The sequence below is a fragment of the Balaenoptera ricei genome, chromosome 3 (assembly GCF_028023285.1).
Source record: "Balaenoptera ricei isolate mBalRic1 chromosome 3, mBalRic1.hap2, whole genome shotgun sequence".
NCBI lineage: Eukaryota > Metazoa > Chordata > Mammalia > Artiodactyla > Balaenopteridae > Balaenoptera > Balaenoptera ricei.
Genome location: NC_082641.1, coordinates 5,282,497 through 6,357,735, shown reverse-complemented (window position 1 = coordinate 6,357,735; position 1,075,239 = coordinate 5,282,497). Strand labels below are relative to the sequence as shown.

Sequence of the window (1,075,239 nt, the reverse complement as noted above, 5' to 3'; positions counted from 1 at the left end):
CATGTTCATTGCAGCTCTCTTTACAATAACCAGGACATGGAAGCAACCTAAGTGTCCATTGTCAGATGAATGGATAAAGAAGATGCGGCACATATATACGATAGAATATTAGCCATCAAAGGAAACGAACTTGATTTATTTGTAATGAAGTGGATGGACCTAGAGTCTGTCATACAGAGTGAAGTAAATTAGAAAGAGAAAAACAAATACCGTATGCTAACAGATATATATGGAATCTAAAAAAAAAAAAAAAATGGTTCTGAAGAACCTAGGGGCAGGATAGGAATAAAGACGCAGATGTAGAGAATGGACTTGAGGATATGGGGAGTGGGAAGGGTAAGCTGGGACGAAGTGAAAGAGTGGCATGGACATACATATACTACCAAATGTAAAATAGATAGCTAGTGAGAAGCAGCCGCATAACACAGGGAGATCAGCTCGGTGCTTTGTGACCACCTAGAGGGGTGGGATAGGGAGAGTGGGAGGGAGACACAAGAGGGAGGAGATATGGGAATATATGTATATGTATAGCTGATTCTCTTTGTTATAAAGCAGAAACTAACACACCATTGTAAAGCAATTATACTCCAATAAAGATGTTTAAAAAAAAAACCCAACTAAAAAATGGGCAGAAGACCTGCATAGACATTTCTCCAAAGAGGAAATGCAGATGGCCAACAGGCACATGAAAAGATGCTCGGTGTCGCTAATCATCAGGGAAATGCAAATCCACAGTGAGATATCACTTCACATCCGTCAGAATGGCTACCATCAAAAAGAATACAAATAACAATGTTGGCCAGGATGTGAAGAAAAGGGAACACTCTTACACTCTTTGTGGGAATGTAAACTGTTGCAGTCACTGTGGAAAACAGTATGGAGATTTCTCAAAAATCTAAAAATAGAACCACCATATGATCCAGCAATTTCACTCCTGAGTATATACCTGAAAAAATAAAAACACTCATTCAAAAAGATAAATGCACCCCAATGATCATAACGACTTCATTCACAATTAGTGAGATATGGAAGCAACCTAAGTGTCCATCAATAGATGAGTGGATAAAGAAGATGTGGCATTGTATATATATGTAAAATGAAATACTGCTCAACCATAAAAAAGAACAAAATTTTGCCATTTGCAACAACATGGATGGACTTGGAGGGCATTATGCTATGTGAAATAAGTCAGACAGAGAAAGACAAATACTATATGATATCACTTATATGTGGAATCTAAAAATACAACAAACTAGTGAATATAACAAAAAAGAAGCAGACTCATAGGTACAGAGAACAAACTAGTGGTCACCAGTGGGGAGAGGGAAGGGGGGGCAGCATAAGGGTAGGGGATTAAGAGGTACAAACTATTAGGTATAAAATAAGCTACAAGAATATATTGGACAACATGGGGAATATAGTCAATATTTTATAATAAGTATAAATGGAGTATATCCTTTAAAAATTGTGAATCACCTGTACCCTATATAATATTGTACGTCGACTACACTTCAATTTAAACACATCATTTTCTGACTTCTCCTAATGTCTTCATGGCTATGTTTATAAATAGTGGATCATCTTTTCAAATTATTGAGTAAATTGTGTTTTTTCTTTCTCCCATGCCATCACACTGTCCCCTTCAGTCTGGGCAGGAATAAGGAGCAGGGTCACAGCAGAGCCATTCAGGAGCCATGCCCCCCCCCCCCACTACCCGCAGGCAACCTGCATGAAGTTTCCCACGTGCAGGGCTAATTGACATCTTCCTAAGGAGCCAGTCTATCCTCAGGCTCGGTCTGGGAGAAGGAAGCTGTGCTTTTTCTTGTAACAGGCGGAAGGGAGCCAGTGCAGGTTTCTCATCAGAGAAGCAGCGTTACTGATTGGTGTCAAATAGAACAGTCCCACAGCAATGTGCATTACAGGTTGTTGGGAGGGAGGTTGAATTAATTAATTTATTTATTTATTTATTTTTGGCTGCGTTGGGTCTTCGTTGCTGCGCGCGGGCTTTCTCTAATTGCGGCAAGCGGGGACTACTCTTCATTGCGGTGCGCGGGCTTCTCATTGCGGTGGCTTCTCTTGTTGCGGAGCACGAGCTCTAGGTGCGCGGGCTCAGTAGTTGTGGCTCGCGGGCTCAGGAGTTGTGGCGCACAGGCTCAGGAGTTGTGGCGCACGGGCTTAGTTGTTCCGTGGCATGTGGGATCTTCCCGGACCAGGGCTCGATCCCGTGTCCCCTGCATTGGCAGGCGTATTCTTAACCACTGCGCCACCAGGGAAGTCCAAAGAGGGAGGTTTAGAAGGAAGAGATTTAGGAGACGTTAACAGTGGAACAGAATGAGGACGAGAACTCGGGGGAAGGCTTGCCAGAGTGACAGGTGTCAGGTTGGGGTGAGGGGTTACAAGGCCTCCCCAGCTCGCTCTCAGGCACAGGAACCACTCACCCGCATATGGAGATTCACCTCTGCATAGACATGGGCTGCGGACCCCAGCTCACCTGCAGCTTCACCGGCAGACTTGGATCCCACTCCTGTTTTCTGCTCCTGCCACGGACCCCTATTCCAGTGACTTCATCAATTCCTGGAATTTCTAGAGACAGCTGCTCCTCTAGTTGAGCTCCCTCTCGATCTATGTGAAAACAGATGCCAACATGCCTGCTCTGGCTGGACCTGGGCTCCCACTCACCTGTTAAGGTAATGATGTGGCCGGGTGGTAATTGAGGTCAGCAAGCCTGGCTTCTTCTGTCCTGCCTAGACAGCGGCTCTGCCCTGCATTTTTACAAATGTTTGCTTAGAAGAAGGGGACACAACTGTAGCATTTGATCAGTTTGAAAAATCTTGAAATTCTCCAATTTCATTTTTGAACATCTGTTTCAAATGTGGGAGCCAAAGACACACTCAGGGCCTTCTGTGAGAGGAGCCCCTCTGTGTGATTGATTGTAATTTTTATTTTTATTTTTTTTTGCAAAAGTCTAAATAACATTCTAGGAAAAAGTCTTTACAGAAGCACAGCTTTCTTGTTAGTCAGTTGAGGAAGATAGCATTTTATTTGGGGCAGAAATGCATATGAGCAAGAGACACTAATCTGAACTGCCCTTGAAGTCACAGAGCTTGTGGCTTGGTTACCATGGGAATAGCCCTCCCTCTTTCCTGGTGAACCTGTGACAATGAAAATGAACTGTTGCATTTTTACTTTGATCCCTATGCAGATACCACAGAGAACCTGTGTTCATGAACTTAAACAGAAAATCCATAGTGGCATAAAGTATTCCAATGCCTGGGTTTCACCCCTGGAGATTTCAATTTCCTTGTTTGGCCCCGGGCACTGGAATATTTTTTAAAGCTTCTCAGGTTAACACAAAACCCAGCCAAGATTATGAATCCCTGATTTAACGTGAGATAATTAGTGAATGGCAAGCAATTGTTCCAAAAGTTTTTCTTTTCCTTTTAAATTAGTCCCAAAAGTGATTATAAAAATAAGGCAGGGTAATTTCACTTCTGAGAGGATGGAGTAAGCGTACAAGTACTCATAATGTCTTCTTCTTCCCAACACATGAAAAGGCTGGACTTCTCTCCTCTTTTAAAAGTAAAGGTAGTGACTTGCTTTGGTCATTGATAAGTGAATGGAAGTGAAATAGATTACTGCAGGTTAGAAGCTTTGAGGATCAATGAGTGAGTGATTTGCCACGTTTCCTTCTATCTATGTGGTAACTGCAAAGCATACACTGAGGTGAAGCTTTTGTCCGTTTGAACCTTGAATAACTACGAAGGGCACAGCATCCCTGTCAATCCACATTGGACAAGCGGTGCAAAATAAAACTTAGCCATCTTTAGCTACTGAGATTTGGGGATTACCTGTTACTGCAGCAAAACATAGTTTATTCTGACTTATACTCTATAACCCAACATCTGAAAACTTAAAATATTTTGTGCCCCACTGAGAGTGATTCAGGACAATACGTGATGATGATAATTCTGATAGAATCAATGTGTTTTACTTATGAAAAAAATATATGTTCTTTTTTAACGTGTGACAACTATAAAACACCTTTATGACTTCGCTTGGCAATTTCTGGGACGTGGACAATGTGACTTATAGATTTCAATTTGTTCCCAAGTCTTCTGATTCTGAGGCTGAGAGCTGGCAATACTGGGTTCTTTGGGGAAAAAATGGCTTTAAAGTGACAGCAGACAAATGTGCAGTGAGAGCTAATTTTACAATTTAGTGATCAGTGAGTTAGACTTCAAGGAGAGAATTTATAGAAATATAATAGAGTCAATTTTCCCCTTTGGGATTAAATTTTATTAGGTTTAACATTATAGGTTTGAGAAGTGTTATTATTTAATGCTTATGGCAATGAACTAGGTGAATGGCATTCAACTGAGCTCATATGCATAACCTTACATGAAAAATTAAAATAGCAAGGTTAAGGGTAGGCTGGGACAAAGTGAGCGAGTGGCATGGACATATATACACTACCAAATGTAAAATTGATAGCTAGTGGGAAGCAGCCGCATAGCACAGGGAGATCAGCTCGGTGCTTTGTGACCACCTAGAGGGGTGGGATATGGAGGGTGGGAGGGAGACTCAAGAGGGAGGAGATATGGGGATATATATGTATATGTATAGCTGATTCACTTTGTTATAAAGCAGAAACTAACACACCATTGTAAAGCAATTATACTCCAATAAAGATGTTAAAAAAATAAAAAATAAAATAAAATAGCAAGGTTGTTTAGCACAGCTGCTTGCTAATGAAGATACATTTCTAATAAAGATGATTATCTTATCAGGGAGAGTCACTTAAGGTTCTAAAGTCCAGAGGTGTAATATAGCCACCAAAGAAATAGGTAAACAAAGACAGCAAAACTGAGGAATTATTCTCAATCAGTTCCTGAACTGGTACAAATCTAAGTTGTTGACATCAGGAACTGGAAGAAACTTCCACCCTCTAGGAAATGGGAAAAGAAAGTTCTCCTGAAAGTGTCTTCTGGCTGCCGTTATCCTGCACTGATTTGAATTGGCAATTGTCGTGCCCTCTATCTAGACAAACCTTTCAAACAAAGCTCTGTCTGGTACCCCTTCCTTTCCTGATACAATTTGTCATATATTTGCCATCTAGTTCATGTATTATAAAATAAGGCTTTGAAATACCAGTCATTCCTCAGCTGAACTTTAGAGTAACAGCAGTGACAGCAGCAAACACATCCTGTTTGTGTGCTTTTCTCGCTCTGAAGATACTAACATATTCTTTCCTGCCAGAGTCAAAGCAGGGCCTATATCTTGTCTGATAGCTGGAATGATAATCTTTTGATAGATTAGCAGAGGGATGGCTCAGAAGAAAAGGCTGACGCCAGCCACTGCTCACCTTTCCCAATAAGACCACTTGTCAAACCAGGGAGATCCATCGGCGGCAGTCACACAGGTGTTCCCTGCTCCCTGACCCCATAAATAGGCACAGCATCAGAGGAGCAGGGACGCTGCACGCTGGCAGGTTGGCTGTGGAGTGTGGAGACTGAGGTGTGGAATAGTGAGAGCTCAGGGTTTGCTATAGACTGAGTGTTTGTGTCTCCAAAATTCATACGTAGAAATGCTACCCCTATTTTGATAGTGTTTGGAGTTGGAGCCTCTGGGAGGTGGGGGGTTGTTAGGTCCTGAGGGTAGAGCCCTCACGAATGAGATTAGTGTCTGATAAAAGAGACCCCAGAGAGGCCCCTTGCCCCTTCTTGCCATGTGCGGAAACATCAAGAAGTCTGAGGTCTATGAACCAGGGAGTGGGCTCTCACCAGACATCGAATCTGCCAGTGCCTTGATCTTGGACTTCCTAGGCTCCAGAATTGTGAGAAATCAATGTCTGTTGTTTATAAGCCGCCCAGTCTATGGTATTTTTGCTACAGCGGCCCAACAGACTAAGAAAGGTATTTGTGTGTTCTGCTATTTTTTGGCTCCTAAGTGCCCCTCCTCCTCTTCCTCTCTGCACCATGCGCTGGTGGTGTCTGAAAGCAGCCCCTTTGCACAGCTCAGGAGGAGCACAGACAAGTCAACAACACCCCAGGTTAAACTGATGTAAAGTTCTGTAATAGCCTGAATGGGAAAAGAAGTTGAAAAAGAATAGATACTTATATATGTATAACTGAATCACCTTGCTGTACACCTGAAACTAACACAACATTGTTAATCAACTATACTCCAATATAAAATAATATTTTTTTTTAAAAGTGACCTTGTGTTGCCCCCTGGAGAAAAGAGCAATAATTCCATCTGAGTGTATGGGATGGTTTCAAGGAGGATGAGGTCAGTAAGTTGGGCCCTGGAAACAGAGTAGGATTTGAGTAAAGGCAGGGAGCAAGCCTTGGGGCTCAGGCAGGGAGCTGGGAAGGAGCAGGGGCTTGGGTGGTGAGAAGCCCTGCAGGTCTCCTGTTTATAAACTCTCAGCAGGTCCCATCTGCCCAGACAGCAAAGGGCACAGAGAGTGAAACCTACATCAGTTTATGCTGCATCCCCCCTAAGAAAACTATGTCAGGAGAACAGTTATCAACTCATGGAACATAGGGCAGAAAGGGAATGGAAATCCATGGAAATATTTTTTTCTCTTCACAGTATTTTTCCACCTCTCCTTCAAGGCACTGCTTCTTCTGAAGGAGAGAGTCTTGAGCAGAGCACACATTCTGGGAAACATGCCTTTATTTTTATTTATTTTTTAATTTTTTTTTAACATCTTTTTGGGGTAGAATTGCTTTACAATGGTGTGTTAGTTTCTGCTGTATAACAAAGTGAATCAGCTATACGTATACATATATCCCCATATCTCCTCCCTCTTGTGTCTCCCTCCCACCCTCCCTATCCCACCCCTCTAGGTCATACCTTTATTTTTAAGTGAAACATTTTCTAAGCATATGTCACAATTTTGTTTGATGTCTGATGGCATTGGAGGGGTCTCATGTGTTCTCTTCAAATAATTGGATTTGTGTTTTTTCTTCAGCAAGTTCTGGGCTTTGCATCTGTTGCTGAGATAGGTCTAAGGTTGTCAGTTTCAAAGGTGAAAAGACTCCCCTTTAAAATTTCCATAAAACTCCTGTGTTGGAACACCAGGTAGAATATATCATCACTCTATGACATTCTATAAAGAATTGTAATTTTCTAGTAAGGCTTATTGATGTCACTGTCAGCAACATAAAAACCAGGGGAAAAATTGTAAAAGGTCACCCAATTGCTTCTTTATATCTTGTCTCCAAAATGTACAATACCATTAGCATAAGTTAGGATTTAAAATTTAACTAAAAATTCCATTAGTCAGGTGTTGACAGCTTAGGCTTCCTGAGAACAAAGGCTTTAGAGGTTTGAGGTCAGGGCAAAAATATAAACTTTATAGGAGAACTCAACTTGAAATATTCAGTTTTTGCAGATGGAGCATGAATTGGTAAAAAGGGCAGATTTATCACATTAAATTAAAGATGGATATAATGCTCTTTCTCATTCCTCATGCCAACTGTTTTATCTTCTCAATTTGCTGCTGACTTTGACCTTCTCAATATCTATTCCCAGAAAGTTGGGGTAACTAGTCTTTCTGAATAAAGAATGGGGAGGCATTACCATGTTCACCACGAATTTCTGTAAAAGAACAATTGTCAACTTAGAATTCTATACACAGCTTTTTTTTTTAACATGAAAATGAAATAAAGACATTCTTAGGCAAACACAAGCAAAGTCAATCCACTGCAGCAAACTGAATGAAAAAAGTTAAATAAATCTCTTCAGGCTGAAGGAAAATGACAGTTCATAGAACCTGTATCTTCATGAAGGAAGGTAAAGCAGCAGAAATAATAGTCATGTAATTAAACATGACAGACATTTAAAAACTTACTTTAAGGTTTAAAGAATCAATTCTCAAACTTTCTGGTCTGAAGACCCCTTTACATTTTTAAAAAATTGAGGATACCAAAGAGGTTTTATTTTTGTAAATTATAGCCATTAATAAATTTAACATATTAGAAACAAAAACTGAGAAATTATATATTATATTACATATATAATATACTTGAAAACAACAAGAATCCTATACCTGTTAACAAAACAAGATCCTTTTAAAGATATATAACTATATTTTAAAACAAAAACATTAAAAAGAAGAATGGAACTGTTTTATGTTTTTGCAAGTTTCTTTAATGTCTGAATTAAGAGAAGACAGCTAGATTCTCATATCTGTTTTGTATTCAGTCTGTTACAGTAACATATGCTATGTAGCCTCTGAAAATGCAAATATACTCTCATGAGAGAATGAAAGTAAAATGGCAAATAAGGTTTTAGAATTATTCTGAAAGTAGTTTCAATCTCAAGAACAACCCAAAAGAATTTTAGGGACTTAAAGAGTTCCTGGGTCAAAATTTGAGAAAATTTGATTTTGGAAAAAAGTAATAACAATGTACTATAGAGTTGATAATATATATAAAAGGATAAAATAGCACATAGGTTGGAAAGGAGGAGATAGAAGCACACTGTTGCAAGGTATTTGCACTCTACCAAAGCATTGTAATGCAATTTAAAGATAAACAATGAAAAGTCAAAATTATATATTAAAACCCAAGAACAGCCACTGGGGGAAAAAAGGAGAGAAAGCAAAAATAAGAGAATTAAAGCTTATAAGGCAAAAGTGGAGATAAAGTAGAACATCAAAAGTTACTCACTTGATGTGGCACATATATACAATGGAATATTACCCAGCCATAAAAAGAAATGAAAATGAGTTATTTGCAGTGAGGTGGATGGACCTAGAGTCTGTCATACAGAGTGAAGTAAGTCAGAAAGAGAAAAACAAATATCATATGCTAACACGTATATATGGAATCTAAAAAAATAATGGTTCTGATGAACATAGGGGCAGGACAGGAATAAAGATGCAGACAGAGAATGGACTTCAGAACATGGGCAAGGGCAAGTGTAAGATGGGACGAAGTGAGAGAGTTGCACAGACATATATACACTACCAAATGTAAAAGAGATAGCTAGTGGGAAGCAGCTGCATAGCACAGGGAGATCAGCTCGGTGCTTCGTGTCCACCTAGAGGGGTGGGATAAGGAGGGTGGGAGGGAGACTCAAGAGGGAGGGGATATATGTATACGTATAGCTGATTCTCTTTGTTATAAAGCAGAAACTAACACAACATTGTAAAGCAATTATACTCCAATAAAGATGTTTAAAAAAAAGTTAATCACTTTATCCCCAGAAAGACAAAAAAAGAAGGAAAAAGGAACAATAAACAAGTGGGGTAAATAGTAAATAAATGGCAAGAGGGATGATTAAACCCCAAAATAGCAGAAATTAAATTAAATTAAAATTAAACAGTCTATGTTAAAGTTTTTTAAAGTATTTAAATAGTCTAATTCAAAACAGATAAGTCAGGATTTTTTTTTAAAGCAGGACAATAAAACTATATACATTAAATATAAAAACAGTGAAAGTATGGATAAAAGAGATACCATTTTGAATTATAATCATAACTATAGTTATAGCTAATTATAACCAGCTTCAAAAGATACATTAAGATTAGATAAGGTAGTTTTCAAGACAAAGGAAAAACAGGAGCATTAAACAATGATGAGTGAATAAATCAAGAAGACTTAAAATTTCTATATGTGAATATATCTATTATAGAGTTTTCACATCCATAAATGAAAACTACATAAATACAGGTATTAAAAAAACAAATCTACAGTCATAGTGGGAGATTTTACCAGTCACATCTCAACTGCCATGGTGCATTAGACCATTAAAAAAAAAAAGAGAGAGGAAAAAAATCACTAAGGAGAGAAAACATTTGAATAATAGAATACCACTATCAAACAACTTGGCCTAATTTACACTTATAAAACACTTCACACCAAAAGAGCAGAGTATACATTCTTTTCAAGTGAACAATTAACATTCATCAGGATAAAAATACATATATGTGACCATAATACACCTTTCAAGAAATTTAAAGGATTGAAATTATGTAGTGTATGATTTCTGACCACAACAAAATTAAATTAGAAATCAATAAAACTATTTGAAAATCCCCCCCAAATATTTGGAAATTAAACAACACAATTCCAAATAATGCATGGATCAAAGAAGAAACCACAAGAAACATTAAATGACACATTTTAAAGTACATATTAAATGTATGAGATGCAGCTAAAGCAGCATTTATAATAAAAATGTAACTTTACATGCTTATATTATGAAAGATGCAAGGTTCAAGTCAATGACCAAAGCTTCTACTTTAAGAATCTAGTAAAATAAGAACAGTTTAAATGCAAAGTAAGTAGAAGGAAGGAAACAATAAATATGAAAGCAGAAACAACAAAAAGAGAAAGCAAATAGTAAAGAGAAGTCCAGTCTAGCATACCAGAAGCTTGGAAGTCAGCACACCACACTAACAAGTAAAAAGCTCAACAAACTGAAAAATCAACAACTCTCCTTAGATCCATCAGAGAAGTGAGGTCACAGGACAAACCACTGCCCCCAAAACTGGAGACCCACAGGGAGAGTCACAGATATCCACAAGCAGAAACCTGGGACACACATTCAAGAGTTTTACCTGTGGGAGCTCAAGCAGATTTTCACAGTGAAGATGAGAGAAAACTCTCCTGTGCTTCCGGTGGAGGGAGGGGAAAAGGAACCATTTTTAAATTAGACCAGAGCATTCTGTTCTACTCAACAAGGCCTGCTCACAAGAGAAACTATTTTTGCAAAGTCTAAGCTCTTGGAATTTTAACAGAACCTAATCAACCTGGGTTAAAGGAAAGGCACAACTCCTACCCGATCTAGCTGTTGTGTACCACCTACAGGCATGAAAAAAAGGAAAAACAAAACTGAGAGGCACTTGTAAAGTTCAGAGTGCTAGGCACAGCCTCACTAAACAACTGAGGACTAATAATAGGACTGTAGATTGTTTCTCCTTCCCCATAACTTAACACTATGCTACTAAAGCCCTGTTTACGCCTAGCACATGCCTGCCCTGATGCAAAAAATTGCAAAGCATACTAAAAGGCATAGAATACAGTCTGAAGAGAGAGAGCAAGTATCCAAACCAGACCAGGATAAGGCAAGGATGTTGGGATTATCAACAAGGAATTTTAAACTATGATTAAAACCCTGAGGGTTTTTATTATATTTGTATATGTTAGCACCTAACAAGTGGAAAATGAAATTAAAGCAGGACCATTTACAATGGCAGAAAAAAAGTCATGACATACTTAAGAATAAAATTAACAAAAATCGTCAAGGTCTGTACATAAAAGCTAAAAAATACTGAGAGAGGTTTAAAAAGACCAGTGAAAATACATAGGTATATTACGTTAATGGGTTGGAAGATTGCATATCGTAAGGTTGTCATTTCTCCTTGAATCAATCTATACATTCAGTGCAATTCCAGTCAAAATGCCAGCAGGTAGACAATCTAGATCTGAAATTTACATTGAAACACAACTTACAAGGAAACAAACCACCCAAGACACAATTTACATGGAAAAGACTTAGATTTGCCAAAGCAACTTAGGAAAAGAGTAACAAATTAGAAGATTTAAATTACCTGTTTTCAAAACTTGTGGTAAAGCTCAATAGTCATGACTGTGTAATACTGGCATTAAGATAGCTATATGGATTAATAGAGCAAGTTACAGAGTCCAGAAATACTATAACATACACATCTTCAAGAGGTTTCAACTTTGGTAGCAAGGTATTTTATTGGGGAAAGGACAGTCTTCTCAACAAATGGCCCTGGAACCATAAGTTATCCATATGGAGAAAATAAACTTTGACTGTTATCTCACAACATTACCAGAAATCAACTCAAAGTGAAACTGTTACATAAAAGTAAAATAATCTTCTAATGTGGTTAAGCAATTATGCATTTCGGGAACTCTCTGCTGGAGCTGTTTAGAAAGCCAGAGATAAATGGCTCCAGAGACCATACCTTTAACTCAGACTACACTGTCTTCTAATATAGTGTGTTTTATTGGTTTTTCTTTTCTTTAAATTTTTATTGGAGTATAGTTGATTTACAATGCTGTGTTAGTTTCTGCTGTACAGCAAAGAGAATCAGTTACACATATACATATATCCACTTTTTTTTAGATTCTTTTCCCATATAGGTCATTACAGAGTATTGAGTAGAGTTCCCTGTGCTCTACAGTAGGTCCTTATTGGTTATCTTTTTTATATGTAGTAGTGTGTATATGCCAATCCAAATCTCCCAGTTTATTCCCCCCTTTCCCTCCAGTCACCATAAGTTTGTTTTCTACATCTGTGACTCTATTTCTGTTTTGTAAATAAGTTCATTTGCACCCTTTTTTAGATTCCACATATAAGTGATATCATATGATATTTGTCTTCCTCTGTCTGACTTACTTCACTCAGTATGACAATCTCTAGGTCCATCCATGTTGCTGCAAATGGCATTATTTCGTTCTTTTTTATGGCTGAGTAGTATTCCATTATATATATATGTACCACATCTTCTTTATCCACTCCTCTGTTGATGGACATTTAGGTTGCTTCCATGTCCTGGTTATTATAAACAGTGCTGCAATGAACACTGGGATTCATGTGTCTTTTCGAATTATGGTTTTGTCCAGATATATGCCCAGGAGTGGGATTGCTGGATCATATGGCAGCTTTATTTTTAGTTTTTTAAGGAACCTCCATACTGTTCTCCATATTGGTTGTGCAAATTTACATTCCTACCAACAGTATAGAAGGGCTCTCTTTTCTCCACACCCTCTCCAGCATTTATTATTTGTAGATTTTTTGATGATGACCATTCTGACTGGTGTGAGGTGATACCTCATTGTAGTTTTGATTTGCCTTTCTCTAATAATTAATGATGTTGAGCATCTTTTCATGTGCTTTTTGGCCATCTGTATGTCATAGTGTGTTAATTCTAACAGATCAGAGAAAGTTAAATACATAATGAAGTGACTTGCGTATTAGTAATTGATTAAATTATACATATCTGTCTGCCTTGAACAAAGCAATGTAGTCACAAACAGTCTGCACATCAAACAAGAGAAGAGACTTCATTATGATAAAATGTCATGAAATAGCAGGGATGGGTTAGATAGAGTTTTATTCCAGCCACAGGACTGTGCAAATCAACCTTTTCACTCATGAGTCCAGAATGCAGGATTTGATTCAAAAATAGATTAATAATTCTAAAGCATTGCTACTATTTCTCCAGAGCTATCTTATGCCTAGAATGTGATAAATTATTTACGCATATTTAAATGAATAGATGGTGAGAGTTCTAAACCAAAAGTGTTGTCCAAAATGAATATTCTAGGCTCTTCACTAGTTGATAGACAGGTTATAAAAATAAATTATCCCTTCTCTATGTTTGAGAAAACTGTGAGTCAGGGGGTTATCAGGAAATTACAGAAAACTTTAACACAAAATAGAACATAAGTGTCCAAGAGGGTTAAAACTCCAAATGCTCCAGACTGCTCAGAGAGACTGAAGTATCAGATGAGGCTTCTTGGAGCGGTAGGCATTTGAGATATATTTAAACATAGATGTGAGGCAGAGTCAAGATGGCAGCATGGAAAGACGTGAAAGACACGTTAGTGTCTCCCCGCAACTAGGGCGCCTGCCGGCTGCTGGTGGGGGACTCTGACGCCCAAGGAGAGGGGAGGAACCCCAGAGTGAACTGGTAGGACGTAGGGGGACTGAGGGGGGAGAAGAAGTGGAGGCCAGACAGGATTGGTGCCCCTGAGGCAGGGGAGATCAGGAGAGGCAGACGGGAGGGACTCTCCAGGAAGAGCAGGAGAAGAGCAGAGGGCAATCGCCTGGCCCACTCGAGTCAGGGAGCCTGCTGAGCTCTCAGGCCAGTTCCCCACGCCCAAAACCCCATCCAGGTGGAGTGGGTCCTGGGGGCAGAGGAGGGAGGCCGGGGAGATCAGGAGAGGCAGGCAGGAGGAGCCATCCAGGAGGAGTGGGAGAGGAGTGGAGGGTGATTGCCCCACCCACTAGGGCCCAGGGAGCCTGCTGAGCACCCAGGCCCGTCCCCTGCCCTCCAAAGCACCCTCCAGGCCGTGTGCGTCCTTGGGGGCATAGGAGGGAGGCTGAGGAGAGAACAGGAGAGGCAGGCGGGAGGGGCCCTCTCAGACCAGAAAGCAGGAGAGGAGAGGAGGGCGTTTACCCTGCCCACTCAAGCCCAGGAAGCCTGCTGGGCTCCCAGGTGAGGTCCCCTGCCCTCTGAGACCAGGGATGGGGTGCTCTCCAGGGCCCCTTCTGTTCCTTGACCCTGAGCCCCTCCCCCCACAGCCTCCAGAGCCTTTTCCAGCCCTGTGGGTCCTGAGCATTGGCCCCACCCACCGCCCAAAACTCACCCTTGCTTAAGCCATGCCCTCCACAGCCAAGGCCTTCCCCACCCCCGTTTTTTTGTTTTTGTTTTGCCTCCCCAGACAGCTTGCAGGATCTTTGCTCACGAGACCAGGGTCTGGCTGAAGCTCCTGCAGTGGGAGCTCCAAGTCTGAACCACTGGACTAACAGAGAACCTCAGACCACAGGGAATATTCATCAGAGAGAGGTCTCATGGAGCTCTTCATCTCAGCACCAAGAAGACCCAGCTCTACACAAGAGCCTACAAATGCCAATGTAGGAAGCCTCAGGCCAAACAACCAGTAAGACAGGAAAACAATCCCACTCATTAAAAAAAAAAAAAATGAGATGGCAAAAAATATATCACAGATGAAGGAGCAAGGTAAAAACCTATAAGACCAAATAAATGAAGAGAAAATAGGAAATCTACCTGAAAAACAAGTCAAAGTAATGATAGTAAAGATGATCCAGAATCTCAGAAATAGAATGGAGGCACAGATTGAGCAAATACAAGACAGGTTTAAGAAAGATGTAGAAGAACTAAAGAACAAACAAACAGAGATGAACAACAAAATAACTGAAATGAAAAATACACTAGAAGGAATCAATAACAAAATAACTGGGGCAGAAGAATGAATAAGTGAGCTGGAAGATGAAATGGTGGAAATAACTTCCGAGGATCAGAATAAAGAAAAAAAATGAAAAGAATTGAAGACAATCTCTGAGAACTTTGGGACAACACTAAATGCACCAACATTCGAATTATAGGGGTCCCAGAAGAAGAAGAGAAAAAGAAAGGGCCTGAGAAAATATTTGAAGAGATTATAGATGAAAACTTCCCTAACATGGGAAAGGAAATAGTCACCCAAGTCCAGGAAGCACAGAGAGTCCCATACAGGATAAACCTTAAGAAACACACACCAAGACACATATTAATTAAAATAACAAAAATCAAATTCAAAGGAAAATATTAAAAGCAGCAAGGGAAAAACAAAAAATAATATACAAAGGAATCCCCATAAGGTTATCAGCTGATTTTTCAGTGGAAACTCTGCAGGCCAGAAGGAAGTGGCAAAATATACTTGAAGTGATGAAAGAGAAAAACCTATAACCAAGATTAATTTACCCAGCAAGGATCTCATTCAGATTTGACAGAGAAATCAAAAGCTTTACACACAAGCTTTACAAAAGTAAAGAGAATTCAGTACCACCAAACCAGTCTTATAACAAATGTTAAGAAACTTCTCTATGCTGGAAACACAAAAGAAGGAAAAGACTCACAAAAACAAACTCAAAACAATTAAGAAAATGGTCATAGGAACATACATATTGATAATAACCTTGAATGTAAATGGATTAAATGTCCCAATCAAAAGACATAGACTGGCTGAATGGATGCAAAAACAAGACCCAGATATATGCGGTCTACAAGAGACCAATTTCAGACCTAGGGACACATACAGACTGAAAGTGAAGGGATGGAAAAAGATATTCCATGCAAATGGAAATCAAAAGAAAACTGGAGTAGCAATACTCATATCAGATAAAATAGACTTTAAAATAAAGACTGTTACAAGAGATAAGGTGGGACACTACATAATGACCAAAGGATTAAACCAAGAAGAAGATATAACAATTATAAATGTTTATGCACCCAACATAGGAGCAACTCAATACATAAGGCAAATGCTAACAACCATGAAAGGAGAAATTGACAGTAACACAATAATAGTAGGGGACTTTAACACCCCACTTACACCAATGGACAGATCATCCAAAATGAAAATAAATAAGGAAACACAAGCTTTAAATTACAAATTAAACAAGATGGACTTAATTGATATTTATAGGACATTCCATCCAAAAACAACAGAATACACTTTCTTCTCAAGTGCTCAAGGAACATTCTCCAGAATAGATCATATCTTGAGTCACAAATAAAGCCTCAGTAAATTTAAGAAAACTGAAATCGTATCAAATATCTTTTCCAACCACAATGCTATGAGACTAGATATCAATTACAGGGAAAAAGCTGTAAAAAATACAAACATATGGAGGCCAAACATTATGCTACTAAATATCCAAGAGATCACTGAGGAGATCAAAGAGCAAATCAAATAATACCTAGAAACAAATGACAATGAAAATATGATGACCCAAAACCAATGGGATGCAGCAAAAGCAGTTCTAAGAGGGAAGTTCATAGCAATACAATCCTACCTCAAGAAACAAGAAACACCTCAAATAAACAACCTAACCTTACACCTAAAGCAATTAGAGAAAGAAGAACAAAAAACCCAAAATTTAGCAGAAGGAAAGAAATCATAAATATCAGATCAGCAATAAATGAAAAAGAAATGAAGGAAACAATAGCAAAGATCAATAAAACTAAAAGCTGGTTCTTTGAGAAGATAAACAAAATTGATAAACCATTCGCCAGACTTATCAAGAAAAAAAGGGAGAAAACTCAAATCAATAGAATTAGAAATGAAAAAGGAGAAGTAACAACTGACACTGCAGAAATACAAAGGATCATGAGAGATTACTACAAGCAACTATATGCCAATAAAATGGACAACCGGGAAGAAATGGACAAGTTCTTAGAAAAGCACAACATTCTGAGACTGAACCAGGAAGAAAGAGAAAATATAAACAGACCAATCAAAAGCACTGAAATTGAGACCGTGATAAAAAATCTTCCAACAAACAAAAGCCCAGGACCAGATAGCTTCCCAGGTGAATTCTATCAAATATTTAGAAAAGAGCTAACACCTATCCTTCTCAAACTCTTCCAAAATATAGTAGAGGGAGGAACACTCCCAAACTCATTCTACGAGGCCACCATCACCCTGATACCAAAACCAGACAAAGATGTCACAAAGAAAGAAAACTACAGGCTAATATCACTGATGAACATAGATGCAAAAATCCTCAACAAAATACTAGCAAACAGAATCCAACAGCACATTAAAAGGATCATACACCATGATCAAGTGGGGTTTATCCCAGGAATGCAAGAATTCTTCAATATATGCAAATCAATCAATGTGATACACCATATTAACAAACTGAAGGGGAAAAACCATATGATAATCTCAATAGATGCAGAAAAAGCTTTCAACAAAATTCAACACCCATTTATGATAAAAACCCTCCAGAAAGTAGGCATAGAGGGAACTTACCTCAACATAATAAAGGCCATATATGACAAACCCACATCCAATATCGTTCTCAATGGTGAAAAACTGAAACCATTTCCACTAAGATCAGGAACAAGACAAGGTTACCCACTCTCACCACTATTATTCAACATAGTTTTGAAAGTTTTAGCCACAGCAATCAGAGAAGAAAAAGGAATAGAAATTGGAAAAGAAGAAGTAAAGCTGTCACTGTTTGCAGATGACATGATACTATACATAGAGAATCCTAAAGATGCTACCAGAAAACTACTAGAGCTAATCAATGACTTCGGTAAAGTAGCAGGATACAAAATTAATGCACAGAAATTGCTTGCATTCCTATACACTAATGATGAAAAATCTGAAAGAGAAATTAAGGAAACACTCCCATATACCATTGCAACAAAAAGAATAAAATACTTAAGAATAAACCTGCCTAAGGAGACAAAAGACCTGTATGCAGAAAACTATAAGACACTGATGAAAGAAATTAAAGATGATCCAAACAGATGGAGAGATATGCCATGTTCTTGGATTGGAAGAATCAACATTGTGAAAATGACTCTACTACCCAAAGCAATCTACAGATTCAATGCAATCCCTATCAAACTACCAACAGCATTCTTCACAGAATTAGAACAAAAAATTTTGCAATTCGTAAGGAAACACAAAAGACCCCAAACAGCCAAAGCAATCTTGAGAAAGAAAAACAGAGTTGGAGGAATCAGGCTCCTGGACTCCAGACTATACTACAAAGCTACAGTAAAGACAGTATGGTACTGGCACAAAAACAGAAATATAGATCAATGGAACAGGATAGAAAGCCCAGAGATAAATCCATGCACATATGGTCACCTAATTTACAACAAAGGAGGCAAGAACATACAATGGAGAAAAGACAGCCTCTTCAATAAGTGGTGCTGGGAAAACTGGACAGCTACATGTAAAAGAATGAAATTAGAACACTCCCTAACACCATACACAAAAATAAACTCCAAATGGATTAAAGATCTAAATGTAAAGCCAGACACTATAAAACTCTTAAAGGAAAACATAGGCAGAACACTCTATGACATAAATCATAGCAAGATCCTTTCAGACCCACCTCCTACAGTAACAGAAATAAAAACAAAAATAAACAAATGGGACATAATTAAACGTCAAAGCTTTTGCACAGCAAAGGAAACCATAAACAAGACGAAAAGAGAACCCTCAGAATGGGAGAAAATATTTGCAAATGAAACAACAGACAAAGGATTAATCTCCAAAATATACAAGCAGCTCATGCAGCTCAATATCAAAAAAAACAAACAATCCAGTTAAAAAATGGATGGAAGAGCTAAATAGACATTTCACCAAGGAAGACATACAGATGGTCAAGAGGCACATGAAAAGCTGCTCAACATCACTAATTATTAGAGAAATGCAAATCAAAACTACAATGAGGTATTACCTCACGTCAGTCAGAATGACCACTATCAAAAAATCTAGAAACAATAAATGCTGGAAAGAGTGTGGTGAAAAGGGAACCCACTTGCACTGTTGTTGGGAATGTAAATTGATACAACCACTATGGAAAACAGTATGGAGGTTCCTTAAAAAACTAAAACTAGAACTACCATATGACCCAGCAATCCCACCACTGGGCATATACCCTGAGAAAACCATAATTCAAAAAGAGACATGTACCACAATTTTCATTGCAGCACTATTTACAATAGCCAGGACATGGAACCAACTTAAATGTCCATTGACAGATGAATGGATAAAGAAGATGTGCCACATATATACAATGGAATGTTATCTATAAAAAGAAACGAAATTGAGTTATTTGTAGTGAGGTGGATGGGCCTGGCGTCTGTCATACAGAGTGAAGTAAGTCAGAAAGAGAAAAACAAATACCATATGCTAACACATATGTATGGAATAAAAAAAAATGGTACCTAGTTTCAGGGCAGAAATAAAGAGATAGACATAGAAAATGGACTTGAGGACATAGGGTGGGAGGGTGAAGCTGGGGCAAAGTGAGAATAGCATCGACAAACATACACTACCGAATGTAAAATAGTTGGCTAGTGAGAAGCAGTAGCATAGCACAGCGAGGTAGGCTCGGTGCTTTGTGATGACCTAGAGGGGTGGGATAGGGAGAATGGGAGGGAGGCTCAAGAAGGAGGGGGTATGGGGACATGTGTATGCATATGGCTGATTTGCTTTTTTGTGCAACAGAAACTAACACAGTATTGTGAAGTAATTATACTCCTATAAAGATCTATTAAAAAAAGTTAAATATAAAATTACCATATGATTCAGCAATTCCACTGTTAGGTATATATCTAAAGGAATTGAAAGCAAGCGTTCAAACAGATACTTGTTTGCTGATGTGGATAGCAGCATTATTCATAATAGCCAAAAAGTGGAAACAACCCAAATATTCGTCCATGGACAAATAAAATGCGGTACATACATTGGAATATTATCCAACCACAAAAAGGAATGAGGTACTGATACATGTTACAACATGGATGAACATTATGCTAAGTGAAATAAACTGGATACAAACAGACAAATGTTGTATGATTCCATTTCATGAGTTACCTAGAGCAGGCAAATTCATCGAGATAGAAAGTAGATCAGAGCTTACAAGGGACTGAGGAGAGAGGCATGGGGAGTTATTGCCTATGTTGTGATCTTCTATTTGGGATGATGGAAAAGTTTTGGAAATAGATAGTAGTAATGGTTACACAATATTGTGAGTGTGACTAATGCCACTGAATTAAACACTTAAAAATGTTTAAAATGGCAAGTGTATGTTATATATATTTTACTACAATTTTTAAAAGATTAATAATATAATATACCAAAAGCAATTGAATTCTACACTTTAAATGGGTAAATTGTATAATATGTGAATTATATCACAATAATAACTGGACTCCACATGCAAAGGAATGAAGGAGGACCCCAATTTCACACCATATACAAAAGTTAACTCAAAATGGTTCAAAGACCTAAATTTCAGAACTAAAATTATAAAACTCTTAGAAGAAAACATAGGCATAAATCTTCATGATCTTGGATTAGATAATAATTTCTTAAATATGACACCAAAAGCACAATGAAAGAAAAAATAAACTGGACATCATTGAAATTTTAAACTTTTGTGTTTCAAAGGACACTGTAAAAAAAAGCAAAAAGACAACCCATAGGTTAAAAAATATTGGCAAATTATATATCTGATAAGGTATATATCTGATATGGTGATAAGGGATATAACTAGAATATATAGATATAGATATATCTAGAATATATAAAGATCACTTACAACTCAATAATAAAAACACATGTCCAGGGCTTCCCTGGTGGCGCAGTGGTTGAGAATCTGCCTGCCAATGCAGGGGACAGGGGTTTGAGCCCTGGTCTGGGAAGATCCCACATGCCACGGAGCGACTGGGCCTGTGAGTCACAATTACTGAGCCTGCGCGTCTGGAGCCTGTGCTCCGCAACAAGAAAGGCCGCGATAGTGAGAGGTCCGCGCACCGCGATGAAGAGTGGTCCCCACTAGCCGCAACTGGAGAAAGCCCTCGCGCAGAAACGAAGACCCAACACAGCCATAAATAAATAAATAAAATATTTTAAAAAAAGAATTCTTGATCTTTAAAAAAAAAAAAAAGACATGCCCAATTTTTTAAGTGGACAAAGGATTTGAATTGACATTTATCCAAATAAGATATAGAAGTGGCTGATAAGCATATGAAAAGTCGTTCAATATTACTACCCTTCAGGGAAATGCAAATCAAAACCACAATGAGATACTTCATACCCACTAGGATAGTTATAATTAAAAAGACAGACAATAAGTGGGAGATACAAACTGTTGGGTATAAGGCTACAGGGATGTATTGTACAACATGGGGAACATAGCCAATAGTTTGTAATAACTGTAAATGGAGTGTAACGGTTAAAATTGTATAAAAATAAAAGATAAAAATAATTTTTTAAAAAAATTCAAAAGGATTCCTAGCCCTTTGTTAAAAAAAAAAAAAAAGACAAACAATAACAAGCATCATATACTGCCGGTGGGAATATAAAATAGTTCAGCCACTTTGGAAAATGTTCTAAAATTGATTGTGGTTGATGATGTTTGCATAATTCTATGTATATTTTAAAAGCATTAAATTGTACACTTTGAGTGACTTTTATGATATGTAAGTTTTATCTCAATAAAGCTGTTTAAACAAACAAACAAACAAAAAAACATAGATGCAAAAACTTACTGAATGTCATTCTTCCTGGGAAGAACATGCCCTTTATTTGCATTGCCGTTATTTTTCAGGGCCTGCCTTTTCCATGGAGTTTGTACATTTAAAGCTCTAACTGTTGTGAACTCTTAGTTAATGGATTCTGAATGAGGCTTTAGTACTTAAAGCACTTTCCACACAACAAGATGATGGACAGGCTAATAGCACATGTATTTGAAGTGAGGACTCCAGACAAGTGAACTGCTTTAAATAGTAACTTAACCTACAGAAAAACAATGACACTGGTAATTGCGATCTTAAATAGAGCTGTGCGTACTTTTTAGCTATAGACACGAGCTTGACCCAAGATTGGGAAAATATGTGATAAATACAATGGTAGTAAAGATTAAACATAAGTGGGGAAAAAGAACAAAAAACTGGCCAGTTAAATCAAATCATAAGAAAACCAGCTGGATATTCTTACAGAGACTGAGAGAAATCTTGAGATCATGAAATGAATTTCAGTAAAAATCAGAAGCTTAATGCATGCTAGACCACCCAAAAAAAACCCCATAAAAGCAGGAACCCTGAATCTCAGGAGCATTTAGAACCAGCCTTCCTACTACCCCCTGTGAGAGACATGAAGAGAAAGACTTCTCTGGATACACAATGAAACCAGAAGCTCTAACTAATCCTTGTAAAGGGTTCCTTACAGTACTTTAACTTTCCTTATCTGTTTCTTTAACATTTAACTCTGTTTTGTATCCACATAAAACTGGAATTCTGCGTGGGATAGGCGCACACTTCACAAACCAGAGATGTCAAATATATCCCATCTCTAGGTAGTCTGTGTTAGAAAAGACAGTTGTTGATTTCATCATCTTATATCTCCAGTAAAATTATAATCCCAAGAGAAAAAGAAAAATTCTCCTTGAGAGCATATCTCTATTTCTCCTTTCTTTCCTCGATACCTATTATTCCCATTTAAACTGGAATACCATTTGCTTCCTAATCCTGAGCTGAGGTTTCCATTCTCCAGTTTGATTTTTTTCCTGTTCACTTACTACCTTAGGGGAGCATCCAGGATGATTGGAAGGAGAAGATGGTTTCTTCTCCTTTTGGTACCCCAGTGTTGAAGGGTCATATTACCCTGGAAATCAGGAAAAAGATTAGTGTGATATCTTCAATTGCTCTACAAACAGCCCTTTGATCCCTCCACCATGTCTAGGACAGAATTATCTCCACCCAGGTGTACCCAGGCTCCTTACCTATGAAGCTTTCGCAACCACTGGGCTCAATACCAGCAGAACACCAGAGAAGGAAAAATCTGTTTTACACATTAGAGAAGGTGTATTTTTTTTTTCTTCCCTTGGAGTTCTTTCTCAATTTCATTATTTGGTGAACTACAGTTTTCTATGGTTGCACAAGAATTTACCGTGAATATAATGACTTAAACCACACCTATATATTATCTCATTTCCACAGGTCAGAAGTCCAGTTGGCTCAACATGGTCACCAGAGTCACCAGGCAAAAATCCAGGTGCAAGCCAGCTGGGTTCTTACCTGGCGCTCTGGGAGAGAATCCATTTCCATGCTCATAAGGTTGTTTGCCACATTCAGTTCTGTGTGGTTGTAGGACTGAGGTTCCCATTTCCTCACTGCTGTTGTCTGAGGGGTTGTTATTTTTGCTTCTAGGGATCGTCCACTCTCCCTGGACCCATCCATGTTCCAAGCCTGTGACAGCTGTCAAATTCTCCCAGTGCTTGGAATATCTGACTTCCCCTTCTGCCTTTCTCTTTTAAGGACATGTGTCATGACCTTCTAACTCACCCAGCTAGTTCAGGGTAATTTCTCTATATTAAGGTCAACTGATTAGAAATGTTAATTATGCCTTCAAAATCCCTTTGCCAGGTAACATATTTATGAGCACCATATCTCTGGTGATTAGCACCTGGAATCTTACAAGGGGGGAAGGTTGGATATTCTGCATGTAAGATGAGGCTATTAGTCAGATATATATTGTTTCATTTTTAATTCATTTTGCCATTAGATTTTTAATTTTAAATACTGGGCTTATTTTACATATTAATTTTCAAAGAGAAGAACTTGTTTTGTGTGGATGCCTTTAACTCTTATTGTTTAAGGAATCTAGAAATTTTGCTTTGTTTCCTTTCTCTTTTTAAATCTAATGATTATTGTATATCATTTTTATTAATAATTTATGATGATTGCTGTTACAAATTTTCAGAACAATCTTGTTCTCAAATTTTAACACTAACTACAAATGTCCTTTTTATTCCTATCTTAATTTTTTAATTTAATTTAAAAATTTTATAGGTTTGATCATGTTATTCTCCATTTAAAATCTTTCAAAATCTCCTCCTGACATGAGATAAATCCCAAATGCCATCCAATAAGACACACGATCATTTATTATACAGCCCCACTCTACAAATATCATTTCATTTTTGGTCTGTTGTTGACCTATCCTTGCTATGCAGGTCGCAGAATTCTATAAACAAGTTGCAATAACTTTAAAAGTGATGAATTGTACAGAGAATGTTATATAACAAAAACAAAACTAAATAGAAATAAGAACAATGTCTGAAAAAATCCCAAATATTTGGAAATTCAACAACACACCTTGAAATAATGCACGGATCAAAGAGAAATCACAAAATAAATTAGAATCTTTTGAACTGAATGAAAATGAAAATATAGCATACCAATATTTGTGGGATATAGCTAAAGCAGTGGTTGCAGGAATTTTTACAGCATTAAAAGCTTAAATTAGAAATGGAAAAAGAAGTAAAATTAATTATCTATCATAAGAATCTAGGGAAAAAAAGAGCAAATTAACTGCAAAGAATTTAGAAGCTAGGAAAAAATTAAAAGAAGCTTTTAAACAAATGAAATATAAAATGGACAAATAAGAGAAAATTAAGGAAGCCAGAGCTGGTTATTTAAAAAGGCCAATAAAATTGATATATCTCTATAATGATCAACAAAATAAAAGGAAAAGACACAAATTTTCAATATCTAGGATAAGAGAGTGACCATCACTACATATTCTACAAATATTAAAAGAATAATAAGGAAATAATGTGAAAAATTTTATGTCAATAAATTTGGCAGTTTAGGTAAAATGAACAAATTCCCTGATACAAAGCTGACACGAGAGAAGATAGAAAATCTGAATAACACTTATCTATTAAAGGATGCGCGTCCCAGCCTTCCCAGATCCATCGCCACCCTCCACCCCACTCTCTGCACTCTAGTTCTGCTGCCTGAACTCACTAACATCCGTTTGGAACAATGCATAATTGTGTTCCTTAATGAGCCTGAAGCAAAACACTGCCACCTCTTCCTCACCCTCCTGAAAGGCAGTACAAATATTTCAGACTTTTAGAAATAGAAAGAAGGCCTTTAGTTCTCATATAGGAGTTGGGGGTGGTGATGCTCTATTCTTTCCTTGTAAAGCTCCCACACCGCCAAAAAATAGCTAAATAAAGAGTACTTGATATTATTTTTTTAATTAACACAATCTATCATACACAGAGAGAGATAGAAATAAATATTTAGGTAGATATATACATTTGCCTATCTTCATTCTTATCTACCAGTGTCTCTTTATTTTTCCTCCTTGACATATCTTAATTGTATTAGGCATAATCCTCCTTAGGAAGCTTAGGTGATTTATAAGAAGCTGACTTCCTTCCTTCCTTCCTTCCTTCCTCCTCTCTTTCTCTCTTTCCTTCCTTCCCCCTTCCTTCCTTCCTCTACTAATTTAGTATATTCCAGATAGCAGTATTCTTTTAAATATTATTTTAAATATTAACTCAATAACATCCCTAATTGCAAGTGTTACTCCTAGCTGTCTAAGCAAATCAGATTCAGACCATTTCTTTTCTCTTCTTCTATTGAAGTTATTTCTGTTTCCTGTGATTGGTTCCAGAACAGAGATGGCACAGTTCTGGCCAGTGGGGTATAAGGAGAGGTTTGCCACTGGCTCCAGAGGAAACTCCCAGGAGAGTGTACAGGGCTGTCCTCCCCGTTCCCAAGTGTGAATGAAGAACCCTGGAGTCCCAGGTCCTAAGAGCGTCCTTGCTCAGGGAACCAGACCTGGGAAGATTTGGGCTGTAGGTCACAAAGCATGGAAGAGGGACAGAAAACCTGGGTCCCACATGACTTGACTGAGCAGTGGGTCCCATCAACACTGAAACGATGGTGCCTTGGATCTCCAGCGCATGAGTCCTGGACTCTTTCTTACTGTTCAAGGCAGATACGAGTAGTTTCATGTGATTGAAAACATCCCAAATGATTCACAGAAGAAAGACTCTGGTTGTTTCTAATTAAGTGGACAATGTACATTGATAAAGAAAGCACCCAGTAGACTAAATCTGGGATGTTTATCTAAATAGAAGACCTGGTCCCAGAGACCAGCTTGCCTTTAATGATAGAAAAATTTGTTATTTCCCTTTTCTGGGCTGTGTTTTCTGTGCTCCCTCTTTCTTAACACTCATGCAGATTAGAAAAATTATTCCGTGGGACTCAGTAAATGTGTAAATGAATGGCAACACCCACACAAAGTTAATTATAATTAAATTTATTTTGTTTCCAACTTGGTCTGATTTATTATAAGGAAGCAAGTTTTTAGTTAATCCAGGCACCAATACAATACTTCAGAATATTATTTTAAATATTAACTCAGACTCACTCTTAATTGCACGTGTGCTCCTTGAATAATTTAAGTCAATCAAATTCAGCCAACCTCCATTGCCGCTGTTTGGATATGGAGTGGAGATATGGCACCATCTGAAGCAATGAAATATAAGAAGTTGGCGGCTAGCTTTAGAGGAATTTCTTGTTGCTCTCCCGGGGTAATGCCCAGAAGCAGCCCTGTGCATCTCAAGTATGAAATAGGAACACTGGACCCTTAGGTCCTGGCCACTCCGCCTTCAGAGATCCAGCCCTGGCAGGAGCTGGACTGTGGACCAGGGACTGCAGAGACAGAAAGCCTGGGTCCCCTGTAATTTTACTGAGCAATGGAACCCATCAGTACCAAGGCCAGTGGCTCCTTGGCCCTCCAGGGAATTTGTCAGGGCTTCCCCGATTCCTTACTAAGCAGTGAGAGGAGGGTTTGTCCTTCCAACTGCTGGAAACACCCTCACATGTTCACAGACCCTCAAAGCTAAGAGAATCAGGTTGTTTCTAATTACTTGGCCATTGATAAAGAGAAGGGCCCAGTGGACTTGCCTGGGAAATTTACTCTGAATAGGAGACCTGGTCCCGAGACAAGGTTGCCTTAATTATAGGCAAATTTGTTATTTCCCCTGTCTGTGTTTTGACCCTTCCTCAGTTTTAATGCTCAAGCAGGTAAGAAAAATTACTCCATAAGACTCAGTGAATGTGTAAATGAATGGCAACACTCACACAAATTCAACTATAATTAAATTTAGCGTGCTTCCATCCTGATCTGATTCATTATGAGGAAGTAAGTTTCTGGGCAGCTTTGAATTAATAGTAGAATAGTGTATCAGTCTGCAGTAACTTCCTGAAGTCACTGTTAACAGTCAGCCAGTGGCTGTGATTTAAAACGTGTTCCATTTGGAAGCCAGCCACAGGACCTCCACTACAGAAGTAAGAGGAAATGACGTATGTGCATGGCCCTCTTTCAAACTACACAGCAGCAAAAATTCTGGATGAATATACTTATCATCAGACTTCACGATATGAAGATTCTGGTCTGATCGTGACTCCAAGGGACTTATCCTACTAGTACACATCTTCCCGAAGTCACTGGTGAAATCTCTGCCTCTATAGAAGGAGCACCATGTTATAGAAGTGTTTTTATGCACCTGTTGGAAGAAATTGACTCAGGTACAGCCATTCAAGTGTCCTCTCCCTGGGCTTTATATCCTGAGCAAGTGACTTCAAGCGGTGGGCCAGTTGGCAATCATATTGCTCCAGGAGGCAGGGTTGATGCTGTGTGGACAAAACTCTTCCCATGGCATGACCTCTGGTACCCAATTCACCTCGATGCCTGTCTAGTTCTCAAGCCCTGTCAAGCTTTTCCTCTGAGCTCCTAGAGGGTTCCCGTAAATTCCATCTTTGATTAACATGGTCAGAATGGATCTCCCCTGCTAGTAACCAGAACTGTGATTTCAACAGACACTCAGGACTCCCACCTTTCTCCTACTCTGAGAGACTCATTATCATATTAATGGGATTCCAGTACATTTCCCCATACTGTAAAGGGAGTGAAGAGAGAGAAAACGAAGTTTTCTTGCTGTGTCCAAGGAGAATCACGGCACGGTGAGGCTGATCTCGGTACATCCAACCGAGTAAGGTGATTGCTTTGATCCCCACCACTTCCGCTGTGTATCTGCTCTTGTGACATCTCGCCTGCATATGTCAATAGTGCCCTACAATGCAGTGAAGAGAATTGAATGCAATGACTTTGGAGCCACTCAGATCCAAGTTCAAATTTTCAGCTTCGCCTTGATTATCATTCATGGCAAGTTTCTTGACCTCTTTGACGCTTATTTCTTTAAAATGAATATAATGTTACTACTGAAAGGATGAGAGATGCTAGAGATAGTAGCTGGCACACCTGTGTGCACCACAGATGGTAGTTATTATTGTTACTATTATTATTATTATTAATAATATCATCATTGTTCCAATCTCTCTCACTCAAACCTGCCTGCACTTTAATGCCAGAGGGATTGAAATCAGACCACTTTTTCACTGAACAGTACAATGGCAGAAGCTCACATTTTGGAGTTGGATGGGTCTTGAAATTTGGACCTGCCAACTTCCAGTAGTGTGAGAACTCAAGCGTACGTGGAATTCAAAAAGTGGGCTACTACCAATGAGCAAGCACTTCATCATATTTGAGTATCTGAGCCTCAGTTTCTTTCTCTGTGAAAGGGAGATAAAGTTACCCCTCCTAAGACTTGTGGGAGTTAAATTAGATGGTATTTTTAACACCCAGAACTGTAGTGGCTGATAGTTAAGTATACGATTTCCTTTAGTTTCCTACTGTTTTCTCCACCTTTTCTTCTTCCTTTTTTGCTCCTCACAACACTTAAAAAACTACTGTCCGCTCAGTCTAATACTCAAGCTCCTGCTCGCCTTGGCTTCTGTTCAGTCTTTAGGTCTCATCTTCAGATTCTCTCCTAATCAGCCCTCCACCCTCTCCAGACCCCCCTCGGTAGTGCCTCCCAATTGCTGCGTGCTACGGTCCCCATCTGTGCCTCTGTCCTCACCACTCTTCCTCCCTCACAGGTTTTGCCTGCATCTTGGCTTCCCCACTGCTGCAGCCACTTGGGGTTTCCTCACAGCTGAGCATCTGTGTGTGTGCCGCTCTCCCTCCTGGCTGTCCTGGTCCACACCTGCACCCATGGTGTCACTTAAACACAGGTGTCTGTCTTCTCATTAACTAGGTGTCCTGAGGACAGCCAGGCATAATTCAACACTCTCTCTCTCAGTGGCCACAGAAACTTAGGGCCTCTCTCTCGACTCCTTGATATTTTCACCCCTCATCTATCCCCCAGTAAAGGATTGGACTAATTAATTCATTTTCTCTCTTTACTTTGACAGTTGAACAGGACAATATTGATTAGACATTACAGAATTGAAGAAGACATACCTTTTTGAATTTAGAAGTGTCTATTTATGAACCACAAAATAAAATTCTCCAATCAAAATTATTAATCCTCATCCCTTGTGTTATTTTTGTTAAAACATACATTATTTTATAAATGAACCAGAGGAGCTGGCTTTCGGGCTTCTTCTTGTGTTTTTATGCATCATTCATCACTTCATTGTGATGAGAGACACTGTTGGCATCGTGGCGGAGAGCGTGGCCAATCCCAGCCCTGCCACTTGCCCGCCATGTGGTCCTGGCAGAGGAGGACCACCCTCCTGCTACTAGGCAGGCACCTGGTTAGCCCTCTGTGGGCTATAAGATGAACCAAGTACTCTGAGGGTACTTACCCTCCCAATCACAAAGAAGGCCAAGACTCTTCTTCCTTTTTTAAGTGAGGGAGACTGGGTAAGGGGGTTTCTCTGAGGTCCTGTTAGGGACTCTATAGTTCTTCTCTTAAGCCACTTCCAGCCACTAGATGCCTCTGAACCAGCTGGGTGACGTCCAGCACCTGCAGCCCATGCCAACTTGACAAGTGGCCCATTGGAGGGGAAGGTTTCGATGAAATGGCCTCTCAGGACAAGTCCTCTTGTAAGGTAAGACAAGGTAGGACATTACCCTACCTTGACAGTTTGGCAGGGTGGAGGAGAATTCCCACCAAAATGAAGACACACTAATAAGTCAGCCCACCATGTTCTGTGGATGCTGATGGAAGACAACAAATCCCAAGGTCAGAGGCAAAGAACTTTACTACTCACAGCAAAAACAGCAGCAGGGTTATGCCCATAGCCCTGCTGCTTCCTTGAGGCCCAAATCCCACTGAGTGACGCCAAAGTCCAGGGGAAGACTGCGTGTCCAATGGCACATAACCGAGAAGAAGAACCCTGAGTCTAGGGAATCTGTCACTTCTAGTGTCAGTAGGAAGCAAGCTAGTCCTCTGGCACCATCAAATCAGAGAGAGATCGGGTGCAGCAAGGACCACCAGGTGGTATGTCCTTTGCTGTGTTATCTCATTTTTCAGAATTGCAAGCTGAATAAACACAGCAATCCTAAGAAGTGGCCAGGTGAAGGAACAGTCAGGGCATCAAGAGGTTGACCCACTCAGCAAGACGAGTAGGAGTGAAAGAGGTCCATGGTGGGCTCCCTCCGACTCCATCCCCCTGGTAAAATGCTGCCATAACATATCCTTTGTCAAAAGTTATTGGCTAGCACACGTGTGTGTCTTTATTGCAGAGATTCATTTTTATTGTTGGAAAGGAACAAAAGAAACAGTCATTTAATGAATTTAAAACCTTAGGAAATGGGAAGCAAAATGGCCCAATTTGAAGATATTTACTTCAACATTTATCACAGAGCAACTAAATTTATTCCGAATGATGCAAGAGAAGATAATTATGGGAAAATTCATTGTTTAGTTAAAATTACCATTCATATAGCATGCATTTGTTGGCAAGACGTATATAAAACCAAGAATACAATGATCTGTAAGAACCAAATTGGAAAGTCCTGGTTTAGCAAAATGCAATCAAAGTTTGGATTGTGGTGAGCTACTATGCCTTAAAAAGGTTTACAAATCAAATTGACAAGCAACTGTTTCATCCATATATTGTTATTATCAAACATTTATAATTGCATTCTTGATTTAAATGCATTTCAATTCAGACATCAAAGAACACTTCTCATCCCTGAAGAAAAGTAAAAACTACACAATTAGATATAATGGCATAAAAGTTTTAATAGGTTTTTGGAATACTGTGGTTTTGTAGAGGTGGTATTTATAGCTTAATATAAATTCTGAATGCAGTACAGTCAGACGTGTGACATTGAGATTACATACTTAATTGTTAATCTAAGTTGTGTGGTACCAGGTTACAGGAAGAGCAGATAGAAGTATGTCACAGAAAATGTGAAATCCCTTCCCTGGCAGGCTTGCAGAAATCTTGCCGGCTCTGTTGGAGAGAAGAGAATAGGAACCTTTGCATTTTAACAAAAAGTAGGAAGTTAACAGCATATGACACGTGGGTATTGTGCACATGGCAGGATTTTCTAAGGATTTTATATGTATGGTAGGTAGAATGATGTCCCCTACAAGATGTCTACATCCTATTTCCTAAAACCTGTCAATAGGTCAACTTCCTTGGCAAAAAAGGACTTTGCAGATGTGATTAAGATAAGGATCTTGATGTGGACAGATTATCCTGGATTATCTGCATGGTCCCAATGTAATCAGAAGGGAGGCAGGAGAGTCGGAATCAGAGAAGGAGATCTGATCACAAAAGCAGAGATTGGAGTGATGCACTTTGAAGATGGAGCAAGGGGCCACAAGCCAAGGAATGCAGGCAGCCCTAGTGAAACTGATTTTGGACTTTTGGCCTCCAGAACTGTAAGATAAATTGTGTTGTTTGAAGCCACTAAGCTTGTGGTAATTTGTTACGGCAGCAATAGGAAACTAATACAGCTTGTGTTATCTCGTCATCTTCAGGACACCCACATGAGGCTCATACCAATCCCTCTACTGTCTTCTCCATCTCATTTGAACATCATTCTTTACTCCTTTTCTCTCACACCTCCCACTTCCAGTTCACCAGCGCCCACTGCATCCACTGAAGGCTCGTGGTCCAAGCTCTACTGCGCTACCGTGTCTAGGATGGAATCAAACAGTGACCACCTCCTGGCTGGCCTCCCTGCTCTCTCTCAGACCCCCTGCAGTCTTTTATCTACAGAATGGAGGGGCTACTTTGAACCCCAAGTCAGACCCTGTCACTACTCCAGCCACTGTTCTCCCACTAAAAGAGTAACCAGGGTCCTCCATCCCACCCCATTCCCAACTGATTTGACCTGCCTTTGCCTATCCACCCCTGTCTCCTCTAAGCTCTCCATCCTTTCCTCTGTCCCAGGGCACTGGTCCCATTTGGTTCTAGAACCCACCAGGCACTTTCCAGCCTTAGTGCCTATTTGGGGCTGAATTCTGTGACCCCCTACCCCCTCAGAATTCATATGCTGAAGGCTTAACCCCCAGTTTCTCAGAATGTGACTCTGTTTGGAGACAGGTCTTTAAAAAGATAAAAAGTAAAAATGAAGTCCACAGGGTGGGCTCCAATGCAAACTGCGGTCCCGACAAGAAGACGAGATGAGGACACAGACATGCACAGAGGGAAGGCCCTGTGCAGACACAGGGAGAAGATGGCCATCCACAGGCTGAGGAGAGAGGCCTCAGAAGAAATCAGCCCTGCCGACACCTTGATCTTGGACTTCCAGCCTCCAGGGCAGCTCACCCACAGTGGTGCAGCTAGTAAGACGCAGAGCCAGGTCTCACACCTGCTCTTTGCAGACTTCAGCTGTCCAGCTCTGACCGCACAACAGCAACATTACACAGCCCTCTATCTCAGAGCCACAGCAGGCAGGGCTGTGCAGAGCACACAAATACACCCCAGCCAGGCCGCTTCCTGCCGCTGTGAGGGTCGATTGTGTGGCAAGTCCCCAAAATGTTCATGATATCTCAGAAACAGGATAACTCAGAGCAACTGAAGTGATTTTGAGAGGGCAGAAATAACCTAACTGCTGCATTTTTGTCATTTACTTTAATCGATAAAATTGTTCAAATGAGGGGCCTTTGTATTGAACCCCAGGGTGATCTTTGTGTTATTCCATGCACTAGTATCTCAAACCAACAGGACCTGCAAACACAGGACTAAACTGGGATGGAACCATAATCACTTCTGAACTTCTGAAATGTATCTATATACACACTCACACACACACACACACACATATATAAATACATATACATACACACACACATAGTAAAAATCACGTAGTACTTAGTAAAAATCGCAGTTCCAGGCACATGCTTTTGCTCATGTGCAGTGTCTCTCCCCACAGTGATAGAGGACCCAGGATCTTTCCAGCTTGTAGCACTTCATCCCTAAATGCATCGTCTGCATCTGCACCCAGCCAGCAGAAGAGGAAAGAGGGGAGAGGAAGCACGCGCAGTCCTCAAAAGCCTTGGTGTTGTTACCTCTTGCACGCAATGTTGAGACGTCCTCACCAGAGCAGCAAACATCCAACAGCAAAGGAGGCTGGGAAATGTAGTTCAGTCTGGCACCTGGCTACTGTCCCGTTTTCACAGAAGGAGAGGATGAATTTCGGTGGACATCTGGCAGGTTTTACTACAGATTAAGGCAGAAGAAAAGTATTCAAGTAAAGGCCAAACGGGATGGCCAATTAATCCCCGCAATCATGGGTGATGATAAACTGGGCAGGTCTCTGGACTCCGAGCCACCTGCCCAGGTAAGATACCATGAAGGAGCGGAGGAGACCTGCACTGCCTACAGGTAAGCTCACTCCCAGGAGAAGAACAGGGAGGAGTTTAGCCAGCAGGACATTGGTTCCCAATTACCATTTCAGTAATGCAGTAAATCCTAGGGCGGAGAGAGGAAAGGGAAACAGAGGTCAGGGTGCTACAGGAACCGGGCTCTCCCCACGTAGAAGGAAACATCAGGAGTGGGAAAGAACTGTCCCGCTCTAACATGATCCTCCAAGGGCAAACCCATTGCTCCTCCTTCCAAAAGGAAATTGACACTCCAGGCAGAGTCAGTCTTTCTTCCCTCTGACTTTCCTGTAGTATAGACTCTCTGATGGAACTTGCCCTCTTTTCCTCATACCATAGACATCTGTGTATATATCCAATATCCTTGAATAGACTGTAGGCTCCTGAGGAAAGAGTTCTTATCTCCTATCATTCTGTACTATTCTCACTACCTAACATTTGCGTTCAAATACAGCAAAATTTTAATGATGAATAAATGATTGAAATTTGTAATATATATTAAGCAAAACAGATTGACGAGTATTTATGACAAAAGGGTGGGTTTCCTTTTCTTTGTGACACAGGCACTTTATTCTCAGCATATTGAGGCCTGCTAGAGCAGACATGCTGGTTTAAATCCTATTCACGGAATGATATGAAACCAGTTCAGAATCTAACAAGGCATGCTAGTTGCTGGGAGGGAATACACAGTCTTAGCATTTCAGTTTAGCTCCCAGATTTCTAAAACAGTGAACTAATTACTCAATAGTTAGCAAACCAAATAGCATACCATGAATTGGTCACAATTTTTTTAAGTGAATTTGAATATTTTCTGTGTTTGAATATCTCATTTTATCCAGTGTTTAAAACAATGAATTATTAATATGACTGAAAATTTTCCATTGAAAGACAAAGCTTTCTAAAGGATTTCAGTAACAGGACATGTGTTGTTACTAAAAGGATGTGTCTCATGGTTATATATGACCATGCCTTTTCCTTCAGGCTCAATTGTAGGCTACTTAAGGACAGGGGTCATATATCCTTGGCAGTACCAGCATGTTAAGTGACATTCTACAACTATTTCTTGGATTGAGACAATTTCCTCAATGAGGTGGTATATAGACTGATAATATAGAAACAAGAATGATCTTCCTAACCTCAGTGTCCTCTGTATTTAAAAGCATCACGTCAGAAATAATTTAGTTATCACCACAAACTATGTCTTTTTTAATTGCTGTGGGGAAAAATATTTGAATAATCATCTTGCTGTTCGAGTGCAAGTTCAAAATAATGCCAGAAGGCATCAGTGACAAATTAGTTTGAAGTAATAAATTGTTATTAAAAGGACAATGCCCAAATTTCAGGAATCTAATTTAAACATTTTAAATAAATTTAATTTTAATTATTGGTTACTGATGTTGAATATTAAAAATTTTCTCAAAAATCCTAGAGTGTTTCCAAAATGAAATCAACTCTTGAAGATGCCATTTAGTCAAATTTACAAATGAGAATGTGATGAAACAAATATTGAAGAACCCCAATGCTAACCTCTCCCCAAAATAATGACATAGAAAGAATTTTCAGGGTTTAAATGTGAATACGATAAGCATGGTCCACTTAAACTCTCCAAAGCTAGGTTACTTTTATGTAACATTTCAGGAAGCATCTCTTTAACGTCTGTTATCATGAAAACAGGTCCTAGTAATGCAGGCAATCAGTTCAGAAGGCAATTGTTATACCCATAGAAAGTCCCAAACAAGAAAAATACAAGCAAATTGGGCATATGTTATGAACTGACCTGTGTTCCTACAAAATGTATATGTTGAATTCTAACCCCCAATTTTAGATAGGGCCTTTAAGGAGGTAATTAGGTTAAATGAGGTCATAAGGGTGGGACCCTAATGCAATGTGGTAGGTGTCCTTATAAGAAAAGGAAGAGACAACAGAGATATCTCTCTTTCCCTCTGTCTCTCTCCCACTACACACATACACACACACACACACATGCACACACACACACACACACACACAGAGAAAAGACTATGTGAGAACACAGAGACAAGGTGCCATCTGCAAGCCAAAGAGAGAGGCTTCACCAGAAACCAACCCTACAGGTACCTTGACCTTGGACTTCTGACCTCCAGAACTGCTAAAAAATTAATTTCTGTTGTTTAAACCACCTAATCTGTGGTGGGTTTTTGTTTTTTTGTTTTTTTATTTATTTATTTTATTATTATTATTTATTTTTATTTTATTTTTTGGTCTTCATTTCTGTGCAAGGGCTTTCTCTAGTTGCGGCAAGCGGGGGCCACTCTTCATTGCGGTGTGTGGGTCTCTCACTATCGCGGCCTCTTTTTGTTACGGAGCACAGGCTCCAGACGCGCAGACTCAGTAGTTGTGGCTCACGGGCCTAGTTGCTCTGTGGCATGTGGGATCTTCCCAGACCAGGGCTTGAACCCGTGTCCCCTGCATTGGCAGGCGGATTCTCAACCACTGCGCCACCAGGGAAGTCCCATCTGTGGTGTTTTGATATGGCAACCTGAGCAGACTAATGTAACCTGTCTGTTTGCCCTAATTCAAGTTCATTTCACATGTCATCAAAATTAATGATCATCTTACTGGGGAAAAAATATGAATTATCAGCACCTAAATGCATAAAAATTAGTAAGTATTGCTGAGGAATCTAGGGGGCAATGTGCATATAAATATTTATGTGAAATAAAAATTCTTTGTTAAGTTGTCGATGTAGTTTGTTTCCTTGGAGGGATGTGGGGACACAAAGGGTTACTCTCTGAGGTTTAATATTATGCTGTTCAGTGGGGAAAGCGTGGCTTTGGAGTAAGTTACAGATACATGAATTCAAATCCCAGCACTTATATTTATTAGTTGTGTGACCAGAGGCAACTTCTGTAATTTCTCTAGCATCAGTTTTTCCCATTTCTGCAAGGAGAGAATTCTACCTCTCTCTTCATTGCTGAAAGAAACGTGATATTGTATTCAAAGCGTCTGGCAGAGAATTATTACTATACTTTGGTTTCCTTTAGCATTTTGTAGGCTTCCAGGACACCAGAATTTGTAGGAGCTGCTTAGGAAGTAAACATTACTGTGGGGACTCTGACTTATCCATGTATCAAGGTGCTCACAGTGTTGCTTTGACGGTAGGGCCAGAAGAGGAATTAAACTGTGATCAGCATTTACTGAACAACAGGTCATTTCTGTGAAGAATATTACTGGACTTGAACACAACAGAACTGGGCTCAAGTCCAGAGTCTGCCACTTTCTAGGTAACTTAAGTTTTATTATCTCTGACCTCAAGTTCCTCATCTGTAAAATGGGAATAACTATCCTTTTAACCTCACAGACATTTGTGGGATTCTAAAGCAACAAGCAAAAGCATTTTACAATATGTCTGAAGAGAATTAGATTTTAACATAAAAGAATCATTGGATTCTCATGGGTAATTCGGGCTAAAGTGACTGAGGATTCTGGGTCATGTATTCATTCAACCAATAGTTACAGAAATGGTGCTGGGCCCTATGCTAGGCACAAAGTACACCTTTATGGACCAAAGGGATTTGGTTCCTGCCTTCAAAGAGCTCACCAACAAGCAGGGAGACAGGTATTAAACACAAAGAAAACTAATAAATGTATTATTTTAAACTGTGGTAAATCCTATAAATAAAAAGAATAGGCAGCTGTGAAAAAGAGTATCTCAGGGGTTGGAGGGGACTGATTTAGACTGAGGGTCAAGGGCAAGGGCAGGTGATGAGATGGGCAGGGTGGGTGGAAGTGAGGCAGGTGAGGCTGGGGTGGTCTGGGGAAGGGGAGGGGTAAGTTCTCCCAACATCCTCAGCTAAGACAATGGGCCACCGTGGCTGGACTTTAGAGAGCCAGGGGGGGTGTCGGGAGTTGAGGTGGAGAGAGGGCATATGAGAGATTGTTTAATTTAACCCACGTGCAATGGGAATCCATGGGGAGCTGTCACAGGGGAATGGCGGGACCCAGTCAAGGACTGCAAAGGTCACTCCAGCTGATCTGCACAGAGTACACAGGAGGGGAGCAGGTGGGTGAAGGTGGGTCAGCGAGGACAGCATCCCTGCCACCAGGTGTGTGGGGGGAGGAGGGCATCTCACTACTGGGAAGGGAGGGGGAGGAGGGTCTCTCATTACTGGGAAGGGGTGGGGGAAGGGCCTCTCGCTCCTGGGAGGGGAGGGGGGAGGAGAGCATCTCATTACTGGGAAGGGGTGGGGGAAGGGCCTCTCACTACTGGGAGGGGAGGGGGAAGGAAAACGTCCTGGGCATTGGAAGGGGAGGAGGGAAGACTGGACCCAGAGGGAGGGAAGGAGGCAGCTGGAGTCGGGATATATTTTGCAGGTAGAATGGCCAGGTAGTTTTGCTTACCTATTTTATTATAACAGCCAGGCTGCATTGTCACCTTCCTGCATGAAGAAGGAAATAGTATGATGAGGAGTGTGAAATAACGTGAATCCCTTTAAATAAAAACTTTTGCTAAGCTGATATATTTTTTTTAACACCTTTATTGGAGTATAACTGCTTTACAATGGTGTGTTAGTTTCTGCTGTATAACAAAGTGAGTCAGCTATACATGTACATATATCCCCATATCCCCTCCCTCTTGCTTCTCCCTCCCACCCTCCCTATCCCACCCCTCTAGGTGGTCACAAAGCCAGAAGCTGATCTCCCTGTGCTATGCAGCTGCTTCCCACTAGCTATCTACTTTACATTTGGTAGTGTATATATGTCCATGCCACTCTCTCACTTCATCCCAGCTTACCCTTCCCCCTCCCCGTGTCCTCAAGTCCATTCTCTATGTCTATGCCTTTATTCCTGTCCTGCCCCTAGGTTCATCAGAACCATATTTTTTTTAGATTCCATGTATATGCGTTATAAGCTGATAATTTTTGAAAATCATTAGCAAGTCGATTTGAAGTGTTTTGATAATTCTTTCTTTTTCTCACAGGAAGAGTAATGTAATTCTACCAATTTCACAGCAAGAAATGAAGGCAACCCATTTCTTAGGGATAGAAGAGAAAAATGGTTACTATTTTACTCAATAGTAAACAATTTCCCTAACCACTGTATTTCTCACATATTAATTGAATCTAATAACATTTTGTGATTACACTTCAACCTCAATATCATAAGTTGTTATTTGTCTCTGGAACTTTTCTAAAGTTTCCCTACTTTCTATGTGCCTTTCATAGAAATATTTATATTTTCTTCCTTTAAGTTACCATAATTATTTTAATTATATCTCTACTTCGATTTTATATTCTATTTTCTTTTTTCTTTTTCTTTCATTTGCCTTAATGAGAAGTGTGTTATTAGTTTATAAGAAATGGCAGGTTTTCACAACTTTAACTTCAACACGATAAAAATAGCACTTTGACCATTTTTCCAAGGACAGCAGTTATGAAAGAAACTTTACACTGTAGAAACATCAGTAAATCCAGATAGAGTTTTCCGATAAAATGCCAACCAACAGACTTTGGAATTACAATACTTTCAGGTTTCAATCACCACCACATTTCAACTTGTCATCTCTTCTTTATTATTAATACCCCTTAAAGTATCTCTCTTTCAGTTTTTATCTGCTCTCATAATACTCTGTTCTCAAGAGTTGACAGCAAGGGAGGATGCCCGTTCTCTCACAAGGACCATATAAGCCTTCTGTAATTCCTCACCTTCTTAAGTGATTTTTTCACAGCAAATGTTTCCATAAATTCCTTTCTTTTCAACTTGTGAAGTGATGGATTCATTTTGTAATACATCTTTCATTCACCCATGTGCATATAAAAATAAATTATAGTTTACACCATTACATCCAACCAGTAGTACTGCTATATTTTGCTAATGTTAAAGATCCTATTTATACCAAACCTATTTGAAATAGACTGATAGTGACAACACTGATAATGTTATGTATTTGCATTATGTCTCTTCTCTGGAACTTGAAATGTGGCTAACCTGATAAATAATTAAGAATCAACTCGTTCCAAGGAGATGAGTGATTTTCTACCATCCAGTAATCTGCTGAATCCTCCCAAGGTCCAGATGGTGGTGGTTCAGACTTGCCAAGAGCTTCAGCACTGACTTTGTTGGGACACCACGCCCTCCTGAAGTGCCCTCTCTCAGGAAAGGGAAGACAGACCTGGAATGTAGATAATCTTAGCTTCTCTCACATTTTCTGACTGGTCAGAGCCAACTGTAACTTAAGCCACCCAACTTAGGGTCAATTATGTCAAAATAGTTTATATTCTCTCTGGACCCCTACAATTCATGTACATTTGAGGAATGGGGGGGAAAATGGGCATTTTAAGTAGCTTTAGTTCTATAAATAATATAAAATTATTCAAATAATAAATTTAGTTTTGTTTACTCATATAGATATGTCTGTTTTCTATGCTGAATAACAAAATTATAAGGAGAAAAATCATAGTTATAAATTCCCTTTTTCTTCAAAGTTTATATAAAGCTCATATCAGTCCCTCATTTTGATTTTGATGAGCACATCAATATCACGGAAAAGGAAGAGTAGTTATTGGCTCTATTTCATAGGTGAGGGGGAAAAGATGGTGATTCCACCACGGTTCCAAAGCTCACGCTTGGCAACTTCTAGCCAGACTTTCTGATTCCCAGTCCTGGTCTCTTCTGCTGTAGCATGAGCCCCCAACTGCTCCTTACTCACTGTGGACCTGCCGTCCTTCCGCTCCAGGAGCTAGTGTAAGCTCTGTGGACAAAGGGATAAAGGATGCATTAAAGTAGTGCGCGTATTAAATGATCCTGGTACCTCTCTATTATTTGACTTCATATTGACCTGGCTGTATTTTTTAAAACCTATCAGTGTGTTTTCTTATTTTTGGTAATTGTGCATTTGCTTGCTGCAGACAATTCCCCCATTAAGAACAACTAGAAAGGCTGAGGAAAAACAAAAATAACTATCTGTATGTGTGTGTGTGCATGCATGTGTGTGTGTTCAAATCAAAGACGTCTTTTGTGATTTTTCTGTATAGTTTTTGTCAATTTTACCATGCTAACCCTTGGTTGTTTCTCTTCATTCAAAGTTTGTGTAGGAGTTATTGTATATTTTAATCTATAGCTTGATATCTCTCATCAGTTTTTTAAAGTTTTAGGTCTTAATTACTGAAATATTGCTTATCCTCATTTCTCCTCTTCTCCTGTGTTGGAGCTCTAATTCAATATATGTTAAATCTTTTCACTACGCCCCATATATCCCTTACACTCATTCCTGTATTTTCTAGGAGAAGACTTCTCAACAGAGACAGGTTAGGCCAGGAGATCTGAGAATGCAATATTCCAAGTGTTGAAAGAAAATAAATGTCACTTTAGATATATACCCATTAAAAATATCATTTGTAAATAAAGGCAAAATAAAGACATTTTCAGACAAATAAAATCTGGTAGAGTTTGTATTAAGATACCCCCTTTAAAAAATGATCCCAGAAGGAAGAATAAAGGCAACAGAAGTAGTGAAAAACAAGAAAAATCATAAATATGTGGGTAAATCTAAAAGAATATGGACTTTGTACAATAATAATAATATTCTATTGGCTTTGAAACAGCTAGGGAATGAAAATACAGGGCAACAAAATCACAAAATATGAAAGAAGATTTACCCACAGTGGGGGAAAGAACAGTCTTTTGAATAATTCATGATGGGTCAAATGGACATTCTCATGGAAAAAAATATGTTGGCTTCAACTTTACACCATAGACGAAAGTCAGTTCCAAGTAGATTCTAGTTATAAGTGATAAAAGAACAATAAAGCTTCTACAGAGTAATATGTGAGGATATTTTTTGACCTTGGGTATAGGCTAAACGTCCCTAAATAGAACACAATAAGTGTTAACTATGAAGGAAGATATTGCTACATTAGATTACGTTAAAATTATGAACTTTTGTTGAATACTAGAAGGTGAAAAGCCACAGTGGAAAACATGCTCTGAATATATATACCCAACGAAAATTTTGTGTCCAGAATTCCTTTAAAGTCTGACAATGTAGTAAGTGAAGAACAGATGCCCACAGCCAAAGACTTGATTACATGAGTTTATGTAAGTCTCCTTGGTACATGAACCAAATAATCATAAATCAACAATTATAAAAAGTAGGGACCACATGGAAGTTAGAATACTACTGACTGGAATGTAAGCAGTCATATTTTTATAAAGTTGTTCAGCAATGCAGCTTATTCTTACTATTTTGAACTGTCTTACTACTCATTGCTTTTTTTCTTATACATTGAATTATGCAGATCAAACATGACTTTTCCTGTCATTTTTATTCCCAGGCAAAAGTAGGGGGATTGAAATGTATTATTATTAGTTTTTCCATGTGTTCAATTTTTGTGTCTGTCATATATGTGTTTATAAAACCTCTGGGCTATCCATCTAACTTTACCAGGTTCTTAAAGAAACAGTAAATAGGAAAAGCAATAATCAGTAGAGAGATAAGCCACATCATATTCAGAGGGGAGTTTCCTAATGTTTTCATTCACAATCATTACAAAACTTTGTGAATAAACAAGATGGTATGTTTTTATGGTGAACATAGAAATCTGCAGGAGAAAATTCTCTCTAGAGTAAAACAAACCAGAATGGAAAGGAGACTTCATTCCCTTATAATTCATTGACATCTCTAAGCTCTAACCAACTCATTTTCCCATTCTCTGTGATAATTCTTTCAAATATTTCCCCTTCTCCTAAAAGTTCCATGTACTTCTCAGTAGAAGCTCTTGTTTCTAAACTCTCTGTGATATTAGCCATTGATCTATCTCAGATTTCTAGCATCAGTTCTACAAACTCACCTACATTTCCATTCAGTTTCTTTTTTCTTTTTTCCTTGCCCCTTGTTAACCAGGAACAAATAACCCTGTCTTGTTACCTTCAACCTCTCCCCCAGTGCTCAGGGGCTCATCCACACCACCTCTCACTTCCTAGGCACCCTGATCTATCAATTATCTTCTTTCTGTTGTATATTCAACCTCACCTTCTCTGTCTATTCATCAGCATTAAAAATTACTCAACAATCTTCTCTCCAAAAAATAAAGCCCTTGACACTATATAGCCCTCTCATTACTCATATGGATCTTTTTCCCCACCATAACCTTCCTTAAAATTCTACTGAAACCAAACAGACTGTGGAAACTTCTCAGGGGCAAACCCCAACCCCGTGTCCCCCTCCCCTTGTTTGTAGAAAAGCTTTAGCCTCCTAGGCCTTCCCCAAGTTCCAAAGAGCAAATTTAATCAGAGAAGTGAGAAAATGCAGAAACAAAGGAAAACAGTCAAGCAAAACAAAATAATTTAGCCATAAAACAAAGTCAAGGACCCTTAGTTCCTCCTCAAGGGCTATAGATGATATTCTGAGCCATATCCTTGAGCTGTTTTGTAGACACTGAAGTCCCCACTAGGTGGAAGAAGTTAACTGTATACTTACCATTTACATGTAGACATTTTTCAATACAGTACTACAAATCTGTCATTGGTTGAATGCATGAATGTGGAACCTCAGATATGGAGGGCCAATTGTGGAACTTGAGCATGCTCAGAGTTTGTTATCTGAGGTGGGTCCTGGAACCAATCCCTCTAGTTGTTCAAGGATCGAACTGTACAATTCTTTTGCCTCTTGGTTAAGTTTATCGCTAACTATTGTATTCTTTTTGATGCTGTGATATTGTGATTTATAAAAAGAAATATGTATTTGGTCTTCTTTTTTCTGTGCCATTTCTAGCCCAGAGCTTCTAAAACTCTTGAAATTTCCTAAGTGAAGAGAGCCTTGAAAGGTGTCTGTTGTTATGCTAATGAGGTGGCTTTAGGACCTCACCTAAGGATGGGGGCTAGCTGCCAGGGGAAGAAACCATGTGATTAGAGGGTTGGAGCTTTCAGCCCCACCCCCTGACCTCCAGGGAAGGGAGAGGGGCTGGAGGTTGAATCAGTTGCCGATGGCCAATGATCTAATCAATCATAACTAAGTAATGACGGCTCCATAAAAAACAAAAAGGACAGGGTTTGGAGAGCTTCTGGGTTGGTGAACACATGGAGACTGAGGGAAAGTAGCTCCCATGGTAGAGACAGGGAATTTCTGTGCCTTTTCCCCATACTTTGCCCTATGCATCTCTTCCAACTGGCTGCTTGTGAATTATACCCTTTTACAATAAACCAGTGATCTAGTAAATAAAATGTTTCTCTGAGTTCTGTGAGCCACTCTAGCAAATTAATCAAACCCAAGGAGATGGTCGTGGGAACCTCCAATCTATAGCCGGTTGGTCAGGAACACAGGTAACAACCTGGACTAAGTGACTGGTGCCTGAGTTGGGGGAAGGGCAGTCTTGTAGAACTGAGTCCTTAACCTGTGGGGTCTGATGCTATGTCCAAGTAAATAGTGTCGGAATTGAGTTGAATTGCAGGACACCCAGCTAGTGTCAAAGAATTAAACACACATTGGAGTTGTTGGGTACAGGAAATTTTAGATGTTATTATGAATGAAATTGTTTTCTTAATTTCTTTTATGGATTGTTTATGTTAGTGTATAGAAATGTAACTGATTTTCATGTGTTGATTTTGTATCCTGCAACTTTGCTGAATTTGTTTATTATTTCTAACAGTTTTTGTGCCATGTGTGTGTGCGTGTGTGTGTGTGTGTGTGTGTGTGTGTAATCTTTAGGGCACACTTTCTTTTAAACTGTTGGTTAATATAAGGCATGGGAAATTCACACTGTTGAATTTTAACATTGAATCTTTCATTTCAGTAAGCACAGAGATGCACCACCGAGGTTCCTCTTCAAGGAAGGACTTGCGAATGAAGACGCAGACGTAGAGAATGGACTTGAGGTTCGGAGAGGGGGAAGGGTAAGCTGGGATGAAGTGAGAGAGTGGCATGGACATATATACACTACCAAATGTAAAATAGATAGCTAGTGGGAAGCAGCCACATAGCACAGGGAGATCAGCTCGGTGCTTTGTGACCACTTAGAGGGGTGGGATAGGGAGGGTGGGAGGGAGACACAAAAGGGAGGGGATATGGGGATATATGTTTATGTATAGCTGATCCACTTTCTTATACAGCAGAAACGAACATACCATTGTAAAGCATTTATACTCCAATAAAGATGTTTAAAAAAATTTTTTTTAATTAAAAAAAAAAGGAAGGACTTGCCACCCAGAGGTGGGTAGTGTGTTGGCACACAGATAACTGTTACAGACCTCAGTCCAGAGGGTCTGCTTCTACTGCAAGGAGCTGCCTCGTCCACAGCCATGCCCTTCTCTGGGCTCCCACATCTAGAGACTGAGCAGGAGGCAGATAAACACCTGACCCATTCAGCCAGCAATTCCTCTCCTGAGCTCCTACCAGGGTGGGAGGCTTGTTCAGGTGGCATCACCCTACCACCTCCCCTCTGCCCAATCCTGCCTCTCCCCTTTTCTTTCACAGGTGGTCACGCAAATGAACATCTTGCATCCTAAAATCTTAGTGTCTGCTTCTGGGAGACTCAACCTGAGACATTATTATCGAAGATAATCATTATTTTAAAAGATGATTCCTGTTGTGTTATTTGTAACTTAAAATTTTGCAGATAATTTGACAAAAGTCCATTTAAACAATGGCAATAATTCAGAAGCCTAGAATCCGTTTTTTAGAAACCTTGTGCCAGAAACAATTCCAAAGTAGTAACTGTATTTTTGTTTTAATTCCTTCATCCTTGTTTTCAGATGAATGAATAAAGGTGACCTTAGGATCCCGTTTACTTTTCCTTCTGAGTTGACATCAGGCAGATGAAGTTGTTTAAATATCAGCTCCTTGTAGCTTTACTGAAAGGCTTAAGGTCTCTGAAGGGTTATGTTGTATGTTGAACTGCTATTTTAAATAAATCTATGATTAAGAGTCAAATCAAAAGTCATCCTTATTGAAAGTTTCCTCTTACATCTCTTCTGTGGTTTAAATTTTTTTTGTTTGTTTATTAACACTCTGCCTAGCTTTAATCCTTCAGCTTTTTATTTTGCAGATCTTTCTTTTCCATGAATAGTGATTGGGCCTGTGACACTAAGGAAAAAGGAGAGACACAGAATCCCTCATGTAGATGTTGTGTGTTCTGCCTCGACAACTCTCATAAAACATTCCTGGAGAAGAGGCAGTGAGCGTGAATGAAAAAGAAAAAGCAAAATCTCATTCATGTAGATTCCACGTTGTTTCCAGTCTGATCAAAATTCATCTATTCTGGTAGTGAAATGAATCCATGAGTCTTATGTGATTGTGTCACAATCTGCCATGATCAGTATATTTTGTTGATGACTTAACAAGATTAAACATATATAAAGCACTATATTCGTGTAGAGCAACTCATTTATTTCTCATGAAATCTGATAGTCTGGTTCCAACTTTAGAGGAAGCCTGGCAGTTATGCAATTATTGCTTCCAATGGCAATTGCCCAAATTTATAAAATTGGCCTCCATTTCATGCTTCAATTGTCAATGTTCACTGATCTTTGCAATATTACAATAACAGAGCAAAATAGAAAGTCACTTGGTCCAGCCATAAGACAATAAAGAAACCCACCAGGGTGCTAGTTCTTTCTAATTTGAGCATTGATACAAAATTTCTAGGGAAACTTTAATACCATCCTTCCTCTGTTTTTACTGAAAAGTGGAATAAAGAGAAAAATGTACTATTTTAACATTTTTGAAGTATTTTCCAATGTGAAGTCTTAGTGCCCAGTGATTGAATATCAAAAGAAAACAAGAAAAACACTTGCTTCTGTCTGTGTGTGTGCACATGCATGTGTGTGTGTATAGGTTACCTTCTCTGTTTTGTCTCTCAAAAGTGCCTATGGCCCAATTTTGTTGGTATCTTTCATGGTGTTTACTAAGGTTCCTGGCATTCAATTTTCCCTTGGAATATTTTGAAAATTCAGTAACGGTTAGGGTTTCCTTCAGCTGCAAATAACAAACTTAAAGAAGTTAATGATCTGAATCTCTTTCCTCTCAGATATGTGAAGACTAGAGGCATGCAGTCCTGAATGGGAAGAGTATCTACAAACTGTCCCCAGGGAACCAGGTTTCTACTTTCCTGCTCTGCCATGTGACTTTCATCCTCATGCTTACAAGATGGCTGCTGTACCTCTAGGCACCACATCTTACATTCCGGGCAGCAAAAATGAGAGTGAAAGGGCCAAACACTATGCCAGCTAAGTCTTTCCCTTTTTCTCAGAGAAAAGTCTCACCCAAGAAGATTCTGATTATATCTTACTAGACAGAACTGTCACATGGTCACTGCTAGCTGGAAGGAAGCCTAGGAAATTGAGATTCTTAGCTGAACTCCAAACAAAATCAGGGTTTCCTTAGAAATGGCAGAGTGGTGATAAATATTGGGTAGACCAATTTCAGAGTCTTCTACAATTCTTTCAATTAGTGGTTAGGATATAGTTACATATTCTTTTTTTGGCTTTTTTTTATTGAAGTATAATTGATTTACAGTGTTTCAGGTGTGCAACAAAGTGATTCAGTTAGATAGGTAGATAGATATTCTTTTCCATTATAGGCTATTACAAGATATTGAATATTGTAGGTCCTTGCTGTTTATCTATTTTAACAGATTCATTTTTATTTAATAATTGACACTGGATATGGGTCAAAGATACATAAAATTGTAATGTTTATGATGCCAAGAGGGGGGAGCAATCTGGAGGGAAGTCCTCAAACACTGTCTGACTAGTGTGTGGCAGTGCTCACGGGATTGTCAGATGAGCCCCTGGAGAACGGCTCTAGTACAGCTGCCGGTGCTGTAAGTGCGTGTTCCCTGGGTGTCCTGGTAGGAGAGTGGGTGGGAGAATGGCAGAGGGTGAACCAGGAGAGAAGGGGTTCCAGAGCTGCAGTGTGGAGGGGGAATGACTTACAGAAACCATGATGAAGGCTCACGCACAGAGCTTCAGATACCGCATCACTATTTCCCTTGATACTGTGTTCATCACAGGAAATCAGAACAGTGTCTAATTTCTCTACAGGATATTGATGACCCCAGGGAGGCCAGTGATGATTATTATAAACACAAAAATACCTCCACCATGTGCTGGTACTAAGATTCTTTATTGATCCTGCATCAGATCCCATCCAGTGTTGGGTTCTTTATGTTTCATTTGAATGAGTATGTAACTATTCAAAAAATGAATATGTAACTATATCCTCTCACCACTGCCTTTCATGGTAGCCTGAAATATGTCATTTCTCTCACCCCTGATCAGGATTTCCTCTGCTTAAACTTAGCATCTGTCAAGGCTGAAATTAACAGTAAAATTACAGGCTGTATTGTTTCCACTTCTAACTAGCTCTGTGCCAGACCACCCATTGTTAAGCACAACAATTTAACTAAATTGCTGTAAATTATCCTCATTTTATCCCCATTTAATTGACACTACTGAAACCCCATTCAGTGATTTGTTTTGTTTTTTCTTTCTTTCCTGTGTGTTTAGGGACTGAAGAAGTTTGTGTAACAGATTACATGATAACGAAATTGTTTTATGATCTTGTTCATAGGAGGTTGTGCATTACAGTTGGTCAGAGGTCTAGGCCTACAGATTCTGGATGTTTCTAAGCTGGGAGGTCACAGAATAGAAAGGGTCAGACATGGGGTGTCTTCTGCAACGTGTGTATCTGTGATTCATCTCCATAGTGTCACCGAGAACATTTATAGCTAAGATAACCATGGGGCCACTAAGAATTGTGACCACGGAAGTTAACTACTGGGTTTTCAGCAGTTATTGCAAAAGCAGATAGGATCCAAGAGATTGATAAATGGTAGAAAAGTGATGCATTTTCTTCACCTAAGAGGAAAAAAATCTCTAAAAGGAAAAGCTTCAGAAATCTAGACATGACTAGCTCAAATTCAATACCCATTAGAAATACTGGAATGAATCGTGAAAGAATCAATTTGTACACAACTCTACAACTACAAGGGACTAAGCCAAGAAATCCACAGGGCTTTGTGAAGAATATATTCAACAGCCCAAACCAATTTCCTCCTGAGCATTGTGACAAGCCTAAAAGATCAGGAGAAGCAACGGATAGGACCCGGTCTGCTGTGAAAGCCACTGTCTCCTCCTGCATGTGGTCCAATCTCAGACAGTGAGTCAGGGCGCTGGGATCTTAGAAGAGAAAGGCAGATTCACTGTAAAGTTACCCAGCAGAGCAAGCCAATAACAGGACATGTAAACCGGACAAAATTCCCATCAGTAATTTACCTAGAAAATCAAGATTAAGCAAAGTGAAATGAATTTAAGATAATAATTCTAGTAAAATCAAGAAAAATAGGAACATAAAATGAGCTAAGGTAATATAAGTCTGAGTCGTCTGGAGATGTACTCATTGATTTCCTACTTAATTCAACAATCATTTTATTGTTATTCATAATATTTACTGAATAATACTACGGAAATACACGAAGATGATTCACATGAGAAAGACACAAGCTATTTATACAGAGCTTGCCATAGCAAGGGAGTCATTCACCATCACTTGCGTTTTGGCAGAGACTCAAAAGCAGGCAGAGGAGTGGGAAATGTTTACAGGAAAAAAAAAAAGGGACGGCGCAGGTGTGCCCTGACTGGAGGCTGTTGGCCTGGGGGGGACGGAGATACGCTAAGTAGAAGCAGGGCATCCTGTATGATTGGTTAGGGGTGCACATTTTGCTTTCTCTCACTCATCCTAAATTGGAAGCAGGACAAAAGTTTGGGCAGCTGCTTATTTAGGGCAGATGGTTCCAGGAGTTATCGTTTGGTTTCCGGGATCAGTCACTAGAGACAGTGGTCTGACTTCCTACAAGAAGGCCTCCTGGGCTGATTGTGACAGATGGTGGGGTCAGAGTTCTATCTTTACATGTGGTCTGGCCCTTACCCAGTTATTAATATATATTGTCTCTCATTACTCCATGGCAGGCACAGGCATGTAACATTCATTACATTATTTAATCTAATTTAATCCCAATATGTTGCTGTGAAAATTTCTATTTTACAGAGTAAGAAACCGAGGCTTCACCAGTTCAGATAATGTGTCTGACCCACAGGGTAAGTGATGGAGTCAGTGATAAGATTCAGGTCATCTGACCCCAAAGCCTGAGCTCTGGAGGTTGGTGGTAATTGCACGATTTGGAAACTGAGAAGTAACTGAGACCAGCCTGTCTGTCTGGTTTTTGTTTCCCGTTCTATTGGAGATTTTACTCCAATCCTCTCTCATTGTGTCTTTCTCTTCAGAATATTAAATCAACTTCTACAGCAGAGGATTAACCAAAAGGTCTACAGCCAAGCAAATAACTTGAATGCATGAGTCTCCTGAATATAAGGCCATGGTAAGGAAGGGCCCATACCTGCCCAGAAAAAGAGTGTCTCATGCCCCCCTGAGGCTTCCTCATTCATTTTATCAACAGTGCACTGAACGAACAATACCTTCCAGGCAGGAGCTCACAACTCGAGTACTAAAATCTGCAGTAAAATCAAGTGGGAAAAGAGCTCAATTAAAAGTTTAATTTGAAGACCTTTTAATGCCCCTTCTGAATAAATAGATTTTAAACTGATATCCTTTAAATATTCAAAAGTAAAATAATTTGAATGAAATAGCATAATTGGGAAATTATACAGAACAGAAGTGGAATAAAAGTTGGCTGGTACGAATATTCTAATTAGATGCCTCTTTGAATTTTGTTGCTATCATAAGACTCTACGTTTTCAAAGGTTAAAGTGCTTGGTTCTCTTCTGCTGTGGTAGGTCTGCAGCCACACAGAATGAAAGTTAGGGACGCCAAGGAATTATGAACATATGCAAACTACTTAAACACTGGATTGCAGTTTGCAACCTGTTAACAGAAAAAAATTTTCAAATAACTTCCTTTGTTTAAATTGTAAAATATTCGAGGCTGAGTCAAAGACGACTAGGGATTATATTTACCAGAACTGGAGAATATTAGGGTGCAATGTAAATGGAGATCCACAATTTGGAAATGCAATAGTGGTTCCTAAGCTGCTCACACAGCAACCATCCTTGGGAATCATCAGGGATAAGAGAGTCAATTTCACTTCTGTTATCTGTGCCTTAGATTCATGTTTTTTCACATTATGGTAAAGACACGCATGTGCACCAATTGTCCCCAGTAAGTGGTTAGCGGAGAAATTTTGAAAAGGTAGGATTGCATTTAACTCAAGCTTCCAGCTTCCTTGGTCCAGGAAATGAGTAAGAGCGTCATTGCTGGGGAAAATTCTTGTCAGCCCGTAGAGAGAAAATCATAGGAAGAGAGACAAGAGGTCTGTACGGACCCCAGGTCCGCAGAAGGCTATGACGTGGCAAAGGTAAGAAATGAAGCCGTCAGCATCTGCACAGAGGTGGGGTCAACCAACTAGGGCTGTTTCAGAGAAGAGCTACACATTCTGAGTTAAGGGCCCCTGCTGCTTCGGTGGAGGGTTGGAGACGAGAAATAGAGATGAACCTAGGAGTGGATGATCACATGTCACACAGTCCAAGCCATTCCCAGTTTATAACCAATCATCCTGGAGTAATTACTATTAGTGCCAAAAGTGTCCTAGTTTAATGACTAGGGTCTCACTCTACCCTTCGTGTCTGACCAGCCTGAATTCATCTGTGGTCCCCAGTGTCCCAAGTCCAGACACCTGATTTCCTCCATTCTCAGCACAGCCTGTGAAGGTCTGACTTTTCAAATGACCCTTGTTCATGAGTGCACCGGAGAGATATAAAGGGAACACCAGGTGCACTCAAGAGACAATTCATCTACCTTTTTCGTTTGGGTATATTTACACCACTTCCATTATCTGATTCATAAACATTACAGATCTGGATGGAACTCCCTTTGAATTTCTGCTCCAGAGACCTGGGAAACCTGGTCCTCCCAGCGGTTTCTTCTTCTTTGTCTTACTTTCTGTTTATAACAAAACAAAAGCCCCAAAACTGGAGGTTCAATCTGAAACAGTACTAATATACAAAATGTAGGCACATCTCCGGAGGGGGAGAAAAACTTTCCTCTCTACCCCTTTCAAATCCATTACTTTATTTAGACTCTGACATAATTAACCTTGATATGCCTCAGCAGTTCCCCTTCTGGTTATGGCCAAATACCTCACACTGACCAACCCTCTTGAATATTTCTACATAAAACCTGAACAAAATACACAAAACAACACCTTAGAGGAACTGGAGGGTGACCCAAAGGAAGCAAATAGTATAGTGTGAAGTTCAAGTTTCTTTTTTCTTTCCTTTTTTTTTTTAAAGCTTTTTACCTGAGAGCAGGCTTTAGTCACCTGCCTATAAGGTGTCTAAAACTCACATAGAAACCTGCTGTATTACAGTCTTGAGGAATCAGAGGACAGAGTTCGGGGAAACTACAGCAGCTAGAAAGTGATGGGAGAAAATCCCTGAAAGGAGAGACTCAGATGGGGAGCTGCAGATTTGGGATATCAAGTCTACACAAAGCTCTTACTGGTCCCAAACCCCTCCTGTGCACACAGATCACAAGCAGCACAGGTAATGTTGTAAGAACTGAACAGAGATTTTGGCTGCTACCCACCAGGAGGAAGACAGTGTTTGGAGTTGGGGTCCAATCAAGTTAACTGCCTGTGAAAACAAAAAAATCAAGACCTGCCAGAGGAACATAACAGAAGAGTTTCTATGCCATATTATTCACAATGACCAAGACACAATCCAAAATTACCAGAGTTACAAAGAAACAGGAAAATGTGACCCCTATTCAAGGGAAAATGTGACCAATGGGGACTTCATGCCCTGCAGAGTTAGGAAGAAGAAGTAGCTAGAACCATGGGATTCTCTGACACAGAAAGCTGAACAGAACCCTCCACTCAGATATCCACATCACACTTCTAATTTTTAAAAGTCCACTATTGAAGGGTACTCAATTCAAGCCCTCATTGATTAATACATTACTCTTTACTATCAGCAGCAGAGGGCAAGGAAAGTGGGACCACACCTGGATGGAAAAAGGGAGAGAAGATTTTATGTTTCCTTAGTTATGTAAGCTTGCTTTGAACTTGCCTGTGCCTGGTGACATGTGGCATTTAAAAGAGCTGCTGGAGGAGAACTCCTGAAGTATGATGATTGTGCTGCTCATTTACTTAACTTCTCTGAGGAAGACTTTGGAGGTGATCTAATTCAACCTCATCATCTAAAAATTAGTCTTAGAAAAGGTCAAGGTGGAACATGGCCATACAGCTAGTTAGTTTCAGTGATAGGACTAGAAGAGCACACTTGGATCCCTAGCACTTTGTGCCTCAGCAACTTTCCATTATTATTTCATTCATTTCATTGCATTTTTTATTGCATGCCTTCAATGTAACAACTATTCTGAGATCTGGGTGTTAAAATGAACAAGGAAGATGAGTTCCCTGCATTAAATCTACTCTTGACATTCTTCCTCCAAAGCTGCCCTTTCCTGGTTTAGACTGTTAGACCCTTAACTCTTAAGATTCTTTCAGTACAATTTTCACTTCTCATGAAAGCTTTCTATTTGTTAATTTCCCTTACATGGTATTACCTCCCCCAGATTAATCCATAAGAATCTAAATAAAGCTAGACATCTCATTAGGCAAAAGAGCTGCCACTTGGTCTTTTCCTATGACTTAGTGGCTAGGTATCATTCCCTTCCTTTTATGATGCTTCAGCAATTGCTGGTCTGTTTCACTGAAGGCAATTTGAATAAATATTATCAGATACAGCAGTTTAAAAGTTCTTTATGTCAAAGTCATAAAAATATGCAACATTTCTTACCTACTATCTTCTTGTTGCTTTGGGGGCAGCATAAGAAACTAAGTTGTTGTACAGAATGTAATCTCTTTTTAAAATTCCTTTTAATGTTAAAATCCATTGTGGTTTAATGGAAATTTGCTTTCCAAAATTAAAAACATATGATTGTAAATGCTTTCATGATAATTTCTCTTCTCTGTTGGAAACTGACCATTTACTGTAAAGGACATATGTCATTTTTGCAGTCCACCATCCATCACCACTTCTTTTAGTAACAGCTTTTTCAGGAACTCTCCCTTTATTGGATGCATGTGGACCAAACCAGATCCATCACCCCACTTACCCGGTAATGATACCCTGAGGACACTCAGAGGGACACTCAGGACCAGAGCATCCCAGAGAGGTCTCTGGAGATGCTGAACCTGCTGATTCACTTTCCTCTTTCATCTTATTATTTAAATCATAGCCTTATAAAAACTTCCTGTATCCTTGATTTAACCAGAGTTTACTTCTATTTCTTAAAACTGAAAAATTCTTAGTCATCCATAAACTCCTGTTTCTTCACTTAAATATTATCACTTAAAGCCAATGTTAATATCACCTATAAATGTGTAAATCTGAATTAAACTGAGTGCATAAATTTGATATAGGTTATTTTCTTACCTTTGCAACTTAGTGAGTATAAAGGGAGAAAGTCTTCTTTGCAATTCTACTGTATAAAAATGATCGCTTCTCTCTTGGCAAAACACAACACAAATGTTGAATATTTTATAAATCGCCTCACTAATTCTCTAGTTAAAATAAAACTTAGGAAGAGTTAAGCAGCAAACTTTAAAACAGTGAAATTGCTGAAAATATCTCTGCAGTCACTACAATTACTACTGCTGCCGAAGCTACTGCTAACTAGATAAGACAATTCATTGGTCATCTACTATGTGCTTAGTATTACTGTAAATACTCCCACAGTACAAAATCGTAGGCTTAGCTCATAAGCTCAAGGAACTTTCACTGACTAAAGGGGAAAAATAGCATAAAAGCAGGGGCATATTAATCTGGGTTTTCAAGTTGAAAGGGACATTTTGATAAGTAAAAATTAAATTGTTTTTTCAATGTTGAATACAATAGGAGAGATGGAGAAGAAAGTATTGGGTTGGACAAAATTTCGTTGAAGTTTTCCGTTACATCTTGCAGAAAAACCCGAACGAACTTTTTGGCCAAACCAATATTTGGAAAAGCAGTGTCTATGAATGAAGAAATTGAGGTTAGACGACTCCCACCGCATAATATCAGGATGTATAATTTGCACAAACATATGCATACAGACTGACTAGTTCCCTGTGGCTTAAATAAGAGACTATTAGTTTCATTGGCATAAAAACATTTAAATAACAAAGGATTAGTTGTGTCATTTCAGATCACACAGCTAGGTAAAAATAGAAAAAAAAAAAGATCACCTAGGCTTCCTGGTTGAAAGCTGTACTCTTTCAGGTTATGCCATGCTTCTCAAACTTGAAAACTGTTTGATCTTTTTTTAACAAAAAAAAAATTTCCAAAACCAACAAAAAGAATCCTTATTAATGTATTCATATTAATTTATGGTACAATATGCTACAACAAAGCTGTACAGTGATTTGCGTTCTTGTGCCTCCATTTTCATAGAGGAGATGACATTGTCTCCTTCCTTCCAAAATGTGAAACTGGATGGCCACCATTCAAGGCTCTACTTTCTTCACCATCCAATTTAGCTGGAGAAGAGTCTTGCTGAAACTCCGTTGCTGACTCTTCAAGTCTTTTCATTTCTGCATGTATTCATAAAATAAAAAGATCAAGACATCTCTTTCCCAACTTAATGAACCATAGAAAAACATTCTCCAAGTTCTCTCCAAAAAGCCAGACATCCCACAGGCTAATCGTCATTTCTGATAAGATCAAACTTCTGGTCAAAGGCCCTGCCCTTCACTCCATATACATAGAAAGATGGAGATATTGATACATGTCTACATATAGAGAGGGTCAAGATTTAAAATACCCAGTAGAAACAGGAATTGAACACAATCCAGTCGTGGCGGGATAACAGAGCCCACTTCCCTATATAGGGTGCGGACCTCACTCTGTGTTCTTTTTTTGAGTAGAAGCTGAAAATGGTCTCCTCCATACTTGGGGTTTCCGCTAGAAACAAGCTGCTCATCTATCCTGGAAAAGGCAAAGACCCCTGCATGACAGGAACTGGGTAACCCCAAGTGTTGGCTCGAAATTAGAGCTGAGAGAGCCTGTCTCTGGGGGGCAGAACAAGAATTTTAACACATGACTCACCCTTGCCCTGTCTTTCATTTTCACTGGAGAACTATGCAAGTAAACTTACATTATGCCTGATTTTCTCTGAGTTTTTTCCTTTAGAACCTCTGTGAATGTGTTTTTGCTATTCAATACTATATCAATAAAGTGTAAATAGTTCCCATACTTGGAGTTTTCAACATAATTTTCCATCAACTTTTGCTCTATTTTTTAGAGTTGCAGAAGTGGGAAAAGTGTTTTCTCCTATACACATTCACACATTCCCCCAAGCCTAAGGCTTGATTAGCCTTCACTTCTGTACGTTTTCTGTCGAAGCCCAGCTGTGGTACATTCACTGCAGCGGCCTCCACATCCACACAAAGTCTTTCCTTCAGAAGTGAGTAAATATGTGTCCTCCAGACACAATCCTCAGTCATTTCAGGGTTGACCAGATATTAGAAGTTATGTTTAAAAGTTAACTCTAGTCTGCTCCTTCTTATTTAATTTATTTGAAAGTAATTTATTTGTTCTATATACATTCTACAATTGTATGAATTGTATGAAAACATATTTATATTAGTGTCCTATTGCTGTCATAACAAATTCTACAGCCTTAGTGGCTTAAAACAGTGCCCACTTATTATCTTAAAGTTGTGGAGATCAGAAGTCCAAATTGGGTCTCACTGTACTAAAATCGAGGTGTCAACAGAACTGCCTTCCTTCTAGGAAAGAAACTGTTACGTGCCTTTTCCAGCTTCCAGAGGCTGCCCATTCCTTGGTTCATGGCCCCTTCTTTCATCTTTAAAACCAGCAGAGTAGCATCTTCAAATCTCTCCGACCCTGACATCTTCTGTCCTCCTCTTCCACATTTAAGGACCTTGTGATTGGACCCATCCAAATCATCCAGGATAATCTCCTTATTTTAAGGGCATCTACTTAACCACTTTAATTCTATCTGCAACTTTAATTCCCCTTTGTCATGTAACATACATATTCCTGGGTTCCAGGGACTACGATGTGGACCCTTTGGGACAGGGGGACGTTGCTTTGCCCAACACAAACTTACTGGCTGTCCTTTGGTCCATCTTATTTCTGTGCACAAATTAATGTTATTGGAGTCACTGCACAATTTTGTCTTTATGCTCTTTTGCTGCAACCAAGGTTACCAAATAAATGTTTCTATTTGATGCAGTTATCACAAGTTGCTATGACCATTGTTATTTGTAAACTGCTTTTAATGACTACTTATTTTTATTGTTTCCATTAGACTTAGATTTCTCTCTAATCCCCTAGCTTCGCGTAGCATGTAGATTTGAGGTCCTCACTTGCACTCTCACCGTATCCATTTTCATAGACAAAAACATGAGACACAGACTCTTTCAGAATTCAGTGCTGTGCTGAAATTATGGTTCTTATGGGTTCTGCTGAAGACAATTTAATTTGACTGTATCTTAATTTACTAGAAACAGTGATACAAAATAAGATCTGGTTGAACACCTGGGGTGTCGAATCAGGGTGATGAAGATGGAGTGAGAGTCAAAATGTCCTTGGTGTTAGCCAAGCCTGGACATTTAATTTCCCAAAATGTGTGATGATGAGTTTTCTCTAACACATAACGGTGTCCTTCCTATTGTGAGTAATTGTGTTACTTTCGTGTGAGAGGAACATGCTTACTTCCTGAGCAATCCCATCCGTGTTACCTACTTCATTGTTATCTAGTTCTTACCTCCATGACACCTGAGTTCACAGGTTTTCCAGCCCCTCAATTTTCACATCTGCTTTCTGCTACTCATTCTCTTTTCCTTCAGTTAAACAAAAATCACTAGATTTAGAGTATCATGATGATACCCTACCTTATCTACAAAAGGCTGGACACTGCCCACTACCTGTGCCATCACGGTGAATTCCACCCCGTGTGTCTGCAGTGTGCTGAGTTAGAGTGGTCGTCACAAAACATCAGCCTACATTTTGTTCACATTCAAGTGATGTGGGGATAGGCATTCCTAGGATATGATTTCAACACATGGAATGGTTCATTATTAAAAGTAGAAAGGATGAACATTCTCCCGTTTGTTCATTCATTCATTTACTTTTTTTAATATATATTTTGATTCTCATTATATCTTGTGGACCATTTTTAAAATCTTTATTGAATTTGTTACAATATTGCTTCTGTTTTATGTTTTGGTTTTTTTGGCTGCGAAGCATGTGAGATCTTAGCTCCTCAACCAGGGATCGAAACCGCACCCCCTGCATTGGAAGGCAAAGTCTTAACCACTGGACCGCCAGGGAAGTCCCTGTTCATTCACTTGCTTGTTTTGAGTCCTAAACACTGGACCGCCAGGAAATTCCCTTACTCATTTTGAATCTAGTTGTCAGGAAAGACCTGCTGTGCATGCCACAGACCATGTTAGATATAATGGATGTAAGAATAAGTGAGATAAAATCTTTTCTTTCATAAAGAACAGAGTCTAAAAGAGGGAAAATAGATATTCAATAGAGAGAAAAATAGTCTACAAGCTAAAGCTGTCTTGTGTCATTTCCTTTCTTCATTTGGCTCTCTCATTATTCTCAGTTCTGCAGTAATGTTGGTCCTTGGATCTAACACAATGGACATTCCCAATGGAAATGCGATAAAAATCATCATAAGAGCTTAAGAAATGTTAACTTATGGTTGAGGGTAAGGAGGACAAGATCTAAGGTGTTTTCTTAAAATCCAACTTCAGATAACATCACTGTTATCAACTTTCATAAAGTTTAAAAGTCTCTTAAATCAATTAAGGCATGATGGACTCCCTAATTTTAAGAATTAATTTTTATTTACCACAAAATATTTTAATGTACGGGCTCACACATGACCTTCCATATAAGAAGAGTCTGTATTTAAGTGAAGCGATGGCTTTCTAGAACTGGAATGAGCATCCATGTTTGAAATTAGAATGCAGGTAAAACTTTCTTCCCTACTTGAGTCTCAGGAAAGCACATGGTGTGAAGTTAGCCCCTTCTAATAAGCTACTTATGCCACTTTCCTGAAGTCAAAGGACGAGAAGAAATGATCTTCCTTCCTTCCTTCTTCAGGACCCAGTGGGAAGCTGGCTGGCCCTCCTCTGAATTAAGCCATCACTTTTTACCACTCTTCTGGAACTTATCAATGTCTCCCTGGTGTTCTTACGTAAACACATAATAAAGTATGAGCTTCTGCAGGACAGAGTCTGTGATCATCTCAGATCCCAAACAGCCCCCGTGACAGGGGTTGACTCTCTGAGGTTCACTCTCCACAGTGGCTTCTTGAATGTGAAAGGCCTAGTTCCAGGATTCTCACGGATGCTTTAATCCCATCCCATCAACAGGGCAACAGCTGTCAGTGAACAGATCCTTTTTATTTAAGAGATAAAATTCTTCCAGAACTTTAAAAAAAAGCTGATATTTTTACTTGTCGCAAGGCACACTTGTGCTCCACAGATCTGCTCTCTGCTTTTTTGATAAAATACACTTGGCTCAGTCTACAGGCATCTCTTTACTTCAACACTCCTGTTTCCCTAAAATCCTCCAAACCCACATCAAGTGCAACAGAGCTTCACAGACTTGTGCACAACCCAAAGGACAAGTGTATCAATACATCTCTTTAATCCAGATGGAAGATCAGTCTTGTCTGTAGGCAACTAGGATAAGTATGATGACAGCCCCAAGCATGGGGCTTGGGTGTCTGTGGCTTCATGCAACCCATAGCACTTCATGCCCTTTGCCTGGTTGAATCGAGAGGGGGGACCTTAGGCACCTGAGTGACACTGATAGGAGGGAGACAGCCGGCATAGACCCTCCCACACAGGCTGCTACAGTGTGTGTTAGGCCAGATGCACACTCAGGAGACCCCATCCCAGGACACTGAATTTAAGAAGAGTGGGTCCCAGCCCTAACTTTGCCCGAGCGAGACCTGGGACCTGGAAGGTCACTTTGCCACTCCTGCCTCAGTTTCCTCAGGGGTGGAATGATGGGGCTGTAACCAGATTTGCTCCAAAGGCAATTCAAGCTGTGGTACTTTGTTCTTTAAAAACATTAGGGACCAACACAGGTCAAGTTGAGATTCATAACACCGTAAACATGGCTTCCAAGAGTTTCATAATATTGTAAAGGTTGTGCCTCGGTCTGGAAAGACAATTAAAATGAGATGTTTGCAGCTGCAGTCAGAAGTTTGTTATGATTGAGGAGCTCATAGATGATCATAAATGACTGTATGACTGAGGAAGCACAAAGCACATGCCATCCCAAGATTTCTATTCTTCTCCAGAGCATAGAAGCCAAGACCCATAGATTTTATTCCTGACAGTCACAAAGGGGAGGGGTGTTCCCCAGTGCAGTACAATCTGAGATTCCAAGTAGCTATTGGAATTAAGTTGTGAATATAATTTTTGTCTGTTTTTTATTTTAGGAAGATACATATTTTTTAGTTCATATCAATTGTATTATCTCGAATCCAGGAGAAAATCATAAGATGACAGAAATCAAAGTAGCAGTACCAAAACATATTTCGAAGCGGTCACTGTAAAGCATAGGGATATTTTACATCGATTTTGCCAAAGATATCATTTTCCTAAAGATTATAAAACTTTTGTAAACCTTTCATTGGAATTAAGTTTTCTTTAATGTACAAATTTCTAAAATCTAGAGTGTATAAGTGCAGTTAGATACAGCTGTCTTTCAACCATATTCTTCTATGATTTGTTTTTTGAAGGAGTAGAGTATATTAAAGCCCATTTGTGTTCAAGACACTGATCTATGGGGTACTTTAAGGATGTGGCCACCTTGATCTTTCCTTGGAAAAGTTACAATCGGTGAGAGATGATGCACAAATAAGCACCAAACCACGCAGTGACAGAGAAGCACTGCTGAAACTTCTCAGTCTACACAGTCTGTTCTTAAACATAAACTCTTGCTGATTTTCTCAACAAGTCTGCAGAACAGAAGAAGATGGGTAATATTGCTCCAAATTAACCAACAAAGGCACAAACTCAAGTCACCAAGACCATGGTCAGCAATTGAGAAATGCAGGTTTTGACTTCCTCCTAATACATCAAGCTGTTCTTACAGCCGATGGGAGATACACGTTATTTCCCAAGGTCAAGATCAGAAACCAAAGAAGCCTTATTGAAAGTTAGGCTTTTGATCTGAGTCAGGAAGAAGAGGTGTAAGTTCTCTGAATGGAGTTGAGGATGTTTCAGAGAAGGAAGAGGATGGGCAGAAGGATGGACGCAGTGCAGTGTAAGGGATGCTCAAGTGACCTACGAACAAAGTGCTCTGATCAAAGGACCAGGATCCTGCAGAGCAACAGGGGCTACGAGCGCGGAGAGCACGGCAGCAGGTCAGGGTCTGCAATGTCCAAGGTGGGGCTCGGACTGAGCAGTTCATTCTGCAAAAAGCTGGAGACATTGGAAATACTTAAGTAAAAGACAGTCATAGATGAAACGGATAGTTTAGAAAGAGTAATCTAGAAGAGTCATACACCTGATCTATAGACTTACACGTAATCTTACAGACTTATCTTATTGGTGGGGGATGGAGGGAAATGAGAATTAATGGGGGTCTGAGAATAAGAACCTCAGCTCTCACTTCTAAACACAAAGCAAGGTCTATCCCTACCACACAAAGTCCAGAGGTTGTGTTCATTTCTGAGTCCAAATACTAAAGCCACGTCACCAGAAATCTGTGAGAGATTTTGCCCCGCATCTCTTGGTTCTGCTTTCCTTTGTGTTGGTTTTTCTCTCGGGCACATTTTCTGCACGTGGCAGGCAAGGAGGCGCTGTCATTCTAAGCTTACGTGATATTTACCACCTAGGAGCTCAGAAGGGAAGATATATTCTCTCTCCAGTATCACTTCCCATCCATCTCAGGTTGGTCCCTTTAGGGTGCCAGGTCTTACTGAGCCCTGGAGGAGAAGGGTAATTGATTAGTCAGCCTGGGCCATAGACGCACCCCTGTGGTGGACAGGTGAGGACACGTGACGGACAGCCTGTTGTAAGTGGATGGGGCTGGGATATGCAGACCTAACAAACCATCCCCTAATGATGGTGACTTAAAACAGTAAAGGTTTGTTCATTGCCCAGGCTACACCCGCCGTTCATGGAGGGGCTCTGCCCTGGACCCAGGCCTATGCAGCAGACATCCTCGGGATTGTTACCAGACACTGGGGCAGAGGAAGAGAGAAGCATGGCAAATGACACACTGGGTCTTAAGACTTCCACCAGGAAGTAACTTTGGTTACTTCCTCTCACATTCCATTGGTCAAAGCCAATTATGACACTCACGGTCAAAGAGGCAGAAATTGCCATCTTATCATGTTTCCAGAAGGAGCCAGGAAATGGTCTGTGAAAAGCAATAGTGACCCCACACAGCCCCCCAGAATCACAGGATGTTCAGAGCACACTTCGGAAAGGAAAGAATAGGGCAGTATTAAGTCAAGCACTGCACCGGAAACATCACTGAATTACAGTTAGGAGAAAAGAAATAATCCTGCCATAGGGTGAAACAGAGAAAGGTCTGAAGTGGGGTGAGGAAGTGGAAGGGGCAAAGTGAGAATCACTTCAGAGGAATAATATTAGGACTTAGTGAGAAACGGGGTAGAAAAAGAAAGCATGCTTAACACTGAGGGTCTGGGATTTTGCTGTTGTTGTTTGCTTTTTATTTATTCATTTTTGTACTGGTGGCTGGATAGACCAAACTAGTATAAATAGAAACAGAAAAATCAGGATAAGGAGAGAGTCAGTAAAGGAAGATTATCAAACTCGAAATATCCAGAAGGCAGATGGAAATGTGACCCCAGAGTATCCTACGAGGTCACTGTCATAAGACTTTGTACAATGGAGACACTTATGAGCTGAATTGTGTCCCCTCCCATCAAAATTCATACACTGAGGGACGTGCCTGGTGGTCCAGTGGTTAAGACACTGTGCTTCCAATGCAAGGGGCGTGGGTTCGATCTCACATGCCTCACGGCGTGGCCAAGAAAATATTTAAAAAATAAAATAAAAATTAAAAAATAAACAGCTTTTTTAAAAAAAATTCATACACCGAAATCCTCGCCCCAGGACCTCAGAATGTGACTGTATTTGGAGATGGAGTCATTTAAGAGGTGATTAAGGTAAAATGAAGTCACCAAGGTGAGCCCTGATTCAATACGACTGGTGTCCTTATAAGAAGAGGAAGTTAGGACACAGACACACACAGAGGGAAGATCACGTGAAGACACCAGAAGACGATCATCTCTGTGCCACGGAAAGAAGCCCTCAGAAGAAACCAACCCTGTGACACCTTGATCTCAGATGTCTAGCTTCCAGAAGAGTGAGAAAATACATTTCTGTTCTGTCAGCCGCCAGGTCTGTGGTTTCTTGCTATGGCAGCCGGAGTAGACTTATATGGCAACTTCAGAAAGAATTTCCCAGGGATCACGTTGGACTTTGAAATAAGAAGCTTGTGATTTTACATTTGTACGATTTGCACATTCCCGCAGAAGCTGCGTGAGAGATTCTGAAACTGTGTTCACGTTAAAGCGTTATTCATGCTTCGCTGGAACTCATTGTGCTGTCATTATTTGCCCTCAATTACCCCATAAGTGACTCAAATTCTAGAACCTATATTTAGAGGAAAATTGCTGATCAGAGGAGCGGGAAAGAGTCCCCTGAAATGGGGCGGCTCGGGGGCAACCCGCAGGTAATAGCGATGACTCGTCAGTGTTGTAGATGCTATTTTCCAGTTGAGGCTGCAGTCATGTTTCTGGTCCCACGTGTATTTTTCCAGGACTTTGCCGCACCCCACACATAGCTGGAGCACAGTTCTCCTTCCGTTGGACTCGGGCTGTTGTAGTAACCATCTCTATGTATAGGATGTGGTGGAAGTGGTACTTCTGGGCCTGGCTCTCTCTCTGTCAGGATGCTCACCCTTAGAACCCGGCCGCTACATTGCAAAGAAGCTCAGGTCACATGCAAAGGTCACATGTAGATGTTTAAGGCGACAGCCCAGGTCCCATGTGACAGTCACTCATGTGCGTGAATCAAGCTTCCAGCCCCAACATCCCTGCCTCTCCACCTTGAGCTGCACAGGCTCATGCGGAGAATTTTCCTTGAAAATTCTATGCTTTAAGGCCACCTCTGAGTGAGGGGTAAGGCGCCTTCTCTCTTGGCCTCTGCCCAGCGCCAGCCTGCAGCCTGGAGGTCCGGCAGCTCTGAGACCTCCCAGGGGTCTACAGCATCCTTGTGAGTCTGGGGCAGCAGGAGGGTCCTACAGGGGCTTTGCAGGTAGAGCTCGTGGGCCAGTGGTGATTGGCCCACCAGGAGGTAGGCTTATTTGTGGGAACACACAGAGCACCCCAGAAGTCACTGGGGTGTCCTCGGGGGGAAAGGACTGATTCTCCATCACTAACACAGTGGGAACTTGCACCGGGGAGGGACCCACTACTTGCTCTTGCACAATCATGCCACTGCCCCCAGCGGCTCCTATGATCCCTCGGTTGAGAGGTTTACACCGTCCATCTACATGGGCCTCACCTTGTGCAAACTGTATACACTTATCTTCTCAGAGTCATTCAGAATTCTACGTGGTTTTCACCAGTGAAACTGGCAAACGTTAAAAACATAATCCCCATAAAGCTGATAGTACGCTTGGAAGTAAGCAATTTGACACACTGCAGCTGGAGAGAACTTTGTCAAAGAACAATTTAGCAATGACACCAAAAGCATGACATAGATGCATAAATTTGACCCCATAACTTCATTTACAGGACTGAATCCTAAGAACCAAGTCATGGATGTACACAAAAATACGTCTACAAAGACATTCACCGAACTTTTGTTTTCAAAAGTGACTGTTGAAGAACCTAGGGGCAGGACAGGAATAAAGACACAGATGTAGAGAATAGACTTGAGGACACGGGGAGTGGGAAGGGTAAGCTGGGGCAAAGTGAGAGAGTGGCATGGACATATATACACTACCAAATATAAAATAGATAGCTAGTGGGAAGCAGCTGCATAGCACAGGGAGATCAGCTCGGTGCTTTGTGACCACCTAGAGGGGTGGGATAGGGAGGGTGGAAGGGAGATGCAAGAGGGAGGTGATATGGGGATACATGTATATGTATAGCTGATTCACTTTGTTATAAAGCAGAAACTAACACACCATTGTAAAGCAATTATACCCCAATAAAGATGTTTAAAAAAAACAACAAAAAAAACCCAATATGGCAACCTAAAAAAAAAAAAAAAAGTGACTATTGGAAACCACCCAAATTTCCAAAACGGGGATTGAGTATTCGTGTAATGGAAATTAATATAGACACTGAAGGTGATTCGAAGAATATCTATGGGCACTTAAATGGGAAAATATGCCTGCTCTAACGTCAGGAAGGAAAGTACCTGTCAGGCAGCACTTTGAACCCATATGGATAGCCGGAACAGAACAGGACCCTATGGTCCTTCCCCCCATGTCCTCAGCCTGACTTTTGCCTGTATAAAAACTTTAGCCAAAGAACAAGTTTAATCAGAGAAGTGAGAAAATACAGAAACAAAGGAAAACAGTCAAACAAGACCAAATAATAATAATTTAGTCATTAAGCAAAGCCAGGGACCTTTAGTTCCTCCTCAAGGGTTATAGATAACATTCTGAGCCGTATCCTGTGAACTGTCTTCTAGATACTGAAACCCCACCAGGTGGAAGAAGTTAACTACATGACGACCAGGCTATAGCCATGACATAAGCTGCCACAGTTCCGAGAACCGGCCTCAAAGAAATGGGAATAAACTGACCCTGGAACTGAAGAGTCACTGTACTTAAAACAATCAAGATGACACTGATCAGATCACCGCAGGACCAATTTCAAGATGCCCGTCAGAGCTGACTGTGCCGTTTCTGCATGAAGCCCCCTCCCTCCACCTATAAACCCCTGAAACTCCCCTTTCAAAGCTCTTGCCCACTGATTGGCAGTGGGGGGAGTCAGCCTTCGGATAAAAGTCTGCCCTTCCCCCTCTCCCCTCTGTCGAGGTGGCCAGCCTCTGAAATAAAGCAAACTTTCCTTTCCACCAACCTTGCCTCTTGAGTATTGGTTTTAAAGCTGTGAGACCCCATTTTCAGTAACATGGCCTCCCTACCCTAAGAAATCCAATCAGAAGGCTGACCACCATCCCCCTCCAGGGGTAAGCACAGCTTGGCAAGCTTGGCTCTCGGTCTTCACATTCTCCTTCCCCACATTCTTCCTCACTAACAGTGCGTTTGGGTCACAGCGTGCAGCTGTACAAAGCTGCATTTCCCAAACCTCCCTGATGCTAGTCAATTAGATGAAGCAGAAGCCTGTCGCAGATTTTTGAGAAAGTCCTGCTTTGGTGAAGGGCCCCCTTTTCTCCTTGATTTCTTTTCATTCCCATCCCTCATTCTCTTCCTTTCTAAAATGCCAATATAATACTTGGAGTCGGAGCAGCTGTCTTTTGTCTGCAGGAGAGAAAAACCTCCAGGGGCAGGAGGCTAAAGGAGCCCTGGTTCTTGAAGGCATGGCTGAGCTACTGCACCAGCCCTGGACTAATTATATGAGAACTAAAACCCCGCAGGACATTAAGCCACCGTTTCTTAGGTTTCTGTTACTGACTCACACTTTGAGCTCATAAAAATTGATAAAATGTTAAATACAGAGTCAGTTTAAAAGGTTTTTAATAAAATGTATGCATTGAAATGTATTTAAATGGTATAAAATTACAGAAGCAATAAGAGAATATTTCGTATATATAGAGAGAATATATATGGAAAGGCCTTCCAAATAGTTTACTGAAAATATTTTTATAAAAGCGTTAAAATATATTATTTTCCTAAATATACTTCTCACCAAATTTCACTGATGTGTAAGCACCTCATATTAACAGCGTGTGATGTTTGGAAATAAAAACAGGCTTTTCTGTTAGCACATGAATGGTGATATTTGCCGTTTCCAGGCATGTTAGCTGTCAAGTAGTTGGAAAACAACGGCAACCCTCTCTGTACAGCTTAATTACTTGTCCTGGGAAGATAGAGCTATTTTAGCACAAGGCTTTGGAGCTGCCGAAATGTACAAGCGCCACATCAACAATGCTACAAAATTCCCTCTAAAAAGCTAGAAAACACTTTGTCTGGGTTCAAAACAAACAATATGTATCTATGCCTTTAGCACATACACTTTTAAGTGTTGGTTTCTTCAGCATTTATTCTATCTACGGAGCCGCAAACCACGCAATTAGGACAAAGCCCCACGGGACTGCCTTCAGGCTGAAAGCAGCTCATTTCTCTTTGATGTCAGCAACATCTCCAAACTTCTGGGCTCCTTAGATCCAAAACCGGAAGAGCGTTTAAGAACTGAAAGTACTGCTGCCCTCACAGCGATGTCTCCCAGCCCCTCCACCGTACCTTTCACTTTCCCTCATCTATCTCCCTTTGTCCCCTTAACAATCATCAGCCAATTCCCTCTGTCCGGGAAGAAGGAGGAATGGGTAAATATTTATTAGTATCAAGTATGCAAAGTAGATCTATTAACTCAGATTTCCGGATATTTTGTTGGTAGCTGCTACTCCCAGAATCTGTGTTTTTAAAATACTAAATGACATTCTGTTTATTCAGTCACCTGGTGGCCATCTTTATTGTACTAATTAACTTTTTTTTTTTTTTTTTTTGGCCATGCCACCCAGCAAGTGAGATATTAGTTCCCTGACTAGGGATTGAACCCTCGCCCCCTGCATTGGAAACACGGAGTCTTAACTACTGGACCGCCAGGGAAGTCCCTGTACTAACTAACTTTTGATGAGCATTTTGAAAGTCTACTATAAAATGGTGAGTCATCTCTGTCCCTTTCTGGCTTAACTCTGAAAGCACAGGGAAAAGACCTTACGGCCTAAGCAGGAGCTGGGAGAGTTCTTCTCTTAAAGAGTTGGGCTCTTGCATGATTATCCTGTGGTGAAGCCCACCACTCAATAAGCCCTGTCCCTACCCACAGAACTTCCCAGTAGCTATTTATGACTCGCTAGTGACTATGAGTAGACAATCAATAAAGACCCAAGATTTGAAGAAAACCTCTACCATGAAAGGTGGTATGGAAAGCAACAAATAGAAAAGAAGAACTACAGAGACAATTCAGGGAGCAAAATGGAATTATATAAAAAATAAATAACTGCATCAGAGAAATAAAGAAAGATAGTGCACCATAAAACAAAAAGAGAAGGAATATTTTGAAAGAAAAATACAAAGAACTTGCAAAAATTAAAAACTGACACTAAGGTATTTGTCCAGGATCTCACAATGGTTGGTCTAGGGATAGAGCTGGATCTGCTCATTTCTGGTCCAAAGATCTTTATTCAAAATTGCTTTCCCAACTTTACCTACCATTATTTCCACTTTTAAAAATTTGATGTTTTAATATAACTTTACTAAATGAATGTCAGAATGAGTCTAACATTTGGTATGATTTTAATTAATTTCCACATGTGGGTACCAGTGCTTCCCCCCTGAAGCTGTGACTTAACTTCAGTTCTGTTTTATCTAAGCTAAATGCTGTGAAGTCACCAGAGCCACTGGTGAGTGCAAACCTGGTGCGATATATTTGCCTCTGAAAGGTTTACTAATTGGTATTTCTAAATCTTCAAATCATGGCTTAAATATTCAAAAGATTTTTTCCTTAGTGGTATTTAAGAAATGTCATTCTCAGAGAATTCTGCAGACTTACATATTTCATTTCTCATCAATGTATAATTTCTATGAACCCATCAATTCATAATTCCTATGAAGCCAAGAGTGATTTTCACAAGAGCTTGACATTAAAAGTACTGTAATTCTTGATAGGCTCTGTGACCTTGAAGAGCTTGAATCAATGACATAGAATGTCTCTCTATAAAAAAATAATATGCATTTTTTTGTAAAGGACTTTGATTCTTATTGGCAAGCATTTAGAAATATATATGTTCAGTAAGGCCAAACTCCTCTTATAAAAGTCAGCTATTTTTAACATTATGTGTCACTATAGATATAAAAAGGACACTTACTGAATAAACAATAGTATTGAAAAACACTAGTTTTCTTTTAAAAGAAATCAGTATCCAAATTCTTAGTATGCATGTTGTGTAGAACTACAGAAAATTTTTAAATGTTTCAGTGAGAGTTAAGGTAAACTAACTGCTTTAAGAAATGGTTCCAATATATGGTTTTCAAATATTTTCTCCTGTTCTGTACGTTGCCTTTTCATGTTGTTGATCATTTCCTTTGCTGTGCAGAAGATTTTTAGTTCGATGTAGTCCCACTTGTCTATTTTTGCTTCTGTTGCCTGTACTTTTGGTGTCATATCCCTGAAATCATTATTTAGATGAATGTCAAGAACATTTCCCCCTATGTTTTCTTCTAGGTGTTTTACAGTTTCAGGTCTTATGTTTAAGTTTCTATTCCATTTTGTATGGTGTAAGGTAGGAGTCCAGTTTCATTTTTTTGCATGTGGATATCCAGTTTCTCCAACACCATTTGTTGAAGAGAGTATCCCTTCCCCATTGCGTATTCTTAGCATCCTTGTCAAAGATCAGTTGACCATACATGCATAGGTTTATGACAAGGGACAAACTACTATGACTCAACAGCAAAAAATCATAGTAATAATAACCCAGTTAAAAATAAACAAAGGACGCAGACTTTTCTCCAAAGAAAGCACACAAATGGCCAATAGGTATACGAAAAGATGCTCAACCTCATTGTCAGGAAAATGTAAATTAAAACTACAATGAGATACGACTTCATTCCTGTTAGGCTGGTTACAAGGTAAAAAAAAAAAAGAGAGAAAAGGGTAACAAGAGTTGTCAAGGATGTGGAGAAATTGGAATCATTGTGGGTTCCAATACCCCAACTGTTTGTGAGTATTTAAAATGGTGTAGCAGCTATAGAAAATAGTATGGAGGTTCTTCAAGCAATTAAAAATAGAACTACTATATGCTCCAGCAACCCCACTTCTAGGTGTATATATCCAAGAAAATTGAAATAGTGATCTCAAAGAGGTATCTGCACTTCTGTGTCCATCACAGTACTATTCACATTAGCCCAGATACAGAGACAACTAAAGCGTCCATAGACAGATGAATGGATAAACTGTGGTATATTCATACAATGGAATATTATTCAGCCTCAAAAAATAAGCCTCAAGATATAGAAATCCTGCCATTTGCAACAGCATGGATAAACCTGGAGGACATTACACTAAGTGAAATAAGGCAATCACGAAGGAAAAAATACTGCATGATTCCACTTCTATGAAATATCAATAATAGTCAGTCTTACAAAGCAGAGAATACAATAGTTATTGCCAGGGGCTGGGTGGTGGGGGGAATGGGAAGATGTTTAATTGTTATAAAGTTTCTGTTTAGCTAAATGAATAAGTTTTAGAGATCTGCTGTACACCACAGGGCCTACAGATAACAGTACACTACTGTGCACTGCAAAATTTAAGGGGCTAAATCTCATGTTAAGCATTATTACATACATAAATAAATAAATAAATAAATAATTTTTTTAAAAAAATGAGACACAAGGAAACTCTGGAAGGTGTTGGTTATGTCTATTACCATGGCTATGATGATGGTGTCTCAGGTATTTGTATATGTCAAAACTCATCAAATAGTACACATTAAATATGTACAGGCGTTTTTATATCAATTACATGTCCATAAAGCTGCTTATATCTATCTGTATAAATCCATGGTTCAAGCACCGCTGAAGTTATATTTTCTTATTTATGTTTGTTTCTGGTTTTTTGTATTTTTGCTCAGATAAATCCTTCCAGGTCAGGAGGGGAGTACAGGGAGTTCTCTGCTCTGCAGTCATTTGAAAACCCAGATTGCAGGGTTTCTGCCCTCGTCCACACTCCAGCTCTGCCCATTTTCAATTAGAGACACTTTTGCTCCCTGTGGTGGAGGCTTCACTGTGAGATATTTGCCTCTGCCTTGACACCTAATATTAATTCTAGACTAGATATTTTAATCAATTTTTTGAGCTATAAATTACATAAAATAAAATTCAACAGTTTTAAGCGTACAATTCAATAAGTTTATTTGTATTTATGTAGCTACCATCACAAGATATAGAACATTTACATCATCCAAAAAATTTTCCTTGAGCTTCTTACCATCAATATCTTCTTCACCACCCCCTCTACCCTCCAGCAAACACTATTCTGCTTTCTGTCACCATAGTTTTGCCCTTTCTAGAACTTTGTAAAAATGGAATTGTACATCGTGTAATTTGTGTGTGTGTGGTTTCTTTCATGTCGTGTAATGCTTTTGAAATTCACTCATGTTGTTGTGTGTACATGTAGTTTATTCCTTTTTCATACTGAGTAGTGTTCAATTGTATGAATGTGCAACAATTTGTAAATCCATCCACTAGTGGACTGACATTTGGGTTATTTCCAGTTTGGGGCGATTATTAATAAATCTGCTATCAACATTCATGTAAAGTCTTTGGTTGGACATATGTTTTCATTTCTGTTTAACTAGGAGGGATCACTGGGTTGCATGATGAGTGTATGTTTAGATGTATAAAAAACTGTCCATTTTTTCTTGAAGTGATTATATACCATTTTGTTTTATCACCAACAATTTTGTGTCATGTGTGAGCACATATGTGTGGTCCTATTTCTAGACCTACAACAGTAACTTGAATTTCCTACCTTCACTTCCTATGTGCCAGTCATCCCTCTTTATTCTACCCATGTTAAAACCCTTCAGTATGTTATGACTTAAACACTCATTTTCTTTTGATGAGTTTAAAAAATGAGAATATCTTTTATTTTTTACCCACATACTATTTCCAGCATGCCTCCTCATTTTATGTAGATCCTTATTTCCATCTAGTGTTATTTTTGTTTTTCCTGAAGAACTTCAACATTTCTTTTAATGCAAGTCTACTGGTAATTAATTCTCTCAGCTTTTGTCTGAAAAAAAAATCCCTTATATATAGTAGTGTGTGTATGTTAATCCCAAGCTCCTAATTTATCCCTCCTCCCCACCTCCATGTTTCCCCTTTGGTAACCATAAGTTTGTTTTTGAAATCTGTGAGTCTGTTTCTATTTTGTAAATAAGTTCATTTATATCATTTTTTAAAATTAGATTCCGACATATGAGTGATATCATACATACACTACTATATATAAAACAAATAACCAACAAGGACCTACTGTGTAGCACAGGGAACTCTACTCAATACAGTATTCTGTAATAACCTATACAGGAAAAGAATCTGAAAAAGAATGAATATATGTATATGTATAACTGAATCACTTTGCTGTGCACCTGAAACTAACACAACATTGCAAATCAAAAATACTCCAATAAAATTTTTTTAATCCTTTATTTTATTTATAAAAGATATCTTTGCTAAAGTTAGAATTCTATCTTGATAGCTTTTTTCCTCCAGTATTTTAAAAATGGTGTTACATATTCTTCTGCTTTACATAGTTTCTGGAAAGAATTCTGCTCCTATCTTACCTTTGTTTCTCTGTATGTAACGTGTTTGTTTCTCTAGCTGCTTTAAGATAGTCTCTTAAAAATTTGATTATGATGTCCCTTGGTGTGATTTTCTTCATTTTTCTTCTGCTTGGGTTCTGTTGACCTTCTTGAATCTGTAGGTTTATCATTTATACTAAATTTGGAAACATTTTGGCCACTTATTTCTTCAAATACTTTTTTCTCCCCTTCCTTTCCTTTCCTCTCTGAGACTGCAATTATAAACAACCACTTCGTACCAGCCACCAGAGTTCTGTTACTTCTTTTACAGCCTCTTCTCTCTTTGTTTCATTTGGGATAATTTTTATTAGTATGTTTTTTCTTCTGCAGCGGGTAACTGGCTTATAAATTTTGAATTTCAGGTATTGCATTTTTCTTTTTTTTCTTTTTTAATTTATTCATTTTATTTACTTATTCTTGGTTGTGTTGGGTCTTCGTTGCGGTGCGTGGGCTTCTCTTGTTGTGGAGCACGGGCTCTAGGCATGTGGGTTTCAGTAGTTGCAGCACGTGGGCTCAGTAGCTGTGGCTCACAGGCTCTAGAGCACAGGCTCAGTAGTTGTGGCGCGTATGGGCTTAGTTGCTCCACGGCATGTGAGATCTTCCCGGCCCAGGGCTCAAACCCGTGTCTCCTGCATTGGCAGGCGGATTCTCAACCACTGCGCCACCAGGGAAGTCCCCACAGGTATTGCATTTTTCAAATCTGAAAATTCCATGTAGGTCTTTTTAAATTTTTCACATTTCTTTCTTCATTGTATTCATGTCCTCCTTTATGTTCTAGAGCCTATGAAGAATATTTATAATAGGTCTTTAACATTGTCTGGTAATTAATTCCAGCATCTCTCTCATTTCTAATTATTGCTCTTTTTCCTGGTTTGAGGTCATATTTTCCTGCTTATTTGCATGTTTAGTAGTTTTGAATGAATCTTAGAAATTATGAGTTTTATTTTATTTTGTTATTTTATGATGTTGATTCGGTTTTTTATCTTTTAATATTCCTTTATAGAGTGTTGGACTTCAGTTCTGGCATTCAGTTCAGTTACTTTAGATCAATCTGATTTTTCTGAGACTTGCTTTTAAGCCATGTTTTGGTAGGTCCATGGCAGACTTTATATAGACTAGTTTTTAACAATAATTTCTGTACTAATCTCTTCGATTACATGTAGTATGAATTAAGAACCCCAAACCAATGCATATTACAGGCTGGATTTTCTGTTTTCTCATGGGTTTCTATTTTCTAAACATAGCTTACAACTAGAGCTCCACATGGGCACTGGATCCCTAAAGAGTGAGCAGAGGTTTTTCTAGTCCTTATATTCTGGCCTTTTATAAAAAGTTTATTTCCTGTTCCACCCAGATCAAGAGACTATTGTCCCTGCAGGGACATTGAACACCTGGTATTAAGACAATATCTGTTTCTGATATCCCATGTACAATATACTCAATGCCAACTCAGGCTCTGCATTTAAATCCCCCCTCATTTTTAGGCACCTGTGGTGGCTTTTTTCCCTTGAAATCTCAACTCTGCATTTTAATTTTACATTGACTATATTTATTCAGCATGGGCCAGTTTTTTTTTTTTTTTTTTTAAGAAACATCTTGCCTGAGTTAGAATTCAAGCTTCTTTTTTTTTTTTAAGTTTAATTTTTATTTATTTATTTATTTATTTATGGCTGTGTTGGGTCTTCATTTCTGTGCGAGTGCTTTCTCTAGTCGTGGCAAGTGGGGGCCACTCTTCATCGCGGTGCGCGGGCCTCTCACTATCGCGGCCTCTCTTGTTGCGGAGCACAGGCTCCAGACGCGCAGGCTCAGTGGCTCATGGGCCCAGTTGCTCCGCGGCACGTGGGATCTTCTCAGACCAGGGCTCGAACCCGTGTCCCCTGCATTGGCAGGCAGATTCTCAACCACTGCGCCACCTGGTTCTCAAGCCCCTGGGCCAGGTTTTGACATGTGCTCATTGGTGGAAGGTTGAAGAGAAATATATTCCAAGTCAGCACAGTCTCCCTTGGACTAGAATTCTCACGGTGCTGTCTGTCTAAGGGAGACGGTCCCAGAGACTCACGGCTGCCATGGGTGCTGGAAGATCTATTGACAACAGGATTTGGGTCTACATGAGCCTTCATGTGAATCTATTGAAAAATGTCTTGGTTTTTCAGAGTGTCCAAAATAAATGGAACAACTCTTTACAGCAAAAGTTGGTATCTGCTGTGTTACAGAAAGAGAATACATAGGAAATTCCAAAGTTTCATATACCTAAATGTGAATTAGTAATCTACCTGAGGTCACTCTCCTAAGACTTTGCTAACTCTTCATTTCAACTGTGTGAGTCAATGAAACAGCCATAATTTAAACATGGAAAGCAAGAAGCTTTCATCAATAGAAGCTCAGTACTGTCTACCTTCATGCTAATTAGCAAAATCTTCCATTTTAATACAACTTAGTTGAAGGGGTGTTAGGCAATTTTTCATAAACATTTTTGGTGTAAAGTGTTAGGTAGCCAAACTTTTTCTGAATTTCTTTTTATTTTTATTTTCTTAAAGCTATTCTTTGAGTCTTAGTAGAGTGAGCTGCGGGGAAATGGCAGGCTTAGGTCTAGGACACACTGGTCACAATACTTTGGAGGTGATACAAAGCAATGTAGGCAGCTTTCCCACAGCAGATAGTTTCTCTCCTCAAAACCCTTCCTATCACAAAGGAGAAAATCCAATGTCATTTAGCAGACACAATAAACTTCTCAAAAGAGACAAAAATCGCAACCTTCTTTCCAATGTACGCATTTGAGACAGACACATTGACTTGGTTTGCTGCTTCAGGCTGTCAAAGTTTTGTAAACATCAATGTCCAATTCTGGAAGGATGAATGTAGGATTGAGAGGGGCTCTGGATTTTTGCCCTTAATCCCTTCCTCTCCTTTGTTTCCCAACATCTAATCTTTTTTTATATATATATTAGTGGGATTAAACTTGGGCCAAGTGGGTAAAACTCTGTGTCCTCCTCGGTTGGATAACAACTCATTGTTGGCTCCAAATGATGGTGGCCTTCCCTCACAAAGGACCACTTCCACAAGCTGCAGCATCTCATGCAGTCCCACCTGCTCTTACCCAGGTCCCATTTTCATTTTATTACACTCTTGAAAATTGTTTTCTGAAAAGCTTCCAGAAAATAACCTGACCACACTGTAAAGTTCACAGTGATGGGTTTTAAGATAAACAGGACGGCTGGCTGTTTTCTAAGCACTGAGAGCTCACCCTGGTGAGCGTCCTGGTCTCCAGGCCCGGCAACCTGACATTTGCTGACTGCCAAGGACCGAGGGCCCAACACAAGCCCAGCCCCTGCCCAAGGGGCCTTCCGTGTTCTCAGCACACCCATCTTCCCTCCTTCTTTCTCTCCCTCCCCATCACAAAGCCGTTTTCCCCTAGCTGTGCCGCGTTTGCTGCCTCCGGGTCTATGAAAGGACCATCCCTTCCCGGTGATGTCTTCCGGGCGCCGATTCTTCCCAGGGCAGCCGTGTGGTTGGGGGTTTGGACGGTACCTGCGGCCCTGGCCATGGGAGAGAGCTCGGAAGAAGCAGGTCTCTCTATGCCTCGCCGTACCAGCTCCACTCTTAACTGTTCTAATTGTGCTTCACATAAATTTTATTTTAAAAAGAAAGGAGCTGCACGATTTAAAACAAACCAAAAAATAAGGCCACTCATTTTGCGTTGTTTGTGGTTTTGACAAAGGCTCCCAGAGCCGTCCGGGGCGGGCCCCTCCGATCTTTCTAACTTCTCTCTCCTCTCACCTTGCTCCGCAGAGACGCTCCGTCCCGTCAAACTCCTTCCTTCCTCCCGGCCTCACTGCAAAGTGCCCCAGGCGTCCTCTCCTCCTTTCACCAGCTAATACTCGCTGCTTTGCGCAGACGTACCCCTGCCGATTGTCACACCTGCCCTTCCTCTGCTCAGTCCCCGCCTGCTGGGAAGGCGGCCGCGGGGCCCCATCTCTCAGGAGTCCCCCCCCTCCCTGGTCCCGGCAACTCCACAGCGGAGCCCGACGCCTCTCCTCCTTCAAGGCGCCCGGGGCTGTGAGCATCGCTCTGACCGCCCCTCGCCGCTCCTGTGCCCGCAGCAGCCGCAGAGTGGCCTGCTCGCCGGGGCCAGCAGTCACCCCAGCTCCACGAATTCCAGTGCTGCATAACTTTAGACAAAGATGTGCATTTTCAGGAAGGCATCTTCCGATGGGATTGCTCCTAGGAAGGAGTCGGTTTGTGTTTAAATTCGGCTGCTGTAAACGGGATGCTTTTACTGAGTTACGTCTATCCGAGCAGGTGCCGGTCCCTCCCCAGGGACGAGGCGCTTGGACGCCGTCGGTCGACCTGATCTGGCGCGCGGTCCCCCTGTTGTGAGGACAGGGACCTAGGGATGAACGGGAGGAGGAAGAAGAAAGGAGAAGAGCGCCGAATCTGGGCATCTCCCGATGAACGCCGATCGCACCTCGGTGCGCGCAGTCGTGAAACTTGCTGAGGTGCCCGACGCCGCCGTCCTGCCGGCCGTCCTCAACCCAGGCGTTTCCCACGTGGTGCCGGCGTCTCTGAAGGGGTTTCCAGACCCTCCCACTGCACGCGCCGTGGCCGTGCTGTCGTGATCACGCACGAACCGGCCCGCACTCCTTCCGCCACCTGCGCCCGGCGATGCGCGGCTGTCCTCCCGTGCGTCCGGGGCGCGCTCGCGCCCGTTTCTATTCACGTCTGGTTTCCCGGGGAACGTTCTCTGGCCCGGGTACCTTCGCGAGCGGGACGGGCAGCAGGTGGGCTGGAGCAGATGCGCTCCCGTAGCTGAGGGACACCTGCGCGCTCAGCGCTTCGCCCTCGCCTGCCCTCAGGTGCTCCGCAGGTGCTCGGCCCGCGGCCACCTGCACCCCAGGGCCTCGGGAGCCCCGGGCCGGGTCCAAGGGCAGGACGCCCACCCGTGGCCACACCGCAGGAAGGGGCCCCGTTCTCCTCACCTGGGCCCACTGCCCTCCCTGAGATCGGCACCTCCTGCTGCCTCTGCTTGCACTTGCTACCACTCGACACCCCCCCACCCCGGGAGAAAGCCAGTGGTCCCGCCCAGGGCACTGCTCTGGTCCCCAAGGCCCAGGGCTCAGGGGACGGAGAGCTCTGGGCCCGCACAGAGCAGGGGAGACGGTATTCTCCCCACCACTCTTCACTGTGATAGCTAAACTGGTTTTAATTTCCCCAAAGAGTCACAGGTCTCTCATGGGAGAGAGTTCATTCCAGAGCCGGCCCCAAAGCATCACATCAGCTGGGCTCTCACTTCCAGGGTTGAGCAGGAAATAGACCAATCACTGCGTCAGCCCTCCTTGCCAGTATTCCCATCCTCAGCACCCGAGGGCTGCCCAGATTCCCCCACAGTACCTGCCTTTCTCCTCAAAACCAGAAAAAGCATATAAACGTGTAAAATAGATCTATATAAAGGTCATTTTTTACCCCACAGCTGCTAAACTCTCAACTTCCTTCATTGTCTCTTTTGTCAAAAAAAAAAAAAAGAAGAAGAAGAAAAGCCAAACTAAACTAAAATCAAATCAAATCTACCTGGCCTTAAGCACTCATGTCTTTCTGATGATCTCAAGGGCAGAGTCTAAGATAATTAGCAATCTTGACTCATTGAGCCCAGCTATCTTCTCCATAATTTCTCAGTGAATTAAAGTATCTCACACTGTTCTTTTGAGGCATACCCACTAATTAAGGACAGTTTTATCTTAGTTGTAGAGAAAGCCTTCCTTCCTAAGAGCTATATGAATGTTATGTGTTTGAACAAGTCCTTCCATCACTGGAGGCCAGGAAATGGCTTTGCTCTGACAGGTTACTCTGTATTTCACAGAACAATGAAGAATCTAAATGGCTTCCTTGATATTGACAACTCTGCGATAGAGAATTGTAACTTGTTTATGATTTTGTAGAGCCCTTAAAGACTCCCAAGGTTATATCATTGCCCAAATTTTATTGACACGTGTTTGTTCCTGCTTTTCTAGTATCCTTCCACTCTTCAAAGCTGCGTATTTTTTTTTCTTTTTAATTGTACAAGCTCCCAGCTGCCACAAGGACATTTTGCTAACATATTACTCCTTGAAATATTATTTACATTTACGCTCAATCTAATGATAGTAATAGTAACTTACTTTTGTTGAAATTACATTCCTATCTGGCCAGGAATTTTTCTAAGTGCTTTATATATATATATATATATCAACTCAATGAATCATTAGCATGTCCCTATAGGTGTTATAATTATCCCCATTTTGCAGAGGGAAAACTAAGGCACGGAGAGGTCAATTAACATCCTAAGGTCCCAGTAAGTGGCAGAGAGAGAGGTTGAGCCCAGGCAGTCCCCTTTGTGCCCGCCCACTCAGCTGAACAATCTTCATTCCCACGAGTGGACAATCATAGTTCCCTTTCACAACTTGCCAGATTATTTTGAGGGTATGATTTTTTAAGGGGCCAAAGTACACTTTGGAAGATTTAAAAGCCAGTATACATATGCAGTATAGTACTCTGATATTTTGTGCAATTGAGGGCTTTGACATTTTTTTCTTCTCTAATGTTTGTATGGTAAATGATAAGTTAAATAATTTTGAAAAAATACTGAATATAATGTAACAAAAGTTTGGAAAAATGTTTCAGACTATGTGATCATAATCTCTCAAACTATGAAAATGTGAAATATCCCCTAGACCTGAATTCACCCCAAAGACCAAATAGTGTAGGAAATTACACTGAAGCTCCCAATTACCCACCCCCGACTCCCTAGGCTTCCCTTGCGCGGCTCACGCTAACAGGGCATAACTCTGACCACGGAGGGATAGTTCATTCCTAGGGTCTATTTTTCCTAGCTGCTCTGTGATCCTCTTGAGAGCAGGGAATTGAATCCTTTACTTCTTTGTATCAGTGCTGTGTCTCCAGAATTAATAAAAGTTTGTGGATTTGAACTGACTCCGTCTCCTCTCCTTGGCACTTCCCAAGCCAGGAGCACAGAGCTTTCCCACGTCTATTAACGTAGTGAGGTTGGCAGATTCAGGCACAAAGTGTATTTTCACTTCAAGCCGAGACTTGCAGGGGTGTCTTCATTTCTACTGCTCCAGGCACTTTGCTGGTACAAGTTGGTTTTCAGATTCCCTCAAATTTATTCAGGTCAAAATCCACTCAGAAGCAAAGCCAGACATGGACCTCATAACTGATGGAGGCTGGTCTTGCTCTGAGCATTTGGCTTTTTTTCTAGATTCTTCTTTTCTTAATAGAACCGCAGTCCTCTTGCTCTTTCTAACCACGGACACACTTTTCCCAGGTGGTGCCAAATGCTGACCTCACTGAGGCCAGGAGCTTCTCCTGGGAGGTTGAACTGATGGATATGCCCCAGCCTGGACCACAGCTTAGAGGAAGCCTTCCCACATGCATGCTTGGTTATTTTGAAACCACCTATGCGTTCCCTTACGATGTACTGGGATCTAGGTATCCTCTCTCTTCTTCCCCGTGGTCTCTTCTCTCTGAAACACCGCTCTGCTCCTGGCAGGCTTGGCCACCCTGAAGCCTGTCCCCTCCCCCAGGTCGTTAGAAAGTGCATTGACACCCTCCATCATGACAACCCCAGTGACTTCTCACTCCTCAGCTTCATACTCTAGCAACTGGCTGTTCAATCAGACTCTTCTTCCCCCTCGCAGACAGCTGCTCCTGCTTAGCTCTCTATGAACTGCATCTTCCTTAGTCTCTTGTGAGCGAGTTAGCAAAAGGCCTTCATATCGAGGAAATGTTGCGCGTCTAAATAAATTATGTCCCCTGAGCATCTTTTACCCATGACTATGTCAACCTCAAAAGTTCTATGATATATTAATTTTGCAAAAATTGGCATTCTCTACTTTTCCTGTTTTTATTAAATCTCTATTGGCTAAGGATTTACTTTGTTTTCTTTGTTCCTTTTCTCTTGTTTCTCCTGACATTAGAGGCCAATTCTAACCATATCCACTGGACTCATGCTCACTTCAGATTCTTTTTCTCTTTTCTTTTAAGGATTTCATTCCTCATTGAATTTGCATCTCATACAAAACCAGTCAGTGACATCTTTGGATGCCTTTTGTCAGTGTCTGTAGAGTAATTATCAGGACGTCTATGTTGGTCTTTAGAGTTTATTCATAAAAGAGCGTATGTACTCTAGATGGACATCTGGTCACCCCAGCATAAGATCTGACGTTCACACCTGTGCCCTTAAGCCTGATTACATCTGCAGTGATGAGGATTCATCCTGGGGTGAAATTAAAGCCCCATTCAATTTCTTATCCGAAGACATGAAGTTCACATTTCACTCTAGAAACTTAAGTACTGGGAGCTATTCAGTTAGGAAATATCTATCAACAAATGTTCAGATTACTTCTCTCATGGCCTATGTGTCATGCAGACGTGTCCAACAAGCAGCGAGTCCCTTGTGGAGCTGCTCTGAGGACAGATGTGGGATGCAGATCAAGGAAGACCATCGGACCATGACAGGGTTAGTGTAATGGATTCTACATTGTGCTATCACAGCTGGAGAAGACCTAGGAAAGGAAGGGGCATATACGCATACCGGATTTGCTCTAGAAAGAGCCAGCATCCATGACTGAAGCTTCGAGAGGAGGCGGCTCAGGTTGATGTTCTAATCAGAGTGGATTTTTATTGTCCCGTAAGCGGCGGCTTCCCACACCCTGATGGCACACAGGTCTCACGAGTCCTGAGCGGCAGAGGCAAATCCTCTATCAGGCACACTTCTCCCCTCCTCCTGGGTCAGATCTCTGGTGCATCAGCATTATGAGGGCCCATAGTGCTGGTCTCAGCTTAGGGATGACCAGGAGAGCAAATCAAGAAAAGACAGAAGGAAGCTGTTCTGCCTGAGAGGTTTCTGGGAGGGGCACCCAGAGAGGACCAGGTCTAACTTAGACTGTATCTCATGACTCCAAAAGATCAGGAGAGCCTTCCAAAGTGGGTGATGCAACCTCACTTTTTATCCCATATCTGATGACCATGAGACAGCTCTTAGACTGAATTGACCTACTGCAAATTCATTGGTTCACTTAAACACAGAATGCAAGTGTCAAGAGGCAGAGCAAAGAGAAGAGGAAAGAGAGAGAAGGCAAGGATGCTGGGGGAGGGGGTGAGTAGCATGGGAAAGACCATGAACTGTGAGGTTTAAGGAATAGACAATCCTTAAATGCCAGGTGGGGAGCACTGTAGAGCCAACGTACTTGGTGTCTAGGGCCCCTGGGTTCTGGGAGTTCTTTGGGTGCCTCTATTTTATCCCCATCAGCTCCCACCTGTTTTTATCTCAGAGTCCCTGACCATCCCTCCCACTAGCTACCAGGATCAGCACCACCTTGCCTTACTGTCCTTCCCTTTCATCTGGTCAAAGCCCCAGAGGTGGATAATTTAACATCAAGCACTCTTAAATTCCATAAAAGACAATCTGCAAGTTAGAAAGAAAAGAAAGAAAGAAAAAAAGAAAGAGAAAATCTATTGATATAAACACATTAGAATTACTGTTTATATAACAAGAAAATGCCAACATCTGTTTTGGCATATGTCTAGAACTGGCAGACTAATTTGCTTAGCAGTTTTCTACCAGGGGTTGGTGATATTTCGAATGTTAAATGAAAACAATGAGACTTTGTTTTCCATAGCTTGACTCAATCACTAAAATGGAAAAAGGTAAGATATTTAAATTCTAATGTATGGGCTTGGTTGTTTTGATTTATTGAATCGATAGTGCCAAGTACACAGTATCTTATAATTTCTGAAATGAGATTTTTAATTATATAAACCATTAGGTTTTATAACATTTATGATAAAGTCTTAAAGACCAACCACTTCACTTAAAGGCAAAAGTAACGATAATCTCTTACAAATGTCTCATAATGTCAACCTAGACCTGCATACCATTTTACCTTGAGTTAAATATGGAAACGTTTCCCACTCTTTATGTGTTTTGCTGTGTAAAACAGCCCTAAATCTCTCAACTTATTTTTTAGCACTTTGATAGATCAATTTAATACTTTTAACTCTTTAGAAGAAAAATTATACAGAAAGCCCGAATCTTTCTTTGGAAACACAGGTACAATCTCCAGTGCTCAGGAGGACATTTCCATGTGCTGTCTTATATCTGGGGAAGATTTTGGACCATCACTGTAAATTAGAAAAACAGAACAATTTATTAGTTTCTTGAAAGGAGTTCAGAAGTAGATACTACATTTTTTCAGAAAGAAAAACAGAACTAACAATCTGTATGCGGTTAATGAGATAAAATAATGATCTGGGGGTTGGTTTCAATCCTTCGTGCTTGTTTCCCACTCGTCTCCCTCAGGATCAGGCACAAAGGATGCCCACCTCAGTTGGGATCCTGACAGCCACCTTTTCCAGTCCTCTCCCCTATCCAGGTCACCTGTTTCTGAGACCCCACCATCTCCTTAAGCCCAGCACTCTATTTTACGGAAATCTCCTGAAACCCCTTACCCTCTCTAAACTGCTCCCTCAGCCATCACACTTTTACAGAAACCCCAAGGTTTGCTGGAGGCTGCTTCCACACCTGACTTCTTCCCCCACCTTGGAGGAAGGAGGGAAAGTTTCTTCCTCCTGGCTACCAGCGAACAGTGTCAGCATATTGCGTCATCGTCTTTCCCACTTCTCTCTTGAGAATCCCATGTCACGTGACAATACCCTCTTTATTCTCCAGCGGTGCCATGGCTTACTCCTCAATTCACTACTCCTCTATTGTTTGGGGATGCCACCCTGGTTCAACGTTCTTGCCTCCACCTCATCCCTTGCCAGCACCAGACTTACTAGGGCCTCCACATTCATGCCTCATTAATGACATGATATCAGCTCCAGTGATAACTACCCCCTGATGTCTATTGTCTTCAAATGGCATGGCCACACTGCAGATGATGCCATTACCCAGGATGGCTCCACCTTGAAAGAAACAGATCTGAAATTCTCTGCCATGATAACAACCCCCTTTCTTTGCCCTTGCCCCATGTACCCACTCTTAACCTGCTGAAATTGATTCCTTACATCCTCTAGGCCTTCATCCTCTCTGGGCTGTACTTCTCCCATTAACCACCTGCCTCTCACCTCACCTTTTCAACTTCATTCTCATGAAGGCTCTATAATCCACCTCCCTGTAGAATCTCCCTCCCTGCCTTGCACTTCCCCCACTGAGGTACCCATTCCTGGGATGCTGAGTCATGCTGGAGAGAAGTGAAGAGCTGCTGTCAGAGCCATTCCGGACTCTGGTTCTCCCATCATCTGCACCTTCAGGGCAGCTGTGTGGTCCTCTCACTCATCCCTGGTTAGTGCATTTTTTAATTCCTCATGATGTTATACTTTTCTCCAAGGATTTATACCTCCACTAACACCTTTTCACTGTAGATGTTCTTCCTGAGCACCTCATTGAAAATAAGACGTCATTAGCTATGAACTGCTTTAGTGTTGATAGGCTTTTCATCAAATTCTGACTTTATTTTCCTTTTTCCTTATCTTTTCTAAGTTAGAGGAAGGACTCTTGTTTTCAGGGCTTACCCCATTACAATCAGGAAAACTTGTGAATACCATGCAGCATAAATACAAAAACAGCCACACTTAGGCACATCCTAATTAAACTGCTAAAAGGCAAAGACAAAGCATTCCATATGGTTTCAGAATCATGAAAGTTTTAAGGTGAAAAATAGTGCAAAAAGTTTTGCTCATTTCTTTGCAATTTCGTCTTCTGCAGAATTGTGTGAGGTGAAGTCCTGCGTTTTGTTTGTTTTTGGTTTGGTTTGGTTTGGTTTTGGTTGTCCTTAACTCCAAACGTGTTTCTCTAAGTCCTATGAAACTGATAAAAGCTTTGAGCTGCTGCTTTTTGCTCAGCCTCTAGATCCCTTACAGCTTCTGAATCAGTAATTTCCATAAAGAAAAAGAAGCACAAAGAATGGACTTTCTTCAATGTTTCCTTCAGTTATCTAATATGTTTGTTTATAAGTGATCTGGATCCTAGAAAATTTGGTCAAAAACTATTTATGGAAATTAAATTTCTTTCAAATATATGTTGGCTATCAAAACAATTTGATAGAAAGGTTAAACTATATATTCGTTGGCTTTCATACACATAGGAAACCATATTGGGGTTTTGTCACCTTTTCCTGAACTTAAAGTGGTAACACTTTTATGTAAGTTTTCACCTTTACTTTTCAAATCAATTTTAGTCAGTTATTCCTGTTCTATATTGTGTTAGAGCAAATGTAAGGGTATATATACCTATGTAGGAAAAAGATGCAATAAAAGGAATACCTAGCAATTGCCAGATTTAACTAATAAATCAAATTAGGTTTCCAAACTTTTATAAGATTTCTTAGAAAGAAACAAATTATATTTCTATGTATATATGTGTGGGTATGTATGTGTGCATAGTGTGGGTGAATATATAGACAGTGGCTAAAAATCATGGGCTCCAATAACCAACAGTTGTGCTTCTATCCCAGTTCAGCATTGCCTGAGTGGCACCAATGAGCAAGTTTCCATTTTGCTCCTTTTTATAATTTCTGTCTCTTTATTTATATTTTCTATGTGGTGAGACACCCTTCTCATACTTTCCTTTAATTGTTTAGATGGCTTTTTTTTTTTTTTAGTTTTTTGAACATATTTGCAACAGCTGATTTAAAGTCTTTGTCTAGTAAATCCAATACCTGGGCTTGCTCAAAGACAATTTCTGTCAATTTTTTTTTTCGTATATATGAGCATTAAAGTTATGCTTTCATGTTTCCTTGAATGTATCAGAATTTTTCTGTTGAAAACTAGACATTTTTAATTATATAATGTGGCAACTCTGGAAATCAGATACACACTCCCCCAAGGATTATTGTAGTCGCTGTTTGTTGTTGTGATGCTGGTTTTATTGTTGATGTAAGGGGATAATAACAACCCTTACTTCATAAGATTATAAGTATTTGAAAAATATAAAAGCATGCAGACTATTCCAGGAACATATAAGCATTCACTCAATATAAGCTGTTACAGTTATGAACAGAATCAAATGTGGAGGGACATACATAACAGTGTTAACAGTAATTGTCCTTGGGTAGATAGAATTATGGATATATATTTTTAGCTCTATATATTTTGGGTATTCTATGATGATGCATTTGTAACAAAAAAAAGGGAAATATAAAAGTATAACAGAGATAAAATCTGTCATTTTTTTAAAGTTTGTATTTTTCTCTCTAACTTATTAAATAAAATATTTAAAGTCAATGATGACCCCTCTGCCTATATAGTAATATTTTTATGTTTGATTGGAAAGTACAAGGAATAAAAGACATAGATCACCTCCAGTAATTTAAAAGTCTTCAACAATCACATTTCCTTCCCTTGTACTTATTAAATGACATTCAGGTAGGGATCAGGGATGTGTGCCTGGATTCCCATGAGCAGCAGAGAGCTGTACATCATTTTGTGTTGGTATCCTGGGGAGGGAGCCAGCTTCAAGTTGTGGTTGTGTATGCACCTTGGGAGAAGTGACCCACTTCATTGGACCCTAGTCTCGCTAGAGACCCCCCCCCCCACTCTCTAGTCACAGTATGTGACGTTGAGTGCACCATGTAGCCTATGGGTGTCTTGGTTTTAATCAGCATTATTAGGTGCCGAAGCACGAGTGGTATCCTCCGTCCTCCAATTTTCTGGTTCTATGGACTTTTCTTCTTTGGATCATGGAAGCTTTGCACCAGTTGGAGGAGAGAGATTGGGTGGGGAAGGTCCCCAGATTAACTGAGGTTGAAGATTAGTTAACTGATTCAAATATATAAAAGTGAGCTATTTCTTGTACATCTTGTACATCAGACTCAGTTGTGAATGTTGTGGAGTCTTACATTATCATACCTCTCATTGTACATTTAAGTTAATTTCATGAAAAATTATTAAAGATGCATATAATTTTTGAAGATTATTTTCTGTTGCAATTATAATTATTAGTACTAAGACAAAGAATAAACTATGACTGGGAGAATTTATTTCTGGCCCTATCGTTGCTTTGACCAAATTGCCACATAGAGCGACTTGCTGCTAACCAATCTGATTTAAATTGAAACATATTTAACTAGCTGATGTGCCACCTGTTTCTTCTTATGCACCCATTTACCAGTTTGTTCCCACCTTCCCCCTGCCATCTTGAGGTATCTACTCTCCACTCATCTCTCTGTAAAGTCTTAGATGAAGAGTCACCACATCAGGGCTGTCTTTTCCTGCTCCTGCAATGCTGGTATGCCTGAATTATCATAAAAGGAAAGAACACATGTCTGCCTATAAATAACTTTGTGACATGGTCAGAATCATTTGTCCCATCACAAATTACTGATGAATATGATCAAGCCCACACCCATTAAGATTTTTAAAATCATATTACAGAAAAGTTTTCTCTCTGTTCTCTAGCAAGACTTATTTTCATAATACCAGCAGCAGTTTTTCAAAATATAAATTAGGATTTATCAATAGCAGCTCTACTGATATTTGGGGCTAGATAATTCTATATTGTGGGCTGGGCACTCTCCTGTGAACTGGAAGATGTTTTGCCTAGTAGATCCCAGTAACAACCCACCCTCCAGTTGTGACAACCAAAAATGCCTGGAGACATTGCAAAATGTACTCTGGGAGACAAAATCAACCCTAGCTAAAAATCGTAATAGAGGTGAGCACTTACTGTTCCTGATATTGTACATAGAACAGTTTTACAAAGGATTATCTTTGAATTTTATTTCCTCTGTGATTCTTTCAGTAACTACAATCTTCAGAGCTTTGAATTCCCAAAACAATGTTTATCGCGTTCTTGTTCTCACTGTGATTTGCAAAGGTGAGGTGAGAACTTCAAATCTATCCACAAGGAAATTTATGCAAAACAGATTGAGAGAAAAGCAATTTCAGATTTTATTTTCATATCTACTATGAAAAAATAAATCAAGTATATCCTCCTTAAACGAAACTGGTTCAGATATTATTTTAAGAACAATTTCTGCTTGTATTAAAAATTTATGGAGATGCAGTGGGTGCAAGCAATCATTTCTGCTATTCTTCACACACTCTGGGCTCAAGGAAACACTTTAAGTGGAAAATTACACCATATATTTCAAATAGGTCCAGACAGAAATTTTAAGTTACATTTCAAATTTTATTTTACTTAGAACAAATGAAGCAGATCCTAAGTAGAGGATTTAGATACACGAGCATCATGTGAGACCATGCAGGTTCCAGAATATAGACCTCTATAACTGCAAAGGAAGTTTCAGAAAAACAAGAAGCAAGAAAGCAAATTTCTTCATCCCGCTCACCTTCTGAACTGAGAAAAAGAGGTAAACAATTACTGGAATTCTTCAAAAGTTCAACATTTCATTACTTGGAGTTTTGGGTGTTTTGGGGGGCCTTTATATTGAGACTTATTTTGTCTTTTTGATCAACTGAAGATTTCCACACAAGGTTTGTTTCAATGGATGTATTTATTACCTTCATTGTGGTGATGATTTCACCGTGTGTACATATGTCCAAACTCATCAAACTGTATACATTAAATATGTACAGTTTTTTGGTATATACATTATACCTCAATTAAAGCTGTTAAAAAAACAAAGAGACAAACCTTTTTTATGCAAGGAAGAACAAAATACGGTATGCTGGGCAGAGGGTCAGTATAATAGGACTTAATAAATCAATCATCAACATGACCAGGTACCAACCCCTTGTAAATTAAAAACCTGGTTGATTTTCCTTACCTCACATCTCCTCTGGAAATATTTGTGAAAGTTGTTTGCGACATCACAGAATCATCACAAAGCTTGTTGGCCCAATCCAGGCCTCACCCAAGAGTCCTTAGGATCTGTTCACACAGGAGCGTGTTATGGGGTTTACCCACGAGGTCCTCTGTAGCTTAACTCTGATGAATGTGCTTCTTAAAGGTTTACAAGGATCTTTAAGTAGCAAGCACATCTGGGGAGACAGAGGCCATTGAGGCTACACAAAGAAAAATGCCGCTAAATTGTTTCCTAAATGGTAGGATTTATTTCAACGCTCGCTTACAATGGAATGAGACAAACCATTTACATAAAGCTTAAGTACAAAAAATATAATACAATTTTTACTGTACATAATCAGGATTCTCTTATTTTGTCCCCAAAATGTTGGCAGATAGAGATGAAGGGGGGGGCTGGTATGGAAGGAAGCTTGGGGGACGGTTGGCAATACTCGGGATCATCCTTCATGAATTTATGGTTTATAAACGATGCAGAGGTTTGGGTTATAGAACCTGGCAATTCGCCAAGAGCAGTGAGTGAGCGGGACACTTTCATTTCTGGGATACCAGCTCATTTTACCTTATACATACGTTTCTTTTCCTCTGAGTTGAGGCTGGGAGCTGGTGACAGTTGGTTTCTGCAGACTGGTTGGGAGACACCCGCCCGCCCCTTCCCTGAACTTCCGGCATTGATCCAGGGCAGCGGGCAATGGGCTCCCTCCCTGCACTGCCTCAGCTGGTGTCTTAAACTGATTTTGAAAACAACGTATCTGTCTGGTGTCATTAGACAACTTTCCTAGATATAGACCTGGACAGCTCTCAAGTGAGCATTTAAGACTAGTAAGTCGATGAGCAGAAAAGATGAAAGTGAAGACCACTGGAAATCTGTATTACACATTTCTAACAACCAAGTTTCCAATGACTGTAATAATTAAGATCGTAAGAACTGAGAAGCTGAATGGTGTGTTCAATGACCCAGTGAGGAAATACCCGGCAAAACAGGAGCATTCCAACAGGACAACCAAAATTCCATTCTCTCCTTCAGATGAAGGGAAAGGCAATGCTATTTCATTCTACAAAAGCTCCACTGTAATTAATATAGGCTGCTTTTTTTTAAATGTAATTTTTGAGAAGAGGGAGGTTAGTAACTTCCTGCACTTTTCACCAAGGCCTGAAGTTGGCTTTAGAAAATGTCCAATGACAAAGTAAAACAATTCCAAATAGGTTTATTGTGTATCACAAAACAGGCAACAGTATTTAACACAGAATGAGGCATTTAACAATTCACATCTTCAGAAGTCACATCAAATGGTAAAACGTGCAGTTATCGTCACTTGCTTTATAAGAATTCTGCATTGGACCAAATTTATGCATTTTCTCTGAGGAGGATGTAGAATTTCAGTAGTGAATCTAGATGCTCCAACTGAAGGTTTATACTGCATTTTTCTTCAAAGTGCAGAAGTTCAAGGCTAATGTTGGTCAACAATCATGGTATAGGGGAAAAGCAATCAATTTAGCAAAAAACCAAAACATGAACTTTTTTAGCCAAAGCTAAGGATGACACCTTTTGCAAACTTGTGAAGCAATTTGAAATCGACTTCAAAGAAATAAAAAGTCAGGCAATGTTCTAGGTGGTTCTCGTTTGTCCAATCATCATATCTGTAGCAGCTTTCACCAGCCTGTCTCTGACTTTCCTCTATCTATGGATTTGCCTGAAGAGGAATAGTCAGAAAACTTCTAATTTCTATATGCGTCACACTGACATCCCTACTACAGAACAGACACTACAGTGGTGTGAGGGGTTTGTTTGTGTTTGTTTGTTTGTTTTGGAAGATATAAAAGTTAGAGGGATGTCAGATTCTGGAAGACTGAGTCTGGGTTACCCTAAATTCTGAACATGCCTTTTCTGGCACCACATCCCTCGTGGGGATGGGTTGTGTTCATTGTTTTCTGTTCCTGAGTTCAAAGAGAGTTATAAGAACAAATTTACTTAAAGTATATCCAATCAGTCCTTTGTTTCTAACTGGAACCAGTAATATCCAAGTGAAATGATTAACCATCATCTTAAACTAGGCACTGCCAACTTTTTATAAGAAATTAAACTATTTAGGGAATTCCTTGGACGTCCAGTGGTTAGGACTCTGCCCTTTCACTGCCGAGGGCCCGGGTTCAATCCCTGGTCCGGGAACTAAGATCCCAAAAACTGAGCCAACAAGATGCACGGCTTGGCCAAAAGAAAAAGGTATTTATTATTTACACTTAAGAGAGGGAAGCAACTAGGTAGAAGGATAGTTTGGATTTTTCAGAATCCAGATGTCCCTCCGAGCTTGTGAGTCTTTAACATTGAGCCGTTAAAATTTTTCATGTAAGTGAGGATCAAATTGCCTCTGATTGCTGATTAAGTTAGGAGAAGTGGCATACAGCAGCGGTCCCCAACCTTTTTGGCACCAGGGACCAGTTTCGTGGAAGACAATTTTTCCACGGACCAGGGGCGGGGTAGGGGGGATGGTTCAGGTGGTAATGTGAGTGATGGGGGGCCATGGGGGGCCATGGGGGGCCATGGGGAGCAATAGGGAGCAATGGGGAGTGGCAGATGAAGCTTCACTTGCTCGCCCAGCGCTCACCTCCTACTGCGTGGCCCGTTCCTAACAGGCCGCAGACTGGTACCGGTCCTCGGCCCGGGGGTTGGGGACCCCTGGCATACAGCCTCTTACCTGACTTACACTTCAGTTTAAGAAATACTATAGACTGATTTTCTACCACCAGGACTGTGCAGTAAATTTTACACTACTTTTCTCCTTTCTGGTCTGAGAGTGTTCTTGACTGGCTAGCTTTATCTTGTCTGCACAGTAAAATAGGCTTATCTGAATTAGATCCGATATCAACTTTTTTCATGGGTAATAAGCTTGATTTTTTTTCAATGGCAGAGCTAATATGATCTTTAGAAAAGGCTGTATATGAGGTGATTTTTGCTAGGAACTGTACAATTGGTGTCAGCCTCTGAATTAGGTTTAATGGGGCTCTAAGTCACTTTGCTATGGGAACTATTTTCAAGAAGAGAACAGGTCTCTATTCCTGTTGATTCTGATACCAAATTTTTGATAATAAACTATATTAAAGTTGAATCAAACCTTGTTCCATCTGCTAAAAAAATGTATAATTCACCTTTAATGTAAGTCCATTTGAAAAAGAGCATGGAGGGAATTCCCTGGTGGTCCAGTGATTAGGACTCTGCACTTTCACTGCCGAGGGTCTGGGTTCAATCCCTGGTTAGGGAACTAATAAAAAAAATGTAAAAGAGCATGGAATACAGTCATTTAAAAAAATCACTGCCGACACTTCAGCATTGCAGAGAGGCAATCAGGCAGGGATAATATATCTCATTCATTGTTTTTCAATATCCAAAAGAGAAAAGAAGAAAGATTAGAGCAATATATTTTCTTTGGATTTGTAATTTCAAAACAAATAATGAATGCCTTGGTTCTGTCTTTATTGAGTTACAAAACATCCTTAAGTCAATTATCAATCAATTATTATTAGTGATCTCAATAGGGGAGAACAGCAGAAATAAATTCCAAACTAGTGCCCAGGTTGCAAATATTTTATCCTACATGGTAATGCACTGTGCAATATTTGGTATTCCCTTTTGTGCATTTCTCAGGTCAAAATAAATATTACTGTATGTTCTCTCATTTCACAAGCACTGATCAGAGAAGCAAGGGAGTCAGAATGGCTTTCTGGCATCTGCTATAGATAATTCACAGGTGGGTAATAAAATATTAATCAATATTAGCTACGCTGTGTCAACAGAATCTCCAAATACACCATGGATGAATGAATGCCCTGGACATGATTGATGCAATCGCCTTAAAAAGAATAGTAAGAATTTGCATATGAGTTGATTTAAGAGCGTCATTTGAATACTCTATTTATGTGGAAATTTACTACTGGGGCAGTGGTACTTGAGCAGGAGCCCCCCACGTTCAGAATGGTTATTTCTGAGGCCAACATAGTTGAGTTCATTGTATCTGCTCATGGTAGCTGTTGTCTGCTGTTATGCACCCCACAGCCATCTTTTGATAGACAAAGGCTGAATTCGGATATAAGCAATGGAGGTACTTCAAATACCACACACATGAGAAAAAAAAAAAAAACAACGAAGTCACCCTGGGCCTAAAGAAAGTTGATGCCCACGGAGCAAAGTCAATGTTGAAGGTGGTTTGACAGTGTTGGGGTAATGGACATGATTGATTCTAAAAGTGAGGGAAATCTCATAAAGGGGCACTGGGATATTTGTAAATTCAGACACTAAGGAGGCTGCACCTCCAATGTGCATTAAGGACGTGTTTACACAAAATGACTAGCTGAACGCAGACCTGATATGTTTTTTAATAAAATCTCCTTTGATCTGTGGTTACACAAACAGCATCCCTTCAGGTAGCCCCTGGGATTCCCCTGCTGAGACTTTGTCCATAACTTGAAAGGCATCTGACTCACGAACTCTACCGAAGTCTCCAGTGGGAACTCTCACCACACAGGCTTTGATTCCCATTAATTTCACCCTTTTGCAAATAAATAAGGAAATAGAGGCACCTTCGCCTGCACTCTGGGTAGTTGATCCCGGAAGATCCAGGGATCAGCCCACAGGACTGTGCAAGCGGATCGTGGGTCCCCACCTGGGACTGTCCAGGACACTCGGCTGGGAGGAACCAGGTCCCCTTCTTTTCAAGGTCACCTTCTCCCACATTCGCTTCCTTTCTCTTTGGCATCACCGGTGAGTCAATGGGGCCAGACCCCTGGCTCACGCCGTTCCCATGGGCTGACCCTTCCTGGGGACAGAGCCTTCTCCACGGCAGGGAGCCCTCACGTCCACTCACCCTTTACTCCTCTCAGCTCCTTTAAAATCTCTGCCCACCCTTGACACACACAGGGAACCCTCTTTTTTCCCAGTATTAATGCCGATTCTAGTCAGAATCTATAGGCTTAGTGAAATGCCTCTGAAGGAGCAGGGAAGTTCAGAACCTCCCATAAGTTTCCAGGGGCAGCAGCACAGAAACGTGCCTAAAGCAAGTCAGACAACTGGGTAAGGAAACACCCAAGTCTGGGGACGCTGGGTCTTTACGCAACAGAGGCTGATCCTGCGCCCCCATAGCACCTCAGAATTCATGGAGTCCATGTCATTCGGGGTGACAAAGCCCTCAGTGTCATCAAAGCCATCATCTACAGAGCTATTTGGGGAAGGCCACCCGCTATGCAGCGAGCAGGGACCCTGTGGCACTGCAGGGTTGATTTTGGATATTAGAGAAAGCACTGAACACTGAGAATCACTTCCGAAGAATTCCAGTGTGAGACTAAAGCCTGTTTCCTAATGAAAACAAGCCAAACTTCAACTGTATCCAGAAATAACCCTAGAAATTAAACTGTGATTAATGTTTCCGTCTAGTTCCTTTAGCACGATTAAGTTGCTTGGTGCAGCTGAAAGTATTCAGCTCTAATTGTGCTTCTTATGGTAGAAAAAAGAGTGAAAAAGTCACACAGAGATTGAAGATGTGACCAGTGTTGGCAGGAGTGCCAACCATCGCAGCCTAAGGCAGAGGTCCCGTGTGGAGGCGGTTGCAGCAGAAGCGGGAGACACCACGTGGGGGCTTCATGGGGGGGCGTGGAGGGGAGGCGTAGACACGTGAGCCTCAGCCGTGCAGTGATGGGAAAGCAGAGAGAGCCCACGGGAGGCGAAAATGCTTGGACTACAGCGAACACTATTCTAAACCAATTGTTCTTCTGTTAAGTGATCATTCAAAACGATAACAACCACATACCGCCACGCCCCCACTGGGACGGCTAAAGTCCAAAAACTCGGCAACACCAATTACTAGCGAGAATGTGGAGCAAGAGGAACTCTCGTTCATTGCCAGCGGGAATGCAGCCGTCCAGCCGCTTCAGAAGACAGTTTAGCAGATTTTACAGACCTACCGGATCCTGGTTTAATCAGCGAGGACCAACGGGGAAAGAATCAAACTGGTTGGAAGGAACTTTTATTACAAAGGGAAATGACATGGGTAGAATGGGGGAGGGAGAGAGCAAATCATTTCCTAAGACATTATTGTCTCCTATGTATAGATGGAGAAATGGAGGCTCAGAGGGTATGAGCGACTTTCTCAAGGTTACATGGGTCCCTTGGGTCCAGGGTTAATGTCCCTTGCCCCCTTATTCCTGGGGACTAGAAGGAGACTAGCCTACTACACAAAATGTCTGGTTTAAAAACTAGTGGCTTAATAGTCCACTGCAGAAGAAAAAATAACAAAATGCACCACCTCAATTGCCTTACAGGGTGCAAAGGACCTTTGCTGCACTTGAAAAAGATTTGAAGGCAGAGTTGTAAACAGTGCAAACGTTGTCTCAGGGCGCCATCTAGGGGACAATTCGTGAAGTGACACTCTTTTCCTCATGAAGACGGCAGGTCTTCAGTTCTTGCTTTTCCCGTGTTCCTTTGGAATCTGTGTACCCAAGGCGACGTGTCATGGTTTCACAAGCAAAGTTAACAAGGCAGTTCACCATCAGGGGGCTCCTTTTCCTTGCCCCCCACCCTGTCACCTGCGTCACCACCGCGGAGCTTTGCCGACAGCCCCCAGGGTCCACCTGCCGTCTTCGCTCACCTGGCTGCAGCGGAGGTGCTCATCTCTTACCTGGATGGCCTCCACCGAGTCACACTTGTCCAGCTTGCTGACGTGGTTAGTTTTGTGGCGCTGAGAAGGGCGGTTGCGACGGGCTGGCCTGGGAGTTGGGGCGCCGCTGGTTTCTCTGGCAGTAGGCGTAGCCCGAGGATGGGCGCCCATCACGTGGACCGCAGCTTCAAAGCAACGTCAGTTCCTCTTCCTTCTCCTCTTCCTCTTCCCGACGTTTTCCTTTTCCCCTGCGCCCTCCCTTCCTTTCTTGAACAATTCAGTCCTCAGTGCAAAGCCAGGTAGGCGCGTGAGATGGCATCAAGGCGCGGTGGGACCCAGCAGGTGGCCGGCATCCCGGCCTGAGCAGGGGGATGCCATCCACAGGGGTAGCGGCCCCGCTCGGGAGGTGGGCCCTGCTGCGCTCACCGTGGACCCGGGGTGGGGTCGCCGGGCGCAGAGCGAGGCCCCCGGGGAGAGCCTGTAGGTCTGTCCCCTGCGCTCGGGTCCCGTGGTGCTTGCACCCTCCTCACCTGGGCTCCTCCCGCACTCTCTGAGCCACCTTCGCCTCACCTGCTATCTGCAGCACAGGTGAAGTATTTCTCATCTGGCCCTAAACCCGGGGCTTCTCCCTCTAAGCTGAGCCCCTTTGATGCTGCTGGAACCCGAGGTCCTGCCTGAGAGGTGGATTTGCTCCCCGAGGTGGACGGACACCCCTTGGTTCTCTACAGCTGTAACCTGCACGGAGATTCCAAACAGACAGGCTGGATAATCCAGGAGGACGTTACTAGAACATTCCACCAATATCGCCCACTTCCTGATATCCACCTCAACTTTTCACTTCTCTATTATTTGAAAGTGAAAGGAATCCATGAATCTTTGGCCTTTCCTGATTTTGTCTGAAGCTTCCAGGGCTGGACAGCTCCTAACCTGGGACGGTTGGATGAAGTATCCAGGGGTCATTCCACCAGCAACCGCTAGAAGCTTCTACTCTAACCCTGAAGCTGCCCTCAAGTTAAGCAAGATCCATTTCACACCTGTTGTCATTTCTCGATACTTTAGCCGTTTGGACTCCCCAGGGTTAATGCCATGTACAGATAAAAGTACTTCTGCTGCACTGATAACATATTATAACACGTGGAAGATGTATGACTCTCTCCATATGCAGATATTTCGTCATTAGTCAAATGAATCATTCCTGCAGGTGCCTGGGGAAGTCTGGGGCCAGCTGACATCTTTATGATGATTATATAATCTTTGTGTCTCATGCAACTAAAAATAGCTAAGTTGGAACATTTCAATAGGCCTACATTTTTTCTGCATAAGTGAAAAATGTGCCTATTAAGTCTCTCGAATCTGCTTAGTGTGGCTCTTTGCTTTAAATATGCTTTATGCTGTTATTGGTCAGTAAGCTGGCCTGGAAACCCCACAGTTAGGTGGCTGATTTTCTGTGCAAAGCCTAACTGATTTCTCAACAAACAAAAGAAAGAAGTCTATATTGTCTCCCTAAGCATCCTATAGCATTTCTGTTGGATAATTGCTTGTGTTTACCTGCCAGTCCTAAAATGAGATCCATCCAAACTCTTACCTGTCTCCTTGCTGATGTGTTAACACGAGCAGCCTAAAGAGTTAAAACATCATTTCTGAGGATTATAGAGTAATTAAAGTTTCTGTATGTTCAATCAATATCCCCATGAGGCATGCTTCTGGGCTCTATCACCAGTTGGTAAGTTTGGCTAAGACACAAGGAAGCAGCATTTCAGTACAGGCATGAGCTTTGCCCCATGTTGTCCTGGGTGCTCAATGCCCTTAAAGGACTCCTGTATCCTAACCCAAGAGGGCCAGCTGGGGAAATATCTGCTGCCCTCCTATCCAGGTGTGTTTGTGACATAGACAAGTACTTTAGTGGCTTATGGATGGCACAGACAGAAAAGTTCAAATTTGTAGTTGATGTGAACCTGAGAATGTGTTTTTTTATCATCCAGTATTGTAGAAAGTTTAAAGGAGGCAAGTGAAACCTCATACCTCATTATAATTGAGTCACCCCAAAGGCTGGAGGCTTCTATTGATTGCCATGGATCTGCAAAGCAAATGTACATAAATGCTTCAACCCCATTTTACTCTTGGGAAATCTAAATCTAGGTGCTATCTAGGTATCAATTATTTAATACTGGAATATGTATAATTAATGTTCAAGGTGTTGGGCGGTCCATGCAGTGTCTTCAGTCTGTTAATCTCGACCACCGGAAGAAGAAATAGTTTATAAAAAGAGGGGAGGAGAAATGATCAGAGAATATCAGAAAGTAAGTAGACAGTTGAAGAAAAAACTGACCTACCTTTTCTACATACTGGATCTTGCTACAGATACCTCTGGAAGAACAAAGTTTATAGAACAATGATGATTTTAAAGCTTCTCTGTAAACAGACCTATTTTTATTTTTACATGACTGGCGGTTCTAGAAGCTTGTTTTATGATAATATTGCAATCTGTAGGTGCTGATGTTTTCTACAAAGGGTTTTATATTTGTTTGTCTACACAGTTGTTTTTGGAGGAGGGGGAGGAAGTTGCCTAGTGCTGCACCTTGTGCTGAAGCCATGGCACCAGCCTCAGCCAAACCCCCAAGTCTTGTACTCAATTTCTGGTAAAATGCATACTTCCAGCTATGAAACCCTGGACAGGGCTTGCCTGTGGTCCATAGTGTTCCTGCCTCAGCTCTTTTGTTTCATCAAAGCCAGTGCTGTCCCATTTCCTGGAGAGGGGTATCAATCCATGAGCTTGTCCACATGCATCTGGAAATCAGCAGACCACCACTAGTCATTAGACAAATGCAAATTAAAAGCACAATGAGAAAATGAATCTAGAGACAGACCTTACACCCTTCACAAAAATTAACTCAAAATGGATCATAGACTTAAATGTAAAACACAAAACTATAAAACTCCTAGAAGAAAACATAGGAGAAACCTAGATGACCTTGGGTATGGCAATGACTTTTTAGATGCAACACCAAAGACATGATCCATGAAAGAAATCATTGATAACTGGGACTTCATGGAAATTGAAAACTTCTGCTCTGCAAAAGACAGTATCAAGTGAATTAAAAGACAAGCCACAGGCTAGGAGAAAATATTTGCAAAAGATATATCTGATAAAGAACTGTTATCCAAAATATACAAAGAACTTTTAAAACTCAACAATAAAAAAAAAAGTTGATTAAAAAATGGTCCAAAGACCTTAACAGACAGCCCACCAGAGAAGATGCAGATGGCAAATAAGTACATGAAATTATTCTCCACATCACATACCATCAGAGAAATGCAAATTAAAACAACAATGAGATACCACTACACACCCATTAGAGTGGCCAAAATCCAGAACACTGACAACACCAAATGCTGACAAGGATGTGGAGCAACAGGAAATCTCATTTATGGCTGGTGGGAATGCAGAGTGGTGCAGCCACTTTGGAAGACTGTCTGGCAGTGTCTTACAAAACTAAACATACTCTGACCATATGATCCAGAAATCCTGCTTGTTGGTATTTACCCAAAGGATTTTAAAACTTATATCCACACAAAAACTTGCACATGGATGTTTATAACAGCTTTCTTCACAGTTGCCAAAACTTGGAAGCAACCAAGATGTCTTTCAGTGGGTGAATAGATAAATAAACTGTGGTACATCTGGACAATGGAATATTATTCAGCGTTAAAAAGAAATGAGGTTGAACCTTCAAGATGGCAGAAGAGTAAGACATGGAGATCACCTTCTTCCCCACAAATACATCAGAAATACATCTATATGTGGAACAACTCCTACAGAACACCTACTGAACGCTGACAGAAGACCTCAGACTTCTCAAAAGGCAAGACACTCCCCACCTACCTGGGTAGGGCAAAAGAAAAAGGAAAAAACAGAGAAAAAAGAATAGGGACGGGACCTGCACCAGTGGGAGGGAGCTGTGAAGGAGGAAAGGTTTCCACACACTAGGAAGACCCTTCAGTGGTGGAGACGGGGGATGGCAGAGGGGGGAGCTTCGGAGCCACAGAGGAGAACGCAGCAACAGGGATTCAGAGGGCAAAGTGGAGAAATTCCCGCACAGAGGATCAGTGCCGACCAGCACTCACCAGCCTGAGAGGCTTGTCTGCTCACCCACCAGGGCAGGCGGGGGCTGGGAGCTGAGGCTCGGGCTTCGGAGGTCGGATCCTAGGGAGAGGACTGGGGTTGGCTGTGTGAACACAGCCTGAAGGGGGCCAGTGTACCACAGCTAGCCGGGAGGGAGTCTGGGAAAAAGTCTGGACCGGCCTAAGAGGCAAGAGACCATTGTTTCGGGGTGTGCGAGGAGAGGGGATTCAGAGCACTGCCTAAACGAGCTCCAGAGATGGGCGCGAGCCACAGCTATCAGTGCAGACCCCAGAGACGGGCATGAGACGCTAAGGCTGCTGCCACCACCAAGAAGCCTGGGTGCAAGCCCAGGTCACTCTCCACACCTCTCCTCCCTGGAGACTGTGCAGCCCGCCACTGCCAGGGTCCCGTGATACAGGGACAACTTCCCCGGGAGAACGCACGGCGCACCTCAGGCTGGTGCAACGTCACGCCGGCCTCTGCCACCGCAGGCTCGCCCCGCATCCGTACCCCTCCCTCCCCCCGGCCTGAGTGAGCCAGAGCCCCCGAATCAGCTGCTCCTTTAACCCGTCCTGAGCGAGGAACAGATGCCCTCAGGCGACTTACACGCAGAGGTGCGTCCAAATCTAAAGCTGAACCCCGGGAGCTGTGGGAACAAAGAAGAGAAAGGGAAATTTCTCCCAGCAGCCTCAGGAGCAGCGGATTAAATCTCCACAGTCAACTTGATGTACCCTGCATCTGTGGAATACCTGAGTAGACAACGAACCATCCCAAATTGAGGAGGTGGACTTTGGGAGCAATGATATATATATATATATATATATATATATATATATATATATATATATATATATATATATATTCCTTTTTCTCTTTTTGTAAGTGTGTATGTGTATGCTTCTTTGTGTGATTTTGTCTGTATAGCTTTGCTTTTACCATTTGTCCTAGGGCTCTGTTTGTCCGTTTTTGTTGTTTGCTTTTTTTGGGTTGTTTTTTTTTCTTTGTATAGTTTTTACCTCTTGTTATCATTGGTAGATTTGTTTTTTGGTTTGGTGGCTCTCTTCTTTTTTTTTTTTTCTTTTTTTAATTACTTTTTAACTTTTTTATTTTTAATAATTATTTTTATTTTAATAACTTTATTTTACCTTATTTTCTGTCTTCCTTCCTTCCTCCCTCCCTCCCTCCTCCTTCTCTCTTTCTTTCTTTCTTCCTTTCTTTCTTTCTTCCTTCCTTCCTTCCTTCCTTCCTTTCCTTTCTTTCTTTCTTCCTTCCATCCTTTCTTTCTTTCTTTCTTTCTTTCTTTCTTTCTTTCTTTCTCTCTTTCTTTTCTTTCTTCTCCCTTTTCTTCTGAGCTGTGTAGATGACAGGGTCTTGGTGCTCCAGCCGGGTGTCAGGCCTAAGCCTCTGAGGTGGGAGAGCCAAGTTCAGGACATTAGTCCAACAGAGACCTCCCAGCTCCATGTAATATCAAACGGCAAAAGCTCTCCCAGAGATCTCCATGTCAATGCTAAGACCCAGCTCCACTCAACGACCGGCAAGCTACAATGCTGGACACCCTCTGCCAAACAACTAGCAAGACAGGAACACAACCACACCCATTAGCAGAGAGGCTGCCTAAAATCATAATAAGGTCAGAGACATCTCAAAACACACCACTGGACACAGTCCTGCCCACCAGAAAGACAAGATCCAGCCTCATCCACCAGAACACAGGCAATAGTCCCCTCAACCAGGAAGCCTACACAACCCATTGAACCAACCTTACCCACAGGGGTACACACAGAAAACAAGGAGAACTACGAACCTGACTCCTGTGAAAAGGAGACCCCAAACACAGTAAGTTAAGCAAAATAAGAAGACAGAGAAACACCCAGCAGATGAAGGAGCAAGGTAAAAACCACCAGACCAAACAAATGAAGAGGAAATAGGCAGTCTACCTGAAAAAGAATTCAGAGTAATGATAGTAAAGATGATCCAAAATCTTGGAAATAGAATGGAGAAAATACAAGAAACGTTTAACAAGGACCTAGAAGAACTAAAGAGCAAACAAACAATGATGAACAACACAATAAATGAAATTTAAGATTCTCTAGAAGGAAAGAATAGCAGAATAACTGAGGCAGAAGAACGGATAAGTGACCTGGAAGATAAAATAGTGGAAATAACTACTGCAGAGCAGAATGAAGAAAAAAGAATAAAAAGAATTGAGGACAGTCTCAGAGACCTCTGGGACAACATTAAACGCACCAATATTCAAATTATAGAAGTCCCAGAAGAAGAAGAGAAAAAGAAAGTGACTGAGAAAATATTTGAAGAGATTATAGTTGAAAACTTCCCTAATATGAGAAAGGAAATAGTTAATCAAGTCCAGGAAGTGCAGAGAGTCCCATATAGGATAAATCCAAGGAGAAACACACCAAGACACATATTAATCAAACTATCAAAAATTAAATACAAAGAACAAATATTAAAAGCAGCAAGGGAAAAACAACAAATAACATACAAGGGAATCCACATGAGGTTAACAGTTGATCTTTCAGCAGGAACTCTGCAAGCCAAAAGGGAGGGGCAGGACATATTTAAAGTGATGAAAGGGAAAAACCTACAGCCAAGATTACTCTACCCAGCAAGGATCTCATTCAGATTCAATGGAGAAATTAAAACCTTTACAGACAAGCAGAAGCTAAGAGAATTCAACACCACCAAACCAGCTTTACAACAAATGCTAAAGGAACTTCTCTAGGCAGGAAACACAAGAAAAGGAAAAGACCTACAGTAACAAACCCAAAACAATTAAGGAAATGGTAATAGGAACATACATATTGATAATAACCTTAAATGTAAATGGATTAAATGCTCCAACCAAAAGACACAGACTGCCTGAATGGATACAAAAATAAGACCCATATATATGCTGTCTACAAGAGACCCACCTCAGACCTAGGGACACATACAGACTGAAAGTGAGGGGATGGAAAAAGATATTCCATGCAAATGGAAATCAAAAGAAAGCTGGAGTAGTAATTCTCATATCAGACAAAATAGACTTTCAAATAAAGACTACTACAAGAGACAAAGAAGGACACTACATAGTGATCAAGGGATCAATCCAAGCAGAAGATATAACAACTGTAAATATTTATGCACCCAACATAGGAGCACCTCAATACATAAGGCAAATACTAACAGCCATAAAAGGGGAAATCTACAGTAGCACAATCATAGTAGGGGACTTTAACAAGCCACTTCCACCAATGGAGAGATCATCCAAAATGAAAATAAATAAGGAAACACAAGCTTTAAATGATACATTAAACAAGATGGACTTAATTGATATTTATAGGACATTCCACCCAAAAACAACAGAATACGCTTTCTTCTCAAGTGCTCATGGAATGTTCTCCAGGATAGATTATATCGTGGGTCACAAATCAAGCCCTGGTAAATTTAAGAAAATTGAAATCGTATCAAGTATCCTTTCCAACCAGAGCGCTATGAGACTAGATATCAATTACAGGAAAAAAATCTGTAAAAAATACAAACACATGGAAGCTAAACAATACACTAATTAATAACCAAGAGATCACTGAAGAAATCAAAGAGGAAATCAAAAAATACCTAGAAACAAATGACAATGAAAACATGACGACCCAAAACCTGTGGGATGTAGCAAAAGCAGTTCTAACAGGGAAGTTTATAGCAATACAATCCTACCTCAAGAAACAAGAAACATCTCAAATAGACAACCTAACCTTACACCTAAAGCAATCAGAGAAAGAAGAACAAAAAACCCCAAAGTTGGCAGAAAGAAAGAAATCATAAAGATCAGATCAGAAATAAATGAAAAAGAAATGAAGGAAACAATAGCAAAGATCAATAAAACTAAAAGCTGGTTCTTTGAGAAGATAAACAAAAGTGACAAACCATTAGCCAGACTCATCAAGAGAAAAAGGGAGAAGACTCATATCAATAGAATTAGAAATGAAAAAAGAGAAGTAACAACTGACACTGCAGAAATACAAAGGATCATGAGAGATTACTACAAGCAAGTATATGCCAATAAAATGGACAACCTGGAAGAAATGGACACATTCTTAGAAAAGCACAACCTTGCAAGACTGAACCAGGAAGAAATAGAATATATAAACAGACAAATCACAAGCATTGATATTGAGACTGTGATTAAAAATCTTCCAACAAACAAAAGCCCAGGACCAGATGGCTTCACAGGCAAATTCTAGCAAACATTTAAAGAAGAGCTAACACCTATCCTTCTCAAACTCTTCCAAAATATAGCAGAGGGAAGAACACACCCAAACTCATTCTATGAGACCACCATCACCCTGATACCAAAGCCAGACAAAGATGTCAAAAACAAAGAAAACTACAGGCCAATATCACTGATGAACATTGATGCAAAAATCCTCAACAAAATACTAGCAAACAGAATCCAACAGCACATTAAAAGGATCATACACTATGATCAAGTGGGGTTTATCCCAGGAATGCAAAGATTCTTCAATATACACAAATCAATCAATGTGATATGCCATATTAACAAATTGAAGGAGAAAAACCATATGATCATCTCAATAGATATAGAAAAAGCTTTCGACAAAATTCAACACCATTTATGATAAAAACCCTCCAGAAAGTAGGCATAGAGGGAACTTACCTCAACATAATAAAGGTCATATATGACAAACCCACAGCCAACATCACTCTTAATAGTGAAAAACTGAAACCATTTCCACTAAGATCAGGAACAAGACAATGTTGCCCACTGTCACCACTAATATTCAACATAGTTTTGGAAGTTTTAGCCACAGCAATCAGAGAAGAAAAAGAAATATACAGAATCCAAATCAGAAAAGAAGAAGTAAAGCTGTCACTGTTTGCAAATGACATGATACTATACATAGAGAATCCTAAAGACTCTACCAGAAAACTACTAGAGCTAATCAATAAATTTGGTAAAGTAGCAGGATACAAAGTTAATGCACAGAAATCTCTTGCATTCCTATACACTAATGAGGAAAAATCTGAAAGAGGAATTAAGGAAACACTCCCATTTACAATTGTAAACAAAGAATAAAATACCTAAGGAGACAAAAGACCTGTATGCAAGAAAGTATAAGATTCTGATGAAAGAAATTAAAGATGATACAAACAGATGGAGAGATATACCATGCTCTTGGATTGGAACAATCAACATTGTGAAAATGACTATACTACCCAAAGCAATCTACAGATTCAATGAAATTCCTATCAAACTACCAATGGCATTTTTCACAGAACTAGAACAAAAAATTTCACAATTTGTATGGAGACACAAAAGACCCTGAATTGCCAAAGCAATCCTGAGAAAGAAAAACAGAGCTGGAGGAATCAGGCTCCCTGACTTCAGACTACACTACAAAGCTACAGTAATCAAGACAGTATGGTACTGGCACAAAAACAGAAATATCGATCAATAGAACAGGATAGAAAGCCCAGAGATAAACCCACGCATATATGGTCACCTTAGTTTTGATAAAGGAGGCAAGGATATACAATGGAGAAAAGACAGCCTCTTCAATAAGTGGTGCTGGGAAAACTGGACAGCTACATGTAAAAGAATGAAATTAGAACACTCCTTAACACCATACACAAAAATAAACTCAAAATGGATTAAAGACCTAAATGTAAGGCCAGACACTATAAAAGTCTTAGAGGAAAACATAGGCAGAACACTCTATGACATAAATCACAGCAAGATCCTTTTTGACTCCTCTCCTAGAGAAATGGAAAGAAAAACAAAAATAAACAAATGGGACCTAATGAAACTTAAAACCTTTTGCACAGCAAAGGAAACCATAAACAAGACGAAAAGACAACCCTCAGAATGGGAGAAAATATTTGCAAACGAAGCAACTGACAAAGAATTAATCTCCAAAATATACAAGCAGCTCAATATCAAAAAAGCAATCCAAAAATGGGCAGAACACCTAAATAGACATTTCTCCAAAGAAGATATACAGATTGCCAACAAACACATGAAAGAATGCTCAACATCACTAATCATTAGAGAAATGCAAATCAAAACTACAATGAGATATCACCTCACACTGGTCAGAATGGCCATCATCAAAAAATCTACAAACAACAAATGCTGGAGAGAGTGTGGAGAAAAAGGAATCCTCTTGCACTGTTGGTGGGAATGTAAATCAATATAACCACTATGGAGAACAGTATGGAGGTTCCTTAAAAAACTAAAAATAGAACTACCATATGACCCAGCAATCCCACTACTGGGCATATACCCTGAGAAAACCTTAATTCAAAAAGAGTCATGTACCACAATGTTCACTGCAGCTCTATTTACAATAGCCAGGACATGGAAGCAACGTAATTGTCCATAAACAGATGAATGGATAAAGAAGATGTGGCACATATATACAATGGAATATTACTCAGCCATAAAAAGAAACAAAATTGAGTTATTTGTAGTGAGGTGGATGGACCTAGAGTCTGTCATACAGAGTGAAGTAAGTCAGAAAGAGAAAAACAAATACCATATGCTAACACACATATATGGAATCTAAAAAAAAAAAAAGGTTCTGAAGAACCTGGTGACAGGACAGGAATAAAGATGCAGATGTAGAGAATGGATTTGAGAACATGGGGAGGGGGAAAGGTAAAGTGGGATGAAGTGAGAGAGTAGCATGGACATATATACACTACCAAATGTAAAATAAATAGCTAGTGGGAAGCAGCTGCATAGCACAGGGAGATCAGCTCGGTGCTTTGTGACCACCTAGAGGGGTGGGATAGGGAGGGTGGGAGGGAGAGGCAAGAGGGAGGAGAAATGGGAATATATGTTTATGTATAGCTGATTCACTTTGTTCTAAAGCAGAAACTAACACACTATCGTAAAGCAATTATACTCCAATAAAGATGTTAAAAAAAAACCCAGAGGAATGGATAAAAAAAGGTGGTACATATATACAATGGAATATTACTCAGCCATACAAAGACGAAACTGGGTCATTTGTAGAGACATGGATGGACCTAGAGACTGTCATACAGAGTGAAGTAATTCAGAAAGAGAAAAACAAATATCGTATATTAATGCATATATATGGAATCTGAAAAAATTGGTATAGATGATCTTCTTTACAAAGTAGAAATAGAGGTACAGACATAGAGAACAAACGTATGGATACCAAGGGGGAGGGGAAGGTGGGGTGAATTGGGAGATTGGGATTGACATATATACACTATTGATACTATGTATAAAACAGATAACTAATGAGAACCTACTGTATAGCACTGGGAACTCTACTCAGTGCTCTGTGGTGACCTAAGTGAGAAGGAAATGCAAAAAAGAGGGGATATATGTATACATATAGCTGATTTATTTTGCTGTACAGTATAAACTAACACAGTATTGTAAAACAACTATACTCCAATACAAATTTTAAAATTTTTTAAAGTTAAATAACAGTTAAAAAAAAAAGCAGGGCTGTAGCAGTTGATCAATGAGCATTTGTTGGATGGATGAGTGGAGTGAGTGGATGGATAATGGATGGATAGGTGAATGGATGGTGGAGGGATGGATAGGTGGATGGATGAGTGGATGATGGAGGGATGGATAGGTGGATGGATGATGGATGGATGGAGGAGTGGATGATGGAGGGATGGATAGGTGGATGGGTGGATGGATGATGGATGGATGAGTGGATGGCTAACGGATGGATAGGTGAATGGATGGTGGATGGACGGAGGAGTGGATGGGTGGATGGGTAATGGATAGATAAGTGGACGATGGATGGATGGATGGAGGAGTGGATGATGGAGGGATGGATAGGTGGATGGATGATGGATGGATGGAGGAGTGGATGGGCAGATGGGTAGTGGATAGATAAGTGGATGATGGATGGATGGATGGATGAATAAACATGTACATTAACTGAAAATACAGTTCCCAGCTTTGTAGCTGGGTCACTCAGTAACGTCCCTGCTCCTCCAGCTGCTCCACTCCTCCTCGGCTGTCTCTGTTTCTCCAGCCTCAGGAGACTCTCCGTCTGACCACCCAGCTTTCCCAGCCAAGTGATGCTGAGGGGCTGAAAAGGTCACAGAGCCCATTCTTTCCCACAGCCCCAGCATGGAGAGTGGGAGGATTCCTCCCCTGCAGCTGGGAGGGAGCCTGTGAAGTGACATCACTCGATTAGGGTCCATGCTGTAAACTTGTCAGAATCTCACCCTCACCTCCTCAGGCTCCAGACACGATTCCTCGTTGTCATCAGCAGACGCTTGGGTGCTGCCAGGGACAGCACTCATCTCAGAGACACCCTGTTAACATGATCTGCTGGCTGTTTTTACTGTTTTAGCCTTAATATCTGGGTCCCACAGCTCTTCCTTCCCACCCCCTCTTGCTAAACCTGAATAGCTAAGCCTCAAAGGCTGATAAACTCCAGAAAAATTCCTTTCTTCTGAGAACCATCTTTGACAAGCTATTCCAGAAACTAACTAAACATAGGCTGACGCACTTGCTTCATCATAGAAGGAAAACTGAGAGACACGGAGTTCTAATACCTGTCGACTTGGGGACTCGGCTCAGGTCAGCTTCGGCACGTTGGAAGGAGGAATTGAGCCCCACTTAGGCATGTTTGAGTCCCTCTAAGAAAACCAGGGCATTTACTGCTCGATGGGGAACTATTTTGAATTTTGGCTACTATTACTTCATTTATCCAGCAAGAGGAACAGCAGATCTGATATTCTAGGGAGAAGGTGGGCAAGAAGTATCTCCCTTCACTTTTCTCTTGACCTTTAGATTTCACAGTCAACGATGTCGTCTCCCAGAATTGCGACACGTGCTGGGCACTGGGTCTGAAATGATTAAAGCGCATCAGTGCATTCCTAAGTGCATCCCCACACGGCTGCCTCGCTAGCAGTGTGGTCCCAAATCTTATTGGAGCAAATCACACTCATCCTCTGGGTTTTTCTAGTCCAGCTCCAAACGAAACCCTCCCCAGTTTATCCCTTTTGACTAATAATTAAGCAAAAATGCAGGTGAGCGATAACCTGCTACAACCCTAGCTTATTCATCCGTAATTGCCATTAAATAGTGTTCAGATGGGAAAATAATCTGTGCAGGTGGCTAAGTCTCCTCGCTGCAGTAGGTCTCGTGACAGTAGTTCACATATCTTCCTGAGAAACTTCTTACAAAGAAAATACAGCTTTCTCACTTCCCCTTGAAAATACTGAAGAAAAAAAAATCTTAATAACCTACAGATACGTTCTGAAATAAAGGCAGAATTTAACTGCTCTTACACACAACGGAGTCAAGCTCTTTTGTTAAAGTCATCCATCTGGAAAAACAGAAACATGATTTAGACCTTTTCCAAACCTGTTCCTTTACCCGTTAACCTTTGGACCATGAATTAAAGCTGGTGAGAGGTGCTGAGTTAACTGCTATTGAATCAAGGGCCAGGGAGACAGATGTGTGCTCTGGAACCACGCAATGGGGTGGGCGCTTGCCAGGGAAATGAGAAACGTATCAAAGTGACCTTGCCATACATCAGACAGACTTCTGGAATTCCGAGCACGCCCAGCCACAGAGGGGTATTGCAGGAATAAATGTAGAAGTTCTAGGGGCAGAAGCAATCGTAGCGACAGGACTAGTATCAGCGATTGTAAACCCTTATTTTGTATCTGGCATAGCTCTAAGGACTTGAAATCTGTTAACTCATCTCATGGACCATCATCAAGATTCCTGTTCACTTAGGTTAAACTTTCTACCCAGTTACCAATATTGATAAAGATTTAATAATTTTCGCAGAAGATAGATAGTGTGACACAGGCTTCATACCAAGTCTGCCGGGCAGAATTCTAGGTCACGTGAAGGCAAACAGACCGAGAGTTGTATGTGCCATTAAGCTGCACCCCGCTGCCCTTTACCCAGAGCTGCCAGCTGCCAGGGATTCTTTGCAGAGAAAAAGATGTGAGGTATCACTCCATGTACATCACTGACTTTATGATTAACCACTAAAGAAATACTATGCAATTAAGTCTTATCCTGCACAGAGTAAAAGAGTGTCCTGATGCCTTTTCAGAAAACCTGTATCAAAAGTGTGGATGGAAAAAAAAAAAAAGTGTGGATGGAGTTGTGAGGAGAACTTGAAGCCATAAAGACCCGCTAAGTTTCCAGGCCATTTTAAGCCACATTTGTCTTACACCATTAGAGGAAATGAAAGGTGTCTTTTATAATGAATATTGCACTTGTCCTTGGCTTAGAGTCTAATACTTATAAAAAAAATCAGCTTTTCTTGTATGTATTTGAACACTGAAGTTAAAAAAAGGTGAATGTTCAGAAACTAGAATGTAATTAATACATACAGAAACACCGTCATACATTTTCCCAATTTGATGCAATTAAAAAAACAAAAAGATCCAGGCAGACTGCTTTGCAATCTTTGGCTAAAGGGCTGGGGTGGTGATCACTGGTCACCGTGGAGGTGAGTGTCTTACCGTTGCCAAAGCCCGTCCAAGCTCACACCGGCCACAGAGGCCTTCAAGAGGATGCGTGTGTGACTGGGACCGTCCATTTCCCCCTCGACCTTCACGGCTGTCATGTTGCTCCATCAGAGCCTGTGCGACCCTTACGGCCAAATTACAAGCCCAAGGGAGCAAAACAATCCTGTCCAAGTTCCGCTTCATGTTCTGCTAATATAATTACAGCAGACATGAAATTCCACTTCAGCAACCTCACACCCACCAGTGGTCATTCAGAGGCCGTGTAAGATGCTAAACGATGAAGAAAGTGTATTTTTTTTAAATGACAGAAATAATGAAAGCAAAGGAATGATGGTCATGTGCTAGACGTTCTATATTCCAATTTCTTTATCTTAACATAGTAAAAACATTTATCGTATGTTAAGAAAATGGTAAAAATTTTAAATCTTTTTCTTTTTCTTTCATTAGTTTTTTTTTTTTCTTTTTTTTAATGAAAGACTTATTCCTTCCCAACAGAAAGCACCTCCCCCAGGAAGCTGTGTTCTTTATTATTATGACCCCACAATGCTCCTTTTTTCTGAAGCCAAACTTCAGGTCAGCAGTGGCCTAATTAACATATCAGACACCTGGTAGGTCATGGTTTACCATCACCTCCTTTATGTGACAATTATTTTCAGTAGTAATTATGTAGTGAAACACATAATAATAATGGCAAGAAAGAAACACAGTAAAAATTTCCTCTATTGAACTTGATATACGTATAATCATTTTTAATTATAAAAATTAAAATGAAATACAATAAAAAGATAAATAGCACTAATTTCTCTTTAATTGCACTAATGCACTTTTTGAAAAAAGGTGGAAATTTATACCTACCTATGAGCCTAATGCCTAAATAAGTTACAGTACAGCATCTGCTTCAATCTGTAACTTCTGCATATTTGTCAAAATTAACATTCTTTGCATATTCATGTTCAATGGACATATAGCAAGATTTGTCATGTCCCTTTCCCCATAGTTAATCGAAAAACACTTCTTAAATGTTAAGTTTGGAAAGTTTTTTTCACGTAAAGAAACAGATATATGAATTGTTAGGAAAAGTCTTAAATATAAGTTTGTCAGAGATCCATAAAAAAAAAAAATCACATTTCACAATAAATTCCAGAAATTGAAATACTGTTATTGTCTTCGTTCCTTCAGGACTGATTCTAATGGCTTTCAAATGTCTCTGCAGTGGAAGAATTTCCTCTAACATACCTTCACCATAAATTTCTATTAAGTGAAAATGTCCAAAAGAGTCTGAGAAAAGAGCTGGATGTTAAGAAACATTGAGAATATTTAACCCATTGCTTCAGAAGAACTGTCCAGTTCTTGGTGAAATTAACAAAGTACTCAAATGTGCCCTGCAGTTCCTTCTGGCAACACAAGGCCAGCCCCTTTTATCCTTTCTCCTGACGTTCTGCCTTAAATTGGATTTTTTTTCTGTATAAATGTCCATTTACTTATGTTTTATTGCTGCATGGTTAATGGTTTTCTTCACAGTTTCTGTGTGCTGATCTTCAAGGAACAGTTTTAAAGCGTGGGTTTCACTATATCATTTTTAGGGTTGATTCTGGCTGTTTATAAATATTTTTATATCTGATTTACTTGATTTAAAAGTTTACGCCAGAAAAGAAGATGGCTCAGGGAAAAAAAAAAAAAAATCACATACAGTAGAGAACAAAATCTGAGAAGCACCTGTCATGTCCACGTTAATTTTCAGACGGCAACGCACTTCAGAGGTTGAGGTGGATGTCCCAGCGTTGGTCTGTAGTCCACGCAGAGCTTCTTAATGAGCACATCATATGATCACGGCTACACCTATATTTCAAAGCATTTTTCACCTATAAAGTAAGACTGAAGCAAGTAAGCAGTTGTTTTCCAATGTTAAAAAAAGTCACCATGAAGAAAAACTTCAAGTGGTCATACAGAATAACAAAATTCAAGTAACTCAAGTTCTGTCTCTTTGTTTCTATCATCTCCATGCCATCGTTTGAAATTTTGACTCTCCTGTTTGAATGCGGTAACACATGACACCACGGAGACCACAGACGGGACAGTCCTGAAGCTCTAACAAGGCTGAGCTCCTACTAATTTACTCTCAAAATAAGTGCACGAGCTCTCAGTCATCACTGGTGGGAATGCAAAACAAGACAGCTGCTTTGGAAGACAGTTTGGCAATTTCTTAGAAATTCTATTTTTTAAAAGGAAAATAAAAGAAAAGCTTAGCATCTGACCCAGAAATCCCACTCCCACATACTTATCCAAGTGAATTGAAAACTTACGTTTGTGCAGAAGATTTCTTTCAATCGGTGAATGCATAAGCTTTTGTATATCCATACAACGAAATATTACTTAGCAATAAAAAGGAACTAGATAACAATTCACACAATCACATAGATGAATCTTAGAGACATTTTGCTAAATGAAGGAAGACCCATCCCAAAAGCAGCCTGTTGTATAATTCTAATCAAGTCACAGTCTGGAAAAGGCAAAATTAGAGAGATAGAAAAGAGATCAGTGGTCGTCAGGGCTTCTCTAATAGAAGGAATCAGGGCTCTTTGGGAAAATGTTTGATTGTAACACTGGGGCAGGGAGAATATAAGATGATCCTGGAACATCTCAGAGTGCCAGAAAATAAGGAAGTACTTAGAAAATAAAACAAAGGGGCGTATTGCAGGGACACAAGAGTCGACCTGAAAGACCTTGCAGTAGCCAAAGATGAACAATTTGAGCAAAAAAACCATAATATTATAACCCATAGTATTTAAATAAATACCCATGAGTCGATCTGATAGAAACAGATGATAAAATAAAATACATAACTTGGGAGAAGGGACAAATTTCCTTACAAAGCATAAAAATAATATATATAGACACTCCTCCAGGAGGTCAAGCTTAATTTTGCTCCCTTTTAATATGGGCTGGACTTAGTGACTCATTTCCAAATAGACTGAAAAGGAAAAATAAGAACTTCCCAGTGGAGAAAGCTAGCAGGTTCCACCTTAACCAAGTGACAGGGTTAACCTCACCAGTGATTAATCATGTTATGCCAAGTGCTCCCAGAAATAAGGTGACATCTCACCTCTGGTGTATTCTCTAAAAACCATGATCCCAGTGTAACCATGAGTAACTATCAGGCAAACCCAAAACAAGAGACCTCCTACAAAATACCTGACAAGTGCTTTTCAAAACTTCAGTGTCATGAAAGACTGAAAAACTGTCACAGGCTGGAGGAGACTGAGGAGATAAGAACACTAAATGTAATGTGGTGTCCTGGGTGGGGCTCTGGAACAGAAAGATGTTAGTGAGAAAAGTGGCAAAATCAGAATAAAACCTGGAGTTTAATTTTTCTAAGCCGATCAGAATTAATTCTACAATAATATTATTATTGTGTAACTTTTCTAAGCCGATCAGAATTAATTCTACAATAATATTATTATTGTGTGGTTTAGTAAAGCTATTTAATATTATTTGATAAATCTACTAAATTCCTATGATTAATATTACCTATATCCTATTTTCAAACTAGCTTTTTTCAAATTCTAGAAAGTCATTTAAAGTTTTTAAAAAGTAATTTAAGAATCACAGAATATCCAGTGTTCCTAAGAATAAAATGAACAAAAGATGTGTAAATGCTGTGTGAAAAAAATTACAAAAGTTTACTGAAGGACATTACAGAAGATTTAATGGAGAGCAGACACAGAAACGAAGACCCAACACAGCCAAAAATAAAAATAATAAATAAATAATAAATTAAAAAAAAAAAATGGAGAGCAGAACCATTTTCATGATAGCAAGCAACAATATGGCAGAGATTTCAGTCCTTCCAAAATGTATTCAAGGCAATTCCAATTTAAAAATCTCATCAGGATGTTTTGATGAACTTGAAAAGCTGATTCTAAAACTTACAAAGAATAACAAAGACCTGAGAATAACCAAGACGTTCATTTAGAAGAAAAATAAGGTTGTGTGAGTTTATGGAGCAGTTAAATCTTCTTAGACAAACCTCCTCATTTGCAGACTAAGAATAATAACACGTATCTCACAGAATCTCAGTGATGATTCCATGAGGCCCACAGGGTTGACACACAGGGGTGGATAAACTCTGTTAACCCTGGTATGAGACACATGGCAGAAGTGGGCAGACCAAGGAACCCTAGGTTCAGAACTGGGTTGCTTCTCACATCATGCCACCCACTGCTTACAATGGTGGGTTATGCACACATGTACACTGAACATAATAAATGCTGAAGAGAGACTGATCAGACAATAAAATGCATTCAACATACTTCAGCCAACTCTAGTTTAATATTCTTGCCCTAAAAGAATACTTCTAAAAATAAAAGTTGTCCTAACCTAAAAAAACACAGCTGAACCTCAGGTCATGAAAATTTAATGGATGTCAAAAGCGATATTTGGATCTCCATGAAATGTCAATCAACCCCATTTAAAAAGAAAAATGTTAGCATTAAACAAAACATAGATGAAAGCCTGGAAGAATTGATTTAACAACACTGTGAGTAACACTGCTTTTAATTGTGTTTAACTTGAGGATATGGAGAGGGGGAAGGTTAGGCTGTGACAAAGTGAGAGAGTGGCATGGACATATATACACTAGCAAACGTAAAATAGGTAGCTAGTGGGAAGCAGCCACATAGCACAGGGAGATCAGCTCGGTGCTCTGTGACCACCTAGAGGGGTGGGATAGGGAGGGTGGGAGGGAGGGAGACGCAAGAGGGAAGAGATGTGGGGACATATGTATATGTATAGCTGATTCACTTTGTTATAAAGCAGAAACTAACACATCATTGTAAAGCAATTATACTCCAATAAAGATGTTAAAAAAAAAAAACAACTTAATGTTCCTCTCTGAGTGGGAAAACTTATCATATCCATTCAAATATTGCAAAAATATTTAAATTATCTCAGTTTTCAACTTTGATGAAAATAAGCCACCTTGACGTGTATGTCCACACACGTTAGGTAAACTGCATCACCTGTGTGACTAGAAGGACTAATCTTTGTGGCTCACAGAGCAGGAGGGAAACCAGAACTGACCAGACCTCGTCACATGGGACATTCTACACGGCAGTCAGCATGTGATGCAGGGCATTCATTCATCTCACCAAAAATTGTAATTCAGGCACTTCTGGGTCTGTGTAGAGCTATTTGAAATTGTCCATATTCGTGAGTGCTTACTTTCATGTTTGAACCTTTAAATATTTATCATTAATACCTCAGAAGCAAAATAAATTGAGAATCTTACAGGACCAGAAATGATCGTAGTTTATACCTCGGCATTTTATAGAAAAAAATGGAAATATACATCACAGAGAAAACAAAAACTGTATCTGAAGTTGTTATCATTAATAGCAGTTCCACTTATAAAGGACTCACTGAATGCCAGGAGCTATTCTAAGTTCTTTATATAAATTAACTCATAATCCTCATTTAACAGACTGAGGCAAAGAGAGGTTAAATAATCTGTTCAAAGACATCAACCACGCATGAGAGCTGAGTTTCAAACATGTGTCTGTTTCAAACATGTATTTATGCTAGTAACTACTGTGCTCTCTGTCTCTCCAAGGAGCTGCAGCTCTTAAGTTTCTGATTCCAAACTATGAACTTTCCCCCCAACCCCACCACAATGCCCCTCAAGCACATACTGAAGCTGAATGAAACTTTCCATCACCAAACATGAAAAAAGAAAATCATGGAAATCTCTGTGTAAACCAGAATAAGCTAAGCACTTCAATTAAAAGAAAATAAATAAATGGATAAAAATTTAAGTCCCCAATCATAGCAAAATACAAATCCAGTTGAGATAACTTTAAAGTATAATCAGTGCTGTGATTAAAGAACTTAAAGCTTAAATTTATTAATGTGCATATTCTTTCCAGTATTTTATTAATCTGACTGATTAAAGATGAAATTGAAGTACAATCCACTCGGTGATAACATTTTAGGAAAATTCAAATAAAGCCAAGTCATGTCCAGTGAAAAAAATCCACGGAGTGAAGAAACAGTCTTGAATAGGCAAGAAAGCAACACACCTTAGAAGCCCCAGCTTATAATAAGGAAATCGTCTTATTGCCATAGGGATTTTAAAGCCAAGGTATAATAGTTTAGGTACTTGGGAGCAGTGGGAGGTCAGAAGGACACACTTAAGTTTGATCAGAAAGTCCAGGTTTAAGACTTACTTAAACTTACTTAAGGTAACTTTATTTTTCATGTAGCAAGTTTTAAATTTATAGTAACAATCTGGATGTACAGAAATACAATATCCTTTATTTTTTCCTAAGTGATCATAGCTTGCTCATAAATCTCTTAATTCAGACTTGGTCACCAAACTGTTTTCACTCACAATACTTCTGACATCAAACGTGCAGGTTTTTTCTTATTATGTTGAGGTACGTTCCTTCTGTACCCAATTTGTTGAGAGTTTTTATCATAAAAAGACGTTGAATTTTGCAAAACTATAAGACATAGATGAAAGAAATTGAGGAAGACACAAATAAATGGAAAGATAGTCCATGTTCATGGATTGGAAAAAAATAACACTATTAAATATCCTACTATCTATAGTGATCTATAGATTCAGTGAAATCGCTACCAAAATTCCATTGGCACTTTTCACAGAAATTGAAAAAACAATCCTAAAATTTGTATGAAACCACAAGATATCCCAAATATCCAAAGCAATCTTGAGAAAGAGGAACAAAACTGGAGACATCACACACCCTGATTTCAAGCTATATCACAAAGCTGCAGTAATCGAAATAGTATGTTACTGGCATAAAAACAGACACACAGATCAATGGAACAGAATCTAGATCCCAGAAATAAACCCACACATACCCAGTCAACTAATCTTTGACAAAGGCACAAAGAACACACAATGGCAAAAGGACAGTCTCTTCAATAAATGGTGTTGGGAAAACTGGATATTTACATGCAAAAGAAAGAAACTGGTTCCCTATCTTATACCACTCACAAAAATTAACTCAAAATGAATTAAAAACTTAAATGTAAGACCTGAAATCATAAAACTCCTAGAAGAAAACATAGGATAAAAGATCCTTGACATTGGTTGGCAATGATTTTTTGTTATGAAACCAAAAGCACAGGCAATGTAAGCAAAAATAAATAAATGGGACTACATCAAACTAAAAAGCTTCTGCACAGCAAAGGGAACCATCAACAAAATGAAAAAGCAGCCTATGGAATGGGAGAAAATATTCATAAATAATATATCTGATAAGGGCTTAATAATATCATATATATATATATATATATAAAACATACAACTCAGTAGTAAAAAAAAAAAAAAAATTGCAAAAGACAACAGACATTTTCCCAAAGAAGACACAAATAGTCAACAGGTACATGGAAAGGTGTTCAATATCACTAACCATCGGGAAATGCAAATCAAAACCGCAATGAGCTATCATCTCACACCTGCTAGGATGGCTTTTATCAAAAAGACAAGAGATAATAAGTACTGGTGAGAATGTGGAGAAAAGGGGACACTTGTGCCCTTTTGGTGGGAATGTAAATTGGCATGGCCACTATGGAGGTTCCTCAAAAACTTAAAATAGAACTACCATATGATTCAGTAATTCCACTTCTCGATATACATCCAAAGGAAATGAAATCAGGATCTCGAAGAGATATCTGCACTCCCATATTTGTTACAGCTTTATTCACAATAGCCAAGGTATGGAAACAACCTCAGTGTCTGTCAACAGATGAATGCATAAAGACGATGTGGTAGGGCTTCCCTGGTGGCGCAGTGGTTGAGAATCTACCTGCCAATGCAGGGGACACGGGTTCGAGCCCTGGTCTGGGAAGATCCCACATGCCGCGGAGCGACTAGGCCCGTGAGCCACAACTACTGAGCCTGCGCGTCTGGAGCCTGTGCTCCGCAACAAGAGAGGCCGCGATAGTGAGAGGCCCGCGCACCGCGATGAAGAGTGGCCCCCGCTCGCCGCAACTGGAGAAAGCCCTCGCACAGAAACGAAGACCCAACACAGCCAAAAATAAATAAATAATTAATTAATTAATTAAAAATGAATATCTGCTTATAAAAAAAAAAGACGATGTGGTGTATATCGTTACATTAACTAACCAAGGAGGTCGGTAGGCTGAGGTGGCTTTAATGCCTTGGCAGCCTACGTAAGCCACCAAAACCTAAGCCTGTAGTGCCTCAAGGTTAAGAAATCAAAACCTAAGGACAATCACAAACAGCCAAATAGGATTTCCCAAACAACGTACCTGCTTAAGCCATAGCCAAGCAAACAATTCCCTTGCTTTGCTTCCTCATCTTCCTCATTAGTCTTTTCCCTAGTTTCCATAGGTGGAGCACTCCTGAAAACTTCCTGTTTGGTGCTGCCTGGTTTGAACTGAGTTTTGCTCAAATAAAATCTTAAAATGTTTAATATGCCTCAGTTTATCTGTAACAATACACACAATGGAATATTACTCAGCCGAGAAAGCAATCCTGCCATTTGCAACATGAATGAACACAGAGGACATTATGCTAAGTGAAATAAGCCAGAGAACGGCAAATATTGTATGGTCTCACTTATATGTGGAATCTAAAAAGAACAAAGTCAAAGTCATAGAAATAGTAGAATGGTGGTTACCCCGGGCTGGGGGCTGGGGAAACAGGGAGATGCCAGTCAAAGGGTACAAGCCTTTGGTTATAAGATGAATAAGACCTGGGAATCTAATGTACAGCATGGTGACCATAGTTAATAATACAGTATTGTATACTTGAAATGTGCCGAGAGAGTAGATCTTAAGCATTCTCGTCACACACACTCAAATACGATAACTATGTGAGGCAAAGAATGTAATAATTAACCTGATGTGGTCATCATTTCACAAAGTATGCATAGATCAAATCATCACGTTGTACATTTTAATTCTGTACAATTTTATTTGTTAATTATACCTCAGTAAAGATGGAAAAAATCTTAAACAATTAACTTTTGCTTTGCTGGTTTTCTCTATTATATGTTGTTTTTTCTATTTCATTGAAATCTTCTTTTATCTTTACTACATCCTTTCATATTCTTGGTAGTTAACTGATCCTTTTCTAACTTCCTAGTGTTAAAGCGTAGACCATTGACTTCTGAGCTTTTTTAATTTTATAAGAATTTAGACCCACAAACTTCCCCCAGAGCACTGATTTAGCTGCATACCACAAATTTTTTCATCTTCGTCAAAATATTTTCTAATTTCCTTGTGATTTTTCTTGACTCATAGGTTACTTTGTGTTGCTTATTTTTCAAATATTTGGAGGTTATTCTAGTTTCATTTAGTTATTGACTTTTAGTTTAATTCTCAGAAAACCTATTGTACAGTTTCTATCTCTTTAAAAGTTGGTCTATTCTGGTAAATATTCAATGTAAACTAGAAGACAAGTTCTATTCTGAAGTTGTTGGTGTTAGTGTTTTATATATGTCAATTAGATCCTATTGTTAAAAATCTTCTAAATGCCTACTATCGTTTGCTTGTTCTATGGTATAACTTCCCAAATGTGATTTTGGATTTGGCTTTTCCTCCTCTTAGTTCACAATTTTTGCTTTATATATTTTGCAGCTTTTTTACTGAGTGCATGCATATTTAGGATTTTCATGTTTTTCTCATCAATTGACTCTAATCACCATGATAATATCTCTTGTAATATTTCTTGCTTTAAGCCTCCTTTTTATATGAATTTAACTATACTTGCTTTTCTTTTGTTTGCATGGTATATTCTTTTCCAAACTTTCCAACTTAAAGTCTATCTTTTCTAAATAACATATGGGTTGGTTTGCTTAATAATCTTGCTTTTATTTGGATTGTTAGTACAATTACAGTTAATATAATTACTGAATACTTTTGGTGGGATGTCCTTGGTTTGTCTACAGTGCTCACCCAGATAAACCTAGGACGCATAGATTTATAGGGCATGGCGTTCCAGAAAGTGCTGCATTAGCTGCATAATTTTTGGGCATATAAAAGAGATATTCCATGACCTAAATAGTCCCTTTTGTATAAGTGATGCCCTATTTGCAATGTATGCGTTTTATGATAATCTCGGTCTGCAAGGGCCTAATGCAGCAGGAAGATCCTAGGGAGTGGTAGAGGCAGTCCTAGGTTTCTCCCTTCTCCACGTGTCCTGCATTTCCTGCATCCTTGACATTAGTAAAGCTGGAGAAGGTTAAGATTTCTGACTCTCGTGAGTCTGATTTGATGATCTGACCCTTTGTATTATGCCAACTCTCTAAGAGATTTCAATGGTTCAATCCTTGGCGCTTTCAGTTCAGTCTCAACCACAACAGCCAGAGTTAAGTCCTGCAGAATGTAAACTATCAATAGATCATGTGATTCCTCTGATCCAATGGCTTTCTAGTCACTCGGAGTAAAAACCAAAATCTACAATGACCTCAAGGCAACGCATCATATTTCCCCATTTCTTTTCTCTCCCTCCGACTTACCAGACACCGTCGTACCTCAGGACCTTTGCACAGACTGCCTCCTGGCCTGATATCCACAGCAGCTGGCTGCCTGCTCTCTTCCAGATCTTTCCCTTCTCAGTGAGCCCTTCCCTGACTGCTCTGTCTGGTTGCACGGCCCTTCCAACACTGCATACTAAACCCACTTTAGCCTGGTTTGTCCTTCTCCATGACGCTTGTCACCTTCTCAGACATCGTAATTGGTATTTATTCATTCATTTATGGCTCTCCTCAAATAGAAATGTAAGCTCTGAGAACAGAGGCGTTTTACCTACTTTGTTCACTACTGTATCAACAGTACTTCAGTACCTGGCAAAGTAGGCCCTTAAAATATCTGTGAAATGGATGAATGAAATTTCCCTCCGGGTGTTGCTTTGGCTGCAACCGTGTGTCCAGTTAGCACTTTAGAAGAAACCAGTCCTAAATCTTCTGTCATCTAGTTTTATTTCTTATGCCATGAATCATTTGCATGTGTTTAAAAATTCTTCAATGTGGCCTTTGTGGGCTGCTTTTTATAGTTTTTAATTCTGTTAGGATCAGCAAACAATGTCTTATTTCATGCAATTTTGAGTTTTCCTTTATGGCCTAGTTCGTGGTCAATTTTTAAAATGTTTCAAGTATATCTGAAACGAATATGGGTGCCCAGTTTGCTGGATACATGCTGCAAATTCTCCAAGTTTTTTATCTGATAGTTTATGACTAAATAGATTAGTGTCCCAGTGTTACGGTGTCTGGAATTCAGTCTAGAATACTTCAGATACATAGGTGTGTTACAGAGTAAGGAATCCTCGGGGTGCAGTTAGCATTATAATGAAGAAAACCTTAATGCAGACAGCTACCCCAAGCTCTTCTATTAATTTCATCACTGATCAACATTATGTTACTGAAAATAATGTGTCCAATAGCAGATTCTTAGAAAAACTGAGGTTAGAAAGGGGCTCTTACTGAATACCTAGCGCTATTAAGGTATGATGGAGTTTGAACAGATTAACTCAGAGGTACTCTCCACCGCAGCATAAACAAGGTCAAAGACTTTTTCTAGCAAGATCCTTGGGGTAGCGCCTGAGGCATAAAATAGCACTGTGTCCAGCCAATGGGTTGGAGGGTAGCTCACAATGCTGCTAGGAGAAACAAAACCCTGCTCCTGGAGTACTCACGACCATCTTGAATAAACTGACACAAGACATGAAACTTTTTATGCAAGATGTAGCTGGCCCAGCTAGAGAGACAGGGCTGGAACTTCGTTAAGCTTACAGGACAGGCTATAAGATGTTTTATACCTGACTGCTAGTAAACTATTAAATATCTGCATGTGCTGCAGAATCTGGCCTGGGATCTAGTTTCACCATCACCTGCTGGCACACTGTGAGGGAACAGCTGATCAATACTCACCTGAACTTGGTATCTAACAACCTAACAGAAATAACCCGGATGTTGTGCATAAATCAGATGGCTTGGGTCAGGTTCTGGGGCCACTAGAGACACTCCTCAGTCTGTCTTTAGGGACCTATCAGTTTTGGGGTCACACATGGACAGACAACAAAATGGACAAAACTTTTTTTTATTGGAGTATAGATGCTTTACAATGTTGTGTTAGTTTCTGCTGTACAAGGAAGTGAATCAGCTGTATGTATACATATATCCCCTCCCTCTTGGACCTCCCTCCCATCCTGCCCACCTAGGTAATCATAGAGCACCAAGCTGAGCTCTCTGTGCCATACCGCAGGTTCCCACTAGCTATCTGTTTTACACATGGTAGTGTATTTATGTCAAACCTAATCTCCCAATTCATCCCACCCTCCCCTTTCCCCGGTGTCCACACTTCCATTTACATCTGCATCCCTATTCCTGCCCTGGAAATAGGTTCATCTGTACTATCTTTCTAGATTCCACATGCATGTGCTAATATACAATATTTGTTTTTTCTCTTTCTGACTTGCTTCACTTTGTATGACAGACTCTAGGTCCATCCATATCTCTACAAATGACCCAATTTCATTCCTTTTTATAGCTGAGTAATATTCCATCGTATATATGTACCACATCTTCTTTATCCATTCATCTGTCAATGGACATCTGGGTTGCTTCCATGACCTGGCTATTGTAAACAGTGCTGCAATGAACACTGGCGGGGGGATCTTTTATTGACACACCTCCTAGAGTAATGAAAATATAAACAAAACTAAACAAATGGGACCTAATCAAACTTCAAAGCTTTTGCATAGCAAAGGAAACCATAAACAAGACGAGAAAACAACCTTCAGAATGGGAGAAAATATTTGCAAATGAAGCAACTGACAAAGAATTAATCTCCAAAATATACAAACAGCTCATGCAGCTCAAAATCAAAAAAACAAACAACCCAATACGAAAATGGGTGGAAGACCTAAATAGACGTTCCTCCAAAGAAGACATACAGATGGCCAAGAGGCACATGAAATGATGCTCAACATCACTAATTATTAGAGAAATGCAAATCAAAACTACAATGATGTATCACCTCACCCTAGTCAGAACGGCTATCATCAAAAAATCTACAAACAATAAATGCTGGAGAGGGTGTGGAGAAAAGGGAACCCTTTTACACTGTTGGTGGGAATGTAAATTGATACAGCCACTATGGAGAAGGGTATGGAGGTTCCTTAAAAAACTAAAAACAGAACTACCATACGACCCAGTAATCCCACTACTGGGCATATACCCTGAGAAAACCATAATTCAAAAAGATGGACACAAGTTCTTAATTGTCATATATTCTTGTTAGAGTTATCAATAAGGAATATTGTTCTTTGTCCCTTTTCATGTTTTCACCTTGAGTCTATTTTGGCTGATATATATAACATATGCATATAATTTTGCTTGCTATGTTTTCTTATGCCTTTTGTTTTTTTGGAAATATTTCTATTGTAAAATATATGAGATTAGAGATTATAATAAACAGCCATGAAGCCTTAACAAATCTTAAGATTATATTTCCTTCAGATCTTCATTTTTCAAAATGACCAGAAACCTGTGACAGGTGAAGATTTGCTTTTTAAATGCCAATCTCTTTCATAAAAAAACAATATATACCTGAGAGTAGGAGAAAAGTTTTCATACCCCTTTTACATTTTGATTTCCGTTTTGACAAAATCTTAAAAGAGAACGTGTCACCAGGAATTGTCTTAGTCCATTCGAGCTGCTGCAACAAAATACCAGTGGGTGGCTAACAGACAATAGAATTTCTCACAGTTCTGGAAGCTGGAAAAGACCAGGTGCCAGTGTTGTCGGGTTCTGGTGAAGGCCTCAGGGTTGCAGACAGCCGACTTCCACGATGTCCTCGCAGGGTGGAAGGAGTGGGGAGCTCTGAGGGGTCTCTTGTAACAAGGGCGCTGACCCCATTCCTGAGGGCTCCAGCATCATGACCTAACCATTCTGCAAAGGCCCCAGCTCCTACCACCATCACACTGGAGTCAGGATTTGAATATATGAATTTGGAAGACATAAAATAGTCAGACAATAGTAGCAATTTTAAAAATACAAGGATATTAAGTAGGTATTTTAAGCCCAGGTTACAACTTGTGTGATATCATGGAGGTAAAATAAATTATGTGGAAAAACTAAAAAATATGCCGAAAGGAGCAGAAATGAAAAGGTGGGGAATGGGGGTGGGCTGGGGGCTGGACAGAGGAGGAGAAAAGGGTGGTAGCTTTACTGAAATATGCACTTGCTCGCATCTGTAAAGTGAATGCAAATTCCCTAAATTCTGACACTGTGATATTAAAAAAAAGGAACTGTGGTAGATAAATCACATGCCAGTGGAATTTCAAAATATATTTCAGATTTCTAGCATAAAAAAATCCCTATAAGCATTACCTTAAAATATTTTTTATCAGAAATATAGTTTTGGTAATAAACCATTTGATAAAATTATATAAACATGTAATCAGATACGCTAAACATATGTAATTTTAATGCACTAATATGAATATTTTTATGGTATATTTTACATAAGAATATAAATTATGTTTAGATTATTTTAAAAAAACCGGTGACCAGCTCACGAGATTTAACTATCTACCCAGGTGACGCCCGTGCCCGTATCCCGTACTGAGAAGTCTTCACACGTGTACTGCTGGAGATGCCCTGTGATCTGGTCGCGGTCCCTGCAGAAGCTCTCCAGGAGGGAGAGGCGCCCCGGGAGATGCTGGTGGAGGAGTGCGGGCTGCCTTTTTCAGCTCAGGGCGGTTTGGGGAGGGTTGGGGGGGCAGATATGGGAACCTGAATTGAAATCTTCCTGCACTGTTAAACGGTCCACTCCCCATGCCACCCCCCGACCTCCTCCAAGAAATGTTAAAAAAAAAAATTTTAATTTTAAAAATCGGAAGTCTCAAGCTTCAGTAAAGTTGTCTTTTAGTACTTTCAGCCAAAAAGCTTAATTCTCTTCCTTTATTTTCCAATTTTATCACCAAATATCCTGAAGATACCGTTTTTCTTCTTTTAAAGTAGCCAATGTTTTCATTGCTTCTAGTTTTTCAACTCCAACCTCTTTGCTTATTATCTCCACAAGGACATCATTTACATCCTTGGCCATATTCTTAGCATCTCTAAAAAAAAAAGAATAATGGCATTACTGTTTAAGAAACAGTGATTTTTACCAAATCCTCCTTAATTCACAAATCTCACTGCCGAGACTCTGTCACTACACCTTAGTCCTCCCTCCATCTCTCTGGAAATTGTCCCTCAGGTCTCCAGGCACCTACTGCTCCCCCAGGGACAAGCCTTCGCCCAGGACCACTGTCACATGCAGTGCTGACCGCCCCATTCACAGCTTTAAACCCTTCAAAGGCGTCCGTGCTCTGGGAGCAGCCGAAATCTTTAAATGTCTGAGGACCTCACAATCGGGCCCCTCCTCACCTGTCTTCCCTCTATTCTCAAGGCATTCCTGAGGGCAACAAGCCCCCCGGACACGTCTAAGCCTTCATATGCACGCGTGCACACGCTGAGTTATTAACAGACACGTTTACTGAGACCTTGCCAAGGGCTGGCCCTCTATTAAGTGTTTCCACGTCCCAGCTCTTTCGTTTGCAGGTCGGGCAAGGGGCCCCTCCTGTGCACTCCTGTGGCCCCTGCACAGCACCCGCTATACCGTGAGCACCTGCTGACCCGGCTTTCCCACAGGGAGCAGGCGGCCTGGGATAGGGCTGCATCTCATTTACCATTATCCCTCAACGTCTGCACAGTGCCAAATACTTAGTAGGCACTCGAATGCTTGTTGAATGCAAGTGTCTGACAGGACTCTAACGTCTCAGGAATTGAACTTGCCCTGCCCCTCACAGTAAGATTTCCTGAGAAAGTTTTAACGGCTGCCATGCTCTCCCCTCAAGCACTCTGAGATCACTTCTACCCCCACGGCCCTTCCCCATGTCCCGCGGCTGCAGCTGCCAAACCTACTGGCCCCTCTGTCTTCCCCCGACTTGACTATCGGCAGCAAAGGCTCCCCTTTGAGTCAGCGTCCCCTGGGCTTAGGGACAAGTCCGCTCCTTCCTCAGTGGCTGTTCTTCTCAGTCTCCTGTGTTTGGTCCATGTTAGAGTGCCGTGGGGTGTCACTTTGAGCCCTCACCTCTGACCAGCCATGAACGCTATCAGCTTCACTTCACAGACATGAAAAATGAAGCACCAGTGACGGTGCAGAGTTATTTCTGGGTTAATGTTTTAAGAGTTTTTTTAAGATGTTTAAGAACCCCTCCAAGTTCTCAATTACCAGTTACTCATATATTTGTACATGTGTTTGCACAACGGACTTCACCTCCACTATTCACAGCTGCATCTAAGCCTTCAGCCTGTATCTGACACTGACAGCACTGTCCTCTGCAAACAAAGAAAGATCAAATGCTTCACTAGAAGTAAATGAAAACGTAAACCAACACAGCGTCCAGAAGCTCTGCCCTTTCTGACCTAGAGCAGCGTTTTCTAGCTGAGGAGTCGTTAATGGGTCATGACATCAACTTCGTAGCCAAAGTCAGCTTTTTGTAAAATGATAGAACAAATGAAATAAAAGTTATCAGAATGTGTCATAAAAAGTTAAGTCGAAAAAGGAAGCTTTGTTTTATGAACCTTTTCAATTATATTTATATGCATTCTAGGGTCACTATGCCAGTATTTCTTTTTCTGTACCATAGTTTAAAAAAAAAACAAACAAAAAAACCTGACCTGATGACTTACGGAATGTTTTAAATGCCAGGGATGTGTTAGGATAAAAAAAGAGTAATTTCTTATTTCAAAACTCCTTTTTAACTGGCAAACATTTTTGAGTTCCATTAAAACAAGTAGCTAAGTTCCTAAAATTTTTATTTTCTAAGGCAATCTTGGGTTTCTATAATGGATCTTATGTCAAAAAGTAGATGAAACATAAGAATGACTCCTGGCTTATGTCAACTTTGACATCATAAATTATGCCTTAAAGAAAAAGGATCCTAGGCCCACCTTCTCAGAGTCAAAACCAAAGCTGTTTTCCTTGGCTAGGTCGACTGCACAAATCACATATTCACTATTTACTGATACAACAAAATCAATTCTGAGACAGAATGTAACGTTCAGAGGCTAAAAACATGTATTTAAAACTGCACAAAGCATTCCCCAATGCATGAGTTAATTTTTTTTTTTTTTGGGGGGGGGCCACGCTGGCCAACTTCTTGGCTATTAAGTGTATGTTAAAAATCATTTTAGAGCTTGTATTTCTATTCCTGTATTTAAGAATCAAATCTCTCATCCGTACATGTGCACATCACTAACCAATCGGTCCCTGGTCTGTTTAATAAACATTACCGACTGCCCTCCCCGCCCCGGCACTTGGGCACGATGGCCACTCACCCACACACGTAAACATGACCGTCCTCCTGAAGAAGGACCCTTGCCACCTGCTCGCTGTGACGCTGGATGCTGTCTTGCACGTACTTTGCTGGGGCTTCTTCCTCCCCCACAGGAGCATCTCTTGAGAAGGAAACTTTCAAGTGAGTGAGAATTCCACACTTAAGGAAATGTCTGAGCTCCTCTCTGAAATACAATATTTAATAGGTCCCTGGAAGGTTTGTAATTTAAAGTTGAAGAAGTCTGAAATTAGAATTGCACGGCATGGCTGAGTCTTACAATGCTAGAATTGTGACGTACCTGAATAAATAATCCCTATCCTTATGTCTGCAGCCAAAAAACAACCACATTGCTCCAAAGTGTCCATCTGGGTGATGTTCCCGGAGTTTCTCTCTAAGTGAAAAAGAAAGTTGAGATGTTTGATATAAAGAATAGGTAAAAGCAATCTTTCTTTTTCCTTTTACCTCTCCAGATAGGTCTGTAAAATCCACCTTCGCAGTCACTCAAAGTCCATTTACTGAATTAACATTTTACTATCTGCAGGGTACCTGGGCCACTCCAGCAGACACTACAAAAAGTAAGCTTACCTATGAGCTGCAGACATCTATGAGCTTTATATGACATCTCTGTAGTGAGGATAATTCAAATTATCACATTGTGAAACCCAGACTAATTTCTACATTAAATATTCATAACAATTTTATGAATAAAAATTAACTCTCAATTAACATAATAGAAAAGCGGCACCGGGTTTTTTTTTTTTTTTTTTTAAATAAATTCATTCATTTTCTTTATTTTTGGCTGCGTTGAGTCTTCACCGCTGTGCGCGGGCCCTCTCTAGTTGCAGAGAGCGGGGGCCACTCTTCGCCACGGTGCATGGGCCTCTCATTGCGGCGGCCTCTCCTGTTGCAGAGCATGCATGGGCTCTAGGTGCACGGGCCTCAGCAGTTGTGGCGCACGGGCCTCAGCAGTTGTGGCGCACGGGCCTCAGCAGTTGTGGCGCACGGGCCTCAGCAGTTGTGGCGCACGGGCCTCAGCAGTTGTGGCGCACGGGCCTCAGCAGTTGTGGCGCACAGGCCTCAGCAGTTGTGGCGCACGGGCCTCAGCAGTTGTGGCGCACGGGCCTCAGCAGTTGTGGTGCACGGGCCTCAGCAGTTGTGGCGCACGGGCCTCAGCAGTTGTGGCTCACGGGCCTCAGCAGTTGTGGTGCACGGGCCTCAGCAGTTGTGGCGCATGGGCCTCAGCAGTTGTGGCTCAAGGGCTCTAGAGCACAGGCTCAGCAGCTGTGGTGCACAGGCCCAGTTGCTCCACAGCATGTGGGATCCTCCCAGACCAGGGATCGAACCCGTGTCCCCTGCATTGGCAGGTGGACCCTCAACCACTGCGCCACCAGGGAAGTCCCGGCACCAGGCTTTAAAAGGTAGAATGGTCTGCTGTGAAATGTTTCAGAAATGATGGACTCGCCCTACTTTTTTGATTTCTTAAGGAAAAAAAAAGAAAACAACAAAAAGACTTTGTCCAAAGGATATTACTCCACTATCTGGGGAACGCTACGTAAGAATTGTTATTTCACAAACAGGGAGAGAAGCACAATTTTATTTATTTTATAAAAAATAGTTGTGTTCTGATACAAAGATACATGTATTAATATCATTCTGCTGAAAATTACTGACGTTAAGGGTTTAACTTTGAAACTGTTGGTGTAATTGGATCTTTGTGACTACCAATTTTATCTAGCTAAGGAATAGATGGGACAGCTGCACATCACCACAGCATAAAGGTGTGCTTGAAATCTGTCCCCAGATACATGCACTACAAACTATGGTTCAGCAGGAGAAAAAGAAAAAGAATGTACTAGAGTAAAAATGGAAGTTCCAGTACAAAGCAAAATTTCTAGAAGATATATTTACTTTTCCCATGGTGACAAATTATGCTATGCTATCACACATTTGATAATAATTTTTTTAAATAAAAATTTTACAACCAAAGTCCAATACCCTAAAAACCACTGAAGAAACAAAAAAGCTCTCTATTACATACTTCCACCCAGGACCACAAGGGACACATTTTCTCACCAGCCAAAGAAAACACATACCTATGTTGTAGGAAGCCAATGAAAGGTGCTATGCCGGTTCCTGGACCCACCATTATGATGGGAACTGAGGGGTCATTTGGTAAATGGAAAAAATTTGTTGCCCGAGGAGATATGGATATCTGAAATATTAAACCAATGCTCATAAGTTCGGAAGAAAACCAGACAAAAGCATATAACCAAGGTGATGCCTGCTAAAGAAATCAGAAAGTGCAACTTCCCCTCAAAGGAGAGTCATAAAATTAAATAGCAGCATTAAATCTTACTGAAAACACAAACACATTTGTCAGTGCAGAGAAATAAACAAGTCTGTCTTGTAAATTTTTCTTTTCTATCCAAATCAAAAGTATTTTAAAAATGACAGGCACGATATTTCTGAGGTAGAACACTGAATAAATAATAATTGAGTTTTCTAGGCCCAAGAAAAAGATCTGCTTCCTAGTAGGCAACCCATTATAGGTATCATGAAGAAATGCACAAAAAAATGAAGACATTATTCTTCATGTTAGGACATAAAGGGGCAATGAAGATTAACATCAAGATGGGGTGAAGGTTTTAAGTGAAAATTAGGCAAGCGAAAGAGAAATTAAGGGGCTGCCCCAAAGATACTAGAGCACTGCACTACATTTGCTACTCTAGGTCCCATGTTACCTGTGTTTGTTGCAAAACTAGAATAAGTGATATATAGATAAACAAAATCTTTTTGCTATAATTTCAAAAGGGTTTTCTTCTAAATCATGTGCCAGGGATACTTAAAGGAATCAATTTCTAAATGTATTCATCTTTCAGTTTCACTTTGCCATATGCTTTAGTTACACAGAGTGATACTAACAGTTAAGAATGACAGGAATCTTCCCTCCATTCCCTGCTGGTATAATTGTATATATTTTAACCTTTAATTGTCTGAAGTTCATCAACAGGATGAACACAGTACTTTTTAAAAGAAGAACTGGCAGAGCTGTATCTAATGATTGTTCTCATTTTGGAGTGAAACTGTAATTAATATTATATTAGTCTTATTCACTTGATTCATCCTCTTCACAATTTTATTGAAGGTACTCAATATGACAAACACTAGGACAGAGAAATGAGCAAAACCACATCTGTCTTCATGGGACTTATATTCTAGTGGGTGGAAAAGACAATAAACAAACATATATTTATAGAATGACAGGTAATGATAAGTCCCAGGAAGCAAAATAAAACAGGATAGGATGGGTATGGCAGGAAACTGCTAAAGAGACCACACTTCCTATGTTCCAGGGACAGCAAAGAGACCAGAACACTAGTCAGCTCCTGCTGTCAATCTCCGACGGCTTACAACACCAAACGCCTACTTCTGGCTCTGCTCAATGGCTGCAGCTCTGCACCATCATCTCCTCCACTTGGATCCAAACCCAAGAAGCATCCCTGACCTGAATCACTCCATCCGATGTCAGAGGGAAAGAGCAAGAGAGGCAAGCCACAGCATCCTATCAGGTTCAGAGCGCCTGCTGAGACGTGGCATAATCCCGTCTGCTCACCTTTCACTGGCCAAGGCTGGTCACATGGCCAGGCTACACATGAATGGGAGGGCAAGTCTACTCTTCCTCCGGGGGCGGGGGCATCTGTGAACAACAGTACTATCTACCATTCAGGGGAGGGCATGCGGTGGATGGATCCTGGATAAAATACGGTACTACACGGCACAACGAAATCTAAGTAGCTTTAAATTATATCCTTTCTATCTGTACCTCTAGTGCCTCAACACTGGGTAGTCAACAAAAATCTGTTAAAATGTGGAAAGAAGAAGAAAAGGGCAGGAGGGAGGAAAGAAAGAATATGTGAAAGGCACCCATGCTTGGTGTTTGTAATACAGCATCAATATACATATTTTTTTTAGCTTTCTGGAGATCATCTACTGTTTTTATGAGATCATGAAGTGACACAATACTTTCATGTCAGTACTACAATATTTCTTTACAAAAAAGAAGTTTCTCATGTTCTCAATATTTTGTTGATATGAGGGACACACGGTAAAGCACCTGTTCCAGGCAGCAGATTGGGAAAATACCAAGTTAAAGGGCAATTTTAAGCCCTAGTCTTCCCTTAAGCTCACTCAAGTATATATCAGAAGTCTTAATTCCTCCTAAGTGCTGTCAACTTTTTAACTTCAGTAACTTATAGCAATCAAACCAGTAATAAGATAACATTACAACTGCCATGTTCATTCTTCAATACCATGGAGAAGACTTCATGATAAAGACTGAAATTTTTTAAAAATTTCAACCATCCTTGTGGGTGAGGAGGGAGAACGTAATTGCTCCCTATGCATACGGTCTCGAATGAGATTTTGCCAAGTGTGGATCAAAATATAAAAGAACACCACGGCTCCAACAAAAGGGGAAGAAACAGGGGCAGGGGAAAATCCTACTACCCAAAACTGAAGGACATAAAATTAATCTCTGGTTGTCAACTGCCATTTTAAGACGACTTCTTTGGAGCACAGGACACCGACTGAGCATAAATGAGGCTGTCCCTCATCACCAGCCTTCACTGTGGACTCGACTCCTGTGCCAACCTACCAAGAACATCAGCGCAAAGGTCTTCTCCTTCGTGAATGTGACAAGCAAGAAGCAGAGTGTATGTATTATATAAAATTCATGCTTTACACATTTAGGAAACACACGGACTACACTGAGTGAAGTAATGTTCTCCTGACTTTCCAAAAGATATATTAAAATTCAAGTAGGGCATACATTTTCCTTTGAATAATTTGATGGGAATGGACCGTGCAGGGGACCCTACACTGTTTTTTCTCATCGGGCAAAGAGCACACTTTTAATGATGCCAAAACTGCCCACTCCTAGTACCTCGGGCGCCAGGGCCTTCTCGCCGTCTGCCAGGGAGGCATGTGTGTTCGGCTGAAGAACCGATTCAACCAGCGCGGCCAGCCAGCCCGTGCACACGCCCTTCCGCAGAGCCACCGCCGTGGTGTCAGACCAAAACTCCACGATGTTAAAAATGAAATGAAGCTTCCCTGGGTGAAAGAGGCTCGAGCTGCAGAGACACAGAGGTAAGTTTGTAAACTCCGCCTCAGGACTAACAAATACAGGCCAAGCTAGGCCTTTTTTTACTGCATGAGGGTATTTCCTAATGGGCTCTAAACCTACCTTCTTCCTCTTCAGAAAACAGTTCTGTTGCTTACTTCAAAGCGCCCCCCCCCCCCCCACCGGCCTAGTTTTGTGATGTCATTCAGGAGAGTTTCTGGTTACCTGTTGCCGCCAAGACTGAATGAGATTTATACCAGCTTTCCTCCCTCTTCCCTACGTCCACCCGGGGAAGGCGGCTGGGCACACTAGTAAAGGCCGCAGGTGGAGGACCTGCAGACTCGCTAAGTGGGGACGTGGCTCTGGACCACAGGGGCCACTGAAGAGCCACACCCTATGAACTCCGGGAGGACACAGTCCAAGCCTGGTCTTCTTCACTCCTCATCATGCCTGCTACTGTCTTGCACAAATCTGCTAAGTTTTCAGTAAATGGATTTGTAGCTACTAAGCATTTGGAAGTCAGAGTTTCATTATATTTTAGGAGAAAGAGGCTAAGTATTATGTTAATAAACGTCAGTACCTTGCACATGAATATGGTCTGGGTTGGAGCTTAGGAAGATGTTCTGGAAAAAAATTAAAATAAGCAATTATTAATTCATTCCTACTGAAAATAAATTATATGCATATATGTAAATTATATGTAAAGATCTGAATTTGATTCCTATTTTCTTATTTAGAATTTCAAAATAACTTGTTTTAATTTTAAATCATATTTTAGAGCACACATAAATTCACTGTGTCTAAGTAAAATATCACTAAATACTTTTTTCCAATTCTTAAAGACCAGACATATCACATTTCCTCAATCTGAACTCAGTATTTCTACTTAAAAGCTGTTTTTTTTTTTTTTTAAACATCAAAGGGTAGTAAGAGTAGGGTCCATGAATGGGCCTCAGAGTCAAGGAACCAATTACATTGTTTTCTGGGGTGTGTCCAGAGTTTCCAGATTTGAAAAAAGATCATGACCCAAAAAAGATTAAGGACTATGGAAAATACTTAGGCTTGAAATATTTTTCCTTCATAATATTTATATGATAATAACAAAAAAATAGGAGTGTAATGGTGGACATTTTTCAATCAAGTTATCCAGAAACCTAGTGGTTTTAAGATACATAGGTACTCTTTTAAAAGGAGATTAAGAAGTCAGTATTTGAATATCTAATTGTCCACTATTAAACCCTGTTAATTTTTTGTGTTCAGTATGTTATATTTTTGATAGTTATTTAGCAAAAATTTAGAAAGACCTTTCTAAAATGTCTTACAGTTGTAGTATCAGGATCAAGTTTAATAGAGGGCTCACCTTAATACTTTAGTTATATTAAGTTTTCTTACAGAAATTAGAAAATAATTAAAACTTTTATGTCTCAATGCCTTTAATTTTTTTACATAACTATATAATAAATGATACATATAAGCTTAAAAAGGTAACAGAAAACCTATAAAAAGAATTGGAACAATTCTTCCGTGATTAACAGCTTTACAAGACTTCTTGTAACTTCCCTAACGGGTGTTCCGGTTGTTATCAAAAGCCTCGGCTGAGGACGGTAAGAGTGTTCATTCGCGCAGGAAAGCAGGGAGAGCAGCCTCGCCCCCCTGAGGAGGAGGAAAGAGAACACTAAGAAATAAAAGGGGGAAGAGGGCAGGGCCTGACTTGTAAAGCAGGGCGTCCTTAACCGTACTCGGCATCAAAGGGGACCTTGGGTAAAAAGTACACGTTTTCCCGTCACCAAACACAAATGCAAATTTTGAACATTTTACTATTTATCACCAAGGAAAACCGAGAGGAGACGACAAAGTTACAAGCGTAGGAAAGTAACAAAGGTTTTAAAGTCCTGTAAGGTTCTGACAGTCACTGCCCCTAGCAAGCGCCTCCAGTCCCTGCGGCCAGCTCCTCAGGGAAGATCTTCAACTCTCTTCTGCTGGAGTATGAGGACCAGAAGACACAATCTGGGCAAAAACCCAGCATGTGATCTTTTCACATCTGGATGTTCTGTCTCCCCCAAGGCTAACGCCCCGGGGCACCGTGAGTGAGGCCACTTGTTTGTACTGGTGGACTTGCCCAGGTGGGAACATTTCTGTACCCTGCACACAGAGTGCACGCTTCATCAAACTCCATCAATTAGCACTATCTTTGAAAAAGGTCCTTTTCTTGGAAACCTCATTTTTAGATAAAATTTGGCTACAAGCTTTCTGAAAAACACAGTAGAGGCCGAAGGCTGAGGAAAAAAAAGAGAATTAAGGCTGGCTATATTAAGAGAGCAATGACAGTGGCAATGGTAGGAAAGAAAAATTAAAAAATAAAAATTTAAGCTTGGAAGAGAGATTCTTTGACTTCCAGAAGGCAGTTCAGCGGTCCAGGCAGCGGGAAGAGCAGCCGTAAGACGCTTACTTACTGATCACGGTGATCGAGACGCACTCCCACGGGCCTGCAGAGAACTCAAAGGCGCTGCTACCACGGAGAGGCTGCCCCTCGGGGCTGGGGCGACTGTGACAGCGACCACTCACCAAGCAGGAGGCCGAGCGGAGGCTGGCAGGACGGAAAGGCCAGCAGGAGGTCTAGGAGGCAGGCCCGGGAGTCTCTGACGAAGCGGTTGTAGTCGGCCGCCCCCTGCCTGCTGCACAGCTCCTGCAGCCGTCGCTTCTCCGCGCCGTCGCCAGTGTGGTCCACGAGGGCTCGCAAGAACGCCTGTGGCCGAGGAAGCCGACTTAAATCACCACGCGCTCTGTGGTCACAGCCGTGAGAACGCGGGGTGAGTCCCCACCTGGGGGTGTGCCCAGTTATCCAAGAGAAAGTGAGTGTGGTCACTAGGGGCGTGGGCACTAGGAGCGTGGTCACTAGGAGCGTGGGCAGGACAAGAGCATTGCATTTGTTATTCGTTTTAATGGCAGCCTGTTAGGCAAACCCCACTTTTATGTTCCATTTTTGGTCACCTTCCCTATATCTGAAACCAACCCAATCTCAAATTACATGGCAGGTATATGTGAGTAATCAGAAAGTCTCACAACTTAACGTTTTTATCTCGGGACACAGTACCTGTTCTTGCCTTAGCTGATGATTACAACCCAGATTTCTACATTTATTTGACCTCTGTTATGACAGACACCGGGCAGGTAAAGCACTGGGCAAAGAGGACACCTAACTTGCCCAAAAGGCTTCACAGGCGAGTGAGAGCAACAGAGGTCAAGAAGTAGCCAGTGTGCGGCAGGCCGCCTATCCACCAGGGCACACGGACGTTCAGGGCTCCCCAGAAGGCAGGCTTGAGCCGAAAGCCGGCTGCACGGAAGAAAGGAGGTGACGGGCAGCCAGAGATGGCAGAGCCACAGGGGGGCACGGGAGGCAGGCGAAAGCACGGCTCTTGGGGAGCACGTGCGCTTCAACACAAATGCCAGGAAATGCGGACACGGGCAGAGGCTGACAAACAGTGAGGGCCCGAATCTCCAGACCCCTGCACGGGGACTCTGAGTCACCTCGGACCCATCGTGGAAAGGGGAGGAGAACATAAATAAAGCCAAACAAGGAAGTCCCGGATCCCTAGTCTCAAAGACGGAACCAAGTCCAAACTCTTGGGCAAAAGACCAAACTTGCTAATGACAACTTTTGGTTCTAATGCAATTCCAAGCACATCCATCATGGGACATATAAAGCTCTCATTACTCACGGGAAGCAAAGAGCTTCGGCAAGTCATCTGCATCAACGCTACCTGAAACACGAGTGGGCACCACTACTTTTTACTCCATGGCTCCCACATCCCGGAGGGCTGGAAGCCCTTAACAGGGAAAATGAGATCCATGTTCCTGTGAGGGTCACGGGTTTCCACTGGCCCAGCCAAGAATCCCTGCTTAAACTATCCAGATACCAACAAATTACATGGCTTCTTCAAAGTGCCGGACACAGAACAAGCACCTGGGAAACGTCGTGGCATAAAGCCCCAGGTCTCTGCATGGATCTCTGGTAAGACAGGAGTTTACCAAGAACACTTCACACCACGCTTTCTCAAGTCAATAAAATTCCCTAAATTACAGGCTATAACAGTAGCAATTGTAAATCCTTCACTTTACAATTACAGAAACTTCAAGGTACTAAAATAGGAAATACAGCACTGTGCAGAGAACTGACAAACGTTACTAAAACTTAAATTATAAATATTTTTAACATAGTAATTCTACTCCAAGGAATTTATTTTTTAAAAAAACTTCAGGGGGCTTCCCTGGTGGTCCAGTGGGTAAGACTCCACCCTCCCATTGCAGGGGGCCCAGAGTTTGAACCCTGGTCGGGGAACTAAGAAGTCCTCATGCATGCCGCAACTAAGAATTCACATGCTGCAACTAAGACCCGGCGGAGCCTAAATAAATAAATAAAAATAAATCTAAAAAAAAAAGTTTTTAAAAAATTTTTTTAATAAAAATAAAAAAGACTTCAGGTACTTCCCTGGCAGTCCAGTGGTTAAGACTCCACGCCTACAATGCAGGGGGCATGGGTTCGATCCCTGGTCGGGGAACTAAGATCCCACACGCCACCCAGCGCAACCAAAAAATAAATAAATAAATAAAAATAAAAACATAAAAAAGACTTCAAACAAGTGTGCAAAGACGAATTAGAATGTTCACCTATGTAGGTTTTTTAAATAGTGGAAAACTGGAAACAACCAACTGTCCGTAATCAAATCAACAATTGTTTTTTTCTTAAAAAAAATTTTTTTAAATTTATTTATTTTTGGCTGCACTGGGTCTTCGTTGCTGTGTGCAGGCTTTCTCTAGTTGCAGCGAGCAGGGGCTACTCTTCGTTGTGGTGCGCGGGCTTCTCATTGCAGTGGCTTCTCTTGTTGCAGAGCATGGGCTATAGGTGCGAGGGCTTCAGCGGTTGTGGCACGTGGGGTCAGTAGTTGTGGCACTCGGGCTCTAGAGCACAGGCTCAGTAGTTGTGGCGCACGGGCTTAGTTGCTCTGTGGCATGTGGGATTTTCCTGGACCAGGGATCGAACCCGTGTCCCCTGCATTGGCAGGCGGATTCTTAACCACTGCGCCACCAGGGAAGTCCTCAAATCAACAACTGTGTTGCACCCATAGCATCTTTTAAAAGTATCTTCAGTACCTTTCCACGCTGGCATATCCAAACTCATTTCCTTTTAAGTAAAAAAAGGCATGTTGCAGAACAGCACATATACTACATGACCTCATTTTTCTTTAGCAAAACAAAATCCAAGTGTTAATTGCAGGGGTTTGATTATGAAGGACTTTTGCTTCCTGAGTTACTTACTTTTGTGTCCAGACTTTTTATAAGCATATTACTTTTGCAGTAAGGAAAGATATATTTTTAAATATGTACTTCATGAAATTTTCAGAAACTACGGTAGAGTTAAACTAAAATTGTGAAACTATTTAATCAAGAAGTTCTCATCACAGTGAATTGTAGATTTACTCAAATTATATCTAGGACTAAGCCTCTCCATAAAGTAGTTCACTTCCCCAAGACTACAAGTGCAGTAAACACAATAACAAAATAGAGAATAGACACTGCACTGCGGACAGGGTAGCCGAATAATAGTACTATTTATGCTCACTGGAAATACAAGTTTGGTAAAGCACAGCTTGGAAAGTGTACCCATGAATATCCACTTGAGTAACATGGTTGTAACAAAATCAGTAGTTCCCGGCATAACACTGACATCCAGTGGATCTTTCTGTCTCCAAATTCATCTAAACATCAATATAACCTACCAAAACCCTTCCATGTTCCCTGAAGAATTCTGACATAATAAATAAGTACAGGTTTTTACACAAAAGGGGTCTTCACAACATTAAACAGGTGGCAAGCAGTGGAAAGGCCCTAAACCCCAAGCTTCCTGCCACCAATTAGAGAGAAAAAGTGTCCACGTACAGCTGGAAAACACATGCTACCTAGGGCCACTTTCATCACTAGTTACCGTGCTACATCAAGTTAATGTCCAGAAAAATAAGATTAAGAAAAAGCCCTACCTTAAAAATCTCATTTCAGTAGAAAACAAAAAATTTCAGTATAAGCACAACATAAAAATATTTGCCCATGACAATTACAAAGACACTGCACACCTTGGGAACTATTTTGAACACATGCTGTGAAGACCATATTTCTCAGCCTTCAAAGGGCAAATACCAGATTTAATAAACCGTACAAAGAGGTGAGCATATTTTTAAATAGTCACCCAAAGAAGAAAGAAAAATACCTTCTTAGGAAGCGCTCGTATTTCAAGGCACCAGGTAAGAAGGAACTGGAGAGAACACTTCTCGGGTATATGCTGGGGCAAGGTTGCTCCTTTTCAGGCAGACAGGAAAGAGTCAATAACACAGAAAATAGAGAAGACAATGTTTTCCATCCATAAAAACACTAACAGCTGTAATATTTTACATTATAGTGCTGTCAAAGTACTTGTGGCAATATGGCTTGTGGCAATGTTTATTCAGTCAAAAAATTTCCTCAAAAGGAATACAAAAGAAAAAACCTACTTTACAAAAACAATGGTTATAAATTTAACAGCATTATTGTACCAGCCATACCTACCAAATCTAGGTACACTGAACAAAAGAAAGGGAAATTATCCAAAACCACTGAACAAAAGAAAGGAACAAAAAGCCAAAAGATGGCAGTGGTCCAATAACACTGCCTATCATCCTCAAAAAGAATTTCAGAACTGACTGAATTCCAGTTCAAGATTCTAAGCAAATAACTAAAAAATAACTTCCTTTAATTATGGAGCAAGCAATTATTTTCATATATTAAATAAGCAAAAACAAATATGCTAAGAGAAACAAACAGTAAAAAAAAAAAAATTTTTTTTTTTTTTTTTTTGGCCGCGCCATGTGGCTTGCAGGATGTTCCCCCGACCAGATATTAAACTTGGGCCCCGGGAATGAAAGCCTGGAGTCCTAACCACTAGGCCACCAGGGAACTCCCAACAAAAAACTTTTAAAAAAGATTCATATAATACAGTTTTTTTTGCCTGACAATTTTAATATGCTAACCTAGAAACAAAATAATGCTGATTGCAAAAAAACAGCCTAACAAGTCAGCCCAACTAACCAACCTGCTTCTCCAAAACCAGTTACATTCATTTTTTTAACCATTCCCCAGTTTGCTACAAGCTTGCTGATTTCCAGAGTTTTGAAAAAGCTGATTCTTCAACTTCACTTTTAATGTCTGTAAGCATCCAATAAGCATAAACTCTATTAGCATCTCATTCAGCGTAACTGACTCATTCAGGGCACTTGATGTGAAAGCTAAAAACCCCCAAGACCAGCAAGTGGCTGTGTTCCGCCTGCTGATCCGTGGCCGACCCCCGGGCACCTGTGCAGACTCGCCCTGGTCACCTCCAATCCCCTGGCCCAGTGACACCCTGGGAAATAAGAGATCAGGGCTGTACCTTTCTTCTTCGTGTCTGCCTTAATGTTCAAGATGACACAATGTTCTCTCCTGTCTATGAGCTGCAGTCTTTGGAGTAGGTGCTGTACCTCAGAGTCACTGTTGGGACAGATCACGTTAAAGGCATCTCCAGGCTGGTAGGAAAAATCTGTTTTCTAGAGAAGAACCAACATGAAATACAAAAAATTCCACATGAGTTAAAGAGTTTTCGTTGTGGGGTAACAGAGTTTTAAATATATGACCATTTGAATAAATGAATTAGTTTATTGCAATTAGAATTATTTTGTTTCTAACAAGTAGGTGCAAGTAATCAAACAAACATACTTTTATTAGGAGTTATTTTTAAAAAGAAATTCTGTAGTTATCCAATGTTTTTCTTTATATTGAGTATTCATAGACTAGAAATTAAGACCTTCTGCCTCTTCTAAATATTAAGGTGCTCTGGTAAGTAGTGTTTCAATAATCCATGTAAAAATTCTCTCATGAAAACATACACACACACACATTAGGAGCAAAAGAAACTACTTAAGGCCGTCTGCACTGGTTTTCAATTTCCTTTCTTTACTCCTTTCCTTTGGGGAGGAATAGGGGTCGGGGACAGCAATTTCTTTTTCCTTACTGACACACGACGTCAAACCACCTGGCTCGGTACTGGCCGTACACAAACCCGGGCTCCAGGTGGAGCCACCTCCCACAGCAGGTCTACTGAGAGCGGTGTGGGGTGTGGAGCGCTCTGGAGAGGGCCCTCTGGCCACACATGCTCACACCTCTAGCCTGGGAGGGACACAGGCTATCCCTACCAGGCGGCCAAACCTCGCCTCTTTATGACAAAAGTACAGAACAAGAGTGAGATGGTTTGGTGTACATAGGGTATTTAGCAATATGGATTAGAATGTTCAAAAGGAAAATGGAACTACTCAATACTACGTAAGCAAAACCATCTAGTTCTGACGCCTGTCACATTTCTTTCTATGAGAAACTCAATTAAACCCACATCGACGGCCTTGGCGCACCCTCTTCTGAGAGCCCAGCCCACGGAACCTCGCAGGGCCCTCGTCAAGGGTTGAGCCACGTGGCTGTGAGGACGTACAACCACAGCTTCTCAACCTGAGGCCAATGAGGCAGCGGCTGGGGAGGCCTCATGGATGGGGTTGAGAGAGGGAGCACATAAACGCCCGAAAACTGTGTGCAAAGTGTTTATATACAATCATTCTTCTGGAGAGGGGGCCCGTGATTTCTTCCAGATCCTCAAAGGAACAAGGACCACCACTCTGCGAAGTGAATGTCACACGACTGTCTAGTCTGGCCCTACTTCCACTAGCCGCTGACCTCAGGTAAGCAGCTTCCTTCCCAGGGGCTCTTATACGGAAATACTGCTCTGATTCCATCATTCTTTGGCGGCTTAATGAGTAAGGCAGCAACACTTTGCTCTCAAGTGGAATCACCTCCACTCACTCATTTTAGCCCCTCCTTGAAGTGAAAGGAAAAGGTATGAGGTGGAGAGAAAAAACGATGGGTCAAGAATAAAAAGGCCGCTGTCCAGCCACAGGCCTCACTCTTCCTGAGTGTGTAGACGAGGACACAGCACAAGTCTCTGCACTTGCTGACAACATCCCTGTGCTCAGAAACACATTCTGTAACTTACTGAAATGTCCAGTTCTATCAGAAGAGTGGTTTTTATGGCATCATTCATAGTCAGTTGAACTGCCTTTGAAATTGGAACGTGAAAAATTGGATCCACTGAGGTCACAGGTGCTTGGCTTTCCTCCTTGAGAAACAAATGTGATAAAATATTACTAAATGCAGTTTTCAATTATACTTACCACTGCTTCACTTAGTGACAAGGTGAGAGCTACAGGCTCTTTTAAAATGTCCTGCTATTTAAGTATTCTTCTCTAAGGTAAATGGCTACAGACATACGCCTCTCAGTCCTGGCCCAAGCCCGGCTCAGTGGGTCCACGGGTCACTTGGCAGTGAGCATAACCCCATACTGGATCCCTGGCCCGTAGGCTAAGAGCTGTCACAGTGGGGAAGGCCAAGACGAGGCCTCTGAATTTGACACCAGCCTCTCTCCTCATCAAGGTATAGAATTAAAAACAATATAGCATCCTAGGAGGAAAGGCAGATAGCAATATAATCCTTAAAAATCTAAAGGATACAGGAGGGTGTCCATCATAGTTCCATGTAATTCACCAGCCTGGCCCCTGCAAAAACCAGACGGATCCTGGGGGATGACAATGAATGCCAGAAACTCAAACAAGCAGTAGCTCCAACAGCAGATGGATGGTTTTCTTTGACAGAGCAGTTAACACGGCCTCAGGCACGTGGCACGTGGACAAAGGTTTAGCCAAGGTGCTCTTTTCCATTTCTATCCATAAAGAGGAGCAGACACGTTCACTTTCACTTGAACATTTATAATTCTACCCCAAGACCACGACATCGTTCCTGCTTGCTGGTACAAGACAGTGTGAATAAATGCGGAACATCCGGACACCCAGCAAAACATCACCCTAGTCCACAGTATCGACACCATTATGCTGATCAGATGATGCTGGAGTCTTCTGTGCCGTATGGAGATTGAGGGCCTGTGGTGTAAGTACAGTTTTTAAGATTCCAATGTTTCGTGCGTGTCAGGACATCCCCTCCCAAGTAAAGGATACACTATCTCATCTTGCACTTCACTTCACCGAGAGAGATGCATTACACCTGGCAGGCCTCTCTTCAGGCTCTGGGATGCTGAAATACCGCTCCAACCCAAACACCAGGTGACACAAAAGTGGCCAGCTCTGAGGGGGCCCGGAGCAGGAAGGAGCTCTGCAGCAGGACCCCGTGACACGCTCACCGGAGGCCGTGCTGCTTGTACTGCACAGTCCAGGAGACCCCACGGCGTTAGAGGCAGAAGGGGTGGGGAAACGACGCTGTGGCGTGAGTGGGTCCGGCTGACGGCTTTCTTATGGCTGCACTGAAGCTCAGCTTCCCACTCGGCCCAGTCCTGCTTCCACCCTCCCCTCCCCCACCCACCCTGCCCCCAAGGTGATGATCCCAAGAGGATGCCCTAAAAAAGGAAACTTTTTTCCCCAACCCCTTACCCTCTAGGTATATCCTTTGAACAGATTTACACAACTTTCCCTTAAATAGTTGAGATTTTAAAAAATCTTTTAACCACATTACCAACCAAGCCTATTTAATGATACCTACCATAAAAGAAACTCTCAGCAGATCCTCAGTGAAGTGCCTTGTCAGATCAGTCAGCGCTCACCGCCTCTGCCACATGCACCCATCCTTGCAGCGAGCACACGGGGCCTGGCTCTCCACACGTCCATGCACCCTGCTCCCACCAGCCCGGCATGTTCACTAGAGCCACCCATGCCTGGTCCCAGCCCTGACTACAATGTACTTATTGTGATGACCCCACTTAATAAATAATGAAGTATGAGTGCAAAAGCAATAACCCATGGCTGGTCATATAAAACCATACCTGTTTATCTGAATGCATTAGAAAAACACTATAAAAATATGATGCTAAAAACACTAATATCATCTCAGATATATGCAAACAGTTCTAGTAAACTAGAAAGCTGTACTTATATTGTTTCTAAAATGTCTAAATGGTTCATCATTTAATAAAAAGAAACAAAGAAACAAGAAAACATGACGGCTGTACTAAAGGTGTGGTTTATGCGAGAAAGCCCCTGTGGGACTCCAATCAGCCACTCTAAAAAAGAGGGCTTGGCTCTGCATTACAAGATTGGCTGCACTGGAAATTTATTCCAAGCATGCTGGAAGGAATTTCAGGGTACCAAATACTGGCAATCATGGGGTAATATTAGCTATTATTCAACCTGATGCTCAAAAATTTAAAGACCACTTTAAAGTCATTTATTTATTGACAGGAAAAATACTCTAGGCAAAGAGAAAAAGACTTAATAGAGACAAAAATAGATGTGTAAGATATTACCAAGAAAAAGAAAAACCCACAAAGTGGAGTAACCCAGGACACCAAAAATCCATACTGGGAAGAGATTTTCCTATAAATGAGTCCTCTGAGTTTAGCTGCTGAGGTAATTTCCTGACTGCCCACAACAACTTGCCCTCATCTGGCTGACATATCAAGTGAGAAGCCAAGAAGTTAATTCTCCAAAATAATGGAGAAACTGAGCTGTTAACCACTTCCTTCTTCAAAGAATAACACCACAAGCAGGAGTGCAACGCGTGGCGGTAGCACCTCTCCAGTGACTACTCAGCCCCGCCACTGCAGTGCAGAAGCAGCCACAGGCACCGCGTGGATGGACGGGCACGGCTGGGTTCCAGTAAAACTTTATTCACAAAAGAGAGGTGGGAGACCACACTCTCCCTGCACGCCACAGTCTGCTGGCCTCCATCATAATGTAATTTAAAAAACACCACCACCACCACCACCCACGGCGCATAAAGTAAAACTGCTTACCTGGCCAAAGGACTCCTGCAGATGCACCTGTAAATATTCTGGTGGTAAAGCGGGAATATTCAGAGAGGCCTGTGAAAGCGGGGGTACTGAACGGATAAGCGAGGGCTCAAAGTCTGCAATCAATGTATTCGATTGACCTCTGTTCACAGCATTTTGCTCTAAAACTTCAGCATCCTTTCGTCTGGAACCATCTAATCTCAGAAGTCCAACCTGTGATTCAATGTGTAATAATTCCGGTGTCACGGGGTCTGTCCTCCGGGAGGCATTAGATGCCATTGTGAGAGTTCCACTCATCTCCTCTTTTCCTCTACTCAACAGAAAATGCTTCGCCAGGGCAGCCCAGAGTCCGTTAATCCATGGCTCAACCACAAGTTCTAAACTGGATTGTTGTAATAAAAAAGGAAAAAAGAAACAAATGCCTAAGTTCTCCATTTAAATACATAACAATTGGATAATGGCAGAATCTGTCCATTTGACAGAATGCTGTGCAACTGTCAAAAACACTAAATATGGAGGCTATTCAGAATACAAAAAATACTTATGAATGATTAAGCTAAAAAGCAGAACATTATTGTGTTCATTAGCGCTGCACTGTAAAAAATTCAGAGAGCAAAAATGAAGATAATTTAGTAAAAGGTAATAGGAGTGTGATTCCTCTTAACTTCCTAAAACAGAGCTGGTAATTTAAGAAGCTGTAATTTTAAAGAGGCATGCTAAATTCTGATGAGGCTAACAGTACTTACCCAAAATCCAAGTCTACTCTAATATCACAAATGATAATTACATCAATCGAATACACCATCTTTTTTTTTTTTTTTTTTTTTGCCTAGCTAATTTACTGATCTTTGTTTCCCACAGATTAAAATATCACCAAGAAACCACTCCAGATTAACGCTCTTTTGACTAATAGTTCAAACCTTCGATCAGTTCTGAGCAATTATGCTGGTAAAATTTCCAGGCAGGCTGACCACAGGGGAAAAAAGCAAGCATCCTTTAGGAGAGCTGAATTAATCATAAATACAGGGGACTTCCCTGGTGGCGCAGTTGTTAAGAATCGCCTGCCAATGCAGGAGACACGGGTTCAAGCCCTGGTCTGGGAAGACCCCACATGCTGTGGAGCAACTAAGTCCGTGAGCCACACCTACTGAGCCTGCGCTCTAGAGCCCGCGAGCCACAATTACTGAAGCCCACGCGCCTACAGCCCCTGCTCTGCAACAAGAGAAGCCACTGCAATGAGAAGCCCGCGCACCGCAACGAAGAGTAGCCCCCGCTTGCCGCAACTAGAGAAAGCCCACGCACAGCAATGAAGACCCAGCACAGCCAAAAATAAATAAATTAATTAATTTTTAAAAAAATCATAAGTACATTTTAAAATACAGTAGTCTATGTACTACTAGCAAAGTATGAGGGCTCAACAATTACAGTCCCTACACTCCCTGAACAGAAACCGTACACAGAGTGTACAGAATTGCTAAGAAAGACTGCATCAGGACCTTGGGAATAACATCTTTGTCATTTTCAATCACAACTCAAACAAGTTATCAATTAAATTCCAATTCATAAAGCTAAATGACAATTAAGAGGAGACATATTTTAGACCTCCATGTTATTGCAACTTGGACCATAATTTCATCATATTCATTTGGTGCTCACAGTACATAGTTCCAAATTTGGTCACACAGTACATCTATCCCTCAGAAGCCTCTGGAAGAGCAAGAATACAAAATCTGCAGTTCAATAATGACAGCTACATTTAACACCCCATTCTCACAACTCAGAAATAATAAGATGATAATACCCATAAATCAGAAAGCTCATACTTGCTGCATGCTTACTACATGGCAGGCATTATTCTAAAATAACAACTTGTATTAATTCATTTGATGCTCCAAAGAACCTTACACTACATGTACTATTATTATCTATTTTACAAGGGAGAAACCAAGGCACAAAAAGTTTAAGTAATCTGACCAAGGTTTCACAGTCAGTAAGTGGGGAAAATCAAGGATTTGAACCCAGATGTATGGACTCCAGTCTACAGTCTTAACCCCTTCAATGTGGTGGTACTTTAAGCCAAGGTGCCTCCTTGAAAATATTTTAATTTTACAAAAGAGTACTTAGGTTGACAATTTAAGAGATGCAGGCTGCTGAAATATACATTCAAGAATTTTAGGGAGAGAGGAGAAGATGGCGGAAGAGTAAGACGCAGAGATCACCTTCTTCCCCAAAGATATTTCCTCCCCAGAAATACATCTACACGTGGAACTGCTCATATAGAACACCAACTGAATGCTGGCAGAAGACGTCAGACCTCCCAAAAGGCAAGAAACTCCCCACGTACCTGGGTAGGGCAAAAGAAAAAAGAAATAACAGAGACAAAAGAATAGGGACGGGACCTGCACCAGTGGGAGGGAGCTGTGAAGGAGGAAAGGTTTCCACACACTAGGAGCCCCTTCGCAGGTGGAGACTGCGGGTGGCAGAGGGGGGAGCTTTGGAGCCACGGAGGAGAGCGCAGCCACAGGGGTGTGGGGGGCAAAGCGGAGAGATTCCCGCACAGAGGACCAGCACCGAGCAGCACTCACCAGCCCGAGAGGCTTGTCTGCTCAGCCGCCGGGGCGGGCGGGGCTGGGAGCTGAGGCTCGGGCTTCGGTCGGATCGCAGGGAGAGGACTGGGGTTGGTGGCATGAACACAGCCTGAAGGGGCTAGTGCGCCACGGCTAGCCGGGAGGGAGTCCGGGAAAAGGTCTGCAGCTGCCGAAAAGACAAGAGACTTTTTCTTGCCTCTCTGTTTCCTGGTGCGCGAGGAGAGGGGATTCAGAGCGCCGCCTAAACGAGCTCCAGAGACGGGCATGAGCCACGGCTATCAGCGCGGACCCCAGAGACGGGCATGAGACGCTAAGGCTGCTGCTGCCGCCACCAAGAGGCCTGTGTGCAAGCACAGGTCACTCTCCACACCGCCCCTCCCGGGAGCCTGTGCAGCCCGCCACGGCCAGGGTCCCGTGACCGGGGACAACTTCCCCGGGAGAACGCACGGCGCGTCTCAGGCTGCTGCAACGTCACGACGCCTCTGACGCCGCAGGCTCGCCCCGCCTCCTCCGTACCGCTCCCTCCCCGCGGCCTGGGTGAGCCAGAGCCCCTGAAGCAGCTGCTCCTTTAACCCCGTCCTGTCTGAGTGAAGAACAGACGCCCTCAGACGACCTACACACAGAGGCGGGTCCAGATCCAGAGCTGAACCCCGGGAGCTGTGCGAACAAAGAAGAGAAAGGGAAATCTCTCCCAGCAGCCTCAGGAGCAGCGGATTAAATCTCCACAATCAAAGTGATGTACCTGCATCTGTGGAATACCTGAATAGACAACGAATCATCCCAAATTGAGAAGGTGGACTTTGGGAGCAAGATATATTATTTTTTCCCCTTTTCCTCTTTTTGTGAGTGTGTATGTGTACGCTTCTGTGTGAGATTTTGTCTGTATAGCTTTGCTTTCACCATTAGTCCTAGGGTTCTGTCCGTCGTTTTCTTTTTTTTAACTTAAAAAATTTTTTTTCTTAATAATTATTTTTTATTTTAATAAATTTATTTTATTTTTCTTACTTTATTTTACTTTATTTTATTTTATCCTCTTTCTTTCTTCCTTTATATTTTTTCTCCCTTGCACCTAAAGCAATTAGAGAAAGAAGAACAAAAAAACCCCAAAGTTAGCAGAAGGAAAGAAATCATAAAGACCAGATCAGAAATAAATGAAAAATAAATGAAGGAAACGATAGTAAAGATCAATACAACTAAAAGCTGGTTCTTTGAGAAGATAAACAAAATTGATAAACCATTAGCCAGATTCATCAAGAAAAAAAGGGAGAAGACTCAAATCAATAGAATTAGAAATGAAAAAGGAGAAGTAACAACTGACACTGCAGAAATACAAACGATCATGAGAGATTACTACAAGCAACTCTATGCCAATAAAATGGACAACCTGGAAGAAATGGACAAATTCTTAGAACTGCACAACCTGCCGAGACTGAACCAGGAAGAAATAGAAAATATGAACAGACCAATCACAAGCACTGAAATTGAAACTGTGATTAAAAATCTTCCAACAACAAAAGCCCAGGATCAAATGGCTTCACAGGCGAATTCTATCAAACATTTAGAGAAGAGCTAACACCTATCCTTCTCAAACTCTTCCAAAATATTGCAGAGGGAGGAACACTCCCCAACTCATTCTACGAGGCCACCATCACCCTGATACCAAACCAGACAAAGATGTCACAAAGAAAGAAAACTACAGGCCAATATCACTGATGAACATAGATGCAAAAATCCTCAACAAAATACTCGCAAACAGAATCCAACAGCACATTAAAAGGATCATACACCATGATCAAGTGGGGTTTATTCCAGGAATGCAAGGATTCTTCAATATACGCAAATCAATCAACGTGATACATCACATTAACAAATTGAAGGAGAAAAACCATATGATCATCTCAATAGATGCAAAAAAAGCTTTCGACAAAATTCAACACCCATTTATGATAAAAGCCCTGCAGAAAGTAGGCATAGAGGGAACTTTCCTCAACATAATAAAGGCCATATATGACAAACCCACAGCCAACATCGTCCTCATTGGTGAAAAACTGAAAACATTTCCTCTAAGATCAGGATCAAGACAAGGTTGCCCACTCTCACCACTATTATTCAACACAGTTTTGGAAGTGTTAGCCACAGCAAGCAGAGAAGACAAAGGAATCCAAATCGGAAAAGAAGAAGTAAAGCTGTCACTGTTTGCAGATGACATGATACTATACATAGAGAATCCTAAAGATGCTACCAGAAAACTACTAGAGCTAATCAATGAATTTGGTAAAGTAGCAGGATACAAAATTAATGCACAGAAATCGCTTGCATTTCTATACACTAATGACGAAAAATCTGAAAGTGAAATTAAGAAAACACTCCCGTTTACCATTGCAACAAAAAGAATAAGATATCTAGGAATAAACCTACCTAAGGAGACAAAAGACCTGTATGCAGAAAATTATAAGACACTGATGAAAGAAATTAAAGATGATACAAATAGATGGAGAGATATACCATGTTCTTGGATTGGAAGGATCAACATTGTGAAAATGACTCTACTACCCAAAGCAATCTACAGATTCAATGCAATCCCTATCAAACTACCACTGGCATTTTTCACAAAACTAGAACAAAAAATTACACAATTTGTATGGAAACACAAAAGACCTCGAATAGCCAAAGCAATCTTTTAGAACGAAAAATGGAGCTGGAGGAATCTGGCTCCCTGACTTCAGACTATACTACAAAGCTACAGTAATCAAGACAGTTTGGTACTGGCACAAAAACAGAAACATAGATCAACTGAACAGGATAGAAAGCCCAGAGATAAACCCACGCACATATGGTCACCTTATCTTTGATAAAGGAGGCAAGGATATACAGTGGAGAAAAGACAGCCTCTTCAATAAGTGGTGCTGGGAAAATTGGACAGGTGCATGTAAAAGTATGAAATTAGAACACTCCCTAACACCATACACAAAAATAAACTCCAAATGGATTAAAGACCTAAAAGTAAGACCAGACACTATAAACTCTTAGAGGAAAACATAGGCAGAACACTCTATGACATAAATCACAGCAAGATCCTTTTTGACCCACCTCCTAGAGAAATGGAAATAAAAACCAAAATAAACAAATGGGACCTAATGAAACTTAAAAGCTTTTGCACAGCAAAGGAAAACATTAACAAGACGAAAAGACAACCCTCAGAATGGGAGAAAAGATTTGCAAATGATGCAACTGACAAAGGATTAATCTCCAAAATTTACAAGCAGCTTATGCAGCTCAATAACAACAACAAAAAAAAACCCAATTCAAAAATGGGCAGAAGACCTAAACAGACATTTCCCCAAAGAAGATACACAGATTGCCAACAGACACATGAAAGAATGCTCAACATCATTAATCATTAGACAAATGCAAATCAAAACTACAATGAGATATCATCTCACACCGGTCAGAATGGCCATCATCAAAAAATCTAGAAACAATAAATGCTGGAGAGGGTGTGGAGAAAAGGGAACACTCTTGCACTGTTGGTGGGAATGTAAATTGATACAGCCACTATGGAGAACAGTATGGAGGTTCCTTAAGAAACTAAAAATAGAACTACCATACGACCCAGCAATTCCACTACTGGGCATATACCCTGAGAAAACCATAATTCAAAAAGAGTCATGTACCAAAATGTTCATTGCAGCTCTATTTACAATAGCCAGGACATGGAAGCAACCTAAGTGTCCATCATCGGATGAATGGATAAAGAAGATGTGGCACATATATACAATGGAATATTACTCAGCCATAAAAAGAAATGAAATTGAGTTATTTGTAGTGAGGTGGATGGAGTTATAGAGTCTGTCATACAGAGTGAAGTAAGTGAGAAAGAGAAAAACAAATATAGTATGCTAACACATATATATGGAATCTAAGGAAAAAAAAAAAAGGTCATGAAGAACCTAGTGGCAAGATGGGAATAAAGACGCAGACCTACTAGAGAATGGACTTGAGGATATGGGGAGGGGGAAGGGTAAGATATGACAAAGTGAGAGAGTGGCATGGACATATATACACTACCAAAGGTAAAATAGCTAGCTAGTCGGAAGCAACAGCATAGCAGAGGGAAATCAGCTCTGTGCTTTGTGATCACCTAGAGGGGTGGGATAGGGAGGGTGGGAGGGAGGGAGATGCAAGAGGGAAGAGATATGGGAACATATGTATATGTATAACTGATTCACTTTGTTATAAAGCAGAAAACTAACACACCATTGTAAAGCAATTATACTCCAAGAAAGATGTTAAAAAAAAGAATTTTAGGGCTTCCCTGGTGGCGCAGTGGTTGAGAATCTGCCTGCCAATGCAGGGGACACGGGTTCGAGCCCTGGTCTGGGAAGATCCCACATGCCGCGGAGCAACAGGGCCCGTGAGCCACAACTACTGAGCCTGCGCGTCTGGAGCCTGTGCTCCGCAGCAACAGAGGCTGCGACAGTGAGAGGCCCGCGCACCGCGATGAAGAGTGGCCCCCACTTGCCACAACTAGAGAAAGCCCTCGCACAGAAATGAAGACCCAACACAGCCATAAATAAATAATCAATTAAAAAAAAAAAAAAAAAAAACTATGAATTTAAAAAAAAAAAAAAAAAAAAAAAGAATTTTAATGCTCAATCCAATAAATGAACAGGGAAACCGAAAGCCTTTGAAGTAAAAAATGAACTGAGCAATAGGACTAATGGATTTATGGGGGTTTAGCAATTAAATAGCTCATACAGGACAATAAGCATTTAATGCCAACAAGTTTCGGGGTTGGGCGGAAGCCCAATACAAAGGGACAAAACTAAAAGATAACGCGCAAGGAAATGTGGTAGAGCTTTGTCACCAGAAACGACATGTGCCCTCGGAAGACGGAACAAACCCACAGTATCACAGCTGCAGAAAACGACGGATGTAGTGGACTCAAAGGCTGAGTTATGGGGAAACAGAAGTGTCTCCAACACGCCCGTGCAAGGTGATATATGTAGAAAAGCACAACTTTTGCTGAACTTGTCATGATGCATAAACACAGATCTGGTGGGTGAGATTTACCTAGTACATACGCCTAGTAGAAAAAAAATCAAAGGCGTGTGTGTGCTGTTATCTGGCTAAAGCAGTTCAAGGATAAATGACAGCATAAGTTGTAGCACAGTACCTGTAAGGTTTCTGAATTAAGACATTAAGAACATTTGAAAGGTGGCACATAGAGTGAAATGCTGAATTGTAAAAACAAGAAAAAATTAATGAAATAGAAATTATATTTCCGGTTGGCATGGTGGCAAGTGGCCAACAGGAGGGAGAACACCGAGGAACCAGTGTGCCAGGAAGGCCTCTGACCCGCCTCCTCCAACTGTAACTCGTGGCCGCTGGGCACCCTCCACGTGGGAGGTCCCGAGTCCAGTCGCTCCCGTGGGCACACGCTACCCAAGTGCCTAAAGACAATGCTGACTTTTTGCAAACACCTACACACTTTTAAGACTAAGGTAACTGTACTGGGGAACCTTTCCTAGTTTCTTCCATTAACAGATACTGAGATGGATAAGGCACACAAACAAAATCAGCAAAATAGATAAGTGAAACTCTGGATGGTCCTTCTTTGGTGCTAGAATTAAAGACAGCTAACAAAACTAAAATAAGACTTTCAAGATCGAAGTTTAGTGCTGGATCAAAAGCGAACCCCTTTTATAAACTCACTAACTTTCATCATGTACAAACAAGGTTTACTGGAAGTGACAGAAAATACATTGCTCTTACCCTACACAGTCATCCGCGTGGCCAGTGTCATAGAAACGCTGGGCACCAAGCTCTTGCAATCGTTTATCAATTATCTTCCCCCCATTACAGAAGTACGTGTATTCTGAATCACCCAGACCTAAAGAGCCCAAATAGGTTATCAGTATGCAATAAGGTTTAAATTTAACCACATACAGAAGAGAGAAACAAAACATTTAAAACAATACCACTCCATGCTGTTGTTGATGGAACAAGAAATAATGTATAGCTTCACATTTTCTTATTTTTTCCTTGAGAAATACTAAGTTTACAAATAGAAACAAATAAATACTTTGGATCACTATTAACAGAAATAGATCTCACATGTTTGTTTCCATGAATCTGTGTAAAAATATGGCAATCTGTAAACAAGGATTAAAAACAGGTAATATCTGTATTTGCAGACTTTTCCAATCTACTGCAGGGTCTGCAAACTATAGCCAATTGTGAGCCAATTACCACCCACTGTCTTTGTAAATAAAGTTTTATTGGAACACAGCCAGGTCCCCTGGTTCACACCTTGCTATGGCAGGTTCAAGTGACAACAACAGAGCTAAGTAGATGGTATAGAGACCAATGGCCTGCAAAGCCTAAAATATTTACTATCTTGTCCTTTACCGTTTACTGACTCCTAATCTAGAACATGAAAAGGTTACATCTGAAACACAAACAACCATTTATTTGCTCTGTTTCTGTGCTGGATAAATTAAGAATTGCTTCTATGTTTCCTGGTAAGAAATGGACTAATATTTTCATACTTAGTTGAAAATTTAAAATTAAAAGCTTAAATTTCTTAGTTGTTTAACTGTCTTCCTGGATTTTTCCTACAAGAATGAGGTGAGCAATTGGTGGGTCCATATACGGGCCTAAGACTGACTAAAGCGGTTGGATAAGCTTCAGTGTTTCCTTTTAAATAATTTTTTGAGGAATTTTTAAAGCAATACGTACATGTTCACTCTTGAAAGTAAAGAAACTGGAAAAAAACAAATTAGAAAGATGTGAACACTCTAAAATGCTCTCTTGAATACATTACACGACAGATCTTGGCCAGGGTCACAACCTCAAATCTCTAACCGATTATTTATCATAGCACATTCCATCCCTCCTAGATACCTTCCCCAAAATAGTTGTCAAAGGTGAATACAGATCACAAGCCAAGCAAATGGACCCTGAATTCCCTCTCTGGTGCCCTACCTTGCTGAGCCGGTCCTTCTGATCCTTTAATATTTTAAACCTATACTTCACAGAGCCCTAGGCCAGTGCTTCTTAAGCTGGAAGAGTCACCTGGGAGCTTTAAAAATACTGATACCAGGACCCTACCTCAGAACAATTAAGTCAGAATCACTGGAGAGGGGGCTCAAAATAATGGAATTGGAAGGAAAACTCCCCCAGCAGATCCCAGTGCATGGCCAGGCTTGAGAACCACATCCTAGGGGAATGGGTCTTCCCCTAGGGAAACTATCAGATCCACCTGAGAGCTTTAAAAAAAACAACAACAACGACCAAAAAACCACCAGCATGCCAGGTCGCTCCTTCAGGGATTCTGTTCTAGCAGGTTTAGGGTGGGGCCTGGCCACTAACATCATGAAAATATTTCCTGGTTGAATCTGGTGTGTGCCCGGGGTTAAGGTGCTACTCAGGGGCTCTGCAGAGGAGCTGCAGCGGGGTGAAGACTGGGGAAACAGCACCTTATTTACATTCAAATATTATACATACATAAAGTATTTATGCAAAAACCCAAAAAGGACAAAACCCAGGCAATCACACACCATGGCTTTGAAAGATACATTTAGATACTAGAGTTAAATCCAGCAGCAACAGTACAGTAAGTGCACAAAATACAGTCCACACCTAGTAATCCATACCACAGGTGAGCCAAGAAGTCACTCGGCAGCGTCTTGTCCTGTATGGCTTTAACAAACTTGCGGGCCGTGTCTGGCGGGTCTCCGTTGCCCGTGGTAGAAACCACCACCACAAGAGGCGCTCTTTCAGTTTTCAGATCATACTATAAAATAAGGGTGTCATGTCAGAGAGCTATTGTTGTACATATTTTTGACTTAACACATCAGCAAAGTAATCAGGTTAATTTTCCGTCTTGTCTGGATCGCATAATGGCAGAGAGGTACACAGAGCATTTTAAAGTTGGCAAAGAAAGTGTTACTCCTCAGAAATCAGGAGACCTGGCTGTCAGGAAGGGCCCGACTCCCTCAGGGTTCCAGAGAGCCGAGAATACGGTCAGTGGTAAACTGAGATCATCGGTGTTTCCGAGCCTTACAAACCAAGTTTCCTTATTCTACTTCTCAACTAAATCGAAGTATTTCCAATAAAGCACTTCCCTATCTCTATTCGTTTCGACTCCATGAGTTCTGCTCCTCAAGGGTATCATCTAACGTGGCACAAAGGAACTCATCACTTTATTTTTCATGCTGATGTAACAGGCAAAGATTTGAGCTAACGTTTTACCGGGCTTATAGGACACAACACAACTCTATGCAGTTTAAAGTCACTTTACTTTGAAAAAGACTACCGTGATCTAGGAAGCAGAGAGCTATCAATTTAAACTTGGATCAGGAACAATTGGAGAAATCACTCAGCTGGGAAGAGCAAACAACATGACTAAGGTGGCAGCCAAAAAATTCACTACTCACCTAACTTTCAAATAGCTGCTGACCCCACTGGGGTCACTGGTGAGGGGGTCAAACCAGGGCTGGTTATATGATGCTAATGACTTTGTTTGTAGTAACAGATTCGGACTGTACTCCACCCTGTGGCAGCAGCAATGTGAATTCACTTTGAAGGTGCTGTAGAATCATGGAGCCTGCGATTGCTGGTGTCCCCCAGGACCCTCCCTGCTGGGTGAATGACTCCACTGGGGCCACCCTAGCCCTGCTGCATCAAGGAACTTGATGGTTTCCCTGCTATGCACTGAGTTTATAATTCACCTCTGCTGCTGACGGGCTAGTCTTTACAACTAGAGATGCGGGAAAGACCAGAGGAGGTTGTGAACTTGAGCGAGAGTGCACTGCAGGGGTGGGTTTTCAAGTACTGAGCTGAATTCAAGGGCTTAGTGGCTGGCACATCACTGTGTGGTATTAGGGAGGAGCCCCTGCTCGTTGCTAGGGCCTGAACTGTATGAAACTATAATCTGAGGGTCTCAATCAAACCAGTTAGTCTGGGCACAGATCTGTTACGATCTCACGTATCCTAAGGTGGGAACTTCTGCAGAGACTGAACGTGATAAAAACAAGCAGTCCCAAGTCTTCTGAAGATCCTTCCACCTCCACTTTAAATTCTATTTCACAAAAGAATTCAATGGTTCTTCACCTGGAGGAACTCTGGCATGAATTTCAGGGAAGTTACAAACGGGGCAGCGGGATTCATGAGGTGGAAAGCTCCCATGTTCCTGTGAACACGCAGACCTCATTTGTTCCCAGGCACCCCGTGAGAAAAACAAGGCGAATACTACTATTTCCATCTACAGTTGAGAGCAGTTACTCGTCTTAGTTTTTAAGACTATGTAGTTTAATTCAAAAAAAACACACACACACACGTAGAAAAAAACTGGCAGGAATCTTGCAACACAGTTCATAAAATAAATCTCTGTGTTAAAAGAAAAAAAGGATCATGGTGGCATTCGGCGTCCCACTTTGTTGTTTAACGTCGCTTCCCAACCAGAATACTTCAAAGTATGAAACACCGTAAAAATCATGACTTACCTTGTGAGACTCACTTATACAGTGAAGATCTGCAGAAAATCCATATGCAACTGCTTTTTCACTTATGTCTTCGGCTATGGCCTGTGCCTGTCCTCGCTGCGAAGCATAGAGTAACAAAAACCTTTTCATCACTTCAAAGCATCTGCTGCTACAGCTGTAACAGTTACACTGGAAAACAGAAAAGGGAAAAAGGGATTTTCTTTCTAATGAAGCAGTAATCAACTTGCAGGTATGAATTCTCTTAACTTAAAATAACTTCAACAATATTCACACATAATACGAAATATGCTTCTAAGTTTGTCTGTTAGCATTAATCCTAAAAGTTGAAGAGAGAGAATTCATTAAACCAAGGAGGATACAAGGTATGAAGCTCGAATTCCGCGGCTCACAAATCACATTCTGGGGCCAGACTACTGGGGCTTGAATCCAGCCACGATGGATCACTCACAAGAGCAGAACTTTAGACCAGCTTCTCAACTAACCGGTGGCTCAGCTCCCGCACCTTCAGAGCGGGGACGATGACCACAGCCACCCGACGAAAACAACGGTTGATGGAAACGGCACCGCGTATTATCAAAGCTAAGAACCCGGAGCCCTTCCCAGGAGCCACGCACGGTCCTAGGAGCTTCAGAGCATGGGGCCCTCAGCCCCATAACGACCTCGTGGAGCCGCTACTGCACCCAGCATTTCTCGGGGGCGGCTCGCCGGCACCCGCAGGGCAAGGTCCGGCGGACAAACAGCGGAGCAGGAGCCCGCGTCCGGCCGGGTCCGCGCTCCCAACATTCCTGACTCTCCGGCGCCCCGTCCGGACACCCTCGCCTGACCCTGCGCCCGAATGTGCCCTTTGACCCCATCTAGAAAAGTGTTCCGAACAAGACGCCGACGGAGAAAGGGCCCACAGGGACCTGCGGGACCGGCTCCGCTGTGCAAACGCCGCGGCGCCGCCGGGGACCCGCTCCCAGAGGCAGCGGGGAGGCCTCAAGGCCGAGTCCCCGGTGCAGCCCGCCCTCCGCGCGCGACGCCCGCAGCCCCGAGGGGCTGGGGTCCTGACCCACCCGCGCGCGCCCAGCCCGGCCGGGGGAGGGACGCGGGGGCGCGGAGGCCGGTGCCCTCGCCGACCCCGAGCCGCCTCCCCTCGGGCCCGCGCTGGGCGGGCGCCCAGATTTGAAAGCTGCGGCCGCCGCGCCCTCACCTGCTGGCGTCCGCCTGGGACGCTGGGGGAAGCGCAGGTACCGCGACCCCTGCTCCCGCGCCTGCGCACACAGTCGGCGCCCGAGACCAATAGGAAGCTCGGGAAAGGAGCTGGGCCAATCACGGCGCGCCGGGCGTGGGGCGGCTCCCCTCCAGGCGCAGGCGCCGAAGCGCTGGGCCCCGGCGCGGCGCGCGCGTACGGAGGCCCACGAGGCTGGGGTACCTTCAGGGTTTGCTGGGTCACCCGGCGCGCCGAGTCCGGTAGGTGTCCACGCCGGGTTTGGACTCGGTTGTTCCGGTCCGGCGTGCGTGGCCCGCGGCTTCGCTAAGGCGCCCGCGCTCCCTGGCTCGCCCCGCTCTTCGGGCGCCGCTCCCGCCCTTCCAGGGCGCCGGTTTGGGGGTGCGCCCGGCCCGTGGGGTCCTTTCCCTCCAGGGAGGACGCGGTCCCCGGGGCCCCCCATCCTCCCCGTCCCGCGCACTCGTGTTCCCAGGTTCCACAGCTGGGGTGTTCAGGTGTGGGCGCGCCGCCCACCTTACTCCGTCGTTGACCAGCGTTTTCCTTTTTTTATTCTACGAGCATTTCTTTTTTCCCATCTGCCAAGCTAGACCTTCTTGTTCCTCGGTCCTGGAACAAGATCCTAACTCTGAGGGGAAACCAGCATCTCAAGGCCCTTTAAGCGCTTTTTCACCCTTGCTTTAACCCATCCGAATTAATGGCCACTTTACCCGTTGCCTTTTTTGGGGAAGTTGAACCAAACGCAATTCCTTCCATCAACCAACACATAGGAGGCGTACTTAGGATCCAGACTACCTGAGTTGAAGCCTAGCTCTGCCCCTTAATAGCTGTGTAAACTGGATCACGTGACGTCTTTGTACTTCAGTTTCCTCGTTTCTAAAATGACATCGAAGTAGTTAATTCGTTGTGTTGTTGGGAGAATTAAGTACAGCATTGCCTGGCAAATGAGAGCGATTATTACGAGATCCAGCCGCTGTTCTAAGCTCTAGGGTGCAGAGACGCTGCTCTTCTGGTACTTGTGTTTGAATGGGAAATGTTTAGTGGGAATCATTCCTTTTGGGGTACTCATCCTTAGTTCCATAAGCATTGATGTTGAATAAACTGTGTTCTAATATATTTGATCGTGTTTTTTTATTCTTTTAACGTAGTTATAAATCAAGAGGAGTTGAGAGTCTGGTGGCATGGCTTTAATTACCTTGCGGAGGAACCTTTGTCATTTATCTGATTTTCGGATACATGGAGCTCTGGCTGGTCTGAAAACTCAGCGTGTAAATTGTGTTCACAAGACAGTCAAGGAGCATCTGTGTCCATGGTTCTGGTCACTGCAACTTGAGCCTGTTAGGGTCAGGTTCCATCATGCCCATTCTAAAAAGTTCCATTCAGAAAACGGAAATGACCTTCATCCAGTTGGTGAGCCAGTGTCCTCTCAAGTACACGCTTGGGACAGGTCTGAACACAGTGTTACAAATGCGGATGAACAGATATTTTACAGGAGACTAAACAGCTTCACTTCATCGGAAGAAGTCTTACATTTTATAAGCACGCTGCAGACTTTGCCTGATACTATGGCAGCAGGAGCCTTACATCGGATTTGTGAAATGGAAAAAAAAGGCGATGATCAAAGGTTGCCAAAAGAAATCCTGGAGAATAGCGCCTTTCAAGCTTTGTGTAATCAGTTTGCACAGGACCCCTCAAATCTGTCAAACACAGGTTTGGTGACTGCTTTGCAAGCCCTGACCCTGTTGTATGTGGATCCCCAAAGTCGCTTGCTGCGGAACCTCCTGGCAGAGTGCCAGCATCGTCTCGAAAGGGGTAGCCTGGACATTCACAGTCTTTGTATCCTGGGGGAAAGTCTGATTAAACTGCAAGGTCCAGGTTGTTCGACACTAGACCTGATTATATATCAACTGCAAGGTGGAAATTTGGAAGAATTTACCCCCGAGGATATTGTGACCCTTTACAGAATACTTCAGGCATGTCCTGAAAAAGTTGACCAACACCAGATGTTTTTAAATAAGATGAATAACTGTTCTCTGTCAGTAGTTTCCAACCTGAGTCCTAAGTTGCTGAGCCAAATGCTCACTGCCCTGGTGGTCCTTGATCAAACTCAGGCACTTCCGCTGGTTATAAAATTGGGTAAATATGTTGTGAGGCACATCCCTCATTTCACTAGTGAAGAGCTCAGAGAAGTCTTAGAGGCATTCATCTACTTTGGGCACAATGACAGATTTTTTACAAAAGCCCTGGAGCAACATGTCGCTTCACTCTGTCTCACTCTGGATCCCGAGGTTGTCAGCAAAGTCATGGAGTATTGCAGTAGAAAGCTGATTTTTTCAAAACCCATCCTCGATGCAGTGGCAGAAACTTTTGTTTGTCAGTCAGAAAAATTTTCACCTAATCAAACTGCTGAGTTAATTGAACCATTTGGAAAACTCAATTATTTGCCACCAAATGCCTCTGCTTTATTTAGGAAGCTAGAAAACATACTGTTAACTCGTTTCAATTATTTTCCACCCAAAACACTATTGAAACTTCTCCATTCATGTTCACTTATTGAATGCCATCCGGTCAACTTTATGGCCAGAATATTCAGCCCGTATTTTCTTCAGCAGCTGCAAGGTGAGTTTGTTATTACTTCTGAGAGTAGAAAACTTAGCATTTGAACTTGCGATGTTTTCAAGGCACATATGTACCTTTTTTATTGAGCAGTGCTTTGCCTTTATTTTTTCTTCCATAACGATCTAATGAAGAAATCTGAAGCTGCAGATGCTAATGTAGACACAGAATTAATGCTAGAACATTGCATGGAGAGAGAAAACAGTTTCGGGTAAACAGACTCTGCTGCCCCAGCTGAGAAACTGAGTCTTCTTGCAGGGATCTGGTGACACCTGTGGCAGTGTCACAATTACATGTTAGCATCTTTGATGAGAACAACTGTATCACTCCTTCTTTTTGAGAAGATGTTCATCTTAATTCAAAGCCACCCAAATATGCCAGAATCTAGATCTCCGTAGGTAAAGGAAATTCCCACAAATTCTACTAACATACATTTGTCACGTTTAATTGTATTCTCTAGTTAGGAGCATGCGTTCTTGGAAGCCAAAATGAGATTTCATTGAGATGGGAGGCAAGAAGGTATAATTAATTCTAACAAGTTCTTTTCCTAGTGTCATTTAAAAGTACCTTACTGGCGTGAATTCATTAGTGTGCATTCTGGATATTCTTTTCTCTTATTACACACACCAAAGTTCAAACCTATCTGTGACTGGGATGCTTTGTATTTCAGGTGAAGAGCCCTATTTGGACAGACTGAGCTTAGCACAACTGACCCAACTTTTCTTAACCGCGATTCTAGAATGCCCGTTCTATAAGGTAAAAGCATGAGCTGCCTTGCTTTATTTCCCTACAGGGATGGTATTCTTTTGCCTCCTTCTTCCTCTCCAACACCTCCCCCGCTCCCGAATCTTTTAAGTTCCTTCTCTTTTGAGCTTTCTCAGTAACCTCACTAGAAAGCAGAATTTTCATTCACTTGGAGTAGTTGCCCCCAGATAGCCTTTTCTCTAATAAATTGACCCTATTCCTGTGTTCCTGTCCTTGAAAGAGCCACTTTCTACGGTGTAAGATTCTTAGAAGGTTTTATCAAGTGTGGCGGGCTTATGAGTCTTAGTGCTCCTAGACTTACTCTAGGGATTTTAAAGGGTTTTAGCATTCCCCATGGCTGTTGGATAAAGAAGTGTGAATTTATGCACTGAACAAATCCTGAACCATTCCTGAGTATGTTCTTAAACCAAGCAGAAGTTTCACTCTTACATGATAGAATTCAGTTTACATGGAGTTCAAGCTTTGTATAAAGCTTTCTAAGGATTCATTCTCCTAACTTAATCAGGCACGTTGTTTAGGATCAGAAATGGTACCTCCGGACTTGCTCATTCCTGCCTGTTCTCCGTACTTGACTGAACCATGTTTATGAGTAGCTCATAAACACCATCTAGTTTCTCTCTTTTCATGGAATGGGACTATTCAAACTACAATTTGCTTTTATTCCCAGTGTATCATGGACATTCCTCAGGGGTAATAGATAAAGATCAAATATATACTTTTAAAGAATGGTCTGATATTTCATGGTATTTATTGTACTGTCCCACCATTGATGGATTTTCAGGCTTTTTCCAACGTTTGTCTTGATCAGCCATGCTGTCATAAACATACTTACATATCCTTTCATACTGGAGCCTTTTTGTTGTTTTAATCTAAAGACTAGATTCCTGAATGTGGGATTACTTGATTAATTTTCAATAGAGACTGACAGACAGATTTTTTTTTCCCGTATAGTTGTAGATGTCATATTTCACCAGCAGTGAATGAAGGTGACCACGTCTCCCCATTTCTGTTGCAGTGTGTTCTTAGTCCCTTTAATTTTGTCATTCGACTCAGTGAAATGTCATGTCACATGCTTCAGTCGCACTTTAACGAGCGTTAATGAAGTTGAGCATATTTTCAAATGTTTACTGGTCATTTACATTTGCTATGAATTACCTTGTTACACCTTAATTCCTATTTCTATAGGGTTGTTTGTCTTTCTCTTTTGTGTTTGTTTTTTGTCCTAGAACACATTGTAAAACATATTAACTGTTATGTACGTTGTACGTATTTCTTCCTGGTTTGTGGTTTTAAATTTTTTTAGTTTTAATTTAATATTGTTTATGATGCCTTTTTGCTATACAGAAATTTTTAAGTTTTCTGTAGTCAAATTCATTTTTTTATGGCTGCTGGGTTTCCTATATTGTTTAGGAATATTTTATGACTCCTAAGGTAATATAAATATTTTACTAAATTTAAAAAATATTATTTTCCATATTATATTTAGATCTTTAATCTACTTGAAATAGATTATAGTCTGTAATGTGTGGCAGAACTCTAACTTAGTTCTTTTCCAGATGGATAACCAATTGCTAGCACCATTATTACATAGCTGTCCTTTTCTTTCTAAATTGAAATGTCAGCTTTATCACAATTCCCACTATTAAAAACTTCAGCTGGGTTTCCTCAAGGCCCTTAAAGCAATTCTGAGAGTTCCAAAGATGTTTCTTGAGCTTGCTTGCTTTCTTTCTTTCTTTCTTTCTTTCTTTCTTTATTTCAGTGACCATTGGCTACATTTAAAACACATTTAAAAGATATTTTGGACTATTGGGCTTGAACTATAACAAGAATATTTGGCATTGTCATTTTGAGAAAGGTATTTGTCCTAAGTCCTGGAGAAGCATCTTGCCTATAAAGTAATATTGGATCAGACTTTTATACTCAGGCAACCTTCATTTTATTCTCTGATTTTGTATCTTATTTTTCTTTCTCGTGTTTGCACATACATTTTTAGGGTCCAAAACTTCTTCCTAAATATCAAGTGAAATCATTTCTTACTCCGTGCTCTTCCCTGGAGACCCCCGTGGATTTTCAGCTTTATAAATCTGTGATGATTGGACTGATTGACCTTTTAGGAGCAAGATTGTATTTTGCTTCAAAAGTGTTAACACCCTATTGTTACACGATAGGTAAGTAGTAGGGAGTTTTGTTGTTGTTAACTAAACCTCAGCGTGCTGTCCTCTGATGGAACACGTGGGGCTTAGTAGCCACCAAAGGTCTGGAAACAAAATGAAGTTGGCCCTTCCCTGAAGGCAAATTGGAACAGGGGTGGGCGGTAGGGCTGAAGAGTCAGGACTCCACGTTAGCCACATAGTAGCCGAATGCCTTTGGGCATCCTTGCGGGGCATGCATTTGCTTGTCCTCATCTGCAGGATGAGAGTAAGAGGAGTAGTGACCTCAAAGACTTGTGTAAGGACAAAATGAGGTGACTCAGACTAATACCTGGGAGACAGTAAGTGCTCAGTAATTGTTAGCTGCTCTCATCCTCTTGGCCAGTGCTGTCCAATGTAATAGCCACACATACCAGTAGCTACTTAAATTTAAATTAATTCCAATTTTGAAAATTCCCATTTCAAGTCCGCAGTCGCACTAGCCGCACTCAAAGTACTCAGTAGCAGGTGTAAGCGTTTGCATCACCGCGGACGGCGCTGACCACAAAGTCCTTCTCCTTTCAGATCGATGAGTAAAGGAGAGCGAGCTCAGGGAGGACAGTGCTTCTAGGCTTCAGGTGGTCCCATCTCGCTCCCCTCCTTTATGGGCTCCTTTGGCAAGGAGGGAAGGGGGAGGCTGCCGGCGCCCGGGGCCCGCGTGTTGGGCTGCCGGCTGCTTCACCTTCCCTGGGCACTGGAGCCCCAGGGATGCAAGGTGCCAGTTGCACAGGTGTCTGACTTTACTCAAAGGATTTTCTTCACTATTCCCACCAGTTGTTATAAGGAGAGTAAAAGTGTGTGTGATTCACATCGTGCCCCAGATACCTTGAGGGCCCCCTCCTTGTTTTAGTGCAGTGGAGGCCCTCTTAGTTTAAAGCTGACTTGGTTGGGCAAAGCTCTGATTAAATTAGAATTCTCACCATTGTCTGGTGTGGTCATTACTTTGCAGCCTTTTGCCCAGTTGATAAACGCAGTGTGGACGAGATCCAAACAACAAGGAGAAAAGGAAGCTAGTGTTTGTGAGGGTATCACACGAAGGATTTTCCCTTTCTTCTCTTACCAGATGTTGAAATTAAATTAGATGAAGACGGATTTGTATTACCATTTACAGTTGATGAAGATATACATAAAAGGTAAAGAAAACTGTTGTGGTTTATATGTTATAAGACTCATTGAGGGTAATACACAGGGATTGTTTTCTTAAGAAAGCGAAAAAAGTAGACATGGTTCTGAAAATTAAAACACTATGGCATACCAGTTTTGGAAATTCCGTGTAATATCTTGTGAACCTTAATTTAATTAAGTTGAGTGCTTTTTCAACAGATTAATGGATAACAGTCATGATTCATTTGAAAATAATATTGGCACGAAGGAATAGCCAAATCCCAAATAAACTCTGGCAGCTAAAACCATATAAATACTTTGGATTGTTTTAAAAATTAAGTTTCCCTCTCCTCTTTGGTTTTTTAGGGTAGCACTGTGCATTGATGGTCCAAAAAGATTTTGTTTGAATAGCAAACACTTACTGGGAAAGGAAGCTACTAAACAAAGACATCTGTACTTACTTGGTTATCAAGTTGTCCAGGTACGGTTTTGCCTTTTTTTTTTTTTTTTTTTTCCCTAAAAGCCATTTCTAGTTCAGATTTGCTTTTTCCAGGGTACTAAGTAGTATGCCAGCCAAGTGGACCAAGACTCTTAAGTCTGGTTTAAATGCCAGCTTTGTTCATTAGGCTTAAGTCTCTTGATTTGTAATTTGAAATCACAATTTTCAAATTTTCTCTTTTCCAAAAGTGAGACATCCCTAAATTCTGTATAAGCTGTGCTTTACTTTGCTTTTAGAATTACTAAATTATTTGAATATCTGTTTTGTGTTAATTTCCCTTTGATTTAATGACTAGAATGGACAAGATGACCCATTAAAAGCGGGATCTTCATCAGTTTTTAGTGTTTAAGACTCTTACTTGTATTTACATCGTAGATCGCTTGGCAAGGTCTTAGGTGATGGGTCGCGATGCATGTCCATGGAGGTTTCCATTCTCTAAGCTGTCTACCAATCTGGTCTCTGCTTTCCTGTCTGGTTACTTTGTTCCTTTCCGTCTTGTACACACCCAGATTAATTTTCCTAAAGTGAATCGTGCCAGTGTGTGCCTAGAAACCTTCATTGTTTCTTTATTGCTTATGGGATAAAGACTACGTCTACATCTCAGCATTCTAGACCCTTCGAGGTCTGTCCGCAGCCAGGCCCTGTGCTCCCAGCTCAGTGGTCTCTTCTGTCTGGCCTTTCTCCCTTGCCCATGCGAGTCAGGTGGTCCCCACCTCTCTGAGTGTCTAAATTCGGGCTGTTCATCAACTCCCAGCTCAGGTTGACCTTTCACCCTAATCTAAAGTGTCAACTCCCTCTCAGCACTAGAGCACCAGTTTGTTTTGCACGTTCTGCTTCGTATTACTGCCTCCTTTTTGTATGTTTTAAGTCAGCACCTAACTTGTAAGTTCCTTGAGGGCAGGGATCACGTCTGATTCTTATTTAGACACTCCACCTACTGCTGAGCCTCTGCTACCCGGCAGCGCCGTTACAGGCACCGCTGGTACCTCTGCCTGCTGGGGGCCTACACGCTGCTGTGGGGGGGGGGTGTGATAGGCGGACAGGGCAACCAAACCCGAGGTAATTTCAGGTTATGAAGCATGAGGGTGGATTTATTTTCCTCTCTTTACAGATCCCCTATTACGAGATTGAGATGCTGACATCAAGACTTGAATTAGTGGAATATTTACAAAGAAAACTATTTTCTCAAAACTCTGGTGGTCACTGGTAACAAGAATGAATACTGACTTCAGAACTCAAATAGTGAAAGAACTTGCAGATTAGCCGTTTATTTATGGACTGTGGTGATCTGAAAGGGGTCTGTAGTTTCCTTATACCGTGTATACACTTATCAGTAGCAAATTTAAAATTAATTTTAACCTTCATTTAATACTGGTATCAGATACTTTTATACATCAAACAGAATGGATCAAGTACAATAAAGGAATGTGATGAGTAAGTGTCATAATTTTAAGTCTTGTGTTTTGTGACAGTTATCTGCTAACTGAAAATATATTCTTGCGAGACCTTTGTTTCCTCTTCTAACAAATGTAAGGAAAAATTTTACCTCCCGGTTTTTTCTTTTGTATTTTGTTAGAGGAAGTAATATATGGTAAGGAAAAGGAGCAATGAAAAATAGACTAGTACTTTGGATGTAAACATATATAACTGTAGACTTATGCAGAAATAACCCTTTAGTTAATAATATTTTGTATTGGTATAGGAGCTTTATTTATATATATATATATATACACACACACACACACACATATATATTATAATTTTTTAAATAAAGGAATAAAGATGTAAAAAATGCAACTTAAGTAGGGTTTTGGGGGGTGTGTTTGGAGGGAGAAACTTCTAAATTTTAAACTTAGCATGGATTAAAATTCTTTAGTTCATTGCAGATGCTTCATTGTCCCATTACGGTCAAGTTACAGTTTCGGGGTAAAAGGGTTCTGCACCCAACTACAGTGTACGCATTGGCCAAGGGGGCGGGGTGTGGGTGTCCCACACAGCACTCAGCAGTGCCCCAACACCAGCTGGGGGCCCGCAATTCAACTCCATTCGGACACCGTCTACCTGGCTCAGTCCCACGAGACTGCCCGCTTCCCACCACCCCCCTTTCAGATGCCAGTCACAAGTCCAGGTTGTCACATGACCTGTGCTTCTGACCAACCGGCTATAGATTGGAGGGTCCAATGACCCCCTCCTTGGGCTCCGTTAATTTGTTAGAGCAGCTCATGGAACTCAGAGAAACGTTTTACTTACCAGATTACTAGTTTATTACAAAAGGATGTAACTCAGGAAAGGCAGATGAAAGACATTCTTAGGGGCAGGTATGGGAAAGGGTGTGGGGTTTCCTTGCCCTCTCCAGGCAGCACTTTCCCCTAAGCTCCACCTGTTCACCAACCTGGAAGCTCTGAATCTGGTCCTTCTGGGTTTTTATGGAGACTTGATGACATAGACTTAAATAGCCACACGAAGAGGTAAGAGCAGTCTGTCATAAATGCTATGAAAAAAACAGTATAGCCTAAAACCTTCCTCCTCCGCCTTTTCCATTTATCTAAATCCTTCTCCATCGGGACCTTTGTTCCTGGTTGCTCTAATTGGAATGAGATGCTCCTTCTGCACTTTTAGTTACATCCTCTCCCGAGCCTTTGTCTCATTTGGCTCTCCCTTACCCTCTTCATTCATTCGTCCCATTAAACATTTATTAAAGAGCTGTGATCATGCTGGGCACCCACTGACTGTTAGAGCTGCAGAGGGAAGCAGAAAAGAGCTCCTGCCCGGAGGGGCTGTGGGTGATTATAGTGATGAGCCAGCTGGCAGTCCTGATGCCTGAGCAGGACCCTCGAAGGCAGAAGACGGCAGGCCTGCCTGGGTGCGGGACGAGGCTTCTTGGAGTGATCTGTGAGCTGAATTCAAAGGAAGGGAGGCAGGTCTCTGGTGGGAGCGCATTTCAGGCATCACCATGGCCAGAGCACCCAGCACAAAGCAGACGGTTGCCATGGAGAGTGAGGCCAGAACTGACGCTGGCACTGTTTGTTTTAAAGCAAAGTTTAATCCTGAAAATGTGCATGGATATGCTATGAAAATGGTTTAGGCTACTAAACAGATACAAGACTGCTGATTTCACCAATTGGAGTAAATTTGGCAAGCTCCGTAAGATTATAAAGCCATGTGTCCTTATAAACTGAATCCTCAGGCCACTAATATTTTAATGTCTACTTATGTAAGTAAATATGATGTGAATTTCCTTGTTGAAATTACATATACAGTATGATAACTCCTGGTACCGTATATTAATAATGTTTTTAAATAAGACTCTTGATGTTGTTTTTTAAAAATAAAAGCAAAGCAAGGAAAAAAAAAGTAAAGCAAAGAAAGAAAAATAGGTGAAAAAAGTTTAACTTGCGAGCATAACCCCTGAAGCAACAGTGATCATCTTCAGACCAGCCGCGAGAGGGCAGCAAAGGTTAGGACATTTATTGGGCTTCAGCAGTGGAACCGGGATAATCCCTGGTCCCAGGAGGAGAGAGTGTATCCTGCGCGCCTGTTGGCAGGGGGAAGGGCGGGAGGCGGCAGGCTGGAGCTGTGGAATGGTGCGGTGACAGTTCTGCCTGAACAAAACAGGCAATTTTCCGTACCTTGACCTGAAGAAGGAATGCTGTTTGGCTGAACCAAGCCTAGACAGGGAGGGTAGATGGTATCTTTGGATGAAGAGATGCTGGTTGGTTCTTTGACCAGGATTCTACCTGCCGACTCCGTACACCTGGGTGCATTTGGAGACTTGGTAAATATTCATTAGGTAGAAGAAAGAATAGGAAGGAGCAGAACTGAGCATATTTGATAGAATTCTGGGGGGTAAAAAGTCAGTTCCCTCTAAAAAAGCTGGACCCTTCCCTGAATTTGTGCACAAATTCAGGGAGGGGGTCTTGGCTCCACGGTGGTGAATAAGCCTCCAAAAGCTGAGATTTCCCCAAACTGGAAACATCCAGACCCACCTGGAGTCTAAATACACAGTGTAGGATTGTTACCAAACTCCGGTCCGCCCACCCACGTGCAGCAAAGCCAATCTCCTGACACCGGGTTGTGGTGAAGGGAAGTGCAGCGTCTATGGCAGGCACCAGGCAAAGTGTCCAGGCAGCTGGTGCTCAGAAAGCCTGAACCATCCCCCCCCGCCCCCGCCCCCGCCACGCCCCCGCCATGGGCTTCAGCAAAGCATTTTTAAAGGCCAAGTGAGGGAGGGGGCGTCCCAGGGTGTGTGATCAGCTAGTGCACAATTTTCTGATTGGTTGATGGTGAGGTAACAGGGTGGTGTCACAGGGGTTAACATTGTCAGTCCTTAGGCGCCAGTAGGTCTGGGGGCTACGTGCTCATGGTCATCAGGTAGTTAATTTCTTCCATTTAGTGGTGGTTTTAGCATCTGTAAAACAACTCAGGAAATGTGCATCAGATACCATTATCTATTATCTGGGTACTTCAAAGAGGAACTACAGCAGAGGACATGGGGGAGGGGTGTGTCCCTGAAAGGCCCCTTAGGGTCCTGCTCGGTTTCAGGATCATGAAATAAGTCGTGCCTTGTCAGCTGTATGGCCAGTACCTGGAAAACAGTACGTGCTCAGCGAGCCATGAGGACTCTTGTTGTCATTGGTACAAGAGTTACGTTGCAGTCAAACTTCATGGTTACAGCTCCTGGACAGGGAGCCCATCAGGCATGCTCTGTAAGGAGGAGCACCGTTGCCTCCATGGGTAAGACTCCTGGGGCAGCAGCTTGAACCGGCGGCCACTCCTTTTGCTAATTAGCATCACAGGCACCCTGCTGAGAAACCTCATTCTGTAAAACCTTTGCTGTAATAAGAATGGAACACGCCTCTATTGCCTGCAGGATCTGAGCCTCGTGGGTCATTCTGGTGCAGAGAAGCAGCCTTGATTTCCAAGAGGATGCAGAGCTTCAGATAGAGGGTTTGGGACACAAACCCCCTTACCTTTTTCTTATCTTTGAGCATCCCGGGTCGTCTTCTCAGGCCAGGCCTCACGTTAGTTCTCTTATACACAAGCTTGCTCTCTGCATCTCCAACCCAGCTTTGTTCAGTTTGACCCAAATCCTCTACTCACCCTGTCATCCCTCTGCCTGGTTCCTCTGGTGTGCCGGCTCCCTTGCCTCTGTAGTCAATAAGCCTTACCTTTTGCTGGTGTTCTTTGGCTGTTGGCTCCATCATAAGAAATTTTGCCTTAATATACTTGAAATCCCATCTCAGAAAAAAACTAAAAATCTCTGTCCCCATCTCCTCCCACAGTCTCTGGTATATAGGGCACACTATTTGTGTCTTGAACTGATATTCTGGGTTCTAATGTTTGCAATAAACAATGTCTCAATAATGCTGTCAATTTTATTATGGAAAACACTGAACACACATAAGTGTAGAAAGAATAGTATAATGAATTCACATGAGTCCCTTTATTCAGCATGACAAAATACCCAAATTTTCCGATTCTGTTTCATCTATTTATTCCCATATTCTTTTTTCTCTTTTCCTTTTTTATTGGAATGTTTCTTTAAAAATCCAAGCTATCATATACTTTTATCCTAAATACTTCAATATGAATCTATAACCAATAAACTTTTTTCTTTTTTCTTTAACTATTCTGCCATTATTACAATGAACAAAACTAATAATTATTACCTGTGATCATTTAATAACCTGGTCTATATTCCAGGTTTTCTATACTGTCTCAGGAATATTTTTTTAATTTTTTTTATTGAAGTATAGTTGATTTACAATGTTGTGTTAATTTCTGCAGAACAGCCAAGTGACTCAGTTATACATATATATACATTCTTTTTTATATTCTTTTCCATTATGGTTTATCCCAGGATATTGAATATAGTTCCCTATGCTATACAGTAGAACCTTGTTGTTTATCCATTCTGTATGTAATAGTTTGCATCTACTAACCCCAGACTCCCCCTTGGCAACCACAAGTCTGTTCTCTATGTCTGTGAGTCTGTTCTTGTGTTGTAGATAGGTTCATTTGTGCAATATTTTAGGTTCCACATATGTGGTATCATATGGTATTTGTCTTTCTCTCAGAAATATTTTGTAACTGTTGATTTGTTTGAGGCAGGATCTGAACAAAGGCCACATACTACTTTTAGATGTTATACCCCTAAGTCTTAAGTCTCATGTCTGTAACTGCCCCCCTCCCTCACCTGGTTTCCATGTTATTAAGTTATTGGAGAAGTTAGATCAATTGCCTTGTAAAATATCCCACAGTATTGATTTGACATTTTCTAACTGGTTCCTTTGCCGTATTCCCTGTTAAACTAAAAGTTACATCCAGAGGCTTGCTTAGATTCAGCTTAATTTTCTCAGCAGGGGTGCTTCAGAGGAGGCGCTGTGTATTTGTTTTACATCATACCGTAATGTCGCCTTACCCTCTTAGTGATACTCATTAGGATGGATAGTGGGTTCCTGGATCAGCACCAGCCTGATCCATCCACCATACAGTCCCCAACAACCTGCCACCTAATGGCTTCAGCATCTGTTGATGACTGTTGCCTAGATTCATTATTCCAACAGGTGTTTAAAACAAAAAGATTTCCTAACGCTATCATTCCTTTACTTTTATCAGCTTGTATTCATCTATAAAGAAGAAATTTCTCCCATCAACTATTCTTGAACTCTAAAATAAGGTTTATACACACACTTATGGTTACCAGGGGGAAAAGGCGGGGGAGGGATCAACTGGGAGATTGGGATTGACACACGCACACTACTGTATATAAAATAGATAACTAATAAGGACCTACTGTATAGCACAGGGAGCTCTACTCAATACTCTGTAATGACCTACGTGGGAAAAGAATCTAAAAAAGAGTGGATATGTGTATATGTATAACTGATTCACTTTGCTGTACAGCAGAAACTAACACAACATCTTAACTATACTCCAATAAAAATAAAATAAGGTTTATACAGAAAAAAAAAAGAGATAAATGTGTCTTTCCTTGTATCAAGGTTTAGAATACAGAGGTGGTTATCTGGTCAGTATTTTGTTTGTTTGTTTGTTTTAGGATATTTATGAATTCATGACATTTTACATATTTGATGTGCTTCAGGCCATTACAGTCATCTTTTGGGTGCATAACTAGTCCTGTTTTAGACCGGTGGGATACCCTTCAGGATGGCCTCTTTGTCCTTTTGACCTTGACACATTCGATTTTGAAAATTTCTTGGCAGAAGAGGATGTCCCAGGCTCACTCACCACCTCCTGTCTCAGCCCTGGGGTCCACCCTCTGTAAGGAGCCCTGGGTCTGCCAGGTGGTCCTGCTCATAGCTAGAGCCGTCGGTATCAGGGGTTTTTCGTTTGGGGCGTCTCTAAAATCACACTCATTTTGATTTCAAAATCAACAAGGTGAACAAGCCAAAATTAAATTTGCACTTATATGTCTTGATTCATAAGTTTGATGCTTAAAGTGGCTCCGAGGGATTCCATCAAGTGAGTGACCCAGCCTACAGGAAAAACCTGATGACAAACACGCTTTCTAAGTCTACCAGCAGTACTCACGCCTCTTTCCCAGGGAGGCGGTGTCGAGTGAGGTGAAGGCGTGTTACCCCATCACGGACCGCTGCCCGTGCCCCGGAGCCTGCGGAGATGCTTTGGAGGACGGACAGTGGCTTCCCTGTCGCAGGAGCCAGGGTCATGCAGTTACTCTCACTGTCAAACAGCACTGATGGGGGCTCCGGAAAAGGTGCAGCAGGAGCACCCTTTCATACCCCTTGAGTTCATAATGACCTTTAGATTTGCTGGGTACACAGACGGGCACTTCTCCTAGCGGGTGACGGGTATGATGTGTGTTTGTCCATCCACCCCTCTTGCTCTGAATCATCATAAAAGCAGAGGAGTACTTAATCCAAGGGATTTTAAGCTGTTTTAAAGCCTGTGAAAGTCCAATTATGTTGGGCCACTTAAATGAGTTTACAGTGACATTTACAAATAACATGATTGTAAAAGCTTTCAAACTTAAAATGGAGATATCAACCTTGTTTTAAAATTTCTGCATTTTCAACAGAAGATTTTTTAGAAAGATGATGGCATTTTCATGTATTCACAGGTGATTTTTCCCCCCTCTCTCCGCCTCAGTTGACAAAGGTTTACAAGGTGGAGAGGAGGCCATCTGGACACTTTGTTCCTTGGCTGCATCAGTGCGCTGGCTGAGAATCTCTGGCTAAAGCTTTGTGCTTTGTCCAGGCTGTGGCCCCATCTCTGAATGGTCTGAGGGCTCCAAAGGAGAAAACCATTCCCTCAGACCAGCCCCCCCTTTCCAGATATTCCATACACCTTTCAGGAGGGGCACCCACTGCCTTGTCACCTGCATCAAGTCACTTATCCTACCTGCATCTCAGTTTTCCCATCAGCATAAAGAACCAGAGGGTTCTTCTGAACTTAACAAGTCTGTGGGTTCATGAGGACTCATGATAAATATAACACACACACTGCCCAAGATGTGCTGAAAGCTCCGCTAATGTGACATGTGACATGCTAATGTCGCACCACATTAGCTTTCTCCTTCCTGGCCTCAAATTAACAGAAATTCTTCCCACCAGGTCTCCCCCTGCTTACATTCTGCCCAGATGTCAAGAGAGACGGGACAAGTCCCAGCTGCAGTTTGGATTAGGCGCCTCCAATGCTCCCATGAACTGCCTGAGTTTCTGCAGTGGGGGCTGCCCTCCAGCGTGTCATCCAGCGGGGGGGCTGCAGGCAGCCGAGGCCCCGCTGGACCTGCAGAGCAGGCTGCATGAACAGTGAACGGTCAGTACGCCCATGTCACCCTAAGCCAGACCAGGGCAACGTCATCACCCAGCGTCAGCTGAGGGCGCCGGTGTATGTCCATGAGGCTGGCATGGGATTGGGGGGGTAGACATCCCAGACTACTGAGGCTGGCATTTGAAACAAAGCTGATCTGTGCACCCTTCGATAGCTCAGCTGGTAGAGCGGAGGACTGTAGACCTGACACGTGAAACAAAGCTGATCTGATCTCCTGCAGAGTTAACTCGTACTCAGCGTGCCTTCTTGTACTATTAACCCACTTATTTTAAGAGCAGGGTTTTCATTCTTTTATCCTTCCTTTCCCTCATGCAGAACTTTGCAAGTACAAGTCACAGATACAAGGGACTTAAACGCATTCGACTCTTTGACCTTGTATTCCACTCATGTCCCCAGAATACATAATAGGATCATAGAGGAAAAATGTTTTTTTAAAAAGGAACTAAAATCTCTTGATAATTGAAACTGGCAAAGTTGGTCTTACCTATTGTTTCCTCCACCCCTGCTTCCCGCCCTGCAGCCGCTCAGCCTCACATCTGAATCCACCCCCGGGTGTGGTGGCCATTCCATGGGGCTGCACCCACCTCCTGACAGCAGCATGCCCCCTCCAGTTGATGCCCCGTACCTGTCCCTGTCAGCCCCAGCGCTTCTCTGGCACCGGGGAGACCCTCAGGGAGCCTGGGCAGGGGTCCCACCAAGTCAGGAGTGAACAATCCAGAAGGAAGTCTCACCCCAGGAGGACTGGGAACAAGAAATAAAAAGCGCCTTCATGTTGAACTGCAGGTGGTTCTGAAAGGCTGCTCCAGGCTCCTCAGAAAGTCTTGGGCAACGTCGAGCTCCAGCTGCCCTCAGGAGTGACCTTGAGAATTCAACCTTATACAGACTTTCCTGCTGCTCTCACTCCTCTGGTCCCTCCCTCCTGCTCCTTGGAATTACCTCCCAAATAAAGCAAGAGCATCCAAGCCCTTGTCCCAGACTCACCTTTATGGTTTTTTTTTTAATTAATTAACTTATTTATTTATTTTTGGCTGTGTTGGGTCTTCGTTTCTGTGCGAGGGCTCTCTCTAGTTGTGGCAAGCGGGGGCCACTCTTCATCGCGGTGCGCGGGCCTCTCACTATCGCGGCCTCTCCTGTTGCGGAGCACAGGCTCCAGACGCGCAGGCTCAGTAGTTGTGGCTCACGGGCCCAGTTGCTCCGCGGCATGTGGGATCTTCCCAGACCAGGGCCCGAACCCGTGTCCCCTGCATTGGCAGGCAGATTCTCAACCACTGCGCCACCAGGGAAGCCCCCAGACTCACCTTTAGAAGGTACCCAAGCCATTATGGCAACTGTATTTCTTACTGAGCCACCAAGTATCTGTTGAGTACCTACTGTGTGCCAGACTTGAGCCATCAGAGAGAGTGTATGTGTGCAACCATGTCCTGTACAGCTGTCAGTCTGGTGCAGAACAAATTGAAATTGAAATCGAAGCTAACAGAAGCACGCCCACATAGCTGTGGAAAAGGATTTTTCAATGAAACGATTTCGGTCTCAGTTTTAGCTGAGGTCTCAAGATAATTGGTGTTAACTGCTCCCATTTTGCAAAGTGTGAGATCAGATCACCTGTGCAACGCTTGTGACGACTCCTGACCATTAGCTGAGCTCCTATGTCTGGTCTTTAAAAGAGACCGGAGAGGTTGAAAGAGGTAGTAGACTATAAGAGTTTTTTTTTTTTTTTTCCTTTGCTGGCGCTTTTATGAGGACCCCTGCCCGGGGGAGGATGGGACCATGGTTGCCAGAAAGTTTTACGTTACACACGCGGCCCTCTCTGTCTTCTTACTGGGCAGCACTGTCCCAGACCCTCTTCAAGTTGCTTGCGTTTTCACACCTGTCACCTGCCTTCATCACCGGACTGTCAGATCCCGGTGGACAAGGGTTGCTTGGTTCAAGGCTACATCCCCAGCGCTGGCACTCAGTAGGTGCAAGGTCATTAACTGCCCAGCGAACAATGGTCCCTGAGTGAACGAACCGACACTGCGTGGAGAAGGGTAAGCAGGGCGGAAAGTGAGGATCCCAGAGGCACCTCCCACCCGGGAACCCCGCAGTGGCTTTAGCAGGTGTGGCTCCCCCGACGCCCCAAGAAGGAAAGACCCGGGTGTGCACCGACGTGCCGGGGGGCGGGGGAGGGTCGGCCCCACCCCCGCCCCGCCCCGCCCCTCCGTCCAGCCTAGCGTTGCGCCCCCTCGGTTTCCAGGCAACGGCCGAACGCGGGCGCCGGGCAACCTGCGACGGGCGGACTGGGACCGGGCTCCTCGGCTGGCGGGACCGAGCACGGCTGCCGGATGGAGGACGACGAGGAGGAGATCACCGCCGCCACGCTGCGGGGCAAGCCCCGGCCGCCGCCCATCTCGGCGCTGTCCGCCTTCAGCTACGTCCCGCCGCGGCGCCAGGACCCCAAGGAGCACAGCTACTACTACCGCCAGGGCAGGGTGAGCGGCCCGGGGCGGGGCGGGCTGGAGAGCAGGGACGGGGGCTGGGGGGGATTGAGGGGAGCGCTACCCTGCGGGGGAGGGGCCGGGGAGGTGCTGGGGGCGGGGCTGCACGTCCGGGGAGGGGGTCGGGGGAGGAGGGGGAGGAGGGGGAATAGGGGCGGGGTCTCACTGCCCGGGAGGGTGCTGGGGGCGGGGCTGCAAGTCCGGGGAGGGGGTCGGGGGAGGAGGGGGAGGAGGGGGAATAGGGGCGGGGTCTCACTGCCCGGGAGGGGACGCGGGGAGGGGAGATGGGACGGGGCTGCCCTGCGGGGAGGGTGCTGGGGGCGGGGTTTCACTGCCGGGAAGGGGTGCTGGGGGCGCGGCCGCACTACCCCGGAGGGGCCTGGGGGAGGGGGAATGGGGCACCGCCGGGGAGGGCGTTAGAGGGGGAAGGAATGGGGCGGGGCTACACTGCCCGGGAGGATGCGGGGGCGGGGTCACACTGCCGGCGAGGGCTCCTGGGGGCGAGGCTGCAGGCCGGGGCCGCCCCGCGGAGCGTGGAGGGCCGGGCGGTGGGGCTGCAGATTCGGGTTAGGACTCTGGGGCGGGGCTGCGCCGAAGAGCCGGGGCGGGCTTGAGCGGCACCGCCTGTGCGGGCTTCGGGGCGGGGCGCAGGGAGTCAGGGGGCGTCCGGGTCAAAGCGGGTGGGAGGGTGGGAGAGTGGCCTCCCTCTGGGGCTCCTAGACCCCAGAGTACCGCGACTACGACCACCGGCGTCACGTGGACCCCCGCGCCCCCCACGAGGGCATGGGCAGGCGCGGAGCCGGGTGTGGGGATGAGGGAGGGGAAAAACGCTCACCTGGAAGGGGGCTGCGAGGCCGGGCGTGCGGGCTGGGCGGCCGGGATTGCTCAGCGGGTGTTCGGAGCCTTTTAGGGGTGGGTGAGGGCCGAGTTTTCCCCCGGGAAGTGAGGGAGAGCCCCTGGGCTTCTCCTCCTTCTGCCGGGAGCAGCAAGGTGAGCCTGGTGCCCAGGATCTGGGGGAGGGTCGCAGGAGCGCGGGGGCCACCCAGCCGGCAGGGGCACCGCTGCTTCTGGGGTCTGCCTGCCGCAGGCCTGGGCTGGCCCGAAAACAGCCACTACCGGGAGGCTTTCGCCGCAGTGACTGTGCCCGGACCGCCCAGGGCGCGGAAACCCTCCTAGAAGCCCGCCTGCGAGCAAGGAAACCTCGAGGCAGGGCTGAACAGCCGCTGGCAGGGAGAGCGCGGCTGGGAGCGTCCCAGGATTGTGGCCGGGACGCACCAGGCACACACGAGTCGTGGGGAAAGCCTGAGGGTCTGCGAAGGCCACCCTGCAGCCAAAGCAGGAAGAAAAGCGAAAGGAAAAGAAACACATTCAGAATTTGCGGGGGTCGTTTACTCCTTTCTTCTCCATGTTTTTCCTAAAAGTCTCCATCCAGTGCCTTGTACTGTACGTTGCTGCAGCCTGTCTTGCAGCTGGGGAAGCAGGGGCATCATTATTAAAAGGCGCATTTGGGGAGATGCTCAGCCTGCAGGGATAAGGGGTGGCCTGAAGAGGGATCTATAGATAACCAAGTGCCTGGGAGGAAGGAGGTCTTTCCCTCCTGATGTGAGAGGTGTTCCCGCCAAACACATCCTTTGCTTCTCCATACCCACAATCCACAGAGCCCAAGTGAATCCCCGTTTAGATCAGGTCAGCACATATTTGAGTACTTGCCACATGTGAAAGAATACCACGGATCTTAGCCGTGCAAACAGAAGCAGTAGTTTCTAGTTTCGACAACTGAAAGGGGTTGAACCGTGTCCCCCTAATATTCTTATGTTAGAGTCCTAATCCCCTGTATCTCAGAATGTGACTTTATTTGGTGACAGGGTCTTTACAGAGGTAATCAAAGTGAGGTCATTAGTGGGGGGCCCTGATCCAAAATGACTGCCGTCTAGGAAAAGAGGCAATTTGGGCACAGAGACAGACCTGCGTAGAGGGGAAATGATGTGAATGGACAGGGAGAAGACGGCTGTCTGTAAGCCAAGGACAGAGGCTGGGGACAGGTCCTTCCCTCATGGTCCTCAGAAGGAACAAGCTCTGCTGACACCTTGATCTCCGACTTGGGCCACCAGAACTGTGAGAAAGTATATGTCTGTTGCTTAGCCCCTGGTTCTGGGTACTTTGTGTTTTGGCAGCCCCAGCAAACCAACACATAGACCGCAGCCAGGGGCATCTCTTGTATCTGTTAGCGCCTCTCTGCTTGGCTTTGACGATATGGAAGGACAGAAGGACATGAGGAAGAAAGGGGACTCCTGTAGCTCATCTGTCCTTACCTCCCTGTTTGCTGACTGGCCCGGGCTTGAATATCTCTGCTGACCGTTAAGACAGGAATGGGATTGAAAGCAGTGGTTCCCAACCTCACAGCCACCATGGACCTCATATCTTTTCCTCCCATGAGCAGTATATTTTGAAAGAAATTTTATCTATAAATAATTTTATTTATTAAATGAACTTTACAACTTAGGTGTGCCAAACTTTTATCATTGCCAGTGAATTTATGAGTCACGCATAGCATTAATGCACAGCATGAGAGAACCAACCAAAAATCAAGGAGTCTTGATGTTTTAGGTTGGTCCATGCTGTTTTATTGAAAGTATATAAATATTATCCGGCTTCTTGACAAAATGGAAAAATTCACAGTACACCATTTTATGTGTATCTTTGAGGGGTCTTATTGATTACCACTTTGAGGCTATAGGGAAATAAGATAAAGGATTAAGCAGGTGGGGGCCAAGATACATATTTGTCAGAGAAAAAAGCCAGGGTGCAGGATCCCGCTAAGGACTCTGGGCAAATGGGTTTGGGCTTGGGGAGACTGAAGCTCTGAATCAGATTTACCCATCCAGCCACCAGAGCTGTGGGCCCCGGAAGAAGCAGAGGAGACCCCTCTACCCCCTGTGGGCCAGGCACTGCCAAGGGAAAAGGGGCAGAGTTGAGTTTGGCAGACTCAGTTTATTCTTCCTAAATTCACCAATCTGACTCATGGCTCCACCTTTCTGGTGCCAAATCAACCAAGGGGCAGAGAGACGCCCAAGGTATGAGGTGACCAGGGCTCCGTACTTGGAAGCAGATCAGAAATGGGCAAGAAGTGTGCCCCTCTAGTGCAGGGGCCATGCACAGGAAGCCTCCTGGGCCAAATCTGCCCTGCCACCTGTATTAAGAAAGTTTTATTGAAACGCAGTCACATGCCCATGTGTATAGTATTGTCAATGGCAACCACACAGAGCTGAATAGTTGCAACAGTGACCATGGCACCTGCAAAGCCTAAAACAGTGACTATCTGTCCCTTTACAGAAAACGCTTGCCAACATCTGCTCTTGATGTCTTACTGCCAATGGAGGGATGGGCCTTAGACAAATTAATACAAAGGAGATTTTAAGAAAAAAATTTCAGTACAGTTGATAGCTGGGGTCACAGGCAAATTCAAGTCCTGAAGCCTTTACCGTCACAGGGAAAAAAATGATGCAGGAGAAAGGTTAACACCTAAATAAAAAAGCCTTCAAAGCAGCAAGAACAACAAAAGACATTTCAAAGTCCATTTGCAAGCCAGCTACCAATGGCAATAATGACCTTGTATGTGCTGGTATTCAATCAGCTACACGATTCCAGAAGCTGATTCTCTGACCCTGAGATCATATGGACTAAAAAGTATGAACTCTGTATCACAGGTTTGCTGGGGTCTCAGCTGCCCCTAAATTCTTTGTAAATAATTCCAGGCCCCGCTCAAAGCTGGGAAGAAACATTGCAAAAGTAGCTCTTAAGTCAGTTGCTGTGTGTCACACTCACCGGTTAGTTAGTTAGTAGTACAGGCCCAGGAGTCCTGCATTATTAGTCCTCTGTGTTATTAGTTCAAGTCACAGACCAAACATTCCGTCTCACCTTGCCCCTCTCGGGATCAAGGATCAAACAGCACCAAATGCATGGAGCTCTTATGAGAATTAATTTAATTAATGGGTGGAAAGTGGCACATAGTAAGCCCAATGTAAGGAGAGCTCTTCTTCTTATTATTTGTTCTTCTTAGTGATGATTAGAGTTTCCTTTCATTGAGGGTTCGGTCCTGGGGCCTTTTATCCTCCATCTTGTTCACTGTTGGAAATGAACACAGGTGAGGCAGGTAGTCTGCGTGTCAATCTGGTGGTTCCTTATGTTCTATAAGGCATCTCCCCCGCAGGAGCCCAAAGTCAAAGCTCTTGCAGCAGCACACTTATTTAAAGCCCCAGTAATACCCTGGATCTTAAGACAAATTTGTCCTCTAAAGCTGCCAGCGAAAATGCTATCAACTCCTGTCCTGCTCCCTAGGGAGCCTCTAGCAGTGTGGGCTTTTTCTACAAAATAATGTTCCATAGATTGAGTTCAGTGGTGTTTTTAAATTACTTTTTTCCTCTTCTGCTTTGTGCAACATTTCTGCTACTGAAATGGAAAGGCTAAGTCAAAGGAGAATGCCCTTTTATGACAGTTTTGATTAAATTTCTCAAAGTCTAAAAGCTACATTAAAAAAAAAATCTTAGGCAGTTTTAGAATATGCTTTCCCTCATGCTAATGTGAATTGTGGATAGCTGGGTCTTGAGTGAAGCTTTGCTCAGAAAATCCAACCTTAGTTTTGGTGGGATTAGCCGACTTTCTGTGACGGTGTGTGGTGGAGAGAAAGAGGCAAGGGGCTGACTGTTTCTTTACCCTCCTGATACTGAATTTCCTTTTGTCTCGTGCAGCCAAGCGCTTGGTAAACATAATGATGGGTGTTAACTGCACAGAGGTGCAAAGGGGCATCCCTGAAGGGCCTATGCCCACGTCCAGGATACAGGAAGTGTTCAATACCAGCTCCCCGAGCCCTTCCTGGACCCTCTTCACCTTTAGGCATCAAGTACATCTGCCATACAGGCTTGGCCACTCCTAGGGGCTGTGGAGGACACGTGAGCTCCGGTTCTGTTGCTGGGCCACCTGTGAAAATCTAGGCAAGTTTCTCTCTCTTTATCCATCGTGTACCCGCATGTCCTCCAGTCCCAATGTGTGCTGGCCGAATGCAAGTGTGCCCGCCCCGCCCCCTGCCCTCCAAGGCACACTCCGCATCCTGCCTGATCTTCTCCTTTGCATGTATTAGTATCTAACCTACTAAATAGTTTACTTGGTTATCTTGTTGGTTTTTTCTCTCCTATTAAAATATGAGCTCCATGAGGGCAGGGATTTATTTGTGTGACTCCTCTATCCTCAGCAATTGAAAGAGTGCCCACGGTCTCATAGTTGGTGCGTCATAAATAGCTGCTGATGAACCAGTGAGGATGAATAAATGGATGCGGATTTTTTAAACAAAGAGACGAGTCACCAATTGATGAGCTTAGCTTCTTAGGCTAAACAGAGGTCTCCTTTTGGATTATCTGCTGTTTGGGTTATCCTTGACCTTGCTCTTCTCCTCGAGGGACCAAAATTGGGAATGGACTCTTGTTGCCTCTCTCTGTCTGGGCTGGCTGCACTTGTACTGTTCAGTGACCCGCCCCTGGGAACTTAAGGCCTGGAGGGTGGGGCTGAGGGTCTTCCTCCAGGGCAGGCGGAAGGGGGGCAGGTCACCCAGGAGGGAGGAAGGAGTGAGAGGAGAGGTCATGTGTGCCCTTCTAGCGCAAGTGATTCCTCTGGAAGGAAACCCCAAGAATAGGGAATTTCCTACCAGTTGGTTCCCACCAGTCATGACCACCCATGTGCGCCCACATGGTGCACATGGTGCATGCCTTTCCACGTGCGTTTATGAATGCAGTCATGTGTGTCGAATTTTTAAATATAAGAACATGTTCACACACGATCACGCACCTACGTGTATATATTTGCAGCATGCTCTTTTCATTTAACAGTGTATCTCAGACTTTTTTTCAAAATCATCCCCTTTTAAGAAGTGCAACAAGCAAATGATACGTGAAAACAAACAGCATTTTCCCCAATATATTTGACCAAGTGACAACATGTAAGACTTAGATTCAGGTTTCAGCCCCCGTGGATGGCCCTTTCTTCCTTGATGTGAATTGCTGGGGGGCAGGGGGCGGAAGAGGGGGCGAATGGGGAGCTGGTATCAATGGAAGAGAGAAGGCAACTGTCTTCATTCTTATTAAATTGATAAACTATTCAGATTATTTGGAAAGTTATGAAAATTTCCCAAACGTGTGATCTTAACACACCAGAGAGGAAACACAATCTTTGCCACAAACCAGAGAATAGTTGAGTATTGTCCTTTTAAAAAAGTTATCATTATGTCCTTGACAAGCTACCTTTCTTCTGAGAGAGAGAATTTTGAACAATATTAAAATTAATGAAAACATACTCCTTAAGCTTCATACACTGCTTGACTCACAAGGAGAAGCACTGAATTTATCAGAAGTAAAATGAGGCCCTTATGAATCAAAGAAAACCATTTTCAGTCACCTTGGGAATTTTCAGTTTTAAAAGTAAAAGTCACAAAGCTCTGGGTAGGCAAACAGTACCTGAAAGCCTCCAGGTGAGAGGTAGCAGTACTATGGCCCCTGAGGAGAGGAGATGAGAATAGCTCGGTCATAACCTTATTAATAAAGGTGGGCTAGGATGTGCTATGCAAACAAATGGACCCCACCCCCCAGAGTCTTAACTAGTGGTGTGTCAGAGTCTGATCATACTGACAAAGAGGGGATTTTTAGCATCTCTTCTGAACTCTGCATTCAAATGGAAGCCTGAAATTGGCCATGATGGGAGTATTTACACCACAGAAATTAGCAAACAAACACTACAGATCAGGTCTTTTTTGTCCAGACAGCAGGTTGTTAGCATAAGTGCGCCAGTGGCCTTAAGCATATAAACATGACGTAATGAAATAGAGCCCAACATGTATGTTTCTCCTGGGCGGGTCTTCTTAATGCAGTTACTTGGGAAACTGAGCTTCTCTGTTTTAGTGACTCCATTATTGCCAGGGCCTGGAAATCTTTGGGACTTCGGGTCTTTCCCTGGATCCTTTAAATTGCTGGTCAGTGAGCAAGGAGAGAGAGTGTGGAGGCCTGCTGAGAGTTTCTTAGGGACCAGGCCTAGAAGATGGCATCCACTGGTTTCACCCACATTCCCTGGCCAGAGCTGGTCACTTGGCCCTGGCCTAATTGTGATGGAAACTTACAATGAAGAGTGCATTTATATTCAAAATGGTCTGAAAGGGAGGAGAAAATAAAGGACTTGAATCTCAGTTTGCTCAAAATCTTCCCCCAACTTTTTTTTCTTTTAATGCAACATAGAATCATTTTGCAATTTTTTAAAAAATATTTTTATTTTTTTATATTTTTTGGCTGTGTTGGGCCTTCGTTTCTGTGCGAGGGCTTTCTCTAGTTGTGGCAACGGGGGCCACTCGTCATCGCGGTGCACGGGCCTCTCACTATGGCGGCCTCTCTTGTTGCGGAGCACAGGCTCCAGACGCGCAGGCTCAGTAGTTGTGGCTCACAGGCCTAGTTGCTCCGCGGCATGTGGGATCTTCCCAGACCAGGGCTCGAACCCGTGTCCCCTGCATTGGCAGGCAGATTCTCAACCACTGCGCCACCACGGAAGCCCTCCCCCAACTATTTGTGTGAGAGTTTGTGTAACTTCTGGGAGGAAGAGAACTTCCAAGTTTGGGAGGAGGCACTGGGTATAATAAAGCCCACAACCCCAGAAGAGACAGCTCTCAGGCCCCCTGTGGGCTGGAGGTGGCAGGCCAGGGCTTCTTCCTTGTTTATGAACTTGCATTAGTCATGATAAGCTAGGTTATGCTGCAGTAACGAACAACCCCCAAAGTCTCAGTGGCCTGAAGCAAAGTTTATTTCTCATGCTAAGCGTCCAACAGGGATCAGAAGGGTGACTCTGCCCAGTACCGTCCCTCAGTGGCCACCGTGGAAGCTGCTGACACCTCAGTCTGAAGCGTCAGGAGTCCCCGGCACCGGCTCTTAAATACTTCCGATCGAAGAGTCACATGTCACCTCTACGCACCATTCATTGGTTAGCACTGGGCTCATGGCTTCACTAACCTAAAGGAGAGGGAAGATTAATGCTCTGTGTAGTCAGTAGAGGAGCACTGAACGTTGGTGATGTCTACCAAGCCAGTAGGTCTACCGATTCAGTTTACCGGAGTGGAGTGTTCCGTGGTTGGGTCTCTGGTTCCACTGCAATAACCTTTGTACTATCTCTATCCTTACTTTCCATCATTCAAAGGATGGCTAATTTTCCTTATCGCGTATGTTGTTAGAGCTGCTGTAACAAAGTACCACAGACCTGGCTGCTTAAACAACAGGAGTTTATTGTCTCACAGTTTCTGTTGGCTAGACATCTGAAATCAAGGTGCTGGCAGTGTTGGTTCCTTCTGAGGCTGTGAGGGAGAAGCTGTCCCCCACCTCTCTCCTTAGCTCAGCTGTCTTCTCCCTGTGTCTCTTCATATCATCTTCACTTTCTGCCTATTTGTGTCTGTGTGCAAATTCTTTTAATAAGGGCACCAGTCTTATTGGATTAGGGACCCACCCTATCCCAGTCTGACCTCAACTAATTACGCCTTCAGTAATCTTATTACCAAATAAGGTCATGTTCTGAGGTACTAGGGGTTAGGACTTCAACATGTGAATTTTTGGAGGAAGGAATTCAACCCTTAACACACGGGGAGCTTACTCCCCAGTGGCCCTGGCTACAGTGGTGTGGTCCCTCCTGTCAACTTCATTTGCATCCACTTGTTACCCCCAGGCTAGACAAAAGCTGATCCTTCCTTCTTTGGTGCTACTGCACTTTGTACATACCTCTGTTCCTCCCTGTGTGTTATGTTGAGATATTTTAATTAGTGGGTTTATTTCCATTCTCAGCCTTTAGGTGGTCTCCTTTAAAGTAGGGTCTCCCTATTTCTGTTCCAGAGTCTAGGAGAGTGCCTGGCACAAAGTAGACCCAACGTGCTTTGGAAGCTGAAAACTGAAGGCCCCCACTTGTCTTATGGTGTCAGCCCAGGGCTACAGACTGGGGTGATTTTTCAGTGTTAGGAGTAGGGGTCACCATAGGGAAACTGATGGTGGGTGATCAGATACCACGACCAGAATAAGACCAGAATACATTATAACAGTACTCAAAACACAAAGGAGCTGAGGAAATCATGAGAGAAAAGTAAAGGGGCTCTGCTTTGCCTTTTTTTTTTTTTTTTTTAAAAGTCATCTGTGAAACAGAGGAAATCCCTTGAGAGATTTTAATAGCAAAATATCAGGAACCCAGAAGCTCTGTTTTTTGGTAGCATCTACATCCAGAGAAATAGAGGAAATCCCTTGAGAGATTTTAATAGCAAAATATCAGGAACCCAGCAGCTCTGTTTTGTGGTAGCATCTAAATCCAGTTTGGCTTTTATTAATATCATTTTGCTTCAAATCATAAAGGAATAAAAAAGCCCGAAAGAAGAAAGATTAATCATTAAAATCCAGGAAAACCCAGATTTTTGGTTTGATTAGGTATTGGAAATGGACAGTCACATTACTAAGTAAGGCTGCCTGCCTGGTGATGGATTAATTTTTTCTTATTTTGCAATGATAGAAAAAAACTCTTTTTTACTCTGGAAAGTCCTGAGTAGGCAAAATCCCCACACAGAAGACTTAAAGATTCTGACCACATCCATCAGTAGTGAGATTTCTAATAAAGACTCTTCTAAGATATAGTAGGCTGTTGGTACCTAATCCTGGGGACGGGAGTCCGGCATTGCTGCTCATAGATCTTACTTTTATAGAGTATTTTAGGAGACCCAATTAGAATGAGAAGAAATAGGCATTAATTATTCTGTAAAGCTGCATATTGCAGTGAGTTTCTCCATCATAGGGGACAGAACGAAGCAAGACTTCCTTCTTCGTTCAGGTAACAGCGATGGCATTCTCATTCTGTTCTTGAGTTCGTTCCTCCCTCTTTAGTCTTTCTCCCAGGACAAGTCCAAGGACCCCAGGGGCTTACTCAGTTCAGGAGGGGCAGGTGTGAATGGGCCACCTGCACGGGAAGCCAGCACCGGGAGGATCCCTGTTTCCCCTGCTGTCAGGGCTGCCCCCTTGTGGTGGGGCTGAGCCGCACACCCTGGGGCAGCTAGTCCCTGCAGGGAGCATTGCAGGGAACAGAGACTGGCCGCTGGTCTCCTCCTCTCTGGCCCAAGGTTCTCAGGGTGCAGAAGGGGGCACCTCTGGCCGCAGGTGCAGCTCCCACTCAGGTGCTCGGTCCTAGGAAACCAGGTCATTCTGTTGCCCACGGCAGCTCTTTCCCAAAACGCACCCATTTCACAGATCAGTCGGGCCAGGAGAGATTCCAGTGACAATGGAACATCTACATTATGACCAAGAGCCCAGCCTAGATTACCGTGTAAATGCGGGCGATGTAGGGGTGATGGCGTTTCAAGTTACTGTTCGTGTCTGCCTCTGCCGGGCCTGGCCAGTAGTTCTGAACCCCAAAGGAAAGGGTCTGCATTGCAATACCCCCTTTACAGAAGGCGAGCATGCTCCCTTGGAGAATTTGTGTCCCACAATCCCAGCAGATGGGTGGCATCCTTGAGCTTCTGCTGTGTCTCTGCAGGACCCGCTGGCCCGGTAGCTTACCCGAAAAAAGGTTTGCTGTGAGGTTTCCTTAATCTCTCTAGGCTAGAAGTGAGCACCCAGCCAACCCCACCAGCTTCTGCTTCTGTGGACATCCTACACGCTGATGTTAAAGACACTGAGATTTCTTCTTCATTTTCTAAAGGTGTTGTTTTAAGTTTGAATTTTATTTGATAAGCAAATGTCTGATTTTTACATGGTCAAAGTGATGGGTATTTTCTTTGTAATATTTCCCCATTGCTTTCTTGCCTAGGAGGTCCCTTGTGGGTTTTCCTTTCAGTTATTTTTCTAATCCATCCAGAGTTTACTTTTGTCCAGAGTGTGATGTGAAGACCCAGGTTTCTTTATCTTTTTTTCCCCAAACAGCTAGCCAATGTTCACAGTACCAAAAGCTGAATAATGTATCACCTCTCCACTGATTTGGGTCTTTTGCTTTTTAATCCCATGAGTACAAGGTTACCTTCAGGAGGTTGTAGGGTGTAGGTGGCCTTCAGGAGGCGTGACAGTCAGGGCCGGCCAAACCAATGCATGCACAGACCCAGCAGCTGAGTGCGAGAGGGAAGACAAACCCAAGAAGAAGCTTCTGCGAGGTGACCTCATTAAATGACCATCAGGGCACAGATTCAGAAGCCATGGCTCCTGTTCTAGCTACTTGGAGTGACTCGGAACGTAGGCAAACCAGGATTCCAGTGTCACTGAATAAGTGCCTTGAACATGGTGGTGCCACTGAAATTCTGGAGAACTTGAAAATAATGTTTCTAAAAGATGGCACTGTTTTCCTGACTAGATGGTTAATGGCACCATGACAGCAGCGATGTGTGAGTTATCTTCAAACCTTCCCGAGCGGGAGTGGCACGTCTTGCACAGGATAGATGAAGGTGAAGGAGTTTTCACGGCTGGGTTGAAGCTACATCACACTCCAGCCGTATCCGCTGTTGTCAGCAGCTCTTGAGTTCCCACACTGAGAACGGGCGGGATGTGTTTTCCAACAGGCTAGGCACTCAGTGTGCGTCCTTTTCACCATTACCTTCTACCTCTGTGTCCTTCAGCTGGAGGGGACTATTCTAGCGTTACTATTCAGGATGAAAACAAACAAGCAAGCAGAGGTTAGAGGCCCCGTGATCCCACATCCCAGCGAGACGGTGCATCTGCCTTTGCTGCTGGAGGATTCAAGGCAGGTGGCACTTGGCTGGAGGTACATAAATGACAGGCCTGACTTACAAGGCGAGGATTGAAGATCCGCTAACACGTGGATTTCTTTTCCTTTTACTAGATTCCAAATGAGGCAGTTTTATTTTTGTAGTAAGAAAAATTGGGGATAAAAAGATGGAGATGTTACAGATGGCTGCTCTGTTAATGGGATCATTTTCTAACACATTAGAGCTGTGTGTGTGAGTATTTTATACGTATGTTTGCTATATATGTGTATATTATACATATGTATATATATACATATATAACATATACCAAATATATATGTTCATATATATATGAATTACAGTTTTTATAGCTGCCACATATGATTAAAGAAAATATTTCTCTCTAGAGAGGGAGAACTTCTATTTGGGTATATTGTCCTAGTATTCAGATATTGTTAGTTTTTCAAAGCAGTACAAGCCTAATATAGAAAATTTGAGAAATTCAAGAAAAGTAGAAATGAAGGAGAGGGACTTCCCTGGCGGTCCAGTGGTTAAGACTCCAAGCTTCCACTGCAGGGGGCGCGGGTTCGATCCCTGGTCAGGGCGCTAAGATCCCACGTGCCACGCGGCACCGCCAAAAAAAAAAAAAAAATGGAGGAGAAAACACATATACTGAGTGGATTATCATTATTTTAAGATTTGAGCCCTAGGGTGGAGTCAGGGAGAGCGGGGAGCCTCCTCTGGGAAGGAGGGGTCTGTAACAGTCTAGGAAAATTGTCCCTGGAAACATCACCCTGTCGGGCCTCTCAGGAACTTGGGGCCTGGCGTCCCTGCTCTGGTCACTGCCTGAGGGGTGGTGACCTTCCCCATACACGTTCCGTGCAGTCGGGAATCTCTATACATCTCCACTCTTCATCAGGGAGAGTTTGGGCTCTCAAGCTGCACGAAGCTTCCATGGCTCAGCCCTTGAATAAACCATGGCTTTCTTTCTCTTTCTATTCCCAGACCGGAATCATTTCCCTCTATGACTGTGTTTTTAAGAGGAGCCCAGGATATAATCAGAAATTGCACCGAGACGACAGAGAACATGCAAAAAGCCTGGGACTGCACGTTAACGAGGAGGTAACAGTAAGGCAGGGCATCGCTGGGTGTGCACAGATTCCCTGTGTGTGCGTTTACTGAGCACCGTGTGCAGTTGGCTGCACGTAACTGTCCCCTGTGAGGCTCTCCTCTGTCTCACTGTGCCGGGAAGTGAAGGCTAAGCTACCGTCACAGCTCACTCCATTCTGCCATGTTAAACTGCGTGTTAAGTTTTGTGACTGTTGTTTAGTCCTCTAGAATGCAACAGTTCCATGACAGCAAAACTCAGGCGTTCTTTTCAATAGATAAATAGGTCTTTGCTTAACCTCCCAGGCCTGGCTATCATAGTTCTAAGAACACTGGCCTTCCAGGGATGAAACCACACATGCAAGAAAGAGTATTTCTCCCAAGTTACCAGGGCACTGTATGTACCACATACGGCTCAGTTCTTCTTTTATCTCTGCAAGGTTTTCTGAGGGGAAGGGCTTTGCTTCTCCTCAGCTGTACAGGTTGGGTGGTGACCAACAGAGGGAACCAAACTCACAGGGTGAGAAGGTCAGGCTCACAGCAGGTACAGGGGGTTGGGTGGGGGGTTGGAGGTGTGGGCGTAGAGAGAGGGGGGTTGATAGGGATGGGGTGGGGGAAGGAGGTTGTGCATCCCCTTGGCATAGTCGAGCCCACCTGCCGCTGGGTTAGACCCTCTTCCACACTAGGACATTGTCTCTGTAAATCTGATCCGAGGACCGTATGCTTATTAAAATCTGGATTCTGTATTCATATCATAATCTTTATACAATACACAGAAATCTAGATGAAAAAGCTTCTGGTGGGATTTCTTTTTGGATCAGAGGATTTTTGCCTGTGGCAGTTAATGTTTAAGAATGCCACCGTGTCACTTGCAAAGAAACTTTTAACTGCTGTGAAATTAAGTGATGGAGGTACTATGAAGTATCACCACTTAAGTCACGGACATTAACTTTGTTTTTCTGTTGTTTTGGTTTGTGTTAATTCGTTCCAAGTTGGTAGTGAGGTTAGTGCTTTTCTCTCATAAGCACACGCCTGGCATGACTTAGATCCAGTCAGAGTTTTTGAGCACCTCCCATGTGCCACTGAGTGTAAAGGGAATGAAACAGAAGTGTCTGTCCTCCTAGAGCTGACATTCCCACAAGGAGACAGAAAAATAAAAGCCAAATAAATAATGACCTGGATGCCAGCTAGTGATAAGTGGTATGCAGAGAAATACAGCCTTTTAAGGGGATGGAGAAAATGAAAGGGATGAAGGGGGCTGGGGACATGATGGGGGGCCTAGGGAGATGAGGGTGTCTGGGGGATGGAGCATGGGGAGATGGCGGATAGGGGAGATGGGAGGTCTGGGGAGATGAGAGGTCTGGGGAGATGGGAGACCAGGGGAGATGAGAGGTCTGGGGAGATGGAAGGTCTGGGGAGATGGGAGATTGGGGAGATGAGAGGTCTGGGGAGATAGGAGGTCTGGGGAGATGGGAGGTCTGGGGAGATGGGAGATCTGGGGAGATGAGAGGTCTGGGGAGATGGGATATCTGGGGAGATGAGAGGTCTGGGGAGATGCAAGGTCTGGGGAGATGGGAGATCTGGGGAAATGGGAGATCTGGGGAGATGAGAGGTCTGGGGAGATGGGAGGTCTGGGGAGATGGGAGATCTGGGGAGACGTGTATCTGGGAGAAGGAAGAAGGCGGACAGAAGACAGGTAGGAGGAGCTCGGGGAGAAGGGAGGAGAGGGGGAGGAACAGGACCCTGAAGTCAGTGGGTACCTGTTGCCCCGTGCGAGATCTTGGTCTTTCCTCTGAAAGACTTGAGGACAGCAGCAGGCCGGGAGCAGAGGGGACAGGGTGTGAATTGGTTAAAGAGGACCCCCCCGGCGTCAGCGTGGAGGGGTCCTAAGAAGCCAGGTGGAGGTGGGGCGCAGGTGCGCGGCACGCGGGCTGGACAGGTAAGAGCGCTCCGCTCCCCGACCCTCACCCCCAACAGGAGCGCGAGAGGCCAGTGTGGGTGCTGACGTCTTCCGTCTACGGGCAGCGCATCCACCAGCCTGTGGAGCCCGCGAACCGGGATCACAGCCGCGCCGGCCACGTGAAGGCCGACTTCTACCGGAAGAACGACATCCCCAGCATCAAGGCGCCCGGCTTCGGGCACATTTCTCCAGCCTGACGCCCTCGCATGGCCCGAAGGGCGCGGGCGAGAGGGATGGCACTGCAGGGGGGGGAGGGGCGGGGGGGACGCGGTGTGGCGCCGGCCTCAGGGCCCCTGTGTGACCCTGAGGCTCCCGGGCCAGCGGGCGTCCCTGATGCGCCCCCGATGCGCTGGGGCCGCGGGAAGGACCGCGCAGGGCTGCTTCCCGCACGTTTCCTTGGCGACCAGCCCGGCCAAAGGCCTGCGACTCTGAGGATGGACACCTACCTAGTCTGACGGTTTTCACGCGAACCGATTTCAGATGAAATGATGCTGGGGACGGATCCATTATGAGCATCTGAATAAAATGAAAACCTGGCTCCCCCTTGACAGCGGCTGGGCTGACCTTTGTTCGCTGCTCTCCACGTCTGCGAGTCTTCCTGGCGGAGGCGCTCGTGGCAATGGTGCGCAGGCGCTTTTCTTACCGGTTACGGAAACCGCTACCGTCTCACAGCACAAACAATACTTAATGGGGATGTAATGAAATTGCCTTTCGGCACAGCTGAACTCTAGCGTCTACAACATTCCTCCCCCCACCCCGCCACAGGCCTGAGCCACAAATAACAGAATTTTGGACAACCGAGGACAAAAGCCCCTAGTAGGATGGGTGGCCTCGGAGGCCAGCGCTGCTGCTGTCACCCCTCGGTGGCGAAGCAGCCAGAGGTCACAGGAAGAGATCGGGCTTTGGCGCTCGACAGGCTTGGGTAACACTGTGGCTCCTGCATCTTCTAGCTGCGTGGGGCAGGGCAAATTGACTCACCTACTTGAGCCCACATTTCCTCAGCTTTAAAGTGGGAGTTCTAAACCTTGAGGAGTTTGTGTGGGAATCCATAATCCACTGGGGTGTGGTCTTAACCTGCACGATAGGGGCTGAGACTGTCACTTTGAACAGTTTTCTTTTAGGAAGCAGCTGCTGCCTTTAACCAAAGTTAGAAATGTTTACTTTGGAGGTGATTTGAAACTTATTCAAGTATTAAGATATTGGCTATGTTTTTAATGAATGGATCTCTTGGAAGAAATCATCCGTCACCTATCATGATTAAATTTTCCACAGCTTAGCAGTTAATGGGCAGGTGATCTAATTAATTTCAGTGCTGATTCCCCCATTGCTGGTTTTATTGTCTTGATTCTCTAAGGACTTATGACACTGCGTTCCTGGCAATTTCAAGGCTGAATGACTCTTAAATATTTCCTTATACTTTCGAAAATGTTTTTTCACTGTTGATGTCTTTTTTTTTTTTTCAAACAAATAGCAGTTTATTTGAAATGCCTTTGGGTGCATTAAGCATGACAGAAAATATATAAAGTTTGGGTGATGGAAATTTTTATAAATTATTCTTTCTTCAGTCTTGATTACCAAGAAAGACAAGGCACCTCTAAGACATGCCTTTGGGGCTTCCCTGGTGGCCCAGTGGTTAAGAATCCGCCTGCCAATGCAGGGGACATGGGTTCAAGCCCTGGTTCGGGAAGATCCCACATGCCACGGAGCAACTAAGCCCATGCATCGCAACTACTGAGCCTATACTCTAGAGCCCGCGAGCCACAACTACTGAGCCTGCATGCCACAACTACTGAAGCCCATGCGTCTAGGGCCCGGGCTCCACAACAAGAAAAGCCACCGCAATGAGAAGCCCCCGCTCACTGCAACTAGAGAAAGCCCGTGTGCAGCAATGAAGACCCAATGCAGCCAAAAAAAAAAAAAAAAAAAAAAAAAGCCTTCATCTGAAAGTAGTTGCAATAAATTAATGTCAGATTATTTTCAGTTACTTTAAGTCAGATTCTACTCCCTTAACCTTCTACTACTTTTAAAAAGCAGGGCTTTAATTGGGCAAGCTTTCAAAAGCACTCATGTTTATTAGGCAGCAAAGGAAAATTATATTTCTTTCAGCATCTTGACTTTTACACCTTAAAGCCAATCAATGAATGCCCATTAGTCATCTTGTCAAAGAAAAACATACATTAAAAGAATTTGTTTTGATTTATTAAATTTCCATTTGTCAGTGTTTTTTCAAAAGCAGAGTGTTGCTGTCTTTAGGAAAGCACACTGAGCTGGGAAAAAGAATAACGTGGAAGAGTCATGACAACGTAGACTTTTCTAAACAGATGTATTAAAAATACTGCAGTGTTAAGGGGACTGGACTCACAGTGTTTGTCATGAGAGGGGGGCTTCCTACAAGACTGAGAGGTTAAGGAGGGTTTTGAGGCGAGATTCTTACGTGTCATCAATGCTGCAGCCATGATGGGCTGATGGACATGGCTGGCGAGTCCTCTCATTTGCATGATTTGCTCACAGCAGTGTCCGTAGTTGCCTGAACTTAGGGAGCCTTGACCACCAGTCACACGTTCAGATTCAGGAAACAGGCAGTTTTCCCTTCCAGTCTCGTCTTAGTCACTGATCAACTGGGAAACTTTGGACAAGCCCCTGAACCTCTCTGCACCTGGTTCCTCTGTTATAAAATGCAGGGGGTCTCAGGCTTGATGGGGGATCCGAATCACGTGGAGGACCTGCTCTGCAGAGCACAGGGAGCGTGCTGGGCCCCCCACCAGGATTTCTGAGTTGGCAGGTCTGCAGTGGGGCCTGAAAAATGTGCATTTCTAACAAGTTCCCAGGTGATGCCGATACTGCTGGTTGGGAACCTCACTTTGAGAGACCCACGTGTGCACAGCCCTTTGCGCGGTGGACTCGCTCTGATTGCTTTAAAAAATCTACTGTTTGATGAGGCTGGAGATACAGCTCTGGGGAAAAACAGTTCTCCTTCTGCATCCGGGGCAGGGGCGGAGGGGCACAGTTAAGGGCACCGGGTGAATCACCCATCTGCAGGTGTCTCCCTTTAAGGGCAGGTGACAAAAAGAGCCCCAGGATGGATGCTGTGGGCTCCAAGGGAGGAAGAACCCACAGGGGCAGTTCGAAGTCCCTGAAACCTAGGGCATCCTAGCCCGGATTTCGGTTACAGTGAAGAGAGATGCCCTCATACTATTTTTCTTCTCTCAGTCACCTTTTTGGAGAATTAGATGTATAAAGGTCAATGCTGAGTGGCAATTACAGGATCAAACACTTTCTGACTGGGGCAGACAATTGGACAAGTCATGCTGTACTCCCACTTTGATGATGGAGTCTGGTTATTAATTTCGATAAGCGCTTTTTACCACGCCCTGGCAGGGTGGCCATGTTGGTCCTGCAATGCGCTGGGTCCAACAAGCTGGAGCGAGGCCTGGGTACCTGCCAGCCTCTCTCACGGTCATTAGCTCTTTTAATCAGACCCGATCCCATGAGCTACCAATGAGGAAAAGAGTCCTAAGAGAAACTGAAAAATGTGTTCAAAGTCTCACAGCTAGTAACAAAAAAACCAGAGTCAGGGATTAAACGGAGGTCTCCTGTTTCAAGCCCGAGTTCCCAGCCGCTTCCTAGTGCATCACTGGGGTCCTCGACCTCCTACAGATGCCTGCCCTGAGCTGTGGTGTGCCCAACCAGGCTGGCATTGGCGGCTTTGCTTCTAAACATTTGATTATGCATGACCTATTTTTCACCCTTTGGCAAAGTATGATTTCTTTAGGGGAAGAAAGAAACCAAAACTTTTGAGTTGGATTTACAAGAACACAGTTTTCCAGGTCTTCTCTCTTCAAAAATGCATCGACACTGGCTTTGGGCCCTCTTTTTTTCTTTTTTCTTTTGATGTGGACCATTTTAAAGTCTTTATTGAATTTGTTACAATACTGCTTCTGTTTTATGTTTTGGTTTTTTGGCCGCGAGGCCTTAGTTCTCCGACCAGGGATCGAACCCGCACCCCCGGCATTGGAAGGCGAAGTCCTAACCACTGGACCACCAGGGAAGTCCCCGTGCCTTCTTAAGTCTCCTCAGACATAACAGGCAGCTCGTGGGGCTTTGGTGGCTTCTCTCGTTAGTTCAAACTATTGTGAGGCTGATGTACCTAGTTCCCAATTATTCGGTGCCTCGTAGCTCTACCGACGTATTACAGTAGATCAGAGTATGCGGACGGAGTGTGTGCCGCTGCTAGTAGCAATATTTTTTCCCTGCAAATGTTCCCTAGAGATGCCAAAATGAAAATAGACCACGTGACACAGTGAAGCATACCGTCTTTCTTTCCAGGGAGTTGCATAATCAACGATCGGCATCACAAACTTTGTCCCGATCTGATTTACCCAAGGGGAGTTCAATCTCTGCTTCCGGAACAACTGTCCATGGGAGAATCAGTGGAAAACCAACTCAGTTCTGGAGCAAACCGCAGGAGAAAGAAGAAGAGGGCAGGGCGGGGGCGGGGAAGATACAGACTATCAACCAAAGTACATAAAACTTTTAATGAATTAACCTTACAAAAGACAATGGCATCAAAACATCAGACGTGTTTGGTACAAAACTAGTCCTAGGTTGTAAGAACTAATTCTGGTGATGGATGGTGACGTGCTGCCAGCACGAGACACGACAGAGCAAGGTGACGGAGCCACGGATCCCAGCTGGGCCGAGGACAGTCACCGAAATGAGACACGTGGGTGAACACGGATTCCATGTGGGGTGACAGGATCAACTTAGTCACAAATACTGTGTGTTTTAGTGTCAGACTAGCGGATGCGGTTGGCGAGCTACCATATTTTTCCAGAAAAGAACATGCACCGGAAGATAATATACACCCCCTAGTTTTATTGCCTTAAGAATTTTTGTCTGGTTCGCCTCTCTCATCTCTGTCAGTTTCTCTGAAGGCTTTTCCGCTGTAATGCGCACTCCTTTTCCTTCTTCTCAGGAGTAAGCACGGTGCAAGTGGCAGGGCGATCTTGGCACACGTCAGACACCACACGGCAGGCCCCCGGGTCACAGGAATGAGTTTACAGAGGCTCCAGAGAACAGAACAGAGCACACACATCACAAACGAGGGACAGAAGTGGCAGTCAGAAAGTGCACTGTTGTCTTCCTGAAAATACAGTCTTCTTGCCAACACCGAGGCGACGCTTCAGGATGCCAGGTTGCTCTGGGAAAGGGACCGTGACATCTCTGTGTTCACAAAGTACGTCTTCAGGTCCCCCTTTCCTTTCACGTTGATTATTCCTCGACATGTGCACGTGTATCCCAGGGTCTGCAGAATGAGGCTCGTCTCCTCAGTAACCTGGAAGCACAGTGACAGATGAAGACGGGCTTAGTGCCAATGCGGACACGGCCCTTTCAAAGGGCATTTGACTACAAGAATAAAGAGCCCCCAAACGTTCATGGTCTTTGACCCATTCATCCTACTCCTGAGAAATCAGAAGAGAGAATAATCCATGAGAGGAAGAGCTTTCTAAGGACAATGTTTAATTCAGTGCTGAGAAAGTGAAAAACTGGAAACAACCTAAGATTCAAGTAATCTCCAGGGTTAAGTAAACTACAATGCTATCGCGCTCGCTTCGGCAGCACATATGCTAAAACTGGAACGATACAGAGAAGATTAGCATGGCCCCTGCGCAAGGATGACATGCAAATTCGTGAAGCGTTCCATGTTTTTGAGAGTTGAACTTGGGCCGAACATGCAGTAAGCATTTATTTAAAAATGACTATTGACTACTGTTATTATTTACAGACATCAGTTACAATTTATAGAACTGAAAAATAATGACATGTTTAATTTTAATGATTTTAAAATAAAATTCAGATTTATGGTGGCCTGAAAAAAACAACAAAAACAAAACTACGACGCTATCATGATCAATGTCACGGATCAGACGATGAAATTATGTCGAACTATTTCACCCCCCAAAAGAGAATTAAGCCTGGATCCACGCCATGATTTTAACCACGTGAAGATTATGCTTTCACATGTAAGAGACCTGGAAAAGAAGTAAACCTATGCTGAAGTGGTGGGATTTTGGATGATGTTTATAAATTGTTATTAATGTCATTTCATAAAATAATAAATATTAATGATAGATTTTAAATAGATAAGAGAAAACACATGAGAAGCAGCACAGTCGACTCTGCAAATGGCCACGCGTTTCAGGTTTAATACACGTGAATAAAATGACCTAAAACTGAAAGAACATTAGGAATCCGCACCAGCCTGAGGGCGGTCAGGATGCTCTGAGTCCGGTCTGGAAAGTTTCCCCACCTCATTGGATTGACTCGGGATGCTGGAAGGAGTGACCCCTCCGGGGCGGCCTGTCAATGTGACGGGACTCCTGATTTGCTGCCACTGCACCACGAGGTGAGGACCCCATCTCTGCACTACGTCCTGGTCCTGCTGGGTCAGTGGGCAGGGAAACCTGCTGGGTAGGACGGATCCTCTCTCCGAGGGGAGGGGGGGTGGGTTGTACTGTCTTCAGCTTGAGCACGTGCCGTGCTCTCGAGAGAGACCACGCCTAGGACCGAGGGCCGGGGTCTGATGCTTGCGTGTCAGAAGAACCTCCTGCAAAAGGCATCCTCTCAAGCAGAGAACGTGTGAGGTACACAGACTGGGCTACAAACAAGACCTCAGCTTCTGAGGTGAGGGACCACCCATCAGACACGTGGTCCCCCAGCCAGGCCCCCCAGGAGGTATCTGGGACTTGAGCAGAGAGGGAGGGAGCTATTTTCCCAGAAATCCCTGGTAACACTGCTCTGGAACCATGTGAAACAGCAGATGCAGAGGAGGGATTTCATCCCACTTCATCAGAGGAAACGGCCATGGGACCTGTAGGGCCCGGCCACCTTGGGTATGTGGGTGACACACGTGTGCCGGGCAGGCCACACCACAATTCTGGTTCTGGTGTGGACACCGCCGGGGGGCCGTGTGGTGTTGGGACAGCAGCAGGGGCAATGAGCCAGCCCCTTGGTGGCTGAGAGGGGCCTGGAGGATGGACGCTGCCATGGGGCAGAGGCGGCAGCACATCAAACCACAGGAGGGCTGGGCTTCTAGAACCCAGGACAGCATCCAGGGGCCCCCAGAAGCAAGGCTGAAGTGTGTGTTGTGACGATCTCAAGGGCAGGCTGTGGGCAAGAGCTAGAAAGATCAATCTGTCTTCTGCACTGTGACCCAGTGGCTGGCCCCTAGCAAAGGGGCCAAAGCGTGGGTCTTTCTGAGCAGAGCAGGAAGGAAAAGGGGGATGCAAAGGCCAGATGCTCATGTCCTGCCCTCCCCTGGCTGGGCCCAAGTCCTGGAGGAGGAGGACAGGTGTAGCTCGGGAACATTAGATAAGAACTGAAAAAGTATGGACATAGTCAAGAAAATCAGATGACAAATACATTCTCCTGATTAGAGTTCTTAGGGGCAATCAGAATTAGAGATTGCTGCAGACATTTGGCTTCCGGTCTTCCACGCAGTGAGCAAACGCGTCGTTTGGAGCCTTGGAGGTTAATTTTGCAGCTGAGGCTGGTGCAGAGCAGCACGCCCTTGGCATGCTTGAGTGGCCGTTGGAATCTGTACCACCAAGCACACAATTACCGTGACGTTCAGAGGGAGCCATCAACCTAATTAACTCCAGCTATGATTCCTCCAAGCCCAGGGGAAGCCTGGCTGGGGGATGAGGGGTTTCCTATGCTGTTCTTGGGGCATAGGAAGGATGGTGGGAGTGTAATCCTCTTTAAGAAGAAGAACTTGTCCTTCAGGCCCAGGGGAAGCTTTAAATACCCTCAGCATCATTTTCAATTTTCCCTGGCATCTCACTACTGTTTTTTTCGCACATAAATGGAAATGAGAGGCTAGTGGAGCTGGGGTGAGCTCTGCCCTCCGGAGAAGAAAACCTACCCAGATGCGGACCCTCCAGCCGCTGAGCTGAGTGAACACGCAGGCCTGCGGAAGGCATCCCTCACTCTGGACGGGCTGAAACCTGTCTTGTTCCCTCCCCGGGCTCAGAGAAAGCGCGCAGAGACGGTCCAGGTTGGCCGCACGGCACTAAGTCACACGGGCTTTTATGAGGCCGTTTCCTCTTAGAGACACACGTGATCATTGTCAACATTGACCTGTAGGGGATTTACGGTCTCCGGGAGGGCACGTTCCCCCGACCGGCCTCTCTCAGATTGCTTTTGCTACTTATCCTAAGTGCTTGAAAACTGCTTGGAGAGTCGTGAAGCACGCGGGAACTACCGTCCATCTTCCGAACGTTCCTGGTGTGTGGTGGAGGCCTGGGTCGGCCCACGGGTGGGCAGACGTGTTCCTGGTAGCAGCCTGCCTCTCTCCCCACCAAGCAGAAGCCCCGGGCTGCCCGGGATCGCTGGAGCATCCCTGGGCACGGGGAGCGGCCAGCCATGTACAGACAGAAAGCCCTCGTCAGGGGAGCCCCATTTTTGCTGAGAGCTTGGTCTGGGGTGGATCTCGTGAGAATAGCCAGCTCTCTTTTTCCTCGGCAGTGGCCAATTTGGCCGGGAAGGCGTGGGATATTTCCTCTCCTCCTCCACACTCCTCTTTTTCTCTCTCTCTCTTCTCTTTGCTGGACGGTTGCTAACTTTTCAGCAACCGCTGACTCATATTCTGACTGCAAGGCGGACACGTAGAGGTCACGTGTGTCACCTTCCATCTAAAGGTCAAGCTCCGCCTGAGAAAGGCCACAGAGACGGGGTCCTCTCGGAGGAACGAGGTGGAGTCAGGCTGAAAGCAAGTGAGCTACGCAGGGGTTTCACGAAAAGCCCCTTCTAGGTGATGCTGGAGCTGACGGCTTCCTGCAGAGGTTAACAACGGACTCCAGTGTCCATCGTACTTTTGGGAGGCAGGGTTATTTGAGGATTTCTGCCAAGCTGAGGCGCGGAACAGGGGCTCAGGGAATTCTCTGAAGAGGACAAAAAACTGATAAAACCTATTATTTGTGTCCAGTGATTTTCATACAAACTTGCCATTTGGCAGGAACTTATCTTCCAGAAGACAACAAAGCTGGGGAGAAATGCGGAACCATTGCTTTTTGAGGGCGAGGAAAACAGCAAGTTCCACATAGACACACAGGCACGCGCGCGCACACACACACAAATACACACACATCCTTCTCGTTCGGAGAGTGAGCCTCTCGTTGTAGGTGCTGGTGCTGCGGCCCAAGCAGGTGTGCGCAGTCACCACTGCTTTTAACTTGTCAGATCTTGGAATTCTCCCCCTTGGGTGGATTCCAGAGCTTTCCAGTCATTTCCAGATATCCGAATCCCATGCTAGTCTGATCCAGTACTGTCATTTCACCTCACTCCATTTCATCGCTTCCTCTCCGCGGTTGGCCCCTTCACTCATCCTCCAGGTTCAGCCCCCGGGGACAGGAAGGCAGGTGGTCACGTCTGGTCTGGGTTATACCAAGGAGAAGGGCAACCCTGCCGCCCCTCCCATCAGGTGGTTGCACTGCCCTGTTGGTCGCTGTGATCACCCATTTTCCCAAATGCAATAACCTTCATACTATTTCACAATTTTTATGGTTCACAGTTAATGCAGAAACGAATTAGTATTTCCCCAATAAAAAGTTTTACTAAATTACAAAGTTTACTTTCTTCCCCCTGTTTTAATATATTACCCTTAGTATATACTTATTCATGGTTCCCAAGAGGACAGACAGTGGATAACGACAGAGCAGACTAAATTACCTGGATTTTGTCCAGGACCCCGGTGCTGTCCATCCTACTGGCCACATTCACGGTGTTGCCCCAGATATCGTACTGTGGCTTCTGAGCTCCGATCACGCCGGCTATTACAGGGCCATGGTTAATACCTGTGACACACCAGAACCAGCTGAGCACGATTTGAATCATGAACTTGACAGTGTAAGCAACTGTCTCAAACAGGAAAGTTTTACAAGACCATTCCTGAACCACCATTACGCAGCAAACATTCGCCCAACTCATGGAACTCTAAAACAAAGAACCATGATTCCTCTAACTTCATCATCTCAAAAACAGTAAAATGTTTGTCTTTCTTCCTCTTCTTGATTCGCGCTCATACGTCTATTTATCATTATTCCGTAATAGCGTAAAATTGGTATACTTTATAAAACTCAACATTATAATTGTTTTTCTATGATGCCACGTAATCTTAGACAAGAGATGATTATCTTGTTTTCCAATAGTTTTGTGGTTAATTACTTCTGAAATGCACCTATTTTAAATTTAACCGGCCACAGCGAGTCTGTGAACTCTATTTATTGGCCGTCCTGCCGCTGGTGGGCTTCTGGGTTCCCTCTAATGTTTTGCTTAAACCACCACCAGCCCCTTGACACGTGTGCTACATTTTCTACCTGCCGTGTACTATTCTGTGAGCTTGACATGTACAAGCTTCTAATTCTCACAGACCCCTGCCTGGGGTCTTCCCCCACCCCCAGTGTAGCAAGTAGGACGATTCCTTGTCCCAAGAACTCAGTTCAAACACACGGACCCACAGTTGTTATGGGCGTCGCAGGGAGGTAGGCCACAGAAATAGAAGCAGAGGTATTGACACTGGTTGATTTTTTTCCCCCCCTATATTTTCTCCTGGATCTAAGACCCCCTCCTCCCCAGCCTTACTGCAGTAATCAAATCGTATGGATTAATGAGGGTGTTTCTGAGAGATTTCACTTCCCACTACTGAACTGCTTCGTGTACAAGGCCAGTTATAGATCGGAGGCAAAGCCTCCCCGTTGCAATGGAAAGGGGGGCAGGCAACACAGCACAAACGTTGTTCCACAAAATCCCTGAAGGTACGCAAGAGTGAGAAAGAAGTTCTCCTTTGCTTTTGTGGAGTATTCAGTAAAACTCAAATCTCTGTTTCAGACATCCCAAATAATTTATTCCTGCTGCTGGCCGGTGATCTCAGACGCCACTGCCCTCAGCTGCCCTGAGGCTCTGAGTCTTGCTTGGTCAGTGGCTCTGGGCCAGGGCAGAGAGCCTGGGCCGATGTTGCTGGCAGCGGAGTGATCTCTGCTGAAGCGCAGGAGTGTGCTTGATTTGTGGTTCCCACTCACTGACCGACTCTACAGCTTGACACGTGGAAAAGGACATTAGGAGCAAATTTGGCTCTTACTATTATCATGATTTTGTAGGGGCTAATATTACCCTTCTGAGTTCCTACCGTGAACCGCCACTGGATGGCACTATGTCCAAAGATGGGGCTGGGAAGCGGCCCTTGGGAGAGACGGAGGGTTTGGGGAAAGGCAAGCTCAGAGGCCACGGAAACACTGAGCTGGGCTTCCGCAGAAATCTAAAAGAGCTGGTGTGTGGGGTGAGTGTATAATATTAATAGTTATTCAATAATCAGTGTAAAGTAAGCACTCAATAAGTACCTACTGAAGGAAGTCCATTGACTTGCTCACATTAATCTGGAAAATATTGTTATGGTCCAGACCAAGAACCCTGGGCTTTTGATGTAACACATATGACTAGCAAAGAATTGTCCCGTTCCCCCTCGCAGTGAAGGGCAATATTGTTTTGGTCCATACATATTTGACAACAGATGGAGTGGGAGGCTGGGGTCAGCAGATGTAAGCTTTTATATGTAGAATGGATAAACCACAAGGTCCTACTGTATAGCACAGAGAACTATATTCAATATCCTATGGTAAAGCATAATGGAAAAGAATATTAAAAAAGACTGTATATGTGTGTATAACTGCATCACTTTGCTGTACAGCAGAAATTAACACAACATTGTAAATCAACTGTACTTCAATTAAAAAAAAAAAGACCATTTGACAGGGGTCATTCTGCCATGCAACTGATTTCTTTTTTTAAGGAGCATATTATGAAAGTTTGAGGAGCCCATTTTCCAAGCTGTTAAAGCAATAAAAAGCTCCAGGTGAAAGGGCCACCTCCACGTTTGATGGGGGCAGCTTCCTGCCCACCTGGCCCTTCTCATCTTTGTACGGGTGGAGCCAGATAAAGGTCCACTGGGCACACAGATGAGAAGGTCTAAATAAAAATGTGTTGAGATGCTGACAATAAGACATACATGCAGTGAAGAGAATCCCATTTGCTCAAGAAATGTATAATATTTCTGGGTTTTACAACTCAGAACATATGAACACCAAAGGAAGAAAACAGCCCCAAATATTGGGATTTTTTTAAAAGTTGAAATCTGTATGCAAGAGAGGTGAAAAGCCACTCAGATGGAATTTGTTAAAAGAGCTACTCTTATATGGACTTGCTTTCAGAAGCAGCAAAATACGTTGCCAAGAACAGCATAAAATGGTCAAAGAAGCTCTTACAAATCACAAATGGCTGCAAGTGACCATGCAAACGTCACAAGGCGGTGTGTGCAGGCCTGAGGGTTTAAAACACACTTTTTTTTGGATAGACCTTTGTAAAAGGCAAGGGAGCATGAGACATGCTCAAGAATCAACTTAAAGCAAGGGAAGAACTTACTTGAATTTTTTTTTTTGGAAGAAAGTTGGCTTTGTCTCTGGTATTTGAACGTTCAATCTGAAAAGCTCCAGCTCTGTTAGAATTTAGGACACAGTTGGGGTTCTTATAGGTTGTGACCCCAGGAGTGTGGGACTATTCCAACAATTCCAAGATGCATTTTTAAAAAACAGTCTTACATCTTTGAAGTCTGGATGCATCTTATAGCCCGTAGTGGGTCCTACTCTCATAAAATGATGGAGGGGTTTACAGTCAGGCTTGCATCAGCTCCTGGCATGGCTGAAGGCTGCGCCTACCATGACCTGCAGAAATGACCGTGGCTGGAGAGACTGAAACCCAGCTCAGGGTCCACTTCTGAAACCAAGTGCTTGCAGCCTGCGTGCAACCAAAGCAGGTGTTTTTGTTGTTTGGGTTTTTTTTTCTAATCTGCACAAAAGTGCCGCAGGAGCTCATAGCTGCCCTGGGCCCTTCCACCTGCCGTCCAGCCTTGCTGCTCTAACGCTGCATTTGTCATTGTACTGCTCCAACATTGCAAGGATGGCGACCTTTCCGTGAATCTGTTCCTGACGCCAAGCCTTCTCCACAACCCACCCCAGATCTGCACAACGTACCTACTCGTAACTTGAAGTCGTTGAAGGAGTGCTTGTTGATGGCGTCCAGTTTCCCCACCAGGGCGAATGCAAACTCCACCATGGTGCCGATGTGCATGTACTGCCTCTCGGGCTCCTGAAGGAAAACAAACACAGCAGGCGGGGGTGAGGACTCAGCAGGCGGGGAAAGGCTCCTTCGGTCACAGGATGCACACTCTTTCCTCTGGCCTCCTTGCGGGAGGGGGTGTTGTGGCTGAATTGTGTACCCCCAAAATCATATACTGAAGCCCTAACCCCCAGGACCTCAGAATGTGACTGTATTTGAAGACAGGGTCTTTAAAGAAGGAATTAAGATTAAATTAGGTCATTAGTATGACCAATCTGGTATGACTGGTGTCCTTATAAGAGGAGATTAGGACACAGACACACCAGAGAGACCATGTGAAGACACAGTGAGAAGGTGGCATTCTACAGGCCCAGGAGACAAGCCTCAGAAGAAACCTTCCCTGTCCGCTCCTTGATCTCAGACTTCCAGCCTCCAGAACTGTGAGAACATAAATGTCTGTTGTTTTAGCTGCCAGTCTGTGTTACTTTGTTATGGCAGCCTGAGCAGATTTATACAGGGGCTAACCATTTTCTGCCTTTACTGGTCCCTGGGTGGTTTATTATCCCTTGAGGAAGAGAGAGTTATCACCCGTATGGAGCTGAAGGAAAAGTCCAAGATTTCCAATGAAGGTAAGTGGAAATTTCTACTTCTTTTTACTATCAATTTGTATTTATGATTCCTGTTACTAATGCACATTTACCATTAATTTGTTAACACCTATTCTGTTTGTATTTACTTTTGAAGTTCATCCTTTTGAAAATTCTATTTTTGGTTATATTCTAAAAATAGATTCTTTATTAGTATTTGTATATAACCTATAAAAATGTATTAATTTACACGTCCTGAAGGTCCCCCAGTTTTTTGGAGCATACTTTTATTTTATTATTTATTTATTTGCTTGCTTGCTTATTTATTAAATTAATTTTTATTGGAGTGGTTAGGTGCATGGGATAGTTTGGAACACAGCTTCGGAAGGCTGAACTGAAATGCAGCCCCAGAGCTGCCGTCAGGCTCTTGGTATGGACGTCCTCTCCGTCTTTCTTTGGTCTCCCTGGCTGGTTTGTGAGCTCCACAAGGGCAGAGACTATGTTCTGTTAACCTGTAGACACACACAACAGCCAAGTGCCTGGTGCAGAAGAAGCACTTAGTAAACGTCTATTGAGAGACTGCACTTCGGTTGACTGTCGGGTAGCCGGGCGGGGCATGATGTCTGGGAGAAGCAGAGAGAGAGTCGTCAGCGGTGGTGGAAGGTCAAAGCCAGGGATGGTCTGTGGGGAGCACACGCCCAGAGGAATCATTCACGTGTCCACTGCAGTGGGCGATGCCCCAAGGGAAGAAACGGAAACAAAATATCAGAGGGGTGACCTGGGGGAGGCCCTCAGTTGGGACGGGGCGGGGGTCAGTAAAGGATCCTGGAAATACTTGAGAGGACAGAACACGGGGCCATCGTGGGTCTCGCGCTGTGATTTCTGGGACGGGTGTTCACCCCCCTGGGCCCCAGAGGAGTTCAATCAGAGGTGGAGAGAGCTCTCGGGGGCGTTTGAAGAGGAGGCACCTGGTGACCGGTGGGGGGCATACTCCACGGAGGGTGAAGATAAAGACCAACTCTGAGGGTTTCGGTGGGGATGACTGAGAAGGAAAATGGACAGAACCCGCCCATTCAAGATGCCAGGAAGACGGAGAGAATCACGTTAACAGCTAAGGGAAAGAGGAACATGGCAAGAGGGCGATCCAATGACCCACACGGCCTTCTGATAATGCCGGTGAAGGGGGTAGCACTAAGGCAAGTCTCCCAGCCTGGGCACTGCTGACGTTTGGGTGGGATCAGTCTTTGTTGGGGGGTGTCCTGCACACTGCAGGGTGTTGAGCAGGATTCCTGCCTCTGCCCACCAGATGCCAAGAGCTTCTCTCCCTCCAGCGTGACAACCAAAAAGGTCTCCAGACATTGCCAAACGTCCCCTGGGCAACAAAATTGCTCCCAATTGAGACCACTGCACTAAACTTTATATATATATATATATATATACACACACACACACACACATATATATACATATATATACACGTATATATATGTGTATATATATGAAGGGGGAAGAGGAATTAAAGTTCTGGCTCAGAGAGAAAGATTTCTTCCTTCCTTTCCTCGAGTGAATTATTGTATCATTCTAGAAAAAGATGGATGAAATACTACTGTTGCCATAAATCCGCAACTTAGAAGTGTGGGAGCAAAACCAAACAATTTAAAATATTAGAACCACGAAGCAGACTGTCAGCTAACTTTGGTGGAAATGCAGAGAGTCATTTCTTAAGAACAGTTACACTTTTCCATCAGAGCTTGCTAGTATCTCTTGTCTCATGACTTAGGGGCAAGACATGATTTGGAGGTATCTGCAGTCAGTTGGAAAACATCTCGCTCCTTGACGGGAGGCATGAGCTGTTAAATCAACAGGCAGGATCCTGTGCCATAAAAATGACAACTGTCCTGGCAAGGAGAACAGACTGGCCGTGGGAGAAATGGTTTGCTTTTCACAGAATAAAGGTGCAGCAAATGAGCTTCTCTCCCTGATAAATGACTGCCCAATCTGTTTCCAGGCACCAGGCTTCAACTGCGGGTTTGATGTGACCTCAGTGATAAATGAAGAGACTGAGCTCTGGGAGTGGGGTTTAAATCCAACGTCAAGGACTCATTCGGGCTTAGTAAAGCCTAGAGAAAATTATGCTCAGTCTCTAGAAGACTCAGTTCACTTCAAGAAGTCCTTATAACTGAACTTTTGATAAATGTTTGACGACAGCCTGAAACAGCTCTTTCTTCCATGATCCAAATAATTTCTCCCGTCTCCAAATATTTAACTGACTTCTAGCTACACAGCGAGACCACTCATTCAGTTTCCTGGAACACATCTGGCAAGCTGTTTGTTTTGCAAGTTTCACCTGCAGGGAATGTGGCATAAAGTAAATGCATGTTTATTGAGGTTATTTTATAACCCAAGTGACTGGTATTGACCGAGGTGAAATTAACACAAGCCTCTGCTCCCGGCTTCTCCTCTCTTTCCTCCTCGCCTTCCTCTATCCATCAAACGTCCACTGCGTTCCTGCTGTGTTGGTGCTCGTCTGATTCTGAAGATTTGGAACTGCTGTCTAAGGAGCACTTAGTTCTGCTGCCTGGGGCCCCTGGGAGAACGGATCAGACCTCACAGTTCTCTGAAGGAGAGTCACCCCAACCAGGTGAGCTGAGTGTCCCAGCATGGAGATCGGCCCTCACGTGGGAGCTCAGGGCATCTGAGCTTCAGGCACCTTTGGGAGAACAGGACTGGAACTCCCAGCTTCCCAGTGTTTACCAAAACTCAGAGGCGTGAAATAATATTTATGGAAAATGGCCTGATTCCTGGGTCATCTGTGGATTCCTCTGTATCCAGTGAACTTGGATTAAACTGGATGCAATGTTCTCCACCTGATCTCACTCTACCAAAGAATGTATTTGATTAAAATATGCATTAAGAGATGTTCTAGCTAACGACCTCCCCCCTCAATGTGTTAAACCGTGTTCCATGAGGAAGTTACCAAGCACATTGTTCACTACAGACCCATCCTAATGGTTATGAGGGCCTGTTTGTTAGAGCTTGGGTCAGGGACCCAGTGGAGCATCCAGCTGCAGCCTGATGTAGCTTGGCTTCAAATATATTAATGAATGAGTGATTTGATCTCACCTTATGAACACTAAAGCACTGCACTTGTGTTGGCTGCTGGAAATTTCGGAACAATTAATAGCAATAGTGTATGTATGCATGTACTTAATCCTCACAACGATTCCCATGAAAGAATGCCTGTCTTTATCCCCATTATGCAGATGAGAAAGGGAAACCCAGAGAGGTTAATAACTTGTGTAAGTGGAATAACCAGGCTTTGCAGGTGGGCAATCTGACTCCAGGGTCCTCAATCTTCATTTACTCTAAATGTAAATGGATTAAATACTCCAATCAAAAGACACAGAGTGGCTGATAGGTTACAAAAAAAAAAAATCCATATATATGCTGCCTACAAGAGACTCACTTCAAATCTAAAGACACACTCAGACTGAAAGTGAGGGCATGGAAAAAGGTATTCCATGCAAGTGGAAACAAAAAGAAAGCTGAGGTATCAATACTTAACATCAGACAAATAAACTTCACCATCTTGCCTCCTTCCCCGTGTGCATCTTGAACGTGGTCAGAACTTTTGCTATCTGATTTTCATCTTATTGCATCATCCTCATTTTTGTTTCTATCTTATCTTTCAAGTTCCTTGCATGTTAGTTTATTAATTTAAAAATATTTTTGCATTGTGTCCATTTTTGTAAGCTTCTTAAGGGAGAGATTTAAATAAAGTAGGCACATACATGTAGACAAGTAGGTAAGCATTTTTCCTTGATAGTCTTGCTGCTAAAATGGTGACAGCTGTGTTGGATGATGTGTCTAAGAGATATTCAGCTGATGGAAAACTATATCCAAGCATTGCTCATTAAGGGCTCTGGAACTGGCCACCACCCATGTGGATGACTGGAATTCTACTTGGGTGCCTTATTGAAAACTCAAACTTGTAAGTCTAAAACTATTATTTCTATTTAATCTCCCATTAACGGCTCTTATTCTTGACTCTTCTACTTTTGCTAATGGTGTCATCAATTTCAGATCCCTAAACTGGAAACCTGAGATTCAGACAGCCCCCTCCATCCTGCTTCCTCAGCTCCCAAGTCCATCTCCCATGGATATGCTTCTTCCATTCACCTCTTTCTTTATTTTCTTTGTTTCTTTATTTTCATTGTTTATACTGTGACCACTACTTGTCTGAAAGTAGGAAGTTCACTAAATAACTGCCAGCACTTTTGAGTCAGACAAAGTTGGGTCCAGCTCCAGGTTCTACAATCATCAGCTGCATGGCCTTGGCTGAGTCACTTAACTTCTCTGGGGCTCAGTTTCCTCATCTGTGAATTGAAACAATAACTACCAGTCTCATAGGGTTGTGGTTAAGATGAAATGAATTCATATGGGCAACACGTTCAGCCTGCATCCCTGAGGCTCAGGATTTATTTAGTTTCCTTCATGATAGGTTAGAGAAGCACATCACTCTGCTTGACATGAAAAGCTTCTAGGAGGAAAATGTCAGCAAGAATTGCTTTATGCCCTGGTTTAGTACTTCCCCCCCATTCCACACACTGAGAAACCTACACTGATGTATGGCTTCGACAACAATCTAAGTGCCTGAAATGTTAAGTATTTTTGAGATTCTCAGTGTGTATAGCAAAGAGTGATGGTTCTTCCTTCAGTGTTTGTTTCCTATTAGTAGCATTAAAGTAGGAGGGCATTTCTCTCTCCACTTACCCTACATAACGATAGCTTTGGTGTTTGTGCAAAAATACACAGCACTGAGATAATGCTTTTCATTTCAGCAGAGACCAAAACTATTTTCTACTTTTGCCAGTAAAGGTAACTATGGTTATGAGTTTCAACATATGCTTTAGTTACTAAGAAACTGGCAGCAGAAGATCTGAGAATGATTCCTTACTTCTTCCCTGTTCAACTTGGTGGAATGTCCTAAAGTTTCACCAAAATTCATATGAGGAAGCCTAATCCCCAATGTGATGGTATTAGGAGGTGGAGCTTTGGGGAAGTAATTAGGTCACATGGGTGGAGACCTCACGAATGGGATTCGTGCCCTTATAAGAAGAGACAGGAGAGAGCTGCTTCCTCTCTCTCTGCTCTCCATCTGCACCGAATAAGGACACAGAGAGAAGACGGCCGTCTGCAAACCAGAAAGAGGGCCCTCACCAGATGCCAAATCTGCAGACTTGATCTCAGACTCCCCAGCTTCCAGAACTGTGAGAAATAAATGTTGTTTGTGACCCAGTCTATGGTAATTTCTTATAGCAGCCCAGCTGAGACACCTCTAATATCCCCAGGCTTACCTAGCATTGGAATTGCTGTTTGCATGCATGACTTTTTCCAGACTATAAACTCTGGAGGGCAATTACAGAGGGGCAGTCATTAACAAGTAATTGGCACTTGCCCCAACGGGTAAAGAAAATCTACGCTGGTTGACCTACTAGCTAAATAAAATCCCGAACAGTCAAGCCAGGCAGCTCCTAACTCAGGCAGAGACAGAACTGCTAGCCTGACTCAGTGAACGTGGATGGGCAATGTTTATTGCTCATTGTTTTGTCGGTCAGCTCGGTTTTGCTAATAAACTGAGTAAGCGTAGGAATCTCATAGATGGGTCACTTGGAGCCTGGGATCTTATTTGGGGGATTGAGGGAGAAGAATGATGGAGAAATCCTAGTGCTAGCCACAGCGGTATGTCTATGGGGCCAACTCAGCAAGAAACAGAGTGAGAGGTAGTGCTTACAAACTAATAACTACCCTCAGCCCACAACCTGCTGTCAAATTTGTTCTGATAGAATAAATAAATAAAATAAAAAACTCATTTAAAATAAATAACTTAAATTTTTAAAATAAAAATAATTAAAAAGAGAGCAATAATACAAAGCTTAAAAATTTTTAACGAGCACCAGCACTCATACCTTGATAGGAATACAAGCTCCCTGTTACCTCTTGCTTCTCTGCCTCTCCCCTCCCCCCATTTTTCTGGCACCACAAGTCACTTCTTCCAAAGTGTCGCTGGCAATGGGCATCACTCTATTTGAAATTGTGAATAAAACTAGAGGTATGGCTCATCACAGCAATAGTGTAATCAAAGTATGGGTTTACATGAAAGTTTTCATCTCTGTACTTTGGTTTTGACATATTTAAGTTCTCAGCAAAATTTGTATTAAAAAGATCAAAACCAATTTACATAATTGCTAAGACCAGCGATGACCCTAATCATTGATTCCGGCATGAAGGACGGACTTCCTTAATGATAGGGCAGGCAAAGTTCCTTCAGAGGTCGAGTAGGGGAGGCTCCAGAGTGCAGCAGAGGGAATGAGGCAATAGGGAGGGGTGAGGAGTGTGGCAAACTGGGGAGAACGTGCCAAGATGGGGCAGCTGCTTCTCAGCTGGTGATTGTTGTCATCAGGAATGAAGATCAGGAGATCTACCAATTTTCAGGAGAAAGTTGAGATGATTATTTTTTAGTGAGATGTTCTTTTACAAGAAGTCTACATAAGTCAAGAAAAACATACCTGTAACCACAAGTGTGCTATCATGGCTTGAGGTCTAAAGGCCATGGCTGGGAAGGAGCAGGGGGCTGCTATGGGTCTGGGAAGTGGTGAAGTCCTGACATTAAAATGAAGCGCCTCTGGGGTGTGTAAGCTCCCCATTTCTATCAACCCTGAATTCCAGCGTGGAACATGTACTTTTCAGGTGCATGCTCCAGGGATTACGAGAGCAGGGTCAGAATGCAAGCCTGTTCTCCATATAATGTTTCATTTTTTGAAAATGCCTGCTTCTTTCAACAACAACAATCAGTTGTTACACGTAATACAACCAACCATCTAGTCATGTTGTCTTTAAGCTTAAAATCAGAATGTGTTGTTTCACTTATGATAACACAAATGAAGCAAAACAAAGGCAGATAGAAAGCCCTGCTCTGACTAGGTGCTGATAGACCCCTGTGCATTCGTTTTCCCAGTGGGTAAGTAGCCTGTGTCGGCATGTAGAAAATGTGGAGGTAATTACAAATAAAAGCTGACTTTCAAAAGGCTTCTTCTATCCAGACAGCTCTGCCTCTTTTTGGATTTAAGAAAAACACATGAATCCTTGAGAAATCCAATATATTTTGCCAAACTAAATATCTGGCTGTGTTGAATATGTTTTGTTGCCAAACTAAATATTTGGCTAAATAATAAATAGAAAATTTTTTGTTTGTAAACAATAAATGGAAAGTTTTTGGGTTTTAACTAGAGAGACAAGTAGGTAGGCTACAAAAGGCAAAAGGGACATTTATTTTTTCATAAAGACTATATCCATATTATTATTTCTCAAGCATGCTATGACCCCAATCAAACATAATGAACTTTCCTTTCAGATTTTCACTGAATTTCAAAATATTTCTAGGATGATCTTACCGAGATTCTAATTAAATGTTCTAAATAAAAATAGCTCGTATTGAGTAAAAGCTCCCTGCATGGATCTGATGCCATATTTCATTTGTGTCCAAAAACCCTTTTACCTATTCTGCAGGAGGAAGCAATGGTATCCATACGTGAAACAGTGTACAAACCATAACTGTATTATTACCGCTATTAGCATTTTTATTACCCACTCTGCCCATGGAGCATTTTTCATATTAATGTCTTCCCCACAGCCTCAGGAAATGAGTGGGATCCCCACTGTATATAAAAGGACACTAATTTGCAGAAAGCTTAGCTACCATGGTAAGGGATGAGCAGTCTCACGTGAAAGCCACGCTCCTTCCACTCTGCCGTGAAGGTAAATACTCACGTATTAACAGTGGTGGCTGTCAGGAGTCAGGATGCAGCTCAAGGGTAGCTGAGAAGGCAGATTTTGTGGCTGCCAGTGACGAGGGCAGAAGGGATGGGGCACCCGTGGAAGGAGTGCTTGGGTGAATGGTGTGCGTACAAACGTGTGGGTGCAGAAGCCAACATGGTGGGGGGCTGGGGAAGAAGAGGAGGGGGTGAAGCAGCACGAGAGCTGTGGGCGGAGGGAGGTGAGCCCTGCACCCAGAGTGCCCGGGTTATGCAGCTCTGCTCCATAGCCCTGCTCTATGGCTGCTTGTTCTATGACCTTGGGCAAGTTACTGCACTGCTGTGCCTCAGTTTCTCCATCTATAAAATGGGCCCGGGTTGGGGTGCCTCCTAGGCTTGTTAAAAGTAAAGCCTCAGGAGGCATTTATTAAGTTTTTGAAAATGTTAGGAGAAAAAAAAAAGGAGAGCGTTTGCATTGGGAGGAGCAGAATTGTAAAATGGCAGGAAGGAAGCGAGAGGCTGGGCTGGGAAGCAGGGTGGACACGCGCTGCTCCATCATTCATTGAACAGACATGGGCTCTGTTCAGCGCCCCCTGCTGGGACTTTGGGGAACACCACATAAGACAGGGCCCCTGCTATAATTTGGATGCTGGATAAGAAACACACGTCTAAACAAAAGCAGGAAACGATATGCAGCACGTGGGAGGACAGGAAATAGGATCTAGACACAGGGGGTCAGGTGAGGCCAAAGAGCCTCAGGTAAGCGTGCAGGAGAGGCTCCTATGAAAGTGGGAGCCTTGACACGGCTGATGGGTGAGATCTGAAAACAGGGTGTCTTCCTGTGCATCAGAATCACCTGTGGAAATGGAGATTTCCAGCCCCTCCCTCGGGTGTCCGGAGACCATGTGTAGCACCCACCACAGGGCCTCTGATGCAGATGGTGGGTGCACCCCTCCTGGAGGGTGTATGAGTAGCACTTGGTGCTTGTCTGCACAGACGCACAGTGCACGTTTGAGGGCGATGAGGAAACTGTAGGGAGAGGGAGGGGACGGGTCAGAGCAGGGGCGTGGAGGCAGATGGTGGGGGCCCTGTTCTGGGAGTAGGGAGGACGAGAGGAAGGTGAGGGCGCTGTTAGCAAGCTGGGTGTCTGTGGAAAGCTGGAAACGTGAGCTCCAAGCTTGGCCTAATGGTCAGGAAGGTGGACGATGGTTTTGTAAGCGGTCGGATACACAGGCTGGTGGAGCAAGTCTTAGCTGAGATCCCTGATGGAGGGGAGGGGTTGGGGAAAAAACATGGAAATGTCCACAGAGGAAGGCCTCAGGCAGGAGTCACTAAAGAGAAGAAACCAGAAGCTGAGGGAGAAGAGGACTTCTGGGCGAAGGTGATGGCTGGCTATATCAGAGGCCACAGACGGGACACAGAGAATGATCGCTTGGGGAATGCAAATCCGACTTGGATTTTGGAATTTGGAAGTACTTCCTGATCTTTAGGAGTGGAATTTCTGACATCTGCATTGGTGAGGGTTAGCAAAGAAGGAGAAGGTGAAAAGTAAAGGCAGTGGATAAGGACAAGCCATCCAAAAATTGTGCCTATGGGAAGGTGGAGGAGAGGCCTGGAGCCATTTGTTGAAGATCCAGGAGACCAGGGTCTGGTGGTGACAGAGTCGGGACCAGGAAGCCCGGCTGTAGGGATGATGGAGGGATGATGGAGGGTGATTGTGGGATGGAGGAGGGATCATGGAGGGGTGATGGAGGGATGATGGAGGGATGATGGAAGGATGAAGGAGGGATGATGGAGGGATGAAGGAAGGATGATGGAGGAATGATAGAGGAGTGATGGAGGGCTGAGGGAGGGATGAAGAAGGGATATTGGAGGAATGATGGAGGAGTGATGGAGGGATGAAGGAGGGATGAAGGAGGGATGATGGAGGGATGAAGGAGGGATGATGGAGGGGTGATGGAAGGGTGATGGGGGTGATGGAGGGGTGATGGGTGTGATGGAAGGATGATGGAGGGATGAAGGAGGGATGATGGAGGAATGATGGAGGAATGATGGAGGAGTGATGTTGGGTGATGGAGGGATGATAGAGGGCTGATGGAGGGATGAAGGAGGGGTGATGGATGAATGATGGAAGAATGTTGGAGCGGTGATGGAGGGATGATGGTAGGATGATGGAGGAGTCATGGAGGAGTGATGGAGGGGTGATGGAGGGGTGAAGGAGGGATGAAGGAGGGATGAAGGAGGGATGATGGAGGGATGATGGAGGGATGATGGAGGGGTGATGAAGGCATGATGGAGGGGTGATGAGGGTGATGGAAGGATGATGGAGGGATGAAGGAGGGATGCAGGGGGGATGATGGAGGGAAGATGGAAGGATGAAGGAGGGATGATGGAGCGGTGATGGAGGGATGACGGTAGGATGATGGAGGAGTCATGGAGGAGTGATGGAGGGGTGATGGAGGGATGAAGGAGGGATGATGGAGGGATGAAGGAGGGATGCAGGGGGGATGATTGAGGGATGATGGAAGGATGAAGGAGGGATGATGGAGGAATGATGGAAGAGTGATGTTGGGTGATGGAAGGCTGATGGAGGGATGAAGGAGGGGTGATGGATGAATGATGGAGGAATGTTGGAGCGGTGATGGAGGGATGATGGTAGGATGATGGAGGAGTCATGGAGGAGTGATGGAGGGATGATGGAGGGATGATGGAGGGGCGATGGAGGGACGAAGGAGGGATGATGGAGGAATGATGATGGAGGGGTGGTGGAGGAGGGGCCCAGCACAGACGCTGAATGCTGAGTGGGTCTTCACGTGCCTCTGAGCATCCCTGCCAAGGGTTCCGTAAGTGGCTGTCACTAGCTAAGTTCCGGAGCAGGTGTGATTTTGTCAAGTGCCCTAAATGGTCCACAAGAGGAGGTCAGCTGAGAGGCCTCAGAATTGGGGCTGGGGTTAGGGTGAGAAGAGTGAGGCACTCACCTCAGCTGCAACACTTAAGGGGGCACCGAAAAGCTCAGCAATCTTGAGAAACAATATCCTAGTGCGATGTTTAGAAAATCAAAATTAATGCAGAAAAATCCAGAAAGAAGTAAAACACTGAAATTTAAAGAAAGATAGGGGCTGTGGACTGCACAGATCCCCCTCAAATTCATATCTTGAAGCCAAACCCACGAGATCTCTCTCTTTCTGCTTTGTGAGGACATAGCAAAAGGGCAGCCAGCAACAAGCCAGGAAGACAGCCCTCACATGAACCACATCCCATAGGACCTTGATCTGGGACTTCCAGCCTCCAGAGCTGTGAGAAAATAAATCTCTGAGGTTGAAGCTGCCCAGCCTTCATTATGGCAGCTGAGCTCACTAATCAGACAGTTTCCGACAGTGCTGTGCTGGGCGTCTTAGAGCCCGAGGCAACAGGAAAAATGTCTGTCCCTGTGTACATAATTTTATGTTATTTTTAATGGTTAATTTTTTTCAGAACATTAAAGATGCTGAAAAGGATTAAGTTTTCTTCCATTAAAGCCAGGACAGTAAAAATCTAATTAGTTCTGTCTTGGGTAAAAATAAGATATTTAGAATTAAAACAATGTTATACATTTTAATACCTTTATTGTCCAATTTTCCAATAGTTTTTCAACACTTGAATGTTCTGGCAATAAAAACCCAACCCTGAAAGATACACAACACCATGTAAACAGGGGTGCCCATTTTTCCTTTTCTGTCAGGCGTCAAGATTGCTTGGAACGGTACTGCTCAAAACTTAGGATTCTTCTAAGTTTTCTTTTATTGCTTGTTTGTTTTACTTTTCCCTTATTACTAAAGTAATTCGTACCCATGAAAAAAATAATAATCTGGAAGCAACACCTGAGTAGAAGGGACATATATTACCCCACTCACTCAGAAAAACGCTAGGGTTAATCTTGAGTCCGACGTTTCATGTTCTCGTCTCTGCCCACGAATGTTAAGAGAGAAGAGGACCCTCTCCTGATGCTCCGGGGGGTAGGCCCTGTCTGCGCAAGCTGCTGCCCCTCTGTCCCTCTCTTGGTTGCCTGTGGGAGATGGCGGGCTTGGGGGGAAGCTAGACACACGGTGGGCGGGGAATGGCTGAGCTCTTCCTCTCTTTGGGGGAATCCAAACACCTCCAGCAAGCTGTGCTCTGGTAAGTTTCATCCCTCTGTGCTGTACCCACCACCTCTGCCCCGCGGCAAACAAGCCAGTGCCTGTCAGGGAGCCCACTGTCCCGAGGGGAAAGGGGTCTTGTTATTGACCCACAAGTTAACAAACCATATCTAGGGACTTCCCTGGTGGTCCAGTGTTTAAGACTCTGCGCTCCCAATTCAGGGGGCACGGGTTCGATCCCTGGTCGGGGAACTAAGATCCCACGTGCCACACGGCATGGCCAAAAGAAAACCAAAACCAAAAACAAAGCATATCTACACACACACACACACACACACACACACACACACATTCAGAGAAACAAGACACAACATAACAGAAAACCCCCCTCAAAAACCCTAGTTGATTGAAGATACTCGGTTTTGACCAAATCACCTTTTCAACCAAATTTCTGGGTGGTCAGCATGTTTTTGACCACGTTGTTTTAAATCAAAAGACCAGGGGCCCTCCCATAACGAGTCACCTTTAAATAAACAGCTCTAATCAACTTTCTTGTATATTTATCTGGTATCAAGCAGCTACCAGACTGGTTGTTGTTTTTCTACCTTGTCTGCCAGAGAAAGAAGTTCTGTGAACAGACCCTCAGAAGCCTCCAGAATTCTCATCTTTTCTCATGAGACCTTAATCACTGAGGTCTGGGTTGTGCCTGCAATACAGTGTATGCGTCGCTGCATGACTGTTTTGGTCCCAGGATGACCCGTGGGCAGAGCCGAGGCTCACGTGTGCTGCGTGTGGCCGACACGTGTGTACCTGGGCATGCTCCTGGCTGGGCACGGCGCTCAGACCCGTCGCCGCCATGTACGTGCTGCCGATGGTCTTGATCTTTTCAACTCCACTGAACTTTGGCTTGGACAACAGCTGGGGAGCAATGACAATCACACAGTTACTCAGTCGGGTGCTGACCCAAGGCCAAGCATTTTCTAGAGACATTCTCAAATCCTAGCTCAGTCACAGGAACATGATACTGCTTATTCACCCTTCGACCTTGGACATCGTGGGGAAAGAACACTTCATGCATCTCACAAAGGGCATGTCCTTGGAAAGATATGCAGTATAATGATTTACTTCCAGTTAACATGAATTACCTTTCAGAATTTGCTAGTGAAGGAAACAGGATAAATTATGATGCGAGTGATAATGGCCTCAAATAAATTTCCCCACTCTGTGTTTGAAAGACCTAAATACAAAATCATGATTCAGAGAGTGAGGTCTTCCCTGCATGGTGAGGGTGATTTATGACCAACTGTAGTGTTGAGGATTGACTTTTGCCCTCTGAAAACCTGGAGTGGAGGGAATAAAGATCTAGAATGGCCCCTCCCATCAGCCCTGACCCTAATATTTTTTGTCCCAGTTTCTGGCACCAGTAATCAGTTTCCTACTGGGCTCCTCCTCATCCACTACATTAGACCTTGGGGTGGGATGGAGGAAAGGTAAAAATAAGATAAGAAGCTGTAGGAAAGAGAAAGACTGGATGGAGAGAGCAAATGAAGGGAACTCTGGAAGGTTCTGTATCTGCTCAGCAGGACAAAGGTATGAACAGAAGACTGGGAACATCTTCTAGACCCTTCCTTGGTACTCCTGCTTTCAGAGGAGATTCGTTCAAGATCACACGTCAGAGAATCGAAGATAAGTGAGCAAATCCCACGATCACATCTCCATGAGCAATCCAACCTGAAAGAACGGTCACTAGTACTAGAGAGCATTTATTTTACCGAGGGGCAGCTGGAGGAAATGTGCCACCATTTTCCACTATGAACCCTGCACAACAGTGAAAATCTCTACTTGTCATTACTTCACCATGAGTCTTGAGTCAACCTCATGGTGACAGTGGTGGTAGCAGAGAAATGCACAGGTACCACAAGACATTTAGAAGGTTGGCCTGAAACCATCATATTATATAATTTCATCACTGTATTTCAAAATTCCATCAATCATGATGAACCTATGTTCACTGATGTCAATTTTCCTATATTTGCAAAATATTGTTAAAAATGGTGTACCAACAATATCTTTCAAACCAGAGGTCTGTTTGTTCTTACTAGAAAACAAAGTGCATTGTTTCCTTTGTAGGCAGAAAATTGAAAATTGAAAAATGACACCTATTCCAATATCTAAGATGTATACTTTGTCCCTTCTAAAATATATTCTACCACATTCATATTGCTTTTTCAATAATAAAGCATGCCATCCTTGTACACTTCAAATTGATATCTGACATAGACCTTGGAGTTTGCACAGACACACATGCAAATAATCTACTACCTTTTTTATGTATAAAGAGATGGGCAAGTATTTTCCTTGGAGTTCAAGCCTTTCAAGAAAATTCATGGGCATGCTAGAGAGATATTTTATTGAACAGATTTTGGTAGTTGTTTATAGAAATCATATTCACTTTAAAAATAATATGTGTTTGCCTCACCAAAATTAGTCAGTGACCTAAATCGAGCAAAAAGCTTAATGCCAACCACCAGAAATTTTGTCAGAGGACAAGTTTTAAGATATGCCATGATGTTGGACTAACTTCAAATGTGCCAGTCCAGAGGAACGCCAAAGTATGGGACTGGGGCCACCCCTGCCCATCAAGGGTAACTCTGAAGTACGTACATCGTCAAAGTCGGCAATGATCTCGTTCAGGAGCCGAAGGCATTCCAAGCCCTCCTTGTTCACATCCGATTCTGTATAGAATTCTTTGAAATCCGGAATGGAGGCAAACATGACACAGACACAGTCATAGGACTGGTGGTATAAATCCTGCCCGGGAGAAGAGGAAGGGATGAGCACTAGGAAAGCTTTTAAGCAAACACGCTCCCAATGGAAGTGCTTCTTTACGTTAAGACTGGTAAAGAAATCACCCAGTGTCCACTGCACCTGCTCTACCCTCGTCCCAGGCCCATTTTAGGCACTTGGCCATTGATCACAGGTGAAGGCTTCTAGTGAGCTGGATACAGGCTCAGAAGCGTCAACACCGCACTCCCACTGTCACTGCCGGTTAGTATGAGGTGCCCTTCCAGTTACCCCTCTCTGCCATCTCTACCTTAGACAATTACAAGAGACCATAGACTTCTCACTTAGGAAAAAACAACAACAACATTCTTTTAACAACTAAAGGGAAACAAGACGATTTCCCAAGCTACTATATTGTCCTAAAGTGACTCATCATGGCTACATTCTTTGGATTGGAGGCTTCATGAATTTTCCTCTTCAGCGTCTCCTGAAAGGAGCGGATGAAACTCATCATGTTACTTCTTTTTTTTTTTTTAAACATCTTTATTGGAGTATAATTGCTTTACAATGGTGTGTTAGTTTCCGCTTTATAACAAAGTGAATCAGCTACACATATACATATGTTCCCATATCTCTTCCCTCTTGCGTCTCCCTCCCTCCCTCCCTCCCCATCCCACCCCTCTAGGTGGTCACAAGCACCGAGCTGATCTCCCTGTGCTATGTGGCTGCTTCCCACTAGCTATCTATTTTACATTTGGTAGTGTATATATGTCCATGACACTCTCTCACCCTGTCACATCTTACCCCTCCCCCTCCCCATATCCTCAAGTCCATTCTCTAGTAGGTCTGTGTCTTTATTCCCGTCTTGCCACTAGGTTCTTCATGACCTTTTTTTTTTTTTTTTTCCCTCAGATTCCATATATATGTGTTAGCATACTGTACTTGTTTTTCTCTTTCTGACTTACTTCACTCTGTATGACAGACTCTAACTCCATCCACCTCACTACAAATACCTCCATTTCACGTTACTTCTTAATTACACCAGAGAGAACTAGTGAAATTCCCCAGACTACTTATTCTATTGTATTAGACACCAGAAATACTTGTTCGGGATTTCCTTTTGTTTTTAAATAGACTATAGTCTAAACTAAAAGTCTAAACTATAGCTCATAGTTTCACCCATAGACATGAGGAAAATTACAATGTCTTGTAAATACAATTTCAAGGTGTCTCCACACATAATTTTCCCCAGCATATAGTGAGACCTTCAAGTTCAGTGGAGATTTCATAAAGGAAGCGTTATTATGTGGGCATGGGGGCTGGTCCTGGGCGGGAGGATCTGCTCTCTCACCGGTGCTGGTGCATCAGGGCCCTTGGATGGCCTGTCCCGGGCAGAACGGCCAGGTGCCAATGTGGGCACCCTGCATCACGGGAAACACTCCCTCTGCCAGGAAACGTGAGGAGAGTTCTATTACACAAGACGGCGACCTCTGAGTGGAGGAAAGAAAGCTAGTGGCCGGTGTTTCCTGTGTGCCTGGCAGAGGGAGAGAATCTACCCTGCATAGATGTTACCAGTGTGCTCTGCTCTCTGGGGCACTCAGATGAATCCCTTAGCAGGGAGTGAGCACTTCAACAGCACCGTAACTCCAAGGTTTGGTGGCCTCTCAGAAGAGCCATTCTTCCTCCGCTGAGGTCTCATGACACACACATCGGGGCAATGGCAACCCACGGCAGGTCACAACCACTTCCTGGGAAAGATAGACTTGTGTCGTCTTCCTGTTCTCAGGGCCGACCACCTTGTACTGCCTTCTGCTACTGCCTGCCAATCTCTATTAAATACATGAACAATAGAATCAAGGTTTTTCTTTTCTATTCTGCTCTCAGTATGGTTGAGTTGGCTCTTTGTGCAGACCTAGACTTCCTCTCTCTGAAAAGTTGTTTTTGTGAACACTCATATCCTCGGACGACGACCTGTGGCACGTGTGATCGCCAAGCTTAGGTTCCAGTAATGCTGACCAAGCCAGGGTGTCAGGGTAACGGGGGAGTGAAAAGCCCCTAGAAGCCTCTTCTAGTTAAAAAGGGCAGTTTCATAAAAGTAGTATAAACTCCACTGACTCCTCCACTCTTAAGGAAAAGGGGTACATCTAGCAAGGCAAGGATATATTTTCTGTACCCTGCATTTCCCCGCTGTCTGCTGACATCAGCCAGAGTGACCGTCTGGGGAACGATGATGACGAGAATACACACAATAATCGCCAGCACTGCCTGAGTGCCCACCGCATGCCAGGATGCCCACCCCTCTGAACTCTCCAGCAGCATTAACTCGCCCCTGACTACAGTCCTAGGAAGCTGGTATTTTTATTCTCAATCTACAGATGAGGAAACTGAGGCACAGAACAGTTACATTACTTTCCCAAGGTCACAGTTACCAAGTCTGATGCAGAGGTCACTCTTATAAATGCTACACTTTATACTTTACCCTGCATTTCCTGGATGACCACAGACTGTGCTGCCTGCACCTGGGGCAGCATGGGGTCTCGACTCACTTGTAGGTCACGTCACTTTGCCTTTCTCCTTTCCCCTAGAGTCTTTAAGGGTATCTGGGGATGGGAGATAAGGAAATGCAAGACTGAACTGACTGACAGTTTGGATATGAGGGCTGATTTTAACCACACTGGTTTGGAGTCTAATAAAACATCTTCAGGTTGACACTCAAAATTGTCCTCTGAACTCTTGCCCCAGAACACCTAGGTTGTTGGAGCTGGAAGAGGTCTGATGGGTCATTTAATTCCATGGTCTTCAAATAGGAATGCCTGGGAGAGTCACCAATGGGGCTTTCAAGAAGGCGACACCTGGGCTGCCCAACGACCACCTGAACCTTGCCCCTGGGGTGGGCTCCAAGCATGTGCATCTTTTTGTAAAACTCCATGGGTTTTCCTGCTGTGCAGTCTTGATTAAGAATCACAGGACAAATGAGGAATTGTTAATTCAGGGGAGTTTGGTGACACACCAAGGCTCTCACTGACTTAGGGGCCAGGCCTAATCTCTGGAGTCCTGCTCTGGCACTCCACAGGCTACGAGTGCTACTGGGGCCTTGGACTGCAAACTGCTCACCCACCCTCTCTGACAAATGGGTCACTTGGAGCTTTGAGGAAACACCAAGGGTGAGTGGGGATTTCTGACCCCCTAGTTCCTGACTCAGGGTTTCCACAGGGCTACCCTTGAGAATCAGGGAAACTTCACAAATGGGAAGCTTTACAAATTCACTAGCGCTAATGAAGCGTGCAGGGCTTAGAGCCATACCCTAAACTCATGAGAGGTTCCCTCGGGTCTTTGGGTTGCGCTTGGGGCCAGAGGGAACCACAAGCTGATTGGCTGATGACCCGAGCTTATCTTATACTTCCAGAGGATCTGGGGTGAGGGTAGGGCAGGTAGGAAGCCTTGGAGGAGATTTTGGAATTCAGGGTCTAGCACGGGTGACCCTTGTCCAGAACATAGCTGCCAACAAGAATCTCGCTGAGCTTTAAAAGTGGAAGCTTAGGGCTTCCCTGGTGGCGCAGTGGTTGAGAATCTGCCTGCCAATGCAGGGGACACGGGTTCGAGCCCTGGTCTGGGAAGATCCCACATGCCGCGGAGCAACTAGGCCCGTGAGCCACAATTACTGAGCCTGCGCGTCTGGAGCCTGTGCTCCGCAACAAGAGAGGCTGCGATAGTGAGAGGCCCGCGCACCGCGATGAAGAGTGGCCCCCGCTTGCCGCAACTAGAGAAAGCCCTCGCACAGAAACGAAGACCCAACACAGCCAAAAATAAATAAATTAATTAACAAATTAAAAAAAAAAAAGTGGAAGCTTAGATGCCATTTCAACATTCACTCACATGCCGCCATTCTGCAAAACAAGCTCAAGTTATGGCAAAATCATCACAAGGCAGCTGCATTTCTGTGCGCACTGTCCTTTTCAGTTTATTGAGCGGGACTTCAGTTCTTTCCCAACTCTGGATGAAAACTTGGGACAACCCCATGACTCTTCTTGTCATTCTCAGGTAACAGGAGTCCTCTTATCAATACTTTAAGTATCCGATCTAACGAGAAGTCAGAACTCAGATCCCAGTGGAATGTGTGGCTTTTCTCCTTCCCCAGTGTGGGCCTGCTGGGCGGTGGAGGAGTGTCTGCAGGGTGGGAAGGGGGCACGGTTGGCTTCTACTCTCCCTCTGCTCCTCATGTTTCTGCTCTGACCCTCCCCAGCTGGCTAGCCAGGTTTTCCAAAGCACCCAGGGCTGGAGAACAGGGCAAGAAAGAAGGGTCTGTTGGAGGAGGGACACGTTCCATTAATTACATCATGCTCCCAGGGAACTTAAACCTGGTGGACATTTTCATGGGTTATTTGAAGACTCTCCGTCACTTCCCCCCAACACGGGACATCCTGCCAAGGTTCTCCTGATGTGGACCACGCACTCCCCTCCTACTTGTGACTACTCTCTCTGCCCCGGGCTTTCTGGTTAGTCTTCTACTTTCTCTGCTGGGGCCCATTCCCCCCTCCAAGCAGCTTTTCAAAACAGGATCTAAAATGACCCCATGCCAACTGTTTTTCTCCGGCTTGGTCCCTGGAAACATTCAGCAAGCTTTGCCCCCCCAAACCCTCATAGTCCCATTACATCCCCACCTGCAGCCCCCAACCCTCTTGGACCAGACACTCCAATAAGCCCCTGCCCTCTGCATTTAGGAACCTACACGTCATCTGTGTCCCCCAGATGGAGTTGCTGCCCCAGGACCACGTAGGGGCCCAAGTCGTAGGTACACATCCCAAGCTGAGTGGTTATGGTCTATTTATGAGGCAAGAGGTAAAGGGAGGATTCCCCATGTCCCTTTAGGAGGGGGCTCGCTTCTCACTATATTCTGTCCCAAATCCCTCTTCCAACCTCTACTCTCCCAGCCCTCGTGTCCCTGAGAGTGAAGGGTTGAGAGTTGTGTAGCTCTTGCATTTGTAAATTCTGCACACTGTTTAGCAGCCCCTTTGGAACATGACACCTACTGTCTCTTGGTGTCATGGGCTGACATTCACTTTAGTGTGCTGTTACACAGACACACAGGCACGCACAGCCCCCCATGAGGGCCTGCCACGTGCCAGGCTTCATACCAGGAAATGGGGTCACAGAGACGGACAACGCAAGCCCTGCTCTAAGGAGCTTAGAGTCCAGTTGGAGAGACAGCGCAAATACAAGGACAGGAAAACAGAGTGTGATTGGTGCTGCTTACACCCAGGTGTGGGACGTCTGCTTGGTGTGCCCTAGGAAATGGCCAGAACTTGCCACTAGCTTGGGGTTCCAAACTCCGGGACCAGCGCTTTCTCCTGCTGACTCAGGCCACAGTGAGGAGGAGAAGCTCCCATCTTTCACATCCCCCCTCGGTCCCCAATTGTCAGCTAACGCCTAATTTATTCAGGGGAGTCAGATCTTTAGAAAGCACAAAAGCATCTCTGAAAACCTGTGGCTTTCTAGCCTGACTCTGTAAGGACTGCGTTGTGGGAGCTGCCTGGGGGAGGTTCGCTGAGAAGGGGGAGCGTTTGTGTGTCTGGTGAATTGCCCTGCACCGCAGTGACGTCTGTGTCTTGTTTTGATCAAGCCTCAGCTCTCCCGCAGTGAGGCTGCGTGGCTCAGAATCACACATAACCCTGACCACCGGGGACTCGGCAAAGGGGCGACAAAATGCAGTCTTTTCAACAAGTGACCAAAGCTAGCTGGGATGTCTGTTCAAGGGACCTTTCAGATATGTTCCTGCCAAAACACAGCCATCTGGAGAGCAGGCTTTGTAAACCAGCGGGCTCTGTCTGGACCACAGAGCTCTGTACCAGGGTCTGAATGGCTTGAGGGCCCGGACCTGGTCAGGACATCAGCAGCTGATGGAGAAGCTTGAGGATGTGTTGAGTAAAACCAGCGCCCCGGGGAAGGAAGAAGAGGAGCTTGCAAAGGTGGACACGGCAGCTCTCTGCCCACAGGCCCGGAACACAGGTGCAGTGAACAGTTTTAAATCGAAATAAAGATCTTTTTGGAATTATTGTGATTAAATCATTCTTTACTCCATATTTCTGAAGGAAAACGAGTTTCCTCTGTATGTGCATGCGGCGGGTAGGAGAATCAAAAGGCCCTTTGTGAACATGGGTCCTGGCCAAGGTCATAGGTCATGTTTCCAAGGAATGTTCCAGAAAACCATGGAACATTAACCATTACTGTGGGACTGAAAGCCACACTCCTGTCTACCGCATGCTCTAAAAATAACCCTGGTCCAGCCTCTGCATTCAGAAGCTGTGGGTGCTCAGCCCCCCCCACAGAGAGGGAGCCGAGGAGGTGATGTCGTCAGATAAGGATACAGCGCAAGGCGATTGTGTGTGTTTTGTTGTCCACGCTAGTCAGGCCCTGAAAAGCTGTGGGAAGGCGCCTCCCTTGACAGATATTGATAAGTTCCAGGAGGCAGTGTTCTCAGGTTTTGCGTAAGTTTGGGATATTTGCTTCAAAGATGACTAAAATTGAGTGTTTCCTGCATGCCAGGTACTGCTCTAAAAGTTTCGCATGGGCTTCCCTGGTGGCGCAGTGGTTGAGAATCTGCCTGCCAAGGCAGGGGACACGGGTTTGAGCCCTGGTCTGGGAAGATCCCACATGCCGCAGAGCAACTGGGCCCGTGAGCCACAACTACTGAGCCTGCGCGTCTGGAGCCTGTGCTCCACAACAAGAGAGGCCGTGATAGTGAGGGGCCCGCGCACCGCGATAAAGAGTGGCCCCCGCTTGCCGCAACTAGAGGAAGCCCTCGCACAGAAACGAAGACCCAACACAGCCATAAATAAATAAATAAATAAATAAATAAATAAATAAATAAATAAATAAACCCAAAGTTAAAAAAAAAAAGATTCGCATGAATTATTGCTTTTAAAATTAGTTATAGTCTCTGTGAGGATGGAGCCCGAGGTCCCACAACTAAGAAGTGCCAGGACCGGGACAAGAGCTTTGCTCTCAATGGCCAAGCAGGGCCCAGCAGGTAAGGAAAGCTGGCCGGGGCCCAGGAACCTCTCCTGTTCTGGCACTGGCTATGCTCTGCCACGCCCAGTTTGGGTCTGGAATCCTCAGAAATGATCCTCCTCCAGGATCCGCGTGTTCGACAATGGGCAGAACTTTCCCTCTCAGAAGCATCAGGGAAGGAGACAGGGGGAGAGAGAGAGAGAGAGAGAGAGAGCGCGTGCAGGCAGGGCGCGTCTATACGGCCCTGACAGTGAGGTGGGGCCAGCAGCCTGGACCGTGTCCACGCTATAAAACAGCACAGACCCCATCACCGTTTGGCTGCAGGAGGTCAAACACCTCAGCCTGCCTGGCCTCGGATCACAAGCTTGGGATGACGCATCCCCAGGTCAGGGAAGTGGGTTCTTTCGCCCAGGGATGAAGTCAATTGAGGACAGGAAGGGCTGAGTGTGACAGAAGTTAGGCATCCGGCCGTCGGGAAGCCAGAGGGACGGGGCAGAAATCTGCCATGCACTCAAAGGGGTCTCTTGGTAATAACCTGGTTATAAGCATTTTGGAAAAAAAACCAAAAAACAACACCGTCCTTTCTGAGACTCATGGTGGGAGCCCTCAGAACCTCTAGGCAACGGGCTAGGGGCTCTCCTTCTCCTTCAGACCCTTTACGGGGCTTCTCTTCTGCAGTCAGGATTCCCTGTGAGGACTGGAGTGGCAGACCTGCTTCACTACCGGTCTGATCTTGAGCAGCGACTGGAGGGCATCTCTGTCCCGCTGAGCAGACATCAGGCTGCCCTGACCGCAGGCTGCCCGACGGGGCCCGCTGTAATTGTTTAATCCCCAACAGTTACAGTGGCTGCTTGAGTAGCTCCCTCCCTTCCCCAAATATTTAACCTAACCAGCAAAAACTGGCCTTGATGGCACGCTGGTAAGGAAGCGTCCTCCCACACCAGGCAGAGGGTGGTGACCCCTTTTGTGACATATTTGGAAGCCCAGTGCCTCATATTGCACGTTCAGAACTTAACATGGCTGGGGAAGAAAAACTAGGAAGAATGAATCAACTTCATGCTAAGATGTTCACAGGCGAGTCTAACTCACTATTCCCAGTTGACCTCTATACGACCAGTCAATATACTCTTGAAAATGGACACATTCAGGCCAATGTCGAGTATTTTGAACACTGACATGTTTGAAGTGCCACAGGCCTCTAGGTCACTTCCAGGAGCTTTTGGCCCTCGCCAGCCCACGCCTTTCCCTGGCCAGCAGCCCCGCCTCTCCCCATCCCCTCTGCCTCTCCCCACCGGCCCCGCCTCTCCCCACCAGCCACACCTCTCCCCATCAGCCCAGCCTCTCTCCACTGGCCCCACCTCTCCCCACCAGCCCAGCCTCTCACCACCAGCCACACCTCTCCCCATCAGCCCAGCCTCTCTCCATCACCCCGCCTCTCCCCACCAGCTCCGCCTCTCCCCACCAGCCACACCTCTCCCCATCGCCCAGCCTCTCCCCACTGGCCCCACCTCTCCCCACCAGCCCAGCCTCTCATCACCAGCCACACCTCTCCCCATCAGCCCCACCTCTCCCCATCAGCCCCAGCCTCTCTCCATTGCCCCGCCTCTCCCCACCAGCCACACCTCTCCCCATCAGCCCAGCCTCTCTCCATCGCTCCACCTCTCCCCACCGGCTACACCTCTCCCCATCAGCCCAGCCTCTCTCCATCGCCCCGCCTCTCCCCACCAGCCCTGCCTCTCCCCACCGGTCCCGCCTCTCTCCACCAACCACACCTCTCCCCATCACCCCACCTCTCTCCACCAGCCACACCTCTCCCCATCAGCCCAGCCTTTCTCCATCACCCCGCCTCTCCCCACCGGCCCCGCCTCTCCCCACCAGCCACACCTCTCTCCACCAGCCACACCTCTCCCCATCAGCCCAGCCTCTCCCCATCGCCCAGCTTCTCCCCACCAGCCCCGCCTCTCTCCACCAGCCACACCTCTCCCCATCGCCCAGCCTCTCCCAACCGGCCCCGCTTATCCCCACCGGCCCCGCCTCTCTGACCTCATTCTTCAGGCTCCTGGCCAGGAAGTGCTCAGCCACGTGCGCAGGGAGCACGTTCTCCAGCAGCACGCGGTTCAAGTTCTCCATGGTTTCTATCTCCTCTCGCTCTTTTTTGAACTTGTTCTTCCATAAGAAGTCTAACCTACAGTAATATTCATTCTGTTACAAGAGGACACAGAGGTAAAGAAACAATAGGCATCTTGTCCTGCCAGAGAGTGGAGGTTTTAAAGAGAAAATAAAAAGAATGAAACAAACCTAAAAAAGAACCCCCCCAAACGGAATCGTCACCCTCCCTACCAAGCCCTCAGTTGTCCCCAAATGTCTCTCATTCATCCTCGAACATGGATTTCCAAAATGCAAATTTGGGAAAGAACCAGCCTCAGAAACAGAGAAAACAGCTATACTGAAGGCTTGAAAGACAAAAATGACATGAAAGCTTCTTACATAGTCATGTTAATAAATGGTGGCTTGAATTATTTTTTGGAAAGAGCTGTGATAGAATATAAATAATGAATAAAGGAAAAATGGAAAATATATTAGTAGAGAGAGTGCATTGTTTCATGATTTGCATTTAAAAAATAATAGTGTTCATTTGTGGCAGTTTGCCTTTAACAGCTGAAAATCAGTTTTCCTCTACGACAAATTATGTAATTAAGTACACATTGAAAAGTATGTGTTTTTTCATTTGGGATTGCACTGTACTGAGAAAATGACATTATATTTAGACAAAAGTTCATTTTGATATAATTTAATTAAGATGGTGCCTGCCAGTAAAAACATATGTGTTCATGCTTTATAATGTATTAAAATTCAATGTTTTTAAAAACCAGCTGTTATTAACACTGTAGAAATAGAGAGACCCGTTTACTATCACAGGGTCTCTTTGGTTTGTCATCATTTTGTATCTGCTCTGATGTATATAATTTAATATAATGAAACAGCCTTGAATGAATCTTCCTGTAACAGAAGGGCCTAATAGACTGTATTTCAGCACAGATAGTAATTATTGACAAATAAATGCAAAAATGAACTAAGTGGAGGGAGTTTGTTTTATTGGTTTGATTAACTATACCAATGACAGCACAAAGCAAAATAAAACACACATAAATGGCCTCATGCACAGATGGCAATTTCAAAAAAAATTCACAATTTGAAACCTGAAAGAACAATGATCATTCACTGAAATTAGGTTTGCTTCAAACTATGTATGATATACTCAAAAATTACTCCTCCTCCTCTGGGGAGGCAGTTATTTTTAGCTCATATAACAAGCCATTTTTAAAAAATATTACAAAAGAGATATTTTAAAAGTTTGCTTATATTAAATTTTTACATTACTGACACATTTTCCACATTCTGTATTTATGGAAATCATGCTATGCACGTACTGGAAAAGGCCTCTCCCTTGGAGAGCAGATTATTTATAGATTTTTTGGGGGGGATAAACTAGTGGTGTGGCCGGTATTAAAGTAAAATAACAGAAGCAATCTACGGTGGTGGCATCGAGAAGACACAGGTACACACCAAAGATCAGATGAAAATGAAACATGAGATGAAGCCATGGAGGCAGCAAGCCCAATTCGTGTAAGTTTGAAAGGTTTTCGTAAAGCACGTGAGGAGTTGCTCAGGTTTTCTGAGGGACTGCTACGGCACCACGTGCAAGCATTCTTTAAGTCTCCTACTAAAGGAATCGGAGCACTTTGGGACCAGCTACCTTGGACTGAGAGTGACCTTCTGACAAATCTTTCCCACTCCCCTCCCCAACCAGTGCAGTCTGCTGCAGAACCCTTGCCTTGAGGCGCAAGGATCTTAAAAACTCATGTGCAGTCCCCCAAAGGAAGACAAATGTTTTTATTCCAAACCAGTTGTAATGGACTTAATCATGTCCCCAAAGAGATCGTTCCAAGTCCGAACCCCGGTATCTGTGCCTGTGACTTCTCTGGAAATAGAGTCTCGGCAGATGTAATGAACTTAAGGATCTCAGGATGAGATGATCCTGGATTTAGGGTGGGCTGTAAATCCAATGACTGATGTCCTTACAGGAGAAAAGAGAGGGAGATTTGATGCAGAGACCCAGGGAGGCTGCGTGAGGAGATGCAGCCAGGGGCGGGGAGAGTTGCTTCCTCCGTGACCCTGACTCAGGGCAGGAAAGCGCTCTAAGGACTTTGTGACACTTCAGCTAAAACAGCAGCCCAGCTCCATGACCTACAGTCAGTCCTCACATCACCCCCCATCTCTCAGATTCCATCTGGGGCCGCTCCCCAAATGCTTAGGGGCCCAGATCCCACTCAGACGTGGAATTTGTCTTCATGAGCTCTGGCGTGATGGGAGAGAGAGCAGGAAGAGTCTTGAGAGGGCGTCCAGGCCGCATCTGGGACCCCACCGACCCTGTCTGCTGTGTTTCACGTCCTACCACAGCCTCGAGGGCGTCCCGTGCTCTGTCTAGTTCTGAAAACTACCTGAGAAACTGGGCTGACACCTTTCTGCGTGGTCTCTGGGTAGGGGCGCAGGCAGCACGTGATTCCACTTTCTCTGGGATCCCCAACTCTCGCACACAAGGACCTCGGCCTCACTCTCAGGCACTAGGTTGCCACCGCCCGGTTCCATACTCTGAATGAGCCCACCTAGGATGCAGACCCTTGATGGCAGAGGGCTGCCCTTTAAGCTTGGGTGAAATACAGGGGATCTTTCTTTTTCAAAAGAGGCCCTTGAGTTGGCTTGCATTTCTGTCACAAGCTAGGTTTCAGTACAGAGAGTGGTACTGTACTGTCGCTCTTGTCTAGGATGTGTTATGTTTTCATTAAGGTTTCTGAGATGCCTACAGCAATATTTAGTATAGTCATTTTCTTAGAAAGCAAGTACATTGCCATCATTTCAAAAAAGATGGTCATGGGCCAGGGGAGCCATTAGGACAAATGATAACAAAAATAAGTTGCAAAAAGTCTGTGCTATTATTTAAAACATATTCAGAAAAGAGGTAACTCTGAGGCCATGGATTCTTACAACACTTGAAAACCTTATTTCAAATATCAGACGTTTGTTTATAATACAGTTGTATTTCCGGAAGGGTGTGCAGAGGAAGTCTATATCACAGACTTCACAGTTCTTGTTATCCCAGAAGACTTGGGATCTCAGTAAATCATTCACTTAATGATTTTGGACTGAAGGTCCGCCTTCTGGCTCACCTTGGTATATCCTTGGTTCTAGTTAAAGAGTAACTGTGGACACAATTAATCCTGCAGGGATTACTACTCTTTAGGCCTCTAGATGTACGTATTACTTACCGTTACACTAGTGACAAAAAAGGAAACTGGTATCAGCACTATCACGTTAAATGAATGCCTGGCCATAATACTGCATACTTTTGATTATTTATTTAAATCATTTAGGGGGTAACTGATCAGTGAGCAGCCATGGGATTCGACAACATTTGTGTAGTGGTATTGCCTGTATCTTATCTCAGTGATCAATAAAAAAAGTTGGGAGAATTCAATTTGATTCTAGGTAATTAAAATATATTGCTGTGAAGCAATCTGAGTGATCATTCTAGTAGGAGAAACTGCCTAAGAATGCGGAACCTAGCATGTGCCGGGGACAGAGGTGGGGAGGGTGATGGGGGGACCGGGGTCTTCTAAGCTCTGCATCAGGACCACAGCGTAGCTCTAGGGAGACTGGTGAGAGCTGCACTGAGGGTTCCAGGGAAGCATGCCCCTTGCACGTTCCCGGGAAGATGGAAGAGGATGGATGGCATTCCCGGGTGCCGGCCTGACTGTCACAGATCTTTTCTCTGCTCCGACTGTGCGATTATTAGCAGCTTCCTCCTGGTGAGAAATGGAAGCCAGACCCAAACTCCCCAGTTGATAGTTTGCCTCTCAGATAACTTAACTGTTTAGAGATGTGTATAGAATTTAATTGGCATTGCCTCTTCCCTGGTTATCTCCGAATAAATCACTTATTTGTTTCATGCTATCCATCAAAGAAATTAAAACAAACTTTGGTTGAGGCAGAGTTACCCGGTATGGGATGAGTCTTTGGTCTTTGGGTGATTGTCCTTGTTTGCAGGCAGAGAAAGAATATTGCCCTTAAAAGTCCTGTACCTACAGGCTCCACGGGGAGGCCAGAAGCGGGCACAGAGCCCGAGGAGGACGTTTCATTTGCATCACAAAATAAAATTTTTGAACAAGGGACCATATTTCTAGGGATAATTGCAAGTGACAGCAGGGATACTTAATACCCACTTCAAAGAAAAAGAAGCCATACCTTTTGAAATGCAGATGAAAACCCCAGGCAAGGGGACATTTTTTTCCAATTAGTGTCAGCTATTGAGGGAATACATTGTAGGCTTACAGAAACCTACATATTTATTTTGAGACTTAACAGGAAATTCATTGATTCACACTTCTACTGTTCACAAAATCTGCCTCTTAGGGGAAAAAAAATGAGAGGCCTTTTTCTTGTGTCTATAGCCAAGCATATACACCTTGTGCTACCTACTTTTCTTTTAAGTGATAAGATGATTCTGATGCTTCAACGTTTGTGTGCATGAAAGCAATGGCAATGCACGTCAGCAAAGTATTATTAATACAGCACTTTAGAGACGTTACAGAAGAAACAGACTTCTTACCTGTCTGCCCAGAACAAGTAGTGTGATGAAAAATATAAAGAGAGACACTGAGCCCATGGTCTTTAGGTCTTTCCAAATGCCTGGTCTATTAGAAAACAAACAAACAGACGAAAACAATACAACAAAACAACATACACACAGGACTTAGAATTCGTGCGTGAACAAATTTCAGAATCTCTAGCGCTTGTCTACATTCTACACCAACCAGCCAAACACACACACACACACACACACACACACACACTTCAAATGTATTTGCAAACCCAGATTGCATCAGAAGAAAGCAAAATAATCCTTATTTCAAGAGCTCAGTAAAAGAAAAAAATCTTCCAGATGAATATAGACTTCTTACTTTATACCAAACTCTAGCAAATATAAAATGAAGAGCAGAATATTAGTAATATTTTCTTGATATTTCTGGGATCAATATGGATAATTGGATATATGACTTGTATTTTTTAGTAATTATTTGCAGAATGAGACAGTATGCTAGAAATTAATAATCATGGGAGATATAAAACTGAAGTAGGGAACTTTATTTCTATAAGCTACTCTGACATATGAATAATATACTTTCATATAACTTTCTGGCAGGCGCTCCTTCTTATTCCTCCTTTCATGGGGTTTTGTATCACAAAGGCATAAGACAGATGGAAACCCTTGGCCCACTGCCCCGTCAAGCTCTTACTGTGCTGGCTGGGCCCTCCATCCTCACCATGACCTTCTAGGCAATGACCACCCACACATCCTAGTTGGCATGTGTGGTGGGTCAATTTTATGTGTCAACTTAAAGGTTCTGTTTTCGGTTCTCGTACAGCATACAAGGAGAAATCGACTTGATTCCCCAGGGTAATCCTGCATCGCCGACAAGTGATTATTTCACACGTATAACTGTAAACGAGACTTGAGAACTTGATTATGTACGGCTGCCATGTCACATAAGCAGCGTAGCTTGTATTTAATCAAGTATAAACAGCGAGTCATCAGTTTCTGCTTGGGAGTTGAATACGCTTTGAGATTTTCCTGTTTCTCCATAGAAGGTTCGAGGACTGATGAGATAGTAAGAGAAATGGATAAAGAACTAAAGAGCGCAGGTGGGCTTTGACGTAAGTAACCCTGGTTGGAATCATGACTCCCCTGCTCTAGTGAGCTGGGGACCTAGGATAAACCCCTCCAAACCTCACTTTCCCCATCAGCCAAAGGGGGTACCAATGCCCATCTTACTGGCTGTCTTGGTCACTAGGTCAAATATTTATGTACCTGGCATAGAGCCTGACATACAGGAAGCACTTCATAAATGGCACTCATGATTTTTAGTATTAACTACACAGTGATAAACAAGAGGATGGAGCAAGGAAGCTAGAGAAAAAGATAAGAAAATGCAGGTTGGTGGATTTCATTAACAGAATGACAGATCCATGTGCAAAAGAAAGGCAGATTCCTGCAGAAATGAGGAGACAGAATCTCCGGTCCCAGTGGCTGAAGGGCTTAGGACCTCAGAGAACTCTCCAGAAAGGCTATGCTTGTACTCAGGGCTCTTTCCTCCTACCAAGCCAACTGTGGCTGGGAAAAAATCTGAGCTCAACAGCCATAAGGAGGTTACCAGTTTCTCTCTAGGAATGAAGTGAGCTGACAAGTGTCACTTTCCTGTCTCAGTAGTAGTGATTTTAAGAAATGAAGTTCCTTTTTGAGCTCGTGGCAGCTGTGTGTAATAGCACAGTTGAAGTGACTGCACTTCAGATGTTTATAAGCAGTGCAAACTCCAGTGACTTTTAGGGACTTTTTTTGGCCACACCATGCGCGGCATGTAGGATCTCAGTTCCCCGACTAGGGATTGAACCCATGCCCCCTGCAGTGGAAGCGTGGAGTCTTAACCACTGGACCTCCGGGGAAGTCCCCAGTGACTTTTAAACTCATTTCCCCCCATATTGACTACACTGACAGGATATTGACCAGTTAATAAAACTGGTACAGGGAATTCTCTGGCAGTCCAGTGGTTAAGACTCCGAGCCTTCCCTGCCAGGGCCCGGGTTCGATCCGGTTGGTTGGGGAACTAAGCTCCCACAAGCTGTACGGCATGGCCATTAAAAAAAAAAAAAAAAAAAGTGGTACAACATACACAACAGCGTGCAAGAAGCTGGTACAGGCTGTTTTTAACTTTCACGTTGCTTCATGAACATCCTATTACTTTACCATTCCAGGAATCCTAGAAAACTGCTATGACATCCCTCCCTTTTACCCATCACCCTATAAACCTAAACTGAGAGTAGAATGTTAACTCCAAGGTCAGGATCTTACAGTAGCTTCATCAATGTAACCAATCAGAACTCAGGTCCCACGTGCATCCCCAGGTAAGGGACCAGATGCCCCAAATATACAAAGCCATCTCCCGTCCCTCTCACTGATGGAGAGTGGGAGGTAAGACCCTCTTTATGCAGTTCACGGGCTGGCTGGGTTTTCAGATAATCACACAGAAAATACATGCAAGCAGCCTAGAGGGAAAAATCCTTTTCTGGGACTCCTCACGCTAATGCATTTAAACATAGGTTTAGGGGTACAAATAACCTCTACCTATCTCCCAGTTCCTGAGCCTTAGTGAGGAAGAGTGGTGGGTGGAGGTGGGGACTTGGGGGAAGCAAGACTAGGAAAGGTTCTCATTGCTGGACCGGGCAGTGCACTGGGAAGTACAGAACTAAATGGACCTCAGAGATAATGACGCACAGCACAGCCTGTAGGATAGACTTGGGTACCAGTCCACAGATGCCTTTTTCCCTTCTGACGTTCTCCGTCAACTAGGGAGACCTGTAACCTGCTGTCTTCGCTTTCATTTAGATTTCTCAGAAACTTCTTTTATTCATCCAGCCCCAAAGAACTGCTGATTCCAACGGGAGTCCATCTCTCCCACGTGGGCCCCTCACAGGCCACGGCTGATGGGCTCCTGAAGCTTGAGGGATGAATTTCTCCATCCACAGATCCATTCCTGGGTTCCTTGCTCTTTGTGTGTATGCAAGAGAGGCTGGGAGGAAAAGGAGTGGGTATTATGGAGGAGACATCGGGACAGAGAGAATAAAATTCCACGATGTCCTCTGGCAGAGTCTAGTCAGTTGTGTTGATCATATCAGTTTCCCAGACCTTTTCTTTGAAGTGTAGTTGATTTGCAATGCTGTGTTGGTTTCAGGTGTACAGTAAAATGATTCAGTTATACATATATATATATTCTTTCTCAATCTTTTCCATTATATGTTATACAAGATACTTTGCTATATAGTAGGACCTTGTTGTTTATTTTATATACAGTAGTTTGCATCTGCTAATTCCAAACTCCTAACTCCCAGGATTGCTGAAACAAAGTGCCACAAACCGGGTGGCTTAAAACAACAGAAATTTATCATCTCATAGTTCTGGAGGCCAGAAGTCTGAAATCAAGGTGGCGGCAGGGCCGTGCTCCCTCTGAAACCTGCAGAGAAATCCTTCCTTGCCTCGTCCTGGCTTTGGTGATCGGCTGGCCACTGTATCACTCCACGTCTGTCTTCATCATCACGTGGTACCCGCTCCCCTCCCCCCATGTGTCTCTGTCTCCACATGGCCATCTTCTTACAAGGACACCAGTCATATTGGATCAGGGCCCACCCCACTCCAGCAGGACTTGATCTTAACTAATTACATGTGCAATGATCCTATTTCCAAATACGGTCACATCCTCAGCTACTGGGGCTTAGGACCTCAGCATGTCTTCTTTTAAGTGACACACTGACACATTAACAATTGTATCGGCCATTTATATAAAAATGACAGCAACTTAGTCTGAGGTCTCTCTCTCTCCCTTCCCTTTAAGTTTTAGGGATGAAATCCACTTTGGACTTCCACATGTTAGGGCTGTGCTATCACTCTGTCATGAAGTACAGAAGACAGAGCTAATATAACTGAGAAGGTTTCTAACTCTATGATTTTTAACTTGACAGTTTTAGCCAAAATGTGACCAGATAGGCTATTTTTCATCCTTAAAAATGGGTTCTGGAGACACAGACACCCAAATGTGCCTGTAGCCACACACTAATTTACAGCTGACCCTCACCCTGAGGCTGTTAATGGAGCAATCATTCTGGCCCTCAAGTTTCCAGAGTCCAAGAGAACAAAGAAACCTAACAAATTGGGCAAAGGATATGGAATTGCTTGGTGAACCAGTCTCTAACCTAAAGGCAAACAGCTCCGTGACATAAAAATGACATTTCCATTGCTTTCAGGAGAGGATGCAGTCCAGGTATGTATACACAAACATAATTAACATTTCAAAACATTCTATTTTCTAGGTGACATAAGCCTCTATTTACTAAGAAGAAAAGTACCTCAAGAAACCTAGTTTCTGTTGTGTTGGTAACAATATACGAACTGAGTAAAATCAGATCTTCCCAGGTCACTCACTGGGATCAAAAGTGGTCTGACCTCTGGGACCCTGAACCCCTGAGGCCTGCGTTTCATGAAGAAAAGTCCCACAAAGAGACAATGGCTACTGCCCTCCCTCTTAACGTGAGACCCTGTTGTTCTGCCGCTGATGAAGCTCTTTACTTCTGGCTGTCCCTGTGAGTAAGTTAGGAAACGCCTGGCTTTGCCCACAAGGAACCTCTGAATCCTCAGCCATCTTCAATGTCAAGCGATGCAAAAAGCTCAAGTTTTGGCCAACTTGTTGCTGCTGCAAGATGAATCTGCTGTACCTTGCTCAGCACAGGACCAAGACCTCAACTACAATGTCAGGAGACGATACAATCCGAATAAAACAAAAATACCCCAGAAAGGAAACGTTGGGGTTAAAATGCCAAGGGCAAAATAAAGACAGCCAATTGCCCTGTCGGGAAATCTTCCTCTAAGTCTGGCTGGCGAAAGGGCAAGGAATTGCTGAGATGCATGTGTTAGTACCACTTTCCTGATATTCCCTCCTGGCCTTTCAGGTGAGTGGCATACAGCAACCTGTTGATCTCTGCTTCCAAGCTCTCCTCCCTCCGGGTCACCAGTGCAGTGGCTGGGTCCTGGCCAGGTGATGCTGGCTCGTGATGAAGCGTGAGGATGACAGCTCAGCCAAAATTCCTGTATTCCACTGCTCAGAATCAGCAGCCATCAAAGCAAACCTATTTTCTGATGGCTGACCTGGTTTTTTGCAATGACCATCAGAGCTGTGGTCAGACAGGAGAGTTCTAAAACAGCTCAGTCGTTTAAAAAATACACCATTCCTTTCCAATGATTGGAGATGCATCATTAATAAGTTTTCTTGACCAACTGAGTCAGGGGTGGGAATGACCTCTGCAGACAGTTTGTGTTTGGGTCTTTTGACATATTTTTTCAGCTATTTTCTTTCCAGTTCTATTTAGACATAATTGACATATAAACTGTATAAGTTTAAGGTGTGCAATGTGTTGATTTGATACACTTATATGTTGGGAAATGATTATCCCTATAGCATTAGCTGACATCCTCATCACCTCACATAATTACCATCTCCTTTTTGTGGTGAGAACATTTAAGATCTACTCTTTTAGCAACTTTCAAGTATGTAATACAGTATTGTTAGCTATAGTCACCATGCTGTACCTTAGATCCCCAGAAGGTATTCATGTTATAACAGGAAGCTGGTGCCTTTTGACCAACATCTCCCCACTTCTCCCACCTTTCCCCAGCCCTGGGTAACCACCGTTCTACTCTGTTTCTGTGAGTTCAGCTTTTTTAGATTTCACATATAAGTGACATCATACAGTATTTGTCTGTCTCTGGCTGGCTTATTTCACTCAGCATGATGCCCTCAGGGTCCATTCATGTTGTTGCAAGTGGCAGGATTTCCATTTTTCTCATGGCTGAGAAAATAATATCCCTTTATTCCTTTTTCTCCACATCCTTGCCAAAACTTGTCATCTCTTGTCTTTTTGATGATAGCCATTCTAAGGAGTGTGCAACATTTTATTGTGGTCTTGATATGCACTTCCCCGATTATTAATAATATTGAACATTTTCTTGTGTCCTGTTGACCATTTGTATGTCTTCTTTGGAAAATGTCTATTCAGTTCCTCTGCCTACTTTTATTTTATTTTATTTATTTATTTATTTTTAAAAAATTTGTTTATTTATTTATTTTTGGCTGTGTTGGGTCTTTGTTTCTGTGCGAGGGCTTTCTCTAGTTGCGGTGAGCGGGGGCTACTCTTCATCGCACTGCACGGGCCTCTCACTGTCGCGGCCTCTCTTGTTGCGGAGCACAGGCTCCAGAGGCACAGGCTCAGTAGTTATGGCTCACGGGCCCAGTTGCTCCACGGCATGTGGGATCTTCCCAGACCAGGGCTCGAACCCGTGTCCCCTGCATTGGCAGGCAGATTCTCAACCACTGCGCCACCAGGGAAGCCCCTCTCTGCCTACTTTTAAATTGATTTTTTTCATGTTGAGTTGTATGAGTTCTTTATGTATTTTGGATATTAGCCCATTATCAGATATATTATTGGCAAGTAGTTTCTCCCATTCTGTAGGTTGCTTTTTCATTTCGTTGATGGTTTCTTTTGCCATTCAGAAGTTTTTTAGCTTGATGTAGTTCCACTCACTTATTTTTGCTTTTGTTGTTTGTGCTTTTGGTGACATATCCAAAAAAATCATTGCTAAGATCAATGTCGAGGAGTTTTTTCCCCCTGTTTTTTTCTAGGCATTTTAAAGTTTCAGGTCTCTTATCCATTTCAAATTAATGTTTGTTAGTGGTGCAAGATAGGGGTCCAATCTCATTCTTCTGCATGTGGTATTTAATTTTCCCAATACCATTTAGTGAAGAGACTATCCTTTACTTATTGAGCATTATTGGCTCCCTTGTCAAATATTAGTTTATCACATATGCAAGGGGTTATCTGGGCTCTGTATTCTGTTCCACTTGTCTATGTATCTATTTTTTTGTCAGTACCATATGGTTTTAATTACTGTAGCTTTGCAGTGTAGTTTGAAATCAGGAGTGTGATGCCTCCAGCTTTATGCCTCTTACTCAGGATTACTTTGGTTATTCAGGGTCTTTTGTGGTTCTATACAAATTTTAGAATTGTTTGTTCTATTTCTGTGAAAACTGCTAATGGAATTTTGATGGGAATTGCATTGAATCTATAGATGGCTTTAGGTAGTATGAACATTTTAACAATATTCTTCTGATCCATGAACATGGGATTTCTTTCCATTTGCTTGTGTCTTCTTCAGTTATTTTCATCAAAGTCTTATGGTTTTCAGTGTACAGATCTTTCATCTCCTTGGTGTAATTTATTCCTAAATATTTTCTTGGTTTTGATGCCATTGTGAATGGGATCGTTTTCTTTATTTCTTTATCAGATAATTCATTGTTAGTGTATAGAAACACAACTGATTTCTGTATGTTGATTCTGTATGCTGTGACGTAATTGAATTTTTTGATTAGTTCTAGCAATTTTTTTTTGGTGGAGCCTTTAGGGTTCTCTATGTATAAGATCATATCATCTGCAAACAAAGACAATTTTTCATCTTCCTTCTAATTGTATGCCTTTCATTTCTTTTTCTTGCCTGATTTCTCTGGGTAAGACTTCCAGTACTATGTTGAATAAAAGTGGCAAGAGAGGCACCCTTTTCTTGTCTTGATTTTAGAGGCAAAGCTTTCAGCCTTTTTTCAATGAGTATGATGTTAGCTATGCACTTGTTATATGCCAACTTTATCATGCTGAGGTGTGTTCCTTCTATACCCAATTTGTTGAAAGTTTTTTATCATGAGAAGATGTATTTCATCAAATGCTTTTCCTGCATTTATTGAGATAAGAGATCATATGATTTTTATCTTTCATTCTATTAATGTGGTGTATCACACTTATTAGTTTGCATGTGTTGAACCATCCTTGTATCTCAGGGATAGATCCCGTTTGATCATGGGGCATGATCCTTTTAATGTGCTGTTCAATTTGGCTTGTTAATATTTTGTTCAGAATTTTTGCATCTATATTTATCGGAAATATTAGTCTGTGGTTTTTTTTGTTGTTGTTGTTTGTTGTTTTTTTCTTTTAGTGTCCCTATCAGGCTTTGATATCAGGGTAATGCTGGCTGCATAAAGTGAGTTTGGGAGTGTTCCCTCCTCTTCAATTTTGGGAAAAGTTTGAGAAATATTGGGATTAATTTTTCTTTAAATGTTTGGTAGAATTCACTAGTAAATCATCTGGTCCTGAGCTTCTCTTTGTTGGAGATTTTGATTACTGATTCAATCTCCTTCCTCATTATTGGTCTGTTAGGACTTTCTATTTCTTCATCATTCAGTCTTGGTAGGTTGTATGTTTCCAAGAATTTATCCATTTCTTCTCTGTTGTCCAATTTGTTGGTGTATAATTTTTCATAGTAGTCTCTTATGATCCTTTGTATTTGGGTAGTATCAACTGTAATGTCTTCTATTTCATTTCTAATTTTATTTATTCCAGTCCTCTCTCTTTTTTCCCTATGGCTAGTCTACTTAAAGGTTTGTTTATTTTGTTTATCTTTTCAAAAATCAGCTCTTAGCTTCACTGATGTTTTCTATTGTCTTCTTGGTCTGTATTTCATTAATTTCTTCTCTGATCTTTGTTATTTCCTTCCTTCTGCTAACTTTGGGCTTAGTTTGTTCTTCTTTTTCTATTTCTTTGAGGTGTAATGTTAGGGTTTTTATCTGAGATCTTTCTTTTTCTTAATGTAGGCATTTGTAATGATAAGCTTACCTTTAAAAACTGCTTTTGCAGCATACTATAGGTTCTGGTACCTTGTGTTCCCATTTTCATTCGTTTCAAGTTATATTTTGTTTTTTCTTTTGTATTCTTCTTTGACCATCGATTGTTTAGGAGTATGTGGTTTAATTTCTATATATTTGTGAAATTCCCAGTTTTCCTACTGTTACTGATTTCTAGTTTCATACTATTGTGATTGGAAAAGATACATGGTATAATTTCAACCTTAATTTTGCTAAGACATGTTTTATGACCTAACATATGATCTATTCTGGAATGTTCCATGTGTGCTTGTGAAGAATGTGTATTCTGTTGCTGTTAGATGGAGTGTTCCATATGTGTCTGTTAGGTCCATTTGACCTAAAGTATAGTTCAAGTCCAATGTTTCCTATTTGACTTTCTGTCTGGATGATCTATTGTTGAATGTGATGTATTGATGTTCTCTACTATTATTCCATTGTCATCTATTTCTCCTATCATATCTACTAGTATTCGCTTAATTTATTTAGGTGTTCTGATGTTGGATGCATATATATTTATGATTTTTATATCTTCTAGATGAATTGACCCCTTTGTCAATACATAATGACTTTGTTTCTTGTTACTGTTTTTGGATGAAAGTGTATTTATCGGATATAAGTATAGCTACCCCTACTCTCTTTTTGTTTCCACTTGCATGGAATATCTTTTTCCATTCCTTTACTTTGATCCTATGTGTGTCCTTAAAGCTGAGGTGAGTTCCTTGTAGGCAGCACATAGGTGGATCTTGTTTTTTTTATCTGTATAGCCACTCTATGCCTTTTAAATGGACAATTCAATCCATTTACACTTAGAGTAAAATTGATAGGTAAGGGCTTAATAATGAATTGTTTTCTAGCTGTTTTTTAGTTCTTTTGTTCCTTTCTTCCTTGATTTCATGTTCCTTAAAGTTTTGCATTGCTGTATTCATATGTGAAGTAGCACTCACTTCCTGCACCCTTTACTAACTGTCTTCAGGGCATAAATATCTTCCTCCAGCCCTGCTAGTGCTTCTGAGGCTTTCTGGACCTTCTGTGGATACATCTCTCCACCTTTCTTGCTCCTTCTTGTGGCAGAATTCTAAGCTTCTATGCCTTCTCTCCATCCTGCAATGCACCAGGCCGACTGCTGACAGTCTTCCTTTTGTTTTCCCAAACAAAACTTGCTAAAGCTCAAGTTTGTGGTCTCTCTCTGGCCCTCAGATTTCAGTCAGCTTTCTGTGCATGCCCACTAGCTGTTGGTCCAAGCTCCCTCTCGATGCTGTCATCGGGAGGGAATATGCACAGGGAGCTGGCCACAGGGTAGGGGTGTGCATGAGGCATGCGGAACAATGAGGGTGCCCGTGAGCCAGCTGGGGAGATCTGTGGGTGAAGTGTTCCCAGCGGCTTGTGGGTGGGCTCCTTGACAAAGGCAGTAATGCAGTTAGTGGCATCTGTGTTCTCTTAAAGTCCTCTGAGAGTCCTATCTGCTCCTCTCCCAGCTTGGTAGCTTCCTGCACAGCTGGCAAGCCGGGTGCTCACAGGAGAAGTCACAGAGTGAGAACATCTCTCTTGGACTTAAGCTGTGCCATCTTGGGGGAAGGGTGGTGTGGACGGACAGAGTCAGACTGTTTCTCTTACCCACTTCAGCATGTCCAAACTCATGTTTTTTTCTCCAATGGTGTGCTAGAATTTCTCCTCTGAAAACCTGGACTTCCGCAAAGTCTCTCTCTTCCATGGGTCACTGGCTAAGACTGTTTTCCAGGGGGCTCCAAGGCCAAGAGCTGCTGAAGCTGGATTACATGTCACTGCAGGGTCCACAGCCAGGATCAAGGTCTGTATGCCTACTGTCCAACACATGGGTGGACAAGACTCCTCCTGGATCCCATATGGTGCTGGGTCCCACAGCTCCTACAAAGGCACTTTCCTCCAAGGATAGATTACAAATTATTGTTGGGGACAAACATGAGGGATGTCTTATTCTGCCATGATGTTGACAACACTCCTCCCTTATCTTTTTGGACCTCCACAGTTCTTCAAGGTCTTTCCAATATCACAGTCAACTCTGGGTCACTTAACCAGCCTCCAGCCAACAGGTTCACTCATTCCCTAGGTAGGCTACAGGAACTTAACCTGCAAGTCTCCTTTTAGCCTTATGGTGAAACACAATTTTCTAATAGAGAGATTTTGTAAATTCTTGAGAGCAGAGACTATATTTTATTCATCTCTATGTGCTTGGACTCCAGCAATCAGGTCTGGAATATACAGGGTATTCAATGAAACTGTGCTGTAAAGACAAAGGAATGAGTGGACAAATAACTGTGTTGGTGTGAAATCTAAGGGGTTTCATTTATAGACACTTTTCCTCCTCTGGCTGGACACAGATGCACTGAAATCCTATGCAATCTTCCAGAGAAGGTGACCCAGTGTCATCCAAGGACAGATGGATCAAAGTCTCATGCTTTTTCCGAGTTATTCACAAATGCTAAGGACTGCAGACAAATTCTGGCACTGCCAATGACTAACATAATAAGGGATAAGCTCATGCTTAAGGAAGAGCCCTGGAGGCAGCTGCAGGTCAGGAGAAATGATCAAAGTGGGGCTGGAGAGGTAGTGCTGGCCTTTTGCTATGGAGAAATGATGCACCCTGATTAATGCAATCATGGTTTCATCCTTTGGAGAAGAGTGATTTTAAATGGGAAGCAGTTGGTGCATCTGATATCGTGGGTCTGTGCACTGGGCTTTAGCCTCATGCATTGGAGAGCTGATGATAAGAAGTACGTACCCTATCTAGTCTGGGGGCCCAGGCTCTCTGAAGTTTCCTTCTTCCCCTCAGTCTAAAATCAAACAAAACAAGAAACAGCCTAAAAATTGAGTATCTTCCTACAAGTGGGTCCAAATCACAGGGCATTTTCTTTTTTAGGTTAGATAACAAAGGAGCTCACTAATGGTTGCTTTTTATAGAAGAAAAGAAAGCTTGGTAGAATTCGAGCAGCCCTAGGACAACTTTTTTTGTTGTTCTTGTTAACTTAGGCAACTCAGATTACTGACCTCCTTACTCTACCTCCCAGCTCTGCTACTAGTGGCGTCAGCTACAGAGAAACAAACGTGTGTATTCCATACTTTCTGGAGATGGCACTGGAGGGGGAGGAGGGGAATTAGGAAGGGGAAGAGAAACTGAGATATTAAATTTGAAAGTAATTTAAAATCTTTTTGGTATGAACTTGGATATATTATGGGTTTGACTACAGATTTGGAATACGGTTTTCATTTAAAGGAGGAGACTTTAAAGAAATGTCAGGTGCCTGGAATGCCTCTGGACCATCTCTCCCAGAGGTGGATGCATACTGCTCCTGCCTTCTTCCTGAGCATGACTAATGCCGCAGTTCTTCCTCCAGGCTTTCAGTGAGCTCATCATCAGTTGATCCCTAGCTGGGACACTGTCAAAATGTTACAATATGCCGAATTCTAGCCATTGGGTTTTCCATGAGACACAGAAAAAACAGAGAATGCAGAACCATGTTGAAGGTGCTTGACTCACGGCTCCATCGCTATGGAGCATTTCCATGGCTATCCTTGGTATGGAGCTGTTGCTAAGGTCAGGAAGTTAAAATTATGCAGACATTTCTACCAGCAATAATCCAGAGCTTCTGAATGATGCTGGGTACTCGATATAACTGCTGCTTACTTATACACTTTATATGCTGCCCACAAAGTATTTATTTTATTAGGCTAAGTGCCCACACAGAGCTGGTTAATGTGCTGGACTCCTGGTTAACCCCTCTGTTCAAGCTCTCCATCCTCCACACATCTTTAGAATAGAAGGCATATTTCTAGCTTTCAGGTGAATTAACGTAATGGCTGGGTCCACGTGAAATGATAATATTCATCCTTTGATACTCTTCAGTTCTGCAAGGAAAAAACGCACAGGAAAGATCTGACAACGTCTTGCAGACTCTGTAACGAGCCTTTGTCAAGGGAAGGGAACGTGTCCTTGAAACAAAAACAGCTTCCAGCAATATCAATGGTTATCACGATCACCATCACCATCACCTGTAAAGCATCCTCAGTGGTGTTGGCTGAGGGCTTTGGGAGATGGTGTCATGGACCGGAATCGGGATTGTTGATTGATTGATTCAACAAAGCATCTCGTACTCACAGATGATATGGAAGACTGTTGTAAATGCCAAAGAATTAGGACATGGATTTTTCTGGACTTCCTAAATATCAGACACTTCTGAGCTTCCTTCACCATGAGGTGATAGATCACAATCACGTGATGGCAGGTGAAGTACTGGGACCTTGCTGGCCTCCATTCGTATAGATTTTTAATGGCACACCCTCTCAAGTAGACTTTTTTTTTTCTCCTGTAAAGTTGGCTTTCCGCACTCATGAATCTTACAGATTATCTTTGGTATCCTTTTCTGAATCATTCATTGATCTGGAGTCTTTCTAGTGCATACTTTTGTTTTGTTTGCTGACCCTGCTGGCAAAAAAACTCCCTGTTGGCTTGTCCGTGATCAATGTCAAATTTGGCTTGGAAAAGGCCCCTGAAACATGGTGAACTCACATATAGGACAACAACACAGTCCAAACTGTGTATTCAGAAGATGGCCCAGCAGTCCCCTGTAAACAGAGATGCTGAAACCGAGCAGGACCCTGTGGGGCTCCTGGGCACGGAAGCTTTTCTTTGTCCCCCATTTCTTGTTTGTAGGGAATAGACTCCAGCCTCTATGACCTTCCCTGAGTTCCAAAGGGCAGATTGGAACAGTTGCTAATCCAGGAAGGGAGGGGATGCAGAGACAAGGGAGGAGACCACCTGAGGGCAGATCAAAGGAACCAGAGAACCTCATCAGGAGACCACCTGAGGCCAGATTAAAGGACTGCAGACCCTGCACACACCCTGATCCTTATTAGCAACACCGCCCTTGAGCTATTGCTATAAAACTCCTCCCCAAATCATCCCTGGTTGGGACACACAGGAGCCCAGTGTGTCCCCCTCTGCCTGGCAAAGAGATAAAGCTATTCTTTTCTACTTCACTTAAAACTCTGTCTCCAAGATTTGACTTGACACCGGTGCACAGAGGCCGAGTTTTCAGCATCAACAGTGACCAAAAACAGGTCAGAAAAGGGATGGCACCAAGCATGTGACTTTGATGGCACAGACCAACTCGATCAGGAAAGGAGGTGCTGCCTGGCCTTGTGTTAAGCCAGCATTTTCCTTGAAGGGCATCTATGGCTTTGGGACGGAGGGACGTACATTCTCAAAGCAACATCTCATACTAGCTTTTTTTTTTTTTTTATGGATCCTAGTTTCATATCTGAAAGGGTTGTGTCAGCAATAACAAACCAGATATAGGAGGAAAAAACCTTTATCAGTTCTTTCATGGTGGGATATCTTGAATCTCAGAAAAGGGAAAGGAAACATTGAACTCAATGGGTTTTAGCACTGGCACAAGTCACATGGTTAAGTCATACACACACCGAGCTTGGGGAAATCAGAGGGGATTCCAAGCTGCCACTCAAAGGTCTCTCATTTGGGGTTCGTTTTAAACTGCTATTAGAGAACATTTGTTAATTTTGAGGTACTATGCTATTATGTCAGTAATATTCATCTTCTGGCAGAGGCATGCTTCCGGGAGTATTGTGGCAGCTCACGCAGAAACCTTAGTCAAGGTTAGGAGGCGGGCGCACCCATCCTAGAGAGGATGCTGGCTTACCGTTGGCAGTGAAGGCAGGTGCCTGAGGCTTGTCACGTCAGCCCTACCTAGCTTTAAGGTGATTATGAAGACAAAGCCAAGAGAACACACACAAAAGACCCTGAATGAAACAAAAGGGCTCTGAAAGCAAAACTCCTTTTCTTTAACCAAATAGCTACTTCCCTGCTGCCGGGGTTCTAAAAAGAGGTGGCGTGTCTCCCTCAGATCCCCAAAGTAATTCCCTCTCCATCAGAAACTTGCTAATCTAATTTCTACTTTTGCTTCGGATGTGTACCATATGCAGGAGCTTTAAATTTAATAAAGGGAAATTGAGTAGTGTTCTCAGCTGTGTGCCAAAATCGGTGATGTTACATTTACTTAGGGATTCAATACAGGCTCTCTGGATATGGTAGGGAAATGTTAAAGCGTGTTTGGTTGGCAATTTTGAGAATTTATTGGAAAATTAACTTCGATTTCATTTTCATCTTGGCTAAGGAATCATATAATTTCCTTAATACAATTATGTATTTTTGCAACTCCACTATCCTCAGCCTGACTACAGATTGTTAGGGTTTCATGGCGTTGGAGGGTGACGAAAATTAAATTAGGTGAAGAGAATGCGGTGCAGTTGTGTTTCTAAAAGCATTCTTATTGGGAAGGAACGTTTACACAGTGAGGTGCCCACGTTCCTGACACTGGGCCTCCATTGGTGAAGCGGCCATAAGCTGTCAACACAAATCATCTTTCCTGAGCAACAAATCTATGCAAGTATTTAAGGCATTTATTTTATGTTAAAAGAAATATAGAAATATTATGGGGGATTATGCAAAGCACTCATAGAAAAACTTGAAGTCTGGCGGGTCCAGAAATAAACCTAACACTTGATACAAAATGTGTTTTTGCTGTTAAGATGCGAGATGGAGAATATCATGATGAAAACTTCTTTTTCAAGCAGGGAATAAATATTTATGATTAGTTTATAGAAGTAATTTGATAACAGGAAACGTTTCATAAGTCCAAGGGCGTGGACCTGGGAGGATCATTCTTGAAGCATCTAGTCCTAAGGCTGGCAGAGTAAACACAACCAGTAGGATTCCCTCCACACCAGGATGTTTTAGGAAATCTCCAATACGAAATTTTATCTTATCTCCAACAAGTTATAGTTCCATTCACTATAACTTGTGAATGGAACCACCCACTGTCCCTGTACTTTTGTGTATATGGATTCAGTTGTTCTGACCTGGGGGCCGCACTGCCCTGGAGGGCACATTCCTCAATGTCTGGAGGCATTTTCAATTGTCATGACTTGGAGGGGGGGGTGGATTTTGTGGCATCTAGTGGGTAGAGGCCAGGGATACTGCTCAATAACCTTTAATGCACAGGACAACCCCCTGAAAATCCTTCAGTCCAAAATATCAATAATGCTGAACCTGAAAGGAAAGATTATTCTTATCAATATAGTACAGATTATAACACAAATCCTCTCTCTAAACCATTTCATATCTGCTGATCATATGTGATAATACCTATTCTGTGTAATCTGTAATAAAAAACACACATTCTCTTCCTGAATCATCACTTCAAAGAAACACTCACACAGTGATTCCCAATGACAGTGCTATTGCTAATTTGCATTTACTCCACGCATACTTATGTTACCAACATCCCATGAAGGAACTAAAGAGAAGGAAGAGGAAGCAGGTTACCTCTCAAATAAGACCTGGCTGTAGTCATCCAGGAGGTGGGCGTGAGTGTGGAGAAAGATGGTGTTGTAGCCCACCAATGCTGCCATCATGATCAGCATCTTTAGCTCATAATTCACACGCAGGAAAACCGAACAGGATATCAATCCCAGGATGCAGCTGTATATAAAGTACTGGAACAGGGAAATACGTCAGATGAATACTTGGGATCTCTTCTGAGGAATGGCAAAATGAGAATTAAAATTGGGGACCACCATCAAGCTCACTTGGTCAACTCCCAAACTGACTGTGAAAGCAGATGCATTTGTCTGCTCCTTGATCCAGTGACACATGACTAAACACATTGGATTTAGAAAAGAATTACTCATGACATGGCTTGCTCACCCAGCGTAGCATGTTTAATAAAAATAATCATGCATATGGCCAAATACTTTTCAGAAATAATTTTTAGAAATCTATATTGAAGCTATGTCATTATTAGCAAATGTCCTTTGCTTCTTGAAAATGAAAACAAAATGGCTCCCTACACATTTACAGATTAAAACAAAATGACAGTACACAGAATCTTTTGTGGGCTTTCAATGATTTAATTCATTAAGAAGATACAAATCATTACAGGTAGTTCCATTAAAGGTATAAGAAAGCCTAGACATTTTATTTAAAAAGCAGTTGTGTGTCAGAGGGATTATCTAGAACAGAAAGGATTTAAAAAAACTAAAAGCTTTGAACTATATATAAGATAGATAACCAACAAGGACCTACTGTATAGCACAGGGAACTCTACTCAATATTCTGTGATAACCTATATGAGAAAAGAATCTAAAATAGAATGAATATATGTACACATATAACTGAATCACTTTGCTGTACTCCTGAAACTAACACAACCCTGTAAATCAACTACACTCCAATAAACTTAAAAAAAAACCCCAACATTCTAAGGGTTCACAGCCTTCACCAGACTACTAATGGGTCTTTATCCCAGATAAAAAATCAATTAAGAAAACTGGAGGACATGAGAGGAATTCAGTGGTGAGTCTTCAACATCAGCAACAAGAACATGTTTGAAAATAAACTGTAGCACCGTACAAAGTTAAAAAAAAAAAAAAAGAAAAAGAAGAAGAAGAAAAACAGCAAGATTTAACATTGGTTGAAAATCAATTGGCCATAAGTGTGAGGGTTTACTTCTGAACTCTTAATCCTGTTCCATTGGTCTATATGTTTTTACTTATGCTAGTTCCACATTGTCTTGGGTACTGCCGTTTGATAGTAAATTTTGAAATTGAAAATCAAAACAAAACAAAACAAAGACAACAAAAAACCCTAAAAGCTTTGACCTGGGTGAGTCATGACTGCCCTGGAAGTGGACGGGCACCAAAGAAATCAAAGACCCCAGCGTGAGGACGAAGGCCAGCACGGTCCATCTTTTGTGGTCCATGGGAAGCAGCTGGCAGGTGCCCTGTGTTAGCACTTTTCCATTTACCACAGTGGACATCGACAAGACAGGATAGCCCTGGATTCAGTTCTGCTCCAATCACTCATTAGCGGATTGACTTTAGGCCAGTGCCCTAACTTGCATATGTCACAGTGTCCTCATCTGTAAAAGGAGGGTAATAATGTCCCCCCTTCTAGGTCACTGAGAAGAGCACGTAAAGCTTGGAGTCCATGGCCCTGCAGGCCAGGAGGTGCCCGCTAAGTGGAAACAGTTGTCATTCTCGCAAAGCGTTTGTTTGCTGGATTATAGGGTTTTAATAACCAGGATTAGCTGCTATCTTTTCGTGTCTGCAGCAGAAGCAGCAGTCGGTAAAGTTTAATCATTTTAATAAAACATAGATCCGACTGATGTTTGATAAATCCTGCCTTTAAAAAATAGCTCAGTGTGTAAGCTACTCCATTTTAGTTACATTATATGGGATAAGCCATGTATAAACTGCTTATTTTTGTCATTCTAGCTCTTCCTTTTATTTCCCCAGCTAAGGTCATCTACAGTCAGCCATGGGGAGGGCTACTAATATTAGTGCATCAGTCCTGTTCTTGGGGGAGAAAGGAAAGTTGGAAAATGAGCTGCGGTGGTCCTAGCAGGCACCTCCTTCCCTGTGAGAGGCACCCACGCAGGGGTCAAGGCAGATCCTCACCAGTGAGGACTGAGACCTGCCATCTCAGCTTCAGAAGGAAGACCAGCAATTAAGTCCCTTGGGTCCGACAACCACTGGGTCAGTCCCCAGGAAGTAAAGCATCCCTAGGCAAGGAGCATGATGGGTGGTGGCGGCTTAGGGAAGGCTGGGAGTCTGTAAGCGCAACTTCTTTGGCCACAATTCCCTGAGGTCAGTTCTCTACTATTCTGACCACTGATAACCCCACGACAGAGAATAGGGAGAAGAAAAGAGGAGAGGAAATGTGTCCTGATGGGACCATGTGGCTGGCAGAGAGGAAGGACAGAATCAAGAGGTCTGGGAGAGAGTGGATGGGCACCACCGACTCAGTCTCCCTAAAGCGGAGGGTGAGGGAGAGAGAGCCTGTGCTTTGAAACCAGCCCTCGTGTATAGGGGACTTGGCGTTATTACCTTAATGACTTAAATTAATTACTTAAATCCTTAATGGCTAAGTATTGCCCTCAGAGGGCAGGTGTGAGGCTCAGTGATTCAGTGGGCATCGGTGCTGGGACAGCTTACTGAAAGCTGCCCAGGGAGCCCCGCAGACTGTCTGGGGGTCCCTGCATTCCTGTGGGCACGTGCACAGCAACCTGACAGGGCAGGCTTCTTTCTGGTGAATCGAATAAAACACGGGCTTGCACTTTGTATGTCTTCTTTCGTTAGTTCATTTTGGGGCTCATCTGCTATTAGATGTTTCATAAGTATCCACCCCGACCAAGAGTCTGAGAATCCCTGGGTTTTAACCTCCTCTTTAGTCAGCAGTCACTGTCTTACACGACTGCTCCGTAAAGCCACAAAATCGCCTTGGGAACGCGCAGCGGGCAAGGTTCCCACTCAGCGTCTCGCCCTTCTACTCACAAAGCAGCTCACTGGTACAAATAAAGGCATGCCTGTCCCCTGCACAGGTGACCCAAGGTAAGGAGGATGATGAAGCCCACCTTGATGAATTCTTGTGAAGATTAAAGAAGATAATAAAAGTAAAGTGCACAGAACAGTGCCTGGCCCATGGGAGGCCATATAAATTCTGCTATTATTGTTATAAACTGGAGCTCTTTGTAAGACTTTTTATTTTATTTTTCTTCTTTTTTAAAAAAATTTTTATTTTATATTGGAGTATAGTTGCTTAACAATGTTGTGTTAGCTTCAGGTGTGCAGCAAAGTGATTCACTTATACATATACATGTATCTATTCTTTCTCAAATTCTTTTCCCATTTCGGTTATTACAGAATATTGAACAGCATTCCCTGTGCTATACAATAGGTCCTTGTTGGTCATCTATTTTAAATACAGCAGTGTGTACACGTCAGTCCCAAACTCCCAAGCTATCCCTCCACCCCACCCTAAAATTTGATTTTAAAAAGGATTCTGCTGCTAAAATTCTGCTGAAAATCATTATTAGAATGAACGTTATCAACAGTTCAGCCTAAGTGAATGAGAAGCAGAATAATGAGCCCTTTACATGAGTGTGTGTGTGTGTGTGTGTGTGTGTGTGAATGTGTGCATGTGCATTTTGGGGGATTGGGGTCAGTAGGCTTCTAAAAGTTTTCTGAAACACCCCTAGTTTGAAATATGTGCCAATACCTATAAAATATGTCTATGATTTCACATTTGAAAATTCATTCTTAGGCTTTTAAAAAGTTTTCACATTTCAGGGTTAGGGTTACTAAAATACATATGTTATGGGAAGTAGCCTTTTAGTCCATTTTCTATTAAATAAGCCTTTCTAGAAGGCTTGGAGGCCATGTGCAAGGTGATGTGGGAATTCATTAAAGGTAGGTTGGGACCCTGAAGGTAGCAACAGAGGGATTGTGTGAATAAAGAAGAATAACGGGAGAAGGCCAGGCTGGGAGCTGTGAAGATCAGCTGCCTCTGCTACATAAGGTAGCCCTACAGGGAGGTCGCTGGATGTCAAGAGCTCTGGCTGCAGGCTCCTGAGCTGAGTTCTATTAGGACACTATTGCTAAGAACCTTATTTTTACATAGTTTTAATAGTTAATATAATTATTAGTTAATATTTTTATTAAGGTTATTTGTTAGTATTATTTAAATATCATATATTACTATTACTTAATATTAGGTAACTAAGCTAAAATTGGTTCATATAGTTATTAATACTTTTCATATATTAATCGATGAAACCAACTTGCATTTTGACACCAAGGGAGCAGCCACTGTCACCTTTGGCAATTTACTTAAGTATCTTTTGGTTTCAGTTTCCTCACCTGGAAAACAGGAATTCCAATATCTAACTCACAGGGTAGTTTTGTGGATGAAATGATATAAATGCCTGATATAGTGTGAACTGCCTACATGGCAAAGATTCTTTCTGGTTGATTCTGTTGGACATTTTTAAATGACTTTTTCTTCTGCTACAGAAATAATACACCTGATGTTAAAAATTAGGAAATATACAAAGGACGCATATAAAAAGTAAGCATCTCCTATAATCCCCAACATCCAACTTGAGCCATGATTAATTAATTGTTTTGTATATCTTTCCAGCTTTTTTTTTTTTTTGGTGTGTGTGCTACTTGTTATTGGTATTATTATTTTAGAAAATTGGGAAAGGATTGTTTGGAATGTTTTTAAATGATACTTTTCACTTAATAGCTTATAAGTATATATTTCTATGTCATTAAATAGTTTTCTACAACATCTTTTGTAGCAGCTGGATATAATCTTATTGTATGTTCATAACAAAATTTGTTTAAACAGTTAAATTTATTCTAACTTTTAGGTTGCTTGCTTTCTTTTCCTTTCTTTGTTGTTATTGTTACATAAACCTTTCGACGAACACCCTGGTAGCTAAATCTTTGCACCTTTAAAATTACTTTCTAAAGTTAGTATTGCAGGGTGCAAACTATGTCTGTTTCTATGCTTTTTGATGACTATTATAAATGGTCATTAAAGTTAGTATTGCAGGGTGCAAACTATGTCTGTTTCTATGCTTTCTGATGACTGTTATAAATGGCCATTAAAGTCAGTATTGCAGGGTGCAAACTGTTTCTATGCTTCTTGATGACTGTTATAAATGGCCATTAAAGTCAGTATTGCAGGGTGCAAACTATGCCTGTTTCTATGCTTTTTGATGACTATTATAAATGGCCATTAAAGTCAGTATTGCAGGGTGCGAACTCTGTCTGCTTCTATGCTTTTTGATGACTGTTATAAATGGCCATTAGGAAGAGCTGTGTGACTTTCTACCTCCTGCATCAGTGCCTGTGGATGCTCCTTCACGTCCACCGTCAACCTCAGGCGTCATGTACAATGGGGTTCGAGAGTAATAATGCAGACATCGTGCACATCCACAAACGGCTTTCCCAATGTTCCTTCCAATATATTAAGAGGGAAGCCAGGATGTTTCCAGGCTCCTCTGGGACCCCTAAACTCATGAGTTAATAATGTCGTTTCTGTACAGACAGTACGTGAGCATGAGGGGCTTCCTTGGCAAAGCCCATCATAATCCTCTTTCTGAGGACTTATTATTGGAACAATAGTAGCCTACTGACTAAGTCTGACCTAGATTTTGAAAAGTCTACTGTGTGCTTTTTCAGAATCGTTGAAGGTTGAGGAATGTTCTTTTTCGCCACTTTGGGTTTCTAATGATTTGCTTCTTCTGAAAATAAGATATCATGCGCAGACTTACTTAAATGAAATTCAGGATCATGACCTCATTGCTATTAGGGGGGCCGAGGACGGTGAGTTGTACAACCCAAAACTATTGGATGGAGAGATTTTCTTAAAAAGATGATTTGCCAGCTATACTTTTCTTTCCTATGAAAATGCATGTTTACTGTAAGTTGTTGAAGTGCCTTATGAATGCAGCATGGGGATGGTTTGGAGGCTTGTCCTCTCTCCAGGGGCCGATGGGCCATGTGCGTGTTAATACCATCCATCCAAGGAGGAAGAGCCAGACCGCACAGGTAGTTTGAATCATTCTCTAGAGAACGGGGTTCCAAAGCGCCCACAGTGAGGTCACAGCCAATAAACCCTCATCATGAATCCCATCCCTCACTTTTCACATAACTGAAATAGAAAAGACGGTGTCCAGTCCTCCCTGGGGTTCACAATAATGCCTAACGTGAGGGCCAGGACCCCGTGGATACGGGACGAAGCTTATGCCATCCTCTCTTCCTGAGTCTGTGGGGACGTTGCTATGGACTCCGGTTAGCTGTCATGGCTTAAAGGAACACCAGATGCCCCTACTCTCCGTACACTGAGCTGTGAGCATCCCAGGAAACTGAAATGATGAGATGGGAAAAAGGATCAAAGCCTAATATCAAAGGGAGAAAGAAAGGAAGTTTCCTTTATCACCAGAGCTAATGGAGTTTTAAAAAAATTGTATGTTAAAAAAAAATTAAAGTTAAAAAAATTTTTTTAAATATACATATTAAGTGACCAATTTCAGTGCCTGGAATATGTAAGACAAACAAAATGGGAAGAATCTATATTACCTTTAGATGATTATTCAGAAAATGGAAAGGAGAGTATCAAAATCAGTTTTTTTTTGCACAAATAATTCATGGAAGAAAGAAGTTATTAAGCAGTAAATAATTGATTTAACTCCTTTCACTTAAATGACTGATGTGTTAGTAAGTTTTGAAATTTCAATCTAGGCCCTTAGTAAGGGCCAGTTAGTAAGGAGTATTTGAAGATACAATTACTGGACGGCATTTGCAGCCAAAGGAGAGGGAGAAATATGAGCTGTGGTCCCTGTCATCACAGAGTCAGGAAGCTAACGCTAATTCACCAGAACAATTAGCAAAATCGGTAAGCAACAATTCAGTGACATACAATCTAATGCTACATGCTGGGATACATTCTATAAAATGTAGCATTAAGATAAATTGGTGCAGCCACTATGGAAACAGTATGGAGTCTCCTCAGAAAACTAAAAATAGAGTTACTATATGATGCAGCAATCCCACTCCTGGGCATATACCCAGAGAAAACTATAATTCAAAAACATACATGTACCCCTATCACATCACTATTCTCAATAGCCAAGACATGGAAGCAACCTAAATGTCCATCGACAGATGAATGGATAAAGAAGATGTGGTACATATACACAATGGAATATTACTCAGCTGTAAAGAAGAATGAAATAATGCCATTTGCAGCAACATGGATACAACTAGAGATTATCATACTAAGTGAAGTTAAGTCAGACAGAGAAAGACAAATATCATATGATATCACTTATATATGGAATCTAAAATACGACACAAATGAACTTATCTATGAAAAAGAAACAGAATCATGGACATAGAGAACAGACTTGTGGTTGCCAAGGGGGAGGGAGGGATGGAGTGGGAGTTTGGGGTCAGCAGATGCAAACTAGTATATACAGAAGGGATAAACAACAAGGTCCTATTGCATAGCGCAGGAAACTATATTCAATATCCTGTGATAAACCATAATGGAAAAGAATATGAAAAAGAATATATATATGTATAACTGAATCACTTTGCTATAAAGCAGAAATTAACACAACATTGTAAATCAGCTATACTTCAATAAAAAAATAAATTAAAATGTAGCATTAAGAGAATAAAGGCACGAGTCATCCGTGAGAGCCTCAAAATGCCATTGAAAGTTTGCATATGTGGTCTAATTGGTGCCCGTTGGCTGGGACTTTCTGCTGAAGGCTGGCAATTTTTACCCAGTCAGAACCTACTCAGATATGGAACCCGAAGAAGAAAAGTGCAGGCCACGCCATTCAATACGTAACAGCATACAGGAAAACAACAAAAGCAATAATAATGAGGGAGATGTTCTTACCGGCAGGAAAAACAAATTTTGCGCACGCAGAATTGCTACCTGATTATATAAGGCAGAAAGACTTGTGTTTGACGCATTGGCGGTTGGAAGAATTGTCTCCTCTGACTCACTCAGGAAAAACTGCAAAGAAAGTGTTTTTACAATGAATTAGTGCAAAGGAGAGTAAAGAGTTAGCAGGTGGGTGCTAAGTTTATTAATGACGTGCTTTGTCGCCTCCATGAGCAGGATTGTGTGGGCAACTCAGCATCTTTCCTTCCAGTGCTAATCCCTTCATCTTCTCTTTGAGGCTTTCAGAATTTCTATTGAATAAGTAAATAACTCTTGTTGTGCTCTGCACTTCATAGTGAATTCCAGAACTCCCGAGTTGATGTTAAAGACAACAGAAGCACCTTGTTAAATATAAATTTTAAAATGAACCAAGGACAGGGCAGAGGGTTTGGTTAGAATTACGACCTGACATCACAACCCTCACACTTTCAATTCTGCAGCAGGAGATCGGAGTCTTCACAATGTGTTTTTGCAGGATCTTCACCATCATGGCTCAAACGTTAAATGAGTCAATGCAGTTATATGAGTTTTTTTTTTTTTATATTAAGAAAATAAATTAATTTCATGGGAAAAATGCAGTAACTGGCATCAACAGTTGTCTCTATTACTTGTGAGTGCTTGGCATCTCAGGATCATGAGGGATTGAATTTGGAAAGGAAGGATGCTCTTAGGACTATTGGAAAGGGGGTCCTGATTTAAAAAGAAAAGAAGTAATCCTGAGAAAATAAAAATGATTAGCTCTTATGTAATGGTCACCAATACCAGCACCCAGAAGGAAAGTGTCAGCCAGTTCCAAGGTAGGAAAAATTCAATCTCTTTCTGTTTCTCTCTCCCTCTCGCTCTCCTTCTCTGTCTCTGTCTGTTTCTCTCTCTTTTTGTCTCTTTCCTAGACGAGCTGCAGCACAAACTGTTTAGGTAGCCAAGGATCAGTTACTTTCCATACCATGGCTGAGGGTCAGAGAAGTGTTCAGTGAAGGTAAACTAGAGAATCACTCAGGCCAGGTTCCCTTATGAAAGAGATTCATCTCATCCATGAAACTAGGCTAGGTCTTCGGCACAGGGTTAACCATCCATGTTCCAGGTCTAAAAAGTAAAACTTCCCTGTAGAGTTTCAATGGTTGCTTTTGTTTCCTTCCTTTCTTTTGTTTGTTTCCTTTGATGGCAGAGTTCTTGTCAAATACCTACGGTAATTTACTCAGGTAAATAAGAAGGCATTTAAATAAATATATAGATATATTTAAATATATTAAATAGTATATTCTTGAGAACATTTCCTCTGAGATTCCAAGAATGATACTAGGTACAGTGTTTTTGCCCATTATATCATTTGATAAAATGCTGCAAAAAGCTGATTTAAAAGTCAAATAAATGTAGTAGATTTCTTTATTTACTACTAAAGAATTTATCAAAAATGTCACAACCCCTGGCTGAAATATAAATGTGCTAATTATTTGGAAAAAAATATATCAGGAAAAGAAATGAAGTAATTGCTTGGCAAACATAAGGTTCCAAAATGTTAAAAATTTAGATTTGACAGACCCAACATACAATTGATTTAAATATTAAAGAATCAAGATACGACAAATAGAAGGAGACTGTTTAGCTTGATAGGTTACTAGTCTCAGGCACCTGAGATCTTAAAATAATTTAAAAAAACCTTCTTGATTGTATCAGCATATAAAGAAGAAACTAAATTCTTGCTGTACAATGAGTAGAAATATATGCTGTGAAAGTTTTGTCTTGCAAGGACGCGCTGCAATAATAAGATGGTTTGAACTTGAAAAACAGTGGAGAACTTTAATCAATACATCAGGAATGCTTCATTAACTCCCTACTGCTACTTTTTTCTAGTGTTTAATTAACTACCCCTAAAATCAAGAACCTCTTTATTCTGTCTACGTGGCATCACACTGCAGTTTGGAATCAATTTTCCTCTTCTGTCCCCTTAGTCACTTTAAAAGAACAAACTCCTAATTATAGGCAGTCCAAGCTCGAGGGTTATCAATCCACGTCCCTCTCCCTTCCGGATTAAAGTGCCACAATCTTCTGCACAGAATGAATTTCTAGTATCATAATTATTTGGGGGAACGCCTCTCGATCTATTTTAATATTCTACAATCTTTGTCATAATTGGGAAAATGATACCCTCATCCTGGACAAGATATCCTAACTAAGTGCCTATTTTTAGCCCTACTTCCAAATTTTACATTTCCCAGGCAATGTGAAACATCTCAGAATTATGTTTTTCAAATAATATTAAACTGTGAACACGTGATTTAATACCGTGTTAATAGCCTGATAACATCATTGCTTGTCATTTGGTTGGAAATAGAAGTAAGTAACTAATTAGAATTAGATTACCAATTAACTACTAGTTAACCACGGCTAACTCCTTGTCTATGTGGCTCACGAAGCTGGGCTATTTATAATATTCTCTGGGAAGTTTCTCGGAAAAGTTGCAAAATGGTGTGAGGCATCACATGACGACATTGTCAAAATGTCAGAAAAAAAAAGGCAGAGGATTTGAGCTTCTCGAACATGGCTCTAAACAGTCAGCTGGAAACTAAAATGGAACAAAACACACAGGCCTTTTGCAATTTGCTACCCGAAACCCTATATATGAAAAAAAAGTCTGCATAACTGGTTGTTTTTTTCCACTTTGTACTGGGGTGTTTGGTGAACACCAGGTATTTTAAATGTCCTGGTAAAATCTCACAATTCATTTTAAATAAAACTGACCTGGACATTTCGTCATTTATATTAGTGTGTAACGAGACTTAAAGGAACACCATCCCTGTTGACCCCAGCTCTTGTAAGGGCTGTGAAAATTCAGCCTCGGGATAAACATTAGGGACTAAAAATCCATGCGGAGGCTCAGTGTGGAAGGGTCCATCCACACAGTCAGGGGCAGAGGGAGCTCGCGGGTGGCCTCAGCCCTCACGTCATCCCTAGGGCTTCTCTCCTCTCTGAGGTAAAGAGAGTGATGGTGGTGATGATAGAAAAGTAGTTAATAAGGGCTGTTTGCCACTGGCTGGAAAAATCCAGGGCAAACTGAGAGGTTCCCCCGCTGTGGAGGAACTGGGCATCAAAGCGAAAATGAGAACCTTCAAAACATTATTGGAAGTGAAATAAACCAGTCACAAAAAAGACAACTATCATGTAATCTCACGTATACGAGGTGTTCTAGAATAGGTAAGTTTTTCGTAACAGAAAGCAGAGTAGAGGTTACCAGAGGCCAGGGAAGTGGGGAGTTATTGTTCATGGGTACGGAGTCTGAGATGATGAACAAGTTCTGGAAATAGATAGTGGTGATGGTTTGCATAATACTGCAAAGGTACTGAATACCCCTGAATCGTACACTTAAAAATGGTTAAAACAATAAACTTTATGTTATATATATTTTCCCCAAAGGAAAAATAACAAACATTGAAAACAGAAAAAGAAAAAAAAAAAAAAAAAGGAAGAAAGCATTTTTGCCTTGTCCCTAAAAGAATGCTTCAAAATCACAGGAGCTACAGAAGAGGATCTGAATGTGCTGTGACTTTAAAAAGATGAAGTTTCCTGAGAGAGAAGTATCCTCCCAGTGACTTAAGGAAAGCTTGCTCCTGAAGGCAGCCCCTCGCCTAACTCCCACACCAGAGAGCTGCTCTTCTCTGGAATGTGAGTCCAGCACCCGGATTAGCCTCACGGGTTAATCACTGCTAAGAAAAAACAAAACTACAACGCGGGGATAGGGCTCAGTTAGTCCAGGAACTGTATTCTTAGAAGAAGTACCAAGATAAGTTTAAAAGCTATCCAGGTACTACATTAAATAGAAACCTCTCCTGGATGGGGGTTTGAAGTGGGGCTAGGAAAAAAGGCACAGAAACACCGCTAGGAGCATTAGACCGCATGCAGGTAAAGACTGTACCCGCATCGCCAGCAGGAGGAGCCATCTTCCCAGAATGTGAGTGAGGGACCTGGAGCCCACTTCCCTCGCTTGGCACCCCAAAGATGCTCAATTCTACCAGCCCAGGTCTCAGTGCTGCACTGGCACCCCCTGGTGATGTGTGTGACCCAAGGGACGTCACAGCACCGTGCAGTGTGGCTGGGGACACAGGATCTTGTGTCTGCCTTGCGCAGTCAAAATGCAAGAGGTCGGGGATCCGAATAGCTGGAGAGCGTTTCTCTGTAAATCATCAGATGCGATCAAAGATGGCACCCTGATGGACCAGTCCTTCCCCTTCTGTGATGAATAAGAAATGACAAGAAATCTCAAGATCTAGGGAAAGTGATTTCCTTTGTCTACCTCATGTTGCATTTCATACTGTTTTGTGATGTTTCTTTGAAATAAATACAAGAAGAACATCTGCATGGGAGGGAACCACTAATTTCACCAGGTATCAAGAAAAATAATGGACGGAAACAAATTAATTTAGCTTGTCCTTGTCCCACAGCCTCTGATACCAAGGGGCAGCTCAGTGCATTCAGCCTTATTTCATTCTTTCTCAAAGCTCATCCACCATACTTTTAATGTGTCTCCCACAGACTTCTCGACCTCACTTGGCAATGCACTTCCTTCCTTCTGAGGAAGGACAATGATACTGGAAGATGTGTTTCCGGTACAGAAGATATATTTCTTCTCTCCAAAGGGATTGCAGTTACTGTAAAAATATCTACTCCTAAATGCTGAGCTCATGCAACATTTATAGACAGTGATTGAACTGCCCATCAATCACTAATTATCCTAGGAGAACTACAACCAGCTTCGAATAAGACTTGTTTCCCATTTCGAGTCTGTCTTTTAAAAACTAGGTGATAAATCCTGGTTTTATAAGGTCAAATTGGATTTCATGAAAAATGTTTTCTTTTTTAAAGGGTTGCCTGCTTACACATTCATTCATTCATTCTCTCATTTAGTAACTACGGAACGGCCCCTCCTTATATAGAGGGTGCTTTCCTAGGACACGTGAAAAAATAAATAAGTAAAACACCCCTCGCTCTTAGGTGTGTGGATGTTGCGTTACATGCGTCACCTCTCAGGACGTGTACACAGGTAAATGAGCACACAGGTGAGTGCAAAGGTAAATGAGCGCACAGGTGAGTGATTGCAACCTGAAGTCCCTCCTGAGCAGGGTATTCTTGAGGGAATTACCTGTCCAGACAGGGCACCATTTCCCAGCTCTTCCCCAGTCAGTCCTGACAAAGCCCTTGTTGGAAATAAATGATGTCACGGTCTAGGTATGCCTGAGACCTAGAAGAGGAGGCCTCCATCCCTGGAGGGAAGGTCTCATCATCTCTGAAGCAGAAAGTCAGCCTCAGGTGCTGTGAAGGTCCAGGAGGAGGGTGAAGAGCTTGGGGAGAAGTCCAGGAGGAGGGCCAGGATGGTGGAGCTGTCATGGTGAACTTGACACAGCAAGACAACTCCACATAGGAACACAAGCTGGTCCTGGGGAAGCCTGCCGGCTGCATGGCCTTGACTGCCGAGCCCTCTCGCCCCACAGACACCGTTAGTTCTAACTGCACAGGGGCAACTGGGAGCAGCCCCTTCCCGAGCTGACCTCTGAGGCTGAGCAGGTGGGTAGAGGAAGGCCAAGTCACGGTGACACCTGTCACTGGTCTGTGCCTGGGAAGACCTACAGTAGGGCCTCACCTCATGTCCTTTCTCAGGGGAGCTCCTAGAGGGAGCTGGGGCATGTAGTTAGGTGAGGTGGAAGAAGCCAGCTCACCTGTCCTCCAGTTAACCACACGGCAGGACACCCAGGAATCCATACCCAACCTCCTGATGGGCAGGAAGTGGGAGGAAGGAGGGCAAACAGAGGCTTCTCTGCCACCTTCTTTCCAGGTGCCCTTAAGATGGACTTCGAGGCAAAGTGAAGTGGAGGAAGGGGCCCTCCCACCTCTGCAGCTGGCACCCCAGCCCTTCTGCCTTCCAGCTGGCATCACCCTCACCTGAATCTCCAGGTGTGTCTGGAGAAACTGTACGACCCATAGTACAACACTGAGGACAAATCCCAAGCAAATATTCAAGGTCCTTACTTACTCCTTCAGCCTTGTTTTTTTGCTGCTACTTGGTACAAATTTGTCTCTCTTCTTTGTCCTAGATGCCAAATGCCTTCCCTCCTTCTCATCTTTCATCCACCATCTGGTGAAACTCCTTCTGCCCATCCTTTAGAATCCTGTCCCGCACGCTGGCTCCCCTGTCCTTGCCCCTTACATGCTTCCATGGTTGGCTCTCAGACGCTTTTATAAGTTTACCCAGCTGTCGGTCTCCTAAACTCCACCGGGAACTCCTGGGAGGCAAACCGTCTTTGGGTTCTGAGGATCTAGTGACGTACCAGGTGCATATTTATGCTCAATAAATATATATATATTTTTTGCTGAATGAATGCTCATTAGTCTCACCTATGAAAACTATGTCTTTATTATGTAACACACGTGCCTCTTCTCCACAACCTGGTTTTGTGTTTCCGGAAGGCAAGGAGTATACTCATGACACTGCAGTTCCAACACCAGTAAAGCACCCAACATATGAAGGAAATTAACGCCTTATGGTTGATGGTGATGATGTCAGAATAATAATAAGGTTGTGTCTCAATGTGCACTGATTACCTAAGTGTCTATTTTTAAGGCTATACCAATAGTAATATTGATACAGTAAGAGCGACCACTGGTTCAATATTTACCAAATACCTCATGCCGTCCTAAGTGTGCTCGGAGCGTCGGTTCATACCTTAAAAATCCACCTTGGCAGAGAAGTGTGAGTTCTCACTGAGAACTGAAAGTAAGTTCTCAGTTCTCTCATGAGGAGTGAAGTGGAGCCTGTGAAAGTTTGTAATGAAAATTCTCCAAAACCGAACAGCTGGTAAGGTGGGAGCTGCTGTTTGAAATCAGGCCCTTTAAACCCCAGAGCAGGACACCTTTCCCACTGCACTCTCCTTAATTTGCTGGTTCTGTTACCCCCGGCCGATCACCCTGCTGACATTTGGTGGCATTTCTGTAGCCGGAGCCAAGACGAGCTAGGAGGTAGGAAACCACTGGAAGGAGCCTCCCTCCCTCGCGGTGGTTCCCCCAGTCTGCATCCTTTTCCCTTAGCGAAGCCGCTGCTGCAGCGGTTGAGGGCTGAATTTAACAGGCAGCAATGGGTGTCACTGAAGGAGCTGTGGGAAAGGTTTCCAAATCCCATGAGACAGGCACCGCCCGGCGGGGCCCTGACTCACCATGTTGAACACGGCCATGGTTAATATGATGGCCGTGGTGATGACCGTCAGGGAGATCCGAGGCCAGGGGCGGGTGGCGATGATGCCCGACGACTTCAAAAGCCACAGGAGAGAGGCGGACGCTTTTTTGCTGCATTGCTGGGAGGAGAGAGAAGGAAAAAGAAATGTGTTGCTATTTTATGTATTTTCTCAAGTTTCTCAAGGATGTTTAAAACCACAAGATGCATCGATATTCTTCACAGATTGAAGAAGTAGACTATGTTGGCATCATTGTTACAAATTAGGAACAAATTAATTACGTTTGTACGACAAATTAGGACGTGCTTGTATGTCCTTTAAAAGAGACCTGAAATTATGTTTAAAAATTCTTCTGGTAAAGGAAAAATATGCCAGGTAATTAAACCACTCTGGGGGATGTGTTGGGTCTCAGATCACAGCCGTGAGGAGGCAGGTTTCATAAATTCAGGTGATTTACGCAGAAAGCGATCAACACGCAGCTAATCCTAAGAATACAACCAGACCATAAAATAGTTTGGTGCCTGTACCTGTGAAGGCAACACCCAGTGTTCTCAGCTGAGGCTTGTGGTGATGGCTTGACCTCATCCTGTCCTGCGAGGGCTTCCTCCACGTGGAGAAGCTCTACTTTTTATTATAAAAATTTTTATTTTTGATTGTGTTAAAAAATGTAAAACGGACCCTCTAAACTATTTTTAAGTGCACAGTTCAGTAGTGTTACTGCATCCACATTGCTGTGTTACAGATCTCTAGAGCTGTTATCTTGCACAACTGAGACTCCACACCCACGAAACAACTCCCCTTTCCCCTGGCAACCGCTATGCTACTTTCTGTCTCTAAGCCTCTGACCAGTCTAAGTACTCATGAAAGTGGAATCATGCAGTATTTGTCTTTCTGTGCCTGGCTTACTTCAGCTGGCATGATGTCCTCTGGGTTCATCCACGCTGTAGCCTGTGACAGGACTTCTTTCTTTTCATAAGGCTGAATAACAATCTATGTATAGGCCACATTTTGTTTATCCATTCATCTCCTGTTGGACACTGGCGTTGGCTACAGTGAATAATGCTGCACTGAGCAGCATTATAGTTTCTAAGAAGCTCTCTTCGTGTGGAAGGACCTGAGGTCTTTATAGGATGACAGCCAGCTTTCCCTCACCATCTTCTGTGGGCCAGACTCTGCTCTGTGGGAACTCAGTGATGGGCTAACCTCACCGAGGCCTCGAGGCCACCTTCCTGGGGAAGCATTGTGATGTTCACCTTCGTCCCGGTGGTGAGAGAGCGGAGTAGGGAGAATCCTAACCTGTGGGTAACGCAAACCTGGCCAGTGCCAGGTATTCCGGTACCCACCGGAGTGGGCATTTACATATGTTATCAGATCTGACAGGCATTCTTAAGAGTTCTCTAGGAATCTAAATTTTAACCTTCACGCAAAAGGGACTGTGCATCTGAGGTCACGTGTCCTGGAACCATTAAAAAAAGGTATAATTTCAAAAAAGTTCAGAAGGAGGAATAAATATACACTTATACACTTTTGACGCGTACTAGTAAGTTAATATAATGATAAACTGTTGCGACATCAATAAAATTCAAATAGAGAATATTCCTTAATAGCACTAATAAACAGCGCTTTTATTTCTCAACCTCTTTCACATTTTCTTTCTGCTTTATTCTTTAAAGTATTGTTGATGTAAGCACTGCAATTTGTTAACTGTTGATACAACAATTAAATGAGACTCTGTGATACTGGATGAGAGGTAGTGAGAAAGGTAACCGGCCCTGTGGCTCGGCATCAAGTCCCTATAGCTGTTAAACTTTCCGCAAGTTAATTACCCTCTCTGGCCTCAGTTTCTTCATCTCTAAAATGAGAATAATAGTGCCTGCCTCGAGGTTTAAATGAGCTACGTAAGGTGCCCAGAACAGGACATATGTGTTAACGCTTTTTGTATTTGTGAAGAAAACATAATATTTCTCAGAAACATTTCAGTGACTAAAAATTTATTTGCTCTACATCTAGATGAACAAAAAACATGTTTCCCCTTCCATTCCACTATAGTCTTTTTTTCCCCCTTCAGCTCCTGATATAAAGAGATGCAGAACACTTTCTACAGCATACATCCCCCACTGACGTAGAATCCCAGGACAGCGTTTAGGGCTCACTCCTTGGGCAGATTCTCCTGGGTCTTTCTCTGGTTTCTCCTACAGCCTGTCTGGGAGAATGGGGCAGTGCTGCCCTGGATTCTGGGGGCACCAGGAGCTGAATCACTGGCTGGCAACCGGGCTCTGCAGAGCATCTTCCCACCAGCAACTCAGGGGGAGCCAGATTTATGCCCTAAGCTTCTTCCCCAAAGCAGGCTGTGGACGGGGGTTGGTGGTGGCGTTAAGTCTGTTTTCCAATGAGATGCCCTTTAATGCTGTGAACATGCAGTATCTTTCAGGGTCACACGGCTGGAGGACACCCACCTGAAAGTGTACCACTATCGTTCAATGCATGCTACTTGGAATAATATTAATACCGCAGACCACAGTCAGATCTGCACTCTGGAGGAGAAGCTATAATAGAGTAAAGAGCAGAGATTCAAATAGAATATCATTGTCATCCAGCTCATATTCCAGTAGGAGATGATGACATCTGGCTGGATTCTGGCAATTTGAGGCAATGTTTATGTATTTGCATCCTAAGTGACTAGGATTAGTTTTTTTATTTAAAAGAAAATTATAAAAATGGATGCTTTTGTGTCTGTACACAGAAATTGTCAATAGATATGATAAACGTTTTAAGAGCAGAAAACACAAAACTGCTATTTTAGGAGAATATTTAAATCTAAATATTACATTACAGATTCCATGTCACAGTCAATTAGGTAAAATATTATCTGGTTATTACACAGACATGCTATTGAAATTATGAAATTAAAAAAAATCACTGTTTGAATTTTTAGAATAATGCATGGTGATAATATTGCCAAATATGCCATCTAATAGGAATATGTTATATTCTGCTTACAGATTAGTCATTTGCTGAAGCAGATGTGGGCAGACATACGTGAGTTTTTTCTGCTCCCATGACACGCTGGGCACAATTACAAACTGGTGGCCCTAGAAACTACTGCCTCTGTGTGCCTACTGTATATGTGGCAGAATGTCCTGGAAATCTGTCATGTTCCTACTCAGCCCTGCGAAGAGCCCTCTTCTTGGAACTGCTCACTAAAGACGCGTGGGGTTGGCGTGCATTGGGCTCAGGACACCGGATTCAGGATGCGGTAGGTTCGATTCCTTCTCCGTTTAGTCTTCCTATGTGACTCCAAGTCCCCCCGTGAAATTGTTTTTAAACCTATTGAGCCAAATACTCATTGTTCTCCAGCTCATGGAGACAGGCAGCCTCCCCTATCTTTCCATCCTTTCACCAAGTAGAGGCAAAGTAAATACAACTGTTCTGAAATATGAAAACTGGTAACACTGCTGGTGGCAAGGATGAGGAAATAGAGGATGATGATGGAGATGGAGACCCTGAACTACAAAGACAGTGCAGGAAGAAGAGGAGGAAGATACAGACCTTAGGGGGAAGAGAAGAAACCAACGATGGGAGAAAAGGAGAAAAAAGACTAAGAACTTAAGATAGAAGGAATCTGATTAAGGAAAAATGGGAACATTGATTCCATTTGTAGCTCTGAATAAAAATTACAACTTGGATCTTAACATGATAATTTAGTTCAGTTTATTCTGTTTTGGGTTAAGTATTCAAACAGAGTCCCTGATGGAAAAATAAAGTTTATCAAAATTTACACCATCCTAATGAGACATTATAAATGGTAACATCTCAAAGAATATTGTGGTGTTTATTCAGAAGATGCTATGCATATGAAAATGAGAGCATTTCCAATGGGTAGTCATTCTATTTGATCTTTGCTGTAATCACTGGCATCGTTTCAGCCAAATCTGTTTCCTCCCTGCCGTGATCATCAGTGAGGCTCACTGTATCCTATGATTGCCTCTTCTTACTTACAGTGAGCTCACTGTAAGTAAGAAATGCTAGAAATCCTTCTAGAAATGCTCTTGGCTGGTAATGCCACATGCATCCACTGATAAATACGGAATTGGTACTAACTGTAGTGGGAGATGTAAAAGGAGAAAGAATATAAATGTATAGGAAAACCCTATGGTGGGGACTTCCCTGGTGGCGCAGTGGTTAATAATCCACCTGCTAACGCAGGGGACATGGGTTCCATCCCTGGTCCAGGAAGATCGCACATGCTGTGGAGCACCTAAGCCTGTAAGTCACAACTACTGAGCCTGTGCTCTACAGTCCGTGAGCCGCAACTACTGAGCCCACATGCCACAACTACTGAAGCCTGAGCAGCTAGAGCCTGTGCTCTGCAACAAAGAGAAGCCACTTCAATGAGAAGCCCACGCACTGCAACAAAGACTCAACGCAGCCAGAAAAAAAAACCAAAAACAAACTATGGTGGAGTTAGTGCTTGGAGCAGTGAGCAGTGTGGGTTGCTAGAAAGGGTGTGGATGAATGCTAATGTTCTTCATCCAGAAGATGCAGAGATTCTCCATGTAAAAATAAAATGCTCTTCATCTGTGTTTTGGATTTAAAAAAAGGAAAAAAACTAACTCCACCAAAAATATTTTCCATTTCTTCCTTCCTCTCTTCCTTTTCTTCTTTTTGAAACTTTTGCATTGGAAACGACTGGTAGTCTCTCTTTCTAAAATTCCTCCTAATTTAATGTTATCATTATTAAAGCAGATTGTGTTTGTAGTCTCATTAGTGTTCCTTTTTAAAATAAAACGATGTACCTGAAAAGAAGTAGATCCTTATATAGGTGAAGTTTAATACAATGAGAAACATTTCAGAAAGTTATCAATATATCACAGTGGCTGAGTAACAAATTTTTATTATTAGAACTCATCCTAAAATCTTGCCTGAAAGCTATGGTGAAGTTTATCATATAAACATGCACTATTGTGTAGTTGTCTAAAGGAGCACTTTGCCTTTCTTACTTTGGCATTTTAACTGGGCAGGGACTATCTTTTTGAATGGCAGCAACAAGTTGCAGCAATAATTACTTAAAACATTTAATGTCACAGAGACTGATGTGTCTGCTTTAATGATTTAATTGTACTTGGATTTCCCACAGACTTTTATTTCAACCAATCATAGTTTACAAAATCAACCTGTTTCTTTTGTACGCTTTGGCTGAGCCATATTCCTCTGTCATTCATCCACTGTGTGGTCCTCGTAGCACCGTCCACATTGTGTTATCTTTGCCGACATGCTTGTCTCTGGTCATGTGGAGACCTGGTGGAGGACACTGGCCTCCTCACACCAATCTTTGTTTTCTATTTTTTTTTTTGGCCACGCTGTGCAGCTTGTGGGATCTTAGTTCCCTGACCAGGGATCAAACCTGGGCCCACAGCAGTGAAAGTGCCGAGTCCTTACCACTGGACCTCCAGGGAACTCCCATAACCCATCTTTGTATTCCCAGAGGCAGCACGGTGTTTGGCAAACAGTCAGAACGTAATAGATGCTCACTCAATAAGCTCCCCGTCTTAACGATGGACCCAAAGAGAAATTCCCATGGGCTGGGAACAAAGAAGGAGATCACTGCTAGGGGGACTGAGGCTGTGGGATTGGCCTAGGAGTGTCCTGAAACTGGACATTACCTAGGGCTGGGCTTTTAATGCCCACAGGGAAAAGATGTTGCCTTGGGTCTGCAAAAGGTGGGCAGCTGGAACCAAGACCCCTGAATAAAACCAGAAGCCTCAGAAAGCTATTCTCTCCATGTGGAGAAGTCTAGAAGAACTCCATACACTAGATCAAGGAAGTACCAATAAACTTCCAATGATAATTCAAACTCTAAATATGGGTGTTGGTTTTGAAACCACATTATCTGCTTCATAATGAGAATCCCAAGGTGAGTGGTTATCAATCAGACCAAAAACCAGAGAAAGTCCTTGGGGCTCCAGCTGCAGCAAGAACAACACTGCTTATGAAAAATACTTCACATCGCAGGGTGCAGGGCACGTCCCAGTTGGGAAGGGGGCAGCCCCTACTGAATGATCTCACAATAAACAAAAATTATGAACTACGTAAGAAGACCTTACAAGGAAGAATAAACAGAAATAACAGATAGTAGAATTAGTATCACAAGGTCTGCAATTATTATATCAATCTGAAATAGTCTGTAAAATAAGATTAAATTAATAAAAGATGGGTTAGAGTTCATAATGAATAATCAGTTAAGAGAAAGCAACAGGCATATTTTAAAAATGAGCTCCATAGACTCTCTAGAGACAAACAGGTAGATATTGAGATTAAACACTCAATAGTTATGCGGAAGAGGGTAAGATAGCTCTAAGGAAACAACCTGTAAAGCAGCACAGAAATATAAAGAGATAAAAAGTATGATGTTGAGGCACGGAAGGTACAATAAAAAGATTCAACATACTTGGAATGAAAGTTTGAGAAAAATAGAACAGAAAGACAGGGAAAGAGGCAAAATACAAGGAAATATGGGATGACAACTTTGTGGACCTGGAGCACGAAATGAACTCTGTGGCTGGACAATGCACTGAGTCGCAACCAGGAAAAATGAAAGTAAACCTACTCCTTAACACGAGGAGTCAGTTGACCAAGACAGACAAAGAACAAATCCTACAAAAGCAATCAGAGAAAAGACATTTACCAAGGAAGAACAATTAGAGTAGATTTCTCCTCAGTACATTAAAATCCAGGAAAATATGGACTCATGTCTTCAAAATGTTGGAAAAATTATTGACTAAATTATTAGTGAGGAAAAAAGGCTATTTTTTAAATATAAAAGCTGATTGGGTATATTATGCACAGGCTCTCATGGAAGGGATTACAAAAGGAATAATCCTATGGAAATATGGACACTGCATCTGGAGGAAGGAATGGCATTCAGAAGACCGGTGAACAAAGAGATTGTTAAACAAGAATAGTGGTAACAATGAACAATAAAAATAGTTTAAATTTTAAAAATCTAAACAGCACTAGCATGGATGATGGAAAAGGATGATAAGATTTAGAGATTTAGAGCATGGTCCTTGTATTCTTCACCAAGAAGATGGAGATAATAATGGACCCTGTTAATCATGTGCATGTTACATATTTTACCTTAATTGCTAAAAGAAAAGACTTGGATAAAGCAACTGCCAAGTCACTACAGGGGATAAAGGAGAATAAACTCCATTCGTCCAAGAGAAGGCAGGAGAGGAGGAAAAATAAGCAGAAGCAAAGAACATACATGATGGATAAAAAAAGCAAAATAAGACTAGCAGTAATTATAATACACATAAATGTATTACACTTGTCAGGTAAAAGAAAGAGACTCTTGGATCAGAGAATGTAACATACACTTAGATGCTGTTTACAAGAGACACACCTATATAGCAAGGAAAAGCTGAATAAGAAGACGGGAAAAGGGACACTGGGAAAATACTAACCATGAGAAAGCTGATTATGTTGAAATTAGAGAAAATAGATTTCAAGGGAAAAACACTCCTGTGGGTAGAAAGCTTTTTAATCAGCTGGTGTGTGACCTACTTTCCTTCCCCAGGACAATCTCTATGTTTGTGCTTTCATCTCTGCCTGGAACAACGTTGGTGGGCTGATATCATATTATCTCTGCTATACAAAGCACAAGAAAACCACATTGAGAGAAAAAAATTCTCCTGACATTTTCTAACATTTTCATTTGCTAAATCTGGCATACTCCTTCTAAAATACATTTCATCAAGGAGGGTTTTTTTTTTTTTTTGGTGTGTGTGTTATTTATAGTTATATCTCTTGTATTTCTTCCAGAGATGCAAGTCTACTTCAGGTAGTTTAGAAAGTTAAATTTGGCAGTAAGTACACACTTATTATTATTACTACTATGATGATGACAGCTATTATTATTTTTTATTGCCGAGTGTCATGAAAATACAATCTCTTACTCTACATCTTAGTTTCTACTTAGATAAAATGGATTCTTTGGATTATCAAATAAAATAATATACATTGAATGCACTTTAAAGGGCTCTCACATATGTAAAAACATTTTTGCAAAGTATTATTATTAAGGATGCTTTCCTACTAGAATATTTTGGAGTTTAAATCCACTTATAAATGAACATTTTTCCTCCATTTTACTGAATGACTCTTAAGATGGAGTTATACCTTGCCCAGAATCCAGTTTTATGTAAACTGGGTCAACAGCTGCATATATTGGAAAACTAGACTATGAATTAGGTTCTATGTGAGGTTATCGTGACTGACTTACGTGATTCTGACCAACTGATTCTTAGCAGTCACCGGAGACAACCTCAGTGCCATGATGGCCCAAGACCATGAATGTGGTCATCCCTGCCTAGTTCTGAGCACCTGTCTGCCAGGGACTCTCCACACACAGCCTAGCACCGTCTGGAAAGTGCCTCCCAATAATCATAAGGGTTCTAAGCCTTGTTTCCAGTGGCTCCAAAACCTACTTGCTATACACTACAGGGCAAATTATGTAGCCTCTGTGAGCTTCTGTTTGTTTCATTAATTGAGAATAAGCGTTCCCTCCAAGGACCCTTGTGTGGTTAAATGAGCCAGCCTATATAACATGCTTAGCAGAGTAATTTTAATATAATATAACATTTATTATTTCTAAACTGCAATGAGGTCAGATACAGAACTATTCACGGGATCTTGCCCGTCATAAGCAGTTTACGTTGGTTCTGAAGGTTCTCATCCAAGGACAGGAAACCTTTGCAGATCTTATAGTGTCCTGATCCTGATCCAAAGCCTCCGTCTCCAACCTCAAGAGATCTGCTTACAACTCCTGCATTATCTGTCATGGAGGGAAACTTTTAAGTATGTAGAAATGGGAACTCATTGAAGTGAATGGCATCTCGAGTCCTGGGTCCCTCATCCACAAAATGCGGGGCTGACCAAGGTTATCTCTTGGGTCCCTTTCAGCTCTCAAGTTTACGATTGTGAAATGCTAACCAGTGTCTGTTGTAGAAAGCTAAGCACCTCCTAAGGGGACCGATGCACAGGCGGTGAAGGAGGTCTGACAAGTGAGAACACGGGATGATGGTCCAGGATGCAGGCAAGCCAGGAGCTTGCCAGAACCGGGAGCAGGGATGCGGTGACCGTGAGCTGAATTCAGAGCTGCGAGCTTGGGGGAAGTTGAGTCTGGGCGAGGGTGGGTGTGGGATGTTCTCTGAGCAGTGGTGCCAGGACGTTGCCTTTAAGGTAACTGACATTAAATATTTATCTTGTGCTTCAAGTGCCTGAAATACTCAATGAAAAAAAAACAGGGCTGAGGTGAACTCACTGATGATTTTTTTCACCTGAAAGAATACAAATCAGAACAGAAAATAGGAAGCCCAAACAGCAGGCACTAGGGAAGCCAGTGGGGGAAAAGGAGGGCTCTTCAGAATTAGTTTATGAAGGTTAGGAGATCATTTCCAAAGGAGAAGTCAGCCCGAAGCACGTCAGAGTCAAAGATTCATGGTGCATATGAGAAGGAATTTCAGTGCAGCGAGATGAGGGCCATGGACCACCATTCAGTCTTTCATACATTCATTTACACACAGAGCCCATCCCCACGCCAGGGCATCTGGAGAAAGAAGGATGAACACGGGCTCTCAGGGCACATAACTCTGCCTGAGGATGAATGGGGGAGGGTTGGTGAGACAAGGGAGGTGCTACATGGAGCTTGATGAGTGGAGAAAGGAAAAAGAACCTCATGGAAATCATAGAAGTCCAGTGGCGCTTACTTAGCATATGCTCATTACAAACTCATTTATGAGGTTAGCATTCTGCTGGATTCCCTGGGAGACAGAAAGCAAGGGTAGGAAACAACCCTGGCCTTAAGGAACCTACTGTATACAAGGAGAAACAGCAGTCACACTCACCAAAAAATAAAAAAAATGGGGGTCAGCGAGATGTTATACAATCGAGTGTCAAATTACATGGTGCAGATCCTGAGTCCCATGGTGCTCAAAGAAGGATCCATCACAAGGGCTGGTGATGCTCCTGATAAAGTTTCTAGGAAGGCGAGCAGGTGCAGAGCCCACCCCCATGGGCAAGAACTAAGAAGTGGGCAATGCGGGGGAGGGGAGGGGAGGGCCAGCACTGGGGAAGGTGTGGGCTAGGGTGACTGGAGGGAGAGGAGAGGCCGGGCTTCCCCCAGCAATCATGATTATAACAAACAGATTCCCTGGCATTTTTCTCTGAATGTGTCACTGAACACATATCTTTTTAATCAACAGGAAAAAAATTGCATTTCCTTATCACTTTTATTTTCTGCCCACTTTGATGTTTCTCTACCTTTTTATCACACCCAGCTGAACAATGACCTATCGATTGTATCTATTATGTTGCACTTTTTGTGCAACAGAGGATAATAAAGGTAAAGGTCTTGGAGGAAAAATATCTGTCAGGCCTACCTTTTCTCAACCTCCTTCATAGATGTATTTTAATTTCTTTCTTCATACGTTGAATTTAATACCGATATTAGCATTGATACTGCCTTTGGCATTTAAGTTTTCAGAAGGTGAACATCAGTTAATAGAAGATGAGTCTGGGATATTCAGTATTCTTTCATAAACTCAGTATTTAATCCATAAATAAGTGCAAATCACAATAAAACCTCATACTTCTCTATGACCACTGTGGAATATTTGTGATATACATAGGTTTTTTTCTTCTTCAATTTAAATTTGTTGTTTGTAGAGTGACACTTAAGTATTACATTAAATGTCACATGTAAGAACTGTAAATTTTTTTTTTAAAAAGAGACAGAAGCAAGCATTTATCATTTTGATCTTTGTTCAAAACACTATGAGAACTCATATTAATTTTTAAAAAGTTAATGCTGTTGTTTGCTGCCTTAAAAAGGGTTTGTCTAAAGTGCTCTAAGAATAGGCACTCTAAAATATGCAGTGATGGAAAATAATGGTAGCTGCTGTTTGTTGAAAATCTGTTGGTATCCTGCTAGGTCCTTAACATTTAATATCTCCAGTCATCCTGAGAAGCTGTGAGGATGGTTGATTTCCAATTTCCATGTGAGGAAACTGTGGCTTGGAAAAGACTTAACCAGAGTCTCAAAGGTGATATATGTAGTTTTTGACCGAATTTGGAGGGTAGAGTAGAAAGCACACTTAAAGCCTTCTGCATGACTATGTTTGATGTTGAAAGATTAAAAAAAAAAAAATCCTTACATAATGTTTTAAAGAGTGAAAAGAACCTCTTATTGGAATGAGAAGAGTTCCTCTTTGAATTTTACCAGGATTACATCTGGACCAAGCATCACAGCTGGCCTCTGGGGGCAGACTCATTCACAGATCCTATTGATTCAAGTTTAGAAAGGCCAGATGTCTTCAAGTTTGGTCTTCCTGACCACTTTGGCAAAGTACAGGGTTCCTGTGAGTTGGAGGTTAAACACTAGTTCATTTGCAGCGTTGAACTTTTCTCTTTGAGACAACACAGAGTTAAGAACTTCCTAGCATCTGGTGTGTGGGTGTCAGAGTCTTGGGATGCCCTTGGGGAGTGGGAGGAACCAGGAGCCAGGAATGTTGGATCTTGAACCCCCTGAGGCACCACTGGCAGGTCCAGGAGGGACCAAAAGCCACGAAAGGTTCAACAGTGAGGTCAGATTATACCAAGGCTGAGAGGGGAGACGTTATATAAGAGCAAAGCATTCCCACCAAGGCAGCAAAGTTGCTCAGGAGATTCTTTCTCCCTCCTCTGGCTCTCTGTTTCTTTCCTATAGCAACTTAGACAGTGGAAAGAAATGTCAGTTTGAAACCCTAAATATACACTATATTCCCGCCACCCCCAAGACTGGATTCCTTGGAATAGAAAAAGAGAAGGATGGCTACTGAGACACAGTGATAGAATCTGCTTTAATTAGAACAGGGTTTGGATTTCCAATGGAACCACGAATGACCGTTCCTCTTCTGAAAACCTGAGAAACGGGCTGCAGAAGTCTTTTGGGAGCCAGGAAGAGAAAGAGTGGAGTCTGTGTGCTTTTCCACACAAGGAAAATCTGAACATAGAAAGTCAGGATCCCTTGTATGTTAAGAATTCCTTGTATCTTAGAACTTGACAAGGGTTCCCGTAGTCAACAGTTACTCAATCTTCTCTACAACCTACAAGGTCTTCAGGGGATTTTTAAGAGACTCAAGATGCCATGTGTGCGTTCGAGGAAATCAGAAACAACAGTTTCACTTTTGGAAGAGTTTCCAATCCAACTGGAAACATCCAAACTATGATATGGCAAACAAAACCCACAAAAGTTTGCAAAGGTACAAGGCAGAGGAGGCAGTGTCTACTGTCCAGAGGTAGGGACATGCTTTGGAATCTTAACCCTTTTTGGCCAAGTGATTTCACATATCCAACTAGAATGCACCCAATGCTTGGAATCTGGTTCATAGTGGCCTCTCCTGTTTCAACTCACCTCAGATGAACAAAATGGAACCTTGACTGTCTTTTGGCACTCCTATCTCATTGTTGGCTTTCTTAGGATGCTCTCATGGAGGTAGGGCCACCCAGCAACACTTGCTTTAGACTCAAGAATGCAGTGAGATTTAATTCTTAAATCCTGAACTAGCATTTAAACCATAAGTGCTGACAATGATTAGTTTTAAATTAAAACACTAATAAGAGATATTTTTACATTTGCTATTTTCATATTTTCCAAAACTTTATACCTTAAAAGTTGACATTCAAGACACATTTGGTTTACATTTTAATTCTCCCGGTCATTAAAAGCCTCCTATTACACTAGTATTTGCTGCTATAAATACTCTGAAAACTTAGAGGAGATAAAAAATGTTGACAGAAACAAATAAACATAAATACAATTTTATAGCATGATATCCAACATTTCAAGTAACCTTCAGATTAGTGTCTTGGCTGTGCACGGGCTGCCTCAGCTTATACTCTGGGCTGTTGACATGAAGCGTCCATATTTCTCTACTTGGATGTACATCTCCTGAAACAGTAAATCAACAAGCTCCCTGTCTTGAGGAAGAAATCAGTTTTCATTCAATGAGCACACTTTTCAAAGAAGTTCCATATTTGAAGTACCTACCAAAAGCTGTCCAGCAAAGCAGACGAAAAGGATAAAGGCAAGCGAGAGAAATGCAGCTCCAAAGGAAATCCCGAGAATGGACGTTCTACCAGGAAACAAAAAGGAACAGGTTAGTGTGGGGATAGCTTTGATTTTTCTGGAAAGCCATCATGAATACTTTTGGATTAATTAGGGTTTCATTAAATGAGGACTTCAATCCTCACTAATTTCTTGAGAAATGAAAATGGAGCTAAAAACAAACCAAAGATACGTCCATAGAAAAACATCTATGGTTGTGTCTGATCCACTTGCTATGACCCATTAAAACTGCCCTACAATCATCAGTTCTTCATTAAAGAAAAACCATCTTTTTATGACTTGCCTCTGCAACCAGCGCTCTCATGCCCACACCTGATCACGTCCATCTCGGTGCCCTTTCCCCTGCTGTTGATGTACTGGCAGCTGCTACCTCCGGGGCGGCCTCATCTGGTTTGCTTGGAAACACTGAGTCCTCACCCGCCCCAGGACAATCCAATCAGATACAATTTCCTTCAAGACTGACGCAGCTAAATGTTTACTGAGGTTCCCCAAAGATTTCACAGGCCGTGGCCTTTACAGTCTTGCATGAGCCAATGAACACACAAGCTTCCTGTGATCATGTGAAAAATGTGCCCACTGAGTTACAGGTTCTGCCACCGACAGGTTACAGGTAGATAAATGTGGTCATAAGAATTGTATGCATTTCTGAGAGGTCCTTTAAATAATTAAAAAATTCAAGGCCTCTTAAAACGTCATGTAATCCAAAGGAAGCAGTGTTTGGGGTATTAAAAAAGATAAGCCATAATGAATAATTGGATGAAGTTCAGATGCAGCATCCAAAGAGAGGTCAGTGATACCTGAGACCACAATGGAAGCTCTTGCTAATGAGGTCGGCTAGAGATACCGAAGAGACAGAAGAACTGGCACTGAGAAGAGTACGGGCACCCTGAAAGGCAATCCACTGAAAGGAAGACTCAGATGCAAACCAGCAACAAGCTGAAATGCCCAGTGAGTGCACAGCTGTGAGCCCCTCGGGGAGGGAAAAGAGGCAAGTAATCAGTGAAGTGAGTAATCCCCTCATGCCATCAGGATGGGAAGGGTCCACTCAGCTCACACTCAGATACCTACTCTATCTTGAGAGATGATTACACATCAAGCAAGATCTACAAAACCTGGACTTCAAACCACTACGCACTTGAACCTGACCTAATGATATATTTATGGGGTACTGAGTTAGCTCCTAGACACGGTGCACAATGCTTTCAAATACCTGGCCTGATAATGACATTTGCTCACATCTTATGAGTAACAATAAGTGTCTGCTAGGAAGGTGTATATATACCAAATACACCTGTGTTTTGACTAGTCTCATGGCCAGGCCCATGCTGGGCTGGAATGGTGCAAAGACGAGTACAATGTCATCCCTGTTTCGAGTGGTTCACAGCCTAGGAAAGGGAAGCACCGCATGCCTCCTTACTTCCCTATCCCAAACACCCCTTGTTTTTCAGACATCACTCCTGAGTCCTTGGTCAGAAGCCAAAATCTCAGCATCTCCCCATCACAGACTCTCAGAGCTTCCTATTAGCCAGGCAGTGTGGAGAGAGGGGAGTGTATGGAGGGCTCGCGTTACTCCTGTGACCCAGGAGAGACACAGGAACTCATCTGCTAAACTTCCATTTGCCGTCTTTCTCATGCATCTTTGTAAGAGAGCTCTGATGGGTTTTCTTTGACTCTGTGCTCTCTTGGTTCCTTGTTGGTGTCAAGGTGATGCCAGCTACATAAGGTTGACTTCAGAAACATTATAGCTTTTTCTTAGGTCTGAAACTGTTTATTTTTTTATTTTTTATTTGACACACCTTGTGGCTTGCAGGATCTTAGTTCGAACCTGTGCCCCCTGCAGTGAAAGTGCAGAGTCCTAACCACTGGACCACCAGGGAATTCAGGTCTGAAACTGCTTAAATACGACTGATCTCTTCTTGAAGGTTTGGTAAGTCTCAGCTATAAAACCATCTGGTGATAGTGATGGGTGATGGTGATGGGGTGATGACATGATAATATGATGACAGAATATTGACTATGTATGTGTCAAGCACTGTTTTAAAGGCTTTATATGTATGTGTAATCCTGGACAGCAGTTATTGTTATTTCTTCATTTTACCAAAGAGAAACTGATGCCCAGAGAAGTTGAGAAACTTGCCTAAAGTTACACCCCTACCAAGTGGTACGGTCAGGGTGCACACAGTTGATTAGTTTTCTAATCCACACAGCTGTATTCCTGACCCCCTCTCTGTTTTTAGGAGTAGACATGTCACATTTCTGTCATGTTTACTGGTTCAACTTTCCAGGAAAATTATCCATTTCATTTAGATTTTTGACTATGAAATAATCTCCTTAATATTCTCTTATAATTTTAGAAGTAGCCATATTTGAAGCGATTTCTTCTTGTCCTTAGTGTTATTTTTCTTATTCTCTCTAGATCAAACTTTTGAAGCTTTGCATGTTTGTTGAACTTCTCAAAGAATGAACTTTCGGTTTATAATTAAGGTCTATGCTTTCTGATCATTTTCTATGTTATTGGTTTCTGATTTAACTTAAAAAAACCCTTCCTCCTTATTTAAACTTTCATTGTTCTTTTTCTTGATTGTCATTTATTGTCAATATTTTGTATTTTCTAATAAATGCATTTAAGGACATAAATATTCCTGTAATTACTGCTTTAGCCAAATCCCACAGTTTTTGATTTATAGCTACTCATTGCCATTATTTTCTAAAAAGCCTATAATTTCAATTTCCATTTCCTTTTAATACAAGAGTAATTCCACAAGGAGATTATTTTTGGTCTGTCCTTGTTATTTCTAATTTCATTAGGTTTGATCAGAGATTGTGGTCTCTGTTATTTCTACTTTGACAATTTCTTTTTCTTCTGTGATGTGATAAATACGTTCTATTTCTATTATGTCTTATGAATTTCTAAAAATGATATATATTTATATTCTCTTTTTGCTGGAAACAAAGCATGTTCTTTCAATATATCTATTGTCAGAGCCTGATGAGTTAGTTAGATCCCCAGTGGGCTGACTTATTGTCTCAATTTGGTCTGTCAATTTTAGAATGTATTAATATTTCCAACTAAGATTATGGGTTTGTAGATACATCTGAACATTTTAATAGTGTCTGTTTATTTCAGAGAGATGTTGGAGTGCATAAAGATTTATGATTCTTAACTTTTCTTGGTGATTGTACTGTAATATGTCTCTTTCTTTCATGCTAAATGCCTTTCATTTGAACTCTATATTGTCAGAAATTTATATTATTGAGGCTTTCCTATTTCTTTAAGCTGTTTCCTGAAATAACTCTTTTCCATCCTTTATTTCCAACATTTCTCTATCTTTTAATTTTAGCTAGATCTTTTAAAGGTGGCACAGAAGTGGTCTTTGGTTTGTAGTCTCAACTTTGAGTGTCTTTCCAAGAATAGGACACTTTCATCCATTCACAATTATGAAATTTGTTAGTATTTGACCAGTTCTTTCTACCTTATTTTCTTAAAATGTTTGGTAAAATTCACAGAAATCACTTGAGGAAAAAAAAAATTTAATACAGTTAATAGATAAATACCCATTTAAATTTTGATTACATACATGTCCGTTTTGATAAGTTGTATATTCAATGAATTTTCCCATTTTATCTAAATTGTAGATATTTTTGGCCTTGAGTAGTTTATAACATTCCATATTTATCCTGTTAAAATCTGTAGGATCTGTAGTAAATCCCATTTTATTCCTTATATTATTAGTTTGGGTGGTTTGTGATTACTGCTTTTTTTCTTGATCAGTCTTGCTAGTGGTTAGGCATTTACAAAAATTTTTAAAGAACCAACTTTTAGCCAAAAGTTGGTTGTTTTTTCTGTTGGTTGTTTTCTGTTTTACTGATTTCTTCTTTAGTATATATTCCCTTCTATTCACTGGATTTGCTCATCTTTTTCTGGCTTCCTATGTTGGAAATGTAAAAAACTGATTTTAACTTTCTTTTTTTTCAAATATAAGTGTTTTAAAGCTCTCTAAGTCCTCTCTAAATCAGTGTTATAGATACATTCCATACATTTTACTTTGATATACCAAACATTTTCTACTTTGTCTTGATTTTTTTACTTGACTCATAGGTTATTCAGAAGTATATAGTTTAACATTGAAATAGTTGGGATTATTTTTAGATATTCTATTGTTTTCAATTTCTAAGTTGGCATTGGTGTAGTTAGGTATGTCTATAAGTTTTTCATCTTTTCATATTTATTTCAATCTTTTCAAATTTGTTGAGATGATTTTATTTTATATCTTGGTCAATGTTCCATGTACAGTTTAAAATAACATGTATTTTACTGTTGGACTTAGTGTTCTATGAATGCCAATTCATAGGCTGACAATCTTGCTCAGCTTTTCAATATCCTTATATATAGTAAGATATAAAAGGGATACTAAGTATCTAAATCTGATTATTGATCTGTCTAATACTCTCTCTTTTTTTTCAGGTTTTTTTCCTTTCAAGTATTTTATAGCTGTGTTTTAAGTATATGCCATTTAATGATTTTATGTTTTCTGATAAACTGAACTTTTCACCAATTTTCAATGTTGCTCTTTATCTCTGTTAACACTTCTTGCCTTCATGTCTACTTTGTCTGATATCAACATATGTACAGTAACTTTCTTATGCTTACTGTTTATATGATCTCTATTTTCCATCCTTTTAACTCCAACCTAACTTCCTTCTGTATTTAAAGAGCATCTCTTGTAGACAGTATGTGGCTTTGTCATGCTTTTATTTGGAGTGTTTAGTCCTTATACATTTAATAATAAACCTACCATATTACCATCTCTTGTCTATTGTCCTACTGCTTGGTTTGTATGGGGTGGTCCATTATATTTGTCGATATTCTTTATTTTAAATCTGCCATTTTACTATTTGTTTTCTATTTGTCTCGTGTCCTTTTGGTTCTGTTTCTCCCTTATTGCCGTTTTTCATTAATCTAATATTTTCATAGGACTTTTAATTTCTTCTATTGATTTTTTAGCTATACCTTTTTGTACTTTTTAGTGATTGCTCAAGAAATAAAATATACATGATTAATTTATCAGAAGTTACTTAGCATTAATATTGCGTCACTTGGAAATACATAAGGTCCTGACAACAATATAATCCCGCTCTTCTCTGCATCTTAATTCTTAGTGTAGTTATTATTTTTGCATTAAATGATCAGCAGTCTTTTAGAAAAAATAATACATTATAAGGGTACAGTCTTTTATACTCTTACATATTAAGCATGTTCTGCTCTTCATTCCCTCCTGTAGATTTAAGTTTGCCTCTGGTATCATTTCAGTTCAGCTTGAAGAACTTCCATTAGCACTCCTTATACTATAGGTTTGCTGGTGATGAATTCCTCTAGCTTTCTTTCATTTGCAAAATGTCTTTCATCTCATTTTTTAAAAAAGGAATATTTTTACTGAATATTTAATTCAGGATTGACTATGCATATATCAGTGGTTCTGATAAGAAGTCAGCCAATATTTCCATCACTGATGCCTTGTATGAAATGTCTTTTTTCCTCCGGCTTCATTTACAGTTTTTTTTTTTTTTTCCTTCTTTTTTTCTTTGGCTTCAACAGTTTGAGTATAATACACCACATGTAGTGTTATTTATATTTATTCTCCTTGCTGTTCACAGAGGTTCTTGCCTTTGGGGGCTAATGTATTTCAACAAATTTGGGAAAATTCATCACCAAGTGTGCTGGTAATTTCCTGTTTGTTTTCAAACACTTTTCCATTCCATCTCCTACAAACTCCATTTTCCAGACTATTTGCCAACTGGTTCTAACAAGGTTTGGCCAATGGGAAGTAGCGGGGAATGACTGGAAGGGGGAAGGAGGAAGCATGGGTATCTCTCCTTACTCTCTACGTAGCAGTCATTCTCTGAATGGGCTGCAACTCCTGCTGTCTCTGAGGTTGCAGATCCCTGTCGGGGAAGAATCCTGCCTGGGCATGGCTCTAGCCTCTGCAGGCAGGTCCAGGACCCTGCATTCCTGGTGACATCACGTCCCTCCTGTGTCCTTTCAAACCTAGGGTGGCAGCAGATTCCTCCCTTGCGCACCTCTTGGTTGCTTTCATCCCGTTTGGTTTCTCAGCTTTCCCCTCATTCTGTAAGCACTTCACTTTATTAAATTCCCATGGTGAAATACCTGAGGTCATTTCTGTTTTCTTTACAGGACTCTAATCCATTAACTCAAGTTTTTTTTCTAGGCACTATGGTAGCATTAGTGGTTAGATGGAAACTTAGGAATAATTAAAATCAGTTACTTCAACTTTCTTCCTTTTTCCTTTGAAAAAGAGCCAACCATTCAGTTTTAATTAGAAGTATGGAGACAATATCTACATATTCCATAAGATATGCCATAGCTGAATTTCCTTACGAATGGATAAGTGATAATGGATTATACTGGCCTTTAATTACACAAATCTCAACAGATTTAATGACAATTATCATGGTTTAATCTATGTTCAAATCACGACTTATTTTGTGAATCAGAATTTAAATAAAAGATTCATGTACTATAGTGAGTTTCATAGGCTTTTGTTTTCTAAAGTGCATTTCAATGTTTGTTTTTAGGAATAATTATTCCACCATGAAGATGCTTGATAGAAATCCTGGACATTCTGGAGTTGGGTCAAACAGCTATATTAGAGCCCAAGAAAACAATAAGGGTGTTAAAATTTGACTCCCACATTTTATAATAATCCACTGGATACAGTGAACAGTATCTGGTGATATTTTTGCCTTAATGTATCTGATGACCCCTACTTTGCTTCTTCTCATACGTCAGAATCCGTTAAAGGAGGACGAGAGGTTGATAAGGGAAAACAGTGGTCCTGATACAATGAACTATCTGCGTTTTGGTAGAATGGATGACAAATGCTCATTAAAGCAGGAGTGAGTATTCTTAAAAGTATGTTATGACACAAAATATCAAACGTGACTCAATAAGAAATAGAAAATCTGAATAGACCTACAAAAGTAAAGAAATTGAATTAGTAATTAAAAAACAAAACAAAAATAAAAACTACTCACAAAAAAAAGCTCATGCACAGATGGCTTCATTGGTGAGTTCAACAAAACACTTAAGGAAGGATTAATACCACTTTTTCACAAACTCTTCCAGAAAATAAAGGAGATGGAACAGTTACTAAGTGGTTCTATGAGGCCAGTATCACTTTGATACTAATACCAGACGAGGACAGCACAAGAAAACGAAACTAGAGACCAATATCTCTTATGAATATAGATACAAAAATCCTTGTCAAAATATTAGCAAACTGAATCTAGTCACATATAAAAAGGGTTATATACCGTGACCAAGTGGGATTTATCTGAGAAAGGCAAGGTTGGTTTAATATCTGAAAATCAATTAATGCGATACACTGTATTAACAGAATAAAGGAAAGATAACCCACATGATCATCTCAATAGCTCAGTATAACAAAGTCCAACACCCTTTTATTATAAAAACACTCAACAGACTATAACCAAAGGCATTTCCTTTATCCTGATAAAAGGCATCTTTGAAAAACACACAGGTAACATCATACTTAACAATGAAAGACTGGATGCTTTCCTCCCAAGATCGTACGTGTGCCGTGGCTACTTCTATGGAATGTTATACTGGAGGTTCTAGCCAGGGAAATCAGGCAGGAAAATGAAATAAAAGGCATTAGATTGGAGAGGAAGAAGTACAACTACCTCTGTGTGTAGTTGATATGATCTTGTATGCAGAACATGATGTCACAGCCTGAGATCCAGACCCAGAGTGGCTCACATTCCGGGTGACCTGCACCATCGGGGTGGGCTGTCCAGTGCTCCAGTCCAGACATTGACATTCTTGTCTGGTTGAATGTAACTTTCACCCCAGAGAACAAGAACTACCCTAAGGCAAAGTCATGGTTGGTCAAAAGCTCTTAAATATAACCATTTATCCTGCCTGTTCTATCAAAAGCGTGTTCAGGCTCATTAAGCATACCAAGTTGTTTGTGTAATGCAATCAATTTTAATTAACATTCTGGTTGCAAAGCTTTTTTTTTTTTTATTTTAAACAAACAGGCATAATTGATTTATATACTCACTGAAAAGCAAACTTGACTCTCCCCTGTCAGGAGGCAAGAAAAATTACACTTCTTAGTGATAATTTTTGACTTGGGCACTTTAATCCAGTGTATTGTTACGGTATATGGAAAAGGCTGATCTGAGACAAGGTCTTTGTTCCTTTTGGTTTTTTGCCAGTTAGTTTATTGCTTACAGGTGGTCCTGATGGAGATGAGGATGCACTTTTGCTGACAGGAAAAATTCGGCAGAGAGATACATCCTTCCCCCAAAGTCTAAGAGTTATATTAATTATAAACCATTTCTATGGGCAAATAACGGTGTCTTTCTCTGGAATTCTGTTTAATGTGATGACTTTCATATCCCTTCTCCCTCTGTGCCCTCAGCTTGCTCCCCCTGAGAATGATGCGGATTCTCTCATAGAAGCTCTGTTCACGTCTGTTACATGGTATTTAGCAAGGATAATAAGAACCAAAGGGAAAAAAACTTTTCTTTAACTATACATTAGCATGAAATAATAAAAATCCCCCCCTCTTTAAGTGATAGGTGATAGAACCTCAAAATGAAAGGTTCTTTGTTAAAAGAAAGAATCAAAGAATGAAAAGGAGAAAAGGCATTTAAATATTCGTCACCATTACAGATTATTGCAGCCTTTCTCCGATAATAGGACTTAGCAGCTTTGAGATGTTCCGCCCACTTGAAAGTCCTGTGAGGCTGGAAAGGGAAAAGGAGTTACATTTGGCAGAGTTAAGAGCTTCCACTCCATGCCAACAATAAGGGCTGAAGACCTGAATTTTCCGAAGGTCCGCGGCGTTCTCTTTCTACGCTCACTCCTTAGGTGAGCTCATCACCTCCCAGGGATATAAATACTACCTATGCGCTGATTCTTCCAAATTATGACTCCAGCCCTGACTCCTTCCATGAACCTCCGGCTCACATACACCCTCCCCTCCCCACCATGAAGCCCCACCACCTGGACACTTAATATGCACACACATGCCTCTGATGCTCAGAGCTGAGCCTTTCATTCCATGCTCCTCTCTGACTTGTTCCTTCCCCTGGAGTCTCCCTCTCTAAATGGCTGCCCAATTTTTCCATTTGCTCAGGCCAAAAACAAAAAACAAAAAACCCCCACAGGACTTAGCTTTCTCTTATTCTTCATCTCCAATCTAATAGCAAGACTTTCCTCATCACTCTTCATAACACATCTCAGAATTTGATCACTTTTTACACCTCCACTGCTACTCAACTGCAAACCATCATCTTCCTTGGTCTTCCTATTCCCACCCTCTCCCTCTTCCGGAACAGCAAGAACAATACCCCAAGCACAGCAACAGCATGTCCTCAGCTGAGAACCTTCCAGGGCTTCTCATCACACTCAGCATTCAATCCAAAGTTCTCCAGTAGCCTGTGAAGGTCACCACGACCTGCCGTCTCACTGCTCCTGTGATCCCATCTCCATACTCTCTCAGGGCTCACTCTGCTCCTGCCATCCTGCCTCCTTGCTGGTCCTTGAACACACCTGTGACTTCCATCATCTAGAATGTTCTTCTGCCAGATATCCACGTAATTCTCATTTCAATTCATTCAGACTTCTCTTCAATATCACTCAATCAGTGACGCCTTCCCTGACAGCCCTCATCTGAATTACCACCTTCCCTCACTCTATAGTAGCCTACTCTTTTAATTTTTCTTAAAGCTTATTACAACTGAATTAATATGTATTTGTTTATTACATTAGTGTTGTGCCTCCTAATAGAATGTAAGCTGTAGGAGAGAAAGGACTTTTGGGGGGTTACTTACTGCTGCTTTCCCAGCATCTCGAACTATGCTTGGTATATGGTAGCTTGATAAACAGCTGTAGAAGTGATTCCACAAATGATGGACAGAATGTATGTATAAATTTCTCTTATGAATTTCTATTTTTATTACAAATGCTCAGAATATTGCCCAGATACAAAGCAAAAGTATAATGGCCTGTTTCATTGAGTAAAAACACATTCAGCTCCCTTTTTATTGTATTGTCCTTCAAATCTTACTGTATCAGTGACATATAGGTAACCACAACTAAAATCACCTTTCATTCCTGGAGGGATTACTGGTTTTCATGAAATCCATCTTTTCCTGATAATAGAATTTTCAGATGGGCACCCTGTTACACAGACTAAAGGCTGCACATTCCAGCCTCCCTTGCAGCTAGGTTTGCATATGGGACTAAGATCTCAGTCTTGAGTTATAGACCAAAGTATCATGAGGTAGTTTCTTGGAGGTGTCCACAGAGACGGCAGTTATAAATGCTTTTGTCCACTGCTTCTGGGTCTGTTCCTCCGTCTTGTTGCTCAGAATGTGGGTGCTGCCATCTTAGAAATGAAGATGAGGACCAAACTCGAGGGAAAGCAGAGCTGTGTGCTGGAGGGACCCAGGGCTCCCAAGGAATCTGAGGGACCTCGGGCCTTTGATTATGGGGAAGGAACAAAACTTCTAACTTATATTCAAGCTACTAACTGTGAGGCATTTCCTTACTTTCAGATGACCTGAATCCAGAGTTGAATATTGTTCATCTCAGTAAAAGGTACCTGGCTCATTTATCTTGGACAGTGAGAATTATCTTGCTTCATTTTTTGCTTCCCTTCCCTTCTCTTCCTTTCTCGTCTCTTCTCTTCCTTCTTTATTTTTTTGCTTTGCCCAAAGATTCACATCCACTGCATCAAGGTACGCAGGGAGCAAATTACCTTCATGGTATCCAATATGGGGGCCAACCAATTTGGTTGCCCACCAAAGCAAACTGCCTTCACAAAAGTTGTTCTCCATCATTTCTGTTTAGAAAACCAAGCCTTCTTTCAATGGACGTGAACGATTCTACCATTAAACTTTCTCCTATTTTTTTTTTCCCTTTTTGAAGATAACAAAATAAAAGCAACTCTTTTGAAATGATTATTAAATCATTAATGAGCATTGATTATTAACATGAGTAATAGAATGCGTATTAAAGAATCTCAGTGGAAATAATAGTTCTAAGACATTTAATATTGTAATTTGCTATTAATTTTCCTTAAGGAAAATGTTATTATTCTTAATTTTGCTTGGGTAATGAAACATATGATATCTCACTGAACTTTATTAGAAAAAATCATTCTTATTTTAATTATTGCCATGAATGGTTTAACATAATCTATTTAGTTTGGCAGACAATATGAATGAAACTACTAAAAAATGTAAAGATTCATGCTTGCTCATTTCTGGTCTTTGAAGGTAGCTCACATTTCTGATAAAGTTATAGTACAAGGCTGACAGAAGTGAGAGAACAACTCCAAAAAGAGGAGCCAACTAATAATTTAATTACATCTGCTCAAATCCTGAGACTAGAGCCAGATTTGAAAATTATGGGCCCAAAAGGGACGATGTAAGGCCCCCTTTCAGGGAAACACTTCCCCTTTCTGGTCCTTTCAAGGTCATAAGTTCCTCCTTAGTTATTCATTCACTCACTACTTATTCATTTACTCACTCATTTAATCACTTCTCTCCTTCCCCGCCACCCCCCCCCCAAAACATGAAGCAGTTTACCAAAAGAACAAACAAAATAAAACTGTAATTCAGCATATTTAAAAACAAGCGAGGGCATACTAGAAAAAGTGAGAAGCACCATTATCTCAATAAACATGCTTCATAAAATATAACAGAATTATTATTTTTAAATGGATGCACTCAGAGCAAGGAAGAGAACACACTAGACACACAAGAGGGTATTCAAAGCAGAATGCCAAGGGGCACTGATGCTAAGTGGCCCGGGAGGGACCAGGGGCTGATACATGCCATGGAGTGAATGTGAGATTTAATGTCAGTACAAGGTTGGTGATGCTCACAGGACTTTCTCAATGGAAAACGAGAACTGAGCTCTTGAATAAAGTCAGAAGGCATAAAGGGCTGTCCTATCAGGAAACAGGAAACATAAAAACTATGCCCAACAGCCTAGTAATTTTCAGGGATGCCAAGTATCTATGTAGGGTCATAAGTGGAAAAGGAATAATCTTTGACAACTGAGATCCCCAATCCTGATCCATGTTAAGGGGCTAATCAAACTCACATGACTTAAGTATTTTTAAAAAATACTGTGGCTTGAATTGGTGAACCCCAGAGGTCCTGGCAGAGATACAGTGAAAATTATATCATAGTGATGCCTTCAGAACTCAGAACACATGAGATCACCATGGACCTAAACTCTTGCGTTGATGAACTCAGTTGAAATTACAGATAACACAAGGAGACACATGACCACGAAAGAGACAATAGTGAAAGTAAATAACAGAATTCATGCACTTATGAATCATAAATAACAGAAGGAAACAAGTGATATTTTCATACAACATGTTTGAAATCTGAAAATAAATGGAAAAAAATAAAAAGCATAGGCAAAATAGAGAATTATAAGAAAAACTCAGATAAAAAGTAGACTTCTTAGATATGAAAAAGTGATCTTTGAAATTATAAACTCATTGTGGATGAGGAATTCACCAGAATGCAGCACAAAGAATTAAAGAGGTGGAAACTTTGAGGAAAAATTACAGGACCTGGAGCACAGAATGAACAGCACAATGTACAATTAATAAGAGTTCTAGGAGGAAAGGACAGAGAAAAGAGAGAAGCAATATGTGAGGTGAAACAGGCAGTCAATTGCTAAGAACTAAGCAAAGACAAGAATCCTCAGACTGAACAAAAATCACAACTAGTCACGTAGGGAAATAAGAACAAGTGCATATCTAGAAACAATATAGTAAAAATCCGGGCCCCCCCCCACCAAAAAATAAAAAGCTGAAAAGCATACAAATAGGAAAGACCGATTACGTACAAAGGAATGTAATGGGATTGACAGAAGACATTTCCTTAGCAACAACAGAAGCTGAAATTCAATGTAATAATATCATCAAAATACTAAGGGAAAATAAGAATTTTACACCCAAACTATTATTCAAGGGCAAACTGAAATAAAGCAGCTAAAGATATTTTAATACAAACAAAAAAAGGAGCTATTGCTACTCACAGATACTAATGATACACATCATCAAGAAGGAGAATAAACTTGTAGGAAGAAATAATTTTTACAAAGCACTGATGAACAAATAAAATGATAAAGAATGTAAGTCTTAATAAATATTGACTGTAATTACCATCTGGAACTAAAATCCTAAGAAATAATTACATAGAAGAGACATAATGATTAACTTTATAATTTATTAAATTAAGAATATGTGTTAAAATTTCAATGGTAATCATTGAAAGAAAATATGTAGGATCCCCCTTCTATCCCCCCTGCTCTATATATATAGAGCAAGTAAAGGAAAAATAAGAATAAAGAAAACTTGATCAATCCTTTAGAGGTTAAGAAGATGGGAGATTTGGGGCATGGGGAAAACCAAAGAAAAGCAAAGTAAATGAAACATAAAATAAGAGCATAGAAGTGGGTCCACACGCATCAATAAAAGAATCAAAATACAAATGGAATAAAGTCACATTAATATACAAAAAGATATCAGATTGAATAAACAAAAAAACCCCGTAACAATAGATACCGTTTACAGGAAGCATACCCAACCAATAATGTCCCCAAGAGCACAGAAACTTATATATAGTCAGTATGACACAGGCTCAACATTTGTGACATCTGGATTGTGTGCAAATGCATATTTATTATACTATGCTCTGTACTTTTCTGTATCTTTGAAATATTTCAGAGCAAGAATTTTTAAAAAGAAAAAAAGAAAAATTAGGACATTAACATGAAAGAAAAATGAAGGAAAAAGACTATACTATACTATACTATACTATACTATACTATACTATACTATACTACACTATACTGTGAGGCCGGTATAGAAAGTGCAGGTCTAAAGTCTCCATGAAAGGCGTCCGCAGACCTTACTCTGCGCCTTCTAACTGCCAACACAGAAAGGGAAATGTGACCCGTACCTATTTCACAACACTCATGCTCAAAATCCAACTCATTGCTCAAGAGAAACACAATAATTGGTAATGATGCCTGAGGGAATGAACTTCGATGGGTTCCCGTAAAACAACACAACAGAAAAGAGACAAAAAAATAAAAGCGAAGACAGAAAAGACACCAACTTGATTTTTTTTAAAGTGTAATTCCATGGAATGTTTTTCCTGGTCCCCAGAAGTCCTTTTGTCTTCTTTGGCATCGTCTTTTATAACACTCTGGTCACTTTCTCCCCTCCCAAACAGTAGGTGATAAACCCTGTCTTAATTGTGATGTAGAAAATATGAAAATACTCATCCAATAGGAAGATGTAGAAAAATGAATGAATGTCTCTACTTTAGAGTATAAATAAGGGCTCACTCCCCTTGGTAACACTTGTTTCAACTACATCACTTTTTACATGCCCTTCGGCTTTACTATTCAATAAGCCTTGTCTGTGCAGGAACAGCTGTTTCTCTCCTGCACCATGTGGCAGAGGCCTGGAACTTAGAAGAAGCTTAATTGTTAACTTTTTTTTTTTTTCCATTGGAAAACTGACAGGTTGACCTTGGCAAAGTTCACTGAAGACTGTGTAAGTCTAGAGGGAGAACTCATTTGGCAAATGTATTTCAATGCTCATTTATGGGGGGAAAGGGGAGGAAAGGGGTGGCCAGTGGGAACCTCTTCTAAAAGGGGGCAGATAGCTTTGGGATTGTACATGTGTGAATAATACGATCACTTGTTATTAATCTTTAAATGCCTTGGTATTGGCTAGTTGTCCAGAAGAACATCCTTTGGGGTATGGAGGGAAAGGCAGACCATTTCTTTCTAGTTTGCTCAGCATCTTCATGAGACAAACTGGAACCCAGCCTCAGCAATTCAGGTTGCCCACAAATGCTGGCTACACCGCTGAAGTTAAATGCAATAATACAACTAACTCCAACTAGATTGAAAATGGTCGCTGTGGCCTTTACAAAAGAGGTAATGATGAGTGGAAAGAAAATTTTTCTTAAATTTGTTTCTTATCCCCAATTATTAGAAGAAGGACAAGCATTTTCTTTTAGACTGTATGATGAGGAAGAATCAGTTTCTTTAAAGAGAGTCAGTTGACTTACATTCCACTCCTTAATAAGGTGTAAGAGAATGTCTACCTAGGAATCATGGAGTGATTGGGTTTTCACCAGTAGGAGGAAAAATGTGAAAGTGTGAAATCTGGTTACCCAGTTCTCTGTACCCAGGTCTCTCCTGGGAGGGGCGAGCTGAAGAGGGGCTCATAACACTCAGAGATGGCAGAGAGGGTGGGCTTCAGGGAGAAGAACACGAAATCAGAATGGATGGGTGGGCAAAGTAAGCCCAGAGCAGGTTTTGCCCTTTCAATACATAATAATGTTGTTTGTTTATTAGAAACAACATCTGGTGATTTTGCTCTTTCTGGGTAAACTTATTGGGTTACATTTCTTAGACATGAGCATCAGAATAATACGGAAATCAAAGTAAAATGGTTAAATTTATTTTTTAAAAAATCCCTAGAAGGTCAATCAACATGTCCACTTGGAAAATTCAAAATTACTAAAACTGACTAAGACACGGGGACCACTTAGCTTCACAGAGCCTGAAATCACCTCCCCTGCCCGCCGTCCTCTCCCCACCCTGCCTGCCGCCCGCCCGTGTTACATAAGCGCTCCGTTGGAAACTGTGCATCCTCTCGTGACCCTTAGTATAACTGAGTCCAGCAGAAATACACACCCAGTGAGAATCACAACGTAGAACCGTATGTACTTACTTGGGTAAGACCAGGATCTGCACGATGAAGATGCAGAAGAATATGAGGCAAGCGCAGGTCACGTAATACTTGAAGGCTGGCAGTGCAGTGGCTCGGTACTAAGGCGAGAAAAGAAACCAGGAATGACAAGTTGTCTGAGAGAAGGGCTGAAACAGTCATCCAGCAGGTACATCTAACTGTACCTGGTTCATACATCACACTCGTCACCTGCAGAATGTGGAAAAAAACAACCTAAGGACAATGGCTGTTCCCCTCTGGCAACGAGAGCTCCCTCCCTCCAAATGAGCTGTGAAAGGGTGACTTCAAAGACCATGACTTTTGTGAGTCGACCTGTTCGGAAACCCATGGAGAGGCAATCGAATCCCTCCAGCAAGGAGACAGAGCACCTGGCCAGAAAGACGAGTGAGTGAACTGAATGGACCCACGAAGTGTGCAGGTGTCCTGCTTCCCTTGTGGGTCTGAGGTCCGAGATCGCTTGCGGAAAGCAACTGACTTTTCACATAGCCATATTTTACTTTTGAAGAATACTGAGGAAATGCAATATTCTCGTTTTATTTATTTGTTTTAGCATTTCATTTTATTATTGAGAGGTGGTGAGCGAAATTATAAGACAGAAGACCAGCAGGCTCTATCCTCTACGAACATCTGTTTGCCTGTCCGGGTCTGGCTGTTGGACTCTTTCTACTTGCCCAGCATAATCAGCAGTTTCATATGGCTTGCCATAACATCCAGGATCATAAACTGACCAGTGTAGCTTCCCGCCTGGGGCTGCCCTTCTTGGCTTATGCAGGAAAAGCCGGCCAACCCTGCACTCATGATGGTAACAGTCTGCCACATGTCCCCTTGACTCTGGTGATGGTGTGCCGGGCACTCTCAAGGCTTTCTGCGGACTAACTCATTTAATCCTCACAACAACTGCGTGAGGCAGGAACTACTGCTGTCTCTAGTTTTGGATGAAAAAAACTTTGGACCAGAACAACTGATTAACATTCTTAGAAACACACAGCACCTGGTGCAACCAGAATCTTCACCTCGCCGGACTGGCTCCCGAACCCAGGCTTCCAACCACGAGGCACTATTGCCTCTCAAAAAAGGGTTCTATGATAACATTAAAGGAAATAAAGTTTTTGTGGCAATGCTATTGAAGCCTCCTGACAATGCTGGCAGGTCGTATGAGTGTATCTGCACAAACTGTGTCCCAAGTTGTGGGAAGTTAGGTATGTATTTCTCGGGTTTAGCCTCTGGGATTTTGGTGCAGATGATGGACCTCTGGGTGGTCTGGCTTCTCTTCCTCTATGTCTTGCTGCCTTTTTCCCCTCCTGCTGGCCCGAAGAGCAGGTTGGGCATAGGAGGACAAAAAGTGAGCTTAAATCTCAATACTGCCTAAAGTCTGCCTCAAAGTCGGCTTCTGCAAATATGTACGCATGGGGAACGTCAGCAAAAGCTGCATGTTTTAATAATGATCATTTTCTGTTTACTAGAATATTTCTTTGGTGACTTTTGTGACTTCATAGCCAGGAAAATTTACAATGCTGATGAAGAAGCTCTGCTAGCGTAATTGCTGAAATGTGATTATATTTTATGCACTCAGTTATGTCCTTATTTTCTGTGCTTTGTGCAGAGACATGACTTGGAATTTCCTTGTGGTATTAATCAAGGAAAAGGACTTCTATCAGGAAGGAAATAATTTAACATTTAAACAGTAAGTAGTCATTAGTGTCTAAGTTGTTCAATAATAATAATAATAAATTGTATCAAACATCAATTTGGTAAACTCTCTGCAGTCAAAGTCCCTAACTTAGAGACAGAAAATTGATCTTCTTGATCACTAACTAGTACAAAAGAAAGCTTTGGTGTAATTGTAAAATCCAACGTTGATGAGTTTTGGAAAGAATTTTGATATTTTCTACGTCCATTCAATATCCATAAAACAATGAACTGGATTTTCTCAACAGAGTTTTAATACCTGTGCTGTGACTGTTGCCATTAACATAGTAGCTTTTGTTCAAACTAAGACTATAATTATGCGGTTAGATGGTGCAAATTACCTCTAACCTGCTCTTTTTCTAGATCAACACGAAAAAAAAGGCAAATGAATAAGGCCAACCTAGAACACTTGTCCTTTCTGCAGTAATTACTTAATCCATTTTAGCAAATCCTGGTTAAGCTTGACATGTACAAATTAAATGTCTGGTTATTTATTCGTGCCTGAAATGGCTCTACTTTAGGAGTTAAAATGTGAAAGTATTTAGATGCAAAAAAACTTAAAAAGTTTCTAATTCTCCCAAACAGGGGTTGAATGTAAATCTCACATTTTTATCAAAAAGTTAAAATAATTTGTGTAAAGACACTGTAAATTTGTCAGAAAGGATTTTGCTTTCTTTTAAAAACTTTCCTAAGAAAATTTCTCACTGAGAAAGCAAGATATTAACTTCTTCCTTTTCCCTTAGCTCCACATCACACAGACATCATTTACTAACAGGAGTGTTGAAAGGGGTGACTCGCCAAAGACAGAAACCTGGTAACCAGAAATGTGGTAAAACAATGTACGCCTGGAAGGACCACAGGAAAAGCTAGAAAGAAATCGGACACGCTTAGAGGCAGTTTAAATGTTGCATGTAAAATGCTATGAATACAATTTCATGATGGAATTTTAAAAAAACTAGTATTTTGGAAAAACGATCGATTTTGAAGAAAAATATAGCTTACTTCTTTTTCTAGTATTTTATTGTAGAAAAGCAATGAGATTCTCTGAATGTCTTCAGACTTGAGCCACTGCCTGGAAACGAAAAGGATAGACACATCATAAAACCAAACCTCCAACCAAACACCTGGAACTATTTTTTAAAAATGACTTGCGTTCTTCTTTCTTCATAATGCCAAACATGGAATCTAGGTTTGTTAACAGGATATGCAAATATAATATGCTTATTCACACGTTGCCCACCTTGAAAATTCTATATTACAAACCAACTGTCAAACCAAGTTGAAACTCAAGTTATCCAACTTAAATAATTAGGGAGATAAGTCATCAAAAGGACTCAAGTACGTCAATAAATTTATTCCCGGATGTCTTACTGAAACCACATGGTACTTTCATCTCCTAAAGGATCTGGTTCAGGGAGAAGCACCATTTTTCTTAGCTTATAGCAAGCAACATGTCACAGAGCGTCAGAAATATTTAGAGTGGCTTCCAGATGCAGGCAAGAATATTTTACTCCTTTCACACTTACTAAAAATACTTTCATTGTCATGTTTTTCATTTCTATAAAGTAAAAAAAAAAAGTCATGCTTGAATAGAGATTTCAAAAAATGGGTACAAATACTAATATAAGAAGCAATCAGGTCAGACCACTAACATAGTACGTCGATGCCAACATAAACACACACATACATAATACATATATATCTCTCAGACGTTGAAAAATAAAAGGCATATGGAAGTAACATTCTCACACGTTGATTGACTTTCAGAAATCTGTTTTGGGAAAGCAGTTGAGATAGAGAAAGACCTTAAAGACAAAACCCTTCTTCACTAGAACATTGTGTATAATCGCAGGTTGAACGGCCACCCTGGGTGTATGATCCAGCAAGCTGGGCATATGATGCCCGGTACGGTCACACATTTTGCAATAAAATAAACACACAGTTTATGAAATAGAGCTAAGCAAACAGAGAGATAACACATTCTTATAGTCAAGAGTACAGAAATGTAAGAAAAAATTGAAATCTATGCATCAAGAAAAATACCTAGAAATAAATACGAACAAAATAAATTACCATCCAGGTTAAGTCATTACACTGAGGAATTTTTATTTCTACTTTCTGAGTTTTTAAAAATAAAGACTTTTATAATTAAAATATATAATTACCTGAATTGCATATGTATATGCGTGTAGTATTTATGCATAAATACCTGCATATTTATGTATATATTTCCAAGTGTATATAACTACATATCTACATCTACATTTATATCTATACTTATATATCTGTATATAGGCAGAGAGAGTATATATATATATATACTTCTAGAGATAAAATGTTATACCTGTGAAAACAATGATCAATTCCCAAGAATTCCTAAATATAGTACTTTTCCAACCCATTGGTCATATCTCTCTGGATTTTGACTACCTGCAACATATTTGGGAGATAAAGACAAATGGGGAAGGCCTTTGACGATCCAGGAATAAAGACCAAGTGAACTGTCGCACATTATCCCATAATCAACAGGGACAGTCACCTCCTCATTTCAGACACAGGTCGAAATGTACACTGAGGTTTCACATCAGGGTTGACCCAGTTAACCCAGGAGACCGGCACATTTGAGGAGGGACATCTCCAGGGCTACCTGGACAGCCGTGTGCCTGGAACATCTGGACAGTTCTGAAGACGCTCACAGCACACGCACCACGATGAACTTGAGTTTCCCAGGAGACTAAACCACAGACAGCGCAATTTCAACGGTGGCCCAGAAGTCAGTCATGTATTCTAGAATGATTGCCATTAAAAGTGAGAACTTTAAAAATACTTTTGGATTCAAGGTTATAAGCTTTAGGTATCAGGAAAATAATTTTTTTTTTGACATTATGACTGCCCCAGCAGCAGAGATAGGTTATTGTTCTGTTTTATGGCACTAGTTGGAGGAATCAAAGGTTAGTTAATATTAGAAGGAGCAGAAAATAAAATTTAAGATAAATTTTAACTATACTCATTTTTTAGAACTGTGTTTTCATTATGGATATCCTATGAATAATGTATGCCAGTAACTTATTAAACAGTTTTTTTCTTTATTACGGATGAAATTTCTATTTAAAAAATGCTCCTGGATAATATAAGCTTGGAAATAAAATACGAGCAAAATTTATAAAGTGGAGATAAAACCAGTTCCTCATTGGTTAGTGGGGCCGCCATGTTTCTAGGTTTTAGTTACCTGTCTGTCCTGCAGGTAGACAGGAAGCACTCAAGACAAAGTCTGCCTTTCTTTGTGTCCCCAACACCTAACACAGGTTCATAAGACTTGATCCCTGGACGGATGCTTGGGGAAATGACTGAATTCCAATGCTGGTTCAAGGTATTTGCTCATAAGAATCTTGGCTGCAAGCAGAGTTGCTGTACAACTAATTAGCCATAAGGCCGTTTTGCCATAATAGATAAAATAGCTGTTGATTCACAGTTTTGGATTCATTACACTAGAAAATGATAATATATCAATCTTTGCACATCCTTCAGTGAGCAGTCATCTCTCCCACCCACCAAAACCAACAGTTTACCAAGTTATGGCAAATATATAAAAGGCGGCTAGTAATTGACAACAGTCGTCGAGAGCATTAATCATTGGCTCTTTGGCTGATCTAGATACAACAGCTTGTTCTCTCCTGCCGTCTCTACCAAATTTATCATGCAGTAGTAGAAGCTGGAGACAAAAGGAGAATCCAGGTCCTATCCTCCCCAAAAAGAAATGGTTGTATAATTCTTGATGAGTATACATTTCTTTTTAAAAGTTTTAAAATTTATTTTATTTATTTTTTTAACATCTTTATTGGAGTATAATTGCTTTACAATGGTGTGTTAGTTTCTGCTTTATAACAAAGTGAATCAGCTACACATATACATATATCCCCATATCTCCTCCCTCTTGCGTCTCCCTCCCACCCTCCCTATCTCACTCCTCTAAGTGGTCACAAAGCACTGAGCTGATCTCCCTGTGCTATGCAGCTGCTTCCCACTAGCTATCTGTTTTACATTTGGTAGTGTATATATAAGTCCACGCCACTCTCTCACTTCGTCCCAGCTTACCCTTCCCCCTCCCAGTGTCCCCAAGTCCATTCTCTACGTCTGCATCTTTATTCCTGTCCTGCCACTAGGTTCTTCAGAACCATTTTTTTTTTTTTTTTTAGATTCCATATATATGCGTTAGCATACAGTATTTGTTTTTCTCTTTCTGACTTACTTCACTCTGTATGACAGACTCTAGGTCCATCCACCTCACTACAAATAACTCAATTTCGTTTCTTTTTATGGCTGAGTAATATTCCATTGCATATATGTGCCACATCTTCTTTATCCATTCATCTGTCGATGGACATGGTGAATTTTTTTGCCATTTGATAGTGAAGATCATGAAATAGACAGAATTGTGGTATGTGGCACAGAATTTGGCTTAGATGATTTGGTGCAATATAGGGACTGGGCATGTGCTGGGACATTTCAGTATAGTCTGGATATGTGTCACCAGTGATATACGTTACACATGTTGATAAGAAATAGCTGAGTCCCTCCTCTGTTCATTTTACTCCCAGGGGAATCTGCAGAGGCTTAGAGAAGATTTTTTTATATCGTAAAGAATGTATGTCTGACATTAGATCCTGAATCCTTAGTGATCGGCCTTGAGAAAGAAAGTAGCATTGCTTTCTCTAAGATACACCCAAATACAACTATAACCATGTATCTACACGCATTTTAAGTGCATCTAAGTATTTTTTGCATTTTTATTTTTTGCAATCGAATCTTTAAAAATTTTGTTGCTAATGTTTCAAGATGTCCATTTCAATGTTTCTCTTTTATTTTCTTTATTTTATCTTTTATGGCAAAACTGTCTTATGCCAATTAGTCCTGAGGTGAATTCCCTTGCAGCAAAGATATTTATGGTGAGACTACCGGACCCACACCTACCCTGTGCCTTCCTTTTCCCACAGCAGGTCAGGTTTGGCCAAAGGCTTCTTCCTTGAAGCCATAAGTGATGGGCCCAATTCCTCCTCTTTTGTCCTCAGAGTTAAGGAGAGCACATCCTCCCCACAGACCTCACGTCTCTGTGGGTTCTCTGAGGTGGCCTCAGTTCCCATTACTGATTCATAGGAAACTCAGAGATTTATAAATGTCATTTGGATATTTGGAGTCAGAAAGACTTGTGTGGGAAAATAAGGTCAAATATTTTGGGGAATTGGAACTACAGACAGAGACAAGAATGGAGAACGTGTGTAATATTCCCGGTCTCCTGACACTGTTCCTGACTCAAGTGGTCTCTGGCACGAAGAAAGTCAACCCCGCCCCTGCGCTACACAAAAGAATGATTATTAATTTATACTAAGTTGTTTTTGTGCTAGGCTGAGGCCAATAAAGGAAATTCTAAACAAGATCTTGACTTGAGCTGAGAGGCAAAGTACATCCACATCCTCATGCAGAATTATTCTGGAATGTTATCACAAAGGGGATGTTAAAATAGAGAGAAGACCACTTTCCTTGCGTTATGGACTGACTGTTCGTATCTCCCACTTCATACATTGAAGGCCTAACCTGCAGTGTGCGTATCTGGAGATGGGGCCTCCAAGGAAGTAATTAGAGTTGAATGAAGTCCTAAGGGTGGGGACCTGACTCAAGAGAATGAGTGAACTTATGAGAAGTGACACCAGAGAGCTCGCTCTTTCTCTTTTTCTGCGTAGCCCAGAGGAAAGGCCACAGGAGCACACAGCAAGGGGACTGCCTTTTGCAAGTCAAGGAGAGAGTTCTCACCCGAAACCAACCATGCTGGCACCCTGACTCGGACTTCTAGCCTTCAGAGCTGTGAGAAAATAAATTTTTGTTGTATAAGCCACTCAGGCCGTGGCATTTTGTACGGCAGTCCCAGCTGACTAACACACCACCTATCTATGCAGCCTTGAATCCAAAGGTCCAAGTGGCCTCAGTTGTGCACTAAGGCCCTGGGTGACCTGTGGCATTTGGGTAAGGTGGTCCATGGACCTGCAGCTGAAATAAATGATGCTGGATTGGTGGTCTCTCGGTGTGGAAGCCTGACCCTTCCCCAGCCCTGGGGTCGGCCGGTCATCCACCCATACATGCACACCACCCCACTCAGACATAATTAAACCTGGGTCCCGTGTCCTTCATTAACTCACCAGCTCCTTTCCTGCACCCCAGAAGCCCCTGTTTGTCCCCTTTTGAACTTTTCACATTACCTCTTTCCTACTGTTTTTTTTTTTTTTTAAACCAATCTGGAAGAACCTGACATGGCAATCTCATTCTGAATATTAACTGTACAGCACACCCCTCTATTGAGATGAATCTTACAGGAGCGCCCAGGTCCTCAAGAGAAGAATACTGCCGTGGAGGGGATGGCCTGGTCCATCCACCCACAGGGCTTCCCTTTCCCGGCTCTGCACCTCCCGAGGGGAGAAGCTTCTGGTAATCCTCCTCGGGGCAGACCTCTGGTACACACTTTCTTCCCTCTCACCTCGCTGCCAACTAAAAACTGCCACTTGTCACCTGCCTCTACAAGGACTTTGTCACTGGCCACTGCTGTCGCTGACCTTCAACACACCTTCAAAGGGGTTCAGGGTGGAGATCATGAATGAGGCACTCTGTGCTCTGGGAAAACTGGCAGAAAAGGCCTTCAGATAGTTAAGATATTTCCAGGAGATTTTATGAGTCCAATTTCTTGCCTCTTTTCACATCTAGAAAAGCACTAAAATCATTAATGGGCACATCTGCTCCTCGTGACTAGGAGCAACCTTCTGCCTCAACATGTGCTGGGTTGCACGTGCCCCCCTTCACCAAGATCACATATATACTGACCTCCTCCCCACCTCTTCGGACAGTTGCTCAGAGCTACCTGAGAGGCTGTCTCCTGGCCTACAGTCCTCACTTTGCCCCCAGTAAAACTTAATTCACAACTCTCAGGTTGTGCATTGTTTTTCAGCTGACATCACCCACCCAGACTAAGTCAAAACCTCTGCCCTGAGCTCCATCCTCACGGGGGCCTGGCCATCTCTGGTTTGGCTCTGCAGCATTCATTTTAGGGTCTTCCTGCTTAAGGAATCCTCTGCACACCAGCAGGATGGAGGTGATCACACAGTCATTGGTTAGAACCATTCAGAGTGCTCACACCCCACCCCCCTCAGGCGGACTCCAAGTTGCTTCTCAGGGCATTCAACTTCCCACTCAAGCCTCTTTACCCTGAGAGCCTCCTGCAGGGGCGTCCTGTGTCCTGACTGTGCTAAAGACTGGTAAGCACACCTCTGACCCTGGCGCGTCCTCTTGTCACACCATGACGGTTTCCCTCTCTCCCTCTTAGTTTCCTTCAAGGTTTGGCCCAGGTGTCACCTCCTCCAGAAAACTTGAGACTTTTCGTCTGTGCTGTCCTGCTCCTCTTCACCTGTCACAACCGTAGGGCATCTGTGCAGCGATCTTTCTTCCCCTCACTCAGGGCTTTGAGGGGTAACACCAGGCCTGGGGTCTTGGTATGCATTTCTGATGCTGAGCAAATGACATTGCTCACCCTTTAACCAATGCTCGCTAACTGAGTAAAGGAATGAATACATGAAAATCTGCATATAAATCACTGTTTTATGTCAATAGCAGAAAACGACTGAATGGTACATCAAGCCTGGAGTCCCTACTGAATCCTCAAGGGGAAAATCAAATAAGATCAGAAGAACATCTTATCGAAGAACAAGAGAAGTTAATGAGTAGGGCATAACAGAATGGGAGTGAAGCTAATTAAAAAAATAGGTGCATAATAGCTTCCATTTTAAAAATTCCCCTTTTGATTTTTGAGTACAGCATGACATTTTCTTCCACTTGATTTCTGAAATGTGTTGGGAAAATTACAGCATAAGCGGTTACACCAACGTTAACCACGACTTTAGCATAAAACTACGTTAAAACACAAAGGTGGTAACCAAACATGTATTTGAGTACAAAATGATACCATACTGACAGACAATTCACAAACAACCTTGACAAAAATAAAAGCAAAGCCAATGATTGTACTTTCTAATGATTCCTTTAGTAGGAACGTTCTAAAAAGTGGGCATAAAAGTAGTTTAACAAGGTAGGCGTCCTGCATGAAGACATGCTGAGGCTGATTTTATACATTCGTTTTTTATTATTACTATTATCATTGTAATTGGCTAAACTTCGTCAAGGAACAAGATTTCTTCTCTCTTCTGCTGTATTTTATTCCAGTGGGTTACAGAGTAGTAACTGCTATTTCCTCCGGTTGAATGAATCTACATTGTGTGAAATCAGACTTCCCTGGGTTTTAGCTGCCAGTACATTACAGGTAATCATTGTTGCTCAGTTGTGAGGTGTTGAGGCTTCCATCAGGGCAGAGTTGAGACTATTTTTCACTTGGATCCTGGTATCAGGCAAAGCAGAGCACCTATCTCGACACTGCTGATGTGCCTTGAGTGTTCTATGGCAGGTGGAAGGTTTTATCTATTTGGGGTATACAACGGGGATTAGGCAGGTGTGCATTCAATGTGCTGGCCTATCTGAATTGCAGCTCTAGCCAGCCCTAGAGACTTTATTGTATACGTATGGAACTCCACACATACACACACCACCTACATACATACATACACTCATGCGATTCCTTCATAAGTCCTGTAAGTATTCTGAAATGCACACTTGCAAGGCACAGTGTAGAAGAGGTAGGCATTTTGCAAAGCTGTGTAACTTAATTTTGGAGGCACAGTTCCAGGTGAAAATCATTTACACTTTCCACGAGTCAACTTTCATGATAAAAATTCAATAGGTTTCCATAAAGATGAAAACTTTCGCATAAAACCTTTTCATTTGGACCTACTAAGGTTTTCACAGCAGTTTAATTCAATAAACATTTATGGAACATCTAATGAGTACCAGGAAACACACTGAGTTGTTTACCTCCTGCCTTTCATGAGGTCAGCCATGGCACACACACCTAAGGAGAATTCCAAGGCCGGTGAATGTAATCATTCTGTGCAAGCCATGAAAGCCACCACCTTCTTTAAATCTTGTCTCCTGCCTTTTTGGACCATTTAAAACTACAATAGCAATTCTTGGCTTTATAGACTGAATGATATTTTGGCCTCCAAAGAATTGGTCTTCCTCCTGCTGCCTCCATGAATTCAGATTCTAATGCTCAAGACCCTCTTCCAGGATTTAGAACACAGGTACCTCCACATTCTCTGATTTTTCGGGGTGGGGGGATGTATGCATCTTGAATAGTTTCACACGTTACAACTTAATGATTTTCCCATGTGGAATCTATTGATCTTTAAAAAATATGCTACTGAACACACTATGCTCTAATTTTCTCTCTATAATTATGTATCATGTTGTTTATCAGTAATTTACTTGGGGAGGATTAGGCAGAGTTAAAAAATTTTTAAAAGATGAAATACTACTAACAAAAGCTATTATTAAGGACGCTTGAGGTGAAATGAATGAACCGTCTCAGAAAACTTGGCTTTGTCATGATAAGTATGACAGAGTTTGGGGGGAAATTCTTTTGGAAAATATGTCATTATTTTCAAATAATAGGATTGAAATAGAGAGGAATGATAATTTAAAAGTACTCACTTTTGTGCATTGATTCCATCAATTGCTTGAATCATCCTTTCATTTAATTCCTCTTCAAATCTTTTCTTTTGTGACTTGGTTCTACATGAAGGAGGAAATATTTTGGGTAAGAATATTATTACTAAACTAAACAGTAAGCCTATGCGTCTATGATGCCAAAACCTCTGTCTGATTCTGTTCACTGAATTTTTTTAAAAAAGGAAACAGTCTATATGCAGCCTTTTCTCTATTAACATATAGCCACTCTGTGGATTGAATGAATTGGCTAGAGTTTTTGGTGCAGTAAAGTGTTGCCTTACTACTCAGAATGAAATTAAAAAGCAACACTGAAAGATATGGCCTTGGTGTCTGAGATAAAAGAAATTTCTGTCCCAAGAGATGCACTAGCCCTTGAATTGTTGCCTTTATAAACTTTATTTTATGACAGAACATACTGGCTTTGGAAATTCCCTTGTAAAAATCTGGTGTGGTTGACAAAATAATCATTCCTGTTTTATGTTTTCCTTGGTCAATTTTCAAGAATTTTCAGAACTAAAGTCTTACTTGAGACACGTCAAAGCTTCATTGCATGTATTTAAATGTTCCTCAGTTTCGGAAAGCACTATTCACAGAAAACCCCACTTATATGTGCAGACCGCTCACTTGATCTTGGAAGTAAATAATCTGCAGTCATAATATAAAATGTTTTCCAAATAAATTGTGCCAAGATAAGAATGAGTTCTCCAAGGTTCATTTGACAATTAGCATGAGAATGATGTAAAGGAGAAAATCAAAATTATACCTGTGTTTAAAAGTTAAACATCTACTGCAAAGAGTATAAGCACATCTGGCCCTTCCCAAACTGGCCTGAACGAGCCTGCACCTGAGTCTGGGTGTCCGAGTCACCTAGTCCCATGGGAGTGAGCATGGGCCTTCTTTGTCTTCTGGTTGGTTAAATTACTCACTGAATAGACCTTCTACTCTGGAATAAAAATAATACTTTTCTGAGCTTAGAACTGCCTCTCTATATAGATAAGAATAGTATTCAGTGTGCAATGTCATATTTATCTGTAATTAAATCTCATGGAATTATCATTAATGAGATGGATGGGTAATCTACCTACATTATATCATTGTTTGTGGATTCACACTTTCAGGTCCTGCTTTCTTTAAACAGGCTAAGGGCAGTTTTGGTTCAAAAACAGAACGATATTAAGTGATCCACCTGTAGACACCAAGCCAATGGAATTAAGAGGTTTTAGCATGCCAAATTCCAAGCTAAATTGGAAAGCAAATTAATTTTGATCCTTCTTTTAAAAAAAGCATGGCATCTCAGCAATCATCTAGGATGGCTCATTCTCATTTATGGCTGAGGTGCTACCTTCATTTTAGACTCTTCTTTTTCTTTTTATCAGCCCTATGCCAAGTGTTGAGGTTCCTGACTTCAGTTTGGTGGCTTTGTCTTTCAAAAAGTGTCTCCAAGTGTGAGAAGGAACAGTGTAGGTGCCTTGAGCTCACAAGAAAATTTAACCCTTCCATCATATGTCCAGGGTGCTAACAATGGCGTTGTCGTTGTGAGTCTGTTTGAGGATTAGCTTAGATAATGCCTGTGCGGTGCTCAACGCAGTAAATGTGGCACATGAAGTAGCCAATAAATGCATGTTATTATGCATCCTTTGTATTCACTAATTTTCTGGCTAACAGCTCTTAACATGTAGACAGTTTCCTTGTCTCCACATTTTTGTGACCTCCGCTACAGAAGTGATAGGATACCCTTGGGGCTGATCATCTCCCCACGAGGAGTTCTTAATTCACCAAGCAGGGCTTTGTTCCTCAGACTTACAACGTTTCAGCATTTTTGACCTTCCTGTCCTTGTTCCTGCCCCACCGTTGGCTTCCCCAGTACTCAGTGTCCCCAACCCCTCTTTCCAATTCCTCTCCATTCTCTCTCCTGAGCTCCTTCCCCGACCTGTCCCAGCCCCAGGCCTGGGCTGCTATATCTAAGGAGGCGTGGAAGAGGTCCTGCTTTATCTCAGATGATGCTTCACTGCCCCGTGACGCCCACTCACTGCCAGGCTGTGGGCTCAGAGAGGTTTTAGGACCTTGGCCATGTTACATAGGCAGGACGTACAAAGGAAGTCCCAGGTGAGGCTGATTTGAAAGCCGAGCTCTCTCTGGGAGGCTTGGGGCCACCAAAGATCAACCACCATGGAGGAAAGTGGAGTAGATGTGGAGGAAGCTCTTAGGAGGGCAGGCAGGACAGGAGAGCAGCTACGAACACAGGTTTTGGCGTCACAGACCCTGGGCATGACCACGGCCTCGCCTCCACAGTCACGTGACTCTGGTCATCTCCTAACCCAGCACCTTGGTTTCTTCCCTCCTAAAATGATAATGGCAATTGCATCTACCTTGGAGTAACCCTGTAGGGGTGAAATTAGGTTCCCCATATGCCTGGTACAGATAAAAATGACAGCTTCTCATCACTGTCTTTCAGACAGTGGTCATCCCCAAAGACACTGCCCACATCATACTGGCACTGCACGAGGTATTCCCCACTAGACAGATAAGAGGACATAGCACATATAAGGCGAAAGGATGTTCATGAAATTCTGTAGACAGTTGTTTGCAGATGTGCTAGTCTCTTATTGGCCTGAAGAGTCAAGCCTTCTCAAGATATGTGACGGGCTCAAAATATTTCTTTAATTACCTTAAGCTCTCTTTAATTTGGCATTTGCCACTTAAAAAATAACACTTCAAAAGCCCAAGAACCCAATTTTCCTTATAACATAGGGCTCTAAGTGTTATATGTCAACGTTAAAATTTCAAATTTTACACAAAATACAAATTAGAGCTCATTACCACAAAAATAAAGTAACACAGAGGGATCTGAAATAGTGTGCCCTAAAGATCTGGCAGCGAATGGTCTAACTACTTACAGGCAATGCGTGTTCTACAGGAATAAACTCACGTCTCTGTGGGGAAAGAGAAGCTGACTCAAGTTTTGGGCCTTTCATTAATTATCCTAACATCTTCAATAAGAAGTACTTAGCTCCCAAACCAATGCAAAAGTAAGACTCTGAGCCCCAAAGCTAGAGGAACACAGACAAGGAAAAGGGTTAGTGTCTGTCTGTGACCTTGTGAAGATGACAAAGGGACCTGCAGGCCTTTGCGGAAGCGATTTTTCTTTTTTTGAGCAGGGTGGGCTGCACTTCTTTTCACTATAGAAAGGCTGATGAGCCCTGGAGGTGGCTCTTGGAGGAGATGAGCGTTTCACTTCTCGCAGGGAGATGTTGCTGCTGTCCTGACTGGGAGGAGGGTGAGGGTGATGGGTGTGGCCCCAGAGCTGGTGGTTTCCCCTCCCCCTGCCCCCTGCCACTCTCTAGGCCAGCCTCGGATGACCTTCTTGACCTGCAGCAGCTCATGGACTGGGGGCAAGGAGTCCCTGGCCTCTCCTTGCCTCATCCTTGCCTTCAAGTGATTGAGCCTCTCTGGTCCTCCGTGTTGCCATCTGTAAAATGGTAGACTACATGGTCTGTAAAGGGCCTTCCATCCAAAAAAAAAAGGCTGGACTTACCTTGCTTTTATTTCTAGGATTCAACCCCAGAAACATCATTTTAAGTAAGTTACTCATTTTAAGAAAGTTCAATATTTTACTACAAATTAATATGAAGAAGAATCATTTTAAGAAAACAATTTAAAGTTCTAAAGTGTTTACTAGGCAGTGTTTTCCTTTTCCCTCTTTTAACTCTAATAAAACGACACCAATAATCCTATTTTTAGAAGCTGAAAGCAATTTAGTAGGGCTTTTCACAAGTAGCTGCTCTTTTTTCAGAAGAAGTAGACTTCAGAATTACTATAATTGATGATAATTACTTTCAGGAATAAATAAAAAACAATTAAGCCTTTAAAAAATTAGAAAGCGGAATGTATACACATATACTATACCTTAAGGTGCGACTTTGAAAATTATGCTGACCCATTGGTACATCCTATTAAAAAAAAGACTATTAGTTGCCAAAAACATACTTTAAGAACCTTGCAGTGATAACGATGTATATTTCTTCTTCTATCATGGAAAATATCATTTAGGTAACAAATAACTACCCATGAGGAGAAAAAGAGCTTAATTATAAATGTGAAACATGATTAAAAATTCAGTTTATATTTAGAATGTTGTTGTAATCTATAAACTCTGGATGTTGGAAGTGTCAGGATTGTGGCCTGAAGTTTTAAAATTTCCATCCTGATATTTGCAGATAGGATTTCAAACAACGCCTGCAGAGGACTATTATTAAAGTTACTGTAGACAAATGATGTGAAAATGTAGTTTGGCATCAGACAAAAATTTAAAAAATGTTTTAAAACACAAACATGATCATAAAATCTATAGTCAATCCTTATCACTGACTGGGCTGTTAAGAAATGGGACTATTGGTTAAGTGTGTGAAAGCGAGAATCATTGATCAAAAAGAAGAAATCTACATATGAGTGCTGGTAGTTCCTGAAAAAGGTCAATGAGAGAGAGAGACATTGGTCAGAGTTAATCAGTGGGGGTCTCCACTGCCAAATGTTCAATAATTGACTTAAAAAACCACAAGATTCACTTTCATACATTTAAATAAAATAAAATAATTAAAATAAAACTTGGAACAAAGTGGCTCCAAATAAACTGTTCTTTGTTGCTTTGATCTCCAAGGTTAGATCAGGAAATGTATTCAGCCTAGGGAAAGGTGAGCCTTAAAAAAATAACTGAACTCCAAGTTTTATTATATAAAGTAAAATAATGCATTATTTACCAGCTCTATCAACGTTAAATCAAGAGTCAATGAAGTTCTGCATAGGGGATTAGATAAAAGAAATAACTTTTGGCAATGACAATTGTTCAACCCTGGGATGTATTAATAAGAATGGCAACGGGATCTTTCTGAAACTGAGTAAGGGACACAGTCCTATGGGCTTCATGTGCTAATAACCAGAGCCTCAGATGTCCTCTGTCTCTACTAAGGCAGTCTCTAGGCTCCATCTCTGTGACTGGAGGCCAGCTGGTCAAGAAAAGTGAGTTTGTTCCAGAGGCCCTCTGATTTTTATACACAATTTCCTGAAGTTCAAATCTCTAGCCAGTTACAACTCTCTTGAAAGAGGCATCTTCACTAACACATAATAACAGATTAAAGTCAGGCTGAAATCTTTCCTTCAGTGTTTTGCTGAGATAGTAAGGCAGACAGTTGCTCTTAAGTCCCGACACAATAAAGACTGATAAGAAATTAGCAACCACAGCAACATCAATCACACACCCAGAAAAGCGAGGCCTTATTTTCACAGGTACACATATGAAACAGCACAGAAAATCAGGTTTTCATATTTAGATCTGATTCTTATTTCTTGAAAACCAACCAACCAGCCAACCAACCGACCGACCGACCGACCAACCAACTCTTGGTTTATAACAAATCTCGATGAGAGATATTAGCCATTAATACTAATAATAAATGCAGTGTTGAGATGAAATTATCCAACTTTTTTCATAAGAGTGATAGAAGCATCGACTTTCCCTGACTACTAGATCCTAGGGTCTTAGGGTACCTTTCCTCTAACAGGGTCTAGTTGCTGGAAGGTTCCAGTTGCCCCAGTCCTGCCTCCTTGGATCTTTTCTCTTCTTATGATATCATCCAGCTCCATGGCTTCAAATATCATCTAAAACCTGATGCTTCTCACAGCCACATCCCCAACTGGGACCTCTTCCCTGAGTTCCAGACTCGCACACCCAACTGCCAACTTCCTAGCTGCACTTTGGTGTCTAAAAGGCATACTGATTTGAAGATGTCCATTAGCAAGACCTGGATTTTTCCATCTGAAATCCCCTGACTTGCCCCGAGTATTTGTCCTCTCAGTTCATGGAATCATCATTCCTCTAGGGGTGCAGCCAAAAGAGTGTGGATTCATCCTTGATCCTCCTTTTCACACATATCCACTCCATCACCAAGTCTTATATGTTCCACTTTCAAATTATAACCTGAGTTTGCTTCTCACTGTTTCCACTACTAAAATCTTAGCATAAGAGGGCACCATCCTCCTCCCTCGGAACACTGCATTCTTGCTCCATTACCCAGAGCATTAATTATGCTATGCCCTCCCCTTGCGTAAGACCCTCTAACGACTTGCATCACAATCAGAATAAATGATACATGATCACTTAGAGCCTCTCACCTTGATGACCTCCCCTTGCTTATTGCTGATGACGCTACAGCCACACCAGCCTCCTCTCTGCCCTCAAAGATGCCAGTTCATTTCCATCTCAGGGCCACAGAATTTGATTTGCCACCGACTTCTCCCCTTCTCCGAGATGTCCCCAGCCGCCCCATCCAGAGTAGCCACACCATTCACTCCCAAAGACGATACTCCCATTTTCTCTCCATCATGGCCCTGAGCAGCACCTGGAGTGATCTTGTTTGTTCATTTGAGTCCTACTTAGGGTCTCTCTCTTTCCAACAGAATGCAAACTCCTCTAGGACTTGCGCTGGTGGTCTCCCTTGTTGACTGCCTGATGGATCATGATCTTCTGTCAGATCATTTATTTTTCAGTTGAAACAGAACAAAGGAAGTTGAGAGAAGAGATGTAACTGAGACAAAACAAGAATGCTGAGCCCCTGCCTTTTGGGCTTGGGTGTGTGCTTGTGAAATGTCCACTTTTACCTGACAGCCTGGTATGTTTCTTTTTCTCATCAGCTAATAAGAATTATGTAACATCCCATTTTCTTTCTTTACCTCAAATACATCCCTAATACAATTAATGCCATTCTGCATGAAATTTTACTCAGAGATTGTTTTAAAATCTAACTATACCATTGGGATTATTCTAAGTGCTCAACTGTGTTTACTTTTCTCTCCTCTTATGAGTTTTTCTATTGTCTGTCTGCATTTCAGCTATCTTATTGAGAATGTCCCTGTTGTAAGGAGCATTGGGACTTTATTCTCTCTTGGAAGTAAGGATGATGTAAATAAAGATCTCCAACAATAGAATGTACATTGCTTCTGACACAGCCTGAATCTCTGGGTGATGAAGAGACAGTTTTAATGATGCCATTTAAATTCCAAGGACATCATGCCTTCATTTGTTCTCTTATTAAGATGCTCGGGCTTTCTATTGTACTTCATAATAGCAGAAGCAAAACACAAACCTGGATTTAAAAAAAGAGTTCAGTTGTATTCAGTTGCTACTGTCAGTTGTAAGTAACAGTCTTGGGTAATAAAGTTATAATGCAAAATCGCTCTAGGTTAAAACCCTTAGCAATGCGGGATTGGTGCTCATTGATAACCTGATATCTGTAAGGAATATCTGAGAATGCCAATCTGAGAAGTCGGAGATGGTAAGCTTGCCTCATTACAGACAAAAGTTACTTTGGCAGGAGATGCCTTTTGGGGAACTAGCTTTCGCCCAGCGCTAAGGGCATGGGGAGGGCGTACCGTGGTGCTGATCTTGCCGTTCTCTGTGGTCATGCTGTCTCTGTGATGCAGGTGTGCAAAGGGCTTGGCCGCCCCCCAGGACTCCAGGTACCGGGTCATGCGGACAGAAGCCCTCATCTTGGCTCCATCGAGGGTGGGTCGAGGTCTGAAGAGGTGCTGGGGGCTCCGTCGTTCTCCCTTGGGGTGAGAAACAAAGCATTACACCTGGCGGGGCACAGGTGCACAGCCTCCCGCCTTCCTGCTCTGCCCACCAAGAAGCTTCTCTTGAGTAAGCAGATTCCTCTAACATCATGCCCTTCACTTTCCTGGTTCCTACTCTCATTCCTTCAGTGACTGGTATTCAGTGCCACGAGCTGTTGGAGCCAAGTGATTTTTTTTCAGACAACAAAATTTACCTGTAATTGAAAATTAAGGAAAAATAATAGCTATTTTAAGGGATGTTTTTATAAAGTTGATTCTTAGACAGAATATGCTGGTCTGTTTCAATGTATTCTTGATGGTTGTGTTTTTTCCTAAAGCGATTGGGGCTTTTCTGATGCTAAATGGCCCCCGAATATCGGTGTTTTGGTGTTCTTTGCCTGAACACAATGTTCTTTCTTTTTTTTTTCTTTTTTCTTTTTAAATTGGGGGTATAGTTGCTTTACAATGTGGTGTTAGTTTCTGCTGTACAACGAAATGAATCAGCTATAAGTATACATCTATCCCCTCCCTCATGGGCCTCCCTCCCACCCCCCCATCCTGCCCATCTAGGTCACCACAGAGCACAGAGCTGAACTCAGTGTTCTTTGTACACATTTTTTTAACCTCTTCCCTGTGCCGTCCCTGCCCCATCACCGCACAGTTTGTCCCGCTTGTCATACATCTGTCTCCAGATCAACCCTCTAGTCAGTTGGAAGTTTGTCTCTGAAGGTGAAACTGGGGTTTTAGGGAGGTTATTGTGAGTAAACATTAATAAACTTGATCTCCTTGATTTTACGATATTGGTTTTGACAATTCAGAGGTGTGTCTTGCTGCTCTCTGCGCTATTTACCAGCCTGCGATTTGGAGGGAGTTGACAGAAACCCTCAGAGCTTCAGTTTCTTCATCTGTAAATAGCAGTAGTACCCATTTGGCAGGAATTTGGGAAGGGTTAAAAGAGATGAGAGCTCTAAGCCCCTGCTCTGGCCTGACGCATGGTGTGAAGAGAGTTAGAGCCAGCAGCTGTCTGCATGCGATGAATGGTGTTTACTGTATCAAAGTTACCATGTCTGCACATAACGTACACACATAAGTGTATACATGACATTTACTTGCCAATCTTCTAGAAGTTTCTTCTTTCCCTTTTTCTTATATCTTCATCCTAATTTCTCTCATTAGATTTTTATCATCCGAAGCCCTGAGCAAAATCCTTATCTTTATTTAATTTTCTAACTGCCAGGCGGGGTCCATCATGGACTAACACACACATTGATCAACACTGACTAACCTATACAACCTTGTGATGCAGACAATACCCTTGTCATATAAACAAGCGATTCATTTCAACTGTTTCTTTAATATTTGAATCCATTGTTACAAAACACATACGCATTTAAAGTAGTTTTAGAGGCAAAGACTAGCGAAGAATTACACTAGTTCTTGACTAAGAACACTTTCCATATCAGTACTTTGCCCTTTTCACTTTTAATCATAGAAGTCATAGGCTAAGTATAGACTCTTAACAATACTGACCTTGGGGTTGATTACAAAGTAGGTCTTCACCAAGTGCTGCTTTAAATATGCGTCTCTGACGTCACCATCTCCTTCCTCCACTTTATAAGCCCCATTCAAGTGTTCCAGGGTGACGGAAGAAATGTGAACACGTCTGAAATTCCATTTTAAAACCACAATCAGGATGTATAAGGAGGAACGTGCAAGAAGACTTTCTATTTATTTGGGATTTCAGAGAGAATTTCTTCTGCCCCAAGTGAAGGTAAGGTTATATGTTCTTAGTAAAATTGACTGTAATTAAGGTTCATAGTCTGTTAACCACTGCTTTGGAAAGATGCTCTCAGAGGTCATGAGCTACTAATATTTGGAGCTTCTCTGCACTCACAGAAACCTGCATGGTGAATTATAGCAATTAAAACTCGATCATATTGAATTTTGGGGTATGAAGATATTTTGTTTTGAAATGCATGCCAAAGTCATTTTAGGAAGCATGCTGATCTGTATAAAAGTATGGGCTTTCTTTCTCAATGCTTGTTCTCATGCTTCTCCAAATTACAGCACTTGCATCGAGATTCTTGTGTCATCTATCCAGATGGTACCGTTTGCTTATTTCAATAGTACTGATTTCAGAAGTTACCAGTAATAGAGAAACGCCATATATCTTCACTGACTTATAAACCATCTTTAACTTAGGTCTCTATTCATAAATATGCAAATAAGTAGAAGTCTGTAATTTAGGATCTGACATCCACAGTCTTTGACCACGGGTCCCAGGGGTGGTTGAATTGGGGCTTGAGAGTTCACGCCCATCGGGTTAATGGAAAAGGCCACTGGGCGTGAGTAACGTGATACTAACCAAGGCAACAGAAATCACTGAGCAGTCAGTTATTAACCTGTCGAGCTATTATTCCTAGCCCTGTAACCTGCTGCACGAGAGAAAGCCAAAGTGCCGCCTTACCCGGGGACCCCTCCAGCTTCCATGTGGTTGGCCAGGGTAACGTCATGGGACCATACGTCGTACTGCCACTTCTGCAGCCCGATCACGCCGCAGAGGACGTTCCCAGAATGCACTCCCACGCGCATGTTGATGTCCACTCCAGTGGCGTCCCTCACTTTCCTAAAGGGAAGGAAAGTCACGTCACCTTCTAGGACCAGCCTCTTCTTCAATTCCTGGCCAGTTTTCTGGGCATTTAATCATTCAGAATGGCTCAGATTGTTGGAAATATTGTCATGAATTCTTCCTGTGGCAGAAGATTGCTGCTCCGAGGCAAGAGAAAGGGATTTTTCTTCAGTTACTACCAGACTAAACCACCAGCGCCAAGCCAATGCTCTGGCCGGTAAAGCGTCAGGAAGGCAGTGGCCGTGATGCAGGATTTTGGTCGTAGTTTCTACTTTTTCAACCAATATGTATCAAGCACGTATCATGTGCTGACACCTCCTCAGAATTTTCATACTAGACTCGTGTGACATTGCCTTGTACCATCAGAAACAATCTTAGATGCCATTTGCAATTCTAGTGCTTAGCATAACGTATGTCCCCAAGGACTATTTTCTGCTGATGAGACAATATGGCTTATTTGTGAGGTTAATAATGACTTTAGCCTGAATAGGAATTAAAAAAAGTAACCATGAGATGAAAGCTTTTCAATTGTGCACATTCTTTAACAGAAAAGAGAAAAGAATACTCTTTAAGAAGCTTTAATAATGCATAAGGTATCATTAAAAAGAAACTAATTTAAAAAATCATTTAAAAAATACTTTAGGACTCTGTTGCCAACTTATTGAAAGAGACAAATGAAGAACTTCCTTTAAGGGAAAAATAGCAATGCTTGGTGATGCTTATTTGTTTCTGCCAGTTAGATACATTTATCAATTAAAATTTTATTGTAAAAGAAGAATGCAGGAAGGTATCCCTAGTTACATGGAAAGAATCACCCCAAGAGGAAACGTGGAGGGAAGCAATGACACTGATTTCAACACAGCAAGTCGGAGGGTTACCAGGTGTGGGATGCAGTAAAATGAACCTGAAACATCTCAGAATGACACAGGCATGCTTAAATGATGAAGTGACATCATCTGAGCGTACTACTGATAAAAAGAAATGGGTCCATGATGTAAAAATAAATGACGTCCTGAAAAAAGAATATAGAAGGCTGTCTCTTTCCCCTCCCTTCCTCTCTACCTTCCTTACCTGTTCTCATTTTTTTTATAAAAGAGACAACCTATTTGGGGTACTTTGCAAGTCATCCAAACCCTTCATTCCTGCTCCCGAGGAGCATGTACATGACACAGGAGGCTTGCCCTACCACTGTCTCCATCAGCACTGCGTGTGGACGGCTGCCCGGACCCTGCCTGGTCCTCCTCTCCGGGCCTTCGCTCACTATGGTTCCTCTCTGCTCCCCACTCCCCTGAGTGTCCCCCTCCTGACAGGGCCCGGGAGTCACAAGGCCAGTCTGTGATAGAAGTGACTGGTTAATGATTCGACTCTTTAAATGAACAATCTCCACATGCTTCATGCCTTTTTTAGAGAAATGTGTTGATCAAGGGTTCAGATGGCCTGACTGACCAAACGTTTTAATGCACGTAGATGAAATCTGTGTGATCTATAGAAAAAATGTTGAAATAATCCCTTAGAGCTTGCAATTATAATAGACAAATCTTTCTAATTTAAGAGGAGCCATAATCACTTACACAATCAGGGTCCTGAATATCACTGCCTTGATTAAGAACAGTTTGCAGGGCTTCCCTGGTGGTGCAGTGGTTGAGAATCCGCCTGCCAATGCAGGGGACACGGGTTCGAGCCCTGGTCTGGGAAGATCCCACATGCCGCAGAACAACTGGGCCCGTGAACCACAATTACTGAGCCTGCGCGTCTGTAGCCTATGCTCCGCAACAAGAGAGGCTGCGATAGTGAGAGGCCCGCGCACCGCGATGAAGAGTGGCCCCCGCTCGCCGCAACTAGAGAAAGCCCTGGCACAGAAACGAAGACCCAACACAGCCAAAAATAAATAAATAAATAAATAAATTAAAAAGAACAGTTTGCATTTTCATGACAGGAAAAAAAAAGTCTTTGAGCGTTGGGAATATTCCAAAACTGCAGCTGAAGTGCTTCTGCAGTGGTGACTTAGCTAACGGGGAACAAGGCTCGGGATACATGTGGAGGTCCAAACTTGGAAGGAAAAACACAGGCAAAAGTTCCTGGACCCATGTTGCTGGTTCCCACCAAAACTGGAGATAATCTGGCAAAATTCCAAGTGCCAAGTGTGTGCTTTCTCCTCACCAGCTTGAAAAACTAAAATTCCTGTATTCACGCTCATCTTATGGCTTAAGAAATGGGAATGGAAACGCTTGTCTTTGTATGTGAGAGAGAACAAAGAATTTCTGAAATGTGCTGAGGTATTCTCTCTTTTCCTGGCTTATATTGGGGGTGTAGCAAGACAACCTATTATTATTATTTTTTATTGAAGTATGGTTGATTTACAATGTTGTGTTAATTTCTGCTGTACAGTAAAATGATTCATATATATATATATTCTTTTTTATATTCTTTTCTTTATGGTTTATCACAGGATATTGAATATAGTTCCCTGTGCTATACAGTAGAACCTTGTTTATCCATCCCATATATAATAGTTGGCATCTGCTAATCCCAAACTCCCAATCCATCCCTCCCCCACTCTCCCTCCCCCTTGGCAACCACAAGTCTGTCCTCTATGTCTGTGAGTCTGTTTCTGTTTCATAGATAGGTTCATTTGTGTCATATTTTAGATTCCACATGTAAGTGATATCATGTGATATTTGTATTTCTCTTTCTGGCTTACTTCACTTAGTATGGTCATCTCTAAGTCCATCTATGTTGATGCAAATGGCATTATTTCATTCACTTTTATGGCTAATATTCCATTGTATGTATGTACCACGTCTTCTTTATCCATTCATCTGTCAATGAACATTTAGGTTGTTTCCATGTCTTGGCTATTGTGAATAGTGCTGCTACGGACACACGGGTGCATGTATCTTTTTGAATTGTAGTTTTGTCTGGATATATGCCCAGGAGTGGGATTGCTGGATCTTCTGGCAATTCTATTTTTAGTTTTTTGAGAAGCTTCCATACTGTTTCACACAGTGGTCGCACCAATTTACATTTCCACCAACAATGTAGGAGGGTTCCCTTTTCTCTACACCCTCTCCAGCATTTGTTATTTGTAGACTTTTTAATGATGGCCATTCTGACCAGTGTGAGGTGGTACTTCACTGTAGTTTTGATTTGCATTTCTCTAATAATTAGCGATGTTGAGCATCTTTTCATGTGCCTGTTGGCCATCTGTATGTCTTCTTTGGAGAAATGTCTATTTAGGTCTTCTGCCCATTTTTCGATTGGGCTAAAACAACTTATTACTGATCACTTTGTCAACTGTACATGAGCCAAACTGGCGATACATAGCAGAGGAAGAATTCAGAAGCCCTTGGTCAAGGAGGAGCAGATCATGGGGACACATGGCCATTAAGATATGAAACTTAAGTTTAGGTGTAAGGAAGAGCTCTGGAAGTTCACTCAAATCTGCTGACATTACTGAGATGCTGGACACATAAGATATCACTGAGGTATCTATGATGAATGGATAAATAAAATGCAATACATACATACAATGGAATGTTATTCCATCATTAAAAGGAATGAAGTACTGATACATACCACAATATGAATAAACCTTGAAAACATTACATAAAGTGAAATAAGTCACACACAAAAGAACAAGTATTGTACAATTCCAGTTGCATGAAATATCTAGAACAGGCAAATTTATAGAGGCAGAAAGTAGAACAGAGGTTACTAGGGGCTGGGAGGAAGGGAATGGGGAGTTATTGCTTAGTGGGTACAGAGTTTCTGTTTGGGACAATGAAAAGGTTCTGGAAGTAGATAGTGGTGATGGTTGTATGACATTTTGAATGTATTTAATGCCGCTGAATTGTACACGTAAAAATGGTTCAAAGGGCAATATTTATGTTATGTATATTTAACCCCAATAAATAAATGTAACAACCAAAGAAGGTATTACTGATGACCTGACGACATGCCAGTGTACAGAATGTAGGGAATCTTTTTTCTAAAGGCTCTTCAACATATTGGAATTACGTAAACTTAACAGAACTGGAAAACAGTTGATTCCAAAGCAGAAATTAAGCTTTAGTAAAAGGGTGGATTGTTGAATCCAACGTGCTATTGATTCACATAATATCATCCTTCACAAAACCCATTTATAGAACCCATTTCCCCTCATGTTTGAAACCAACACTGAGGTGGCCTCTGGGGGTGGGTTATACATTTGAGAAAATCTGTTAGGTCTACACTGATTAAATTCACTTTCATCTAGACCCATAGTGGCGTGAATAGTTAATGACTCTTGCAATAAAGTTGAAAAACTTTTTTTCTTTTTTATGTCTCTGAGAAGACAAATGATTTACTTATGGGAAGAAGCAGGGGGACAGTTATTTCCCACACAATGTATTTCAGGTGGGAAGCTGAGGCGACACTGCCCACCCCTCCCATCTCGAGTCTTCCTTCGATTCCTCTCGATTCCGTTGCCTCTCAATCCCTGACCGCCCCACAGTGGCCCCTGACAAAGGCTGAGCTAGTGGATCTGGACACTTAGGTCTGCGGACTCTGCTGCGGCTAGGGCTTCACTGTTCTTCCCTGGCCAGCACTGGAAACCCACCGACAAACCTCTCAGTATATTTCAGCGCACAACTAACACCACGGTGGGCTAAATACAGTGATGCCTTGACTTGTTGCTTTCTCACTTAAGGTCCTATTTACTCTGAGCCCGAGACAAGGAATTAGACCATCAAGCACATAGTTCCCATCCTGTTTAGACGAAAAATGTGTGGAGGATAGGGGAAAATCACTTGACCAAAAATAGGCAATTCCCCCCGCCCCCCAAAAAAAACCCCAAACTGAAATCCTTCAATCACACAATCAGCAAACAAGAGCTTTTATCATTTATAAGAATACCCTGGCTTCTATGAAGGTACTTACAAAGAAGTATGCATTATGGTACGGGCAGTGAAAATTCACTTTTTACCTCACATTTTTACCCTGTACTTGTCAACTGTAATGATAACATTATTCTATGTAAGCAAATCTTCTCTAGAATTACAATGAAAGAATCTATAGATACAAGGCAGAAAACTATTATGGATATAAACTGAAACTACATTCACAGAGCTGAGCGTGACTTAGATGGAGTAATTCTGGGCTGGATTTTTATATTCATTGCAGTCTGGTGGTAAAAACTACTTTCTCTCTTACAATTTACATGTACTTGTCAGAAATCAAGAGATGCTAAGAGTACAGACTTTTTCCTGAAGACTGGAGGAGACCTTTACATGTTTTAAAAAAACACTTTTGAAACAAACACAAAGGTCCCTTCCCAAAGATTCTAACTCAGTGTTGCTGTAATCTAAGACTAATAACAGTAATACAAAACACAGAAGGCTTACTTTGGACTGAGTTCTCACATGCCAATAAATGAGTCTCTGCCTATTTATGTTTAAATGTACAATCATGTATTTAGTTTCAGTAGACAGAAAAATAGGAATAGTTGTAAGAACTACAACTAAAACTTATCAGACAGTTAAAAAAGCTCTTACTAAGCATTACACTTACTTTATGGCTTCACACATATCCAGTCCCATTTTCACACAATTCTTGGCATGGTTAGGGAGAGAGATAGGGAGTCCGGAAACACAGTAGTAGCAGTCTCCTAGAATTTTTATTCTCATGCATTCATTCTCCTGAAAGAAGAAATCACAGAATTTCAGTTGCATTAAGCACATATATAATGATTTTGATTTACCAAATATCACCAAGTGCTAGTTCTACTGGCATTGCCACAGTGAATAGGGTTTGTGGGGAGAAAGAAATGAGAACTAGTTGAGTTTCCCTTAATTACCCATCAAGATTGAGCCACCCTCACCTGCATGCCCCTTTACCAAAGCAGGAAGAATCAGGGTAAGGGGTAGAAGGAGAAAGCTGAGAGAAAGTTCTGGAATGATTTACACTTAACACAGCAGAGGAGGGTAAAGATAGGACCATTCTCTTTAGTCTGAACAAATCCAAACACTGACAGTGAAATGAAACATTCTATGCAAAACAGAATCTTTCAGGATAGAAAATGGTAATCAGAACTCAACTGGAATTAGAATTTTTGTCATTTCCTACTGTGCTCACGATTTTCCTCATTTCTTTTAAAGCTGAAGCAGATTCTTACCTGCTGACGTGTAGCTTCCGATAAACATCTCTACAACATAATAAGCCACCATTCAACATTGCCAAGTAATTTAAAACTTAATTCTGATCTGAGGTTAAACCGTTTTAATATAAAGTTAGACAAACTCATTATTTTTCTTGGCTGGGGTGTATTTATATCATAATATTGAGATTAACTTCATTCATATGCATTAATCCTACATCCATTTCTAACCTTTTCAACTAGTTTAGAGACTCTTCACTCAAATTTATAATAAATACATAAATAAACAAAGATGTACCAAACACAGATTTTTTTTTTTTTTTTGGCCACACTGCGTGGCATGTGGGATCCTAGCTCCTCAATCAGGGATCAAACCTGTGCAGTGGGAGCCTGGAGTCTCAACCACTGGACCACCAGGGAAATCTCAGATTTTTTTTCTTCTTAACACTCACACAGGCTTATGTATAAAATGAACAAATTTGAAATAATAAAATGAACATAAGATCTTTTTGTTCTTAAGTATGTGTTAGGTTTACTGAAGATTTTGCAGATTTCTTTCCCTGTCTCATAGAGAGCTGTGTACTTTCATGCTTATCTATAGCGTTATAGATGATGTGTTAGTAACTCCTGATAACAATATTTTAAATAATAAAAAGGCAAAACATTGTTTATTAATAAGGCTTCTCTCCTATACTTCCTAAATATGTATCCTGAGTCTAGAAAACAGTAAGATTAAGAACAGTGAATTCTTGGCACTCTTATCAATGATCAGCTGACTGTATATGCATGGGTTTATTTCTAGTCTCTCTATTCTGCTCCATTGGTTTGTATGTCTGTCTTTAATACCAGTATCAGACTGTTTTGATTGCTGTAGCTTTGCAATATATTTTGAAATCAGGAAGCACGATGCCGCCAGCTTTGTTTTTCTTGCTCAAAATTGCTTTGGATATTTGGTGTCTCTTGTGGTTCTATATGAATTTTAGGATTTTTTTTTTCTATTTCTGTAAAAACTACCATTGGGATTTTGATAGGGATTGCATTGAATCTGTAGATGGTTTTGGGCACTATTTTAACAATATTAATTCTTTCAACCCATGAACATGGAATGTCTTTCTACTTATTTGTGTCTCTTTATATTTCTTTCATCAATATTTTATAGTTTTTGGGGTATAAGTCATTCACCTACTTAGTTAAGTCTATTTCCTAAGTATTTTATTATTTTTGATGATAATGTAAATGTGTTTTCTTGATTTCCTTTTGAGATACTTCATTGTATAGAAATACAACTGATTATTGTACATTGACTTTGTATCCTGCAACTTTACTGAGTTTATTTATTAGTTCTAACAGATTTTTGTGGACTCTTTAGGGTTTTCTACATATAAGGTCATATCATCTGCAAACAGAGGTAATTTTACTTCTCTTTTGAGTTGGATGTCTTTTATTTCTTTTTCTTGCCTAACTGCTGCGTCAGGAACTTCCAGCACTATGTTGAACAGAACTGGTGAGAGTAGGTATCCTTGTCTTGTGCCCAATCTTAGAAGAAAAGTTTTCAGTTTGTCACTGTTGAGTATGATGTTCACTGTGGGTTTTTCATATATGGCTTTATTGTGTTGAGGTAAGTTCCTTCTTATTAGTTGAGAGTTTTTAATCCCAGTTGGTCATGGTATATGATCTTTTTAAAGTGCTGTTGAATTTGACTTGTTAAGTGAAATAAGCCAGATACAGAATGACAAATACTACATGATACCACTTATATGAGGAATCTAAATTGGTCAAACACAGAAGCAGAGTATAGAATGGTGGTTTCCAGGCCTGGGAGAGGGGAAAATGGGGAGGTGTTGGTCAAAGGGCACAAAGTTTCAGTTATGCATGATGAATAAGTCCTAGAGATCTACTGTACAGCATAGTGTCTATAGTTAATAATATTATATTGTATACCTAAACATTGGCTAAGAAGGTAGATCTTATGTTAAGTGTTTTAATCACAAAATAACAATGATGATGATAATGATAAATTAAAAGGGCAAGAGGAAACTTTTGTAGGTGATAGATGATTATGGCATAGATTGTAGTGATGGTTTCAAGGGTGTATCCCTAAGCTCAGTAAGTTGTATGTATATGAAATATGTACAGCTTTCTGTATGCCAATTATACCTCATTAAAGTGGATAAAAACTAACAGTGAATGAGCAGTGACGTTGAGTTCCTTAACTTAATGTGCTTTATGTAGTATTCCCTCAATGGACTGAGCTATCTGTTTGCTTACAATGCTCACCAACTCCATGTTTTGAACTATGAGCCATGAACTGATATCCAAAGCATGCTGCCCCTGTGACCAGCAATGGATGGACCAAGTTATCCTAGGCCAGTCTCTGATATTGCCTGGACGTTCCTTTGTTACAATGATCAGAGAGGAGCAGGAAGTCACACCGACTACCTACCTTATGAGTTATAAATTGTGTCCTCCTCAGATTCACATGTTGAAATCCTAACCCCTGGTACCTGTGAACGTGACATTATTTGGCCATAGGGTCATTGTAGATGTAATTAGTTAAGATGAGGTCATATAGGAGTAGGGTGGGCCCCTAATCAGTTTGACTGGTGTCCATATAGAGAGAAGTAATTTGGACACAGAGCCTTGCGTGTGGGGAAAATGCCATGTAAACACTGGAGCTCTGTTGTTATCAGCCAAGATTAGGATGTTTCTTCCTACTGTGACCAGGTAGTGCAACAAAAATGACCTTTTACTGACTCAAACTTTCAAGATGTTTTCTAAAGATGAGGCCCCCTCTACCCCAAACTCAACCTCTTCCTTTGGTTTGGTAAAGGAAGGAAACAGAGCTATACTCTTAGTGATTTTTTAGAATTCCCGATGAGATCTGTCATGGTCAGTTGGGCAACATAAGACACCTCATGGAAAGCTTGACCCAAGAGTGACTCTGTGAACATCTGCAAGCCAGATTTATGCCTAGGAGGCTTGGCTGGAATGTTCTTTATTGTTTAAAAGTGAGTAAAATCTCACCTATTGTTTTCAAAATCTCACCATGAACTAAACTTAGAACCAACTCTTCCTTATGTAAAGAATGCATTTTAATAAGCATAATAATGTATTTTTGTTGGGAACAATTCAGAGACAAAATTAAGCTGATCAGAAACATTTTATGAGACAGAAGTAGAGGGCTAGCAGGAAAGAAAAAAAATTATTAATATTCCCACCAGAAACCTTAATAGTTCCAATAAATAAGTCTAGAATAAGGTCTAGTATGGTTTTAGATCAGTTGTCATCATTTCTTCTCTGTGAAACTTCCCACAAATGAGCATATGAATGACAAATACTGAACTTACATCTTTGCAAGTGGCACAAGGGTCAGTGGATAAAAAGGAGACAACAGTCAATAAAGGGCTTAGGAAGAAGGGATGGATCCTATTTTAGGGATTTTCCCAGGATGCCGCTTAACACTGTGAATATGTAATAGTTATAACTGGAGAGGAAATCATGTTTCCAACTCCTTGACATCGAAATGCCTAAAAAGAGAATCTTAGAACAGCACAGTAGAGAGAGATGTGCAAATCAAATCTCGTCATCTTGAATGTATTTATTATATGTGTGCTGAGTTATATATAAGCAGAAGTTTTAAAAGTAGATGAAAACATATGCTAATTATATGCTATGACATCTCTCATTCCCAGTGTAGGTTTGAGATTTATCAGGGCTCGATGACAAATAAATCCAACAAATCTACAAACAACATTCCTAAAGGATGTTTTTATGAAGAAGTAAAAAATTGATAAGGGACCAGAGAAAAAGTAAGCCCAAATTTTATATATCCTCAAAATAGAAGGCAATCACTAATACTCACCTTTGCAATTTGATCAAATTTTCCAAAGAGTTCATTCAGCATGTGGACCAGTTCTCCTGGGGAGCAGTCACTGGCCAGACGGGTGAACCCAACAATGTCCGCATAGAGGATACTGTGGGAACAAACCAGTGGGTGCCATATTTGCAAGTTGATATTCGTTAAGAAAGTAATGGTAGTTTTTCCCATTAAAAGAGTATACGTTTCTACATTTTATATTTTTGCAAAATGTCATTTCCCTGGGTATGGAATATGTAAACATTTTGCTAAACTTTCCCATTAAATTTTTCTTTTTTGATGTTAAATTTTTATAATTAAATCGTGGAAGAAAAAGTCATGTGATGCACTTTCTCTATTCTAGTCCGTTTTTACTGCTCACCTTTCTTCTCTCAGGGCCAGCCCCTCCCCGCCTCTCTCATTTATGTGGTCTTCATCCTGACAGTACATTACAGTGTCATAATTCTGATATCAAAGGAGTATGCTTCTAATTGAATCGTTACATGATTTTATATTATAAGGATTCCTATGTAGAAGAAGCAAAATAATAGAAGTCAAATCCTGTTTTTATTGATTCAAAGAAAAAATTCTGTCTTCCTTACTACCTGCCAGGAGAGCAGATACAGAACATCTTTCTAAAGCTCAGGGTTTGGTTTGGGGGATGCATGAAACAAATAAGGACACCAACCAACATCCAATTACAGTGATAATAAGTGCTATAAAAGAAAACAGCAGAGTGCTGTAAGACAGAACAGTGGAGGTGGTGAAGAGTCAGGGAAATGAGTTAGGAAATGACAGTACAGCTTCCCTTCATGGGATGTACAGGCTGGGAGGGCAAATGTGAGATTCCTTAGAGTTGTGTACGTGTTTAGCTAACCTTGATGGGTCAGGATAGAGAAACTACAGCACCACTGTGTACATTACAACTTTACCTACACAATAACGTGTTTATGTTTTGTGTAAAGGACTAATAAAGAAGCCTAAAATTCTGGATTCAGGTAGTGAATATGGTATGGTTTAAGATGGGCCATGAAACAAAAATAACTGCCAACTCACAAAATTTTATGAAACATAAAATTACCATATATAGGATCCAGCAATTCCACTCTTAGGTATATACCCAAAAGAGCTGAAAGCAGGAACTCAAACAGATATTCGTATACCCATGTTCACAGCAGTATTATTCATAAAATGAAACAAATGTCTATTGACATTTAAAGAAATGGATGGATGAAACTGTGGTGTATAATACAGTGGAATATTATTCAGTCTTTAAAAGAAATGAAATTCTGACACATGCTACAACTTGGATGAACCTTGAAGACATTAAATTGAGTGAAATAAGCTAGATTCAAAAGGACAAATATTATATGATTTCACTTATATGAAGTACTTAGACTAGCCCAACCATAGAGACAGAGAGTAGCATGGTGGCTGCCAGAGTCTGGGGATGGGGCATTGCTGTTTAGTGGGTATGGAGCTTCAGTTTAGGGATGAAAAAAAAGTTCTGGACATGGATGTTGGTGATGGTTGCAGAACAACATGAATGTATTTAACGACACTGCACTGTACCATTTAAAATGGTTAAAATTGTAAATGCTATGTATATTTTACCACAATTAAAAAAAAAAAAAGTGTGGCAGCCATCAGCCTGGTCCCAGGCAGAACATGGCTTGATCTCTGCTGCTGGCAACACTTTGCTCCTCATGCAAAGTACAAGGCTTGTGGCTTCACCTTGGAGGAGAGACTTGCTCCTCTGATGATGGACAGAAGCAGGGGGAGACCTCTGGTCCAGGCAAATCAGGGCTGTTGGGGCTTTTGTGCTCTCCATTCAGATGGTGCCATAAAACCATCCCTACTTCTCCTGTGCTCTCCTGCAGAGGCAGGGACCCACAGATGCTGAGCCATGGTCCAAAAGGAGGCATTACTCTCACTCAGAGGAAGATGCCCGATCCAGGCAGCATGGGAGGGAGAACGTGAGAATGAGTGGTTGACTCCTTGTTGACAACATCCACAGTGTTTCCTGTGTCAAGACATGTAGTGGGTGAAGGAGCCCAAGATGGGCTGAATGTACAGGTCTGAAGCTGGCCCTGCGGTTACTGGGCAGGAAGATGCAGACTGTATATGAGTAACTGGGACACAATGTACAAAGGGTTATGGAAGAGGAGGCGCAGGGCACTGCGGGGGTCACACAGGAAGGAAACCCGACCTAGACTCGGATCACATCACCACTTAAGACCACTCTGGCGGCGGCAACCTGGAGGTGGGCAGGTCAGTGAGAATCATATCTGGTACATCCCAGAGAGCCCTGTGGAAGGTCTATAAGTGGGGGAAATGGGGAGACCTGGACAGAGAGGGGAGATTTGTAGGAAGGAGAATGAATCAGGCTTTGTTAGGGATTAGATGTTGTGGGAAGTGTCTAGGAAAAGGAAGTGTTGAGATAAAGACCGGTTTCTGGCTGAGTACTGGGGCTGTACCTAGTGTACAAATCAAATCAAGCTTGCAGGAGAAGTTGACTAGCTCCACTTTGGTTGGGTTGAGTCTGGGGGTGGTGTCAGTGGGAGACCCAAGAGGAAGACCATTAGGTAGATGCTTATGGAAAACTATGGTTGAGTTCTGTGTCATATAGATGGTCATTAAGTCCTGGGAGAGAGCTGGAGAGAACAGAGGAGTTAGGAGAGCCCTGGAAATGCTTTCATTTACAGAAGAGCCTAGATTTAGGGATGAGAAAACAATAAAGAAGACTGCAGGGAGAAAACAAAGGGGAAACAATGGCATGGAAACCCAAGGATGTAGAGTTATTTAAATGCAAAGACAAGGTGAATGGGACCAAGCATAACCATGTGGTCAATGAGATAAGATGCAGAGGAAGTCATATTCAGATTTGGGAACAAGACAACTGGTGATGAAATGTAGGAAGAATGAGTTCTGTGACATGGGGGAGGTTAATGCCAGAGGGTGGTGATTTGAGGAGGGAGGGAAAATAAGGAAGTCTAGTTAGAGAGTGGAAACTTGTTCTAGAATCTGGGCTATGAAATTCATGGAGGTAATTTCAGAGTTGGAGGGTGGCACTGGATTCAGCGATTTATGTTTGTTTTCAAAGACATGATGGGTTTGTGAATGTTTCAGCACTAGTGGGAGAGATTCAGAGGAAGACAATGATTCAGAAGGCAACTGGTAGTTGCTACCTTCACATCTACAAATTCTTCTTCTTCTCCACTTCCTCCTCATCCTACTTATTACTATTATTATTACTGTTATTATATCAGCTAGTAAAGAGCTAGTCAATGTTATTAACAGAGAATAAATATTTCACTGAATGAATCATCAAAGCAAAACTAAAAGTTATCAACAGATCTTTTTGGTCTATAAACCTAATAATTCTCATTAAAAAACACCCTCAGGTATTGACTGAACTACCTGCATTAGTCAGGTATTGTATCTGCTTCTTTGTTTATTATACTTGTCCTGTTTCAGGAGGAAAAGGCCATATGTTTTCATATTTCCTTTAAAATTAATTGGTACTCCATGCCATTGAAGCTTTTGCATTTTTAAGTTTTAAGAATTTAAGTTACTTTAGGATCCCAAATATGTTTTATGAATTTAAATTTAATTTAACACTGCAAACATATTCTACACAATCTCTGAAGACAGTTGAAGCTGCTTCACCAATCCTTTGCCTTAGATAAGTGTGTTAATCAGCTTCCAAGATGGCCCCAGTGATCCTCACCTCCCAGTACTCACACTCTTGTACTGTCCCTTCCCATAATGGGTAGGGCTGACTTGTGTAACCAATAGGATACTGCAGAAATGACCTTCCAAGGTTAGATCATAAAAGATATTGCAGCTTCCACCTGGACCCCTCCCTCTGGGGAAGCAAGCGGCCATGTTGTGAGGATACTCAAGCAACCTGTGAAGAGGCCCAATGATGAGGAACTGAGGCCTCCAGCCAAAAGGAAGTTAACCTGTCCACCAGGTGGGAAGTCACATTGGGAACAGATTGCCCAGCAGCCTGCAGCCTCATGGGAAAGTCTATGCCAAAACCACCTGGGAAAGCTGCTCCCAAACTCCAACCCACAGATGTTGTGAGATGTTTATTGTTCTTTTTTTTTTTTAATTAGGTTATTTGTATTTTTATTGTTGAGCTGTAAAAGTTCTTTATATATTCTGGATTCAAGTCCCTTATCAGATATATTATTGCAAATATTTTCTCCCATTCTATGGGTTTTTCTTTTTTTATGGTTCTTTTTTTTTTTTGAAGTATAGCTGATTTACAATGTTGTGTTAATTTCTTCTATACAGCAAAATGATTCAGTTATACATATATATATATATATATATTATTTTTCATATTTCTTTCCATATGGTTTGTCATAGGATATTGAATATAGTTCCCTGTGCTATACAGTAGGACATTGTTGTTTATCCATTCTATGTATAATAGCTTGCCTCTGCTAATCCCAAACTCCCAGTCCTTCCCTCTTCCAACCCCCTTCCCCTTAACAATCACAACTCTGTTCTCTATGTCTGTGAGTCTGTTTTTGTTTCATAGATATGTTGATTCATATTGTATTTTAGATTCTACATGCAAGTGATAGCATATGACAGTTGTCTTTCTCTTTCTGACTTACTTCACTTAATGATAATCTCTAGGTCTATCCATGTTGCTGCAAATGGCATTATTTCATTTTTTATGGCTAAGTAATATTCCATTGTATATATGTACCACATCTTCTTTATCCATTCATCTGTCAATGGAATTTAGATTGCTTCCATGTCTTGGCTATTGTAAATGGTGCTGCAGTGAACATTGGGGTGCATGTATCTTTTTGAATTGTTGTTTTCTCCAGATATATGCCCAGGAGTCGGATTGCTGGATTATATGGTAGCTCTATTTTTAGTTTTTTGAGGAACTCCATACTGTTTTCCATAGTGGCTGCACCAATTTACATTCCTACCAACAATGTAAGAGGGTTCCCTTTTCTCCACATCCTCTCCAGCATTTGTTATTTATAGACTTTTTGATGATGACCATTCTGATTGGTGTGTTTATTGTTCTTTAAAGCCACTAAGTTTTGGGGTAATTTGTTACACAAAAACTGATAACTAATATAGATATTATGCAGACCATTATCAACTGCTTGAGATTGGTTGTGTCTTCAGTCATTTTGACAGGTCTATTGTTCCCGGATTATATCACAGCTACTTAAAGATAGTCTGTGATCCTATTTAGATACAGACACATTTATCCTTACACAATTTGAATACCAATAAGTGACATAAAAATATTTCTGGAGATGGAAGGGGCATTGCTGATTTTCATAGTTAAGGCTGGAAAGAGCAATTTCTACTATAGTATGTCTTGTCAGACACCATAAATGTTTTTTCTTTAATTATGTAGGTAAAATGCTTAAAAACCTAAAGGCAGTCTAGTGTTTTAAATAATTATATTCCTTTTATTTTGGCTGCATTGGGTCTTCGTTGCTGTGTGCAGGCTTTCTCTAGTTGCAGTGAGCAGGGGCTACTCTTTGCTGTGGTGTGCAGGCTTCTCATTGCGGTGGCTTCTCTTGTTGCAGAGCATGGGCTCTAGGCATGCGGGCTTCAGTAATTGCAGCACGTGGGCTCAGTAGTTGCCGCATGTGGGCCCTAGAGTGCACGGGCTCAGTAGTTGTGGCTCGTGGGCTCTAGAGCACAGGCTCAGTAGTTGTGGTGCACGGGCTTAGTTGCTCCGCAGCATGTGGGATCTTCCCGGACCAGGGCTCGAACCTGTGTCCCCTGCATTGGCAGGAGGATTCTTAACCACTGCGCCACCAAGGAAGTCCAGTTTTACTCCTTAACATGTATGAATGTTCTCTGTCTGTGTGTGTGTGTGTGTGTGTGTGTGTATATATATATATATATATATATATATATGTATACGTGTATATATATATGTATATATATATACAAACACACATATATGCATATATATACATACATATATATATATGTATATATACACACATAGCTCTTTCCTATTATTCCAAGAAAAAAAAAGGTGGGGACTATAAAAAAATTTACTCCTGATTCCTCATTTATTCAATGTTTTTTCCTTAGTTCCTACTTGATATGCAACTTTTTTTCTCTGTTATCTCCCTTTCAATGTGCATTTCTCATTGTATAGTAGCTCTTTGTGTGCTTGGGCCATACCTTTTTCTAAAATCATGTGTTAAAATGCGATTTGTCTTAGACATGCATAAATTAAGCTACAGTTAAATTTGTTTCTTAATAAACTTCAAAAATCCTTGACCTGAAGTAACCAGACAGAAGGCTGCATCATGCAATGGGAAAGGTCTGGACTTGAAGGCAAACAGCCCTATTACAATTCTAGACGATTCTAAACACACTTTAGTTTGTGTTTGTGGTTGTTGTTATTAAACAATTGAATGGGGTGGAGGGGGGGTGAATAACCCTGACAACTAAAGGAATGACATAATGAGTGAGGCATGCACAGGTTACTTATGGAGATAACCCAGCCAGAATAGCAAGCACCACTGCAATGTAATCGAGTGGATGAAAGGACAGCCCCCAGAGAAGTGGTATCAGGAACGAGTGGGCATGGAGAACAGTGAGGACCAGGGCGCCCACATCTGGAGGGGTCCCACACCACTGTAGCCGGAGATGCATGGGGAGCACAGGAGAGAGAACCCTCTCCAGACTGAAGTGAGGACCTGCTCAGCTCCTCTCTAGAGCTCAGGGGAGAAGAGGTCCTATACCATCCTCCTTCCTGACCACAATCCCATGTTAGTTTTCCAGTTACTGGGAGTCCAGGGATGGCTCCCTGGGAAGCATGGACAGCTGTGTCACTCCTGGAAAAGCAGTAACTTTCATTATAATTTAATTAAGGTGCATGTTGGTTCCCTGTGATGCTGGGTACCAGCCATACCCCAGAAACCCATCATTCCTGATTGACAGCAGAACATCCAGCTTCCCTGGAAAGTGCTGGCTTCCCAAGGCCCTGCCCTTGCCGAGTCCACCTTGAGGAACCAGTCCTTGTGCCTAGAGCCCATGACTCTTTAATCTTACTGATACTGAGTCCTGGGTTTCAGGGACACAGTGAGATCTGACCAACGAGTTCCCAGAATAAGGGCCCCGTTGTCCACTTCTCTCCCTTTTGTAATTGATGGTCACAAAATGCAATAAGTACAGGAACCCATTTTCTTATCTTAATGTGAAGGCCCAAGAGGCAGCACATGGGTAGGTGGAGTGATATTTACTCTACACACAAAGATAAACAGTTCCAAAGGACACATGAAACTGTAAGATTATGGGCTCCCAGTTAAATATGTCCCCCACCTGGCATACAGGCTCCCCAGACTTGCTGCAGAAGGAGAAAAGAGCAGCAGCGTACCTGACGTTGGTGTGCCGCTTGACGTACAGGTTGTGAAAGTTGTTGGTGTTTTCCATTTGGCCGGCTTTGGGGCCCTGCAGCCTCTGGATGATCTCGGCTTTCATCTCCATGGCTATGTGCGCTGGCAGCAGGGACAGCAGAAGCCGCTCCTGAAACCAGGTGTGGAAGGAAGACCAAGAGATGTCACACAACCAAGGTCACAGCCAAGTACCATCAGAAATCAATACTGATTTGTAGTCAGGCTAATTTGAGGACTCTTCACAAGTTAAAATACAGACTCTAGAAATACATATTGAAAAATACATAAAATTTTCTAAGGTCAGAGTGTGTTATTATATTCTTTATTATTTATTGAGCTCTAAGCATGTGTTCTTCAGTATGGAGAATAAAGGAAGGCATAGTTATTTCCCTGAGGATATTACTTATCTATTTTGATTTTAAAGTAGTGAAGCAGAAATAATATTAAAATGCCAGAAACCAGTGGTCAGTTTAAGATAGAAAACACTCATTTTCACCTGCTTGTTCATTTGAGAGATAAAGTACAAGCTTTATTGCACTTTTGAAAGTCAACCAATATTCCACATTTCCTAAGTAAGAGTCACATATTTTCAAATATTTCATTTCCTCTGTGGTGACCATCCAATCCTCTTTAGTGCTTCTAAACTATTATAAAGACAGAGTCAGAAATATTAGCTTCTGAAAAAGACATCATCTATGAGAAACTATAGGTGGGACACAAAGAAATGATAACATATGAGATTTTCTTGTATTTTTAGTCTTTAAATTCAGTATTTGTGGTACACAATAGCATGCAATATTACACATACTTTAATCTGTATTTATTATAGTTAGAGTGGCAACTTTTCCAATCTCTTCAAGGAAACTATGCAATTTTTTTTTTTTTGAGAAGAAGTATCATAGACAGCAATCTTTGCAAGTTGATATTCATCCTTGAGTGTTTTAAACATTAATCTATTACAGAAAACACCATATTCTTCAGGCATTGTGGATTTAGCTAGTGGCATTCAGTGTGTATAAACAAACATTTGTTGAATGCCACATTTTCTCCTTCTTCCACATTGTCTCTTTTATTCTTTAAAAAAATTTCTTTTTGGTGGACAAAGTGGTGAGAGAGTAGAGGAAGGGGTGGGGAAGCTGGGCTTTGCTCACAGATTCACTGGTCCAGGTGTCTGTCCCCTGGGCCCACCCACAGTGCACATCGCTTAGGGGCTGTTGGGAACTTTCACCAAGGGAGCAGAGGGTAGGCCAGGAGTGCATCTTGATGAAGATGAAATGACCCTCACCACAGCCCATCCCCAGCCTGACCCAGGAAAAGACAGGTGCAAAGTCAACAGGAGACTCAGTGTGTGCCTGTGTGAGGTCTCAGTGCATGGTAGGGAGCGTTTCTCTATGAACTGGCATAACTGAGTGTTGATTGTTTGTTCATCCCTTCCGTCCTTCATTAACCCAATCAGAAAACATCCATCACTGCCCATTAAATGCCAGACCCCTTCATAAGCACTAATGGTAAATGCAAAGACGAAGGGGACAGTGTCCCTAACACCATGCTGTTCATGATCCAGGAAGGGGCCCACCCACGGTGCATAGCTGTTAGATGAGGCTAAAAAGACAGGCTGGTATTTGGAGGAAGCCACGTGCCTGAGATCTGGGAAAAAAGGGGGAGCTAACAGATGAGGAACACCTGCTATGCACCACATGCTCCCAGGAGCCATCTTCACGTGAAACAACTGAATCAAAACAACAGCATCATCTGACTGGCATTGTTACCAACCTCCTTGCAATAGAGGCAAAAAGAAGCAGTTAGATAAAGGGCAGGGAGCTGATACTTGTCATAACACTTGTCACACACCAAAGGGAATTTTATTGGTACTTAGGAAAGTAAGAGAACACTTTTTATTTAATAATCAACTTTTTACTTTTTTGTTAAATTCCCCTTGATGTTTCCATTTAAATTAAGAAATGAAATGGAGAAATCAAAATTTTCTAACAAGGTAAATGTCCATATATACATCTGGGGAAATATAAATTAATATTAACTGTACAAAATAATGAGGTTAATGTTGGTGTGGTCTAAAATATAACAGAATGAAATGCACAATGACAATAACACAAAAGATGAAATGGGAGTCAATGGAATAAAAATGTTCTGAGATCCTAGAATTGTGTGAGAAGTGGCAAAAGAAAGCAATTTATGTTAGACTGTAGTAAGTCAAGAATGGATGCAATTTCCACATCAGCAACAAAAAGGTTGAAAAAATGTATGACTAACAGGCTAACAGAGAAAATGGGAAAGAAATCCTTGATTAATCCAAAATAAATCAATAAAGAAGAATCAAAGAAAACTAAAAACAGGTAGGGCAAATAGAAAATAAATCATAAAATGACAGTTATTAGCCTGTTGTGTCAGAAATTATATTAAATGTAAATGGACTAAATATTCCAATTAACTGACTAATACTGTCAGATTGGACTGAAAAAAGACAAAATGTAACTCTAAACTACTCACAATAAACACATCTTAAATATAAGAATACAGAACTATCAGAAATAAAAAAAGATACACCAAAAAGAGATAAATTATAAAAACCTTAATGAAAAAAAAAAGCAGTATAGCTATACCAATATCAGAAAAATACTGTAGATATTCCAGTCTTAGGGGAAAAGATTGACAAGTCCACAAATTTTTTTTTGGTGGGGGAAATACCACTAGATTTTATTGTGGACATTGGCAATATAACCCCTTATGTGGTTCCTTCCACTCAAAGAGACTGGTGGTGTGCAGGGCAGTGAAGTGGGGGGCTTGTCTATTGCTTTATTTCTCAATTCCTGCAGGAGTTCCTGGAAAGTAGCATTTTCTCTGTAGTTATTTGTATAATGAATGAAGGATGTGCTGTGCATTTTATCTAGGTCACAATAAAGAAAAATCTAATTTCAAAGCCTCTGTTCTTTGTTGGTACTACTTATGTGGAGACCTGGGTCGAGAGTGCTTATGATTTAAAATCAGATTAATGACCTCTTTTTTTTTTTTTTAAACATCTTTATTGGAGTATAATTGCTTTACAATGGTGTGTTAATTTCTGCTTTAAAACAAAGTGAATCAGTTATACATATACATATGTCCCTATATCTCTTCCCTCTTGCATCTCCCTCCCTCCCACCCTCCCTATCTCACCCCTCTAGGTGGTCACAAAGCACCGAGCTGATCTCCCTGTGCTATGTGGCTGCTTTCCACTAGCTATCTATTTTACGTTTGGTAGTGTATATATGTCCATGCCACTCTCTCACTTTCTCCCAGTTACCGTTCCCCCTCCCCGTATCCTCAAGTCCATTCTCTAGTAGGTCTGTGTCTTTATTCCCGTCTTGCCCCTAGGTTCTTCATGATCATTTTTTTTTTTCTTAAGATTCCATATATACGCGTTAGCATACGGTATTTGTTTTTCTCTTTCTGACTTACTTCACTCTGTATGACAGACTCTAGGTCCATCCACCTCACTACAAATAACTCAATTTCGTTTATTTTTATGGCTGAGTAATATCCCATTGTATATATGTGCCACACCTTCTTTACCCATTCACCTGTCGATGAACACTTATGTTACTTCCATGTCCTGGCTATTGTAAATAGTGCTGCAATGAACATTGTGGTACATGATTCTTTTTGAATTATGGTTTTCTCAGGGTATATGCCCAGTAGGGGGATTGCTGGGTCATATGGTAGTTCTATTTTAGTTTTTTAAGGAACCTCCATACTGTTCTCCATAGTGGCTGTATCATTGTACATTCCCACCAACAGTGCAAGAGGGTTCCCTTTTCTCCACACCCTCTCCAGCATTTGTTGTTTGTAGATTTTTTGATGATGGCCATTCTGACTGGTGTGAGATGATATCTCATTGTAGTTTTGATTTGCATTTCTCTAATAATTAATGATGTTGAGCATTCTTTCATGTGTTTGTTGGCAATCTGTATATCTTCTTCTTTGGAGAAATGTCTATTTAGGTCTTCTGCCCATTTTTGGATTGGGTTGTTTGTTTTTTTTGATATTGAGCTGCATGAGCTGCTTGTAAATTTTGGAGATCAATCCTTTGTCAGTTGCTTCATTTGCAAATATTTTCTCCCATTCTGAGGGTTGACTTTTCATCTTGTTTATGGTTTCCTTTGCTGTGCAAAAGCTTTGAAGTTTCATTAGGTCCCATATATTTATTTTTGTTTTTATTTCCGTTTCTCTAGGAGGTGGGTCAAAAAGGATCTTGCTCTGATTTATGTCATAGAGTGTTCTGCCTATGTTTTCCTCTAAGAGTTTGATAGTGTCTGGCCTTACATTTAGGTCTTTAATCCATTTTGAGTTTATTTTTGTGTATGGTGTTAGGGAGTGTTCTAATTTCATTCTTTTACATGTAGCTGTCCAGTTTTCCCAGCACCACTTATTGAAGAGGCTGTCTTTTCTCCATTGTATATTCTTGCCTCCTTTATCAAAGATAAGGTGACCATATGTGTGTGGGCTTATCTCTGGGCTTTCTATCCTGTTCCATTGATCTACATTTCTGTTTTTGTGCCAGTACCATACTGTCTTGATTACTGTAGCTTTGTAGTATAGTCTGAAGTCAGGGAGCCTGACTCCTCCAGCTCCACTTTTCTTTTTCAAGATTGCTTTGGCTATTCCGGGTCTTTTGTGTTTCCATACAAATTGTGAAATTTTTTGTTCTAGTTCTGTGAAAAATACCAGTGGTAGTTTGATAGGTTTTGCATTGAATCTGTAGATTGCTTTGGGTAGTAGAGTCATTTTCATAATGTTGATTCTTCCAATCCAAAAACATGGTATATCTCTCCATCTATTTGTATCATCTTTAATTCCTTTCATCAGTGTCTTATAATTTTCTGCATACAGGTCTTTTGTCTCCTTAGGTAGGTTTATTCCTAGATATCTTATTCTTCTTGTTGCAGTGGTAAACGGGAGTGTTTTCTTAATTTCACTTTCAGATTTTTCATCATTAGCGTATAGGAATGCAAAGATTTCTGTGCATTAATTTTGTATCCTGCTACTTTACCAAATTCATTGGTTAGTTCTAGTAGTTTTCTGGTAGCATCTTTAGGATTCTCTATGTATAGTATCATGTCATCTGCAAACAGTGACAGCTTTACTTCTTCTTTTCCAATGTGCATTCCTTTTATTTCTTTTTCACCTCTGATTGCTGTAGCTGAAAATTCCAAAACTATGTTTAATAATAGTGGTGAGAATGGGCAACCTTGTCTTGTTCCTGATCTTAGTGGAAATGGTTTCAGTTTTTCACCATTGAGGATGATGTTGGCTGTGAGTTTGTCATATATGGCCTTTATTATGTTGAGGAAAGTCCCCTCTATGCCTAATGTTTGGAGGGTTTTTATCATAAATGGGTGTTGAATTTTGTCAAAAGCTTTCTCTGCATCCATTGAGATGATCATATGGTTTTTCTCTTTCAATTTGTTAATATGGTGTATCACATTGATTGATTTGCGTATATTGAAGAATCCTTGCATTCCTGAGATAAAACCCACTTGATCATGGTGTATGATCATTTTAATGTGCTGTTGGATTCTGTTTGATAGTATTTTGTTGAGGATTTTCGCATCTATGTTCATCAGTGATATTGGCCTGTAGTTTTCTTTCTTCGTGACATCTTTGTCTGGTTTTGGTATCAGAGTGATTGTGGCCTCGTAGAATGAGCTTGGGAGTGTTCCTCCCTCTACTATATTTTGGAAGAGTTTGAGAAGGATAGGTGTTAGCTCTTCTCTAAATGTTTGATAGAATTCATCTGTGAAGCCATCTGGTCCTGGGCTTTTGTTTTTTGGAAGATTTTTAATCACAGTCTCCATTTCAGTGCTTGAGATGGTCTGTTTATATTTTCTATTTCTTCCTGGTTCAGCCGCAGAAGGTTGTGCTTTTCTAAGAATGTGTCCATTTCTTCCAGGTTGTCTATTTTATTGGCATATAGTTGCTTGTAGTAATCTCTCATGGTCCTTTGTATTTCTGCAGTGTCACTTGTTACTTCTCCTTTTTCATTTCTAATTCTATTGATTTGAGTCTTCTCCCTTTATTTCTTGATAAGTCTGGCTAATGGTTTATCAATTTTGTCTATCTTCTCAAATAACCAGCTTTTAGTTTTATTGATCTTTGCTACTGTTTCCTTCATTTCTTTTTCATTTATTTCTGATCTGATCTTTATGATTTCTTTCTTTCTGCTAACTTTGGGGTTTTTTTGTTGTTCTTTCTCTAATTGCTTTAGGTGTAAGGTTAGGTTGTTTATTTGAGATGTTTCTTGTTTCTTGAGGTAGGCTTGTATAGCTATAAAATTCCCTCTTACAACTGCTTTTGCTGCATCCCATAGGTTTTGGATCATTGTGTTTTCATTGTCATTTGTTTCTAGGTATTTCTTGATTTCCTCTTTGACTTCTTCAGTGATGTCTTGGTTATTAAGTAGTGTGTTGTTTAGCCTCCATGTGTTTGTATTTCTTACAGATTTTTTCCTGTAATTGATATCTTGTCTCATAGCATTGTGGTTGGAAAAGATACTTGATATGATTTCAGTTTTGTTAAATTTACCAAGGCTTGATTTGTGACCCAAGATATGATCTATCCTGGAGAATGTTCCATGAGCACTTGAGAAGAATGTGTATTCTGTTGTTTTTGGATGGAATGTTCTATAAATATCAATCAAGTCCATCTTGTTTAATGTATCATTTAAAGCTTGTGTTTCCTTATTTATTTTCATTTTGGATGATCTGTCCATTGGTGAAAGTGGGGTGTTAAATTCCCCTACTATGATTGTGCTACTGTCGATTTCCCCTTTTATGGCTGTCAGTATTTGCCTTATGTATTGAGGTGCTCCTATGCTGGGTGCATAAATATTTACCATTGTTATATCTTCTTCTTGGATTGATTCCTTGATCATTATGTAGTGTTCTTCTTTGTCTCTTGTAATAGTCTTTATTTAAAGTCTATTTTGTCTGATATGGGAATTGCTACTCCAGCTTTCTTTTGATTTCCATTTGCATGGAATATCTTTTACCATCCCCTCACTTTTAGTCTGTATGTGTCCCTAGGTCTGAGGTGGGTGTCTTGTAGACAGCATATATATGGGTCTTGTTTTTGTATCCATTCAGCCAGTCTATGTCTTTTGGTTGGAGTATTTAATACATTTATATTTAAGGTAATTATCAATATGTATGTTCCTATCACCATTTTCTTAATTGTTTGGGTTTGTTATTGTAGGTCTTTTCCTTCTCTTGTGTTTCCTGGCTAGAGAAGTTCCTTTAGCATTTGTTGTAAAGCTGGTTTGGTGGTGCTGAATTCTCTTAGCTTTTGCTTGTTTGTAAACATTTTAACTTCTCCGTCAAATCTGAATGAGATCCTTGCTGGGTAGAGTAATCTTGGGTGTAGGTCTTTCTCCTTCTTCACTTTAAATATGTCTTGCCACTCCCTTCTGGCTTGCAGAGTTAGCTGTTATCCTTATGGGGATTCCCTTGTGTGTTATTTGTTGTTTTTCCCTTGCTGCTTTTAATATTTGTTCTTTGTATTTAATTTTTGATAGTTTGATTAATATGTGTCTTGGCGTGTTTCTCCTTGGATTTATCCTGTTTTGGACTCTTGATTAACTATTTCCTTTCCCATATTAGGGAAGTTTTCAACTATAATCTCTTCAAATATTTTCTCAGTCCCTGCCTTTTTCTCTTCTTCTTCTGGGACTCCTATAATTCAAATGTTGGTGCATTTAATGTTGTCCCAGAGGTCTCCGAGACTGTCCTCAATTCTTTTCATTCTTTTTTCTTTATTCTGCTCTGCAGTAGTTATTTCCACTATTTTATCTTCCAGGTCACTTATTCGTTCTTCTGCCTCAGTTATTCTGCTATAGATCCCTTCTAGAGAATTTTTAATTTCATTTATTGTGTTGTTCATTACTGTTTGTTTGCTCTTTAGTTCTTCTAGGTCCTTGTTAAATGTTTCTTGTATTTTCTCCATTCTATTTCCAAGATTTTGGATCATCTTTACTATCATTATTCTGAGTTCTTTTTCAGGTAGACTGCCTATTTCTTCTTCATTTGTTAGGTCTGGTGGGTTTTTGCCTTGCTCCTTCATCTGCTGTGTGTTTCTCTGTCTTCTCATTTTCCTTAACTTACTGTGTTTGGGGTCTCCTTTTTGCAGGCTGCAGGTTGGTAGTTCCGGTTGTTTTTGGTGTCTGTCTCCAGTGGCTAAGGTTGGTTCAGTGGGTTGTGTAAGCTTCCTGGTGGAGGGGACTAGTGCCTGTGTTCTGGTGGATGAGGCTGGATCATGTCTTTCTGGTGGGCATGTCCACGTCTGCTGGTGTGTTTTGGGGTGTCTGTGGCCTTATTATGGGTTTAGGCAGCCTCTCTGCTAATGGATGGGGTTGTGTTCCTGTCTTGCTAGTTGTTTGGCATAGGGTGTCCAGCACTGTAGCTTGCTGGCCGTTCAGTGGAGCTGGGTGTTGGCGTTGAGAGGGAGATCTCTGGGAGATTTTTGCCGTTTGATATTACGTGGATCTGGGAGGTTTCTTGTGGACCAGTGTCCTGAACTTGGCTCTCCCACCTCAGAGGCACAGCCGTGATGCCTGGCTGGAGCACCAAGAGCCTGTCATCCACACGGCTCAGAATAAAAGGGAGAAAAAAAAGAAAGAAAGAAAGAAAGAGGATAAAATAAAATAAATAAAGTAAAATAAAATAAAGTTATTAAAATAAAAAATAATTATTAAAAAAATTTTTTTTAAGTAATAAAAAAATTTTTCAAAAAAGGAAAGAAAGAAAGAAGAGAGCAGCCAAACCAGAAAACAAATCCCCAATGATAACAGGTGCTAAAAACTATACTTAATAAACAAAAACAAAAACGAAAAAAAGGACAGACAGAACCCTAGGACATATGGTAAAACCAAAGCTATACAGACAAAATCACACACAGAAGCATTCACATACACACTCACAAAAAGAGAAAAAGGGAAAAATATATATATATATCGTTGCTCCCAAAGTCCACCTCCTCAATTTGGGATGATTCGTTGTCTATTCAGGTATTCCACAGATGCAGGTACATCAAGTTGATTGTGGAGCTTTAATCCGCTGCTCCTGAGGCTGCTGGGAGGGATTTCCCTTTCTCGTCTTTGTTCGCACAGCTCCCAGGGTTCAGCTCTGGATTTGGACCCGCCTCTGCATGTAGGTCGCCTGAGGGCGTCTGTTCCCCGCCCAGACAGGACGGGGTTAAAGGAGCAGCTGCTTCGGGGGCTCTGGCTCACTCATGCCGGGGGGAGGGAGGGGTACGGATGCGGGGCGAGCCTGCGGCGGCAGAGGCCAGCGTGACATTGCAGCAGCCTGAGGCGCGCCGTGTGTTCTCCTGGGGAAGTTGTCCCCGTGGCTCCCGGGAGGGGAGGTGTGGAGAGTGACCTGTGCTCGCACACAGGCTTCTTGGTGGCGACAGCAGCAGCCTTAGCGTCTCATGTCCGTCTCTGGGGTCCGCGCTGATAGCCGCGGCTCGCGCCCGTCTCTGGAGCTCGTTTAGGAGGCGCTCTGAATCCCCTCTCCTTGCGCGCCGTGAAACAAAGAGGCAAGAAAAAGTCTCTTGCCTCTTCGGCAGCTGCAGACTTTTTCCCGGTCTCCCTCCCCGCTAGCTGTTGCGCACTAACCCCTTCAGGCTGTGTTCACGCAGCCAACCCCAGTCCTCTCCCTGCGATCCGACCAAAGCCCGAGCCTCAGCTCCCAGCCCCACCCGCCCTGGCGGGGGAGCAGACAAGCCTCTCAGGCTGGTGAGTGCTGGTCGGCACTGATCCTCTGTGCGGGAATCTCTCCGCTTTGCCCTCCGCACCCCTGTGGCTGCGCTCTCCTCCGTGGCTCCGAAGCTTCCCCCCTCCGCCACCCGCAGTCTCCACCCGCGAAGGGGCTCCTAGTGTGTGGAAACCTTTCCTCCTTCACAGCTCCCTCCCACTGGCGCAGGTCCCATCCCTATTCTTTTGTCTCTGTTATTTCTTTTTTCTTTTGCCCTACCCAGGTACGTGGGGAGTTTCTTGCCTTTTGGGAGGTCTGATGTCTTCTGCCAGCGTTCAGTGGGTGTTCTGTAGGAGTTGTTCCGCATGCAGATATATTTCTGATGTATTTGTGGGGAGGAAGGTGGTCTCCACGTCTTACTCTTCCGCCATCTTGAAGCTCCGCCCTAATGACCTTCTTGGTCATAAATACCAGGCCTGGGCAAAATCTGGATCAGTGATGTTCATACAAAGGGAAATTTAACTACTCTGTAAAATAATGCAGTGATTACTCTGGGTTTTTCTCTCTGGCAGACAATGATACTGTGGGTATAGGAGAAGAGTGAAGGACTCATTCAGGGGGAGGGGAGACGCCAGCTTCATATCAGCAGGCTGCATCCAAGGAAAAAGAGAACATTCAAAGTGTCTCCTGGTTGGAAAATGGTTGGTAAACATTGGCAACTAATTGAAATTGAATTTTGATTTGATTTGTATTCTGAGCTCGAATTCCCTTCTGTTATTCTCCAAATTTCATTAATGATCTAACAATATAGCAGCATCATGTTAGCTTAAAGGTGACAATGTGAGTTCAAATTCTGGACTACAGCAAAATGTATGAGACATCTCTGCATCCGGATGGGGCCAAGATAAGCAAAAGCAGGAGGATGGAAAATAACTGAGGTCAAAAATAGAGTGAGAAATCAAGTAATGTTTTGGTTTTTCAATAGAACAGGTGACCCCAGAAAAATGGAGCCACTTGGAACTCAGATTACCAAGAAATTACTAATGACGTGAAAAATAGATGTCCGTATTTTAAAACTTAGAAGAAAAGCTGTGTCCTTGTTACACACAAATTGAGAGTTCAATACATTTGGTTGTTGATCTAGTGTGTATACAATTCTGCTCCCTCTCTGATCTCAGAACCCACATGGAAAGACAGTGGGACTTATTTTTAAAATAAATGGCACTTTACTACCTTTTGTAATCTTAATACAAAGAGCTGTTCCATCATCTACTCATCTTTTGTTACCCAACTGACAAGTACATCTATTTGCCACTTATTGTCATTTTTCTGTGTTTTGGCTTTCATGACCAACCAGATGGTTAGACATTTGGGAAGTCTGAAGGTCATAAAACACGTGATACATCCAAGGAAGTACTTAGACAACAAGACAACAGACTTTGTTCCTTAAAGTTTGGAACTGAGTTATGCTAATGCTGCATTCACTTAATTCCATTCTGGTAGCTATTGAGCACACTGTATGTATTGGGTGACTCTGTATGGGATGATCTCTGTTTCTCTTTCTGTTTGTTGATCAGTGTATTGCATCACTGGATGTGAGGTCAAAATATTATAAAGGGCTCATAATGTTCAAAATCTATTTAAACAAATAGAGGAAACCTATTGAGCAAAGTATGAAACTGATGTCAACAAAATCAGAAGACCTGTCTGGTCACCCTCTCAGACATGATCAAAGCAGTCCCAGGTGGGAGCAAAAGGAGGCATGTTACTGAGAGTGCCATCAAATCTCTGTCATAAAGCAAGTAGATACTGAATACAAATTTGTTAACTTTGAAAACAGTGACAATAAGTGTTGGCATGTAGGAATAACAGATTTTGAATAACCAGATTATGAATCTGGTCTAGGCTATCTGTTTAGAAATCTCAGTGGAATCTATGTCTACAGAGATGTCTGATGATTGGCTTAAGTAGATTAAAACCAATTTTGTACCTTCTGATGGGTGATGGAAGAGTCAAGGGCTAAGAAAAAACAAAACGCACAAGGTCACAATGCTCAGTTGACATCGTTCTGCATTATTACCATACGATGATAAGCTGAGTGTCCACGCGGATACGGTGCAGTCAGTCGACTCTCCCAATGTTTATATTCATTTCTAGTTATGCTTTCTGGAGCCGATGTTGGTGGTGTCCTAACCATATTCCCTCTGCCTTCCTTGGAGGTCACCTGCAGGCTGTTCCTTTCTAAATCTACAGTTTCCTGTGCCTCAACCAATGAGAAAGTAATTGATGGATATTAAAAAAAAAATCATTTATAAAATGATGGATAAATGCCCCAGTTTCTGCACCCACACCCCTCAGTGGGCAGGTCTGCACATCTTCCACACTTCCCTTGGAGGGTCTCCAGATGGACTGAGCCCCTGTTGCCAGTTGCCCCTTTCAGTAGCTGGAGCTGAACCCTCCCTGGTCCACTCGCTCTGCCACCTGGAACTACTTCCCAACTAAATGTCCACACCCACGTCCTTGCCTTAGGGCTGCTTGGGGCAAACCTGAGACATTTCTAAGCATCTCTCTTCTGCCTACATTCTGTAATAAGAATACACTAAACCCCAAAGCACACAGAGCCAGCCTTTCCTGAAAGACAGATGTTATGAACAAAAAAGATGAATCAAATATAGTAATTTTCTTTCATGCCCATAACTTCATTTTAACGACCAAATGTAAACCATGATCTTTATTTTAGCCCCACATGTAGACAGATGACTGGCTTTTTATAGGTAGTTTGAAAAATACAGGAAGTCAACTCCATATGTTGTGTAAACCAAATTTTTCTTTGTGTGTGTGTGTTAAGAATTTGTGTGAAGGTAGAATGGAATAAAGATTTTGGTAACAGCCAACAAGCCAAAGGAAAGGACCCATGGCTTCTCCACTATCATGTGATTCTGGTACCACTGGTGGATGGCAGGACCTGTGATCAGATTCCACGGACAGGATCCGTGCTCTGGGGTCTGCACATCTCCTCTTGGTGATCACAGCATTGGGTATTGAGGTAAGCCTTAAACAAAAGCCTGTACTCAAATGTGGTAAATCAAGGCACTTTTAAATATGTCTGTCTTCCATCACAAAATGCTTTGTTCTAAAAGAAAAGCCCAATATTATGGCACACATGATAAATTTCAACTCAGTTCATAATCTGACAAGGTTAATATTTCCATTAATATTTCAGCTTTTTGCTAATATAGCTGTGTGCCCTGCCAAATTATCTGAAAGCAACACACAAACTTAAGTGTTTAATATACTGGATATGACTTAGCTACATTACCTCCAAATACACTGGAGAATTTTCTTAAGGGGACTTTTGGAAAATCAAGTTGTCACAAAATTGATTGATGCACACCATTGCTATTTCTTTCTTTTGCTAGAAAAGATTGTCTAGCTACCGAGAATCTGGATAATTCCAGCCTATTCAAAGGTTATCCAGTGAACAGCTTGACCTTGGTTTGACAGTTCCATTTCAACACATCCCTTTTTTTCCGAGAACTTGTTCTTTTAAATTGTGCCTCTGAGAAAAGCTACAGAGTTCGTAAATTTCAACATACTACTGCTCAAAATTCAGGACACTCTGCACTCGAAAGCATTTCTAATATAATGAAACAAAGCAGATATTTAACTTTATATTTATGCTACTTTTGAGATTATTTCGGCTGATAGGAAAATCCAATTTAAGCAAAGATAACTTGTACTTAAATTTTGAGCTAAGATATAGTGATGTACATTATATCCTGTTCCTGCATTAAACAATGCATGTAATAAATATTGAAACCTGCTGTATTTTTCAAAAGGGAGGCTGACAGGGACATGCTTTTTTATAAGAATTAAAAATTTTTTCTCTTTCAAAATTCTTATTTCTATTTAGTTCTTATTTTAAGTGCAATTCAATTACATCAGGATGCCAAACCAACTCAATAAATAGAAGGGATATTGTTATAAATTTTTCTTCTCCCAATAGAAAGTAGCTACCAGAAGAAACAGACACCAGATCCCTAAGCAGCCACTGTGTTACATGTGGTGCTGAGAGGACAGATGATGTTATTCACTATTTTCCTGCAGTATAAAAGGACAAGGTATCCACTCAGAGTCAAATGCTGAAAGCTCTGTACTTGGAAAATACCTGCCAGGGACGTGCATATATGTCAGTATCTTCCTTCAGCTGCATCTTGTCTTGCAGCCAGCTTCATGCTTGCAGGTCTCTGAGAAGAAGCATCCTCCACTGGCACCAACCTCTATCACTTGCACATCTCTGAAGTTAAGGTCTAGTAACAACTGCTATTGCCACTGTTTCTTGTTATAAAATTTAGTTTGTTTCTCTTAGGTCCATCCTTAGAAATCTTGCTTTACATCAATCAAATCAGAACACATTTAATACTCTTACTATTTCAGAGGCCTTGCTTTATCTTTCTTTGACTTTTACAAAAGAGTCAGTAGTCATATTTATGTATGATAGAAAGTAGCAGTACTTTAGAGTAGAAACAGCACCTAGGTAATAGTAGATGCGAGTCCTGCCCTTTCTCTGTCACTAAGTAGAAGACCTCAATTAAATCACTCCAGCCTTTGAGCCCCAGTTTGGTTGTCTAAAAAATACGTCTGTTGGGGGCTTCCCTGGTGGTGCAGTGGTTGGGAATCTGCCTGCTAATGCAGGGGACACGAGTTCAAGCCCTGGTCTGGGAAGATCCCACATGCCGCGGAGCATCTAGGCCCGTGAGCCACAATTACTGAGCCTGCGCGTCTGGAGCCCGTGCTCCGCAACAAGAGAGGCCGCGATAGTGAGAGGCCCACTCACCGCGATGAGGAGTGGCCCCCACTTGCCGCAACTGGAGAAAGCCCTCGCACAGAAACGAAGACCCAACACAGCCATAAATTAATTAATTAATTAATTAAATTAAAAAAAAATACGTCTGTTGGACTCAGTGAATTGAAGGTCTCCATGTCCCTGTAAGTTCCTAGAATTTTATGGAACTACAAGAGGTTCTTTCTGGAATTTACCTCTCATTGTTTCAAAGTCGAACAATTAGTGACAGAGGAAAGGACCCAAGTGCTCACAACCCAAGACCATGGCCAAGACTGTAAGAAGGATTGTGGGAAAGGAGAGACCACTTGAGATATTGACCAAGAAGACAAGGAGGAAGTTGGGTCTGTGCTGGTTCTTGAACAGTGACTTCAATGGATTGGAGGAGGGTGAAGAAGGGTCATGAGTTCAGGTGTGGGATAGCCTCATCCACCAGAGGGCAGAAAGCAGAAGCAAGAAGAACTACAATCCTGCAGCCTGTGGAATGAAAACCACATTCACAGAAAGACAGACAAAATGAAAAGGCAGATGGCTATGTACTAGATGAAGGAATAAGATAAAACCCCAGAAAAACAACTAAAATGAAGTGGAGATAGGCAACCTTCCAGAAAAAGAATTCAGAATAATGATAGTGAAGATGACCCAGGACCTTGGAAAAAGAATGGAGGCAAAAATCGAGAAGATGCAAGAAATGTTTAACAAAGACCTAGAAGAATTAAAGAACAAACACCTAGAAGAATTAAAGTACAAACAAACAGAGATGAACAATACAATAACTGAAATTAAAAATACACTAGAAGGAATGAATAGCAGAATAACTGAGACAGGAGAACGGATAAGTGACCTGGAAGACAGAATGGTGGAATTCACTGCCGCAGAACAGAATAAAGAAAAAAGAATGAAAAGAAATGAAGACAGCCTAACAGACCTCTGAGACAATGGCAAACGCACCAACATCCTCCTTATAGGGTTCCCAGAAGGAAAAGAGAAAGAGAAAGGACACAAGAAAATATTTGAAGAGATTATAGTCGAAAACTTCCCTAACATGGGAAAGGAAATAGCCACCCAAGTCCAGGAAGCACAGAGAGTCCCAGGCAGGATAAACCCAAGGAGGAACACACCGAGACACATAGTAATCAGACTGACAAAAATTAAAGACAAAGAAAAATTATTAAAAGCAACAAGGGAAAAATGACAAATAACATACAAGGGAACTCCCATAAAGTTAACAGCTGATTTCTCAGCAGAAACTCTACAAGCCAAAAGGGAGCAATATATTTAAAGTGATGAAAGGGAAGAACCTACAACCAAGATTACTCTACCCGGCAAGGATCTCATTCAGATTCGACAGAGAAATCAAAAGCTTTACAGACAAGCAAAAGCTAAGAGAATTCAGTACCACCAAACCAGCTCTACAGCAAATGCTAAAGGAACTTCTCTAAGTGGGAAACACAAGAGAAGAAAAAGACCTACAAAAACAAACCCAGAACAATTAAGAAAATGGTAATAGGAACATACATATCGATAATTACCTTAAATGTAAATGGATTAAATGCTCCAACCAAAAGACACAGACAGGCTCACTGAATGGATACAAAAACAAGACCCATATATATGCTGTCTACAAGAAACCCACTTCACACCTAGGGACACATACAGACTGAAAGTGAGGACAGACAGGCTCGCTGAATGTATACAAAAACAAGACCCATACGTATGCTGTCTACAAGAGACCCACTTCAGATCTAGGGACACATACAGACTGAAAGTGAAGGGATGGAAAAATATATTCCATGCAAATGGAAATCAAAAGAAAGCTGGAGTAGCAATACTCATATCAGATAACATAGACCTTAAAATAAAGAATGTTACAAGAGACAAGGAAGGACACTACATAATGATCAAGGGATCAAACCAAGAAGAAGATATAACAATTATAAATGTATATGCATTCAACATAGGAACACCTCAATGCATAAGGCAAATTCTAACAGCTATAAAAGAGGAAATCAACAGTAACACAATAATAGTGGGGGACTTTAACACCTCACATACACCAATGGACAGATCATCCAGACAGAAAATTAATAAGGAAACACAAGCTTTAAATGATACAATAGACCAGATAGATATAATTGATATTTATAGGACATTCCATCCAAAAACAGCAGATTACACTTGCTTCTCAAGTGCACATGGAACATTCTCCAGGATAGATCACATCTTGGGTCACAAATCAAGCCCCGGTAAATTTAAGAAAGTTGATATCATATCAAGCATCTTTTCTGACCACAATGCTATGAGATTAGAAATAAATTACAGGGAAAAAATGTAAAAAACACAAACACTTGGAGGCTAAACAAAACCTTACTAAATAACCAAGAGATCACTGAAGAAATCAAAGAGGAAATTAGAAAATACCTAGAGACAAATGGCAATGAAAACACGATTATCCAAAACCTATGGGATGTAGCAAAAGCAGTTCTAAGAAGGAAGTTTATAGCATTACAATCACACCTCAAGAAACAAGAAAAATTTCAAATAAACAATCTAACCTTACACCTAGAGGAACTAGAAAAAGAAGAACAAACAAAACCCAAAGTTAGTAGAAGGAAAGAAATCATAAAGATCAGAGCAGAAATAAATGAAATAGAAACAAAGAAAACAATAGCAAAGATCAATAAAACTAAAAGTTGGTTCTTTGAGAAGATAAACAAAATTGATAAATCTTTAGCCAGACTCATCAAGAAAAAGACAGAGAGGACTCAAATCAATACAATTAGAAACAAAACAAAACAAAACAACAGTTCGGGTGTGCCATGTTAATGGCCACTGTTTGTGGAGGGAAAGTCAGGTTGTTTATTTCACATTCTAGGAAAACTGAAATGCTTTGTGCAAATTAAAATCAATATGCACATCAACAAAGCACTGTTCCTTTTTACAAAACAGTAAGTCCTTTGGTTGCATTCATATATTGTTGTCTCATTTTATAAACTGGGGTCACATTCAATTTTATTTAAATTTAAACATTTTTGACCAAAAAAAGGGCAAAATAGATATAGGTGTGGCTCAGAGAGGGTATAGGGAGGTGGTATTCACTAGGGAGTCAAGACCAGATGAAACTTGTGTCTTCCAACTTTATAGCCACTGACTGCTCGTCCCACTTGCTCTGAGTTGCAAGCTCAATGAGAGGATTGAGATGGCTGAGACACTTTTAGAGAGCACATCATTAATAGAAGGTGGGAAAAAAGAAACAGTCATTCACATGTGATTACTCTCCAGTTTGGAGAAGTTAGAGAACAAAAGGCTAATCAAGTCAAATTATAAATTATGTCTCTAGTCACAGGTGACAGTAAATTGATACTTCTAAACTTGAACTGTTTACCATCAATCCAACTCTTTAAAATAGAGCCTCTAGTGGAAAAGACATCACTCATAAGGTAAAAAGCATTCAATCCTTGGGTGGGAGACTATGGATGTCCTAGGATAAGAGGCACAGCTCTGTTCCCTGGACCGGGCAGCAGGGCACATGGCTGTGCAGGTGCCCAGAGCAAGATGGTGGGAGGGTCCATGAGCATCACACGCATCTCCCTGGCCACTGCTCCCACGTGTTCTGAGACAACACAACTCAACACCAGTTCTGTTATATCACCCAAAGGGGATCTCACCGTGCAAACAGACCTCCACACTCACATGCTATAAAGTATAAAAGTAAAGTACTCCAGAGTAACACGGATTCTGGTCTGATTTGCCTCTCATCTGCCTATATGCAAGGAACCCCTCCAGCCTGAAATAGGTAAAGCCAGTTGAAGAAGATGGCAGAGAGAATGTGTGAAAACTGACCACACTGCTGAATTTCAGAGAAAAGAAAAACTCATGACATACAGGTGGCCAGGTAATTTCTTCTGAGAAGAAGGTGGAGATGCTGACAGTACCGTCGACAGAAGGAAATGATAAGGTATAGATGTAATATGTGGGATCAATTGTATTAAATATTGCAAGGAGTAAAATGGAATATTTTAACATTCAAACACAATCCCTCAATGAAACTGTATGCCATAGACGAGCAGATAACAATGTAGTTATATACACACAACACTGTAACTGAATAGTTGTTCTGAAATATGTGTTGGCCCTTCCTTTCCTTGCCCCACTGATCATAAGCTTGGCCTCGTGGTTCGGTCTGACCAATGAAATGTGAGGGGCGTGATGTGTGCTTCTTCTGAGCAGAAGCTTTAAGAGCAGTGTGGGGCTCACCAAGCTTTCGTTTCCCTCTGCTTTGGGGACCAGTAATGTCCCAGGTAGGAGCTACTCTGAGCCTGAGTCCAGTGTAGGATGCAACGTGGCAGCCCACCTATACTGGACAAATACAAGGTCTCCCTTCCATCATCGTTGCCAGCTCCTTCAATTTGGGGGCACTTTTTGCCATTGCACACCTTAGCTATTCGGACAGATGCAACACCGTGAAGCGTGTGTACACCACCTCATGTGCTCAATCCTTGTGTGCATGTGATCTTCACAGCTGTTTGGACTTGGCAAAATTTCACTTACTCACTCAGGCACTTGGGGTTGCTTTGAGGGGTGTAGGAATTACACAGGGCAGGAATTTCCCCACCCAGGGTCAAACGTTTCTCTTCAGCTATAAACAACAGGGATCACTTCTCTAAAAGATTTGTTCTCAGGAAAGGCTGAAGTCTTGAGAATTTACCCATTCTGCTTGGCTGTAGGTGTCATCCTATATACAAATTCCTGTTGTCTCTGTTCTCCAATCAAAGTGTTTGTTCTCGTTGGATGCCAAGCAACGGGCTTTCATCAGCCAGCCAAGTGCTCTCACACTTAAGAATGTGGCAGTGCCGTGTCGCACAGTGATGTTCGTACCATCAACCATGAAAAGTATTGAGAAAGAGCCTGGGAGTGTGTCTGCATGGGCAGACCCTTGATGGTGGTGAGACTGCGGGCTCACTCTGTTTAATCCCTCAGCGGCTTGAGATTCTAGTTTGGAGTGGGCTTCTCAGTCTAAGGCTGGATGTTTGGGTGTTTCATGTTATGAAACCATGATGAGTATAAGAGATGTGGGGAGGGGTGAGGGTGGGTGCCAGAGGCTATGCAGCTTTGGAGGGGAGACCAGTCCCTTCAATGTGGCTACTAAGTTTGGCCTCAAAAAAGGTCTATAAATTCATGTTTGGACCATTCAGAATTGTTGCTCAAAGAACAGACCTCTATCTTACATGGAAATGAACTTTCTCCTATTCTTCCCGGGAAATTACAGAACTACTCTACTTGAATGCAGTTGCTGTGTTCTTTTTTAAAAATTTATTTTATTGAAGTATAGTTGATTTGTAATGTTGTGTTAGTTTCTTGGTGTACAGCAAAGTGACTCAGTTATATCAATACATGTATGTACATTCTTTTTCATATTCTTTTCCATTATGCTTTCTCACAGGATATTGAATATAGTTCCCTGTGCTCTACAGTAGGACCTTATTGTTTATGCATTCTATATATTGAATATAATAGTTTGCATCTGCTAACCCCAAACTCCCAATCCTTCCCTCCTCCACCCCCTCCCCCTTGGCAACCACAAGTCTGTTCTCTATGTCTGTGAGTCTATTTCTGTTCCATACATAAGTTCATTTGTGTCATATTTTAGATTCCATATATATGATATTTGTCTTCTCTGTCTGACTCACTTCACTTAGCATGATAATCTCTAGGTCCATCTATGTTGCTGCAAATGGCATCATTTCATTCTTTTTTATGGCTGAGTAATATTCTACTGTATATCGGTACCACATTGTCTTTATCCATTCATCTGTCGATGGACATTTAGGTTGTCTCCATGCAGTTGCTGTGCTCTTAATTCAATATATTTTTTTTCCATTCAACAGATATGAGCTGACTACTTTCCATGTACCAATTCCAGTTCTAAGCGATTTGTAATCATTATCTTGCTTAATTCTTCCCCAACCCAATGAAGTAGGTATTATTACTTTCCTCATTTTTACGAAGAGGAAACTGAAGAAAAAGGGGTTTGGAGACTTGCTAAGTATCCCACATCAAGCAGGTGGTGGAGTCAGTATTTGAGCCCATGGAGGCAGTCAGTGGGTAGAGCTCTTCTTACCATCCAGAAGAAGAGGCAACATACAAAGAGGCACAAGAAGAAATAACGGCTCCAGCCAGTGATGGGGACGGATATTGTTCCACATGGTAGTGTCTCTGGGTGTGGTTGATTCCCCTCCCCACTCCTTTTTTTTGGTGGGGAGAATAATCCTTTTTCCTAATTGTGCTGAAATTGTTGACTTGAACACCAACGCAAACTTGGTCTTGGGGTAAGTCTCACAGTCTCCTACGGTGTTGACAGCCCTCAACCTCTTCCCACCCCTCAATCCAGACCCCTGCCAGAGGTGTGCCCCCGGCCACACTGGGGCACAGAGCAAATGCCAGCAAATATCAGAAGGCTTTCTTTGAGCAGGGAGGGAACCGAGGAGATTTCTGGAAGAAACTGCTTGTCATTTCTCTCATGAACACAGGACCGAATCCTGAGGTGGGCATTTGCTTTTTCTCTGCTGCGAATGCAAAGCTGAGGAGCTGGCTTGGAGGGGTGATCCAAGGACTCTCCAGCGTGGAGGTAGATGTTCACATTTCTGCTTATTTGTCCTGAAAACTAAAGCCTCCAGAGGAAAGCCTCTAAAGTCAAAACCTTGCAGATAATACCCTTTAAATATGGTGCCTACCCTTAAACACTAATTGTCCCCTTGGGCACTGATACTGTTGATACCAATAAGTGAGAAAAAAGAGAGAGCGGAATTGCACTAATTCTCATTCTGCTCATTAAGCAATGTCCTAAGTTTCCTCAGGTACAAATGAAAGATGCAATCAGCAAATTGGACTGCAAAATCACCATGGCAAAAAGTAGAAGGGCAGTCCCGTTGCTAGAACTGTACTAAAGTAACTCAAATGAAAGGACTGTGGTTCGAACGCAGGAAGGAAGGTGCTCTTTTGCTGCAGTTTGCTGGACTGTTAACTTGTTACACACCCGATCTCTGAATGAATACTGTTGGCACATGATTTTTAAGCTTTATCTTTGTCTTTAAAAAATATGTTCTCTGTAATCAGACTGCAGATTTTCTTTCAAGGATTCTCCCACCAAGATTTCACTAAGAGTTCTGTCTTTGGAGAGCATGACATCAAATATTAGCTAAAAACAGTGATTCTGGTTCAGGATCTCAGATGCAACTGCTGGGGCTCAGGGCAGCCCCCTACCCCACTCCCAACCACAGTGACATCCTGGTTATTCTGAATTACAGTTACTTGAGAAACAGCCAGTGCAAAAGGGATACTCTGGCCCACCCTCTCTGCCCCCCTGAAAGCAGCAAATAAATCTCCCCTGTGAAAGGTACACTCCCAGTGCCAGGAGGTAGAGACACACCCTTATGGCCAGAGAGAGGGAATTCAGGGCCAAGAAGCTCCTATAAACAAACCTCGTTACTCCTTTAATTTACTACCCAAGCCCAAACTCAGTTTTGATTCTTCACTAATTAAGCACCCAAGCTTAAATTTCTTTGTCTTGTCAATTTCTCACAAATGTATTGTTTCTTTGTCTAAAAATATAAAAACTGCCTGCTTTGGCCCCTTCTAATGTTCTATTTCTATGAGATCTCCAAAGGTATGAACTAAATTTGTATTTTTTCTCCTGTTCATCTGTCTTGTGTCAATTTCATTATTGGACCAGCCAAAAGAACTCAAGAAGGGTAGGGGGGAAATTTTCTCCTCCCCAACACATGGCTACCTGACAAAGAAAAATAAATCGTGGCTTGAAGCTTCTATAATTTAAGAAAAACATCTCGTAAGAGAGTTAATTGTTACATATGACGATAACTCAAGTTTAAATCATACAGGTAATGTAGCAGGAAACCTTGATTTGGTGTGTTTGCTAACTCATTTATTTTTTCTAAACATATCCATTCTTAAGAATTCATCAAAATTTTAAGCCCGGAGAAAGCAAACTGGCAGCCCGTGGGCTGAGCCTTGCCAGGCAGATCAGCTCTGACTGGCTTGCAGGGAGGGCACATGCATGTTTGTGTGTGTGCAGGTGGAAAGAATTTGAACGCTATTACGTAGGACATGTAATTTCATTGTACGCATTCACCTTGTCGGCCAGTCCTCTACATCTGACTTCTCGCCTTCAGCGCTACGGGCATTTGGGGCTGGAGAGTTCTTTGTTTGGGAGACTGTCCTGTGCATTGCAGGATGCTTAGCAGATTCTACCCCACAGACCTAAACCTAAACTTGACTTCAAGAGTTCCTACCCACTGGATACCAGTAGAAATCCCATCCCCAGCCGTGATAACTGGAATCACCTCCAAGCATTGCCAAATGCTCCCTGGTTGGGTGGTGGCAGTCAAAGTCTCCCCTGGTTGAGAACCATTGTTCTAAATGTGAGGCTCCTCCTTTGGACCTCTAGCCCGACTACTTATCCCCTATTGCTCCTTCCCTTTCCCTACTTCATTCCTTTCCTCCCTAGACTCCGAGGTCCATCACTTCAATCGCTTTCTTGCCTCCATCCTTCCAGAATGGAAGAGGACACCTCCCTAGGGCATCCCTTGGAAGATATCATGGCTTCTGCTCACACGCCATTGGCCAGAGGTGATCATAAGGCTATAATCACCTCTGAAGGATGCTGGGACTGTCTTTGTTCAGGATGGCATGTGCCCAGGTAAAAAGATCCTCTTAGTATAGAAGAAGGAGAGAATGGATATTGAGAGAAAAAACAGAGGTCTCTGTCACATGCAGAGAACTCCAACGCTGCATTTCCAAGACGGAAACTATCACCTTCCTTTCCAGAGCTGTTCCTCCCCTTGTAACCTTAGTTGAGTTAAAGGTTGATCATCTGCCCAGCTGCCCAAGCAGAAACCACTCTCATCCTCGATTATTCTTCCCTCTTACCACCCCGCATCCAGCGAAGCAGCGATTCCTGTCCTTCACACTGTGGAACTTGCCCCTTCCCCTTGACCTACAGCCACTCCCCAGTTCACCGTCACCCCTGCCACCCATCTGATGAGTGGATCATCTCCTAACTGGGCTCCCCACCTCCTGTCTTCCCCTCCCCCTTTCTCTCCTGCAGCAGAGGTCTTTCTAAAATGTGAAGCAGGCAAATCAGGTCAGTCCCAGCTCTGAACGTCTACTGACAAATCCTAAGCCCTCCAGGATGTCACCTCTAGTGTAGTGTATCTTGCATCTTGTGTTCACCAGAGGTGAACCCCACCTCCTTCATTTCTTCCTCCTCAGCCTTGAGCCTGTGGTCCAGCTCTTCTGAGTCACGTGCAGCCCCAGGCTGGGGCTGCACTCACCTCTCCCCTGGACAGCATGCTCCCCTGGGACCTGGACCCCAGGCTCCATCACTCCATTCCCACCCACACCACCGGCATTCACTAAGGTCAGCCCGGCTAACTCTTCAGTCAAGCTTCTAATCCCACACCCGCCACCTCTTCCATCACCTCCTCTCTGAGAGCTGTCTGGCTAGGTGTTGTGTGCTGTTTTGGCATCCAATGTTTACCCTCAAACTCTAATCATCTGTTTACTTTCCTGCCCAAAGCTGTACCCAAACTGTGCCTTCTTCAATATTATGTCCCTGGCATGGAACACAGAGCTGGGAACACAGTAGACACTCCATAAACATTTGTCAGATGGACACAGGAAGGAAGGCATGGATGTGTGACTAAGGCCTCATTACATTTTGTATAAGTGGGCAGCTCATTAAGTAGTCTGCTTTTTCAATGATGGAAGTCAGGAGAACATTCTGGCCTCAGCTCTCATTAAGTGGATGGAGGGTAACAAAGGTGGATGATGTGTAACTTCTTTGGCTACCAGTGTCCTCCCAGTAGCCTGAGAGGTGTTTGAGTATGTTTCTGCTGTCTCTTCCACTTTGAGCTTTCTCCCACTCTGTAAGGTGTCAGGAAGAAATGGGAAGACATCCTTGAGTGCAGCAGCAAAAAAGAAATATACTTTGAAATTTTGGGGGTAATTTTGAAAAACCTGTGATTTTCTCCATTAGAAGAAATGACGGGAGCATGTATATAACAAATATATGTATATATATTATATAAGTATGTAATACATGTGCATATATATCCATATCTATATACCTATTGATCTATAGATGTCTTTTAATCTTATCACCATACATATTAGTTGGCATGTGTGCATTTACATTCTTTCATGGATTTTTCTTAAAGTTGTGCTAATATTTCATCTTTCTAGAGCTGATGAAGCGGGCACTCTCCTTTTTGTTATTCTGCAGGTACGAATTCAAGTGCTCATGTAGATTACATCGGGAAGGCTCCTCCTGTCTCTGACTCAGCGTGATGAAAGACGCACAGCCCAGAGCACGGTGTGGAGGAGCTGAAGGGGAAGGAATAACTTATGAACTGCAGCCCTGCCACAGGGCAAAGGGGGTAAGTTTTCTGCCAGGAAACAAAACCCGAGATCAGCATGGGAATGAAAGCTATGGCTCATGAGAAGCTGCTATGTTACACTTAAAAAAAAAAAAAAAAAAAAAAATATATATATATATATATATATATATATATACACACACTTATCAATTAATTTAAATTAACTACATCAGCATATATAAACTTGGGAATTCTCAACTCTGTCATGCCAATAAAAATGTTTGTCAAACAGTAAACATATTTTTAGGAGCACTAAATTGAAAGTGTGAAAGGCTGGTGTCTGATACAATACTGAACCCTATGCAATGATTTCTAAGGAAAATAGCATCTTATTCTAAGCAGCTCCTGGGCCCCTGCTGACCTGAGCTCAGGCCTGCTTTGGATTAGGGATGTATTTCAGTTATCCACTGCTGCAAAACAAACTGCCCCAAGCCCAGTGGCTTAGAACAATGATGCTTCTTTTTTTTCCCCCTCCTGATTCTGTGGATCAGCTGGGTGGTTCCTTTGCTGGTTTTGCTGCGGGCCAGTCACATGACTGCTTTCAACTGGGGAGGGCTGGCCTGGCTGGAAGCCCCAACACAGCCCTTTTGTTGGTTTGGCAGTTGCTACTGGCCGGCAGCTGGGCCTTGGTTCTTCTCCCTGCGGCCACTCATCCTCCATCAGGCTGGACTGGTTTCCTGGTGGTGAGTCCAGAAAGCAAGAAGGGATCTCGGGGCCTCATGAGGCCTTGGCACAGACTTCCTACGGCATTAGTTTCCCGTATTCTATTAGTCAAACCAAGAATCACACACACCCAGATTCAAAGGATGGGGAAAAATGGTGGTGTTTTCCATCAGATACAGACTGGATGACAGATGTTTCCAACATTCCTGGTTCCAAAGGCATGGTGGATCCAAGGGCTAAATAATTTCTACAGGCCCTGGAGGCCCAGGGTCTCTCCATGCGGGACCCCAGGAGCCCAGTTCAAGTCAAGTCTCACCTTGACTTTCTGTGAATCTACCTTGTCTCCAGCTCTGCACACAACTCCTCTCTCTTCTCCTTCTCATCCAAACACTTGCTCCAGGTTGGGCTGACACTACATAGGATGTGATGCAGGAGGACAGGCTCTTGATGAGGAATTGAGGAGAATCCTACTTTATTCTCTCTACGACACTCACATTTTGGCTTCTACCTCAACTTAAAACTTGGCAAATGATTCTTAGAAATGGCTTAAAGCAAACAAGATAGACAATGGAAATTGAGCAGCTGTCTACAAATGCTATGAGTCCCTTTCAATTTATTTTAAGATTGTTTTAGACATAAACTCATATGTATTAGCTCAGTAAAAATGGGTTTTTAAAAAAACTAATGTTGACTTTTTTTGTCAAGAAAATAAACGTAATAAAACTTAGATAGGATTGAAGAGATTTCTTAAAATAAACCATCTTGAAAGGGAAGGGGAAAATTAATGAAATGGCATTCAGATATGTTTCATAATTCACTCTTAAGTGATCCATTGAAATATCTGGGAATGTTCTGTTATTGGTTGAGTGGTTTTACTAAACTGCTTTTCTGGTAGCTGATAAAAGCACACCATACCATACTACCCAAAGCAAGGTGCTCGCTCTTTGCACATGGAATAGGCAACTTAATAGAGCAGAGGCGCCCAAAACTTTTAATTCAATTGACGGGCCTCAAACTTCTTACTCAACTTGCATTCAAAATCATGAAACTCACATAAAATGAGATGTCTGACTCACAGTCATCCTTTACTCAACACTGCAAAGCTACAGAATAAAAAATTACGTTTTAAAATACCATCCACTTCAAAAGTGAAATAGAATTATCTATTAACTTCCAAAATAATTATTTCAAAAACAATCACGACCTTAGATGCTTATATTTACAAATCTTCTACCGTAGCTGAATGCTTTTGTCAGTACAACGCTGCACTTGCTGCCTGTAATCTGCTTACAACAGCAATACATTATCAACAACAATATCAGTGACATCACTGGTCTAGTGAACTCACCAATCCCTTCCGCCACAGTGAAAAAAAACTTCTGGTCTAAACGTTTCCACAGCGGTCACCATCTGACCCAGTCTCACCTATGCAACTTTCCACCATTTCATTCATAACATTCCAGAGCTGCATCTGCTAATTTCTCCTTGAATGCTCTCTCCGGTTGTATTTTGCATTTTGTTTCATTCTTCCTTTTCCTTTAACATTTGCTCTTGCCCCTCCTCTTAAAGGGGGTGAGAAGAGCCCTCTGCAATGAGATTGCTGTGGGGTTAAAAGGATTTAATGTTCAGAAAGGGCTTAGAACATGCCTGGCACACAGAAGTCCTGTACATTAGCCTGGATGATCAGAAATCTCCTTAGGTTAGTTCAAGCCCACGTGCATGGTGCTGTTCTCCGAATGCCCACTTGTCATTTCATTATTCTCTAACTCTTTCACTCACATTGGTTCCCCAGGTACAGTCAAAATTACTTTGAGGGGAGGGAGAAGCGTGCAGAGATAATGCATTTTATTTACACATCCTTTGCAATTCTAGATGTTTTTTACGCTTATTAAGTGATCAGTAATTATGGTTGTGTTTGTTGATGACTCTAAGTATATAAATAAAATTGGCAGCCAAATGTAGGTGTCCTATTAAAACTATAGGGCAGAACTTCCTGCTCACGATACCGAAGAGAACAGGCCAACACTTATAAAAAGCAACAAGGAAAATTCACCAACTGCGGCAACAGAACACAAAAGGGCATGACCCAGTAACATAAACTCCAGGAACCAAGGGCCAAGAAGAGAAAGAGAAGATTCCAGAGCTGAGCACGAGGTGGGCTATGGCTATACGCGGCTCTTGACACGGCCCACCCTCTCAAGCAGCCTCCCTGAGTAAACAAAGGCCAGAGAATTCTTACGAATCCCTACAGACCCAGCGAGAGGCAAACCAAGAGGCATTCTCCGTTTCTGACTGAGGGAGAATGGAGATCACTGCATGGTGGAAACAGTCTGGAGCACCAGCTACCTTAAAAGTGCTCCTGCTGGATCCCAAATAAATTAGGAAAAAACCCATCACTACTGCAACTGACAAGGGGGGCGGGGAGAAGAGTGGTAGGGGTCTCAGTCTACATCAGCGGTTGCCACTGGGGCCAATTCTGTACCTCCCCAGGGAGCATCAGGCAGTTCCTGGAGACACTGTTGGTTGTCACACCTGGAGGATGCTGCTGGCCCCGAGTGGCCAGAGGGAAGGGACGGTGCTCGACGTCTGCACGGGGCAGCCTCACGGCAGGGCCGGATCCAGCTGCGTGTGTCAGCAGGGCTGAGGCTGAGAATATCTGCTCTAGGCGTCTGTTTCATCGCCTGTCGGGTTCATTGCACGTGCTTAAAATTTTGGCTTTGCTTAAGAATGTGATGAAATAATTGGGTCAGTAAAATCGTATCATAATTCTTGTCCTCTGGGAAGCAGTGGAACTCACGGACCTTGGAGAATCATCCCATGTTACTGTTACAAGCATATGTGGGCTATTTTATGCTGAGCAAGACAAGGGATGTGCCTACTTCCATGTTGAGGGTGTCAAGGCGGCTACATGCCACTGTATTCGTTTTCTAGGGCTGTCGTAAGACGGTGCCACAGTCTGGGGGCTTAAACCACAGAGATGTACTTCCTTACAGTTCTGGAGGCTGGAAGTCCGGGATCAAAGTGTCGGCACTTTTGTTGGTTTCCCCCAAGGCCTTCCTCCTTGGCTTGCCGATGGCTGCCTTCCACTTGTTTGTTCACACGGTCTCTTCTCTGTGTGCGTCTGTGTCCCGATCTCCTCTTCTCATAAAGACACAAGTCAGATTGGATTAGGGTCACTCTAATGACCTCATTTTAACGTTAATTCCCTCTTTAAAGACCCTGTGACTACATACAGTCACATTCTGAGGTCCCGGGATTTAGGGCTTCAAAGTATGAACCTGGGGGGGGGGGGGACACAATTCAGCCCCTAACAGAGTCCTTCATCAGCAGCACAGAGAAGGAGGTTGTCAGGACACAGGGTCCCCAAGTGGCTGCTGGGACCCATGGGCGGACAGACACTCCCTGCTCGGTCTTGCTACCCGCTGCCTTTTCATCTCCAGTGCCTCACCTGCTACTTGTTTAAATATTCTCAAGTGTCCTGAAACGTTCTCCAATCTCTTCTCTAACTGTCCTGGCCCTCACGCTGCCGCCTTCTCTTGATGCCTGTCACCCAGCTGCACCTACACTTCTAAGCAGCAGGAGGGGCCGCTGGGCAGCTTCCAAGGCTCGCCATTTGGCAAGGAGCCATTTCCTCTCTGGAGGGGTGGGATACTAGAGTCTCATAGCCTCTCGGTAGAGAAGCAGAATTCTAACACTGGGAGGAAACGGTGCCTGACACAGAGCTTCCACCCATACAGCCTAGAGCAGGGATTGGCAAACTTTCTGTAAAGGGCCAGGAAATGAATAGTTCAGGCTTTATGTGCCAAGTCACTTCTGTCACGAATGCCCAGCTCTGCCACTGTAGCAGGAAAGCAGTCACAGACAGGGAGAAAATGAATGAAAGTGCTGTGAGCCAATACTTTATTTATAGAAATGGAAACCTTAATTGCATGTCATTTTCATGTGTCATGGAGCATTATTATTCTTCCCTTTTTTTTTTCCTGATTTTTAAAAAAATCATCTAACAATGTAAAATACTTTCTTAGCTCATGAGGCCATTACAGAAGCAGGTGGAGGCCAGATCTGCCCCTAAAGCTGTGGCTTGATGTCTCCTGAGGTAGAGAAAGTGTTCTTGAAAATCACACTTAATGGCAGGGCAGACACATCAGAACTGTCACCGACAAGTGAAGGAGTGAGAATAAAGGGTATATCCTTCAACCGAAGGGCATATCACTATTACTTCCATAATCTCTCTCCCATATGTTGCTCAACTTAACAGTAAAATCCATAAAATAGATCTTCTTGGAAACTCTTAATGTCCAAGTTCTTATTGAGCTCTCAGCTGAGAAGGAGAGGGCAGGGATTCCAAGCACGTGCTTGGGTGTTTTCAGGTCTGGAAGCAAATCCCAGCTCCCCCATGTCCTCGTGTTCTGATGGTATTGACTTATGCAGGGATCTGGATTTAAATCCACATCCTGGATTTAAGTGGCTGGTTGCCCTAGAGGTGGCCATCTCACCACATCATTGGGATGATGGTGGGGCAGCAAGTCGTTCACTGCATAAAACCAGACGATGGAAGTTCGTGTCTGAGCTGACCATTCCTTTGGGTGAGACTTCAGGCCACCCTCTCACCTCCCTGGGCCTCATCTTCCTCACCCTAAAATGGAGAGTCTGGACGAAACAATTCCCAAATCCTTCTTGCTATAAAAGCTGGTGAAGCAATAGTTCTATAACACTTATTTTTAGATAAAGCAAAAAAAAAAAAAAAAGTCAACTTGAGTTTAGCTGCAAACAAAAGTATCTCATTTCCCCACTCAATAGCTAATTCTCCAGCAGTCAGAATTCAGAACACATGTTGCTTGATTTACACTGGCAACCAGTAATTTGTGTGAGAAAGACTTAATTCAGAAGAACGCAAATGTCATTTTTTCTCATAACCAAGTGAGAGTTACAATTAGTTTGATTCATATGCTGTCATGGATGTCTCCACCACACACACAGTGAACAATACAAAGTTTTTCAGGCAGCTCTTTGATAGAACTATTTCTCAGTTGTGTAATTAATACTAAACATAAATCCTCCTCCATCTTCCTCTTGAACATCCCGTGCCCACCGAAGCATCATCTCCTACGAGTGGAACACTAAGGAGAAAAACCACAGGAGAGGCTTGCTTTTAGTGAGTTTTGCTCCAAGCATTCAACCTTTGGGAAATTGCCAGAATAAGTACATAGCAGTGAAACTTGCAAAATAACCACCACCAACAAATAATGTCTCAACTCTTCTCCCATTTTCACCTATATCTTAACATGTAGCAAATTTTTAATTAATTTCATTCTATCAAAAACCAGATGAATCAAAGTGTTTTCCCACGTTTGATTTAGAAATCAAGGAGATATAAGACTGGGTTTAAAATAAGAAATGGGTATGACGTTGATAACTGAAGCATCGAAGTGTTAATGATCACTTCATTTCTAGTTGCAAAATTCCTCCCTCCCGTGTCTTCTATCTGTCTGACTTGAAAGTTAACTAAAATCACACAGGAAGTGATTTCATCAGGAAGAAATAAAGAACTGCCCACCAATTAAGTCTTAGAGAAGTTATTACAGGCGATATAGGATAGTGGATACGGGATAAATGCTATTTATTTTAGAATATGTTCGTGTGTATACACATTTCCCATACCATTGAGAAATATACTCTTTTTTATTGAAGTATAGTTGACTTACAAAATTGTGCCAATCTCAGCTGTACAGCAAAGTGACTCAGTTATACACATATATACATTCTTTTTTTAAAAAAATAGATCCTTATTGGAGTATAATTGCTTCACAATACTGTGTTAGTTTCTGTTGTACAACAAAGCGAATCAGCCATATACGTACATATATCCCCATATTCCCTCCCTCTTGAGCCTCCCTCCCACCCTCCCTATCCCACCCCCTAGGTCATCACAAAGCACCGAGTTGATCTCCCTGTGCTATGCAGCTGCTTCCCACTAGCCATCCATTTTACATTTGGTAGTGTATGTATGTCGATGCTACTCTCACTTCGCCCCAGCTTCTCCCTCCTTCCCTGTGCCCTCAAGTCCATCCTCTATGTCTACGTTTTTATTCCTACCCTGCCACTAGGTTCATCAGTACCATTTTTTTTTTTTTTTTAGATTCCATATGTGTGTGTTAGCATACGGTATTTGTTTTTCTCTTTCTGACTTACTTCACTCTGTATGACAGACTCTAGGTCCATCCACCGCACTGCAAATAACTCAATTTCGTTTCTTTTTATGGCTGAGTAATATTCCATTGTATATATGTGCCACATCTTCTTTATCCATTCATCTGTCAATGGACATTTAGGTTGGTTCCATGTCCTGGCTATTGTAAATAGTGCTGTATACATTCCGTTTTTATAGTCTTTTCCACTATGGTTTATCACAGGATATTGAATATAGTCCCCTGTGCTATACAGTAGGACCTTGTTGTTTATCTATTCTAAATGTAATAGTTTGCATCTACCAACACCAAACTCCCAGTCCATCCTTCTCCCTCCCTGCCTCCCTTGGCAACTGCCAGTCTATTCTCTATGTGTATGAGTCTGTTTCTGTTTTGTAGATAGAGTTATTTGTGCCATATTAATGCAACAGAATAGAGAGCCCAGAAATAAGCCCACACACCTATGGTCACTTAATCTTCGACAAGGGAGGCAAGAATATAAAATTGAGAAAAGACAGTCTCTTCAGCACGTGGTGCTGGGAAAGTTGGAAAGTAAAATCAATGAAGTTAGAACACACCCTCACACCATGCACAAAAATAAACTCAAAATGGCTTAAAGAGTTAAACATAAGACCTGACACCATAAAACTCCTAGAAGAGAAATATACTCTTGGTATATAAAACAGGTTTGTGTTTTCTATTTGGGAGTTAAATAACAGTAATAATAGTATAGGTCTTCAATAAAGCCTTTCAGTCTGTGCATATTTTGCCACAGAAATGAATATAACAATTATTCTTTTAAAATATTATCAAATGTTTTGCATATAATATGCACTCAGTAAATGCTGAATGACTACTATTTTGAGATGCCATCTGAGTTCCGTTGGGTTACAGCAGCCTCTTAAATTGGATAAACATAGAACAAATTAGTTAGGAAGAAGCAGCGTGCGCAGGGAGGGTGGGATGGAGGACCACATCCTTCACAACCAGCAGACCTTCCATCACTCAGATGCCCGCAACCCTGGGATGGCGGCCAACGGCTCACCCAGTGCTGTGGGACCTTCCTTTGCTACACGTCTCATAGTTTACACCGTCTATCTTTAGGTTAACTGTCCAGTGTTTTTCACATACTAGACTCTGAATTAAAATAATTACATTAAAAACAAACATTCAGTTAATGAAAAACACAATACATTATTAATAACATCTCATCTGTCTTGGGTGGTTGCTATGTGCCAGGCACTGTACATGAACCATTAACTCTGACGGGAAGCCCGCGCATTAGGAATGTTATTATGGAAAGTGACCCACGCTCACGCTGCCTGGAGGTGGCAGTGCTTTCATCCTGCTCGGGCTTCACTCATCTACACCGTTCACTCCTTTGGCTCTTTCTGTGTTTATTCCCTCTAATTGTTTTGCATTGCCTCCCTTTAAGAAATACCAGTAGTTTGGGTGACTCTCACAAAAATCATGAGTCACACTATTTCCTACCATCAGACCCACGAAGTCTACTTACTCTGCCTCTTAAACCGGCTGCAGTTAGATCCAGATACAGTTCAACATATGTTTTAGGAAATGAGTAGAGCCGTGATAGATTCTGGGCTATTCCCAAATTAGTGAAGACTGAGCAAGTCATGAATAGGCACCACATCTCTCATCACAGTTCACATCTTTGGGTCAGAATCTCAGAGCACTTGGCTTCTTCCAGTGCCAAGCTGATCTCAGATGCCTAAGAAATACAATGACAAGAAAGGCTCTGATGGATGAAATTCCCATTGATAACACAATGTCATATTCTTTTCTTTCTACAATTAAAAAATACCTTTGTTTTCTAGATCATCATTTTCCAATGTGTGCTTATTGTTTTTGATTTATCCATGGCGTTCTCTTGATTTCTAGTGATTTCTCACATATTCACGTGTCTTAGTCAAGTTTGTCCAGAGAAAACAGAACCCACAGAATGTGTGTATATCTACTTATCATCTATCTGTCATCTATCTATCTATCATTTATCTATCATCTATTATGTATGTATCTATCTATCTATCATCTTTAATTTAAAGAATTGGATCACGTGATTCTGGGGGCTGATAAGTCTGAATTGTGCAGGGCAGGCGAGCAGGCTGGAATTGATGTTCTTCTGACTTGAGTCCAAAAGCAATCTGCTGACAAAAGTCCCTCTTTCTCAGGGAACCTCAGTGTTTTTTGTTAAGACCTTCAACTGATTGCATGAAACTCACCCACATTATGGAGGGTCATCTGCTTTACTCAGAGCCTACTGATTTAGATGTTGATCTCATCTAAAATATACCTTCACGGCAATATCTAGACTGGTGGTTGACCAAATATCTGAGTACCACGGCCTAGTCAAGTTTACACAGAAAGTTAACTATCACACCGTGGTTTTCCATAGCTTCAGTAATGAAATACATATGTGATAGGAAAAGTATTTAATCTCATCCTTATGAGATTTTCACTAGAGCTGTTTGTGTAGAAATCTAGGAGGATTATATGTTAATTTTTCCTCTCTTTTTCTCCAAAGGAGTAGCAGAGTCACTGAGAAATGGCACAGGTGGGCAGAAGCAAAGAGGTAACATCAATCTGGAGAGCTCAAACCCATCACCAGCACGTCATCCTGCATCCCTGGTACCATCTGTAGTTGACTCGCCTCACATCTATCTGTTCAACACTTTAGAACATCTTATTTTCAGTGGAGGGCGGGATGTTAAATAAGCAATGGTTTCACTTTTAATGTCCTTTACATTCATGAAATGCTTTAGTTTTAATTAGTTTGGTTAGTTAAAGGCAATAAAATTTTAGTTAACTTTAGTGAAAGTAATAATACACAAAATTATTCTACATCTAAGATGGTGATTTTATTGCTCTACCCACATCAGTACAGAATGTGTTCATTCCAATCAAGAGAATGGCTTCTCCCCTCCTGAACAAGACTTTGGCATGTTGTTTTATTATTTTAGAAGAAAATAGTATTATGTTGACAGTATTAAGAAAAATGAGTGAATCCCATAGTGAATATTGAGAAATAGTTACTCAGAAAAAGAAGTATCTTTTGGAATTTGGAAGCAGATGAACAGTTATCAAAAATACTGGTTCTCCTGCCCCGATATCTCCTTAGGACTGATATTTCCCAATGACAGTGGAGCACACAGTCCTTGCCAAAACATCTTCTAGATACAGGAATCTGAAGGTGGGACACCAAATGGAGAGGAACAATGTTCTTCCTTTCCAGCCATGTCAATCATCCCTGCCAATATACCGTATTTTGTTTACATTTACACTTTTCCTCATTAGGGAAATACAAAAGCCTAGGAGTCAGAGAAATAAACTCCTCCCCTTTTGACAATTTACGAGACAGTTTATTTGCCCATGTGTGTTGAACAGTTCTTTTATTTATCCTAGCCTTAGTCTTTTCCTCCTTCTTCCATACATCTCTTGATAGATACCTGGTTATCCCATCAAATGCCAGGACTGTGCTAGGACACCCATGACACAAACTCTGCCCTCAGGAGTTCTTAGTCTGCATAGAGGACGTCGGGTATGAGACAGATCCCAGCAATGGACTTTGTTGGCTGTCTTACTAGAGCTACATTTCGAGGTACGGATGAGACAGGATGGAAGACCAGTCCAGGGAAAGGAATCAGCAAGCAGGACCCACAGCGGGGGTGGATGGAGCAGGAAGCCAGAAGGGCACAGCGGAGCCCCAGCTCTCAGGTCTGTGGTGTGGGGCAAAGGACAGGACATTTAGACCTAGACCACCAGGGCAAAGGCCCCCATCCAGACATTATCCACTGCTGTGGGATTCTGGACTTCAGAGACTGGAATGTTAGCTTTGTCGTCGACAGTAGAAGAAAGTTCCACCTACCCTGCATGTTTTCATTGAAGTTCCTAATAATAACATGAAACGTTTCTGGCGTGATGTGGGCACCAAGTAAACGCTAGTTCCCCACCTCCCAGGAAGCCAAGAGAAAGACATCTTTAACGTGTGGGTGGAACGTGGGCACACGGGGAGGTGGTTCCTCTCCTTCCTGGAACTTGGAAAAAGTCATAAAAAATTTTCCTCTAAGAATTATACCAAGGGCATCCCTGGTGGCGCAGTGCTTAAGAATCTGCCTGCCAATGCAGGGGACATGGGTTCAAGCCCTGGTCTGGGAAGATCCCACAAGCTGCAGAGCAACTAAGCCTGTGCGCCACAACTACTGAGCCTGTGCTCTAGATCCCGCGAGCCACAACTACTGAGCCCACATGCCACAACTACTGAGGCCCATGTGCCTAGAGCCCGTGCTCCATAACAAGAGAAGCCACCACAATGAGAAGCCCACACACCGCAATGAAGAGTAGCCCCCGCTCGCCTCAACTAGAGAAAGCCCGCACGCAGCAACGAAGACCCAACGCAGCCACAAATAAATAAATTAATTAATTAAAAGGAAAAAAAAAAGAATTACACTGAAAACCAAACATAAATAAACCCAGAACAGACATCTTAAAGAGTAATACGCTGCAGAATGGCATGTCAGAACCCAACAGAGAGCAAGAGAAATGGGCAGTGATGACACACAAGAAAAAGGATGCAGGAGAGGCAAGGGATGATGTGGTCCAGGGAGAGGCCGGACAGGCTCAGGACCACATTGACCAGGGTGTGACCTGTGTGGGCCTCTATGGGGAGATGGAGGTACTCTGGGGACACCGGTGGCCCGGCCATTACAGCAATCCCTCTAGGCCCACTCATTCTGATTCCTGCTCCTGGGACATAATTACAAATATAACTGAACCTCCAATACACATGGCATAGACTGACCTGCAGACACGAGCATCTTGTTTAGGCAGCAGTGGGATTTCTCAGTGTAAATACATAAATGGTCTGTTTTCCCCTTATGTTGCTGGTGTACGTGAGACTGCGCCCACGAGTGCAACACATGCTTGGGATGCTGACAAATTGGGGTGCTGAGCTTCCAAAGTGAGACACCAGCCCCTAGGTGGATACCTAGGACAGGTGGGGGACACCTGTGATCACACAGTACCTTTCAATGCAACAAAAGAAGACAGCAGGACAGATGGCCCAGTGGTGGCCTGAGCACCAGTTTCTCATTTCAATTGCCTAAAAAGAGAGCCTTTCTTATCGTCCCTCTTTAAACTGGAAGTCTTACTGGAGAGCAGAAACAGTTCTTCACAACTGAAGTCCAATTTTTAAAATGAGTTTTCCATTCAGCAGTGGGAGAAAAAAAAAAAACCTCACATGTTTTTCAGATTGAACAATTTGTGGTTCTGTCCCGTAGGCTATTTTGCCCCATCTTTTGCCATTAAATGTTTTTTATTAGCTGCTTTATGGAGAGGTTCTTTTGAAATGTTCGTATAACCTCAGTTTTGATGTTTTCCATAAACAGACACTGCCAGTGTTACCTTGAAAAACCATTTCTACTTGACAAGGCTTTGGAGCACTAAACCTGGATGCTTCCAGCTTGCACTCAATGGAAAGGACGGGCTGTTTTAGGCATTGGAGATCCACACAGAGGCCTCTCCAAAGAGTCATTCTTTGGAAACCATCTTCCAGCCCCAGTTGCTGAGTTCCTTCAGATGTCTCCCCCACCCCTGCAATTCCCAGTTCAGGAAAGAATTCTTGGATAGTGCAGACCACCTACTTCCTTCCCAGAGGGTCCTGGGACATGCAAAACTCCTTGGAGGGTGTTCCTGGGGGCTAGCGCCAGAATTTTCACCCAGAGCATTTGGCCTGCCCCGAATGTGTTCCCTCCGCCAGCCTCAGGTAGCGGAGGGCTGCCAAAGGTCTTCCAGAAGAACCAGTGTTCAAGGATCGGGATCTCTAAAGGGGCCAGACCTCAATGAGCCCCGCCCCAGGCCTCTCTTAAGGATCCTGAAGAAACACCCTTAATTTGTTCCCCTGGCACGGGATTCCATTGGCCCACCAATGAAGAAGCCATGATGTCTTCAGGGTCTCCCAGTTAAAAGCCACAGCATTGAGCCCTGGGGTTCCAGGTACCAGGCCGGAGGCTCTAAAAGCAAGGTGTTACACGGGCAGGATATGAAATACAGGGAGAGCATCCAAGGACACGAGCTAACTCTCACATCAGAGTGAATGGCGACAGTGCCGGGGGCCTCCGGGGAAAGCATTTTTCATAGGCCCGGTTATGTTTTCCACCATGTGAAATGCCCGGGCAATGAGCTGGTGCTGGTCTAGGATTTACTGTCTTTTTTTGTGTGTGGCTAAATATGTATCAATCTAGAAGTGATGTACATAACTCGGTCCACTGGAGCCATTTAATACATGCCTATTAGTAGTAGGATTAATAATTCTGCTAGTGATATAAAAAAAAGAGATTATACCTTCTCTCTGTTTTTAATCTGCTTGCAGGACATATATTAAGTTAACCTTAAAAATCCATTCCAATATACATGTGGTGCCAATACTGTTTGATTCCACTTATACGAGGTATCTAGAATAGTCGAATTCATAGCGTCAGATAGTACATTGGTCGATGCCAGGGGCTGGGGCATGGGGCGGGGGAGGAGGGAGGAATGGGGAGTTAGTGGTTAATGGGGACAGAGTTTCAGTTTAGGAAGGTGAAAGATTCGGGAGATGGATGATGGTGAGAGTTGCACAACAGTGTGAAGGTACTTTGTGCCACTGAACTGTACAGTTAAATATGGCTACAATAGTATGTTTTATATTATGTGACTTTTACCACAATAAAAAACAACATTGGATTGACACGTATACAGTGATGTGTATAAAATTGATGACTGATTAAAAAAAAAACCAAAAAACCAAACCAAACAAAAACAACATAAAAGAAAACAAGAGATTAACCGATGGACATATTCATAGACTCTAACTCCTCTGGACTACTGGTTAGGGCTCTAGCATCTACCCAACCCAGTTTAATATATTAATACACTAAAGAACGTTTGCTTATCTTTTGCTCATTCAAACTGAATGCGGGGATGTGCTAAGATACTGCCCTAAAGTCCACAGCTGACCTAAAGAAGCAAGAGAGATAAAGACCTCACACTGTTCTGCAAATAGATGCAGGTTTGGGCAAACTCTGTTCGCTCTCCTGATTTCCTGGCTCTTCCTGACTTTCTGCGCATGTTTCTGAGTATGGCAAGAGTACGCAGAACTTTTCTGAGCTCTTGTTGTCTTCTAAGAAACCCTTAAATAAAAATCTTCTCTCCCTGGAGGTTCTTTACTCAGAGCTGACACCCAGGAAACACCGTCCATTAGGGCATTCATGGGTGATGCCATCCAGGCAAGTGGGGGCCGCGGAAGAAGTTCCAACCCGAGTGGCTTTGGGAGAGAAGGGAATAGCTTCCTGGGCAAAGCTCTTCTAGATCGAACACAAAATGTGCCCCAGACCATGTGAGATGCTAGTAAAACCACCATGGTCCCAGCACTGTAAATTAAAAATAGAACAGAAAGCACTATAGCAGCGGTGTGGTGCTGCCAGCCGGTCCCTGGGCACCAAGAGGCAGGAGGGCGTCTGTCGACTGGGATGCCTGGGGAGGGGAAACCGAGCTGCTTCTTCTGGCAGCAGCTCAGCCCTGGGGAGGGCGGCAGCTGTTTCTGCACTTGCCGCAGCTGGAGGAAGGAGTCTCAGCTGTGTTTCTGCCTCTGCCCTTGGAAGGGGAGAAACATATTTGCCTCTTGCTTCCAGAATACTAATTGATGCTAAATTTTGAACATTTGCTTGATTGCAAAATGATTATATGCCAACCTAAGGAGTTCTATTATTCATTTGACCCCATCATTGTCTCCCTAAAATCTGCAATCTTTGCTTTTTTCTTTTTGGTGTATGTGTGCGCTGGACCAGCAACTTTTATACTACCACTTGAGTGATGGTTATTTATAAAAGTAACGAGGCTGCGTGTATGCGACTGAATAATGGCCTCCCTAAGACATCCACAACCTAATCCCAGAAGCTGTGGATGGGTTACCTTACAAGGCAAAAGGGACTTTGCAGATGTGATTCAGATAAAGATTTGGGATGAGGAGATTATCCTTGATTATCCAGTCGGAGCCAGTATGGTCACAAGGACTCTTATAAGAGGGGGACAGAAGGTCATAGACAGAGAAAAGGTGATGTGAGAACAGAAGCAGAGGGAGAGACCAGAAGATGGCACATGGTTCCCTGTGGCTTTGAAGACGGAGGAGGGGCCGTGAGCCAAGGTTGGGGGCAGCCTGTAGAAACTAGTTTTGAAACGTGTCCCCTACATATGAACGAGTTCCGTTCTGAGACTGTGTTCGTAAGTCCAATTTGTTCATAAGTCCAATTTGTTCATAAGTCCAACAAAGTTAGTCTAGGTACCCACCTAACACAATCCTCTGCTTTTACGCTTGCTTCCGGACATCTTGGGCTTGAAATAAAGATACTGTACCACTGTACTCTATACAGTACTGTACAGTGAAGTACACAAAAGCACAACAATTTGTAGAGGATGCACACACGTGACAATGTACGCCAGACACGTGAACTAACTTAGGTGATTGGACATGCAAATGCACATTCGCATCTGTGAAAGTTAGCAACTTGAAGGTTCGTAGGTAGGGGACTTACTGTACTTACTTCTCTGTTCCTTCTCACCCCAAACAAGGCTGACCATGTGACCTCAGCCAATCAGATGTTTTCTAGGTTTTCTCTTTCTTATTCTTTATCCTGCAAAAGCCTCCTGCCTTCTGCCCCATTTTGCAGTTCTCCGAATGGAGACTGCTTCATGAAGCATTAAATGAAGTTTGTTTGTATCACCTGAATTGTCTTCTTTTATCGTTTTTTAACACTAGGAAAGGCAAGGAAACAAATTCTCCCTTAGAGCTTCCAGAAGGAACAAGCCCTGACAACCCATCTTAGACTTCTGACCCTCAAAAGGGGAAGAGAATACATTTGTGTTATTTTGAGCCATGATTTGTAGTGATTTGTCACAGCAGAAATAGGAAAAAGTACTACCTACGTATAAGGGTGTGGTTACCAGACCAGTGGACCAGGGTGTCCTGGAAAGGAAACCGGTGGGTGGGTGCAGATGTGAAGTGTGCACTGTGGTGGGATTGGGTGGCAGGGCTGGAGGGCAGAGGTGGGTCACAGCTTACGATGCAGCTGTGAGCACGTGGGCGGGTTTGCCCAGCCTGCAGCGCTTTGTCACGGGGCTGCAGCACTGAGACATGACTCGTGTTACAAACATGGACTTGAGGCCCAGGGAAAGTTTCCGAGGGATGTTCTGAGCTTGACATCTTCTAGTCTTGTTGCCTTTACTAACGCTTATTTAATATGATCAATTAATAAAATTGACCAAAATAGATAAAAGAGGGACGTACTATGCTCCCCATGATGAGGGTACTCTGGTGATTTATGGGTTGGTGTGGAAAGAAGGCTTTCTCTAGAACAGGGATGCATGGAGCGTGTGAAGCAAACACTGGAACTTCTACTTATGCACATCTTTTAAAACTAAAAGTGAGAGACATCCAAGTACTTAATACCTTGATTGACAGTGGCACCCTCTCTAGGTGACGGCCAGACACACAGGTGTCACCTACAACAGAGGGCGCACCAGCAGGAAGACAGGACTTCCCGGGCAGAGTGCTGGAGCTGGCGCCTCTCCTATGTGTCAGCTCATAGTGTGTGGTGACGCACCTGCTCTAGAACGTTCTGTGTGATTAATCCTATAGAGAGTAAAACCTGTATAAAACCTCCTAATATGATGGACTTTCATACCACACAGTACCTTCCTGGTTACCTTGTGCATAGACTTTAAACTGAAATAGGTATTATGTGTTTTTTTTAATTTATTTTTTTTATTGACGTATAGTTGATTTACAATGTTGTGTTAATTTCTCTTATTTTTTTGTGTGGGTTTTTTTTTTTTTGGCCAAAATTACAGCAGTCCAAATTTGTTGATCTCTCCTGTCACGACAAAACTTCTAATATTATACTATATCGGAAGTAGTTTTAGACACACACACACATACACACACGTACAATTAACCTGTTCTTTCAAAGTAAGATCGTCATTTTAACCATGAGGGACAAATTGCTCTTTTTACAAGAACACATGCTATGGAGAAACCATTTGAAAGGCAGGAACTTAGAAATACTACTTCTTTACGTGATTTTCTTGCCAAAAACAATATGAAAACTCTCATAATTGTACATTTATATTCCTTACAAATAGAATTTTTAAATTCAGTTAAAAATCTCCCAAATGAAGATTCAGTACATCTTGAGCAAATTCAGTACATTTGCTAAAAAATAAAAATGCAATACCTTCTGGTTGATTTGCAAGGACTGATTGACATCAGGAAACAATGGAGCATTTACAGCTGAATGTCATCAAAAAATCTCTGCCTCAGTGCGGACATGACTGGAAAATGAGTATCATGATTTAAAGACCCAGTGTCCAAGTCTTTCCTCGGTTGGATCATTTGATCATTAAACAAAGTGTCAGAAATAACTGGCAAAGCGTTAACCAAATAATTCTTAAGCAGTGAAGCATATTCCATCATAATGCTCTTACTAAAAGTATTCAATATTAAAAACATACTAAATAAAGGCATCTAGTGTATTTTCAAACTATAAAAAATTACTAAAAGATTATTTTCATTGTTGTCTACCCTTAATGCTAACCTGTTTTATAATGTACTTAAAATATGAACATATATATCTTATGAATAAACAAATATACATGGTTAATATTAACCATGTATATTTGCATACTAAATATGCAGGGTTAATATTTTTTAACCCTGTCTGCACCATAAAAACCAGTTTAATGCCCTCTGCCTTAGAGCTATGCCTCCCTGCCCAAATCACCCTTCACCGGCTCCAAAGTAGAGGAAAGAAATAAACACGTGGGCGAAGTCACCCATGCAGGGCAAACGTATTGAGGACCCACGGGGCTTGGTGTTGGGGAGACTGCCTCTACGAGCACGTGGAAGGATGCAGCCCACCTTGCCTCACTGTCGCTCTCTCCTGTTTCCGTGCCGTGATGGTTAGCTTTACGTGTCATTTTGGCAAGACTACGGTGACCAGTTGTTTGGCCAAACAAGTCTAGATGTTGCTAGAAAGGCTTTTTTTTTAGACGTTATTAACATTCACAGTCCGCTGATTTTAAGTAGATGAGCTTCCAGCCATCAGCTTCAAGACCGAAACATCACCTCTTACCTGAACCTCCAGACTGCGGGCCTGCCCTACAAATTGTGGATTTTCAAGCCGCCACCAATGCGTGAGATAATTCCTTAAAGCAGATTTCTCTGTGTGTATCCGCACATCTCCCAGGGGAGCCCTGACTGGTCCACAAGGAAGGGAGCCAAGCTAGAGTCAGCCAGCTTGTCCTGGCCGTGCCTCTTGCTCCTCGGAGGAGGAGAAGGATTGAGGACAGCTCCTCCCCTCTTTTCCTTGCTGGCAGCACACTGGTTTTCTTATCTGTTCCTCGCTGCCTTCCATTTCCCGTGGTCAAGTGTCCGGCGGGGGTTCCTGCAGCTGCTTAACTCCACCAGGGACTGGGGCTAAGTGACCTACCTGTGCTACTTGAGGCCAGATCCAAGCCAAGCTCCCCAAGACAGCTTCATCAGTAACAGAGGTGGACCCCTGGTCTCCATCTGTCTGACTTCTGTCTATCCTTCAGTTCACTCTGCTCTCAGGCAGGGCAATGAGGGGGCTGTGTATTGGGCGCCTCAGAGCCCACAGGGCACATGGGCCACGGGGCACAGCTTACAAGCCAACGGTTGATGTCGGGTGTTCCAGGTCAGCGTGCGATACGTGCGCAAGGCTGTGGGTTCAGAGCGCGAGCAGCTAGCTCTGCAGAGCTGCTGACGGCTGTCGCTCTTGGGGTTGCCCCCCTGGGCTCAGCTGAGACATCAGTCAGGCTGATGGGAGGTCAGGGAGAGTAGAGGGAAGGAGGAAAAGATGACAGGCACAAGGCGAGAGAGGGCTTTGCATGTCTGGGGGGCTGCAGGTCGGTGGGCAGTAGTGGCATCCTAACGGCTGAGGTCGACCTTCTGAAGAGGGCCTGATTCTACCCCCATTCTCCCTGTAACCTGCTCCTGTGTTGCCATAGCTGCTTGAGTCCCAGCTGAAAAGTCTAGATTTAGGAGCACAAAAGCAAAGAATTATAGTGAAGAGACATGAAAGTTAAGTGTCCGCAATTATATGCCTAGTTCCGTATTTAATCACTGTGTTTACTTAGGCCTGGCTTATCCTCCCACCGTAGGCAATTCATTTGACACATCAGTTTGGAAAGCTGGTAGTTTGTAAATGAAAGCTCTCCATGGGTACCTGAACAGTTGTGTGTAGCTGGGCCACAAGTCTAAATATAAAGGCGACCTTCCGAAGTACTCCTAGGAAGTTCCACTTCTGTGCAAATTGATTAGACGAATGAAACTGTTTCCTGTAAGTTGTACCACTCTGGTAGAGACGGCTCATAGCAGAGGCATTATTTATCCTTAGTAACTGGATGTCCCAGTCCCACAAGTGTCCTGTTACAAGCCATGGATATTTGAGGACGAACTGGCAAGTGTAACTCTTAGAAACCACAGAGCTGTGGATTTCAACAGCAAATGCTAGAGGTTTTCAGCACGTTTGCAGAGAAACAACAATGATTTTGGTATCAATTTTACCAGACTGCTTTCATTTTCATTCCAAAGCTGGTGGCAAGCAACGCCATAGCCTGCACAGTACAGTAACCCAGGTATTATGAAGTTCTTGAATAGAACACAAACACACGCACACACACACTGCTGCACACAAAGGAGACACGTTGGTTCATGCCAAATCTCATCTTAAAGTACACTGAGTTGGAAAGAGCTAAATACTTACACCCTGTTTAACTGGTATTTAACTGGTATTGCAGTGAATAGAGTGAACAGCTGCAGAATAAGAAAAAGTGTACCTACACTGAAAAGCAAACCCTTGCAAAGTTAAAGCCGATGATATTTCTTGTTTCTTTCATCTCAGAATCTGAGTGTCAAGCCTGCTGAAATATCTGGTTTCCAAAAGATTCTCTGCATGAAATACATCTTAGTGCTTTAAATGGAAGCACTGAGAAAACTCAGTATGGTGGCTAATTTTATGGGTCAAGTTGGCTGAGCCACGGTGCTCAGATATGTGGTCAAATGTGATTCTAGGTGTTTCTGTGAGAGTGTTTTGGGATCAGATTTATATTCAAATTGGTGGCCTTTGAGTTAAGCAGAGTACCTTTCATAGCATGGTGGGCCTCATCCAATCAGTTGAAGGCCTGAATAGAACAAAAGACTGTCCTCCCAAAGCAAGAAGGAATTCTGCCACAGATGGCCCTTGGACTTGAGCTGCACTGGTTGTTCTCTGGTCTCGAGCTGCCACCCACCCTGCAGATTTTGGACTTGCCAGCCTCTATAACTCTGTAAGCCAATCTCTTAAAACAAATCTCTTTCTATGTCAACACACATCATTTTGGTTCTGTTTCTCTGGAGAAGCTTGACTAATAGATTCAGGATTAATAAAAACTAATGATTCTGTTTCCTTAGCTTCGTGTTCTCAACAGAAGTGCTGCAGTGAATACAAATTTCCTTGCTAATGAGAAGGGAAAACAGAAACTTGCCACAAAAAATACAGTGAACATATCAAAGAACAGCATAGCCCAAGAGCGAAAGCAATCTCAAGAAGAGGGGTTACGGGAATCCATCAGTTCACAGGAAAACCCTGGGAACAGAGAGAGGGCCCATATGGAATGGGAACTTGTGTCCAGGAGAGGCAGTGGTACCCTCTGCCCAGCTTCCGGGTTGCCAAGCAATCCCCGGTTCAGTGCATTTGACCGGAAATCCCCATATTCAGAAAAGTCTGAAGAAGGCAGGGTTGTCACTGCACCTGTAGGTCGGAGCCCTGAAGGCCAGGGACACTCATGTCCATCATGTGGTTCCTTCTATCGGCCTGAACAGCTGGGCAGCTGCATCACACCATGTCACGGCTGTCCCCTTGCAGGGTCTTATGACTCTGCAGGAAAATTATTTGCTGGGAATTCCGGCATCTGATTTCCAGCAGAGAGAAAAGCAAAGGTCTGGATTGTGTCCATCTGATGGGATACTGTGGCAGGGGCTTTGATGTGAGGGGTCATTTCAGAGTCATGGGGTGGGCACTGGTTGGTCCTCGATTCGAAAACGTAGGTCCATTAACCCTCTACACTAGTTAAGCCCTTAGGAGGAAAGAATAGTTCTGTTGAGCACTTTGCTTATGGGTTAAAAATCAAAAAGGCACCCTTGTGTGTACCTGTGTGTGAGGGGGTGGAGGCAGAGCACAGAGAGAGACGGAAGGCATAGATGGCCTGGGGACGCAGAACCACGGGCAGCATCCTGTGGCATACGGAACCCTGCTCAGTCCTCCTGGGTACCTGTGCCAGAGGCAGACCGCCCCACAGGACGCAGCTCTCGTCCCGTCTTCCCGGAAGACTTCACCCGCACCTACACGTCTACAGCAAAGTACCCACGATGAGGGGGGCAGATACTCAATTAGCCTCACTGATTTTCAACGACCCGCCACTCACGCCCATCCAGTCCCACTGTTGCGCTAGCGCTTTCCACGCAACGTCGCTGGGCGGTGTATGTTAGTATCACCTGTTCAGAATATGATGGCTCCATCATAGAAGACTGTACGCCCAGGGGCTCCTCCCCCTCCCCACTAGATCTGAACCCGGTGAACTCTGTTGTTCCGCCTTCCGAAGGGTTCCTGTCTCACATCTCCCTGAGCGCGTTGAACTGCATCCCATGTCTCGCCATCTTGCTTTTGTCCTGAAGTGACAGAACACTGCCATCTGGAGGTCGGCATCCAGTCCTCCCGGCGCCGTGAGGTGACAGAACACTGCCATCTGCAGGTCGGCATCCAGTCCTCCCGGCGCCGTGAGGTGGGAAAGGATGTTTGGCCACAGGGCTACCTCGACAGTGAGGATCCCAGGTTCACTTTGACATGAGATACTAAAAATACTGGCAACCATATACAGTCTTTCTGCTCAATATTATTCAGTGAATGAATCTATATTCCCCAGTTAGTTCTCTCAGCGTGCTGATTACTCTGGATCCGTTGGTTAATCTTGTTTTAAAGAATCCTGACAATTTTTAAAGCATAGCATCAGTATGTAATCAATGCAAACATTTAAGGAAGTGTTTCAGAAAACAGTAGCTCATGTCTGTGGAGAGCGCTGTACGGGTCAGAGCTGTGCTAAGTGCCCTCCATCCTTCCTTTATAAGACGCAGCTCCTGGGCAACCAGGAAGCATCTGAACCCAGAATGTGCAGCTCCGGGGGCGTCTCCCGCGTGGCGATCGGACACAAGTGGGAGGGGGCTTTGCTTGCTTTTCCCACAATTCCTAAGCCATAATAAACAAGGTTATAAAAATTATGTAGTTACTTCAGAGAACTAAAGTTTGGGCTTTCTTACAGTTCCAGTAATGGGTCCTGAAAACATTCAGGAATAACAATAAAAGCAGCAAAGAAACACAACCCAATAAAAAGCCAAGAAACTAGAATTCCTCCCTGATGCCATCAATTTGCAGATACCGTGGGATCACTTGGCTCCAGCCTTGAGGCAGAGGAAACAGGCACCGTGAATCCTACTGACACAAAAGGCAAGAGGCCTTCTGTGGGAGGTGTCAATCCCAAGCCCAGACATGTGTCTCTAGATACCTTAGCATCTAAAACCTAACAGGGATCTAGAAGTGATTCTAAAACTTGATGGAAACATTTATGTTCTGGCCACTAATATCTCGGAACCACGTATTTCAGAAAGGTACTATGGCTAGGAAGCAATACTCATTTACGTATTTTTTTCCTAAATGAACATTTCCTTGTCTCAAGGTTCGGCCTCACTTTTTAGTGTTTCAGGACTTCATAGGTTACTTATCCAGACTACTGATGTCAATATGTGGGCCATCACGTTTTCCAGACTCCCGCAAAGAGTAGACTTTGCACCTTTCTTTAATGCTTGTCCTCCTCTCTCTGCTGGACCTGCAGCCAGGAGGCTTTCTCCCTCACTGCCCTGTTAGAACCTGCTGGAACTGCTCTCCTTGAGGACACAGCTGATTGTTTGCCTTCCTTCTGAAACTCTTTATTTACTTGGCTTTCTGAGCACCACCCTGGCCCACCTCCCCACCTGCTACAGGATTCATCTCTTCTTAGTGCCCTTTGCTGACATCTCCTTTTCTCCTGGGTCTTTGGATGTCAGGGTCCCTTGTTGGCTGAGTCCAATCTCAGAGCCTTGAATCAATCTGCTGGCTACCCTCAGTGTGCGTCCACAGCCCAGCCCACGGCCCTGGACTCCAGACTTACAGCTCCAACTGCCTTCTCAACACTTCTCCTTGGATTTCTAAACGGAACTCCTAATTTGCCCCACAAACTGCCTCATCTCCCAGGAGCCAAGATTTATTCATCCCGAGTGATGGTAAAACATGAAACCTCATGTTTCTCGTGAGAGGGAAAAGCACGTGATAATATTTCACCCTCATTAAACACATGAAAATAAATGGTCTCAATTGCAGAAGATTATCTAAGGTAATTTTAGCTTGAATCAATAAGTAAATATTCCTGATGGCATCTTCCGTGTTCTAAATAATAAGGTAATTACAGACGATCTAAAGAATAATAAGCTACCCACTATTTCTTGAGCTATGTGTGCCAGGAAAAGAGTAAACTCTTTACATCTTGTATTCATTTAATCCTCACTAAATGCTGCAACATGGGATAGGGATGATTACCATCCCCATTATTACATCTTGGAAGTTTGAACAAAGAGAGCGTTTTGCCTGACATTTCACAAGTGAGCCAAACCCAAACCCAGGCTGGCTGGATCCACTGTCCACACTCCAGGGGAGGGTTATGGGAGTTGTTCTGGGAAAAGGAAAGGAACAGAAGGAAATATTCTGAAATCCAAATTTCTTAGTAATTGTACCTAGTGTTAAAAAAAAAAACAAATAACTGTTAACAGACCTACTAGTACATTGCATTTAAATCCAAGTCCTCCCCTGTCTACACCTGCAATCCCAGTAGAGTCAAGCGAATTGAAACATTATCAGTTCCAACATAATGTAACATGGAAAAAACCCAGAATTGTGGAAGTTACTTTTTCTGTCCATTCCAAAATCTCATTCCCTTTTCCCCGCTTTTGTTTTTTTTACATTATATTTTCCCTCTGGATAATATTTCATTGCTTTTTCTACAAACTTCACTGCAGAACTTATGTAACGACGAAAGTTAGCATGTCATGGTTAGGGCAAGTCCCAGGGGGAGAGAAGATCTTTTCCTAGAAATGAAGGGAAGCAGTAATTCCAAGATATTCATAAAGAACTCAAGCCTTGCCCTCTTGATTTAATATGTGCATGTTTAACAAAATAAAATCAGTGTCAGAAGAGCCACTTTCACATCAGACACTGAGACCCAGACACACAACCTCTTTGACGTCCTCACAGGGACAATGGGCTCCATCTGATAAAAGGAATTATAAAGGACGGATGAAATTTGCAGAGTGGTATACAAATGTTTCCTCTTATCATTAGCACTGGTAACAATTACACAGAAAATGTAATGGCAATTTTTTTTTTATAGCATATCCAAAATGTATCCTACCTTCAGGGGTAGATAAAAGAAATATTTGTCTATGTTGTTGTTATGTTTACAATATTTCCACACTATAAAAGATCAAGGGCAAAAAATTTTTATGGTTAAAACTTGAAAGCTGGATTTTCCTTCAGCAAGAGAAACAGCAATTTTAATCAGTCTTTCCCATCAGTCTCTCCCTTTCTGTTTTTTCCTCTCTCTCTCCTGTAATGTAAATGGCTCAATATTTTTATACATGTCACTGCTTAAGGTAATGGAAAAGGTAATGGAAGTGCCCATAGTTATAATCAGAGAATGATTTAAAACTCTTACCTTTTATAGTTCTATTGATCCTTTTTTATGTCTGTGATAAATGTTTATAAATCTGCTTAGGGCTGGAAACCTCAGCAGGGTGAAATAAATTTGAAGAAGTGGAGGTGGGAGGATATTGTCATTAATAGACATGAAATTTATTTACTAGAAGAGGCAATCATTAAGGCAATTGCACTTTTTACATAGGTCCCTCTATAGTCTTGCCCAACAAATGGCTTTAATGAAGAATCCTTTGATGCTGGGTTTCAAATCAGGACCCCTGGGCCCTAGGCTCAAGACAGTTGCTGGTCACCCCGGCAGTTACATGACCCAGAAGGAAGAAGAAACCGCTAAACTGCTGGACGAGCCCCATGCACCGTCTGCAGACCTTTGCAGGCCTCCTCTCTGCCAAACCTCCAAGGAATGGTACGCCTAACCATTGAGCAAGGTCTCGTCAGCAGTTTGTCCCATCAGCATCTTTATATGCCAACAGTACTCCCTGGGCAACTGTCCTACGAACAGAGAGAAATAATTTCTGTTCCCAGGGAGGAGTTCCCAGAACCAAGCCGCCTCACTCAATTCCTTTTTATTAAAATGTGGGGGGCTTCCCTGGTGGCGCAGTGGTTGAGAATCTGCCTGCCAATGCAGGGGACACGGGTTCGAGCCCTGGTCTGGGAGGATCCCACATGCCGCGGAGCAACTAGGCCCGTGAGCCACAACTACTGAGCCTGCGCGTCTGGAGCCTGTGCTCCACAACAAGTGAGGCCGCGATAATGACAGGCCCGCGCACCGCGATGAAGAGTGGCCCCCACTTGCCGCAAACTGGAGAAAGCCCTCGCACAGAAACGAAGACCCAACACAGCCATAAATAAATAAATAAATAAATTAATAATTAAAAAAATGTGGGAAAACATCTCTTCCTTCTGCCCTATTTTCTTTTTCATTGCTCCTTATTCCATAAGGCTCTAAAGCACTGCATGTTTTTGAGAAAGAACTTCTGCACAGTCTCTAAGCATCATTTCATTTAGAACAACAGCAGCCATACTGGAATGTGTACAAGGTGCGAGAGGGTGGGGAGGAAGGCCAGGACCTGCTCGCACTCAGTGGCCTCACAACTGAGGAAAATCTTCAGGATTTGCGTTTCTGGAGGTGCGCTTGGGCTCCTCACATCTATTTTTTCACTCACATAGTTAGTGCTGCGAAACATTGTTTTCCAGCCTTACTACTATCCCTGATCTCGAGGTGCTCTGTGTAGCTTCATTCTTTCTTGCTTGAGGCGTGATTTGTAACGTACCTGTGATTTGTCTTAGTCAGGGGCGGTAAGACATGGATACACAGGAATGACGGTGATGGAAGAAGTTTCTATACTTGCAGGTCCCTTGGAAGAGGAGGCGGGGCACGCCATGCAGGGCCACGGGGTCACCTGGAGGAGAGGCAGCGAGGGGGACAACGTGGGCGAGGTTTTCTGTGGTTTCCATGGGAAAGGGGAGGCAAGGGAGGGCAAGCGGACTGGCTAGTTCGCATAATCACAGTAGGCTCTGGGGCCGTGGCTTGATGTCTGGTACCTGGCCTTGGAGTGATTAGGGCAGACGGACCATGGTCTGGAGCGTGAGAGCCTGACAGAGGAGGTGGTTGGGGTATTGGCCCTGGATTGGTTGGTTTACATATGAAAAGTGTCCAAGCAGACAAGTCCTTTTCTCTCTGCATGGAGTATCTCGAGGGGGCAGTCTCCAGGAAGAGCAAGGCCAGATATCAAAACATGAGAAAATACAGAAAATAAAAAGCCACGTGTGCTACAGGGCTCTCTGTGTGGTGGCCAGTATTCTAGAGGCCGTGCATTTATTATTTCTGAGCGTGCTCGCTCAGGGACAGAGAAGTGAAGGGCGGTGAGTTGGAGTGTGTGTGTGCCCGTGCACACGCAGACCGGGGAAGGTTACATCTCATCCACGGCGTAGTGAAAACTCTGCTTGCAGACAATTCCAGTGACATAGCAGAGGCTCAGTCACAGAAACAACACTCTCAGAAAGCAGAAACTGCCGTTGTTTAGGTAGAGACAAAAGAAGAAAAATGACAATTATACAGTATTCAAGTATTGCAGAGAGTCTTGCAATGGAAGAGTGGTTCCTGAGGGAAGTGGTTTGATGATGATGATGATGATGATGGTGATGGTGATGACGATGATGGTGATGGTGATGGTGATGGTGATGATGGTGATGATGGTGATGATGATGATGATGGTGGTGATCATGGTGATGATGACGATGATGATGATGATGATGATGATGATGATGGTGATGGTGATGATGAGTATTGACGATGTTAATATTTATTGACATCTTTCAATAAATAATAAGGCATAAATCTCCCTAAAGAGGAGTTCCTACATGAGGTCAGCAAGGTTTCACTTCTCTGATACCATGTGCTGTCAACTTCCCTGTCACAGATGGGAAAATCACTGCCAATGAGATGAAATAAGCAGATAGGAGATTCCTAGGGGATGAATTTGGAAATTTGGGTTGTTACCACTTTTTGGCTATTATGAATAATACATAGAGATCCAATAAACACTCACGTGCAAGTTTTTGTGTGGACATATGTTTTCATTTCTCTTGAGTATGTACCTAGGAGTATAATTGCTGGTTCATATGGTAACTCTATGTTTAACTTTTTGAGGAACTGCCAGGATGTTTTCCAAAGCAGTGACATCATTTTACAATTCAGTCACCAGTGTACAGGGATTCTAACTTATCTGAATTCTCCCCCAAACTTGTTACTTTCTGTCTTTTTTATTGTAGTCATTTTAGTGAGTGTAAAGTGATATCTCAGTGGTTTTGATTTGCATTTTCCAGACTGCTAATGATGAGAATCTTTTTATGTGCATATTGGCCATTTGTATATCTTCTTTGGAGAAATGCATATTGAGATCCTTCAGCTCTTTTCAATTGGAGTATTTTGGAATTTTTTTGTCACTGAGTTGTAAGAGTTCTATATATATATTTTTAATACAACTCCCTTCTCAGATCCAGGATTTGCAAATATTTTCTCCCATTCTGTGAGCTGTCTTTTCATTTTCTGGATGGTGTCCCTTGAAATGCAAGTTTTAAATTTTGGTGAAGTCCAATTTACTGATTTTTTTCTATTGTACTTTTAGTATCACATCTAAGAAACTTTGCTTAATCCTACATCATGAAGATTTATGGCTATATTTTCTTCTAAGCGTTTTACAGTTTCAGTTCTTACATTTAGGTCTTTGAACCATTTTGAGTTAACTTTTTGTAGATGGTGTGAGGAAGGGGTCCGACTGCATTCTTTTGCATGTGAGTATCCAATTATCACAGCATCATTTGTTGAAAACATTATTCCTTCTTTATTGAATTATCTTGGCACCCTAGTCAAAAATAATTGGTTACAAATGTGATGCTTTATTTGTGGACTTTCCATTCTATTACACTGGTCTGTATTTATGCCAGTATCATACTTTGTTGATTACTATAGCTTTGTAGGAGTTTTGAAATCATCAAGAATGAGTCCTTCATATTTGTTTTTCGTTTTCAGTATTATTTTGGTTGTTCTGGGTCACTTGCATTTCCACATGAAACTTAAGATCACATTCTCAATTTCTATTTATTCTTCTCCATTTGTGTGCTATTACTGTTGCACACAACAATAATTATTGCACACAGTCATTGCTATTATAGTGTGGTATAGTAGTATACATATTACATCTATATAGTCACAACCTCAAGAAACACCTTGTTATAATTATTATTGTACACAATTTTATGTCTTTTAAAGAAGAGAGAGGAGAAAGAAAAACAAGTATATATTCATAGAGTTTGTTATATTTATCTTTTTAACATGAATTTTTTGGTTGACGGGTATTTTTTTCCCTTTCAGTGCTTTGAATATGCCATCCCACTGCCTTCTGGCCACCATGGTTTCTCATAAGTCAGCTGTTATCCTCATTAAACTTCCCTTGTAAGTGATGAGACATTTTTCTCTTGCTGCTTTCAAGATTTTCTCCCTGTGGTTGGCTTTTAGCATTTTCAGTATGATGTATCTGGGTGTGGATCTCTTTGTATTTATAATACTTTTAGATTCTTGGATATATCAGTTTTGGGGAAATGCTCACAATTATTTCTTTGAATACTTTTTTCTGCTTTCTCTCTGTCCTCTCCTTCTGGACCCCCACTATGTTCATGTTGGTGCACTTAATGGTTTCCTACACTTCTCTGAAACTGTGTTCATCTTTCCCCATTCTTTTTCTCTCTGTTGTTCAGTCTGCATAATATTTATTGATCTATCTTCAAGTTTACCAATTCTTTCTCTTGCCAATTCAAATCTACTACTGTTGACCCCTTTTAGTGAATTTTTCATTTCAGTTATTGTACTTTTAATTCTGTAATTACCACTTGGCTCTTTTAGAATTTCTGTCACTCTATTGATATTTTCTATTTGATGAGACATTGTCATCACACCTTCCTTTACTTCTTTTAGCATATTTTTTTAAAAATTTGAGCATATTTATTGTGACTGCTTTGAATTTTTGTCTTCTATGTTCCAGGGATATAGTGATAAACCAAATTTTCAAAGTTCCTTCTATAACGATGTTTACTTTTTAACTGAGTGATAAAACCAGGTGTCATCAATCTATGGCCCACTGGCTAAATCTTGTTTCCCACCCATTTCTCAATGGCTTATAAGCTAAGAATGGTTTTTACATTTTAAAATGTAAAGTGTGTGTGTGTATGTGTAACAATATGCCTTTGATGAGACCAGTGGTTTGATTTTACCTCTTGGCCCACGAAACTTAAAATGTTTATTACCTGGCCCTTTACTGAAAAAGTTTACTAACTTCTGATATAGACAAGAGGCAAAAAAAAAGTGAAAAATAAAAGAATAAAAAAGGAAAAAAGGGAAATGATGTAATGCATTGGTAAGTGCTACTAAACAATACTGTTGGGTCAGGGAAGGATCATGGTGGTACTATTATCAGCATAGTCTCAGGGTCACCACTAGGGGCTGGCACTGGAGCAGAGACTTCATGGTAGGAAGGCAGAGAGCAAAGGGAACAGCGAGTGTCAGAGTCCTTTTGCAAAATGCACCCAGCCAAAGAGAAAAAAAGCACAGTGCAAAAGCAGATACCAAAATCCACAGATGCTCAAGTCCCATAGTTGGCCCTCTATATCCATGGTTCCACATCAATTGGTTCAACCAACCAGACTGTGTAGTACTTTAGTGTTTATTGAAAAAATCCATGTATAAGTGGACCTACACAGTTCAAACCCAAGTTGTTTAATGGTCAACTGTAGTTTCCTTCCTCTTTCCCTCACTCTCTGCCTACAAATGCATATAATAGTATGCAGATTAGGGAAGGTTACATTTAGATCTTCCAGACTCTCAGAACTAGTTACATTTATGGTGCTTGATGAAGAACACTGAGATTTCAGCTGTGTTTGCTATAAACTGACTATGCATCGGGAGAGAAATAGTGTCCAGAGAACTCAAATTTCTGTGCTGAATCCTATATGAAATCAGAATGTAAACAAAAATAATTTTGATATCAATTCTCCATTCCAAATCAATACAATATTTGTAGTTCAATAACATTCTATTCAGTTGTTATTCCAAGTGAGGAGCAGAACAGGAAAATAATCTTACTTCTGCTTTCAAAGTTATCATATTGTTTGAGAAAAGAACAAGGCAATTCCTTCAGTGAGTATATCTCTAAATATTAAGAAGATCACACTTGTGTGACTCTGAGAATGTAAAGATGATAAGCATTTTCTTAGCCAGAGGAGTGATTTATTAGATGGTTTTATGTCCAGTAAGCTTTAGTAGCTTAACTTCTGAGCCATTATTGTTTGTGTAACCCATAGCTAAGAGCAAAAGAATTTATCCAATTCTATTGTTTATCAGAACTTGACAGCATATTTATTCTGCAATGGTGGAAATGGCTTGCTTCACGAATTTAAAATAATACCTTCTTGCTCATCAAAATTCTAGTAAATAACATAAAACGATTCTAATTCATTTTATCTATATTTTAAAATGTCTAAGTTTTATGACTCAAGATTAGTTTATTTTATATATTTCAGTTCTCACAATAAGCCCATCTTTCTGTCCCTAGGCATTTTACTTGACAAAGATTTTCTTAAATTATTAAGAAACTCTGCCTTTTTCTATTGCCAGGAAATGTGCTTTGGTGAGGGTGTCCATTATCTGAAATGACTAGAATGAAGAATACTGACATTCTTGGGTCACCAATTGATGATATTTGTGGTAGAATATACTTCTAGTCTAAATAGTATTTTTTCCATTATGTCATAGTAGTACTCATCCTTGTAAATGCAAAGATAACTGTGAACTTAAGAAACTACTTTAAGTGGATGCTTTGCTCTGAAGAGCTTCCTGTAATGAGCATACATGAATTTCTAAAATTCTCAAAAGTAATTAGCTAATAAAATAGGAATAATGTGCCATGAGAAATGAACCCCATGCCCACGGGATAGAAACGAATGTCCACAGATAGGAAGGAGTTAAAAGCTTAGTGGCAACAACTCAACATCACAGCCAGAATTTGAGATGCAGCGAAAATGAAAGAAAGGAAACCAGTCATAGAATTTTCTTTGAAGGTTTCTGAGATATTGAAAATAAGGTGGGTAAAATGTAAAATCATGGGCTATTAGGCAGGTAGGAGGTCTATTGAGGTTCAGAACCCTCATTTTACACACGAGGAAAATGAAGCCCAGTGAGCACTGAAATCACTCAGAAGTGTGCCTTTCCCCTGGGCCCCTCCAAGGGGAAGCGAGAGTAAGGCAGAGGGTCTGATTATTTGTCCCTTTGCTTTGCACTTTAAGTTTGAAATATTTCAACGCAGAGAGAAAAAGAGAACATCAGGAAACATCAAAAGTCAAGGACAGAGCTACTCTCTCACTTCATCCCAGCTTCCGCTTCCCGCCCCTGTGTCCTCAAGTCCATTCTAGATGTAAAATAGATAGCTAGTGGGAAGCAGCCACATAGCACAGGGAGATCAGCTCGGTGCTTTGTGACCACCTAGAGGGGTGGGATAGGGAGGGTGGGAGGGAGACACAAAAGGGAGGGGATATGGGGATATATGTATACATATAGCTGATTCACTTTGTTATACAGCAGAAACTAACACAACATTGCAAAGCAATTATACTCCAATAAAGATGTGAAAAAAAAAGTCAAGGACACTTTGATCTGCAGCAATTAGAAGTGATGATTCTTTGTAGAACTTTATGTACCTCTAAAATGTTGCCAAATGCTGGTGGAGAGAGAATAGAAGGCACAATTAAGAGGTCAAAGGTCCAGCAACACACCAGCTGGTTTACAGCCTTCATTCTTGGTCCCTCTGTATCTTCTTATAGTTGTTACTTTGTTAATTTTTAAGAAGTGTCAAAAGCATTGCAGATTTCCAAAAGTTCAGATTGAGGCTACTTTTCCGCATAATATTCAGGGGTACTTCTCAGTGTTCATGCAGTAGGTGAATCCCTGTGCAAAACCATCAATTCACAACTCACGGAGACCAGAAGCCTGCGAGGTTTAAGATCCACACACAACCTCCGCCTAGCGACTAAGGGCCCAGGTCCACGGCATGATGGCTGTCATTCAGTAATGCTCCAGATCCCTGACTTACGTGCTTCATCCCTAGAGCAGCCCCGTGGGGTGGGGCAGATTCCTACCACTATTCACATTATACAGACCAGGAGATCCAGGCGCAGGGAGGTTAAAAAGCAACAACCAAGTCAAACAAAAAACACGTGCCCAGGGTCAGTCACACCAACAGGCAGGGCTTCACGTTAGCAGTTGAAAGGCACACATACACTCCAAGGAAGGACAGAAGGGTCTGCTCAGTGAGGGGATTCTGGTTAGAATGGAGGTCCTCAGCCTTTCCTGAGAGCGCCGAACTTTCTTACAGTAGCTTTTTACAGGAGGCAAGCTTCAGGCTGAACGCATCAGGCGAATGACGCTGGGACACGTGGAAGTAAAGAAAAATGCTCCCAAGAGCAAGTTATTCCCAAATGAAGCCTATTCCTGAGTCTTGCCTTCAGGAATTTGGGTGAAATTGCCCATCTGCACAACCTTTTGCTAAAACCTCAGTAATTCCCTGCCATATGTATGTATGGCAAAAACACCACAGCATGAGACGATTCTATGTAATGCGGTATTTATGATATTTATAAAGAATTCGGTTCCCTCAGATGAAAGATGTTATGTAAATGCAGGTACCAATAACGCTGAAATGAATAACATGCTTCAGGGGATTCTGACTTTCACAGCTTAAATGTAATAAGCTCTTTTTACCTGGTCCTTAAACCGAGATCTTACTGCACATGGATGAAAGAAAGATATTAAAGCCTCAGTGTATGAAACTGCATAATTCAGGATGGCTTTTCCTTACATAAGCAATGCCTTTTTCCTTTGCAATGAAATTTGAATTACCACTTAAAGAGTTTTTCAAATTTAACACAGGACCTGCTTTGATGAATATAAAAATCTAATTCTCCCCTTTAATGCTGTTTGAAATTAAAAATATTCACTATGACTGAAAGCAATGGGGTAAACCACTTCTTATTTTTAAATGTTACGTTCTAGAAGAAATCAGTTTTTCTAGACAAGATAAGACAGCCTCAACCCAATAACTCCCAAGCTGAAATCATCTGATTTTTAAAATGTTAGAATTTTGTTCTTCTTGCTGTTCTAATTAATAGTGCTATTTTTACACTAGGCAGCTATAATTATTTAGTTTTATTACTTAGTATGAATTCTCAAGTTTTACCAGTTTCTTGGCTCACAAAGTTTCTCTTATCCCCTCTTTTGTTTGAATTCATTTTTATTTGTTTCACTGGAGGAAATCCTCAAATTTCTATGTCATTATACCTGTAGGGGGTTGCATTTTCTGAGCCTACATGTGCCTGAAAATCACACTGCCCGTTTATGAATGGTAGTTTGACTTGGTGAACAAATTGAAGTGCAAAATACTTTTCTAAAGTATTTTTAAGATTTTGCTCTTCTATTTTTTAACATCTGGTGTTGATTATGAGAAAAGCAAATCTGACTCTTGTCCCACAGCAATTATCCTTGTTTTCTTCTTTCCAGAAGCTTTTAGAATTTCTCTCCTTCTTCTTAGTACTGACATGTTAGCAGCATAGAAATGAGTCCAACATGGATATCTGAACTGCCTGTCATTGAATAAACAAAGAATCAGGCTCGTAACTCAAGTATCTTATAGTTTCCGTATATATATTTTTTCAGTATAAAGAAATATCTTTAAATGATGGCTTAAAAGAAGACGACGATAAAGATATTACTAGAAAGAAAGTAATGTACGTGACTGGGAATTTGTTCACTGGTAACCTGTTGATACATGAGTCATTTTCCCTCCCAAAGCTCTTGTACAAACTGGACACTCTCTCACTGGTGACAAGGTGGGGACATCCTTTAATTTCCCCAGTATTCAACATTTCCTTCTTCATAGTCTGTCAGCTGAAAAAATATCTCCTGGCTTCTATGGGTTGCACTGGCTCTTTTTTCCCGCAGGACTTTGAAGATGCATATGCTGGCTCTGTTTTTATTATCACGCTTCAAAACTCCCCAGTGGGGCTTCCCTGGTGGCGCAGTGGTTGAGAGTCTGCCTGCCAATGCAGGGGACACGGGTTCGAGCCCTGGTCTGGAAGGATCCCACATGCCGCGGGGCAACTGGGTCCGTGAGCCACAACTACTGAGCCTGCGCGTCTGGAGCCTGTGCTCCGCAACGAGAGGCCGCGATAGAGAGAGGCCCGCGCACCGCGATGAAGAGTGGCCCCCGCTTGCCGCGACTAGAGAAAGCCCTCGCACAGAAACAAAGACCCAACTCAGCCAAAAATAAATAAAAAAAAAAAAAAAAAAAAAAAAGACCCAACACAGCCAAAAATAAATAATAAATAAATAATAATAATTAAAAAAAAAAAAAAAAACTCCCCAGTGAAGCCAGTACCCTACCACATGAGCCTCAGTTGTCCTTCAGTCCTGATATGAAGTGTCAGCTACCTTCTGTGGACTTTCTTTAGGCCGTTTGGAATTCAGAATGCATATAAATATGCTCTAAATATATACATTCGAAATACATATATTTATAAATATGTATAAATAAACATGCAAACTTAGTGATCACATATATGAATATATTTATATAAATATATATAGTAAATATATATATTATATATGTGTACTTGTACACATGGAGGGGAGGGAACACGTGTGTGCACACACGCATATGTATTGGGAACATGCCCCTGGCTCAGTGATAATAAAAATGTATAAGATACCCACAGTTCTACTGAGGTAGGCAATGTCATTACTCCATTGCTTTGGTCTGAATGTCTGTGTCCCCCTGGTATTCATATATTGAAATCCTAGCCTCCAGTGTGATGGTTCATTGGGGGGTGATCAGGTCATGAAAGCAGAGCCCTCACAGTTGGGATGAGTGTCCTTATAGGAGAGACTCCAGGAAGCTCCCTTCCTCCATGTGAGGAAACAAGGAGAAGTCAGCTGTCTGCAACCTCTTCAAGAGGGTCTTCACCACAACCCCATCATGCTGGCTCCCTGACCTTGGGCTTCCAGCCTCCAGAATGACGAGCAATAAATTTCTGCTGTTTACAAGGCACTCAGTTCATGGTATTTCGTTACAGCAACCTGACTGGACTAACTAACTCACCCATTTTACAGATGAGGAAACCAAAGACCAGAAAAGTTACACAACTTTCCCTGAGTCATGCAGGTATCAAGGGGTGTCAAAGGATTCCAAATCAACAATGAGGAAACAGAACCACGCTTACAACAATTACACAATACTGCCTCTCAGCAAACAGTTCAAAGAACAGCTGTTAAGGACACTGCATTATTAACCAGGTCAGTGTGTTTACATGTTCAGCTTTGCCCTGATAGTAACTGTGCCTTTCGAGGATTAATATGACATGAATCTGATGAGGGCAGGGTGCAGGAGAAACCTAAAGAGGTGGCAGTGGGGATGTCAAATATAAATGACACAGCACAGCAATTGGTTTTTTTGGATATTCAAAGGAGAAAGCACAGACAAAGTGTGTGGTCTGGGTTAAAATGGGGTTCGGACATTCTGAGTATGTGGTATTAATGAAAAATGCATCTAGAACCCAGGAAAAGATGGAGGCAGAATTAGTGCATTGAGAGCCATCAATCCAGACAGAATGACCGAAAATGTGTGATGAGCTGAAAACTGACCAAGACAAATATGGAGAAAAGACATCTCTGTGCAGCATCCTTACGAACATGTGTGTGTGCTTGGTGGGTAGCAACAGAAAGAGTGTCTACCAAAAATATGGAGAGAGAGAAAAAAGTTAGGGATCCCAAGTGGCACCAGGTAATGGGAACCAAGAGAGAAGGTTTTTGTTTTTCCCTCCAAGAATATTTTTTTCCAAAAAAATATTGGCAACAAAAGTCAACAATGCGGAAACTTAGGATGCAAATACCTTTAAATTTAGCAAGTGTTTTCAGCTGAACAGTGAGTTTTGATAGCAGTTGGGTAGTGAACTTAGGAAATGGGTAAAAAGGAAAGAGAAACAAAGAGCGGTCCCTACTTTCTCAAGAAGTTTAGTGGTGAGTGAAAGGGAACAAGAATGAAGACACTCGTGAGATATCTAAGCAAATATAACTTTTTCTTAGTTTATGTATTAATTTTAAAATAAGAGAAACTGGAACGTTTATTAGCAAAGAAGAACACAGATATGTGTTATTGGGACCACTTAGATAAAAAGTAATTACAATGTTAAAATGTTGGTGCATATTCTAAAATGTTCACAAAATATGTTAGAAATAAAGCAGACACCTTACAAATCGTAATAAAAAGGAAAGGACATACAAAATAGGGTGACGTTACTATAAAAGAAGATTAGGAAACAGCACTCAATATCAGGAGACAGAATGAGAGAAGCTAGATATGGTGTAACCATTATGGTGACAAATGCAAATGGTCTATATTTATCTCTCTAAAGTCAAAGGTAAGTTTAGATTCAAAAGCAAAATCAAAATGCCGTGGCTTAAAAAAGAAATGTTTAAGGAGGTAGAAAAAATAAAAATACTTTTAAAAAGTTTGTGTATTTAATTGTGAAAGACAAAATGATGGACATTTCCTGTAAGCACAGGCACCAAGAAAACTGCCCCACAGAAAGAACAATGTCATTCAGTGTAGTATCGGAAGCTCTTGATACCAGAAAATGTAAAAAATTAAACATATAAAAACATAAAGTGCAGTTTGCAAGTGATTATCATATCAGGAAGAAAGCACTATTAGAGTAAATAGAGAATTTCCTGAGGGTCTGGTTACAAGATAAACACACATCCCAACAATATACTGTTACAATATACAGCATACTGTTCATAGACAGACAAAAGTCATGTTGAAAAGAAAATAACCTCTTCACAAGAACCTATGAACTTATTAAGACTGTGTGGGATCTTTGCAGAGAAAACGTTAAAGGCTTTGCTGATTGAGTTAATGATATAGTTTGTAAATAGAGAAATCCAACATTTCCGAATGGGAAAGTTATAGGAATATATTTAAGAACCTGAAAAAAATGATACCCCCAGTCTATGCAGAAAACTAAAAGGTGAAAAATAAATCAAAGAAAATTCTAATTAAAATATATATAAAAAGGAAGGATAATGGTAATCTTGCGAGATACAGGAAATACCGCTACCGCAAAATACAACAACTACAACGTGAAATTACTAAGACATGGGCATAGAAACAAACTCCTGATTAAAACAGATTTGGCCTAAAAACTTAAAAAGTTGATATATGATAAAATAAACATCATCATATAACAGAACACAGAAGGATAACTCAGCAGAAGGAGAAAAATACAGATTCACCTCTTACACTGTGATAGTTATTCTTTAATAAGGGTTGTTGGTTAATCTCCGTGTTTTTGATCTGCATTTTTTTTTACAACTCCACGTTGATTACAAAGCACTGTACACAGAGGTTCACAGATTCTGAGAATCCTGGGGCAGATGGAATGGGCAGTTCAGGTCCCTCGCGATGCACAAACCCTTTAACCACATCCCTGACAGGTGCTGAACCCGCCACCTGAGCACCTGTGAAGGGGCGTGTAGGTTCCCTGCTTCCCAGGAGCTGGAGGACTGCCCAGGGAGAGGGGGTGTGATGGGAACATCAGACCTAGGTCCTCCCTGGAGGGCACAGGTGACACTGGGGACATACGTGGGAGCACTTCATTTTCAAATTTCTCATCTCTCTACTCAAGGGGTGTCTGGTGAAGAAAGGCTGAACAGGGAGAAAGTACAGAACTTTCTCTGAAGCATCAGAAAATTAACTTTTCCAAACCCTTTCCCGGCTGGAGGATGGTATTAGCCATTATTTCTTTAGATTTAGAAGACAATTCAGCCCATCACTCTGTATTTCACCAGTAAAGATAGTAAGACATGAAATGATTAAACTCATCATTCTCTAGAGAAAATACCCACAAAATGTCTTAAAATCGGTATTTCTCTTTTTTAGCATGATAATATTCTTGATTTGTCCTCTCTAGCCTTCAATCTCATATTGTTCATTTCTCAATGAAATAAAATCAAATCATGATGTCAGCAAAGGCAAAAGACAGTTGCTATAAATGCTAATCTACATGGGAAACTATAGGAACATTTTTCCTGAAAGCATATAAAAAGCAAACTTTATTTAAAAGCAAGTTTAAATTTTTTTTCCCACTATTCATCAGCAACTCTGAGAGATCTTTCAATTTTCTCCAGTATAGAAGTTGTTGCATTTTATGTTCATGTATATCAGCTGATGAAGTATCAATACATTGTTCTTTAATGGAAGGATTCCCCTCTGTTTTTCAGTAAGCATTCAAAATCCCGCTCATAGCTTTTCAGAAACCTCACTCATTTGAAAGTGTTACACCTTCAGAGCCCAAGTTTTGAGCTCCTCCATCTCTCTGCCTCTTTTAAAGAGTAGAATCTGTCGTTGACATTTGTCTCTCTGTGCTGACCCATCCTTTGGAACACCCAATCCTAAATATTCCCCCTAAACATTTTTTCTCAACTTGATAATAAAATTCACCAGGAAAGAGCTGAAATAGTAATTAAGTTCTGTATTCATCAACATCAAAATCTAACGCTGTTTTAAAGATCCATTATCCTGTAAACTATTCTCACAATTGTATCCATGAGCCAAGCATTTCAATACAGGCTAGTTTAAATGCACGTTCTCCAGCAGATTTGGATCAACTTAACAGGCTGGGTGATTTCATGCTTGTGTTTTACCTTTGACATAAAAATTGCATCATTCATAACACACACACACACAATTCTGTGTGTACGCTCCCTACTGTAAGGATATTGATCACTTCCATGACAATGAGGCTAAAATAACACACATTCACAGAAACATTTTAGCTAAAATTACACTAGAAACTTTTGGGGAGAGGCATATGGGCCTGAGAGAACAGGGGATTGCAAAGTTGTGCTGTCTTTCTTTATTCTTTTCGAGGATTTAACATGACCAAATATTACTTTCATGAATAACCATGTAAGTGAGCCTCCTAATGGAAAGACGTATCTGATAGCACCTGGGTTCGTTCAGAGCTGCCATGTAAGAACAGTTCAAAGATGACATTTAACCTGCAGAGAATTCAGAAGAGACAGAAGGAGAGATTTATGAATGGTGAATTAAAATGGCATATGAACTCTCAGGAGTCCAGGGGTTGCTATAAATCATTAGGAGTCCAAAGTATCAGAAGATCCTGTTTTGGGACCATTGATAATAACAAAGTTAAGCTAATTACTTCCACATAGCTATATAATTAATAATTGCATTATAAAGGTTGAATGTAGAAAGAGAAGGGCGGGGGGAGAGAGACAGCACAGGATACACGGATGTATCTTGACACATCTGGAGTGTCATAGTACGTGTCCTTGCCTACTCCATGCAGGCAACTGTACCAGGATCTAAGAATACAAAGAAAAATAATGAAATAATAGCCCCGCCACCAAAGGATTCACAGTCAGGTTTCAGGATGGCAGGAGCGGGCCCCAGGTAGTCCTCTGGAAATGAACCCCAGAGTCACTTCGTCTGGTGGTAAACTCTTGGGCAGCTGTCAAGATGGCGGCCACATTTTGACACCTAGTGACCTGTGGATGGGAAAGGCCATTAGGAGGAGCCTGGGCAAGGACACCTTCACACGTGGCACCTTTTGCGTCATGTGAGTGGGTTTTGTGTTTTGTTTTAATGCACTTTTCTTCCTCCAACCTTTGGATCTTGTCCCTGAGTGATAAAGATTTCACATGACAAAGCTTGTCCAAGGAATGGCCATTTCTTTCAGGGCTGAGATGCCTGCGTGGCCTGCGGGCCTTAGATTCCATCAGATTGGTCTGAGTCAACGATAAAATATTCCTGTTCTTATTCTACACTATTCCTCTAGAAAATGAAGTCATCTGGCGCACAAGGCGCCAGAAAGGAGCCTAAAACAGGACTGGAAACAACAACAACAAAGAAAATTCCATTCTGAGGCCAAACATTATTCCCTGGACTCCTGTCACTCGGAATCTGGCTAGTCAAGACGTGCAGGGGTCCGGGGACAATAGTAAGAAAATCTCAATGTATCTGCTGCCGCCTTTTCATGCTGAATCTTAAGGAGTTGGCTGAAGCTGCCATCTACTGATCTTTGTTTGTGCTTTTCAATTCAAATAATTCCGTGGCTTGCTGATGGATTTTTATCTTCAGGGGAAATGCCTAGCCTTGCTTTTTCCATAACAAGAATTATGCTTTTAGTAAAACTGTGCAACCTTGAAACTTTTACGCTCTGGGTAGCGATCCTCCCAGGAATACGGTTATAATGGCACATTCATTGATACGTAATTTTTTTTTTTTGCGAAGAGGATGAAGTATTTTTCCTTTAACATTTAGTCTTATGGTTTCATTTTAATGGGTTTCTAAAACATAGTTAACCCAAGTTGAGGCTTGAGTTTTTGTCTTAATTCATTCTCTTTACTTTACCCATAGGCCTCCCAACTTTTTTGTTCCCTTTCATGGTTTCCATGTTGTTACTATTTGCCTATTTACAAAAAACTCTTTTTCATTGTTTCTATTTGGGTTCAAAACTTTCTAGTAGCTATTACCAGAACATAAGTCAGCTTACATATGAGCCAGCTGTGATTATTTAGTAACTGTAATCCAGGAACTGAGTCGCCTTTCTAGAAAAATCAATCAATCCCTCTGCCCATCCTTTCCTGAGAATGATTCAATGATTCAGAATAAAAGAAAGACATACTGGGAAAACTATGTAATATAATACAGTAGAAACTATTAATAGCTAAAAATGTACTGCCAGAGATGCCACAGTAAGTATGTAAGACAACATTGGTTTCCATCTTGTGTAAAGAAAATCTTGACCAAACAAACTGCTCCGCATTTTTGGCTCCCCTTTCCTGCTACACATGTCAAAGGAGCCATCAAAACTCATAGCATGCCCTTCCTCACCTCCCGTTCAATTTAACCCCTCTGCCCGGCGACCGCCATGCTGCCAAGACCATTGGTCACTTCACACTCTGCCCTCTGCGACTCAGCATTTGACTAAGTTGACTGCTGTCCTCCTAAACTTCCTTTTTTGGCTTCTAGTGAACCACACTCTCTGGCTTTTCTCTCATGTAATGGGTGATCTTTCTCAGTGAATATTGGTACACTTTGGGGGTTGGTCCTGGGTCATTTTTGTCTTTTCTAACCCTAATCTCTCCCTAGGGGTTCTCATTTCGTCCTTTGAATACCAACTATACTCTGATGTCTTCCAAATTTACATTTTCAGCTCCCGATTTCATTTACAACTGCCAGCTAGGCATCTCCTCTGCGACATACAATAGGTAAGTCAAACTTAACTGTTCAAAACTCAACTCGTGATTTCTACTCCACCCCCGATAAGTACTATTCCCAAAGACTTTGATATCTAAGAAGTGGCACACCAACCATGATCCAGTTGCTGGAACTCAAACTTAGGGATCTCTCTTGATTATTTTCTTTTCTTCTCACCCAACATTTAATCCAACAGTAATCCCTCCCTACTGGTTTCATTTCAAAATAGGTCCTGAATCTGTCCACTCTGACCCAAGCTGCTCTTAGCTCAGGTCTGGACTACTGCCACAGCTTGTAATGGGTCACCCTGCTAACCCTCATCCCTCCTCCAATCCATCAAAAAGATATACGCACCCTTATGTTCACAGCAGCACTATTCACAATGGCTAAGACATGGAAACAACCTAAATGCCCATGGACAGATGAATAGATAAAGAAGATGTGGTACATGTATACAGTGGAATACTACTCAGCCATAAAAAAGAATGAAATAATGCCATTTGCAGCAACATGGATGGACCTAGTGATTATCAAACTAAGTGAAGTAAGTCAGACAGAGAAAGACAAATATCGTATGATATCACTTATATGTGGAATCTAAAAAAATGATACAAATGAACTTATTTACAAAACAGAAACAGACTCACAGACATAGAAAACAGACTTGTGGTTGCCAAGGGGGAGGGGGTGTGGGGGAGGGATGGATTGGGAGTTTGGGATTAGCAGATGCAAACTAGTATATATAGGATGGATGAACAAGGTCCTACTGTATCGCACAGGGAACTATGTTCAATATCCTGTGATAAACCATCAGGGAAAGAATATAGAAAAAGAATGTATATATATGTATAACTGAATCACTTTGCTGTACAGCAGAAATTAACACAACATTGTAAATCAACTATATTTCAAAAAAAAATTAAAAGAATGTTAGCCAGTTCACATCACTGCCTTATTTAAAACCCTTCGGTGACTTCCCACTCCATGTATAATAAACTCCCAAGTCCTTAACACACCTTGTGAGGCCCAGTGTGTGGTCTGGTATCTGATTGCTGTCTCCTTCTCTCTTCTCTTCTCGTTCCCAATGATCCCACTGACCTTTATGCTCTTCAAACAGGCCAATCAGGGTCCTAAGTCTAGACTTTTGTAGGCCCACTCCTTCCGCTGAGAGCATTTCTCATCACGTCATCATAGGGCTGCATATTCCTGTGATTCATGTTGCAACTCAACCGTCACATTGCCAGAGAAGGCCCCCTGACTGGCCTCTCCAATGCACCACTCTACCTACCCCACTAAGCTTTGTCACATTATCTTTTTGTATCTTCTCATGAAAATTCTGCCTTCCGACGGTTATGGTCTGTCTCCTGCCATTCGAAGGTAAGCCCAAAGACAACAGGGGCCTTTAGTCTACTACTAAGATACTACTCTATTCCCTGATTGAATCCCCTTGCACATAACAGATAATCGAAGAAAAAACTGTGAAATAGAAGTTTAGATACATAAGAGGGCCTTCCATAGCCTTCATAATCCTGTATTTAATGGAAGAATATATGTAAAAACCCTATTTTAATTTAGTAGTTTATGCACAGGTTTATATGCATGTCATTACCTCTAATATTCCTCATATTTCATTCCTGAGTATATCATATAGTCCTACATACTTTCACATTTATGGAAAACATAGGTTTGGGGGAGGAATTTTCACATCCAATAACATACATATATTAAATGGCTAATAATAGACCAAAGGATTCTTCTTGAGAAGCACAAGAACAAAATTTCCTAAAACTCTGAGGATACTCAGACAACTTAAAAAGGGAAAACTCCAAAGAATAACACCTTCTGAAAACATATATGCATTAACAAAATTCTAAAGCTCCTAACTCATAGTTTTCAATTTGTTATAAACATTGGGGGGTGCCTTGATTCAGCAAGCACAGCCCTAATGCGATGAGAGGTGTTTTTATCTGTGACTATGCTTATGGTGATAGACTCTTAAACACAAATTCAATAACTTTAACATTTTGAAATCAGCCCCATGCTGGTGAGCCCAAAATGCCTTTTTTCCCCATTAACAGATATACTGGACTATCTGTGACTACGTTTTCAGGAAGAAAACTATGATTGCAAATCACAGAAGAGCTGACATTTGACTTTGATTTTGGAGTAGGGCACACATTTTCTCCTGTGTGTGACAAATACCAGAAGAATAGTTACTGCAGCCAGAAGGACTGATTCTGGAACTCTTTTTTATTGGGTTTGTTTTACTTTGCTGTACAGCAGAAATTAACACAATATTGTGTGTTAATTTGATGTTGAACTGATGTTCCATTACATTACAAATTAATGTAATGGAAAGACTCAAGTAAGTTTAAATGATGTTGAACTTACTTGAGTCTTTCCATTACATTATCCTTTTCCTATTATACAATCTTGCAAGCATCAAACTACTGCGTCACAGCCTATAAAAAATAAGCGGTCTCCAAGAAAAACTGAAAACTTTCAGAAGCCAAAAATATCAAAACCAGATGCTTTCCTGAGGGTGCACCTTCTGGTTTTTTGTTTGTTTGTTTGTTTTTGTTGTTTTTTTTGTGTGTGTGTGTGTGCTTCTCTAGTATTATCAACAAACATTAGCTTGTGATAATCTGGAGCAATATAAATGTTCCCCAGGTGTTTCTCCAATAAGACAGGTGAGTGGCTTCCTCACAATGGACATTACATTGGGGTTTTGCTCAAGGGTCTTACAGGAAGGAAACTTCTGGAGGTTTTATTTTACCATTTAGCTTTTCTACTGTCATGATATAAATAGGCATTTGCATACATTGCTTGATTAATTATTGTAACCGTACTTTATTTTTTTCCTTTAGAACAGGATGTCTAACTTTTTTTTTTTTTTTAATATTTATTTGTTTGCACCAGGTCTTATTTATTTATTTATTTTATATTTATTTTTGGCTGTGTTGGGTGTTCCTTTCTGTGCGAGGGCCTTCTCCAGTTGCGGCAAGCGAGGGCCACTCATCATCGCGGCGCGCGGGCCTCTTCACCATCGCGGCCTCTCCTGTTGCGGAGCACAGGCTCCAGACGCGCAGGCTCAGCAGCCGTGGCTCACGGGCCCAGTTGCTCCGCGGCACGTGGGATCCTCCCAGACCAGGGCTCGAACCCGTGCCCCCTGCATTAGCAGGCAGATTCCCAACCACTGCGTCACCAGGGAAGCCCAGGATGTCTAACTTTTTAAAGAATGAACACTGATGCTACTTTGAGCTCCCATTACTAATCTCCTGAAGTGATGTTCTTCATTAGGCAACAAGATTTGACATTGTTTCCAATGGTCTTCCTCCTCTTTCCCCTTGATCTTCGATCTACAACTGTTGATTCCTCCTTAAAGGAGCCAGAGTACACATTCACAGCATGGCCTTCATTGTAGTCTTTGAAAATATGTAGCGTTCTCATCCATTCTAACTAAAGAACTCATCAGAAAATATTGCAGGCTTGATGATTTGAGGGTTACTTATATTTTTTTTCTGGAATTGATTTTCATTTCCCATTTATAAGCTCCTATAAGCATCATGGCATAAACTGTAACATCCCAAAATATCTTGCCCTGGCATTTCTCAATGAAACATAATATCTGATTTTTGAGAGAATTTAAGCAATCAATAGGATACAGTGCCATGCAAACTAAAGCAATTCTTGAACTTCATTCTGATGCATTCGAATGGCAAACACTGGGAAGAGAACTCTTATGAAATCTCAACTCTTCATTTTTTCAACTTCCAAGCAAAACATAAGTGTTATCTTCTACATCATTCAATCTTTCACTAGTGAGTGCTGAGAAAAAGTGGTGACTTACATAAACCATGTCCTTTCCATCGAGGGAGTGATACCAAGAGAAAAATTTGTGATTCATCACTTAATAAAATGGAAACAAGTGGCCACCAAGAATGATACAAGTTATGACTCCATCAAGGAAGAGATAACGAAGAAAAAAAACGACACAAGTGATTATTAAATAAAACAGAAAAAAAGTGGATGGGGTGGGAGAAAAGTTTAACTCATAATCTTTGAGGATGCAAGTTGGGGTCAGCCTATCTGAACCAAACTGTATGTACCGTGTGATGTTTTGTGTTTCTCATCTTGTGTTGTCTCCGCTGGGTGCACGATCCTACCCAAAGATCATGGAATAACATTTATACCGAAACTTGCTGCTTTCATTCTTCAGGAACTGCAGTGAGAAAGTCTCACTCGCTTTAACTCTTCTTGGGCTCTCGATGCCCAATTAGGTTTTTATCAAGAGGCATTACTTGATTTGCATTTCTCTAATGATTAATGATGTTGAGCATTCTTTCATGTGTCTGTTGGCAATCTGTATATCTTCTTTAGAGAAATGTCTGTTTAGGTCTTCTGCCCACTTTTGGATTGGGCTGTTTGTTTTTTTGATGTTGAGCTGCATGAGCTGCTTGTATGTTTTGGAGATTAATCCTTTGTCAGTTGCTTCATTTGCAAATATTTTCTCCCATTCTGAGGGTTGTCTTTTCGCCTTGTTTATGGTTTCCTTTGCTGTGCAAAAGCTTTGAAGCTTCATTAGGTCCCATTTACTTATTTTTGTTTTTATTTCCATTTCTCTAGTAGGTGGGTCAAAAAGGATCTTGCTGTGATTTATGTCATAGAGTGTTCTGCCTGTGTTTTCCTCTAAGAGTTTGATGGTCTCTGGCCTTACATTTAGGTCTTTAATCCATTTTGAGTTTATTTTTGTGTATGGTGTTAGGGAGTGTTCTAATTTCATTCTTTTAAATGTAGCTGTCCAGTTTTCCCAGCACCACTTATTACAGAGGCTGTCTTTTCTCCATGGTATATTCTTGCCTCCTTTATCAAAGATAAGGTGACCATATGTGCATGGGTTTATCTCTGGGTTTTCTATCCTGTTCCATTGATCTATATTTCTGTTTTTGGGCCAGTACCATACTGTCTTGATTACTGTAGCTTTGTAATATAGTTTGAAGTCAGGGGGCCTGATTCCTCCAGCTCCGTTTTTCTTTCTCAAGATTGCTTTGGCTATTCGGGGTCTTTTGTGTTTCCATACAAATTGTGAAATTTTTTGTTCTAGTTCTGTGAAAAATGCCAGTGGTAGTTTGATAGGGATGGCATTGAATCTGTAGATTGCTTTGGGTAGTAGAGTCATTTTCACAATGTTGATTCTTCCAATCCAAGAACATGGTATATCTCTCCATCTATTTGTATCATCTTTAATTTCTTTCTTCAGTGTCTTATAATTTTCCACATACAGGTCTTTTGTCTCCTTAGGTAGGTTTATTCCTAGATATCTTATTCTTTTTGTTGCAATGGTAAATGGGAGTGTTTTCTTAATTTCACTTTCAGATTTTTCATCATTAGTGTATAGGAATGCAAGAGATTTCTGTGCATTAATTTTGTACCCTGCTACTTTACCAAATTCATTGATTAGCTCTAGTGGTTTTCCAGTAGCATCTTTAGGATTCTCTATGTATAGTATCATGTCATCTGCAAACAGTGACAGCTTTACTTCTTCTTTTCCAATTTGGATTCCTTTTATTTCTTTTTCTTCTCTGATGGCTATGGCTAAAACTTCCAAAACTATGTTGAATAATAGTGGTGAGAGTGGGCAACCTTGTCTTGTTCCTGATCTTAGTGGAAATGGTTTCAGTTTTTCACCATTGAGGACGATGTTGGCTGTTGGTTTGTCATATATGGCCTTTATTATGTTGAGGAAAGTTCCCTGTATGCCTACTTTCTGGAGGGTTTTTATCATAAATGGGTGTTGATCATTAGAGAAATGCAAATCAAAACTACAATGAGATATCACCTCACACCGGTCAGAATGGCCATCATCAAAATATCTATGAACAATAAATGCTGGAGAGGGTGTGGAGAAAAGGGAACCCTCTTGCACTGTTGGTGGGAATGTAAATTGATACAGTCACTATGGAGAACAGTATGGAGGTTCCTTAAAAAACTAAAAATAGAACTACCATACGACCCAGCAATCCCACTACTGGCCATATACCCTGAGAAAACCATAATTCAAAAACAGTCATGTACCAAAATGTTCATTGCAGCTCTGTTTACAATAGCCAGGATATGGAAGCAACCTAAGTGTCCATCAACAGATGAATGGATAAAGAAGATGTGGCACATATATACAATGGAATATTACTCAGCCATAAAAAGGAATGAAACTGTGTTATTTGTAGTGAGGTGGATGGACCTAGATACTGTCATACAGAGTGAAGTAAGTCAGAATGAGAAAAACAAATACCGTATGCTAACAGATATATATGGAATCTAAAAAGTAAAAAAAAAAGTTGGTCAGAAGAACCTAGGGGCAAGACAGGAATAAAGATGTAGATCTAGTAGAGAATGGACTTGAGGATACGGGGAGGGGGAAGGGTAAGCTGGGACAAAGTGAGACAGTGGCATGGACATATATACACTACCAAACTTAAAATAGATAGCTAGAGGGAAGCAGTCGCATAGCATAGGGAGATCAGCTCGGTGCTTTGTGACCACCTAGAGGGGTGGGATAGGGAGGGTGGGAGGGAGGGAGATGCAAGAGGGAAGAGATATGGGGACATATGTATATGTATAACTGATTCACTTTGTTATAAAGCAGAAACTCACACACCATTGTAAAGCAATTATACTCCAATAAAGATGTTAAAAAAAAAAAAAAACACGCATTGCTGTGAGATGCTTCACTCTGGACTCCATGTACCAACTCAGATGCAGACAGACAACTGGGGGAAATGCAGAGTCATGCCGTGTGAGCAGCAATGCCCATTCTGCTCGTGAAAAGTAGACTTCCGAACGTGGTGAGATGGGACTGGTAAGAGTGTTGGCAAGACTCCCCATCTGTTCTAGCAGACAAAGCAGAACATTTTTCTGTTCAATCTGTTTGCTTCAAGGAAGAAGGGAACTTATTATGGAGGGCACTCAGGAGATGGCATAGCCGGCATCAGTCACTACCCGCCCCCCTCGCCCTGCCTCAGCACGGTCAATGGCTTGGCCAGGGTGGCAGCTGATTTCTGTTGCTTAAGTTAGTGCGTTAAGTCATGAGAGTTCAGTGCAATACCAGCTATTGATTACTTTCTTAACAGGATACCATTCTGGATGCTGGAAAGACTGTTTCTTAAATGTGGCAAGAGATCAAGTAGAAGAACTTCCATCAGAGGAAAAGAAGTTAGGAAATTTGACCGAGGTCACACTGAAAGATGACGTACATAACCAAGATTCAGCTCAGGTGGCCTCCAGGGTCCACTACAGAATGGAAATCAAGCCACAGACAGATTCAACACTGCGGCTTCTTGAGGAAATGATCTTTCACGTAACTTCCTAACATTCTCATGGACAATATGTTCTTATCAGGGCAACGCATTACCTAAGGATAAGCCAGGTAAATGTTTGCTATTGTCTTATGCTTTCTTATGTATCTAGTAATAGTAATAACACAGTTAACTAAAAAAAGTCCTTTATGGCTGGGAAAAATCTCTATCCTCAGAGATCACTCCAAACAACCTAGGCAGAACCAATATGAGAGGCAGAAATAACAACACTTACTAGCTGAGTGATCTTGGACAAGTAACTTGACAATTACTTTGTTTGTTTTAAGTGGGAAAAAGGACTTAAGTCATAGAGTCGATAAGCAAGTTAAGAAGACAGGGTAGTAGGCTGAATAATGAACCTGCAAAGATGACCCTGTCCTAATCTCTGGAACCTGTATGTTACCTTACATGGCACACCCAGAACTCTGCAGATGTAATTAAATTAAGGACCTCGAGATGGGGAGATTTTCCTGGATTATCCTTATGGGAGGCAGGAGGGTTAGTGAGAGAGAAGGAAGAAGATGCAAGGGCAGAATCAGATTAGACAGGAGGGTTGGAGAGACAGAGAGATTGGAAAATTCTATGCTGCTGAATTTGAGGATGGAAGAAGGGGCTAGGACCCAAGGAATACAGGCAGGCTCTAGAAGCTTGAAAAGGGAACTAAACAGATTCTCCCCTCAAAGCCTCCAGAAGAAGCCCACCCTGCCAATACCCTGGCCAAACTCACGAGACTGATTTTGGACTTCTGGTCTCCAGAACTGTACAATACTGAATTTGTTCTGTTTTAAGCCACTGCATTTGTGGTCATCTGCTACAACAGCAACAGGAAACTGATACAACAGTATGTGTAAAAGAACTGAATAGACAACCTGGCACGTTATGAGGACTCAAAGAAATGTCAGTTCCTTCTTTCTCCTTTTCCTTCATGAAAGGGGACCAAATTTTAGCATCCCAAATCTGCAGCAACTCCATCTACACTTTACCTCACATCATAAATTATTTATGCAATACATTCGGTAGTGCCCTAATATTACCTGCTATCATATTAGGATAAAGATGGGTACATTTATTATCTACCCAACCATGGACACAAAAGGACCACTTACTTGCTCCACTGAAATCTGAAGAGAAGAAACACACTTTTGCCCGAGAGACCAGAAGCCAACTGGTTCACTAACGGCCCCCATGGTGGGCTACAGATCCAGGAATAACATGGGGTCCACACCTCACTTGACTAGTATTCTCCACTGAAACACATATTGTGTCATATTCAATCCACAGGATGGCTCCAGAGGAAGGCAGACCATATAAAGATTCTTTGAATTACATTACTTTCAAACAAAGACAACATATAAATTGAAGAGTGCTTATTTTCTTTCTATAAAAAAAGCAAATCCAGTTTGCAGTCCTACAGAGGCAACATTTATTTCAACCGCCCAGGCAGTTAAGAGAGAGGGTTCCTGTTTTGCTCTGAATCCAGCTCTCATCAATTCTTGAGAGTCTATTACACACTCCAGGGAGAAACACCTGCTTGATAAAGAGCCTCTATGGCACTGACATGGTGCGCAAGAAATGGCTTTTACTGCGCGATGTGAAACTTAAGACAAAAGTCAAAACTCACCACTTTCAGGCCCCAAAGGTGGCCTCAAGGCTAACGCGATGCATTAGTTTTCCCAGTTAGTAAAAAAAAAAATACGATTTTTAGTGTTTATCCATGAGGCACTTTTAGGGCAAGAATACAACTCTGAGAAAATCTCTGCTAACATTTTTCATTCCCTTCTCTCTCCAAATCTTATAGCACAAATACTACTTTATTCAAACATGATTTTTAATCTTAAGAAATTCATCTCATTTGCATCTAGGAAAAATAGCACAAAATTTGAAGAAAAGAAAGTACAGAGTTGAGCAATTTTGAAAAGATTTCAGAATCCCTAGCCACTTCCCAGTAATATCAACTATTTGTAGACTCCAGGGCGGTTGCAGAAGGGAGAGCTTCTTGGGCTCACAGGACATTTGCGTTCCTCCCCAAGGATTAAGGACGGCAGGGGGCTGAAGCTGTGAAAGAGGCCCAGTAACTATGCAAGACGGCAGCCCTCAGTCTCTGGGAGTGTCAACTCACTCTGCGGCAACTGCAGATATAACATTAAAATGCATGGTATAGATTTTATCCAAACGGCGGCTGAAACAAATCATCTTGTAGCTGCTCAGCACACACCCCTACCCTGAATGAAGCCCTTTGAAGGACACTATTGTTTGTCCTAGTGACTGTGGATAAAGCAAAAATGGTTTGTGGTATATTCAGTATCTTGTAATAACCTACAATGGAAAAGAATCTGAAAAAGTATATATATATATATCTGAATCACTTTGCTGTACACCTGAAACACCTATATATATAGATATATAGAGATATGGATATATAGAGAACATGCATAGAATATATATAACATATATAACATATAACATATATAGGTATCTATATAGGTATATGTAAATATAGCTATAAATATCTGAACCACTTTTCTGTACATCAGAAACTAACACAACATTGTAAATCAACTATACTTCAATATTTTTTTTTAAAAACTGGTTTGTGGTAACGGGTGGAGAGGAAGGGGCAGGTGGCATCCTTGGACCTTAATTTGGTCTGTGGCCACACCAGGCCTTATGGTCTCTGAGACTGCTCCTCTGTATGAAGGATACCTAGCTTGCCACTGGCCAATTTTTATTTGTTTCCTTAAATCTGTACGATCACACCTTACTGATTTTATTAACTATGGAAATTTTTCATTCCCATTTAATTACACACTGGTCTGAAAAAAAAAAAACTATAAACATTTATTCTATTCTAGAAACATATTTTCCAAAATCCTAACAAGAAAACTACTACATTCCGGGCCCAAGACCCTGAGAGCTGACTCTCAAGTTTGGCAGCAAAATACACGTGTGGTGTCCAATTATATTTTATTAAACATCTTTAGTATAAGTTTTTTTGTCTTCAAAGTGTCCCTTTTCTCTTTCCTTATTTGAAAAAGGATCATCGGCTCCTTTTCGTAAAACTTGTAAGTAGACGCCCTTATAATACCTCCCACGATGGTCCCATAAAGTCTGTAGCACGAGGTATGCCTCACTGGTCTGGTTCTGGAGACACGTAAGGTCAAAGCATGGCCCTTCTTGACCACTTGGATGACACCTGGTCCTGGCTGCTCAAGGTCTCTTCAGGGAAGGAAGCAGTGCAGACCAGGTCAGCAGTCTGACTTACTGCTCTGTCAAGTCCGTACTATAAACATTAGGTTATATAAACCCTCGACTTGGAATTTCAGTTCTTCCTAACCTTGGTGCAAGTGATGGAAAAGAAAGTTAAATATGACTGACACGACCAACCTGATCCAGTCACTGCTGTTTGAAAAAGGATACCATCTCTCCCAAAACATTTGAACTCTGTAGAGGGAACAATTGTGAACACTAAGTGCTGTGTGTTTAATCTATGGAATTTTCTAGAACCCAAATTTGAACTATTACTGAACGTGGATAAATGTACAGTATATGAAGATATACCAGTTAACAGACCCATGTCAACAACTGTCTATTTCTCTTAATGTGGAATACAGAGTTTGATATACATAGGGACCAAAGAATTAAACATTAATAACTGAGTACTTTTGCTACCCATGTTGTAACACAAAATGCTTTTTTAAAAACAAACTGGGAGATTTGCTAATACCAGTGAGAAAGCAATATTTACAGCCACACCCCAGTACCTAGAATCATGCCTGCCACAAACTAGATGCTCAGTCAATATTTGCTGAATGAAGAAACAGACCTCCCTGTTTTCAAAAAGGAATCCAATTACTATTCATCGGTCCATACACAAATAAAAGTCTAGTGTCAATATTTAAAGGATTTTTTTTGCTCTCACCACCATAATATATTTTGATGAAATTATATAAAATGGACTAACTCAATACAACTTAACAAATAGTAATAACACATCTTCTATGTGCCAAATACTGATGAATGTGCTCAGAGAGGGGTTCACAGAGAGTCATGCCAACCATCACCTTTATAGATGGAAACTGGGTTCCAGCGGAAATACACAAACCCAGGTAAAAAAAAAAAAACTATTCATACGGATATTCCACCATGACCTGAAGTTAAGCATGTCAAGTTCAGGACCCCTTCCTGCTTTCCCCTCCAAAGCATATCTGCTTCACTGGCTCGCCACCATCCCGGATGAGACCACATGGATCCTAGATGGCTTTGCTTCCCACATCTCCTACTATGTCCACTTCCTATTTTTGCAGTGCTTCATCAGAGCCTATGTATTTCCCTGATGCATGTTTCCATGCATCACCGTAGGACAGCCCTCGACACTATAACAACTAGTTCCCTACCAGACCTTCCTTCCCAACTCCAATCACCTCCCTCAAGGATGAGCTCAATCACCCCATCCCTCTTCATCATTTCGTCCCATCCCACCACAGGCGGAAAACAGGCCCTATACGAAGTGCTACTGATGACACAGGCAGACTTCAGGTGGGGCACACTGTTGCCACAGAGAAATACGCTTTAACCCAAAATGAGTGTCTTAATAAAGTGTCACTGTAATAATAATCATTATCATTATTATTTGAATGGTGGTTGATGTGACTGTCAGCACGTGGGTGATCCTGGGGTTGCTGGGTCTGAGTCTGAAGATGCCATCTCTGCTTGTTGGTTCACGATTCAATTTACCCAGCACACCGCCTGAGGCTGGGCGGGCAGGGCAATCAGATAGCTGCTCTGGTTTCCTTCTGATGCCCGCGAGTGGACGAACTGCACACTCGACATTAGCAGTGACAACATCATTTCAACAGCGTCTCAAATAACGTGGACATAAGATTGAACATGCATTTTACCTGCTGACGCTTTTCAAATTCCAGCTTGATCCGGGACTTGATGCAGTTGCAAGTGTCCTGATACGTTTGCTGCAGAGCGAGTTCCATGAGGTGCTTATGGTACGCCCCGGCCAGGTTCCCGCAGATGAAGATGATCACGTTGGCCAGGATCTGAGGACACAAAGAGCCACTCAATAGGGCGACCGTTTATCATTCGAGAACAGAACAAACAACACAATGCACGTGAGCAGCAGTCTTCAAAGAGATGCCTCTGCCTGAGGTTAATTTTATTTCTGTTCCCGAACTAACATTTTTATTTACTTAACAGAAAAGGATTCCATCCCCTTCTTGGATCCGTGCCCTCTGACAGGTCACTTTGCTGTCCCTCCCTTGTCTCTGGGCTCAGCCATGTGATTCGCTACAGCTAATGCAATGTGGGTGTGAGTAATCGAGTGCCAGATCCAGCCCAGGTTTAGAAGGCCTGGTGTGTTTTGGGTGACACTCTTGTGTCTCATCAGGAAAAGACTAGCCCACTGGTCCCGGGAAGGTGAGAAACTCATGGAACAGAGACACTCAGCCAACCCGTAGTCCACTATCGTGGCCACTGAGATTTCATGGTTGTCATACAGCATTACTGTGATACTAGATGATACAGGCTGCCCTCACATCGAACCTGTATTCACTGAGCCTGGAGAAGTTATATTCCCCGTTACTTACTGTTTATATAGGAATATAGGAACCTTTCAAACCATATAACTTGTTGCTCTATTCATGATAAAAACCATTCATGCTCACAAAAATTTGTGGTGGGAGGGAAGAAAAAAATATATAAAGAAAAACTACAAAGAACCTATAATTGCCCAGCCCACGAAGAATTCGGTGCCATATTTTCTTTTGTCAAGACCGTTACCTTGTTCCAAAGGAACCAAGTTCATTCTGAATGCAGTGTTTTGCTTTGCTTTTTTAATTTAACATTTAATCTGATTTTTTTCAGATCATAAAAATTCTGTAGAAACAGGATTTTGAATGTTTAGATAATATTCAGTTCTATGACTATATCATGACTTAGTTATGTCTATACTATCTTTATTAATATTCTTTATTTATTAATAAAGAATACTTTATTACTTAATTAATATTCTTTATTAATATTCTTTGCATTTGCTTTACGCTACAGTGGTCAACCTTGTGTCTAAAGCTTTGGCCTCATATTTAATCATCTCTCAGGCTCAATTAGTAAAATACACTGAGTTGAAAGCCTTGAATATTTTAAAGTTCTTGATACATACGGCAAAATTGCTCCGTGTAAATGTTCCATTGATATTCTCACCACCAGTGTATGACCATGGTCTTTTCAAGGCCCGCTATTAACACAGAGCAAGTGGTAATAATAAATAAAACTGACGATCATGTGTTCAGGGCTAGATCTGAGCAGGTCTGGCAGGGCACGTACGGTCACACCTGCAGAAAATGTCCCTCCGCCCTCACCCGCCTCCACATGACCTCTCCTCTCACCAAACGGGCACTCAACCCTTCAACAACAAAGGCAGAGCATCTGTGTCCAAAAGCTCCGTGCTCCTTGCTAAGGGTCTCCCACTGACACAGGTCAGCTTAACACATCAGTCAACTGACGTGGGGGGCATGCACGCCAGGACTCAAGCGTTCTTGGGGGAATTTTTATTCCTAAGCCTTCAAGGTTCCCATGACAGGACTTCGCAGAGAATCATGCCGTCCTCCCTCTGCACGGGTGTAGTACTCCCGATGATTAAAATATTAGCTCTGTGTATTGCTGAGTGTGTGTGTGTGTGTGTGTGTGTGTGTGTGTGTGTGTGAGACATGCATCTGTGTGTGATTTGCGTATGATACATGCATGATATGTGTGTACATAATATGCATGTAAGATTTCTGTGATGTGTATGGGGTGTGTGATTTGTATATGTGATATATCCATGTGACACATGTGTCTCTGAGTGACTCATGCATGATGTATGTATGGGGTACGCCTGTGCACCTGGCATGTGTCATGTGAATGCTATGTGTAATGGATGTGCGCATGTCGTATGTAACTTATATATGGGATAAACGTGTGGTTTTGGGTAGTGTGTGTGATGTGTGTACGTCATGTGCACACGTGACACGTGCATGTGCTGTGTGTGTGCCTCGGCACAGAGCAGGGGAGCAGTGTGCTAGTCTTTGGTGTTGCTCCCAAGCATTTCTAGCTGCACAGGCTCTGTTCCTTCCCACTGCCGTCCTTTCCCACATCACCCCCGTGGACGTCAGTCCTTCGAGGATGTGGGAAAGCTCGCGAACTTCCTGGCTTCCTGCCTGAGCACAGGTCATTTCAGAGTCGGGCCCAGGGGTGCACTGTTAACTTAGTCCTGTCATACTTTGCTTCTGCAAAATGACCATCTGCTTCGTTAAAGATTCTTCAGACCTTGACTTTGCTGGGTTTGCTTTGAAGAACAGTGACCCAAAGAATGCAGGAACCAGAAGCGCCAACACAAAACCAGACTGCCCGGAATTAGAAAGCCCCAACTCTTTCCTTATTAGGTGCAGCTGAAATAATAATAAAAATAACTGTGATTATCTATGAGAGCTTCTTCTTTTTCTCCTTAAAAATGCCTTCAAACAAAGACGCAAACATTTTAGGAACACAGTTCCTCCAAAATAACAACCAAATGTAAGCAAGGGAACTGAATGAAGCCATCCCCTGTCCCCTGGCCTCCCTCAGCAGGGAGTACGAAAGGGGCATCTCTATTACAACACTGTCTGCCTGACCCAGTGCCCTGGCAACTTTGCAATGTCATGGGACTGAAGGAAAAGCCTTCTTTCGCTTACTCATTCATCCATTCAGCCATTCGGTCAATGGATGCTGCATTGCTTCAAACAACATGTAATTCGAACCCTCCCTGGCTATAGATAATTAGAAAGAATGCATTTATGGATTTTTATTTGGATATGCAAAGGAAATGCTTAAGAAGTAAACAGCTAAGAGTTTTAATGCCAAGTAGTTCTGGCCTTTCTCTTCTGGTGGAAAATGTAATCAAATTACAAGCATTTTTCTGATCCCTGCTTTCATCCTAAAATACCATATTCTAAGGTTAATAGAATTAGTCCTGGTATTTTAATAACTACACACATTTACATATGTGATTGATGTCCTAAAGCATTTTTCCGTCAAAAGGGCGCATTCATATAATGACTCTTTGAAACCTAGGGCACAAGGAAGTGATGCGGTTAAGGTTTTCTTTTCAAAAATAATATCACAGCATTTTATTTCCTAGAAGACTGTTTAACAAAACACACAATAAAAAAATCCTATTTTCACAATGTTGGATTTATTTTATAACATCATACTGTCTTGATGTTTTCTTTTATCTCGTTGCTTCGTTTAGCTACTCTCACATCTGTCAGAAAATAGGAGAAGAAACTTAGCTTCCCAAGAGATGTCTTGGAAGAAAATAAATTGTTTAAGGTAATAACAGCAGCCAAGGTTCACCATGAAGTTTCAAATCAGGCCTTGAGATCAAGCTTGACCCACGATCCAGAATCTGTGCAAACCGGACTCTGCCCAGTTGTCGCAGAGGTCTGGTTGTCTCCACCACTTTCCACTTCCCCATCTTCACTTGATGTGAGGGTGGGAAGATTGGTCAACACTTGTCAGTGATTCTCAGGAGATGCAAAAATAATCAGTCCTGTGCTGGTGGGAAGGCCGGTACCCACCAGCAAACTCTGATTCTGCTTCTTTCACAGCCATCCCCTTGCCTTTCCAAACACACCTTGTTTCATCCTTGCAAGAGTGCAGAAAGTAAAACAGCCAGGAAGATGGACATTTTTGTTATTTCATTTTATAGGCAAAGAAACAAAGGTCTACAAAATTAAGAGACTGGAGGGCAGGGCTCTACCAGGCTCTCAGGATTACCCCGTACCAACCCACATGGCCCTGATTCACATGGGCCAGGGCAGATTGGTCCAGCACAATCCAACCCTCTACTTGGGTGTGGGGAAAGTATTTCTGAAGGATTTCTAAAGACACATGTGTAAGCTTTGAAGCAGCTAACATCATTTTCCTTTACAAAGCATTTGTATTTGATGCTATAAAGCGCCTTCATCGTTTAAAGTTCTTTTAAGTGGCTGCAGTTTGGAGACCACACGTCCATGGAGCATTTAACTATGATGCTGGTACATCGACGTACATTCAGAGCAAAGTCACAGGAAGTGAGGCCGTTCCTAACTGGATCATGTGACCAAGGGCAAATGACCCGAGCAGGGTTATTTCCCCCGGGAAAAGGACATTTAAGGATGTGAGCTCACTGTCTTCAAACATTTGAGAAATTATCACGAGGATTAGGTGACCATTCAGGTCCTCTGTGACTCTTTTAAAGAGTTTTACAATTATTCAATACTCCCATTCTTAATCTTAGGTTAGGGGCTGCCAACTGCAATGCCCACAGAGGTCAGCAGGCAGCACACATGCCAGCTGAGGGTGGGGTGAGGCTGCTGGTACCAGATGAAACCCCATCACTCAATACCATGGTTTCCCTGTGAGCCCACTGCACAGGGCTGGAGGAGAAAGGAGAGTACCGCATTTAAAACAGGTCCTCAGCTTAAAACAAAGCAGATCATAAATATGCAAAAACACCAATTATAAGTCAAAGGAAAATAAAAGGGATTATAAGAACTTGATGAACCGAGCTGCAAATGAATATTCAGCAAGCTCACTGCATCTCATAAGCATCAAATTTGGCTTAAATAAAACAATGCTCTTGCTTGGGAGAGAAAATGATCAGGTAGAATTCTCCTTAGCTGAGCTCTCAAACATGGCTACAGAGAATCTCCATGCCATCTCCTCAGCACTTCCTGCAAACCCCAAAGAAGTAAATTTGCTATATGCCCTGGCCTCAGGATTTCTGTTTTTTATCAGTCTTTTAGTATAGACCAGAAACACTGTGCTTTGGCTATAACATCTAATGGTCCTCAGGTCACATGTTGGAATCTTCTTCTAATTGAAAATCCCTCCAGATGAGGAGTGGAGTCAGAAAATATTATGGGCTGAATGTCATGTCCTTCCCAGATGCATATACTGAAGCCTTAACTCCCAATATGATGGTTTTAGGGGTGGGACCCTTGGGAGATAATTAGGTTTAGATGAGGTCATGAAGGTCCGGTCCCCATGATGAAATTAGCATCCTTATAAGGAAAGGAAGAGAATCTCTCTCTCTCTCTCTCTGTCTCTCTGTGTCTGTCTGTCTGTCTCTCTTTCTCTCTCTGCCATGTGAGAAGGGGTGTCTGCCAGGAAGTGGGCCCTCACCAGAACAGAATCATCAGCACCTTGATCTTAGACTTCCCAGCTTCCAGGGATGCGAGAAATAAGTATCTCCTGTTTGCACCACCCAGCCTGCAGTGTTTTGTTATGGCAGCGTGAGCTAAGACAGAAAGCTATGAAGAAAATTGAAAAACCAACCACCTTAACAATGGGTGTTTTTAGCGTTTTGGTTGGTTAGACTGGAATTGAAAATTGGGAGTCAAATGCAATTTGATTTCCTATGGAAATGGCCGCTAGAAATAGTACTGTTGGTTGTGATTATTATTTTCATTATTCTCTTTTATATTAGAGCTGTTATTATTAGGTCTTTTTGAATAGCATACATTATGCTATTTTTCCAGCTATATTTGGGCTAAAGGGCTAAAGAATCTTACACTTAGGGTTCAAGTTCCGTATCACAGCTAGATAAAATTTCAGGGAGGAGTTTGAGAGTCATTTGCTTCTCTCAGGAGTGTTCCACCAGCTCATTGCAGGCCAGTGGGAAGAGATGGGCCTGGAAGACACCAGCTCATTACAGGCCAGTGGGAAGAGATGGGCCTAGAAGATACTCAAGATCTTGATAGAAAGTTCCTCTCACAAATTAAGTCATTGAGAACACATCTTCCCTAGAAGGGAAAGCTGGCTTCCCCCTGCAGAAACCCAGACTTGTACTTCTCAGCTCAGGGACTGCAAAATTGAAACTGATGGGGAGAAAGCTGGCTTGATTAATAGTTTAGAATAACAAAAAGGAGACAAAACATAGAGTTTCCAATATTCAGAACTCAGTGGAAGAAGAATGCACAAGCCTCCCTCCACCGAGATCCATAGGTCACTCTGCTTTCCACAGAGGAGTGCACCGTCACACGTTTGTTCTCTCATCCAGGCTCTCTCTGATTTCAAGCACGTGGAAGAATCTTAGCTTTCAGGGTTTAGCTCCTCTCCACCACGGGAGACAGAAGAGCAAACAAATAAGCTGTATGGAAAGGAGGGAGCTGCTAACTCCAGAACTCATAGCCCACTTCTCCTGTAGCCAAAAGGGGACCAGTCATTTCCTTTTTGTTGTTAACTTACTCTGCAGGCCATTTCTGTAAAACAACACTAGCAGACATTCTTCTCCCCACTCTCTTTGTTTCACAGAGCTCCAAGCCCAATTGGGAGTTTACCTGTGATTACAAAGGACTTTTATTAGAGTTAGTCTCCGTCTGGTCCAAACTGTCTCCTGCCCTCCTGCTGGCACAGTGACGTCTGAATGATTACATCTGACATTCTGTCAACCAATCGATGATTAACTGAACTTTACATCTTTACTAGTAGCCAACAGAAGCCACAGTCTCCTTGGTCTTTGTGTGTCCAGATAGTTGAATGAAAGTTAAGTATTCCAAAGAGGTTCCACTCTTTCAGAAACCCAGGGGACGAAGTGGTCCTGGATTGTCCAATGGGCTTAATAAATGCTGGTTTCTGGGTCTTCCTGAACCTTCTCTCCCATATATAATGACATATGCGTAATAGGAGAACACTTCTAAGTGCTGTGTCTCGGTGCGTTGCAAAAACTTTAGAAACGTATAATTATATACTAATTAAAACTCAAATTTTATTCACCTTGAATCAGCTCACCTAAGGATCTGCACTAAGCAATACAAAATTTGCCTAATTCTGGTGGTTTCAGTGGACTTACAAGTGAAAAAAAAAGATATTTGAGCACACTTTAGACTTTAATTGAGACAGATAATCTCTCTAATCTGGATCAATGAAATTTAGCTTCGTTTAAACACTATACACAATTATCTTCACTTATCACCGCTTTATAGGTGACACATTTGATCCACATTTAAAAAGTTAAAAGAGGCAACAGGTGTTCAGATTCAGTCAACAAACATGACCAAGGCTATCAGACACTCCAACCCGTGCAACTTAGTTTAAGATGAAATGATACACCACTTCATGTGAGATAAGCATGTCTCTTCAACCAACAGCGCACAAGAAGGGACGCACATCTTTTATGGGTACTCAGGGTACATTTGCATTGCTACCCGATTGGCAACTTGCATTATGACCTACTTGTGACCCCATTTATAACCTACACAATAGTGGATAAATTAGAATTAAGCAAACCAAGCACAATATAGCCTGCCAATTATGACTGAAGAAGAGGACACCTTATGAAGTTAAATGGAACGAAATGTAGATATCAAATGTCACATGATAACAGAGGGACAAGCTTGCTGAGGGCAATAACACCGCAGGGGTAGCACAGCCAATCCTGGGTATGAACTTAAACATGACATTAGCAAGCGCATTCACACGGAAGTGATAGATTGCAGTCACGGACTCCAAATACAGGAGAAAAACAATGAATGCTGTGATTCTCAAGGTCTACCCTGGAATTGCCCTTTTTAATCAGACCAAAAGATATTCTGTAAAGTCATGCTGTGATTAAAAAAGATAAATAACTGCTTGGCTGAGTAACTGAAACCTTCTGCAAATTGGAAAACAAAGAAATCTCCTATTACAAACTAAACTAGATGTTTCATTAATGATACTAATTAGGGGAGGGGACGGCTGGTAGCAGCTTTCCTTTTAACAGGATAAAAGGCTGAAATGCACTTAAAAGTAGTGTCTCCCCGGAGGGTGCTCCTGGGTTTCCTCACCACCTTCTTTCCTCTCCTACTGAGGGTTTTCCTGAGGAGTGGGTCTTGGAGGAAGCAAAGACGATTTATACCGTTGACACCAGACTCTGACTTCTGAGCAATTTCAACCAGAGAATATATTGGGCTGGCCAAAAAGTTCGTTCGGGTTTTTGTACGATGTTACAGAAAAACCCGAGCGAACTTCTGGGCCAATGCAGTACATTAGTTCCACCCAAATCACCAAGAGGCATCTCATGTTCTCTCACAGGGCCATGACCAAGCAGCTCTTCCCAGTCAGCAGCATTCAAGGACCCTAATCAAAAGGAATGGGTTTTGCTAAACCCGTGTGTGCGCTCATCTCCTTGGGCTGCAGGGACAAAATACCACAGACTCAGTGACTTAAACAACAGAAATTTTTGTTTGTTTGTTTGTTTACTTGTGGAAGCTGGAAGTCCAACATCAAGGTGTCAGCAGGGTTATTTTCTCCTAAGACTTCTCACCTGACTTGTAGATGACCACCTTCTAGTTGTTTCCTCACATGGCCTTTTCTCTATGCAAGCCTGTGTGCCCCTGGGGTCTCTCTGTGTGTCCTAATCTCTTTTTCTTATAAGGACACCACCCTAATGGCCTCATCTTAGCTCAGTCACCTCTCCAAATGCCCTGTCTCTAAATATAGTCACATTCTGTGGTACTCAAGGTTGGGCTTCAACATATGCATTTTGGGGGGCACAACTCAGCCCGTAATAACATGCCATTGAGGTGTTTTTTTGGCACTTTGTAGACATCATTTCATTTTTTTTTCCTTCCAGTATTATTGAGATATAATTGACATACAGCACTGTGTAAATTTAAGGTGTGGAGTATAATGATTTGATTTACACATATTAGGAAGTGATTATCACAGTAAGTTTAGTGACTGTCCATCATCTCATATAGGTAAAAAATTAAAGAAATAGAAATTTTGTTCTTGTAATGAGAACTCTTAAGATTTACTCTCTTAACTTTCATATATAACACAGAGCAGTGTTAATTGTATTTATCATGTTATACACTGCATCCTCAATACTTATTTACTTTATAACTGGAAGGTTGTACCTTTTGACTGCCCCTCACTCAATTCCCCCACCTCCAACATACTACTGAGGGTTTTTTTTCTATTTTTTTAATTGAAGTATTCTTGATTTACGATGTTGTACTAATTTCTGCTGTACAAAGGACTCAGTTATACACATATATACATTCTTTTTTCATATTCTTTTCCATTATGGTTTATCCCAGGAGATTGGATAGAGTTCCCTGTGTCTTTAAAACTATTGAGTTTTAAAGACAGATTATTTATAAATTACCAGAAAATTCACTTAAAGGTTAACCCCGCATTCCTTAGAAATTTGGGGCTGGTAGCTCTTTTGCAGAAATGCTACATACTGCTGATGGTTTAATACGAACTAAGACATTCATTAAATCACTTCATTTGTTCAAAAAACATTTATTGAGCATTTATTTATAATCAACTAAATGTTATATTCTCCCCACCCAAGAGATCAACCTCACTGACAAAAATGTAATAAAACAAACCAATAATAAATGTCAACAAAGCAAGCAAACAAAGGTAGGTGAGGCAAAGCAGGCTTCTATGAGCTGCACAGGTGAGATTTCAGAGCGATGACCGCGATCATCCGACCATGAGGGTTCCCCATTAGCTAGCCGTCTTTATGAGACTTAGGGATGCCTGTGGTTGAAGGAAAACCGCTGATAAACTGAGCATACATCACATACATCCTCCAACGTTATTATAAACTTTTACTCGCAAAAAGTAAAACCACTAAGGCAGAGGTTCCCAAATTTTCTTGTTTCACAATGCCCTTAGTGTCTTATTAATATTTTCATAGCATTCCTAGGCCAAAGGAGATATCTAACAGTCTTGTTTATTAAGTAGTAAGGTCTGAACTGCTTAAGTATTATGACCCAACAGCTTAGGAGTTGTTGGAAGAGAAATCCAACATATATATTGAAATAAAATATTATAATTTTATTTCATTCTTAAGTAGCCACTTACTGTGTGACTTAACATGGGCCTTCAGTAGTCAGTGTGTCTGTTGAGCATTGCATCTGCACAAACCCTAGCCTCGGATTCAACACCACCACTCACATTTCCTATTCTGTCTTGATTTCCCCAGGTCACTGTTTTTTTTCCCCCCGGTCACATATGCCAAAAACCCAGCTTGACACCAAAAGGAATGCAGTGCCACCTAATGTTGAAACCATAAACTACCTTGAGTTGATTTCCATAGTGACAGATATCTGGTGTTGCTAGGTTCCCCTTGAAATTTTCAAATATCCTGGGATGCCCTGGGGGTGCCTTAGCACATGCTTTGGAAACCACGTCACTGATGACATACAATTTCAACATCGATAACAAAAATATATTACCTAATTAAGCAGAATAAAAAGGGTTATTAAAATCATGATGGGGCTTCCCTGGTGGCGCAGTGGTTGAGAATCTGCCTGCCAGTGCAGGGGACACAGGTTCGAGCCCTGGTCTGGGAGGATCCCACATGCCGCGGAGCAACTAGGCCTGTGAGCCACAACTACTGAGCCTGCGCGTCTGGAGCCTGTGCTCCTCAACAAGAGAGGCCGCGATAGTGAGAGGCCCGCGCACCGCGATGAAGAGTGGCCCCCGCTCACCGCAACTGGAGAAAGCCCTCGCACAGAAACGAAGACCCAACACAGCCATAAATTTAAAAAAAAAAAAAAAAAATCATGATGGGTCTGCTACCTATTTTCTCCTTAATCGACTCTGAGAAGGCACACTTGATTCGACCAAAAATATATGAGACTTCATATGTGGAATCTAATTTTTAAAAAAATGATACTAGTGAACTTATTTACGAAAGAGAAACAGACTTACAGATATCGAAAACAAACTTATGGTTACCAAAGGGGAAACATGGGGGGGAAGGGATAAATCAGGAGCTTGGGATTAACATACACACACTATTATATATGAGACAGATAATCAGCAAAGACCTACTGTATAGCACAGGGAACTCCACTCGATAATCTGCGATAACCTATATGAGAAAAGAATCTGAAAAAGAATGAATACACGTATATGCATAACTGAGTCACTTTGCTGTAGACCTGAAACTAACACAGCATTGTAAATCATCTACACTCCAATAAAATTGAGTATATATATATATATATATATATATATATATATATATATATATATATATATTTATATATATATATGACTCGCTGGCAGTTTACACAGAGGTGTAACTGTTTCTGTTTCTCCCAAGTAAACCTGAGTTGAAAGTATTATTGTGCAGATTATTGGAAGCTGCAGCCCGGAGTAGCAATGGGTTTAACCTTCTGGGTTCAGGTCTTCTCTGTGTCATTAGTGATAGCAACTACTTCCTCCCCAAGCCAACTAGCCTTCCTTGGGGATAAGAAGCCGCAATTAAATATACCCCATGAGTCCAGTTTCAGTCAAGGGCTCACCCAGAAAAGATGGCGTACGCAAAAGAGGCAAAGTCTCATGAAATGACGATTTACAAAGGTTTCCAGATGGTGGGCTTCACATACACTGTCTCAGCCTATCAAGAAAATGAGTTAAAGCCCCAACCCTCATTTGGGACCATAATGATCATATTTTTAAAATCTCCAGTGTTTTCCAAGTCTAAATACATTTCTGTGATGAATTAACGTACTTCCTGATGGTGTGAAGAAGTATTTCAAGCCAGGAATGAAACAGAAATCTATCCAAGGCTACTAGAATTCCAAAGAATGAGTATATAAAGTTAAAAATACTCATTTCTGTTTTCCAGTGGACATATTACGTAATAAACCTGCCCACTAAAATTCCAGAGTAAAATTATGAGATGAGCAGTCCAGGGGTACTAATTTTTTAAGGACGATAATAAAGAGTAGAATTCTTAGTTCACAGCTAATGAAGTTCCCTTTATTTTGCATCATATGTAAATCAGTCATTAACCAATTAGGGTAATATTTACTATCTCACAATTTAACTATTTGAGAAACAGTTTCATGCCTCTTTAGAATGATTTTGCAAGGATATCTGGAATATGAAATTAAATAGAAGCAGCAAAGAAGTTTATTGCCATAGGTTTAAAAGACAAAGTGGGATTATCTCCACACTGAGAAATTATCTCTATACTGGAAAGAGGAGGCAGGAGATGCAGAGCTTCCCGTGATCAGGTGGTCCTGAAGGTTGTTTTCCCCCCATCAGAGAAACTGATATGTTGTGCTTGCTACAGGAAATAGTTTTCACACCTTAAGGATTTCTATAGGCAATCACACACTGAAAGACGCTGATGAGAAAAAACCGTGCCTGGCATCAAAACCACATGGGAGTAGAATTGGAATGGAGGAAACGGTTTGATTTTAGAATATGCATTTAGAAATTTCTTTGTTGGGATGAAATTTGACAACCAAATTCCACCACTTGCAAGAAAAATACTTTTTAACCTTGATGCAGAAGAAAACCACACAGCCTGGACCATCACCTTGATTATCAATTGTCTCCAGGCAACAGGGATTTCAGGCTCCAGTTCATTCCCGACTACTTCTGTCATCAATCTCTCCCTCTTTGAACCATTTCCAGCAGCAAGCAAGTCTGCTCCCAACCGAGCAGTGCCTTCCCTAAACACAACACAACCCCGCCTTCTTTATTTCTCGTTTCCCTTTAGAGCCGAATCTCAAAGGCTTGTCTACTGAAGCTCCTCCTACTTCTTTGGCCTCTGATTCTCCATATCCCATTTCAAACTATGTAGCAACCCCAAGAAGCCACAAAAACTACTCTTGTCAAGCTCACTGGTTACCTACAACTTCGTCAATCCCATCCACTCCTTTCCACGTTCCCCTTACCGTGACTTCCAAGCAGCGTCCTCAGCAGAGCTGGTCCCTTTCTCCTGCCAAGAATCCTGGTCTCTCTCAGCTTCCTTGGCCCCATGCTCCCTGGGGTCTGGCCATTCTGCTGACTCCACCTGCTCTGACTCAAATATTGCCCTCTCTGGGGCTCGGTCTAGGTCCCTTTCTCTTTAAATTCCCCCATTTTCCCCTTGCAGGGACATCCATATACCTGGCGCCTTCTTCAACACCATCTAAATAGCACCAACTCTCAAAGGTGGACCTCCAGCCCAGATCTTCCTTCTGAAGTTTAGACCCAGGAGAGACGGCCTGTCCACTTTAATGTCTACACTGAACTCTTCACACATCTTGCCCCGGTCTGCATCTTTAGTTTCTATTCATGCCTTACCCCTCAGTTCCACTCGAGGTACCGTGCCCTCCTTGGGGGTCTTCCAGCTTGCCCATCTCTCCAGGCTCAAGGCCTTTGCACACACAGTTCCCTCTGCCTGAGAAGCTCCTTCCTGCCCCTCTTCCTGTGTGGGACCTGCTCACACCTGGCTTCCATGACAGGCCTGCCCTGAGCGTGCTCCTTGAGGGCCTCCTGGTGATCCACCAGCTGCTCCCTGCTATTTCTTCCAATATCACTTTGCTCCCCAAAAGGTGATAACTTGTATTTACCCGTCAGCTTATTGCCTGTCTCTCCTGTTTTGCTCTATGGTCCATGAGGGCAGGGATCCCAACTCTTTTATCCCCTTATGGATACATTGGGTAATTTGTATGGGGTCTGTCATAATGTGTTCTTGGTAAATAGTCTCTGTTTCTTTTTTTGTTTTTGTTTGTTTGTTTGGTTTTGTTTTTTTGTCTCCGTTGGGTCTTCATTGCTGCACACGGGCTTTCTCTAGTTGCGGCGAGTGGGGGCTACTCTTCATTGTGGTGCGCGGGCTTCTCATAGCGGTGGCTTCTCTTGTTGCGGAGCACGGGCTCTCGGCGCATGGGCTTCAGTAGTTGTGGCACGTGGGCTCGGTAGTTGTGGCTCACGGGCTCTAGAGTGCAGGCTCAGTAGTTGTGGCACATGGGCTTAGTTGCTCTGTGGTATGTGGGATCTTCCCGGACCAGGGATCGAACCCGTGTCCCCTGCATTGGCAGGTGGATTCTTAACCACTGCACCACCAGGGAAGTCCCTGGTAAATATTCTTTGAATGAATGAATATAATCCCTCATATCCACATGGTTCACTACACCAGAATTGGAGAGATCCTAACTCATATACTGAATAAAAATATTATTTTTTCATTCAACAAATATTATTGAGGGCCCACTATGTGACAGAAGCTGTTCATGGTACAGGGACTATAATTTTAAGTAAACAAAAAACACAAAAAATCCTTGTCCTAGTGGAGCTTAAATTTAAATATGATTTTTGGCTTTGAATCAATCCACTCCATTTTTCTGCCTTTCATATTTGGGGAGGAAACTTTGTAATTGCTTTGTCAGATGTCATCCTTAAGAGCAGGGTTATGCTTTGACATATACCTGATGTCCCTTCAGTAAATCCATGCAAATAACACCTGGGACAGACATGAAGAATTTGGACCCAAAATTGTCCCATCAGAGTTAACCTGAAAAGGATGCAGATACATGTTTCATCACCTGAAAGACAATGCAATTCTGGTCAGATTTGATTCTGATCTGTTGGGTGAACAAAAGCATCTGAAGAAAGATATGTCCAAAAAAGGAGGGAGGTGAGTGGGTGGTAAAGATTTTAATTTTGGAAGCAGAGAAAGAGGCCAGTTTCTGAGGAAAACAACGCTGTCTAGGAGAGAAGTTGTCTTGTCAGCGGATTCCAGTACCTGGCCCACCTGGCTGGTGTATCCTTCTAAGTGGAGGCTCATAGTTTAGGCTTTAGGAAATGGATTTCTTAGGCCATACATTCTCAGCGGGGGCCCCAAGAGGGCAAACACTGGTTCTCGAGGAAAGCCAGAAAAATTAGTCTTTTAATGCATGATACACAGATATGCATATATCACATAAATAGATATGCAATATACCTGTGGTATTAAAATTTCATGGGGGGTTGGTTAGAAAAAAAACATTTAAAAAGGCTTCTTAAGAGACTAGTAATGGAGAAAGGTCGAGAAACATTGCCTTAAACGTACAAATCCCCACTCCACCTGTGTTATAACCAGGCTCATGGGTGACCTTTGGACAAGGTGGCTTCTTGCTATAGAGAGAGAAGATAAGAGATGATTTTATATAAACAACTAACTGGTCTACCCGATAGGCATATTCTGCATGATAAATTAATAAATTGGCATCCTGGGTTTAAATATCATTCTTTTCCACTTCTGTTAGAGCAAGTCAGACTCCCACATTTGGTAGAGTTTGGATTACTAACAAGGTAACACTTCAGAGCTCTCCAGACCACAGGCCACTCCCTGTAGAGGAGCCAATGCCCCAGGCAGACAGACGCTACCTGTGTAGACAGGCTTCCCCAGGAGACACATCTGTCTGATTACATCATTCTTTAAAGCAAGACCAGCTCATATATGACCCCATCAGCCACAGATTAAAATCCACCCTTCTTAACCTTTGTATCTTTCCCATTTGGTAATGTACATAAACTACACCCAATTCTGTACCGGTCTTTTGCCATCTCTTACAACTATAGTGAATCTAATAAAAACATCACCATAATATACAAATGCAAATTTCATGCACAAACTGTGCTCTATTTAGAGAACCAGAAACTTATATTTTAAAGCATGCTTTCGATTCTAAGTACGATACAAATACGTCTTCTGATTTTGTTGTTAGCAATCGGAAAAGCAAGATAAACTTCAGTAAGGTCCTTACCTCACCAGAGCTCACTGCACCAAACTTCTGAAACAGGCTGTGTATTAGAATCACCTGGTGCTTTAAAAAGATGCCTAAGTGCCCAGAGCCCACTCCTGGAGACTCAGTAGGTTATTATTTTTTTAACATAAGTCTCCCCAAGTGCATATGTTGTACACTACCACTGCAGAAACTAATGTCAATAAAAAAGTAGATAACTAAACCCGAATATTGCCAGAACAAAGAAACAATTCAAGTGGAGAGAAGAGCTGAGAATTTAATAATGGATTGAATAATGGCTAATGCTAATGAGGATGAGCATCTCCAGAGGAAGGAGGGCTTTGCTATTCAAACTAAAGATGGGAAGTGTGGTATAATTATTTAAACCAAGTCAAAGACACCCTTCCACTCATTCAGGAGGGCTCCTGTACTGATTAGAGGAGGGAGATGAACACTGCAGTAAGAGGACTAGAAAATTAACTTGGATAAAGCTGAGGTTGAGTGGTGGGGTATGGCGGGGGGGAAGAGGAAGCAGCTGAGTAAGAGATGGGCCCAGGCCAACCTCAGACACTCACATCTGAACAGACAGTGGGATTTCAAAGGACCCTCAGTAACAGGGGAACGAGGACCAGGGGTAGGGATGGAAGACAATATGTACACAACGTGACATCAAAGAAATATTTTAGGGAGGCTAGGCTTCCCAGTTAACTTCTAGAGAAATATTTTTAAATGCACCCTTTCCAGACTATAGAGTTGCTACTATCGTGGGTATATACGTTTTGTTCTGAAAGCAAATAGCAAACACTCAGTAGTTTCTAAGAGAAATGGAAAACAGAAATCATCTAGTTAGAACTAGTTAATAAATTAGCATTCGAAAGTTATATGTCATTCTCTTGTACCTTTCTTAGAGCAAGTCAGCATCCCAGATCCGACAGCGTTCGGATTAGCAAATCTGATAAAGTTTGGCTTAACAAGGGGATCAAACTTCAGAGCTGCAAAAATGTTCCCAGGTGGAGCCTTTGCTAATAAAAAATGTTGTATTAAGTGATCATTGATCAAATTTAGATTTAAATGTAAAATTGTCTCCTTCATAAATAATGATAATAAATCTTACTAAATTTTGCGTTAATGGATGATGAATTAACATAGATACATATTACCTACATAAGCCTTTTTTCCCCAGGTTTCTCCTTCATTTTAACCCCACATCACAGCTGGATGCAGGCTCCCAGGAGAACATTGTAGCCTAAGAGGATATGATTCTGAGTGAATTTTCCACAATAAAAGCAGGGGCTGCACCAGAACCTATGAAGTTCTCTTTTACACACTTTATTAACACCAGTAATAAAACATCCACGGGTTCACTCGTAAACACGGCATATTCCCCACCTAACCAGCAGTCTTGCCCAGGTTTCAAAGCAGCCTCACAATGAATGACTGCGTTGGAGCTTTCTGTCAGCGGAGGTGACCACAACTCCACGTTCAAAACAGCATTCACCGGTATACTTAGAGGGAAAAAATCCTGCAGCCTGGTAATTTATGTACTTTGGAGTTAATTATTGCCTACTGACTTAACAGCTGTTCTCATCAATCCTGGCGTCAGACAAGATGACAGTATTAGATGGTGTGTGATGACGCGTCGGAACCCAGACAGGCTGGGTTACGCAAGCACTTTGAGGGAGCAGCAAACTCTACTGATCAGCTAGTAAAGACCTTTCCCACCACCTTTTCTCCAGGTACCTCCCAATACAGAAGCTAGAAATCCACACAATTATTTCCCCCAGTTCTCGTGTAACTGGAAGTGGCCGAGGAACCAGATGTGAGTGAAGTAGGCTTCAGAAGAAAAAAGGGCCTCCATGTCAGCTTTCAATTTCTTAACAAAAAGGAGCAGATGCAATTCATGGGAAACTTCTGCTTTCCTATTCCATCTACTTGCTTTGAAGGTAGATGAAATGGCTGGATCTGCAGCAGCCTCCATATGACTGTGAGAGAAAAGCCAATGCACTCCTGAAAACATCAGTCCTGATTTCCTTAATCTGCTGGACTAAGGTCTGTAGCCCAGTACCTTTGGATGTGGTTTTTTTTTTTTTTTTTTTTTTTTTTGAGGCAAATAAATTCGCATTTGTTTAGGCCTCTATAGTCTGATTTTCTGTTTCTTGCAGCCAAATATAAGGCTGACTCATTTGGTTGGGACAGCCAACTGAGTCAGCAAACACAGCCTTTCCTGTGTTGTAGCATAAGCTTCTGTCGCATGTAGTTTTCTGAGTATGTTTGGTGTAAAGCAAATGAGTAAGTTGAGACCATACATAAAAGCCATGTATGGAATGTACCGTAAATAGGAATGACAAACCAGTAAGAGAAGGAATTCAGATGGATCCGAGAAAATTAACCTCTTCATGGTGGACATATGGGATGATCTAAAGGAGACTTCTTGAAAGTAGGCCTTGAGATAAGTATTAAAAGGTAGGGATGAGTTTGCTCCACCTATGAAGGTCTGCAAGTTGAGAGGAGGCAGAGCTGGCCAAACTGGGAAGACATCTTGGCGTGTACCAGCTGGAGGGACTAAGAGCAGCAGAAAACAGAAGACAAATCCTTTCCCTCGAGGAGTTGACTGTAGAGTTATAATGGCAGCATAAACTCACAAAAAAAGAAAACATCAAAGCAGATTTTGTTAAGGTACCATTTTTTGATTACAGTGGGTTGAATGGTACCCCCAACTTAAAAAAAAAAAAAAAGCCATGTTCATGTAGAAGCTACTTGGAAAAAATGAAATCTTTGCAGATGTAATTAAGTTTAGGATCAGAGATAAGTTCATCCTGGATTTGACTGAGCCGTAAATCCATTGACATGTATCCTACAAGAACAGAAAAAACAGGGAAGATGAGGGAAGACAGCCATGTGAAGACAGGGGCAGAGATTGGAGGGATGCAGCCACGGTCAAGGAACACATGGGCCACCAGAAGCTGAAGGAGGAAAGGAAGGATCCCCCCAGAGCTTCCGGAGGGAGTGTGGCTCTTTTGACAACTTGAGTTTGGACTTCTGTTCTCCCAGACTTTGAGAGAATAAATCATGTTTGTTTTAAGTCACTGAGTTTGTAGTAATTTGTTACAGCAGCCCTAGGAAACTCATACTCTGAAGCACACTATATACTTTACTGCCGAGGAAAGATGAGGGAAATGCAGGTAAGGCAAAAAACCTAAAGAAGGAAGAGAAAGAGAGAGCAGGATTCTTGGAACAGGGTAAGGGAGGAATGATGAAAACTGAGGTTTCTCTTTGGGTCCTGGTGCTGATTGTCTGCTTGTTGGATGAACCCTTCTCCCTCAGCAGAAAGCTGTGTTATTTTTATCCTCAACCAAAGCTGAGCCTATCTTATGGGACTTTGTTTTGAACATTATGGGACAGAAGGTAAGGGTTTGGGACAGGTGAGCCTTCAGAGTCTGTGCTCATGTCACCTTCCTACATAAAGCTGAGAGCCCAGATGTTTTGACTGTCCCTCTAACTGAGTTTTGCTCAGCACAGAGGCCTAAGATATAGATAAGGGTGATGGATTTGGCCTTTGTGAATTTCCTCCACAATTCTTTTTCCATTTCTTAATTCACCATGGTATTAGTTCAAAATTAAACTATTAATAACTTAATATTATACTGGTCTTAAAAAACACTGTCCAAAGAAAAATAGGCGGGAGGGGCTCTCCAGGACCAGAGGAGCAGGAGAGGAGGAGAGGGCGTTTGCCCACCCACTGGAGCCTGGGAAGCCTGCTGAGCTCCCAGGCCAGCTTCCCCGACCTCTGAGAGCGGAGGCACGCCTGGGCCCCTTCTATTCCGTTGAGCCTAAGTCCCACCCCACACCACTCCCACAGGGCTTTTTCCAGCCCTGTGAGGCCTAAGAATAGGCCTCTCTCACTGCCTAAACCCCACCTCTGCCTAAGCCCCACCCTCCAGAGCCAAGGCCTTTTCCACCTTTTCTTTCTGTCTTCTCCTCTTTTTTACTATCGTGATACTGTTTTACCTTCCAGTTGTTTTTTCATCTATATTTTTATTTTTATATTCTTTCTAACATGTCTGTTAGTTTCCTAGTCTAATTTTATTTTTTACTCTTTGTTATTGCTCTCCTTTTTTTTTTTTTTTTTTGCCATCCCATGCTGCTTGCGGGATCTTGGTTCACGAGCCGGGGGCCGGGCTGAAGCTCCGGCAGTGGGAGCTCCAGGTCCGAACCACTGAACTCACAGAGAACCTCAGACCCCAGGGAATATTCATCAGAGGGAGGTCTCCCGGAGGTCCTCATCTCGACACTAAGACCCAGCTCTATCCAACAGCCTAGAAACTCCAGTGTTGGAAGCCTCAGGTGAAACAACCAGTAAGACAGGAACACAATCCCACCCATCAAAAAATTAAAAAAGTGAGACAGCAAAAACATATGTCACAATTGAAGGAGCAAGGTAAAAACCTACAAGATGAAATAAATGAAGAGGAAATAGGCAACCTACCTGAAAAAGAATTCAGAGTAATGATAATAAAGATGATCCAGAATCTTGGAAATAGAATGGAGGCACGGATTGAGAAAATACAAGAAATGTTTAACAAAGATCTAGAAGAACTAAAGAACAAACAAACAGAGATGAACAACACAATAACTGAAATTAAAAATACACTAGAAAGAATCAATAACAGAAAAACTGAGGCAGAAAAATGAATAAGTGAGCTGGAAGACAAAATGGTGGAAATAATTGCCGAGGAGCAGAATAAAGAAAAAAGAATTGAAGACAATCTCAGAGACCTCTGGGACAACACTAAACGCAGCACCATTTGAATTATAGGGGTCCCAGAAGAAGAAGAGAAAAAGAAAGGGTCTGAGAAAATCTTTGAAGAGATTATAGTGGAAAACTTCCCTAACATGGGAAAGGAAATAGTCACTCAAGTCCAGGAAGCACAGAGAGTCCCATACAGGATAAACCCTAGGAGAAATACAGCAAGACACATATTAATCAAACTAACAAAAATTAAATTCAAAGAAAAAATATTAAAAGCAGTAAGAGAAAAGCAAAAAATAACATACAAAGAAATCCCCATAGGTTATCAGCTGATTTTGCAGCAGAAACTCTGCAGGCCAGAAGGGATTGTCAGGATATACTTAAAGTGATGAAAGAGAAAAACCTACAACCAAGATTACTCTACCCAGCATGGATCTCATTCAGATTCGATGGAGTAATCAAAAGCTTTTCAGACAAGCAAAAGCTAAGAGATTTCAGCACCACCAAACCAGCTTTACAACAAATGCTAAAGAAACTTCTCTAGGTGGGAAATGCAAGAGAAGAAAAAGACCCACAAAAGCAAACCCAAAACAATTAAGAAAATGGTAATAGGAACATACATATTGATAATAACCTTGAATGTAAATGAATTAAATGCCCCAACCAAAAAACACAGACTGGCTGAATGGATAAAATAAGACCCATATATATGCTGTCTACAAGAGACCCACTTCAGACCTAGGGACACATACAGACTGAAAGTGAGGGGATGGAAAAAGATATTCCATGCAAATGGAAATCAAAAGAAAGCTGGAGTAGCAATACTCGTATCAGATAAAATAGATTTTAAAATAAAAACTGTTACAAGACATAAGAAAGGACACTATATAATGATCAAGGGATCAATCCATGAAGAAGATATAACAATTATAAATGTTTATGCACCCAACATAGGAGCACCTCAATACATAAGGCAAATGCTAACAACCATGAAAGGGGAAATAGATAGTAACACAATAATAGGAGGGGACTTTTAACACCCCACTTACACCAATGGACAGATCATCCAAACGGAAAATAAATAAGGAAACAGAAGCTTTAAATGACACAGTAGACCAGATAGATTTAATTAATATTTATAGAACATTCCACCCGAAAATGGGAGAATACACTTTCTTCTCAAGTGCACACAGAACATTCTCCAGGATAGATCATATCTTGGGTCACAAATCAAGCCTCGGAAAATTAAGAAAACTGAAATCATATCAAGCAGCTTTTTTGACCACAATGCTATGAGATTGGAAATCAATTACAGGAAAAAAAGTGTAAAAAACACAAATACGTAGAGGCTAAACAGTGTGCTACTAAATAACTAAGAAATCACTGAAGAAATAAGAGAAGAAATTTTTAAAATACATAGAAACAAATGACAATGAAAACACAATGACTCAAAACCTATGGGACACAGCAAAAGCAAATCTAAGAAGGAAGTTTATAGCAATTTAATCTCACCTCAAGATACAAGAAAAATCTCAAATAAACAATCTAATCCTACACCTAAAGCAACTAGAGAAAGAAGAACAAAGAAAACCCAAAGTCAGTAGAAGGAAAGAAATCATAAAGATCAGAGCAGAAATAAATGAAATAGAAATGAAGAAAACAATAGCAAAGATCAATAAAACTAAAAGTCGGTTCTTTGAGAAGATAAACAAAATTGATAAACGCTTAGCCAGACTCATCAAGAAAAAAAGGGAGAGGACGTAAATCAATAAAATTAGAAATGAAACAGGAGAAATCACAACTGACACTGCAGAAATAAAAAGGATTATAAGAGACTACTAAAAACAAGTATATGCCAATAAAATGGACAACGACAAAGAAAGGAACAAATTCTTAGAAAGGTACAATTTTCCAAGACTGAACCCGGAAGAATTAGAAAATATAAACAGACCTAGCAGAAGCAATGAAATTGAAACTGTAATTAAAAATTTTCCAACAAAGTCCAGGACCAGATGACTTCACAGGCGAATTCTATCAAACATTTAGAGAAGAGCTAACACCAATCCTTCTCAAACTCCTCCAAAAAATTGCAGAGGGAGGAACACTCCTAAATTCATTCTACGAAGCCACAACCACCATGATACCAAAACAGTAAAAGATATCACAAAAAAGGAAAATTATAGACCAAAATCACTGATGCACATAGATGCAAAAATCCTGAACAAAACACTAGCAAACAGAATCCAACAACATATTAAAAGGATCATACACCATAATCAAGTGGGATTTATGCCAGGAATGCAGGGATTCTTCAATATATGCAAATCAATCAATGTGATATACCATATTAACAAATTAAGGAATAAAAACCATATGATCATCTCAATAGATGCAGAAAAGCTTTTGACAAAATTCAATACCCATTTATGATAAAAAGTCTCCAGAAAGTGGGCATAGAGGGAACCTACCTCAACATAATAAAGGCCATATATGACAAACCCACAGCAAACATCATACTCAATGGTGAAACACTGAAAGCATTTCCTCTAAGATCAGGAACAATACAAGGATGTCCACTCTTGCCATTCTTATTCAACATAGTTTTGGAAATCCTAGCCATAGCAATCAGAGAAGAAAAAGAAATAAAAGGAATACAAATTTGAAAAGAAGAAGTAAAACTGTAACTGTTTGCAGATGACATGATACTACACATAGAAAATCCTAAAGATGTCCCCAGAAAACTACTAGAACTAATCAATGAATCTGGTAAGGTTGCAGGATACAAAATTAATACATAGAAATCTCTTGCATTCCTACACACTAATGATGAAAAATCTGAAAGAGAAATTAAGGAAACAATCCCATTTACTATCCCAACAAAAAGAATAAAATACTTAGGAATAAACCTACCTAAGGAGGTGAAAGACTTGTACTCATAAAACTATAAAACACTGATGAAAGAAATCAAAGATGACATAAACAGATGGAGAAATATACCATGTTCTTGGATTGGAAGAATCAATATTGTGAAAATGACTATACTACCCAAAGCAATCTACTGATTCAATGCAACCCCTATCAAACTACCAATGGCATTCTTCATAGAATTAGAACAGAAAATTTTACAATTCGTATGGAAACACAAAAGACCCTGAATAGTCAAAGCAATCGAGAAAGAAAAACGGAGCTGGAGGAATCAGGCTCCCCGACTTCAAACTATACTACAAAGCTACAGTAATCAAGACAGTATGGTACTGGCACAAAAACAGAAATATAGATCACTGGTACAGGATAGAAAGTCCAGAGATAAACCCACACACATATGGTCAACTAATTTATGACAAAGGAGGCAAGAATATACAATGGAGAAAAGACAGCCTCTTCAATAAGTGTTGCTGGGAAAACTGGACAGCTGCATGTAAAAGAATGAAATCAGAACACTCCCTAACATCATACATAAAAATAAACTCCAAATGGATTAAAGACATAAATGTAAGACTGGACACTATAAAACTTTTAGTGGAAAACATAGGAAAAACACTCTGACATAAACCACAGAAAGACCTTTTCTGACCCACCTCCTAGAGTACTGAAAATAAAAACAAAAATAAACATATGGGACCTAATGAAACTTAAAAAGCGTTTGCACAGCAAAGGAAACATAAACAAGAGGAAAAGACCACCCTCAGAATGGGAGAAAATATTTGCAAATGAAACAACAGACAAAGGATTAATCTTCAAAATATACAAACAGCTCATGGAGCTCAAGATCAAAAAAACAAACAATCCAATTAAAAAATGGGTGGAAGATGTAAATAGACATTTCACCAAAGAAGACATACAGATGGCCAAGAGGCACATGAAAAGCTGCTCAACATCACTAATTATTAGAGAAATGCAAATCAAAACTACAATGAGGTATCACCCCACACCAGTCAGAATGGCCATTGTCAAAAAATCTAGAAACAATAAATGCTGGAGAGGGTGTGGTGAAAAGGGAACCCTCCTGCACTGTTGGTGGGAATGTAAATTGATACAACCACTATGGAAAACAGTATGGAGGTTCCTTAAAAAACTAAAAATAAAACTACCATATGACCCAGCAATCCCACTACTGGGCATATACCCAGAGAAAACCATAATTCAAAAAGAGACATGTACCACAAAGTTTATTGCAGCCCTATTTACAATAGCTAGGACATGGAACCAACCTAAATGTCCATCAACAGATGAATGGATAAAGAAGATGTGGCACATATATAGAATGGAATATTACTCAGATATAAAAAGAAATGAAATTGAGTTATTTGTAGTGACGTGTTTGGACCTAGAGTCTGTCATACGGAGTGAAGTCAGAAAGAGAAAAACAAATACCATATGCTAACGCATATATATGGAATTTAAAAAAAAAACGGTACTGATGAACCTAGTGGCAGGGCAGGAATAAAGACGCAGACATAGAGAATGGACTTGAGGACACCAGGAGGGGAGGGGGAAGCTGGGGCGAAGTAAGAGTAGCATCGACATAAATACACTACCAAATGTAAAATAGATAGCTAGTGGGAAGCAGCTGCATAGCATAGGGAGACCAGCTCGGTGCTTTGAGAAAACCTAGAGGGGTGGGACAGAGAGGGTGGGAGGGAGGCTCAAGAGGAAGGGAATATGGGGATATATGTATACGTATAGGTGATTCAATTTGTTGTACAACAGAAACTAACAGCACTGTGAAGCAATAATACTCCAATAAAGATATATATATATAAAAAGAAACTATAGCAGAATTAAAAGAAAAAAAAAACAAAAAGAAAAATAAACTGGATCAGGAGCTGAGAGGACAGTGAAGGGGTTTCTGATCTTAGGTTCTGAGCAAAGGTTTTGACCACGTGGCTCTGTCCTTCACCTTGGGAAAGGTGGGGTCGTGCCGGCTGTCCTGGATCTCAATTCCCTCATTACTCACTAAAGCCTTTGGAACCTGGCCTAGAGGCTTCCATGGTACCAACTTGATTTGTAACTCTGATATTTCAATATTCATGGACAGGACCTATCCGACAATACTTAGACATTTGACGTTGGGCCAGTGGCCTTCACTCCAATCACCGTGCCCATAACCTTGAACTTTCTGATCACATGAACCCATCCATCTCAGAAATATCAAACTCACTGCCCATCCCTTCTTCCCTGCCAGCTTCCTACAGCCTCACCTTGACCATCACTTGGCCCTCACTCCTGGCCCTGCCTTTTCTGCTCACCTATTGGCTTACTTGCTGGCATTGCTTCCTTCTCTGGAGAGCTGGGAATTTACCGCAGATGATCTGAGCTTTCCCCCTGCCGGCCTCCTTGTAACCACATCCGCTGTGCCTAGCCAGTCATGAAGCACGGATTGACACCGTCTGTCTTTCCCACCCTGATGCCAAGCACACAATTCCAGAGAATTCCCCGTGGATGTAAGATTGAGACCACTATATACTTGTGGTCTCCAATCTCGGGGCACTACCAAAATCACCTCAATACCACTTAGCTATCGCTTCCATCTTTCTCCAAGACTATCTCCAACCTTTGACACTCTCTTTGTCTCCTTCCCACTGAGCCCTTGCCTTCATGCTTCAAAAGCCAGTCTGCTCTCTACGTCAAAAGAAAACGGAGGTGTTCCTTCACTCCCCCATCGCATGACCCCAGTTTACACCCACACCCGTGTCTACATGGGTTTCTCCAATCAGAGATGTCCCTTCAGTTCAAGGACAACCTCTCCACCTTGACCCCAAACTCTCCTCTGGGGCCTCACTGCAGCTACCAGACCTTCCATCTCCTCCCACTGACTCTGTCACTAAAGGGAACGCTTGTATTTCTCTAGGTCCTGCCCATCCTTTCTCTTTTTAGCTCTACCAAGCTTCTTGGAAGATAAGTGAGTCCCAAACTTGGGTGGGCATCGAAGATTCCTCGAGAAGCTTTTATGGATCCCTTGGGTCCATCCCACACAGACCAGCGAATCAGCATCTTCAGGAGCATGCCACAAGAACCTATTTGGAAATATCTTTCTATTCGGTCTTTTTTTGATGATCCTCTCTGGCCCTGATCATTCCTCAAGACTCCTCTGCTCTCCAAATTCTGTACACCTTGGTGCTCTCCACGGTCTCAGTTCACTCTCACAAGATTCAAACTAAGTGACCACGTCGGCTCCCAGGGTTGACACAATCCCCTGCAGTGCGGCATCTCCCTGATCGACCTGGGTCTCCAGCCTGACTCCCCTTGCAGGATTCAGCCCGTCACAGCCAGCTGCCTGGCACACACCTCCACCTGGTGGACTCTCAAGCACATTCCAAGATCTGGCCAAAAGGAATTCCCCATCTTCCATCCCTGAAGTCATCCACCCTCCACCTTCTCTATCCACTTGGTGTCACTGCCCACAACCCACTCACCCAGACTAGCAACAGGACACCATTCCCTGATGTGTACTTTCCCCACACATCTGACATTCATTAATCTCTGACGATTTTATTTGTTAAATATCTCTTGAATCTGTGCCCTCCTCATTTCCATTCTCCCTTCTGTTCTGTTCCTCTGTCAACTCTGGACTCTTGCCACAAACTTCAGTTGGCCTCTCTGCCGTTGGGCTGTCCTTATTCAAATGTAGCTGGCAGGAAGCCACTCAAAAGTGATACAGATGAATTCTAGTTGCCTGCTCCAGCCAGCACAGGTGGGTGATGCTGGGGCTACGGGCACCTCCCAGGTGTCAGCAGCTCACACCCTAAATGTCCATCTCTGCCTCAAGCTTGAAGGCCACCAGGGGTCACCAGAGGGGTGAGGACCCAGGCTAACACAGGCTTCACCTCACCGTGGGCGCCCACAATTACCACGGCAGAGAGAAGACAACGGCACAGAGGCTCCTTTGGGAGATGCCACAAATCTCTGCTACGCACTTCAGCAAGTCACCTGAGCTCAAGGAGGAGGAAAGTGCAAGCTGATCATGTGCCTCTGGGGGTGCACAACTCAAATCCCCACCACCAGCACTGGGCAGGCCTCTGCCCAAACCTCCCCACGACCTAGAGCTTTGTCTGCCAACTTCACTACGCATACAGAAGATCAAGTATGCACATTTAAAATACGAAATTCCAGGACCCACCTCCAGAAAATTCTGATCAGTTTGGAATGTGGCCCAGGAATCTGCATTTTAACAGACTTCCAAGGTGATTATTTTGCCGCGGTCCATGTGCAATACTTTAAACACTGGCTTACAAGATCAAGTGTAAGCTTCTTAAAATAGCATAGGATGTCCTTGATGCTGGGACTCAGGCTGTCTCTGGAAGCCCACTGACACTCCTGCCCCACCTTGGAGCCACCTTGCTTCTCAAGGTGAGGCCACCCCACCCCAAGATACTGGCCACTAGACTTTGCTCGCTGTCTCTGCTCCATGCTCACCTTCTCCTTCCTAGTGTTTGGCCTGGTCAACTCCTCATTGACCCCAGGACCCAGCCCTGGTGGTACTGGAAGAGGAAGGCTTTTCAGCTCCCGTGCCAGCCCTAGCCGGGTCAGGCGGCCTCTCCTGTACTTGACCACCCCGTGTGTGGTGCTTATCTTGTGCTGAACCAACTTGGGCAGGATTACCTACTTCTGAGGATATTCTTTCATTAGAATTTGCAACTAAGAGCAATGACTATTCCACCACCCAGTATAATGCAAGGCAGACAGGGTGTTCCACACATGATGGTTGAATGCGTCAATGAGAATAAAGAACAAATGGATGGATGGACGGATGGTCTATTCCAGCGCCATGTTTCTATTGCATATCTCATTCCTGGTTCCATTGCTCCCAAGGGAAAACAAGTTTTGACTTGGGAAGGTTGAGGGCAGGAGGCAGAAGGGCCAGGACTGGGACCCCTGGTGGTTCGTGCACTGCTCACCATGGCTTTGAAACCTCTGGATTGCTAAGGGGCCTCCAGTGCGCAGCCCGAGGGCACGGGCTTCTCAAAGGGGGCTCTGTGCAGAGCCGCAGAAGCTGCCCGAATGTTTGCTTTGAATCCGGCCCAAGCCGCAGCCCTAGCCTCTCCCCAGCCCCTGCCTCCTTCTCCTTGCCTTCAGGCAGACACCAGAAATAGCAATTGACGGAGGACGGGAGGAACTAGAGAAAGCCTAATATTGTTTCCTTGCCTTTCAGACAGTTAAATAAAAGATCAAGATAAATAGAGATTCTGGATTGCGCTCCCCGTACAGCTTTGACCTGAGACAAGTCTTCTGGGCTTGGCTCTTAGAGGAGCTCAAAAACTAGCTCACAGAGCTGCTTTCTCCGTTCACTTGTTTTTCCTTGACTTCACTTTCCTTGCTTATGTGAAATTTGTGTAACTTGGTGTATTATTTCTATGTAGCCCATCTTAACGTGTCTTTGAAACACAATGAGGACTGTTTAAAAAAAAAAAAAAAAAGCATGACTCCAATTCACCGACTCGGTAGAGGCCATAACATCAGGGATACATTGTCTCTGACACTGAATTCTGTGAGTACTAGTTAATGATAATAATAATAATAACAACAACCACTGTGGCTGCAACACGAGCTGAGGTATACCCAGCACCTACCGTGGGCTGGGCACTGTTTCCAGCAGAACCTAGTTATGAATTCATTGAATGGCTTTAACTCCCCATTTAATAGATGGAGATGCAGGGATAAGAGAGGGGAGGAGACTTACCCCCGATGCCCTGAAAACCCAGCGGCCTGAGCGCAGAGCCTGCCCGCCCAGCCAGCCCACTCATTCGCCTCAGATGCACAAGTCACAGAATTTATTTTTTTAAATTTATTTATATTTTTAGTTGAAGTATCGTTGATTTGCAATGCTGTGTTCATTTCTGGTGTACAGCAAAGTGACTCCGTTTTTTGTATATACACACACATACATATATATACATATATATTCTTTTTCATATTCTTTTCCATTATGGTTTATTACAGGATAATGAATGTAGTTCCCTCTGCTCTACAGTAGGACCTTGTTGTTTATCCATTCTATATATAATACTTTACATCTGCTAATCCCAAACTCCCAATCCATCCCTCCCACACCCCTCCCCCTTGGCAACCACAAGTCTGTTCTCTATTTCTGTGAGTCTGTTTCTGTTTCATACATAAATTCATGTGTGTCATATTTTAGATTTCACATTTAAGTGATATCATATGGTATTTGTTTTTCTCTTTCTGACTTACTTTGCTTAGTATGAGCATCTCTAGGTGCATCCATGTTGCTACAAATGGCATTATTTCATTCCTTTTGATGGCTGAGCAATATTCCATTGTGTATATGTACCGCATCTTCTTTACCCATTCATCTGTCAATGGGCATTTAGGTTGTTTCCATGTCTTGGCTCTTGTGAATAGTGCTGTGCTATGAACACTGGGGCGTATGTATCTTTTTGAATTATAGTTTTGTCCAGATAGATGCCCAGGAGTGGGATTGCTGAATCATATGGCAACTCTATTTTTAGTTTTTTGAGGAACTTCCATATTGCTCTCCATAGCAGATGCACCAGTTTAACAGAATTCATTTTTATGATAACATTTTAGATTTGTTGTTGTTGCTCATATGCTCTCAAGTAGACAGAAGACAGTTCCTTTGGTCAGTTTCAGTCAACTAATCATCAGGTAAGTGGATCACTGTCATAAATACCAACCGTGCTGTTAGTGAGGGAACGAGGGGCTATTTACTAGCATGAACTTGGAGCTCCGTGTTGACTTGGGTTTCTATGCCCCTCACATGGGCTAAATCAAATGGTAGGGCATTTGATTACCATGGAAATGTATCCACTGGCAAGGCTGCTGTTGTGTGCCTCAGGTTATCGGAGAAATAGACATTAAAAAAATTACAGTCCACTTCCTGCAAAAGGAACTATGAGATACAGGTTACCAAACATGAAAGCATGGGAGGGATGTAAAATACATAAACATATGTAATGTAAATATATTTTACATATAAATATATTGAGAAGTAAGTAAAGGAATATATGGCTGCAGAATAACACCTACTGAGAATTTTCTGGATACATACATATCTCCAGATATATATCATATATATAATTTTCTCCCCACGTGGAGAAAGCAAAGGGGGTCTACCAAGTCTGACAGTGCTGGTGGACATAGGGGTCACCCTTTCACTCCCCCACTCCCTGAACCTGAAGAGGAGGGCTCCCCCCCCGCAAGCAGGGCTGGGACCCTCGCAGGGCCATCCTCCTGGGAAGGCCTCTGGAGAGAGTGTGGTGCCCAGACTCTGAGAACACTAAGAAAGGACTAATTCTAAAACATCACCATATAAAATTTCTGGTATGTCTACATAATTTGCTAGTATTTAAAAATTAAGTCATTCGTCAGACTCACAGACATAGAAAATAAACCTGTGGTTACCAAAGAGAAGAGAGAAGGGGGAAGGGACAAATTAGGGGTATAGGATTAACAGATATAAACTATTATATATAAAACAGATAAGCAACCATGATTGACTGTATAGCACAGGGAATTATGCCCATTATCTTGTCATAGCCTATAATGAATATAATCTGCAAAAATACTCAATCATGATGCTGGACACCCGAAACTAACACAATACTGTAAATCAACTATACTTCAATTAAAACAAATTTTTAAATAAAAAGCAGGAGGGCTTCCCTGGTGGTGCAGTGGTTGAGAATCTGCCTGCCAATGCAGGGGACACGGGTTCGAGCCCTGGTCTGGGAAGATCCCACATGCCACGGAGCAACTAGGCCCGTGAGCCACGACTACTGAGCCTGCGCGTCTGGAGCCTGTGCTCCGCAACGACAGGACGTTACAGTGAGAGGCCCGCGCACCGCGATGAAGAGTGGCCCCCACTCGCCGCAACTGGAGAAAGCCCTCGCGCAGAAACGAAGACCCAACACGGCCAAAAATAAATAAATAAATAGAATACCATGGCCAAAATTAGTAAAAATAAAAAAAAAATTAAAAAATAAAAGAGGAGCCTAAGGAGACATGATGGCTAAACATAAAGTGATATCCTGGATGGGATCCTGTAACAGAAAAAATACACTAAGTAAATAAAAAGCAAAACAAAATCCACCTAACTGTTTGGATATGCATAGTCTTCACAGGTACTGCTCATGGCAAATGTCCTTCATTAACCATTTAAAAGAAATAATATTTCTGAAACAAAAATTAAGTCATGTGTAACTTAGAGACACCCAGAGCTCAGGAGATGCCAAACACTGACACTTTTGCTTGTGAACATTAGACAGGTACCTTCGCCTCCAGCAAGAAGGTATGTGGGAGGACAGACAGTAACAGACTACTCTTTCCTCGGGGTTCACACTGTTATTTACAAAGCCAGGAACTGAAAACATTTCATGCATGTTTGGACAAAGCCAATTTAAATGCTCCTAAATATTTCTGAGGTTTAGGAGATTGACGTAAAGAACTTAAATAAAGAGTTATGGGAAATGATTCTCTAAAATAATAAAATACAATTATTAAAATAATAAATGCTTGAAAATTAGCAATGACGATGGTCAATAAGGAATGTGCTACTCACTAAAAAAGTCAAAGTAATATTCACCACTCTTTAATAACAACACTGTGGTTTTTTAATTGATTCCTAGTTTCTTTTTGAGAGCTTGCACTGGGGTATGAGCAGGGGTTCGGGTGCTTGCTGCAATGTGCTCATTCTAAGGAGACGATTATAATTAGATAATGAACAAAACCACTAGCCCTTGTAAACCACTTTGCCTTGAAGGACAAAGAAAACAGATTAAAAGGGAGGGGAAAAAAGGCAAACCAATTTAGAATGATATACCAATGTCTCCAATAATTGGTTAAGAGACGCAGTCAGGGCACCAACAGATAGCGTTTAGCAGTCTCTGGATTCTGTCCATAGAAAGTGGCCTTGAGGTGCCCTCTTCCTTAGACAGTCTTCCTTCCTGTTGTGAAATCAGGCTCGTGATGTTGACCACAGAGGGTCAAGGGGCTTCTCTTTTTATAAGAGTTTTGGATTGTTTTCTTTAATAATTTTAAGTAGTTTCTTTGAAGTGAAGGTTTCACAAATATAAAAAATTCATCCTCTTGGTGCAGTTTTGTTCACCAGGTCATTTAGTCAGCAAACATTTTACTGAGAACAAGACAGACAAATGCCCTCCTGCACACTTACATTCTGCCTGGGGACAAGGACAGCAACCGTGTAAACTCATTAATTGTCAATAGTTAATTACAAGCTGCAGAGTGCAAAGAAGGGAAGTGCTGTGACAGGACCGCGCAAGAGCTCCTGGCTGCTTACAGAGAAAGGTAAGGGACATTGGCGGAAAATAATGATTATCATTCTAAAAACTAGAAAGGGTCTGGGGCTCCTCCCCCACGAGGCTCCTCCCTCACAAGGCTCCACCCAAGACTCCTCCCCCAGGAGGCTCCGCCCTCATGAGGCTCCTCCCCAGGAGGCTCCGCCCTCATGAGTCTCCTCCCCAGGAGGCTCCTCCCCATGAGGCTCCTCCCCCACCATGCTCCTCCCCCCACAAGGCTCACTCTCATGTTATTTGAGTTTTTACTTTTGCTTTACTTCCAAAGGTTGGCCAGGCATTCCTCTGGCCCAACCTTCTCCAGTCCTTGGAGTCCAACATGCTGCTGCTCATCATCTCATTCTCCACATCTGACTGATGGGTTATCTGGACTGGTCAACCACCGCCAAGTATCCCACACTGGCCACCTCACACCACTTCCGCGGCTAGTGCCCAGGTCCCCACGCCTCCGCCCCTCTCACCTCAGCACGGGCCTCTAAACCAGTCTCACGACTCTGCCCTCCTCTCCACCTGTCGCCTCTAGGCACGGCAGCCACTAACTCTGAACGAAAGTTAGATCAGTCAGTCATATACTCATGTTGCTCTTGCATCTTCTCAAATCACCTGAGAACGAAGTCAGTGCCCTTGACATTGTCTCCCGAGCCTATGTGGCCCACCCACACCGCCTGTCCAATCCCACTGCTTTCGTGCTTTGCTCCACACGCTGGCTTCCCTGAATCTAGAACTCTCTTAACCCACACGTCCACATCCTTTGATCTCGCTCAAATGGCATTTCATCAGTGAAGCCTTCTCTGACCAGCTTATTCCAAGTAACAATACCTCCCTCCCCCAGCACGGGAAAGCCTTTTTCTGCTTTATTTTTATCCATTCAATTATCACACTCTGCCATATTATATGTATAAATTTTTACAGGTTTGCTTATTGTCTCATCTTCCCCTAACTAGAATGCAAATGTCATGTAGGCAGGGTTTTTATTATTTGTGTTCACTGCTTTCCCCAGCTTCTAGGAAAGGTGTCTGTGACTAATTAATCCATGTTGAATGGATGTCTTGAATAGATGTGCATCTGTTTGGGTCGGTTTTCCATAAGTAGAACAATTCCACTCTCCTCTTTTGAAGTGAGTTTTAACAGTTTTTTTTTTTTTTTTTTTTCACTTTACTCATCCCATCTCTTCTTTCTTTCTCCTCCACTCCTTCCTCCTTGGCAACACAGAGTCCTGGGGAGGAAGAGAGGAGTGACTGTACTCATCAGGGTTAGCGGAGAAAGACACAACGCCATACTCTGCTAACGCATGCCTTCTCCGTGTGCAGGTGACCCTGGCCAAAGTCAACCCAACACCTTATTTTATTAAACCCCCTACAAGACAAGTTCACTTTCTTGAGAAGCAGCGCCAATTCATTGGATAGTTTCACAAGTTATGATAAAATAATTTTCATTGAGCTCATGAGACAAGGAACTTCTTTGGGCTGAATACTTAAGTGTTCAATATTGGAAAATTTTACACATGAGAAGTAACTTTCGGTAAGATTCCAAAAAGTGCCTGGAAAAGACTGTTGATGGGAAAGCATTATCTGTGGAATATTTGTCACGGTGTATCACTGGAGAAAGTAACTCTTACATTGGCATTTTTATATCCAAAACATCAACTTATGGATGGACCTAATACCTCTCAATGAGTGCTTTTGGACATTCAAGCACATATTTCACAGATGTACCTCATGGTTTTTAATGCACATTTTGCATCTTCTTCAGAGCAATAAAAATCAGGAAGTCCTCCTCTGATAGCAGGCAGGTTTCTGGACACCAGGAAGCTTTTATCCATTCTGTCCCAGAGCATCTCTCTGCCTTGAGGCTGCCAGTACCACCTCTTGGTCTTGGTGCTCCTTCTGGATTTATTAGGTTCATGGTCCACGCAATTCAATCCCAGCCCTACACCCCTCAGCACGTGGTCAGATGATTCCTACACTTTATGGAAAGAAAGGCTTTACTTTAACAGTAGGTAGACATTGCTGATAAGACCGACTCCCTTTCGTGTATGAATAACAAGTCTTTGATTTTATGAGTAACAGTCAGGGTCAAGACGAATGCTGCCCTCGAATGTAATAAATGAGCAAGAATGCTTATCCCCAAGGGGAGCTGCTGCGGGGCCCCAAACCTACCCCAAACGAATCCTAATCAGCCTGCACTTTATCTTACAGATAGAAAAAAGGCTTAGTGCTAGTAATATCTAAATATGAAACATACATAAGATAAAATCTCAAGCTATGTATTCTATATCACATAACATGATCAATCACAACTTACCAGGAGGAATTCTCTCTTCCATTAAGTTCAACTTTCTAAAGGAAATAAGTTATACTTTGCTACTATTTTATTGAGTGGAGGTGTGTTTAGTGTTCTACATAATTACAACAGGATTTTCTTGCAATTGCCTGTTCCCAGATGAAGCCCAGAATTTTTTGTTCAAATTTACTTCATTCCAAAACTTCCCTGGTTCAGGATGTTCTTTATATTTTTTTAATTTTTTTTTATTTTTGGAACTTTTAATTTGGAAATAATTTTATTACAGAAAAGCTCCATGAATAGTACAGGAACACACATATACCCTTTACCCAGATTCTCTCTCTTTCCCTCTCTCTCTTTTCATATATGTATACATATATGCATATAAGGAGATACGTATATATGCATATACATATTTTTCTGAATTTTTGAGAATAAGTTGTATATGCCTAAAGATAAGAATATTCTTTTTTTTAACATCTTTATTAGAGTATAATTGCTTTACAATGGTGTATTAGTTTCTGCTTTATAACAAAGTGAATCAGTTATACATATACATATGTCCCCATATCTCTTCCCTCCTGCATCTCCCTCCCTCCCACCCTCCCTATCCCACCCCTCTAGGTGGTCACAAAGCACCGAGCTGGTCTCCCTGTGCTATGCAGCTGCTTCCCACTAGCTATCTATTTTACGTTTGGTAGTGTATATATGTCCATGCCACTCTCTCACTTTGTCCCAGCTTACCCTTCCCCCTCTCCGTGTCCTCAAGTTCATTCTCTAGTAGGTCTGCATCTTTATTCCCATCTTGCCCCTAGGTTCTTCTGACCATTTTTTTTTCTTTTGCTCAGATTCCATATATATGTGTTAGCGTATGGTATTTGTTTTTCTCTTTCTGACTTACTTCACTCTGTATGACAGTCTCTAGGTCCATCCTAACCACACCTAACCACAAATAACTCAGTTTCGTTCCGTTTCATGGCTGAGTAATATTCCATTGTATATATGTGCCACATCTTCTTTATCCATTCATCTGTTGATGGACACTTAGGTTGCTTCCATGTCCTGGCTATTGTAAATAGAGCTGCAATGAACATTTTGGTACATGACTCTTTTTGAATTATGGTTTTCTCAGGGTATATGCCCAGTAGTGAGACTGCTGGGTCGTATGGTAGTTCTATTTTTAGTTTTTTAAGGAACCTCCATACTGTTCTCCATAGTGGCTGTATCAATTTACATTCCCACCAACAGTGCAAGAGGGTTCCCCTTTCTCCACACCCTCTCCAGCATTTATTGCTTGTAGATTTTTTGATGATGGCCATTCTGACCGGTGTGAGATGATATCTCATTGTAGTTTTGAGTTGCATTTCTCTAATAATTAATGACGTTGAGCATTCTTTCATGTGTCTGTTGGCAATCTGTATATCTTCTTTGGAGAAAGGTCTATTTAGGTCTTCTGCCCATTTGTGGATTGGGTTGTTTGTTTTTTTGATATTGAGCTGCATGGGTTGCTTGTATGTTTTGGAGATTAATCCTTTGTCAGTTGCTTCATTTGCAAATATTTTCTCCCATTCTGAGGGTTGTCTTTTCGTCTTGTTTATGGTTTCTTTTGCTGTGCAAAAGCTTTTAAGTTTCATTAGGTCCCATTTACTTATTTTTGTTTTTATTTCCATTTCTCTAGGATGTGGGTCAAAAAGGATCTTGCTCTGATTTATGTCATAGAGTGTTCTACCTATGTTTTCCTCTAAGAGTTTGATGGTGTCTGGCCTTACATTTAGATCTTTAATCCATTTTGAGTTTATTTTTGTAAATGGTGTTAGGGAGTGTTCTAATTTCATTCTTTTACATGTAGCTGTCTAGTTTTCCCAGCACCACTTATTGAAGAGGCTGTCTTTTCTCCACAGTATATTCTTGCCTCCTTTATCAAAGATAAGGTGACCATACGTGCGCGGGTTTATCTCTGGGCTTTCTATCCTGTTCCATTGATCTATATTTCTGTTTTTGTGCCAGTACCATACTATCTTGATTACTGTAGCTTTGTAGTATTGTCTGAAGTCAGGGAGCCTGATTCCTCCAGCTCCGTTTTTCTTTCTCAAGATTGCTTTGGCTATTCGGGGTCTTTTGTGTTTCCATACAAATTGTGAAAGTTTTTTGTTCTAGCTCTGTGAAAAAGGCCAGTGGTAGTTTGATAGAGATTGCATTTAATCTGTAGATTGCTTTGGGTAGTAGAGTCATTTTCACAATGTTGATTCTTCCAATCCAAGAACATGGTATATCTCTCCATCTATTTGTATCATCTCTCATTTCTTTCATCAGTGTCTTATAATTTTCTGCATACAGGTGTTTTGTCTCCTTAGGTAGGTTTATTCCTATATATTTTATTCTTTTTGTTGCAATGGTAAATGGGAGTGTTTTCTTAATTTCATTTTCAGATTTTTCATCATTAGTGTATAGGAATGAAAGAGATTTCTGTGCATTAATTTTGTATCCTGCTACTTTACCAAATTCATTGGTTAGCTCTACTAGTTTTCTGGTAGCATCTTTAGGATTCTCTATATATAGTGTCATGTCATCTGCAAACAGTGACAGGTTTACTTCTTCTTTTCCAATTTGGATTCCTTTTATTTCTTTTTCTTCTCTGATTGCTGTGGCTAAAACTTCCAAAACTATGTTGAATAATAGTGGTGAGAGTGGGCAACCTTGTCTTGTTCCTGATCTTAGTGGAAATGGTTTGTTTTTCTCCATTGAGGACAATGTTGGCTGCGGGTTTGTCATATATGGCCTTTATTATGTTGAGGAAAGTTCCCTGTATGCCTACTTTCTGGAGGGTTTTTATCATAAATGGGTGTTGAATTTTGTCAAAAGCTTTCTCTGCACCTATTGAGATGATCATATGGTTTTTCTCTTTCAATTTGTTAATATGGTGTATCATGATGATTGATTTGCATATATTGAAGAATCCTTGCATTCCTGGGATAAACCCCACTTGATCATAGTGTATGATCCTTATAATGTGCTGTTGGATTCTGTTTTCTAGTATTTTTGTTGAGGATTTTTGCATCTATGTTCATCAGTGATATTAGCCTGTAGTTTTCTTTCTTTGTGACACCTTTGTCTGGTTTTGGTATCAGAGTGATTGTGGCCTCGTAGAATGAGTTTGGGAGTGTTCCTCCCTCTGCTATATTTTGGAAGAGTTTGAGAAGGATAGGTGTTAGCTCTTCTCTAAATGTTTGATAGAATTCGCCTGTGAAGCCATCTGGTCCTGGGCTTTTGTTTGTTGGAAGATTTTTAATCACAGTCTCCATTTCAGTGCTTGTGATTGGTTTGTTTATATTTTTTATTTCTTCCTGGTTCAGTCTCAGAAGGTTGTGCATTTCTAAGAATGTGTCCATTTCTTCCAGGTTGTCCATTTTATTGGCATATAGTTGCTTGTAGTAATCTCTCATGATCCTTTGTATTTCTGCAGTGTCAATTGTTACTTCTCCTTTTTCTTTTCTAATTCTATTGATTTGAGTCTTCTCCCTTTTTTTCTTGATAAGCCTCGGTAATGGTTTATCAATTTTATCTTCTCAAAGAACCAGCTTTTAGTTGTATTGATCATTGCTATCGTTTCTTTCATTTCTTTTTCATTTATTTCTGATCTGAGCTTTATGATTTCTTTCCTTCTGCTAACTTTGGGGTTTTTTTGATCTTTCTCTAATTGCTTTAGGTGTAAGGTTAGGTTGTCTATTTGAGATGTTTCTTTTTTCTTAAGGTAGGCTTGTAAAGCTATAAACTTCCCTCTTACAACTGCTTTTGCTCCATCCCATAGGTTTTGGGTCAGTGTGTTTTCATTGTCATTTGTTTCTAGGTATTTTTTTATTTCCTCTTTGATTTCTTCAGTGATCTCTTGGTTATTAAGTAGTGTGTTGCTTAGCCTCCACGTGTTTGTATTTCTTACAGATTTTTTCCTGTAATTAATATCTAGTCTCATAGTGTTGTGGTTGGAAAAGATACTTGGTACGATTTCAATTTTCTTAAATTTACCAAGGCTTGATTTGTGACCCAAGATATGATCTATCCTGGAGAATGTTCCAGGAGCATCTGAGAAGAATGTGTATTCTGTTGTTTTTGGATGGAATGTCCTATAAATATCAATTGTTTAATGTATCATTTAAAGCTTGTGTTTCCTTATTTATTTTCATTTTGGATGACCTGTGCTTTGGTGAAAGTGGGGTTTTAAAGTCCCCTACTATGATGTGTTACTGTCGATTTCCCCTTTTATGGCTGTTAGTATTTGCCTTATGTATTGAGGTGCTCCTATGTTGGGTGCATAACTATTTACAATTGTTATATCTTCTTGTTGGATTGATCTCTTGATCATTATGTAGTGTCTTTCTTTGTCTCTTGTAATAATCTTTGTTTTAAAGTCTATTTTGTCTGATATGAGAATTGCTGCTTCAGCTTTCTTTTGATTTCCATTTGCATGGAATATCTTTTTCCATCTCCTCACTTTCAGTCTGTATATGTCCCTAGGTCTGAAGTGGGTCTCTTGTAGACAGCATATATATGGGTCTTGTTTTTGTATCCATTCAGCCAGTCTATGTCTTTTGGTTGGAGCATTTAATCCACTTACATTTAAGGTAATTATTGATATGTATGTTCCTATTACCATTTTCTCAATTGTTTTGGGTTTATTATTGTAGGTCTTTTCCTTCTCTTGTGTTTCCTGCCTAGAGAAGTTCTTTTAGCATTTGTTGTAAAGCTGGTTTGGTAGTGCTGAATTCTCTTAGCTTTTGCTTGTCTGTAAAGGTTTTAATTTCTCCATCAAATCTGAATGAGATCCTTGCTGGGTACAGTAAATCTTGGTTGTAGGTTTTTCTCCTTCATCACTTTAAATATGTCCTGCCACTCCCTTCTGGCTTGCAGAGTTTCTGCTGAAAGATCAGCTGTTAACCTTATGGGGATTCCCTTGTGTGTTATTTGTTGTTTTTCCCTTGCTGCTTTTAATATTTGTTCTTTGCATTTAATTTTTGATAGTTTGATTAACATGTGTCTTGGTGTGTTTCTCCTTGGATTTTCCTGTATGGGACTCTCTGTGCTCCCTGGAATTAATTATTTCCTTTCCCATATTAGGGAAGTTTTCAACTATAATGTCTTCAAATATTTTCTCAGTCCCTTTCTGTTTCTCTTCTTCTTCTGGGACCCCTATAATTCGAATGTTGTCACGGTTTATGTTGTCCTAGAGGTCTGTGAGACTGTCCTCAATTCTTTTCATTCTTTTTTCTTTATTCTTCTCTGCAGTAGTTATTTCCACTATTTTATCTTCCAGGTCACTTATCCGTTCTTCTGCCTCAGTTATTCTGCTATTGATCCCTTCTAGAGAATTTTTAATTTCATTTATTGTGTTGTTCATCACTGTTTGTTTGCTCTTTAGTTCTTCTAGGTCCTTGTTAAACGTTTCTTGTATTTTCTCCCTCCTATTTCCAAGATTTTGGATCATCTTTACTATCATTATTCTGAATTCTTTTTCGGGTAGACTGCCTATTTCCTCTTTATTTGCTAGGTCTGGTGGGTTTTTGTCTTGCTCCTTCATCTGCTGTGTGTTTCTCTGTCTTCTCATTTTCCTTAACTTACTCTGTTTGGGGTCTCCTTTTTGAAGGCTGCAGGTTCGTAGTTTCCGTTGCTTTTGGTGTCTGTCCCCAGTGGCTAAGGTTGGTTCAGTGGGTTGTGTAGGCTTCCTGGTGGAGGGGACTAGTGCCTGTGTTCTGGTGGATGAGGCTGGATCTTGTCTTTCTGGTGGGCAGGTCTGGTGGTGTGTTTTGGGGGTATCTGTGGCCTTATTATGATTTTAGGCAGCCTCTCTGCTAATGGATGGGGTTGTGTCCCCTTCTTGCTAGTTGTTTGGCATAGGGTGTCCTGCACTGTAGCTTGCTGGTCGTTGAGTGGAGCTGGGTTTTGGCATTGAGATGGAGATCTCTGGGAGATTTTCGCTGTTTGATATTACGTGGAGCTGGGAGTTCTCTTGTGGACCAGTGTCCTGACCTTGTCTCTCCCACCTCAGTGGCACAGCCCTGACCCCTGGCTGGAGCACCAAGAGCCTGTCCTCCACACGGCTCTTTTGGGAGGTCTGAGGTCTTCTGCCAGCGTTCAGTAGGTGTTCTGTAGGAGTTGTTCCACATGTAGATGTATTTCTGATGTATTTGTGGGGAGGAAGGTGATCTCTGCATCTTACTCTTCCGCCATCTTGAAGCTCCTCTCTGTTCCTTTATTTTGTGTTTTGTGTGTGTGTGTGTTGGGGGGGGAGTGGTGGGTGGGAATCACTATTCGGTTTACTGATCTGTTGGTTTCTGTGCAGTTCCAACTCTGAATTCACAGAAAGTTATACAAACAGGTAACCATATTCTTCCTTACTCTTTTACTTATTTTATAAATTTTATACAGGTTCTTAAGATTTTTAAATTTTCTTTAAATTTTATCATTATTTTTTCCAGTTCCAGGACAAGATGAATATGCGGCTGGAATTTCATGTTAAGTGGGGGAAGGATGGATGCAGCTGGATCTCAGAGTGTTCCCATTGGGAGCACAGGATCCTCTGCCATTTCTTCAGATTTCATTTTCTGTCTTGCAATAAAATCGTGCTTTATTTTCATACAGGTGCTGAAACATTCTATTTGACCCTACTCTTCAATGACTTTACCAATCATCAGAAACAAATAGTTTTTACTTTAGAATATTATTTTTAATTGATCCAAGGATATCAACTTCCATTTAGAAGAAAACATTTCCAGAGTCTTTTCTCGTAATATTTAAAAATGATTTCCAGATGGATTATATTTGAATTAAAAAACAAAAATATATTAATAAATATTAAGGATGCCCTAATATTGGGAATGGGGACAAACCTAGTGGCAATAAAGGAAAAGGGTCATGTTTGAGGATTTAACTAAAAAATTAAATTGAAGTATAGCTGATTTACAATATTATATTAGTTTAGGTGTACAAAGAATGATTCAGTATTTTTATAGATGATACTCCATTTAAAGTTATAAAATATTGGCTATATTCCCTGTGTTGTACAATATGTCCTAGTTTATTGTTTATTTTATACACAATAATAGTTTTTATCTCTTAACCCCCTGCTTCTATCTTGCCCTGCCCCCCTTCCCTCGCCCCACTGGTAACCACTAGTTTGTTCTCTGTATCTGTGAGTCTGTTTCTATTTTGTTATATTCATTTGTTTGTTTTACTTATTAGATTCCACATATAAGTGATAATATACAGTGTTTGTGTTTCTCTGTCTTACTTATTTCACTAAGCAAAATACCCTCCAGGGAGGACCTACAATTTTAAATTGCATAGTAAAAGCCACTATAAACAAAGACAAATGATAGGCTTGGGTGGATACACTTGCAACACGTATTAAAAATCAAGTGGATTAATATTACTGTTATAAATATAACTTTTACAAATTGAAAAGAAAAAAGACAAATAACCCTATAGAGAAAAAGATTTAAAAAGCTACTTCAAAGACGAGGAAATTCAAATGGCCAGGAAGCACAAGCATCTTCAAAAGCTGAAAAGGTGATCATTCCAAAATTTACCTCCTACGTTCATTTTGTAAACGGTAATGAAACTACATTAAAACTGAATTCCCTTTAAAAAAGGACCGCAGATTCAAATTGTAACCACCTTTTTCTTCAGTTTGAATATTATTTGTGTTACCAATGGTAAAATAGAAAAAAACTGGAATACAGTTTATAGTAATAAATAAACCTTATAAGAGTACTGAACATATAAATACATATATTATATAATATATAAATTGTTGCTATAAATTAATAACTAACCTTTTGAATACGCAGAAGCAAAAACACACTGAACTGTTTTTCATATGTGTTAAACATAACCACATTTATACTGCAGGTTTCTGTGGGCCAATTTCATCCACACCATAATGTTCATTACTTTTGGCATCATTACTGAACTATACCATGGCCCCATCAAATGTTTTGTACAATATTTCACCTTTTCTGATGATGAAAGGCAGGCAACACTTTCTTAAACTATTAAACTACCTTCAGAGAGAAAAATCTTGCTTCCTTTCTGCGGTCCCAAATGGACAATTTATTTTTTCCCAAATGCAACCAAACACAAAAACTCCAATTTTTAAAATATGCCTTTGAATAAACAGAACATAAGGGATTCTAGAATGACTATGCAACTATTTTTAAAAATAGAGTTTTTAAAAGATAGCCAAAGTTTAAATACAATCTAATTTTGCTGCAGTATGTCTTCAATTTACACTGTTCTCTGGTACATCTGTCAAGAACAGCTACTGGCATTTTCTGAGTCAAGGAGATTAAATGGCGGAACTAAAAGATTTCCACTATCAGTTAATAATCTCTACTATTCTAGCACCTTTTGCAAGTGCCCCCTATTTAGCTTTCTTCTACCTCTTTTTACATCATTACCCTTTTTTGTCCTTTGCACTTAGTTGAAGTATAATGACTCCCAAAATGACTCATTTCCTTTTATCTCATTTCCAACAGCTCTTGTCAGCTTTGATTTTGGTTTTAGTCGATAGAGTCTAAATATTCACTTGGACATGGGATTTTAGCATCGCAAGCAGGCAGGCCCATCAATGTCAGTCACAAAGTCTATGAGCCAACTGTGTCTGACACCCGTACATGCAGGTAGGAGGGAAGAGTTCTATGACCAAGGGGCCATTGGAATCAGTAGTGAAAGGACCCATTTAACCTTGCTTGGCTCCTGCTTTACTTCCTTTGATGGTTTTAACATATTGGGGGGAAGAAAGGCTTCCAAGGTGCTTCCTCCAGGTGCGAGGAGTAAGTGCTTGGAGCATCAGATGGTGCTGCATCATATGACAATCCCCCTGGAGAAGTGAGATGGAAACCTTTCTCAGGTGCTCCAGCTTCCAGCGGACGAATGAGAAGAAACACCAAAGAAAACAGTGCAGAATTTAGGGTCCAGAGGGAGTCCCTTTTAGGCTTAGAAAGGACTCCCTCACTATAAAATTAGATATTCACTATGTTTTCCTTAATTATTTATTTGTTTACACTATCTCTTCACTTGGACTTTATTTTGGTTGTTGTTGGATGGTAAAGGTTTGACAAGCTTTTTTCCCCTCAGTTATGTAGCCAGTTTCTCACACTATTTGCTGAATAACCTTTGTCTTTCTCACTGGGTGGTGATGCCTCCTTTATAATATCTTAATTCCTATGTGCCTCAGTATCTGTTTCTTTGTTCTTTATTCCAGGGTTTGGAAACTATGGTCCCCAGGCCAAATCAGGTCTTCAGTTTGGAGAGCTACCTCTTGAGCTAAGAATGACTTGTGCAGTTTTAAACGATTGTGTGTGTGTGTGTGTGTGTGTGTGTGTGTGTGTAGGGGAAGGGGGAAATCCAATATTTCATGACACATGAAAATTATATAAATTTCAAATTTCAGTGTACCTAAGGTTTTATTGGAGCACAGCATGCTCATTTGTTTGTATTTTATCTATGGTCACTTTTGTGCTACAACAGAGATGGACAGTTTTGGCTGACAAAGGCAAAAATAAGATTGCCTGGCCCTTTACAGAAAACATTTGCCAACCATGATAATATTTCATTGATCTGTGTACTAACTCTAAACCCATAAATGACAAGACAAATTCATTAGAAATTATTTCTTGTTTATTTTTCCAAATTCAATACATAAATAGCTAATCAAATTACCATTATGGACTGAATGTTTGTGTCCCCTCCCCCCTTAATTCCTATGGTAATGCCCTACCCTCAATGGGATGGCACTGGAAGATGGAACCTTTGGCAGGTAATTAGGATGGGATGAGGTCAAGCAGGCTGAGTCCTGCTTTGATGGGATTAGTGCCCTTGTAAGAAGAGATGCCAGAGCTCTTGATCTTCCTTTCTCCCAGCCCCCAAGAAAAGGCCTTGTGATGACATAGTAAGAAACACCATCCTTGGACCATGCTGGCACCTCGATCTCAAAATTCTAGACCCCAGAACAGTGAGAAAATAAATTTCTGCCACTTAAACCACACAGTTAATGGCATTTTAAGTTGCTAAGCAGACTAACATAATTATAAAAATTTTTCATTGGGATGTTAATTGCATGTTAACTTTATAAATGAATTTGGTAAGGACTGACCTTGTTATAATATTTACTATTTTCACCAAATATCATGCCATGTCCCCACTCCTCATTTATTCGGATTTTTTTTATCTCTCAGAAAAGCATTTTAGTTGTCTTCTACATGTCTCTTATTTTTATTATTAATTTATTCTGGAACATTGTACATTTTTTTCATATTTCTAATAGAGTCCTTTCTTCTATTACAATTTTCTGACTGTTACTGAAACAAGGAAAACCCTGTGTGTTTCTTGCCTTGCATCTAATCACTTTTCTTGATTCTCTTGGGTTTTTCTGTAACAGTATATTATTTGCAAAAGTAATAATAAAAAATATCCACTTTTTCTCTAATTTTTATAGCTTTTTTTCTTTCCCTTGACTAATTGCATTGACTAGTATTGCCACGGTAATTTAATAAAACTGCTGTGCTGTCATGGCCACTTTAGTGGGAGGATGGAAGGAGTAAGAGTAGTTCTAGATTCCTGGCAGCTCGACCCCTAACTGATCCTCCCTCTAAGTGTGTTTATATCCTTCTCTATGCTCTTGTACTTATATTCCCCTTTTATTTGCTTTTTCTTCTCTATAGCTCTCCCTTACTTGTCTATAACATATAATGGAATCATATTTTTAAATTATTGTCATTCTAAACATTGATTTTATTTCTATTTTTAATTTAAAAGAAGAGGCCTCATCCATGAAGTCATCCAGGCAGGTTTTTGTCAGCTACCATATTGCACTGGGCCCCATGTGAGACTCAGGGAATTCTAAGCTGAATTCCACCCATTCCCTGGAAGGTACAGGGAACCCACTTTTGGTGGAACTCTGGTGAAGGAGACTGGGCTCCAGAGAGGGAGACTTCTCTTTTTCCTGTGCTTTGACTTTTATTTTTTTACTGTGCACATCACAGTTATAATAAGTGTCAATGCTTTTGACTTAAAGGAAAGTAAGAATCAAATTGAGACTAAAATTCTTAAATTAAAAAAGAAAACAGCATGCATCATTTAAGTACCTCCCAACAAGGAAGAAGAAGCCAAATGAAGAGATCAAATTCACGATACTGCCCAGGGCTCAAAGATGAGTTACAAGCAAATTACTAGACAATCACGAGGGAGCAGGCACCCCAAGCTGGGGCAGGAAGGAGGGTGAGCAGGGACTTCCTGGAGCAGGTGAGTTGAGATGGTTAGTCATGTGAATGATGTCATATTGTGACTGAAAGCAAAGGCTCTAGGCCTTGGCAGGCAAGGGTTTGGATCCTGACTCCACCTGCCATTGATAATATAATTCCGGGTAGTTCCTTCACATCTGGGCCTCCAACTCTTCCCCTGTAAACCTGGGGATTAAGTGATCTCTGTCTATCTCTGTTTCTATTTCTATCTAACTACATATCATCTATCTATCTATCTATCTATCTATCTATCTATTTATCTATCCGTTTATCTATCATCTACCTATTTCTTTATATCTATCTATCTGTCTATTTATCTATCTATCTATCTATCTATCTATCTATCTATCATCTATCTCTGTAGATAGATAGATGTAGATATGGATATGGATATGGACACAGACATAGGTAGATTCTCCATAGCCATCCACATTACAAGCTCAACTCATCTTGTCTTCACTTTCTCACTGTCATCATTTCAAGATGACTCTTCATTCTCATGTGTGGTGTGATAACAGACCACCTACCCCTACCATAGTGTCTGCAGACTTACAAGGCTACCTGGCTGCAGGCCTTTCTCCAACAGTCTGTAGATTATCACGGACATGTCTGGGCAAACCAGAGACAGCCAGTTAGCTACCTGAACACGTCCCCTGGGAAGTGCAACAATCAAAGTCCTGGTCAGCTGCTTATTAGATTAGCTTGTCTCCTATGCCGAAATGAAGCCCGGTAGCAGACACAGTGAAATTTAATTAACTGTACATTTCCTTTCTGCCACATTTGTCAGAATTCGTGAGTTGACTCAGAATCACCTGGTACAGATGTTTGCCTGCGTGCAGGAGACCCTGGGAAGGAAGAAGGGGAGGGTGAGTAGGGATGAGTGTTACAGAAGCTGATAAAACGGGTAGGCCTGTAAACTCCTTGGAGACCTTAAACTGGCTGCTTTTTAAAAGTACATTTCCGGTTTGAATTTCCACATCAATTATTAAGTGGAATTATTTTCTCAAACGCTAAGCTGCCTCCATCAACTGGTCATGGATTAGTCCAAACTTACAATGCTGTTTTGCCACAAAAAAGAAAATAAGGTAAATAAAATCAGTGCATTATTTTCCTCCCAAAGATAGGCATAATCCTATCAGAGTTGAGACAGGGGAAAAAATAAACTAAGGTGGTAGAATTTGGGGGCAAGCTCATTCTTGCCTAACACAGAATCAAGTCCAGTATTTTTCTTTGATAATGAGGTCTGCATTTCCTCACTTAGCATATGAGGCCTGGCTTTACATTTATTTCTCTGTCCTATAGCTACTAAAATAGAAGGTGGGTGTTTAGAAAACAATAAGATGGATAATATATTTTCACTCCACAAGAACCAGAGTTGGAAAACGTCATGATCGTAAGTAGTAAGTTGGTTCCAGACACCTATGACAAACTTGCCAGTAATTGGTGTTGTCATTCTTTTACATTAAGTCATTTTGGCTTGTGGCTAGTGTTATTTTCATTGTGATTTTAATTTGCATTTCCCCGTTAACTAATAAATCTGAAGCCCTGTTTGAGGCCTTGTTCCTGTGCTTATGGGGCTTTTTATATGTCATCCTTTGTGAAATGTCTGTTCAGATCTTTTGTCTGATTTTTTTTAAATTAATTAATTAATTAATTAATTTATTTATTTATTTATGGCTGTGTTGGGTCTTCGTTTCTGTGCGAGGGCTTTCTCTAGTTGCGGCAAGTGGGGGCCACTCTTCATCGCGGTGCGCGGGCCTCTCACTATCGCGGCCTCTCTTGTTGCGGAGCACAGGCTCCAGACGTGCAGGCTCAGCAATTGTGGCTCACGGGCCTAGTTGCTCCGCGGCATGTGGGATCCTCCCAGACCAGGGCTCGAACCCGTGTCCCCTGCATTGGCAGGCAGACTCTCAACCACTGCGCCACCAGGGAAGCCCTTGTCTGATTTTTAATTAGGTTGTTTGTCTTCATATTATTGAATTGCAGAAGTTCTTTATATATTCTGGATAAAAAGTTTTTTGTCAGACCTATATTTTTCATTATGTTTTCTTATCTTTGGCTTACCTAGTCATGTTCTAAATGGTGTTTTTGATGAGAAAATTTTATTCTTTAAAGGTTATTATTTTCTGTTTTCTGCATAAGAAACTCAGTGTCGATTTTACCCCCAACAAAGATGTTCTTTAATGTTTACATCTAGAAGCTTTATAGTTTTAGTTTTTACATTTAGCTACAATTAGATGATTCATCTGATTTAATTTCTTTTTATGGTGAGAGGTAGAGATAGAGGGTTTTTTTGTTTTTGTTTTCTGCATGTATATCCAGTTAATTCAGCACCATTTTGAAAAGACTTTCATTTACCCATGAGATGACTTTTGCATCTCTGCCCAAAATCCGATGACTGTATAAGCTGGTCTGTTTATGAACTCCCTATGCTGACCTATCAGTTGATCTTCATGGTGGCATCACCATGGCTAAAGCCAACCAAGGCAAGTACTTTAACTCTGCTCCACTTTTACAAGATTACTTTGACTCTCCTAAGTCCCAAATTTCAACATAAATTTTATAACCAGTTGATAAATTTCTGTAAAAACCCTGTTGGACTTACAATTGGGAATGATTGACTATATACAATGATCTTCAGATAATTTACATTTTAATAATTTTGAGATTTCCAAGCCACAAACACAGCATATTGCTCCCCTTATTTTGGTCTTTTAAAAATGTCTTTCAGAAAAAGACAAATACCATATGATATCACTTATATGTGGAATCTAAAATATGACACTAATGAGCTTATCTACGAAACAGAAACAGGGTCACAGACATAGAGAACAGACTTGTGGTTGCCAAGGGGTGGGAGAGGGAGGGATTGGGAGTTTGGTGTTAGCAGATTCAAACTATTATATATAGAATGGATAAACAATAAGGTCCTACTGTAGAGCACAGGGAACTATAGTCATAATATCCTGTAACGAACCATAATAGAAAAGAATATGAAAAAGAATAGGTATAACTGGATCACTCTACTGTACACCAGAAACTAACACAACATTGTAAATCAACTATACTTCAATTTAAAGAAAAGAAAGAAAAATAAATAAAAATGTCTTTCAGTAACTGTGTAATTTTAAATGTAGAGATCTCACTTGTCTTTTTTAAAATTTCTTATTAAATACTTTTTTATGTAACTGTAAAGGGAATTATACTTTTTTACTTTTCTTTTTCAATTTTTCCTGCCAGTATATAAAAATACAATTGATTTTTGTATAATGGCTTTGTACAGTATCTCTCAACTTTGCTATATTCACATATTAGTTCTATGGGTTAATAGATTCCTTAGGATTTTCTGTGCAATTAATTTGTCCTGTGTAAAGAGACCGCTTTACTTGTTACCTTCCATGTTTCCTCTTCTTTTTCTTGCCTTGTTTCGCTTGTATGACCTGCAGTAAAACACTGAATACAAGTGCCTTGTTCCAGATCTTAAAAGAAAAGTGTTTAATATTTGACTATTAAGATGTTAGCTGTATGTGTTTTTCACATATGCCCTTTATCAGTTTGAAAGTGTTCCCTTCTTCTCTAAATTGCTGAGAGTTTATATCATAGAAGATACTGCATTTTGCCAAATGCCGTTTCCATTTATTGCAATCTTCATATAGTTGTTCTCTTTTATTCTGTAAATGTGGTGGACTAAACTGATTAAATTTTCACATTAAACCTACTCCACATTCTTGGAACAAACCTAACATGGTCAAGATATCTTTTGTATATACTGAAAGATTTGATCTGCTGAGATTTTAGTAAGGATTTTGCATAAAAATTCATTAAGAATATGGGTCAGTTATTTTCCTTATTTTGAATATTTTTATTAGATTTTGATATCTGGATTACGCTGGCCTCATAAAATGAGTTGAGAGGTGTTCCTTACATTTCTATTCCTTGTAATGGTTTGTGTAAGATTGATGCTATTTCCCTCTTACTTATCACCAATTCATTCTAAGAGGGGTTCTTGCTCTTTTAAATTCTATCAGTTCTAATTTCAACCATCTGTAGCACGTACATATTCGTGACTGTCATGTTTTCCTAATAAAGGCAGTAAATCACCTTATTGTGAAATGTCTGGTAATTCTCTGGGTATTGCATGTGATGCTAATATGACTACTCCAATCTTACAGTGCTTGCTTTCATGGTGTATCTGTCAAATCCTTTAGCCTGTACGTCTTTCTATTTAAAGTGTCTCTCTTGTAAACAGCGTATAACTGGGTTTTGCTTTTTACCTGTTCTGATTATATCAACCTCTTACAAGTGTACTTAGTCCATTCATTTTAACATAATTATTAACAGAGTTGGGTATAGGTCTACTATTTTACTTGTGGTTTTCTTTGTCCCATATGTTTCATGTTCTTCTTTTCCTCCTCTCCTCTTTCCTTTGGGTCAATTGAATTTTTTAGATTCCACTTCAATTAGTCTATTGGCTTCTGAGCTCTATCTCTTTGTGTTGCTATTTGGGAGACTGCTGTAGTGAGAACAAGATACAGCCCTGACTTTTCCACCTAAAGTAACATGAGAACCCAGTGCCACTGCCGTGGGCCACAGCTGCAGTCTCTGTTCAGCTCCTGTAGCCTCAGCTGCATCCTAGGGTTCTGTCCTGTTCGTGGTTATTTCAAGAGTGAGCCTGAGGTTTGTATGGAGTTTATATTCGGGACCGGGGTCTCTCCCTCTGTGGCTCAGTCCTTCCTAGCTTTTCCCCTCCTCCTGTTCTAGTGACTGTCTTGTCAATGAATTCCTTTACTCATGGTACAGTCCAGGGAAACTGCAGCATTCTTCCTGCATTTTACCCATTCCTCCTGCATTTTACCCATTCCTCCTGGGGCTGCCTGGAGTCTTCTCTAACCTCCCAAATCCATAAAAACAGAAAATCCCTCCAGGGACTGTTCCTTTACTCCCAAGTGTTGAATCCTATCTGATCCTGCTTCTTTTCAGTCACTCCCCAGTGCCTGCAGGAAGTTTTGTTTTATATTTTATCTAGAGTTTGGTTTGATAGGCGCTACTCTACCATCAGTGGAAGTGAAACTCTATTACCCCATTGTAAAGATGGGAAAGACTGAGGCACAGAGTTTAAGTAACTTTCCTAAGGCTTACCATTTCAGCAGGATATTGTTATAGCAAAAGACAATGAATTCCTCAGTTGGCAGGAAATATATTTGGGCCACTATGAAGAGTCCTTAGTTGCAACTGTCTGCCTTTATTCCCACCACCGCAACCAGCCCACTAGGAAAGATCATACGTGGGCTCAGAGTGTCTTTGTACCTCCCCACCTCCCACCATAAGTTCCCAAGGAGGTCCACCCTGTTGGCAGCACCCTGAGAGGAACGCAAGGCGTGGGGAAGGGTGGGGAGGGCTGGCACACTGTTCAAATATAAAACCTGCAAGTGAAGCACTGTCCCCTGGCATTGCGACAGCTCACGCTGTAGAGTCAGGTAAAAGGCAAGTTCTGAAAATAATATAACCACAATTCTAAAACATTTAGTTACTACAAAGACATCAGATAAACACACAACACGATTTATTGCAAAAATACCCAAGACAACAACAACAAAACCCAAAAAAAATAACTTGCCAAAGAGAATGATTTCTCTTTTAAAAATATCTGGGCAGCAAGTAGGAACACGAGAAAGATATTTCAGCATATGGGAAGGCTAGTAGAAAGAGCTAAGTGTTGATGCTGGGGAAACCTCGGTGCTGTGTTTACATAACTTTCGAAATAAAAAAGCACTGGGAGCTCCTTCAAGACTTCTCTTTCAATTTGACCACTGGCACCATCTCAGGGCACAAGTTAATGCTTCAGAAGGACGCCTCTCCAGAAAATTCTCAAAGCGCTCTCAGGTAATTAAGTGCCAAGAAGCAAAATACCAATGATCCACAGTTGACGCACTCTCTCTTCACAGATCTTTGATCAATGCATATTATGTTGATACAAACTTTCCAGGAGATAACACAGCCAGGGGCCTTCAGCTCGCTGCAGTGTTGTTTGTCTGTCTGTTTGTTTGTTTTTGAGAAAGCTGGACTGAGCACTGCTGAGCATAATGTCTTTTCTGAGAACTAGGACACTTTCAATGTGTTCTGCTGGCCACTCTGCCCCGGGCATACGGCTACTTCTCTCCTGCCCTTTTCCTCTGCGCCTGGGCCCCAGAATTTCAATTTCCTTTCACTCTTGTCAGCCATCAACACTTAAGTGCTTTAACCCAAACAACTTTTCTCTTCTCTGGTCCACTGGAGTCCGGTAGCAAATTGTCAGAAGCTTCTCTTTTTCTCCTGTTCCAGAGGCAAACTAGGTCCCTTAAATTTTCTAAGTTTGGTTTTCATTTATTACTATCACTTAAATATTATCTTATACTGGGTAGTTATAAAAAAGTATAAATCAAGGGGCAAACAGCACGCCTAGAGGGTATTCACAATACAAGGAGATGGTCTTCTGAGAAGTTTCTCCAGGTATCTTCTGTGACATGACTGCAGCCAGAATTAATACTTTTCACGGCTGTTGACTCCATCCCTACTGTGCCAAATTCATAAATTCATAAGCATCTTACTTTGTTCCCGGAATGCAAACCACAGACACCTTTTTCCTTTTAGAAAAAGCCTCTATGCCAGCTACCTGGATGTCAAAATCACATATATGTGTGTTCACTGCAAATTTGATGGAAGGTAAAATTCTTCTGAAATATTCGAAATATAGGATGAATCTAGTTTAATGTCTTCTAAAGAACACAAAGCAGCTTCACATACATGCTTTAAAGACTATCTTGCTTTCTTCAGTCATATATCTGATATTCGATTAAAACTGAAATGCTTATTTACTTTAATGTAATATAATCATTCTCATCCCACAGGTCTGCCCTAAAACTTGACCTATTCAGACTAGCTTTCCTTGGCCACCCTGACATACTTCAACGGTCTCATTTCTCTGCCTAGCTGAGACCAACTAATGCTTGGAATACGAGATACTCAAAAAAATTGAGAGATTAACAGCATCTCTATCATGAACTCAAGGAAAAAAGAATAAATTTCAATATAAATTAACTAGAAAGGAATTGAGCACCCTGAAATATTGAAACTTCTTAATGAAGACACACACTGAAAGGTGACGTGATTTTAAAAAGTTACATCTTCAGTAAAGATAAATCTATGCAGGTAAACCACACTCACACAGAACTTTTCCCCCAAATAGTGTGACAACTTTAAATAGGTTTGCTGCCTCTACTTGTTAGACAAAATATGTTTGATACTTGGGAATATGCTTAGAATAAATCCCCTAGTTAAGAGAGCCCTTAACAATGATGTCTATGGGGGGGCGCGGCGAATAAAAATGGTTCAATTTCTGTCTTCATTTACAAGCTGTGTGACAACTAGGAAATTACTTAAATTACCTGAGTCTCAGTTTCATATCCTGTATAGTAGGAATACTGCCATTTTGTGCATTTAAAACAAAATTATGTGTTAAGTACTATGGCTTTGTACAGCGTCTACACACAGCAAGCATTATAAAATGGTAGCTATGATTTTTATTTACCCAAGAAACCTTGGAATTCTTGGATGGTATTACAAGCTCTTATGCCAGCTATCATGAGAGGATTCCTGATGTTTTGTAACCCTGTTTCACCCAAACCCTGTAGCACATCACCTGTCCTGTGGATTCCAAACGCAAACCTGGAAATGCAGATGCAAGAAGGAGGCGTGGGGAGCCTCCACCAGCTGTAATTAATGAGCGGCCTCTGCCCACCGACCCGCAGGGAGTGTCTCTGGAGTGACATGGGCACATTTTCCAGCCACCTTATCCCTCCCCCAAGGAGGCACACTCTGAGCTGCAGATTTAGCACAGAACCATCTGCGGAAGCCCTGTGACAGCTCTGTTACTGCCACCCGCCTCCTGGGAGGGCCTGTGTGCAGAAGAATGAGCCAGAAAAAAAGCATTTCTGGCTCCACTTCAATGGGGGCTGGAGGAGAGAGGCGGAGGGTGCTCAGACTCGCAGACTTCTGGTGGAGAAATCTCAACCCAGAACACCATACCCAGAGGACCCATTCTAGCATATTCCACACGACATAATACTTCCTTGTTGCTTTAGTAAATAGAAAAAGAATAGACCCACTTGCCAAAAATAGACAGACACACACACACACTCTCAGGAACAGGTCATTATTTCTTAATTCTTGAAAAACAACACTGTCAAGTTAAAGGTAATTCATTTTTAAAATATCAATTGTGCTTTTCAATAGATCTGATTATTTATAGTACATTAGACTTTTTTTAAGCCTTGGTTTGAAAATAGAACATTTTGGTAAAGATAGTCCATGATACATATTTGATGGTAAAAATACAATTGAAATTTAATTTTCTTAACTGACCCATAATTGGCTATGTAGACCTTAGTCCCATTCTAAAAGAGTCAATATAGGGCTTCCATGGTGGCGCAGTGGTTGAGAATCTGCCTGCCAATGCAGGGGACACGGGTTCGAGTCCTGGTCTGGGAAGATCCCACATGCCGCGGAGCAACTAGGCCCGTGAGCCACAATTACTGAGCCTGCGCGTCTGGAGCCTGTGCTCCGCAACAAGAGAGGCCGCGATAGTGAGAGGCCCGCGCACCGCGATGAAGAGTGGCCCCCGCTCGCCACAACTAGAGAAAGCCGTCGCACAGAAACGAAGACCCAACACAGCCAAAAATAAATCATAAATAAATAATAAATTAATTTAAAAAAACAAAAGAGTCAATATAAAACGAATGGCTTTATCAAAGGTATGCACAGAAACAAAATATCTATTATCCTGACTCTGGAAGTCCTAAGGTTTAGGAATATTTAAGATAAGAGCTAAGCTTCAGTTAAATCAACAAAATAAGAGCAGGAACTACAAAAATTGACTGTAAAGACACTTTGCATTTCAGAAATTCTACATTACCTTTATGAAATCAAAGCAACCACAGCACAACTGTTTCTGGAACATCTTTTTATATTAAATAAACCATAATGAGTTTTTAAAAACAGCATTATATATATTATATGCTTATTTTAAAGCACAGAAAACAGATAATCCAAAAGAAAATATTAAAAGTTACTTATGATCCAAATACCTGTAATTCAACATAATCCATTTCAGTATTTTCATGAATATCCTTCCAATAGTTGGTATTCATATCCAGCTATTTTTCTTTCAAAAAAAAGAATGGTAATAGTCCCATGATTCAGAATCTTGTTTTTTCACATAATAATGTAAATAAATATTCCCCCTACTATTAATCTGCAAAGTCTTTATATTATATTCAAATGTAACAAAATGTATTTAACCCAACCCCTACAGTCAGATATTTCATTCTTTCCACTTTTTGCCATTATAAAATATACTGTGATAAACATTCTTGGAAGCTAAATTTTTACACAAATTCATTGGTATTTCCTTCGGATACAGGATGACAAGCGTCACTGGTGGGTCAAAGGGCATTCTACTGTGAAGGTCATTGCTATATGGTAACAGATTGCCCTACAAATATGGGATCCAATTTAAAGGTCACAGGTCTATTTGCATACATTCTCACCAACCCTGGGTTTTACATATATCTGAAAGCCTTGCCACTTTGCAAATGCTTTAATTTAAACATTGTGAATATGATATTCACACTTGCTGCTGTGTGTGTGTGTGTGTGTGTGTGTGTGTGTGTGTGAGAGAGAGAGAGAGAGAGAGAGAGAAGTGCTCCATATCCATAGCTTGTGTGTCTTCTATCCCCCAGCCTATAACTGTTTCTTTAATTCATTTGAAAACATTCCTTTATCAATTAAGGAAATCAACTCTGTACTGCAGATGCTGCAAATGTTTTCCCAGCTTTTTATATGATTATATTATTGTTTAGAATAATTTCCATGCAAAGAAATTAAAAACTCATGTAGTCAAATAGGAAAGTCTTTTCCCACGTGTTGCTCTTTTTAGAACCATACATCCATTACCCCTGCAACATGGAAAAGGGGTGATTATTTGTCACTATTCTAAGAACGACTCTCATGACACACACCCCCCCCACCCAGTTACCCTCTCCAGAAAATACATTCAGTAATTTCTTGTACCTTACGTGAACACGAGTTTTCATGTTTTTATATGCCTTTATTATAATGTCATGTCACTAGCTTAATAAGGTGAATTTTAAAGAAACCAAGCCTCAGATTTCTTCAACCAATGACCAAATAATATCAAATCTAAATACATGACTCGGCTCAGGCTTCCATAATAACGACTACATACCAGGTGGTTTACACAACAGAAATTTGTTTTCTCACAGTTCTTTAGGCTGGAAGTCTGAGATCAAGGTGTGGGCAGGGTTGGTTTCTTTTGAGGCCTCTCTCCTTAGCTTGTACATGGACTTCTTCTTCTGATGTCTTCATGCTGTTTTTTCCCCTCTGTGTGTCTGTGCCCTAATAGCCTCTTATAAGGATACCAGTTATATTAGATTAGAGCCCACCTTAATGACCTCACTTAACCTTAAATACCCCTTTAAAGACCCTATCTCCAGATACAGTCACCTTCTGAGTCACTGGGGGTTAAGCCTTCAAAATATGAATTTGGTGGCGGGAAGCAACACAGTTCAGCCCATAACACTAATTAATACAATTCTTAATACAAAAGAATAAGTTAAATATAATTTGTTTAAAAACCCTGCAGCCTGTAACTAACCTGGTCAATTGTTAAAACAAACAAACAACATTCTCCTTAGGAATTAAACAAGACCCCAATTCCTGTAACATAATGCTCAAAATGTCCAGGAATCAATGCCAAATTCCTAAGGCCTAAGAAAATCTCAACTCACAAGTAAAAGGAAAATCAACAGATACTAATCCTGATATATTACAGATGTTAAAATTATCAAAGACTTGAAAAGAGCTATTATAACCAACCTCCAAGAAGTAAGGGAAAACACTTTGGAAATCAGTACAATAATGGAAAGTCTTAGGAAAGAAATAGGTGACACATGGCAGAATGAAATGGAGATTTTATAACTGAATAATAACTTTCTAATTTTAAGTTTAAACTACTACTAATATCTCATTTGAGAATTACACTTATGATTTCAGGTTAATGGTATTTTTCTAATTGCTAATATACTTGTATTTTTTTAACTGTCAAAAATGCTCCAAATCTTGCTTTGTTTTTCATCTAAGTAATCTCAATTTGCTTGTTTTCTTGCTTAAAAGAGAGCCATCCTAAATGTTTCTCTGAAAGGGGTATCTCCTTTGAATCTTCTCCCAGGGCTCAGCTCTGACACTGATGTCATGCATACTGGCACTGGGCCACAGTTTCCAGGAGAAGCTCCAGGACAACTTTTGTGGATGGACATTTTTGTTTTTAACATCTTTATTGGAGTATAATTGCTCTACGATGTTGTGTTCGTTTCTGCTGTATAGCAAAGTGAATCAGCTATATGTGTACAGATATCCCCATGTCCCCTCCCTGTGGATGGACTTTTAAAGGGAAAGACTGGCAGTGATACAAACCTGAAAAAGTTGTAATGTTCACCTTTACTAATTATGAAAAATACTTCATATTTTGTGCTGTTGAGTGAGCTGGGAACCAATGGTTCATAAGTCAAATGGCCATTTCACACAGCTCCTGCAGCACCAGTGTTTCACAGAAAATTTAGAAATCAATAAAAAATGGGGTCTTGCTGTCTTTTGCTTAAAAAGCCAACAATAAGAAAGAGTCATCTTTTTAAATGTAGTGAAGAAAATGCTGAGCAACATTATTTTCCATAGATGGAACCTAAGCTTTAGATTCCATAAAAGAAAATGATTCACATAGTACATATGTTCCAAAGTGCAAGTAAGTTACTGCTTCTGAGTTTTGCAATAAATCTCTAGTGACATATCAGCTAAGAATATTTCTGGTAGAATCAACAATCAATGAATGAACAAAAAGAGTGTTTCTGGGACCTTGTAAGACTGAAGGCTGAGGGCCTAATAATGAAAGAACATTTACAACAGTCAAGGACAGATGTCTGCTGCCCTGTGTCACCATTTTTTTTAACACAAAATAAATATCACCACAGTCTTATTACCATGAAACTAAGTTGAAATAATATAATATTTGAATTATTACCGATATATTGAGATTTAAAAGAAAGTTTCAAAAAGCCATAGTCTAGGAGAAAGGGTGAAATTCTGTAGCATGGGGGCTTAAAATATTTATTCCTGTGTGGTTTTATTTTCTACTCCTAAATACAAGCTTTTGGTTTTGCTTTTGTTCTTTTTTAATGCCTTGGCTCCTCCTTATCTTACACAGCTATTAATTATCTATTGTCTTTTTCTTTTTCATCTCATCCTCATTTTTGGCTCCCATTAAATGGCTCCTACTCATGTTTCAAAGCACTGGTTCACCCACTTGTGACATACTGAATTAGGAGGGAATGTCCACTCTATGTTTCCTAGTCTTACAGAAGTCTCAATTGCGATGGCTGCATCAAATGCTATAGCCAAGACATGTTAAACTATATTTATTACAACAATATTACAGAACACTGAAATATTTCAGCTGGTCCATTTAAGTTTCTTATGATGATATGTAACCCACAGTTCAGTGGTTCTAGTCAAAAAGTCAAGGAACCAACCAGTTTTGATCCATGTTTCTCTGTGCTTTCATTTTGTCTCCAAAAAATGTATGACTGCCAGACATTGTGGTCACAGATTCTTGATGAATCACTAATTCACTCTGGTTTGGAATTTGACCCTTAGGGAAAAGCTTAAATGAAATATTTAAGCAGAAGTCAGATGGTTATATCTACAGGAATGAAAAGGTTGTGTGACCTTAAGCAAGTCACTTAATTAGTTTCCTCTTTTATAAAATTGATGAGATTGCTTCATAAGATATCCAGGGCTCCTTACATTTCCAAGATTATTAATGGTTCTATTAATCTTCACCTACTGAACATTTTTCATCTTCAAACCAGAATGAACGTTCCTGAACTTCTGTGAGTGGAAGACTAAAACAGCAAGGCTAAATTAGATTGAGATTTAATTCTCAATAGCCTTGCTTTGGTCATTAGCATCAATCTTCTTTGTTTCTCCAAAGGCAGACAACCAATCTTTCTTTTCTTCTTAAACCTGAACAGTTCACCATTTCAAGTATGAGCTTGTTACCTGGGGAACCAAAGCCTCCTTAGAGACAGCAGTTCAATAACGACTGGGCCAGAAGTCACATAGACTAATGGGATATTGAAACCAAGCTTCAAATATTTTTTACGCCAAGTAACTTGGTGATGAAGAAAAGCAGGACTATTGGGGAGTCGGCTAAGCGAAGTCAACTGGTAACTGAAGAAACTTCGCTACACACCTGGGCGGGAGCTGTGGCGTGTTTGGATGGTAGACATTTACGTATGTTTTCCAGGACTCTTGGGTCATGTCCTTGCATTGTTTCAGTTAATTGTGTCTTTAGTGCCTATCTTTAGAAGGCCAAATTATTTGTCATAGACTGCATATGTTTTTAATGATATGGCCCGAGACCTTTTTAAGCATCATCTATCTGTAAGATCTCACCCACACCCCCAAGGCAGGTCAAACCACTTACAGCACGTGTAGGTTCAAGGAACATATCTGTACTCTTAGATCTCAGTGCTTGTATGTGTAGTAACCTCGGCCTTCCAGACTCAGTTCTGTGGTGCTCTCTTCGCTGGAGCTTTCCCCACCCACCCTAGGCTTTGAGGAGCTACCTGGCACTCACCACATTGAACTGGGATTGCCTGTTCCCATGTCCACGCCTCCACTAGAGCATATGGCCCCAGTGTAATGCACTTTGGTCTATAACTATTAAGGAGGGACAGCCTCTTAATGAAAAATAACTTATGTTTTAGTAGCACATTACAGTCAAAGCTCTATCATAACCATCTGTTTATTTGACAATCAGCCAATGAATAGACATTGCAGGTTTTATTACCCCAATTTAACTTGAAAGATTGAGAAGTCTACAGATGTTAACTTAGTCTCACGCCTGGTCTATTAAATCATGGCTGAAGAAATAAAAAAAAAAATATTCCTCACACACAAAAGTACACAGGTACAAAAAATACGACATTTTCTAGAACAGTTGTCAGTTGAATAGAATTAAGTAAAAGTTCACCTAGATCATGAACTGGGCCGTGAAGAGAGCTGGTGAATAGTTTCTGATGTAATTAGAAAACTCTAAAGTCCCGTATTTCATCTCCAAGGAGGAAGACATTTCAGCTCTGGGAGCAGCATCAAACACAGGCCTTTCTGGTGAGGAACTGTCACCCGTGGCAGGAGCAAAAACCAAGGTCATGCATCAACACCACTGACCTTGGAATTTGTTTTCATTCCCAATGAGAAATTCACCATAAGGCCATAGTACGCCTCTGGAAGTGAGACCAGGCACTCAGATGACATAATTTCCATAACCTAGGAAAAATGACTTAAAAAAGCAAAGGGCTGTCAACACGCTAATTACAGTAACAGCCCTAAGGATAACACCACTTACAGTCATTTAACTTTCTTTTAAATTATCTTACTAGAGAGTTAATAAAGAGTTATGCCTGTGATTAAACTGAGAGGCTGAAGAGTCAAATTCAGAGCCTGAGTTATAGAAATCAGCTATATTTTATAAAGTAAGATTGCCGTGATGACTTGGAGATGAATCAGTTACGAAATCAACGGTGCTGGGAGAACACGTATTAATAAAAGGAAACCTTTACTTGGATTTTGAGCTCTCTTCACATACTACATTAAGTGCCAAATGGACAAGAAGTGAAATATTTGTAAAAATCAGACCACAAAATATTAAAAACAAAATCTAGAATGTTGTTCTCTTAAAGGAACAGAATTCATTATAATGGAAAAGGTGGAGAAAGGGAGAGAAGGCAGTTCTGCCTGTGACAGAGATTTACACATCCGAGGTTTTTTGAGAGGTGGGTCCAGGTCAGATTTTTATTTTTGTTTCCGTGGTTTGATATAGTGAATTATATAGATAGGTATTCACCAAAGAAGAAAATGTGGATTGACTAAATACAGAGATGAAATAATTATATAAATATTAGGTACTTCAGTACAATGAAACCCAACAAAACTAAGATTAAAGGAAGAATTAGGAAACAGCAGAGATAAATACGACAGGTGAGATTGAATATCTAAACTGCATAAAGAACTGGACTCATTAACAAAACCACATCCCTAAAAGGCAAGAAGTTCCAGGTTTACACACATGAACTATAAAGAAGTAAATGATCCTTGAAAAAAAGTCAGTTTCATTAGTAATTAAAGTAAAAAGGACACAAATTCCTGAGATATAAGTTATTACTTATCATCTTAGGAAAAAAATTAAAGAAATGCCAAAATCGATTGCAAGCAAATTTGTTGTACTTGAAACAGCAGAAACTAGGAAGAGTTTTGTGAGACAATCCTATTTGTTCTAAGGCAATAATTCAGAGGAACACAAATAGAAAAACTAACTGCTAAATGACTAACCGTCCAAAGATGGTACAGTAGCAAAACTTTTAAGAATCAAAGGCTGCAGCAATAAAAATGACGAGTGTAAACCCTTTACACATGAGCAAAATTTTATCTAAATTATCATCTAAAAAGCAGAGAAAAAATTATCTGTATACCATGATTAGCCCTAAAAAAGTGCTATGGCAACAGATGGATCGAGACTGAAAAGAATCTCTCAAATTTAAATATTGGCTATGTGATAGAGTTGTTCTTGTAATCTATTTAAAATTATTTTAAAATAAATCTTACCAAAAATTAGTAAGACTGATCAACACATTCTCGAAATAATAAACTCTAATGAAAAATTATTGTAGACTTAGCCACTTTATTTCCAAGACCAAAAATATTATATACTTGGAAACTTCCAAATACTGTTATTTTGTAACTTCACTGGCAAAATTCTAGAATACTAGACAAGGTCATGCAGTGACCAATTCCCTCATTCTGCCATTGAGGAATCTGAGGTCCACAGTGTGACACTCTAGCCCCTGAGGAGGGAGAACGGTCCCTCCATCCAGCACCTTCCCAGGCCTCACGGAGGCTCCGGGGTGCTGCAGATTGGTTTGCAAAGTGGAGTTCATGTCTGCAGAATCATAGAGTAAGAAGAAAATAGATTTGGAGGTGTTCTGTGTCTCCTAAGAACAGTATCCTTTCCTCTTACAGCATCTTATGATGCTGGGGAATTGCATTATAGATGACTATTTACAGCTGCCCTCAGGATGCTCTGACCCACCTCGGCTGACATCCTCGCTGAACCCAAATTCTCCTTCCCTCATGTACACGTGTACCAGTGCTTCCCTTACTCCAGGAGAAAAATCCTCTTTGCAGAATACTTTTTGCTCATTATTAGAAACATAAGAACATTCCAGATTTATTTTTTATCTTAGTTGAAGAAAGCTAAGTTGGGGTTCTCAAAGCATTTTTTTTTTTCTGAGAACTGGGGGTGTTAATAAGTGAAAAATGGAAACAAGGTTCCATGATTAAGTACATCTGGGAAAGCTGGGCAGACCGGCTCAGAGAGCTGTTAATCTTCAATTGGTAATGGGATTTCACAGGAGAGCAGACAGTACAGAGCCATCCATTTGGACCCAAGACCCTTCTTCTATGGGGAGCATTGTGGAGACTTGGGTGTGTGAAGACATTTGGGAGATGCTAGCCTATTTGTTATGTATCCAGGTGGCCCCTGTAAATCAAATTTACTTTGTAGTTCAATCAACTGTATGAGCATGACTTATATTTTTTGGAAGAGAAGATGTTTCTCTTTTCAAAACTTGTGAAGCAAACTGATGTTGGAGAAAATGAGTGGCTTAAAATAGATTTAACACAGGCATTATTCATCTGCCTATTGATATGAACTAGAGTGGGTGCCATAAAGAATTGATCATAACGAAGGCAGTCCATAAGTTATTTCAGCACATAAAAAAGATAAGCCTGATGAAAACTCCTCAATTCTGCATTTATTTCTCTAGCTATGAAAAGAAACGGAAAGCACTTTTGATGAATGTCTTAATGAGTTGCCTAGCATTTCATTTATGTGTGCTTTGAAAGACTCTTGAATAATACCAAGTGAATTCACAATTAACTTACGAATGTCAATAGACCAGCCCTAAAGGAACAAGGCAAGAGGAAAGGCATAACTTTTCCTCTTACTCCAGCAAGTGAGCCAAGGAGTCAGCACACCTGCTGGCGTGTGGGTTGATACAGCCGTGTGTGTGCACGCGTGTGTGAGTGTGTGTTTGCGCATGTGCGCGTGTGCTATTCTGGTCTCTGAGGGTTTGGCCTTATTAAGAGCAAGTTCACCTCCACCTGCTCCAGCACGTCGCTTTGGAAGAATATCAATGAAGTGACAATTTTCACACATAAATGTTCCCACTAGAAAATTCACCCTGTAGAAAACAGAGAGACCTTTATTCAATATTGGACTTTCTTGAAGTCTCCATCATTTGTAGTTTCAGTTAATGCTTATTGAATGTCTCTTGGTAATAGTCCTGCATTTCGGGCTTTAGGTTTTGTTTTTGTGCATCTTCAAGAACAGAATGAAACCTTCCATTTTCTTTGAGGTGATCTTCACTGTGGTTATTTGAGTTTTGTTGGGTGGCAGCAATGCGTGGAGTCTAAGTGACTTATAACGTGCCTTCCCGCCAAGCCCAGGGCTCTTAGCAGGCACCAAGGCTCGGTGACCATTTCAGGTGCAGGAAAGCAGGCCATCACTGCAGAGAAACAGTGACCGAGGTCAGAGGGCAGCTCCCCTGATGCCACCATGAAGACCACAGGTTCTGAACGCCCCACACGGGGTGGACTCCCAGCTTTACCACCAGCCAGCTGGGTGGCCTGGGGCAAATTAGCCACCTTCTTTGTGTCTCCAGGGCTGCTATGAGAAGCATATGGGTTAATGTACAGCACGTTGGCAACTCTGTGGGTGTGCTATCCGACTGTTTCCACTTAAATTACAATGAATTCCTTGACTTTCTCTATAGATATGTTACTCATATTACAATACCTCTCTTGTTGTAATAAGAAGTGAATCTTAAATCTTTTATCCTCTGAACCTAGTCCGTAAATGTGTCCTTATGCCGAATTGCTAGGATAGTTCTTGATTCAGCAATGGCACCAGATCAACAGATAACCTTACTAAACTGTTTTTGGAAAAATGCGTTGAGTAATTAAAGCTACCACGTTCAAGGGGAGAAAGAACATCTTAACTATGCTCACAAAGACTGTCTTCTATAGAATTAACCTTTTTAAAGTAATCTATTTAAATAAATTCATTTAAAAATCAAATAGGAATATGGGCGTAAGCATCACACCTAATCAAGATATGTCTGAATGTGCAATTTAAAAAAAACCTTCTTTCTCTATGGGCTGTGCTTGGGATGGTACTTAGGATAAAAGCAGGAGGAGTCTTTGCTAAACTCAATTGTAACACCTAGCCTATTGATTATTCACTCAACCAACCAACATTTATTGACCATAAACAACAGAGAGGGTGCCTTGGAGATACAAAGTTGAAAACACTAGGGTCCTCGCTCCCCAAAACCTTAGAACAGGGAGATGGTCATGTGCAACGAATTTTAAGATATAACGTAAAACTGAAGACCAGGCACTACCCAAGGCAGCACCGGGCTGTAAAGCTGTAGGGCGGTAAAGCTCCCGGCTCTCATTTACAGCACCCTTGCCTTGTGCTTTTCATGCTGACCTGAGATGCAGCCTCACCAGACACGAGTAGCGTGGTCTTCTTATCAACTCTGGAGGATCCTATTTTTGTCTAGGTTATATAAAATTATATGAGTCATTCTATTTTATATGTATGGCTTTTAAAAGCCTCCATATATTAAGCCAGCTATGAACATACCATCAAGAGAATTGCAACCATCAAGAGGGCAGTCTGCAGATTTTGATTTTAAGAATCAAACAGGAGATTTCAAAAAAGTGGGTTGTAACTTTGGAGTAGGCGTACACGGGTAAATGTCCCAAGCCTAAAGGGCACACGGCAGCCTCTCCTCTGGGCTCAGGGAAGCTTGGGGTAAAAGCCGGGCTCTCTTCCATGGGGTGTATTCATCCTATGTCTCACCTGCATATTTTATTTTTTATTTACCTTTTATGAAGTCTATGTCACTGGGACCCCGGAAAACTATGGAGAATGGAGGATTTCCATCAGTCATAAATGCAGATGACATTTATGGAAGGACATTCATACATATTTAGCTAGTTTAAATTGGTTCCTGTTTAAGTGGTGTGATTTGCTAATTCCTTTTAACTTTACTTTTTAAAAAGCAAATGTCACAGATTGCAAATTTTGTGAATAGATTCCAAACATGGTGAGATCAAAGATTAAATCTGCCTCCCAAAATGTCAGGAAAGAGAATAAGACCAATACGATGCATTTAAAGCAGTCTGCAGGACAGCAAAATATGCTGATTAAATCTGAGACCCAGAATTTAAAATGATAAAATAAAAATACAAGTAAACGGTGCCGTGCAGGAGGATGCTTCAACATTTTTCTCAGCTGGACTGAAAATCTGACATTGGTCTATAAGGGCAGTTTTGGAAAACACAAAAAAGAAGACCTAATGACTTATGAGTGGATTCCTAGGATGAGTACAGAAAATAGTTCATAAATACACTGAGAATGTAAGAAAAGGGAACTGTTTTATAAAAAATTTAAAGCCTTGAGGTTCTTAGGTTTTTAACTAACAGGCTTTTCTTTTTGAAACATCTTTTCAGCAGTGTCATCAGATTGTTTTTATCTACTATTTAAAGCTCCCTCCTTCTCTCCTTCCTTTTGTGTGTGTGTGTGTGTGTGTGTGTGTGTGTGTGTGTGTTCTGGACAGAGATGATCCAAAGGAATTACTTTTATAAACTATTTAAGTAAAATATAAAAGACTGACATATTTCCTGTTCAGCATCAAGCACAGTGAATTACCTCAGCAAATGAAACTCTGCAAGGATCACACTGAAGGTAAGCCAGACAGGCCTTTCCACTAAAATCAGATGACACAAGAATGTCTATTTCCCCCCACCCCCACTTTACTGAATGACTTTCCAGGATCGAATAAAAACAAATAAGAGATATAAATATTGAAATTATTATAAATTATAATATAATTATAAATTATTATTCACAGACATAATCATTCATATGGCAAAGAAAATAGAACAAAAAACAGGATTATTAAGAGTGTTCAATTAGCCGGCCTGTTAGAAGCTAAAAATATTCAAATTGATAGTTTTTCCTACGTATCAAATAGTTATGATATCATTAAAAAAATTAAAAACCCATTCACAGAGTTAAAGAAGATATAAAATACTCTAAATTAATAAAAAATGTACAAGGGCTATATAATCAAAAGTATAGGATTTTGCTGATGTATAGGGAAAATACCACACAAATACATTGCTAAATGTGCAATACAGTATTCTTGGGTGTGAAGGCTTGGTATTATAGAGAACCAAAATTAGTACCTTGGAGAAACTGAATAATTCAGTGGGGTTAGGGGAAGCTAGCAAGACACAAAGGTGGCTGTTATGGGATCATGGCAACAATACGTAGTTTCTCCCAAAAAGGGACCAAGTGCCTCACACCAAGGGCACCAGGTGCTCTGCTGGCTGCCAAATGTACAGAGCACATGTACTTTCTGACCTATGGATATTCCCCATTATGTTACAATAACCGTGTTTAAAGACTACGTAAATCTAGGCATTAAATTGTCTATACATTCTAATAGTTCTACAAAGAGAGATTTATTATCTGCCTTCACATTTAAAAAATTCACATTTTTATCTTACATTTTAATTTGCTTGTTACAAGTCATTGAGAAGGCAAAAAAAAATTTTTTTATTAAACAGTGGCTAGCTTCAGAAGGAGGCCAAGTATGTGTTTTTGGGCCACGCTTAATCATAATCTTGACCTTTCCCCAAGCACTGTTAAAAATCAATGGGAACAAAAAAAAATCAATAATGGCACAAAATGCTCCTATATTTTTGAAAACAAAGAATGAAACAAATGATAAAAGTTAAATATTAGAAAACTGTTAGTGGAATTCAGGCAGACTTTTTCCCATCATTGTTATCCATAAGAATCATGCTTGAATACCTTCAATTCAGGCTCATTCAGAGGTTTCAAGGCCATAAATTTCAAAAGATAATGCTCAAGATGACATCTGGACGTCCCACTTGTGCAAAGAGGATGAATACCACAAAAAGAAACTCAGGCAGTGACTTTGGGGTGGAAAAGATATGAAGATTTTTTTAAAGTGGCATTTTTCCGCTTACACTAGAAAATTTTTGTTTCTCATTCATAACAGCTTTTGAAAAATGAAAACAGTTAAAAGGCAGAAAAGTACAGAAAAAAATAATATAACAAACACCCGTGAAGCTACCATCCGCATCTATAAAAACGATGTAAAGAATTACTGAGAGACACCCTTTCCTTTTTCTTTTCACAGGGACCACTGGCATCCTGTCTTTTCCTAGACTTTTATCATATCTGAATAGTACCAGAAACAAAGCGCAGTGTTGTTCTGTATGTTTTAATCGTACCAAATGGCATTCTACATATACCCAGTATTCAGCAATTTGCTATTTTTCACTCAGTTTGATGTTCTGGATGACCATCTCTCCTAGAACATATAAACCCAGTTTGTTTTATTAACATTTGATTAATATTCTTGTCTCTATACCATAAGCTAATTTTTTCATTTTCCTACCGATGGACACATCATTTGCTTTCCATTGTGTATTATGATAGATGATGCTGAAATGGATATTTTGGAAACTGTCTTCTTGGGGACACTCACTGAAGTCTCTCGAAGAATATCAAACAAGTAGCATTTCTGTTCAAAGGTATGCCTAATTTTATTCTTCTAAAGTAATTATTTTAATTTTCACTATCAACAGCCACGTACCAGCTCTCAACCCTTCATATGCAACACTACCAAGGGATTGTCAGGCTCTTCAAATGTTACCAGTCTGATGGTTGCGTGACTGAAACTCCCTGTTAGTAATTTGCTTTCCTCTGACTATGAGGGAGGTTGAGTATCAATTCCTCTGTTTTTTTGTAATTTAGATACTATCACTGAAAAATGTATTTCATATACTTTCCATATATATGCATTTTTGGCTTCATGATTTATAGGAGAGAAAACTTTTATCAGAGGTATTGGTGGCAAACATCTTCTCCCAGTCCTGTTTCTTCACTTTTTTTAGTGGTGTCTTTGCACAAATGAAATTTAAAATTTTAATGTTCTAAAATTACCAATCTTCCCTTTTTAGTTAGTGCTTTTTGGGTCTAAAGTTCTCAAAAAAGCATGAGCCATAAAGGAAAAGCTTTAAAACTGAAGCACAGAATGTTAAAACCTTCTATACCATAAAAGTTATTACAGGCTAAAATTAAGTCTATGATACACTGGAACACATGGTAATGACCATAATAATGGCTCAGATAATGTGTACCCATTAAAGACTATTTTGATGCAAATGTATTCACATATTTATTATTTATTCAATCATTGTTGGTTTGTTTGTTGTGGATATTTATTTATATATAATTTTATATGTGCATGGACAAAAGGAATTACAAATTTAAATATATAGGAAGTTAATTTAAAAAATGTTCTTTTTCAATAATTTATTCAATCATGATCATATTATTATTCAATCATTCATTCATTCATTTTTAGTTTTGTTAATTGTTCATTTTCTAGAACAAAAGTTCCACAATGCTAGGAATTTTTAAATATTTTATTTATTTCTATAGAACAGTTCTAGGAACATAATAGCTTGTCTATGAATTGAATATTTATTTGCCTTCACATTTTAAAATTTCACATGTTATCTTATATTTTAATATGCCTGTTACAAGTCATTGAGAAGGCAAGAAAAACAATTTACTAAACAGTGTTTAGCTGAATGATGAATGAATTACTGCACTTTAAGGAGATACGGGAGATGTGTGCAAAATGTATAGATAAAGTTGCTCACTACAGCATTATGTACACCACTGAGACATTGAAAGTTATCTAAATGCACAGCTTTGGGAAGCTGGTTAAGTAAATGATGTTCTTCATCTGAGACGTCCAGGATGGTAGCCACTATCCACAAATGACTGGTAAGCACGTGAAATGTGGCAGCTAGGGAACTGAAAGTTTATCATATTTAACTTAAATTTAATTTTGAATAGCCACATGTGGTTTGTGGCTACAATACTGGACAGTGCAGATCTAAACCATGAGACTAATAGAATCCAAAGGGCTGGCTGCATTCACTTGAACTTTGTTGCCAATTTTATTATCCGAAAAATGTGTGTGTGTTTGTGTGTGTGTGTGTGTGAAAGTATGGAGAGCTTTTATTCTTCTGAATTGAATTAGTATTTAAAACCAAGTCCCACTATAAAAAGATAGATGAAAATTGTACAACCACACACGTGTGCACACATACTCATATATATATGTATATGATACAAATGCTGGCCAAAATGATAGGAATGCAATATTCCTGAAATAAATTACACATGCTTGAAAAGTAGCTAACACTCTTATTTTAAGAACAGTTTTTAAATTAACTTCCTATATATTTAAATTTGTAATTCTTTTTGTCCATGCACATATAAAATTATATTTAAATAAATATCCACAACAAACAAACCAAGTACCCAATAAAGTGTATGTTTCCTATTTGAATTTAAGCAATTGAAACTACATAACTGACCAACTATTACCAATTTAAAATCAAGAAGGTCTGAACAATTTGCCAAAAATGCACTCCTACCCCAAAACTCAAACGAACTGAATATCAAGTGCTTCTTAAATTTTCATAACTTTTAATAGAATTGGTACTTGAAGGCAACCATTCAAATATGTAGCAGGACAAACATAAATGCTGGAAAGGATGTGGAGAAAAGGGAACCCTCTTGCACTGTTGGTGGGAATGTAAATTGATACAGCCACTATGGAGAACAGTATGGAGGTTCCTTAAAAAACTAAAAATAGAGCTACCATACGACACAGCAATCCCACTACTGGGCATATACCCTGAGAAAACCATAATTCAAAAAGAGTCATGTACCACAATGTTCATTGCAGCACTATTTACAATAGCCAGGACATGGAAGCAACCTAAGTGTCCATCGACAGATGAATGGTTAAAGAAGATGTGGCACATATATGCAATGGAATATTACTCAGCCATAAAAAGAAACGAAACTGAGTTATTTGTAGTGAGGTGGATGGACCTAGAGTCTGTCATACAGAGTGAAGTAAGTCAGAAGGAGAAAAACAAATACCGTATGCTAACGCATATATATGGAATCTAAAAAAAAAAGAAGGTTCTGATGAACCTATGGGCAGGACAGGAATAAAGACTCAGACGTAGAGAATGGACTTGAGGACACGGGGAGGGGGAAGGGTAAGCTGGGACGAAGAGAGAGAATAGCATGGACTTATATACACTACCAAATGTAAAACAGCTAGCTAGTGAGAAGCAGCTGCATCGCACAGGGAGATCAGCTCGGTGTTTCGTGACCACCTCGAGGGGTGGGATAGGGAGGGTGGGAGGGAGACGCAAGAGGGAGGGGATATGGGGATACATGTATGTGTATAGCTGATTCACTTTGTTATACAGCAGAAATTAACACACCGTTGTAAAGCAATTGTACTCCAATAAAGATGTTAAAAAAAAAATATGTAGCAGGCATTCAACAAATATTTGTTGATTGATGAATGGCTGTTAGTGAGGGCATCTCCCTCGCCTGTACAACAAATGTTCAAGGAAGAACACCCCCCCACCCCCCCCCACCCCCCCGCTACAGGAGGACTCAACAGGGCCATCACATAACAATGATTTGGACACATGACTTCAAAGATGTATTTGTAAAACAGTCAAGTACAGAAAGGCACACAGGTGAATACAATGCACACCCCTACCAAGAAGCCTGCCTTGCCATCTGAGGCTGAACTGATTATAAAAACACCACTTTTTTCCATCACCGCATCTTGGAGGGGGAACAAGTGGGATGACACATGGGAAGCGCAGGGAGGACCAGGTCGGGAAGAAAGAGCAGGATGGTTTTCAGCCACAGTCCGCGTCTCTTCACATTTTGGGGACAGCCACTGACCCCTCTGAATATCCAGTGAAAACTGTTGAAACATCTCAGCATATACAAAAATATTTCATAGGATTCAAGATGATTCCTGAAAACCCAGGAAATCTGTCGTCAACCCCTGCTCTGGGCTCGAATGTCCAGCCAGAGTCTGATACCTGATGGAGGCCGTGAATGACACAACAAAGGTGGGTTTGACCCAGGACCCTCTTTGCTGGGACTTGTAGAGACTCAGTGATTAAAGAAGTAGGTCTGGCTACCCAGTGACATACTTTTAGGCCTTAAGGAATCACATCTGAAGTCTCTGTGGGCTTACTAAGAGCTTTATACATATATTGTCTCAAAAGAACCACAAGATGGAAATGCACATGTGTTCATCAAACCCCACCCAGATCCTTACTTACAGCAAGTAAACATTTGGTGACCGTAATTATAATCAAATATGTACTTCCTGTCCCCAAATAACCACTTCTTTATTAAGAATAGCATATTGTCTTCATCACAGTCAAAATACAAAAATATGTTCAGTCTCCACAATGCCATGGGAACTCCCAAGTTCTCTCACGCAGGACAAAAGTGCTCAGATGAATTAACACTTTTGCTGAAAAATCAAGGCAAATCCCTTTATTTATTTATTTGTTTATTTTTAATTTAAAAGGTGATAAATGTAAGTTTAAGCATATTCGAAACGTGACTAATCATCTTCTTTTCTATAGATAGCCTTGGCATAGCTAGCTTCAGCACTGAAGTAACTAATGAATTAACATTTATTTGTTTCTTTATTTAAACCTGACTTTTTAATGTCATGCTCTTTTTACAGACTCAGGGTGTTACCGAGTCCAAGCTGGCTCTGCTCGCTGCGCGACAGGCCAATGAATCGGAGACTAGGAGTTGAGGCAAGGAGTACGACTTTATTCGGAAAGCCGGCAGACCAAGAAGATGGCAGACTAGTGTCTCGGAAAAACCATCTCATTGGGGTTTGGATGCCCGTTTCATTTATAGAACAGAGAGGGGGAGGAGATGAGGAAGTAAAGTAAAAAGGCCGTAAGTTTTGCAAATATCCCCTGGAATGGCCAGCCTCAGGGAGGGGATGTGTTAATTTTTTCTTTCTTGCAGCCATCCACAGGTGGCCAGGTCCGGATGCTTCCCTGAACAAAGGCACTTTGGTTTAACATTCAGGCAGAGGGGCAGGGTTCCCGGAGGCAGGCCATTCTGTATAGACAGTATCCTTTCAGTGAACAAAAGCAGCGGAAGCAAAGGTTAAAGTAAAAGAAACAGCTCCAACATGTAGTCAGATTTGGCTCTTCCCTGTTACAAGGATGCTTGAATGGCTTGTCTTTTACTTGCTGAATTCTAAGCCCTCCATGTTTCTTAAATAGTTCACGCCATAGTGGGATTTTCATAGTAACACTAGCGAGGACTCATCATGTGTCATGCTTTGCCATGCTTACTATTTCCCCACATTTTCTCTTATATTTTGAGAAAGCAAAGGGGGGGTCACACTTGTGCCCCTGTGTCTGTGCACCAAGGGTGAAAATTATGGTAACAGTTGCTCTGAAGTCCAAGGGCACCCGTCAGTCCTCCTAACAGATGCGTTCTTGTGCAGTAGAGGGTCCTGCCTGACAAGCCCTGCTCCACGCACAGTCTGCGGCCGTTCTGCACCCTCTGGTGCTGAGGTCTTGTTCACCATGCTCCCCTTCTCTATGTGAAGGGATGAACTGCTTGTCCTTACAAAGTTTCTTGAAATGATGTCTCCAGGCCCAACTGAGTTAAATGGTACTTTAAGACCAGATGGAGATAAGATGTGCTCCTGTTTTACAGTGGACCACTTTTTCCTTCCTTTTCTTTTTCTTTTCTTAAAAGTGTAACAGTAAGATATAGAACTTTCTTAACACAAGATGCCTAAACCCAAGGAACATGCCACTAAAAGAAATGATGAGAGAACCCTATTGTATTTCAGCGATGATGCATGATCTCTGAAACTCATCAGGGGATAATGTCCTATGTCTTGACTGTTCTAGTATCTACATAGGATCGTAGATTTGTCCAAACTCATCAAAATGTTATACTTAAAATGTTGCATCTTATTGTATGTAAGTTTTACCTCAAGAAAGTTCACCTGAAGTCTTTAGGGGAGCACAGGTTATGGGGGATGATTTGGAATTGGGCCTCCAGTTCCAAAGGCCCATTTGGAATGTTCTTCCCTGGCCTTCTAACTTGGTCCCGAGAAACAACCACCCCCAGGAGTGACCAATTAAAGATCTTGACAACTGACCAGCACAACACTGGACCTTTCCTTCAGGAGTAAGATGAAGGGTGGGCCATAAAATTTCATCACATCAAAAAAGAATAACAATAAAGAATGTATTTTAATTTAAGTATTTAAAAATACTATACAGTTCTAAACCTTTAGTATGAGTAGACTACTAAAAGGAAAACATATATAACTTCCTTTAAAAATTTTTTTTAACTTCTGAGATCTCCTGAAAATTAATAAGAAGGACAATCTATTCTGGCACATTTATGGTTGAAAATGATAAATGATGAAATATTATAAAAAGGAGAACTTATATAAGAACACATCTTTCTACCATCTGTTTTGAATGACCAGACCAAAAAGGGATTTCTGGGGACTGAAAGGAGTAACCACAGAACATTTATAAAATGTGTGATGTTCAAGAAATATTTCTTAGGAGAATAAATTATATTATATTCCAAGGCTTCCAAGCATGTGAGGCACAGCAGGTCCGACTTCTGCTAACATTCTTAAAAATGATATTTGGGTGATTTTATTCTCTTAGAGAGAAAAAAGCAAGGTCTTGCAATAAAGGTTCACACTCGTTAGTCTTGGCACCCAAAGCTTTGGAAGATAGTCTGTCAACCATCAAAATACTGCTTTTCACTGATGAGAGATTTGGAATACAGACTCTCATTTCCAGAGGGATACTTAAAAACAATGCACTCAAAATGTGGATCAAGAAGAAAAGATTGCTTTTTCCCTTTCTTAACAAGTCAGTTTATCTGAAGAGATGTATACCAGTACGACAGCTGGTTTCATGAGAAAGAGCCTCTTCTAAGTTTATCAGGAGTCTGTATTCATGGGAGAAATTATGACAAATGTATTGTTCCTTCCAATCATTAATTCTGTTCAACTCTACCTCCACATGTTACAGGATTCTTATTAAGCAATGGATAGTAACATTTTAATTAAATGGTACAACTTTGTACTGATTTCATTATTTCTGCTAACAGACTGTTCAGGTAATAAAATTAAGTATATACAGAAACATATATAACAAAGCTCTCAAAGACATAAGCTAGAAAAATAACAAAAGGTAACAGGCATAATTCTAGACAAAGTGTAGTCATGGAGTATCTTTCAAAGGGATCTGGGACCTCTGTAGGACTCTCCAACTCTTTTTCAACTAGTTATTTAATAATTACATACTGGACACTCAAAGGTAGATACACAGTAGTATGCAATGGAAAACATAGTCGCCAACTCTTGAAATAAGCTCCCTGCAAAAATAGGATTTTCCAGAGTTGACCAGCAGACTGACACTACTCGTGTCCAGGTATCAGTGTTGGTGACTGATCGATCACTGAACCTTTGGGGGTTTACTAGTGTTTGGCACACAGTGGGCTTTCTTAAATATTTTGAATAGCAAAAGAATACATAAATAACGATGAATAAGTATCCATGTTGTCTTTTTAAAAAATTTTTATTTTATATTGGAGTATAGTTGATTTACGATGTTGTGTTAGTTTCAGGTGTACAGCAAAGTGATTCAGTTATACATATACATATAATCTATTCTAGTATCCATGTATCCCTAAAAGAAAACCACAGACATTATTATTTCTAAACACGTGTTTTGTGGGTCTCTAGATGGAAGCCTGGACTTACTGAGAGACAGTATGAAGCAAAATAAGAACTTAAACGTGGACACGTCCTGTCAGTGGAAACTCGGTCAAGTCATTTAACTCTCTAAGTCTCAAATTGTCATTTTTTGACAGGGTAAGAGAGTGTCATGGGCATATATACACTACCAAATGTAAAATAGCTAGCTAGTGGGAAGCAGCCGCATAGCCCAGGGAGATCAGCTCGGTGCTTTGTGACCACCTAGAGGGGTGGGATGGGGAGGGTGGGAGGGAGGGAGATGCAAGAGGGAAGAGAAATGGGAACATATTGTATATGTATAACTGATTCACTTTGTTATAAAGCAGAAGCTAACACACTATTGTAAGGCAATTATACTTCAATAAAGATGTTTAAAAAAAAAAAAATTGTCATTTTTTAAATCGGGATAATAATATTATTTTTATGACTTTCAGGAGGATTAAAATAACTGTGAATGTAAATTACGAAGTCCCTGAATCGTAACCATCATGAACTCAGACTAATTTTCCTTCCTTTGTTTCCTCCTTTCTCAAACAATATTTTTAGAGCCACTGATAGAGTGAAATGTCATACAATGAGGACTTATCCTTGAAGACAAACTTTGCAGAAGGTTTTGAATATGATAGTATGTATAGGTTAAGAAATGAATAAAGAAACACATAATTCTGTCTGTGAGAGGTCAGGAAATATTTCTCAAAGTAGGTGTCTCTAGATCTGATTTTAAGAAGATGAATAGGAATTCTGTGGAAGGAGAGAAAAGATGGGGCAGAGAAAAGAGAGGATGTCATGGAGTACCAACCATAAAGTTCCAGGGGCCTCAGAGAGCAGCAGATCTGGGGAATTTTTAAGAGGATTAGTATGGCTGAGATGTTGAGTGTGAATGGAATTCTGGGTGAAGACGGTGGGCCTGTGATGGTACCCAGGAGCCTGTGCTGTCTCAGGTAGGTGATAAGGGGCCATGAAGGTGTGATGTAGAGGAGTGGATTGAACCTGGATGCAGGGAGACAAGGCACAGGGATGCCAGGTATAGGGTGAGAGCATTCCTCCAGGATAGCAGAGGATCAGGAAGCAGAGTTCATGGCTAAGAGTGAAATAGACATATCATAGGGTCTTATCAACTGGCTTAGTCATCAATGAGTTGTCAGAGGATGTCTAAAGAAATAATGTTAATTCCAAGTAGTTCATATAAATGCAATTTTCAATTCAGTGTCACAAACGTGGATTGGATCACTGCCATCGAGATCCTCTGCAGAACAAGGGTCAAAGTCTAATTTCTCCCAGCCATGCTCCTACTGGCAACACATTTCTTATTGAACGATACTCCTGGGGACAGAGATTTTTGGATCCAGTACACTGTTAATGGTTAACTTTCTCTGTGGTAAGTATGTGTTATAACAAAATTGGGATATACTGCTTCTGAACTTTGAAAAATCATTTCTTGGTCAACTTCACAGAAACCGAGAAGGTTCGGGTTACAGTGTTAATTGTCAGAAAGTTCTTAATTGTCATTTAAGGAAAAGGTGATCCACTCAGGTCAATAGAGAGAATTTTAGAATTAGAATTTACCACTGTGGGTAGGGCTTAATCTGCGTCCTCACTTTTGGAATGCTGGAATGTCAAGGAAGGACTTCAAGAGTTCTATTTGCAAAGAATTTCTAGAGTCCCAGGAAAACAAAGTAGAGAAGAACAGCAGCCAATGGTCTGGCCACTCAATGAGGGCATTCTGACTCCCCAAGAGGGAAGCCATGAATTAAAGGAGAAGGTAGAGGTGCTCCAGGTAGACTTTTGTGAAGCAGGAACTGACTGAAAGTTTGGGTCTGTCCAGGATGCTGTAGATATTAGTTGGAGAGAGATGTGTACGTGCACCCTACATGCTCCCCACACAGCTCGCATGTTCCCCAGTCTCCTGCGCAGGGACTACAGCTAATGCACAATGAGAAATTTGAAAGCAAGACAGCCAGGTGACTTTGTAGGGCCCTAAAAATGAATGTTGGTCACTTAAAAATCACACCATCACAGTTTGGCCAAAAGAGTCATAATCACATGGAAAGAGCCATTTAGATTTCAGAAGTGATGGAGGAAACATCTAGCAGCAAATGAGCATTTGCTTATGAAATGCTTTGTCTTTAGAAAGCAAATTGCAGAAACCTATGGGTATGAGAGACCCCGGTTTGGTAAACTCTAGTGTTGTTTCCAGACAGTCTCTGCACCATCCTGCGGTAAAACTCCATTTCATTCAGTTCCATCAGCTTCAAACTTGGTCATGTGACTTGTGATGCCCTTCCTGTTAAGGGAACTGTATTTCTCTTTTCAACTAACATGAGGTTTGAACAAAGACTTATCAGGGAAAGCGACATGAGCCACTTCTGAGCAGAAGCTTTAAGTGCCAAAACATGACTCTGCCCTCTCATTTTCCGTTGTCATGAGTCCAGTAATGTTCTAGATGGGAACAGTCCCTCCACCTGGGGTCTGGGGGAAAGAGGATGTAGTGAGGACTACAGTAATTCTCTGTGATGAGAACATAATGCGAGCAAGAAACAGAACTCTGCGGGCAGTCACTGAGACCCAGGATCATTTGTTATGGCAGCACAATGTCACCTATCCTGACTACTCTGCCTCGTTCATAGCGTCCACGGTCCTTGGTAGGGATTATAAAATACTTCCAGCAGGACAGAGCCCACAGCTGTTATGTAACACTACTGACTTTATGAATGCCTTTCTAACTTTCTTTTTCAGTATTGTCGTCCCTGCCTACAAAACACCACCTGTAATTGTGTGCTGCTGACTGCAGATGCACCAGAAACTGCTCAGCCATAGGCTATGACTTCAAATGAATGCGCTCAGCCTACTACCTCTCTTCCCAGGGCAGGTGATGAAGGCGGACAAGTAAATATTATGGCTGCATGTTTATTTTTAATTTCACAAAGTTCATTTATATGCAGATCACAGATGGCTTTGGGGTTCTAGGCAAGTTGCCAGAAAGATTCTTTAGGTCCTAAAGTCTGGGCATACAGTCTTGACTTGCCTGCAGTTGCAGCATATTTCAACGATTAAAGTGCTTGAGCCTGAAGACAGATTTCAGATCCACTGTTATTAAGGAGAGGTATTCAAGCTCCTGGCAAAAGCAGAGGCTCTAATAGCTTGCTCTAAAGGGACAGAATAATTGGGAGCCACTGTGCAGGACTGAAATAGAAACAGTTTAAGCAAAGAGACATAGAGCACAAGTGGCATATAGGTTCCTGACGTCGAAACTCTACCGGCTGTTCATCCTTACGCACAATTTTTTCTCTGCAGGATTTTATTTTCTCACCCATTTTTAATTATTGACTTTTATATTTTGAGATATATATGTGTATATATATTATATAAATATAGTTTATGAAGTAGATTCATTATGATTACTTTACGTAGATAACGCTATTTTTTTCTCTTTTTATACTGAAGAGAAAAATCAATTTTTTTTATAAAGAAATCATGGATTTAGACACACTTGAGTTGCTAATATTTGAATTTTCTGGGCAAAATTATCTAATTTAGAAATATTATTTGGTTTAATGTGTTTAATTTGGCCCTATGAAAAAATAAAAGCAGTTTCACAAATGTGATTTCTTGCTGCCAGGTTCAGCCTTGAGATGGGCATGTGTCAATCTAACCAGTGATGGTTTCATCTCAGCTGCGCATGGATCCCAGAAGGAGGATCCGAGACTTTAAGAAACTTCCTTCTATGAAAGGGACCCTCCTACACTGCTGGTGGGAATGTAAACTGGTGCAGCCACTATGGAGAACAGTATGGAGGGTCCTTAAAAAACTAAAAATAGAGTTACCATATGACCCAGCAATACCACTCCTGGGCACATATACAGAGAAAACCATAATTCGAAAAGACACATGCACCCCTATGTTCATAGCAGCACTATTTACAATAGCCAGGACATGGAAGCGACCTAAATGTCCATCAACAGAGGAATGGATAAAGAAGATGTGGTACACATATACAATGGAATATTACTGCACCATAAAAAGGAACGAAATAGTGCCATTTGCAGAGACGTGGGCGGACCTAGAGATCGTCATACAGAGTAAAGTAAGTCAGAAAGAGAAAAACAAACATCATATAATATCGCTTATATGTGGAATCTAGAAAAATGGTACAGAAGAACTTGTTGGCAAAACAAAAATAGAGTCACAGATGTAGAAAACAAACTTATGGACACCAAGGTGGGGAGGGGGTGGGATGAATTGGGAGATTGGGATTGACATATATACACTAATATGTATAAAATAGATAACTAAGGAGAACCTACTGTATAGCACAGGGAACTCTACTCAATGCTCTGTGGTGACCTAAATGGGAAGGAAATGCAAAAAAGAGTGGATATATGTATACCTATAACTGATTCACTTTGCTGTACAGCAGAAACTAATGCAACATTGTAAAGCAACTACACTCCAATAAAAATTGAAGAAAAAAAGAAACTTTCTTCCACTGAATTTAGGAAGATGGAGCAGCTTGTGGGGAGCAGGAGATTGTGTGACATTGCCCTTGAGCTTCACCAGTGAAGCAGTGAGCCCTGAGAAAAGGCTTTCGGGGAAGAACAGCTGCCATGGTGCCCAGCAGGAGGTTGGAAGTGGTGAGGGAACGGGCGGAGCCTCTGTACTTGAAGAAACTAAAGCAAGTGAAAGTAGAAAGCAGGTCAGCACCACCTGAAAGCCCTGCTCAGTACAAAATGCAGTGTGTCAGCTCTCAGTGTGGACAGCCTGAGACCCACTTGCTCAGGAGGAAGGACGCCAGGTGTGCCATTGATAATGAGGAACAAGAAGGCCGGCGAGCTCAGAAGCTGTGTGGTTTTGGAGGCTTGTTAGAAATGCCGAGAAAGCGCCCCTTTGTACTTATGCTGTAGAACCAGGGCACCTGCTGGCTCTGGCTCCCCAGGTACGTCCACCTGCCCATGTGTGCCCTCACCCAGGAGAGACATCACGCAAGACCCGAGCCAGGATCTGCTCCAGTAAACCTTCCAGGACCTCCTGGGCTGAGTTAGGGGCTCCCCGCGCATGCCACCCAGCCTCCATACTCAACTCCAGCAGCACAGAAATCTCACTACCCTAACTCTCTGAGTATCTGTCTTGTCCACTGGATTACGAGTTCAGGGAGGGCACAGAACAGTTACTAACGCGAGTCTCTACCGAAGAGCCACTGGATGAGAGAATGAATAAGATGAGGACGCCAGGGGCCCCGGCTCTGGGTCCTGGATTCGCCCACTTCCAGGGGTGACACAGGCAGCCCTCCCCTTGAGGAGACATCCTACACAGGAGCAGCTTCTTGCCAGGTAGCAGCAATGCGGGGTGTTGACTCTTTGGGGGTGTGCAGAAATAGCCCATTCTCAAAGCAGACCCCAGCCCCACAAGCTCTTGGAACTTGAGGTTGAGTAGTAATAGACACTGAACAAATACATAGGGAAACAGGCACTAGAAAGGATGCAAAGTCCTTTATGGCGAAAGCGTAAAGGTTTAGGAGAAGGAATGGAGTCCTACTTGGGTCTGGAAGAGTCAGTTTCTCTAAGGAGGTGACAACTGAAGCTGAGACCTGAGGAAAGAGAAGGGACTGAGGGAAGGAAGCAAGGGCAGAACTTTCTGGAGTAACCCGGAGGTGGTGCCTGATTGCAGGGGGCTGAGGGAAGGGCAGCGTTGGCTGTGGGAACAGGAGCCTGGATTGGAATCCCAGCTCCGTCACCTACATGCTGCGTAGCTGCGGGCAAGTCCCTTCGTCTCCCCAAGCCTCTGTTTTCACATCCAGAAAATGGTGGGAGGAATTTTATTACCTGGATTAAGTAAGATGAAACATGTTAAATACTTGGGATTAAATAAAATGAAATACGTTAAACACGGTCAGCGCAAATAAATGCTGTTGGCAATCATTCTATTATTGTCGCTGTATTCCTGAAGCATCATCATTCATGCAGTGCCTGCTCTGGGCAGGGCACTGTGAGAAAATGTTACATGAACTGGATTTCTGTTCTGTCTTGTATGGGGGAGACCACGAGGATCAGTACAGGAAAATGTGAGCCTCATTAGTGTATGTTCAAGGCATTTCACACGTACTAATGCGGGGGGCTTTATGGTGCATTGTTGTACAGATGAAAGGGAACGGTGAGAGCAGGGAGGAAGCTTATCTTTGATGAATAGCTTCCAAAGACAGAAGAAATGAATTGTTGCCAATGGTTCTGGAAATGATCATTTGGAGGTAGAAATTTCCTCCCGCTTCTGCAATGATCCCTCTGCAAAGACCGAGTGCTCAGACCTCACTCCAAACAGCTGTGGTGGCTCTGATAACACATCCAATTGCCAAGCCTTCAGGGACTGCGGCTGAGCTGTGGGTCAGGTGGGGATTACCAGGGAACTGCAATTGCAGAGAAGAACAAACGTGCAAAAGCGTTGCGTTATCAGCAGGAGTGGGACCCACTGATGGCGCCCTAAAGGATTATGATGCTCTGTCACCTTCAAAATCACCTTCGGGAGAAGCAACTGCCCTTCTAACAGACAGGCCAAGTTCTCCAAGTACAAAAACTTCGGCACATTTAAAATAAATACAGTGGAAATGCATCACTTTTCTAAGCTCGGACTTCTGTGACCATTAGGGTTGGGTAGGGTGGATCTGGACAGGTGTTTATTCCCTAGAAACTTCTGCGAGCCTCCGGGATGCAACGGGCATTTATTTGTCTGCTTCACAGGCACACTCATCCTCCCAAAGCTGGTTCTTTCTTTGACAGGGAGGAGAAGCTTCCCCCTGATTTGTAAGTAGCCAGCACCACAATTCACCAGAAGGGAGCCAGCTCTCTAATAAGCTACTTTTCTTTTCCATGTAAAGACGAGAAAGGCAGAAAGGCATCTGTTCGTGGACACTGAACTTGGTAGCTAAATCAGGATGGCTCCCAGAAACACTGTATAATGGGATAAGGAAGGATGCCTAAGGGTGAGGTGTGCGTCTGCGGTCACCAGCTGCCTAGACAGCCCCCAATATTCCGCTCCTGTTGCTGTTCACACCTGTGTTACCCCCTCCCCTTGGGTGTGGCCTGGACCCAGTGACCTGCTCCAATGACCAGACCGTGCAAAGGTGATGGGTCAGATGTCACTTCCAAGATGAGGTGACAAAGACTGTGACTCTGTCTTGCTCTTAACTTCTCTCTTGCTGATGCACTGTTGCCCTATCCCTTGCTTGCTCTGAAGAAGCTAGCAGCCGTGTTGTGAGCTGCCCTATGGAGAGGGCCCAAGAGCAAGAAGCTAAGGCCACCAGCCAATAGCTCATGAGAAACTGAGGCCATCAGACCAACAGTCCATGAGAAACTGAATCCTGCCGACAACTAAGTAAGTGAGCTCGGGTCCGTCCCCAGCAGATCTTAGGATGTCTCTGTCCCAGCCAACAGCCTTGAGACAGACCCCAGAGTCAGAGGGTCCAGCAAGGCTGTGCCTGGATCGCTGACCCACAGAAACTGTGAGACAGATAATAAATGTTGTTTTGAGCCACGAAACCCAGGGTGGGGGGGATTTGTTGTGCAGCTAGAGATGACTACTACACACACACAGAGTATAGTTACCCAGAAATGAAGGAACTGAGAGGCCAAGTTAGAGGAGCAGGGGTAAGGCAACCCAAAGATTAGAGACAGAGGAAGCCCACAGGCCTCTAACCCAGACCCCATGCTGGAGGGAAAGGGATGGAAATGATGTTAGCAGAGCCTAGAAGTTATTGGACAGAACCAAACTGGTCCAGTCCATCAGGAGCTGGCACCACAGAGGAGAAGCAACTCTGAGGAAAGAAAGGAAGAAGTGTTGTTGGTTTTCCCTTCCTGTGTCCCCCAGACTCCTGCTGGTTCTGGTGCAGAGCCTGAAGCACCCTCTGCCGGGTCAGCCCCTGTGATGCAGAGCAGAGAGGAGAAGTACAAGGGGTAGGCTGGGCCAAACAGGACCAGGTCCGGCCCCAGGAGCACGCCATCAAACACTCGGGATTACTCGTGCTCTCTCCTTGGGACTCCGTCTCAGGTCGGACTCCCAGATTTAACCTGGTTTTCATTTAGTTGTGATTCCACGTGGGGGGAGTTCCTGGAAATGCTCCCCATCACTCTTCCTTGTTTTACTCACCCTCCTTGCAGATGAGAGCGATGTGATGGGTGAGACTGGAGAAGGGACCGGCCTGTGTGGTAAGCTGAACAATGCCTTCCCCCAAGACGTCCGCGTCCCAATCCTCAGAACCTGTGGATGCAACCTTACGGGGAAAGAGGAACTTTGCAGATGCGATGAAGGTAAGGGTCTTGAGAGGAGGAGAGTATCCTGGATGGTCCAGGTGGGTCCAAGAAAACAGGGATTTTTATAAGAGGAGGTGTAGAAGGATCAGAGAGGAAACAGGAGATTTGGTGATGAAAGTGAGAGGTCAAAATGATGCAGGAATGTGGGAAGCTTCCGGAAGCTGGAAAAGGCAAGGGGACGATTCTCCTCTAGAGCCTTGAGAAGGAGCCGACCTGCCAAACCTTGACTTCATCCCCAGTGAAATGGATTGCATCCTTTTAAGACCTCCGATACTGGGGGAGAATAAAATTATGTCTTTTAAGCCACCAAATTTGTGGTAATTTTTTATAGCAGCTCTAGGAAACAAATACTGTCTGCTCACCTCAGCAGTCCTCCCTGCCTCTGTGGGATCTTCCTATGAAAGGGAGCACAGGTTCTGGTGGGTGGGCTCTTCCTCCCAGGGAAGCGATCAAACCCAGGTGGGCAGTGGAAAAGGATGAAGTGAAGTGCTAGCAAGCTCACCTGCTCTGTGGTCCTAATGGAGCTATTTTTACCCCCGTCTCTCTGAGTCCTGAGTGTATCTCTCAGCTGGTTTTGAAAGAAGGGGAATCTAATATGATATGTGCTCCTGAACCTCAATCAGCTTCGTGTGTGTGAGGGGAATCGGTAACTGTCTTGGTATAAACTGTGTGTGTTTGTGTGTGTATGTGTGTGTGTGTGTATCTCCTAATGGTTCTGTTTTCATGGAGAACACTGTCTGAAACACAGACACTAATCAAAAGAAAGCTGCCATAGTCATAGCAACTTCAATAAAACAGACTTCAGGACAAGGAAGATTATCAAGGACAAAGAGTAACCATACATAATGGAAAAGTGAATTCTCCAAGAATAAATAATAATCCTAAATGCATATCCAACAACAACAGAGAGTCAAAACATATGAGGCAAAAACTGATAGAACTGAAAGAAGAGACAACTCCACTATTATAGTTGGTGACTTTATATCCCTCTCTCAGTTAATTGATACACCAAGCTAGCAAAAAAATCAGTAATGGTAAAAAGGACCTGAACCACAGGATCAATCGATTTGACCTTGTTGACATTTACAGAACACACCATCGTACAACAGCAGAAAACAAGTTCTTCTCAGAAACACATGGAAAATTCACCACGATAGACCACATCCCAGGTGATAAAACCAACCTGAACAAAATGAAAACAAAAATTCCACCTGTCAAAATTCGTGAGATGCAGCAAGAGCAGTGCTTACAGGGAAATTTACAGTATTAAATTCGAATGTTAGAAAAGAAGATCTATTATATATGGCATAAGCTTTCATCTGGGAAATTAGAGAAAGAAGAGAAAATTAGATACAAAGCAAGTAGAAGGAAGGAGATAAATTTAGAGCAGAAATTAATGGAATTAAAATCAGGTAATGATAGAGAAAATCCATAAAAATCTAATATGGTTCTTTGAAAAGATCAATAAAATTTATAGACTTCTATCTGGTTAACCAACAATTTAGAATACCTGGAGGGATTTATAATGTATTTGTTTTATATGGTGTGGTATCTTTGCATTTAAAAGAATTATGCTGTTTCTACTTCCCAGTTGGATTATTGAATCAGAGTCTAAACCAGCACGGTGATAACAAACAAATTGATAAAGGCCAGGTGGTCACTAAGCCTACAGTTTCGTCAATTGCCACTGGGTGAAAAGCTCTGGAGAATTCCACCGAGGGCCCAAGGAAGTGGTCCTGAAGCTTAGGAGCCTGTGTGGCATCACTTTGCTGCCTGCACACCTGTTCTCTGCTCTATCGAGTCACACTCATTTCACATACAGGTTTCTGATTTTCCAAGGGTCGTTCAGGGTAAACTGATTGCAGTTCTTCTTGAGTTTTTTTTTTGTTTGTTTCTTTTTCATTAAAAAACAAATACAGAAAGCAAAAAGAAAGAGAGCTCCAAGTGACTTGTGTCTGCGTCTGGAAAAAGAATGTGTATTGAAGTCTTTCCAGTCGGAAACCCACGGTCAATACTTCTTCTAACTGAATCTTCTCCGCACTGCCTCATAACAAACACCTGAACCCCATTTCACAACCACACCATCGCCAGAAACCTTTTATTTCTCAGTAGGCCAGCTCTTTTCCCTTTCATTATTTTACAGAACAGTTTTTACACAGATGCTCTGCACTTTGTTTACACAATCATGAAAGAATAGAGCTGAAAGAGAAATTGGGATCATCTTCTCCAAGCCCCTCATTTCACAGATTAGGGCCCTTGGGTGGGTCCAAGGGCTGGAGTCACAAGGCTGCTTCCTTAGTGGTTGAGCTGGGCCCGGAGCCCACGTTCCCATGTTCCCGGGTCAGTGTTCTTTCCTCCGTCCCTGTCTGTGTCTTCTCACTGTCACTGTCACAAAAGGTGATTATGTACACATATGCCTGCTTCCCAGATATAATCAACCATCAACAGTGGGGATGGTTCAACCTTGGGCTTTGAAAAGACCCATTCTTTTGGCGATGTTTTCACTGTCTTTCATTTAAATGATCATTAATGTCTTTCATTTAAATGAAAGACAGTGAAAATTTTGACCCTGTGTCAAAATTTTAATTCCTCTTCAGTCTGCCATGAAAGTCAAGAAGATCGCCTACAATTCTCCTTTCATTATGTGACCTCTGGGAAAGCTGAGTTTTCTATTTCATGGTTCGTAACCGCGGGGGCAAGAGAACATGTTCAGAGAATTCCACAGTGGTTAGAGGCCTGGGCCTGAATCCCATCCACACTCGCCATTTGCAAGCTGGGCAACTCTGAGCACCCTGCTGCCACTCCCAGCCTCAGGTTCCTCTCAGTAGTAGGGAGAGGTTGACTGAGTCAAGATGCTTGGGAAAGTAGATGTTAGTTAACTCAAGTCAACGAAATAGTAAATGTTCATCCATTAGTTATTATCAACCCATTTTCTGGAAATGCATTTCTCAGTAAAAGACATGAAGGCAGAGCTATTGCTGCTGATATTATTATTTTCTCTTGTTTGCTGTGGACACACATCACGTGCTCTTGCTCGGGAGAAGTCATTGCTCTGCTCTAGCTTAAACCGATCACATACAACTTGCAGACAGCTAAGATCCTTAACATTCTTTGTCATGGGAAATTCCGTTACTTTATGCTTCTTCCCTTTTGTGCTTATGCAGATCACCTTTTGACCCTCAACCGTTCAAAATAAATCTAATCTTAAGCGATTTGTCACACGTTCTAATCAGACAAACTTGCTTTCGGCTCTTTACTCTACTTGCATTCTATCCAGTATCTCCTCCAGACTCATGTCATCAACGTTGCTCTAGGGCTGCTCTCGGCATCACCTCTGTCACCAAACAAGCCTTTGATTTAAAATGTGGGACAGGCAGAGGCAGGGATGACCCCCGCAGAGTACACCTGAATGCTTCCTTTCACACTGCTCGGCACACTGGGTCTGCCTGCTCTGTCAGGACGAACCCTCTGGGTGGCGCTGCGTTCCCGGACCCTGTTTCTCTGTCTCATCCTAAAGACCTCAGGCAGGATCTCGTTAAGCGCCTTGCTAAAATACAGACTTCTCCTGTCTCTAACATCCCCCAATCCAACAGCCCACTGCGTCTACGAAGAGCCTGTGTTCCCATCAGACCTTTAATAAATGGGAAAGAGTTTTGTATTTTCCCGCATATATTTTCATTTTACAAGCCTTGCATTTCACACCATCTGCTGATGTGGGCACTTATCATGCTGCCAGTCAGCTTAAATTTTATTTTTAGATGCCAGCTTTGGGCAGACCATGAAAATTCTGCAGGCTAAATTTTCAGACGTTCTAAACAAAATGTCTCAACAATCTTTTAAGACCCCGTGAGAGTGGATGGGGTCAGAAGCCGAAATCACTGAGAATCACTTGTGGTTCTTTCAAGAAAAGAGAAATGCAAACAGCTGCAACTGGAAAGGGATCAAATAACTGATGCTTATGTAACTGTATCCTGCACACTAGTCAGGAGACTTGACTATAAACAGGCAATCGTATGTGAAACACAGCACTAGGGGAAATTCTCAGCCCAGAGAGTGAAACCTCACAGCTAAATAAGCAGATTGCTGGGAAGACCCCAAAGGACGGAATGAAAATCCTTAAGCGTCTTTTCTCCTAAGAAGGTTCTGATCTTCCCTTGAGCCTTCCCTCAATTTGACTTAATAAAAAAAAAAAAAAAAAGAGAGAGAGAGAGAAGCAGAGGCAGAAATGTGCAGAAACATTAAGAATCAACATTCCTTCAGCAGTATGTGCAACCTTGTTTCACCAGCAGCTGTCTGTCTTTGTAAAACAGAGACCCAGCCAGGATACGAGCTGTAAGAAGTGCTGATCGGTATACCCTGGGACATTTTTATTCTACTCTTTTGGAAGACTCTTTGGGGGAAATGTTTAGCAGGACCCTGCAAGCTGAAAAATGTACGGCATGTATGCCTGAATTTCCCAGTCAGTGACACATTGTTGAAAAATATTAACTGTGTTACATGAACTCTGAAGCATCTGCTCAAAATCCAGCAGAGGATGTTGAGACACATCCAGGGCAGCACAGAGATAAGTGATGGGAAAAGGAGAGAAATCCTGAGTCTTACATCAGTAGTGGAGGTGTTGAGAGCAATGAAATAAAAATTAACCTCATGTTCACTAGGGATGTGACACAAGTGAGGCCTCTTACAAAGTTCACAGAACAACAAGATGGAGGTCTATTTCTGAGGAAGGGTGGCTTTGGAAGTTGCATGTTACAAATTTCTGAAAAATAACAAACTCTGTTTAAGTGAACAGACAGGGAGCAGCAGGCATTTAAGTATTTTGTGGGGTGATAAATTATTATAGTTAGAGTGAAAATAAGATTTCTCGTTATTATTCTACAGTGAGTCGATATGCCGAGTCTGATTTTGTAAATAAAGTTGTATTGGCTCACAGTCACATCTATTTGCTTGCACGTTATTCATAGGTGTTTGCAGGCTACAGCGAGCAAAGTTGAGCAGCTGCCACTGAGACCAGATGGCCCGAAAATTCGAAAATATTTACTCTGTGGTCCTTCCCATAGAAAGACTGCGAACCCCTGTTCTAGAACATACACAGGCCTTTCTTTGTTGCTCATGGTCGTACTCGTAAATCCAACTGACCATCTCACAGCTGAGTGACAGGAGAGACTCGGTATCACTTTAAATCACCTTCTAAGTTCTAAATGCAGAATCCAGGACTGCAGATGTCTTGACTATGGTGAATTGTTGGTGAAGAATTCTATTACAGAGGACACAATCACCACCCTTTGTAAACTGCTATGAACCTGCATTTCTGTTTCTCAATGCTACTTACAGGTCTCCTAGTAGATGTTAGGGTGCCTGAGGTTTTGCTGTTTTACATCATGCTCATCTTGGAAGCACTTAGAAAAGGACCAGAATGCAGCAGTTACACAAAATACATCTTCTGGATAGACGGATGAACTTGCAATTGACATTAATAAGTTCTCTAAATTTACAAGAAACAGATTTACTAAAATTATAATCTGATTTGTAAAAATACTACAATTTAATTAAAGTTATTGTTATTAAAGAAATTAGCTACCTCTTAAATCACCTCTCATACTGCATAATGGTTTTCTACAGTTTTGGACATTTCCCTGTTGATCTAATTGGTAGAGGGTTATACGGGTTCCCCTTAAGGTTTATATGGTTCTTCCATTAACTGTTCTAAAATATCATCATGGAATATCTTTCTGGATGTTGAATGTTTTCACCCATTTAAATACCTCAGGAAGAAGTTCTCTCCTAACTTTAAAGGTTGATTATGTGTGTGTTACTGAAAAATAACAAAAAGTAAGCCAGAGACAGAGAGAGAGAGAGAAAACACAGAAAGCCATAATCATAGCCATAATGGCTGCCATTTATTGAACACTTAACATAGGCCAAGCACTCGCCAGGAATTACTGACACATGGTCTCTAATCCTCGGTCCAGTTCTGTCCTTGGCCCTATTTACAGATAAGTAAACAGATGCTCAGAGAAGCTAAGTTACTTGCTAAAATTTGTATAACCAATTTATGTACAACTGGGATTTGAGCTCAAGTCTTTCTGGCTCCAAAATTAAAGCTCTTTCCATTATGCATCATGCTGTCTTTGAAAAGGGGAAACACATCTTTTCGTTCTGGGGGACTCAGCAGAAGAATTTAACTGCTTTTGCTAGTGCAGCATACAAGTAAGCTTTCCTAGTAAGCCTGAGGTTCTTAAGATCAGATATGGCGAACAGAGGCACTGTATGCATCCGGGAAACACCTGCATGCCTGGAGAGAGCAAAGAAAAAGTCGCTTCTACAAGGAGCATCCAGGTAGCACAGGAGTCAGAAAGGAGATCCAGTGAACTTGAGATGAGAGGCGCATGATGGCTGGCCTCCAAGAGCCCAAACTTGGGCTCCTGGGACAAGTTCATGGGCCATGGAGGACTTTCTGCGGGGGACACCTGGCTCGTTCTCAAGCACTGGCCAGGTGATAACAGGAGGAAGCTCCAGACAGAGGACAAAACAGATGTAACAGCACTGACGTGAGAGGAGGCAAAGCACAATCAGGAACCCGCAAGTGGCTCAGCCTCTGCAGAGCTGAGGCTGCTGGGAAAGGGTGGGGCGAGGCTGCAGGTGCTACAGGGCCTGGCGGCGCACGATCCCAAGAGGTCTGGGTTATTTGTTCTGCAGGGAATGAGAACCACTGAAGGATTATGAAGGCAGACTTGAGTTGTAGACTGATGCCTTGGAGAGCTGTGGGTCAGGCCCAGAGCCAAGCCAGCCTCTCCTGCAGCACCCCCAGGAGTAAGTGATGCATGCAGGGCAGGGGTAGTAGGATGAAACGCTTCGGAAAGTGACTTCTGACTAATACTGAAGACAAACATTTACTGAGACCTGGAGCCAGAGATCATCCAAATGATTCTTACATTAGATGCAACTCAAAAGGCCGGGAAGAAACGGAAATACTTTTCTCCTTTGTGGATGTTATAAATATTAGATTTTAAAACATGTTAAATAAGAAATGAGAATCTTAAACTGATCCAAAAGATAAGCTCAAAACAGTTCTTGAGATTTTCCATAAGAAGGCAACACCAGGGTAAAATTTCTACACACCTTTCTTGTCTTTTTATCCAAATCCAAAAAATTATTTAAATTCCGTATGAGATAATTAAGGAAAGGAAAGGAAGAACTGTGTAGTTTGTACACTTACTTTTAAATTGTGTTTAGAAATGACAGTTTTTACTCTGAAAACTAGGTCGTGAAGACTTATTCATAAGAAAAAACAAACAGACCAAAACTCCTCAAAAGTCCAAAAAGCTGTTAGATGAGTAGTAAAGGTAAACCACAGTAGAGGGAAATATCCAGAATGGGTTTTGATACACAGAAGATCATGCAAAAAAATGAACTAAAAATGTGGAGAAATTGATTTGCCATGCAATATTGATGTTTACAGTCAGAAGATCCCAATTCCTAAAGTCATCTGAGAAGGTTCTCTAAGAGAGGTAATTAAAACGATAATCAAGTGAACCAATTACTACTGAACCAACTCTGCAGGATTTGCCAGGAGACGATAGGAATGGCAGTGCATCCCACCTGCACAGGTGAGGTCCTTCAATTCACCACCTCCTAATCTCTGCTGGGATCCACCCACATCTGTCTCAACAACTGTCACCTCCAATCTCACAACCACCAAATGTGTCCACAAGTGACTGGTCCACTAGAGAACCACTGTGTCTGGGACACAAGACTTCCACCCCATAATAAGAAGAGTTTGCTAAGAATCCAGATACTCTTTGGCAGGAAAAGACTAGAAGACCTTCCAAATGAAAGCCTAGCTCTGCCTACAGAACTTCCTTGGTGCTCAGTCAAGAGAAGCAGTCTTCGACCTGTTAAGAAACCTTAGGGACTTCTCTGGTAGTCCAGTGGGTAAGACTCCATGCTCCCAATGCAGGGGGCCCAGGTTCGATCCCAGGTTGGGGAACTAGATCCCCACAGGCATGCCGCAACTAAAGAGTCTGCACGCCGCAACGAAGATCCTGAGTGCTGCAACGAAGACCCGATGCAGCCAAAATAAATAATAAATAAATAAATATATTTTTTTAAAGACCACATCAAACCAGAGGTTTAGTTCACAGTATAACCTGTAGCTTGAAGCACTAAGTACTTCCTTGACCAAACTTCCAGAGGTGTGTATAAGGCAGTTTACTTCAGATTAACGCCCTCAGTGGCTTCAGGATTTTTGAAAATGTCTTTATTTCTCAATTAATAGGAACCCAAATCAGTGACCTTCTCTGCCTCATTAACTAGCTAAGATATGATGATCTCTATGGGTTCAGCAACCAAGCACACAGGGGCTGCTGGACTCAAGCATCCAGCCTGTTGTTCCTACGGATCATGTTAATATCCCTGGAGCCAGTTCAATTTCATCTCATTTTTCTGTCAGTGATGAGTAATCCCAATCTTGAACTTCCCTTTGTATATCCAGTTTCCTAATTCTTCAATCATCTTTGTATCTTTCCTCTGATTCCTCTATAATAGGGTAAGCTTGATTTAAAACTTATTTAAAATATATGTGAGGATCTGACTTATCTTGAAAACAAAAGGATAAAATAAAAGTTTGAGGACGTCGGGGCTGTTTTCACTCTTCCTGATTCTCTTTAAAGGGCACCACTACTTCACCCAGCAGTCATGCTCAGAGACAGTGCAAAGAGAAAGGGCCGCCCACTGTCCCCCTCGCTGGGTGCTGTCCAAGGCACATGTATGCTTACGATGCTGCTACACCCGGTCATGCGTGTGTGTGCCTGTTCATTCCATCCCTCATGTGTCTATTCATGCAGGCATCCATTTAACATTATGTACCCCCGGTGCTGGGACAAATAAAAATATTTAAAAGCTCTGGTTCCTGCCACAGGTCTCAAAAGCTCATCTCAAGGCCCAGGGAACGTGTGACAGAAGGACATACAGACAAATAAGCATCATGAAATACGATGTGAGGATTCCTGTAGAAAGTCATAATAATAACACAGAGCAGGAGAGGATGGGACCATGGGGAAGGTTCCCACCACCTCAGCCTTCATCTCCAGATCAGTGATTCCCTGCTGGTCCGTGAGAAGCCGAGGACACGGGTCCCTTCACCGCCTCAACTCTACTTCTGGTCTACTCGGGTCTCTCTCCCAGCAGAACAGGTCAAAGGACAAAAGGAGAGCAGGAATGTCCAGGATTAGAACAGAAGGCTCGGTAGCATCATGAGCGCTTCAAACAACACTGAGACTCAGACTTGCTAAACTTTCAGTAAACCAGACAAACCAACTGTCATGGATGGAACCGTGTCCCCCCACCCCACGTGAATTCACACGTCGAGGCCCTAACTCCCAGTGTGACTGCACTGAGAGTGAGGAGGGAATTCAGATTAAATGGAGACCTAAGAGTGGAGCCCTTGATCTGGTCTGGTTTTAGTGTCCTTATAAGAAAAGACAACAGAGCTTGCTCCCTCCCTGTTCCTCTCCCTTTCTCTCTCCGTCTCCCTCACCCTCTTTCTCTTTCCCTCTTCCTCTCTCCCTGCTATGTGAGAGCACAGTGAGAAGGTAGCTATCTGCCAGTCAGGAAGAGAGCCATCACTACAACCCATTCTGGTACCCTAATCTCAGACTGCCAACATCCAGAACTGTGAGAAAATAAATTTCTGTTGTTTAAGCCACCCAGTCTATGCCATTTCGTTATAGCAGCCTGAGCTAATTCATACACCAAGCCATGGCTAGGAATCTTAGGAAAATATTCTATATTATAAATAAAACTCTGTTTAATCTCATCATCTGTTATTTTCTTCTTTCCCTTCCCATTTTTGGTCAATGTCTTGATCTAGAGTTTGAGGCTTAGGTATGGCATAGAAGGTGAATTTTTAAGAAACTAAAGAAAAGGTTAAAAACTAAATATTTCCAGTTTGACCCACAAAGATTACAATTCTTCTTCTTTTCCTAAAAACTATCCAGAACACCAAAGAGCACAGGAAATGCATAGATAATTTATATTTTTAACAAAATTAGAAGATCAGTAGAAACTCCAGACTCCAAAGTGGGTGTGAGGGCTACTAAACATAAGCAGGACCCAGAGGTGGGAAACCAAGAAAAGACACTCTAAGAGAACCCCCATAAAGGAGGCTGTAGATTCAGAAAGGAAGCAGAGATGTACCTCAAGGTGAGGGGCCTGTAAAAGCCAGGTCCCTGTTTTGCAATTGTAGGAGTATTGGTGGGAGCCCTCTTGGATTCGGGATGTTCAGGAGGCTAGGCTCCAGAAGGAATGGCGTCACTAGGAGTATGGCAGGAAGCAGCCCCACTCTGAGGCAGGAGATTCTGTCAGCATCTCCAGTGGCTGTAAGAACACAATGACTGGAATGCCATTTCATACAGTGATTCACCCCCACAAGTGCTCAGAGAGTTCTAGTGCTAATGATGAGAACGACCGGCAGTAGCAGTAGTAGTATCTAGTTCATGTTAAAAGGGCACTCTGAAAAATAGTAGAGTAAATGCAAAGTATTAATAAAACATCAAATTGCAGTAAAGTTGCTGGACTTCAAAAATAAAGATGTCCATTGGGCAACCAGGCAGAAAGATCAATTTTGTTGTAAGGGAAAAGAGAAATTCAGGCTGGCCTTAGATTACCAAACAACGAACTTAATAAATTCTAAAAAGTAGAAATAACATACACAGTTCTCTAATCTTAATGCAAAAAAGGCTAAAATTGATAACAAAAACAGAAGAGAAAAATCCACAATCATCAAAACAACAGCAAAAGTTTTTCTTGTGTAACAAAAGAAATTCAAACCAAATCAGCAAAATATCTAGAAAATAATGATTATGAACACATATAAAGCATAGAGCTAAAGCAGCCTCCAGAGGAAAATGTATAGCCTTCAGTACTTACATAAATATGAGAGAAAAAATAAATCGATTAAGCATCTAACACAAGAAGTTCAAAATAAAAAACAAAACCAAAGAAAATTAATGTAAGGAATTAACAAAGAAAAAAACTGAAATTAAAAAAAAAACACAAATTCAATAAAAATAATAAATATATCCAAAACTCATTCCTTGGAGAAATAAAGAAAAATAAATTTTAAAAACTGCTAGATGACTCAGGAATTAATAGAGAAAGGACAAATTCCAAGAATAAGAAACTAACCAGGGAAAAGTAAACATCAGAACAGAAGTAACTGAAACCATGAAAAGAGATCACTCTACTCTATAAAATACAACTGCAACCTTAGATGAAAGAAACTGTATTTATAAGAGTATATCTTTGAGAAAAACACCCCAGAAAAGAAAGTAAATCTAAACAGAAGAATCTGCACAGAAAAAAAAGGGAATGATCTTTAATCTAAATAAACATTTGAGATGGAAGATGGTCACCCATGGGTGAAGCACTCAGAATCATCCCTGGCCCATGGCCAGTGCTGCCTGTGTTTGCTCTTATTATTGTCAAAACAGATCCAAAACCCCTCATAATTTATTAGTCAAAAGGATCAAGCAGAAAATTAGATAAAAACACAACATGACCTACTGAGCTAATTCCAGGAATTCAAGACTCATTCAATATTATAAAAGGGAAGAAATCATACAGTCTTGCCCACAGGTGATTTTTTTTAGAAACTCTTTTGATAAAGTTCAAGGTCAATCTTTAAAGAAAAGAAAAAGAAAAAAGAAAATGTCTGTAAGTAGGAATACATGGTTACTTCCTTCAAATTATAACATTTATTTAACTTAACCCAAAAGCCAGCATGTTGTTTAAAGGACAAACGTCAACCCTACTAAATGAAAAAACAGACAAATGTGTCTACTATCACCACGTTACTGTCAACTTTTTTCTAGAGGTACTAGGCAAAGCAATTGGAAAGAAAAGGTGGCTATAAAAATCAGAAAGTAAAGATTTACTTGAAAATGATGTGATTATATACCTCAAAATCCTAAAAGGGTCAAATGGAAAACTACTACAAACAATGAGAAAATTTAGAGTGGTTGGAAGAAGCATATTCACTGAAAAGCTTTTGAAACCTTTATCTCAACTTTTTAAAAAAAAAGTGACCCCATCACCTATTTTTAAAAATGGGGCAAAAAGCCAGTGGCAGATGTTTAGTTCCCCTACCTGTCTGCAACCGTTCCTCAGGAATCCTTGTTAGTTGCCTTATGGATGAGAGTTTTGTTTAAGCAAGAGTGGAATTCCCATATGTTTCCTCACTCTAAATTCTTCTAGTTTTGCTTTATTTTCCTATGTGTTACCATAAATATCTTCCAAGGAGGTATCTTCATATGTTGCACACCATAGAGCTTAGTAATACCTGAGTAGTCAAGTGAAGGGGAGCCCCATGGACTCTCTGGCCTTGGAGAATACATGGAGGGTCTGTAGCAAGCCATGCAGGAGAGGAATGGAACTGCTGTCCATCTGTGGAGGTTGGTATCAGTAGCGGGTTGAATACAAGCCCCCAAGTTATGTCCGCTAGGAACCTCAGAATACTACCTTTTTTTTTTTTGGCATAAGGGTCTTTGCAGATGTAATTAAATTAAGGATGTTGCTTTGAGATCATCAGAGTGGGCCCTAAAGACAATGGCCAGTGTCCCTATAAGAAGGGGACAAGATGCACAGACATGAAGAGAAGGCCACGTAAAGATGGAGGAAGAGACTGGAGTTTTGAAGCCCCAAGCCAAGGTACACCAAGGATTTCTGGCAACCACCAGAAGCTAGGAAAGAGGTATGAAAACCTTCTCCCTCAGAGCCTCCAGGGGACCCAACTCTGCTACAGCTTTGGTTTTGATTTTTGTGAAATGATAAACTCCAGAATTTAGCAATTGCTGTTGTTTAAAGCACCCAAGTTTGTGGTAATTTTTTCAGCAGCATTAGGAAACCAATACAGTATCTCAGCTGAGGGGCTGGAAGGAGTGATGCAAAGAGATGGAGCTGTATACATGCATGTGTCCAGGACCACAAAGCTGAGATGCAGGATGGTCTGATCCAATGTATCAAGGTACCATTGGCTGGTCCAAATGAGCAATCCCCAAGGTTGGCTGGGGAACAGGAGTGGGCTTCTCCAGGGAACAAACACTCCAGGGAAAGAGCTCAAGATGTCCAACTGGCAAGTGATCCTATAAACACCTCCTTCTCACTCCTGACGAGGGATGAGCTGTCTCTTGGGTCTCCAAAAGCTGGTGTCCCACTAACCTACAGAAGCACAGGTCCCCAGGTATTAGCTGAACTTCCGAACTTCACTCATCAGTGTAGTGTGGGCTTCTAGCATCTCACCAGGATGCATCTCACCGCCTTGAGTCTGCAGAGGACATTCCACAGGATGGTCAACCAGGCCAGACCTGGGCTCTGAGGGTCTTACGTATGTATGACGCAACTTTTGCCCTACTCAGTTCCATAGGTCATTTGGACTTTGATTATTAACATATATCCTCAAAGCATTTTCATGTTCCATTTATCTCAGCTTCTGTAAAAGTCATTTAGACTTAGCAAAATATATTACTGCTGTTGCTGCTGTCTACCGCTTACTGAGGACTAAGGACGAGGCCAGCCTGACAACAGGTTCTTCCTATACACCAGGTCATCTAATCAGCACCAAGGCCAGCAACGTTCTAGGGAGGCTGGTGTTATTGCTGCCATTTTAGAGATGAGAAAACTGAGTAAACTAAAGACTTCGGCCAAGTTTATGCGATGCAGCAGTTTGGTTCTCCAGGAAGCACATATGAAACGGAGCTGGGTGTTTAGTAGGGAGCGCCCTTCAGATCAATGCCCAAGCGGAGGGAAGGACTCGGGACTTGGCAGAGGGAGAAGTTGGGCTGGGATGCAGGCCTGACAACTTCAGACAGACTCACAGAAGCTGTCGCGCTGAAACGGCCAATCAGAATTGTCTTGCGTTGGGCCCCCCACCTCCATCAGTCATGGATGTGGGCCACCCTTGGAAAGGCATGACCTTGGGCTGGCAGCTCTGCACAGCTGAGGCAGCCTGGAAGGGACTAAGGATGGAAAGCCAGCTGTTACCAACACCCCGAACAGCTGGACAATCAGTCTTTCTTTGAGGGGGCTCTGGGTGGTCCACCTTCATGTCCACGACGCACAGCTATAAAGTGGGAGAAACTGAATCCGAGCCCAGGTTCCATCTGAGACCAAAGTGCTTGCTGTGTCCACCATCCCATACTCTCTGACGTGCCAAGACATTCATGAGCTGCTGAGAAGGACAGCAAAAGTGATGAACCCGGAGTCTGGCCGGCAGGAACTCACATCTCCCGGGGAAAGCAAATTTGATGTACATCATTCTCAAAGAGGGCACACTGTGATTACTGCTGCAAAAACGGATAGAAAGTACGTCCCCTCCCTTAGCCTGTCCAGGCCATTGCATTCCACAAACATAATGAAGATGTTGTAGTTCTATCACTATGCAGTTATTGTTATCAACACTTGATGTCTACTAACTGATGCATTAACTGTGCACCTGGCCCAGTTAAGTCCTTTTCATTTATCATCTCATCTAATCATCTCTGCTGCCCTAGGAAGAAGGCATTATTATTATTATTTCCACTTTACAGGTAACTAGGAGCATCCCCAGCCCTGTCCGTCCTTAGAACGTCTCCCAGTGACTATCTGTACATCCTCTCTCCATTGCACCAATGGAGTTCCGTTGGGTTTCTCTCTACTCTTTAAAGAGATACCTTAGAACCAGAGCAAAGTTCTCGCTAAAGTCAAGCTGCAGGTATATTTCTCTCTCAAGTTCACACAACTTAGCAGATTCATCGTTCGTCCTGCAAGTACCTAGAAGGAGTCTGTCTCGTGTGACTCCCCATAGGGGTTGCTGACTTTCTCGTTGTCCACTAAGGGTTTTAAAAAGAATCATTACTAGTACAACATTGTAAAGCAATTATACTCCAATAAAGATGTTAAAAAAAAATAAAGTGGCCGGTTTGCTTCAAAAAATAATTGAAAAATAAAAAGCATCATTGATGGTTTAATAAATGACTAGAAATAATTATCTTTCACAAACTATCCTCAAAAATAAACATTTGGAATGGACAGAGCCTCAGATCTTTGTATATACTGTAACAAAAATGCAGGGATTGGTGAAAGTACTAGGAAGACCACCTGTCAAGATGTCAGCCAGTGGAACATGCCATTCAGCTGACATTTAATCAATCTGTAATGATGTAAGTCATCTGACATGAATCCATTGCTTTGAATGAACAGAAAGTACAGAATTCAGAGGACAGGTTCAAGAAGAGGATAGAGACAGCTGTTGGGTGATCGATGGCATTTTTCATTTTTAGAGAAATCCTTCTTTTTCATGCTCCTTTGATCAAATCTCCAAGACAAAACTCATAGTCTGATAGGGCTTCCCTTTACCTCTGTTCCTTCTATCTCCTCCCCAAAACAGGTTCACAAATGTTGGAAAATAAACCTAGGTCTCATTCCATCATTAGAGTCAAATAGTTAACTACCAACATGAAGCTTCTCTGTCTCAGACACTTTTTTTTTATTGAAGTATAGTTGATTTACAATGTTGTATTAGTTTCAGGTATGCAGCAAAGTGATTCAGTTTTATGTATATGAATATACATATACATATATCTATTCTTTTTCAGATTCTTTTTCATTATAGGGTTATTGCAAGATATTGAATATGGTTCCCTATGCTATACAGTAGGTATATTATCAGTTATCAGTTATCTATTTTACATATAGGAGTGTGTTTCCGTTCATCCCAAACTCCTAACTTATCCCTCCCTCTCCTCCTTTCCCCTTTGGTAACCATAAGTTTATTTTCTATGTCTGTGGGTCTATTTCTACTTTGTAAATAAGTTCATTTGTATTATTTTTTCAGATTCCACATATATGGAGACATCATATGATATTTGTCTTTCTCTGACTTACTTCATTCAGTATGATAATCTCTGGGTCCTTCCATGTTGCCGCAAATGGTATTATTTCATTTTTTTTTATGGCTAAGTAATATGCCATTATGTATACACAACATCTGCTTTACCCATTCATCTGTCGATGGACATTTAGGTTGCTTCCATGTCCTGGCTATTGTAAGTAGTGTTGCTATGAACATTGGGGTGCATGTATCTTTTTGAGTTATAGTTTTCTCTGGATATATGCCCAGGAGTGGGACTGCAGGATCATATGGTAGTTCTATTTTTAGTTTTTTAAGGAACCTCCATACTGTTCTCCATAGTGACTGCACCAATTTACATTCCCACTAAGAGTGTAGGAGGGTTCCCTCAAACATTCTTAAAATTGCCAGAGCATTTTTAAATGATTTGGCATCCTGCAGGGAACTGCTAATTTTCGTTTTGTTGTTCACTTGCCCTACCAAACTCTCTCTGATGCGATGATGGCGCGAAGTTCCTGTCATTTAGAGGAGAATGAAGTTTATCTGTCCATCTGGGGGAAGGGTAAGGAAGGCAAAAGGAGGGCGGAACTGTGAAGTGCATTTCGATTTGCTTTAGGACACAGTCACATTAGGTACTTTCCTGTTTTTAACCTCTTCTCTATGCTTACCCCACTCCTTCCAAATTAGAATGTCTTTAGAACAGATAAATGATACCTTGTTCAAATAGGATACAGATCATAATCAATAGCTGGATATTACACAGAGTGAACAGTGATACAGTCTCTTTTCCCCTCTTTGGAAAATATTAATATCCTGAGCTTCTCTAAAGACAAAACCGCAAGAACAGAGATCCAAATTCCTAACAATTAGTCTCTTCCACAGCCAGAAACGGGGCAGCTGGTAACGTGCTGTTTCTCCTTTGAGCCTCTCAGATTAGATCCTAAATGCAATTTACTTCCAGACTCCAATATACAGTTCCTGAATTATACTGAAAAAGAATCAGTTATGTAACAAATCTGCGTTACTACGATTGCACACTTGCCATAGTTGACAGGCTATATTTTCTATTTTAGGTCCAAACGAAAATTTTTCAAATCATATCACAACTTAAATAAATTAAAGTATCCACTGCATAAAGGAACCCTATAAAATTTCTCTGAAATATGAGTAATCCTGTTAGAAAATCAATATGCACTGCTTGGCTTATCTTCTTTAATAAATATGGATTCTCACATAACCTGCTTGTGAAAGAAATCTATATTCAAATTCCTCCCTCTCTCACGGGAAAATAAAACATACAGAAAATGAAAATTCAGACCGTGCTAGGAATACCATGGAAATAAACACATTAAAAAAGTAAGTAAATTTCAAATACAAAATGCAATTGTAATCTGTGAATAGGAATATTTGGAAATTCCTTGAGGATGGCTCAGTACCCTGCTGATAGTGTAGCTGACCTACAGAAGTTTAGCAAGTGAAGAACGGACAAGGTGCATATTTAAAATGGAGTAAGTGCTACACAAACACAGGCAGCAGGACAGACTGGGCTTCTGACTGATGGACCAGCTGCCCCAGTGTGGGAGGCAAGACACCTACCCAGATCCCTAACCTTGTCTACTGGCTGCATAACTGCCACCCTTCCTCCCAGGGCCCAAGCAGGAGGCAGGCACCATGGCATGAGGTGGGAAGTTTCATCACGCTTTCCTAAGCCTCAGTCTCCCTCTGCCGTGATATAATCATAGGCAAAAAAGACTCCTTGCTGCCTTTGTGGAACTTTCCGTCAAATGCATGCTATCCTACTGATACAGGCAAAATTCTTATTTTCTTGTTAACCATAAATTGTTAAGGGCTTTGGTACCTCTGCTAAATTTATGATAGGCAAACAAAGTATCCTTCTTACATAGACAGTACAAAACTGCTTTTCTTTAAGTTTCCTAATATCAAAATAATTTTTTCCCTTGGTGATTAAGGATTCCAGATTCCCTTAATAATCTCAGATTCCAGAAAAGCTTTTCTCTGAAATCCAGTTAGGAAACAAAGACAGAAAAGAGTTAGAAGAAAAGGTGCCAAGACCGGTACAAAGGGAATCACAGAAAGTAACTGAAAAGAATCTCTTCCTCTTCCACAAATAAAGTCCGTTCAAAATGTGTTCTCTGTCTTCCTCTTCCGGGCCCATCCTTTACCCCTTCTCTTCTTGTCCTTGTCCTTCCCTCCTGAATAACTGAGTGCCCAGCCCTCAGGTGAGGCAGAGAAGAGAGGCGTCTGCACCAACAGGGGACGGGGGAAGCCAAACTCACCCAAGATGACAAAGCTGGGCTGGGTGTGTGGAGTTCCTACACTGGGCAAAGTCAAGGACAGAGCCTGAGCTGGGGCAGGGGACACCCTCACTTGGACTGGGGGTCAGAGCCCCAGCTGGGGGAACGGGACATAGACGGGGGGAAGGAAGCTGTCCCAAGTGAGAGGGCAGGGAGAGGGGCTGACAGTTGCAACAGGAGACTGGTTATATGCAAGGTTTCATCAAATAAATAAATATATTTAGGATCATGAGAGCTCAATATTTTTCACTGTTGGTCAAGGGAGCCACAAGGGAAAGAGAGAAAACAGGCATGAAACTTATGCTGGAATGGAAATGGAAATATCGGTGTGAAGTCATGCTGTTTAAGATGTAGGCAGATATAAAAATAAATGGAGATGTAAAGCACTTGGAGTACTGACATCCCAATGGCAACGGAAAGGCCTAAAGCCCAGATCTTGCCACGAAATGTCATTCTTCACCAAAAAGAACCAGGGCTCCTTGGAGAGATGGCTGATTTTAGGGCCAGGTCAGGGAGGGCACAAGAGGAACCCAAAATAGCTTGTGCCAGAAATTGAGGAAATGCTCAAAGAATCACAGGGACAAGTCAAAGGTACAGCTTGGAGAGGCACCTGCTGGACAAATCTGAGACCATATGGGCATCAAAATAAACAGTGACCGCAGTGGTTTATAATCTACTGAACATCAGACCATGTAGATACAAACAAGCAAATAAACATATTAAAAGTTTGATGAGAAACAGAATATTTGCATAGTTTCAAAGCACTTCTCCACAAAATATGTACTAATGACAAAGAGGAAAAGAGTAATTTCAAAGTGGAAACGGCTGGTGGACAGCACCCTGATAGTAATGACCACTGACAATAATGGGACAAAGTGGACGTACACGCCCCTGATAGAACGTGATGAGGACACACCATCTCTTCTGAGATTCCTGCCAAGATGCATAACTTCAGTCTATTCATGAGGAAACATTGGACCCCCCCATGTTAAAGGACATCTTAGAAAATAACTGGCCTGCAACCTTCAAAAGCGTTAAGATAATAAAAGCCAAAGAAAGACTAAGGAACTGTTCCATCCAGACGGAGACCAAAGAGACTTAAGAACACAGTGCAATGCAAGGGCCCTTGTTCTGTAAAGGACATTACTGGGAAAGCTGCAGGAACCGGAACGTCAGGAATTAAACAATGCACATTTCCAGTTTTGATAGCTGCATTGTGGTTATGTAGGAGCGTGGTATTGTAGGAAGTCCACACCAAAGCAGCTGGAGGCAATGGAACATCACGTCTGGGGGCAACCTATCTTTGAAAGGCTTAGGGGAAAAAATTATCCAGACTGGATTTGCAATGCACTGGTAGGTCTGTAAAAAAATGTATTAGGGATTATACTTTGTGTTCAAATGTGTTAGGAGACATCATCCACAATTTTCAGGTATTAAATAAATTTCCTCAAGTAGATGACAGGTCATAGCCTGAGAATGAATTCTACTTCAAGACAAATACTGGTGAAATTAATTTCCTGATCAAAAGATGGAACGGGAATAGAGTTTCCTATTAAGTCAATATTTTGGTAAACAGATAAGTTACTACATGCTATCAATGGATTGCCAATGTTCAGAAAATAAAATGAAACAAAAATGATTAGTATGGACCCATGTTAGATAAAATGCACTCTTTCTTTGGGGGTTTAGAAGGCCGGGTGATACTGATCATTGATGGGCAGCTCATTCTTTATATCAGAGCAAGATTCTTTATTTTAAACAGTTTTGCTTTAAACAATTACTCCAGAGCAATATAACTACCTAATCTGTAGCATTCCGTCTTTTATACACTTTTCATAAAAAGAATGCCATAAAATGTTTTCCTTACATCACAAACCAGTATTATTTTTAGTTTATATTTCCAGCACTGGCCAAAGGTACTTAAAGCTCTTCTACTTCATTACTTTGATGTTTACCTATGAACCTTCCATTTTAAAGCTGTTGGCAGATTTTGCCTTTCCCAGTTCTTGAAATCACTGTGAAATTACTTCTGAAGTGATGGAAACCTGACCTTATATTCTTCTGTTCCTTTCAACGTTATTCTTATGGAATAAAGAATGTTTATTCTTTTGTTATTCTAGAATTATCCTATCATTATCCAATCTCTGCCTGTCCACTGATAAGAAGTATTTTTCTTCGTTGGTTTTGGAAATTGAGTAAATAAAAATTTAAGATTACATTCTTTCCACTTTTTTTTTTAACCAATGCAAGAAAACAACAGTGCTAAAAAAAAAAAAAACAAAAAAACCTCAGTATAGTACTTGATATCTAAAATATGTCCGGTTCTTTGTAAATCACTTATTCTTTTCCTTTTTTTTTTTTAACCCCATTTGATCTTTACAGGCAGATTTCATAATCCTCATTTCCCAGATGTTTCTTCTATTACATCTGCACCAGCAGACACTTTCTTTATTCATGAAGGGGCAGAAAAGATAGGTACAAAATGTTCAAGGTATGTGTTCCACGGTAACCCACGACCAGCAAGATGCCGTGAGCAGTGAAATATGTATGAGTGCCCTGTTGCCTGTGTGGCCAGGCCTTTCCTGTAGTGATTTCCATAGTGTAAACTGGCAGAGAAAATTATTATTGTTACGTAATATTCTTACATAAATTATTATGTACTCATTCCTATGTAAAATATACCCATCACCCCTACCTGCATGTGACTACCTAAGGTTGAGCTCAATGGCCCCACTAAAGGGAGGGTGGAAGAATGGAATTTATGGGAGAAAGGAGAAATGTCCCATGAATATCCTCGTGGGAGGCTCTGAAATGTAGAAAAAGCAAGTAAAAGCTGGGGCAGAACTCGTGTAAAAAGGAACGTTTCTTCCACCTCATCCCGGGCACAGCTGGATTGTTTCCTCTTTTAATAAAACACCCACCTTCTTTCTTTCATTTGATCAGTTACTGACCAGCCGCCGTGTGTGTCTCTGGCGATGCAGGTTACTGATGTGACTACTCTGCTCTGTCACAGGAAAGACATGGTTCCCTCCACTTCCTGGAGGGGATGCTTCTTAGTAAAGTCCAAGCAAGTCAACGGGAAACGGGCACCCACTGTGCCAGATCAGGAGCTTTGCCCTCACTCAGTGCCCACAGAGGACATTTCACAAGTGCTCAGGCTACTCTAAATGAATGTTTGTTATGAGCGCTCAGAGACGAGTATTGAGAAAAGGGGTCCTTAGGACGCTTTCCAACTAAGAGCAATTACTACAGACCCAAGGGTAAGCGTACATTTCCATCTCAAGTTTCCAAATAAAACATTCCTTCAAGTGAAGGACAAACTGGTTTCTCAGACCCAAAGGTCTCAAGTGACCCACGTCTAAAATCCCCTTTTCAACAACAGTGGTGTTCATAGCTACTCCTCTCAGCCCCGCTGCATTTTGCACACTGGCTGCATTTGTTACATTTGATTCCAACCCAGCAAAATAAAGCACACTTTTTACAGGTGAAAAAGAGACTGTTAAGAATAAGTGCAAACCACTGCCCCTCATGTTTATGGATGTACGTAACAGGAAATTAAATGGCTTTTTAAATGCTTTTAACTAATTAAATAAGAAGGCTTCGTTGGAATGCCACTTAGCAGTAAAGCAAAATTTGCTGTTGAAGCATTTTAAAGAACTATTTTTTATGTCCTTGGACTTGCCAGAGGATTAAGAAATAGAGAGCTCTTCTGTCCTCTGTAAAGACGGGGTTTTGCATATCTCTCAGAAAGAGATGGGGGAGAATTATGAATTTAATTATATAAGTTGTTTCACTCTAACTCTTAAAAATACGAGTACTAAATTACAATGTATAGTAACAGCTTTTAACCATCAATCAGCAAAATGGAGCTGCCATTTCCAATTTTCACTGTTGCTAATTGCTAAGTGACTGCTGATTCCACTGCAGAGAGGGGGGGGGGGAGGCTGGCTACCCATTAGCGACACTCAGGGTCAACATCAGAGAGCAGACCTGGAGCACCTGCCAGGTACCAGCCAACACTCACACCTTGAGCAGGTGTGGTCACCCTGCAGAGATGGAGGTGCACCTACCTGCCAGACCAGGTGCTCCTTGGCCCCCGGCATTGCAGACAGGCAGACGCTCAGCACGACGGTGTGGGATGAGGAGGTGAGGACACTGGCGATGATGGCATCTCGCATGTTGAAGGGCAGCATGGTGTACACCACGAAGATGATGAAGAGGAAGAATGACACCTACAGGTGGGGAAGAAGGACAGTGAGAGTCACAGAGAACGCCTGTTCCCAAACGCTCCCCCTCTCCTTCCCATTAAAGGCTGAACAGATCCCCAGGAACCGCAGCCATTCAAGAAATAATATTACGACAAAAAGAGGGCATGTTCATGCCGCGGAGCAACTGGGCCCGTGAGCCACAACTACTGAGCCTGCGCGTCTGGAGCCTGTGCTCCGCAACAAGAGAGGCCGTGATAGTGAGAGGCCTGCGCACCGCGATGAAGAGTGGCCCCCGCTTGCCCCAACTAGAGAAAGCCCTCGCACAGAAACGAAGACCCAACACAGCCAAAAAATAAATATAAAAATGAATAGATTAAAAAAAAAAAAAAAGAGCAGGGGCATGGAATTAACAAAATAAAGCAGCTTAGAGATGATTCCCCTGTAGTGAAAACAGTTTGACAGTTTCCCAAAGGTTAAACATACAATTACCATGTGATCCTAAATATATACCCTAGAGAATTGAAAACAAGTACTCAAACAAATACATGAACACACATGTTCATGACAGCACTATTCACAATATTCAAAAGGAACCAACACAAATGTCCATCCATGGATGAATGGATAAACAGCATGTGGTCCATCCATACAATGGAATACTATTCAGCCCTGAAAAGGAAGGGAATACCGATCCAGGCTACCCTGTGGGTGAACCTCAAAAACATTATGCTAAGTGAACACAGCTAGGGCAAAAGACCCCGTATTGTATGATCCCATTGATATGAAATATCCAGAATAAGTAAATGTACGGAGACAGAGAGCAGATTGGGGGTTTTTAGGGGCTGGGAAGTAACTGCTCAACAGGGAAAGAGTTTCCTTTGGGGTGATGAGAATGCTCCGGAACTAGATAAAGCTGGATATGGCACACACTGTGAATATGCTAAAAACCACTGAATCCTTCCCTCTAAAGTGGCTCACCTATGTTATGCGAATGTCACCTCAATAAAAAAAATCCATTTGAAACAGCTTAGAGAAAAGTTCGGAATGGAAAAGAAAATGGTTTCGTAGGTAATAAAACAGGCCACTGTCACTATAAAAGAAGCAGAACATCAAAAGGGATAAAAAGGTGATAAATCAAGTGGAAAAAAGACCAGACCAAGGTCAGAAAAATAGGGAACGTGGGGATTTGGTAGCTTCATTCACCACACAGATCTTCACTCAAAAAATAAGTGAGGCTAAGGGAAGAGCTTGCCCCACTTTCACAGGGTGACCCGTGTTACTTTAAGGAATCCTAAAGCCCAGAATAGCAGGAAGGACACAAGAGACAGGGCACCAGCTGTTCTGCTCGAGTCCGGGTGTAAATTCACGGGAAGGATGCGGGCAAAAGGCTCTGCTCTGGATTTAAAGAGAGGGAAGCTTGGATGGACGCCAGGCTCATTTCTCCTCCTGCATAGTCGCAGGAATCTGTACCGCATATTACCATCAAAAAGTAACTGTGCAGGTTCTCTTAAGCGGGGTGTCTCAGCCTCAGCACTACTGACCTCTGAGGCTGGATAATTCTTTGTGGTGGATGTTGTCTGTGCACTGCAGGATGGGTGACAGCACCCCTGGCCTCTACCCACTGGATGCCAACAGCATCCCCCCTTCAAAGCTGTGACAATTGAAAACGTCTCCAGCCATTGTCAAATGTCTTCCAGGGAGTAATACCACCTCTGGTGGAGAACCACTAAGCTATAGGAAAAGTCTCTTTTAAGAATGAGAAAAACGATCGTTACGTAGTCACAGATCACTGAGAAAATTAAATTTACTTTGGAATCCCTAATATCCAGCAAATTTACAGGAAGCACTTTCAATTAAGGTATTATTATTTCTACATGTAGAATTTATGCCAAACCCTTACATCCTGCAAGAGGCATTAAACGAATACTTTCAGGTATCAGAATTGACAATCAATTACAAACGAAAACCTCTTTGCCAACGACATGTTTTTCTTCTAATGCAAAATCCTTTAGTATTTCTTTGAAATTAACAAAACTTTTGGACAGCTTTAAAACGCTAACACGATTTCAATTAACACAGGCTCTGCAAACATTCTGAGCTTTGAAATGGAAGCGTGTGGAAAGCTTATCTGCAGTAACCAAATGGAGAATAGAGGCGGCCGGTTTTCCGAATATGGTGGCTCCTGTTATTCACTTTTAGATGACAAAAGGAAATTGTTAAAGGTCAGTTAAGCAAGTCATATTCAATCAAGTTTGGGATTTTAGTGGCAGCATCCCAGGAGCGACATTTCGGGGGCTCAGCGAGTGGTGCCTGGGCTGCATTCGGCAGGCTGGATGGAAGGAAAGTCTGGTGCAGTTTCAAGGCCCGGGGGTGGGGCGGGGAACAGTCTGCACTTTTTATTGCTCCCAGGGGCCTCTATTTTTTTTTAGCCTGCTTTCCAAAGCAACTTCAAATAGGGCCATATGTAAAACCAAAATGGATTTGCCATATCTAAAAGAATGTGTGAGTAAAAAGGTCCAAAACATTAAATACAGGCACTTGGGTTCCACGTTAACATGGGGACATTTCCGCCACTGGATTCCCCTTGGATATGTCTCTGTCCAGAGCCTGAAGAGAGAGGAAGATTGATTTGGTTCCGGACCCTGTACGGAAACCCAGATGAGCATGGGATCAGAAGTGGCGGCCCTCATCCCAACAGGACGGTTTCAAGTGTTTCTCTTAATTCTGGCCCGGCATCGGCCTTTTTCAAGACATGCATATCTTCTCTTTGAAGGTCTACTTGACCTTCAAGCTCCACAAGTTTCAAACTGACTAAGAGATTCTCCTTTATGTTCTTAAACTTATTCCTCTTGCCCGATAACTCAATTCTGCTCATGATGCCTCACTCTCCAAACAACCCAGGCGTAAACATCGATGACGGAGCTTCTCCCAGCCTTGGTCTCAAGGGAGGGGCAGAGCCATTCGGCTGACCCACATGGAATCTGTGAGCATATGAATGAGCCTTAACCCTTTGTGATGGTAAAATCTGGGTCCGTAAGCACAGCCTGGATGGTCCTGACTGATACCAAGCCCATACAAACACACACACATGCACACACCTGGGAGGTTTAATTGATGGGTTAAATAGGATGCTTTTATATGCATTACTCTGCAATGTGCTTTTATCACTGAACTATATATACACCACAGCCATCTTTCCAAGTCTATAGATGTGAAGGTATTATTTACTTTTTACCAGCTGCAAAATATCCCATAGAAATGGATGCACCACACGGCTCCAGAATTTCCTTACTGACGATCACTGTGGCATGATAGGAGCCCCTTATCCAACTGATACAATAATACTCTCACTGATCTCCTTTTCTCCAGCAGTCTCCTTTCTTTAATCCAGCCAACATACGACTGCTGGATTTGTGAACCTGAATGCAAAGATCTAGCTAGTTCTTTCCTTAGATGCATACTTCCTCTGGTTTACCCCTGTGCTCTGAACACTTCTCTCCAAGGCTTCTTGTGATCACAGAGTAAAGCAGAAACCACATGGCCTGGAGGTCCAGACTGTCCCCAAACTGACCTTTCCATCCTCACCCCCACTCTGCTCTGGAAGCGTCCTCTATTCCAGCCAACCCTGGTCATCCCCATGTCGTAGGCGTCGGGTGCTCGCCTCTAGGTCTGCCATTGCTCGTTCTCAGAATGTTCTCCCTCCTCTTCTTGGCCTCTTGAAATCTCACCTCTTTCTAGACCCAGTTCATATACAAATTCTTATCATTTCTCCAACACTCTCCAGCTGCTCCCCATTTCGCTCAGAGTGAACTCTCAAGACCGGGCAACATCCCACCTTTCCTAGGATGTGGTCTCCTGTGGCCACGCTGCCCTCCACTCTGCCAGCTCCCTCCTTCCCTTGCCGTGATCCAGTATCTTCGGCCTCCTGGCTGTTTCCGGGGCCTGCCAGGGATGCTCGTGCCCGGGTGCTCATCCCCGTGGTGCCCCTACCAGGCTCCCTCTTTCCACTGAGGTCTCTGATCAAGTATTACTTTACCTACCAGACTTAATGGACCTCCCTGCACAAAACAGCAAACCTCCCTTCCACATCCTAGTCCTCGTCACCTGCTTTACCTTATTCATAGCATTTATTTATAGTTCTGGGTTTGTTAATCTTCTCCCTCTGCACAGTGAAGCTGAAATGACATTGTAAGGGCAGGAACTTGTTTCACTCATAGCCAAGACCCCAACGCCAAGGCCCACAATGGTTTACACATGGTAGGTGCTCCATAAGTATTTGTTGTCTGCACGAATAACTCTATTATACATCCCGATATGACCTAAACTACATCCACGTTATTAGCACCTTCTCACTAAATGCATCTCTAAACATATCTCACCATCCTCCTTGATCCAATCGGCCTCACCATTAACTACAGCCATATTAAATTTTGAATGATTATTTCTCTACTGATCAAAAAACTTAAATGAACAGACATCTGTCAGATGTCTATGGCAGGCAACAGCAGACACTGGATCGAATAGGAAATGGCCACTGTTCTCAGGGCATCTCCTAGTTTACCCTCCAGGAGTCCTTGAGCCCTAGGAAAAAATATGTATCTTATTGTTTTAGCATACAACTAGAAATGCCAGATTTTAGTAAAAACTGCCCAAGGAAAAGATAGAATTTTTGAATATACTGATCTAATTGAGCATTCTGGAAGGTAAGTTCTAAATTCAAAATTAAAATTTCCTCTTTGAATGTTATTTCCACCCCAAAGGATTGCTGATTTTGAGAATATTTATATGATTTACTAATTACGGGCATCTTTAAAACTTTCTGGAAACATAACTATAAAGCTATTAAGCCAGAAATGTGCTTTAACTTTTAAAAAAACAAAACACGCAAGCTATATTTACCTTTTCATGTAGATTAGGTTTTTATTACTTTGTTCCTTGATCATACTTTACATAGAGATTACCTTGAGTCACTCTTACATTTTTTAGTGCAAATATCACAACTGTGTAAAACAGTACTTTCTTTAATTGGGGAATCCTATCATACCAATTTTTAGTGCTAAAGCATCCGTGTGTGTTAAGGCTTCTTTGAGTGTCTCTTTATGATCACCCTGCTTTTCAAGTTTAACTTTCTCCCCTTTCCCCTCTTTCTCCAGGTCTTCCCAATGGAGAGGGGGTTTCTAGATCTATCTTTGTGTATGTGTACACATATGTACACATATGTACATACATACGTACACATATGTAATTGTTGTGTGTGTATGTGTGCAGACTCTGGTGAATCCACATACTGCACCTCACTGAATTCCCTCAAACTCCAGGTCTCGTGTCTGATGTTCATTTAAGAAGCCACCTCTCCCCAGCCGAGAGACGGAGGCTTACCCACAAGGACTAACCAAGGGAAAGGAGATACACACACACACACACACACACACACATACATACATATATATGTACACATATAATGGAATATCATTCAGCTATGAGAAAGAAGAATATCTTGCCCTCTTTAACAACATGGATGGACCTTGAAGGCATTATGCTAAGAGAGAGAAATCACAGTGAGAAAGACACTGATGATTCGTTTATATGTATGATATCACTTACATGTGAAATCTAAAAAATTCAACTTGTAGAAACAGAGTACAATGGCGGTTACCAGGGGCTGGGGGTGGAGAAATGGGGAGATGTTCGTCAAAGGGCACAAACTTGCAGTTATAGGGTAAGTCCTGGGGATCTAAAGCACAGCATTGCATTTACAGTTAACAACATTATTATATACATCAAAGTTGCTAAGGAACTAGATCTTAAAGTTCTCACCACAAAAAAGGAATGACAATTATGGGACGTGATGGAGATATTAGCTAACGCTCTGGTGGTAATCAAAGTGATCTTTTAAAATGTTAAAACTGACCATGTCACTCCTCCTCTGTTTATATCCCACCACTGGCTTTCTACAACACTAAGAAAAAAATCAAAGTCCTCGGCATGCCAATAAGGGTTCCTCATGATCTGGTCTGGCTGATGTCTCTAATCTCATATCTCACCAACTCCCATCACCCCACGTTCACAGTCCCTCCATACTGGCCTTATTGATGTTCCTCCGACAACCTCAGGGCCTTTGCACTTTCTGTTCTTCTGCCTCAAATATTCTTCCTTGGATCTTCCCTTGGCTGGCTTCTGTCATCCAGGACAGAAGCTCAAATATCACCTCCCAGAGAGAATCCCACTAACTCTCTATCTAAAATATCACCCCCATTCATCCTCTAGCTAATCACCATGCTGAACGTCTTCCTATCATTATTGGAATCTGAATGCTTATTTTTATATTTTTCTCATTTTTATTTTCTGTCTTTATCCATACAAATGTAGGCTCCATGGAGACAAGAACCCTGTACGGACCTGAGAATAGCACCTGGCACATAAAGATCTCAACACATATGTGCTGAAGGAAAGAAGGGGTGAAACATTTCAGGTGTAATTGCACATGCAAGTTCCGAGCAGGGAAGCAGAGGGAGCTGACTGATTAGAGGCTTGTGCTCCGTGGTGTGTATGTAACTCAGGGATGCGAGCCTGGCTCTGCAGACTTGCATTCCTTCCCACGAGTCCAGGCAGCATGATGGATGACACTCATTTGTATCCCAGCTCATCTTAACCTCTCATCAGTAACAAGGATAACTGAGAGCCGTAGAGCGCCACAGCTACACGTTCGTCATTGAAAGACCCTAGTAATAAAAATTAAGCCAGCTCCTTAGTGTCAACAGTGTGTTCTGTGCCTTTGCTAACCTGTGAGTGTCTGATGACTGCTGCCTGGGTGTATGTGCCGTCTTCCCACTTCTCCCCAGTTCATTACTGGTCTTGGCTGATGGTCCTTCAGGGTATGGGAGGTACAAGCTTCCTCAGCACATCCATTATGCTCCGTACCAGTAACAACCCTGAATTGTCTCTTGCTCTGTGGAGCTCAGATCCTTGTTACACCAACTGTGGGCCTTGCACCCGATCTCAGCCTCACCTGGGAGCTTGTCAGAAATGTGTGCTCTTGGGCGCCACCCAAAGTTTACTGAATCCAACTTTGTATTCTAACCCTGTTCCCAGGTGGTTGCCTGAGACCCACACGGATCTGATGGGCTCTGGGTGGGTTCAGGGGTCAGCGTTAGTCTCGCTTGTGTGGCAAAGACTGCAGAGAGTTTCCAATATGCCAACCAGATGGACGCACAGGACAAGGGAGATGTGTTCACCTCTGCCATCCTGCTCTAATCAAAGTCTGGTCCAAGACAGACACTGAGTTAATCAACGAATCAGTGAACTATGAGTAATTATTCATCTTTGACTTTGTTATTAGATCTTTCTTTTCTTTCTTTTTTTAAAAATGTTGCAGTATAGTTGATTTAAAATATTGTGTTAGTTTCAGGTGTACAGCAAAGTGAATCAGTTATACTTATACATATATCCACTCTTTTTTAGAGTCTTTTCCCATATAGGCCATTACAGAGTATTGAGTAGATTTTCCTGTGCTATACAGCATGTCCTTATTAGTCACTTATTCTATATATAAGAGTGTATATGTCAATCCCAATTGCCATTTATCCCTCCCCCCCAGCCGTTAACCATAAGATTGTTTTCTACATCTGTAACTCTATTTCTGTTTTGTGAATAAGTTCATTTGTACCATTGTTTTAGATTTCACATAAGCGATATGACATGATACTGTACATAGTATCCTAAAGATGCTACCAGAAAACTACTAGAGCTTATCAGTTAATTTGGTAAAGTTGCAGGATACGAAATTAATACACAGAAATCTCTTGCATTCCTATACACTTACAACGCAAGATCAGAAAGAGAAGTTAAGGAGACAATCCCATTTACGATCGCATCAAAAAGAATAAAATACCTAAACCTACCTAAGGAGGCAAAAGACTTGTACTCAGAAAACTATAAGATACTGATGAAAGAAATCATTATTAGATCTTATTTCTTGAAGTCTCCAGGCCAATTTGATTTTAAAATAGAGACCAATCTAAATAATTATTTATTTCCAGCTTAATTTCTACTAAATAAGCAAAAGGGACCACACCAACAGATACTGATGACATGTGATGTCTGGGTCATTCGACACACCTTCCTCCATGTTGTCACTGCCGCAACCTGTTGTTTCCATTTTCCTGACCGGAGCGCTCGTTTCAGAAGAAGGAAATGAATTGTCCATTTGAGTCATCAAATAGTATCTGTCATTCAATACTGAATAGTTAAGTAGAACTGCATCTTTCTTACTATGAAAGACATACTTAGAAATTCTTGGAAATTAACTCTATACTATACAAAAACATCTTTAATGACCGTAATTCAGGATAAAACGCAGGGACACCTTGAAGACTCAATGATAGAAAAGATTCTATTTTTCTTCTGCAGATATTTTTGGCCAAGAATATTTTCTGAATATCGATCCTATTTTTACAGAATATGAAAACATATCTTTAAATATTATATTATTAAGGGAAAGAATACATATTATGTTCTTTGATGGAAAGCCTGGGCTCCAAAAGAGTAATGATGAAATCATGAATCACTGGGTAGCTTTCATTCTTCTCCTGAAAATGTTTTTCAGAGTTAAGGGAGATTGATGTTGGAATCAGAGGTAAAACAATAACTTTCACTGTGCCTTTTTTAAATTTAAAATAGGTGGGAGGTATATCATAAATTTTAAAAAGCTTGAAAAAAAGAGAATAGTAGGAGGTAAAAAAAAAAAAAAAAACCCTAATATCCTAGCACAAAGGCAGCCTGCCGTCTTCGCCAGCGAATTTGGACAGTTCTGTCTGTCCAAACCCTCAGCCCCTACTTTGAGACAGTGATGACTAATGCAATTTCCTGATTTCTTTTCCACGGTCCCTTCTCTTCCTCCTGCTTCCTTGTTTGGACCTGGGTATCCATCTACTTATATGTTTCATATTCCTTTCTTCATCTTTCATGCATTCATTTATTCACCAGTATTTAACTCTACAATATATGAAGCATTTTGTTACCTATCATGGATAATACAGGGTCCCTGTTCGTAAGACACCTGAAATTCCTTGGAGTGAAGGCCAATTTCCAAACTTGTCCATTTGTTTCCTGTACCTTCTTTCCCCCCTCATACTCACATAAAGATGGCAGGGTCTGTCTGCAAGTCTGATTTGTTTAGAGTTAAAAATATGTAAACTTTCCACCAGTAATAAGCAAACTACTTTGTCTGAATATGAGCTACCATCCTCATTGTTAAAGCATGTAAACTGTGTTCCTTGGGTCTGGAAAAGTAGTATAGTGTTCCCACATTATCCTCCTGTTTCCCAGAGTACCTCTTCAATTTTTTAAAGATTTGTTTTGGATGGTGGTCACTTGGTCAAGATAAAAATGAGAACACAAGGCATTCTTGAACTTTGCTCAGTTAGGCCCAGTTTCCTAATGCAGAAGATGTGGTCACAGTTCTTTCTTCTCACCTTGCCCTTGCCGTGGAGATCAGTAGATGGAGTATTCATCTCTATGGCATCGACTTTGGACTTGGTCGTGAGACTTACTTTCAGTAATGGGATATGGGCTGAAGTGACAGCTACCAGTTCAGAACTGAGGCTTTCAGGGGCTTCAATTCAGGTTTCTGCCTGCCCTCTTGGATGTCTGGTCTTCCATAATGAGAAAGACATGGCCCAGAAAGACACATCTCTTTAAACTGGGTCTGGATTAAAGACCATGGAGTAGATCTGGACCCAAAATAAAGTCTGGAATATACCCTACCTGCTGAGCTTGGGTAGGGCCAACAGAGATCAGACAAATCTAGCCAACCTGCAGACTAGTGAGTATGAAAGAGAAAATACGTTATTACTGCTACAAGCCACTTGGATTTGGGGGTTGCTTATTATTCAGAATTATCAGAGAAGAAACCTGACTAAAACAGCAGTTGGTATCAGAAGTGATGTTCTACTCTAGTGAAAACCTAAAATATAGGTCATTGCCTTTGGGACTTCCAAAAAATTATTATGTTAACCTATTGGCAAAATAATTGGTAAGCATGGCTTCTAAGAAAGCCATTTACCAAAATGTCCAGGCTTCATACGGTCTTGGAACTGCATGAAAAAGTCTTTAGAAACAACAGAAAAAAGAACTGAGAAAAGGTAGAACGTTCCCAGAAATAGCTGTTAGTATGTAGAAAGAACATCATCCAACCTAAAATTGATATTTTGACGATCTCAAAATACATTACAAACAGGATCTATTGACAAGTATTTTATTCTTTTACAGTTGGGAAGATCAAGGTGCTGAAGGGTTAAGTATTTTGTCCAGAGTCATAAGGCAGCATAAAAACAAGCCATGATCTTCTGCTGAAGCTAAAACATTATTTCACCATAATTCCTGAAGGTTAACAGGACAACATAAGGTGAGCATTGTCCAGGGAATTCATGTTATTCAAAATAAAAAGAACCTTGAGAATCCATCTGCCCTACCAAAACAGCTTGCTCCAACCCCAGGAAGTCCTGCTCCTTAAAAATGATTTTCCTCATCAAATGCAAAGAAAGAAAATAGCAAGTTCATTTGGAAGCAATCAGGTAAAATGACGTCTATTAGAAATTGTCTACTTAATATTTTTTCTAGTACATGGTTAGGAAAAAATAATGTGCTCTTGTTTATGTTTTCCTTTTTTGTGCAAAAGCTTTTAAGTTTCATTAGGTCCCATTTGTTTATTTTTGTTTTTATTTCCATGTCCCTAGGAGGTGGGTCAAAAAGGATCTTGCTGTGATTTATGTCATGGAGTGTTCTGCCTATGTTTTCCCTAAGAGTTTTATAGTGTCTGGCCTTACATTTAGGTCTTTAATCCATTTCGAGTTTATTTTTGTGTATGGTGTTAGGGAGTGTTCTAATTTCATTCTTTTACATGTAGCTGTCCAGTTTTCCCAGCACCACTTATTGAAGAGGCTGTCTTTTCTCCATTGTATATTCTTGCCTACAAGATGAAAAGACAACCCTCAGAACGGGAGAAAATATTTGCAAATGAAGCAACTGACAAAGGATTAATCTCCAAAATTTACAAGCAGCTCATGCAGCTCAATATCAAAAAACAAACAACCCAATCCAAAAATGGGCAGAAGACCTAAACAGACATTTCTCCAAAGAAGATATACAGATTGCCAACAAACACATGAAAGGATGCTCAACATCACTAATCATTAGAGAAATGCAAATCAAAACTACAATGAGGTATCGCCTCACACCAGTCAGAATGGCCATCATCAAAAAATCCACAAACAACAAATGCTGGAGAGGGTGTGGAGAAAAGGGAACCCTCTTGCACTGTTGGTGGGAATATACAATGATACTGGAGAACAGTATGGAGGTTCCTTAAAAAACTAAAACTAGAAATACCATATGACCCAGCAATCCCACTACTGGGCATATACCCTGAGAAAACCATAATTCAAAAAGAGTCATGTACCACAGTGTTCATTGCAGCACTATTTACAATAGCCAGGACATGGAAGCAACCTAAGCGTCCATCGACAGATGAATGGATAAAGAAGATGTGGCACATATATACCAATGGAATATTACACAGCCATAAAAAGAAACGAAATTGAGTTATTTGTAGTGAAGTGGATGGACCTAGAGTCTGTCATACAGAATGAAGTAAGCCAGAAAGAGAAAAACAAATACCGTATGCTAACACATACATAGGGAATCTAAAAAAAAAAAAGAAAATGGTTCTGAAGAACCTAGCAGCAGGACAGGAATAAAGATGCAGATGTAGAGAATGGACTTGAGGACACGGGGAATGGGAAGGGTAAGCTGGGACAAAGTGAGAGAGTGGCATGGACATATATACGCTACCAAATGTAAAATAGATAGCTAGTGGGAAGCAGCCACATAGCACAGGGAGATCAGCTAAGTACTTTGTGACCACCTAGAGGATAGGGAGGGTGGTAGGGAGACACAAGAGGGAGGAGATATGGGGATATATGTTTATGTATAGCTGATCCACTTTCTTATACAGCAGAAACTAACATACCCTTGTAAAGCAATTATACTCTAATAAAGATGTTAAAAAAATAATAATGTGCTCTTTGATGATTTTTTAAATCATTCTTTTTTCAGAAGGTAGTAAGTAGATTTCTACTTTCTGAGCTTATATTTTTACAAAAGTGACTCTGAACATTTTCATCTCTCCGTGGCCCCCTTTTTGTGTGTAACAGAATGGACCAGGAGCCCACCCTTCAAGTGAAGAATTTCCCATCCTTCCAGTCTGGCAAGTGGATACCAGACAGTCAACAACAACATATCTCAAATTCAACCTTTCCTGCTGCAGTTATATCAACTTCACTTTCATTAACTTCCAGATTTAAATTATACAGTATGCTGCCATTAAATCAGCATTGATTATAAGGTCATGTGTTCAAAGACAGTCACAGCCTTGAGTAGCTAATGTTATAAAATAGACAGCAATGCACTTCTACTCTAAGTAATCTCAGGGATTACTTATAGTAAGACTATCCGGACAATTCCATTAACAGAATTAATCAATCAAACATCATGATATACTGGCTCCTTTTAAACGAGTTGTTTGGGTAAAACTAACCGCAGTCTTAATTTGTTTATCTTTCTCTTTCTAGTCAAATGTCAGCTGTTTCATTCTACCTTTACCTCCAGCTTTTAAGGAACTGGGATAAGAGCCTCACTATTTGTATTCCCAGTTTATGATAACCTAAATTTTGCATGTATGTATATTTTGAAGCTTTAAATCATTGGCTTATCTATAGAAACACCAAAAACTGATCTGCCATCCTTTATGTGTATGAACTGGCCACATTTTCAGGGTACATAATCTTTTTAAAAATTGTTTTCTTTTTTTACGTTCCTCCAGTTGTTTAGACAAACACTTAACTGAGGAGTTGGCACCATGCTAGGCTGATTCTATGGCTAATGGGCTGTGCCATAAGCAAGCACTACCTCAATTCTCAGTAAAGGAAAATACTGTTGCATGAAACAATTTGGAAAAGCAGTATCACTACTTCAATAACAGGTAGGTTTCGTAGAAGAAATGGTGTCCTGGAAAATCACTTTGAATAATATAATTTTAGAAGAACAACAGCAAAAAAAAATACAACAGTAAGGTCCTCATAAAAAAAAATAAAATGTTATGTAAAAGGGCTTTTATTTATATTCACTGTTTTGGTCTTTATGAATATTCATGCCCATATTCTTTTGAAACATTATATTTATTTAATTTGAAAGGCCAGTGCTTCAGATGAGAAAAACTCGTGAGGGGAAAATGAGTGAATTATTCATCTAAAAACAAATACTCCATTTTCTACTGTGTGTTCAACATCTACATAAATCAGCATCCGGGTGAAGCAGTGTGTTTGTACAATGGGGGTCTTACCACAAAAAGACCCACCAAGTTCTAAATGCCTTTGTTTGCTTCTTCTCTCATTCTGAAAGAGGAAAATATTAAAAGGGAGAATGCATATGCCGGAGCTGTAAAGATGAATTATTTCTGTGTCCGCGTTGGCTCTGTGAGGCTTTCAATTCTTGAATTACACAACTTCCTGAAACAGCTCTCAACTCCAACCATCTCACGGCGGCTGCCCGTTAATAATTCCTTATGTTCCCTCCTATATGTCAGTGAAAATCGGACGGTCTTCAGAGCAGGTCCGTTCTACAGCAATAATTTCATTCTGGAACACCAGAGCTGCTTTATTTGGCTTTTTTATTTATTTATTATTTTCACAGAAGGGTCCAAACCATCACCGCCTGTCCCGTCAGCAGTCGTCTCACGTCTATATGGGGCGTCACGGTTTGCACAGGATCTGGTCTTTCTAAGTATTATTTTAAAGTCTCAGGATTATTAAGTTTTGGGCTTATGTCACACTTTTATGACATGCTTCATGGTATTTAAAGAAACGTGATTCCATCACCAGTATCATGAAAACCAGTAGTAAACTGTACGCTTTAACAGGCTTTGCCTCACTTTTTAAAAAATTTTTTGGCTGCACCTCGCGGGATGTGGGATCTTAGTTCCTCAACCAGGGATCGAATCTGCACCGCCTGCAGTGGCAGTGAGGAGTCTTAACCACTGGACCGCCAGGGAAGTCCCTTGGCCTCACTTTAAAGTCACTTCAAAAACAAAAAAGCACCACACATATTTCTGGCTGGACAATATTTATTTTTTTGAAGTGATAACTCCCTTATTACTACCTAAATATTAGTAACCTTATGTAAATCCCCGTTTACACAGGCACTATGTTCCTGAAAACAATGCTAACTAATCAGAAATGGGAATGTTTTACACTTTGGATATTTTCATAATTCTATTACTTTGAAAATGCTCATGTTAAAATAGACTCAATAGGTTTTATTTAAAAGAACATTCCATTCTAGATTCTGTAAAATTTGATATTCGGATCTATGTTTGGGTCTATTTCAGTTTTTTTTTTCTGGTTCACAGCTGACTTGGGCTCTGTCCTTTAATAAGTGTGTTCCTTGATCTAAGCGGAAGACCACCAGGTAGATGGACTCAGATAAAGGGCACTGAGTCATAATGGCGTAGGCTGATACTGTTTCCAGAAGCCTACTAGGTGGTTCTCTTAACCCCGGAAGTCAAGGAAACTGAGACAGAGCTTCACATGAAAGCACATCTACATCAAGGGCACAGCCAAGACTTTTGCTAAATTTGCCTTTTGTTGATTTTTTTTTTTTCATGGCTCATAAACACCCACGAAGGGCAAACCTGGGGATAGCAAATATGAGGCCATTCTGCTCTTAATAAACTCATATCTTCATCATGCTGTTCTCTCTTCTTGAAATACCATCCCTATCTTTAAAAAAACAAAAGGGGGGGGATTCCCTGGTGGCGCAGGGGTTAAGAATCTGCCTGCCAATGCAGGGGACAAGGGTTCGAGCCCTGGTCCGGGAAGATCCCACATGCCGCGGGGCAACTGGGCCCGTGAGCCACAACTACTGAGCCTGCGCGTCTGGAGCCTGTGCTCCTCAACAAGAGAGGCCGCGATAGTGAGAGGCCCGCGCACCGCGATGAAGAGTGGCCCCCACTCGCCGCAACTAGAGCAAGCCCTGCACAGAAATGAAGACCCAACACAGCCAAAAATGAATAAAGAAAGAAAGAAAGAAGCTTTCATTTAAAAAATAAGTAAGTAAATAAATAAATAAATAAATAAACAAAAGGGGGTTAAATCTTGTTCTTAAGGATCTGTCTTTATTCCACTGCTAGGCTGATGTGTCCCATCAGGGTGCCCACGCGCACACTGGGCCCTCTTTTCAATTCCGAGAGGCTTCCCTGGGCGGGACGGTGCTGCCCTCCTCCTGATGTTCATAACAATCATGCAGCCAACACGCCCTTCGACAACCCTAGGAGAAAGGGTTATCTGATGGGATAAGGAAACTGACTCAGAGACAGGAAGCACCTTGCCCAGGGCCACTCTAACGGCAGGGGGCAGCACTGGGGTTGAAACCCTGGGAGTCTAGTGCCAGTGTCTACACCCCAATACCCCTCTCGCTTGCCTCTGAGCTCAGCCCCAAACCAGCATGCGGCTACTGACTGATGTGACTTGAGGACTAAGCCCATCTTAGAGCAGTAGAGGTATAAGAAAACATATGATTGGCTTCTTACTGTCTCCCTACTTACCAACTTTTTTGGGTGCACTTTAGTTACTAAGTATTTTATTACATTACATAATTAATGGCACACTTCTTAGACACTTTTAATATCTCGGGAGGAGATTTTTAAGAGCAAGGAAAGGCACCTAGGACAATGTCATGAATCCAGGGGAAATCAAGAAACAACTACTCTGGGCAAAGATGGGGTCCAATGAGGTCAGATGTCATTTCCTTTATTCCTTCATTAAGCACCTACTGTGTCCCCAGCTCCACACTCCACACAGGTACATCAGGGGGCAAAGGGCACTTAACTTGGCTCTCATGGAACTGGTGCTCCTTAGGGACCAGAGAAACAGGCAGCTCTGACATGGGGGACAGGCACTTGTAGACTCAGGGAGTGCCACGAGAAACCCAGACAGGGGACAGCTTTATCTCAGAGAATAACATTCCAGGGGGAGGGGACCATGTGGGCAAAGCCTGGAGGTGACGCAGTCTAGTCACAGGAAATGATTTTGCTCTACTGGCTTCCAAGCACTGCACTGGATCATTTTAATTGTGCCGAGTGTAAAATACATCACTGGTATCGGTGAAAGCCCGTTTAGACCAGGGTCATTTATTCTTGGACTAACAGGCCTCTGCGAAGCTGCCAGGCACATGACGGGTGGGTCATAGCAGAAGCGCGGCTGTCCACAGACCATGAGCGTTCCGCTCAGCAGTCCCTAACAAGTCTGCATCTGAATGGCCTCCAGACGCGGTTTCTTCTGTCCCTAGCCATCCCACCTGTCTCTCCTGGACCCATGGGCCACGGAGGCCACACTCTCAGGCTGGAATCGGAAGGCGAGCGATGCTGAGAAAGCAGGCAGCCCCCAGCCTGCCCCACTGGCTGGGAAACTGTGCGAACAGAGGTGACTTCTAGGTGGGACAGGCAGCCTGAAACAGTAGGTCCATCCTCCGCTCTGTCCTGGGGGAAGCTTGACCGTTCCTAGCGGATGAGAATGCCCAAAGCGGGGCTTCTGCCTGGCCTCAGACTTGGGGCGCTGGCAGGAGACTGGCTCTAACGCTGCCCTGCCTTCACGTGGGGCTTGCCTGGCATGGGAGGGGGGCAGGGGTTCGACTCCGAGGTGCTATGGGTGATCTTGAACGTGGATGACAATTTCTTTTTTTTTTTCTTGTTTTTCATAATTTTATTTATTATTTTTGGCTGTGTTGGGTCTTCGTTGCTGTGCACGGGCTTTCTCTAGTTGCGGCGAGTGGGGCTACTCTTCGTTGTGGTGCGCGGGGTTCTCATTGCGGTGGCTTCTCTTGTTGCGGAGCACGGGCTCTCGGCACGCGGGCTTCAGTAGTTGTGGCACGCGGGCTCAGTAGTTGTGGCTCGTGGGCTCAGTAGTTGTGGCTCGTGGGCTCTAGAGCACAGGCTCAGTAGTTGTGGCGCACGGGCTTAGCTGCTCCACGGCATGTGGGATCTTTCCCGACCAGGACTCGAACCCATGTCCCCTGCATTGGCAGGCAGATTCTTAACCACTGTGCCACCAGGGAAGTCCCTGGATGACAGCTTCTGACAGTTTTCTTCCTAATTATTGTTGCTGGCTTTCTAGAAGTGTGGATTTAAACTCTGTTCTGCAATGACACGTAGGCATCAGAACCAGGAACCGGGCGGGCAGGGGGCTGGGGGGAGCTCCTTATTCATCCTCCAGCCTGGTCCCGTCCCCAGGGTACAGTCACAGTGTGGCTGGCCCCGACTTCCTCCCCTGGGGGCACCCCCCCACGTTGAAGCAATACCCCATCTCTTGAGGGTACCGCTAAGGTAGGAGATAGATAGGCCCCAGGCTGAGCAGCTACAGGTGGTCTCCTGCTGGTGCTTCGAGGTGGGATACCGGTGGGAGCATAGGGCCCTGACTGGGTACATTCTTGTGGATTTCCTGGCCCGACACAGAGAAGACCTCAGTCTAGGGGAAGGACAAAAGGAGGGAGAAGATGCCAGCTAGAATCCATCTTGGCTGAGAGATGAGTACCCATACCAGGACCAAATATGGAGTTGCCTGGCCAGAAAAATAAACAAAAAACTGCCCTTATACAAGCAACCTAAGCCGCCCCCATTGGGCGCAACTCACTCCGAGCTCACCTGTGTGCTCTTTCACATGTCTTTTGTTTTTTCCACATGCACTTTGCTTCTAATAAACACTTTTATCTTTTTCACGATCTTGATCTCTTTGCTGAGTTCTTTCTTCAAAGAAGACAAGAAGCAAGGTCCTCCTTTTCACCACCAGACTCAGCCCCAGCATAGGAGGGGACTCTGTGTGTCTAAATGACTTCATATCACATGGCATTAGGCAAGTGTCTCAGTGCTGTGACTGGGTGGTCGTCTGTCTCTCCCCTGCTCCATGAATCTTCCCACCAGGGGACCCAACCTGACAGCTGGGACTACAATTCCAGAGGCCAAGGGGCCCCAGGCTCTGCACTGCCAGGGCAAGCAAGGTTGACAGTGGGCTCAAAGCAGAGTGGGTCCAGTCTCTCCAATAGTCTACCTCTTCCTTCCCCTGCACCATTTGGTTTTCCTTTGGAAGAGAATTTCAAGCCGTTTTGTTATTGGAAAGAAGAAAAACATTCTCTTTGGGTTGGAGGAGTATAAACATCTACACTTATATCATGACTGTTTCTCTAAGTCTCTCACCAGCTACAGCATTTCCTAAAAATTATTTCTCAATTTTATTGTACCCCAAAACTACCTAATTTCTTCTCAAGCCAGATCATATTATTTAAAAGCATATAACTTGAGTTTACATTTTAAAAGATCCATGATTCTGTTCAAAAAGCATCAATATCTTCATGAAATAATTTCTGTTGAATAGTAACATCATTTTAGGTCTTAGGGTTGTTAATTTTTTGAAATTCTTCGGCATATTTAAGTGTTTCTGTTGAGTTTGTTTCCTATAAGGATAGACAGGATCTGTAAGGAACCAGCCAAGTTTCACATTAGCTTGTACATTCCTCCTTCTTCACATGTAAACAGATACTAGAATCAGCACTAAATGAAACATCATGTCAAGATCCCAAGCAGGGATGTCCAAGGAGGGAAGAAAATGGAAACACCTATTTAAAAAAAGATTTTATTTAAAATGTAACTATTACTCGTGAATCAAAAATAAAAAAGATCTTGAAAGTTTTCTGTAAGAACATACATAAACATAAAATTCTTAAACCTGGCACCATCATTTCAACTGTTAAATCTCTTGACTAACTTAGACTATACACTTCAGAAAAACACCTCTACTAATTAATTAAGCACACGTCGATAATTTCCAAACAATACTTTTCCACCTCAGACCTAGAATCAAGAATTTCTCCAAGGATCCTGATATCTTTAAGAGGAAGACTATTTAGAAACCAGGAACTGGGCACTAGCTGTGACCACTTTTTTCTGGTCACTTTCTGTGGGCACAGCTAAGAAATACATACATAATATGTAAGTCATGAGTACATAGTGCTTCTAATTTAAACCTAACACATACTACATTGTTCTTCTTCATCTTGTTCAAATCATATGTATATTTCTCTTCTCCAGTGATAACTCTGGTTCCTGACATCATCAATATATTTATTCTATCTTTCAATACCCACTCTTAATGTTATCTTTAGAATTACTATATCAATACAATTGCCAAAAAAAGCCAAGTAAAGTCCAGAATGTGTTTCAGATCTTTCTGTTCTTATAAGTTTTCCACAAAGATTATACAGCCAGGTTACTGCATTCAAAAGTTACTTGTATCGATTTATCTTTCTGTGTAGTTATCAGTATGATAGGTGTTTAGGTTAATCTTAGGGTTTGATTTGTTTTTCTGTCTTTCCAATTTATTTATTTGTTTATTTATTTAGTTAGTTATCCATTTACCTATTTATTTCTATCTTTTTTCTTCCAGTTTTATTGAGACATAATTGACATGAAGCACTGTATAAGTTTAAGGTGTACAGCATAATATGACTTACATACATCATGAAATGATTAGCACAATAAGTTTAATGAACATCCCTCATTGCATATAGATACAAAATTAAAGAAAGGAAGACTATGCTTTTCTTGTGATGAGAACTCTTAGAATTTACTCTTAACTTTCACGTGTAACATAAAGCAGTGTTCACTGTATTTATCATGTTGTACATTACACCCCCAATACTTATTTATCTTATAATTGGAAGTTGGTATCTTCTGACTGCCTTCATTCCGACCACAATGCTATGAGATTAGAAATCAATTACAGGAATAAAACTGTAGAAAACACAAACACATGGAGGCTAAACAATATGTTACTAGACAACCAACAGATCACTGAAGAAATCAAAGAGGAAACCAGAAAATACCTAGAGACAAATGGCAATGAAAACACAATAATCCAAAACCTATGGGATGCAGCAAAAGCAGTTCTAAGAGGGAAGTTTATAGCAATACAATCCTACCTCAGGAAACAAGAAAAATCTCAAATAAACAACCTAACCTTACACCTAAATCAACTAGAGAAAGATGAACAAAAAAACCCCAAAGTTGGTAGAAGGAAAGCAATCATAAAGATCAGAGCAGAAACAAATGAAATAGAGACAAAGAAAACAATAGCAAAGATCAAGGAATCTAAAATCTGGTTCTTTGAGAAGGTAAACAAAATTGATAAACCTTTAGCCAGACGTATCAAAAAAAAAAAAAAAAGGGAGAGGACTCAGTTCAATAAAATTAGAAATGAAAAAGGGGAAGTTACAACTTTCACTGCAGAAATACAAAGGAACATAAGAGACTATTACAAGCAACTCTATGCCAATAAAATGGACAACCTGGAAGAAATGGACAAATTCTTAGAAGGTACGACCTTCCAAGACTGCACCAGGAAGAAACAGAAAACATGAACAGACCAATCACAAGTAATGAAATTGAAACCGTGATTTAAAAACTCCCAACGAACTGAAGTCCAGGACCTGATGGCTTCACAGGCAAATTCTATCAAACTGCCTTCACTCAGCGCCCCACCCTAACTGCTCCACTTCTGGTAACCACAAATTTGAACTCTTTTTCTATGAGTGAGTTTGTTTGTTTGCTTTTGAAGTATAACTGACCTACCACACTATGACAGCTCCTGTTACACAGCATAGTGATTGGATACTTTAATACATTTCAAAATGATCACCAGGATAGTCTAGTTACAATATGTCACCATACAAAGACATGACCTAGTTATTGACTATATTCTCCGCACTGTACATTTCATACCCATGACTCATTTATTTTGCAACTGTTAAGTTTGTATCTTTTAATCTCTCTCACCTATTTCACTTATCCCCTCCACACTCCTCCTCTCTGGCAACCAATTGTTTGTTCTTTGTATCTATGACTCTTTATGTTTTGTTATGTTTGTTCATTTGTTTTGTTTTTTTAGATTCCATATATAAGTGAAATCATACAGTACTTGTCTTTCTCTGTCTGACTTATTTCACTTAGCGTTAATACCCTCTAGATCCATCCATGTTGTTACAAATGGCAAGATTTCATTTTTTTTATGGCTGAGTAGCATTCAAATATATATGTATATACACATATATACATATATACACAAATCTTCTTTGTCTGTTCATCTATCAATGGACACTTAAGTTGTTTTCATGTTTTGGCTATCGCATATAATGCTGCAATGAACACAGGGGTGCATATATCTTTTTGAATTAGTGTTTTTGTTTTCTTCAGAAAAATACCCAGAAGTGGAATTGCTGGATCATATGGTAGTTCTATTTTTAAGTTTTTGAGGAACCTCCCTACTATTTGCCATAGTGGCTGCATGAATTTACATTCCCACCAACAGTGCACGAAGGTTCCCCTTTCTCCACATCCTTGCCAACACTTGATATTTGGTGTCTTTTTGATACTTGTCATTCTCACAGGTATGAGGTGTTATCTCATTGCAATTTTCATTTGCATTTCCCTGATGGTTAGTGATGTTGAGCATCTTTTCATATGTCTTTTGGCCATCTCTATGTCTTCTATGGAAAAGTGTCTATTCAGGTCCTCTGCCCATTTTTTTTAATCAGGTTGTTTGTTTGATTTGATGTTGAGTTATATGAATTCTTTGTATGTTTTGGGTATTAATCCATTATCAGACGTATCATTTGCAGATATCTTCTCCCATTCTGTAGGTGGATTTTTGTTAATAGTTTCCTTTGCTATGCAAATCTTTTTGGTTCAATGTAGTCCTATTTGTTTATTTTTGCTTTTGTTTCCTTTGACTTGGGAGACAGATCCAAAATAATACTACTAACACTGATGTCAAAGAGCTTACAGCCTATGTTTTCTTCTAGAATTTTTATGGTTTCAGGTCTTACATTCAAGTCTTTAATCCATTTTGATTTTGTATTTGTTTATGGTGTGAGAGAGTAGTCTAGTTTCATTCTGTTGCATGTAGCTGTCCAGTTTTCCCAACACCATTTTTAAAGAGGCTGTCTTTTCTCCATTGTATATTCTTGACTCCTTTGTCATAGATTAATTGCCCATATAAGTGTCGGTTCATTTCTGGGCTCTCTATTCTGTTCCACTGATCTATGTGTCTATTTTTGTGCCAGTACCATACTGTTTTGATGACTGTCTCTTTGTAGTATAGTTTGAAATCAGGGCACACAATACTTCCAGCTTTGTTCTTCCTCAAGATTGTTTTGGCTATTCAGGGTCTTCTGTGTTTCCATACAAATTTTAGAATTATTTGTTCTAGTTCCATGAAAAATGCCATTGATATTTTCATAGAGATTGCACTGAATCTGTAGAGTGCCTTGAGTAGTATGGTCATTTTAACAATACTAATTCTTCCAGTTCATGAACACAATATATCTTTCTGTTTTTGTTGTCTTCAATTTCTTTCATCAGTGTCTTATAGTTCTCCAAATACAGGCCTTGTACTCCCTTAGATTTATTCCTAGGTATTTTATTCTTTATGATGCAACTGTAAATGGGACTGTTTTGTTAATTTCTCTTTCTGATAGTTCCAATTAGTCTTATTTTTGAATATGTACTTTTAGGAACAACAATCAAACAACAGATAAAGAAATATCCAGGGAATTTCTATTGATGACCCACTTCAGATGAAGATAAGTTTTCTATTCTTGGAACTCACATTTAAGTTAGAACCCTAAGAGCTACTTCACTGGTTATTGGTTTAGATCTTACTCTAAGTCTTTATCTGTCTATGCTTCCTTGCATTTCCTCTAGCTTCTGACTCATGAAGGTGGTTATACTGTTACTCTGCCTGGTCCAATATCATTATAATATCTCCTCTTTTTTCACTGTTTGCATTTAACTGGTGTAACTTTGCATCCTCCCCTTGTTAAAATTATTAATCAACTATTTTCTTAGGACAGTTTTATATTTACCAAAAAACTGCAAAGATAATACAGCATCTCCATATACTTTGCATGCAGTTTCTCCTTATTAACATCTTACATTATTATTAACATCTTACATTAGTATGCCATCATTTACTCAGACTTCCTTAGTTTTCACCTAATGTCCTTATTCTGTTTGTTCTGGGATACCATCCAGAATACCTCATTACGTTCTCATGTCCCCATACGGTGACAATTTCTCAGAGTTTTTCTTGCTTTTGATGACCTTGACAATTTTGAGGAGTGTTAATAAGATATTTTATAGGCTACCCCTTGACTGAATTTCTGATGTTTTTCTCATGATTTACCTGGAACTAAGTGTTTGGGGGAGGAAGACTACAGAGATAAAGTGCCCTTCTCACCACACCATGTCAAGGGCAGGTACTATCCACATGACTTATAACTGTTGATGTTCATCTTGATCATGTGGCTAAGGTCATGTTCATCAGGTTTCTCCACTCTAAAGTTACCATCTCCTGACCCTCCCATAATGCCCTCTGTCAAGAATTTACTATGTGCCGCCCACACTTGCAGGGTGAGGAGCTACACTCTCCTTACTTGAAGGCAGAACATCTACATAATAAATCATGTGGAATTCTTCTGCATGGGAGATTTGATTATTCTACCCGTTTATTTATGCATTGAATCATTTATTTATACTGGTGTGGATTTATGAATATTCATTTTAGACTGTGGATTATAATCCAATACTACCTTATTTACTTTGATGTTCAAATTGTTCCAGCTTTGATGTTCCTTGAGAAATGGCTGATTCTAGCACTGGGGCAGGAAACATACACAATCAGCTTTGAGCCTCTTGTAGTGCAAACAAATTCAAACGAACAACAAAATGCCACAGTGATGGGGTACATAAAGGGGCACAGCACGGGAGACAGTGAAAGGGCTCCCACATTTTTAGCCTTTCTGAATTGCGGGAAGTAAGTCTCTTGTAAAAAGCACAGAGTCGGGTTTTATTTTGTGAGCCAATATGAGTATTTTTTTTCTTCTTTTAAGTAGGTTAAGTCCATTTGTATTCATTGATATGACTGCAATATTATAACTTGGTCAAACAGTTTATATTAATTTTACTGTGTATATTACATTATGTTTACTATGGTTCTTTGTCTATATATATACTTTTCTTTGTTTATTTCATTATGTATCTTTGTATTAATATTTAGAAAGGTTTGCATTTTTGTTTTAGTGGTAACTACTACACAGTGTATGTTAGTACCCTTAGTCCTTCTTTTCCCTACCAGGTGTGTGCTATTTGCTTTGTCAGCTTTAAATTCTATCCTTTGATTCTCATTTACTACCTAAGCAACAATCAAGGAGCTCATTTTATTTTTCCTCTGTTCTCTTTGATCCCCATTCTGAACCTTTCATTTAAGTGTGACATCCACACAGAAGTGCAAAATTTTTAACTGCACAGCACAATGGATTTCACAAAGCAAACAATGTTGTATAATCAGAACACAGAACAAGAAAACAGAATTCCACGCTTTCACTGCCGAGGGCCTGGGTTCGATCCCTGGTCGGGGAACTAAGATCCCACAAGCTGCGTAGCGTGGCCAAAAAAAGAAAAAAGAATATTTCAAGGATTCCAGAAACCTGTCCTTAGGTGGGCCCCCACCCACCAGCAACAGCACCAAAAAATTAACCACTATCCTGACTTCAAATACTGGAGATTAATTTTGTCTGTTTTTTTATATGAATGGAATCCTACCACATATAACCTGTTATGTTTGGATTTTTCTCATCATTATATTTGTGGGATTCATCCATGTCACTGAGTATAATCACTGTGGTTCCTTTATCCTCCTTGTTGTCTACCACCGCTTTGTGTGAATATAACACAATTTGTTTAATTGTTTTTCTGCTAATGGACATGTGGGTAGTTTCTAGATTTATGCTATTACCACCAAGTGTTGCTATGACCGTTCTTATACATATCTTTTGATAAATATGTTTATACACTTAGGTTGAAGATAAACTGAATGCAGTTGCTCCGTACTAGGCTATGCATATGTTGAACTGTAGTAGACACTAATTTAAAGTTTTCCAAGTAGTTGAACAAATTTACACCACCAAAAGCAGCATATAAGAATTTCACCTGCTCAATTTCTGTCAATACTTCTCCCATTTTAAAATTGTGTCACTTCTGTCTTTTCAGAAAGTATATTTACATATACTGCTTTCTCATATTTGTCCCCACTTTCTTTTTACTCTTAGATCTACAAAGTATCCATAAAGTTTAGAAACACCTAATGGTCATCTTTATTATTATTGTTTTATAGAATGGAGATGTCCTAGAAAACACTGTGAATGTTCACCTATGCTTCCAGGCTTCCTAAATACCTTGTAAAGTTCAGTATATTCAATGCACATCATCAGTCCTATTATCTAAGTGTCCCAGTCATCTTTTCTTGGATACATCTTATCTTTTTTTATGGCATCACTCAAAGTATGGCCTACAAACTGGCAACAGAAGTTAAGAAACTTATGCTGGAATTAAATGAATTATTTCACCAAGGACATTGTTCAGTTCAGCTGACTTTTTTTTTTTTTTTTGCATGTTTAATTCACAAAAGCAAGTGATACATTGAGTTACTTTCTGGAACAAGCTCCTTTTCTCCTCCTCAAGAAACAACAGTTTGAGGGGAACTGCTCTCCTAGATTGCTCAGGAAGGATTCATGAGTACAGTATTACTTGGGTTTTTGATTCTTGAAAGGCAGTTTGGCTGGATATAAAATTACCAGCTCACACACAATATATCCTTGAGTTTCTTAAATTATTGCTTCATTGCTGTCTTGCTTGCTCTGTCAACATAGAGAATGCTGATGTAGCTCTGATTTTCTTTTCTCTAAGTGATGCATCTTTTTGTATGGACACCCTGCAGATGTGTTCTTCTCTGTAAAATCTAGCAGACTTCTCAGAAACATGGCAGCATTGACCATTTTAGGTCAGTTTTCTCAGGTACATAGTGGACTCTCTAATGTATAATTTCAGGTCTTCATTAATTTCCCCCCAAATTCTTCTATTTTAGTTTTTAAACAATAGGTCTGTTTCATTACATTGCTTTTGTCTCCAGGGACTGCAGTTAAATGAATGTTAAAACATTTTTTTTTTTTGCCTATCTTTTATACCTATCCCTTTCCCACTAACCTTTTTACTTTTTTATTTCATCTTGGTTCTCCTGGCTAACGTCACTCCTCAAAATCCTTTACTATATTTTCATTAAATCTATTCTGTCCTATGTGCCTTTTTCTTTAATTTTTTTTTCCTGAGATTGGCCAATTCTTCTTCTGTATCTCCCTGCTTTTTATCCATTTTTGCTCGGAATTTTTGAATTTCTAATGTGCAGTTTTAAAACTTATTTGAAAATGCTTTAAGAATACAAACTAGCTTGGAGTGGTATGTTACATTTTTCCTTTTTTGGTTTTGTGGTTTGTTTTTTGGGGTTTTCCATTCTCATTTTCTGATTTTTTCTTAGAGAAACTTGGTATAGATGTTGTCTTCCATGTTCTGGTCATTAGAAATGTCTGTTATTTTCCTGAACAAACAATATTATATATGTTATATATATACATATATACACACACACACACACACACACACACACACATATATACATATATTTGAATGAAGGGTTCCATCTTATTTTGATATAATGAAATATGTTTTCTTCAATCAATGGCTCCTTGGAAGGGATCAGAGTATGTTCTGATTTTTTTTAATTCAAAAAATATTTTTTCTTGCTTCATTGAGATGTAATTGACATATAATATTTTATAAGGTTAAATGCACAAGGAATTGATCTGGTGTACTTATATATTGTAAAATGTTACCACCATAGTTTTAGCTGACACCTCCAACCCTTGTGCACTGTGAATAGGAATGTAAATTGGTGCAGCCACTATGGAAAACAGAGTTAAGGTTCATCAGGAAAATTAAAAATAGAACTACCATGTCATCCAGCAATTCTACTTCTGGGTATATATCCAAAGGAAATGAAATCAGGATCTCAAAGAGATATCTGCATTCCCACATTCATTGCAGCGTTACTCACAATAGCCACAATATGGAAACAACCTAAGTGTCCGTCAGTAGATGAATGGATAAAGAAGTTGTCATATATATGTGTATACACACACACACACAAACACACACACACAATGGAAAGACATGCATATATTCAGCGAGGAGAAACAAGAAAATCCTGCAATTTTCGACATAAGGGTATTATGCTAAGTGAAATAAGTCAGACAGAGAAGACAAACACTGTATGATATCACTTATATGTGGAAGCTAAAAAAGCCAAAGCCAAATTCATAGAAACAGAGAGTAGAATGGTGGTTACCAGGGCTGGGGAGGGAAGGGGACAGAGTAAATAGGGAGATGTTGGCCAAAGGGTAAAAACTTCCATTCAGAAGATAAGTTGTAGGGATCTAATGCACAGCGTGATGACTATGGCTAATAACACTGTATTGTATACTTGAAAGTTGCTAAGAGAGCAGATCTGGACTTTAATTTCCACTTTCAATTTTCTTTCTTTCCATCACTATGCATCCCAGGAATTCCTTCTCCCCAAAAAAAAGCAGTGCCTTTCCAAGACTGCCACCCCTGCTCTGGTGCACTTTCAATTTGTTTCTTTACATTCTGCATTAGTCAGTGTTTTGATCCACCAAGGCTCAGACCAGGTATGAGGGTCTTTTTCTCTCTGGAAATGATTTTATTTTATTTTTATTTTTATTTTTTCTACCCCCCGGGCTGCCACCTTCCACTCTTGTTTTCAGCGCAATTTTTTCCTGACTCTGATCAGGCATTGTCTCCGTATCTGGCTCTGCTGGTAGCTGGCAAATGAAAGTGTATTTCCCATCAGACAAATCACAGAAGTATTTGTTAGTTTTTGCCTCCCAGTTATGCTTTTGAGATGGGTTATCAATGACCTCATTTGCTCTCCTTATTGATGTGAATGTCTTTGGAGGGATGTGTTGAGAAATTTAGATTATGTGGCCATCTAAATAGGAATACTGACACTAGAAATTGTAATTTCCTGCTTTTATCCCCAAATGGTTAGCTAACACTTTTTTTGAAGGCTCAATTCCTTTCCCACTGATTTGAAATGACACATAGGTACTTGTGACTATTTCTGTTCCATCTGTCTATTTTTATTTCAGTAGGCTAGTCTTTTAATTATTATATCTTTCACACATTCTAATATCACAAAAATACAAGTAACCATCTCTTGGATCTTCTTTATACAGCTTCCCTGGTTATTCTTGTTTGTGTATTACTCTTCCATATTAAAATTAGTGACATGTGATTAATTTCGCCATACTTATATGTGCATTTTGGCTGAGATTAAAGACTGGGTTAAAAACTTTGTTATTGTTGTTTTCAAACACTGAATCTTCATATGTAAGACTGTGCTACCTATGGATTAATTATTATCTTTTCTTATGGCGCTCCCTAAAGTTTTATAGTTTTATTCCAGGACTTTTAACGCTATGTTTATCTCTAGACATATTATTGTTAATATGTTAAAATGATAACATATTCCTAGATATAGTAGTGTTAAGGTAAATCGGGTTTCTGTCCCATCATATTTGCTAAATTTTTAAACTCGTATATTAAAAAGCACTTAAGCTTTATACATGAACTTAATAACACAATGACTTATGGAATCTCTCCATTAATGCTAATGGTTTTCAGTTGTGTACCTTTGACTTCTCAGGAGGTAATAATAAAAATGAATAACATTTACTGAGTGTACTTACTATCTTCCAACTATCATAAGAGAGGCACCTTACATGCATTATCCAATTTATTTAAACAACAAATTTGTGAGGTATGTCGTCTTAATAGTCTCAGTGGTGATATTAAATATTAAAGCTTAGAGAGGTTAAATAAACTTTGCCATAATCACCCAGCTGTTATGTATCGAGGTCAATGTATAATAGCCACATTAATGATAAGTTTCCTTATCCTTTCCTATATGTATACTCTAATTTCTCCCCCTGTTAAACTAAAGATTCTTTTCAGTACAATGTTATCCAACAGAATTGATAGCATACATCCTTCTTTAGTCTTCAATCTAATGGGAATTCCTCTGATGCTATATCTGTAAGAATTTGGAGGCTGAGCTTGAGTTATCTTTATAAAATATCAAGGAAATATCCTTTTGATTTTTATTTTACTGAGATTTCTCCCCACCTAAGAATTGGAATTGAATTATCTTAACTGTTTTGTAGTATATATCAAAATGACCTTGTAATTTTTCCTTTTGATAGATTAAAATATTAAGCAATATTATTATATTTTCTAAAGTCAAACCTTTCTTGCACTCCCTGAAAAAAACTACATAGTTGCACAAGGTATGTGTGCCCTTGGGCAAACTCCTTCACCTCTATGGATCTGTTATACCATTTTTATAGAGAATGGCAATATTAATAGTATCAATCTAATGGTGTTATGAAAATTATTAATTCATTTATTCAATAAATTTATTGACTTTCTGTTTCGTGCCATGCACAATTCTAGGTTCTGTTATTATACCTATGAGAAAAACAGAAGAAGACTTTTGAGCTTACATTCTAGTTAATAAGTTAATAATAAGAACTTAGAATAGTTCCTGGAACATAGTATCAATATCATACATGTAGGTATTAGCCACTATTAATATTATAGCTTTAATACACTATTGGGCTAAATTTGCCAATACTTTTCTTAAGAATTTGCATCTACAGCCATAAAATTTTCCAACGGTGTTATCTTTATCAGGTTAGAATATTAGGATGATGCCAGAGTCATAAAAATGAATTGGAAAACTTTCCTTTTCCTATTTTGCAATAGGTTAAACATTACAGGATCCATCAGGTCCTAGAATCAACCTTTCTGATACTAGAGCCTTTATAAAAAATAAGTTCTTTCTGAAGTTGCCTTAATTCTGTATAGGTAGTATATATTTTATTTAAAATCCATCTACTTCATTAGATTTTAGTATTTACCAGCATAGACTGGTACATTGTTCTACTCTGCAATTTCCTAATATTTGCGTATTGCTAAGCAGTGCAGAAGATATTTAAAAGGGCCATAGAGAGGGCAAGTAGGGAAAATAAAGAGCCTTTCTATCTCCTCCCCCATCTCCTCCAAGGTGAATTTTGAAACCGAGTAGATATAAATGAATCATCAGAAGTGTGCAGATAGCACACACCATTTTAAAGACTGTTTCAATTTAAGTCAAATTATATGGATGAAACACAAATATGGAAAGAAAACCAATAAAGTAAAAAGGGTGTGACTACATGATCTCTATGGTCACTCCTTGGTCTTCTCATGTGCTCTGATGATCTGGGGTGGAAATTATATTTGTGTGCCGCCTGCAGTGTTGTAATAGCAATCAACTGAACAGATTAACTAACCTATCTATCTATCACCTATCTATCTATAATCTATCATCTATCTATCGCATCTATGTATTGATTTTTCAGTGCATCAATGTGAGAATGCACTGAAAAAATAACTTTTAGGTTAAGTCATCATCTATATATTAATGAGTTTGTTTCTTCTCTTTTAAGAGCATGTGTTTCTGCATTTTTTGCACTCAAAATCATAAATTTAATGAAAAATCAGAAACGTCTAGTGAGACAAACCTGGTAGTTCTAATTTTTCATTTAAAAATTTTAAACATCTCATCCATGTTTTAACCTTGGACTCTACCTTTGAGCAACAAGAATAACAATCCTGTACTGTTTTCACAGGACACCCAGCGTTTACCACGGGTTACTCTACAGAGAATGGACACATACTTTGGTGGTCATGAGAGAAAATCATTTTGATAAATTCAGTCATCTTTTACATTATAACTCCTTTTGCTGAAATGAATTAAAACTTTCCACTGATTGGCTAAATAATTCATTGCAACAGCCTCCAAATCTATTCCTAAACTGAATAAATGATAACTATTTCATGAAGTATTTTTAGAAAAGGATGTCAAAATCTTCAGCTTTAGAACACTCACATGAAGTTCCAGAGAAATTGAAAGGGTACAGGATGACCTTTTCCAGGTTTACATAAAATGGAACTAACTGCACTGGAAACAAAATACTATTCAAGAACCTTTTTATTACCAACAGATGAAGTACAATATCCCTCTCAAGATGAAAATAATTCATAAATATCAATATATTCAATTTAGGTCATTTCACTTAAACGTAACTATCCTCTTTCGGTATTTAGTTAAATTCCTGGGAACAAGAAAGAATTTCAGGTTGTTGTAGTATTAATTTCCAAAAATAATTAATGCACCCTATCTTAAGAGTTCATGGGAATACACTAGATTCTTCTAAACAAATGAATTTGAGATTCTTGACACAGAGATATACGAGCTTCCTGGCACATAATGAACGAGAGGTACAAGTTCCCACCAAGGCAATGTAACTCCTTTTATTTAGAGCATAATCATTTCACACGATGCAGGTGAGATGCCAGGAGCAATTGGACTATCATATACGTGTGTGTGCCTAAATATGGCTCACAGACTAGACCAAACTAAAAATGGCCACCAGGAAATAAAACAGGGCTTTGCCTGAGTTTTGCTCTATCTCGGGGGTAGGGAAGGGCTGAGTGATAAACAGTGAAAAGAAGTGACAGCAGAGATGAGAAACAGCTGGACATTTCCCCAAAGGGAATGCGGGTGGGTGGCAGATGGGGCCACTGGCCCAGGGGCGAGGATGGCACATTGGGCTCTCAGCACGGGCTCCACGTGCACAGCGGTACAGCCTTGGGGCCGGCGTTCTCTCTGAAAACCCATGTTCAGAAGGACAGGGTCCACATTTCCACCCATTACCTTTTCTCACCATCTAAAATTTAGCCAAAGATACCAGGACAACTAATCGAAATGAAGTGTTTCTTTCTTGTTTTTAACACCGTGGAGTCCTGTTACTGACACCTTGCTAGCTCTCCACGTAATTCACACTTTGCTGGAAACAGGAGAGGCTCCCAAGTGCTTATTATTACTTTAGAGGTTCAGAGCACCTCTGCGCTCAGGCAATTACTGATCTGATATTAAGACCGTCCGACCCCCTTTGTCCTCTGAGTCATGCCATCTGGGGGGGGCCTGGAGGGTTCCTTGGACACGGGATCAGCCCTGCTCCACAGGACGGGGTGACGATGGTGCAATCTGAGCCCAGGTGAGGGGCACTGCTCTCTGCTCTGAACAGCTGGGAAAACATTACAAGAAGAGGCGAGTCACAGAGGTGAGTGTGGAGGATGGACAGCGTGGAGTTGAGGCAGAGAGATAAGGACAAGTCAAAGCACGTACAGATTCACAAGGCAAAGGAGGTCTAGACGTGGTCAGGGGACTGGGAGCTGAGGATGGCTCCCAGCAGTGGGGGGACTTGATCACATGTTGACTTTAGAAAAGTCACCCTGCCCTGGAAAGACTGAACTGCGGGCGCCGGAGAGGAAGGCAGCTGGGAGTCTGAGGAGTACTGATATTTCAGGGTGAGAAATAAAAAGGACCTGCACTAAGGCAGTCACAGAACAGAGAGGGACGAAAGTACAGACTTCACCCTTGGCATCCATCGGGCAAGCGGGCAGGATCGCAGAAAACACCGTGATTTGTGAGCACAGGACGGATTGCCAATCCTGGGGGTTTCCGTGCGGCAAACCAAATCCCCTTAAGGACTGAGGACACATCACCCCTCCTGTACCTGCGTCACCTGAACAGACCCCCCTGCCCAGGGCTTGCCCCGCCCTGGTGCAGCGGATCAGCTCAATGACTGGAGGGCCCTGGGTAGAAGGCCCAGCCCTCCCACCCCAGCTCCAGAGCGCGCCTCCCAAGCTTCTGAGCTCCCTGCAGGGCGCGCTGAGTGCACGCTGGGACGGCCCCACGGCCCCACTTCTCCCTCAGCCCAGCCTGCTCCCCTCCCTCCCCCGCCCGTGTGGATCTCAGGATCCCACCCACTAAACTTCCCACATGTTCACCTTGACCCCCAGAGGCCAACCTGCCCAGCACCAGTGAAAGCGGAGGACACTGCTTGTACGAGGACACCTGAGCACCAGACAATCACGGTATGGCCTGGAAGCCAGGCGCGGGGACGGTAACAGTTCTCGACAGGCAACCAGAAACAAACATTTACTTCTGAAAAATCACTATCTCTTTTGAGTTATATTAATATGATGTCATATATTATATATTATAGGTAATATAATTAATACAGCATGAGAAACAAGTTGGCAAAATTTATCAAGAGACAAGGTGGCATTCAATAATTAAGGCACAATTCCACCGATATGCACAAAATGCATATCAGAAAAATAGGAATTTTATGGGAAAAAAACCAAAAGAAACATAGAAGAAACAGAAGCAAAAGGAAAGGTTCAGCCATTCAGGAAGGAGTGATTACATGTATACATCCATTTGATAGGATGGGATGCATCTAAACAAGTAATAGGAATAGGATACTTCATGTTCTAGAAGGATGTGTCTTACTGGGGCCTTAACAATGCTGGGAGAAACAGATGGTGAAACCATCCCATTCTCTCTGCGTCCTCAGTGCTGGCCTCTAGGACTGTCCTCCACAGCCTTCCGTTTCAAGCAACAAAATGTATGCTATTGTGGAGAATGGGCTAAGGAGCAATCCACCTGCTTCTCTGACTCTCCCACAAAGCCCACCCCTCAGCAAAAAGGAAACATCGTGCCTGCCATCAGGATAAGACCGGGGAACCAGGAGATGGCACTGAACTTCTGTCTCTGGAATTTGCAGAACCTGACATTAGAGGAATTGGTTTGGAGACTGTGTAATTGACAAAGCCCTTGAATAAATTCCACACACAGAGATCTGAGAACATCTCAGAGAACCAGGCGGAAACAGCCTTGTGTCTGATAGAAAAATGGGGTCTCTGTCTGGCAGGCCTCCCTAGAGAAACACACTCAGTGCTGAAACTGAGCAGAGGCTTGTCTGCCTTCGTAATCAGCCGGGTTGGCAGGGGACATCTCACTCAAACGACCACTAGGAAGTTTTAAACTCCTCTGGCATATCATCCTTTTTTTTTCTTAAAGATTTCTGCACCTGTGTCCCTACATCTGCATCTACATACCTGAAGAGGTACTGGTCCCTCTCTATTTTTTTAATGTATTGGCAGGTTTTGGTGTCAGTTATGCTAGCCTCAAAAAAACGTCTGCTGTTGTTCCACCTTCATCTATTTTCTGAACAAAGTTTTAAGAAGTTTAGCATTATTTCTTCATTAAATGTTTGGTAGAATTCCCACAACACAACATGTTGCTCTGTGTTTTTCTCATCCCCAGGCTTGGAACTGTCCCTCCCTATGTCCCTTATTTATGCCTTTTCACCCTGGTCTAAGATTTCCTACCAGTCCCAAAACACAGGTCCAACGTCAGAACTTGAACAGGGCTGCCAAGGAGCAGACAGCGCCTTGAATTGGGGACTTTCCCACGTTCCACCTTCCCCTCCACAGGACCTGCCACTCTGCGTGATGTGTCACCTCCCCCGTGACACCTATGCTCCTTCAAGGCAGAGCCCGCTTCCTCCTCAGCGGGGTACCCTGCGTCTAGCAGAAACCCTGGCGCACTCAAGAAGCTCCATTAGTCCTTTTTAAAATTTGATAAATGCGGTGTGGAGCATGGAAACAGGATGTGCTAAACGGATGGACGAAGAAAACAGAATGACTTATTCAGTTATGTTTGTGCTTATAAAAAGCACATCATAATTACCCCAAATGGAAATTAGTAACCATTAAAGACAGATAGAAATCAATAATATAGAAAGTTAGTTTTAATTAAAAGTATGATGACCACAACACAGTTAGGGGCTACAGCTCCTTTGTTATATAAAGTACGATTTTCATATCTATTTTAGATCTAGATATCAATGGCCTATTTTACACTATGCATACCAAAATTATTGGAAAACATTCTTCTGCATTTAATGCACAAAATGCAAAAGAAGCAAAATGATAGAGTAAAAATAATATTGAGTTAACTTGCTTCCTTATGAGAGTCACCAAAGATCAGTTTTATGTAATTATCATTTTTATCAGTTTCTAGGGCCTCTTACAAGCGGAATGGTAAATGAAAGAAAGTAAGTAATGTGATACAAAATATCATTTCAAATTGAATTATTTTTGTAGCCAAGCACAGATATGTGAGACTATATCTTGAATATTTTACAGTTCTTGTTATTAAAGAGATAGAATTATAATTTGTTGATGAATCAAGTAAAACCTCCAGCTGCCCTTTGTCAATCCATATTAAGGCATTTCCCTTTATTTAATTGGGCTCCCGCTTAACATTATTAATCTCATTTTGTGATTTTATTACTAGCTTTTCAAGTGTAAAGGGCATATTTATTTTTTAAATGCAATAGCATTTCAAGTTCATGTCCTCAATTACACATATCTCATTTAAAAAGTTTCTATTTCTTACTTGCATCATATTTAATGGTCCTATTATCTCACAGACATCTGACTTGGGGTGATTATGATTTATAGCATTATTAATGTGCCTTCTCAAACTCCTGTCGAGGTGACATATCTGTTCAGGTCAGCCTTTAGAAAGGTTACTTGATGTACCTTAGACCACACAGATTTAAGATACTTAGGCATTTGTCAAGCAATTCCATCCTCAAAGTAATGCTTAAATATATATATACATATATATAAATTATTTTACATTGGAATATAGTTGATTTACAATGTTGTGTTAGTTTCAGGTATACAGCAAAGTGATTCAGTTTTACATATACGTATATCTGTTCTTTTTCAGATTCTTTTCCCATATAGGTTATTATAGAGTATTGAGTAGAGTTCCCTGTGCTATACAGTAGGCCCTTGTTGATTATCTATTTTATATATAGTAGTGTGTATATATGTTAATCCCAACCTCCTAATTTATCCCTCCCCCTCCTCCTACCTTTCCCCTTTGGAATCCATAAGTTTGTTTTCTAAGTCCTTGAATCTGTTTCTGTTTATTTTTAAGCATCACTTAAAAAGGCTGGCTAGAGCCTTTCAATGGTATGTGATAATTCCCTACAAGGTACATTTCTATTTATTCCATTTTTTTTTCAGATCAAGGCAATAAAGTCAGCAGAGAAGAATTTTAGTGTGTGTGTGTGTGTGTGTGTGTATATATATCCATGCCCCACTGCTTCTGTAGTCTAATCCTAAATTACCCTAATCAAGGCCACTTTACCTCTGAGCAAGAGGCAGAGCTTTGCACATGCACTTGTTCCTATTCACCCTGCAGGTGGGGTGTGAATGGAGCAGACTGAAGTCAGCTTGAAGTGAATTGTGGACAGTTTAATATTTCCATTTGAAAATAATGCCATTTAATAATGGAGAAAAGAACTTCTGAAAGGTCTAAACAATGATATTAACAGAATAAACTCTTACGGAAACTATTTATATTATACGACCCCTACCAGTTGTAAGGAAAAAAGGTGAACATCAATTATATATATTTTAGTCTATGAGAACGTCTACTTACTCTCACGGTAATAATGAACCTCCAATCACATATCGAACTTCCTTCTTTCGGAAGTAATATCCCTTCCCACTCAGAATGATAAATTTTACCACTCCAGTCCTCAAAGTCTTTACTTCTGCGTTAAGTAAAATGTTAAATTTGCCTCCAGTAGTCAATCAAAGACCACAGAAATCAAGACTGAGAGAGGCGCAATCTCACTCTCCAGCCACAGGCGGCTCATCTCCACATCGGTCACCTGTTCATCCTAAGTCATCAGCAACAGTGCATGCCTGTTGACCTGGGTCTCAAAGAATGAATGTTCCCCTCCACACACACTTGGGCAGAGAGAAAGCGCAAAGGCAAGTCAAGAGGGCACCATATTTAAGATACCCCAAGTTTTCCATCCTGGGAGAATCCTGAGTTATTTAAAACCCAAATGTCCCACTCCAAGTTGAGGCTGGGAAGCCAGGGGATATGCAAAGGTGTGCGTGGCCATATGTGTACATGTGTGTATTTGTATCTATATATATTGTAATAACCAATTTTTTAAATTTAATAATCTTTAAAATTTATAAAAGCACCATTATGAAGGAATAGAGACTGGTGATGTACACTTCGAATGCTCTCAGCTGCCCCTAGAGACAACGTGTCCCTAGGAATTCATTAGGTCTCTCTCAGTCTTGTGTGTTCTTAATGAATAAAATCACCTTGGATTTGAATTTAGAACTTCAATTATATAATTCCCTTCATAAATAAAAATTCTGTATTTCTTCAGTGTTATTCTTTTATATTCATTGCAATAGATATTCATTAAAGAAAACACAGAAGATTCAAATGAGAGGGTAAATCGCTACCTCTAATACCCAAGATCACTCATTTTATTATCTGGATATTTATCCTTTTATCTTTTTTTCTAAGATAAATTCAAAAACAAAATTGGGAGTGTATGATACACAGTACTTTGTAGTGACATATCACAATTAGAATACTAATAAATCTTCATATTATAATTTTTACTAGTGCACCTATAGATATTTTGTAACACAGCATTTCTCTACACTCCTATGAAGATTCAGTAACATCTTTTGCATATCTGAGTAATTACGTTCTTAGGATAGCTTACCAGATGTGGAACTAATATGTTGAAAGACAGACACATTTTAAGAATTAAGGAAAAATCTGCCAAAACCCCTTCCATGGCTGTGTAGCAATCTACACTCCAGCGCAGGATATAAATATGCCTGTTTTGTTTTGCATTATTATTCTTTCTAACTGTTTTGAAAATGTCATATCCTTGACATATTAGTTCGAATTTATTTATTATTGGTGAGACTGAACTTACATTTTTTTCATTTATATTCATTCTGTAAATTTTGCACTCATGTCTTTATCTACTCCTTTTGGGGGGTTTTGATCATTTTTTATTAATCTGAAAAGTTCTCTATATTTTGAGCATTTGAGTATTTTCCCCAACTGACAGTTTATTTTTAGAACTGTTTATTGTGTGTCTGTGCTTTCTTTTTAGACTTAAAAAAGTTTTAAATCTGTGTGTAGCCATGTCTATCCAAGTTCCAGAGGGAGAAAGAAATGCATTGTGTGGAGCAGGTAAAAGTCAGGCTGAGAACTGACCACTGGATTTAGCAACATGGAAATTACTGGAGACCTTGATGAGGTGACCTTAATAAGAGCAGTTTCCTCCAAATAGGATTTACTGATCTCTTCCGTCTTTACTGATCTCATCCATTCCAGAATTGTGTGGGATCCAGGGACAAGTGTGATCAGACTGCACAGACTGAACTCTTTCAAGGAGTTTTGTTATAAATGGAAAGAGAAGAATGGGATGGTAGTTCATGGGAAATGGGGTCAAGAGTGTCGTTTTGTAAGATGTAAGAATAGCATGCTATGTACCCCAATGTTCACTGCAGCACTATTTACAATAGCCAAAACATGGAAACAACCTAAATGTCCATCAACAGATGAACGGATAAAGAAGACGTGGTACATATATTCAATGGAATATTACTCAGCCATTAAAAAGAGTGAAATAATGCCATTTGCAGCAACATGGATGGACCTAGAGATTATCATACAAAGCAAAGTAAGTCAGACAGAGAAAGACAAATATCATATGATATCACTTATATGTGGAATCTAAAATATGACACAAATGAACCTGTCTATGAAACAGAAACAGACTCACAGACACAGAGAAGAGACTGTGGTTGCCAAGGAGGAGGGGAGTGGGGGAGGGAAAGATTGGGAGTTGGGGATTAGCAGGCACAATCTATTATATATAGGATGGATAAACAACAAGGTCCTACTGTAGAGCACAGGGCACTATATTCAATATCCTGCGATAAACCAAAATGGAAACGAATATGAAAAAGAATATATATATATGTATAACTGAGTCATTTTGCTGTACAGCAGAAATTAACACAACATTGTAAATCAACTATACTTCAATAAATTTTTTTTTTAAGCCAAAAAAATAAAAATAAAAAGAATAGCATGCTAGTGTACTGAAGGAGAAGGTCCAGTGGAGAGGGAGAATTTTAGGATGAAGAGAGAAAGGAGAAGATCATACCCTTGGGTAACTGGAGATACCTGAACACTGGCCAAGAGGAAGAGTCAGCCCAAAGTAAGGGGATCCACAGGCAGTCCAAGGCCATGACAGGCAGGAAGACTCAGGCTAGACGTGTAGAGGGGTGACATGGTGGGAGGGGGAGTCAGATTGCTCAAAACTTTCCAGTGAAACAGGAGAGGATGCAAGGTTTTCATCTGAGAGTGAGGGCGGGTGGGAGAGGAGAGCGGCTTGGAGTAGGCATCTGAGAGCAGTTACTTTCTGGGAAGTTGAAGGGAGGTGGGCCGGGCTGGGGTCTCCCCGACCAGGACGCTGCAGCACCTCATTTATTCCAGCTTCAGTCCATTCCCCAAAACGACTTCACCCCTTTCTTCATAAAGCCTGTGCCCATTTGTTACAGAGTTAACTCGTAAAACCTCTGTGATTTTGCAGATCTCATAAACTGGATTATTTCTCCCCAGGATATTTTCTAACTGGGTGTTATTAGGTTAGAAAGAAACCTTGAAAGCTGTCATTTATTTATTTTTAACTGGTCACTTAGAAGGCTTCTCAAAGCATTAACTGTCATGTTTTCAGTTCAGTAGCATAAGCATGGAATAAAAATTGGGGAAATTGTAATTGATTTAAAATGATAATTTGTCAAGAGGAAGAATATTTCAGGAACACATGGGTGAAAGGTGGTCATCAGTGTGCTACAGGAATATCATTCAACTTGTTAGAACCTGGGTTTCCTCACCTATAAGGGATAAAATCTCTTCTATCAACGTTTTGATGTCAACAATACGAGTTTGTATAAAAATATCTGTAAACCACCCAGTTATATACAAATGGCAAGTGTTATTACAAAAAAGAGAGAGAACACTGCAGCTCAGCAAGCCTCCACAGAATAAAAATCAACGGAAGTGCACCTTGCACGTGGATCAGGATTTGGAGTGGAAGAGATGAAGCAGGAGGAGGGAGAGAAGGAACCAGGTGAGGGTGGGTCCTGGACGGAGGTGCAGAAGGCAGCAGGTGCGGCCAACAGAGACACCTCACGCCGTGTCGCCTCTCTGGGCTCCATGTACTCAGGTAAAGGAGCTTTCAAACCGACCCCATTACCTTAAGGAGTGGAGGAGACCCTATTACATTTTGCATGCTTTCAGCATTCTGGTTAATAATAACTTAAGACAAAATGCAACTGGTCTTTCTAAGATGGATTGAAATGTATTGCAGTTTTCAATCACGGAGAAGCTAGGCAAACCTGTACATTCTTCAGTCACAGCCCTCCAATACATTAGTCCTTTTTGAAAGTTCAAGTCTTGGACCACTTCTGAATCAGAAGGGGAAAAATACACATATCGGCAAGCTGAGAGTCATAATCATTCACCTTAAATCAGGACTCTTAAAAACGTGACTTAAAACTAGCTTCCTAGAGTGAGCAAACACCTGAGAAATAAACAAGCTGAAGCTTACTGATAGAGCAGATTCTTAAGTTGTGAGATTGTAGCTAAAATCAGACACCTCTTGTGGTCGAAGTTGGACTTTTCTTATTGCATGAGTAAATGACCTCATGACCCCAGCACGTAAACTAAAAAGAATGGGCCAATACAATATATCTGAGACATCAGGCTTTATTGATAAATCTCGTCACCCTTTCAAATGTGTCCCTTTTTTTAAAAAGTGATAGTTTTGTTCTGTATGTCCTCATGCTGAATTTGGGCCCTAAAAGCACCAATGCATGAAACACATTCATTAATCAAGTGTATAATATATTAACCTATTTGAGATTCCAAGGATGTCACCAATGATACCTCATAAATTTAATCATGGTTTCTGAGAAGTTTAACCATCCAAACCCTGAAAATTATGTAATACGCAAAAAAGTGAATTTACAAAATAAAAGATAAATATTGAACTCCATAAGACCTTTTTCATTATAAATTGGGGCAAGCATTTTACTAGTATAAATAACACCCTAAAATATCAAGTTACAATGTAAAACATCTGCACTCTTGGTAGACGGCAAACTGTTACCGAATGCCTCGCGAGCAGCTGTGGTCATATAGCAGGCTCTGTGTTTTCCTACAACTCCTAATACATAATATAATATCTGTCATCCCTTTCATTTAATGTGTCATCAGTGAAAAATAAACATACTTTTGCAGTGAAATTTGTTTCAGGCCAGGTACTCTCGCTTTTAAAAAAACAGAGTGTGTGGTGTCTAATCATCCTGTACAAATAGAGGTGCCTTTGTTTGCCTCAAAGATTGGCCTTACATGAAATATTAGATGACAGGATAATTGTACCCTATCAAATGTGCTCCCATTTTCTTCCAAACTGTTCAACAGACATTCATGGAACAGCAAAGACACACTATTCATTCCACAAATATTTGAGCACTTAATATGTTCAAATACATTTTATGATTATTGCAGCACTATTTACAATAGCCAGGACATGGAAGCCACTTAAATGTCCGTTAACAGATGAATGGATAAAGAAGATGTGGCACATATATACAATGGAATATTACTCAGCCATAAAAAGAAATGAAATTGAGTTATTTGTAGCGAGGTGGATGGATCTAGAGTCTGTCATACAGAGTGAAGTAAGTCAGAAAGATAAAAGCAAATATCATATGTTAACGCATATTTATGGAATCCAAAAAAAAAAAAATGGTACTGATGAACCTAGTGGCAGGGCGGAATAAAAACGCAGACGTAGAGAACGGACTTGAGGACACGGAGTGGGGAGGGGGAAGCTGGGGCGAAGTGAGAGTAGCATCGACATACATACACTACCAAATGTAAAACAGATAGCTAGTGGGAAGCAGCCGCATAGCACAGGGAGATCAGCTCGGTGCTTGTGACCACCTAGAAGGGTGGGATAGGGAGGGTGGGAGGGAGGCTCAAGAGGGAGGGTATATGGGTATATATGTATGCATATGGCTGATTCACTTTGTTGTACAACAGAAACTAACACAGCATTGTGAAGCAATTATACTCCAATAAAGATGTATTTTAAAAAAAGACAGTTAAGAAAACAAAAAGAGAAACAGACTGGGATAAAATACTATATGTGTGTGTGTGTGTGTGTGTGTGTGTGTGTGTGTGTGTGTATTTGCCATATATTTTATTAAGTACTTGTATCAGAATATATAAAGAACTCTCAAAATTTAATAATAAGTAATTTGAAAAATGGGCAAAAAAAAGATTATATAGACACACTCATATAGGCATAAACATGTGCAAATAAGTACATATGTAAGAAACTAATGGAAAGAGTAGCAATATTTTTTTGTGGATTCATATTTCCATGATCTGCTCGGATTGTATATGCTGGTTAATGGCCATGCTAACATTAGTTTATATGTTTGTTGAAAGCCTTCTACTTTGGTAGAAATAGGAATTTTGTTAATCATTTTATCGACAGTAAATTAACCCTATACCAAGCCCAACTGCTCAGATGGTGAATCCATCATCCAGACAATCTTGCTCACCTGGAAGTGAGAGGTTATAACTGTTTAGAGCAGGGGTCCCCAACCCCCAGGCCACGGACTGGTACCGGTCTGTGGCCTGTTAGGAACAGGGCTGAACAGCAGGAGGTGAGAGGCAGGAGGGCGAGTGAAGCTTCATCTGTATTTACAGCCGCTCCCCATCACTCACATTACCGCCTGAGCTCCGCCTCCTTTCAGCATTATGGTGAGTTGGTTAATTATTTCATTATATATTACAATGTAATAATAATAGCAACAAAGTGCACCATAAATGTAATGCGCTTGAATCATCCCGAAACCATTCCCTCCACCCTGGTCTGTGGAAAAATTGTCTTCCACGAAACCTGGCCCTGGTGCCAAAAAGGTTGGAGACTGCTGGTTTAGAGGTTACTACTTAGCAGGTTGTCACTGCACCAGGAGAAGATGAACAGGTCCTGGCCTTGTGATACTGATAAAGCAAACGCATAAAGTTACAGAAACACCACGCCACCATCACTGACACGAGCCAACACTTTATATTCATTCATTTATTCATTCATTCGTTCAGTTAGTCACGAAATTCTTTCTCATTGTCTCTAATCTCTCAGGCACCATGTAGAGTAAAAGACTGAAAAAAGCAAACTAAATGCCCTTAAAATTAACAGCTGCGTCTATTCACAAAAAGTAATTGCTTTCTGCTAGAGTAGATGCATGTAATTGATGTAACTATATAAATATTTTTGGTGCTTTATTTAAATCCCTGGATGTTTGGAGTAGATCAATAACATGGTGAAGATGAAGAGTTTAGTCCCTGAACAGGTCAGTGAATTTCACACAGAGACAGGTTTGAGGTTTGCAGACTGTGTCCATAGCTCTGATTACGCTGCAAACCATGGTTTTGGCAAAGGTATTCAATCTAAAATACAGAAATTCATATAAACTGAAGATCAGATAAGAGTAGATCTTTAGAAGCTCTCTATAAAGAAAAAAATGCCAATGCCTTTACAAGCAGCCTGCGCTGTCTCTGACACAAGAGTGATGCAAAGGTGACAGATGTGCCATCAGGTACAGAGCTTTCCACCATCCGCATAGAGTAACTGACAGAGAACCACCCAAAAGAGCCTCTAAATCTAGATTACCCTGACTCAATGTCAAAAGTTCAGCAAGTAGAATATAAACAAATGCACCATTACATATATTTATATAGTCGTTAAAATTGAAAGTTCCAGAATCACGCAGACAATACCCTGACACATATGGTGAAGTCATACGAGAAATTAGGCTGGGATTAAAGAGATTAAATCACTTTTCTGTATTAAAAAAAAAAATTCAACATCCAATGCCTCTTGACTTGACCTGTGTCTTTTCACAGGGTCTTCTGTGGAGGAAACACCAAGTCCTGACGTGAAAAGACCCTATTGCTTTTACTCCCCATTATCCTACTAAAGGGGACAGAGGAGGAAGGGAGGATACATATAAGAATGGGAGAGGTTATGTTCAATGAGAAACAAGCTTTGGCAGATAAATAAAGTCAGCAGAAGGATTTGCAGAGCTGAAATTTTATGGTTTTCAAGAAGTACTTTTCAATTTCCTGGACTCAGGTGACACTCTAGGTGTTGAAGAAAAGAAAGACGTGATATTTCTTTTCATGTTACTCTGCAGTTTGTCTCCTCCTCTGTGATATTACCGCTGGCTTGGGAAGAAGTAAAGACAGCAAACTTCAAAAACGGTTCTCACTGGACACATAGTTTACATATTAGAAGGCAAGACATTGACTTTTACATAGGAGATCAACGTGAGCCAAGGGAATTTCTAAAATTTTGGAATAAAGAGATTTACTTGAATAAAATTTTGGAATGAGAGATTTCTAGAGCTGGCTCATTGGATGTCCATCTGGTACATTCCTTATCTGGACTCGACAAGCCAGAGAACCGGCGCTGGGAAAGAGCTGCAGGGGGTCTGGGATCTTCTGCAGGGGGCTGCGCCATCTGTAGGTCACTGAGTAACTCAATCCACCAGCACACTGGTAACTTCAGGCTGAGAAAGTTCCTGCTGGCACCAAAGGAAAGGGGGCCTAGAAGAAGCCAGTCCCTGGCTTTTAGGGAACAAAATAGGATGACATTTTCATCCTGTTTATCCTGGGTACCCGAGGAGCCTCTGACCCTGTTGAGAATCCTGCATCCTGGCGCTCTGCTCTTTCCTCGCATCGTCCCTCCGTTTCTCACCCAGTCACTGCCTGCTCCTTTCCCAACGTCTAGACGTGAGGGATCCATATGGCTTGGCTGTGGGCCAGTTCTCCTGGCCAAACATTTATACATTTTTATCTCCAACCAGATCTCTCCTGTTAAATGTGGAACAAGCTTTACCACATAAACTGAATCTGGAGAAATATTAGCAGAGCTAAAATTTTATGGTTTTCAAGAAGTATTTTTTTTTAATTTCCTGGTCTGACAGTGAGACTATATATAAGTATCAGAGAAAAGAAAGACATGTTTTTTTTTTTCTAGCTTTATTGAGATATAACTGACATAGAACATTGCATAACTGTAAGGTGTACAATGTATTGATCACTTAAATTTGTAGAATGATGACCACGATAGTGTTAGTTAACAACCCCATCACTCACAAAATTACCATTTCATTTTTGGGGTAAGAATATTTAAGATGCACTCTTTTAGCAACTTTCCAGGATTGTTAACTACAGTCACCATGCTGTACATTAGATCCCCAGAACTCACTCATCTTATAACTGGGAGTTAATACCCTTTGACTAACTCCTCCCCATTTTCCCCTCCTCCCCCAACTCCTGGCAACCATCATTCTACCATCTGTTTCTACGAGTTTGGCTTTTTCAGATTCCACATGTCAGTGATATCACAGTGTTCATCTTTTTTTGTGTGACTTATCTCACTCAGCATAAATGCCCTCAAGGCCCATTCATGTTGTCATAAATGACAGTATTTCCTTCTTTCTCATGGCTGATAATATTCCATTATATAAACCATATCTTCTTTATCCATTCATCTGTAGTCAGACATTTAGGTTGTTTCCATATCTTGGCAATAGTGAATAATGTTACAATGAATATGAGAGGGCAGGTATCTCTTTGAGATCCTGAATTCATTTCCTTTGGATAAATACCCAGAAGCAGGATTGCTGGATCATATGGTAGTTCTACTTTTAATATTTTGAGAAACCACCATACTGTTTCCCATAGCGGCTATACCAACTTATTGTACTTTCCTACCAACAGTGCACCAGGGTTCTCTTCTCTCCACGTCCTTCTCGAAAGCCTTTTTATCTCTTGTCTTTTTGATAATAGCCCTTCTAACAGGTGTGAGGAGATATCTCACTGTGGCTTTGATTTGCATTTGCCTGATCAGTAATGTTGAATATCTTTTAATGTACCTATTGGCTATTTGTATGTCTTTGGAAAAATGTCTATTCAGTTCTTTCACTTATTTTTTAAATTGAATTTTTCCTTCGCTATTGAGCTGTATGAGTTCCTTGTATGTCTTGGATATTAACCCCTTATCAGATATATGATTTGCAAATATTTGCACGCTGCTCCACAGTCTTTCTATTCCTCTCTGATGTTACTACTTGGTTATAAAAACTAAAGACAGTGAACTTCAAAAACATGTTCTCATTAGACACATTATTTATATATCTGCAGACTTTTTCAACGAGAAGGATGTACATATTAGAAGAAGATGTACGACTTCCTGCTTGACCTCTCCTCTTGGCAGCCCCGAAGTTGCCTCAGACTTAAGATCTCCAAACATCACTCTCGACTCCGATTCCTCCCTCCAACTTGGTCCTGCCAAAGCATTCCCCCCCTTTCAGAGGAGAGTGCTGGCTTCATCCAGTTACAAAAGCCTCCGAGTTATCCTTGACTTTGCCTCCCCCCTCAAATCTTACCCAACAAGTTCTGCCTGTTCTAGGTTAAAAATGCATCCCATGTCCATCACTTTTTCCCACGGTCACTGCCCAGCCACCCAACATCTCTCCTCTCCCCCCAGCTGCTGGGAGGAGCCTCTCATTGTACCCATTGCTCATCGCCATGTTCACCCCTTCCGTCCACTGCCCGTACCACAGGTGGAGTGACCTCTCCAAGGGGAATTCAGTTCCTCTTCCTCTCAGTGCTGCAGACTTTGTTTCCTCCTCCATGTCCTGTCTGTCCTCCACTCTGCCATGTGCCTGAGAGGCTGACGTCTGAGAACTGGGTTAACAGGCTCCTTTCCATTTGGGCTTCCAGTGAGGTGTACCAGTTGGATGCTTAGGCAAGAGATGGGAGGGCTTCCCCTACTGACTCACCACAAGCCAGCCTCCCTCCAGCAAAAGCCACGGCTCCTTAGGAGACTCTCCTGGAACCCATCCTTCCCGAGTGCGGGACCATTGGCCCCTCCTTCCCACTTCAGGCTCAGGTGGTAACAGCTCCCTGCTGTGTCTGGCCTTCGGCCTTCACCATCCCAGCTTGGTTTCTTTTAAGCTTGTCTAGACCTTGTGAACACCAGCTTCCTTAATTGCCTCTCAGTCACCCCCTCTGAGCATGCCATCTGTTTTCTGCTAGGGCCTTGGCTGATACTCTTCACCGCCAGCCACCTCCCAATGCACTTAGAGGACAAGCCAAGCTTCTTTCCCTGGCAGCCTGCAGGATCTGGCACTGCCCACGCCTCCCGCCTGACTCAGGAGGTCTCCCTCTCCAGGTTCAACGCCCTTCTGTCAGTCTCTGTAGCAGCCCTCACCCCAGGTTCCTTTGACATTATCTCTGCCCAGAAAGTTTTCCCCAAATCCCTGCCCAAAACTGCCACAACAACAGCTCTTAATAACTCTGGCTTATTTTCAGCCTTTGGGTTTCAGCTTCCACTTTACCTCTTCAAGGAGGCCACCGCCCCCTACCCACCGCCCATATCAGACCCTTGTCTGTGGCCCCTACTATAGCACCCTGTTAATCTCCTCCACAGCAAGTGCTACCAATGTTTTCCTTCATTATTTCTCTATTTTTTTATATGTTTGGTCTGCCCTCTTACCAGGTTGTGAGGACAATGGTGGCACAGCTGAGTCTATCCTGGTTGTCTGTATTATCTTCACCACATAGCTCTGTGCCTGGCCCAGTGCACACTCAATAAAGTTTGGTTAATGAATGAATGAATTCACAGACTGTAAACACAAGTAAATAAGAGCTTCTGGCTTCTGCCTAGAATGCAGTAACCTGTAAAGAATATTGTTTCCAGCCTATCACTATAAAAAAGCAGGATAACCTAAAACTTATAACTTTTCTTGAACTCATTAGAGAGCTGATGTCACAGAACAATGAACTAGCCTGAAATCTCAGGAAAGATGGGTGCCCCTGAGGGGAGGATGGATGTGAGCTCTAACTTCCCTGTGGTAGAACAGATGGAAGACAGGACCCCTACCTGGGCAGGTAAGAAGCTGTCAGCTGAAACTTTGAATGAATTGCTAAGGCTGAGTGTGGGCTAGTGTGAGAAGACAGATGCTGGGGGCTGAGATACAAGGAGACTATCTATACCTCCCCAGGCTCTTCTCCACACGCCTCCACCAAGTGCTCTTTTAAAAGATTGGGAGCAAGGTGGAAGACTGGGAGAAGCCTTCTTCGATGGTCCATGCTTAGAAGAAGAGAATGGCCACCACTGCAGAAAGGGCAAAAAGCCCAGCCCAACCTTTTCCCCCCTAAGATCCAAAGTCTCAAGCCTCTGAGAAAAGACAGCATACCTTGTCATCCACAGAGCACAAGTGAAGATCCATTGCACCTGGGAGAAGGGTAAATACCTTTTTTAAAAAGGGTCCTCTATCTCTGGGAAATGGGGGCAGGAAACCAACTGGGTGCAGATCATAAGAACTCTCCTCATGCTGGGGAGGTGAAGGACCACCGAGAAACTCAATCCCTGACAGCCATGGATGCAGAGCCTGCCTAATACTGAGGCAGCTCTGGTGCAACAGAGAAGCCCCCTCTTCTGATCCCCATTATCAGGCTTGTAAGAATGAGTAATAAGTAAGACAAGTATACTACTGGGGGACGGGTGGGAGTGAAAAGAGTGACCCTCTCTGGTAGACAGGGCACAAAGGAAAGGCCCAAAGCTGAGGGTGGAGCAAAAACATTGGGAAAAAACCATCAAAAAATCAGAACACACCCTAAGGACAAGCTAAAGAACTAGAAATTAGTGGTACAGTGAAACTGAATACAAGACAAAACCCAAACCCAGCACAGCTTCTGACAAGCCCAACTCAACCCTCCTCACTACTGGTCTTGCTGAAGGAGAGGCATGCCCTTTTCTAAGCATAAATTCTATCTATCTCAGTCTCTACTGTTCTACTCATAAAGTCCAACATTTAATACAAGATTATAGTTATACAACAAAAATGCAAGGGAAAATGCACCAACAATACACAAAGCAAGATAGAAATCCAGATACATATATGACCCAGAAAGGGAACTGAAAATATCTGTAATTAATATACTAAAATACTCCAGTGGAGAAGGTAAGCAACATGCATGATCATATATAGAATTTCATAAGGAGGAGTAAAATGGAAATGCTAGAAATAAAAATAAGGAAGCAGAAATGAAGGAAGCCTTTGACAAATTCATCAGAAGACTCAACAAAGCTTAGGCAGGAATCAGTGAAATTGAAGCTGGTTTGATAGAAATTAACCAAATGTGAACAAAAAGAGAAGAGAAAAAAAGAATAGTGCATCTCAGCATTGTGAAATAATAGCAAACAACCTCTAACATATGTATGATCAGAATCCTACAAAGAGAAGAGAGACTGGGACAGAAGAAATCATAGCTGAGAATTTTTCCACAAATAATGAAATATATCAAACAATAGATCCAAGGACTTCAACATGAATGCAAAAAACAAAATCTAGACACATCATTTTCAAACCGCTGAAATCTAAAAACAGAGATAATCCTGAAGGTCTTCAGGGAAAGTGAAAACACATCACATATAGAGGGGCAGAGTGAAGAATTACAGCCAACTCCTCGTGAGAAACTATGCAAGATAGGAAGCAATAGATGGGCATATTCAAATTGTTCAAAGAAAGAAAAACGGTCAAACCAGCAACTATATCCAGAGAAAATGTCTCTCAAAGTGAAGAAAAAATAAAGACATCTTTTCTTCAGACAAATGAGAACTTAGAGGATTTATTATCAGCAGGGCTATACTATAGAAACTTGGGTCTACACAAACAAATGAAAATCTCCAGGAATGATGAAAATAAAGCTAAATGTAAAACATATTTTTCCTTTGTTAAAAAAATCACTCTAAAATACCATGTATTATCAAGGAAAAATAGTAGCAATATACTGTGTATTTGTAGCATATGGAAAAATAAGATAAATGAAAACAATAGGGAGGAAAAAATGGGAGGGATTTTTCCCTCCCATAGGAGGGAAAAAAAAATGGGAGGGGTATACTGTTACAGTCACCTTCACTACTTGTGAAGTGGTATATTATTTGAAAGTAGACTGCAATTAAGGGTATCCACTAAAATTTTTTAAGAGGTATAAATAATAAGCCAATGTCAGAGATAACAACAGAAGCATAAATAATACTATGGCAAAAAGCAGGCAGACAAAGATTTTAAATGACAATCCAACCTTATCCATAATTATATCAAAGTTAAACACATAAGCATACCAAGAAAAACACAGAGATGGTCATCTTGGATAAAAAGGTAATACCCAACATTGTTTTGTCTACAAGAAACCTAATTTAAATATAAAGATACAGATAGAATAAAAGTGAAAAAAAAATGGAAAAAGATATACCATATGACTCTAACTAAAATAAACTAGAGTGGCTATATTTTATCAGGCAAAGTATACTTCAGAATAAGGAATATTGCCAAGAACAGAGAAGGACATTACATAATGATAATGGAGTCAATTTATAAAGAAGGCGTAAGAAACTGAAATGTAATGATTTATTTAATCATAAGCTCCCTGAGTGATTATAGAGAAAGATGGATAAGACACAGTTGTCTCGAGGAGTTTTTAACCTAATGGGATATAAAAATAAAACTGTTCTTTTGGAAATTCAACATATTTTTGTTAGAAAGGTCCCATAAATGATTTTTTTTCTTCTCCAGTGGAAACAAAACTCATTTTTCAGGAGACGCTGTCAAATCACAGAATTCTTTCCTGAGGGCACAAATCTGAGGATTCAAGCCTGAAAAAAACCCACATAACCAGTCTTTTGAAGGCAAATTAGCATGTGCTTCACTTACACACAAAATGGCTCGCCAGGCCATGGCAACGTGATGACCCTTCTCCATGGCAATCAATAGCGAGTATAACAACCAAGGTTTCCTGGACACTCAACAGTTCTCAGGTTAAATTTGTGATGTAGGGAGAGGGTGACTGCCTGGATATGTAGAAGAAAAGGGGGCTAGGACAAAATATAGGTTGGCTGACATTTCAAGGGTTATTTGGACCCAAGAATTCTGCTTCCCTGAAACTTACAAACCTGTGTGTTGCTGTGCTTTGTTCTCTTTTGAGAAGTAATATAGCTCAGTGGTTAAGAGAACAAGCTCGAAGCCACTATTTGGGTTAGTAACCTGGTTCTACCACTAACTAGCTGCCTTTGGTCAACTTAATCTCTCTCTGCCTGAGTGTCCTCACATCCAAACCAGTCCCTGCCCCATGGGGTGGTTAAAGGGAGCGAGGGAATAAAGATGCTCGGCTGGGCCTGTTATTATTACTTTCCATTCCTTAAACATGGTGGCCCTGATTCAACTCCAATGAGGTCAACTCCATTATGTACATCTTTCCCAAGGAAACACGATTAAGAGAAACTCCATCAGCCTCCTTAATCATGTGCTCTAGCAGCCAGTCGGTGACTTTCCCCAACTTTGGTGTTTTCCCTGGGTATGCAGAGGTAGTTGATTACAGTGGTTAGGGGCATAGGCTCTGGCACCTGCTGGCCAGGGTTGAAATGCAGGCTCTGCCACGTGCTGGCCGTGAGACCTTGGCAAGTCATTTAACGCTCTGTGCCTGAGTTTCACTTGTAAAGAGAGGATGGTGACCTAGCCTTTCTTTTAGATCTGTGGAATCGAGTGAATAGTTAATGTACATAAGGGATTCAGGATGCAGTGAGGCATGTAGAAAATGCTCCATAGATATTAGTTGCTAAGTACAAACAAGTCTAGGACTATATTAAGAAATATTAAAATGACCTCACATTGGCCACTGCCTGAGGTTACATCTGAAGGAAAACTTGGAGGCATATGTTAATGACTTTACTCAGAAAAAATAAAATCAGGCCGAAGTGAACATTCAAAGTAGTCACAGATATTCACTTGTTGAATATTTCTAATAATTTATTAATAATAAAGAATTTCATCTGAAAATGTTTTACTTTTATCCATTGTACATAATAGGGGTTCTCAGTTCTCAGGGGAGGAAACGTTATTTTTTAAAAGGCAGGGACTCATATATTTGGGGTGATTCGCAAGCCTAGAAAATAGATTTTTATTTGCTAGGATTTTCTCCAATGAGGTACAGCAAGGTCTCTCTAGGTATCCAGGACTTTCTTACTTAAAATCAGGCAGTCCTTTCAATAAACATGAGATAAAAACCATGCAGACATAACATCCTCTCTTTAAGGAAACTCCTCGGTTAAAGCCAGAAGTCAGCCAGTCTTATCATACATGTTTCAAGCTAAGAGGAAGAGGACTTTTCCTAAAATAATTTAGAATTGGTGTATTCTATATCTATCTACATATACACAACTGTAAAATTCCATTAAGTTGTTATCCTAACATTCATGCACTTTGCCCACGTAAGGTGCACCTCAATAAAAAGAAAAATATGTTAATAAAAAAAGGATCAGCTTCCATACAAAAAACCATAGGTGTCTCATAGACTTTGTCCTCAATATAGTTTTAGTGGTGTCTGCAGTGTCTCTACCTTGGGCTGCCTGTGCACTGACCGTTAGACCAGGAAGCACAGACACTTAGAGAATGACCTCAGGGAGGACCTCTAGGGCTAGAGAAAGTGAAGCTGACGGCCGGAAGAAGGTGACTGTCTTTGGACAAGAAAGTAGTTGGATTCTGAATACGCTTTCATGTGGAGCTCACTGGACTTGAAGACGCATCCATGTGGGGTATAAGAGCAAAGACCTGCCACACAGGACTCCAAGGTGCCTCACCTGAGCAACATCATATGAGATGAAAACTCTAAAGGAAGGTGCCTTTTGGAAGAAAAAGTAGAGATTCAATTTGGGGATATTTCTTGGATGTCCAAAGGGAGATCCAGGATGCTAGATCTAATAGGTGTTGTCAACTCAATATTCCGTCCACTTCTTGCACCCAACACCTCACACCAAGCACTCTCGTCATTTGATATGGTCATTGGGACTCAGTCACGCGGGAAATGTAAAACCAGTGACTTCAATTACAGCACGTCAGGTGTGACAGAGGGCACCTCACCCCGACTCCCTCCCCACCAACCCCTCTGAAGTGAGCTGACCCGATCTGATCTGTTCCAGTTACTACCACTGCTTAACAAACCAGCCCTGAATTCCAAACAGCAGTGGCTTATTTTAGCTCAGTTTTGTGGGTGAGGAATTTGGGCAGGGACCAGCTGGGAGGTTCTTCTCTCCACGTGGCATTGCTGGAGGTCAGACAACAACACTCAGATGGAGGCTGGACTGGTCTGGAGGGTCCAAGACAGCTTTGCACACATTTGACACCTTACAGGGATGGCAGGAAGGAGGGGCTCAGCTGGGACCCTGGACCAGAGCGCCTACCCGTGGCTCTTCAGCAGTGCGGTCTCGGGGTAGCCAGACAAGTGACATAGCAGCTCACGGCTCCCAGAGAGAAAGTTCTGAAGAGCAAAAGAAGCTGCATGCTTGCTGTAACCCAGCCTCAGCCCTCCGACAACTTACATTATGGGAGGGAAGACACAACAGGACAACAAAATTCATAGGGTGTTTCCAGGAAGTAATCAGTAGCAGGTAGGAAAATAAAACAAAATCAGGGGACAGTTTATAGAATAAACTTCCTAAATGACTAAGCATGTCGTTTCTCTACCCCAAATCTCCAGTGGCTTTCCTGTGTCTACTAAATGAAATGCAAATTAATTTTGGTGTTACCTAAGACACACCAAAATGCAGCAGCCAAGATGGAGAATTTAGGGGCCCTCCCTCGTGTTCACTCCTCCCCCGTGTTCGCTAAGCTCGCCTATATGCGTAGCTTTGCCGCTGCTGCTGTTCCTTCCTCCACAATGCGCCCTTCTTTCTTGTAATCCTGTCCTGCCTTTGAAGCACTGTCAACATGAAACAGTCTTAGTCCCTCAACCTAATACAATTCCTTCCTCCTTTGGACTTTTTTCGGTGGTGGGGGGGGGGGGGGTGTCGGGTAAAGAATTTCATCTACTATGTTAAAACAGAGCTACATACACACTCAGTTCATACCTTTCACAGGCCACATCTCGTTTTTGTGCCTCTCTGCTCGTGCTCCCAGCAGAAGGTCACCCACGTGATGGATGGGGTGCGACAGGACGGCTCCAAGTTGCAATGCCTGAGCCCTGGAACTGGACTCAGTTACAGCTCTGGGTCTATATACAGATCCCACCAACAGAGAGCTTTGTGTCCCTGGGAATGTTACGCACCTCTTTGGGCCATACTCCCCTCAACAGTAAAACGGGCGGTGTGGTAGTAATCACTTCAAAGGGCAAAGACACACAGAACGGTGCCCACCCCAGCACATGCATCACGGGAGGATCTCCCTCTTCACTGGCTTCGTTACAATGCTGTGGACACTGAACAAATCCTCACAAAACTGAGGGGCAGTACTGGAAAGGATGTGATGATAGCATCCAGACTAAAAAGGATTTGGGCAGTCCATACAATGGGGGAAGCCAAAAAATGTCACAGCATAGGTATAAATGTAAGTACGGTACTTTGTTTCAAAAGTCCATTTCGTAAGCATGTTTATGCAAACAATTTGTGGTTAAAAAAAACCTCTTTTTATTGACTCTTAGGGAAACAGAAGCCAACTCAGAAGAAGGTTGAGTTAGATCTCAAACTCATGGACAGCCCAGCCACATCCGGTACCACAAAGCCTTCCGCTCTGTTCCCCTCTGACACATCTCTGGAATCCATCCCGTCTCCTCCCAGATTCACTGCACACTGCCGGGCAGGTCCCCACCTGTTCGCTATCCCCTCCATCACCTGGACCGCCTGTAGCAGCCTCTCAGCTGGCACCCGCTCTGCAAATGATATGGCCCACAGGTACAAGAAAATGTATTTAATGTCTATCTTCCAATCCAACCCACACACAGGATCACATAGAGAATCCCACTTAATAGAGAATTGCCATTTACACCACGAACGCCCAACTGATGCTGAAAAGAACTAGAATGAAGCAAAGCCGATATTCAAAATATACTGAATATAATTTCACCAATTTAATGATTCAAAAGGCACTTCAGAATTTTTAGGTATTTTCGGTAAGAACTGCCACCATCTACTACTATAGTTTTAAACTCTCACTAATAAAATATCAAATCATTTGATTTTTTTTGTAGCTATGTTTGACAATCTGCATTTTTTTTTAATAATGAGGGAAAATATTTCCTAGGAGAGGTAGGAAGCGTCAAATACATTAGTTATTAACTTTAGTAAGTGTGAATAAAATGGCAATATTGGGAAAGCCATTTAATCAAGAAATTAAAATTTGGCGACTGATCTAGTATTATCAATCAGTAGCTGAAAAACAGAATTTGGGGGTTGACATGTTTGTTACTTTCATCTGCCAGTATTTTTTAAACATTTTCATTAATTAGTCTGAGAGATTTATGACTCTCTTCTACGTGTTATTCAACTACTACTTGAAAATAATAAGGTTAGGCAGACTAAGATGCAGTGTTTGGGTCCTTATGCTGTGCTTAATTAAAACACACTAGGCCTAATCGAATACTCGGGCAGCATTTTATAGACAATCCTACTGTGCCATCTATTAGTCAACTTGCTCTATTTAAAGGAGAAACAGCTAATGTCAACAAACTGCCATCAAAATATGCGCACACCATAAACCAACTGACGGGAAAAGCATCTTTACCGAAACTATCCATCCTTCCTTCTCGTTAATAGTTCAAATCATACAGAAGAAAGCGACCTTGTCCTTCACTGCATTTCCTTCTCTGGGAGATTTTGACAACGTTCCAAATATTCAAGAATGATGATCTCCATGAAACAGATACTAAAGTATGAGACCTTAATAGACAGCATTTCTCTTATTAGCAATCAACTAACGTTTCAAATGTGAATTTAGAAATAACACTGAAACATCCTTTAAATTGCCTGGGCAGGAGGACCAACATTCATTATATAAATAAATTCATTACAAAGATACACTCAAAGATTTACCTAATAAATCCCCGCTCCAAAACTGGGAGGATATTTTTCTAAAACTGCAAGTTTAATTTTTCCATAAAGAGCCACACACAAAGGAATAGCTCAATTAAATTCCCAGCTCTTTTTAAAAACATGGTTTGATTAGCTTGGAAGCTACATCTAATTCTAAGATGTGCCAAAGGCACATATGTGGAAACATAATCATAGCGTCAAGGCAGCTGATAAAATAAATAAAAGCTATGGAAGGCAAAATATTATACTGAATTATTATGCTACGAATGTAACCAAAAGGTTGGTATTTGATATGTCACAATGAATATCCCTAAAAACATTCAGAATGTCCTCCAAAGACAAACTGGGTGATGTGTATTAAGGCAGAGCTTGCTGATTGCCCCCAGGATCAATCCTTCAATTTCTAGGAAAGGGAAAAGAACCTCAATTCTTTGCTAAACCAAAAGAACTACATTGTCCGCTTCCTTTCCACGTAAATGTGGTCATTTGGCCAATGAGAGGCAGGCGGAAGTACTGTTAAGGTTTCTCCCAATAAGCATCTTTGACTTATTTGTTTTCCCCCCCAGGTTTATTGAGGTATAATTGACATATAAAGTTGAAAGATATTTAAAGTGTACGTCATGGTGATTTGATATATGTATACATTGTAAAAGGATTCCCCACATGTAATTAGCACTTCCATCACCTCACAAATTTATCTTTTTTTAGGAGAACAATTAAGGTCTATTCTTTAGCAAATTTCAATTATATAATACAGTGTTATCAGCATGTTTACATTAGATCTCCAGACCTTATTTATTTTATAGCTGAAAGTCTGTACTCTTTTACAAACCTCTCCCTATTTCTTGTATCCCCCTCAGCCCCTGACAACCACTTTTCTACTGTTTCTATGAGTTTGACTTTTTTTTTTAGACTCCGCATATGTTACCATGCAGTATTTGTCTTTCTCTGTCTGGCTTATCTCACTCAGCATAATACCCTCAAGGTCCATCCATGTTGCAAATGGAAGGATTTCCTTCTTTCTCATGGTTGATAATATTCCGTTGTGTGTGTGTGTGTGTGTGTGTGTGCATATATAGAAAACTCATATCTTATTTATCCATTCATCTATCAGTAGACATTTAGGCTGCCTTCTATCATGGCTATTGCAAATAATGCTGCAATGAACATAGGGGTGCATATATCTTTTCAAATTAGTGTTCCTGTTTTCTTCAAGTAAACACCCAGAAGTGGAATTACTGGATTGGCTGGTGGTTCTATTTTTAATTTTTTGAGGAACCTCTATATTGTTGTTCATAGTGTCTGTACTAACTTACATTCCTACCAACAGTGCACAAGGGTTCCCTTTTGTCCACGTCCTTGCCAAGACTTGGTACCTCTTGTCTTTCTGATAATAACCATCCTAACAGGTGTGGAGTGATGTCTCATTGTGGTTTTGACGTGCATTTCTCTGACAATTAGTGACGCTGAGCACCGTTTCACATACCTGTTGGCCATCTGTATGTCTTCTTTGGAAACACGTCTATTCAGATCATCTGCTCATTTTCTAATGGGACTGCTTTGGGTTTTTTTGCTACTGAGTTGTATGGGCTTTTTTTTTTTTTTTTTAATATATTTTCAATATAAACTCCTTATCTCCCAGTAAGACTCTTTGCAAAGGAGGGAGAGGACCTTCCTCCCAGCCTGGGATGCGCTGTGGTGGCCTGACGTGGAGCTGTGGCCTGAGAGCGTGCTGGGAATGGGGAGAATTTTGCTGCAATGAGTCAGGTCTCAGCAATGTCATGAAGCATCCTTTCCTACTCTGGATTCCTAACCCTGGACTTCTCTGCAGTGTAATAGAGACAAACTTCCCTCCTGTATAGCAACTGTGGTTTGAGGTCATTTCTTCTCTTAAATGCAGTGGAACCTAATTTTAAATGATTGAGGCAGCGCATGAAGAAAGAACTTAAAATGCCCATTGCCTTTCTAGACCCCTCCCATCATCATGCCCCACTCCTTCTATCAAGCTGGTGTCTCCTCCCCGCCCTCTTCCAAAGAAAAAGCACTTATTATAGTAAGCGCTACGTCATCCCACAAGAAATACATACTCGTGTGTATGTGTGCATGTCCCGAGTAAGAGTAAGACATTGAATGTACATAAAGGAAAAAACCATCCCCAAGTGAACCCGAATTTAGATTGCTGTCCTTGACACCTTCATTTTGAAGATGCTCTTAAGAAACAGGTTAATCATTATAACTAATTAAATATCATGCTCCTGGGACATTATTAAGTATAAGCTTGTAAGACTACAACTCAAGAGTTCTCATTTTGAAAATGCTGAATATTTGTGTTTATATTTTAAGCTAAAAGGAGAACAAAACATTTATAGTTTTATGTTTAATGTACTTTGTATTTTATAGCAAAAGAGCCAAGTAAATGTTTACAACATTCTTCGTACTGTATGTAAAGGGTCCTTGCTTATCAACTGTGCTAATTATAATTTTCAAAGATAGCCCTCTAGATGGAATGGAATTATACCTTCATTTCTGCAAAGAAAAATTACCTCTTAAATTGCTATGGACAGTGCATTCAAGTTATTTAGCTTGTTAATGTTACATGCTGTTATTGTTATATATCATGTCTACAGTTTTAGATTTATTTTTCATTTATATTCTCAAAATAACACAATAATAACTACAGCCCATCCTATTTTGAGGTCAAGTCAAGAACATATGCTGATCTCAACTAGGAAGTTGCCAATTCTATTCTTAGAAAAAAATGTAGCCATTTCAAAATTACTGCCAATAAAAAGGTCACCTGCTTGGACGTTAATTATATTAGAAAAGATAAATCTCAAGGTCTCTCCAAAATATAAGTTAGGGGATTAAAGTGAACAACTGGAATGAGAAATAACATTTTGCTTTACCATATATACATCTATGAAAATAAACATCAGCCTCACACAAGCCCACTTTTCCTGTCTTAGTTGGAATAGCTTGGACTAGGGCTCAGCAAATGTTCATCGTGGTCCATCGCCCCTGTTGGCAGAAGATACTTCCCGCCTCATTGCTGTTGGACGTGGCCCTATGACTTGCTTTGGCCAATGAACTGTTAAACAACATGATGGGAGCAGTGGCATTAAATGTGTTTGCTCATTCGGCTTGGTCCTTGTGCCCTGACCATCCATCACAAGAAAATATCTCCAGCAGCTCCTGACCCATGAAGAATGCAGACATATATGAGGCAGGTCTCAACCCACTTGCAGCCTGGAGTTAGGGACGGCCGAGATAAGTCAACACGAGCCAAACCACAGGGCTCAGTGAGAAACATATTCTGTTTTTTCTTAAACCCCAAACTCCCACTCCATCCCTCCCCTCCCCCCAACCTTGACAACCACAAGTCTGTTCTCTATGTCTGTCTGTTTCTGTTTCATAGATAAGTTCATCTGTGTCATATGTTAGATTCCACATATAAGTGATATCATATAATATTTGTTTTTCTCTGTCTGGCTGAATCCACTTAGTATGATCATCTCTAGTTCCATCAGAAACATATTCTTTATGATTTAAGCCATTGCGTTTGGGGTGATTTGTTTTTCAGCAACATTGTGGCCCTGGCTGACTGACACATGGCTCAAAGCCGTTTTGGTCAGCCTCTGGAGTGACTGTCCATCTCCAACCACACCAGCTTCACCGTGGCCCTGCCTTCAATCAGCAGTTCTGGCATTAAGTCTAAGTTCTTCAATCTGAACACTTGCTTTCAGGCTACCTCAAAGTCAATCCCACCAAACTCTTTCCCAAGTGACTTATACTTTCTTTGCTTTGTGTACCAGCAAGTCTTAGGTAAAAGTTTTTGCTGTATTATCTAGCCTTCTGTGATTGTTTTATAATGGAATTATTTATACTCTTGAGGGAGTACCAGGAATTTTCCCTGTATTTCTTTAGAGAGCATGAATTTGAGACAGAAAAGTCTTTTAACACACGCTGGCTGGAAAATAAGACCTTGTGATCCAGAGAGCGAAAGCCCCAAGAAGATTGAATGTCACAGAATAGATGTCTTATTTTTTCTAAACATGTGGGGAAAAAACCAAAAGGGTATCTCTAAAAATAGAGATGTGTTAGGTGAATACATCTGATCCAACTCTTCCACATTAGCAAATCATCTGAAAATGCAAGTATTTCTTCCTCTTTATATAATAGTACTGTACGAAACAGTCTATTACCACCATTAATAATTTAAAGTCTAACATGAACTATTCAAAACCACTATGCTTATTATAAATAAAATTAAGGACCATATTATTTTTTGTTCCAAAGCTCATTAATCAAGAACATAATCCTTTTTTCCTGCTCTTTTTCTACTCTTACTTAACACAAACACCCTAATAACGTAAGCAGCAGCAAAACAGTACCAGAGTACTCTATAGTAATGAAGTCTATCCATACTACAATTACTGTCACACTAGCATCCCTGAGGACATGATCATCTGTGTGTGAAAACCAGAGCCTTCATGCAGGTCATCACATAGAAGAGCACATTCTAGCCACTGCATAGGAAATCCAGGGCTGAAAGTGAGGATGCAACTTTTGGAATAAAATATTTTTACTTGTTTCTACTTAGCTTGTTTTATATGTTTTTATTAGTCAAATGTTCAGGTTCATTTGACTTTTGCAAACATGGTCTTCTCGCTGGTACAGTGATGACTCAGAGACCATGAACAAACTGTGTTCTCTTTTATCAGTCGTGCCGTACTTCCCAGCTTCAGAGAAAAACTAGGAAGCTTTTCATATGAATGAACTACAGAAAGGAGGGACAGAATTCCTTAGCCAAGAAGTGGCCCTTCTGGATCCTGTGCCCCGGGGTTGGGGGTAGACCATTTTCAGATTGTTATCTTCTCCCTGTACCATCTCTCCTTGAGGGTTTGATTTTACATCCCCTCCCATGAAGGGGTGGAGTCCTTCCCCCCACCCCTTGAAGCTGGGCTAGCCTTGAGTCTTGAGTTGGTCAAGAGGAAATGCAGAAGGGGAGCTGGGCTGATTCTGAGGTCTTGCTCCTGCCTGTTTTCTAGGAATCCTGTGAATGCACCTGGAGCAGCCTGTGGAGGAAGGATGAGCATGAAGGGGACAGACAAGGCCCTACAGCTGAGGGCATCCCAAACCATCCAGCCCCCAGCGGACCCGCAGCTGACCACAGACACACAAGGGTGCCCAGCCAAGAGCAGAGGAACTGACCAGTTGAGCCCACAGGGTTGTTTTAAGCTACTCAATTCTGGGTGGTTTGTCTACCAAAGCTTACTGATATGTGGGGTCTTCATCCAGAACCTCAAACACAGTCTATTTCTTAACATCCTGAAGCATCAGTGCAGAAGATAAGGAAGGTGAAATTCAAGTGGGAATATTCTTTGAAAAAAAAATCAACATCCATAGCAGCAATGGAATCAACTGGAGAGACTGTTAAACACAGATTGCTGGGGCCACCCTTAGGATTCCTGATTCAGTTGTTCTGGGCTGGGGCCTGAGAATCTGCATTTCCAGCTGGTTCCCAGCTTTCGCTAATGTTATTGGCATGGGTACCACACACTGAGATCCTTCCTCAACATGACCAAGTATACTGCAAACAAAAGAGTCCCTTACAGAATACACATCTTACTAAATTAACAGAATAAAAATATCTCTTTAAAAATCCAATTAAACTAGGGAGTCCAATCAGATTCCAACATAAAGAAAAAGGAATTATACTTACTATTCAGACCTGCTGGACAAAAATCACCTAGGGTCACCAATACTTCATGAATTACACCCAATGCAACAATTTATGGCTATATTTAAAACTAAGGGTTTTTCCTTTTACAGTGTAAAGACCATGAGTCACAGTTAAAATTACAGCAGGAATAAACAGTGTTTCTATATACTATTAATATTTAAAATCTGAAAATCACAGCAAGCAGAGGATTTATTTCTTTGAGTGTGATCACAATAATATTTCAGATATTATTCATGTTTCCGATGCCGTGTGTGGTTTATGGAGTGTACACACTTTCATTTCCGCTGTCTTACTTCAGTGAGTTGAATGTGTTTGCATTCTCTGAAGTTCTGAGTTTTATTGGCAGAAATTCCTGACTTTTTTTTCGGGCACATAAAACTATTTCCATCCAGTCTCCTTTTAATCTCTGCATTTTAAAGATCATTAGTGTACATTGAATTCCTAAAGACATACAACTCTTCAAGGAAAATTCATTTTGTTCAATCAATAACACAATTTATAATTTAGAAAACGGACTTACTTAATAATAAACATTTTTTGAGTTCTGTTTTCATTTCAAACTAATGATTAATACTTAGGGGAAGGGGAAGGGGGGTTTTTTTTGCCTTTCTCTTTTTTTCCAATTTTAAAAATGTTTTTATTTTTATACAGTTTTTAAAGGTTACTTTCCATTTACAGTTATTACAAAATATTGGCTCGATCCTCCATGTTGCACAATACATCCTTGAGCCTGTCTTACACCCAGTAGTTTGTACCCCCTGCTCCCCAACCCCTATGCTGCCCCTCCCCCTTCCTACTGGGAACCTCTAGTTTGTTCCCTATATCTGTGGGTCTGCTTCTTTTATGTTATATTCACTAGTTTGTTGTATTTTTTAGATTTCACATATAAGCGATATAATACAATATTTATCTTCGTCTATCTGACTTATTTCACTTAGCATGATGCCTTCCAAATCCATCCATGTTGCTGTAAATGGCAAAATTTCATTCTTTTTATTGCTGAGTAGTATTCCATTGTATATCTCTACTACATCTGCTTTATTTAAGGCAAGTATAAACTTCATTATTGTACACACTATAAACGTATCTAAAGGGGCTTCCCTGGTGGCGCAGTGGTTGAGAATCTGCCTGCTAATGCAGGGGACACGGGTTCGAGCCCTGGTCTGGGAAGATCCCACATGCCGCAGAGCAACTGGGCCCGTGAGCCACAACTACTGAGCCTGCGCGTCTGGAACCTGTGCTCCGCAACAAGAGAGGCCACGATAGTGAGAGGCCCGCGCACCGCGATGAAGAGTGGCCCCTGCTTGCCGCAACTAGAGAAAGCCCTAGCACAGAAACTAAGACCCAACATAGCAATCAATCAATCAATCAATCAATCAATAAATCTTTAAAAAAAAAAAAAAAGTATCTAAAGAATAAGTTCAGAGCAAATGCTATGTTTGTATAATGGGATTCCTCTCCCTCTCAGAGAAACTATAAAGTATTTTATCTCAAGCCCTCATTTGTTCAAGATGGGAACAGCAGATAGAATTGTTATTTATCTTAAATTTTGTTTCTACTACCTAATCACTTATGTAATATATAAGTGTGATATTTATATATTACTATTACATTCTATAATTATATACTAGTATATAATTAATTACAATGTTATTATAAACATTATAAATATTGTTTTAAATATAATATATGTTATATAAAATATATACTATATAAATATGTTTTATAAGCTCTATATATAATATATTGCATATAATATCACAGATAACATATAGGAATTTATAAAACATACGTATTATATAAATTTGTGACTATATTTTTAATTGAATAGGTATTTATATTATTTCAATCCTATGTAATGAGTGCTATCATCACATTTACTGGAGACTTTTCACTAAAATATCCATAGTTTTAAGAACTTTTTCATCAACTGCGATACAAACTTCAGTGGGACAACATATAATCATGGTTCTCTCATTTCAGACAGACATTTAGATCTGAATCCATCTCTTACACACCGCAGAGTAAGTTTAGCCTCTCTTCAGGGGCAGAATATCAACCTGACAACAATGTAAACATACCTGTACAACCAATCATGTTCTGTATTACTCTCAAATGAATATTCATTACATTATCATTGCACAAGCAGAGCCTAGGAGAGATGGTGAGTGTGATGAAATTCCTCATGGTTAAAAAAAAAAGAATGAGACCATCTTTCACAGGTGGGGTATAAAATGTTAAAACTTCCTTGCAAAGCTGTTTGGAAGTATTCTCTGGAACCTTACAGATACTCTTTGGGACCAGGAATTTCACTGTTTGTAGTCTATACTAAGAAATGACTATAAAAAGCACAAAAAACGCTCTGTGGGTCAGGGGAGCTTGTCACAGCTCGATTATAATGATGAGAACATTCAGAATAAGCTAAATATCTGACAACAAGAGTTTAGGTAAATTGTGCCGGAAATTAAATGAATACCTATGAGGAAGTTTAAACACCGGTGGAAAAGGCAAGCTAGTAAACTGAAGATAGAATATGTACATCAAGGACATGTCAATGCAGAGGAAAACAACCCATGAGACCTTCTAAAACCGGCAGTGTCAGCTCTGCAAGTTGGATTTATCTGTGGATTTCATGTTCTTTGCATGTGAATGACCTTTTATTATACATACTTTTTTATTTTATAACATTTTTGTAACAAAACGTTATCTTACAAGGTAGCATGACCCAGTCCCTCTCCTTTCTAAGTCTTCTGCCGGATTGTTTAAGAACAGAAACATTGCCCAATGTCTGTAAATGGTAAATGAAAACCTTCAGGGACAAGGCAGCAAAGTAGGACTCGAGGGGAAATTCATACCGCACTTCTGAAATATCTGAAAATTGTTTTCTTTATCAGGAATTGAGAACTAAATCTTCTACATCAAGTTGGCTATTGTCAAAGTGGAAAGTCAATTACCTATTCCTCCCAGTTTCTCTAGTCAGTTATTATGTATCTCAACAGGGGAGTAAAGATTTCCCATTTTATTTTTATTTGCTTTTTTTGCTATTTGTGTTCACCAGCACAGCCTGAGAGTGGAGCTGGCATCTGCTGATTGTTCTTGTTTTGTTTAGTTTTTTAACATCATACCAATCAAGTCCTGCATGTAGAAAGCTAGGACAGAAGGCTCTTTTGGTTACCCAAGTTTTAAAACAGGTATCAAATACACTGAAAACGCATTTGAAGTACTCTGTTTAAAAAGAAAGATGGTTTTGTTTTTCAGCCTATTTTGAGGGTCAACGTTTTAAAATGAAAGCAGGTTCAGCTGTTTTGGGATAGAAAGTGTGAATTAGTGGATTTGTTTCCATGAGTTTCTGACCTCGAGAAGCTGACAATCAATGAATGAATCTGCTCAACACCAAGACCTATGACTGTCAGAGGCCTGGGATGACACTCAGGCAGAGGCGTCTGGTAACAGCAGGAGAAGGTCCAGCCCAGGAGCCACTGGGCCGATGGGCTTCTTGCACTAGTAACCCTGACGGAGGAAGAGGGCAGACACCATCACCTGATCCTGGCCTTGTGGGTGGCATTCTTCTGCATCTTTAGTTTATTCTCCTGACAAGGCCTTTGAGGAGGTGGGACAGAGTTTAAATCTTATGGAAAGTAAGATCTGCAGCTGTTGGAAACAATGATCAGAAAGCCCTCATCCCTACCACAGGGTCACGAGGCCTCAGTGGAAACCACAGTTCCAGATATTCCTAGGCAGGACTCAGGGTTTACGGGAGACAGGGCGGTGTGAGCAGGCAGCTTCCGGAGGGTGTCTGTGCCCACGGCGGGGCTGAGAGGTCCCCTCTGATCTTCACGTCTGCAGAGTCTCAGTACAGCTCTCCCACCTCCCTTCTGTGGGAAGCCCCAGGCCCCCCTGGAAAAGCACCTGAAGCCCCAGGAGGCCCTACTCCTGACACGTCTCCTTCTCCAGGCTCTCCCTGGGAGATGTGTCCACATGTGTGATTACATATGGCAGAGCTGAGACCAAGAATATGGAATATGTCAATAAATGCAAATGGCCCTAACCTGTCTATCAAAAAATATTTTCATGCTACAAAACAATAACTGTTTCTATAAACAAGAAGAGACTCTTAAATTAGCCCAGAAATATTAAAAATAAAAGGATGAAAGGATATACGGAAAGACAGACAAAAGCAGTAAAATGCAATCTGGGGTTACAATTTGGTATCAGACATGGTGGAATTCAGGGCAAAAAATATTTAAAAGCAGGCACTTTATAATGCTAGAGACTACAAAGAACAATCAAAATCCTTATATATAAGTGACTGTATTAAAGATCAATAGAATTCAATTCTAAAGATGTCAAAAAGGCACTTAACAAAATTCAACAACAGTTCTTTATCAAAGCACCCAATAAAATGGAACTCTTAGATGCTTACTGAACACTCAATGCGATTATATACATAAAAATCTTAGTCCAAATGCCAGGATCCTACTTAATGAGGAAACACTGGAGATATTTCTACTAAAGTGGGAAAAACGATATATGCCAACTGTCACCACCACTAATAAATACGGTAATGGATGTAGACAATGCAATGAGACAAGAGAAAGCAATTAGAGGCATAAGAATCCAGGGGAAAAAGACATAAAACAATCTTTCTATGTAGATAAAACTGCCTATCTGAAAATTCAAAAGTGCATTAAAGACTTTTATAAAAAAAAGAATTTAGTCAAATTGTAAGATATAAATTAAATGGAGAAAAGTCAATAAATCTCATTTATAACACAAATATCTAAAAAAAAAAGACACAATGGAAAAAATGTCCTATTTATAAGGAAAAATAATTAAATGAACGACAAAAATATATATATAGTATCGAGGTACGGAAATGACATAGGTGTCAAACCTATATAAGAAACTTTATATACTCCTGGAAGAAAAAAAAAAAAAAACAGAAATGTAGACATCGATGAATGGAAACCATGCCATGTTCTTGAATCACAAAGCCATCAGTTCTCTCTAGATTTAGCCACAATTTTAATGCAGTCCCAATAACCATATCTACATGTTTGGGGTTTTTTTTCCCAGGAGCTGGAAAAATGAATTATAAAGTACATAGAATTATAAAAGATCCACCAGATGTTAAAACTTACTATAAAACCTCCAAAATTAAAAGAGTGGTCCTGGCACACAAACAGCCTAATGGAAGAGAAGAGAGTGGAAAACTAGACCCACATGAAGGGAGATTTAGCCTAGGAAAACAGCAGGATCCTTTCAATAAATAGCATTGGGCCAACAGCACAGTCACTCAGAAAAAGATAAAGCATGTCTCACCTTCATGGAGATAGACGTCCCATTCATTGGTCAGTAATCTAAATGTAGAGATTAGCTCAAAAAGGCTTACTCCCTCATAACCTAGGAGTTTTGAGGGGGAACTTCCTAAACATGCCTCAAAATTGAGAAGAATAAACTAAAAGATTGACTAATCCAACTACACAAAATTTGAAATAAAACTTTTGCATGCAAAACATCACAAGAAAACTCAAGACAAAGGACAAAATGGGGAACACATTTGCAACTTATATCAAAGGCAAATCACTAATATCCCCAATAAGCAAAGGACTCCTCAAAATAGAGAACGTTCTAATATTGAAATGGGCGAAACTATGAACAAACAGTTCCTGACAGCTGGTTTGCCAGCACACTGCTGGATATAAATATTTAAGGTATACAATTTAATGAGTTTGGGGAGATGCATACACCCATGAAACCATCACCACGATCAAGGTAATAACACATCTTCCTCACCTCCAAGCGTTTCCTCCTGCACCCCTCCTTTTGTGGTCAGAACACTTAACCCCAGACCCACCCTCTTTATGCACTTTGAAGTGCATCATACAGTGTTGTTATCTGTAGGCACCGTATCGCAGAGCGGGTCTCAGGAACTTAACCATCCTGCGTTACTGAGGGGTTGTTCAGCAAACTTTCAGTCCCTACACTTGTTGATATCTGTCCACAGCCTCTCCATCTGTGACCTGCAGGGCTCTACAACCTCATGGTGGTCTGAGACTTCTCTCACTTCTCTGGCCACTCCTGTGATGTGGTCACCTTCTGTGCTGCTCTTTTTACCTCTCACCTGTCCTGTCACACAGCTCTGAGTTCTGCCACAGTCACGCTCTCATGTCTACTTTGTTTTTAATTTTTTACTTTTATACAATTTTTAAAGTTCCATTTACAGTTACTACAAAATATTGACTATATTCCCTGTATTGTACAATACGTCCTTGAGCCTGTCTTACCCCTAATAGTTTATGCCTCCCAACCCCTAGATTTAACTATAATTCTATAGCTATAAAATATAACCTCTATATTGCCCCTCCCCCCTCCCCACTGGTAACCACTAGTTTGTTCCCTACATCTGTGAGTCTGCTTCTTTTCTGTTATATTCACTAGTTTATTGTATGTTTTAGATTCCACATATAAGTGACATCACACAGTGTTTGTCTTTCTCTGTCTGACTTATTCCACTTAGCATAATGCCCTCCACGTCCATCCATGTTGGTCCAAATGGCAAACTTTTGTTCTTTTTTATGGTTTAGTAGTATTCCATTGTATATAGGTACCATATCTTCTTTATCCATTCATCTGTTGGTGGACACATAGGTTGCTTCCATAACTGGCAACTGTAAATAACGCTGCTATGAACACAGGGGTGCAAGTATCTTTTTAAATTAGTGTTTTTGTTTTTTTCAGATATATACCCAGGAGTGGATTTGCTGGGTTATATGGCAGTTCTATTTTTAGTTTTTTTTAGAAACTAAATTCTCCCCTCTACTTTGAAACTAACCTTTCTCCTGGGCTCCAAACTCCCATATGGCGTCAGCATTTCTATTGTTTGCCAGTTGAATAAAGGGGCTACATCACATGCAGAGTCATTAAAAGATAGCCCAGAGTACGGGAAGGCTTATCACACTAACTAGCATTTACCGAGCACCTATCACTAGATGCCAGGCACCGTGCTAAGAATTATCCTTGCTACCCTTTCCCATGGCCCTCTGAGCCGCTGCTAATATGATTGTGATTCTACAGATGGAGAAACCGAGGCCTGGACAAGTTAATTCCCTTGATCAAGAGCTCATACCTTGTACAAAATGACACTGCAAGTAACTCTATCATGTGATTGGCAGGCTCAGGCTCCTGCCCACCACTCCACAGCCCTCACTGCAGCGTGCGTTAACCCCTGGGTCCATGGAACCCCATCTGTCCTCCGCAGAAGGGAGGCTGCAGGACAAGTCTTGCAGCTGGGTTTCCACAGCAACTGCATCCCTTTACTAAGTGCCATGGTGGCTTGAGGGGGTTGATGGAGATTCTGGGGATGTGTGAGCACCTCTAAGCCAGCCCCCCAGGACCTGCCACGGGCGGCTATGGAACATCAGCGTTTCTTAAATGTCCTACGGCTTCCCTGGTGGCGCAGTGGTTGAGAATCCGCCTGCCGATGCAGGGGACGCGGGTTCGAGCCCTGGTCCGGGAAGATCCCACATGCCGCGGAGCAACTGGGCCCGTGAGCCACAACTACTGAGCCTGCGCGTCTGGAGCCTGTGCTCCGCAACAAGAGAGGCCGCGACGGTGAGAGGCCCGCGCGCCGCGATGAAGAGTGGCCCCCGCTCGCCGCAACTAGCGGAAGCCCTCGTGCAGAAACGAAGACCCAACAGAGCCAAAAATAAATAAATAAATAAATAAGACTAACAATGATTTAAAAAAAAAAAAAATCCTGTCCTAATACATTGTTCTGACGCTCCTGGCCTGAGTCCTTGCAGCCGTCTGTGGGGTGGAAGTCAGCACCAGTCCCATCACTGGAACCTACGAAGTGGGGCTGTGCCTGATCCTAATGGCCTTTAGAGTGTCTCTTTCCTGCCTAAATGCCACTCAAGGGACAGGAACAGCCCCTCCCGAAGGCACAGAGGCTCTGAAATAACTAACAGCCTGATGCCAGAGGATGTCCCAGGACACTCGCTGAGGAAGTGGCAATGTTTGATCTGGGTGCAGAGCCCTCCCCGTCACAGGAGCATGCCCACCACACCGCCCTTATGTTCCGTCACACGGCTGTCTCTCAGGAGCCCAGGAGAGCTCTGGGCTGGAGCCTCACCCCATCAGGTACCTGCGGTCAGATCGGCTGCCAAACACTCCAGCTGCTGAAGGTGTCACCGCCGACAGCAGGGATCACTCATCAAGGACACTCTGACCGAAGGACCTTTGTTCCCAAATGTTAATCCTGGAACCCCTCAACCCTTCACATGAACCTGTTTTTCCAGTTTTCTTACGCTATCATCATTTCACAATATTTCAACAATGAGCTGAAAATGAGTGAGGCCAAAATACAACTCACAGAAATATCAAGGCCAAGGCATGTTATTTCAATACATCACATATGAAAATGGAAAAGGTGATGGGAAGGACAGAAATTTGAAACCAGTAGTTCCATTGCCATCTCCATGGGCTATTACACTGACAATGTTGTGATTCGCCCTCCCAAGGTAAGGTGGTCCATTCTCCTTAATCTCTGTAGTTATGGCTATACCATCACCATGAACACTGAATTAGTGAGTACTGAGCAATTAAATATGGGGCGAGGCTCCTGTGGGCCCCTGGTCACAGCATTTTCCTTAACCAATCAATACATAACCTTGTTTTACTGTGTTTTTGTTAAAGGCACCTTATTTTCTATATACATTGTTGATTTGTTAACACTGAACTCACAGCCAGCATCTCTGGCTTATCTAACACATATTTTCTCCAGAAGGCACATCACAACCTTCTTGCGTTCAGGAACACCAGACAAAACTTCAGCAAGGTGCTTGGAGGCCATTTTAAGCAGTGAAATCATCAACACAAAGCATGAAAATACAAAAAAAAAAAAAAAAAAAAAAAAAAATATATATATATATATATATATATATGGCACTAAGTAAATCACAAAAAGGACGCTTGCTTAAGGTGTGAGCTGAAACCACAAGGCAGAGTGGTTGTGCCTTGTTCCAGCTCAGCTGAGAACATTCAAATGGGGCAACTCAGATTGTTTGCTGCTCTGCGCATGTCCACAAATGGCCTCAACTATCGACTCTGGGGTTATAAATACATTTTAGCAAGTAGGCAAATTTGCAAAACTGGATGCTGCAAATAATGGGGATCACCTGCATTTCTATTCCATGCTGACTCTGCTCAGAAACCAAGGTAAGAATGTTGAGATTTCCAAGGGCTTCTAAAATTTTAACATTGGCCTTTATCTATAGAAATCCATCATTACTAAGCCACTTCATTATTGCTGGGGGAAAAAATACCTGCCAACCTGAGGAGAGTATCCATTTCTAACAGTGATAAGTACTGGAGTCTCTGCTGTTGGGTGCTGTTTGGTAGAAACATCTCAGGGTTACCAGTGAGGCCAGAGCCACATTTTGGGGCCCACCAGGGGCCCGACTGCTGACCACACAGGCACAACAGCCGATACCCAAAGTGAGACAGAGACCTTAGCTGTTCTCTCAGCTGTCAACACAGCCTCTAGCTACTCCTAGGGCCCCTTTTTTTCAATTGGAATTAATTAGAAATCTTTCTGAACTCTTAAGGAGAAGTGTATTTATTTAGTTAAGTAACAGTTTATATGCAATAATAGTGTTTCCAGAGCTTAGAAATGGCTGGTCTTATGCCCTGATGGACACAGGCTCCAGGTCCTGCTGGAGATTCCCGTGATGTCAGATGGCCAAAGGACAGGTTCCCACATTGGGATGCTGGTTAAATGATGAGTGAAGCAGAATCCAGAAGAGAAGACATCAGCCAAAACCAAACCTAGGTTTTCCTCCAGTGGAGGAAAATAATGCTCATATTCCAAAAATATTAATCCTCTTCCCTGGGTCACACTTTCTATCTATAGGAGACCTTAAGTCGGTTCACTTGAGAGTATTGGCAGGACATTGAAACTGATCCTGGAGGAGCTCCATGCAACACAGCCCAAGACTTTTGCCCAACATCACCTGCCAAAAACAATGACCTCATTGTGCAACCGTGCTCCTACTCAGACCATCTCAGCCTGAATAAAATACCCAAGGAAAGCTCATGACCCACTTTGTTCTGATCTGATCTTCAACACACACCCAACTGAATAGGTTTCCCAGGTAACCTAACACCAGAAAGAAGGTATTTTTGGTTAGCAGACAGGAGCACTCTCTAAACAGCAATAAAACCATAAGTTGGCATTCTGGGTGAATGTGGATTAATCCCCCACAATCAGATCATCCTGTGAAGCTGTAGGATGCATGCTTTATAGGAGCATCCTATAAAGGATCTACAAAAGAGATCCTGGCCCCAAGCAGTCCTTGAACAGGACAGACACCAAAGAAATCTTGGCTAAAACAGATGGCTGTCTATAATCACAGTATGTGGGACACAGCTTTGTAGGACCCTTAACCTCCATCCCGTGAGGTCTAGAGAGTCTCTGTGCTCTCTGCCCTGTGACACTCACAAATACCCAGACGATGGCTTAGACAGAGGCTGCACCAGAGGCCAACAGAAAGATGCCCTCCAGACTGTAAAGGCCTGTTTCTGCTTTCAGTCTCTAAGACAGCTCTTGGGGTTTGTGCCCACATCCTAAGAGTACGGACCATCCATATGTCCCCCACTTAGCCTTGGTGTCTCTGCACTTCCAATAAAAAAGAAGTATCTAGATGCTGAGTTTCATCTTCTTCAAAGACGTATGGAGCGAGAAGTTGACTTAGAATGCAAAGCATTAGATGTTGACCGAGTTTTTGTAATCAGCACACTGACTGTGTCTGCAGTTAAGCCCTAGCACATACCTTAAAAGAAGACATGCAAAAAAAAATAAAAAATAGTCAAAGGTAGAGAAAAAGGTAGTGTTGGGAGAAGCAGCAACCACTAAAGAATATTGAGGCATCTCCCTCCCTTGTTTCATGAAACAAGTCTCTGTACAGAGTTCTAAAGGACTATAGCATTTAGCAAATGAGAAAAGTAGTTTTTGACAGGGGAAAACGTATCCTGCTAAATGGAACTTCGATAAAGAAAAATCAGAACTTTAAAATATCTCAAATTCAGAGCTTGATAAAATATATCGCATACTGTGCTGATAATTTATAGAATGTATTCTTCCCTTTATCGTAAGGCTCTGTCAATCCCCAGCACCATTCCTTAACCTCCTGCCACTACCCATTTAATCCGTATGTGTTACAAGAATTGTCCGTTCCTTTTTCTTCATGGATTGCTAATTCTGCTGGTTCCTTACCTCTTTCATGTTCCCCTCTTCTCTGTTCTGTCCAGTGTTTATGTTTAAAAATAAGCTAGTACCATCTACAAAGTAGTAGGAAACATGAATCCAAAATCCATATGCACTGACCCCCAGAACTTGAGAAAGAAGAGTCCATTGGATGACTTGGGTACATGTTTTTCCTAGCATATTTAATGAAGCTGTCAGGTTTTTGTTTTAAATCTCTAGAAATTCTAAAGTTTTCTGATGACTATGAATAAATTTAAGTGCCATAGTTTAAAAGTATTAGCATTTTGTTGGAAAATTAGTGTTTTTCCTTAAATACAAAGTTTCAAATCATAAAAAAAAAAAAGAAGACATGCAGAAGGTAACTGAAGGAAGAGAGTGGCAGGATTTGAATCAATCTAGTACAATTATTTCATTTAATTCTTCCATGCTAATGTGTTAATTGTTATCATCATGGGTCAACAGAAAAACATTGTCAAAAGTACAACTGTGTCATACTCAACAGCACACATATGTAAAGTTCAAAGACAAAGATGCCTTAATTTCAATCCTTCATTCTCAAATATTTTGTCAACAGTTTGGGGTTTTTTCTTTTTTTTTTTTGGAATAGTTGGAAACCAAGGAAAACAATTAACATTTAATTGTAATAACAATTACTTTATAGGATTTAAGGATTATGGCCATTAATTAATCCCCCAAGGATTTATTCCATGAAAATGTGATGATATCACCATTTAGCTATTTCTTGTAAGTGGTTATGTTCTTTGGACATTTTGATTGGATTTTCATTCATTGTTAAATACGCATCCCAGTGACCATATCTTACCATCATTCAGTATTAATTCCCTGTCACTGATAGAGTGCTAAACAATATTTTTAAAGTTTGAAAAATAGAACATGCTTTATTAAAACTAGTAATAACACACATGTAGGTAAAAAAGGAGGGTTATTTTTTTTTCACCATGGTGAACAACAATCACACCCCAGAGGCTGAGGGACAGGAAACAGCAGGAGAGACGGCTGCCCTCAGAAGGGGCTCACGGGCTGATAACGAACGGAGTCAGATTCTAAAAGCTGGGCTGGGACCCACGATCCAGAATGGCAAATGCAGGTCAAAGGCAAAGTCATATTCAGTACAACAGATGTTCTTTTTATCTTTTTAATTTTACTCTAAAATGTGAAACACTAAAACCACTAAAACCAGAATTCTTAAAAATACAAGTCATATGACAGCCTCCCGTAAACACACCTCATACACTGAACGTTATGCCACAGTAGCCTTCAATCCTATTTTTTCATATATATGTATATGTATATTTACCACACACACACACTGAGGAAGTTACAGCTAAAGTCTCCTCTTCACATTATCTTCTCGCTTTCCCCACAAAAAACCAAGAGGGGGAAATCAGTACATTATTCTTCTCATTCATGTTTTTTTATTTTTTGAATACTTGCATCTGTAAGTATTCAAAGTATAACTATATATAAAATTAGCATCGTTCTGCAACTTTTCTACTCAGCACTATGCTTCCAAGATTTCTCAGTATTGATACATGTAGATCTATGTATTCATTTGAGTCTTATTTAGTATTTTATTGAATAAAGTACTGTAATTGATTTATCCAGTTCCCAACCAATTCATCTACATGCCTCCTTGGTCACACATGTAAGGCTGTTTCTTAAGTATCTACAAAGAAATAAAAATAATTGGGATGGGTCTTTCCTTTTATATTTCTCCATCAATTTTCTTTCATAATTAAAAAAAAGTTTTTTCTCTTCATACCTTATTTAAGAAACCCTTCCCTACACTGATGTTATAAAGAGATTTCCCGCTACACTTCTGTGAAAACCTTAATGGTTTGCTTTCCTCATTTAGATTTTAATCCAGCTAGAATTCGTATTTTTATATGGAATAAAGTAGGAATTTGATTCTTTCCATAAGAAAAATCTCTTTCTTTCTTTTGTTCATTTATTTCATGTATTCCTTTTTTCACTTACTGAATAGTTCATCCCACCGCTGCTAGTTTTAATTTCATCTCTGCCATAAAAGACAGGTCTCTTTCTGAGTTCTCCCTTCCTTTCCCTTGGTGTATTTATCTGTATCTGGGCGAATATGATAAAGTTAATTTTTTATTTTGTTATAATAACTCCCCATTTATTTCCCTTCTTTAAGAACTTTGGTTCATCTGTCTACCAAAAAAAGTTATTTCTTTGCTTCACAATTTTTAGCCTAACGCATCTGTGTTACACATCTTAGAATATTTGGTTCTTTAGTTACATCCCCCAGCAGGAGGTAAAACAGTAATAAAAGTATTTTTTTCATATTAAGAGCATTAAAGAAAATACAGATTGGTGACTTACACATTTTATACGTGTACCATGTTCAATGAAAAAAAATTCTTTTAAAAACAGGCTGAGCAGAGATTGAATTTCACACAACTCAGCAACTGACTGCCCAATCTTTAAAAAAATTGAATAGGTAAGAAATCTTTGCTCAAGGAATCATCTCCTTTTTAGACATGATAAAAATGGAAATCTTGCCATTCTCTTAGAACATCTCGGTATCTTTGTCCTCCGTAAAGACCCCTCCTTTCTTTCAGCCACTATAAAGGCATCAGGGGGACACAGCCAATAGTGGGTGAGTCAGCTCACCTGAATGGAAGGAAGAAAGACATAGTGGGTTCCAGCCTTCCACCTGCTACATGTTTTTGGAGAGTCACAAAGCCTCTTTTTGTATCTCAGGTTTTTTGGGGGCGGTTTTCATGTTTAAAATGGGAATCCTACCTCCCATTTGAGGATATTGTATCAATAATTTGGAATGGAGTATGAAAATTCTTTGTGCACTACAAAACCTCATTCACTAATTATACACCTGTACTGAGGTATAATTCAGTTGTAAGAGTCTGTTCGACATCCTAAGTACAAGTGCTTTGCCAGATATATATTTTTTAACTATTGTTCCCAGTCCATGGCTTGCATTTTCACTTTCATAAAAGTGCATTTGAGTAGGAAGAGTTTTTACATTTTGATCAAATCCTATGGATAAGGGCTTTTTCTTTAACAGTTGACAATTTGTGGCGTATTCTATTTAACAAACAGCTTTCTAAGCCAAGGGTACCAAGATCTTTTCTCATGGTCCTCATGTTTTCTTCTGGAAGTTTAATAGTTTGAGGACTAACTTTTAAATCTATGATCCATTTTGAGTTCATTTTTTTATACATTTTATATATATATATATATGCACATATATATGAATGGAAGTTTATTTTTTGCACAAGACTAATTTTTTCAACAGCTATTGTTGAAAAGCTTATACTTTCCCCCATTAAATTGGCTTGGAACATAATCAAAACTAAATTGACCATATATATGTGGGACTATTTCTGGACAATCTATTGTATTCCATTGGCCTAAATGTCTATTTTTACACCAATACTATACTAGGTTGATTATGGAGTTTTATAATAAATCCTGAAATCCAGTAGAGTAAAATCTCTACGTTCTGCTTTTTCAAATTTGTTTTAGCTCTTCTAGGTATTTTGCATGTGCACACATATCTTAGAATCTGCCTGCTACTCTCTATAAACAGCTTGTTGAGAGTGCGTTGCCTGTACAGAACGAATTGGGGGAGAATTGACAGCTTAACAACATTGAGTCTTTGGATCCACGAACAGAGTCTATCTCTCCAGTTACTCATTTCATTAATTTCTGTCAACAATGTCTTATAGTTTTCTGTGTAGAAGAATTATACACGTTTATTCAAATATACTCCTAAGTATTTTACATTTTGATGCTATATTAAGTGGTATTTTTTTCAATTTATGGTTGGAAGATTCCAATATATAGGAATACAGTTTATTTTATCTCAATCTTGTAAACTGCATCCTCACTAAACCCACTTACTAGTGGTTTACTAGCAGCATTTTTTAGGTTCCATAGGATTTTTAATATAATGGACAGTGCACACACAGACAGATAAAGCCAGCCTAACTTCTTATGTTCTAGTCTCTATGTCTTTTGATTCTTCTTACCTTATCCAGATCACAGGTAACATCATTCAGTGCTTCCCAATTAAGTATGATGCTACACTGGTTTCTTTATTATTTTATAAATTTATTTATTTATTTTGGCTGCATTGCTGCACGCGGGCTTTCTCTAGCTGCGGTGAGCAGGGGCTACTCTTCGTTGTGGTGTGCGGCCTTCTCATTGCGGTGGCTTCTCTTGTTGCAGAGCATGGGGTCTAGGCACGCGGGTTTCAGTAGCTGTAGCACGTGGGCTCAGAAGTGTGGCACGTGGGCTCAGTAGTTGTGGCGCATGGGCTTAGCTGCTCCATGGCATGTGGGGTCTTCCCGGACCAGGGCTTGAACCCGTGACCCCTGCATTGGCAGGCGGATTCTTAACCACTGCACCACCAGGGAAGTCCCAATGCTATACTTTTTATTCAATTGCCCTTTATTGGTTTGAGGAAGTCCCTTTCTACTCCCAGATTGCTGAGAGATGCTATCATGAGTAGATGTTGAATTTTGTCAAATGTCTCCCCTTTATCTACCAAAACGATGGCAGGCATTGCAATTACTGAAATGATCTGTTAATGTGGTAAATCACATGAATTGATTTTTGAATGTTAAACCAACTTTGCATTCTTGATATAAATTCCATTGTTTTGCTGGATTAAATTTACTAAAATTTTTAAAAGAATTCTTGCATCTATGTTCGAGAGAGATTGATCTGTAGTTTTCTTTCCTTGTAACGTCTTTGGCTTTGGTATCAGAGTAATCCTGGCCTCATGACATGAGTTGGGAAATATGTTCCTTCTTCTATCTTGCAGAACTTGAATAGTATTGGGATTATTTCCTCCTTAAATTTTGGTAGAACTCACCAGAGAAGGCATTTGGGCCTGGAATTTTCTTTGTAGGAAGATATTTGACAACATATTCAGATTATTTCATACATATAGGGCAATTCAAGTTATCTATTTCTTCTTGAATGAGCTTTGCTAGTTTGCTTTCCAAGGAATTTGTCCATTTCATCTAGACTGTGGAATTTATTGGCATAAAGCTGTTCATAGTATTTCCTTATCCTTTTAAAGTCTGTAGGATCTATAGGGACAGCCCCTCTCACATTTCTAATACTGGTAATTTTGTCTTCTATCTTTATTTCTGATCAGTCTTGCTAGAGATTTACCTATTTTATGGATCTTCTCAAAGGACCAGTTTTGGGTTCACTGATTATCTTTATTGTTTTTCTGTTTACAATTTCATTGTTTTTTGCTCCTTTTTATTTCCTTTCTTCTAATTTGTACTCCTTTTTCTAGTTTCTTACGTTGGAAGCTTACGTTGTTGATTTGAGCCCTTTCCTCTTTTGTACTATAAACATTTGACGCTACAAATTTCTAAGTGCCGATTTAGGTGCACCCTGCAAACTGTGATCCATCATGTTTTCATTTCATTCAGTTCAACATACTTTCCAATTCCCCTTGTAATTTCTTCTTGGCCTTCAGAGTTATTTAGAAATGGGTTGTTTAGTTTCCAAATATTGATTGATATTCCAAACTTCTTTACGTTATTGACTTCAAGTTTAAGTCCGTTATGGCCAGAGAGCGCACTTTATACGAAAGTAATCTTTTTAAGCTTAGCGAGACTTTTAGGATCAAGAATGTGGTCCCTACCCTCCTGCACTGTTGGTGGGAATGTAAATTGATACAGCCACTATGGAAAACAGTATGAAGGTTCCTTAAAAAACTAAAAATATAACTACCATATGACCCAGCAATCTCACTACTGGGCATATACCTTAAGAAAACCATAAGTTGGGCTTCCCTGGTGGCGCAGTGGTTGGGAATCTGCCTGCCAATGCAGGGGACACGGGTTCGAGCCCTGGTCTGGGAAGATCCCACATGCCGCAGAGCAACTGGGCCCGTGAGCCACAATTACTGAGCCTGCGCGTCTGGAGTCTGTGCTCCGCAACAGGAGAGGCCACGATAGCGAGAGGCCCGCGCACCGCGATGAAGAGTGGCCCCCGCTTGCCACAACTAGAGAAAGCCCTCGCACAGAAACGAAGACCCAACACAGCCAAAAATAAATAAATAAATAAATTTAAAAAAAAAAAAAAAAAAAAAAAAAAAAAAAAAAAAAGAAAACCATAAGTCAGAAAGAGTCATGTACCACAATGTTCATTGCAGCTCTGTTTACAATAGCCAGGACATGGACCCAACCTAAATGTCCATCAACAGATGAATGGATAAAGAAGATGTGGCACATATATACAATGGAATATTACTCAGCCATAAAAAGGAACGAAAGTGAGTTATCTGTAATGAGGTGGATGGACCGAGAGTCCGTCATGCAGAGTGAAGTAAGTCAGAAACAGAAAAACAAATACTGTATGCTAACACATATATATGGAATTGAAAAAAAAAAGAAAATGGTTCTGAAGAACCTAGGGGCAGGACAGGAATAAAGACGAAGATGTAGAGAATGGACTTGAGGACACGGGGAGGGGGGAGGGGAAGCTGGGACGAAGTGAGAGAGCAGCACTGATATATACACTACCAAATGTAAAATGGATGGTTAGTGGGAAGCTGCTGCATAGCAAAGGGAGATCAGCTCGATGCTTTGTGCCCACGTAGAGGGGTGGGATAGGGTAGGTGGGAGGGGAGAGGGATATATGTATGCATTTGGCTGATTCACTTTGTTGTACAACAGAAACTAACACAACTTTGTAAAGCAATTATACTCCAAAACAGATATTAAAAGAAAAAACAATGAAAGAATATGGTCCCTCTTGGTAAATGTTCCACATGCGTTTAAAAGAACACATATTCTGCATTGTTGGCTGGGGAGCTCTATAAACATCAATTAGATCAATTTGTTTGGTAATACTTTGTGAATCTCCTACATCCTTATTGATTTTCTTTCTTATTGTCCCATCTGTTATTGAGATAGCGTGTTTCAATCTCTGAGTTAGATATGGGTTTTCGCATCACCTATTTTGCATCTCTCTTATTAGGCATATAAGTATTTGGAACTGTTAGGTCTTCTTGATGAACTGATTCCCTTTGCATCAGGAACTCTCCGTCACTGGTGCTTGCTCTCCAGACCTTGTGCCAGGAATTAATCCATCTGTTCTTTCCCAGAGGTCCTTCCTCGGGCCTGTGGTAGGTTTCTCCCCTGTGTGTGCGAGTCGGTGCTCAGGCGGAAACTCAAGGTACTTTCTACAAACCTCTGGAGCTCCCTCTCTCTCTCTAGTTCTCTCCTCTCTCTTCCTAGGTTTTCTGTCCCGAGAATTTCAGCACCTTTGCCTTTCCAAACTCTAGTTTCTGGTTTCTCAACTCTGTGAAATTGCTGGGCGAGGATGATGTTAGTGGCTGCTGAGAAAAGGAAATCTGAAACACCAAATACTGGGGAAGCTAAGTGAGGTGTTGCTTAGCAACTCTTAATAGGAAACAATTTAAACTCGGGATGTATTTTTTTCCTGAGAACTTGCTGCTCCAGCCTGGAGTCTAGAATTCACTCCCCTTCACGTCAGCAGCTCCCCGGCACTCACACACACTGTCCGAACAGGACAATCACAGGTTATATTATTCACCAGTTCCCGTAAGTATGTTTCTTTGGATATAACAACAGCATCCAAGATCCAAGGCCAAAGTAGCTGGAATTCTATGACAAACACAGCGTTTTATCAAATCATTTGGCAAATACGAGGGACATGAAGCAGGAAGCCCTAAGATAATCACCATCAAAAATGTCTCCATTTAAACAGAGTTAGTAACAGATGTTTTGGAAGCCTACAGAACATTTTTCCTCCCTTGTAAAGTTCCAGCTCTTTCAGGAAAACACTACAAACTCCAGATTACTGTCATGATTCCTTCTTCTGACCACACACTGACTTCCCCAGAGGCCCTGATTGCTGCACACACAGGACCAGCTTCCTTATGATGGTGGCCACCCCCTAGGACACGAGTGCCTTACTGGAAGAGCCAGTATCCCAGGAAATGGTCCTTTGAGCCTAAGGGGTTTTTCCTACAGGGAAGAAAGGGACTGATTACTGGTACACAGATGCTAAGACAGACCCAGATGAGAAAACCAGCAGAAAGAAGTGTAATTACAGGGAATCTGTTAATAAGGGAGTTATGTTCATTTCAGTATGAAAGCAATCATTGATTTCCAAACAGTAATGCTGACTAATATGGGCACACAGACATTTGTTCCTTGGGCCGAAATGTCCCGTTTCTCTTACTGACTCGTCTGATGAATGAAAATACCTCCAACTGGGAAAATCACTAGCAATTCAGAACAGTGATGTGATCAATTTTTTGGCATCTCTGAAGCAACAGCTCCCACCCCATGAAGTTTTTCCAAACAACATGTAACAGACAGAACAATGCAGAATTCTCCAGTGTGCCCCCTTCCTCGTCACATAATAATCTGTCATTTGCTGAGGCACCACAGGAAACACCCCACAGTCACCAATGACGAGGCACAGAGGAAGATGACGTGTGATGATCACGCATGGTGCCAGAATGTCATGTTCAAATTCTGGCTCTCTTCCTAATTGTGTGACTTTGGGAAAGTTGCTTAACCTCTCTGGGTTTCAGTTTTCTCATCTTCAAGTTGCACGTAATAATAGTAGTGACGTCGCAGGGTTGTACAGATCAGGAAGGCATGTATGTAAAGTAATTGAACGGTGCCTGGAGCAAGGAAGAACCAGGACCGCGGAAGGGTCTTCTATCCTGACCGCGGAGGAGGGGACCAGCAGACAGATATGTTATGCGTGCACTCGTTCAATTAGTTCCTCAAGTATTTGCGTTGTGATCCCCATGCACGTGACACTGTGCTGCACACTGGGAACAGAGCAGCAAACAAAAATGCCTCCGAGGCCACCCCGCCTTTAAAATGTATGTTGATGTGGGCATGGGGTGGAGGGAGGACCGCAAAAGCTCAGAGGCGAGAACGGCCGCATCCCTTCCATTGCCAGAAAACAGCTTGATGGAGATGCCAATCTTAAGTACCAGGGCTTATGCTCCTCTAAAGAAAAGCACGGGAGGAGAGAAAAGAAGAGGAAGCACGGAGATTGTTCCAGAAACAGCAGCAGACTTGTCTCTTCAAGCAAGGCCAGGGCTGGGAAGCCCCGGTGAGGGTGGTGATAAATCCCCAGTTCACTGCACAGCCTGTGTGGTTTTCACAACACTCCGGCTGGGAAGGAACGGTAGAGAGAATACAGCAATGCCACCTCCGTGCTCAACAGCCAGAAATATGTAGGGATCTCAAAATAACTTCACTTGGGGCTGTGTCCAGCTGTGCTGCACTTCCTTAAAATTCACATTTCATCAGTACATTTCTTGCCATTATTTAAAAAAAAAAAAAGAGGTTTAGAAAATCCCTACATCTTTGTTGTTAAATGAAATAATTTTTATATTACTTTTAACTTTTCTCAGATATGTTCTTCTTCATATTAAGTCCAAAATGTCCCTTAAGAAATCAACCTTGGTGCACAAAAGCATACAGAGATGGCTTTCTTGGATACTTAGGAACAGGCTGGATTTCTCCTCTCACTCATATGCTACTAGGTTCTTCCAGGAGTAAATACATTCTTTAATAGCTCTCCAAGTGACTGCACCTGAAAACTGACTCTGTGCCATTTCAAAACCTATGAGAGGCCTTGCTTTTCTTTCATTCTCACCCATTTTCAATTAAAAAAAGATGTTTGAACACTGACGTCCTGTTTTTGTAGGAAAACATACACAGGTACATGGTGAATGTCTGGCATCCTTTCAGGTAATAGGGCAAAGAAAGTCTCTTCTTCCTGGAGCAAAATGTTAGCCTTTCACATTGGTAATTTAACAGATCTATACAGTAACTGCAGCCTGGTCTCCCTGCCAAGGCGGAAATGGGGTTGTCAGAAATGGAAGTTTTTATTTAACTCTGGTCAATGGGCTCTTAATACAAGGGAAGCAGAACTCTGGAATCAAATGCAAATACGACTCACTCGCTGGTCCTCACTTGGCCAACCCAGTGGCTACAGGCTAACATCAGCCATCGCAGGCGACCGCCTTCCTGCCCTGCCACCTTCTCAACGTCTTCTCTTCTCAGAGGGAAGGACCTAAGTCAGGGGTTTTCAGCTGAGATGGAATGGATTTGTCTTGATAGAGAGTCATAAATTAAAACATCACCTAAATGTCTAGGCTGCACTAAGTAAACCAAAGACATTACAAAACTGTATCAGGCAAGAAAAGTGTCATCATGTCACTCAGGTAGAAACCCCAAAGAAGCACCTTCATTATTCAGACTGGCAGAGTAAACCAACCTAACGTGCAAACATTCGTTTATGATGCTGTGCTTGTTTACAAGGCAATGTGATCAATCACCAGCTTATTTTCTCTTTCTGTTCTGTTTATTCCAGCAGGCTATTCACACACAAGAATGTTTCTAATTCCCAGACACTGGTTTGAAAATGGGTCAAAAATCTCCACAGCATACATTTAATCCCAAGGTGGATTTGTGGTTTAAGCGAAGGTCGACATCAAGAGCAGCTGTCAGCTATCGAAGAGGGGGAAGTAAATATCAGAGCCGCAGAGGCCCCGAGATGGGACTGGCTTCCTGCAACAGGAGACCATCCTCTTAGGGAACAGTGTCTTCCCGTGAAGTAACATCTGTCATGAGTTGAATGGTGTCCCCCCCACAAAGATGTGTTCAAATCCTAACTCCCAGTACCTGTGATGTGACCTTACTTAAAACCAGAGCCTTTGCAAACATGGTCAAGTTAAGAAGAAATCATTGGGGTTCCCTAAGTCCAGTCTGATGGGTGTCCTTATAAGAAGCGAAGAGACACGGGGAGAAAAGTGCCACGTGATGACGGACGTTGCAGAGGTGTGTCTACAATCCACGGAACACAAGGTTACCAGCAGCCACATGAGGCTGGAAGAGGCAGGGAAGGATCCTGCCCTGGCGCCTTCAGGGGGAGCGTGGCCCTGCCCACATCGTGATTTCAGACGTCGGGCTCCAGAGCTGGGAGACACTATTTGTGAACCTCCATTAAGCCTCTTTCAACAGGACTTACCTATCAGGAAGGCCCTGTGCTCCAGAGGCCCTCAGACAGGAAGTACTGTCATGTCGTGTGGTGGCCCGGGCACGTGCAGAAGAGGGGACTGTGGGCCCCAGACACAGTGCCGCTGGTGTCTTTAAAAAAATGAAATAAAAAAAAAAAAAAATGAAATAAAAATTATCCCCTTTCCGTTACCTAACAGAACAGAGGAAGCAGACACCTTGAATCCTCCTCTGCCGAGTTCAAAATTGTTCAAGTATTTTCAGACATTCAGAAAAAGAAGATACGGTGCATCGACAGCCCCTCTACCATGTGAGCAATGGGGAGCTCGCCACAGCACACGGAGGGCATTTCAGCAGATCAGCCTGAGCCAGAAGCAGGCAGAGAATTTCCCTGCAAAATGCAGACGCTGCCACTGTAACAGCTGGAGCCCCAAACTCTGCAATTTACCACCCGGCTTCCCTCTGAATGTTTGGAACCATCAACAGAATATCATTTTTAAATACTTTTTGTCCAGGAGGCAGCTGTGTGGAACAAATGTCAGCTGGGTTGGGGTGCTGGTGGCAGAGGGTAGGAGGGGACTCCAAGCTGGGGGCGACTTGAGCCGAATTAAGATGAGAGGCCTCCACACGCAGTCAGGGCTGTGAGGGCAAAGCCACTGAAGTTCCGTCCTCCGTGTTTTCCTTATTTCCCCAGGGACCCCTTCCAAACCACGCTGGTGACCAATCTCAAACCTGCCACCCTTTCCCCTGAGGGTACTTTCTCCAGGATACACGCTGTGAAATCACTCATCTTTGCCTGATCAAAACGGAACCATCACTCTTAAGCCGTGCCCTGGCAACTCTACAATTCCACTTACTGAGGCTTTGAGAACTGGGTCTAAGTTTAAAAGACAACCAGGGCGAGCACCTCAAAATACAGCGTTTCTCAGATTCAGCACTCCAGGCGCCCGGGGATGGATAATTCTTGGTGATGTGGCTGACCTGTGCATTGCAGGGCGTTTGTGGCATGTAGAGCAGCATCTACGGCCTCTACTCACTAGATGACCCCCAACCAGGCTGTGACAATCAAAGACGTTTCCAGACAGGGACGAACGGCCCCTGGGGGTGAAATCACTCCCTCTTGAGAACCACGGTATCATGGACCACAGTGGCCTCTGGAGTCAGAGCCCTGAGTTCAAATCTCCTGTTCTGCTCACCTGCAGCCCGGCCGGGAGCAAGGTGCCACCCGTGTGGAAGCCTGGGCCCCTTGGGGAGCCTGGGTACCATGACGCCCACCCCACGGAGCTACACAAGGATTGGATGGGTTTGTGTAAGGGAAGCACCCAGAACAGGGGTGGCACCGTCCAGACGACGCCCGTGCCGGCCGTTTCTATTCTGGGTTCTGCACTGGAGCTGTTGACGGGCCGAGATCTACACTCGACCCACCTGTACAGGGAAGAACCAGCCTCACCCAGAGGCAGCTCTGCCTTTGCCCTGGGCTCCTGGGAGGGCAGCTCCAGGCCCCAGGAATGCCCCGCCTGAGAGGACTCTGTTTGCCTGGGGGCTTTGGCCAGCAGACCGTCCGAATGCGATTCACGAAGGATGCTCAGGGCCACGCGGTGTCAGCTCTGTCCACAGAGAGGCTGAGACCGACAGCCACACAGGCGGCACGTGAGGAGTCCCAGTCAAAAGCCCGGACACACAGGGCTCTGTGAACCCTCGCAGGCAGGCAGTATTCCCCATGCACCGCGCTACATGTTGCAGCCAGGAGGGAACAATGGAGGCTTTAGAACTGGCAGTTCTCCTGCACACTCCCCTTGGCTGATGCTAATCTGTATTCTTTCTCTGTAAGAGACCACAACCATGAGTATTACAGCTTTCAGTGAGTTCTGAGTCCTTCTAGCAAGTGATTAAGCCTCGGGGTGGCCTTGGGACCCCCGAACCTGCCCTTGGCGTCAGCGGTGAGGGGCCCTGTGTGGACCGTCCCCGTCAGTGCAGCAGGTGATCTCCTGCATCCCCTCACAACGGTACTGTTCACGGAAACACCTTCTAGTGGGAACCATTCCTTGAGCTCACTTCCTCAAGCGCACTGAGCCTATTCTAACACTTCTGGAAGGTCAGCGTTCAGTGAGGGGCCTGCATCTGTGGTGCTGATACCAAAAGACGCCAGAGAGTAAACCTGGGGTCAATCTGGCAGAATGACTACATTTCAAGTCCCCTGCTGAAGGGGCAGGAGTAGCCGGGAGTGCTGGGCTGGATTTCAAGTTCCAGGGGAGGCACAGGGCCCAAAGTGCCCCTCTTCCGGCAAGAGGTGTGAGCAGCCCTCCAGCGTGAGGCGTGCACCCTGGCCAAGCCCCCGGCTTAGAAACAGTGGCCAGGAATAGCCGCCACCGCCGAGCCCGGCTGTGGCCTTTTCTGGGCACCAAGCACACACAGCTGTGCTCCTAGACGCCTGCCCAGGCCACCTGCCACATCAACAGGGCTGAGGCTGCACGCAGGAGCTCTCTCTGCCCAGGGCCCCGGTGGCATGAGGGTTAGGGTGGGATCACGGGTCAGGGGGTGAAGATTCCCAGTTCAACTTAAAGTCAGAAACAACAACATCAAAGCTGATGCCAAGAAACTGAGCCAACCAACTCAACACCTGGGGAACCGATCTGGAAAAAACGAAAGCAAAATGACTGTGAGATAGGTATGTTTAAGATGCTTAGAGAGATCTTGTACAAGCGGGCAGATAGCAGCAATAAAACCAAGGTGTATGTTATAAAACCAGCAGATAAGTGAAAACGGAACAAGTGCATACACACGCACACACAAATCCAACAACAACAAAGCTGAAAGTGAAAAACTACAGTCATCCACTAAGGAAAGCACTGCACAAGCAGCTCTGGGTGCTCCTACCGGCAGAGAATGCTCAGAGATGCGAAGACACAGCAGCCGATGATGGTCAAATCCACCCCCCGACCCCGGAAGGAGTTTATATTCTTGCAGGGGAGACAGTTGATTAACAAAGAGAGGGGTATGTCACGTGCTCTGAGGTGCTGTAGATCATCACGAGTGCTACAGAACAACAAGAAAGATGGGGGGTGGCCCGGTGGGGTGGCAGCTGGACCCCTGGGGAGGCCGCTCTGGGAAGGGGCCCGATGAGGTTAGTGAAAGTAACATTAGAGCTTTCACTGAACGTGACAAACTGATTCCGTAATTCACACGGAAAAGGAAGCTCAGAGAATTCTGAACAAAAGGAAACTGCCGTTCCAGGTAGTAAGGCTTCTTCTAAAACTGTTTTGTTAAAACAAGGTGGCACTGGTGCTAGGAGAGGCCACTGGGTCCACACCACAGAAAGCAAATGATGCTCTGAACCGGTTTTGTTTCTGTCCACGTGCACTGGTGTGAAGGCGGAGGGACCTCGGACCACACGTGCCGTGCCGTCGATGGCAGCTGGGTGAGGGCGTGTGAAGGACAAAGGGGGGAGCGGGGGCGGGGAAGGAGCTGGCCGGAGCGTGGAGGCAGGGGTGGGGGGGGGGTGTCCAGCCCTGCAAGAGGCTTGAACGGGGTCGTGAGGCGCAGACGGCCAGGGGAGCTTCCCTGAGCACTGGGGCCTCTTCGGGGAGCTGCAGGAGAGGAAAGGCACTGTTTCCACCTGTGCTCACCATCACAGCACCCTTTAGAGCCAGAGGGACCAACCTGAGTTCACTTCGTCCAGCCTCTTCCTTTGCAGAAGAAACCGAGGCCCGAAGAGCATGATGGTTTGGCTGAGGTCATGGGACAGAATTCTCTGGAAACCTCATGCTTGGGCTCACCCAGCGCTCTCTTGGCTCAGGCACGTCAACCCTTTTGTGCGTTCCCATCTGGAACCTCTCTTCTCCGTTGGCCTCCACAGCAATTCACCCTCCCTGGTCCTCACCTCCTAATGACTTCTCCTCTATCCATCTGTGGTTCCCGTTCCTCTCCTACCCCGGGCTCTTGAGTCTCCACCAACTCAGGGACAGCCCTCCTGGTGCTCAGTTTCGTCTCTCCCTGGAGGGCGACAGAACCCCTTGGCTTCCATCACAAACTTGAAGCTAGCAACTAGCACACCCCCATCTGCAGCCCACACCTGCGCCCTGGACGACCCAGCACCTGATCAAGCAGTCAGCAGGCTACAGCCTTGTGGCAGCAGTACACGGGAAAAGCCCATTAGCCTACATTCTCCTAAAGACCTAACATCCTCCAGACATAGCCATTTCCTAAGTCAAGAGCCTCCCCCATTTCAACATGAAGAACTATGGGTCTCCCTATTGCTACGATGTTATCACGTTGATACAAAATCAGTATCACAGCCATCTGTCTGTAAGAAGGGAGATCCAGTCACTGAGAAAGAGTTCAAGGGCAATGACCAGTCTTTGAGACTTAGAGGCACAAAGTGAGGCTCCAGTCCCAGAGGGATTCCAGAATAATGGGAAACTCAGGGGTTAGAGGAGAACGGAGCTACCAAGACCAAGTGGTGAGAGGTGTAAACGCAGACTTCGCCATCAGAAGAAACACGTGACCATGTGAGCCCAAGCAGCACCCCAATGGCCAGCAGGTCTGAGGAGCTAAAACGGGTGCTGAGTGACTTCACCATGGGGACATCCCTGAGACAGCTGTTTCAGAAGACTTCCTTCTCAGCTACTGGTCTCCTGTTTACAGTTTAGGGCCAAGTTGACAGAACTTGGTATGTTACAGATCAAAGCACAGAAAAACAAACACAAAGAGCATTTCAACAGCTTACCTGGTCCCAGGGAGAGACGGTGCCTCCAAAACACATGAACAAGTAGCCCATGGCCACGAGACAAATCCATATCACCAAAGAGAAAAGGCGGAGCAGCTTCTTAAACACTGACTCGATGCAGACGAGGATGAAGATAGCAAAGAAAATCGCCAGGGCAGTTGGAACTGTTATTAAAAATGCCACGTGGTCTTCAACTTCCTAAGGAGAGAAAAAAAATATTGCAAAGGTACAATTTAGAAAACCCGTGGTACCCATGACTTGTTATCAGAATGTTATCAATGTTAATCAGTGTCGAAATATATCAGGTTTTAAAAGTGATTTCAGAAGTAAAACAGTTTGAACTTGTGAAAATTTAAGTTTCTTATTAAATAACCATGTTCTTCTATATAAATAACCCAGTATTGGATATTTAAATAATGCAAAACAGGGATGGCATCAAATTCAAATTTTCCCTGGTAAATGGAGAAATGGATTTCATTCAAAAGTGAATGCAAGAACACAGAAGGTACAGATAAAATAAGACAACCAACTTCACTGCCTGCACCAGAGGATCAGAAATACCCCAACTGTAGGAAATTAAGGCCTCCAAATGGATTTGAAATGTTTTATTTAAAAAAAAAAACCTAAAAACTATCTCAGGCTCTCAAGGGAGAAGTTTTTCTTTTAATGCACAGCAATTAATGTTTTAACGGGAACATAGGTTAATAGAAAAGGGTCTAGAAGATGAGAGAGCGGGAAATACTTAGAAGAATGTGTCAGTTTGCTAGTTTCCTTCCCCACCTCTCTTGGGCTCCAGTAGCAAAAAGAAAATGGACATTTATTATTGGCCTCTTACTAATGCATTTTTTAAAAATCCACATTTGCACACTAATACTCATTTTCTATTTATCTCTTTCTAGTTACACACCCCCTAAAAGGCACACTATTACAATTCTATACAATTTCACACAATGTAATAGACATCATACTTCCTTTGATTATCCAAGCCTGGATTTAGGCTTGAGCTTCTCCAAACATTATGCTGGAACCTTGCTCTGAACAGCACACACTATGGGATGGAACACAGTTTAAGATCTTTAATCCTCACCCAATATATTTAGTTGGTGAAATACTCAAAGGAGTTTCAATCAAAAACCCATATGGCCGGGGCCCTAAGAACTTCCACTGAGGTTTTAGCATATTAAAAGTTACAGTACAATCTGGCACGTATGGGGCTGGTCTTTCAAATACCAGAGCCTGGGGAAGCCTTCACCTTTTCTGGTTGGTACAGGGTTCACCCCGTGCCACGAGCATCTCTAACTTCACCCTGGAGATGCCCCCCCCCCCCGTGCCCCCTTCAGATATCAGGCCACTAACCACAGGGAGAGCGGGAAGCAAAGCAGATCAGCCAAACCACCATACGGGGCCCAGGCTGACACCCAGCAGAAAGAAAAGGGACCCAGGCCCACCCTCAATGCCTTCATTCCCCTTTCCTCTCTCTCCCAATTACTTGCGTCAAGCGATACCCGGAAAAAAGGCAATCATAGCAAATACTCATGTCTATATTTTTGTGCTAAGCACGCAGGTACATTAAGCCCTTTAACACAACAGCCCTATGGGGGTGGTGGGCACTGGTGCCTGCACTGTTCTACAGCTGAGAAAACGCACGGAAACCTGAACGGAAAGACGGCGCCAGGGTCGTGGAGCTGATGGGGAGAGAGCCAGGGCTCCAGCCCAGGGAGCTGGGGGCGGTCTGTTCCTGCAGACCCTTGCAGCAGAGCTCTGCACCCTGCTTGTGCAGAGACGATACACTAGACCAGGTGCGGCCAGTCCTTGAGGGGCCAAAAGAATCTGTTTCCACAACAGCCAGGAAACAGAAGGATCCAAAGGGATGTTCTTATAACCTCCCGCCATTGCTATTTTTGGCCACGATTAAGTGCCTAATTGTACTCTTACCCTCAGACACATGTTCCAATCATTGCAAAAAGGTGTCAGGTATCCACCAGTGCTCTCCAGCACGCAGGCACCACGGGTCGAGGTACACAGGGACCCGACAGCCTGTCTTCTGAAGACATCAAATTTGAGACCACGATCGCTACACACATGGAGCCGTGAAAACCAATTTTATTTTAAACCTTCCCAAATGAAGTTAACTGAGCTGCGGACAGAAAGCTAACCAGTAAATAACCAGGACAGCTGTTTTCCTGGTGTGGCTTTTCACTTATTTCATTAACCCAGTAGGGCAGAAACAATCATTGACTTTATTGGCTCTGATTTCTCCAGAAAGACTGAAAATGGTGTGAAAATATGCGTGACTGTCTAGTGAAAATTAGTAGCTAAAGGAACAGAAAGTCTGTGATTGTGAGTCCTTCCAGGAAGAGGGGGACAAAGTACACTACCTGTAGGAGCTTTTTCTGTGCTTCTCCTTTTAAAAGATCCAACGGTAATCCAGTCGAAGACCCAATGCCTTATTGAGCTGGGTACATTATGTAGTAAGACTTGATACACGGGTTTTGGTTTTAAATATTGCAGTCTCTATGTCACTTTTTTCTTTTTTTTTTAACTATCAGCGTCTTGATCACTGAGAAGTGACTAGTCTGGGCCGCAGGTGACCTCTTCACTGGGCACAGAGGACACAGAGCCTGGGTCCCCTAATATTTTTACGGGCCCACAGAAATGTTTTAATTTCTTTCAAAATCAGAACAATGACAACCAAAAAACCCAAGATTCTAAGCTCAGAGGTTACATACGTCTCCATGCTAACACAGCATAAACTCTGATTGTGAATATACCTGTAGGGAGGAGGGGGCGGACAAAGGCCCTCAGTCCCTCCGTTGTAATCTGATCTGAGGGGGCTGGCGCCCCCGCTCACCAGATGTGCGGCATTCCCTGGTCCATCCCACACACCAGAGAAGGACCCCCAGCTCCAAGCAGTGTCCCCAGCCTCGGTTGAGGGGACCAGATTCCCAGATGGCCAACGGCTTAAGACGGTCAGCCACTGCTCATGAGGCCAGTGGCCCTGACCATTGCAAAACCTGAGCCCACTGAAGAATCTGGGCTCTTCCAGAAAGAGAACAGCCACCAATTTATTCTGCATTCTCCTTTTGAAGTCTAACTCCAAACATCTTAATATGGACTTCTCCACTAAATAGAATCTTTTATAAGGTTGTCAAGGAAAAAAACAGTACAGTATTCATTAAGAATGTGTAAGTTTATAAACCACATTCTTTCCTAGCCCTGCGTCTGAATCATGCGTTTTTCTTAAGGCTAATAAGTAAATGAAACAGCGGAACGCCCTCAGACCTTGAATTACACGGGCCTCCACGGTCCTTTATTCCGGCCCCAGTGGACAGGAAAATGAATGAAGCCACTACAGCTCCCCCGTGGCTGCTTCCTTAGGAGCTAGTTGAGTTTTCAAAATTCAGAGTATAAAACAAATAGAGTAGCTCAAAATAAAGTGAACAAAAACAGCGAAAACACTGTCAATCTAAATTAAATATGTTTATATATCCTCACCCCTCCTCCCTTCGTGGAAAAAAAAATTTACCATGTTATGTAAACTAAATGAAATGTACTAAAATGTCTTTATTAGTACTAAAACATGTGAAAATGCCTTTAAGACATGTCTTTAAAAAGATTTTTTAAATTTACCATACAATGCAAAATAAATAAAATGTGCTAAAATGCCTTTAAAAGAGAGATCTTGAGCATGGTATTACCTACTCTCATGATAATGGGCTCCTATCTCTCCTGGACCATTTCATCCTTTCCTGTTCAATGCATTTTGGGGTAATTTGGGATCGCTTCTAATTGCCAAGCCTATTAAACACCCATTGTTTTTATTTATTATGTGACAACTGCTTTGTTTCTTGGAGGCTTTTCCATGGAGCAACAGATTATCTGTATGTTCATTCTTTTCCACGTGTATTTTTCATTTTTTGTTAAACAGTACTGTTCTTTTAGATGGTAAAGGACAGTCTAATGTAAAATACTTCTTTTCTATAAAAAGGATATTTTAGTGAAGTGCTTTGAAGTCCGAGAGACTGAAGGTAGAAACCAATTTCCATCACTAACTGCAACTTGGAGTAAGCACTGGGCCTCCCTAAGTCCCTGTTTCTTCACATGAACAGAAATACAGACACTGCATGGCTGGCGGGGTTGAGTACATCACTGGTGCACCATAAATGAGATTACTACTGTGGTGACCATCACTCCCTCTTTCCTGCACATCTGAGTACTTTCCACCAATGCTAGTCTGACTATTCCTTATTGAAATGATGCCAATTTTCCATTCTAAATGATTATATATTTGATTACCACAAATTAATCTGAAGGGTTGTCACTGGGCAAAAAGAAATCAGCCTTTAGCTATGCTACACATTTGCCTTTAAGTATATGTGTCATGTCATATATATGTGTGTGTTGTGTGTGTGTGATACGTAACAGAAAATATATTTTTTCATTCTTTCCCACATATACAGTCATACTCCATTTTACCATGAGGTGTGAAAGGAATAAATAAAAATTCTAACTAAAATATTCTATAAAACTATGATGAAATAAATCAAAGATGATCTCAATAAATATTCCATGTAAATAAATAGGAAGATATTCCATGTACATAAGTAGGAAGAAAATATTGTCAAGATGTCAGTTCTTTCCAAATTAATCTATAGATTCAATGCAATGCCAATCGAAATCACAGCAAGTTAATTTTGTAGATATCAACACACTGATTCTAAAGTTTAAACGAAGAGGCAAAAGACCCAGAATAGCCAACACGATGTTGAAGGAGAAGAACAAAGTTGGAGGACCAACACTGCCTGATTTCAAGACTTAGTACAAAGCAACTGTAATCAAGACAGTGTGGTAATGCAGAATAGACAAATAGATCAACGGACTGGAAAGACCCACGTTAATGTAGTCAACTGATGTTGACAAAGGCGCAAAGACAGTTAAATGGAGAAAGGATGGAACAACTAAATAGATACCCACATGAAAATATGAATCTAGACACATACTTTACACCTTTCACAAAAATCAACTCAAAATGGATCATAGATCTAAATGTAAAACGCAAAATAATTGTGAAAAATTTTGAAAGTCTTCCCATGAGCAAACTTGTGTTGTGCAGTAAAAGTGGTGCTCAGAGGGAAATTGTTCATCTTAAAAGTTGAGCTGAATTGTCCTACTGTCAATTTGGCTTTGCTGGGAGTCACATTTCTTAGAGCCCCTTTCCCTCCGTGGCTCTTGGTTAGAGTTGAACAGAAGAGGAATTTGTGCCAGAATTGAGAGGGGAAAGTGGAGCCAGTCCTCACCAGAATCCCCTTCCTGGAATGCTCCCAGGTGAGAGCTGGCCCTCGCAGGTGCCTGCACAAGATTTGGGAGGCGGAAGCCAAGCAGCCCCAGGAAGGGCGATGTGCAGGGTCAGATGTGGATGAGACACGTGTGGAGCTGCCTGGAGGGGCCCAGCCTGCCCGGCTCTGCCCTGCTCCACGTGCAGCACTCTGACCAAAGCAGCCGGACCAGGCTCCCCGCTACATTCCTTCCTGAAAGGGCTCCCTTCGGCGGCTGCACATCCCTGCACGTCCTGATTGGCTTAGCGACTCTCCGCTGATCTCAATGCTCCCTGTCGCTGCCAAGCTCCATACTAAGAAAGGAGGCTGAAAACTGGTGAATTAAAGATCCCACTTCAGATATTTGGAAAAGAACAAAACCCAAAGAAAGTAGAAAGAAGATGCGATGGTCAGGGACTTTCCAAAATATTCCCTATTTCCTTCTTCTGGGTTCCTTCTGGGTGTACTTTCTGACCTCCTTTGAAGTTCCAAGTAGCCATGCTTTGGCCAGAAAAATGTGAACAGAAGTGAAGTGTTTCTCTCCTGGGCAGAGTCATGTAAGTGCCAGTGAGAGGTCTCACGGCACTTTCTCTCCATGGTACAATGATTACAGAAGCATCTGTCATGAGGAGGACTCCTACAGCCCAGCCCAGATGAGCAGAAGCTCCCTCCTGGCCCACACTGGCCAGGACGTGTATGCAAGAAGTAAACCTCTGGTGTGGGAGGCCAAATATGAGGTTTGTTTATTAACCCATCACAACCTATAACATCTTTACTGATACAAAAATTGGTACCTGAAATAGAGTGCTGCCCAAAACCTCAAATATACAGCACTGATAGCTGCTAAGTGGCAGAAGCAGCAAGGAAACTATTATCAGAGACTGAAAGGTGGCAACCCAAGCTACACAATGGTCCAACATTTGGTCAAAATATCTTCCTGTCCTGGAAGGCAAAAAATGCTCTAATAGAATTGTAAGTCTAGAGCAGGGCTCAGCGAGCTTCTTTTGTAAGAGCCAGATCATAAATGTTTTAGGCTTCACTGGCTATAAGATCTCTGTCACACTAAGCACAGCCTGCTGTACCTTAAACACAGTCATAGATCATAGGGAAATGAATGGTCAGGCTATATTCCAATAAAACTTTATTTGAAAAAATAGGCAGTGGGTCAGATTTGGTCCCAGGCCAGAGTTTGTTTGACCCCTACTCTAGAAAGGGCCATCAAACACAATGTTACAAGTGTGGGTATGTTTCTGCTGACTGCATTTGTTAAGGTACAAGAAAAATACAAGCTCAGAAAATAACTGATTGGTTGTAAGGAGGGATGAAAGGGAAGCAGAATTCTATGGATTTGTCAGAGGAAGAGGAAAATGCTTCTCAGTCTCAACCAATAAATGATAGAACTTGGGTCCTAGAGGGATTAAAACTCAGCCATGTGCAGGAAAAAAAAAAAAAAATCAAACCTACTATTGAAGATGGAATGGATTAAGGTGCTTCAGACTAAAGCCCAACTAAAAGTATGGTGCCAGCAAATTCTTTCAACTGAACAAAAAGGCGCAGGGAAAAGAGAACCAGAAATTGTGTTTCCCAAACAGGCTCAAAGCATGCACAGACTGATAGAGAGAGAGAGAGAGAGAAAGACTGAAAGATAGATGGAGTGAAAAGGCAGAGAAATATAGCAAATCACAGAAGTATGTCTTGAAAAGAACATGACCTCTGACACCGGGAGATGACTGAAATTAAACAGAGAAGAATTCAAAGAAGTTTTGAAAGATTTGTGTTTCCAAAAGAAATGCCAACGTGAACTTTGGCTGTTCTAGACAAAGGAAATTTGGGGTTCTCTATCTATGGCAAGAAAGAGGTTGAGAAAATTGCTCAGTCCCCAAGAAGGAAATATTCCCCAACAATCAATCCAGCTGTGGTCAAAACGATGGCCAATAAGGAAGAACCTCCCCAGTGGAGGGTTCAGATGTCACAGGAAATAATAGACAAGGGTCTATTTCCAGGACAAGAGTCTGGATCTAATGAAGAAGCAATCCCCATCCCCAGGGCCAGGGACCCTCAAACTGTCTGCCCAGGGGAATTTATAATTGGTATGACCAGAGATTAATGTGTGTCATTCTTCCCTTGGGATAATGGGAGAGTTTTGTGGCCATCCTTTGTGCACTGGGTGGCTGAATGGATGGTTGATAACGTCTTTTCAGTCCACAGGTCTCCAGATCAAAAGAAGCCATAGGAGGGATAAATCAGGAGCTTGGGATGAATACACATACACCACTATATATAAGATACATAACCAACAAGGACCTACTGCATAGCACAGGGAACTCTACTCAATATTCTGTAATAACCTATATGAGAAAAGAACCTAAAAAAGAATGAATATATATATATATATATATATATATATATATATATATATATATATATATGGAACTGAGTTACTTTGCTGTATACCTGAAACTAACACAACATTATAAATCAGCTATACTCCAACAAAATTAAAATTAAAAAAAAAAAAAGAAGCCACATTCAGGCTTCACGTGAAATGACTGCTCAGCGTTCCCTCTGAACAAGCTAGTGCCCTTCATTCACAGATCCTAGACTCTGAGCTTCTTGCCATTGGTGGATGGAACTTTGGAGCGGTCTCTCTTGAGAAAGGGATGTATGTATTTTCTTAAGGAAGGAGTAAACTAAATGTCTGGTGACCAGGTAGGTGCACTGTGGTAGTAATAGCGCTGTTAAACATTCTAGTTCACCTCTCTGTTATGGTTTTGTCAGCAAAACTGGCTGTACTAATTCCCTTCCCTATATCCAAGCCCTTGTGTAATTCTCTCCTACACTGACTCTGGTCCTGGCCATGTGACTCTCTTTAGCCAATTTGACAACAGTTGCATGAAACAAAGACGTGAAAATACTTAGGTATCGGGGCTTGCCTTCTTCCTCATTGATCTTTAGAACCCTACATGCAAAGTAGCTCAGGCTAGTTTGCTAAACGAGCCCAGTGACTCTGTCACCTTATCCAACAGCCCTGGCTGACAGCCTGCCAACTGGCCTCATATGTCAATGAGGACGCCTTAGATGATCCAGCTACCAACTGACCCACCAGCTGCCAGCTGACCACACAAACAAGAGACAGACCAGCAGAGATCAATTGAATAGCTAGAACCAAGGGATGAGCCACAGAATTGTGAGCTAAATAAAATAGTTATTCCAATCTGTTAATTGTGGAGGTGGTTTGTTACGCAGAACAAGCTAACTGATGCATCCTCCTTGTAGGCATACGGGAATTTGATGTGCTATATGAGGTACCGTGGTAGACTGTATTTCCCACGAATGGGGGCCATTATACATCCCATCCCATATGTGACTGGCACTCCTCTCATCGAGTGAGGTTCTATGTCCTCCTCAATTGAACCTGGGCAGTTCTTTGTGACCATGATGGAAGTGGTGTTATCTGACTTCAGAGACAGGGTCATAAGGATGCCATGCACTTCCACTTGATCCTTAGAGGATGATCATTCTTGGAACCCAGCAACTATACGGTGAAGAAGTCAAGTAACCATGTGGAGAGGCATGTGAAGGTGTTCCAGCCAACAGTCCCAGTTGAGTTTCAGCTACCAGCCAGCAATGACACTAGACATGTAAGTGAGCAAGCCTCCAGGGACTCCAGCTCTCAGCCTTTAAGCCATCCCAATTGACACATGGAGCAGGGATGAGCTGCCATTGCCAAACCTGCCCAAATTGCTGATTCAGGAGGAAAATAAACGATGTTGATGTTTTCAACTGCTAAGTTTTCTGGGGTATTTTATGCAGCAAAAGATAACTAGGATACTTACCCTGGTCAATGAAAAATGAGTAAAAGTGATGTGTCACTTCCATGTGGAAGATGTCAATTGCCAGAGAGTGAAGCACTCTTTTCCTCCCTAGTATAGCAATCAAGGAAGGAAGGATCCTGTGGGATGCAACTTCCTTCATTCTAAATCTCTGAGTGACTGGTGTGATAGAATTCCTCTGCTGACTCAAATTTACTGTGCAGCTTGAACAAAATATAAACCTTTATTGTGTTAAGCTGTTAAGATTTTGGAGTTGTTTGTTTCCATAGCATATTCTAATATGTTCTGATTGACACAAGAGGTAATAAAGATAGAAAGCAAAAATGCAAATATTTTGTCTTAATGTATGTTAAGACAAAACATACATCTGATGAGATTAAGTAAAAAAAGAAAGCACCTAAAAATAACACTATAAATAAAACCCGAAGATATAGTATATGTAAAGTGTAAAATTGAGAACAGTATTATCACATATATGCCATTAAACTTGAGAATTGGGACAAAATGCAAAGATTCCTAGAAAAGTCTTATTGAAACTGACTTGAGAAGTAAAGTTAGAAATACTATAATCCTATTACTATCAAAGATACTGAAGCAGAAATTTTAAAATCTCTCTACAAAGAAAGCAACAAACCCATGTGGTTTTCTAAGCAAATTCTATCAACTCTAACATAATGAAAACTTTTAGAAAACTAAAAATGAAGGCATATTCCCTGATTTATTTTATAAGACCAGAAAAACTTATAAAAGAAAAATGACAATTTGATAAAGAAAAATTCCAAACTCATTTCACCAAAGAATATGCTTGCAAAAATCTTAAACAAAATGTTAGTACTTCATATCCAACATTTTATAAGAGATATCATAAAAACTGTGTTTGTATCAGGAATATAAAAATTGTTAAATAGGGCTTCCCTGGTGGCGCAGTGGTTGAGAATCTGCCTGCCAATGCAGGGGACACGGGTTCGAGCCCTGGTCTGGGAAGATCCCACATGCCGCGGAGCAACTGGGCTTGTGAGCCACAACTACTGAGCCTGCGCGTCTGGAGCCTGTGCTCCGCAACAAGAGAGGCCGCGATAGTGAGAGGCCCGCGCACCGCGATGAAGAGTGGCCCCCACTTGCCGCAACTAGAGAAAGCCCGCACGCAGCAAGAAGACCCAACACAGCCAAAAATAAATAAATAAATAAATAAATAAATAAATAAATAAATAAATAAATAAATTTAAAAATTGTTAAATAATAGAAAATTATTATCCATTACTTTGACATTAAAAAACAACAAAAAATCCTATAATTATCTCAATTTGGTAAAACTCAACACCCAATCACGTTTAAACTTTTTTTATAAATTAGAACAAAAGGGAATCGCAAAGGATATCTATAAAAATCTGTAACCAACATCATCCTAAGTGGATAAACTATGAAGGAATTCTATTTAAAATTAGGAAAAAGGGCAAGGATACCCTCAATCACAAGTTCTGTCAATAACACATTAGAGTTTCCAGCCAGCACAATAATACAAGAAAAAGAAATGAAATGCCTTAGGATTGGACAAAAGGAAATAAAACTCTCATTATTTGCAGATGATATGATTGTCTATGTAGAGAACCTGAAAGAATCTGCATTTAAGCTACCAGTAATAAAAAGAATATAAGTTGTGTAGCTATAAAATAATATCCAAAATTATATTCTTTTACATTATCAACAAAAGAGTAGAAATTCATAATTTTTAAAACATCATTTACAGTAAGCAATAAAATACAAAATATCTTTTGGTACTCAGAAGTAAGAACAGCCTATAGAAAATTGTAAAACATTACTGAAGCACATAAATGGAGAGATGGCCCATGTTCATGGATAGAAAATTTTAATATCATAAAATATCAATTATCAGCAATGAATCAATAGATTAAATATAACACTAACAAAATCCCACTTGAGTTTTTTCATATTGAGGTTAAAATAAGTTGATTGTAAAATATATATGGAAGAACAAAAATTCAATAATAACCAAGAAACTTTTCAAAGAGTTGAACGTTACTTCCCCTGCCCAATATAAATAAGTATTATAAACCTTAGTAATTATACTCTGTGTGTGTGTGTATCAAAAAAGAACAAAACTTAACCAATGGAAGAGAAAAGATAGCCCATAACAAATGACTCATATATGCAATTTTGATTTATAACAGATTTGGGGAAAGAAGTAACTAAAATGAATCAGTAAAAATTGATTCTCCACAGGAAAAAAAATATGTAAATGGACCTCAATCACCACTTTATACCACACATGTACCACATGATATATATATAGGGTATGTATGATAAAATGAACAAAAAGAAAAGCAAGAGAATGACAAACAAAAAGTGCAAATGAAGTTTACTTCTGAGGGTAGGTAGGGGAATGGGAGAGGTGCAGTGTAGACTGAAATACATTATTGGGGATATTCTAGTTTGGACTGGGTTCGTGGATGTTTAATTTTAGTGTAAATTTAATTTTAGTGTAAATAGACAAGCAAGCCAAATAGATATAAACGAGGATTGAGCTCAAGAATCAAAGGTTAATCAAATTAATCAAATGATAAATCCCATTCTGTGCACCTAAAGTCCAATTCTGAAGAATATGGATGTTATATGTTTGAATTAACTGCAAGTCAATAATGGGAAAGGATTAGATATTAGATCAACCATATGTGTGAACCATGTTAACATTTCTTCATTATTTCTTTCATTTTTATTCATCTGATCTCCTTATCCTCTGAATTTTTAACATCACATAGCTTTTATTAGTTCTACTAATGCACCAGTCTAAAACTTCCTTTCCTTCATCATATCCACAGCTCACTAGTAGCTTGAAATCTTAATTATTTTCCCTTTTTTTATAGAGCTTAAAAATAATACAGTACATTTAAAACACACGCAATAATTCAGCATTTGGGGTAAGCATGGAATGGAAGCCAGCACCTATGAGCTCTGGCCCGTCCTGGCTGTAATATCCCAGCATCATTATATCTGAGGGATGATAAAGGACACTGGTGGAAATTGGGTAGAAATTCTAATCCCAAAACCCTGCAGTCAGGGCTCCCATCATCATGGTGTTGGTCCGCCATCGTCTCCACCAGGAACCTTCTGTAGGGTGGTTACCCTAGACACTTGATTTATTCATAAGATTCTCTCAGACAATAATCATCATCTTGAGAAGTCTTCTCAAGAATTTCAACGTTCTAAAAAGAAGCTATTGTACTTTACGTTTGTATGTTTCAAATGCAATAAAATATTCATTCAATAGATTTTAATTGCGCTAATACTGAAATTTTCCATTTCAAGCAAAAAGTGACTTGGTTCGACTCTGAGATACAATTGGCCTTATGCATTCCTAACGGTGGTGACCCACGTCTGTATTCTCATTCTTTCTGTCTTGGCACTGTCGTTCTACAGCCCTGGGCAGAGTCAGAAAACTAGTTGGCAGAGCTGCTCATGGGGTTTTTTTAGGCTGAGTATCTCATAACTCTGCCCATCACTCTCTCTCACCTGAAGGTGGCACCTGGGGATGGAAGCATAAGCCCAAGTGAAAGGAGGGAGCAAAAATGATTATTTGTAACGTTGACAGCAACAGATGAACTAATGAAGTCTTCCTCCAAACCTCTCCCGGTTCCCTTCCTTGTGATCTTTATTGTATCTTTATACAAACAGGGCATCGAAGCAACATTAGCAAAGTCTTAATTTGGCCAAATGGATCAAACACACAAGCTGACTCAACAATCCTTTTCTCTCCTCCCAAACGCACCTGGTGGTTGCAAACCAGCATCGCCAGATGTGTATCTATTTCCTAGTTTGACACCAGGGAACTGCCTGGTAAATATTATCTTATCACTCTCGTTCATTTTACATTACATAACATTATCCAAAGCTAACAAAATTGAAAAAATATGAAGGCCAATAGCAGTGTCAATTTGGCAGAATTTTAGTGCTAGAGAATGGTAACTTGTGTCAAAATATGACTTTAATTAAACTATCTATGCTTCTCCATCTTTTTTTTAAGTAACTCAAAGCTATATTCATACTTATCACATAAATAGAAAAACATCCCCTGTTCTTTCATACCCAGGTTTGAAAATTCTAGTACTCATTTAGTTGTCAGCCTGAAATACATCTACAGGGGACCGTGACAAGGAGAACCCTGTGTGCTGCAAGAATAATAATAAAAATGACCTACATTTGTTTTGGGTAAGACATGTGCCCAGCTCTGTGCTAATGTCCACAGGATCCATCTTACTTAGTTCCCAGAAGATCTTCCTGTGAGCCTGGCTGTGTTATTCATTTTAGTCCACAGCAGATAAATGAATTTGTCAGGAACACTAAGTGGCAACATTGAGACCAGATCCAGGTCTAGTGACAGTTTTATGCTCTTAACAAGAGGCTACACAATGGGAATGACAGCAGCAAAGGAAAAATGCATCTACCCCCTAAATTATACATGTTAATTAAGCACCTGCAATCTGGTTAGCGCTGTATTAAATATGGGGGTGCTAATGTTTCTTCCCTGAAAGAACTAACGATTAGTTGAGGAGACAAGACGAACTGACCAAACTATTCTGCACGTCAGATGACAGTCATGGAGTGGGTAAGTCATTTCGTGTAATAAACGAGCTTTGCAGGCATCAGAGGCAGCAACAAATACAGATAGGAATGCACAGCACAGGCTGGCCTGTTTAAGCTCAAGAAGGAGAGTCTGAACTTGGATAAGCAGCACAGGCGGCTTCGAGGAAAGGGGAAGCCCTGGAGGAAACAGCAAAGCTAGAAAGGACCAGATGCAGACACTCTGAGCTCTCGGCGTCCAGGCTAACAGACCACCCTAGTATTGACAGGTAAATGGCAGCGTGTAGAAGATGAGCGGCTTCTGGATGGAATGCCACCCAGGGGGATGCCCATCCCAGTGCGGGCCCCGGTAGGCACTCTGTGAATATCAGTGAGGGAAGAATGAGTGAAGCCCAGTGGATCGTACTGATGTCAATATCGAGTTATAGAAGGAACTAGGGTACCAGTGGATTATGCACAAGCACCCAGCCCTGACTGTCCCATCACTAGCAATTCCTGAACAAACAGATTGAAGTAATTAATAGAACCATGAGACACCTTTACCAAAGTAAGAGATCAGCTTTAACAGCATTAGTATCTTTTAAATAGAATGTTTAAGTTAAAAAATACCAGTAAGTTTCACACAGAGCTCAACAGGAATGGGTTCTACAGGTCACAGTATTCACGCCGGGGACTTGGCCAATGAAAGCAAAGTTACAAATACACCTGCTGCTTAATGGGAAAACCCTGGGAATATTCAGCATAAGAGAACCCCAAGGAGTTAATCGTGGGGAAGCATCCCTACAATTCTTTAACATTAAAAGAGAAAAAAATGGAAATGTAACCCCATCCACAGAATGAAGCTTGAGGACTTTCCTAGCAGCATGAAATTTCAACAAGAAAACTGCGGCTGTGCTAGGACCAGAGCTGGGGATTCTAGATCTGCAGTGATCACCAGGCTAGTTCACCCAGGCAGAGTCAGACATCCAGCACCACAACTGCACCCTTAAAGACAAGAGCCACCAGCTTTGGGTTTCGGTTTCCTCCTCTGTAGCATGAGCACCCTTCCAGCTCTAATACTATGTGACTACGTGTTTTTCACAGCAGCAATGAAAATGCAACTGCAGAAGACCCAGTAATGACAACAGTTCCTGAGGGCATACTCTGTGCCAGGCATTCTTCTAAGTGCTTCGCGTGTACTGATTGGGACCATCACCTTAAAAGGCAGGTACCATTTCATTTTACAAACAAGAAAACTGGGGCATAGAGAAGTTGAACAATTTGCCCAAGGTCACAGAGATGGAAAGGGACAAAGTCAAAATGCCAACACAGATAGATGCTCTTAACCATTACACTCTGCCTTTTTTAAATGGAGAAGGCAAGGTACCGTGCATATATTTAATTATGCACTTTAATATGCAAAGGATGCTTCCAAATCCTTTCTTGCTAGGCCTCTAAACTGCAACCATCTTTCCTGCAGAAAACTACAGTTTTTCGTTGTCGTTTGTTTATACCACAGTTAAATCATAAAGTGACTTATTGAATTACTGGTTGCAAATTACAAACACCTGCCAAGTAAGATTCTCCTGCATGTACAGAGAAATTCGCAGAAAGACGGATCTTTAGCTGCCTCCACTCCAATTCCTAAAAGCATGCACTACCCCTCCACCCCCAGAATTAAGAGACTAGAGAAAGTATGCAGAGAATTACCTGCTCCTTAGAGGAGATGTCAGACATATTTATCTGCCTTCTCCAGCCTTCCACTCCCCAAGAAAAGACTTCTCCCCATTGATCCTTCCACCCACTAGGGGCGCTGAAATAATGTCTGGAATAATAAAGGCAATTTGCCTCTACAATGATTGAATTCATTTATTTGGAAAATGAAAAATTTTGGAAAAATTTTTTTGGAAAAATTAGGATTCTTTCTCCATGTATAGAGAAAAGAAACACTCATATATCTGCCCCTAGAAAAAACACCTGATGCTGGAAAACTGATTTGTAATGAAGTACTTACGGTCATTGTTTGAAAGATCTAGCACACCAAATCACAGTAAAAGCAAGAAGGTAGATCATATTCTGTCAAAATCGTACATGTTACATATTTAATACTGATAAAAGTATATACTCATTTGGATATTATTACCAAACTAAAAAAAAAAAAACAGGTAAAAAAAACAGAAAAAAACTATTTTATTGCAATATGTGACTATTTAAAATTTATGGGAATGAAATTTTTCCATTCCAGTTGAAATATTGACCATCCCTAATCATAAATTTTAACCAAAATAAATCTGGCTGGAGCTAGCTGGTATTTGACAAACTAAAAAATTTATGTCAGCCTTTCCTAACCACGACGGGCAAATTTTGAGAGAAGCTGGCTGATTTTGGACATAATAAATGAGAGAGGATTTGATTCTGAGAAGAGGTTTTCATGCATTTAGTAATAAGAACCAGTCCTGGAAAATGAAGCTACCTCATAAGACTTAGAACTTAAAGCTTGTTCTTATTAGTTCCAAGTTTTCTCATGCCAGAGGGTAATTTAATTTTGTTCACCATGCCCAGTACCAACATCAAAAACTTCCATCATAAGCAACAGAAAATATTTTTCATATTATTAAACAAGATATTAAAATTCAAGACATGCTATCATATGTGCTATTTGTTTCATCTTGATATTTCTTAACAAATATGGGATTAAACCTATTTAATCACCTTTTATGTAGAAAATAGTTAAGCAAGATAGTAAAGTTTCAATTCAGAAATTACTTTTTAAAATATAACAAAAATACTTTGCAGATTACCTTATCTTCATGATCAATGATGCAGACGCATAGATTGACCATAGATTGAAATTAAGTGAAAGCAGATTGTGAATAATGCCAATTAGGGAAATACTAAGTCAAGACAAAGCTTACTTTTTTTCTTTTTAAGAGATATTTCAAGTCACTTCACACAAAGGCAATTACATATACCAAAAAATCACTATGTACTTGGATACTATCAGGATCATCTTGTGATCCAAATGTTCCAGAAAACTATGGATATGCATTAAGAAAGTTACCAGACTTTTTCTACTACAAGAACTGATGGAAGCCTAGTGGAAATCAAACTCAGGCAGATTCATGGGAAAGAAGAATCTGTCCAAGATTTCAGGCAGCAAAAAGAGATCTTCCGAGCTCCTGAACTACATCAGAGCCTAGCGATTCTAGTAAAGCGCTCGAAGGTGGAAACCTGGGCGGGGCCCAGGCAGCTATTTCTGTCTCCCAGTGTAGATCTCTGGGAAGCCAAGCTCTGGTCAGTCTGAGAAATGAATTTACCCCACTCTGTGTGCACAGGACTCCATGTTAACTCTGTCCCATCTTCCAATGTTCCTAACCCAGCCATCTTTGACTACATGGATGGAGAACATTTTTTGTAAAGTGGAACTGCTGTTTATGCTATTACTAAAAGCAAAATAGAAATGAGCTGTCCAGACCTCAGAACTGTGCCAGTACTTCCTAAGGTCAAGTTTCAGAGGACAGTGCCCATTCCTCCCATGCATTTCCCAATGCCAGGCCCAGCAGCCCCAGTGCCCACTTGAAGGTAGCCTTTCCACCAGACCACGTCACCCTTCCTGATTCTGGAACATTTCTGCACAGCTCATTACCTAGAAGGATTTACAGAGTAGTCAGAGCATGGTTTAGGTACAGCAAAGGACAGGATCCATTCCACCATCTCTGGACCTCACCCCGGGCTACAGCCATGCCATGGGAAGTGCCTGCTTTGTACTTAAGAGTGATTTAGCTGAATGCCAGGAGAGTGTGGGAATGAGGGATTTATCAAGCAAAGTAAAGATGCCTGAATAAACTTTTTAAAAAGATACCACTCCAGCATTTGCACCACGTGAAATGCAACATAAAGGAACTGGGTAAAGAAACACAAAGATCAAAGACAAATTAGAGAAGGGAGCTTTCAGCTGACTCTGCTGAATCCCTGACGACCCATTCAAGAACATCTACGTAGATCAAGGTTTAAGAAGTTAGAAATCTGTATGATAGCAAACAAAGTGGTGCGTGCAGGGGAGCATGAACTTCACATTTGTCTTTAAATATATTAATGGTGCTATAAATAGGCCATCACCTGCTCCTCCTTTTCCATTTGGAAGAGAACCAGCCAGAACGGGTTTGGATTACAGATTCAACAGAATCACAAGTAGCAATGTCCTGGCTGCTTTTTCCAGAGGAAAAGGGATGTGTTTTCTTCCCTGCAAGAATGGAAATGAGAAGGAGATGCTTTTAGAGACCCTGCTTGCCAATGAGACTGAGCAGAGAGCAGAAGTCTCTCGTCAGGTCCTCTTTGGCCCTAAAAAGTGGTGAGAAGAGACAAAGATGCCATTCCAGGGAGCATTCCACGGCTGAAGACTGCCGTGAACTCACACCCAGAATACAGAATTAAGGTGCTCTCTGCTCTATGTTGTATAATGAAAGACCCAGTTGTGATCGGTGGCATCGTGATGTTCTATTTACTTTCTAATTTTTATTCTTATGTCATTGAATTCCAGCAGAAGACAACACCTCTTGACTAGTGTGGCGAAAAAGAAAACTTCATTTTTTAAAGAACCCAGATGATAAGTTTTCCCATGCATAATATTTGAGCACCATCTGGCTCAGGATATGAAGAATAAATTGCCAAAAACCAAGGACAGCTATTGTGCACACGTGTTGAAATAAAGCAAACACCCACGCCTTTGCTCCGAGGACATGAATATAGGTGTATGTTTATATTCTAAGCTAAAAAGACATCATTCGATGCAGACATCCCCAGATCAACCACTGACCAAAAATATCTCACTGATTAATCAATGCCTGGCACTCAATCTGCACATACATATCACAGGCGGTGCAAAAGTTTGAACCACACCAACAGAAAGATCACTAACAGGAAGCTTACCGCCATCTACAGATTTCCCCTCACTGCTCACGGGAATGAGCCAAGGATTTCTCCTCGAAAAATCTAAATTGGCAAAATTGACATCAGCTGTGGAGTTGCATTACGCTCCTAGTGATGAAATCCAGTTTAATAACCTGTGCAAAACAGTAAACACGACTAACTACCTGTCTAGAAATAGGAAAGCAACGGTCCACGGATGCCTGTTACTTATACACTTGGAGGCTGAAGACTCACAACAGGTCAACACCCCATCTCGCCCTGTCTATGGGACTAAACCATACAGATTTAAAGGCAAAGATGTATAATAATATACTTGTTTTCATTTCTCCTCGCCATTCACCACTTTCCCAAGTCAGGCTTTTTAGAGAGTTTTAAATAACTAAAACGCCAGCCCCGGGGCTGGGCAGCGGCCTCGCGAAGAGGCGCGAGGCTGATTCGGATGGACACAGACCTAGTGGAGCGGATGTTGCGGCCAGCGGCGCCGAGAGGAAAGCGCGGCGAGTTTGCCAGCGGGTGCGCAGAGGTGGAAAACGCACACCCGGGCCATGCAGCCGGTGCACACCCCGGCAACTTTATTTTGGGCAGAACCTTCCGAGGAAACTTTTCTCTCGCCCTCAGTTCTCGCCCAAGCCAGGTCGGCCGCGGGCGGGCAGGAGGGGCAGGGCGCCGCGGGCCGAGGGGTAGCCCCGGGCGGGACGCGGCTCGGCGGGCACCTCCCTCTGCTCTCGGGGCCCCGGGGCGCGCGGGCAGGTCCCGCAGGGAGGCCACTCACCAGGCGGAGCGCGAAGAAGACGGCGAGCAGGGCGAGGCAGGCGCCCATGACGATGAGCAGCAGGAAGACGATGAGCGGGTGCTGCTGGCTCATGCGGTAGTACGACTCGTAGAGCCAGTCCCGGGACCGCTGCAGCCCGTCGCCGTCGCCGCCGCCGCCCGCCGCCGCCGCCGCCGCCTCGGCGCGGTCCCGCAGGTAGCGGCGCCGCCGCATCGCCTCCTGCCACATCGGGGCGGCTCACGGGGCGCCCGCCGAGCGCGCCCGGCCGGGGCCGCGCCGCCCGCTCGCCCGCTCGCCCGCCGCCGCCGCCCGCGTCCCAGCCCCGCGCTGCCTCGGCCGGCCGCGCTGCCCGCGCTCCGAGCTGCGCGCAGGGGCCTCCGGCGCGGGCGGAGCTCGGCGCCCCGGGCTGGGCGCGCTGACGCGCGGGCGGGGGCCGGGCGGCGGCCTCGGGGGCAGCTCCCGGCGGCGCCGCTGCCGCCACCGCGCGGGAGGGGGCGGGTGCGACAGGGGGCGCTCGACCCGCCTCTGCCCGCACCCCGCGCGACGCAGCCGGGCCTCCACCCACCGCCGCCCCCCGACGGCCGGGTCGCGCGCAGGGCACGGCGGGGGGCCGGCGCGCCCGGCCGCGTGCTGGGCGGGGAGAGGCGGGGGCCGCGCCCCAGCCCCGGGGGTCCCCCTCTTAGACCCGCCCACGGTCGGCGCGGGCAAGGCCCACCTCCCCTCCGCCGTCTCAGCCTGGGGTCGGGCGGGGGCTCCCACCGTGCCCTGCGCGGTCCCCGAGCGCGGCCTGGGGGTTCCCGCTTCCTGCCGCCCTCACCTCCGACCTCGCTCGGAAGACTGCGGAGGCTCCTAAGTCCTCGCCACCGGCTCCAAGTGCGGCGGGGAGGGGCCCTGAGGGGCCCTCCCACCCTCCAGTCCCCCCAGGCTCTGAGTGGTGTGCGGGGGGTGGCGTGGACGGGGTGCCCCCACGCTCCTCCCCACTTTCGCAGAGCGTAGCCGGGAGGACACCTCCCATCCTTTGGTACCCCCTGCTCGGAGGACCGAGGGGACTTCCTCTTTTTCACTCTCCGTGCGCTCGGAGGAGGGATTCCCCTCCCCTCCGCATCCCTTAATGGGTAGGGGGTTCCCACCCTCCTCTTCTTCAACTCAGCACAGCGGGCTTGGGGGGCTCTCACGGTCCTCCCCACTCTCTCAGAGGGCAGGGGGCTTCCCTGCGGGGGGCGGGAAGGCGCTGGGACGCGAAGAGACCCCTTGGCCGAGAACGGCTCCAAATGCGCAATGGAGAAGCGAGGCGGACACCCGCCCGTGTGATTGAATGCTGCGCCCCGCCACGTCCTCGGGTAGGCCGCCTTACTTGCGCCCTGCAGTTTCAGCTTAAGTCACACTTTGGAGGTACCCGATAGGGCAAGGCTTTCCGTATCGGAGTTTAGAGGAAGCCCTCTGGTCGGTCCACGGCCCCCGCCGAGCCCCTGCTGTCCGGCAGGGATGGCAGCGAGGGCGCGACCGGGGAGAGCGGCTGGGCGCTGGTGCGGGCAGGCTCGGCTCTGGGATTCGCTTCCTCCACGCCACCTCGGGAGACTGGGCGCGGGGGCCGATATCTGCAGGGCCAGTGTCCCCTCCCGCCACGCCTGGGGGTCGAGCCCGCTGGCCCTCTCCCTGGGCGGTAGAGGAGCTCCTTGGTGCTCTCCAAAGGAGCCCACCCTTTTGGAGGGTTCCTCCTAGTCGAGAGTTGTCTGTACCCAAGACCCACAAATCCCACCTCCACCCGAAGCCTAAGGAATCCGAGGCACCGCGACCCTCCCCTCTCGGGCACCAGCACACGGCCGGGGGTTGTTCCTATGCACTTGTCTGTTCCAGCACCAGAGACCAGCGCAGGGGGCTCTGAGCCGTGGCACCGCCTAACACTTGGGAAACCTTCCCGAACTGTCCCGCTGCCCGTTCTTGGTCCTCCTGTCCCCCTGCGGGACAGAGGCATGTGAGCTGGGTAGCTGCGTGCCCAGTGACGGCAGGACCCAGGCCACGAGGGGAGAGGGGCCCGGAGCCTCCTAGTGACTTTATTTTTAGCCGCAGTTAATGCCTGCTCTGCTCAGGGGGTGTAGACCAGAGCAGGGCACAGCTCTGTCACCGGCTGCCCGAGACCTTGGCCGGTGGGTAAGGATGGGGGAGTAAAACGGAAGCGTGTCCCGGACACTGGATTCTTGGCCACGGGCCCTGCCCACCAGACTCCACCTAGCCCTGGGCCTTCCCTCCTGCCCTAGACCTGCAGAGGAGAAGAAATGGAAGGAGGCAACGGATGGGAGAAGCCCCCTACCCCGAACGTGTTCTGGGAGGTCCCACGGCCTCCTGCCCTCGCAGGAGATGGAACTCTTCTTTGTCGAGTTCCTGGTCTGCGCCCTCACCCCGCTTTGCCTGCCCACCCCTGGCGGTAGACGTAACCGCCCCCCACCCCCCCGGGGTAATTCAAATCTCAGCTTTACCCGCGGGTCCAGACTCAACCATCGGGCTCAGTTCTTTCTTTTGGACTGGGGGATTTTAGGGTTTTGGTGGTTCTGAGAACAAGCTGCAAGACAGCGCTGATGAATCGGATTTATAAATATCCCGAGACCAGCGTCTCCTAAGGAAGCCCGGGTGAGTGGGAAGTTGCACAGCTGCTGTCGTGAGGATTCTCCCCTTCCTCCCGCTCTGCCCATGGTCTGTCTAGGTTGGGCAGAGCTGCGCATTTCCAGTCTTTTCCTTTTGGAGCAACTTCTCTCCAATTCTTGATGCTTCTTCACCCTTTGTATTGATAAACGGCTGCCTTTACCCACTCAAGAAGGAAGAAAAAGTAAATAATCTGTAATTTAGGTTTATGGTTGAAAGTACTGAGAGACTCGTAAGGGAACAGTACATGTTTAAGTATTTTCTCCTTCTCTCCAGTTAACAACCAGTAGCTATACCCTATATATATATCCTCCACATGGTAAAGGGGTGTGGCTGTAAGATTTCTAGGAGATTTTGTTAAATACAATGGCAGAATATAATTTAAAGAGACTCTGCATGAAGGGACTTTTGTCCTTGACCCTTATGACATTTTTATCACTCATTCTTTCATTAATTTGTTCAATAAATATTTATTTTGTGCCTATCATATGCCAGATGTTCAAGGGGGAAATAAAGGACCAAGCCTAGGACCCTTCTAGGAATTTCCAATGTACTTTGAAAAGTAGGGCTACAAAAAACAAAACATGAGCAAAAATCAACATCCATCCCCAAGTCCCCCATATGATTTAAATTTCACCATCGTGGACAAAGGTCGTGGAAGGAATATAATATAATAATCAAGATATGTCAGGCTTCCCGAGGTTATATTGGGTTTTTCGTTTGTTTCAGTTTGGGGGCTTATTTTTATGAGGACCTCTTTATGTTTAATACAAAATATGAACCAATATAATCATTATAGTTATTCTATCAGCATTTTAGAATCAATTGCACCAAATATACCTTTTTAAAAGTTCACAACAGTTTCTATTTTGAAGGCAAAAAAAAGAAAACAACGAAATAATAACCCACAAGCAGCATGAAGTGGAATGAAAAATGCCCTTTAGTACAAAGCCAGGAGCATGAAATCTAGACTCATGCAATTAAAGGGACCCCAAGGAGTCCATTTCGGTGCCTTTGGGTAGCAGGGCTGCTATGCCGAGGGTAAGACACGAAGAGCAGAGGGGTTTTGCCGCAAATTTACTCCATATCAATGTACTTGCGACAAAATGCACAAAGAAACTTACTATGGAAGCTCTAACCGGGCCTGAGAGATTGGGGGGAAAGAAGGAAGAATAAGCCTGAGAAAGGAGAATTCATTTTTCCTGAGACGCTAGAGGGCAGCTCTCCATCCTCAGAACCCAGAAGGCAGGGCAGACTTCCTGGGGGCGTGATTAGCGCCGTTGCACAGGGCCCCGGGCTTGGTTTAAGGTCCTGCTGTCGCCATGTTGAAATTCTTGATACCCGTGTTTATTTTACCCTGAGCCCTGCAAATTAGAGAGCTGGTCCTGCCAGCTAGAGACACCAAACAGTCCTGGCATCTCTGCCTGTGTGCAGAGCCTAGGGGGCGCAAGCTTGAGTTCAAGCTGACAGACTCCTTCACCCAGGGACTGCAGGCCACCTCTCCCCTCCTAATCTGATCATCTTTCACACACACGATAACACACCTGAGCGCTTATACATCTGTTAAGTAACTATGCTGCAGGACAGGTTTTGGAATCAGTGGCTTTTCCTTTAAAACTAACCCATCTTCTAGTTCCTATTCCAAATCCAGTTAGATTAGCTCACTCAATAAGGACGCTGTTGGGCTCTTCCCAATGTCACAGTGCTCTGATTGATTAAAGGCAAGGACAGACACAGACACGTGTCAACCCGGAGCATATTGTAGAGCTGAGCGAGGAGCATTTCCCTGTGTATTCGTTTTTCTCTCTGGCAAATCCATCACTAAAATTTATACAATAAAGTATGAACACTATGTCAACAGATTCATTATCACCATGAAATATGTTTTGTGTACCCAGATAACATTTACATTTTGATTGAACCGGAGTCTGTGGATACAGAAACCACACAACCAAAGCCAGCTTCTAGCTCCAGGAAGCCTCATTAACTCTCTGAGCTCACTAAGGAACTCTTCTGCAGTTCACTTTTTAGAGCATCAGATAAAAAGTTGCTGAATGGACCATTAATATATTCATTTTCTTTCCCCTTCCGTGTGGGATGATCCTGACACGTCTTTTGAAAAACCTTACTTGCTTGGTTTATTTCATAAATTATTTCTCAAGTGACAAAATTGGAATAAATAGTTCAGAGACTCATCTTTAAAATCTGATTTCAGGTGATTTACTGGGATTTATGGTCCTGAATATGTGAGAAGATGGTACAAGTATTTTGCAACAGACCTTTCACAAATCCCGCTGCCATTCCAAAGTTTGTTACTAGGACTTGTTTCAGGATCCACCGAGACACTGGAATTCCTTCCGTGAGTACTGGGAGGAGTGAGAATAAGTTAATGACTAATCGGTCCCAGCACCAGCGTGTCTACAACCTTGTGAGAGGTATCGATTTCTCGACTCCTGCTTAGACAATGTGATCTAAAATGTCATGACTCATAGAGTGGAGCTGTGTGCTCAGGATTTGTTTCCTAGGGAGGTACTGGAAGAGGGGGCTTGTTTACCAAGCTTGGATGATTCAGATACCTTGACTTTTATTCTTATATCCTTTTAGGTGTCCCTTAAAAGAGTCAACAAGAGAATAATTTAATTACACTCTAACATTGATCAATAATGTACTTTTAGGGACAAGAAATGGTCTCTATGATAAACAATACTGTGGCATAGTTCATGACTATTTTTGCCCAATTCTGAATTCATTCAATTCAGGTAACTTAGTTTAAGATTATAAGCCGCTCTCCCATGTTTGAGTCATGGTTTTATATTTTAATTTGAAAATAAACTCACTGCTTGTATTCACACTGCTATAATAGTTGTTAATATTCTCGTAATAACTTTCTTAAAGTGCTGGATGTTTGCCTCAACTCTGATACCAACTGTAGATCCTCAAAGAAGTCATAAACATCTCTGAGCTTCGGTTTATCTGTAAAGTAAGAAGAATGAAGCAAATATTCTAAGGATTTTCTAACATGTTTATACTACCCTGGGCTGGGTAAAGGGATGGATTTTAATCAACTTTTTTAGATCAGGGGTGGGGGAAGTCACATTCAATACAAACAAGGGAACTGTACACCAAAAAAGTGTGTTGGGGTGTACGTAGGCATTTGATAACAAGCACTGTTTCCTTAGGTGTAAATGCAAGAGTGAGAATGTTTCAGCGGTGTGCCATGGCAGTTAGTAGACACGCAAATCTTATTTTTGTCTTAACGTGGCCTTTCTTCCCTCACTAGGTCAATTAATTAAGGGCAGGAGATTTTGTTTCTTTTGTTCACTGTTATATCTCTATTACTTGACATTTGCAAAACACATAGTAAGTGCTTCATAAGTATGTGCTCGATGAATGAATGACGAAAGAATGAAGACATAAGGTGACTTTATTCTTTAAAAGAAAAAAAAAGGCAAATAATGCTACTAGATTACTTTACTTAGAACTTGATTTGATAGAAATGTTGCCCAGGTCCTGAAGAAGTTATATGTAAATAAATGTTTGCTATTGGCACTACCCTCATATTTTTTAAAAATCTCACAATGTTTTAAAATCCTAAAATGGCAAGATTTTCATACAATATTGAACTAGTTCTACTCACCCAATAGAGCAAAAGAAATAACCATAAAATAAATATGTCCAGAAAAAAAAGTGCATGGAGAAAGTACCACTGGGGTTGGTTTTCTCAAGAGAAAATGAAATGGGATGCTGTAGCTCCCAGTAACATATCAGAGGCAAAACAATTCCAGGCAAGGAAGACTCTCAGGAATTATGAAGTGTACACTTAAAATCTCATCCTTTCTGCAGCTTGACCATGGTTGAGACCTTGACAGCAAGGAAGCAGAGCCAGGATGGAGTGAAGTGAGTCACTCACATGGGTGTCAGTCTAATGGCCAAGCATCAGTACCCAAACTAACAGATGTAAGATGAAGACAACAGCTTGGAACAGGCTTGTTTGGGTTGTTGGATTTTGTTTGTTATTGCTGGCACTTTTGACAAAAGTAATACACTTCTAAATTTAATTCCAAATATTATGATCCTCATGAACTGAGTTCCTTATTACAAATTCAGGAAACTTTGCTTTTAAACGGAAGATTTCAAAAAGAACCCCAAGTGAAATATTTGAGTAGCACGTTGAGTGTTGCTGCGTGTGATAGATATAAATAGCTTCATACCTAAGTTATGCGGCACTTTCCTTTTAAGTAGTCCCCCAATCACAGGTGACAAGTCCAAAACTGAACTCAAAACCATGCCTACCAAGCCTTTCTGTCCCTCCGTGACCGTCTATAACATGACTGAGCCAGCGACAAGGACTTCTCTTCCACTCCTTTTGTGCCATCACCTGCCCACATCCAAATAACCATCGTTCCTCCAACTTTATCACCCGTCTCTTCTCAAGCCTCCCCATTCTCCATAGCCCCACTCTTTTGCCTTAGTCAAGTCTTCAGAATTGCTCACCTGCCTTGCTGCCTGCTCAAAGCCAACCCTCAGTGTTCTACCTGGAACAGAAATCTGGCCCTGCTCTGCCCCATTGCCTACGCGAGAAAACTACATCCTGCTGAGGAAGGCCAGGGCTCTTGAAGCAGCCCTGCTCAGTCTGTAATGCCTTCATACCTCCTGATTTAGGCTCTAGATAAAGTGAGCTGCGCGAAGCCTAGAGGTCCCCACCCCCATCCTCTTTTCTGGACCTACCCGCCCGCTTCTTCCTGCCTGGAAGGGCACCCCTCATCTATGCACTATTTAAACAGGGAGGCCGTTGGATGGAGGTGGCTCTAATGCCTGAGTTGCCTACCTAAGCAAACCAAAACCTAAGCCGATGCACTGGAAACTGAGGGAGTGAAACTTGAGAACAGCCAATCACACGCAGCCAATCAGACTTTCCCAAATAAGAAACCCGCTGAAGCTCTAGCCAATCAAATCATTGCTTTGCTTCGCTTCTGTGTCCTGTCTGTAAAATCCTCACCCCTAGCTCCTGTTTGGCGCTGCCTGATTAGAATCCGTGTGTGCTCAAAAGAACTCTTCAAAAATTTTACTGGGCCTCGCTGCTGTGTTTAAAATGGATAACCAACAGGGACCTGCTATATAGCACAGGGAACTCTTCTCAGTGTTATGCGGCAGCCTGAATGGGAGGGGAGTCTGGGGGAGAATGGATACGTGTTTATATAGGCTGAGTCGCTTTGCTGTGCACCTGAAACTATCACAACATTGTTAATCGGCCATACGCCAATATAAAATAAAAAGTATAAATGTTTAAAAAAATTTAATGTGCCTCAGCTTACTTTTTTACAGCACGTACATACGCACCCATCCACCCACCCTCCAATTCCCTTACCTGGAAAACTGATCATCTCACCTGGGAATCTCCTCGATGTCCCTGGGCCAACCATTCTGCATGGGATGGCTATAAGGTTACGTCAAGCCTGATTACTTTCCTAAAATAGAAAGACATTATTATCAAACAATACTTTTGGTATTAGGAGGTTAAATAAAAGACATTTTGAAAGAATTTATTTTTTTTAGTAATCCATTGTAATGAGTGACTAGCACCGAGGCTTATTTTGTAGTTCATCATTATAAAAGCGTGATAATTTATAACAATATGGACAAGGAGTTCTAAACACTGGGCTTTAAAAAAAAAAACCAACAGAACGTTAAATACATAGATAAATAGTGACTAAATTTTAACATGAGTTAAATTAAAAAATAAATGATATTTCAAATGAAGAATCAATTGACCTTGTGGTCAGAATCTGCTTTCTCTTGCAAGAGCCCCTGAGATGCACTTTTCTCAGCTCCCACTTCAGCACCAGGTGGTGTCTGGGGCAATGGTGGGGGCCGGTCACTGGGTTCATGGAGCCTATTACCTTAGACTGAATAACCGCTAAATGGCCAGATGTGGTGAATGTGCCACTCTATCTAGACAGGCTGCATTTACATGGTTACTGGGAAATGGTGAAGACTTTTTCACGCTCAGCAGGCTCAGGAATAAAAAGGTAATCTTAAACCTAGACCCTCATTATTGCATTACAGTCTAATAACTAATATATGAAAAAGAAATCTGTCTTTCCTGCTGTGGTAGAGTTGCTCTTCACTTCTAAACGTATTTTTCCCAAGAGCCAACAAGTGGAGGGCTCCTCTTTAAAAAATGCTGAAAAATCTTAAAGACATTAATTAATATTACGTTATCTGGACTAAAATATAGAGAATAGATATCAAGCTTGGAGTTTGCTCAATGTTGATTCAAATTTATATAACATTTCATTAGAGCACAAAGAATCTACTCTTCTTAAGACATACAGTTTGCAATTAGGTATCCAGTTACAGTGATACATGTGCTTTTCTTATATGGAGACCAAAATATGTAATTATATTTAGTCTTTTTAAATTTGCAAACATTGAATGCAATTACGTCTGTTCTGGACAGAATTTTACAAGTCTAAGTTATAGGTCCTTTTTGCTAACCCTATATTTGTGGTATAGAAAACTAACCACCAGCCTTCTTCACATTCTTTCAATGGTATATTGTAGGAAAATTTAAGAGCTAAAGGAGTCGCGGAGCGTGGTATTAGGAATCACAAATGTGAGCAAGTAACAAAATCAGATTATTCCAATGATTCCCACATTGTCTACTGGACAATGGATTCTTCCAGAAGGTTTTTCCTTCCTGTGAGTAAAGTATTCTTGACCCAAACAATATTCAGCTCTTTTCTTCTTTGCAGTCTATTCAGTATTTCAGTGAATTACATCTAAACAAAAGTGCAACATGGAATTTATGTAATGAGTTTTGTATTTAGGCTGGTACTTAGAATCCTTTCAGAGCCCCGAGTTTAAGAATGGGCTCTGGGTACTAAAAGGAAAATCAACATAGGCATAATCTGCATGAAGAAACACTGAACCTCTGTGTGGGTGTATTTCTTATCAAACATTGATACAACCAAAAACAGGAGTGGGTACTGGCTCCACCCAATCTTTTAACCTACTGATTGTTGGAGGAATAAACTGTAGGGATGTTTAACGATTTTTATTAAGCATTTAAAGCACGGTTGCTTGTGCTTGTTTATCTTCTTTTGATCATTGGCTCAGGATTCATAAATAAATTCTCATACAATCACACTTTATAATCTAAGACCTTTAGGGAAAGGACCACATCTGCTTAAGCTGTTCAGACAGCTGGATGATCCACAGTCACATAATCTTGTTTTATTTATTATTATTATTTTTACCCTAATACATGTGTAATCCTATAATCCCTTGAGTTGCCCTGTTTCTCTTAACCAGTTGGAAGCTTTTCTGTTTCTTAATTGACTGATAATTGATTGAACCCTGCCCCACCTCCCCAAGAAGGATTACTGGATTAGTTGCCCTCCTCTGATTGTTCTATTTTAAGTAATGCTTAATTTAAAAGTTAATTCCAACTATTTTGGAAATAGGTAGGATATAAATTTCAATTAAATAGTAGTTAGTAGGAGGCAGAAACTCAAGATAATACAGCTAATTTTACATTATTTATGAGCATACAGGAAATCTAGACTTAATTATGGAAAGTCTACATTTAGTTTTTGAAACTAAATTTTAGAAATAACATTGAGAAACTAAGATTATATCAAAGATGGTACCCATTGCAGAACCTGGAAGTCAGAACCCCCATGCCACAGTTTGTGTGTAGAGTCTTCTAGGGAGAGCTTAACCTGGAGAACAGATGCTTCACTGGGGCACAGAATCATCAACAGTTTCTCCTGTGTCACTCAGATGTGCAGAGAATCTCGCTTTGTTGTTTTCCTGTAAGTGCCTTGAGCTTTCCCACAGGTCTCATGCCTGCTGGGCAGAGAGGAGAGAAAGTCATCTGAGTGCAAGGCAATCACTAGCTGGACTTTTTTTTTCTTTTGACATCTTTATTGGAGTATAATTGCCTTACATTGTTGTGTTAGTTCCTGCTTTATAACAAAGTGAATCAGCTATAGTATACATATATCCCCATATCTCCTCCCTCTTGCGTCTCCCTCCCACCCTCCCTATCCCACCCCTCTAGGTAGTCACAAAGCTCTGAGCTGATCTCCTGTGCTATGCGGCTGCTTTCCACTAGCTATCTATTTTACATTTGGTAGTGTATATATGTCCATGCCACTCTCTCACTTTATCCCAGTTTACCCTTCCCCCTCACCGTGTCCTTAAGTCCATTCTCTACGTCTAGGGGCAGGACAGGAATACAGACACAGACGTAGAGACTAGTCGGATTTTTAAACTGAAGAGCTCCTTTATGTAACCTGAGCTCCAAGTTGGTGGATCCACGTCAAGGCTTATGTTATCCTGATCGCTGTACCAGCGACTTCTGATGTATACCAACCCTGGGCACTCCACTGGCATTTGCTGATGGAGGGCGTAATTTGTGGTCAGCCTGGTCGGGGTCCTGTGGTACTCCAGACTGACCAGAACTTTCCTCATCTCTCACTGAGTCTTTGCCATGTCCCCTGACTAGGCGACTGTGCCTGGGACCCTGGTGGACCCACTGACGATGGGTAGCTCTCACCTCAGCTGCCTCTGGGTCCCCTGAAATTCAGAGGCATGCAGAGAGTTCTAAGTGACTCCCATGTCACATCACCTGGGGGGTGGGGAGGTGTTTACAAGCTGAATCTACTCTCCCCTTGCCAACCTGCCTGGAACTATTGCTATTACTCTGATACAGCCACCCCTTGGTGAGCACAAGGTAATGAGCACACACTCTGATGGGTGGTACCCATGCCATACTGATTCTTGAACAGTTGACTATCACACATGCCCTAATCATTTCCAACATCTGCTTCCTGCTGTGGAGGGGTTGTCAGAATACATACCTCCCTCCTTGGTTCTCTCTGGTTTTCTCTCTTTCTTCCTTCTTACTATTCAGTTTGGGTCTTTCTACTTCCTAGATTCATATGCTCCTTTTCTCTGTCCTTGGTATTAAATGGAAGTCTCGGATCTGGACCCCCAGGCCTATCTTTTGGTGCGAAAAGTGCAGTAGTAATTAGGATTGCTTTTGGCTGCAAGAAAGAAGATTCCTGACCATCCATGACTCAAAAATCAAGGTATGTACCTCACCCAACAAGAAGTCGGAGACAGACAGTGGCTCCATGAAGTCCTCAGGCCTCCCAGAGCCATCTATTTCTTTGCTGTACCATCCTCAGCATCCTATTTTTCCCTGCCTTGTTAACTCTTGGGTACAAGTTAGCCACTGCAGCTATAGATGTCATACTGTCACAGGTCAGGATGCTGAGTAGGAAGGGAATGGGCATAAGTGGATTTTCTCCTGGAACATCTTCTCTTTCATTAAGTTGGAAAATCTGTCCCCTGCATATACAGTAGAATTCTCCCTACATCCATCAGCCAGAACGGCTCGTAGGCTTATCTTAAAACCAATCACAGGAAGGAAAGTGAGATCATGGTGATTCACCTGGGAGCCTACCTTCCCAGAGTGTGTGCCAACCAGATGCCCAAACAAAATCAGTGTTGGTTGAGTTATCAAGGAAGAAGAGGAAAGTATTGTTGGGGTTGGCAAGCTACATTGCCCATGCCAGGGGCTGTAGCGAAACTCACAACGCTCTTTGCTCTCTTGACAATGCCTTTTTACAGTCATAGCCTTGCTAAAGAACTCCGGAAGGTCAACCTTAAGAGTAAAACACAATCAATGTCCTTCTTGTTCTTAGCAGTATATGTCCTCATTCATCTGGGGCTGCAATGGCACATGGTTTAGGGGAAAATAAAAACTTCTTGGTTTATTATTTTTAACATTAAAGAGCTATTTTGAAATATTTTCAGGCTTGTGATTTATTCAAATAACAGATATATATTAGGAACTGAACCTGAACTCTGGGCTAATATGTAAAAGCAACTGGTCTGATAAACTTTGATAGGATACAATTTTTAAAAAATAAATTTAGATTAATGTAAGATACATTTTGGCTCAGTATAAAGCAGAACTTTTCTCATATGAAAGTTACTTAAAATATAACAGATTATCTAGTGAGTTGGTAATTTTGAAGCACGTGATCTGTGATGGACTGTTATGAATTGAACAAGATGACTTCTAATTCTCTGATTCCAATATATCAATAAACTTGGACCAAACCCTAATAAGCATGAATACCACAAATAGGCACTAATTAGTATTCATGCTATTCTATGGAAGTGCTATTTGTGTTAAAATTATGATTATAATAGTATAAAATTTAATGCGTTCTTATCCTTTAGAATCTAGAACAGTCAACTGTCAACAGATCTAGTTTTATTACCATTTATTCTTAGAAACTGGTAAAAATCTAAACCTCACCATATATTTTAGCCTACCAGCAAAACTTGACATATTTTCATGGGATCATTCCCTTATACAAACATAATGTATATAACATCATGGAACTGTTTCAAAAGTAAGTACTTTTCAACCTTAATTTTTTTTTCTTTTTTTTTTTTGAGGGGGGGGAGCGTGAAGCATCTCTTTTAACCTTATAGAGTTTAGATAATAAAATCAAGACACAAATGGTACTAAAGAAAATGAATAAATATTAGTGATCTTATATATTTTGTATTATCATAATTTAAAATTTTTCTTTTACACAAAAAGACTTGGGGTAAATCATTTGCTTCAATTCTAACCAAATCAATGATATTATGAGATGCTTAATAATAGTTTGTTTGTATTTATGAATTAGATTTTCTCTATTGGCAGCCTTCCCAATCCACCCAAGCAAGGATTGCTTTTAGAATTCTATAATTTTATTTTCCAAGGGTAAAAATAATTTAAACCAATATCATTACTGACAAGAATTATTATTACCTGGATATCAATTTTAGTGTAAGGGGTAATTAACACAATCTTTTAGGAAATTATTGTGATTATAATTGAATCTATTTAATGCCTTTTTAAAATGTATTTTTACTTTAAAATTATATTTAAATCTGTTTTTACTATGTACTTAGTATACATTGTACATGAATTTGGGAAATGTTAAATGTTCTTTGACACTGTCTTGAATTATGTTTTAAAATAATGGTCTAAAATTTCTGATTTATGCAAAAGAAGAAAGTCTATATTGGACAAACTTCTGCAGATAATAATGAACACCTCTGAACATATGCATACACACGTGCGCACACACACTCACACACACGCTAAACCCAGGGAATCATGAATTATGGTTGACTTCTCATGAGAAACAGTGGAGATCAGAAGATAATAGGATGATATCTTTAGACAGAAGGAAAACACACACACGCATGCACGAAGTGAAAATTCTATATAAAGCAAAATACTAATTTGAAATAAAGACTTCTAAGATAGATAAAATCTGAAAAAATTAAATGCCAGCAGGCTTGTACTATGAGAAATGCTAATGGAAGTTTTTCAAGCTGGAGAAAAATGATATCAGATGGAAATGCAGATCTTAATTTATCCAAAAGAAAACTAAATATTTAAAGCAAAAGTGATTATATTACAATGTGTGGTTTATAACATATATTTTATAAAATGTATAACAATAGTGAAAGATAGGTGGGTAAATTAAATTATGACTGTAGCAAAAAATAGGTGGATAGGTTAAAGTACACTTTGCAAACTTTTAAATTTTATGTGAAATAATGCTATTAGGTTTAAATAGACAGTGATGAATCAAAAATGCATATTTTGATTCCTAAAGTAGCCACTAAAAAAAATTACAAGGTATAACTAAAAAGCCAATAGATGTATTGAATGGGAATTCCTATAGCAATAGACTAATTCTAACAGCCAAAGAAGCCTGGAAGAGAGGAACACAGGAATGGAAACCAGATGAGATAAAAAGAAAATAGGTTACAAAGTGGTAGAATTATAGTTAACTATATCAATGATTGCCTTAAATATAAATAGACTAAAGGTGGAGATTGGAAGACCAGATAAAAAGGTAGAGATTTGAAGGTCAGATAAAAAAGCAAGATCCAGATACACACTGAACAAAAAATCACTTTAAATATAGGCACAAATGAAGAAACATATAAGGATAGAAAAAATATATACCATGCAATAGTCAGAATAATGAAGCTGGTGTTTTTATATTAATATCAGACAAAGTACAATTCAAGAGTAATTACTAGAGATAGTAAAGGATATTTTTTAATATTAAAAGATTTGTTTCATCAGGAACACATAATAAATGTCACACTAAAATTCATTTAAGATATCACAGCCCTAAATGTAAAACTTAAAACTATAGAACTGGTAGAAAATATTGGAGCATATCTTCAGTGTAGGCAACAATTTTTAGGCCACAAAAGTACTCAGCGTAAAAGGAAAATATTGATAGTTCGATGTTATTTTTTCCAATTCTGTTCCAAAAGTCACTAGTAAAAAAAATAATAAAGCAAACTACAAGATGGGAGAAAATATACAGAATACGCATATTTGAAAAATGTCTTGTATCCAGAATTTATAAAGAGTTCTTACAGTTCATTAAATAGAAGAAAATAAAACAATGAAAAATGGGCAAAAGACTTGAACAGATGCTTCACAAATAAGATATACGAATGGCCAATAAGCACATGAAAAGATGTTCATTATCATTAGTCATGAGGTAAACCAAAATTATATCTGAAATAAAATAGCATTTCACATCTCTCCAGTGGCTAAAATCAAAGTGTCTAACACGAAATATTGAGTGGTCATGAAGCAATTGAAACTCTCGTATGAGTAAAATGCTACTTTGCAAAAGTTTGGAGTTTCAGATAAATTTAAACTTATACCAACACTGTGGCCCAGAGATCCCATTCTTAGGTGTTTAGCAATGAGAAAAGTAATACCTCCCAAAAGTCTTGTTTTAATAAGCTTCCTTATAACTCGCAAAAGCTGGAAAAGACCCACCTGTCCATCAACTGAAGAAGTAATTAAAAAGTCATGGTATATTTATAGAACGGAATAGTATTCACCAATTTTTTAAAAAATGAATTATTGATACAAACCACAGCATGAATGAATCTCAAGAACCGCAAGCAAAAAGAAGACAGACACAAAAAAAGAGTCCACCCTGCGTGAAAATTCAAGAACAGGTAAACTCTTGATGACACAAATGAAAACAGTGGTTGCTCCAGAAAGGCACATGTGAACCTAGAGGTTTAATTACTCTGTGGGTTTATGTACTCATCACCTCATATCTTGGGCCTATGTGCTCATGCATTTGATAATGCCAACTGAAATCATACCTGAAAAATATTCGTGACTTTTGTCTTCAAAGAATATGATTTGTTAATTTAGCAGAAGCTTGAAATCTGAAGAACCAAGCAATTGATCTTATAACAGCTGTAGTATGAGTTCTTTAACATCATATTCTAACTCACCTGAGTATATAATCACTCAGTTCACCTCAAGTTATTTAGAGAACTCCAAGTTCAGGAGTTAGGTAGGTATACTCCCTACCACCAAAATGATCATAATTCGTCATCCTGAATGGGTGGACTTGGAAAAAATACAAAGAACTTAGGTAGTGTCCAAATAAGGCAATAAAAATCACTGCATATTGGAAAATTACAGTGTCTCTCTTTATATGTAAACCACCACTGATTGTGCAATTCCTTGAATTTATCCTTTCTATATCAAATTCAATAACATTTTCAATGTCCCTGTTATGACAAAATAATACATATTTGAGAAACTTGTGTGAAGTTAGTTTGCTATAAAGCTATGAAGATATGAAAATGGAATGAATCAAAACTAAACTTGCCTGATTAGCACTTTGCTCTGAATAAAGGGGCCACCCATCAGATATAATTCAAATTGTGGGTCATGATGAACTCTCCCCGCTTTAGTGAAATTGGTACTGCAATGGTAGAGCTCTGCTTTCGCTTAATTATTTGTTGACTAACATCAGCCCTGGAATGATGGAAAAGAAAATGATTCATTACATGCTTATTGAATGTTGCCAATGAGGAACAGGGAGACACCATGTGATTGAGTGAGACACGAAGGTGAACGAGGCAGATATGGCATTCGGCTCACCAGTCATTCCAGTCCCTAACACCATACACGAAAATAAACTCAAAATGGATTAAAGACCTAAATGTCAGGCCAGACACTATAAAACTCTTAGCAGAAAAAATAGGCAGAACACTCTATGACATAAATCACAGCAAGATCCTTTTTGACCCACCTCCTAGAGAAATGGAAATAAAAACAAAAATAAACAAATGGGACCTAATGAAAATTAAAAGCTTTTGCACAACAAAAAAGGAAACCATAAACAAGATGAAAAGACAACCCTCAGAATGGGAGGAAATATTTGCAAACGAAGCAACTGACAAAGGATTAATCTCCAAAATATATAAACAGTTCATGCAGCTCAATGTCAAAAAAACAAACAACACAATCCAAAAATGGGCAGAAGACCTAAATAGACATTTCTCCAAAGAAGATATACAGATTGCTAACAAACACATGAAAGGATGCTCAACATCACTAATCATTAGAGAAATGCAAATCAAAACTACAATGAGGTATCACCTCACACCAGTCAGAATGGCCATCATCAAAAAATCTACAAACGATAAATGCTGGAGAGGGTGTGGAGAAAAGGGAACCCTCTAGCACTGTTGGTGGGAATGTAAATTGATACAGCCACTATGGAGAACAGTATGGAGGTTCCTTAAAAAACTAAAAATAGAACTACCATATGACCCAGCAATCTCACTACTGGACATATACCCTGAGAAAACCATAATTCAAGAAGAGTCATGTACCACAATGTTCATTGCAACTCTATTTACAATAGCCAGGACATGGAAGCAACCAAAGTGGCCATCGACAGATGAATGGATAAAGAAGATGTGGCACATATATACAATGGAATATTACTCAGCCATAAAAAGAAACGAAATTGAGTTATTTGTAGTGAAGTGGATGGACCTAGAGTCTGTCATACAGAGTGAAGTAAGCCAGAAAGAGAAAAACAAATACCATATGCTAACACATACATATGGAATCTAAAAAAAAAAAAAAAAAAAAAAAAACCATTCTGATGAACCTAGTGGCAGGACAGGAATAAAGACACAGAGGTAGAGAATGGACTTGAGGACATGGAGGTGGGGGGGAAGGGTAAGCTGGGACAAAGTGAGAGAGTGGCATGGACATATATACACTACCAAATGTAAAATAGATAGCTAGTGGGAAGCAGCCACATAGCACAGGGAGATCAGCTCAGTGCTTTGTGACCACCTAGAGGTGGGGGATAGGGAGGGTGGGAGGGAAGTGCAAGAGGGAGGGGATATGGGGATATATGTATATACATATAGCTGATTCAGTTTGTTATACAGCAGAAACTAACACAATATTGTAAAGCAATCAGACTCTAATAAAGATGTTTTTTAAAAAAAATGACCATCAAGGAAAGTTTGCGAGCAAGACTTTCTGCAAGTTATTTGAATAGCGTCCCTTCCCAACAGGGTTAAACTCTGGTCTTCTTGTCTGACTACGACTGCACCAGCATTTTTGTGTCTGAAGGTTATATAACCATTATTTCCTGAAAAGAACTTCCATAAAACCATTGACAACTGGGGAAAGAAGGAAATTTTGCAGGAATGCAGGGTGATGACAGGATAGTCGACCTCCTAAATCTGTACATACGGAACCTGTGGATAAGGAAAGCTGACTGTATTAGGCTATTTTACATAAAGGATTTGAGCATCCGTGATTTTGGTATCCGTGGGGGATGAGCGTAGTCAGAAGATGGCAAAAGATGGGGAGATAGTGAGGAAAAAAGTAGAAGTGTGGCAGAGAAAGTGCCCAAGGGAAATGAAGTTCACAGCTGCATTTATTTTCCCTCCTTCCTCTTTTCCTTGTTTCTCTGCCCCCCAAAAATTCTTGTCATGTGCCCTACCCCAAAGCCTGGTCAAGAGCCCTCCAGGGACATCTAGAGGGGGAGTCACATGTCAAACTGACTTAGGAATTATTTTTAACGTAATAGTGCTCTCATTAACACTGTCCTTACATTTTGTCACTGCTGGGGCTGATTTTGCTCTTTCAGAAAAGTAGTGCTGTGAAGACAGAATGGAACATAGAAAGGAAGAGGTAGAGGGAGATGAGATATTCTGAGAGGGCTGAGCAAGACTGAAAGAGAAGGTGACAAAAGTAAAGGTGAAGATGTTTTGAGAATGTGTGTTCCTGTGAAGAAGAGGTGGTCCAAGCAGCAGAGCTGAAGTGAACAGCTCAAGGGAAGAAGAATCTATGTGCCGTATCCCGGGGATCTGAAGGAGGCTGTGGACAGAGCAGGGCGGGCCTGCAGAGGTTGGGTACTGTTACCTTGGAGAGGAAGGATGGAGTCATGGAAGCTCATGGGCTCTGGAGTTAAGCAAACATAGACTCAATAGTGACTGCTTGACTCTTTGTGCAGCCTTGAGCAGTGTCTTAACCTCTGTGGACCTCAGTTGTAAATGGATGTACTTGATCGCACCACCTCTTAGGGTCCTGATGATTAAATAAGTGAATGTGCACCAGAACCATCCAACAGAAGCTGATAATATGGCAACAGTAGGTTGTTTGTTTATTTGACTTCCTCTCTTGGCCCTTTATATCAGAGGAACATAGAGAATGAATGAGGCATGCAGACAACTTTGAAGTCATCATTCTGATGCACCCAGCCACATGCTCTGAAGAGTGAGGAGGACCCAGGCCAGTCCTTCCTGGTCTTGAATGGTCATTGGCATGAATATTTAGAACCAACTGCCACATGGGACCCTATCTTTAAAGTTGATGGAACCTGCATCCCAAAGCCAGCAAGATGGAAAGGCATCATCTTGGAATTGAAAAAGTGAATGCCCATGATAAGAACAGGGGTCTTTTAGGCTAGAATCTAAAGATAGAATTTAGCACATAATGTTTGCAAAATGTATTGATTCCTTTCTAATTTTAAATGCTCTTAGCCATATAAGGCAACCCAAATCCTCTTAACACATAAAAGTTATTTTAAAAGTATACAGTCTTTTCCTGCTAAAAGGTAATGGAAACATGCTACAAAATAAAATCAGAAGGAAAAATATTCAAGCTATGTCTACAAGGTGGGGAATGTATACATTTTGTGTATTTCCTGATATAGACACAGAATTGGATGTGCCTGCCCAAATACATAAGCCACACAAATCAATGTAGTCCCAAGCTTGAAAAGAACTCATCCTGAACCAAAGTGGATGAAAAATTGGATTTAGAAAGTTTGTACATTCAAAGAAAATCTTGGGAGGATACAGAGAAAACTGTTGAGTAGAGTTAGTTTTGCAGAATGGGTATTGGAAGCTTGGTGCAGTGGAGTACAAGGGGAAATAGATCATGAGGGTGGAGCCCTCATGAGTGGAATTAGTGCCCTTATAAAAGAAGCCCCACAGAGATCCCACACCCATTCCACCATGTGAGGACACAGCAAAAAGACAGCTGTTAATGAACTAGAAATAGGGCCCTCATCATGCACTGAATCTGCAGGCACCTTGACCTTGGAAGTCCCAGCATCCAGAACTGTAAAAAATAGGTTTCTGTTGTTTATAAGCCACTGAGTCTATGCTATTTTATTATAGCAGCCCAAATAGACTAAAACAATACACTTTAGATAGATGATAGATAGATAGGTAGACAGATACGTAGATACATAGATACATAGATAGATAGATAGATAGATAGATAGATAGATAGATAGAATGAGAGAGGGCAAGACACATTTAGAGATTACTCAGTAGCTATAAGGATAACATGAGATTAAGTACTCAAAAGATATACTACTCTTAATGATCATGTTTTTAATAAAAATGTAACATTGGGAAATTAATTTGAATAAATAATCAGAATATTACTCATTATTATTTCAATCTAAAGTAAAACACAAGCAAATACATTATCAGTGATAAACTATGGATGGTGGAATTATAGACTTTTTATTCTCTTATTCTTACATTTCTTTATTTTCCATATTTTCTAAAAAGACTGTGTTTTCCTTTTATAATATATTTTTTAAATCCTACAAATAACTACAGTATTCTGAAATTAAGCCAAAGACTAGAAACAGTAACAAGAATTATTCTCATTACTTCCAAAAAGATAGCCATTCCATTTAAACACATTAAGGTATTGCTTCAAGTGTTCAATGTGAATTAATGAGAAATAGGTCATTTTTTGACATAGCTCACAAAACACCTGATAAGCACTTTTGCAAGATATAGTTCAGTAATTAACTGCAAAATATACATTGCCTTGTAAGCAAAGCTTTGAGATTCTGTTGGGGAAATCTCTAGGTCTGAAAGATAAGGGATTTTACTGCTTAACTCACTAAAATCCAAATGTAATCCATACCCAGCTGTCTAGCAGAAATTAAACTTGTTCTCTATCAGTGAGGAGGGATTAAAAGAAACAGGAATAATGCTCTTTTAGTTCTCAAAAACTTTTTTTAAATAAAAATTCAGAGAAGCCCTCTGTGATCTGAAACCTATCAAGATGAGTGACTGGGCTCTCTCCTGGGGCAAACATCTCCACTTGATATAGGAAAAAAGAACCAGCAATAAATAAGATGCAAATAACTTCTTCCTTCTGAGCTCCCCAGGAGCAGGGACTGAGCCTTTGAAATTTGATTTGATAGTGCAAGATTATGATCTTGCTGCTTTCACAGTTTTCCTCCTTTCTCTGTTCTTTTTAGGCAGGAAGAAATATTTTGCCTGTGATCACTGACAATTTCTTCCCAGTAAATTTAGCTTTGGCCGCAGTAAAGACATATTGAATATATTTGCACTATATCAGCAACCTGAATCGTGATAAATACACTATTCATTTTAGGATTAGGGTAACTAATAAAATGGCTGGATCTCATTCATTCTTTATTGACCCAAGAATCAAATGTGTTGACCGTTCAATATACTCTGAGTGAGTTAATAGAGGGAGTCATAGGATTATTCTTTCTTAATTTCTCATCCAAAGAGAATATTTGGAGATTTAAGAGATATATTTTGATTGTCAACTCCATGAATGTTCCGGTTTGGATACAGGAAGCAATGTTGACGTCCATGTAAATATTTCTACATGAACTGAGATAGTAAATAAATTTGATATTTGACTATATATTTTTATAATGCCTTTAGTAATGAAGGGCTATGATTATATTGATTCTCCATTGTCACTCTTATTTAAGAATTTGTTAAGAAAAGAGAAGGCTCTCGTCTTTCAGCCAGTTATAGCACAAGCAGATTTGATGTGACGTATCTCTAAAGCCCCAGGATGTCAGGAGCCAAGAACCACCGCATCCTTCTTCTTTCTGGGGTCATTGCCATCACAAGTCTCTGCTTCTCTCCCTGTGTCTATGTGACCACTTCTCTTTCTGCAGAGAACTTGACCTTCTCTGACCCACTTGCAGTTAGTTCAGACTTAAACACCCAGCCCTGGAATGATATCATATCATGGTTCAGGCTCTGATTCTCTTAATGTGAGGTCTTGAGAGAAATTCAGCATGCCTCAGGTTGAAATGAGACCAATTAGGTAGATGCTGGTGTTGGAGAAGACCTTATGGTGTGGAGAATTGCTGATTTGGGAATGGGGGTGGGGACTGGGGAATGAGTTCATTAAGAAGGCATATGGAAGCAGGGAGGGTATTTCTGGTATCTCTAGAACAGTAATAATTTCCTAGGTCTGTAATAATTCAAAAGTCAGTACTGGTCACAATGTTATATTCAGGTAAATAAATTGCATATTAATTAAATTCAAAATGGTATCTGTCCATAACATTAGGCCAATTTCCTTTCTGGCTTTACTAGTCATGCCTGTGTATTAAGGTATTATGCGTGTTTAAGCCAGGTTTCCTAGAAGCAGAGTCTGGGAGGAGGATTCTTGGAAGAGTGATTTAATGAAAGAGCTCTTGGGTGAGGGAGTGAGGGCATGAGGGGGTGAGGGACAGCAGGATAAAACAGGGAAAGAAGGGTAGGCAAAGAAGTGATCCAGATTGGAGAGTCAATTCAACTGGGTTCATCAGTTTCACTACAGAGTCATTCCCTATTAGGCAAGGAGGCCAGCCTTTGATACACCCTGGCAGTTGCCCTTGTCTGCTGACAGCCCTTACCTGCTAGGGGGAGGGAGACATGTGACCTCAGGGCAAGACAGCTGCTGTCCTACAGAGGCAATACACCAGTGAAGGGGGCAGCTGTGTGCTGTTGGCTGCCAAATTCAGCATCTGGGGAGGGGTGCCAACAGCATCCACCCCAGCATTCGGGGCTGCAGGACTTTCCAAACTTGGTTAAAGCAGCACAACATGAAAGTCAATGTCAAGTTAGATTATTTCAATTTCCTAATCCTCACCTTCCTGCACAGCCTTTTCTGGTGATTGGCTTCTGTAGCTCACCCCTGAGGACTGATCTCAGCTTGGTCCCCTCATCCATGCATTTTTGGCCACACACTCAATTTTTGTACCAATCTAATAATTCAATGAACCAATCCAAGTTCTTACGTTCATGGGTGAAGATCAGAGGTACATCCCCAGAGAATATGTTGTTCAAGTTACTGTGAATGGGTAACAAATTACTCCAACATAAGTGGTTTAAAACTACAACCACTTATTATCTCTCGTGGTCTCTGTGGGTCAGGAGTTTAGACAGAGGACAATAAGATGGCTTCTTTCTGGTCCACAGTATTACCTTTCATGACCTGAACTTGAAAGCTGCACAGTGTTACTTCTGCCACATTCTATTGGTTGAGACTGTTACAAAGGGCCATCTGGGTTCAAAAGAAGGGAGTGTTCAGAGTTCCATTCTCAATGGAAGCATGTTGACACTGCATTTTAAGAAAAGCATGAAGGATTGGATATATATTGGTGCAATCACTTTAGGAAAAAACAATCTGCTACTTGTGTGTATTGATTCATGCAATTATAAAATTGATGGGTGCTTCCATATAAGAGGCTTGGTGCTAAACATATTTAGACTATGGTTATCTAAAATCAGTAACCCAACCCATGCTTAATAATGATGGCCAACTATGCTTTTCCTTGTGGTGGTGTTCTCTGATGGAAGGAAGGACAGATGAGGAGAAAGCCAAGGCAAAAGAAAAGGAAAAGGTAAAACTGAAATTCATTGAGCTCCAAGGATGTGTGTTGTTAACATATTTATCATGTATTTTTCACAGCCAGCTCTAAAAGTTAGAGTTCCTTTCTCTTCCCACTTGGGTACATCTACCTAGAAATTTCAATAAGTTCATGGCCCTAAATGTGGTCTCAGATGTGTATCTCAAGACAGGTCACTCTTCCAGGCTCCAGTTCTGTATATCCAGAGATTAATTTTCATTTTCACTTGAGGGTCTTATATGTATCCTAGAGAGTTAACATGTCTACACCACCTAACTCTTCATCTCTCTTCCAAATCTAGCTGTCTTCCAGATTTCTCTTCTCCAGAAATGGTCCTTCTATTTGACTCAGGTCACATCTTGGAGTGTCTGAGATACCACTTCCCTCCATACCTCCCTCAGCCAATCAGCCCATCAAGCCCTTGCCTTCCCACTTCTCAAGTGTTTACCAACCCAGATGACATCTCACCAGTTCATCATGCAGTCCACGCCAGAACCAGAACTACAGTGGCCTCTGCACTGATGGCAACATATTTATCTGTGTCCTCCATATCAGCCTCATCCTTACCATAGCCTCAAAACCTCCGGCAATCTAGTGGATGCAAACATCTCCTGCCTCATTCCACACCCACCATCACTCTCTGTGCTCCCCAGTCACACAAGCCTTCTATTTCTTCACTATGCTGAGTGCCTTCCTGCCCCAGAACCTGTGACCCAGCTATGCTCATTACCTAGAAAGTTGGTACCTCCTGCCTAGTAGTCCTCAGTACTGAGGGGGTCTCTCCTGAGCCTACTCCCACCTTCATCCTTAGATCTTTCATATCACACTGGAAATCTTACAGTTATTATGCAATAATTCCTTTAATATCTTGCCACAAAACCAGTGATTTTTAAACTGTAGGCATATGACCCATTAAGGAGGGACTCATTAAATCAGTTTAGTGAATGGTGATGGACACTTTTAACACAATTATAATACACTGGAAGGGAATAGAAAGCATAAGAGTGCAGTAAAGTTAGTAAAAACAGGTATTTTTTGGTAGAACTTTAATTCCAGTTCTATATACGTAAGTGTGTGTGCGCGCATAAGCGTGTGCCAAGTTGTGATGTAAAAGGTATTTCTGGGTGTACGGCCCACCGCTGCCACCTTGAGTTGAGGTGCTGTGGTGTCCCGATTTCTACGAGGAACTCTGGTCTGAAGTGCTGGGTTCAAGGCTTCTGCACGCAGCATCCTGTGAGCAAGTGAAACTAGACTAAGCACAAAGGGAAAAAAAAACAGTCTCCATGTGGTGTCAGTGGCTCCTGGAAGCTACAGAGTTAGCTGGTCCTCAAATAATATGATCTCACAGAAAGAGACAAAAACATCTCTTCTTCAGCACCTTGTCCATCCCGGAGAAGGATTCGAATCGACCTTGTTCAGAATTACACAATTAGGGGGACCTTGAAGATGGTGGAGGAGTAAGACATGGAGAGTACCTTCCTCCCCACAAATACATCAAAAATACATCTACATGTGGAACAACTCCTACAGAACACCTACTGAACACTGGCAGAAGACCTCAGACTTCCCAAAAGGCAAGAAACGCCCCACGTACCTGGGTAGGGCAAAAGAAAAAAGAAAAAACAGAGACAAAAGAACAGGGACGGGACCTGCCCTTCTGAGAGGGAGCTGTGAAGGAGGAAAGGTTTCCACACACTAGGAAGCCCCTTCACTGGCGGGGATGGGGGTGGCAGAGGGGGGAAGCTTTGGAGTCATGGAGGAGAGCGCAGCAACAGGGGTGCGGAGGGCAAAGTGGAGAGATTCCCGCACAAAGGATTGGTGCCAACCAGCACTCACCAGGTTGAGAGGCTTGTCTGCTCACCCACTGGGGCGGGTGGAGGCTGGGAGCTGAGGCTCGGGCTTCAGAAGTTGGATCCCAGGGAGAGGACTGGGGTTGGCTGCGTGAACACAGACTGAAGGGGGCTAGTGCACCACAGCTAGCCAGGAGGGAGTCCGGAAAAAAGTCTGGAACTGCCTAAGAGGCAAGAGACCAGTGTTTTAGGGTGCAGGAGGAGATGGGATTCCTACACCATGTGCCCACACCACAGAGGGCAGAGCACCACCTAAATGAGCTCCGGAGACGGGCACAAGCCATGGCTTTCAGCTCGGACCCTAGAGATGGGCATGAAACGCTAACGCTGCTGCTGCAGCCACCAAGAAGCCTGTGTGCAAGCACCGGTCACTATCCATACCCCGCAGGGAGCCTGTGCAATATGCCACTGCCAGGGTCCTGTGATCCAGGGACAAGTTCCCCCGGAGAACACACGGTGCACCTCAGGCTGTTGCAACGTCATGCTGGCCTCTGCCGCCACAGGCTTGCCCCACATTCCAATTATAAGTACCGTACCCCTCCCTCCCCCTGGCCAGAGTGAGCCAGAGCCCTTTAATCAGTCGCTGCTTTAACCCTGTCCTGTCTGGGCGGGAACAGATGCCCGAGGGTGACGTACATGCAGAGGTGGGGCCAAATCCAAAGCTGAACCCCAGGAGCTGTGCGAACAAAGAAGAGAAAGGAAACTCTCTCCCAGCAGCCTCAGGAGCAGTGGATTAAATCCCCACAGTCAACTTGATGTACCCTGCATCTGTGGAATACCTGAATATACAATGAATCATCCCAAAACTGAGGTGGTGGACTTTGGAAGCAACCATAGACTTGGGGTTTGCTGTCTGTGACTGATTTGTTTCTGATTTTTATGTTTATCTTAGTATAGTTTTTAGTGCTTGTTATCATTGGTGGATTTGTATATTGGCTTGGTTGCTCTCTTTATTATTATTATTTTTTAATTTTTAAATTTGAATTACTTTTTATTAAATTTTTTTTCCTTCTTTTTTTTCTCCGTTTTCTTTTCAGCCATGTGGCTGACAGGGTCTTGGTGCTCCGGTCAGCTATCAGGTCAGAGCCTCTGAGGTGGGAGAGCCAAGTTCAGGACATTGGACCACCAGACACCTCCCAGCCCCATATAATATCAATAGGCGAGAGGTCTTGCAGAGATCTCCATTTCAACGCTAAGACCCAGCGCTAGTCAACGACCAGCAAGCTCCAGTGCTGGATGCCCTATGCCAATTAACTAGCAAGACAGGAACACAAACCCACCCATTAGCAGAGAGGCTGCCTAAAATCATAGTAAGTTCACAGACACCCCAAAACACACCAATGGATGCGGTCCAGCCCAGCAGAAAGAAAAGATCCAGCCCCACTCACCAGAACAAAAACACCAGTCCCCTCCACCAGGAAGCCTACACAACCCACTGAACCAACCTTAGCCACTGGGGGCAGACACCAAAAACAGCAGGAACCATGAACCTGCAGCCTGCAAAAAGGAGACCCCAAACACAGTAAATTAAGCAAAATGAGAAGTCACAGAAACACAGCAGATGAAGGAGCAAGGTTAAAACCCACCAGACCAAACAAATGAAGAGGAAATAGGCAGTCTACCTGAAAAAGAATTCAGAGTAATGATAGTAAAGATGACCCAAAATATTGGAAATAGAATGGAGAAAATACAAGAAACATTTAACAAGGACCTAGAAGCACTATAGAGCAAATAAACAATGATGAACAACAAAATAAATGAAATTAAAAATTCTCTAGAAGGAAACAACAGCAGAATAACTGAAGCAGAAGAACGGATAAGTGACCTGGAAGATAAAATAGTGGAAATAAATACTGCAGAGCAGAAGAAAGAAAAAAGAATGAAAAGAATTGAGGAGAGTTTCAGACCTCTGGGACAACATTAAACTCACCAACATTCGAATTATATGGGTCCCAGAAGAAGAAGAGAAAAAGAAGGGGACTGAGAAAATATTTGAAGAGATTATAGTTGAAAATTTCCCTAATATGGGAAAGGACATAGTCAATCAAGTCCAGGAAGCGCAGAGAGTCCCATACAGAAAAAATCCAAGGAGAAACACACCAAGACACATATAAATCAAACTATCAAAAATTAAATATGAAGAAAAAATATTAAAAGCAGCAAGGGAAAAACAACAAATAACATACAAGGGAATCCCCATAAGGTTAACAGCTGATCTTTCAGCAGAAACTCTGCAAGCCAGAAGGGAGTGGCAGGACATATTTAAAGGGATGAAAGGGAAAAACCTACAACCAAGATTACTCTACCTAGCAAGGATCTCATTCACATTTGAAGGAGAAATTAAACACTTTACAGACAAGCAAAAGCTAAGAGAATTCAGCACCATCAAACCAGCTCTACAACAAATACTAAAGGAACTTCTCTAGTCAGGAAACACAAGAGAAGGAAAAGACCTACAATAACAAATGCATAATAATTAAGAAAATGGTAATAGGAACATACATATTGATAATTACCTTAAATGTAAATGGATTAAATGCTACAACCAAAAGACATAGACAGGCTGAATGGATACAAAAACAAGACCTGCATATATGCTGTCTACAAGAGACCCACTTAAGACCTAGGGACACATACAGACTGAAAGTGAGGGATGGAAAAAGATATTCCATGCAAATGGAAATCAAAAGAAAGCTGGAGTAGCAATTCTCATATCAGACAAAATAGACTTTAAATAAAGACTATTACAAGAGACAAAGAAGGACACTATATAATGATCAAGGGAACTGTCCAAGAAGAAGATATAACAATTGTAAATATTTATGCACCAAACATAGGAGCACCTCAATACATAAGGCAAATGCTAACAGCCATAAAAGGGGAAATCGACAGTAATACAATCATAGTAGGGGACTTTAACTCCCCACTTTCACCAATGGACAGATCATCCAAAATGAAAATAAATAAGGAAACACAAGTTTTAAATGATACATTAAACAAGAAGGACTTAATTGATATTTACAGGACATTCCATCCAAAAACAACAGAATACACTTTCTCCTCAAGGGCTCATGGAAAATTCTCCAGGATAGATCATACCTTGGGTCACAAATCAAGCCTTGGTAAGTTTAAGAAAATTGAAATCATATGAAGTATCTTTTCCTACTACAAAGCTATGAGACTAGATATCAACTACAGGAAAAAACCTGTAAAAAATACAAACACATGGAGGCTAAACAGTACACTACTTAATAACCAAGAGATCACTGAAGAAGTAAAAGAGGATATCAAAAAATACCTAGAAACAAATGACAATGAAAGCACGACAACCCAAAACATATGGGATGCAGAAAAAGCAGTTCTAAGAGGGAAGTTTATAGCAATACAATCCTACCTCAAGAAATAAGGAACATCTCAAATAAACAACCTACCCTTACACCTAAAGCAATTAGAGAAAGAAGAACAAAAAAACCCCAAAGTTAGCAGAAGGAAAGAAATCATAAAGATCAGATCAGAAATAAAGAAAAAGAAATGAAGGAAACAATAGCAAAGATCAATAAAACTAAAAGCTGGTTCTTTCATAAGATAAACAAAATTGATAAACCATTAGCCAGATTCATCAAGAAAAAAAGGGAGAAGACTCAAATCAATAGAATTAGAAATGAAAAAGGAGAAGTAACAACTGACACTGCAGAAATACAAACGATCATGAGAGATTACTACAAGCAACTCTATGCCAATAAAATGGACAACCTGGAAGAAATGGACAACTTCTTAGAAAAGCACAACATTCCAAGACTGAATCAGGAAGAAAGAGAAAATATAAACAGACCAATCACAAGCACTGAAATGGAGACTGTGATTAAAAATCTTCCAACAAACAAAAGCCCAAGACCAGATGGCTTCACAGGCGAATTCTATCAAACATTTAGAGAAGAGCTAACACCTATCTTTCTCAAAATCTTCCAAATTATAGCAGAGGGAGGAACTGTCTCAAACTTATTCTACGAGGCCACCATGACCCTGATACCAAAATCAGACAAAGATGTCACAAAGAAAGAAAACTACAGGCCAATATCACTGATGGACATAGATGCAAAAATCCTCAACAAAATACTAGCAAACAGAACCCAACAGCACATTAAAAGGATCATACAACATGATCAAGTGGAGTTTATCCCAGAAATGCAAGGATTCTTCAATGTATGCAAATCAATCAATGTGATATACCATATTAAAAAATTGAAGGATAAAAACCATATGATCATCTCAATAGATGCAGAAAAAGCTTTTGACAAAATTCAACACCCATGTATGATAAAAAACCTCCAGAAAGTAGGCATACAGGGAACTTTCCTCAACATAATAAAGGCCATATATGACAAACCCACAACCAAGATCGCTCTCAATGATGAAAAACTGAAACCATTTCCCCGAAGATCAGGAAGAAGACAAGGTTGCCCACTCTCACTGCTATTATTAAACATAGTTTTGGAAGTTTTAGCCATAGCAATCAGAGAAGAAAAAGATATAAAGGAATCCAAATTGGAAAAGAAGAAGTAAAGCTGTCATTGTTTGCAGATGACATGATACTCTACACAAGAATCCTAAAGATGCTACCAGAAAACCACTGGAGCTAATCAATGAATTTGGTAAAGTAGTAGGATACAAAATTAATGCACAGAAATCTCTTGCATTCCTATACACTAATGATGAAAAACCTGAAAGAGAAATTAAGGAAACACTCCCATTTACCACTGCAACAGAAAGAATTAAAATACCTAGGAATAAACCTGCCTAAGGAGGTGAAAGACCTGTACTCAGAAAACTATAAAACACTGATGAAAGAAATCAAAATGACATAAACAGATCAAGAAATATACCATGTTCTTGGATTAGAAGAATCAATATTGTGAAAATGACTCTACTACCCAAAGCAACCTACAGATTCAATGCAATCCCTATCAAATTACCAATGGCATTTTTCACAGAACTAGAACAAAAGAATTCACAATTTGTATGGAAACACAAAAGACCCCGAATAGCCTAAGCAATCTTGAGAAAGAAAAACAGAGCTGGAGGAATCAGGCTCCCTGACTTCAGACTATACTGCAAAGCTACAGTAATCAAGACAGTATGGTACTGGCACAAAAACAGAAATATAGATCAATGGAACAGGATAGAAAGTCCAGAGATAAACCTATGCACATGTTCTCACCTTATCTTTGGTAAAGGAGGCAAGAATATACAATGGAGAAAAGACAGCCTCTTCAATAAGTGGTGCTGGGAAAACTGGACAGCTACATGTAAAAGAATGAAATTAGAACACTCCCTAATACCATACACAGAAATAAACTCAAAATGGATTAAAGACCTAAATGTAAGGCCAGACACTATAAAACTCTTAGTGGGAAACATAGGCAGAACACTTTATGACATAAATCACAGCAAGATCCTTTTTGACCCACCTCCTAGAGATATGGAAATAAAAACAAAAATAAACAAATGGGACCTAATGAGACTTAAAATCTTTTTCAGAACAAAGGAAACTATAAACAAGATGAAAAGACAACCCTCAGAATGGGAGAAAATATTTGCATATGAAGCAACTGACCAAGGATTAATCTCCAAAATATACAAGCAACTCATGCAGCTCAATATCAAAAAAACAAACAATGAATCCACAAATGGGCAGAAGACCTAAATAGACATTTCTCCAAAGAAGATATACAGATTGCCAACAAACACCTGAAAGGATGCTCAACATCACTAATCATTAGAGAAATGCAAATCAAAACCACAATGAGGTATCACCTCACACCAGTCAGAATGGCCATCATCAAAAAAATCTACAAACAAGAAATGTTGGAGAGGGTGTGGAGAAAAGGGAACCCTCTTGCACTGTTGGTGAGAATGTAAATTGATACAGCCACTATGGAGAACAGTATGGAGGTTCCTTAAAAAACTAAAACTAGAACTACCATATGACCCAGCAATCCCACTACTGGGCATATACCCTGAGAAAACCATAATTCAAAAAGAGACATGTACCACAGTGTTCATTGCAGCACTATTTACAATAGCCAGGACACGGAAGCAACCTAAGTGGCCATCAACAGATGAATGGATAAGGAAGTTGTGACACGTATATACAATGGAATATTACTCAGCCATAAAAAGAAATGAAATTGAACTATTTGTAGTGAGGTGGATGGACCTAGAGTCTGTCATACAGAGTGAAGTAAGTCAGAAAGAGAAAAACAAATACCGTATGCTAACACATAGTTACGGAATGTAAAAAAATTTTTTTTAATTGTTCTGATGAACCTAGGGTCAGGACAGGAGTAAAGACACAGATGTAGAGAATGGAATTGAGGACACGGGAGGGGGAAGAGTAAGCTGGGACGAAGTGAGAGAGCAGCATTGACATATATACACTACCAAATGTAAGATAGATAGCTACTGGGAAGGAGCTGCATAGCACAGGGAGATCAGCTTCGTGCTTTGTGACCACCTAAAGGGGTGGGGTAGGGAGGGTGGGAGGGAGGCTCAAGAGGGAGGAGATATGGGAATATATGTATATGTATGGCTGATTCACTTTGTTATACAGCTGAAACTAACACACCATTGTAAAGCAATTATACTCCAATAAAGATGTTAAAATAAAAAAAGAGGTATTTTTGACTCTGGGTGGAGATCAGATGAATTTGAAAGCCACTCTACTACGTTGTAGACTTCGTATTTCATTGGGTGGGTACAATCCTTGACTCTCTCTGCCACATTACCTTCCTTACAGCATAACTGGGAGGATCAAATGAGTTAATAGTTGTAAGTTCTTGGAAGAATGCCTGGCGTCCTTGGAAGCCATGTATGTGTGTTACACAGCATTGTAATTATCTATAGTCATGTATTTTTATTTACTACTGTATCTTCAATGTCTATCATAGTGTCTAGCACACCTAGATCTCAACAACTATCAGTTGAATAAACAGCAAGGACCTTGTGACATAAGCCATCTTATATATACTTCTAAGTGAGGGAACAAGACTTGTGGGGATTTGGCACTTCTTTTTTAGTAAGTGCCAGAGGAATTTTTAGGGGTGCTTTTCTACCAGTAAATCTTTCACTCTTACTGCTTCACCACATTGCTAAAGGCTGTCTGGGCCAATATATATTTATTTATGTGTCTGGCAATCTCTAAACATTACATGGGTAAGTAAGGGGAACACAAGGCTATGAGTGGGAACATCTTTACTCAAGAATGAAATCCAGGGACACCCAAGCGTCCTCTCCATCCTTTTTCAGAGGAATGCTTCTTTTGAGGCCAAACTATTGGCAGCTTGCAACATGCCTGATCTAGGCATGATTAAATTGTTCATTTTATTCCAAAATGTCCCTCAACCAAACCAAAGAGGGATCTCAGTGAGGATGGTGTGAGCGATTAGCATTGTTGAAAACCAGAGGCTCTAATTCAGAAGGACACATTAAATTCCTACTCTTCCAAAGAAAAGAGGACTATTCTGAGTCCATTATCATTGAAAATAGGTTAATGGTTTATTTCCTGTTTTGACAGCTGCTGATCCAAGAGTGATCATTCATCCTCCTCAGCCAGCTTTGCTGCCAGGCAAGCTCCTAGGGAAGTAGATCCATGGACATGCTACTCGCTTTACTTTCTTTTCACATAAAGGAATGACTAATGTAAGTTGCATGAAGGCAGATTTAAAGTTAGTTAAAGGCTAGTGGGAAGCAGCCGCATAGCACAGGGAGATCAGCTGGGTAATTTGTGACTACCTAGAGGGGTGGGATAGGGAGGGTGGGAGGGAGGGAGACGCAAGAGGGAAGAGATATGGGAACATATGTATATGTATAACTGATTCACTTTGTTATAAAGCAGAAACTAACACACCATTGTAAAGCAATTATACTCCAATAAAGGTGTTTAAAAAAATAAATAAATAAAGTTAGTTAAAGGAAGTTGACTTAGCCGATGAAAGCTGTAACCTAAGGAAGGGGCTGCCTCCCAGAGAGGCGAACATTCATCACCAAAGGTGTCTACCTGAGGACCAGATCACCATTTCCATCTGAAAGAGCCATGTCAGGGGTTTCCATAGAGCTGAGACTGGGATTCTGAGCTCCCTCCCCTTCTGGGTTCTCAGCTCTGAAGTAATTCATTGTCCTCATCCTAATAGAGGCCATCACCTGGCAGGTGTAGGTCTCCAAGATGAGCCTTCATGAAGTGGTCCTCCCTCTTCTCAGTACTGTATCTTTAATTTGACGCATCAGATGTGTCATTGGTTTTTATCTATACCTTGGGTTCAGAGTTCTAGGCTTTCTTCATCAAGATTATATGAGAATGTACCTGTCCATCTTAGTCCTGATGAAGAAAATGGCTATGTATTTTGAAAAATATTAGCCCTTCAAGGCCCATGAAAACATGAGCTTACAATATACTTACATACCAGGGGGGCCACTACCATTTTGGCACAGAAATAATTATTATATCTTAGATTTTTCTTTCCAGAATAAAATTGAAATTGGATTACACAAAATGTTAAGAACATTTTAAAAGATTTTCTGATGTTTGAAGAATATGACTTTGAACATGTGAGTCTGGAAGAAAGATATAATTCAATGCAGGATGGTGATTTCAGGCTAAAAGATAGTGTTCTTATTTTATGTGGGAGTGAAGATTACTTCACAGAAACCCATGTGTATGCTAGCTGGTTTACTGCTTTCAAGTTTTCTATGCATTAAAAAATAAAGGTTTCTTTAGAAAGAATTGTAATATAGTTATTTCATTGAATACAGATGCGTTTTATAGGCAAATTCCATAATAATCACTCAATAAATGTTTGTTAAGTAAATGAATTCACAACAAGAAAATCTATGTCAATTCTTAAATTTTTGGAGAATGGGAAAGATGAATGGATGATTGGTATGAGTCCACAAATTTTCCTTAAAATACTCAAACTGGGGTTTCCCTGGTGGCACAGTGGTTAAGAATCTGCCTGCCAATGCAGGGGACACAGGTTCGAGCCTTGGTCTGGGAAGATCCCACATGCTGCGGAACAACTAAGCCCGTGCGCCACAACTACTGTTCCTGCGCTCTAGAGCCCGCGACCCACAACTACTGAAGCCCGCACGCCTAGAGCCCGTGCTCCGCAACAAGAGAAGCCACCGCAATGAGAAGCCTGTGCACCACAAAGAAGAGTAGCCCCCGCTCGCCGCAACTAGAGAAAGCCCGCAGTCAGCAATGATGACCCAACGCAGCCAATAATAAAATAAATTAAATAAAATAAACAAATTTTTAAAAATACTCAAACTATTTTAGAATCTAGAGAAGAGAATGAAAGGAAAATAAAACTGTTATCTTCTGAGTGCAATCACTTTAAAAAGAAGAAACCCTCAGACTTGCCTGGTTTTATCTATGTTACTATGTTATATTGAACTGAATTAAAAATTTCTCAATTATGCATACTTTCCACGGAATAAGGCACACATTCTAGAAGACAGATTATGTGAATGTGAACTATATGTTAAATAAATGAATAGAGGATGATTCTGGTAACTAAAGAGGAAGAAAATGTTGCCATCAAACTTGAAGTGGCACTCCTCCTCAAAATAAAAGATATAAAAATTGGTTTCTGGGCAAGTTAAATTTAGAATTTTCTAGAGAATTGTCAAAATATGTTTAAAAGACATGAGCCTGTTGGTTGATGTGAATTATATCAATTTTACCACATAAATGAAAACTTAGGAATTTTTTAAACGCGTACTTATTTATTTAAACTTAACAGTAATTTCATTGCATATGTATAAAATAACATATTTTCCCAAACCAAACACAAATTAGTGAGATAAGTGGCTTTGTTTCACATTTTTGTAGATCTGTTCAATGTCTGGTTTAATGAACAACAGCTGGATTCTCATATCTGCTTCTATGTTCAATCTGTTATGATGTGTGATTTTGATTGAAATATATAAAGAAAATCTGGCTTAATACAGATGTATAGCCTGGAAAAGGAGGAAAATTTCAATAGCCTTCTCTGATCATTGTGATAATAGTCTTCTTCGTTACTGCAATAAAACTCAAAAAGTAGTATTTCCTTGACGGTTAATTACGATGTGATCTGAAACCATAACAATGAACTTTCCGTGCAACTTTCAAATATACAATACAGTATTGTTAACTACAGTCACCGTGCTGTACGTTACAATCCCAGAACTTATTCATCTTATAACTGGAAGCTTGTAACTTTTGACCACCTTCACCTATCCTGTTCCCCTGGCCCCCTGCTCCTGACAACCATCAATTTACTCTCTGTTGCTATGAGTTAGGTTTATTTATTTATTTATTTATTTATTTAAGAATTAGAATCTGTTGGCCTGAAACAAATAGACTGCCGGGTATTTCTCCAGCAAAGATGGTTTTATTGGGGATCAGCAGAGAATTGCAATTCGGGGTCTATGACCACAGTGAGCCACATGCAAGGACCCTGAGTTCGGTTATTTTAGATTCCAGATATAAATGAGATCATACAGTATTTGTTTTTCTGGAGAAACCATAGGCCTAGAAGGGCCCTCCTAGTGCCTTGCTGTGCTGACCTGAGGGTGGGGAACAATGTGGTCTTAGTGCATCTGCTCCTCTTACCCTTCCCAAGTGGTCCTCCTCATCTCTGTGGCCCAGGGGTGCTTCAGCCTCACCCGGGGTTCTGGAATTTTCTCAATGATGTCTTATCTATGGATCGATGCCAGTTGGTCTTCTTGTGAGGGGGCTTAAGCCCAGAACATCCTATGTTGCCATCTTGATGACATCACCCTCCAATTTTGGATTAGGAAAAGTTTTGACCTTGCAGAACTCCCAGAAGGCTTTTGGGGACACCAGTTTTCCCCATACCACCCCTTGAGAACTGTTGTTTGAACCTACCATTTTGATGTAGCTGCTTGAAAAGTATGTATAAAAAAGAGGAATTTTTAACATACATAAGTCAACAATTCCAGCAGACTTTTTTTGAAGATCATAACAAATGCCAAAATTGATGCCAGAATTGACATGGAAAGGTAAAGGACTCAAAATCACCAAGGCAGCCTTGAGAAAGAAGAACAGAGTTTGAAAACATGCACTCGTCATTAGAAGACTTACTATAAAGCTACCCTATAATTAAGACAGTGTGATTCAGGCCTAAGGACAGACAGATCTAGGAAACTGAATAGAGACCATAAATAGATCTGCATACACGCAGCAAAATTAATTTAGACAGATGTGCCAGTGCAACACAATGGGGGGAAGGAAAGTCTTTTTAACAAATGATACTAGAACAACTGGATATCTGTATGCAAAAAAAAAAAAATTGAAACTTGATAAATACATAACATGAAAATTGACAAACACTGATGGATTCCAGGCAAAATTTAAAAGTTAAAATTATAAAGTTTCTACAAAAATAAAAATAAAAATAAGGGAATGTCTTTGTGGCCTGTGTACTCAAATATTTCTTAGAGAGATTGCAAAAGCACTTAACCTTAACAGGAGAAAAAAAAAAAGGTAAATTGGACTTTATCAGAATAAAAAAATTTCCATTCTTCAAAACTTTAAAAAAAAAAAAAGACCAATCACAGTCTAGGAGAAATATTCACAATCTATCTATTTATATATACAAAAAAGACTTGAATCCAAATTTTATAAAGAATTTCTACATATCAAAAACAAAAGACAAGCAATCCAATTAAAACTTGTCAAAAGACTTGGGTAGATACTTCACAAAGGAAGATGTAAGAATTGCTAATAAAATACAGGCAAAGGTGTCTTTTAATTTGCAGAGCAATGCAAATTAAATACAGAATGAAATACACCTATGCAGCCAAAGGAGTGGTTTAAATTTAAATGACTTCAATACCAAGTGCTTGAGAGGATGCAGAGTGCCTGGGTATCTCATGCTGGTAAGATGTAAAATGGTACAACCAGTGTGGAAAACTGGACTTTCTTATAAAATTAAATTCACACCTACCTATGATCCAGCAATTCTATGCTAAGGTATTATTTCCAGCGGAAATGAAAATAAATGCCCACACAAATATTTGTTCAATAATGTTTAGTGCAGCTTTATTCATAATAGCAAGAAATTTCAACCATTCAAATGTCTGCCAACAGGAGGATGAATAAACAAATTCTAGTCTCTTCATCCAATATTACTCAGCAGTAGAAAGAAATGAACTATCGACACATGTATGTGGATGAATATCAAAAGTATTATGTTGAGTGCATAAAGCCAGACATGGGTATGTTCTATATGTTCCCATTTGTATGAAGTTCAGTAACTAATTTGTGAGCCTATAACTGTATATGGTGGTTGCTCTGGGTATGGGGAGGGAACCACACTGTTAAGAGAGATGAAAGGTGAAGGCAAAGCCCTGCATCTTGATTGGATGTTGGTTCCGAGGGTACATATATTTGTAACACTTGCCAGGAAGTGCACTTAAGATGTGCACAGTTTACTATATGTCATTATACCTCAATAGAAATGTAAAACATGCATACGCTAATTATCAGCACAACTGTTATGAATATTTTCTTGGTTTATTAAATGTGGTGTTCAATCAAAGATGCATGTTGATTGCACTATGAATATGAAACATGCTGATTACCAATTCATATTCATTTGGAAACCTAGAGGCAGAAGCGAACACTACCATGTGTGACAGGAAGATGGACTTGCCCATCCTTCAGCGTTTTCACTTTTCAATCTCTTGTCAATTAACATGGTAATTGCCTTTAATGACTTTGTTCTCCTCAGTGTAATCAGACGGAAAACTTTAGATGGAAACTGCATAAATTATTCTAACTCCTGCCAGGAAAAGAATCCAAGAGTTTAATCAACTTCTGCACATTTTATTCTTCTTGTTAGGAAGTTTTCTTTACATTCATACTTAACTGACAGGCCCTCTCCCTGGAAGAGGCAGTCCTGATTAAGTGCTCCCATCAATAGGACCATGTCCCCAGTGCAGAGGACAGATGACATTCCTGTTCAGAGAGGGTCAACTATGCCAAGGAAGATGGTGCAAACTCACCTGGTTCTCTCCAATGTTTCTATAGATCCTCTCATAAAAATATAAACACCATTGATGCTACTAACTTCATATAATTCTTATCAGTTTATAAAATATTGTGCACTCAAAGTGAACATCTGGGAAGAATATAATAGGAAAGACATCATCGTCCCCATTCTATAGAGAAAAAAAATGGAAGTGTATGACATTTAAGCTCATTCATCATTACATTTTAATGAATGTGGGTCATTCTTTAGGTCTGCTGTAGACACAACTAAAATTTGTTCTCTTTCCTGAAGCTTTTTCTAAATTGAGCTTTCCTTACTTCTCGCAAAACTTTCACAGTCCACACTCTGAGTATTTGAGGCAGCGAGGACTCTCTGAATTGAAATCCTCCTTCTATCACAGGAATCCTGGGCAGGAGGCAGGTGGGAGATCAAGGTGGAAGAGCCCAGGGGGAATACAGGACATGATGTGTTGGGTCCTGCTTATAGCCTAGTCTACGTGCTGTGCCAGGGTGAGGTAGGTATAAAGCAAACCGAATGTCCTTTCTTCCCATTTCAAGAAAGGCCACCTCTTCCATTGATTTGCAATCCAGGACTTCTTGGGTTAAGGAAACACTTCACAGAAGACATTTTATTTGATTCTGAACTGCGCCATTCTCAGTGATGATTACAAAGAGATCTCCTATGCAGAGTAACTTTAGTATCCAAATATTTTCAGAGGAATGTAGTGCCCGTCTACATTACAGGAAAAAAAGGAGTCATTCAGATGGTACAAGATGTGGTGCTAAAAACTGTCACCAGTTTAGAATATAAATTTGGGTCATGGAAAGGGTTTGGGGTCATGAAATCTTGAGCAGCCCCAGACCCATAGCTCTAAACATCAGCTTCCTCATCTGTAAAACGTGGACAATAATATCCTGTCTTATCTATAATCCAGGGAACCTTCCAGAGATTTGGAAAATAAACAGAAAACACTTTTTGAAGCTCGAAGAGTTATGTCCACCTAACGTTGTGGTTGCCATGGCTATTTGCCACTGTTTCTGCACCTTCCTTTGAGGTTGGTCATAAGTCTGAATTTCTTTTGGGTTCATCACTTGGCTTTCTTTCATCGTCTTAAAAACCAGAGCCTTCTCATTATGAATTTGTTTAGAGAGCGAAAGAACCTTTGCTCTTTTAGGCAGTTTTATTCTATTTCGTCCTTCGGAATGCCCCATTTGTATGTATGAATGGCAGGCATGACGTGTGCATCTGTATGTGTATAATTGGAAAAGAGACAACACTTACCATTTCCTTCTCACCAACGACTCTTAGTCACAAGTGAACCTGAAGAGGAGACGCCTTGGTCCAGGAAGCTGAGAGTCTAAGGGTCTGCGTGACCGACCCCGGGGCTCCAATGACGTAACCAGGTTCATCTCAGTCTCTCTCTCTACCTTTTTCGGCTCTGCTTTCTTCGGCATTGGCTTCATTCTCAGAAGAACTCAGACTGTTCCCTAACGGTCTCAGGATGGCTGCTCCCAGCTCCAGGTTTACTATCCATCTATCTTAGTTCAGGCTGCTATAACAAAGTACCACAGACTGGGTGACTTACAAACAACAGAAATTTACTTCTCATAGTTCTGGAGGCTGGAAGTCCAAGATCAAGGTGCCAGCATGATTGGGTGAGAGCCCTCTTCCTGGTCACAAACGTCTCCTTGTGTCCTCACGTGGCAGAAGGGGCTAGCTGGCTCTCTGGAGCTCTTTTATGACACAGGCCAAATCCCAATCTTAGGGCTCCACCCTCATGACCTAATCACCTCCCAAAGGCCTGGCCTCTTAATACCATTACATTGGAATTAGGGTTTCAAGATTTGAATTTTGGTTTGTAATAAACTCAAGGGAAAAGAATCTGAAGAGGAACATATATATATGACTGAATATATAACTGAATCACTGTGCTGGATACCTGAAACTAACACGATATTGTAAATTGACTCTACTGCAATTAAAGAATTAAACTCAAAAAAAAAAAGATTTGAATTTTGGGGAGACACAAACATTCAGTCCATTGCATTATTTTATCAGCTATCCAACAACAACAAAAAAGGTCTCCTTCCTGATGGCACAAATAAAAGCATGGCAATCATGTCTCACTGGCTTGGATGATGGTCTGCTGGCTTGGGTCCACCATGCACTGTGATTAGGGCCATGCCACTTGTCTCAAGTGTGAGTCACATGGACAGTAAGAGGAGCCTGAGTAGGTCTCAAGAAGGCCAGGGTGCTATCAACAGGAGAGTTCTGAGAACATACTTCCCTGAGGTTCACTGCTGTCTTGTTCCACACTGATGACCCGGCTGATGTTGACGACCACTGAGGCCCTGTGTGTACTCTATCAGCAGCACCATGGTGGCTCTCCTGCCCTCATCCCAAGATGCTCCATCATTCTCCCCTCCATCTGAAATGAAGCTTGGGACTTGTGATCAAGAGATAATCGCATGTAGGAATTTCTCAAGGAGCTCCTTTCTCTAGCTATTCAATGAAAAGCACATTTCTTCAAAGAAGATAGTCAAGCAGCAATTTGGTTTTCACACTTTGCATGTTTTGATCTTGATTGATGTGTTAGTTTCCTATGGCTGCTGTAACAAATGACCACAAACTTAGTAGCTTTAAACAACACAGATGTATTATCTCACAGTTCAGAGGTTAGAAATCTGACGTGGGTCTCACTGGGGTAAAACCAAGGTGTGGGCAGCCTGCATTCCTCCTGGAGTCTCTGGGGAAAAATCCATTCCTTTGTCTATTCTAGCTTCTAGAAGCCACCTGCGTGCCTTGGTCCATGGCCTTTCCTCTGTCTTTGTTTCATCTTGAAATCTATCCCTCTCACTTGACAATACTTTTTGCTGCCAAAAAGAACTTGATTATGGATTTGTATGATTTATTAGACACAGACTTTACCCTGGACTTTGAAATGATAGGCTGAAGTTTTCTCATGTTTATTTCCCAATAACTAATGTGTCACATCTATCAAATGATGCTTCTTTTCATGCTTTTTTTGCTCTTGATTTTAGAAGCTTTTTTAGGATCTCTTTCAGGAAATTCGTTTGGATTGGATGCTTAACCTTGATTTCTTACTTAGTACAATGCCTTTTGAACATTTACAAATAAAATAAGAGTGACATGTCTGTGTTATAAAATAAAACCAAGCAAACTACCTACCTCTATAGAGATGAAAGACACACATGACTGTTTCCTCTTTATTTTATGTGGAAAACCTTCAAGTGCCTTAGAAAATGCTAATGCTGAAGCTTCCATGGATTCCAAGGTCAGAAGAGCTCAGGAAGAGATGCGAAAGACTGTGCCCACTGCACACCTGGATGATAAACTAGGTCATCTTGAATTGCATGGCAATTGCCGTGAGGCAGAAGAGCAGAATTGGCCCAGTAGTAACTTAATTAATCAATGGATAATTTATTTGAGCCTCTATCCGGTGAGAAAATATAGTAAAATATAGATAATATATAGAAAATATAGTCTTGCTATAGTATAGCAAGTTAGTAAGTCTTGCAATCTCCTATTATGCTTTAAACTATAGTAAACAATATTTAAAACATGATTGGAAATTACAAGACTTTCTATGGTGTTATCTTTCTACTTGTTCGTCTTTCAGTGATTTATCCTATTTAAAGTATTTTCCTTAACTGAAGCATACAGCATCTTTGCCACCAGAAGGAAAAACATTAAAAGAGAAATAAACACATGTAACCATTGCCACCTCTTTTCTTATAAATTCCTTCCAAACTGCTTAGTTAATGTGATCTACAAGCACAAAAGTGGTGCGTTAAAAATAGCTTCAGCTAAAAGCAGGTATAAGGAGAGTCAGCAAGGATTATGTAGCACTCTACAGACAAATCGTGTGATTTAAGGAGGAAGTGTAAAGATTTGCTTTTTTTTTTTAAAGAAAACACCCAACAGATGCTTTGAGATATTAAAGCCCCTTTTTAGTTGCACAGAGAGGAGAGTTTCTGCAGAGGAGCTGAATTTATAGAGCAGTATTCTAATGTGGGCAAGTTTGTGGCCAGACTCAGGGAGCTCTGCAGAGGACCAAGGTTTGCACAAGAGACATAAAATTCTGCCTCTAAGGGCGGATACATTTTAGGGTGCAATAAAATATAGACACATGCTGATTCTGATGAAAATGGTTTAAGAAGCAATAATTGACCTGGGGTGGCTCAAATGTTTATTTAATGCAACATTGTAATGGATCAGCAGTTGGAACAGGGGTTCTTAATGCTTCAGATATGATGGTGACTGCCCCACCGTTTACCCACAGCCCTCCCTTCCTGCACGCATGGCTGGCATCGTGGATAGAACTTGACCTCTTGTGTCATTCAGCAGCTAGTTATTCTGCCACCATTTCCCACTCTTCCCCAGATACCTAAGCCTGAACTTTCAAAGAACTGGTTATTTCTGAGCAGAGAATCTCAGTCCTGAGAACCCTTTTGGCTTCAGTATAGATGGCACGGATAACCTCTTACTCTTGAGAATAACTTCTACATCTATAAACTAATGTAGTCATCTACAGTTGCTGTTTCTCCATGGGTGTTGGGAAATTTGCTAAAATTTTGGAGGATTGGGTGTATACTGGCAACATTTTAGTATACTGCTAAGAACCAAGACGGAATGCCTTAGTACTTATGTCTGAGTCTAAGAATGTCTATTTTAAAAGTTGCACGTATTTGTCACGTTAACTTATTTCCTATTTCCTATAAGGTTGAACAAATTCCAGTCTTCTATTCATGATAAAATTTATACAGTAGAAAAAGCCAGCATGATGAAAAATTTCATACATGAAATTAATGATAGCAACATATACAACAAAATATCACAGAGATTGTTGAGATATCTTTCCTAGAGCAATGCAAGGGCTTTTCCATCATTTCTTATTTTAAAAAATGACATAATGCATGCACTGGACAGTATCTTACCTGAGCAGTGGAATTCTAAGTAGTTTTCAATAGGCCTGTGCTTATATTCTTTGGCAAGCCATTCAGGTTCGGAACTGGGAAGGGAGATCTCCATTAGATATCTTTAGCAATATCTTTTCACTTCCAAATTATTTACTAATTTCTCTTTCTTTTTCTTTCTTTTATCTTTTTAAAGTTATTTTTTTCAGTAGTAATGGCAACTATACATGCCCTTAGCTCTAAATTAAGCAACATGGCAATAATTATGTAGTTGACTGCTTTTGCTAGCGAACAAATATACCTCTAAGAGTTCTGACGATCTTTCTCATACTCTGCCCCAGGGTAATTTAAATTTAAAAATGGGTCTTTGACAGTGATGCTTGACTCATGCCCAAGAGCTTTGAGTTTAAGTCTGCGGTAACCACTATCTACATCTGAAGATCTGATTGAGAAGCACACACAGGGTGTGTATTACTTCCTACCTGCATTATGCAGCTCTCCTGCTAAAAGGGTTTCCCATTTGCTTTTTTGGCTCAAAGCTACAAACCTCCAGTCCTGACATCCAGGTTATCATTAAACACATCTGACAACTATCCCTTCTCCTCTGTAGATGTCCCTCAACCCACCTCTAGTTCAAATCAAACCAGTCTCTCATTCCATTAGGTGCCTTTCACATCTCCAAACCCCAGTGTCAGCTCATCTACTGCTTCCAAAATTCACTTTGGATGGCTGTCAACTGTTCTCCCTCTGCCAATTCACATTCTGCAGGTGCTTTCAAAGCCAGGCTGAACGCTCCGACCATATAAGCAGACTGCTTAAATTAACCCTGTTTCAGAAGCACCTTTCCCTTACTCTGAATTCTTTCAACATTGATACACACACTGCGTAGCCTGTTTGTTCCCTCTGCATTATTGAGTTGGCTTCTTAATTTGTATCTGGCTCCTTTGACATGTGCACTTGTTTCTCCAGGGGAGGTTAATCTCATCCATTTCTTCTGAATCTCTCACAGCACCTTGTATGAATCTTTGGTACACTAGGAGTTCACTGCATGCTCACTGAATTGATTTTCATTACACAATGAAAAAATATTGTCCAGTGAACGACATTTTATTAACCCTTTAGAGTCTCCCAAACATCACTTTCTACTGAATTTTTAGACTAATCTGAAAATAAGCAAAATAATAAAGATGACATAAAACGTACAGTTTCTAGGAAACTACCTAGTATTAGATACTAGATACATTTCCCTCTCTTACAGTTAGTCAGTAGGGAGAACCAATATCCAGAAGGTAAAGCAAAATCCTTATCTAAATACGATTACTCAGCAGTACTGATGAAAAAAAAAAAGAAATGTGTTGAATAGAAATATTTAACTATACTGGGACAAGGAGGACTTTTTATTTTAAGCATCTGTTATCTTAATTATTATTTTGATCCAAACATCTACATATTGGTACACAGTCCAAATCAAAGGGGATTTTACTGGATAAAAAAATTGTAAAAGTTAAAATAACATTTAGTATGTATTTTTAGGCATTAGCACAAAGGAAATACAAACCTCCTGAGAAAGTCTCATAATAATTAAAGATAGTATCTTACGGCCATGGCTCAACTCACTGTGGGCAAAGACCAAAATTTTTATTTCCCATTGATCATGGACTGATGTCTTTGTAAAATACGAAATCATGTTCATGGATGCCACAGTCATGTTAAATTGCTATAAAACTTTCCAAATACTTACTTCCACTTTCTGGACTTATCTTGTGGGTGGGTAACAAATGTTTCATGGATGCCAGCAACTGGTGGACCACCCTTTGAATAGCAGAGGCATGGACTTCACTAGAACAGAAGAATTACACCAGAAAGAGACCTGTTATATTTTCTGACAAGTAGGAAAAAGGCAGGCTTTAAAAGATTATATCCAGTAAAAATAAAACTTTTGTAAAGCAGTATTTGTAGCTGAAGGTGTACCGGTTGGGGCACTGTAAAGGACAGTTACTTAGCAATAATCAAGGCAAAATGTTCTAGGCAGCTGATTCAATTCACTCTGATCAATGTTACCCATGCAAAAGGAAACAGGCCAGGAAGTCCAGGAAAGTCAGCCAACTTTTCCGGGGAAAAGTTGTTTTGCCGGAGGACAGATCCATAGAGCAGATGTAACTGACCAGTCAGTGGGAGGTAGGAAGTCAGGTGTATGAGTGCAAAACTCTAAACCTCCCTTGATGGCTAGTAGATGGTTTGGGCTCTTCCTTTTCTTCTCCACTTCTTAGCACACACCCTGTGGCAGCGACTGAGGGGCAGGAGAAAAGATGATAACGAGGGGACAGAAGGAGCTGAAGTCAGGGCAGGTCTCCCAGGGTAGCCGCCTTGGAGGGTGGTCAGTGCCCAGGGTCTGATCCTCAGCTTTACTGGTGCAAAAATCATTTTTTGTGAGTGTAGCTGGGGTTGGAGGGAACCAACACCTAGACAGCAGTCAGAAGGGACTGATGTGTAGACCAGAAGGCCAGGTGTTTAACTAACGTCAGAACAGAAATGGCCAGTAAACTGCTACTTTTATGTCAGCAGGGGAATGCATGTTCTCCCTGTTGGAGCTGCTGTAGGGGAAATGAACAGAAATTGGAAGGTATTTCAAGAGCATGATGTTAGAACATCAGGAAACAGAATGCTATTTGGATGACATTAATGGCCAGTGTAATCAAGGATGTGATGCAATTAAATCTCTCTCTCAATTTTCATATTTAGTGAAAAATTTACCAAGCATTTTACTTTGACTTGAAAGATATTCTGTCATTTAAGGGAATTGTGCAATGAGACAATCTCTGTAAGTACAGATTTCACTAAATCAACTCTCAGAGGATAATATTGTTCTCAAGCTCTTTGCAGGCTTCAAAAGTGTTGGTATTATGCACCGAATTTTTTCCTTAAAGGAATGCGTGCATCTGTACGTGTATGTGTATCTAGTCCCTTATGTCCTATGACATTAATATTCTTATGATTTTCAGCAAAAAATATGCATTTTATTTCTCACTGCTCTTAGTCAACTTGCCTTCAGGTTGTACAGTTCAACTTGCTTTTGAAAACAGAAAGGGATATTCCATTCCTGTGACATAAAATATGATTAATAGGTGCTCAGCTTTAATTTCTTATATATATTATAATTATGTGGTTAAGAAAACTCTTATATCCCAATGGTTAACCATTAATATTAGGACAATAAAAAATAAGGAAATAGTAACAGAGCAAATTTATAACACTGAGGTTGGGTACATGCAGTGTAAATTACATCTAACTAAGATTTTGTTACACTAAGAATAATGTAAGAAAATTTATTTCTAACTATGGCAAATCATAAACCTTTAATTAATAACTTATAATGTAATAAGGTTTTACTCTAATTAACTTATACTACAGGGTTTTATTCTATTATAATATATATACACACACAATGTATGTCTATATGTATATACCACATGCCTGAATATATGTGTGTTTACATGTATGTGTTTATATATAGAGAGAGGTATGCATGTGTGACTTTATTTTCCAAACTCATACAGCAATTAATATATATGAGAAACTAAAAATGCAGAGTATGCTTATTCAAAGGCCCTACACAGACAACAAAACTGAATGGATTTTTTAAACCTTAAAATAATTTTTAAAATTCTCCTTTCATAGATCAATGGAACAGAATACAGAACCCAGAGACAGACACACACAAACATGTTCAACTGACTTTTGATAAAGATGCAAAACCAGAGGGCCTTCAAGATGGCAGAGGAGTAAGACGTGAAGATCACCTTCCTCCCCACAAATACCCCAAAAATACACCTACATGTGGAACAACCCCTACAGAACACCTACTGAATGCTGGCAGAAGACTTCAGACTTCCCAAAAGCTGTGTGGCAGACAGGGTCTTGGTGCTCCGGCTGGCTGTCAGACCTGAGCCTCTGAGGTGGGAGAGCCAGATCAGGATATTGGACCACCAGAGACCTCCCAGGCCCACAAAGTATCAGTTGGTGAGAGCTCTCCCAGACACCTCCATCTCAATGCTAAGACCCAGCTCCACTCAACGACCAGCAAGCTCCAGTGCTGGACACCCTATGCCAAACAACTAGCAAGACAGGAACACAACCCCATCCAGTAGCAGAGAGGCTGCCTAAAATCATAGTTACTTCACAGACACCACAAAACACATCACCGGATGGGGTCCTGCCCACCAGAAAGACAAGATCCAGCCCCACCCACCAGACATAAGCATCAGTCCCCTCCACCAGGAAGCCTACACAACCCACTAAACAAACCTTACCCACTGGGGGCAGACACCCAAAGCAACGGCAACCACAAACATGCAGCCTGCGAAAAGCAGACCCCAAACACAGTAAGTTAAGTAAAATGAGAAGACAGAGGACTACACAGCAGATGAAGGAGGAAAGTAAAAACCCACCAGACCAAACAAATGAAGAGGAAATAGGCAGTCTACCTGAAAAAGAATTCATAGTAATGATAGTAAAGATGATCCAAAATCTTGGAAATAGAATGGAGAAAATACAAGAAATGAGTAACAAGGACCTAGAGAACTAACGAGCAAACAAACAATGATGAACAACACAATAAATGAAATTAAAAATTCTCTAGAAGGAATCAATAGAATAACTGAAGCAGAAGAATGGAAAGTGACCTGGAAGATAAAATATTGGAAATAACTACTGCAGAGCAGAAAAAAGAAAAAAGAATGAAAAGAATTGAGGACAGTCTCAGAGACCTCTGGGACAACATGAAATGCACCAACATTCGAATTACAGGGGTCGCAGAAGAAGAAGAGAAAAAGAAAGGGACTGAGAAAATATTTGCAGAGATTATAGTTGAAAGTTCCCTAACATGGGAAAGGAAATAGTCAATCAAATCCAGCAAGGGCAGAGAGTCCCAAACAGGATAAATCCAAGGAGAAACACACCAAGACACATATTAATCAAACTATCAAAAATTAAATACAAAGAAAATATATTAAAAGCAGCAAGGGAAAAGCAACAAAAAACATATAAGGGAATCCCCATAAGGTTAACAGCTGATCTTTCAGCAGAAGCTCTGCAAGCCAGAAGGAGTCACAGGACATATTTAAAGTGATGAAAAGGAAAAACCTACAATCAAGATTACTCAACCCAGCAAGGATCTCATTCAGATTTGAAGGAGAAATTAAAACCCTTACAGACAAGCAAAAGCTAGGAGAATTCAGCACCACCAAACTAGCTTTACAGCAAATGCTAAAGGAACTTCTTTAGGCAGGAAACACAAGAGGAGGAAAAGACCTACAATCACAAACCCAAAATAATTAAGAAAATGCTAATAGGAACATACATATTGGTAATTACTTTAAATGTAAATGGTTTAAATGCTCCAACCAAAAGACATAGACTGGCTGAATGGACACAAAAAGAAGACCTGGGGGCTTCCCTGGTGGCGCAGTGGTTGAGAGTCTGCCTGCCAATGCAGGGGACACGGGTTTGAGCCCTGGTCTGGGAAGATACCACATGCCGCAGAGCAACTGGGCCCGTGAGCCATAATTACTGAGCCTGCGCGTCTGGAGCCTGTGCTCCACAATGAGAGAGGCCGTGATAGTGAGAAGGCCCATGCACCGCGATGAAGAGTGGCCCCCGCTTGCCGCAACTAGAGAAAGCCCTCGCACAGAAACGAAGACCCAACCCAACCATAAATAAATAAATTAAAAAAAAAATGCAAACCTTAAAAAAAAAAAAAAAAAAGAAGACCTGTATATATGCTGTCTATAAGAGACCCACTTCAGACCTAGGGACACATACAGACTGAAAGTGGGGAGATGGAAAAAGATATTCCATGCAAATGGAAATCAAAAGAAAGCTGGAGTAGCAATTCTCATATCAGACAAAATAGACCTTAAAATAAAGACTATTACAAGAGACAAAGAAGGACACTATATAATGATCAAGGGAACTGTCCAAGAAGAAGATATAACAATTGTAAATATTTATGCACCCAGCATAGGAGCACCTCAATACATAAGGCATATGCTAACAGCCATAAAAGGGGAAATCAACAGTAACACAATCATAGTAGGGGACTTTAACACCCCACTTTCACCAATGGACAGATCATCCAAAATGAAAATAGATAAGGAAACACAAGCTTTAAATGACACATTAAACAAGATCGACTTTACTGATATTTATAGGACATTCCATCCAAAAACAAGAGAATACACTTTCCTCTCAAGTGCTCATGGAACATTCTCCAGGATAGATCACATCTTGGGTCACAAGTGAAGCCTTGGTAAATTTAAGAAAATTGAAATCATATCAAGTATCTTTTCCAACCACAATGCTATGAGACTAGATATCAACTACAGGAAAAAACTTGTAAAAAATACAAACACATGGAGGCTAAACAGTACATTACTTAATAACCAAGAGATCACTGAAAAAGTAAAAGAGGATATCAAAAAATACCTAGAAACAAATGACAATGAAAGCACGACAACCCAAAACATATGGGATGCAGAAAAAGCAGTTCTAAGAGGGAAGTTTATAGCAATACAATCCTACCTCAAGAAACAAGGAACATCTCAAATAAACAACCTACCCTTACACCTAAAGCAATTAGAGAAAGAAGAACAAAAAAACCCCAAAGTTAGCAGAAGGAAAGAAATCATAAAGATCAGATCAGAAATAAAGAAAAAGAAATGAAGGAAACAATAGCAAAGATCAGTAAAACTAAAAGCTGGTTACTTGAGAAGATAAACAAAATCGATAAACCATTAGCCACACTCATCAGGAAAAAAGGGAAAAGACTCAAATCAATAGAATTAGAAATGAAAAAGGAGAAGTAACAACTGACACTGAAGAAATACAAAGGATTATGAGAGATTACTATAAGCAACTAAACACCAATAAAATGGACAACCTGGAAGAAACAGACAAATTCTAAGAAAAGCACAACATTCTGAGACTGAACCAGGAAGAAATAGAAAATATAACAAACCAATCACAAGCACTGAAATGGAGACTGTGATTAAACATCTTCCAACAAACAAAAGCCCAGGACCAGATGGCTTCACAGGCAAATTCTATCAAACATTTAGAGAAGAACTAACACCTATCCATCCTTCTCAAACCCTTCCAAAATATAGCAGAGGGAGGAACACTCCCAAACTCATCCTACGAGGCCACCATCACCCTGACACCAAAACCAGACAAAGATGTCACAAAAAAAGAAAACTACAGGCCAATATCACTGATGAACATAGAAGCAAAAATCCTCAACAAAATACTAGCAAACAGAACCCAACAGCACATTAAAAGGATCATACAACATGATCAAGTGGGGTTTATCCCAGAAATGCAAGGATTCTTCAATATATGCAAATTAATCAACGTGATAAACCATATTAACAAATTGAAGGATAAAAACCATATGATCATCTCAATAGATGCAGAAAAAGCTTTTGACAAAATTCAACACCTATTTATGATAAAAAGCCTCCAGAAAGTAGGCATAGAGGGAACTTCCCTCAACACAATAAAGGCCATATATGACAAACCTACAGCCAAGATCACTCTTAAAGATGAAAAACTGAAACCATTTCCCCGAAGATCAGGAAGAAGACAAGGTTGCCCACTCTCATTGCTATTATTAAACATAGTTTTGGAAGTTTTAGCCACAGCAATCAGAGAAGAAAAAGATATAAAGGAATCCAAATTGGAAAAGACGAAGTAAAGCTGTCACTGTTTGCAGATGGCATGATACTCTACACAGAGAATCCTAAAGATGCTACCAGAAAACTACTGGAGCTAATCAATGAATTTGGTAAAGTAGCAGGATACAAAATTAATGCACAGAAATCTCTTGCATTCCTATACACTAATGATGAAAAACCTGAAAGAGAAATTAAGGAAACACTCCCATTTACCATTGTAACACAAAGAATAAAATACCTAGGAATAAACCTGCCTAAGGAGGTGAAAGACCTGTACTCAGAAAACTATAAAACACTGATGAAAGAAATCAAAGGTGACATAAACAGATCGAGAAATATACCATGTTCTTGGATTGGAAGAATCAATATTGTGAAAATGACTCTACTACCCAAAGCAAACTACAGATTCAGTGCAATCCCTATCAAATTACCAATGGCATTTTTCACAGAACTAGAACAAAAGAATTCACAATTTGTATGGAAACACAAAAGACCCCGAATAGCCTAAGCAATCTTGAGAAAGAAAAACAGAGCTGGAGGAATCAGGCTCCCTGACTTCAGACTATACTGCAAAGCTACAGTAATCAAGACAGTATGGTACTGGCACAATAACAGAAATATAGATCAATGGAACAGGATAGAAAGCCCAGAGATAAACCCACACACATGTTCTCACCTTATCTTTGGTAAAGGAGGCAAGAATATACAATGGAGAAAAGACAGCCTCTTCAATAAGTGGTGCTGAGAAAACTGGACAGCTACATGTAAAAGAATGAAATTAGAACACTCCTTAACACCATACACAAAAATAAACTCAAAACGGACTACAGACCTAAATGTAATGCCAGACACTATCAAACTCTTAGCAGAAAACATAGGCAGAACACTTTATGACATAAATCACAGCAAGATCCTTTTTGACCCACCTCCTAGAGAAATGGAAATAAAAACAAAAATAAACAAATGGGACCTAATGAGACTTAAAATCTTTTTCAGAGCAAAGGAAACCATAAACAAGATGAAAAGACAACCTTCAGAATGGGAGAAAATATTTGCAAACGAAGCAACTGACGAAGGATTCATCTCCAAAATATATAAGCAGCTCATGCAGCTCAATTTCAAAAAAACAAACAACGAATCCAAAAATGGGCAGAAGACCTAAATAGACATTTCTCCAAAGAAGATATACAGATTGCCAAAAGACACCTGAAAGGATGCTCAACATCACTAATCATTAGAGAAATGCAAATCAAAACCACAATGAGGTATCACCTCACACCAGTCAGAATGGCCATCATCAAAAAAATCTACAAACAAGAAATGTTGGAGAGGGTGTGGAGAAAAGGGAACCCTCTTGCACTGTTGGTGGGAATGTAAATTGATACAGTCACTATGGAGAACAGTATGGAGGTTCCTTAAAAAACTAAAAATAGAACTACCATACGACCCAGCAATCCCACTACTGGGCATATTCCCTGGGAAAACTATAATTCAAAAAGAGACATGTACCACAATGTTCATTGCAGCTCTATTTACAATAGCCAGGACATGGAAGCACCCTAAGTGGCCATCGAGAGATTAATGGATAAAGATGTGGCACCTATATACAATGGAATAGTACTCAACCATAAAAAGAAACGAAACTGAGTTATTTGTAGTGAGGTGAATGGACTTAGAGTCTGTCATACAGAGTGAAGTAAGTCAGAAAGAGAAAAACAAATACCGTATGCTGACACATATATATGGAATAAAAAAAAAATGGTTCTGAAGAACCCAGGGGCAGGACAGGAATAAAGATGCAGACATAGAGAATGGACTTGAGGACACAGGGAGGGGGAAGGGTAAGCTGGGACGAAGTGAGAGAGTGGCATGGACATATATACACTACCACATGTAAAATAGATAGCTAGTGGGAAGCAGCTGCATAGCACAGGGAGACCAGCTCGGTGCTTTGTGACCACCTAGAGGGGTGGGATAGAGAGGGTGGAAGGGAGATGCAAGAGGGAGGTGGTATAGGGATATAAGTATATTATAGCTGATTCACTTTGTTATACAGCAGAAACTAACACAACATTTTAGGGCAATTATACTCCAATAAAGATGTTAAAAAACAAAAGGATGCAAAACCATTCAATGGAGTGGGGATGAGGGAAAGGTTTTTCAGCAAATGTTGCTGGAGAAATTGAACATCCATGGGCCAAAAATGGAAACTCAACTAACCCTTATGCCTCTTACAAGAATTACCTCAAAATGAAATTTAAATGTGAATCCTAAATCTATAAAACTTTAAAAACACCCTAGGAGAAAAACTTTGGGATATAGGTATAGAATTTATTGACTTGTTGCCAAAACAATCCATAAAAAGAAAAATTGCTAAATTAGACTTTATCAAAGTTAAAAACTTGTTCTCTGGGAAGGACCATATAAAGATGGTGAAAGATAAGCAACAGACTCAGAGAAAATACAAGCCACATATTCAACAAAGACTCATATCTAGAATGAAGAACTCTCAAACTCAACAGTAAAAAAAAAACACAAACAATCCAAATAAAAATGGGTAAGACACTCACAGGCATGCTGTCAAAGAGGGTATACAGATGGCAAATGGACACCTGGAAAGAGGCTCACCATCATTAGCCATTGAAGAAATGCAAATTAAAACCACAATGAGTTATCCCTACACACCTATGAGAATGGCTAAAGTAAAAATAGAGACAACTTCAAATGTTGGCAAGGATGGGGAGAAACTGGATCACTCACATGTTGCTGGTGGGGATGTAAGTGGTACAGCCATTCTGGAAAACACTTTAGAAGCTTCTTATAAAGCTAAACATACAAATACAATACAATCCAGCAATTGTGTCTGTGGACATTTATTCCAAAGCAATAAAAACTTATGTTTATGCCAAAACTATACACAAATGTTCATCATAGCTTCATTCATAATAGCCCCAAGCTGGAAACAGCCCAGATGTCCTTCCATAGATGAATGTTGAACAAACATTGGTATATCCATGCCATGGAATGCCACTCAGCAACAGAAAGGAATAAACTATTGCTATTCACCCAACAACTTGGATTAATCTTCAAGGAATTATACTGAGTGAAAAAAGCCAATCAAAAAAAGTTACATACTTTATGATTCCATTTATACCACATTTTTGAAATAACAAAAATTTAGAAATGCAGAGTATATTAGCGGTTAGAGGGGCTGGGAGGAGAGAGGGTTTGGGTGGGGTTGGTTAAAAAGTGGGAGTGGTTCTCAAAGAGAAAGAAGAGGGGTACAGAACTATACACATGTGATAAACCTGTGCAGAACTAAACACACACAAGGACTAATGAGTAAAACTGGGGAAATCGCCCTAAGACTGGTGAATTGTATCAGTGTCAGTATCCTGATTGTGATATTGCACTATAGTTTTCTAAGATGTTACCATTAGGGGAAACTGGGTAAAGAGTACACAGGATCTCTGTTTTATTACTTACAAATGCACTGAATGCATAATTATCTTAACAAATATTTCAACTAAAGGGGAAAAAAAGCTTTGTTTCCATTGATTTATTGGAGACGTACCATTGTAGAAGACAAAGGTTGCCCTTGGTCAAGGCTGATTCTAGTTCTTTGGTCAGTTTTTCCACGGGCTGTGGGTCTTGTGTGGAGTGTAACCTGCCCACTTAACAAAGCCCAGCCTTGATGACATCATAGTCTCAAAGCTAACCGTTCATGTGAAGTATACAGGTGTTTTTACAGTTGTTTTTCTGCTGCATTTTCTTAAGATAGATCCTGTGAAGAACCTTCTCTCTCTCACCTGAGGCCATGCCCAAAGCTCTGGGTGTCTCACTAAGCCCATGCTTTTGGTTTGATTGCCTTGTGGTGCATTCTAGTGGTGCATTCTCCGAATCAACAAGTTTTTTTTTTAAGTATGTGGAAGTTTGAGTGTCTTTTCAAGAGCCCACAATGAGTGCTCAGGTCCATTAATTTCACTCAGAATCAGAGATCAGAGTGTACTTGTTTATTTTTGTCTACACCATGAGGCTTGTGGGATCGTAGTACCCTGACCAGGGATGGAACCCAGGCCCCCTGCAGTGGAAGCACAGAGTCTTAACTACTGGACCACCAGGGAATTCCCACTTTTGTACTTTTATAACCACAAGAATGTCACGGATATTATCAAGACCTTCATGATTATAATAATAAAAATTCCTTCTCTTTGAGCCTATCAATATAGGCTCTGAAATGTATAGAAAAAAATTTCATGCTGTAATAAATACAACTGCAGAGTAAGCCTGCACTGTGTAAAGGGCTTAGTTACACATATTTCTTCCATTCCACAACCCTCAACATTTCTCTCTTTTCTCTTAACTCATGAAGAAAGATGAAAAATAATATTCCCCTGAGTAATGTTCTAGCCTTCCCCTTTGGAGCAGAGGTCCCTCCAGGGCTTCAAGGATATCGATTAATTCAGCAGTGAGGCAGAGCTTTCCTTTGAGAGTTGCTGTTACTTAGTGTTGAGTGAACTGTCCTCAACAGGGCAGGCTGAAGATTACATGAAAGGAGGTGCCAACAGCTCCTGATTTATCACAAACTCCAGTAGGGAGAATTAAGGCAACCTCACAATTCACTGCTCAGACCTTTCTTGCCTCTGATGATCGTCTGGAATCTTCTTTCTCCCTCAACTGGGCCCTGCTTTGACTCTTCTCCTGAAGTCCTGATGCCTCTGCTTCGATGCTGAAACTTAGGAAAAGAAAAAAATTGCAATATCTTTAGTGCCGTGCAATTACTTAGCGAAGTTCTGCTCTGGCCCTCACTGGCTCTCTAATGAAACTTCCAGCGTGCGTTCACTGGAGCTGGCCTCTGCCGTAGCCAGGGTGAGGCCTCAAAGACTTTTTCATTCTAACATAACCCGAGAATGTTAGGAAACTAGAACAAAAAGGCTGCCCAGCCCCAGCTGCCTAGCTCTGTTGGCCCTAATATCTTATCTTTACAGTTTCTGCGATGATGGGATTGAATCTGGGCACTCTCTAAGAGTTCATTAGACAGAATGTGTGTATATGAAGCTACCAGGAAGATATTTTATAAATGAATGTCGATATTTCCCCTTCCAATGTAATTAGATATTCTGTTTCAATCTAAGGCCCTTATTATGCCAAAAAGGAATAATGAAGCTTTCAAACACGATACAGCTGGGCAGATTTCAGCATCCCACAAAAAGCAGCCCTGCCTGCCCTCCAAGCTTTAGAAGGAGACAGCACAGGGGGAAATGAAATCTGACTACTTTGGTGGGGGAGGGAGTGGACCTAAAAAACTCCTGGTCCAAAAAAGAAAGCATGTGGTGTTAGCTGCTTGTCGTCTAAAATTTTAAAAAGCAAAGCAAAATTTAAATGGGGGGTAAATGGAAGAGTTGAGTTAATCCTCCTACTGCTTTAGAAAAATGCCAACTCAACTCACATATGGTTTTATCCACTAGTTTCCCATCTCTATAGGCTCCACTGAGAAGACTAACATGCTTACAACGTGTGCAGAGAATTTTGATTGCACAGTAGGAGAAAGATGTTGAAACTTAGCTTTAACATCCGTGGAGCTGCCCCAAATACAGCAGAGCTGCTGGGAGGAAGGATCTATTTGGAATCCCGTAGGCGCTGGAGAGACTCAAAGGCTGTTCATCGATGCAATTTAAAGAGAGGTCATACAGGTGACAACAAGACCCATGCTGAACGCCTGCTGCCCCTGAAGGCGGGCTCCAGCCACTCAGTGGGATGGGCTGCTGGGGGCAGAGAGCCCAGGTTGGGGCTAAGGACACTCAGCTGGAACCAGGACTCCTGCTTTGGCTGTGTAATTTGGGCCAAGTTAGTTGACTATTCTGAGCATCTGTACCCTTTCCTCAAAATGGGTATGGAACCTACTACACTAAGTTGATGAGGAATTTAAATAAGAAGGACAGTATAACATGCCCAGCACGTGGTCATGATCAATAAATATTAGCCCCTTCCCCAGACCTGTTTCCTTAGCAATGCTCCCATCATCTAAAGCAATGCTTTGTTAACTCATAAACCAAATATGCTAGAAACACTTCATATTTTAGGAAGAACTTTGTGTACATTTGATATTCTTTCTGGTAAACTGAGTAAGCACTCTTTAAGAATATGTAAACCTAGATTTCCTGATAGACTCTGCATTAGATAGTTGATTGGAGCGAACACACCAGCCAATACCCTTTTTAATCTTGGGGTGCCCAGTTCTGGGCTTTTGTCCTTGGAGCCCTCAGTTTAATTACTCAGCTCAGAGCTCAGAGGAGCCGTATGGCTCCAGCCCTGGGTGAGCCAGCTCGCTAAGAAAGCAGGAGTGGGGAGGGCTATGCATCTCCTGTCCTTTCCACTCTTCCATCCGGCAGGAGTTGGGGCCATGAGCAGGGGGGCATGATCAACGTTGATGACGTAACTGGGCTTCCTGTAGAGACTTACCCAGTTCACATCTGGATTGTCTCTGTTCAGGAGTGTACATATGGTATTTGTCTTTCTCTTTCTGACTTATTTCACTTAGTATGATAATCTCTAGTTGCATCCTTGTTGCTGCAAATGGCATTACTTCATTCTTTTTTATGGCTGAGTAGTATTCCACTGAGAAAGAGAAAGACAAGTACCATATGATATCCCTTATATGTGGGATCTAAAATATGACACAAATGAACCTATCTACAAAGCAGAAACAGACTCACAGACTGGTGGTTGCCAAGGGGGAGGGGGTTGGGGGAAGGCTGGAGTGGGAGGCTGGGGTTAGAGGATGTAAGCTTTTATATGTAGAATGGATACACAACAGGGTCCTACTGTGTAGCACAGAGAACTATATTCAATATCCTATGATAAACCATATTGGAAAAGAGTATAAAAAAAGAATGTGTATATATGTATAACTGAATCACTTTGCTGTACAGAAGGAATTGACACAACTTTGTAAATCGATTATACTTAAATAAAAAATTTAAAAAAAAGAGTATAGGCATTTGAAAAAAATTAGCAATTTGCAAAATATCTGCACAATAATAATAACATCAACATTTACATGACAGGCCCTACTCTCTCTAGGCTCATTATATGTATTAACTTACACCATCTGCCCAACAACCCAGCGAAGGAGGTACTGTTATTATCCTCATTTTAGGGATTAGGAAACTCGGACCCAAGAGAGAGTCAGTGAATTATTCAAGATCCCAGAGCCAATGGCAAGGATCAGGATCCAAGGCAGACCTGCTCCTGAGTCTGGGCTCTTGAATGTTAATTTGCTTAATTGATTGATATCCCATGGATCGTTTGTACAATTTTCTTGCTCAGAGAAAAGCCCATTCCTAATCCCAAGCTTAAACCCTTAGGTTTATTTGTTCAGTGTTGGTGAAGGGTATTAAATAACTGGAATAGTCTCAGCCAAAAGCAGTTATGACTTCATTGGAAATTCAGGTGTAGGACGCCTTGTTGATTTTATTTTCAAGTGAAATAACCTTTCAGTTAGTTTTACTGGTGGTGATGATTTTTCAGGGATTTGTTCAACGGCAGATAAATCCCAGTGAAGTTAACCATGTTGTGCCACGAAGAAAAGTCTAGTACTTTCATTAATTGTCTCAGGTTGTAAAAGCCTAACCACAGAGCATTCCACTGATACCACCCATAGGCAGAGCCAGAGGGGTGGGCTTTGGGCTAAAGCAGAGCCTCTGGGAGCCACTTAACTGTAATTTCAGGAGCGTAGGGAAGCGATAGGAAGACAACTATAGTAAAAATAAAGTGACACAAGTAACATCCATAGTCACTCCTCACATGGCGCTCATTGCATCGAGCCTGTTGTCTGCCCTTACATGCAGTAACTCATTCAGTGTGGCCCTAGGAAGGAGGTCTGGTTCATACCCCCATCTTATCATTATCTGGTAATCTTATAGAATTCTAGGTTATCCCCGTTTTACCCAAAGCAGAACACTTCGTGGCCATTTGGCTTTGGTGCAGGTCTGAATGTCACCATTGACTAGGAGGATAACCATGGGCAAAGCAGCTCAAGCCTCTGACGCTCAGCTCCCCCTTCTGCCCCCCACAAAGGGCAGTGCTGATAGTCCCCGGGATCGTGCGTGGGTTACACGAAGCGACGCAGGGACTGTGCCCACAGTTCCCAGCTCAAGGTGGCCAGTACATGAGAGGCACTGTTATTATCTGGAATGTCCTAGAAAATGATCCAGCTAAGACAGTTACTTAAATTTTACCTACAACCCGATTTTTTTTCTCGGAGCAGCTTTTGATGATGAAACCAGGGACAGGTACTGTATTAATCTCCTAGGGCCTCCCCAACAAGTACCACAAACTGGGTGTCTTGTAACAACAGGAATTTATCCTCTCACAGTTCTGGAGGCGGAAAGTCTGAAATCAAGGTGCTGGCAGGGCCATGCTCCCTTTAAAGCAGGAGTCCCCAACCCCCCGGGCCTGTTAGGAACCAGGCTTCACAGCAGGAGGTGAGCGGTGGGCTGGCGAGTGAAGCTTCATCTGCCATTCCCCATCGCTTCCATTACTGCCTGAACCATCCCCCGACCCTGGTCCATGGCGCCAAAAAGGTTAGGGACCACTGCCTCCTCCTGTGTGTGTCTGTGGCTCTTCTCTACCACTTAAAATGAATGGATCTGAGCCACTCTAATGACCTCTTCTTAATTTGATTACTCTGCAAAGTCCCTACTTCTAATAGTATGATATTCACAGGAACCGGGATTGGGACTTGAACTTATCTTTTTGAGGGACACAGTTCAACTCCTAGCAGGTGCCCTGAAGATTTGGCTAACAGACCTGTCACTGATGAGGGTGGGAATATAAATCTACAAAGGAAACCATTTCCTATTAACTCTGTAGAAAGAAAACACCAGTTTGGGGTGACTGTTTGCCAGTTCTTGCTTAGTTTATTTTTTTCTGATTCAAATGTGTTCTTTCTCAAGAGCTGCAAAATCAGAAAGTAATTTTTGGAAATCTCAAGATTACACTGAGAAAAGAAAACATTGTTCATTTATGAACACTAAAGAACACTCAGCCAATAACAATGGAAAATGGTTGATCGATTCTACCCCAACCAACCTTCACGTTTTGATGTGTTCCTATTTGTTCTTTGCCTACCTACAAGGCAGCACTTTACTGCGGTGTTTAGAACACCTGGATGCAATTAGCATCAGTATCTATCTACATCTGCGGAGGAGAGAAAAATTAAGTCATTGAACAATTCTGATCCTTACTGGAATTTGTATAATTAGTCCAAAGCAATTGCTTAAAAAGTTCAATGCTGAAAGCCTTTCCTCCCTTACTTTTTTATGTTGACAGTATTGTGGAACATCGTTATTCACACCTAGGAGGCAAATAATGGAAACAAGTTCTGTGCACTTGACAGATGGCCAGTGCAACCTCTAGGCAGGGCTGCATCTTCCAAGCCATTCTGTTCTGAGTGGGCATCCATCCCCTCCAGTTTTTACTGCAAAACCACAGGAAGGGGTGAGATCAGAGTGATCACTGCTGCTGGCAGGGAGGGATTCTTTCCCCCTGGAAGCACAGGTGGGTCAAAGATCACCCCAAATATTCAGTTTACTCATAGGAAAACTAAAGTCCAATCAGAGAGCTTGAGTGAAGATAGGTCTGAAGTCAAGTCCTGAGAGTTGAAAACCCCAAACCCATCGTCAACCTCACTTTCCCTCAGCCCAAGACAACCGGTCAATTGCTTTCTGTCTCTACAGATTTGGCAATTATAGATGTATCATATACATGGCGTAAATGATGAATGAATGATTATTTGAGGCCCTTTTTCCACCAGGGCTATTCCCACTTTTCATATTGTATTCTGATCTCCCAACTAGTGTTTTTCCAAGTGGCAGGTGGTGATATAAAACATTGCAGTTTACCTTTACTATTTTTATGTTCTGCCTGATGAATTCTGTTTCATTGGCTAAGTCTTACTGAGCTTCTTCATAAGCCAGGCTCTCCACTGGTCCCTGAGACACCCCGACGTAGGAGATGGAGATGGGTGTTCCCACAAGTAGTTTAAGTTCTAGGAAGAATGCGATGCACATAATGTTCAATATAGCTGAGTGATTCCTCTGCCTTCGGTCTGCTGGGCCATCCTGGGTATGTCAAAATCCTCATAAAGGGATACAGTAAGTCCCCTACATACGAACCTTCAAGTTGCGAACTTTCAACGATGCGAACGTGTGTTTGCATGCCCAATCACGTAAGTTAGTTCACATGTCTGGTGTACATTGTCACGTGCGTGCATCCTCTACAACTGGTTGCGCTTTTGTGTACTTTGCTGTACAGGACTGTATAGAGTACAGTAATTCAGTATCTTTATTTCCAGCTACATCTGCAAGAGGACGACTTCATTGAACTCCTTTTTATGCAACACGAGGAGCTTACTAATGAAGACCTGAAGGAACTGGAGCCCCAGAGAAAGGACAAAGAGAGACAAGAGGAAGAAGTAACTGAAGAACTGAAGAGATTCATCATGCAGGAAACGGCAAGGGAAGTTTCTTTATTTGAGGAGGCACTGTTAGTTTTTGAGGCACCGGACCCGAACGTAGAATGGTACATGAAGGTTGCAGCAGCCATTCAGAATGCAATCCAGTGCTACCGTGTCATCTATGATGAGAAAAAAAGAGCTGCTACCCAGACATCACTGAATCGTATTTTCAAGAGGGTAGATAGAATTGAATCCAGCAAGGAACCAGAACCTGTGCCATCAACGTCAGGCGTGAGTGAAATTGCAGCTTGCCCTCCATCTCCTATTGCTGAGGATACTTCAGCTCTCCCATCTCCCACCTCCTCTCCTTTCTCCAGTCAGTAACTCTTCTTGCCTGTTCACTTGATGCCAGCCCCTGGATGCCAGCTGTTGTACTAGTGTACTTTTCAAGGTACTGTACTATAATATTAAAAATGTTTTCTTTATTTTTTGTTTGTTTTTTCTGTATTATTTGCGTGAAAAGTATTATAAACCTATTACAGTACAGTACTACATAGCCGATTATGTTACTTGAGTACCTAGGCTAACTTTGTTCGACTTACAAACAAATTGAACTTACGAATGCGCTCTCGGAATGGAACTCGTTCGTATGTAGGGGACTTACTGTATTTAGGAAAGACATTTGAATGGAGATGAATTTGAACATCATTCATTCTAATTAAATGAGTGTTTTGTTTTGTTTTTAAACAGAGGACACTGGAAGGAATTGGTGAAATAGAACATACTTTTATTTTAGTGATTGTTAACTTTCAACTTCAGTAGGAAAAAAGAATGAGTGAATTAAGTTTTCTTAGAACTTAGACATCATTAATTCATTATGCAAATATTTATTAAGTGCTTACTTGGTGAACTGTGCAGCCCACAGGGCCCTGTATTTTGAAGGGCCCCATGCTTGATTTAATACTCTACTGTCACTGTCTTAAATTCTTAGTAATTTTGAATAAAGGAGCCTTCATTTTCGTTCTGCACTGGGCCTTGCAAATGATGAAGCAGGTCATGGCCAGGTGTCAGGTACTCTGCTGGCCTTGGGGGACCCTCAGGGTCAGATATGATTCCATCCTTGAGAGATGGCCTCACTGCTGTTGGCTTACCTTTGCTTTCTGATCTCTGATGAACCTAAATCGAAAGGAAGTTCTTTCTATTTACAAAGATTTATGCTTTATAGATAAATACTTTTTGACTTGAAAACATTCAAAAATGTAATTTTAGTAAAAAAAAGGGAGGTTGCAAAATATATGTTTATAATCCCCTTTCTCTAGTTACATACTGTACATTACACAGTTATTATATATTATAATTTTTAGAAGAAAGGCCTGAGTTCTAAGGTCATTCTGGTCTTCATTTCCCTGAAAAATTCCTTTCAAGATGTTTCCTTCACCTTTAAAATTAAAAAAAAATAACACAAGGTCTGTCTAAACATGTATCTTTATTTTTTGGCTGGACTGCTGTGATCCCCTCTAACTATGCAAACATAGATCTTTCTTCATTCAAGGATCTCTTCTCTATTCACACACACACACACACACACACACACACACACACACTCGCATTTAACAAAATGTTGAGATGTAACTCACATCCCACACAACTCACCCATTTGTAGGGTACAATTCCATGGTTTATTATATTCAGAGAGGTGTGTAACCACCACCACAAGCTAATTTTAACACATTTTATCACCGCAAAAGAAACCTTGTACCCATTAGCAATCACACCTATTCTTTCCCTCAATTGCACCTCACCCTTTCCCCCAGCTCTAGACAATCACTCACCTACTTTCTGTCTCTGTAGATTTGCATTTCATATAAATGGAATTGTATAATATGTATGGTCTTTTTTTACTTCTATGTCTGGTCTTTTTGATTACCATAATGTTTTCAAGGTTCATCCATGTTGTAGCATTTATCAGCACTTCATTCCTTTATACTGCCAAATAATATTTTATTTTACAGATATACTGTTTTGTTTATCCATTCATCAATTGAGGGACATTGGATGGTTTCTGTGTTTTAGCTATTATGAATAATACTGCTATGAACATTTGTGTACAGTTTTCATGTGGACATATGTTTTCATTTCTCCTGGATATATAGGTAGGAGTGAAATGCTGGGTCAGGTATTAACTCTATTTTTAACATTTTGAGGAACTGCCACACTGTTTTCCACAGCAGCTGGACCATTTAAAATTTCCACCAGCAATACACAAGGGTTCTGATTTTTCCACATCCTCATCAACACTTGTTATTATCTATTTTTTTTTTTTTTTTTTGGAGTACAGCCATCCTAATGGGTACGTAGTGGTATCTCATAGTGGTTTTGATTTCCATTTCCCTAATGACTAAACATGTTGAGAATCCTTTCATGTGCTTATTGGTCATCTGTATATAAAATGCCCCTTCAAGTTCATTGCCTGTTTTAAAAATTGAGCTGTTTATCTTTTTTGTGATCCATATTATCTTTTTAAAAGTACTGCCTGTATTTCACTTGTTCTGCTGTTGTCTTTGGGACCACTAGCTATCTGCACCTCAATCTTCTTCTTAGGATGGTGATATTACTTGAGATCTTCTTCTGGACACTGCAGCGCACTATTTTCAGGAGGAGGTTTTTCCATGGGGCACTTTTTCATGGGCCTCACTTAATTCTGCAGGCAAGATTTAGTTATTTGCTAACAGACAGGAAACACAGGGCCCTGCTTTTTGCCTACGTGAGAGACACTACAGTTCCCAACTCAGGGCTGTCACCTGCCTCCTGATCTCTATGGCCAAGGCAGTGTCTCTCCTAGGCTGAGTGTCTGGTCATCTCACCAGTGCCATTCTTGTCACCACACCTGCCCACTGCCCTTGACTCTGGGCTATTCTTCCTCACTCTCTGCCAGGTTGTCCACTCCGGTCCCTTGCGAAGAGTGGGTCCTGTGAGGCGGGTGGGTGCAGAGGCGGTGGCAGGAATTGGCTCTAAGCTTTTCTAGACGTTCTCTGTGTCATAGGGTCGGGAGCTGGGGCTGCAGTGACATGAGGCCTTCAAGTTAATGTGATATCCCCAAAGATTTAGCCATTAGACTGTCTATCTGCATTATCAGTATTGTGAGGTTTTTCATCTTATTAGTTTTCTGGTGTCTTTAAAGGTGTTTGGGGAAAAAAAAAGTTTAGAGAGGATTGCTAGGCAGAAACATATCAAACTCCATTTCAAAATATAAAGCATGTCTTGGCATTCTAGTAAGATAAGATATAGGCCCTCTAGTGTTTTGAAAAATGTATAACGTATTTTGTTTCCTATGGCTAAGCCAAGGGGAGGTGCCTTGATCATACAGCTGTCATGTACACAATGGGACAGTCACCCACTTTGAGACAGTTTTGTAATGAAGTCCTTCTGGCCCTTCGAGAGCTAATCATCTTCAGTGGGATAAAAGAAAGACCTGCCGCAGCTTTTTGGGGAATAATGTTGTAATGAATTGCTAATCATCGATCAGGTCTGGTAAGTACCGGGTGAAGGCTTTATATCCTTGAAACCAATCCTTCACTGCACTGGAGTCACACTGATGAAGAAGCCCAGAATTAGAAATGACACTTCTTTAAATGCAAATGGCTCTGTGCTGTCAGCTCCAAGAAGCCACTTTCTCCTGATGGATAATTCTTGGGGTCATTTGCTGCCACAGTAAGTGGGCCATGGCAACCTCTCCCCTTCCTTCACCAGCCGGCAAACAGAGGAGTTATTGGGAGAGAGGAGCGTTCCGTTCCTGACACCATGTGCTGTCTATTCAGCATAATGTTAATATAGACGTAGAGCCAGGCTCCAAGCAACAAATATTCATCAGCAGAGAAGGGAGTTGGAAGATGTGTTATCCATTTTCTAGAGAGGCTTTGATTTGCAGATTTCTCCTCTAGGTCAGGCGCTCTGTCACTAGCACCTCCCTCTCCAATCCATGGAAAAGATAAAGATTCTATCTTATAAGTCTATGTGGCACCATGGAGTACTAGATTGAACAGGAAGTGTGCAGGTGTTGGAGCAGAATCCCAAATACCTTATTCACGTGCCGAACATTTACTTGTTCTGTGTTGCAGGTTGGTTCTCGGATGTGCACTCTGAGATGGAGATTCGTGCATTGGGACCTTTATTAGGGACTGTTTGGGGGATTGACACCTACGGGAGGGAGGGGAAGGAGGAAGGACTGGACAGAGAGAGAAGCTGACCTGTGACGCAGGCCTGACAAGGTCCTTGGCAGACCTTCCAGGATGCTCTACAGACAGGGTGGTTCTTCAAGGTGTCCCAAGGTGGGGAGAGGGGGCCATGGCTTTATTGCCCCGTGTTGGTCACTCATGGGATGTGGCAGCATTTGGAAGGAGGCAATTTTTTGGCCCAGGCAGTCACCCCAAAAGACTGACAGTGGAGAGCTGCCTGTTGGGCACTAAGCCCAGGACCTGGGGACTCCTCGTTGCCAAAGAGAGTCTGGATGGCATGTGACAGCATCCACTAAACCGTGTGGCATTGGGAAGTTCCATGCCCACTAATGGCCTCGGTGTCTTTACAGAATCATACAATGTATGATTATAACACACCTACCTCATAGAATGGTAAAAGGGGACCTTAAATGACAGAACACTCATGAAATGTTTAGCTCAGTAAGTGCAGAATTCTTCCTCAATATTGACTCTGAAAGATGAAAGAGCAGATATCATGGTTTAAAGAAGGCTCCAACCTGGCGTAGATCCTACAAACTCTCTTCTTATGAGGGCAGATTTTTTTTTAAACATATTTATTGGAGTATAATTGCTCTACAATGTTGTGTTAGTTTCTGCTGTATAACAAAGTGAATCAGCTATACGTATACATATATCCCTATATCTCCTCCCTCTTGTGTCTCCCTCCCACCCTCCCTATCCCACCTCTCTAGGTGGTCACAAAGCACAGAGCTGATCTCCCTGTGCTATGCGGCTGCTTCCCACTAGCTGTCTGTTTTACATTTGGTAGTGTGTATATGTCCATGCCACTCTCCCACTTCATCCCAGCTTACCCTTCCCCCTCCCCGTGTCCTCAAGTCCATTTTCTACATCTGCATCTTTATTCCTGTCCTGCCCCTAGGTTCGTCAGACCCATTTTTTTTTTTTTTTAGATTCCCTATATATGTTTTAGCATACAGTATTTGTTTTTCTCTTTCTGACTCACTTCACTCTGTATGACAGACTCTAGGTCCATCCACCTCACTACAAATAACTCAGTTTTGTTTCTTTTTATGACTGAGTAATATTCCATTGTATATATGTGCCACATCTTCATTCATTCATCTGTTGAGGGACACTTAGGTTCCTTCCATGTCCTGGCTATTGTAAACAGTGCTGCAATGAACATTGTGGTACATGACTCTTTTTGAATTATGGTTTTCTCAGGGTATACACCCAATAGTGGGATTGCTGAGTCATATGGTAGTTCTATTTTTAGTTTTTTAAGGAACCTCCATACTGTTCTCCATAGTGGCTGTATCAATTTACATTCCCATCAACAGTGCAAGAGGGTTCCCTTTTCTCCACACCCTCTCCAGCACTTATTGTTTCTAGATTTTTTGATGATGGCCATTCTGACTGGTGTGAGGATATACCTCATTGTAGTTTTGATTTGCATTTCTCTAATGATTAGTGATGTTGAGCATCCTTTCATGTGTTTGATGGCAATCTGTATATCTTCTTTGGAGAAATGTTGATTTAGGTCTTCTGAGGGTAGATTCTTAAATGTAAATTACTTCTCTGCCCACCACAACCTTGTTATGAATTGAAATTCATTCCCCAGTAATATTTTCTGACCCCTCCTCCTTGGGGGTGGGGGCTGCATTTTAGGTGAACTACTTTGTATTATAATAGCTTCCTATGGCTGCTGTAACAAATTACCATAAAGTTGGTGACTTAAAGCAACACACATTTATCCTCTTAAAGTTCTGGAGGTCAGAAGTCCAAAATGAATCTGATGGTGGCTAAAGTGAGCATGTCAGTTGGCTGATTCCTTCTGGAGGCTCTAAGGGACAATTCGTCCCTGGTGTTTTCTAACTTAAGAAGGTCATGCTCATTCCTTGGCTTATGGCCCTGCGTCACATGCCTTTCTTCCCCTGTTTCCCACATCACCACCTCACTTTCTTCTGTTCTGTAGTCAACTCTCCTTATGCCTTCCTTTTACAAAGACACTTGTGATGGCATTTCAGGCTCACCTGGAGAGCCCGGGATAGTCTTATGTCAAGATCCTTAATCACACCTGCAGTGTCCACTTTGCCATGTAAGGTAACATTCGTGGGATCCAGAAATTAGGAGTTGGACCTCTTTGGGGGCCATCATGCATCCTGCCACACACCCCCCAGCTCTTTCAGTCTTTTAAGACCTATGGTCATCTGCCGGTACTGGCCTGTGAGCTCCGGGAGGACAGGGAACTCACCTGGATTTTACCTTCAGGACAAGCATATGCCACACACAAGGGATGTTCCAAAAACACTTATCTCGTTGAATCCGAAGCTTATTATCCCTACTCCAAAGCAGTAACTCATCGTGAGGAACTACCAATCTGACGAGGGCCCTGTAGGTGAGAGGCTAAGATAAAAGGTGTTTTCACTTTTTGCAGATGCAGCAGAGTCGCCCAGGGCCATTGGGGGTCCTTTTGTGCCCTGCCCTGAATTCACGGCCAGGGACAACTCCACCTTCAGTGACCAGGGGGCTCCTTTGCATGGGGTCGGACCACTGAACCAGTGTCGATTTGCAGGACTTTGTTTTCTGCTTACATCATTCCTTATTTCCACCTATAATTTTACATACCAGGGTACTAGATTCTTGCTTTGTTCAGCTTCAGTACAAAGTAGAACTTAAAAAAAAAAAAAGATTTTAGAATTATTTAGGCTATTTTAATCAGCCCTTCCTTAATTTAAAGCTTCAAGGATTGAAGCAGTGGCTTTCTCTTCTCTGATTTGTAGCCAGACTCCCTGTCTCAGGGCTACTTACCCAGTGGACACTTACTAAGCAGTGAAAAAAAGTAAATGAAGGAAAGAATGAATTGTCAAATAAAAATTCTTTAAAAAGAAAAGAAGGAAAATTAAAATGAATAATGTGGATACTTCTGACAACACAAGTGGTTATGAAGATTGTCTTGGGGCCTGGGAAGTGGACTCAAGGCACACACTCAGTTGCTCATTTGACTGGGATGACACAGGCTCCAGGAGCACAAGTTCCACTGTGACCAAGCAAGTTGTCACATAAGAGCTCATTTGGTGACACCCATCATTTAAAGCAGAGTTTACTCTTCTCAAGGTGTCTTGGCAGGGATGAGTTTTGACTCGGGCCTTGGGTCCAGGCAAGAGTTGGATACTAGGGCATCACAGCTGAGCGGGGGGCAAATAAGCAAAAGCACTAGGTTGGGGGGTGCTGAAGTGAGCAGCGGGTTATGATGAGGAAGGAGCCCTGGGAAGAAGCTACTCTGATGGGAACGGACAGCTCAGGTCAGGGGCTCTGGGGAAGAGGGGATTTCAGACCACAGAGAGTGGAATTCTGGCACGAGGACTGTGATTGTCTCTGAGGTTTGTTTGCCCCCAACTCTGTTTCCTTGGAGGACCTCCTGTCTCCCAGCTGCTGGGGGGCCAGTTGAAGGAGGGTTTGTCAGGCTCTGATCCCGGGGCTGCAGGGAAGTCAGTCTTTGCAACACAGCCCCTTGACAAGGACGAATCATCCAGAGGGGCAAAGGACCCCAGCTGGGCCAGTTAGAATCTTCCATGGCTAACTTTATCAATGTTGGGGGCGAGAAGTGACTTTTTCGGCAACGGGCTTGCTAAGTCAGCAGTTGCAATCTGAATCTGTAGCTGATGCAGCTCATATCCGATGATTTTTCTAGAGAGACCCTAAAGCTCCAGCCTGGGGATAGAGCTGATTTCCTTTTATGTAACAATGAGGGCGAGCAATGTCCTGCCCCATCCTGCTGCTGCCGACCACATTCCGGGGGCGGCACTTATAACTCCTCCTTTCCCAGTTCCGCAAGGATTCACCCCACCAGCGTTCCATTAAGCGCCTCGTGTCTACGAAGCACTGGGTCCTGCTAAAGTTCTCATTAAGGAAGGAAACATGCCACTCCCTTGTAGATGTTTGCAGGTAGGTCGAGAAAGGTAAGAAAAGAACTGGCCCAAAGAAACAAGTTGAAACACACAAACTCAGCTTTGCCAAGAGGGATTTTCGATGGCAAATGTATCAGATAGGATGGCTCATCCAGCAGAGTGCATTTTATCAGGCTGAATCCAGAGGGTTATGGCCACTTGGAATATGCTCGTATGAGTCCCCTTCTTCTTCCAGGCATGTAGGGAAATGAACTCAGTATCTGATTAAATATGACATGGGGACTTCCCTGGCGGTCCAGTGGTTAAGACTCCGCACTTCCACTGCAAGGGGCACAGGTTTGATCCCTGGTGGGGGAACTAAGATCCTACATGCTGCACGACACGGCCAAGAAAATTAAAAAAAAAAAATGATATGAATCACAAAGTAAAATATGGTTAGGAGAAAGAAGGGGCAGGTGTGAAAGAAAGGAATAGACTGGAGATAACATAGAGTTAATAAAATATAAATTGGTTCACAAAACTTTGTTTGGACATTGTATTTTATAAATTTAGCCTTATTGTGAACACACATCAGAAGTTTGTTTTTTGTTTTTCCTCAGTTGAGAGCCATTCACGCTGAGTCCTACACAATCAGTGGTAGCAAGAATTATGCAACTCCAAGTTCTAGTTTCTCAGGCCTGTTTCCCACTGGGCTGCCTTACTTTAACCAATCTTTTAGGTTAAGCACTTAAGGTGGGGAATATCTTCTGAAATAAGCACCCACAATACATGCGTCGTGGCTCTGTTCTCTCTCCATCTTTGGGGGAAGCATTGTGATAAAGCCCCCATGAAACCAAGCATAATAACTTTGAAGATGAGCCCACATTATGCTTCGTAACAAAGCCAGCAAGACTCATCAGAACAGTAATCTGAAGATGCTTTTTCTCCATCAGTAGTAACTCATTCCAGGACAGCCTGAGTTCAAGGCGGGGGCCCACAGAGAACACTGCAAAGCTTCTTGGAACACTTCATCCCAACAAGACAGAGAGTGCACGCTACACTGTGACTTTTGTGGAAATGAAGAAAAATGACTTCAAATAGTTAACAGGGGTCTCTTGTTTCTCCCACTAAAAAAAGTCAACACTAAACTTGTATTCTGGCTTTATAGGGGACAAAATGTGATGTTATCAATTCTGAGATTCAAACTAAATGCTAAACTTTCAGGAGTATGGAAGTTTGAAAAATATTTTCTGTCTTAAAATAACAAGAATTTTTGTATGGTAAGACCTAGAATCACAGTAATTAACCTGGTAAGGATATTTAAAGTTTTTTGAAAGGCAGTTGAGGGAAGAATAAAGAAAGCATTTAAGAAACGTAAGAGTAGAAACCATTTTCCACTTTGGAAAACTGGAAGAGAGACAAGTCACATGTTTATAGTTTTCACTTTTATGGGCAATATGCAAGTAAAATACACATGTAGAAAATTAGGGTGCTTTATGCTATGAAAATACAGTGAAGAGTCAATAAGTTATAGAGATTTTCCTCTGTCAATTCATTTTTCAGTGGGTTCTAAATTTCAGCCATGTGGTGATTTAGTGGAATTTTGGCTTGACTTGGATTTGCATGAGCAGGATGGCTTCAGGAGAGGCAATTGCCAACCAGTCAGAAGACATGATTATGCCTTTAACCCCTTGGATCTCTTTCCCTGAGAGAAGAGGAAAAGTAACTCCCAATACATCTGGGGGTGTTTTCAAAACATGTGGTTCACAGCTATGGTGGACCCTCAGGATGGGTTTTCAACCCATTTCTAGAGTCCAGAGGTTGGAATCTCAACCAAGAACTCTGTTTCCTTGGCTTCTTGGTTCCCAGTTCTGCCACTTGATGCCCTCCTGGGAGACTCTGAATTGGAACTGAGTTACATGAGGGAAGGCAAGGTGCTAAGTCCCCCTTTGTTGGCGTCAGATGGTGACAGAAATGGCACAAATCTGTAGCCTGAAAACATGGCTGCAGCTTCCGAATTCAGTAGGTAGCTTCCGAGGGCTGCCTGATGCTTCAGCAGCAGTGGTGGGACTTCTCTGATTTTGGCAGAAGTGGTGCAGTTCTGAACTCAGCAGCAGTGCAAACAATTCCCTGATTTACTGTGGAAGAGAACAGTTTGGCAACTGGGCATTGCTCCTGGAAAAGTCACTGGAGCCTGCTTCCCCAGCCTTCCTGACAGTTTGTGAACATATGCTTCCTTGTATTAAGCTCCTTTTTACTGAAACCTACTAGAGTGGATGATGTTGCCAGAAGCTAGACCCTAACCAGGGCCCAAGTGAAGAGCCGGCCAGAAATGAACTCCAAAAGACTGAAAGTTACATCCTTCTAGGTATACACACATATTCCTTTGTGCAAAGAAGGCAGATCATGAGAAGCACAGACCTGGTTTAAAGGGACTAGGGCACATCGATTCATACAACCCTGGTGAGACATAAGTAGCTATTGTCACACCTGAGTGAGGTTAGGGATCTCCAGGCTTCTCCATGAATAGCTTGGTTGGGACGAAGCCGCCGACCTTTCTTCAGAAGGTTTGCTGCAGACCCAGCAGGACTCCATACAGGAAATGTTCCTGTCAATGTCGTGACTTGGGGACTTATGCACGTTACAAGAGGCTGGTTTAACAAGGCTGGGGTCTTTGGCTAGAAATTGTATATGGAGTTAGTAGGATATGCTTCATAATTAAAGTCATGGTCAATTTAATTCTTCTCACTCCAAGGGCTGCCCACATCAGGGATCATGAGACCTCTTTCGATAAAATGCACTTTCTAACTTTTAGAAAGTCAGAGTGTTTATGGTAGGGGCCAATTTTCCACACATGAGACTCGTTAATGATGGTGATTGCAACTAGACGAAGCAGTATTATAGAAATTCTTGTTTAATATATTTTCTTGCATGGAGATCAATTTCAAAGCATGCAGAAATGTTGAGTATCTAGGGCTTGCACCAATCACCTCATGTATTGTGCAATAGGGGGAGTTGCATTGTGGGTGAGGGCACCAGACTTCTAGCTGTGGTTCTGAATAATCTAATTAGCTATATGGTCTTGGGAGAGCCATTCACCTCCATAAGTCTCAGCCTTTTTATTTGTAAACTTTATGATGTACTAAAGTGACAAGGCTCCTTTCACCTGTAAAGCTCTAAGATTTGTTACATGTATCCATTTGAAAAGTCTTTGCTTTTTAAATATGCTTCTAAGAGTTTTCATTCCTTGGGTGGAAAAAACATAACTCCATCGAGTATGAAAAAGTTAATCTTGTAGTGAAAAGAGAATTGGCACTGGAGTAAAACTTGAGTGTAAAACTTAGCTCCTGAATGACCTGGTTTTGTGACCCTAGGCAGCTTAATGAATTCTTCAAGGCTCTTTTTAAAAATAATAATTCTTTTTTCTGTTTCCTGCAGTCATTGTGCTGAGTAAATATACCATGAATTGACAGTGTTGACATTAATAAAGTTTACTAGTGAGAAAACACGTTAAAGAAAGGGGAAATACAAATTACACACTGGGGGAGAAAATGTGCCCAATACAACTGACAAAGCAATCATGCCCAAAATATATAAGACAGAGAGAGAGAGAAAGAAATTGACTGAGGAAGAAACAGATGGAGAGATATTAAACATCATGAGTGACCAGGAAAATGCAATTCAAGACCATGATGGGACATCATTTTGCATCCGTTTGGATGGCAATAGTTTTAAAAATCTGAAAATACCAAGTGCTGAAGGGAATGTAGAAATATAGGACTTCTTACCCATTGAGAGTGTAAGGTCTTCACTGGTGCAAGTGTTTTGGAAAACAGTGTGACATTATCTCTACAGTGAATCATTCACATACCCAGTATCCCAGCACATGCAATTCCGTTGCCCACGCGGACACCTGGCACATGGATGAGAGAGGCATGTACAGAGATGTTCACGGCTGCCCTGTTCACCAAAGACTGGAGACATCAACCAAAAAATGGGCAAATCAACTATCCACAGTGGAACAGCAGTCAAAATGAATGAGCTACAATTGCACACAACAATATCAAAGGATGTTAGCTAAGTTAAAAAAGTAAGTACCCAAAATTTACATAAAACATACTTTTCTTATAAGGCAAAACCAGCTAAAATGAAAAATATATATATATATAAACATTAAGAGTACATAAAATTGCAATAAAACTACTAAAAGATAATCAAGGGATGATCAAACATAGGAATCAGGGTGTGGTTGTTCTGGATGGGGGATCTGGGGGCCTGTGGATGTTAGATAAAGGTTATTGCTAAGATCTGAGGTTTTGGGGGGAGGTGGAATTGTAGATGTTTACGGCATTGTTAAAACAACTAACTAAGTAAATAAAAAATAAAGCAAACCACGCATGGGCTAATGATGACAGTGTGTCATGAGGCGAAAGTTATGATTAATCCAATTCTTGCCCCTGGAGTCCAAAAGAAGGAAATTCACATGTGGCCTTTACAGCACCCGCCCCATATCAGGTGTTTGATGTTACTATGATCGCCACCCACCGTGAAACTATGACAGCTTCAGACACACCCACAATTCTGCCAAACAGGGGAAGTTCAGTTTTGCCAATGGCTTCCTCTCTCTTCTGTTGAAGTATATTTTCTCTCCATTCATATGACTTCACTTCAGTAAGATCAGTCCTTGAGAATTGCTGCCTAAGTATACAAGGTCTGAGGCTCCTTATAAGGGTCTACACACTCCAAGGCGTTAGACACAAATACAGACCAGACGGGCTCCTGCAGCTAGTCTGGATGAGGAAGGACCTTCCCTTAAAATCTGACTTGTGAGCGGACAGGAAGTGGATGAGAACGAGCTTCTTTCGGAGACTTGGATCACTACTTCCTTTCTTTTTCTTAAGAACTGCTTAGAGCAGTTTCAGGTTTACAACAAGGTTGAGAAGGAGGTACAGAGATTTTCCCCATACACCCCTGACCCCCTACGTGCCCTCCCTCAGCATCAGTATCACTCACCAGATGGGCACATTTTTTTTTTTTATCAAGGATGAACCTACGTTAACACAACATCATGCCCCCAAGTTCACAGTTTACCTAAGGGCACGACCTCATTTTAATCTCTCTTAGAATTAAAACCCCCTCCCTCCAATGTGATTTGGAGATTCATGCACTCTTTGAGTCAGACCCCATCAGCACTTATCCCAAATCAACAGCTGGTTGAGGGATACCCCATTCGCACTAAGTGGTGCCCCTCCCCTGTGGTCCCCTTACCACAGTTGATCCTTAGGACAACGGATCTCATATAATCTTTTACTTTAACAATTGTTTGAATGTAGACTTTGTGCCTCCAGCTAGATATAGCACAGTAGGACCCAAGAAATGCTTTCCTTCCAGTGTGGCTTATGGTAGAGTGAGGGGATCTCGCCTCGAGAGTATACATTGTAGGAAGCAGTCTTGAAACTCTTGGTCGGGAGGGCAGCATGAGCTGGACGTGAGAGAAGTTTATACTCTCCGGCCCCACGTTTCCATCGGGAAGATGATGATACATGGATGAACTTCTCTTAGACCCCATCCCACAGAAGCAGGTTCAGCGGTGTTTGCGGTCCCTAAGTGGGTCTTCCAGGCAGAGAGGTGGCAAGATCCAGGAGTGCTACCAGGAACAGAGCCCTGTGCAACCTGCATGGGCTTCTCTGCAGTTCATCACAACGTTTCTTTTTGTTTGTGTTTTTTGTTTGGGTCGGGTTCACTGAGGTATAGTTTGCATCATTATACCCATTGTGAACACAGAGTAAAATTCACTCTTTTAAGTGTACAATTCTATACATTTTAAAAATAGTTATTTATTTATTTATTTGGCTGTGACATGCTGCAACTAAAAGAAAGATCCCGCATGCCACAACTAAAAGATCCTTCATGCTGCAACTAAAAAAAAAAAAAAGAAATTCTATACATTTTTGATAAAAACTTACAATCATGTAACCACCACCATGGTCAAGATATAGAAGAGTTGTATCACCTTCCAAAGGTCCCTTGTGCCCCTCTGTGGTCAGCAACTGATCTATTTTCTCCCTCTATAGATTTGCCTTTTCCAGCACGTCGTACAGGTGGAATCATATAGTACATAGTCTTTTGAATGAGGCTTCTTTAACCTACGGTAATGCATTTGAGATTCATCCATGTGGTTGCATGTGTTAGTAGGTTATTCCTTTTTATTGCTGAGTTACATTCCACTGTATGGAAATACCACAGTTTGCTTATCCATTCACCACTTGATGGGCATTTGGCAATGGACCTTTGGCCAGTTAGAGGCTAACTACCATCATTCCTTCAGCTGGGGACTTGCATATAATGTCAGGGAATAAGCTCTCACTTTTTGTCATCTATCTAGACCTTCATCCAATGCACAGTTAAGAGTCAGGGGCATGTGAATTGGAAGCATTTATTTCAAGACAGAGCTAAGCTATGCACATGTTTTCTCCTTTAGTCCTCATTGCTTCCTTATGATGTAGACACTTATCACCTCCATTTCATAGATGAAAAATTGAAGCTGGAAGGTTAAGTGATTGTCCACATTCACCTAAATTTTGAGTAGATTTGGAAGACCATCCTACAGCATATACAACTAATATGTTACCTCAAATGAACCCATGTAGGTATGCTAACTTACCAAATAGGGTATGGATTTCCAGTCATTGTTTTATCTGAGCTTGAAAGAATCCTGGACGTCATCTGGTCTCTGGGTCCTGAAAGTCGAGTGTGGTCTCAGGATCCAACTCTTCTGAGCCTTCCGGACTCCAGACACAGAAGTGGCTACAATGGAGTCAAATTCACGTGACACAGAATCACAGCTCTGCCTGATAACATCTTAACGTTGGTTGGAATATGCTATTTGGGGGAATATTCAAGTTTGGGGGGGATAAAGGGTTTTTTCCTTGAGATAAAGACCATGCAATTATTAATATGAAATTTCTAGGGCCCATTCAAGGCCCCTGGGAGAGGCCTTTGTAAATGACAGCTATGTAACTAAAGTTTCATTAGCTTCACAATAAATTCATCTCTTGTGCTGTTTGTACTTATTTTTCTTTGAACAACACCAGTAAATATTTTGAGAAAACTTTAGTAGATTAATTCAATAGAGTCAACTTTTTCTTATTATGGCTTTGATTTTTTTTAACGCTTTTCTCTGAACAAGAAAATGTTAACAGTATGGAGTGGTCTATCAGACCCAACAGATTGAAGCCAGTTGGAAATTGATGAATTGATCTGCAGCACGTGGGAAGGCCAAAAAAGTTCTAATTTTAGTTGGATCAGAATACAAAACATATCTAGTAGGTAAAATTTTACCAGGTCACCAACTCAGCTGAGTGAACAATGTAACACTTTTCTATACTTTAATTTTATTATAGCTGAGTTTATTTTTATCTCCAGCCTCCTCTACCACCAATGACCACAACTTAATCTTAGCTAATTGTGCACAATTGCCGGCATTGCACAGTTTCCTCCCCAGCCCTCCATAGGATCCTGTCTAAATCCCAGCGTGGTTGAGGGGCTGTTAATAAAGAGCCAAGGTTGGGTGGAGGTGCTGACACTTGGTCATGAGTCATCAACTCTCAGCACCGCTTTCCCTGGATGCCCTTCAAGGACTGACCTCCTTCCACCCCAGCCTCCCTTGGAAGGATCTGCTTCCTTGCCTGTTCCCTGGTTGTCAGTCCTTGGTCCAGTGGCAAGGTACTGCTGCGTGTGCTGCCTTCCCAGATTAATCTCTGCTCCTCTGTTGGCTACATGTTTTATTGGTCCCTGTGGCAACTTTGAGGATTTCAGGGCTGACCAAGGAAAAGACAGGACCATGAGATGACGGTGAGCACAAAAAGTTCTACTGAGTGGCACTTGGGCAGGATTGCATGAGAGAAGTCCCTCCAGCAAGAGAACTTTTCAGAGACAGCGGCACGGGGCCACTGGCCAGAAAATAAAGAGGACAAGAGGAGTTCTGAGGGCAGCGGCACATGGAGGGGGTTTACGTGTCTAGATGACGCTGTTCAGCACCTAGGTCGGGAGTCTCTGGGTCAGATTGCTCTGAAGAGCAGCAGAAGTTTGGGTTTTTATAGTCACAGAGTTTGGCTTATCTATGGCTGGTAGATGTTGGGTGCAGTTTCATCGATATGCAAAGCAAGGAAGCTCTAAAAGTCTAAAATCTGCATATTTTGGGTTCTGTTGAAAGAAATTCATGTGTAAAAATTTTGAGTTTGGTGCCAGCAGGCTTTGAGCTAATGGTCATAGCCTGCTGTGAAGAAGTAATGCAGAGCCAGTATAGAGGAGACATATGTGGCCAATGCATATAACAATCTCTACACAGCACTGGGTCACCCAAGAAGTTTTGAGGCTTCCTCAGCACTAGCCCCCCATGATTTTTGCTTGAACACTATGTTGAGTATCAAGGGGACTCCAGAAGTCCCTCCCTCCCTTGGGATCTGGAAGCTGAGACATGAGTCTTCTCCAATCTGTTCCCAAATTGGTCTGGGCAGTCTACAACAAGTATTTTAGAGTGCATCACAGAGTTGGCAAGAAAGTAAGGATTCCACAGAGAATAAAAAATGAGAAAAACCAGAAAACTTGGGAGGCATGGTCCGGGACAACACTCAGCCAACCTCAGCTCAGTGGCAGAGATAATATGATGACTTGTGCTTTGGATACGCAGTCACCACGGTTCCCACCGCAGAGACAGCTCAGTTTCTCCAATCCCAGAACTGAATGATGCCAGATTCATTTATGTGTAGATACATGATCTATCCTTGTGTAAATATGCGTTAACCCTAACTATATTTTTTTCGTTGCGTTACCTGCAGCAAGTGTGGTAAAGAGAATGTTGAAGTTAAATCTGTCCCTGAAATTAAATACCTGCGAAGTTCAGCCCTATCAATCTTGACATAGAAGAGGAACGCATTTACTCCATAAAGGTTGACTAAATGCCTACAATATTTTATGCTTAATCCATGAAAGAATGATAGATTTCTTCTAAGACATCTTGATGTATTGTAAAAACTTCCAACTTAGCCCATTTTTTTTTTTTTTAACAGTCTTCCTTTTGTATAGAAAAGTAACTGTTTCCTGTAGTGGGAGGTTATGTTCCACTCAACCCTGCTAATGCTGGAGCCCTATCATGGACAGATCTCTACTCTTTCCTTAGGATTTATTATTCGATTATTTCTCCTAGTATTCTGATAGAGCTTCAAAGAGGAAAATAGCGGCAGAGACAACATCCTTAGTGTTTTGTCCCTCATTCTTCTAGAACACGGATTTGTTTTATGACACAAAATAAGCCACGTACAAGAATACTGGTTTCTGTGCAAGTTTTTAAAATGAAAGAACTATGCCTTAAAAGAAAAGAACGCCAATAAACCATGTAAAATATCTGAGGGCAGAATTTAAATCTAAGAGCTCCTCTTTCTTTGCTAAATCCATCTTATTTCTGGAGAAAATCTAGAGCACTGATGTGAAGATGATTTAGATTTGAATTCAGATTTTCAAGACACTTTTTGTTACAGAAAATGTCCTATCATTGTTTGGCAAAATAATCCAAGCTCATGGATGTGACCATCTGGTGCCTAAACAGTAAGTGTGAAAGCAACTAGATTAAGAAATTAAAGTGTGGGGAATCCGGCGAAATGTAAAATAAATGATCTGTACCAGACCCTTAGAGTAAAACACATGCCTTTTAAATCCAATCACAAATACCAAAGGTGTAGGTGTGATGTCACAGGTACAAGTTTATAAATTCAAAAAGCTTCATCTTGTAAAAATCTTGTTATGGAAGAAGTGAGAATGACTTTGCGTGTGGGCATGTAAGGATGCTGATGGAGTTATCACATTATATTTAGTGAATAGGCTCAGGGTTTTCAGAAAACTTCCATCACTGGGCGGAAGCTTGTCATGGCTTCCACCTGCCTCATGGCTGACGTCAGTCCACATACAGAAAGGGAACCACGGAGTTGCCATGGGCTACATGGTGGGTAGTGTCTGCTTCAGTGAAAAAGGATATCGTATAAGGAACGGCAATGACATTACATATCAGACTTTTATTCACAATGATAATAGCTAACAAGATTTTGAACTCTTTTCTATACTTGAGTGCTAACCTTTTATGCTGTATCTAACTTAATCTTCATTTAAACCTACTTTTGCCAGCTAGATGTGTCAGAGCCAAGACTTGAGCTCAGATCTGTGATTTGTCAACTCAAGGTTTTAACCACTGCACTGTGCTACCATTTCTTTACTGTTAATCACCACAGTTCTCTTCAAAGTCCTAATTTGGAACCTTACAGACTGTGTGATGTTGCTATTACTTCAAAGGAAAAATTCATCCTGATTTCTAGGTTATCACACCTCAGCGAGCAATATTGTTTTTAATTACTCTACTTTCAGGTCCTTCTGAATCTGAGATCTCTCTACTTATTCTGATAATAAATAAAGTAAATTCTACTATACTTACTTATTTTTCTAAGATAATCTGTTCTCTATATACTCTTTGCTTAGATCTCTGAAAGCCTTTCTAAGGGGGTAAACTCTATATCGTGGATTTTATATGGCTCATCGGAACAACGTCGTTCATTCCAAATTTGTGATTGATCTGTTTCACATTTGTAAGAGTTGTGAGAAAATGTTTGATTTCTCCATCTTCATTACATTCTGAACCTCGACGGCAATCCATCGTTTAGAAAAGTGTGACGGGAGCACTTCCCTATAATACATGTGTCTCATTTGTAGGCGCTCTATAAATATCTGTTCTCAATTTACTTATTTAGAGTCACCCACACACTGGGATACTGTTATTTTCATCAGTCAGTGTTGAATTTTGTGAAACATGATGTACCACATTTAATGTCAAACAATTACTTTTCCAAAATATCAATCTACATGTTCCTGGTAACAACAAGAACAATCAACAACTTGAATACACCACTGTATTACCCACTGTTTCACACATTAAAACAAATGCTATTTGCATTAATGGAAAGAAAATTGCTTTTATATAATTAAAAGATTTTCATTTCAATTTGGCAAAAAAATGTTACTAGGAAGAAGAGAAATGAAAAATAGTGTAGAAATACATATTTATCTCTTATGGTTTTAGTGTAATATCTTAAAGCTTCAACTTTGCAAATACATTTATTTTCCAGATAGATATATTTCAGTGGTTATGTATTAAGATTTCTCAACAACTATTGACATTTTAGACTGGATAATTCTTTGCTGTGGGAGGCTGCCCTGTGCACTGTAGGATGTTTTACAGCATCCCTGCTTCCACCCACTAGGTTCCAGTAGCAAGCTCCAAAAATGTCCTCAGATATTGCCATTGCCAAATGTTTCTTGGGGGATTGAATCTCCCCCAGTTGACAACCACTAATATATAATACATACATACATACATATTATATATATATGCTTTATTTGACTTTTGTTATTCTTCAGAGATAAAAGATTGTAACTGGGAAAAAAAGAGACTGTTATCTTAATTAACATAAAAAATAGCATTCCTAAATAAATGACTACTTACATATAAAAGTACATTAATAAAGAACAGACATTCCTTGATTTAGGAATGACACTGAGTTAGCTGTCTGTTGTTTAACAAATTACCCTAAAACTTTTAGCAACTTAAACAACAAACATTATGCCAGTTTCTGTGAATCAGGAATTCAAGCTGGATGGGTAGTTCTGGCCCTTAGGTCTGTCATGAGATTGTAGGTCAAGATATCAGCCAGGGATCCAGTCAGCTCAAGGGTCAACTGGGGCTCAAGGATTCTCTTCCAAAACACTCCCGTGGGTGTGGGCAAACTCCTCCAGGGCTGTGGACAGAGCCCTCAGCCCTTCACCATGTTGGCTTCTCCACAAGGCTGCTCCGTCAACATGGTAGCTGGCTTCCTCCAGCATGGGTGATCTGAGAGCCAAAGGAAGCCATGTGCTACTACTTGTAATCTGATTTCAGGAGTAATATCCCATCACTCCTACCATATTCTCTTGATTTGCAGTGGATTAGTACGATGTTCCCTTACTGGATGGGATTATCAGGAGTAGGGACCCTTGGGAGCCATCAGAGAGGCTGCCTACCACAGCCTCCTTCATATAGACACAAATTCCTTGTGAAGTGAGGATCAGAGTCCTCTTTTGCTTTCCTGATACAATTCCATAACGTGGGACCCTTTTCTCAGTTGAATCAGCACTCCTTCTGAGGGCCAACATCCCACACTCAACTCTTCCAATGAACCCCCAGAATCATCCTGCCACTGGCCTTCCAGTTTCCACTCCAAGCTCCACCTCGTACTGTGCCTTTCTGAGCTCCTTATTTTGACCTTAAATTTCTCTTGGTAGGGTGGGCCTGGTACTACCTACCTCTCAGGATTGCTGTGGAAATGAAATGAAAAAGCACATAGAAAGTTCCCTGGACATGGTAGAATATTTTCAGTGAAAGTTTTCATATGCTCATCAACTTCTATAAGAGGGCAGTTGTTAACAGTGCTTCACATGTAGGGCTCTGTATTTGTGTTAAATGATGATTAAGAATAGTTTATTAGTGCTGTCTGGGTTTTAACCAGCAGTGAAATTTGAGTTACTTTGGGAAAATATTTTGAGTTCCAAAATGTCTGACTTGGAATGAGCTTTTGAATGATATATATATATATTTTTAATGGGAGTATAGTTGCTTTACAATGTTGTGTTAGTTTCTGCTGTGCCGCAAAGTGAATGTTATACATATATATATATACCCCCTCATTTTGGATTTCCTTCCCATTTAAGTCACCACAGAGCACTGGATAGTGTTCCTTGTGCTATACAGTAGATTCTTAGTTATCTATTTTTAGTAGTGTATATATGTCAAACCCAATCTCCCAGTTCATCCCATCCCCCCTTCCCCCATTGGTGTACATACGTTGGTTCTCTATGTCTGTGTCCCTATTTCTGCTTGATAGCTTATTTTAATTTGAGCATAGTCTGTGAGAGTGAGATTTGCTTCCTTATACTTACCAATGACTTTAACTAGAATTCCTGGTAGAACCACCCTCTTAGTCAGAGTGCAGAAAAGATTCCTGGAATAGGAAACAAGAATTCTGGAACCAGGCCTCATACCAATTGTTGGGGCCATTCTGGACGGGTGGCTTGATTTCGACTGGCCTCATTTCCCTAAATTTACATTGAATGAGGCATATGGATGAGGTAATTTCCGAGGCCACATCTGATAAAATTCTATGTTATTCATCTTGTTTTAAACACTAATGTTATGGGGAAAACCATCCAAGAAAGCAAAAAAAAAAAAGATTTTCTAAAATACACCCGTAACTTTTTGTATCATTTAGAAAGGATTGCTAGTTTATTTGCTGAGGCAGGTATATAAAAATGTATTGAGTGGTATGATTTTTGACACTCCCTGAAAATCCGAATCGAAAGTTGTAGAAAGTCTTTCTTTAGTAGAAATCAGTAACTGTGGAACAATACTAGTGACCAACTTACTTTGAAAACAGGTAAGTAAAGGAGAAGAAACAAACATTTATTTGCTTTTTCCTAAATGAATTGTACCACTGGCTAACCAAACAGTGAATGAAGAGAAGTTTTTTTTTCTCATTCATTTTTGTTTTAGTTATACATATACATATATCTATTCTTTTCCAGATTCTTTCACCACATAGGTTATTACAGAGTATTGAGTAGAGTTCTCTATGCTATATAGTAGGTCCTTGTTGATTATTTATTTTATATATAGTAGTGTGTACATGTTAATCCCAACTTCCTAATTTATCCCTCCCCCCAGCCACGTTTCCTCTTTGGTAACCATAAGTTTGTTTTCTAAGTCTGTGAGTCTGTTTCTGTTCTGTAAATAAGTTGATTTGTATCAGTTTTTTAAGATTCCACATATAAGTAATATCATATGATATTTGTCTTTCTCTGTCTGACTTACTTCACTTAGTATGATAATCTCTAGATCCATCCATGTTGCTGCAAATGGCATTACTTCATTCTTTTTATGGCTGAGTAATATTCCATTGTATATACATACCACATCTTCTTTATCCATTCCTCTGTTGATGGACATTTAGGTTGCTTCCAAGTCTTGGCTATTGTAAATAGTGCCGCTATGAACATTGGGGTGCATGTATGTTTTTGAAGTATGGTTTTCTCTAGATATATGCCCAAGAGTGGGATTATCATATGGTAGCTCTATTTTGAAGAGAAGTTTTCATTTATAGATGTGTTCCAGCTAATACGTGAAGAAAGTATGATAGAAATTAGAATATGGCCATCATATGACCCCAATGATTAGTGGATACAGTCATTGAGGATTAACAGAAGCCAACATCATAAGAAGAGAGACAGTCAGACCCTGTCAATCTTCCCACAGAGAACCACACCACCACCAAGGAAGCAGTCTTGCCATGAAAACTGAACCTGAATCTGGTCGAGCTCATCTAGATCCAATTATCTATATAAAGGAAATAAGTTGTTATACACGCAACCTGTATATAACAACGTGTGGAGGCAAACAGCAAAATCCAATCTGTGTATGACTCTACAGAAAAATTGATCTTATTCATTCTGCAAATGTATTCTAATGAAAAAATGATACAGAGAGAAAACTCTGCTGATTAAAAGAGACAGAAGAAATTGATCAATCCATCATAATGTGTGGATTGCATCCAAATTCAAACAAGCTGTAAAAAATACAAAGAAGAGCATTTGTGGCTTTAATGAGACAATTAGACTTTTGAATACTGACTGGAGATACTTGATGATATTAAGAAATTATATATTTTTTTAATGTGGTAATGATATTGTAGTTATGTTAAGGAACAGCAGCCTGTATATTTTAGATACACTGACGTATTTATAGATGAAATGAAACATTTTATTCAAAATAATGTGGAGGGTAATACAGGGGAAAAGTAGATGCAGAAATGGTCTGATGTGTAGGCAGAGGAGTAAAATCTGTGGGGTGAGGGGGGATAAATTAAACTAAAATGACCAGAAGGTGAAATAGTTGATAATAGGTAACAGAAACAGGGAGGTTTATTACACTATTCTTGTGTAAATGTTTGAAATTTTTCACAAAAAATAGTTTAAAAATAAGTAAATACCAGTAATTGAAAAAATTATTCTATCCTCAAATCTGTTCTGTATTTATAAAAGCAACTGAAAATTGAAGACTTTTGGCATCTAAGTGCAATCTAAAACAGACTTACTTTATAAAAATTCAACTTTATAACCAATAATAAAATGCTAACTTTCCACCTAGCTTTAAGGGTTGGAAATTGAATATAAAGAGTGCTATTTGGGGCTTCCCTGGTGGCGCAGTGGTTGAGAATCCGCCTGCTAATGCAGGGGACACGGGTTCGAGCCCTGGTCTGGGAAGATCCCACATGCCGCGGAGCGGCTGGGCCCGTGAGCCACGACTACTGAGCCTGCGCGTCTGGAGCCTGTGCCCCGCGACGGGAGGGGCCGCGATAGTGAAAGGCCCGCGCACCGCGATGAAGAGCGGTCCCCGCACCGCGATGAAGAGTGGCCCCCACTTGCCTCAACTAGAGAAAGCCCTTGCATGAACCGAAGACCCAACACAGCCAAAAATAAAATAAAATAAATAAATAAAGTAGAAAAAAAAAAAGAGTGCTATTTGGAGCCAGCTTATACAAGCTATGAGAATTATTACATTTTTTATTTGTTAAACACAGCCATTATTAAAATTAAATTATATAAGGTTATAATTTAATCAAGTCTACATATATTAAAATATAATAAATATTCAAAACTCATTAACTCAGTTATTTGACTGTATTTTCCATTTTCTATGCTCTTATGGTTATTTACATCTATTGTATGTGTGGATGGTGGCAATGCTATATAAGGGTGTGTAGTGTAGTACATTTCATGTTAAGCAACTCCATGTTAAGCAATATCATTTTGGTTGCTTGAAATTGGCCATGTTGGGAGTATTTACACCATGGAAATTGGCCAACACTACAAACCAGGGCTTTCTGGTTTCCCCTAAGAGCCAACTGCTAATCATTTACCAGTACATCGCTTAGATAAGGGATCATTCCTCTGGTGCTAATATGAATAAAATATGCTTATAAGACAAACTTATGTAGAGCAACCCTGGAGAAGTGGCTATCTCTATCACTAAACCCTCCCATTCTCCTCACACCTGTGCACTTATGTGTCTGTCTCCTCTATTCATCTGTGAGCTTCTTGCAGGTAGTGTATCCATTTACTCCCCAGTCTATTCCCAGTAGTAGCAGAGTGGTTGGTACATTGGGCTGGCTGAATGATGAATGGGCGAATCTCTGTTTAGCATCCAATAAATGTGCTCACCATTGTACCAGGTACTGTGGAGATGCAGAAGGGGTATAAACACTTTCTATACCTTCAAAGGGTTTTTAGTCTAATTGGGATACCCCACTGGTAGATTACACAATGCTATCAGTAGTATACACTAGGTACTAATTTATTAGATTGAAACTCTAAATTCTAAAAGAGACCAGCAGACAAGAAAATCAGGGAGGGCAGGTGTATTCAGTGAAATATTAATTATCCTTGATGGATGCTCACCTATCCCAGTTCCTTGCTTAGGAACTTACTATATACCAGGTACTATGCTAAATAATTTATATGTATTTTAGTTAAAAACTTTAATGATACTCTGAGATAGAATTATTATCCCCATTTTATAGATGAGGAAACTGAGCTTGAAAAAGATTAAGTACTTTTCAGTGAGCGGTAAGGCTTAGATTTGATCTTAGATTGCCTGCTTTCAAAGCTCAGGCTCTTAAACGTTTCACGTACTGTGTTAAAGAAGAGGAAGAATAAAATTAGTTCTTGAAAGATTGGTAGAATTTGAAAAAGCAGAGAGAAAGACAGGATGTTTCTATATTAGGGAAAGAGGCATCATCAAGGCAAGTTAGCAGGAAGACGGAGATATTTATGAGCTAGTGAGGAGATTACCCTGGCTGAGTGTCTGAGCCATCTTAGGGAAAAGTATGAATGTGAGGCTGGTGGGGAGAACTGATTATTTTGAAAGCCAGGCAGAGAAATTTGGCTCTGACATAGGGAGCCATTAAGGTCTTTGAGCTAGAGAGTGTTCTAAAAATCACAGAATTCAAAGAACATTAGAAAATATACCAGATGGATTGAGAGAGTAAGAATGGACACAGATGTTGTAGCGATAAAGGTACGAAGCAACGTCAGACTGAAATAGAATAATAGCCGTTTTCTTTGGAGTTTGGGAATTTGTTCCTAAATTATTGCTCATAATCAATAATGAGGATAAAATCACACGAGAAATTTCCATAATTGGACAAGTAATGACATTTTTTCCCCCTAGTAATCATAGGAAAAATCCAATATCCCACCCTAAAGCAGACTGACTCCTGCGGCAGAATCTAGGGCTCCCCATAACGAAGGCGCTCAGTGCATTTTGAGGGAGAGGGTTTGGGGTGCAAGGAGATTAGCATCTTAGGCTCCAGAGCACCAAAAGCCAGCAACAAACCCACTCATTGAGTTTTCCATCACTGTCGCTGCCCTGGCCCGTTTCCAAATGTCCTGCAGGGAGAGGGGACCACCCCCAACGGAGAATCACTCAGATTAGCAGACCAACACTTGAATTCAGTTTAATGTTCTTTTTTCCAGAAGTAGCTCAGCCACTGAGAAGGTTTGATACCAAACGATCTGTATTTTCATTTCCAGGGAAGACTTAGAGAGATTTAATTATTCATCACATTGACTTTCCAAGTCTCTGACCAGATGAATTATTTGAACTCATTTGAAATGTTTCTTAATGGCAAAAAGGAGAATTGTGTACAAGTGCCATGCCTACAATCTCAGAAGAGTAGGTAAAAATTATGAATAATCATCCATAATAGAGAAATCACAGTTTAGTCAGATTGTAAGAGATTTGAGGTTAAGATCACTTTAGTATACATTCAATAGAGCACAGGAAAAACAAGGGTGTAAATTCCTTTGAAGGAAAAGAAAGATGAATGCAGGATTGAACAAGACTAGTAGGTTTTTAAATACCTTATTAATTTTTCAATGAGAACCTACTTTTAAGTCTTTAGTCCTTGGAGATGGATTAGATTTCTAAAGTCACATTCAAAATTGGTGTTTTACAAAAATGAGTGGGTGGAGATGTGTGGGTTTTATTGACCTCCACTAGTCCTAGTTCGCTGGCTGTTGTAGTTCTCAGGGAATGCTACTGCAGCCCCCATCCACCCGTGTACAGCGTCTGAGTTAAATGCTATGACAGTCAAAACACTAGAGAGAAGCCTTCCTCCCTCTACTAAAAGCTCTTCAAATTTTCGGTGGGCTCTCAGTGGAATCACAAGCTGAGACAGGCCTGGACCTGGAACCTGGGACCCTTTGCTGCAGTGCTGCAATTCTTGCCCCTGGACAAACATCTCTGTGAGCAACAAAATACAAAGAAACTATATGGGACTAAAAATAACTGCGTGCATGCACAGTTGGGGCAAATTCTGGACCAAAAGATGCAAAAAGACCAAAAAAACCCTGAACTGCCACTTCTGAAGACCTGGGAGTAAAAACAGGGTGTTGGGAGCAAAAGCAGGGTACTGAGAATGCCCCCTGCACACAACACCACCAAAGGGGTGGGCAAAACACCTAAGCCACCCCTCCGGCCTGACCCCTGGACACACCCCTACCCTCACCCCGTATAAGGAACAAGCTTGCCCCCCGCTCCCCCAGGGAGCAAGCGAGCAAGGGAACCTGTTGTTCTCACTCCCCCCTGCTGCAGCAGGGAGCCCAGTAAAGCCTTGCCTGAATGTCTTGTCTGGCCTCTAGTCAATTTCTGTTGATTCTGGAAGGCCAAGAACCCTGGTCAGTATCAAAGCAACAGGTTGGCAGGGGGGCAGGGATCAAAGACAAGGGAAAGAACTTGTATCAAACCAGAAGGTGTGGGGAGGGAGAGACTGGAAACCCCCAAGAGGATGAGGTCGCCATGGGAACCCACCTGTGCTGGGACTCAAGGACCAACTCCAGGGAGGTCAGGGAAGGTTCTGTGTAGGGGGTAGACTCTGGTTGTGCCCACACAGTTCTGACGTCACCAAGTAACTCTAATCAGTGCAATATTAGGTTTTGCTTCGTATTTGAATACATACATTTGGAACACCGAATCCTATGAGAATATTTAATAAAAACGGTAAGTTTTACAGTGATGGGGAAATTTCCAGTTGAAACTATCTCCTAACCAGCCTTCCTAACCCCATTCAACTTTCAACACAGTGCCCTGTGATCCTTGTAAAAGATGAGTCAGACATCACTCCTCCCTCAAATCCTCCAATGGCTTTGCTTTCCTGCTCCAAGGAGCAAGAGCTAGAGTCCTTAGAGTGGCCCCTGGGCCCCGCAGGATGGAACGCCCTGTACTTCTCAGATTTCATCCCCTATACCTCCCCTCCCTCTGCACCAGCCTCCTTGGCCTCCTTACTGATCTTCTCACATAGCAGGCACACATCCTCTCTAAGGCCTGGGCACAGATTGTCCCCTTGCCCTGAATTCTCTTCCCCAGATATCCACCTGGCTCCCTCCCTCACCTCCTTCAGGGCTTTGCTCAAATGTCACCTTCTCAAAACTCTCTCCCTCCCACCCTCTTTGAAAGGGCAGCTGAGGCCATCCTGTGTACTCCCAGGTCTCCTGCTCTGAATATGCTATTTTTCCCCCAGAGCACTAATCATCTAAACCCAATGTTAATTTGTTTATCAGGTGCATTATTTACTCTCAGCTTCCACCTACTAGGACAAAGGGATCTTTTCTGATGTGCAGGATGCTCGATCAGTGCCAGGCACACGTATGGGATTTTCTGGGAGGCAACCTTTTTTGGAGCTGAATGTGAACATTATCAGAAACATCTCCTTTCAAATTCTGATGACCTCTCTCTCTCATTAGCTGCTGTCTCGCTAGCAACGCATCAATCATTCACCCTCCCTTGCTTACATAATGTATCACGCTGACAAAGCCCATTCTAATTTGCATCATATCTACAGTGTCTAATTTTTTTCGCATCTGAACACTTGAGCGTGCATAGATTTCAGTATTACCATATTTGGCTACCTTTGCATCCGCCCACCTTGGGCGAGCTTCGGTAACCTGTAACTCATGCCACGTGGATTGATTTTTACCCCACAGTGTACAGCATTTGGGTAGGGACTGACTGTTACATACTTACCTGCGTTGCCGGTCCCGGTACCACAGTCTTAACTGCAGCTAATTGAGCTCTTTTGTTCAGGAACTTCTCCTTAACAACTCCTTAGCCACTCTTGAGCATGCATAATAATGACAACACAAAGAATTACATTAGAGCAACTGAATGTATAACATAGAATAGCTAATAGTAATTGAATGACCGTATCCTTAAGGGCATACATAAATATCCAGCCATAACAACAGAGTGGCATTTACCCGATTGTTCTATCAGAATGAAAGCCTAGTGAGGGCAGGACTGAGACGGTCTGGCTCATCACTGAGTCTCCGCGTGGCAGATAGTAGGGGCTGAGTAACTATTGCCAAATGGAGGAATCTCACTTCACTTGCTGGGAAAGCCTGTGCTCTTACTGGTTATGAGGGCGACCTCTGAATACGCAAAGGCTCTGGTGTTAGCTGTGTGTGTAAATTCAGGTGAGTTCTTTGTGCCCCTGGTGCCTCCGTTTCCCCACCTGTGAACTATGGTGATACTGTTTCCTGTTTCACAAATATATTGTGAGGAAGAGATGTGTTATATTGCACTCGTGACCACTCGGGACCATGTTCACTCTTGCTAATCCGGGGTTATGGTTGGGGCCACAGAACCTGTTCAGCATGATTTTCAGAAGGCAACCGGAATTCTGGGACCACGAAGCAGCCTTTCAGTTGGTGGAAAATTGCTAATTGGAGGCTTCTCTGATGGCCCACATACGAGTCCCTGCTAGTGTTTCAGCTTCCACAAAGCTGGCCCTGGTGCCATGAATGGTGGCTGGTGGCATGAATGGCGGCTGGTGCCATGAATGGCGGCTGGCCGATTTCTATCTGACCAGTTGTGACTCATAAATAGCATCTATGATGCCACTGTCTATACTTTGGACTGTGATGACCTTGGTCTGTGACTGCTACTTCCCACCCGATAACCCTGACCAACCTTTGAGTTTGCTTGACCTTGGTCCTGTGCCTTTGCTGAGGTGCTCTGCCAACGCTGCGCTTATGTCACCCGTCACAGAGCAGACTTCCCCGAAGTCCTCAGTGCTCCTCTTGTTCCAGGATCCTGGTTAGCCATTTCTCCATCTGAGTTTCTCTGCCAACAAGTGTTCCATACTATATTGTGCCAGGATGGTCATACCCATCCTGATAAGGCTAATAGAGTAACTGAAGTCCGTTCTTAGCTGTCAGGTCTAAAATGTATGCTCTTTTCAGACTTGGAATAAGTAGCTAATGCCAACTGTGGAAACTAGTTCTGTTTCTAATTGTCACTTTGTAATTAGCCAATTTTGATCTAGTAGAGAAAAAAGTTCTGAGTCGAGTATCTTTAACAAGAACGTCCCTCACTGTTCTGAGCCATTTACAAGAAACGCTGCTGTACTGTCAGATTCTCCCAGGCTATATACATGGGAGCTGCACTTACATGACCTTGGAGACCCCACATTTGGGAGCTGTAATATAAGTGAAGAGTAGGGCTTACCTTGATCTTACCGTGGCTAGGAAAATACCCTTAATTTCATCGACTTGCCATAACGATCTTGTTATAATCAGTACAGTGTTATGATGTGAATCCAAAGAAGGCTTGCAGAATGATATTAATCTTGGTAGACGTTTCCCCCACCTGTAGAACTGAACATGTTAGTGCATGAGCCACATGTAAATTGAAGTGACAAATGTCTTCGGAAGGAACCAAAATTGTATTAACGACTCTTAAAACAACTGGTGTACATTAGCTAAAAATACCTCAGAAAATCATGTCTGGAACTCTAGGAACGTTATAAATTGAGTACTTATAAAAGGATATTTTATTCCTAAGAAAAAAAAGTCTTCCAAATATCAATAGTACATTCAAAGGCTGCCTGGTGAGTAAAGGTATATTAAGTGCTCATTCTTGCCTAAATGATATTAAAAATACTCAATTATAAAGTAAAGGTGATTGAGTAACCAAGAGTAACATTAGCAGTTAAGTCCCCTACAATTAATAGCTCTAAAACGTCCTCCAAAATTTGACAAATTGTCAAATAAAATGTCACAAATGTACAGTGTTTATTTGAAAATCAACTAAATTATTCAATATTAATTTTATCTGCTTTTAGGTGTCTATAATTTCAAGAAAAATATTTTTGAATAATATATGCTGTTGTCTAAAAATAATCATTTGTAATTTGGAATCAATGCCTCTATTCTCACCATACAGAATCTTCTAAAATCTAATACAACAGCAGCAAATCGGATAAATGTATAGTTGGCTGATGAGGTGTGGAAGGACTTTAATTTGAATTCTTAAGGGTTCTAACTTGGATTCATCTTGAAATAGAATATAAATAATATAAATAAGTTATCTATTTTGTGAGTTTCTTTGTATGTTGGGGAGATAGAGGGGGCTGATGATCAAGGAGTAAATAATTGAAGGATAAAACAAGAATAAAACCACAAGTCAAAATTTGGAAGGATCACTGTATCACAGTGACACAGTGACAACTGTGATAGAATTCACATCCACTTCTCGTTAGCCTGTCACTCTCACAAGTACTTCATAGGCACTGACTCTCTTAAGCACAGAAAGAAATGATTTTGTGCAAAGAAAAGTGCCTAGGAATGAGATAGTGCTTTTAAAGACAGAGGTCAAGATCAGGCAAGCCACAGATAGGGCCTTGGGATATGAAAACTGGTATCTCATGTAACAGGAAGCTCACCTCGTGATAATAGAGAATGTATTTCAAATGATGGTGTTATTCTTGCATTACTATTGTCCGGTAATGTGATCAGATCTCTGTACTCAGATTTTGAGATATGGCAGGGAATCAGGGTTCCACAGCTTAAGAATGACAAGAAGAACTTGAAAGATTTTGATGGAGAGATCTAAAAATTAGTCACGTATTCAGGGGAAAAAAGGGCAGATTTCCTGAAGGAGAAAGTAATCTAGCCTTAAGAAAAATAGGCTGAGGAGATAGTAAGATACACTTCGTACATTATGTCTCTGTCTGTATCTATCAATCATCTATCTATATTAGTCTATCATACACACACTATACATATTTATATATTTATTTTATTTATATTATATACAGATCTACATATATCAAGGTTGGGGGGGCAAAAACTTCCTAGTTTGAGAATGACCAGCTATTATATTAATACATTAAAGTGGGAAATGGTAGAATCTCTTCCTTTCCATCTGTCTTCAAAAATAGGACAAATTCCTGTTTGTCTGATACAGATATTTATTTATTGTCCTGTATATTCTGAGACTACAGAATGACAAGGATGGCCCTTTAACACTCTTTCTTTTTCTCTGAACCTATACTTCTTTGGTTATATATTCCTTTTTTTAAAACAAGTCAATAAATTTGTCCATCAACAAAAGCAAGCTTTCCCCTGCCTACTTTGGCTAAATTGGGAAGTATAACAGCAAACCCGACATTCCTCTTAGTTCCTTTTTCAAAATTAAAAAAAAAAATCAATATCAAGAAGAATGGTCTTTTGACTAGTGCAAAACACCTCAACTAATTGTAGGAGAAAAATAGCTTCCCTGATGTAAGCATTTGGAAACATCCTCAAGGCCTGATGGTTTGGTATATGACAGAGAATTGCATTTTCCCCATTACCCCCAACATGGAGGCACACAGGTATCACTTTCCCACTGTCAGAGGGAGAAGGAAAATAAAACTCTCATTAGTGGGGTCAGTTCCCTGACTTTATCAAGCATGTACAGGTCTATTTCCTGTGCCAGTGCAAGGAGAGTGTTCTCATCAGAACATGAGAGATTAAGGCACAGAGAATGAATGAGACTGTGTACAGGGACATACCTGTTTCTGCCTCTGACATTTACACTCTTTATACCACTGCTGCCTAAATCTGCCCTGCCGATTAATTACACATGCGTTCTACAAACATATGGCAGGTTGGTGACTACTCTGTGATTACATCATGCTCTGGGGAAAGCACTGGTGCCCTATGACATCTGTTTTGCCATTTTTCCATATCAAGCAGGACACCTTAGTCTTTGCAGTACATTATTATAGCCTGGTTCCCCCACCAAGTTATTGCCAGGTAACTGTTTATCCACGGCAGATAAACCTACCTTCCTATCTTGTCCAGAAAACTCCCTGATTTTACTGGGCACTTTTAGCAGCCTTCTTACAACTAAAATGTGTCAAACCACTTATCTGTATATTGCTTGAAAGAACTGTTCTATGGGATGTGAAATTACTAATGATGCGTAGATTTCAAGCTTCAATTTTCACCTCTTTGAGAATTGTCTAACCAAGAAAAAAGAATATATATCAACACTTGAGATAAAAGTGAAAATGCACATCACTAGGGGGAAAAAAATCTCTGAGGTAACAATGAATTATAGGTATACCATAAACGTAATTACAGGAATATAAAGTTAGGAATATAAACAATTCATTTTTTTTTCTGAGAACTTTTTAATTGTCATATTTTAGTCTTACCAAGATTCTATTTTGTGTGGTTTCCCCTTACATCAGATGATGAATTTTTTTTTAGCTCTTCACAAAATCAATGGCAATTAGACACTCTTGTTCAATTAAGAAAAATTCTTATCTATAAAACAGGATTTTTTGCAAAATCATTAATACCAGAGGAAGCAATGAAGATAATTTTTGTTTTCTCTTCATTAAAGGTTGGAGTTGTAATTTTTCTCTTTAGACATTTCCTCTACCCTGTTTATTGCTTTGAAAAATTTGAGAGTCTGGAAGAGCCGACTTTGCCCTGGAGCTGGTGGGAATGCTCATTAGAGTTTGCTAACGTGCTAAAGCCTGTTGTTTGTCCTTCACCTGGGTCTCTGAGCAGTGGTTGGTGAGAGACAAGATAATGTGACTTACTGCGTCTGGTGCCCAACAGAGAAAGCAGTACTGTCCACCTACGTCCTACTTGGTGAAACGCCAGCCTCAGGATCCAGTAACATGTAGAGAATAACTTGGTTTCTTAGATAAGGAAAGTTGACATCAATGAAGGATGAGTTTAAAACATCTGACCAGGGCTTCCCTGGTGGCACAGTGATTGAGAGTCTGCCTGCCAGTGCAGGGGACACGGGTTCGAGCCCTGGTCTGGGAAGATCCCACATGACGCGGAGCAACTGGGCCCGTGAGCCACAACTGCTGAGCCTGCGCATCTGGAGGCTGTTCTCCACAACAACAGAGGCCGTGATAGTGAGAGGCCCGCGCACCGCGATGAAGAGTGGCCCCTGCTCGCCGCAACTAGAGAAAGCCCTCGCACAGAAACGAAGACCCAACACAGCCATAAATAAATAAATAAATAAATTTATAAAAAAAAAAATACAAAGCATCTGACCAACCTTAGGGGAGAAAGTTGAAGGTTACACTGAGTACTTCTTTCTGTAGAGTGTTGGTGAGATAGTAGATGCAAAGGGACAGGAAAAATCTCCAGTATCTACAGTTAGTGCAGAGTCAAACTGTCCTAGTTCTATTCAAGAGAAAAACACTGGGGTAGTGCAAAGCAGAGGCTACAGAACCAGGAGGCAGACTTTGTTTGAAGAAAGTGTTATTAAAATAACTTAAAATCTATCATGTTTCAGTAACTCTTCTCCCATGACAACTAAGACCATTTACATTCATTCTTTATTTATGGGTAATCCTCACAACATTTCTGAAGGGGAGTGTTATTATTCCCACTTGACAGATGAGACATCTGAGATGTAGCATGATTTATACTTGAGGTCACCTCCCACGACAGGCAGAATCAGGATTTAGACCCAGGCCTTTCAAACTCTCAGCCTGGAGAACTTTCCTCCAGGATACCACAGTGTTTCACTTCGAGTGTGTATTTTCCAGCAATAGATAAAATTAAGGTTTGTAATTTCTAATTTATTTAAATGGAAATTCTAGTATAATCTCCAGAATCCATAAAACCTTATTCCACTTCAGAAATGTAGAACTTTTAATAACTTAGGAGAATTTTAATAATTTAGAGCTTATTGGGCAAGAATCAGGGTGAATGGTTCAATTCATAATTGGCAAACTTTTTAGTAACATGAAGAATCTCATATGTTTATAAATTGGAATTGTATAAGTATCAACAACATATATTCTGTCATATAATACTATATATATATCCTTTGGAAATTATAAAACATCCTTATATTAGTCATATTAATGACATTTTGGAAGAAGTACTTTTATTTAAGAAGTTCTATCATATTACCATCTCTATGTGCTAACATTTGGGGGTCATCTTGTATACATTCCTTCATTCAGACTGTCCGTTTCTTCTGTAGTTCTTCTTGCTAAGATTCTAAAAAAAAAAAAAAAGCTTTTAATATTTTGTTGTTTTTGCTGTGCCATGCGGCTTACGGGATCTTAGTTCCCTGACCAGGGATTGAACCCAGGTCCCCAGCAGTGGAAGTCCAGAGTCCTAAGCATTGAACCACCAGGGAATTCCCTTGCTAAGATTCTTAATGTTATTTTATTATGATTTTTTTAACATCTTTATTGGAGTGTAATTGCTTTACAATGGTGTGGTAGTTTCTGCTGTATAACAAAGTGAATCAGCTATATGTGTACATATATTCCCATATCCTCTCTCTCTTGCATCTCCCTCCCACCTTCCCTATCCCACCCCTCTAGGTGGTCACAAAGTACCGAGCTGATCTCCTTGTGCTATGCAGCTGCTTCCCACTAGCTATCTATTTTACATTTGGTAGTGTATATATGTCCATGCCACTCTCTCACTTCATCCCAGTTTACCCTTCCCCCTCCCCGTGTCCTCAAGTCCATTCTCTAGTAGGTCTGCATCTTTATTCCCATCCTGCCCCTAGGTTCTTCATGACCATTTTTTTTTTTTTTTTAGATTCCATATATATGTGTTAGCATATGGTATTTGTTTTTCTCTTTCTGACTTACCTCACTCCGTATGACAGATTCTAGGTCCATCCACCTCACTACAGATAACTCAATTTCAGTTCTTTTTATGGCTGAGTAATATTCCATTGTATATATATGTGCCACATCTTCTTTATCCATTCATCTGTTGATGGACACTTAGGTTGCTTCCATGTCCTGGCTATTGTAAATAGAGCTGCAATGAACATTGTGGTACGTGACTCTTTTTGATTTATGGTTTTCTCAGGGTATATACCCAGTAGTGGGATTGCTGGGTTGTATGGTAGTTCTATTTTTAGTTTTTTAAACAATCTCCATACTGTTCTCCATAGGGGCTGTATCCATTTACATTCCCACCAACAGTGCAAGAGGGTTCCCTTTTCTCCACATCCTCTCCAGCATTTCTTGTTTGTAGATTTTTTGATCATGGCCATTCTGACTGGTGTGATGTGATACCTCACTGTAGTTTTGATTTGCATTTCTCTAATGATTAGTGATGTTGAGCATCCTTTCATGTGTTTGTTGACAATCTGTATATATTCTTTGGAGAAATGTCTATTTAGGTCTTCTGCCCATTTTTGGATTGGGTTTTTTGTTTTTTTGATATTGAGCTGCATGAGCTGCTCGTAAATTTTGGAGATTAATCCTTTGTCAGTTGCTTCATTTGCAAATATTTTCTCCCATTCTGAGGGTTCTCTTGTCTTTTCATCTTGTTTATGGTTTCCTTTGCTGTGCAAAAGCTTTTAAGTTTCATTAGGTCCCATTTGTTTATTTTTGTTTTTATTTCCATTTCTCTAGGAGGTGGGTCAAAAAGGATCTTGCTGTGATGTATGTCATAGAGTGTTCTGCCTATGTTTTCCTCTAAGAGTTTTATAGTGTCTGGCCTTACATTTAGGTCTTTAACCCACTTTGAGTTTATTTTTGTGTATGGTGTTAGGGAGTGTTCTAATTTCATTCTTTTACATGTAGCTGTCCAGTTTTCTCATAATGTTATGTATGCTGCATATCTATACTTCAAAAAAGGAATTTTTTTCTGATTAAGAGTAGCTCATGTTAATTTTAGATATTATGGGGGAAAAAACCCCCCAAAAAATACAAAGAAGAATTAATCATACAAAAATAAATAATCACCTATAAATGCATCACCAAAAGACCTCTTCTAATATATTTGGTCACCATGATCCCAATACCAAGTCTTTTTTCTGTTCCTAAATATGCCATATTTTTATGACTCTTGAATTAATTAAGATATGATAAGTTGCTATAATAAATAGGCCCCCTAGAGTCTTAAAGAGAAAGAACTTTATCTCAGTCTCACAGACCATGAGAAGGTGAAGCCCCAGGTTTTCAGGGCGCTGGCTCCGCAGAGTCTTTCAGGGATCCACGCTGATGAAGACCTTGTCATTCAGCATGACTTTTCCAAATTTGCTCAAACTTTGCAGTTACAGCCCTCCATCTGGTAAGAATGGAGGAGGCAAGGCCTGAGCTTCATGACTGTCCTAGGAGGGGCATGCGTGCCTTAGGCTCACCTTCCCTTGACTGAGCTCAGGGCCATGGCCACGTCTCACTGCAGGGGAACTTTGGGAATGCGGGGCAGCGTGGCCAATCTACAACTCTATTTACTATTGAAAAGGGCCTGAGGGATTCTGATGGATATTGAGCTGTTTCCACCATTGGAGACTCTGATTATATTTTCACTGGCGTGTAATGCTCCATAAACTACAAAACCAGTTCACTGAATGAAGTGGAATCAGTGCAGTGTAAACAAACAAATAAACAAAAAAACCCATTTTATTTCTCTAGTGTTTTTCTTACCTGTCTCTAGTGCATCTTATTTTCCATTCTCACACTGGAAGGTCCCTTTCAGGTTTACAGAGCTTTCAAGTCAGAGTCACAAATTTCAGGCACTAACAAATGGCCTCTTTGATAATGGTGTTTAAAATACAAAGCCACTCTAATATTAAAACTGTCAAAGTCATATTAAATTTAAGGCTTCTTGACCTTCCTACTTCTTTGTCTTTCCCCTTGATCATATGTAACAGAGTTTTTCTATTTTATTAGTCTCAAACAAAAGCTTTCCTTTATTGATGAAATATACTGTCATTTTAATTGTTTTTCATTTTATTAATTTCTGCTTTTGTTTTCAGTAATTCCTTCTGTTAGCTTTCTTAGTGATTATTTTATTGCTCTTTTTCAATTTCTTGGTTTGAAAACATTCCATACATTCTCATACTTAATTTTTTTATAAATGTGTTCACAGCTATGAATTCTCCTTTGAATATCACTTTAATTTCACCTCATTGTTTCAGCAGGCTACTGTCATTCAGTTCTAAATAGTTTTTAGTTTTCATTGTTATTTCTGTGTATTTGATGTCTTAAGCAGATTTGTGTTTCTATACACAAAAAAGTGTAGTGAAAAAATGGGCCTTGTATGCATTTTGAAGTGTTCTTTAAAGTCTAGAAAATATCTTGAAAATTACTTTGGCAAATGTTTGAAACAATAACAGTCCTGTGACCCATGGAAAGTTAGATACTTTAGTGATATAAATATTATGACCGGATACTGGGGGAGTGGGGAATGGTTACTAATAATGCAAAGGAGTCTTGGTTTATCTGGGCCAGGGTACTTCTTTATTCTTTTTTTTTTGAGATATAATTGACATATAATACTGTATTAGTTTTAGGTGTACAACAAAATGATTTACTATACTGTATGCATATATAGTGAAATGATCACCACAATAAGTTTAGTTAACCTCCATTAACTCACATAGTTACATTTTTTTTCTTGTGATGAGAACTTTTAAGATCTGCTCTCTTAGCAACTTTCAAACATACAACACAGTGTTATTAACTATAGTCACCATGCTGTCCATTATATCCCTATGACATTTATTTTATAACTGGAAATTTGTACCTTTTGACCACCTTCATCCATTTTGCCCATTTTCTTTTTAAAGCCAAAACTTATTTAGAAGTCTATTTTCCCTCGGCAATTTGTGAGAGATTTATATGTGTGTACATATATATTTGTTTTTAATTTCTGATTTCATTGTACTTAGATCAGTTAATATAGCACCTACAATATCATTTCTCTGGAACTTGTTATGGTCAGTAAACATGCCCATATCATATCAGTGACTATAAGCTTTGAATGGTCAGATATCTGAAAAATTCTATATTCTGCCCTGACACTAAATTACATTTTGGACATAGAATTCTAGTCCTAGTTATTCCTCTCAGGGATTTCAGGACATTTTTCATTGTCTTCTGATATTTGTTAATTGTAGGATAATTCTTATCCTATCAGAAGTCTAATGCTGATTTGATACCTTTTATATTATTGTATTTTAACATTTTTATCTAGTAGTTGAAAGGATTTGGATTCTGTACTTTGTTTTCTGAAATTTCATTACATGTGTCTAGGTGTTAATTTCTTTTAAGGTACTTCTCAGTAAACTCTGGGAGTCCTTTGAAAATTCTCTTACCTTCCCAGCTGGGAGATCCTTCCCTACTGATTCTCCTGATTCTGCTTCCTTTATATTCCTTCTATCCTATCCTTCTGAAAGTCATAATGGATTGGAATCTCTGTATCTATTAGAATCTCTGTATCTATTCACTACATTTCTTAACTTTTCTTTCTTACTTTAATTTTCTTTATCCTGTTGCGTTACCTTCTGGAAGAATTCCTTGCCTTAATCTTCTGGTGTTCTTTAATTGTATGCATCACGTTACTCAGCTAATCTGTTGAAATTTTTATTTGCGTGAACAAGTTTTCAGTTTTCACGCTCTTTTAATTCTTGCAAGAGCCTCTTATCTCTAAAGATTCAACATATCAGCTTCTTACAAGCCACCAACTGCTCAGTTAACGGCATTTCATTAGGTAAACATCTTTCCCTTAGTTGGGTTTGTTAGTTCCCCGTTTGCCCAGCAATTTAGAATTTCACTGTCACCTCTGTATCTGAAAAGCCCTGTTGTTCCCAGTTGTGGGCTCCTTAGGGGATGAGAAGGATCTCAGTGGTTCCTGTCATCCCCGATTTTCTGTAAGGGCAGAGAGGGCTCTGATGCAGCCGGCTGTGCCATCTTGGCAGCCTGGCTTTTACCGCATCATCCTCGGTCCCACTAACCATGCAAGACACTTTCCAGTTTTTGGACTCAAGCTTCAACACTATCCAGATGGTCCCTTTAGCTGTCTGGCCAAGATATGAGTCAGGCTGTTTGAGCAGGGGCAGGGCCACCTGGATCGCCCTGCCCCCGCAGTGTTCAGTCACCTCCCTGCTTCCCTGGGCCCTCACAGCCACCTCCTCTTATCAGCGTATATCTGGTGTTTTTTTCACAGTTTCATGAGTTTGGGGTTGAGGTTTTCTATTTCAAAACAATTCATATCTGCTTTTATGCCTTTCAAGGATTTATCAGAGCATTTAGAGACAATAGATGCTTTCTTGTTTTCCAGCATTGTTTCAGATTTTTTAAAATATTTTCAACCATTTTTAGAACTTTGGAGTCTGAGAATCTCCACCTCGGTGTGGAGAATCCCCTGTCTTTGCGTCTTTTAAAGGGAAGGAACTTTAACAAGTAAAAGAGCAGAGGGACAAAGAAGAGAAATTTGAGGAGTGCATGCTTTGACCTTATTTATATTTAGATATTTTGACTCTGGGGACATAAATATTATTTACATGAAAAGAGAAGTCTAAGATTGGCCAAAGAAGATTAAAGGTTTGATATCTCAAATAATTAGAACATTTAGGACAAGAAGAATATTCAGGGCCAGTACAATTTCAGCTGCCAGAGAAGAACCAGTGACATGGTGAGGAAGAACCCAGCTCCATCTCCCACATCTAAGCTGACAATCCATCAGCACACATTCGCCCAATATCCAAATGTGCATAGCCCGCTGACTCAGCTGTAACAAATAGGGAGTGAGCTGTGTAATGGCTTAAATGCACGAGAAGCGTTTTTTTTTTTTCCTCTCTCTTTTCACATATAATAGCCCAAAGCTCTTATTTCTGGGCTACAGAGACCACCTATCTAAACATTGTTAACTGACAAACACTGCAGTTTTCAATTCATGACCTCTAAGGCTGTCACGGTCATTTCCACCCAGACCTTCAGAAGGGGGAAAGAGCATGCAGGAGCATGAGGGAGCGGTCCTAATGGTCTGGGATGAATGGGTTACCCAGCACCTCTCATGTTGCATCATCCAGAACTCGATCACACGGTCACATCTAAATGAATGCCAGGGAGGCTGAGAGATGGGGTCTAGCTGTGCGCTCAGATGAAGAGGGGGACCGGATGGTGACGAGCAGCTGGGTCTCTGTACCAGAGTTTACTCTGAGGGCTACCAAACATCGCTTCGTACCTTCTTCTTATGTGAGCTCTATTATCTCCCTAGTGGGACACACCCCAAATTTCATGTAGTCGCTGAATTCATATCAAACCACGGGAACTCTGGGTTATGCCCATTCCTCTCCACCAGGCTGGGATGTGATTTCGTTTTGTATTACACTCTGACCTGGGTGAGGGGAGCATCCCTCCTTGGCAGATGCTAGCTTTCACAGGCTGCTTCCTGTTGGTGCAGATTTGGGGTCCTGAGCAGTGTGTCAGCCATTGGCTCTTTCGAGACATGCTAGAGATTTTTTAGGCAACATAATTCTCTAAATAACAATAAAATTTTGAACTTACAGTTCATGTCATATGTCAATAAAAAGACTCCCAAAATCCTTCCAAGACATATTTTTTTAAAAAATCTAAATTGTGTTTAATTTCTGTCTCTCTGCACTCAATGCCTGTTCCTTTGACAACATCTGAAACAACTAAGCTTGGGGGAAGATTACACTTAATTTATTATTTGCATCTCTGTCTTTCAAAACCTTTTTCAGACTTATTTCCTATTAGTTGGGGTCAAGAAGCAGTTGGCCCTTTAGTCTCCATAAAGATTCAAATTTCTAGACTCCAAGACTTTTTGTTTCTTCTTCCAAACCAACCAATTCTTTGCTGATTGATTCTTTGTTCTTGAAATGACTTGCTAAAACAGCAAGTAGCAACCAACACACACTAACATTCTGGCTTTTTCCAACCTCTTCTCCCAGAGCAGTAAGCCCAAGGACAACTCTGTCTGCCTATCAAGTTATCATTCTCCACTGTTCTAGAAATCTTTTGCTGTATGGTAGGGCCGTTTACCACCTCCCCCCCTCTCCTGTATTTGTTTCCTTGCCACCATCAGCCAAGTCATTAAACCGATGCCATACAGTTCAAATTTGCGTTGTTTCAGGACCCCACTTCAAGACAGCAACTATTGCTTTGCTGGGGTGCTGCCAGCTGCTCTAACAAATAGCCTCAAACATGTGTAATGCTCAATCCCAGTAAGTTTATTTGTTGTTCACATGAGGTCTGAAGCAGGTACTGTTGGCCAGCGAGGCTGGCTCTTCCCTGGGGGCATATCGGGATCTCGGTTGGCGGAACCCTGCTGTATTGCACACATGGCTTCAACGTGTGGTGTCGTTGTCTCCATCCCAATCAGCTAGAAAGGTAACGAGAATGACCAGCATTATGTGGGAGGCGCTTGTGGCCAGGATGGAAGTAGCACACATCACTTCTGTTCCAACTTGGTTGTCTAGAACCCTGCTGTCAGGCCAAACCCAACTGTGAGGGAGGCTGGGAGATGTAACTCCAGAAAAGAGAACAGCACGGGTTCTCTGAAATATGTAATAAGTTTGTCCTCAAGGATGAGCTGAAGTTTGTTAGACAACAATGTCGTGCAGAAGAAAATGATTGGACCTAGGAGGAAACAAAGTTGGCTCTCACCTTTAAGACTATGCCAATTTCGCCAAAGAAATTCTCTCCTTGAAGTCATTGGGACCTCAGGCAAGTCTAAGATAATGAGGAACTGAACATGGGAGTCTGTATTCGTTTTCTATTGTTGCCATAATAATGTGCCACAAACTGGGTGGCTTAAACATTTAAAAAAATCTATTCTAATAACCAACAAAGTCCTACTGTATAGCACAGGGAACTCTACTCAATATTCTGTAAAAACCTAAATGAGAAAAGAATTTTAAAAAGAACAGATATATGTATATGTATAACTGAATCACTTTGCTGTACACCTGAGACTAACACAACATTATATATCAACTACACTCTAATATACAATGAAAAAAATCTACTCTAATAAAAAGTATCCTCCCACAGTTCTGGAGGCAAGAAATCCAAAATCGAGGGTAGCAAGGGGCAGATTTGCTCTGGAGGCGCCAGGGGAGGATCCTTCCTTGCTTGTTCGGGTTCTGGAAGCCCAGGCATTCCTTGGCTTGTGGCAGCATCACCCGACCTCTCCTGCCATCTTCACATGGTTGTCCTCCCATGTGTCTGTGTCTCCACGTGGTGTTCTCCTGTGACAGTGTGTGTGTATGTGTGTTCAAATTTCCCTCTTCTTATAAGGCCATCCGTCATACTGGTTTGGAGTCCACTCTAATGGCCTCATCTTAACTTGATCATATCTACAAAGATCCTATTTCCAAATAAGGTCATCTCCATAGGTACTGGAGATTAGGACTTCAGCATATCCTTGGGGGACATACAGTCTAACCCCTGTCAGAGTGCCAACAAAGGGAACTCTGCTTTCACCGTGCTACACTGCAGGGAATGTACCTGAAACCTTTCACCTTGCATGGGTACCAACTAGTGACCTAGAATCCATTACCTGAACGGAAACTAAAGCTGCACCAGAGGAGCTCTGCTTCCATTAGTCTGATAGGACCTGCTGTCTTAGTTTTATCTCCAAGTTTGCCATCAGATTGGCCTAATATTCTTTCAGGGTCTCACTAACTTACTAGTCTGCATTATCAATAAATGTGATTTTATGGGGAGAACATACAAAGCGCAATCTCTTTTCCCCTAGGAACTTGCTTCTTCCTTCATTACTCTTCCTACATCACTAGGAGACAGGCAAGATCTTCAGCTTTTGATTCAGCCATGACCTTTCAATTCTCTTCTCTGCTACCCCAGCAACGGCAGCCTCGGTCTCTAAATCTGCCAAGTCAAACATCAGCTTTGCGAACCAGCCCTGGGTTCAGAGTTTATGGGAGGAGGCGCCACAGGGAACCTGAGTGGCAGCCATAGGAGGAATTATCACAGCTCCAGATTTTATCTGCGGAGTGTTTAGTTTTCCCAGTGGATGTCAGCAGATTTGCCTTCTCATCATGCCTGACTTTTCAGGGAAGAGCCCCTTCTGATCTGACTTCTTTTTCTTAAAGCATGTGGTCAAGAAGGGAGCAGCCACATGAGCTTTGCAGACCCTGGCATGCGGGCCCCAGCAATGGGCTGGAATGAATTGTCCAGGGAAGCGGGTTAGTCTGGCTGCTTTTGTGCTGTGATGGAACGAGCGGAGAGAATTTAATCACACTGTTTTACTTATTTTTACATTTACTGTATTGATATAACAATTAATATTGGCTTCCTGTTTTGGGTAGTGACAATATTTCATTGGAACATACATTTATTAAAGCAAGAAAGTTGATTTAAAAACAAGACTGTGGGGCTTCCCTGGTGGCGCAGTGGTTGAGAATCTGCCTGCCAATGCAGGGGACGCGGGTTCGAGCCCTGGTCTGGGAAGATCCCACATGCCGCAGAGCGACTAGGCCCGTGAGCCACAATTGCTGAGCCTGCGCGTCTGGAGCCTGTGCTCCGCAACAAGAGAGGCCGCGATATTGTGAGAGGCCCGCGCACCGTGATGAAGAGTGGCCCCCACTTGCCGCAACTAGAGAAAGCCCTCGCACAGAAAGGAAGACCCAACACAGCCATAAGTAAAAAAAATAAATAAATAAAAACAAGACTGTGAAGTAAATAAGAGCCATAGCCAGAGTGACCTAGCTTTGGACAATACTGTACAAGACAATTATTAATTCAATCTTTTTGTAGGTCTATTCACATTTAAAAATCTTTCTTAAGGCAGTTTAAGTAGTTTGTGTCTTTCTAGTAATTGCTCCATTTCTTCTAGTTAATCTAATTTGCTAGCCTTCAGTTCATCATAGTTTTCCCTTAGAAATCTTTATTTCTGTTAGGTCGGTAATGATTTCTCTTTCATCCCCGATTTTAGTATTTGAATCTTCCCTCTTTCTTTTCCTGGTCAATCTAACTAAAGACTTGTCAATTTGCTGATGTTTTTCAAGGAACCAGATTTTTCTTTCATTAATTTTGTTTTTATATTTCACTACTTTCCACTGTAGTCCTCAATATTTCCTTCCTCTCCCTGACTCTAGGTACAGTTTCTGCTCTTTTTCTAGTGTTATAGGGTAGAATATTTGTTACTGATTTGAGATTTTTCTTTTCTTTTTTTTAAATATAGGGGTTTCTAACAAGAAATTTCTCCCTAAGCACCATTTTCATGGCACTTCATATATTTTGGTATGTTGTGTCTTTATTTAATTTCATTCAGGTTAAACTATTTTCTAATTTATCTTTATCTTTATCTTTATCTTTATTTTTCTTTTTTGATCCATTGGTTATTTAGTTGTGTGTTGTTTAAATTTTCATGTAACTGAATTTTCAAAATATTTTTCTGTTACTGATTTGTAATATCATTTAATTGTGGTTGGATATTATAGTCTGCCTGACTTTGATCTTATACATTTATTTAGCTTGTTTTATGGCTTAAAAATGGTCTAGCCTGGAGAATTTTCCATACGATCTTGAAAAAAATGTGTATTTTGCAGTGCTTAGGTAGAATGTTCTATGCAAGTGTGTTGGATCTATTTGGTTTACAGGGTTCTTCTATTTCCTTGTGACCTTCTGCTTTTTTCTACCCATCATTGAAAGTGAGATAGTAGTTTCCAGCTACTACTGTGGGATTTCCTATTTCTCCCCTCAGTTGTGTCAGTTTTTGCTTCATGTGTTTTGGCAGCTTGCTGTTATGTGCACATATGATTAACATGGTTATAGCTTCCTGATGGATTTGACTCTTTTATCATTACAAAAAGTCTTTTATCTCTAGCAACATTTTTTTTTTGTTTTAATGTCTATTTTTTCTGACACTTCAGCTTTCTTATGGTTTCTGTTTGCATGGCATATCTTTCTTCTATCCTTTTGCTTTCAGCTTACTTGTATCTTTGAATTAAAGTGTACCTCCTATAGATAGCATATACTTGGACCTTATTTTTTAATCCAGTATGATAGTAAAATCCCTGTTTTTTGATTTGATATTTTCATTCATTCACATTTAATGTTATTATTGATATAGTTCAAATTATGTTTGCCATTTTACTTTCTGTTTTCTATATGTCAAGTGCTTTTTCTACTCCTCTGTGCCTCATTTACTGCTTTCTTTTGAAGTAAGTGGATTATTTTTAAGGCAATAATTTAATTCCTTTAATGATTTTTTAATTATATTCTTTGAGTTATCTCAGTGATTGCTTGAGGGTTTACTTATCAGAATGTACTTCAGTTTTTTACAAACTTAATTCTATATAGATATTTCTGGAATTAAGTTTGTAAAAATCTGAAGTATATTCTGATAAGTAAACCCTCAAGCAATCACTAAACTAACTCAAAGAAGACAGTAAAAAAAAATCATTAAAGAATTAAATATATATGTATACACATAAATGTTCTTTCTTCATTTTAAGTGCTATTACTATTGTATATGTATATTACTTGTATAGGTATTATAAACTTGACAGTACATTATTATAATTACTAATATATAATTTTCTGTCTTTTAAAGTAGAGGGAAAAAAGGGGAAGGACATATTTATAGAGCTTCCTTTTAAATAAATGAGCTAAAGAAGGCCTTTATATTTTGGCCCTTTGTGGTTTAGGTCTTCATAGCAGACTGGGACAGTTAGCCCAAAAGCCCTTTGATGCTAAACTCAAAAAGTCACAGGGGCAATACTAAAGTATAACTCATTAAATGTTGTTACTAAGATGGTATTTTAATGAATTCCAGGTATATTATTTTCTGATTCTCTTAACCAATATAGAATAAAGACTAACAGTCAAAGGGTATGGATATTTCAGAATTCTCCTAGATAGTTCCTAATTGTTTAGTTACACTTTTGTGAAAAGTATTTTTTAAAAAAAGCTACAGAATGCTCATTCAGAATGAAACACTTTAGCATACTAAGAATGCAGATAAATTCTTGGTAGACACTCCAGGATTTTGCAGCATGGAGAGATAATTTTCTCTAGAAACTTTATGGTCAACTGTTACCAGTCAAAGGCATTAGCTTTATAAATTACATAAACACTTCTCATCATTCTGATAAGTGCATATTACAAAATAGCTATCTGATGTGCAGAAATGAAGTCTGTTATATAAGTGTGTATAACAAAGTACCATAACTGGGTGGGACGGCATGTCAGGGATGGTTTGTCTGAAGAATGAAATATAGGAGTTAAGTGAGCAACAAACCAAGCGTATGGGGACCAATAATGTGTGTGAATGTCTGACGAGTGACACTTTTTGTTAGGAGCTGGGCGAGGACCTGTTTGGCAGAAGCCCAGAGGGAAGGTAATAGGATATGATACTGCAGATGCATGCAGAGAGCAAATCAGCAGGGACTTGCAGGCCACATTGAAATTTTTTTTTTGTTATTGAAGTGTAGTTGATTTGCAATTTGTGTTAATTTCTGCTGTACAGCAAAGTGATTCAGTTATACATATATATACATTCTTTTAAATATTCTTTTCCATTAAGGTTTATCACAGGATGTTGAATATAGTTCCCTGTGCTCTACAGTAAGACCTTGTTGTTCATCCATTCTGTATATAATAGTTTGCATCTGCTAACCCCAAACTCCCCGTCCACCCCTCCTCCACCCCCTCTCCCCCTTGGCAACCACAAGTCTGTTCTCTATGTCTGTGCGTCTGTTTGAAATAATGCCATTTGCAGCAACATGGATGGATCTAGAGATTATCATACTAAGTGAAGTAAGTCAGAAAGTGAAAGACAAATACCATATGATATCACTTGCATGTGGAATCTAAAGTATGACACACACTGAGATTTTTGGTTATTCCACGGGATAAAAGGGTAGAATATCTGTCTGTTTCAAACAGAGAGATAACATCTTCTTATTTGCATTTGACAATGATTTTTCTGGGTTTTGTGTGGAGAATTAAATTGGAAGGGAAGCAATAATAGTAAGTTATTAACTGCTCTAAAAGACAAGGAAAGAATAATTTAAACTGGGTTTGTGCGATTATAGGATACAAAACCCATGCAGATGGAGAAAATGTTTCGGACGTTGAGAATAAAATGAGAAGTGTGGCATAGGAAAAAAGACAGGGAAAAAACAGTAAATTTAGTATAAAATTTAAATCTTTAAAAATCTGGGTTAAAACACCTCCACTTCTGGGAACCAGACTATTTTAAGAAAATATGGTGACAGTGATATCTGATGGAGACTGTAAACATTTCACCTTAAGTTCGAAGCCACAGAAATAAAATCTTGGTGAGTCTAAATCAGTGTTAAATTGTAAGAATGTTAACTTTGCTTTTCTATCTCATTTTCCCTTCCAGTGTTGTGCTGGGTGGGGCACAGGACCCTCAAGCATCTACTCAGCGAAGAGTCCTTCATGAAGTGATTCTCTATCAGCTCCAATTTGATAAGCTGCCTCTATGGACTTATCTTCCTTTGCAGAAATCCTCCCCTTTTCACCACCACTATTAACTACCTCCACTCCCACTGGTATGGATCAAGGTTAATTAAATTGGTGGGGAATTTCTGGCAGTTGTAACTGCCTAAGAACAGCCTGTATCATGCTCCATGCCATTGCAAGGACATGAACAACTCTCTCTAGATGTGGACAAGGTTTAATTTCACAACCTATTGACATTCTGGGGAAAATCATTCTTGTTTGTGAAAGCCTGTCCTGTGTATTGTTGATGTTTAACAGCTTCCTTGTCCTCTACTCCCTAAATGCAGTAGCACTCCTTCAGTTCTGACCATCAGAAATGTCTCCAATCATTGCCAAATGGCCTCTGGGAATCAGAATTGCCCCTGGTGATGATCCACTGGCTTAGATTTTTAAATTAGCTTTTTATTGTTTTTTCTTAGCCTTTGTTATTGTTGTTGTTGATAATTTTGACAAAGGAGACTGTTAGTTTTATGTTTCATTATTAAAAAATATACTATTAACTTTCTCTAATCAACAATTTTAGTTTGGGTACTTAAATAGAGAAATGTTTGATGCCATCACAGTCAAAGTGTAATGTTCCAAAATAAGAAATTGGTTAAACAAATGTGTTATGTGAATATGATGAATTTCAAAACAGTCATGACAAATTTAAGAAAAAGACTTGCTGTCATGGGAAAATACTCCTGATAAATTGCAAAGTGAGGAAAGAGCAGCTATAAAGTGGTAAGTAGAGTACGACATCGAAAATATATATGTATCTATGTTTATATACTCTGCAAAGATATATACTATAATATCAAGAGATGGTGGCATTACATATGATTTTTGTCATTTATATTTCCTTTGTGCCTCTCTATTTTCCAACTTTCTTACATTAGCAATGCATTACATTGGCAATGAGGAGAAAGCAAACCACAAATGTTCTTTAAAATTGTCACATCTATAGAACTTCTTGTATTTTGTATTCAATAACTACTTACTTTTGAAATCGTATGACTGAAATCACCATTATAGTCATACAAATCACATCCAACCTGCACACAATTCAAAGGATTTTCATTGTGGTAAAGACATGCAACAACCTAATCACACCAATAATTCAAAAATAGTAATTTGAAGCAAAGAGAACTTTTGAACTCTTAGCTTTCATATCATGGGACTGTCATTTTTCTATGTGATTAGGGGGAAGAACACAGTTACTAAATCAAGTAGGAAAAAACCCTACTATTTTTCCCTGCCTATAAAAGCAACAGATAATTACAGGAAAAAACACATTAAAATATAAGGAGAAATGGACAAGTTTTAGCAGTGCTATTTCCTGAAAGTGAGACTTTGCAATATATGTTATTTTTCTACTTTGATAGTGCTGCTTAAATGTTCTGTTTACAAAAGAGGTTTGTCTAAGGAAGTTCAGTAACAATGACATAATGGACTATTTGCTTAGTAATGGAAAATACAGAAGCAATATCTCCAAAAACAATATAACCAGAGCTTATTTGAAATATTTTCAGGCAATTCTCATTTTATAGCATCTGAGCTGCATTAAAAGTATATGCTATTCTTTAATGACTCTATGCTATTACAGTACATTACTAACATACCAACCTGAGTGACCATGAAATTTATAACTAACAAAATTTTGTTTCCTTCTCAGGATTTTGAAGTTCATTTTAGAATGATTTGAAGAGTGCCAAACTTAATAGTATGTTCAAAGAAGTTTATTCTTGGTTTCCTTCAGTACATTCTAGACTAGATAGAGAGGCACTTGGTATCATTCTGCTGACCTTAGAAAGTTTCTTCAAGTAACGATAAAAATCTCTAAAGGTTGGCATTTGAAAGGGATTATCCAATCTGGTCTGCTCAGCTGCGATATTAGGGAAGTTAATAAGGTAAGAGCCTACTTAAGTTTTATAGGAAAAGGATTTGCACTTTGGGTTAGGGAGTAGAACATTGTTGCTGACCATTTCACCCACCATGACTAAATGAAAACATATATATCACAAATACCATATAAATATGTCTTAAAGACATTGATGTAATTGGAATCCCAGAAAAAAAGAATAGGCAGAATGGAGCAGAAGCAATATTTAAAGAGAGAGGATGGGAATTATGCAAAACCGTTGAAAGACATTAATCCACGTATTCAGAGACCTCAGAAAAACCCAGAGAAGATGAATACAAAGTAAACCCCACCACGGCACATCCTAGACACATAGATACAAAACAAAGCTAAAGGGAAAACCTTAAAAGGAGCCAGAGAAAAAGCCATATCTTTCTCAGAGAAAAAAGAATCAGAATGGTAGATGTATTCCCAACAGAAAGCATCTTTAAAGTTTAAGAAAAAGGCATCTACACTTCTGTACTTTTTGATAAAATATCCTTAGACATGAGGGTGAAAGAAAGGCATTATCAGATAAATCAAAGCTGAGAGACATTGTCCCAGCAGGCCAAAACTCTAAGAAATAATAAAGGAACTCCTACCTACCAGCTGAAGGAGGTACAGGATCTTAGAAAGGAACGAAGACCACTGGAAAATGTACAGATGTGTCTCCACAAAAGAAAAAGAGATTTATTACAGGTACACCAATAACAATATATATTTGAGGTTTAAAATATACATAGAAATAAAACATATGACACCATTTGCAAATAAGTGCAGGAGAGGTGAATTGACTTACACTGCTGTAAGGTTTCTACATTGTCATTAAGAGGTAAAGTGCTAATTTAAGAAAGATAAGATGAGTTAAGGGTGAATACTGTCACCTCTAAATTATCCACGAAAATAACAATACAAAAATTATAACTAAAAAGTAAAAGAAGAGATAACATAAATTCGTGCAAGAACAAAGAAGAGATGAGACAATAAGAAAACAAATATTGAGCAGAGTTCTCTGTGCTATACAGTAGGTTCTTGTTGGTTACCCATTTTAAATATAGCAGTGTGTACATGTCAATCCCAAACTCCCTAACTATCCCTATTGTTAGTCAACTATACTCCAATATAAAATAAAAAGTTAAAAAAAATAAGATGACAAATAACGAGATAGCAGACTGAAACCTAACCGTATTAGGAATCAAGTTTAATGTAACTGGACTGAACAGTCCAATTATAAGACAATTTTTAGACCGGATAAAAAAAATGTAGATAAAACTATGTGGTGCTCATGGGAGATAGGCTCTATGTGTAAGAATAGAGTCAGGCTGAAAGTTAAAGAAATGAAAAGTACACACTGTTGGATAGTTACTGAGTCCATATTAATATCAGGTAGACTTTAGGACAAGGAGTATAAAACAAGAACATTCCATAGTGAGAAAACAGTCCGTTCACCTGGTCAGTAATCCTAAATATGCATGTACTTAATGCATAGCTTCAAAGCATATAAGCCAATGGTAGAAGAATGAAAGGACAGGAAAGTTGCAGTCATAGTTGAAGAGTTTAACACACTATCAATACTTTCAGATATATTTATATGTGGGTGTGTATAACACAGCTAAACAAAAATCAGTAAAGATAGAGGATTTTGAAAAACAACTTTATTGAGGCATAATTGACATACAAATAAACTGCGAGTATTTGAAATGTATCTTTTCAATAAAACCCATGAAACCATCACTGCAATCAGTGTAATGAACATATGCATTGCTCCAGGCTTCCTCATGCCCCTTTGTAATTTTCCTCCCCCATGTCTTCCTCTCTAGCCCCCATCTGCAGGCAACCACAGACCTGCTTTTGTCAGGATACACTGGAGTCTCAGTCTATGTGGGCTGCGATAACAAAATACCAGAGGCTGGGAAGCTTATACAACAGAAATTTACGCCTCACAGTTCTGGAAGCCTGAGATCAGGGTACGGGCATCTCTGGGTAAAGGCTGTCTCCCTGTGGGCTCTTTCAACAGGATACTACTCTCACTCATGACCCAATCGTCTATGAAAGGCCCACCTCCTAGTTCCAACACCTTGGGCATTAAGTTTACCACATATGAATTTGGGGAGCACACAACATTCAGACCATAGCAACTGGTTTGCATTTTCTAGAATTTTATACGTTGAATGATATACGTACCATGTAATGCTTTTGCCAACTTTTTTTCACTCAGCATAATTACTGTGAGATTCATCCATGTTGTTACATGTATCAGCAGTCGATTTTTAAAATTTGATGAGTAGTATTCCATTATATGGATATAGCACAATCTGTGTATCCACTCCCATGTTGGTAAACATTTTGATTGTTTGCAATTCGGGGCTATTACCAACAACACTGCTATAAGCATTCATGTATAAGTCATTTACAGGTATGGGCCTTCCTTGGACAAACACCTAGGAGTGGATTTTCTGAATCATACTATAGGCGTATGTTTGACTTTTTAAGGAACTGACAGACTGTTTACCAAAGTGGTTATACTATCTTACAGCCCAAATAACAACTCATGGGAGTTCAAGTTCCTCCACCTCCTAAGTTATACTCAGAATGGTCGGTATGTAGCCATTCTAATAAATTTTAATGGTAAGTCCTGATTTTACTTGGCATTTCCCTAATGACTAATGATGTTGAGCATCTCTTCATGTGCTTATCTTCTACCTGTATGTAATCTTTGGTGAAGTGTTTATTCAATACTTTGGTCCATTTGTGTTATTATTGAATTTTGAGAGTTCTTTATACATTCTGGTTATAAATCTTTTTCAGATATTTGATTTGCAAGTATTTTCTTCCAGTCTGATTCTTGTATTTTATTTCTTTTAAGAACATTTTTCAAAGGCAGAAATTGTCAATTTATCAATGTTTTCCTTTTCAGGATCATGCTTTTGAGTCCAAGAAATCTTTGCTTCACCCAAAGTCACAGAAATTTTCTCCAACCTCTTCTTCTAGAAGTTTTCGAGTTTAAGGTTTTACATTTTAGGGTGGTCTATGATTTATGTTGAGTTAATTTGTGTGTGTGTGGTGAGGGATGGATTGAGGTTAATTGTTTGCATGTAGATATCCATTTATTCCACCACCATTTGTTAAAAAGGCTTTTTCTTTCTCTACTCAATTACTCTTGCACAATTTTCAAAGATGAAATGTATATATATCATAAAATGTATTTTATGTATATAATTTTATGTATTTATTAAGCATATATAGGGATCTATTTCTGTACTATTCTGTTATATTGAATAAAAAACAGAATTTATTTGTTCCTGTTCCTTAATATCTACACAAATACCATGTTGTTCTGACTACCTTAGCTTTACCATAAGACTTGAAGTTCAAGTCCTCTAACTTTGTTTTCTCTTGCTCACATTTGTTATGACTATTGCATTTCCATGTGAAAGGTTGACAATTTCTACAATAAGCCTGTTGGAATTTGTATAGGGATTGTGATTAATCTATAGCATAATTTGGGAGAATAGACATCATCATATTGAGTCGTTATATAAATGAGCCCAAAGTGACCTCCTTTGTTTTGGCTGCTAGCTTGTTTATTTCTTCACTGCAGGCTGAGACCTGTTAGCTCAAAAACCCTCCAGCACCAATCTCAAATTTTTACATGGCCTATTATTCTTAAAATAGCCCAAACAAGCCCCTAGTTTATTTCTTCACTGCAGGCTGAGACCTGTTAACTCATAAACCCTCCAGCACCAAACTCAAATTTTTACACAACCTATTATTATTAATTTTTTAACATCTTTATTGGAGTATAATTGCAAGCTATTATTTTAAAATAGCCCCAAAGAGCAAACAAGCCATTTAGAGCCTGGCTGCTCTGCGTATCCAATGAAACCTCACCTCACATCTGTTGGCCATTAATAAGATAGAGCCTTGTAGTTATAAAACTCCAAACCACAGGTACCCTTGTGAGCTCTCTGACCCAGAGAATCCCTGCTGTGCTGCTGGGTGACCTCACCTAGGCAAGAAAGCCTGATCCCTCCCTTCTCCCGGAGTTCCCTTGCCCTTCCCCTTTCTGGATGGTCATCCCCGATCTGATCTCAACCTTATGAATGGTTTCATGCTGGGAGGGACTTCCCTTCGTGCAACCCTCTCCAAGCTTGCATTGTGAAGCTTGTTGTGTGTCACTGCCTTTCCTGGTCATATCTTTTCTCTTGATCAGTATCTACATAATCATCCACACATGCATTTGGAGTATCTCTCCTCTTATTTAGGATTTCTTTAACTTCTCTCAACAACATTTTCCAGTTTTCATTGCACAAGTCTTAAACAACTTTAGTTAGATTTATGCCTACGTATTTCATATTTTTGACACTATAGGAAATGGTATTTTAAAATTTAATTTATATTTTTTATTACTAGCCTATAGAAATACTATTGCTTTAGGGTATTTTTTCATCCTGCTACTTTGCTGAACTCACATAATAGTTCTAGTAACTTTATCTGTAGATCCCAAAAGGTTTTCCACATTTTCTAAATGTTAGGTAGATTTCACCAGTAAAGCCATCTGGGTTTGAATTTTCTTTTTGGAAATGTTTTTAAGGACAAATTCCATTTCTTCAAAAGATATAGGGTTAGTCAGGTGATTTATTTCTTTTCAAGTAAACTTCTACACTTTGTCTTCCAGGGAACTTTTTTATTTTAACTAAAAGTTGATGAATTTATAAGCATAAAGTGGTCATTCTATCATTTTAACATCTGTAGATGTTCCTGATAGTGTCGTTCCTGAAAGTTATTCCTGATTTGTCTGTCTATTGTCTCTATCTCTGCATCCCCCCACCCCTATCTGTCTGGCTAGAAGCTTAACATCTTTGTTGATCTTATTAAAGAAGTGTCTTTTGGACATCATTGATTTGAGACCTTTTTCTTTTCTAATATAGGCATTTATTGCTGTACATTTCCCTCTTAGTGCTGCTTTAGCAGCATCTCACAAATTTTGGTGTGCTGTGTTTTTCTTTTCATTCAGACTAAAATACTTTCTAATTTCCCTTCTGACTTTTTTGAACTATCTTGAATTATGTTATTTAGATTTCAAATATTTTGGAAATTTTTCCTTCTATTTTTCTGTTATTAATTACTAATTTATTTCTATTGTGGTCAGAGAACTTATTCTGTATGACCTGGATCTTTTAAAATTTATTGAGACTTGGTTTATAGTCAAAAATTTGGTCTATCTTTGTAAATTCTCATGTTCAATTGAGAAGAATGTGTATTCTGCTGATGTTATTGTTTTATAGAAATTAATTAGGTCTAGTTCATTCATAGTGCTGTTCAAAACTATTATAAGAAGAAAATAAAAATGTATATATTCCTATATCTATTGCTTCCATAACTGAAAAACACTTAGAAAGAAAACTTTAGTCACAGGTGACTTCACTATATATTCTAAAAATATTTAAGGAACAAATTACACTAATTTTAAATAAAATTTTCAGGTAATAGAAAAATATGAGCCATTTCTTAACTTCTTTCATAATGCATAATACCAAAATCTGACAAGGACATTAACAAGTAAAGAAAATTACAGATCAATATCCTATGAACAGTTGTAAAAATCCTTAATAACATGATGACAAATCAAATCTAGGGATAAATTAAAAGGATAATACTTCATGGTCAAGTGAGCTTTATTCCATGAACAGAAGTTGGTTTCACATCTGAAATTCAATCAAAGTAATTCACCCATGTACAGATAAGGGAGAAGATCCATTTATTCATCTCAATAGATAGAGAAATGGAAGCTGATAGAATTTAATATCCAACCACATTAAAATCTCTCAGAAAAAATAGGAATAAGAAAGGAAATTACTCGATCTGATAAAGAGTATGTTCAATAAAACTAGAGCTAACAACACAGTTAATGATGAAATATTCAACAATTACTCGTTAAGTTGTGGAAAAGACAAAGGTATTCACTATAAATGAGTTTCTTCACCATTGTATGGGAAGTCCTAGCCAGTATAATGAAACATGAAAAAAAATATTAATAAAATTTATAACCATTAGAAAGAAAGAGGCTTGTTTTATTTTCAGATGACATAACTTTGCACATTAAAATCCAAAATAATCTAAAGACAAAATTAGAATGAACAAATAAATTTAGCAAGGCCATGAGATACAAGGTCAATATACAAAAATAATGTATATTATGAGGTTCAGCAACAGACATTTGAAAAAATAATAAAAATTTTTTAATTTCAAATAACATTTTCAATAGTATCCAAAAAATTTATACCTTCAGGAACTAATTTAACAAGAATGTGCCAGATCTCTTTACTGAAAACTACAGAATATCACTGGGGAAAACTAAAGGAGACCTAAATAAATGATGGAATAAATCAATAAAGAAGAAGAAAAGTTGTTTTACTTCAATACTCATTAGGGAAATGCAGACTAAGGGCACAAGGAGTCACACCCGGCACCCACCAGAAGGTCATGATTACAAAGACAAGTGTTGGCAAGGATATGGAGCAATCCTCTTCCCAGTGCTATTGGAAGTGAGAAATGCATGAGCTCTTTGGAAGACCATGAATGGCAGTTTCCATCAAAAATAATATTAAAATTAATTGACCCAGGAATTCTATCCTTAAATACATATAAGTGAATGTAAATAGATTCTAAACTATATTTACTGGAATGTTCATCTTTATTCATAACAGTCAAAAAGGAAGAAAACTCTGATACTCACCAACAGGTAAGTGGATAAAAATCAATACACAATGGAATATTATGCAACAAGAAAAAATAAACTATTGGTAAATGCAAAAATATGAAAAGCTCTTAAACATACTTGTTGAGTGAAAAAGACCAGATGTATAGAATTGCACACTCTATGATTCCATGTACATGAAGTAAAAAAAAAATCCAGGCTAAACAAACAAAAAATCAGAATGAACTGACATTTATAGAGTCAGAATAAGTTACTTTTAAAGCTGTAAAATAGAAAGATGCACAAGAAGATCTTACTCAGTGTTGGAAATCTATTTCTTTACACTTAAATTTACAGGATTATATATAAGCCATATATATCTCATGAAAACTTTAAAAATACTTATGAACGGATTTTTTTTAACCTGGAATTGTGTAAAAACAACAAAAAATTGTTGAGGAAAAACAGATCTTTAAATTAAAATACAGTTTATAACAGTAGCCAATCTGACATTTTTAAAACAATGGAGAGGCCACTGGGGAGTAGTTAGAAGCCGATCTCTCTTCCCTAAAAGTCTCAGGAACTCTTCAACCAGTGCAGCCATTAGAAAGAAAACATGGGCACATACATAATTCAACATTTTCTAGGAACCACATTGGAAACTGTAAAAGAAACAGGTAAAAATGGTATTAATAATGTATTTTATTTAACCTAATATATCTAAAATATCATTTTAACATGTAATCAAAAACATTAAAGATACTGTCTTTTATTCACACCAAGAATTTGAAATCTGGTATGAATTTTACATACCATACGCCTCAGTTTGGACCACCCACATTTCAAGTGCTCAGTAGACTCAAGTGGCTGGTGGTGACTGTAGTCTTGGACAGGAGGAGGAAGGGAGTTTCCATCTTAGTTTTGCGCTTTTTCTTTTTTTTGAGGGCTATGGGGGTGTGGGAGGTGAGATGGTGTGGGAAGCATGGAATCCGAATGCCTGTCTTTATATTTGTATATATTAGCCAACAGTTTCCTCTTATCGATTTCAGCTAGCCTTCCATGAGCTTCGAACCTGCATATATTTTTCAATTTTATCCATACTATGAGAGGTTTACAAACAATCCAGATAAGTGATGCCTCTTGTATTTCTTTTATATGTCAGTTGGATAACTCTTGAATGAAAAGATGAGATTTCTTTGCCATGAGCAATTTTTCAGTGCCATACTGACTTTTGGTAATCACTTATGTATTTAATAAAACCTTCTAGAATCTATTGTGGGGAGAATTTTAAGTTTCTGGTTTCTAGTTGGCAGGAATCTGCTTTTTCTTCCATTAAAAGAACGAGAGCATATTTACTCATCTTAAACACTCCAGGACCCTTTACATTTCCTGTGATTTCTGAAGGATTGGAGTTTCTGAGTCTACACCTGCATCTTGCACTCACGTAGCGAAGTGAGGGACCTTCACCCCACATCCTCCCTCATCAGGACATGTCACCTCTTACTTGCATTTCCTCTGTTCTGTTGTGCTCCTTGATGGAAAAGATGGGACAGTAGAATCAGCTGCTCAGGAGTTATACTTCCTTTTCTGTCATCTGTTCAAATTAAATCATCTACCACAAACTATGCTTTCATCTTCATTTTCCTCTTATTTTACCTCAAATATATAGAGAAAAGAGGCTTATTATTTCAATATGTTTCATAAAGCCTTTTATCATGTTGAGAATTAACCCTCCTGGAAGATGGATTATGATCATTTATCCGTGTTCTTGGATCGATACAACTTCTTTAATCTTTGCTATTTAGTCTATGAAAATTGGAGCTGAGTAGACATCTAGTGAAGTCATGCGTGCTTCACAGAGGTAGTGAAACAACAATTAAGTACCGACCAGTCTGTGCTCAATAACACGGCAGATTCAAAATGAACATTTTTTTGATCAAATAGCTGGTTTTTTAGAGGCAGAATATCACTGGCTTCATAGTCCTGTCTTTAATTTTACTATTATTGTTTAAAATTCTATGTTCACTAGGTCATACACTGTGATATAGTTCTAACCTATGCTAGAAGTCTGTCCTCTGTCTTGGAAAAAAATTAATAGTGCCTGTTTGGTGAGAGGAACCCCAGACAGGCAAGAGCAGGTCTGTTGGTGCAGGTGCAGAACGAGATCAAATTCTAAGCAGCAAAGCCATCTCAGGGGACTTTATTTTAAAATCTGAAATCAGAAAAAAACTACAAGAACACAATCCTTTTCTGTATTTAATAACCACAGAAATCCTGTTCTGCATATAATTACTTCATGAGGTTATTTGTCAAAGTCCAGTTTGGATATCTGGATTTGAGAAAGTTTTAATGTAGCTCTCATAGAATTACAGTATTTATTCTCTTAAACCTTTTTATTGGAATTGGTCACCATGGATTACAATATTCAAATTGATATCTTTAACTCTGAAAGTAGATCAAGCATCCACTTTTTTTCTGTTAGACCTCAGGGTCTTAGACCATCATGTTTTCTTCTCTCTTATCCTTTGACATAACTAATCCAATGACTCTTGTCGATTCCATAGTTTAAAACCATGTGCACACAAAGCTCATTCTGTCCATTGGGGCCTCACTCAGAGGGCTGGGGCCAAGGGACAGAGAGGAGAGAGGGAGGGCGGGAGCTGTAACCCCACAAAACTGCACAGAACTCACTCAGCACAGCCAGAGGGCAGCTTCGCGGGCTGCATCAGGAGTCTGCTGTCTGTGTGGTGAGTCTCTAGTCAGGGACAAACTGTGGTGCAGAAATAATTTTGGGCCTGCCGAGCTGTAGAAAGGGAAGTAAGAAAAATATAAGCACCCATATAAATATTTTCTCTCGGTGGTGGCTTCATCAGATTAAAAGCAATCCTGGTGGATTTTTTTTTTTGTTTCTTTCTGGTACAAATAATTTTTCATGGATTTGAAAATTCGCTGAGACATAAGTCCCTCTTTTCTTGTGCAAACTGAAGAATAAACTGCCCAGCTTTGGGGAGAGATGGCTTCTGGGTTGCTAAGAAGCCAAATAGGAGACTAAGGTCTTTAAGAGAAAAAACAGCACAATCTCAGTTTCAATCATTCTCCTGACAACAATTCCATCTCTTTCCGTCTCCAGTGTCCCACTGATAGGAGCACTTGAGTTCACTGGGAGATTCAATCCATTGATTCCACTGCCAGGCTGGTTGTCTTTTACTGCTGACTAGTTAGTGGTGGAAAGAAAGAAAAATCACCTAGATGTGCACAGAAGGTAAGGGCCCCACAATTCCCCTCTTTTGATTGATTTTTGGTTTCCTTAATTCTGTCAAATAAAAATGTCAAATATCATAGGACTAAAGTATCAGATCAAACACAATACCAGTCTAATTAGCCAGATTTGTCTCTTAGCCTGTGGCCTCTTGTCATTTCCTTTTATTCCTTCATGTGAACCATTCTTTCTTTGCCATTTGAGGGATTTCACAAGACAACATTACTTTGGGAGATGCCATTTTTCTTTTCTTTTTTACATGGCATGCTCACATTTATTTTCAAATAATAACATACCCTTAATAGCCAATAAGTTCATGTGTCTTGTTTTTGAAGTATAGTTGATTTACAATGTTATATTAGCTTCAGGTGTATAATATGGTGATTCAATATTTTTATAGATTATGCTCCATTTAAATTTATTACAAAATATTGACTATATTCCCTGTGTTGTACAATATATGCTTGTATCTTATTAATTTATATCTAGTAGTTTGTACCTGTTAATCCCCTACCCCTATCTTGCCCCTCCCACCTTCCCTCTCCCCACTGGTAACCACTAGTTTGTTCTCTGTATCTATGAGTCTGTTTCTGTTTCATTATATTCATTCATTTGTTGTATATTTAGATTCCACACATAAGTGAAAACACACATTACTTGTCCACCTCTGTCTGACATACTTCACTAAGCACAATACCTTCCAGGTTCATCCATGTTGCTGTAAATGACAAAATTGTGGAAACCACTGAAGCACTGAACAAGCGATAACACTGGTCTCTGCTCACTTTTTTTAAAATTAAAAATACAAAATCTTGTAACATATGGGGAGCCATCGTTTATAATACCATACTTATTTTTATACTTGATAAATAAAAATTTAGAAAAATTCCCAAGATTTATATTAAGAAAAATACAGAATATAAAAACTCTTTTAATTTTGGATCTTAAAAATGAAATTGGTGGCTGATTCTCCTCATTCTTGTCTCCTCTGACTATTCTGTGAGTGAATCCCCAACAGTTGTAGTGTAAGATGGTTTCATTTCATTTAATTAACAGAGCTGGGTCTTCAGGGAATCTTCCCATTAAATCTGAGCAGTTCTGTAAATGGAGAAGTAGTTTCTAGAGAGGAGGCCAACACAACCACCCAGTGACATGTTCATAGAAATAATTCCATGTTGAAAAGAGAGCCCCAGGGTAATGTCAGTGCAGTTTTAATCATAGCTTCTAATTATGAACAATAAGTCACTTCAACAATTTTTTGTGTCTTAGATATAATAAAGGGAATAATGAACAGTCAGCAATAATTTTCAAGCTGGTAGAGTTACACAGCCAAGGAGTCTGAATTGTGTACCTCAATAAAGTAAAATACTTTGTAGAATGTCCCTCTACCCCCTCTACCTGGCTTATTATTAAAGATCATTTACCAAAGAGCATGTCCTTCTAAAAGCACTCAGGCTATGACCCACCAACTGCTGGGAGGTTATCAAGACTCATGGACCATGTGCTAAGAAAGTTCACTCTTAGGAGCAGACGGTAACTGTTTAGGATTGCAACCTGGGTTGCTACAAACCACCCTGGGAACCCGACCCCACCCTCCATGCTTATGTATGTTTGATGCAAACACTACCAAATACGTGTACTGGCTGTACTCCTATCAATGATTTTAATTTTCTTCTTACCTTTATTGTTTTCCAGATTCTGTGCAATGGGTTAGTATTACTTTCATAACCAGAAAACGATGTTCCCTAGGAAGGATACTGAGAGGCACTCAACCTTTCCTGTATCCTTCAAGCTGCAATTCCTGACAATTTTCCCTCCTCTGGGATTTTCAGACCTGCCCATTCTCCAGTCCCCATGCTCTAGGTGGTGAGCCTCACGCCTGTCTCCCTGCCTCTGGACTTGACCTCCTTCACCCTCGCCTTCATCACTGGCAGAGAAGCTTACTGAAAATGCAGTATCTTGGCCTCTCACCGTCTGAGATGGCCCACACTCTGTCTGTGGAGTGTGTTTCTCTCTAAATAAATCCTCTTCTTACCTGAAAAAAGAAAAAAAATGCAGTATCTTACTGTTGCTGTAAATCCTATAAAACCCTTCCTCCGGTGACTCCATTTTGCTTACAAAATAAAGAGAACCGAGCTTCTAACCCATCAGCTTATTGATCAGGCCCCTGTTTCCTTCCCAGCTGCACTTCTTCTCCCCGAGAAGAATGTTAAAATCTAGCAGCATCAAACAGCTTATGGTTCCCCACACATTCCAGGTTTATGTCAGCTCAGTGCATCTACTTATATCCCGTTTTCCTGAACCCCTTCATTTGCCTGGTTAACTTACTCATCCTTGAAGACTCTCAGCTCAGAAGATACATCCTCCGGCAATCTTTCTTCTACTCTCCCAGCATCCACCTCTCCTGGCTACAATGCTCCTTCTCGGCATTCCCCTGAATTATTTACACTTGTCACTGCTATTTTATTTCACTATAATGATAATTCGATGTGGCTGTATTCCCTACCAGATACATGGGTTCCTTTAGGGCAGGAAATGTGCCTATTGTTTGCTTACTTTCACCTGGAGTCTTGATACACGTATGATTAAAAGTCAATAAATATTTGGTGAATGAACGAAATCGTATTATCAATGAACCTGCCAGCAACATTACAGAATTCTTTCTTGCAACAGTTTCTGGTGGCAAAAGTTAGTTAAAGGAACTTCAAGTATTTTTACAATCGTCTACCAAGAAGCAAAGCAGAGCTATTGAAGATTGCTCCACAATATCTACTGTAATAGCTTATAAAACAACAGTGTAATCAATAATTTGCATGTGGTTCATGCCATAAAATAACATTGCAATATGATAACTCCATGTGAGACTAAGAACTAATAGCGCAGTGAAACATAACAGTGTAATACCCCAGAACCTTGAATAGTGCAGTGTAATAGCAGAGGGTAAAATCTGCAAGATCAAAGTACGGTTGCATTGGCTATGATAGGACAGCCAACGCTGCAGTAATGAAGTCAGAGCTCTCCTGAAAGTAGCACAATTTTGCTCCTGCTGTGGTTTGGCACAGGTCGGGCAGCCTAACCTAATAGCAACTCAGCCATCCAGCTAGTTCTGCAACTTTGTCATCGCGGATTTCTTGACTTCCAGTCACGCAAACAGTGAAAGAGAAAGACGATTGCTGAGGCATGGGTCTATGGTCACACCTAAAATACGGTCTATGGCTTCTGAATTAGTCCCACCCAGATTCTGTTGCCAGAAAACAATCACAGGTAGCTCCAGTGGAGCAGGCAGGGAAGCTGGGATGTGCTTCATTTGTCAGCCTGGGAGGAGGGAACGGGAGCAGAGACAGGACTTCACCAGACTCTGCTGTGTCGGACCAGAGCACCTATGCATGCGGGTGGGTGCTACAGAGCAAGACCCTAGAGGAATTCCACAAGGCACGCCCCAGGGCCCGTGCTGATGCAGGATCCATTCCCAGCATCTCACATTGGGGAGGCCATTATTCCTCCTGGAAACTCAGTATCAGGGATACCGAATAAGCAGCCCAATTCCATTCTTAACCCAGGACACAACGGCCTCTACGCAAAGCCCCTGCAGTAACTCTACAAACTAATAACCCTAAGTTGCATTAGATAGTTTTTGTTCCCAATATTTCAAATAACATCCTTCTCCTCCACTCTGCCGTAATTAAGTTTATTAGGAATTGATTTTTTTCTACTTCTACGGGGGTAAAGACATGACAAAAGTCAGTATTTGTGTCTTGACCCAGTAGAAATATCTGTCATGAATAATTGTAGCTTTAAAAAACAATTGAAATGGAACCTCAGATTGAATTTGAATGCTCTTAAGTTTGATGATATAAAACGTTACATGTTTGTGTAAATATATCAGCCACATGGGCTCACGATGCATTAAAAACTTGAATAGTCTGCAAGGTCACCTCACAGTTGCCAGGAAACAGCACAGTGGTCCGGACCACTGAGAAGCCGGCAGCTGAGAGAGGAACACGGTGGAGAGCAGAGCATCTCCTGCTCACCCTGAGTTTCCACTCGGACACATCTCCAAGGGGCGTGCCCCTACTGTGGCACTTAACTGTTGGATGGTTGCTCACATCTGTTGCTCTGGCAGACGGGACACCTGTGTAGGGCAGAGAGCAGCCCAGAGGCTGGGAGACGATCAATAAATGCTTGTTGATGGGGAACACTGGCTGCAGCAACCGTGACTCGGGCTAGCACTAGAGTCAGACAGCAGCTGCTGCTGTTTGTGCCTGTCAGGCATCCAGCTTTGAGCTCATTCCATGAGGCCAGGAAGGAGCCAAGCTTACTCCCAGATCTGGAAGGAGGAGGACACGGGACTTGGGTCAGCCAATCCAAGCAGCAGATTCCCTCAGCTAGTTGTACCAAATGGGGAAGCTCTGAGTAGAGGAAAAGAGACCCCTTCTAGACTCGTGTGGAACTTTCAGGAAAACAGACTCTCTTTTTCCGCTGGGATTGCAGATAGAATGCAATAGAATGACATAAAGGTATAAACTTGTAGCTTCTAGGCACCCACCTGGGGGGCCTGATGACCTAGACTTAAGGCATCAAGAAGTGAGACAAGACGCCGATGTTGGTGTATAAGGTCCCACCCCATGCAGACTGGCTCCCCACTTTCTAGCTACTCAACTTCTTGTTTTGTTTTGTTTTGGGTTGGTGTGGTTTTTGCTGTGATCAAAGTCAGTTAGGTTGCTACCACTTGTAACCAAAAGAACAAATACACACTGATTGGCTTAATTTATATAATCTTGCTTGATGAGGATAAGAAACAAACAAGAATCATATACGTTTAATCTTAAATATGTTAGAAAACATTTTCTACTTGAAATAAAGAATTTATAACAAAATTCCATTCTAAGATGACTGAACCACACCGATTTTTATACAAAACAATAGACTTCCTTTTGTGTCATAATATTGTATGTGTTTTATTATTTTATCAGATGTATTTAAAATGATAGCTAAAAACCTTGTTTCATTAAAATACATTGAATTCCAACACTGGCCAAGTTTTCATGTTTCTTCAGCAATTTGGGAGGTGAATCACTCTGTTCTTTTAAAACTGAGCCTCTGTAACCTATATTCCTCTCTTGAGTATATTTCTAAATGTATTATAAATGATACTCATGTAACCAAATACAAATGCCAAGTAGGAATTGTCTAAATAACATTTTAATGAATAATGAATATTTTGTAACCCTGCCTAACATCTCTATCTATGTGTTGATGGGGGACCAGATCCAGGCTCCTCCTCTGAGTACACGGGCCCCTAGGAAATCCATGAGTGGATTCCCAATGGGTTTGTGAGCCCAGGTGTGTGTGTGTGTGTGTGTGTGTGTGTGTGTGTGTGTACATGCACATGCACCTCTCAATGGAGGCCATTCATGGAGTTTCATCAGACTCCTGAAGGGGATCTAAATAAAGAAGAAAAACCCCTGAAACGGACCAGACAGTCTCCAGTCTCTCACTTTATTCTTTGTTTTTACCTGACCGGTGGGGAGACATTTCTAAGCAATCTGCCAAAGAATCTTGGCATAATATACTATTATGAAATCAGTATTTCGATAAAGTGAAATAACCCGATAAATTGAGATTGTGACTTCGTTGCCCGAGGTCCCACTTCAGTCGGTGATGACAGCGTGTGTGATGGAAACGGGAGAGGAAGGCTGCGCATGAGCCATGCTCAGAAAATAGAAACAGCTGTGATGGAACATGCAGGACGCCTGCCCTCGTGTCTCCCACTTACAGGGAGATGTTCCTCATTTGTATTTGCTACTGGTCTTGCCTGTGCTTCTGTTTGCAGAATGGCCACTGTCTTTGAGATGCCCTGTAGCGCATCTGTGGTAGGACACTTCCGCATCCTCTAAATGCACTGAAGGCTGCTCAGCAGGGCCAGGCCTCCCTCCTGACACCTTAGGGAGCCTCGCTGGCCCTTATTGTCCACAGCCCTTGGAACCCAAGCATCTTCAATTCTCTCGCCTGGTTCTCAGGGGTGGGTCATTGCTTCTAATCTGCCCTGTTCTTAAATACCTTCCGTTAAACCCTGGAGATGTATCTCATCTCTCATTTCCTTTTCTTACTGAGGGATTCAACAACACCTGCCTCTATGTACACAGCTTTCACTCATTCCTTAGCAAATACCTTCGACATCTCAGAGATGTCCAATCACCGGTCTCTGATGAAGATCAGTTTCTGAGCTCCTGACTCATATGAGTGTCGAGTTAACCTCTCCACTTCCGTGTCCCACGTTCATCTCCAAGTCATCATTTCCTAAGACAAACTCAGGTGTCTGTTGCTCCTTGGCTGTGATCTTAGGCAAACTGCTTGTCCTCCTCATAATGCCTCAGTTTCTCTTTTGTAAAGTGGAGGTGGCAGTGAGGCTGGAGAAAGATGGCACGTGTCCAGTGCTTAGAACAGCCCTGACAGCAGGTCTTAACTGATACGCTGGGCATTTCCTGTGTTGTCCTGTCTCAAACGGTGCCTTTTCCAGACTTCTCCGCCTCAGCAAATGGCACCCCCAGTTGCTAATACCCACACCCCAAAACCACCCCTAGCCTCCCATGTGGATTACTGAGATCTGCAATTGTCTCCAAAACATGTCTTCAATACACCATGATGCCTCCGCTCCACTGCTCTCTCCCATCTTGCCAGGGTTGCTACAAGCGTCCTGGGTGCCCCCTTCCATTCCTGTCCACCGCCAGCCCATTGCACATAACCCGGACATAGACTCATACAAATATGCCCGCTTGACTTCTAACAAATGTGTGAAGCAATCCAATGGAGGAAAGATAGCCTTTTCACCTTTTCAACGGTGCTGGACGAGAGCACATCCACGCGTGCCGAGGACAAACCCAGGTGCCAATGACAGCAGGGCTCCGCCCCCTGGCTGGACCCTCATCCTGGAGTTTGCCGTTTCACTCTTGCTCATCCCCACACGCCACACAGCGAGGAGTAAGACAGACTGGCAAACTCTCTCCCTCTTCCTCATGGAAACTTGTCCGCATTTTCTTCTCCTGAGGGTCCTCAGTCTCTGCGGACTCTGAGGCAGGTGTGGCCGTATCCATGGCCCAGTGTTCTAGCCTTTGTCTCAGACACCTTCTTCTCCTTTCACCCGGGGCTCACTTACAGTTGTCGGCAGTCTTCCTCCTGTCCCCAGGTGCCCCCTGCATCTGACACGGGTTCGAACCTCACATGAAAACAGAGACCCCATCCCTCCGCCCTGGGTTCTTTCCTGTCCCTAGTATTCACTTCACCACCTCACTTCCTCACAGCAGTTCTTCTCATTTCTCACTGTCACCTGCACCCGCCCCGCCCCCCTCCGCCTCAACCCTCAGCATCCCACCTTTGCCCTCGCAGCCCCACTAGAGAGCCTCGGCAGCGCCACCTCTTCCTCAGAAATTCTGTCCGCATTCACTGAATCCCACCAGGTATTTGATCTTGCTTCTGTTTCTTTTCTCCATTCAGACACCCGGTTATCTTAGCACCATGTGTTCAAAAGATATTGCTTTTCTCAATCTGTTGCTTTGACACCTTTATGAGAAATCAGTTAATCATATAATTGAAAGCCCTGGACTTTTTATTCGTTTCGTTGATCCTTCTTTTTTTTTTTTTTTTGTGCTGACACCACACTCTCTTGGTTACTACAGCATTTTAGTAACTTTTAAAGTCAGCGATTATAAATCTTCCACCTTTGTTCTTCTGCGAGACTATTTTAGCTGTTCTCAGTTGTGTTTCCATAACATTAGAGTCAGCTTGTCACTTTCCAAAGGAAATCCTCTGGCGATTATGATTATGATTGCCTTGAATCTACAATTAATTAGGGGAGAATTGGCATTTCTGCAATACTGAATTTTCTGATCTGCTAACAAGGCATATCTATTTATTTGCATCTTTGTTCTTCAAAATTAGGGATGGCAGCTGTCACCCGTCATTACCAGACTCTGGGCTTTCTCGCCATCCTGTTTGGTGACTTTCTTCTTCCATAATCGTTTGTGTAACCAAATATCTATATTACGACATATGTGAAAGAACTATTTCCTAGCTGGATTCTGAATGACTCACCCTGGAACTTTCTCTTTCCAACTCTTCCTACAAATATGTAGCCAGATACTTCCAAATATGAGAGTCCAAGGTATCTCTCTGCTTAAACACCTGGCAGGCAATGGTGAATCAATACTTAGCGGCTGACTTTGCCCTTGCTCAAACCTCCTTTTAGAATGAAAATGTTAGGAGAAAATGGAGAAATCATGTAAACATACAGGATGTTAAAAACAAGCACAAACAAGAAAGCCTGTGAGCAACCCTAACAGGAAACCATGAAATGGTCTTGTAAAAAGAATGTTAGAAGTGGGATTGACATGTACACACTGCTATATTTAAAATGGATAACCAACAAGGACCTACTGTATAGCACAGGGAACTCTGCTTAATACTCTGTAACAACCTAATTGGGAAAAGAATTTGAAAAAGAATAGATACGTGTATATGTGTGACTGAATCACTTTGCTGTACACCTGAAACTAACACAACATTGTTAGTCAACTATACTCCAATGTAAAATTAAAAGAAAAAAAAAAAAAAGAAAGAAAAAGTGGGCTGTAGCTGCTACTTTATCAGCACAATTGCAAAGCTTCCTGCTGTCTGGCAAGTTAGTGAAATCTCATTACAGAAACTCTGCCTTCCCAGTACCCACACTCCAGTTTGATTTCCATGCTCACAAGTAGTTTTTTAAAGGAAATTTCCATTTTCATGTTTTTCTTTGGGGAAACTATCTTGATATTGAAAATATAGGGCAGTTAAAAGAGTTTGACAAGATGATAGTTCTACCAGAGTCATTCTGCCTCTGGAAGAAGCAAAGTCCTCTGTGTCCAGCACCAATCAAAAATGATTAAGGAGAGTACGGCTGTCATCGTGCGTGTTTGACAGCCAGTGAATAAAGCATGTGCCGCCGTGAGTTTTAAGAATGTAAGGGAGTTGTAAAACCCTAATTAAAATAAAAGCCACTATTATGGAACACTCAGACATCTAATTTTTAAGTTTCCTTTTTTCCTGTTTATAAAAGGGAATCCTACTTCATTTGAAGAGGTTAGAATGATACAGAAAATTTAAGGGTAAAATTAAAAGTCCACGTCATCTCATTACCCAGAAGAAATTATTACTAACATTTTGGTATTTTTCTAACCAATAATTTCTAAAAACTCTTTTAAAAAGTGGATGCATCTCACATTTTGAAGTTTCTTTTTACCATTTAACACTATAGCAGTTCCACTGCCTAGATTCTAAGTGTTTACAAGTGTTATTTGAATTTCTACATGCTTTATTTTATGCTACGTTCTATGCTGGACCCTGAATAGGTTATTTGTAATATTGAACTTTATATGCTATATTGCTAAGACCACCTGTACCAAGATATTGAGATATCTTCTCAACTGCAATTTTACATATTATGTCTTCAGAAGTTATAATTGCTGGTTCAAAGAAAAAACATTTTAGAGTTTCTTGTCACACATTTCCAAGTAATTTTACAAAAAGTAAGTACCAATTCCCACTGCCAAAATGTGCGCATCTCACTATAACCCCACTGATACTGAGCATTATCAGTATATTAATCTATGTTAGATGCTATCTAATTTTTTATTTTATTATCTTGTTAAAAACATTTCAGCTTTATTGAGGTAGAGTTGACAAATAAAATTGTAAGATATTTAAAGTGTCCATCGTGATAGTACATAATATATATATATGAAGAATCCCTCTCATCTAGTTAATTAGTACATTCATCACCTCACACATTTATCTTTTGTATGTGTGTGTAAGAGGACATTGAAGTTCTACTCTTTTAGCAAATTTCAATTATACAACACAGTAACACACTGTTATCAACTGTAATCAAGTTTTACATTAGAGCCTTAGACTTTATTCATCTGAGAGTTTGTACCCTTTTACCAACCTCTCCCTATTTCCCTCAGCCCCTGGCAACCTATTTTCTACTCTCTGTTTCTATGAGCTTGATTTTTAAAAAAATTTTAGATTCCACATATAAGTGATAACATGCAGTGTTTTTCTTTCCATGTCTAGCTTATTACACTTAGCCTAAGGCCCTCAAGGTCCATCCAAGTTGTCACAAATGGCAGAATTTCCTTCTTTCTCATGATTGATAGTATTCCATTACATCGTAGATAGATTACATCTTTATCCATCCATCCGTTGACAGACACTTAGGGTATTTCCATGTACCCATGTAGGGTATTATCCTTTGGATAAATACCCAGAAGTGGGATTGCTGGGTCATGTGGTAGACCATACAATTACCTTGAATTGTTTGTCTCTGTTGAGGAGAGTGGAGACACATTTTAAACTCTCCTGAGTAATTACAGTTTCATTGTTCTGCTCCTTTTATACTCCTTCCTTCCACCCTTCAAAAGGGTCCTGAATGAATTTTAAAATATTTAGCATGTTGATTCTTTATCATATCTTTCCAGATATTTTCACAATGTTTTGATATAGTTTAGGTTATTTTTTATTTTTATTTTTTAATTAATTAATTTATTTATTTTTGGCTGTGTTGGGTCTTCGTTGCTGCACGTGGGCTTTCTCTAGTTGCAGCGAGTGGGGCCTTCTCTTCGTTGTGGTGTGCGGGCTTCTCATTGCGGTGGCTTCTCTTGTTGTGGAGCACGGGTTGTAGGTGCGCGGGCTTCAGTAGTTGTGTCTCTTGGGCTCTAGAGCGCAGGCTCAGTAGTTGTGGCTCACGGGCCTAGTTGCTCCATGGCATGTGGGATCTTCCCGGACCAGGGCTCGAACCTGTGTCCCCTGCATTGGCAGGTGGATTCTCAACCACTGCGCCACCAGGGAAGCCCTAGGTGATTTTTTTTTAAATTGATCTTCTAAATTTTCATGAAGGCAAAATAAGTTTCCTTTGTAACTCAGACATTTTAAAAACAAAACTGATATAATGTTCTAAAGTACATATTTCTCATGAAAAAACCCTATATCAATGTTATTATTTCTCACAATATGACCGTATAGGATTCTAGGTATTCTCTCAAAAATATCTCTTCTCTTAACCATAGAGTTTTGACATAGAAATGAAGCAATATTCTTATAAAATATCTAAGTAATTTTGTTTTATTTTGTTTTCCTTATTTTCCAGCAGACCTCCATGGCCCTAAATTCCCTGTGGTCTGGCACATGAACTATTATGTAATGTTACCCAGACTGAGGTTTAAAACTGTAAAACTGCATGAATATTAAGACTATAGGTTTACTTTTAAGGTAAAATTTGTAAAATATACATGTGTTCTTACAAATGCTTTTCTAAAATACAAAAAATAAATTCTTTTATTTAAGAAGCAGGACATGTCATCTGACTTGACTCTATTCCAGTCAACTATATTCCAAAGGAATCAAAGTTCCCAGCAGTTTTGTTCTGTTTTTTTTTAAATTAGGGCCTTCTTTTAAGATACTGAGAGAAGCTACAGACCCCATTCCAGAATGATTCAGTTACACCGAATTTTCTACATAATTTTACAGATTTTACAGAGACCTACCTAAGAATCTCTATTATTCTTTCATTTCTTCACAGAATTAAATTATACTTTAAAATATTTGATAAAATTTTTTTCCAGTCATACGTGATCTGCTGAATGAGGACATTTATTTCTGTTTCCTCCTCATACTCTCCTCTTGTCAATAAAAAATATGTATTATGCATAATATATAATAAAAGAATATATTAAATAAATATAATAAAAAGATAAAATTGTCTATAAGGTTATATAGTAAAATAATATATACACACATACGTACACAGTCATATCAACACACAAGGTCAAGTACAACAGGGGAGGCGATAACAAAGGGTGAACGGCCAACCTGATGTTGAAAGATGGAAATCCTTGACTTAGCAGGGCAGAGCAAGCTCACCCTCAGTGCCTGGAGGAAGAAAACGGGGGGAGCAAACAGACTAAACAACAGAGCCCAGAAGGACCATTTGTTCCAGGCAAAAGTCAGTAGAGCCACAGTATAAGATGGTGGGGTTAAAAAAATAAGAGGAAGATGGTTTAAAATCAGTATAAAGGGTTTAAGAGCCTTATGATCACCTCTTTTTTTTTTTAATTTTATTTTTATTTATGACTGTGTTGGGTCTTCGTTTCTGTGCGAGGGCTTTCTCTAGTTGCAGTGAGCGGGGGCCACTCTTCATCGCGGTGTGCGGGCCTCTCACCATCGTGGCCTCTCTTGTTGCGGAGCACAGGCTCCAGACGCGCAGGCTCAGTAATTGTGGCTCACGGGCCCAGTTGCTCCGCGGCATGTGGGATCCTCCCAGACCAGGGCTCGAACCCGTGTCGCCTGCATTGGCAGGCGGATTCTCAACCACTGCGCCACCAGTGAAGCCCCGATCACCTCTTTTTTTTTTTTTTTTACAGATGGGGTAAACTGAGGCACAGAGGTGTTAAGAAAACTGCCCATATCATATGACTAGTGAGTGGTTCGAGAGACCGTGCTTATAAACACTTCATCTCTCAAACAGGGAATGCTGAGAGTTTCAGGTGGGGGAGGTGCCTGAATTGAGAATCAGACTTCAACAGCAACACTGGAAACTAGATTTCAGTGAGGAAACGGCTTCAGAACTTCCAGGCATGCTTGGTTGTTATTTCATGGTTGTTAATGGGGTTGTTTTAGCTCAGCTGCTGAACCAAACATCCCAAACTCACAGTCTGCTTTTCTCACGTCGAAGTCTAGTAGTCCTGGACAGGTATGGAAGCCGAGGCGACCATCAGAAAACCCAAATTCCTCTTCTTCTACTGTCTGTCTTCCTCAGCATGTGGCTCCCACCAGAGGGTCCAAGACGGCTGCTCTAACACACACAGTCACGTCTTCACTCCAGCCGGGGGATGGCGACAGCAGGCAGCAAGGCACGTTCCTGCCTCTCACATCCTGCAGGGAGCTCTTGCGGCCACATTAACGTGCCGGGGAAACCGGGAAAGCAGTCTTTATTCTGAGCCTGCTGGATGCCCGCCACAGTTATTAAAGAGAGAAACATAAATGGATGTTGCCGGAAAAGTAGCTTTTGGCCATTTGTGGTCTCTAAGTCGTTAACATGCTTAAACACTCTCTTAGTGAATTAGCGAATGATGTGCTCTGCCGAAGAGAGAGTGAAAAAGAAACAGTAAGATGTGGCATCTAGGAAATAGGTGACCCAACATAGGAAAGAGGTAGAGAGAATTCCCAGGAGGCTGGAGAAGGGCAGGCAGGTGCAGAAGTTGTGCAGCAATTGTAGGCTTCAACAGTGCCGGTGAGAGCAGTAAAGACACCTGAGTCTCCAAGAAGAAAAACGGCTCTGAACCTTTTCCTGATGTGCTTGACTGAATGGAGAGCCAATGCTGCCAGAGAATTTGAAAATACATATTTAAGTATGCAGGAAAATAAGTAAATGAATCAAGACAAGTAATTATAAACTCTAGGGGGAAAAAGAGGCAGATTTGGTGTCCCTTTTATGGTGTGTGATTACACTGTGAATTATAAGATTATATAATAAGCAGCTGATAGTGGTACTGTGGGTTGAATTTTGTGCCCCCCTCTCCAGATTGATATGTCGAAGGCCTAACCCTTAGTATGTAACTGTTTTGTGGAGATAGGGTCTTTGCAGAGGTAATCAAGAGAAGATGAGGTCATTAAGATGGGGTCTAATACAATATAACAGGCGTCCTTATAAAAAAGGGATTTGGACACAGACACACACACTCAGGGAGAATGCCACAGGAAGATGGAGAGGCAGAGATGGGGTGATGCTTCCAAAGCAAAGTTTCAACAAGGATGGCCAGCAAATACCAGACACTAGGGGTGAGGCGTGCAACAGACTGTCCCTCACATCCTCAGAAGGAACCCCCTCTGCCGACAGCTTGATCTCAGACTTCCAGCCTCCAAAACTGGGAGACAATACATTTCTGTGTTTAAGCCTTCCAGTTTGTGGCACTTGGTTACACAGCCCTGGAGGACTAACAAGATTGGTTGAAGCAGAACTATGATACCAATTTGATGGGAGGAAGGGTAGTAGGGGAGAGTGTGAAGGGTAAACTCATTTTCCATAGAAAACTTAAAACGGAAAAATCAAGGTTCTTCAATAAGTATGTGATCTAGAAACAGTGACGTCAACGGCAGGAGAAACAGCTGAAATGTGAGCTGTTGGCCTTTGAAGAGTGTAGAGAAACAGGAGGAGGGAGGACTCCAGGGGCCGTCCCTGACCTCCTAAAATACGCATAGGAAAAGCGCACGCGTACGGCAGTACATCAATAATAACACGGAACAAGGAGCATCTCTAAGATGTTTCAGGTACACGGCGTGATACTAGGGCCACCCTCCTAGCAACATGCTGTTCAGCGGGCTTTCTCCCTCTGCATCCCAGCCCCTCCTCTGCCTCTGTCATCATCCCAGCCACTCCTCCGTGGGCACTTCTGACACCTGAGAATTTCCTGGACCCATGAGACACAAACCACAGCTTCAGAAACTTGGCCCCCTCCTGCTTCCGTCTGGATGTGTGTAAAATTTGACAGCGCTAATCTGAAGTGTTATGTTTAATTGGCATCAAGTGGAGTCTTCAGAACTCAGGAACCAGCAACTCTGTGCTGCCTCGAATCCCTTCAAATGTTCAAAGTCCTCTTCACGCAAGACAGGTAAAAGCCTCGTCCTCAATCACGATTCTGAAATGTTCAGTTCCTACATCACGTCAACTCAGGAACAGCTCTACGGTTCCGACACAGAACATTGACTTTTGTGATGTAAAAATGGTACAGGTAAATCCGTTAACAGCCATTCCCGCCGGGCCCCCTAAAGATGCCCACCTTGTAGAGGAGACGTATTTTGTTGTCATTCTCTTTGAGCTCTCCACTCGGCTTCTTGGAATCTAAGAAACTTCCCTAGAAACTTTCTGACACAGGCAGATTTTGGTTGTGCTGTTTGCTCTGTTGTCCCCTCCTGGATCACAGCCAACCCCACTGAGGCTCCACCCACCGAGACCCCGCCTTCCTGAGCGTCTCATCTCCAGTGCCGCCCCTCCTCCTCCTCCTCCTCCTCCTCCTCCTCGATGCAGGCTACTCTGGCTTCTCCTGATGCCCAAGGCCTGCTAGGACGTGTCTCCTGTCTGGGGAGGCCCACAACTCACCCCAGGGATGGCCTCTTACCCACTATGAAATCCAGCTGTTAGTCTCAGGCTCCCTGGACCTGGCTTTCCGGAGGGCTGCGGAGTGCCTGACAGGCAGCACGTGGGTCCCAGTGGGTCAGCACCTGCTGAGACCTGCCCGACGCCCTGTCTCCTCAGCTGACACCACCCAGATACAACATCTGATTCTCCCTCCGATGTACAAGGATGGCTCATGAATGAAGGCAACAGTGTGGGTGTGTGAGTGAGGGATTTTGACAGGTTTGAGACATCTGGGGACAGCTTGAGCCTCTGTAAGCTTTCATATTCTTTCTGGGCACAGGGATGACACCCTAGGGATGGAGTCGTGGTGTGGCTACTGCAGCTCCCCTCTGCAGTGACAGCAGCCCTCTCCCGTGGGTGCCAGCGCCACTGAGAAGTGTGACAGTGTCCTGGTGACTTTGTGGAGCATCCCTTCTCAATTTGGTCCTATTCAGATGCGGGGAGATTGCTACTACCATGGTAGCAATGCTTTATCCCCATCCACTTCATCTCTAAGTGGGAAAAATAGAAAAATCTAGCTGTGGAAGAAAGTAAACAGTTTTCTCCTGTGAGCCATGGTTTAAGAAACACAGGCTGAAAATGGCGATGCCTTAAAAATAAGCTGACACTTGTGAAAAAAGGTAAGTAAAGAAGATTTAAGTTTGCAAGCTAATTAATACAACTCTGTATCATGTAGTCCTTCCTCGGGCTGCATAAGGTTTTACTGTGAGTTATGGAGAAAGCAAGATTGGAACCCACGTCTCCTAACTGTCTAGTCTGCGTTTTCAAGGGCTTTTTGCAGTAATTCCTGCACACACGCCAAGTCCAGCCAACCTCAGACAGATGGGGTGCAATCACGCCAGGACATTGTTGGGGTGAGGAGAGAGGAGGAAAGTTGCATCTTGTACACACTCTATGCAACCCTTGCTTCCTAATCTCTTCCCCCAACCAAAGTAGGACTTGGAAGTCCCCACATGTATATAAAGATATGTATCCAAGGCAACTCTGCCAGGGACAGGAGTTTCCTGGGGGCTACTCTCTTTTCTCCTTAAGAGGCTGGGAAGACAACAGAGGCAGAGGAGGTAGCTGAGGACACAGCAGGAGAAAACCCGCTGAACAGCATCTTGAATGGAATGGTTCAAGCATCACCCCATATGGGCTGATGTATGTTAAAGATGTTCTTTTCCTTTTAGTTTTATCAGAGTAATGCACGTGTTTCTATTTTTTAACAAAGCTGAGTTTTCAAGAAAGAACTGCAGATACTCAGGCTCAGAGGGCAGTGCCCAAGAGGCGGAGGAGCAGTCCCAAGCTGGCTCAGCCGTGTTTCCTGGGTTTGTGCCTGGGTAAGAAAGGAGCAAGCGTCCATGCACAAAACAGAGACTGTCAGAGGGCTGCAAACGCGGATGAAGAGGAACTGAGACATTCTGTCCAGCAGGATAGGGGAGCTCAGGAAAATATCTTCCGGGAAAAATTAAAACTCCAGTCCTGAATTTTGCCTGAGTCAGGAGTCCAAATTATTCTACACATGAGGTGTAGGAAAATCTAATTAGAGGGATTAATATAAAAATTGGTCCTAGGCCAGTGATATTGCTGAGCCATCTGGAAGAATTAAGTAGAAAGCCAAAATTAAATGGAGGGATACTTCACCCTTTGAGGCTTTGTGGATTGAAATACAAAATAAGAACCATTTCAAAGTTTAAAAACACACGGAGAAGACCTCTCTGAAAATCCTAAGGAAAACACAGCAACTGGTGTACAGGCTAGCATCAGAGGAACCTGAAATTGTAAAATACCAAACTGAAAAATTTTACAGTAAATAGACTTCAAATCATTAAAGAGATGAAGGTAAGTTGTTTTACAGTGAATAGACTTCAAATCTTTAAAAAGATGAAGGTAAGTTGTATAAACCTTTTTTAAAAACCCAATTAAAAAAAGAAGAAAGGTATTGTGTTAAAATAGTTTAGTCATAGGGAGAAAAAAATAAAATCAGATCTCTGCCCACAAAATAACAACAGAAATATTCTAGAGGCATAAAAGATCTAATAGTGCATATGAAACTTAAAAAGTTGAGAGTTCTGGGTCTACGTGGGGATATAAACAGGTGGAAAAAGTGTGGCTTACACTAGTACGACAATGAAGTTGTACCCATCAGAGAGCTGCAGTCACAGAGTAGACAACTCCAAATCTGGGGAGAGGCCAGTGCCTAGAGGAAGATGAGACCGCAGTACTTATTGACCTGGGTCACATGCAGCTGGACCCCCTGGTAAGAATTCTGCTGCAACAGTCAATGAACTGGTGAAGGCCAATTGCAGGCTGGAAGGAGGGTGTGCAGCCCCTGGGAGAAGCAGATAACAGGGGTGGGAAGGGGTTGCACATTCTTGAAGGCCTTTTATCATGCATCCCATCAAATGCTAAAGGGGAGACAGGAATCCCAAGAAATCTACTGTGGGAGGGGAACAAAAGTCCACCTGGATCCTGCTTCCCCATCTTCCCCATGGAATAAAAGTCTAATCTGTGGGGGTAATGTAGGCAAAAAAAAACTGTCTTGCAGCTGCAGGAAGGGAACAGAAGAAAGGTCTTTAATCCTAAGGTCAGGGAGTAGGGGCAGGAATACCAAAGGGGTCCAGAACTACAGCTGGAAGACGGGCAGGAGCACTCATGAAGTCCCTTCCCCTGAGGCCCAGGACACAAGCCTGTCCAAGACTGAGGGTGAATCTGAACATCAGAGAAGTCCATCCACCCCAAACCAGGTAACAAGCATCGATGAAAAGTAATTGCAGAATACTTCTGGGAAATAAACCAGAGACAGACTCTCTCCGAAGATCAGGGGAAGGGAAGTCTTAAAGCTGAGGTGGGGCAGTTTTAAGGTTTCTCCTTTTTTAGAGAAGAAACATCTAGAAACCCAGCCTCCATAAAACAACAAGGTGACGGTAGAAGAATTTGAAGCCTGTAGTGATTGAAGATAATCATAACAACAGCCTCAAAACCAGCCCCACTCCTAAGTAGATGAAGGGTCAGCAAACCATGGCCCACAACCAGATCTGGCCCACTTCCTGCTTAGTGAACACAGTTTTATTGGGCACATCCACACCCACCTGTGTACATATTGTCAGAGGTTATTTTGTAGAGATCTTATGACTCACAAGTCCTAAAGTAGATCTTGACCCTTTCTAAAAGCTTCTGCTGATCTTTTGACTAAATTAAGACAAAACTCCCCAGGAAAGGATGAGTATAAGAAAAGATGTGCCTATTTCCAAACATAAAACTATTTATTCAGTTTCTACAGCACTATGGGCATCTTTCAACAAAAAAACTTCAAAGCATAAAAAAAGCAACAAACTCCCAAGAAACAGAACAATACATAAAACCAAACTCAGATATGAAGCAGATGTTGTAACTATCTGACTAGGAATTTAAAATAACTATTACTAATATGTTTATGTTGAAGAGTCTAGTAGAAAAGGCATATAACATGAAAGATCAGATGAAAAATTAGCAGAGAGATGGAAACTGTAAGAAAAAAGTCAAGTAAAAATCTTAGAAATGAAAAACACAGTAACAGAGATGCAGAATGGTTTCCATGGGCTCATGATACAGCTCAAGAAAGAGTCAGTGTACTTGACAACATTGTCATCGAAAGTTACCCAACTGAAAGACATAGAGGAAAAGACTGAAAAATCAAAAGAGCATCCAACACTATGAAAAAATATCAAATGTTTGGATATGTGCATAATAGGAATCCTAAAAGGAGAAGAGAAAAGAGTGCATAAGAAATATGACAATTTTCCAAAATGATTTATGGACACCAAACTACAGATCCATAAAGCTCAGAAACGTTAAGCAATATATACTAAAAACAAACAAAAAACCCCACCAAACATCAAGATATATATTTTTCTAACTGTTGAAAACAAAAGATAAAGAGAAAAACATGAGGTTAGCCAGAAAAAAAAATACATTAAATAAAGGACAAAGATAAGAATTTCAGCAGAATTCTTATTGGAAACCATGCAAGTAAGAACTTAATGCACTGACAACTTTAAAGTCCTGAAAGAAAATAAAATCTGTCAATCCAGCATTTAATAGTCTGTGAAAATATCCTTTAAAAATACAAGATGATGAAATCTTCCTCAGGTGAACAAAAACTGAGGAAATTCATTGCCGACAGATCTACTCTACAAGAAATTTTAAAGTATGCTCTTCAAAGAGAAGGAATATAATATCAGACAGAAACATGAATCTACAAAAAAAAAAAGTGTGGAAAATGTAAAAAATGAAGGTAATATAAACTTCATTTTCCTTTTCTTTTTTTTAAAAAATTATTTATTTATTTTTGGCTGTGTTGGGTCTACGTTTCTGTGCGAGGGCTTTCTCGTTGTGGTGAGTGGGGGCCACTCTTCATTGTGGTGCGCGGGCCTCTCACTATCACGGCCTCTCCTGTTGCGGAGCACAGGCTCCAGACGCGCAGGCTCAGTAGTTGTGGCTCACGGGCCTAGTTGCTCCGCGGCATGTGGGATCTTCCCAGACCAGGGCTCGAACCCGTGTCCCCTGCATTGACAGGCAGATTCTCAACCACTGCGCCACCAGGGAAGCCCTCCTTTTCTTTTTAATTGCTCTAAAGGATAACTGTGTAAAGCAAAAATTGTAACACTGTATGGTGTGTTTATAGTATATGTAAAAGTAAACTGGCAACAATATCACAAATGAGAGGGAAGAATTTATATATAAATATTTTTATATATATTATACTTATAAGAATATATAGTTGTAATTTTAAGTATAATATTAACTGAATACAGATTCTGATTAAGATCTACATTTTTAAACCCTAGGGCAACCATCAGAAAAATTTTTTTAAAAAGTATAAATTATAACTCAACAATAGAAATAAAAATGGAATTACAAAAATTGCTCAAATAACCCAGGAAAAGACAAGAAAAGATGAAAAAATGAATCAAGAAAAGATTAAATGAGTAGAAAACTGCTAATAATGTGGTATGTTTTAATCTATATCAATAATTACATTTAATGTAAATGGTCTGAACACACAAAGTGAAAATACGATTAGATGGGGTAAAAACAAGGCCCACCTCTATGCTGTATATAAGAAATTCACTGTGAATATAAAGACACATATAAATGAAAACTAATAGGATGGGAAATGATGTACCGTGCAAACACTAAACAAAAGAAAGTTATAGTACTTATATTTATTTCATATAGTATGTTCGAAGTAAACGTCAAAACAAGGAAAATTATCAGAGTTAAAGAAGGACATTACATAATGATAAAAAGATCAATTCTCTAAGAAGACATAATAATAAACATGTGTGCACCTAACAAAGGACTTCAAAATATATGAAGTAAAACCGATAGAACTAAAAGAAGAAGTAGACAAATCTATAATTAGAGTTGGAGTTTTCAATCCTCCTCTCTCTCTGTACTTAAAAGAACAAATAGGCAGAAAGTCAGTAAAGATATAGGAAACTCGAATGAACAACTTCATTAAGTTGATACTTTATTGGACAACAGCAGATTAAACCTTTTTTTAAGTATACATGGAACATTCATTGAATAGCTCACACTCTGGGCCATAAACAAGTTTTAACAAATTTAAAAGACTAAAAAGCATAGTTAAGTGTTTTCTCAAGTCTTGACTTAAAATTAACAACCAATAACAGAAAGATATCTGGAAAATCTGCAAGTATTTGGAAATTAAACAATACACTTTGTAATAACCCATAGGTCAAAGAGGAAGTGAGCAGCAGAATTAAAAATAGTTTAAGCTGAATGAAAATTATGAAAATACTACATTTCAAAATTTGTAGGATAGGACTTCCCTGGTGGCACAGTGGTTAAGAATCCGCCTGCCAATTCAGGGGACACAGGCTCAATCCCTGGTCCTGGAAGATCCCACATGCTGCGGAGCAACTAAGCCCGTGTACCACAACTACTGAAGCCCATGCACCTAGAGCCTGTGCTCTGCAACAAGAGAAGCCCCCACTCGCTGCAACTAGAGAAAGCTGGTGCGCAGCAATGAAGACCCAACGTGGCCAAAAATAAATAAATAAATTAATTAATTAATTAATTAAAATTTAAATTTAAAAAAATTGTAAGATGCAGTTAAAAGCAGTGCTTAGAGTGAAATTTATAGCAAAAACTACTCATATTAGAAACAAAGGAAGCTCTCAAACCTGTAATCTAAGCTTCCACCTTAAGAAACTAGGGGGATAAAAGAGAAAATGTGATACTTCACTCCAGTTGGTGATTTGGTTTCTCACAGGGCTTACTGGTTAGCAATTCTGAAACAAACAAAAATCAAATTAAGGGAAATCTCTAAAAACAAAACTGACAAGTGCTCTTCAAGCTCATCAAAGACAAGGAAAGCCTGAGAACCTGTCAAAAATTGAAGGAGACTAAGGAGATATGACAATTAACTGTAATGTGTTCCTTTGCACTGCATTCTGAAATAGCAAAGAGATATAAAATTTAAAACAAAATTAAAAAATTTGAAATCCAAATGAAGTCCTTAGTGTTATCCCTGTTGATAAATGTTGCTGTAGTTTATTCATTTTTCTCTTCTATTTGGTATTCTATTACATGCATAAATTATCAGGTGACACAGAGAAAAAAGTTTAAAAAATATTGAATAGCTTAATGATATTATATATATATGTATACATACATATAAAAATAAATGTGTATATGTAATCACACATACATATCATAGATAAAATCACATTTATATACACTAAATTATAAAACCTTGCATGGAAATGAAATATCTCAACCTCAGGAGATTAATTATGCATGTGAGGGAATGAGAAGAATTTTAATGAACCTTTAACATTTTATTCCTTTTAAGAAAACTCATAGGGATCCTACACTAATTTTTCAAATTGGTGGAAAAAGACCTTGTTTTCATCTTTTCTTTACATCATTAGAACTTGAAAGGTTTACCACTGTACTATCATCACGTTCTGTTGCGGAGATTTTATTTGAAGACAGAATATTTAAGTCCCTTAAATACAGAGGGATTCCCTTCCAAAGAGCTTTAGATAAGCTTTTGTTTCTGAACAAAAACAAATTAAAAACAGTAAACTAATAGATTTTACAGACATACCCAAGAGCTGGTTAGCTAAAAAGAAGAATATCACAATGCCCTAGCTTATCTAATCAGAATATGGAACATGTCCACAGATAAGCTTAGGAATGAAACTGGACTCATCATCTTTGAGGCAGAGGAGATATTAAATGTTTAAACAAATCATGTGGTCACTGCCAGAATCTCTTCCATCTCTTGCCATTGCCTGTGGCCACCCATCCCTCCAGAGCTGGCTGCTGATTGAGCTAAACCAGTGGGTTTAGATAGCCCCAACTCATGCAACCAAAATAAGTAGAAGGAAGTTCAGAATATTTTTGGGTGAATTAGAAGAGGAGGAAAACATGAGGCTTGAAACTAATACCATAACATGGGTTTGTGAATTGGGATGAGTCCCCTTCCTGGTACCCTGTGATGACTTGCTGTTATCAAGATTACTATAAAGACAACTCATGTATCTACCCTGAGTCTCTAAGTGCCGTTAGGGACTGAACTGTGTGCTCTCCCACCCAGATTCATATGCTGACATCCTAACCTCCAAGGTGACTCTATTTGGAGATAGGGTTTTTAAAGAGATAATTAAGGTTAAATTAGGTTATAAAGGTGGAGTCCTAATCCAGTAGGACTTGTGTCCTTATAAGAAGAGAGAAAGACACCAGGGATTCACATGCACAGAGGAAATTCCATGTGAGGACATTCCATTGAGAAAGTGGCCATCTGCAAGCCGAGGAGAGAGACCTCTGGAGAAACCAACCCTGTTGGCACCTTGATCTTAGACTTCAGCCTTGACTATAAGATATAAATTTGTACTGTTGAAACCACCCAGTCTGTGGTATTTTGTTATGGCAGCCTGAGCAGACTCTTTGTGTTATATTTCAAACATCTTAAACTTAGAGTAAATCGGTGCTACTTGGGACACTCCTTTCTCCTCCTTTCCCAGGCTGGGACTAAGAAGTGGGAGGGGAGAAGAGGGAATGCAGACAGGGAAGCTGTGTTCTCCTCCATGGGTTCCCTGTTTACACCAGATTGACATTGAAGCCACCTTTATGCCAGCATCTGATGTTTGCTCTTGTGTGGCACAGTGTGATTTGTTTCCAGACACTTTACAAGAGGCCCTGCTGTATATTCCCTGACATGAGAGATCCTACTTGCCTTCTTCCAGTGACCATTTTCTGGTTCCTCTGGTCTCCTGCGAATGGCCCTCTTGGTGGAACCCTGGAAAGACAGCCTAAATCAATCCATTTCCCACTGGGGCTGCTTGATCCAAGGGAAACTCAATCATTCCCGTGTCCTGAAAGAGCGGAAGTGTAGCTTACTCCACTGCTATCGCCTCCCTGCCCTGCCATCTCCGTCCAGTCCTGTGCCTGCCCCTGGGAAGAAGTGGCAAGTCTAACTGCAGCTGTGGAGGGAATGAGTCATCAGCTCCGCCTTCCTTGACTCACCCCGAATATTTCCGATAAGTCTGCTGATAAGCTCTTCACTAAGCTTGAACAGGTCTTGCCATGGGATACGAACAAAAGCCCAAGCCCTCTCCACTGATCCAATGAGTCTTGACTCAGTAGTTCTCACTGTCTGCTTGCCATCACATCACCTCCTCACGTGGGCTGAGGCAGTGGTCCTGGGTGGCAGGGATTGCTCTACATCTTACTAATAAGGTTTCACAGAACTGGCTGGTTCCTTTCCACTGGGGCCACATATATTATGCCTTACATTTCTCATCAAAAAGAGATCAATGAACCTAGGTCGAAAAATTTAGTTTGGAGAAAAAAGTACTGAAATCAATTTTGAAATATGTTTTTCTACGTGCAGGATATCCAAAGTGACTATCCTGTTGGCAAGTGAAAAAGGGAACAGGCTCATGGAATTCTTAAGATCAATGCAATTGTTTAGGGAAAGAGTGAAAAGAAAGAGAATAAAGGTCCAAAAAGAGTTTGTTAAATGATCACCACGTAGGGGTGATGCTAGAGGGGCTGGTGGAGGGGCTTAGAGTAAGCTGTCAGAAAGGTGTTGTGTTGTAGAGGAGAAGGGAAAAAGGTGAGGTGCCTTGGACAAAATAACACCTTCTGAATTAGAAAGAAAGCCTGACAAAGGCTAGACGATGAAATGATGATAATGATGGCGATGATGGTGATGGTGGTGATGAGGATGGTGATGGTGGTGATGACGGTGATGGTGACGGTGATGATGACGGTGATGATGACGGTGATGGTGACGGTGATGGTGATGGTGATGATGATGGTGATGGTGATGGTGATGATGATGGTGATGGTGATGATGATGGTGATGGTGATGGTGATGGTGATGATGATGGTGATGGTGATGATGATGGTGATGGTGATGGTGATGGTGATGGTGATGGCAATGGTGAGAATGTTGATAATATTTAGAGAGCAGGTACTCTGAGTTAGGATATGAACTTCACATTTATGACTCCTTGATCCTCACAACCAGTTACTCTATGAGTTAAGTACTTTTTTCCCTCATTATACAGATGAGAAAAGTGAGATGATCTTCACATAGAGATTTTATAGGAACTGCTTTATGGAGAACTTTTGTCTTTACTGATCTCAATACTCTTCAGCAGTAACTCATGAGATACTCTGAGCGTGTCTATAAATAACCTCCTGAGGCATTCAAGTCTTTCAAGCCATGATCTAAAGTGAAAGGGAAAGTAATCTGTTTTCCCCAAAAGTGCTAAAGAACACAGGTCTGGTAATTTGAGGCTTCTAGATGTGATTCATTTTTGAAGCTGAGAATACCTCCAACACAAGTTTGAAGTAGCTTTTGCTTCTAGAAAGGTAATTACATTTATATTGCAAACTCACACCTTCCTTACCTCTCCAGCTATCAAAGAAATAATGATAACAGCCAGTGTTTGTTGTGTTCACCTGGGAGTGTGGGTGATTTCAATTCACACAGCTGGTCTGTGGTGGAGCAGGATTTGGACACGGAGACTCTGGTGGCAGAACTTATAAATTAAACTTTATACCATGGCTGCCTCTCATGAAAGCCCATTTCTGTATCCCATCAGAAATCATCAAAGTGACAGAGGCTTAAGAAAGGCCAGTGGATCCCAATTACTCTCTTAAATAGTCTCTTATTATTCAAATTTACACAGATTGTTCTCCCAGCAGAAGGACTCACATTCAAAAACTTGTGGAAATGAATGAGGTTTCTAACATTTGGGGCTGGGGGAAGGTTTGGCAAGTGTATTGAGGTGTCACCACAGGAAAACAAATGAAATCATAAATCAGAAAAGATTATGTGAAGAAAAGACCTAAATACAAGATATTTGATAGCAGAAGTTAAAACTATCTTAGAATTATGAGAGTGGCAATTCTTTTTTAAAAACAGCTTTACCAAGTTATAATGTATATATAAAAAAACTGCCCACATTTAATATATACAATTTGATGAGTTTGCATATATGCTTATGCCTGTGATATCATTGCCACAATCAAGGTAATAAACAGGCATCACCTCCAAGAGTTTCCTTGTGTGCCTTTGTGGGTTTGTGTGTGTTGTTTGTGTGTGTGTGTACGTGTGTTTGCATGTGTGTTAACATGTTAACATGTTAACTGTTAACAGTTAACATGAGATCTACACTCAACAAATTTTTAAGTGCATCACAGATGTATTGTTAACTATAGATCTTTAGAACTTAATGAACGTGAAATATGATGACAGGAGAGAGGTCCTGTTTATATTCAATCTCACTAGCTTGATGTTAGCACTGTATGATGCTCACACAAGTTTGGAGGTCATCTATCCCTGAGAACAAGTCATTAGGTAACTTTTCCAATTGTCCTACCAAAGGAAAAACATTAATAAGTTTGTGCTGTTGTTAGCTACTACGTTTGTAGTGATTTTTTAAGCAGCAATAGAAAGCTAATACAGGGTAAACTGAAAAATGGTTTCTTCACTGCATCTCATTTTGGTTTCTACTCTTAAATAACTCTTTGGGGTTTGGGTCTTGGTACATCTGGAGGGTTTAGCCCTGGAGGGAACTTATGAAACATCGGTGTTACCAAACATCAGCCTGCAAACATGGTGAGGGTCCTGCCCTCCTCAGTCACACGCCCAGAGGTCCCGCCCATATTCCTACTCTCCCTTCTGCACACATTTGCTTCCAATGGGTCCCTCAGCCTGCAGATCTTCCCCAAATAGGGACTCGGGGCAGTCTCCCCATTCTGGTTGGCTAATGGATGGAGTTGGACAATAAGGTCTTTGAAGCCAATCAAAGTCTAAATCTCAGGAGTGAACCATCACTCCATTTGAGGGCAGACACGGTGTCCTATTGCCTTATGCCTTGTGACTAATGGTGCCTAGACCAGACCCAATAAATGCCTTTGAATGAATGAATTAAACGACCTACAGACGGGCTAAGCTTCTGGGGAGACTCAGCTTGCCCGCTGCTTTTATAATCTAACATTTATTTCTATCTTTCCAAGAACAATATGTTCTCCTCTACGCCTTTCTCCTCCTGAGGTCCTAGATCAAATGATATGTGAAGGCTTTCTTGACACTTCCTCTCTCTGCTGACTTTATAAAAGTTCTTGCTTATCTTATTAAATTCAGTATATGGTGTTTTAATGACTAGTTTATAAACAGTGATTATGAATCTTGGAGGAATTATTCTAGATCTTTATCATCTTTGTTTTTCCAATAAATATCAGAATTCCCATCCTACAGTAGTAATTAAGAAATATTGTAATATGGTACCAAATCTCTCTTTTTACAGTACTGTGTTGATTTCTGGCTACACAAGAATGATCATTAAATAATACAAATCATTTTTAGAAATCTTTTCTATCCAAGTGTATCTTTAAAATTGGAGCTGCTAACTGACATTTAAGAAAGCAAAAAACTTGATCAAAATGCCTAGGGGGAAAAAAGCCTTCTGAGATAATGACACAAATTAGAAGGAGCCTCTAAAAACCCAACCTACAGATCTGGTATTGGTATGGAGGGAGGAGGTTAGATACTAATGCGGTTTCTGCAACTAATTAGCTGTGTAACGTTGTGAAAGTCACCACTTAACCCTCCAGGACATCAGTTTTCTCAACATTAAACTGAGAGGATTGAAGTCAATACCTCTAAGATTCTTTTATTCTTAAGATTATCATACTAAGTGAAGTAAGTCAAACAGAGGAAGACAAATATCAGATGAGATTGTTTATATATAGAACCAAAAAAAGTGATGCAAATGAACTTATTTACAAAACAGAAAGAGACTCACAGACAGAAAATGAATTTATGGTTATTGGGGGGAAGGGGGGAGGGGATAGATTGGGAGTTTGGAATTAACATGTACACACTGCCACATTTAAAATAAACTGCCTTTCCATGAAAAAAATTCTATGATTCTGATATTAAATATATTTTATTAAGAATTTTTTAAATCTTTTAATAAAGATACTGCTGAATGCAAATCTTTCTTAGTTATTGAAACAGTGGCTTAGTGGCTGAATTTTTTTCAAAGTCTAAGTTTTGAGGAGTACCATCTTATATAGTAGAATAGGAATGACAAATGTTGATTCTTTGTTCATAGCACACAGTTTGAACACAAGGTATCTTTTGAAAGTGATGGTAGCCTATCACAGATCACAGGATTTGAATTCTCTCAAAACCTCCCTGCAGATTTGTAATCTGATAATGACATCCACGCTCAGTAGAAACCAGTCCAGCAAGCCAGATGGACTCCACAGAGGTGAGAAAAAACATTCTGTACCATTAGAAACACCACAGTAGGTCATTATACCTTAATAATGATGAAAATGTCAAATTGTGTATTTCTTAAGTTAATCAGAAAAAATCAAAATGCATTTCAGTAGGCATTCATAAAATATACATACTTTGGGAATGTTTGGGAGATTTTAAGGAAGATTAAAGTCATATCTTTCCAGAAAAAAACCATAGAAATGTACAGTGTTATAGTGGTTTGAATAGTGTCGCCCCAAAATTCATGTCCATCTGAAACCTCAGAATGTGACCTTATTTGGAAATGGGGTCTTTGCAGATGTAATTAATGAAGTTCAGATAAGGTTGTACTGCATTAGGTTGTGCCCCAAATCTAATGACCCCTGTTCCTTTAAGAAGAGGAGATACATACGCACAAGGAAGGGGGCCAAGTGAAGACAGAGGCAGAGATTGATGTGATGCAGCTACAAGCCAAGGAATGCCGGCAACACCAGAAGCTGGAAGAGGCAAGGAGGGATTCTTCTGTGGAGTCTTCAGAGAGAGCATGACTCTGCGGACACCTTGATTTTGCACGTTTAGCCTCCAGAGCTGTGAGAGAATAAATTTCTGTTATTTCAATCCACCAGGTTTGTGGCAATTTGTTCTGGCAGCCATAGGGACTAATACAGGTGTTAAGGTGGATTACATAATAAAAAATAAGGAAGGGAGAGTGCATATACTGAAGTCTTGTCGTGACTGTGCACCTTATCCAACTCATTTTATCCAATTTAATTCTTACAATCACCGTATGAGGTAACTATTATTATCTCCATCTTACAAAATGAATAACAGTTTTGGAGAAGTTGGGAGGCATGTCCATAATCATACAGATGGTTAAGTGGTGGATAAGGTTGGACATCAGGCCAAAAAAAACCAAAAAACACCTCATGCTTTTCCTATGGCTGCCATTAAGGGCTGCAGAGGCCTCCACCAATTATCTAAAGATATGGCCAGTGGAGGAGGCAACTCAGCTTCAGTTGTCAAGAGGGAAAAAGAGGAAAGCATGGGCAGTCACCGAAGGGAGAGGTGGTAGACAGGAGTGGTATTCCAGGCAGGAGATGGGGCCTCACCCGAGCAGCCCTGCAGCCTCACCAGGGTCTGAAGCCTGTTGTCTCAAGATAAGCCGGAGCTGCAGGGACGATCTGAAGGCAGCAAGAGTCCTATTGTTCTCTATGAGGAAGTTTCCAAGCATTATCTCTGTGGGGAATGGTCCATCTGTGTGAAGTGGGAACATGTAGAAAATGAAACTGTATGGTGACATGTTCACAGAGGTTGAGGAGTTCTGTGTGTTCTAGAATGTGCCTTTTCTTTTGAAATTTATTTATTTTAATTTATTTAGTTTTGGCTGCATTGGGTCTTCGTTGCTGCGCACCAGCTTTCTCTAGTTGCGGCGAGCAGGGTCTTCTCTTGTTGCAGAGCATGGGCTCTAGGTGCACAGGGCTTCAGTAGTTGTGACTTGCGGGCTCAGTAGTTGTGGCACACAGGCTTAGTTGCTCCACGGCCTGTGGGATCTTCTCGGACCAGGGCTCGAACCCGTGTCCCCTGCATTGGCAGGTGGATTCTTAACCACTGCGCCACCAGGGAAGTCCTACAATTTGCCTATTTTGATCTGCAATATGCTTTCTTTTTTTTTTTAACTTTTTATTTTATATTGGAGTATAGTTGATTAAGAATATTGTGTTACTTTCAGATGTACAGCAAAGTGATTCAGTTATACAGATATATGTATCTATTCTTTTTCAAATTCTTTTCCAATTTAGGTTGTTACATAATATTGAGCAGAGTTCCCTGCAATATACTTTCACTATATCCCTCCTCTGGTGGCCTGGAACTGCAGGGACCACAAAGATGAACACCATTTTCCTTTCAACTTTGTAGTGTAATGTGGAGAAGTCACACATAGTTTCAGACAACTTATTTATTATCACCCTCCTCATCAGGCAGAAGAGTTGTAGATGTGTCGACTCACCCTCTGATTTCAAATGGACCAGCTCTGTGACTCGATTTTGAGTTTTCTAGGTTTACTGGCAATTGATGTCCGTAAATAAAAATTCATTATGTGCGTGGTCCCCGAGTTGCTCTCATTGATGCCTGGCTCACTTTATAAAGTAGCCCCTCAAAAGTTTGCCAGTGAGATGCATATCTATGTAGTGAACAATTTTCCCACTTGATGATTTAATGAAATCAGAATCCTAAAATACTATGGTTAAGTAAGATTACTTTTCAAAATTGTGAATCTTGGACCTATTGAAAAAGAAGGAGGCATTTTATGATCTTGATCATGTTTACTACATGGTAGCAAATATTCTAAGGTAAGCAGTTCCTCCAACTCCTCAGGTATCTGGCAGCACTTAGGTTGTCTTTGTTCCTAGGTCGTTTGTGCCTGTGTTTTATTTCTTGTGACTTCTGAACACCCCGGATCAAGTCTCTGACTCCCTGAATCTCCTAGCACTGAACAGTATTAATTAACCCTTTCCACTCAACCTTATCGAAACATGACCCGACTCTGGACAAGGACAGTGGAAAAGCAAAGGAAACACAGATGGACATATACCCTGGTGACCAAAGGCTACCTTATCTTAACCATCACTTCTATTAAAAATGTGAGCTTTATTCTGTTCTAGATTATGTCCCTGTAAAATTAAGTAGACCATGAGGGCTGATTCAATGAAAACCACGTATGGGTCCTTGAAAGAAAAAAAACTTACCTTGTATATTTAAGAGGAAAGTGCTAGAAAACATCCTAGAAAATGGCGATTATCGCCCAGCTTTGTCTGCTGGTGGAGCAATTCTCAGATTTCCGCCACTTCACTCACCACATGTTAAATGTGCTCTCCCCCAACCCAATTGGCCAATAATAGCCTTAATTATATTATCCTTGGGCTCCCAAAGTGGGGGAAAGAGAGGAAACACCACTTGGTTCCAGCTTACTGGTCAAAGCCAAGTTTAAGAGATTTATTTTGTCTAAGAAATGGCAGTTCCATGTGGCGAGTGAAGATCAGATAACTCTGTGTTTGTCAGGAAAAGGACACTTAGTCCCAGAAATCCCATCTGGACCAGGAAGGCAACCAGGCGTCTCGGAGATGTGCCAGACACCGTCAGACCTGGGCGCAGTCCACAAAGCAGGGAGTGAGTGCCAACAAGGGGCACCTGGGCACGGGCTCCTTGATCAGTAACTAAACCGTAAAAATAGGGCTGGGCCAGGAACCTCGCTGTGGCTGGTTTGTTTTTCATTCTCCTTTTCCTCCCTCCTGTCATTCAGGCATTTACTCCTATAAATCTCTCTGTTTTCCTCTAACAAGCATGCTTCCTCTGTTCTCTCATGAGCAGAACTAGGCAGGGTGGGGTTCTGAGTGTGTGTCCTGAGGGACCCCCTCCTCTCAGGGTTGAAGATCTGTGGTGTGGTCAGATTACACATGGATTGGGGAGGGGGACGCACGTAAGGGCCCTCACCCCAGAGGTGCTGCAGGAGGACCAGTAAGCCTGACCGCCTGTCCTGGGCTGGCCCCCCTCCCTGCATGTGTGGGATGAGCGAACACAGGGACACAGCATGAGTGAGCCAGCCAGGCCTGGATACCTGGAGGTGAGCTGGGTCTGCACACAGTCTGGAGAGCGTGGCCAGGGAAGGCATGTGAGTTGCTGCGGGTGTTTAAGCAAATTTTCGTGTTTATTTGTTGCCAGAGAGACCTGAGCTGAAACACCTGCCATTTCGTAGTGACTGAGGGAACTTAATCATTGAAGCTTCAGTTTCCTCATCTGTATCATGAAAGTGAATGACTCAGCTCAAGGCTGCCGTGAGGATCAGATATGAAAACACGCTTGCCTGGTGCAGAGTCTGCTGAACAAAGAAATGCATTTTTCCCTGAGTTGTGTGTTAGGCTTCCCTGTACAATTGTTTCTGAAGGTAAAGGCGAACTACTGAAGAGAAAAAAAGAGATGGAAATTCTCAGCTTTCATCCATAAAATGTATCTCAGGGGTGAGGATTTCCTGTTCCACGGTAGACTGGTGAGAAAAGAACACTGAAAGACAGAGACTCTCTCCCACTCCCCAGGACTCTTTAAATGACATGACACCTTTATATATTTCTGTAAATGGGGACTTAATGAAATAATCACCAAAAAATCAAATAAATATAACCACACCCTGCCAAGAGTCACAGACATCTTTCTCATCGTCTTGTATGTGTGTCCAAAACTCAAGCTTTGAGCTCCATCAGGACAAGGATGTGGAGGAACTGGGCCTCCAGGGAACTGGGTAGCTATTATAGTTATTGAATCCTAAGTGCTTTGGTTTAATTACAGCCAAGGAACCAGAAGTGGGTATTTAGACATGACTTTCTCCTGAGCATAACTGCCTAATAATATTCTGCAAAAAAAGAAGGTGTCATCTGCATAGAACACAAACTTCGATGATTGGTGACAACATGCAATCTAAGGTTAGCAAAAAACCAAAAACTATCTATGGCAAAAATATACTACAAAAATCTGACTATTTATAACCCTGGCTTTTAGAGAATAAATAATAAGCAGCTAAATCTGTTTTGACTCCCCTATCTCACTATCTTCTTCTCCATTAAATTCTAAATTGGAGTTTAATAGGCACTAAGAGGAGGATTTAAGTGTGGCCTCCAGGATTCACAGAATTTAAAGTGCCCCTTATCGGCTTTGATCCAGCATACAGTAGGGGGGGTACCCAGAGCACCCCAAGTTCTTGGTAACCTTCTTCACCTACAGCATGCCATGCCCCAACTATTGAAAAGATGTCATTGCTCCCAGGGTGTCACCCCTTGCCCACCAGTGCAAACCATCTAAGAGATGACTCCATCAGAGGACTGATTACCTGTCTTTGACTAACACCATTCATTGGGAGCAGCCCACTCAGCTGTACGTCTATCCTCGTGTCACTCAGTTGAGGCTTTGGTCATCCATCAGCACCCTCCTGGCTGTTATCTTCGTGTGACTTTGGACATCCCTCAATCTCCCACTCTTCCTAGTTCACTACCCCACCCCCAGTTCTACCATGTGCCTTCATGGATGTCAACTGCAGAGTCTTCTACATTTTTAAAGGCTTCTCACAAGTTCAATTTCATGATTAACTGAAACCCACCTTTGCCTCAAGGACCTTACTTCCCCTGCAAGTCTCTCAAACAGTACCCTCATTTCTGGTCCTCCAACCCCAGGTACATCTGAATGGCGGGTAGGTATGCTCTTTGTTCCTCATCGCATCTGGCCAACCATGTCTTCTTGTCTTCCTCTTTCAAAAGCCTTGTTTCCATAGAAATACATACCATCAGACTAGTTCATTGGCTCCCCCTCCTTGGAGGCTATTCCTCCTTGTTGCAGTTGTACAAAAGCTGCCCAGTCTTTCCCTGTCATTTGCAGGAGATTTCAGCACCTGACTCACTGGTTCACTCTCTCCATCACAATTCCTGTCTTCATTCTTTACAGATTTAGCATCCATCAAGATAATCCATTCCCAGCCTTGGCCTTTCAGTTCCTTGGCCTCTCCTAACAGCCCTCCTGAGCCTCTTCCCCCATGGCTATGGTCATTTCCTATACTTTTCCAATTGCCAGTGATTAGATCACCGTAAAGCCTTCAGTTCTCAGACAATGACCTCCAACCTCACAGCCCACTTTCTCTTGGGCTAGGGTCTCCAGATTAAATATAGGCTGCCCAGTTAAATTTGAATTTCAGATAAACAATTGCATATATTTTAAACATGATTGTGTACATACAACATTTCCAGAGACACTTTTGCTCAAATACTATTTTTTTTATTCTGAAATTCAAATTAACTGGGCATCCTAGATTAGTATTTGCCAAATCTGGAAACATTACCTTGAACCCAAATTCTAACAGTCTCTGACTGCACTTTAAGCCTTTGGTCTGACCTTTTCATGGGGCCAGCATTTCTATGCTTCTTCCCAGGACTTTGATTCCTCGGTCTCTCCCTGCCATCACTTCCATATTTGCCTGGAAGAAACCGAACACCAGTTAAATCCAATTCACTGTCTACTTTGTGCCTGCATCTGAAGAGCTTAATGTGCATTGAGAAAAATGAGTCATTATGCTGATTGGCCTTTCTTTGTAATTTATGGCCATAAATCTTAAGTAGATCGTTAACGCTGTCCAACAATCCTACTATATTTCTTTTGCAAACTGTTTTCACACTCACAGAGAAAATGGTTCAGACCTTCTGACTTTTTCTTAAACTTCTTAACACCAAATTACCTGCTTACTCTCAGCTGATAGTCATGTTTCTTATTTTACTGAGAAAACAGAAAAAAAGAGAGCAACTGCATTTCCCATTACTAAATGAGCCAAACTCCCTGTACTGAGGCCCTGTGCTCCCTCCTACTTCTATTTAAGGCCATCCCTCCACTTGTACACTGGATCCCATTTTTTTTTTTTTTTTTTTTTTTTTTGCCTACTTCAGTTCACTGCTTTTGCAATTACCTACTTCTTCATCCTTAAATGTTTCTATCTTTAACAGATCACTGCGATCAACGAAATAATGTTATGTTAGGCCATATCTTTAAAAAAAAAACAAAACCACTATCCCATATCCTTTCTCCTTTGCTATAATGGAGTGTAGCTCTGTTTCTCTACTCACCCTATGTAGCCAAACAACTCAACAGAGTTGCTGAACCGATGCCTCTCCAATTTGCATAGGGATGCGCTTGTCAAAATACAGTTCTGATTCAGTCCGTCTGGAGTAGAACCTGAGATTCTGAATATTTAACAAGCTCACAGGTGATGCCAATGCTTCAAGACCAGAGACCATTCTTTGAGGAGCAAGGATCTGTAGACACCTACTATTCTCTTTTTGAACCCCTCCAACCAGGCTTCTGTGTCCACCATTGCACTCTCAGGGTAGTTGTGGAGTGTGATGGGCCAAGTTTAATGTCACTCCTCAGTCCTTCTTGATGGATCCCCTGCAGCATTTGACTCTCTTGAAAGGCTCCCTTCCCTCCTGCTCTAGAATAACTCCCCATTCCCCACCCAGCCTGGTTTTCTCCTTCTCACTGATTGTTCCTTTTTCCTTCTTTATTGGCTCCTCCCAGCCTTTCCAAAGTCTACACAATGGAAGCTCCTGGTGGGAGACACTCTCTCTTCTCCCTCTACACTCCCCACCTCTCTGTGTGATCATATCCAGCTCTATGGCTTCAAATCTTTCTAAAGGCTGATAACTCACACATGTGTTTCTCCATCTCTAAGGTCTCCCCTGAGACGCAAATGTAGATGTGCATGTTTCCTTGATTTTTCTACCTGGATATCTAAGGAGTCTCAAACATATTATGTGCAAAACAGAATTTTTAAATCCTACCCCACCACACACTTCCCCCATCTGAAGAAATGATACCATAATTTACCCAATTTCCCAGACCAGGAATCCGGGATTTATCTTTGTCTCCCCTTTTTCCCTCACCCTCAACATCCAGTCTATCAACAAATTCTATCAGTTCAACTCTCAACATACATCCCACTGTCTGAGATGCTACAACCCTTATCCAAGCCCTCATCTTCCCCACCCTGGAATTACTGCACTAACTTCTTAACAAGGTTTTTCTGCTTCCACTCTGGTAAGAAGTGTATCCACCATATAAAATGAACTTCAAAGATATATTAGACATATAAGGGCTGAAATGACTTAAATTTTCCTTAATGAATTTTTTGAATGATATTGGTAAATATTCAGTATGCCCACCATCAAGCTATTTATGTGTTCATAGTATCTACTTGTTTCAGATGTTTGAATCATTATACATGATAATCCAAAATGAGCTATCGGGGACACCATTATAAGAAGAAAAATTATGATTTTTTTTTTTTTCCCAATTCAAAATATTGTGCCTTCATTTCTAAAATGTTTTCAAAAACAAGGCAATTATTTTTATTTCTTAGTGTTTTCTGAGAATAGGGTCTCATGAACTGTTATACAGAGGAGCTTATGAAGGCAGGATATGACTTGGGAACCTAACATTCTCAGTATCTCTCAGTCCACATTACAAATACTACTATGAAACCATAAAGTCAGGGAAAACCAAATTTTGTCCTGTGACCCTTGAGGCTGACTGGCCCATTATATATCCCTGCCTTTATATGCTCTTAAGTTGTGAAGAATAAGAGTCAGACTCAAGGTACCTTACTAATTTTAAGGTTATATTTTTGTAAACTTAAATTCACTCATAGCTAAGTTTTTCTTGTTCTTTTTGTTTCTTTCTCTTAAGAGAAGGTACATTTCCCGTAACACACTGAAACCTTTAATACAGGGGTCAGCAAACTGTAGCCCAAGGGCCAAGACTGGCCCACTGCTTGTTTTTGCACAGGATACAAACCAAGACTGGCTTTTACATTTTTAAAAGTTTCCATTTTAAGTGGTAATGTGAGTATCTACATAACGTCCTTGATTTTGCCTCTTGGTCCACAAAGCCTAAAATTTTACTCTCTGGTCCTTTAAGAAAAAGTTTGCTGAATCATGTATTTAAAGCTCCCCTGAGATTATTTCTGCAGTTCCAATTTCAATAATCCAAAGAGGAGCAGAAAATCTAGTAAGCTTTATGCAAATTTCAGACCTCCCTTCCCCAAAAAGATTGTTTTTGTTTATTGGTTTAGTTTTTGGTTTTCTTCTCTGATTAATTTCTAGGGAGAAATTAAAATCGGTTGCTTATCTCTCCAATGCTTTGTCTACAGATGCCAGTCTGGCTTCAGCCACAGCTGCCCATCTCCTCCTCAGCATTCCAAGTGTCCACTCCTTGTGATGTCCCAAGAAGGGAAGGCATTGACAGGTGTATGTCAAGTGAAGGGACAGTTACTGGATTATGGCACCCAGAGATGGATTATGTCATGACAGTTGAAGAAGTTCAAGAAGGAATAGTCCTGGTCCCCCGTAGTAGAGGTAATTAGGAAAGTGTTTTTGTTCTCCATTTATGTATCTTTCTTGGGAACATCAAAAGATATGTACAGTGCTAAGATGAGGAAGGGAAACTTCAGAGATGGGGTCATGGGTTCTCAGCCAAATGCTATCAAAGACACAACTCACAAAACTCACTGCCTGCATGTGAGTCAGTCGAACTGGTCTAAATCTAAGCTGCTCTGCCTGGTCCTTCTTCCCTCTGGGGTTGGTGGTTAGCACTTCTTGCCTTCTAGGGCTGGCTGATGCTATCACCCCATTACACTGATTTTTTCATTACCAAAGATGCTGGGTGATAATTTGCACCCCTTGTTCTCAAATGCTCTGTTGGTGCCTACAGTCTATGTATTTTGTACGTACCAAAGATACACCTTGGGGTGAAGGTCATTTGCTGTTCACTTCAGGTTTCTGAACATTAGATGATACCAAGAGCTCTGAAGGCAAACATGTTTGATGAAGTTTCAAAAGGCAGCTGACACACCCCATTAGAAAACCTAGTTGTTATGGTGATGGGCAATGGCTGAAATTCAGAGCGAATCACAAAACATTATAATGAGAGAAACGTTATTTTATTCCTTGTAAGTTATATGTTTTTTCTCAATGTACACCATTTTGAAATAAGTATGCTATTTTCCTAGTCCTACGGGTCAAGAGCCATGACATCAACAAGGACTTCTAATGTAGACAAATCAATCAAAAAAGAGATTCTCATATGGATAACAGTAATAGTTTCACACCTGTTTAGCCTAACTTATTAATGATGCAACACTGAGTAAAGACCCACTGTCAGCAACTCAAAACTTTTGAAAAAAAAAGAACTTTCATTTAAGAATATAAATGGTGATTCTTTATTCTTTAAAATGCCCAAACTTCCAAGAAAAAAACTATGCTTTTACATTTTGTTTGTATTTAAATGAAAAGCCAGTCTTCCAAAGTCAAAAAGTTTATCAAAATCTTGGGCTTCCCTGGTGGCGCAGTGGTTGAGAATCTGCCTGCCAATGCAGGGGACACGGGTTCGAACCCTGGTCTGGGAAGATCCCACATGCCACGGAGCAACTAGGCCCGTGAGCCACAACTACTGAGCCTGCGCGTCTGGAGCCTGTGCTCCGCAACAAGAGAGGCCGCGATAGTAAGAGGCCCGCGCACCGCAATGAAGAGTGGCTCCCGCTTGCCACAACTAGAGAAAGCCCTCGCACAGAAACGAAGACCCAACACAGCCATGAATAAATAAATAAATAATTCTTAAAAAAAAAAAAAAAAAAAAAAAAAAAAAAAAAGTTTATCAAAATCTACCAAAGTTGTGAAGTCAGTGGCATAAGTGGATTTCTTATGAAAAGTGGTGAAGATACTATTGTTGGATCTAGACTGATATGAGACAAAACAGTGGACAAAAACTAGGAGTAGAAGGAATCTTGAGAATCTGGATGCACTGGCTTAAACAGATATCGTGGAGAGGAGTACGGACTACCCAGACAATGGAAGTGAGGATAATGAACCAAGTTTCATGAGTTTTTCAACTCCATTCCCCATAGGCCATCTAATTATACTTAAAAGTACATTAAAAGAGCAATATGTGTAATTAAATCCAGCATGCTTTCGGATTTTAAATCATTTAATGCAGGTCGACTCAAGTTCATGTGTTCGTGTGTGTGTGTGTAGCAACAGAAGGTGTAAAGAGCACATCTCATGTGTGACTGTTACATCATCCCACTTCCATGATGGGGGCTGCTCTGGGGGATAGAGTGTTGCGGAGGTGGAGGAGGTTAAAAGAAGAAAACCAAAATAGCAAATCTATGTTCTAGAGAAAGGAAGCCCAGGTTCAGTCTTGAACCCAGAATTATAAAACTAAGCACAACCTTTTCACTTCCTCTTAATAACGGTAATAGTTGACAAAAATCTGAACATATAGGGAGCTTTACAGAACACCATGGGCGATTGTAGTGCCTCAAAGGAAACAATATTGAACTCCAACTATCATCCAGAAAATATAGATGGGTGTGATATTTTAAGTAATATCATAGGAAGATCAGGATGAAGCTTTATACGAAGGTTTTAGAGCTTGATACGTTTGGCAGTGGATAAAAAGAAGCCATTTTGAAATTTCTGAAATGATTATCTGACACCGAATCTCTCTTCTGAATCTCAAGAGAGCAAATTTTCTTCTTGTGTTGATGCCAGAGGTTTTAATGCACCCGAGTATTAAACAAAGAGCATCTTGTTTTGCAAAGCTTATTACAAACAATTGCCCGGCTATTAAAATTTGCTTGATGTTTCCAAGTATGCTTAGTCCCATCATGGAAACGTGGGTATATAGAAACTAGATATATCACATCTCATGCTTCAAAGTGTGCAAAGCAGCTGTCAGAGTTGAGTGGGTGGGAGATGCCTTTACTCAATCAGCCCAGATTCAAAGCCCATCAATTCAGTGTTTTGATGGTAGTAAGAATACAACCACTTGTATTCTATATAAGGCTACGCAGCCAACTTAGTAATATTTGTCAAACCTAGTGGAATGTAGAAACCTGCCAACATTTTATCCTAAGCACGCAGGAAATGGCAAATGATTTTCTGTGTAACAAGCAAATGTGGGTTGGATTGCAGTCTCAGACATGAAGGATTTTGATTCTTCAAAGCCTTGGGCCGACCTGCCAGGCGTCTGATCATCTTACATCAGACTTTAAAAAGGGTCAGAGAACACACACTCAGCTAATCATGGAACACTAAAATAAGTTTGTTTTCTTTCATGAAAACTGAAAACAGCAAAGTGTCAAAACTTTGTATACAGAGAGTTTTCCAGGGTATGGGATGGGACACATGTATTCTGTATGAGGTGAATCAATTCATCTGTGAAGATGGGATGGGACCTGAGAAAATCTCTGGGGCCACTTTCATTGAACTGTCTGTCCTTTAACTCAGAGCTGGGATGAAGTATTTATCTCTGAGCTGTGAGATTTCCCAAGGAGTCTCCCCTTACCCTTAGCTTGTTCCCTTTGACCAGGGAAGTAAGGAATGTTGCTCTGGGGAGGAAAGCAACTCTCAGACAGCTTCACCCGTTCCTGGTTGGGTGACCTTGGACAAGGCATTTCTCTCAGCCTCCACTTCTTCATCTTAAAATGGGAATAATGACAGTGCTTGACACATAGGATTTTCATGAGGATTAAATAAAACCATGCTTGGAAAGAACCCAGACCAAGTACATATTCTATAAGTGGTTGCCTTATCTTCATTATTTATTATTATTGTTATCAATATTGTCATTGCAGTTGTCTCTTCTCCCTTTTAGCTCAATTCAATTCAGCAAACATTTATTGAAAGCCAGTTTTCTATCATTTAGCAGGGTAGCTAAGTTTCATTAGCACATGTGACACCTGCCCACTTAATTCCTTCCTTGAGTTCTAGTCAGTAGTCAATAAGGTCCTAAAAACCCTTAGGATAAGGAGGATTCAAGTTTATCACCACATTCTCTTAACATTTATTTCAGCTCTGTCTTTACCAACACTCCCCTCTGGAGATTTTGAGTCCAAAGTGCAATTGCCAGTGTTTAAAAATTATGAATTGCTTGGGAGTGGGAACAGTTGAACATTAAAAGAGTTCTCTCTCTCAGTAATTACCCATTAAAATTCAATAACATTAAAGGCATGCTATAAAAAAGGAGGTGGGGAAGAAAGGTCTTAAAAGCCCAGGTGTATTTTTGAATTGATAACAGCTGTGAGATATTAACTTATGTTTATTTCTGCGCATGTGTCATTGCCCTAATATATTTGAAAGGAAATGGTTCAGGACTGCTCATATCACCTTGCTCAGGCTCTGTCTGAAATACGTCTCTACTGACCCAAACTGCAAGAGTCCCTAGCATGGTATTTTTCTCTCTTTCATGTTTCATGTGGGTCCCTCAAAGAGTTCATGTAACCTCCAAAGGCGATCATAGCACAAGTGTTGGGGAAAATCAGAGTTGTTTATCTCACTGTTCAGTTCAATTCTTTTGTTTTGCTGATGAAAAAGCTGGATGGAAAACATCAGACAAATACAAAATACCTGACCAGTACTGTTAAGGTCATCAAATCATGGGAATCTGGGAAATCGCCATGACCAAGAGGAGCCTGAGAAGCCATGATAACTAAGTGCAATGTACTGTACTGGATGCGATCCCAGGACAGAAAAAGAACATCAGATAAAAACTAAGGAAATCTGAATAATGTGTTGACTTGTTAACAATAATGTATCAATATTGGTTCTTTCATTGTGACACGTGTATCTCACTAATGTAAGAAGTTATTACTAGAAGAAATGAAGCATAATGTATATGAGAATTCTCTGTACTAGGTTTATAATTTTCCTAGAAATATTTATAAAATTCTTCTGAAATAAAAAGTTTATTTTTTTCAAAAAGCTACATGATTAAATTCAAACAAGTCATTAGCTAGTGGAATTAAAGAAAAACAGATTTGTGAACACTTTCAACCTGAAGCATACACTCATGTTTTCATGCCAGGGGTCCCCACGGGTGATAATGACACACTTGTGGTCTGGGGTGCTGGAAACAGTGTGGGTCTGTTTTCACAGCTGAGACTATCCTTTGTCTCTATCTCATTGTGTTTGGTTTGGTTGTCCCACCGTGATAATCATACTTACTTCATAGGTTGTCTGTGAGGATTTAATTTAACGTTGTGAACCTCCACACAGCATTTGACACACAGTAGATACTCAGTATAAATTTCCTTCTTATTCGCCTTAACCTTCATCCCAGGACAGGATTAGTCATGGTCTACTTCTCCTTTAGATGGTAAGTACTTGACCAACCATTACAATTTTGGCCATGCCAAGCATGATTGCCTAATAAGAGATAAATTCTCTAATGTTCAGTTATCATAGACTTTTAATCATCTGTGAATTGTCTGCACACAAAGCCAGACGCTCTAAAAACAAAATAAAATAAAGATGTAAACAAATCTGGTTGAATTGTTGCTTTGATTCCATGTTTTGAAGAAAACTAAGTCAGGTAGAACTTGAAGATATGTTTTAAAAAATAAACTACTCTATAGAAATGAGTTAATCCAGCTGAATTTAACCATTTTTTCCTACAGCAGGAAAAATGCAGTTTGAAAAATAGGTAGAGAATGGAGAGAAACAAGACTATTCTGAAAATCCATGGCTCTTTGTTAAGGGGCCTGGGTGATTCAAATGGAGGCTTACACACTCATTCAAGCAACTGACTTTTAAGAACCCACTAGATGTGAATTTCCATACTTGGTACTAGAGATAGAGGCAGAGTATAGTCTCCGCTATTAGACTGCTCATAATCTAGTCGAATAGATTCCACAGGGTAAGACTTGACCCTTAGCCAAGGTCAGGGGTCAAGAGAGTGTTCCAGAGCATGCAGTTCTGCTAATTTTTAAAGGCTGCCTGGAGGAAAATGAGACTATGGAGGTGAATGCAAGGCTAAGCTCAAAGCCCATGCCCCAATCTGCCATAAACTGCAGACTCTGCAAAGACAGAAGTGTAGGATTCAAAGGAAGGCTGGTAGATGAGGCCAAAGAGCCAGGCAGTACTCAAATCCTCTGCTCAGACTTGCTCAGTTCAGGAGTTGAGAGGTTAGCTGTCTAAGCTTCCACTGCAGTCAGAGCTCTGTGATTGCAGGGTGGAGGGTAAGCTGAAGTGGGATGAGATTGGAAGCAGAGTTTGAAGACTCTGGATGACATTCACGCAAGAAGTGATGAAAAATTAAATAAAGTAGTGGCCAAAAGAATGAAAGGCAAGCCATGTGAGTTGGCATTGATGAGCTGGTGACCAAATGAATATAGAACATAAAGTTCTGGATAACACCCAAGTTTCTGGCTCAGGCCACTAAGACTATTATAGTGTCTTCATCAACATAAACAGAGGAGGGGGAACAAGTGTGGAGGGGGTCTGAATATGTTACCTTCAAATAGGAAAATGCTAAGCTTGAAAAACCTGTGGGATATCCAAGATACAGTTGAACATAAGACCAAGAAGAAGTCATTAATTTGTTCCTTTTCTTTTTTTAAATTTTATTTTATTGACGTATAATTGATTTACAAATGTATTAATTTTTGCTATACAGCAAAGTGATTCAGTTATTTATATATATAAATAAATATATTTAATAATATATAAATATATATTTAATAATGAATATATTTATTATTTATATATATAAATATACATACACACATTCTTTTTTATATTCTTTTCCATTATGGTTTATCACAAGATATTGACTATAGTTCCCTGTGCTATACAGTCGGACCTTGTTGTTTATCTATTCTATATATAATAGCTTGCTTCAGCTAATCCCAAACTCCCAATTCATCCCTCCCCCACCTCTCCTCCCCCTTAGCAACCACAAGTCTGTTCTCTATGTCTGTGAGTGTTTCTGTTTCATAGATAAGTTCCTTTGTGTCATATTTTAGATTACACATATAAGTGATATATGGTATTTGTCAGAAAGCAGTAATTCTTAATAAGAAAGAGATAGTGATGGCAAGAAACCCTTTTGGGATCGGGGGAAAAGTTATCGTGAAAGGTGCTGATAGTAAAAAGCTTATTTATTATGGAAATTTTTCTTTAATAAAAAATAAATAAAATGAATTTTGATAAAATATTGGCTTTAAGAATTAACACAAAGTACATCAAGAAAGCATTGTTTAAGAAAAGGTTGAGAAACAAAAGAATATGGGATCACTAGGGTAGAGGTGTATTTGAAGTCATACGTAAGAATTCGTTTGCTCACAGAAAGTACATTATGTTAGTGGGAAAGCAATTACTCTGTGTTTGGCCTGATGCTTTACCACACCTCTGAAAATGTATAGGTCGGTTTTTTTTGTCTGTTTTTTGAGAATTTGCTTCAAACCAAGGAGTAAAGCTGTGATGCAGAAACCAGACTGAGAAAGTGCTAAGATGTCAAGATTCTTCTTCATATTCAATAATCCCCTCCTTACAAGCTCCATGTACTAAGCATTGATGACAGCAAGAAACATGGTGTGCAGATGTTTCTTCTGAAACTCTACCATGCAACACAGTTGAGCAATTGGGTTTCTTAAAATATACCAACGTTGGATATAAAACCAAGATGGCAGAGTAGAAGGACGTGCTCTCACTCCCTCTTGCAAGAACACCAGAATCACAACTAGCTGCTGGACAATCATTGACAGGAGGACACTGGAACTCACCAAAAAAGATACCCCACATCCAAAGACAAAGGAGAAGCCACAATGAGACGGTAGGAGGGGCACAATCACAGTAAAATCAAATCCAATAACTGCTGGGTGGGTGACTCACAGACTGGAGAACACTTATACCACAGAAGTCCACCCACTGGAGTGAAGGTTCTGAGCCCCACGTCAGGCTTCCTAACCTGGGGATCCGGCAATGGGTCGAGGAATTCCTAAAGAATCAGACTATGAAGGCTACTGGGATTTGATTGCAGGACTTCAACAGAACTGGGGGAAAGAGACTCCACTTTTGGAAGGCACACACAAAGTAATGCGTGCATCGGGACCCAGGGGAAGGAGCAGTGACCCCAGGGGAGACTGAACCAGAACTACCTGCTAGTGTTGGAGGGTCTTCTGCAGAGGCGGGGGGGGTGGGTGGGGCAGCAGCTGTGGCTCACCATGGGGACAAGGACACTGGCAGCAGAAGTTCTGTGAAGTACTCCTTGGCATGAGCCCTCCCAGAGTCTCTCATTAACCCCACCAAAGAACCCAGGTAGGCTCCAGTGTTGGGTTGCCTCAGGCCAAACAACCAACAGGAAGGGAAAAGAGCCCCACCCATTAGTAGTCAAGCAGATTAAAGTTTTACTGAGCTCTGCCCACCAGAGCAACTGTCAGCTCTACCCACCACCAGTCCCTCCCATCAGGAAACTTACACAAGCCTCTTAGATAGCCTCATCCACCAGATGGCAGACAGCAGAAGCAAGAAGAACTACAATCCTGCAGCCTGTGGAACAAAAACCACATTCACAGAAACATAGACAAGATGAAAAGGCAGAGGGCTATGTACCAGATGAAGGAACAAGATAAAACCCCAGAAAAACAACTATATGAAGTGGAGATAGGCAACCTTCCAGGAAAAGAATTCAGAATAATGATAGTGAAGATGACCAAGGACCTCGGAAAAAGAATGGAGGCAAAGATCGAGAAGATGCAAGAAATGTTTAACAAAGACTTAGAAGAATTAAAGAACAAACAAACAGAGATGAACAATACAATAACTGAAATGAAAACTACACTAGCAGGAATCAATAGCAGAATAACTGAGGTAGAAAAACGGATAAGTGATCTGGAAGACAGAATGGTGGAATTCAATGCTGCAGAACAAAATAAAGAAAAAAGAATGAAAAGAAATGAAGACAGTCTAAGAGACCTCTGGGACAACACTAAATGCAACAACATTCACATTATAGGGGTCCCAGAAGGAGAAGAGACAGAGAAAGGACCAGAGAAAATATTTGAAGAGATTATAGTCGAAAACTTCCCTAACATGGGAAAGGAAAAAGCCACCCAAGTCTAGGAAGCGCAGAGAGTCCCATACAGGACAAACCCAAGGAGAAACACGCCGAGACACATAGTAATCAAAGTGGCAAAAATTAAAGACAAAGAAAAATTATTAAAAGCAGCAAGGGAAAAACAAAAAATAACATACAAGGGAACTCCCATAAGGTTAACAGCTGATTTCTCAGTAGAAACTCTACAAGCCAGAAGGGAGTGGCATGATATACTTAAAGTGATGAAAGGGAAGAACCTACAACCAAGATTACTCTACCTGGCAAGGATCTCATTCAGATTCGATAGAGAAATCAAAAGCTTTACAGACAAGTAAAAGCTAATAGAATTCAGCATCACAAAAGCAGCTTGACAACAAATGCTAAAGGAACTTCTCTAAGTGGGAAACACAAGAGAAGAAAAGGACCTACAAAAAAACCCCAAAACAATTAAGAAAATGGTCATAAGAACACACATATTGATAATTACCCTAAACGTGAATGGATTAAATGCTCCAACCAAAAGACACAGGCTTGCTGAATGGATACAAAAACAAGACCCATATATATGTTGTCTACAAGAGACCCACTTCAGACCTAGGGACACATTCAGACTGAACGTGAGGGGATGGAAAAAGATATTCCATGCAAATGGAAATCAAAAGAAAGCTGGAGTAACAACACTCATATCAGATAAAACAGACTTTAAAATAAAGAAGTTTACAAGAGACAAGGAAAGACACTACATAATGATCAGGGGATCAACCCAAGAAGGACATATAACAATTATAAATATATATGCACCCAACATAGGAGCACCTCAATACATAAGGCAACTGCTAACAGTTATAAAAAAGGAAATCAACAGTAACACAATAATAGTGGGGGACTTTAACACCTCACTTACACCAATGGACAGATCATCCAAAATGAAAATAAATAAAGAAACAGAAGCTTTAAATGACACAATAGACCAGATTGATTTAATTGATATTTATAGGACATTCCATCCAAAAACAGCAGATTACACTTTCTTCTCAAGTGCACATGGAACATTCTCCAGGATAGGTCACATCTTGGGTCTCAAATCAAGCCTCAGTAAATTTAAGAAAATTGAAATCATATCAAGCATCTTTTCTGACCACAACTCTATGAGATTAGAAATGAATTACAGGGAAAAAAACGTAAAAAACACAAACACATGGAGGCTAAACAATACATTACTAAATAACCAAGAGATCACTGAAGAAATCAAAGAGGAAATCAAAAAATACCTAGAGACAAATGACAATGAAAACACGATGATCCAAAACCTATGGGATGCAGCAAAAGCAGTTCTAAGAGGGAAGTTTATAGCAATACAATCCTACCTCAGGAAACAAGAAAAATCTCAAATAAACAACCTAACCTTACACCTAAGTCAACTAGAGAAAGAAGAACAAACAAAACCCAAAGTTAGCAGAAGGAAAGAAATCATAAAGATCAGAGCAGAAATAAATGAAATAGAAACAAAGAAAACAATAGCAAAGATCAATAAAACAAAAAGCTGGTTCTCTCAGAAGATAAACAAAATTGATAAACCATTAGCCAGACTCATCAAGAAAAAGAGGGAGAGGACTCAAATCAATAAAATTAGAAATGAAAAAGGAGAAGTTACAACAGACACCGCAGAAATACAAAGCATCCTAAGAGACTAGTACAAGCAACTCTATGCCAATAAAATGGACAACCTGGAAGAAATGGACACATTCTTAGAAAGTTATAACCTTCCAAGACTGAACCAGGAAGAAATAGAAAATATGAACAGACGAATCAATCACAAGTAATGAAATTGAAATTGTGATTAAAAATCTTCCAACAAACAAAAGTCCAGGACCAGATGGCTTCACAGGTGAATTCTATCAAACATTTAGAGAAGAGTAACACCCATCCTTCTCAAACTCTTCCAAAAAATTGCAGAGGAAGGAACACTCCCAAACTCATTCTATGAGGCCACCATCACCCTGATACCAAAACCAGACAAAGATACTACAAAAAAAGAAAATTACAGACTAATATCACTGATGAATATAGATGTAAAAATCCTCAACAAAATACTAGCAAACAGAATCCAACAACACATTAAAAGGATCATACACCACGATCAAGTGGGATTTATCCCAGGGATGCAAGGATTCTTCAATATACGCAAATCAATCAATGTGATACACTATATTAACAAATTGAAGAATAAAAACCATATGATCATCTCAATAGATGCAGAAAAAGCTTTTGACAAAATTCAACACCCATTTATGATAAAAACTCTCCAGAAAGTAAGCATAGAGGGAACCTACCTCAACATAATAAAGGCCATATATGACAAATCCACAGCCAACATCATTCTCAATGTTGAAAAACTGAAAGCATTTCCTCTAAGATCAGGAATGAGACAAGGATGTCCACTCTCAACACTATTATTCAACATAGTTTTGGAAGTTTTAGCCACAGCAATCAGAAAAGAAAAAGAAATAAAAGGAATCCAAATTGGAAAAGAAGAAGTAAAACTGTCACTGTTTGCAGATGACATGATACTATACGTAGAGAAACCTAAAGATGCCACCAGAAAACTACTATAGCTAATCAATGAATTTGGTAAAAAGGGGGGAAAGTGGCGGGGGGATGGTGGTGGTGGTGTGATGAATTGGGCGATTGGGATTGACATGTATACACTGATGTGTATAAAATTGATGACTAATAGGAACCTGCTGTATAAAAAATAAAAAAATAAAAAAAATCAACGTTGATTACAAGCCAGAGCAACACATCATACCATTCATTTTCAGGAAACACAAAACTAAGGCTATATAAATAAACGCGATGTGTTAAGCCAATGATTAGCTAACTTTATAAATGTATTCCAGAATGATATTTATTTCTCTATCACTAATACTATGTATGACAGTGCATTTGTATCCATTAGGATTAGTTCTGACTGTGAGTGACAGAAAACCGAAAATAGCAGTGGCTTATTCAAGACTGAGCTTTATTTACTTCTTGTGTAAAAGACGTCTGGTACCAGTGCTGTGGTTGTCAGGGTTCCCGAGTGTATCCATGGAATTGCTCCTCCGTCCTCAACAGAAGACTCCTACACCATGACTTCTGGCATCCCAGCCATCGCACAGACAACCCAGTCAGCAGGAAGGAGGCAAGGGTACCCGCCTTAACTTGGACAAGAGATTCCCCTTACGCGTCAGAACCCAGCCACAGGGCCATGCCTAGCTGACAGGGAGAGGGAGAAATTCAATCTTTCTTCTAAATAGCCATTCACCCAGATAAAAATTAAGGGTCTTGTTACAGGGAGGAATGGGGGAAATGAGTACTAGGGCCTATAATAAGTCTCTACCACACCATGCCCCTTAAGGTTAGGATGGTCATATCTGAGAAAGTGTTGATTTTTAAATATATATAGATTCTCCATCCAAATATTACCTATTCAATCCTTATGATGTATCAGGCACTTTTATAGGCAATAAGGAGATAGCAGTGAACAAAGCAGAAAAAAATCCCTGTCCTCATAGAGCTTAAATTCTAATGAGAGATTGCTATGCCTTTACTCTGTATCAGAAAACTGTGTTTTTACAAAGGGCGCACCAGCTATGTTCTTCTGTACTTGAACTAAGGAGTGGATGCACAGTGCCTTGGCTTAACAATCCCAGGACCAATCAGGATATCTTGTCCTCTGACACATGCAGCTTCAAGGGCAGAGGAATAATATCACTCAAAAAAAAATTAAAGATGATACTCTCTAATCCCAGCATCGAACGCCCTCAAATTCTAGAGCTGTTAAACTTTTAGCAACAAAACAAAGAGATGGCGAGGTCAAGAATCTCCCTTGTGTCCTCCCCTACCATAATCTGAGATTTTGTATGTACCGTTGTGATATTCCTTGGTCTTTCATGCCATGAAACTATTCAGAGGGGGGATAGCAACTTTGGGTTCTCCATGTAACTTGGGGTCATCATTTGGTGCCACTAATCAGCTCAGGATGACTAGGGTAGGATATGATGCTGTTACCCACCAGGGTTCTTAGCCCACTTAATCAATAGAAATTGATTAGAGGGCAGACAGGAAATTCATGCAAGGGTTTATTGGGGGCCCTGCTGCAGCAGCCGGCAGGGAGAACAAGTAACAGTTTCCCTTGCTTACTTGCTCGCTGGGGGGGGAGGGGAGGGGAGGGGGGAGCCGAGCTGGTTCCTCACATGGGGTGAGGGTAGAGGTGTGTCCACGGGTCAGGCTGGAGGGGTGGCTTGCCCACCCTTTTGGTGGTGCTGAGCGCTGGGGGCATGCACAGTACCCTGCTTTTGCTCCCTGCTCTTCAGAAGTGGCAGTTGGTCTTTTTGGTCTTTTTTGTATCTTTTGTCCATAATTTGCCCCAGCTGTGCATGCACGCAGTTATTTTTAGTCCCTTATAGTTTCTTTGTATTTTGTTGCTTGAGGAGAGGTGTATCCAGGAGCAAGCACTGCAGCAAAGGGTCCCAGGTCCCAGGCTGTCTTGATGCTGTACTGCTCTGGAAAGAAAAGGGAGGGATCGAGCTTCAGATACAATATCAGGAGCCCATCTCTTCCTCTTGTGTTTAATCACTAATTACAAGTTCACGAACTATCCATTCTTCAGTCTAAGAATTCATGGGAGGTAATGTGGTATAATGGAAACTTTGGTTACTACTTTGGCTATACATTTGTGAGCCCGATTATGTACATTGTTTGAACAACAATTTCCTCATCCATAATAAAACAAGAAAAATAATATTACCTATTTCCAAATGCTGTTTTAAAAGTGAATAAAGTTACATATGTACACACACTTTCTAATCTATAAAACGTTAATGAAGAGGTCATAAGTATATTAATATTATTATTGAAATGGTGAATTCCTTGGGCAAGATTATTAAGCAGACCAAGCTATTTTATAATAAGTATGTACTTTGATTTGATTTATGTTACCTTTGAGTAAAGATAGGCATTCAAAATTTTCTGATTCGTAGTAGGTGTTTAGATAAGCTTAGTTGACCTTTTCCCAAATCTTGACAGTTAGTGGGTGAAGCAGGATATGCCCTGTGAGAAGAGCACACGGTGTACTTTGCTGCCTTGATTAGACAAACAGGAAACCCAACACCAAATAGAACGCTAAGGAGGCAATTAAACTTGGTAGAGGGTGTCAGTGGAACATTGGACCAATCAGACATAACAATCTCTGTAACAAGTGGTACTTTGATTTGCCTGAATCCTTTTTATTTTTACCAGTGAAAGAGCTTAATTTGTTTTCAGTGGATACATTTCATGTTTCTCCAGAACAAAGTTTCTTTTTGAATTGGGTTTTCCAAATCATCAGGGTGGGCAGCCCTTTGACATTTTGGATTGTTCTAGTAGCTGTCATGGCTAAGCTAGAAAAGATTTTGTTTGAGAAACACTTGTGTCATGTTTTTATGGATGTGGTTGACCTTTGCCACCAAATGCAGGGTGGGATGAGGAAAGGGGATGAAAGATTGGTGTGCAGGCAGCAGAGAGAAAATCCAGAGGAGAATTACCAAGAGAAAGAAGTCTCTAACAATACAAAATTGCTCCTGCCTAGGGAGACAATGGTTCTCACCCGCTTGTATTGTATAAGGCAATGCTGGCCTTTGTTGGTTGCTTCTTTGATGTTTCCTTTCAAAAGGGTGACATCATTTCCTCATAAGACAAGGATGAAAGTTCTGCTTATCTAATCACATTACACCAACTTCTTCCCTAAAAAATGAAACACTGAGTTGAGTGAGATGACTTTACAAAATGTTTCATTGGTTATGGTGTCACCAAGAGATTGGAGACCTTAGGCATAACCCTTGGAAGATGGAAGAGTTTTACACCAAGAGAGAAAGGATTTAGAAACATCAGCTCTAAAAAGCTCCTGGGCAGGCCTGTATGATTTACTGAATGTCCTTGATTTAAGAATCTAGAACGCCAGGAAAAGTGTCCCAGGAAGAAAATTAGACCATGAGAGAGAGGAGATGGACACTGGACATCCTGCAGATGCAGGCAATCATTTGAGAACTTTGGAAGTATGGTGCCTCCAAACCCAGGGTTGGGCTTCCTCTAAGGTTCTTGTTCTGTCCCTACTGGCACTCTGGCCACTCTGGAGAAACCCCTAGTGGCTTTGGGATCAATGTGCCACATGGTGCTAGGTGGCCCTCCCAGGGAAGGTCTGCTGGACCAGCCCCTCAGGCTTCCCCTAACTGGAGTCCCATCTCTCAGGGCTCTGGAGCTGCCCTGGCTGGACATGCAAGGAGAGTCCACACTGGTGAGTTTGGCCCTAGAGCACACTCAAGGGCGCTAAGTCTTCCCCCACTGCATTATCAGATTTCTGCATTTGGTGGAGACGATTCTGCCTTTTGTAGATTACAATGTTCTGACGTCTATAGTGCTCACTGAGCAGGATACATTGTTATCAAGGAGGGAAACGCTGCCCAAAAATCATTTAAAAGGAATTATCCTTATTATTGGATGTGCCAAAAAAAGGCAGTGGGAGGTGGGCGGATAGGAGATTAGAGAGACTTGGAACGTTCATTTAAACCCACTAGGCTTAATACTTTTCAAAGGTCTTTAGTGCTGATTACCAAGGGAAGCACAAAACTGGCCTGGGCTTTCCTTTTCAGATGTGGTCCTTAGTATTCCAAGTCTCCGATACAGCTCGTAAGGCTCCTGCAACCTGTCACAGAGGCACTTCTATTGTCACCATCCAGTGCATTTGCCATGCTTTGTTTTTCACACCAAATATTGTCAGTGATACTGTGACCCCAGATTCATCATCTCCTGGGCTCGGGAAGAGATACTGACAGAGTTCTCCCCTGCCAAGAGTTTCCTAGTTTGTCATCTCACACCATGAACTAAGTCATTTTCTCTGAATTTGTGATGAGGTTAAATGAATTAATAAGACAAACAGAACATGTATTCAAGTAGCTTTTAAGACGCACTCAATGCAATTTTTATTAAATTAAAATGTAATAGCCCTTAAAATTTAAGATTATGGGTAGACTTAAATCAGTGTAGTCCCAGTAAATACTACTATGAATATTTTGAAGCAAGTTTCTGTACTTTGGTGATTACTATTTCAAGAAAAGGGGCATATTTAAATATGGAGAGTAAGGTGGAGGGTGGGCTGGTATAAAATAGCATGGGAGTTCTGACCCATGCGTACCTTGAGTTTTTAAGATTTTTCCTATGACTGTTTATTGTTTCACCAAGTGAAATATGCCCAGAAGGGCATTTAGTGATACTGACTCTAGTTATTAGGGTGTCAAAGACTATGGAGACCCAGCGACTTAAGAGAGAAGGCAGAAGCCTGGGGAACCTTGATTCAGATGCTTCAGAGGAAAGGCATATTTTTCCTTGGCTTGTCCCAAGCTTGCTGTCTTAGTGAATTGTGACCAGTATTGGCCCAAAGTATTGATTTTCCCATCTCCTGTTTTTATCAGCCGTCCTTTGGAAAATAGCTGCTTCAGGCACCTGCTACAGAAACAGCCCATGTGACTCAATCAGTGGGGTTTTTTTCTCTCCCATTCATCTTAACAAGAGGACTTGTAGCTTACTTCTGTCTTTTCAGAGCCTAACATTTTACTCACGTCTGAGCGAACTTTAGGTTAGTATTACATGCAAACAATATGGAATACATTTTTTTGCTGTTAATTTCAGAATCTTAAGACTGATTCTTACAACTTTCTCTCTTTGTTCCTCCCCTATAGCATTACTAATAGCCAGCAGGAGAAACTCAGACAAACAAAAATAGATTACCAAATATCTTGCTTCTTGAGGGAGAAAACAACCTTCCTAGGAGAACATGCTTCCCCTTCATGCGTAGATAGTGACAGTGACCAATTGTGCGGTGACATGTAATCACCCCGTATTCTGTTTTCTATTGATCTGACTCTCTGTATCTATGGGACAGAAGAAGGAAATAAAAGAAAACAATAGTCACTTCACTTCCCGTTTGCTTTAGAACCACATAGTCATGCTACAATAACAAGAAAATGGGTAACAAGATAAATATCTTTCATCTGCTAATAGGATAATATAATTAACTAAATTATATAATGCCATAAGAAAGATAAAAATTTAGACTGAATGTCAGGAAATGCTTCCTGATAATTAGAAATATTTGACTAATAGAAAGGCTCTCAGGAGAATGGATAGAAGTTCTACCACTTGAAATATTTCAAATTTGATAAAAGCCAGAAAAATGAAGCTGGGCTTTTGTTTATATCTGTGTATCTCTAGGTTTTCCTTATCCAGACCACCCATTATATAAATGATAATATTCCTTTTTTTTTATATCAGGGAACTAATTTATTGCAGCCAGAGAACAAATGCACACGTTTCCACTTTAAACAAATTATGAACTCTATTAAAACTTTTTTTCCAAGAAAGTCAAACTGAATTCCAGGAAAGCTTTATATTATCCACAGTTGAGAGAGAAATATTCCTTTGTTATTTTGCACCTTTTCTACATGACAAGATTTTGGCTTTAAATACAGACTGAGTTTTGATAAAGACATTGAAAATACTATTTCTTCATGTTGAGTAAATATATATTATTCATATATACAATAGTGTATTTTTATTCTTTTTTTTTTAAACATCTTTATTGGACTATAATTGCTTTACAATGTTGTGTTAGTTTCTGCTGTATAACAAAGTGAATCAGCTACACATATACATGTATCCCCATATCGCCTCCCTCTTGCATCTCCCTCCCACCCTCCCTATCCCACCCCTCTAGGTGGTCACAAAGCACAGATCTGATCTCCCTGTGCTATGCAGCTGCTTCCCACTAGCTATCTATTTTACATTTGGTAGTGTATATATGTCCATTCCACTGTCTTCCTTCGTCCCAGCTTACCCTCCCCGCCCCCCGTGTCCTCAAGTCCCTTCTCTACGTCTGTGTCTTTTTTTTTTTTTTTTTTTTGAGTATTTGGGGATTTTATTGAAAGTACACAGAATCAATAAATCAACTTGGGGAGAAATGAAATATTTATTATATCAAGTATTCCAATTTCTCTTTGTATGTAAGGTAACTGTAAAATCTCCATAAACAGTTTTATAATTTTCTCCATAAACATCTTTCAAATTTTATAATGTATTTATCCCTAGGTACTTTACTTTTATGCTATATAAATGGCATCTTTTAAAATTATATATTTAAATACATATTGCTATGTAGAGATATGCAATTAAATTTTGTATATTGGCTTTAACTCCAACAAACTTACTAAACTCTCTTATTAATTGTAGTAATTTGTGGATACTTTGGAGTTTTTATTTGGACCCACATATTATCAGCAATTATGACAGTTTCATTTCTTCTTTCCCATTTCTGATGTTGTTTTCCTGTCTTACTTCACTGACTACAATATCCAGTACAACGTTATATAGAGTTGGTGGTAGTGAATGCCTTTTTTTTTTTTAACATCTTTATTGGAGTATAATTGCTTTACAGTGGTGTGTTAGTTTCTGCTGTATAACAAAGTGAATCAGCTATACATATACATATATCCCCATATGTCCTCCCTCTTGCGTCTCCCTCCCACCCTCCCTATCCCACCCCTCTAGGTGGACACAAAGCACCGAGCTGATCTCCTTGTGCTATGCGGCTTTTAAATCCCTTGATCTTAAAGGAAATGTACCCCGTGTCTCACTATTAAGTATGCTATTTACTATGGATTTTATATAGATACTCTTTGGGAGGTGAAAGAAGTTTCCTTCTCTTCTTAGTTAAGGATTTTCCCACATATGGACGTTGAATTAGATGAGCATGTGTTTCCTATCCTTTAGTGTGGGCACTGTCTCCTGTCCCCTCTGATCCACAAGGAAATGAAAACTAAAGCTCAAGTTCTGGCTTCTACAAATGTCTTCAAAGACCAAGCCAGGTTCAGTGTTCCATTTCCATCTGACTTGCTATGTCCACTCAGATGTAGGCTTCCGTGAATGCCTTACTTTCCTGTTAGCCCAATGTGTTTTTTAAAAGAGATGTATTATGCCATTTGCAGCAACATGGCTGGACTTAGAGACTGTCATACTGAGTAAAGTAAGTCAGACAAATATATGATATCGCTTATATGCAGAATCCAAAAAATATGGTACAAATGAACCTATTTACAAAGCATAAACAGAGTCACAGACATAGAAAACAAACCCATGGTCACCAAGGGGGAAGTGGGGGGAGAGATAAATCGGCAGATTGGGATTGACATATACACACTACTATATTTTTTTCTTTTTTTTTTCACACACACACACACACACACACACACTATTTTATTTTTACCAGAGATAAATAGACTGACATCAAGCACTTACGTCTGCGTCTTTATTCCTGTCTTGTCCCTAGGTTCTTCAGAACCTTTTTTTTTTAAGATTCCATATATATGTGTTAGCATACGGTATTTGTTTTTCTCTTTCTGACTTGCTTCACTCTGTATGACAGACTCTAGGTCCATCCACCTCACTACAAATAACTCAATTTCGTTTCTTTTTATGGATGAGTAATATTCCATTGTATATATGTGTCACATCCTCTTTATCCATTCATAAATGATAATATTCTAACTCTGGACAACACAGTGTAGTAAACAAGTTGTTGACCTCCATGTTCTTCCAATATTAACTGCACTTTCCAATTTCTGAACCAAAGTCATATTTGCAGCACAATTCAAGGGGAATGGTTTTACTCAACTTCGGAAAATATGAAAATGACTAGTATACTCTGTAACATAAGGTTTCTTCACATATATTTTACATCTCTTCCACATGACTTTAAAGTTGACCCGCGAAGCAATATTTCTTCTATTCAGCTCCTGGAAGTGAGCGCATCGGCTGTGAGTTTCTTCTGCTGCTGGCAGTGTTCTGCTGTTTGTACACAAAGGCTCATGGGATCACGGCAGCCCACTCCACAAGGTGGATACGATGGCTTATTTTTTTCACTTTCCATTTTAATCACATGCAAGTCACTGACTGTATACTTGTGTTTAAATATTTAAACAATACAGAAATGCAAAATAAAAAGTTCACATCCTCTCTCTCTCTTACTTAATCACTCACACTCCAGATTGAGATGTATCAGCTCAGAACCTCTTGTTTTACTAAGTTATGCACTCATGTAGACACTCAAAGTATTTTTAACTTAAACTGAATCATTATATTTTTATTGTGCTGTAACTTGCTGTTTTCAGTTAGCAATGTATCGTGGAGGTTTTTCTAGGCTAAAGCATGTGGATTGATGCCGTTCTTTTAAAAGGCTATACAGTCTTCATGGTATTGGCATTATTCATATAATCATTTTAAAATTAATGACTGTTAGGTTATTTTTCATTTTTTACTTCTACCAAGAATGTTCTAATAAATGTTCTTGTTTCTATATCTTGTGACTCAGTATTAAGGTTTAATAACATTGTAAGCATTTCCTATGTCTCAGATAACGTTCTTCACACTTTACAAATATGACTTCATTTAATCCTCACACCATATTTGTGAGACAGATACCACCATCCCATTTATAAGTAAGGAAACTAAGCCAGGGAGTATTTGCTGTTCTTGAAACTGAGATCTTTTTTTCCCATTAAATGTTCTAATTTGTTATTACTGGTTTATTTTTTTAAAAACCTATTGATTTTTTGTATATCAATATTTTAACTAATCTTTGTACTGAATTTACTTATCAGATTTAATAGTTTGAATTGATTGCATTGACTTTTTTTTTTATAAATTTTTAAATTTATTTTTGGCTGCATTGTGTCTTCATTTCTGCTCATGGGCTCTCTCTAGTTGAGATGAACGGGGGCCACTCTTCGCTGCGGTGCATGGGCTTCTCATTGCAGTGACTTCTCTTGTTGCGGAGCACGGGCTCTAGGCACATGGGCTTCAGCAGTTGCAGTACGTGGGCTCAGTAGTTGTGGCTCACGGGCTTTAGAGCGCAGGCTCAGTAGTTGCAGCTCAGGGGCCCAGTAGCTCCACCGCATGTGGGATCTTCCCGGACCAGGGCTTGAACCCGTGTCCCCTGCATTGGCAGGCGGATTCCTAACAACTGCGCCACCAGGGAAGCCCAATTGCATTGATTTCTTAAGAGCTTTACTGAAGTATAATTTACATACCATAAAATTCACCTGTTTTAAATGTACGATTCATGACTTTTAGTAGATTTACTGAGGTACATAACTAGTACCATAAACCAGTTTTAGAAAATTCTTGTCCCTCTAATAAGATCCTCATGTCTGCTTGTAGTTAATCCCCATTCTCATCCCCAGCTCCAAGCAACCACCAAAGTACTTTCTATCTCTATAAATGTGCCTTTCCTGAACATTTCATTGAAATGTAATCATACAATATGTGGTCTTTTGTGTCTGGCTTCTTTTACTTGGTGTAATATTTTTGAGGTTCATCCATGTCGTAGCATGTGTGAGGTTTTTGTTCCCTTTTATTGCTATTATTTCATTGTGTGGATAAACCGTACTTTATCCACCTACCATTTGAACTTTTGGGATTTTCCACGTTTTGTTTATTGTGAATGATGTTACTACAAAAACATTACATGCAGGTCTTTGTGTGTATATGTTTTTATTACTCTTGGGTAGATAACTAGGAGTGAAAGTACTTGGTTAAATGATAAATTTATGTTTAACTTCTTAAGATATAACCAGACAATTTTCCAAAGGGCCCTACAGTTTTAAGTTTCCACTAACAATGTATAAGTGTTTGATTGCATTGATTTTCTAGATAAATAATTTACTTTCATTTTATAGATGAAAAAAAAAATCAAGGTTTAAAGAACCTGAGTGAGGGAGAGGTTGAAAAAAGGGTACAAACTTTCAGCGGTAAGATCAATAAAGTTTGAGGATCTTAGTACAACCTGGTGACTATAATTGATAACACTGTATCTTATAAGTGAGATTTGCTAAGAGATAGAACTTAAATGTTCTCAACAAAAGGAGAAGGAGGAGGAACCGAGAGAGAAGGCGGGGGGCGGAAAGTTGGGTAACTTTTCTATGATCCTAACCTGTAAATGACAGAGTTAAGCACCACCCTGAGCTCTTTCCGACTCCAAACCCTAAACGCTTAACTATGCTAGAATCAGTGTCTTCAAGATAGTTATCAACTCTTCTCCTGGTGGCAAAATCAATGTTTCCAATAATCTGTTTTTGCAAAGAAATTCTTAAATTATCTATGTATAAAGTTGTTAGCATTTCTTTTTGTTTGTTTGCTTGTTGTTTATTAGTAGGAGGAAGACAGGACATTAGAACCAAGGAGAAAACGAGGAAAGACATGGGTGTGGAAAGAGCCCATGCAACGAAGGCAGGTCAGACGCCTCCTCTCTTGGGTTCCTGCTGATGCCACTGACTGAGTCATCACACCCTCACTTCCCTCCTTTCATTTCCGCAAGTCGTGCTTTTCTCTCCAGACTTAGCTCACGAACAAGAGACGGCAGAATAACCAATCACCCATCTTATCGCTGATGTGAGCGGGTTTTGAAGTTTCTGGGTGGTGTCATATAATATAGAATCCAGTGACAAAGTCTTCTGCTCTTTACCTCAGAAAAGCCCTCCTGTCACAGCTGTCATCCACTGGCCACTGGCTCTCCCATGTAACACAACACAGTAACGTGTCCTGGCCACAGGACACCAGAGAATGTTCTGGACTTCTCTCTGGATGCTGTTATCACTGTAGCTGTACATACCCCAGGGGTCTACACACAGGATTGATCTCTTTGGTGACCACAGCATAGATGTTCCTTTACTATAGATAGTGATGTGCAAAGGTTAACAGAATGAATAAGGGAGATGGTGACACTGTCCCTGCCAGGGGCCTTCCTCTGTGGCTAGGCTTCCCTAGGTTAACCGTACTCTCGGAGAGAACACAAAGGACCCTCTCCTTGTCTTATTAAATAGACCCAACTTTATCCCAACATTCCCAATATGCTCCTACTTTCTCCTTCTGTAGAAGCTAGATCAATTCAGAAATGAATTGACATGAATGCAAATTGAAACATTACCTTATATATTGAGTCATATTAAATCATTGCCATGAATGTAGGGCAAAAACAGGCAAATAGCAGGAATTTCATATAGTTTAACATAATAATTGAACTCATCACCCTAACCCGAATGTAATTCTAGGCCTATGATGTATTCTGTTTGGATCCAGTATGGATATAGAATTATCTTTTTTTTTTTTTTAAAGATTGATTGATTGATTGATTGATTGATTGCTATGTTGGGTCTTCGTTTCTGTGCGAGGGCTTTCTCCAGTCGCGGCAAGTGGGGGCCACTCTTCATCGCGGTGCGCGGGCCTCTCACTATCGCGGCCTCTCTTGTTGTGGAGCACAGGCTCCAGACGCGCAGGCTCAGTAGTTGTGGCTCACGGGTCTAGTTGCTCTGCGGCATGTGGGATCTTCCCAGACCAGGGCTCGAACCCGTGTCCCCTGCATTAGCAGGCAGATTCTCAACCACTGCACCACCAGGGAAGCCCTAGAATTATCTTTGTCAATCCCAGCAGTACCTAACATAATTAACATTCTTAAATTAATTTTCCAAATCTGCAAAATAATTCAAATACTGCCAAATCCTATCAAACACGAGTTCAAATTTTGAAGACTATTCATAGCATAATGCTATCTCAAGTCTGTACCATGCAATGCTGACATAGCATGACAGATTAGCTAAACTGGGAATCACAGTAAGTCTTTTTCTAAAGAGACAAAGCACTTGAATATTCTAGGTGTTGATTTGTTAACATCTCTGAGTTGAACACCAGCTTCACAAAAGGGTTTCACAAGACTTGCTTTACTGTAATCAGATTGAGAAGAATCCATACGTGCAAATACACAGAGTGAGATAATAAACTGAATTTTCTTTTTTATAAATAAATTTATTTATTTTATTATTTTGTTTTTTTTATTTATTGTTTTTCTCTGCGTTGGATCTTCATTGCTGCATGCAGGCTTTCTCTAGTTGCGGAGAGCGGGGGCTACTCTTCGTTGCGGTGCGCAGGCTTCTCATTGAGGTGGCTTCTCTTGTTGTGGAGCGTGGGCTCTAGGCGCATGGGCTTCAGTAGTTGTGGCTCGTAGGCTCTAGAGCGCAGGCTCAGTAGTTGTGGCGCACGGGCTTAGTTGCTCCACGGAATGTGGGATCCTCCCTGACCAGGGATCGAACCCGTGTCCCCTGCATTGGCAGGCAGATTCTTAACCACTGCGCCACCAGGGAAGCCCTAAACTGAATTTTCTAACAGTAACAGATCATTTACTTAAACTCCGACTCTTAGCTGAACAAATAATTTTACTATATCTTTCCTCTGAATCCCTTGGAATTTTAGCAAAAATGCTAAAGATACCCTCAAGGAAAATACATGTCTGATGCAGAGGAGCTGAAAGGAGACAGGATGGCTTTTAAAACAGAATGACTGTACATCTTTGTCCCTTAGAAGTTTAAAAAAGAAAGTAAATAATGTTAAATAAACCAAATGAACAGCCAGGAAGAAACCAGAGAAGGCAGCTGGAGATATACTTTGCATTTTTCTGCCAGTTTCCAAGTTCCACTGTTGAGACAATATGCAGCTGTTGGAAGGCAGCTACAGTGATTCCTGCTGTTTTGAGTATCATTTCAGCAATGCTCTCTTTGGCTCTTACCTGAAATTCCTTGGTTGAAATTTTAGGGACTATCTTCTTTTCAGTCACCTATATTTTATCCATATTTTGGATACCAAATATGTTTGGGTTAAAAACTTTCATTTTGATCTCAAAAAAGTAGCTTATTTTTCCTTACCAAGAAGTTGGCAATGAAAAGACACTTTCATTAAAAAACATTCCTTAAACCAAAGATTCAGATGTAATTCTATAACCATGACATAGTTCATTCTTTTAATGACTTTGAAGTTGATGAAAATAGTTGTTAATGGAAATATTGATTTGGGGGAACCCCTTCAAACATGTACCAATCATAATTAATACTAGTTTTCAAAATTCATTTGAATTCTGTTAACTTTTGTATAAAATATTGAACTAACTTATGTTAGTAAATAGAATAAGAGGTATTAAAATATTTAAGAGATTTAATTTAATATGATTTTACAGAAAATCATATTGACGCACTATTTGTCATTCTATATCCCATGGTCAAATTTTTGTGAATAATTTTTCAATTTTAAAAAAAGCACTATGAGCATCTTTTGAACCCAAGTATTTTTCTTTCCAAAGGCCCCCTTCATAAAAGATAATTCACTGACATAGAAATAGAGCCAAATGCACTATTTGGGAGAGATTGATACCTAAGGGGGTTAGAAGTACAAGCTTAAAAACGTTACAGAGGAAAATCAGGAGTTGAATGTGGCAGAATTTGAAAGATGACAATGTGAAACTCACTTCTGCTTAGACTTGTATTGGCTTCCCTTCTAAGTGTATGCTGTTACTCTCGAAAGCTTTGACAATGAAATATTTGAAAAATATCAGTGCATTTATCTCCACTACTACTGTCTGCAGCAAACAACCACCTTAAATAGGAGCACACAATTATAGTGCATAATTTTCTCATTAAGTAAAGAAATATGTATCTATATTGCACATACATACACATATAAGCATATACACATAAACATATTGTGTATATATATATATATATATATATATATATATATAAATAAACATATTTGCATTTTTATACTGAGGATTTTTTCCCTTGAGTGTGTTAGAAGCAGCCACCAATTTCATGGTTCTATAAAGTCCTAGTTTTGGTGTAAGATACATACAAAATTGTGGAAAGCATACCAAATTAACCTTTCCACCTAGTAGAGAGCAACTTCTCTCCGCTTAAAGAAGATCATATTTAACTATGCATATTCTGAGAACAAATATCCTATAATCTGTACATGGTCCTTAAGACACGGTAAGCTTAAGAAACAGCCATTCTCTGAAACAATAATTTTAGAAAGCAGCATTTAAAGTGTGGGCCTAACAAAAAAAGAAATATAGATCAGTGGAAGAGGATAGAAAGCCCAGAGATAAACCCACACAATATGGTCAACTTCTCTTTGATAAAGGAGACAAGATAATACAATGGAGAATAGACAGCCTCTTCAATAAGTGGTGCTGGGAAAACTGGACAGGTACATGTAAAAGAATGAAATTAGAACACTTCTTAACACCATACACAAAAATAAACTCGAAATGGATTAAAGACCTAAACGTAAGGTCAGACACTATAAAACTCTTAGAGGAAAACATAGGCAGAACACTCTATGATATAAGTCACAGCAAGATCCTTTTTGACCCACCTCCTAGAGAAATGGAAATAAAAAAAAAATAAACAAATGGGACCTAATGAAACTTCAAAGCTTTTGCACAGCAAAGGAAACCATAAACAAGACGAAAAGACATCCCTCAGAATGGGAGAAAATATTTGCCAATGAAACAACTGACAAAGGATTAATCGCCAAACTTCACGAGCAGCTCATGCAGCTCAATATCAAAAAAACAAACAACCCAATCCACAAATGGGCAGAAGACCTAAATAGACATTTGTCCAAAGAAGATATACAGATTGCCAACAAACACATGAAAGGATGCTCAACATCACTAATCATTAGAGAAATGCAAATCAAAACTACATTGAGGTATCACCTCACACCAATCAGAGTGGCCATCATCAAAAAATCTACAAACAATAAATGCTGGAGAGGGTATGGAGAAAAGGGAACCCTCTTGCACTGTTGGTGGGAATGTAAACTGATACAGCCACTAAGGAGAACAGTATGGAGGTTCCTTAAAAAACTAAAAATAGAACTATCTTATGATCCAGCAATCCCACTACTGGGCATATACCCTGAGAAAACCATAATTCAAAAAGAGTCATGTACCACAATGTTCACTGCAGCACTATTTACAATAGCCAGGACATGGAAGCAACCTAAGTGTCCATCGACAGATGAATGTATAAAGAAGATGTGGCACATATATACAATGGAATATTACTCAGCCATAAAGAGAAATGAAATTGAGTTATTTATAGTGAGGTGGATGGACCTAGAGACTGTCATACAGAGTGGAGTAAGTCAGAAAGAGAAAAACAAATACCGCATGCTAACACATATATATGGAATCTAAAAAAAAAAGTTCTGAAGAACCTAGGGGCAGGACAGAAATAAAGACGCAGATGTACAGAATGGACTTGAGGACAGGGGGAGGGGGAAGGGTAAGCTGGGACGAAGTGAGAGAGTGGCATGGACATATATACACTACCAAATGTAAAATAGATAGCTAGTGGGAAGCAGCCACATAGCACAGGGAGATCAGCTCGGTGCTTTGTGACCACCTAGAGGGGTGGGATAGGGAGGGTGGAAAGGAGATGCAAGAGAGAGGGGATATGGGAATATATGTAAACTTATAGCTTATTCACTTTGTTATACAGCAGAAACTAACTCACCATTGTAAAGCAACTATACTCCAATACAGATATTAAAAATAAATAAATAAATACATACATACATAAATAAATACATAAATAAATAAATGCTGTGTAAATACTTGCCAAGACAGCAAATTCAAGTGTTGCAAAAAAAATAAATAAATAACGTGTGGGCCTCGTTATCTGCAGATCACACTGCTCTAAAGGATTATTTCTATGTGCGACTGATTGTACTTAAATGTTTATCAAATCTCCATCGGGAGTTCAAGAGAGTGTTCCCAGGAAACAGCTGGAACGTAATGGTGAGATCCATCTTGTCGCAACCAAACACACATTCTCAATTGATGATGTGTTTCCTGCAATATCAAAAAGGGTGTCTGGAGAAAGACAAATACTCTGTGATGTCACCTCTATGTGGAATCTAAAAACCCGGAACTCCTAGAAACAAAGAAGAGGATGGTAGTTACCAGCGGCTGGGGGAGGGGTGTGGGGAGGTGGTGCAGGAAAGGGGAGATGCTGGTCAAAGGGCACAAGCTTCCAGTTAGAAGATGACTACATTCTGGGGATCTAAGGTACGGCGTGGTGACTATAGTTAACAATTCTGTGTTATATACTGGAAAGCTGCTAAGAGAGTAGACCTTAAATATTCTCACCATAAAAAAGAAGTGGTAATTATGTGATGTGACGCAGGTGTTAGCTAATGCTATCATGGTAATCATTTTGCAATATATAAACGTATCAAATCAACAGGGTGTACACCTTAAACTTATACAATGTTATATGTCAATTACATCTCAATAAAACTGGGGAAAATAGTGTCTGAACATGTGGCCTTCATAATTCCTTATGAGCTCATGTTTAGGTGGCCCCCTGCCCTGAACACACACACCTTGCTCAAAAGGCATGTGCAAAAAGTGAGGTGTTCTCAAAAGCAGACATACAGATCAATGGGACAGGATAGAGAGCCCAGAGATAAACCCACACACCTACGGTCAACTAATCTACAACAAAGGAGGCAAGAATGTACAATGGAGAAAAGACAGTCTCTGTAACAAGTGGTGCTGGAAAAGCTGGGCAGCTACATGTAAATCAATGAAATTAGAACATTCCTTCACATGATATAAAACAATAAACTCAAGATGGTCTAAAGACCTAAATATAAGACATGACACCATAAAACTCCTAGAGGAGAACATAGACAAAACATTCTTGAACATAAATCATAGCAATATTTTCTTCAATCAGTCTCCCAACGCAAAAGAAATAAAAGCAAAAATAAACAAACAGGGCTTAATCAAACTTAAAAGCTTTTGTACAGCAAAGGAAACGACTGGCAAAACGAAAAGACAACTCAGGGAATGGAAGTGTCTGGAGAAAGACAAATACTATATGATATTACTTATATGTGGAGTCTAAAAAATAATACAGATGAATCTATATACAAAACAGAAATAGACTCACAGAAAACTAACTTATAGCTACCAAAGGTGGGGACGGACAAATTAGGAGTATGGGATTAACAGATACAAACTGCTATACATAAAATAGATAAGCAATAAGGATTTACTGTATGGCACAGGGTCCTATATTCAATATCTTGTAATAGCGTATAATCAAATATAATATAAAAAAAATGAATCACTATGCTGCACACCTGAAACTAACACAATGTTGTAAATCAACTATACTTCAATTAAAAAAGATTAAACTTCCTTAAGATATCACTGTCTGTATTTTGAAAACATTTTTCTTTACTTCTCATCTTCATTAAAATTTGCCATGATCATTATTTTACTATTTAACATAAATAAGAAAGAATGTAAAAAAAGTGAGGTGCTCTCACTGAAGTATGCGTGTATGTTACTGATGCTGGTGGTTGGGAACAGAGGGGCAGTGACCCACCCACCTATTGTGAGCCATCTTCATAGATTTGGGGGCTGTTAAAAAAAAAAATCTTAACATTCAGTTCCTGAGCAAATGGCCCAAGGAGGAACATACCGTTGGTGGGCATCTTAGAAGGAGATGGTGCATCTTAATATGACAGCTTGTCTTTAAGATGATCTAACCACTTATTTGCATCAATTACTGGGTCACCAAACATTGTCTGCTTGATTCTTTTATAGACATGGATGCCTGAGAGAGAACACACTGATCCCTTGAGGAGAATAATTTTGTCAATACTTCTTATGGTAGGTTAGCAAGATAGGCATTTTATTTATCAGGTAGGCTCTTTGTATACTGAAATACAGATGTTTTGTGCTTGAATCAACCTTGTGTGAATTTGATTCAAGTTATTGAATTTGTGGAGTTGAAGTCCAACCCCTACCCAAAGGGTCACAAACTTACATTCTTACAGGGCAGTTAAGTGAATGAACAAGGGGCAGGGTGGGAACCACAGCAAAAAAAAAAAAAAAAAATTGTTTGGCTTGAACCAGTGGTGACCATATGGGAATGTGAGACCACCTGTGGTCAGATCCAGATTTTCAAGAGGAGATAAATATCCAGATTTTTGCGGGAATACTACCGATATTTAAATATGCACAAATGTTCTAAAACAACAGCTGGAATAAACAAAACATGCTTGGAAGCAGGATCTGGCTTGTGTTGACTAGGAGATGACTTCTGCCCCAGCCCTTGTTCTAGAAAGAGGCAGTCCTGTTCAGCATTCTGGAAGTTTTCTTTGCTTACCACCAATGTGTGTCTAATCTGAGAATGAGCAATGAGTCTCATGATTTCAAGGGAAATTGTACAGTTAGTTTCACATCTTTTATCTTAGACAAGTTAACAGAAGGTATTGAAATTAATAATTATGGTAACAATGACAAATAATACTTTCTGTGTACACATACAGTGTTACAATTATATATTCACACACATATACCTGTACAGTCTATTTAGCCCAAGGAATAAAAGTCATCCATCTTGCTTTGCCATTTCTTATTAGAAATCCTAATATAAAAAGATCTGCAGTGGACAGAGACAAAGGCTCTCCCCAGTACATACCATTAGACCTAAGATTTCTTGACCTCCCTCAAGGTTATCTTTATCACAACATGTAGAAAGGTAGATGAATCCGTCCTTCAATAAATTGAATGGATGTTTTCAAAAGAAAAGTCTATGGCAATGCCTTTATTTGCCCTCAGTAACTCATTGTTTCTTGTAACCTTCAGAGTTGTCCATTGATCTTATCGATTAACTTCTCGGTGGGTGTGTATTCTGGCTGATCTGTTTGATCTGGAAAAAGTTATGCCTTTATCCATTGCCTACATCAATGATTGCTGCATCTGTGTTTTCTGCCTCATCTGATGTCCAAACGTTGTTTCTTTTTACTTTATATACAATAAAAAATATAAAGAAAAATCAATAAATTTAGTATTTTACTTAGTAAAAATCAAAAAATGGAGCAAGTAGGGAGGATTCCACTTACCTCTTAATTCAATGATGAATCTTAAAAGTGTTGCCCCATTGCATCTTGCCAATGATGAAAGTCAGTTCATTTGGTGGTGTTTATTAGGTTGTGTCCATAAGCTGGGAAAAACAGGTCAAACTCAAGTGCTTTACCTTCACTCCTCTGGTCCTACAGTGTGGAGTGGAGGAGGGAGACGATGCAAAGGTGGGCTCATGACCTCTCTCATCTTGATTTCTTTCTCTGCTGCATTGAGATGCAAATGAACCCTGACATTTTGCATACATTTCTTTCTCTTTTTCCTCCCTATCCATGTCTCTTTTTGTTCTTAAGCAGCTAATATGTTCAGGCTCTGCTGACACTTGCTGCCATAAATTGAACGATGTAGAACAGAACTCACACTGAAGTGTTGGTAATCTAGCGGGCTAATCAACCCAGAATTCGTATTTTAAAAGCATGGAATGGGGAATGATATAATTTAGTGGAATTAGTGCCTGATGGTCATGTCTCTGATTCTTAGATGAGGAAATAAGAGAGACAGAGAGAGAGAGAAAAAAATGTATTTGGGAGTAGCTTTTATTACCATGTGGAAATCACGTGCTGTATAGATCTCCAGAAGTTACTTATACTACATAATTGAAACTCTATACTCTTTGACTATCTACTATATAGCATAGTGCCTATAGATCTCAGTACTGTATTGGATACTTAAAATTTGCTGAGAAGATAGATCTTATGTTTCTTACCACACATATACACGATATTATAATAAAAGGGGTGTAAAGAAACTTTGGGACGTGATGGATGTCTTTTTGGCCTTCATAGCGGTGATGGTTTCATGAGTTTATATCTATCACCAAACTCATCGAGTTGTATATATTAAATATGTACAGCTTTTTACATGTCATTTATACCTCAACAAAGTGTTTTTAAAAAAATCACACCACTGCTTTCTGCATAATGCACTGCAAAAGCACAAACAATAAGAAAACTCTTGACCAAACTTAATCAAGCCAGTGAAGTAACATCTTTCCAAAATGGAAATTGTTTGTGCCAGCAAACAAGCAGGAAGGCATTAAAGACCCCACGTTAACAATTGTTATCGAAGCAATCTTAGACCCTGTGGAAGCCTCCTGGGACCAGAACTTCTAAAACGACAAATATGTCTGGAAGGCTGTGGTCCAAGGGTGTTTCTGCTGGCTATAAGCGGGGTATGCAACCAGAGGGAGCACACAGCTCTCCTGAAAACTGAAGGTGTATACACTTGAGATGAAACTGAATTCTATCTAGGCAAGAGATGTTCTTATGTGTACAAAGCAAAGGACAACACAGTGACTCCTGGTGGAAAATCTAACAAAACCAGAGTAATTTGGGGAAAGAGCTCGCGCTCGTGGAAACGGTGGCATGGTTCATGCCAAAGTCTGAAGCAACCTTCCTGCTAAGGCCATTGGACACAGAATCCATGTGATGCGGTACCCTTCAAGGATTTAAACTTATTGAAAAGTAAATAAATAAGAGTGTGGATTTGTTCAAAAAAAAAAGCAATTGTTATCCAGTATTGACATCAATCTGAGGTTGCTCATCCCAAGGAGACCTTGGACTTGAGTTGTGTTGTTCACTGCTGCACTGCAAGACCCAGCACAGTGCACTCAAGATATATTCACCGAATGAATGAATTCAAGAATGACTATAGCCCATGGAAGGTGAGAATTGCAACAGGGTCCCACAGAAAGCCACAAGACTAACCATTCAGATGAGGAGTGAAAATGCAGGGGAACATTTGGCTCAGTCACATAGTAGCTGTGTGGCTTTGGGCAGGAGAATCAGTCTCTCTGAACCTGTGTTCTTATCTCTACAGTACGAATGGCACTTATGTCAAGGGAGGCTGTGAGTATTAACTGAGAGAAAGTGAGAGATGACACATGACCAAACTCGGGACTCAATTGTTATTCCCTTTCCTCTCATTTCCTTTCATTTTCCTTGAAACATTTCCTTCTCTTTCTCCCAATACATGGGTCATGAAACATTTTCATTGTTACTGAAAATATCAAACCCTGTGCTCTGTGGTCTGTAGGACCACTCGTTCTTCATGTGACCTTGGAAAAGTTACTTAGTTTCTCTAGGCTGTTTCTTCATCTTTCAGACGGGAGAGATGATTCCTCCTGTATTAGAGGGTTGTTTTGGGGATGAAACAAGTTAATGTAAGTGCTTAGAAGAGTTTCAGGCAAACCTCAGCTGTTGTTGTTAAGGTCAAACATACTTGTAAAGAAGGGGAATAATTTTGGTAAAAGTAATTTTGGGAAGCGCTGGATTGCTGATAAACAAGGACTAAGAAGCACTATATTTTATACAAATGCTTTGCTATTTCTCAGGTCTAGGAGAAACCCAAAAACGATCTTTCCAAGCATTCACCATCATAGACTCCTCTTGGAAAAAACCAGTATCTGTCTAGTTATCTAAATTTAACTAATACCTTCAATTTCTAATCAACAACAAGCATCCTTATTTTGATGTAATTTACAGGGTTATTTATTATCTGTGTGAGCTTGGAAACATTATTTTACCTCTCTGAACCTTTTCATAAAAGAGAGCTATGGATGTGTAACATCACAGGTTGCTAGTGTTATGCAAGTGGCATAGTCCATAGAAACCACTTATCAACTTCTTTTATTTTTTTTTAACATCTTTATTGGAGTATAATTGCTTTACAATGGTGTGTTAGTTTCTGCTGTGTAACTAAGTGAATCAGCTATTCATACACATATATCCCCATATCTCCTCCCTCTTGTGTCTCCCTCCCACCTTCCCTATCCCACCCCTCTAGGTGGTCACAAAGCACGAAGCTGATCTCCCTGTGCTATGCAGCTGCTTCCCACTAGCTATCCATTTTACATTTGGTAGTGTATATACGTCAATGCTACTCTCTCACTTCGTCCCAGCTTACCCTTCCCCCTCCCTGTGTCCTCAATTCCATTCTCTACATCTGTGTCTTTACTCCTGTCCTGACCCTAGGTCCATCAGAACAATTAAAAAAAAATTTTTTTTAGATTCCGTAACTATGTGTTAGCATACGGTATTTGTTTTTCTCTTTCTGACTTACTTCACTTTGTATGACAGACTCTAGGTCCATCCACCTCACTACAAATAGTTCAATTTCATTTCTTTTTATGGCTGAGTAATATTCCATTGTATATATGTGCCACATCTTCTTTATCCATTCATCTGTCGATGGACACTTAGGTTGCTTCCATGTCCTGGCTATTGTAAATAGAGCTGCAATGAGCACTGTGGTACATGTCTCTTTTTGAATTATGGTTTTCCCAGGGTATATGCCCAGTAGTTAGATCGTTGGGTCATATGGTAGTTCTATTTTTAGTTTTTTAAGGAACCTGCATACTGTTCTCCTTAGTCGCTGTATCAGCTTACATTCCCACCAACAGTGCAAGAGGGTTCCCTTTTCTCCACACCCTCTCCAGCATTTATTGTTTGTAGATTTTTTGATGATGGCCATTCTGACTGGTGTGAGGTGATACCTCATTGTAGTTTCGATTTGCATTTCTCTAATGATTAGTGATGTTGAGCATCCTTTCATGTGTTTGTTGGCAATCTGTATATCTTCTTTGGAGAAATGTCTGCTTAGGCCTTCTGCCCATTTGTGGATTTGGTTGTTTGTTTTTTTGATATTGAGCTGCATGAGCTGCTTGTAAATTTTGGAGATTAATCCTTTGTCAGTTGCATCATTTGCAAATATTTTCTCCCATTCTGAGGGTTGTCTTTTCGTCTTGTTAATGTTTTCCTTTGCTGTGCAAAAGCTTTGAAGTTTCATTAGGTTCCATTTGTTTATTTTTGTTTTTATTTCCATTTCTCTAGGAGGTGGGTCAAAAAGGATCTTGCTGTGATTTATGTCATAGAGTGTTCTGTTATGTTTTCCTCTAAGAGTTTATAGTGTCCGGTCTTACTTTTAGGTCTTTAATCCATTTTGAGTTTATTTTTGTGTATGGTGTTAAGGAGTGTTCTAATTCCATTCTTTTACATGTAGCTTTTTTTTTTTTAACATCTTTATTGGAGTGTAATTGCTTTACAATGGTGTGTTAGTTTCTGCTTTATAACAAAGTGAATCAACTATACATATACATATACACCCAAATCTCTTCCCTCTTGCATCTCCCTCCCTCCCACCCTCCCTATCCCACTCCTCTAGATGGTCACAAAGCACCGAGCTGATCTCCCTGTGCTATGTGGCTGCTTCCCACTAGCTATCTATTTTACATTTGGTAGTGTATTTATGTCCATGCCACTCTCTGACTTTGTCCCAGCTTACCCTTCCCCTCCCCATGTCCTCAAGTCCATTCTCTAGTAGGTTTGCATCTTCAGTCCCATTCTGCCCCTAGGTTCTTCATAACCATTTTTTTTTTTTTAGATTCCGTATATATGTGTTAGCATATGGTATTTGTTTTTCTCTTTCTGACTTACTTCATTCTGTGTGACAGACTCTAGGTCCATCCACCTCACTACAAATAACTCAATTTCATTTCTTTTTATGGCTGAGTAATATTCCATTGTATATATGTGCCACATCTTCTTTATCCATTCATCTGTCAATGGACGCTTAGGTTGCTTCCATGTCCTGGCTATTGTAAATAGAGCTGCAATGAACACTGTGGTACGTGACTCTTTTTGAATTATGGTTTTCTCAGGGTATATGCCCAGTAGTGGGATTGCTGGGTCATACGGTAGTTCTATTTTTAGTTTTATAAGGAACCTCCATACTGTTCTCCTTAGTGGCTGTATCAATTTACATTCCCATCAACAGTGCAAGAGGGTTCCCTTTTCTCCACACCCTCTCCAGCATTTGTTGTTTGTAGATTTTTTGATGATGGCCATTCTGACTGGTGTGAGGTGATACCTCATTGTAGTTTCGATTTGCATTTCTCTAATGATTAATGATGTTGAGCATTGTTTCATGTGTTTGTTGGCAATCTGTATATCTTCTTTGGAGAAATGTCTATTCAGGTCTTCTGCCCATTTGTGGATTGGGTTGTTTGTTTTTTTGATATTGAGCTGCATGAGCTGCTTGTAAATTTTGGAGATTAATCCTTTGTCAGTTGTGTCATTTGCAAATATTTTCTCCCATTCTGAGGGTTGTCTTTTCATCTTGTTTATGGTTTCCTTTGCTGTGCAAAAGCTTTGAAGTTTCCTTAGGTCTCATTTGTTTATTTTTGTTTTTATTTCCATTTCTCTAGGAGGTGGGTCAAAAAGGATCTTGCTGTGATTTATGTCATAGAGTGTTCTGCCTATGTTTTCCTCTAAGAGTTTTATAGTGTCTGACATTACATTTAGGTCTTTAATCCATTTTGAGTTTATTTTTGTGTATGGTGTAAGGTAGTGTTCTAATTTCATTCTTGTACATGTAGCTGCCCAGTTTTCCGAGCACTGCTTATTGAAGAGGCTGTCTTTTCTCCATTGTATATTCTTGCCTCCTTTGTCATACATTAGTTGACCATAGGTGCATGGGTTTATCTCAGGGCCTTCTATCCTGTTCCATTGATCTATATTTCTGTTTTTGTGCCAGTACCATACTGTCTTGATTACTATAACTTTGTAGTATAGTCTGAAGTCCAGGAACCTGATTCTTCCAGCTCCGTTTTTCTTTCTCAAGATTGCTTTGGCTATTCAGTGTCTTTCATGTTTCCATTCAAATATTGCAATTTTTTGTTCTAGTTCTGTGAAAAATGCCATTTGTAGGTTGATAGGGATTGCATTGAATCTGTAGATCGCTTTGGGTAGTATAGTCATTTTCACAATGTTGATTCTTCCAATCCAAGAACATGGTATATCTCTCCATCTGTGAAACCACCTATCAACTTCTGGTGGCATGAATGTTGACTTCCTTACTGTGCCATCCTGATATGGACTCTCAGTTTTGAGAAGTCAGTTGTAAAACTGTCCCACCACATTAGTGAGATAGTTAGGTATCATAGGAGCCCCTCACTTAAAAGCACATTTATTAGGACCTGTTGCCAACCTCTTTTTTTTAATTTCCCTTTGAGAATTATGGTTGCTGCATTTGTCAGGGTCCAACCAAGAAAAGGGGAACCACTCTAAATATGTACAACAGAAGGAATTTATTCAGGGGATTGGTAACTAGAAGTTGAGAAACCAGCAGGAGACTGTGGGGAAACTTGGCAACAGTAGGTAGCGGGCAGACCAGAGGCAGAGGTGACCTGATATGAGGCCAGGGACGTCTGGTAGGAGCTGGCTGAGACAGTGAGGGAAAAATACCCCAGCTGTTTTCTTCCCACCTTCTCATCTCCTGACATTGACTGAACGAGGTCAGGAACCAGCTGAGCTAGGACAGGCAGCCCAGGGGTGGAAACCTGGAATACAGAGAGAGCAGGGAAGAGCATGAATGGAGCTGCCGAGGGAAAAATGGTGCAGGGGAGGGAGGATTGCCTGCTTACAACATTCAAATCCAGCTCACAATGCTGTCCATCACAAAAGCCACAACTGGAAACAAAAAATTCAGCAGACAGAGTTGCACAGGATAGATTTAATGTTGGGTAAAATAATGTTATTACCTATGGCAGCAAAAGAATATTGGGATTTTGTTTCTCATCTCTCAGCTCAAATGTGTATTTTCCCAAACTTGTACATTAAGAGTAATTTTAAAGAACTACAAAAACATTCTTTTTTGACTTCTAAAATAGCATCAACCAAACAGTCTTTATTTCATAAGGGCAGTTAGCTTGAAGAGAAAAGTATATAAAAATGAGTTCTAGTGGTTTATGTGTTTCTCCAGTAGTTTCCAGAGTACTTTCAAGTAGTTTCAGTTATTCCATAAAATGCAGAGGTAAGTCTAGATTTGTGCAAAGTCAACTCTTTCCAAAAGCTAGTTCCCCTCTGGCTTGTAAATTCTTGTAATCCATTGTCCCTTTGCAGCTAACCATGCCTTTATCAATTCAGTATTTACTGTCCTTAGCTTTGTGTGATGTACAAATACGAAGATAGTTTCTTCCTTATAGAGCTTATGTTTTATTTGGGAAGGAACATAGGCAAAGAGAACATAAATTACAACATAAAATATAGCAAGAGAGAAAGTATGTGTTACAGGAGAGGGCTGCACTCTGCAATCTGGAACTTGAGTTGGGTTTTGTTTCTTGCTTTTGTTTTAACCTTTTTGAGCTGACAGTACTGGCATGCAGCTGTCTTCAGTGGAGGTGATAATTCTTCATACCACAGTTATCATTCAAAAGTTTGGTTTGATGCATTCAGCACTGGATTAAAATCACTCAACAGATTTGTCACTGCCTTTCTAAAATTCCAAATTAAAGACTTCTTCCCAGCAGTCACCACCCAACCCCCAGAGCACCTGCCCAGTAGCTCTCCACACTGGTGCCAGAGTAACTGACCCCAGTGGTAACAGCATCCTTGCAGAACCTACCTTGACAAGTGCTGGGCTTTCCCTCGGGATGGAAGAAGGCAGGGTCTTAAAGTCAAGGGCTGTTAAAACGCTGGTGTCTACAAGCTCTTCATCTGCCAACTTCTTGCTCCCCTGTTTTTCATTCCTAAAGAGTTACACCAAGTAAGGACTGTACACTTTCATTTGCATTCAGTCCCCAGCTTCTTTCCATGAGATTCTTACCTCACAGTTGCACCAAGGAGGTGAGAATACCTGAGAACTAGAGCTGGTGTCCTAATCTCATTTTCCTCTTCCATCTTCCCTAGCACTGAACATGATGGCACATGAGGATGAAGGAATAAGTGAATGAGAGAATGAATAAGAGAGGACAGTAAAACAACTGGAAAGAACTTGTGTTTTGGAATAATGGAAATCTGGGTTCCAACCCACCAGCTTCTCATTGTGTGATTTAGGACAAGTCACACAACCTCTGAGCCTTTCTAGATGATTTGTTGTGATAATTAGTGATAAAGAATATAAAGCATCTCCTGGAGGCAATGACTCCACTATGACTTCCTAAAAGATGGAAGGTTTTATTCCATAAAAATGGGAATTTTATGTGTTTATTTTGTATGGGAGAAAAGAAAACCAAGAAAATTTGGAGTTTTCCAAGTGTATTATGAAATAATAACTGGCTCTTGATACATGATCAACTGAAAATATGCAAGTGTGGTCACAGGAATATCCTGGCAATTTCTTTCCTAGGCCTGGATGGAACACAAAGCTGTGAAGCAGGATTGCTACCACTCCTCTTGGCATGAAATGGGAACATTTCTCTTGGAGTCAGGACGGGAAAGCTCCGTTCTGAGAAACTGGGTCGTTAGCACCAGGTGGACCTGACAAATCTAAGCCACTGCTTTATGGAACTCCTTAGACTGCAATCCTGGAAAGAAATACATTTTTCCTGACTGTGTCTCCAAATTGGCTGGGTCAGCCCTCTTGCGCTCTCATGAACATAACTCGGGTTCCTTCCAAAGATTTCTGATGCACCTCAGGTGTTAGAGCAGTCTTGTTAGACATTACAAAGTTGATAAAATCTAAGCAAAATCTGAGTTTCTCATTCACCAGTTTAGCATGAAGGTGGGGTGAAGTGGGGCATTCTCTAGACCAGGAGAAGGGAAGGTGTTCATTCTTTCTAGAATTTTCCTTGCTCCATCTCCTTCCCCACTGGTTCCCACCTTTGGGGTCTGGAATAAGGGGAGAAAGGACTGGAGAAAATAATTATTTTCATTCAGCTGGGGCTATTTTAAAAAAAAATGTTCTCTTGGCTCCAAAAGGGACTCTTTCTCTCTGGGAGCTTGTGTGGTTCTGTGGAGACATCCCCGGGGAATCGCAGCCCTGTATAGGCATCTGACTCAGGCGATGTCTTCTCCACAGCACCTGCCTGCTGAGGGTACCACGACCCAGGACCTAGGGTGGGGTCCTTTTACTGTCCCCCATCTGCCTACCTTCCCGGGGCATAGACAAAGGTGGATCCTGCTGTAACCCTCCCCCCTGGTCCCTCCATCATGGCTGTGTCAGCCAGCTTCCCATCTTCAGACTCATCCAGGTGAGGATCAGGCACTGCTCTTTGCCCCCAAACATGGGGAGTGGACACAAGTTCGGCTCTTCACTTGTTTCCTCACTCTACATTTGAATAGGGTGGCTTCTGAGAATCCGTGGATCAGTCAGCCTCCAGCCAGCTTGAGATACCCTCCTCCCTTTTTGTAAGCACCCCTCCCATTTCTCTCTTGGCTGGAGGGGCTGCATTGGCAGATGAGGAAAAGGATGCTGCTTCTCTACAACTTCAGAAGAATTCCTTCCTCTTAGGCTTGGTCTTCTCTTAGATGGCTATTGAGGATGGAGGTCATGAGAACAGGCTGGCCATCTCTCTGGACCATTCTTTTGAGGAAGTGCCCATGCCTGTCTTTAGAATATGGGGTAACATCACTCACTATTTTCAGCTACAAAACTTCGACCACAATTCAGGACAGCAAGAAAACTCCCATTCTACATTCAATTACAAGTGTACAATTTTTCCATCATGGATGCTAGACAGCACAGAAGTTCTGCAGCTCTGTGTTGGGCCCTGGAGGCATCTACTGCTGAAGGTGGAACCTTATTCTCTTTGCCTTGTTTCTCCTGAAACCCAGTTTCTTCATTTGATTGTCCTAATCTGTTGTATCATGATCTTATGTTGAAACAAGGTAGGATTTAAATAAATTCATACATAAGACCACTAAATGTCAGTTGCTGACTTTAGAAAGTATAAATAAAGAATGCAGATATTACCATCTCCACTTCATAGGTAGAGAACTAGAGATAAAATTAGTTTAGGTGAGCTGCTCAAGGTCACCGAGCTAGTGACTGGCCTTCTGAAACACAGGCACTTTCTGGCTGTAGAGTATGTTCCCTGAACACCGTATTACAAATCCAATGTAAAGGAATAATAAACGTGACACATCCTTGATACTGTACCTGACTCCACTTGGGTAGGCATTGCTGTGGAATTTGTCATTAAGACTTATTTGAGTAGCTTAGATACCCTTAAAAGCATGGATTTAGCTTTCCTGTTGGAAACTCTTTCAAAGATGTGCCTGAATCAATGAACAGTCTCTCTGGAAACCCATGGCCCCTTTTGTCCCTCCTAAGAGAAGAGAGGAGCTTTGGGCAGAGCTTATCAAATGAAATGCTCCGAGTCTCAGAACACACGTGAACTCACTCCTGGGAACACTGTCAGGGTGCCGTGAGGCAAACGTGAGCAAAGTTATTTTTATTGTCGCGGGCTCTGAGAGGAAGAGATAACTTTCAGCAGTATTCTCTTCACGCAAAACCTGCCTGCTTTTACATATATTTGGCAGAAGTTGAAAACTGGGGTAAAATAGAATGTGCTTGCTATCTCCTAATTATTTCAGCAAGAAGGTAAGAATAGGTTTTACCTGATTCTCTGAAAAAGAACAAAGTTCTACTTGATAAAAAAAAAAGAGAGAGAGAGTTAAAAATCAGCACCAGCCATCAACAATGTGACCTCGGTTGCATAAAATAAATGTAAAAAATAAATATAGATGAGTTTTCAGACTGCCTGGGAAGGTGGGAAGAACAGTTTTGCGGGAGTCAGGAAATTCAGGTTTTAATACAGCTTCTCCCACTAACAGATGATACTTTTAACTAAATTGTTTTGAGACTGAAATTCTCATCTGTAAAGTGGGGGAGAAGAAGCAGGTCAAAGGTGCTTAACTTTCTTTAAAATGCTTTTATTTGAAAAAATTCCAGAAAAGTTGCAACAGTAGTAAGTACTATGAGCTATAGAGTCCCATTCACCTAGATTCACTGACTGTGTCTTCTTGTTTCTCTTTTACGTAATAACAAAGAAGATGATTATTATAATGATACATAATTATTAACATTTGACAAACCCTTTGAGAGTCAGTTGGAGACACTGAGCCCTTTTAGGCCTAAGTAAATACTTCTGTTGACAACCTCTTCCAAAACCAAAATGTAGTTATCAAAGTCAGAAAATTTACACTGATACCATGATGCTGTATAATTCGCAATCCATATTTAAATGCCGCAACCATGTAGATTGCAGCAATGTTTCTTTTGGTTTAACTCATCATGCCTCCTTGGTCTCCTTTGGTCTGGGACATTTTCTCCTACTTCTTTGTCTTTTGTGACCCTGACCTTTTGGACTCGTAGCGCTGTTTGGGGTTAGTGTGATGTTTCCTCACGTTCAGATCTAAGTTGTGCATTTTGGGCCAGGAGACCTTGACCGTGCAGTTGTGTCTCTCTTGGTGCCTCTCTCTGGAGGCTGAGGCCAATGTGTCTTGTTGGTGGTGACATCCACTTCGATTACTTGGTTGAAGAGTGTCCCCTGGGTTCCTCCACTGCAACGACCACTTTTTCTTTTGTGTAACATGTAATCTCTGTGGAGATACTTCAAGGCTGAGCATACATCCTCTTTCCTCACCAAACTGTCATCAATGACTTCAGCTCTCTTTGAAACTCTTGCCTGAAGCAATCAGCACCATGATGGCTGCAAAATGCTGATTTCCTATCCCTCCTTCTACATTTACATGTTGACTTTTGGCTTTAGGTAGAGGTTCATCCTGCCCCGCTTAGCTGTTTACTGTCTGTTTATTTTGTGGCACTTTGGACTTGTGGTTGAAACACTTTTGACACAGACTCTGAAATAATGACATCCATGGTCCATCTCCCTAGAAAAAAATGCACATAAAAACCCCACCAAAATACATATATTTTCCAGATGTTGTTGGATCCTTGAAGTCTGTTCATGGCCCAAACCTAAGGTACTTATGGAACTTTGTATAATAACACTTCTGGCTCTAAAAATGCAGTGATACTTCTGCACCTGTTGATATTATTTGAGAGAAAGCAGATGGTAAGTCTATTAAAATGAGTGTGGCAGGTGCTTCATATCTCCTCAATTAGCAAATAACTTCTTGGAAAGTAGGTTATTTTGGTTTCTTTTAGAAAAATCACTCTACAAGTGCTTTCAAGCACACCCTTAAAAACCATATAGTTTCCCTTTAACACTCAGAAAGTGAGATAAACCCTCCCCTGGCTCCTCTTCCTTCAATCTTTGGGTCCTTGGTGCTTGGAGGGTGGTGTCGGCTCTGTTGATTCCGTGAGGTTCGTCGTGTAGTTCAGTGTAACTTCAAGTCACATCTCATCTCAGCCTGTTTACTGGAGAGAAAGGCAGGCAGGAATCCCCCATGAGTGGCCCCCAGAAACCATCAGAACTTTATCCTAAAGGAAGGGAAATGTTGTCAATGCCGGAACTGATTGGTTTGTGTTTCAGGCTCTGAGACAGATAGACCACAGTTCCAGACTCAGATCTGCCACACAGGCCTGAACCTGCTATTAATCAATCTTAAACCTCACACGCACAGTAGAGCCCGTAATTGGATCACTGCCCTGGGCGGTGGCACGTAGCGAGCTCTTGATGGATGACATCCCTGGAACCTCAGTTGCACCGTACCTGGAGCCTCTTGCTTTGGCTGTAACTGTACATACTGTCTCAGCCACTCAGTCAGACCTTGGTCGTTCAGGAAGGTGGGCTTGGGTTTTGTTCCTGCTCTGTACCCTCTGTCACTGCCCAGGTCATCCTGGGCTCCCATTGAATAAGCCAAGGTCAGGGCCTTAGCCCTTGGAATTCAATGCCTCTCAGCTTTGCAAAGTGATAAATAGTGACCTGAAGAAAGAATCTAAATCCGTGCTAAACGGGCTGGGGGCGCGTGTTAGAGTCCTCTACCCTGCTTTGCTTGTCCAATCCGGAGGAGCAGAGCTGGCTGTTCTGGACCAAGGGTCAGAGAGAGCAGCCTCGGGGCCACGGAAGGGGGGAGATGGGCGTGGAGGGGGTGCTGGCGGTGACTCGGAGCCTCATGCAACCTGCTATAAGCTCACTTCATTCATTCTTTTACTTATTCCTTCCTTCCTTTCTTCCATCAATAAACATTCACTCAGTGACACAATTAAGATGTGAAGTACCAGCCTAGCTTCTTATACCCAGAAAAAAAAGCAACTGCTTTATTGCTATGACCCTAAATATCTTACCGATTTCTTTGAGGAAAGCTACTTGAAGCTTTACCAATGTCAATATTTAATGGGGATATTGTTTCTAGAAATGCTTATCTACTGTTCAGATCTTTTATTTCTACTCTACTCATCCTCATATTTTCCAGCAAAGATGATTTTGGATGATCATTTTATTATCTTTATTATCGTATGCTTATTATTTTAAGATAAGGAGGAGATATTTCTGCTACCCATATTTCCTCTCATTGGCAGAAATTCTCTGCTTCAATGTAGAGAATGGACCTGAGGACACAGGGAGGGGGAAGGGGAAGCCTGGACGAAGTGAGAGAGTAACACTGACATATATACACTACCAAACGTAAAACAGATAGCTAGTGGGAAGCAGCCGCATAGCACAGGGAGGTCAGCTCGGTGCTTTGTGTCCACCTAGAGGGATGGGATAGGGAGGGTGGGAGGGAGACGCAAGAAGGAGGGGATATGGGGAATATATGTATATGTATAGCTGACTCACTTTGTTATACAGCAGAAACTAACACAACATTGTAAAGCAATTATACTCCAATAAAAAAAAAAAGAAAAAAGAAATTCCCCGTTTCCCTGATCAAGTAAAATGGGGGAAAAAAATGGAAAAACTCCAGAGAGAGGTAACCAGATGAGGATTGGATTGATAGGAGAGTGAGGGCCAATGTGCCTTTAGAAATAAATGATTTATTCAAGAATCTATCCTTAGGCAACAAATAGTGCATGGGGAGTCTAATTTACCTGGTCTAAGTGTGAATTAGAGACTGCTGCTGCAGGCCTTATCAGTTTGGAAAGTGGGAAGAACAACTTAAAATTTGCTTTCCCCTCAGCAACAGTTAATTTTAATTTGTTTCCAGGTCCTTCAATCCTTGAAATGTTAAGAAATAAATGTCATTATGTCAGAAGAAATTCAGAATTAGAGTTCATGAGATTCTCCAAGAATTGATGTGTTTGCAGCAGGTGGAAAGAAAGGAGCTTTTGTTTGAAGAAGTGGAGGGGGGAAGGAGTGAGGGCTGGAGGTAGGCAGTGGGGAATGGGGTAGGAGTGGGGTGATGAAAGAACTCTGGACCTGGGGTCAGCATCCGGCTTTGTAACTTGCTGAGAGTCTGTCCTTCAACAGGGATAAAAGGTCTTTTACTACTTAGGTGAGTTGTAAAAATCAAATGAAGTGATGCAGAAGGGTTATATAAACTGTAATGTGATGGACAAATACAGCTTATTTTAGGAAGGGTTTCTAAACTGTGGAGGAGCCCCGTATGATCACCATATGGCGTGAAGGCCCTCTGCTTTATGTAAGCCTAAGGTAAAGGCTCACAAAAGGCATTCTCTGCAGATACTTACGTGTGAATCTGTTTCTTCTTCTGGAAAACTTGACATATTAAAATGTTTTCTTGAGACTGTTGAATAAAACTAGCATTTAACCACTAGTTTACCAATCAGTAAACATCAATTGGATTCCTACTATGTGTCCAAGTACCAGGCCAGGTCTCAGGGATTCAGAAACAAAAGGCACAGTCTTGAACTGCAGACTTTCAGCATCTGGTGGAAAGGGCAGACCAGAGGGAACAGTTATAATGTGGCTTGAACAGTAAGAGTGCAGCCTGGGGGTGGCAGCAGGATTCAGGAAGATTTCCTGAAGAAGAGAAGCTGGAACTAAGACAGTGTTTGCTGGAAGAGGGAGAGTGTATGTGTGTGTGTGGTAGGGAACACTAGGAAGGGGGAGAGGGGGGAGGACAAGGGGTTAGGGTGGGGATCTGGGATCTGGGGTTGGGCTCTAGTTCCAGGTGGAAAAGCACGTGTACACTGACTGAAACGGCCTAAATATTCCCTCAGCTTGACTGAATTTTGACCCTGCACAGGTTTCTTCCTGACTCCAGACCCCTGGCTTCCCTTTACTTAGAACATTTCCTTTAGAAGACTCACCATTGTAAATTCTTTTTCTGCCCCTTTGACACATAGACCTTCTCTCAGCCTCTTGCCAGTTTTACAACCGAGAAACTGTCTTCCTCAAGGACCTGGGAGCCACCTTTGAAATGTGACCATGGCGGAGTGGGGATACTGTCCCTGTTTCCCAATCTCTGTGGGAGGACAAGGTCCTAACTTAGATGTGCAGAACTTAGTGAACTCAGATCTTAAGCACGTTGACTGTCCTCCCCATAATGTCCTGCAGTACTTTTCCACCAGCTCACCCAGGGCTTAAAAACTCTCCCATTTTTTGTTTCAGTGGCATTAAGATCAATCTCTCTCCCCTATATCAATAGACTCTCTCCCCTGCTGCAATAGTCTTGAATAAAGTCTTCCCTCGCAATCCAGTGCAATCCAGTGCAATTTTTCTTTTACAAGACAGACATAGAGGAATGAGAACAGAGGGTTAGAACAAAGGTGGATGAGACTCGGCTCTGTGACCACTGGAGCTGCTTGGATTCTGAACTGCATTCTAGCTTTGTGTCCTAGGGTCCACGCTTCCTGAGCTGTTGGGAACGCCAGACTGTTCAGCTGTATCTGCCTTGCTGAGAGGCAGCCTCATGTGAATGAATAATTCAAAATCCACAATAAACAACTCTCTTGAAATAAACAACCACAACCTACCAGTGCATAATTCAGAGAGCTAGGGAAGAAAGCTTTTCCAATGAAGCCAGTTGGCATTGGCTTTGAGGAAAAATGCCTTCCTTTTTTTTTTTTTTTTTTTACATACGTGTGTGGTATTTTTATTATACATTTTTACTGATATGCAGGTTGTATAGCACATATTTACAAATCATAATAAAATATACAAAACCCTTCATTGTCAACTTCATATAGCTAATTGATTCTCTCAGAATGCTTTTTAAACATTGATGGACTGGAAATTTAGCGCTCTACAACCTGGCTGAGGTGCCTCAGTGGAGTGGAGAGAGCAGCAATAAGACCTGGGGGGTAGAAGAGAGAACTTGTGTGTCACAAGGAAAGACTGATGTGTTGGCCCCATCAATCAGGTCTGCATTCCTTATGGTGTCCCTCAGTGAAGTAGCTAAAATTCCATTCCCATGTTTCTTCTTCTCAGGAACAGTTAACTTAGTTGACCTGCTGATGGCAGTCAGAACAACCTGGACTTTCCAATCACGTTAGAGTCCAAGTCACCAGTGCTGTGTAATGGAATTTTACCTGATTAGACATAAGAGGGATGCCAACTAGCATTGATGTTCCTGGGTGACACTGGTGGTTAGAATTGAGTTGTTTTGACAGGCTTCCTTTGGCAACTGTCTATCCTTATGACCTTGACAGCCATTGGCCTTCTTTGATTATATCTGCTCATTGGTATGCACCAGTGGTTTTAAATCCAAGTACTCTTCACCAGTGTGTTGGTATTTGAAAGTTCAATCCATATATTCAGAATCTTATCATAAAATAAGACCCAGTTGGGACTGCAGGCAGCTTTTTCTTTCTTGCTGCTGGTTGCATTTTTGCTCTTCCTGATGAGAAATTGAAGAAATAATATCTCCCAATAATTTCTACTCAAAATTTATTTACTCAGCTGTAGCTTCTAATGCTGTGTATCATTTGAATATTTTTCTTTTTCTTTCCTTTCTGGTTACTTCCAAAATGATATTCTATGGTCACAAGCTATAAATCAAGTGTTCTCCCCAGTCATTACTTGAAAGTGTATGGGCACTTGGGAGGGAGGAAATGTTTCCTACTGCTGGAAGGACATCTTTCAGCCCTCAGCAGAGCAGTAATGTGCCCACAGAGTCCTTAATAGTTTCACTGGACCCCAAATCTGCCAAAGAAACCAATGAGCCTATGTCAAAAATATCTCTATTTAAATATGCATCAATCCATCCCCAAACTGTCCCTTTTGAATATCAATTTTCCTCCATGAAGAAAAGCTTGGTGCCTGTGAACCAGCCTTACAGGTTTTATGAGTTTAATACCAACCTCCGTTGAATTGTTGTATAATCAAAGATTAACGATATAGTTTGTAAGTATGTATGTACATTTTGACATGAGGTCTAACTTGATTTCTCAACACTCAAGCAATATGGGTAGAAATCAGCTGTTTTTAAAAATGCCCATCTCTTTTCCAAAATTCACCCTTAATTTGTTTCATTTAATGGATTTGAACACATTGAAGGCGAGCCCACTTTGGTGAAGTACATTATTATGTCCATAAGAGTTTTTCTTAAAAATTAAATCTTGGAGAAGAAAGTAATCATAAACCAGTCAGTCAAGGGCTTCACATAGACACATTAAATAAAAATATCAAATTCAACATCATCTAATATTCAAGGAGTGAGTAGAAAATATGCTTGAGGAATCAAATAGACATATCCCTTGCCTGCAAACAGGTGCATGTTTCAAATTTCCAGGAGTGAAAGGATTTGGTTGGTTTGTCCTCCACCTCCACCCCCCACCCCCCACCCCACCGCACTATGATCTTCAGGAAAGATCTTGGTCAGTCTCATCGTCAGAAAGTTCTTCCTTATGTCTCATCCTTACTCATTCTATTTTAAGTTAAATGTTGTTTGGATTTATTTTAGCTGGTAAATAAATAAAACACCTGTCTTAGTCTCTCAGGGTGCCATAACAAATGCCATGGACCGAGGGGCTTAAATAACAGATATTAATCTTCTCACAGCTCTGGAGGCTGGGTGTCAGCATGGTCAGCTTCTCATGAGACCTCGCTTCCTGGCTTGCAGATGGCAGCCTTCTCACTGTGTGCATGAGGATGGATGGAGAGAGGGAAATCAGACTCTCTGGTATCTCTTCTTATAGTGTCCTCTTATAAGGGCACTAATCCCAGTAGGCCAGAGGCCTGTTCTCATGGCCTCATCTAACCCTAATTACCTCTCAGAGGCCCCATGTCTACTTTGGGGGCTGGGCTGCAACGTGTGCATTTGGAAGGACACAGACATTCAGTCCTTAACAATGTCCTATCTCATACTTCTCTTTCTTTGGATTTTATAATTCTGGAATTCTAAATATTTCAGAAGATTTACTTTATATTATTTTAAGAAATCATAAATACCTCCATCTTAGCCCTGTGTAGTTCCTCCTCATTTTTTTAAACATGTGATGCAACAAAACTATCTATAATACACATATATATTGAGTTGGTCAAAAGTTTCATTCGTTTTTTTTTTTTTCTGTAAGATGGCTCTAGTAGCACTTAGTTGTCCTTAACTTCATTCAAAACAATTTTGTTAGATAGTATATGACAGCTGTCATATCAGCGTGCATTAAAAAAAACATCAAAATTGGTGAACTTTTGTGTAGCCATTTAAATATTGACGATGGAAGAAAAAAAGCAACATTTTCGGCATATTGTGCTTTATTATTTCAAGAAGGGTAAAATGCAACTGAAATGCCAAAGAAGATTTGTGCAGTGTATGAAGAAGATGCTGTGACTGACTGAATGTGTCAAAAGTGCTTTGCGAAGTTTCGTACTGGAGATTTCTCAGTGGACAATGCTGCATGGCTGGGTAGATCAGTTGAAGTTGATAGCGATCAAATTGAGACATTAATTGAGAACAATCAACGTTATACCACATGAGAGAGAGCCAACATACTCAAAATATCCAAATCAAGCATTGAAAATCATTTGTACCAGTTTGGTTATGTTCATCTCTTTGATGTTTGGATTCCACATCAGTTAAGCAAAAAAAACCTTCTTGACCATATTTCCACATGTGATTCTCTTCTTAAACGTAATGAAAACGTTCCATTTTTAAAACAAATTGTGACAGGTGATGAAAAGTGGATACTGTGCAATAATGTGGAATGGAAGAGATCATGGGGCAAGCAAAATGAACCACCACCACGAACCACACCAAAGGCAGGTCTTCATCCAAAGAAGGTGATGTTGTGTATATGCTGGCATTGGAAGGGAGCCCTCTATTATGAACTTCTTCCAGTAAACCAAACGATTAATTCCAACAAGTACTGATCCCAATTATACCAACTAAAAGCAGCATTCAATGAAAAGTGTCCAGAATGAGTCAACAGAAAATGCATAATCTTCCATTAGGATAACACAAGACTGAATGTTTCTTTTAGGCAAAAACTGTTACAGCTTGGCTGGGAAGTTCTGATTCATCCGCTGTATTCACCAGACATTGCACCTTCAGATTTCCACTTATTTAGGTCTTTACAAAATTCTTTTAATGGAAAAAATTTCAATTCCCTGGAAGACTGTAAAAGGCACATGAAATAGTTCTTTGCTCAAAAAGATAAAATGTTTTGGGAAGATGGAATTATGAAGTTGCCTGAAAAATGGCAGAAGGTAGAAGGTAGTGGAACAAAAGGGTGAATATGTTGTTCAACAAAATTCTTGGTGACAATGAAATATGTGTCTTTTATTTTTACTTAAAAACCGAAGGCACTTTTTGCCCAACCCAATACAGATATACATGTGTGTATGTATGTGAGGTGTCTAATTAGTATCTGAGAAAAATTATAAACTAGGATTCCTACTTCAACACTTACATCAAATAAACTCCAGGGGCTTCCCTGGTAGTCCAGTGGTTAAGACTCCGCACTTCCACTGCAGGGGGCTTGGGTTCCATCCCTGGTCAGGGAATTAAGATCCTGCATGCTGCAGAGTGCAGACAAAAAACAAACAAAACAAAACAAAAAACAAACTCCAGGCGAAAGTAAGAATTAAGTTTTTAAAATTAAGTTGTAAAATACTGAAAGAGAATACAGAAATTTTACTAATTATCTCAGAATAGGAGAGACATTTTAAGAACAATCCAAAACACAAATCACACTAATAAATGTTAGATTTGACTACATAAAAAATTAAAATTTACTGCATGGCAAAATAAATACCAGAAATAAAGTGAAAACAACACAATAAACTAGGAAAATATTTATAATGCATATCACAGATAAAGAGCAAATATTTAAAAAATATAAACAACTCTCACAAATCAGCAAAAACCAAAGGGGAAAAAAACAATGTAAAAGTGGGCAATAAATGTGAAGAAATAATTTAAAATATATAAAAAGAAACTCTATTTTCCTTATTTAAAAAGTGCAATAAAAACTAGATGGCATCATTTTCAATATTAGATCATGAAAAAAATTTTGTTAAGTGTCTGCAAAAGTGTGGAGAAATTGATTCTTCTATGTTGCTGGTTGAAACATTCTTTAGCATCACTTCTTTGAAGAGTAACATGCAGTATTATCAAAATTTAAAAAGCTCGTGCCCTTTGGTTTGGGGATTCTCTGACAGGAGGTTTCCTTCAGACACCCACATATGGGGAAGGATGAATGCCCAAGGCGTTGTGTGCACTGGGGCATTGTTCAGAGTGGTGAAACCCTGGAATCAATACTACCTAAATCAGCAGATTATGTTTATTCAATGAAATACCGGGTAACATTATAATAATGAGGGAGGCTAACTTTTTTATTATGTTTCACTGCATGTTGATAGGTTTTGCTTTAATTACTCACCATGTGCATGCATTACATTTAAAATAATCACCACAGTAACAGCCCTGATGATATTTGGGGAGGAAAACTCCATGTAACAAAGTGACCAGTAGAAAGTATCTTACCCATTGTTTCCAGTTAAGCACTTCTCAGAACTGTGAATGTCACTAAACTTAATTAGCACTTGCCTGTTTTCCACCATCCACCCAATGATACCGTATTGTTGAATGGATTATAAATGTGTTCATTATTTGTTAAGGGTCTATTATGTACCCTTTATTCCATGTTTTCCACAAAAACTTACATTTGCTGAATACCCACTATGTATGTGCCAGAACTTTGCTAACATTAAAACAACAAAAAAAAGTGGGGACCTCATAAAAGTCCAGTTGGCAACACTTCCTCAATCTGAACACAAAATTCTCTGATAATTGAGCAGTAAATAGAGCTTCCTTGGAAAAATACTTTCGCACACCTCCATTTCCAAAGTTTGAAATAATAATTTTAATAACTAAAATAATAATAATTCTAATAATTTAATAATAATATTTTAAGAATTAAAAGAATAATTTTATATAATAATAATAATGGTCATAATTCAAAAGAGTTGACAGTTGTGAAACAACAAAATAGGGTACTGAATTTTGCTTTGGGAGGTCATTATTTGCTCAAATTCTTTTTCTAAGGTTTATACGGCCTTTTTTGTTTTACTTCTTTTCTACTTTTTTTCTGGAAAGTGCAGCTGAGCACAACTAGGTCAAGATGGTTAAAAAGAAAATCATTTTTAGCCACTTATCTCAGCTAGGAAGTCTGTTCAAAGTGACTTCACTGCTGTCAAAAATGTCGTGTAATACCAGTGTTTAAAAGTACATGGTATTTTGAATTTGATTTCTTGGAACAAAATCCAGGTTGGGGAGAAGTCCCCACTGCCTTCTGTTGTAAATTGTTCTGTTTTGACTCATCTGCTTTCAAATACTGTCACTTTATTAATGTAGCATGTCTATGTGCAAGTTATATTCATGTGAATCCTTGTTCATTTAGAGTAACTTTGGCTCAGAATCATTCATCAAAAAGTAATTCATTCAAATGATTAATCAACATCTCTTATAAACTGCTTTATCATACCATTATTTTCATAAAAAGAGTTAAATTTGAGAGAAATGTATTTGGAAAAAAAATGACAAAATTCTCAACCTGGAGGATTCCAGACCATGTAGTTCTTTATGTTTCTGCTCTTGGAGTTGTGAACATCTAGATACATTTTTCAATAAAAAATATAATTAGGAAACATCACAAAATCATTACGTATTTGAGCTGACTGGAAACAATTCTTTGTTCATTTTCTCTCTTGCACTCTGGTATATTAACCTTCAGAATATTTCCCAGCAGACCAAAGTCATTACTTTTATAGAAAAGGCCAATTCAGCTAAGCCATGCAGCACTGTTCTATATTTATCACCCCGTAGACACAGGCTCTGGGTGGAGCTGGGTGGTTTAGAGGTGAATCTAACACTGTCAAGTCTGGTTAAGGGGAGATGGATCTCCAGCACCCTGAAACTGCCAAGGAGTTGCCCCCCCCCCAGGCCTGTGGCCTGCCCAACGCTGAGTGGTCTAAAACACTGACCAGGTAAGGCAAGGACAGCATCAGCAGAGGGGAAAAGCATGCAAAGCTTCCCAGAAGACAAAAAGACCCTGATGCTTTCAGGAAATGCCAGGCTGCCTGAAAAGTAGTGCAAGTGGACCAGGAGCTCCAAGTGGAGGTGTGGACGAGAGATCAAGATAAAGGTGCATGGAGACCTTTGGACTCTGGGATAGGCTGGTGTTGTCAACCACAGATTTAAAAAATACGCTTGAAGGCACTAAAAGTCTCCAAACAATAGGGAGCACGTCGATGACAATTACAACAAATCCCTCCTAAGGTACAAAATAGCCTCCTCCTCCTCGATCATATTTATACTTACCCTGATTCATACTGAGATCTTTCCTCAGTATTGTGATCAGTAAATAGACCCAGTGATGCCCCGAGGATGTTTTTTTATGTCCCTAGGATCGCTCCCGCGTTCTGGGAAGTCCATGACCTTCCCTCTCTGCAGCCTATGACGGATCAAGTTCAAGACTGCCCTTGAAACATCTATTTTCAGATGTGCTCATCTGCCCAAACACCAGCCCTCCCCTACCTTTGAGGTTTGTCTTGCTCTAGTGGGTGTGCTTGGGTGTGTTTCCAAGGCTGTACCTGCCTGCTGATTCCCATTGGGTGCACACTTCTACCCTAGGGTTCCAACTCCAGGCCAAAACTGTTTCACACCTGGCGACCACACCTGGCACAGACCCCTGGACAGAATCTAGAGAAGTAACGTGTTGGGGAGGCCACACCTGACTTTACCTCTTTGCCTCTATAGCACCACTGTAAGTTTATGCAAGACCCTTTGACTTTAATGAAGAATAAGGGTTATTGAAGGGGAATTATAACATGGGAGAAAAATTTATAAACTATAGATTCCAAATGAGTTTTCCCTTAATTCAGTGAAAAAGCCAAAATAGAAGTTAGATTGTATCCCGGGGACCCTTGTCCTTTGCTACTGTGTCTGTCTCCAAGAAAGGACATTTCCCACCAGACCTGCAGAGAGATGCATAACCTTGCCCATCAGGTGTTCCAAGGACAAAGAAAGCTCTGGCAGAAACTTTTCCCTTGCAGTGGGTTGAATTGTGTCTCCCCAGAATGTATGTCCAAGACCTAAAACAGAGGCAGGGATTGCAGTGATGCTACCATATGCCAGAAATGCCAAGAGTCACTAAATGTTGCAAGAAGCAAGGAAGAATGTTTCCCTTAGAGACTTCAGAGGGAACACAGTCCTGATGACATGTTGATTTCAGACTTCTGGACTCCAAAACTCTAAGAGAATAAATTTCTGTTGTTTTAAGCCATCGATTTTGTGGTAATTTGTTGTGGCAGACTCAGGAAACTAAAATAACCCAAATCTGGGTTATTCAGTCTAGGTCAGGCTAACACTGACGGGAGGAGACAGATGGGCTTGACGTTAAGGGCAACAGCAGGGAGTGGACCACAGAACAACAAGTCTAGTCTTGGGCCAAGTGCTCCAGCATCAAGCGTGGACCGCCACTCTTTGTAGACATTAAACTGGATCAAATAGATGGAATCACATTTCAGTCAAAGACCTCCCACACATCCCAAAGGCAAACATAAATTCTGAAGATGGTACATCTAGTCCCATATTAGGGAATAAAGACGTTTCCCTATGCAACGTGATCTTCACATACTCCTGCCCAGAATGGAAACTGCGTAACATAATAAGGTGAAAAGTGGAGTCTGCCCCTAATATCCCTGTACCCATACCATCATCTGGGTTTGCTCTAGTGCCTGCCTGCACCGTAAAGATAAAGATGATGTTAATAATAAAGGTATGAATAAAAATAACAGCAAGCACTGATGTAGCACTTACTTTGTTCTAAGAACTGTTCTAAGTAGCTTAGATCCTTATAAGTATTACATCTTCCAAAAAACCATCTGACACCGGCATCTGAGTTGGTATCCCCATTTTATAGCTAAACAGGATGAACACTGAAAGTGATTTGCTCAAAGACACACCTTGTTAGCAAATGGCAGGGACTCGGTCTCATTATAGAATCTACACCTATATATAGAGACTGTTATGGGTTGAATTGTGTCCTTCACAAAGACAGGTTGAAGTCCTAACCTCCAGTACCTGTGAATGTGAACTTATTTAGTCTTTGCAGATGGAATCAAGCTGATATGAGGTATCAGGGTGGGCCCTACTCTAATATAACTAGTGTCCTTATAAGAAAAGGAAATTAGGACACAGACATGCACAAAGAGGAGACACGGACCCTCAGGGGAAACGGCCCTGTCAAGACAGACAGGTAAGAGTGATGCTGCCACAAAGCAAGGAACCCCTGGCACTGCCAGAGCTGGAAGAGGCAAGGAAGAATCTGAATTCTGGAGGCTTCAGAGGGAGCACGGCCCTGCCCACACCCTGATTTTGGGCTTCTGGCCTCCAGAACTGGGATAGAATACATTTCTATTGTTTTAAGCCAGCTAGCTTGTGGTACTTTGTTACAGCAGCTCAAGGAAACTAATACAGAATCCTAGTAAATTTCCATAAATTACTAATTTCCTTTTTCTATTCTACTGGTGTTCAGATTTTTTATTGTGAAATATAAAACCCAGAAAAATTATGGACAGCTAAGTAATGAAGCAAGCACCCTTGTACTTACACCAGGTCCATGAATACAAAAATCTCCAGGACCACCAAAGCCTCACGTATAGATAAAACTCTTTGGAATTTTGTAGTGATCATCTTTATTGTTTTTTATCTTGAAATATGTATATATTCATTTATCATCTCAGTAGGCACCTTAATACTGTGGTCAGGTTTTGCCATCTTTAACCTTGTGAAAGGAGCCATACAACGTGGAAGGGTCACCATTACCATCAATGTAGTGGTGAGCAAAGGCCCAGTGGCCTCCGCAAGGTTGCACAGACAGGCCAGTAGACCAGTTGTCCCAGTTAGCTCTTCTTCAAAAGTGCCATGGCTGTTACTGGCTTTCTTTATTTCCATAAACATTTTAGGATCAAAGAGTAAAATTCCATTTAAAAACAGTTGTTTGGATTTTTATTCCACTTCTTTCAATCTGTAGTTGATAATGGGAAAAACTGATATCTTTTCTATATTGACTATTCTATTACATGAACATGTCATATCTCTCCATGTAGTTACTTTGTTAGTCCTTCTCAAACATATTCTACAGGCCACTGGATAGAACTATTGTGCATATGTTATTAGAATTATTCTTAATTACTTGCTATTTTATGCTGTTTTGCACATATGTTTAATTTCATGTTATATTTGTTTCACATATACAGAAAGATTATTTTGCTTATTTATTTTTGTTTATTGACATAATAGTAAACATGTTAAACACATATGTTAACTCTAATAATTTTACTATAGTTCTTATTATATTTTCTATAGGTATACATTTATATCATCTGCCAATATTTACTTTCTTTCCCAATATCCTACATCTTTTATTTTCTTTTCTTACTACAGAGGCTAGAACCTCTAGTGCAATGTTTACTAAAAGTGGTAAGAGTGAGCATCTTTGCTTATTTCCAATCTCAGAAAGAAACGTCTCAACATTTTGTCAGTTAAATAATATTTGTCATTTAAGCAAACTGCTGTTTACTACAGTTTAAAAAAAAATACCTTTATAAGATTAAGGGAATTCCTTTCTAGTTCTAGTATGTGAAACTTTTTTCAAATGAAAAAAATCTTTTGAGAATGACTATGTAGGAGGTGACAGTTGTGGCTGAAGGTATTATAGGGCTGTATGGTTGAGGCCACTATAAATTCTGTAGATTAAATAGAATTTTAATAAGTCCAATAGTCATTGAGAGGTAGACTGTCATTCATCAAATGCATTGAATGGTGGAATATATCCATTTTCAAATTATTTTTGTTCTAACCTGTCTTTAGCTATTTAAGTCAAAAGTGTGGGTAAATGGATGATTGTGCACATTAGAATTAGACTGAGACTATTGATTCAAGGTTTCTAGTGAATGAATTATCAATATGACCAACTGCAAATTTCTTTTAGAATTGCTGCAAATTAGCACATCAGTGCCTTTGAATAGATCATGCATGACGTAATTATGTTACAGTTATTGTTACAGTGAATCCCTGCAGGATGTGTAACGTTATGGCTATTATATAACTTCAATAAAGCACATGGCCCTGAGTCACTGAAAACACTTTAAAAAAAACAAAAACAAAAACAAAAAAACCGCATTTTTTTAAATGAAAAAAATCATTAAAATATGCTGACGTTTCTATAACACATTTCCTGTATCTATTGAGATGATCATACTATTTTCTTCCTTGATTCTACTCATGGTAAATTACAAAATTGATTTTGAATGATAAAGAACTTTGCAGTTCTATAATAAATCCAATTTGATCTTGATGCATTGTCACATATATCAAAATATATATTTATACAAATATATAAATATATATGTGACAATACATCATAACCAGTATTCATACATATGAATATGTAATATACATTATTATGTGTCATATATTCATATATATTCAGTATTCATATACATATTTAGGATTTCTAAAATCATGTTTTAAAAACATGATTGTTTTTAAATGTATGTATACATACAAAACAAAAGACTTCGAAAACTGTATATAAATGTTATAGATAAATACTTCCTCTTTCAATTTTTGGAAAGAAATTGTATAAAATTGATATTCTTTCTTTCTTCAATATTGGATAGAATTTACTGGTAATACCATTTATTTTTTTCTCTTGTTTTGCTATGATTTATCAGTTTCATTAGTCTTTTTAAAGAAACAACTTTTGTTCTTGTTGACCATATCTACTGTATGTATGTTTTCTATCTTATAGATCTCTGCTCCTCTCTCTACTATTTCTGTACTTCTAGCATCTTTTGGTTAATTTTGCAGTTCTTTTTTGCAACACTTTAGGATGAGTGTTTAGATCATTGAGGTTCAGTCTTTCTTCTCCTTTAAGTACAGTGAGAATCCACTCAATGACATTTTGGAAAACACTGTTCTGGCTATAATCAAAAAATATAATATATAATTAACATATAGACACTCTAAGATCACTTCCAAAACGTTAAGTAAACATTCAAAAACACATTTAGTTACAAATTGCCATTGCAGTTACAGAGTTGTTGCAATGATTAATACAAAAATAAAATAATTGAAAAAGAAGGGATTTTATAGAAAGTCAGATGTGCATAGTGAAGTACAAAAAGAAACTCGTATAGCATTAGTTCCCTATGTGTTACAGTGGATAGGAAAATGAGACTTCAACAAATCAAACAACCAAGCCATGGGATTTAAAGACAAAGGAAATCTACACTTCTCAGGACATGTGGTGCTGGTTTCAACCTTCAAGTACACTTTCATAAGACCTCCTAATGAAAATCAAGTCATCTTGCTGATGGACTTACAAGTCTTTATCTCCTAAATGAGCAGTGCCTGGCTGGTTACTTCATTTTCTAGCACCTCGTATAAAGCAAAGAAAAGAATACGGTGATGTCTTTCGCAATTAAGGATGAACCAGTTTGCATTGACTTGATTTTATCTGAAAACAAACGAACAGAAAAAAGAGCCTATCAAGTTGACTTTGTTTACAGAAAAGATCAAGTTCATTTTTTGAATGTGTATTAAATGGAAACTTCAAAAACACATCAAACTTCACAAATCAAGTACCAATATCTGGAAAAGGCAAGAAATCTATACCAAATTATCAAAGCTTTTTGCCAGACAAAATGTAACTGTTGCAAATATGTGGCAAGGGGTTTCAGTCCATTATTGAGTGAGTTCTTTGCAGCAGGAGATATTTCCAGCTGCTAAGCACCAAACGTGGAAACTGCTGTAACAACTTTGAGAAGATTTGTGATGCATTTTTAAGCAAAATCCTGATACAATGGCCAGAGGAAATTAAGGATTCAAAAGGTTAACCTTGAGAAATATAAAAACAACAAAAGAAGAAAATATCATTCCTTAGACTGACTGCAATCCAGTTCTTCTAGCACAGGGTTTAGAAAGCAATGGTTTTAAAATGTGATGTAAATTTCTTTAAGCTGGGGATATACACAGATTAAGGAGGACTGTGGAAGGATGCTCCTGTGTGCTACTGTTCTATTGTTACAGGAGCTTACAAAGCACTTTGTCATTATGCACCCTATTGGTTCAGAGCATAGAACGTGTTAAATGTCTTTACATCTTATGTATCTGCTTTGCCCAATCACATGTCCTAGATGTACCAGCTAATGGAGGAACCATAAATTTTGGAAATGCTCCTATCTTTAAGGAACGCATATCATTCTCATCATACAGGTATGATATCAAAAAATAAATAAAAAGCAAAACCGATGTGTGAAGAATCTCCTGAAGAGGAAAATGATGACAGAGGAGTGATGACAGTTTTGATGACAACAAGGATGAGGTTGAGAAAAAAGACAACAGGAGAAAAATGAGTTCATCATTCTCATGATGAAGAGAATGAAGAGAGAAGTATGAGAATAATGATGATGACAAAGATGGAGACTACCGGAGGACGGTGATGCAGCGAGTGAAAGAGAATTCAACAGATACTAATTCAGGTCCCTAAGATAAAAGTGGGGAACGAAGGCTGAAAAACAGTCCAATTGAACCCTGGCTCTCCTAACTCAGAATTCCTTAGTTCTCCTGAAGAATATTGTCCCTGTAGAGGTTTGTCAACGGTCGATACTCATTTCCAAAGTCATAGAGTGGTACCCATATCACATCTGAGACATAACTGTGTAAATAAAGGTTTCATTCAACTATTAATAAGCTTGACACAGTAAACAGAAAACATATGTATGAATATGTGAAAGTGATTAATCCTCCAAATACTAAGATTTCGAATTTAAACAAAGAAGTATATGCATGTCTTATCAATTAGTTTTACTTTTAATAAAAGATCCCAAGTTGGTAAACGTATGATAAAATGGGCAATATCATACCATGATTGTGGGACTGTAAATTAATACAACTGTTTTGGAAAACAATTTAGCATCATTTACCAAGATTCTTCATATTTTTATTTCTCTTCCTTCATTAGCACTAGTTTTCTATATTTATATTGAGGACATTATCTGTTGGATCTGTGCATAAATACATGTGTTCAAAGATGTTCACTAAATTATTTAAGATATTAACAAAAGGTTAGAAACAACCTAAATATCCATAATAGTTGACTTGTTAAATCAATTATATAGGTAATTTATCAGTTTTTGTTGAACAACAAACCATTCCAAAACTTAGTGGCTTAGAATAAAAATCATTTATTTTGCAGGTTTACAATTTGGGCTGGACTTAGCTTGGCAGTTCTTCTGGTTTCCTCTGCAAATGGCTCTCTTAGCTGTTTTTGATGTCGTATACGGTGCCTCCGCTGGGAAGACTGGGGTGGCTGGGCTTTCTCTTCACATGGTCTTCATCCTCCAGCAGGTTAGCTTAGGCATCAAAAAGCATGAGTGGAAATGTGCAAAAGCTCTTGAGGTCCAACCTCAAAACTCAAAAAACCCTCCTTCAATCACATTTATTGGCAAAAGCAAGTCATAAGGCAGTCCAGATTCAAAGGTGGAGTAATAGATTCTACCTCTTGCTGAGAGGTGCCCATTTTTGCCTTCTACCACAGACAGATTCTCCTGCCTGTCTTCTGGGTCCCAATTGCTAAAATGCTCTGCAGCCATGAAAATAGTGTAACTGCAGTTACTATAGTGTAACTAGCATTACTGCAGTAATGCTATGAAAAAACTATGGCAATGCTAGATGAAGAAAGCAAATGCAAATTTGAATATACAACATGTTGGAAAGTGTATTAAAAATAAGCTTGTTATCAATACAGGAAAATAATACAGCTGAAAGTCAAAAATGATTTTATTTTGATGGCAGAACTATGGAAGATTTTTCTATTCTTTTTCACATTTTAATGTTTTGAAAGTCCTAATATAATGTGAACATTTGTGCATGTACACACCCACAAATAAAAAAAAAAACCTGAGAGAAAAAGAAAACATATTTCAGTTTGCACTATCTCTAAATGAATATATACATATATAGGGGCAGAGTTGGGGGTGGGTGAGAACATTTTTAAACCGCATTATGGCTACCTCACTATTTACAAAGTAGTCACTTATTCCTAACTGGGTAGGGAAAGATACTAAATCTACATGACTGGTTTCATATAATGTGCCACAAAACCTTTTAAAAAGTTACAAGCATCATTAAAAGAGCACATATAATTAAAACATAAAAAGGAAAACAGAGAACAGGGCATTTAATGCACATTGGATTGATGCTTTTCCAATGGATTTGATGTTCTAAATGCTGAGTGCCTGAATTCTTCCTCAGGGAACACAGAGCAACAGATAAGGGCCCAGGCTATGCAGTAACACTGAAATGGGCCAATATAAGAGCAGAGAGCATGGTTTAATGTCTGGGGAGGTTAAAGACCACAAAGGATACTGTGGAGGGTGTTCAAGTTATGAAAACCCAAATCTCAGGCAGAGTCTAGTGGTTAAAAAAATGCATTGCTTGCAGAAGAGGAGGGTTGCAGTCAGTCTTGAAGCTTAGGATGAAATATTCAGAACAAAATGTATTACAGACAGAAAAAAAAGCCAGAAGCCCACCAAGAATTAGTTACTAATTAATTGATAATTGTGGCAGGCAAATAAGTGTGGCAAATTGTGGCAGGCAACTTAGGTTGGATGAAGTGTGACACAGGAGCAGCTAAAGCTGGGTTCCACGGGCACTTGAGTCACAAAGCACTCACTTCCCAGTGCAGTGAGAATTTCTTCTCATTACTTCTTTCTTAATTCTTGGATACATTTTTATTTTAATTCAATTCCATTTTATTTTTAATTTTAATTAAAACATCATTAGCTACTAGCATTTACATGACTAACACTATCAGACTTTGTAGGAGAACATTTATCACTTCATCCCATGACTATGGTTCCATGCTCCATGCTTCATATGCTATTCTAGGTCATCTCAGGAAGAGCTGGTATGTGTCTGGGGTGATGGGAGAGCAAGGTGAAGGTCAGTGTGGTTCAGTCAGTGAGGAAAAGAACCCCAAGGGAGGAGGCTACGATCATGAAGCAAGTGGACATGTCTTGAGGGATTCGTTAGTCCAAGGAAGAGACTTTAGATTTTATTTCCAATGTGATGGAAACTCATGGGAAGGTTGATTTTTCTATGGAGTAACATTATCTGACTTAAAAGAATCATTCTGGATTTTGGAAGGGGCAAGAGTAGAAGCAAAGAGGTGGGTTCAGGTGGCAGAAATAAAGGTTGAAAGACATGGTCCTATTTTGAATATGTCATGAAGATACAGCCAACAAACTTTGCCGATGGACCAAATGCGGGGTGTGAAGATAATGAACCAAATGTTAGATGAAGCTGACATTTATTGAGTTGAACAATAACAGCTTCTCAAGAGGAAATCAAAAGATTTTTATAAAGTCTAAGTTTGAAATACCTATTAGACACCCAAGATCACAAGTGGCCTGTTAGATTTATAAGCCCAAAATTCAGACAACAAGATGGAGGCTGGAGATAAAATTTTAGGAACCATCTACATATAAATGGGTTTGAGTGAGATCATCCAAACAATAAGTACCTAGAACATAAATCATGAAAACATGGAGCTAAACCTTATTCATAGATAGAAAACGTTCACATATTGATAGAAACTATTAGAAACTATCATTGTAAACATGTAACTTCTCTCCAAATTTATCTATAAATTTGATGTCACCTTAATCAAAATCCCAAAGGAAATTTCCACAGAATCTGAGCCTCTAATTTTGAAAGGTGTATGTAATTATGTTAAGATGTTTTTGCATTTGAGTAACAGACAACCCAAAGTTGTTTAGCGAGAAGGACTATTCCTTCGATCACCTGTGAAGTCCAATGATAAAACTGCTTTCAATTAGTTTATTTCAGTAGATCAGGGTTTTTGGTGCTTTAGGTTTCTGGGCTGTACTTCCCTCTACTGGTTGTCTTATCTTCATCCTGGTTCCCTTGGGTGCAAAACTCATGTTGCTGTACCAGCTGCATAGCAGAATGCAAACGTGGTCCAACGGAGGAAGGACACGTCTCATGGGAGTGGCTTTCTTTCTCCTAAAGACAAATGAGCCAATGAAAAAGAACAGAGTCCAAACAGACATGCATATGTATATATAATATATGTATAAAATATATATATATAATATATGTATACTATATATGTATATATAATATGTATATATGTGTCTATATAATATATGTATGTAATACATATATTACATACATATATATGCATATATATGTATATATATGAATGATTTACTATGTGATGAAGGCTGTACTTGAAACCAATAGACAACAAATAATTCAATAAATGGTACCATATGATCAGCTTCACATATGCGAAAAAATAAAGTTAGGGTCCAACTTCATAAAACACAGAAATAAACTCCAACTACAAATAAAGAGTTTAAGATAAAATATGTGTGTTAATTTAAAAAGAAAGGAGAGAGTATTTTTACAATCTTTTGGTGAGGGAGAGCATTTCTAAGCAGGTCACAAAGCCCAGCAACCATAAAAGAAAAGGCTGACAGATTGTGCAAGATGAAAATGAAAACCATTTCTGTGACAAAAGGTGACATTCCAAACCTAAAAGGTAGCCTGGGAGAAAATATTTGCATACTAATAGCAGATAAGTAATTAGGCATTTAATATCCAAAATATAAACAGAGTGACTGCATGCTTCTAAGTCCAAGGCGTTCAAGCTGAGAGAATTTTCTGCTTCTAGCCCTCAGCCAATGGAAGCCCCCATGCCCAGGAGGCCCACAGACAATGACTGACAGATAGAGGACAGAAAGAATCACCCCTTTGCCTCCAAGAGGCTCACTCTGTGCTATCCTGCAGAACCCCACCCCACCCTGAACAGATCAGCCCAAGGCCAAACCTCAGGATGATTTATCTTGATCAGCTCATCCTCTCCTTATTTTGCTTCCCTCCCTCACTCCCTGGATAAGTCCATGCCCCCATCCTGTGGACAGGCAGAATCCACTGCTGGGAATCTCCCTGCCCCTTTGCCCCATCCTCCCTCCCTCAGATAAAAGTCACTCCAAAAGGAAGTTCCCCTGACCCTCTAGACAAGCACGGTCCCCTCTGTTATATGCCCATAGCATCCCAAACCTCTGTTACAACTACCACATACGGCCAACTCACAGATTTATCTTGCCTGCTGGACAGTTGAGACTTTACCTCTGTTATCTTAATTCACATCTGAAGGGGGAAGAAAGAAAGCTACCAATGAAAGATCCCTTAGTTATGTTTTTTCTCCATAAAACCTCACTTGAAATGATACAAGAATAAGAAAAATGCTCAGAAAGTTGAGAGAAAATGACACAAAAAGAAGACTGAAAAGGATTGCCAAGAAAAACCATCGTTCATTTCTGAGAAAGGACCAATTTGAAATCCAAGCTTAGAATGAAGAAACTGTTAGACTGATAAATTAAAAAAAAAAAAAAAGGCAAATGGAGAAATGAAAAAAAACTATGACAGTGTGAAGAGGGGGAATAAACCATTTTCAAAACACTGAAGTCACTTGACAAGTTGGAGAAAAGATGCAGGAGCAAAGAAGAAATATAGGCAGACCAGGTCCAGCAGCAAAGAGTCAAACGTCCCCCACCATGGGAAGTCGCTCTCTCACTCTTGTGGAATTTCCTTGGGCACTTGACAGGTCCTCTAGATCTTAGTGACAGAAGGATGCAATTGGTAGGATCCAGGAAGAACCCAAGCTTAGGAACGGTTATGGCTAACACAACAGTCTCTTGGACCCAATTATCTCTTGTATGACAATGTCTTGACATATGAAGGCTGAGTTGCCATGTGTTTATTAACTTTTTTACTGTGGTTTGGGAATTCATTCTCTCCACATTGTCAATTAACCTTACTTGTGTTACACAGTTAGAAGCATGCTGCCATTGATTTGAATCATTTATTAAATTATCACAAACATGAAAGTGATTTTTTAAACATATTGTTGGACTCAAAGGACATTCTCTTGAACTTAATGTCTCTCAAAATACTTGAGAGATTCCTCACAAAGTGAATCCTCAACCCTCCAAAACACAAGGAAACTAGCAGATGAAAAATCATAGACAGGAGGGAAATTAGCTATTATAAAAAAATTATTTTTAAACCATAATGCTGTGGAATTGTAAAATACTTTTCAGATTACCAGAGACAAAAAGAGACACCTTATATGTATGTGTGTATATATATATATACATATATATACATACATACATATATTATATTGCTAACTATTGTGAATTGCATGGAGAGTCCAAACAAAACCAGAATAATGATTAAGATGCATTTTGAAGACAAATGCTTCTATTTAGTTCCCAATTTATATTCCTAAGACAATTTTTATAGACTTTATTTTTTTAGATTGACAGCAAAATTGAGCAGAAGGTACAGGGTTTCCCACACACTCCCTTGCCCCCAAACATGCACAGACTCCACCATTATCTAGAACCCCACTGGAGTGGTCTATTGGTTACAGCTGATGAACTTACATTGATACAATCACCCAATGTCCGTAGTTTACATTAGGGTTCAGTCTTGGTGTTGTACACTCTACGGGTTTGGACAAAGTTTTAATGATGTGAATCCACCATCATAGTATCATACAGAGTATTTTCACTGCCCTAAAAATCATCTGTGTTCCCTATTCGTCCCCCCCATTCCCCTAACCTCTGGCAACCACTGATATTTTTCCTGTCTCCATAGTTGCTCTGTTTCCAGAATATCATAAATTGGATCATACTGTATGCGGCCTATTCAGATTGGCCTCTTTCACTTAGTAATACGCATTTAAGTTTCCTCCATGTCTTTTCATGGTTTGCTAGTTCATTTCTTTTGAGCACTGACAAACATTCCATTGTCTAGATATACAAAGCTTATTTATTTATCCATTTACCTACTGAAAGACACCTTGGTTGTTTCTAAGTCTTAGCAATTATGCCTAAAGCTGCTATAAACATCCATGTGCAGGTTTTTAGGTGGACATAAGCTTTCTACTATTTTGGTTAAGACCATTTTTTTTAATAATGAGAATAATAAGAACTAACCTTCTTTACTGGGTTGTTGAGAGCATTGCATGGATTTACACACGTCTGCATGCTCAACTCAGAGCCTGGCCTATAATAGGTGGTGAGGAAATGTTAGTTTAATGTGAATATTCTTTATTCCTTCCCTGGCTAAGAGATGCCCCAGGGGTGTCTACTTCTCTTAGGGTCAGTATTTCCTTGGGCCGGGCTTCCTTTGGTCTAGAGCTTATCAACAATGGACCTCAGAGATGCATAGTGCTGGAAGCCCATTGCGTGGTGGGGTGTTGTGGTGGGGTTATGCTCTTTGGTCCTGCCCTTGGGAAGGGGACTCCATCTCCCAGAAGGGCTTAGCATGGCCTTTGATAAAAGAGGGATCCAAAGGGACAGGAGTGTTAGAAAGTTAACACTTTCCCTGTGGTTGTAGAAAGTGGAATTTCACATTCCAGGAGTGTTCTTCTAGAACTGCAGACCAGGAGTAAGGAGGAAAGGATTATGTTAGTTACTTTAAGCATGAAGACACATCTTCTCTATGCTTCTCCTCTGTAATGAGCAGTATAAGGCCCTAAAATTAAACAGGCCACCCTGTCTGGGGAGAGAGGGACTGCACTGCAATGCCTGGGGTCTGGAGAAAGCAGATCCAGCCCCCCCCCCAGGTGTCTCAAGTCAGAGTTCCAGGGAGCAACTTCCTACAGTCAGAAACTCATGCTCCCCGTGGGCCTGCTGCCAGCAAGACAAGAAGCACAAGGGTTCTTGGTTTGCGCGGAGCCAGGCATGAATTTTTGAGTCTGGTTTTCAAGAACATCTGTAATTCGTCTCCTCAACTTCATTTGACATTTTATTATAATGTCCCATCTATTGATCTTGGGTTGTTCTTTTGATTCCCTGCTGTATGGTCAGGGCACCCAAGATGGCTGTTCTCTTGCTCTCTGTACATCTCCTGCTCGACGAGTCCCTGCCTCATCTGCACCTACTCACCTGACTGAACTTCCCTCTTCATCATAGAGCTTAATCAGTAAATGCCCATGTACTTGCCCTTGGCCCCAGCTAGTGTTTGGTCTGCTCTTTAGATGAGAACTATCTCCACTATGATAGTTTATCAAAGAGGCAGTGAGGGGTGCGCCCCTCTGCTGGTTTCCTTGGCAACTGATGAGCCAACCTGACTTCAGTTTCCCCTGTAACTGTAATCTCTCTCTTCCCCGGAGCAAAGACTGCTGCCATGTCCTGCCTGCCGTCTGCCCCATATGGTGGGGTGTCACTCCAGACCTTGCCTCAGACATGGGAGGTCCCCATCCTTTAAAGCATTGATGTCTCTGTCACTAACTCTGGGCTCTTTCTTCAGTCTTGAGACTGGGCAAGTACTGGGCTTGAAGGCTTGTGGGGTGCAGCCCAACACATGCAGACTCTGTAATCTCACTGACTTTGGGGTCTTCCTTGGTAACGCTTCTCTCTCCTGGAATATCATGTCCTCTGATTATTCACACCCTTCCCATTGTCCAAGGCCAACTTCTCCAGACACTTCCAGGGTCTCCAGCATCCCTCGGTTGCTGAGTGACCACCACACTTCTAACGTGCTGATAATGTAGTTGACAGTCAACAAATCATTGTTAGATGATCTAAAAGCACAAAGATAGAAAGACATGTGTGATCTGTATTTAGAGAACAAGAGTAATTCAGGTTTATGAAGGAGAAAAGGAAATCAGCAATGACCTGATAAAGAGATGACAACAATGAAATGAATATTATCATAGAAATAGTCAACGTGCAAGGACAGTTTACGGCAGACAGGTTTAGAATCTGTGAACTTGTATATAAATTTTAAAACAAGCCTAGATAATCTTTAAATAGCACCCATTCTTGGGTTTGGATTGTTTGCCTGCACCTCTCATTAGGGAAGATGTTTTCTCCTGTTGATCAGGGTTTATCAACCTCAGCCCTGTTGACAGTTGGGACCAGATAGTTCCTCCTGGTGGGGGCTGTCCTGGGTGTTGTAGGATATTCAGCAGAATCCACGATTTCAGTGTACTACATGCCAACAGCAGCCCACCCAGAAGTCAGTCATGACAACCAAAAATGTTCCCTGGGGGAGCAGAATTGCCCTTGGTTGAGAATCATTGTTGTAAAATAATGCTAATTCTGTATGCTACATGCCAGGTAGTACAAAAGAGTGATTACCATCACAAGTTTTGGGTCAGATACACTTGGGTTCAAATAACACCCCACATTTATATGATACATAGGTTATCATTTACTTCACAAGTTATTTAACATCATTTAGCCTGTTTGCTCAAGTGGAAAACAGACAAGGAATACCTGTCTCATAAGGCCACTTTGAGGAATAATTTGGACATGAAGTACTTAGCACAATTCTTGGATTATAATAAGCAAGCAATAGACAATATCTATCCTTATTCATAACAGTAAGAAGCAGACGGTTGCATCCAGAGAGATTGTTTAGTGCCATTATGAATATGCTGATGTCTACAGCTCTGTGTGATGAGGAATCCTATTTTGTGTAGGTTTAGGTGAAGATTTAGTCTTCCTGCCTAAAGTAATGAGATACAAGAAAAACCACTACAATGTGATTGGGTGAGGTGGGGGGCTGGGGAATCCTCAGGGTGGGGGAACAGAATAGAGAGACAGCAAAGAATGCCATTTATTTATCCATTGACTCGTTTATTCAACAAGCTCACATGGTCTGCATATACATCCCAGAGTGTGCAGTGGGAGGGGGGGATAAGATATAGTCTCTGGCCCTGAAGTGCTCAAAGTCTACAAAAATCTCAGAGAATAAGAAAATGTCAAGACTACAGAGAGAAGCCCCCAGGTGGCAGGAATTTGGGTGAGCACTTCGGAAGAGGGCAAAGCCTCCCTGGGGCGTTATTGACTGGATACAATTAAAGGTTCCTGAATTTGAACGCTGAGTGAACACAGATGCAACCAGCCCTGCAGGTCCTGAGAAGTAGCCATTAGGATTGGGACCCAAACCCAGTCTTTTCCGGGGTTCCTGAAGTTTCTTTGATTCTTTCTCTCATGCACTTTGGTGTTGGATAAAATGCATCTTGGATCATGGTATCTGTCTTGGAGTGTCCACAGAGAACCAGAATGACTCAATCCAGAAATGCTAGGGATTATCTCCCCATGAGGTAAACATTAACTGATGGAGACAGAAGACATAAGAGAGTTGGGCACACAAACCGCCTCCTTTCTCTCTTCCTCGAACCTGGAGAAATTCTACCTGCTGAGCGAGCACTCCTGCTGGGCTGCCTATTATGTCCTTCTGTGGCTCCCTGTGAAGCAGCATACAATCAGCAATGCAGCTGTCACACTGCGGCACATCTTCCCTGCTCTTGCGCCTCCCAAATAAAATAGCAGCACTTTAATCTTTGTCTCAGGTTCGGTCTTCCTAAAGGAACTTGGCTAAAACACCATGTGTTCTGAACTAGAAAGGTTCAGTAGAATCTGGATGTTAAAGGACAAATTCAGTAGGATTTGTTTTAGCTTTTCTTCATCCTTTTCTTGTTTGTTTGTTTTGTTTTGAGCCAACTCATGGACAACAGGAATTGGGTGTTAACATCAAGGCAGTATTGTATTATTCATGGGTTGTTGTACAAAACCACACTTGTATACATATTGATATAAATAGATAAGTGGACGCAATCATTAAAGATCTGCTGGCCAGGTTGGACACCTAAGTAGAATAATCTAGAAAAAACTGCCCAGTTAGGGATTTTCCTTGCCTAGGTGAGTTACAAGTCACAGTAGACGCCTCCAGGAAGCATAAAATCCAGCAAGACAAATCATTCCCACTCCTAAATTTAGTTTACTGAGCCTATCAGCATTAGACTGGCATAATAAATCTACTGGATTCATGATACGAGACTGGTGGACATTTAGTAGTTAGTTGGGAAATGGCTATAAGGAGTTTCCATCTCCCCTAGCAAAAGAGAAATATGAGTCTATTATCTTGAGTATAGTAGTCTGATTTTACGGTTCTACAGTGAAAACTTTTTTAGAGAAGAGAAAATCTGTCAGGTAGCTCAAAGCTTATTTTCAAGAGATTATGAACAAGCAGTGAGATACAGCCCTGGAGGGAACTCATTTGGACCTTCCAGAAGAAACAAAGATTGCATTAGACTTGTAGTGTCTGCTTTTATAATGGGCCATTTTTAAAAATTAGAAAATTTATCCCTGATATTATTAATCTAATTCCTCAAATACTTGGAAGAGGAAAGAGTATTGGAAGAGGAAGATTTTAATAAGAAACTATAAATTACTAATATATCTTAAAGACTATAAGAGATTCCCTTGTCATATTTATGAAACATATGTTATCAGTTACAATAACTTTAAATTTTAGTTGATATGAAAAATATTTTTTAGAGCATGCATTCATAATACAGATATTACCCCAAGGGGTTGAAAATTATTTTGGGGGGAGGAAGCAAAAAAATCTTACTCATAGATAAAGCACAGATATACACCGAATAAATAACTTCTATAAAGTACATCTGTGGTATTAAGATTTTATAACAGGGGCAATTAGAGAAAGTGTGTCTAAAAAGTTCCTTAGGGAGATTATAATGAAAATAAAAGTTTGAGAAATGCTGCTTTAGGGGGTGAAATTGTTCTATAAGAGAAACAAATTCAATTCAAAATACATTTATTAAAAATATGGTTAAAATATATTACCTAACATATTGAAAATATATTATATACTAAATTAAATATTAATTATATAAATATACAATTAAAATATGTTATATATTAAGTTATATATTATTTTAAATTATTATATATTAAATAATTATAATATACTAACATAACATAATAGCATATATTATATATAATATATGTTAAATATATATTAAAATATATTTCTGTGCTTGATATTGTGCTAGGCAAAAGCACAATAGGAAAAAAGATAAAAGGAGATTTTTAGGAACTTAAGAGCTAAATAGGGAAATATGATATACTGTATGTATGATCAGAGGTTATAAAATACTGAGACTGATATTTTTAAGTCACAAAAGAAAATAAGACATTTTGCTTTTAAGTGTGAATGTAGACAGGCATGTGTGTAGGTGATGGCACAAATATGAAAGAAGCTCAGGTTAAAATCTGACTCACGTGAGATGAAAAGGATGGTTTGTAGATGAGAGAGAGAGGGAATAGAAAGAGGTTAGGAAGAGGAAAGGAGAGATGACAGATAGAAGATAGATCAATCGATAGATCAATAGATAGACAAGCAGACAGATAAATACAATAAATATTATTTGAATAAGTACTTGTGTTAGAAAACTTTCTGGAAAAGGTTAAGTGATACTAAGCCCTGAAAGAATATAGAGGCTAGAATTATATGCAGGAAGAGAGTATTCTATCTGGAGATGAGGGACACATGTGTGAACTGGAGCGTGAAAGTTGGAGCAAACGGTGCACTGGTGGCAAGAGAGGGCAACATGTGTTAGGCTGGTTCTGAGGACGAATCTGGATGGGAAGAGTGAGGAACTCCAGACCAAAGAGCAGCCTCAGCCCTGATGCGAAGACCAGCCTGGGGAGGGTGGATTTGATTGGGCAAGTGGAAGAAGCCGCTGAGTTAGCCGGGAGGAGAGGATCTGGTGGAAACGGTGAAGGAGGGGGATCGGGAAACCAGGACATTCAGAATCAAGACAGAAGAGACTGCTTCCCAGGAAACCACTTCAGAAGTGGCTGAGCAAATGGCTGGAAGCCTGCTGCCTGACATTTTGGCTTTGAATTGGGTGAACCGCTAATTCCAAAAGAAAATCAAGAACACATGTGGCATGTTTGTGTTTGGTGTGTGGAAATGAGACAAGGAAATCAAAGGTGCTCAGGAGGCTGATGAAATCAAGTTTTCCACCAAACCAAGAAACCAACCAGAAAGAAGAAGATTTTAACCACTTCGTCACCAAAACTTCAATTTCTCTTGTCTGCCCATTGCCCCCATTATATTCTGAGAGAAACAGAAACAAAACTAGACATCACCTCTTCCTGACTTAAAAAAAAAAAAAAATCAATTGCCAGGCAGTTTAAGCATATTTTCAACACCTGATTCATTGAATACATGTGTGACCTGCTAATATTCTTTACCACAAAAAAGTCACAAATAACTGCAATCATACTTTGGGCTAAAATGCAGATTAATCATAGTGGATCTATTATATATATTCCTCTTTTCTAAATCAAGGGCATCTTCTATAGGCATTTCATTGGGAAGAGAATGTTTGTCATTTAGATGTACTCAGAAAGGAGGAATGTCTGGAAATTTATGCTAAATTAACTAAAAGTGAAAAAAAGAAGAATCCGGAAACTGAACGACTTTGTATCCACAGTCGCCTCTGAGCTAAGTTCACACTCTCCAATATACAGCATAGTATTTCCCAAGTTCTGTCACATTTGCTGTGTCACCAAAGTGGAGGAAAGTGGAGGTAAGTGACAAGAGTTTGTTGTCACTAGAAAAAAAAGGTGATCTTAGAAACAAGACTCTTTCCTCACTTTATAGAGTTATGAAGCCACAAAACAAAGCTAATAGAATGGAGAGTGGGAATTAGAGTCTTAGATAAACCACAGAGATTTACAAAATAGACATAGATTTAGACCAGATTGGGAGCTAGAGAATGTTTATATATTGAGACTTTAAAATCAAGTTAAATAAAACTAGGAAATAATATTGATTATATTCCTCTCCCTTCACATGTTGAAGTCAGGGAATGAGAAAAACTAGAGGGAACACAGAGATAGAAGGAGGCAAGGTGTAGGCAAGTCTAAAGAGGCCAAGCTTCTTCCTCTGTTGAAAGGAAGTGACACCATTCAGGCTGATGTGAGGAAAGATGGGACCTTTGGAGACAGTCTCCAGCCTAAGAGCTGGAAATTTTCTGTTGCATTATTTTCATGTCAGTTAAGATCTCTTCCAAGTAGGAAATGTCCAGCTTATAGCTTAATATTCTAATTCTTTTTTTGCATCCTAATTCTGCTTTCTCTCTAGTATAAAAACATGAATCCTCATCTTGCAGGCATAAAACAGAAAGTATATTAAAATTCTCCCCAAAAGAAACTCAAATATCTGTGGCAATAAGAATGATTCATTGACATCATAATCTTCTTAAAAACTAACCCGGAAGGGTCAGAGAAGAGGGGAGATGGAAAAAGCTTTTACTCCTGGAAAAAAAGTCTAAAATAGTTGAAAAAAATTAAATGACAAATTTTGAACAAATTGTTTTTATATTTGCCTTAAAGTAGAAAACTTTGAAGACATAGCAATGTTGAAGGAGAAATTGTGTTTAAAAGAATCTTTTCTAAGAGCAATCGAGAGGAAAAATACCAGATTCTTTGGAATGGAAAAAAATACGATGTGCCTCTAATGAGAGTGTCCAGAATGCCAGAGGGGGAGGGAAAATCCAAGTCTGAAGCAAAAAGTTCTGATGCTACCATGTGTCTGGAGTCAAATAGAGCACGTGTTCTGAGCTTCTGTTGCCTAACCTGTTTATTGAAAATAATACATGGGAGTTGTTTTAAAGTATGTCTACAAAGGCTTCAATATTTTTCCCTTCCAAAAGTCAAGCCTATTTCCCCTTCACTGGAGTGCAGCTTGGACTTAGTGACTTGCTTCTAACAAACCGAATGTGGTATACATGATAGTGTGTGACTTCTGAGACAAGGTCATAAAAAGCAGTTTCCTCTTTGGTCTCTCTCTGTCAAATGACGCACTCTGGAGAAGCAGCTGCCACATTGTGAGGAAGCTCAAGTAGCCTTCTGGAGCAGTCCGGGGAGGAGGAACTGAGACCTCTCATCAACTGCTCTGGGAGTGAACCAACTTAGAAATGGCTCTTCCCAGCCTAAGTCAAATCTTCAGGTGATTGCAGCCTCCACCAACACTTTGACTGTAATTTCATTAGAGACTCTGAAACATCCAGCTCAGCCACTCCCAAATTCCTGATCCACAGAAACTGTGAGGTAATAAATGTGTATTGTTTTAAGCCACTAAGTTTTGGGCTATTTGTTATACAGTCATAGATAACTAGACAACAAGTCATGCCACCTCACAGAATAAATATGAAAATTCAATGAGAGAATGTATGTGAAATCCCCAGGACAACTGAAGGGCTTGTGCAAATCCATAGTAATCAGAATCTTCTCCAGGTGGTAGAGCTATAGTGGCAGCAGAGTAGTTTCAAGTAGAAATCGGCTTCCATCAAGACTGTAACCCATGAAGGCAAGGGCTGTCCAGTTCCTGTCCCTCCTTCACTCCGCCTCTAGCAGCTGAGGCCATTTCTGAGACAGAGTAGGTGATTACTAAGTATTTGCTAAGTGAATGAATCAACACATTTTGAGCAAATCATTCACATTCTCTGAACTCTAATTACTTTCATTGTAAATTAAAGAAGTTGAACTTGATGATCTCAAATATCTGTCCTGGCCCTGAAATAATTCTAAAATGCAGTATGCAGAGATTCACGTAATACTATTTGTTTTTATTTCAAACATTTTTTGAGTTCTTGCTCTGTGCCAGGCATTATATTAAGTGTTACACAGGTATCATCTTATTTAATTCTATCAACAATCGTATGAGGTAGGTAATATTATTGCCCTGATTTTAAAAGTAAGAAATCTATGGCACAGAGAAGTGATGTAACTTTCTTAAGGTCACACAGACAGTAAAAAGGAAACCTGAATTTGAACTAGAGGGACTGACCATTATAATCCAAAGATGAGCCCATCTGAAGTCTTCAACTTTGTGGTGTGGTCAACAGATCTGCCTTCATGCTAGATTCTAAGCCTCTTAGGACAAGGGTGATTCTTCATAAGTAAATATCCCCAATGCCTAACATATAGTAAATTATCAATAAATGCTCATTAAATGAATGAATGAATGAATAAATAAATAAATAAATAAATAAACAAATAAACAAACACAGTGTGGTGTGGAAATACTTTTAACTCACACTAAATGTGATTGAAAAAATTATGAAGTTAAACATTTGGGATTTTATGAGATGTTTACTTATTATTGTTCACTTACTAGGACTCCTACTAAGGGTTACAGAGAAATATCACCTCCTAGCCCTCTCCCGAAGCCTATACTAACCGTCAGATTGCTTCTCTACACTCTTAAAATAAACGAGTTATAATTCAGAGAAATGTCATAATTAAATGTCAGCATAGGGGATGGGGTAGGTGCCATTCATAAAGTTGTAGAAAGTTCCAAAGTAACCAGTCTCTGATGTCAAGAGATCCAGTGAACTTTTACCTGAACCAAGCTTGTTGTTGGTTTGAGCATGGACTTGGGACAACTAAGAACTGATGAGAACCTATGCATAAGATTTTGGAAGTTTTAAACTAGCTTTGATTTGAATATTGTAATTCTCTTTGAATTACTAAATCCCCTTTTCAGCGGGTAGACCACTAAATCCCTGGAAAGGATGGCTTCCAAATGGTATTACAAGAGCAGATTTACCACTAAGATTTTTTTTTCTCTCTTTCATAAATATGAAGGAAGATACATGGAAATCTTAGATAATTATTTTGGGGTGGGAGAACCATGAGAGACAAGGAAAGGTGGACAAGCTGAAACCAGTGGTCAGCTAAGGGTACAATGGCCAGATGTAGGAGCCAGGCCCACGAAGAGAGCACAGTGCTGTAGACAGAAGGAACAATGACCTTGTAGCAGAGAAAGAATGTGGTTAATTAACATGCAGTCCCAGTCTCCACAGGGCCAACTGTGCTTCCAATACTGTGTTCTGTTAAAAATTTTCATATGATGCGTTTTTTAAAAATTTTGGAAATGAAAACATAACTCACCCTAGTCCTGACCCTTAAGTCATTTTTGCTCAGTTATATGGATTCCACGTTTTTCCTATGGCCTCTCTGTACCTGAGTTATTTACTTTGATTCTTCCTTAATTGGAGAGATTTCATCATTTAGTTCTTTTTTTTCCTTTAGTCTTTTGTTTTGTTTTGTTTTTTTGCTCAAGAAGGGGTGGTAGGGATTGCATTTCCTAAGCTCTTTGATGCTTAAATGCCTTTATTCGTCAGTGACAATTCAGCAGACACTAATATTCCTTCGTTATTTTTTTTCTCAGGCACTTTGCAGATGTCAAATCTCGCCCTGCGCTCAGTAATCAGAGCCTTGACTACACTGACTTCTGCCTGGAGGTTAACTTATTCTCCTGTCCCTTGTCCTTGAACTTATCCTCAGAATTGTCTTGGTGTTGAAGATTGAATATCAGTTTTTGTGAACCCAGTGTGATTTTCCAACCATAGATCTGGTTTTTTACAAACTCAGGGATTTTTCAGGTACCTTTGAAGTGTATTGTGATTTCATCCTCAAGGCCAGCAAGGATATCAGATCATTGTAGTCTGTTTTCCATATCTACTAGCTTCTCTGATTATAATAAAATATTTGTTTTAATTATCTGCACTTTGATCATCTCTGATCATCTCCAATCTTCTTAGTGAATGATTTGACTATAGTGTGGGTTCCATTCTCTTTCTCACTGTTTTATTTATTAATTCAGTTAAAATATTTCATTCTTCAGATGTGTTTCCCTCTCCCTTTTCATACCATTTGCTTGTTTATTCAGATTGTCTTTGAGCTATTATTTCTTTGAGTGCATGTCTCATTAACTTGTCACACAGCTTGACACAATTGTGGCACATTCCCACATGTTTCCTGAATTTTGTGTTCTTTTGCCTTCTTAGTCTGTCATTTACTAGGTGTGCTCCTTTCTGGTGTGTTGTGTGATGAAGTGTGATTGTAGACTTCCCATAGAATTCTCTTTATCCTGCTCAGGATGGAACAGCTGAGTTGACACGTCCTCCTTGCTCTTATGTGATATTGGTGATTTGACCCACTTCCTTTCAGATTCAGGGCAGATTTGCTTTTCCATCTGAGCTTCAGTTTGAGCTCTGGGTCTTAGGGGTGCTATTCAGTCCGTTGTGGTCTTAGGGCATGGCAGGGAGGAGGCGTATGTAGCCGAGGTGGTGGTCTCTCTTCTCTCATGTTGCTCCATGTGTTAAGTGCCCTATACCCAGTTGGGGTTGGGGAGACATTATTAACTATTGTCCCAAAAAGGAAGCACTTGATTAAAAGAATAAAAGCTAGCCCTGCAAAAAGATGCCAGAGATAGAGTAAAAAAAAAAGAAATGTTTATTGCATGTGTTTTTTTTTAAAATAAAGATTCTGGAGGTTTGCTATAAAAGTGAACTTGCAACTTAAGATAGAGAATTGAAATTGCATTATAGAATCTCTCTCCCTTGGTACCTAGAGAGCAAGAAAGTATTGGAAACCAGAAGCCCAACCCCAAAGTCCCTACAGCACTGAACACAGAGATGGATACGACCATAAATACCCCAAACTTGAAAACAAAAGAAATCAGTTGATTTGGGTCCTAAGGCTTATGTCCAGTGTCATCGGTGTCACAGCTGACCTTTGACATCCAGGCACACAGGCATCCTCACTGCCCCTCAAAAGTGCCTCTCCCGCGTCCCAGCTTTGCCTCAGGCTCCTCTTGCTCCCTACAAGTTCTGCCCCAGCCCTCCAGCAGCAGTAGCTCCTTGGCCCCTCCTCAGAGAGCCCCCTAACCACCCTGGCTGAAGTAATCCCCCTGGGGCACCCTGCCTCACCCATGCGTTATTCTCTTCACCACCCCATCAGCATCTGCAACGGCTCCCTTGTGGATGTATTTGTCCTACACACTAGAATGTAAGCTCTGTGATGTGAGACACTTGGTCTGGCTTGGCCAGCACTACGTTTTTACCATGAAGCAGAACTTCTTCATCAGATGAATCAAATGCATCTCTGAACTGTTAGTCAAGTCTGCAGGGACCCATCCTCAGCCCCAGCTTCCTGCTCGGCATTCAAGTTCTCTTCCATCACCTGCCTTCTTCCCCTCAACCCACCTCTGGTTGGACCCTTCCAGTTTTCTTGGCTGGTGTTCTCTCCCCGGGGGTCCAGCTCAGCCTGCCCACTTGCCCCAGCTGGCAGTTGTCCCCATTAAAGTGATCACCTTGAGGACTCCAGAGTCACACGTATCTCAGTGACTGTGCCCTCCCCACAGTGACACCTCCGGATCCACCCTAACTTTGCCCTGTCTTATCCGACTCAGTGAACCTACCAAGAGAATAACAACAGGATGACAAACAAAGGGCAAGTCAGAGTGGCCCATTGCTCTGATTTTAGTGGACTTCTGAAACTCTTTATTTCTGTCCATTCTGGAGTAGTGTGGATGGTCCAAGTCTCAGTCCTTGAAGATTCTGTGGCCAGAGAGGAAAATGGTTCCACCCTACAGCTCAGCATCATCTATCACCCCATTTCTCCACCTCACTCTGAACTCCCCAGTGCTGAGGGCAGGCCAGCTACCGCTCTCACAGAACATATTCCCATAGATATTTGATGTAAGAAAACTTCAGGAATGAAAGTCCAGATTCTGCTTCTGTTCTGATCTGCAACATTACTTTGCAGGACTATCTTGCTACTATCTGGGGGCAAAAGACATGGGTGGTTGCTTTGTGGTTGTTTGGGGTGTTTTTAATTGTTCCTTTTGGGGTCAAGCCTAGGACAAGACCTCTCCCGCTCAGATCCAAGCCAGAGGTAGTGGCAGAGCTTTGGTTTCTGAGAGTCGCCCTTGTTCCAAGGAGGAATCAGCCTGTGGGTCTTATTAGAGAGAACGACCTACAGCAGAAATGAGATCTGAGAATCTGGTCTAGTGGCACAGCTGGAAGGGGAGCCCTGCAGGAAGATTCCTCCCGTTTCCCTTTCCTCCAGTTGACACGATTGGTCGTAGCTCCGTAAATCACTTCCAGACAAGCTTGCCTTGACTTCACAGGACTCACATAGGGAGGAAAAAGGGATTGCTTGTTTCTCTACGGTCATCAAGCAGTCAGATGAAATAATTTTAAGTTCACATGTTTAAATTTAAGTCGGACAGTGTTCCCTTGCCCGCAGGGAATAAGCTTCAGAAGGAAGAATCGGGTGGAAAATATAGGATCAGATGCAGAAATAACGGTCAGGCAGAGTGCCATGGAGTCCTTGCTTTCTGTGCCTGGAGAGCCAGGTCACCTTTGCTGTTCTATTTATGAAACTTACTCCCGGCAGAAGTCAGTTTTAGTGCCTGCTAGAAATTGGAAATGGATAATTTCTAACACCATTGCCTCTTTGAGCAATCAAGAAAGTCTTTTTTCTGTACCCTTTTTTACAAGCAAGGATAGGTTTCCAGGTGCACGAGAAGAATTCCTTTGTTAGGCCTGGGAGTATCAGGAGGGTTTATGTGGGCAAGTCAGCAAGTGCACCACATACAGGATCCTGTGCCTGGTCCTATGCCAGGCGCTGGAAATCAACAGAAAAATACTGCTTGAGTGTCCTTACCCCCTTACCCTGAGGGATACACCATTCAGCGGGTGAAGGTTATTCAAGGTACTTGTGAATGATGATGCACCAGGAATTTCAACCTGAGAAGCTCTAGTTGCATTAAAGAACTGAATGTCGAAATTCCAATTATTCTTAAAATATTTTATACTGTTGCTATAAAATCTCTCTATCGGGGCTTCCCTGGTGGTGCAGTGGTTAAGAATCCACCTTCCAATGCAGGGGATGCGGGTTCGAGCCCTGGTCCGGGAAGATCCCACATGCCGCGGAGCAACTAAGCCCGTGCACCACAACTACTGAGCCTGTGCTCTAGGGCCGGCGAGCCACAACTACTGAGCCCGTGCACCTAGAGCCCGTGCTCTGCAACAGGAGAAGCCACCGCAATGGGAAGACTGCACACTGCATCAAAGAGTAGCCCCCACTCGGCACAACTAGAGAAAGCCCACGTGCAGCAACAAAGACCCAATGCAGCCAAAAATAAATAAATACATACATACATACATAAAATTAAAAAAAAAGAATGCATTAAAAAAAAGTACTATTAAACTAAGGTATTTACTTAAAAAAAGAAACTCTCTGTCTCTTACTACTTTAAATATTATTTCTAAATATCCGTAACCCATGAAGACCCTATTGAAGTTGTCAACTCTCTGTTTTCAAATAACATATTTAGTTACTGAGTCATAAGTCAATAACATTTAAGCTATGGATAACATGAGCAATGAAAACTAAAAGAAATAAATAAGACCGAAACAACTAAAGAAGAAAATAAATGAGGTTACTAAGCATTTAAGCTATACCTATTCATGATTATTTGCCCCAGACAGCAATTTCCATGGTCAGATTTTGTTTTAATTGGATAGAAGACTGGCATTTTTTTCATTAAAAGCAATTTTTGATAGGGTTCAATGCCATTACCTTCTTTGAATATTAGCTTTTCAATGTTTCTTTTGAAATAAGCATAGACTCACAAGCAGTTACATAGAGTCTCACGAACCAATAGTGACATCTTATATGAATGTAAGACAACCTCAAAACCAGGAAACTGGTTTTGGTATAATCCTGTTAACTAGACAACAGACTGTGTTCAGTTTCCACCAGTGTTTACAGGCACTCATTTGTGTGCGTGTGCGTGTGTGTGAGTGCGTGTGTGTGTGTGCGTGTCTGTGCGCAGTTCTGTGCAATCTGATTCCATGGGTGACCCCACCACAGTCAAGATGCAGGACTGTTCTGTCATTGTACCCACCCCACCCGTCTCTGTCCCCTGGCAACCACTAAATGTTCTCCTACTCAGATTTAATTTTAACCATCCTATTTGGCCCAGCACACTGACTTGGATCTTGTTGATGAAGAGTTTCAGCCAGATTTTGCTTGGCATCCAGACGAATTAAACATTAAGGGAATATCAAAGTGGGACACAGTGACCTTCCAGCAAACTAAAGAAGGTAATTCATTTACTTTGTTGTTCTTTTCCTTTTTCCTAATAGAATAAATTTTGGTTGTTCCTTTCTGTTAAGTTCAGAAGACAGGGGCTCCCTCAAAGACAATCGAAGGGAAAATGTCTTTTGTATTATATAAATATTATATACATACACACACACACACATACATAGATACAAAAAATAACAGTACAACTTCAATTAATAAAAACAAATCTATTCCCCAATAATTTAGTGAAACATTTATCTTAGGGATGACAAAGAAAAAATTGGTTTCAGTAACTTAACAATAATTTCATAACCTCTTAATTCTCCAGACTGTTAGCAATAACTCTAAATCCTGGTCTGATCTTCAAATCTTCTTCATTCAAATAACTTGGTGTTATTTTTCAAATAATTACGTGAGAAGTTCCCAAATGAATTTTAAGCATCATAGACTAAAGAACCAAAATGACATGAAACACTGGAGATTTGCAATTAAGTGAATTTTTTTTAACATCTTTATTGGAGTATAATAGCTTTACAATGGTGTGTTAGTTTCTGCTTTATAACAAAGTGAATCAGCTATACATATACATATAACCCCATAACTCCTCCCTCTGGCGTCTCCCTCACACCCTCCCTAACCCACCCCTCTGGGTGGTCACAAAGCACCCAGCTAATCTCCCTGTGCTATGTGGCTGCTTCCCACTAGCTATCTATTTTATATTTGGTAACATATATAAGTCCATGCCACTCTCTCACTTCGTCCCAGCTTATCCTTCCCCCTCCCCGTGTCCTCAAGTTGGTTCTCTACATCTGCAGTCTTTATTCCTCTCCTGCCCCTAGGTTCTTCATAACCTTTTGTTTTTTTTTTTTTTTAGATTCCGTAACTATGTGTTAGCATACGGTATTTGTTTTTCTCTTTCTGACTTACTTCACTCTGTATGACAGTCTCTAGGTCCATCCACCTCACTACGAATAACTCAATTTTGTTTTGTTTTATGGCTGAGTAATATTCCATTGTATATATGTGCCACATCTTCTTTACCCATTCATCTGTCAATGGACACTTAGGTTGCTTCCATGTCCTGGCTATTGTAAATAGTTCTGTAATGAACACTGTGGTACATGACTCTTTTTGAACTATGGTTTTCTCAGGGTATATGCCCAGTAGTGGGATTGCTGGGTCATAGAGTAGTTCTATTTGTAGTTTTTTAAGGAACCTCCATACTGTTCTACATAGTGGCTGTATCGTTGTACATTCCCACCAACAGTGCAAGAGGGTTCTCTTTTCTCCACACCCTCTACAGCATTTGTTGTTTGTATATTTTTTTTAATGATGGTCATTCTGGCTGGTGTGAGGTGATACCTCATTGTGGTTTTGATTTGCATTTCTCTAATGATTAGTGATGTTGAGCATTCTTTCATGTGTTTGTTGGCAATCTGTATATCTTCTTTGGAGAAATGTCTATTTAGGTCTTCTGCCCATCTGTAGATTGGGTTGTTTGTTTTTTTGTTATTGAGCTGCATGAGCTGCTTGTAAATTTTGGAGATTAATCCTTTGTCAGTTGCGTCATTTGCAAATATTTTCTCCTATTCTGAGGGTTGACTTTTCATCTTGTTTAAGTTTTCCTTTGCTGTGCAAAAGCTTGTAAGTGTCATTAGGTCCCATTTGTTTATTTTTGTTTTAATTTCCATTTCTCTAGGAGGTGGGTCAAAAAGGATCTTGCCTGATTTATGTCATAGAGTGTTCTGCCTATGTTTTCCTCTAAGAGTTTTATAGTGTCTGGCCTTACATTTAGGTCTTTAATCCATTTTGAGTTTATTTTTATGTATGGTGTTAGGGAATGTTCTAATTTCATTCTTTTACATGTAGCTGTCCAGTTTTCCCAGCACCACTTATTGAAGAGGCTGTTTTCTCTCCATTGTATATTCATGCCTCCTTTATCAAAGATAAGTTGACCATATGTGTGTGGGTTTATCTCTGGGCTTTCTATCCTGTTCCATTGATCTATATTTCTGTTTTTGTGCCAGTACCATACTGTCTTGATTACTGTAGCTTTGTAGTATAGTCTGAAGTCCAGGAGCCTGATTCCTCCAGCTCCATTTTTCATTCTCAAGATTGCTTTGGCTATTTGGGGTCTTTTGTGTTTCCATACAAATTGTGAAATTTTTTGTTCTAGTTCTGTGAAAGTGCCATTGGTAGTTTGATAGAGATTGCATTGAATCTGTAGATTGCTTTGGATAGTATAGTCATTTTCACAATGTTGATTCTTCCAGTCCTAGAACATGGTATATCTCTCCACCTGTTCATGTCATCTTCAATTTCCTTCATCAGTGTCTTATAGTTTTCTGCATAAAGGTCTTTTTGTCTCCTTAGGTAAGTTTAGTCTTGGGTATTTTATTCTTTTTGTTGCAATGGTAAATGGGAGTGTTTCCTTGATTTCTCTTTCAGATATTGCATCATTAGTGTATAGGAATGCAAGAGATTTCTGTGCATTAATTTTGTATCCTGCTACTTTACCAAATTCATTGATTAGCTCTAGTAGTTTTCTGGTAGCATCTTTGGATTCTCTATGTATAGTATCATGTCATCTGCAAACAGTGACAGTTTTAGTTCTTCTTTTCTGATTTGGATTACTTTTATTTCTTTTTCTTCTCTGATTACTGTGGCTAAAACTTCCAAAACTATGTCGAATAATAGTGGTGAGAGTGGACAACCTTGTCTTATTCCTCATCTTAGAGGAAATGGTTTCAGTTTTTCACCATTGAGAACAATGTTGGCTGTGGGTTTGTCACATATGGCTGTTATTATGTTGAGGTAAGTTCCCTCTATGCCTACTTTCTGGAGGGTTTTTATCATAAATTGGTGTTGAATTTTGTCAAAAGCTTTTTCTGCATCTATTGAGATGATCATATGGTTTTTCTCCTTCAGTTTGTTAATATGGTTTATCACATTGTTTGATTTGTGTATATTGAAGAATCCTTGCATTCCTGGGATAAGCCCCACTTGATCATGGTGTATGATCCTTTTAATGTGCTGTTGGATTCTGTTTGCTAGTATTTTGTTGAGGATTTTTGCATCTATGTTCATCAGTGATATTAGCCTGTAGTTTTCTTTCTTTGTGACATCTTTGTCTGATTTTGGTATCAGGGTGATGGTGGCCTCGTAGAATGAGTTTGGGAGTGTTCCTCTCTCTGCTATATTTTGGAAGAGTTTGAGAAGGATAGGTGTTAGCTCTTCTCTAAATGTTTGATAGAAATTGCTTGTGAAGCCATCTGATACTGGGCTTTTGTTTGTTGGAAGATTTTTAATCACAGTCTCCATTTCAGTGCTTGTGATTGGTCTGTTCATATTTTCTATTTCTTCCTGGTTCAGTCTTGGAGGTTGTGCATTTCTAAGAATTTGTCCATTTCTTCCAGGTTGTCCATTTTATTGGCATAGAGTTGCTTGTAGTAATCTCTCATGATCCTTTGTAGTTTTGCAGTGTCGGTTGTTACTTCTCCTTTTTTATTTCTAATTCTATTGATTTGAATCTTCTCCCTTTTTTTCTTGATGAGTCTCACTCATGGTTTATCAATTTTGTTTATCTTCTGAAAGAACCAGCATTTAGTTTTACTGATCTTTGCTATTGTTTCCTTCATTTTTTTTTTCATTTATTTCTGATCTGATCTTTATGATTTCTTTCCTTCTGCTAACTTTGTGGGTTTTTTTGTTCTTCTTTCTCTAATTGCTTTAGGTGTAAGGGTAGGTTGTTTATTAGAGATGTTTCTTGTTTCCTGAGGTAGGATTGTATTGTTATAAACTTCCCTCTTAGAACTGCTTTTTCTGCATCCCATACCTTTTGGGCTGTCGTGTTTTCATTGTCATTTGTTTCTAGGTATTTTTTGATATCCTCTTTGATTTCTTCAGTGATCTCTTGGTTATTAAGTAGTGTACTGTTTAGCCTCCATGTGTTTGTATTTTTTACAAGTTTTTTCCTGTAGTTGATATCTAGTCTCATAATGTTCTTGTCGGAAAAGCTACTTGATATGATTTCAATTTTCTTAAATTTACCAAGGCTTGATTTGTGACCCAAGATATGATCTATCCTGGAGAATTTTCCATGAGCACTTGAGAAGAAAGTGTATTCTGTTGTTTTTGGATGGAATGTCCTATCAATATCAATTAAGTCCATCTTGTTTAATGTATCATTTAAAACTTGTGTTTCCTTATTTATTTTCATTTTGGATGATCTGTCCATTGGTGAAAGTGGGGAGTTAAAGTCCCCTACTATGATTGTGTTACTGTCAATTTCCCCTTTTATGACTGTTAGCATTTGCCTTATGTATTGAGGTGCTCCTATGTTGGGTGCATAAATATTTACAATTGTTATATCTTCTCCTTGGACAGTTCCCTTGATCATTATTTAGTGTCCCTCTTTGTCTCTTGTAATAGTCTTTATTTAAAGTCTGTTTTGTCTGATATGAGAATTGCTACTCCAGCTTTCTTTTGATTTCCATTTGCATGGAATATATTTTTCCATCCCTCACTTTCAGTCTGTATGTGTCCCTAGGTCTTAAGTGGGTCTCTTGTAGACAGCATATATGCAGTTCTTTTTTTGTATCCATTCTGCCAGTCTATGTCTTTTGGTTGTAGCATTTAATCCATTTACATTTAAGGTAATTATCGATATGTATGTTCCTATTGCCATTTTCTTAATTATTATGCGTTTGTTATTGTAGGTCTTTTCCTTCTCTTGTGTTTCCTGACTAGAGAAGTTCCTTTAGTACTTGTTGTAGAGCTGGTTTGGTGCTGCTGAATTCTCTTAGCTTTTGCTTGTCTGTAAAGGCTTTAATTTCTCCTTCAAATGTGAATGAGATCCTTGCTAGGTAGAGTAATCTTGGTTGTAGGTTTTTCCCTTTCATCCCTTTAAATATGTCCTGCCACTCCCTTCTGGCTTGCAGAGTTTCTGCTGAAAGATCAGCTGTTAACCTTATGGGGATTCCCTTGTATGTTATTTGTTGTTTTTCCCTTGCTGCTTTTAATATTTTTTCATTGTATTTAATTTTTGATAGTTTGATTAGTATGTGTCTTGGCGTGTTTCTCCTTGGATTTATCCTGTATGGGACTCTCTGCGCTTCCTGGACTTGATTCACTATTTCCTTTCCCATATTAGGGAAGTTTTCAACTATAATCACTTCAAATATTTTCTCAGTCCCCTTCTTTTTCTCTTCTTCTTCTGGGGCCCCTATAATTTGAATGTTGGTGAGTTTAATATTGTCCCAGAGGTCTGAAACTCTCCTCAATTCTTTTCATTCTTTTCTCTTTATTCTGCTCTGCAGTATTTATTTCCACTATTTTATCTTCCATGTCACTTATCCGTTTTTCTGCCTCAGTTATTCTGCTGTTGATTCCTTCTAGAGAATTTTTAATTTCATTTATTTTGTTGATCATCATTTTTTTTTTTTTGCTCTATAGTGCTTCTAGGTCTTTGTTAAATGTTTCTTGTATTTTCTCCATTCTATTTCCAAGATTTTGGGTCATCTTTACTATCATTACTCTGAATTCTTTTTCAGGTAGACTGCCTATTTGTTCTTCATTTGTTTGGTCTGGTGGGTTTTAACCTTGCTCCTTCATCTGCTGTGTTTCTGTGACTTCTCATTTTGGTTAATTTACTGTGTTTGGCATCTCCTTTCCACAGGCTGCAGGTTCATGGTTTCTGTTGTTTATGGTGTTTGCCCCCAGTGGCTAAGGTTGGTTCAGTGGGTTGTATAGGCTTCCTGGTAGAGGGGACTGGTGCCTGTGTTCCGTTGTGTGAGGCTGGATCTTGTCTTTCTTGTGGGCAGGACCACGTCTGGTGGTGTGTTTTGGGGTGTCTGTGACCTTATTTTGATTTTAAGCGGCCTCTCTGCTATTGGGTGGGTTTGTGTTCCTGCCTTTCTAGTTGTTTGGCATGGCGTGTCCAGCATTGTAGCTTGCTTGTTGTTGAATGGAGCTGGGTCTTAGCGTTGAGATGGAAATCTCTGGGAGAGCTTTCCACATTTGAAATTACATGGAGCTGGGAGGTCTCTGGTGGATCAGTGTCCTGAACTCGGCTCTCACATCTCAGAGGCAGAGGTCTGACACTCAGCCAGAGCACCAAGACCCTGTCAGCCACATGGCTCAGAAGAAAAGGGAGAAAAAGAGAAAGAAAGAAAAATAAAATAAAATCAACTTATTAAAATAAAAAAATAATTATTAAAAATAAAAAAATTAAAAAGTAATAAAAAAAAGAAAAAAAAAGAAAGAAGAGAGAAACCAAACCACAAAAAAATCCACCAATGATAACAAGTGCTTAAAAGTATACTAAAAAACAAACAAACAAAGAAAAAAATGGACAGACAGAACCCTAGGACAAATGGTAAAAGCAAAGCTATTCAGGCAAAATCACACAAAGGAGCATACACATACACACTCACAAAAAGAGAAAAAGGAAATATATATATATATGTATATTTTTTTAAAAAAAGGAGGAATAGAGCAACCAAATCAATAAACAAATCTACCAATGATAACAAACTCTAAATACTAAAGTAAGATAAACATAAAACCAGGAAGAAATTAGGTGCAAAAAGCAAACCCCAAGTCTACAGTTTCTGCCAAAGTCCACCACCTCAATTTTGGGATGATTTGTTGTCTATTCAGGTATTCCACAGATGCAGGGTACATCAAGTTGATTGTGGAGATTTAATCCGCTGCTCCTGAGGCTGCTGGGAGAGATTTCCCTTTCTCTTCTTTGTTCACACAGCTCCCAGGGTTCAGCTTTGGATTTGGACCCGCCTCTGCATGTAGGTGGCCTGAGGGCATCTATTCCCCGCCCAGACAGGCCAGGGTTAATGGAGCAGCTGATTAGGGGGCTCTGGCTCACTCAGGCCGGGGGGAGGGAGGGGTACGGAGGAGGCGGGGCGAGCCTGCAGCGTCAGAGGCGTCATGATGTTGCAGCAGCCTGAGTCGCGCCGTGTGTTCTCCCGGGGAAGTTGTCACCGGATCACGGGAGCCTGGCCGTGGTGGGCTGCACGGGCTCCCGGGAGGGGCGATGTGGAGAGTGACCTGTGCTCGCACACAGGCTTCTTGGTGGCGGCAGCAGCAGCCTTAGTGTCCCATGCCCGTCTCTGGGGTCCGCGCTGATAACCGCGGCTCGCGCCCGTCTCTGGAGCTCGTTTAGGCGGCGCTCTGAATCCCCTCTCCTCGCGCACCAGGAAACAATGGTCTCTTGCCTCTTTGGCAGCTGCAGACCTTTTCCCGGACTCCCTCCTGGCTAGCTGTGGCGCACTAGCCCCTTCAGGCTGTGTTCACGCTGCCAACCCCAGTCCTCTCCCTGCGATCCGACCGAAGCCCGAGCCTCAGCTCCCAGCCCCGCCCGCCCTGGCGGGTGAGCAGACAAGCCTCTCTGGCTGGTGAGCGCTGCTCAGCGTCGAGCCTCTGTGCGGGAATCTCTCCGCTTTGCCCTCCGCACCCCTGTGGCTGCGCTCTCCTCCGTGGCTCCGAAGCTTCCCCCCTCTGCCACCCGCAGTCTCCGCCCGCGAAGGAGCTCCTAGTGTGTGGACACCTTTCCTCCTTCACAGCTCCCTCCCACTGGTGCAGGTCCCGTCCCTATTCTTTTGTCTCTGTTATTTCTTTTTTCTTTTGCCCTACCCAGGTACGTGGGGAGTTTCTTGCCTTTTGGGAGGTCTGACGTCTTCTGCCAGCGTTCTCAGTAGGTGTTCTGTAGGAGTTATTCCACATGTAGTTGTATTTCTGATGTATTTGTGGGGAGGAAGGTGATCTCCACATCTTACTCCTCCGCCATCTTGAAGGTCCCCACATAAATGGTTTTTTAAACGTTTACACTCAACTATCTGGCAAGTCTAAAATATAGTTACTTTTATCTTTATTATACATATGCAACAATAATATCATAATAATATATTACATATTATTATCTATTTATATTGACATTACATAACCATATAACATAATTATGTTAATATAGGATATAATTATTATGGTATATTATTGAATATTATTGTGTGTATTTTATATATAATACAAGTTTGCAATACAATTATTATATATGTGGTACAGAATATATTATTATTTTCAGTAAAATATATATTATTACTACTGACATTATTATATAGTATGTCATTCAGCAGCACATGCATATGAGAACCTCACCCTATACATTTTGCATTTAACATGTGGAGGGATGTTTAGGCAATTATCTTTGCAAAGTGACACCAAGGTTGTACTTCACAGTGAGACCAGACCTCATGTTTCCAACAGGTTCTTGGGCACCTGAGGGTTTGAGTAATACATATGAATTCTTCTTTTTGATTGTAAGCTTCTTTAGGGCCAAGTCCTACTGTTCTTCAGATCCAAATGATGTGCAATCACAGTTTCTGTTAGGTACATAACAAATGGGCAAGTTGGGCAAATAGCTGTTAGAATACTTCCTCTGGAGTTGAAAACAAAATCTAAAGATTGGGTGTTTTCTTCTTAAAGACGGCAGGTTTCCAGCCCTTCCCTGGTGGCCAAAGACAAATTTATCTTTGAAGTTAGTCACTGTCCTTGGTGCTGAGCACAGCTCACTCTATTGGTCCAGAGTCTAATGCCTAGCAAAAATATTTTATTTACACATTTTCTAATAGAAAAGATTGTTCTTTGCAAGTTTCCTAAACGTGAAACCATGAGCTACTTACCTCACTGGGGTTAAACATTTGACTCAGTCTAACTATAATATAAAGTGTGCTTTGACTATTTTCTTCAATATTTTATTTAGAAAACATTCAAACATAAAGACAAAATTGAAAGAATTGTATAGGAAACATCCATATAACCACCTCCTACATTCTGGGCTTACTTTAACCTATGTTCACTTCGTCCCATGACTATCCATCTATCAATCTACACTAATTTTTGTGTGATACAAAGTTGCTGGTGTTTGTTCACGTCATGCCTAAACACTTTAGTATGCATTTTATCAACTAGTGTCCCATATTTCTTTTTCGTTCTTTTTATTGGAGGACCTTGTTTCCTTTTTTTAAACAAATTATTTCCCCCATAATTTGACATTCTGCTATATATGTATAAAATAAAACCTCGTCCAGTACCACTGTGGTTGACATGTGTTGCTTGGTAAGATTCTGTGGTTATGATTCCAGAAGAAGCAGGCTGTAGACATCCTGGATGCAGAGCAGTGGGTGTGTTCTTCACCTTTTCGAGAGGGAGGTCTGTGACATTCCTTCTGGGGACTCTCCTCATCAAGTCTGTCCAGAGTGGTATCCTGGGCCTGCCAGGGGCCACAGCTCCCCTCTCTACCTGAATGGGGGGTAACGTACCCCAGGGACCTTCTAGGAGAAGCATCCTGCCTTCTCCCTGCCCCTAACATGCCTGTCCCCACTGAGAAAGGGACGGGGAACAACAGTGTCCTCTGTTCTATGTTGAGCTCACACTTTTCTTTAGGTGTAACGGGTGCATTTCCTTGTGCATTCCCTCCGGCATGTGGCATTTGAAGTTTCTAATCACTGGTCTGATGGCTATATGGCCTCCCCAGAGTGTTTGCCTTTAAAGGGCTGTTTTGCTACTTTGAGATTACACAGTACAGTACAAATGAAAACCGTGTGCTTCCTTGTTGTCTACGATAGAAATCGGCCATCTGGTGACCCTCACTTTGGATGCTAGAAGGAGGCCCTTCTCCCAAGGACACTCTCTCTCTTCCAGATAGGACTTCCAGGTCCTTTCCAGATTTTATACAGAGGTCCATTGAGTTCAAAGCTTTCTCCAAGTTTTTCTAAAAGGGAATAAAATAGTTTAATAAAATTTATTAAGTTTATTAAAATAGTTTAATAAAATTCTAGGCAAATTCTTTTATGTATTTGCTTTGAACTACTTGTCTTTGTGGGATATCTTGAAAGAGTTTAAAGATGACCATTGACTTTGTATTTAAAAGATTACTTTGATAACAGCAATACTGTATAATACACATGAAGTGCTGAAATGGCCCAAACGCTAAGTGCCTTATGTATACCACCCTACTCAATCCTTTCAGCCATATGAAGCGGGTACACTTATCATCAACATTTTACCACTGGGGAAACTGAGGCTAAGACAAGTGGAATAATTATTTTACCCAGGGTCACAGAGCCAGTGAAAGACCAATGTTGAACTGGGTTGTCTTGTTCCATTTGCTCATAACACATTATGCTTCCCCTAAAACTAAGTCCTACAGAGGAGACCTTTCCTAGGATAAGAGCATCAAGGATATTATTATGTAGTGTATCATTTTATAATTTTTCAGCATACTGCACCAACCTTTTTTCTACCTAGCTTTAATGCAATAAAAATTTTGTCTCCATCATTGATGTGTGACCGATGACTTCTTTCTAGGCCTCACGATACCTTTCCTCTTTTGTCCATGTCTGGACAGACTGATAAGAAAGCCCACATTTACACCTCATCCTTTAGGCACTGGTGGGAAATGTAAACCTCCTGCACATGGGAACTCTTCCCCAGTCCCACCCTCCCAAACCACTTAAAGTGAAAGCTTCCTTCCTCCGTGCCTAAGCCAGCCCGCACTGGTGGTGCCTGCCCAAATCTTTCTCCCAAATTCTCTTCATGTACAGGGTATCCTAAGCCTCAACACCCAACCCAAGATTTGGGCAAAGGCTCCAACTGTCCTCTGTGGAATGGCCACAAAACATTTAAAGGGTTTTGGTTTGGCCTAACTTTTAGGTCATTATTAGTCCCATCATCATTTATAATTATACGAAAAGAATGAACTAAGGTAGATTAAGATAAGAGACATGGAATGCCACTATCCCAAGGTTGCTGTTTATTACAATTTTCTCCAAGCTGCTTTTTATGACTCTATTATTTCAAATCCTGGGTCTCTGTACATCCCTTGATCTCTTTATTATGTTTTCATCTGCTGATTGCTGCAGGGTCCCTGGCGTGGAGGCAAGAGTTACAGAGTAATCGTAGCCCACCTTGCCTCGCATGGCTGCCCTCTGTATCCAGAAGGCCAAAGCTCAGAAGCTGGTCCATTTATCAGTGGAGAACACCTGCACATACCTTTATTCTAAAGGACTCTGTAATGGTCAGAAAGGAACATTAGTTTCTAAAACAAATAACAAGAAATATGTAGTGGATAATCTCTAATCTCATTAAATGCCTTTACCCCCAATAGCCTTAGGTAGCACCTGCTTCTCTCCAAACTGAACCTCTCCCAGATCTGCAGCTTTGTATATCCAACTGCCTACTCTACATTTATGTTTGGATCTTGAAATGAAAGTTGTTGATTGTCCCTAGAACATCCAATTAGAGAAACCCCCACGTTGTAGCTGGGCACATGGACTCCCATCCGAGAACACATATCCCAGCCTCGCTTGCAGGTAGCTCTGGTCATGTGACTGCTACACATGACTCTACTCACGTGGGTAATGGGATTCAGGCAGACATGATGGTGCTTGTCCTCCACTTCTTTCCTTCCTACAACTCACATAAAGGCTACAACACAGTGACAGAAGAAAATGACCTAAACTCTTGAAGGATGGCAGAGCATCAAAGAAGGAGGAACCTGGTCCCTGGACTACCTCATAGAGCACAGCTGCCCACCTTAGACGCCCAACCTACCCTCAGGACCACCTAGGCCACCTCTGGGCTGTTATTTGTGTCCAATAGGCAGAAGTAATCTAAACTTGTTCCTCCTTTGAGATTCCATCTTGTTAATAGTATTTACAACCACCTTGTGGCTCGAGCCAAACATTGGGAAGTTGTCTTTGCTTCATGACTCACATTTGGTCAAATTACGAATTGAATCCATGTCACTAACATCTCGTGCCTTCAGGCTTCAGTGACCTCCTACCTCTTATCCTCAAATCCATTCTCCACTTAGCAGTGGAGGAATCTTTCCAAAAAACCTAAATCCAATTGGCCTTCCCCTGATAAAACCCTCTGATAACTTTAAATGAATCCAAATGCCTTACCTTAGTTTATATTGGTGTGACTTTTTGATATGCTAGAATTGGGCAGAGAGGATTAATTATAGCTAGTTGGGTTATAAATCAGTGTCCAAATGACTAAGGATGATACATTTTAAAAATTAGTTTTCTTCTTAATCTTTTAAGTTTCAATTGTAGATTATACTATTAAAACTAACAAAATAAATCACAATCACTTTCTGATTATGATTGATTATTATGATTATGATTAATGTTAAACCAGCTGCTCAAGTCTTGACCTGACTAAACTTCCTTAAATGATTTATCATTTGCAAACTTATTTAACTGAACTTCCTTTAAAAAGTTAATGTGTTAGTAAAATTAATGGTCTATATTCACTTTAAATATTTCCAATAACTGGACACATTTAAGACCACAGCTGTCCAAGAATTAACTGTCATGTACCTAATACCGGGTACAGCAAATTCTGGCCCATGGGCCATACCCATCCTGCTGCCTGTGTTTGTAAACAAAATTGTGTTGGAATACTAGCACACCCATTTATTTACGTATTATCTTTGGAGGCTTTTGAGGTCCAGTGGCAGAGATGAGTAGTTGCAACAGAAACCATACAACCCACAAAGTGTCAAATGTTTACTATCTGGTCCTTTACAGAAAAAAATTTGCCAACCCTTGACCTAAGATACTAAAACCATATACACAGCAAATCTCAAATGGTTCTAAATATTCTTATACTTTTCGCAAACTAAATCAAATTCTTTTAACACCATTCAACTTAAAATGACAAGTTGAACGTTTTGACACATATTAATCTTTTCTTAACATTTTATTCTAAAAATTTTAAATATACAGGAAATTTAAAGAATTGTACAGTGTTCATCACCCTGGTTCTACATTTAGTATCTTGCTATATTTGTTTTATCCTATTACCAGCCATCTATCTATCCTTTCACATGTCTATCACTTCATCTCTCTCTTTTTTCTTTTTTGATGCATTTCAAAGTTACAGATTAGTAAATTTTAGCACTAAACACTTCAGTATGTATATTTTTAATTAGAGTTCAATACTTTTTAATGGTTCTTCTTCTTTTTTTATTTTAATTTGCCCACTAGAATGCACAAATATTAACTATACCATTTAAAGAGATATGACAAATGTGCCCATCTCAATTTGGAGGGGGTGATTTTTTAATTTTTATTTTTTTATAAATTTGAAATTAGTCATATTCACTCTTTCGGTGTAGAGTCTCACAATATTTGTCAAATACATAAAACTGTGTAAATACCATCAGAGTAAAGATCAGAGAAGTTCCATCACCCCAAATTTCCCTCCTGTTGCTCCTTTGCATCCACTCTCCCCCAGCCTTTGGTAGTCACTGAGCTTCCTTCAGTGATTCTCTTTACTGTCGGATCTCCATGTGTATAGCTTTGTCTCTTTCAGAATGTCAGAGATAAAATACGTATTCCATGGTGATCACCATCTAGAGAGGTAGTTCTGAGCACTGGTGAGGTGCACAGTCTAGCATTTGAATTCCTCACCTCAGATTCCAGCTCTGCTCTTATTCATTATATTATTATATAATTATCTATTATATAAAAATATATATTATATTATATATATAGGAGAGAGAGAGAGCTGAAAACAAACAGAAAAAAAATAGAAAAACATAAAACCAAAAAAGAAGTAGCTGTGAATCAATAACATGAATATTGGGGATTGGTTTGGGAGGCACGTGACTGTTTTTAAAAAACTTCAAAGTCACGGATCCCCTAACGGAATTTTAAATTTGGGGACTAATGGAATTTCAAACGCTTGCTGTATTCCTCATTCTTCATTTCCATTTGGTTATAAGACATCTTCAGGGAAGTAATGACCAGCTGTATCTAGCACTCACTGGTGAGATAACGCTGCTGTGATTTCAAACGCTGTTAACTGATCATTTTTTGGAGGTAGATTGTCCCTGGCTGCCTACTGAGGCTAACGCACAGTGCAGCTGAACACGTGAGCAGATGTGGCGCCATTGTTTCAAGTGTGCCATGTTGGGGAGGGAAGGATAGACTCCACTCACTATTTGAATTGTAAGAGTAATTACAAGCCCCCATTCTAGAAAAAGACTGATCCAAAGACTCGACAGGGCCTTCCATTTTTAAGCACAACAGCAGTTCAGGAAAGAATTCAGACACCCCAGGAGGGGCGGCGGGCATCAAAGGAAGGCAGAACCCTGGCTATGGAATCGCCAGATCTCAAAACTAAATCAGGCTATAAAAGTTTTGCTTTACAAACTAAAAGGAAAAACCATAATAAAATTACCATAGGCATTATGCCTATTACCAATAGGCCTATTACCAAACTAATCTTATTAGGAAAATCTTCACAGTGAAATGGAAAATTATAGGCTTGTGTTAATCTCAATATGTCACACAAGAATTTATGATAATGAAAAACTTTATGAGTCTATTTTAACTTATTTTACCTATGTATCAATTATCTCTAAATTTAAACATGAACCCCAAACATATACCGTTGGGCAGCAGACAATTTGTCAGACAAATTGTCAGCTGACAATTTGCAGATAAAAATAAACACTTAGAATAAGAGCTAGGTATTGACCTGGGTAAGCTTGGATCATCCTAAGTGTGAAGGTATTTGTGGCCTCCCCCAGATTTCCCATTTTTCTCTGTCCTTGAGCATGCAACAGAATGAAAGAAGAGCAAAGTTTTTTTGTATCAAATCGCAAGAGTTAGAGCAGTGGGCAGGGTTTGTATGTTAATAACATTAACAGCATTAAAGTGTTAGACGGAATTGTTCATTTTCTTCTTTAAATTCATGACCCTCTGGTCCAGTGGTAATCATGAGATGCAAATAAGAGAAGACCACATTTTTCTTTGAGAATTTACGGGTCAGAATTCACCAGGCTTCCCTCCTCCCCTGTGTCACCTGGTTATTTTGCCCCCATGCTTGCCAAAGCAGTTACCATGCTGGGGTTTATTTAGGCGGGGTCTGTGCTGCCCTCCTTCTCTGCTCTCTGAGCTGCATCGAGGCAGTTGGGGGCCCATCTCCACCTCATCCCCAGCGCAGTGTTCAGCACCCAAGAGATTCTTCGTTGAAATGATGAGTGGGAACAAACCACTTACTCTGCAGTACAATGCTTGTGGCCAGCACAGACAAAGAATTTTAAAAGTTTAATCACAGCAACAGAAGGAGTGAAAATTGAGAAGATATTGGAACACCATGAACGTCTGACTACATTTGGAGTTCCCCCGGGTCCGGGAAGAGGTAGCCTATGCCTTGTGGATGTGAAGAAATCACTGGCCCAGCACCTAATGGAGAGTCATTATTTCTTCAGGGCTTTGGAATCCGGTTCTCGCTGCCCTTGGCAACCCCCTCACCTGCCCAGACACATCCCGAGGCCAGCTGGGACATGGGACAGGCTGGGGAGGCGCAAAAGTGGGCTGTCCCCAGGTGCTGCTCTCAAGTGCAATTCTAGTGCCAAGGAAACAGTGGGCTGCTTGGTCCTAAGACAAGTCATCATAATGAGGAACTGGGTTTTCCATGGAGACCAGGGAGCAGTGTGGCAAAGGCTGCCTGCTCTGAACCACTTGCCCAAGGTCTTGCCAATGACATGACAGCAGAGGGCAGAGGGCAGAGTCACCAATCCCACCTGGCTCGAGCAGGAGGGGCAGGGGTTGGGGATTTTGGGGAGGGGAGGGTTGGGGGAGCAGCAACTGGTGTTTTCTGCCCGAGCCCACCAACTGTAAGCTACAAAATCCGGCTGCTGCCCCATTCTACCGGCTCAGAAGACCCAAGACGTGCAGTATGCTGTCCACATAACTAGGAAACAGCCATCACTCCTCGCTGTCAGTCCATCTAGGAGAGTGGTCACATCACTCACATGACGCTCAGTCTGGTCCACTCACTCCCCGCGCAGGGAGACTTTTAGGTCACGTGTCCGGTCTCATGGAAAACAGTGCTAGGTGCTGAGACGAGGTTGCATGCGTTGGTAAATGGGTCACGTGCGATTCGAATGACGAAACCCTCCTAACAGCTCAGCAGAGAGAAGCAGTGGTCAGAGACCCTACCTTCAAGAGGGTGACGTTTACGAAAACGATCTGAAATGTTGCATATCATCTTTGCTGGATCTCACTGCAAATGCACATCTGACCAGTTGTCCCTGAATCAGCAGATCCGTGTTTGCTGTTTCAGTCCGGAAGTTTGTGGACTCTTAGATACATTTCCCTTCACCTTTTGTGTAACGAGCAGGATTTCTGAGGATATGATATTATGTCCTCTCACGGTGACCACAGCAAAGCCCTGGCCTTTCCTGTGTTTCTGCAGCTGCAGGGGCTTTGTGCTTGTTCTGCCCTCTTGCTCAGGTGAATCCCCCAGACCTTAACACAGTTGCTTCTTCTCAGAACTCAGGGCCCACTGCTTATGTCACCTACTTCGACAGACCTTCCTTGTCTCTCTAAATAAAATAGCCCTCAACCACTCTCGCCATCCAGTTACTCTGTTAGATTTTCTTCGGAGCACTTGCTCCTTGCTAAGAATATTTACTTCTTTTATCCCTATATTCCCTTATAGAAAAGCTGCCCATGGGAAGGCAGCAATGCCCTGCTTACTGCTGAGTCCTTCATGGGGACACAGGAAGGGATATTTAGTGTATTTAGGAAGATGGGGAAAGAGATGTTTGCCTTCCACCTCCTCGCGCCCCTGGAGAAACTTCCAGGATGAAGGGATGTGAACACTTTCCTGAGACCCGCCCCCTCTAAAGCATCCTCCCTGCTCTCGCGTGTACGGCTGCCTATTCCCCCTCGTTTCTGGAAAAAAGTCTAGTTTCAGGGACACGGATGACATAAGGAAGGTTGATTTCATTACAAGCAACACAAACACAGCTGGTTTTGAGGTTCTCAGGAAAGTTTCTGATAGATTTTGGACCCCTCCACCCCCACCCAGACCCTTTGCAGAGTGCTTTACCCATACTAGGTGACCTATTAACTGAAATAAAATGAAAAGGAAATCTATGGAGCTCGTCAGAGTGGCCTCTCATTTTGTTTTACTCCTAATCTAAAACTTTTTTTAAAAAATGGAAAAAATTCAAATGATGTCAATCACAAAATATCTCTTCCTGGAGTGAGGAATCCATGGGAAAACACAGAAAAGTGGTTCTTTGCTGAGATTGCCCTTAATTCCGAGGATGGACCATCAGGAAAGGGACCCAGCAAACCCTGCGAAGACTGACTCCTGTTTTCCACTAGTTCTCCAAGAGGTAACTATTAGCAACATTAGTAAAATTAAACAGATGTGCTGTCGACGAGGGATTTTTTGTTTTCACTCCCCCGAAAGATAATGGAATTGATCTAAGATTCTTGGGAGTAGCAGGCAACTTCAACAAAACCCATAGGTGCTCCACGGCCGTATCAGTGAACCCTCCTTATTGGTACTTCCATTCATGTCTTATTCTTTGCAGCCTCATAGAGAAACATTTGCTGTCCGTGTTGGCAAACCTAAAACAGCAAGAGGAAATGACTTTACTTCTCTGCACTGAGTTGACCAGTTCCTCAGCTGGGCAAAGACCATTCTTGCTTGATGGTTGAGGTAGGAACTCACCCTCTGAGTGGAATAACCCACAGGCCAGGACTTACCTTCTGCCACTGACTTTTTGTGTTTGGCTTATAAATTATGTATTGCTTAAATTTCATATTCACCCATGGAGAACCATAAATTATTCCTACTCCTTTTCCCATACTCTATTCTCCTTGCTAGTGTTTTCTCTTACTGTAATTACCCTTAGCTATAAAAAATGGATATATTGTTTTCCAAAATGAAAATTAAAGAAGAAAGCAACATTGGAATAAAAAGCAGTGTCTTTTTTTTTAAAGAAAGGAATGCCAAGGAGAAGAGAAAAATTAAACCAAACTTGTTAGCAGAGTTTATACAAGAGATTACGTCAAATTTTAAAGAAGATCCTTTTCTAAAAATGAAATCACTTGGCCAGGACCATTTTGCCAAATATGCAGAAAATGTACCCAATGGGATTGCCAACATAATATTGTAATGGGTATTTCTGGAATGCAGTCTAGTGTTGTTATAAAAATAGGACATGGTGTTTAAAACAAGACTGTCTAATTGTGGGCACAAACAAAAAACACCTCCCAAAACAATAGGAAGAGGATCAAAGACTGTGGTTTTCCCCACTATTGGGAAGGGCAGGGACCAGTCAAATTTTTCCCTATAAAATTCCCATGGATTTGCATTCTCTCCAACTTAACAACTAGAGGCCACCTCAAGAACATGTTAGGAAAGTGTATGCATATTGTAGGAGTCTGTTCTCCAATGAGCAGACTGTGCAGAGGGGAAATGAGTGTGCTATTTATTTCAGAATAATTTGTAACCAGAATTACAGCAGATGAGAAATTTAATATTTTTGGCTAAGCACATTATCTGCATCTCAGATGGTGGGACCTGCTTGATCTCTAAGGCTGGTCCAGCTGTTCCACACAAGATGCTACAGCTGCAGGATTTGGGGGAATCTCCTTTAGGGAAGATGGCAGACTTTAGAGCATACCCATGCCTTTCAGAGTCCTTTGAGCCACCAAGCAAAATTTAATCAATGGATGCGTTGACATGTCAGCATAATTCTAACACTTTAACACAGCTACGAGCAATTTGGAAGAACATATGGTGAACAGAAAAAGAACCCAAGAATGCCTCTGCAGAATGACATCAAGAGTGAAAATGAATATAAAGGCAGAAAAAAAGACTGAAAGAAAACTCATCAGGAATGTGAAAACATTAATCATTGTTATGTCTAGATCATCAAATTACAGTCAATTTCTGTGCTATTTTAATCCTGTCAACAATGAGCTTACATTAATTTATCACAAAACGAAAATGAAAACCAAGCTACAGTGTTCGTTTTCAAATATTATAAGGTTTTTTCCAGTCTTTTCTGGATCCATCACAGGAATCCATTTTACTTTTAAAGAATTAGTAGCTGGCCAGGTGAGCTGGGCTCTCAAGGGTAGTTAAGAGGAAAGGTGTGAAATGGCCAAGAGGAGAGATTTATGTGGCACGGTGGTGCCCTCTGGTGATTCTGGTGTTTAGTTCATCTGTACATTTTTCGTTCATTCACTCACTCATTCAGTCAGTCACTCATTCAACAAAAAGCTATTGACTGCTTACCTGTGCTGTCAACACTGTATAGTACTGATGCAAGCAGACAGACTTGCCCTCTCTCTCCACGGAGCCAGTGGAAGGAGAGAGTCAACACCATTGAACATGCGTCCTAAGAACACCTGACGGGGCTAGCAAATTTGTTAGGGAAAAATCAGAACATACACAATGTAATTTTTGACACAATGCAGCTTTCAGTCTGAGAGGAAGGCTATACTTAGTCTGAAAGAAACCACTAATAAATATACATAAAGTAGAGCACGAGGAATTTATACAGAACAATGAGAAAAAAGTAAAAAGAAAGAAGTGATCAGTGTAGGATGAAGTCAGTTGAGCAAAACTTCTTGGAGGAAGGACGCTGCTCCCTCAAAGGAAATAAACATAACATGAGATGATGCTTTAGGAGAGTATGTTCATGGGAGAGTGGAGGTCTTAGAGACAGGGCTGAACAGTGCTACTCTCTGGAAGGGGGCCACTGGATTATGCCAGCTGCATTTTGCTCATACCAGCATGTCTGTGGAAACCCAAGTCACCCTTGTCAGTGCCCTGTCTAGATCCCCCTGCCACTCCTGCTGGATGACAACATCACCATCATGTTCAACTTCCATCTGCGGGACCAGTGGCTGTAAAGGTCAGGAATGTCTCAGGGAATTCCCAGTTCCCTGGCTCCTTCTGTTTTGTCTCCTGTTTGAATCTCCTTGGCTCTTACTAGATTGGTTGTACAAAAAAAAGGAAAAAAAGGTTTCATGTGTTTCTACAACAGTACAGGATCCCTGGGAGCAACGGCTGTCACCTCCAGGATGACCCACACTCTCAAAGTGAAGTGTCACAAAACAGATAAGGGCACAACATATTTTGACAGCAAGTCCACACCCAGAAATTCTGGAAAAACTAACCACGGACACTTGTTAGACTTGCTGGGTGGCTGTAAGCTCATCTAAAAGGAAATGAAACTAGAAAAACAAAAAAAAAAACCTCTAGGACATTGAAGAAGAGAAACAAGCCTGGGTCTAAGATCAGGGGGGTGGAAGAACTTGGCTTGCAGAGTGGGGCCCTGTCGAAGGGGGAACCCGCAGGTGCCTCATCTCCGAAGCAGGTGGGACCCAGACCCACCTCCATCCCCCCCACACGATAGTGGAGGTTACCAGAAGGACACAAGCTTTGCCTTCTTAGAAACGTTTATGTCTCAGTAAATGATCTCCTATGAAAAACATACATTACTTCACTATCATGGCATCTATACTAATTCTGCTGCTACATTCGACAGCTGATCTGTCCTCATACTATGACTCAGATGGAAGAGGGTTTTCCCAAAACATGTCAAAATTTGATATTTAAATTTGTATAGCTATCTGCATCCGGGTTATCTCAAAAAGAATCTTCACCAAAGCCCAGAGGCTCTACTAGAGGCTAGTAATGAACACATACTTAAGAATCTCTGGGCAACCAGGAGTTATGTGCCGCTGGGCATAGGAATTGGCCCATAAGGTGCTATAAATGGGACCAGCAGTCCTAACCGCTAGGGTGCCTGGAAGCTGTCTGAGAAGAACAAGCAGGAAGCCAATAAGTTTTGAGAGAGCAAGGGATTATCATATTGGATTTTATGCCTAAAATCTCCTCCAAGTGCGGCCACGTCAGTTATCCGGAAACTGACTTGCAATCAGCAATCTTGGAGGGAAGTTGGAGAGAAAGATGTATTAAAAAGAGGGCAGGTGTGGCGTCTACCAAGCTTCTTCCTTCCTTAGCAGGTCTTGAGTGAATACTGCTTTCTAGAATTCAATTTCCTCATGCTTAATATATGAAAGAGCTGAGCTAGATAACCCAGCTGTAGCATCCTCCGATTGTGAGAATTTTATGTAAAAGGATATTTGTGTATGCATCTCTTTACAGCATTTCTTTTCCAGCAGAATTCATTATAATAACATCATCAGTGTACTGGTAACAGACACTGAGAACATGAAGGGGGAAAGGAACTTAATTCTATCTATTTACTTGTCTTGTTCTGTGCATGCATCCCTTTAACTGTCTTTTTTTCCTTCTGAATAAAGCAACTAACAAATATCAGTGGTGTAGTGTGTTTCTACCTAACAAATTTCTCTGTGAATCTTGTAAAGTTTATCTAGAAGTTGATTTGGGGCACAGTGTGAGCAGCACAAGCAAATGCTGACATTTCCTTCAGATTGAATAACCAAAACAAAACTCGTATCACCTCGGAGGAGCTTGAGAATGGACCACTTGCAGGTTCCTGAATTCAATGGATTTTTTGCCAACTTACCCATCAAAGCCATATTGGCACCTAATCAAAACAAATGGTTTCTAATTAGAGTAGAAAGTATGTGGTGTGTACATTGTAATATTTTACATTTTCCAGCAGGCTCCCTCTAGGAAACAAAGGAAGAATAATGCAACATATTTTATAGCTTTCTCAGGCAGTAGACTGTTGCTTTTGGCTGGTAGATATAGAATTCCTTATTGATGACCCAAGACCACACCCTGAATCCCTGAATAATAGCTTTAAAATAAACTCCAAGTGCAAATCTATGCTTTCTGTTCTTAATTCACAGATTAAATATTGCTCATGGGCATGGTTACTTCATTGTCACTGCTGTCTTCTTTTGAAATAACGTGGCCAGTGTCCAGTTTTTTTCAAGTCATTATGGGTAAATCTCATTTACCCAACAAACCATTTACTGAGAGCCTACTATGTGTAGGGCAGTGTACTGTGTGCAAAATACAAAATAGAAACACTCCTGGCTATAACTAGCTCACAGCGGTGGGGAAGAGGCATTTCAGCGAACAACATGATTTCAACCTCAGGAAGCCTAAAGAACAGCATGGCTATTTCTCATGTGGGGGAACTTCAGGGGAGCAGAAGCTTGGAAATGACGGGCAGAGTTCAGATTTACAAACGTCTGGTTTGATGGGCTTGTAAATCACATAGATGGAAGATGAATTAAAAATGTGGGTTTGGCTACAAATAGAACTACCATACGACCCAGCAATCCCACTACTGGGCATATACCCGGAGAAAACCATAGGTCAAAAAGTGTCATGTACCACAATGTTCATTGCAGCTCTATTTACAATAGCCAGGACATGGAAGCAACCTAAATGTCCATCGACAGATGAATGGATAAAGAAGATGTGGCACATATATACAATGGAATATTACTCAGCCATAAAAAGAAATGAAATGGAGGTATTTGTAATGAGGTGGATGGAGTTAGAGTCTGTGATACAGAGTGAAGTAAGTCAGAAAGAGAAAAACAAATACAGTATGCTAACACATATATACGGAATCTAAGGAAAAAAAAAAAAAAGGCCATGAAGAACCTAGTGGCAAGACGGGAATAAAGACACAGACCTACTAGAGAATGGACTTGAGGATATGGGGAGGGGGTGGGGTGAGATGTGACAGGGTAAGAGAGTGTCATGGACATATATACACTACCAAATGTAAAATAGATAGCTAGTGGGAAGCAGCCGCCTAGCACAGGAAGATCAGCTCGGTGCTTTGTGACCACCTAGAGGGGTGGGATGGGGAGGGTGGGAGGGAGGGAGATGCAAGAGGGAAGAGAAATGGGAACATATTGTATATGTATAACTGATTCACTTTGTTATAAAGCAGAAGCTAACACACCATTGTAAGGCAATTATACTTCAATAAAGATGTTTAAAAAAAAAATGTGGGTTTGGATCTTGGGAAGGAGGGAAGGGCTGGAGAGAGGAAGTCTAGTATGTGGTCAATGTCAAAATGGGCCCTGATGCCCAGGAGGAGGGAGCTGGGGAAAGAAGACCTGGCCCCTGATGCCTGTCTGGTGGTTTTACACTGTCCCGCACCTGCCAGGGCAGCCTAAGCCAGCTCCACAGCACAACTACACAAAAGCCTTAACGTCCACTGGAAAGTAAATGTGTGTGTCTGTGCGTGCACGTGTGTTGAGGTGAAACAAGGAGACAGGCAGGAGAAAGATGGAGTCATTTCTCCTAGTTTTAGTTAAAAAGTCCAGAATGGACCATTTAACTACAGCCGCCATTTTTTCATCTGATGAACAAGTGCAGATTTTAGAGTCATTCACCCTCTTTTTCTCCACAACAACACAGACACTAAGAATAGACAACCACTGATTGATGTCTTATTAACTTTAGATATTTGTGCTCAAAGTCAATTCAGTTATTTGTGAAAATACTTTGTTTTTATGTCTTTCCCAGTATTAACTGTCACGTTTTTATAAAATTAAAATTAACTTTGTAAAAACTCAGTTAAAATGTATCCCAAATTGAAATTTAAAAGACAATGTAGAGAAGAGGTGGTTATCAAACTAGTACTTGGAAAAAATATGTATTTTATATTCTAATCAATTCAAAAGAATAAAAAAAACATTGAATGAAAAAGTAGTGAATAAAATACAGCAGGGAGGTAAAATAGATTATTTAATACATTTTTTATCTTGACATTCAGAATCATTCAGTTCAATAAAGTTTTAAGATTGAAGATTTGGTACACATACTGTAATAAAAAATCCACCCAGTCTCCACCCAAATTTTTGTGTTTTACATATTTCGTTCCTTTAATTACTTGCTTACTTGAGAAATGACTCGGGAACCCTACCAAGACACCCAACCTAGAATGTGTGTCCAGTGTGGTGTTTAGAGTTTCATTTTGAATCTGCTCCATTGCACAAGAGGGAGGATGAATGAACCTCACACTGCAAGTCCCTCCACCACAGCCAAAATGGTTTTGGCTGGAAAAGGCGAGAGCAGGTTCCATCAGACGCCCACCCAGTGAAAAGACCACGTCAGAGAAGCATCCCAGGACTAGCTTTGAGCATTGCTGTTTCCTATGAAGCCTCTAAGGTCAGCTTCCTTGGGGACTCACCAAAGATAAGCAGATGAAGTGCTTTGCCCATTATTATCTGTATAGGAGTCCAAAGATAGAAGAGCAGAAACTAAATACTATATGTTTACCTTGAAAGAGTCACTTGTTGTCCTTCCCGGCAATAGTAAGACATCAGCCATCATGCTCTCTGGTAACAATTTACTGAACATCCCAGAAGGACCTTGCTAAACTTTTCTATTTTACCTTTGTCTATTCTCGGCTGCAGGATCATCTAAGGAGGGTTTCCAGTGAAATACAGTGATCCAAGAGGAAAAACACGGGGTTGGAGAAATTTAGGTCTTGTTTCAGATTTACCATTTATTAATTGTGCTCTCGGCTGAGTTTCTTGACTCTCTACTCTTTACATTCCTCGTGGGCAGAGAAGGGATGAAAATGTCCCCCTCACTCCATCCACATGGGTGCTGTAGAGATAACATGAGGTTTACATTGAAAAATAAAAACTGTGCTATAAATGAAACTGCCCATACTTCATTTGTCTCTGAATGCAGAGCTCATCACTTTCTTGTAAGTTAGGTAGTGACGTGCTTGAGATTTAAAACATGGGATCCCTTTAGAATCCGTAGAAGAAATCTGCATTGAGAGACCTCTTGTGAAAATGGTGGCACTTCATCCAGCTTTTATTACTTTAGGCCACCTATGTGTCTCTGAAATTACTTTCGGTGATTCTAGTGATTTGTTGGTGAGGAAGGTAAATGGTGGGCAATTTTCAGTGACCGCAGTCTATCATCAAATGCAATTTCTGTTAATTCAGGCTGACCATGGGAGGTAACACAAATTTGTGCTGATTTTTTCAAGGGCATATTTTGAGGGACTGGAAACTTCAGCCTGAGTTGTGCTACACTAACTGAAGAGTGTATGTGTTTGTAAGTTCATATTTAACAGCAGTCTACAAAATAAATTTTCAAAAGACTGAGTATGGAGGACTATTTCAGTATCACATAATTTAGGAGACCTGTTCCTCCAGGTAGGAAGCAGAAGTATCTCTAGGGTCTCTATTTGCCCTCTTTCTTCTCCAAGGAGCAGGAAGCAGGTTTAATTATTTAGTGGTGAGCTAATTCTTGGTAGCAACCACTTTGAGTAAAGTGAGGGCTTTTGTAGTTGCTTCCATTGCTTTGCAGGTCAGAGCACAATCAACTGATGCTTGAGGAAGGAAACTGATTTTTAAGCAAATCACGTGACCGTTTTTTCATTTGAAATGGTTGGACAATAATGCCAAGAAGAGAACTCTGGCCAAGAAAGGGCAAAAATAGGGAACAAACTGCACCAGCAGAAGGAAAAGTTCAACTTCATCGCCAAAACTGTGCTCTTCTTATCCAAATGAATATAAAATACAAATATGTAAAGGTGACATTTCTAGCCATAAGTGCATGACGGTTTGCTTTGTTATCCTCTTTACTTTTAGTATTTCTTAACTTAAAAGGAGAGATAGTGAGAAGACAAAGATGAAGAAAACCAAGACGAAGAAGATAAAGGAGAAGAGAGATCGTGACAACCATTGGCACAAAGGCCAGGTGCAAATCACAGTAGTAACATGCAATGAAGACCAGACATGTCCTGCTCACCCAAGGTCAACTACAGAAGGCTTTCAGAAATACAGATTCCTGGATCACAACATAGATACCTTGGACCAAAATTTCCAAGGAGGAAAAGTGAAGGAATCTGTGTTTTTGAAAAGGAGGTTCTTAATCTTAGCAGAATTTTAAAATGACCTCATTGACCCCACCAAGATGGCCCCAGCCTATACCTTGGGGAGCTACTGCACACCTTGCACTAGCCCTGTCCCCACCAACCTGGTCATGCTAGTCTCTCAAGAGCCACCTTCCAACAAAGAGGGTGTCCCAGACAGAGACCAACTCCACCACCAACTGGAGGCATTGTCCTGCATGGTCCTCAAACTCTCCACATCTCAGTGGTTTTATCTCTAAAAAGTGGGGGTGATGCCTGTATTACAGGGATTGGGAGAGGGGCTGATGAACTGCCTGGGTGTGCACATGCCTTGCATAGGACATAAGATGGAGAATGTGAGTTGTTCTGCCCAAAACCAGAAGAAAGCACCAACATAAACCATAACATGTGTGGACTGGCTATGTATCTGAGCTGTGTTAGTTTCTATGAGCTCTCTCTAAATAAATATTTGTTTTCCTTTGTTCTTGGGTTAAGACAATTACCCACTTTTCTTGCTTTGCCTTTTTCAGCCAATGTGCCAAAGTCTCTTTGTTTCACAAAACGTCTTCCTGTATTACCCAGTCCTTTTCCTTCTGAACATCGAAGACCACCAAACAAAACAAAATGCGTTTTGATCTTAGTTCATCGAGTTTCTTTACCTCGGTAACCCTGCTGTCATGTTGCTTATTTCATTCTAGAAGATATGCCAGGCCAAGTTTCTAAGAGTCTGTGATCAGATGCTTTAAAATGAGGACATTTTAAGATGCTGGGTCAGGAAAAACTCAGTGAGGTTTGCAGTCCTTCTACTTCCCTTCAGCTGACATTCCTGTGTCGATGCCAATATGGAAATTCACTTGTTTTCCAGGCTTTCTTTCTTCATATCTCATTAGGATTCTACAATGTTGCAAAATAAAACCACTGCAAGGACAGTCAGATCTGTGACCAATGCAAAACTCTAAAATCCCACATTATTCTGACTTATTTGCTTTCTTTCCATTAAATCACCAAACCAAGACTATCAAATTTATTGTACATGGCAAAAGACATGACAGGTAGATGCCCAAGACACTTTTACAATCCTTTTGGGAGAAAATCTGAAAATCTGTCAATCTTAGATTTCTGTACACTTTGGATTTCTAAAGTATAATTGCAAATTATACTTTTGTTTTTGCCAAACTTTCAAGCTTGACGTAATTGGAGCTTCTAGATTTCTCCAGTTTTCTCCTCTAAAAACAACTCAGCCATTTAGGTTTGCTTCACTGGAGTTAAACTTATAAACCGCAATTTATAGTTTCCTGTGATGGCCTGGACAAGCAAAGTTCTAATTTATAGCTAACAAAAAAGGTCCCAAAGTGTCTGTCTTCCTGAGGATTTTAACTTAATTTTGTCCTTTTATAAAACTATCTGACCTTAGATAATATTACAGATGAGTCACAGTCATATGACAGGCAAAAGAAAAAGTTTTGGATATAGGATCCTGCTTAGAATTTGGCCTCAAAAAATCCCCTGTTGGTGTGTTCGGCATCACAACGACAGCAGGGTACCATCAGAAATGTTTGTATCAAAAAGTGAACACCAGCATCAACATCTAAGTTGGGTGACAGTTACTCTCAGAGGCTTCCAAAACTCAGCTGAAATCTCCCTAATTCAAAAGAAATAAACAAGCAGCCTTTTATCTTTATCCTCTGTTTTTGTGAGTTTAATTCTCTCTCTTCCCCTCCCTATAAAAAAAAATCTCAGCAGAGCAGGTTCCCTTCCCTGATTCCCATCAATTGCTTAGCACTTAAAAATCTGATCAGCGCCCACAGCAGACCACAGCGACCGACCACAAACTGTGACACTTACAGAATGCCTGCTGTGCATGGGGCACTCCTTGGGGCATTTGGGTATCACTGATCTCAGCCACCCACAGTAGCAAGTGCCAACACCCTCTTTAAAAGTTTGGATCCAAAATATTAAGAAATTTTACTAAAGGCAGCTCAGGGGTCATTCCTTGTCTCATGTTCAAATGTTACAAAACAATGAAATTGTTGGGGAAGATGAACCTGGTTTTACTGACTAAATCTCAGAAGACCAGCATTTGGAAACCCCTGGTCAAAACTGGGAGACAAAGAAAATATGCCTTGACCTTGCAGAGATCATAAGGTGGAAAATGTGATTTTTTTTCTTTGACATTTCTTTTTTGAAAAGACTTTACTTTTTTAGAGCAGTTTTAGGTTCACAGCAAATTGAGTAGAAGACACAGAATTTTCCCACATACCTACTGCTTCCACACATGCAGAGCCTCCCCAACTATCAACAAATACCCACAAGAGGCATTTGTTACAACTGGTGTACCTACATCAACACCTCAAAATCACTCAAAGTCCATAGTTAACATCGTGGTTCCTCTCGGTGCTGTGCATTCTATGGGTTTGGACAAATGCATAATGGCATGTATCCACCATTATGGTATCATACAGAGTATTTTCATGCTCTGAAAATCCTCCATGTTCCATCTATTCATCTCTCCCCACCCCTCTTAACACCTGGCAACCACAGATCTTTTTATTGCCTCCATAGTTTTGCCTTCTCCAGAATGTCATGGGTTTGAAATCATATGTAGCTTTTCATATTGTCTTCTTTCACCTAAGAAGATGCATTTAAGGTTCTTCCTTGTCTTTTTATGGCTTGAGAGCTCATTTCTTTTTAGCACCAGATAATATTCCATTGTCTGGATGTACCACAGTTTATTTACCCATTCACCTACTGAAGAACATCTTGGTTGTTTTGCAATTATATATAAAACGTTCTATAAGCATCTGTTTACAGGTTTTGTGTGGATATAAGTTTTCAATTTATCTGAGTAAATACCAAGGAGCACGATTGCTGGATCATAAGGGAAGAGTATGATTAGCTTTGTAAGACACCACTAAACTGTCTTCCAACGTGGCTGTACCATTCAGCATTCCCACTAGCAATGAATGAGAGTTCTTGTTGCTTCACATCTTCTCCAGTATTTGGTGTTGTCAGTGTTCCAGATTTTGGTCATCCTAATAGGTGTATAGTGATATCTCATTGTTTTAATTTGTATTTCCCTTATAAATCATCTTTTTATATGCTTATTTGCCATCTGTATAATCTTCTTCAATGAGGTATCTGTTAAGGTCTTTGGCCCAATTTTTAATTGGGTTGTTTGTTTTCTTACTGTTGAGGTTTAAAGGTTCTTTGTATATTTTGGATTAGAATATTTTATCAGATGTATCTTTTGCAAATACTTTCTCCCAATCTTTGGTTTGTCTTCTTCTCATTCTCTTGATATTGTCTTTTGTAGAGTGGAAGTTTTTAATTTTAATGAAGTCCAGCTTATCAATTCTTTCTTTCACGGATTGTGCCTTTGGTGTTGCATCTAAAAAGTCATCACTATACCCAGGGTCATCTAGGTTTTCTCCTATGTTATCTTCTAAGAGTTTTATAGTTTTGCCTTTTACGTTTAGGTCTGTGATCCATGTTGCATCTAAAAAGTCATCACTATACCAAAGGTCATCTTGGTTTTCTCCTATGTTATCTTCTAAGAGTTTTATAGTTTTGCCTTTTACATTTAGGTCTGTGATCCATGTTGAATTAATAATTGTGAAGGGTGTAAAGTCTGTGTCTAAAACCATTTTTTTGTTTGTGGATGTGCAGTTGTTCCAGCACCATTTGTTGAAAAGACTATCTTTGCTTCATTGTACTGCTTTTGCTCCTTTGTCAAAGATCAGTTGACTATATTTACGTGCATCTATATCTGGATTCTCTTCTGTTCATATATTTATCTGTCTATTCTTACACCACTCTCTTGATTATTGTAGCTTTGTAGTAAGTCTTGAAGTCAAGTAGTGTCAGTTCTCTGATTTTGTTCTTCTCCTTCAATTTTGTGTTGGCTATTCTGGATCTTTTGCCTCCCCATATAAATTTTAGGATCAGCTTTTCAATATCCATAAAGTAACTTGCTGGGCTTTTGATTGGGATTGCATTAAATCTATAGATCAAGTTGGGAAGAACTGACGTCTTGATAATATTGAGTCTTCCTATCCATGAACATAGAGTATCCCTCCATTTACTTGTTTCTCCCCTCTCATCAGAGTTTTGTAGTTTTCCTCATATATGTCTTGTAGATGTTTTGTCAGATTTATACCTAAGTATTTCATCTTGGGGGGTGCTAATGAAAAGTGTATTGTGTTTTAATTTTGAAATCCTACTTGTTTGTTACTAGTGTGTGGGAAAGTGATTGAGAAAGTAATCTTATCTCACTGCACTGCCTGTTACCGTCCACTGGCTTACCACTGCAGCGACAACAGAATATAGATGCATTTCCCAGGTTTGTAATGCTCTACATCAGTGGTTCTCAAACAGGGGATTTTCCCCCAGGAAACATTTGGCAATATCTGGTTGTCACACCTGGGATCTAGTGGGTTGAGACCAAGGATGCTACTACCAATAAATGTCCTACAGTGCACAAGACAGTTTTTCTATAATAGCTTATTAGTTCTAGGAGGTTTTCTTGTTTTGTTTTTTGTTTGTTTTTGTTGATGATATTTCTTTTTCACTAAAACAAACTCTTCTCACAATGGAGTAGCATTAAATAAATTGTGGCATAGCCTAAGTGGAAAATAGTACAGCCATTAAAAATCCATGTTGGTAACGTGTATTCATTGACTTGGGGAGTATGTATACGAGTCAGGTTAAGACATTTGTCTGCTGTGGGGACAGACAGCCCTTGTGTCTCAGTGACTCAGCACACGCAAAGCTTATTTTATGCTCATACCAAACCTGATGCAGGTTAGAAGGCATCTCATCCTGGCTCTCCCACAAGTAATTAGGAAGTTTCTGATGTAGAATTGAGCTCAGCACATTCTACAGATGGGAGAATTGAGGAAAATGGCTACAATGGTGAATAAACGCAAGGTTGGTAGAAGACCCAGCTTGTGTAGAGCAGACTTTTCACTGTCAGCACTACTGACATTTAGGCACAGAAAATTTGTTGTTGCAGGGGCTGTCCTGTGTACTGTTTAGTAGTATCCCTGGACTCTTCTAGCATACACGGCTGAAAGGGTGTGTTTGAGGACCGCTGGTGTAGAGCATTGAAAGCCTGGGAAAAACGTTTATATTTTGTTGTCTCTGCAGTGGGAACCAGTAGATGGTAATAGGCAATATCATCCATCTATACTTTAACAATATGATTCCAGGCAGGAGCAAAACCGGTAAAGCCATTGAGGAAGCTGCTTCTATTTTCCAGTCAAAAGATGATGGTTTCTTTGCCCAGGATAGTAGCAAGGCAGGTAAGTGGTGTTATTGGTCAGCTTTGAGAGATGTGAGTTGGTAGAAGCTACAAAGTTTGTTGTTGGGTTGAACACTGCATGTGAGGGAGAGAGGGACACCAATGAACAGGAATCAATAATCACGATATCTGCCAGTGGCTTCCAAACATTTATTTTTGGAATTGGATTGAGTTGGTTTATAAGAAATGTCTAAGGAGCTTGTTAAAATTATAAATTCTTGAGGCTCACACCTGGAAATTCTGATGTATTAAAACTGGCAAGTGGCCCAGGAAGCTATTTTAAACATAATTCTTCAGTGATTCTGAAAGGAAGTTAGTTTTGCAACTGCCAGCATGCTCATGTGGGTTGATGTGGAACTGCAGCCACTGGTGGATCAATATTGTGTGTTACTCTATTTACAGTAAGAGCCCAGAATGGTAACTGGCTACTTCTGAGATATGGGCCTATAGAGTGTTTTTTTACTTCATTTTTCAGATTTGTCTTTATTTCAGGTTAGTAATGAACACCTGCTATTTCATAATCAGGAAAAAATGTGTCACATCATAACATGGCTAGAGCCTACAAAGGAACTTATAGAGCCTACAATGTCATAAATAAAATGTGGTTTGGCATTCTTCCACATCTAGGCTCAGTGTAGACTACACAAAATGGCAGTTTGATACAGGGGGTTATATTAAAGAAATTCAGCATGTTTCCTGGAATTTATATGCTGAGAAGTTTTTATTTTACTCTAAAATATATTAGAGAAGACCCTTAATTGATGTTTATTTATTCCTGAGGGAAAATATTTGCCACTGAAAAAGTATCATCAAATCTCACTTTTCTGGGTCTCATGGAGAAGGTGGTAGAGAGTTTTCACTCTAGGGTTGTGGTGTAGCATGACAATTCTATTTGTTCTCTCACAGAATCATTAGGATATAAAATTCTGAGAGTCCTTCAGTATTTTGCTGTATGAAAGGAGAAAAGGAGATGTGAAATACATAGCTTGCCTACCTGACCTGATCAACACCTCTGGTGTTACTTCCACCCAAGATGAAGCCCATTTTGTACATAAATCACGCTCCACCACCTTCTCTGCATGACTTCTGCCATTTTTCTTCCACAGAGTGGAGTGCAGTGCAACTCCATTAGCAGTTAGAAAATTCATTCCATAGTGCTGAATTCTCCAGCTTTGGGATTTACCCAAAGTGCCATGGAATCATATCTGAATTTATGCTACTAAATTATTAAAATGTATGGAAAAATTCCAGTCTCTTATTCTTTAGACTTCATCTGCCTTTACTAGAAACACCAGCTAGTACCAAAACTTATTTTTCAGAGCAATGTTAATTACAACACAAGTTGAAATGTTTTAAGTTTCTATTATTTCATAGGACAAGAAGCTCATTCATTACCTCTAGGATATTTTTTACAACTTATACCATCTATTAGTTTGTTGGGACCCTTTTTGAGGGTGACTATTGTGATAATATTTTTCCATCAAGTCACAAATATAATTGGAGATTAAGGAAAAGAGGAGAAGAAAATCACCTGTAACTCACCTTTCAGAGATGACCACTGTTAAAGATTTGGGAAGATGCATTTCTAAATTTCTTTTGTGAATATTTATACATTTATATATTTTACATGGGGATATACTATATATAATGTGTTGTTATCTGCTTTTTTCACTTTTATTATATACTCATTTTTCATATAATGCATGATAGATATCATTATTTACATCTATATCTATATAGATATAAATATCAGTTAATTTTTAGCACACAAAAAATATTAAATACCAATTAATAAAATGTAAGATTAATAGAAGCAAAGAGTAGAAAGATGATTGCCAGAGGCTGAAGAGGGTTGGAAATGGGGAGATTCTGGTTGAGGGATAAAGTTTCAATTATACAAGATAAATAATTTCTAGAGATCTACTCTACAGCATAGTGTCTACAGCTAACAATGCTGTATAGTATATCTAAAATTTGCTGAGAAGGTAGATCTTATGTTAAGTGTTCTTAGCACACAAACAATAATAATAATGCAGGTGGTGGGAAGGAACTTTGGGGGGTGATGGATTGTTTAAGGCCTTGATAGTGATGGTGGTTTCACGAGTGTAGACTTATCCCCAAACTCATCTAGTTGCGTACATTAAATATGTACACCATTTTACACATCAATCACACCTCAATAAAGTGGTTAAATTTTTTATGGAAAAAAATAAATACAGTTTCAACAACAAACTAGGATGCAAGCATCAGCAACTCAAGGTTAAAGGTTACATAAAAACCACTGAAGGAGAGCTTCCTACAAACAAATTACTCTCTTTTATGATGACAAAGACACTGAATAATTACAAATTTGATGGGAAGTCCTTTATCCTTTAACTTCACTATTGTTCTTAAGCTGGTAAATGTTTTCCAGCCTTACTCTTTGTGACAAGCAGAACAACAGCCTTCACAGTTGTCAATGCCCTAATCCCCAAACCTATTAGTATATTATCTTACCTGGCAAGGGGAGTTTGCAGATGTGAATTAGATTGAGAACCTTGAGATGAGCGGTTATCCTTGATTATGTGGGTGGATCCAATGTAATCACATGGGTCCTTAGAAGTAGAGACTCTCCCTCAGGTGTGGTTAGAGAGAGATGCGTTGACCTAAAAAGGGTCAGGAAGAGATGTGACATAGGTGACAGAAGGACTTGACCTGCCATTGCTGGCTTTGAGGATGGAGGAAGGGACCTAAGAGCCAAGGAATGCAGGTGGTCTCTATAAGCTAGAAAAGGCGAGCAAGTAAATTCTCCCCTACAGAAAGTGTTCAGAAAGGAACACAGCCTAGCCCATACCATGATTTTAGTCCAGTGAGATCTTTGTCAGACTTCTAACTTAAAGAATTGAAAGATAATAAATTTATATTGTTTAGGCCAACTAAGTTTGTGGTAATTTGTTACAGCACAGGAGAAAATGAATCATACTGATCAATGAAACAATAGCAATAACCAGCTGAGAGCATTTTACTATCAAGGCTTTGAGTCAAGAGTTTATCAATATTTCTCAATATTTTAAGGACTAGTATACTAATATGTGTATTGTTTCTGTTAAAAAAAATCAGCTAAGTTTTAAAATGTGAATTTATCATTTTTAATTCTATAGCATGAAGTGCTTTTGGCCTCCTGTGCTCTGAGGTTTAGAAATAAAAGATCTTTACCTATCAGAAAAATATTTAGTTGTCTCTCTTCATCTTGGCTGGCAGTTCTAGAAGCAGCTGAGCTTCTGATTTCTACCATCGTCAACACCCGCCTGGAGGTGACAACACTCCAGAAACAGCCTGGCAGACAGTGGAGCAAAAAAGACAGGAGGTAGCACATTGCATCTTAGGAACTTAGTCCCCACAGTGTAGGTGGGAACAAGAGCAGAAAGAATCCTGGTGGCAAGGGATGCTGAAGATTATAATGGACTTCATCTGCTCTGACTCTGGAGTGTCAAAAAGTTGGACAGTAGTCGGGGGAAAAACAAGTTATGAAAAAATACTGAAAAAAATAGGACTTTTGAAAAAGAAAGACTGCAAAAAAATAGAACATTTAAAAATAAACACTGCAAGGAAGTAATGAAATGGAAACATCATTCTAAAAATTCAGAGAAATAGCGTATCTCTGAAAAAAATTAATACCATAAACCATTGATCGGTGAGGAGTATACTCACCAATATCCAAACTGACCTGTCCTTTGTCAAAAGGAGCAGAAAGGTTTTAGGAACAAACAGGCTGAGATGAAAAGGCAGCCAGAGAAGTGACAAAGAAAGAGCTGCGGGTAGGCTGAAACTCAATAGCACTGAGGATGGGCAAGAGAAGCAGCATGAAGCAAAGCTTGCCACAGAATGCTACATTAGTGAGAGTGGGTCAGACTTGGTAAACTATCCTATATGAGTAGGAACAGGAAAAGGAAATTTATGTAACGATGGAGAAAGGGACAGAGATGGAAGACACAGAAAGCTTATCCAAGCCGAGAATTGTAAACTGTTTTCATAGAAGAAAGCAGAACAAGTACAACAGAAACCAGGAGCATAGACACAATTGAAAAATACCTTACTGGGTTGAATAAATATGTTTTTACAGAGATGGAAAGGACTTATCATCTGACACAAACCTCCCCTTCATGGCTTTTCTCATCAACAATCTGTGCTTCATTCTGTGTTAATCTTCCTCATAGTCAGTGTATTGATTACAACTTCTAAAAGTGTTAAATGCATAGGAAAAACTAAAACTCTACACCACTCAAAACTGGGTTTTCTATTGTTATGAGCTTCCAAGTAATTTTTGATATATTTTTCTACATTTTTCCAATTTTCTAAGGTGGCATGTATTATTCATAATCAGAAAAGCTGATATGATGTTTAACTTAAAATATACTAGTCTGGAAATAACATTCAGTTATGTTTAAAAATGGGTACAGAAAAAGGCTGGAATTCTTTAATATTTCTCCCTTCAAATTTTCTACATTTATTAAATTTCCATAAATTTTCTATAAGAATCATGTATAATTTTTACAAAGTAAAAAAAGGAAACCTCATTCTAAAGCATATCTGGCTTCTTGGAATGGAAGAGAATATAGCAGAGGGGTCCACATGCCAAGATCTAGTATCATGTAACACGTGATATCTAGTATCTAGTAGCATGTTAAAGGCATCTACGTGTTCACCACAAGTGACCCATGATGTACGCATAAGCAAAGATCTTTTGATTGTGGTGGAAAATTTCCAGGTAACAACTTTTTAAATCATAGCCAAATTCTTTTCAAAATGGTATTGTGGCTTTTGGGCCCATCTCAAAACCTTCATATCCATCATAACACAACTGCACAGGTATTTCAATACATAGCATTTCCAGAACCTAATATTTCTCACAGCAGATTAAAAAAACACATGAACCAGCACCTTAAAGCAACTCTTATGCAAATTATCAGTCTTAGAGGGTATTGGAGTCTGCTAAGAGTTCCTGAAGTGGTTTGCTTGAGGAGATCAGTCTTATTTCACAGAATATTCAATGTTTTATGTTACTCTTACAGAATTTTAACAAGCAACAGCATTTATCAATAGTATTATAGATAGTTAACAGATATTGAAATGTTTACCATGGGCCCACAAGTTTTCTAAGCATTTTAAATGTGTGAGCTTATTTAATCCTCACAAAAAATCATAAGGTAGATGCTAATATTACCTCCATTGTACAAATGAAGAAGCTGATGGAGAAAGAGGTTAAGTGACTTTCTTATGTTTTCTGCAACTCCATAGTGATGGGGGAATCAGATATAGCCAATCTGATTTGAGTGTTCACCTCTATGATAGACTGCTTTTATCAGTCAAGGTTCTCCAGAGGAACAGAACCAACAGATTATCTATATCCATATCTATATCTTTACTTATAGATCTATCATTTATCTCAATACCTATTCATCCATCCATTATCTACCTATCTATCTATCTATCTATCTATCTATACCTCAGTCACTTACACTCTGCACTCTTCATTCAACTACAGTAAATACTTAGAATTTCAGAAAATGCCATGCTACTTATTCACCTCATGCATGTGTTATTTTTTTTTTTTTTTTTTAAAAGCACTTTTCTTTTTTTTTTTTATAGCTACTTTATTTATTTATTTTATTTTTTTATTTTTGACTGTGTTGGGTCTTCGGTTCATGCGAGGGCTTTCTCTAGTTGAGGCAAGTGGGGGCCACTCTTCATCGCGGTGCAGGGACCGCTCTTCATCGCGGTGCGCGGGCCTTTCACTATCGCGGCCCCTCCCGTCGCGGGGCACAGGCTCCAGACGCGCAGACTCAGTAGTTGTGGCTCACGGGCCCAGCTGCTCCGTGGCATGTGGGATCTTCCCAGACCAGGGCTCGAACCCGTGTCCCCTGCATTAGCAGGCAGATTCTCAACCACTGCGCCACCAGGGAAGCCCGCATGTGTTATTTTAATAGAATTTTTGCAAGGAAAAAAACTCCGTCACCCAGGCCCTTCTGGGGTCCTGCAGTATCTCAAAGTTGGCCAGTCCACTGCCGTCACTGGCCTCCATGGTAACTGTAGAGTCTTAAAACAGAGGCACTACACTTCTCCTCTGGCCATCGCAAATGACCTGCCATTTCTATACCCACCCGCATCACACAGAAGGCTTAGCAAATATTTGTTAAGGATGTCAGCTAGAGGGAAACTGTATGTATCTTATGAAGGACTGCTGATCAACTTTCCCACATGTGGCAAGCATTCTAGAAGTTCTATGATTGCCCCCCGACGTAACTGCCATCTGCAGTAGTGAAGAGTTGCCCTGCCAAGACCAGTTCATCCCTGCTCTGTGTCTTTCATTTTCGGTGCTGCCAACACAACACTAACATCACTCATTTTCCTACTTCTTGAGTTTTGAATAGGGCATGAAACTTTTTCTTATCAGTTCCAGAACCTGGAAATTTTTTGTGATGCAACTCAAGAACTCCTTCATGTTTCAAAGGAAGGGAAGTGGTTCCTTTGGCCTCTGCTTCAAACCTTCCAGTGAAGCTCTCAGAAGCCCTTTGAGGGAGACTCCAATCAACCTGAGCTTTTCTCCAGGGTGGCCGTCTGCTTCCTCAGTCACTGAAATGTGAGCTATGAACAACCAGGGAGACGGACCCCTGCAACTTGCATACTCAGGACAAAGGCAGCTTTAAACCTTCCTTCATTTACTGTTAGGACTTTTTTCTGCCGTAAGGCAGTTGGGATTCAGCCCTGCATCTGGAATAGCTAGATGTGGAAAGTTACTGTCAGTGCTTAAGGGAGATTTGTGCTTCTCTTTAAAACCTCATTTTCCTCTTTGGTTTAAAAATAGAGTGGAACCTCATAAAGCTAGCCTTATTTCAGGATTCCATGGAGGCTACTAAATTGTCAATTGTCAAGCCTAGTTTGCATGCTGCAAAGATGGTACAGTTATGTTGGTTTTTATTTATTTCAGAGTTGCACATTCTGGTTTTTCAAGTTGCACTTTGATTATAGGATATTCCAATTAGATATGAATATTTTTTGAGGATTAAAACGCACATGGGGTTATTTCTTGAAGCACTGTAAGTAAAATCTACACCATAATTCCTAAAGAAATAGCCCAAGGGCACTCCAGTTAAAGTTCTGATAACCCCACTATTAACCTTAAAATTCAGATCTCTGCAGATAATGATCTGAGTTGTCAGTCATAGAGAATATAGTACATAGTTGAATGATTGTCAAATTGACCCCAGATATCTGCGTGAACAGTGTGCACCTGAGTGGGAGATATGCAAACCGAAAGGAATTATCAAGACGTTTTCAGGCAGAAAAATTGTTAGAAATAAATCAGTTCCTACTGGATAGTTGCAGAAGCTCAGTGATTTTTTTTTTTTTTTGACAATGACCATATAGAAAGTCCAAAGGGAAAAGGTCAGAAGGCTTTAGAAATGTGCACATTAATTTTTTGAGGCATATTAATATCGTAGTCTTGAGGAAAGTGAGCAAATTGGGATGTTCATTCCTCTGCGTCACTTCTGCCATGTTTCAGAGGGGAATTTCATTCATTGGAGGAACAGCCTGGAGAAGAGAAGAGCCTGGCTTTGGAAGGGCACACCCACTGGCCTCAAGGAGCTTAGGGTGACTAGAGCCACAGGCTCCATTGTGGGCTGTAGGTTAAAACAGCCCCTCCTTATCATCCAGAGATGAGAGCAACACGAGGACTTATTTCTAAACCTTAGTATCTCTAAAAGGAGCTGCTCAGCAACTTGAATTTGCCAAACTTGGTAAAACCAAAACACTGAAGCAGCTAAGGCTGTTTGTCCTTTCCTTTAATAGAGAGAAGAAAGTGGATTCTGCTTGCTGCCATAGTTTAGTTACTCAGTTAACTTAGTTATTTTAGGGAATGATTCTACAGGTCAACATTCCGAAAATTAAGTTGTTAAAAACAATCCCAATGTGAGTGCCAAATGTTTGGTTCAACTGGTATAATGAACCAAAAGTTTCCCATGTTTTGTGTGTATCTATATATGTATATTTAGTCAATTGTTAACTGATTCAAATACTGATAAATACCTATGTTTCTATGCTTAACATATAATTTATATGTTTTACAACTGCTTGGCACAGTATTCCTTATCTGATAAAGTTGAGATATGTGTACCTGTGTGTTGGGTGTATGCATATTGTTATGGTTGTCTGCTTGAACAGAGAAATATTACAGGTGGGCAAACGGATTTTCACTGTTAATTACAACATCCAGCCCATGCCCCTCCATAGGGCCATCTTTGGTTGATCATGTAGCTCTTGACTGGCATCCTTTAAGTATGGATTTTGAAGACCTAATACTTCCTATGGTCCTTGGCTCTTCCCATGCCTACCAGGCACTATTCATCCATCCATCCATCCATTCATTCATTCATTTCACCATTGCAACCAGTAAATCTTTACTGAGTACTCACTGGGCCTCTGCAGTACTCTGGATAGAAAATATTTTGTAAACAAAACACTTTCCATTCTCATGGCACTCAAACCTTTTATGTTTTTCTTCCATTCCAAGTCCTTTGGTCACCTCAAAGTAATAATAATGACAATACAACCTCTTATTTTTTTTCCCTTCTACTAACCTTTGGCTTTACAGACTAATGGAATCCAACTTCACGCTTGGCATTATTATCACAACTTTTAACACCAGTTTTATTGTTCAGTGAGTTTGTGTCTTAAAGCCGAAGCACTAAAATTTACTCCCAACAATACTTCAACTGTTCAGTCCTTAAAATTATACCACACAAATAACCATTATAGTGCGGTGCTTGTTAACATGTAAATATTCTTTTAGAAAAAGGTGATATTTTTTCTATTATTGTATCACTTAATTTTTCTTATAGACTTGGGAAGAATAATTGAATACAAGCTGACAATTGTGTAACATTTACAATGCAGCACATTTCCTGCAAAAATGCTCTTTTTACAAAGATTCAGTTTTGGTGCAGATTCTGTAATGCCCCCTTGAAGACAGAACAGCCCAGGCAAATGGGTGACAGAATAGGGAGAAAGTGGCATTCAATTTTCCTGAATTATGTTCTTATTTTTCATTTAAATTTATTTAAATGAAGGGCCTGGCTCCTCTTCAAAGCATGTATTTCTCCTGATGACTTTTATTAGCAGTAAAATGGATCCCAGAGGCCAAGGAGTTGGAGATTTACAACCTTCCGGAAGTCTCATTTGCTTTTCCACCTACCACTCTGACATTGTTGAATACTGCTCTTGGCAGGAAGGCAGAGGTGGTCAGTAGCAGCTCGACAACTTGATGGCTGTCCCATCATACATTGTCCAGGGATGGCAGAGTTGGAGGAAGGGCCCTCATCAGCAAGGAAGAACACATCGATCAAGCTCACTTCTACGATTGCACCAGACTTGAGCAATGCACCATATTCTGGTCAATATATGCTTGGTGACAATGGTGGCAGCTAAGAGAAGGCAGTGCGGGAAAGCTCTGCAGAGCTCTCGTTACCAACAGCATCAAATGGAAGAACGTAGTCCTTGGGGCTTTTTCCCTCGCTAATTTATAATACAAAGTTGTATTGGATTTTATTTTTCTACAGTAACTCTACCAACCTTCACATCTTGGTTTTGCTTAATAGAGGCCAACCCTCAAAATGACCTGGGCCAAATCTAATCAGGAAGGTAAAGCTACAAAGAGAAGCTACTAACCCAGGGTCTTTCAAATTTACACAGAACTTAGTATGTCAACTAAAACGTGTTTCTCTGCCTCTCTCTATCAGCCCTGAGAATATTTTCAGAAATATGCAGAATTATTTCACTAGAAATAAGTACAGGTGTTTAAAAGATTTTTTAAAGCATGATGTAATGCCCTGGGTGCTCACAAACTTATTGCTGATGGAAATGTAAGTTGATGTAATGATTCTAGAAGATAATTTGGCCTCTGGAGGCAAAATCCTTTAAACAGATTTCGTAGACCTTGATCCTGAAATGTTATTCTCAAGAAGGCATTAGAGCTGTAATTATTTTTCTTTTCCTTTGCATATTGTAAGTTTTCAGTGTCTTGGGACATTTTTTTCCCCCCTTTCTGTAGGGGATAAAGGAATGCCTTTATTTATGCCCTTGAAAACCAAAGGTCACCATACCTGCTGGTGAAAGAAATCTCAGAAAAAGGAGAGGGCAAAAATGTTCCTTTTTCCTACAGCTAGAGAACAGCCAACACTGCTCTGTGAACATGCCAACACAAATGCTGGTTTCTATAAAGCAGGGAAATGAGACCCCCTAGTGCATCCTCAGTTCTCATACTCTCGTCCAGTGTGAAGCCTTTGCTAAAATATGTCACCTCATCCTGTTTCTGTCATGAAAACTGCCCTTGAAAGTGTTTTGTGAACCTAGGGGCAAGACAGGAATAAAGACGCAGACACAGAGAATGGACTTGAGGACACGGGGAGGGGGAAGGGTAAGCTGGGACGAAGTGAGAGAGTGGCATGGACATATATACACTACCAAATGTAAAATAGATAGCTAGTGGGAAGCAGCCACATAGCACAGGGAGATCAGCTCCGTGCTTTGTGACCACCTAGAGGGGGATAGGGAGGGTGGGAGGGAGACGCAAGAGGGAGGGGAGGGGATACGGAGATATATGTATACATATAGCTGATTCACTTTGTTATACAGCAGAAACTAACACAGCAACATAAAGAAATTATACTCCAATAAAGATGTTAAAAAAAAAAGGCAGTGTTTTGTGAAATAGGGACACAAAAGCTTCGAAGTTATTGCTACATCCTGTGAAATATGACCTACAACCCCGAAGCCTGCAGCTCTTGTCTTACTTAAATATATCCTGATAATAAAACGCAGGTTGGCATATCTTTTTTTCTGAAAGGCTCAGATACCTGTGAGTTGTCACCGTTAGGCCACAAAAGAGGCCCATTCTCACATCTCCCCTTTCCCACACTGCCGGCAGTGAAATCAACCCACAACTCTGTTGGATTCTACAATTAAATGGAAAGTTTCAGAGTCTTTTTAAAACTGATATTAACATTATCCTAGGAGAATAATTAGAAAGGTGGATGAAAAGAAAAGATATGTGTCTAAGAATGCTCATTGAGTGTTACACATACTGGCTAAGAAAATCGGCACCTCCCTGATGGCCACGGGCGAGGGAATTGACCACCTGAGCATGTCAGTCATCTCATTATGCAGATCAGGCAATTGTGTCACGTCTCCCAGATCATTGGAAACGTGTTATGTGTCAAAGAAAAAAATAAAGCAGGACACTGAACTCGAATGGTCGTTTTTTCTTTCTATTCCTCTGAATTTTCCACTTTTTTATTGAGGTAACATGGGTTTATGACGTTATATAAGTTTCATGTGTGCAGCGTTGTATTTCTAATTCTGTATACATTGTAACACCCTCACCACCAAACAATTTAGTTCCCATCCATCACCATACAGTCGGTCTCCTTTACTCATTTCACTCTCCCCTGCTCCTTCCCCTTCTGGTAACCACTACTCTGTTCTCTGTATCTACGTGTTTGCTTTTGTTTGGTTTGGTTTTTTTCATTTATTTTGGTTTGTTTGTTGTTTATATTCCACATAGGAGTGAAATCATACAGTATTTGTCTTTCTCCCTTTGATTTATTTCACAAAGCATACTACCCTCGGGGTTCATCCATGTGGTCCCAAATAGTAAGAGTTCATCTTTTTATAGTTGAGTAGTATTCAATTATGTATATATATATGCCATATCTTCTTTATCCATTTATTTACCATTAGGCACTTAGGTTGTTTCCATATCTTGGTTCTTGTACATAATGCCATGATGAACATAGGAGTGCATGTGAATTTTTCACTTTTTCTACAGTGAACATGGTATATTTATAATTAGAAAAAAATTCCTAGTATATCATGAGAAAACCCCCAAAATATTCGTAAGCATCCCAATACTTCTGTGTAATGTACCAAATCTCTACTTGGTTTTAACTCTATTCCTGTATTTCAAAAAATATCAGTCTAAATAAAAAGTTGATTTATTTGTATTGACACTGTGATTTCTATAATACTCCATAATACTCTATCTTCCTCCAAAGTGAACCATTCATGAGAAACTGGACTTTTATCTGTCAGTTTTTTTTTTTCTTGTCAATATTTAAGAAAGCTATACTGCTTAAAATAAATGTTATTTTTCAAAATGCTCTTTCTTTCATTGTTGAAATAATCAGATTATGAACATATCTAGTGAAGACTGAAAAACTATATAGAATTTACGGACCAAATTGTGGGCCCTATGAAATCTAAAATCAGTGCATAAGTCCTAATTTTTGAGAGAACTGAGCAAAACACAGAAACCACACTGAATGTCTGGAGCAGTGTATGAGCACTACCCAGCACTGTGTGTAGTATGCTATCCGAAACATAGCTTCCTTGGGAAGAGATGAAGTTGTCCACATGTGGGGTCATAGCATAGCACCAGGAATCGATTTACTGCTTCTATTAACATCTATCCATTCCCTTACCTTCCATTCTGGTGCAGGTGGCATTCTCCCAGAGATTAGGTTCACTTCCCAAAGCTGTAACCTCATGATCCTCTCTCAGTGTTCCGCCCATAGACCTCAGAGCAGGTGAGGCCAGGGTTCTCCGGAAGTAGTCTCCACACTCGTTGGCAGCATTTTGATGCTCGGGTTTTCCTTGCTGACTGTCCTGGATGAATATTTCATAGCGACCTCCTTCATGCAAATTAAGGCAGCTCTTTCATCAGAGATGCCTGGTTTTAATGTCACCAACCCTGAAGGGTGTATACTCTGAAGTTCCTTCCCCAGACTTGCCCTTGACAGGAGGGTGAGGATGGGGGGGGGGGGGGTTCCAGAAGCAGCAGGAATCGGGCAAGAAAAGTGATAGAAAAGGCACATGTGGGCAGCAAATCACAAAAAACTGAGGTAGGAAATGCAGAGTGGGGCTTGTCATCCTAGACTTAGGACCAGGGCCACTGGACCTCAGCATGGAGACTTTCCCTTAAATATCAAAAAACATTTACAAAACTGAGGCTGTCATTATGAGTAAAACTCATATTCTCATTTGCAAATGGTTGTAAAAATACACAAAACAGAAGCAGATTTTTAACAATGTAGCTCTCCTTGCAGGTGGTAAAGGAGCATCGAAGCAGAAATATTTTATCAGTAGTTTCATAAATGTAAAAACATTAAATATGAAGGAGTTTACAGGCAACGGTGTTGACACTGCTAGAAGACCAATTCTTTTAAAAAATAAGGTTTGTTGGGAAGTTAATCTTGGCTAAGGGCTATAAAAGAATCTATAATTTTAGCTCAGAAACCAAGAGACAATAAAAGTGCCTATTGATTTTTTTTCCCTATGGTTTTCACAATTTACAGATCCATTGCCTTTCATATCACCGATTAGCTGAAAATTAATGGTGAGAACAAGAGAATGACTAAGCAAGCTTGTTCCTGGTGTAGTCACATCAGTCTGGGTGCTGTGAGTCAGCCAAAGTTCATGAGGACTTGGCTGTGCCCAGGTGGGCCACCAGGATCAGGCATGGACCCAGGAGGACATTCGATATCCACAAAGGAAGAAGCAATTTGAGCAATTACAAGGGAAAAAAACAAGCAGAGCAAGAGAAACTGCCATTGAAAGCGTCACTGAAAGCCTGAATGTCTGTGATTGCATTGTAACCAGTTCTCTGTAAGTTATATTAAGCTCTGGCCCACAGAATGGAGCGGAACATACAGAAGAGGATCATCCAGAAACACACTGGGTCCTTGAGAGAAGGGATCTGAGCAGACAGCAGGTGACGGGTTCAGGGGTGCTCATAAGAGGGGCAACTAGAGGTCATTGTGATGGGCTAGAAAAACATTAAAGCTGTAAACATCATGATCTCTGGACTGTGAATGTTACTCTACGTGGCAATAAGGGACTTTATGAATGTGATCGAGAATCTCAGGATAAAGAGATATATGTGGACAAAACTATAATTCAAAAAGATGCATGCACCCCTATGTTCATAGCAGCACTAGTCACAATAGCCAAGACATGGAAACAACCTAAATGTCCATAAACAGATGATAGACGAAGAAGATGTGGGGTACACATACAATGATATATTACTCATCCATAAAAAATAATGAAATAATGCCATTTACAGCAACATGGATGGACCTAGAGATTATCACACTAAGTGAAGCAAGTCAGAAAGAGAAAGACAAATACCATACGACATCACTTATATGTGGAATCTAAAATGTGACACAAATGAACTTATCTATGAAACAGAAAGAGACTCACAGTCATAGAGAACAAACTGGTGATTGTCAAGGGGGAGAGGGGTTGGGGGAGGGATGGATTGGGAGTTTGGGATTAGCAGATGCAAACTAGTATATATAGGATGCATAAACAAGGTCTTACTGTATAGCACAGGGAACTATATTCGATATCCTATGATAAGCCATAGTGGAAAAGAATACAAAGAATGTATATATATGTATAACTGAATCACTTTGTTGTACAGCAGAAATTAACGCAACATTTGTAAAAATGCTAATAAGAAACTAAAACTAAAACAAAACATAGAGATCGTCTAGGATTCTCCATGTAGACCCAATGCAATTGCATGTACCCTAACAAAAAAGAGGCAGAGGGAATTTTCACACACAGACAGAAAAGGAAGAGGCAATTTGACCACAGAAGCTGAGACTGGAGTGATGTGGTCACAAGCCAAGGAAAGCTGGCAGCCACCAGAAGCTGGAAGAAGCAAGGAACAAATTCTCCCCTTGAGTCTCTGGAGGGAGAGCAGCTCTGCTGAGACCTTGATTTTGACCTGGTGATACCAATTTCAGACTTCTTCTCCAGAACTGCGAGACAATAAATTTCTGTTATTTTAAGCTACCATGTTTGTGGCAATTTGTTACAGCAGCTCCAGGAAACTCATACTGTCATCTTTGCAGCTACATTTCTTAATATTTGGAGTTGGTTACAACTGCCTGATTTCTTATGGGTCTAATAATCTTCTAGATTCCTTTTGTTGTTATTATAAGCACACAAGTTTTAACAACTCCTTTTTTAAGATCACAGAGGAATATCTGGACCAGGTCAATGGCAGCAACAGTCACCAAGAACTCAGGCCCTGAGCTAAGACTCCCTAATAGCAGGGTTCCTGCCCTTGCTGAGAATAAACACACAAGAAAGTGTGATTCACCGTGTATTTTGTAAACCCATATGGAGTCTTAGAGTCACATGCAGAGGGGAGCCACTGAGGGTTGTAGGGGTGGAGTGGGAGGATTCTGGCATTGAATATAGAAAAGATGGCAAGGGGGAAGATAATGTAGGTTGTGTTCACTCATTGCTGCAGAAAATCAATAATAAAAATGCAGGCACAGGTAAGTGCCAACTCTGTATCAGGGCCTCCACAGACAATTTTTCGTACACGATCTTACACAGCATTACTATTATCCCCATACGCAAAGTGAGTCTCAAAGAAGTCAGATAAGGAAACCAAGATCACGTCTCCATTCAGTGCTAGAGGAGAAATATAAGCCAAGGCTTGTCCAACTCCAAAACCAGGGCTCTCTTTGGTTTAATCACTCAGCCGTCCCTACTCAAGCCTCCTCCCAGGACTGCTGCAAGACACAGATGAGGTGTTGCTTGTCCAAGGCTGCACGTGTTAGAGCAATCGGATCATTACAGTAAAATATAAAAACAGCAGCACCTTACATAATAGACTCGTTTTCCGAAATTATAATTAGTTGAAAGTAAAGGGAAGGGAGCAGGAAACTCCTCCGGCCCAGGAGTGTGTGCAGCCCAATTTACCACCCTGAGGGAGTCCTGCTTGGGTGAACTTGACCTTGGAGCTCCCTGCCTCAGATCAGCAATGGCAGGTTCTCTCTGTCTGGATGGTTCTCAGCTCATACATGATGGCACTAAGGGTATCAACACATCTCCATTGTTTTGAATGCTACATCACTTAAAAACCCAATTTTAAAATCCTTACATAGAAACACGACTTCAGAATTCTTCAGAAGCAAGTTCCCCCTCTGCTTGCTGGACTCAAACTCCATCCCATGCCAATATCCATCCGTCTTCTCCTCACAGAATACCCGCACACACAAGGCTCCCCCTACTCCGGGCTTTTGCTTACCACCTGGACATTTCCCTAAACATCCATCCCTCTTGAACCTTTCTGGTCATCCCAAATCTCTAACCAAACAGAATCTGCCCTTCTCCTCCCCTTCCTTCTATAAGGAATTCTCTGGGCACAAATCAGGTTTCCTTGACACCAGTCAATACCTGGGAGCCCCTGAGAGACCACCCTCCCTCGCATCACCACTAACCAATTCTCCCTCAAATGCTAACCACTCCCCCTCCATGCCATCATCTTCTCTCCCGCCCTGATGACCCCACCACAGTCAGTATTGCTCTGAGATCTTGGCTGGTCCCCTGACATCCCATGTAGTCTCATCCCTATCTTCCATTTCAGCTCATCTTCTGTCATTTTACCAAAACAAAATCTATATAAAGTCCTTCAATGAGATTCCATTTTTTCCATACAAATATTTCGGTCAGGGTCTTTCCTGATCTTTCCTTGCCCCTGACAGGTGCTCTGCTCCCACTGCCAAGCCATGTATAGTTCCCTGAATGAAGCATGACCTTTCCTGCCTTCCTGCATTTGCCAAGACATTCCTATTCTCTCTTTTTTTTTTTTTTTAACATCTTTATTGGAGTATAATTGCTTTACAATGGTGTGCTAGTTTCTGCTTTATAACAAAATGAATCAGCTATACATAAACATATATCCCCATATCTCCTCCCTCTTGCGTCTCCCTCCCTCCCACCCTCCCTATTCCACCCCTCTAGGTGGTCACAAAGCACCGAGCTGATCTCCCTGTGCTATGCAGCTGCTTCCCACTAGCTATCTATTTTACATTTGGTAGTGTATATATGTCCATGCCACTCTCTCACTTCGTCCCAGCTTACCCTTCCCCTTCCCCATGTCCTCAAGTCCATTCTCTAGTAGGTCTGCATCTTTATTCCCATCCTGCCCCATTCCTATTCTCTTGGCCTGAAATATTCTTCCCCAGCTACTCAGACCAACGGATCCCAATTTCCTCTGATTCTCCACTAAAGCAGCCTCTCAGGGAAGCTGCCGTTCTCTGGACCTTCAGTGCACTGACCCTGACCTTCACAGCAGCACCCACCACCCTGCATGGAAATGACTCACTTTATTTGTTTTCACCACTAAGACCTTGCCTGGGGACTTATCTGTCCATCTTCATTACCATTTCTGATATTACCATAAAGACATTCCAAAAAGTTCTGTGAAATAAACAAATAAATACATGGTTCAAATAAGCATAACTTCACAGGTAAACCTAATCAGATTATGTCCCACTTGTGTTTAAGGATAATGAGAGAATAAACCAAGTTAAAAATGATAACATGGTAAAGGGCATAATGTGAGAGAAATGAAAACAAAAGTAGAGAAGCATATTGACAACAAAGAAAAAAATCGGATTCATTAAGAAGGGATTCTTAAGAAGTAAAGTTAACTTTGTTCTGAGGGTAGTTTCTCTCTCTAGTCAATGACTAAAACAGCATCCTCAATTGCTTCATGTTAAATTAAGTAGACTGATACTCAAAACTCAGCAGGCGGTCGGGGAGAGAAGCAATTACAGCTCCTGAGTAGCTAAGATGACATATGCTTGACTGCAGTGTTCTCACATGAAAGTCTTCCTGATTTTCCCCTAATTAAAAAGGGCCCGATTTCCCTGTTTAGTATGCCAGGTATACAGCAACCTGATTGAAATGAATAAAAATGTGTGCTTTTCCCTCACTCCATGGCAGAGCTGATGGAGAGATGCCGGTCTGTGCACAGCACGCTCTAGAGACACGGGGTTGACAATGGTTCAGGAAGCATGAGCCTGTATTCAAACTTCTTTGTACTCAGCTTGCTAGACTCAAAGCTTTCTCCAGGTTTAATGAGGAAAGGTTTCAAGGGGCAAAGCGTTCAGTTGGCTTGTTTTAACCCTGGCTCCTCGTCTTTAGTGCAGGTCTGTTTGCGGTGTCTCACCCATGCCGTTGATTGGGAACGGAGATGGTTGCCACAAACTGTTTCTATTCCCTTCTAAGAACTTGCAGTTTATCCTCAAGATCCTTAAAGAATCTGAAAAAGAATGAATATATGTATAGGTATAACTGAATCACTTTGCTGTACACCTGAAACTAACACAACATTGTAAATCAACTCTACTCGAATAAAAATTTTAAAAATAAATAAGTAAACAAATGAAATAAAATAGATTAAAAACAAAAGGTCCTTAAGGAAATGGGGCCCTGGGACATGCACAGGAAACGAGTTTACACTGAAAGTCTTACCTTAGCACTAGTCAGCCTCTTCTGTTCCCCCCACCCCCACCCAGGGGTAGGTCCTGGGTGATTTTACATCACCTGCTGGGCAGGCAGCCAAGATTGCCCTTCCTGCTCATGGAGGATTAGAAAGGAGGACATTGGGCAGAAAGCCAGACCTGACAACCTGCAGTGACCCCACTTAGGTGAACATCTCCACAGTATAAGATCGATATTCTCCTCTTGGTTTATATTTCCAGTTGGTCCTTTTTGCCTGGAGGTGTAACGGCTGCCCTCATCTTTCTGCTGTTACTACACAACCTCTAACTCAATTTTTGAAATGCCTCCTCATTGAAGAGCAGGATCCTTTCTTTAAAAGATTGATATTGGCAAGTCGATAAACACTTAACCCAATTTCTGAAATGGCCTGTGTAGAAGAAAACGTTTACATTTCTGTCTGTCAATTTTTTTCAATAGAATGTAAACGATAATTAGCGCAATGTGGGCCATCTCTTCGACAGCAGCTGACTCACAAAATGTGTGAGGAATGACATAAACCCACACGTTGAAGACTCCTTTGCCTGCTTTCTGGAAAGTAGAGAAATCAACCCCGCTAAGATGAGAGCCCTGTGTGTATTCTTTGGAGCAATTTTGACCAACAGATTGTGAAGTTATTAAGGTCCATGTTCTTGTGTTAAGTGGTGATGGTTCTTTAGGGTTATTTAAATGAGTTATTGCACATAAAATGCTCACAGCCATGCCTGGCACAGGGTAAGTGCTCTCGAGAGCTGGTGGATTAAGGAAGGTGGAGTCGTTTCTGCTGGAAGGATATAGAGAGACTTATTAGCAACTTGACATACCCCAAAACAGAGTGGTCCAAGAAGGCCAAGTATGAGCCAAGTTCAAAGAGAGTGAGTGTCTCAAACACTTAGAAGCCCCAATATTATAACACCTCTGATCTCCCCCCAACTCTGCACCCACTCAAGATCCACAACAGTAAATGCAGTGACAGGAGGTCCTGATGCTTCTCTTTGCATGGGGATATTTCAGATGCATGCCACCATCTGCAGGCTTGAACATATCAGTAGAGTTTGTTCCCATCCAAGCCATTGTAGAGGGATTACTGATATTCTAAATTAACTAACTTTATAACACTAGAGCGCAGAAAGGGCTGGTAAAAAAGTTATTTTGTACAAGCCTTTCCTGTAAAGCTGTTATGCCATGAGGAGCCTGTCAGGAAAAAGAGATAGCTAGAAATTTTTTAAATGTTTTACCTGAGGTTTAAGGTCTTCTTACATTTTAATATCAGTTTTTCTTTATATGAAAGAAATGTTTTTCTACAAATGCATTTTCTTCACTTTGTTACGTTAGGTAATTTTTTTAAAGTATTGTGAATTAATGTTTTAAATTTCTTCTGATAAATACCTAAGAGTGGAATTGCTAGCACCCCAATGTTCATAGGAGCATTATTTACAATAGCCAAGGTATAGAAGAAACCTAAGTGCCCATCTATAAATGAACGGTTAAAGAAGACACACACACACACACACACACACACACACACACAATGGAATACTACTCAGCCATAAAAAAGAATGAGATCTTGCCATTTGCAACAACAGAGATGGACCTGGAGGGTATTATGCTTAGTGAAATAAGTCAGAGAAAGACAAATACTGTATGATTTCACCTACATGTGAAATTTATAAAACAAAACAAATGAACAAATATTAAAAAACAGAAACAGACTCACAGATACAGAAAACAAACTAGTGGTTACCAGAGGAGGAGGGTTGGGGGATGGGTAAAGTAGGTGAAGGGGATTAAGAGGTACAAACTTCCAGCTATAAAATAAATGCTGGAGGAGCTTCAAGATGGTGGAGGAGTAAGACGTGGAGATCACCTTCCTCCCCACAAATACATCAGAAATACATCTACATGTGGAACAAGCCCTACAGAACACCTACTGAATGCTGGCAGAAGACCTCAGACTTCCCAAAAGGCAAGAAACTCCCCACGTACCTGGGTAGGGCAAAAGAAAAAAGAAATAACAGAGACAAAAGAATAGGGACAGGGACTTGCACCAGTGGGAGGGAGCCGTGAAGGAGGAAAGGTTTCCACACACTAGGAAGCCCCTTCACGGGTGGAGACTGCGGGTGGCAGAGGGGGGAGCTTCGGAGCCACGGAGGAGAGCTCAGCCACAGGGGTGCGGAGGGCAAAGCGGAGAGATTCCCGCAGAGAGGAGCGGTGCCAACCAGCACTCACCATCCTGAGAGGCTTGTCTGCTCCCCCGCCGGGGCGGGCGGGGCTGGGAGCTGAGGCTCGGGCTGCTGTCGGATCGCAGGGAGAGGACTGGGGTTGGCGGCGTGCACACAGCCTGAAGGGGCTAGTGCACCACGGCTAGCCGGGAGGGAGTCCGGGAAAAAGTCTGCAGCTGCCGAAGAGGCAAGAGACCATTCTTTCCTGGTGCGCGAGGAGAGGGGATTCAGAGCGCCGCCTAAATGAGCTCCAGAGACGGGCGCGAGCCGCGGCTATCAGCACGGACCCCAGAGACGGGCATGAGATGCTAAGGCTGCTGCTGCCGCCACCAAGAAGCCTGTGTGCGAGCACAGGTCACTCTCCACACCGCCCCTCCCGGGAGCCTGTGCAGCCCGCCACCGCCAGGGTCCCGTGATCCAGGGACAACTTCCCCGGGAGAATGCACGGCGCGCCTCGGGCTGCTGCAACGTCACGACGCCTCTGCCGCCGCAGGCTCGCCCCGCCTCCTCCGTACCGCTCCCTCCCCCCCCGGCCTGAGTGAGCCAGAGCCCCCGAAGCAGCTGCTCCTTTAACCCTGTCCTGTCTGAGCGAAGAACAGACGCCCTCAGGTGACCTACACGCAGAGGCGGGTCCAAATCCAAAGCTGAGCCCTGGGAGCTGTGCAAACAAAGAAGAGAAAGGGAAATCTCTCCCAACAGCCTCAGGAGCAGCGGATTAAATCTCCACAATCAACTTGATGCACCCAGCATCTGTGGAATACCTGAATAGACAACGAATCATCCCAAATTCAGGAGGTAGACTTTGGGAGCAAAGATATATATATATATTTTTGCCTTTTTCTCTTTTTGTGAGTGTGTATGTGTATGCTTCTGTGTGTGATTTTGTCTGTATAGCTTTGCTTTTACCATTTGCCCTAGGGTTCTGTCTGTCCGTTTTGGTTTTTTTTTTAGTATAGTTTTTAGCACTTGTTAGCATTGGTGGATTTGTTTTTTGGTTAGGTTATTCCCTTCTTTCTTTCTTTTTTTTTTTTTAATTACTTAAAAAAATTTTTTTTAATAATTATTTTTCATTTTTTATTTTAATAACTTTATTTTATTTTATTTTATTTTGTTTTCTTCTTTCTTTCTTTCTTTTTCTTTCTTTCTTTCTTTCTTTCTTTCTTTCTTTCTTTCTTTCTTTTTCTCCCTTTTATTCTGAGCCGTGTGGATGACAGGCTCTTGGTGCTCCAGCCAGGAGTCAGGGCTGTGTCTCTGTGGTGGGAAAGCCAAGTTGAGGACACTGGTCCACAAGAGACCTCCCAGCTCCACATAATATGAAATGGCAAAAATCTCCCAGAGATCTCCCTCTCAACTCCAAGACCCAGCTTCACTCAACAACTTGCAAGCTACAGTGCTGGACACCCTATGCCAAACAAGTAGCAGGAGAGGAACACAACCCCATCCATTAGCAGAGAGGATGCCTAAAATCATAATAAGGCCATAGATACCCCAAAACACACCACCAGACCTGCCCACCAGGAAGACAAGATCCAGCCTCATCCACCAGAACACAGGCACTAGTCCCCTCCACCAGGAAGCCTACACAACCCACTGAACCAACCTCAGCCACTGGGGACAGACACCAAAAACAACAGGAACTACGAACCTGCAGCCTGCAAAAAGGAGACCCCAAACACAGTAAGTTAAGCAAAAAGAAAAGACAGAGAAACACACAGCAGATGAAGGAGCAAGGCAAAAACTCACCAGACCTAACAAATGAAGAGGAAATAGGCAGTCTACCTGAAAAAGAATTCAGAATAATTATAGTAAAGATGATCCAAATCTTGGAAATAGAATGGAGAAAATACAAGAAACGTTTAACAAGGACCTAGAAGAACTAAAGAGCAAACAAACAGTGATGAACAACACAATAAATGAAATTAAAAATTCTCTAGAAGGGATCAACAGCAGAATAACTGAGGCAGAAGAATGGATAAGTGACCTGGAGCATAAAATAGTGGAAATAACCACTGCAGAGCAGAATAAAGAAAAAAGAATGAAAAGAATTGAGGACAGTCTCAGAGACCTCTGGGACAACATTAAACACACCAACATTCGAATTATAGGGGTCCCAGGAGAAGAAGAGAAAAAGAAAGGGACTGAGAAAATATTTGAAGAGATTATAGTTGGAAACTTCCCTAATATGGGAAAGGAAATAGTTAATCAAATCCAGGAAGCACAGAGAGTCCCATACAGGTTAAATCCAAGGAGAAACACGTCAAGGCACATATTAATCAAACTATCAAAAATTAACTATAAAGAAAAAATAGTAAAAGCAACAAGGGAAAAACAACAAATAACACACAAAGGAATCCACATAAGGTTAACAGCTGATCATTCAGCAGAAACTCTGCCAGCCAGAAGGGAGTGGCAGGACATATTTAAAGTGATGAAGAAGAAAAAGCTACAACAAAGATTATTCTACCCAGTGAGGATCTCATTCAGATTTGACAGAGAAATTAAAACCTTTACAGACAAGCAAAAGCTAAGAGAATTCAGCACCACCACACCAGCTTTACAACAAATGCTAAAGGAACTTCTCTAGGCAGGAAACACAAGAGAAGGAAAAGACATACAAAACAAACCAAAAACAATTAAGAAAATGGTAATAGGAACATACATATCGATAATTATCTTAAATGTAAATGGATTAAATGCTCCAACCAAAAGACATAGACTGGCTAAATGGATACCAAAAACAAGACCCATATATATGCTGTCTACAAGAGACCCACTTCAGACCTAGGGACACATAGAGACTGAAAATGAAGGGATGGAAAAAAGATATTCCATGCAAACGGAAATCAAAAGAAAGTTGGAGTAGCAATTCTCATATCAGACAAAATAGACTTTAAAACAAAGACTATTACAGGAGACAAAGAATGATACTACACAATGATCAAGGGATCAATCCGAGAAGACAATATAACAATTGTAAATATTTATGCACCCAATGTAGGAGCACCTCAATACATAAGACAAATGCTAACAGCCATAAAAGGGGAAATCGACAGTAACACAATCATAGTAGGGGACTTTAACACCCCACTTTCACCAACGGACAGATCATCCAAAATGAAAATAAATAAGGAAACACAAGTTTTAAATGATACATTAAACAAGATGGACTTAATTGATATTCATAAGACATTCCATCCAAAACAACATAATACACATTCTTCTCAAATGCTCATGGAACATTCTCCAGGATAGATCATATCTTAGGTCACAAATCAAGCCTTGGTAAATTTAAGAAAATTGAAATCGTATCAAGTAGCTTTTCCGACCACAACACTATGAGACTAGATATCAATTACAGGAAAAAATCCGTAAAAAATACAAACACATGTAGGCTAAACAATACACTTCTTAATAACCAAGAGATCACTGAAGAACTGAAAGAGGAAATCAAAAAATACCTAGAAATAGATGACAATGAAAACACGATGACCAAAAACCTATGGGATGCAGCAAAAGCAGTTCTAAGAGGGAAGTTTATAGCAATACAATCCTACATTAAGAAACAAGAAACATCTCAAATAAACAACCTACCCTTTCACCTAAAACAATTAGAGAAAGAAGAACAAAAAAACCCCAAAGTTAACAGAAGGAAAGGAGTCATAAAGACCAGATCAGAAATAAATGAAAAATAAATGAAGGAAACGATAGTAAAGATCAATACAACTAAAAGCTGGTTCTTTGAGAAGATAAACAAAATTGATAAACCATTAGCCAGACTCATCAAGAAAAAAAGGGAGAAGACTCAAATCAATAGAATTAGAAATGAAAAAGGAGAAGTAACAACTGACACCGAAGAAATACAAAGGATCATGAGAGATTACTACAAGCAACTCTATGCCAATAAAATGGACAACCTGGAAGAAATGGACAAATTCTTAGAAATGCACAACCTTCCGAGACTGAACCAGGAAGAAATAGCAAATATAAACAGACCAATCACAAGCACTGAAATGGAGACTGCGAATAAAAATCTTCCAACAAACAAAAGCCCAGGACCAGATGGCTTCACAGGGGAATTCTATCAAACATTTAGAGAAGAGCTAACACCTATCCTTCTCAAACTCTTACAAAATATAGCAGAGGGAGGAACACTCCCAAACTCATTCTACGACGCCACCATCACCCTGATACCAAAACCAGACAAAGATGTCACAAAGAAAGAAAACTACAGGCCAATATCACTGATGGACATAGATGCAAAAATCCTCAACAAAATACTAGCAAACAGAATCCAACAGCACATTAAAAGGATCATACACCATGATCAAGTGGGGCTTATCCCAGGAATGCAAGGATTCTTCAATATACATAAATCAGTCAATGTGATACACCATATTAACAAATTTAAGGAGAAAAACCATATGATCATCTCAATAGATGCAGAGAAAGCTTTTGACAAAATTCAACACCCATTTATGATAAAAACCCTCCAGAAAGTAGGCATAGAAGGAACTTTCCTCAACATAATAAAGACCATATATGACAAACCCACAGCCAACATCGTCCTCAATGGTATAAAACTGAAACCATTGACACTAAGATCAGGAACAAGACAAGGTTGCCCACTCTCACCACTATTATTCAACATAGTTTTGGAAGTTTTAGCCACAGAAATCAGGGAAGAAAAAGAAATAAAAGGAATCCAAATCGGAAAAGAAGAAGTAAAGTTGTCACTGTTTGCAGATGACATGATACTATACATAGAGAATACTAAAGATGTCACCATAAAACTACTAGAGCTAATCAATGAATTTGGTAAAGTAGCAGGATACAAAATTATGCACAGAAATCTCTTGCATTCCTATACACTAATGATGAAAAATCTGAAAGTGTAATTAAGAAAACACTCCCATTTACCATTGCGACAAAAAGAATAAAATATCTAGGAATAAACCTACCTAAGGAGACAGAAGACATGTATGCAGAAAATTATAAGACACTGTTGAAAGAAATGAATGATGATACAAATAGATGGAGAGATATATACCATGTTCTTGGATTGGAAGAATCAACATTGTGAAAATGACTTTACTACCCAAAGCAATCTGCAGATTCAATGCAATCCCTATCAAACTACCACTGGCATTTTTCACAGAACTAAGACAAAAAATTTCAAAATTTGTATGGAAACACAAAAGACCCGGAATAGCCAAAGCAATCTTGAGAATGAAAACCAGAGCTGCAGGAATCAGACTCCCTGACTTCAGACTATACTACAAAGCTACAGTAATCAAGACAGTATGGTACTGGCACAAAAACAGACATATAGATCAATGGAACAGGACAGAAAGCCCAGAGATAAACCCACACACATATGGTCAGCTTATTTTTGATAAAGGAGGCATGAATATACTATGGAGAGAAAACAGCCTCTTCAATAAGTGGTGCTGGGAAAACTGGGCAGCTATATATGAAAGAATGAAATTAGAACACTCCCTAACACCATACACAAAAATAAACTCAAAATGACTACAGACCTAAATGTAAGGCCAGACACTATCAAACTCTTAGAGGAAAACATAGGCAGAACATTCTATGACAGTGTTCGTAAATCACAGCAAGATCCTTTTTGACCCACCTCCTAGAGAAATGGAAATAAAAACAAAAATAAACAAATGGGACCTAATGAAAATTAAAAGCTTTTGCACAAAAAAGGAAACCATAAACAAGATGACAAGACAACCCTCAGAATGGGAGAAAATATTTGCAAACGAAGCAACTGACAAAGGATTAATCTCCAAAATATACAGGTAGCTCATGCAGCTCAATATCAAAAAAAAAACAAACAACCAAATCCAAAAATGGGCAGAAGACCTAAATAGACATTTCTCCAAAGAAGATATACAGATTGCCCACAAACACATGAAAGGAGGCTCAACATCACTAATCATTAGAGAAATGCAAATCAAAACTACAGTGAGATATCATGTCACACTGGTCAGAATGGCCATCATCAAGAAATCTGCAAACAATAAATGCTGGAGAGGGTGTGGAGAAAAGGGAACCCTCTTGCACTGTTGGTGGGAATGTAAATTGATACAACCACTATGGAGAACAGTATGGAGGTTCCTTAAAAAACTAAAAATAGAGCTACCATATGACCCAGCAATCCCACTACTGGCCATATACCCTGAGAAAACCATAATTCAAAAAGAGTCATTTACCAAAATGTTCATTGAAGCTCTATTTACAATAGCCAGGACATGGAAGCAACCTAAGTGTCCATCATCGGATGAATGGATAAAGAAGATGTGGCACATATATACAACGGAATATTACTCAGCCATAAAAAGAAACGAAATTGAGGTATTTGTAATGAGGTGGATGGAATTAGAGTCTGTCATACAGAGTGAAGTAAGTCAGAAAGAGAAAAACAAATACAGTATGCTAACACATATATATGGAATCTAAGGAAAAAATAAAATAAAAAAGGTCATGAAGAACCTAGTGGCAAGACGGGAATAAAGACACAGACCTACTAGAGAATGGACTTGAGGATATGGGGAGGGGGAGGGGTAAGATGTGACAGGGTGAGAGAGTGGCATGGACATATATACATGACCAAATGTAAAATAGATAGCTAGTGGGAAGCAGCCGCATAGCACAGGGAGATCAGCTTGGTGCTTTGTGACCACCTAGAGGGGTGGGATAGGGAGGGTGGGAGGGAGGGAGACGCAAGAGGGAAGAGATATGGGAACATATGCATATGTATAACGGATTCACTTTGTTATAAAGCAGAAACTAACACACCATTGTAAAGCAATTATACTCCAATAAAGATGTTAAAAAAAAAAAAAAAAGAAATGAAGACCCAGCACAGTGAAAAATAAATAATAAAAATAAATAATAAAAATAAATAATAAATAAATTTAAAAAGAAATTAAAAAATATATATATATAAATAAAAATAAAATAAAATAAAATAAATATCACAGGGATGTTATATACAGTACAGGGAATATAGTCGATATTTTATAATAATTATATGTGACGTGTAATCTCTAAAAATATCAAATTACTATATTGTATACCTGAAAGTAACGCAATATTGTAAGTCAACTATACATCAATTTTAAAACTATATATTTCAATATTCCTGAAATACTCTCAGAAATCTGGGCTATTAGCCTTTCTTTTGTTAAACCTCTTCCCCAGAATAGCCACTCTACTTATGCAGACATGAAAATGAGACCACATTACATACTGGATTTTACATTTATAATCTTTAGAAACAATATTCCTAGTCCAGGCCCACTGAGTCATGAAAACATCCTCAGAAGTTCTAGGGCATGCTTTTATTAACAACACTTTTCACAGAAATTGACATATCTGCACTCTCATGGAGATGGCATAATTAGTTTACTAACATAGCCCTTAAGAGCTTGGAAAGGAAGTTATGAGGGAAACCAGTCCCATTTCAGACAAATTCTTTGCTCCCAGCCGTGATGAACTGTCCAGTTCTCTCGGAAGCATCCTACCCTACAGCCTTCGTAGGGAATATAGCCCTGCTGACACCTAGATCTGGGGCTTCTGGCCTCCAGAACCGTGAGACAGTGAATGTCTGTTATTTTAAGCCATCCAGCTTGAGATAATGTGTTACACCAGCTCCAGGAAATAAGCACAGTCATTATCTGGATCCTCCAACTACCTGCCCTAGTGTTGAAGCTGGAAGGCAACCAGGGCCATGGTGGGTGGGATTTCCTGGCTGTCAGGTGATTGATTGGGTTGTTGCCAAAGAAAGGAGAAGTCTCAGTTCACGATGGGTCCCATGAGATTGACGTGGAAAGAATGAAGTCAGAGGGAAGAAGCTAGAACAGAGAAAGCAAGTAGAAAAGAAGAGGTGAAGAGCAGAGGAAATGCTGGTGGGGCAGATGGGCTGGAGCAGCCTCGCCCGACAGTGGTCACGGTCTCAGGAAGACACAGCAGGCAAAGGGGCCAGTGAGCAGTGGGAGAGGGAGCCCAGGATAAAGATGGAGCTCCTGAAAAGGCAGATGAAGACTCTTAAAATACTGTGGTAACCCTAAGAGAGAATCTGTGACTGGCTTGTAGAAGGAAAATGCAGTTGTCTGGCATCAACCCATTCATGGCTCTGGAGAGACCAAGTTTCCAAATATTCCTTAGACTCTGGGTAAAATAAGCCACTATAACTGCCTTGTCCCCAAGATGGTCACATAAGAACATCCCAGTGTGCTTTCAGTAGAAACGTCACCTGTTACTGAGTTCACTTCTTTTACTTCATAATTTAAAAGCAGTTTGTGAAATTTTTAACAAATTTATTCAACTGAGTTGTATTGTTTTTTAAAAGATGACATAAGAGATTCAAACTGGGCCATGACTTTAGATGGTAATGATCTCTTTTTTAAAAACCTTAAGTAAAGACATTTGTGTGTTTTGAGCGTCCTTGTGTCTGTACATGGACTATTTTTGAAGGACTTTAAGCATATCAGTTAAACTCGAAAAAAATCTTCCTGGAAACCCCTGGGAACTATGAGTATAAGCAGACTGAGAATATACTGGGTGTGTTATCTTCTGCTAATAACCCATCCATCAAACTCTGGGGAAGGGAACATGTGTCATGGATGGATGGTGCCTCACATTTACCTGCTGTTTTCAGAAACACTGATTTCACCACATTTACCTGTGGTGAAGGAGCCTTTCAGAACCAAAGACTTAACCGAGACGAATGAGGCTATTGTTACAACAAAACAGAATATGTCCCAAGAAACAGGGCTGATGTCCTCCAATACTTCTGTCTTCTTCCTGCTTCTCACTGATCTCACTGATGCCAAGTGGGCGTGTGCTGGAGCTGACCAGCACTGAATGGAGACAACATCGACCAATAGGCTGAAAAACGTTTCTCATTAATTATGCACAGTCCCTTAGTGGAAATTCTGACCTGCTGTCACCTTAAAAAGGCATATTTTTAATGCTACTTGTGCTTCAAATTCTGTTGAAAGAAAACCACGTGAGATCTTAGAAAACACTGTAGTTTCATATGTCTGTAGAACTGTCTTTACTTAACAATGATGACTTTAAAGTATAAGAAAAAGATACAAACCATAGAAATTATCACACTGTTGAAGAATGCCCTTACTTTATTACACTCTACCAGCCAACAGCACAATATAACGTGAAAAAGAAATAAAGCCTGCAGGACTGAAGAGAAACAGCGCTACTGCAGAAATAAGAATGTTAAATGCTTCTGGCTGTCAATCATTGACAAGAGCTCTCTGGTCTATTAAAAAAAGAACTAGGGAGAAAGTTACTTGGGTTTTTTAATTTAGTACCTTAGTTGTGGAAGAGAACCAGGATAGAAGGTCCAGTGTATCATGCAATTACAAATGTCTTCATGCAAACTTTCTGAAAAACTGCAAATGACGAGAAAACAAGTAACTCAATAAATCACATTTGGCGGCATGTCCCCAGCTCAAAAAAGATTCAGCCAAATATCCTAGCTGTTCACATCGATAGAACAACCCAGCAATTGATGTTCATAGTCATATCACAGAAGACTAAAGGAAATAATTGCATTAAGTACAGGATAATCACTTTACAAAGTCAGGAAAATATTTAATATGGTTCACAAAGATTTCCATACAAAGGGCAAAAAAAAAAAAAAAAAAGGAGGGGATGGCACATAAAAGTACTGTTCAGAAACCTTATTGTCTGGTGTGCTTTTTTGTCCAATTTTGCCAGATAACCAAAGAGTCTTTATTTCCATAGACAAGAAAATGCTGTTCATGGACATTGAAAGAATAAATGGACAGCATAGGAAACATAATTTGGTGCCTGTTCAAAGGTTATTCTTAAGCACTGGCTTAAAAACACTCCCATTCACTTAAAGAATATCTGGTCCCTGGAATAAATGAGTGTGCTCTGTGGATGGTGATAGCAGGAATCTGAAAAGATGACATTTAGAAAATGCCATGGCTGGTCCACTAGTGTTTACTTGTTGCATCATTGGAAACTGTTTTACTCCAGAGAGACCTAGGGCTGCACAGGGAGCATGGTGGGTACCTGCAGGGCAACAGCATGAATCACTGGGATTGCTAACATTTGAAGCACCAACTGCTAAACGGAGGAATACGTGTGCTACCTTAGACTAACCTGGCACCACTGCTGATAGGAAATTTCTAAGTTCATCTGAATTTTTCAAACGTCTGAGATTACAAACCTGGGGCATTTTATTCTGGTTAAGGAAGGAACAGCTACACAATCCCCAGTCAGCGCTGCTTGCACTTGCTTGGTAAGTTCCTTTCACTTTGTGGGTGTCTGACTGTGTTCAAAAGAGTTCTGATCCAACTGATGATTTCAGAGCTTTTAATTAAGCAAAGATTCAGGTCCCTACCTCTGAATAACTGAATGTAACTATACCTTGAGGGCAATGGTTATTTAAATAAACAAGGCAATTCGAACTCAAAAGCCCATTTCCAAATATAATGCAGCAGAGTAGTTCATAATTTAAAGAATATCTGCTTCACATCACCTAAAGGAACGTTTGGATGTCTATCATGGATGCTAATGGAGCACAAATAATGAAATGTGACTAACCCTCACGAAACTGAAAAGCATGTACTAGGAAGAAGATAAGAGGCTGTCATAGCAAAGAGCACACAGTGTTAATGTGAGGATTAATGCCTATATAGGGTCAGCAGGTAATAAATGGTGATTTGTTGATTAGGCTGTAAATTCTGTCTTTATTATGGGGGTTTTCCCAGCCTTATACCCTAAAACGAACACTCTTCTGTTACTTATAAAACCAAGTTAAATCCCACATCTTCCACTTCCCATGTGACCTTGGGCAAGTTACTTTACTTCCCTGAATCTCAATTTCCTCATCTGTCCAGTGGAATGACCGACTTCCCTCAAAGAGTGCAAATCTAGACAGAGTGCTTGCCCATGGTATATAATATTAGTATTAGTTTAAAAGTCAGTTAAAATCAGTGCTTAAAATCAGGAGTGTGCATCACTAAAAATCTTCATGGCTGTGTTTCTGTATAACTATATCCATCAGGAAGATGTAGGAAAGTTATAGTTTCATAGAACAATTAAGCGTATGATAGGCCAGAAGCTCCCTTGAAAGGAAAAGAAGTCCCTTGGAAGGAATATGATTCAAACTGGCACTGCACTCCATCTCTTACAAAGCTATCCATGCATTCAAACACACATTTACTGAGTTCTCGCTTCATTTCTTCCATCCTCCACTTCATATGACACATCGATTTTCTACAATATGCCAAGATCCATGCACTTGATTTCACATTCATTATTTTGTCACTGCTCAGAAAAATGTTTAAAGTATTATTAGTTCAATAGTTTTTAAAATGAGAAAACAGCAACTCAGACCATTGGAAGGGCATCTCCAAAGTTGCATCAGTGAAGAAAAGAAAAGCCAGTGTTGGACCTTGTGTTACAACCTCTGGGCCTGTTGAAATATCCCACGTGGCTAAAACCGCCAGGCATGAACTGGGTGCTGAGGGTTCCATTAACTACCTCAGGTACGTATGTGTGTGCCCTACCCTCTCTTTCCCACAGAGCAGCCAGTCACCTCTGAAAACCACAGGTCTGGCCATTTCTTACCTGCTCACCACCCATAGAGTTCTGGCCGTTGCACTCGGACTGAAATCCCAAAGCTTAGCCCTTCACCATGGCCACGCCCACGCCCACTCTCTAGCCTCACCTCTGGCTTACTCCCTCCATCCCCACCCCATCCAGCCATCACATTGTCATACTCAGCTCTTCCCTGCTTCTGCCTGGGTCTTCCTTTGCTGCACTCTCAGCCATACATATTTCAAACCAAATTAAAGTCCGTGTCTTCTTCTTGGACTCATACTGACTCACTTTGTTCTAATTCTATTATGGTTTATTCTTTACCAGAGAAGCAGAGTCACTAAGCCACTGCTGTAACCTAAAGCAGAGCTGCCCTTGAGCCTGCCTACATCAGCCAAACTGACACAGCAAAAGTAAACAATCTGTCTAAGCCATTGGGTTATAGGGTTGTTTGTTATGCAGCAACAGCTAACTGATACACTGATTTTAGGGTTTGCCTTAGAGATTACAACATGCACCTTCAATTTATTAAACTCTGATATTAATTGATACTTCCCAGATGATGCAAAGAACTTTGAACATGTAAACTCCATTTACCCATTCAAATGTACATTATTTTTGTATATATTAAATATTTATTTATTCAAACTCTACAAGACACTATTATTAGTAGGGTAGTTTTTTACCATCACTCTTTATATTTATCCTATTTACTAAACCTAATTTCTTCCTGTCTCTCTAATCTTCTAGGTTGGAATTAATTTCACTCTGCCTAAAGATAGCCCTTTAGAATTTCTGTTAGAGCAGTTCTACTGGTTACAAATGCTCTTGATTTTTTTTGTCCCAAAATGTTTTTATTTCACCTTTATTTTTGCTACAAATTGAATTCTAAATTGGCAGTTATTTTACGTCAGCACAAGAAAAAGAGACACTATTTTCTGGTTTTAATTTTTGCTGTTGTTCTCAGGATTTGATCTAGATGTTGTTTTTCTGAAAGTTAATATTTATTATTTCTCTACTTTCTTTTAAGATATTTATCTTTCTCTTTGGTATTATCAGCATCACTATTTTATTTTCAATCTCTTCTCTCTGATGTCTGCTGGGACTCCGATTTAATAAGTTTCATTTCTTCTTATTTCATTCTGTATATCTTTTCTACTTCAAATATTTTTAAATCCTTTTACATTTCTGTGTCTAAATTTGGATTTTTCTTGCCCATCTTCCGGTTCACTAACTCCCTTTTCAGCTGTGGCTCCTGTGCTGCTAAATCCACTTGTTGAGTTTTTAATTAACTTATAACATTTTGCAGCTCTAGAATTTCTATTTGGTTCTTTGTCAAAATTGCAATGTCACTTGTTTGTTTCTAGAACTGTTCATCTTTTTAGTCCTTTTTCATTATCTTCTGATTATAGTAAATATCATTATTTAAAAGTTTGTACTTGTTGATTCCAATATCTCATAGCTTTTCATGTTTTCTTTTTCTTTTCATTCATGTGGTTTCTCTATGTATGCCAGGCTATCTTTGATTTTTGTGCCAAGAATTTTATTTTTCTAGACCCCTAGGGCACTAGCAATCTAGGATCAAAGTTATCCAGTTTCAGAAAGTGATGTTTTTCTGAGCACCCAGGTGACTCAATGTTGGGCTGCAACCTATGTAAAAGCTGGTTTCCTAGGGTGCAAACTTTCACATTCCAAGAAAAGGCAAAAGAGATTTATCAAGGTCCTACTTTGGTGGACCTCCAACTCCCACATTTGTCCCTCTAAGAGCCTGACAAATGAACCACTTCACCTCTTAACCTGTGTTGTATAATAGCAAATGCTCCAAGGCCAACGCTGTCCAAATGCTAACTTCACCCTTATGGATTTCTCCTAGTCTTGGCCAAATAACTCAGTACCTTGTTAAGCCTCTTTTGTGTTCAAGAACATTTTTCTTTAACATCTTTATTGGAGTATAATTGCTTTACAATGGTGTGTTAGTTTCTGCTGTATAACAAAGTGAATCAGCTATACATATACATATATACCCATATCTCCTCCCTCTTGCGTCTCCCTCCCAACCTCCCTATCCCACCCCTCTAGGTGGCCACAAAGCACCTAGCTGAACTCCCTGTGCTTCAAGAACATTTTTATAACCTATAATTTACTCTATATGTTGTTCCAGTAGTCTTTAGTGGGAGGGTTGAACTGAATTCCTAGTCCACTAACATGCTAGTAGAAACCTCCTTCTTTTGCTCTTAAATACACAAATCTGGCCTTCTGCATGCACAATGCCACTGAAATTTGAAACAGTTATTGTCAAATCCAATCTTCCCAACACACCAAGCTAATCCTAACCCTCAGTAAATAACCTTTATTCACTACTAAGCAGTATGTTAATGCTGTCCTCCAGTATTTTCTATCTATACATAGAAACATACATGTGTATACACACACACACACCCTTGCACACACATAGACCAAGAAAAGTGCAAAATACACATATTGATATGTAACTCACTCTTTTCACTTAACAGTTTAAGTGTTTAATTTTTTACACGCTAAATCTTTTGCATGTCAATGTCTATAATCACATGCCATTCTTATTAAAATTTATGTATCACTCCAGGTATGTATTTACTAAAATGTATTATCTTATTCTCTTTTTGCTGGACATTTAGTAATTTTCTTTCTGCTTTTTTAAATTTTAAATAATGCTGCAATTAATTCCCTTGAATATGAATATGTATATTCTTGTGCAATTTTATTTTTGCATAGATTCCTTGAAATGTTAATACTGAGTCACAGTGTACAGGGATTTAACATTTTTAACTTAAAAATCTATTAAGATACTGCCAAATATCTTCACTACATTTGGAAATCTTAATTTCTTACTTTGGGATAAATTGGTATGAAATTCCAGTTCTAACTTCAGTTTATGTTGATTTACGTTTAATGGACATCTAATTGAAAAAAGAAACCTCATGGGACTATATGATCTTCAATAAGATAATCCTGAATTTACTAAATTATGATACTTATTTGTCTATTTCATCAACCAATTGTGCAAAAGTTTTATTAAAATTTGGCTATTAAACATCTATGGTCTATAATGTCAATCAATTAATCTTTCAAAGTAATCAGAATGTGCATCCTTCTTTTGTGACCATTTTTTTAACCCATCTCTCTGTAACTCTGAAGTTTCTTCTCATATCTTAAAAATTTATATGATTTTTTAACTGTTTATTTTATATTCTAGTATAGTTGATTAACAACGTTGTGTTCTTTTCAGATGTACAGCAAAGTGATTCAGTTATACATATACATGTATCTATTCTTTTTCAAATTCTTTTCTCATTTATGTTGTTACATAATATTGAGCAGAGTTCCCTGTACTATCCAGTAGGTCCTTGTTGGTTAGCTATTTTAAATATAGCAGTGTGTACATATCAATCCCAAATTCCCAGTCTATCCCTTCCCCCCACCCTTCCCTGCCCCGTAACCATAAGTTTCTTTTCTAAGTCTGTGAGTCTGTTTCTGTTTGTAAATAAGTTCATTTGCATCATTTCTTTTTAGATTCCGCATATAAGTGATATCATACAATATTTCTCTTTGTCTGACTTACTTCACTCAGTATGACAATCTCTAGGTCCATCCATGTTGCTGCAAATGGTATTATTTCATTCTTTTTAATGGCTAATATTCCATTATATATATATATATACCACATCTTCTTTATCCGTTCATCCGTCGATGGACATTTAGGTTGCTTCCATGTCTTGGCTATTGTAAACAGTGCTGCAATGAACATTGGGGTGCATGTATCCTTTCAGACCATGTTTTTCTCTGGATATATGCCCAGGAGTGGGATTGCAGGATCATACAGTAGCTCTATTTTTAGTTTTTTAAGGAACCTCCGTACCGCTCTCCGTAGTGACTATAACAATTTACATTCCCACCACCTGTGTAGGAAGGTTCCCTTAGAATGTGCACACTTTTATGTGTTAAACAAATAGGTTTAAAACTCACTGAAAGTCGTCATTTGGAAGATTATTAGATGACAGAAAATTGTTTTCAGTTTTTTAAGTATGTGGACATAAATAATTTTAAAGAGGACAATAACTTCAGCAACACTATCATATGGCTCCAATTACAATGAAGAAAATATATCCATATGTCTGTTTCCCAATGCTTTTGTCAGGGTGAATGTTTCTTTCAAAATGTTATTGCTTTCTCATGCTTTGTTAAAATGCCATCTTTACCTGGATGAAATATATTAGTTGTTTTTTTTAATTGAAGTGTAGTTGATTTACAATATTATATTAGTTGCAGGTGTATAGCACAATGATTCAGTATTTTTGCAGAGTATACTCCATTATAAGTTATTACAAGATAATGGCCATAATTCCCTGTGCTATACACTGTATCTTTGCTGCTGATTTATTTTATACATAGTAGTTTGTGAAGGGGGGAGGGACAAGTTAAGGGTAGGTACACGATTAACAGATATCTTAGCTGTTTTTTTAAATTAAAGTGTAGTTGATTTACAATATTATATTAGTTGCAGGTGTATAGCCCAGTGATTCAGTATTTTTGCAGAGTATACTCCATTATAAGTTATTACAAGATAATGGCCATAATTCCCTGTGCTATACACTGTATCTTTGTTGCTTATTTATTTTATATGTAGTAGTTTGTGAAGGGGGGAGGGACAAGTTAGGGGTGGTAGGTATAGGATTAACAGATACAGTAGCTGTTTTTACACTTAGAAGCTACTTACTACTGGCATCATGTCTCAGGATGTCATCTTGTGGGAAGTGGTGGAGGAGGCTCCTCTCCCCACCCCCACCCCATCATCTCCCCCATAGTTGAAAAGAGCATGTGTTCTTCTGAGACAGGCAGTGTTTCTCAGGTGTTAGGGACACCACGAGAGAGCCCTTTGGCACAACACAGATCTTTCTTACGCTGTTGGGAATCAGGGTTTGGAGAGCAGTAAAATGTGGGTGCAAATATACAGAGAAAGAGTTCCCGTTTATCATACCCTGAAGAGATTAATAAGTCCAAGCCCAAGGCAATATAACACGGAACGTTTTAGAAAGCATTTTCAGAAACTGTCTTCTCCCCCAAAGGTAAATCATAACTTCAATGGAGTAGGTGTCCAAGACCCAGCAATCTGTCTAATGATCACCCAAAATTCACTCCTTTGGGGCAGATTGCTGTGTAGAGCTCAGCTGGCAGAGATGTGACAAGGACGGAATTACATTAGGACAAACTTCCTGACAGGTAACAGACACATGGCCTGAGGTTAAATCCAAATGTCTTCTTCAAACAGTTAACGTAGCACAGAGAATGCAGACATGTGACTGGTTCTTATTTTACCTTGATACTCAGACAACAACATATATCTGAAATTGAAATGCTGTTGGTTGTGTGTTGAATTGTCCTAATTGTCATTAGTATTCATATTATTTACAAGTCAGATAAATTACAGGCTAACCTTCTGTTTTTGATAACTATATTATGAAACAATTATGATATCTACCTAGATTTGAAAATTTCTGACGTGAGGAAGATGAACAAATTCAGTGATCTTATAACAGTTAAAAATAATGTGCATTTATTATGTGCAAATGATAGAAACATTTTCTCTGGAGATCAGATTGTATTAAAGTACAACACAGGTCGCTGCAGTTTTGTGAATTCAGCTTGTTCTTTGCAAAATTATTCATGCCTGGTCTAAATATTCTTACATCTTACCACAGTGCAGCAGATGCTCATTTTGTACCAGACAGGGTTCAGGTACTGGACAAAGATGAAAAACAGCCCATGCTCCCCATTCTACTTTAGTCATGTGTTTGTCTGTCTTCCTTTCCTACTAGGAAATGAGTGCCTTGAGGACAGAGCCTGTGGGATTCATGTCTGCATAGCACATGAAATAATATCCTGTAGCATCTCAAATATGCTTGTTGAATTAACTAACGAATCGATCCAATTACTGTTCTTTCTTAAATTCAAAGTCTTGGCTCCAAGTGATCAGTGGTTTCATTTTCGGTGGGAATCAGTGATTCTTGACAAACCCAACAGTTTCTTCTCTAAAAGGTGAGCCGATCAGTAGAGACACTTTTCCTGAAGTGCTTGCATTGTGATTTCTGCGTTCCCAAGAGGTGGGAAGCTATGGTATCATAACGCTTACCTGCCTTCACCACGAGTGTTTGTATAGAAGAGAATGGCCAGCATTACAAAAATGGCTTCACTGTAAAAGATAAAACCCCAGTCTTTGATGATGCCACGTGTCGAGTCTGACATCTGTCCCACTCGCCCCACCCCCAAGGAGTTTCTAGCGGAGAAAAGGGAACCAGGACAGGTAAACAAACATCCTGAGTAAGGCTGATGACCTGTATGGCCAGCGCCCAGAGAGAAGCAGATGCTCTGGGAATGCAGAGGAAGAGCAGTCCCTTCTGGGTCTGGACATCCACTGCAGCTCCTTAAAAATATAGCCTCTGTGTCCGCTGTCTCAGGCACCGGAGGAGAAGTCAGCCAGGTTTGGGTGTGGGTCCCTGCTTTGTTGCGCACAGCAGCGTGGTGTTGTCTGTTGTTTAGCCTTCTGCACTTCCATACCCTCACATGTCAAATGGGAACAAAAATACTTACCTTGAAGGTTTTAATAAAAAAACAGATGTGTAACTAGCACAACGATGAGTCCACATCACTTCTGGTTTCCTGGAATCTGAACCATGACCAAGACAGGCAAGGCCATTTCCCTCAAAGAGCTGACTTTCCCCTCAGTGGGTGGATGAGCAAGAAGCAAGAACGAATGAAGAAGACCTGGAATTGCCAAGTGAGATCAAGAAATAAAGCTGGCAACAGGGAGAGACTGGCTTCAGAGTAAGGTGCGCCGATGGCAGGAACCTGTGAGTAAGACAAAAACGCAAGGTCATCAGCACGTCAAAGCCTGCTTTCCTAACCACAAACACCATAGCTTCTTTCACAGTGATGCGCGTTTCCCACCTGTGCCAGGCATCGCTGTGCTTCCTGTTCTCTCTCGTGGCCCAGAAGCTCCTCTAACAAACCTGGGTAGTTTTTACACCTGTGGCCTTTGTGGCTGAGAATCATGCTGTTGCAACATTTGTACCCTTGTAAGTCTAGTCATGGACCTACAAAGGAAGCGTAATTATGGCTTTGGTACAAAAAGCACATTGAACACTAGGTTCACTTTTCTAAAATATGGAATGAGATTTCATTAAATTTTCCAAAATTAAAGAACTACAACTTAAGGGTTTTTATTTAAAATTATGAGTTGTTCATTATAATTTGTATTTTCGTCTCTTAATTTTAATAAATAATTTTGGATCTTTAGAATATAAATGACATTTTGGAAAAAAAATCTTAAAATGATTTCAAATTTTCAAAAATGTTACGTTTTCTTTAATATACTTTTTAAAGTGCACTTTTAATACAATGATATTTTACTCTTTAATCATTTAGATCATTATTGTCTAACAGAATATCAGTTTTGTTCAAATTATATTAAAATAATAATAAATTGTATGGAATAAATATACAGTAACTTACAAATTACACATGTATGTAATGTTATTACTACTGCAACCTGCATAGTCCATGAACAGGACATCCAGATATGAGCAAGGATGATCAATTTCTTGGTTTTTTTAAATTAATTAATTAATTTGGCTGTATTGGGTCTTTGTTGCTGCGCCCATGCTTTCTCTAGTTGTGGCGAGCGGGGGCCACTCTTCGCTGCGGTGCGTGGACTTCACGGGCTTCTCATTGCAGTGGCTTCTCTTTCTGCGGAGCACAGACTCTAGGAGCACGGGCTTCAGTAGTTGTGGCTCGTGGGCTCTAGAGCTCAGGCTCAGTAGTTGTGGTGCACGGGCTTAGTTGCTCTGCGGCATGTGGAATCTTCCCGGACAAGGGCTCGAAACCATGTCCCCTGCATCGGCAGGCGGACTCTCAACCACTGCACCACCAGGGAAGCCCAAGGATGATCAATTTCAGTTGCCTTTTATTCTAGATGACTTTCAGTGATTTGAAACAATAGTTTTTAATTTGTTCATTAAAGTGGTACACTTGTCAGAAAGGATGAAGAAATATATTTAACTTTTTGTTAGCTTGACTTATAACTTTCAGATATTTATATATATGGAGTGCAGGCCTCCATGTGTAACCTTGTCGTGACTTCCCTGAATAGGAATAGCTGAACTGAATACATAGTATGTCAATGATAGGGCTGTAGAAAAAGTGACTCAGTGTAAGGGACACATGGGTGCCAAGTGACACATGAGCAGATCACTGGAGGAAGAGAAGGAGCAGGCAGTGTGGATACCTGGACAGGGGGATAACAAAGGAGAAGTGATCAATGCAAAGGTGCAAGGTTGGAGCACCCTGATGTGCTCAGAGAAGATGGAGAGAGGGGGATGGGATTTGAGGAGATACTTCGACTTTCATCTGTTTTATAGATTGGGGTTTTTTGGAATAAATCACTGGAAAAACAAAAAGAGAAATTGCTGCCAAAATGCTTGAAAAAACTTCTTGTGAATGATCATGGTTTGCTCTTTGCTCTGGTGTCAAGGAAACTCAGGGCTATTTCTGTGAGCCTGTGCTGGTGATTAAACAGTATGAAAAGATGCTCAATATCATTAATTATTAGAGAAATTCAAATCAAAACTATGATGAGGTATCACCTCACACTGGTCAGAATGGTCATCATCAAAAAATCTACAAACGATAAATGCTGGAGAGGGTGTGGAGAAAAGGGAACCCTCATGCACTGTTGGTGGGAGTGTAAATTGATACAGCCACTATGGAAAACAGTAGGGAGGTTCCTTAAAAAACTAAAAATAGAACTACGATATGACCCAGCAATTCCACTCCTGGGCATATACCTGGAGAAAACCATAATTCAAAAAGATGCATGCACCCCAATGTTCATTGCAGCACTATTTACAATAGCCAGGACATGGAAGCAACTTAAATGTCCATCAAGAGAGGAATGGATAAAGAAGATGTGGTACATATATACAGTGGAATATTACTCGGCCATTAAAAGGAACCAAATTGTGCCATTTACAGAGACATGGATAGACCTAGAGACTGTCATACAGAATGAAGTAAGTCAGAAAGAGAAAAACAAATATCGTATATTTATGCATATATGTGGAACCTAGAAAAATGGCACAGATGAACTTATTGGCAAAGCGGAAATAGAGTCACAGATGTAGGAAACAAACTGATGGTTACCAAGGTGGGAAAGGGGGGGTGGGATGAATTGGGAGATTAGGATTGACATATATACACTACTATGTATAAAATAGGTAACTAATGAGAACCTACTATATAGCACAGGGAACTCTACTCAATGCTCTGTGGTGACCTAAGTGGGAAGGAAATCCAAAAAAGAGGGGATATATGTATACATATAGTTGATCCACTTCACTGTACAGCAGGAACTAACACAACATTGTAAGGCAACTATACCTCCAATTAAAAAAAAAAATGCTTGGTGGGCTAGCCTTACCTACCTCTTGCTTTACTTTTCTATCCATATTTTGAATTTAATCCTTCCTGGATTTCTATTGATTTATCCTATTTTGTTGCATAAGTGTTGGTATAATCATTGTACCAGATAGTGCAAGCTGGTCAGATGTTTCTTTAAAGAAGGAGGAGGAACAATGTACAGACTCAGACACAAGGATACTAGCACTGGAAGGGGAAACGAGTTGCATGGCAAGATACATTGTTTTACACATATTGAGGTTGCCATGGAGGTGAAAATAAAAAATGGAAGCTGCTTGAGGGAAAAGAGGACCTGGAAGATGGGAAGGAAGTCAGAGGAGAAAGTCAAGGTGAGCATCTCAGCAAAGAAGAGTTGCTTGATGGTGGTGTGATGGTGGGTGAGCCAGGTGTGATGAGCAGAATAACAGCCCCCAAAGGTGTCCACGTCCTAATCCCTGGAACCAGTAAATAAGTCACATTACATCTGCAAACTTCCTTGCAGATGGGATTTAGGGTTGGGAACTTGATATGCGGAGATCATCCTGCATCATCCAGATGGGCCAATGCAAGCACGTGATCCTTGAAAATCTTTCTCAAGCCCTGATCAGAGAGAGACTTGCTGACATTAATGGCTTTCAAGGTGGAGGAAGGCAACCACACACCAGGGAAAGCAGGCAGCCTTAGAAGCTGTAAAACACAAGGATTTACCTCTAGAGCCTCCAGAAGGAATGCAGCCCTACTGACACCTTGATCTTAGTCCCACGAGACATGTGTTGGACTTCTGACCTCAAGAACTATAAAATAACAAATATATGTAAGTTAGTCACTAAATTTTGATGATTTGTTTAAGCAGCAATAGGAAACTAAGATATTAGTCAAGAGAAAGAGATAAACCCAGCGAGGATGAACCCAAAGAGCAATTGCAACCCTGGCTGCTTCCCCACATGAACCTAGGGACAGGACAGGAATAAACACGCAGATGTAGAGAATGGACTTGAGGACACGGGGAGGGGGAAGGGTAAGCTGGGACAAAGTGAGAGAGTAGCATTGATGTATGCACACTACCAAATGTAAAATAGATAGCTAGTGGGAAGCAGCTGCATAGCACAGGGAGATCAGCTCGGTGCTTTGTGACCACCTAGAGGGGTGGGATAAGGACGGTGGGAAGGAGACGCAAGAGGGAGGGGATATGGGGATATATGTATGCATATAGCTGATTCATTTTGTTATACAGCAGAAACTAATACAACATTGTAAAGCAATTATACTCCAATAAAGATGTTAAAAAAAAAAAAAGAAAGAAATATGCCAGCCCAGGAAACACTGCTCAGCCTAGTCAATGGGACACCTTCAAATCCGCCACAGTCCACCCCTTGCCAACTTGGCACTCATATGCATCTCTCTAAACCATAATTCATTTTCAAATAAAGATAATATCAAAGTCACGCTTTTCACTAAGGTGATGCAACCATCTCGTGTACAACCAAAAACAAACTAACACTTTCTGCAGAAGAGAATATACTCAGCTCATGCCTATGGGTTTATGGATTATCCTGTACAACAAGCAAGAGGAGGAAGATTCCAAGCTGGGTACTATGGGTGGATTGGCTCAGATTGTAGGTGCCAGCTGAGAATAGGTGGCAGCTGACCGCAGCCTTGCTCAAGTGTGGTCTTAAAAGACGGTGGAGAGGGAAATCCCCCCGGTGGGCAGAGCCTTGGGCAAAGTACTTGGCTGTCCACTGTGTATGGAGACAGAAGGGACCGCAGGGTAGAATAGACACAGGACTGGCGGGTTGGTGATGAATGTGCCGATCAGCCCGTCAGCAGCCTGGAAAGCAGAAGACTGGTCAATGGACCCAAAGAATGTTACACAGAGGCATGCGGAAGGACATGCAGGAGTGGGTGGGTGTTAAGCAGAATCATCTCTGTATCATGTAAGAGCATCTAACACAGAAGATACACTGAGCAGACAAAGTGACTCAGCCAGTCGACATCAGCCAGTCTCTGTCACTGGCTTAAATCACAATAGATTCCTTTAGACTCTGAGCTCCTACAGGGCAGGGACCCTATTACATCGATTGATCTTTGTGTCCCAGGTATTATGCACTGTATCATGGAAAAAAATGAGTGTCTTCATTCACTCGGCATCCTTCTTTGGGTTGTTGTTTTGTTCTTCCATTTTCTAGTTGGAAATAAAAGGAAAAAACCAAATCATAAAAATCACTGTGCAGTGCACAAATCACTTTCACTTCCAAGATCAAAGGGGTTTGTCTTAAAAAAACAAAGTGTGACAAAACTGACCTTGGTGGTGTTTTTTGTGATCTCCATGCCTAGTCCTTGAGTCCAGAGAAATGGCAAATGCCTAGCATGCTTGCTGACAATAAGAGAGTTAAATATCTATTTTTCCCGACACCATAAACAACATTCAGGGACTCCAAGACACTGAAACTGTGCAATAACAAATTCATATTTATGTTTTAACAGGAAGAAAACCTCAGTCTTTTTTTAGCTAATAATTGTATCAACCACGTTTGGCAGCCTGAGGCTGTTTTTCTTCTCCCCAGACAAGGTCTTTCCTACAGTAAGATATAAATAATGATTTAACTTTTTTAGATCCAATAAGCCCACACACACTGTAAATTTATAGCTGTCCTCCATCCATGAGAACAATAAGTGCATCTTGATAAAGAAAAAACTCAAATTTCTTCAACTCTAAACCTAGTCTTTAATTAAAAATAAAAAGGTAAATCTTTTCAGTCTAAATATAGTTAGTTTTACCCTGAAAACCTGTATGAAAGTACATTTGAAATTGAGTTTGCATTTTAATTGAATAGACCCAAAAAATCACTTTAGTCATAATATAAGGCGGTAGTATGAACAATAAAATTGGCTGTTCCTATATATTTCTATGGTTTGGAAAACAGGAAACTTCAGGTATCAGGGGTTGGGATGGAGTATAGATTATGAAAGTCCCTTGACTGACATCTCTGATGATGTGCCTTGTTTTGTACCCTTTCATGCCCATGTTGAACCATCTCATCTAGACCTGGTCAGATCCAGACAGATTCTACTGTGAATACCCCACAGAACCCAGCCCAGTGCCTTAAGCAGTCAACAGTATTTGTTAATTGTGCAAAGGAACGATAAAAGCCATTTGCAACATTTCCATGTAAGTCCAAAAATAATTGTTTTAATTAATTTTTATCGGAATATAGTTGCTTTACAATGTTGTGTTGGTTTCCACCGTACAGCAAAATGAATCAGTTATACATATACATATATCCCCTCTTTTTTGGATTTCCTTCCTAGTTAGGTCACCATAGAGCATTAAGTGGAGTTCCCTGTGCTATACAGTATGTTCTCATTACTTGTCTATTTTATGGAAACAAATTTTAATGAAGCAAAAAATCAGAGCTACTAAGAAGAGTAGATGACCAGTTCATCGGCCATGTTTTCATTCATGTAAAATTCTGCAGTGACGGTCCATGTCACCCAGACACAGGGCTTGCCATGTGTTACCATTCATGCTGGAGAATCATTGCCCTACAATTCCTTCTAAGATGGGGAGACTGAGGCTAAGAGATGTGAAAGGACCATATAAGTCACAAGGCTGGTAAGAGGGAAAGCAGCAATGCGAGCCCTCACTTGCCTGGCTCCTGGGACTACATCCTCAGCGGCTCCAGGGCCACGATCCCGGCTAAGCTGGCTGGTTTCTAAGAACCAGAAGAGGAGCCAACTCCACCATTTCCCCCGGAGGTGCCAATGGTGTAACAGCCACAGCCTTCATTATTGGGCAGTTTTTTCGATGGCCAGACTCAGGCCTTCTTGTTGCCCTAAATATATACTTATAAATCTTCATTTTCTTAATAGTAAAATTGGGCATCTAAGGATACGTTGCTTCACCATTTGTCTGTTATCACTTTTCCTGTTCATGGCCTTTATCCATTTTTCTGTTAGTTCTTTGGTCTCCTCCTCCTGTGGGCCTTTCACATTGCACAGGTGAATTCCTTGTGTGTTACACATCATGAAAACTCTCCTGGTCTGTCACTGGCCTTTTACTCTGCCTATGCCATGTTTTACTCAAAACTCTCTTTTTTCATGTAGTGAAGCAGTCAATTTGCATTATATTATTGTGTGGGGGTTTCATTTGTGAGAGCAAAATTTAAGGTCTTAAATTATTTCATTAAACGAAGCTGGAATTTTTTTAAAAAATGTTTCGGTTGCATTCCATCAAGCGCAAATACAAGTAATCATCTGAACTTAACTGTCCTAAAGGTACTTATTTTCTCATTTTTTTAATGTGATTTATCAATCTAACACTTAATGCTTTGGGTTTTTAATTTCAACTGGAGAAGGAATGGAACATAGAGGTTAGAGCTGCACTGATATGATAGCTGCCAGCCACATGTGTCTATTTAAACTTAAATTCAGTAAGAAAGACTGCCTCAGTTGCAGTAGTGACATTTCCAATGCTCAATAGCCACATTGCTAGTGGCTACCATGCAGGGCAGTGAAGATATGAAATAGCCCCATTATCTCAGAAAGTACTATTGACAACATTGGGCCAGATCCTGAATTTCAGAGGCTGCCTGCTTTGAAAAATATCTCAGCCACCATGCTTTGCTAGTGTTTGATCTTGGGTAGGTTACTGAAACTCTCTGTTCCTCAGTTCTCTCATCTGAAAATGGTTGCATAGCAGAACTACATCTTCAGATAGTTGTGTGGATTAAATGAGTTAATACATATAAACTAGTTAGAACTGTGTCTGGAACACAGTAGGTACTCAATAAGTATTAGCTATTAGAATAATAATTATTATATAATAAAATTAATATTATATTACTTATATTGTGTATTAACTCCTTTGATTTTTATTCTTCCTGAGTAGTTTGGAGCTATGGTATAATAACAACTGCCAAAGACCTTTTTCTCAAACCATCTTAAAACTAAAGTGATATAAGTTCATGTCTATTATTATTAGTAGTGTTCTGAACAAGTTAACATTTGGACCCATATTATACCCAACCAATTATACCCAACCAATTTATCTCCTTAGGTGTGCACTGTATAATAAATATAAAAGCAATTATAATTTGTACAAATCCTACTATGTGTATGTTCCATGCTAGGCATTTTCATACGATGTTATTTAACCTTCACAAAAAAAAAAAAAAAATTTACGAGGCAGCGGTTTTCATTTCTAAGTAAAATAAATAGAAACTAATACTTGGAGAGTAACCTAAACAACCAAGACCCAAATTAGCCAAGACAGCTAGTGAGTGACAGGGTGACATAGCTTGGATTTGAACACAGCCCATCCTGTCTCTATGAATGTTTATAGTGACAAGAAGTAGAACTTCTATGTGAAGGTCTATAATCTCAGAGTATAAATAAAATCCCATTGTTGCTACACAGAGAAAAAATGACATAAGTGCCATTCCAGCTAATAATTTACAGTGGCAGCTGAACTTCAGAAAAATGAAGGATTATCAAGTAAAAACCACTGTTCACTTAACAGAAGTTAAAAATGGGGAGAGAAATAACACTAAGCTCATGGGAATAAAACTAGATAAATAATTGCAGTTACCACAGTACCTCACACAGAGTAAACCACCTTAAATGTTAGCTCTAAACATCATGAAGAGGAGGAAGGGGGAAGAAAGAAACAGAAATAGAGAAGAATAAATGAAGAGAAAGGGGGAAATTGATAATGAATTAACTCCCTGAAAATGCCTGTTTTTAAGCTGCTATTCTTTTTTTTTAATTTATTTATTTATTTTTGGCTGTGTTGGGTCTTCGTTTCTGTGTGAGGGCTTTCTCTAGTTGCGGCAAGCGGGGACCACTCTTCATCGCGGTGCGCGGGCCTCTCACTGTCGCGGCCTCTCCCGTTGCGGAGCACAGGCTCCAGACGCGCAGGCTCAGTAGTTGTGGCTCACGGGCTTAGTTGCTCCTCGGCATGTGGGATCTTCCCAGACCAGGGCTCGAACCCGTGTCCCCTGCATTGGCAGGCAGATTCTTAACCACTGTGCCACCAGGGAAGCCCCCTAAGCTGCTATTCTTAAAAATGAACTCATATAATATGGTATGTTGGCCTTTATCCCACAGCAACCCTATGAACTAACTAACACAGATAGTATTTCCATTTTATAGGTGAATATAGATTTTCAAAGAAGTGAACCAACCAGTGTATAATCACAGTGGTATTAAAATGTAGATCTCTGTTACATTGGCATTGGTGGCCATCTTTTTCTAGTCAGAAAGGAGCTATTCCCATCTCCCAATGGTAAACTAACTGCCAGCTGCTGATCATTTATGGATTAAGTTACATACCATGCTTCCTTTGGCAACCTGCAGCCATTCATTCATCTACTCAACCACTATTTAATGAAACCTTCTAAGGACCAGGTCCTGGGCTTGACACAAGGGACACAGAGGCAAATGAGGCAGACACAGACTTTGTCCTCATGAATCTTACAATATGGCAAGAGCAAGAGGCATAAACCAAGTCATGGTTAGTGTGATGAATGAGGATTTAATAGAAGTAACTAGCTCAATCTATAAAAGAAGGAAATGCTTTCCTGAGAAAACAATATTTGAGCTGATTATGTCCATGTTGTGGGGAAGGGAGGATGGGGAGAGAAGGCGGCAAAGAAAATATGATAGACTCACCTAATCTTGGGGTGATCATATACCTCTACCTGTTGGGTTAGGTTTGGTCATAGGATTTGATCTAACCAATGGAATGGGAATGGGAATAACATGAGTCAATCTGGGGCAGAAACTTCAGGAGCCAGTGTGAGGTTTTCCATGCTCTCCTTTCCTTGTTCCTGGGACTATACAAGCACATGTCAAGATGAAACCTGTCAGTCTGGGTACCTGCGTCACTGTGATATACGGAGCCCCATTTTTGACCAATTTGGACACAGATAGAGAATATTTTTGAAGCAGTAAGAATAAATGTTGGGTTAAGAAGGCTAGAGATGCTTGTGATTTGGCCAAAAGCAAAAGGAGTGGGGACAAGAAAAAATAGATGTGTTTGAGAGGTATTTAGAAGAAATAATCAGCTAGGTTTGGAAACTGAGTGATGATGTAGAACAAAGAACTGAAAGGAATTAAGGATGTTTGTGAAGCTTAGGGAAAGATAATGCTATTTAATCACATTTAGATTGAGAAGCCCAAGAGGCATCTGAGTAGAGTTGTTTTAGGTGTGGCTATGCAGCATAGAGGAGCTCACAATGAAAGGTCTTCTCTGGAGACATCCCTTCCAGAGTCATCAATATATAGATGCTAATGAAGCTGCTGGAATGGGTGAGCTCACTCAGGGAGAGGGTGTGAACGTTAGGAGGATGAGGAGACAATGACAAAGCAGAATGACCAGATGGCAAGGAAGGAAATCAACAGGATGTTTTTTAAGCAGGGTAAGGACAACAGAATCAAATGATTTAGAGTGTTCAAGAAAGCCAAGGGCTGAAAATGTCCATCAGAGTTTCTGATGTGGAAGCTGTTGGTGACTTTATCGAGAGTTTTGGTGGAGGGACAGTGGGAAAATACAGAATGTTGTGGATTTAAGAATGAATAAAGGATGGACTAGAAAATTTGGACCAATACTTCTCCTGAGAACAAGCAGAAAACTTGGACATGATCTAAAAAGTCTGCTGGAAGATATTAGAGAGAGCTAATAAGGTTGTGATATAGTCAGAAATTAGACCCAAGTGAGGAAAATTTGGGGCACAATTTTATTAATGGCATCTTTCAAATTCTGGAAAGGACAGAAAAAAAGGCTAAAAATATGAGCAGTACTTCTGACAGCTTAATAGGACTATGGGGAAAAAATGGACCCCAGGTCCCTACAAAGAGTGGAAAGAGGTCCTGCTAAGCTACCCAATATTTAACTTGTGATGCTTGTGAGACATACCACCAGGTAAAAGTGAGCTTATAAAAGAAAGAAGAAAGAAAGAAAGAAAGAAAGAAAGAAAGAAAGAAAGAAAGAGAGAAGGAAAGAAACTAACCTCAGCAATTACTTAGCAAAATGAATCATTTCAGACCCTGAAACTGGATTAAGATGATGCCAAAATCTAGTGCCAATGTCTGCCAAAGCAAAATTCAATTTAAAAATTAAATACTCTCTGTGCTATTCAATAGGTTCTCATAGTTATGTATTTTATACTAATGAGAATGTACTCTACTCAGTGCTCTGTGGTGACCTAAATGGAAGGAAAAACAAAAAAGAGAGGATATATGTATATGTATAACTGATTCACTTTGCTGTACAGCAGAAACTAACACATCATTGTAAAGCAACTATACTCCAATAAAAAGTAATTTTAAAAAGTAAGTAAATAAATAAATAATAAAAATTAAATACACTCTGGAGGACAGAACTATTATTTTAGGCTTCAAGAGTATTTATACAATTCTGTATACAAAACCTTGCACTCAATCAAAAATGACCAGCATGCAATCAGACAAATAACATGAATTAAAATGAAGAAAAAACCAAATAAGTAATCGAAAGAGACCTGCATTTTTAAGGATCTAAATCAGAAGAATGAGGACTAAAAGCAAACTGGAAACCATAAAATGAAAAAATAAAAATTAAATACATGAAAATTTAAATGACTAAAATTAATAATTCATTAGATGGATTATCAGCAAATTAGACACAGCTAAATAGAAAATGAGTGAACTGAGAGATGAGACAGAAAAAAATCCAGAATTAAGCACAGAATGAAAAAAGAAATAGAAAAAAAAGGAGAGGGTAAGTGAAAATATCTAACATGTATAATTGTCCCAGAAAGAGAGGAGATTTAATGTAAAGTAGAAACAATACTTGAGGAGAGAATGGATGAGAATTTTCAAAAATTAATGAAAGCTGTGAAGACACAATTCGAAAAGGCCCCTGAATTCCGAAGCCAGACAAGAGGAAAGCCACAAATTTCAGAGTAAAGTTGAAGAAAATCACACACAACAAGAAATTATTAAAATATGCCAGAAAAAAATTGATTACCTTCCAAGAAGAAGCAATAAGACTTGGAACTCTCTGCATAACGGGCACAAAGAAAAACAGAAGAAAATGCAATGATATATTTATATTATTGAGAATAAAAATAAAACAACAAACTAGAAATGTAATCCAAAAATTAAATTTCTTCCACTTTGAAGTATATAGCTCAGACAGCAACAAAAATTTAAAAATAAATCATTACTAACAGACCTATAAGACAGGAAATATTTTAAAATGCCTTCTGGTAGAAGAAAAATTATTTCAGTTTAAAGGTAAAGACGACGGAAAGAATAGAAATAAAAATTAATAAAAAGGTAAACACCTGAGTAAAAATAAAGAAATATTGAATAATAAAAATAATAGTAATAAGAGTTAGGAGTTTAAACATGTTCAAAATTAAAACACAAGAGGCAATGGAATTAACATTATAAGAAGGTGAAATTGAGATAAAGTGTTCTAAGGTCTTTGCATCATCAAGCAAGAGGGTGAAGCACCAAAGAATGTCAGACATTAATGAGTCAAGGTTGAAGGTTGCAATCTCTGAGGAAACAACTGCAAAAATACTAAAACAATATATATTCCTAAACTTGCAGAGGGACATATAAAATCTAAGCATCACCCACTTAGTGGCAATAATGTCTCTGATAATTAGAAGTTCTGTACAAAAAATGCCAACGATGAGTCTACTTCCAATTATTTTTAATGGGAAAATTATAATACATTACACCTTAACCAAATCCCCTAATCAATGCCCTAAAGTGTAGCTAAGACATAGTAAAACAGATATATATAAAATGCACCCACCCTATCACTGAACAATTATTAGCATGCTTGAATTCAGTAACATAATCTCTCTATGGCCAGCTACAGATCAGATGTACATCTTTGTTTACAAATGGTTTGCTTTTCAAAAAGTTTACACACACACACATACACTCACTATACTTATGTTACACAGATTTTATAAAACAATTTTATATAACAACTTTATTGAGATACAATTTATATTTTCTTTTGAGTTTTCTAATTTTAGCTCTTACATTTGGGTCTATGACTCATTTCAAGTCAATGTTTATGTATAGTGAGGAGTATCTACCCAACATGTGAAGATGCTGTTGTTCTAGCACCAGTTGTTGAAAAGACTATTCTTTCCCCATTGAATGGTTTAGATACACTCGTGAAAAATCAATTGATGATGAATGTGAAGGTTTGTTTATGGACTCTTGGTTCTGTCCCATTGTTCTATATGTCAGCAGGCCAATCTTATTCCAGTACCACACTGTCTTGATTACTGTAGCTTTGCTGTAAGTTTTGAAATCAAGAAGTGTCATTCTTTCATGTTTTTCATATATAGTTAGCTCGATTAAAAAAAAAATTTTTAAAGAAGTGTGAGACATTTTGCAAAAGAGGAAATCAAAATGGTTAATACACATTTAAAATGTGTTCAAGCTAAATTACAATCAGGAAGATGCAAATGACACCCACAATGAACTGCCACTCTACCTAGCAGAAGAGCTAAAAATCAAACTACCAGGATGTCATGTTTCTGTGAAGGTTTAGAGCAACTGAAACTCTCATAAAGTGCTAGTGGATGTGTAAATTGATCTTAGCAGTTGGAATTCTCTACTACAGTTGAAAACTTGCATATTCTACAACCCAGCAATTCTACTCCTATGAACTGTTAAGTCCTTGCAACAAAGAGACATGAAAAAATCAGTTACAGCAATAGCAGCAGTAGCCCCAAACTGAAAACAGCCCAAATATCCTTTGACGATGCATTGAATAAATTAGATTATGATATATCCTTACAATGTTTAGTAATGAGAACCAGACACAGATTACATACTGTGTGATTTCATTTATATAAAGTCTAAAAACAGATAAAACTAGAAGTCAGGATAGTAATTAACTTTGAAGAGCGGGAGTATGAGGAAGGGGTCCAAGTGGTTATCTGGGATGCTGACAAAATTACGTGTCAGTCTGAGTGGTAATGATACAGCTATTTGTTTTTAGATAATTTATTAAGTTGACCATAACTATTTGATGCGATTTTATTAATATTAATAAATATATTTTATTATTATATGCACAGAATGCAGTATGAGAGAGTAGAGAGAGTAGCTCCTTTGTTCATTCATTCAGCAAATGCTCACTGAGAACACGTTGTACAACAGGCACTGGGATATCCACTGAATATGGAGTGAAATGAGACAGACTGCCGTGCTCTTGTGGAAATCACAGAAGTCCACCTGAGAAGGGATGGAGAAAGAGGAAGAGCAGGATCGGAATGTATTTATTTAATGTAAGAAAATACACCTTTAGGAAGGAGCCAGTAGCCAGGGATAAGTATGTACTGCCTCGAATGCAAAGCTTTGAAATTAACACAAAACACTCCATATATACACCCAAATTATTATTTTTAAATGGCTGAAATCTTCCCAGGGCAAAATATTTTAATTTGTCATTTCGAAGAAGAAGGAGAAAACGGAGGAGGAAGAGGACAAAGAGAGGAAATACCAGACTTACCACTCTGGGATCTGGCACTTTGCCATGCAGTACAACCTGTCTTGCAAAAAGTCAGAAACTAAAAGTGATTTTATTAGAGTCAGAAAAAATTTCCCCACTTACTGTCATGAGACGATATTGGTTTAAATCAATCACAATGTGAAATCCAACAGCTCCACATTCTTCCTCTTGCATTTTAACTGCGAGATGGAAGGAAATATGTATATTTCAACCCCCCACGTGTCACATCTTCAGTTTCTCTCAGTCTCTTATCGGCAGGGCTAGACTGAGACTCAACTTCCTAGACAAATGGATGGTTTGGTCCCCTTCACATTAATATTCCTTAAAGACAAACAAGAAAAAGAGAACACCAGGGGCAGGGCTCAACTGGCCTTCTGATACCCTCATCCCCATGCCAACTGAGTGATGCTGAGGACGAGACCATCAAGTCACGTCACCCCAGCACATTCCACAGTGGCCCCAGGGCCCACCTCCAGCACTAACATATCCCTTTCATTCATTTCTAATACTCTCTGAGAAGAGTTCTGGTAAAGCAGGTTCTCTGCGCTCTTACAGTTATGGGATATCCACTACCCTAGTGGCAGCTCAGCTCCCTTATATTATGTCCATAGACCTTACTGGGCTATCCCCTCAACCGATATATGAAACAGATAACTATGACACACACTGCTCCTGCCCTCGTTTGATGTTCCACGTGTGCCTTTAGGATATCAAGTATTAAAGGTCTGTATTAAAACACATGTGTATTATTTGGTATGAATCACACTTGGAAGTGTGACCAGTCATAAAGATGGTATCCCAATTAATATTTTGATTAGTTAGTCCATCAACAAACGTTTGAACACTTACCACTGGCCCTAAGAGAACTGAACATAAGACAGATGTGTTTCAAAAGGGACAGGAGGAGTAGTGTGAGGGACACCTTGTCAACAGGGAGCCAGGAGCCCGCATGACAACAGCAGAAATAGTGTGAAGAGATCAGGGGGAAGCATGGGTGGAGGGGGGACAATGGTAGGGAAATTAAAAACTGGATGAGTGCTGATGACGAATTTGGAGGACTGAGTCCATGGAGGGCTAAATTGTTATTACTCATAGTTTTGTAGATCCAAAATAGATAATCAAGTTTGATGCATTTAGTTTTTCAGAAAAAAACTAAGTATTTGTCTAGTACTCATCCCCCTTTCTACATGGTCTTCACCCTGCTGTGATAAAATAACAGGTTTTTATGTGAAAAACAATTAACTTGATTTTACTACAATGGATTTTAGATAGGATTTATGAGGACAGAGTTTAAGGGTTTTTTTTAAACAAGGGTTAGAGGGATATGAAAAAATAATAATTCTAGGATGCAATGTTTCACAATTAGGTCACAGCTTCTATTTTTCAGGGGAAAATTTCAACTCTCCACATTGGTACTTTTCCACTTAAATACAGCCACTTTTCTGGTTCGTATTTAAAACAGAGCCAGCAGGATAGTTTCCTTTTCTCACAATATCATACACTGGGAACTGGAAATATTAACAGGGTTTTTTTTACCTGCAATGTCTTCAGACAACTGTACAGGCACTTTGCTATTTTTCATAAAGGTGTCCCCAGAAAAACAAATCTAAGATGTCTTGTGGCAAATTAGGATTCACTCAGCCGTGAATGTTTAAGTCCAATCGGAGAAAAATAGTTCATGTTCATCCGCTTTTTTCCAGTGAGAGGTATTTAATGTTCATCTTTCCTATCATGCCCTTATAGAGGTGTCTGGGGGAGGGGAGAGTAATTCCCAGTGCCTTCCCGTACCCCACTACCACCAGGGGAGTTTTTCTTATGGCTCCTGAGTTGTATGAAGACCCAGCCTATGAAGACCAGAAAGTAAGTCAACCCCTCATGATTCCGGTAACCAGACCTTAGGAAGGCTTCGGCCATCTGGTCATCTCACTTTAGAAACCCTGCAGTGGCCCAGACCAGCCAAAATGGTGCAGCCGGAGGGCTGGTAGCTTCCACACAGGACCTTCTGTCCTGACCAAGCTGCTTCTCCTCCTGAATTTCTGTTACTGCAGGTGCTGCCCTTTCCAGCCTAGTGGGGGCAGGGATATCCAATGTGGCTTGCCGTCAAGGGCAAATAGGCTGGCTCCACCTGCTGACATAAGGCCTCTAACACTCCTGGGGAAAACCGTGGCATCTCGACATTACAGACTTTGTGTGATAAGTGGGCCACTGAGCTATCAGGCCCAATGTGTGGTTTCCCTTTTGTAGTCAGGACTATCCTCTCAGGGCATTGCAGTCAACCCCCAGTCTTATCCAGAGAGTACCAGGCTTCCCCTTTCTCCCTCTTTACTCAGTCCACCACGGCAGACCCTCCCAATCCAAACACACTCCCATTCCGTCTATTTTCCCATCTCTCAAAAATAGGAGAAAGTGTTGTTAAAGGTAAGAAAAGAGCATGCACGCAGGTGCATGCACACATATGCACACACACACACACGTGCACACACATGCACACGCCCCTCGTTAAAGAGAAGAAGAAGGAGAAGGAATCAAAGGAGAAGAAAGGAGAGACAAGGAGTCTGCACTGGATGGGGCGGGATAGGAATGCTGTCAGCTGCAAGAAACAGGAAGCCTGGTATCCGTGGCTTAAGTGGGTCAGAGTATATTTTTCTCCTCTAACAAGGAATCCAGATGTATTTAACAGCTGGTGGTAGTTGAGGGGCTCCCTAGCGTCAGGGGCACCCCATGTGGCAGGAAAGGCTGCCACAGCTCCAGGGTCAGTTGCAGAGCTGCCACATTCAAGGCACAAAAACATGGGGTAGGGACAACCCCAGCTGTGGTTTCTCTTTTTAGAAGCCTCCCTTCTATTTTCCTCTCATATCTCATCAGCAAGATGTGGGGTATGAGGTCTCCTCCAGGCACCAAGGATATGGAAAGTAAGTGTCTCACCTGGGCTGGTTACTGACCCCAGCAAATTCAGATCATGCTGACAAGGAAGTGTAGCAGAGCAGGACCCTATGGGGTCTTCCCAGAACAGACTGCCCTCATGCCCCAACTTCCTCCACCTGCCTTTTGTCTGTATAAAAACTTCAGTCAAATAATAAATTTAATCATAGAAGTGAGAAAATGCAGAAAGAAAGGAAAACAGTCAAGCAAGACAAAATAATAATAGTTCAGCCATTAAACAAAGTCAAGACCTTTAGTTCCTCCTCAAGGGCTATAGATAATATTCTGAGCCGTGTCCTTTGAGCTGTTTTGCAGATACTGAAGTCCCCACCAGGTGGAAGAAGTTAACTGTATGTGGCCCCCAGGCATGTAGACCCCATACCAGCTGGAACCAGAAGGTTGATGATGTGGATTCCCAAATACCACATCACCAACCAATCAGAAGAATGCCCACCAGCTGATCACATACCCCACAACCCCCCTCCCTCACCCTGTATTTAAAAACCTTTCCCTAAAAGCCATTGGGAAGTTGGGGCCTTTTGAGCACCAGCTGCCTGGACTCCTTGCTTGGTGCCTGCAATAAACGCTGCACTTTCCTTCACCACAACCCGGTGTCAGGAGATTGGCTTTCCTGCACGAGGGCAAGCAGACTCAAGTTTGGTTCAGTAACAGAAGGACAGAAGGATAACTGTCAGGCAACTAGCAACCCTGATGAGCACTCCTGCTCCCTACCTGTGAAGCTCCTCCTCAACCACCCCATTCACCCAAGGGTTGTGGAGTTCAAGATCTCTGGTAAACTATATGGTACATGGGCTTGTCTCAGTTGACCTCACAAGAAAATCATTATGCATAAGAGAAACACGAATTTGAAGTTTTGGAGTACAATACATTTGCACATTTTGGAATGTCTGCCTTTCAGTTATGGAACAGGAGCCCAGAGTCTATTTGCAAAGAAGCAAATGTGTTCCTCTGTAATAGACTCTTGTCCATAATTAAGAATCTGTATCTTTGGTGAATACACTAGTATTTATTTTCCCATGATTGTGAAAAGCTTACCAATTGGCATTGCAAAAACTAATTTAGTAACAAAGAAAAAAATAAAACTATGAACATGTAAAATTGAAGCACTAGGATAAAAGACAAGAACAAGTAAAATTGAATCAAATAGGCTTACTGATTTGAATAATATAACATATTTTTAACCTTTGGACTGTCTTGAATTTTTAATGCACAATGTTTATGAATTCTCCTCTTAATTAAGAAAGTATCAATCTTAAAACTGACTTCTTAAAATAGCAGAATTATATTTAATGGCTCTGAATTATAAACCTGCAGATAAGATTGTCTTCATCAGCAAGGGAAAAATCACTGAACCAGAAAAAGGAGTGCTGGTCATTTTTAGTTCTATCCATTTCTTCATGAAATTGGGAAAGCTTAAAAATAAATAAAATCTCCCTATACAGCTCTTTCCTCCAAAGATATGTTTCTCAAAAAAGAACAACTCAAATGACAAGAAATGGCTCCTTTTTTTTCGTACCTTTTATGTTTTGCAAGCCTTCATTTTATGTGATGGTTGGGTCAGTGGTCTCCATATCTCTGTGTAGTTAATAGCTAAGTCAAGAGATCATTATACAGTATTTGGTAATTATCCCAACTCATAAAGATATATTAGGTGTACCAAACAGTTTAAAATGTCCATTTCCTATAGATTGACTCATTTGCCTCACAGCCTTCTACCACATAGTAATGCTTGGTATATGTGGCAAATGTGTTCACTGGAGTGTTCTAAAAACCCAAATTACACTCTTCATAATGAATAAATTTATAATAACACATATTCTTCAATTTCACTCCTGATGAAAATCTGGTTAGTCAAAACCAGGAGAATATAAAAAGTCATTAAAGGAAAACCTCTATGGAGATATCGAGCATATATGGGTAACCATTTGCTTCTGGCAACCTAATATTTCTTACTAGTAAGTCATTACAGTTAAAAGTAGAATCATTTTAACATAAGTCATATTTAGTATATAGCCTAACCATAATTATTTTCTCTAATCATGTTGTCCAGAAAACATTATTCACAGTGAGAACATTAACAATAATAATGATAATAATGAGAAAAACAACAAGAGAAATATGAAGGACTATAATGGGTTCTTTACTGTGAAACTTTATGTGATTAATACTTGATAGGATAATTTTGTAAGCTAGAAGCTGTCATATCCTTGACATATTAAAATTTTAAATATGTAATTATTTTCATGAATCAATACATCTTTCCTATTTTTTCTTAAAAATGAAGGGACTCATTTTTTGTGAAAACTGTCATTTTTACATGAAAAAAGTATATATAACTATGGAGATGGGAAGTGAAAAAATAAAGGCTAATCAAAATAACCTTTATCTTAACACTCTGTGATTAATATAGGACAATTGAGTCCATGAGGCTCATTTTCCCAACCATAACATGGGAATACTAGTACTTTCTTTACATAGTGGTTGGATGATAAAATGAGATAATGCAGAAAAAGTATTATGTGAACTTCTTCACAGTTCATAGTAGACACCTCTTAGCAGAAGCAGACACTATTGGTTGAATTCAGGATAGCATTACTAGAAATTTTAATTTTCTTCTTTACGAGTTTCTTATACGTATTACTTTTATAATCATAAAAAATTAACATACTTTCATTTTGAAATACACATTCACACACAAACACACAAAAAGAATTACAATTGTTATTATTTATATTAAAAGTTCCAATTTAAAAACAGACATATAGACCAATGGCACAGAATAAAGAGACAAGAAATAAACTCATGCATTTACAGTCAACTGACTTTTGACAACTGTGCCAAGACTATGCAATGTGGAAAAGATAGTCTCTTCAACCAATGGTGTAGGGAAAAGTGGATATAACATCCAAAAGAATGAAATTGGACACTTATCTTACACCATATACAAAAATCAACCCAAAATGCATTAAAGATTTAAATATAAGATGTGAAAACTATGAAATTCCTAGAAGAAAATATAGGGTAAAATCTTCGTGACATTGGTCTTATCAATGATTTCTTGGATTTGACATAAAAAGTACCAGCAACAAAAGCAAAATTACAAGCAAAACTACATCAAACTAAAAAGCTTCTGCACAGCATTATTTACAATTCCTAGGATATGGAAGCACCCTAAGTGTCTATCAATAGATGAATGTATAAAGAAGATGTGGTACATATATACAGTGGAATACTACTCGACCAAAAAAAAAGAATAAAATTTTGCCATTTGCAGCAACATGAATGGACTTGGAGGATATTATGCTAAGTGAAATAAGTCACACAGAGAAAGACAAATACTGTATGATATCACTTATATGTGAAATCTAAAAAATACAACAAACTAGTGAATAAAAACAAAACCTTTTGCACAAAAAAGGAAACAATCAACAGAGTGAAAAGGCAACCTACAGAATGTAAGAAAATATTTGCAAACTATATATCTGATGAGCGACTAATCTTCAAAATATATAAGAACTCCTACAACTTAATAGCAAAAAAAAAAATCCCAAATAACCCAGTTTTAAAAATAGGCAAAGAGGGCTTCCCTGGTTGTGCAGTGGTTGAGAACCTGCCTGCCAACGCAGAGGACACGGGTTCGAACCCTGGTCTGGGAAGATCCCACATGCCGCGGAGCAACTAGGCCCATGAGCCACAATTGCTGAGCCTGTGCGTCTGGAGCCTGTGCTCCACAACAAGAGAGGCCACGATAGTGAGAGGCCCGCGCACCGCGATGAAGAGTGGCCCCCACTTGCCGCAACTAGAGAAAGCCCTCGCACAGAAACGAAGACCCAGCACAGCCATAAATAAATAAATAAATAAATAAATAAATAAATAAATAGGCAAAGGACTTGAATAGACATTTCTCCAAAAATGACATACAAATGGCCAACAGGCATATGAAAAGATGCTCATCATTACCTATTATCAGGGAAATACAAATCAAAGCCAAGTTATGTAAGATGAATAAGTTCTAGAGATCTGCTATATAACATAGAGCCTAGCGCTAACAACTGTGTTTGTTATGCACTTAAAAATTTGCTGAGAGGGTAGATCTCATGTTAAGTGTTCTTGCAATTAATTAATTAATTAATTAATTAATTAGCAAATCCCTGTTCCTCTGATTCTTCAGTCCATCGTTCTGAACAAAAAGCCTTTGTTTATGAGAACCATGACCTACTCTAAAAGGTATGTGTTTGTCGATCCAAGCCAAATATTTTGATTATAAAATACCTAATTTATACTTCGGTTCTTACGTTTATGAATTTCCTATTAAGAGGACTTGTTTGGTCCTCTCTGTATTTCTAAAGTTATCAACGTCTGTGATTTTACTGCTCAGGATTTATGTTTCCCTGAGCCCAAGAAAGGGAGAGAACAGTGGTTAGCAACGTGAGTTCAGGAGTCAAAGGGCCCAGGTAAGACCCTGAGTAAGTTTTTTAACATCCTCATGTATAATTTGCATAGTAATAGTTTTACATCATGGATAGTTATGATCATTAAATAAAATCATGCATGTCATGTGTTCTTTGCCTTTTCTGACACGTAGTAAGGCCTTAATAAATATTAAATTCTCAACTGCCTCCTGTGAAATTAATTTTGTTAGCCCCACTCCTGTCCTTCCCTGCACCCCTGAGTAGTATGCACCAAAGATGAAATCGAATGGAACCACACAAGGGCTGGCACTGTCAGGGCAAGCAGTGGAGACCAAGTTGTCCTTTTTGGATTACTTTCAGCCATCCAGACTCCAGAGTAGTAAGGTGTCAATGGTGCCCTTTCTGCTTCAAACAAATAGATGCCTCCCCCATGGAAGATGAGCCTTAGATGAAGGGGCACCAGGAAATCTGATTAATCAAGTGAACATCTAATCCTGAATTTGGAAGGATAAAACGGGAGTCTCTTAGGATCATACACAATCTCTCCAATTGAGAGCAGAGCCCAAGCCAGTGACGGAGGATGAATTTAGCTTAATGGCCTTGTGTGTCCTACATCTTGGAAATTATAAGTGGTATGGCAATGGGAGCCAACAGTTTGTGAAAAGATAAAGAAAGCTCAGCGTCTAGGACCCTGAATTATCCAAGTAAACTATTGCATTTTTCCCAGGTTTGTCTCGAGGCGGAGCCTCTCCCATGTCCTGGAAGCTTAAGTCTGATCATGGATGAGTCTTATGACTCATCCTCTTCTTCACATGTGCAAGCCAGCCTTCAGACCAAGGTTTACCTCTTGATTCCTCTGTCTTCCCATGGCGATAATTAATATTGAACTGCACTTGTCTTTTCCTCCATCTCAGTTAGGAGAATTGGATTGTACTTGCCACACTTCTCAAATCTGAAACACTCTCTGGGGTGACTTTAATAATCTTTTGCCACTTACCTGAAAGCAATAACACTTAATTTTCAAAGGAGAGAGAAAATGGATGTAACAGTTCTGCAAAGCAGGTAAAAGTGAAGTCCTGTTATAGTCTAATTATTGATAAAATTTAATTAGAAAAATTACCAAGGGTTTTTTCCCATGGCTTTTAAAGAGTTTCAACAAAATTGACTTAGGAAGTCATATTCAGGAGTATAAAGATAATGACAAGAATCCATGGGGACTGATGACATTTTCAAAGTCATCAATACAATAATGAGAAAAAAATCTAAGAACCAATTCCTTGTCACTCTGTAGGACCTAGATCTCTGCCAGCCCCTCCAGCCTCCTCTTTTACTTCTTCCCTTTGGATGTCTCCCTGCCTCCTTTCTGTTATTCAAAGAAGCCCAGCCCTTTCCTGTCTCAGAACCTTGTTATGTGTTATACCCTCTGCTTGGAATTCTCTTTCCACACTCTTCACATCTTCTTATCCTGTGGTCCTCACCTTTCATCCCACTTCTGCAGAGGCCTTCTCTGTCTGCTCTATTCAAACAGCCCTCAGCCAGCTCAATTACTCTCTCTCATCTCTCTTTGGATATTTTCTTCACATCTTTGACCACAAAGGGTTAATATGTTATATATTTATTTCCAGTTCTGTAATTATGATGTGTACCACTTCTCTCCTTGTCCTAGAGTCAAAGTTCCATTAGGTTTCCTTATTCCCCTCCAATGTTTCAGCACCTAGAACAATGCCTGAACCACTGAATGAACCACATTCCCCTCCAATGTTTCAGCACCTAGAACAGCACCTAGAACAGTGCCTGAATAGTACAAACAAATATTTGTGGAACGAAGAAATAAATGAATAACTCAATGAACACCATGTTCACTGCTTACATTCACAGGATGTAATATTTTAAACAAAATAATTTGAAGGTTGACCCCATCATTGGATGACTTATTTCTTCACGCATGTACTTCCTGTTTGTTTCTGAACTACATGTAGTGGCTGGATAGTTAGTGATTATCCAAGCTTCACTTGAGGGGAATAATATGGTCAGTGTCATGGGGAGATTAATAGGATATATAATCTGAAGTCCACCTTCCTGATCAGAAAATATGTTGAGCTGTCATAGGTTATCAGCAACATTTTTTCTGGCTTTATATCTAGAGAAATTTGGGGGCTAGAATATCTGAGCTTCTCAAGATACTAGTCCAACAAAAGAAGGACTGTAAAGACCTCATTCCATCTGCTGACATCTTCTGCAGGCAGATCAGAGTGGGAGCATGCCTGGTCTCCCATCAAGGGCTGTGTGTGACCTCTAGGTCACTTCCAACAGGCATCTACCCAAGGGGGTTGTCACCAATGCTGGTGAGCCTTGGGGGTTAGCATTCCAGTCCTTGTCTTTTCACATAGATGCACTGTGCATCTCTTTTGCACTTTTAGAGTTAGTTTACCTGGTGCACTTCCTGCATTGGTAGCCAATTTCTTGCCCCAAAACATTCCAGTCAGATGGTGTTTACATTCAAGAGAGAAAACCATAATTCAAAAAGACACATGCACCCCAATGTTCATTGCAGCACTATTTACAATAGCCAGGTCATGGAAGCAACCTAAATGTCCATTGACAGATGAATGGATAAAGAAGATGTGGTATATATATACAATGGAATATTACTCAGCCATAAAAAAGAATGAAATGGGTCATTTGCAGAGATGTGGATGGACCTAGAGACTGTCATACAGAGTGAAGCAAGTCAGAAAGAGAAAAACAAATATCGTATATTAACGCATATATGTGGAATCTAGAAAAATGGTACAGATGAACCTGTTTGCAAGGCAGGAATAGAGACACAGATGTAGAGAGCAAACATATGGACACCAAGAGGGGAGAGGGGTGGGGGTGGGATGAATTGGGAGATTGGGATTGACATATATACACTAATATGTATAAAACAGATAACTAATGAGAACCTGCTATATAGCACAGGGAACTTTACTTAATGCTCTGTGGTGACCTAAATAAGAAGGAAATCCAAAAAAGAGGAGATATATGTATACATACAGCTGACTCACTTCACTGTACAGCAGAAACTAACACAACATTGTAAAGCAAATATACCCCAATAAAAAAAGATTATTATAGCATATTTGGAATGAAAATCATAATTACAGATAAAGTCAACTCATTTAAAACTGCAGTTCATGTGTGTATACACACACACCACATATGTACACACGCATGCAAATATGTACAAACATTTATTAGGGAAAATATTCTTTGTGTACCAGTGACACATTTCGACTCGTTGAGTATGCTCTAGTCTAGCTTTCTAGCTCATTTTAATTTCCAAAATAAAGTTAAAAGTTCTCTATAGGGCTTCCCTGGTGGCGCAGTGGTTGAGAATCTGCCTGCTAATGCAGGGGACACGGGTTCGAGCCCCGGTCTGGGAAGATCCCACATGCCGTGGAGCAACTAGGCCCGTGAGCCACACCTACTGAGCCTGCGCGTCTGGAGCCTGTGCTCCGCAACAAGAGAGGCCGCGATAGTGAGAGGCCCGCGCACCGCGATGAAGAGTGGCCCCCGCTTGCCACAACTAGAGAAAGCCCTCGCACAGAAACGAAGACCCAACACAGCCATAAATAAATAAATAAATAAATAAATAAACAAAGTAAACAATGCGTTAAAAAAAAAAGTTCTCCATAATTTCAATAGAGGCTTTCTAGTTAGTGGTCAGAGCATCGTCCCTGGAGCTCTGTTGCCCAGGTTTGAATCCTAGACCTCTCCCCATTAGAAGTATGATCTCGGGCAAGCACTCTATCGTCTTTGAGCCTCAGTTTCCTTTTCTTTAAAATGAGGATAACAACAGTGCCTACCACATATTTTGTTTTGAGATTTAAATGAGGTAACATTTGTAAAGTCAGTAGTTTGCAGCACATAATAAATTTACGGATGAATTTGATAAGTAAATAAAATATAGCTCAAATTGAGGACTGTTATCCGTGCGTACATGGCAATGTGCCATGGGGTACTCAACACCACAGAATGCACTCCAGAATCTTCCTGATGTACCTATTGTAGTCAATGATAAACAATAGAAAATAGTTTCTAAATTTTAAAATAAAGACAGATGTATTATGGAGTAGACATTTTAAGATAAAATATGAGCTTTCAGGAGGTTTTTTTCCTATAGCTGACTTCTCAAGCTGTACTGCAAGACACTCCATTCTTGTCCACTGTATCTTCCATACCTTCCCTACAATAATCCGAATTCTAATTTGACTCCCAGTGTTCTGTCACTACTTCATACTTTCCTGTATCTGTGATTTTTGTCATCTCTGCCCGTGATGACCACCTCCTCCTAGTGTAGCCACACGCGGAAGTCCAGCCCCACTTGCAGAACCACAAAACATTTTATTTTCTGTAAGAACTATCTTGAATCTGCTGCTATATGTAATTTCTCCTGCCATGAATGGTCAGAATTCTGTGTGAGTTAGATCTCATGACAGTTGCCACATCCTGTATAATAAATGATGTTTGTCTGCATATTAACACTCCCTGCTTCCTTGTCAGGCTGTGAACAACTTGAGCTCAAATAGTATTCCCACCATTTTACACCTTCCCTTTCTCCCCACAAAGTGCCTAGTACAGTGCCTTTTCCTTCACTAAATATTTGTGGAGGTGACTCTACCCCATGCCTCCATCCAAAATAGGGCAGTTAGAATGCATTCATCTACTGTCACTATGAAATCCAGGGAAAGATAAGTACATCAAATGGGTTATTGATTACAATTCCATGAAAGGACCAAGAACAAGTGCTCTAATTCATCAGCCAACCACAAACTCCTAACTTTCAGATAAGCCCAAGCTGCTTTCCCCTAGGGAGCCTGTTAGCGTAGCTCAGCATTTGCAAAGAGGGTGATTCAATAAAGTAACACCTTTAATAAGCAACCTACTTGCAACAAGCTCTAATCCATACCTCAGCATTAAAAGGAAAACTCAACAGTCTTCCTGGGGTGTAAATTGACAGGTAATTTTATATCTAGCTCTGCCCTTGGAGATTCAGCCTGCTTTATTTTTGTCTTGCTGACTTTCTTTGGAGATAGTTGTTGTCGGGGTTTATTAAAAAAAAAAATAATAATAGCATTAACTAATTTCTTTAAAACTATTTCCTGTGTCCACTATATACTGGGCACTGAGGTGGAACATGGGACAGAACTGATCAAGATAGTGCTTATTCATAATCAACAATGAAATTCAGACAACTAAACAGGAAATTAAATAGAAGGTGATGTACATGATGATAGTTGAAAATACATTCTGCCAGAGGCATACATAGGAACTCGAGCAATAAGATTTGGCTATTGCTTGTGGGGTATAAGAGAAATCAAGAAAAATGCCCAGCCTTTTGTCTTGATTACTCAAGGGCCACTAGAAGAAAAGCAGGTTCATCTGGGGTAAGGTTGAGGATGACGATGGCAATGATGTTGGAAAGATTGAGAAGAAGTCATTAGGACATCTAAGCAGAACTGCAAAATAAACAGCTGAATATCAGCTCAGGAATTCAGGAGAGAGATCCCAATACAGATAGAGATTTCTTAAATACAAAGAAACTCATGGTAGTTGAAACAACAGGAATGCTTGAGATCAACAAGAGAAGATGGCTTTAGAGCAATGAGAGTAAAAGATAAGCCCAAGACATGGGAGGAAACCCAGTAGTGGCATCATGGATGCCAGAGGAGGAACTTCAAGGAGAAGGGACAGGTTATGCACATCTAGCACTACTGAAAGAGCAAGAAAGATGGGGATGCTAAAGGGATGTTGGACTTAGCCAAAAGAACGTTATGGTGACTCAAGCAAAGTAATGTCAATGCAGTGGTAGGGACAAAATCCAGTCAGGAGTTGATGGAGAGTGATAGAACATAATCAAAACAGAGATGACAAGTGTAGACTGTTCTCAGGAGCTTGACTGGGGAGAAAGGGGCCATGTCATCCCAGAAGTAGACTTTTGCACAATGAAGGAATTTTAAATGATATCTGGACCTTAAATATACGAATATTTTTAGGGAAAATATCCAGTAGTAAGAAAAGTTTGCAAATATAAGAGAAAGAGGGAGCGGTGCATGGACAAAAGGGGAAGGAATTGGTTTCAAAGCATGGAGAAGATAGTATTTTGGACATTGAATCAATAGAAATTAGTAACTGAATACAGTGGCTCACAGAGAAATGAAACACCAAATCATAAAAGTGAACAAGATCATTGAACTCAGATTTCTTGTCCTACTAATACATGAGAGTCCTGGGGCATTCAGAATTCTGGAGGTCTCTTATAAAGACCCGGATCCATCTCTGGTCCTCAGAGGTTTTGGAGAAATACTTCACCTCTTTTCCCACAGTTTCCTCATTTGAAATATCAGAGGTTGGACCAGCTGCCTTACAAAGTTTCTCCTGATTCAGCTCTTTTGCACATAAAGTGTAAACTCAGAACGCTCTGGTCAAGCCCCCTGGGTTCCTTTCCTTCCTTCTACCATTTTTTTAGCAGATGTGGGATGTTGGCTGCAGAGCTGTAGAAACCCGAAAGCCTAGAGGGGTGGACACTTTTATTCTGCATTTGCTTCCTAGATATAAGTAGACAATTCTGCCCTTTTTCAGGTCTCAGAATATTGGACCCTTTTTCCCTAAAGCTGATGCACTGGGTGAAGAAATTATTCCCCTTTCATCTCCAAAATTTCTTTCCTAATTTAAACCATTTCACTCCAGCTAAGCAAGAAGGTCTCTGTTCCTCCTTATCTATTTTCCCCTGAAGGCCCTGGTCACAGTTATTTTGAAGGCCTAAATCATGATAGCCTGAGACCCCCAATGTACTGATTACTAAAAATTGTCCCCTTTAATGTTCCCTTACCTGCTATTTCAAATATTCTACTCTGTAGGGTGCTCCACACATGTCCCCGGGGCAAGTAGTCAGGCTGTTCTTTAGTTTCCTCATTATGCCATTAGGGCATGCCTGCTGCTGCTGCTGTTGCCCTTCATGAAATCTTTGCTCAGCTGTGAATAACGTTCATAAGATTGTTTTGATCCTTGGGAAGGGTGGCGATGAAAGTTAAGAACGAACCTGAGAGTAACTCACTTCTGCCACTAGAGGCAGCGGCTCTGGGACACCTGGACAAACCTGACCTCAGATTCAATTCTGCGCTGTTTTGGGGACTGATTCTCATGAAAAGGGGGAGGTCACCACATGCTTTTATCACCACCACTTGGAATCCTCCAAGGTCCTCTGCACCTTAGAATCCAGGAACAAGACAATCTGATCCTGGAGAATAACTTTTCTCTCTCCTGGTGCAAGTGCTGCCTTAAATCCCCATTCCTCTCCCAGAATGAACCTTTATTCAACTGATTGGCAATAAAAACCCAATACTCTCACAAGATGTGTACTATGGATTCCATGGCCCTGAAAAGACCATCCCAATAGTAGTCAGACAGTATATTAGTCTAACTGATACCTGTCTGTTTTTAATGGTATTTCTACTCTCAGGTGCAACTATTTTTCTTCATCCATTCCAGATGAATGGTTCTTGACCTAGACCATGAAAGAATATCAGCCATGGATCTCTGAAAGGCAAATGCCCCATTCTGGACATACTCACTGCTATGGATGGAATCGTGTCCTCCAAAATTCACACACTGAAGGCCTAACCCCCAAAGTGATGGTATCAAGAGACAGGGCTTTTAGGAAGTAATTAAGGTTAAATGAGGTCATAAGGGTGGGGCCCTAATCCAATAGGATCATTGGCTTTATAAGAAGAGATCTTTCTCTCTCTCTCCCTCTCTCTCTGTCTCTATCTCTATTTCTAGCTCTCTATCTTTCTGTCATGTTAGGACACAGTGAGAAGGCAGCCACCTCCAAGTCAGGAAGAGGGCCCTCATCAGAACCCAACTATGCTGACCTGGTACTGCCAGCCTCCAGAATTGAGAAAATAAATGTCTGCTGTTCAAGTCATCCTGACTATGGTTTTCTGTTATGGAAGCCAAAGCAGATGAATATACCCACCCCGGATCTCTAGGAGGAGCCTGAGTATAGGTAAAGAATGAGTCCACTCTGCAGCCAGACCTAATGACCACTAATTTAGCCAGCATCAAGGCCTGTTTCACTAGTAGCCATGTGCTTCTAATAGGAAGGAAAATCACTGTTTCCCTAAACTTCTGCTTCATCTTCAGACTTTCCAGCAGTTAGCTGAAGCCTTATGTACCTTCCTCTCTCAAACTTCAGTCACTAAACATGTTTTCTGTCTTATCTGTACATCACTAGTCTCTTCTCATAGTGACACACAAGTGACTGCTGGGCATGACCTCTTTTTCCAGGTCGGACGACCAGCTCACCTCTCTCCTGGGTTCCTGCTATGACAGGAGTTCTTGACCTCTTCAAGTATCAGACCCTCTTAGAGAAGACGAGGAAAGTCAACACGACTTGTCCTGAAAAATACATATACATGCACGCCTACAAACTGCCTATGACTTGGGGGTTAGAAAGATCATAATTCTCCTATAGCGAAGGTAACAGTCTAAGAATTCATGACCTAGAGACTCACTCTTCAAAAGCCTGGTCTTCAGATCAGCAGCATCACCTGAGAGCAGAATCTCAGGCCACCCTGGACCTACTGCATTGGAATCTGCATTTTGACAAGAACTCCATATGACTGTATCCCCACTGAAGTCTGAGAGGCACCACTGTATCAAAATTAATTTATATACATAGTATGGTTGCAATAAGTTATTCCAGTTTTGCCCTACCTGCTGGAGAATTACAATAATTAAGCAATTCCCACCCTGAGAGTCTCTGCAGAAGGAACTGAGAAATGAGCCAATCATCTGCTAGGAAGCAATAAAGGTTGGGACTCTTTATCCATTTACTCTTTCCAACCTGACCTCCCCTGCCCCCTCATTTCCAGCTTTATGTTATGAATATCCCCGCTAAGCATCCTTTCCTGATGAAATATCCCTGATGCTCAAATTGGAGGGGCAACATGAAAGTTACCAAAATAACTCCTTTTACTTACTGTTCCTTGAATTTCAAACACTAAATCAGATAGAAAAAAAAAAAATGATGTTCTCTCAAAACATTTCCATATGTTCTGACAATGGGATCTCACTGTATCATTTACAAGCTTCACACACCAAATTAAAACCTGTAGTTAATTCATCTTCTGGAGGTGAAATGACCCCTAGAGTCTGACCTTGGATGAATGTAGCCCAGCTGACAAATCAATTTCATTACAGCATGAGATGAGGGAGACACTTCTCTGCCCTGAGCAATTGAAACATGTACAGCTGTTTCTTGTACATATTTTAATTAAAGATTTTTATTTTTCTGTGCCCTGAGGCTTTTTGTGAAGGGTATGTTTTCCAAGTCTCATGATAGAAATAATGATATTTCATGGTGCAAATTTATGCAACAGAACACAGGTGCCAGAGTTTTTCTACTTGTATATCTGTGTCACCATTGAAGGATGTCAAAGGTGGTTGTCAAGCCTGAAAGTTAGGAAGGAGAGTGGACAAAAGGAGATGAAAGGAAAGCAACATGCATGTGTAATTTTAGAAATGCTGTCATGACCTATAACACCCAAACATTCTCCTTTCTTTTTCTACTCAAACACGCGAAAAGACAGCATGGAAGAGGAGAATCTCGTCCATTTAGAGTTGGCTACCAACTTTTTGTTCCATAGATTTATGTAGGTAAATTCCAAGATTTTATGATGTGAATTCTCCCGAGCAAGAGGCTATTGCATGTGAATCCATCTTCATTCCATTTTCCCTCCTCCGAAAGGACATTCAGTAAAGGGTCTCTTCCCAAGACAGTGCCATCTATCCATGTACAAAAACTTCACTCCCCTTCCTACAACTGAAAGAGGCTTCCTTGGAGCACAATCCCCCCCACAGCAGCACCTGCACATCCTTCACACACACACACACTTTCACACTCTCAAAAACATAGTCAAATGCTGAGTGGATATGCTTAATGTTTGTAGTAAGCTTTAGAGTTGAATGGAAAGGGTGGACATAGCTGAAAGTATTATTTTTTCTACAGCAGCCTCGGAGAAAGTCAGGAGGAGGGAGACAGAAGGGTCAGAATGTGTTTTGATTTAAAATAGTGTTTCTAACCTAGAGAGATGATGAGTCATTCTTTGCCTTTGATTCCAAGTCTTCACTGTGACGGTGCATTGGCCCTAAATCATGGATTTCCCACCCCTGTCTCTAAAATTGTGTGACTCTGGGCAGTTTTTTAGCATCCAACTATTACATCTTATGCATGAAATTTGAGTATATAGCCCTGTCCTGAAATATCTATTTTAAAAGTGTGACTTTTTCAAAGGTACTGTTAGGTTGTATTAGTCGGGGTGATCGATGCAGGATGCTTAAACAAATGCCCCCCTGATCTTGGGAGGTGAACACAATACACATTTATTTCTCTCTTAGTGCACATTCAAGGACTTTGGGAGGCTCTCTCCCATGATTATAATCACCAGCCCAAGATGCTTCCTCTTGTGACACCCCCATTTTCAACACTAGCCTGTCATGCTCGACACCCAAGGAAAGGAAACCATGGAGAGCCATGTGGGCGGCCTCGTGGCCAGGCCAGGAGTGGTCTACATCACTGCCTTCCTCATCCCACTGGTGGGACTCAGGGCTGGGCTCCAACCAAAAGAAGGGAAACAGAGAAACAGCCTCCTGTGTGACCAAGAAGAGGAAAGGAAACAGGCTTTCCTTTCCAGCACACATGCTCTGTCTGCTAGAGGGTCTCACCTCTTTTACGTCTGTGCATCACAGCTTTTTGTCAAGTGGTGTATGGGGCCTCCTCTTAACTGGACCTTGGTCCTCAACTTGATATTACAGAAAACTGTCTGTAGATCTCATGAAAAGCAAACACACGAATACACCCCCAACACAAGCCATGGTAATACATTTGACATTGTGAAAATTTAAAACTTCAACATTAGAAATATGTAGAAAATTGTTTGCTAATCATTTTTTTCCTATGATGATATATTTCACAATCTAAAAAAACTATGTTATAAATAAGAAAAAGATAAACAGTGAATATTTTTGAATACACACCAAGGAAAGAAGACTCAGAAGGAACCAACACTGCCAACACCTTGATCTAGAACTTCTGGCCTCCAGAATTGTGTGAAAATAGATTTCTATTGTTAAGCTGTCCAGCGGGTATTTGTTACAGTTCCAGGGAACTGACCCAGGGGCCTTGTGTGTGCTTCTGTCTCAGCCTGTTCCTCACTGTGTGGTTAGCACGTGTGGACTCTTGAATCTCTCAGGTAGACAGGGAGATTTTCAGGGGAGAGACTTTATCCCCTCTCTTTTGTTTCTGTGGACACAGCAGACTCACTGGCTTTATAACTGGAGTCTTCACTTGGATGTCAGTAACCGCCCCCCCCCCCTCAATTCCGTGCCGACACTCCTGCATTCATCTTGAACGTTCATCTTGCTGTGCTGTTCATTTTAGTTCTCGGTCCTACCTGGTGTCAAGTGTCTGTTATTTGAGTGCCTACAACTCCTCTCTTGAGCCCAGGTCAGTGGTCATTGGCTGATGGGAGCCCATCGATGATTGATGACAGATTGATGGGAGAACAGGAGCCTGAGAAAGCATCTCAGGAACGATTTCCAAAGTAAAAAGGTGACTGAGCAGGGTTCTCTCTTTCCTTCACATCCAGGCTAAGAAATGAATTTTGTACATCATCGATTTCATTTAGATAACTGGGGAATCATACAGAGCTAGGAAGCACCTCCTCCAGACGTAACAAGCTGGGATGATTCCAATGAACGTGCAAATTAGACCATGACAATCAGGGTAAAACCCCATGATACCCTGGAGCGACCCCGGCCTCCCAGTGTTGACCCTGCCCATCAGTGGTCTGTCTGCTGCTCAAGCACAGGAGGGGACCATGACAACATTCATTGCCACCTGTCAGAGGGATGACCCTCTGTCGGGAAGCAAGAGGAGGGCAGGAACCCCAAGTGGCTGGATGAGACAGCAAGAATGGTTTCTGCTCTTTTGGCTCATGAATATGTCCTGGAAAAGGCAAACTCACATATACTGAAAATATGATGCTACAGATGGTCATATATCTGAGTAAAACTTCTCCAAGATTTTGGTGAGGACAGGAACACATAAGACGGGGTGAACATGTAATACTTTTAGTTGGAAGTAGTCCTTAGAGAGAGGATTTAGGAGACCCTTTAACCAGGCAGCCTCAGACCACCTCCCCACAACCTTTTTTCTGAACACACGCCTGCTTTCACCCTGTGCATGCTTATTATGAGTCGGCCTGCGTTTCTTTATTCTTGTTTTTAGCATTTCTTTCCCACGTTGACTATTGTTTTTCCTCTATTACTTGCAGTAAATACACCCCAAGTTTCCACATACAGTCGTCCCACGCCCTCTGTACCTGTCTTTTCTGGAGAGTCACCTGTCATCTCTAAAGTATTGTTATTGTTTTTGCCTGTTTTCCTGGAACCCAGCATAAGGTGTTTTATATGGTATGTAACACATTGTTATTCAACACTGAAACATCCAGAGAGATGGAAACTAGGCTCAATATAGAACAGGAAAAAAATTGATTATACCCTTGGAAACTACGAATTATCATTTACTGTGTTCTGCTATTCATGAATGTATTACAAATCAGGAGCTGAAGACAAACGTTGGGAAATTAACATAAACTGAGGTTTCTTACATTGTCTATAGTTTGAAAGTAGCACTCTTTGGAGGAGAAAGTCATAAACCACTATTACCAGATGTTGTTTTTGGCAGACTTTAGTTATTCTCCTAACTGCTTCCTGTCTTTTTAACAATCTCCATCAGAGACAGCTACTAATTCATTCTTCCCTGCTCTGTTTTCCAGTGGAGGGACATGCCCCTGGGATTTGGAGCTTTTCTTATGGGTCTGCTATTCTCCACAGGCCTGAATTGTCAAACAATTACAGAATGCCATCAGCAACTCTAGCAAAAGGGCCAAGGGTTTGGATGTGTAAGTGAGCGAAAACATTCCATGCAGATAACAAAAGCTAAAGATTGTGGCAATGTTAATCTGAACAGAAAGACCAAAAATTAACCATAGACAGATAGAAGCAGAATATTTTTAAAGGGGGTTATTAAGAGATAAGTCACTTTTATGAGGACATATCAGGAAGAGGCAATTTGACTATAAGTCAATCATTTGACTGTCCCTCTTCATGACCTTCACAACTACAGTCAGCCTGACCAGAAGGGTTGACATACCTGAACAGATATGTCAAAATCTTGGTTCATTCTAAATAGACCATAGCACCCCCATAATTTAAAAACAGAGTTTGTAGTTTAAGCCATCGTGAAGTTTAACCAGGACATTACTTTCCATTTGCCTGACCTGAAAACAAGTGTTAAAAAAGTAAATCACAAATTACCTAGAATATTCCAGGCTCGTCCAAATATCTAACTTCTCTTCTCATAGAATAAATATCCTACAATATGCATCATTTACATTTATTAAAATAATGTCATCGGCATTGGTACTATCATGGGATTATTTTTTTCAATTTTATTGCACAATTACTGTTATAACGCTAATAGAAATAAAGTGATTTAAAATCGTTTATAGTAGTGACACCAAGGAAACCAATTCACTGTCACCATTTGGAATTTTTGAAATCAATTAAATAGTTGGTCATGCTAAACCCCTATATGCATAAGTCCATATGCATTTAAAGGAGCGGTTGGGGACTTCCCTGGTTGTGCAGTGGTTAAGACTTCACTTTCCAATGCAGGGGGTGCAGGTTCGATCTCTGGTTGGGTTCGGTCCCTGGTCAGGCAGCTAAGATCTCACATGCCTCGTGGTCAAAAAAGCAAAACGTAAAACAGAAGCAATATTGTGACAAATTAAAAAAAGACTTTTAAAAAAATGGTCCGCATCAAAAAAAAAAAAAAAGGAGCAGTTGGACCTTCCTCTCACAGAGATGGAGAGAAGGTGATGGAAGATCAACCTTCCAGACAAGAAGGCTTGATAAAATTGAAAGTACATTACAACAGAAATGTTTTCCTTCATCAGGCATCTTAAAGGAAAGAGCAATCTCTGCAAGATGATAAGAATCTGATGGGAAAAAAAAGAGAAACTGAAGTTTGAAGCAAGTGATTTCCCTGCAGTAAGATCCTATGAGTCTAAAATTCCATGATGACCTGCAAGGCTTTACTTTGAGAAACCATCTGGATTCGTGGCTAAAGCATGGAAGCAAAATCAGCACACCTGGGCTTCAGACCAACATTTACATTCCTGGAGTGTCAACATTCCCTACAGTCTAAAATGGGGAAAGTAAAATCCACAGCTCTTTTACTTTCTAACACATCATTTACAGAAAGACTCTGCACTCTTAAGATCAACTCCTGTAAGCTAGAAGTTTAAGAAAGTATCATTATCATACAAAATGCTACCTTGTAGATTATTCAAAAAATTTCCCCCCAAAAGAATTCAAAATAAATTAAAAAAAAATAAGAATTGCCTTTTGAAGTCCTTTATGAACTAAGTAAGTTTTCCAGATTCATTCATGTCTGCATCCACACGGATGCAAATAAAGTCAGTGTGCTCTAATAAGCAATTAATATGAGAATGATTTCCCTTCCTACTGCCCAATCCTGACCATGCTGTGCTAAGCAATAAAACCAACATTCAATTCATAGACTTCCAACTGGACCATTTTATAATTAGCAAATTATAAACCCAGAAAATTACTGTCAGAAACATCAAGTATAGGACAAAAAGGCTGGCTGACTGCAAGAGGAGGTTTTTTTCTTTCTCCCTAAGGAAAAAATTTCTACTTATAAATTGGTTTTTTCAAAAATTACTGAAATAAAAAAATAAAATTGCACATTACTTTCCTAAATAGATCTATGACTAAGTTAGCTAAATATAGGATCTTTTGAAAAGAGAAACATTTTATAAATGTTAAAATTAGACTTTGTGCTTTAATAGCAATTGGATCATTGTTTGATCAATGTTGTCATGGCATTGATTCATTTTAAGTGTCTCAGGGAGAACTGAAAATGTAGACGAACAATAGGGCATTTTGTACCTGATGGTAATCCACACCAGATACCAGGTATAGATAGCCCCTCCTGGCTAACTTCAGGCAATGGGAAAAGAGGGAGTGATTTCTTTCAAGTCACCTTCATTCTCCTTTTGTCTTTTTTTCCCCTAAGTTTTAGCACGTTCCTCTGGGTATCCAAAGTCCTATTCTGTTACCTGACTCCCATCCTTGCAATCAGCTTGGTGCCTATTTATCCAGACTAGAGGTGTCCAAATAGGATCTGACTCCTTTGGTCTATTAAAAAGAAACAAGAACAACATTAAAGGCTTACATTTTCTGTGATCCAGTTTTTCAGAGTAACATCTAATAACAGAAGCAAATTCTGTTATAATGAATAAATTACTACTTTGTATTAAACTGGTTCTATCCAAGGATGACACCTTATAAACAGTGCTTGAGGACACTCAACCCAAACACCTCATGGGCCAAGACCTCATTATCTTGATTCTTTCCCTTTAACCACACTGAAAAATTCCCAGCCCATCGTCAGGCTCTGTTCCTTACTACTATTCCCTCCCAATTGCCTCTCCATCTTTCTGACTCACTCCAAAATTCAATGAAGACCTCCATGTTCAACTAATGCTCATTTTTCCCTCCCTAAGTCCAATTATCTTATTGAGTAACTTCAAGGCCATTTAGAAAGCACATGAAATATGCTTTCCTCAAAGGTTTTTTCACTTTTATGGCTCCAGTGATATTCTTTTCTATTTTACCACAGTGATTAGTTCCCATGGTCACAGCCTGGATCTTGTTATCACTTGGAAATTCTTCACATCTGAAAACAGGAACTTCAAGCTATCACAAACTCATCTCTTTCCTCTAGTCCTCTCTTCCTCCTGCTACATTCGTTTTTTAATCTTAGACAGCTAATCATTTAACTCCTCTTGCCTTTATTTTCCTTCTTATCTAACTTACTCATCACAGTGTCAATACCCTCAACTGATTCTTCCAAGTCTTTTTGCTGAATTTGCCTAACAAATGTTGCAGTTGGGCCAATCCTAGTCTACTGTTGCAGAGGATGGCTGAGTCCAGTATACTGGTGCCAGTATAAATTCACTTCACCTCCAATGCTGTGTGCCAGATCAGTCTTTCTACTTTCTAAGGACAACTTCCTCCCCAATTTCCTTTGCTGACTCATAACCCTTATCTTAAAGTTTCTCCCAATGAATCAATTCACAAATCTATTCATTTGCCTAATAGCCTATCTGCTTTTGTATCTTTTCTCCCATTTATTCAGTCATTTATTCAAAAGTGTGTATTAAGACTCTACAACGTGCTAAATAATATAACAGGCAATGGGGTAAAAAAATACGTAACAAGAAGTACTATTTTCAGGAAGCTCATGGTATAACAAAACACACAAGCATACATAGTCACAACATCATGTTTTATGGGCTTTTTATGATGTTAGCGGAAGAAGGCACAACAGAACGTAAAGGATGGGTATCTCTCTGCATATTAGGCTTTTAGTTGCTTTTTAGTTTATGTTTTGTACTTATTTGTATTTATTATAAAATGTGTTAATTGAATATGTATTACTTTTATTTTATTTTTTTAAATTTCATTGAAGTATAGTTGATTTAAAATGTTGTGTTAATTTCTGCTATACAGCAAAGTGATTCAGTTATATATATATATATATATTCTTTTTCATATTTTTTTCCATTATGGTTCATCACAGGATATTGAATATAGTTCCCTGTGCTATACAGTAGGACCTTGTTGTTTATTCAGTCATAGAATTATTAAATGAAGTCATTACATGAGGTACTGTATTACTTTTAAAATAAGAAAAGTGAATATAACCATTATTTTATAATAACTATAAATGGAATAAAACCTTTAAAAATTGTGAATTACTAAGTTGTATACCTGTAACTTATATAATATTGTACATCAACTATACTTCAATAAAAAAATAAATAAAAAGAAAGAAAGGAAGGAAGAGAGAAAAGTGGGTCAGGTTCTCCAAAGAAACTGAACCAAAAGGATGGGTATATATTTTTTAAGGAATGTCCCCATGCAATTGTGGAAGCAGGCATGTCCAAAATTTGCAGGGCAGACCAACAGTCTGCAAACTCAGGCAGAATTTCCATGTTACAGTCTTGAGGCAGAATTCCATCTTCTCCAGGAAACCACAGTTTTTGCCCTTACGGCCTTTGACTGACTGGATGAGGCACATGCATGATATCGAGGGTAATCTTCTTAAAGTCAACTGGTTGTAGATGCTAGTCACACCAACAAAATATCAATACCTTCACAGCAACATCTAGACAAACATTTGACCAAACAACAGCCTAGCCAAGCTGACACACAAAATTTAACTATCACAGAATGTTATGAACTGAACTGTGTCCCTCCAAAATTTACATGTTGAAGTTCTAATCCCCACTATGACTGTATTTAGTGATAGGGCCCACAAGGATGTAATAAAGATTAAATGAGGTTAGAAGGGTGGGACCTTAATCTGGTAGGACTGCTACCCATATAAGAAGAGGAAGACACACCAGAGATTTCTCTCCACATGCACACAGAGAAGAGGTCACATGAGGACACAGAAAAAGGTGGTCATTTGCAAACCAGGAAGCAGGCTCTCACTAAGAACCATCTTTGATGTACCTTGATCTTGGACTTCCAGCCTTCAGAAATCTGATAAAATAAATTTCTGTCATTTAAATCACCAAGTTTGTGGTATTTTTATGTCAGTCTTAGCAGGCTAATACACAGGGTTATTATTTAAAAAGAAAAAGAGAGAGAAGGCAAACTATTAAAGTCAATGATTGGCACTATCCTAACTTTCAAACCTGGCTGTACATCAGATTACTGAGGGAACTTTTACAAGTACAGTTCCCAAACCCAAACCTGGGAGAGTCTCATTCAGTAGCTGGGGGGTGACGAGCAGCTGCAGGGTCCAGGAAGTAGAAAACCACACACCCGCTGTTTAGAGCAGGAGTCTGAAAAGCAGATACACAGCAAAGAGGGTCTGTGAGGTGGGACAGGGGAGTAAAGAAGAAACCTCATGCTTTCTATTTATATATTATATATTTCTATCTAAAAAAAGGGAGGATTTTGGCCTGAATGATATTTAATCTGTGGACTGATGCTTGGGCTCCCTTTCAGCCCAGTCTTAGACAAGCACATGTGACAGGTACACGGATGCCGGACATTGTGCAAAACGAATGAGGTCCCCCCTTGATGAGTTAACAGCTATCCTCACCCCTTGCTCACCCACAACAAATGCTGTCTTTGATGGCATATGTGTGGCCAACTCACATATGGCAGCAAATAGATTTATGGGTTTAATCAAGTCTCAACTAAGTAGACTCCCACAAAATAGACAGCTGGCTTTAAAAGATTCCAGGAGATTCATCTAAGTCTCTATATCATTCAGGAAAATAAGACTGTTATTTTTCCAAATGTTCCCAACTGAAAGCAAAATAAAGCCTATACAGCTCAATTTTCCCAGTAAGCAGAAACAAGAGAAAATAACAGGATTTTACTAAATACTAGTGAAATTAAAGACACAGTATTAATCCTCCTCATAAATTAAGTCAAATGAAAACAAGAGAGAAAGCACTCAAAGTTGCATTGTGTTTCTTTAAAGAACTCTTCTCTAGGCAACATATTTAACATTCCAATCCCCTTCAATTCTCCCATGTTAATCCTGAGAAAAAGTACTTCTCTTACCATCACCACTGACAGAGAAAGAACCTTCCTTGAAGGCTCTCAGTCAATCAGTCTTAATTTTAGACCCAATTTTTACCTGGCTCATTTTTGCCTGGAGTCTTCTGTTCAGTTTCCTGTATGATATAGAGACTTAAATGAATATCTACAGTGGATTTCAACTTGTTTCTGTTAAAACTGTATCCTTAGAAATATAATTTGTTCTTGTCATGTTCTTAAGACTTTGGAAATTCTTGTCTTCATGGAAAAATAACCTACTAAAAATGTGTGGCTTAATTGTCTTACGATAATTTGCCTGGTTAACAACTCAGTAATTGATGTATCTCTTTTCCTAAATAGCATAAATACTTCTGAGATTGCTATGTCACATTGAAAGTATACCATCGTTATATTTGTCTTTCCTTATATGCATGATGGTAAAATAATAGCATGTCACTCTGCAAAAAAAAAAAAAATAGAAAAGATTACAGGAGAGAAAGTACTTACTAAACGTGAAGCTTACAGTGCAAGTACAGGTGACCAAGAGGGGAAGGGCAGCCTTCCTGATGAGTCCTCTTTAATCTTCAGAAGAGGCAAAGGATGGTGGTCTAATTGGGTTTGACAAGAGTCAGCTCAAAACACTCAAAATTATTCAAAGACGATTAGCAGTACAGACTTATATCCGCCCATATTAACAATCCTACTGCGCATTGAGATACTAGCAAAAGATAGTTTGAAGCTGTGGTGATATAAAAGAAGTTTTAAAATTATATCCACATTATCTTTAATATAAGATTTTCCATTTCTCTTTTAGGGCACATTTCGTGTTACATATAATACATTAGCACATTAGTGCACATGTAATCTACCAGATGCTGCTGGGAATTAGAGGGACCACTGGATTTGAGACCTTGATAATGACGATCTCAGTGGGATTGTTGGGTCAAAGTTTCACTTGAAATACACCCAAATGAGAATGAGAGGTAAAAAAGTGAAGATAGGAAAAGACCACTCTTAGGAAATTTGCTCTAAAGGGTTATAGTGAAATGAACTAGTAGCTGGAGGGGTAATTATGCCAGCAAAGGATGTTTTAAAGGGAGAAATACAGCCTTTCTATATGCTGATGTAAATGACATTGTAAAAACTAAAATTTGATTATGGAAGATGTAAAGGGAGTATTTCATGCTGGAATGAACGAGAAAGGATGGAGTCCAGTACACAGGGTGAGATCTGGACTTTGCCGAGACAAGGAGGAGCCACTCCTGTCATTGGAGGGACAGCAGAGTTTATGGCAGGGAGACGATGAGGAAGTTCTCCTCTGGTTGCTCCCCTATGAACTCAGGGGCAAAGCTGTCAGCAGAGAAAAATCCATGCGTTACAATATCTGCAACTAGTGACCATAAGAGACTTCATTTCAAATAACAACCCACATTGTAAAAGTAGTGAAGTCTATGGTTTACCCTAATAAGGTTGAATATCATCAAGCTCAGCAAAGTGTAATATATGTATATAATTTACATGTAGATAGAACAGTGCGTTGACTCCACTCTCTCTTTGTTACAGAGTTACAGTAAAACCTACCCGTCTTTTCCAGGGCCCACTCCACACTGACCCTCCTGTCTGGTCCTGGTTCCATTGATCCACTTTCATATCTAACACTGTTCTTGCCCCACAATGATCTACAGGATACTGTGTCCTCCTTCTGGACTTTCATGGCCGTTTTCAGAAAAATCCAGTATTACTCAAAGTTTACTTAGAGTAGATTCAGCCCCCGACTCTACTGCTCCCCAACATGCTGGCAGATGCCCATCTCAGCTGAACACTCTCTTTGCACAAAGCTTCAGTAACCCTCCATTCTCATTAGTGTGTCCCCCACCAGTTGCCGACTTCCTCCAGTCAAGAAAAGGAAAAGTCCTTTTAGGATGGATATGAATTGAAAAACAAATGTTTCATTAGGCAAAAACTTAAATACTGAGGTGCTTCCTGCTTTCTGTAGTATGAGGAGTTGCCCTCTGACTGCAGGTCCGGGGATCCACCGTTTTCCTACTTGCCTCCCAGTCTCTTGCCAACGTGGCCAATAGAAGCAGTTCAAGGTGATAAAGAAGCACAGAGAAAGGAGTTCATGAAACTGACTTAACCACTCCAAGTGAGGACACCGGGGTTCACAGCAAAGTCCTTTGAGAGCTTAAAGCCTGCCCAGCCTGGTTCTTTTCCATTTACTGGACTAAACAGACCCTATTCTCATCCAAGCTCCCCCATGATTATTCTCCATGATTTTTCACTTTCTGCACAAACACATGGAATCCTGATAGTTAAAGCACATAAAGGGCCAGAAGCGCTTCCAGTTAAACCGTCTTTTTAAACAGCGCTCTCTGGCAGTGTTAGAGCTATTAATTGTGGCAGAGCAAAAACAAGTTACATAACCTGCCTGCTCTCACACGTTATTCTTCTTATTATCACCACATGATTAACTCGACCAGAAGATGAGCTAAATTTCAGAAGAGTCCTTTCCAATTCAGGAAAAGGGCACAGCAAATTTAGGGGACGGGAACATGTCAAAACACAGCCGCATAAAAACTCACCAAAAAGGTTTTGCAATCGAAGGCCACATTTGATGGGTCTCACTTTGCTAAAGAGCAATTCTTGGCTTGAGGGGCAGAGATGGGACACAGGGCAACATGACAGCATGGGGTTATCAACAGAAGGAATGACAGACGTGTCCCCCTCTGCCCTGGGTTTGCTAGCATTCAGACCAAGCCCATCATGTTTTTATTGTGCCTCTCTTTATCTACTCATGTCCAGTTTTCTCTTTAGGGAATTCTGTCTGGAAAGACTTAAAATCACTGACCTGCCATGTCTTTTTTATACTGCACTCAAGAACCAGCGGGTTTCTGGTGAGGAGGGAAGCTATTAAAAAGCTAAAAATACACTTAAGTCCTCTTCTAGTTATTCATTTTCTCCTTCACACTTAAATTTTAAAGAAGAAATTTGTATCATGCTTGTGTTAACAATCAGAAGGTACCTCATCCTCCAATCCACATGAATTGCTGGTGAAATGCAGCACTAACTTCAGAAATCTGAAAATTGCACAGGGAAGAGATCAGGTGGGTAAGACGACTCCACAGCATGAAAGGAGCTAGGAATTCTGAAAAACTTGGTATTTCAATCTTCCATGAAAGAAAAGAAGCTTTTACGTTAGTCATGCAAACACTCTTAATGATTCCACTTCATATTCAAACCAGTGAGGTCTAACTTGGCTGAAAATGGAAGCTACTCTCAAATTCCATAGGCATCTACTTAGTTGGTATCTATAAGGAACAAAGCTCTTCACACAGAATTATAAAAATAGGACATTAGTCACCCTACTACAACATTTGTACATTTTAGGGAAGAAAAATCCAGGTAAACCAAATTTTTCAGGCTTTTGTTTCTTGGGGAAAATAATTCTATTTGATTAATTCCATTAAAATGCCATCTCTGTTTATAGACTTAGGCCAAACTGCAAGACTCATATTAACTTTATTGATCTTCATCGTCATCTGATCTTGCTATCATTTTGCATTTGGTCACATACCAAAGAGATGTATGTTTTAAGGTATGAGTAAAATTTAGAAACTAGCAGCACTAAACCTTTGCCACCATTCCCATTAACAACCCCAGATAACATAAATCTTTACTCTGAGTCCAAGGATTTAAAATCTACTCCATGGTCCTTTGGCAAATAGAAATTCAGTCAAACAGTGAACACTAACAGGAAGCAGAGCAGAAATGAAAAGGGACCAAAGTGGTCCAAGGGAATATAAAGGAATGTTCATTTTGAGCAGAGAGATGGAAGTGACCATAGTATGTGAAGAGCTCTAGGAAAAACTCCAAGGTGAAGGACAGTTGATTTGAGCCTTGGAAGTTGAGCTCGCTTTGAAGAGATGGGGAGAAAGACTTGGAGGCAGATTCCTCTTAGGTAGGTGAAGAGGGTTAGCAAAGTTGGAGGCTCAGCAAAACACAGAACAGCTGCAGAGGGTAGTTTCCAACAGGTGAGGCTCATGGAAAGGAACAGAGAACATAAAGAGAGTCTTGTGCTAGACTATGGGAAGCCTTGGACACCAAGCCAAGGAATTGACATCGATCCTCTAGAAACCAGGGAAACACTGAACATTTTAGAGGTGAATAATGACGTAATAAAGCACCATTTCAGGAAGGTTAGACTTCTGTTTGTGTACGTCATGGAGGAGCTAGAAATGGTAGGTTGAAAGCTGTTGCACAAGCACAAGGCGGAAGCCATAATGACCTGAAATGACATGACATGGAGGGAATAAGCAGGTGGAAGATGGCTGTGAGACTTGATGGCCAGAGACACAGAGCCCAAAGGAAGAGTAAAAAAAAATGCTTTCACTTGAAGGGACTTAGAAAAAGGCAATAGTAAAAGAATTGGGGAAATTGAGATGAGACGCATCTTTGAAAATAATGTGCACTCACACTCAAAGGTGAGAGAACAGCAGAATAACTGCTAATGCCACGATGAAGTACAGGATGTGGGACAAGAGCTGGGAAGAGAGGTCAGAGCTTGCCATCTATTTGGGAGTCGCCAGTGTCATGTTGCGGACTCAGAGGCAGAGATTATGGAGAGAGAAAAACGGGGATGAAACCTGAATCTTAGAGAAGGGCAATAATGGAGTTGATAGAAGCAGATACTGGGAAGTTAAGAGAAGAAGGAGAAACCAGAATCATGACTATAAAAGAGAAGTCAGAGGTGAAGAAAGAATGGTTAGCAATGCTGAAGACTGTTGAAAGATCCAAAGGAGGTTTATGAAAAGACCGTTGGATTTGTTGACCAGTGGGGTATTGATAATTATTGAAGTACGCAGTTTCAGTAGGATGAGGGAGACCAGAGCGAGACTGCAGCGGAAAGAGGTGGAAATAGAGGCTGTAACTGGGCCGCAAGTAGATAGTGAAAGCAAGGCAAGACTTGCGATGCAACTGGAGGAGATAGAAAGCTGAAGGAAACAATTAAAGCTAGAGAAGAATGAGCCATTGGTAGTGAACAGACTGTAGAGTTAAATAGTTAAAAGAATTGAGAGTTAGTAGAAGGAGTGGTCTGACCTGTTTACTTCTGATATTTGTCAGAATGTATCCTAGCTATAGACCCAGACCCAGATCTCTTCCATATAGAGCTGGAAATACTTGTAAAATGAGTCCTCTGGAGTCAATATTCAAGTCAAAGAAAGAGGTGCAGTCTCCATAACTACCACCTTGCAGAAGCTTAGCTGTGGAGGAAGAGAGAGAGAGAGAGAACATGCCTTGGAGGAATATTGATCTGGAAGATGAAAGTAGTTATCAGCTGCAGGAGAGAATTACCAGAGAGTAAGATTTTAAAAACACCCAAAAAGTGTTGAAGGAAAAATATTTGTTCAGATTCCAGTGATTTCAAAATTTGGGTTAATCTAAATTTTATGTCTAAGCTCTATGCTAATGGTGTTCATTAATTTTATAAAGGAGTGCAGAGAATTGGTGAAAATATCTGAGAAAATAGACTTTCTGAGAATTTTTATATTATCAGTTATTAAAAATAATTTTTATGCTATTATCAGTGCTTTTGTTATTTTATGGACTGTAAGTCAGGCATCTAAACCTGCTAAATAAATGTTTATTGGATGGATGGATGGATGGATGGATATACTCTGGAATACCAGGGTGGTATTAGTTCTTACGGCATGCTACTAAAACCAGATTTGACTCTCAGTCATTGCATATATTCGAAAGAAGTTTGTCTTTAATGAAAGACAAAATTCTAACATGCCTGAGGTAGTGCACACCATGCAAATCCTCCCTCCACCTAAACATTTGGAATGAGGTTCAACCTCATGACCATGGAAGAGCTGTCATCCAAACTGGGAATCAGGAAGCTAGTGTCTCAGGCTCATTTCCGTCCTGCTTACCAGCTGTCATACTTATTGAAAGTCTCAGGCCATCAGTGGCTTCAGCTACTATTCGTGATAATTTTGCCTTCTTTTGCCTCTAGCAAAAGACTCCTTAGAGTTCACTTCCTTGCCTAAGGCCTCTGACATAGATAATCAGAAGTGACAGGTCTTCCAGGTCAAACATTGAGGGTAGAACCCACAGGACAAGCCATGGTTCCTCCTGAGCTCCCACTGCAGGAGGATAATACAATACAAAGCTCATAAAACCACAAAGGCAATGCAAACAGAAAGGGAGACAATAGTGAATAAAGGATGTCAACAAAATTCTGGGATAGAGCAGATGGGTGAGTGGAAACTGATTTAGCAGAGCGGAGAGAGTATAAATAAAGTGCCTGCAGTGAGGGAACAAGAGGGAGTTATGTCATGTCGCAGAATGAAGAAGGTCCAGGACCAGGTACCATCCTAGGGAGGAACACCTGAAATCAGTCTGTGGGAGAAGCAGAGCCTCCCCTCCACTCCAACCAAATGCTGGAGCTTTCTTTCTGGAGAGGTTGAACCACAGAGATTCTAATCCCAGGGGCACCAGCCCAGCCAAGGGCAGGTTGCCTTCCTGAAGGTGTCGTGGAACTGGAGCAGTGCTCTTCAACTCAACTTTCCAATATGATGGGAATGTTCTGGAAGCTACAACTGAAAAAGTATTTTTTAAATTTTTATTCATTTTAATGACTTCTCTCATGGCGCAGTGGTTAAGAATCCTCCTGCCAATGCAGGGAACACGGGTTCGATCCCTGGTCCAGGAAGATCCCACATGCCGCGGAGCAACAAAGCCCGTGCACCACAACTATTGAACCTGTGCTCTAGAGCCTGCGAGCCACAACTACTGAAGCCCGCGTGCCTAGAGCCCGTGCTCTGCAACAAGAGAAGCCACTGCAATAAGAAGCCCGCTCACAGCAACGCAGAGTAGCCCCCTCTCACCACAACTAGAGAAAGCCTGCATGCAGCAACAAAGACCCAATGCAGCCAAAAATAAATAAAACAAATAAGTTTATTTAAAAAAATTTTCCATACAGGATAACACAGGTCTAAAAACCGCACGCTAGCGTCCCAGTGCCCTTACCCTCACCCAGAGCCCAGAGCAACGTCAGCCAGTTATGACACAGGCAGGAGAGGACAGAAAATTCCTCTTGGAGAACCAACCAGCCCAAGAAGACCTAGAGACTGACATTTGTGGGTTCTCCAGCAGAACGGTGAGGTCTCTTCATCAAGACTACCATCAGGAAGGCACTCAGGAAGGCGCTCAATTTCACGGTACGTCCAGTCAGGTTTTTATCAACTCCCTTTCAAAAACAGAAGTGGGCAACCAAGCACCATGAGTCATTTGAAGGAAGCCTCCAACATGTAAGGACAAGACCAACACAAAGACAATTTTTTAAAAAGAGAGTAGGGAGGAAAAGAAGCCAACAATAACAGGAACTCAAAACAAGCTGGCGTGGTGCAGGGAACATAAAACTTTAAAATCGCACACACACTAATAATCTCAAAAAGAAAATGAAAGGTAGTGCCACCATGAAAGGACAGGATGTTGTGGGCAGAAGCATGATGGTTATCAGAAAACAGAACCACAGAGGCCCCGAGGAAATTAAAAAGCAAGGGAGAGAACATTCAAGAGGAGTTAGAAGGTAAGGAAGGTGGAGGAAATCTCCTGACGAAGGGCTGAGACCAACAGGAACACATGCTGCACAGGAGAAGCCAACTCCCGGAGGAGACTCTGAGCCTGGTAGGTTTCCTTGAAATTCAAGGTGGAGCTTGGGATCCCATGGGCTGTACACTTGCTAAGGTGCAGTGTCAGGGACCAGGAGATTCAGGCAAATTCTCTCACCCCATGTGGCTGAGAAACTGTAGCTGACATCTGGATTTTACTTGGAACATAGAGTAATTTAGCCTGGGAGCCCATGTACTGCAGAGCCCCTGGGCATGATCCCCCATGCGGTGATGAAGGGCAGTCCCCGAGGCCTGACAGCCTTCACGTTTCAGGATGGCCCCGAGTGGCTTGGGTTTCCCAAACTGCCTCATGAAGTAGGCATATGACAATGAAAGCTTTCCAATTTAGAGCAGCTTTGAACAAACATTTATTTAGAACAAGGAGATAATGAGCCATTATTTTCATTTCTAGAACATCACAGATGTTGTTCATTAGAGTATGTCAATCAGAAACAATTCTTTCATATATATGAACTCATTTTCAAGAATTCCCAGGGATTCATTTGAGCAGAACAGAAAAACTGCTTCAAAACCCAATCCTAAATCTAAGGAAGCCACCAAAGGGGAAATGTGAAGCTGGGGTGTGAACCCCTCACTGAGACACTTCAATTAAATTCTGGCTTAATAAACACAGTCTTTTTATTTAAGTACCTTAAAATCGATAGACTGTTTTTCTAATTGATTTTTGCCCTGGGTTTGTTTTTTGTAAAATGTGAATCATGTCAAGTAAAACAACCTCTACATTTTAAAAACTGAGAAGTATGGCATAATTTGCATTGCAGAATTCAGGCTCCTGCCAGCATCCCTAATCATCAGTATAGCTAAATACTTAGAGAAGTAGCAGAAGACCAGAGTTCAAATCATGTCTCTCCTATTTGGTAGCTCTGTGACCTCGGGTGAATCATCTAACCTGTCTGAGCTTTGGTTTCCTCCTCTGACACACGTGGTATTATGCAGCAAACTGAAAAATGTCATAAAATTGAAGATGCTGGTTATTGAAGAGAAGCCAAAGTCCAGAAATATCATGTGTGCACCCTAGCAGTGTGGATTTAAGAACGTTAATGAAGATTTAGCTGTCCAAATAAAAATATATCAGAGTCACTTGTTTAATTGAACACATTATATTTAACACAATATAGCTGCTACCTTCTTCAGAAGACATTCATCAATATTTGCATTCCAATTCCCTGCATATTGAAGTTTCACAGAAAACCGCTGTTGGTCTTTTATATAAAATTAGCAAAAAGCATTTTTTCAAAGCTATTTTTTAAAATAGTACATATCTCTGTCAACATACACACACATGCACTATACACACCCACATCCAGAGTGTGCTTCATTACAAAACGTTACTTATGGTACTGATTTTGCCTGCTTGTAGCCGATTGGTTGAACTAAGAAAATTATTATTCATTTTCCCCTGTTGATATCTCTTGAAGACCATGATAATGCATTACCACTGGAAGTGATCACTGTTGCAAAGACCTCATTTGTCATTTAAAGCTGCACCTCTAATTTGCGACCACCTAGAGGGGTGGGGTAGGGAGGGTGGGAGGGAGATGCAAGAGGGAAGAGATATGGGGATATATGTATATGTATAGCTGATTCACTTTATTATAAAGCAGAAACTAACACAACATTGTAAAGCAATTATACTCCAATAAAGATGTTAAAAAAGAAAAAAAGAAAAAAGCTGCATCTCTAGAGATCTCACTTGAAGAACAACCACCCTACAGGAAGCAAATCCTGAAGAATCTGCTTCCCTACTCTGGTCTGTCTTTGTAGACATCATTCAGTATAGCAAAGCAATCTGTTTTATACATTCGTGTCTGCTGGATTCAACTATATTTCAACTGGCAGAGGAATAAAAACATAAACAGGGAAAGTAGCAAGATGTTCAAATGAGTATTGCTGATGGATGGAAAGGCCTGAAGATCCCTACACAGCTATTATCAAAGGATGTTTTGTGACGGCATCAGAAGGAGGTGTCACCCACCACAGGTGTTCCAATGATCACTTCTTGGAACTTGGAAACTCTGGGAAAATTCTTCACTTAAAAAAAAAACATTTGCCAAGGTTGAGGAGACAAGATGGTGGAGTAGAGTGACATGAGCTCACCTTCTCTCACGAGAACACCAAAATCACAGCTGACTGCTGAACAACCATCAATTTTTAAAAAAGACTGGGGACTTCCCTGGTGGTGCAGTGGTTATGAATCTGCCTGCCAATGCAGGGGACACGGGTTCGATTCCTGGTCCGGGAAGATCCCGCATGCGCCACAACTACTGAGCCTGTGCTCTAGAGCCCGCGTACCACAACTACTAAAGCCTGTGCACCTTCTCTTGTGCTCTGCAACAAGAGAAGCCACCGCAATGAGAAGCCCGTGCACCGCAACAGAGAGTAACCCCTGCTCACCACAACCAGAGAAAGCCCACACGCAGCAGCAAAGACCCAACGCAACCAAAAATAAAAATAAATAAATAAAATTGATTCTAAAAAAAAAAAGACTGGAACCTACCAAGAAAGATATCCTACATCCAAAGACAAAAAATAAGCCACAATGAGACGGTAGTGGGGCGCACTTGCAAAATAATCAAACCTTGTACCCTCTAGGTGGGCAACCCACAAACTGGAGAATAATTATATCACGGAGGTTCTCCCACAGGAGTGAGAGCTCTGAGCCCCACATCAGGCTTCCCAGCCTAGGGGTCCAGTATCAGGAAGATGCACCCAGAGTAGATGTCATTTAATTCAAGGTCCTCTACAATATTCTTAACAAGTGTCACATAAGTTCCCACACAGAGTCAGCGATGGTGTGGAACAAAGATACAAGTTGGGGCAGGGTGAGGAGAAGAGGCGCCCTGAATTCAGAATTGGGGGCTTAATGACAGAGTTGGGGCCCTCTTGATTTTAGACTCTTCAAATAACAATCCTTGGAGGCCACTTTCAGAAAAAAAGTCCTGGAGCCTTTATGGTGAGCTTCCTGTGGGCAAAGATCAAGCCCCACACCTCTCTAGACATCAAAACCCTCCACATTATGCCCATAAGTATCCCAAACTTCTCTGATGACAAGTTTCACCTGGGACAGTTTCACCTCTTAAATGCTAATGTAAATTCAAATCCCCAAGAAGAAGAGGGTTTTGTTAAAATGCAGGTTCTTATTCAGTAGGTCTAGGTTGGGGCCCATGAGGTCCCACTTCTAGCAAGCTCTCAGGTGACACCCATGCTTTCGATCCAGGGACCATACTTAGAGTAGCCATAATTGGGGGACTGTAGAGTCATCAAGTGTCCCAGGTGTTTCTTATTATCAAGGAAAAAAACAGAAAGACTGGATATTGGCTTAACACATAGTAATCGCTAAGTAGATGCTTACTGAGTGATGGATGGATGGATAGTGGATGGATGGATGAATGGATGAATCAAGTGAGTGAAAAAACCAATAAATGAAATAATGATACCCTTTCTGACCTTTAGCTCCTCTTCTATAAGATGGGGCAACACCTGACTTACAGGTTCTGGTGAAACTTGGAAGAGAAGGAAAGGGAGAGTTTCATTCCAGGCCCACACAGTACCCAGCCTGGGTCTAACTCTGCATCCCCAGTCCCCTCTGGTGTAAAATGATAACAATGATAATTGTGGGTACCTGGTAGGCTTGTTGACAGTTCTATCACATTTAAGAGTTTATCCTATGGTAAGTGGTCCAGTAATTGCTGGCTACACAGAAACCTATAGATAAGAAAGTTTCATAAAGAATAGTGTTTTGAAATGTAAAATCTTGTTCTATTAGATTTTACTTGTTCAGAGCGGATGGCAAAGAAACTGACTGAAATTGAACTCTGCCCTAAGAAATACAAATTTTGCTAAGACAAAAAGTGTTGCTAGTAAGATTAGTTTTGGTGCTTTTAGGAATGATCAGTATGATGTCCATATTTTTAGCCTTTAACCACTTGGGTCATTTCTATAATGGTTACATTCATAATAATAGGCTAAGATTTGTGCTTATATATCAGCCTGTAAAGCATATTTTGATAGTACCTACACTGTCAATTTTGAAAAATTCATAATCTAAGGGCATAGTTACTATTTTTCCAAAACTAATAATTAAGTTATTCTAATTATTCAATACAAATATTAAATTATTAAAATACTGATATAAGAAGCTTTCTCACTTTAAGTTTTGACAAAAGAATTACTTGTTTGACTTACAGGATTTAATATTTAAAACCACGTGGTTTTATAAAAATCCTCTTTTTCTATTTAATTATAATAGAAAAAACTCAAAGTCTAGTATAGTCATAAAAAGCTTTCACAGTCCTTCAAGAACAAATGTATTTTTCTCATGGGTGCCTGGCCCACCAAGCTATAAAGCTGGGCATGCACATCAGCACCCCATCATTGAAAGGAAGTGGTGTACAGAGGGCTAGGCTGAGCAGGCCCTGAAGACAAAAGTAAGTTACCTAGAGAAGTGGTCCAAATGCCCATGGTCCCAACTCCTGCTACCCTGCCTTCTCTACCATTGCCTTCTTCTCACAGGTGAGAATCCAGAGAGAAGTGAGTTTTCCAAGGCCACGTTGCTGGGTCAGGTCCCCTGATTCCCAGTCCAACAGTTCTCCATTATTCCATTCCAGTGGACTCCAAAGAGGAAAATAATATTTAATAAGCTGGCCTTGAACCCTGATAACAACAAAGGGTGCATTCACGAGCACAAGTTTTTGTGCAGTTCTGCACCAGCAGGATTCTGAATTCTCTCAGATTTTATATTTTAATATTTGGCAGTGTTTTGAGTGATGAGTGGCCTTAAAGTATTCAGTTGCAAATAATATATATTAAAAATAATTTTGGGGTACTTCCCTGGTGGTCCAGTGGTAAAGAATCTGCCTTCCAATGCAGGGGATGCAGGTTCGATCCCTGGTCAGGTAACTAAGATCCCACATGCTGCAGGGCAACTAAGCCACGTGCCACAACTACTGAGCTTGTATGCCTCAACGAGAGAGGCTGTGTGCCACAAACCTCAGAGCCCGCACACCACAACTAGAGAGAAGCCCGCACGCCACAACGAAAAGCCAGACCGTTTCACAACAAAAGATCCCGCATGCCTCAACGAAGACCCCATGTGCCACAACTAAGACCGGATGCAGCCAAAAAAAAAAAAGAAAGAAAATAAATAAATATTTTTTAAAGTACTTTATAAAAATAAATAAATTTTTATGTGTCACTCCTATGTTCTGGGAATAGATACCTGTCAGCAACTTGATTATACAGAGGTTGTTATGGGATGAGAGAACACATGTTATCTGCCCCAGTACCACTGCTGGCCACCAGACAGTAATGGTGAGATTGAAGTCATTGAGGGCAGCAGAGAGGCAAGTGTCTGTGGTTAAACATTGACATGTTGTCCATAGTCTTTGTCAATTAAATGCTCCTTGATTGCCCACTAGAGATCTGTTCACAACCTGGTCTCCTGAGCATTGATTATATTTTAGTCATTCCAGTGTTGAAATACTCAGTCTCAAGTGAAGAAAGAAAGAAACATCTGGTTGTATTTGAGTTTTGTAACACATCAGAATAGGTCCCTTATAAAAATAAATAGTTGTGAATAAGAGTGTTTGCAAAGAAGTAGGTATATATGGACTCTTTAAACAAAAGGATCAAAAGTGGTCATGGTGTTAAAGGTTTAATATCCAAAATATGCAAACATACGACTCAGCATTGAAAAAACAAAAAACCCGATTAAAAAATGGGCAGAGGACCTGAATAGATATTTTTCCAAAGAAGAAGATATGGCCAACAGACACATGAAAAGATGCTCAACTTCGCTAATCATCAGGGAAATACAAATCACAACCACAAGGTATCACCTCACACCTGTCAGAATGACAAGTATCAAAAAGACAACAAATAACAAGTGTTGGTGAGAATGTGGAGAAAAGGGAACCCTAGTACACTGTAAACTAATACAGACACTGTGGAAAACAGTATTGAGGTTCTTTCTAAAATTAAAAATAGAACTGCCATATGATCTGGTAATTCCACTTCTGAGTATTTTTCCAAAGAAAATAAAAACACTACTTAGAAAAGATATATGCACCCCTATGTTCATTGCAGCATTATTTACAATTGCCAAGATGTGGAAGCAATCTAAGTGTCCACTGATAGATGAATGGATAAAGAAATTATGGTATATACTTATATACAATGGAATATCATTCTGACATAAAAAGGAATGAAATTTCATCATTTTTGACAACATGAATGGACCTAGAGGGTATTATGCTAAGTTAAATAAGTCAGATAGAGAAAGACAGTGTATGATTTCACTTATATGTAGAATCTAAAAAAAAAAAATGAACAAACAAAACAAAACAGAAACAGACTCACAGATACAGAGAACAAATAGGTGGTTGCCAGAGAGATGGGGGATGGGCAGATGAGTGAAATAAGTGAGGAAGGTTAAGAAGTACAAAATTCCAGTTACGAAATAAATGAGTCATGGGAATGAGATGTATGACATGGGAAATATAGTCAATAATATTGTAATAACTTTGTATGGTGACAGACAGATGGTAACTAATCAAAATGGTGATCATTTTGTAATGTATAGAAATATTGACTCACTGTGTTGTGCACCTGGAATTAACATAGTGTTGTAGGTCAATTATACTCCAATATTTAATAGAAAGATGATAGATGATAGATAGATAGATAAATGAATGTTTGAATGGTCATTCAGGCTGCTGTGACAAAAATACCATAAACTGGGTGGTTTATAAACACCAAACACTTACTTCTTACAGTTCTGGAGGCTGGAAAGCCCAAGATGCTGGTAGATTCAATGTCTGGTGAGAACATTTTCCCTCGTTCATAGAGACCATCGTTTAGCTGTGTCCTCACAGGGTGGAGGGGGTTAGGAATCTCTCTGTAGCCTCTTTTATAAAGGCACTAATCCCCTTCAAAAGGGCTCCACCCTTATGACCTAATCACCTCCCACAGGGCCCATCTCCAAACACCATCAACTTAGAGGTTAGAATTTCAACATATAAATCTGAGAGTGGGAGGGGGGAACATAAACATTCAGTCCTTTGCAGATACTTTTGGTTAAAAATGAGTAAGCAAAGAACATGTATACCATGTAAAAGAAGCTGACCTCTTTTACATTAAGGCTAAATACACTCTTACTGCAAATAGTATAATATATTGAGTCAATCATCAGCTTGACACTGATTTTATTTTATTTTTAAACCTCTTTGAGATATGATTGACATTAAAAATTTGCACATATTTAAAGTACACAACTTGGTGAGTTTGGAGATTAATATGCACCCATGAAACCATCACCACAATCAATGCCATAAACATATCAATCATTTCCAAAAGTTTCCTCTCACCTCATTTATTTATTTGGTAGTAAGACCGCTTAATGTAAGATATGTAAATGTGTTCAACATAACTAATCATCAAGGAGATACAAATTAAAATCGCAATGAGATATCACCTCATTAGGATGTTAGGATGGCTGTTAGGATGGCTATAAAAAACAAAAGACAAACGAAAAATGACAAGTGTTGGCAAGGATATGGAGAAAAGGGAACCCATGTATAAGGTTGGAGGGAATGTAAATTGGTGCAGCCACTATGAAAAAGAGGCTCCTCAAAAAATTAAAAGTAGAACAACTATATAATCCAACAATCCCTCTTCTGGGTATATATCCAAAGGAATTGAAGTCAGAATTGCAAAGAGATGTCTGTTCTCCCAAGTTCATTGTGGTATTATTTACAATAGCCAAGACACGGAGGTAATCTAAATGTTTATTGACAGATGAATCAATAAAGAGAATGTGATGTGTACACACAATGCAATACTATTTGGCCTTAAAATAAGAAGGAGGTTCTTCCATTTGTGACAATCTGGATGAACCTGGAGAACACCGGGCTCAGTAAAATAAGCCAAACTCAGAAGGACAAATACTGCATGATCTCACTTATATGAAGAATCTAGGGCTTCCCTGGTGGCGTAGTGGTTGAGAATCTGCATGCCAATGCAGGGGACACGGGTTCGAGCCCTGGTCTGGGAAGATCTCATATACTGCGGAGCAACTAGGCCTGTGAGCCACAATTACTGAGTCTGCGCGTCTGGAGCCTGTGCTCTGCAACAAGAGAGGACGCGATTATGAGAGGCCCGTGCACGATGATGAAGAGTGGCCCCCACTTGCCTCAACTAGAGAAAGCCCTCGCACAGAAACGAAGAACCAACACAGCCATAGATAAATAAATAAATAAATAAATAAATAAATAAATAAATAAATAAATAAACAAACAAACCCAAAGTTAAAAAAAAAAAAAGACTCTAGAAGAGTCAAACTCGTAGAAACAGACAGAAGAACGGTGGTTGCCCGGGGCTTGTGGGAGGAGCAAATGGGGAGGCATTGGTCAAACAGTACAGAGCTTTGGTGATACAAGATGAGTAAGTCCTTGAGATCTACAGTATAACCTAGTGCTCATGGTTAATAATGCTGTACTATGTATCAGAAACTTGCTAAGAGGGTAGACACTGGTTTGAATAAAAGTTAGAAGAATTATACAAATAAAAGGTTATTTCAATCTTTCTATTGTCTACAGTGATTTGGATCCATACTCTGAAACGTAAACTCCCTTGAAAATTTCTGAGCTATCAGTGATAAACTACTATGTTATGACAATTAGTAAAATTAAAACATTCCATGACAACAAAAATAACAAAGTACCCGGGGACTAGCTTAACAAGGTCTGTACAGGACTTTGATGAAGAAAACGAGGAAGATGTTTCTTAAAGGAAAATAAAGATGACTTGAAAATATGAAATATGATGTTAGGAAGACTGACTGACTACTGTAAAGTTATTACAAATTTCTTCAAAATTAAATTAAAATCCCAATAGTGTATTTTTATTACATCACAAAAGAGACTTGAAGCTCTTTTGGAAAAATAAATAAAGGTAGATAATTAGGAAGATACTGTAAAATTAATGAAGGCAGCTTTTCCTACTAAATATTAATATTGAATATAAAACTGCAATAAACAAAGCAGATTAGAACTAGTAAAATATTAAAACAAGTTATTTAAGAATGATTAATTTCTGAGTAATTTAGATTTACTCTTTTATATTCTTCTGTGATTTTTATGGTGACCATGAAGTTTTTTCACAATTAGACACAATACAACATTTTTGAAAAGTGATAATCATTTCCTCCACTCTCCTCCCGCATTTGTACTTGTTTCATAGTTTTATGTGCATTTTACAATTTAATTCCACAGCACATCAATGTTCTTCTTCTCTACTGGTTAATCCCATCAGTGCATAAACATCTTTCTATCTTAAAAAAAATCCTCCCTTAGGTTAAAAGTTACAAACTTCCAGTTACAAAATAAATGAGGCAAGGGTATAAAATGCACAGTGTGGAGAATATAGTTAGTAACTATGTAATATCTTTATGTGGTGACAAGTGGTAACTATACTTATCATGGTGATCATTTTGAAATATATAGAAATACCAAAGCACTGTGTTGTGTGCCAGGAACTAACATAGTGTTGTAGGTCAACTATACTTCAAAAACAGACAAGTTCATAGAAAAAGAGATCAGATTTACAGCTACTAGATGCAGAGAATGGGCAGAGGGGAAATTGGAGGAAGGTGGTCAAAGGTACAAACTTCCAGTTATAAGACAAATAAGTACTGGGTTGTATTGTACAACATGGTAAATATAATGAACACTGCCATATGTTATAAATGAAAGTTGTTAAGAGACTAAATCCCAAGAGTTCTCATCACAAGGAAAAAATATTTTTTTCTATTTCTTTAATTTTGTATCTATATGACATGATGGATGTGAACTAAACTTATTTGTGATTATCATTTCATGATGTATGTAAGTCAGATCATTATGCTGTACACCTTAAACTTATAAATGCTGTATGTCATTTATATCTCAATGAAACTGGAAGAAAAAAAATCCTCTCTTGACCCTCATGCCCACCTCCAGTCTCCTCTCTCCTTCACAGCACATTTCCTCTAAAAAGGAAGTTTATCAGTATTGCTTCCACACACTTACATCCCATTTCTCCCCCCACTCATTCCAATAGGTCTTCTTTGCCCATCACTTGGCTACCTGGCACTTACATTGCACTTGGAAAAGTCACTAACAACCCCCATGTTTCCAAATTCAATTGTCACTTCTCTGTCTTCATTTTACTGGACGATATTTGTCAAAGTTGACCAGTTCATCTTTCTTGAAACATATTCCTTCTTGTCTTCTCTGACTCACACAAACTTTATCATTCATTGTATTGTATTACATAACTCATCATATAATTTTCTCTTTTCTTATGTGTCTTCCCCATGTTGCATGGTGACACCATGAGTTACTCACCACCTGCTTTACTTTTTAAACATAAAGATATTATAAAGAATTAGTACTTCTGAAATGTCTGTCACAGATTTATGGTTTCCACAATTCACAATGTAGTGGGGAAACAGGAAGAATATTAATGAAATGTCTGGCAAACACCACACCATGGTACACAACCAAGGTCTTGGTTGGGTGGTGTGTTAGTTAGGGTTCTCCAGTGAAGCAGAACCTATAGGATATAGACAGATGTGTAAGAGATTTATTATAGGAATAGGCTTACAAAGTTATGGAGGCCTAGAAGTCCCACCGTCTGCTGTCTGCAAGCTGGAGAACCAGGAAAGCCAGTGGTATAATTCAGTTTGAGCCCAAAGACCTAGAGCTGGATGGCCACTGGTGTCCAAAGGTCCAGGAACCAGGAGCTTCGATACCTGAGGGCAGGAGGGGATGGATGTCCAACTCAAGCAGAGAGAGAGGATTCCACCCACCCGCCTTTTTGTTCTATTTGGGCCCTGAATGAATTGGATGATGCCTGCCCACATGAGTGAGGGCAGATCTTCCTTACACAGTCTACTGATTCAAATGCTAATTTCTTCCAGAAACACCCTCACAGATATAACCAGAAATTATATTTTACTAGCTAGCAGGGCATCCCTTAGCCTAGCCAAGTGGACACATAAAATTAACCATCATAGGTGGCAAAAATAAAAATTATATAAGCATGAGTTGGAAGGGGCCCTATATATATATATACATGATCTCGTGTTAATTTTATCTGCTCACTCTAACAACTATGAGTCCATCAGGTAGAACTCATGCTATGTTTTAGTGACAGCATTCCTTTGATCTTTGGTCTGATAAGACATTTTTAGGCATATGGTAATTTTTCTTACTATTTAGTTCTCTTTCTAGACGCTATAAAAGCTCCTGCCTTTAAAATACTGTTAATAATTTCTCAGAAGTTGCAGTTAAATACATTATCTCAGCTGATATTAGTTGTGGTTTAGTGCTCTAGATGAGATTAAAGATAAATCCTAAATCTTTGAAGAGATAGGAAGAGCAGTCTACTGTCAGCAGTACGAAAGGCTCTGTGAGAGAGTTTGAGATGCTCTGCACATACAAACATAGACACACACTGAACGTTCTCTTCCTCTGTCTATTCACTTCTAGTGAATGATTAGCAAAGAGGGTGGGGGGAACCTAGAGTCTGGTATCTGTATGTAGGCATCCTGAATTTAGAAACAACCCATAAACATTTACTTGGGGAATAAGAATCCACATAATGTCCAAATAGCCAACCCCAAACTAGACATCCCAGTTGTTTTGGATCAGTAAACAGAACTAACAGCTCTCTTTAAGGGGGAATAGCATATTTGCATCGATGAAAGGGAAATAAAACCTGTCAACTGATATCCATCCTTCTCTCAACTGTGTCATCATCTGGAGAGGGATGAGACCATCGTAATAGAGTTTCAGACCATCATTTAGGACTGTGGATGTATAATTCCCAGATCAGATAACTGGAAAGGGTCGCGTGGCTTGTCATCTTATAGGAATATTTCCCTAAACTCCTAGGAAGCCTTATTCATAGGGAAATAACAGCAGAACTCAGAAAAACTATGTATGGCAAGGTCAGTGTTGGCCAGTTCATCTCATAGCACCAGTTGAGCAGTGAAGGCCACATTGATGGTTAACAGATACATGATTATAAAGTTTGTAAAAAGGTCCAAGAACCCAAGCAAGTCAAAGAAATAGCCCCACTGTTTGTAGGTGCGTTAGTTCATTTCACTTGCTTGTGTGGAAATCTTAGTGGATATTTGACAAGGAAGAGCATGGCACCGGCACAGTGACAGCTTTGCCTGCCAGGTGACAGCCACTGTGTATTCTCACTCTGCAGGGTGACAGTGCAGCCTGCTCTCAACACGGTCGGGAAGGCCCACCTGAGCCCCGGGTGGATTCATCACCCCGTCCAGGTCTGGCTGTCAGCAGGGAAACGAAACTATTAAGAACGATAATTTGTTGGCAAATGTATTAACCATGAATCAAGGGGAAAATTACCTCCGTAAATCTCATCACTAAGCAGAACTTCAGAGCCTGTGCCCAGTGTTTGATGAAACATATAAAAGAAAAGCACAACAATAAAACCATTCTTCCTAGAACCCTGCAATATTTCATTTGAAGAACTTCCAACCTGTAGCCAGAAGAAAAGGTTTTTCATCTTTTTAAAAAGAGGAGGCTCCAGGGGTCCCCTCCTCCCGTGGACACACCAAATGTAGAGCTACCCACAGAGTAATTCCTGCTGAAAGAAATCCAGAAGCTAGCTGAGTGACTCTCACACATCAGGTGAATGAGAAAACACTGACATCAAGCAGGTAGGGAAGGCTGAGACACGCTCTTGTCTGTCCCTGGCACCGTGCCATACAATCAGGAAGGAACTCCCAATCCTCAGCTTCTCTCGGAAGAGCAGAAGAATTGCACCCACATTTAGCACCCCAGCTTTAAGACTCGCACTTGAGGGTCAGGCCCCAAACACGTGGCTCTGGAAGCCAGTGAGGCTTGCATCCACATGACCATGAGACTATAGCAAACCAAGGAGCAGTTCTTAACGGGCTGGGAGTAGACACTGTGGTGACCAGCCCGGGGCTCAGGCAGACACCTCCAGCTCCCAGTCCTTCCCTGAAAGGGGTCCCTGAAAGCTGCTGCCTGGGGGTCAGGTTTCTAATTTAGCATGCATCTAGAGGCTGACCACATCTCCCCAGAGACAGGGGAAGCTGGCAGACACCTCTCTTGTCCTCCCCTGCAGCCTGACCCTTGCTACCAGTACAGAGCGCTGTACGGGGACAGAGAAGTGAGAGATGAATTCTGCCTGCAAGCAGTAGAAAATTCTTTCCACTTTGAGCTGGGTGCCATGAGTCAAAATTCCCCATACAGAGGATGAACGAAAGATACAGGTCCATAAAGATATTATGAGCACAGTGAAAAGAAGACTTGTGTGGAAAACAAGGTGTATGCTGTGTGGCTGTGTGCACACATCAGCACGTGGATGGACTCAGCGGACGTGGAGAAGATGGGGAACCACACAGACAAAAAGTATACTAGATAAGCAAATATACACACATATAGAAAAACTTGCTGTGATCCAGGTGTCGACCAAAACTGCCAAAACTTTGAGAATAACATAAAATTGGTCCAAGCTCTCTGTCATATATCCTATAGAAAGTCCATAATCCTCCACAGGGCTTCTGCCCTTTGCCAGATAATTATATTCACGTGGATATATTTGGCTTAAATTCCTACTTCCCCTAATTGTTGACTCCACTCACATCTCTCCCTTCTTGTCTGTCCTTTTTTAAAAAAAAAAAATCTCCATAAATCCAAACATGGAACTAAGCTCCATTTCCTTGATTTAACCCCAGATCTAAAATGAACATACATGTATATATTAGACTTCAGTAAAAGTGTTAGAAAAAGATTTCATGAAAGAAGAATTGCATCAATTAAAAATGGGATGGTATTTTTTCAAAAGATTATTTATAAAGAATCAGATAATTAACAAAGAGCTTTTTAAAAATGATCATCACATACCAGGGTCCTGAGGTGCAGGACTAAGAGGGAATCAAAGGAGATCAGGAGATCAGCTTAGAGGAAAGGTCAAAAAATTTCTCAGGCCCCAAAAAGTAGAAAGAAAATGACAAAGAATCGGAAAACAGGAAGATAGTATCAGAAAATAAGATCAATTTGTTAAGTTTAAAAATCTAAATAATAGAATTTCTAAAAGATGATAGCAAAAAGGAAGGAATTATCATGTGAACTATGTAAATATAATTTCATAGAATTGAAGAACATGATTTCCCTGGTTGAAAGAGCCCACAAAATGTCCAATCCAAGGATTTTTAAAAATGTCCCACACCAAGACACATAACTGTGAAAGTCCAAAACACTAAAGATCTCAAAAATCGAAAGAAGAGGATCAGGGATCATAATGGCATTAGGCTTCTCAAGAGTGAGACTGAAAGCTACAAGACAATGAACAGAACCTTCAAATGCAAAAGGGAATGTCATGTCCCAACCAGGATTCTATACCCAGAAAAGAAATTGTCAGATATGCAAAGGCACTAAATATTTCACGGATCCTCACTCAGGAAGCCATTTGGGGATAAACTCCACCAAATGAGTTTACCAAGAAAGAGGGAAACATGGGGCTTGAGAAACAAGGAATCCAATATGAGAAAGGGAGACAATGAGAATCCCAGGGTGGAGCTGAAGTGGGTCCTCAGAAAACCAGCTCTGCAGGGTCTGGAAAGCTCCAGAATGATGGAGGAAGATGGTCGACTCGAGGGGAAAAAATGAAGTACGATGGATGGATTCCTAGTGTGTTGGAGAGATTGATATGGGCTAGCCTCTGGTGCACAGAAAACTAAACAAATTAAAAACATGGTGGTGGGATGAATTGGGAGATTGGGATTGACATATATACATTAAGATGTATAAAATAGATAATTAATAAGAGCCTGTTGTATAAAAATAAAGAAAATAAAATTCAAAAATTCAAAAAATAAAAAAATAAAAACATGGCATGATTAACACTAGCGACAAAAAGTTGTCCAGCAGGAGAAATCCAATCCTAGCATAGTCTGTAGCTCAGTCATAGACAGCACTCATGCAGGCATGATAATGCAATCTCTGAATATTGTTTTAACCAAAACAGACATATAACTATGTCCGGAGGATTGGGAAAGTGAGTTTGTGTTGGGGGTGCATAAGAGAGTATTAAATATTCATCTTTGATAGTATGAAATCAAAAGAAATTCTTATAATTAGAAGTTCAAGAAATAGGAATAAAGACCAAATGTCAGAAGAAACAGCCTAAAGAAAAAAGTTGTCGTTTCTTGGGGAGAAGACTCAAAGATAGGGAACAGCAACATAGAGGACACTATTTTGCTCTGCTCTTTTTCTAATAGTAAACCTTTTAAACATGCATAGGTACCACTTTGATAAAATTAAAATTGTGTACAAAATTGAATGAAGCAGACAAAAATTTTACATTCCTAACTCAAATACTTCTTACTTAGTCTCTAATTAAAGTGTCCACTCCCTCATCCCTCAACCACTGGGCTCAGCTTTGAGCCAAAATCTAGTTGTGTCACAGCCTATAAAATTCAGGTTATAAAGGTACGCTCTTATGAAATTGGCAGTAAAGGCCTAGAGAAATGCAAAAGGGGCCTAGATTGGTGATTACAGATGTAGTGGTTTGCTTGTTTTATTTAGCAAACCCCTGTGAACGAAAAACACCAGTGTGGATGCAAACAATCAAGCTAATTAAACTTTATATTTCTGAATTTCAATAATAGAAAAAATTATTCTATGCTTCTTAACCAACTGAGTAAAATTGTACACAGAGGGAAAGTCACACCAAACAACAAAAAAAGGTCAATGCAATTGGAGGGCAAAGACTGACGTGTGCTTTCTAGATCAATCAATAACTTTACTCAGTACCAAGGATGCTCCATTGTTGCATTAACCATAATTTTTCAAACCCAAAATTACAAGCCACTGTCTGAGTGCATTTATGAGGATAATATTAAAAAATAAATACTTGAAAAATCTGTGTAAATGATCAATTTCTCTACAGACAATAATGGAAGAACCTCCAGAATATCAAATTAATCAAGTAATTTTGGACAGGAAGTTAATTCCAGATTATTTGTACTCAACATATTGATATTGTAAAACTCTCACTCATCAGAAAGCTGGAAGTTACACTGGTGAAAAAAGAACCAAGATAAGGGAATCCAGGATTAAATAGTGTGTCAAATTATCTTTCACACATTGAGATAATGAGGAGTTTTTATTTATTTATTTACTTTATTTATTTATTTTTGGCTACGTTGGGTCTTCGCTGCTGCGTATGGGCTTTCTCTAATTGTGGCAAGCGAGGGCTACTCTTCGTTGTGGTGTGCGAGCTTCTCATCAGAGTGGCTTCTCTTGTTGTGGAGCACGGGCTCTAGGCATGTGGGCTTCAGTAGTTGCAGCACATGGGCTAAGTAGCTGTGGCTCACGGGCTCTAGAGCACAGGCTCAGTAGTTGTGGCGCAGGGGCTTTGTTGCTCCGTGGCATGTGGGATCTTCATGGACCAGGGATTGAACCCATGTCCCCTGCATTGGCAGGCAGATTCTTAACCACTGTGCCACCAGGGAAGCCCAAGGAATATTTTTTAAGACAACCATAATTTAGCAACAAGACAGATGTCTTTGTTTTCATTAGAAATCTAATTTCCAGGACTGTATTTTCAATAAGTGAAGAAAGTGTTTGAAATCATAACAAAATTGAACCTGTTTTAAGTTAAAGTGTGCAGATATACAATCATTTCACCTTTTATGTCCATTTGAGCCTGAACTTATCAGACAAACACATACACACACATAGCATTTGGTCCACTTTTTAATGATTTTATTTGTGTTTGTGAAGACAGATGACAAGTAATACCACAGACTTCTTTGACTTATTACAAAATATTTTTGACCACTATCTACTCTGGACCAATGAAAATGGATTGCAGCTTTGTATGATCCTCAGGACTAATTGGTCTTGGGAAGGACAGAAACAGACAGAAATACTGTTGTTGGCTTGGGCAGAAAGAAGGTTCTGTTTTCTGAATTCCTACCAAATTACTGATGCTGTATTTTTCACTTGTAATTGCCCTGGGGGTTTCAAGTAGACACAGCCTCATGGTCACAGAGGAGAAATGTTCTCCTTATTAATTAGAAAAGGCTCTTTCAGCCTACAGACAGAGTTTTTTCCATTAGAACCGGTGGGAATTCATTTCTTTGACCCCTCCCAGTGATATTCCTAATGGACTGAGCCTCATTAAATAGAACAAGACAAAAGTCATCCCAAACAGAAAGCTAAAATTTTATCAATTAAGAGAAAATGGGGACCATGACTCACAGAAGAACTCCCAACGGTTTGCTTTCTTTCTTTCTTTCTTTTTTTTTTATTGTGATAAGAACACATGAGATTTATCCTCTTAACAAATGTTTATGTGCACAATACAGTGTTATTAGCTACAGGCAAAATGTTGTATAGCAGATCTCCAGAACTTAACTTGTATCACTGAAGCTTTACACCCACTAAACATCTCCCCATTTCCTCCCCACCCCAGCCCCTGGCAATGCCCGTTCTATTCTCTGCTTGTTTACATTTGGCTATTTTAGATTCCTCAGAGAAGTGGAATGAGGTAGTATTTGCCTTTCTGTGACTGGCTTATTTTACTTAACAAAATGTCCATAATTTTCATTCTTTTGTTGCATATGGCAGGATTTCCTTATTTTTATGGATCAATAATATTCCATTACATGTATATTCCACATTATCATTATCCACTTACCCAGGGAAGGACACTGAGGCTGTTTCCATAGCTTGGCTATTGTGAATAATGCTGCAGTGAACATGGGAGTGCAGATATTTCTTTAAGATCCCGATTTCAATTCTTTTGGATAAATACCGTGAAGTGAGGTTGCAGGATTGGATAGTAGTTCTATTTTAATTTCTTGAGGAACCTCCATACTGTTTTTCATAATGGCTGTACAATTTTACATTTCTGCCTACAGAGCACAAAGGTTCTGATTTCTCCATGTTCTCACCAACAATCATTATGTTCTGTTTTTTGGATGATAGCCATCCTAACCAGTGTGAGGTGATATCTCATTGTGGGTTTGACTTGCCTTTCCCTGACTATTACTGATTATGAGCATCTTTTCATGTGCCTGTTGGCTATTTGTGTGCCTTCCTTGGAGAATTGTCTATTCAAGTCCTTCACTATTTAGGTCAGTTTTGATGATTGGATTCCAGCTTCCTGCTTAAAATCTTGATTAATTTATTTTTAAGAAGAAAAATGTCACCAGTAAGAAATACACTGTTTATCACAAATGTTTTTTTCAGAAAAAACAGACTTTAAAGTAAAGACTGTTTAAAGAGACAAGGAAGGACACTACATAATGATCAAGGGATCAATCCAAGAAGAAGATATAACAATCATAAATATTTATGCACCCAAAATAGAAGCACTTCAATACATAAGACAAATGCTAACAGCCATAAAAGGAGAAATCGATGTAACACAATAATAATGGGGGACATTAACACCCCATTTACACCAATGGACAGATCATCCAGAAAGAAAATAAATAAGGAAACACAAGTCTTAAATAACACATTAGATCACATATACTTAATTGATATTTATAGGACATTCCATCTGAAAGCAGCAGAATACACTTTCTTCTCAAGTACACATGGAACACGCTCCAGGATAGATCACATCTTGGGTCACAAATCAAGCCTCGGAAAACTTAAGAAAATTGAAATCATATCATGCACCTTTTCCAACCACAACTCTATGGAATTAGAAATCAATTACAGGGGGAAAATACTGTAAAAAACACAAACACATGGAGGCTAAACAGTTCACTGCTAAATAGCCAAGAGATCACTGAATAAATCAAAGAGGAAATTTAAAAAATACATAGAAACAAATGAGAACAAAAACATGGCAACCCAAAACCTATGGGACACAGCAAAAGCAATTCTAAGAGCCAAGTTTATAGCAACTCAACCTCACCTCGAGAAAAAAGAAAAATCTCAAATAAATCATCTAACTTTACACCTAAAGCAACTAGAGAATGAAGAACAAAAAAACTCAAAGTTAGTAGAAGGAAAGAAATCATAAAGATCAGAGCAGAAATAAGTGAAATAGAAATGAAAAAACAATAGCAAAGATCAATGAAATAAAAAGTTGGTTCTTTGAGAAAGTAAACAAAACTGATAAACCTTTAGCTAGACTCATCAAGAATGGAGAGGATTCAAATCAATAAAACTAGAAATGAAAAAGGAGAAATTACAATCGACACCACAGAAGTACAAAGGATCATAAGAGACTACTACAAGCAATTATATGCCAATAAAATGGACAACCGGGAAGAAATAGACAACTTTGTAGAAAGGTTGAACCTTCCAAGAATGAACCAGGAAGAAATAGAAAATATAAACAGACAAATCACAAGTAATGAAATTGAAACTGTAATTAAAAATCTTCCAACAAACAAAAGTCTAGGACCAGATGGCTTCACAAGTGAATTCTACCAAACATTTAGAGAAGAGCTAACACCTATCCTGCTGAAACTCTTCCAAAAAATTGCAGAGGGAGAAAAACTCCCAAACTCCTTCTAGGAGGGCAACATCATGCTGATACCAAAACCAAAGATATCACAAAAAAAAAGAAAATTACAGACCAATATCACTGATGAAGATAGACGCAAAAATCTTCAACAAAATAGTAGCAAACAGAATCCAACAACACATTAAAAGGATCATACACCATGACCAAGTGGGATTTATCCCAGGAATGCAAGGATTCTTCAATATATGCAAATCAATCAATATGATACACCATATTAACAAATTAAAGAATAAAAACCTTATGATCATCTCAATAAATGCAGAAAAAGCTTTTGACAAAATTCAACACCCATTTATGAAATGAGTTTTATGAAAACTCTCCAGAAAGTGGGCACAAAAGGAACTTACCTCAACATAATAAAGGCCACATATGACAAAACCACAGCAAATATCATTCTCAATGGAGAAAAACTGAAGGCATTTCCTCAAAATCACAAACAGGACAAGGATGTCCACTCTCGCCACTATTATTCAACATATTTTTGGAAGTCCTAGCCATGGCAATCAGAGAAGAAAAAGAAATAAAAGTAATCCAAATTGGAAGAGGAGAAGTAAAACTGTCATTGTTTGCAGTTGACATGATACTATACATAGAAAATCTTAAAGATGTCACCAGAAAACTACTAGAGTTAATCAATGAATTTGGTAAAGTTGCAGGTTACAAAATTAATGCACAGAAATCTCTTGCATTCCTATACACTAACAATGAAAAATCAGAAAGAGAAATTAAGGAAACAATCTCATTTACCATTACAACAAAAAGAATAAAATACCTAGGAATAAACCTACCTAAGGAGGCAAAAGACCTTTACTCAGAAAACTATAAAACACTGATGAAAGAAATTAAAGATGACACAAACAGACGGAGAGATATAACATGTTCTTGGATTGGAAGAATCAATATTGTGAAAATGACTATACTACCCAAAGCAATCTACAGATTCAATGCAATCCTTATCAAATTACCAATGGTATTTTTCACAGAATTAGAACAAAAAATTTCACAATTGGTATGGAAACACAAAAGACCCTGAATAACCAAAGCAGTCTTGAGAAAGAAAAATGCAGCTGGAGGAATCAGACTCCTCAACTTCAGACTATACTACAAAGCTACAGTAATCAAGATGATATGGTACTGGCACAAAAACAGAAATATAGATCAATGGTACAGGATAGAAAGCCCAGAGATAAACCCACACACCTATGGTCACCTAATTTATGACAAAGGAGGCAAGAATATACAATGGAGAAAAGAAAGCCTCTTCAATAAGTGGTGCTGAGAAAACTGGACAGCTACATGTAAAAGAATGAAATTAGAACACTCCCTAACACCATACACAAAAATAAACTCAAAATGGATTAAAGACCTAAATATATGACACGATAAAACTCTTAGAAGAAAACATAGGAAAAACACTCTTTGACATAAATCACAGAAAGATCTTTTTTGACCCACCTTCTAGAGTAATGGAAATACAAACAAAAATAAACAAATGGGACCTAATGAAACGTAAAAGCTTTGGCACAACAAAGGAAACCATAAACGAGATGAAAAGACAACCCTCAGAATGGGAGAGAATATTTGCAAATGAAGCAACTGACAGAGGATTAATTGCCAAAATATACAAACAGCTCATGCAGCTCAATATCAAAAAAACAACAACCCAATTCACAAATGGGTAGAAGACCTAAATAGACATTTCTCCAAAGAAGACATACAGATGGTCAAGAGGCACATGAAAAGATGCTCAGCGTCACCAATTATTAGAGAAATGCAAATCAAAGCTACAATGAGGTTGGGGCTTCCCTGGTGGTGCAGTGGTTGAGAATCTGCCTGCCAATACAGGGGACACGGGTTCGAGCCCTGGTCTGGGAAGATCCCACATGCCGCGGAGCAACTAGGCCCGTGAGCCACAACTACTGAGCCTGCGCATCTGGAGCCTGTGTTCCGCAACAAGAGAGGTCGTGACAGTGAGAGGCCCGTGCACCACAATGAAGAGTGACCCCCGCTCGCCGCAACTAGAGAAAGCCCTCACACAGAAACGAAGACCCAACACAGCCAAAAATAAATAAATTAATGAATGAATTTTAAAAAAAAATTAACCTAACATTTATAAAAAAAAAAATACTACAATGAGGTATCAACTCACACCAGTCAGAATGGCCATCATCAAAAAATCTACAAATGATAAATGCTGGAGAGGGTGTGGAGAAAAGGGAACCCTCTTGCACTGTTGGTAGGAATGTAAGTTGATACAGCCACTATGGAGAACAGTATGGAGGTTCCTTAAAAAACTAAAAATAGAATTACCATATGACCCAGAAGTCCCACTACTGGGCATATACCCAGAGAAAACCATAATTCAAAAAGACACATGCACCCCAATGTTCGTTGCAGCACTGTTACAGTAGCCAGTACATCGATGCATACAAAATGTCCATCAACAGATGAATAGATAAAGAAGTTGTGGTACATATGTACAATGGAATAGTACTCAGCCATAAAAAGCAACGCAGTTGGGTCATTTGTAGAGATGTGGATGGACATAGGGTCTGTCATACAGAGTGAAGTAAGTCAAAAAGAGGAAAACAAATATCATCTATTAATGCATATATGTGGAATCTAGAAAGTTGGTATGGATGAACCTATTTGCAGGGGAGGAATAGAGATGAAGATGTATAGAACACACATGTGGGCACAGGAGAGGAAGAGGAGGGTGGGATGAATTGGGAGATTAGGATTGACATATATACACTACCATGTGAAAAATAGATAGCTAGTGGGAACTGCCATGTAGCACAGGGAGCTCAGCTCCGGTGCTCTTTGACGACCAAGATGGGTGAGATGGGGTAGGGGAGGGTGGGAGGGAGGTCCAAGCGGGAGGGAATATTTGTATAAGTGTACCTGATTCACTTCATTACACAGCAGAAACTAACAATATTGTAAAGCAATTATACTCCAATAAAAAAAATGTTCATGGAAATGCATATTGTGTTAATTAGATAATAATAACCAAAATATATCAGAGAGCAAAGTTTTAAACCAAAGAGACAGGAATTGTTGCCTCGTCCAGCCTTGTATCTGCCAGGAATTCATGTAGCCTCTGACTTCATGAGCAATCTACAGATGTTATCAACAATTCATACTTTCCATTAAATAGCAAAGTGTAAAAAATTTCAGGCATTACCAAAGGCTCAAAGAGGGTCAATGTCTCCCTGTGTCTCAGTGAGTGAACCTGAGTAATGTTCTCTGCTGATCCTGCTCTGTTCCCAGTAACCAAATCCATTCAATAAACACATTCTCTTGTTACAGTCTATCAACTCCATGAGTGTCTGAGTTTATGTGCCTGCACCACAGATGAAAAGTTGAAAATCTGAGCTTGCCTGAATGGGAGCATTGTTCAGGATCAGCCTCTTTCCTCAAGGTTGTGCCGTTTGGTCAGAAGAAAAATTATTAGCCTTCAGCCTTTTACTTCTCTGCCCACCAGACATCATCACTCGCAGAGAAATTCAATACCTCCTTCAAACCATCAGCCAAAATCCAAGAGCACACACAGTGTCTCCCCATTTGGAGGACAGAGAAATGAGAGGTGTGTGCATGACTGTGGCAGTTCAGGTCCTTTAAGTAGCAGACACCAAGAAATAATTCTACATGCAAAAATTATTAGAAGTGCCTGTGAAGGATGAAGGGGAGAAAGTAGTAAGCATGGAGAGCCTTCAGCTCTTGATGCAGGCCTGATATCAGAGGAAGGAGAGATAGAAGGCAGGACTGGGCAGAAGTCTCAGAAGGCACAGTACTGAGAAAGCCTTGCCTGGGGTGGTGCAGAGTGCCTGAACTGACCTTGGCTGATGGAGAAATCCTGCACTGAGCAGGGACATCCCAGGTCCAGGGCTCACATGGTGTTGAGTCACTGGCCAGGGGCAGCCCAAGGGGAGTGAGGCTGGCAGGATCCATGTCCACAAGCACAGCAGCTGGAGGCTGTCAATAGGCCATGTTCCCACGGCCAGGCTCTCTTGAGGGGAGATCTAAGTGGGGCCTTATAACGGCCCTTCTCACTTCTCTCTCCTTAATTCAGCGCCTCAACTGTGAGGGACATCTGTTGTTTTTGTAGCTAGTATTCATTTCCCCACCTTCTGGTCACAACACCTAGATCTGGGGTTGGGGGGCGGTGGAGAGAGGAATCACAGCCACGTTCTAGTCTATTTGGATTGGGTGAAATTGACTCTTTGCTCCCCCATCCTCCCTGCCACTGTGGTCATTTGACCCTAAACAATCAGAACGTAGTCTAGCCCCACCACAAGGGATTGATGAAGAGAGGGACACAACACCCAGAACCATTGAAATCATCCACCACTTTTGCTGGGGATGTTGAAAGCAGAGACTGCATCTATCTGCTGGGGTTGCTAAAGGAATAAGAATGAGCCAGAAGCTGCCAGTCCTGATCTTGACATCACAAGACAGAGCCTGCCTGAGAATGAAGCCAGCAGAGAGAAAAGCAAAGGCAGGGAATGGGGGAAACAAGATTAAGATATTATGATTGGAGAGCCTGGTTCCTTCCAGGGAGATGTCCACACGCTACTGGGAGTGTCTGATGAGGAGGATGTGCCACGTGGCCTTGGTTAAGTAGTGGTCCAGACTGAACGCCAGTTCCTCTTCTCCAGATTGCAGGTTCTTCTACGACAGGTTGAGCAGGGCTAGTGGTGCTCAACGGTCCCGGGTGGGGTTTTCGATGCCAGGCCCAAGGTGGGGCTCTTCCCCCACCTGGCCCCCAACCCTGCAGGAGGCTGGGCCATATGCAGCTCCAAGTTCCCTGGGGCCACAGCCCAGGAGAGCAAGGTGGTCAAGCCCTGGGCAGCTGACGAGACATTGAGAGAACAATAGCAACAATACAACATGAAAACTGGAATCTGTTTCCTGAATGGATTGGAAAATCAGGGACTAGTAGAAGGATAGCAGACCACACAAAAACACTCCTCCATTCTTTGTTGCCGTGTGACTGACAGGATCTTCATGCTCCAGCCAGGTGTCAGGTCTGAGCGTCTGAGGAGGGAGAACCGAGTTCAGGACATTGGACCACCAGAGACCTCGCGGCCCCACTAAATATCAATCGGCAAGAGCTCTCAAAGATCTCCATTTCAACACTAAGACCCAGCTCCACTCAATGACCAGCAAGCTCCAGTGCTGGACACCCCATGCCAAAAAACTAGCAAGACAAGAGCACAACCACACCCATTAGCAGACATGCTGCCTAAAATCATAATAAGGTCACAGACATCCCAAAATACACCACTGGATGCAGTCCTGCCCACCAGAAAGACAAGATCCAGGCTCATCCACCAGAACCCAGGCACCAGTCCCCTCCACCAGGAAGCCTACACAACCCACTGAACCAACCTTACCCACTGGGGACAGACACCAAAAACAATGGGAACTATGAACTTGCAGCCTGCAAAAAGGAGACACCAAACACAGTAAGTTAAGTAAAATGAGAAGACAGAGAAATATGCAGCAGATGAAGGAGCAAAGTAAAAACCCACCAGAACAAACAAATGAAGAGGAAATAGGCAGTCTACCTGAAAAAGAATTCAGAGTAATGATAGTAAATATGATCCAAAATCTTGGAAATAGAATGGAGAAAACACAAGAAACGTTTAACAAGGACCTAGAAGAACTAAGAGCAAACAAACAATGAAGAACAACACAATAAATGAAATTAAAAATTCTCTGGAAGGAATCAATAGCAGAATAACTGAAGCAGAAGAACAGATAAGTGACCTGGAAGATAAAATAGTGGAAATAACTACCGCAGAGCAGAATAAAGAAGAAAGAGTGAAAAGAATTGAGGACAGTCTGAGAGACCTCTGGGACAACATTAAACATACCAATATTCGAATTATAGGGGTCCCAGAAGAAGAAGAGAAAAACAAAGGGACTGAGAAAATATTTGAAGAGATTATAGTTGAAAACTTCCCTAATATGGGAAAGGAAATAGTCAGTGAAATCCAGGAAGCACAGAGAGTCCCATACAGGTTAAATCCAAGGAGAAACATGTCAAGACACATATAAATCAAACTATCAAAAATTAAATACAAAGAAAAAATATTAAAAGCAGCAAGGGAAAAGCAACAAATAACATACAAGGGAATCCCTGTAAGATTAACAGCTGATCTTTCATCAGAAACTCTGCAAGCCAGAGGGAGTGGCAGGACATATTTAAAGTGATGAAAGGGAAAAATCTACAACCAAGATTACACTACCCAGCAAGGATCTCATTCAGATTCGACGGAGAAATTAAAACCTTTACACACAAGCAAAAGCTAAGAGAATTCAACACCACCAAACCAGCTTTACAACAAATGCTAAAGGAACTTCTCTAGGCAGGAAAAAAAGAGAAAGAAAACACCTACAATAACAAACCCAAAACAATTAAGAAAATGGTAATAGAAACATACATATCGATAATTACCTTAAATGTAAATGGATTAAATGCTCCAACCAAAAGATATAGACTGACTGAATGGATACAAAAACAAAACCTGTATATATGCTGTCTACAAGAGACCCACTTCAGACCCATGGACACGTACAGACTGAAAGTGGGGGGATAGAAAAAGATATTCCATGCAAACGGAAATCAAAAGAAAGCTGGAGTAGCAATTCTCATATCAGACAAAATAGACTTTAAAGACTATTACAAGAGACAAAGAAGGACACTACAAATTGATCAATGGATCAATCTAAGAAGAAGATATAACAATTGTAAATATTTATGCATCCAACATAGGAGCACTTCAATACAAAAGGCAAATGCTAACAGCCGTAAAAGGGGAAATTGACAGTAAGACAATCATAGTACAGGACTTTAACACCCCACTTTCACCAATGGACAGATGATCCAAAATGAAAATAAATAAGGAAACACAAGCTTTAAATGACACATTAAACAAGATGGACTTCATTGATATTTATAGGACATTCCATCCGAAAACAAGAAAATACACATTTTTCTCAAGTGCTCATGGAACATTCCCCAGGATAGACCATATCTTTGGTCACAAATCAAGTCTTGGTAAATTTAAGAAAATTGAAATCATATCAAGTACCTTTTCCAACCACAACACTAGGTGACTAGATATAAGTTACAGGAAAAAAACTGTTAAAAATACAAACATATGGAGGCTGAAAAATACACTACTAAATAACCAAGAGATCACTGAAGAAATGAAAGAAGAAATCAAAAAAATACCTAGAAACCAATGACAATGAAAACACGATGACCCAAAACTTTTGGGCTGCAGAAAAGCAGTTCTAAGAAGGATGTTTATAGCAATACAATACTACCTCAAGAAACAAGAAACATCTCAAATAAACAACCTAACCTTACACCTAAAGCAAGTAGAGAAAGAAGAATGGAAAAAAAAACCCAGAGTTAGCAGAAGGAAAGAAATCATAAAGATCAGATCAGAAATAAAGGAAAAATAAATGAAGGAAACAATAGCAAAGATAAATAAAACTAAAAGCTGGTTCTTTGAGAAGATAAACCAAATTGATAAACCGTTAGCCAGACACATCAAGAAAAATGGAGAAGACACAAATCAACAGAATTAGAAATGAAAAAGGAGAAATAACAACTGACACTGAAGAAATACAAAGAATCATGTGGGATTACTACACGCAACTATATGCCAATAAAATGGACAACCTGGAAGAAATGGACAAATTCTTAGAAAATCACACCCTTCTGAGACTGAACCAGGAAGAAATGGAAAATATAAACAGATCAATCACAAGCACTGAAATGGAGACTGTGATTACAAATCTTCCAACAAACAAAAGCCCAGTACCAGATGGCTTCACAGGCAATTTCTATCAAACATTTAGAGAAGAGCTAACACCTATCCTTCTCAAACTCTTCCAAAATATAGCAGAGGGAGGAACACTCCCAAACTCATTCTACGAGGCCACCATCACCCTGATACCAAAACCAAAGACATCACATAAAAAGAAAACTACAGGCCAATATCACTGATGAACATTGATGCAAAAATCCTCAACAAAATACAAGCAAACAGAATCCAACAGCACATTAAAAGGATCATACACCATGATCAAGCAGGGTTTATCCCAGGAATGCAAGGATTCTTCAATATATGCAAATCAAGCAATGTGACACACCATATTAACAAAGTGAAGGATAAAAACCATATGATCATCTCAATAGATGCAGAAAAAGCTTTTGACAAAATTCAACACCCATTTATGAAAAAAACCATCCAGAAAGTAGGCATAGAGGGAACTTACCTCAACATAATGAAGGCCATATATAAAAAACCCACAGCCAACATTGTTCTCAATGGTGAAAAACTGAGAACATTTCCACTAAGATCAGGAAAAAGACAAGGTTGCCCACTCTCACCACTTTTATTCAACATTGTTTTGGAAATTTTAGCCATGGCAATCAGAGAAGAAAAAGAAATAAAAGGAATACAAATTGGAAAAGAAGAAGTAAAACTGTCACTGTTTGCAGATGACATGATACTATACATAGAGAATCCTAAAGATGTCACCAGAAAACTACTAGAGCTAATCAATGAATTTGGTAAAGCAACAGGATACAAAATTAATGCACAGAAATCTCTTGCATTCCTATACACTAATGATGAAAAATCTGAAAAAGAAATTAAGGAAACACGCCTATTTACCATTGCAACAAAAAGAATAAAATACTTAGGAATAAACCTACCTAAGGAGACAAAGACCTGTATGCAGAAAACTTTAAGACACTGGTGAAAGAAATTAAAGATGATACAAACAGATGGAGAGATATACCATGTTCTTGGATTGGAAGAATCAACATTGTGAAAATGACTATACTACCCAAAGCAATCTACAGATTCAATGCAATCCCTATCAAACTACCAATGGCATTTTTCACAGAACTAGAACAAAACATTTCACAACTCGTATGGAAACACAAAAGACCCCAAATAGCCAAAGCAATCTTGAGAATGAAAAATGGAGCTGGAGGAATCAGGCTCCCCGATTTCAGACTATACTACAAAGCTACAGTAATCAAGACAGTATTGTACTGGCACAAAAACAGAAACATAGATGAATGGAACAGGACAGAAAGCCCAGAGGTAAACCCACGCACATATGGTCAACTTATTTTTGAAAAAGGAGGCAAGAATATACAATGGAGAGGAAACAGCCTCTTCAATAAGTGGTGCTGGGAAAACTGGACAGCTACATGTAAATAATGAAATTAGAACACTCCCTAACACCATACACAAAAATAAACTCAAATTGGATTAAAGACCTAAATGTAAGGCCAGACACTGTAAAATTCTTAGAAGAAAACATAGGCAGAACACTCTATGACATAAATCACAGCATGATCCTTTTTGATGCAGCTCCTAGAGAAATGGAAATAAAAACAAAAATTAAAAAATGGAACCTAATAAAACTTAATAGCTTTTGCACAGCAAAGGAAACCATAAACAAGGCGAAAAGACAACCCTCAGAATGAGAGAAAATATTTGCAAACGAAGCAACTGACAAAGGATTAATCTCCAAAATATACAAGTAGCTCATGTAGCTCAATATCAAAAAAAAACAAAAAACCCAGTTCAAAAATGGGCAGAAGACCTAAATAGACACTTCTCCAAAGAAGATATACAGATTGCCAACAAACACATGAAAGGATGCTCAACATCATTAATCGTTAGAGAAATGCAAGTCAAAGCTACAATGAGGTATTACCTCACACCGGTCAGGATGGCCATCATCAAAAATCTACAAACATTAAATGCTGGAGAGGGTTTGGAGAAAAGGGAAACCTCTTGCTCTGTTGGTAGGAAGGTTAATTGATACAGCCACTATGGAGAACAGTATGGAGGTTCCTTAAAAAACTAAAAATAGAACTACCCTACCACCCAGCAATCCCACTACTGGGCATATACCTGGAGAAAACCATAATTCAAAAAGAGTCATGTACCACAATGTTCATTGCAGCACTATTTACAATAACCAGGACATGGAAGCAACCTAAGTTTCCATCAACAGATGAATGGATAAAGAAGATGTGGCACATATATACAATGGAGTATTACTCAGCCATAAAAGGAAACGAAATTGAGTTATTTATAGTGAGGTGGGTGGACCTAGAGTCTGTCATACAGAGTGAAGTTAGTCAGAAAGAGAAAAACAAATACCATATGCTAACACATATATATGGAATCTAAAAAAAAAAAAAATGGTTCTGATGAACCTAGGGGCAGGACAGGAATAAAGACGCAGACGTAGAGAATGGACTTGAGGACACAGGGAGGGGGAAGGGTAAGCTGGGATGAAGTGGGAGAGTGGCATGGACATATATACACTACCAAATGTAAAATAGATAGCTAGTGGGAAGCAGCCACATAGCACTGGGAGATTAGCTCGATGCTTTGTGACCAACTAGAGGGGTGGGATAGGGAGGGAGGGAGGGAGACTTAAGATGGGGGGGATATGGGGATATATGTATATATATAGCTGACTCACTTTATTATACAGCAGAAACTAACACAACGTTGTAAAGCAGTTATACTCCAATAAAGATGTTAAAAAAAAAAAAGATACTATGATTGAACCCCTTGGTCCATCCATTCTTGAAGTCAGGATTTACCCCTGAATTCTTCAATTAATGAGCCAGTGTCTTCCCCTTTCTGTTTAGGTTATATTTTCTGTCACTTGTCACCTTGAGTTTTGGTTGATATATCCACTCTTCACCAACAGCTTTGGTGGACGACAGCCAATATTCAGATCCTTTTGTAGCAGATTGAGAATATGATTTCGGCACCATAAAAACATTCTTACTAGATTAAATTTGTATCACCTATGAAACTGAAGATAAAGGAATTTTACTTAGAGTTATTAATGATATTATCCAAATCAGTTACAACCCAGGTAGCATACCAATTAATGTAACTGAGAATTTAATATAAAAAAGTCATTAGCTAGGTATAAAGAACTGTTAACTACGTAGCTAAAAAGGCTAAAAGAGACCACTAAAGTTTCACGTAGGTACAAACTGAAGGAAGCAGCTAGAACCACGAAAGCCGAGGGAAAAATTGGACTTATTAGAACTTGGAAGCTTGGAGGACGAGCCATGCAGAGCTGAAACTCAGACCTCAGAGGAGGGTGTCTCTGGGCTCAGAGAAGGGGTCCCATTGGCCTGGGATGCAGACATCTGAGGAGGGGTCTGGTTGGTGCCGTGTCTCTGCAAAGGGTGCAATAAGACACATTATCAAGTGTTGAAAGAAGACCACAAACTGGATCCCACTCTTTCTACAGAAAGTAGCTGTCACTGCCAGGGTAAAGGTATTTGGTGGGTTAAAAGTCACAGGAAGGAAACCAGCAGGAAACATCCAGTCTTGACTTCCTCCTCCTGTCTCCAGTCTTTACCCCAATGGGCAAAGCTATCAATGGTCAGCTGGCAGAGGACTCACAGGATTTCCAGGGCTGCAGCCCAGTTTTTGCTGAGACTTCAGTGATCTAGACCACATTACTGAGAGAGTTTTGTCGACTTTCATTTCAATCACAGTAGGTGTCTAAAAATTTCTTTCCATGGTAGACAGTTATTTTCGTCTCTAAACACTGCAATTTTGTTACAAAGAACTTACAGGGTTATGAACTTTGTTCTAATCTCCTACGTGCAAAAGGGCTGATAACACACTGCTTGTTTCCTATAATGCTAAAACTACTTGCTCAATACTATGGAGATTTTTAAATTGTCTCCTAGCTTTTCAAAGTACTTGGAGTTTTCATTCTGATTTTCTCTAAGTTCAATGTCTCTTTCAAAATTTTAAGGTTCCACAGGATTCCCTGGAGATTCAGTCGTGCTGCTCATATACACATTCTGGGACAAAGAAATAATACCTCTGAATAGTTTTCCTAAACATCATCAACAAACCGCATCCATTAAGCAGTATTCCAGATAGTACCGATCTGAGTTCTGGGGATCCAGTTGCCACCACTGAAGACACAACCACCCAGATGATAATCTGAGGAAAAATAGTTTAGTGATAAAAAGAGTATAGTCCTGGGTATAGGATTTACCGAACTAACCAAAGGACATCTGTTAGGGCAAGACATTTTGTAATCTAATTTGCTCTCTGTCTTTGAGAAATGCAAACCAGCTTATTTCTGGAGTTTAAAATTCTTAACTTCAAACAAGATGCATTTTTTGGAGATGTCGTTTTGTTATCAAAACAAGGACAAGATATGAGTATAAATTCCTTGAAGGTAGAAATACCAGAGGTGAGAGAAGAGCAACAAAGAGTTTGTTGTTATCTGTACCCTCTATAATATACTTGCTGGAGAACATCCAGGTATGACTGCCTATTACTTCCTTAAGGATAATCATTTGGCGTAAATGACAATAGATTCAGGATCCTTTAAAACCTAGGAGACACCAATTTGTCCATGTAAATGAGTTCCTACCAAGCCCAGACAGTCCCTGTTTTTGTAGAGGGACTGGACCAGCATCCTTGCTGGCAACTCAGTTCCTTCTAGGACTGTGCCCCTCTCCTCCACAATCCCCACTGGCTTCATAAGTACTTTCCAGCAGCTTAATAGTTTCCTGTACTCAGTCTTCAAGGGGTGGCTTCTAAGAAGAGCTTCAAAAGGCATCATCCATCCTTCTACCTCCCCCAGGATCCCCATTGTACGTGGTGAAAAGTGTGAGAAATTGGGACCTGCATAAATTATTAGGTATTAAATCAGTTCAGAATTTATCCTGGAAACTTTTGATGCCTATGCTTTAAATATTGGACTTTGGGTGAACCCACACGTGGTCCAAATATGAGAAAGGGACCTTTGGAAAGACATCATCAATGACAAAGATGGAGGCATGAGTGTTAGTTCTTCGTCCCATCTCAGGAGTGATGTGTGCCCATGATCAGGTGTTGGTACCTATAGGAATGCTTTGACTGGACAGATTAATCAGATTTAGTTTATTCTGCAGTGAGACTATCAATATTGGTTCCTAGAATCCTAGAGTCAATCCTGACTCTACTTCTCCTAAGAAAATTGAGACTGGGCTGATATGCACCTACCAGGGTTGTTGCAAAGAGTTAACCTAGTACTGAGTGCACATGTTGGGTGAATCTGAACAGGACTTCCAGCCTGTTGTTTGGGCCATTGGCCTGGCCCAGCCCTTAGTAGTGGTGCCCTGAGACCAGCAGATTCCTTTCTCTGGTCCTGGCATACAGCCCCCGAGTCCACTTTGATCATGGTCTTTTAGGCACTGCTCTGGGACTTGTCTGCTCTCACAAAGTTGCCCCATTCTCTATGTTCCTCATTCCGTCTAGTTACTACTGATCTCAGTCTCATGTCCACAAACTCACACAGTCAAAATAGCTTGACACATGTGAGTTTGAGACTTATCACATATTTAATATGAAAACTGCCAATGCCTAATATCACTCACTGTTGAACATTTCATTTCCTTTCTAAATATTTACATAACATTATAATATAATGAGACATTCCTCTTGTAAGTTCATAGTCAATGTTGACATTATGCTTAGACAGTGGTATCTCTACAAAGTTATCTTCGAAATCAGTTCTATGTTAATGGAAAATGTATCCATCAGGCATTTCTAGGGCTAGTCTGACATTATGGAATGCTCTAGTTTTGCTATTCATATCGACCTCTTAAACACAACCATGTATGAGTTTGAACTTCACAAGAGACATGGTTCTTTAAAATATATTTATCATCTTCCTAAGCTCTGTCTGAATTTCTCTATATACTGATGGCCTATTTGAGCAAAGGCCTGGGATACATTTGGTCATCTGGCCATCATGGTGCTTCTCAACATTTTTAATTTTTTAAATTTCATGGCACCCATAGAAAATTACATTTTCCCATTCCATTAGCATAAATATTGGGTCCTCTAAAGCAGGAGCTGGCAGGCCTGGGATTCCAGCAGCTCCAAGGACCAAGGGAATGTGGGAGTCGTTCCCAGCATGAAAGTTATGTTGCTCTGTTTTGGCTTAATGGCTCTGGTGGCCATCCATTTACTGAGAAAAATAAGGACATGTTCAGCCCTGTTCCAGGTGCTGTGAAGGACACAGACATCATGAAAATGAGGGCCGTTCTTAAATAACTCACAGTATTACTGGGAACACTGGAAGAATCACAATCAGATGAAATGAATGAATGAGCAAAATGGATTAAAACAATCTGAGCAAAATACACAGCACAGATCCCAGTAAAATCATGTGTTAAACTGCAGATAACTTGTCAGTGATGCTATAATGATTCAGAGGTCAGCCATAGGACTAGGTAAGGAAGGCTGCCATGAAGGAGGTGGGATTTGAGCAGGACCTGAGGATGAGTAGAATTTGGGTAAATAAAGACAGGAGGATTCTAGGAGAAGATAACAGCCTTCATAAACATGGGAGCCGTGAAATGGCCATGCCTTCCTTGTGGAATGGAGAAGAGATGTCTTGCTAGATATGCAGTGAGGTTATATTTATGAAATTCCCCTGCAGATTTTTTTTTTTGCTTTTTTTTTTTAACATCTTTATTGCAGTATAATTGCTTTACAAAATGTGTGTTAGTTTCTGCTTTATAACAAAGTGAATCAGTTATACATATATATATATTCCCATATCTCTCCCCTCTTGCATCTCCCTCCCTCCCACCCTCCCTATACCACCCCTCTAGGTGGTCACAAAGCACAGAGCTGATCTCCCTGTGCTATGCGGTTGCTTCCCACTAGCTATCTATTTTATGTTTGGTAGTGTGTATATGTCCATGCCACTCTCTCACTTTGTCACAGCTTACCCTTCCCCCTCCCCATATCCTCAAGTCCATTCTCTAGTAGGTCTGTGTCTTTATTCCCGTCTTGCCACTAGGTTCTTCATGACCTTTTTTTTTTTTTCCTTAGATTCCATAGATATGTGTTAGCATACTGTATTTGTTTTTCTCTTTCTCACTTACTTCACTCTGTATGACAGACTCTAGGTCCACCCACCTCACTACAAATAACTCAATTTCGTTTCTTTTTATGGCTGAGTAATATTCCATTGTATATATGTGCCACATCTTCTTTATCCATTCATCAGATGATGGACACTTAGATTGCTTCCATGGCCTGGCTATTGTAACTAGAACTGCAATAAACAAATGGGACCTAATGAAACTTAAAAGCTTTTGCACAGCAAAGGAAACCATAAACAAGACCAAAAGACAACCCTCAGAATGGGAGAAAATATTTGCAAATGAAGCAACTGACAAAGGATTAATCTCCAAGATTTACAAGCAGCTCATGCAGCTCAATAACAAAAAAACAAACAACCCAATCCAAAAATGGGCAGAAGACCTAAATAGACATTTCTCCAAAGAAGATATACAGATTGCCAACAAACACATGAAAGAATGCTCAACATCATTAATCATTAGAGAAATGCAAATCAAAACTACAATGAGATATCATCTCACACCGATCAGAATGGCCATCATCAAAAAAATCTAGAAACAATAAATGCTGGAGAGGGTGTGGAGAAAAGGGAACACTCTTGCACTGTTGGTGGGAATGTAAATTGATACAGCCACTTTGGAGAACAGTATGGAGGTTCCTTAAAAAACTAAAAATAGAACTACCATACGACCCAGCAATCCCACTACTGGGCATATACCCTGAGAAAACCATAATTTAAAAAGAGTCATGTACCAAAATGTTCATTGCAGCTCCCCTGCAGATTATAAAGCACCTGTTAACATAAGGTATTAATAGGAGCATTTTTAGCATAGTGTCAGAGGCAACAAGACCTAGTGGAAATTGATACTAATCTGAGAAAGGTTCTCACCCAATCTTTCCCCTCTACCAAGTGTATGTTTATGCACAAGTTATTTAGACTACCACAGACTCAGTTTCCTTGAGTAAATAAAGTTCTTGAGAGGATTAGATACTTACATGTAGCATAATTTCCATGGTGTCTGGAGATGTTCTTTGTTGGTGTCCAGCACTGGAGCCTCGATTTGCATCATTGCTGTGTATTTTGTCTTCTACCCATCAGGCAGGGGTTCCAAGTTTTCAAGGCAGGGTTAGAAGGAAGGAGGCATTTGAAATCCCTGGATTCTGTTTGCTCTCAGCTGTCCTAACTGATTTTATTATCCCCCCCATTTGGGTCAACATAAAGTTAGACTGACTCATCTACAGTTGGATCTAAGCCAGGTGGTCAGTTTGCCATGCCTATGTCAGTCTATAACGAGTATCCTAAAACCATGTTTCTGAAGTTTGGGGGGTGATCAGCATCACTAGGGTTCTCGTCATATGTTCAGCTTCCTGTATCCTTCCCTGGAGATTCTGATCCAGTGGGTCTGGGATGAGTTCTTCCAGATCACATTTATGCTAGGGAAGCTTCAGAAACCTAACACAAGGCCAGCAATATCCTCACTGCACTGAGGAAATAAAAGGTCTGTATAAATTGGAGCTGGCCTCATATAAAAAACCCATGAGATTTGTGGATGAATGGAGATGCTCTCTGTGAAACTTTTCTAATCTGAATTCAGAAAGCAAAAGGCTACCTTGACTTAGCAAAAATTTACAGAATGGAAGGTCTACATTTTGTCACAAAATGCATTTCTTTTCCTTGACATTTAACATAATAAGATATACACAATTATTATTTGTCAACTATGCCTCAAAAAAGATAGGGGTAAATCTTTAAAAATCTCAAATTAGAAATTAAAAAAAAGATTTTTAAAAATCAAAATGAACTTTAAATATTTTAGGAGAAACCCATTTAAAATCTTAAGGAAGGGACTTCTCTGGTGGCACAGTGGTTAAGAATCTGCCTGCCAATGCAAGGGACACAGGTTCGAGCCCTGGTCCAGGAAAACCCCACATGCCACGGAGCAACTAAGCCCACGTGCCACAACTACTGAGCCTGCGCTCTAGAGCCCGTGAGCCACAACTATTGAGCCCACGTGCCACAACTACTGAAGCCCACGTGCCTAGAGCCTGTGCTCCGCAACAAGAGAAGCCACCGCAATGAGAAGCCCGCGCACCTCAACGAAGAGTAGCCCCTGCTTGCCATAACTAGAGAAAGCCCGTGTGCAGCAATGAAGACCCAACACAGCCAAAAATAAATAAATAAATAAATTTATTTATTTTTAAAAGTCTTAAGGAAATGCTGATTTTCATATCTTATTAAACCCACTTACTATTATTTTATTTCATATGTTGAGTTTTCTCAAAGCATGATTCACTCAAATGTTTAAATGAAATGTTTATTATTTCTGAATACAGTGTGAATTCTTCCTCAGATTTAGTACCAAGAAAAAGCCTGTGTTTTCTAATAGATTAATGAAGCTTTCTTTTCTTTTGTTTTTGGTTTTTTGTGTTTTTTTCACCTTTTCTAATGTTGCTTTTTGGTTTTTTTTAATGTTTATTTTATATTGGAGTATAGTTGATTAGCAAGGTTTTGTCAGTTTCAGGTGTACAGCAAAGTGATTTGTTTATACATATACATGTATCTATTCTTTTTCAAATTCTTTTCACATTTAGGTTATTACAGAGTATTGAGCAGAGTTCCCTATGCTACATACAGTAGGTCCTTGTTGGTTATCTATTTTAAATATAGCAGTGTTCACATGTCAATCCCAAACTCCCAGTCTATCCCTCCCCCCACCTTCCCCTCTGGCAACCATAAGTTCGTTCTCTAAGTCTGTGAGTCTGTTCCTGTTAATGAAGTTTCTTCATTAACAGATAATGAGAACAACATAACTACCTGAGTTTGGTATAATCCTAAAATGATCAACTCCTAAATACAATAATCTCTTAAATATATCCATGTCTAGTAAAAACATTAACTGTAAGTTCCTAGAAACTGGCTGACAGATCATTTATATCATATGGAACCAATAGTTGAAATACCTACAAAAGAAAATTGATGAGCTCATTCATATAAAAAGTGACTATTTACTCCTGAATTTTGTCACATGCATATTTTTGACAAAATTTCACTCTGCCTTAACATGTTCTAAACAGTTGTTCAATCATTATACACATTCAAAAGCAACATAGCCCTATTGGATTAAGGGGTGGGGTAGGGGGGATTTTATCTATTTCACAAATAATTCAACACAACATTTACACACTCAGAATCCTGGGACTTTATAGATGTTATAGATGGTTCACCATGGTCCCCCCTCTAATTTTACAGAGGGAAAACCCGGAAGCCAACGAGGTTATGAGATCTGTCCACAATGTGACTTGAGATGGGGGGGCAGGAAGCTAAGCACAGAGGCAGGGCCCCATGTACCTGCTGCCCAGAGGAGCCCAGACCAGCACCTACTGACCCCGTGCTCCATCCTCAGGGCCCGGCACCCAGCAAGGCCCCAGAAAGTACTTGTTACATTGGATTGAATTCAATCACTTTTATCAACATAATTAAAAAGTTTGAGAAAAAGATACCACAAAGCATGAAATTCGCTCTCTAGGAAAAAGCAGTCCTATAGATATTTCCAAAAGTAGATCAACAGAGTCAATGGCAAATTGGATTCTGTTCTGGAAAAGACAAGGGAGGGGGAGGTAGCATCATGTCAGCTCAAGCTCTGCAAATGTTGGATAATTTAGTAGCTCATTTATTCACAGAGAAAACAAAGCGTGGCCTCATTACCATCAAGAAGGGGGTTATTTGAGGCCAGCAGCTGATGCACACTTAGTAAACACATACACATGGCAAGAGCTTATACATAAATATGGAGCTCTCTGCCAAAAATAAAAACTGAAAACGCTTCCTCCATCTGTCCGTGCCTCAGAGGTGCCCCAAAGCTACTGTCCAGCAGAGAGGACACAGACACACACAACAGTGGTCATTGTACAGAAGCAAGAATGTTCCTTGTAACCAGTCTTAACCCAGTATGATTGGCAAAAATGACTGTACAATGAATATGCCCACAGGGAGCATTAAGTGTGAGGACTAGGGAGGAGGCCTGATGTCATTCACAGTCAAGTCTCTCTGGGTGTGCCCATCAGAGTCCCACGTGCAGACGCAGCTACCTTGGCCAGGATTGCAGCATCCCAGAAGACCCACCAAGCCCCCTGTGCATTGATTTGGGGACCCTCCAAAACCCATATTTTTGCAATTCAACTCTGCGTGGAACACAGATGTGGGGACAAGCTTGTATTTGCATTTTTGCTCAGTTCCTCACTAGCTGCAGGACCTCGAGTAAGTGAGCAAACATTTCAGTCTCCTGATGGGGATAATGATGTACCTACATTTAGCTGCAGGACCTCTAGTAAGTGAGCAAATGTTTAGGTCTACTGATGGCGATAATGATGTACCTACCTTTTAGGGTTACGGTGAGTCGTAAAGGAGTAAATGCATGTTCAGTGCTAGGCATACCTGGCGAATGACATAGAAGGAGGTCACTATTATTATTACACAAACTCATGGCTCTTTGGAAATAAAGTACAACACTGAAGATGGTAGAGGACAAGAAAATCCTCAGCTACCACGTCCTCCATACCATGTACCCCATCTGCAACACCTGGCTTACTTACTGGTTTCCTCATTTACCCACCATCCTGCCTTCCTGGAAGGCTGTGTTTTCTCCACCATTATATCCCTAACACAGAGTAGAAGCCAAATTAAATACTTGTTGAATTAATGACTTTTCTCTATCCTTGTCTGACCTTTCTTCCAATGTTCCCTATCTTCTCAAAGAAGTGTGAGAAAGAGCGAGAAGGAGAAAAAAAACAGAGCTGAAAAATTCCAGAGAAAAATCCAAACCTGGCTCACAGTCTCCTAGAGATAAAGCCTGTAAGTGCCACCATATTTCTTCTAAATCACATCAGTACATGGAAGCAAGCTAAATGTTCATCAACAGAGGAATGAATAAAGAAGACATGGTATGTACGTGTGTATGTGTATATATATATATATAAAATATTATATATATATAATGGAATATTACTCAGCCATAAAAAAGAATGAAATTATGCCATTTGAAGCAACATGGATGGACCTAGAGATTGTCATACTAAGTGAAGTAAGTCAGACAGAAAAAGACAACTATCATATGATATCACTTATATGTGGAATCTTAAAAAAAAAAAATGGTACAAATGAACCTATTTACAAAACAGAAGTGGAGTCACAGATGTAAAAAACAAACTTATGGTTACCAAGGGGGAAAGGCAGGGAGGGATAAATTGGGAGATTAGGATTGACCTCTACACACTACTATATATAAAATAGATAACTAATAAGAACCTACTGTATAGCACAGGGAGCTCAACTCAGTACTCTGTAATGACCTACATGGGAATAGAATCTAAAAAAGAATGGATATATGTATATGTATAACTGATTCATTTTGCTGTACACCTGAAACTAACAGAACATTGTAAATCAACTATACTCCAATAAAAATTAATTTTAAAAAATAAATAAATCACATCAATGAATGTGAGCTCAACAGTAAAAGCAGAAAGAACAACTAAAAGAAAGACCTCAAACTACTCATTTCCTAAAGAAATGAAAAACCCTTCAGAATGCCTTTTCCAATTCCAGTGGCCTGGATGTCAACTGTCACTTCTGTGAGGCCAAACCCACGTGGCTGAGTGTCTCTGTTTTCTGCAAAGGTCTTCCACTTAGCTGGAAGGGTTTAATCTACACACAATACTGTAAGTTACACAGCTCTATCCATCGTACAGGCAAAGAAACAGACTCCAATCAGTTGTGACTCGCCCCATCAGGCATCTGGTAAGTGAAAGAGGTAAGACTCAAATCTGGTTCTTCCAAATGCAAATTCAGGGCTCCCCCCAGCACCCCAGCCCCAGGGACACCCAAGCCCCATGGCCCCAGCCAGTATCTGCAGTCTGTTCCCACGACTTTTAGTGCCCGTCCCCCTCCTCGCCCTTAATGCTCATCAGACCTTGCTGACCACCTCCCTCCATGCATCCTGCTCTCCACCTGCTGGCCACCAAGCCTGCCATTCAAGCTAAGGGTGGGGTGAAGGTGTTAATGGGCATCCTTTGAAGTCAAATATCAGATCTCAAAAAACGGTTTAAGGGAAGAATTTTTAAATTATGTGAGAACAGTGGCAAGTGTAGTTCATTTTCTTTCTCTCCTTCCTCCCCTTCTTTCACTTCTTTCTCTCCTTATCTCTAGAACTCTGTTGATTACTTCTTCCTGAAGAGCATCTTGTAGTCATATAACTCAGAGTGCAGGATGGGAAATGCTGAACTATGTCATGATGCTTTCTTTCTGGTTCCTTAGACCGAGGGACCCTGCACTTGGATAGGCAGCCCCTTTCCTAAATTATTTCATCACAGAAGGAACTCTAAATAGGAATATATCTTGTATCTGGAGGGAAGGAAGGAAGGAAGGAATGAAGGAACGAATGAAGGAAGGGAGGGAGGGAGGGAGGGAGGGAGGAAATAAAAAGGAAACCCTACACGTGGCCTGGGAAAGATTTTTGTTTAGCTCTTACAAAACTTCCAACGCCTGGTTAAGAAATTGAAAACAGGGACTTCCCTGGCAGTCCAGTGGTTAGGATTCTGCGCTTCCACTGCAGGGGGCACGGGTGCGATCTCTGGTCAGGGAGCTAAGATCCCACTTGCCATGCTGTGCGGCAAAAAAAAAAAAAAGAAAGAAAAGAAAAAGAAATTGGAAACAAAAAAGCGACCAACCATGGAGCATGACCAACACCCAACAAGATCAATCTCCCTAGGGCCCTTGGACTCAAGGGCTGTGCCTTTCTCATGTGTTTCCTGCTTGGTGGTCAGCAGTGCCTTGTACATGATAGATGCAGCCAATGTCTGGTAAGTGAATAAACACCTTACACAAAGCTATTGTCTTACACAAATTCTTTTAAGAAAGGAGGGAGAAAAATCTCAGTAGTCCTTTAAAAATTTCTTTTAGCTAGTTCATCTTCATCTGCCCCATCTACAGAAGCCAACAAGCACAGTTGGAACAAATAGGTTAATAAAACCAAGCCAGATGGCCAGCCATTAATTTTGTTTCTTCTCTGCAGCGTTACAGATTTATCTTTTAAAGTCTTACACTAATCAGAGTGTAAATTCCCCTGAAACCATTTGGTGTCTTGGCAAATAAGCCAGACCCATGAATTTCTAAGACTACTGCACCCCCATTAGTCCCTATAGACTTCCCCTCATCCTGTTAGTGATTGTGAAAAAACAGCCGTCTTGAAGACGTCATTCTAAAACCGGGAATTTAGGATTATACTCTGATGCTGTATTTTCTGCTAATTTTGATTTATCTCACTTGAAATGTGTGACCATTAGAATAGTGCCTCAGTTACATTTGAACTGTTTGTGAAGGGGAAAAAAATGAACTTCTGGCCCAGCTGGTGTGGAAAGTTTGTACATCACATCTCCTCTCACTCCATCACCATCATCACCAAACCTGGAAGAATGACAGAGAACACATCACCAAGCAGATTAGGAAGATACAACTGAGCACAGAAGTAGGACAAACATCTTTGTCACCAGAAAAGGAAAAGAAACACAATGGGGAGATTGAAGCTGATCTTCACCAGCTGTTCTCAGGCTCTGGGGGCAGATGGAGGTACCCGGGAGGGTGAGTCCGGTAAGTAGTTGGGGATCAAAGCCAAGCTCCCAGTTTGAACTGACTTGGATCAGGTTTCCTCATCCAAGCACAAAATTGTGCTAGGGCTGATGTGAGCTGCTTGTCTAGACAGACAAGAAGTAGCTGACCCAGCCTGTCAAGTAGAACTTGAGTCTTAGCACCGCAAGGCTGTTCATGACTACATCACAAATACCCAAAGCAGCAGGACAACACTTGGTTCTGCACCGTGACCTTCAGGGAGATGGAGGCTACACCAAAATGACAACCAGGGTAGGTGAAGAGAGGGGAGAGGGAGAGGGAACGGTGAATATAAAGATGAGCCTGCAAATCAAGACTGAGAAACAGGAATGCTAAGAATGATACCCAACAAAGTCAACCACCATGAAATGAAATGACCCCAGATGAAATAAAAAGAACTTAAAAATGTGAAAGCTGACATTCAAATAAGGATTTTTTTTAATACTCAGAGATTGGAGTAAGAAACAGCTTTCATGAAAAAAAATAGACATTCTGAAACAAAAATGGAGTAATAGCAATGAAAAAGAGTCCCTGGAAATCAAAGCAAAATAGTTTGTGAATTAGAAAACACCCAATAAAAAGAATAAGCACTTAAGCATCAAATTTTTAAAAACTAAAGAATTAGAAAATAGTTTTGAAATTTACCTATTATATGGAAGACAGAGATAAAGAAGTTAAAATATAAAAAGACATGGAGAAGCTCTACACACATCACTGTGAACATGTAAAACATGTTTGATATTAAGAAAATCTTAAAAGCTACCAGACTGAAATTACTGATTACCTACAAAGAAACCAGCAATTAGTTTGAAAGCTAATATTTCATCAATGACAATGGATGACAATGGATGTCAGCAGACAATAATATCTTCCAGAAATTCAGGGGAAAGTAATATCAGGTGAGAAGTTATCATTCTAAAGTGAAAGGAAAGACAAGACATTTTCAGAATATAAAAATAAGAGAATTTACTACAACATGTAGACTATTTCTACATAATAGTCTAAAACTACTAAGCAGAAAAATAAACCTAGGGTGAATTAATGGTATTCAAGAAACAATGATGAGCAGAGAAATTGATGAAATACATTGTTAATGTGATTAACTATTGAGCATTTATAATATCAGAATGATAAAATATTGACAACAGTAATAAAGGAAATGAAGGGAGAAATAATTAGGGAAGTGGGGGGAGAGAAAGTTAAAGCATACCAAAGTTCTTTTCTTTTTGAGAAGGACAAAACAAATAATAAATCTAGACTTTATTGGAAAGTTTTATGTTGACATATATATATTAAAAAGTTAAAGAAACAATTGAAGGAATAGAAATGTAATCTAAAGTCCCCAAACCAGACGAAAAACAGGAACCAAAGAAAACTAGATCATTCAACAAAAGACAGAAACAGAGGAAGAATATAAAAAGCAAGATAAACAGAAGAAATGAAGGGATAATATTCATAATGTGATGATCTTAGTGTGGAGCCTCCCAAAGCAGCCCCTGTGGCAAAGACTTGGGCATGGTGGTTATTTGGGAGATGGTCCCACAAACACATGTGAGAATGGAAAGTAAAAAAACCAATAAAGTGCATTGGTGTGCTGGCTGGCACTTTGGACGTCTGGGGCTCTGTCCTCTGAAACTGCTGTAAAGTAGCACTTACCATGCCAGGGAGGCACTGATGCACCCATCCCATCCACCACTGTTGCCTCCCTGTGGCTCTGGTTCTAATTTCGACACTGAGCCTATGGGAGAGTAGTTCCCAAGGTACCTGAAAAGGCCCCCAAGCAAAAAGGAGGGATCACAGTGACATGTGAGGTGAAGGTGGCAGCCTGCAGGGACACCCCCAGCTCAGCAGAACTCAGGTGGGGATGTGGGGAGAGGCAGCCACAGCATCTGCTACAGCATGTGATGGGATTGAAATTGCCCACAGGAAGACAGATTTTCAGACTGGCTGAAAAAAATAGCCATATGCTGCTTACAAGACAACCCCAATAAAATGAAGCAGAAAGTTTCAAACGATGGGGCATGAAAAAAATACATACTGAACAGGAACCGTCACACTCGTGCATAAGAATATGCACAAAGATGCTTGCTGGAGCAATGATTGTAATGGCAAAAAATGAAATACCATTATGTTCAAAAACGGAGAAGAGTTAGATGGTATGAAGTACAATGATATAAGGAGCAGTGCACGGCGCCATCGATACCCAAAGTATAAAAATCAAATGGGAAAACCTACAGGAAACACTGTGACCCTGTAGTCCGGTCAAGAGAAGGATTTAGAAATAGTAAAACTGTACACATATACAGATAATGTTTATTTCAGGATGTTTCACTAATTTCAACTTACCTTCTAATATAGTTCAACATTTTTGAACTATTAATATTGCTGCAGATTTATTACTGGTTATATTAATGATAAACTTACCCTTTAATTGATTTGCCATCCAAAGTTTCTCAACAAGGAACAGAATTTTAAACAAAGATAGTCTCTCTTTTTTAAAGTCATATACACTAAGATGTTCACCGGTTTTACTAATAATTAAAAACTTAAATGTTCTGCATAAGTTAAAGGTCGCATGCTTTCAAACAGTTTAAGCATTAAAATAAAAGATATAAGGGGAAAGTTTGTAAAATGAAATATGTACAACATGATTCTAATTAAGTTTAGAAAGAGAGTGAGAGAGAGAGAAGTAAACAGAAAAGTAAAGCAGAAAGTCAACCTTGGGTGAAGAAAAAGAATTTGAGAAACAATGGTAATAATAGAAATTGAAAAAAATAAGCTGATTTACCTAAAAGTCTACCATATACCATAGCAGCAAAAAAAAAAAAAAAAATGAAATACTTAGATTTAAATGGAAGATGTGCAAGATTTCTATGCTGAAAACTACAAAATGCTGAGGAAACAAATCATAGAAAACCTGAATAAATGGAAAGATACCCCATACTCATTGATTAGAAAGTTCAATATTGTCAATTCTCCCCAAAATGATCTATAGATGTAACACAATTCCAATCAAAATCCCAGCAGAAATTCTTGTTGAAATTGATGAATTGATTGTAAAATTTGTATGGAAAGGCAAAGGAAGTAGGATAGTCAAAAAAATTTTGGAAAAGAAAAAAATCAAGTTTAAAGATCCTCCATGGCCTGATTTCAAGATTTATTGTAAAGCTACAGTAATCAAGATAATGTGGTATTGATTAGGATAAACACAGATCAGTTGAACAAAACAGAGTCCAGAGGAAGACTCTCACATACATGATCAAATGATTTCCAGCAAAGTTACAAAGGTACATTAATGAGGGAAAGAATAGTCTTAACAAATAGTGTTGGAACAATTGGACTTCCATGTGCAAATAAATAAGTAAAGCTGACCCATGCCTTGCACCATTTATAAACACTAACTCACAATTTAAACCTAAAACTATAAAATTTCTACTAGGAAACATAGGAGAAAATATTTAGGAGCTTGATTTAGGCAAAGATTTCTTAAACACCAAAAACATGAACAATCAAAGAAAAAAAATCAATAAACTGGACTTCATCAAAATGTAGAAAACAAACTTTTGATTACCTAGGAGGAAAGGGGAGGCAGGAGGGATAAATTGGGAGATTGGGATTGACATATACACACTACTATATATAAAATAGATAACTAATAAGGACCTACTGTACAGCACAGGGAACGCTACTCAGTACTGTATAATGACCTATATGGGAATAGAATCTAAAAAAGAGTAGGTATATGTATATGTATAACTGATTCACTTTGCTGTACAGCAGAAACTAACACAATATTGTAAATCAACTATACTCCAATAAAAACTAATTATTAAAAAAAGGTAAAAACTCCTTTTCCTTGAACAACTCTTAAGAAAATTTAAAAAGCAAACTGCTGACTGGAAGAAAATACTTTCAAAGAACATACTTGATAAAGAACTTGCATAGTTGATAAAGAAGTCTCAAAAACAACCCGATTAAAAATGGGAAAAATATTTGAAGAGATACTTTACCAAGAAGAGGTTAATGGAAAATAAACACATGAAAAGATGTTCAACATAATTAGTCATTAGAGAAATGCACATTAAAACCACAATTAGATACCACTACACACTCATTAGAAGAATTAAAATTGTAACAACAACAAAGAGTTTTAATTAATAACACCAAGTGCTAGCAGGGATGTGGAGAACTGGAACTCTCGTACATGGCTGGTGGCAACACAGAAAGTTACAACCACTTTGGAAAACAGTTTGGCAGTTTCTTATAAAGTTGTACTTACCATATGACCCAACAATCCCACATCTAGGCATTTACCCAAAGAAAATGAAAACTGAAGTTCACAACAAAACCTGCATATGAATGCTTATAGTGGCTTAATTCATAATCACCAGAACTGGAAATGACCCAAATGGCCTTCAGCTGGTGAATAGATAAACAAACTGGGGTGGTGGTTCCATGACTGTGTTTGTAAAAGCTAAAGGAACTGAACCATGGAAAAGCTGTGACCCTAAAGAAATAGGTTTGGGAAGAGTGGAGAGAGGTACTTCCTCTTTGGCACAGTCTAGGTAAGGTACTAAAGATGATGAGATCTCCTTAGGGACCCTTTGTTTTCAAACCATTGTTGGAGTATCTGGACTGACATACAGGAAGAAAGATTGCTCAGTGAATTGAGGAAAGGAAGTTAACTTAATAGGATCTCAAAGCATTTATCCTGTTCTTTTCTTTTTTTGATAAGAAGCTTAAATCAATTCAATTCAATAAATATTGTCAGACTCTGGCTCCCCTGGGAGCCAGCTCCATGTTGAACACTGTTCCTTACAGCACAGTGCCCCGTGGTGAGCACTCAAGAGATTCGCATCCTTTGGAGAGCCTCCCCATTTGATATTTGCTCCCAGAAACTCCACAGGAAAGCTGCAACACTTAGGAGATGAACAAGCTGGAAATCCACAGGGCACTTTGGATAACTGTGTCTTGTGCACACTAGCAGGCGTTCAAATTCTTCCCTTGAACTTCCTTAAATTGGCTTGAACTATATACATTTCTTAAAAGCTGGAAGAGTGTATATGGAAAATATTACCTACAAGGGAGATACAAGGATACCTCAAAATGATGTTGGATTCTTGACAACCTTGGCAAATGTGAAAGGAAGCCCAGTATAGGTTATTTGTTAAAACAATCTTTCCTCACCTTGGTGATCAGAATAATGCCAGAAGTTCATTCAGCACAGTTTTAAAAATATCATAGACACACTGAAAGCTCAAGAATTCAACCATAGAAACAGAATCATCTATAGGAGTTAGTTAAGTAATCATGGATAAAAAGTAGAGAAAAACACCTAACGTTTAAAACTGAACTTTTAAATAAGGCTAAAATCTCTAAGTCTATGCATAGAAACTGGCAATTCTACACACAATTGATGGCTTTTGCCACCCAAAGTCATGACAAAGTTAAAGTATGTCTTTGCAAAAATAAGTTTGGAAAAAAACCTCTTACTAAAATATTCACAAAACAGTATGGTTACATAAAAAGAGAGAACATTAAAGAATTTTGAAATCTACATTACAAATGAAAATGGGGAAGTCACTTTATAACCCACACAGGTACTGAATTTTAGCAAAGTGAGAAAATGAAGAAGGAGAACAGAAATCTTAACAGTAAATATTCATTATTAACTGGAAACTTGTAAAATTGTAATGATAATCTCATTCACCACTTTCCTTTTTGTCCTTATTTCCATTTAGATGAACATAATGCAACTATAGAAGACAATCTAACTGGATCACTTCTTAAATTATGCATAAAATATCAAATATCAGATAATGAGGACAGGGTACAATGTCAGAGCAGAACTGAAAATCATGGAGGGTTGACCAGAATGGAAAACACACACCAACAGAATATTTATATCAAAGTCAAGTTCAAAAGCTCAGGATGATTTTTTCCATAGAGAAACTTACATCCTTGGTTAGTCATTGTATGAATCCTGAAATAAGTAGCTTGATTCAAGGGCAGACAGCAGAAGCAAGAAGAACTACAATCCTGCAGCCTGTGGAAGAAAAACCACATTCACAGAAAGATAGACAAGATGAAAAGGCAGAGGGCTATGTACCAGATGAAGGAACAAGATAAAACCCCAGAAAAACAACTAAATGAAGTGGAGATAGGCAACATTCCAGAAAAAGAATTCAGAATAATGATAGTGAAGATGATCCAGGGCCTCAGAAAAACAATGGAGGCAAAGATCGAGAAGATGCAAGAAATGTTTAACATAGACCTAGAAGAATTAAAGAACAAACAACTAGAAGAATTAAAGAACAAACAAACAGAGATGAACAATACAATCTGAAATGAAAAATACACTAGAAGGAATCAATAGCAGAATAACTGAGGCAGAAGAATGGATAAGTAACCTGGAAGACAGAATGGTGGAACTCACTGCCACAGAACAGAATAAAGAAAAAAGAATGAAAGGAAATGAAGACAGCCTAACAGACCTCTGAGACAGCATTAAATGCAACAACATTCGCATTATAGGGGTCCCAGAAGGAGAAGAGAGAGAGAAATGACCCAAGAAAATATTTGGAGAGATTATAGTCAAAAACTTCCCTAACATGGGAAAGTAAATAGGCACCCAGTTCCACGCAGGATAAACCCAAGGAGAAACACGCTGAGATATATAGTAATCAAATTGACAAAAAATTAGACAAAGAAAAATTATTGAAAGCAACAAGGGAAAAAAGACAATAACATACAAGGGAATGCCCATAAGATTAACAGCTGATTTCTCAGCAGAGACTCTGCAAGCCAGAAGGGAGTGGCATGATATATTTAAAGTGATTAAAGGGAAGAACCTACAACCAAGATTACTCTACCCAGCAAGGATCTCATTCAGATTTGATGGAGAAGTCAAAAGATTTACAGACAAGCAAAAGCTAAGAGAATTCAGCACCACCAAACCAGCTCTACAACAAATGCTAAAGGAACTTCTCAAAGTGGGAAACATAAGAGAAGAAAATGACCTACAAAAACAAACCCATAACAATTATGAAGGATAATAGGAACATACATATCGATAATTAAATGTGAATGGATTAAATGCTCCAACCAAAAGACACGGGCTCACTGAATGGATACAAAAACAAGACCCATATATATGCTGTCTACAAGAGACCCACTTCAGACCTAGGGAGACATACACACTGAAAGTGAGGGGATGGAAAAAGATATTCCATGCAAATGGAAATCAAAAGAAAGCTGGAGTAGCCATACTCATATCAGATAAAATAGACTTTAAAATAAAGAAGGTTACAAGAGGCAAGGAAGGAAACTACATAATGATCAAGGGATAAATCCAAGAAGAAGAGATAACAATTATAAATATATATGCACCCAACATAGGAGCACCTCAATACATAAGGCAACTGCTAACAGCTCTAAAAGAGGAAATCGACAGTAACACAATAATAGTGGGGGACTTTAACACCTCACTTACACCAATGGACAGATCATCCAAACAGAAAATTAATAAGGAAAGAGAAGCTTTAAATGACACAATAGACCAGATAGATTTTATTGATATTTATAGGACATTCCATCCAAAAACAGCAGATTACACTTTCTTCTCAACTGTGCACAGAACATTCTCCAGGATAGATCACATCTTGGGTCACAAATCAAGCCTCAGTAAATTTAAGAAAATTGAAATCATATCAAAAATCTCTTCTGACCACAACACTATGAGATTAAAAATCAATTAAGGGAAAAAGCCGGAAAAAACACAAACACATGGAGGCTAAACAATACGTTACAAAATAACCAAGAGATCACTGAAGAAATCAAAAAGGAAATCAAAAAATACCTAGAGACAAATTACAACGAAAACACGGCCATCCAAAACCTAGGGGATGCAGCAAATGCAGTTCTAAGAGGAAAGTTTATAGCAATACAAGCCTACCTCAAGAAATAAGAAAAATCTCAAATAAACAATCTAACCTTACACCTAAAGGAACTAGAGAAAGAACAAACAAAACCCGAAGTTATTAGAAGGAAAAAAATCATAAAGATAAGAGCAGATATAAATGAAATAGAAACAAAGAAAACAGTAGCAAAGATCAATAAAACTAAAAGCTGGTTCTTTGAGAAGATAAAATTGATAAACCATTAGCCAGACTCATCAAGAAACAGATGGAGAGGACTGAAATCAATAAAATTAGAAATGAAAAAGGAGAAGTTACAACAGACACTGCAGAAATACAAACCATCCTAAGAGACTACTGTAAGCAACTCTATGCCAGTAAAATGGGCAACCTGCAAGAAATGGACAAATTCTTAGAAAGGTATAACCTCCCAAGACTGAACCAGGAAGAAATAGAAAATATGAACAGACCAATCACAAGCACTGAAATTGAAACTGTGATTAAAAATCTTCCAATAAACAAAAGCCCAGGACCAAATGGCTTCACAGATGAATTCTACCAAACTTCTAGAGAAGAGCTAACACCTATCCTTCTCAAACTCTTCCAAAATATAGCAGAGGGAGGAACACTCCCAAACTCATTGTATGAGGCCACCATCACCCTGATGCCAAAACCAGACAAAGATGTCACAAAGAAAGAAAACTACAGGCCAATATCACTGATGAACATAGATGCAAAAATCCTCAACAAAATATTAGCAAACAGAATCTAACAACACATTAAAAGGATCATACACCATGATCAAGTGGGGTTTATCCCAGGAATGCAAGGATTCTTCAATATACACAAATCAATCAATGTGATACACCATATTAACAAATTGAAGAATTAAAACCATATGATCATCTCAATAGATGCAGCAAAAGCTTTTGACAAAATTCAACACCCACTTACGATAAAAACTCTCCACAAAGTGGGCATAGAGGGAACCTACCTCAACATAATAAAGGCCATAAATGACAAACCCACAGCAAACATTCTCAATGGTGAAAAACTGAAACCATTTCCACTAAGATCAGGAACAAGACAAGGTTGCCCACTCTCACCACTATTATTCAACATAGTTTTGGAAGTCCTAGCCACAGCAATCAGTGAAGAAAAAGAAATAATAGGAATCCAAATTGGAAATGAAGAAGTAAAACTGTCACGTTTGCAGATGACATGACACTATACATAGAGAATCCTAAAGATGTCACCAGAAAACTACTAGAGCTAATAAATGAATTTGGTAAAGTTGCATGATACAAAATTAATGCACAGAAATCTCTTGCATTCCTATACACTAATGATGAAAAATCTGAAAGAGAAATTAAGGAAACACTCCCATTTACCACTGCAACAAACAGAATAAAATACCTAGGAATAAACCTACCTAGGGAGACAAAAGACCTGTATGCAGAAAACTATAAGACACTGATGAAAGAAATTAAAGATGACACTGACAGATGGAGAGATATACCACGTTCTTGGATTGGAAGAATCAATATTGTGAAAATGACTATACTACCCAAACGGAGCTGGAGGAATCAGACTCCCTGACTTCAGACTATACTATAAAGCTACAGTAATCAAGACAATATGGTACTGGCACAAAAACAGAAACATAGATCAATGGAACAAGATAGAAAGCCCAGAGATACACCCACGCACCTATGGTCAACTAATCTATGACAAAGGAGGCAAGGATATACAATGGAGAAAAGACAGTCTCTTCAATAAGTGGTGCTGGGAAAACTGGACAGCTACATGTAAAAGAATGAAATTAAAACACTCCCTAACACCATACACAAAAATAAACTCAAAATGGTTTAGAGACCTAAAAGTAACACTGGACACTATAAAACTCTTAGAGGAAAACATAGGAAGAACACTCTTTGACATATATCATAGCAAGATCTTTTTTGATCCACCTCCTAGAGTAATGGAAATAAAAACAAAAATAAACAAATGGGACCTAATGAAACTTCAAAGCTTTTGCACAGCAAAGGAAATTACAAACAAGATGAAAAGACCACCCTCAGAATGGGAGAAAATATTTGCAAATGAATCAACGGACAAAGGAATAATCTCCAAAATATATAAACAGCTCATGCAGCTCAATATTATAAAAACAAACAACCCAATCCAAAAATGAGCAGAAGATCTAAATAGACATTTCTCCAAAGAAGACATACAGATGGCCAAGAAGCACATGAAAAACTGCTCAACATCAATAATTATTAGAGAAATGCAAATCAGAACTACAATGAGGTACCACCTCACACCAGTTAGAATGGGCATCATCAGAAAATCTACAAACAACAAATGCTGGAGAGGGTGTGGAGAAAAGGGAACCCTCTTGCACTGTTGGTGGGAATGTAAATTGATACAGCCACTATGGAGAACAGTATGGAGGTTCCTTAAAAAACTAAAAATATAATTACCATATGACCCAGCAATCCCACTACTGGGCATATATCCAGAGAAAACCATAATTCAAAAAGACACATGCACCCCAATGTTCATTGCAGCACTATTTACAATAGTCAGGTCATGGAAGCAACCTAAATGGCCATCGACAGACAAATGGATAAAGAAGACGTTGTACATATATACAATGGAATATTACTCAACCATAAAAAGGAAGGAAATTGGGCCATTTGTAGAGACCTGGATGGATCTAGAGACTGTCATACAGAGTGAAGTAAGTCAGAAAGAGAAAAACAAATATTGTATATTAATGCATATATGTGGAACTAGAAAAATGGTACAGATGAACCAGTTTGCAGAGCAGAAATAGAGACAAAGATATAGAGAACAAGCATATGGACACCAAGGGGGAAAAGCAGCGGGGGGGGGGTGGTGGTGGTGGTGGTGTGATGAATTGGGAGATTGGGATTGACATGTATACACTAATATATATAAAATGGATAACTAATAAGAACCTGCTGTACAAAAAAATAAAATAAAATTCAAAAATTCAAAAAAAAATTTAAAAAGTAGCTTGATTCATAACTGCCAAAAATGAAAACAACAAATATTTCACAACTGATAAATGGATAAACAAATTGTGGTACAATCATACAATGAAATACTACTCAGCAATAAAAATGAACAAACTGGTACATGCCTCTAAATGGGAATATAGCACTTTTCATATAACCTATTTCATCATTCTCCCATCCCTGCCAAAACATGGAATAATATCTCCTGGTGAATAATAATAAAAATAATAATGAAAAAGGATCATGACTCATACTAAGTGTTTACTGTCTGCTGAGCCTTGTTCTAAACACTTCACCTATACCCAATCATTTAATCCTCACAACGTCTCTATGAAGTAGATCCTGTGATTAGCCCCATTTTCAGATGAGAAAATCCAGTACAGAAAAGTTATCAACTTACTCAGGGTCACACAGCCAATAAGTTGCACAGCCAGGATTCAAGCCCGAGTCTATCTGAGCATCGTTTTAACTCTCCAGAGTCTGAAACTACTTGCTTCTCACAAGATCTTGGCTTTTCCTGAACTCACCAAGAAGCTGTCATTGGCTGCACCAGAATTCCTTCTGGAGAAACGCTGCTCTGAGATGGTAAATCATGTTTAATAGACAGATGTGATATCCTCCAGCTCAAACAGAAAAATCTATGCTAATCTGATGTGAGTCACTTCTGGGTTTGAAAAATTTAAAGTTATTTATTACAGATTGGTTTTTTAAAGTTGTTTATTTCAGGAATGCTAGCTTCCTTTTAAAGCATACCTTACATAACTCCATATGAATATTCCATTGTGCTGAAAAATCACCTAATAAATAGGCACGTTGATTGGGATGGAGGTGGGAATTGGCCTATAAACTTGCTGCATTCTCATTTTCAAACTGAATTTTCAATGAAACTGAGAATAAGAAATGGCACATGTCCCAAACCAGCAAGTGTGCACCATCCCACAGGGTCAGCAGTGGGGCTCAGGGTGGGGTCGTGTGCCACGAGCCCATGTCCCAGCTCCTTGAGGCCAAGAGCAGGGACCGGAGTGCCACCTCCAGGAAAAGTCTTACAAAGAGCCTCAGTGCCACTTATATAGCTGTGTGTGTTGGTCCCCAGGAACAGAGGGAGGGGAGGTGTAAGACAACTTGTTTGTGTAAGAAAATTGCAATCCCATTTGAGGATTCTTTTCAAGGTATTGAGTTCTTACTGAAACATGCTGTTTTTACTTTAAGTGATAACAGTACAGAAGCAATGGGTGACTGGAGAATTCTGAAAAATTTTGCAGAACAAGGAAAGACGTTGATTTTAGTACATCTTTAAGATTACATTTCTAGATGCATAGACTGAGGCATTTTCACAGAGTTCAACCCCTGATCTTGCAGATGAAGCAAGTGAGACTCAGGGAGGCCCACTTACTTGCAAAAAGTCACACAAAGTTTTTTCTTGGACAATTCCCATTTGAATACAACTCACATACCCAAACAATACTCTTTAGAGGTAAGTGTGCAAATAAATATTTGAAGATGTATGGGAAGAATATAATACATAAATAAGAGTTTGTTCAACTGCAGCAAAGAATTGAAGTCTGGAATCTTGGATAAGTTCGAAAGCTTATCAAAAGGCTGCTAGTTACCCACAACATGCTAGGATAATAGGGAGGCAATGTGGAAGAAGAAATGGGGGCTTCAGATTAAAGTTAGCTGTGTGAGTTTGGATAAATCCCTTAACCCCTGAGAATCACTGGCCTCTATCAAATGGGCATAACAGTAATTCCAGTTCACCTGCCTTGCAGAGTTATTGCAAAGATCAAATGACATCATCTACTGACTTTTCTTTTTAAAATGAGAAGCACTGTACAAATGTTAGCTCTTAGTATTGGGATTTTATCAATCAATATACAGAGAGAGCAAATCAGAGAGATGGCATTCCTCCTATCTTACACTGTTAGGGTTAAACCTAAGTGTGGCAATAAGGCCTCATGTATTTCCATATGACTATTCCACTGTGCTGAAAATTACCTAATAAACACTTTGATTGGGGTGGAGGTGGGGATTGGCCTATAAAATTGTTTTTTTCTCAGTTCCATATTTGGGGGAAAGAGTTCATTTCATTTCTTTTTTTTTTTGAAGTGTGGCCCTTGGGAGCAAAGAACTGAGTTGATCACATGCCCTGATCCGTGAGCATTAGCATGAATGGGGACAACACTGGCTTACTTTTAGCAAAATGTTTCCCCTTTTTGACCTAATCCCAGATCCCATTCCCCACCTCCCCACCTCCCCACCATGGGGACCACTATCACTTGCTAAATATCTTTCTAAGCCACTTCCCATAAATGTATCTTTATGTGCTCCTCTATATATAGTATTGTTGTTGGTTGTGTGTGTTTTGATTTATTTGCATGGTTTTTATACAATAAACCTACTCTATGCATTGCTATTTTCACAGCAATATTTGTTCCTGCTGTCATGCAAGGTTACAATTCCTTCTCTTGTCTCTGCATTGCATTCCATCCTACATGCACGCCACACCCTATTTATCCATTCCCCTACTGTTGAGCACCTAGGCGGCCTCCAATTCTTTGCTACAGTGCCCATGTCTCCTTGGACATTTGGGCAGAATATAAACAAAGGAGTAGAATTGCTGAGGTGTATGATATCTATGTACTCAATTTCTCCAAGCACTGCCAGCTTGTTCTTCAGAGCAATGGCTGTCAGTGTTTACTTCTCACAGATGAGCAGGAGACCTCACATTTTTACCACTGCCCACCAGCACATTTTTAGAAATTATTCCCCCAGTTCATTCTGCATGTTTTTTATTTGTACATCCTTTTTTATTCCTTGATCAGTTTTGCCAGCACTTTGCTTACGTTAAATCCTTTCAAAGAACAAGCTTTTGATTTTGTTGTTTAGATCAACTGTTTTTTTGTTTGTTGTTGTTGTTTGTTTTGTTTTATTTTTTATTTATTTAGTAATGAGGGATTTCTGATATGGCTTACCTTATCACATTAATCTATTAAGTTAAAATAGGAGTTGTTAACTCTGACTCCAATTGTATTGTTATCTATTCCTCCCTGTGACTCCACCAGTTCTTATATATTTTGAGGCCATATTATTAGGTTTCAATAGGTTCATGATTTTTATCTTCTTGGTTCTTTACATCAAGTAGAAACAAATATTAGTTTAGAGTAGTTTCTTAACTCTATATTCAAAATCCCTATCTTTCTTTCATGATGTATTATTTCATTGAAAAATTTTACTGTTATCTGATATTGTAATTGCTACCCTGGCTTCCTTTTAACTCAGATGTATATTCTTTGTATCCCTTTATTTTTAACCTTTATATATTCTTTTGTTTTCGAGTCTGTCATGTCTCTATGTAAAAATAAACTGAGATTGCTTATAAATATAAATCTTTTTCAAAATTCAATCTACATGGCTTCAGAGTAGAATATTTAATCCACTTACATTTACTGTAATTATGGTTAGAGTAAGACTATTTTAGCCATCTTTGTTTATGTTCTCCACTTACCACGTTTAATTATTTTGTTTCTTATCTTCTCTTTTCATACTTTTATTTTTATATATAAAGTTATCTTCCACTGGTTTAAAAATTATATGTCCTACTTTTATTATTCTGGTGGTTACCCTTAAATAGTTGAAAACTTACTTTTAGTTTTCTCCCCATGCGAACGTCTAAAGATGAGCAAAGTCTATGCCTCCTCCTCCCATACAAGAAAAGAGCCCTAAGATGCACTCATCTCCCTCCAGATGTCCTAACTCAGCTACTCCTGGTTAACACATTGGTATTATATAAAGTTTAGTTGCAGATGATTAAGGCTACAAATATTCTCTCTTATCTCTCTAAGGATAGTTATTTTCCTTATTTTAAATTTATGTTATTCATGTTGAAATAGTTTCGTTTTACTGCTTAGCAGTTGTTCCATTAGTTGCTCACTTGTTTGAAATTTGTCTCAATATTTTTCTGTGAACTCATCTTTATTCCTTGGGGTGGTCCACCACCTTGACTGGTTTCATTGACTTGGGAGAAGGGCCAAGTGCCTTGGTCCTCTTGGCCAGCTTGAGGGGTGGGAGGAACACTCTTCAGGGCAGAGAACCAGTCATACATCTGACCTCATCAAGGTACGCCGGACCCATGACATCTCCCAGGCCCATTGTCCTTGGTTCCAACTTCTTTTTGGTTCAAGAACAGCCACTCTTCCTAGTTATTTCTCAGGATGACTTGTGGATTTGCATTTCCCTGATGATTAGTGATGTGGAGTGTATTGTCTTATATGTGTTGGCCATTTATATGTATTCTTTGGAGAAATATCTATTCAAATCCTTTGCCCATTTTTTAATTGGGTTTTTGGTTTTGTTTTGTTATTGAGTTGTAATAGTTCTTTTTACATTTTGGATATTAATTCCTTATCAGATATATGGTTTGCAAACATTTTCTCCTATTTAGTAGGTTGTCTTTAACTCTGTTAATGGTTTCCTTTGCTGGGCAAAAGCTTTTTAGTCTGATGCAGTTCCACAGTTATTTTTGCTTTCATTGCCTGTGCTTTTGGTGCCATATTCATGAAATCATTGCCAAGACCAATGTCATGAAGGTTTTCCTCTGTGTTTTCTTCTAGGACTTTCAGTTATAAGTCTTACATTTAAATCCTTAACCTGTTTTGAGTTAATTTTTGTATGTGGTGTAAGATAAATGTCCAGTTTTATTCTTTTACAGTTGGATATCCAGTTTTCCCAACACCACTTGTTCAAGAGACTGTTTCATTTTCTCAAATGGGATTTCTGTTCTTTCAACATCTTTCTCTTCTTGTGGCTCCTAAGATGCATGTCTGAGAAGAAGCCCATGATGCATGTTTAGCTAGCTGTCTTTTTCCACAATTAATATAAATTAAGAATCTCCAGGAAAATTATGCAAATAATGATTTTCATAACCAAAAAAATAGTCCTGGTGACTGAATAACCACAAATTTAAGCTGTAGAACTACCAGGTTTGTTTAAGCATATACACACCCACCTATTAAATTGCCAATAAGACATGTTTGAGGACAAAGTGCAGTGGGCACCACATGATGGTGTCTCTGTGGATGACTGCCTCTGTGTTTTTCTCCTAGGGAGAAAACCTACAGGTGGAGTTTTGTCACTCAAAATGAGAACATAAACATTACAGTCTGTTAGGTTTGAGAAAATGTGCTTCATCCTATCAAGTTTCTAAATATATAATTGCCATGTTTCTACTAACAACAGTTTTATTTCTCTCTTCAAATGTTTTTTTTTAATATCACAGGAAAGCATATAAGGGATCAGGGACTTCTCTGGTGGCACAGTGGTTAAGAATCCACCTGCCAATGCAGGGAACATGGGTTCAATCCCTGGTCCGGGAAGATCCCACATGCCACAGAGCAACTAAGCCCGCAAACCACAACTACTGAGCCCGTGTGCCACAACTACTGAAGCCCACATGCCTAGAGCCCGTGCTCTGCAGCAGGAGAGGCCACCCCAATGAGAAGACTGCGCACCGCAAGGGAGAGTAGCCCCCGCTCACCGCAACTAGAGAAAGCCCATGCACAGCAACAAAGACGCAAAGCAGCCAAAATAAATAAATAAATAAATTTATTTTTTAAAAAAGAAAATAAGGGGTCAAAGTGCTGATACATCAAAACCTTGCCAAGGGGCATGGCATGCCTACAGGTTTTCTGCCCTGCATACTCTCTGGGAATTGTGTCTGATTCCTGAGTGGGCTTTGGGGTTTCCCTTAATCTTGGGCAAGTATTAATCACTTCTTACTCCATTGTCATAATTATTTGTGGCATAAATATTATAGTAGTGACATAATGAAGTAACTGTCTTGCAATTCTCTACAGCTATGTGTAGAGCAAAGGTAAAATTCTGTATTTTTGCTTACTTACTATTATATCATAGAATATTTTCCCATATAGTACTACTTAGACTTAGCAATTATCTTTTTCACGCTTGTCTAATAGTCTATCAGATTAATGTCATATATTTCATTTTCCATTTCTCCACTTTTGTTTACATTTTGTTTGTACAATCTTTATAGTATTTCTAAGATCACTTTTTACTATTATTTTTCTCTTTCTTGGATTAATCCCAGAGGATATACAGGCTGGTTTTGGTTAAACCACCCAGTTTCCTTCCATAAAAACTTTACCAGTTTACTGCCAGTGGCAATGTACAGGGAATAGGTTCACCAGCATTTCATCAGAATTAGTCATTACCCATTTATAATTTTTGACAAATTAATAGGAGGAAATGATCTGGTAACCACTTCTCAGATCTGGAAATAATGACTCTGTCAGAAACAGAAATAAACGTTGCAGCAGAATTTTTTCTACTTGAGTTTCTATAGCTGCTTCTGTGAAAGTTGACCCAATAGGTCACTGCACCTTGTTCCAAAAATATGGATTCAGATCAGATGTCTGATTGCCTTCTTGGCCTAAGTTAGAATTGGAAGCAGAGACATTTCCCAAAAAAGTTTTAAAATCCTGCGTAACCTAGCCTTCATAGATGCCAGCGCTGAATGGATTTCCAGTTCCTTCCAGAAGCCCTTTACCTCCGAGGAGCCCATTTCTCCTGTCATGTTAAAACTGAACTCCTTTAAAACATCTGAACTCTCCTGGGTATTATATCCTTTACAATTCCAGAAGAGGAGATGATTTAAAAACAAAATGTGTTCAACTGGAAGATGACCATGAAGCTGCCATCTGGAAAGAAAAGTGACCTACCTGAGTACTTGAGCCCAGAGATGCATCCAGCATCAAGAAAGCAGATGGGCTACACAGAGGATGACTGCATTCATTATAAAGAGGATGACAATTGGTGTTATTCTAATATCGTGTAACTTTTAAAGAGAAAACAGTCGCACAAAACTCAACTTATTCCCAAAACTTTAAGGATACATGGATGTAAAAGCTAGCACTGTTGTGTTTTGCTTTGTTGCATTTTTAAAATCATAGAAATCTGGACATGAGAACCACCTTGTTTCCCTCCTTAATAGTGAGATCTTAGTGTTTGTCACGCTCCCAATCACCACTTTACATAGATTAAAAGCCTACTGCTGAATTAATTTCCACATCATTAATCTTGGCCAGCCTTGGGAAAATGTGCTATGTGGGATGAAGATCTCCAACCATGCCATTTGCCCTTTCTTTGGCCCCTTCCCCCTCCCTTCTTAGACCTGTTACCTTCCACTTTTTTGGTATGTGGATATTCATAGCAACTTTGTTTTTTTAGCTTTACTGAGGTATAATTTATATACCCCCAAATTGTGCACATTTAAAATCTACATCTTAATAATTTTGGACATATGCATACTCCTGTGATACCATCACCACAACCAAGGTACTAAACATATTTTTCATCCCTCCAAAAACTTCCTTGTGTTCTTTTGGGCCTTTTTTGATATGAACACTTGAGATCTATTCTCTTAACATATTTTAAATTTCACAATACTGTTGACTACAGGTGTTATATGTACAGCAGATTTCTAGAACTTATTCATCTTCCATAACAGAAACTTTACCCCTGATAAAAACACCTTCCCCTTTTGACTCTGCCCTTAGCAGCCAGAGGTCACCTCTCCTTTAAGTACCCATTAAGCTTATTCAGTCAATGAATTCAAGAACTGGAGTACATACGACTGTGCGTGAATAGAATGGAAACATGAAATCTGATCATTTGAACTTGGCACCAAGTTCAACAGCTGCTTAGTTGTATGAACCTTTGGAAGGCATTTAACTTCTCTGGGTATTCACCTAATGTACAGGAGCAAATAATAAATTATATATAAGTAATTTGTAAATTGAAAAGCTCCATCATTTTCATAATAATCATGGTCAATACACCTTATCACATTCCCAGGAATAGTGTGATTTGATCTGGAGCTAGAAGCATGGCTCCAGTGCGAGACCACTTGGGCTCAAATCCTGTCTCTATTACTCATTAGCTCCACCACTTTGGGCTCACAGTTAACTCCTGTGAGCCTCAGTCTCCCCATTTGTAAGATGGAGATAATTAAATCCTTACTTCTTGGGCTGTTGCCAAGGTTAAATCATTTAAATAAATTGGTAAAACAGTATAGTGTCTGGTATAAGTCTCATTATCTGTACACATTGGCTATTATTATTATTATAATTACTATTATCAAATTTCTGGCATTTCTGCAGGAGAGATTTTCAGATCTTGGGCAATCTTTAGAAAGTTCAAACCATATCACATTAGTTCCTACTGTGCCCCATTAACATGAAATGGCAAGAAAATTACATGTCACAGTTAATCAAGAGTTATTAAGAAAATAGTTATTTTTAGGATGGAAAGAAGTTGCCATATTAACAATAGCAGCCAAGAAATGCCAACCTATCCATAGAATTCATTGTCTGTCTGAACCAGGCTATTTCTGAGAGAAAGGAAGCACGAGTGATGATGATTAACAAATGTGTTGGGACAACAGGTGCAGACAAGGGCTGAGTTGGGCCAAGCAGACATGTGGTCTCTTGAGCTGTCCACTGACCCTTCCAGGTTCTCTCCCAGGATCTCCCAGGACTGACCTTCACTGGAAACAAAACCAGACCATTCACCATCTCCTGAACATCCCCCACCGCCTTTCCTGGGAGATGGCTTTAGAACTTTCTCTCTGTATGTAACATCTCTCTGCAAAGTCTGTCTATCAAAATTCTACCTGGTGCCCCTTGTCCACCTCTGAATGTCCCTTTGTGAAGAGAAGGCCTCATGCCTTCATTCAGATGAGCTCCCTGCTGTGACTGTCCCCAGCACTACCCGCCTCTCTCGTGGAATTTCCATGTTCTTCCTTCTCTTATGATTGTCTCTGAACCTGTCAACTCATTCACATCTCTGTAAGTTTCCAAAAGCATGGTCTGTGTTTTATTTAACTCTAAGAGCTTAGCATCACATGTGGCAGGTAGCAGATGCTCAATGAATACTTGTCAAATGAATGAAACCAAGTGCCTCTTGTTTGAAACAATAGCAAACATGAGTTTGGCTTTTTCCTAATGTTCTACCCCCAAACTTTAGAATCCCACCTCAGGCACACCACAAAATACACCACCTATTTGATCACACTTAAGTTCTTCACTTTCCAACACAAATCTCTAAAAATAAACAACCTTCCTAAGCCCTGGGAAGTGTCTGTTGGAGTAACAGACATTTGGAAGGAAGACGTGGTTTCTGGAAGAGAGATGACCCAGTATGATGCACTCCATTTGAGTCAGGGATGTTACACTGTTAAGAAGCTGTTCCATTTCAAAACGCTTTCAAGAAGAAGCAGAGTGTGGAGAGACCACAGCAAAGGTATCTATCACAAAGATGTTACAGATGGTGTGTGCTTGCTACAGAGAGGAAAAGAAGTGATGGTGACCACTCCAACTTCGCAGGCAAATCGAGTATTTGAGATGCTGCTAGTCCAACATGCTCCAAACTCTCAGAGATTGTTTCGATTGATTGATGGTACTAAGGTGAGCAAAGGTGGAAAATTCACTTTGGATTTTATGCAGTTGGTCTACCAGAGAGCACCGATCCTATTCCTCATCTCAAACACCATGTCATTCCCAACATCCATCAAGTTAATAATCTAGTTCTCTAGCGAGAAGACCACTCTGGGTTCACACATCACTTTATAGCTTAAAGATTATAGGAGTTCAGTGAGATACTTTCGAATCTGAGCCACAAAGTCCCTGGGTCAAAGCAGTTGCAAAAATCAAACATGGCAAAAATGGGGGCATCAATACAGCCAACTAAAAGCTTCACATGCTAGGGTCACAGAGGCTCACCTTCCGCCAAGAACACACTCGCCTTTCTTTTACTGTAATCCAAAAGGAATGTGAATGCAATTCAGAGTTGAAGGGCTGTACAAAACACAGCATGACGCAGCCTTATGAGTCCACTAAATTGTACTGCACGGAGACAGGTTTGCTGCAGTATTTTAATAATTCCCAAGCGAGCCCATCATGCTTAACGGTGGGGATTTGACAATACAGAGGAGGCCCATCCATCACTTCTGGGGAAGTAAGGACATTTTTATTGTTGTGGAAGGAAGAAGATCTTTGTCTTCTTGCCTCTCAGGCATCTTTAAGTAGCCTCAGTTGTACAAATATCTGGTGAGGGAGGATTTATTGTACTAGGGGAAGGTTACGGATGATTCAACTCCTTATTATCAGTTTAGCATAAATTACCTTCCTCTGTCGGAGGAAGAGTTATTCATTCAGGAATTGGTGAATTACTTTGCATAAAAAATTCTAGGGCTTATTGGTAAGGAGGGGACTGACACCCAAGTTCTGCTCCCCAAATTTGACATTAACAAGCAGAGTAAACCAGACAAGTTCCAAACAAGAAAAACAGCGAGTCGCTGAGATGAAACTGCCCTTAGCAAGAGCTAGCTTAGCCAGGGGCCCAGACCCGAGACCTGAGCCTGAGTGTTCCAGGTGGGCTGATGCTGAAATCAGCCTCAGACTGACTTTCCTTAGCATCCTGCCATCGCCGTGGTATCTCTGAAAGGGGACCACAGCAGACAAGGGCTCTTCTTTTCAAGCAGGGCTTGTGGCCACCGTTTTATGTGAGTGTGTGCATTTCTCCTGGGGAGAAATTACCCAGGTCTCACGAGATTTCCAAATGTCTTTTGCTCCAAAAGCAGCTAATCTAGAAAAATGGTACAGATGAACCTATTTGCAGAGCAGGAAGAGAGACGCAGATGTAGAAAACGGACGGGTGGCCATGGTGGACCGGGAGGATGTGATGAATTGGGAGATTGGGTTTGACGTATGTGCACCACCATGTGTAAAACAGATAGCTAGTGGGAGCTGCTATATAGCGCAGGGAGCTCAGCTCGGTGTTCTGTGATCACCTAGATGAGTGGGATGGGGGGTGGGGGGAGGGAGGTCCAAGAGGGAGGGGATATATGTACACATAAAGCTGATTCACTTCGTTGTACAGCAGAAACTAACACAACATTGTAAAGCAACTATACTCCAATTAAAAGAAAAAAAAAAAAAGAATTGTTGCTTTAAAGGTAATGTGGATGAAGATAAATGTTTAAAACACCAAACAGATTAGACACACTCACCAAAGGCAGTGAGCAGGACCCTTCTTGAGGAGGCCACCCTCCAAGAGGTGACCACGGGACACGGTATACAGGGGAGGGAGGCCCAGAGCGGTGAGAGGGCCCCTCCACCCGGCAGCGTGGGCACCAAAGGACGCAAATCCAGATTTCCTGATCCCAGCCCACGCCAGTGCACGGTGCTTCTCCACACTTGCATCATTCAGAAAAAAATACTGCAGGTGCCTTAGCACAACTAGAGAGTCTGGCTGTCTTTCCTCAACCTGGATTCTCAGTTTACAGCCAAGTTTCAATCAATGCTGGTGTCTGGTTCCATGAATGGTGTCTTTTCTTCCTTTTTATATAAATTTTTCTATAAAACCATGTATCAGACATGTTTCTGTTTTGGGACAACTTTGATTGAAAAACATTTTTCATGGACCTCTTAAATTGTTCCCTCCTGCTTGTTATTTAAAGAAAAGAAAGAAAAAGAGAAAAGAAAGGGAAAGCCTAAAAAATGAAATTCATTGAAAAAGATGGTGGAAGATTGCATGTGCTAAGTTTCTCCTGGAAACCAAGGCAGAGGCGCTAAGACATACAATTGTGTGTGACTAGGTCTGGGCTCCCAGGCCCCCAGGAGTCTCTCGGAGCATCAGGCTTCTCTGTAAGAGAAGAAGAGAGTGGAGACCGATTCCCAACATGGGAGGTGCCCGCAGGGTCCCCAGTGACGTTGCCTTTCTATGTTTTGTTGGGGCATTTGACAAGTTGGAGAAGACAAAGTGTCCTGGACCTAACAGAAATAGGGATTTGCTTAACTGAGTCCTAGAAAATCAAAATTGCTTGTCCAGGGAAACCGTCCAAAGAATCTATTAGAGAATTTGGGAAGTGTCACCTCCTACCCACACTATACCTCTGTGGCCCGAGGGTCCCCGGGGACCAGGAGAGAACGGGTAGCAGGCAGGCAGCACTCAGCACTTGTATTGGATGCAGCATCACTTTGCTCCTGGGGAAAACCAGACAAGTGGACCCCCAGCCCCAGGCTCCACAGGCAGACCCCTGACAGAGCACCTCCCACGAGGACGTGTCAGTCAGAGCCGCCCCCCACCAAGATGTGGTCATGTGGGGAAAGCCAGCTGCCATCCTGTTCATTCTCTCCATCTTTGCAGCCTTTCCCAGGCCCTTCAAGGTGACCTGCTCTGAACTGGTGATTTTGAAGTCTTCTCAAGAGAAATCACTTGAAATCAGAGTTCAACCATCCATTACACTGTTAAACACACGTTCTCTGACCCAACCTTACAAGGGGATGGATGGCATCTTCCAAAGATGCCCAAGCGTTCCCTGGTTCCCTGACACCCACAGTGCCAGAACCAGGAGAAGGGTCACACACCTTTTGAATCACAGATACTCAATTTGATTCACAGGTATCCAAAATTGCCTTGGTTTTTATATATTTCAGAGCCAAAAAGGTGTAACTATAGTAAAACCTCAATTATATGAAAATCCAAATCATGACAAGAGCTAGTCCAGGACTTCTGCACGAGATAGAACGCACATGCTTCAGACACAGTGGGGAGACTTTCCCATGTGCAAACCAGCAATTCGGTTCAATTCAACACCTATTTAAGAACATGCAGCATGTATCAGGCCCTGTGTTACCCATTGGAGATACAACTGCAAATAATATGACCCTCCCCAAGTAGGCAGAGACAGACACGGAGAGGAATATCTGTAACACAGCGTGAAGTGATGTCAATTCCTACAAGAAAGAAGATGACATGGAAGCAGAAATGGAAATTTGGAAAAAGGGAACATTCTTGTTTCTGAGAAAGAGATACCTAGTTTTGGAGGAACATCTCCTTTACAGACAAGGGAACCTTGTGGGGGTGGGGAGATTTGGACAATCTGGAAATGGTCTGGAAGAAATGAAGAGTCCCCAAACCAGCAAGACTACAACAAAAATCTGACATGAAGGTCCCTTTACGTATCTACTGTCTGTTCCCTTTTCCAATGTGGGTCCATCAGAGGCAGAAAAATGGCGACCAACTTGAGATGCAGAGGAGGGGCTTCAGGTGGGCCCTCACCTGCCGTTTGCTGGCTGTGTATTTGGAGAAGCTGCCGCTTCCAGACCCCACTTTACTTATCTCAGAACAAAGCACTGATAGGGCCCCCTCGTGGGGTTGCCGTGAGCAAGGATCGTGATCATCCTTGTGGCGGCCCAGCACACGGGAATCCTCAAAAGACAATCATTACTACGGTTGTTGTATAAAGTGGGGGGTGTTTATTATATGATTTCCTGACACTCCTCTTACTTCATAAGCCAGTTAGACTAGGGGACCCCTGGACCTTGAGGCTGTGTCCCCCGAATCATCCCCAAGCTACGGATAGTGTTAGATTATAAAACAACCCTGGGAACAGGTTCTGACACAGAAGCATGAGGTTCAGGAGGAGCGTGTTCCCGCTGAGTCTCGGCTTATCCATCCCACTCTCCCAGTGTGTGGTCCGCTGGTCACCCCAAAGCACAAAGGGCAAAGATGTGGAAGGGCTGTGGCCTCAGGCAGCAAGCTTGAAACTTCCTTCAGCAACAGGATCCACTCCTCCTTCTGTTACTGCTGAGCTGGACTTTCATTTGGGTTTTGTCTCATTACAAAATGCAGCAGGAGGGACTTCCCTGGTGGTCCAGTGGGTAAGACTCCGTGCTTCTAGTGCAGGGGGCCTGGGTTCGATCCCTGGTCAGGGAACTAGATCTCGCATGCATGCCACAACAAAGAGTTTGCACGCCACAACTGCGAAGCCCACATGCCACAACAAAGATCCCGCGTGCTGCAACTAAGACCCGGCACAGCCAAAATAAATAAATAATTTTTTTTTTTAAGAAATGTTTATTTAAAAAAAAGAAACCACTCAATCCACCTTAACAAAAATAAGAAAGAAAATGCAGCAGGAAGCATCTTCTGGGACAGGTTTTGCTGGAATTGCTCATGGTCTGTTGCCGTGATTCCTCCCCTGAGCTCATCCTGCACAGATGTCTGGAGACGTTCCAGAAGCACCACAGTTGCCTCACTGCGCCCGTCAGGATGCTGCTCCTTATGTCACAGGGAGAAGGGTGGTCCTATCCGAGATCCAGGGTACCCTCTGTGCAAACTCCAGTGCACACAAAAATGTGCATCTCAGCCTCCATGGCTGCCCCTCTGAGCATCCGTGACTTGTCTCCTGGCTCGTTGCAGAAAGGCTCTAATGTGGTACAAGAGTTCTGCGGGCCAGGACACAGGTCCTGCCTGGAGAGTCAGTGCTGGGTCACCTCGAAGTTGGGCGGTGGGACAGAACCACACCCTTCTCCCTCATCGGGCCACTCAGAGGTGCTGCTACATGACCCACCCAGGATGCCCACTGCGGCACCTTCCTGGGCAGAAGGCAAGGCCTGGGCACAGAAGTTCAATGAAAGCCAAGACAATGCAGCTTTGCCTGTGGCAGAAATGAATCCCTCAGCGCTCTCTGGTGACCGGCTCCCAGGAGCCTCTGACCCCATCTTGGCCACACCCAACTGGAGACAGAGAGAGAGAATCAAGGGAAAGGTGATATGAGTCGGCTGTATTTGGGAGCCGTCTCATGATTTTAAACCCAAAAACTTTAAATTCCCATTGAATTCAAGGATCTGTGTTGGAAGAAACAAAACCAATTGGATCCTCTCTCGGTTATGAAATGTTAGCTCTATATTTCTTTAATGTCTTTTTGTTGGTCTATTTTCTTTGACAGCTGAGAAGTGATCAGGAAAAGGTAACTATTGTTGCCTGTTCATTTGTATCCCACCTTCTGCCTTACAGGCTTTGGGCAGCAGTCGGCTTACTAGCTCTACCCAAAGCTACTAAGTGTCCAGGTTTGTGTGAATAATTTGTCCGTTATTAACTCCGCTAGTACATCCTCACCCCCAGAACTGTTCACGCCCCCGACACGCACAGTCACACCGCACACAAAGTGTGTTCAAGTTCCAAGCCATCAAGCCAACTCGCTGCCACCCGACTTCTGCAGTGAAATGTTCTTCTGTAGCAACTGAATGAGCATCTCTCACCAATTCTGAAAGTCTGTTAATAAAGACCTTGTGTCATGAATGCCTGGCTAAAAAATCCCACACCTCGTACGATGTGTCCCATAGCTAAGAGAATCTGAGACCCCCAATGGGGGGGGGTCAATAAATAATCAATCAATAAAGACATTGAGAGTTTCTTCTTTTGGTGTTTTGGAAGATGAAATGCACACCTCTAAATGACTTCATATGAAAAAACACACAATATTGTAAAACATGACCAGGTCTAGAGGACCTGGGCCTTGGGATGCATTCTTGTTCACCACAGAGGTGCCCAGGCTAGGCCAGTGGGATGTGATCAAGGAAAGATGGGGACAATCACAAAACAACCACCCTCTACAGCAACTTCTGAGACTCAGGTTTCCCGTCCTCCAGGGAAGGGAGGCTCCTTGTATCTTGTTGGCCGCCCTGTCAGTCCCATCGATCAACGCTGCGTGACCTCTGCTCCCTTGCACCTCGGGCTGCCAGTGTTGGCACAAGGTTGGCTTACGAAGACCCAAAGCAACGGCATCATCCAGATGGCACTGTCCTCAGCCATCTCCCCTGCACTGGCCCCTGTTGCTGTGTTTGTTTTCACACCATCAATGCACGTGGCAGGCTCCCACACCCACTGACACCAGTACCCCATGTCATACTCATGGGTTAGTATTATTTTTATTTTGACAAACACATGCAGTGATAAAAATTATACTAAACCATGAGCTAAAGAAAACCAACACAGATTGAGTCCTTCTGTGATTTAAAAAAAAAAAAAAGAACTCATTGATTTTTTTTTTTTTTTAATTCCAAGTAGTATATTCTTTGAAGAAAATTTTGGCGTCTCTGCTCTACTGTTGCCCCAAGCATAGGATCAGCTGAGTTCTTCCCTTTTCCAAAACCAAGAATCAGCCAGAGAGGGCCCAACAAGGTGGTCTTTGTCACAGGGGTGGTGTGGTTGTCTCTGGGGATCACATGAGGACTGACACCCCCCAGGGGACCATCTCTGGATGATGGTGCCACCTGTGTGCCAACCTCCTCCTTTCCCATCCCAGGCTGACCAGGTCCCCAAGCCCCTTGTCCCTCTCTGCTCCTCTTCTTTCTCTCTGTGTTATCAGTATCTTCTATAAATTCCTGAGCCCCCGTCCACTTCAGCCCCTCCTAGTGATGTAGGGGAGAGAAAACACAAAGTAACAACAGAAGTCAAAATACAGCAGTAATAATTTCACGTAAATTCTTCTCGTTCGGGTTTATAAATCTAAAGTTTACCTAAATATTTCAAATTTAGTTTCACAGAAATAGCAGTTCATAAATATCCCCTCTGCAGACTCTTTTTTTTTTTTTTAAACATCTTTATTGGAGTATAATTGCTTTACAATGGTGTGTTAGTTTCTGCTTTATAACAAAGTGAATCAGTTATACATATACATATGTTGCCATATCTCTTCCCTCTTGCGTCTCCCTCCCTCCCACCCTCCCTATCCCACCCCTCTAGGTGGTCACAAAGCACAGAACTGATCTCCCTGTGCTATGCGGCTGCTTCCCACTAGCTATCTATTTTACATTATATGTCTTTATATATGTGTATATATGTCTATGCCACTCTCTCACCCTGTCACATCTTACCCCTCCCCCTCCCCATATCCTCAAGTCCATTCTCTAGTAGGTCTGTGTCTTTATTCCCATCTTGCCACTAGGTTCTTCATGACCTTTTTTTTTTTTTTTTTCCTTAGATTCCATATATATGTGTTAGCATACGGTATTTGTTTTTCTCTTTCTGACTTACTTCACTCTGTATGACAGACTCTAACTCCATCCACCTCACTACAAATACCTCCATTTCGTTTCTTTTTATGGCTGAGCAGACTCTTGTATGTACTTGATGAGTTTCTACCTGGGGTTATGCTGTAGATGTTTATCCATGTTGATGTATACAGCCCAGAAAATCTGTTCCCTGGAAGAATCAAATGTCTCTCTCTTAAAAAATCGATCTTAATAACGTTTCTAAGGTTGGGTTAAACAAGTAGCACTAAATAAATTTTAATAAAATTTTTAAATAGTAGATGATTTCTGAAAGGAAGATATTCCTAGCAAGAGGTAGCATAGGGTCTGTTCTTATTAGCATCAAATGAACTTATTGAAGTTGAATATCAATTATGTCCAAATGATCACTGAAGCCTTGTTTTGCTTTTTCATAAATTTAAATTGGCCGAAAAATGTTAAATTACTTTAGAATAATTTAGATTTTAAATTACTCAGTGTTCATTTCCAACTCCGTAGGCCTGAGAGGGAAGTGTACTTTTAATAGGTTTGTTTATTGATAAATAAAAGGCGGATGGTCTCCTACAATTTCTGCAATTTCTTTTGGAAACTTCACGGAGCTCCCGAGGAAGAGGTGGCTTATAATTTAACCACATTTGGATGAAAAGCAAACAACAGGCCTTAAAGAGCCAGGCCTCTTCGTTTAGCATCCTCTCTGTCCCCAGGAAAGGACATGATGCAGAGACGGGAAGTCCCTCTGTGTCTGCCCAAAAGGACGGAGGAGACTTGACGGGGCACCACTGAGGTGAAGTTCACAGCCCCTCAGCTCTCCTGCTCCCACCGCCAAGTGGGGAGAGCGGGCCCAGGAGATGGAAAGATGGTTATTGTAGGTTAGAAAGCTGACTTGATTTTCTGAAAAGCTAACAGAGGAAACCACTCTTTTCCAGGAGGGCTCAGAGCCCTGCTGAAAGGACGCAGAGTTGCAGGTCCTCTGCCTGGGGCCTGGCACGGGCTGGCCCTGTCCCCCTGCTCTGTCCTCTACCGCCACCTCCTATCTCTAGACAAGGGCCTCCTCTTCTGCTTTTTGGGTGGTTACCGTCCACTGAAAGCACTCGGAGGAGGCCTGGGGCACCGGATCACGGAGAATCCCTCCCAGTACAAAAACAGGCCACAGCTGGAATGGGAAAAAAGTTCCAGAAGCAGAGAATGGTGATGGTTGCACAACATAGTGAATGGGATGTACGCCGCTGTGGTGTACAGTTAAAAATGGTTACAGTGGCAATCACATGTATGTTACATATACAATGTAATATATATTATATAAGAAATTATATATACATTAAAATAAAATTATATAGAAGATATATGACATGAATTATATACACACATAATATAAAAGTAAATAAAAAATATAAAATTATATATGTAAATTATGTGTACACTTATAGTATAATTATAGTATAGTATAATTATATATATGTAAATTATATATGTAAATTATATATGTAAATTATATATGTAAATTACATGTACACATAGTATAATTATATATAACATTTATTATATCTTGCATATTGTATATCATATATATATATATATAAACACAACAAAAAAGTTTTAAAAAAATAGGCCACTGCCGTACAATGGACTCTTGAGCAAAATGAGAAAGCTTACAAGAATTAAAAAATAAAAACTCCTAGACATGAGTTGTTCCCTTTTGAGAAAGGTGTGAACCATTTTCAAGAATAAGCAAGCATCCTGCTTGCACATCAAAAAGAGAATAAATGAGACATTAAATAAACAGCAATTTAAAAAGGATCATTTTCTAACAAGGTTTTGTTCCCCTGAGAACCATAGGAGTTGTCAGCATTCCTTAAGATGACAAATCTTTTTTCCCCTTAATTAGCATCTCTGCAGACAAACTGCCCCAAACAGATGGCTATAAAGCCAGCTGCATATAGTTATTTTTTTGTAAAAACAAATAAAAGGAAGAAAATCAACAGCAGCAAGACTTGAGCCAATTAAATTGCATTGAATTTCATTTCCAGTTCAATTGATAATTTATTCTCTAACCCCAAAATAATCACACAACTCTCAGAGTCAGAAAGAAACGTCATCGGTAAATGGGTTCTCTGGCATCTAAGGCTCGCTGCATTCAATGATGAGTCCTCGGTTCTAAAAGCAGTCATGTCAATACTCAATATTTTATTTCCTGACTTTTTTACCTTGATTCTCCCGAAATGGACCCAAGACATTTCTTCCTAAATATGCATATATGTTTATCCTCTACAATTTGTCATCCAGTGGTGTACCCAGTTCAATTACAGGAAGTCAGACAATGCCTATTTCAAGGCATCTCAAAATCCAAATGCAATAATGAATTACCAGCTAGAAGGCTGTAAAGCAGAGACGCGTTTCTAACGCATGAGCCCTGCGTGTACACACTCCCAGACCTGGTTTAAAATGTAGCTTCGGTGGCTTCCATTCAGGGGAGCTGCCTATGGACCAGGCCTGGGGCTATGGGCCTGCTGTGAATTACTCACTGGATTTTCACACAGGTCCCCTGGTCGGTGATGTTACAGTCCGCACTTCACCTGCAACAGTAATGTGGCCCAGTTACGTCATTTGCTCAAGGCCACAGGCCAGTATGTGGAGAAGTGGGATGGGAGGGAGGGATGCTGATCTCCCAGCTCTGTGCTGCCCGTCTGTTACCTTTGCAGACCCTACCTGCCCGCAGCTTCTTGAACCTTCCATGATTTACAGCGGGTCCTTCAAATCCACTAGGGCTTTACCTCCTAAAGGTATTTATTTTTTAATATTACTTTATATATTATAATATCATATCATAATGATATTACAATATATGTTATACACAATATATTACGCATTATATATTGTATGATATTGCTATTTGTTTACATTATATTTAAATATAATCTATTTATTTTCAATTGTGTTCAACACAATCGAAGGAAGTTCTCATATACTCACTGTTTCAAAAGTGCCTGCTGAGATTTTCTTTCATTTGTTTATTCTGTTTTGTTTCAGTCACAAATGATTGGATTGTTAACCTTATACCTCTTTCAGAGTGTGAAGGTATGACTTTGCTTAGCTTTATTCTAGGGCATTCTCTGTATTTGAGGGGAAGGCGCTTCACTGTCCTTGGTGCGCGTAACATGAAAATAGCTTCATCTGCGGTCTCTGGGTGCCTTCCCTGGTGACACCCCTTTGCCTGTGGGCCCTGCAAAGCTGCCCACCCCCTTTCCTCATATAACCAAGGTTATCTAATGGGTTGACCCTCCACTGGAGAAATGTATCCAGTCATTACTTACTTTCTGAAATGCAAGCCCTTGGATGCCCTTCAATTAGCAATTCAGAACGTCTTCCGTCTGAGCTACTAAATTAGCCACCGTCCACTCTCATCTGTCACTTGCTAACACGAGAAGGACGCGGTCCCTCTCCTCCCACTGGCTTTGCACTGAGCTGGAAGGTAGGGAAGCAGCCCGGCCAGACCACATGAGCTCACCCCCTGAGAGATAAGGCTCGCAGGCTATGAACTGGTAATATACTCTCAGCTGCTATTAACTAAAAAACAAACGATGCTTCTCCTGGGCCTGGTCCCTCCCTGTCTCCCCACGCCCGCTTCCCTGAAACTAGAGAGATGTGCCAGTGAGAGGTCCCAGGGCATCAGCGGGAAGAGGCCCCGAGGGCGATGCAGTCCTGCCTCACTCATGCCTCAGGCACCCTCTCTCCTGCTCTGACTGTCCTCCAGCTGGCCTTGTCTCCCCAGCCGGAAGCCAGGAGCCTGAGGTTCAGGCTGGGCTCTTGGCGGGCAGGTGCGGTCACAGCCCCGCCTCCCTGTGTGGCTGTGAGCTGTGGTGTTCCCTGGCCGCGGGAGAGGGGACACGGCACTGTGCCAGACCCGCTCTGGGGATTCTGATTAGGAGTCGGGGCTGAAGCGTCCAAGAGGAAAAGGGTCCCTTTGCCAAGCCCCTTGCCGGGTGCTCACGCTTCACTTGGGGTCCTTGTAGAGAGGTGTGGACCTTGCATCCATCCGTGGCACCTCTGGGTCTACACCAATCTGAACATGATCTGACAAATAGAAATCTATAAAGCACCTTCCCTGTCTTTGCTTCTGCTACCGAGAAACTCTGAGTCAAATCTAACGTTCAACGTAGAAACTGTACGATCTTGTGTTCGTAATATCCTTACCTTCTCCTCCTGCTATATGATCTTGAACTTTTGTGTTTATCTGAATGACTCAGCTTCATTTATCTTTTCTTATCAACAGCTTCAAATCCTCTGGAAAAGAAGACAAAGAAAAAAAAAAGTAAATACTAAGTCCCTTACTTTTTCACGGTTTAGAAGTAAATGATATTTTTGCACCGTGTCCTCAGATCCTTTCTGCCGTGGGGCAGGATTTGAGTGAGTTGATGAATTAAATGCCTGCAGCACATCAGAACCATAAGGTTTCCTTCACCTTCACCAGGAGAGGAATGCAGAAACTTCCTTTGATTCTGGAAAAGGACTGCATGTCCGTGCAGGTGTACTGCTGTGGGACAGGGTTTCTTGTGGTTTATTGCACTGGATTTGATTCTTCAGAGCTGATTATTCATTTATTTGTTCATTCACTCCCTCAACAACCTTATGTAACGTATAGTCGAAACATGAAAAGCTCAGTGCACTAGAAATTAGAACAGTATCCTCAGGAAGCCTAAAGAACTGGCTTAGAAATGGATTTTGACTCGAGAATAGCTGACCAGGAAGGACAAAGGAGGTAGAAGATGGTGTATGCAGAAGGGGGAGGGGATGAGAAAGCATGGGAAGTTTGTGCGCTGAGATCAGAGTGCTAGGGACACGGAGTGGGACCAGGTCTGGCTTCCTGGGCACGTGACTTGCTCTGTCACACAGGGCCTGGGGCTTAGAAGGACCCCGTACTTGGTTTAATGCTCTGCTGTCATCATCTTGGCATTTTTCACTTTTGAATAAGTGGCCCTGCATCTTAATTTTGCATCAGGCCTTGCAAATTATGCAGCTGGTCCTAAAGAGAGGTAAGGCAGGAGAACCTGAAAGATGGTGAGAGATGGTGACAGGTGGACGGTGGATGGTTTTCCACACTGGGGGTTTTGGTAATAGAGTCAGTGGGGGCTTTTGAAAGCCTCCCTTCCACAGCTGCCCCTGCCGGCCTCCTGTTCCTGGGATGAATCATATCCGGGCTCAGTTCCTTCCCCGCCCACCTGGACCAGAGGCTTCATCGCCAGGACTGCTCTCAACCAACATGCTAACCCTCTGCTCATGGACGCTGCTGGGTCCTCGTCCATCCTCACAGCTTCTCCAGCACAGCAGGTCAGGCTTGATGGGAAGACACACAGAGATGGAAACTCTATGATTTCTCAAGCCACACCACCCCTTTTTCTTGTCCTAATCTGCTCCCTCCCTGCTACCTGCTATGACCCATCAACCCATCACGCCTCCCGTTCCACATGCAGCTCCACAGCCCCACACTCGGACGATTTCCCTTCCTACTTCATTCAGACGGTCCTTCCACCCACCACATCTTCATCCCCAGTCATCTTCTCCTCTTTGGGAGGACCCCAGGCGTGTGGGGGGCAACCCCGTCTGTGCTCACCGTGGCCTCTTTGCGTGACTTCGGACCTGTTTGTAGACTTTTTCTCCTCTGCTCTCAGCTTCTCCCTCTCTTCTGGACTCTTTGCATAAGCCAATAAACAAGCTCAGTTTCCTCTAATCTGAATAAATAAATGCATGTGCGAACGCCCCCTCTTCCCCACCAACTTCGTCAGGCTTCTCTCCTTCCTCGAGCTGTTGCACCTTCACGATCCCAGACGCACAGCTCTGTCCAGTCCCTGCTTCTCCCTTCATGGGGTGTCCTCTTCCCCCGTGACCTGACTTGGCTTTTTGTCCTGGTTCTTTCTCTCTGTCACAGCTCAAGGATCACCTGGTCCAACTCATAGGTCTACAGCCGGGATTCAGACCCAGGTCTGTCTGATTCCGGAGCGGGAGAGGAGATACCCAAACAAGGAAGTGGTCACTGAACACGCTCCCTGCAACTTCCTTTTTCACCTGCCTCGGCTCTATCTTTGGTCTGGCGGCAAATATTCATCCCTCCTCCTCGCTCCATGATGCTGGGTCTGAAAACACGAGTCACTTTGGTTGATGGGATGTGAGCAGGCTGATGCAAGTGGCTGCTTCAGATGCCACCTCATCCTTGGCTCAGCTCCTGCCATCCTGTCTCGCATCCCAGGTGGCCACTGGTCCAGGACGAGAAAACACCCGGAGGAGACCTGAGCCTGACAGTCTGGAGCCCAGGGCAGTCAAGCCCTGCCAATGCTAGCCAACCCACAGATCCTTAAGCAAGAAGAAGTCTTTGCTACTGGAAACCACTGATGTTCGGGCTTGTTTGATACACAGCATTAGCATAGCAAAAGCTGACTAATACACTCTCCCATATGTTGGGGTTACCAGTAAGAAGTGAAATACATCCACAAAGCTTACAGAAAAAAGAGAAAGGGAAAATGCTAAGTCCTTAGAAGACCCACAGGCAAGACGAGGTCAGCTATTAGTGAAAGCTGTGTTTATAGACAGAAGCTTCCAAATCGGTTTTCTGAAAAACACACCAGTAACTGGCTGGTCCACAAATCCCCTCCCGAAGACTGTCATAAAGACCCTTTTTCCCCTTGACCTTGTGAGGACATACAGAGGGCACTCCACGGGAGCACGGCTGTCGCTCCCACCCCCGCCCCTTACTCATTCCACCCCAGGGGGGCCCGAATGGCTTCTGTCACGGGTGAATTTGAGAGAAGGAACAGAAGCCCCTTTTCTCTCCTTTCTCCACGCGGACCATGCAGTCTGGTCTGTTGTCTACCCTGCTGCAGGGGCTTTCCCCTAGGAAGGACTTACTCAGTGACTGGGTGAGTGGATAGCAGAATTGAGGGATGGGGGCACAAGTCCATTTTTTCACAGACATAACTACATTTTAGGGGAAAAAAATGTTATTGGGGATAAAGTTTTATCCCTAGTGGCTTGACACCTACATTATTTCTCAGCTGGTCCCTAATTCAGGCAGGCAGGAAAGAAAGGGATGTTAATGACTAATCTCCTAAGACTTCAAACTAAAATAATTTACAGTAACATAACTTAGAGTATAAAAATCATATCTGTCAGGGAAGAAATCACTGGGTTTACATCTGAGATCCATGAAGGGCTAAGCAAGAGGTACCCTTCTGTAACTTATGCACTGCCTACCTTGGAAGAGCATGGCATATCCATGTCAAAGACCTTTCGATGAAGGAGGTTCCCATATTAAGATGTGGAACAGGCTAAACTATGGGAAACTACCTTAAATCAATTAAATTTGTCCTTTTGTGTTAGAACAGTGATCAATTGTAGCATAAATAATGGTTTGGACCTTGAAGACACCTGTCGATGCCGCTCAAATGTTAATGAGACAAACACTCCTGCTAAAGATTTAAAAAAATATATCTACCTTTCAGACATACTTGGTACGTTCAAAACACTGCCTCTTGCCGAAAGGACTAACAGCGGTAATGGACCATGGAAGCTTCTGTAAAAGGCATGTGAAGACAGCTGATAATTGAAGTTGGAAGGACCTTAATGAATTGCTAGTTGTTACTACCAATTTTCTAGGCTTGCACCAAAGTTTCCATCTCTAGCAGCTTCAACATAACCAAGTCTTTGGAAGCATGCAGAGTCCATAGAATTAGAATGTTTTCCAGGAACATTTTTCTGGAACATCTCAGGTCGACTCTGTGCAGAAGGGACTTTCCCCATCAGGGTCTCAACCTTCTCACCATCTAGGGAACTTCATACCCTCCCATTTGTAAGAAGGCTTTAAGTAAAACTTTATTAAGTAAGGAAAAATTCTTTTCTCATTTATATTTATCAAAGATAAATACCAAGTCCTCCATCTACTTAGAAAACCCAGTTTAAGCACATCAAATTGCTATCATTCAAGCCAATAATGAAACTTCACATTTACATGATTTCCATGCTGCTATCCAAGCAAATGTGTCTTATTCACTGGAAAGATCTGTTAATAGTTCAGAGACCCCCTTTACTACCTTCTCTGCCCCCAGGAGTCTGTCTGTCAATTGGGATACACTGATTTAAAGGATCTGCCTACTAAAATCCTATGAGTAAACCTCTGCCAATAATCCTACAACAATTAAATATTGCCAGAATAGGGGGAATTTTTTCTATTCATTCACCTAATTGGATAAGAGTTTCTTACCTCACCCAACGTCCAACATGGAAAATTACAAGTTGATTGAGGAAGGAATGAACAACAGAGAGATAGGGGTTAATGGAAATAAAAGTGGGGAAAGTGCACATAGAGCTGACTTGTATGAGATTCCACAGTGAGCCCTCATGGATGTACAGAGGTTGGCAAAGTGTCCTGGAGAAGAGGGAAAAGATGCTGTAAGCAAAAGCAGTGCCCCAATCCTTCTTTGTTTTTTGTTTGTTTGTTTTTGTTTTTTTTAAATCAGGAATGTATGTTTATTTCATTATAAAAAACAAAACAAAGCAGATTCATCCCCCAAAGAGTACTGTATCCTTTAAAGCAGTAGCAATCACAAGGCACATATGTACAAAATACCTCAAGCAAAATAGAAACTAAACATTAAAAAAAATATGTTATTTAAAAAGATGTTGAAGACCATTTGTTAACATGAACATATATTATAAAATGACATTTTTAATATAATTTTATTCCTTTCCCTTTAATAAGAGATGGAGTAATAGTGTAATATTTATGTACTATCTTGTGGCACATATCACAAACATTTATACCACCCAACTTGGTTTGCTAAGGGAAAAACAGATAGCTAAAGCACAGCTTAAAAATTTTATTTTTAGCACTTTCACATCTTTTTTAGATATCTGGAATTCATAAGCTGAAAAGAAATAAAGGTCTCATTTTCTTTAGCTTAGAAAAAGCCTGTAGTTATACACCCCTAGGAAACCCACTATACAAAAAAGAATACATTCAAAATATTCTAAAATATCAAGGACGTGATTTCTATTTTGGGATCATCACAATAATCCTCCTCCAAAAACAGATTAGAAGCCAACACATAATGAATGTAAAGGTCAACTTACTAAAATAAAATAGTATTTGATTTAAATTGTTGCTCACTTAGGAAGTATAATGACTATTCTCTGGTCAAAGATGCTAAGATTCACTGTTATAAATGGTGCAACATCAGTATTTAGTGTATATAAAAATTCTAGGATTCAAATATATTTTAATGAAAAGTTTATAATAATCACACAAAAAGTATTCCTTTATATATTAACCACGATTGAGCTTCACATGACGAAGACTGAAAAAGATGTGGTTGAATTAGATCTTCAATACCTTTTGTATCATATATGCTGAAGTGCCTCTAAGCTTTAATGTTGCAGACAATTTTCTATGAGATATTAAGGAGTGCTCACAATCTTTACCATTAGAAGGGAAAGAAGATAAACTGAAGCTCCATTTTTAAACAATGACAACAAAAAGAAGAATATAAAAAACTAGTATTAATAAAACATTTAAATAGTACAAAATAGCAGAATTTAAATATCAGTTATATGCTGTCATTACTTGGGCTTTTGGATGTGTTTTCTTTTAAGTAACCAGCATCCTTCTCATCTAGTGACACCCCATCTGGTACCCGCAGGCCCCCTCTGGCTCGCTCTGCAGTGACTCTGAGGTCTGTCTGCGTGTTGCGTGGTGAGCGGCCACCAGACCCCAGACTAAAGCAGCACGGTCTGGGCCACCTTGCTGACCGTGGACACAGCTTTCTCCAGTTCCTCTTCTGTTTGTTCCCCTGTGACCACAGCCCTAATGCACGGAGAAGGGAGATACTTCTCTTCTTTCTCCAGGTAGCGCTCCTAAGTTCACGCGATACCTCTGTCCGTGCACTGAGTTACAATTTCCTGAAGTAGTTTAACCTCTCTTTCTTGACACCCAGTGTTCTCTTCCAGCAGGAGGTGAAATGCCGGAGAAATGAACTCACCCACCACTCTTAATCCAGAAATGCCTTGTAAAGCTTTATGGATTCGTTTGCACTTTTCCTGGATTTTCTTCCATGATGTTGAGGGTCTCAGTTGCAGCAGCAGCTAACAGGGGAGGGGTAACGAAGCTGAAAAGCAGTATCCCTGGCCGGAAAGTCACAGATGGTCAGTTACGGAAGACCTGCCACAGCAGAAACCCCCAACAGAAGCAAGTGAATTCTCCGTGTTGGCACTGATAAGATCAATATGATCAATATTGATTCCAAAATGCTCAGTGACTCCTCGGTCATGCTCCCCCAGGACTCCAAACGAAAGGCTTTCCTCCAGAAAGATCCTTGCTTTATATTTGTACTTTAACTGAACCAGTTCTGGAAGAGGGCAAATTGTTCCAGTATTCATGTACAAGCCTTCGACTACAAAGAAATGTCGAGTTACACAAGCCTTGCGAGGATTCTTTTGATCTTCCGTCTCTTGTTCTTTTAGTGGTTGTTCCAGGTCATCCGTATCATTATGGTTAAATAGCTTACTATCACTACGTGATGCCTGTAATCCCTTCTGAATAGCAAAGCAGGCAGCTTTATCTACAGACACAATGTCCCCTCTCTTAGAGCAAGCAGGAGTAGCACTGGCTATCACGGCAAATCCGTATGAGTGTATAATGGCTGCTTCCGTCTTCATACATTTTGCCAGGCAGTCTTCCAAATCCAAGTGCACATCAAATGTGCCATAAAATCCTTTAGGTCCACAAGTTCCCACACCATACTTCTTTAGAGATGCCAAAGATGCTGCCTTGAGCCTAGGGTTATCCAACAATCCAAGAAAACTGAATGAGGCAAAGTTTATACCTTCTTTTCCATTCACCACAATGTTATGGCTTTTGGAGGGCCTGAAACGATGTTATAGTTGACAGCAGGAAGGTCTCTTGAGACAGGAGAAACGAGAGGTTCTGGTTGCCAAGCTTCAATCAATTCTTCCTTTTCCTTGACTGTAAGATCAGAAATCGTTCTTGTAACTTGTATGTTTTAGAGAAAAGAAGTCTGATTATCCAGAGTATTAAAATTCCTTCCAAAATAAGATGATAAACAGGAGCCTTAACGAAATTATCCACGTCAGGTCTTCTTTTCAACTGTACATTTCCAGGATAAAGGCCAGGCTGACTTTTACGTTTTACACAGCTAAACACACTAAGTGCATGTAGAAGATTCCAGATAATAACTAAGCCCCCATCAGTCCGTTATGGGGTGCTATATTCCAATAGGTTGTCATTGGAAAGTCATTTTAAAAATGTATTTAGAAATGGAAATACAAATAATTTTCGAACATTAGACAGAAAGAAAGCACTGATGATTCACAATAGTTAAAAAAATTCAGAAGGTGGGGACAGTGAAATTGCTGACAATTTCATATATAAACTTTCAGGTCATTGCACAAGTAACTTTAAAACTACATACATGTTGCATATGTTTGGGTACACAGCAAGACTCCTCAAATTCTGCATACACGGTGCACAGAAATTAGAAGCAAAACCAGAAATCTAAGACTATTTTTAAAATTTGCTGATCCCTCCTGAATGTAATTCAGTTAAGAATGAGGACTCCTCTACTAAAAAAATCCTTTTGGTTTCATCAATAATCAGATTATAGTTGACAAACGTAAGTCCAAGTCATGAGTTAAATATTCCACTCCACAGAGAAATCATCCTAAGAAAAGTTTAAATGTCTACTGAATTAATAAAAATCACAAATGTGGCTTCTTTTCTTCCCTAGGAAATGTTACATCCGGGAGGACTTCTCACTCATGGTCAATACCAAGGTATGAGAAGTTACATAGTAAGAGGGCAGTCTTCAAAAAGGCAGCAACAATATATAGTAGAAATTACTCATTTCTAAAAAAAAAAAAGAAATCTTAAATTTTAGTGGCTCATCTTAGTCACTGTAATCTACCTAAGGGTGGACATCACCTCAGCCCTACTTGCTCTCTTAACTGGTTTTTTTTTTTTCAAAACGTCCTGATGGGTTTTACAATGATACAACTTGCATCATCACCCTTGCCAGTAAGTGCAATATTAAGTTTTAAGAAAATTATCAAAAGAAAACTGAGATTCACTTTAAATGAATGTAAGCTCTGTAAGAACAGGGACTTTTACCTGTTCGCTCACTGCACTATTCCCCGCATCTAGATCTCTGCTGTCCAATACTGTAGCCACTAGCACCATTCAACTATTTAAATACACATCTAAGTTAAATTAAATGGAAAATTCAGCCCCTCAGTTGCACTAGCCGCGTTTCAAGTGCTTAACAGCCACACGTGGTTAGCGGCTACTGTACTGAACAGCTCAGAGGACACGCAGAAAGTTCTATTGCACAGCACATGGAAACTCACTAAATGTCAAATGAACGAACATGCTCCAAGACTGACATTTAAAAATTTCATATTATCTTACCTACCTGAAAGAGCTGGTCTTTCAAAAAAGCTCCTAACAAGTCTTTCTTTAAAAATTTACTAAAATAGTTGTATCTTTACAAGACAGAAAATGGGACGTATGCAGAAGAATGACAAACTATTTCACGTACCTAAATCATTCGGCTTCCTTTCTAACCCTACGTCCAAACAAAAACAAAGTCCAACTTATTACAGCTCTTTCCCCTATTCCCTGCTCCACAGTTCCGAGAACCTGTCTTCCCCAGGGCCTCTCCAGACTGAGATTTTCCACTCTCCTTTCATCACTCCGTTTTACCATCAGTCCCAACTCTCGTTTTTGACTAGCCTCTCTCCTGCACCCGGGCAGGACCTGGAGAGGGCTCCGAGCTGTCAGGAGTGCAAAAACGAGACCCCCGGCTCCGGCTCCCACCCAGGCCTCCTTACATTCCGCCGCTGGGAAATATGTGTGCCTGTGAGACTTTCCAGCCAGGGACCCGAGGGTCTCGGCGTCACCCGGCCAGCCCCGCCCAGGCCTCAGACCAAAAATCTACACAAACCGTCCACTTCCCCAGGGCTGGTGTGCCCCAGTCCTTCTTTGGACCGCTAGTGGGGAATTCAGAAATCCAGTCATTTAAATGGCTTCCACCTCTGATGATGTCATTCCAAAAGTCAATTGATGAGATGCATTCAAAGAGGTTTCCAGTGAATGGCCCACCTGTGGAGTGGCATGCCCCCTCCCCAAAGGAACTGTGAGTAACAAACTTTCTTTTCAATGGCAAGTATCTCTTGATCTGTTGGTCTTACTGACTCTCAAACTTTCTATTAATATTTTAAATTAACTTAAAATTAATATTTTAAAACAGGGGCCATGTGCAAGGACCAGAGAGCAAGTGAGGGGACCCCAGGAGCAAACAGAAACCCCTGGCCAACATCAAGCAAGGAAAGGGGGACTTTAGTCCTATGACTGCAAGGAACTGAATTCAGCCACCACCTGAGGGAGCCTGGAAACGTCTCCCTCCCCCAAGCCCCCAGATAAGAGTCTCGTTGGGCCAACTCCTTGATTTGCATCTGTGAGAGGCTGAGCAGAGAACCCAGCCGAGCCTGCCCAGACTTCTCAGCTAAGGAACTGGGAGAAATAATGGGGTTTTGTTTTAAGTCCCTAAGTTTGTGATAATTTATCACACAGCATAGAAAGCTAATACAATATACATAAAGATTCTACATATGCACATTCATTTATTGTATGTAGGCTGCTGCCTTAAAATGCTTATACAATTTAAATTTGGTATACTTCCTCAAATCCAGATAAATCATATCATCTCGTTTACATTTTCAGGACACAGGAAGCATTTTCATTCCAGTGTTGAATGAAGTTCAAAACTACTAAACCATCGCCAAAGCTCTGAGCAGAGATCAGCCCCCTATGGTTTGTGCATCTGCACGTGGCTCATAATGGCGTTAAAGCCACAGGGACAACAGCCCAGGATGCATTTGTCTGGTGTTCTTTGATGAGGTCTGAATTGCTCATCTTTTAATACTAAGATTCCTGTGCCAGCTGGAAGTGTGCCCACAGTGCCCTTCTCCCCTCTGGCCCCGGTGAGCATGGAGATGCAAACATCAAGTACCCAGGAGGCCTGCCATGGTCAGCTGTTAGCAGTGACCAAGACAGACACCTTGGGGACATTGACAAATTGGAACGTATGCTACATGACAGATTCCTTCAGTGGAACAATCCTGTCTCATACAGCATCAAAAACAATGCGTTCCTGAAAATATAGTCCATTTTGACAAATAGTTGTTTCCAATCTTAATCAGAAGGTTATGGTAGGGATATAAATTTTTAAAAGCAAATTTTAAAGTTTAATGCATGTGTATTGCACACCTGTCATATTTATGGTTCTGAGCCAAGTGCTAGGACAGGGCGTGGAATAAGATGGATGCAGCCCAGTGTCCTCCTTCAAATCAGGTATATCCACAAACCTTTTCCTTCTCTGCAGATGTTCTCTTCAGAAAGATCTGAGGGTCCAAACCCCCGGGTCAGGCAACATCCGTGATGCACCTGCTTCGGGAATTCGGGTCTGAGTCTCCACGGCCACCCTCCCATCAGGACGCACAACCGAGGCCATACATCTGCTCCCTGTCATGCTGGAGGTTTCTGTTCCACCACACGTGGTCCTCGGATGTCTGTCAATGAGCTGTCACTCTCCCTGGTACTGGGAGAGCAGAGAGTTAAAGGGTGGAATTCTTTGAGACACTCAAAAAAAATGCTTTCCTCTTGAGCTTTTTCATTTGCTTCATGATCAGCACCATGGCTGTTATTATAATTTGCCTCCACACTAATTGCCATTTCTCAACCTTAATGGACCCAGAACCACACTTAGCAACTGCTAAATGGCTCTGCATGACTCATCTGGGCCAGAGACTGGCGTTCTCCTCTGTGTGCAAACTCAGCCTCCCCTCCCCACAGGGGCTGCATCCTGGCCCGGGGCAGCCTGTATCTCTCTGCAATGCCAAGCCCCTCAGTCCAGAAAGATTGGAGCCCTAAAACCTCCAGTTTTCAAGACAGACTCTCACTTGCCTGAGAAGGCCTACTGGGCTCGGGAACGGACACAAAGTTGGTCTCACATCTGCTGGAGCAAAGCCCAGATGGGACTGGGTCGTGTTGAGTGGAAGTGCAGTCTTATATTCTCTATTCCACACTATCAGTTTCGTCTTCTTTTTGATCTTTATCTTTCGCGGGGAGGTGGGATGATCTGAATTAAAGGAGAAAACCCCAAAGCAAAGAACAGAGACTAGGAAAGCATGACTCCGTTACAGTCACTGACCTCTAAAACCACGGTGGCCAGTCTCGGTGTTCTCTGTGTGGTTATGTGTGAACACGTGTGAACGTGTGGTCTCCCCTTGTGGCTTGTCATTTGGGACCAGCCTTCCAGGCGACACACACACTCCAGTGATGAGGATGATCTCAGACTCTCAAAGTCTCACTACAGAAAAATAATACCTTTTTACCCAAAAAGTATTCTGTTCTGGAATAACCAAATCAATTCTTCATCCATAATTGAGAAAATGTAAATCAATCTCAAAGTTTCATACAGGCTTTACCAAATATTTTTATGTGTCAGGAACTGTGCTAAACAAAGACATCACAAAGGGATACAGTCAGATCATGTTCCACACACCCGCCCCAAAGTCTCCCATCTCACTTGAAGCCCTTGTACCAGCCCCAAGGCCCTGTGTGATTTAACCCCCAGACCTCAGCTCCCACCACCAGCCTCTTGAACTCTGTTCCAGCCACACTGGCCTCCTTCCTGTTCTCTGAATGTCAATCAAGTGCCGACCTCAGGGCCTTTGCACAGCTGTGCACTCAGCCTGGAATACTCTTCCCAGCCACCCACAAGGCTTATTCCTTCCTGTCCTTCAGGCCCTCACTCTAAACATCACTTTCTCCAGGCTTTCCAAGGACACGTTATCCAAAATTACACCCCCATCCTATTACCCTCTATTCCTCTTGCCTGGTTCAGAACAAACAAGAAAAGATGGGGGAGAAGGAATGTGGGGTCCAGAGGTTCAGAGGAGCCTGGATCTGACCATATTGCAGATCAATACCAATCACAAGCCCATCTTGTGAGGGTCCATGCCCACCCTGTGGGTTCATGGTGACTCCAACCTCACTTGTCCTCCTGAACCATCCCTGTTGGCACAGTCACAGATGAAAAAGCAATGTCTTCATGTGTTTACAGAACAGAGGTGCCATGGGAGCAACGACTTTGTTTTCCCCATGCTGTATCCCTGTGCTCAGGCAGTTCCTACCCCATGGGAGATTTGTTTGCTCAGAAGGGGTTCCACAAGTAGGAGCAGCACCCCTTTTTCTCTTCTCCCTATTTCCATTCCTGCTACATAGGATGCAGATGTGATGGCTGGAATGCCAGCAGCCTCTTGGATCATGATTTGCATACAATGATAGGACCCACATACTGAGAGTGGCCAAGCAGGAGGAGACTGGACCTGAGGACATGCAGACACTCTCACACCAGCCTGGACTGCCCCCCACCAAACTTGTCCTGATAAAACAAACCCTTATGATTTAAAGCACTATTTTTTTTGGGGGGGGGGGGTCTGTTAAGTGCTGTCAGTACATTCCAGCCAATAGTCAGCAGAGACACATCTGTAACTAAACAAGTTGTGTTTATTACTCATTACAGTGAGGGGGAGCTCACAGTGTGGGAATCCACCAGGCATCTCAGTAAAAGCATAGGAGAGAAGACTTATCATAGGATTTAGTCTTTGTGCCTAACAGAAAGCCAATACTACAAAAATGTGGTTGAATGAATAAAGTGTAAGAAAAAAAAATCTGGAATGTAATGTAGCTCTTTTATATCTGACGAATACAAATTTAAATTTCTAGTTTAACGTGAATTAATGAATTGCTAATGTTGCTCAGATTTTTGGTCAAATTCAAAGTCCATGTATTTGTTGTAGCAATTTTTTAAATTTTACATTCCATAAGTCCTTCATTTGGACATAAACAAATTTCAGAGTTTGACCGATCAAAGTTTATGCAACTCAGAACTAGATGGGATTAGATTAAGGAAGTTTACTGACTTCACTTTTCAGAATATTAAAATAACCCACACTCAGATACCCAAGTATACTAAGTCAGAATTGGGTGGTATTTGAATTAATCTGGGGATTGCAATAAAAAATCTATTTTGAGCTCATTGTTTACAGGTGAAATATTATTGTTTTGTGCCTGAAGCAAAATCCAAGAAAAACAAGGCTGCAATGTAATCACCATCCAATATAGATGCTGCTGAAAGAAAATAAATCAAGTTGATCCAAAAGGTGAGGAAAAAAACAATATTCTAATCTAAATTCACTTAGCTATTAGACCAAGCAAGGATGATCACAAAAGATGGATAGAGGAAAATCATCGTTCTGTAAATGTCTTTGAGTATGCATGATTTTTTAAGCTGTTTTAAAATCTGATAGTATAACGTTGCAGGATTTCATAACATGAACGAGATAATGAACTGATGCTCAGAGGCAGTCATCCAAACACATATCCATTCATTTATTCAACCAATATTCATTGAGCATATAGAACAGACTTGGTTCCATACAAGAAGCTGTGAATAAACATCCTGAATTCAAGGGGTTTACAACCTGCTAGAAGAGACAAAATAAGAAGACTAAAATATTCCCCCCCACAGAGTGCACAGAGAGTGGTAAAACTGGGATGATGGAAACACGGGTTATGAGAACCTAATCTAGCCTGGAAAGTAAGGATGATTTCAGAGGTAGAGATGCCAGTGGTGGGTCTAGGGAGTCAAATGGAGCTCTCCAGGTGTAGTAGAGGGAAAATCTTTCCCTGCAGAAGAAAGGGTGTGTGTAAAGCACGAAGGGAAGAGAGCAGATGACTGGTCCAGGATGCAGAGAGCAGTTTGGGGAAGATGGATCTAGCATGAAGAATATTGAGACCAGAGAGAGATGGACCTGGGTGAGGAGGCAGAGAGCATATAGTTTTGTCCCAGGCCATGTGTGCTATCACTGTTTGCAGCTCTTCGTGTCCTCTCTGTATTTCAGTTCTACATCCCTGCCCACTCCCTGGGACTGCAGACCACCCACGGGCATGGGCAGAGGATGTACCCCTGCCCCACTGATGATGGACTTCACAGTGTGCACTTTTTTAAGCCAATAGAAGGTGAACAGACGTGACAACATACCAATTGCAGACCACAGCCTCAAGGCACCTCATGTCTCCATGTTCTAGTTGTCTTCTGCATGAAGAACCATCACCAAGTGTCCATTTCTCTTTCAACCCATGTGCACTAGACATGAAGCCAAACTGACCTGCAGCCTGAAGCTGGGGTGCCCAGTAGAACAGCTGAACCACAACTGACCTGCAGATGCACAAACATTAAAACAAATGATTGTCCTTGCAAGCCACTGTGGTTCATGACATTTTGTTATGAAGCACTACTGTGGCAATAGCTAACTAATACACATGTGCTAAGAAATGTAGATTTTACTCTGAAGGAGATGGAGAGCCCCGCTGAGAGAATTTTAGTCAGGGGAGGGACTGGACAGAATTCACATTTTAGAAATATCTCTTCTGGTATTTGCAGAATGCTTGGGCTAGAAGACGGAGAAGAACTGGAGTGCGTGGACCAATTAGGAGGCTACTGGGATGAGACCCTGAAATAAGGCAAATAGGAGAGGACAGACGGGAGAGATGCTAAGAGGGAGCTATCTACTCCTTTGTTGGGGGTGAGTGAAAGGGAGAACTTTCGGGTAACTACTATTTTCTGGATTTACTGCATTCTCTGACCCATGGAATCTGGAGGAGGAAAGTTTTAAAGGGAAACAAAATTAATTCCATTGGACTTCTTTTTTTTTGTTTGTTTTATTTTTTTGGCTGTATTGGGTCTTCGTTTCTGTGCGAGGGCTTTCTCTAGTTGCGGCGAGCGGAGGCCACTCTTCATCGCGTTGTGCGAGCCTCTCACTATCGCGGCCTCTCTTGTTGTGGAGCACAGGCTCCAGATGCGCAGGCTCAGTAGTTGTGGCTCACGGGCCTAGTTGCTCCGCGGCATGTGGGATGTTCCCAGACCAGGGCTCGAACCCATGTCCCCTGAATTGGCAGGCAGATTCTCAACCACTGTGCCACCAGGGAAGCCCCCACTGGACTTCTTGAGTCTGAGATGCTTGTGGTCTGTCCAAAGGGAGCAACCACTCCACAGGTCTGGAGCACGGTAGAGAGGTTTGCATCAGAGCTACAGTTTGGGGGAGCTTTACTGGCACTTGATATTGTACAAAGGAACCAGGATGACGTAGCATGAGAAGGGAGGGGACTGAGAATGGAAACCAGGGGGCTCCTGTATGAAAAAGGAAAACAAAAAAACAAGGAAGGAAAGGGACACAAAGAAGATAAATTGAGCAAAATGCTGCAAAAAATGCTAGAAAAGATGAGGACTTCAAACCTCCCTTCACCACTGGGTTAGTGGTAGAAAGAATGTCTCATAAAAAGTCTGGAACACTGTCCTGTGCTCAGCTTCTTTCTGCAGGAAGAACAGGAAGGAAGAACAGGAGGGAAAAATGAAGATGATGTGACTGCACTTGGGATTGTTAGGTTTGGGGCTAAGAGCGGGGATCTCAGGACAGAGCCAGGACTTAAAATACAGATTCTTAGTCCTGCATCGAAGCAGTGGTCAAAGCCACAGAAAGAAATACAGGGACCCAGGGAGAGATGGAGGGAGAAGAGAGGAAGGAGAACCATGGGTGCCATTAAAATTGAAGACATGGAATCTGGGCTTCCAATGGAAGCAGAGGATGAACAGTGAGAGCTGAGAAATTACCCAATACTGCACTGCCATGGGAATCAGGGGAGGAGTAAGCCTCTGGAAGGAACGTCTGGTGAATCGTGACAGACACCACAGCCATCCCAAGCAGAATTTAAAAGCTTATTACATGCAGCAATCGGGTTGAAGAGTTCCGGTGGCATGAAGAGGGGAGGGAGTCATTTTAACGTAAGAAATGAAGGGAATGGGGACCTGGTGGCAGAGCATGACTTCATTCTTTTGAGAACTTGATGAGAAGGGAGGTGGGTAAGGCAGAAAGGGTAGAGGCCCTTTCTGTAATAGAGGAGATGTTAGCATCTTTGTTGTCGAGAGGAAGTTTGTAGGAAAGAGCAGAGAACAGACCTGCAAGGGACAGAGGAGGAAAGGTTGCTGATGTGGGGAGAGCCCCAGAGAAGGGTGACAGAGTGGGACAGAGCACCTGGTGGGCACCTTCTCTTCAAAACAATGAGAAGGAAGGACCCAGATAAACTGTGAGCAGGAGAAGAAGGACGTTGCAAGCAAGCTTGGAGGATTGGGATTGACCTATACACACTACTATACATAAAGCAGATAACTAATAAGGCCCTACTGTAGAGCACAGGGGACTCTACTGAATACTCTGTAATGGCCTATATGGGAAAATAATCTTAAAAAGACTGGATATATGTATATGTATAACTGATTCACTTTGCTGTACAGCAGAAACTAACACAACATTGTAAATCAACTATACCTTAACAAAAATTTTAAAAAAACAATAAAAGCAAGCTTGAAGATGCTATTTGACCTTTTGGTGGGATGTGTAGCAAAGGGATCCATTTAGGGACTTGAGCAAGGGAAAGTACCTAAAAATAGGTAAAGAAGAGGCTTGCGGTATCAGACCTCAGCTGAGATAAGGTAGTTTATTTCTGATTTCAGCAGAGTCAAATAGCAAGATTACTTTTTTGCATGGTATGAACAGAAAGCAAAAGAATTGAATTCACCCAGGGAAAATGAGAATGGCAGGAAAAAGTCAATTCTTTGCCTATGATAGCATGGGTGATAGATGATTAAGAGATTGACTGACAAGGAGAGAAGCAAAACCAGAAAGAGGCTGGTATTCCCGACACTAACTCACACCCAGGGATCACCTGCTGACTCAGTGCCTCGCTCCACCTCCATCATCTCATGTCATCTGCAAACTAACCTTTGGAGAGAAGCCGGAGGAGGAAATGGAAAGGTGTGACACCAGGTCAGAATGAGGAAAAAGTATCACGTTTACGATGAGTGAAAACACCAAGTATCCGTGTAGAAAAGGTATCTCCAGGGGTTATAGTCTTAGACGTGAAGTTCTGAGTGGCAGTCTAGCCATGTGCATGTGTCAATGAAACGTTGGGGTGGCCCAAAATTCATTCGGTGTTTTCCGTAAGATGGCTCTAGTAGCACTTAGATGTCTTTAACTTCATTCGAAACAATTTTGTTAGATTGCATTATGACAGCTGTCATATCAGAGGTGCATTAAAAAAAAACTTATCAAAATTGGTGAATTTTTGTGTAGCCACCTTAGTATTGAAGATGGAAGGAAAAAAGGAACATTTTCGGCATATTATGCTTTCTTATTTCAAGAAAGGTAAAAATGCAACTGAAATGTAAAAAAAGATTTGTGATTTGTGCAGTGTATGGAGAAGGTGCTGTGACTGATCGAATGTGTCAAAAGTGGTTTGCGAAGTTACGTGCTGGAGATTTCTTGCTGGACGACACTCCATGGTCAGGTAGACCAGTTGAAGCTGATAGCGATCAAATCGAGACATTCATTGAGAACGATCAACATTATACCACGTGGGAGATAGCCAACATATTCAAGATATCCAAATCAAGCGTTGAAAATCATTTGCACCAGCTTGGTTATGTTCATCACTTTGATGTTTGGGTTCCACATAAGTTAAGCAAAAAAAACCTTCTTGACCGTATTTCCGCATGTGATTCTCTACTTAAATGTAACAAAAATGTTCCTTTTTTTTTTTTAAACATCTTTATTGAAGTATAATTGCTTTACAATGGTGTGTTAGTTTCTGCTTTATAACAAAGTGAATCAGTTATACATATACATATGTTCCCATATCTCTGCCCTCTTGCATCTCCCTCCCTCCCACCCTCCCCATCCCACCCCTCCAGGTGGTCACAAAGCACGGAGCTGATCTCCCTGTGCTATGCGGCTGCTTCCCACTAGCTATCTATTTTACATTCCATTTTTAAAACAAATTGGGACGGGCAATGAAAAGTGGATATTGTACAATAATATGGAATGGAAGAGATCATGGGGTAAGCAAAATGAACCACCAACAACCACACCAAAGGCCGGTCTTCATCCAAAGAAGGTGATGTTGTGTATATGGTGAGATTGGAAAGGAGTCCTCTATTATGAGCTCCTTCCGGAAAAACCAAACAATTAATCCAACAAGTACTGCTCCCAATTAGACCAACTGAAAGCAGCACTCAACAAAAAGTGTCTGGAATTAGTCAACAGAAAACGCATAATCTTCCATCAGGATACTGCAAGACTGCATGTTTCTTTGATGACTAGGCAAAAACTGTTACAGCTTGACTGGGAAGTTCTGATTCATCTGCCGTATTCACCAGACATTGCACCTTCGGATTTCCATTTATTGCTTTACAAAATTCTCTTAATGGAAAAAATTTCAATTCCCTGGAAGACTATAAAAGGTACCTGGAAGAGTTCTTGGCTCAGAAAGATAAAAAGTTTTGGGAAGATGGAATTATGAAGTTGTCTGAAAAATGGCAGAAAGTAGTGGAACAAAACAGTGAATATGTTGTTCAATAAAATTGTTGGTGAAAATGAAATATGTGTCTTTTATTTTTACTTAAAAACCGAAGGAACTTTTTGGCCAACCCAATACATTGGAGGTAAAGGTCATCTGAATTGGGAAGATTAAGAACAATTAAGTTCTCCTAGAGGCAAAAGGTTGAGAGATAATCCAAAGGGCATGCAACTTGTGGGAGGTCAATTCAGGTGAAAAGTTGGGTGTGGTATTCTTCAAAATGCATAACTTCAATTGAGTCATAAGAAAAGATCAGACCCCCAAATTGAGGGTCATTGCATAAAATACCTGATCAGTTCTCTTCAAACATGTCAAGAGCATAAAGACAAGGAAAAACTGAGGCTCTGTCACAGACTGAATAGATTAAAGAGTTATGACAACTACATGCAAGTGGATTCTGGGTTCAATCCTGAACAGAATAGGACATTAGTAGAAAAATGGTGAAATCTAGAGTAAAATTTAGCTAATAGCAATATACCAACGTTAGTTTCTTAGTTTTCATAATTGTACTATGGCTATGAAAGAGAGCATGCTAGATGACAGGTATACAGGAACTCGTTGTACTATCTTTGCAACTTTTCCATAAGCTTAACATTATTTTTAAATTAAAAAAAAAATTTAAAGGTGGGTATGAAGTGAGCTGTCTACCTGTCCTAGAAAAGTACAGACACCTCTGGCCCTTACATACATAAACCATCTTCCTTGGGTCCATGATGAAGTCTCCTACACAAATTCCAGTCCCAAGCAAATGACATTGCAGCTAGGAGCCTTGGTGTGGCGGCTTGGAGCACTGCAGTTGGTGGTACTCTACAGTCCCAAATAATTGCTCCACTTCAAAATCAAATTAGGAAATTCTCCATTTATATGGTAACATGGTAGCCATAATCAAGAT

General features: G+C 40.8%; 4 protein-coding genes, 1 non-coding gene and 2 pseudogenes across 10 annotated transcripts; 4 read left to right on the top strand and 3 right to left on the bottom strand.

Moving 5' to 3' along the window:
* Nucleotides 1-121,497: 121,497 nt before the first annotated feature.
* MTRR (5-methyltetrahydrofolate-homocysteine methyltransferase reductase) lies at nt 121,498-157,182 on the bottom strand. Of its 2 annotated transcripts, XM_059916087.1 has the most exons (15): nt 157,104-157,182; nt 155,912-156,079; nt 154,047-154,200; nt 152,178-152,295; nt 143,818-144,196; nt 141,016-141,138; nt 139,372-139,525; nt 138,178-138,266; nt 134,481-134,661; nt 132,496-132,538; nt 131,739-131,925; nt 128,890-129,008; nt 127,095-127,187; nt 126,798-126,980; nt 121,498-124,531 (listed from the first exon to the last, which is right to left on the bottom strand). In XM_059916087.1, exons 2-15 carry the CDS (start codon nt 156,038-156,040, stop codon nt 124,390-124,392), a joined length of 2,094 nt encoding a protein of 697 aa, XP_059772070.1. In that variant the 5' UTR covers nt 156,041-156,079; nt 157,104-157,182; the 3' UTR covers nt 121,498-124,389. The 2 variants fall into 2 exon arrangements, with proteins under 2 accessions (XP_059772070.1, XP_059772071.1); XM_059916088.1 differs by lacking the exon at nt 152,178-152,295 and having other exon boundaries at nt 154,061-154,200.
* Nucleotides 157,183-157,269: 87 nt separating this feature from the next.
* Nucleotides 157,270-165,721, top strand: FASTKD3 (FAST kinase domains 3). 2 transcript variants are annotated; one of them, XM_059919212.1, is made up of 7 exons: nt 157,270-157,363; nt 158,267-159,737; nt 160,405-160,490; nt 162,493-162,667; nt 163,752-163,821; nt 164,159-164,273; nt 165,403-165,721. In XM_059919212.1, the coding sequence occupies exons 2-7, from the start codon at nt 158,300-158,302 to the stop codon at nt 165,499-165,501; spliced, it is 1,983 nt and encodes a 660-aa protein (XP_059775195.1). In that variant the 5' UTR covers nt 157,270-157,363; nt 158,267-158,299; the 3' UTR covers nt 165,502-165,721. The 2 variants fall into 2 exon arrangements, 1 of the variants encoding a protein (XP_059775195.1); XR_009502592.1 differs by lacking the exon at nt 165,403-165,721 and having other exon boundaries at nt 163,638-163,821; nt 164,159-164,186.
* Nucleotides 165,722-175,367: 9,646 nt separating this feature from the next.
* CFAP90 (cilia and flagella associated protein 90) lies at nt 175,368-190,638 on the top strand. The gene is made up of 3 exons (XM_059919211.1): nt 175,368-175,573; nt 188,322-188,438; nt 190,401-190,638. Exons 1-3 carry the CDS (start codon nt 175,427-175,429, stop codon nt 190,578-190,580), a joined length of 444 nt encoding a protein of 147 aa, XP_059775194.1. The 5' UTR covers nt 175,368-175,426; the 3' UTR covers nt 190,581-190,638.
* A 4,261-nt stretch (nt 190,639-194,899) lies between these two features.
* Nucleotides 194,900-625,169, bottom strand: ADCY2 (adenylate cyclase 2). 4 transcript variants are annotated; one of them, XM_059916083.1, is made up of 26 exons: nt 624,908-625,135; nt 605,484-605,681; nt 516,604-516,765; nt 410,777-410,926; nt 360,538-360,684; nt 331,825-331,973; nt 324,441-324,552; nt 319,993-320,120; nt 314,284-314,442; nt 313,347-313,479; nt 311,637-311,813; nt 308,118-308,161; nt 304,194-304,274; nt 295,557-295,626; nt 292,848-292,945; nt 276,934-277,018; nt 263,826-263,963; nt 256,579-256,698; nt 248,644-248,813; nt 232,526-232,610; nt 227,902-228,060; nt 218,731-218,877; nt 216,877-216,984; nt 203,466-203,580; nt 200,113-200,237; nt 194,900-195,718 (listed from the first exon to the last, which is right to left on the bottom strand). In XM_059916083.1, the coding sequence occupies exons 1-26, from the start codon at nt 625,133-625,135 to the stop codon at nt 195,566-195,568; spliced, it is 3,441 nt and encodes a 1,146-aa protein (XP_059772066.1). In that variant the 3' UTR covers nt 194,900-195,565. The 4 variants fall into 4 exon arrangements, with proteins under 4 accessions (XP_059772066.1, XP_059772067.1, XP_059772068.1 ...); XM_059916084.1 differs by having other exon boundaries at nt 256,618-256,698; XM_059916085.1 differs by lacking the exon at nt 360,538-360,684 and having other exon boundaries at nt 624,908-625,169.
* On the top strand, nt 195,987-196,093 carry LOC132364252 (U6 spliceosomal RNA). The gene has a single exon (XR_009502791.1). It is a non-coding gene; the product is annotated as a U6 spliceosomal RNA (small nuclear RNA).
* A 189,655-nt stretch (nt 625,170-814,824) lies between the features above and the next one.
* On the top strand, nt 814,825-815,197 carry LOC132363520 (large ribosomal subunit protein eL33-like; annotated as a pseudogene).
* Nucleotides 815,198-1,061,512: 246,315 nt separating this feature from the next.
* On the bottom strand, nt 1,061,513-1,063,988 carry LOC132362151 (serine palmitoyltransferase 1-like; annotated as a pseudogene).
* Between the last annotated feature and the right edge of the window lie 11,251 nt (nt 1,063,989-1,075,239).

What these genes read in the sequence shown, in the direction of transcription:
- MTRR (XM_059916087.1), bottom strand. Translation starts at nt 156,040, where the DNA reads ATGAAAAGGTTTTTGTTACTCTATGCTTCGCAGCGAGGACAGGCACAG. An exon ending in CCTGTGGTATGGATTACTAG is followed by an intron (nt 152,296 to 154,046) that starts GTGTGGACTGTA and finishes TGGGCTCTTTAG; the next exon opens with GTCTGGGTGATTCAGAATAC. An exon ending in TACGAGCGCTTCCTAAGAAG is followed by an intron (nt 134,662 to 138,177) that starts GTATTTTTCTTT and finishes CCTCGGCCACAG; the next exon opens with GCGTTCTTGCGAGCCCTCGT.
- FASTKD3 (XM_059919212.1), top strand. Translation starts at nt 158,300, where the DNA reads ATGGCTTTAATTACCTTGCGGAGGAACCTTTGTCATTTATCTGATTTT. An exon ending in TTTTCTTCAGCAGCTGCAAG is followed by an intron (nt 159,738 to 160,404) that starts GTGAGTTTGTTA and finishes TTTGTATTTCAG; the next exon opens with GTGAAGAGCCCTATTTGGAC. An exon ending in TTGGTTATCAAGTTGTCCAG is followed by an intron (nt 164,274 to 165,402) that starts GTACGGTTTTGC and finishes CTCTCTTTACAG; the next exon opens with ATCCCCTATTACGAGATTGA.
- CFAP90 (XM_059919211.1), top strand. Translation starts at nt 175,427, where the DNA reads ATGGAGGACGACGAGGAGGAGATCACCGCCGCCACGCTGCGGGGCAAG. An exon ending in ACTACTACCGCCAGGGCAGG is followed by an intron (nt 175,574 to 188,321) that starts GTGAGCGGCCCG and finishes TTCTATTCCCAG; the next exon opens with ACCGGAATCATTTCCCTCTA. An exon ending in GACTGCACGTTAACGAGGAG is followed by an intron (nt 188,439 to 190,400) that starts GTAACAGTAAGG and finishes CACCCCCAACAG; the next exon opens with GAGCGCGAGAGGCCAGTGTG.
- ADCY2 (XM_059916083.1), bottom strand. Translation starts at nt 625,135, where the DNA reads ATGTGGCAGGAGGCGATGCGGCGGCGCCGCTACCTGCGGGACCGCGCC. An exon ending in TCTTCTTCGCGCTCCGCCTG is followed by an intron (nt 605,682 to 624,907) that starts GTGAGTGGCCTC and finishes TTCTCTCCTTAG; the next exon opens with GAAGTTGAAGACCACGTGGC. An exon ending in CCAGGAGCCTGAAGAATGAG is followed by an intron (nt 218,878 to 227,901) that starts GTCAGAGAGGCG and finishes TCTCCCGGGCAG; the next exon opens with GATTTATACCACCAGTCCTA.